Source organism: Podarcis vaucheri (assembly GCF_965113315.1).
Source record: "Podarcis vaucheri genome assembly, chromosome: Z".
Taxonomy (NCBI): domain Eukaryota; kingdom Metazoa; phylum Chordata; class Lepidosauria; order Squamata; family Lacertidae; genus Podarcis; species Podarcis vaucheri.
The window spans coordinates 41818946-42879669 of record NC_138758.1 but is presented as its reverse complement, the minus strand read 5'-3'; the positions used below and the strand labels follow the sequence as shown (position 1 = coordinate 42879669).

At 45.0% G+C, this 1060724-nt stretch overlaps 22 protein-coding genes, 7 long non-coding RNA genes and 3 pseudogenes across 54 annotated transcripts; 14 read left to right on the top strand and 18 right to left on the bottom strand.

Moving 5' to 3' along the window:
* Positions 1–10011: 10011 nt before the first annotated feature.
* Positions 10012–62503, bottom strand: ARRDC1 (arrestin domain containing 1). 2 transcript variants are annotated; one of them, XM_082208961.1, is made up of 8 exons: positions 62082–62503; positions 37255–37365; positions 18785–18835; positions 14705–14859; positions 14083–14262; positions 13259–13435; positions 12398–12809; positions 10012–11577 (listed from the first exon to the last, which is right to left on the bottom strand). In XM_082208961.1, exons 1-8 carry the CDS (start codon positions 62197–62199, stop codon positions 11513–11515), a joined length of 1269 nt encoding a protein of 422 aa, XP_082065087.1. In that variant the 5' UTR covers positions 62200–62503; the 3' UTR covers positions 10012–11512. The 2 variants fall into 2 exon arrangements, with proteins under 2 accessions (XP_082065087.1, XP_082065086.1); XM_082208960.1 differs by having other exon boundaries at positions 14083–14265; positions 62082–62500.
* Positions 62504–87518: 25015 nt separating this feature from the next.
* Positions 87519–104604, bottom strand: LOC309523935 (glutamine synthetase-like). Of its 3 annotated transcripts, none has more exons than XM_082208188.1 (7): positions 104446–104604; positions 95978–96152; positions 93560–93721; positions 93292–93438; positions 90462–90589; positions 89980–90179; positions 87519–88365 (listed from the first exon to the last, which is right to left on the bottom strand). In XM_082208188.1, exons 2-7 carry the CDS (start codon positions 96141–96143, stop codon positions 88014–88016), a joined length of 1155 nt encoding a protein of 384 aa, XP_082064314.1. In that variant the 5' UTR covers positions 96144–96152; positions 104446–104604; the 3' UTR covers positions 87519–88013. The 3 variants fall into 3 exon arrangements, with proteins under 3 accessions (XP_082064314.1, XP_082064313.1, XP_082064315.1); XM_082208187.1 differs by lacking the exon at positions 104446–104604 and adding an exon at positions 101599–101753; XM_082208189.1 differs by lacking the exon at positions 104446–104604 and adding an exon at positions 99304–99396.
* Positions 104605–115184: 10580 nt separating this feature from the next.
* Positions 115185–126570, top strand: LOC309523937. The gene is made up of 4 exons (XR_014215690.1): positions 115185–116481; positions 118674–118769; positions 122943–123099; positions 126064–126570. It is a non-coding gene; the product is annotated as an uncharacterized lncRNA (long non-coding RNA).
* A 22302-nt stretch (positions 126571–148872) lies between these two features.
* On the bottom strand, positions 148873–161490 carry LOC309524272 (uncharacterized protein). Its single transcript, XM_082208729.1, has 3 exons — positions 160474–161490; positions 159255–159264; positions 148873–151573 (listed from the first exon to the last, which is right to left on the bottom strand). Exons 1-3 carry the CDS (start codon positions 161397–161399, stop codon positions 150380–150382), a joined length of 2130 nt encoding a protein of 709 aa, XP_082064855.1. The 5' UTR covers positions 161400–161490; the 3' UTR covers positions 148873–150379.
* Positions 161491–165981: 4491 nt separating this feature from the next.
* On the bottom strand, positions 165982–175680 carry LOC309523936. The gene is made up of 2 exons (XR_014215689.1): positions 174851–175680; positions 165982–167527 (listed from the first exon to the last, which is right to left on the bottom strand). It is a non-coding gene; the product is annotated as an uncharacterized lncRNA (long non-coding RNA).
* A 3839-nt stretch (positions 175681–179519) lies between these two features.
* Positions 179520–194931, top strand: LOC309523523 (uncharacterized protein). Its single transcript, XM_082207368.1, has 7 exons — positions 179520–179677; positions 182834–183058; positions 187049–187142; positions 189944–190053; positions 191693–191763; positions 193009–193138; positions 194053–194931. Exons 2-7 carry the CDS (start codon positions 182850–182852, stop codon positions 194621–194623), a joined length of 1185 nt encoding a protein of 394 aa, XP_082063494.1. The 5' UTR covers positions 179520–179677; positions 182834–182849; the 3' UTR covers positions 194624–194931.
* A 2636-nt stretch (positions 194932–197567) lies between these two features.
* Positions 197568–215324, bottom strand: NELFB (negative elongation factor complex member B). 2 transcript variants are annotated; one of them, XM_082208931.1, is made up of 13 exons: positions 215125–215324; positions 211281–211444; positions 210739–210838; positions 208124–208354; positions 207061–207246; positions 206076–206188; positions 203767–203869; positions 203203–203298; positions 201877–202019; positions 201153–201259; positions 200303–200444; positions 199712–199820; positions 197568–198140 (listed from the first exon to the last, which is right to left on the bottom strand). In XM_082208931.1, exons 1-13 carry the CDS (start codon positions 215224–215226, stop codon positions 198000–198002), a joined length of 1737 nt encoding a protein of 578 aa, XP_082065057.1. In that variant the 5' UTR covers positions 215227–215324; the 3' UTR covers positions 197568–197999. The 2 variants fall into 2 exon arrangements, with proteins under 2 accessions (XP_082065057.1, XP_082065058.1); XM_082208932.1 differs by lacking the exons at positions 210739–210838; positions 211281–211444; positions 215125–215324 and adding an exon at positions 209994–210725.
* A 13671-nt stretch (positions 215325–228995) lies between these two features.
* CAMSAP1 (calmodulin regulated spectrin associated protein 1) lies at positions 228996–271822 on the top strand. Its single transcript, XM_082209039.1, has 19 exons — positions 228996–229514; positions 231698–231860; positions 246968–247230; positions 247412–247573; positions 249739–249819; positions 250832–250864; positions 253807–253948; positions 254893–255032; positions 255108–255204; positions 256423–256600; positions 258032–258123; positions 259229–259313; positions 259833–262191; positions 264106–264242; positions 264354–264562; positions 264648–264750; positions 265694–265809; positions 266309–266427; positions 267826–271822. The coding sequence occupies exons 2-19, from the start codon at positions 231698–231700 to the stop codon at positions 268126–268128; spliced, it is 4782 nt and encodes a 1593-aa protein (XP_082065165.1). The 5' UTR covers positions 228996–229514; the 3' UTR covers positions 268129–271822.
* LOC309523902 (microspherule protein 1 pseudogene) lies at positions 243531–245089 on the bottom strand (annotated as a pseudogene). The gene has a single exon. The product of its transcript is annotated as a microspherule protein 1 pseudogene (transcript).
* A 5671-nt stretch (positions 271823–277493) lies between the features above and the next one.
* Positions 277494–291616, top strand: LOC309524322 (uncharacterized protein). Its single transcript, XM_082208883.1, has 6 exons — positions 277494–277531; positions 287130–287225; positions 288285–288809; positions 289511–289690; positions 289962–291463; positions 291500–291616. Exons 1-5 carry the CDS (start codon positions 277525–277527, stop codon positions 291416–291418), a joined length of 2265 nt encoding a protein of 754 aa, XP_082065009.1. The 5' UTR covers positions 277494–277524; the 3' UTR covers positions 291419–291463; positions 291500–291616.
* Positions 290025–291972, bottom strand: LOC309524431. Its single transcript, XR_014215917.1, has 3 exons — positions 291821–291972; positions 291078–291155; positions 290025–290108 (listed from the first exon to the last, which is right to left on the bottom strand). It is a non-coding gene; the product is annotated as an uncharacterized lncRNA (long non-coding RNA).
* Positions 291969–309274, top strand: LOC309524313 (uncharacterized protein). 6 transcript variants are annotated; one of them, XM_082208847.1, is made up of 8 exons: positions 291969–291983; positions 295033–295131; positions 295934–296087; positions 297902–298030; positions 299498–300346; positions 301336–301884; positions 302599–303486; positions 304933–309274. In XM_082208847.1, the coding sequence occupies exons 3-8, from the start codon at positions 296054–296056 to the stop codon at positions 305733–305735; spliced, it is 3252 nt and encodes a 1083-aa protein (XP_082064973.1). In that variant the 5' UTR covers positions 291969–291983; positions 295033–295131; positions 295934–296053; the 3' UTR covers positions 305736–309274. The 6 variants fall into 6 exon arrangements, with proteins under 6 accessions (XP_082064973.1, XP_082064972.1, XP_082064970.1 ...); XM_082208846.1 differs by having other exon boundaries at positions 291974–292108; XM_082208844.1 differs by lacking the exon at positions 291969–291983 and adding an exon at positions 291990–292312.
* Positions 309275–309356: 82 nt separating this feature from the next.
* Positions 309357–515532, bottom strand: KCNT1 (potassium sodium-activated channel subfamily T member 1). Of its 5 annotated transcripts, XM_082208802.1 has the most exons (33): positions 515501–515532; positions 513917–514581; positions 478487–478681; positions 383067–383146; positions 377566–377662; positions 376940–376999; positions 373318–373366; positions 372499–372558; positions 372098–372172; positions 369506–369589; positions 368480–368574; positions 367859–368039; positions 364559–364723; positions 362985–363121; positions 360629–360692; positions 359416–359524; positions 353171–353279; positions 348442–348591; positions 346762–347000; positions 339535–339751; positions 335227–335332; positions 333320–333492; positions 331539–331610; positions 330958–331092; positions 328331–328442; positions 327444–327545; positions 324372–324455; positions 323225–323353; positions 321473–321493; positions 320619–320925; positions 314694–314756; positions 310365–310449; positions 309357–309801 (listed from the first exon to the last, which is right to left on the bottom strand). In XM_082208802.1, the coding sequence occupies exons 2-33, from the start codon at positions 514108–514110 to the stop codon at positions 309681–309683; spliced, it is 3870 nt and encodes a 1289-aa protein (XP_082064928.1). In that variant the 5' UTR covers positions 514111–514581; positions 515501–515532; the 3' UTR covers positions 309357–309680. The 5 variants fall into 5 exon arrangements, with proteins under 5 accessions (XP_082064928.1, XP_082064932.1, XP_082064929.1 ...); XM_082208806.1 differs by lacking the exons at positions 513917–514581; positions 515501–515532 and adding an exon at positions 507038–507093; XM_082208803.1 differs by lacking the exons at positions 478487–478681; positions 513917–514581; positions 515501–515532 and adding exons at positions 394482–394523; positions 432812–433111.
* On the top strand, positions 437078–712317 carry LOC309524425. Its single transcript, XR_014215911.1, has 2 exons — positions 437078–437240; positions 712015–712317. It is a non-coding gene; the product is annotated as an uncharacterized lncRNA (long non-coding RNA).
* Positions 520552–549125, bottom strand: LOC309524371 (uncharacterized protein). The gene is made up of 8 exons (XM_082208995.1): positions 549020–549125; positions 546717–546808; positions 544390–544573; positions 530550–530693; positions 529397–529530; positions 527326–527534; positions 525831–525937; positions 520552–524033 (listed from the first exon to the last, which is right to left on the bottom strand). The coding sequence occupies exons 1-8, from the start codon at positions 549040–549042 to the stop codon at positions 523931–523933; spliced, it is 996 nt and encodes a 331-aa protein (XP_082065121.1). The 5' UTR covers positions 549043–549125; the 3' UTR covers positions 520552–523930.
* Positions 573845–606117, top strand: LOC309524344 (coiled-coil domain-containing protein 63-like). Its single transcript, XM_082208933.1, has 12 exons — positions 573845–573971; positions 575487–575601; positions 576940–577106; positions 578360–578549; positions 579446–579565; positions 581772–581953; positions 582610–582791; positions 585733–585950; positions 588299–588373; positions 589932–590124; positions 603114–603311; positions 605799–606117. Exons 2-12 carry the CDS (start codon positions 575563–575565, stop codon positions 605936–605938), a joined length of 1704 nt encoding a protein of 567 aa, XP_082065059.1. The 5' UTR covers positions 573845–573971; positions 575487–575562; the 3' UTR covers positions 605939–606117.
* Positions 594005–596158, top strand: LOC309524417. Its single transcript, XR_014215903.1, has 4 exons — positions 594005–594766; positions 594910–595570; positions 595708–595808; positions 595943–596158. It is a non-coding gene; the product is annotated as an uncharacterized lncRNA (long non-coding RNA).
* Positions 607497–610001, bottom strand: LOC309524406. The gene is made up of 3 exons (XR_014215889.1): positions 609918–610001; positions 609278–609436; positions 607497–609033 (listed from the first exon to the last, which is right to left on the bottom strand). It is a non-coding gene; the product is annotated as an uncharacterized lncRNA (long non-coding RNA).
* On the top strand, positions 616355–620608 carry LOC309524403. Its single transcript, XR_014215886.1, has 2 exons — positions 616355–616671; positions 619830–620608. It is a non-coding gene; the product is annotated as an uncharacterized lncRNA (long non-coding RNA).
* On the bottom strand, positions 621739–624359 carry LOC309524324 (disintegrin and metalloproteinase domain-containing protein 21 pseudogene; annotated as a pseudogene). Its single transcript has one exon. The product of its transcript is annotated as a disintegrin and metalloproteinase domain-containing protein 21 pseudogene (transcript).
* LOC309524394 (transmembrane protein 116-like) lies at positions 628435–644567 on the top strand. The gene is made up of 3 exons (XM_082209033.1): positions 628435–628692; positions 640200–640273; positions 643789–644567. The coding sequence occupies exons 1-3, from the start codon at positions 628626–628628 to the stop codon at positions 643996–643998; spliced, it is 351 nt and encodes a 116-aa protein (XP_082065159.1). The 5' UTR covers positions 628435–628625; the 3' UTR covers positions 643999–644567.
* On the bottom strand, positions 645989–648278 carry LOC309524249 (disintegrin and metalloproteinase domain-containing protein 21 pseudogene; annotated as a pseudogene). Its single transcript has one exon. The product of its transcript is annotated as a disintegrin and metalloproteinase domain-containing protein 21 pseudogene (transcript).
* On the top strand, positions 673653–675422 carry B3GALT9 (beta-1,3-galactosyltransferase 9). Its single transcript, XM_082208997.1, has one exon. The coding sequence runs from the start codon at positions 673963–673965 to the stop codon at positions 674935–674937; it is 975 nt and encodes a 324-aa protein (XP_082065123.1). The 5' UTR covers positions 673653–673962; the 3' UTR covers positions 674938–675422.
* Positions 676004–694317, bottom strand: PSMD5 (proteasome 26S subunit, non-ATPase 5). Its single transcript, XM_082208944.1, has 10 exons — positions 694074–694317; positions 689291–689435; positions 688351–688464; positions 684616–684744; positions 682511–682620; positions 681105–681247; positions 680366–680557; positions 679693–679802; positions 678842–678982; positions 676004–678023 (listed from the first exon to the last, which is right to left on the bottom strand). The coding sequence occupies exons 1-10, from the start codon at positions 694256–694258 to the stop codon at positions 677766–677768; spliced, it is 1527 nt and encodes a 508-aa protein (XP_082065070.1). The 5' UTR covers positions 694259–694317; the 3' UTR covers positions 676004–677765.
* Positions 696719–711160, top strand: LOC309524389 (protein CutA homolog). 2 transcript variants are annotated; one of them, XM_082209027.1, is made up of 6 exons: positions 696732–697091; positions 698979–699127; positions 708632–708691; positions 708826–708871; positions 709228–709277; positions 710858–711160. In XM_082209027.1, the coding sequence occupies exons 1-6, from the start codon at positions 696975–696977 to the stop codon at positions 710958–710960; spliced, it is 525 nt and encodes a 174-aa protein (XP_082065153.1). In that variant the 5' UTR covers positions 696732–696974; the 3' UTR covers positions 710961–711160. The 2 variants fall into 2 exon arrangements, with proteins under 2 accessions (XP_082065154.1, XP_082065153.1); XM_082209028.1 differs by lacking the exons at positions 708826–708871; positions 709228–709277 and having other exon boundaries at positions 696719–697091.
* Positions 712318–716345: 4028 nt separating the features above from the next.
* Positions 716346–752002, bottom strand: PHF19 (PHD finger protein 19). Of its 3 annotated transcripts, XM_082208929.1 has the most exons (16): positions 751743–752002; positions 740662–740706; positions 740361–740555; positions 739791–739872; positions 735868–735963; positions 734610–734710; positions 733315–733463; positions 731572–731667; positions 731245–731313; positions 729195–729315; positions 726922–726989; positions 726383–726553; positions 723147–723231; positions 721216–721301; positions 720448–720546; positions 716346–719583 (listed from the first exon to the last, which is right to left on the bottom strand). In XM_082208929.1, exons 3-16 carry the CDS (start codon positions 740538–740540, stop codon positions 719235–719237), a joined length of 1752 nt encoding a protein of 583 aa, XP_082065055.1. In that variant the 5' UTR covers positions 740541–740555; positions 740662–740706; positions 751743–752002; the 3' UTR covers positions 716346–719234. The 3 variants fall into 3 exon arrangements, with proteins under 3 accessions (XP_082065055.1, XP_082065054.1, XP_082065056.1); XM_082208928.1 differs by lacking the exon at positions 740662–740706; XM_082208930.1 differs by lacking the exon at positions 740662–740706 and having other exon boundaries at positions 716346–719580.
* A 12144-nt stretch (positions 752003–764146) lies between these two features.
* On the bottom strand, positions 764147–771963 carry TRAF1 (TNF receptor associated factor 1; the record flags this gene model as incomplete). Its single annotated transcript, XM_082208728.1, is given in 6 exon segments — positions 764147–764365; positions 767681–767756; positions 767758–767807; positions 767811–767835; positions 769378–769620; positions 771923–771963. Coding segments are annotated over 6 exon segments (654 nt in total).
* A 23089-nt stretch (positions 771964–795052) lies between these two features.
* C5 (complement C5) lies at positions 795053–869369 on the bottom strand. Of its 2 annotated transcripts, none has more exons than XM_082208778.1 (41): positions 869027–869369; positions 863296–863488; positions 862221–862389; positions 860735–860805; positions 859285–859376; positions 854638–854720; positions 853230–853320; positions 852174–852279; positions 848375–848501; positions 847567–847682; positions 844955–845155; positions 843999–844202; positions 842567–842776; positions 841873–842022; positions 840751–840880; positions 840532–840597; positions 839121–839324; positions 834918–835002; positions 834259–834335; positions 833297–833436; positions 831427–831654; positions 830386–830446; positions 828927–829016; positions 826909–827121; positions 826579–826654; positions 825556–825715; positions 825138–825233; positions 823720–823891; positions 822241–822443; positions 819266–819418; positions 814959–815021; positions 814303–814384; positions 811728–811800; positions 809502–809604; positions 808591–808665; positions 804446–804551; positions 802710–802796; positions 801747–801836; positions 797924–798007; positions 796890–797028; positions 795053–795888 (listed from the first exon to the last, which is right to left on the bottom strand). In XM_082208778.1, exons 1-41 carry the CDS (start codon positions 869089–869091, stop codon positions 795759–795761), a joined length of 5064 nt encoding a protein of 1687 aa, XP_082064904.1. In that variant the 5' UTR covers positions 869092–869369; the 3' UTR covers positions 795053–795758. The 2 variants fall into 2 exon arrangements, with proteins under 2 accessions (XP_082064904.1, XP_082064903.1); XM_082208777.1 differs by having other exon boundaries at positions 822241–822446; positions 869027–869368.
* Positions 869370–874924: 5555 nt separating this feature from the next.
* Positions 874925–935334, top strand: CNTRL (centriolin). Of its 4 annotated transcripts, XM_082207657.1 has the most exons (46): positions 874925–875159; positions 875413–875448; positions 880780–881035; positions 882748–882881; positions 884526–884656; positions 886630–886771; positions 888210–888396; positions 889739–889932; positions 891357–891404; positions 892559–892678; positions 892898–893120; positions 894274–894383; positions 895021–895215; positions 901186–901339; positions 902394–902614; positions 904133–904309; positions 905947–906081; positions 906464–906606; positions 907262–907469; positions 908466–908645; positions 908843–909022; positions 909550–909666; positions 910087–910231; positions 910952–911091; positions 912611–912788; positions 913371–913657; positions 915165–915370; positions 916109–916301; positions 916455–916585; positions 917464–917604; positions 918320–918446; positions 919978–920142; positions 922069–922228; positions 923113–923228; positions 923596–923813; positions 924482–924639; positions 924788–924861; positions 925331–925519; positions 926408–926633; positions 927005–927210; positions 927844–927984; positions 930127–930402; positions 930900–930962; positions 931420–931629; positions 933082–933165; positions 934943–935334. In XM_082207657.1, the coding sequence occupies exons 3-45, from the start codon at positions 880885–880887 to the stop codon at positions 933154–933156; spliced, it is 6975 nt and encodes a 2324-aa protein (XP_082063783.1). In that variant the 5' UTR covers positions 874925–875159; positions 875413–875448; positions 880780–880884; the 3' UTR covers positions 933157–933165; positions 934943–935334. The 4 variants fall into 4 exon arrangements, with proteins under 4 accessions (XP_082063783.1, XP_082063782.1, XP_082063781.1 ...); XM_082207656.1 differs by lacking the exon at positions 875413–875448; XM_082207655.1 differs by lacking the exon at positions 874925–875159 and having other exon boundaries at positions 875282–875448.
* Positions 935335–937238: 1904 nt separating this feature from the next.
* RAB14 (RAB14, member RAS oncogene family) lies at positions 937239–972401 on the bottom strand. The gene is made up of 8 exons (XM_082207772.1): positions 972083–972401; positions 949510–949568; positions 945415–945468; positions 944439–944616; positions 942722–942788; positions 941474–941561; positions 941202–941232; positions 937239–939453 (listed from the first exon to the last, which is right to left on the bottom strand). Exons 2-8 carry the CDS (start codon positions 949559–949561, stop codon positions 939276–939278), a joined length of 648 nt encoding a protein of 215 aa, XP_082063898.1. The 5' UTR covers positions 949562–949568; positions 972083–972401; the 3' UTR covers positions 937239–939275.
* Positions 972402–985206: 12805 nt separating this feature from the next.
* On the top strand, positions 985207–1047210 carry GSN (gelsolin). 3 transcript variants are annotated; one of them, XM_082207690.1, is made up of 17 exons: positions 985207–985365; positions 1024079–1024280; positions 1025705–1025859; positions 1028661–1028822; positions 1030451–1030600; positions 1032510–1032599; positions 1033429–1033561; positions 1034976–1035064; positions 1036272–1036487; positions 1037917–1038050; positions 1039559–1039649; positions 1040897–1041067; positions 1042129–1042303; positions 1043063–1043187; positions 1044301–1044378; positions 1045787–1045847; positions 1046809–1047210. In XM_082207690.1, exons 2-17 carry the CDS (start codon positions 1024088–1024090, stop codon positions 1046976–1046978), a joined length of 2193 nt encoding a protein of 730 aa, XP_082063816.1. In that variant the 5' UTR covers positions 985207–985365; positions 1024079–1024087; the 3' UTR covers positions 1046979–1047210. The 3 variants fall into 3 exon arrangements, with proteins under 3 accessions (XP_082063816.1, XP_082063815.1, XP_082063814.1); XM_082207689.1 differs by lacking the exon at positions 985207–985365 and adding an exon at positions 997440–997478; XM_082207688.1 differs by lacking the exon at positions 985207–985365 and adding an exon at positions 1016604–1016794.
* Positions 1047211–1049143: 1933 nt separating this feature from the next.
* LOC309523702 (stomatin-like) lies at positions 1049144–1059820 on the bottom strand. Its single transcript, XM_082207771.1, has 7 exons — positions 1059482–1059820; positions 1057497–1057609; positions 1055478–1055550; positions 1054626–1054708; positions 1052856–1053059; positions 1051304–1051384; positions 1049144–1049531 (listed from the first exon to the last, which is right to left on the bottom strand). The coding sequence occupies exons 1-7, from the start codon at positions 1059537–1059539 to the stop codon at positions 1049349–1049351; spliced, it is 795 nt and encodes a 264-aa protein (XP_082063897.1). The 5' UTR covers positions 1059540–1059820; the 3' UTR covers positions 1049144–1049348.
* Positions 1059821–1060724: the final 904 nt, after the last annotated feature.

Genomic DNA, 1060724 nt, shown 5'->3' with positions numbered 1-1060724 from the left:
ACCCAGAAGTAACCCTTTTCGGTACTTCCGGGTTGCCGCGGGACTAACCTGAAAGAATGTACAGTCATACCTCGGGTTGAGTGTGTTCTCGGATGAGCGTGTTCGAGTTGCGCTCCACGGCAACCCGGAAGTAACGGAGCATGTTACCTCCGGGTTTCGCCGCTTGCACATACGCAGACCCTAAAAATGACATCAGGCGCATGTGCAGAAGTGACGAAAAGCGATGCTCACGTGCGCAGACGTGCCATCACTGGTTACGTTTGCTTCTAGATGCGAACGGGGCTCCAGAACGGATCCCATTCGCATCTAGAGGTACCACTGTAACATGAAGCGGACGTAACATGAGGTATGACTGTAAATGGTGGGGGGGGGGTCTACAGAAGAGACATTTCCGTGGCAGCTCCACACATGTAGAATGAATTCCTCACTGAAGCACATCTTATCCCAACCTCTTACCCTTTTAATTGTAAAAATCCCACCTTTTTTGTTAGGCTTTTAGGGACTGGTGGGTTAAGTCATTTATATGATGTCAGTTATGTAATTTATGAGAATTACTTAAATGATTACAATTTAAATTTATATACCTCTCTTCAACTGAATATCACAGAGCAGTTTGCAGTATAAAAACACAGAAATACTTAGCATAGTAACAAACAAAACAGTAAAAAAAGACACAGATTTAAAGGCCATAGATTATTTAATCATATTTATTATGTTTTCATAATACATTACTTTTTACCATTAAAAAAAAGACAGTGACAGTTATTTGGTGAAGGGAAGTATGGAAATCTCTTAATAACAAAATACAAGGAAAACCCACCAGAAGGCCATAAGACTGTGCTGTAAAATCCTAGAAGGGGGGGGGGTGTTTATTAAAACATCGTGTGTTTTTTCTAACACTTCCTGGGTTAATAAAAGATTTCTGGAACAGCTGCTAATTTGGCCAGAATTGAGTCCTAAGCTTGTAAATGCCCAGCAGAAAATCTGCGGCCAAAACAAATTTAACCCGATAAAAGGGTTTTGCCTTCTCCATCCTACTCTTACAAATGTTGAAATGAGGTTTATGTTCTGCAGCACCCTCAAACCTCTCTTGTTGTTCAGAAGTGTTATGATTTAATTGCAAATTTTAAAAAAACAAATTAAAAATGACGTTCATCCTGCAGCTCCTTTGGGGAGAACAATAAACAACAGCCATTCAAAATAGGGCAGCAATTAATCCTCTTAACAGCCTTAACCGAGACAAAGAGGGTGGTTCTCATTCTCCATATAGTGGACTGCTATCAGAAGCATCCAGCCTTGATTGATGCCTTTGCCAATCAAGAGAAGATGTGCTTAGGTGAGAAGGATAGCAGCAGGACACACACAGGAGAAAGGAATATTCATAATCAGACCTATTAATCAGCAACCAGTGGGTGAGCTCATCACTTTCGGATGTTTAACCCCCAAAACATGCAGACCAAGGACCTGAATTTCCGGAATCCCACTGGGGGCTTCTTTGTACGGACAATGTTTTCCTTACGTAGATCGATGGTGCAGGTTGGTAATTTTAAGACAGGCCTTCAACAACCCTGGTGTCCTCTAGATAATTATTTATTCGTGTATATTTGTATTGCACGTTTCCTCCAAGGAACGCCAGGTGGTGCACACCATTCTCCCCCACTCCCTGTTTTATCCTCATAACAACCCTCGGAGGTAGGTTAGGCTGAGATACACCCAGTGAGCTTCATGGCTGCATGCAGAATAGAACATCAACCTCCTAGTTCTTAGTCCAGCACTCTAACTACACCACCATCACCAGATCCTTATTTTATTTCACAGAATCATAGTGTAGGAAGGGACCCCTGAGGGTCATCTAGTTCAGTCCCCCTCACGATGAAGCTAGAATGGCTAATGGTCAGGGATGGTGGAAGATGCCGTCTGGCAATATCTGGAGGGTGTTAGGTTGACAAAGCTTGTTTTAGAATCTGTAAAAGGGTCTTTAACATACACACACACACAGGTAGGCTATATTACAGAACTTCAGTAACTTCAAAAAGCCAGTCCAGTTGTGCTTGAGGACCCTCCAGCTTATTGTGTGGAATTGAACCCCCAGATTTGAACCCCCCCACCCCAAATCCTGCCCTGATGGCAGCACTACAGGTAACTCACATCCTACGCTTATTTTACTTATGTGATTACATCTTCATGGGGTGGGGTTAAAAATAAATGGAGAGCAGGGGATACCCACTGCCCCATTTATTCCCACATATACCTGCACAAAGCTACGATTGCACAAGGTTGCCCGGCTTTGGAATGCCGGTGCCAGGGCTCTGGCAACATCCTAGAGCCCTAGCACAGCCCTCCCAAAAGCCAGACAAAATGGTGGAACTTTTGTAGTCTTTTATAAAATGGCTCCTTGTGGGAGGACATTTGGCGCCCCCAAATGGATATTCTTAATTTTGCGCCACCTCAGCTCCATGGAATTGCCGCCATTGCCCTAAATCCCGCACTGCGGCTAAGTAATAAGGTGCCTGGCTCAGCGAAGGAAGCTCCAGGGCTCTGGGTCCTAGAGCCCTTCACCCTTCTCAAAGCTGGGCAAGCACTTAGCAGGCTTTGGGGAGGAGGTGGGAGGGCTCTGGCATGCCAAAGTCAGGTAAGCAGCCCTCCCCCTCTTCAGGTGGTTTTGGTTCGTCAGTGCCATATAGGCAGCAGCCTATGAGCTCCATGCCTTTTAGGGACCCCACAACAATGAATCAAAATAATATTGATTTGATCTTGAAAGAATTTATAGATCAATGCTATCCCTCTAGAGCACATGATTTCAACTGCCTAGGGGCCTCCAAAGGGTTTAATCCAGCACTGTCTTTTGCATATGGTATCCTCCTCCACATTCAGTTGTGTGGGGCCTCAGATACTGCACACACACCCCTCCGCATCCTGCCCTGACATAAATATACTTGCAGCAAAATAAATAGTGGAGCCATGGTTCATAAGTGATGATGCACACACCAATCCAACCCCACCACCTGCTTCTGTCCTTGTAGCACTAGCTAGGAGATGGGTGGTAAGGTAGAGGCAAAGGGATATGCGCAAGAAAAACCCACCATTGATGCTGGTTTTGCTGCGTTTGCAGCACCGAAGCGACCTCTCCAGGGTCAGGACCTAAGGTGGAAAAACTACCCTGAGATGAAGCATGACATGCCCCCACCAGAGGTACTACCCTTCCCCCATCACGTCATCTGCCCCAGCTGCAACAAAACATGTCTCTCCTGTATTGGTCTCTACAGCCGCAGCAGGCGTTGTAACCTGCCAACAGTGTGACTCCACCCCCAAAGGCACACTCCTCCATTGTCTCCTTAGGCAGACAGATGCCAACAACAATGTTGGTTTTATTGACAGGCACCAAGGATGAGGCTTTTACAGGCAAGGCCTCAGCTTCGTGGAACTCCTTCCCCTGTGAGCCTATTTGACCTACTCTGTTTTAACCTTTCTTTCACATACTCTGCTTTCAATTGTTGATATTGTCCTGGTGTTTCTGCAATAAAAACAGAGACTTTGCATGCAGGGGTAGGGCAGGGAAATGTCCCCTGTCTGAGACCCTGGAGAGGCACTGCCAGTCAATCAGTAGTGGCTGGTGCCCATTGGACTGGGTAGGGCAGAAGGCAGGGATGCCATCAGTAGGTGGCGCCAGAGTCAAAGGTAGGTAGAGTCACAGCCAATGACAGGTGGATGAAACTAATCATAGTTTTTTTCCTAGCCCTCCACCCACCCACCCACAATTCCCAGCCACTGACAGTGGAGATTGAAGATAGCCATCATGGCTAGTACCATACCAGTGGCCTCAGCCAGCCTCTGGCATGCCTGCAGGACTGCAGCCTTCATGTGTTTTATTTATTTATTTGCAAGAAAAAATATGTACCAGCGTTTAAGAAAAGAACAACAACCAGCAGGTGGAATCTGTGGAAGGGGTCCTTCTGTTCTGCAGTTTCTAGCCTGCAGCTCCTCAGCAAAATTATTGGTGCTTTACTGGCCAAAACAGGGACGCGGGTGGCGCTGTGGGTTAAACCACCGAGCCTAGGACTTGCCGATCAGAAGGTCGGTGGTACGAACCCCCACAACGGGGTGAGCTCCCGTTGCTCAGTCCCTGCTCCTGCCCACCTAGCAGTTCGAAAGGACCTCAAAGTGCAAGTAGATAAATAGGCACTGCTCCAGCGGGAGGGTAAATGGCGTTTCCGTGCGCTGCTCTGGTTCGCCAGAAGCGGCTTAGTCATGCTGGCCACATGACCCGGAAGCTGTACGTCGGCTCCCTCGGCCTATAGAGCGAGATGAGCGCCGCAACCTCAGAGTCGGTCATGATAGGACCTAATGGTCAGGAGTCCCTTTACCTTTACCTTTACAAGCCAAAACTACCAGAAGGGGCAGCTCAGTTCTAAGTTAAATATTTGCTGGGATATCAAATCCCATGGGGTTTTTGACAGTGACCAGATATCTATTACGTATTGGCAGGGAGAGAAAGAAGGCAGTTTACCACTTGAAGCTGGAAGAGTGATTTCCAGGGACAACTGAGGTTATTTGTTATTTTATATATAACTGAGCTATGGCTGTTACTATAGCTTCGCACACATTTAAAGGACACCCCCACTCCTCACCAGAAACAATCCTAGAAACTACCGGTAGTTCGCTAAGGCTGCTGGGAATTGTAGCGCTGTGAACTACAGTTCCCAGGCTTCTTGGGGAAGGGAATGTGCTTTAAATGTGTGGTATGCAGCCGCCACTGCCCCTTTTTAACAAAATACATTTTATTGTATTTCTCCTGCGTTTAAGATTTCATTGGTTTATTTGTTGTCTTATTTTTGGTCCAACAGCCAAAATAAACAAATGGTGATGGTGACAATAAGGGGGGAGGGGAGGGGAATATAATGATATTGAGCAGCATAAAATCAGGCATGAAATGTCATTCGTCAGGATTGTGTTAGCCAAAGTGGAGTTTGATTTTAGGTGGTGTGCACAAGGAAGAATAGAGAAGAGATAATAAATAAATAAATTAGATCGATAGATGTTTGCATCAGCCACTGGCACTTTCCAATTTGAGTTTAAAATACTAATATGTAAAGCCTATTGAACAGGTAAAATTACCAAACTAAATCAAAACATGAAATGTTAAAAATTTGTATGTAAAATAGGGACGTAGCAACACTGCTAAGCAGATAGAATTGCCAAACTTTACTATGATGTTAAAATTATACAACCGAAAGAAGCCACTGGTGCAGACATGATCACCCATTGCCCATTATAGCTCTGCATCGCAGGCATGGTGGCCTCTGTGGCTGACCGCCTTGGGTTTATCCAACAGGGGATGCCTAAGAGGTTGTTCGGGGAACAAACACTGCACACCCCAGAGGTGGGGGAGGAGGGTGTTGAGGAGGGTGCCTTAGATCTCTTGGCAAAACCATGAGTCCCCCACAAAAGGCATCAGGCTGCAGACCTTGGCTCTTAGCTGAAGTAGGCCATCCAGCCTAGCCCAACCCTTTGCAGGCAAGCAGGAGGGAAAAAACCAATACGCTGCTGCCATCCAATGGTGGCTTTGCAGAATGGCCCATCCCAAAGCCGCTGCCAAAATAAGAGTCTTTCCCGACTGCAAAATCCATTGGTAAGAGATATATGCTTCCACCAAGCTGCCCAGCTCCCACCTACCAGGACGCTTGACTTAGGGTGCAGTGGGCAATATACAAGGATACCCTGGATTGACCGCATCATCTTGGGGGGGTGGTGGCTGTAGGATGTCCTGTTTATTGTATTCCTGATTTGTTTGCAGGGAGATAAGATGACATGGGCTGGTAGCTCTTGGTAGAGCCAATTGCTAGTCCTGCTCAGGGTAGACCCACTGAAAATAATGGATGCATCTAATTTAGATCCTTTAGCTTCATAGGGGCTACTCGGAGTATAACTTAGTAGGCTACAACCCTCTGAATTGTTTGCAGGGAGGTTATAGGACCTTTGCATCATTTCCCCACCTGTTTCCTCATCAGAAAAAGTCTGATCTTCAGGGGAAGCAGGTGTGCTGTACAAGAGCTCCCAATTTAACTGTAATTGCACAACCTGAATTTGCTGGTACATGACTGAGCTCAAAGATATTGACATGCTTGGTTTCCAGGTCACGGGAACTGATTTCCTAGATGAGAATGAAGATCCATTCCAGCTTAGTGTTCTGTTTCCAGCAGTGCATAGCCACATATGATCCTAGAACACTGGTCTTCAGCTGCTCAATTCTGTTTTAATAGATTCAAGGATATGGCCACAGTTCAGTGGTAATGTAGTACACTTGGTTTGCATGCAGAAGGTGTGGAGTTTGCCGCCAAAATCACAAGTGCATGTTTTGCTAGACAAGCACAGGACACAGACAAGCAGAGTTCTTCAGCTTCCTAAAGACTTGGTGTGGTCACTTTCTTTGCCTCCTCTAGGTAGGAGTCCTGTAACAAAGGAGGCAACCTTTTATATTTTCTTCTGCACCTGATGGGTCTCTCCGCCATGTCTCCAAGCTCCTGCTTTCAGCCACGTTAGCTAAAACTACCAACTTTTTTTTTTGTACTTTTAAATATGTTAATTTAACTTAAAGGAGATACATGATGTAGAGTTTTACACATGTTGTGGAGAGATAGGGTGATGGTGTTTTCTTTCTGTAAGAACTCAAGAACCCAAGGCCATCTGATGAAGCTGAATGATGGGTGATTCAGGACAGGCAGAAGGAATTTGTCACACTGTTCATTTAAAGTATGGAAGTCCCAGGATGTGGGAACCACCAGCTTAAGTGGCTTAGGCACTGGTGTCCAAACTTTTTGGAAAGATTTGATGAAGTGAAGCACCAAAGGGACAACCAAAGTTGTTGACCTTTTTTTAGATTTGAAGTTGTTGAAGGTGTTTTTTTAGGATTTTACCCCAAAGTTGCTGAGCTTTTTTTGGGGGGGGATTAGGCCCCCCAAATGGACTTTGGACATGCCTGTCCATTGTCTTGGCCATGGGCTTTCCAGGGGTATCTAGTTTACCACTGCAGTGGAAAGAGGATGCTCTCTTAGATTAGTCTTTGGTGTGATCTTGGTGCTCTGCTAATTGATATTATCCAATTGTGAACTCCCCCCCCCAAAAAAAACCCCCCAAAGACACCAAGGTGGGCTTTCATCTTTAATCATTGTGGATAAAATCATTGCACGTATACTAGGGTCAGGATGAATCTGCCACCTTCAAGGGCTGAAGTTGGGCTTGGAGATGGGTAGAACCTAGCTGGGGGATTGCTGCCAGGAGCACCACAGCTGACAAAATGTTTTAAAAGGCATTCATAAGAGGCACACATGGAGGAACACACGGACACACACACACACGGTAGTGATTTAGCACGGAGAGATATCAGAAAACACAGTGCATTGACAACTGGAAGACTTAGAAGGTGCGTTAAAAAAAAGGCTACCTGGGCATCATTAGGAGCCTAGATAATAGAGTGCACATAGGAATGTGCACAGGTAGAAGCCAGCGGTGTAGCAGTTTCCAGAAGCAGGGGCAATGCAATATGCTTTTGTGCAGGATTTGTATCTAAGTCTGAGGTGGGCAAAGTGAGCTTTGAGTGGACCCCCTCCAGAGCTTGCCTGAATACTAAACAGCACTGCATGGCCAAGCTACATGGCCATTTTAATTTCCCAGAATGCTCCAGGTAAAGGTAAAGGGATCCTGACCGTTAGGTCCAGTCGCGGACAACTGTTGTTACGGTGCTCATCTTGCTTTACTAGCCAAGGGAGCCGGCGTACAGCTTCCGTGTCATGTGGCCAGCTTGACTAAGCTGCTTCTGACGAACCAGAGCAGCGCACAGAAATGCTGTTTTCCTTCCCGCCGGAGTGGTACCTATTTATCTACTTGCACTTTGACGTGCTTTCGAACTGCTTGGTTGGCAGGAGCTGGGACTGAGCAACGGGAGCTCACCCCGTCGTGGGGATTTGAACCGCCGACCTTCTGGTCATCAAGTCCTAGGCTCTGTGTCCTAGGCTCAGCAAGTCCTAGACCACAGCACCACTCACATCCAGAGCAGAAGCCAAATGTGGCATCCCAGCCATGCCTTCACCACCCTTGCTTCACACCCTCCTAGAGGGTATTTACCTGGCTGGAATGTATCCTTAAACTCTGAGAACACCTCTTGGTTGCCTGTTTGGGGTACAGAGAGGGCTCCCTCTCTCTGTTTATGTAGAAATTAGCCTATGGTTTACAAAGGCCCTGCCCAAGACTGGCATGTGGCTCCCATTATGATAAAGTTCTCCTCGCCCTCCTCCAGATCAGGGACATTGTGAAGTATACGGCCGCTACACCCAGCTACCCAACACTGCTCAAATCACCAAGCTGGACTATTCATATTTATTAATGGGAATGCCAGGGAAAGTGTTAGCAGCGACCCCAGCTCAGGGATGCCAGATATGTGCTTAATATGGTCTTGCTTTTACAGAATCCACTTGATTAAAACCAGGAGCGGAAATGGCTGACACAAGACTTTGCAGCGCTTCCCACTACAGGAAGCAGAAGCCAAGGCCATCCAGCCACTGCCTGGTTCTCTCTGAACATCAGCCAGCCCTGCCTCCTATATGGTACTTCCTATGAATATTTGAAGGATGCCCTCCATGTCCCTTCAGGGCAAGACAGACAGCTGTGACTGGTAGGCGTCTGGTTTGGAGACGAAGAACTGGCTTTTGGAAATGTCACAACACTGGCAGAGGAGACGATGGCAGGGAAGAGATACCAGAAGATGCCTCACAAGCAAATCAAGTCCTCCAGCATGAGCTTTATATCTGACGTGGATCAGACATGTACATCTTGGCTTTATGCCTCAGCTGAAATTGTACAGTTTGTGAAACTGGGTGGTACAGGATTGCCATTCAGCACTGTAGCAAGTGAAGTCTGAGTTTGGTTTTATCTGTTGATTTCAATCATCTTTTGTTTTTGTTTGTCTTAAAAACAATGCTCCTTTTCAAGCAATAATTTGAATGTTTTAAACTGTTTCAAGGTTTTCTTACATTCAAGGAGTGTATATGCCTTTTCATTAAATGAAATACATCAAATGAATTACTTCATTGCAAATTAAAGACAGGTGAGGGCTTGCAATGAAACAACAGTATTTCAAGGGCTAGCTCTCCATAATTCCAGCTGCTCCATTCCATTATCTATCCTGAATCATTTCCCATCATATCCCCATTACAGACACTCAATTGTCCATTGAACATACCCAGATCTCACCGTGGGCACCTAGATTCTCTGTCTCTCTTTCCTCTCCACCCTACACTGGCTGCCAACTTTTGGTACTTCTTATACCTCCTGTTGATACACCCCCTCTTGGGGGGGGGTTGCTGATTTGACTACATTAGCACCAGCATTCTTCTGTTTCAGAAACAGTAAAAGGTAAAGGTTAAGGGACCCCTGACCACTAGGTCCAGTCGTGGCCGACTCTGGGGTTGCGGCGCTCATCTCACTTTATTGGCCAAGGGAGCCAGCGTACAGCTTCCGGGCCATGTGGCCAGCATGACTAAGCCACTTCTGGCGAACCAGAGCAGTGCACAGAAATGCCGTTTACCTTCCCGCCGGAGCTGGACCTATTTATCTACTTGCACTTTGACGTGCTTTCGAACTGCTTGGTTGGCAGGAGCAGGGACTGAACAATGGGAGCTCACCCCGTCGTGGGGATTCGAACTGCCGACCTTCTGATCGGCAAGCCACCCGCGTCCCTTCAGAAACAGAGGGATTTGCAAAATACGCCAGGACAGGCAGAATGACTCCTGCTTCACATTTATGGTTAAATCCAGAGATGGGGAACCTGTGGCCCTCCATTGCTGGAAAACTCTTGTCACACACAGGCAGGATGAGGCCAGCAGTTGTTCGGAACAGCACTTAGAGGGCCAACTCCTGATTCAATCAGAGATGCTGAGAGGGGTGCAGTGGGGGGGCGGCGGCGGCGTGCGAGCGAGCGAGCGAGCGAGCGAGCGAAGTAAAGAAGACATTTTTACATTCAAGGTCTCAGAATAATTTATTAAATACATTAAAATCTGTGTTTTCAAAGTTTCACCATTTAAACAAAGCTGATTGGAAAAAGACACAAATAAAAAGGGTCGTGGAAGAGGATCAATTGTCCTATAAAAACCACGTGGTGCTGGGAATGTGAACGTTTGCATGTCCATGTTGCTGGATCAGCCACCCAGCAAACTTGAAGGAGCTCACGAAGAGAGGCTGGCCGAGAGAAAGAAAAAAGGCTTCACTACTCCAGAGGTGGCGCTTAGCAGATCAGACTTGCACACACAGAAAAACATAATGCCCAAAGTGGTAAATAGCCATGGGAAAAATAAACCCCCACAAACCCACAGACACACACAGTGTGTCAGAAGCCCTGCTTTAAAAGGAGTTTGACATTGGCTGTTCTGTAACATTGAGATTGCAGAGGCCAGGAACCTCTCTGGGCAACAGCTAGTCCACTTTTAAAACTGCTATCCCAGTAAGCAGCCAGAACTTTCTATTTGAAGGAGGAGGCAAGGAACTCCAGAAGGAATATAGCCAACCAGCCTCACACCTCTACTGGCCATGAGCTGCAAAGCTGCAGAACCACTCACTGTGGAGAGCAGCACGAGACCTGTTCTCACCCACCCACTGTTGTCCAATGGATCAAGTGCATCACTACCCAAAGCTCCTAACTATTTGGAATTCTGCTTAACAAACTGTATGTTTTTCTTTTCTTTTCCAAAAAGCTCTCCTCCTTCCCCTCCTTCATCTGGACTCACTTCCTGGGAGAAGCCCAGTCAAAGAGGTAGAGTTAGGATAGAATTGTGATTGTCAGTTGTCTCCAGTCTGTGGATTACAGGGGTGGCAGAGAGAGGGAAAATGGTAGCTACTACAAGCACTCAAAAGCCAAAAATGGAACTACTACAAGCACCCAGAGTAAAAATCAGATGTGCTATGCCACATTTTTTAAAAAAATGGCAGGGAAATGCCAGTTGCCCTACATCAGAAGGAATGTTGATAGCAGCTCTTCCTGCACTGCCTGTACTGTTCTCTAGAGGGCAAGCTAGTGCAAAAGGGCGCACTGGGCTTAAATCACAGGATGCCCAGCAGAGAAGCAATTTGTTTACACCCACACACCTTTTTTGGTTAGCACACAACAGATATGGGGTGGCACTCAAAATATATACATATGTACATTCATTCATTCATTTGTTCGTTCGTTCATTCTCTCTCTCTGTCTCTCTCTCTCTCACACACACACACACACTGATCTGCACACACCTCTATCTTTCCATACACGATGACTCCCACATTTCAGATAAGGCATCACGGGTGTTCAGATTATAAAGCAGCAAGTAAGATGATGGACTGTACAGCACAAGGAAAGAGATTGTTGTGCAAGGCAGCCATGGCCCAGGGAACTATTGCTGGGGGAGAGAGCGCCCCCTCCAGGCAATGTTTTGTACTGTCCTTTCTCCCAGCTTGGCATGCCAGACATCAAGTTGTGAGCTCGTGGCTAGTTGCCATTGCTCAGGCTGGAGGTTGCGCTGCTGCAACTTTGTTCATATGAAGGGGGTGCCTCTGCAAGGAAGCAAAAGAGAGAGAGAAGTTGAAAGCCATCTAGATCAGAGGTTTTCAAACTGGTCACACAGTCAGTCCCTAGTCATTCCCTAGTCATTCTTCGGAACTTAACTTCACAGGAGGCAGTGATGGCCACCAACTTGCAAGGCTTCAAAAGAGGATTAGACCAATTAACAGAGGAGTAAATTTAATGGTGTCTACTAGCCATGATGGCTTTGCTCTTCCTCCATGGCAGCAATGATTCTGAGTACCAGTTGCTGCAACCTGCACAAGGGAGAAGGCTCTGGAGCTCAGGTCCTGCAGGCATCTGGTTGGCCACTGCGAGAATGGGATGCTGGACTAGATGGGTTGCTGGCCTTCTGATGTTGTTATGGTCCACAGATCAGTGGTCCATGAGCTCTAACTGTCTGCAGCCAGAGTAACATAAGAAGCTGCCAGTGGTCCATTCAGTTCAGTACTGTTGAGGCTGCCTAGTAGCAAATTCCCCAGGAAAGAGACTCTCCTGTTCTTTCTGGGAGATGCTGGGAACTGAACATGGGATCTTCTGCGTGCAAAGCAGGTGCTCTGTCACAGAGCTGTGGGCCTTCCTTTTTAGTCTTGGTGTTGCCCTTCAGAACTCAGCAGAGAGGAGGAGACAAAGATAGAATATACTGGCTTTGTCTGTCATCTGCTCTGGTGCCACTGGCTGCTGACCTCCCTGCCCTTCTGCCCCACCAGTCCCCATAGGCATCACACACTGCTGCCCATATGGGAAACAGCACAACCCCTGGGGTCTCTGCCCCAGCCAGGGAATCCTATCTGAGGCTAGGCAGGCGCTTACCGTAGGGGTAACCCCAGGTGCTATACTCTGGAGGCAGGATGAGGGAGCTGGCTGTGGGAACCGGAACCACCGTCCCCTCGGCGTAGTAAGGGATCGTCGCTCCTGTCGAGAGGCAGAGTGTGGGGTGGTTGGGCGAGCTGCCCTGCTCAGAGTCCAGCCTTGCTTCCGGGAAGCTCAAGCCTGGTGCATAGCTGAAAGGCTGCTGCTGGGAGTGGCTCTTGGTGGGGATGGAAATGTTGTCCATGGGGTGGTAGCCACCGGCAGCCTCCTCGTCCACCGGTGGTGCACTCGGGATCACGGGCGACGGGACGTGAGGGACCGAGCGGGTCGGGTTGAGGGGGATCCTGTTCACAGCGATGTTGCCAATGTAGATCGGGAGAGCAACAGAAACCTCAGGAGATTTCAGGGAAACCTAGGGGCAGGGAGACAACAATATGACACAAGCATGAGGACATTGCAGGGGTTTGGACTGGACGGCCCTTAGAGCCCTTCCAACTCTATGACTCTATAAGGAACAGTCCTGTGAGGTCAGACCAAGGACCCATACATCAGGGGTGCGGAAGTGTCAGTCCCAGTGGCTGAATATGGCTCTCCAGACCTCTCTGTCTAGCCCTCAGGTCTACATTTCATCCCTCCCTAGGGATGTTGGTGCCTGGAAGGTGTTTTTTATTATTATTTACAAAATATATGTGCTGCCTGATACACCTGTTTCCTTGTTACCTCGCCCATTTTGCTTCTGGCCCTCCAGAGGCTGCCCAGGAGGAAATGTGGCCCTCGGGCTGAAAAAGGCCCCCTGCTGCCTCTGCTATATTTGTAGCCCACAACCTGTGCTCATAGTTCTCAGCAGAACTTGGACCTTACCTGGATGTAGTAGTCAATATGGATGAGGCTGCAGCCTTGCAGGATGGACTGAGGCAGCGCTGGGACGAGGATCTGCTCTCTCCATTCTGCATGCTTCCAGGCCTTCACGGGAGAACCCTCCACTTCCGCTATGGTCCTCAGGTCATAGATCCACCGCTTGGATTTGTAGGCAACTTTCTGGGTTGGGGAGAAGGGGAAAATAAGGGGTTGTATCCAGACCATAAAGAAGGCTGATCGCCAAAGAATTGATGCTTTTGAATTATGGTGCTGGAGGAGACTCTTGAGAGTCCCATGGACTGCAAGAAGATCAAACCTATCCATTCTGAAGGAAATCAGCCCTGAGTGCTCACTGGAAGGACAGATCATGAAGCTGAGGCTCCAATACTTTGGCCACCTCATGAGAAGAGAAGACTCCCTGGAAAAAACCCTGATGTTGGGAAAGATGGAGGGCACAAGGAGAAGGGGACGACAGTGTTCTCGAAGCTACCGGCATGAGCTTGACCAAACTGCGGGAGGCAGTGGGAGACAGGAGTGCCTGGCCTGCTCTGGTCCATGGGGTCACGAGGAGTCTGACACGACTAAACAACAACATCCAGACCTACCCCAAGTACTCCAAAATGGGCCTATTATTCTGAGGAGAACTCAGTTGAATACAACCCTATAGTTTTGCCTTGGATTCATCAACAGCTAATCCTAATTCTTCATAAAGACAGCTTCCTATGTTCCTAAGATTGCATTTGCAGCAAGGGAACGAAAAATGAACAAGTGCCCCTCAAGCAAAGCTGAGCACCTAAAATACACTACCAAAAGTCTAGCCCGGTTACCTGGATGAGGCTGGCTACAATGGTGCTGGTGTCCCGGCCTGATTTGTTCTCAATGTCTGTCCGCAACTGGATGACCTGCCCTACAACGTAGCCCTTGAGGTCTGTGGTGGCTGTCAGGACCACGTTGCCAGTTTTAACGAGCTTGTAGCTGAACTTCTTTGTGATCGATGTTGTGTTTGGCTGCTGCAGAAAAGGGACACTAGGATGAGAAGGGAAAACACAGCCTGCCTGCCACTGAGTTAGGCCCCACCTGCACTATTCATTTAAAGCACTATGAGGCCACTTTGAACCATCATTGGCTCCCACTGGCGTAGCATGGGTTGTCAGCACCCGGGGCAAGGCAAGTAATTTGCGCCCCCTAACCCGTGGATTTGCGCCCCTAACCCTAACCCCCAGATGTTGCGCCCGGTGCGGCCGGCCCCCCCTGTACCCCCCACGCTACGCCACTGTTGGCTCCTCCTCTAAGAATCCTGTGAACTATAGTTTAAGGTTGCTGAAGATGGCAAGGAGATTCCTATTCCCCTCACGGAATTCCTAAAGTGGTTTAATGATCTATACCTTGGGATTGAAAAGCAAGGTGTGGGGGTGCCTACCACCTTCCTTCCTTCCCACCAACCCTTACCTCAATCTCAGGAATGTCATTCAGGTTCAGCGGGCAGAGAACATAGAATATCTTGCTGCATTTGTGATCCTTGGAAAACCGTGGTGTCTCTATCACAGCTTTGACCTGGTGCAAGACCTTCCCAAAGGGACCCTCAAAGGATGTAGGAGCTGAAGCTGTTTTCCAAAGAGAAAAGAGTCAAGACATGGCATATAATGTACTTCCCCCCACCTTTTAAACACCCACGCAAACACACTTTCTTATGACTTGCACTAGAAAAGAACAACAAAAATATTTTGCCAAAATCTCATTCTACTCTAGGAAAAGGTTTTGACATGCATATGTTTTGCAAACATTAGAAGTAAAACCAAAACCGTACATCTTCTTGATTTCTGATGGCTTTGGGGAGGAGGGTGATGTGGGGCATTTTACAACCATAAGCATGGCTAAACCAAGACATTTTGCCACCTGAGGCAGACCCCAAAATGGCACCTCCCTCCCCACCAGGGAAGAAATGGTGAGGGAAGATCTACATCAGGAATAAGGTGGGGGTTGGGGGAAAGGTTGACACCAGGATCTGCTGCCCTGGTGGATCTTGCCACCTGAGGCAATCACTTCACCTCATGGCCCTTTCCATAAGGCAGACCTGCACAACTTGGCAGTAGGTAGGGGCCAAAATTAAAACAGGCTAAACGTCTTTGGACCAATTTCCAAGTAAAGGTATAAGGTAAAGGTAAAGGTACCCCTGCCCGAACGGGCCAGTCTTGACAGACTCTGGGGTTTGTGCGCCCATCTCACATCTATTGGCCGGGGGCCAGCGCTGTCCGGAGACACTTCCGGGTCACGTGGCCAGCGTGACAACGCTGCTCTGGCGAGCCAGAGCCGCACACGGAACGCCGTTTACCTTCCCGCTGGTAAGCGGTACCTATTTATCTACTTGCCCCCGGGGGTGCTTTCGAACTGCTAGGTGGGCAGGCGCTGGGACCGAGCAGCGGGAGCGCACCCCGCCGCGGGGATTCGAACCGCCGACCTTTCGATCGGCAAGCCCTAGGCGCTGAGGCTTTAGCCCACAGCGCCACCCGCGTAAAGGTATAATTAATGATTAAACTGTTTTGCGAATAAACCGTATTATTAAAAAGGGAAATTTCAATTAATATAAATTAACTTGGTGGGCTGCTGGGCAGCAAGGGTGGGGTAAGAAGCCCTCCTGTTGCTGCCGCTCACCACATAGCGGGTGTCAGCTGCGTTGGCCCCTGTTCAGTGCCAGTAACGACCAAAAACACAGCAGAAATATATGACTCTCACTCCTCTCGAACTAGAGATAGATTGGCAATGGTTGGTTGCTGTGGGTTACATGACAAACGGGAGAGGCAGCCCACCCACCAAATTACACGATGAGCACGATCAGCGCTTTTATTCTGGGGGTACTCAGGGGTATGCAGTACCAGCACCTTTTTCCCCTAGAAGAAAAACATTGGGCACAATAGCAGAAGGCAGTTCAAGTGGTGCATGGAAAACCACTCATTACTTCTTTACTTTCTTCTACATTTTTTGCAGTGGCCACCCAAAATCCTTGGGGGAGCTGCAAGTGGGCCTTATGTTGTGCAGGTCATAAGGACTAGAAAATTGTTGCTTTCTTTTTTAAAAAAAGGAAAAGCAGGCAGATACTGTAAGCTGCCTTACAAATGCCAATTGTTTTTATTTGTTTAAAATATTCACGAATCACCTGCAATCATAGCTCTCTAAGCAATGTACATTGCAGAATAAAATATGGAGCATACATAGTAGGAAAATGGTACAGTATTATTATTTTTTTAAAAAAGGGACAAGATAAAATCGATGTTCCAGAAACGGCATGATGAAATCCATACAATCCATAATTAGTATGGATATCAAATTTCAGAATGTAAATATTCTTAGGAATGTTCAGTTCTGTGTGCTTTGCATCAAAGTCTGTTTTTAATTTGGTGTTTGCATGGACTATGAACAGCCCCAGATAGACATGTTCTTCAACAGCCCCTCTTTCTTTTTTCTTTTTTAATGTATTTTTATTAAAGATTTTCTTGGTTTACAAAAGCATGTGCAATGTCTCTCTCTCTCTCTCTCTCTCTCTCTCTCTCTCTCTTTCTTCAAGTAACATTTTTTACAAATCAGTTTCATTTGTTGAGACATTGGGAAGAAAATGGGGGAAAGGGGTGGAGGGGGAAAGGTGAGTGGGGGTGGGGTCGGGTGGCGATGTTTCTATTTTCCTTAATATATGCGGGGTTCTGCGTCAGCCAGCAGCCCCTCTTTCCAAACATTTTTAAACTCTCTTTTTCAAACCTGATTTAGAAGTTCCTAGTTATTTTAGTTAACTGTTTATTCTTTATATCCCAGGCTTCCTTTAAACAAACAAACAAACCCTCAAGACAAACTGGAAACACCCCCATGGACACCAGCTTAACAACTCTGCAACTTGGCTAGGCAGGAAAGGTGTGACCAGCCCAAAGTCCACCCAGTGAACTTCACGACAGAGAAGATGGTCTTATGCACACACACAAAGTCAAAGTTCAGCCATTCAATTAAAACAAACAAACAAAAAATATGATGAATAAGTAGGGGTTTTTTGGGGAGGGGAATAACGTTCTTGTTTAACGTTTCACGGTTTTATACAGAAACAACCAATTTTAATAATTAAGAGAGAGAATGGAAGGCATGATTTGAACCTGAAGACCCTGATGGGTGCAAATTGGGGGGGGGGAGCACAGCAGATCAGCTTCTGTTCCACATATTCAGGTGTAGGGCTCATTCACATTTAAATTTTGCCCCATGCTTTCTAGGCAACAGACCCACACTTTCCTGGACAGTGCTAGAGTACTTTCCCCCAACCCCACCACTTTCACCAAGAAAACCTGATCTTTAATGCCGAATTGGAACAAATGACAATTTGGGCTTTGTGCAAGTTGCCAAGTGCCTTAAAGAGTGGGTTTCCACGAGGAAAGCGGCTGAAGAGGAAAAAATTAAAATAGAAATGCTACGACACAGACTGGAAAAGCACAGACCTGTGCCTAAAAAGCACAGTGAACAATTAGTGTGTATGAGCCCATAGTGACTTGTGACCATGTGAACTCAGATGAAGGATTGCACATACCGTATTTTTCGCTCTATAAGACGCACCAGACCACAAGACGCACTTAGTTTTTGGAGGAGGAAAACAAGAAAAAAAATATTCTGAATCTCAGAAGCCAGAACAGCAAGAGGGATCGCTGCGTAGCGAAAGCAGCGATCCCTCTTGCTGTTCTAGCTTCTGGGATAGCTGCGCAGCCTGCATTTGCTCCATAAGACGCACACACATTTCCCTTTACTTTTTAGGAGGGGGAAAGTGAGTCTTATAGAGCAAAAAATACGGTATATTTAATGAATAAACAAATAAATAAGACAGGGAGCCCAACAAGAGGTGCAGCCAAAGGGGAGGAAGAGGCAACCCATTCTAGTTCCGTCCCCATCCTCTTCCTCCTCCTCCTCTCTCTACAAAGGCAACATTGAGATGGAGGAGGCGGTGGTGGAATCTGACAGCTAGTAAAAGCCCCTGGACTCAACAGTAAGCAGCAAGGTGGACAAGTGGGGGCTGGCTGAAAGCAGACTGTGGTTGTTAGAACAGCACCTCATTCACATTCATTCACTTGACACAAAACCATGGCTAGCTCATGCACAGGTTTTGGAATTCCCACCCCACAGAGGTTCATCTGACACCTTTGTTGCATAGTTTTTGTCGTTTGCTGAAAATAAACCTCCCTTTTCTGTCCGCTGATGCAACTGAGACCCACCACACTCCTATGATTTTTAACTTAGTTGTAAGCTGTTTTAACAGCGTATTTTAAATCATTGCAGCCTGCCATGGTAAGTTAGGGTGAAAGGCAGGTAGGATATCCAAATAAAATTACCAATAATAATAATAGCAATATCTGACAGCAGTTAAGCACTTGCATGACACCCCAGGCAACCTTGTGATTGTGCTCATAGGACGTTAAAATCGAGGTTATAGGAAGTCTGAAGTCACTGTTCAGTCGCAGTCCTGGAAATCAATGGGAATAAGAGAGCAAAAGAATAAATTCACTGTACCTGGAAGCAGGAACTGGAAAGGGAATGTGTGCTCCCCAGCTGCCAGGACCCCTGCAAAATATAAACGCAGAATAAGTGTAGGTAAAAGAAGAAGCCAGCAGGGACTGTAAAACAGGACTTAAGAAGAAACAGGCCACATGCCCATCTAGACCCACATCCTGGCCTCACACTGGCCAGCCAGGTGGCCTCAGTGAGAGGCTCAAAAGGAGGGCCTGAATGCAAACACCCTTTCTCCACTAGTAATTCCTAGCAGCCTCTATCCACAGGCATATACTGCCTCCAACAGTGGAGAGAGAACGAAAGGAGAGCATGGGTCAGGCTAGTGCCCCATCTAGTACAGCATTCTGTTCTCACCTTGACAAACCAGATGCCCGTGGGACACCCAGAGGCAGGACCTGAGCACGCTCTTCACTTGCAATCCCAGGAAGTGTTATTCAGAGAGGGTGGGGGGGGGGTAGTATGTAAAAAGAACCCTGCGGCTGGATGAGGCCAAAGGCACATCTAGTCCAGCATCCTGATCTCACAGCGGCCAACCAGATGCCCCATCTTACCGGAGACTTTTTAATATATATTAATGTTGCAATACATATATAAGATGGGACACGGGTGGCGCTGTGGGTTAAACCACAGAGCCTAGGGCTTGCTGATCAGAAGTTCGGTGGTTCGAATCCCTGTGAAGGGGTGAGCTCCCGTTGCTCGGTCCCTGCTCTGCCAACCTAGCAGTTTGAAAGCATGAAGTGCAAGTAGATAAATAGATACCACTTCGGCGGGAGGGTAAACGGCATTTCCATGCGCTGCTCTGGTTTGCCAGGAGTGGCTTAGTCATGCTGGCCACATGACCCGGAAACTGTACGCCGGCTCCCTCGGCCAGTAAAGCGAGATGAGCGCCACAACCGCAGAGTCGGCCACGACTGGACCTAATGGTCAGGGATCCCTTTACCCTTTACCTTTACATATATGAGATCTTTACATATTGATACATATACATTATATTCGTAAATTCACATTTTCACATTTCATTAAGTTCCAACCTTTATCCCTTTCTTATTTCTTGCCCTGTGCCTTCCCTCCACCTGTGAGTGACTTCCTTGTTATTATTTTGCAACTTTATTATTGAGATTGTAATTTTGTATGTTGATAATTAAACATTCAATCTTAAATATCTGCTTAGCTTAGCTTAACTTTGTGAAATCAGTCTATACATATCAACAAATTCTTGTTGGAGCATCTTTTGGCCATGTATTCTTCTACACATTTCCATTCCTGGTTGAGATTTTGATTAGGGTTGATAATCTAATCAAAATCCATCTTACGGGAGACTTGTAAGCAGGACCCAAGTGCCACCCAACTATTCAGACAATGAAGAAATGGGACCGATTCCGTCACACGCGTGCCGTTACAGCTAATGTCTTGAAAGGTAAAAGTAAAGGGACCCTTGACCGTTAAGTCCAGTAGCGGACGACTCTGGGGGTGTGGCACTCATCTCGCTTTACTGGCCGAGGGAGCGGGCATACAGTTTCCGGGTCATGTGGCCAGCATGACTAAGCCACTTCTGGCAAACCAGAGCAGCACACAGAAATGCCCTTTCCCTTCCCGCCAGAGTGGTACCTATTTATCTACTTGCACTTTGAGGTGCTTTCAAACTGCTAGGTTGGCAGGAGCTGCGACTGAACAATGGGAGCTCACCCCGTTGTGGGGATTCAAACTGCCAACCTTCCAATCAGCAAGCCCTAGGCTCTGTGGTTTCGACCACAGCGCTACCCGCGTCCCTGTCTTGAAAGGTAAACCAAGCTTATTCTACAGACAGAAGCTGAACAAGTTCCACCCGAGGTCCCTACGAGGGAGAGCTCTCTATCACATGAGGCAATTTTGGCCAGCAACCTGGATGGCTTCAAAAGAGGATTAGATATATTCATGGAGGAACAGGCTGCTGGCCACAATGCCTCTGTTTCACCTCCACTGTTGGAGGCAGTCCACCTCTGAGTGGCAGATTCTGGGAATCACAAGGGGGGTGGGGAGCGGGGCTGTTGGGCTCAAGTCCTGCCTGTGGGCTCCTCATTGAGGCATCTGGTTGGACACTGTAGACTAGAATGTTGGACCAGATGGGGCCCTGGCCTCATCCAGCTGTAGGTCTCTTTTTATGTTCTGCGTTCTTACATTCTTACATAGAGTACAGTGGTACCTCTGGCTGCGAATGGGATCCGTTCCAGAGGCCGGTCCACAACATGAAAAGAGCACTACCTGAAGCGCTGTATCTGTGCAGTGCGATTTGGTGCTTGTGCGCATGCATGAAGCGCAATTTAGCGCTTCTGCGCATGCGTGAGCGGCAAAACCCGGAAGTAACCCTTTCCGGTACTTCCGGGTCGCTGCGGGACATAACCTGAAAGAACGTAACATGAAGTGGACGTAACATGAGGTATGACTGTATGAAATTTACTAGTTGCTACTTCAGGTTAATTAATAATCCACAGGCCTTCAATATCTCACATGAAAATGTTTGACTTCGTACGATGAGGGTGAAAGAAGCTCAGTTTAAAAAAATAAAAAGAACACCAACTATAAATGTATTTTTCACTGTTTAAAAATAAATAAATAAAAAAGATTAGGATAAATGCTGTCACCAGCATACCGTTTAGTAATACAAGTACACTCTAAATGTTGCTTGTAGATCTTCATAGCTTGGGATGCAAATGAAGACATGTGAGAAACTGAATCAGTTCCCATTTAATTGTGACTCTACCCAATTAACACTTCCCAAAGGCAGCAGATGAACCCAATGCATCTATCATTTGAATTTCACACCCCTCCAAATTTTGCAGGGCGGATCTCCAATTTTTAAAAGTATGTAAAAAAAGAGTATATACTTGGGGAAAGTGTACATAAAAATACATACTATACTGATGAAAGCAATATAAAAACCTATACTATATTAGGGGAAACTGGCTGCAAAAGTGCAAATTATTATACAAAATTACACACAATTTGCATATATCAGAAAAAATGCAAACATCTTTCAGAATCTTTCAGAAGAAAGATTGTATGACCTTGTGATGTTGTAATTATGTATCTGTATCTATATGGTGTTGTGCTTGTATGATCGTATGATATTATGATTGTAAGATACAGTGGTACCTCGGGTTTCAGACGCTTCAGGTTACAGACTCCGCTAACCCAGAAATAGTACCCTGGGTTAAGAACTTTGCTTCAGAATGAGAACAGAAATCGCACGACGACAGCAGCGGGAGGCCCCATTAGCTAAAGTGGTACCTCAGGTTAAGAACAGTTTCAGGTTAAGAACGGACCTCCAGAACGAATGAAGTTCTTAACCCGAGGTACCACTGTATTGGGATCTTATGACTGTATGATAATGTGATCTTGTGATTGCATGATTTAATGATATGGCTGCAAAATATGATTGTATGATAATATCATTATTGTGTGATATTATTATATGAACTTGTAAACGGGGCATTTGTGAGGGTGGTTTGAGGGGAAGGTCCCAAGTGCTGCCTCACGGGGTACAAATGACCAAGAGACATGGGTGGTGAGGGAGCTGCTGCAGTGACCAGCAACACTTATGCCATGTTTGTCACAAGTCTTGCCCGAGAAGGTGCAAAACTACACTCGGTTGCTGAACGAAAAGGCACAGCAACTTGAGCTCACTAACCACACTCTGAGCTACTGGCCAAGAGGAGGAATTCCTTGATAAAGCAGAGTGGACTGTCCTGGAACAGTGATGCAGATGAGGTCCCTCTAGGGAGGTGGAAGATCTCCCCATGCAGGAGACAAACCCCTGGAGGAACACAACACGCGGATGCGAGACTGCCAGGATCCACGTATTACTGGAGCTGCAAGGTTGATTCCATGCCCTCACCTTGGACACTGATTCTGGGCCAGAGGAGCAAGGACAGCAGTTGCAGACCTCAGAATACACCAAAATGTCTGTGGAAGGCACAGTTTACAGAACCATTTCTGCCGTTCCTCAGAGGAGGAGGAGATGAGTGGTGGCGGTAAGGGACTCCCTACTTAGGGGGGCAGAGGCAGCAGTGTGTGGAGGTAGCAGGATGTCCTGGGAGGTGTGAGTCTTCCAGGTGCAAAGATTTATGATATGGCAGAGAAGCTGCCAAGTCTTATGAAGCCCACTGACCCCAACACCTTCCTTGTGATTCATGTAGGTACAAATAGTACTCCACACACAGCCTTCGATGTAGAGCAAGGGACTATGAGATTGGGTGGGACGTGGGTGGCGGTGTGGGTTAAACCACAGAGCCTAGGGCTTGCTAATCTGAAGGTTGGTGGTTCAAATCCCCACGACGGGGTGAGCTCCCGTTGCTCGGTCCCTGCTCCTGCCAACCTAGCAGTTCGAAAGCATGTCAAAGTGCAAGTAGATAAATAGGTACCGCTCCGGCAGGAAGGTAAACGGCGTTTCCGTGCACTGCTCTGGTTCGCCAGAAGCGGCTTAGTCATGCTGGCTACATGACCCGGAAGCTGTATGCCGGCTCCCTCGGCCAATAAAGCGAGATGAGCGCCGCAACCCCAGAGTCGGCCACGACTGGACCTAATGGTCAGGGGTCCCTTTACCTTTACCTTTATGAGACTGGGCAGGAAGCTGAAAGGCGTTCAGGCATAGGTGGATTTTTCATCCCTCCAACTCCCATCAGCCCCACACAGGATGCCCAATGGCCAAGGATCCCATGAAGGGAGGATGGGAGCTGTTATCCAACAACGTTGGCTACCCCAGTGTGCTCAGCTTCAGGCTCTTCTGTCCTACAAACTAGGCTGAAATATTATACCCTGCCTGGCCACTAGGGGGATCAGCAATAACTTTTCAACTACAGGTACAAATACAGGGTAAGTCCTTTAAAAGAGGTCGTGTGGATACAGAGTACGTACACGTGTTCCATGGGGCCTCTTTTAAAAAACTCACCCTGTATAAATTAAGCTCGGTGCAATCACCTATTGTCTAGTTCTGGCACACTTGGAAAAATTAACTGTACCTGTACACCACACCATCCCCTCCTTAGACAGTACAGTGGTACCTCGGGTTAAGTACTTAATTCATTCCGGAGGTCCGTTCTTAACCTGAAACTGTTCTTAACCTGAAGCACCACATTAGCTAATGGAGCTTCCAGCTGCCACCACACCGCTGCTGCACGATTTCTGTTCTCATCCTGAAGCAAAGTTCTTAACCCAAGGTACTATTTCTGGGTTAGTGGAGTCTGTATCCTGAAGCGTCTGTAACCTGAAGTGTATGAAAACCGAGGTACCACTGTAATGCGTATTGCTTCATTTACTTCACAGCTGGAAGAGCCATAGTTCACAGGTAGAGCATCATGCTTTGCATGCAGAAGGTCTGAGCTTCAATCCCTGCATCTCCAAGTAGGATTGTGTGAGATCCCTGCCTGAAACCCCGGAGGAGCTGCTGCCAGCCAGTGTAGACAATAATGAGCTACATGTGCCAATAGCCTGATGCAGTATAAGGCAGTTTCCTGTGTTGCTGAAGCCTTGCTGTGTCTGGGGGCCCTCCTGCTCATTCTGCTTAGTGCAACTCTGTACACCCAGCCCAGAGGCCTTCCTTGATGGCACCAATGACTCTGCCTCCAAAAGGTGTATAGAGGAGCACAGCTTAAAGGGGAAGCCACCCCTTGACCTCTGTGCAACTTGTGGAGGAAACAGCTGCAGTGCTGTGCTAAATGTATCCCAGCATGACTCCAAATTTGTAACCACTGGGAAATGCAAATCCCATACAACTGTAAAAGGAAAAATAAACTGCTAAGATTTTTTTAAAGCATGTGAAGGCTGTCAGCTGAGCAAAGACTGCTAGAACAAGGTGGTCCCCAGGGCCGGATTTAGGTTCAATGAGGCCCTAAGCTACCGAAGGTAATGGGGCCCTTTAAATGTGATATTTTAGGGAGCAGGCTAGCAGGCGCAGGGCCCATTACTTACATCACAGGAGCCTACAGAACACAAAACACTGTTGCTATATGTAGGTTTTGTTTTTTTGTTTTGTTTTTTCATCTTATATTTTGGAAATGTACATCCAGTTTGTTTTTTCCTTTAAACTTTTTTTGGGGGGCCCAAGAGAGTGAGGCCCTGAGCTATAGCTTGTTTAGCTTACACAGTGGTACCTCGGGTTACATACGCTTCAGGTTACAGACTCCGCTAACCCAGAAATATTACCTCGGGTTAAGAACTTTGCTTCAGGATGAGAACAGAAATCGTGCTCCAGTGATGCGGTGGCAGCAGGAGGCCCCATTAGCTAAAGTGGTGCTTCAGGTTAAGAACAGTTTCAGGTTAAGAACGGACCTCCGGAACGAATTAAGTTCTTAACCTGAGGTACCACTGTACATAAATCTGGCACTGGTGGCCCCTATTTAAATGAAGAAGTACCTTTATGTGAAAGTAGAGTACAGTGGTACTTCGTGTTACATACGCTTCAAGTTACAGATGCTTCAGGTTACAGACTCCGCTAATCCAGAAATAGTACCTTGGGTTAAGAACTTTGCTTCAGGATGAGAACAGAAATTGTGCTCTGGTGGTGCAGTGGCAGCAGGAGGCCCCATTAGTTAAGTGGTGCTTCAGGTTAAGAACAGTTTCAGGTTAATAACAGACCTCTGGAACTAATTAAGTACTTAACCCAAGTTATACAACTTAAGAAGAACTGCTTGCTCCTATATAGGGCCCAGTATGAGGCTGGCTGTTGCTGAAGCAACATTAGAGCTCTGCTTCCCTTCCCTTCCCTCCCCTCCCCAACACTGTATCTTTGTTCTCTTCTGGCATTTAATGTGCACAAGGAAGTTTAGCATCTCCTAGCTGTGGCAGAGGTCAATGCTTGCAGCACGACAACTACCTTCTCTCCACAACCCATTATTTGAGTACTGAGCCCAGCAAAATATCTCTCTCTCTCTCCCCTCCCCAACAAAATATTTCCCTTGATTGTTGAGAGAAAAGAATAAAACTTGGTGTCTACAGTCTACTGTGTAATTCTGTTTACAGAGCAAACAAAAGCCTAATCCCCGCCCCAGAGGGGGAAGAGGAAAAGATGCAATTGACAGCACTCACAATACATGAAGCAGCACCTCTCAAACACGGAGAGTTGTTAATAAAAAGAGACTTGCTGGTTAGTGACTTTAGGCAACTTCACAGAGTTAAGCAGACAGAGGGCTCATCCACAATTCTTCTCGTCCCCAAACATCAGTCGGGTTTTCTGTGCATTTATGTTTGTTCTGATTCAGTGTTAATCAGTGGGTTAAAAAGGAGCAGGGTAAATGAAAAACCACTCAGGCTTGTGCCTGGAAAGCATAGGACAAGAGGAAGTTTGGATGAGCCCAGGGAGTGATACATTTGAGAGATGGCTTGGGGTGATGGGCCAAGGTTTGCACACAGTACAGGGGAATGCAAGGCTGCCTTACAAGAGGGTTGTCGCAAAGATGAATGAAGGTCTGCCAAGTTCTTCACACATTCTAAAGTGTGCTGTGCTAGACGCCAACAGCAATACTAGGTTGGTGTTGTTCTCAGAGGTTGAGGTTTGAACTACACTCCCGCTGTGTCCTCACTAGGAAGTCTGCAACAAAGCCACTTTCAGCTTCTTGTCTGTGTGATGGGGAGGGGGGGAGATAATGACAATGACCTACCCTAGAGGGTTGTTGTAAAAGGGTAATGTGAGCAAGCAGCAGGAACTGCTGGATCCATGTGCAGTGGACGCTCAGGTTGCAAACGTGATCTGTGCGGGATGCACATTCACAACCCACAGTGGCACGTCTGCACATGTGCGGGTTGTGATTCAGCACATATGTGCATGTGCCAAGAGTGATTTAGAGCTTCTGCGCATGCGCGACAGCCAAAACCCAGAAGTAACCCGTTCCAGTACTTTCAGGTTTCGGCGGTCCGCATCCCGAAAAAACACAACCTGAAGCATCTGTAACCTGAGGTAAGACTGTAAAGAAGCCCATAGCTCAGTGGGTAAAAGCCCCTGGCATTGCATGCATAAAGCACCACTGTCAACCCCCTGGCATCTCCAGCTAAGGGCATCAAGCACAAAGGCTGGGGGCTGACTTCATCCCCAAGGCCTCAGACAGAAGTTAAAAACTCCAGCAGACACTACTACTCTTCCCAAGTCACCTTGACTCTCCTCAAGTTACCTTGGTCCAAGAAGTCTTGATCAGAGAAACAGCCCTTTTTTCCCTTCAAGATTTGCTCAAAATGCCATTTCTGCCCCATTAAAAATAAAAAAAAGTCTTGATCATGGCAGACAGGAGTTCAGTGTATAAAATTCTAGAAACCATTCAGGGCTTACTTCATTCCCAGAAGCCCGAACAAAGGGCTCAGTGTCTCCCCACACAAAAGCTTTTCCTGAAATTTGTTCACAGCTAAAAATACCTCTGAGAGAAAGTCATTATGCCTAGAGGCTGCTAGGTCAGATTCCACCTGTAAATGCCCCTCTCCCATTGTCCCCTTTGTCCAGGGAGGGAGACCGGCAGGGGGTTAGGTGGGAGCAGTGAACTCAGTGGAGAGATAGCTAGGAAACGTCTTGGAGAGCGTCATGCCTTATTTCTGCAGAAAGCCATATGGAGCTTTCATTTAGAAAGAAAAGAAAACTGAGCAGTATATATTGATGGTCTGCCAGTGTAAGCAAGGCTTAGAGCAAGATTTTCCGGTCGAGCCCCTCCCCCTGCTCCAGGCACAGACAATAAAAGCAACAAATATTTTGAAGGATGATTTGTCGGTTTTCCGTCAAGTTACACACTAATTTATCGTTGAGGTAATTGAGTGGTACCTCAGGTTATATACGCTTCAGGTTACAGACTCTGCTAACCCAGAAATAGTGCTTCAGGTTAAGAACTCTGCTTCAGGATGAGAACAGAAATCGTGCTCCAGCGGCAGGCCCCATTAGCTAAAGTGGTGCTTCAGGTTAAGAACAGTTTCAGCTTAAGAACGGACCTCCGGAACGAATTAAGTACTTAACCTGAGGTACCACTGTACTTGCACAGATTTCACCAGCCAGCAAGATCAGGAAAGGAGGGGTTTTAAAGATTGTTTAAAAAGACTGAACATGCCAGAGCTACAATTCCCAGTAACCCTAAACTACAGTTCCCAGGAATCTGTTTTAATGTGTGGTGTGTACACAGCCTCAATAGTTATAGTGGGAATTCCTTGCAGATTACCACAGTGCCTGGAGACAATCCATCAACCCACAGCAGTGACCAGAGGTGAAATGACCACAGGGAGGACAGCAGAGAGAAGAAACGCCATGATGCACCTGTAGCAGCAGAACCAACCACTTTCACCTGCCCCAGCTGCAACAGAACATGTCTCTCCTGTATCGGCCTCTACAGCCACAGCAGGCGCTGCAACTCTCCAACAGTTTGACTTCATCCCCAAAGATGCACTCCTCCATTGTCTCCTGAGACAGACAGATGCCAACTCAAAACACACACACACAAAGGCTGGGGACACTCTGACCTATAACTCCCATCAACTCCAAAACTTGGGGCTGATAAGAACTGGAGTCCATCAGCATCGAGGGGGGGGGTCAAAGGTCTCCCAGCTTTGTTTTCCTTTAATTGCTGGGAGTGTGGCAGGGATAAGGCTTGTTCTTTTTATTGTATGTACAGTTTGTATGAGAGTTGGGGGTTGGGGGGATTTTGTGTTGTATATCATTTTAATTTGGTTTTTAATTAATTTTATCCATTTTAATTTAATTCATTATTAAGTATCACTGAAACATCTCCCCCCCCATAACGCGATTAACCAATAAAATAACAAGCCAAAAATCCTAAGCTCTGAATTCTCTGCCCATTGACATTTTCCCCCCTGTGATGCTTTTTATTTGATTTTCTTTCGTTATACAATTACATATTCCAATCTATACTTTAACTTATGTTAAGTGTAAAACAAATCCAAATAATATCCACATTTCTTCACCCGACTTCCCACAACCACACTGCAGCTTCTTCTATTCTATTTTCTTTTTAGCTGTGTTGATTACCTTTGTTATCTCATTTACACACAATAAATAACATATCTATCTGAATTTTAACTTTGTGAAATTTAGTCAATACATATCAAGGGTTTGATTTGGGAACAATGTTTTATAATATATTCTTCCATACTTTCCCACTCTTTTAAGTTTTTGGTTTGATTGTTGCCCAATTACCATTGACATAAGGCAGGTACCTTTGTTGTCTTGTTTTGTGTGCCTGCTAAAAACACTTCTGTTTATGCACGCCTCCCCAGACATGTGAAGTTGACATATATTTTAATCTGTATTTTTACCTTATAACGCATACTTTTAATTGTTGAGTTTACTCATTCTGCTCTTCTCACGAGTTGTTTTTTTGCTGATAATTTCAATGTTGATATACTTTGTAAACTGCTTAGAGGACTTATATGCAGTTAAGCGGAATCTATCTTTTGTTAAAACACTAATAGTAAAATACACACTGATAGTAAGCTAACGAAACACAAAAACTTGCTATCCATCTTTTGAAATGGCAATAGAAATATTTGGCCTCTTTCGACCCTGAAGGTCAAAATATAAGCAAGAAATATAAGCAAGACCCTTATATAAGCAGGAACCCTCTCCCCTAGTACTACCTACTTCGCCCTCTCCCCTCTGAGGTGCAGATAAGTCTGTGGGATAGAGGCCAAGTTTCCATGGGTTTGAATGCAAGCATATCTCTGCGCCTTTCCCATCCCATCCAGGTGGCTGCAACCTGCCTCACTGGCCACACTGCTGAATTGTTCTCTAGAATATAATAACAAGGCACAGGTTGGGTGCTTTGGAGGAGGCGATCTGGTTTCAGAGGAGAAGAGACACTCGAAACATGAGCAGCAAAGGTAACTTCATCATTTTCTGTGAGGGAGGCTGTTTGGGAGCTGCAAGGAGCCAAGAGTGGCCAGATCCTGTCTGCTGGGGAAGAAGAGCTGCATTCCGTGGAGCAACAGTCGAGGGGCTTGGAACACCCATTTCGGAACAAAGTAATTTATTATGTTCCTTCTAGCTCAGTACAGAGCAGGCTTGTCCCAACTGTTTCTGCCCCAGGACCCACTTATAACCCAAACTTGCATTGCGGAACCACTGCTTAATCCTTTACCATATACGTATTTACATGATGCTAGCAGGCCTGAGACATCACCTTGCCAACAAAGGTCCGTATATTAAAAGCTCTGGTTTTCGCAGTAGTGATGTATGGAAGTGAGAGCTGGACCATAAAGAAGGCTGATAGCCGAAGAATTGATGCTTTTGAATTATGGTGCTGGAGGAGACTCTTGAGAGTCCCATGGACTGCAAGAAGAGCAAACCTATCCATTCTGAAGGAAATCAGCCCTGAGTGCTCACTGGAAGGACAGATCGTGAAGAAGAGATCTCATGAGAAGAGAAGACTCCCTGGAAAAGACCCTGATGTTGGGAAAGATGGAGGGCACAAGGAGAAGGGGACGACAGAGGACGAGATGGCTGGACAGTGTTCTCGAAGCTACAAACATGAGTTTGACCAAACTGCAGGAGGCAGTGGAAGGCAGGAGTGCCCAGTGTGCTCTGGTCCAGGGGGTCACGAAGAGTCGGACACGACTAAACAACAAGCAGGGCTGAGAATGTCCCCTGTCTGAAACCCTGGAGAGCTTCTGCCAGTCAATGAAGACAATACTGAGCTTTATGGACCAATGGTCTGACTCAGTATAAGACAGCTTCCAGTCTTCCTATTCACTAGTCATCTGCCCACTAACCAGTTAAGACTGCATATATTCAAACCTATTTTGGCCTCTCCATCTGAAGGTGGAAAAGGAGAATGAGATAGAAAGCTTATCATTTGAAGCAAAAGCAAGCTGGTCGTATCCACTGCGACACTCCTGTATCACTTACACAGTCATGGTTTTCCTAAAGAATCCTGGGAAGTATAACTCATTAAGGGTCCCAATAGTTGACTGGAGACGCTGTATCTCCACCACAGAGCTGAAGTTCCCACAGTTCCTTGGGAAGAGGGACTGAGTGTGATGACCTGTCCTGAAATTGTACCTCTGCAAGGTGAAATTTATTTATTTTTAAACTTGAGGTAACCTTTTCCCCTTACCTTTTAAAAATTCAATAATAATTATTTTTTGTCTGGGGCCAAGGGGTATACACCTGAAACCAAAAATCCACTTATATCAATAATCAGTAAGTTGTGGCCGTTTCTAATCCAAACCATTGTCTGCTTGAGTTTATTATTCATTTCTTACATTTAGCCACTACCCAGGGAGGGAGGTGGCACTGTGACTGGCTCCACAATAAACTAACCAACCAACTTTGTGGTGAGTTCCCCCACCTTTTTTTTTCAGGGGGGAAAAACTGGTGAGGTGAATAGGGGTCTCTTGACAACTTTCAGAACCTTTAATGAACTATGGTTCTCAGGGTTCTTAGAGGGAAGCCCTCCTTGTTACAGTGGCCTGACAGAAGAAGAAGAAGAAGAAGAAGAAGAAGAAGAAGAAGAAGAAGAAGAAGAAGAAGAGTTTGGATTTGATATCCCGCCTTTCACTCCCCTTCAGGAGTCTCAAAGCGGCTAACAATCTCCTTTCCCTTCCTCCCCCACAACAAGCACTCTGTGAGGTGAGTGGGGCTGAGAGACTTCACAGAAGTGTGACTGGCCCAAGGTCACCCAGCAGCTGCATGTGGAGGAGCAGGGAAGCGAACCCGGTTACCCAGACTACGTGACTACCGCTCTTAACCACTACACCACACTGGCAGTCTTACATTCTCCATTCCAGCACTGAATAAACCAAAGGCTTAGTTGAGCTAACAAGCATACAACCTTACTGGAAACCAATTTGGTAGTGTATGGTGTGTGCCATTAGGTACACACACACACAAAGTAACTTGGCACAAATGATGATGCAACAAAGTCAAAAGGGATAGCTGTGTGTGGAGCAAACAGCTCCAATACAAAACTCCCTCTGCTACCAACCCAGCGAATCTTACTTTTGACACGAGGGAAGGGAGGAAGGAGGGAGACTTCTACCCAGTTTCACATGTTGAAAACCCACATGTTTATACAAGAAACCAAGAACCGTCTTCATCCTGTTCTAGATCCAGGTGCCAATTAGAGGAGGTGGGAGTGAGGTAGGGAGAGCCAGGGGGGCCTTTGGGTCAGAGTCACAAGTTCAGACATTTGTTATATATTTATACACATCAGCCCAAACGTGATGCACTCTTTCAGCTTAAAGCTCCAAATTTCAGCAAAGTATAGTTGTGATTTAGTAAGAGACATGCATTCTTCCCCCCACCCCCGTGAGTCATCAATACTTTTTTTAAAAAATGGCCAGGGGCATTGAAAGCTGGAAGTGGCACAGGCCTCTCTGGACCTCCGAGAAGGTCTGCTGATGGACCTCTGTGGTCTGAGTCCGTCTGGTGACTCAGCTCTTGTGCATGTAGTAAGCTGCTGTTGAGAGGTTTATGTGACGCACAAACAACTCCACCTGGTTGCAAATGGAGGTGATGTCAGAGGAAGGATGGGAATTCAGACACAGAGGGGTAGACATAGCCAGGCTTGTATCTGCACACGTGGCTTCAGCTTGCTGTCTGAAGGCATGGAAGAAGAAAGGGCCCTTTTTGGCTTGCTTTCTGGAGTGCAGACAGACTACCCAGCCAGTGGGTCAGTGTTGCTTCCCCAAAGACTCTGTGAAATGTTTTACAGGAATGAAGGAGGTCCAGGTGCACCCAGAACTACCAAGTTCCCATTAACCTGGTACCAGTTTACCTTAAAAAATCACCTTACTCCATGAAGGCCTGTCCGAATGCTCCATTCTGCAGAGGAGGCAGGTGCCACGTAACGCTCATTCTGCATTTGTAGGAAATCAATCTTTTAGTGTGGCAGCACCTGCACTTTGGAACTCTCTGCCTATTTACATCAAGCATAGACTTCCACTATACTCTTTTCAGTGCCTGCTAAAAACATTTCTGTTTAGGTAAGCTTACCCAGATATGTGGTTAAACAACAGAGCCTAGGGCTTGCTGATCAGAAGGTCGGCGGTTCGAATCCCCGCGACGGGGTGAGCTCTCGTTGCTCGGTCCCTGCTCCTGCCAACCTAGCAGATGTTTTGGGACTACAGTTCCCATCATCCCTGACCACTGGTCCTGTTAGTTAGGGATCATGGGGGTTGTAGTCCCAAAACATCTGGAGGGCCAAGTTTGCCTATGCCTGGTTAACACTGATCTGGGCTCCCACCCAGGCCCTGATGTCAATTAGCAGAACTGCAGTAAAGATGAGACTAATGTAACCATTAAAGGTTAAAAGAAAAAGAAAAAAGGTAAAGGACTTCTGGACGCTTAAGTCCAGTCAAAGGCAGCTATGGGATGCAGTGCTCATCTTGCTTCAGGCCAAGGAAGCTGTTCACAGACAGCTTTCCAGGTCATGCGGGCAGCATGACTAAACCAATTCTGGTGCAACAGGACTCTGTGACAGAAGCCAGAGGGCACAGAAATGCCGTTTACCTTCCCACCACAGTGGTACCTATTTATCTATTTGCACTGATGTGCTTTCGAACTGCTAGGTTGGCAGAAGCTGGGACAGAGTAACAGGAGCTCTCCCTGTTGCGGGGATTTGAACCACTGACTTTCCAATCATCAAGCCCAAGAAGCTCAGTGGTTTAGAGCAAAGTGCCATCCACTCCCTCTAATGTAACCACTAAGCCTGGTTAAGATAAACCGCCTACAGTTTCATCTAAACTTACCTCCTCTTGTAAGAAACGCTCCGAATTATCTAGTAGTTTGTGAGCACCACGGCATGTTTTCCCTACAAAACCAGAAGACAGTGGCCACAGAGGCTGTTTTTCACTATAATACTAGCACTTGGAGGTTACCTAATGAAAACCTACAGACCAGGTAAATTCAGGGAAGGCAAAATAAATTGCTTCATGCAACAAGCAATTTATAGAGGAACTAGGTGTCGCAAGGTGTGACGGACACAGACTTAGGCGGCTTCCGAATGGAGTTAGACAAATCCATAGACAAGATGTCTAATCAATAACTTTTGGCAAACAATAGCCAGGTAGAACCCCCATGTTCAGAGGCAGCATGCTGACAAATTATCAGCAGAAAGATGCCCTACAGCCTCTCAAGAGCCAGTGCCCTTTAAAGAGTCAGAGCCCAGCAATCCAGATTCGGACTGGAGTACGCGTCTGCTGCAGAACTTGCCAAAACACTTGGAGGGATGAAATCCTCAGCTGGTTTTTTCCGTTTTGCTCTGGGCATTTAAAGGCAGAAGAGGAACCTCCTACTGAAGGCAACAACCTGAAGTTTGTTCTCTCTCTCTCTCTCTCTCTCTCTCTCTCTCACACACACACACACACACACAAAAACAGGGCTCTAAGCAAGATCCCAAGGCCACCTGCAACAGCAAAGGAACACCGCCTTGTGGGGCTTGAGGATCGAAGCTGGAGCAAGATTTCGGCTCAAGGTGTACAAATAGCTTCCCCTTACCTTGCTTCAAAGTCCACAGTCAAGCAGAAGTTGCCAAGCAAGTCTGGCTGCTCCCTTCGGCCACATTTCCCATTTTTTTCAGTGCGTCATTTGAAATTCCTCTGCTCTTACACACCCTTCCCATCCCCTCCAGTGTACATTTACTAACAAAGCACCACTGTGCAGCAGTGGCTGCTGCTGTTTTTCACCAACTAGTTTCGATGCTCAAAATTAATCTGTGCCCTTTGCAACCTGTTTGCCAGCCAGTGGAAGGCGCCGATCATTCAACCCTAGAGTCTCTGGAACGTGGCCAGGTCCCCTATACACCTTACACCATGGATCTGTGCCAAGTGGCTCAGGAATCTTTCAGGTGGGCAGGGGCTCTTTTCAAGAGGAGGCAGCCCCCAAAGAAAGACACTGTTCCCACCAGGGAGGAAGCCATTGTGCCCAGAAAAGCAATTTTTTTGTACTAGTTAAATGCCCTTCCTTCTGAGGGACAGGATGTATGCAAGAAGGAGAACTTGCATTCTTGCTGGGAGCACACTGGTTCTCTTTAATATGATACTGCCTTACATTGTACATAGGGCTGCCCTTGAAGGTAGCAGGGGAACTGCAGTTAGTACAGCAGGGGCCACCAACCCTCCAAGGCCCACTTGAGCACATTTGGGGGTTTGGGAAAGTTCTGTAGGCGCCACCAGCCCAGCCACCTTTCTCTCTGCTTCTCTGAACTAGCAAGAGACAAATGATTACAGTGGTACCTCTGGATGCAAACGGGATCCATTCCGGAGCCCCGTTCACATCCTGAAGTGAATGTAACATGCAACTGCGCGCATGCGGGTTGCGTTTTGCCGCTTCTGTGCATGAGCGTGACGTCATTTTGAGCGTCTGCGCGTGCGGCGAAACCTGGAAGTAACACGTTCTGTTACTTCTGGGTTGCCGTGGAGCATAATCCGAAAATGCTTAACCAAGGTATGACCCTTCACCCTAAGGTCCCAGCACAGGGTACAGCATTAAAGCACAGTATTATAAGGAATTTTAAATTTAAAGCGCACAAACGTTTTGCTTTTTCCAAGAGTTCTTGTTAAAAGCTGTATACCCAGTGGAATTAATCTGAGCCTTGAAAAGCATATAGAGCCGAAAGTGGAAGTGGGAAAGGGTGTCACTCTCTCAACTTCCTCCTTCAGCTCAGGGCTTGATCTCCTTCTGCAGGGCCTGTAAGACAGAGCTATTCTGCCTGGCCTTCAATCTGAATTAGCCTGATCCTCTCTTCCCTTTTCTCTTCTATGAAGAAACCCTTTCTGGGACCCCACATTTCAATTCTTCCCTGGTCTCCTTGCTGGCCCTAGTAGGACCAACTTGGCCAGTTAGCCCTGGTGATCATTTGATGTCTACTGCCTGGGTTCCCCCCCTGCCCAAAATGACCCCAGAATTTTTGAATTTTATTGATATTGATGCTGCATTTTACGTTGTATTTTATGCTATTTTTAATCATTGTTTTATATTTGCTGTTAGCCGCCCTGAGCCAGATTTTTAAACCGGGAAGGGTGGGGTATAAATGAAATAATAATAATAATAATAATAATAATAATAATATGCACTTCTCAAGTGTGGTGGTGGAGAGGTAATGCCCCTCAAAACCAGTGCTTTAAAAAAAGAAGAAAAGGTGTCAGTATTCACCACGAAGCTGTTACAGCAAGTGCTACACTTTTAACATTTGGAAGAAAAAGGTGCTGGTACTGTGAAGTTAAAAAGCAATACTCACCACCAAGAGGATAGTAGGTGGGGAGTGGGTGCAAGTGAAACACCTCAAGGGCTCAGTTACAGATAGGTAGCCGTGTTGGTCTGCCATAGTCAAAATAAAAAAATTCCTTCCAGTAGCACCTTAAAGACCAACTAAGTTAGTTCTTGGTATGAGCTTTCGTGTGCATGCACACTTCTTCAGATACACTGAAACCAGTGTATCTGAAGAAGTGTGCATGCACACGAAAGCTCATACCAAGAACTAACTTAGTTGGTCTTTAAGGTGCTACTGGAAGGAATTTTTTTATTTTGACCTCAAGGGCTATCACTCATGACCAAGAGGACACAGGGGAGTGGGGGACTCAAGAGATTCATGGGCACCAGAGGAAGACCCTCTTAAATACAGAACCTTGCCAATGCTCAATAGTTCCTCCGGCTTCCAATCCGTTTCCAGTCCCAAGGTTCTGGTGCTCATCTCTAAAGGAGGTGTGGGGAACCTCTGGCCTTCCAAGAGTTTGTTGAACTGCAACTCACATCAGCTCCAGCAAGCATGGCCAGTGTGGCCAGGGATGACAGGAGTCAAAGTTCAGCAACACCTGGAGGACCATATGCTTCTTGCACCTGCTGTAAAATCCCACATGGTTTGGGACCTGCCCACTCCCATTACCAACCCACCTGCAAACCAAGGTCACCTGCCAATGCTGTATTCAGGATGCCCTGCAAGATGCAAGGCAGGTGGCAACTAGAAGGGGAAAGGCAAGAAGAGCATTTTCCACTTGTTAAGCTCTTCCCCCCTGCCAAGCAGACACCTGGTTTTATAGCATCTTCTAATAAAAGGCGAAAGGGCCAATGGTTTGGCTCAATATAAGGGGAAAAGCACAATGGCCTCATAATACCGGGGTAGGGGGAAAACTGTAGTTACCGATTGACCCATTGCATATCTACCCCTCCCCCTCTTTTCTCCAAGGAGCTCAAAGCTAGCCTTACTGGTTTCCCCCTCCTCATTTAATCCTCACAACAACTCTGTGAGGTAGGTGAGGCTGAGAGGTAGTGACTGGCCCAAGGTCACCCACCAAGCTTCATAACCAAGTGGGGATTTGCACCCAGGTCTTCCAGGTCCTAGTCTGACATTCCAAAGGCAGAGTTAGAGACTTATGCATAGCTGTGCTTTGACTTTTACCAGCTACCAGGAAAAGAGTATGAGACCTCTTCAGGAGACAGTACAAGTCCTTGCTGCCACACAACTGTTTCAACAACCAGACCCATCTACATCCAGAGTTTCCTCCTCCAATCATACCTTTATCAGCCATTGAAAGGGTTGTATTGAAGTACTGCTCCTCCACAGTCCACGCAGTGTCATTTATTTTGCTGGAGACCCCACAGGAACCCACACAGCTCACCTTGATAGCTGGAAAGGAGAAGAGAAGAAGAAGAGGGGAGGAGAAAATATTAGCTTTCTTGGCAAGCCAAAATAAAGAGTATCAGTATTTATCAGCATATCAACTTAGGAAGCTGCCCAGTGCTGAGTAAGGCAATCAATTCTCTGAAGTTGAGGAACCTTGTGGCTCCCTAACTATGCTCTGTTAGAAGTCCAGATGTTGCTGGCACCAAGCCGTGACAGGGTGTTCTCGGTGTTTTAAAGCAGTGGTACAAATATACCCAAGGTTCCTCTAATACAGACCTGTCCAACTTTTCATACCAAGTGGACCACAATAACTGCCTTGTGGGGAGGGACAGGAGTGAGGGTCAACATTTGATGCCCCACCAGCCCTTGTGCTGCCTTCCCAAAGCTGAGTAAGTGAGGCAGCAGGCTTTGGGAAGGAGGCATGAGGCTCTGGCACGGTCCTAGAGCCCTCACGCCTCCTTCCCAAAGCCCAGCATCTCAATAACCAGGCTTTGGGAAGGCAGTGTGAGGGCAGTGGGCCATCAAATGTTGCCAAAGGCCACCAAAAAAGTCCCCACGGGCTTTGTGCTGGGCCACCCTACCATAATACCATGTCTGTATGCCATATTAAGAGTGGGACAGAATGAAGAAGTTCTATATTGCCCAAAATGTTCTTGTGTCCTGCCCCAAATGATGAACATACAGACTTGGCACTGGAAGAGATTCTCTCTCTCTCTCTCTCTCTCTCCTCCCTCCCTTTCTCTTTCTCTCACACAAACAAACACGCACTGTACTTGCAACCCAAATATTAGAATACGGTATTTTTTCTCTATAAAGCAATCACCCAATTTATGATTTAGGTACGTCTCCTAGCAACGCCTTTCTCTCTTATGCTATTCTTGGCGGGGGTAGGCTGGGAGGGTGGAACCAAGCAGTTTTTAGCACATATCCAATAGCAATGTCCTTCACAGTGTCCTGGCAGCTTGTTGACCCAATAGAGGGTTCTGTCAGTACCACGGGGATATTTTGTCCACGTGCCCCTGCACCCTCCAAAATCTGCTGCAGATGGGTGGTAGGGCAGAACAGCATGACTGGGGATAGAGGGAATAGGCAAAAAAATGGCTTCCCACTGCAGTGCTGCTGACAGAATCCTCCGCTGGACCAGACAGCCATCTGTCAATAATGCCACCCATTGCAGACAAAGCTTAGTACAGAGTTTCAGTTAAGCAAGGTAGGTATCTAAGCCACCAATTGTGCTCCAAACTAAGTCTGCAAACCAGCTCCAAAGTCCCAGTGAATTAAATCAGCTTTTAAGTTAAGATACCCACTGCTTTCAGTGAATGCCATGTCAACTAAAAAGGATAGGAAGCTGCCTAACACAGAGTGAGACCCTTGGCCCATCAGCTCAGTAGTGTATACACTGACTGGCAACAGTTCTTTTTGGGGCTTCAGAAAGAGGGCGTTCCTAGTGCTTCCTGGAGATGTCTGGGATTAAAACCGAGACCTACTACATGCCAGGTTCACGGAGCTGCAGCTCTTCACCCACATAGCCAGGAAATGTATGCCAAGCTACACCCTCATTGCAAGGAAGCGAAAGCAGGAAGAAAACAACACAGAAATCAGTTATGAAGAAATTATGCTTTTTTAAAAAACATCCATAATTATTGTTTGCATCTGTCTGTCTTGAGAGATGACAGAGTCTGCCTTTGGGGATGAAACCAAACCTCTGCATTAGCAGCACTAAAATGACCTCCCTGGAATGCAAGCCTGGACAGTGTGTATGGAGGTCTTGGGCTGCCAAGATGAAAAGACCTCCCCTCTCAGCCTCCCTGATGTGGTCCAAAGCAAAGCAGAGCAATACATTTGGCACCAGCTTGGCTGCAGAGTTGCCAGAAGGAGGTATACAAGGTGCCACCCAACCACCCAATCTTCTCCTGCAAGGCAGCAGAAGTTTAGAATCAGAGTTTTCCTTCTCCTAGTGGGGCTACTTTCCCAGGTTGGTGAGCCCCATCTGCCCCGCACTTCCCTCTACAGCAGCCTTTCTCAACCTGTGGGTCCCCAGATGAACTACAACTCCCATCAGCCCCAGCAAGCATGGCCAGAGCTCAGGGATAATGGGAGTTGTAGTCCAACAACATCTGGGGACCCGCAGGTTAAGAACTACTGCTCTACAGCATGGGTAGGCAAACTAAAGCCCGGGGGCTGGATCCGGCCCAATTGCCTTCTAAATCCGGCCCGCAGACGGTCCAGGAATCAGTGTATTTTTACATGAGTAGAATGTGTGCTTTTATTAAAAATGCATTTCTGGGTTATTTGTGGGGCATAGGAATTCGTTCACTCCCTCCCCCCAAAAATATAGTTCGGCCCCCGACAAGGTCTGAGGGACAGTGGACTGGCCCCCTGCTGAAAAAGTTTGGTGACCCCTGCTCTACAGCACATGCAGAAACTGCCTTCCTGACCATTGGAGCCACTCTTGGTCTTTTTGTCTACTCAATCTTCCAGAGCCTGTCTTCATGTGCACAGGAAGACCCTAACTCACCAAGGATTTCAGACCCATCGGCTGCCCTCACCTGGTTTAGCCAGCCAGTCAAAGCCATTTCCTAGGGTGTGGCTGTTGCTACAAGATGACAGCTTCCAGGAGCCCCAGGTGAGAGCTGAGTGCAGAGTGGGGACCAAAGGTGGGCAAACCGCCCCAGAAGAAGCACAATTTGTTCCCTACCAGAGATACTACCCCTCCCCTAACACCAGTGTTAGAAACTGGGATAGGACTGGTAGGAGCCATGGGGCTCATGGGACCTAGGTTGCTGGCGCCAAAACAAAATGTCTTTTTTTCTTCTTTTGCACTGCTACCGGACCAGGCAGCCGTGCAGCCACACACCCCCCCCCCCAATGCTGCTGGGTGAATCAGGTGGTCTGCTGATTTTGCCATGTCTTTTGCTATGGCACTACTGCACAAAAAACATGATTCACCCGGCAGTGGGGGGAAAGGGGATTTGTTTATTTAACTTGCTGCTGGGCTAATCAGGGGGTCTGCAGGGTAGCAGCAATTTATTTATTCATTTATGCTGCCAGGCAAATCAGAGGTTTGGTGGGGGTAGCGCGACGGCAAAAGGCGCAAGGTCTTTTGCTACCACTGTGCTCGACAGACCAGCTGATTGCAGGCAGGCAAGTGGAGGTGCCAGGCACCGAGGGTGGCGCCAGGACATTTCGATCCAGTCACAAAAGGAGATTTTTTAAAAAGAGAACTGGAACTGATTACCAGAGTCTCCTAGGACCACAGAGGGTTGCCACATACCATAGTTGGTTCATCCAGCCCTGGCTGGCAGCAGCTGCCCAGAATCTCAGGCAGAAGTCTTTCTCAGTACCTGATCTTTCTTAGTTAGAGATGCAGGATAATTTTGAACGCTGCCTAACAACCCATACACCTCATTATTTCTTTGTTTGTTTGTTAAATACTGTTTGTTTTTATACTGCCCTTCATTCGAGGATCACAGGATAGTTTAAATATAAAAACACAAAAATACATAGCATAGTTACAAACAAAAATAAGAACACTTCCCAATACAGTTTAAATGGCCATAGATTATTTAATTAGCCAAAGGCATGGGGAAAGAGGAATTGTTTTGTCTGGCACCTACAGATTAATAATTATAATTATTATTTTTTATGATGATTATTTGTACCCCGCCCATCTGGCCCATCTCTCCAACAGAGATTAAGAATACATTAAAATGTCACACATTAAAAACTTCCCTGAACAGGGCTGCATTCAGATGTCTTCTAAATGTCACGTAGTTGTTTATCTCTTTGACATCTAATGGGAGGGCGTTCCACAAGGCGGGCGCCACTACCAAGAAGGCCCTCTGCCTGGTTCCCTGTAGCTTTGCTTCTCGCAGTGAGGGAACCGCCAGAAGGCTCTCTGCGTCTGGCCAGAACGATGGGGGTGGAGATGCTCCTTCAGGTATACTGGGCTGAGGCTGTTTAGGGCTTTAAAGGTCAGCACCAACACTTTGAATTGTGCTTGGATATGTAAGGAAGGTGCCAGGGAAGCCTTCTGGGGAGAGCATTCCACAAATGGGGAACCACCACAGAAAAGGCCCATTGTTGTGTTGCCAGTACTCCGGACCTCTTGTGAAAAAGGCACACAAAGTAGGGTCTCAGGGGATGATTGCAGCATCCAGGTAGGTTTCTATGTGGAGAGGGACCACATTTCAGGCTTCATAGGTCAAAATCCGCACTTTGAATTGGGCCCCAAAACTAATTGGCAGCCAGTGCAATTGGGCCAGGATTAGCATTATACAGTGGTACCTCGCAAGACGAATGCCTCGCAAGACGAAAAACGCGCAAGACGAAAGAGTTTTCCATATTTTGAGTCGTTCCGCAAGACGAATTTCCCTAAGGGCTTGCTTCACAAGACAAAACGTCTTGCGAGTTCTTGCAAGTTTGTTTCCTTTTTCTTAAAGCCGTTAATAGCCGCTAAGCCGCTAATAGCCGTGCTTCGCAAGACGAAAAAACTGCAAGACGAAGAGACTCGTGGAACGGATTAATTTCGTCTTGCGAGGCACCACTGTATGCTCAAATCATCTTGCCCTGGTGAGCAACCTAGCCACCGAATTCTGCACCAGCTGAAGTTCCTAAACCATCTTCAGAGGCAGCCCCCTGTATATTGCGTTGCAGCAATCCAGCCTAGAGGTTACCAGAGCATAGAAAAGAGAAGTTAGGCTATCCCAGCCCAGATAGGGGCACAGCTGGACCACTAGCCAAAGCTCATTGAAGGCAGTTTGCACCACCGAGATCACCTGAGCCAAGAGACAACAATAGATCCAAGCTATGTACCTGCTCCTTCAGAGGGAGTGTAACCCCCTCAAGAGCAGGCAACCTCCCTTCCATCCTGTCTAGTGAACCACCCGCTATTCCAGTCTTATCTGAATCATAGAATCATAGAGTTGGAAGAGACCACAAGGGCCATCGAGTCCAACCCCCTGCCAAGCAGGAAATCTGGGCTGAGTTTCAGTTTGTTGGCTCTCATCCAGTCCATTACTGAGGCAAGGCAATGATCCAGCACATCCGCTGTCTCACCTGCAGAGGTAAAGTGGAAGTAGAGCTGTGTGTCATTAGCATACTGCTGACAACATACTCTAAACCTCTGAATAACCCCACTCAGTGGTTTCATATAGATGTTAAACAGCATGAGGAATAAAACTGTAACCCACACTGAAGGCTCCACGGGGCCGAAGAACATTCCCCAAGCATCACCCTCTGGAAACAACCAGACAAGTAAGACCAGAACCACCATAAAGCAGTCCCACCTACTCCTAACTCGGACAGCTGCTCCAGAAGGATACCATGGTCAATGGTACTGAAAGCAATGAAAAAGAGAGAATGTTTTGAAGTCGTGTTGTCATCCTTCTTACAAGGAGCCATGGGGTTATCCCATGGGGTTTCAACTTTTTTGAGTCCACAGCTTCCTTGACCAACTACATGCTTTCTACGACACTCCTGTGGGGCTCAGGAGCCCAGTTATATCACCCTTTGCCAGCCGAGCTGGCAGCCTCTCACCCCTTTTTGAACACCCTCCTTTGTGGAGTGTTTCCTCAACCTCCTCTCCCCTGTCCCTGGGGGTCCTCTGGGCAGGCACTGCTGCTGCCCCTGGTCTCTGAGCTGCCCCCTCCCACCCCAAAGAGAGGTGCCTCCTCACACTGCCCCACAGGGGCCTGGGAAGCACCCCCTGGCCATCCCCAGAGGCACTATTCACCCAGGGAGCTTGTAGCCAGGGCTGCTGCGACTAACAGCTGTGCAGGCCTTTTGGAAGCAGAGACATGAGAGGGCATCAGAGCAGGGAGGGAAGGTAAGAGAGGCAGAGGCCAGTGTTGCCCATGGCACCTCTGACCATCATTCAAGGCACCCTGGGGTGCCACAGCATACTGGTTGCAAATCACTGGGTTATCCCATTTCGTTCTCAACCACCTCCATTAGTTAAGCTTCAATACTCATCCTAACCACTACACCACACTGCCTCTCAAACAGGACTCTGGTTTTTGTTTTAATTCTGCTTGTGTATCACTTTATGTACCGTATTTCTATCCTGCTGCAACTTATAAGGGGCTTCTGGGAAAACTTCTACCCAGATGCCAACCCACCCATTTCCTGCTCAGCTTCAGCCACCATACACCTTGAGTCCATTTCTGGGTCTTAGGATTACAGGTGTGAGTGATGAACAGTGCCCAATTTTTGCTGCTCTCCTTTAATCTGTAAGAAGAATATCAAGTCTGGTTCCAGACTTCTGCAACCCAAATAGCATCCTATAGCCAAGATTTCCTTGATTAATTTCTCTTTTGAAGCCTATCTCTAATATACCTTCACAGGGACAGTGTGTTTTACATTGATTTACGTTATGTTGTATATTGGCATTCTCTGGCAATAAAAGGCAGCATTTAAGTAATGCCCTGTCTGCACTATGCATTTTAAGCATCATCATAGCACTTTAAACAGCCCTGGAATCCTGTAAAGAATCTTGGGAACTATAGTTTGCTAACAATGCTGAGAGCACCCTCCTTTCCCCTCACAGAGCTACAGTTCCCATAGTTCCTTGGGAAGAGCAACTGGCTGTTATGAACCACACAGGTACTTGTGGCTCTTTGAAGGAAATGGGGATCTCCTAGCAGCTTTTGGCACCCTTCGTGAACTACAATTCCCAGGAATCTTTGTGGGGAAAGCCAGAGTGGTGTGACACTGCTTGAAAGTACAGTGCAGATGGTGCTCTTGTTACTATTTTGAAGTGCAGGCAAACAAACACATTTGAGCACAACATCGGAGGCAAGGGCTATAGCTCAGCGGTAGAGTGCCTGCTTTGGAGGTAGAAAGTTCTAGGTTCAATTCCCACTGGCATCTCTGGGTAAAGCTAGGAAAGTCTGCAACCTTAAACCCTGGAGAGCTGCTATCTTCTAGTGTAGGAAATGCTAAGCTAGAGATAGCATTGACTCAATAGGAGGCAGCTTCCGACGTTCGTTCACTTCCAGCACTAAAAAGAGCATCTGGGTTGTGGGCAGCAATGGCTCTACATCACCCACCCCTTCCAAGATGATGGAAAGCCAGCACCAGCACAAGGTGCATGAATTCACCCATTATTTTTAACCCAATGGGGTTTTATTCAGCATTCAGGCAAATAGGAGGGGGAACAAACACACGGGCCACCTGGAAATGTGGCAGGTGGCCCAACCTGGCTCAAGGTGGTTTGCCAAATCAATTTGCTGCTGCTGCTGCTCACCAGAGCGGTGGGTTACATGCATGATCGTAACAGCAAGCCTTGAGTCCTGTAGGGTAGGCATGAGATTAGGGTTGACAGAAATGGGGGGTGGGGGGGCGGGACACGCAGCCTTTCAAAGAGAAAGGACTGCCACGGTCAAGTCTACAGTTCCTTAGCAACAGACACAGAGACCCTTCGAGTTTGTGACGACGTCCCACCACCTCAAATGGCTATAAGCACAAAAGGGCATGGCTGGCTTGGAGCCCAGAACCAGACCACCCGCCCATCTATGTGCTAACCAGAAAGCAAACTTGAAGAGCCACAGCCATACTGTGACCCTGCTGCTCCCTGCAGATGTTATTCTGACAACACTCACATTCAGACAGGAAGGGTTACCCTCACCTGCAAGCTGGTTCTACTCCTCTGTCATCAAACACTGCTAAGGCCACAGTCACACAATATGTTTAAAGCACTATGATACCACTTTAAACAGTCATGGCTTCTTTAAAATAATAGGGGTCTTCTTTCAGCACCCTTAACAAACTGTGGCTCCCAGATGTTTGGGGGGGAGGGAGTCATGACTATTTAAGGTGGTATCAAACAAGGTATGCCCCCCAAGGCAAATAAAGGAACAGGAAGAGGGGAGGAAGAGAAACTCCCTGGTAGATAGGGTACAGTATCAGTTGGTGCCTACTAGACTGGTAGGGTGGAAAGCAAGGACCCCAAAAGCTGTTGGCACCAGAACCAATGATAGGAGGATCCAGAGTCAATGAGCCAACCAATCCTAGCTTTGTCCCCATCTTCCTCCCTCCTGAGTTCTACCAGGACTAACACACTTCCGTTTGTTCCAGTTCTAGGAGGAATAGGTCCGAGCAGTTTTCTGTTTGCTCCACTGCTTTCCCTGGAAATTTTGCTCTTTAAGCACTGAATTGGAGCAAACACGAATCTGTGGAAAACCCAACTGATGTTTGCTCCAAATCAGCAGTAAAGATGGGGTCTTCCTTGGGGGAATGTGGCAGGAGAAGCAGAAGTTTGGATGAGCCCTCAGGAGGAGAAGGAAGCTGGCCACCCCCTGAGCTAGTTTGTAAGAATGGCAGGCAGGCAAGGGGTGACTCAGGGAGGACTGAGGATGTGGGGCAGTGCCCCATTCGCCTTAATGAAGCAGCCTCCAGTGCTGTAGACATACATCTGATGACATGGATTCCACTCCACAAACATTATGCCACAACACCTGTTAGTTCATAAAAAGGTGCTGTGTGACCTTCTTTCTTTTCTTGGCAACAGACTTACCACAGCAAACCCTCTGAAAGTGTCCCTCCTAGGCACTTCATTCCAAAATGAGTAATGCACTTCATACCAGCCTACAACACAAAGCAGTGGAGCAGGCTGCTCTGGATTGTGTGTAATGCCTCTGGGGAACTGTGTGGTTCCTCTGGGGCAAAGCCAGTGCAGCAGACACTCCATCCCTCCCCAAGCAAGAGGACAATGTTAGAGGGATGGAAAATGCTGATTGAAGGTCTAGTTTGCAGCTGTCTTTGGAAAGCAGGCACAGGGGGGATCACAGAGAGCCAGAGCTCATTGTGCAAAACCAAACAGGGAGCAGACCAACTTTATACCAATTCTATGCCAGATAAGAGAACCAATCAAGCGTTTGATGTGCCGCTCAGGTCTGATCCCCAAACAATCTGTTCTGCGGCTGTACCCCAAAGGCTTTTTCAAAAACTCCTCTCAAGAGTGCTGGTTCCAAGAGTTGAATCCAATAGTTATTCCTAATGGGCATGGCTAGCTTTGGTCCATTGGTCTCATTGGGTCTACTCTGAGTAGAACAAAGATTGGGTACCATCCCAAAAGACACCCTGCATAACAGGCGGTATATGTCTTGGGGTAAAATCCTAAAAAAGGCTCAGCATTGTAAAAACAAAACAAAACTCAACAGCTTCAATCCTAAAAAACAGCTCAACAGCTCTGGGGTTAAATCCTAGAAAAAGCTCAACAACTTTAGGGTAAAATTGTAAAAAAAAATTCAACTTTGGTCGGCCATCACACGTTAACTTCATCAAATCTGGCCCTCTTTGAAAAAAGCTAGGGCACCCCTGTAGTGTATAAGTTATCACCCTATATAAGTTAAGTTTATATCCCCAACCTTCCACTCAAAGGAGCTCAGGGCAGAGAACATGCAATCAATAATACTGCGTACATTTGTGATTGTAAGTTGTTTGAAAACCATTTTTAATATTGTGTTTTAATGTTGTAACCCGCCCTGGGACTTTAGGGTGAAGGGCAGGTAACAAATTGTTTTTATTATTAATCTAAACACAGTTCCAATACAGATAAAGTCTGGGAAAAACATCTACTTAAAAGGCTCACTGGAAGAGGAAGGTCTTCACCAGATACTTAACAGAATGGAACTCTAAATCATCACAACTACCAAGGTTGCTGAGAGTCACATGTACTGGCTGTTGCACTCAGGTCCTTTCTGTGGGCTTCCCATAATAAGCATCTGATTGGCCACTGTGAGAACAGGATGCTGGACTAGATGGGCACTGGCTTGATCCAGCAGGGTCTCTACTTATGTTCTTAACAACAATTGGTTATAAATAAGGTGCAAGGGCCCAGGACAGTGGCATGCGTCAGTTTATATGAATGAAATAAATCTTAAGCTGCAGTCAAATGAGAGTAGAGTAGATAAAAACATGAGAAATGGCAGCTTAACAATGAGGACCCATAAAACACTCTTAAAAACACACAGCAATTTATTGTGGCACCAGCTTTGGTGGACTGGAGCCGATTAATCTAATGCACTCTTGGTTCCCTAAAAACTTGCCAGAATAAATTGTCTAGTCCTGCAATGCCTCAATATTAAGTTGCTATTACTCAATTTTAATCAACTCATTTCTCTTTGGATGACCAGCATTCACAAGACATGGAGGGGTTTTGTGAGATTGCAATGAGCAGCCAGAAGCTTAAGATTTCACACCCACCCACTTCAAATCTCAGCAAAATAACAAACTGAAGCTGAGCACAAGGGACAGGGCACAATCGCAGAACAGATCTGCTGACCAGCTTCGATATTTGGCTTCTCTTTCTCTGCCTAAGCTCCCCCCACCTTTCAGAATCCACTGAGCAAATGGTTGAGAGATTATCTTCAAACAGCAGGACCAACACTGCAAGACACCACGGCTCCACTGACACCATTGTGCAGCTTTAACAACAAAACATTAATCCAACATGACATTAGAAGTCACAAAGGTCTAAAAGCATTGGTTCCCGAAAGGGGTGGTACTGCCCCATGGGGGACAGTAGGATTACCTTGTGGGGTGGGGAGCTAAAAGGCAAGGGCGCAGCAAGAGGGCACTGGAAATGTGACTATCAGACTTTGAAAAGCTGGTGTGACTGGGTCAAGTTCATCAGTTTTGTTGAGTTAATTAAACTGAATAGTTTTAATTGAATTTTGAATAAATCTCTGATTATTGGTTATTGTTTAGTACCGTATTTTTTGCTCCATAAGACGCACCTGACCATAAGACACACCTAGTTTTTAGAGGGGGAATGCAAGGGGAAAATATTCTTTAAAGGGAGCACTGAGCAGAGCCTGTATGCATCCCAAGCTCTGCTCAGTGCTGCCTTTCACAAGCCGCGAGGAGCGTGTGTATGGCACTTGCAGGCTTTTCCCCAGGAGGGAGAAGGGCAGCCCGTCACTTTTCCGGGTGGTGGGGGAGGGGACTGAGGGGCAGCCCTCTGTCCCTTCCCCCACCGCCAGTGTGAAGCCTCCTCAAGGCAGAGGGGTGAAGGCTCCCCATGCCCTGAAGAGGCTTCACGCGGCTAAGCCAGAAGCTAGAACAGCGCTCCCTCTCGCTTTTCTGGCTTCGCCGTGCAGCCTGCAATCACTCCATAAGACGCACACACATTTCCCCTTACTTTTTAGGAGGGGAAAAGTGTGTCTTATAGGGCAAAAAAATACGGTATTATCTTGTGTTGCTATCTTCTTTAGTAGGTCATGCAAGCTGCTATTCTGAACAATGTTTTTTATAGGGTAGAGGACACTAGGGATGAGTTTGTGGAACCAAAGAAGCGGTGGCCCAAAAATGTTTGGGAACCACTGCTCTAAAGAGAAACACACACACACACCCCGCCACACACACCCATCTACTCCTATTATCAGTTCCTAGCACCAGGACAGATCAAGCTCCCCAGCCACCCTCGATTATCTTGCAAGTCTGAAGGAAACTGTTTTGTACACACTCATAGGCCTGTTCATGTAGCTAGGATGGAGTGCAGTTTTTTATCCTGCCCCAATTGTGATGACTGGTGATTTGGAGAATCTTTTCAAGTCTTTTTTTCAGTGCCTGAGGGCGGGTGGGGTCAGAGACAAAAATGGGTTGAGCAAGGGATGTAAATTTCACCTTTGTACAGTCGGCTACTTTCTATGCAAATGCATGCACACACACCTCTTTACTGTATTCTCCACCCAGGCAAGCAAGCACAGCATTCAAGGACACATTCCAGACAGGCAAAAGAGCTCTCAGGTTGCAAAGCCAGGTTGCTGAGGTGTGAGTTCCAAGGACCAAACAGAGAGGTCTTGAGGGCTGCATTTGGCCCTTGGGCCTGAGGTTCCCCACCCACAATCTAGGTTTACTTCTACACTGGGCACTCAACACAGAATTGCCAGGCTCCCTTTTTTCTGCAAGACATCACGAGCAAATCATCTCCCTCATATTCACCTGTTCAGTGATTTAAATGTATAGTGCAGATGGGGGTGGGGTGGGGAATCATTAGTTGGATGCCATTGTTAGCAGTGGTGTTTTTGTTTTTGTTTCATTTTAAGGGGGAAAAGGTGCTGGTACCATGAAGTTGTTACAGTAAGTGTGGCACTTTTAACATGGGGGGGGGGACTGCATACCCTCGAGAACCCCCAGAAAAAAAGGACTGGTTGTTAGGACCAGAGAATGCTGGTACACAACATAACACAAGTCAAACTGAAAATATAGGTGTCACTGAACGTGAATTAGCAATAGCTATTGGCTTGTCCAGTAAAATTAATGAGGGGAAGGCTGTTATTTGAATTAAAGAAATATGGAACTAGAGTAGCTATTCCACTCACAGCTTAAAGGAGACAAGCAATAATTGGGACACTGTTCAACGTCCATACCTGTAAGCACCTTTGGAAACTTGGGCGCAGCTGAGTCACTCTTCTGCCACAGGTTCCAAGGTCCAATTCACACATCATGCATGTTCATGAGTCACCAATGGTAAACATGAGTGAAGTCATCACAAATTCCTCCCCCACCGTCAGAATGTTTAAGTGTTGCTGCCCCATCAGCTTAGCACCGTGTTCAGATGATGCACAAGCAAGCGGACCCATACAATCAGAAACAGAGCATGTGGTACAACCCTACTTTAGAATGCAGGTGGAGCAAGTCACATGTTTGAGTGCTGCCCCCCCCATTTAAATACAGCTTTCAACAAGTTTCCACATCCTAGGACATCACACTAATTCTCCACAGACTACCCAAATGTCCTAGCCATCGATTTCTTTTGGGGTTGGGCACAGAGAACCACAAACCTTTCTGCAGCAAAAGTCTTAGAATCATAGAATTGTAGAGTTGGAAGGGACCCTGAGGAATATGTAGTCCAACCCCCTGTAGTGCAGGAATCTCAGCTAAACCATCCATGACTGATGGCCATCCAACCTCTGCTTAAAAACCTCCCAAGGAAGGAGAGTCCACCACCTCCCAAGGTAGACTGTTCCACTGCCAAACAGCTCTTACTGTCAGAAAGCTTTTCCTGATGTTTAGTTGGAATATTTTGTCTTGTAACTTGAAGCCATTGGTTTGAGTCCTACCCTCCAGAGCAGGAGAAAACAAGCTTGCTCCATCTTCCATGTGAAAGCCCTTGGGACATTGGAAAAAGGCTATCGATAATAATTCCTCTGTCTCCCCCTTTTCCAGGCAAAACATACGCAACTCCTTCAACTTTTCCTCATAAGGCTTGGTTTCCAGATTTTTTATTATCTTTCCAGTTTGCCAACAACCTTCCTAAACTGCAGCTCAGTGACAAATCACCCGCTTTGCATGGAGAAAATCCCAGGTTCAATATAATTATATAATAATTTATTATTTGTACCCCGCCCATCTGGCTAGGCTTCCCCAGCCACTCTGGGCGGCTTCCAACAAAGATTTTAAAAAAACATTAAAATGTCACACATTAAAAACTTTCCTGAACAGGGCTGCCTTCAGATGTCTCCTGAATGTCAGGTAGTTGTTTATCTCTTTGACATCTGCTGGGAGGGCGTTCCACAGGGTGGGCACCACTGCTGAGAAGGCCCTCTGCCTGGTTCCCTGTAGCTTTGCTTCTCGCAATGAGGGAACCACCAAAAGGCCCTCGGCACTAGACCTCAGTGTCTGGACAGAATGATGGGAATGGAGACGCTCCTTCAGGTATACTGGGCAGAGGCTGTTTAGGGCTTTAAAGGTCAGCACCAGCACTTTGAATTGTGCTCAGAAACGTACTGGGAGCCAATGTAGGTCTTTCAAGACCAGTGTTATATGGTCTCGGCGGCCGCTCCCAGTCGCCAGTCTAGCTGCCGCATTCTGGATTAGTTGTAGTTTCCGGGTCACCTTCAAAGGTAGCCCCATGTAGAGCGCATTGCAGTAGTCCAAGCGGGAGATAACTAGAGCACGCACCACTATGGCGAGACAGTCTGCGGGCAGGTAGGGTCTCAGCCTGTGTACCAGGTGGAGCTGGTAGACAGCTGCCATGGATACAGAATTGACCTGCGCCTCCATGGACAGCTGTGAGTCCAAAATGACTCCCAGGCTGCGCACCTGGTCCTTCAGGGGCACAGTTACCCCATTCGGGACCAGGGAATCCTCCACACCTGCCCGCCTCCTGTCCCCCAAAAACAGTACTTCTGTCTTGTCAGGATTCAACCTCAATCTGTTAGCTGCCATCCATCCTCCAACTGCCTCCAGACACTCACACAGGACCTTCACCACCTTCACTGGTTCTGATTTGAAAGAGAGATAGAGCTGGGTATCATCTGCAATTGATGGACACCCAGTCCAAATCCAGTGATGATCTCTCCCAGCAGCTGCATGTAGATGTTAAAAGGCATGGGGGAGAGGATGGAACCCTGAGACACCCCACAAGTGAGGGCCCAGGGGTCTGAACACTCATTCCCCCCCCCCCCACAGGCATCCCTGGCATCTCCAGGTAGGGCTGGGAGAAACCTCTTGTCTGAAATCCTGGAAATCCGATGCCAGTCAGCATAGAGGGACCTAGAGAGGCCAGTGGTCTGACTTGACATAAGGCCTTTGTTCCAGCTCAAGGGATCATGGGTAGAAGAGGGGAGGTATTAAAAGTGGAATCTACTACCAATTTCTTGCTAGCTCTTAAAGGTAACGGGACTCCGGACCATTAGGTCCAGTCGCGGATGACTCTGGGGTTGTGGCGCTCATCTCGCTTTATTGGCCGAGGGAGCCGGCGTACAGCTTCTGGTTCATGTGGCCAGCATGACTAAGCCGCTTCTGGCGAACCAGAGCAGTGCACGGAAACGCCGTTTACTTTCCTGCCTTAGCGGTACCTATTTATCTACTTGCACTATTGTGCTTTCGAACTGCTAGGTTGACAGAAGCTGGGACCGAACAATGGGAGCTCACCTCGTCGCAGGGATATGAACCACCGACCTTCCGATTGGTAAGCCCTGGGCTCTGTGCTTTAACCCACAGCGCCACCCGCGTCCCTTTGCTAGGTCTTACTCCAGAATAATTGCCACAGGCAGCGTTAAGAAACTATTTACAAAAGCAATGTCAGCATTCCCACCCCCAAAAAAGTTGGCAGTTGTTTGGGTGTTCTTTCCAAAACACCTTCATATATACACACACACCACCGCCAAGGCAACTTGGCACACCTCACCCTAGCCAACCAGACACTGCCTTAGCTGCTGCGACAAGAGGCATGAACCATGCTGGGTTGGGACAGGGGTCCAGCCCCCCCATGCATGCCCTCAGGCCAAGGCTGCCATCTCTGTCTATGCTACAAGGCAGGGCAGAAATGCAAACTGAATGCAAGAATCTGAAGCCAGGGTATGAGGTGAGGGCTTCTCTTGCCTGCTTTGGCGATTTCTCACCAAGCCTACCCAAGAGAATTTCTCTCACCACCACCACCACCCAAAGTGTTAATATTCACAGCTCTGATCCTAGAGAGAGAAACAGAACATAGCATACTGAAAGAGGCAAAGCCAGCCTGCTCCCTTGTTTTTGCAGCACCCAGCCTGAGAAAAGACCAAGATGTTCCAGGAGCTGCTGAGTCAACAGTCCCTTCCCAACTTCAAGGCATCTGCATTTGTCCAAGGCCAGAGGAGGGTGGTCCTGGCTCCCTGCCTCAGTTGGCAGCCTGCTTTATAAAGGTTCCCTGGTTCCCGTTAGCCAGTTGAGCACTCAGAAGCCCATTCATATTGCTCCAAATCAAGAGCATGGAGAACTTTTTCCAGTCTGCGGCAACATGCCCTTCTAGGAAACCTTTCAGGAGCCATATGCCAGTTGTGGGTGGGCCAGATGCAAAGCCAGGCAGAACAACTCATGTAGATTTGTGGTATGGAAACATCCCCAGGGTATTTACCTATTTATTAGCCAGTGGTATGGTGGTTACAGGCCCCCTGTTGGGAACTGGGAGACCAGGGTTCAAATCACCAATCAGCCATGATGAAGATCACTGGGTAACCTCTTGTGAGTGTCTCTCAGCCTAACCTACCCCCCCCCCCCGGGTTGTGATGAATCATGTATGCCACCTTGAGCTCATTGGAAGAAAAGTGGGATATAAATGTGTATCTTTGTAAAATTTTACCCTGTTAACGCAGATGCATCACTTAGGGTAGCTTATAACAGTTAAACTCACAGCATTGTTATAAAAGCAAACACACACACACACACACACACACACACACACACACACACATTTTTTTAAAACCATACAATACAGAACACGAATAGGCAAAACTGATTAAAAACGAAACTCTAAGATAAAAAGATGGTGATATGCCCGGCAGGGCAAAATCTACTACTAATACTGCCTTCACTAGCCTTTGGAAGGCAGTTAAAGAGGAAGCCATCCAGACTCAAAAGGGAAATATATTCTACCTTGAGTGTGACTACTGAGAAAGCCTTATCTGTCATTACAGCCGGCCATATCAAGGGCCCCTCCATTATATCTGACTCCCAGCTCCCAACCAGCATGGTTAACGGTGCCTACAAAGGAGGGATGATGATTCCTCTCCAAGAATCAGTATTGAGACCTGTGCTTTCCAACATATACTTAACTGTCCTGGTGTTGAGCTCCAAAAGGCTCTCTCCAGACTGGGTGAATGGGCATTAAGAGGCAAATGCAATGCAATGCAATGTAAGGAAGTGTGGAGCAATGCATGCTGGGGGGGGGAATACACCCCAGTTTCACATATACACTGATAGGGTCTGCAAAAGGCAGTGTGACTCACCAGGAAATATATTGGGGCTATGGTGTTAAGCGGGTGGCTTTGCAGAAATGCTGGTTCTGTGCACAGGCATTGGCGAAAAGACAATTTCCATGTAAGGGATCGTTAGGATTGAAAAGGAACTGCTAATATTGCAACACCATTATACAAATCTATGGTGCAACCACACTTTGAATCCTGTGTACAGCTGTGGCCACTGAATCTCAAGGAGGACATTGTAAGGCTGGAAAAAAAGATTCAGAAAAGGGCAGCCAAGATAATCACTGGGTGAGAGGAACTCCCGATCGAGGAACAGTTGGGGCTTTTTTAGTCTGTATGAAAAGGTAGTAAGGAGACAAGACAGAGGTACATAAAACTGGACAGAGTTACATTCCCCACCACCACCTTTTTCATTGTATTAGAACCTGCACTAATCCAATGAAGTTGAATATTGGAAGATCCAGGGCATTATAAACTGGAAATTTGCTGCCACAGAATGTAGGTGATTGCCATCAACTTAAGATGGTTTTAGCAAAGGACTGGGGGTGGGGTTACACAAACCCATGGAGGAGGATAATGGTTACTATTCCTGATGGCTGTGGACCAATTCCAGTACTGGAGGCAGTATACCATATTTACTCGAATGTAATGCACACCTTTTTTGGCCAAATTATGTCATGAAAATTAGGGTGTGCATTAGATTTGAGGACGCGTTTACATTTGCCAGCAAATACTTTTTTTGGTTTCAAGGCTTTGAAAACTGAGGTGTGTATTAGATTCGATGGTGCATTAGATCCGTGTAAATACGGTAAAAAGGTACAGGTAAAGGACCACTGACAGTTAAGTCCAGTCATAGATGGCTCTGGGGTTGCGGTGCTCATCTCGTTTTACAGGCCGAGGGAGCCGATGTTTGTCCACAGACAGTTTTTACGGGTCATGTGGCCAGCATGACTAAGCCACATCTGGCAAAACCAGAGCAGTCCTTCCCGCCAGAGCGGTACCTATTTATCTACTTGCACTTTGACATGCTTTTGAACTGCTAGGTGGGCAGGAGCAGGGACCGAGCAACGGGAGCTCACCCTGTCGCAGGGATTCGAACTGCTGACCTTACAATCGGCAAGCCCTAGACTCAGTGGTTTAGACCACAGCACCACCCACATTCCCCTGGTAAATACAGTATATGCCTCTAAATGCCAGTTGCAGGGAATCACAAGCTGCTGTTTCCCTCAGGTCTGGCTTGCAGGCTTCCCATTGGGGCATCTGGTTGGCCATTGTGAGGACAGGTGGCTGAACTAAGTGGGCCTTTGACCTAATCCATCAGGGCTATTTTTATGTTCTTAACCCAAGATACAGACAGCGATGGCTTCACCACCAGCTAAATATATACTTTCACCATCCTCCTTCCAGGAAAGCATAAGGCATCTCCACAGCCCCCAAGAGTGGCTGGGGCAACCCAGTCAGCTGGGCGGGGGATGATGATGATGATGATGATGTCCTGGGGTGCATCCCAGGGCTAAAGAGAAAGGTTTGGAAATGCCACAATTGGCCCCTGGAACTGAGGCTCCCCAACCTTGATCACACCTGATGAAGAGTTCTGGAAAACTCAAGGTATTCCCCCAGCCATGTGGATTTTTGGTTTCTTTGTTTCATACAATTATATGCCACTTGGTTGTAAAAATAAATAAATAATAAATATCTCAAATCAATTTACAAAAAGAATATAAACTATAAAATCATCAGCAAAATTGCCAATCGAATCTTAATATTCTTGTGCACCTGATGAGCCACAGATATAATAGCACTGTTTTATCTGTTAACTACAGAGAATTGCCTTCAAGTCACCTTATGTCCAAGAAGTGGACAACTTTAAAAACAACAAAATAGTTCACTTTTCACAAGGTCAAAGTGGGTTATTAGCTCCCCATTCCAGATTCCCACAAAAGTTCAAAACAAAGCACGCTCTCCGCTATAACCTGTGGAGAGACTTATTGGACTGAATTCTTTAAGAAATGAATATACATGTCTGATACGTTTCAAGACTGTTATTTTCTCCATGCATCCCCATTTAGGGATCAGCCATAATACGATTGCTGTTGTCTATGTTTGCCTGTTGCATGTATTTCAGAAATAACAAGAATACATTTTTAAAAGTGCAGAGGCTCAATAAGAGGTTGATGCTTATATGACCTAACAATCCCATAGCCAATACACCTCCATGATTGAGGACCTGTCCCATGTGCAATGCAGAAAAATGATCTTCAGTCAGAGCCTGTTTATTAGTTCCACCTTATTAAACCTGGGGTGACCCCAAAACACACTTAAAAGTAAGGAAGTGGAGCGATGCACCCTAAGCTTTGAACAACATCCTTTTTTTAAAAAAAATATTCAAAATTAAAACAAAACATATTATCCAGAAACATATCACCCTTATTTCCCCCCCCCAATTTTTCCTCCCTCCCACACAAAACCCAACCACCACCACCCCCTGGTTTCCCTCAGTTCCAGTCTTTGATTTCTCTGAGAATGCTGTTTTCTGCATGTTACAAAGTTGTATAGATCCTCAAACTATTTAGCTGATTATTATCAATAAAAAGTTTGTGAATGTTTATTCAAAGCCAGCCAAGGAGTCCAGTTCGCTTTGTTGCGTCTTCAGATACTTTGCAAAGGGTTCCCATTCATCTTTAAAGTCACAGTTATCCTTGTCCTGTAGCTTTGAACAGCATTCTATCCTACAATGACACATCCAAGAATGTATCCTGCAGGACCGTCATCTTCAACCTTTTCAGACCCAGGAACCATTAGGGATAAGGAACAGAGAGACCCAGAATCCCATTGTGGTCCTCCACACCTCTCTATTTGGTCCTCAGAACTTTCCCTAGGTCACATGCCTCACCCTTTTTTTCAGTGTTTTTGACTGGCTGGAATACAGTCATACCTCGGGTTACAGACGCTTCAGGTTGCGCGTTTTCAGGTTGTGCACCGCGCCAAACCCGGAAGTACCAGAACAGGTTACTTCCAGGTTTCGATGCTTTGCGCATGTGCAGAAGCACAGAGTCATGACCCGCACGTGCGGAGATGCGACACTGTGGGTTGTGAATGCTGCGGGTTGTGAATGTGCCTCCTGCATGGATCACGTTCGCAACCCGAGCGTCCACTGTATGTCCCTGAATTCTTATCATGCTTCTTCCTTGTCTGGATGAAGGATGGAGAAGGGTATGCAAGTGAGTGTAGAATTTTGGCTACTGTGCATTAAATGATTTACATTAGTTGCTCCACCCACTTTTGCCTCTGACCCCACCCACCACTGAACTTTGGAAGCTTTCCCAGAAGGGAATGCGGCACCCAGGCTGGAAAAGGTTCCCTACCTGGAAAGAAAACTTAGTGTTGACCTAGAGACAACACTGGGACATCCAAGAGGAAACACTCTCCCAGCTCTGCAAGTGTATGGTTTCTGGTTGCCCAAATCATAGTGTGGAGTTTATACTCCCAGCGCCTTATACATTTCTAAATACACTATGTACACTATAATTGGCATAGGGCAGTATTCTTGTCAGTGCCTTGAATGACAATGCAGAGTTAAGCTTGGTGTAATTTTGGAATGTTTCATAGAAAATAATTTTCTGGGGCAGTAGGCATGTAATCCAATATCTTCTTTCAGAATGACTTGAACTGTGATTCCTGTGGAGTTCCATTTTACCTAAAAGAACTTGCATGCCATGCTCTTGAAAACGGAGATCCTTGTGTTTTCAGTAATCCTAAATACTTAGATTTGGAGTAAGGGGTAAAGGGACCCCTGACCATTAGGTCCAGTCACTGACAACTCTGGGGTTGCAGCGCTCATCTCGCTTTATTGGCCGAGGGAGCTGGCATACAGCTTCCGGGTCATGTGGCCAGCATGACTAAGCCGCTTCTGGCAAACCAGAGCAGCACACGGAAACACCATTTACTTTTCTGCTGGAGTGGTACCTATTTATCTACTTGCACTTTGACGTGCTTTCAAACTGCTAGGTTAGCAGGAGCAGGGACTGAGCAACAGGAGCTCACCCCATCGCGAGGATTCGAACCGCTGACCTTCTGATCGGCAAGCCCTAGGCTCTGTGGTTTGGACCACAGCACTACCCGCATCCCGAGACCACCTGCATCCTGATTTGGAGTACACAGTGCCTAAAAAGCCCCCCTTTCATGCTGATGGAGCGGTTCTAGAATGCTAGAAGCAGGGGCGCTGCTGCAGAAATAGCAACAGGTCTCTGACTACAGACCACAGCACAGCTGGCTGCTGTACTAAAATTCTCATCCTCTCTGACCATGGGCCATTCCGGTTAGAGTGTCACACCAGGTCCAATTTGCCCACTCAGCCTTGAAGTTCACTGGGTGGCCTTGGGCCAATCACCACCTCTCAGTCTATCCTACTTCTTCGCAAGGGTATTGCAATGATACTTACCATCTCAGTTACTAGGCATACTCAGAAGAAATATAGGTTATATTTTGCAAAAAAAGTTCTAACAAAGGTGGCCAAGAGATATTAGGGTTGCAGCCTGAAGTACACTTGCAGGAATTCCCATTGAACTTAGAGGGGCTTACTTGTGAGTAAACATGCTGAGGTTGAGCTATACCAAGTCAACTTACTAAGCCCCAGGGGGACTTACTCCCCCAGTAAGCATGTGGAAGTATTTGCTGTGTATGATGAAGAAGGACGCCCACCCCCATTGGAACCTCACCTCCAACAGAGACTTCACTGAGCTGCCTTATTTTGATTATGCATTTTTATATTGTGATTTTATCTTGTGCATGGGTCCAGGGCTGTATATAAGCTTAATAAATAATAATAACATAACAACTCAAGTCCAACCTATACAAGCTGCACTATGTGGTTAATATCATCAGCGTACCTAAGAGGACTACTGTGAGAATAACTGGAGATATAAGAAAATCACTTTGAGCGCTCAAGAATTGCACTACAAATATCAGGAAGGGGGAAATCTCAGGACCAGAGGGCCAGATGTGGCCCTTGGGATTCTTCCTAGGCCACGCCTTCTCTGCAAGCCACACCCCCTCTTCCCAGACCACACCCCTTTCCACTCCCACTTTGTGTCCTCCTTGAGTGCTTCTGCATGACTGAAGAATGGAAGGTTGTGTGTATATGCAGACAAACCTGAACTATGTGACTTCAAGGCTCACCCCATTCCTGTGACTGCAGTCTGTTTTCACTGCTGAATTCTAAATTATTCTAACCTGCCCTGGGACCTGCTGCTAAAGGGTAGGCCATCATAATAAAAATTATAGACTGGACTTGGTCTTGGTTTTGGTGTACTACAGCCTACTGTACAAGCCATTGTTCCATTTACTTTTGGGTTCTGCTTGTGCCTGCCATTGTCATGCAACCCTTGGAACACTGCCTAGAAGAGGAATGCAGACCTCAGGCTGGTAGAAGTTTCCCTACCTGCTGATTAATATCATGGCATTATATCTCATTGGGAGGGGTTGAAAACAAGAAAACTGGAAGCTTCAATCCCCACCTTGCAGATCCACACAGTTGAAGGAAATCTACTTCCAAATCCACTCCCAAAGTAGGCATATGTTTTATCCAGGTTCCTCTGTGCCAGAGCTTTCCAAACTGTGTGTCGCGACACATTAATGTGTCAGGCTGCAGTGCATAGGTGTGTCACGCAAATGTTCCTCACACTCCCTTCTAGGGCTGGGAAGGGGTTAGTTTAACCTCTGGTTTGCTAGTAAAACTGAATTACTGTGTCGCGAAATGATGCATGTCTTAAAAAGTGCGTCGCCAACATGAAAAGTTTGGAAAGCTCTGCTCTACACCTTCCCCAACCACCACCTGGCTACACATCACCCAAGCCTAACCTGCTTATCCAAGTCTACCATATGTTCCAATTTCCAGATGTCAATGCTACATACATTTCACACATTATGCACATCCACGCAAAGGGCACAGCAAGGCACTCTGCCTCCACAGGCTAGTCATGCGTCGAATAGTGCAGGAGTAGCTAGTGGTGTACTGGTGCCTGCCAGATGTTTCCAGACTCCCAGCTCCCATCAGGCCCAGTCAAGCGCAGCCAATGGTCAAGGTTGAGTTGCACTTCAGCAACATCTGGTGGGCACATTGGCTACCTCTGGGGTAGTGGTTAAGAGCATTGGATCAGAGCTAGGGAGACCTGGGTTCAAATCCTCACCGAACAAAACTCACCTAGTCACTATGGGCCAGTCACCCACCTATTGTGCAAGGTTGGTGGGAAGCCATAAAATTCAAGATGTCAATGTAATAATATCTCTCACCCAGCCTTTTTCTCCTCGTGCAGAAAAAGGTTTGTCCGGAGTTTATGCCACAGATAGAGCAATGCTATACATGTCTACAACAAGTTGTTTTATGCTCAGTAGGGCTTACTCTCAGGTAAGCATGCACAGGATTGTGACCTTAGTCAACCATCAACAAGGAGGGATGCAACTTGGACTTTTGGTATTTTTGATTCATTCTGGCTCAGCTGAATAGAGAAAAAGTTGTCTCCCCTGCAACCAAGATTTCAGAATGCTCAGGGTTGCTTCTTATACATGTGGGGAAACCTGTGGCACTGCAGATGTTGCTGACCCACAGCTCCCATAATTCTTTACTACTAGCCATGCTGGTTGGCACTGGTGGGAGTTGGACTTCAGTGACATCTGAAGGGCCACAGGTTGCCTCCTGCCAGTGGTGTAGCGTGGGTTGTCAGCACCCGGGGCAAGGCAAGTAATTTGCGCCCCCTTACCCGTGGATTTGCGCCCCCTAACCCGTGGATTTGCACCCCCTAACCCTAACCCTCAGATGTTGCGCCCGGTGTGGCCGCCCCCCCTGCACCCCCCACACTACGCCACTGCCTCTTGCCTACCCCGCCTTAAACCAAACAGAACACTGTCCCCTTCCAGAAGACCACTCCCCACCCCAGTCCACACAAACTCCCTAACTGTGCTGAACACACTTAACTTCTACTAAGAGAGTTCTGGGGTGCCTGTCACTCTCCTGCTCCACCAAATCTGGAAGCATTGAGCCCATTAAGCTCAGATGCTTAAGATTACTCAAGCACTAAGAATTTGAAGCACTCTCCACATGTTCAGAAGCTCCTAACACAATCACGTCACAAGGCAAAGCATACAGAAAGCAGTTTTACCAGAACTGACCACTCACTCAGGAGTTAAGCCTCTGGGGCACTCCTTTCCAAAAGAATGCTGAAGACTTAGCCAGACAACTGGGGGGGGGGTTCCTTGTGTGTGGCTATTACTATTATTAATTTATTACCTGCCTTTAACCCAAGGGTTCCAGAGCAGGTTATAACACTAAAATAAAATGTCAACAACAGTTTAAAACAACTTACAATAATAAAAATGTAGGTCCTAAAGTATTTGAAGATTCATCCCACCACTTCAGCGGATCTGGGTGGGGTTAAGATTTTTACCACCATAGGTCTCTAGAAGAGACAGAGAGAACTACACCTACATGGCAGCAAAGACATGGGGCAGAGGGAGACAGAGCCACAGACAACAGAAAAAAAAGTTATCATTTCAGACAGGTAGTTGTGGGGTGTGGCTTATTTGACGTTAAGGCCTCCTTCAACGCCCCAAAATCAAGTCTCGCTGCTCAAACCAGGCAAAGATACAATACAGTTCCTGAGCATAGACAGAGGATATTTTCCTCAACCGTAATTAAACTTCCCCCCGCTGCGCGCACATCAAAGCCACTCCTCTTTCTCCCCCACGAAAGAAAGTGGGAAGAAGAAAGTAATCCCGGCGCGACTGTGAGCCTCGGCACCTAATTGCAAGGGGGCTTAGAGAGTGAAAGAAGATGGACGACAGGTGGAAAGGTTCCCCCCACCCACCCAAAAAAGTGTCCCGACAGCTGTGAACCCCTGCACCTATTCGCGAGCAGGCTTCGCGCAGAGGGTTAATGGGAATAGGAAGACATGGAGAGGGTAGTGGAACGGACGTGGGAAACGGAGTCCCCCTCCCCTCCGCCCGGCGCTCCCTCCCTACTTGCTCGCTCACCGCGGTACTGGAGCGCTCCAGCCAGGCGGACGGTGACCGTGCCAGTCAGAGGCTCGCCGGGGCTGTAGACGACGCGGCTGTCGCCCAGGCGGATCTCGAAGAGCTGGATCTTCCCCATAGCCGAGCCGGGGCTGGAAGGGGTCGGACGAAGGAGGCCTTGCGCTCTTGCTGTCGCTACGGGCTCCTCTTTTTTTCCTGCTTCGGGACGATGGTCGGCGGCGGCTGATGCCTGCTGCGCTTTTACGCTCCGCTCTGCTCTCTCCGCCTCTCCGGGCAAAACTGCGGAAGGCGCAGCTCGTCTCTCGATCGCTCTCTACCTGCTTGCTCAGGGGACGGCCTGCGCATGGCCGGCCCCTTAAAGGGCCATCCCGTGGCCCCGCCTCCTCTCCTTCTGCCTTCCTTAATCCTGGTGTTCAGCTTCAGAGGCAGCCAGTCAAGGAAACACTAACCCTGCGCCGCCGCTATTTACGCATTTGGATTTCATCCCCGCGAGATGTGATGATGGGTTTATCTTGGAAGTTGGGTCTATGTTTGGGTCTCAGCCGCATTCATAAGACGCTGTGCAGATTTATCTTCCAGACAGAAGAGCTGAGGATAGAGCCTGCCGACTCGGAGGCAGTCTATGCCCCGGCCGCAAGCAGCAGCGCAGTCAGGACAGGGCTTTGGGGGCCATTCTCACTCAAGTCCAGTGCAAAAAATAGCTGCTGAATCTCTCAATCATTACCCCTGCACAGCTTCAGAAAACCACAGAATTAACAGGTTAACAGAAGTAAAGTCTGCCATCCTATCTCACCCAGTCTTCTGTGGGGGGGTGTACCTTAGTACTGAGTCACACCATCGGTCCCTCTAGTCAATATCCTGTGCATTGGGGGTGGGGGCTTTTTTCAGTCCGAGGGCCAAATTCACTTGTGAACTACCTTCCAGGGGCCATATGCCCATGGATGGGCAGGGTCAAGGGCAAAAGTGGGCAGAACAATGGATGTGCCTCTTCCCTTTCTACAGAAGACTACATTCCAGCCATTCAGAGCTGGAAGTTTCTCTATACTATAAACTTATAGTGGTTTTTAAGGGTGTAGTGCCCCACACTGGTGTGGAAGGAGAGGATGGTAAGTGAGGCAGGAAGATTCAGGGACAATCAAAGAAACATTAAAGATTTCCATGTAGTATGGAAGCAGTACCCATGCCTCTTTTCAGAGCGTTGGCTATTCTTCTAGAGTTCTCCATGATGTATTGTTGGGAACAGGGATTTTCAATTCTGACAAATATTAAAGATCAGAAAACAGAAAGGTTTATTTGTGTTGATGAGGAGATGAGAGTTTGTTTGTCTCAAGTTAGACCTAATATAAATGAGATAACCCAGCAAAAGCAAGTTCACGCCTCTCATTGAATGCATACTTTTACATATTTAAGAGGCTCGTTTGTAATTATATTTTGGGAATTATTCATGCCCTTATGCAGCTGCATTGTTTTATACTTTTTGGATGTCCCATGAGAAGGAACAAGGAGTATTTCCTTCTGTAAGTTATTGTGCTCTGGTGCTCTGGTCCATGGGGTCACAAAGAGTCGGACACGACTAAATGACTAAACAACAACAAAGTTATTGTAGGATCCAAGTGGGATTTTGGGTCTTACACATTCTGTGTGCAAAACAAAGGAACCCAGAAAGTTGCTTTATACTGAATCCTGGTCCAGCTAGCCAAGTATTGCCTTGCTGACTGGCAGAAGTGTTTTCCCAGCCCCTCCTGGAGAGCGACCCTGGGGTCGTCTGAACGCAGAGCATTTGCTCCTCCAATTGAACTATGCAGTTCCTTATGGGGTGTGTAGTGTGTGCGCCTAAAACGTATCAGTTATCAAATAACACATTAAAAAGCCACATACATTGGCATCTGTTGCTGTTGCTGTGCTGATGCTTCCATCTCATCTTTTTCTGCAAAAGAGCTCAGGATTAGGGTATGGGGTCGTTGTTGTCCACCTGCCCCTAGCCAACTGCATTTTATCATCACAATAACCCTGTGAGGTAGATTAGGCTTACATAACAGGTCACAAAGCCACCTAGCAAGCTTAATTTCTGCTGTGAATGGGCATTTGAACCAGCATATCCCCAGCCTAGGGGATGCGGGTGGCGCTGTGGTCTAAACCACTGAGCCTTGGGCTTGCCGATCGGAAGGTCGCTGGTTCGAATCCCCGCAACGGGGTGAGCTCCCGTTGCTTGGTCCCAGCTCCTGCCAACCTAGCAGTTCGAAAGCATGTCAAAGTGCAAGTAGATCAATAGGTACTGCTCCAGCGGGAAGGTAAATGCTGTTTCTGTGCACTACTCTGGTTCACCAGAAGAGACTTAGTCATGCTGGCCACATGACTCGGAAAAACTGTCTGCGGACAAACGCCATTTCCCTCGGCCGGTAAAGCAAGATGAGCACCACAACCCCAAAGTTGTCCGCAACTGGACTTAACTGCCAGGGGTCCTTTTACCTTTACCTTTATAGCACTCACAAAGACTCAGAGTGCTTGGAAGCAACCAGACCAAGCAGCCATGCTTCTCATGTCATTTGCAAAGTGCAGAGTACTGCAGGGAAGGGGGGCTTTTGAGCATACAGCTGTACATGTGGAAGTTTTCACGAAACCTGGAACCATGCACGATGAGGGCTATGGGAGTGGACACCAGGGAGCAGGGAAACACACCAATCGTGATGCCAGAGCTGTGGCTATACGGGTGCACTTTTCACCTGGAAGGGACTGATAAAAGGTTCCCCTGCCCCTAGAGTAAGCCATGATGGCACACAAGCCATTGGTAACCCTATTAAAGAGAAAAGCTAGCCTGTTGCACATTATCCCAGAGCTGTCTCCTCTGTCACGGTTAACGACAGGCTCCTGAGCTCAGAGCACTGATTCATGTTCCAGGAACTTAGCGGCTGGTGGTTATCGGCAACAAGAGTGTTTAGCCACATGAAGGGCAGCCAAGTGTATACGTTCTCTTTCTCTCTCTGTCTGTCTCTCTTCATTTACTGCAGTGACAAGATGCAAGTCGAGGAGTGGGTGAAATAACACCCCCCCTCCTATGGATAAATTACTTAATTTTGACAGAAGCAAGTGGTCCCCTGTGTAGAACCAAATGGTGAAAATGTTCCAGAAGGCCTATAAATGCCATCTTAATAGTCAAGAGCTGCAAGAATGAGCTCATATACGTTTACCTGCTTTGAAGCCTTAGTTTTAGTAGGGGAGGAGCCAGCAGCTACTCCCTTACCTGGGAGATGGATGAAGAGCTGGGAATGGGCCTCTAAGCCAGGGGTGGGTTAATGATGCCAGCCTTTGTGTATAAGTAATGAGTAACTTAAGGGAGGCGGGTGGCGCTGTGGTCTAAACCACAGAGCCTAGGGCTTGCCGATCGGAAGGTTGGCGGTTCGAATCCCCACAACGGGGTGAGCTCCTGTTGCTCGGTTCCAGCTCCTGCCAACCTAGCAGTTCGAAAGCACATCAAAGTGCAAGTAGATAAATAGGTCCAGCTCCGGCGGGAAGGTAAACGGCATTTCTGTGCACTGCTCTGGTTCGCCAGAAGTGGCTTAGTCATGCTGGCCACATGCCCCGGAAGCTGTACGCTGGCTCCCTCGGCCAATAAAGCGAGATGAGCGCTGCAACTCCAGATTCGGCCACAACTGGACCTAATGGTCAGGGGTCCCTTTACCTTTACCTTTTAATGAGTGACTTAACAGCACTTAAGTGTGCATCACACAAAAGCTTATACCCAGAACAAACTTAGTTGGTCTCTAAGGTGCTACTGGACAATTTTTTAATTTTTTAATTTATTTAGACTGCGTCAGACCATCACGGCTACCTCCTTGAATCTTTAATGGCACCTAGCAGACAAGTCATGGCGACAGCTTGGTGCTTTGGCATCCCTCTGGAGTCTGTAAAGGGCTGTGTTGTAAGTTTACACCGTTCATTAATAAAGCACTAGAACTGGCCATTCTGGTGGTTTTGACATCCTTCTTTCATTTCCTTGCACCAAACCACTCGCATGTGGGTCAGGACATCCTCTCTCACTTCCCACCCTCTGACCTTTTTCATAGCTCTCCCAAGTGAAACCCAGCTGAAGCAAAGATTGAAAAGAGATCAGCTAGGCACATGGTAGACAGAATCAGGGAGCTGGAAGGAATCCAGAGGTCATCTAGCAACCCCCCACCCAATTTGGGAATTCCACTACCCCAGTATCCCTAAGTTTATATTTCTATAGTCTATAGCTTATTTAAATGTTTATAATCTCACCTTTATAATCTCCAGGCAGGTTACAAAATAGCATAAAATTGATACATAAATACCTCTAAAATTAATTTTTTTAAAAAACACCAAAAAAGGATCAGTAGATACCAGTTGGTCAACAAAAGAAATTCATATAGCAAAGGCAGGTCTAAACAATAGTTTTCAGAGGATGTCTGAAAAAAGGCGGGGATGGTTCCTGCCCAAACCTCTAGTGGCAGTGAGTTCCACAGTGCACCTAGTAAAGGTCAACCAAACCCTGAAGGGTATGGAGAACCCCATAAGTGCCCCATCAGAGAATTAAGGTGGAATATAAGGGATCAGGTAGTTCTAATGTACTTTGGATCCTAGTTGCTTAGGGCTTTTGGAATTAACACAAAATCCTTGAACCTGTCCTGGAAACAAACTGGTAATGTGTGTGTGTGTGTGTGTGTGTGTGTGTGTGTGTGTGTTAATAGCCTACTGTTGACTGCCCTTTCCACTGCAAACTTAGGGTTGTCTCCAACTCAGTCCTACTCAGAGTAGACCCTGATCTAAGTTGGCCATGTCCATTATTTATCAATGGCTCTCCACGGCATAGAACAAGCTTTATATACAACCCATTGCTTTTTGCACACTTACAGAGGCATGCAAAACATTTGTTTGTTTGTTTTAATTGCTACTTTACTGGGCTCAATTCAATGTTTTGTTTTCAGCACCGTATTTTTTAAGTCCAATGCAGCTTGGGGGCCAGGTTACCTGAAGCGCCCCCTCGCCTCTACAGTGGTACCTCAGGTTAAGAACTTAATTCGTTCTGGAGGTCTGTTCTTAACCTGAAAGTGTTCTTAACCTGAAGCACTTCTTTAGCTAATGGGGCCTCCCACTGCCGCTGCGCAATTTCCATTCTCATCCTGAAGCAAAGTTCTTAACCCGAGCTACTATTTCTGGGTTAGCGGAGTCTGTAACCTGAAGCGTCTGTAACCTGAAGCGTCTGTAACCTGAGGTACCACTGTATAAGCACCTGTCCTGCAACTGTACGCTTCCATAGCAGTGTTGTTAAGAATTCTGCAAACTGGGGGTTCGATGTGGTGGCTCCATCTCTATGGGATCAGCTCCTGGTCAAATGTAGACAAGTTTGTCTAACATTATTGCTTTTAGTTTTGCAGAACTTATTTTTCAAGAGGGCTTTCAGTGACGGGTGACTCAGCAGTTTTATATGGGACTGATAAGGGCAGAAGGCAGGGCGGCCAACAGGAAGTGGAGCCACAGCCAAGAATAGGCGGAGCCAACTAATTTTAATTTTGCCCCCATCCTCCTTCCTGCTGAAGGATTACAATGGCGAGGGGGGGGCTGTGGGAGGGTATGCACACACCTCATTTTTTATTCCCATGCACATTTTATTCTCACCACAGTCCTCCAAGGTAGGCCAGGCTGAAGGATAGTGATTGGCTCAGCAATGTACAGCCTGCAAACTTTACATCTGAGTGCGGTTGTGAATCAAGGACTCCACAAACATAGCCTAACCTTCCAACCCTTAAACCGCACTGCCTCTTCTTATATCTCCAGTGAGGCATAGATTATTTGACAGTGACATTCCCCCCCACACACACACACAGTGCAGAGATGCAATAATGCGGGAAACAAACACAGCCTCTCAACCCAACAGGGATGGAATACAGTGGTACCTCGGGTTACACACACGCTTCAGGTTTAATATGCTTCAAGTTACACACTCGGCTAACCCAGAAATAGTACCTTGGGTTAAGAATTTTGCTTCAGGATGAGAACAGAAATTGTGCTCTGGCAGCACGGCGGCAGCAGGAGGCCCCATTAGCTAAAGTGGTGCTTCAGGTTAAGAACAGTTTCAGGTTAAGAACGGACCTCCGGAACAAATTAAGTACTTAACCCGAGGTACCACTGTACTTTTATAGACTGGGGGCTGTAATCCAGGGATGGGTGGGGCCAGATGTAAAAGTGGGTGGGGCAAGGGTGGTGAGGGACGTGGAAAGGGTGGTGAGGGATGGGGCTCCCCACCGCTGTTCTACAACACTCAGGCGTGCTTGTTTAAAAGACGCAACCAGTGTGCTTTCCTTTTTGCTGAGAAGACATTTCACAGCCTTTGATTTTATGATTCCAGGAATATTTTTTTTACATGAGCAGTGATCAGGAATGGTGACAAAGCAGGTTTGCCTTACAAAACACAAACAAAGCAGGGGGAAGTCCAGGAATGCAGGACCGAAGCCTTGCGGATCAGTCTTGAGCCTCCAAGGCTCTTTGTCAAGTGCACGGTTACACGCCTCTCCTCCTTAGTCACCTCTGCACGTCAAGTGATGAAAGTAGCTGATAATCATCTGACTGAACACACAAGGCAAAAACTTGCAGATGTGCACATCAGGTCTATGGCTGGCCCCTGAAGATTGCTCTCGATGACAAGACATCTGAGAGGAGCATCACAAGCAGTTGGAATGTAAACGGACACCACAATTAACGTGGCTGTGACCAAAGTGTGAAAATAAACGCACATGTCCGAAAGAAACAGCTGTGTGAAAACTTTCTGGTGATCAGTGAAAAGCTAGCACAGTACTGAGCAGCAGTGGGGAAGCTCAGGGCAAGGGCTGGATGTGGTCTTCCAGGCCTGTCTGTGTATCCCTCAGAACTCTTGCTAGGCCACACCCATTGGTCCTAGCATTAATTTGCTCCACTCGCTTTTGCCTCTTGCTCCACCAACCCCTGGCATGTGGCCCTCAGAAGATTGCCCAGAAGGGGCTGTGGCCTTCAAAGGTTCCCACTTCTTGTACTGAGGAAGCTTTCAGGTTTATCTGACTCAAGAACGGGGTTAGGGGTCAGCATCATTGGGCATCTGCGAAGCTTCACATTGCAGCATCCTGGAAGCATCTCCAGCTAATATTTCCGGCAACAACCAGTCCCTTGTACTCTTTTGTCATGCGATAGACTTGGCTTGTGATATTAACTTAACAAAGAGACTGGATTTGACCTCTTATTCTCTTTTCCTACAGAATTCTATCTTGCTGGTATAAAATTAGAGGCTTGGAATCCCAATGGTGATGTCTTAATGAGCCCCCGTATCTTACCACCCCCTGCTCAGAGCAGGACCCAGTAATGAATGGATTTTACTATCTTAGGGCCATTAATTTCAGTAGGTCTGCTCTGAATAAGACTCAAATTGGATGCAATTATTACTGTTATTATTTTTTATTGCTTGACTGATTGAGTTTATATCCTGCCCTTCCTCCCCAAGGACCCCAGGGGAAAAGAGGGCAAAAAACATTTTAAAGCAGATTAGAAAACATTTGAGAAACAATTACAGTTAAAAACATTTGCCCATCCATCTTGAAGTTGCCAGGAGTTTCAAATGCCCATGTAAACAGGAATGTTTTAAAATTCCTCCTGAAAGTTAATAATAATGGAGACAAGCACACCTTACTAGGCAGGACATTCCACAGCCAGGAAACCACCACTGAGAAGGCTCTGTCATGTATCAGAAGCAACCTTAATATTACTTAATAACAAAAATAGATTTCTACCCTGCCTTTCCACCAATGTATGCAAGGCAGCTGAATGGCATTTCAAAAACGTAAATAGCGAGGGTAGACAAACCCCAAATCAGGTCCCAGGTGGTAGAGGAGCTTTCATCCTTCCTCCTCTCTCTCTCATACATACAGACACACAGAGAGACTATAACAGGGGTCTGCAACCCGCGGCTCCGGAGCCGCATGTGGCTCTTTTACATCTTTGCTGCGGCTCCGGGGCAGATACTAGCGAGGGGAGGAGGCGCATTGTGCGCCCCAACACTCCTCACTGTGGCGGGCGCTGTACTGGCTGTGACGTCGCATGGGGGCGGTGCGTGCGTTAGTCACGCACCGTCCCGACGTCACCTTCCTGCCCGCTGTCAGATCGTGGCTCCGGAGATATATTTGTTTTAAATATCGCAATGGTTTTGCGGCTCCCAGTTGTTGTTTTTTCTTCGGAAATGGGTCCAAGTGGCTCTTTTTGTCTTAAAGGTTGCAGACCCCTGGACTATAACTACAATCTGAATTCAGGCTTTCTGTGCCTACATTGCCTACAGGGAACCAGGCAGAGGGCCTTCTCGATAGTGGTGCCCGCCCTGTGGAACGCCCTCCCATCAGATGACAAAGAGAGAAACAACTACCTGACATTCAGAAGACATCTGAAGGCAGCCCTGTTCAGGGAAGTTTTTAATATGTGTGACATTTTAGTGTATTTTTGGTCTTTGTTGGAGGTCTTTGTTGGAGGCCACCCAGAGTGGCTGGGGAAACCCATCCAGATGGGTGGGGTACAAATAAATTATTATTATTATTATTATTATTATTATTATTATTATTATTACATTGGAAGAACAGTTCGGTGTTGCACCAAGGCTCCTCGTCTTCCAGAGCAGCTGTGATTTGTATCCCAACTAGCTCCGCCTCAAAGCAGACCTACTGGAATTGATGGACCTAAGTTAGTTGCCCATAAATTTCAGTAGCTCTTCCTTAGGTAGGACTAACTGGGTTTGGGAGTAGGCATGGGATAAGAACTAGGGATGATCGGGTCTATTTCCAGAGTTCACAACTGTGTTTGCCAGAGGGCTCTCGTGAGGTGACGCAGGAGGAACCTGTTTCTCCGCGTGGCCCAGTTACAAAGGGCACACTCCTACCATGTCACAACCCACAAGACAGTGACCCACAAGAGGTGGCAGATTATGTCATCTCTTCACCTGAGTCAGCTCTGAACGGTCTGCTATCTATCAGTGTCGTGACATGGGACACATAAAGGGATGAAAACTGACATGTTGGAACTGGCTCATCAGCTAGCCAGCCTTTCTCAACCTGTGGGTCCCCAGATGTTGTTGAACTCCCATCACCCCTAGCCAGCAAGGCCAGAGCTCAGGAATGATGGGAGTTGTAGTCCAACAACATCAATTTTTTAAAAAGTTTTGATCAGCTAAAAATCACTCCCAGATAATCATAATTTTTAAAAAAAACAACAACCCAAATTAAGATGAATGTGGGAAACTTTTAATTTATTATTTAAATTTGAATGCTACATTCCCTGTAAACAGGTGGCTGACAACAAAGCAATAAAAATGCAAGTCAATTGTTACAATAACATTCAAATACTAAATCATTTTGAAACTTTAATTCAACAATCCAGCACGTAACTAAGTTTGATTTATATGGCCATTATGAGGACAATTAAGAAAAACATACTGTTCTGTAACAGTCAGCTGGTGACTTGCTTAATTTTTGCAATGCTCTTATTTTAATTGTTGTTAGCTACATTTTTTAAAAAAATATATGAAATTGTAGTATACAAATATTCTTATCTTGCTATATAAAGTTAAGGTGCCATCATGCTCTGTGGTTTGCATGCTGAGATGTGCCTCTTCCAAACCTCTGTTAAATATGCCTGCAGCAGGGTGAGTGGGAGAGTACTACACACCAGTTTAGCAAACCACTCTGTGAAGCACCTCCAGGTCTTTTAAAGGTGGGCTGGGAGGTGGAGCTTGGGTCAAGCCAAGCCAGCAATGGGGGAATAGGTGAGGAAGTGGGAAAGGTGTAAAGGGAGCAAGGTTTGGCCAGGTGTAGGGGAGGAGCAAAGGGATAAAAGGGATAGGGTGTAGCCAAGGGGGGCAGGAAGGGGCAGCTGCCCCCCAATCAATAAAAATACAAACTGAGATTCTACCCCCTCTAGTTGGGATGCGGGTGGCACTGTGGTCTAAACCACAGAGCCTAGGACTTGGAGATCAGAAGGTCGGCAGTTCGAATCCCCGTGATGGGGTGAGCTCCCGTTGCTCGGTCCCTGCTCCTGCCAACCTAGCAGTTTGAAAGCATGTCAAAGTGCAAGTAGATAAATAGGTACCACTCTGGTGGGAAGGTAAACGGCGTTTCCATGCGCTGCTCTGGTCATGCTGGCCACATGACCCAGAAAAACTGTCTGCAGACAAACGCCGGCTCCCTCGGCCAGTAAAGCGAGATGAGCGCCGCAACCCCAGAGTCGTCCGCGACTGGACTTAACTGTCAGGGGTCCCTTTACCTTTACCTTTTTACCCCCTCTAACAAAAGGCCTGTCCACCTACCAAAAAAAATCCTGGCTACGTTCATGGGAAGTGATGCAAGCAGAGCTGTTAGCCCCTAGCAAAAATAAAAAAAAATAAAAAAATTAAGCATTCATAAAATAAACATGGAACCATATCAATTAATGACAAAATTAATTGACTATTGTGAGTTGAAAGAGCTTCAGGCGGCAAGCTCTGTCTTAGAGGCTTTATTCCCTCAGAAGAGAGAATGCTTCTTCATAAACAAGGCTTGTTGTGAGACCTACAGGCAATGCAGGAGGGGAGGGTGCTATCTGAAGAGAGAGGTTGCAGGCTGTGACACATACATAGAACCCCACGCAGCACAGTCTCTTCCAAGAAAAGACATTCCCTCTTCCTTAAGCAGAGAGGAAACCTTCTAATATGATGCCTGCACTCACATGTGCATGGCTAACTGTGCAACACAGGAAGATGGGTGACTGGTGAGATATGAAAAGAGGCATTATATTCTCTCTCTCTCTCTCTCTCTCTCTCTCTCTCACACACACACACACACACACACACACAGACACACACACACACACACACCCCTTTAGTTAACAACACTGTTGTCTTGACCCACAACTTAAACAAGTGCCACTATGTGTCCGTTATTTATAAACAAAGGATGCTCTCTTCACTTTGGACCGTTTGTAGTTTTTGATAGGTAGAAGAAGAAGAAGAAGAAGAAGAGTTTGGATTTGATATCCCGCCTTTCACTCCCTTTAAGGAGTCTCAAAGCGGCTCACATTCTCCTTTCCCTTCCTCCCCCACAACAAACACTCTGTGAGGTGAGTGGAGCTGAGAGATTTCAGAGAAGTGTGACTGGCCCAAGGTCACCCAGCAGCTGCATGTGGAGCAGCGGAGACGCGAACCCGGTTCCCCAGATTACGAGACTACCGCTCTTAACCACTACACCACACTGGCTCTCAAAAAGTAAAAAGGGATACAGGATTAATCAATGAAAGAGTTAATCAACTAAAACAGAGTAGCATCCCAACTAAGTTCTACTCAGAGTGGACCCATTGAAGTTAATGAACATGACAAAATTAGGTCCATAATTTTCAATAGCTTGACTCTGAGTGGAGTTACTTGAATATGATCCTCAGTGATTAATCAAAGTTTCTCAAATCAGCCAACAGGTTCAATACTAATAACTGAGGCTATGAAACCAGTGTTCCAACGCACCGACTGTGATTCTAACTTTGCACAGGATTGTTCAAGATTGAAGGCAGCTTGGGCGCATTCTCAGTTGGCACCCCCTTGCTTCTTGCAAGATAAGGGGACCCACAGAAGTTGTTCAGCCCATGCAACGGGTCAGGGCAGCACTGCATTCGATATCAAGCTGAGAATTCAGCAATCTTGAGAAACTCACTGCTCAAGTTTCCAGCCCTCGTGAAAGAAATGTGTGAGCTGTCACTGATGAAATCACCAACACTCGTGGGAGGGGTGGTCATAGCTCCTCCCTATAATTAGCAGACGTTTAGCTAATTAGTACTTGTTGCACAAGTGCATTTTACCTGACAAAGGATTTTAGATGAATACGCTGCAGCCATGTGTGTGTGTATTGTTACTTGTAACCCCAAGTTCCATGATCAGTGTGAGATTCCAGGGGCTGCAGAATCGCTTGCCAGGGTCTGTGTTCCCTTTGTAGAATGAGGTGCAACAGAGACTGTGGTGTCTTGATGATACATGGTTTTATTTACACATATACACAACCTGCACCTAGATTGAGGGATTTCTGAGCATTCATGTGCTTTGAGGGTCTGGCTGCTTCTCCCATAAGTGCAGCATTTACTTCAAAGGACAGCAAAAAGCCATCCTCTGTATCTCATTGTTCAAGCCTGTCATCCCCAGCTCACTTGGAGTTCTGTCTCTCCTTCTTCTTCTTGCTGTTAAATGATTCCCAGGACCTCCCTTCAGCATATATCATTAAATGCTGGAACACTAAACCTGGCCTTTGCCTCTGGCTACAAGAACCCAGTGAGAGCTGGACCGTAAAGAAGGCTGATCGCCGAAGAATTGACGCTTTTGAATTATGGTGCTGGAGGAGACTCTTGAGAGTCCCATGGACTGCAAGAAGATCAAACCTATCCATTCTGAAGGAAATCAGCCCTGAGTGCTCACTGGAAGGACAGATCCTGAAGCTGAGGCTCCAATACTTTGGCCACCTCATGAGAAGAGAAGACTCCCTGGAAAAGACCCTGATGGTGGGAAAGATGGAGGGCACAAGGAGAAGGGGACGACAGAGGACGAGATGGTTGGACAGTGTTCTCGAAGCTACAAACATGAGTTTGACCAAACTGCAGGAGGCAGTGGAAGACAGGAGTGCCTGGCGTGCTCTGGTCCAGGGGGTCAAGAAGAAGCGGACACGACTAAATAACTAAACAACAACTAGCACCCTGCAAAGGAGGAGCCCAACTCCCCCTTGCCTGGCTGTTGCCCTTTGATGGTTTCCTGGATGGACCATTACTGGACTTTGTCTAATCATGGCTCATTCAGATACCTCTAGGAGCTGGCTTGGCTCATTAGCATAAATCCAGGGGGTTTCCCTGCTTGATAAAGTTTAATCAAACTTAGAATAATTCTAATTTTTACTAAATCATAAACACATTTAGGGAGATCTAGTCCCCCCAAAACCTCATAATATCATATATGAATGCTGCTGCCTCTGCTTGTAAATTGTTGCTGGTGTCTTTGTAACGGCAGGAATATAGCCAAATCAAGAGTGGTCACTTTTCTTATCTACCTCATCTTCCTACCTAATTCCTACCTGAAGGGCTAAAGGGCACTGACTGAGGCTGACATCAGCACTTACTCTTCAAAAAACAGGATTGTAGCCAATGTTTTCCATGAGCGGGCCCATTAAAATTAATGGACATGACTAATAAGGATCAATTAAATTAAATGGTGGTAGACAGGGCTTTTTCTCAGCTGGAACTCACTTCCAGCATCTCTCAGGTGGGCTCCATTGCCATTCTAAGAGCACAAGGGAGGTGTTCATTGTGAGTTCCAGCACCTTTTTCTCTAGAAAAATAGCACTGGTTGTAGGCAACTCAGGAAGATCTGTGAAGTTTGAGCTGGTGGACCAAACTACAGCTTATTGTGATGAATCACTCATTTTGAAAAATAAAGCAATGTTGCTTTGGAAAAACACCTTTCATATTGCCAGTTAAGATACCTGAATCTGGTGCTTGGGAGGTGGGTGGTGGGGCTGGGACACACATAGGATGATCCTTAAAACAACCCCTATGAGTCAGGAACCCAAGGAGATGGCCATGAATAACCTGTAACCCCTGGTTATGAAACAGACAAATGCTACTCTCCCCATTTCACAGGTGGGAAGGATGAGGCACAAAGGAGACATGCTCTTTCCCCCAAGCCTGCAGAGTGATTCAGACTGCTGAGCAGCACCTCCTGGTGTCCAGTCTCATGATCAACTCAATGCATTGGATTCTACTGAGAAAGGCAGGATATGACCCTGATGATTCAACACAGGTGATCCTCTAGCGTTTGGTGAGATAAGGCCGGCGTTGGGAGGCAGAAAGGACTGCTATTAGGCTATTACAAAATGAGAGACCTTCCCTTCAAAGGGGAACTCAGAACCAGTGCTAGAGTTAGGTGATTTTAGTTTCAGAGTAGATCAGAGTTTAACGGTCTTCAAGGCAGTATGTGCGCTTCTTCAGATGGTAATGTGGAATCACAGAACTGTAGAGTTGGAAGGGACCCCAAGGGCCTTCTAGCTCAACCCCCTGAAATGCAGGAGTCACAACTAAAGAATCCCTGACAGATGGCCATCCAACCTCTGTCCTCTCCCCACCCGCAGTTCCCATCATTCAGAGGCATACCACCTCCAACAGTGTGTGTGGGAGGGACATACTAACCGTGGCCAGTAGCCACCGATAGCCTTAACCTCCATGACTCCACTAAAGGTTCCCCCTGCCTGACCCACCAACTAAAGTACGGTAATCGTAAGAAGAGCCCTATTGGACGTGTAGTCCTTACAATCGGCAACCACAAGAGGCTCAGTGGTTTAGACCACAGAACCACCTGCATCCCTATTGGACGCAACGGGCAAGAAGCCTGTTGGAGGTGGGCTCAGTTCACCCTCCACACGGGCTGCCCTGGCACACCACCCTGTCTTGCTCCCCCAGCTGCCCAGTCCACCAGGGGGACACAACACTTGCCATGCTGTGGGCACCAGCAAACCCACGCTACATCACTGATTGAATGGCCCTGAGTTCAGGTATTATCCCGTGAGAGGGATATGCATAATTTGGTGGTGAAATCAAAGGGCAGGTGGGTGGCACTGTGGTCTAAACCAGTGTTCCCCAACCTTGGGCCTCCAGCTGTTTTTGGACTACAATTCCCATCATCCTTGACCACTGGTCTTGCTAGCGAGGAATGATGGGAGTTGTAGTCCAAAAACAGCTGGAGGCCCAAGGTTGGGGAACACAGGTCTAAACCACTGAGCCTAGGACTTGCCAATCGGAAGGTTGGCGGTTCAAATCCCCATGACGGGGTGAGCTCCCGTTGCTCGGTCCCAGCTCCTGCCATCCTAGCAGTTTGAAAGCACATTAAAGTACAAGTAGATAAATAGGTACCACTCTGGTGGGAAGGTAAATGGTGTTTCTGTGCGCTTCTCTGGTTTCGCCAGAAGCAGCTTAGTCATGCTGGCCCCATGAACTGGAAAAACTGTCTGCAGACAAACATCAGCTCCCTCAGCCAGTAAAGCGAGATTGAGTGCAGCAACCCCAAAGTTGTTCGTAACTGGACTTAACTGTCAGAGGTCCTTTACCTTTTTAATGCCAATTTGGGGGTAAAACTTTCACCCCACCCATCTGTTCATAAAGAGAAGATGACACCCAAAATGTGCTGGAGGGCAAAACAAGGACAATTTGTTAATTTACACACATGCTCCCCATCTCTTTCAAAAGCTTTCTGCTCTTTAATGAGGGTTCCATGGAATCAAAATGAATACATACAGCTGAAATAATATCCATTATCACGTCTAAAGATGCTTCCAATCCATGTGCAAATCAATAGGTATGTATTTATAACATTCACTGTAATAAAAATGATCCAGTCATTTTAATAACTTCTCCTTGAATCCATTTTGTTTTTGTTTTAAATCAATGCAGATGCCTTGATTGTTGTGTATCTTGAATGTGAAGCATATTGACTTCAATTCTCTCTGTTCCACAGACAGAGTGTTCTTGAGTATTGTTGATCATCCATTTTATTTTTTTATAATTGTTGTTGCAGTGACCATAATTAGTTAAAAACAAAAATATTGATATACTGGACACATTCTTTAGGCATGATAACTAGAATAATGTCCCCATCTTTCAAGGATGCGCATATATTTTTTGCTTCTTGTTATAGAAGAGGGCTGGGGGACGTGTTTCAGCCAGAGGGCCTCGATCCCTTGGGAGGGGGACACATACTGGGGTGAGCAGGGCTATGAACTAAGGTGGGTAGAGCAATGAATGCACACCTTACCTTTGTGCAGTGGGCTAGCTCTTCCAACACTCACATATTCCCTTCTCTGTTCTCTATTCAGGCAAGCAAGAGGCATCATCAGAGTTCAAGGTCACATCCCAGCCAGGCAAAAATACTCAAGGAAGGTGAGAAGCAGGGCTGGTGAGGGGTGTGGCCTGGGGACAGTGTCTAGGGCCAGACAGAGAGAGGGCCATATTTTGCCTGTGGGCCTGAGAACCCCCATCCCTGCATGGGCGTAGCCAAGGGGGCTGGGTGGGAAAGGCAGCTGCTCCCTTGATCAAGTAAAACAATAGAAATACTTAACGAACTGACCAATCATGTCAGTTCTGCCACCCCTAACAAAAGTCCTGCCCCTACCCCCTCAGAAGAAAGAACAAAAAGCTTGAAAGATTTTGGGCAAACATACCAAAAAAACCCTCTTGATTATTGAAAGTGATGGCAGGGGTGGTGGTGCCTGCAGATGTTGCTGGACTCCAACTTCCATTGGCCTCAGCATCTCCAGGAATGATGGGAGTTGTAGTCCAACAACATCTGGAAGGCTAAGAGTTTCCCACCTCTCCTTGATGATACTTTTATGTGATTTCTTCTTAGGTTCAGTCCTGGATTCAGTTGCAGATTGAATTGGGATGAAGGTTTCTTTAAAATCACACTACAGGTGTCAACTGGATTACCAGTGCCAAGATGGCTGTGTTACCAACAACATCATTAAGTGTGCGCGCGCCTGCGAATGGCTACCGTTAATAACTTAATTATCACCATCTGGAGTTTTTCTGCATTTTATTTCCTCTTGATGTTGCTGTTTACAACTTTCCTCACCCGTGTGTGTGTTTGTGTGTGTGTGTGTACCAGGAAATCAGAATATACATGCATACTCTAAAGAGCAGATCTTTTAGTCTTTAAAATTAAGGGATCACAATTTTCTGTGTTGATTTAGCAAAATGCAGCCTCCTGGCACTTTAAAAATTAACAAAGGCATTCAGCATCAACTGAAGAGAGTGAAGCATTTCCACATATTTGATCCTACATAGAGAGAACTTAGCTGCCTTCCCCATCACAACTCACCTTCCTGTCTTTCAAGCCCATGTGTTTGGGTTTTGAAAGGTGAGCACGGTGTTTTGTTTTGTTTTTTAAAAGCACCGCTGCCTCCCTCCAGTGGGCAGAGACAATATTACAGCAGCTGCTTTTTAAGATTTGTGACTGGTAGGGGAATCCCTCATGTTGAAATAACCAACTTCTGAATTAGAAATCTAAAACCCTTGGGAAGTTTTTCAGGCAAATTCCCTCCACTTGCCCAGATCTCCTAAATTAACATGTCTAAAGGAAGCGGGTGGTGCTGTGGGTTAAACCACAGAGCCTAGGTCGGACTTGCAGATCAGAAGGTCAGCGGTTCGAATCCCCCGACGGGGAGGGGGGGGGGAGCTCCCGTTGCTCGGTCCCAGCTCCAGCCAACCTAGCAGTTCAAAAGCACGTCAAAGTGCAAGTACTACACAACTAGAGCACCGCACGGAAACGCCATTTACCTTCCAGTGGGAAGGTAAACGGCGTTTCCGTGCGGTGCTCTAGTTCGCCAGAAGCGGCTTAGTCATGCTGGGCACATGACCCGGAAGCTGTATGCCGGCTCCCTCGGCCAATAAAGCGAGATGAGCACCACAACCCCAGAGTCGGTCACGACTGGACCTAATGGTTAGGGGTCCCTTTACCTTTAAAGGAAGTTTAAATGAAGAGGGTGGGATTTTCAGCTTTGAGGACAGGTGTGTGGGGATCCTTCGGCCTTCCAAATGTTGCTGAACTACAGCTCCAATCAGCCCTCTGGCTGGAAAAAAAAGTTCCTTGCTACTGTTCTGCAAATTTGCAGAAATTATTGCAACCGGACAAAGCTCTAAATTTCCTAACCCTTCTGACATTGATTCTGTCCTTTTCTTTCTTATTCTCCTGTGGGATCGCAGTGCACACATCTGGCAGCCAAGGTGTGAGTGATCATGGCAGCTGTCTTTGCTCACAGATTGGTGCTTTATGAAGAGATCGAGTTGGCTTGGTCTTCTTCTTTCCTTTTTTGGTAATGTCTTCTGGGTGATGGCCAAATATGAATCCTTGGTGTTGATTGTACACCATGTTTGTTTGCTGGAAGGGCACAAGGAAGGATATTTAGACTATGACAAGAAGCAGGGAGAGCCGCCAACAAATTCATGGAGCAAGATAAGACTAATGATGGCTACGTTCTCCATCCACTGTCAGAGGGAGCTGTTGGCATCCATCTGTCTCAATGGATTGAAGCCTAACTGCTGTGTTAGCAGCCCTGTAGTCACCTCCTCGAAACAGAAGCCTGGGCAATGTGTATGGAGGACCTGGGCTGCTCAGGTGACAAGACCTCCCCTCTCAGCCTCCCTGATGTGGTCCAAAGGAAAGCAGAGCGATACATTTGGTACCAGCTTGGTTGCAGGAGTTGCCAGACAGAAACATACATACAAGGTGTTATGTACTGAAGTCCTCACCCTGGGCCAGCAGGGGGATACTGTAGATAGTTTTCACTCAGGTCCGCATTTGCAAATAAGGGATTGAAAGTGATGTTCAGTGATTGGATAGTTACAGAAAGTTGTTACAGTTGTGTGGTACTGGAGCTCTATATAAGCAGGCTGGCTGAACCCTTCAGTTCAGTTCTGTTCTGGCCTCTGAATAAACAAGAGCTGTTTGAAGTATCGCTATGTCGTCTGATATGTTCACCCACAACTTAACACAAGGAACGGCTTTGGCCCAGTATACCTGAAGGAGCGTCTCCACCCCCATCGTTCAGCCCGGACACTAAGGTCCAACGCCAAGGGCCTTCTGGTGGTTCCCTCACTGCGAGAAGCCAAGTTACAGGGAACCAGGCAGAGGGCCTTCTCGGTAGTGGCACCCACCCTGTGGAACACCCTCCCACCAGATGTCAAAGAGATAAACAACTACCTAACATTTAGAAGACATCTGAAGGCAGCCCTGTTTAGGGAAGCTTTTAATGTTTGATGCATTACTGTATTTTAATATTTTGTTGAAAACCGCCCAGAGTGGCTGGAGAAGCCCAGCCAGATGAGCGGGGTATAAGTAATAAATTATTATTATTATTATTATTATTAGTAGTAGTAGTAGTAGTATCCAACCATCTTAGGGATTCCACTCTGGATTTGTGTAGGATTTGCTCCTGAACCTTTTCTTCTCCCGAAGATATCCCATAGGGCAGGAAAGGTATAGGATCAGAGTTTTCCTTCTAGAGTTTCCTCTGAGTTTCAGTTGCTATTCAGAGTCTCAAATGGGGAGAGTGCTGTTGCATTTGCATCTTGCTTGTTAGTTTCCCAGGGCACCTGGCTGAGCACCAGAGGCTAGACTAAAAGCTCTTCTTATGCCAATCCATGTTTTTTTCCCTTTTTCTTTTAGTAACTTGGTCCTATGTTTTTATTATGCAATTTGCAGTTGACCTGCTTGAATATCTTTTTCTTTCTTTTTCAAAAGCAAAGGCAAAAATATACATGTTTTAAAATAACACAAACTCTCCCTACCCCACTTACAGCTGGTGTGTGAACACGCGGCCATCCTCACTGAGGCTGCCTCCTGTTCGGTTTGCTTGATGTGCTTAAGGAGGGGTGGCTCTCATCTGACTGCAGGGCGAAGCCACGTGACACGAAGGAAGCCTCTAAGAAGCTTTCTCCCTTGGCTGAGTCAGTCAGCTAGTCCTCACTCCTCCACATCCCAAGCACTTTGCAGATTTGTCAGATTCAGCTACACTCCTATATGCTTAGGGGAAAAAAACTTTGTCTACCCTTCTGCAGCACCCAACCCCCATTAAGCCCCAGCCAGCCAGTGGCGCAGGAAGGGGGTGTGTTGTGGGTGTGGGCCGCCCCGGATGTCCTCATGGAGGGGGTGACAAAATGGCAAAAATATGTGTTTTAAAAACTGGGCTCGCCAAAGGGTGCAACCCTTTGTTGCGGCCTCTAGGATAATCCAGGAACAGGGGTTGAAGTTGGTACAAAAATGGTATTATACATCTGTAAGGTTATATCCTATTACAAAATCTGTAAGTAAGAATTGTTGGAGGAAATGCGGAGTGATGGAAACATACAATCATATGTGGTGGGATTGTCTGTTAGTTAATGAATTTTGGAAACAGATTGGTATAGAAATATCGGGAATTGTGGGTAGGAAGGTGGGACTATCTAAATTAATGGTTCTTATTAGTCTGAGTAGCACCGAGTTAAAAACAAAAGAGGAATGTTAATGGGTAAAATTGATGGTAACTGCAGCCAGACAGGTTATAGCAAGGAATTGGAAAAATGCAGAAGAGATAGGGGTGAACCGATGTAGGAAAAAACTGAATAACATTATAATTTTAGAATATGTAACTGTGAAGACACACAGAATGAAAGGGTTTAAGGTCAGCGAGAAAGAGGAGGGTTGGTTTGAGAAGATATTGAATTATTTGGGTAGGTTTCAACAATTTGGGGAAATTAAAATGTTACAAGTTAAATAAACCTTGTGGACGGAGGAGTGTTAACATATATAAAATTGTACATATGCTTGATTTGAATATGTTATTATTGATTATGTATACCCAATGCATCAGTCGCCGGGGGGGGGGGTTCACTGTTTGTGTTTGACTGTTGGTAAAACAACAACAACAACAACTGGGCTCACAGCACTTTTTTGGGGGGGGAGAAAACCTCCCGCACCCACCGCACCCCCTTCCTACACCACTGGTAGCTAGGCACTGGGTGCCACACTGCAGGGCTTGCAGTGTGCCTGAGCCACACGTCTCTCCTGAGGGGGAGGCGGTGGGCAGACTGCCTGCAAGCTCTGCGCTGCTATTTCAAGCAGCGCGGGGCTTGTGTCTGCCCACCGCCTCAGCCACCCTACAACTGAGGGGGAGGCTCCATGTAGCACGCCATGCCTTGGATTGCCTCACCCCCATAGGCAGCTCGCCCCGCCCCTGGACACACACGCCACACCGGGCACCCAAGCAGTTAGCTATGCCACTGTAGCCAGCACAGCACAATGGTCAGGTATGCTCAGAGCTGGCCCAAGAAATTTTGGCACCTGAAGCGACCACAATATGATGCCTCCCCTCCCCACCAGGGAAGAAGCCGCGAGTGAAGATCTACAGTGGGAACCATGGGATCTGCTGGCCCTGTAGATCCTGCCATTCAAGGTGGTTGCCTCAACTTGCCCCATGGGTGGGCCGGCCCTAAGGATGATGAGTGTTGCAAGTCCAACCATGTCTGGTGGGCTGTAAGTTCCGTATCCCAAAGGCCATCCCTTCCTGTTCATATGCTCCCCAAAGGCAAGCTGGTAAAATTCTGACAAGTTGCTAGTCCACAAGAGTTATTGTTTGCCGCCACCACACATACATACCCTAAATGTGTCATTAAAGGGCACATTGCTGGTCTAAAAAACAAGACTCCACAAGACCTTTGAAAAGCTTCCCAACCTGGGTCAGTTGGCAGTACATGTATAAAATAACATATTCCAAGAATACGGTACAGAAATGAAAAATAAAACAAAAATGGTTAAATAAAGGAAAAAAACCAAAGGGTGCCAACAAAGAATGTGTCATGCAGTTCTTGAAAAGAGAAAAACATTATACATGCAATATACAGATTGGTACACAAAAAGGGGGGAAGGAGGCGGGAGTGAAGGGAAACATGATTATTTTAAATGCTGGATGGAGATTTAAATTGTGTGAATCATCATTGGCATACTTAAAATCGTACCATATCACAAAAAAACTTTTGTTTTATTCTCTTGCAACTCTTAATTTATATGTAAGCTTTTTTGAGAAGGTTATCTCCCATGCTTTGTTATGCCATAATAAAAGCTTTCCAGGGTCAGGCGATATTTCTGGTAGCTGTTGTGTGACACTCTGTGCAGTGAGAGGGTGCCTCTCAATTTTCAGTTACAGATAGGTAGCCGTGTTGGTCTGCCATAGTCAAAATAAAAAAATTCCTTCCAGTAGCACCTTAAAGACCAACTAAGTTAGTTCTTGGTATGAGCTTTTGTGCGCATGTGTATCTGAAGAAGTGTGCATGCACACGAAAGCTCATACCAAGAACTAACTTAGTTGGTCTTTAAGGTGCTACTGGAAGGAATTTTTTTTATTTTTTCTCAATTTTCAGATATGTTTAATAGTGCCAACTGGGGAGAAGGGGTTAAGTGTGTGGCCAATGATTTTACTTATGCCTTGAAAAATTTAAACCCATATTTTTTGTATTTTGGCACAGGACCATCACTTGTGAATACAGTGGTACCTCGGGTTAAGTACTTAATTTTATTCTGGAGGTCCGTTCTTAACCTGAAACTGTTCTTAACCTGAGGTACCACTTTAGCTAATGGGGCCTCCAGCTGCCGCCGTGCTGCTGCTGCACAATTTCTGTTCTCATCCTGAAGCAAAGTTCTTAACCTGAAGCACTATTTCTGGGTTAGCGGAGTCTGTAACCTGAAGCGTCTGTAACCCCAGGTACCACTGTATAGGTAACTGTTTCTTGCCATCTGCACCAACACATTGGTGAGGAAGACATGCATGCCAATCTATGCGGGATCAAACACCACATATGAATTATTTTTAATGTTAACTCCCTGTGTTCCGCACTGAGGTGGTTCTGTATAGTGGGTGGTGCCATAGTCTGTTCCAAGTGTTCTCATCAATGGTGCAGTCAGGATCTTTTCCTTGGTTTCTTACTTTTTAGACATTATAGGTCTTTTCTCTTGCAAGGCGGCCTGGTCTCTTCATGCCTCACAACAGGAGACACCAAAATGGCACCCTCGGGCACATGGACACTCAAGAGGCCTTCCCTGGTGCCCACAAGGTCTGCTCTCTTCCCCTTGCTGAAAGTAGGGTTGAAATTCAAGCACTTTCTTGTAGCCAATAGTTGCCTGTGAGTTTTTCCTGGTTTTCAAATGTGCTCATAGACCCCCGAAAGGTGCCTCCCTCTATCTATCTATCTATCTATCTATCTATCTATCTATCTATCTATCTATCTATCTATCTATCTTATCTATCTATCTATCTATCATCTATCTATGATTTTCTTGATTTACAGAAGTATGTGTAATGTCTCTCATATTTTTATCCATGTAACATTTTTACAAATCAGTTTCATTTGTTGAGACATTAGGAAGAAAAGGGGTGGAGGAGGGGAAGATGGGTGGGGGTTGGGTGGCGATGTTTCTATTTTACTTAATGTATGTAGGGTTTGGTGTCAGCGTTGCTCGTGCTGTTCATTTGTGTTTCTTTGGTGGTGAGAGAGGTTGGGTTGGCCTAGGGTGTGATTGTTCATTTGTGGTTGGCTGTGGTGAATTTTGTTTTCGTGTGTGAGTTGGGTGGGTGGGTGGGTGTTTTGGATCCGGTGGATTATTATCATTGTCTTGTTGGGCTGTGTATGTGATAAAGGGGAGCCATACCGGGGTGAAGGCGTCTTCTTCTGTTTGTCCCCGTGTCGGTTTCAGTTTGTTGGTTAAGTTTTCTAGTAGGGCTGTTTCCCATACTATTTGATACCATTGGTCCATGCTTACTCCTGACAGGTCTCGCCAGCGTCTGGTTATGGTGTTCTAAAGGTGTCTCTGAATGTGGTGGATATCCAGAGGTGATAGAACAGGTTGCACTCCTTCAAGGTGCAGGGATGTCATTTATATATGATTTCCTAGGTAGAAAGATATTGCTAGGGACTGCTTACTCCACTCGCTAACACTGCTTACTTTCTAAATTGCTCTGTGTAGCTTCCCTCTTCAACATCTCTGCAGGCTTGTTTAATGGAGCTCTTCACACAACAGCTTGCTAAACTGCTGTGTGACGCACCTGCTCTGTTAAATCTCACTGTAGGTGCCTCCCTCACTCTGTTAAACGGCTTGCCTGGGTCTGCCTGCCATTCCTTATGCTGCAGTTGGTACGGCCACACTACCTAGTGGTGGCCACACTGCAGAGCGTGACAACAGCTGTACTTCTTTGTATATAGGAAGATATACACAGCAGTTCCCAAACTATCCTAATGAACTGTGGACCACTTGGAAATTGCCACGTGTCTTGGTGGACCAACACACTTCTGACTGCTGTGCCGAAAACCACATGCCTGAGCCTGGGCTGTTGAGAGGTGCCCTAGTCCCTGGTACATTTGGAAGAGACAAATGAGTCAACTTCACCTGCAAATGTAATATGAGTATCAGAGTCCCCTGGGCAGGGCTTTGTTAAACCTGTTTGTTAATCTGGCCCTGATCAAAAGAGCTTCATATCTCTGCCACCAGGGAGGGAAAGGAGGTCTCAGGCCAAGTAAACACATTCTCTCTTGTTCTGCAACTTTTCCAAGTGTGAGCTGGATGAAGTTCATGGACCACAGTTGGAGTGCTTCTAAACTAGCCCACCAAAAGGGAGCATTCTGGCACATGGCTTATTCTGTGTAGTGCTAGTTTTCTGACGAAGGGAGATTTTTAAAAAGGCAGCAGGGAAAATTCAGAGCTGGCTCAAGCCATTATTCTAGGAGTTCTCTTGGCACAATAACCTATTATTTGGATTTTTAAAAAGTGTTTCTGAGGATGCAAAGGGTTAGACCTGGGGGCACAATGCAGCCTGCAGGTCTTTCCATCTGGCTTTTGGAACTTTTTTAAGGCCACATCCCTTACTCAGCCATGATTTACACATTCCTTGATTGCTTTTGCCCTGCTGGAATATGTCCTTAGACTCCTTAACTGCCCTCTTTTGCTTCTCTTTCTGCCCAACACTGGCATATGGCCCCATGGAAGACCCAGAAGGGAATGTGGCCCTTAAAGGTGGAAAAAAAGTTCTCCACTGCTGCAATAAAAGTGTAGTAATTCCAACCGACAGTACAGCTGCTGGACCCAAGGAAATCCTGACACACAGCCACAAACACCCCACCCCCCACACAATTTTTGTTGGCAGGTATCCGGACCAAATGTTAATCTTATTACATGTGGTAGGAATACAGTTGTTTTGAATTCAAGCCAGGCTGCCAATGTAAAAAACTGGTTACGTGCTGCAACAGTAATGTCAGGTGATTTCAGGTGGGTAGCTACACCCACAGGGACCTTGCTGGCCTACATCCGGTCCCCTGCCCATGGGCTGACAGGACAGGTGGTGGAGTTTCCTTACAAGGCTTGCAAGTCTTTCTGAAAACTCAGCACTGCCCTCTCACTTCCTTGGCAAACTCCCATCAGGTGCTTGCAGAGTTTTCAGTTATTCCCTTTCCCCCAATTCTCTAACACCCTTTGTTCTACGAGGGCTTAATGCCATAGCACAGCACTGCAGGAGTCTGCTTGATCTAGAGGGTTGGACTAGGACCTGGGAGATCTGGGTTCAACTCTTCCCACTTGGTCATGAAGTTCATTGAGCGACCTGGGCAAATCACAGCCAATAATAAAATTATTAATAATATTATTGTCCTCCACCCGCACAAGTAGCAGGCACGATCAGGTTTTAAGGACACATTCCAGCCTGGCAAATGTACTCAGGGTGCAAAGCAGAGCCAGGGAATGGTATGGCTTTTGGAGATCGCACCTCTGCAATCGTGGGGCATGTTGTTCTAAACGATTTGCCTCAATGATGCACAAACCAAATGAACACTGGGGCCAACAGCAGCTAAGATCTTGCACTTTATTATTTCATTGTAGTGGAGACAGAAAAAGGGTGGGAGGAGTGTACAAATTTATACAAAACTTGATCTTCCCACTTACAAAGTCAACTTAAACAAAGAAACAAGCCCAACCATAAAGCAAGGTTGGGGAACATGCAGGCCCTTCAGATACCACTAGACTACAATTCCCATCATCCAGGAGCGCTGGCCCTGATGGCTTGGGGCTGGTGGGAACGAGAGTCCAACAACCACTGGAGGGCCACAAGTTCCCCCCACCCGTACTTCAAAAGCCCACATTGTGATCTAAAAAACAACAACAACAACCAGGCAACTTGTTAAGCCCACTAGGAAAATAATTTTTCTCTCCTAAAAATATATATGTATACATATAGAAATATGTTCTGTAAGTCAACATGTCACGATGCAAGGAGTTCCAAAGATGTCAGCCATTTACTAACTGCTACGGGACAACACTTTAGGGAGTGAGGGGGCCATGGGGGCTTAGTCTTCGTCGGCCGCCTTCTGCAACCGCTCCTCATTGCTATAAGCCTCGGGCTCGTCCCCGGTCTCATTGAGGAGGACAGTTCTCACAATGGCCTCCGTAACGGCATATGGGTCGCAGTTGGCAGAGGGGCGGCGGTCCTCAAAGTACCCGCAGCCATCCTGCCCAACTTGGCGGGGGATCCTGATGCTGGCCCCACGGTTGGCAATGCCAGCCGAGAACTCGAAGATGTTGGAGGTCTCATGTTGGCCCGTCAGCCTCCGGGAGTTGTCCTGGCCCCCGCGAGGGTCATACATGCGGATGTGGTACTTGTGGCGTTTGCTTAGCTTGTCTATGGCAGCTTCAATGAACCTGAAGAGGAGAGGCAGAAAGAAATACGTGTTAAGGAACTGCAGGCACACCAGGGAAAAATAAGCAAAAAGTATTGGGAGCGACTGCGATGGCAGGGCAGAGACAGCGCATTTCTGGAGAGCAGGACAATCACAGACTCAAGTGTCAGTTGGAGCACATTAGAAAAGCAAGACAGAGTATTTACGTTCAGGAAAACTTCTTGAAATTACAGCACAGACGGCATCACACTCTCCTCTGCAAATGTCAAAAATGTTTTGTGTTTTTTTTTTGTGTGTGTGTGTGTGTGTGAGTGAGTGAGAGAGAGAGAGAGGGAGAGAGATTTTGTATACAGTGGTACCTCGGGTTACAGACTCCGCTAACCCAGAAATAGTACCTCGGGTTAAGAACTTTGCTTCAGGATGAGAACAGAAATCTTGGCAGCGTGGCGGCAGCAGGAGGCCCCATCAGGTTAAGAACAGTTTCAGGTTAAGAATGGACCTCCGGAACGAATTAAGTTCTTAACCTGAGGTACCACTGTATATAACTTTAAGATGGGAATATGTTGGTAGAAGATTTCTGGAAACCTATTCTGACAGTGACCGTAAATTTTACAAAAGCAAACCACTGATCACTGTCCAAAATTAGTGCTTCTGAATATTTTTGATTGTACAAATGGTAGATATTGTCAAAAAAATTGATACTATGTATGACCTTGGTAACTTGAATTGTAATTGGAACTCAACAGAAATCTTTTATTATATTAATTTATGTATTTCCCCTGAAAGGGACAGCCCCAAATCTTACACTGGAAGCTTGGCGACACTCCCTCTGCAATATAGTTTTAATGGGGAAAATTACACATGATTTGAGGAGCAGGAGCCTCCAGATACGTTTTGCACAATTTGGCATTTGTTCATTATATAGGCGCAAGCGGAAGCACCTCCTCCAAGGCAGCCCTTGCGACAAGCCTGGCAAATACAGAAGCACACCTGACAGTCAAATAACCAGAGGTGGCTTGTACAGTCTTGCCACCTGAGGCAAAATGGGAAAGCGCCACCTCCTGGGCACTCCCACTAGCCCCCCACTTCAGCCATACTCCAGAATGCCCCCACCCCCTGCTTGCCAAGAGGCCTGGCATTCTGCATGGTGTCGCCATTCATCTTCTCTGCCCAAGTGGAGTGAGAGGACAGCAGCAGTGGAAACGATGGAGTGGGTGGGCTACAGCAAAAACACCAGGGTAATAATAATAATTTATTATTTATACCCCGCCCATCTATCTGGGCTTCCCCAGCCACTCTGGGCAGCTTCCAACAAAATATTAAAATACAGTAATGCATCAAACATTAAAAGCTTCCCTAAACAGGGCTGCCTTCAGATGTCTTCTAAAAGTCTGGTAGTTGTTGTTCTTTGACATCTGGTGGGAGGGCGTTCCACAGGGCGAGTGCCACCACCGAGAAGGCCCTTTGTCTGGTTCCCTGTAACTTGGCTTCTCGCAGCAAGGGAACCACCAGAAGGCAAATAACTTAAGCAAGCAAACGGAGACAACATTGCTGCAGTGTTTTGGGGAGGCTCCAGCTCCACCCACAGACCCTCAAATAATCCACTCAAGTTGTCTAGACGGGAAAATCCACTCACTTGATACCCCCTTTCTGCCTTGTTTCTTTCGTGCTGACATTGGTGTGGCACCCAGCGCCGTTCCAGTTGCCGGTTATTGGTTTTGGATCCAAAGTGGCGATGACCCCAAAGTCTTCGCAGACCCGATGCAAAATGTATCTCGCCATCCACAGGTGGTCACCCATCTCAATACCTTCGCAAGGCCCCACCTGGAATTCCCACTGCAGGTAGAAAGAGATGCTATTAGTGCAAAAAGAAACAGGTTCCTAACCTTCAAGGTTGACAAACACACTCTGCCAGGTGGCCCTAAAAGAAAAGAGGGCTGGAGCAGGTGGCAGATCAAAATAAGAGCAATAAGGGGAAGCAGTAAGCTGTAGTAAGAGCCAGCAACTGGCATGCCACATCTTCCTGTCTCACCCAGCCCCACCTGGAGATGCCATTGGGGTTGAACCTGGGACTCCTGCATGCAAAACGGATGCCCCATAGGTCCTCTTTATACATACCTGAGAAGGCATGACTTCAGCATTGGTGCCACAGATCTTCACACCAGCATAAATGCAGGCCCTGTAATGGGTCTCCACTATGTCACGCCCATACACCTTGTCGGCCCCAACGCCACAATAATAAGGTCCTAGGAAAGAAAAAGCACATGGCACACACAATTAGCATGCTGCTTTGTTATGAGATATGTGCATATCCAACAGGAGGTGCCATCTTAGGAAAGAACTGCATAAGAAACAAAGACAGAGAGACAGGGACAAGGGAATGTCTCCGCTAAGTTGGGAAAACTGCCATTGGGATCTATCTCCTCTTCCTTACACACAGTCTTCACCTGTTAAAATGTTAGGTCCATCCTTTGCTTTTTAAAAAGAAAAAAGGTGCCAGTACTCAACATGAATTTGTTATAGAAAGTGCTGTATTGAGTACCCTTGAGTACCTCCAGAAAAAAAGCATTGGGTCCCAGCACTTGCCAAGATTTATTTATGGCATAGCAAGTAACACCTCCAGACTTTACCTCTGTTTATAGCTGTGGCCCTTTTGATTTTTTGGACTACAACTCCCATCATTCCTGACCATTGGCCAAGCTGGCCAGGGCTGGTGGAAGAAAGTGTTTGACAATATATGGAGGGCCAGAGGGGCCCCGCCACTTATCTCTATATAATAAAAACGTAAGATTCCCCCATTGGAGGATTTGAGGCACTGTGTCGCAATCTGGATTTGCGTGGAGTCAGGGCAGGAGAGTGGAGCAAAAGTGAAGGCAGGCTACAACAGCACAGCAGTGGCCAAGGCATGGGAGAAAGGGAGGTGCACTGAGAAGGGTGAAAGGAGTCAGAGAAAAATGTTGAGGGGGCTGGCTGAGAGCAGGCTTAAGTTGGTAGGGCAGTGCCCTACTTGCCCGAACAAAGCAGCCTCCACTGACTGCCCCAGTTCAGAGACTTGCTTGCAAGGCGCATGGCAAGGGCAGAGCACTCTTTGCTGAAAGGGCCTGGCATGCACCTTTCAGTAATCCCTCACACGAAGGAGGATTTCGCAACCAAACCGGTTAGCGAGTGGAAACTTTTGTGCAATGCCCGGTCAGGCAAGCAACGTCAGGGAGGGAAAGGTCAGATGATTTGCAAGATACACAGTGCACAGATGGCAACTGCAAGGCAGCATGCATATCTGTTTGTGTGTGTGTGTGCTTATGTATGTATGTGTATTGCTTGCATCAGCAAGACGGTACTTGATTACATGAGCATTCTGAGGCCCTTATCTGTGACTCAGCAGTAGGGACCCATCAATTCATAGCAGAGTTGGGGAACATTTCTTAGACAACGCCCACATTCCCTCCTGAAGGAACCTTCTGGGAGCCACCTGCCAGTGGCAGGAGCAGCCAGAAGTGGGTGAAGCAACAAGTGTTAACTGACTCACATCTCTTCCATCATCCATCCTGGCAAACAGAAAGCCAGGGAGAGGCCTGGACAGTGCATCTGGTCCCACAGGGAAGGAACATAGAACCGTGGGAAGCTGCCTCGTACAGGTTAGATCTTTGGTCCATCTAGCTTATTATTGTCTGCAGTGACTGCAAGAGGCTCTCCAGGTTTTGAGTCAGGGACGGTTTCCATCCCTACCTGTAAATGCCAGGGACTGAACCCAAAACCTTCTGCATGCAAAGCAGATGAACTACCACCAATGTTTTTCATCTCCGAGTTATATAGGATCTTGGCAGGCAACCATCTTGACTTATGGCATAACAAACATCTACCAAAACCTTTAGGGGAAAGGGGACTATTTGTGAATTCTCCTGCTAGCAACAGGCAGAGGTTCAAAGACTGATCTCCCCTGCCCTCCGTCAGAAAACCCCACCCTTGCTGCAATGGCATTTTCACCAAGCTTGGCAAAGCAACATCTTTTGTCTGTTGCTCTGCCACTTCCTTTCCCCCTCCTCAACATACTACGTATTTTTCGCTCTATAAGATGCACCTAGTTTTTGGAGGAGGAAAACAAGGGAAAAAGTATTCTGGATCTCAGAAGCCAGAACAGCAAGAGGGATCGCGAAAGCAGCGATCCCTCTTGCTGTTCTGGCTTCTGGGATAGCTGCGCAGCCTGCATTCACTCCGTAAGACGCACACACATTTCCCCTTACTTTTTAGGAGGGAAAAAGTGAGTCTTATAGAGCAAAAAAATACAGTAATTAAATTAGGCCAAGAAGCACATGAAAGGTTCTTTTTCCTCCTCCCTCCCCATCCCTTTTTACTTTTGTGTCATGCCTTTTAGATAGTTAAGCCTGAAGGCAGGAAGGGTGACATGAAATCTGGAAGCCTTATTTGACTGAAGAGCAGGTCAGCAGTGCTTCAGATAAATTAATCAATCAAGTAGTCCAAGGGCAATTTACAGGATGCCGCTCATTCTTGCAGTATATATGTAATATATCATTAAAAGATGTCACATAGAGGAGAAAAGTTGTTTTCTGCTGCTCCAGAGAAGCGGACACGGAGCAATTGATCCAAACTACAAGAAGGAAGATTCCACCTAAACATTAGGAAGAACTTCCTGACAGTAAGAGCTGTTTGACAGTGGAATTTGCTGCCAAGGAGTGTGGTGGAGTCTCCTTCTTTGGAGGTCTTTAAGCAGAGGCTCGACAGCCATATGTCAGGAGTGCTCTGATGGTGTTTCCTGCTTGGCAGGGGGTTGGACTCGATGGCCCTTGTGGTCTCTTCCAACTCTATGATTCTATGATTCTAAAGCAAAAGAGTCTCGCGGTATGTCTGATATGGTGCCAGCCAGAAGGCACGTCCTCGTATACCCCTAGCTGCATCCACCCATTTCAGCTGAAAGCCTTATTCTTCTTACCTTGTGGGCCTGGAAAACCATTCTTGGGCCAGCCGTATGGGTGCCCATCGACACCCAGCAAAGTGTATTCTTGCTCCATCCCAAACCAAGGCTGACTCTCTTTGACCATGTCCATGATTACCTTGCACCTGCTCCTCAGATTGGTTTCTGCAAGGAAGAAAAGTTATGTCAACACGCCATTTTGCTTCAAGCCCAAGGTTTGCAGGTGTGCAAAGGCTTTTGTTGGTTGTTCAACTTCGAGGGCATGGGACACTGAATAAGACCTCACCTGCCCGCTTCCGGTTGTATTTCAGAACCTCACATAAGACAAGCTTGTTGGGGTCAAGGGTAAAAGGGTCTCTGAATATCTTAACGGGGATCAAGAACATGTCGCTGTTGGAGCCTTCAGACTGGCCTGTGCTGGATCCGTCGAAGTTCCATTCTGGGAGATCTGCAGGAGGGGTTGAAATAAAGGTGTTTTAGGTATCACTCCACTGAATCCAGACCTATTAGAGGCTGGCATCTGCTTTACATGCAGAAGAACCCAGGTTCAATCCCTGGCATCTCCAGGTAGGACAAGGGGAGACACCCTGCTTTTGCCCCAGGTGTGGAAATATCCTGGAGAGTCACTTCCAGTAAGCAGCAATAATACTCAGCTACATGAACCCAATGACCAGGCATGACCAAACTTGGCCCTCCAGATGTTTTGGGACTACAACTCCTATCATCCCTAGCTAACAGGACCAGTGGTCAGGGATGATGGGAGTTTTAGTCCCAAAACATCTGGAGGGCCGAGTTTGCCTATGCCTGCCGTAGACAGGTCCTGCATTTATTTATTTATTTATTTATTTATTTATTTATTTGACTAACTAGCTAACCAACTAACTTATTAAATAATCAACCCCTTGGAGTGGGCAGTTTATATATACATAAACTAAAACCCCTAAGCGGTTTGCATAGAACAAAAAGAAAATACACTTAAGAGAATAAAAAAAGATTAAAAACAGAAAAACTATTTTCCAACAGAAAAGCAGAAACATTTATCACAATATAAATAAAACCAGTAGTTGTTTTTGTTTGTAAACACATTTATGCTTAATAATAAATTTAGATGTCTGGGGAGCCTGTCCTAAGCAAGCTGACCAGTTTTTAGTAGGTTCCAAGAACAACACATTAAAGGCACCCTGTTCCAGAGAGAAGGTGCTGCTGCACTACAAGATGCAACACATTGCCAGCGCACAGCAAACAGTATGTGGCATTAGGTGGTATAAGGCAGCTTTTTAGGTTCAGTTCAGACCATCGGCTGGGAAAACTGGACCTGGTCAGCAAGACAGATCCTTATCTCCCCTACCTGCTGTGGTCCAAATCTGACGGCACAGCACAGGTCACTTTGCAAGGGGCCTGTAAAGAGCCCTGCATTGCACTCTGGAGCCCTAAAAAACCAGCTGATCATCCGGTCTTCTAAGCATCATGCTTAGGAAGGGGCTTGAAAAGACCCACACGCTGTGACCTGAAGACCCGATGATCAACAGTTCAGCGGCACTTTAGATGCCCATTTTGGGCCAACTCAGCAGCCTTTCCACACCTCAGGCATCAGAGGGAAGGTTGAACATCTGTCTTGCACATAGAAGGCCCCAGGTTCCAGTCCTGGGATGTCTAGGAAGAGTTGGGAATGTTCTGGAGAGCTGCTGCAAATCAGTGTAAAACAACAACAACTGAACTACATTGACCAGTGCCTTGATACACTACAAGTAAATCTCATATGTTCCTGTGACGTTAGGCGGATGAGACCTGGCCAAATATGTGAGGACTGGTACGGCTCATTAAGCCTGCAGTCTAGAGGTTCCTCACACATGATTGAATGAATGGGTTATTCACCTTGGGGTGACATTTCCCTGTAAAAAAGCCTAACAGACAACTCCCCTTAAGATGCACAAGAGGGCATCAAAAGGAACCCAGCCCTGCTTCTTCCACTCCCTGTAATCAAAGCCTGGCAGGTTCATTCATGTCTCTGTCACTGAGGATTTGCACAGGCCAAGTGGCATCCACATTAACTGCAGCCCAGCCTGCAGTTGAGAATCCCCAAAAGGAAGTAAAAAGTCGCTTCCAATTACATTGGCAAACATTTCAGGAAGCAAAAGTAGAAAATAAAAATAATAATTAAGCCAGGTGTCTGGGGACCTGCCTGTTTAAAAAGGATTCTGCAAGTTTCTAGCTCCTAACACTAGATTGCTACCTGGGTGTGACTATGCTGGGAGTCGACAGATCCAAAGCTGGACTGTAAACAGGTAGAGAGAAGTCACACCGCACAAGGTGTTGGAACGACTTTTAACCACAAGCAGAGCCACCGAAGAGAGCAGGAATAAGGGAACCTCAGGCCCAGAGGTTGAATGTGGCCCTCAAAGCCTTTCTAGCTGGCCCTCGGGACTCTCCAAACCACACCTCCTACTGGCTGCTTTGCACCATTCCCTGAGTGTTTTTTGCCTGGGTGGGATGCGTCCTTGCCCTTTGCTGTGCAGAAACTAGCCTGCACTACAGAGGTGACATGTGACACCCAAAGCTCTGCCCGCTTTTGCCCCTGGCTCCTCCTGCCACTTGCATGTGGCCTCCTGGAAGGTTCTCCAGAGGGGAACGTGGCCCATAGGCTGAAAGAAAAGGTTCCTTACCCCTGCAAGAGAGGATGAGGGCAACCGCCGCCCAGCCTTACCTTCAATGGTCTTTGGTTCCTGACGCAGTGTTCTGGTTTTACAGCGAAGGCCTTCGCCAGTTCCATCGATCCAGATGTATGTGACCAGCACCTTGTCTCCCAGGGGCAGCTTCATGTACTGGTCCCTGACCACCTTGTTCAGCTTGGAACTGTGTGACACAGACATGGTGGCAACCTAGGGAGGAGAGGAAGGAAGACTTTTTAGATCCCCTTCAAACTCTGGGTGGGAGTTTCAAAGCTCATCTGCTGGGGTAAATGACCAAACCTTCCTTGCGCTGCTAGGTGAACAAAGCGATAATAAGGCTTGCTTATAGTGGACAATATTGAGCTAGATGGACAATGGTCTGTATAAGGCAGCTCCCTGTATTCCTAGGCAAATGAAAGCACCACCAAACTTGCACAACTGGTCTCTTCCCCTCAACATCTCTTTTCCCAGCCTCACTCCCATTAAGCACTTAGAACCTCAGCAGCTGTCCCTGAAAGAGGTGAAGGAGCTAGAAGCTTTGGAGGAGGGGGTGGTTAGTATGATTGGATTAACCACATGGCCAGGCATAAGAGTGTGGCTGCAGGGGCTCAGATCAGAGGTGGAATGAATAGGATTGTTATCTCAAACATCTCACAGCTGAGAAGGAGTTATCTGCTGTGAATCAACCCCACCCCTACTAGCTAGCCTGCTCTAGGGCAATGCAATATTGATTTGTGGGCAGTGGGGGACAATGAAAGAGATATCACACAGGTCCATTTTTACAGTGGTTGAAGATTGGGTTAATACAAGCTGGTAACTTTTGGAAGAATTATATAACAGACTCTTCCTGGGAGGTGTCCCCGTCTCTTTCCTCCTCCGCCACCCAAGAAACCTTCCCCATTTACTCATGAAATTCCACATAGTGCTAATAAGCAGTAATATCCAAAAGATTCCACAACTGCACTCTGCATACACACAGAATTTTAATTTTTAAAATTAAACAATGAAAGTATCCCTGACCCTCCAGATCTTGGGTGCCAAATTCCACCAGTGGCCCACTCAGCATGAACAATAGTGAGGGACAATGTGAGTTGTTGTCCAACAACCTATGGAGGGCTACAGGTTCCTTCCATCTCTGGATAAGGGTACAAATTGGCACCTGGAGTTTGGGAAGAGGAGGGAAGCTGATGCCGGTGCATTAAAATGGATAAAGAGCTTAATCAAAACAAGAAATAGGTCTGCATCCCTGCACTAAACCGCACTGAGGGAAGGTGGCAGTTATGCTTGTTAAAGTATTGGTTTGGCTTCCTAAACAAGTTTTCAGCCTAAAGCTTTCTCTCTTTGAGCGTCAGTAGAGATCCAGCTAGCAAAGTATCAGGGGAGAAACAGGAACTTTCCAACCACCACTAAGCTAACACCCAGCAAGGAAGTGCGAAAACAAACACTGGAATTTGTAGACCAATTCAAGGCTGGAGGAAGAAGCAGAGCCCACCTTAAGGTGACACTAGGCAAATATCTTTCTTTTTTTCAATCTATTTTTTTTTGATGTTTTAAAAATTTACAGACATACAACTTACAAAAAGACAAATCATATACATTTCTAATACTGTACAAACGTCTGGCTTCCCTCCCCTCCGTGGTTTCTTTTTAGTTTTACTTTTTATACTGCATTTTCCACATTAAAGGTAAAGGGACCCCTGACCATTAGGTCCAGTCATGACCGACTCTGGGGTTGTGGCGCTCATCTTTCTTTATTGGCCGAGGGAGCCAGCATACAGCTTCGGGGTCATGTGGCCAGCGTGACTAAGCCGCTTCTGGCGAACCAGAACAGCGCACAAAAACGCCGTTTACCTTCCCGCCAGAGCAGTACCTATTTATCTACTTGCACTTTGACGTGCTTTTGAACTGCTAGGTTGGCAGGAGCAGGGACCGAGCAACGGGAGCTCACCCTGTCGCAGGGATTCGAACCGCTGACCTTCTGATCGGCAAGCCTTAAGCTCTGTGGTTTAGACCACAGCGCTACCCGCGTCCCTATTTTCCACATTACTCCATCTTTAAATTATTCTTTAGTTTCTCTTAGTAATATGTTTAATTTGTTTTACATTAACCCTGTTAATGAACTTATTTGCATTCATGAATTTTTCCAATATTCCACAATTCCCCCCCCCAATCTTTAATAACCCCCCCTTGGTTTCTTATTACAACCGTTACCCTTGCCATTTAAGCACAATCCATTAATTTAATTAGCCACTCTTCCTTGGTTGCTACTACATCTTCTTTTCACCTCTGGATGAAATATATATCTTAGGGCCAACTGAACTTATGTTGCAAAGCAGTAAAGAACATTTTGAGACTAACAGAAAGATTCTTCAGTTTAAATGTTAAGAGAACGGAGGAGGTGAAAGATGAAGATATTTTTTTTAGAGGGTATGGCAAAAAATTCATGCCCATTGACTTCTCTCCCTTGCCCCCTCATCCATCCGTTAAACAGAAATGATGGGGACTTTTAAGGCTGAAAATTTGAATGGGGAAGCTGTGCCCCCCCCCCTTGTTGCCCCTCCAACTCCCACCAGCACTGGCCAAAATGGCCAATGGTCAGGGAGTGAAGAGAGCTGTCATCCAACTACATCTGGGATGCCACATTCCTGATGTAAATAATTTAGGACTCTTGTTACCTTAAAAACCAACTGCACCCCCCACAGACTAAAACCAGTGCCTTAAGGTCAGCCTTTGAGGCTTTCTGCCCTTTGCACAATCATTCCAGGGCCTTGAGGCAGATAAGCAGTACAGTGGTACCTCAGGTTAAGTACTTAATTTGTTCCGGAGGTCCGTACTTAACCTGAAGCACCACTTTAGCTAATGGGGCCTCCTGCTGCTGCCGTGCCGCTGGAGCACAATTTCTGTTCTCATCCTGAAGCAAAGTTCTTAACCTGAGGTAATATTTTTGGGTTAGCGGAGTCTGTAACCTGAAGCGTATGTAACCTGAGGCATATGTAACCCGAGGTACCACTGTACAGGTTACAGACTCTGCTAACCCAGAAATAATACATTGGATTAAGAACTTTACCTCAGGATGAGAACAGAAATCGCGCTGCGGCGGCGCAACAGCAGAGGGAGACCCCATTAGCTAAAGTGGTACCTCAGGTTAAGAACAGTTTCAGATTAAGAACGGACCTCCAGAACAAATTAAGTTCTTAACCTGAGGTACCACTGTTGTGGAGGATCACTCTCTGGGTTTCTTCCAACACTCCAAGCAACAAAGCCATTTCCCTTCTAGTGTTCTAGCATTCTGAGAAAATGTGAGAAAAGTAATAATGCAGGGGCTACAGGTCTCTTTTCCTTGAGGGGCCCCTTGCTTCACTTGTGCAGCAGAAAACAGCAAGACTTCTTTGCACTCCTTATGTGCCTCTGTGTAGCAGCTGCTGGAAGTCACAAGTGGGGAGAGTTGCTGTTGGGGCCTAATTGCAGGCTTCCTATCAGGGCATCTGAGAACAAGAAGACTAGAGGGGCCTTTTGTTGAACCCAGCAGTCAGACTCTTCTTGGCGATTAGCTATTTCAATTTATCTATCATTTACCCTGTTCTTGGGTAGCTTATACAAAGTTCTCAAAATATTTGTAATTACCGTATTTATGGCCACGTTTTAAAGTTGTTGGCTTTGTGGGGTGTGTGTGTGTGAGAGAGGCCTTCCTTTGCGACCCTATAAAAGGGGGGTTACTGGATTGTTTTTGTTTCAATTTTTATTATGTACAGTATTTTGTGTTTTTTTATATTGCAAATTTATGTTGTCAACTGCCCCGAAATCTACAGATATAGGACTGTATACAAAGCTAAATAAATAAATCATAACTAAATAATAGTAACAAAAGATTCTACACTTTAAAAATTAGAAGATGGTGTGGTATCGAAGTTTGTTGCGTCTATTCATTTCAACAAGTCAATTCTAAATTAAGATTGACATTTTATACAACCCACAATATCATTTTCATAATGATGGTAAAATTGCTTACCACTCTCTCCAGGGAAATCAGGTGTTGATTAATTTTTACATATTTTCAAAACGGTATTTAAAGAGTAATTTATCTTTTGTATTCAATGGTTATTCATCCAGCTTTTCTCTTTCCTGGCACTTAAAACCTATTCACAGAGGCATTCAAATAGGCTAACAGTTTATGTTGATGACGTGGCGGAATTTAGTTTGTATAATTTTTTAAAAACACTCATTTAAGTGGTGATTTTATTCAACCATTGTTCTACATTAAGTTTTAAATATGCGTCAAATACAGATTCTGGTGCAACAGGACACCTTGACGGAAGACAGTGCACAGAAATACTGTTTACCTTCCCGCTGGAGCGGTACCTATTTATCTACTTGCACTTTTGGGTGTGCTTTTGAACTGCTAGGTTGGCAGGAGCTGGGACCGCAAGCCCCAGAGGCTCAGTGGTTTAAACCACAGTGCTACCCACGTCCCAGGTAGTATTTTAAAGAAACCACAAATAAATTTCTAATAACCCCCCCTTTTTTTTAATCAACATCCAGCCTGATAAAAGAGTCTTACTGAATTCAAAATCTCACTCACTGATGTTAGGATTAATTACATTAATTCATAGCTTTTCACAAGATGCCTGAGTGACTTACAAAACATGTCTCCTCCAACCTCTCACTACCAAGGAAATATAACAAGAAAATAGAAAAGGAACCTACTCAAGGGACACTGACACAAAACCCCACACATAACACTGAGTGAAAGAATATAGGTTTTACCACCACCGCTCCTCTCCCCCCCCCCACTTTTCTTCTCCAGCCTTATACTGCATATAACACTAATGTCTCTCCACAAATGTAATTGATCTGTAGCAAACAACTTGAAAAAAGACAATCCATGTACAGTACTTTTGTAAACTAATAAGATCTTTTTTAATTTTATTTTTTTTAAAAGCATGTCCCCTCCTGAAACCCGCTAAAGGGCCAATACAACTACTAATAACTCCAGCAAATGTAAATACGTTAAATACGTTTTGAGTTTTTCACGTTCAGCTTCCTTTTGAAAAAGGCCCCAGGGCTGGTCAATCACCAGCCGGCAGCGCCACGCAGCTGCAGAAAATGCCGGCGCGATTTTCGCCTACATTCCCGAGAACTACAACTTCAAGCCCGAGAAGAACTTGGCTGGACACAAAAAGCAAAAGTCTTGTTGAACGGCAACCCCCTGGGTGCTTTTACGCGGGGGCGCCCCAAGCGATTTCAGTGGGGGCTACTCGGAAGAAAGCAACTTGACGCCCCCTAAACCGCGCCAAGAGCCCTCGTGGATCAGAAGTTGGGAGAAAACCGTGCATTTCCCCCCTAGGAAGTGGGGTCGAGCCCGGTGGGAGCGCGCGCGTAACCTCGACGCAGAGATGGGTAGGCGAGAAATAGAAGAATCCCCTCTAAAAAGGAGAACCCCGATCTCATCTCCTTTTCACCCCGGTTAACCTCTCCATCCGGCGGAACGCGGCTCTGGGGCTGCGGCGCCCGCGAGGCTTTACTCGGAAACAATATACGGATTCACTTCGGGAACTTGACTTCCGAGTCGCGGCGCTTTTCGCCCGCTTTCGGAAGGGGGTCGCGGGGAACGCGGCGGGAGCGCACGGGGACGCCTGCCCGATGGCGGCGCACTTACCTCCGGCTGTGGGGGCGTCTCTGGCGCGCTCGGATGGTTTAAGAAGCGCGATCCCAACCCACAAGCTTTGCGGAGCAGCTGCACCTTTGCCGGCTAATGCCGGCCTTTCTTATAGCCGCCCCTGTGGACCAGAGGCCGGAGGCGGAGCAAGGGGCGGGGAAGAGGGCGGGCGCCCCCAAACCAGTGTGGGTGCGGCGCTGGAAATACTGTTTTCATGGGCGATGGCTATCAGCGGCAAAGACGCAGGTTGGTTACTGCTAGTGTCAGAGCCTTTGTGCGCGCGCCTCAATGCCAGTTGGTGGGAATCGCCAGTGCTTTCTAATTATTATTATTATTAATAATATTTATTCGTTGCGTGTTATCGCTCGCTTTTCCTCCAAAGGACCTCAAGGTGGCGCACGTGATTTCCCCAATTGTCCCAACAAGTCTGTAAGGCAGTGACTGGCCCCAGTTTACCCTGTGAGCAGTGGCGTAGCGTTGGTTGTCAGCACCCGGGGCAAGGCAAGTAATTTGCGCCCCCTAACCCGTGGATTTGCACCCCCTAACCCTAACCCCCAGTTGTTTCGCCCGGTGCGGCCGGCCCCCCCTGCACCCCCCACGCTATGCCACTGCCAGTGAGCCTCATTGAGGAGGGGACTTTGAACCCTGGTCTCTTCCAAGTCCTCAAACAACAGGCAAAGGTATATTTTTGGCCACTGTGAGAACAGGATGCTGCAAGAGTGATCAACTTTTGCCTGATCCAGCCTGACTCTTCCCCCAAGCTGTAGCCAATGCTAGTCCTGCACAGAGTAGACCCACCGACTAACCTAGGTACATTGATTTCAATAGGCCGACTGAGTAAAACTTAGTTAGATACAGCCGTATGTTTTTAAACAAATCCTTAGGACAGTGAGGGGAAAATATATTGTAGGGTTGGAAAAGATTCAGGAAATGGGCAGCTGAAATGAAGAAAGGCTGCAGCGTTTGAACCCTTTTAGTTTAGAGATAGGGCAAGAAAGAGTTAGACATTATAGGAGTCTGCGAAGTAATCCATGGCAGTGGTTGTTGATTGGTGGTCCGTGGATCCCAGAGGGTCTGCATAATCCACCCAGGGGTTCCATTCACGTAGCAAAAACTACCATAGAGATAATCAAAATTTTCAAATGTAGAGGGTCTATGGTTTGGCTTTTGAAAAACAGAGGGTTCACAGTACTTAGCTAATTGGGAAGCACTGATGTACGGCATGGAGAGAGTAGGTAAAGGTAAAGGGACCCCTGACAATTAGGTCCAGTCGTGACCGACTCTGGGGTTGCGGCGCTCATCTCGCTTTATTGGCCGAGGGAGCTGGCGTACAGCTTCCGGGTCATGTGGCCAGCATGACTAAACCACTTCTAGTGACCCAGAGCAGCGCATGGAAACGCCGTTTACCTTCCTGCTGGAGCGGTACCTATTCATCTACTTACACTGGCGTGCTTTCGAACTGCTAGGTTGGCAGGAGCTGGGACCGAGCAACAGGAGCTCACCCCGTCATGGGGATTCGAACCGCCAACCTTCGGATCAGCAACTCCTAGGCTCTGTGGTTTAGACCACAGTGCCACTCGCATCCCGAGAGAGGGGATAGAGAAAAGTTTTTATGCCTCTCTCATAATAGTATGTGAACATCCAATGACACTGAGTGTTGGAAGACTCTTGCCCAAAGAGGAAAAAGTACTTTTTCATGTGGCGGCCACCAAACTTAGAGGGTTGGACATACTCATGGAGGACAAGTCTATATTCTAGCTTCACTGTCAGTAGCATTATACCTCCAAATACCAGTTTCTGGGGGTCACAGGTGGGCAGAGTGCCGTTGAGCTCACTTCCAGCTTGCAGGCTTCCAATAGGCACCTGGTTGGCCACCATGATAACAGCATGCCAGACTAGATGGATCATTGGCCTGATCCACTAGGGCTCTTCTTATGTTCTTGTGACAAGAGAACAGAACCAAAATGAATAGAGGTGCTCATCCAAAATGAATATAAGGTACGAATCCTACTCTCCACCCCACCTGCACCCCAGTAAAAGATGAGCACCACAAATGGCATAAATCACCCTGCAGTGTGATCTAAGTTAAATACCAAAGTGGAATATATTAGTCTTGTGTCTAAATACTAACTAAAGTTGGACTCTGGGGAGAGTGTACTGCAGATAGGAAGACCCCAAGGCCTCTTCTTCTCTTCCATTGCCACCCTCTGCACCTCCTTCTGAAGATGAATATGGAAAAGGGCCTTAGATGACGATGGCAGGGCCTAGGTAGTTTAATGAAAGAGCAGGTAAATAAGTTTGGCCACCTGACATCAAAGGCAAAAATCTCCCCCTCCCACAAAACACCGTAATGGTACAGAAGCCAATGGGCCATGGGCCAGAATTATCCACTCCACCTGAAAGTAGCTGGTTAGCTGAGGATGTGCTGAGGAGTGTACACACCTGACAAGCAGCATCAGCCAATCCTGACTCCCTGATGTGTGTGTACTTAGAGCAGAAATCATAGAACGGGCAGCTTGTGGCCTGATGTCATGCAGCTGGTTGTGGTGAGGAGAATGGGGGAAAGGGGTGGCAGAAAGAGACAGGAGGGGGTGCCCTGGCTATTTCTGTTCTTGGCTCCACCCTGTTCTGTTTCTGGGTCCATGTACTTTGTGCTCTGGTTATGGCCTCCAAAGGAGTCTATAAGGGGAGTTTGGCCCTTATCAGAAAAAAAAGGTTCCCCTCTCCTGACCTATAGGACACACAATTTCGGCTCATTCATACATTATGTTATAAAAACCCAGCAGCTTGGATGTACAGTCTTCTACTGTAGGAACCAGTCCCCAGGGACTGCATTACTCTACTGACCTGATTTCATTGTGCCTGATGAAAGAGGTGGTTCCCTGCTTAACAAGTAAGTCAATCAACCAGGATTTGATCAGCTTCCCTCATGATGGCTGTTGGGTGGCACTAGGGTGCCCAGGTGAGTTTCCTTCTCCAGGTGTGTGGTTCAGGTGGAGACAGAGTGGGGGAAACTAGAGGGAGGAGGGCAGGAAAGCCATGATGTCATAAAAGGTTTGCTTCCTGGCTCTGGGGTCTAGAGGCAGCCTGGGAAGTAACAATCTGATCCCTTTAACAGCTGGAGCTGAGACACCAGGAGTAATAACGACCATAATAAATAAAAAGGTCTGGAGAACTAACGGGAGGCATGGTATGTTCTCTGCCACCACTGTCCAGGCCACTTCCTGCTTCCTAGAAACACTGTCATGGTTAGGGAAGGCCAGCTTTGCCCCAATCCAGAGATGGAGCAGCTACTCTTGATGCTTGTGTCTCCTCTCCTCTCCTCTCCTCTCCCCAATCCTTTTTCTTTTTGTATTGTATGTAATAGATCATTGGTCTTCAACTGCTGGTTCAGGATCCATGACTGGGTTGTGGCCCGATCCATTGCAGCACTATCACCATCAAGAAAAGTGGGCAGGATTAGGAAATGGGATCTCAAATATATATTTGGGTTAAAGATCGACCTCAGGCCTGAAAAAGTTGAAGACAACTGCAATTTATTTACATTTACTTACTTACTTAATTTGTATCCTATCTTTTCCTGCAAGCAGCTCAAAGTGGCACACAGAGTTTCTTTTATCCTCACAACAATCTTGTGAGCAGTGTTAGAAACTGAGATATGAAAGCTAGGAGCTACAATGCACCTTAAACCTAGGGCACGGGCACAACAACAGAATGTCTAGGTGCGCTTTTTTGTAACAAGAACACAAAGCTGAAAATGAATGAACTGCAGCCAAAATATTATGTTCATTTTTCACATGGTCTAGTCCTCCTTCCTACCCCTCTAGTATTCTCAGGAGGGTCTCTTCTCCAGCCTTCAGAGAGGAGCTGGAAGCGGGGAGGCAGAAAAGAGTCCTCTTTTCCTTCCACGCTGCAGTTTTAATCTGAAATCTTAAGCGCAGTACTGTGCCCAGAGCTCAGAAACTGCTCGCACTAATTAAATTCCCTGTCGCAAAATGCGCCTAGAATAATGGGAGTTTCGAACACTGCGTGTTAGGTAACCACTACACCAGCAGCAGCTAGATTGTGAGTGTGGGGGGAAGGGGCTGTGTTAATCTTTAACTATAGGCATGGTGTTTGACCAAACTGCGGGAGGCAGTGGAAGACAGGAGTGCCTGGCGTGCTCTGGTCCATGGAGTCACGAAGAGTCGGACACAACAGCAAAGACCTGATGAAGAGAGCACAGCAGAGGTTATATTTTCTGAGAACCGTCCGGAAAAACAATCTCTCAAAGGACCTGTTGATGGCGTTTTACCATTGCACTGTGGAGAGCGTATTAACTTATGGTCTGTGTGTGTGGTTTGGGAGCTGCACAGCCAGGGAAAAAACAATGCTATCCAGGGTTTTAAAGACTGCAGAGAGAATAATTGGGTGCACTCTTCCCACCTTGGATCAAATCTATGCTGCCAGGTGCCATAAGAAAGCGGCAGAGATAGTGCAGGATAGTACGCACCCCGGGAATGATCTCTTTCAGCTTCTGCCTTCTGGAAGAAGGTATAGGGTTATAAAGGCCAGGACTAGCCGCCTGAGAAACAGTTTCTACGCAAATGCAATTCTGGTTCTAAACGCAGCATAAGGGGTCTCTATAGCAGTGTTTCCCAACCGGTGTTCCGCGGCACACTACTGTGCCGTGAGACATTGGCTGGTGTGCCGTGGGAGGGAGGCGGGCGAGGCGGGCGGTGAGAGGCGGCGGCGGCAAGGATCCGCGTCGAGCCGGGGGCGGCTCCGCGGTGGTGGTGCCGAGCGGCGGGGCAGCGCGTGCAAAAGGGAGGAGCGCGAGACAGCGGAGGAGGAGGAGGCCGGCATGTCCGGGCAGCAGCAGCAACAACAGCAGCAGCAACTCCCGGCGACGGCTCCTCAAGCCCCGCCGCCGCCCCCTCCTCCGCACGCTATCGCCGCCGCCACCACAACAGCCGCCGCCGCCTCAGTTGCCGCCGTCCCTCAGTCCCTCACTCTGCTGCCTCCTCCCACCCCCAAAGCTTGGAGGTTCCCCGGCAAGGGGGAGGGAAAAAACTTTCACTTTTGTGCGTCCCTCCCGGCGTGACGCTGCGCGCTGACGTCACGGGGCTGTAATGGTGGTGTGCCGCGAGATTTTTTTCAGTAAACAGGTGTGCCGTTGCCCAAAAAAGTTTGGGAAACACTGCTCTATAGTATAGTGTATTTTATAGTATAGTGTATTTTAAAATGGGGTTTCAGAGTTTTTAGGGGTTTTTATAGTATAGTGTATTTTAAAATGGGGTTTCAGAGTTTTTTTGGGGGGGTTTGAATGTTTTATGTAGTTTTTCAATTTCATTGTTCTGTATGGGACAATGACAATAAAGATATCGTATATATCGTATATAACTAAACGACTAAACAACAACAATAGGCACAGTACTTAGGAAATATTTGGTGTTCTATCAGTGCTGCTGCTGCTGTTTTGTATCATTAGAACCAAAATCTTTTTCAGATGGGGATGGAGGATAAAATGCCCAAAGTTTTGTTTTCACCTCTGTAACATCAGAGGCCTAAAATAAAAATCAAACCACAAAGGACAGCCTCATACTGTTCAGAGCCCATTGGTCCTTAGCTCACCTGGAGTCCCAGCACATGCATTTTATCTCTGTGGTTGAACACAACATGGAAACCACTGAACCAGAAACATTGCTATCTTGACTTGTCTGTTTCCCTGCATCTCCCTGCCTTAGTCACTGAAGCACATATGTACTGAAACAGGCAACAACCACACATACACATACACCACAGAAAGTAAAGGGTGATAAGGACAGGGCTTTTTTTCAGTCGGAACTCACCAGAACTCAGTTCTGGCATCTCTCAGGTGTGCGCCATTGTCCTTATAAGAGAACAAGGGAAGCATTCATGGTGAGTTCAGGCACCTACTTATTCAACAAGGCATCAGGCAACCAGCTGTTTGAAATCATCTGCTATAATTAGAGAAATCATGGTTCTGTAAATGTGGCTCCACACCATACAGTTAAAGCCCATGGTTTTCCCTAAAAAATATTGGGGACTGTAGTTTACCCGCTCACAAAGCTACAATTCCCAGCACCCACAACAAAATATAATTTCCCAGTTTTAAATGTGTGGTGTGGACATGGTTTAAGGCTATACATATTTACTGGTGGTTAAGTCCCCTTGGATGGGATGTGGGTGGTGCTGTGGTCTAAACCACTGAGCTTCTTGGGCTTGCTGATCAGAAGGTTGGCAGTTCGAATCCCCACGATGGGGTTAGCTCCCATTGCTTGGTCCCAACTCCTGCCAACCTAGCAGTTTGAAAGCACACCAGTGCAAGTAGATAAATAGGTACCGATCCAGCGGGAAGGGAAACGGTGTTTTTGTGCGCTGCTCTGGTTTCGCCAGAAGCAGCTTAGTCATGCTGGCCACATGACCCAGAAAACTGTCTGTGGACAAACGGCGGCTCCCTCGACCTGTAAAGCGAGATGAGTGCCGCAACCCCAGAGTCGTCCATGACTGGACGTAACTGTCAGGGTTCCCTTTACCTTTATCTTTAAGTCCCCTTAAGCTCACTGAGACTTACTTCTACAGTGGTACCTCAGGTTAAGAACTTAATTCGTTCCGGAGGTCCGTTCTTAACCTGAAACTGTTCTTAACCTGAAGCACCACTTTAGCTAATGGGCCTCTTTTGCTGCTGCCGTGCCGCCGCTGCACAATTTCTGTTCTCATCCTGAAGCAAAGTTCTTAACCCGAGGTAATATTTCTGGGTTAGAGGAGTCTGTAACCTGAAGCGTATGTAACCTGAAGCATATGTAACCTGAAGCGTATGTAACCCGAGGTACCACTGTACTGAGGATTTGTGCTGCAAAAGGGGAAAAGCAGAGAGGATAAGCAGGTAAAAGAAATTGTCTTGCCCAGCGATCTCAACATGGAATGAATTGAGCTCAGTGGTGCTGTGGCCAGGCAGGTACAGCAAATATTACACTTGAAAGCGGAGCAAGTGAGCAAAGTGTGGCTCACGGCACTGGTCCCAAGGTCGCATGGAGAGACATGCTGGTGGAGCCAGAACTGAAACAAACGTGTTCCCTCCTCTTGGCAAAAGGTCAGACAGATTAAATCTTGGAAAGGGACCTTGTCAGAGGAAAGACAACCTCGCTTCCCCCCTCCCCCTTTGCAAAAGGCCCAGTTGTCCTAGGCTTCTCCTTTTTAGGAGAAAGGATTTCAGAACTGGGTGAGGGTGTGGGTGTGTGCATGTGTGTCTGTGTGCTCATGCTGTTCAGATCAAATATGAAAATGAATTGGTTTGTTTGCTTGGCAGTTAATGACGGGTCTGGTTTGCAGAGATTGATAAGAAGCCAAAGGGGGCTTCGTATCGAGGGGTGTTCTTGAAAGCCCTTTGTTGTGTCTTTGCGAGGAGGTTGCAGAGAGTGACCTCAGTCCGGAGACAACTAGTCGCCAACTTCAGCCTCATTTAGGAACACCAGGACCTGCCTTCTGCTGAGTCAGACCATCTAGCTCAGTATTGTTGACACAGAGTGACAGCAAGTTCTCTCGGATTTCAGGCACAGAGGTTCTCTTGAACCTACCAGCCAGGGATTGAACCAGGGACCTTCTGCATGGAACACAGATGCCCAGCCCGTGAGCCCTTCCCATTTGTTTTCTTTGAAGCTGCTCAACTCTTCTCCCAGGTTTATGGTGGTCCTCTATATGTTGCTAGACTCCAGATCCCACCATTGCTGGCTGTCAGCCCTGCTGGCCTCTGGGGCTGCTGGGAGTTGGAGTCCCCATCCTTGCTCTGTTTGAAGCCTGGTCCTAGTCTAGTTTAAATGTTCTTAGAAAACCAACAGTAGGGAAGTTGCCCATTGTTCATGAGCACCCCAACAGCAAACAGAGCAGGCACACATATTACCTGTTCAGACGTCTTTCCCGTTAGCTTGAGATGTATTTCAATTGTAGTAATAATTTCTAAATGTTCTTCTATCAGATCCACACCATACACTTAAAGCACATCTAAGGCATATTACTTCCCCCAAAGCTTCCTGGGAAATGCAGTTTTCCCCTCAGAGCTACAGTGCACTGCAGGCTTAACAAACTACAGTTCCCAGGATTTTTTTTGGGGGGGGGCAGCCTTAAATGTGTGATCACTATACTTTAAATGTGTGGTGTGGACCTGACCTTAATTAGCATATGAATATTTTATGCAAATGAACGCCCTCCTTTTTGGCCATGCATCAGTGGCCTTATTGATGCAGTTGGTCACTCATGTTAGACTTCCTTTTTCTGTTCGTATGGGGTGACTCATACAGTCCTGTTTATCACTCATCATACTGAATTTGCATCAAGGCTGAATAAGGAATTGCAGTCACAAGTCCAGATGTTGCACTTAAACGGAGTTTGTTCACACATTCAGCTGCAGGCCTTTATACAATGAAGCATTGCTCATCCGAGATAAGAATGTGAATAGCACCAACATTTATCAGACTAACGAGTATAGTGGCATTGCTTGAGGCTCTCTGCAACTGAAAGAGGAGGAAGGCCATTGTATCATTAGGTCACTGTAGACCAGGGACAGTGATCCTGAGGCTTGGGTCTTGTGGTCCAGCTGTCAGTAATCTCCCTGGGCAACACCCCTTCTTTCCAGGCCACAGCTGTCTCTGGGCCTGCTCCATGCCTTACTTGAGTGAGCGCAGAGTGCTGTTGTGTTCAGGTTCTGTTTACAGACTTCCAAAAAAGGTAAAGGTAAAAGACCCCTGACAGTTAAGTCCAGTTGCGAACAACTCTGGGGTTGTGGCGCTCATCTTGCTTTACTGGCTGAGGGAGCCAACATTTGTCCATAGACAGTTTTTTCAGGTCATGTGGCCAGCATGACTAAGCCACTTCTGTTGAAACCAAAGCGGCACATAAAAACGTCGTTTACCCTCAACAAAGGAAACTGATTTGTAAAAATGTTACATGGAAAAAATACAGTGGTGCCCCGCAAGACGAAATTAATTCGTTCCGCAATTTTTGTTGTCTAGCGAATTTTTCGTCTTGCGAAGCACGAAATCCCATAGGAATGCATTGAAAATCAATTAATGCGTTCCTATGGTCAAAAAAGGTCCAAACAAAGCCAAATTTGGTACAACAACAGTTTATTAACTGCTCTTTAAAGTCACACATACTGTAAAGAGCAGTTCAAAAATTTAAGGGAAAATAAATTAACTTTATAAACAAAACATGTCTTTGTTTTTAGTAAAAGAAAAAAAGTCGCGAGACGTTTTCGTCTTGCGAAGCAAGCCCATAGGGGAAATTCGTCTTGCGAGGCAAATCGCGAACGGAAAAACCTTTCGTCTAGCGAGTTTTTTGTATTGCGAGGCATTCGTCTTGCGGGGCACCACTGTATGAGAGACATGACACATACTTCTGTAAAACAAGAAAATCTTTAATAAAAAAATTAAAAAGAAAGAAAGAAAGAAACGTTGTTTACCTTCCCACCAGAGCGGTACCTATTTATCTACTTGCACTTTGACGTGCTTTCAAACTGCTAGGTTGGCTGGAGCTGGGACCGAGCAACGGGAGCTCACCCCGTCGTGGGGATTCGAACCGCCAACCTTCTGATCGACAAGTCCTAGGCTCTGTGGTTTAGACCACAGCGCTGCCCGCATCCCTGCAGACTTCCAAAGAGGCATCTAGTTGATCTCTGAGATAACAGGATGCTGGCCTACATGGGCCACTGGCCTGATCCAGCAGGACTCTTATGTTGTTATGATCAGGTGGCAGGTGATGAGAAATACTCTCATATTCTTGAGACCCTGGAGGGCCTTTGGACTACCTCCAGCTGATATTTAGGCCAGGCTTCCTCAACCTCGGCCCTCCAGATGTTTTTGGCCTACAACTCCCATGATCCCTAGCTAGCAGGACCAGTAGTCAGGGATGCTGGGAATTGTAGTCTCAAAACATCTGGAGGGCCGAGGTTGAGGAAGCCTGATTTAGGCTTTCAGCACTTTTTCCCCTTCGCAGAGGCGGGGAACTTTTGAGGGCAATCTTACCTTGGAGGCTGGTGGACTTCTCTAGGGGATTTTCTGGCTGATATAACTGGCACTCCTGTCAAAGCCCTGGTGGACCTCTGGAACATCGGAAATGGCTTGGGCCGTTGACATGATGGCCGCAGAACCCTCTTCCTGCTTCATGGAGCCTGTTTGGCTCCTTGATATACTCCAGAGTTTAGGCAAGAAACAAGCTGGGAGATTGCTTGAACATAAGTGGAGGAAAACTCCAGTTGAATGCAGTTGAACACTAGTGAGGGTTCATCATTGAGCCTACCCAGTGGCAGTGAAAGTATGCCTTCTTTGCTGCTTCCATTGCATCCTCATTGTGCTGTCCATCACAGCTATTTTGGGTAGAGCAGGGACTTTTGCAGTCTGAAGGAGGTGACAGAACAAATGGTAGTTCAATGTCACTTATTTGCAAAGCATTTTAAGGATAAAATCACTTGCATTCACCAGGATCTTGACTCCTCTGTTATAGCAGATGAATCTCATGGGGTGTCCAGAGCACTGTCTGGTCCTGTTGTGTTGGATGAGTTGCAGTCGGTAAGGCTTGAGGTCAAGGTGCTTGGATTGGCCAAGGTGACCACTTGCACTTTGGACCCTTGCCCCTCATGGCTGATTAAAAAACTAGCAGGGAGTGGACAGCTGGCTGGGCCAGGAAGATGATTAATGGCTTCTTGTGAGAAGGGGTGGTCCCTACCTGCCTGAAGGAGGCAGAGATAAAACCACTCCTCAAGAGACCCTCCCTGGATTCAGAAAATCTAAGTAATTACTGGCCAGTTGCTAATCTCCCCTTCTTGGGCAAAGTTTCTGAGCAGCTGATCACGGGCCAGATCCAGGTGCTCTTGGAGGATGCTAATTTTCTAGATCCATTTCAATTGGGGGTTTAACCTACTTTTGGCACAGAAACTGCTTTGATCTCCCTGTATGATAGCTTCTGTTGGGAGAGAGAGAGGAGAAATGTATCCCTGTTAATTCTCCTCAACTCCTCAGTGGTTTTCGATACCATTGACCATGGTAGCTTTCTGGAGCAGCTGTCCAAATCAGCAGTGGGTAGCACCACTTTGCGATGGTTCTGGTTCTACGTGGATCATCATTTCCAAAGGGTGATGCTTGTGGAGTGTTGTTCTGCCCCATAGAGCCTTCAATGCAGGGTTCCTTTGTGCTCAATTTTATCTCCCAGATTGTTTAACATCTACAGAAAGAAAGAAGATCCCACCTAAACATTAGGAAGAACTTCCTGACAGTAAGAGCTGTTCGACAGTGTAATTTGCTGCCAAGGAGTGTGGTGGAGTCTCCTTCTTTGGAGGTCTTTAAGCAGAGGCTTGACAACCATATGTCAGGAGTGCTCTGATGGTGTTTCCTGCTTGGCAGGGGGTTGGACTCGATGGCCCTTGTGGTCTATTCCAACTCTATGATTCTATGATTCTACATGAAACCACTGGGTGGGGTCATTCCAAGTTATGGAGTACGTTGTCACCAATATGCTGATGACATTCAGCTCTATTTCTCCTTTACATCTGCAGGTGAGGCAGTGGAAGTACTGGACAGGTGTCTTGCCTTTTTAATGGACTGGATGAGAGCCGACAAACTGAAGCTCAATCCAGATAAGACTGAGGCACTGTTAGTGGGTGGTTCCCTAGACCAGTTGGGTGGGAGATTGCCTGCTCTTGATGGGGCTACACTTCCTCTGAAGGAGAGGGTACGTAGCTTGGGGGTACTCCTGGATCCTTTGCTGTTGCTTGAGGCTCAGGTGGCCTCAGTGGCCCGGAGTGCTTTCCATCAGCTTCAACTGGTGACCCAGCTACGCTCCTATCTGGACAGGGATAGTCTAACTACTGTTGTCTGTGCTCTGGTAACCACAAGGTTGGATTACTGCAGTGCGTTATAAGTGGGGCTGTGAAATGACCTGTGATCCTCAGATGAAAGGCAGTATAGAAATAATAATAATAATAATAATAATAATAATAATAATAATAATAATAATAGATGAATATTCTGGTCTGGTAAATATTTTCTGTGCTTGGTTTCTGTGCATCATTCTGCTGTTAAAGGCAGAGGAGCAGGAGCAGAATAAAAAGGTGGCAACAGTCACTGGGCATCTATTTCTGGCAAGCTTCTCCATTTGTTGAGCTCATCATCAAAAGCCATTCTCTGGGCATCTTTGCTGAAAGATGTTAAGGGGCTCCTGGCTGAAGGATAGAAGGTGCAACAAATAGACTTCTCCCCAGGAAAACTTGCCTGATGGTTCCTTAACGCAGTGCTCTTCAACCTTGGGTCTCCATATGTTGTTGGACTACAGCTTTCATTATCCCTGACCATTGGCTAAACTTTCTGTTGATAATGGGGGTTGTAGTCCAGCAACATCTTGGGGTCTCAAGAGTGAAAAAACCAAATGACACTGAACCAAGTGCATCAGCAGTGCATCAGGTGTGTCGTTCTGCTGATGCTGCCATGGAACTTGAAGTTTTACCTGTGAGTCTGAATTCCTGTAATTTTGCTTTTATTATTGCTGGTGTTTATTTTGTGTCTTTCCAGCCATGTAGCATCAGTTGCCAACCACCTCTCCGCACTAGAGTAAAGCAGGGCTGCAGGGCTGAGCCACCAGTCCACCTGCTGACCCAGCCAATGTGGCCCTTGACAGGCTGAAAGGAGCACTGGGCCTCACTGCACTGGGGTGCCTGCATGGGGTCGTCTGGTTTGCGCCCACTCAAAAACTGTGCTCCCGGGCCACGGCCCCCCTGGCCCTCACCACACTATGCCCATGGGTTTTTCCAGGTGATATTTTGTAGGAGGGGGCCAAATGCACTGTGCATTTGTACTGGGGCACTTTTATTGTTTTAAACAAAAGAAGTCCCATGGTCGCATCACTTCCTGGTGCAACTGGACTTCTCTGCAACCCTTCCCCTCTGCAGGGAGGTGGGACCGATTTGGATGTCCCCCCCCCGGTCCTGAATGGGGTAACTGTGCCCCTGAAGGACCAGGCGCACAACCTGGGAGTCATTTTGGACTCACAGCTGTCCATGGAGGCACAGGTCAATTCTGTGTCCAGGGCAGCTGTTTACCAGCTCCACCTGGTACGCAGGATGAGACCCTACCTGCCCGTGGACTGTCCTGCCAGAGTGGTGCATGCTCTAGTTATCTCCTGCTTGGACTACTGCAATGCACTCTACGTGGGGCTACCTTTGAAGGTGACCCAGAAACTACAACTGCGTAATCCAGAATGCGGAGGCTAGACTGGTGACTGGGAGTGACTGCCGAGACCATATAACACTGGTCGTGAAAGACCTACATTGGCTCCCAGTATGTTTCCGAGCACAATTCAAAGTGTTGGTGCTGACCTTTAGAGCCCTAAACGGCTTCGGCCCAGTATACCTGAAGAAACGTCTCTATCCCCATCTTTCTGCCCAGACACTGAGGTCTAGCGCTGAGGGCCTTCTGGCAGTTCCCTCACTACAAGAAGTGAGGTTGCAAGGAGCCAGGCAGAGTGCCTTCTCGGTAGTGGCGCCCTCCCTGTGGAATGCCCTCTCATCAGATGTCAAGGAAATAAACAACTATCTGACTTTTGGAAGACATCTGAAGGCAACTCTGTTTAGGGAAGTTTTTAATTTTTGATGTTTTATTGTGTTTTTAGTATTCTGTTGGGAGCCACCCAGAGTGTCTGGGGAAACCCAGCCAGATGGGTGGGGTAGTAGTAGTAGTAGTAGTAGTAGTAGTAGTAGTAGTAATAGCTCTCTTCTAAATATTGTTCCAAAATGCTTGTGATTTTATTATGTAGGTTGCAAAGTCACTTTGAACATGTTGGAAGGATGACGCAGTCTGTGAGGCCTCAAAGAAGTATATATGTAAACAAATAATTCCTCCAGACAGACTGTTTATTGATTATAAATTTATCCTGCTTTGCTTGCACAGAGCTTTTGCAGAGGTCAGACTATGTCCAGTCATTGCTGAGCATGTCTGTGGGAGGTAACAGGATGATGAGCCATTGACCTGCATTCATCCTGATTTACTTGCTGGGTGTTTATACATCTTCTTGATAGCCATCCATCCACTCCACACCTTTCAACGCATTTCTGCAACACTTTCCACCCCCCACCCCCACCCCACAAAAAGCCAGTGTTCTCAGTGTATTTGTTGCACAAGAGCACCAGAGTGCTTTAATCCACTATAAATGCACAAAACCTCAAGTTCCAGTTATTGACAGTCTGGACTGGAGGCACCCGAAGATGCTTGCTGCAAAACAAAAGGCACTAAGTTCATTGAGTTCCTAGTAGATATGCTGATGTTTGTGGCTTGAATGAGTAACCTCACGTGAATCAGCCTCTTTGCTGACAAGCCTACTCTAGAAGCATCATCACTAAGAAACTGGTCAGGACTGGCTATCAGTTCCTGTTGATGAAAGTGAAAGATCTATTCAGTTTCTGAGCTTATCAGTCAGGCTAATGCTTGGTTGTTAGTCCTGGACAGTTTCTGTCAGTGATCTATGATCCTCTTCTTCTGAGCTGCTGAATAGTGTTTCTTGAGCCATTATCTGGGAAAAGGCTGGAGCTTTTTCAACCCAAGACCTGTATTGTGTTCTGGGCAACCTTCTGGGGGCCACATGCTAGGGGTAGGAGGGGCCAGAGGCAATGCTCAGGGCCAGCCCAATACATTTTAGCACCTGAGGCAAACCACAAAATGGTGCCTTGCTTCCTTCCAGGGAAGAAGCTGAGAGCGAAGATCTACAGCAGGAGCAAGGAGGGAATAAAGATCTACACTGGGATCTGCTGCTTCTGTGGATCCTCCTGCCTGAGGCAACCACCCAACCTTGCCTCATGGGTGGGCTGGCCCTGGCAGCTATTGAAAATTGTAACTTTATACGGTAAGCTAATTTCTGCACTAAATTTTCTTGGGAGAAAAGCAATGACAAACCTAGACAGCATCTTAAAAAGCAGAGACATCACCTTGCCGCCAAAGGTCCGTATTGTTAAAGCTAAGGTTTTCCCAGTAGTGATGTATGGAAGTGAGAGCTGGACCATAAAGAAGGCTGATCGCCAAAGAATTGATGCTTTTGAATTATGGTGCTGGAGGAGACTCCTGAGAGTCCCATGGACTGCAAGAAGAGCAAACCTATCCATTCTGAAGGAAATCAGCCCTGAGTGCTCACTGGAAGGACAGATCATGAAGCTGAGGCTCCAATACTTTGGCCACCTCATGAGAAGAGAAGACTCCCTGGAAAAGACCCTGATGCTGGGAAAGATGGAGGGCACAAGGAGAAGGGGACGACAGAGGATGACATGGCCGGATAGTGTTCTTGAAGCTACCAGCATGAGTTTGACCAAACTCATGCAGGAGGCAGGGGAAGACAGGAGTGCCTGGCGTGCTCTGGTCCATGGGGTCGCAAAGAGTCGGACACGACTAAACGACTAAACGACTAAACAACAACAATTTCTGCACACAGCCTCCTACTTAATGCCTCTTCCTTGCCTGGAGGATAATCAAAGACACATCCGAGCCAGGCAAAAACACTCACTGAGGGTGCAAAGCTGGGTTGGGCTTGGGGCAGAGTCCTGAGGGTCAGAAAGAAGGAACTGGAGGGCCCTATTTGGCCTCTGGGTCTGAGGTTCCCTACCATATAATAACATTTCATAATCTGTCCTGGGATCTCTTGGGATGAAGGGCACTAAGAAAACAACAACTGAAGAGATAAATTGAAATATAAAAACTAAAAGCCTGATCCTGTGATCTGGTGTGGAAGGGAAGAAGTCAGGGGAAAGTTCCAGCTCAGGGATACAGCAAATGCTTTGGGTGCAGAAGGTTCCAGGTTCAATTCCTAGCATCTCCATGTAAGTCTGGGGAAGTCCCTTGTGTCAGGGCTGGGCTCTGTGGGCCACAATCCAGGGTCAGGAGCTGGGAACCAGAAACTGTGGATGAGTCAGTGTGGGGCAGTGGTTACAATGCTAGACCATGGGCCAGGAGGCCAAGTTTTGAACCAAGGGTGGTCTTGGCCTTAAGGATTCAGGAACATCCCACATGGAGGCTGCCACATTGACCCACCCACCACCACTGCTTCTCGCCTGGGCGGTAGCACCCATAAAACAGCAACAGTGGGTTCCAGTGAGATCTTGCAGAGCTCTTGTGAGATCTCATGAGATTTCAGCAAGATCTCACCATAAACCACCAACATCAGAGGTGCTTCAGCTCTCAGGCCATGTTGCTGAAGCATGGCTGCTGGTTGGGAAAGAGAGACCTTTATACTCCTTCCTGCCCAAAGGAACCCAGAAATCAGCTTGCGTTGGCAGAATCCTCCAGGAAGACTCCGTTGGAAAAGGCTGCTGCCTGCAGCTCCCCAATTGCTCACTCAAGTCAGTCACACCCAGAGAGATCCCAGCACCTCCTTGACACTCTGGGTTCTATTATGTGGGTGGGAGTCAGCTACAATCTTGTGTAACAAGAGCCTGCTTCCCTCTGCCCCCCACAAATAATCTGGAGAGGGCTGCAGCTTGCTGGCAGAGCATCTTCCTTGCATGTAGAATGTCCCAGGTATCTTAAGCCCCGCAATGTTGGTATGATAGGGGTTGGGAGACAGGTGGATGAGGAGGAAGTGAGGGGTTGAATTGTAGGAACTTGTGTTGGAGGCAGGGAGGTCTCCCTTTTCCATCCTGATTTCAGTTGCTTTAGAAGAAGAAACAGGGATGCCAGTTCACCCCACTACAATCTTCCTGAATAGTGGGAGGCTGGGGATATCTTTAATCAGTCAAGAGAGGAGGCTGAACAGAAGCCTGAGCAGGGAAGGGGGGATGCAGTCTTGTCACCTGCAACCAAGTCGCTGCCTTCTCAGGTGGGAGCAGAACCGGCCCATCCCAATGGGAGCCCATGCTTGCAATCCTGACATTCCCACAGGTCAAAAGAGTCTTGCGAGCGAGCGTGCCATGCCTTATTTTTAAAAGCTTGGCAGGAAGGATGGGGAAACTTGTTGGGACATCTTGGGAAAGTGGGTGGGGCAGAAGCCAATGACAAACAGAGGCAGGGCCAACGGCAGGCTGAGCAAACCCATTCCAGTTTTCTCCCCAGCCTGCTCCCTGCTGAGTTCTGTGAGAGGCGGAGCTGAGACTAAGAAGGAGGAATCTGGTATCCAGTGCTACTTCTTGGACTGACTGTAAGCAAAAGGTGAGCAGGTGGGGTCTGGTTGAAGAGAGACTGAGCTTGGCGGGGCAATGTCCCATTCACCCTAATGTACCAGCCTCCATTGATCTTATGCATACTGACTCAGCTTGATTTACCTTCCAGGTAAACATGCGTAGGATGGAGCTGAGGGTACCATCATCCTGAGTCCTTTCTGAGAAGGTTATCTCACCCTCTGATCCTTTTATGATGTTTATGCTGGTCAAGTTTTCCCCTTTGCCTGCCCTTTGACTTTTCCCCTTATCCTTTTCGAAAAAAATGTTTATTTTGAGTTGTAGGAGGAAGTTAGCCAAAGAGCAAAAACCCTTTCTTCTTTCTCCCACACTGGGGAAACTAGGCTCACTTTGAAGATCATGTTGGTCTGCCATAGTCAAAATAAAAAAAAATTCCTTCCAGTAGCACCTTAAAGACCAAGTAAGTTAGTTCTTGGTATGAGCTTTCGTGTGCATGCACACTTCTTCAGATACCACTTCTTCAGATATATGTGTATCTGAAGAAGTGTGCATGCACACGAAAGCTCATACCAAGAACTAACTTAGTTGGTCTTTAAGGTGCTACTGGAAGGAATTTTTTTTATTTTGAAGATCATGAAATTCTTTGTCTTTTGCTTCAGAGTCAGCACCCGTGGCCCAGCCACAGGAGCTCCCTCTCCTCCCTCCATCCTTTGACCATAACCCCTATATCAAACTCCAGATGTGAGGGGAGATTAACTGAAAAACCAGCAGATGCCCTCGAGCCAGCCTGCTGAAGCAAGCCTGATACATACACTCAGAACAGAAAATGCCTTTTTAGAGAACTGTGGGTGTCAGCAACCTGGGAGCAGTTTCTGCTTCTCAGGTTGCCAACTTATCCCATTCCCAGCAGGGCTTGGAGCATCGTTGGGTAACATAGGAACTAAGGACTCCTCTGGACAATTGTTTATTGAGCATTCATCCTGATTTGTTTGCATGAAGATTATCCCAGCAGCGGAGCATATGCCCACGCTACCCAGGGCGAGTGCGCTCCTGAAGGGGCGCGTAGCATAGAGGGTTCCCTCCCAGGTGCGGGATAGCTGCTTGGGTGCCCAGAGTGGCGCGCGTGCCCTGCAGGCAGGGGTGCACCAAGCCGCCCATGGGAGTGGAGCAAGCCACCCATGGCAAACATTCGGCATGCTGCGATTCCCAAGCTGCCTCCAAGCTGTCAAAGGAAGTTGCAGGACAATGAGCACTGGTCTGCTTCCACAAAGCTGATGCAGAAGGAGGTTACATAGGCATCAAGGGCCAAATGTGGAATCTTGGCAGGCCTGATTTAGCCCAAGGCCATAGGTTCCCCAATGCTGAATTCACAGCTACAAACATTGCAAACTGGCAAGAGCACTAGACTGAGGTATGCTGTCTGATTTCCTTGTAACCACCAGCTTCATATTGCTAAAGTTTCTAGTCCAACTGCTATATGCTTTTTTCATTGTCTGCAAAAGCCTAGGTGAAAATGTATGTCTCGGTTGTGTTGTCAGAATGTGTGTAATGTAGGCACCGGGTTTAGTCTAGGGGCAAAAAATTTCAGAGGTTGGGGGTCCACTATGAGAAGCAGATGCCACCACACCTTGAACCTCCAGTGTGACATATGCTCAAAAGAACATAGGAATGCCTCTTTAAACTGTCATGGCTTCCCTCAATGAATCATGGGAACTGTAGCTTGCTCTAGGTGCTGGAAAATGTTAGGAGACCCCCTGTTCCTCCCACAGAGCTACAATTCCCATAGTTCCTTGGGAAGAGGGATTGACTCCTTAGAACTCTCAATACACTTAACAAACTTCAGTTCCCATACGTTTTTAAGGTGTCACATGTTTTGTTGTGTTTGGAAGCTGCCCAGAGTGGCTGGGGCAACCCAGTCAGGTGGGTGGGGTACAATATAACAACAACAACAACAACAACAACAACAACAACAACAACAACAACGGGAAAGCCATTCCTATACAAAGTGGTATGACAAAGCATGAAATGTATAGTGGAGATGGGGCTTCTACACCATCTACACCAGGCTTCCACAACCTCAGCCCTCCAGATGTTTTCAGACTACAATTCCCATCATCCCTTACCACTGGTCCTGCTAGCTAGGGATCATGGGAGTTGTAGGCCAAAAACATCTGGAGGGTCCTGACCACTGGTCCTGCTAGCTAGGGATCATGGGAGTTATAGGCCAAAAACATCTGGAGGGCCGAGGCTGAGGAAACCTGGTCTACAGTGACTGGCAGTGACTCTCTCAGGTTTCAGACATTGAGCCTCCCTTGCCCCCCACCAGCCACAGCTGGAATCACTGGGAATTGAACTGGGAAACTTTCACATGTGCTAATGCTTGCTGACCCACAGCCCTTTGATTGTGCTCTGAGGTGAGTTACGTAAACCTTGCTTAATATTAGCTGTGGATAAGATGAGTGTAAGTTAATCTGCATGAAAGAGGACAGTTTTGCTTTTGTTCTCCGGTTTTCTTTGAGAAGGGAAACACCCAGGCTTTGCACAGAGGCGTTCTTTGTTAAGCCTGTTTTAAAGAGAGAGTGAAAGAAAGAAATGCAGCAAAACAGAGAGGTGCTGACCTTGCCTTTGAGGCTGCTTAAGGGCAACACTTTTTATCTTGCTCAGAAGAAAAGGGTGCTTAGGAACATGTGGCAACATAACCCTCATTATGCATTGCAGAGATGGTAAGAGAGCCAGCATATATCAGGGGCCCCCTGAGGGGCGCAAAGCATTTCAGCAGTGCATTCCACTGTCTTCCAATAGAGCCCCAGGTGAGGGACATAGGAAGGTGCCTTGTATGGAGTCAGAACAGTAGTCCACCTAGCTCAGTACTGTCAACACTGACTGGTACTGGTTCCCTGGGATTTCAGACAGGGATCCTTTCCCAGTGTGTCTGGAGATGCTGGGGATTGACCCTGTGAGCTTCTGCCTGCAGAGTAGATGCTCCACCACTGAGCTCCAGCCCTTCCTCAATGTAGGAGCATAGGAAGCTGCCTTATACTGAATCAGACCAGTGGTCCATTTAACTTAGCACTTCCAACACCGACTGGCAGTGGCTCGCCAACATTTTTATAATGAAAAAAGGGATGTCCATCATCATCTCCATCATCATCATCATCATCATCATCATCTTTATACCCCGCTCCACTCTTTGCGGCTTCCAACATATATAGAAATATAAAGGTAAAGGACCCCTGACAGTTAAGTCCAGTCGCAGACGACTCTGGGGTTGCAGCGCTTATCTTGCTTTATAGGCTGAGGGAGCTGGTGTTTGTCCGCAGACAGTTTTTCTGGGTCATGTGGCCAGCATGTCTAAGCCGCTTCTGGCGAACCAGAGCAGCGCATGGAAACACTGTTTACCTTCCCGTCAGAGCGGTACCTATTTATCTACTTGCATTTTGATGTGCTTTCGAACTGCTAGATTGGCAGGAGCAGGGACCAAGCAACGGGAGCTCACCTCAACGCAGGGATTCAAACCGCCGGCCTTCTGATCGGCAAGCCCAAGAGGCTCAGTGGTTTAGACCATTATATAGAAATATAACAAAACATTAAACATTAAAAAACTTCCCTATACAGGGCTGCCTTAAGATGTCTTCTAAAGGTTGTATAGTTACTTATCTCCTTGGCTCGGGGGTCACATAACTCTGTACCCGCTGATGTTCTATCATACTTTCCAACATTTCTCTGGTGAAAATAGGGACGTCGTAAGGAAAAGCGGGACATTCTGGGATCAAATTGGAAACCATTAAGTTTCTGCTTAATCTGCTGCTAACCAGATTAAGAGGCCTCTGGGTACAGGGCGGTTTATAAATTCAATTATTATTAATAATAATAACAACAATAGCAATAACAACAAGAACCATTCAATCCATCTCTTTATTATGGTCAATGCCCAATATTCAATCTGCTGTTAATGAGACAGGCTGGTATCTCCCAGTTCATGGGTGACTTGAGCTTCAGGAACAATTTCCAGATATATGACACTCCTCTCTAAATCAATACTTCTCCCTTCAGTTTGCATCAGTGCTTAAGTGTTTTTTTCCATCTCCCACAGATATTGTGTTACTGTTCAAAACACATTTGTATCTGTCATATCATTGCATGAGTTTCACACCCTGCTGGAGAAAACTTCCCTTTTCCAATTTCCACATTGCGTTCTATGCAGAAAACTGCTGGTCATCTCAACCCCCTCCTCCTTCTCCATCTGAAGCAACTTGGGGATCACCATGGAAACGGTTACCAATTAACTGCAACTGAGTATGTAACGGCTGTCTTTGGAAATGGGAGAGCCAGAGCTGGTGGCGGCAGTGCCCTTCTGACAGGTGCCTAAGCATACTTCAGCTCCATTTATACTTTTCCTTTGAAATGTTTTAGATCTTTTGTTTGATTAAAGGCCTCTCTGCTGAATGATTTTATGAGTTTGATTAATCATCTTATCCCATATAATTTTGCATACACAGAAATAACTCTCGGTGACTCTGGAATGACCTCCCTGAGAATTCGGTCATGTACTGGCTCTTGCTTTCTTTCAGGCACCCTATCAGTACAAATGTAGTTCATTCAGAGAGAGAAATATACATATTAGTCTATGTTTCACTGAAATAATTATGGAACTGATTTCTTTTTTTTTTTTTGCTGCTGCTGCAGAAATTAAAGATGCGAAGAACTGTAGTAGATTAACAGGAAATGTCTCAGATTGTGCATCTTTGAAATGGATTATTAGCGGTGCTGTTTTTATAGAAAAAGAGGTACCTTGTTCTCTTAGAATAGCAATGGTGACCACCTGAGAGGTGCCAAAACTAAGATTCAGTGAGTTCCGACTGAAAAAAGCCCTAATTGGTGAGTTTCCCTATGGAGGGGCTCAGTGGGCTATCACTGGATCAGTTCATGCCAATTCAACCTGAAGCCCCTGTTGCTGGCGAGTCTCCGCCTACAAAAATGTCTGATGCCAAGTCTAGCTCTGAGCTGGCTGAGTCTCTACCTCTGTCACGTAGGACATGGAGATGTCAAACAGACTGCTCAGGCCTTGTCTGCTAGAAGGAATTCTCATCTGCTTACCCAGGCCAAAGATGCAGCCCACTGGCCACCCTAAAGTCATGCCCACCCCACCTTTACATAAGGAGAGTCCATGGAGTGTGTTAGCTGTTGGATCAATGCCTTAACTTGCCTAGACATGTGTTGCATCTGTTGTGCCTTTGACTTTTGCCCTGCTTTTGCATTATACTGATCTGAACATTAGTGCTGTGGGCAGAAAACGTAATCTGGTATCGAGTTCTTCGTCCAAGGGGGAGCCTGGACATCGTGGTTAAATGGGTGCCCAATTGTATCCAGATATAGACAGAAACCTGTTATTTCACCTCAGGAACCATCGTGCAAAATTTGGTCAGGAGGCAGAGGCAGAGCTAGCTGCTCTGGCACCCGGAGCGGCACACATGCTGTGGACCCTGGGCTGGGCTAGCCGCCTGCAGTGTGCAGCGAGCGTCCCAGGGTGGGGGACACCACCTGTGGCAAGTGTTTGGGGGGTGCAGCAATGCAACCCCCCCCCGGGATGACACCCGGAGCGGACCGCACCCACTGCACCCCCCTTCCTCCACCACTGTCAGGGGGTGCCCAGATGCAGACCATTCATAGAAAGCAGAGAGCTTTCCCTGGGAGGAGGAAAGAGAGGATCCCCTGGGAAGAGAAATTTGTTGTCAACCCTGTGAATTGTGGCTCTGTGGAGGGAATAGGGGTTGCCTAACAACTCTCAGCACCTTGACAAACTAGAGTTCCCATGATTCTTTGGGAGAACCTATTGCTGCTTAAGGGATGCGGGTGGCGCTGTGGGTTAAACCACTGAGCCTAGGACTTGCCGATCAGAAGGTTGGCAGTTCGAATTCCTGCGATGGGGTGAGCTCCCGTTGCTCGGTCCCTGCTCATGCCAACCTAGCAGTTTGAAAGCATGTCAAAGTGCTAGTAGATAAATAGGTACCACTCCGGCAGGAAGGTAAACAGCGTTTCTGTGCGCTGCTCTGGTTCGCCAGAAGCGGCTTAGTCATGCTGGCCACATGACCCGGAAGCTGTATGCCAGCTCCCTCGGCCAATAAAGCAAGATGAGTGCCGCAACCCCAGAGTCGTTCACGACTCAACCTGATGGTCAGGGGTCCCTTTATCTTATTGCTGCTTAAAGTGGTATGGTGCTGCTTTAAATGCCTTAAGTGCAGATGGGACCTTGAGTCCAGCACTTTTCCAGACTACACAGGAGATGTAGGAAGCAGTTCCTGGTAAACAGCGGCAGCCGGTATAATTAATACAGAGTATAAATAATAATGTGCCCTTATTCTGCTGTCACAAGAGTTGCTTGTTGTTTGTCAGAGGACAGTTTGCCTCAAGGAGTTTCCATCCTTGTTATCTGTCTTGTCTGACGTTAAGCTCAAGCAAACAAGTAATGCAACCTCTTGCCAAAACTTAGAAAGTCCCTTTGCAGCTGCTTTTAAATGTTCCCAAAAGAAGAAATGAAAGTCTGTGGGTTTTTGTTTTGCTAGACTTTGTCTCCAGTTTTTTCTTTGTCTCTCTCCCCATCCCACCCCACCCTGCAAGTCTGGTCAACTGGCATACCAGGTCATATCCCCCCTTGCGCCATACATTTAAAGCATATTTCCCCAACAAAAAATATTGGGAACTGCAGCTCAGTGATTCTTATTGCAGAGAAGAGGTAAGGTGTTTTAAATGAAAACAGCTTGTTGAGGATGAGTACGAAGTATTCTGGATTGATAAAAGCTGCTTTGTTGTGCTATGAACAGGTTAGTGTGTGTGCAGCCTTAGTGTTGATGTGCGCACTTTAACCTAAAAGTCTGTATGCTTCATAGTGTTTATATTCACCTGGCTGCTTATGGGCTGCTGGTTCATGTTTACCAGGCAGGCTCTCTACTGTATTAGTAAAGTATTTAAATTTAAAATCTCTTTATCACGGTCAATGACCAGTATTTGTGTTAGTATTAACAGGCTGCGAACTGCATCAGTGTTCATATGCATGATCTTCCCTTACATGCACATTCAGCCACCCACTTCTAAACACCCTGGAGGGAGAAACTGAATCCCGAAGCTTAGCAATATTAGCAACTCAAAGATTCCTAGCAACCCCAGATGGCTAGAATACAATAAATAGGAACCACGATTTATCCAGGACAGAGCCCCTCTAAATATGGAGTGCCCCTGATAAGCAGGGAGTAGTATTAAAATGCATTAGAATGTTGCGGAGTGGAGCTTTCCTGATCAGGGTAACAGATCGCTGTGCATTTTTCCAGGAAACAGCCAGATGCCATAAGGATTGGCACCCATCCCTCCAAACAGCTTAGGTGAATCTGTCACCCCTACTTTCATGCACCCATACCCATGTTCTTCTGCAATGGATGAGGCCAGAAGATGCCTCTGCTCAAAGGTGGGGCCAACATCTCACAGGACTTGTTCACCCTGTTGCTCCAGGGAGGAGTGTGTGTGTGTTATGCCCACAGGTGAGCATGTTTCCGTGTTTCAGCCCAGATTGTCTAACGAGGAAGCAGGAAGCATGAAGAGATCACTGAGAGGATGGAGCAAAACACAGAGGCAAATGTCCCCCCATTCATTGTCTTTAAGGGGCTTGGACTGATGCTTATGTTGTCTTAACATGATGGGGAGGGGCTGTTGTTTTTTGAGGGACAGAGGATCTGATCAAATCCACTCCATACATGGAAATCACATTTTAAACACGTGGCTCCCACCAAAGAATCTTGGAAATGTCCTTTGCTAAGGGTGCTGAAAATTAAATTATTGTTGTTGTTATTATTATTATTCATTGCATTATACAGTGGTACCTCGGGTTACATACGCTTCAGGTTACAGACTCCGCTAACCCAGAAATAGTACCTCGGGTTAAGAACTTTGCTTCAGGATGAGAACAGAAATCGTGCTCCGGCGGCGCGGCAGCAGCAGGAGGCCCCATTAGCTAAAGTGGTGCTTCAGGTTAAGAACAGTTTCAGGTTAAGTATGGACCTCCAGAATGAATTAAGTACTTAACCCGAGGTACCACGGTATTCCACCCTTTTCTCCAAGGAGCTCAAAATGGTGTACATGGTTCTCCTATTTTTCATTTAATCCCCACAACAACATTGTGAAGTAGGTTTGGGTGTGTTGAAAATGGCTATCCTATCTCTTCTCAGTCCCCTCTTTTCCATGCTAAACACACCAAGCTCCCTCAAGTGTTCCTCATAAGGCTTGGTTTCCAGACCCTTGATCATCATAGTCCATGGGCGTAGCCAGGATTTTTTTGGGGGGGGGAGGAGCTCAGATTTGTATTGATTGGGGGGCAGCTGCCCCCTGCCCCCCTTTGGCCACACCCATGTTGCGGTCATCCTTCTCTGCAGATGCCCAAGCTTGTCAAGATCCTTATGAAATTGATCCTAAATGATTAAATGATGCAGACATATGCATACATTTCTGCACATCAGTGCTTGTTGAAGACCTGTGAGCAGAGCAGATCAGTTTCTCCCCCAGTCAGTTGATAAACAACCTCAGCAGGTAATGCAGAGCAAATGTTTGCAAAAGGAACCAGTGATGCTTAGTTTGATGAGCAGCATCTGTGATGCCCACGCAGAACCTCCTACAGCCGTGCAGGTCCTGACAGTGCACCATGTGGGAGCAGGAAATCACCCTGGGAGCCTCAGGCTGCCCAACAAGTGTCTCCTGATGGTAGCTTTTCCTGGAGAGGGCTAATCAGGGGGAAATACAGTGGAATAAGCATGCACTTGAAGTGTGACTGAGTTCCAATGAGCCAGTCATGTTTTTCCAGGGTTTGCCCTTCCTGCTTGCTTTGAATCCTTGGCCTCACTCCGTATGGTGCTGTTTCATGCCTCTGCATAATAATATTTGAAGTTAAATACATGATGTTAGGATCTTTAGGCACCAGGCAGACCATGAACCACCAGGCAGACCATGTACGTACAGAGTATACATTTGAAACACACATTAAATCACCTCCCCAACTCCAAAAACTACTAATTTTTTAAGGTTGCTTGGAATTGTAGTTCTGAGGGTGGGTGTTCTTTAGTTCTTTAGGGGTTTTTGAATGGTTTATGTAGTTTTATAGTAGTTTTGTGTAGTTTTTATTTAGTTTTATAGTAGTTTTATGTAGTTTTTATGTAGTTTTTCAATTTCATTGTTCTGCATGGGACAATGACAATAAAGATATCGTATATCGTATTGTATATCGTATAGTGGGTGGTGCTGTGGTTTAAACCACAGAGCCTAGGGCTTGCTGATCTGAAGGTTGGCGGTTCGAATCCCCACGATGGGGTGAGCTCCTGTTGCTTGGTCCCGGCTCCTGCCAACCTAGCAGTTCAAAAGCACGTCAAAGTGAAAGTAGATAAATAGGCACCGCTTCGGCGGGAAGGTAAACGGCGTTTCCATGTGCTGCTGTGGTTCACCAGAAGTGGCTTAGTCATACTGGCCATATGACCCGGAAGCTGTACGCTGGCTCCCTCGGCCAATAAAGTGAGATAAGCACCGCAACCCCAGAGTCAGTCACGACTGGACCTAATGGTCAGGGGTCCGCAAATTATTGGGCATATGTATGTGTGTGCATGTGTACACTCTTTAACTGTGTTTTAAATGTATGGTGCTGAGGCAGACAAATTCTGCCTCCTCTCCCCCCCCCCCAAGCTTGCAATAGTATCCATGGGAAAGGTTGCCGTTGTGTGATGGTTTAATTCTATAAATGCAATCAAGATTGCATTCCAAACACAGAGAAGATTAGCCAGAAAATCACTTCTTGGCCTAGAGGTAGAACAAGAATGATAGGAGTTAAAAGGTTTCAACTACTAAACTTTTGCAGATGGGCTACTGCTGTAAAGGTGCAGGAGCAAAGGTTGGGGTGGGGGCTGCCAACCTGACTCATTCCATGGATTTTAAAGAGTGTTAGGGGGGTTTTTTCAGGGGGGGGAGCGGGACATGTTAGGCTGAATGCTTGAGTCCTCTTTTTATTCCTGGATCCAGCAAGGATGCAATTGCTGGAATAGCCAGGCCAGCCTGGGTGATGAGTCCTTAAGAGAACAAAGGAAAGATTTTCCCAATCTTAAATTCAATTCTCCTCCTGAACATTCAACACCCATTTTCCTATGCTGTTTTCACTAAGAGACTTTTTTTTTTTAAAAGGCAATTTATTCTAATTTAATGCATTTTTGCTATGTTGCTTTCAACAATATCTTCATCTATAGACACACTTTTACCTGATATATGCATTTTTGTTAACACTGGTTGGATGGAGAACTGCACTGCAAAATTCAGGTAAGTGCATATTTCAGAGCATGGCTCTGTTTCAGTTTGTATATTATTTCAGAATGTGCAATATCAACAGATTCGCCTTTACAATCATACTTCGGGTTACAGACACTTCAGGTTACAGACTCCGCTAACCGAGAAATAGTACTGTAATGGTTCTAGGGGTTGCTCGTGCGTAAATCGGCACCACCACTGACTGGGTTACCTGGGTGAACTCTCACTGTCCGGACAGCCATTCACCCGTGGCTGTCTCAATCGCTGGCAGAATCCGTCAGTGGGCGTTTCTTGAACTTCTTCCAGCATAAAAGTTCTTTGACGCCTAGTCGCCGCCTACTCTCCCTGCGCGGAAGCCTTCTGCGCAAGGAGGGTGTGGGCAGCGGAGGACCAGTGCTCTCCCCGCTGGTCTCCGGCGAAGAGTCATGGAGCCACCGTGCCGATTCCCCCATCTGCCCCCCTTCTCCACTGGTGCTACGCTGATTTCCTTCCCCAGAAGATGGGCTGCTTCTCTCCCTCCCGGGACGCTCTCCGGAATCCCTCTGGACTCCTCCCTCTCCCTCTGGCTCCGATGGCAGTTCCCTGACAAGTACCTTGGGTTAAGAACTTTGCTTCAGGATGAGAACAGAAATCGTGCTCCGGCAGCGCGGTGGCAGCAGGAGGCCCCATTAGCTAAAGTGGAACCTCAGGTTAAGAACAGTTTCAGGTTAAGAACGGACCTCGGAATGAATTAAGTTCTTAACCCAAGGTACCACTGTAAATGCAGACTGCATCACATTCCTCCACTATCCATACTAGAAACATTAAAAACAGGTTAATTTTGTGCAGTTAAAATATGGTGGATTTACCGCAGCATGAACTAAAGATAGCAGAGGAACTGTGGGAGAGCCTAGCATTGGGCAGTACTGTAAATTCCTTTGACAACATTATCTTAGGGCTCTTTAATAAGTCTTCACTGCCAAAAGGCACAACGTCTCCTCTTAACATTGTCCCCAGGCTGCCCTGCCCCACAAAGGATAGTATTATTAGTTTTTTGGGGTGGGTGGGTAGGGTTGATGCTGAGAACTTTCTAATGCCTGGGCCCCCATCTAATTTCTGGAATAGCCAGGCTAGCTTCCTGGTGAGGTAATGGACCTGATGAAGTAAAGGGAGTAGCTCTGTGCCAGGCAGCAAATGCCTCCCTCAACTTGCAAGTAGCTAGAAAGACAAAGGCCAGAGATAAGAGTTGAATGATGGGAGCTAGAAGTTGGAAGAAAAGCTGCAGGCTTGGAAGCAGAACTGATTTCTGTTTGAATCCAAGGCTGCAGCTGGGAGGGAAGCAAGTCTCTCTTGGAGTGTTAATGCTGCGAACTGCTCCATTGCAGGCTCAGGTTCTTTAATGTGTAAATGAACCATATATCCAAAAGACACCACCGTCTCTGCTGTGTCTATAATTCCAAAGGAAACATGAGCCCTGGAAGTGCCCGGAACCCCTGGAATCTCACAATGCTCAGAGATTGGGGTGACACGCAATAATATTGCGGAGAAGGAAAAAATAAAAAAGGAGGCACCCAATTTTTATGTTTTTTTACTGCTGAATTTATTTTGTTACTGTTAACTTCTTAATATGTTTACAATATGTCTCTAAATACTCCACAAAATATTTCCAGTCTTCCTCAAATAGTTTTTTTTATCCTGATCTCTTATTCTGTTTGTCAGTCTTGCCATTTCTATATATTGTATTAACTTTGTCTGCCATTCTTCTTTCCTTCATCTTCCCTCCATCTCTGAGCACACACTATTTGTGCATCTATAGTTGCATACCTAAAAAGAGATTTGTGTTCCCTGGGTATATTTACACCTGTTATACCTAAAAGAAAAGCTTCTGGGGTTTTGACAAATGTCTTTTTAAACATTTTTCCCCCAACTCATTATATATCATTTCCCATAAGTTTTTTTAACCCTTTTGCATGTCCACCACAAATGATAAAATGTACCTTCTTTTTTCTTTACATTTCCAACAAGTACAGTCATACCTCAGGTTGAATGTGCTTCAGGTTGAACGCTTTCGGGTTGCGCTCCTTGGCAACCCAGAAGTAATGGAGCGTGTTACTTCTGGGTTTCATCTCTCGCGCATGCGCAGACGCTCAAAATGACATCACGCGCATGTGCGGAAGCAGCAAAATGTGACCTGTGCACGCACAGAAGCGCCATCGCATCTTACGTTCTATTCAGGATGCGAAAGGGGCTCCAGTTCATGTCCTGAGGTACCACTGTATCAGTTTCAGTCTTGCATGTCTTAGCGAATTTACTTGGTTTTAAATGCCACCTATAGATCATTTTCATATAGTTTTCCTTCAATGTGTAACATACAGTAAATTTTAATCCACCCCCCTTCCATAAATTCTCCCAGACACTTATTTCAGCCTTTGGCCCAATCTATAAGGGTTCTTAGACTCTTCTCAAGATAACATTGTGCTGTTCTTGCTGTTGTTTTACAAGACTAGCATTGGTCTCCTTCTCTTGTTTTCCCAGGCCAAGTAGGTTATATTCAGGACACACCTATTGCAGCTGTAGAAAGCTCAAGGGAGGTGTCCATCATCTATGTTTTTCAGAAGAATTAAGCAGCCAACAAGTTTTGAGACATTGTCAGGTCAACACCCAATCTGGCATATGGGGAGATCAGCTTTGGGTGGGGCTGTTTCATAGGCTGCCAGGTGAGCTGTTATTACTATTGCTATTGCTTTTATATTTTTAATGATTTGTCGGACTTGATACAACGCAGGCACCCTGATTAGAGTTTTCATTTCTGCTCTGAATAGTGTCAGGTTCTACAGGTGTCATCAATTGCCTAACATTTCACCGCAGAGGGAAGGCTGTGGCTCAGTGGAAGATCATTTGCTTTGCATGGAGAAGGTTCCAGGTTCAGCTCCCAGCAGAGTGGGAATGGGTGAATCTGCCAGCAGGCTCCTTGCTCTCATTCTTCTAATCTTCTGTTCTCCACCTTTCCACATCAGTATGCAATTATTATTTTTAACGCCCTAGTGAAAAATCACCAGCTTTTCATGGATGAATTTATCCTAGCAGACATACTTCTGTGTGTCACTTGGCTGGAGAACTAACTGCAATGCAATGTTTGAAGAAGTCTGTATTCCGAAGGATGGCTGTGTTTTGGTTCATGCATTTTTTCAGAAAGTGCAGATTTAGGGAGTTTTGCCTCTAAATGTGCACGTAATCTAAGCCACTCACACACCCTCAATCTTTATCACAAAGCACCAGACATGGGGCTGACAACAACCCTTGTGGTGTGGTTTCCAAGAAGGAACCCCAGAAAAGGGAATTTGACAGATGAGTAGCCCTGCCCACCTGTCAAATTATGTCACATCACAGTGATGTCATGTGCCTGAAAAGTAGGCGGCTCCCTGCCCATTATCCAGTTTTGACCCACAAGGCTGATTCTGAAAAGGAGCAGATCCGTGGAGCCAAAAGGGAACCCAGTCTCTTCATTGGAGCAGTGGTCCACTTATCTTGAGCTGCTGTTCCCTCAGCAGCTGATATTCAGAGTCAAATTGTCTCTGGACCTGGACAGTATCATATAGCCATCACAATGAGTAGCATATGTTGATAGTGACATCTTCCACAGATTCGTCCAGGAGTAAGGAACTGGATCCATAAAGAAGGCTGATCGCCGAAGAATTGATGCTTTTGAATTCTGGTGCCGGAGGAGACTCTTGAGAGTCCCATGGACTGCAAGAAGATCAAACGTATCCATTCTGAAGGAAATCAGCCCTGAGTGCTCACTGGAAGGACAGATCGTGAAGCTGAGGCTCTAATACTTTGGCCACATCACGAGAAGAGAAGACTCCCTGGAAAAGACCCGGATGTTGGGAAAGATGGAGGGCACAAGGAGAAGGGGATGACAGAGGACGAGATGGTTGGACAGTGTTCTCGAAGCTACCAGCATGAGTTTGACGAAACTGCAGAAGGCAGTGGAAGACAGGAGTGCCTGGCATGCTCTGGTCCATGGGGTCACGAAGAGTCGGACACGACTAAACGACTAAACAACAACAACAAGGAACTGGATCTAGTTGGCCAGGACCTTATCTTCCCACATCATTTGTGGGCCTGTCAGTCACCTGTCAGTCACATAATGTCACAGTTGTGTCAGGTTTTGCCTGTATGATCTGAAAACAAACTGCCTGGGCAAGGCACTGCACTAGGCAAGTTCTACCAATCAGATGAGTGTGGCTTGGACTCAAAGGTCATGTGGGCTGAATTTGGCCCACTGGCCAGAGATTCCGCACCCCTGAATTAGGCTCTGTCAACACTATAAAGCTGTATCATACCACTTTAAACTAAAGTGTCCAGGATTATTTGGGGAAAGCCAGAACTGGGGGAAGTGGTATGGTACTGCTTTAAATGTATAGTGCAGATGGGGCCAGAGCCCAGCTTCCTTTAAAAGCCATTGAACTTAGTGTCTGCAAGCTGGTAGAGTCTTTAATTAGAAATGCAAAGAATCAGACTCAATGAACAACCCTCTCCTGCCCATATACCAGTAGCAGAAATCCTGCTTCACCAGTGAAGCTGAAGCTATGGTTGCAGGATTGATACTCGAATCATTTTTATTGCCAGCTCACATTCCCTTCTGTGCCTTCCTCTAACTATAAGAATATAAAACAAGGGGTTTGATGTGTGGTGTCTCCCGTTTTAAACTTATCTCTCTGTCTTTGGCACAGAGAGAAAAATAAAAATGCTCACAACCCTGCCCAGGACACTCGGACCAGGTAAACTCTTTTGGCTAAGGAGTTTATGAGCAAATCAGGCTGCAATGGAATCAGGTAATGGTTTAGTGTAACTACCATTTACCCTGGAGGAGAGGGAAGTTAATTGCTCCCAATTGCCTCTGAGGAAGGAAGAAGTAGGTTAAATATTAGCAAGAAGCAGCCGTGTAAAAACAGCTCGGCAACAGAGAAGGATCCCAGGAGATATGGTAATACTTCTCGTTTCAGAAGCCTGGGATCAACTGAACTGAACTGAATAACCACAGGTACATCTAGGCATTTGATGCCGACTTTGTTGAACTGTAAAATTCATTGGTGTCTGGCTGTTCTGCTTGCTGTTTGGGTCTTAAATATCTGATGCTTGCATCTGACAATTGCTTAAGCATCCCCTGTGTTTTTGTAGAGGAGGAGGATGGGGGAGAGAAACAGAATAAGAGGACTCCACCTCCAGTGAACCACCTGTCTCTAGCTCCTATTACCTACTCTGCTTACTGCCCCATTCATTTCTAACCACCACTGACAGCAGGGTGCTGTCCCAGTGTCTGTAGATGTGGGTTTATGCACAACCTACCTTCCAGCAGGTGGTTCACAAAGATACATATCTACGTACTTAAAAAAAAAAAGCACTGTAGCCATGAGCTGTGGGTCTGACCCACTTTCCCCTCATTTTTCCTTACTCAAGCAGGAAGGAACACTTGTGGTTTCTTTGCATCCACAGAGACCCTAATTAGAATGCTCTGCAGTCATTAGGAAAGAGCCTTTAATTGCTGCTTGGTGCAAATGGGGCAATTATCATGGCTGGACAGGGCCGAGCTGGGCTTTGCTTTGACTCTGAGACAAACTAGATGAGATTGTGAAATTGTGTGACTGCAGTTAGCACACACTTTTTTTTGTTATGCCAATTTGCAACTCTGGTAGGGGCATGAGTGTGGACTTGATTCAAGGACCTCTCCTTCCCCGCTCTGTGAGGGCTCCTCTAGATCATAGAATCATAGAATCATAGCGTTGGAAGAGACCTCAAGGGCCATCGAGTCCAACCCCCTGCCAAGCAGGAAACACCATCAGAGCACTCCTCACATATGGTTGTCAAGCCTCTGCTTAAAGACCTCCAAAGTAGGAGACTCCACCACACTCCTTGGCAGCAAATTCCACTGTCAAACAGCTCTTACTGTCAGGAAGTTCTTCCTAATGTTTAGGTGGAATCTTCTTTCTTGTAGTTTGGATCCATTGCTCTGTGTCCGCTTCTCTGGCGCAGCAGAAAACAACCTTTCTCCCTCCTCTATGTGACATCCTTTTATATATTTGAACATGGCTATCATATCACCCCTTAACCTCCTCTTCTCCAGGCTAAACATGCCCAGCTCCCTTAGCCGTTCCTCATAAGGCATCGTTTCCAGGCCTTTGACAATTTTGGTTGCCCTCCTCTGGACACGTTCCAGTTTGTCAGTGTCCTTCTTGAACTGTGGTGCCCAGAACTGGACACAGTACTCCAGGTGAAGTCTGACCAGAGCAGAATACAGTGTCACTATTATGTCCCTTGATCTAGATGCTATACTCCAATTGATGCAGCCCAGAATTGCATTGGCTTTTTTAGCTGCCGTGTCACACTGTTGGCTCATGTCAAGTTTGTGGTCAACCAAGACTCCTAGATCCTTTTCACATGTACTGCTCTCAAGCCAGGTGTCCCCCATCTTGTATTTGTGCCTCTCATTTTTTTTGCCCAAGTGCAATACTTTACATTTCTCCCTGTTAAAGTTCATCTTGTTTGTTTTGGCCCACTTCTCTAATCTGTCAAGGTCGTTTTGAAGTGTGATCCTGTCCTCTGGGGTGTTAGCCACCCCTCCCAGTTTGGTGTCATCTGCAAATTTGATCAGGATGCCCTTGAGTCCATCATCCAAGTTGTTGATAAAGATGTTGAATAAGACCGGGCCCAAGACAGAACCCTGTGGCACTCCACTTGTCACTCTTCTTCAGGATGAAGAGGAACCATTGATGAGCACCCTTTGGGTTTGGTCAGTCAGCCAGTTACAAATCCACTGAGTGGTAGCATAGTCAAGACCGCATTTTACCAGATTCTTTACGAGAATATCATGGGGCACCTTGTCGAATGCCTTGCTGAAATCAAGGTAGGCTACATCCACTGCGTTCCCTTCATCTACTAGGCTTGCAATTCTGTCAAAAAACGAAATCAGGTTAGTCTGACATGACTTATTTTTCAGAAATCCATGCTGACTATTGGTGATCACAGCATTCCTTTCTAGGTGCTCACAGACTGTTTGCTTAATGATCTGCTCCAGAATCTTCCCTGGTATTGATGTCAGACTGACTGGGCGATAATTATTTGGGTCCTCTCTTTTCCCCTTTTTGAAAATAGGGACAACATTTGCCCTTCTCCAGTCTGCTGGGACTTCGCCTGTTCTCCAGGAATTCTCAAAGATGACTACCAGTGGTTCTGAGATCACATCTGCCAGTTCTTTTAATACAGTTCATCTAGCCCTGGAGACTTGAATACATCTAAACTAGCCAAGTATTCTTGTACTATCTCCTTAGTTATTCTGGGCTGTGTTTCCTCTGCTGAATCATTTGCTCCAAATTCTTCAGGTCGGGCATTGTTTTCTTTATCGGAGAAGACTGAGGCAAAGAAGGCATTGAGGAGTTCAGCCCTTTCTGTGTCCCCTGTTTGCATTTCACCATCTTCTCCTCTGAGTGTTTGCATTTCACCATCTTCTCCTCTGTTTCTTTGTTCTTCCTTTTACTACGGACATACCCATAAAAGCCTTTTTTGTTGCTTTTAACCTCTCTAGCAAGCCTGAGTTCTTTAGCTTTTCTGACTTTGTGTCTACATGTGCTGGCTATTTGTTTGAATTCCTCTTTGGTGGTTTCCCCCCTTTTCCATTTTTTGTACACATCCTTTTTAAATCTTAAATCAGTTAAAAGTTCTTTAGATAGCCACCCTGGCTTCTTTAGGCACCTTCCATGTTTCCGTCTCATTGGTATTGCCTGAAGTTGTGCTTTTACTATCTCCCTCTTAACAAACTCCCAGCCATCATGAACTCCCTTTCCTTTTAGTATTACTGTCCATGGGATCTCACCCAGCACTTCCCTAAGTTTTATGAAGTCGGCTTTCTTAAAGTCAAGAAATTGAGTCCTAGTATGCTTGGCTGCTCCTTTCCGCTGTATAGTAAACTTCAGAAGAGCATGATCACGCGCGCCTAATGATCCTTCCACTTCTACCCCACTAACCAGGTCATCAACATTGGTTAGGACCAGATCTAAAATGGCTGTTCCTCTTGTTGCTTCTCCCACTTTCTGGACAATGAAGTTGTCTGCAAGGCCAGTGAGGAATCTGTTTGACCTTATGCTCTTGGCTGAGTTTGACATCCAACAAATATCCGGGTAATTGAAGTCCCCCATTACTACTATCTCCCTTCCTTTTGCATGCTTGGCCATCTGTTCCAGGAAGACATCATCTATGTCCTCCGTTTGGCTTGGGGATCTATAGTAAACTCCCACAATGAGGTCTCTGTTATTCTTCTCTCCCTTAATTTTGACCCAAATGCTCTCACTTTGGCTTTGAGGTTCTAAATCTTGGATCTCTTCACAGGTATACACATCCCTGACATATAACGCCACTCCTCCTCCTTTCTTGTCTGGTCTGTTTCTCTGAAATAGATTGTATCCCCCCATTATTCCAATCGTGGGACTTATCCCACCAGGTTTCAGTGATGCCTATTATGTCATATTTAGTTTGCTGTACCAAGAGCTCAAGCTCATCTTGTTTATTTCCCATGCTTTGCGCATTAGTGTACAGACATTGAAGTCCATTAATCATTCCCCCGTGTCTCTTATTTAAGGATTTTTTCCTCCCACCACTAGGTCTGCGTGCTGTTTGCTCCATTTGGTCTATGACATTTGGATGATCAACTTCATCAATTGATAGACTCCTACCTTCAGGAGCACTGTCTTCCTCCCCCACATTAGTCAGTTTAAAGCCCTCCTGATGAGGTTTCTGAGATTTTTGGCAAAAACATTCCTCCCAACCGTTGTGAGGTGCAGCCTATCACTTGCCAGAAGTCCATCTTCAAGAAACTGCAGTCCGTGATCTAAGAATCCAAACCGTTCCTGTTTACACCATTTGCGAAGCCAGCTGTTCACTTCCACTATTTTCCCCTCTCTCCCTGGGCCACATCGTTCAACTGGGAGGACAGATGAGATGACAATTTTTGCATTTAATTGCTTCAATTTCCTGCCCAGAGCCTTGTAGTCTCTTTTGATCTTCTGGAGGCTATTGCTTGCAGTGTCATTGGTTCCCACATGAACCAAGAGGAAGGGGTATTTGTCAGTGGGTTTTATGATTCCTTGCAGTCGTTCAGTTACATCTTGGATCTTAGCCCCGGGGAGACAGCACACCTCCCGAGACATCTTGTCAGGCCCACAGATCACTGTTTCTGTTCCCCTCAGTAGGGAATCCCCTATCACCACTACACGCCTCCTCTTAGGTTTGGTTGGGGTTCTTCCGTGAGCTGTCCATTCCAAGGTCGCCTGCACATTCCCTGAGGACTGACTTTGCTGCTCGTCTTCATATACCTGATCGACTGTAATGAGGGAGAGATCCTCAAATGGAGTCTGTTCTTCGTCTTCCATGCTAGGGGAGAGGACTTCAAAGCGATTGTGTATTTCTTAACAATCAGAGTGAACCCTGGGCCTCCTACTTCTTTGAGTCACGTTTCTCCATATATCTGGCACCTGTGTTGGTGAACTAGCCTCCTTCTCAGGGGTGTCCCCTGTCTCCTCCTTGGTGGAGACAGTGTTCTCTGTTGCTTCCAAGAAGAGCTCCAGCTCTCTAATTCTTTGGAGCGTAGCTACACGTTCCTCCAGTTGCTGGACTTTGTCTTTTAAAAGGGCAATCAACATGCAGTTGCTGCAGGTAAAGCTGCCTGCAACCTTTGGCAAGATGGCAAACATTGCGCAGGAACCGCAGGCGACTGCAGCTGTTCCCTCACCCTCCATTTTGAAAACGTGTCGTTGGGGGTGGCTACAGTGGTCCTCCATCTTAAAAAGCGTGAAGACAGGACAAATAACTCCCCCCAAAAAACCTAGGTCTCCCCCAACAAACGTTTGAGACTAGCTCCCCTAAATCTAAAAGATGGATCAAACTGTGCACGCCGCCAGATGACATATTCATCGAGCATTCCCCCAGATTTCCCTGTCCAAAGCTTACATGGAGCTTAGACAATTTTCTGCTCTTTATTGAGCATTTGTTTTTATTTGTTTTCAGGAAGGTTATAGGTCATTGAGCTTTCATCTCACATTAATCCCGATTTGCTCGGATTTGTCTCGCCCCATTTGGCACTATGGATCAGATTTCATTGCATTTAGGTGTGTCTGTAGATCAGGGATTGGGAACCTCCATTGCAGGTTTAGACCTATCTGTTTGGTCAGACTCTTTGACTTCATAGCATTAGTTTCTGCTGCTGGAAGTACTGGGTTTGGTTCTAGTATATATGTGTGTGTGTGTGTGTGTGTGTGTTCTTCAGTTTGCTTTAGGTTTATTGTTTGATTTTCTAACTGCTTCCTAACCTGCCCTGAGATAGGATGATGAAGTGTGGGATTAAAATACAAAAAAATAAGAAATAACAATGCATAATAAAACCATGGTCCTCCAAGTGTCACCGAGTTCCATTCCGCATCAGGCCTGGCCAGTATTGCTGGTGATCAAAGATGATGGGAACTGTGGTCCAACAACATCTCATCCAAATACCTGTAAGGCCCTAGAGCAGGCATCCCCAACCTCCAGATGTTTTGGACTACAATTCCCACCATCCCCGACCACTGGTCCTGTTAGCTAGGGATCATGGGATTTGTAGGCCAAAACATCTGGAGGGCCAAAGTCGGGGATGCCTGCCCTAGAGTCACCATTGCCTGGATAGGTGGAGCCTATGCTGTGTGTCAGTCAATTGCAGTCAGGGAGTTGGGCCAGAAGATGCAACCCTGGTTTCCCCAACCTAACCCTCCACATATATAAATATATGTGCTTGTATCCAGGAGCAGAGTTGACCCAAGGCCAGTGAAGGCTGATGCACCAGGGTGAATGGGGCACTCCCCAACCAACCTTAGCCTGCCCTTAGCTTGTCTCCACTTGCCTGCCTTCTTTCTTACAAACAACCCAGGGGGTGGCCCTGGCTGTCAGTTTCCTCCTTCTTAGTCTCAGTGCTGCCCTTGTACAAAGCAGCAAGGAGGAGTGTGGTGCAGTGGTTAGAGTGTTGGACTAGGAGACCTGGGACCTGGGAGAACAGGATTCAAATCTCCACTCAGGCATGTAGGTCACTAGGTGACCTTGGGCCAGTCACTGCCTCTCAGCCTAACCTGTCTCTCAGGGTTGTTGTGAGGATATAATTGGAAAGGGGGGGGGGGTGAAACTAAATGTGCCGCCTTGAGCTTCTTGGAGGTAAGGTGTAAAAGGAATGCAATAGTAAATAAAGTATAAAAAACAACAACCCTAGAATGAGTTGGCTGTGCCTGTCCTTGGCTCTGGCTCCACCTACTGTTGGGCTCCCTGTCCTCTCTCTGACGTCTTCATTAGCTGCCTAAACATTTTGACTCTGGGTGCCTGCCTAATTTCAGCTGGCAATTGATTCTAGAAGGCTGGAGCTGCCACACTAAAAGCCTGGTTGCCAGCACAAGCTAGGTGCACCTCTGGGGCATATGATATTCCTAGCGGTGAAGCCCAAGAGGTGCCCCGCATATAGTGTGCTGTGGTAATCCATTTCTGGGGTTAGCAATGCCAAGAACACAGCGTCCAAACCACCTCAGTCCAGGAATGGTCCTAGCAGTCTTAACCAGCCAAAGCTGGCAGAAGGCATTCCTAACCATCAAGGCCTCCAGTGCCTCGAGTGACAAAGGTTTTCATTAATACAGTGGTACCTCGGGTTAAGTACTTAATTCGCTCCAGAGGTCTGTACTTAACCTGAAACTGTTCTTAACTGGAAGCACCACTTTAGCTAATGGGGCCTCCTGCTGCTGCCGTGCCACCGGAGCACGATTTCTGTTCTCATCCTGAAGCAAAGTTCTTAACCCGAGGTACTATTTCTGGGTTAGCGGAGTCTGTAACCTGAAGCGTATGTAACCCGAAGTACCACTGTATGTGCATTTTTATATTGCTTGACTGGAGAATGGCACTGCATAATTTGGAGAAGTGTGAACTTTGGACGGCTGTGTTCTGGTTTACATATTGCTTTTGGACATTGCAGAATTAGGTAGGTTTGCCTTTAAATGTGAACTGAATTAAATGTCTCCCTTATCCCTCCTAACAATAGCAACTGAAGAAATAAAAATGCAATGAAACACAGCAAAAAGTGTTGGTTGATTATGGAGATCAGAACCATATAAATTTTTAACAAATGGGAGGACATAAATACCCTAAATGGTAAACAATAATGGAGTAAAAGGACCCACACAGAGAGAGAATACTTCTTGTACACATTCATTTCAAAGTGTATATGGAGGTATTCAGGGAAACACACAGAAAGAGAGAGAGAGAGGAGTAAGAGGAGAGAGGGCAAGTTTGGGTCCAGGTTACCTGAAAGATCAAACTCCCTATATAAAACTGCCTGAGTGCTAAGATTCTTGGATGAGCACCTCATCTTGGTCCCATCAACATAGGAGCCAACTCCTAGGGGCTGTGAGGGCTTTGCCCCCCACAGTAAATTATTTGAGGGGCCCAGGCCCCCACAATGTTAATGGTCATTCCCATTCAAATGGTCTGTGTGCACTGCGTCATGCGATTGATTATGCAGGGTGGGGCTTACCTGGGCCCCCACAATATTTTATTCAAGTTGGCACCCCGCTCATCAACATCTGAAGCTTAGTTGGTGGTGTCATGAGAAAGAGGCTATTCCATGCTGGCCCTCCATATTGTGAGATTTCCTCCCAAGAGGATGGCTCCCTCTTTGTTATTCTTCTGACGGCAGGCTCAGACCTTCCTCTTCAAGACACACTTTTGACAGCTAAGGTGCAGGTGATGCTGACAATCAGGCTGCCATTATAATTATTGTTTTTAACCGGTCTGTTTTTATAACATTAGATTTTGTAAGGTTGGGAGATGTTGAGAGCTGCCTTGGATCCCAGCATGGGAGAGAGGTGGGATATAAATACATTAAATAAATAACAACGAGACTGGGGGTGGGTGGGAGGAATTGTGCCCCTCCAGGTGTTTCTGGACTACAAATCCCTTCACCCTTGGCCACCAGTCATGCTGGCTTGGGGCTAATGGGAGCTGGAGACCAGAAACATTGTTTGGAAAGCCACAGATGTTCCCTTCCCCCTACAATAAACTTTAGTCCCTGTAACTCCCCACAGCTCCAGTTCAAGGCATTATTTAACCTTGAGCAACACCTCGTGGCCAAGTTCATATTTACAACTAACCCAGAAAGCTTTTTTGAGATTGTTGCTCATTTCTGGATGAAGAGGGAGAACTCTTGCTTTGAGGGAGACATTGCGTTTTCCCCAGCTGCTGCTGAGAAAATATTTTCGCTCTCGTACCGCCCTTTCTCCTGTTGTTGCACCGTGTTATGAATTCTCAATTGTATGGTCCCCAGGGCAGGAAACTGTCCTCATATGCTTAAGTGTGTCATGCACACTAAAAGCATTATACAAAGAAGGAGAAGACACCATTGCAACTGCTTTGTTTCTGCTTTATTGTCTCTTAGCAGCAAACCGCCCCAAGATGCAAACTTAGATGAGCAGTTTGCATCAAAGACCACATGTAACAGACAACAAAACCAGCATGGATTGTATCCCATGATTAGTCCTACTGAGAGTATATCCATTGAACTAAATAGACAGGACAGGAATTATAGTACAGTGGTGCCTCGCAAGACGAAAATAATCCGTTCCGCGAGTCTCTTCATCTTGTGGTTTTTTCGTCTTGCGAAGCAAGCCCATTAGCGGCTTAGCGGCTTAGCGCTATTAGTGGCTTAGCGGGCTTAGCGAATCAGCTGATAAGCGGTTTAGCGGCTTAGCGGATCAGCTGATAAGCGGCTTAGCGGCTTGGGAAAAAGGGGGGGGGGACAAAAAACCCTGCAGGAACTCGCAATACATTTTCGTCTTGCGAAGCAAGCCCATAGGAAATTTGTTTTGCGAAGCACCTCCAAAACGGAAAACCCTTTCATCTAGCGGGTTTTCCGTCTTGCGAGGCATTCGTCTTGCGGGGCACCACTGTATACATTTTGATAGACTAAATGTGAAGAGATGTAAAAACTGTAAAAAAAAAAAGAGAGTGTGAAAGGCTATTAGGAGAATCAGCTTTCTCAAACCATATTAAGAATATTAGATATAAGAATATAGCAGTGTTCAAAACTCCCATTGTTCTAGGCGCATTTTGCAACAGGGGATTTCATTAGCGTGAGCTCTGGGCACAGTACTGCGCCTAAGATTTCAGATTAAAACTGCAGAGTGGAAGGAAATGAGGACCTTTTTCTGCCTTCCCACTTCTAGCTGCTCTCTGAAGACTGGAGAAGAGACCATTTTAAGAATGTTAGGGGAGTGGGGAGACATTCCGTTGTTGTGCCCGTAACCTAGGTTTAAGGTGCCATTTAGCTCCTAGCTTTCATATCTCAATTTCTAACACTGGAATACAGATATTAAGAATCTGTAAAGAATGTTTATGCAGGTCAAACCCCGCCTTGAGAGAGCAGGCACCCTGTTCTTGCTGAATCTGGCACCCAGCTCACACAGGCATGCTTTTCCTCTGAGAAGGTGACCTCATTCTGGCATGTCCAAGCAGGGCTGGGAGAGATTATTGAGAACCAGGAGAGCTGTTATACAGTACGTCATACTGTTTTATTAGCCGTTCTGTGATGCTTCTGCACTGTTACCGCAGAGAGGAACTACCGTATTTTTCGCTCTATAAGACACACTTTCCCCCCTTCAAAAATTAAGGGAAAATGTGTGTGCGTCTTATGGAGCGAATGCAGGCTCCATGGCTTCAGCGAAAGCAACACGAAGCCTCCGAAGCGCAGTGAGAGCGTTGCTTTTGCTGAAGCCAGGAGAGCACAACTCTCCTGGCTTCAGGGATAGCTGCAGAAGCCTGGAGAGCAAGAGGGATCGGTGCACACCGATCCCTCTTGCTCTCCTGGTTTCACTTTGCTGGAGAGGCACTGCACAGCTTCCCCTCTCTGTGCAGCGCCCCTTCAGTGAAATGGGAGGAGAAATGGAAGGGGCTCCGTTTCTCCTGCCGCTTCGCTGAAGGGGTGCTGCGCAGAGAGGGAGAGAATTTTTTTTACTTGTTCTCCCCCTCTAAAACTAGGTGCGTCCAATGGTTGGGTGCGTCCTATAGAGTGAAAAATACGGTATTGTGTTAGAACATGAGCAGACAGATAACAAAAAGCCCTGACCATTTGTGGCACAAAAGGTTCCAGGATTTCAGCAAGAAGTTGCAGCACATGTTGAAACTGGAAATGAAGCAGAATGTCCTCTGATATTTTCCCAGGTACACACAGTACCGAAAGCAGGAACATGTGTGACAGCTTTGATATCATCATCGACACACGGTGTCATGAATGCTCAATTAAAAAAAAACCCATGCACCTTGAAGAAAAGCTTGTGCTCCGATCCTGGGCAACCCTACTCAGGAGAAAGCCTCACTGTGTTCAATGGAGTTTAATCCCTTGCAAGTGTGTTTAGGATTCCACCCTCAATATAGAATCCAGTTTCCATGGTTTCACACCAGAGGGTGGCAGAAATTCCTCTTGGTTGTAATGCCGGTGTGTGCTGTAATTCTATGGAAATGTGAATAAAAGAGAGAGAAAGAGAGAGAGAGAAGGAAGAGAATCCTTGAGAATCTCAGTTTTTGAGCTTTTTCTTTTTTTTTGAGAAGCGGCTTTGTATGCCATCATGACTGTGAATATCTGCTTGGAATTTTGTGTGGGGGGGTGTCATATACTCAATGATATTTTGCAGCTATGCGTCTTCTTAGTTTAGAGAAGTAATGTATGGAAGTGAGAGCTGGACCATAAAGAAGGCTGATTGCCGAAGAATTGATGCTTTTGAATTCTGGTGCTGGAGGAGACTCTTGAGAGTCCCATGGACTGCAAGAAGATCAAACCTATCCATTCTGAAGGAAATCAGCCCTGAGTGCTCACTGGAAGGACAGATCCTGAAGTTGAGGCTCTAATACTTTGGCCACCTCATGAGAAGAGAAGACTCCCTGGAAAAAACCCTGATGTTGGGAAACAAGGAGAAGGGGACGACAGAGGACGAGATGGTTGGACAGTGTTCTCGAAGCTACAAACATGAGTTTGACCAAACTGCGGGAGGCAGTGCCTGGTGTGCTCTGGTCCAGGGGGTCATGAAGAGTCGGACACAACTAAACAACAACAGTTTAGAGAAAAGATGAGCAAGAGGGGACATGGTAGAAGTTTATTAAATTACACATGGCATGGAGAAAGTGGATAGAGAAAAGTTTTGCTCAGTCTCTCATAATGCTAGATAGAACTCATGGACAGGTGGTGAAGCTGAATGTCAGAGGGTTCAGGAGAGAGAAAAAGACAGTACTTATTCATGCAGCTGCAGTCAGTGGCGGAGTTTCATGCTTCAGCACCGGGGGCAGAGAGCAGGCGGGGGCGGGGCTGGTACGCATCCTGGGGGCGGGGTGTGCTGCCTGCGTGGGCGGGGGGCAGCTGCGATGGAACCCCACTGGGATCGCGCTGCCAGGGGCGGTGCGCTCCCCCCGCCCTCCTCTTCCTCCGCCAGTGGCTGCATTACCAAACTTAAAACCATGGAGAGACCTGGTTTGAACAAAGACATTGGATTCTTATCCCATTATACATGACTAAGCCATTTCTCACCTTCTCACCCCTTGCCTTTTCCTGTAGGACCTATTGCAGTCGTTAAGAGTCGTCAACAGGCTCATCTCAGCTATCTGCCAATCTCCCTTTCCCACCACCCTTCTGAGTAATACCCCTCCCCACCTTCTCACTATATAGAAGGGTCTGGCAACTTCTGTTTCAGTGTATCTGAAGAAGTGTGCTTGCACACGAAAGCTCATACCAAGAACTAACTTAGTTGGTCTTTAAGGTGCTACTGGAAGGAATTTTTTTATTTTGACTATGGCAGACCAACACGGCTACCTATCTGTAACTGTATATATAACTTCCTGTTCAGGGATGTTTTTAATATGTAACGCTGTATTGTTTTTAACACTTGATTGGAAGCTGCCCCGAGTGGCTGGGGAAACTCATAAATAATATATTATTATTATTATTATTATTATTATTATTATTATTATTATTATTATTATTTATTCATGCAGCAACTTTTTCCCTGAGAGGGACCCAAGGGGCAGCTTACAGATAAAATAAGAACAGATAAACACATTAGTTAAACTATGGAACCCCATAATTAAACTGTGGAACTCCTTCCTTCAAGAGCCAGTGATAGCCACCAGCTTGGATGGCTTTAGATAAGAGGGTTATATAAAGATAAGGCTATCAATGGCTGCTTGCCATGGTGGCTGTGTGGTGCAGTGGCTAGAGTGTTGGACTAGGTTCTGGGAGACTAGAGTTCAAAGCCCCACTTGGTCACAAAGCTCACTGAGTGACTTTGGGCCAGTCACTCTCACAGGGTTTGTTGTGGGGATTAAATGAGGAGGGAGAGAATAATAATAATTTATTATTTATACTCTGCCCATCTGGCTGGGTTTCCCCAGCTACTCTGTGCAGCTTCCAACAAAACACTAAAATACAATAACCTATTAAACATTAAAAGCTTCCCTAAACAGGGCTGCCTTTAGATGTCTTCTAAATGTTTGGTAGTTATTTTTCTCTTTGACATCTGATGGGAGGGCGTTCCACAGGGCGGGTGCCACTACCGAGAAGGCCCTCTGCCTGGTTCCCTGTAACTTGGCTTCTTGCAATGAGGGAACTGCCAGAAGGCCCTCGGAGCTGGACCTCAGTGTCCGGGCAGAATGATGGAGGTGGAGACGCTCCTTCAGGTATACTGGACCGAGGCCGTTTAGGGCTTTAAAGGTCAGCACCAACACTTTGAATTGTGCTCAGAAACGTACTGGGAACCAATGTAGGTCTTTCAAGGCCGGTGTTATGTGGTCTTGGCAGCTGCTCTCAGTCTCCAGTCTAGCTGCCGCATTCTGGATTAGTTGCAGTTTCTGGGTCACCTTCAAAGGTAGCCCCATGTAGAGCGCATTGCAGTAGTCCAAGCGAGAGATAACCAGAGCATGCACCACTCTGGCGAGACAGTCCATGGGAACTACATACATTGAGCTTTTTGGGGAAAAGGTAGGGTGAAATGCAAATAATACTGCTGCTACTACATCTGAACAACAGTTGCTGGAAATTGTATGTGGGGAGAGTGATTTTGCACTCAGGCCCTAATTTCAGACTTTCCATAGGCATCTGGGCATCCCCTGTGAGAGCAGAAGGCAGGACTAGATGGGCCTTTTAGCTTGATCCAGCTGGTTCTCATTATGCTCTTATCTTGGAAACCAAATAGTATTTTTAGACAGTAATCACTGGTCCTAAATAACTTTAAAAATTGAGTTTAAAGACTTACAAAGAAATCATCTCACTACTGTTACGGAAATTACGGAAGGGGGGGCACATCTTTAAAGTTGTTAACAGTTACAAATATTATGCCTGAATGCATCGTTTCAACTTGACAGAATATACCTAGCTTTATGAATCATATAAAACCAACACCTCCATTCCAACACCGTTTTGCCCTTGGAAAAAGGACTCTTTCCCCCCTTCCACCTCCCCAAGCTTGAAGACATGTATACACACCTCCTACCCCAGGAAATGCCCAGAGGTGACAATTGCTGGGCTCATTGTTCTCCAAGGGAAGCCAAATCTCATCACCAGACTTGCCTCAGGCTCCAGACATGCAAAGGAAGTTCTGTTGTACTTTGGGTGGGTGGGGTGTTTGCCTATGCTAATCTTATACCTGGGTCTTGCTGCTGACATGTCTGCTTATGCTAATCTTGTACCAAGGACTTGTATGGACATGTTTGCCAAGGTTAAATAGTGAAACCACTGTCTACCCCTCCCCTTTTGTGACATGTCAGTGATGTAGCAATGATGCTGTATGAACTGTATTCTGGGATATGGTGGGAAAGTTTTAAAAGTCCTTGTCACCCCGTCCTCGGGGTTCAAAATCTTTGAACCTGTTGCGTAATAAACTTTGGTCTACAGCTATGTTATGTACTGAGTTGAATAGGATCCAAAATGCAGCAGTCTGATTGGTCCTAGAACAATAGGATCCAGAATGCAGCAGTCTGATTGGTCCGCAGGAGCCACCCAATCCAGCTCCAGGTGGAAGTGAATCCAGGTGGAAGTGAATCCAGGTGGAAGTGAATCCAGGTGGCCTACAGGAGAATCCCTGAATTAGCCAGTCATGTGAGGCCCATTGTGTAAATAAGGTATATAAAGCAGACAGTTTGGGGAAACTTCCATTCCTTGCACTATGAGCTGAATAAAGAGCATGAAATCCACACTCGATTCCAAGTATATTTCAAGCTATTTGCTCCGGTTGGTGGCTGGACTCCTTCCTTTATTCCGCAGGGACCTGGGGGCTCTGCCCGACGAGCTGGGTGACTGAGCAGCCTCGCATCTAGATTTTTCCGAAACATTTCTAATGTATTTATTTTACAACAGATGCACTATCTGATTCTGTAACCATTTTTCGCTTGCTACAACTTTCCCCGTGATATTTGTATTTTTGTTAAACTACAGAAATTTCCAATAACCACCCCCCTTTTTAAGGTTGTGTGTGCTGGCCACCTCCCAGCTGCACTGGGTCCCCTGCCATCCAAGGGAATGGTGTTTGTGGCTAACACAGAGTGCACCCCTTTGCTTGGTCCACTCCCCCCCCTTTAAAGTTCACAGCTGCCAACAGGCAAGGAGCTCAAATATTCCCACAAGTCTGCCCTTTATCTACCAGCCTCCAAATTCCCCTAGGCCCATGGCATCTCGAGGTAGTGAGGTACATAGTGTCTAAGTGTGTTGATGTTAAAACAAGAAGCCATTACAACAGGTTTATGAAACAAGTTCTGAAGTTTACTAAAACAGAAAGAAGGACTTTTAAGACAAAGATGTGCAATGCTTAAGTTACAGAAAACCAGGATATTCTCTTTGGAGCAAAAAAACCAAAATAAAGCAGATTAAAATGCAATCTACCCTCACTGGGCTTCCACAATCCACAACATATCAGACTCTCAGAAGATTCTTACTCCTGAGTAACAACCCTTTATTTCCCTTGTTCCTTATCACATTGAGTTCCTCCAGCATGGCTTCCTGGTTAACATGGGCTCCCCTTGTCAACCTCATGCTCCACCCATTGCCTTCCAGGTTCCTGGAAGTTTGGAGAAGGATATTCCACCCCTCACATACTTTTCACCAGGGCTGGCCCATTGCATTTTGGCAGCTAAGGCAAACCACAAAATGGCATCCCCCCCCCCATCAGGAAAGAAGGGGTGAGTGAAGATCTACATCAGGAACAAGGCAAGGTGTGTGGAATCAAATCCGCCTTAACTGATGGTTGAAGTGGAATCAAAGGTTGTCAGGGGGGGTAGGGGAAGGGGCCTGCTCAGAATCATGCCAGGTGGATGCAGAGCCCAGGAGACCTCAGAGGGCAGACCCACCATTTCCTTCTGGGTGGGGTGTGGGGTGGAGAAGACCATCAGAGGCCACTGGAGAAGGCTGCCGAGGAGGCAGTACACCCAGCCCCCAAGTAGCATACCACAGCTGTGGCTGCTATGTATCCTTGAAGGTCAGATCTGTTGCCCCTGTACTTTGTGTCGCCTGAAGCAGTTGCCTCACCTTGCCTAATGGGTGCACTGGCCCTGCTTGAGATGCCTCCCTTGACATCTGAGCCTCAGGGCATTCAGTAGCTTTCCAAGCTATCCCTGTAATTCCCAATGCACAAGCAAGAAAGACATGTTTGTATGACATGCAAGTCCATGCATGCAACAATATGCATCTGCCCATGCAAAGAGTACAGTGAAGTCCAATTCCTTCATGGCTGCTGGGGCTGGGGGAGAGAAATATTGGAAAGCAGGAAAAAAAGCTGAACAAGCAAGTTCTGTCATTAGCCTGTCTGCACAATTAGCAGAAGCAAAATGTAAGGTAGGGCAGCTGCAGAGCGCATTATGCAAGCAAGAGTAGGGCAAGTAAAGAGGTGGAAGAGAACATCTGCTTTGCATGCAGAGGCTTCCTGGTCCAATCCCCAACATTGGTTGGGAAAGGCTCCTATCTGAAACTCCAGAGAGCAGTTGCAATAGATGGACCATTAGACGGACCTGGTTTAATAAACCAAACAAACAACCATTTGCCAAAATTAATGAAGATTGCAGGATTGTTTCTCAGGACAAAGATTACCTAGAAAAATATTTTTGTGGTTGTACCTCAATTTGGACAGTTATTTCTTTCCTAATCCAAACTGGAGCTCCACAAAGAAACAAAATGTGAGGATTCACCCTCCAGAGATTCTTGCTTTGATCTCAGCCCTTCCTTGATGCTTGACTGAACATTCCTTCTCATGGTGTCTAGTCTCTACTCTGAGGGACTTCTTTCTTACACTTGGCAAAGAACAATCTTTGCAGGGAGACAGAAAAAGACTTGTAAAATTTCTCATTGGAAAAGTTGTAGATGAAGGGATCCAAGCAACAGTTGACCATGCTGAAAACTAAGGAGACATAATAAGCTATTTCTACACGGTACCGAAGCCCACAGGATGTCCAGTAATATCTCACAATCAAACCCACTGTCTGGCAGATGTGGAGGGGTGTAAAACAGATGCCAAAGATGACCAGAGTGATGGCGATCATCTGCTTCGACTTGGTCTTAATCACCTTGCCTCGAAGATTGGCTTGACTGATTTTAGCAATGTAGGCCCACAACATCACATAGGACACCAGAGAGATGCCAAAGGGAATGAGGAAGCAGAAGATACCCAGGAAGATTCTGTATGGTAGATAGAGGTAAGCCAGCTCTGACCGGTAGATGCTCAGGCACTTGACCGAGTTGCCGATGACTGAAGTCTTGAGGAAGAAGAAGAGTGGAAGCCCCTGCAGGAAGAGGAAAGCCCAGAAGACCAAGATCAGCTTTTTCAAGGCAGACTTCTTCCTCCAGAAGGTCTTGGCGTTGTAGTGGACAATGGCTTGGTACCTGTGGATGCTGATGAGCATGAGGAAGAAGATGCTTCCATACAGGTGGGTGCTGAGCAGGAAGACTTGAAGCTGGCAGACAAACTGCCCAAAGGGCCAGTGGTTTCCCAAGCTGAAATAGGCCACCATCAATGGCATGACTGGAAGGACAATGATGTCTACCAAGGCCAGGTTGAACTGAAGCATGATGCCAGAATTCCAGCGCTTGATGGCAAACCAGAAGATCCAGAGGCTGATGCTGTTGAAGACCAACCCGCCCACTGAGAGGATGCCCCAAAGGATTGGGATGGAAAAGTGGAGCTCCCACGGCAGGCACTGTGTCACGTTGGTGGTGTTCATTATGTGACGGAGGCAGGTGGCTCCAGATGCTTTGGAAGAGATGTCCACACGACTGCTCATCCAGGAAGAAAAGAGGAGAAACAAAAGACAGGCTTTCAGTTCCCTGCCACTTCCTAGAAGATATGGTTCAACTGTGTCCTTTCTGTTGTGTAGTTGTGTTGTGTGTGTGTCCCCCACCCCCTTTTGTATGCTGTAGGTGAAGGTACATTTCCTTTTAAGGTCTTCTAATATGTCCTCAGACAACGGGAAACAACCCCAAAAGGTGGAACCTGTTGTTCATTTCATGACCTTTGCGGTGTTCTCAGAAATTATCTGGTCCTTCAAATGCTAGAGAAATCTGAGAGTGTCTTTAAAACTAGGGCACCTCAATTAGAACACTTGTTTATTGAGCATTCGTCCTGATTTGTGTGCAGAAAAACTAAGAAGAGCCCTGCTGGATCAGGCCAGTGGCCCAGCTAGCCCAACAACCTGTTCTCGCAGTGGCTAGCCAGATGTCCCAATGCCAAGCCTGCAAAGCAGGACCTGTGCGCAACAGCTCAGATTTGATGACAATTGCCATTTTTGGAGCATGCATTCACGTTTGTTTGCACAGAGGCTAGATGAAGCTGTGTCAAAGCAAATGTTATCCCAGACTTTGCAGTGCATTTTCTAATTTCGAGGGGGAGTGGGTTTGCCATGTGAGAGCTCCCAATGGGCTCTAAATGTGCAACATACCAGCCATGAAGGCTATGATCTGCCTGCACAGCCAGAAGCGGCAGTGCTTCCAATTGCCGATTGCTACAGACCACAGGAGGATTGAAGGCTCTTGTGTTCAGGTCCTGCTTGTGAGTTTCCTATAGAGGTTTTTAAAAGGTTCAGGGTTTAGGGTAAGGGGTGGGATGATGATGATGATGAATCATCGTTCTGCCCAGACACTGAGGTCCAGCGCCGATGGCCTTCTGGTGGTTCCCTCACTGTGAGAAGCCAAGTGACAGGGAACCAGGCAGAGGGCCTTCTCAGTAGTGACACCCGCCCTGTGGAACACCCTCCCACCAGATGTCAAAAAGAAAAACAACTACCAGTCTTTTAGAAGACATCTGAAGGCAGCCCTGTTTAGGGAAGCTTTTAATGTTTAACATACTATTGTATTTTAATATTCTGTTGGAAGCCACCCAGAGTGGCTGAGGAAACCCTAATAATAAATTACAGTGGTGCCTCGCAAGACGAAATTAATCTGTTCCATGAGTCTCTTCGTCTAGCGGTTTTTTCGTCTTGCAAAGCAACCCTATTAGCGGCTTAGCGGATTAGCACTATTAGCGGTTTAGCGGATTGGCGGCTATTAAAGGCTTAGCGGCTAAAAGGCTATTAGCGGCTTAGCGGCTTAGAAAAAGGGGGGGAGCGGGGAAAAATCGGAACACTCACAAGACGTTTTCGTCTTGCGAAGCAAGCCCATAGGGAAATTCATCTTGCGAAGCAGCTCAAAAACGGAAAACCCTTTCGTCTAGCGGGTTTTCCGTCTTGTGAGGCATTCGTCTTGCGGGGCACCACTGTATTATCATCATCATCATCATCCAGGTCTGAAAAGAGGCACATCGTCAGAGAGCCAGCCAGAAATAAATCACACAAAGTAAGTGAAGTTAACTCGTTATTAAAAGAAACAGTCTTCTCAAGGGAGGCAGGCCTAATGAACACAGCAACTCTTCACAATAGGTCTTGCCCCTGTGAGGCAGTTGTGGAGACAAAAGGACCCTGCCTTCCCATGACTAAGTCTCCTCATCCTCCCAGTCCTTCCCAAACAACCTGAGACTACACCTATGAGGCACCTGCTCCTCTTGCTTCATACCTTTCCTAGTCCTGGGAGACCAAGGTGGGAAGAGAGCTTGTTGCAGCAGGAGAGGGAGACCCTCCTGGCTTCTTCACCAGCCTGACTCATCTCTGCTTCTTGGTCTCCCTTCTCTCCAGCTTCCTCCTCCGTTTCTGATTCGGGACTTCTCTCTGCTACAGACCCTTCAGCTTCTGACGCCTCCTCCTCCCGGGCTCCCCCCTCTAACCACTCATCATCATTCCACCACCAATCCATGGGCTCTGAGCCTTCTTCTCTTGGGGGTTCCCTAGCTGTTTTCTCCCACCATTCCTCTGAGTCTAGCCAGTCTGTGACACATGGACACTGGTGTATTGAATGATGTAAATACACTCCCAAAGACCAAAGGCTGGTTTTCTTTTCATTTCTTCCTATTTCTAAAAAGGCGTTTTATTCTACTATAAATAACATTAAACAAACCTTAAAGGATTGAAGGTTGAAGCAACAAGAGCACTCTTCCCCCCCCCCCCGCTTGCCCATACCGCATTATGGTTTGCCATTGGCTAGTTTTCTGCTTTCTTTAAAAATAACACACACACAAACATTAGTTACATCCCACCCTTCCTCCATGGAAGACCACACCTCGCACTGGCCCTACCTTGCACCCTCCTTGAGTATTTTTGCTTGGTCGGGATGTGTCCTTCAACTGTGATCATGCCTCTTGCTTGTCTGGACAGAGACTAGAGAGGAGTGACTATATGTAGACCCTAGGTCACACTACTCTGTACCTTTAAAGCACATGGAGTCATAGAATTTCAGAGTTGGAGGGGAACCCAAAGGTCATCTAGTCCAACCCACTGCAATGCGGGGATTTCCCCCAGCATCCACTTCCCAAGCAGGCCTGGTACCCCGGGACACTCCTAATGCACAAAGAACCCTTTAATATCTGACACCAGCAGCTGGGATTTAGGGGGTACACTGGCCTTGCACATGGCTTCTCTTCAAGAAGCTTGGGAACTGCAGGTTGTTACAGGTGCTGGGAATTGTAGCTCAGTGTGGCATAATCTACAGCTCCTACAGGAAATCAGAAGACAATAGGAGGTGGGGAACATGGCTGGTTGCATTGTATTTAGAAAATGCTCTTGTGTTAAAAGCTAACGGCACTAGTATATACACTTTTTTGTCCAATGGTGTGTTTAATTAAACAGAGAAAGGAAGACTTTGCTTTTAAAACAGTGTAGTAAAAGCTATTGTGGACCACACCATACATTTAAATCACATGCAACACAAATTTAAAACACATTACTTTCACCAAAGAAGCCTGTGACCTGTAGTTTGTTACAGGTGCTGGGAATTGTCGCTCAATGTGGAGTAAATTACAGTACACGGGATTCTTGGAGGGAAGCCATGTGCTTTAAGTATACGGTGTGTGTGTGTGTGTGCGCGCGCGCCTGTCTCTGTCTCTGTGTCTCTGTGTTTGTGTCATACGTATCAGCTTCAACTGTGCAATCCTTAATTTGGTGATATTCAATCCCATTGCAAAATAGTGACAGGCTCAGCCCAACACATTTCCCTAGTTCTCTACTGTTATGTACTGAGCTGAATCCTAGAACAATAGGATCCAGAATGCAGCAGTCTGATTGGTCCGCAGGAGCCACCCAATCCAGCTCCAGGTGGAAGTGAATCAGCGACCTTATTGGCCTGCAGCAGCAGCCAATCAGGCTTCTGGGGAAGTGAATCCGCAACATGATTGGCCTGCTGGAGCAGCCAATCAGGCTTCTGGAGGAAGTGAATCCGCAACCTGATTGGCCTACAGGAGCAGCCCAGAATTAGCCAATCACGCGGGGCCCATTGTATAAATAATGTATATATAGCTAGACATTTTGGGGAAAGTTTCATTCATTGCTACTACGAGCTGAATAAAGAGTATATTTCATCTGCAGTGCTGCTATTTTTTTTTCCTGCTGGGGATAGGGAGAAAGAGGAGGAACAGATGTGTGTGAAACATTTTTGGTACAAGACTTTATACATGTGTTTCTTTAACTCTATTGCAGTCAGTGGCGCCATCAGGACTGGACTTTAGGGCAGATGCCCAGGGGACCCACTTAGCATAACAAGAAGAAGCCCCCCCCTTCACAATGCAGCAGAGCCGGCTTGCCACATTTTGAAGTACACAAAGCAACGCACATTACCGTAAAGAGTTTCCTTGCTGCTCCCTGTAAGAGCATTGAGTCCAGACTCAAATATTGCCCCCACACACCACTGATTTCAGTTCCCTAATTCTGACCACCCGGGTTCCCTATCTCCAAAATCCATTTCCTCTGTGACATATTCCCCTGCAAGCCAGAAGAGAAGGAGGAAATCAAATAGGGGTACCGTATGTACTTGCTGAAATCCATGCCCACCTCTGAGCCAAAACAAAACTGGGCTATTGGCAACTTGCATAGAAGTGGACAGCTTTTGGCCCTCTGGATGTTGCTGAACCACAACTCCCATCAGCCCCAGCAAGCACAGCCAATGGTCAGGGCTGATGCAGGTTGCAGTTCAGCAACAACTAGAGGGCAAAATATTCCCCATATTGGAATTGCGGAAGATCTTCGCTTTTTGCTTTCAGACCTCTATCTAATTATCTGTGCCTAAGGGAAGGTTGAGGGACGCGGGTGGTGCTATGGGTTAAACCACAGAGCCTAGGACTTGCCGATCAGAAGGTTGGCGGTTCGAATCCCCGCGACGGGGTGAGCTCCCGTTGCTCGGTCCCTGCTTCTCCCAACCTAGCAGTTTGAAAGCACATCAAAGTGCAAGTAGATAAATAGGTACCACTCTGGCGGGAAGGTAAACGGCGTTTCCGTGCGCTGCTCTGGTTCGCCAGAAGTGGCTTAGTCATGCTGGCCACATTACCTGGAAGCTGTACGCCAGCTCCCTTGGCCAATAAAGCGAGATGAGTGCTGCAACCCCAGAGTCGGCCACGACAACCTAATGGTCAGGGATCCCTTTACCTTTAAGGGAAGGTTGGGGGGCTGCTTTTGCCTCTGGGCCAGCCCACCACTGGTATGCAGCCCCTAACATTTGTTCAGAAGGGAATGTGACACCCCTGGATTGAAAAACGTCCCCCACCCCTGAGATAAACCATTGTTTCCCATTGCATCCAAATGCAAGAAGCTTCGGTTTGGTGCAGCCCAGAAGCAGAACCTTCACATTTCCTCCATTCATGCATAGAGGAAGGAGCAGAAGGAACTTGCAAGATAAGGGCTTGTGCCATTGCTTGTGATCTGGGCCAGTAAGTCACAAACTGGTGTGACTGTGAAGCAAATCTAATGGCCTTAAAACAGGACTGGGGAGACAGTCCTCTTGATGTTGTCCTCCACCTCCCAGCAGTCAACATCTGAGGGGCCACCCATTCCCCACCATTCCATCTGAAGAGCTGATCAACAAGATTTAGTGTTTGTAAATTAAAAACACACATAACTAGGGCTTCCCAAGTGTTCTGCAAAAACAGCATTTTAAAAAGCCAGGGCTGTGACAATGAAAAACCCCCAAAAGAGTCCTGTGACAATGTAACAACTAAGTGGTGTTCAGCTGAACCTGACTTGTTTAGTTTAGTTAGAAGCAAGTCCTGTTCTGCTCAGTGAGGCTTGCTGCTGAGTAAGCATGTATAATACCACATCTTAATGGCAGAAGAGACATAGCAAGCTGCAGCAATTTATTTTTTTTTGCAGGGGAACAGTTAGGACCAGAGGTGCCAGCTTGTGAGGGCAATTGGTGGGGGTGTTGTTGCACGTGTGACATTGCGATATCCTGGCATTGTGCACATGGACATCATGCCTCCCTCTCTAAGCCAGGCGGAAGCTTCCCTGGTTTTGGGAAGGAGGCACCAGGTACTGAGTAGACCTGCCAGAATGCTATTTTCAGAAATAAATGGGTCCCACGGTAGCTTTCCTGTGGTTTGACAAGCCACAGCCCTAGAAATTTCTCACCATTATTTCCTCTACTGGGCTTGGTTTCTTGAGAACCATCAAGCATCGTCAGTCACAGGAAAATAAGGTTGAGGCTGAATGCAAGCAGCCCATGATGCTCACACGAGGCTCCTGCAAGGAGGGAGGTACCTGTGGGCATGATGAGCATGGATGCTTCCTTGGTGTGCATTGGGGTCCCTTGGGGTCCATTGCTTCATGTCTGGGGACAAGTGGGGCCTTTGCGCCTCCCTTAGGATCTGGCCTGGCCGCCTCTGGTCTTTGTCCCTCTCTCTTGCCATCCTAGGTAAGCCAGTAAAAGGTAAAGGTAAAGGGACCCCTGACCATTATGTGGCCAGCATGACTAAGCCACTCTGGCGAACCAGAGCAGCGCACGGAAACGCCGTTTACCTTCCTGCTGGAGCAGTACCTATTTATCTACTTGCACTTTGACGTGCTTTTGAACTGCTAGGTTGGCAGGAGCAGGGACCGAGTAATGGGAGCTCACCCCATCGCTGGGATTCAAACTGCCAACCTTCTGATTGGCAAGTCCTAGGCTCTGTGGTTTAACCCACAGTGCTAGTGGTGGCTGACAAAAGCTGGAGTGATTCATCCAGGGTTGGGGTAGGACAGGAACTACTGATTTTTTTAAAAAAATATTTTTTGAAAGAAGAGCAATAATCAGAGCCCTGCTGAATCAGCCCAAGGAAGACCCATCTAGTCTACTATCCTGCCTGTCTGGATGCTACAGGTGAGAAATGTGTGCAGGGTGTTGACCAAAGGTGGACAAACTAGCCCAGATGGAGAATGACCGTTCCCTCACCAGAGGTACTACCCTCCCCTAACACCCATACAATGAATACAACCTGAAAAGTTGTCATAACGAAAAGTTAAGCCAGAGGTCAAATCAAAGCCAGTTACTAACTGGGTCAAAATGAATCTGTGTGTGTTTGTGTGTATTTATTTCACAACATTTATACACAGCTTGATTGTAATAAAACCTCTAAGACGGTTTACAGGAAAAAACTAAAATTAAAACCATCAACAAAATATATTAAAAAACAGGTAATTAGAAACCTTTTAAAAACAATTAAGATCAGCATTAAACTAAAAAGAGACGAAAACATGTCAGCTCATCCTCTATGCATCTGGGTGGGCTTGCTTGCTTAAATAAAATTGTTTTAAGCAAGCACTGAAAAGTGAACAGTGAAAAAGTGTGTCTAATGCCAACAGGCAGGAGTTCCAAAGTGTAGGTGCTGCCTCACTAAAAGAAGAATTCCTTAGAAGTGCACAAAGGGTATTACGGTATGTGGCACCTGTAATAGTGCCCGTTCTGCAGATTGAAGCTTTCGAGTGGTGTAAGGTGATCCCACAAATAAACTGACCCCAGACTGTTAATGGCTTCTCACACCAATAATAACACCTGAACTTGGTGAGCAACCATTGCAGGTGTCTGAGTAGAGGTGTTATAGGCAGACAGAAGCAGGTCACATTCTGACAGCAACTTTGCTGCAGCATTCTGCACCAACTGCAGCTTCTGGATCAAGTACTGTACAAGGGAAGCTGTATGTAGAGTGTGTTGCAGACCTGGCCCCATAACAGAGCCAGGTCTGCAGACCAAAGTGGGATTTCTTTGTGGGAAGTGGATTGCTGTTTCCCTTTCCCTCTCCTTCTGTACAACCAGATTGCAAACTGGTTTCTCTATGTACCCTATTGAGTAAAGATAAAGATGTTCTGCTTCCCCCTTTCACAATATTTGCCAATATAGGAGGTAGTCAAACAGTGCTCCAGAGCCTGCTGTTTCCTCTTAACTGTGCACAGTGAATCAAACAGCCAGGAGCCATGAACGTGAAGAGCATTCTGCTTATTTGCCAACCACCTGGCAAGTCTTAAAACATAATAGGTATGCTGCTGATGCCTCACTTTTTAAATAAAATATACCTGTGGTTAAAACAGGAGGTCACATTCATGCATTCATGTGGCAGTTTATTCCATTTCCCTAAGTTAATTTTCACATTATATTTGAGCTTTCACGCAATGTAAAAAGCCATTTCTGGGAAACAAATGGACTGTAGCTCATGTTTAGTGCTCACTTCTATGTTACCTGATTGCAGAAAGTATCTCTATGCAGCCCTCTTAAAACAGAAAACTCAGAAGTAAAGTGAGGAAATTTGGGACAGCTTACCAGTTCCTTCCTGCCATTTTCATGGGAGAGTCACAGGGGAACAGAAGCAAGCTTGTGCAGACAGGGTGGGGGAGCAGCAATGTTGACCACCGATGTTCATTGGTGTGAATGAAATTTAGCATGACATGTCAGCATATTGGTCTAATGCAACGGGTACCACAGTGTGAAAGGAGTATTAGAAAACACGAGAGAGGAGCTAGCATTATAAGGAAGACTAATGCAATATTCCCCACTCCCCTAAGTCTCTTTACCCTCCAACTCAGAAACAGAAACTCTCATGAGTTTGTGTGTGCATATTATTAAGAATTTCACATTGAAAGCTGATTTCTGTTCCTTTTTCTTTGCTTATTTGTATCCTCTGACTTTATTTAGTTCGGCCTCAATGGCAGCAGATGGGCAGCTTTAAATTTCCACATATTTCAATAAATGTCTGTATACAGATAAAAAAAAACCAAAAGGCAACGAATACAACCATAAAACCATCAAACACTATGCAGCTGCAGCAAGTTAAGATCCCTATCAACTATACTTTAACACAGGGATATATTTTTTGTTTATCTTATCAAGGCTGGGGTGTGTGTGTTTGTGTTTTGCTAAGAGATCCAAAACTGCACACACTTAGAGGATGTGTTGCTGCATATTTGTGCCTTGCTTTTCCTCCCAGGAACTCAGGGCTGTGGATCTTGTCTTCCCCTCCCCACTTTTTATGGTCACAGCAGCCCTGTGAAGTAGGCTAGGCTGAGAGTTGGTAATTCAGTCCCCAAAACTGTGATACTGCTTTGCTTGTGGTTATTTATCAGGCAATTTGGGGTCTGGTAGTTTGCTGTAAATATCACATTGCATTTAAACTGCTTTTCTGGCTTTGTGCGTGTTTATTTTTCTTTTCATGATCTGTGAATGGCACTATATCTTTCTACCAGCACTATATGCTTTTCTTCCAGATGCTCATGGTTGTGTACATTATCCTCCCCACCTTCATATTTGCAACAGCCCTAAGAGGTAGAATTAACATACCGGTACGTATATAAGCTAGGCAGAATTAACATACCGGTACGTATATAAGCAGCAGTTCTTGTCAATAGATTGCTGGCACAATCCAAATACAGTTTATGTGGCTCAGATCCTGTCAGCATCCCTGCACCTGACAATGTCTAACATTGCTTACAACCCCATAGTGTTTTATCTTTTACCTTTCCTTTTCCGAAGCACATTTTCTCACTTGGACACCAATAATCCTCTTAGGGAATTGGAAAAGAGCCTGTGAAATTTCTCGTTGGCAAAGTTGTAGATGAAGGGATCCAAGCAACAGTTAACCATGCTGAAGACCAAAGAAATGTAATAGGTGACTTCTATGTGGTACAGAACCTTGCAGGACACACCATAATATCTCACAATGGAAGCCATGGACCCACAGATGTGGAGGGGTGTGAAGCAGGTGGCAAAGATGACCAGGGCAATGGTGATCATCTGCTTCGACTTGGTCTTCATTACTTGGCCTCGGAGATTGGCTTGACTGATTTTAGCAATGTAGGCCCACAACATCACGTAGGACACCAAAGAAATAGCAAAGGGAATGAGGAAGCAGAAGATCCCCAGGAAGATGCCATAGGCTAGGTAGAGATAGGTCAGTTCTGACTGGTAGATGCTCAGGCACTTGACCGAGTTTCCGATGACTGAAGTCTTGAGGAAGAAGAAGAGTGGAAGCCCCTGCAGGAAGAGGAAAGCCCAGAAGACCAAGACCAGCTTTTTCAAGGCAGACTTCTTCCTCCAGAGGGTCTTGGCGTTGTAGTGGACAATGGCTTGGTATCTGTGGATGCTGATGAGCATGAGGAAGTAGATGCTTCCATACAGGTGGGTGCTGAGCAGGAAGACTTGAAGCTGGCAGACAAACTGCCCAAAGGGCCAGTGGTTTCCCAAGCTGAAATAGGCCACCATCAATGGCATGACCGGAAGGACAATGATGTCTACCAAGGCCAGGTTGAACTGAAGCATGATGCCAGAATTCCAGCGCTTGATGGCAAACCAGAAGATCCAGAGGCTGATGCTGTTGAAGACGAACCCGCCCACTGAGACGATGCCCAAAATTACTGGGAGGGCAAAGTGGATCCCCTCTGGCTGGCATTGTGTCACGTTGGTGGTGTTCATTCGGTGAAAGATACAGGTGGCCTAAGTAGAGTTGTCCGTACACGTTCCAGTTCAGAAAACAGAGTCGGCAAGCAGGAGGAATGATAATTTGCTTGTGGTAGGTGAAGTCAACTGCTAGCAGTGCCCTTCTGTCACAGCCCTGAAAGTGTGGCTGAGGTGGGGCCCTTCTCCCCTGCCCATTTCCTATTTTTCTCAGGGCTTCTTCTGAGTCAGTTTCACACCCGAAAGAAAGAGTGAAACTTGTGTTGCTTCTCTTGCTCAGAAATCTGGCACTGACACTTCAAGTCTTTGGGTTTTTGTTTTTATTTCAGAGAGTTTAACACTGAACTCTAAAAGCATGGGGCTGAATCCAGCTAAGGCCCCATCTGCACTATACGTACATTTAAAGCATCATCACACCACTTTAAATATTCATGGCTTCCCCCAAAGAATCCTGGGGACTGTAGTTTGTTCAGAGCGCTGAGAGTTGTTAGCGGACCCCCTATTCCCCTTCACAGAGCTGCAATTGCCAGTTTCCCAAGGAAAAGGATTGACTTAAAACATTATGGGAATGGTAGCTCTGCATGGGAAGTAGGGGGTTTCCTAACAACTCTCAGCATTCTGAACAAACTACAGTTCCCAGAATCCTTTTGGCAGGGAAGCCATGACTGTTGACAACGATGTGATACTGTTTTAAATGTACAGCGCTGAAAACACCTATCATCCTAAAAGTAATAAATCACTTTAATAAATGTTTTGTACTGTTTTTTAATGATGTTTTAGTACACTGTACTGATATATCAGTACTGTACATAAATGCTGGTATATAAATACAAATTAAATAAACAAGCTAGCTAAGTACAGTGGTATCTCAGGTTAAGAACTTAATTCGTTCTGCAGGTCCGTTCTTAACCTGAAACTGTTCTTAACCTGAAGCACCACTTTAGCTAATGGGGCCTCCTGCTGCCATTGCGCCACCGCACGATTTCTGTTCTCATCCTGAAGCAAAGTTCTTAACTCAAGGTACTATTTCTGGGTTAGCGGAATCTGTAACCTGAAGCGTATGTAACCTGAAGCATCTGTAACCCGAGGTACCACTGTACACTGATTGCACTAGGCCTGCTCTGGCCAATCTGTTTTGCTTTCATTGTCTGAGGTAGTAGATCTCTGGGTATACCCGTTGCCAGGAATTGCAAGTGGAGAGAGCGCTCTTGGACTTCAGTCCTGCTTGTGGACTTCCTGTTGGAGTATATGGCTGGCCACTACAAGAACAGAATGCTGGACTAGCCGGGACACTTTGTTTGACCCTCTTTCAGCTCCATCAAAGCTGGTGGCTATGGCTACCTCTTGTGGATAGTGAGTTCCATCCTGTGTAGAGTGAAGAAGTACTTTCTTTTGCCCTGAATTTTCCAACATTTCAGCTTCACTGGATTCCCTTGGGTTCTGGTACCACCATTAAATGTCACCTGAGTTGAATTTCTCCTCCATCCCCACCTGTGATTTCTAATGACGCTGCACGGTGTCAAAATTGCACTTGATTACAACCATTCCCCTGTGCGTCCACACTTCTCCTCAGTTGCTCAGCTCCCGATGCTTAGAATCATAGAATTGTAGTGCTGTAAAGCTGGAAGGGACCACAAGGGTCATTCTAGTCCAACCACCGCAATGCAGGAGGCTTTTGCCCAACATGGCGCCCAAACCAATGACCCTGAGATTACGAGTCTCATATTCCACCAGCTGAGCTACCCTAGTGCAGATGGAGAGGTTGAAGTGCCAAGTACCAGCAAAGATGGTGGTGACCATTGGGACCGGTAGGGCAGGGGACAGGGATCCCTGGTGGCGCCGGAGTTAATGAGTGGCAGAGTCAACTCATTTGACTTCTGTTCCTATCCTCCTTCCTGCTAAGTTCACTTATTTACTTACTTATTTCACTAATATTCCATGCTTTTCTCCAAGGAGCTCAAAGTGGCATATGTGGCTCTCCCCCTCCTTGTGTAATCCCCACAACAGCCCTGGGAGACAGGTTAGACTGGGAGGCAGTGACTGGCCCAAGGCCACCCGGTGAGCTTCATGGCTGTGTGGGGGATTTGAACCCTGATCTCCCCCAGCTCCCAGCCTGACACTCTAACCCATGGGTAGGCAACCTAAGGCCCGGGGGCCGGATGCGGCCCAATCGCCTTCTCAATCCAGCCCGCGGACGGTCTGGGAATCAGCGTGTTTTTACATGAGCAGAATGTGTCCTTTTATTTAAAATACATCTCTGGGTTATTTGTGGGGCATAGGAATTCTTTCTTTTTGATTTCTTTTCACAACATAGTCCAGCCCCACTCCCCCCACCCCAAGGTCTGAGGGACAGTGGACCGGCCCCCTGCTGAAAAAGTTTGCTGACTCCTGCTATAACCACTTCACCACAGTGTCTCTCCAGTTCTACAGGGGCAGCACTAAGGAGGAGGAAGCTGATAGGCATTGTCTGCCCCAGACAGGTTTTAAATAGGCAGGCAGGCGACAGCTAGCTAAGAGCAAGCTGAGGGTAGATGGAATATAGGGAACTGCCCCATTTGTCCTAACAGAGCAAACTCGGCAGCACACAGCTCTCACCCTGTTTTGCGTTGTGAAGCATGCGAACCATGCCCCACAGTGGAGGGGATATTTTTTATACAATTAAGCTTAGTTAATAATCCAAAGTATTCCCACACTGGCCTTGTATAAATATTCCTCATTGACTCAGCACTTTATTTCTATGCTTCTGTTTATTGGTAGCTGGTCTTGTCATGCTTCTTTGCACTTTGTATGATTTAAATTGAAATTGCTAAAAAATTAAATTAAGAACAAAGTGACCTGGAAAACATCTCCTGTGAGCTGAGCCAAGCCTGCGGCTTATGCAAGTAGCTATGAGAATGGGTTAAGCCAGGTTGGGGAAACCTCAGGACCGGGGGCCACACATGTGTCCTTCCAGGGCTTTCTATCTGGCCCTCAGCACTCTCCCCAGGCCACACCCCTTGCTGCTCCTATTTTGCCCCTGAATGTTTCTGTTTGACTGGAACGTGTCTTTGAATCCTCTTCATGCCTCTTGCTTGTCTAGATCGAGGATAGGGGTGTGTGTTTGTGAGAGAGAGTGGAAGGGAAAATATACCGTATTTTTTGCTCTATAAGACTCACTTTTTTCCTCCTAAAAAGTAAGGGGAAATTTGTGTGTGTCTTATGGAGTGAATGCAGGCTGCACAGGTATCCCAGAAGCCAGAACAGCAAGAGGGATTGCTGCTTTCACTGCACAGCGATCCCTCTTGCTGTTCTGGCTTCTGGGATTCAGATTTTTTCCCCTCTTGTTTTCCTCCTCCAAAAACTAGGCGCGTCTTATGGTCTGGTGCATCTTATAGAGCGAAAAATACGGTACATTAAGCGCTCCACCTGCTTTTGCCTGGCATGTGGCCCTTGGAAGATTGCCTGGAAGGGGATTGGCCCTTGGGCTGAAAAAGCTTTCCACCTCTGGGTTAAAGAGTAAAACACTGAGCTCCTGGTGAGCCTTGGGTGGTGGTCAATCAGGTGCTCAACAAGCTATCTGTTTGGGCTGATTACCTGGGAGTGCAAGTACTTTGAAGGTCACAGTAGATGCTTAGTTGATTGCAATCATTATTGGGGGGGGGGCTCAGATCATATTCTTTGAAGTTTTCACAAGAAAGGAGAGTGAGCTCTCTGTAGGTGGCGGGAGCAGATCTTCTACTTAGGGGCAGTCACCTGAACCCTTTGTCCTATTGCTGCAAAAAAAGACTCCTAGACCAGGGGTCTGCAACCTTTAAGACAAAAAGAGCCACTTGGACCTGTTTCCGAAGGGAAAAAAAACTGGGAGCCGCAAAACTCGTCATTATAAAAATAACTTTTTTCTTACTTTTTTATTATTTCTTTGTTTGACCCCTCAGAATTACTCCTCCTCATAGAAATAAATGTTAAATTAACAAGTTACCTTTTTGTGTGTGTGTATTCTTCACTCCCCTTCAAAACAGTGACCAGCATACATGCCCCCTTTCAATGCAGTGACCAGCATACATGCCACTTACAATGTAGCGGGTGGGCGGGTGGGAAGGTGACGTCGGGACGGTGCGTGACTAATGCACGCACAGCCCCATGCGACATCACAGCCAGTACAGTGCCCGCCGCCACAGTGGGGAGTGTCAGGGCACACAATGCGCCTCCTCCCCTCGCTAGTATCCACTCCGGAGCCGCGGCAAAGGTGTAAAAGAGCCACATGCGGCTCCGGAGCCGCGGGTTGCAGACCCCTGTCCTAGACGAATCTCCAACTCCCCTCAATCAACCAGAGCTTAGTGAGGGTGCACAATTTAATTATTGGTCCCAACATACTTCCAGTTCTTAGCTGGAGAGCCATTGTGGGCTCCAGTCCTGACGTGAGCTGTGCAGTACTTAAGTACAAAGTACTTAATTTATTAAATAAATAAAGAGTTGACCTTTAAAAATATTGGCAAGATTTGTGGTGGGGGGGCTGCACTTATGCATGCCCCACGTATGCATGCACAAATTCCTCATTATCAGCTTTCACAAGTCAGAAATTTCAGATCCCTCACCCGTTGCAAGCTAAAACAACCAGGGATTGTCTGCCATAATCACTAGCAGGTTTATTGTAGCCTAAGGTTCCACCTGACCATGAGGCCTCTGTCCAGTGAAAGTTTACTGTACATGCATTCTCCTTTATAGTGTGACAAGAAGACTTCCTTTCTCACTTTTAAGCTTTCAAATGAGAAATGTCAAAGTGCTAAGCCTGTACTGGTTCATACTTTGATTCACATCGTCTCTGCAACCACACAGCCTCTTTCAGCTTGGAATCCTTCCCACTATTTCTAGTGTTTAGTGTATGTGTGCCGTTCCTTATGTAGCCAAAACAGCACCACCCAAACACAGGAGGGAGGTATCAGCAGCCTTGGGAGAACTCAAAGTCTGCAGAAGTACAAGCATCTTTTGGGGAGAGGGACCCTAATGGGGGAACCCCAAAAAACCCTCAGCAAGGATGGAGTGTGGTGGACACAGGAAACTGATTATTGAAGGATGGGGAGTGGAACAGAGAGGTGAGTAGGGGAATGTAATGGAGTCACTGGGACCCTGAAGAGCAGCGCTCTATGGGCCCCTCTAGACCTGGGTTTTATTGCAAGTGTATTCTGCAATGTGTTATTGACACAAAAAGAGTGCATTAGTGATGGGTATCTTTCTGCCTTAGTTTGTTCTGAGATGCGCTCCCAATGGCACCACATTTTGGTTGTCCAGAGCAGGGTGGGGACTATAGAGCAACAAAACCAGAACATTTGTGAGCATGAAAAGTTCTGGGATTTCAGAAGGAAGTTATGGGACATGCACAGATGAGAAATGAAGCCATGTGGCCACCCCAGAACCTTTCACAGGTGGCAGACAGCATTGTAAGCAGATTTGCATATGGCCACTCCACTAGCATTATGAAAACAAATAATCATGGGTGTACAATGAAAAGGCTGTCTGGAAGTGCCCTGCCCTGCCACGTTTTCTCACAGGTCCTTCCAAACGTTGCTTGTCCTTTACATTTGCCAACAGTTCCTCAATCTAGCCCTCAAACCTGGAACCCAAATGCGGGTGGACTGATGCTGAATTCTCATATTGTACCCTGTTTTAGATACAGAGTGCACCAGACCAGTGGCAGCAGAGGGAAGGGCGGACAATATTCAGAAGAATGATGGAGCTGGTAGGCTATTGTTTGCAAGAGCAGCAGAAATAATCCTGTCTCACTTCTGCCACCATTTGCTCTTGCAATGGGTGGGTTTGTCTCTCATTTTCATTTCCTCTTTTAGACTCAGCTGCTTGGGAACAATCAAGCACCATAAGCCACAAGAAGGAAAAGCTGGAGGGGAGCTCCAAAAAGTCCATCTTGTCCATGGGATGCTCCTGACTTGGTTGCTGGAAGATGGAAGGTATTCGTGGTCGTGGTCGGCATGAAAATGTTCTTGTGTTCCTTGCAGTCAGTTGCTCTGCTGAGCCCCCTTGTGGCCCGCAAGTGGAGTCCTTATACCTTCCTGAGGATTCTGCCTGGCTTCCTCCAGTCTTTGTACCGGTCCCTCCGTGGTGGGTAAACCAGCGGCTGAGAAAAGCCTGAGTGGTTCATCCGTGAGGAACGGCTGAAAAAAAGCAAAAGGATGTAAATATATAAGGAACTGACTTACCAAAAATAAGGTGAAATATTGAAGAAAGATAAAAAAAAGTGATTATAGAAATGCTAAGAATTTAATAAAATATATGGAAGTCAGATGTATGGGACGCTGGTGGCGCTGTGGGTTAAACCACAGAGCCTAGGACTTGCCGATCAGAAGGTCGGCGGTTCGAATCCCCGTGACGGAGTGAGCTCCCGTTGCTCAGTCCCTGCTCCTGCCAACCTAGCAGTTTGAAAGCACGTCAAAGTGCAAGTAGATAAATAGGTACCGCTCCGGCGGGAAGGTAAACGGCGTTTCCGTGCGCTGCTCTGGTTCGCCAGAAGCGGCTTAGTCATGCTGGCCACATGACCCAGAAGCTCCCTCAGCCTATAGAGCGAGATGAGCACCGCAACCCCAGAGTCAGCCACGACTGGACCTAATGGTCAGGAGTGCCTTTAACTTTACCTTTATTGAAGTCAGAAAGAGGGAGGGAAGGAGGTTGATGCTCTGTTAGAACAATGTATTAGGATATGGAATTATGTAACAAAATGTGAATATGAAAAAATGGAAAACTAAATAAAAATTATTAAGGGGGGAAGAGCAAAAAAGCAAAAGGAGAACATCAAGAAGAGCCCTGCTGGAATGATGCTCCAGTTGGCTACTAGTTTCCAGTTCCTTCTTTGCACAAAACTTCAAAATGCAACTTGGTCAGACCACTGCTATTTTCACCTGAGATTCAAGAAAGTAGACTCTCCTTCACTGGAGGTTTTAAAAACAGAGATTGGACAGCCATCTGTCAGGGGTGCTTTAGCTGTGATTCTTTCATTGCAGGGGGTTGGACTAGATGGCCCTTGGGATTCCCTTCCAGCTTTACAGTTCTGTGATTCTATGGTCCTAAGCGCATCCCACCACATTTAGGTTGCACAATTAAAGCTGATTTGGCACCTTTTGCAAAACCCACATGTCTGAAATCAGACTTTTTGCAATAAAGTAACAGATGTAAAAATGCCCTGGAAATTGTTGGATAACAATTGCTTGCTATCGAACCTCCCTGGAAACCAGTTGGCTTTTCCCTGAACATTCATTCAAATGCAATATAAGCCACCTGCCAACTTTGGCCAAAGGATCAGGAAGATGGCAGTAAACTTGTAAAAAAAAAAAAAACTTAAATGAGAATCAAAGTGAATATTCCCTGAACCCCAAATTAGGTAAACAAGTGAATAAGTAAGTAAGTTTGGTGTACAATATATCATATATCATATACCTACACGCCTGAGCCAGCAGGTATATTCTATAATCTCATAGCCTCCCACAAGTACCCTGATTTTCCAGGGACAGTCCTAGGAATTACAAAAGTCACCCCAGCTTCTGATTTGAGCCTGGAATGCCCCTGTTCCCCCTGCCAGCACTGCCAGCGCAACGCTCAGAAAGGAGGATGAATTGGTGCTTGTCCCAAGCTATGATGAAGGTGGCTGTGGCTGCTGCAAGGGAGACCCCTGCTGCCTCTCCATGGTTGCCACTGGCGTCCTCTGCTGGGCAGCTATTATTAATTAATTAATTAATGTTGCGATACATATATGAAATCTTTACATAATGATACATATGCATTATATTCGTAAATTCACATTTTCACATTTCATTATGTACCAACATTTATCCATTTCTTATTTCTTCCCCTGTGTCTTCCCTCCACCCACAAGTGACTTCCTTGTTATTATTTTGTAAATTTATTATTGAGATTGTAATTTTGTATCTTAATAATTAAGCATTCAATCTTATATATCTGCTTAGCTTAACTTTGTGAAATCAGTCTATACATATCAATAAATGCTTGGTGGAGCATCTTTTGGTCATGTATTCTTCTACACATTTCCGTTCCTGTTTGAGATTTTGATTAGATTGCATTCTAACTGTTGCCGTCATTTTCGCTAATTCAGTCATTTCAAAAAAATTATGTTGCCAGTCTTTCAGTGTTGGTACTTCTTCTGATTTCTAATTTTTTGCAATCAATAACCTTGCGGCGGCTGTTGCATATAAAAAGATTCTCTTCATGTCTTTGGGGATGTCATTTGTTATAATTCCTAAAAGGAATGTTTCCGGCTTCTTACCAATTGTTGTTTTAAACATTTTTTTCAGTTCCTCATGTATATTTCCTCCCCAAAATTTAATTTTATCACATCCCCGCCAGACAGGATATAAGGATCCCTCTGATACCTTACATCTCCAACACAGATTCAATGTTAAGTTTATAAATTTTAGCCAGTTTTACAGGGGTTAAGTACCACTGTAAAACATCTTCATAATGTTTTCTTTGATAGTAATACATGCGGTGAAATTAATATCTGATTTCCAAAGTTTTTCCCAATGATCTAATGAAATCGCTCATAGTGGCTGCTGGATAGGGGGTGAAGAGGATGAGAGCAGCAACATTGCATCCTTTGCTGGTGCCCAGGGTACACACACACACCAGACAGGACCAGGGGCCGGGCCCAGAGGGAAACCCCCCATACCAGCCCAAGTCCTGCCACTCACCACCTGGCCCAGGGTGGGGCCTGACAGGCCTATAAGATCTGCTGCTGTGGCTGCTACCACCCAGGAGGACTCCCCTGCTCAGCACCTGAGGGCCCCAGTCCTGCCACTCACCACCTGTCCCAGGGCGAGGCCTCATGGGCTCTATAAAGGATTGCTGCTGCTGCCGCTGCTACCACTGGGCAGAGAGGGCTCCGTTTTCTTTGGTTTTTTGTTTAAATTGCTGTTATTTTTTACCTATGTCATTTTAAACTGTGATATTAATGCTGTATTCTTAGTTTTAGATTTTGATTCACTGTATTTTTCGCTTTATAAGACGCACCAGACCATAAGACGCACCTAGTTTTTGGAAGAGGAAAACAAGAAAAAAAAAAATATTCTGAATCCCAGAAGCCAGAACAGCTAGCGGGATCGCAGCGCAGTGATCCCTCTGGCTGTCCTGGCTTCTTACTTGGCCACGTGCAGCCTCTCCTGGGCAAGGGAAACCTTCATCCGCTGCCTGGGAGAGGCTGTACACAGCTAAGGCTCCCCCTAGAGCTGTGCTCCCTTTAAAGAGCGTGTGTGCGGCTCTTGGGGGCTTTTCCCCAAGGAGGGAAAAGGGCACCCCTTCTCCCTCCTCGGGGAAAAGCCCCGAAGAGCTGCACACACGCTCCATGCGGCTCTTTAAAGGGAGTGCTGAGCAGAGCCTCCCGCCTGCATTCTTTCCATAAGATGCACAGACATTTCCCCTTATTTCTTAGGAGGGGGAAAGTGAGTCTTATAGAGTGAAAAATACGGTACAGTGGTGCCCTGCAAGACGAATGCCTCGCAAGATGGAAAACTCGCTAGACGAAAGAGTTTTCTGTTTTGGAGGTGCTTCGCAAAACGAATTTCCTATGGGCTTGCTTCGCAAGACGACAATGTCTTGCGAGTTCCTGCTGGTTCCCCCCCTTTTTCTAAGCCGCTAAGCTGCTTATCAGCTGATCTGATCAGCAGATAAGCCGCTAAAAGCCGCTGAAAGCCGCTAAAAGCGCTAATCCGCTAACCCGTCAATGGGCTTGCTTCGCAAGACAAAAAAACCGCTAGACGAAGAGAATCACAGAATGGATTCTTTTCGTCTTGCGAGGCACCACTGTATGTGGAAGTTGTTTTCCATTTGGTTGTGTATTTTTTTTGACATGGTTTATTTATTGTTTATGACTTTCGTAGTTATGTAAATCTTGTCTTGTTGTAAGCCGCCTTGAGCAGTCTTTTTAACTGTGGAAAGGCGGCATACAAATAAAAAATGATGGTGATGAAGTCTTGCCGCCACTGCAGAGTGGGCACAGGGAAAAGAGGGTTCACAGGGCTGCGCTGTGCCACACCGCCCGCTTGCCCACTTGCACGGGGGGAGCCCGCCCAGCCAATGGGTGCATTCCCCCAACACTATGGCAGCAGGACCAGGTCGGGCTCTGGAGCCCAGAGCCCCACAGTGGCAGACAGGGCAGGGATCCCTGTGTGGGGGCTCCCGTAGTGTAGCTAGGGGGCAGAGGGGAGGGGCGCCCCGGCAGCACTTACCGTTGGAGGTGGCATGCCAGAGCCCAAGGTGGCATGCAAGCCCAGGTGCCCCAGAGCCTAGCGCACCACTCCCAAATTACCGTGGCCCAGGGTTGGGCTCACAGTGCACTAAGCTGCTGCCTCCCCCCCCCCAGCCTCCAGAGGGTAGCTGAGAAGGACACAACCGGCACACACTGGCCCCTGTAAGCAGCAATGGGCCTGTAGTGTGCCCAAGCCAGCACGTTTCTCCTGTGAGTCCTCTGCCTCCCCCTCAGCTGTGCTCCACCTGAAGGGTGCCTGGGAGGGATGTGCATAGCTGTCAACCTTCCCCTTTTTTGCACGAAATTCCCTTATTTCAGTGCTGCTTCCTGCTGCTATCCCGGATTGTTAGATATCCTGTAGACTGTCCCCAGGACAGGTGAGGCTGCTGATCCCTTATTTTCAAATCTGAAAGTTGACAGCGATGGGGATGTGGCAGTTTGGGTGTCACCCCGGGCTGCTTTTTTATTTTATATTATTTTAGAAAAGTTTGGATTTGATATCCCACTTTATCACTACCCTAAGGAGTCTCAAAGCGGCTAACATTCTCCTTTCCCTTCCTCCCCCACAGCAAACACTCTGTGAGGTGAGTGGGGCTGAGAGACTTCAGAGAAGTGTGACTAGCCCAAGGTCACCCAGCAGCTGCATGTAGAGGAGCGGGGAAGCAAATCCAGTTCACCAGATTACGAGACTAGCGCTCCTAACCACTGCACCACACTGGCTCCCAAGCCCCGCGCTGCTTATGTGGGCAGTGTGGGATCAGCGCATGCAGGCCACGTCCCCCTCAGCCCCCCTCCAGGTGGAGTGTGCCAGTGAGGGACGCAGCTCTGGTGGCCAAGCCCAACGCGCCCTACCCTGGTATGTCCTGCCTGCATGGTGTGGCGTGTGCGTGCTAGCACGCACCACAGGTGCCACTGGAACTCCCTACACCACTGGGGGACACCTGACTTGCACCCCCTCAAAAATCAAGGGCTATACCCCCCCGTCCTCTCCAAGCTTTGTGCGTAGTCTTAAGTATTACTATTACTACAATGGTATCTCAGGTTACATACGCTTCAGGTTACAGACTCCACTAACCCAGAAATAGTACCTTGGGTTAAGAACTTTGCTTCAGGATAAGAACAGAAATCGCACAATGATGGCATGGCAGCAGCGGGAGGCCCCATTAGCTAAAGTGGTACCTCAGGTTAAGAGCAGTTTCAGGTTAAGAACGGACCTCTGGAATGAATTAAGTTCTTAACTTGAGGTACCACTGTTCAAGGAGTGGGGCAGAGCTTCCCTCTCAACATAGCGTTGTTGTTGTTGTTGTTGTTGTTGTTGTTGTTGTTGTTGTTGTATTCATATCCCACATTTCCCCTAGACTCAAGGCAGCTTACACAAATGAAAGCCAATGATTTTTACACTTGTTCTTATCCAAAAGGCTGAGAAGCTATTGAAACCCAGTGGGTTTTCTTTAAGACTTATGATGGCAGGTGCTGCACAACTGCCCAGCTGCCCACCGCAGTGGACACTTCTCCATTCTAGTCCCCAGCATACTTCCATACTGGGATAAGTCTAAAAAGCCATAGAAACGGACTAGAAAGCAAATAGACTTGTCCCTGCTCCACAGAGAGCTCCCTCACTACAAGCATAGCTGCAGGAAGGTGATAAGGAAGACTATACAGTATTCTCTATTGAAGAAGGCTCTTGGCTTTCTCCTGCCACTTTGTAGCATCCATGGAAATTAATAAAATGTGTGTCTCATCAGAAGAATGTTTTCTAGCTCAAACAGTGCATGGAGTGTTGCTTTGGTTTGGTCAGGCTTACCTGGAGACAGCTCTTGCTGCGACCCACCTGAGATGGGCTTGCAACCCACCTGGTGGTCTTGACCCGCTGTCTGAAAAGCTATACTCTGCACTGATCAGCAGTGGCTGAGGGCTTCTAGGGTTTCAGATGAGGGCCTCCCTCTCCCAGCTCTGTCTGGAGACACCAGGGACTGAACCTGGGACCTTCTGCATGCAAAGTGGGCGCTCTGCTTCTGAGCTATGGCCCTTACCCTCCTTGAGATCATTTAGCCAACTGGCAACATTCAGAGCCTGGTGATTCTGGGTTTCATTTTTCTCGCCAACCTTTTGACTCAGTGGTGGTGGACTGTTTTTCATTAGAGTAAAATTACCAGTACTTTTCAGGAGGGATTCAAGTGCATACAGTTTAATTTAGATTTGTGCAATTAAAGCTCTCTGTCACACTAGCTTAACGATTTCACCCCTTTCATCAGACTATTTGCAGTTACAAACATTGCAGGGAAAAGCACTGAAAACTGGGCTGGCCAAAGGAGGTCCCTTCTAGGTTAGTGGTCCCTGGTCCACACACCCCACCCCAGCAATATACCATGGGCATAGTAGTCAATTAGTGGTGGATTTATACTGGACCATCCACACATCATTCTGCTTTGTTAGTTGTTCTGCAAGACTTCCCCAATGTCACCACATTCTTGCCGTCTTGTGCTATAGTGCAGCAAAGGTGTGACACCCCGCCCCTTGGGAACGTTTGTAGTATAAAAAGTTACAGGTTTCATCAGGAAGTTGCGGAACATGCAGCAACGGGAAGCACAGAAGCATGTCTGCCCAAAAACTTTTGCAAATGGTATTGAAAGCAGGATTGTGTATATCCATCCTGATGCCCCCATGAGCACAAATCATCATGAATGCACAATTAAAAAGATGCCTGGTGCAGGAGACGAAGACATGTAAACACCCTGCAAGCAAATCAGAATGAATGCAAGATGCATGCTCATTGCCCTAATGCTGCTCTGCAAACAAATCCGAACAAATGCTCAATAAAGACTGGACATGGTCTAACCCCACTGTAAGCTGTGTGCAAGCAAAGCAGGATGAATGCTCAATAAACATGCTGTCTGGAAGTAATCTGGGGTGTCAAAACCAGGGTTAGGTGGCTTCATTGTTTCAGATGAATTAACACAGATCATTGTGATATTGCGTGCATCTGTAGCACCAGTACATGCTGGCAGTCAAAAATTCTGCCACCCAATTCTGTCCCACAGACAAGAGTGTGCAGACAGAGAGCCTCAGGGGGAGACAGGAGCCCTAGTTCAGTGGCAGAGCCCATGTTCAGCATGCAAAATGTTTCACGTGCACACACACACTCACATGCAAACGCAGACACCTATGTTTTGGTGTGCTGGATGAATCCTCTCTTGCCTTTATACCTCAGCATTAATCAACTTACCTGGATGACCAGAGAGGCCCAGCTTGCTTCTTGGGTTTGGTTGCCTGCTTCTGGTACTCCATCCAGCCGCTCACAAGCTCGTGGATGATCATCAGATAAAGGAGGAAGATGAGGATGGCCGGGTCCATTTGGGGCACTTCTGAGTCTGCTTCATTGGGCCCGGGGGACATGGATGCAACGGAGCAAAAGGCAGAGGAGGGATAATTCTTGTCTGCTCTTCCGTCTCTGTCTGGCAAACAGGAGGAGTGGGGATGCAAAAGCAGCTGTCATAAATGATGGCTTGCTGGCTGGGACCGTGCAGAGTGATTTACTGCTGTTGGAGGCAGGAGGCAGGTGCTTTCCATGCCGCTGAGCAGCTCTGATGTGGCCACACATTCTGTCTCCGTCTGCCCCTCTGCCTCCACCACCATCTCTCGTCTGTCCGCAGGCTGGCTCCTGTCCTCCGCTCTGGTGCTATTTACTGCATCGTTCTGCGGATGCCTGTGCAGGCAGACGCAAGAACAAAGGAGCGTTTTGCATGTTTCTTGAGACACAAAACAAGCTTGTCTCCAGATCAATCCATTGGGAGGAGCAGGGGCAGAAAAAGCACCGGTTAGCTGCCTCCCTTACAGTGCTGCAGGGGTCCAAAGCCAGCTTATCAGGAGGACCTAGACTCCTACGGACATTAGCTTTCTGCAAATATTTTGCAGAGGGGTAGCCATGTTCGTCTCTTGCAGCAAAAACTACAGAGTCTTAAAGACTAATGAAGGTTGGGAAACGGAGTTCTTATAAGAAGAATGGCTACGTTTCCAGATTCACCACCGAGGCAGGAAAACGCTGGCATTATTCTCTCTCCTCTCTGTGTGTTTAGTATGGTGATCGCCTAAACAATGTACTGCGAGTTTAAATCTGGCTTTGTTCACACCCTTACACCCACAGATTCAGTCAAACTCCTGAGTCTTGCTCCAGTCTTACTTTTGACTGTCTAATAAGGATGGAGAAGAAATTCAGTTCTGTTTGCATTTAATTTGCACTTTTCAAAACAATTCATGAGGTGGAACATAGCAATTCTTCAAAATTTACAGCTCCTTGAATTTTGCAATACAGTTCTCTAGCCAGGTAAAGAATGTGAAAATGGATAAACTGAAGTAAAGTGCACATTAAAATGCATAATTGCTTAAAATAACATTCAAAAGTACATTATATTAAGCAAAATTGCTTGTCATAGTGTATAGTAGGTCAAACTGCATATAATAATTTGTACATTAGGAGAAATTTGCACTAAATTGCTGATAAATTTTCATGAGGCCTTAAAAAAAAAAGGAAAGAAATTGCAAAGTGATGCAAAGTGATGTGAAGGAAAGAAATTGCAAAGTGTGGAGAAATGAATTTAAGACTGGAAACATGGGGAACTGGGAGAAACCAAAATTGATGAAGCTGCCCATCCCTACTTCCTAATGATTATATTGGCATTCTTTATTCACAATGCTCTAGGAGAAGGAACAGGGTTATAAAATAGAATTTTACATAAAGTTACCAGATTCTTTTCACTGAATCCAGGGACACAATATATATATATAATTTTTTCCAAAAAAAAAGAGAGAGAGTGGAATAGTTATGAAAAAAAAATAAAGAAGCAATATCTTCTCTTCTGTGGTCTCCTCTGTTGCGTGGCCTTCCTCTGGGTCCCGACCTTTCTTGGAGCACTAGCCGTGCTTCCTCCCTCCCTCCCTCCCTCCCTCTCCCTCCTTGCACTGTGATCCCCTACAGGCTTACTAAGGAGTAAGCGTTAGCAGAAACCCCCTCCTGCTGCTGCTGCCCTGCCCACCTGTCTGGGCATCTGCTGCATAGGCATTGTCCGGTGGTGTGCCCAGTCATTGGTTCCGGGGCAGAGCCGGTGGCGAGCGAGAGGGAGGAGGCACACTTGGGCCAGATCAGCTCGTCTCCTGCTCGCCTCTCATCTGCAATGGCCAACGACGAGCTAGCTGACAAGCTGAGCCACTGCTTGCAAGTTGAGGAGCACAATGGCAAAGCCGAGCAGCAGCCACAGCCGCCCAAGCACCACCTGGAGGCCAAGTGAGAGCCCAAGCTGCCGGTCTTGGACAGTAGTATCAACTGCAAGCTGAGCGCCAAGTTGCAGTGACCCCTGCGCAGCTCTCACCCAGCGGTGGTGCCTAGCAGCGTGTCTTCAGCTCCTACACCGAGTCCCCATATGATGTGTCTTCTGCGCAACACATCATATGGGGACTTCCAGAGAGGAAAAATGGTGGGTACCACGGCAGTGAGCGGCTCCTGAAGCCAACCACAGCCAACTGCGCTACCAGGCTGGCTCCGGGCTGCTGAGACTGCTGCTGCCACTGCTGCCACATTTCCCGGGGACATTAGATGAAACCCAGGGATGGAATTTGTCCAGGGACAAATTTTCAAATCCGGGGACTGTCCCCGGAAAACGGGGACATCTGGTAACCCTTGTTTTACATGGAAATTAGTTCCAACCTAACAGAGCTTTGTCTGTTAAGGACCACTGGTTGCATCAAGCCACTTGTTATATAAAAGAAAACAGTCTAATTATGCACACACCATTACAAATGCCATACCGATAGTGCATATGAAAGAGTTAAGGCCTTTGCTATAATAAACTTCTGCAGTATAAACTGTAAGCATCAATACCTATGTATTTTGGTACAGCTGTATCTATTGTGGTATGCACATGTTCATCTGCTGGCTACTTCAGGAAAACTTGAATGTACATGTGTATATTATTATATGTATAATAATGCACTTATAATTACACTTATAATAATGTGTATAACAATGCAGGTAATATGCAGAAAGGAACACGGGTGGCGCTGTGGTCTAAACCACTGAGCCTCTTGGGCTTGCCGATCAGAAGGTCAGCAGTTTGAATCCCCAGCTCCTGCCAACCTAGCAATTCAAAAGCACGTCAAAAGTGCAAGTAGATAAATAGATACCTCTCCGGCAGGAAGGTAAACGGCGTTTCCGTGCGCTGCTCTGATTTCACCAGAAGTGGCTTAGTCATGCTGGCCACATGACCTGGAAAAACTGTCCGCGGACAAACACTGGCTCCCTCGGCCTATAGAGCGAGATGAGCGCTGCAACCCCAGAGTCGTCTGTGACTGGACTTAACTGTCCTTTACCTTTACCTTAATATGCAGAAATTGTTTGAGTGGAGCCAGTGTAGGGAATGAGTTGCTTCTCACTGATATCTAGTACAAGGCAGGAATGTGGGGGGCAGGGGAGTCTGTGTGGATAAGCTGGACACAGACATTTTTTTTTAAAAAAAATCCCACTGCTACTCCAGATGCAGGCTGCATTTAAAACACACAAATCTCCCCACCGCCACTACCAATTAATCTTGGGCACTGTAGCTTTCTTAAAGTTGCTCAGAATTGTAGCTTTGTGAAGATAAGTTACACTTCACATGATTCTCTGGGGTAAGCATTTTGCTTAAACATGCCAGATTCTTGCAATGCTTGCAGCGTACTTGGAAGGTTTGTTCAGTTATTATGCTCAATATTGGAATGGGGAGGAGGGACTCAGAGACAATTGTTTAGCTGAGGCACTACAGAGCCCCAGGCAACACTTGCAGGCCCTGCCTGTATGTTCAGCAATGTGCGTAATAAGAAGGTACATCCTGAGGTTTTGCTCCTCCCATCGCAACAGGGACGCATTTGGAAGCAGATGACATGAGCAAGCCATGTACTGCTGCCACCACTCCCAGCACCACCCACCTGCTCTGCCACTGCTGTTTGCCTTGCTGTGTCTGCTCCTGGTAGAGCAGCGGTGCAAATTTCAGGCAAGACCGTGCTAATTTCAAGATCTCGCCCAAAATCGTGTGAGATATTGCACGCTCCACAAGATCTCATGCAACTTCAGTCAATATCTCAACCAAAATGGATGTGCTGTGGCCCCAGACAGGTGTTTCTTCACCGTTAGTAGCAGGCCACCCACAGGGTTACTGGACATTCAAGCCAGAGGCCTACCTAGTCCAGCTTCCTGTTCTCACAGTGGTCAACCAGATGTCCCAGTGGGAAACACTTGCAAGCAGGACCTGAGTGTAGCAACACTCTCCGCACATGCGAATCCCAGGAATTGGGCATTCAGAGACTGAAATATACTTGGAGTCGAGAGTGGATTTCATGCTCTTTATTCAGCTCATAGTGGTGAGAAGGAATGGAAGTTCCCCCACAATATCTGCTTTATATACATTATTTACACAATGGGCTGCACGTGATTGGCTAATTCCAGGATTCTCCTGTAGGCCAATCAGGTTGTGGATTCACTTCCACCTGGAGCTGGATTGGGTGGCTCCTGCGGACCAATCAGACTGCTGCATTGTTCTAGGACCAATCAGACTGCTGCATTTTGGATCCTATGCAACTCAGTACATAACAGAGACCTACTGCATCCAGTTATGAAGGGTAGAATGTAGCCATTGTGGCTGGTAGTGGTATATTTCATTTCTTTTCTTGCTTCTCCTTTTTCGGGGGGGGGCACTTTGTGTGGAGAGGGAAAAGTTTTTTTAAATTAAAAAAAACAATCAAGTATGTGACATTTAAGTGGACCCAACCGTATGCGTGGAAAGGGGCTAATCCAGGAGCAAAGTTTATAAACAGAGAAACAGAGTACCACATGGAAGGAAGTTAGAATCCGGTTCCCATAGCAACAAAGGCAGTTGCCAGGCTACCTGAGAAAGGTATAACTGGCAGCATCCTTGCTCCCATTGTGCAAGTGGTCCCCCTCATGGCCCAGTTCAGCCCATGGATTCTGCTGTTGTTATTAAGTCTCTCCTTCAGTCTTGGCAGTGAAAGCAGCAACCTGCCCAAGGTGAGTAAGGATAGCATCAGTATTTTCCGTTAAACATAGGAAGTGTTCTGCTGGATCACTCCAATGACCCATCTAGTCCAGCAGTTATCATAATGGCCAAACAGATGCCTTTGGGAATCCCATTAGCTTACAGAATATGATTACGGTACTTCACTGAAGTTAGGCAAATGTTAACCATAAAAATATCACAATGGTCTGTTGATGCCTCTTCTTTTTAGATCAGGGGTGGAGAAGCCCAGAGGCCTCTCTAACTGGCCCTGAGAACTCTCCCTGAGCCACATCCCTTACCAACCCCTGCTTCACACCCTCCTGTATCATTTGAGTAAATTGAACATCTGTGTGTTTGCCCTGAAGGTCCAACCCTGAGTGCACCGCTAAGTCTATTTCCAGGACCATTCTTAAATGTTTCTGCTTCTACTTCTGGATGTCCATTCGCCCTCACTTGGGCACTATCTGGTTTTAAACTCTTCATTCTTCTTTCAAAATAGGGATGGGTGGTTCATTTGCTGTGTCAGTTTAGCCAGAAAGCAAACATCATCTCTCAGGAGAAGGGTAATTGGAGTGGCTCATTTTCTAAACTAATGGAGGGGGCTTATGAAATCAGTGTGGGACAGTATTAGTAAGATATAAATGTAGGAAGGTGGATGGGTGGATGGTCTTGTGATGCGACAGGTCAAGGGGACAGAATGTTCATTGTTTGAAAGCTCTACCCCACTATCTGATCATTCTGGTGCCATTGGAAGTACCTTTCCCCTTTAAGCTGCCCCTTGGCAACCTTCCCGGCAACCTTTCCTACATATGAGCAGGTGTCTGCTTCTCAGGTAAGCCAGCCAATTCTGTTCCTCACAACGGATGCGATCTTAGAATGAGCAGATAGGGACAGAAAGAATGACTGTCACTCAATGAATCTTAGCTGGTTTATTTATCGGTTGTATTCAACTAAGTCCTGCTCAGACTGAATAAATTTATTCACCCTAAGCTATTCATGCCTATTACCTTCAATGGTCTACTCTGAGAAGGAGCATGACTGAACACCAATTCATTCATTCATTCATTCATTCATTCATTCATTCATTCATTCACAAAACCAGCTTGCAGTCATGTAACACATACTTCGTTTGAAACAACAGCAATCACGAAACAAACATTTCATAACATCGGTCTAACTATGATTAGAAAAGCTAAACAACAGGAGTTAAGAATAAAACCTAGCACTGCACTTGAACTGAAAAAACAAAATACAGCAATTAACACTGAAACAAGAAGAAATGTAGACCAGTTTTTTAAAACGATTTAAAAAATTGTATTAATGAAAACTTATTTTATTACTTGTTATTTTATTGTTACATCTATACCCCACCTTTTCTGCAAGTAGCTCAATGTGGTTGGTTACACACTTCTCCCCTTCTGCCTTATATCCTCAGAACAACTCTGTGAGTTAGGGCAGACTGGGAGAGAATGGCTGCCCCAAGGTCACCCAGTGAGTTTTGTAGCTGAGTGGGGATCTGAACCCCAGTCTCCCTAGTCCTAGTCCAGCACTCTAACCACCACACTGGCTCTCTCTTATTAATCCGTTTTAACCAATTACATCTGCATTCATTTGCATATGAATCAAGACAAGACTGTTAAGAAATAATGATACCTTCTGTGTTTTTAGACAGTGCATGTATGTCACAGCAGATGCCTCTGTAGAGAGGGAAGAGTGGTAATCTCTTCTGTTCCATCTGCAGTTTTCAGAAACACTTGTGTTAAAAACAATTAACATTAGCAAACAAAGGATTGCTTCCAATGTTAGTCACATTTGGAATACGCCCAATTAAATTAATAGACATGGCTTAGATCTGCCCAATCTGCCTCCTCTGAGTATAACTTAGTTCAGGGGTGGGGAACAGAATAATAGAATCATAGAATGGTAGAATTGCAAGGGATCCTGAGGGTCATCCAGTCCAACCCTCTGCAGTGCAGGAATCTCAACACATGGGGCCCCATCCAATTTGAAACCATACAGGGTCAACTATGAGAGGTGGACAGGGGCAGCTCACCTGTTCATCCTCTGACATGATGATGACATCAGGTGGCTATTGGGTGGGCAGTCCCACCCATCTGTGAAAGTTGACCCATGGAGAGGTATCAGCTTTGATGGTGCATTCCTTGCTAATGCACAGAGACATCAATCCTGCTCTCTGCTTTGCCAGTGCATTTCCCTCATGGGATCCACTGACGAAGCTGCACCAAGCAGGATTGAACCCTGCCCCACCCTGCCTATCAGCCAATGTCATCCAGTAATGTTGTCCGATTGACCAGTGTCAATTGGGCCTCCTGCCCTAGAGGAGTCCCAACCACCACCATCACCGACTCAGCTTAGTACAACCCAAAAGCAACATGTTGCCTGCTGATTTGGAGATGCCCTCTGAGTTGATTACAAAGGCTTTTAATTAATTAAGTTCCATTTATTAAACATTTTGGCCCAGATAAGAAGTCAATCCCCCTTTCTGTTTGATTGGGTCATGGGCACAGTTCTGAGACCAAGAAGCTAGACCAGTTTTTCCCAACCTCATGTTGTGGCCTCCCATTTATGCATTTTTCACCTGTAGTCCCCTTGGAATATCCTGGGGGCCCCTAGGGGGCCATGTGGTCCCCGGCTTGGAAACACAGTGCTAGACCACACACTTATCGCAGGACAGCACAACCAGTTTGCTGAATGGTTGCAGGAGGGTTGTGGGAGCCTGTTTTCTCTTTCTTACTCCAGGCCGTCTACATAGCAAGGAGACATTCAACCAAACATGCAAAGGAAAGCTCCCACAGAACTACACAGCCAATCAGAGCACATGATACCTTACTAGAGATCATGCTACGTGTTCTGACTGCTAAGCCATTCCTCCACCATCACTCCTTAAGTAGTTTACAGAGAACAGAATTAATACCCTAAATTACAACCTAAACGATCCCTGCTGCTGCATTTCCAACAATAGAGAGGTTGTGAGGACCGCTCATTCATTCCCTGAGCCTAAGGCTCCCCATTCCTTTGTTAGAAAGCATACTTTTGCCAGAACCTCCTCTTGCCCTATTGTGCTCAGGTGCTCATTTCTTTCTCCCTCCCCTCCCCTCCCCTCCCCTCCCTGCTGTTCACATAATCGCTCCCATCTTTGCAAACAGGTCACTGGGTACCCAAATGTACGGAGGAAGTCTAACGAAAGTTGCCCAGAAGGCAAAAAGCAAGCCCACCATGGTGGAACCCAGCTCAGCACAGATCATTAAGCAGCCACGGAAGAAGAAGAAGCGCATCCGGAGGCGGCGAATAAAATCCTGCGGCTCCCAACGGCAAAGGACCAAGCGCACCAGCAAACTCAAAGTGCAAGGAAGAAGCTGCTCAGCCCTTAGGTAAAGGGCCGCCTCTCATTGGCTTCTCCCCATCTACAACTCTTCACAAGTGGCTAATAACTGCACTGCATCTGTAAGAACTCAATTGTATCGTGTGGCAGCACCAACCCTTTGGAACTCCCTGCCTATTGATACCAGGCAGGCACCTTTACTGTATTCTTTTTGGAACCTGCTGAAGACATTCTTATTTAGACAAGCCTACCAAGATATTTTAGGGACGTGGGTGGCACTGTGGTCTAAACCACAGAGCCTAGGGCTTGCCGATCAGAAGGTTGGCGGTTCGAATCCCCGTGACGGGGTGAGCTCCTGTTGTTCGGTCCCAGCTCCTGCCCACCAAGCAGTTCGAAAGCACCTCAAAGTGCAAGTAGATAAATAGGTACCGCTCCAGCGGGAAGGTAAACGGCGTTTCCATGCACTGCTCTGGTTTCACCAGAAAGTGGCTTAGTCATGCTGGCCACAATAGCTGTACGCTGGCTCCCTCGGCCAGTTAAGCAAGATGAGCACCACAACCCCAGAGTCGGCCATGACTGGATCTAATGGTCAGGGGTCCCTTTACCTTTACCTTTTACCCAGATGTTTAGAAAGTTTAGAAACGGCGTTTCAATGCGCTGCTCTCATTCACTAGAAGCGGCTTAGTCATGCTGGCCATATGACCCAGAAAAACTGTCTGTAGACCAGTGTTTCCCAACCGGTGTTCCGCGGCACACAAGTGTGCCGTGAGATGTTGCCTGGTGTGCCGCGAGATGTTGCCTGGAGGGAGGCGGGCGAGGGCGTTTGCTTCCCGGAGGACTTGTGGGAAGCCGCCCCTTCCCTGGGCGACGCGCCGCCTCGCGACTCCGGAGTCAGTCCCGAGGGCTCTCGGAGGGACTCGCGAGCGACGGCGCGGCGGCTCCGGGGCGCGCTCAGCCGGGCCGCCGCGCGCCCCCGCTGCAGCTGCCCAGCGTGGAGCGCGACGCGGAGCCGGCCGGGCTTGGAGGCGCCCAGGTAGGGCCGAGCCGGGCGGGGGCGGGGAGGTCTCGGTCTGCTGCGGGCGCAGGAGGGCGAGCGGGAGAGGGGGAGCCGTCGGGTCTCCTGGAAGGAAGCGAGGCGGCGGCTGAGGGGGATGCAGCCCCGTCCCCAGCAACAGGCGCTCCTCGAAGTGAGGCCACAAGTCGGGGCTCGGACAGGGCCTGGAAGCAGCGGCTCCGGCTCTTGGGAGCGGAGAAGGGGACTTTGAAAGCGGCCTGGAGGAGAAAAGCCCCGATGCAGCGAGAGCGGGGAGCGTGCTGCCTTGTCCAGGCCTCCTCGCTTTGTGCCGTCCGCTGCCGGGAGCAGGACACAGGGGCTCCTCGTTTGCATGCTTTCCCAGGTGATCGGTTAGGGTTAGGGTCCCTCAGTCCCTCGCTTTGCTGCCTCCTCCCCCCCCACCCCCAAAGCTTGGAGGTTCCCCGGCAAGGGGGAGGGAAAAAAATTGAAAACTTTCACTTTCGTGCGTCCCTCCCGGCGTGACGCTGCGCGCTGACGTCACGGGGCTGTAATGGTGGTGTGCCGCGAGATTTTTTTCATCAAACAAGTGTGCCTTTGCCCAAAAAAGGTTGGGAAACACTGCTGTAGACAAACGCTGGCTCCCTCAGCCAGTAAAGCAAGATGAGCGCCGAAACCCCAGAGTCGTTCGCAACTGGACTTAACTGTCAGGGGTCCCTTTACCTTTACCTTTTTACCCAGGTGTTTAGAAAGTTAGCATGTAATTTTATTTGTTTTAGTCTGTTTTATTGCCGTTTTAACTTTCTGTATGCTTTAAATTGTGGTTGTAAAATCTTTTAATGAAAATGTTATCGTTTTATCTCATTGAGGATATTTTTCCTCCAACCAAGCTTATTAAATAAAATAATGAATGAATGAATGCAGATGACATACTGCCTGGGAGTTAGGTCAAAATTTGGGATAATGGATCTGTTCCAAATCCTGGGTCAGGGGCTTGATAAAGCACATGATAAAACACATTTAACACACACTTAAAGTGCATCAGTTTCCCATAAACAATACTGGAAGCTAGAGTTTCCCTCTCACAGAACTAGAATTCCCAGCACGAGATGGGATGGCAACCCTTAAAATTCATGTAAGGGTGCTCTTGATAATGGTACACTTTGAGATTATGGAAGGTTGGATGCAGGGCACATTGGCCTAAGGGCTTTTGCTTTTGCCTTTTGTGGGAGTATTCTGCAACATGTCATTGACACAATAATAGTGCATTAAAGGTAAAGGTAAAGGGAACCCTTACTGTTAAGTCCAGTTGCGGACGACTCTGGGGTTGTGGCGCTCATCTCACTTTACTGGCCGAGGGAGCCAGCGTTTTTCCGCAGACAGCTTCCGGGTCATGTGGCCAGCATGAAGAAGCTGCTTCTGGCAAACCAGAGCAGCGCATTGAAACGCCGTTTACCTTCCCGCCAGAGTGGTACCTATTTATCTACTTGCACTTTGACGTGCTTTCGAACTGCTAGGTTGGCAGGAGCAGGGACCGAACAACAGGAGCTCACCCTGTCACAAAGATTCGAACAGCCGACCTTCTGATCGGCAAGCCCTAGGCTCTGTGGTTTAGACCACAGCAACACCCACGTGCACTAATAGTGCATTAGTCGTGGGTTTATACTGGACCATCCACATGTCATTCCACTTTATTAGCTGTTCTTCTTCAGTGCTACTGCATTATTGTTGCTTATAAGCACAATAAAAACTGAGCAAAGTAAATAAAATAAAACGAACCAGAGCATTTGTGGTATGAAAACAAATGCAATAATTTCGGCAGGAAGTTACAGGACATGCTTGGAAACAAAGCAGCATGTCTGTCCTGGAACATTTGCAGCTATAAACAGTATTGAGAGAGGCATCATGATTGCATGGTAAAAAGAGTACCTGTTGTAATGCCAGGAGTACAGATGATTCCTAGCAGATGTTTACCGTATTTTTCGCCCCATAAGACGCACCGGCCCATAAGACGCACCTAGATTTTTTGGGGGGAAATAAAGGAAAAAAAATTTATTTCCCCCCCAGGTGCGCTGCACTACACCAGGAGCTTGGGGCGTGCGGAGCTCAGCGCGCCCCAAGCTTCTGCATGCCGGCAAGGTCTCCGCTAGCATGGGAGAGCCGGGCGCCTCTCCCAGGGCTAGTGGACCCCTGCGCTAATCCAGAAGCTTGGGGCAAGCTGAGGTCAGCGCGCCCCAAGCTTCTGCGTGCCGGCAAGCAGTCCGCTAGCCCTGGGAGAGCCGTGGGGCTCTCCCAGGGCTAGCGGATCGCTGCGCTATAACAGGAGCTTGGGGCGTGCTGAGCTCAGCGCGCCCCAAGCTTCTAGGTGCGCGCAAGCAGTCCGCTGCCGCCCCAAGCCTCGCGCACCTGGCAGGAGGTCCCACCGGGTGCGCGAGGCTTGGGGCGGCAGCGGACTGCTTGCGCGCACCTAGAAGCTAGCAGTCCGCTGCCGCCCCAAGCCTCGCGCACCCGGCAGGAGGTCCCACCGGGTGCGCGAGGCTTGGGGCGGCAGCGGACTGCTTGCGCGCACCTAGAAGCTAGCAGTCCGCTGCCGCCCCAAGCCTCGCGCACCCGGCAGGAGGGCCCACCGGGTGCGCGAGGCTTGGGGCGGCAGCGGACTGCTTGCGCGCACCTAGAAGCTTGGGGTGTGCTGAGCTCAGCGCGCCCCAAGCTTCTAGGTGCGCGCAAGCAGTCCGCTGCCGCCCCAAGCCTCGCGCACCCGGTGGGACCTCCTGCTGGGTGCGCGAGGCTTGCAAACACTCGCCCGAAGCAGGGGGAGCCCTCCCGAGGGCTCCCCGTGCTTCGGGCGACAGGCTGCCGCCCCAAGCCTCGCGCACCCGGTGGGACCTCCTGCCGGGCGCGCGAGGCTTGCAGGCATTCGCCCCATAAGACGCACCCCGATTTCCTCTTCATTTTTGGAGAGGAAAAAGTGTGTCTTATGGGGCGAAAAATACGGTATATGCTTTTTGTCTCTTTTGTCTTGTACAGGCTGCCACTCCAAAGCCAAGAGAGGTGTAGCTGTTTCAAGGGGGCCATAGTCAACTTCACTCCAGAACCCAAAGTTGAAATCCTTCCATTCAAGGTATCCAAACTACATGAATTACGACTACAGTTTCGACCCCAGAATGTCCCTATTTCTCCCTGCCAGTACTGCCGCCACCACAGCCCAAGGAGGAGAATGAGCCAGCGCTTGTCCCTAGCTGTGACAGTGAGGGAGCATCCTGTGGCCTCTCTGTGGCCTTTCTACGGTCGCGCTTGCCATACTCCTCCCTTGGGCAGCTTGTAGCAGCTGCTGGGGGGTGAGCAAGGAGGAGGAGAGGCTGCCACTGCTGAGGCCCAGCCCCATGTGCCAAGCCGGCTCTGAGGGGCAGGCAGAGGACAGGACTGCCCTGGGCAGGAAGAAAGAGGAGTGGAGCAGAGGGCAAGGATTCTTTTTCTTCAACCGTCTGGAGGTGGTTGGAGGATGGATGGCAGCCAAGAGATTGAGGTTGAATCCTGACAAGACAGAAGTACTGTTTCTGGGAGACAGTGGGTGGGCAGGTGTGGAGGACTCCCTGAATAGGGTAACTGTGCCGCTGAAGGACCAGGTGTGCAGCCTGGGAGTCATTTTGGATTCACAGCTGTCCATGGAGGCACAGGTCAATTCTGTGTTCAGGGCAGCTGTTTATCAGCTCCTTCTGGTACGCAGGCTGAGACCCTATCTGCCCACAGACTGCCTCACCAGAGTGGTGCATGCTCTAGTTATCTCCCACTTGGACTACTGCAATGTGCTCTATGTGGGGCTACCTTTGAAGGTGACCCGGAAACTGCATTTAATCCAGAATGCGGCAGCTAGACTGGTGACTGGGACCGACCGCTGAGACCACATAACACTGGTCTTGAAAGACCTACATTGGCTCCCAGTACGTTTCTGAGCACAATCTGAAGTGTTGGTGCTGACCTTTAAAGCCCTAAATGGCCTCGGTCCAGTATACCTGAAGGAGCGTCTCCACCCCCATCATTCTGCCCGGACGCTGAGGTCCAGTGCTGAGGGCCTTCTGGCGGTTCCCTCACTGCGAGAAGCCACGTTACAGGGAATCAGGCAGAGGGCCTTCTCGGTAGTGGCACCCGCCCTGTGGAACACCCTCCCTTCAGATGTCAAAGAGGAGAACAACTACCAGACTTTTAGAAGACATCTGAAGGCAGTCCTGTTTAGGGAAGCTTTTAATGTTTAACAGACCACTGTATTTTAATACTTTGTTGGAAGCCGCCCAGAGTGGCTGGGGAAACCCAGCCAGATGGGCTGGGTATAAATAATAAATTATTATTAAATTATTATAATAAATTAATAAATTATTATTGTTATTATTTAAATCATTTATTTATTTATTTTACCAAAGAATAAAATAAAATCAGGATTAAGGGGTTTTTTTTTTAGGATAGTGGAGGGTGTGTGTGCTGTGTCCCATTGGTGTAGTGGTGGTGGAAATGCTCTGCAGGTGTGGGGGACAAAAAAATGGGGGTCAAAGAGGGTCAGCTGGGAGCAGTGAGAAATGTTCCTATCTTCATCTGATGAATGTATCTGGGTATGGTATTGTTTTGGGGGGGGGTTGCTGCTGTTATTGATACTATTCTTTTATATCTTATCATATGTGGACATTGTACCATTTGGTTGTGCATTTTTTGATGTTGTTTTATTTATTGTTTATGACTTCTTTTTGTAATTAAGTTCCCCGCCGCCATCCCCCTGCATGTTATAAGCCGCCTTGAGCATGGCTTTAACTATAGAAAGGCAGAAGGAAAATAAAATTACTGTATTTTCCCGTGCATAAGACTATATCCCCCCCCACATTTATTTATTTTTTAGTTTAAAATTGGGGGTCGTCTTATACACAGAATGTTGCTATTATTTATTTCTTAATTTTGGGCTCAAAAAATAGGGGCCGTCTTATATATGGGGGGCGTCGTATACACTGAAAAATACAGTATGTCTGATTTATGTATGTATTAATGTACTTTCCCTTCGGAGGGCTTTAAAAGAGGATCATTCACAGAGGTGAAGGCTATCAATGGCTACACCACGATGGCTATCTTCTTGCTTCCCTGTCAGAGGCAGTATTGCTTCTCAATACCAGTTGCTGGGAATTGCGGGGGGGGGGGTGCTGTTGCACTCAGGTTTTGTTTGTGGGCTTCCCAGATGCATCTGATTGGCCACTGTAAGAACAGGAAGTTCAGGACCAGCCCAAGACATTTTGGCCCTTTAGGCGAGCCGCAAAATGGTGTCTCCTTCTCCGCAAGGGAAGAAGGGGTGAGTGAAGATCTATACTGGGAACAAGTGGAGAACAACCATCTGCATCAGGATCTGTTGCCCCTGTGGATCCTGCTGCCTGAGGCAGTCACCTCCCCTTGCCTCATAGGTGGGCTGGCCTTGACGATGCTGGATTAGATCCAGCAAGGCTCTTCTTAACGATTTCACCATCAAACAAAAACAAACAAACAAACAAACTTTGCTTTGTTTTGTACATAATCCATCCTATTCCAGATTAGTGACTATAATGGGGGTTGTTTCATTCTGCTTGTATGGTATAATGCATTTATATTTATGTTTTAAAACTAAGTCAGTTGGCAACCTTTGAGTAACAAGCATTAACAAGTCTAAGTCACAGGAAAAACAATATACAGTAATACTAAGTGTGGCAACACCAGTGCTCTGGAACACCTGCCTATTGACGCCAGGCAGGTGCCTTGACTACATTGTTTTAGATGTCTGCTGAAAACCTTCAGCATGCCTAAGCCAGGTGCACAGAGCCATAGCAGCCAATCAGGCTTGAAGCTGGTTTAGATTTGTGATCCAGATGTGCTGTCGTGCTCCTCCTCATGTCTTCCTTTCCTTTGCAAACACAGGGACAGTTAAACATTCCTGGGGTGAAAGCTAAGGAGAAAGATGTGCCCAGCAAAAGGGTGGAGAGTTCTGAAAAACGAAAAAATGTTGTCAGCATAAGAGAAAACCCAAGGTAATGCAACAAGAAGACTGTGTTTTGAATAAATGTGTGGTGCTCTCTGGAAACTGTTACCCCCATCGTCCTTAGCACAGGTACATAAAAAGCTGCCTTGTACTGAGTCAGACCATTGGTCCATCCAGTTCAATACTGACTATACTGACTGGCAGCAGCTCTCTGGGGTTTCAAATGGGGGTCTTTCCCAACACTACTTAGAGATGCCGGTGCCTGAACATGGGACCTTCTGTTTGCAAAGTGAGTGTTTTACCACTGAGCTGTAGCCCTTGGATAGAAGTTACCTGACAACATCTCCCTATTCTCAATGCCATTCTGAGATTTCATGATCCAAAAATCAATTTTAATATTAATTTAAAATTGCAACCCTGCATACCCAGGATGGGAATGGTGTCCCCTTTCAGAGCCCAGAATTGTGAGAGAGGTGCCTGTACTCTTGTCACAGCAGCAAACTAAATTTCACAATGTCCTATAGAACTTTTAAAAGTCATCCTTAAAAGCTTAAGGACATTTCAAACTTTAATTAGCTGCTGTTGTGCAAAATGTGTGTCTGTTTCTAGGTGACTTTGCCCACAGTGTGTTGCTGTGAGGAAGGACCCTGTAGGCAGTGGCGTAGCGTGGGTTGTCAGCACCCGGGGCAAGGCAAGTAATTTGCGCCCCCTAACCCGTGGATTTGCCCCCCCTAACCCTAACCCCCAGATGTTGTGCCCGGTTCGGCCGCCGCCCCCCTGCACCCCCCACGCTATGCCACTGCCTGTAGGTTAAATATTGTACCTGTCTCCTTTTGCTCCACACCCCAGGGCTAACAGCAACTTTGGGGGTGGGTGTTTTGAGAAGGAAAACACCAAGGTTACACACCACCCTCCTCTTGTGCTACAGTTTTCATCAACATCAGAGGCCTCCACTGGTGCTTTTAAGATTCTAAAAGCACACTGGGATATCTGATTATAGATCACATTTAACTCACTTCTAAAACCACACATTGTCTGTTGAACCATGACCGACAGATTAACACTCCATGAAGCTGCTGATAACATAGGGAGATTATTGAGGGTGTTATATGCAGCTCCCTGTCAGGGCTCTTAACACAAGCCTGCAGCAAGACGGTCTCCTAGAGCCTGTACTTAAGGACTCCATGAGCATCTAACTCACTGTGCCTGTGCACAACAGGATTTGCTTTACAGAAGTGCTTTTGACATCACCAGCCAGAAATAGCTCTCTCGCACATTTAACACGTAGTATGATTGCAAGGGCTCATCCACACTTCACCTTGTCCCGTGCCTAGAAAGCACAGGGCTGAGTGGTTTTCCGCTTGCCACATGCTTTCTAGGCACAGGTCCAAGCAGTTTTGCATTTGCCCCACAGCTTTGCCCTGGAAAACCCACTCTTTATTGCTGAATTGGAATAAGCAGCAAACCATGGGAAACCCGACTGCCATTTGGTCCACTTCAGAAGTAAACCAAAGGTTTTCCTGGAGCAAAGCAGTGGGACAAGCTGAGTTGTGGATGAGCCCATATGGTCAACATCAAGAATGAATAGGTGGGCTCAACTTGAATGACAAGTCTTTCAATGTAATTTAATGCTTCCCTTCCTACATTCAATTCAATACCTTTGTCTCCCATGCTGTCTGGACAAAAAGGTTGAAACAACCCAGCGCTGTGGAGAAGAGGCAATATCAGGCAGTCTCTGAATACCAGTTTATATATCCAGGTAAATCCAGGTATATCCAGTTTATATACCCAGGTATGTCTGGGATTCCCTGGACATATCCGGAATACTGAAGTAGGCAGCAGTGTCTGGGCAGGAATTGGTAAAATGTCTGGGGAAATCAGCAACTTTAAAGATCGACAGCTTTGTCTCCCCTGCCCCAAGCTCATCAACTTTTCTGTCTGGATTCTCTCTGGATTGTTTGATATATGGCAACCCTATTCTTGCTGATAGGGATGCAGGTGGCGCTGTGGGTTAAGCCACAGAGCCTAGGACTTGCCGATCAGAAGGTCCGCGGTTCGAATCCCTGCGACGGGGTGAGCTCCCATTGCTCGGTCCCTTCTCCTGCCAGCCTAGCAGTTCAAAAGCACGTCAAAGTGCAAGTAGATATATAGGTACCACTCCGGCGGGAAGGTAAACGGCGTTTCCCTGCGCTGCTCTGGTTTGCCAGAAGCAGCTTAGTCATGCTGGCCACATGACCCGGAAGCTGTCTGCGGACAAACGCTGGCTCCCTCGACCAATAAAGTGAGATGAGCGCACAACCCCAGAGTCGGTCACGACTGGACCTAATAATTAGGGCTCCCTTAAAACAAAACAAAAAGTAAACCCATTGGCTATCTATAGCTGAAACTGGAATGCTTTACAAAGACTGTCCCTGGACTTAGTATATTAAAAATGGTGATTGGCTGTTGCTGAGAAAACAACTCACAACTTAGAAGTGATAAAACAGAACAGGGGGGCAATGGACAAATGATACACAATATGATGGCCATTTATTCACTATGCAAACGAAACTGGTCTTCAAGATACTCTCCAAAGTATCTTTGCAGATATGGCTATCCTGAGTAATATGGCTTGAACTGTATTTCCCCCTGGGAAGAACAATTTGTAATGGATAAAACAACTTTCGTGCTGTTCTCAGGACTTTATATGCTGGATATTTGGATTATCTGTATAGATTAATAGGAATAATCTATGTTAATATGCGCCCGGATATTTGTGACGAGTGTGTATTATGGTATATATGTATATGTTACTGTATATGTAAAAACCAATAAAGATTGTTATATATATATTTTAAAAACACCACCCTGTTCAGATCCTTGGATCGACAGGACATTCACATCTACCTCTCTGCTCTGTAAGACTACTAAGTCCAGAGAGTCTCAAAGTCTGCCTTGCTGTCAAGACTGTTACCCTTTGAGTATGGCGCCCGTTATGTTTTTTAAATTTGTCTTTCCTCTGCAGGAAAGTCCGTTTACTATTGCACTGGCAAAAATGAAAACCAACAGCCTTGTACCCTCTCTACAACAAATGCAAGACATAAGCCATTGATCCAGAACCCTCAGTGCCAACAGGAGACAAAGAAAGCTCAAAGGTACAGTTCGAATTAGTTCCCATAACCTGAAACCCTGGGGAGCTTCTGCATGTCAGTGTAGGCAATTCTGAACTAAATGGACCAAAGGTCTGGCTCGGTATAAGGCAGCTTTCTATGTACCTGTGGCTAAGTAAGGGCTTCAGCTTGGTGGTAGAACATTTGCCTTGCATGCAGAAGGTCCCAGGTTCATTCAATCCCCAGCATCTCCAGGGAGGACTGGGAATGGCTCTGGTCTGAAACCAGCTAGCTGCCAGCTAGTGTAGACAGTGAGCTAGATTATCTGATGCATTTAAAGGCAGCTTCCTATGTCCCAAAGCCTATGCAATGTTAGTACTGGAATAAAGGCATGTTCATTTCCTCAGTTGGCCCTGCTTCCATTTCCAGCCCCTTCCTCTGCTGAATTTTGGATTGTAAGTCGTCTGGAGCAGCAGCTTAGAAAAGCGGCATGTGGGGGCATTGCTGCTTAGTGACAGCAATCCTTCTTCCTAAAAACAGAAGTTGGTTTGTACAGGAGGCAGTGGTGGCTGGTAGCTGTTGAAACTGGTAGGGTGGAAGATGGGGAGCCCAACAGTAGGTGGCGCCAGAACCAATGATAGGCTGAGCTCACTATTTCTAGCTTTGCCCCATCCTCCTCCCTGCTGAATTTTACAAGAGCAACACTGACACTAAGGAGGAGGAATCCAACACGCACCCTGGATCTGCAAGTATTTGGTCAAGTTGGGGTTGGTTTGGCAGACTGAGCTTGCTGGGGGTCAGTGCCCTATTTGCCCTAATGGACCAGTCCCCACTGATGGGAAGAAGGCATTCTGGCTACTTATCCTGGGCCCAAATTCAGCAGGCAGTTCACGAAAAAGAATTAGTGCAACTGTCTCTCTGTGGTCCCCACACCCCCTTGCTTCTTCCTCTACACCTAGGGGGAAAGCAAGCACTGATGCCAAATGCCTGATTGGCGGTGAGTTTCTGAGAAGCATGCCCCTGAACACCCTACCGCATGGACTTGCCAGCCTGACGTACAAAATCAATAAATTGGTGCTTGTCAACAAAAAGGCAGAGGCGTTCCCTGAAGAAAACCCTGCAAGCCCAGCAGAGCAACAGCCAGCTCCTGAAAAAGCAGTGCCCCCAGCAGACGTCTTCCATGGGTACCCTGCAAGGAAAGGGGGCAAAGAAGGATGGAGTGGAGATATGGGGTATGACCCAGACTGGTTCATACAAGGAGGTGCTAGGAATGCGCCTACTGAGTCCCACACGTGTCCAGGGAGCCCCCCAATGCTGAGACCCGTGTCGGCAAAGGATTGCTATGAAGGCTTTTATCTGACCCAGCTCTTCAGCAGCAGAGAGAAATGGAATGGTGAGACTTTTGGAGAAGGGGACACCACTGGAATCCAGCCGGGCCTTGGCGCGAGCAGGAGAGCCGCTATCACTCATGCCCGGAGCGCCATTGTCATCCCATATATCAGCCAGGACTCCTCCAGCGAAGGCAACTGACACCATGGGTGCCCAGGTTCCCCCCCCCCCGGCATGTAACCATTTACCAGCCTGCAGTGAGGGAGAATGTGGCTGGAATGCTTGCACCCCACACCCGTGAGGGAAAGGGGCAGATAAACTCTTTTAAAGTCATGAGGAGCTGGAGGTGCAAGCCCCCAGGGATTGACTTTGGATGGACTTTGGATGCAGGAATCCCAATTTCACTGTCAGATCTAGCTGAACAAGGACAACGTTGGGGCAATTTTTTAAAAATATACCCTACCCTAGGCTTGACAATAGCAGCAACAATAAAATCTTATTTTACAAAACTATTTTAAAATATATGTATATATTTGAGAATGAAAGCAAGGAGTCTAGCTCAGTGGTCTTCAACCTTGGATCACTGGATGTTCCTGGACTACAACCCTAACCCTAACCCTGGCTTTAGGGCTAAGCTGGCCAGAGATTATGGGAGTCGTAGCCCAGGAATATCTGCAGACCCAAGGGACCAGAATACTGGTCCACCTAATAAGAAGGAAATGGGTAGAAATAGCAAGGCGGAACATCAGGAGGGACTTCCTAGTACCACAAGCTGTTTGACAGTGGAGCTGCCTGCCTTGAGAACTAGAGATACTTAAACTAAAGCTGGACAGTCATCTGCCAAGGATGCTATAGCTGCATCCTATATTGGCTTGTACGACTAGGAGTTAATTCTTTGCAGCTTAGTTTAGAATACTTGGCAGAGGATCATTTGTCTGTTCAAGGACCACGGGGAGAGAATTAAGAACTATGGTTCCAATTGAGAGGGGTGCATGGAACACTGGCACTGGTGTTGCTTTTTGTGCTTCCTTGCCAGTACCACCAACTCACCTAGGGCTACTTCAAAGCTTGTGGGTTATGACTTTGGCACATTAAACTGCCTTCCTGCCCTGCTTCCAGGAAGATGCTTACATGCACTTCTCACTGAAGATGCACTTCTTTGCCGTTGACTTTGATACCCGAGGTATTTTCAAGGTGACTGATTTAACAGTTCTAAAATACTGAATTTGAAATTGTTGTAACCTGGAGCTGCTGTTGAAGGGCAGGTAATAAACAACACTTTCAAATAAAGGGCTGTCACATGGATGACGGATCAAGCTTGCTTCCTGCTGCTTCAGAGGGCAGGACCTGAACCAACAGATTCAAATCACATGCAATGATTTTCTGACTTAGCTTTAGAAAGAACTTCCTGGGGATCAGAGCTATCTGCCACTGGAACACAGACTCTCTTAGAAGGTGGTGGACTCTCCCCTCCATTGAGGGTTTTTAAACCAAGGTGGGTGGTCATGTGTCATGGATTCTTTAGCTGCAATTCCTACATTGTAGTGGGTTGGACTAGATGACCCCTGGGGTTCCCTTCCAACTCTACAATCCTATGAATAATGATGCTGCCTCCTCCCAATAACCCTCACATGTTTCTAGGTAGGCACTTGCTGGCAGCCTTGTCACTCCCCTGCATTTCTTGCATTTCCTTTGCTTTTTGTGTCTCTAGAGGCAATTGTGGGGATGGCTTGGCAAGAGCTGGTCAGAAACCCAAGCAAATGTTGTTGAGACCCCTGGTCCTGGGATGGGAAGGTCTGGTTCTAATGGCTCAGACAGGTCATCGGTGGTGCAGATCTCTGTTGGGAGGTCGTGCTTTGCCTCTGAGGGCACTCCAGGTCTGGGCAGAGCTGAACCTGGATGCAGAAATCAAGAAAACCTTTTTCACTGGACCACAAATCCTGGAGGCTGTGCTATGGCCACTGATACTGTGGCACTGTGATCAGCTGTCCCCTCTCTTCATACTTAAGAGGCAAACTGCTCAGACCCAAGAGCAAGCTCCGAGATTGGGGACAGCAATGCAGCCTTAGGGTCAGCCGACAGAATGCTCCGGCAGGACGGTACTGCACCCTAGATGGCACCATGGAAGCAAAGCACAAGCGCTAGGTCTGGAGAACAACTCTCATCACCCTTGACCTCTGGCCATGCTGGCTGGGGCCAATAGGAGCTGGAGTACCTCCAGCAGTACTTGGAGAGACTGCATGTTACCCCTCCGGCCCTGTGCTCAGTGGGTCAGGAGATAACTCTGGTTCATGGAAGCCACTATTAAGAGACCCCGCCTGGTACATTAACACATTCAGTGGGCCTCACCTCCAAACCAAAAGGGGAATTTGTGAAGTAAGAGATTAAGTAAACGGACAGCCTTTGAAACTTATTTCACTGTCTTCTCTAAAAACAATGAAAGCTAGCGTGGTGTAGTGGTTAAGAGCGGTGGACTCGTAATCTGGTGAACCAGGTTCGCTTCCTCGCTCCTCCACATGCAGCTGCTGGGTGACCTGGGATACTCACACTTCTCTGAAGTCTCTCAGCCCCACTCACCTCACGGAGTGTTTGTTGTGGGGGAGGAAGGCAAAGGAGATTGTTAGCCGCTTTGAGACTCCCTAAGGGGAGTGAAAGGCAGGATATCAAGTCCAAACCCTTCTTCATCATCTTCTAAAAAGAGAAGCCAAGCTAGAAGAAGATGCCTTCACCCCAGTATGGCTCCCCTTTATCACATACTCAGCCCAACGACATAATGACAAAAATCAGCCAACAACATACAAATCAATATGGCTTAACCTGATCCAAAACACCCACCCACCCCACTCACACATGAAAACAAAGATCACCACAGCCAATCACAAACAAACAACCACACCCTAGGCCAACCCCAACCTCTCTCACCACTAAAGAAACACAAGTGAATTGCAAAGAACCTGCACAAGCAATGCTGACACCAAACCCTACATATATTAAGTAAAATAGAAACATCGCCACCCCACCCCACCCCACCCCCACTCACCTTTCCCCCCTCCATCTCTTTCCCCCTTTTCTTCCTAATGTCTCAACAAATGAAACTGATCTGTACAAAATGTTATTTGAAAAAAAAGAGAGACATTGCACATACTTTTGTAAACCAAGAAAATATTTAATAAAAAAAAGAGAAGCCAAGCTTCACAAATAATTCATTCCCATTAAATTACAAGGCTTCTATATGCAAACATCTAAAAAAAATACAAAAAAATACATACATGGTCAGTTTCCTCTTCACATAATACCAAATCCATTATTATTATTACAGCTATTATATTTATTTTTTATACCCCCAAAGCAGTTTACAAATCAAATAAGGACAGCTGTATCAAATTTGCCCTAGAAGGCCAAACTTGAGGGCAGAGCTGTCTTCTGGGGCAACAGGCCAGATGAGATTTGGCAACCCCAATCTGAAAAACAGGCAAAAGGTTATGACTGGAGTGTTTCAAGCATCAAGACGTGGGTCTGGTCTCTGCTAGGAGATCAACACAATAAACTTTGTCGTATAGGCTCGGGGAAGCCCAGCCTAGAGTGAGGGTGGAGGAGCCGCTGTTGGCAGGGGCAAGTCCACAGTTGGGGTTTCGGCAGTGCCTTGGACAGGGCTGGGCTTGCGGAGTTCCAGTTTCTCAATGAGCTGGTTGTAAAGCTCCTTCAAGGCTTCTCCACTCTGCCCAACAAAAACACAAGTTTTAGAAAGGTGAAGAAACCTCAAAACCTGAAGCTGTTAAATCACACTTTAGCTGTTACTAGCATTTCTTTTCACTATTTCTTGTAAGCTGTCTGTTTAAACGCATATACACACACTTTCAAATGTGTGTTTATCCATCAGCTGTGTTAAGTTGTTGAGCTGGGGGACCGTGCAAAATTATGAATAAAGCAACTGGCACCAATGAAGGCGGACCTGGAAACGGAGCCGAGGAGAGAATGGTACGTCTGACAGTCAATGAAACTCTCCTTCAAGAGTGGGGGAACCTATGGATCGGGGGCACTGAATGAATGCAAATTTCACCTTTGTACATGAGGCTATTTTCTCTGCATCCCTCCCTCGCTCCTCTGTATCCTCCATTAAGGCAGGTGGCCTTGAATTTAGGTTTTGAACTCTATGGCCCGAAAGACTGCACCATTCCCTCACTCTCAAGCATATGTGGTATAGATTGCACCGTGTCCTTAGTGGTACAGCATCTGCTTCATGCAGAAGTTCCCAGGTTCAAAATTAATGAATGTTAGAATGATGTTGGATAGAAATTACCGTATTTTTCGCTCTATAACACGAACCCGACCATAACACGCACATAGTTTTTAGAGGAGGAAAATCCCTAGGCATGCCACCCGTAGGCATTTCCTCCATAACACGCACAGACATTTCCCCTTACTTTTTAGGAGGAAAAAAGTGAGTGTTATGGTGCAAAAAATACGGTAAGTGGTTTCCAGCTGCAATGCTTTAAGAGACATGAAAAAAAAAAAGGTTTATAAATGGGTAAAAGCTTAATGGCAAGGATTTGCTGAACTAACAAATTGAAGTGGAATACAAAAAAGGGAGGTATAAGGAGGTCCGGGGAAATAAGTGTAAGAAAAATATGCAACGGAAAATTAAGGTGTTTTTAACTGTTTTTATTTTGTATTTTTTCTTGTATTTTTTCATTTTTACTGTAATATCTTAAAAATTTTAATAAATATCTTTTTAAAAAAAGAAGTTCCCAGGTTCAATCCCTGGCATCTCCAGGTAGGGCTGGGAAAGACTCCCTGTCTGGAACCCTGGGGAGCCACCGTCAGTCCGGGAAGACAATACTGAGCTAGATCTGACACAGAGGAGTGACCATCCGAGACAGGAAGGTCCACTGGTGATAAATGCAGGCCACAATGCAAAGTTTGAGCTTGCCAGTCAGGTAGCCTGAAGTGGTACCTCCTGGATTCAGAACCCACCTCCCACCAGTCTCAGATTCTTCCATGGTAACAGCTACCTCTACACCAAAGGTCTCACCCCTTTCAGGTACAAAGCAGGACGAGTGAACAGTGTGGCTGGTAATAGTTGTGAGGCCCATATAGAAAGACCTGGAATGCCACATTAGATCCCAGGGTGGGGTCTGAGGGTCCCTACCAGAAGTGTCTGTGTCCATGTGTACAAATCCAGATATGGCTTCCGGTTCAAAGCACAGTGTGCCTTCCAAGAAAATCATTCAGGGCAAAACAAATGACTGTGGTACTTATGTTCACTCCATATCCCCCCCACCACTTTACCTGCTTGGGAGGCTCCAGTGACTTCTGCAGGAACTCCAACTTGGCAGGTGCCACCTTGTGGTGGAGGTGAAGCAGGAGCCTCAGTACGTGTCTATGTACATTCTCCTTCCTGTTAAGTAGCAGAAGAGATGAAAAGCCTAGAGCTGAAGGACTCTTGGCTGGGGGGGTTGGGCAGTCCACTCCCCATCTGTTCCCTCTGGGTACATTGCTGGAGTGGGGAGCAGGTGGCCCTTATTGTGGAGGGGGCTAGTCAAACCCCAAACCCTCTAAAATGGCTTGCAGAAGAAAATATAGAACGTTCTTAAGAAAATACTAATAAAATTGAACTTTTTTTTAAAAGGTAGATAACATTTATGAAAAAATAGATACAATCTCAGGTTTTTTTTTAAAAAAAAAAACAAAAATCGCCCAACAAAACAGCATAATCAGGTAGACTTGCCTAAATAAACAAACAAAAGCTTTCTGCGGGCATTACAAACAGTAGATTGAATACAGCCCAGTTCAATGACAGCACCAGCCTAATAGTAAGGCCATTGCCTGCAAATTCTCTCACTGAGAGCCATGTGAGGCCGTTTCAGAAAAGGACAGTACCTCAAGCAGGTGGGGAGGAAGAAGTCATCAAAAAGGCTAGTGCAGAACTCCTCTTGAGCAAACTCATCGCTGAGGAGGGTGAGGTTGCTGGTGAACAGGTGAAGGAAGATGTCACCGAAGGCCAGATCATTGAATGTCTCCCCTGCAGGACCAAAGCAGCAACAGAGAATCCCCAGGTGATCCTGAGAGGCAATCCTTTTTACCAGGCACATTTCTATCCCACCTTTCTCCCAGGCAGATCAGGGAAGGGCCGAAGCATCCACCTTGCACACGGAAGGACCAAGGCAGGATCCCTCTCTTTATGTGTGACATGTTCTAAGTTGTACTGAGCCATAAGCAACCAACTCTGAGACTGTATGCTAGCTCTCTTGTATCTGGTTGGTCTGGGTTGTAGCCAAAATCTAATCCTACTCAGAACAGACACACTGCACTTGATGGATGTGACTAACTCAGGCCCATTCATTGGAGGGGGGTGGGGGTGGGGGTCTACTCTAAGTAAAACTGAGTTGGCAATATCGCTCGGTTCTGCAGGCAACTGTTTGGGAAACAAAGGAGGGAGATAGTAGTAGTAGTAGTAGTAGTAGTAGTAGTAATAATAATAATAATAATAATAATAATAATAATAATAATAATAATAAATAAATAATAATTATTTATACCCCACCCATCTGGCTGAGTTTTCCCATCCACTCTGGGCGGCTTCCAATAGAACACTAAAATACAATAACCTATTAAACATTAAAAGCTTCCCTGAACAGGGCTGCCTTTAGATGTCTTCTAAAAGTTTGGCACTTGGCACTGGACCGAAGTGTCCGGGCCGAACGGCAGATCCTTTGGAAGGGCAACTTACCAAGGGTGGGGAGCATCCGGAGAAGAGCATTCTTGTTCCTCTGCTTAGTGATGTGAAGCACGTAGTAGAGCCCAATCTCGCAGGCGATCCGGTGCTCTTGCAGAAATCTAGGGTGCAAAAGAGTTTTAAGCTGCCATTCCCCACTATTTCCAGGAATGAACAGAGTGAATTGGATTCAAACTTTCGTTGCTCTAGCTACAAACATCTTTGGAGTTTAAGAGAGAACTGGTGGTGTCCCGTGCTGGTCCTACTCAGAGTAGATGCCCTTGAAAACAATTGGGAAGATTAACTCAGATGCAAGCCAGAGATTCCAAGCCCAGCCAACTGAAGGAAGCACTGGCTGCACATACACGTTAGATTCATAGAATCATATAATTGCAGAGTTGGATTGCAGGAATCACAGCGAAAAAATCCCTAACAGATGGCCAGCCAATCTCTAGTTAAAAATCTCCTGTGAATGAGTTCAGCACTAGAGGCCACAGCCTCCTCAAATGTGGAGCCATCCCTGGAGGTGGGATGGAGCCTAAAGCTCTCTTCTGGCTAGAGCGACAGGAAACAGATTACTTCAACCCGTTATGGTCTCCCCCCCCCCCAAATAGCTCTCCACTTTCTCTGGCCACGGAGTTAGTTCCCTTCCTTATGGGTCTTTTTGGACACACCTCCACTGCTTTGCTCACAAAGAGGACTTAAATGGCAAGACGCTTCCGTGTTCGATATGACTCACTTGGGAAATAAATCTGGGATTGTGGTGGGGTAAGTTGCTGGGCCCTTGTCTTCCAAAGGCAGCTTCTGGTCAACGGTGAACGTGTGGTCATCCACCACGAAAGACATCAACAGTGGTAGGAACCTGGTAATCAAGTCTACTTCCTGAGGAGCAGAGAAGGAAAGTGAGGGTCAATGGTCAGAAAATGGAAGGCAGGGACGGTAGGAACCTGTGGGTTTCCAAATGCTGTGGGACTCTTAACTCCCATCAGTCAGCATGGCTTATGGTCCAGGGTGATGGAAGCTGTAGTTCAGCATCTGGGTCACAGGTTCCCAACCCCTGCCCTACAGCCCGAAAACAGATGACCTTCCAAACCGATGGAGAAGCAACAGGCCCTGTAAAGCAGATTTGCTAAGTCTGGGCTGCCACTCTGAGCAACTTTTCTCATTTAGAAGCTATGCAGAAGTGTCACATGGGGAACGGCAGTGGCTCAGTGGCAGAGGACCTGCTCTGAATGCAGAAGGTCCTAGGTTCAATCCCTGGCATCTCCATGTAGGGCTGGGAGTATCCCTCATCTGAAACCCTGGAGAACCACTGCCAGTCAGTACAGACAATACTGAGCTAAATGGGCCACTTCCTCTGCTCCTTTGTAGATTCTCTCTTCTCCCTCCAGATTTCCCTTGCTACCTGCCCTGTCTCTCAAATCTAGTGCTGTACCTCCATGTCAGGGAACTGCCATCGGAGCTAGAGGCGGAGGGAAGGCTCCAGAGGGATGCCGGAGAGGGTCCCAGTAGGGAGAGGGGCAGCCCATTTGCTGGGGAAGGAAATCAGCGTAACACCAGTGGAGAAGGGGGGCAGATGGGGGAATCGGAGAGGAGGCTCCAAGACTCCTCGCCGGAGACCAGCGGAGAGAGTACGGGTCCTCCGCTGCCCACACCCTCCCTGCGCACAAGGCTTCCACGCAGGGAGACTAGGCGGAGACTAGGCGTCAAAGAATTTTTGTGCTGGAAGAAGTTCAAGAAACGCCCACTGACGGATTCTGCCAGCGACTGAGACAGTCATGATGCTAGAGGCTGTTCAGTCAGAAAGGGTTCAACCAGGTAACCTAGCCAGGAGTGGCGGCAACTTACACACGAGAAACCCCTAAACCCATTACACTCCAGCTTGTATACATCTCCTATCTCTGGCCTACACAATCATTACTGATGTCCAGCCCAGACCTGGGAGAAGCACTCGCAGCCATACGTGTCTGGAGAGGTCCAGCTCTTCTACAGCGTGACACTCTAAGCGAGAATTAAATCTTAAGCATCACAGGCAGCTCAAAGTGATGCACACGGGCACTCTTACCATTCTGGGTTCCTTAAAGATCTGACTGTCAATCATGTCCCAGGCTCCCTGTCCCAGTGTCAACATCCTCAGGAGAAGCAGAAGGTCGGGGCTTTCCTGAAAATTCAAGAATAGCAAAGTAACTCATCAGCACCCTTTTCAAATCATAAAGAACTTTTAGAGTCCTGCAGGATATCAGATCAACGGCTTTATTGTTGGAAGGGAAGAGCATCTTTCATGCACGCAGAAGGTCCCAGGCTCAATCTAAAGTACCTTCAGGTAGGGCTGGAAATGTCCTCAGCCTGAAATCCTGGAGAGCAGCTGCCAGCCAGCGTAGGCAAACGCTGAGCTAGATGGACCAATAAGGCAGCTTCCTATGTTCCCATATAGTCTAGCATCCTGTATCCCACGTGGTCAATCCGGCCAGATCCCCATTCTGACTACAGACTGCTATGCAAGTCTTCTGCACATTTCTCTTGGCAACTGGGGAAGATGGAATGGTACACTTGCGGGGGGTGGGGTGGAGATGTGATCCTGGGGCCTTCAGTTGCTGACTATCTGGGAGGCCATCAATGTCTCACTCACCCTGGGTAACATATCCTGCCCAATCAGTTCTTGCAGGTGGCGGATGGTGCTCAGAGCCAAGGTGTTGATGGCAAACGGATCACACAGTATCATGGATAAATCCCTGTTGGGGTAAGGTGGACAGAAAGTAACAGCACATCAAACACATAGGCCCACAACTGAAATAGGTTTGCTCACACAAAATTATTATTCTGGCTCCTTTTGAAAGCCAGAAAGTCCGTCAAATAATAATGATATTATTGTAGCCATCTACATATGTAGCCTTTGAAAATATGGAGGAAGATCTCTCTGTAAATGTGAATGTTACCAGGCGTACCTTCCATTTAATTAAACAGGTATTGCAACTGGGAGTTCTCAGACTCCCAGATTAAAAAGGACACTTTTTAATCACATGTAAATGAGCTTTTTAAAAAGAGATGCTCTGCTGGCTTCTCAGCGCCAGCCTACTTATGGGCAATCAATGATCTTCAGCTAAAGGCCTACAGGTTAGATTGCTGCAATGCGTTATACGTAGGGCTGCCTCTGAAGACAGTTCAGAAACTTCAGGTAGCGCAGAATTCAGCAACCACGTTGCATACCAGAGCAAGACTGTTTGAGCATATTACACAGATCTGGGTCCGACTGCACTGGCTACCAATTAGTTTCCAGGCCCAATTTAAAGTGTTGATTTTGACCTATAAAGCCTTAAATGGCTCAGGACTGCAATACTTCAAGGACCACCTCTTCCCATATGAACCTACCCAGACCCTGAGATCATCTTCTGAGGCCCTTCGTCGTGTGCCTCCTCCTCGAGAGGTCCGGAGGGTGGCAACACAAGAATGGGCCTTCTCTGCAGTGGCTCCCTGTCCATGGAATGCTCTCCCCAGGGAAGTTTGCCTGCCGCCTTCATTATACACCTTTAGGCACCAGGCAAAAGCATTCCTTTTTAACCAGACCTTTGGTTGATCTGATTGACATCCTATGCCCTTTTAAAACATGGGTTTTTTCCGGGGGGGGGAGTGTTATTGTTTTTGATTATATATTTTGTGGTTTCATATTATGATTTTGTTCTGTAAATCACCCTGAGACCTTCGGGTATCGGGAGGTATATAAATTCAATAAATACAGCTCAAACCATGATGGGAGTGGTGGCCTTGAAGATGTGGTAGGACTCCTACTCCCATCAGCCTCAGCCAGCATGGCCAGTGGGCAAGGATGATGGGAGTTGTAGTCTTTAGGATGTTGGGTTCAGTAGAGGGAGGCCTCTTGGTAGTTCAACCTCTCTCAGAAGATTTTGCTATGCTGCCCCTTTTCTCCTTCAAATGTCATTTTCCTTTCCCTTACTCGATTTCTTTTTTTCTTGACAAACAAGCTGGCTTGATGTATCTTGGCTACCAAGTATAATACTATAATATTAATAAAAGTATTTTTAAAACTAAGGGTAGTTTAGGGTGGTGGCCCAGGGGAGGGCATCATTACGGCAGCCCATACGTTATGGAATTCCCTCCCCACAGAGGTGCAGCTGGTACCTTCATCATGCAACTTCTGGCAAATGCTGAAGATTATTATGTGTTATTTGTTCAATTTATGTACCACCCTTTATCCGAAGATCCCGGGGTAACATACAACATTAAAAACACAATTACACAGAATAATAATAATAAACACAGAGAAGGGCCTTGGAAGACAAGCGTGGGGTCTGAGTCAGTTTGTAGGGGGAGAGGAGGTCCTTAAGGTATTGAGATCCTGAGCCTGGAATTGGACCTCGAAACTAATTGGCAGCCAGTGCAATCAGGCCAGGATGGGTGTTATAAGCTCAACTCATTTTGCCCAGGTGAGCAACTTGGCAATCAAATTTTGCACCTCTTTATCCTGGCCTTTGACACACGAGATGTGTTTTTTTCCAGCCCCCCCCCCCATATTCCTGTGGCTGTAAATCTGTTATAACCCTTTTTAATTCTGAATTTTAAATTGTTGTAACCTGACCTGGGATTTGTCGGTGAAGGGCAGACAGTACATTAGTAATAGTCCAGGAATATCTGAAGGAGTCACAAGTTCCCCTTTCCAAAAACACGTTACTACCAAAACAGGTGATGGAACACTGTGCCTTCCCCTCAGGAATATTTCCACTCCTACCACAACCCTTTTCAAAATATTAATTCCTTTAACACCCAGTCTCAGATTCGTGTGGGTAACTCAAAACCTGGTGAACCCACACTATGAAATCTGTTGGTGCTAATTAAATGAGTTTTTCCCTCTCTATGAAAATGGAGTGACACTCTGTACAGAGAAAGAAGCAAGGCTGGACCACCTGATTTGCAACAACTCACCCCAGCACTTGCTCTTGCCCTTTCTTCACTCCGTCAAGGAAGCCTTGCAGCTCTCTGGCCCTCTTGTTGTCCACAAACCTCTCTCTAATGCAGGCATCCAGGCACCAGGTGAACTGCCAAAGAAGCAAAAGATTTAGCACACACTGTGGGGACACTCACCCTTAGAGAACACACAGGTTAATTTCCTTTCCTAAGGAACAGACAAGAGACCATTGCAGCAAGGTTGTGCCAACATGTGGTGCCATTGAGCATGGTGGCCTTCTCAAGATCTCTCTCTGGTGCCCACAAGGCCTCTGAAATTTTCTCTTTCTCCATACTGTGCATTTTAAAAAACAACCATCTACTTCCAACACATTGCCTTTTACTTAATAATAATAATAATAATAATAATAATAATAATAATAATAATAATAAATTTTTATTATTACCCCACCCTTCCCGGTTTCAAAAACTGGGCTCAGGGTGGCTAACAACAAATTTAAAACAATTATAAAAGCAGCATAAAATACAGTATAAGAACATGAATAACAATAAAATTCAAAAATCAATTTAGGGGAAATAAGCATTACATAACCCCCAGGGCTAGCTGGCTGAATTGGTCCTACTTGGACCAGCGAGGAGACCAGGGGAGAATTAGCTGTGGGGTCTCAGAGCAGGTCATTGTCTTTTCTCTGAACTAAAAAATCCCCAAATTTATTTATTTATTTATTTATTGTTTATAAAATTATTTATGTATTCTTCCATTAAAAAATATCAACATGGTTTTCAACAGAAATGAATATAATCATATAAACCGTGGGAAATCAGACATCAATTAACCATTGTGGAAAGATGTGTTCTGAACTGTCTGTATTGGCCTATTGTAACTTTGCCTCCTTGGGGAGTTGCTCCACCCCTCTGAAAAGACGACAAGGAGTTAAGAGGTCTTGTTTCTAACTGGGGGCACCCCCCACAACTGCACGCACCTGAGTCCTTGCACCCATACCTTGTGACAGGGGTCAACCGAGCAGATCTCACTGATATCTAGGTCATGCAGTGACATCAAGAGCTCTGCCCGCAACGTGCAGTAATGGACATTGCGTGTCCGCAGGAACAAAGTCCGCAGGAACTGCAGCACCATGTCGTAGAGTTTCACGTTCTTCCCAATCATTTGGGTGAGCTTCTGGACCACCTTCAATCCCAAAGACAGAAAAGAAACCTGAGGCTGGAGCATCACCCAAACGTTCTAATGGGGAACACCGGGGCTTAAAATCACGGCAGCAACGTTGAGTCATTTAGGTTCTCTCAGTAGGGAATTTGAACCCAGGTCTCTCCCCAATCCTTGTCTAGTGCTCTAATCCTCTATATCACACTTTTTGAGATTTGGCCCCCACATCTCTCTGCAAGCTTCAGAGCAGAGCACAAATTATTCATTTAATATTTAACAGGTCATCCTTCTAATCTAACTCAATAACATCACAGCAGCATATATAACCTCCCCTCACTTCATTTTATCCTCACAACAACCCTAAGAGGGAGGGTAGCCTAAGTGAGATAGGAACTGGCTGAGAGTCACTCAGGGAGTCTTGAGGTCGAAGGGATTCATATTTGATCTTTCAAATCTTGAGTCTGATACTAGGGCTCACCAGTTATTACAGGGCTGGGGAACACCCAGGGGCCAAATGCAACTATAAAGTATCTGGTCCTCAGGACTCTCTCCAGGCCACACCCTTCAACTGGCTCTGCTTTGCACCCTCGAGCGCTTCCACTTGGCTGGAATGCGTCTCTGAACTCCGATATAGCCTTTTGCTTGCACGGATGGAGGACAGAGCTGGGGTGTGTGTGTGTGCACAGAAACAAACCTACTGTGCAAAGGTAAAATTCATTGCTCCACCCACTTTTGCCTCTTACCCTGTCTACCAATAGCACGTGGCCCCCAGAAGGCTACCTACAAGAGAATTTGGCCCATGAGCTGAAAAAGGTTCCCCACCCCCGATTTATTAAAAGAACCCAGTTTCCCACTCCCAGCCTCAATGCTCAAACCAATGCGCTGGGTGCTTGGGCTTCACCTCGCCTTGGCGCCTCATTTTGGGAGTAGGGCTGAAGAAGTTGTGCAGGACAGAGAGGTCACAGCTGAACAAGGCATTTTCTTTCTCCAGGATGTACTGCTTCAGCAGAGGGGACACCTCGTCACCAAACAGGGCCTGGTTATCCTGCCAAATCTGACGCTTCACCTCCACGGCACATGCTTTGTACAGGTCCTTGTCAGCCATCACCAACTTCAGCTTCTTGTCTGGCACCTGTGGCCAGACACACAGTTAGGAGAGAATTTCAGTGAGAGTTAATGATAAGGTTGGTCCCTTCATGAGACCTTGGTAACAGCATCCTTTGCATTTAAGAGCTGGCATTTTTATCACAATGCTCTTTCAACACTCCAAATTAGTTATTACTATTATTTAAGGAAACTTGTTGGCTGACTTTCAGGAAAGAAGGCAGGGCTGCCTGATTCCTTTTGCTCCACCTCAATCACTGAGAACTTCTGATGGAGTTTGTGGAGACTGACCCATCTCTGGAACGTAATCAAGCTGAGTAGGTCCAGTAACTCAAAGAACAAACTTCTTTGCCCTCTTAAACAATCCAGTAGTAAAATCAGCAGCAACTAGGCCCCTAACAACCTTCGAAAACTTCCTCCTAACAAAGGGATACGGTAAGGGGATGGTATCCGCAATATACAAAATACTACTCCAAAATCCCACAAACTCCCCAGACACAATCAAAAAACAATGAGAGGATGACATAGGTTACAAGATTGACCTCACTCAATGGACCAGAGTGTGGTCTAAACCCACCTTTAAATCCATATCAACAAAAAGAAAAGAACTCACTCTGAAAATCACCTACAGGTGGTACCTAACATCAAGAAAACTAGCGCTAATATGCCCAGGAACCTCACCAAAATGCTGGAGGGGGTGCACCTCTACAGGCACATATCTCCACATGTGGTGGGTGGGAGTGTCCCAAAATCCAACTATTCTGGACAACAGTCATATGAGAAATATGTAAAATAACCAAGCAAGTATTAGAAATCACCCCAGAAATGGCCCTACTAAACATCTTCCAAGACAATAATGCCCACTTACACCACAAAGAACTCATAACCCACCTACTCTCAGCAGCCAGAAACATCATAACCAGACACTGGAGAGACCTGTCAGGAATAAGCATGGACCAATGGTACCAAATAGTATGGGAAAAACCTTACTAGAAAAAATAACCAATAAACAAACTGACACAGGGACAAATAGAAGATTCCTTCACCCTGTATGGCTCCCCTTTATCACATACACAACCCAACAAGACAATGACAAAAATCCACCAACAGCATACAAATCAATATGGCTAACCTGATCCAAAACACCCACCCACCCCACTCACACACGAAAACAAAGACCACCACAGCCAACCACAAATGAACAGCCACACCCTAGGCCAACTCCAACTCTCTCACCACCAAAGGAACACAAGTGAACAGCAGAGAACCCGCACAAGCAACGCTGACACAAACCCTTACATATATTAAGTAAAATAGAAACATCACCACCCAACCCCAACCCCACTCATCTTTCCCCCCTCCACCTCTTTCCCCCTATTCTTCCTAACGTCTCAACAAATGAAACCATTTTTTTTTAAAAAAAGCATTACGTGGAAAAAAAATATGAGAGCGAGAGACATTGCACATACCTTTGTAAATCAAGAAAATCTTCAATAAAAATACATTAAAAAAGAACAAACTTCTATATAAAAATATTTCAAAGTTCTATTAAAGGAAAGTTACAGGGTTAAAAAAAGATTTATGGTAACAGCACCAAGTAAAGTAACTTGGAAGCTTAAAAAACACCAGAGCTTTCTTATCTGGCTAACGACTGAACAAACACTTACGCAGCTACGCAGAGTATCAGTTTTCAATTCAGCAGCATAACTACAGCGTGAGAAGGAAGATAACCCGTCAGATTTAAGCAAAACTTGCCCCAAACCCATGACTTGATGTAACCAATCATGATGCTCAACTGATGGAACCTTCAAGATAGTGAACTCCCACCCCTCCTATCTTGAAGGAGGAACCACCTGCTTCCCATTAATTTTAATTCTCTGGCCTTGGAAGATTAGTAAGGGGCACCTGTGCCTGGCAAAAACTGGTCTTTGTAATACACACAAGTTTTTACTGTTAACGTTACTGACTTTTTATTGTAGTTACTGCTGTATTTTTTTATGCGATGCAATGCCTTGTTATATTTTCTATGAAAGAAACTTCTTGGCTGCCTTTCAAGACATTCCAGATATATTTGCAAAGCAGATGCTCTAGAAGGGTCACAGCTCAATGGTAGAGCATCTGCTTTGCACAAATAAGGTCCCAGGTTCAATCCCCAGAATCTTCAGGAAGGGCTGGGAAAGACTCTGGCCTGAAAACCTGGAGAATTGTTGCCAGTCAGCATAAACAGTACTAAGTTAGATGGACTAATTCAACCAGACTCCATATAAGGAAGCTTCTTATGTTCCTGACACTGAGCTACACCCCATCCCCATGAGAATACAGAATCCTAGGCCCAATACCAATTTCTAGGCATAGGCAGCCTTCCCCAAAATCAGGCAATGCCAAAGATTGAATGCTAGTGATTCAGTGTACCTTGGGCAGGTGTTTCATGACACACATCACCACAGGTTGGATTGATGGCGCCTTGACCAAAGGAAAGCTCTTCTCCAAGAGGTCTTCCAGCTTCTTGTATCTGGAGTGTGGGACAAGAGAGGCATGCAGAACATGTTTAAGGTAAAGGGACCCCTGACCATTAGGTTCAGTCGTGACCGACTCTGGGGTTGCGGTGCTCATCTTGCTTTACTGGCCGAGGGAGCCAGAGTCCAGCTTCCGGGTCATGTGGCCAGCATGACAAAGCCGCTTCTGGCAAACCAGAGCAGCGCACGGAAACGCAGTTTACCTTCCTGCCGGAGTGGTACCTATTTATCTACTTGCACTGGCATGCTTTCGAACTGCTAGGTTGGCAGGAGCAGGGACCGAGCAACGGGAGCTCACCCCGTCGTAGGGATTCGAACTACCGACCTTCTGACTGGCAAGTCCTAGGCTCTGTGGTTTAACCCACAGCGCCACATGTTTAGCCCTACTACAAAAAGAACAGGAAGATGTCCTTCCCCACAGAAGTATTCCAAACATACCTTTCATCAACCTTTCCTTCAGAGGCAATGGATGAGACCCTCTCCAGCAGCTTCTCCCTCAGCTCATCAAACACAGACTGGTGGAACTCAAGCCTGGGGGTGCCGTGGAGGTCCAGGAATGGCAGGGCGGACTGAAGAGTGGGCAGGAGGATGCCATTTTCTGTCTGTCAATGTCATACACAAACTGTGTCAAGGTGCTATGCTGCAGATCTCCTATCTCTAAAGCAAAGGGTGGGGATCTCTATCTGGCAGCACTCTGGGGATCTCTATCTGGCCCTTAGAATTCCTTACGGTGTCCCCTGGGTCCTGATGGCAAAGGGTAGGTAATAAATTATTACTATCTGACAATGCCTCTTACTTGCCTACATACAGTGGTGCCTCGCAAGACGAAATTAATCCGTTCCGCGAGTCTCTTCATCTAGCGTTTTTTTCGTCTTGCGAAGCAACCCTATTAGCGGCTTAGCGCTATTAGCGGTTTAACGGCTATTAAAGGCTTAGCGGCTTAACAGCTAAAAGGCTAATAGCGGCTTAGCGGCTTAGAAAAAGGGGGGAAGCGGGGAAAAATCGGAACACTCACAAGACGTTTTCGTCTTGCGAAGCAGCTCAAAAACGGAAAACCCTTCCGTCTAGCGGGTTTTCCGTCTTGCGAGGCATTCGTCTTGCGGGGCACCACTGTATTGGAGAGGGACGTTCAAATGTGTGCAGAAACTAGTCTACTGTACAAAGGTAATTTTAACAATTTTTGTCCCACTCAGTTTTGCATCTGGCCCTGCCCACCACTGGCATGTGGCCCCCAGAAGGTTGACCAGAAAGGAAAGCAGCCCTTGCATTGACAAAGTTTCCCACTCCTGCTCAAAAGAGACTTAATTGTCAAGAAGAAGAAGAGTTTGGATTTGATATCCTGCTTTATCACTACCCGAAGGAGTCTCAAAGCGGCTAACATTCTCCTTTCCCTTCCTCCCCCACAACAAACACTCTGTGATGTGAGTGGGGCTGAGAGACTTCAGAGAAGTATGACTGGCCCAAGGTCACCCAACAGCTGCATGTGGAGGAGCGGAGATGCGAACCCGGTTCACCAGATTACGAGTCTATCGCTCCTAACCACTACACCACACTGGCTCTCAAGGTTCACAATAGAGTTGTTTTGAGTTGTACGGCTCTTCCTGACTGGACTGCTTTCAACTGAAGATGAAGAAAACTCAGGTTTGAATGCTCTCACATGGAAGATCTCCCAGCTGCCTAGGAAAGTAGCATGGCAGGAAGAAGGGCTCTTATGATTTTCTCCTGAAAAACTTTTCTGTTATCCTGGGTCTGAAGGAAACCCCCACTTCCCATCTAACAACACACCTAAAGGCCAAATGTATCATTTGACTATTGCAGTGTGTGTGTGTGTGTGTGTGTGTGTGTGTGCGCGCGCACGCGTGTGCATGCATGATTTTAACCCTTCCCTTCCTTGCTGTGTTCCTGATAAAATATTCCCCTTCTGAAAGTGCTATCAGAACCAGAAGGAAATTACTGGTCGGCATGAATCACCTCATCAGAGGAAGGATTTTTATTCAGAACCACTACAGGGAATGAAAGGGTTGAATTTCCCCCTGTACCCGCTGTAGTCTTGATAATTATCCTCCAGCTGCTGTTATTTACATTTTTTAAAACCCTGCAAGTTAAAAGCAAATATGAATTGAATGTCACCCCCAGTTTGGCTCTCTACATCTACAATCCATGGGACCCCAGAACACAAAATTTACGTCACAAATTGAAAGTCTGCATTGAAAGACTGAAAAAGAGCACCCCAGTGAATCCCCAGTAAGGTGCTCAGAGATTCTAGATAGCAAACAGTGTACAGTGATACCTCAGGTTAAGTACTTAATTTGTTCTGGAGGTCCGTACTTAACCTGAAACTGTTCTTAACCTGAAGCACCACTTTAGCTAATGGGGCCTCCTGCTGCCACCACGCCACCGGAGCACGATATCTGTTCTCATCCTGAAGCAAAGTTCTTAACCCAAGGTACTATTTCTGGGTTAGCGGAGTCTGTAACCTGAAGCGTATGTAACCCGAAGTACCACTGCATCATGAAAACCGTATTTTTCCAGCACACATGGCGTGCCTGGGCTCTCCTCCACAAACAAAGGAGAGAGTGTTTATTGACTCACCGCTGCCCACTACATGAATTGTTGTGTTTCAGGGTCAAATCACAGATAATTGGTAATAAGGTGGATAAATTGATTTATAATGGCAACATGTTTCCAGACAAAACTGGCTCTTCATCAGGAAAAGTTCAACCTTTTTCATGAGTCCAACATTTGCTTCTCTGAATTAAGGCAACTCCCAATTTACGAGGGGGTAAAGTTCCAGGGTACCGCATGCATATGTCAAATCGCATATAATTGAAACACCCATTGGAAAAGCCAGTAAACACCCTGGAAAAACCATTTAAAAAACCCAGCAGCACTCAACAGACAGGCAGGAATGGTGGCAATTGTGGCTCTCAGTCTCCCTCATCGCTAGAGGACAATGTGGAAACAATGACAAGGGCAGTGGACTCGTACCTCAAAGTGCTTGGTTGTAGGTCAAATGCACTTGTGGACTGATAGTAATGCTGCTGGTGTCTTATAGAGGAACATGGTGATGGGTAGCTGACGCTTTTGCCTCCCCAGCTGGTCAAACACCTCCCTGTATGGCTGCACACTATCCGTAAATGCACACTAGATCTTTAGGCTGCATTCTACGGAGGGATCATACTGGGAGATTATGTCCTTCATGTGCTTGACCACACTGAAGAGTTCTGAAAAGCTCTCCAGGGTCCAGGTGGGTTGCTCATCCTGCTCACATCCCCTTCCTATTCCCCACTTTCTGAGCTTGAACTAGACCTGTTGCGATTCTGAGCACACTGACCAAGAAGTAAGTTTAACCAGTCAATGGATCTTACATGTGAATAAGCATACAGTGGTACCTCGGGTTACATACACTTCAGGTTACAGACGCTTCAGGTTACAGACTCCGCTAACCCAGAAATAGTACCTCAGGTTAAGAACTTTGCTTCAGAACGAGAACAGAAATCGGGTTCCGGCAGCGAGGCAGCAGCAGGAGGCCCCATTAGCTAAAGTGGTGCTTCAGGTTAAGAACAGTTTCAGGTTAAGAACGGACCTCCGGAACGAATTAAGTACTTAACCCGAGGTACCACTGTACTCTGCTCTGCACTGCTACAGGGAGAGGGGCTTTATGAACTAAAGTGGCACAGCAGATGTTCTGCATGCAGAAGGTTGCAGAATGATGTGTAACAACAAGCGATGAGAAGCCTTCAAAGAGCTGCACCCACCGTAAGGCAAGATGAGGCAACTGCCTCATGTAGCAGAATCCACTGGGGAAGCAGATCTCATTGTAGATATTTATCCCCACCCGCCTCCAACGTTTCCCTGGTGGGCAGGAGAAGCACTATTTTGCAGTTTGCCTCAGGTACCAAAAGGTCTTGCACCAACCAGGATATGCTGTACTGAGTTAGATACCCTTGCAGGACGATCCTGCGCACGTCTACTGAGTTTAGCGGGACCTATTCCTAGGTAAGTGTGCCTTGAATTGCACCCCAAAGCAATTTTTTGCATACTGGGTGTTTGTTTTGTTTTGTATGCGGTTTGTATTTAAAAACAACCACCACCGGGCATGGCCATACGGCCGTTTCCTACGCGAAAGCGTGATTGCACTCTGCACATGCTCCGAGAGGCAGCTTTCTTTCTTTTCTATACGAGGCTCGCGCGGGAACACAAAGATGCAACCACACCATCTCTAGCCGGTGCCTCAAAGGTTAAGCCTCCAGGGCCACGGGAGGGAGGGAGGCCCACGCACCTGGAACTGCTCGATGGCCTTCAGCGGCTCCGTGCAGTTGGTCAGCGTCTCTTTCAAGTCTTCCCCGTTAGCCACTCCGAGGTCCTGCAGCCCGGCAAACATGGCGCAGCACCCTCCTCTTTGAATGGGGTCCGCCCGCCCCCTTATGCATGGGTCTCACATCGCAACCGGCCCCCCAGAGCGCCGCGGAGCACTCCCGTAAGGCGTCCTCCCGCAAACCGCTCCTGTAGCACAAAGGGTTCCGCTCTGGGCGCAGGCTGAAGGTAGGTCTCTCCGCGCATCTCTCCAAACTTTGCGAAGGGGACTGCGGCAAGGTCTTGAGAAGGGCTCGCTTTTATAACCACCACAACGGTACCGGTGCTTTTCACTGCCAGTAATTCTTCCGTTGCTCCTTCTGTATATGCTTCCCATCTAACCCAAGTTCTCTGGAATGCTTCCAGAAACATTCAAACACGATTCGGAATAAAACCTGAAAAGACAACCTTCGTCTGATCTCAAACGCGCAGCCTTATTAATGTGGATTTTCATGAGCCGCCTAAAGAGTAGGATGACGGTGTTTTGTTGGCGTGCGATACACACGCTTCCTGTGGCTGGTGGGTGCATCAGAAATACAGCCTTAAAATACAACAACCGTCATCCTTTTTCAAACACGCAATGCCTTAAATGTGGATTTTCATGAGGTGCCTAAGAAGTAGGATGGCAATGAATAGCTCCCTTGGTTAGAGCGTGGTGCTGATAATGCCAAGGTTGCAGGTTCGATCCTCGTATGGGACAGCTGCCTATTCCTGCCTCGCAGGGGGTTGGACTAAATGATCCTCAGGGTCCCTTCCAACTCTACAGTTCTATGATGAATGTTTCATATGTGTGTTTTTCTGTGAGACACACACACTTTTGTGGCTGGTGTGTGGAATCGCAGTGGTGGTGGTGAGGCAAGTAATGAATTGTAGGTGGTGCTATGTATGATTTTGTTAATGGTATAATGTAGTTATATTTTTTTTAATGTGTTGCAAGTTGCTTGGAGACTTTTGAGTAACAAGGGAAAGAACTAACAAGTGACAATGAAAGTAATTAGTTACGTAAATGTTTACATCTTGCATATATAGGAAGTCTGGCAATGTGTTTACATTATTTATTTATCCTACAGAACTTATACATTTCTTGACTGTGGTAAAACCCCAAAGCAGTTTACAACAACAACAACCATATAAATTATTTAAAATATTAATATTAAATATTATTAAATATTTTAAATATTAACATTAAAATACAAAACAAGAACAGAAAACACATGGATGTTTTTGCCTGGTGTATAAAAATATGCAATGAAGGTGCCAGGCAAACCTCACTGGGGAGAGAATTCCAAAAATGGAGAGCCACTGCAGAAAAGGTCCATTCTCATATTGCCACCCACTGGACTTCTTCTGGGGAGGGCGCACAAGGTCGGGCCTCAGATGGCGATCAAATAGCAGTTAAACTAATTATATGAAACTTACAATGCTTAATATGGAAACAATCTTTTAATAAAAAATAAAATTAAAAACAATGGAAGGAGGGACGGATTTCAGAAGGGATTTGAATATAGCAGATTGTCAGATGTCACTATGCTACACAGCAAAAGCAATCTCCCTCACACCACTTCCAGGCATTCTCAATACAGTCAGGGCTTTTTTTCAGCCAGAACTCACTCAGTTCCGGCACCTCTCAGGTGGGTGCCATTGCTATTCTAAGAGAAGGTAGGAGGCGTTCATGGTGAGTTCCGGCACCTCATTTTCTAGAAAAATACAGTATTGTTCTATATTGCGTTGCTATTGGTGATGATATTTTTAATGTAATTTTTGTGGGTTTGCCACCATGCCGAGCAATCCTAGCCAGACAGGCATATCTCCTGTGTCAGTTAAGCAGTATCCTAATTGCTTCTGGCTGGGGCAGCATAGATCTTTCTTAGAATCATAGAATCATAGAGTTGGAAGGGACCGTAAGGGTCATCTAGTCCAACCCACTGCATTGCAGATATATTTTGCTCAACATGGGGTTAGAACCCACGACCCTGAGATTAAGAGTCTCATATTCTACCAACTGAGCTGTGCAGATATGTCCCTTTGCACCCTTACACTGACTTTGCATCTTATATGCATCTTATATGATGCCTTGTGGGCTGTGTTCACATCATATGCATATAGCACCCACCTAGCCCCTCTAGGAATCTTGGGAACTGTAATTTACAGAGCTACCATTCCCAGTACCTTTAACAAAACTACAGTTCCCAGAATTCTTTGAGGGGGAATATATAGTGTGCACACTTTTGGAGGACCACTGAATAAAGAGAGCTAGGATGAAGCATTACTTTTTCCATAGGGGAGCCGCTCCATCCCCTCAGTCATTTTGAATGTATTCGGATAAAGAACCATCAGAAGGGAGCGTATCAGAGGCCTTAAAGTCACCCATCAGCAGCCAGCTCTAAAGCACAATCTGAGCAGGTACACAGATCACCTGCTCACTGCCTTGTCAACTGTCTATTTTTACTTTCATTCTAGTCATTATCATTTCATTTTTTTAAAAAAGAAAAAAAGGTGACAGTACTCGCAATGAAATTGTTACATTAAGTGCCACACTTTTAACATTTGGGGCAGGGGAGTCAAGGTGGAAAAATCAAAACTAGAGACAGAATTACTTAAACCTAAGACTAAAGTGCTTTCAAGAATGTATAACTTGTTGCTTAAATGGAATACTCAAGATGAGACAGTTAAATCAGCTATGATAAAATGGGCACAAGACATTGGGTACAACATTATGTCTGAAGACTGGGAAAGGTTATGGACCACCGGTATGAAATTTACGGCATGTAGTGCCCTAAAAGAAAACATTATGAAAATGGTATACAGGTGGTACATAACCCCAGTTAAACTTGCAAAGATATATCATCTGTCTGACAATAAATGTTGGAAATGTAAGGAGGCTGAAGGTACCTTTTTTCACCTCTGGTGGACATGCCCGAGGGTGAAGGCTTTCTGGGAAATGATTTATAATGAGTTGAAAAAGGTGTTTAAGTACACCTTTTACAAGAAACCAGAGGCCTTCCTCCTGGGCATTGTGGGCCAGAGAGTGTCAAAGAAAGATAGAGTTTTCTTTTTATATGCAACTACAGCAGCAAGAATCCTTATAGCCAAACATTGGAAAGCACAGGAGCTACCCACGCTGGAAGAGTGGCATTCACAGCTGATGGACTACATGGAACTAGCTGAAATGACCGGCAGAATTCGAGATGTGGGAGAAGAAGCGGTGGAAGAGGACTGGAAAAAATTTAAGGACTATCTACAAAAACATTATAAGTTATATGAATGTTGAGAATTTGTTAAGTTTTCGGGAAAAACATGCTTCAGTATTGAGATTGGTAAATGGTGGAAATTAAGTTAGCATTTTGAAAAACATAAATTACAGACTATATAATTAAATGAAAGTATAAAAACACATAAAATAAGGTATCAATTTGCTATTTATTTTATTGTAAAGAAAACAGGGGATGGAAGATGTGGGGAAGTCCAGTTGACTATGAAAATAGATCTGGAAAAGTGATTTTTTTTTCTCTCTTTTTCTCTCTTTTCTTCTTTTATAATTTCTTCTTTTTTTGTAAAACTGCTTTTGTTGTGTTAATGACGATGTATTTTGACCTTGGAAAAAAAGCAAATAAAAACTACTTAAAAAAACCAAACATTTGGGGCAGGGGAGAAGGATGCCGGTACAGCGTACTCTTGAGTAAAAGGTAAAGGGACCCCTAACCATTAGGTCCAGTCACAGACGACTCTAGAGTTGCGATGCTCACCTCGCTTTATTGGTTGAGGGAGCCAGCATGACTAAGCCGCTTCTGGCGAACCAGAGCAGCGCATGGAAACGCCGTTTACCTTCCCCCCAGAGTGGTACCTATTTATCTACTTGCACTTTGACGTGCTTTCGAACTGCTAGGTTGGCAGGAGCAGGGACCGAGCAACAGGAGCTCACCCCGTCGCGGGTATTCGAACTGCCAACCTTCTGATCGGCAAGCCCTAGACTCTGTGGATTAGACCACAGTGCCACCCATGGTACTCTTGAGTACCCCTGGGGGGGGGGAGCACTACTCATTGTTTCTAAATTTGCATCTTATTTACACATAATTTAGCACATGCAGACTTTATGCAAATCTCTCTTTTTTGGGGTGTCACGTCTAAGCAGCCACTCTTGATGCACTCCTCTCTATTCCACCAAGGCCCCTTTTAGGCTCTGTAGAATCACCAGTGCACAACATCACGCCTGACCATTGGCCTAGAACAAAGTGGAGCACTCCAGGCATCTGGGATGACACTGAGGACAAAGCACATTTCAGGCACAATGAGGTGGAGAGAGTGGTTTTCCTCGTGACACAGAGGGGCTGGGGAAGGGAAGGCCTCTAGAAATATTAATAATCCTTCTTTCAAAGTCTGTTTAACAAGTGATTTATGCCTAGTGAGATTACCTTCGTTGTAACTGGTTTTCAGCGCTATACAGTACCTTCCTTCCTTCCTTCGTGTCTGTGTGCAAATTAGGAGCACTAATAAATATTTCATGGCAAAATTCACAAATTAGGAGACTTGGATACAATAGATTGTTGTGCCTCTCCTCTCTCCCCCTGCCCCACTTTTTTTCTTTCGACCCAGAGGGCAGGCGTGTTGGATTGATGAGCCCTTCCACTGAACCAGACGGCTGCTCAGCTCATTTGGAAATGGGGGGAGGGGGGCAGTCCAGACAAAACAGTATCACTGCCTGCTTCTCCTTTGGTGTTTCATGCTGCTCTTTTGCTCTTCTTTGGAAGTGTTATGAAATGACATTGCCTTGTGTAATTCAGCCAGTAAGAATTGGTGGTCTGTTGTTCTGTATTATTCACATGACACCTTTGATTCAATAGACACACAGGTAAGGGTGCCATAGCTGACCTGGAGTCTCCAGGTTTGCATGCCTCCCTCCAGGCGGCAGGTGGACGGCTGCAAATTACTGCATAGACCCTGCCGGAGGGAGGTCTGCTCCTTCTCATCTCCCAATTAACCTCATTTGTTAGTCTTTGTGTTTTTGTGTGTGCAGATAGCATGCCCTCGGTGACTGTTGTTAATGCTTAATGTGCCATGCTAAACAACATCACCGGTGGCTGCTCCATGACATCACCAGGGGTCGTCCCAAGACGTTGCTTTGGTGGTGGTGGGACAACCATGTTGAGTCCCTCCCCCCAATCAATTGGTCAATACATTTTATGAAAGAAATATAATCACTGGGGCCAGCCCTCTGTCTCAAGTCTGAGTCTCTGAAATCTCAGGCTCTGGAATGCACCTTTCCTGGCAATCTTACACACAGGCAGCGTGTGGGTGGGCATGGTGGGCCAAATGTGGCCCTCCAGGCCTACCTGGACATCAAGACCACCCCAGGACATGCCCCTTGCTGCTCCTGTTCTGTGCCCCCTGCACCGTGATTTTACCTGGCAAACAAAACCTGATTGCAAGCATCACTCCCCCCACTTATGGCTCCCAGTTACAGGCATTCAGAGGCATACTGCCTTCAACAGTGGAGGCAGAGCATAGCCATTGTGGCTAGTAGCAACTGATAGCTTTATTCTCCATGAATTTGTCTAATCCTGGTACACTGATGTGGCACATTTTCCTCTGAACAGCAAATAGCAGTTGCTGGGGCGGGAGTGTTGTTTTAATAAGGAAAGTAGCATGAAAGGGAAAGGGTAGACACCCCCACTCATGTTGCTTTGATTATAATCTAGTTTGTGGTTACTTTGGGGCCACTATTCTTTTCTTCCTGAAAGACTCTTATCGCAACCCTCCTACATCACATCTACTTTCACCATCACGTGCAACATTCAAATATGTCCCATACTATTAATACATTCACTCACTTAAGGTGCAGGCCCTCCATCTCCTTTAATGAATTATTTTGTGTGTGTGAAGGTCATGGGGAAGAAGTGAATGACCAGCACTTCCAAGTACAGTGGTACCTCAGGTTAAGAACTTTATTCGTTCTGGAGGTCCGTTCTTAACCTGAAATTGTTCTTAACCTGAGGTACCACTTTAGCTAATGGGGACTCCCGCTGCCGCCACGGCACAATTTCTGTTCTTATCCTGAAGCAAAGTTCTTAACTTGAGGTACTATTTCTGGATTAGCAGAGTCTGTAACCTGAAGCGTATGTAACTTGAAGTGTCTGTAACCCGAGGTACCACTGTATACTGCCTACTTTCTTCTCCACTGAACCCCTTCCCACTAATATTGTATACCCCCATCTTCCCTTGGGCCTCATTTGCTGATGACATTTTTTTATTTCTGAACAATTGAGATGTCATTTAACATTTGGTAACACCGCAGCAACTCAGCCAGGTAGATAGTGCTGGGAAAGAACTCTGCTTGAAACCTTGGAAAGCTGATGCCCAGAGTAGACAACACTGGACTAGATGGAGAGAAAAGTGTGGCATGATGCAAGGCAGCTTCATGTGAAACTGCTCTTAAAAACTGTATTTTACCTCTCTCCGTTTCCTCATATGCCAAGATTTGGTGGGTTGACAAAAATAAATATTTCCCTGCACACTGTATATGTGTCCTGCACTTTAATCCAGTCCTTCATCCACCTGTGGCTTGTGCTAACACAGTGGCAGCAGTGTCCCCGTTTGACAAGTGTAACAAGTCTGTCCTGTTAACACTCCCTGTCACTTGTAATCCCATTACAAATGTGTCCCAGGTCAAGTTTCTTACATCAAGGAGTGTCACTTAAAAGTTAGGGCACAGAGGGTAAGGACCTTTTGTGGCCTGGGGCCACACTCCCTTCTGAGCAACCTCTCTGGGGCCACATGACAGTGGTGGGTGGGACCAGATGCAAAAGTAGGTGGAACAACAAATGTAAATTTAAACTTTGCAGAGGTTAGTTTCCGCACCCATCCACCTACACATCCCTAGTCTCTATCCAGGCAAGCAAAACTGAAACTAGCTTCCACAGGAAGCAGCGATGACTGCTAAAAGATGGCTTTAAAAGAGGATTAGACAAATTCATGGAGCAAAGAGTTATCAATGGCTACTGGCCAATGTGGCTCTGCTCTCTTTCCATAGTCGGAGGCAGCAATGGTTCTGAATATTAATTGCGGGAGACCACATGAGGACAGAGTGCTCTTGTGTTCGGGTCCTGCTTGTGGGTTTGCCATCGGCATCTAGTTGGCCACTGTGGGAACAGGACGCTGGCCATTGATCTGGTCCAGCAAGCTCTTCTTATGAACAGCTGTGCCTGCCCAGCTACTCAAAAGGAGAGCATGGGATGTGGGTCAATTGTTGAATCAATGGTTGGACAACATGGTGACGGTGACAGGTAAGGTTGTTTGTCACTGGGCTCTGTAGTCTGTTCTAGTTTTACTTTGTTTTTGTTTTTTAATATATATATATATATATTGGGGTTTTTAAACATATCATTTCCAACAATCATATAACATAACTTCATATCTTTTTTTTTTTAAAAAAAATGATTTTTATTAGTATTTTCCACACATGAAAGATATCAAAAGATAACAATACACAACACACAAAAATCAACATTCGAAAACTAATATTCTTGCAATATTTCAAATAATCCTCCTTACAAAACTTCTTGCAGTCCTACTAGCGTAATCTGTTCGTTACCATTACTTTTCAAATAGTTCATATACTTACTCCAGTCTTCTAAGAATCTCTGGTCCCGCAGATTTCGAACCCTTCCTGTTAATTTGTCTAATTCTGCATAGTCCATCAATTTCATCCGCCATTCTTCTTTCGTCGGTAATTCTTCTTGCTTCCATTTTTGTGCCAAACTTTGTTTTTATTTTGAATAGTTTTAAAGTTTTAAAGACAGTTGGCTCAGTAGTTAATTGCTACATACAGTCAAGGAACATATCTGCCTCTATCACGGTGCTGTGCCATGCCTTATAAACTTGAAACTTGTATATCTTTGCTGGGATGCTGTGCTGATTTCTTAAAGGAAACCTTTAAACCTACCAGTTGTCAGAATATTCTAGAAGAAACTTGAAAATGGTCTTGAATATGTTGCTAGGCAATGGAATATATGTGTGTGTGACCAGTGTAAAGTTTTGTACATAATAAAGACTCTGAGATACAGAACCAAATGGTGTTTATTCCTGCAATGGGAATTTCACTAAGAGATAGCTGGAATGCTGCTGCTGCTATAAAGAAGTAAAAGATGCAGGAAACTTTTCTGTAAAAGGAACTCTGCTGCAGAAAGAAATGAAAACCCAAGAGTAGATACAGCGGTACCTCTGGATGCGAACGGGATCCGTTCCGGAGCCCCGTTCGCATCCTGAAGCAAACGCAACTCGTGTCTGTGTGTGCGCGGGTCACGATTTGCCGCTTCCGCACATGCGCGTGACGTCATTTTGAGTGTCTGCACATACGCGATCAGCAAAACCCAGAAGTAACATGTTCCGTTACTTCCAGGTTGCCACGGAGCGTAACCTGAAAATGCTCAACCTGAAATGACTTCAACCCAAGGTATGACTGTACTTACGCACCAACAGTTATGACTCATGAGTTAGAAGGGGAGAGCTATGACAAGGATTCTCCCTAAGACACCCCCCCCAACCAGCCCCAGCTTTGCACCCTAATTCAGTGTTTTTGCCTGTCTGGTATATCTGTTTGAACTCTGATGCTTCTAGCTTACCTGTATGGAGAAGAGAGAGGGGTGTGAGAGCACATGTGGAAGCAAGCTTACTGTACAAGGGTAACTTTGGCAACAACTGCTGGGCAGATCTGAAACAGGGTCCACCAGTTGCTGACCTCTCCTTTTGGGCATTAACTGTTCTCTCTCAGCCAAATTCTTTTTTCTCTGTAAAATGCAGGCGAAATCCTCAGAAGGCATTTGCCTGGGGCACAGGAAATAAATTTGGGCCACACTTTCAGAAATAATGGCTAGCAACCAGTGAAGTAACAAACTCTAGCTCTTCTTTCTCTAGGGAAGAGAAGGCAGAGCCTGTGTGGTATAGTGATTAGAGTGCTGAACTGTGATCTGGGAGACCTGGGTTCAAATCCCACACCTGACCATGAAGCTCACTGGATCACCTTGGGCCAGTAACTGCATCTCAGCCTAACGTACCTCACAAGGTAGTTGTGAGGATGGAATGGGGAGGGGGAGAAATGTGTACACCATATTGAGCTCCTTGGAGGAAGTAAGGCAATACTACTATTACTACAACTACAACTACTACTGTACTAATACTGTAATACATCTGGAATGTTGTCTTCATCTGCAAACAGTTTGCTGCTTTGCTCAAAACCTCTGCCACAGTATCCTTGTGAGAAGCTGGTGACAAGGGATCCCTGTAGCTTGTGAGCTGTGGTGCTGGAGTGTGGCGTAATCAACACTCGTTGCTCCAGTTGAGAAATATTGACGGCTTTCCCTCCACCTCTTATGACGTCACACTGGGAAGCTGTTGTCGGAGCTGTTGCCATGGGGACACTAGCAATGCTACTGTGCTTGCTGGCATCTGTCAGGCACCTCTCGGTCTTTTGTGTGACTCAGGGAATGCATGCTGCTAGACAGCCCCCCACCCTCCCTTGCCCCGTAACACACATCACTGGGCAGCTTGGCAGAAGGACATCAGTGATTCAGAAGGTCACTTGGATTGTGCAGTTCCAAAGCTTGCACAGGAGAGGCCCAGGGAAAGAATGTAATACATGGGGTGGGATGGGCATTGGGAAGAACATAGATGAACCTTGCTGGATCAAACCAAAGTGCCAGCATCCTGTTCTCACAGTAACAACCAGGTGTGCCAATGGGAAGCCTGCAAGCAAGAACTGAGTGCAACAGTGCTCTCCCCACTTAGGAACAAAAGATGGTGCCTTCCACCAGGTCAGACCTTGATCTACGTAGCTCAGTATGGTCTATACTGACTGGTGGCAGCAGCAAGTCTCCAGGGCTTCAGGCAGGGGACATGCAATAGCCCATCTAGTCCAGCATCCTGTACGTTTATTTTGTGTGTCCTGATTCTTCCAATGTTCAGCTTCATTGGATAATGATAAAGAACCACCAGAAGAGAGAACACCAGGGACCCTTAAGCTGCCCATCAGCAGCTAGTATCCGACATCAGACTAAGAAGACACACACTTCGCTTGGACCTTCCCAGTATGTGTATGTCTGTTTACATTGAAGTATTTATAAATTTGCATCTAAATGCGTATGTCAGAACCTGCACTTTGTGTCAAACACTTCCTTTGGTGACATTTAAGCTGCCAGCCGAGATGCACTCATTCCTACCGACTATGGCCTCTCTAAAGCTCTGTTAATCTATGATTCTGCAGAGCCACCAGTGTGCAACATCATGTACAGGATGCACCCCTGACCAGTGGCCTTGAACAAAGCAGAGTACACCAGACATTGAGGATGACATTCAGGACAAAACACATTTCATACTGTCTTGTGTGCAATGATGTGGCAAGTTCTTAGCACCTGGATAGCAGACAGCAAGCTCAGGTCACCTGTGTGCAGTCTTTCCCACCATGTGTATTTCTTATTCAGTTATTACTTCTAAATTTGCATCTGCACATACAAATTAAAAGGTAAAGGTAAAGGTACCCCTGCCCGAACGGGCCAGTCTTGACAGACTCTGGGGTTTGTGCGCCCATCTCACATCTATTGGCCGGGGGCCAGCGCTGTCCGCAGACACTTCCGGGTCACGTGGCCAGCGTGACAACGCTGCTCTGGCGAGCCAGAGCCGCACACGGAACGCCGTTTACCTTCCCGCTGGTAAGCGGTACCTATTTATCTACTTGCCCCCGGGGGTGCTTTCGAACTGCTAGGTGGGCAGGCGCTGGGACCGAGCAGCGGGAGCGCACCCCGCCGCGGGGATTCGAACCGCCGACCTTTCGATCGGCAAGCCCTAGGCGCTGAGGCTTTAGCCCACAGCGCCACCCGCGTCCCTCACATACAAATTAGCATATGCAAATTGGTGTCATCTTTTGGGGTGCTGCATTTTCTCTTTTATTTATTTTTTGGGCAATGCATAAGTGGCCATTGAGCTACTAGTTGGCTAGGGCGGGGGAGATTCAGTGCGCAGTAAGTATGGTCTCATGAAATGTGAGCTACAAATTTCATACATCTGTAGATTTAGGATCCCACCAGACTGGTGTTTCTTTGTTTCGTTTTTAAACAGGTGTATTCCGCAGCACGCCATGGGTGGTTCATTAATGGTGGAATTATACTGAACTGTCTGCACATCATTCTGTTTTATTAGCTGTCCTGTAATGTACTCCCAATGTTACTGCATTACTGTTGTCTGGAGGGGCACCTTTATGCTAAAGCACAACAACCCCCCCCCCCCATCCCAACCCATTTATTATATACATGATTTCAGCAGGAGGTTACAGTGTGTACAGCGACCGGAAATGAAGCTGTATGTCAGCCCCAAAACATTTGCAGGCACAAGCATTATTGAAAGCTGCCCAATACCATCTTAAGTACATATTGTCATGAATGCACCATAAAAAGCACACCTCAAGGGGGGCTTTTTTTTTTAAAAAAAAATTGAATTCCCCCCCTATTTGTTTGCTTTGCATAGAGAGGTGGAATCTAAAAGCTGAAATCTGTACATCTTTATTATAATTGCAACTTAAATTGTGCAATGGCTCCCCCCTTTCCTCTCAAGGGACTGTTCACCATACCTAGAGTAAACCCACTGAAATTAATGGACATGACTAACCACAAGACCTGTTGAATTCAAAGGGATTTGCTTCCAGGTAAATAAGGTTGGGACTGAAGCCTCAGTGGATCTTGTCCAGTGCTTTTTTTCTGGGGGGGACGCAGGGGTATGCATATCCCTAAACATTTTGTGAATCTAAGTTTGGCCTCATTGAGGGGCAGTATTTCAATATGAATACGAAAATGAGAGTACCCCTAAACATTTTTTTTATTAGAAAAAAAGCACTGGTCTTTCTTGTCTGAGTAGAACTTAGTTGGGTACAGTTCATGTTTTCCTATTTTCTCTTTGCCAAATTTAAATAAAATACTCTGTGTGGGTGGAACCATGGCATATATATGATATACAAAGGAAATTTTTAATTCCGTTGTTACCCTGGTAACATATTTTTAACATATGGATGTGTGTGCATGTATACACTCCGCTCCCCCACAAATATAATGGTTGTGCCCGGTTCATTTAGCAATCTGCCCTTCAGGAAGAAAGATCAGATTAACATCCCAAGGAATACGACAGTCATTATAACACAATTATCAGACGGAACCAGGAATGGCTCTGGCGATATAACACAGTTATCCATAATTGCTTCATTCATAGAGACTGCCTCCTTCCATATGCCCTATTATGATACCTGAGAATGCCTTCATTTTGATACAATTTATGCATTGGACTCTTTCTTTAAAACAAAAACCAATGGCTATTTTCATTTTAAAAATACATACAATTAAAAATGCATACAACTGCAATTGCAATAATTATTTTTACCTGAAAGGAGGGATAGCAGTTGAAAGAAATTTAACTGCGTAATCCTATACCTGTCTCCTCAGAAGTAAGCCCACTGAAATTCAGTAGAGACTGCCCTGCTCCTACATAAGGTCTGCAGCCTGAATGATATTTAGGATTGCCTTACATATTTCTTTGCATGTTTTAATTTCATTTCAGTATAACATGAAAGAGTCCCAATTATCCGTAAGCTTGGAATATCTACAGTATTGTCCTAACAGTCTTAGAAAGGGAGTAATTTTCATCATTCTCAAAGTATGTCAGGAATTCTGAAGCCAGTCACCCATTGCAGGGTTTTTTCTAATGAATATCCAAGCTATGATAAGCATGCTTTTTATCAAACACTGACCCTACTTTTAAATATATTCTTCCCAGCTAGAAAACTTCACGTCCTAAGGGGACCATTTCTGTTGTTCTCTCTTGAAATTTATAACAAAAACCTTGATGAAACATATTACATATTTGCATATGTGTCTAAGCCAGAGGTGGGAAATCTGTGGAGGGACGGTTCCTATTGCCTAGTCCAAGCATTGGAGTTCATCTCCAAAGGACTGTCTGCTCCTGCAGGGTGCCTGCCTACTTTTTGAGAACGGGTTCAAAGCCTTTGCCCTGGATGCCCCCATATTTGTGATATGAACTAGGGCCTTTACGCTGGTGGCATCCTAGGCATGGGCGTAGCTAGAATTCTTGTGGAGCCCCCCCCCCGGCTTTTAGGGGGGGAGCAGAACATCAGATTTGCATTGATTTTGATTGATTGTGGGGGCAGCTGCCCCCCACCCCGCGTTACACCCATCCATGATCCTGGGCGCATCGTTTGCGGCATTCAATGGAGGGCCTCCTCTCAATGCTGCAAAGCTACCCAAGGCTGTTCGCGTGCACGCGTGTGCCCAGGCTCTCAAGCTGAGGTATGCAACACCAGCAGCCTGCATGGTCGTCCTGACTTCGCTTGAGCAGGAGCTTCTGTGCTTTCTGCTCAGTCTTTACCATACAGGCTTCCGACACCCTTGACCTCAGTGACAGATCTGGGTAGTTGCATGCTACAGTCCACTATCCTCAGCAGCAGCAGCAGCAGCAGCAGCAGCAGCAGCAGCCTACCTTGCAGATCACAACCCAACCCAGGAGGCGGGTGACCCTGATGTATTAGCTTTCTCCTCTGACTCCAGGTAAGCTAACCCTTAGTAGCAGAGCACCCCCACCCTCTCTCTGCCAGCTAATCAACCCTTAGCTGTAGAGACACCCCCTCCCCCCGAGCGCGTACACCCACTCTCTCTCCTCCCCCCCCCGTTTCCGGGCGCGCGCGCATTAAAGATACCGAAGCGCGGCTCGCGGACAGAACGTAGCGGGAGTCAGGGGTGGCGGCGAGGGAGAGAAAGGAGCTCCGCGGCACGCGCACGCGCATTCCCTCCCTCCCTCTTTCTCTCTCTCTCTCTCTCACACGCATACACACACTCAACCCTCTACACCTACTTCACCTGGCGAGCGGGCGCATGCGCGCCCTCATTCTTCTCCCCCGTTTATCGAGGCGCGCGAGCCTCGCGGGTGCGCGTCCTCTCCCCCCCCCTTCCTCCAGTCTCGTTCCCCCCCTCCAGTCTCCCCCGCCCCCTCAGCCGAGCCAGGCTGAGCTGAGGCGACAGAGGCAGCCAGCCCGCCCGCCCGCTTGCCTGCCCACCAGACCAGCCCTGCCTTGCCCTGCCCAGCCCAGCGGGGGTAGGTGGGTGCGGGGGTTACCCCTTGCCGTTGCCGCCGCGAGGCCTTGGGCCCTGGGCGCGGCCGACGTGGTAGTGGTGGGGGCTCCGACGACGCGGGAGTGGTGAGGCGGCGGCGGTTGGGGAGCTCGGCCCGGCGTTGGCATGAGGTAGCTGCGGCTCGGAAGGAGAAAAAAAGGTGAGGGGGCGCACGGCAGATGATGGCGGGGGGCGGGCAGCAGCGGGGGGCGGCGGCGGCGGTATGATTTGGGTCTGTCAGAACTGAGGGACGACGAGGAGGGAGCGCAGTGGTGGCGGCGGCGGCTTGTATGAGGGACACACGGCGTGTGGGCGGGGGGAGCGGAGAGCTGACATCTTGGACGGAAGGGCTCTGCGGGGAGGGGGGCCTGGCTGTTTTTGAGCGGGGTGTGTTATTGTGTTCTAACCTGTGTTATCATCGTGAGTGAGCGACTGAGGATGAGCAGGGATTGGGGCGTGTTCGGTGTGTGGGGTGGGCGGGCCAGGATCTTTTTATTTTTTTTTTGGGCAGGGTGGGGGTTGGGCGGGAGGAGGAGGGGAGAAATCTGGTTACGTTGCTTGTGGATATGAAGAGTTGTGGGGGTATCTGGGAGCGGGCGGCAGAGGAGCTTGTGAGTAGAGGTAAAGCCTGGGCCTGGGGGTTTGCCCGGTTGTTGTGCGCATGGGAGAGAGCCATGGATCTTATTGCCGTGTTGTGACGGGTGGGAATTTGGGGTGGAGGAGCTGGGGTGGGGTGGAGGTCTGGGTATTTGTGCGTGGAAGTAACAGGTCATGGGGAAATCGTAGAAAAGTATAGGTTGGGGGATCAGGATTGGGTGCCTGTGTGGGTGTTTTATCAATAATAACAAATCTATAGTATGATAAGAGTAGCAGGCGTTGAGGGGCAGTGGCTTGGACAGCAGGAGGCTGTTTGAGGGACGGGGTGGGCCAATGGGGGGGTTGATTATTGTGTGTGGGGGTGGTGGTAGACTAATAGGAGCTACAAGGGGAGAGGCAGTAGATTGAGATGTAAGTGTGGGAAGTTTGGGCAAGGACGGGCAGAAACTGGAAGATCAGGAGAGGTGGGCTGCGAAGAGGATGAGGACAAGGTTGAGGCCAGTATTGCAGTACATGGTGGAAGGGAGTAATCTTAATATAGGAAAGCGTAGGATATTAAACAGTAGTGTTGCTGTCTTAATCACCATTAATGTCATATTGTGCTGTGTTTATTGTCCATGCTATTTATTACAAAAATGAATTGTCTGATGGGTGTCAGGTTCATGGATATGTGTAAGGCAGTGTCTGCTGTGAAAAGAGACTGGGCTGTTAAGGATCTTTGTGTGTGTTTTTGTGCGGGGAGGTGAAAGTGACATTATGGGGTGAGAACTGGAGCAGAAGCAGGGGGAACAGAAGTTTATGGGCTACTAAGGGAGATGTGGAAATGTATTGGGGAGAGGTTAAGGCAATAGGCAGCACTGGGTTAAATACTCACACACATATATAGTTACTGGGTAGAGTGGGAGAAGAACTGAAGGCAACTGAAAAAAGCTAGGGAGATATTTGGAACAGGGAGAGGCGGGTGAGACAGCAAAAAGAAAGATGTGACAGATGAGGAAGACGGTGCTGAAGGGATGTCCTTTGTTGTCTTTGTTGGGGAGCAGCACTCTGCCTGGAAAAGGTAGGCTGAGGCACCTTTTGTTTGCTACCTTGGCCCTGGCATGTGCCAGAGTGTGCTGGTGAAGAAGGGTAAGGAAGATGTTGGTGGAAGGACCTTTCTGTTCTGCCCTCTCCCTTTATCCTCTTGCCTGCAGGGTGTCTGGTGCTTCTGTTCATCTCAGCTAACCGATCATCCTTCTTAGGAGTAGGATGAAGGAAAGAGATGAGGCTATGACAAGAATGGGAAACCCTAGGCCTTCTGCCTTCTGTTGCCTTCATTCCCTGCTGTGCCTCCTTCATTTCAATTGTTAGAGAAATCATATGAGAATAGGTTTTTGCTTCCAGCAATTTGCCTGGTACCTGTCTGTATTGTTAGGCTGTTAACATGCTGGAGAGGTGTCTGGAGCAAGACTATGACTACAAGTGTGATTTGTATGTTCCCTTTCATATTGTAGGGCTGAAAGAGTAGCTTTAGCATATTCTCTCTCATATATATATATATATATATATATATATATATATGCAGCATCAAATGAATATTAGAAGGGGGAAAGAATTCAGACTGAGATTTACTGTAATTGCAGAGCAAACCATAGCAATAAAAAACCTCCAGTGCTTCTGGGACTACAGAATTTGTACTTGCTACTGTACATATGAGCCTATTATGTGTATGAGTGCTAGACTGGGTTTCTTTTATTTTTGTTTCAGATGGCGGATGTTGATGTTTGTGCTGGTGGGGATAGCACCAGAAGAAAAATGGATGCTCTAGCAGATAGTGCAGCTGAGATCGTTCCATTGGAGCTCTATGATTCAGCTCGAGCAAAAATAGCTGCTAATCTACAATGGATCTGTGCTAAAGCCTATGGAATAGGTAAAAATCCCCATTGAGTGATTATTCTTTTATCTCTCCCCTTTTGCTTTCCCCCTGTCTTGCTCTCTCAGCTGTTAAATGGATTTGAAATGATCTGTGTTTTACATATCAATCATGTGCCAAACCGATTTGCCTACTTGCCCTATTCCCATGTTTTTAGATCCCAGGATATTAATAAGTGCTTGCTAGGAACCTTGTCAGTGTACATCCCTTTTCCTCATTGTGAATGGTTTGTAGAAGTGCATATAACTGTTTTTGTTTTTGTTTCATGAAATAGTGCTCTCTCACACAGAACCTAGACCTACAAAGGCTGAGCTCTTGAAGGCCCTTAAGTCCTTATTGTGTGATTCATTCTGGCAATCCTGTAGATCCTTGCTGCTACCTTTTTATGGAGCATAGCTGAATAGAGAATAAGAATCTTATGGCTTCTGTATCATATTGTAGATATTTCACTCATCTATTTTTTAACCAAGGCTGCTGTATTCTAGAACATAGCAGTGAGGCAGCATTCATTTCTTTGCATAACATTGTGGGTAATGAATATAAATAGATGGGATAGAAAAAAAATCTTGTTTGAAACTTTAGTTTTATTTCTACGGTCTTCTGAAGCACTATTGCCTTCCAGTGTGTTGTATTAAAGTAGATTCTGCTTCGTCTACTTTGAGTTCTTGGTTTTTGTCATTTGTGCCAGGATTTTGGCTTCATATCGGTATTATACTTTTAACTGAAACAAAATGTAGCATGTAGAAAATTAGATAGCCCTGTTAATCTGACTAATTTGCCAAACTCTAATATGCTTAATGGATTAACATTAGCTTGTGTTGTGTTAGTGCTAAGTAATACACTGTATTCCTGCAATCACATGGCTTTGGTTTGTTTTCAGCTTTTAGAATGGGGATGATTGTTCATGTGGCACAGCAAAATTAGGAGCTTTGAGCAAGTTTTTGGTTCACTTCTTCTGTTTATGAAAGTATACTATAATTTCAATAAGCAGCAAAGTCAAATAATATTCTATCATAACACAAGCTGTAACTGCAGTTTAAAAATTATAACTGGACACTAAGGTAAATATCTACAATTTCATTTTTTGTGGGTTTTTGAATTAGCTTATTTTGGTTAAAAAATAGTATCATGTGCAGCCACTAACTGGTCTACTTTGTGTAGAGCAAATTTGTTGCATGGCCTGTGTTTGTTTAAAACCTCCATGGGAACTAGGCTTGGGCAGTCATGTGTGATGGCAAGTTCTAGACATATCCATACTTGGCTTCAATATTAATGTCAGATTCCCTTAATTGATTTCCTCACCTTTAAAAAAGTATACTAATTCTGTAAACAAGTCTAGAGATTAGGCTAATATTCCTGTGTTTTGCATATGAAACCAGCCATAAGCAGGTTAATATCTTTAAATTTCAGTGTTATCCTCTAATACAAATGAGAAGCCTTCCAGTCCTTCTAGTCCTTAAATGACTTGGATTGCTTCTCAGAATACCTGGTAGTAATACAGTATTGCCTCAAAATGAGCATACCTGTCAAAAATGTTAATTGTATACAAGGCATATTCATCTGATTTCATATATGCTTATTTGTCAAAAATGTCAATTGTATTCAAGGCATATTCATCTAATTTAATATATGCTTCATCTCATCTAACTTATTTGTAAGGCATGGGTTCTGCTTATGCTGGAGAGCACAGTTGTTCTGTGTCGCAAAGGGCATTAGCACTTGGTGGGGGTGAAAGGAAGGAGATGGAAATATGTAAAACTTGACCAGTGCTAAAGGTCTTCGTAAGTGCCTCATTCTGTACAAACTTCATTTGTATGCAATGTCATCTTCAGGTGAGGCCTTACTTCAGTTTCCTTAAGTATGTGAAGCCAGTTTTATCATTTCCCTTGAAGCTGAACCTTCTCTTTGGTGGTGCCTTTCCTGTGGAGCACCTCAAGAGAGGCCTATTCTGCTGAAGCTTTTAGTATATCTGACAAAATGAAAACATTTCTGCTGTCTTTTGGGAGATAAAATTGACCTGTGTCTTGATAATGGTGGTGTTTCTATTTTAGTTGTTAAGTTTTATGGAGTTTTAAGTTGTTTTGATTGGTTCTCTCTTATTGCAGCTTAAACTGCTTTGCATTACTAATATTTAAATTTGTAAGGCATTTTAGAAGGAGCTTTTCACTGCAATAGGTAGTATATAAGAGCCCCCCCCCCCAAATCAGTAAAGTGGTACCTCAGTTTTCGAATGTAATCCGTTCCGGAAGACTGTTCGAGTTCTTAAACATTCGAAAACAGAAAACTCAATAGCCAACAGCTAGGCCTCAGGATCTTGCACTCAGCAGAAGCCACGTGGCATGTTCAACTTCTGAGGCATGTTCGAAAACTGAAGCATTTACTTCCGGGTTAACGGTGTTCGAGAACCAAAATGTTCGTCAATGGAGAACCACTGGACTACACTGTACTCTTTGAAAGCACCTGAAACACTTTAGTTCTATATCTCAACTAAAATGTGAGGCTTAACTTTAGTTTAATTTAGGTTGATCCCTTCTAATTATAGAATCACAGAATTGTAGAGTTGGAAGAGACCCCAAAGGTATCTAGTTCAACCCCTTACAATGCAAAAATCTCAGCTAAGGCACCCATGATAGATGATCATCCAACCTCTGTTTAAAAACCTCCAAAGAAGGAGAGTTCACCACCTCCCAAGGGAATTTGTTTCACTGTCAAACAGCCCTCACAGTCAGAATGTTCTTCCTGATGTTTAGTCAGAATCTTCTTTCTTGTAACTTGAAGCCCTTGATTTGGGTCCTATCCTCTAGAGCAGAAGAATAATTATGAAATTAATTAGTTAATTAATTAGCTTAATAAGTTAACTTTTTATATTTGGACAAGTTTTCTGATGTACTTTATTGGAAGAAGAAAAATAATAATTTCCTTAATAATAATTTAAACAATTTATTTAACTAAAACAATAACATTATAGCATATGTATCCATGTTTGTTAACTGATATGGTTAAACAATTTTTCAAAAAAAAAATATTTTAAGCACACATGAAAAACTGAAAACAAATCCTTATTTCCTGATGAATAGCCTTTGGACTATAATGTACAGTGGTACCTCAGGTTACATACGCTTCAGGTTACATACGCTTCAGGTTACAGACTCCACTAACCTTGGGTTAAGAATTTTGCTTCAGGATGAGAACAGAAATCGTGTTCCCGCAGCACAGCGGCAGCAGGAGGCCCCATTAGCTAAAGTAGTGCTTCAGGTTAAGAACAGTCTCAGGTTAAGAACGGACCTCCGGAACGAATTAAGTACTTAACCTGAGGTACCACTGCCACTTATAAAAAGCTATCTTTAGAAATATTTTCCCTCCAAAAGCATTTTATTTTTAAAATCCAATTATTATTTTTTAATCCATTTTTTTTAAAAAAATAAATCATTGATTTTTATCCACCCTGAGTTTGCTTCATCTTGCATATCACAGCCCTTAGGATATTTGAAGATGGCTATCATATCTCCTCTCAGTCTCCTCTTCTCCTGGCTGAATATAGTCAACTCCCACAACCATTCCTCATAAGCCTTGGTTTCCAGACCTTTGATCATCTTGGTTGGCCACCTCTGCACACAATTCAGCTTGTCAACATACTTCTTAAATTGTTGTGCCCAGAATTGGACACAGTACTCCACGTGTGGTCTGACCAAGGCAGAATAGTGGTACTATTACTTCCCTTGATCTGGACTTGTGTTGATGTAGCCTAGAATAGCATTAATTTATTTTTGCTGCTGTATCACACTGTTGAACTATGTGATGAAGGCAGAAATGATGCTTGGCCTTTGGCTGCTTTTATGAGAACTACTTACTTGATCTGAATGACATCATGCTGGCCAGTATTTTTTTTAAAATTATGATGCTCTTGCATGTTTAGGAATGTTATACTGTGCTTTCTAGTGCAGGAAATGTAGACATCCTGCAGAAGGAAAGCAAAGCCGGGGAAAGGACAGAAAGTTGGAGAAGCAAACCAGGGGATCACTGATGATCCCCTGAAATTGTTGTTATTTATTAAATTTGTATACCGTCCTATACTCACAGGTGTCAGGGCGGTTCACAGGATAAAATCATTATATAAAACCACAAAATACATAATCAAAATAAAAACAAGGATAACCCAATAAACCTCCCCACCCCCACCCCCAATTGCAAGTGAACTATGCTGTAGTCTCTCTTGTGCAGATGCAGTGAGAACAATTTCACTTGGATATAGAGCTGGTGGATAAGGTACAATTTTTAAAATGCATAATAGAATGAGGCTAACACCACATGTTGCTGTGTATCCCTGTTGTGTATAACCTGAGGTTGCAAAAAATAATAAATTAAATGCAAAATCTATGTTTATCCATAACTGCTCATAACTGCTATGTTGCTTCCCCCTCTTTTTTACTACATTTTTGCTTAATATGGTACGGTTTTTTTAAAAGCCTCATGGCAAAACCCTAATAATTGTTACAATCTAAGTATCTTTTAGTGCAGTAAGTACAGGCAACTCCCAATTTATGTGGGGGTTATGTTCCAAGGCACCATGCATTTAAGTGAAATTATGTGTATTTGAAACACCCCACTCTGCCACTGTCCTGTTCTGCCCCTTTTTGTGACTTTTTCACCTCAATTCCAGTTTTGGCGCAATGCACATTTTTATGGTCGCACACATATCAGACATGCCTAAAATGGTTGCTGCCTATACTGTATCTCTTTGTGCCAACATGTTAATTCTCTAGATCAGCCTTTCTCAACCTTTGGTCCCCAGGTTATTATTGAACTACAACTCCCATCATTCACTACCACTGGCCATGCTAGCTAGGAGTTGTAGTCTGACAACATCTAGGGGCCCAAGGGTGAGAAAGGCTGCTCTAGATGTTAATAGACTCCAGGTCCCACTAGCCACTGTCTGCATAGCTAGTGGTCAGGTATGATGTTATTTTTTTAGTCCCAACAGCTTCTGGAAAGCCACACATTGGCTGCATCTTATTTCAGCTAGTAATATTGCTCACATGATATTTATCACAAGTATTTCTTTTTAAATAAGATATGCCTGTTTGCTTAGAGCCTCATTGAGGAAATAGACTTAACTCACATATAAGTGTATAAGCTTGCAGTTTTTGGCTCCATTATCCTGGTTGGCTACTTCAGAAAATGAGAGTAGAAGTGTTTGTGGAAATCTGAGTTAGTGAAGCTTCAGGTTGGGACTTTATTTAAACCATATGTTCTGAGTCTCAGCTCTTTGGTTTTCACATGGTGTAGTTTAAAGTGTGCATGGGGTATAGGGGATGTTAGAGGAAGGGGTATCTATGGTGGAAGACATGTCATGTTCTTTCTGGGGTAGTTTGTTCATCTTGGTCCCCATCCTGTACTAAGCTCTCACCTGTGGCTCCTAGAAGCTGTCAGCATGTGACAGCAGTCACACTCCGGGAATCACTTCAACTGGCTAGCTAAACCAGGTGAGAGTAGCTGATGAGTGAGTTAGGGACAGGTTCCAGTGGACTGAGCAGATGAGAGCAATAGTGGGTCCAATGGTTATAAAGGCTGTTTCTGCATGTGCTGTAGAGGGAAGTGAGGGGCAGATGGAGCTCTTCAACCTGGGAAGGTAGCCCATCTAGGAGAAGGAAAACTTGGATCCTAAACCTCACTTGTATTGCAGGATATCTTCAAGAGAAGAAACGGTAAGAAGTAAAACCTACACAAATCTGAAGTGCAGTCCCTAAGAAGGTTGCATGGCACCTTGAATGCCTCCTTCCAGCAATTCCTGAAGCTAGGCTGGTGCCAAATGTGGTATTCTCTCTCTTTTTTTGGACCACATCAGTGAGGCTGAGGGCTGGGCAGCCCAGGACTTCCATATACAGTGTCCAGGTTTGTGCACCCTGGAGAGGTCACTTAGGTGCTGCTAACACAGAGGCTTGGGTGCACTCCATTGTTTCAACACAGATGAATGCAAACAACAAGAAGTTTAAAGTAAGAAGTAGATTTTAGGGCACACGGACTACAGTGCTTATTGGAAGCCTCTTCTAATCACAGTTGTACTCCTTGCAACACTTGTCTGCACAATCTATTGTTTTGGATTCTTGGTAGGAGATGAGATTTTGTTTTATGAAAAAAATTAGAAATATTAAAAAGAGTTGCACCCAGTTGATAGCTGCTCTCTGTAGACTGCTTTTCTTCTACTTATTAATATATTATATCTAGGTTCTGACTTCATTGGGACTTTGATAACATAAAAAAGGCTAACAGTATATAGAAGGCTAGAAAAGGAGGCTTGTAGTATGTTGAATGTTGTCATATAAACAAAGATACAATAAATACCGTATTTTTCGCTCTATAGGACGCACCGGACCATAGGACGCACCTTGTTTTAGAGGGGGAGAACAAGAAAAATAAATTCTCTCCCTCTCTGCGCAGCAGCCCTTCAGCGAAGCGGCAGGAGAAACGGAGCCCATTCCATTTCTCCTGCCGCTTCGCTGAAGGGGCGCTGCGCAAAGAGGGGGAGAATTTATTTTTCTTGTTCTCCCCCTCTAAAACAAGGTTCGTTCTGTGCGTTCAACTGTGCTGCCCCCTGAGCTTGTGGGGCTGGTGGTGGGGGGAAGTGCTGCTTCCCCCACCGCCAGCCTCAAAGACCAGGTCGGGGAGCAGCGCAGAGGTGGCGCGCCGCCTTCCCGCTGCCCCCAGAGCTTGTGGGGCTGGCGGTGGGGGGAAGCACTGCTTTCCCCCACCGCCAGCCTCAAAGATCCCTGCAGCCTTCGGAGCGCAGCACGAGTTCCTGCTGTGCTCCGCAGGCTTCGGGTTCCTTTTGCTGAAGCTGGGAGAGCAAGACTCTCCTGGCTTCAGCGAAAGGAACCTGAAGCCTCCGGAATGCAGCAGGAACTCGTGGTGCGCTCCGAAGGTTTCAGGCGGCTATCCCTGAAGCCTGGAGAGCAAGAGAGGTCGGTGTGCACCGACCCCTCTTGCTCTCCAGGCTTCAGCGAAAGCAACGCGAAGCCTCCGGAGCACGGAGGAAGCGCTCCCTCTGTGCTTTGGAGGCTTCACGTTGCTATCGCTGTAGCCAAGGAGCCTGCATTCGCTCCATAGGATGCACACACATTTCCCCTTAATTTTTGGAGGGGGAAAAGTGTGTCTTATAGAGCGAAAAATACGGTATATGTTTTGATAGCGCAGGAGGATTGTTTGTTTTTAGAAACTGTGATATGTAGGACTTTTGATCCTTATTTTATATTAGTTGGATTATCATTCTACTTATATTAAAAGGGGAAAGAGAATTTAATCCTGGATACAAATGGAGTTCCTTTGTTGTCTTTCTAAATCAGGTAGATGCAGTTTGCTTTACTTGGTTCTGCTCAAACAATGAATTGGACCTGATAACACTTCACTCTTCAAATGTTTATTAGGCTTTTAACATTGTCGGTAGCAATAAAGAATTAGCATGAAGACAAAATGTGCTCTACAGACATCTGAAAACTAGAATATATACTTCTTGGCTGAAAATAGATTGGTTTTAAAAGGCGATCTTGTGGCTTCATCTACTGATAGCTGAGATTTGCCTAAGAGGTAAGATTGGAACTTGAGACTGGTAGCTTTCAGCTTATTATCCAAACCAATGTACAGTATTACATTATCTCCAATGTGCATGATATGAGGAACTACTAAGGAGCAAACATAGATATCTGTGCTCACCTGGAACATTGACTTTCTGTGTAATTGGGCAATTAGAATAAGATGCCATTATTTGGATGCAAAAAACTTGTTTGCACTTGCTGTTAGGCTTGCTTCTGGGTGAAACATTTTCATGCTGCTTGTTTCTAATTCAAGGGAACCAGCATTCGTAATTAGCCAGGCGCCAATCACATTTTGTGACTGGCAACCAGCCTTTTGTGAGGCAGTGGAGATGTCCAGATGCCATTGCATGTCGCCTAACATCTCCACCTGACTGACATGGCACCAAAAGACATGCCTCTTTCACTGCTGCCCTGTCCTGCGAATCACCTAGTTGGTGGGGTATTAGGGCAGTAGAAGATGCATGCCTTTTGGTGCTGCCGTTCCAGCTCATTGGGCTTCAGTGGCTCCCCTTCCTTCAGAAGGCTGGCACTCTTCACGGCTCCCTTGCTGCTGAAACATTTGCAGTGCCAACAACTTCCTCTTCCTTTTTTTCTCATTCAGTGGAGGCCACCTGGGCCCAATTTTGTTGGGGCCAAGGCAGTGACTCTTGAGCCCCAGAATTAGCGGGCTGCTCCTGGTGGCAGCGGAGAGCAGCAGCAAAGGTAACAGTGGAGGTGCCAACAGCCATGGCAAGAGGTGCAGCCAATGGTGTGCAGGTGCCTGATCCTCTGCTGCTATAGATTGGGGTTGCTGCCTGGAGCCCCACCGGCACTGCAAATGCGGAGCTGTTTGTTCTGCTGCTCCAACTTCCTAAACAGCTCCCACAGCTTCTGCAGTTCAGTGTAGGCCTGACTCCAAATAACCCTGTGACCCTCTCGTTGCACAAGGCAGCACCTTCTCCTTCTCCTATTCTCTCTCTGTCAGGTGAAGCTTCCACCCTCCCTTTTCTTCTTCCCCTTCTCCAATGCTGCCAGCCAGCTGTCTTCCAAGCTGGCCTAAGGAAGGTGAGCCACCTCTACGTGGCTGGGTGGGGAAGGCTACTCTCACTGCCACCCCGCGGCTCCTGCCCCAGAGGCCGGGTCCTGTTAGCCAGCTGCCACAGTGTTGGGGAAAGGGAAGAATGTAGTATTCTGATGCATCATTCAGTCATAATGTGATCAGCATTTTTGGACTTTGTTCTGTTATTTGAATGTAACATCAAGATACTCAGGTTGAGACACTCCTATTAATATGTGTTTCGTCTGCAGTCTTGTTTTGTATTTGTATTTTTACATGAGATGCTGCTCATAGTTTGAGAAGCAAAACTGTAAAAATGGAAACTATTTTCAAGCTTAAAATAAAATAAAATTAAGTAACTTACTGAGGCTCATTTCCTTTACTAATGTGGTAAAATGAGGTAGTATCCTGACCATGTGAATAATGCATAATATGGACATTATGGACTAGATAAATTAATCTGCTATATCAGGGCTTCATAAAGCTCAAGTGACTTTCTATTTCCAGCCACTCACTGCCCCCCTCAAGCCCTGTGTAGAGTTGTGCTTCGTTCACTACCACATGGCTTCTCTTCAATTTTGTGTGAAACCTAAACTAATCTATTAGTACATTTGGATTGTTACATCTCTCTCATGGAGAACTGTTTTTTTAAGATGCAATCCTAACTCCACTTATCTAGAAGAAAGCCCCGTTGAGTTACTTCTGAGTAGATAAGATTACAACTACACTGTTAGTGCTTATTTAAAACATTTATGTGCCATCATTCTACCTGATAGCAAGCATTCTAGGCAACTCAAAATGAAACATAGCATTATATTTTATCACAGTTTAAAACATACAATTGCAACACTAAGCATTATTACCAATCTGACAATATTTTAAAATAATAGCTATTGAGCTGAGTGGTCAGGTAATACTAGATAGTAGTGTAGGTTGCTGATTTTGCACAGACACAGGGAAACTTGTAATATTGATTAGGTACTTCCCATCTCTATCAAGCTATACACTATCATTTTATTTTCCTTGTTTATAAAACAACTGAATAGATTTGAAAGCTTTACATATCTTTGTTAATGCTGAAAACTACTTTTGAAATCTGTTGGTAGGAGTAACAAAAAATATGTAACTTGAAATTAAGTTTTAGTACCGTAACTAGAATTCCTAAAACTCAAAATTGCAACTTCCTTGGGATTTTGGAATAGTATGGATATTGTCCTGCATAGTTGTTGTAGTACTTTCATGAGAATTGGGTGAAACTAAGAAGCTAATAGTTTTATGTACATAGCAGTTTCTGAAAACAAATGTAACTCACTGGTGCTTTTGCATTGTACTTATTCCTGGGAAGCTTATAGCAACTGAACACTAATAAAAATAATCTGAGAAGGATGAAAAAATGTATAAAAGGTCCTCAAGCAGCAGCTTCCTATTCTTGAATGAGCCCTGCATTGGTAGACTTGGAGGTGGCGAGTCTCTCATAAAGAAATTTTGGTCAAAAATTTTCAGCAATACAGCTTGTGGATTATGCCAGCAGCATAAGAAGATCCTGCTGGATCAGGCCAATAGCCCATTTAGTTCAGGATCCTTCTCTCACAGTGACTGAACAGATGCCTGAGGGAAACCAGCAAGTAGGATTTGAGCACAAGAACACTCTCACCTCCTGTGGTTTCCATAACTGGTATCAATCTTGTTAGATCTGACTCTGACATTTCAATCAGCAGTAGTCATTCCCTCCATGATTTTCAGAGTAAACCTCCATCTAGAAGCACTTGTAGTCTTTGCCTGCATTTTGGACTTTATGGAAGCATATAGTAATTATTTCCTGTTGCGTGGCGAGTTCCCGCCCCCCACCAAGATAAATAAACACACGAGACACCATAATTAAGGTTAATTGGGCGAATTAGGCCACAACGTGGGGCTAGCCGGAGAAGAGAGGGCGAGCCCCCTCCGCTCTGGCCCTAAATAGGGCAAGCCACGCCCCCTCCAGCCAGCCGATTGGCTGGCCGGGAGGCGTGGCCGGACGGGATTCCCCTGCTCTCGCGGGGGCTGAGACCAGCCCCCGCTCACGTGGGGAGGGCGTGATGCCCGCAACCCCACCTCCTGGGGCAGGCCCGGAAGTGGCTTTCCACTACAGCTCTCTAGGGCATAATCTGTCTGTTTGGTAATGGTGTGTCATTTCCCTTCAGGGTAATGATAATATAAATTATGTCTGTATATGTAAAATATGGTATCCTGGGGAAAACCCTAGGATATTCAGCTGGGCTTGTGACCCTCAAGGGGTCATTGGGTGTGCATACATGCATCATCAGAAGGTCATCAGTGCTGGGATTCTTGGAATGTCAATGTCTATTGAAAGACACGAAGCATGTTCTGGAATGTGTGCTCTGAAACCTCAAATAGTAGCTCTAGAAGAAGTAATAACAGAAAGCTGCTGAATTCTGATCAAAGCCCAGATCAGTCAGATAGGCTATATCATTTTCTGGACTAGTGGAATGATAAACTACTTTATGCAGTAAAGTGCTGTGCTCAGTGGGTGAAAGCATAATTGGACTAGAGGTATCCTTGGCAAGAGAAAGATGAGCACTTCTCCTGAAATCTCTGCCTTGTTCTGAAGATTTAGCTTTTACAGCCTGATAATGTGGACAGGACACTTGGTAGTGGGTTAGGCTTATCACATGTCATTTGCCTCTTTGTTTATCATGGTTTGTAAGAGCTAATTAAGAGGGATTGACTGGATGCTCATTGTGGGAGGGAGCGATGCCTACCATTTTGAAAGAGGTAGTGCTGTGCTCCCTCCTTAAGAGGCCTTACCTGGACCCTGAGGTGGGTTAAAAAAAAAGATTAGCAACTATTTTATTAGCTCATTTGACACACACTCCCTAGCCCTTAATCCTCCATAAAAGTTTTTGTCACTCTGTTCCAAAGAGAATCAAGCACAATAGCTGCACAAGCTTAGCCGCACACCATGCAAGCAAGGTGCTAGTTTAAGGCTTGGCTCTTTTTGTCTGCTGATTGATGAAGCAGAGCTCCTCCTCTGCAAAAGAAAAGCCCCCCAAGAAGTTTCAGTCCCAGCCTAGGAAAGGGCAGGATCTTAGAAGCTGCATCGTCGTCATCAGAAAGCTTGATGGTCTCTGCTGCAAAAGGAGTGGGGTGTGAAAAGCCAAACACTGGCCCACTGGTGCTTTTGGTTTGATCCAGGCCTCAGAGATGGGCAGTTTGGGCATCCTCTGCCTTAGTAAGCACAATCAGGTCTTGGCTGATGAGGAAGACAAGCCGCAAGCTAGCAATCTCCACCATCAAGTTAATTCTGAGTTTCCATTTGCTGCCACAAAACACAGGGTGCCCATCCATGTAAATGGGTCGCTGGTCTTCATTTGCTAGGAAAAAGTCACCATTGTTTTTCAGCTTGATGATGCCTTGCTTGTGGGATATTTTCTAGGCTGGCCCCTGCAGTGCTAGATCTACATCAAATCTGATTGTCTTTGGTGGCTCTGCCAAGTGTGATCTTCCATGGCTCTGCCAAGTGTGATCCCCCAGGAGTGCCTAAGATAATGCACCACCCTTTCACGCAACACAGCCAATGTCTGGTTATCAAAATCAGGGGAAGTCATTCCTGTTATACTGTCCACCAGCACCTGCCACTTATGCAGCTCTTGCTCCAGCTGCTGGAGTTCATGCTTCTGCCTCCAGTCTGCCTCGGTCAGCTCATGCTCCAACACCTCATCTCAGATATCATTTAGTTTTCTGTCATCTATCACGTATTTGGCATCAGAAAGCTGAGCACCTGATCCCCTTTGGGCAGTGGCTGCACTGTTCCCAAGAGGTAGTACTGCTTCATGAGTTGCCAGTGTGTCAGTAGGACCTTGGCAGTGCAGGAGGGGTAGAAAACCTCTGGGTATCCATAGTGGGTTGGCTCCACTGCTTTGCTGAAGAGCACTTTACTCTGCATAGAGACTATGGCTTCTGGATGCAACTGCTGCATGGCCTGTCAAGACAGCTTTGAAATCACAGGGTTATACAGCAGAGCATGCCACCTCTTCTGGATCTCCTGCATATTAAAACAGCAGTTGAACCCCCAAGTGCAAAGAGGTCAAGTCATGATCTGAAACACAATGCTGATCAACAGCAAAACATCAGTGGGTTTCCAGCGGCCCAAATCCTTGGTGACCTTCAAAGGATGCTTGCACTTCTTCAACATCTGCTTGGTGATGCTGGGATTTGGAGCTGGGCTTGGAGTGACTTGTGCAGATTTGGACACCTTCTTGTTGTCATTGGAAGAAGGCTCATTGGCAGAGTAGTGCCCTGGCTCCACCCCACTGGAGTTCTTGGCCTGGCTGGATGATTTGACAAGACTGCTCTCTACAAGTTCATCATCAAACTTCATCATCATGGCACCCAACACCTGTGAGGAGCTCATTTTTTGCCCTTCCAGAGACTTGTCTTCAGAGTGACTCATTGTGCCTGACACCATCAGTCTGGAATCCAGCATGTCATTCCCAAGTGTTATAGGAAAGACGTGCTGGATTCTCCTTTCTCTCTCTGACCTCCATCTTGGAGATGTGAACCTAAGGTGTTTTGAGAAGTACTGCCCAGTTGTGAATATCTCTTTTGAGGCACAAGGTAATTGAGATGGTGGTGGCTGGTTAATTGCAGATGTTCATGGATGTTCATGGATGAAATAGATTATCTGAAATAATTTCAGTCTGGGCCTGGTTATGGCATCAACAAAGCCTTGGTTGTTCTGTTTACCTTTACCAGCAGAGAGCAAGGGAGTGCTAGAATAAGAGCTGCAGTTAGTGCAGAACATGGCTACAAGGTTGCTGAGCAGTGTAGCTAAGTAGAATCGTATAGCACAAATCCTTAGAATGCTGTGCTAGTTGCTTTAACTGTTTTGTGTTGCTTTTGTGTTGCCTTGATATTTTGCAAGAGCGTAGTATATAAAAACTCTTCCTGAGGCCTCGAATGATCAGATTCTATTCTGATCTAGTGAGGCAGAAATATATAACATAGTGATAGTCTAATAAACATGCAAAAAATGCAAATGGTGTGTTGCTCTTGGTGGCTTGAAGATTAGTGTATGATAGAAATAAAACATTTTGAAGACATTGTAAAGTGGTTGCGGTCTGCTAGTTCACATTAAGCCTTTACTTAGAAATGAGTTTTGCTGAGTTCAATGGGACCTGCTTCTAGTTAAGTGTGTTTAGAGAGCTTCCTGGTGCTTATTTATTATTTGGATTGGTGCTCTTCATGCATGTAGGTTTCTTCTAACTTCCCCATCAAAATACCAGTACTGTACACACTCTCCCCACACCTCCATTAATCCAGATTTACCCTTTCCAGGGGAAATCCAGTAAGTGGAAAAACCCTTGCTGCCAATGTCCTGTTTGCAATGTCTCAGCAACTTAGTTGCAAATTAAGCCCCTGTCTGGAAGCACTCTGTTACATCAAATTAAAAAGGTTGTGTGCATGTCAAAGCTATTGATAAACTTCTGCAAACTTTCAGTGAGTATCTCTGGTGTCATTAGCAGTATGCTAATTTAAAAGATGTTAGTGTTTTAAATGTACATTTTAGATATCAAGTTATCATAGTGCAATAAAGTTTATTATTTGAATTTGTCAATCTGTAAAGCATTTAAACTGTTAAAAAAAGAATAATATTGATATGCTATTGGCTACGGTTTCAGGTTAGGTTGCTTTTAGATACACAAATGGCCCAGGCACATAAAGTGCTGCCCAGCACTGCTGCCATGTTGTGTGCGTGTTTAGATGGCCGAAAGCAACCTAAAAGTTTAGCACAGATTATTAGTCCTATCATAAGTCTGTTTGGGTTGCCCTTTCTCTTTTCCCAACCTCTTTCAGGCAACCATTGTGGTCTCACAAGGTACCTTAGCAAATGCACCTACTCTTTCTTGATGGGGTGTTCTGTGGTTATGAGAGGTTCAAGATGACCAGAAATAATCTGATGTATGTTCTGCTAACCATTATAGATTATTATTTATATAGTGCTGGCTACACACATAGTGCTTTACAAAGAACAGTTGCAACAAGGCATTGCCTCAGTGGATTTACAATCTGAAATCGACACAGGGAAAGCAGAGGAAGGGCAGAAATGGAGGCAATAATATGTGATTACTTCAATTTCATGTAATTTTGCTTGGTTACAAAAAGGACTTCCTGGAAAAAGAAAAAAGTTTTGTGGAGGAAGTTAAAGGAAATGGGGGAGGTGGTCACATTGAGGTATTGGATGACTGAGGGTAGTAGAGCCGGTTCACCCAAAGTCACAGAAAGGGACGTGTTGGGAAAGAAATATTTTTTTGCAGCTACTAAAGTAAGTTGCTCATCTATGTTCTCTAATATTCTTAAATGCCAGAAAGTAGTTTGCTTCTGACTGTGTGTGCGTGTGTTTTGCCTCTGTTCTCAATGAGCTTTTGTATTGCTTATAATGAACCCCCTTGTTAGACCTCATTCTTCTTTTCTTTCAGATAACATCCCAGATGAACTGAAGGACCCATTTTATATAGATCAGTATGAGGAAGAACATATTAAACCACCTGTCATCAAGCTGTTGCTGTCCAGCGAGCTCTACTGCCGTGTCTGCAGCCTCATTCTGAAAGGGGATCAGGTGGCTGCTCTGCAGGGACACCAGTCGGTCATCCAGGCTCTGTCTCGGAAAGGGATTTACGTCATGGAGAGCGATGATACACCTGTGTCTGAATTGGATCTCAGCTGTGCGCCAATCAAAATGGTTAGCTTAAGAAAAGAAAGCTTAACTTTTCTTTGCCGTAGTACCCATTCTGTCCTTCAGAGTTTTTCACCTTAGCTTCCTCAATTGTAGCCTGTTTTAATTAGCCAACTTAAAAAAATATATATATCCCCTGCTTTCTTCAAATATATTTGAATGAAACATGTTCTTATTTGTTCCTTAGAGTCCTCACATGGCAATGATTGATGCCCTCATGATGGCCTACACTGTGGAAATGATCAGCATTGAGAAAGTGGTTGCAAGTGTCAAATGTTTTTCTACATTTAGTGCCTCAAAGGAATTGCCCTATGATCTGGAGGATGCAATGATATTCTGGGTTAATAAGGTAAAAAACAATGGTGTAACACAGCATCTTTAGATGTGAGTAGATTTGAACTCTATTGAATACATTTCCTGTAGGGAAATGGTATTCAGTAGTCATTGCACTATTAATAAAAGTTATCCTCCCCCCCATCAAACAATGAGTAATCAGCATAAACATATTTTATACTAAAGAGTCTATATTAATAAAACAGTGCTTTTTCTTCATTTGACCATAATGACATAAGAGCAGCCCTACTGGATAAGACCAAAGGCATCCCTAGTTAGTCCAGCTTCCTGCTTCCCACAATGGCCAACCAGAGGTCTCCAAGAAACCTACAAGGAGGGCACAAAGACAATAGTCTTCTCCCACTGTTGTTCCCTTACAACTGATTTACAGGATATCTTGGTGGTAGCGCACAGCCACCATGACTAGTAGACCATGATAGACAAATTCATGGAGGAAAAGGCTTCTCTTGGTTGAAAGCTTTCTAAACTGGTGTCTGTCATCACATCTTGTGGCAGAAAATTCAGCAGTTTAGATACGTACCAAGTGAAGTATTTCCTTCTGTTGTTCTTGACTTTCCCATGTTCTAGTATTATGAGAGGGGGGGAAAGCTCCTCTACCCACTCATATCCACTCAATCTTTATTGTTTAATATAGTGAAAAGGATCTGCTTGCTACCAAACATGATTTTGGGGAACTTTAATAAAATTATCCAATGTGGGAGGCTTTCTTTATGAGGACTCCAATAAAAGTTACTCGTTGTTCAGACACAGGTTAGCTCACACAGCTACTCTGCTTTATTGTGCCAACCCAGTGTGAAAATCCACTTCTCAAAATTAACTTTAAAACTGTTATTTTTGAAAATGATTATATATGAAACCAGAGATCGGCCTTAATTTTTAAAATAAGTCATACATGTGAAGTAAATAATTTGGGGCCTTTATTTAAGTCTAAACATAGCTTTTGTGTAGAGGACTTTTTTCACACTAAAGGTGCCTCACTTTAGCTGGATTGTGCCCATTTTGCACTGATAGTGTAGAAATCAAGATGTGGAGGATGTGTGCATTGAGGTTGAGAACTTTAAAAGGATATTAACCTTATCCTTCATGATAGCCATGTACTACCTTCAGTGTCAGGCAGTATGCTTCTGCATGCCAGTTGCTGGGAATTGCTGTTGTGCTCAAGTCCTTGCAGCTGCCAGTAGGCATCTCCTTGGCCTCTGTGAGAACAGAATGCTGGAATAGATGGACCTTTGATCTAAACTAGTGCAGGGCTCTTAAATTCTTAGACTGTTGGCTGTGAGTCATTTGCAGTGCCATGTCTTTGGAGATTAGTTGGTTGGGAGAGGGGAGAATCTAGAAAAAAGTAGGAAGACATTGAAAAATGAAACAAGCACAGTGTGGGAGAGAACTGACTGGACAAATCCCTGAAGCTGGAATCCCTGATACCTGCCTTAACTTGGGTGTCTGTGGTATGTACTAGAAAGCAGAAATGTTTTCTACTGTTTGTTAGCACTTAGAGCCTTAAGATAATGCAAGGAAAAACTGAGTGCAGTACCAGTTTGATCATCAGCTTGTGAAATACTTTTATGGGTGGCCTCTGTTCCCCCTCTGGTTTGAGTTCAGAAGCATAGAAGACTGATAAGGCAAATGGCAGTTGAACTGAAGCAGTACAAATATTTTTTGGGAAAGGTATGTAATAAATTGTATGTATTTATTACTTTTCCAACAATTTAAACACTACAAAAAAGAAAAGAACAATACAATACAATACAAAAACACTACAACACACTTACCACATTAAACTAACAAAACAAAACAAAAAACACATCAAACAACATCAAATCAACATCAAACAATTTCAATATCTTATCTTTCATTCACTTATTTCAACGACCTCCTCACACCTCCCTTTTTGTATTCCACTTCTGCTAATTGTTTCAGCAATTCCTTTCCATCTTCCTCTGTTTTCTATCCTATAATTATCTTAACACATTCTAACCTTATTTTTTCCTTTAATACTCTATTAATTTTATACCTAGTTCCTTATAACATTTCTACTAAAGCCATATGACTTCATTCCAACATTTTTCTAACATTCATTAATTTTACAATATTTCTGTAGATAGTCTTTAAACTTTTTCCAGTCTTCTTACACTGACTTATCTTTTCCCCTATTTTTAGGTGAACCTGAAAATGAGAGAGATAACAGAAAAAGAGGTCAAACTAAAACAGCATTTACTGGAAAGCCCAGGTCACCAAAAGGTAAAAGACACTTTAGATGAATCATGGATTTTAGTTTATTCACATGTATATTACTTGGAACTAGATTGTATTACTTTTCAGCTGCCAAGTAAGCCATTGTAGGATGGCTTACCAAGTAAGCGGTTGTAAGCTGTCTTGCACTTCATTTACATAGAATTCTGTACTGTGTGTAATGCTTCTGGTTTCCTTTCCCTGCATTCTTTGTGATAACTGCAGGTCAATGTGTGTATTGAGCTTCCAAATGCTTGTGCTTTTCCCATGTGTGCCCGGATGTTCCTTGATTTCAAAGTCAGGGAGGAAGCCTGTGCATTTGGAGGCTGCTCTGGTATTTTGGATTAGAATAGTTGTCTGTACCCTGCATTTTACTCATCTCTTAAAATGTCAATGCTGTATTTTAATAATATTTATAATGTAACATATTACTTTCAGCATTTATTGTGAAGTTATTCAGGATCATATTTGCTGTACACATTGATTTGAAGAAATTCAGGAACCCTTTCAAGTACTAATAAAGCATGTGCTAAATAGTCAAAAGAATTATCAGTGTTACATGTGCAACTCTTCCCCTCTTTTCTCCCTTTAATTATTTCAATGCACTAAAAATTGTTAATAAATGCTACACTTTCATTACTGGGGAATGGAAGTTTTTCCTCAAATATAAATAACTTCAAAGTTGGTCTGATTTGTTGTGAATGTTTTGGCCAAACTGCACTGACCTAAGTAGCACTAAATACTGCTGTAATGATGTTAACTAGTGCGGAGCAAAAAACTCTTTCAGTATCCTTTATTGCAGAAGGAAGCATTTAAATAACTGCCTATGAGACTTCTTAATTCGATGCTAGCATTTCCTTCTTGAGGATACTGTTGGCTCAAGTATTTGCCTACTACTATTTCAAGAACCTAGCATGATATGAAAGTGTCTGTGGATTGGGTGCATTTAAGTATTGCTTATAACTTGCTCTGCTGATGTTCCTCTCCTGTTCCCACATTCCCTTCCCTGCTTCCTGAGCAGTCTCCTTCCAAATGGTATTGGAAATTAGTACCTGTAAGTGAATTAATTCTATGTGACAGTTGTCATCTGCAAAACCATGGCTTTTAGTAATTCTTTTATTGGTGTTCGCTTCCATTTAAAATGCTGCTTTCACAACTTACAATATACTCTCTGCTTAAGGATTTTTTTATATTAAAAAAATGTAGATTCCATTACATGAGCCAACATACTGTATGTACAGCATACTCATCACTATACAGCATTTAAGAATTTTGGGGATTCAAAATCTTAATTTGGAGAAGCAAGGAAATCAGTCAAACATTAGGAACAATCTACTGATTGTGTGTTACTGTTCTCCTGTTCAGAAAACTCCTTTTATGCAGTGCTAAGGTGAAGCTGGTCAGTTTAAAGTAATTTGGTGCTTGTATGTCTTAGAAAATGGGTTGTGAGCAGTGCTTTTTTTCTTAAAAAAATGTTTAGGAGTACTCTCATTTTCCTACTCATATTGAAATACTGCCGCTCAATGAGGTCGAACTTAGATTCACAAAATGTTTAGGGGTATGCGTACCCCTGTGTCCCTCCCCCAGAAAAAAGCACTGGTTGTGAGGATTGACTTCCACATTTGAGCTTTAGGCAGGGTGCTGTTAAAATGTTTCCTATACAATGCAAATTTTATTTTTTGTGCTCATGCACATCATGGCCACTTGATTCCATTACTATTAATATTCTGTCTCAAAGGTATAGATGCTTAGTACTTTAACAAAACAAAACAAAATCTTCAGTATTTTCTGTTCTGCATTCCTATGGATATGATGGATTCTTATTTTGGTTCTAGAGGCATGTAACTTGATTCATTTGTTGTTCTGATTATGTAATTAATCAGCTAAGGGGAGGCTCTGGATTTGCGCCTGCAGTTGGCTTTAAATGCTCAGGAGAGTCTGGTTGTGGGCAGTGTTGGTGATGGAATATTAAGCTATATCAAGTATTGCTTTGCCCTTTTCTGACAGTGATCATTGAAATAGTAATTCAGGGGGAAAGCTGTTAAATGGGTCTTACATTCTGTAAATTCTTTTTGTGAACCACATTGAGGGTATTTTTGTTTTAAGCTATATAAAATTTTTCTGAAATAAATGAATAACTATTGCTGCAGTCCTGAAACCATATGGATATTATTGATTTTATGCTAACCAGTTCAAAGCTGGTAGCCAAATGCCCTTGATCGTATTCAAGTTGCACTGGCATGCTCTTGCGATACTAGCATAACATTCCTTGCTGTTATCATTGTGCCAGAGCTCCTTGTGCATGGACAGCAGATACCATCCTAAGCATTTATTGATACCGCAGAAAGTCTTTAAGTGAGAGCAAATGTCCCTAGCTTGTAATAGTTTCTAAAATTGTGTAGGATTTAGCTTCCAGAATGAAGGCAATGCTAGATATCGCTCAAAACCAAGATTTTCAATTTAGTAACACTTAGTTTGCTTTGAAGTCAATCCTTCTGGTATTGCTTAGGCAGTGGGGAGATGAAGGTGGGAAGTATGCTTTAAACTAACCAGATCACCTTACTATGTAAAGTAATCTGCTTGATTTGAATAATCATATTCACTACTTAATGGGTGTCAACTTGCTTGAATTTATTATATGATTCTGATTACCATCTTGTATCTTGGTATTTTTTGCGTAAGCCTGATCTGATGCATGCCCTATCGCACTGCATGCTGGAACCAGTGGAATATGCTCGTGTGGTACAGTATGATTCACATTGCATTACATATTTATGGAGAGCTTCAGGCTGGGGGAAAAGCAACTTGCATCTTGTATTTATAAATCTCTTTTAATTCAACACATCTTATATGGCCCTTGCTCATTTAGTATGATATACCTTTCTTTTGCATCTTTTTTGTATAATACTAATATTGATATTTGACAAAGCTTTGATTATCCTGCTGGGAAAATTTTAAATTAAACTGAACTGAATAATTCAAAACTAATTTTGTTGCATTGCTTTTTCCCTGTCTTTGGAACTTGTAACCAAGTAATACTTGTTTGCAGAAATAATTTCTCAGCCTATGCTTTCCTCAAATATATACACGTTTCATACATAGATATGGCCTTAAGTAGCTAGCTAGCAATATTGTGTATTGTGTAATATAGTTTAGATAAAAATAATGAAATATTTTTACTATAGTGGTATAGAACTGAAAGGCATTTAGTCAAATACTATTATTGTGTGATTTATTAGCTTAATACAGTCTCCATGCAATCTATTGAATATTAGGATTATAGCACAATAAGTGAAAATGCTTTCTGTTAGATTGGTAACAACTTCAGTTGCATCTGTTTTATGCTATATTATGCAGTAGCCTTAGGCTTTAGTTAATATATTGAAATCCCTGCTACTGAAGTGGGAACTTACTGAGGTGCTGCTTTGCTTATTAAACTTGCAAGTAATTTTACTCGCTAGCAGAGTACTCTTGATACACTGTCAAAGACTATTGTGTGCTAAAGCAATTATTGATTTGGAGTACAGAACAACCAAAGAACAGATGATATCTGTTTATGCCAACAACTCATTACATAAAATTAGTGCATGCCGGTAGTGGAATGGAGTCTGACAAGAAGAGCCTTGTAATACAAGTACCAATTGTTTTCCAGGTTGCCTGTTGGATTTATTTGTAATTCAGCTTACAAAACTTTGGGTCTACCAGACTTAATCTTTGCTTCACTATTTCTCTAGGATTGGTGGGTTGGTATCACTATTTCAAATTAGGTACAGTTTAACCAACTAAAAATACCTCAAGGAATTGAGTTTGTAGTTTTGTAGACTATTTATTATGGTCAGCCGACCAATGCAATAGAATATCAGATCACAAGATCAGTGATGAATTATGAGAAGTTTCAAGCTGAGGAATGGCAATCGTAACATCACTGCTTCATACTGTAATTATGACAAGACAAGTAGCTTTGCTACAGTGACAAATTCTGCCTTCCTCTATTAGGTACGTTATCGCCGAGATCACCTTTCAAATAGGCAGTTACCATTTTTCCCATTGCTTGAAGATTTGATGAAGGACTGCAGTGATGGGGCTGCTTTATTGGCTGTGATACATTATTATTGTCCTGAACATATGAAGCTAGATGGTACGTGGATAAGAAATTCTAAGTGACCTAGTTTTAAATAATGTCTGAGTAGAATGTTACGGATTTACCAAAATAACTTTATACAAATCTAATTGTGGTATTCATTATAATCTAATTTAAATGATCCAATAACTTTTAGTCCTACTGTTTGCAGTGGGAGCACATTTTGAAAAATATATCTGAAACTAACTAGACAAAAATCCTTCACTTTGGTTGGCTCAAACCCCTGGTCAACTGTCCTTTTTGCTTATTATGTGTATCTATGATGGCATGTAAACAAGGATGGCAATGCTGCTGCTGCTTCTCAGACAAGGTTGTTGCTTCCAAGTTACCACCTTTGGGGAGTTGTGATGTGTATTCTAGGCTTGTTCTCCATGCAATACTGATCTATATCAACCCAATAGATTGATGCAAAGGGATTAGAGAAGTGGCATTCATTAGGAAGAGCCCAGGTTGAATATGTATAATGTATGGTGAATCACATTTCTTACATCTAAGTATGGGCACGTTGTATCCAGAAACTACCACCCTTATACATGTTCTAACTGATCACTTTCCCCTCTCTCATGCCCATGATACTAATTTTATCTTTCCTGGCTGAGAATATCTCCATGCTGATACAAACTGGCCTCAGTATCCCTAGTGCAGCCTTTGCTAACACAGTGTCCTCTATGCTGGCTAGGGCTTATGGAAGTTTTAGTACAGAACATCTGCAGGGCACCAGGTTTGCAAAGGCTGCCCCTAGTGTGCTGTTGGGACTTGGAGCTGCACAGTTCCTGTGCTGTCTTTGAACACCACTCCTGTAGTTTGACTTATAGGCTGAAGCAAAGCACTGTTGGGAAAAGTGTTGACTATTTTTTCCTACATGATAATTGCATGAGCTGAGGGTTAATCCATTGGGCTTCCTTGTGACACTGATCCTTGATGCTTTTATCATTGGTTAGAGATCTGCCTAAAAGAGGTAACATCGATTGCTGACAGTATCTATAACATCCAGCTGCTTCGGGAATTCTCAAATGAATATCTTAGCAAATGTTTTTACCTCACACTGGAGGACATGCTGTATGCGCCTTTGGTCCTAAAGGTAAGGCATGGAGGGATTCACCCAAATTTTAAAAGACATGTAGATAGCTTATTAATGTTAAAATCCTTTTTCTAGCCCAACATGATGGTCTTCATTGCTGAATTATTCTGGTGGTTTGAGAATGTTAAGCCAGACTTCGTGCAGCCCAGGGACCTCCAAGAAGTAAAAGATGGTGAGATATTTTGAACTTCTGTAGCAATAATAATAGTAGTAATAATAATAACAACAACAACAATAACAATAACAACAAAATTTTATTTGTATCCTGCCCTCCCCGGCCAAAGCCGGCTCAGAGCGGCTAACAACAGGTAAAAATAGCACAGTTTACATAAAATCGCACAGTCAATTAATTAAAATACATTCTAGAATCAAATCAGAATCAAATTAATAGCAACCATCGGGTTAGAGTTCTATGCAGATTACAGAAGACAATTTCACTGATGTGGCTAGAATGTTTTATATCAAAGCACTTTTTTGTTAGCCTGTGTGGCATTCCTTTGCGTCTCCAGGCTTGATTATCAGAAGCTTAGGTCTTCTAGTGGGTGCACAGAGAGTTGCTAGATGAGTGTCTTTTTTATCCTTCCAGACTAGATCTTAGTTCTTTTTTAAAGCGTAGGCAAAATACGAGCTTACCCTACCTAGTATGCAGAGAGTCCAGCTTGTTAAGTGTTCCTACACTTGGTCCAGTACTTGGTGGCAGTGGGTGTCTGGAAACTCTTGGCACTTGATTAAAATATATTGAGGTCTGATGCAGGAAATCAAAGTGGCATTGTCCTGCCCATAAATTAACATGGGGCACCATTCATTAAGAGACAGCCCTATGCAGGTCCTGTGGAAATGGATGGAAATTGCACAAGAACATTTTATTTTGTTATGACTGGCATTGTGCTCCATGGGCTGGATGTATGTCACTTTCTGCACTCCTTAATCGTTCTATTCTGTAGTCTTCAATAGCCCCCAAAATTGGCTCCTTATCCTTGTCTCATGGAAGCACTCTATTTTTATGGTCCTTTCCCATCCTTCATTTGTTATACCCATCGCTCATCTCCTATCCTTTTGCAATCACTGGCTGCCTCCACTTCTGGACTGCCACTATGCTTTGGGAATGTTAAAACAGTTGACTTTATATATATATATATATAAAGTGCAGGTAAATTTGTTAAAGAGTTTCAGAATCCTTATTAATAGGCATTCTGCCAATTTGCTGTTCAACACATATCTGATTACTGTGAATTTTATGTATGCTTATCTGAGTTTATTGGATTATGATACTGATGATTTGCAATGGCAAGAAATTTCATAGAATCTTACTTAGAGAGTGCCCGTTAGGGCTCTTGATTGGTGGTAGCTCATTTCTAAGGCAACACTAACACTGTAAATGAATGTGCAGCAAAAACAATGTTGCAGCAGAAGAGTAGCCGCCTGCCTGTTCCTATTTCCAACGCAACGAAACGCAGTTTCATGGTGAATCCAGCTGCTTCCAGTTCACCTGATGTACAACTCCCGGTTCAGCTCCCTTTGGAGACTTGCAACAGGTATTCCCTGCATCCTGAAGAATTTGAGTATCTGTAAGTCTGTCTTTCTATCTCTACATTCAGTCTTGCTTTCCTTACCAGTTTGGGAGCTACAGCCTATTACTAGTGTTACCTTTAATTGTGTCCAGCAGACTAATTCCCTCCTTCTTCCAACAATTCAAATTAGGCAGCTGTGTGGACTTTGCTCCACAGGTTATATTATTTAGTTTGGGCGAGGTACACAGGCTTACTGAAGGATCCTTATATTTTGGAAATGAAAACATACTTTGAGGCCTCCGTTGTCTTTCAGTTTGGTCTGTAGACTTTTGGGATACTGAAGGCAGCAACATTATCTTTGTTCTGCATTAGGTTCCTCCCACTTGCATGAATAAACTTGGTGAGAAAGTGCTTGAAAGCCACTGATACACGATACATTGCTTGTGATGGAAAATGTAACTCAGTTCTGGTTGGATGGCCGAATCTTGATTGTGCTGCTTATAAACCCAAGTCTCTTCTGTGGCTGAGAGTCTCCTGGCTCTTTTAGTCCCCTGCTGTGAGAAGCTATGGTGGTCAGAGTCAATCTCTTTCCCTCTCCTGTGCATTGGTGCTTCAGCCCCCTTCTCTCCTTCCCCTCCAAAGCTCTGTATAAGATTAAAGAGGGGCAACTGTTGCAGCCTCCCAGTGCAGCATCTTTAATATGGTTCTTAAGAGCATGCGTGTCTGAAGAAGCAACTCTAGTTGAGTTTTAGGCAGAGTCTTAAGAGATACATATTTGGTAAAAATAATAATAAAGGAATGTATTCAAGAGCAAGAAATGTAAGAAATAAGGAAGTACAATTCTCAGTCTGTTCAGGCACTGGTTGTGGTGGGAACCTTTTGCAAAAATCTGTAAGCTAATCACACATCCAGTATGAAAAAGATACCATTTTCTGCAACTGAGTCTGTTCTGTCATTTATAGGCTTCTTTCTAGCTTTCATGGGGTCCTTTTAACCATCCATGTAAACGGAAAGCTTCCTAATGTAAATTTCAAGTGTCTCCTACATTAACTATTAGTTATTCAGTAACACATTATGTACAGTAAGACAGCTTTAAAGTTTCAGTAACTTGAATCTTCCTAGTCGGGATGTAATTAAGTTCTGTAAAGGGCTCTTGAGACTTAAGTCTCATTATTCACTCTTATCTTTACTCCTTCCTTCCTGCTTTTCCTTCTGTTTTTTTTCTTTTAAATATGGTTTCCTTTTAAGAATGTAGTTCATTGGCTTAAGCATAGCCTCTTAATTTCAGATAGCTGGTACAATTTTGTGTTGTGAGTCACTCTTGTTGACTGGCTTAATTTTTTTACTTTGTTTTTGCATTTCTGGGCGGGGGGGATGATGGGTGTTGTGTAGTAATGTGTGTTTTTCCTATTGTTTTGTTTTTTCTCTTGCAAAAAAACCTCTCATTAATTGTGTGTGTGTGTGTGTGTGTATGTGTTTTAACAATAGCGGAAAAGGAAACCCTGCCTTCAGCCCATCCCATCCATTGCTGCCTTTGAGACAAAAACAACAGAAGTCCCTGCAGGGGGAGGACAGTTCAGGTAGGCACCTATTTCTCTTGTGAACATAGGAGCCAATTCCTAGGGGCTGAGGGGGCTTTGGCCCCCCCCATAGTTGATGGGCATTTCTATTCAAATGGTGTACTTGCACCACATCATGTGATCAGTTATGCAAGGTGGGGCTTACCTGGACCCCCCAATAATTTATTCAAGTTGACACCCCTGCTTGTGAACAACTTGATGCAAAAGTAATAGCCACAGCACAGAACACAGTTTTGGGTATTTGGTCCCTCTGAAGTTGACAATAGAAAGCTCCTATTACTGAAAGATCAGGGTTAGGATTAAGAACACACTGCAACTGAGTTTGCCCCACCAGGTCTCTGAGTCTCTGGAACTGCAGCTGGGTCAGGCAATAGTGTGGCTAGTTTAATCTCACTTGTGAGAAAGGAAAGAGGTGGAGATAGTAGTGGGCCCTGACTTAAGTTTCCTTTCCTTTCCTTCCCCTCCCACCCGTGTGATTCAATCATTGAGAACTCTATTCCTTCTCCCAAGCCAGACAGGGTACCTTGTGGTTACAACAAACTTTTGAAGCTGTTGCTCTAGATTGTTGGATGTTGCTGTGAGTATTTTGGTAGGGGAAGGATGAGCAGTTTTGGTTAATCTGAGCACCATTTGCAGATAAAATAACTTTGATAGTGAATGCCTTTTGTGGTGTTGCTTGGGCTGATGTGGAACAATATTCTGACCTTCACAGTTCTACTCATACTATGCATATGTATAAGGTAGAGAAACTCTGGCTGCAGCTGTACTTGGCCATTTTATATCAAGAATTCCCCCTACCAACTACTACTGAGGCTTCAGTCCTAAGCATGGTTATTTGGAATTGAGTTCCACTTAGATTAATGAGTTTTCAATGCCAATCAGCAACTCACAATATCTAGGCTTAAAAACATGGGTACTTGTCATAATAGTGCAACAATTTTGAGCTATGCTATATATGACAGCAGTTTTATACTGCCCTCTAATGGTGAAATCTTGTTAAGAGGACATTCTGTAATGATAATGTAAAAGTGTAAAATAATTAAAATCAAGAGTGTTTGAAAAGTTGTCCAACATCCTTTATATATATCTATATATATATTTGTAGATCAACGGCATCGTTCTAATTCATTGACAAAAGTAGATGGGCAGCCACGGGAGTCAATCCTTGCATGGCCAGAGAAGAAGCAAAGGTAATATATACTGGATGATATTGTATGGGAAAGGCACCTTAATATCTTTGCATGCTGTTGACATGTGGTATGACTTTATTGGTAAAAATGTTGATAGTAGTGTTCATGCAGATAGCGTAGTATTATGGCCTGATAAAAATGCAGCAATCTACTGTTGATCCAGTGGTTAGGTGTTGAACCTGGTCATGAAAGAGTTTTGTGCCTTGGTTTCTGTGATGGGGAAGTGCATAGCATCTTCTTTCCAGTCTGTAAAATGGAAATAATAATGTCCTGCCTCAAATAATGGTTGGATTCTATCTATTTGAATACCAATGTGTAAAGAAGTTCTTTGGATATTAGCATATTATGATAATGAATGTCTTTAGAATTAGTCAGCTCTGATTCTTTTCCTTGAATTTCTGCTTCTTATGAAGGCCAAAATTCAGTGAATTGCACAAATTCATGTGAATTCCATAGCTAGGTGGGCAATTTCTGCTAAAGTACCCTTATCAGTTTTAATGGACATTTTGTTACTTCTAGACCTGTTTCTCAGCCAACACCATTCGCACTTCATTATGCTGCAAGCAGTGATGCAGACCCCAGTTCTGGTGATAGCATTAGCTTGGCTCGGTCAATCAGCAAGGACAGCCTAGCATCAAACATTGTCAACATCACTCCAAAACAGCATCCTCAGTCTGCACCAGTGAAAACTGATGGGAAAAGTTTGCTGAACAATGTAGAAATAGAGGATGAGGATGAGGATGAAGAATTGATCGCCGTAATCTGCCCAGATGCTACACTGAACCATGGCAACCTGGAACTTCAGAGTGTGCCAGCTAGATCACCTAGTCAAGTTGCAACCGCATGGGCTCAGAAATCACAAAGCGAAGCCTCCAAAAGCAAGACAGATAGCTTTTTCCTTGAGCCTTTAATGCCTGCTATTCTGCGACCAGCAAAGGAAAAACAATCAGTCAATAAGGAGGATGAATGTGGGGAAGGAAAGAAGAGAGGCTTTGTATCAAAGAGAGTGAGTGAGGGGCCCATGGCTTTAGTCCGTAAGAAAGTCAATAATAATCATGCAGATCACATCCTCAGCAGAACTTTTGCTGCAACTTCTAGTTCTGAATTATCAGCAGTTGCTGGTTCCAGCATGGCAGATCCGTCGGTGCACTCAGAAGTCAGAGGAGAGCCCTTCCATCCCCAGGCAGTTAGTAGCTTAGATACTTTATCTCTAGAACAGTCCTCCACCAAAGCACACGAGGATTTGGCTTGCAGTACAAATGTTGGCTACATGAAAAGTCCAAATTCTCGCATTGCAGACACCTCATGGACAATGATCAGGCAAGATTCTGATTCAGACATTCTGGATATGGAGGAAGTTGAACAAGATTTAGTGTCAGACGATCATCCAATAATTGCCAAGTATATAGGAGAAGAGGAATCAGCAAAGCTGCAAGAAGACATGAAGGTTAAGGAACATGAAGATAAAGATGATGCCAGTGGACGTTCAAGTCCATGCCTAAGTACTGTTTCTCAGATAAGCAGCTCATCCATGACCAGTGGGAGTGCCAGAATGACTAACTTTGCTGAACGGAAGTTTCAGAGATTGAACAACTATGAAACAAAATCCAGCACAAGCAGCTCACAGAAGACCACACCAGATGGATCAGAGTGTTGTCCAGCCCTGTTAACCACATGGAAGCAGAAGAGGGAGCAAAGCCCCAACAGGCAGAACAAAGATAATGTTAACCTGCTGGCTTCGGAACTGGTGCAGCTTCATATGCAGCTGGAGGAGAAGCGGAGAGTGATAGAGGCTCAGAAGAAGAAGAAGGAGGTGTTGTCGGCCAGGCAGCGGTTAAAACTGGGCAAGGCAGCATTCTTGGGTGTGGTGAAGAAAGGGAAAGGGGCTGAAGTTTCTCAGCCACTAAAGCCAGAGCACTTCACGAAGGAGTATTCAAGACACAATGGGGAAGGCGTGGATGCTACTTTGAGCTCTGAATCTGATTCCGTCTTCATGAAAGAGGAGGGGGATGAAGAGACTCTTGATGCTCTTGAAGTGCCCAAAGTAAAGGCCCAAGAAACTGTTGCTTTTGTTGAGGAAAACAATCTAAAGGAACCCACTATACATGAAATAGAGAAAAGCAAAATGATTTCTGCTGCACTTCTAGAAGAGAACATCGAATCTGCTGAATGTGATCTCCCCATTGAGAAACTAAATGAAATGATCAGTGCCCTCCGGCAAGATATCCTGAAGATTTCTCGGCAACAAGAGCTTCTCATGAAACAGCCATCAGTATCGTCACTGAGAGGCGTCTCTCAGGACCAAAAGATAAAGGCACCAGTTCATTTTGTCGAACCTCTGTCTCCTACTGACATGAGTAGTCTCCCTAAGCCACCATGTCTCAGTCAAGGTTGGAGTCCTCACTCGGGGAGACCATCTGAACTGAAAGAGGGTAAGGAGCGTCAGCAAGCCATGATGCGCATCAAAACCCTGACTCCTAGCACTGACACCTCGCCACACTTAAGGCAGTTTCCATCAAACAATTCATCCAAGACCCCGACTGAAGCTACTGTCGAAAATAATTTTGACCTGGACGGCACTAGAGAGAAACAGCGAGCAGGATTTACCCTGTCCACTTCCAAAGACACAAATATCCTCTCTGAGGCTCTCAAAGATGTGAATAGTAACATAGAAGACATTAGCTGTGCTTCTTGTGATAGCTCAGGGAAAGAGAACGTCCCAACAGAGGAGTCCACGAGAAGCAAAGGTAGCCTTATTGAAGTAGACCTGTCTGATTTAAAAGCCCCAGATGAAGGAGGAGAAGCTGAAAGCCAAGACGACTCCACATACCTGACTGGTGAAATTGATCAGAAGTCAGGAGTTAGTTTTTTCTTTAAGGTAAGAACAAGATAGCGTTGTTGAATCCCTGATTATTTGGTACAACAGTAATCTCTCCTTAACACTTGCTTTTAACTGGTGTGGGCTGAATAGTTCATTTTGTACACGCCTATATTACATGTGCTGGGTTTGGTGATGTGGGTGGGAGCATCGTGCATAGTTAGATATTTTTTTTAATAGCATAATAATTTAATGCTTAGTGTGTTGGCATCCCTTAATATCTCTCTCTCTCTGTGCATAGATATTCTGGCAAATGTGGTTGAAGCAAAGGTGCAACAGTCAATTTGGCAGCTCAGAAATAAGTTGCAACAAGGGTGGTCAGCTATACCCTCTGTTGTCAACGGGATACGTGCATGAGAGGAAAGACCATTATATGTTGCTTTTTGCTAACAGGCACTACCTGGCAACACGTATTATTATCATTATTGTCTTTTATATACCATTCTTTATCTGAAGATCTCAGGGTGGTTTATAGTGACAGGTACTGCTGGACAATCCTACATGGGGTCAGGGGAATGCAGCAGTGGATTCATCACCCACCCCAAGTCCTGCTGAGCTGTGCCAGCCATGGCATTAGGCAGTTGTGTAATTTTTCCCTTTCACTGTATCAGCTCCAACTGACTGGCAACAGTTTTGCAACCTCATTCTCCCTGTGGTGGCATTTTCTGCATACTTGTGGAGTCTGTATGCTACATGCTCCCTTATAATTTGTAATTATAATTTGTAATTCCCTTAGTGTTCTTTCATTACATATGTTTGATAACGAAAACATCACTCAGTGCAGTATATGCAAACACCTGTCTCGTTTAAGATTACATAGAACTTCTATTACAGGGTGAGTTCCCATTGTTCAGTCCCAGCTCTTGCCAACCTAGCAGTTTGAGAGCACGTCAAAGTGCAAGTAGATAAATAGGTACCACTCCGGTGGGAAGGTAAACGGCATTTCCGTGCGCTGCTCTGGTTCACCAGAAGCGGCTTAGTCATGCTGGCCGCATGATCCAGAAAAACTGTCTGCGGACAAATGTCAGTTCCCTCGGCCAATAAAGCGAGATGAACTCTGCAACCCCAGAGTCATTTGCGACTGGACTTAACTGTCAGGGGTCCTTTTTAATAATTTCTCAATAATGATAAAACTCACAGGTGAATACTTTTATTTTTATATATCTTTGTGTGAGTTAATACTTAATACTTTATTATCCCTTTGGCACTGCATCTTTGTTCCTTTTTTTGTCCTTTCAGTCTGTGACTCTTTATAGTTTACATTTTTTATTCTTTGTTTTCTTGCTTTTCGTTGGCACTTTTCTTATTTTTGTAATAAATCAATCAAAAGCATTTAACAAAAACACAATGCAATGAAAAGGCAATAGAGAGTGCCTGGATGCTTGCTTCACAGTGTCAATGATATTCAGTGGGATTATTTTATTTTCTGTTTTCAGGGCCCATCTATTCCCGTGATTGTAATCTGTTTTAGTTGTTTTAAATTATCAGTTGTTATAACCTGCTCAGGAACTTGCTGTTGAAGGGCAGATAATAACTTTGATGATGATGATATGTGTATGTTTATATGTATCTTGTTCTTTAATGGGACTCGAAATGGAGGACTCCAAGCTGCTTTCTTAGCCAAGCACTGACCAGATTCCAGACCAGCTTAGCTTTGGAGATGTTGCTGAAATCACTACCTTCAATTAACTGTCCTGGGGTTATACACTGCAGAGTTTGTGAGCTTAGCAAGAGGGCTGATATTTGTTGCAAATATGGAAAATGGCAGCTCCATTGTTAAAGCAGCCAAAAAAAATATGTTTCTGTGCTCAGATGGAAGTCATGAGATTTTCTTCATAGCCTCATACAGCGTTTGCTATTTCTGTACCCCACGCTGCAAAAACACAACTTCTCACTTGAATTTTAATTTGACAGGATGGGCAGAAAGCAGAAGATGAGCTTGCAAAGAAACGTGCCGCTTTCCTCTTAAAGCAGCAGCGCAAAGCTGAAGAGACACGCCTTAGAAAACTCCAGTTCGAGGCAGAGGCTGAACAAAAGAGAGATGAAGCTCGGTAAATTCAATGTCTTGCCACACAGTATATAGATGAGTACTTCATGCTTTTATGTTCTCACTTGAGAAATTGGTAATGATGGGATTTGAAGGCTGCCCTTTGCCTTTTTAGTCGTAAAGCTGAAGAAGACCGCATACGGAAGGAAGAAGAGAAAGCCCGGAGAGAGCTCATCAAACAAGAACACCTGAGAAGAAAGCACCAGCAAAACTTGGAAGAACAAGGCCGTGGGAAGCCCAAACCCAAGCCCAAGCAGCCTAGGCCAATATCTGTTCATCAGGAAGAATCCTATAGCAACTTGGAAAGAAAGTGTTCTTCTATCCGTAAGCAGCAGCACTCATTTTGGTTCCTATAACAGTATAATAAAGTAACTTTTTTCATTGTGTAACACCCTTTTTCTTTTGCCAGCTGATAATCTAAGTAGTGCTCAGTCGGGGTCTAGCCTGTCTTTGGCATCTGCAACGACAACCGAACCTGAAAGTGTTAATTCTGGTGGCGCACCTTCCAAACGGTAAGAGAAAACATAAAGATTTAGGATTCTGATGTTGAAACATACTTTGGGGTGGGGAACATTGCCCAGATGCCACATCCAGCCTTCAATAGTGGCCATGAACTCTCTGCAAAATAGAGATAATTGCAACTTTTAGGTAACAATAGTGCAGTAGTGACTGTCAAGAAATTGTAATGGCACACTACTTTTAAAGTACTCACTATTAGTGAATGAGAAATAGTCATTGGGGTAATATAAATAAATTGTCAGTGTCATGGGTACTGTAAACAAGATTAACAAGCAATTAGGGGTAGAACTGGGATGGGAAACGTTTGAGCTCCAAATGTGGTTGGATTACAACTCCCATTATCCTTAACAATTGCCATGCTGCTGGAGACTGATGGCAATATGGGTCCATCTATAGGCTCTTAATCCATTGGAAATAATTGTCTCATTTCAGGTGTTAGCTGCTAATTTTGCAATTATGATCATTGTCCACTAATGGAGAGTTTGTTACAGCTAACTCTTGATGGGCTTATTTATTCATGGACTCTCCCCGTAAAATTGTGACACACACATAAGCACTCCCTTGCTTTTTTGTGGACGTGTGGGTGCTCCATTGTGTGTGTGTGTGTGTATGTATATGTCTGTGTGTGTTTGTTTGTCTTTCTACACACACACCAATTTAAGAGACCATTTCATGCTTCTGTCAAAGCATGCTCTAGCCCGCAAGAAATATTCTAAAATAATTTATTAGTTGCAGATACTATGTTTTTTTAATAAAGCAACTTAAGCAACTTAGCATGGCTAACCCTCTGAAGCACATCTCTTTTCTGAGAGAGAGAGAGAGAGAGAGAGAGCACACAAAATGTGGGCAGATGGAAAATTGGACACATTTGCTTTCCCCCCAAATAATCTGGTAGCTATGAACACACTGCTCATGTTCTTCTGATTCTTCTGACAGAGTGAAATCAATGGAAACCTTGCCCATATTGAGCAGGAACCCAAGTCGAAACATGGAGAGAGACTGGGAAAGCACCTCAGCAGCCTCTTCAGTTGCATCAGTAGCAGAATACACTGGTAAACCTAATACATTTTATCTGTACCTGTGTAATTAATGATCAGGATTATATAAGTCTGGTTGCCAGTATGTGGAACAGTACAGTGCAGTCTTCATTCTGTGGTCTCATGCCTCTGAACATACAGCAGGAAGCTGCTTTGAAACAGTCAGACCACTGATCCATCTAGTTCTTCTCAGAGTAGACTCATTGTAATTAATGAACCTTATTGATGTCCATCAATTTTAATGGGTCGACTCTGAGTAGGGCTAACGCTGGATACAATCCTGCTTTATTGGACTTTTATCATGGGATGTAGAAGCTTTGCAAACTTGCAAATTTGCCTTTTTAAATATTGCTAGTAAAATAAGGAATAAATTTCTTACTTATTTAAGTTTTTTTTAAAAAAAATCTGCCTTTTCATAGTTGCTCAAGATAGTTCGCAACACTGATAAAGACACATGAGACTTTAATTTTAGCTGAGTTATCAAGCCACTTGTTTAAAATTTATGTTTTATTAGGTCCAAAGATGTTTAAAGAGCCCTGTGGCAAGTCAAACAAATCAATTATCCACAATGCTATTTCCCACTGCTGTCTTGCTGGAAAAGTGAATGAGCCTCACAAGAATTCTATACTGGAGGCAAGTATCTCTGAGAACAAGAGTTTTGGAATTGGTCAGTTGCTGTATACCTTGATTTCCATGCCCATTGTTTGATGTCTTCCAAACATAACAGTACAAACACTAATAATATATTAAATCTAATTTTAAGTATTAATGCAACTCTTTTAACATGCACTGTTAGCATTGGTTTTAAAAATTTTGCTTTTTTTTTTTACTTTGTTACTGTTCCATATTGAATAACCCTGATCCCTGGGACACAGTGCATTTGCAGTGTGGATGACTTCATATGGAAAGCTCTTGAGTGGCCAGCTTGCTAGTGTGTATTGCAAGTCAAGCTTAAATCATAATAGGCTGGTTTATGCATAATGCTAAACTGGTTTATTAAACTGTGGCTTATATGTTTCTTAAATAATAGCTTAGTGTTTTATGTGTAAGGTTTGACCAGCAACTTATAGATTGTTCACTGCAAGGATGGGGAATCTCTGGCCTTACAAATAGATGCTGCTGAAACTGAAAATTCAAACTCATCAGTGGCAGATCTTGGTATCTCAAATTTCAGTGGTGCCCTGTGCGATGGCAAAATCTGGCACACATCCCCTCCACCTCTTGCTTTCCTTTGGATGTCTTAGTTGTGGTGCCTGATGCAACACCCCAGAAGCTCCATGCCCAGTGTAACCAAACCAGATCTGCCTTTGCTCTCTTCAGCCCCAACTTGCATGACCAATGGTCAGGGAAGATGGGAAGTTCCCCATTGTTGACTTACTACCAACAAACCATTGAAGCCATGTTTGTTGTTGGTTTTCAGACTTTAATTTAACTATGGCTTGGTGTTACATTGAATCCAGTACTCGGTTTGTTTGGCCACTCCACTCCAGAAACTCACCAAACTACAAAAGCATGAGGCAAGAAAATACAGCAGACTTGGGAGGAAAAAGCCAGTGTTAGTTTTACCTCCCGCAAAACCGGATGAAGCCGCACGCTCTTTAAAGGGGTTGCGCAGCTTCTCCTGGCTTTTCTGGGAGGTGGGGGGATTCCCTCACCTCTTGCAAAAGCAGCATGCTCTTTAAAGGGTGCGTGGCTCCTGTGGGCTTTTCTGTGAGGTGGGAGAAGGGACTGATGCGGCCAGTCAGTCCCTTCTCCCTCCTGGGGAAAAGCCCGCAAGAGCGCACAGAGCTTGTGTGCGGCTCTTGGGGGCTTTTCCTGCCTGTCTCCCCCCTGCATTCCCTCCATAGGACGCACACACATTTCCCCTTGCTTTTTAGGAGGGAAAAAGTGTGTCATATAGAGCGAAAAATACGGTATTTCCTGACCTTCATCTTGGGTACGTTAGACATTGCCAGCAGTGTGCTGGGCACATTTAGCAGTCTTTGATTTCCTGTGGTCATTGCTCTCAGAATTTTTCTCTTTCACCTCTAGGAGCTCAAGAAATGTGATGCCAAGCACTACATTATTTTGTTCCGTGATGCTGGCTGCCAGTTCAGAGCACTTTATTGTTTCAATCCTGAAACAGAAGAAATCCACAAGCTGACAGGAACAGGGCCAAAGAGCATCACTAAGAAAATGATTGACAAGCTTTATAAATATAGCTCGGACAGGAAGCAATTTAATATCATTCCAGCCAAAACCATGTCTGCCTGTGTAGATGCTCTGACGATTCACAACCATCTGTGGCAGCCCAAACAACCTGTAGTGCCAAAGAAGACTCAAACTCACAAATGACATTACAGTTCAGTGGGAGACTATTGTAGATTTCATCGCTGGGGAGAAATGAGTTTCCTCACCCTCTCTCTGGTTTGGGAATGAAATGAGCAGAACCATAATCCCTTTTTTAAAAAAAGAAAAGAAAGAGGCTTATTAAACGTGGATGCAAGGAAAGAATGAAGGAGCAGCTTCAGTGTTCTTTTTGGTTTTTTTGTATGAATGATAAAACGGCTGTTACACCCATTGATAACCAGAGAGGCTTTTCACATGAGGGAAGGTGCATGTAGCAAGAGTGGATTTCTTTTTACTTGAAGTTCTTCATTGGTACAAATTGGGACATCTTTTCTTGTTCCTCCTCTTCCCGCAATCACTCTTGGAGTTAGCATGTGCTGCCCCTCAGGAGAACAAGAAACTGGGCACTGTGGCAGGCTTTCAAGGAATATCTTTTAGACTCTGGAGACTTGATAACATACAAACAATTGGTACTTGTCCCTACTGCCAACACTAAACCAGGCTCTGACTTGTGAAAGGAAAAGGAAAATACTCCAACCCCACCCCCTTGCTGCTCAGAACCAAGTTTACCTAAAGTATCAAATCATTTTTAAAAGCACTGAAAACTGTAAAATTCGCCTTTTTTAAAAAAGAAAGAAAGAAAATGGAGGACTTATGCAAATTATCATGGCTGAACATTTCTGCAACACAATCATGAAGAGGCAAACAGGTGCTACTTGTTGGAATATTCCCAATTTGAAACTTGAGGCAAGCTGAATGGAGTACAGTCAACATTGCTTTTCTGTTTCGAGTAGTATCCTAACAGGATTTTTTTTTGTCTTTTTAATAAAGACAGATTATTGAAATAGTAGAACATCTTCACTCAGAGCATGTTACTCCTGTATAATGGTGCACTTAATGATCACAAATTATAATGCTTTTAAATTATGTCCTGAAATGTAATTTAAACTGGTTTTTTCTTTTTTCTTTGAATGAGTACCATGCTCTAAAATGGAGTGTGTTTTTTGTTGTTGTTTTTTGTTGTTTCAACTTTTTTCTTTTGTGGCAAGAGTATATACTAATAAAGGAGAAAATATACCAGTTTCCATATACTAACAATTTTCAAACAAACCTGCATTTTGGTTTTTTTTTTGAAGGCTCAATCTGATGGTTTCAGTTTTCCTTTTCCATCTAGAAATATTAAATCTTGAGTAATAATAATAATAATAATAATAATAATAATAATAATAATAATAATAATTTATTTATACCCAGCCCATATGGCTGGGTTTCCCCAGCCACTTTGGGTGGCTTCCAAAAAAATATTAAAATACAGTTCATTAAACATTAAAAGCTTTCCTAAATAGGACTGCCTTCAGATGTCTTCTAAAAGTCTGGTAGTCGTTCTCTGTGACATCTGGTGGGTAGGTGTTCTATAGGGCGGGTGCCACTACCAAGAAGGCCCTCTGCCTGGTTCCCTGTAACTTGGATTCTCACAGTGAGGGAACCGCCAGAAGGCCCTCAGTGTCTGGGCAGAACGATGGGGGTGAAGACGCTCCTTCAGGTATACTGGGCCGAGGCTGTTTAGGGCTTTAAAGGTCAGCACCAACACTGAATTGTGCTCCGAAATGTACTGGGAGCCAATGTAGTTCTTTCAAGACCAGTGTTATGTGCTCTCAGTGGCCGCCCCCAGTCATCAGTCTAGCTGCCGCATTCTGGATTATTTGTAGTTTCCGGGTCTCCTTCAAAGGTAGCCCCACATAGAGCGCATTGCTGTAGTCCCAGTGGGAGATAACCAGAGTATGCATCACTCTGGCGAGACAGTCTGTAGGCAGGTACATTCTCAGCCTGCGTACCAGATGGAGCTGGTAGACAGCTGCCCTGGACACAGAATTGACCTGTGCCTCCATGGACAGCTGTGAGTCCAAAATGACTCCCAGGCTGCACACCTGGTCCTTCAGGGGCACAGTTACCCCATTCAGGACTAGGGAGTCCTCCATACCTGCCTGCCTCCAGTCCCCCCAAAACAGTACTTCTGTCTTGTAAGGATTCAACCTCAATCTCTTGGCTGCCATCCATCCTCCAACTGCCTCCAGACACTCACACAGGACCTTCACCACCTTCACTGGTTCTGATTTGAAAGATAGGTAGAGCTGGGTATCATCCTCATATTGATGAACACCCAGCCCAAACCCCCTGATGATCTCTCCCAGCGGCTGCATGTAGATGTTGAAAAGCATGGGGGAGAGGACAGAACCCTGAGGCACTGCACAAGTGCGAGCCATGGAATCTGAACACTCATCCCCCCCCCACTTTCTGAACACGGCCCAGGAGGAAGGAGCGGAACCACTGTATAATATTGTGTCCCCAGCTCCCAACCCCTCTAGACGGTCCAGAAGGATGTTATGGTCGATGGTATCGAAAGCCGCTGAGAGATCTAGCAGAAGCAGGAATCAGCGCTCACCTTTGTCCCTAGCCCGCTGGAGATCATCGACCAGCACGACCAAGGCAGTTTCAGTCCCATGATGAGGCCTGAATCCCAACTGGAAGGGATCCAAATGGTCCGCTTCTTCCAGGCATGCTTTGAATTGTCCAGCAACCACTTGCTCAATCACCTTGCTCAAGAATGGAAGATTTGAGACTGGGTGAAAGTTGGCCATATTGGCCGCGTCTTAAGATGTTTTTTTAAGAAGCGGTTTGATAACCGCCTCTTTCAGCGGGCCTGGGAAGGCTCCCTCGCAGAGAGAAGAATTCACCACCCAGTGAAGCCCATTACCCAGCCCTTCCCAGCTAGCTTTTATGAGCCAGGATGGGCAAGGATCAAGGAAACAGGTGGTTGGTTTCACTCATCCCAGCAGCCTGTCCACATCCTTGGAGGTAACAGATTAGAATTGATCCCACGCAACTTGACTAGACAGGACTCTAGCACTCTCCTGCCCCGGCCCTGCTCCCACGGTGGAGTCTACCTCTTCCAGAATCTGAGCGACTTTATCTGCAAAAAACTTTGCAAAATCATTGCAGGAGATCAGATATGACCTTAAGGCTGTTTGTTTTCCCCACTACAGAAAATAACCTGTTTGTGTATATGTCTAATGAGGGCCGTTTTGATTACTGATAATTATAAAACCTGTCTGTTTGTTCCCCACCCCCAAGCTCACTCTGACTCAGCTGCCCAGGAATTTATTTTTAGGTTATGACTCTGGTTTGCACATATTTTACTTCTACTTGAAGTGTTACTTGAATATGTTTAGTGTACGGCAGCCCAGCCTGATGGGCTTGGTATAAATAATAAAATAATACTTATTATTCTTAGTGCAAAGGATACTATGCCAACATTAGAGATTGAACAGTTGAAACTCCAAAACACAATACAGTGTAATTTTGTAATGAATTTAGACATAACAATAATTGGAATTAAAGTGAGTTTTGTACAGAAGTGGTGAGAGAGAGGGTAGTGAATACTAACTAGAGAAAGAAGAATGAAGGTCTTCTATTGCAGTCTTATTGGTTCCAACCCCTTGCAGTACATTTAGGTCAGCTGTACATTTTATTTAATAGCTGGCTACCCTGTAAGAAAGGAGATGCTTTATTATTTCTAAAAGTATTCAGCACTGTCATGAGTGTAACTTTTTCTGTTACATGCTTTATTTCTGACTGTTTGATATTATACAACATATTTATTTTATGGAAGCACTGAATCTTAATAAAAACCATCACCTAATTTTTGTTATTCCATGCATCATCTTTTTTTCTTTCTGTTGGACGCCTCCCTTATGCTGAGACACAGACACATAGCTTTATTGATGTGCTTTGCATTTTGTTTGAAGTGTTTCTTAAACTAGGGATTGGGAATCGAAGGCCCTCCAGATGCTATTGGACTCCAACTCCCATCCACCCCAGCCAGCATGGGTAGCAGTCAGAGTCAGGGATGATGAGAGTTGTAACTGAGCAATATCTGAAGGACCACAAAGTTCCCAAGCCTATATTAAAGCAAAGTTGTCTTGACCTATGGGGAGCAAGTAGCATGGTATGCATCCCAGCTGGTGGAGCTTAAATAATGAGCTGAAAACCAAGTTGACACTTTGTTTTCCGTCCTTCATCTGGAAGGACCCTGATGGGTTCCTGTAAAGCAGTTGTCTGAGTCTGCAAGAACCTAGAAGGAATTCCAGAGTTTGCTCCCTGAGTAAAAGCTTTATGTTTGTTAGAACTTGTGCCTTTGGGAGATGTCTAGTATGCATGCCTCATAGTGTTCCCCTTATCATGAAACAAGTCTTTGTGATATGTCCATGATTTTTAAATACCATAGTTTAAACTCTGGATTCACCTATCAGCTTTATTCTTGAGCTATAATGGGTAGCTTCCCCCCCTTTTCCTTTTTGGTGTTTGAATTATTGGGAAAAAGTCATGAGGCATGAGTATATATTTGCAACCTTCATAACTGCTTTCACATCCAAGTAAGGATTAACAGCTTATTTACAAGAAATAAACCCTTTTCGTATTTGCCTTTACAGTTCAGGTGGAATTCTTGCATGTAGAACAAAGATGTAGCTCATTTTGTGTAGTTGTTAGGCATTGTTAGATTCTAACAATGCGAAATTATTGGGTGGTCTTCGATAAATAGTCATCTTTTAGCCTCAGTCCTTCTACCATCTGCACAATGAGGAAATCTGGCCTACTTTACAAAGGAGAACAGGAGAAGGCAACTATATTATACCTTCAGCAAGAAACTTCTGAAATTTCTAAGTGGCTGCTAAGATGGCTAACCATCTCAAAGCTAGCTCTAAGCATGTTTACTCAAAAGTCTCTTTAAGTTCATTGGAAGGTACGCCTTCATAAGTTCATTTAGGATTACTGTTTCTGAGTACTTTATGAACCTTGAAAACAAAAGTGAAGCTGAGTTAGAGTATGCAGAATTTTGTGTGTGAAGGTTATGTTTTTAAACACTGGCGATATTAAGTGATCTTACTCTTTGGACAGTGTGATTACTCCCTACTAAATGTCACATACCACTACATGGTCATAGCTCAGTAGTAGAGCATCTGCTTTGCATGCAGAAGGTCCCAGGTGCTATCTCTGGCATCTCCCAAGTAGGGCTGGGAAATTCTGAAACCCAGGGGAGCCAGTCATTGTAGATTGTACTAAACTAGATAGACCAGTGGTCTGATTTAGAATTTTAAACTGACTGCTCAGAAACCCATTCCTTCATTTTGGCTATGCATGCTACATAGGGAAACTTTCTCTTGGCTTCATAGGAAGACTTCCTTCCTTTGTAGCTGCTTAACGTCAGACTCACTGGCATTATTGAGAATAGGGACCATTTGAAACAGTTTTTTGGTTCACAAGTAAATAGAAATCCAAACCACCCTGACTTAGCCCCTAGTCCTGAACACAGCACAGTGGATCTTTGAAAGGTTTCTTTAAAAAAAAAAAACAACTTCAAAAATCCAACCATCAGTTATCACTTGACAATACATGTCTATTTCACCAAGGGAAAGGTTAACTGAGTGGTTGAAAACAAGAAAAGCATGGAGATGACTCTTAGGTTGCTTATTTTGGGCATATCCCACCATTCAAGAAAATTAGGGCTGCTAACAATTACACAGTTTAAAAATACCAAGAAGCAGCCTCAAGGTTAGTTCAGATATTTCAAGTACTATTGGGAAGTAGTGGGTGGCAGCAATGGATTGCAAAGAGTTTACTTTACCACGGTAGTGTAAGAAGTGGCCAGGGCTTTCCTCCCATTGAGTGCAAGCAGAAGTTTGTAAGAGCCTAGTGGCGTGTGTTTGCATTTCAGTGGATGTGCACAAGTGCTTGGGTGCAGTACTTGGGTGTTCTGAACAGTGCATCTAGCCTGCCAAGTTTTTTACTGCTTAGTCCAGTCACTTCATCAAGATCCTTGAATAACAAAATTCTTTTCTTAAAAACCAGAATAGAGAACCTGTGGCCCATCACCCCTGACTGTTGGCCATCCAGCAGCACCTGAAAGATCACAGGATTTGCCATCCCTGCTTCATAACAAAGAAAAGTTTGGCTTGCAGGAAGACCTGTCAGGAAGATCTGGTCTATGCAAATATTAAACCAGGTAGCAAAACTGATCAGGAAAACATTTTTGTGATACTAGCCTCCTTTTAACCTAGCTCTATACATGAATAATTTTTCTTCCTGAACTGGACACCGCTGTCATAGTTAAAGAGCTGAACTCGGCTGCCTGCTCATGAGAACCATTTCTCATTGGGACATGTTCAAGATCTCTGATGTTACAACGCATTTTTGAAATTAGTTTTTGCTCCCTCACATTTCAGTTCAGTCTTGCCAGTGGCTTCTGCTAAGTTTGCTATTAGTGTAGAGGGAATGATAGGCACCTTTATATGCTACATATGAAACCTATGCAGCATTAAGAACATCGGAAGAGCCCTGCTGGATCAGGCCAAAGGCCTATGTAGTCCAGTATCCTGTTGTCACAGTGTCAGCCAGATGCCCCACTGGGAACTCCACAAGCAGGACCTAGCTTCATGGGAAGGTACTTAGTATCCTGGAAATTTGATTCAGTGATTGTATGATTTCTAAGGCTGTCAATAGGAGATTATTATTATTATTATTATTATTATTATTATTATTATTATTATTTGCACACAGCGGCTGCTTTCTAAAAAGAAAGTTGGCAGCCAAGAAAAAGGAGCAGCTGCAGTTGGAGACTAAGAATGGGTTTGATGAAGCAGCATTCGTTTATAGATTCCAAATAAATGAATTGGTCAATGACTTAATAATTTCCTTGGTGGCTATTTGGGGTTATGGTGGACAAGCCTGCTGTGTCCCTTTGAAGCAAACTGCCTGCAAAAAAGGTCAGAGTTGACATTCCCCTCTTGGCTTAGGACTGGTAGTTTGGGAGGGCAGCGACTTTTTAGCTTCTCATCACTAATCCCTTTATAATTGAGTCATTGGTCATCTGCCGAGGCCTATGCCACTGCATAGGGCACACTGCCACACTCTGGAGTAGGGGTCACTAATCTGATGCCCACAAAAGCCTTAATTGCTGCCCCTGGGCAAATGCCCCAGACTGAATACTAATTGAAAAATAAAAGTCTCTTGTCCTCCTAGAAAGAAAGTTATGGGGCAAAATGTGCAGGTACCTTCTAAGCCGCTTCTGTGAAATTAGTGTGAGTATGATGTGGCCCCCTTGTATATTTTTCCTGGTTTTGAGGAATGCTTCCTGTTTTTATTAGACAGCACACCGTCATTCTGTGTGCATGCCATCAGTATTGTGTGATCTTCACAATCAGGAGCAGCAGGACACAGCTAACTTCCCATGGTAAACGGAAGGTTGCGAGGAGTGGTTGTTTCTAATTTTGTGTTCTGCCATGTTCACTGTGGCAACCATTTTGTGCCCACAACACACTCAAAATCCAAAATGTGCCCACTGGTCCAAAAAGGTTAATAACTCCTACTTTAGAGGCTCCTGTTTCTGGTATGGGCAGCGGTGTTGAGGAGCCTTTTGTACTAAAATCCAGATCTCCTTCTCCTCCTCCCTCTGCGTGAAAAACACACTTTGTTTACAAGGCAAACAAAGCACAGCATGGACGAGACCTCTGAAACATTAATTTGTGCAGAGGTATCTAAATCTATCACTTAGCAAACACCCATTTTCTGCAAGTTTGTGTCCTGGTCCTGCTGTTCCAGGTTCTCCTGGTCCCTTACAGTGTTCCTGTTGCCTGCTTGCTGCTCTTTCCTGCCTCAGTGCCTGTTTACCTGACCTCTCTAAGACTACTAGCAGTAAGCAGACGCAGCAAAGGCAGTCTCCACTTGTCTTGCTTTCTCCCTTCAGGTGGTGGTGCAGATTTGGGGCCAGAGGGAGAGGGCAAGTGAGTGGGCATCAATGCCCTGGAGATGAGGGAGAAGGGGATCTACTTGGGGCACCTTGCCCAAGGCCCCCATTCCAAACTTGGAAGATGTAAAATAGGGATGGCAACTCCCATGCTCAGAGGCCAAACGTGGCCCTACATGCCTCTCTTTCTGGCCCTTGGAATGTTCTCCTCAAGCCACATCCTTCATAGGCCCTATTTTGCACCACACTTGACTGTTGCTGCTTGACTGGGATGTGTCTTTGAAATAATGAACCCTTCCTTGCTGTTATGTACTGAGTTGAATAGGATCCAAAATGCAGCAGTCTGATTGGTCCTAGAACAATAGGATCCAGAATGCAGCAGTCTGATTGGTCCACAGAAGCCACCCACAGGAGCTCCAGGTGGAAGGGAATCCGCAGCCTGATTGGCCTACAGGAGAATCCCGGAATTAGCCAATCACGTGGGGCCCATTGTGTAAATGATGTATATAAGGCAGACATTCTGGGGGAACTTCCATTCCTCCTCACCACTATGAGCTGAATGAAGAGCAGGAAATCCACTCTCGACTCCGAGTATATTTCACTTGCCTTGATAGAGGATAGGTAGGAGTGTGTGTAGAAACTAGCCTCCTGTACAAAGGTAAAATCTGCATTCATTGCTTCACCCACTTTTGACTCTCGCCTCACCCACCACCAGCATGGAGCCCCCCGAAGCGAATGCACCTCTCAAGCTGAAAAGGGCTCCCCATACCTGCTGTGAAGCTCTATTGCAAAACAACATTGCAAAATGTTGCAGCGGATCGGTGGTGGCCCCTTCCCTCTTGCTCTGTGGTGTATCACAACGATGCTTGTGAAGAAATGTATAGAATGTGCAACTGGACTGGGTGGGTGGGGTGCAATGCCACTCAGTTTTCAAGACAGTTGCACAGTTTCTTTTTGGGAAATGATTTGGGCAGCACCAGGAGGCATGACTCAGGTTAGACACTCCAGAGTGGCTGGGGAAACCCAGCCAGATGGGCGGGGTATAAATAATAAAATTATTATGATCTACTGTACACGTGTGCAGCGCGAATGGACAAGGGTCGCCTATAAGCTCGTTGTCATCTTCATTAATGACCCTCTAAAAAGTTTGGTTTCTTCTGGACAAAGGCATCCAACTCCCAGTGACTTAGCAATGACTGAAGGACTCCAAGGCCAGACATATTCATATTTGATCTATAATTCTCTACATCCCCACCAGACTGTGTTGGGAAGGGGGAGACTAGGAAAATGGAGCAGGGCTCTTGGTTTATCCTGTAAAATGGTTAACGTATTTACTGGTAATGGGAAGACTCCATGGTGATGCTATGGAGATGATGCTATACTAACCATGCATGAGGCCTCACGGGGGAATGAAAAGCCCCCCACAGAAGGGAAGAGTTCAACACGTAACAGGTTTCGACTTGCCTGTGTCCACCAAATGGAGGCTGCAAGCACCAGCCCTGCAGTTTTATACCTCCCACCTCCCAGGCAAAGTTGCTAGTGTGCTGAAGAAGAAGCCCAAGCTGACTGCTTCCCTCGCCGAAAGGAAAAGCCTGTCCAACATGAAATGTAAGTAGGGGACTCTTAGAGTACCATGTGGATGAATGACAAACTTTTAGTTGCAGGTGCTGTAATTATTGTTTTATTTTGATTTATTACCCACCCATCACCCTTAAGGTCCCACAGCTGGTCGGAGCAATGTAAATATACACCATTACAGATGCCTTAAAGCAAGCATGTCCAAAGTTTGTATCGGGGGCCTAATCTGGCCCACTGGTCGGTTTAATCCGGGCCCTGTGACAGTTTATTTCCTGGGTTAAAATCCTAAAAAAAGAACTCAACAACTTCACTCCTAAAAAAAAAAAGAGCTCAAGAACTTGGGGGTAAAATAATAAAAAAAGCTCAACAACTTCAATCCCAAACGGCCCTTTACTTCATCAAATCTGGCCCTCTTTGAAAAAAGTTTGGACACCACTGCCTTAAAGCAAATGGCATCAGGACCAACACAGCAGCATTCAGGTTGCCCAAAATATCCAGTGTAAGGAGGAAGGGATCAGGAGGTTTTTTTTTGGGGGGGGGGTTAGGTGTTTGGGACTGAGAGGGTTGCACTCCATGTGGTATAGTGGTTAGAGGATTGGGATAGTATATGGGAGACCAGGGTTCAAATCCCCATGAAACTCACCGGTGACCTTGAGCCAATTGCTGCTGCTGCTACTCAGCCTAACCTCTACCTTGTACGGTTATTGTGGGGATTAAATGAGGAGGTTGAGGGTGATGTATGCCACCTCGAGCTCCTCAGAGAAAGAGGTGGGGTATACAGTAGATGCAATAAATAAATAAGAATAGGGTGGGTCCTGAAGTATATATAACTTAAGTGTCAAAGGCTAGGATAGACATGCTTCTTCAATATATGACAAAAACTCTATAGTGAAGATGCCAGGAGCACTGATGCTTCCACAGATAATGTCCTCTCCCAGGCTGCCTCCACTCTCAAACTTCTATGGGTGGTGGAACTACTTAGAGGAACTACTAAGAGTTAATGTACTATATACATAATATTATTAAGAGGTTCAATAGGGAGGGAGATGGTCTTTTGGGCATTTGGGGCTCAGTCATTTGGGCTTCGAATGTAACTGTGAGCACCTTGAATTGGGCTTGGAAACACAATAGCAATCAGCTGAACTCAGGGGCAGAGTTCTGGCTAGAGATGGAGAGAAAACTGATTCTGTTTACACCATCATGAAAAAACCGCCTAACTACCACTTCGCAAACCAATCTACAAACTGAACAGCATGTATTCTTTGGAATTCACACTTTCAAAAATTTGCAGTGCAGCTCTCCAATCAGTTCAGTTCATACGTTTATTGCTCTAGCCAAAGGCCATGGCAAACCTGTAGCAATAGCCTTAATAAAACAACATACATCCATAATATAAGCTAATATCCATGATACACCAACAAACTCAAATCCATCTTGATTTCAGACTAAACCTTTGAATCACCACAACAATTTGATTATTAATTTATTTTGCCAATTATTTTTATCGATTTTCCAATATAAACCCAGAAAACCCACAAATTGGTTCCAAATTAATACAATTTTGTTAAGAGGCTTCCCACACACAGTTCCTGATGGATCTTTATTATTTAATATTACTGTGTTTCATATTCTTATTTATTTCTATTACATTCAATTTTTCCAAATTATCATACGATTAACAGTTGCACTCTTTATGATTTCTATTTGGTGTTATTTTATTATTTAACTTCCAAAAAAAAAAAAAGGCTTCAAGTGAGGACCCATAGCTTTTTCCTTTTCATCCTGTGTCCACTACATCCAAAAGTCAGTTGTTAGTCTCTTGGCCTTATGTGTCTCTCTGACGTTTTCCCTTTTTCCTGGTGCATTTGGGGCTATCTCCCTACTCCCACTGCTGTTTTATTCCAGCTTGGTTGGGGCAGAGCTGAAACTTCGGGTTAAACCCTCTTCTTTCTCCTGCTCAGCTCCTTCCCATAATACTCAAGCAGTTCCAAATCGACAACAGCTGATCCCTCCTTTCCACTAGCACCAAGAATCAATAAGTTCCGAGTTCCAGAGATTTGCCATTTCTTCTTCTGGCTGGGAAAGGAGAGAAAAGGTGGTGCCATTCCTCTTTCAACACCCAAAAAGCCCTCATGCAACCTTCCTTTCGCTGCTACCAGCGAAATTTTAAAAAATAGATTATATCTCAACATTTCCACAACTCTTTCAGTCTTTTTTTTTTTTTTGGAGGGGGGTAGGCTCCAACTCCCAGTGACAACCTTCCAAACAAAACAGTTCTCTCCCTCTTTTAACTCCTTTCAAACCACACACAGCTTTACATCTTCTTCGAAATCTCAGCGTTACATCATACATCAAACCATCCTCACCTGTATATCTTAAATTTCAATATTAGGAGAGGGTTGCTAAATCATAAATGTAAAATCTTCCATAAAATATAGCAGAGAGCCCCCATCTCCTCCATCCACCTCCAGCACAAGATAGATTCTTCTCCCAATTTCAAACCTCAGTTCCATGCAGCTGGTTGTTTGCAGTTATAATGTACATGTCCTCTTGTGTGCACCTATTCTTAATGCCAATTAAAAACCCAATTATAAGGAGAACCTCCACATCCAATGGCAATTTTGGGGGTTTCACATCAGGCAAGGTGAGTAAGCACCCAGCACCTCCACCTGTCCCTGTGTGGGGGCAAGCCATTGAGGTAACAGTAGGTCTCCAGTACCTCCTGTACCTCAGTAGGTTTATGTTGTTGTTTAGTCGTTTAGTCGTGTCCGACTCTTCGTGACCCCATGGACCAGAGCACGCCAGGCACTCCTGTCTTCCACTGCCACCAGCAGTTTGGTCAAACGCATGCTGGTAGCTTTGAGAACACTGTCCAGCCATCTCGTCCTCTGTCGTCCCCTTCTCCTTGTGCCCTCCATCTTTCCCATCATCAGGGTTTATAGGTTTGGTTTAACCACTTCCATCCTCTTTATTCAACCTGTGCCTCTCTCCTATGTTGAGAGAGTCATCACCATGGCATGGGACAGGAAGTGGAAACAACCACCATGACAATTTATAGAGATTTTATATGACTCCTTTTTCCTGATTATTTTATTATTATTTTTCAGTCAATGCATAGAGGGCTACTCTCTGTGTTATAAAGCCATTATTGTCACTCAAAAGAAACCAACCTATTTCTGCCAGGGTGTGGCTACTTGCTAATGTGAATAAAGGTTTCAGAAAGTCTCTGGGTAAGAGGCAGGCTAACAGATAATGAGCGATGCCTTCCACCTGAGGTTAACTACAAATGCAAACTCTGTCCACATACATGACCTTGTTTGCTGTAGCAGCCATCCAAGACTGCAATAGGCATTAGCTGAAAAAGCAGCTCAATAAAGGCATTTATTGAGGAAGCTGGTGAGAGTTTGAGCTCTAAAATACTCTGGAGTGGATACCAAGGGAAAAATATGGTATTTCTAATTAGTTGCAGGTCATTTCTGGATTCTGTCCAGAATCCAGATTCTGGGTTCTATCCAGAAGAGCCAGTCTCTTGTTGTTGTTGTTGTTTAGTCGTTTAGTCATGTCCGACTCTTCGTGACCACATGGAACAGAACACGCCAGGCACTCCTGTCTTCCACTGCCTCCCGCAGTTTTGTCAAACTCATGCCAGTCTCTTAGTTGACACTTATTCAAGGTCAAACCAGAGCTCAGTTCTGGAATATAATAATGGTTTAAAACATCTTGACAAGCTGCTTTCCAGAGCAGGTTATCACTCAATTCTATATAGCACAGTGCAGGAAAAAGCTCAAAAGGCATAGTAGCAATTTTTAAAATATACTTTAACTGAGCACAGTTTGCTCTTGACTTAATTGTTGGCGTCCCAGATTCTGTACAAAGAAGAGCTGTTGATATTCCTGGTGGTAGAGAGTATAGCTTCTAGGGAAAATAAAATATTCTGCCTGGTTTCCAAAACCTTAATGGAGTTTAAATCAGAGCCCCAGATTTCAGTGTCATAAAGAATTTGAGTAAGCACTTTAACTATCAAATATTTCATAGCAGGTTCAATCAGCTGTTGTAACAGAACTTCATCAATGCCCCAATAGTTTCCTGTGGTTTGACTTTCACTGCTTCCATCCGAAACTTCCAAGGGAGGTTTCACTAAAGAGTACACCCAGGTATATAAATAAAGGAGTTTGTTTTATACCTTGTCCAATTCTCCATTTTTTTAAACTTCTCAAAAGTATGCAAAAGTGCATATTTAAGTGAGCAGTTTGCAAACAAGTGAATATATAGGGTGAGGGGAGAACATATAAAAATGCATCTGTTAGTCAAAACTGCATACAAAAGTGTGTCTGTTAGGAGAAATTCACACTCAGATGCTGATGAATTTTCATGAGGATTAAAAGAAACACAAGTTCAAATTGCTGCAACAACAGGGGGGGGGCTGAGTTTAAGACAAGAAGGTGACGGAAACCAAAACTGACAGATGGCGTCCACATCTCATTTTGAGAGCTGGGTAGCCAAAGTGGGGCTATTACCAAGGTCAGCTTCGTTGGACTGGTCATGTTGTGCAGATGCCTGATGATCGTCTTCCAAAGCAACAACTCTATTCCAAACTTAAAAATGGAAAGTGTAATGCTGATGGTCAACAAAAGAGGTTTAAAGACTGTCTCAAGGCAAATCTAAAAAAAATGTAGGATAAACACCAACAACTGGGAAACACTGGCCTGCAAGCACTCCAGTTGGAGAACAGCCTTTACCAAAGGTTTCATGGGCTTTGAAGACACTCAAACTCAGGACACAAGGGAGAAACGTGCTAAGAGGAAGGCATGCCTGGCAAAACCACACCATGATCAACTTCCCCCCAGGAACCAATGTCCCCACTGTGGAAGGATGTGTGGATCCAGAATTGGCCTTCACAGTTACTTACGGACTCATTGTTATAACTGTGTTTATGGAAGACAATCTCACACGGCTACAAGTGATCGAAGAAGAAGAAGAAGAAGAAGAAGATTACCAAACAACTGGGGTGGGGGTGGCATGTTCCTAAACCCTCCTCACCCCCTGGTTTTTAGAAATAGGGAAAAATCTTTTGGGGAAGAGAAAATGAGGGGCAGGCTAAGAAATCCCACAAAACAGCTTCATTTGATAAGTTTTAAGGATGTGACAATGAAGAGTGCATGGTTGGTTCACAAGCTGCATGAAGCACTGAACAGACACACTTTGCACTGCAGCAATTTGTTGCAGTTCCCACTTGTTTAAATAGCACACTTTTAGGGAGGAGAGGAGAGAAAGATTCATTTAGATAACCTGTTCATATAACAATCCCCAGAGTGGAGCCCAAGATGTGTATTGTGTGATGCTTTGCAGCTTACAACGGTGGCTGCGTGTGTTATACAATGCTATTGTCTAGTAAGACACTGGTGGGTGGGTGAAATAGATACAAGCACACACCGACCCAGAGATGTCTCCCTCTAAGGAAAATGCTTCAATACTTGTAAGTGACAATAATGACTTAATAAGGCAAACTATGGCTTGGTGGCTGGCTAAATAAATAAATAAAACTTGGAATGGGTGTGGGTGTATGAAACGCCCCCCCCACACACACACACTAAGAATTTTTAAAGGCAGACTATAGTTGAATAAAATCACTTTTGATGGACTGAATAAAACAGACAAGAATCATACAATTGTGGGGTTGGAAAGGGACCCCAAAGGGACATCTAGACCAACCATCTGTAATGCAAGAATCCCACCTGACGAATCCCCAACAGGTTGACATCCAACCTGTTTAAAAAACCTCCAAGGATGGAGAGTTCACTACTTTCCGAGGGAGCCCGTTCTGCTGTTGACCAACTCTTTACTGTCAGAAAATTCTTCGTAATGTCTTGATTCCTGTAAATAGAATCTGCTGGTTCAAGTCCTTCCTTCCAGAGCAGAAGACTACACTGAACTTGAAGCAAAATAATCAAGCAGGAAAAGATAAACAAAAGGAGGAAACAAAAGAAGATGAAACAAACAACAGCAAGATTACACCAAAAGGAATATCTGAGGAAGAACAGTAGGGTTTGAAAGAAAAGGCTGGATAAAGGGTGGGCGTGGGTTGGACTCAAGCCTTAAGGACATCTGCTTCATATCCAGAAGGTCATAGTTTCAGCCCCCAGCCTCTCCGGGTAGAATTGGAAAATATTCTGTGCCTGAATGCTTGGAGAGCTGCTGCCAGCCAGTGTAGACCATACTATGCTAGGCAACTTGCTGTGTTCCACCAGAACCGTTTTATTAAAATTCCTGCATAGAGACAGAACTTGCAAAAGTGCAAGAAACCCATGAGACTTAGGTGATTTATTTACTTCAACATCCCTTCCCTAAAGGACTGGGATTGGAGGGCCTGGGCAAAATCATTTCCTTTGTTTACAAGGTTGGCCTGTCAGTTGCAAACAAGAGTTCTCTCTCCCTTTCCCCTCTCCCTACCCTGGTGCTTTCCTTAGATGGTAGGTTTAGAGATATTGTTGTTGTTGTTGTTTAGTCGTTTAGTCGTGTCCGACTCTTCGTGACCCCATGGACCAGAGCACGCCAGGCACTTCTGTCCTCCACTGCCTCCCGCAGTTTGATCAAACTCATGCTGGTAGCTTCAAGAACACCATCCAACCATCTCATCCTCTGTCGTCCCCTTCTCCTTGTGCCCTCCATCTTTCCCAGCATCAGGGTCTTTTCCAGGGAGTCTTCTCTTCTCATGAGGTGGCCAAAGTATTAGAGCCTCAGCTTCACGATCTGTCCTTCCAGTGAGCACTCAGGGCTGATTTCCTTAAGAATGGATACGTTTGATCTTTTTGCAGTCCATGGGACTCTCAAGAGTCTCCTCCAGCACCATAATTCAAAAGCATCAATTCTTCAGCGATCAGCCTTCTTTATGGTCCAGCTCTCACTTCCATACATCACTACTGGGAAAACCATAGCTTTTACTATACGGACCTTTGTTGGCAAGGTGATGTCTCTACTTTTTAAGATGCTGCCTAGGTTTGTCATTGCTTTTCTCCCAAGAAGCAGGCATCTTTTAATTTCGTGGCTGCTGTCACCATCTGCAGTGATCATGGCGCCCAAGAAAGTAAAATCTCTTACTGCCTCCATTTCTTCCCCTTCTATTTGCCAGGAGGTGATGGGACCAGTGGCCATGATCTTCATTTTTTTGATGTTGAGCTTCAGACCATATTTTGCGCTCTCCTCTTTCACCCTCAATAAAAGGTTCTTTAATTCCTCCTCACTTTCTGCCATCAAGGTTGTGTCATCTGCATATCTGAGGTTGTTGATATTTCTTCCGGCAATCTTAATTCCGGCTTTGGATTCATCCAGCCCAGCCTTTCGCATGATGAATTCTGCATATAAGTTAAATAAGTAGGGAGACAATATACAGCCTTGTCGTACTCCTTTCCCAATTTTGAACCAATCAGTTGTTCCATATCCAGTTCTAACTGTAGCTTCTTGTCCCACATAGAGATTTCTCAGGAGACAGATGAGGTGATCAGGCACTCCCATTTCTTTAAGAACTTGCCATAGTTTGCTGTGGTCGACACAGTCAAAGGCTTTTGCATAGTCAATGAAGCAGAAGTAGATGCCTTTCTGGAACTCTCTAGCTTTCTCCATAATCCAGCGCATGTTTGCAATTTGGTCTCTGGTTCCTCTGCCTCTTCGAAATCCAGCTTGCACTTCTGGGAGTTCTCGGTCCACATACTGCTTGAGCCTTCCTTGTAGAATTTTAAGCATAACCTTGCTAGCGTGTGAAATGAGTGCAATTGTGCGGTAGTTGGAGCATTCTTTGGCACTGCCCTTCTTTGGGATTGGGATGTAGACTGATCTTCTCCAATCCTCTGGCCACTGTTGAGTTTTCCAAACTTGCTGGCATATTGAGTGTAGCACCTTAACAGCACCATCTTTTAAAATTTTAAATAGTTCAGCTGGAATACCATCACTTCCACTGGCCTTGTTATTTGCAGTGCTTTCTAAGGCCCATTTGACTTCACTCTCCAGGATGTCTGGCTCAAGGTCAGCAACCACACTACCTGGGGTGTACGGGACATCCATATCTTTCTGGTATAATTCCTCTGTGTATTCTTGCCACCTCTTCTTGATGTCTTCTGCTTCTGTTAGGTCCTTACCACTTTTGTCCTTTATTATGGTAATCTTTGTACGAAATGTTCCTTTCATATTTCCGATTTTCTTGAACAGATCTCTGGTTCTTCCCATTCTGTTGTTTTCCTCTATTTCTTTGCATTGCTCGTTTAAGAAGGCCTTCTTGTCTCTCCTTGCTATTCTTTGGAAATCTGCATTCAATTTCCTGTATCTTTCACTATCTCCCTCGCATTTTGCTTGCCTTCTCTCCCCCGCTATTTGTAAGGCCTCGTTGGACAGCCACTTTGCTTTCTTGCATTTCTTTTTCATTGGGATGGTTTTAGTTGCTGCCTCCCGTATAACGTTGCGAGCCTCCACCCATAGTTCTTCAGGCACTCTGTCCAGCAAATCTAAATCCTTAAACCTGTTCCTCACTTCCACTGTGTATTCATAAGGGATTTGGTTTAGATTGTATCTTACCGGCCCAGTGGTTTTTCCTACTTTCTTCAGTTTAAGCTTGAATTTTGCTATAAGAAGCTGATGATCTGAGCCACAGTCAGCTCCAGGTCTTGTTTTTGCTGACTGTATAGAGCTTCTCCATCTTTGGCTGCAGAGAATATAATCAATCTGATTTTGATGCTGCCCACCTGGTGATGTCCATGTGTAGAGTCGTCTCTTGTGTTGTTGGAAAAGCGTGTTTGTGATGACCAGCTTGTTCTCTTGACAGAACTCTATTAGCCTTTGCCCTGCTTCGTTTTGATCTCCAAGGCCAAACTTGCCAGTTGTTCCTTTTATCTCTTGATTCCCTACTTTAGCATTCCAATCCCCTATAATGAGAAGAACATCCTTCTTTGGTGTCACTTCTATAAGGTCTTGTAAGTCTTCATAGAATTGGTCAATTTCAGTTTCTTCAGCACCAGTAGTTGGTGCATAAACTTGGATTACTGTGATGTTAAAAGTTCTGCCTTGGATTCGTATCGAGATCATTCAATCATTTTTGAGATTGCATCCCAGTACAGCTTTCGTTACTCTTTTGTTGACTATGAGGGCCACTCCATTTCTTTTACGGTTTTCTTGCCCACAGTAGTAGATATGATAGTCATCCGAACTGAATTCACCCATTCCCATCCATTTTAGTTCACTGAAGCCCAGGATGTCAATATTTATTCTTGCCATCTCATTTTTGACCACATCCAACTTACCCAGGTTCATGGTTCTTACATTCCAGGTTCCTATGCAATATTTTTCTTTACAGCATTGGACTTTCCTTTCGCTTCCATGCATATCCGCAACTGAGCATCCTTTCGGCTTTGGCCCAGCCGCTTCATCAGCTCTGGATCTACTTGTACTTGTCCTCCGCTCTTCCCCAGTAGCATGTTGGACACCTTCCGACCTGAGGGGCTCATCTTCCAGCGTCATAACTTTTATTAGTTTTGCTTTTAGCAAGGACTTGCCCACTAGAGGGAGAGAGAGACTGAAGGAGTTGTATGTACATTTTTTTTTTGGTGCGTTGGACTAACATAGCCTCTCCTTAATGTTGCAGTGCTCTTTGGACTTATTTTGGTTTGGGTATCAATAAAGCTTTCCAGGTTCCAGTGTGTCCTTGAAAAGGAGTACTTCTGCTCTTCCATTCCAAATGGTGAGTCATCCATCCTCCCAAAGACTTATCTATGCTGGGGCATGATTGTTAGAAAATTGTAGAGGGACGAGCGTCCAAAGTCATCACTTTAAGTTTGGGTTTTTAAGAAGATCCCTGCTGGGAAATTGTCTTGAGGTCACATGTCAGTGGTGGGTAGCAACAGAGGTGAATGTGTGTGGAGCAAATTTTACCTTTGTATGGTAAGCTAGTTGTGATTCAAGGACCCGCCACCCGCTTGAGGATAAGAAAGACACATGGACATGGTATATTAGGTTAGTGGGCTAAAAAAGGCCACAGCTTTATTGATTACAGCATGTGAGAGGTATTGGCTTAGGCATTGGATAAAACAACAGAGCGTGACTCCACCCCCTCAGGGAGGGGTGAGTCTATCAAGGGTTAAGCACCAGTGGGAGGAGCCTGTTGATGCAAATACAACTGAAAGCTCCCCCTGATGTCACCGGGGGTCATGCCATGGCCCTAGCCACCAGCAAGGGTGTCGGACAGGATCCATGACTGCCGGATTCCTTTACCGGAATACCCATAAAATGGAGGGGTAGGCGATGGCCACACCATGCCCTCCAACACACAAGCATATTCCAATGCCTAACCGCCAATACCCCAAAGTTGTGATGATTTGCTATGAGGTAGGCAAAAAACCAAGTGGCCAGTGCCAATTTGCCAGTTGGATAAAAATTCCTACCAGGCCCCTTGGCCAACCAAGGCGACCAACCACAGGTCCATAGCAATGTCAAGAACCAAGCAATGAACTAAGGGAGGGTGGGTGTGTGATCCAACAAGAAGCAGCAGCACAATGGCTGGGAAACGCTGCTGCGACCGCGTTTGAGCAACTAAACCCCACCCCCAAGCCTCCAGCCAATTGGCTGGCCACCTGGGGGCGTGGTGTGGCAGCCGGGGCAGCTGGGCAGGGGGCGAAATGCCCCCTGCCAACGCAGGAAACAGCTCCCGCTCACAACTCCTCCCCTCCTTGAGGAGGAGAGACTTTCCTTTTCCAACACATAAAGCTATCTCTCAAGCATTTTCTGTTTCTGCCACTTCTAGGTTTCCCAGAAGGGTTGACCTCCATTCTCTTTGTGGTAACCAACATTGGGATTCTCAACTCCACGGTCTTCAGTAGCCCTAGCTTGGCATCCGTGTCCAGCCTCGCCCTAGCAAACAGCGGCATAACGAAAATCAAACCGGGAGCGTTCAGCATTTTCCAAAACCTCCGCAAACTAAGTTTATACCAGAACAGTGTGACTGAGGTTAAAGCCTCCTGGCTTTCCAACCCTGGGCATCTAGAAAACCTGACAGTGGCTCAGAACCTCATTGCCAGTATAGGGCCAAAAGACTTTTCAGGGTTTTCCAACCTTACATCGCTGAACTTAGCAAACAATCAGATCTATCAGATATCCAGCAAGAGTTTTAAGGAGCTGACCAAGCTAACGCTGCTTGACCTGTCTGGCAATAAGTTAACAACTTTAGCAAGAGATGTATTTGATGGGCTGATGCTCCCAGTGATGAAGCTGGGTGGAAATCCATGGAACTGCTCCTGTCAACTTCAGGATTTTGGATTATTTCTGCAAGGTAGGTGCCCAAGGTGGCTAACAACCTAGTTGTGGAAGCAATACAATTAAAATTATTTGAGAGCAGCTAGAATTCTCTCTGCAACATCTTGGAGGTTACAAATGACACTTAAATCATATTTTGATTAATTGTGGGGTTTTGCAGCTATGGCCAAACTGACAGGGTTTTTTGGACCCACCTGGAAGGAAGACAGAGACAAAATAATTTGGGGAGTCAAATGGCAGACATACATTGATTACAAAAACAGAGATGGTTTAGAACCAAAATGAATTATGTGTTTACAAGGTGTTAGTGAATTAATGCCATAATGTTATTGTGAATATATGTGCTCCCTTAAATTTGACAACTCTTTTTGAAATTGTGCTTTTGGGAGCTTTTTAAATTGTGATCAATGTAATAAATAATATCTTTCTGTTAAATCTTTATAGATTGTTTGTGGATTCAGCACTTAATGTGATTCAACACAGCTTGAACAGTTTAAAAGTGGGAAGTGGGCCTCTTCTAATCAGAAGTTTGAGAGAGGCTGGCTTAATCCTACAGACTAACTTTTAAAACCAATTTAAGCAATGCCTTCATTTTTATCTGAAAAAATTAATTGCATAAACCATTGAAAATATAAATGGAACCAGACACAATAGATTTCACCGGTGAATCATTTCCCAGTCAGTTTTTCCATTGTTCAAGGCTGTGTGTCTTTACAGAGTTGATCAACGCGTCACTGCTTGAAGATGCTGCCTCTGTCATTTGCCGAAGTCCACCAAACCTAGAAGGGGTTCCTGTCTGGAACATTTCTGACTTGAACTGCCTGCCAGACTTCTTTTCATCAGTCTTTGAGAACAGCTTCCATAAAGTTGGACTACCAGCTTTGCTGGTATGTTTAGGTATGTTTCTGTGTATCTGTTAATGTTTGATAACATATCTCTGTTGACATAAGGACACAAGAAAGGCCCTGTTGGATCAGGTCCAAGGTCCATCTGGTCCATGATCCTGTTCTCACAGTGGCCAACTAGATGCCCCAATGGGAAGCCCTAGATGGGTCATTGGCCTGATCAGACCTGCTTTTCTTACCTTGTTATGTTCTATCTGCTTCTTTTGGAATTCATGTACGCTTTTAAGCTAATATTTTACCTTTCTTTTTTTCCTTTTGGGCAGTGCTGATTTCGTTCATTTTGATGCTGCTTTTGATCTGGATGGTGAAACGCAGTAATCAACAAATCCAGCCAAGCAAAGAAGCGACTGATCCAACCACCAATGGGCAACCATCTGACTGTGTTGATTCCATGGCTGAACACAGGCTGGCTGATGGAAAGATCAGAATCACAGAGACAGGGGTCATGTCTCACTCTAGGTTGTTGAGAGTTCGTGCCAAGTCTGCCTCAGCCATATTGTTGCAGGCAGAGTTCTGCCCCAGACCATGTCAGGCCACCAATCTGGCTGATGAAAAGCAAGGGCATCTAACAACTCCCTTCACACTGTTAAATGAAAAAATGCACTTGAGAAGTGAGGACCTGTGCAACTTTATGGAACTGTGGTATTACCACAAGCTAGAAACAGACAACAGAAAGGAATTTCAGAGGCATTGCAATGTGAACTCATTCCCGACTGAAGTATATCTAGAAACTCCAGATATGAAAGTTACTTCAGACGTGGCAACAAAAAGTTTGCAGGAAAATTATATTTTGGGAGCATCTGAGAATGATGATAGTAAAGGCTGTGACAGTGTTGAAAATCCTGAACCCTTTTTATATTTAAGTGTTGCTACAACCACAGTTGAAGAGCAAATTGATGTCCCACCTAAAAAAGATGTGGTTATAAAAGCAGGTGGAAACTGCTCAGTTTCTTTGAAGCGCGCTTTGACATGGCCTTATGAGATAAAATGTTTGGGGCAGAAGTCTAATGTGTTAAGTATTAGAGAATCATTTAAAGGACAGTTCCTCCTGCCTACTCTCAACCCTGAAGAGAAACTGGATGTTGGGAGTTCAGAATTTCAGGAAGAGTGGCTAGAGGTTCATCCCAGGAAGGCATATCAGCCATTCGATAAGGGTCAGCTTGGATTAAACCAAGAGGCAAAGCTAGCCAAGGAAACAGAGTTTCCATATCAGCAAGAATCAAGGGCCGAAATTGCCTTAGAGCCAACAGATGTTGGAAAATCTGAATTCACTGTAGATCTGCAAAGACAGCATGATCTGAGCACATGCCCCAAAGAGGGTGATCACATAGTCAGTGGCAGAACTGAATTAAAGACAGAGGTAAAACAAGCTAACCAACCCGAGTTTTCACTTCAGCCAGAATCAAATGCAGCAGTTGCCTCACAGTCTGGACTCAAAACAATGAGGGGCCCCACAGCTGTGAAAAGGAAACAGTCATCTAAACCAGTATCTGCTCAATCTAAAGTCCGCCAGGAAAGTCATCCCTCTCCGCTCTCATCAGCTGATGTTGCTTCCACTAGTCTGCCCCTGCATGATGAGATCTCACTTGAAAACGACGAGTATAACTATGCCAGCCTCCTGCATGAAGTTGTGGAGAATCGTGGGAGGTGGACCAGGGAAAGATGGAGACAGACCCACAGGAAACGTTCAGTGAATCAGCCCCCAACCAAATCCAAGTAGATCACTTCAGACTCCAGTTTAATGCTTTGTACATTCATCTTTGTAGTAAAGAGAGAGAGAGAGAGAGAGAGAGAGAGAGAGAGAGAGAGAGAGAGAGGAGTTGTATCTATCTAAGTTCTACTGAGAGTAAACCTACTGGAATTAATATTCGAGTTAGCCATAATCATTAATTTCACATCAGTCTAGAACTAATGTTGGATACAATTATATCTATCTATCATCTATCTATCATCTATCTATCTATCTATCATCTATCTATCTATCTATCTATCTATCTATCTATCTATCTATCTATCTATCTATATCTATCATCTCTCTATCTATAATCTGCATAGCAAGAAGATGAATATGACCATCGGGGTCCCTTCCAACTGTACAGTTCTATGATTGAATGACATATACATATATAATGAAACAGGATTAGTGGACAATGCTGATCTGGCACTGGTAAAAGAGGATGCTTTCTGTGGTTTCATGGAAAAGAGGGCTTCGGAAGCTACACACAATTCCTCACAATGCCATTCTAGAATATCTTGGAGGCATTCTGCAAGCCATGTTCTTGATGGTGAGACGTCCTATGCTGAGCACCTTCAATGCAACTTTCATGATGTTTCTTGTGATGTGGCTTTTTGGCAGGCTCAATTTTTCATCACACATCCTTCCAAAACTACCCCCAGAATGGACAGTGAGGTTTGGCCAACCTCAACATTACTAAAATAAGTTTTATGGGGCATGCTAGACTTCCCCCTTGGTGTGTTGAATGTAGCTGGTGATCCTGCCTGCCCCTTGCAATGGCCATCAGTGGGTATTTGGCAGGGGGAGGGCTTGCAGACAAGGCACTGTGACTAGACTCCTCTGAACAGCGGAGTCTGTGTCTGTGAGATCAGCACAGTGGTGGGTATCTACTAATTCAAATCACTCATGCAAATCTGAGCTATGTACCTAATACAAGATCCTCTTGGATATTGAACTTAGCTAATGTTATGCCCAGTGCTGCTATCAATCGCAGTTGCTCTCCAAGCGCTTCTGGAGTGGGAGAGCATTTCACCAGGGCTGCAGCATGGTAGGTGGTGGTGCAAATGGTTAACTCCCTCTCCCTGAGTACTGGGGTCCAGGTCCTGATTGTCTTTCCTTCAAGGCTCCTATTTAAGTTTTAACAAACAGGTAGATGAAACAGTTGGGATGCGGGTGGCGCTGTGGGTTAAACCACAGAGCCTAGGACTTGACGATCAGAAGGTCGGCGGTTCGAATCCCCGCAACAGGGTGAGCTCCCATTGCTCGGTCCCTGCTCCTGCCAACCTAGCAGTTCGAAAGCACGTCAAAGTGCAAGTAGATAAATAGGTACCGCTCCGGCAGGATGGTAAACGGCGTTTCTGTGCGCTGCTCTGGTTCGCCAGAAGCGGCTTAGTCATGCTGGCCACATGACCCGGAAGCTGTATGCTGGCTCCCTCAGCCAATAAAGCGAGATGAGCACCGCAACCCCAGAGTCGGTCATGACTGGACCGTTACCTTTTTACATGAAACTGTTATGTGATTAATTACTGAAGTTTATATCCCCAAACCAGGAAATACAGGGTTTAGCAGAGGTTGTTGGAGTATTTTTGTTTTTGTTTTTTAAGTTGACTATTGGAAATATAAAGGGATGCAGGTGGCGCTGTGGGTTAAACCACTGAGCCTAGGACTTGCCGATCAGAAGGTCGGTGGTTCGAATCCCCATGACAGGGTGAGCTCCCATTGCTCGGTCCCTGCGCCCGCCAACCTAGCAGTTCGAAAGCATGTCAAAGTGCAAGTACCTCCAGCGGGAAGGTAAACGGCGTTTCTGTGCACTGCTCTGGTTCGCCAGAAGCGGCTTGGTCATGCTGGCCACATGACCCGGAAGCTGCCTGCGGACAAACGCAGGCTCCCTCAGCCAGTAAAGCGAGATGAGCGCACAACCCCAGAGTTGTCCTCGACTGGACCTAATGGTCAGGGGTACCCTTACCTTTACCTTTATTGGAAATACATGTCCATGGCAAAAACACCATCCAGAAAGCCACCAAAATATTTATTTGGTTTGCACTGTGTGATCTTTTGATGCATGTTGACTTCACATGTTAATTTATGCATGTGATATTGTTGGCACTTAAATTATTGACTTGTAGTATAGTTGATAAGCTGCATTGACAGAAATCTTTATACACAGAAATCCTCTTTGCAAATTTTCTTTTGTGTTGGGGTGCTTCAAGACTTGCTATTTTCTGGTGAAATTCAAACAGTGGCAAATTGTTTAGGAAAGGACTGTTTCTTGGCAGGTGGGGAAGCCATGATTGTTAAAGTTGTATAAAAGTGCTTTAAGTATATGCTGTGGTCTACCATGTGAAGCATGCAGTCTACTCCTCTGTTCAATTGTCAGCCATAGTCAATAGACACATAGTCTATTTTATATTCACATGGGCTCAGTAAACACTGTTGCTTATTTACTTGATATTTTATGATGTCTTGTAATTCAGGATGTATTTTGCAATGGAGATGTTTAATCTGTATCTGTTAGCATGCTTTCATGATGAAGAAATGCACATAGATATAGATACACATAAATATAGATATATATTGTGTGTTAGGAGACAAATATCTTGTGTTTAATAAAAACAAAGAATGCACAATATTCACCACCAGCATTCTGATTCACAGTTCAGTTTTGTGTCTAAAATGTGGCTGAAAATCTGCTTCTTTTCATCATTATCCTGAATGTTTTTTTTTCCTTAAAGAGGCATCAATTCAATGTTAAAGCAATGTGCATTCAGCTTAGGTGGTAGAGGAATGAAATGTAGCTTGATACCTTATTCAAGGATGCAATATGACCTTAACAGATTGGCGAACTAGACGAAAACTAACAAAATGAATTTCAATAGGAACAAATGTAAGGTTTTTTAGACTTCGGCGGCAATCATCAGATGCAAAAATACAGGATGGTGGCTTTCACTCCTGGCTTGTAAAATGACCTAGGGGTCTTTGTAGGCCACAAGCTTAGCATGAGTCAACAGTGTGAAGCAACAGGAAAAAGAAAAACGAAAGACTATTGCAATTCTATGCTGCATCAAAAGAAGTTTCGTGTCCTGTTTAAGGGAAGTAATATAATATTTGCTCCCAGCCTATCATCCAACCAGTTCAGGGCAGACTACAAGGGATTATCTCATGTCAGTGAGAGTAAGAGATAGCGACTGGTCCAAGGTTATGTTATGAGTGGCACTGATGAGTGGGAATTTGAACTCATGTCATCCCTGGCTGCATCTTAATGGAAGAAGGGCACTGGCGCTGCAGATGTTGCTGGACTTCAGCTCTGACTTTTGGCCATGCTGCCTGCAGCTGATGGGAATTGGTGTTGCTTTCCATTACCTTTCACTGAGAGCAGACACAGCTAATTCTTCAAAATCCACACTTCAACCTTTTCAACGAACACCCCCCCCCCAAAAAAAAATCCTACCCCAATGTGTAGATTGGGGTAGCAACACTGGGGGGCAATGGGGGGGGAAGGATATGTACAAAATTGTGTACATGGCAAATTTGTGTGCAGACTTTTTGTTTTTAGTGTATGCAAGCTGGTGTGGAAAAAATTGGGGTGAACTCATTTGCAGACTAGGAAAATGAGAAACCTCAAATTGACAAGTTCGTCCATCGCTGCCTAGGAGTAAACCTCATTGAACTCGGTGGGATATAGGACTACTACACTGCTGGTAAGATATTGGCCACATCTGCACCATATATTAAAAGCACTTACTATACCAATTTAATGCCATGCCTTCCTGTAAAGAACCCTCAGAAGTATAGTTTGGAGGGATGTAGCATGTGTGCTTGATGGGGGTGGAGCGTGCTCACCCAGCTCTCACCACAGTGGCGTAGCGTGCGGGGTGCAGGGGGGGCCGGGCGCAACATCTGGGGGTTAGGGTTAGGGGGTGCAAATCCACGGGTTAGGGGGCGCAAATCCATGGGTTAGGGGGCGTAAATTACTTGCCTTGCCCCGGGTGCTGACAACCCACGCTACGCCACTGTCTCACCATCAGGCAGGCCCTCACATGCCAGGCAGGGTTGTGGCACAGAGGGTGCTCTTCACCCTCCGTGTTCCCTGCTCTCACTGCCAAAAGGCAGGTGCTCTTACAGCAAGTGTGGAAGGGCCATGGACACGAAGCAACAGGGATCTCTGTGGAGGGGGGGGGTGCCTGGTTTGCGGCCCCCTCCCAATGTTGCTCTTGGGGCAACAGTCCCCCTGGCACCACCCATGCTATACCACTGGTAGTTTAAGAGTGCCAGGAGTTGCTAGATGCCCCTATTCCTCTCAGGGTACTCTGGGAATTGTTGCTTTGTGAGGGGATAGGGGCCCTCTAACAACTCTCAGCACCCTGAACAAGCTACAGTTTCCTCGATTCTTTGTGGAAAGCTATGTTTATTTAAAGTAGAATGATATTGTGTGGATGTAGCCATTGCATTCAACATATTTTACCTCCAATGTTAAGTGTTTTAGTCGTTTGGTTTGTTCAGGCAATTGTTCATCAATCATGAGCCTTAAATCTGGATTACTTGCGGAACTACAATCTCAGAGAGGCATAAATATTCTGGCATTTGCGAGATCCTCATCATATAGCGAAGCTGAAGTTTGCAATGGCCAAACCCAGGGTACCTCCAAGGAAAAGTTGTAAGTTATTGCAGCATTCGTTTTAAAACACACATATCTAGATATTGTTTGAACGTATAGAGAGAGCTGTCCATCCTGGTCCAATAAATGCAGCTCCCCAGGATGCATATCAAAATTATAGAGTTTTAATCCAAGATAAAGCTCTAAAAATGCATGTATATAAGTGGGTGACATGATTCTTGAGAGACAATTGACTACACCATGACAGGGATGGGCAACCATACCTAGGAAGGGCTGTGGCCTTGTAGGAAAAGCCAATCAGGAGCCACAACCAATGGTGGGTGAAACCAGAACATAAAAGTGGGAGGAGTCTGAGCACTGCAAGAATGCATTACTATTTTTTTCTTCCTCTCTCTGTGACACCCCAGCCCTTCTTTACCTCTCTCGTACACACATGAACCAGAAGCGTATGTAAATATCATAGTGGGTGACCCAGGGAGCAAGAGTGGGGGACAAGCAGCGAGCAAAGAGCCAGATGATACTGAAGGCAACATTGTCCTGATGGAAACACTGACCTCAGCAGAGGCCAGGGTGCCTTGGATAACTCCACACAGGTCTTAGGCCAAATACTACTGTTCATAATAGCAGAGCTCAGATGTTGCTTCAGCACCAGTTACTTTTGGACTGAGCTTTATACAGGAGCCAAGGCCCTGTCTCAGTAGGTAGTTCCCCTTTCACTGAGAGAGGCCTCTTCATTTAACGGGGGGCAGTGTCTTCCAATAGACATCTACTTCAATAGAGTGGTATAGATTCCAATTGCACTGGAGCTTCTGAGATGCAATCCCCAATGTGATGTCTTTGAAACTGGGGTTCTGGCTCCATAACTCCTTCAATTACATTAGATGCTTTTGGGGCTGGCCCTGAGGACAATCCTTCCCCCCACTCTGAATCCTGGTCTCATTCTTTGAAGAAGGAGAAGTCAAGCCCAACAAACATGAAATTAGGGATGCATATGTGGTCTACGCATTTGTAAGAATGAGATGGTATGCCTCTTGAGGTGGCATAATGGACTGTACCACTTCAGGCAAGTCATTTGTGAATGTAAAAAAATAAATAAATCCCTGTAAGTAAAAAAATTCCAGCATGCCAGGGAGCAAAGTTTTGATCCAGCCCATTTCCCTGCTGTGTTTTATATGTAGGGAAGTTTTCCTGCATAATGCTGTCTTGCAAAAATGAGATTCCCCACAGCTGAAGGCAAAAGTCATATAATCCAGCCTGCTCTGATTTGGCTCCTTGTGTATGTAGACTGAGTTTAAGATGGCACCAGTCTGAGGGATGAGTTGTGCTTTTCCATACTGATATTGAGACCTGGGACATTATTTTTCAACTCCTGCTGGGAGACTACTGCTTGTTGAGGTCAGAAGTCCAAGGTCACAGAAAGCAGTGGTGGCTAGTGTCCACTGGGACTGGTGGGGCAGGGGCAGGAGGCGGGCAAACCAACAGTTCTTTATTCTTTCTTTGGTGATCGCTCGTAGCCAAGTAAGATTGTATTCCATTAACATGGAGCCAACTAATTCTGGGTTTGCTCCCATTCTCCTCCCCACTGCATTCTACAAGGGCAACACTGAGACTAAGTAGGAGGAAGCTAGCAGGTTGTTCTACCCCCTGGGCTGGGCTGAAAGTTAGAAGGCTGGTTGAGGGCTAAGGCTGGTGTGGGGAGCTCCCCATTCACTCCAGAGGAGCAGCCTCCATGGACAAAAAGAGTCTACTTTGCAGCTCCTCCTTATTGCAGCATCATCACTCCTGGGAACTAAAGGGACTCTCTGAAGGGACTCCAAGAGAGATTTGAGTTTCCTCTGCTTTGTACTGAACAGGTATGGTGGTGTTTGGTGCATTGCAGCTGCTGCTGCTTTCCAAGGAAGCTGCCCTGCTCTGTCCTCCCCGGTGTCAGTCGTGCTCTGTATATGCAGCAAAATGTGAGCAAGTCTCAGCACTCTCAGAAGGTGAGTCTGCCCCACTCAAACCCATGCTTCCGCTTCCTCCTCCCCATCACTTCCTGTAACTGTCTCAGTGGATAAGTCAGGGACGGGGAAATTTTTTTTAGCACGTGGGACATGTTTCCTTCTGGGCAGCCTTCTGGGCAGCCACAACTGTGCCAGTTGTGAGCACAGCCAGATGCAAAAATGGACAGAGCAATGCATTTAACTTTTACCTTTGTACAGTAGGCAAGTTTCTACACACACTCATGTGCCTCTCCAAAGCCTCTGTCCAGGCAAGGAAGAAGCATTATCAGAGTTCGAGGATGTTCCAGCCATTCAAGGAAAGTGTGAAGCAAGGCTAGTGTGGGGTGTGGCTTGGGAAGAAGAGAGAGTGTGGCCTGGGGAGAGTTCCAAAGGACAAGTAGAGAGGCCTGGAGGGCTACATTTGCCCTCCAGGCCTGAGGCTCCCCACCTGTGGGCTAAGCAGTTCTGCAATGCACCAACTATCATTATCTGGTGCCTGGGGCTGCCACGTATCTGGATTTTCCTGGACATTACTGGGATTTCAAAAGCAGAATTGACGTCTGGGGGGAAATTCCAAAATGTGGTTCTTTGTCCTGGATCTTAGGTAAGTCAATTGGGGAAAAAATGCATTTGTTGGTGTTTTTGTAAAAAAAAAAAAAAAGGAAAAAAATTCAACCACTTTTAGGGTGTCCTGATTTCTCCTTTTTGAAATATGGCAACAGTGGTGCCTAAGCATGGGCAGATCAGTCTATTTGGGGGCTGTGTCAATTCCACTTTTGTTTACTCATAAGTCTGCTCTGACTAATTTCTGTATTAAACTACATTTAAAATAAACATTTTCTCTCAAGATGCACATTTTAAGAGTATTTTGCTACAATACATTTTATTGGTGGTGGTTGGACTTCAAAAACTATTACCATGAGATCCAGTGTGGCACAATGGCTGGAGCATTGGATTAGGAATAGGGAAGCCTAGATTCAAGTTGCCATTCAGCCATTGTGATCCCTGGTGACTATGTGCCAGCCACACCTCACAGTGTCGTTATGAGGATAAAATGGGTGAGGGAGGAAATAATGATATAGACATAGATATCTCAGAGCCCAGGAACCTGGGGCACTCTAACTCCCATCAGCCCAAGCCAGCATGGCCAATGACCAAGGGTGATGGGATATGTAGTTTGGCCAGATTTGGAGAGCCACAGTTGCCTGCCTCTTATGTAGATAATCCTGAGAGAAAGAGCAGAATGCAAATGTAATAAAACAAAACAAAAGAGAAGCACCATTGCACATAGGCTTTTTCTGCATGGTGTATGCAAACTGCAGAGTCCTGCTTCCCTCAGTGCAGAATGTGAGTTACCCTATCCTGTGTATTTCCAGTAAGCAGTCGTAAGTCCAAATGTTGCTTTGCCTTGTAGTTTTCTGTCTAAGTGTCTCCCCACCCTCCCCCACCCCTTCCCCTTGTATTCAGTCTTAGTAGGTTTGTCAAGTTACACAGAGAAGATACACCTACGTCATGGGAACCTTAGTGAGATTCCTCCACTGTCCTTCACAAAATTCTCCAACCTCCAGTTCCTGTCAATCACTGGATTCCTAGTTTCATCCCTGACCAACCTCACCTTTTCCACAATTCATGCCAACCGCCTGAGGGTATTGAATCTCAGCAACAACCACCTCCTTAGTTGCATGGTTCAGCCAATGGCTTTCTCAGGTCTTCTGCTCCTGGATGAATTGATTCTGACCAACAATAGTTTGGACATATTGAGAAGGTCATGGTTCTCAGAGATGCCAATACTCAGCAAACTCTTCCTTGGGGCCAACAGAATTGCATACCTTCCTCCAAGAACATTTGAAAACCTGGCCAAGCTGGATGAACTGGTTGTGTCTTCTAATTTGATCCAGTATCTTCCAATGGACACTTTCTATGGATTGCCTTTGTTGACCAAACTGGACTTATCAAGCAACAAAATCATGTTCATCAACCACGAGGTTTTTCAGCCTTTGCAAACACTCAAACATCTTCTACTGTTCCAAAACAGGTTGAGTGTCTTGCCCATCCTTCCAGGTTCTGTAAACTTCTTATTTCTTCACAAAAACCCATGGGAGTGCAATTGCCAACTGGCAAGATCTATGGAGCCACTGATGGCCAAAATCCAGTATCTCGATGATATTGTTTGTGATAGACCCCCCAACTTTGCAGGACACCAAGTGATGAGCATCAGGCCTGGAGATTGTGTCTCTCTGCCTCCCTCTCCATCCCCAACCACACACCTCCTGCCATCAGCTATACTGAACCTCAGCTTTTTTTATGGCTTTCTAGGTAAATGCTATTTAAGCACATGTTGGAAAGCTGGACCTTTTGATAAATCAAAACGCTTTGAATTGATTAACTTAGTCAGTCAGTCACCTAAATGCTGCAGTCCCACCAAAAACAGTAGCAGAATCACTATTCCTGTAACCATCGTTTTATGACTAAACTATTTTTACAATATTTGCTAAACAGTGTTGGATAGTTTTTTCTTTAAATGTACCGTAGTTGAACTGTACAAAGGACATAATGCAGAAGAACGTAAACAAAGCTAATGCACACCCTGCCTTACAGTTATTTACAGCTTCAGATTTCAAAATGTAGTTGCATTCCAAATATTGCCTGCACCCAGCTTCAAAACAAATAGGCACCTTTTGTGTAATTGGAAGGAGGACAAGTCCGTCACCCCACCCCACCCCACCGGGACATTTTTCCTTCTTTTCCTTCTGCTTTGATGCTCTTGCATCAGATAGGGACATAAGAAACTGCCTTAATGCCAACTCAGGCTGTTGCTCCATCTAGGGCAGTATTGTCAGCACTGACTGGCAGTGGCTCTCCAGGGTTTCAGACAGGGAGTATCTCCCAGCCCTACCTGGAGAAGCCAGGAACTGAACCTGGAACCATCTGCATGCAAAGCAGATGCTCTGCTACTGAGCTACAGACCGCTCCCAAGAGCTGGGATTTCATACTTTGCACAATGGCCAAGTCCTTGTGCTTTGTTTCTTTCCTGATGGGTGGGAGGGCACCCTGAGAGCTGGATGAAATCTGCTTGCAGGCTGTATGAAGCCACAGGCGAGGGCTTCCCAACCCCTGGTCCAGACAATACTGAGCTTGATGGAAAGATAGCCTGACCTTGTCTAGGGCAACTCCCTTCCCAATGCATGCCACTGTAAGCTGCTTGGAGGAAGCCTGGGAGGCAAATAGAATAAAGCAGACAAAATAAATTGCAGATCATGAAGCTTACCATTCATCTCTACCATGCTTTATCTCCATGGGTGCAGGAGGACTCCTCGTTGGTTTAATTCCAGGCCTGGTCATCTGTTGCTGCATTCCCAGCTATTGTAACTGCATCCCCTTTGCAAAGCAGACTGAAGACAAACCACCGTCCCAAAAGAAATCGACCAAAATGTCCTCAAGCAAACAGAGGACCTCAAAGGTGGACCCACTGAAACCTTCCAGTTTTCCCATCATGGAGAATGCTGCAAGCCATTCGGAAAGGGTCAACATTGCTAGAGGGCCATTCTGTGGCTGCTTCTGTGGAACCTGTAGAGCACAAGATTTGGGACAGGCCAAATCTTTCCTCAAGAGGCCGGTGGTTGCCTTTTTATCGACGGATCCTGTGGGTAAAACCGTTGTGACTCTCCATGAGAAAGGAGACAACCTATCTTCCTGCCTGGCACACAGGGGATGTATTAACAGGGTGAATGACGCCTCTAGATCTCCCAGAGCCTATGGCAGTCAGGAGCAATCATTTGCAAAGAGGGGTGCAGGATCCTGCTGCCCGTGCATCCAGCATGCAACTTTACATCAGATGGAGTGGAAGAAACATGGTGAGTGACCAACACGGAACAGAGAAACCATCCAAGACTTGTAAGCATTTGATTATACTATGGATTCCTCCACACTATACATTTTAAAGCACATGGTTTCTCCTAAAGAATCCAGGGAACTGTTGTTAATCCCCCACAGGGCTATATTTCCTAACAACCTACAGTTCCTAGGATTCTTTTTTTGGGGGGTGGGGGGAGCCATGTGTTTTAAACGTATGGTGTGGAGATGACTTGTATCTTTACCAGCAGATTTTCCTGGATGAAACAAGCTGAATAAATAAATCAGGTTCATGTAGTTCAGGGTTTGGTGACTTCGTGTCTGTCAAGGTTACTTTAAATTGGGGGCAATCAGTCAAGGGTCAGCATGCTGGTGGTGGGTGTGGTCAAAGCCATTGATGGGCAGAGCAAGAGCCAAAAATCTGTTGAACTTCCCTTTGTCCAGCTTTCCCCCTTCTCTTTCTCTCTGCTACTCCCTTCTCTCCCTCTTCTTCACTGTCATGGAGAGAGAAATAGACAGAGAGACAGAGAGACAGAGAGACAGACAGAGAGACAGACAGAGTTAGATAGAAATGCGGCTGAGGACCTCTGGTTAATGGAGCACTCCAAACAAATTTCCCAAGTTAATTTTTATTGATGCATGTGTGCATTCCATGTGTCACCTGTATTTGTGATGTAGGATTTGTGTTTTCTCTCTCTGGCTTTTCATGTTTTCAGAGTTGAGGGAAGGAGTCAATCACCAGTTGGATGGACAGATATCACACCCAGAGACTCAGCTTGGTGGTGTACAGGACTCCGAAGCTTTGGTCCATATAGATTTTCCAGATGGAAGTGCCCTCAAGAGGGAGAGAGACTCTTCCATGTTTTACAAGACCCCTTCCGAGAGAAAAGAGTTGGCTCAGAGTGGATTGAACTCTACTACCCATAGTTGGCTGGCAACAAAGAAGAAGAACATGTCAATGTCTGGAAGACCTAGTCATCACTACCAGGGTGGTAGTGGCACCTCTCGTAGATACAGAAAAGCCTCTGGAGAGAAACTGTATGGAGAACGCTTCACAGAGGGAAGCCATTCTAAGCACCCAACCAGAAATGGACAGTCATCTTGGAAGACTGATATTTATTCGAAAGGCTATTCCTCCTTGCCAAGCAAGGGCAGAAGAAAACAGCAGAGGAAGCGACCAGGTGATCTGCACACCCCTCCATACTATGGCATGACTTCCACTTCTTGCCTTTCCAATGTGCCCAGCCAGTCAGAGGATTACAGCCCCAGGTCTCCAAAGGATGCATATACTGAAATGCTGTCCACCACACAATATCCTAAGGAGGGAGGGAGCAACTCCCAATGCTTGGATACTACAACAGAGGCCACAACAAGAGTTCTTGAACATAGAAAAGCTGGGATCCAGAAACAAGGCCCAGACATTTCTTTGTCAAGGAATGTACCCACCACCAAAAGAATGTGGAAACATAGAAGCGATAGAGAGGAACCCAACCAGTATTGGATAGCTCAGAGGGGACACACTCAACAGAGCACCACCCCTAGGACCTCCAGAAGGCTAGATAAAGCCACCCAATGGTCTTCCACTGACAAAGCCCACCTGAAAGGTAACACTGAGCATGCATTACCATTTTTTAAGTGGGGCAGTTTAGCAGCAGCATGGAGAAAACCAGGGAGCACATGTCCACTGACCACAACAGCAGCCCTGGCTCATCCTCCTTTGATAATGTCTGGTTAAAATAAGATGCATGATGTGGCATCATTATGCAATGTCACTACAACATGTATCCCCCCCCCTTTGCCAGACCTATGACTAGAGAAGGAAGAGATAAGGGAGGTGTTTTCAGGGGCCACAACACATTCTCCATATTGAGATGCATCTGAATATTTATTTGATTAATTATTTGATTATGGCTGGATAGACAAATTCATGGAGAATAATGCTTTCAGTGGCTACTAGCCTCAATGGCTATGCTCTGCCTCAGCAGCTGGAGGAAGCGATGCATCTGAATACCAGTTGCTGGAAACCACGAAGGGGGAGTGTGCTTCTGTGCCCAGGTCCTGCTTCTGGGCTTCCTACAAGCATCTGGTTGGCCACTGAGGGAACAAGATGCTGGACCCAGATGGGCCATTGGCCTGAGCCGGCCGGCTCTTATGGTGTTCTTACATTCATCTCCATTACCAGCCTTTACTTCCTAAGTACAGAAGGAGAACTGATTTTATATATATATATATTCAGGGTTTTCTTGTTTTACAGAAGTGTAGTGCCTCGTGTGTGTGTTTTTTTTTATGTAATATTTTTACAAATCCATTTCATTTGTTGAGGCATTAGGGGAGAAGAAAAGAAAAAAGAAAAAAGAAGGGGGGGTGGAGAGGGGGAAGGTGGATGGGGGTGGGGTCGGGTGGCGGTGTTTCTATTATGTTTAATGTATGTAGAGTTTGGCGTCAGCGTTGCTTGTGTTGTTCACTTGTGTTCCTTTAGTGGTGAGAGAGGTTGGGGTTGGCCTAGGGTGTGATTGTTTGCTTGTGGTTGGCTGTGGTGGTCTTTGTTTTCGTGTGTGAGTGAGGTGGGTGGGTGTTTTGGATCAGGTCAGCCATATTGATTTGTAGGCTGTTGGTGGATTATTGTCACTGTCCTGTTGGGCTGTGTATGTGATAAAGGGGAGCCATACCGGGGTGAAGGCGTCTTCTTCTGTTTGTCCCCGTGTCAGTTTCAGTTTATTAGTTAATTTTTCTAGTAGGGCTGTTTCCCATACTATTTGGTACCATTGGTCCATGCTTACTCCTGACAGGTCTCTCCAGTGTCTGGTTATGGAGAACTGATATTATGAGCCCCATTCCCACCCCACCATTGGCCTTGTACTCAAGACCAATGGCCATTTGGCTCTTGCTCTCCAAATAGAAGAGGAGTTTAGGGTTTAATTCCCTAATTAAATGTGATTGGGAGGCAGCAGCAGGAGATTGTGTGCATCTCTTTATCACTTGGAAAACTTGGAACATCATAAACAAATGAAAGAAACATACAATCCCTAATTTTATGTTTCATCCTGCAGAACATGAAGCAGCCCTCGGTCTGCACCAAAATGCTGAGAGGTCGAAGTTGGAAGACATCTGGCAATCAATCTCTTTATCAGCCCTTCACCCTTCCTGTGCAATTCCTCATCACGGGCAGAGGGAAGGTGATTTAGAGACTCCTTCTCCTCTGGCCCACACAACAGCACTTGCCACTGTCTTCCCGCCGACTAAGAACACCATGCAATTGATTCTAAAAGGTCAGGATAGGAGCCTGGGGGTTGTGGGGACATTAGAAGCTAAGATGGTGGTTGACCACAGAGTGGACATGTACCCTCCAAGGGGTGTGAGCCTCAGAACCTTGAGTGAAGAAATCCTGGATGCAGAAGCACCTTCAGAGTCTTTTGCCATTGGCACTGCCAATCCATGTTTTGCAGAAGGTAAAGAGGATGGTGTTGGCTCATTTTCCAAAGCAACGGATCTGAATTCCTGCTATGACACTCCTATCGGCCTCCTCTTCACGACAGATGAGAATCTGTGGCTGCTGGAGCTTCCTACGTCTGATAAGAGCTGCAGCAACATGATTTATTCAAGCTTTCAAGGGGGTGGATATGAAGAGGCTGCAACGGTCACATCAAGCTGCCCTTTGGTTCAGAAAATGTGCCAGATCAATTTTCCCCTTCTGGCTGAAGAGGAAAGCACAAGCTTGCCAGATGAGCATACGGAGGCTGACTCAGCTGATATGAGGGAAGACTATGTGGTTGCCTATGAAAGCCCTTCAGGAAATGTTGGGGAGCAAGAAGGCTGCTTAAAGACTGAACTTGATGCCAAGCCTAAGAAGTAGCCCAGTGGGTTCCCCCACCCACTCACTTGCTACCAAAGTAAAACTTTGTTGAAGGTGATGAGGCTGCAATCTTTTCCCTCAATGGAAGTTGGTTCCATTTTTCAAAAAGGAATGGATGAATGAGTCAAGTTCACTGTGCTCAGTTTCTCATTCCCCCGACACTCGGTATTTTAAGCTCACATTTATGACACTGCAATTTAGAGTTCAAAACATCCCTCAAAAATTTGAACATTTTTTTTATTTTATTGCCATCATTTTTTTTTTGTCCAAATAAAATAATAAATAAAAACCCAACCATCTCTACAGTCTGAAAAAGTTCTTCAAGATCAAAGTTTTCTGTTTGTGATATAGGGTATAAATTGATAAACGCTCCTTACATAAATCATCACCCTCCCATATATTTGGAAACAGTACAGACAACTTGCAACTTAGGCACATTTAATTTGTGAACATTCAGCTTTAAACACTTGGCAATTAAAAAAATAAGATACGGTAAATTAAGACGGGGGTGCAAATAGGGCAGGTGTATAGGGGGAAACGTTGGCAATCCTACCTGCCATTGAACCCAATGTATTTCGACTATATGCAATTTTGGCTTTAGGCACAATCCCTGGAACATAGCCCCAGCATAAGTGGAGAGTCCCCTGTATATAATTTCATAAACAGAACAAATTTGCTCATATCATTAAAATGATACCCAAGTAAGCCAAGAATACATTTCCTTGACAGAACATTTTGTAGATAATATTCTTCCTTTTTATGAATGTCCGCTGGCAGGACAGTTACAAAAATAAAATATTTATTTTACATGTGTCTTCTGATTGAAAGTAATAAAAAAATTAAACATTTGTATTCAGTAGTCCATCAGCCATTGCTAAATACATTGTTTTTCTTTGAATGTCTCAGTAGATGTAAATTCACACTTTAGAAGTAATCTATGAATTTTTTTAAAGGTGAGATGTGTTAAGCAAGTAATGTTTCATATAAAGATCGATAGGAAAAAATGAAACCACCATAATGCCATCACTCTAATTTTAGATGCTGCTTCATCAAATTTGGGCAAGGAAGAGGGGCAATGAATTTCTCTTCTGTTAAGTCATGTTGGTCCTTTAGAATGAGAAAACAAACAAAATCAGGGAGGGATGGGCAAATCTACTAATTTTTGTTTCTCTCAGTTTCCCATTTTTCAGTCTTCAGTTCTCTACATTTTTGCCTCAATTTGTGCATTATTATTATTTTAAATCCTCATGAAAATTCATCAACTTTATGCTGTGAATTTTTCCAAATAGATTGCACTTAATTCCCTTTAACATAATGCATTTTCCTGTTTCTTAGTAACATAGGTATTTTTAATGCACATTTTATCCTATCAGCAAGGCATTCTGTATGCCTTGCTTGGCTGTAGGAAGTGCATTGCAAAATCCAGAGGTGTGCAAATGTTGAAGATTGCTCCAGTTTGATTCATATATTGTTTCAGGAGTACTAATTAGGTAGGCTCCCCTTTAAATGTGTACTGAACTAAATTTCTCCCCCCACAACCCCAGTAGCTGCTGGGTCTGGTCCCCCAAAGGAACTTTCTCTGGCCCTGCATGGGTCCTATCAGATTTTAGTCATGGTGTGACAGAGTACTGTCTCTCTAGTTTCACTCATGAGGAAAAGAAAATGCTACCAAGTTAGAACCAAATGGAATATTCCACTGTTGCAACATTACATCTCTCCTTTGGCTTTTTGCAGACTCTGATGATGTTGAGGCACGTACACTGAAAAATAGGGGATGAAAAATCTGTAGTGCCCCAGATGTTATTGCATGACATCAGCCTCAGCCTCCATGGCCAGTATTCAGATAAAGTCCATTCGGTTCCTAAATTGGCATATTGGCAATAACCACAATATGAGTTTTCTAATAAGGAGGGCTTTAGGGATGCTAGTGGCAATGTGGTCTAAACCACGGAGCCTAGGACTTGCTGATCAGAAGGTCGGCGGTTTGAATCCCCATGACGGGGTGACGTCAAAGTGCAAGTAGATAAATAGGTACCGCTCCGGCGGGAAGTGTTAATTCTTAAAGGTACATCATTAATTTCGTTAAACATGAAAATATGGTCTCTCTCATTAACATTTACAGAAATTGTAGCCACCTGTGTTAGAATCTATACTGCCTCTCTGTATAAAAAGGAACTTTGGCCAGTGATTGGATTAACTGAATTTATTTTGTTCCATGTTTCCGTCATACAAGAATATGGTATATAAACTTGTTTAATTTGTATGTTGTGTTACTTGGTTTGTATAAGGATTATGTTATATCATGTTTGTTTAATTTAGAGTATGCATGGCTGATGAAGCCCGGTTGGGCGAAACAAGGTATTATCCCGGAATCCTTGTCACCATATTGTGGTTATTGCCAATATGCCAGTTTAGGAACTGAATGGACTTTATCTCCTGACCATCCATTGGACTTTGATTTCTCTTGATATGCTCTGTTTGCATGATGTGTTGGTCTATGGGATTACACCTTGTGAGATATTATATGTTGAATTGTGTTTGAAATAGAAGTTACATAGTCAAAAACAGCCTGTTACATTGTGTGTGTTGTTACTAGGATTGTATTTACGTAACCTAAAGTTTAGTAGTGTTTTGCCTGAAGCCAAACCAGAGCAAAGTCACTGTTTCCTGACCCCTCACTGGCGACTTGTGTGTAATTATTTTCTTTAAAACAACCACCACCACTCAGGCCATGAAGAGGTAGAGGCAGTGGAAAAGATGAACAGCAGATATTTGTTCTTAGACCCTTACACACACACACACACACACACACACACACACACACACAACACGCCAAGTACCACTTTTGAGTCTAGCAAGTTTACTAGCAAACTTCCATCTCCTCTCAGATAAATGCCTCTAAATTATATCACGAATGGTCACCAGTTCATCACTTGCAAGCAGATAAAGAAAATGTGGACCTCTAGACACTGTCAGACTCCAACTCCCAACATCATGGGCTGCTATCCATGCTGCCTGGAGCTGATGGAAGCCAAAAAGCATCTGAAGGCCCACAGTTTCCCCATCCCTGGTTTATAGGATGGGAATAGACACATGTTTTGTAATGGAGAGGTGCGTTCCTAACTCAAGGAAGATAATTCAATAAGATACTTAGTCAAGGCCCCTTGCAGCTTGACAGCGCTCATCCAACAACGAAGTTGTCCCTTCTGTAAACAATTCTATCCAAATGGACATCTTGAGTCTCCAGCAAATGGTTACAGCCAATTCTCATGACAGTTATGACCACTCTAATGTGATTCCTTGTGTTTACCAGATTTCCTCTTATAGGACAAGGCAACACATGTCTAGAGGATAAAGATACCTAGCAAATCATAAGTAACCACCACTGGAATGCTTCATTGTTTTCGGTTTTGAAGCTCTTTTGCTTTGTACATAATGTGGCCTTCCTTCTGGACTGGATGGGTGGCTGAAACACCTGGTGCAACAATCACCTGTGGAAACCCTCCAGTCTTTGACAATGAAGATAGATTTGGTACATTTTTAAAAAACCATCCCACCTTCCCTCTCCCAAAAAAGCATTTTAAAAAGAAATGATTAAAACTGAGACTTGTACGAATCATCCATGTCTTCGATTGGACCATGTTTCCTTTAATTCTGAAACTCTCAGGACCTTCCATTGGAAAATTTTCTGGGTGAGACACAAAGCCAGGTTGGGGAGGGGGGAGGGAATGTGACTTTTTCTCAGTGCCCTGTGGGTCACTCGGTAAGCTGGTCAGGATCCCCAACCAAGCGGTTGTCTTTGTCTTTTCGATGAGGAGCTCATCTTCAATCCCTGCAGAAAACTGTCCATCCCCTTCAGCAAAGTTCATCCATTAAGTTCTGTTATAGTTCCATGCATGGACAAGAGGGGGAGGCAATAGTGTCCGTGCAAAAGGAGGGAGGTTCTCACAGCTGCGTCTCATCTCTCGTTTCGGGGCTACACGGGTCCAGCTTGTTACTGCAGCTGCTCTTTCGACTGTGGGTCTCATTTTCGACATGAGCTAAGGGATCGGGTCGTATTAAATACCTAGGCAGAAATGATTATGCATTGCTGTTATGTTATTATATTTCTTGTGCCCCCCTTCCTCTCTTGAGAACCCATGGCGGGTAACAATAACAACACACAATGAAAGCAAAAGCAAAACCACAGCTACATTGGGTTGTATTTAACACAGTGCTATGCAGCGTTTTGCGTGAGCAAAACAACTCTCCTCTCCCCTTTGCACCCCCTAAATTTGGGGATATGGTGTATGGGAGGAAAGGAGGGGAGGGGAGTCCTGCTGGGGAAATGGAGTTATTTTTCTAGCTGAATACCACCCAAAATATTGTAAATGAAGCAGTAAGATGGATAGCAATAAATTATCCAACTAAAGGCCTGGAAGAACAAATAAGCCTTACCATGTTGCCAGAATAACCTCAAAAGGGTTGGAGTTTCAGAACTGGGGTGCCACCACTGAGAAGGCCCTGCTTCTTCCGGTGGCCCTACCCAGCCGTTTTACCCACATAGAACTCCTGGAGCCAGATATGAAAGGTGTTCTATCTATTCAACTTACACCATCAATGGTTTCGGTCAACGTCAAAGGTACTTACACAATGTCGTTGAGTTCCAGGCGTGTGTCTGGAGGAGGGTTGATGAGAACATAGGACAACGTGTTCTGATGGTCATTCATTTCATCTGCAAGAAATACGAGGAGGACTGGTAAAACAGCAAATCCTTTAGTAAAGAATGGCAAACCTTTGAGCCCTTTGGAGTGTTTGAATCACAACTACAAGGGGGGGGGATTCTGACCTACTCACCCGCCATAGTATTTTGAAGCATGCAGGTTTCCAGCATGCAATAATGGCCATTATTATCATCCCAGGAACAGTTCTGGGGCTGACTTTAGCTCAGGTGTGGTGAACCTCAGGACCAGGGCACAAATGTAGTGCTCCAAATCACTTGACCTGACCCTCATAATTCTTCCCAGACCACATACCCCTCTCCTCATGCAGCCCCTCACTGGCCCCTGGGGTGTTTTTTTCCTGGCTGGGATGTGTCCTTTGATAATACCTCTTGCTTGCTTGGAGGGAGGACAGTGAGTGTAGAAATTATCCGCCTGTACGGAAGGCAAAATTTGCATTCACTGCTTCACTCACTTTTGTGCCTGTCTGTTCTCACCACTGACGTGCAGCCTCTGGAAAGTTTCCCAGGAAACAATGCAGCTCTTGGGCTGAAAAATGCCCCCCACACCTTCTAAACTAGGCTAGAGTTGTAATGGCAGATCTCTAGCAACTTCCCTTCTCCCCTGGCCACAGGCCTTGCCTTGCATGCCGCTCACTTGAGTGTCCTTTGCCTGGCTAGATTTGCCTGGCGGGAGGATTGAGATGGATGGGTGAGTGTGTAGAAAGTGAACTTTATATTATTTCCTCCACCCGCTTTTGCCCCTGATCCCACCCACCATGGGCATGTGGTCCTCAGAAGGCTGGTCCCAAAAGAATGCAGCCTCTGGTCTTCAAAACAAAACATGTTCTCCACCTCTGTTCTGGTTTAAAACACCAAGCACAACCCCACTCAGACTGACGAAACATGGCTTTATGCAGAAGCATCTTCTCCCCTTGGAAGTGGGTATGCTTGGCTTTGTGCAAGCAATCTGAGAAACCTGGCGTTCCACAAAGGACCTGGTTGTTCCACAACGACAGAAGCATGCATGGAAAACAGGGTGATGGAAAGGAGGGCCACACGTCGGAGGGGCAGGCCATGGGAGCATGCTCAGAAATGGTTAAAAGTTGGTTGCTTGTCAGATGGATGAATCTGGGTCATATGAATTCCTTTCAGTCTGAGCCTGTCTGCGAAATGTTGTTTTTTTAAAAAAATGTGTGCTGATTCATTTGGGTGATGGAGACGTTTCCCCACCAACTTCAGCCAGTCCTCCAGCTGCTGGACGTCTTGGTTACATCCACCCTAGGGGGCAGCCCTGTCTGTCAGCTTCCACCTCCCTAGTCTCAACATTGCCCATGGACAGCCTGGCAGGGAAGAGAATGGTGACAAACTAGAATGAGTTGGTGCCACTGCTGTTGGCCTCCTTGCCTTTGGTTGCACCAGGCCTAATGGATGGCAGCCTCCATATGACTCTGAGCATCTCTGTGTGTCCCATATCCCCATCTGTTCTCTGCAGAAATTCATTGTATGAATGCCTAGAACACCTTTTGACACACACAACTGTGACACTTTCAGAAGGCATCCCTCCAAGAAAGGCTTCTCCATTCACTGCGCTGGCAGGACCAGCTCTATTAGAGCCAAGTGGCAAAGGGAGGTGCATAAGGTGGGCGATGGCGGCAGGATCTTTGGAATTGGAGGCTATGGTCAAGGCCAGATAGTAAATCTCTGTGGGTCTGATGGAGCTGCTGGCTTGCACTGGCTACCCCAGGTCCAGACATTTATAGATATGGATAGAAGGATCTCTAAATTCAGGGAAATTACTCAAGTCAAGCAAAGAGAAGAAAAAGAGAAAAGCCTTGATTTTAGCCATTCATCTGGATATTTAATTTGTTCCCCTGGTGACCTTGCGAAAGCACAAGTTTGTTGTGTCTCGTATGCTGTGGAAGTCTTTAATTGGAGAAGGGCTACAGATGTACCCATGCGGTTGTCTAATACTCTCTCTTAGCCCCAGTCGCATATACGAAAAGTGTTGGAGATTACTGCCTTACATTACAGAGCTTTGTAAGCAAAACTGCAATGACTTATATTTTTTAATGAACACACAAAAGTTCATACATTGTTTTATTTTCACTTTTAACCAATCAATATTCATTGATGTTTTAAGAATATTTTTTGTGCTTATATTATTCTCATATGTTGTATTCCACCTTTAATTAAAAAAAGTACAGTTTATAAACAAACAAATATTTTTTATTTTTTTTATTTTGGTGAGGTAAGGGATTGACACTCTGAAAACTGAACTCACTGTTGGCATATAGTATTTGCTTAGCTTCCTCTGCTCTGACTCCTGAAACCCACCCAGGCACTTTCAAGCCTCAAGAATTTGAGGACTAGAAACCTGATTTGGAGCAGAGTTTCTCAAGGATGCCAAATTATGTGCAACTTGTGGGACTGTATAAAACATACATGCATAGTCCTATTAATATCCACGAAGACTCCTTTGAGGCCAGGGATGTGGGCGCTCCAACCCTCCAGAAGTTGTTGGACTCCAGTTCCCATCATCCCGGCTGGGAGTTATGGGAGCTGGAGTCCAAGTGCAACCAAGCTGGGAATCTTATCCTAGCTGCATCTATAACTATCCACATTGTACTTGAAATGGTGGGTTTGACAGGACCTTGGTTTCTTCATTTTGGTACTTCCAGAGTGTGACCCTGAAGATGAGGAACATTATGACAAAAGCCAGCTCAACAAGCACAGGATGATGAGATGAGAGCCAATGGGATTCTGAGAAACAATAACATGCATATGTGAACCAGCCTATACAGTGAGGAAGTCCATCCTAATGCCCAGCTCAGATTTCTCTCTCTGCAGTTTGATCCATCATTCTTCGCCTAGAACCCAGCAGAAGGTGCAATAGAAAGGACCACAGCATTGGGCAAGTGTTGGGAACTACAACTCCCATCAGCCTCTGCGAGCATAGCCAATGGCCAGGGATGATGAGAACTACAGTTCAGTAACATCTGGAGGGCCAAAGTTTAGGGCCATGTCCTAACGCCATTATGTTCACTGTGTGATCTCTGAGTGGGTAGGATCACCCTTGTGGCATTTTCATTCATAAGTTCAGTTTTCTACAGTTCCGCATCAATCAGTGATTTCTTTGTAAAGTCCTCATGGAAATCCATCAACATTCCCAGTTTTTGTGCACAAGTTTCCCAAAGTTTTGCAAAGCAAATTTCCTTACTTTAATGTGTTTCTGTGTGAACTTCACTTATATATGCATATCTATGCACACTTTATCCCAGTATACGCATTTTTTTACACATTAAATGGCTGGAGAACTGTGTAACAAAATTAAGAGATGTGTTGAGTTCCAAAAGATGGCTGTAATTTAGTTCACATATTGATTCAGAAATTAGGTACAGCCACCTTTAAAGGCAATATGAATCAAGATTCTCTCCAATCCTTAGTTGAGACTTGGAAGACTATGAGAAAGAACTCTTGCATCCTCAGTCTATTTTGGCATCTATGACCACCTCCATATGACCTATTTATTGATCATAGGAACATAGGAAGCTGCCTTACACCAAGTCAGACCATTGGTCCATCCAATTCAGTACTGCTTAACCTGCCAAGCAGTACTTTAAGGCAGGAGTCTCTCTCTTAGCCCAACCTGGAGATTCTGCCAGATTGAACCTGGGACCTTCTGCATGCAAGGAATGTCTTCTACCCCTGAGCAATGGCTCTTCCCAATAATCCAATTCTGATTTGTTCATGGGGAGGTTAGATGGCATTGCATCAAACAAAGGTCATTCCACATTTTCCAGCTCATTTCTCCAATAAGTTTGATCTTGGAAGCGGGTGGGAGTGGGCTTGATGCTACAAATAAACTTTGCCGCAAGCTGAGTTTTCTGGTACGTGATAGTCAATATCCGAAATAGTGACAGTTTGGAAGCTCCTGATGAATTATTAGGATTTAAAAGGTCACCCCCCCATACAAATGACATCATTTGGAATGTGGTAATGTGGAATGGGGGGTGGATTTTTGAAGAGGAACAACGCATTGGCCATTTACCACATCCTCCTAAAAGGCCACTGAATTTTTGGTGGGTGTTTTGGGAAATTTCCCCGAACCTCCCAATTGTTGTGATGATGCAAAATGGCCACCTCTGTGCCACCCCCCCCCCCATGAGATGCATTTAACTTGAGCCTCTGTATGGCATGTTCTCAGTCATGCAGTTTAACCACGAGTCAAGCCTGACTCTCAGGGAAAAGAGATTTACCTTGCAAATATCCAAGGTTTACACGATTCATCACATCACAGGCTGTTAAATTTGCTACATCCTCTACAGAACACACAGAGAAGGAAAAACAACGATAACAAAAAAGAAAAGGCACAGACATAAACAGAGAGAAAGAGAAGAAAGAGAAAGATCAGCGAGCAGCGATTTAGAAAGTACTTAAGAGACCAGCATTGGTGATTATATGGGCAGGAATGTAGTAAAAATATATATGCACACAAAATAAATAAACAAAATAAAATAAGAAGGAAGCCGGACTTAGGTGTTCTGTTCATGGCATTGTGCAGACTTCAGACACTAGCAGGTGATATGGAGTGAGGATGCATTCAGAGAACCATTGAAATGATCAGTGATAGTGATGTTGGTCTTAGTGCCCATCCCTCACTCACTAGGCAGTTCTTTAGGAGAGTATGGCAGAGTCTCTATAGCAGAAACGGGCAATTTGCAGCCCTTGAACTGATTTAATACAGCCCTCAGGTAATTTCAAAACCCCTCTGCCAGTGATTGCTTCAGACATCTGCAGGAGGAATCTGCCGCTTCCCCAGCGCAGCACACAGCGGGAAGGAGGTAAAAGATAGAGGGAGGGAAAGAAGGGGAAAAGAAAAGAGTGAGAAGGAAGTGGTGGCAAGAGAGAGGAGGAGGAGTGTTGGTGTCAGAAAGAGGTAAAACGGTATATAAAAAGAGGATGAGAAAGCACACACACACACACACACACAGAGAGAGAGAGAGAGAGAGAGAGAGAGAGAGAGAGAGAGAGACTGAGAAACAGAAGTGGTGTCTGAATGAGAAGGAAGTGGTGGAAAGAGGGCCTCAGGAAAGGAGTAGGAAGAGAAGGGGAGTCAGAGAGAAAATGGGGTATCAATGAGAGAGAGAGAGAGAGAGAGAGAGAGAGAGAGAGAGAGAGAGAAGGGGGTAGGCAGAGAGAGGGGAGAAAACTGGCATAGGAAAGACACTGAGAAGGGAGTGTCTGAGAGAGGAGAGAAGGGGAATTCAGAAAGAGATGGAGAGGGGGGTGGCAGAAGGAGACAGAGAAGGGAGTGTGGTACAAACTCAAATTTGAGCTGGGCGAAGCTCAAATTGGGTTTTGGCCCAGTTCAAATTTGGGGAAATTCATTCAAAGTGGAAGAGGGAGAGGGAGAGGAGGAGAGGAGGGGTAAAAGGGGCAGGGTGATCTGTCTATTTTGGGTTTTGGCTGTACCTGTCGACACTTTTGGTCCATCCACCATTGCCACTCAGTGTCCCTCATAACCCTGCAGTAATGCTGCGGTTGATGGAAATCTGCCCACTCCAGTCAAGCCAGTTCTCAGAACCCCCCCCCCCAAGACACCCTAGATAGAGGGAAAGATTTTGACTCTTGCTATTTTTTTCTCAGCTCCTGTAATCTTGGTTCAAATCTACCACTGCATTTGCTGAGAGCCATCCTCCTCTGTGTCTGCGATGTGCTCCCTAGTTCACAGTCAATATTACACACATTCCCTTTAGGCTAATCTTCTAGAACAAGCCCTTCTCAAATGGCAGAGATGAACAGACCTTGCCAATACCTAAATTTGCATCCCTCCCCCCATTCCACCAAAAAATTTGATTGTCTCCTCATAGGAAAGCCCTGGTATGAGCCTTACTCTCCCCCTACGTCTACTCAAGTAAGTGAGGACGTGTGTGTATGGGAGACCTAAAAAGAAATAGCAGCCTACAACCCTCTGAAAAAAATATGTTGGTTATAGCTCCATATCACTTTAACTAGCGCAGTGTCCCCACAATGAATCCTGGGAATTGTAAGTTTGTGAAGTTTGAGAATTTTGGGCAAGTTAGGGATGGGGAACCTGTGGTCCTCCCAATGCTGTTGAACTCCAGCTCCCTCCAATGTCAACAATAGTCAGGGATGATGGGAGTTGGAGTCCGGTGACATCTGGAGGGCTACAGATTTGCCCCTGAAAAGTGCTTCTTAAGAATCTAGTTTCTTTCCAAAAATAAGTCATTGTGGATTGATCCTGCATTACCCCACAGCGTGTCCATTTGAAAACAGATGTAAGGTGGTCCCAGCAATTGGGGTGATGGCATATCCAAAGCATGGTGGGTGAGTGTATATGAAGATTGTGACCACCACTTTCTTCTTCATTCACCTGATAATCATGGATAATCTAATGAAGGGGGAGGTTTTCCAAATTTATATCAAGGAGCCTTTGTGGATGGCACCATCTAGTATCAAACTAGATTGAATGCAGAATGTTGAGGATGAGCATGAATGATTCCATATTGAGAAAAGCTACATTTTTGTGCAAAAAATGGGTGTACATTGTGTCTCAGTCTTTTCCTCTTTTGGCTCTGTTCCTTTAACAGGTGCTGAATTTGGGGGGGTAGGGATTTGGTGGCCGTCTGTGGACACAGCCAAACAATGCAGTCTCTGGGCGATGTGAACTTGTTACTCACTACTAAGAAAGGAAAATCACATGCATTCACTCATTTAAATATTTCAGGATGGACTTGCATGTCTCTTTCAAAGCCCCATTGAATCAGTTCACACATTACCCTCTTTAATTGGGGGGGGGGCGCACATACAGAGAAGCCTCCCTGACCTGTAGTAGCCTCTGGTTCTGACAGCCACTACAAGCAGCTTCAGCTGTAAATCCACCTCCCAGCTTTTGCCTCGTCACCTGCTCCTAGTAAGAAAGGTGAACGTTCCTGTCTGCTCCACCTTGTAGCAACACCTCACTTTTTAGTGCTGGAAAAATAAACAAGGAAATTGCTGCATCAGCATTTTCATTGCTTATTATCTTATTTCTGACAGTGACTACTCTTGCCTGCAATCTGAAGGGGGAAGAGGAGGAAAGTAAATTTCTTTTTCCCATTTCTCAAAAAAAGGAAAAAGGAAAAAAGAGGAACATCTGTGTAGGTGAGTAGATACAGGACCTCTTCTGTGCAAGATATTATTTTTTTTTGGTGTGTGTGCAATATTTATAAAATATTTTTATCACACTGGGGAAAGAGCCCCATAGGCAGAACCTCTCCAGCTGTAGCCATTTGTAGGGATTATTATTACTATTATGATTTATTGAATTTATACACCGCCCTATACCCTGAGGTCTCAGGGCAGTTCACAGATCAAAATATAAAACCACAAAATATATAATCAGAAACAACAACCCAATACCCCCCCAAAATACCCCACATTTTAAAAGGGTACAGGGGTTGTCAAGCCAGCAGTCATCACTACAGGCTCAGGGAGGCTCTGATATATTGGGTACTCCCTCACTAAATGATGCTTGGAAAGTAAGAGAATAGCCATCTACTGCTTCTTTCCATTTCATTGTTAGCCTGTTGCATTCCTGGCTTTTTGGGGGAGTGGGGGTGGGGGGTGTCAGTGGCAAGAAAATGCAACTCCAAAGCCTGGCTGCCTAGCATGGACAGACAAAATGCTACTGAGTCTTTTAAGTCCTCCTATTCCTTTAATCAGACACCCCTTCCTCTTATTAGTTTCTCTGAATAATAATAATTAATAGTGCTCTTTAAATTAATGAAAAGGGGGGGGGACAATTAGGGGAAATAAGGCATCAAAGCTTTGTCCCACCCATTACAGAAACTGAAATTGAGACAATTAAGAGAGGCAATTCCAAGAGCAATCTACAAGTTCTTTTTCATGAATCCTGTGCCTGCACTCATCAGGAAACAATACAGCAATGTAGATATACAAGGAGGAAACTTTTAATTAACATTGCTGGAGACCTTTATCAACTGGGATGATGGTGAGGCAACCATTCCAGGAGGACCTTTGCTACAGATAAGGCTATTACTGGATAAGGGACGCAGGCGGCGCTGTGGTCTAAACCACTGAGCCTCTTGGGCTTGCCGATCAGAAGGTCAGAGGTTCAAATCCACGTGATATAGTGAGCTTCCATTTCTCTGTCCCAGCTTCTGCCAACCTAGCAGTGTGAAAGCATGCCAGTGCAAGTAGATAAACAGGTAGCGCTGTGGTGGGAAGGTGAAGAGCATTTCCGTACGCTCTGGCACTTGTCATGGTCCTCCGTGCACCAGTAGCAGGTTAGTCATGCTGGCCACATGACCCAGAAAAATGTCCACGGACAAATGCCAGCTTCCTCAGCCTGAAGTGAGATGAGCGCCATACCCCATAGTTGCCTTTGCCTGGCCTTAACCATCCAGGGGCCCTTTACCTTTTATTACTGGATAATGCAGGACTCTGAGAAGTAGTGGTGCTGAAACTTCGTTTTAATTCCCCTACCAGTTTACTCATAGGAAAAGGAGTGCAGCAGTCACAACACTAAAGAGTGCTAATGTTGACGTAACCTTTTTTCTATTTGGCTTAAGGATGTACAAAAAGACCCCTGTAGGTTTCTGGACCTCATTGAATCAAATCTTCACGAGAGGAAGATTCAATTCTTTTGAAACACTCTTCATTCCTTTGAATACATTGGGCATGAGGGGGATCAACATTGACACTTTGATTTGCCTCAGTTGGTTGAGATGCTTAACCGCAAAGCACCACACACCAGCCCTCAAAACTACCAATTTTGGTTTGGAACGTCTGGCTGTGTTTTTGGCAAAATGAATGAATAAATAAATCCTGCTTGCAAACAGGTGCAGGGAGCCATTTCCTAGGCATAAGAAGGTTTAGTAAGAAGAGCAATATATAAGAAGAGCAAATGGCCAACAGCACAGGATGGCAAAAAATAAATATAGAAAGAAAGGAAAAAGAAAGAAGCAAGAAAGTTGTGTGTGTTTTAATTGTAAGAGTCTTCTTCTTTTCAATATACAGTCAATTAAAAAAACATTCCATTTTGTATGGATTTCTTGGGCTTTGATGGAGTTGCCATTGGCAGGTGTGTCATTTTTTCTGGGAGAGGAAGGGCCTAAGGCAGTGGAAAGGTTGGTGTGCAAACAGACCAGAAAGAGTGAAGAAGAAGAAGAAGAAGAAGAGTTTGGATTTGATATCCCGCTTTATCACTACCCTAAGGAGTCTCAAAGCGGCTAACATTCTCCTTTCCCTTCCTCCCCCACAACAAACACTCTGTGAGGTGAGTGGGGCTGAGAGACTTCAGAGAAGTGTGACTGGCCCAAGGTCACCCAGCAGCTGCATGTGGAGGAGCGGAGACGCGAACCTGGTTCACCAGATTACGAGACTACGGCTCTTAATCACTACACCACACTGGCTCTCACAGTGTGAGAGTGGTGGATTGGGTCCGCTGGTCTGTTTGCTTCTTGCCATCTTGCCTCCTCCTTCCTGGTAATCATCACTGACCTATCTGCCAAAGAGCTAGGGTAGCAGCTCTGTCCCACTCAGAAAGTCGCTTCTGATTTCCAGTCCTAACTCTGAGACAGCCTCATTAACCCCTCCATTCTTATGTCATGTTGATCTCATCACTCTCTTTAAGGCTTGGTTTCCTGAAGGCAAGGAACCCTGTGACAGTCCCCCCTCCCCCCGCCTGATGAAAAAGGTGGCTGATGGCAGAATAAAACGACCATGGTATTTGCATGTCAACAGCAGTGGTTGCATGATGGTCTGGTTTTGACTCACCGCCATCTCCTTTTATGTATTATTTCATAGAATCATAAGAGTTAGACCTAAGGGATCCTGCAGTCCAACACTCTACAATGAAGGAATCACAGCTACATAACAACATGGGAACAGCCAGTGGCCCACCTAATCCTGCACCCTGTTTTTGCAGTTATCAACCCAATGCTTGTTGGAAACCTGGAAGCAGCACCTGATCAGCAGAGCACTCTCCCGCACTGCGGCTCCAGAAACTATTTATGAGTGGATTTGCTATACAGTTTCCCTGCCTTCCACCACGGAACTCAAGGCAGCGTCTGTGGGGCACATTGGGCTGAATGTTACATCGTTACATGAAGAGGCGCTGATTGGAGATGCCACGAATGAAGGGGGCCACTACTTACCGTACCCTGTTGTGGGCAAGCCCAGATGTTTCATCCGGTTCTTCACCAGCTCTGAAAGCTCCTGCCGCTCTGACCGCCGGTAGAGGCTCAGCCTCTGCTGGTTGATCCACTCAGCTGTTTTGGGTGTGTGTTTGCTTGCTCCTTTTCGACTCAACCGGCGGGCCCACTGCATGCTCTTGCGCCGTAGCAAAGGATGCTCCGATTGGTCAGTTGGGCACGAGTTCCGGTGATGAGGGGTTTTGGTGTTCCAGTGGTCCTTCACCTCTTTTGTATCCTCAGAGTCTTCCACGTTGATTGAGATCTGTGACTGGGAACACCAGTAGGCCATGAGGGAAAGCAAAATATGGCTTTTGGTCCCCTGATGGGCCACTGATGTCATTCCATGGAATCATAAGAAAAGAAAGCTTTCATTTCCCCAAAACTAAAAGCAAACTTTTATTGGGAATAGATCATAGTTCAGTGGCATGACCCATTCTTTAATACTGGGGTGAGGAACTTTTTAAGTAGTAGTAGTAGTAGTATTTGTTTCTCCCCTCTTTCATTATTTTATTTTAGTTTCCTTTTATTTAAAAAGGAAAGCTGTATAAAGTGTGAGGTCGCACAGGCTGAATTTATTGACAGCACTGGCTGACTTGGTACGCACTATTTTGATGTTGTATATATAGATATAAAATCTTTTTTAATGCAGTTATCTTGAGTCTGCAACTCGTCAAATGCAGGTGAAAATGTTCACCACTCACCCAAGGAAACTAAAGGCATCCTTATTCTACCTTTAGCTGAAAAGTTGTAGAGCTACAATAACTTTTCTCAGCATAAAGACAAATAAATATTTTTTGACAGAAGCCAATACTCACCTGTGTCCTGATGTCATGAGGCTGGGGTTGCAGGGAGAAAGAAAGACATAATACTTGAAAAACATAATTTGAAAAAGTGTATCATTGTTTTGGCCCGACATTCCTTTGCTGTAACACAACACTGAGAAGATTCTTGTTTAAGTGATGTTTACTTTACCTCTCTTGCTCCCTTCTCAACCTAAACTGTGTAACAAAAATGGTCACCTACTTATCAACTGTGGGCTCTGTCTAAGTCAGTGGGGATGGGCAAATCTGTCCATTTCAGTTCCTCTCTGTTACTGAAATTGACAGAGGTACTGAAGTCTGAGGTTCCAGTCTTAAGTTTAGTTCTCCACATTTCTGCATCAGTTTGTGATTTATTTTTATTTTTTAAAGGAAAAGTCCTCATAAAAATTCATCTGCATTTGAGTGCAAATTTCTCCTCATGCACACATTTTTGTATGCAATTTTGCTTGAAGTAATATAATGCATTTCATATATTATTTTCACTAACACATGCATTTTATCACACACATTCCCCATAACATACACATTTTTGTACATGCTAGTTGGCTGGAGAACTGCAACACAAGACTCTGAGAAGTGGAAATTGCATGGAATAGCTTTTTTAGTTTTCATATTGCTTTGGAATGTGAGGAATAGGTAGGTTCGCATTAAAATCCTAACCAAACCAATTTTCTTTTCTATTCCCTAATAGTCAATGGTGATATTAATTGGGATTAGGTTTATTATATCTGTATGTCACTTCCCACTAAAGGTCCTGAAATGATTTAAAGGTAAAGGTAAAAGAACACCTGACCATTAGGTCCAGTCACGGACGACTCTGGGGTTGCGGCGCTCATCTCGCTTTAGTGACCGAGGGAGCCGGCGTACAGCTTCTGGGTCATGTGGCCAGCATGACTAAGCCGCTTCTGGCGAACCAGAGCAGCGCACGGAAACGCCGTTTACCTTCCCGCTGGAACGGTACCTATTTATCTACTTGCACTTGATGTGCTTTCGAACTGCTGGGTGGGCAGGAGCAGGGACCAAACAACGGGAGCTCACCCCGTCACAGGGATTCGAACCACCGACCTTCTGATTGGCAAGTCCTAGGCTCTGTGGTTTAACTCACAGCGCCACCTGCGCCCCTCCTGAAATGATTTACAAGCAAGTAAAAAACCCAACAGGAAAGCTACAAAAATTAGAATAGAATAGAATACTTATTGGTGGCGCCCACATGCATGGTAGGGAGAGAATCTATTTGCCTGGCAGCAAAACAATGACAAGGTTGGTACCAGATGGGCCTCCATGATGACAGTAATCCATAAATTGGGGGCTGTTACAGAGAAGGCCTGCTCTCTCATCGGTACTCTCTGGACCTCCTTTGAAGGTGGTATGCCTATTGATGGGATGGGGGTCTTCTAGACCTGGGATGGGGCACCTGTGGCTGTCAAGAAGTTTGTGAACATTCTGGGCCACTGAATGTGTCAGTGGCAGAACCTTCACACAAGGCAGAAGGGGGGGCAAACGCTCTTGGCAAAGAAGGAACAGGAGGGCATGGGAGTGTGGCTAGCAGAGTACCAAGAAGAAAAGATTGAGGTATGGGTGGCTGAAGACAGGTCTGGATTTGATACACTTATTTCTGAATTAATTGCAGGTCCCCGGTTTGGAGAAGCAGCAGTAGAGAGAAAGGAAATCTGGATTTGGGTGGGTGGATTTTGGGGATTAGGGATTCTGAGGAGAGGCCAAACAGGTTGATTCTCAACTTCTTACATCCATGGTGGAAAACATGTGGGACTCGGTCCTATAGATGCCAATGGGGATCTCAGCGCTGGAGGAACATAGCTTCTGGAACAGACGCCCGTATGTCCGGATCCACAGGTCATCCTCAGTGATTTTCATCTATCCAATAAAGGAAGGAAAGAGAGAAGGAATGAAAAGTCATTGATGCTCTTTTACAATGGATGACAAAAACATATACCTTTGCATTGACAAGCTCCCATCAACCTCCATGCATTGGAATATGGGATGATGCATTATGCTGAGGTCAGACCATTGGTCCATCTTACTCAGTATTGTCCACACTGACTGGCAGTGGCTTCCCAAAGTTTCAGACAAGAGTCTCCCCCAGTCCTACCTGGAGATGCTGGGGAATGACCCTGGGACCTTCTGCATGCAAGGCAGATGGCTCTACCACTGAGCCACGACCTTCCCCTACTTCAGATCACTGAGATCAAACAGAATAGGGAGACCTATCACCTTTAGGCATCAAGCTTTTTCTCACTGGTAGGTAAAGGTTGGCAGAAGCTGGGACAGAGCAACAGGATCTCATCCTGTTGCCTGGATTCGAACTGCCAACCTTCTGATCAGCAAGCCCAAGAGGCTCAGTGGTTTAGACCACATTGCCACATGCATCCCTTCTCATTGGGAAGGACCTTCACTAGCGAGACTAGTGAGAAAACGCTGGGGCTGAACCCTGAAGAATGGCAAATTCTATCAACTCATGCTTAAAACATTTTTACAGAGCAAGAGACCTCAAAGGTTATCCAGTTTGACCTCTGTACCGATGCAGGAAAACCGATGCTACAGTACTAATATGCCTAATACTGGTCCCCACCACTCCCAGAGAACTCCACCCATCACTGTCAGCTCCATCTTCTGTGTGAAAAACCTTTAGATGCGTGAAGACAGCCATAAAGTCTCCCCTTAACTTTCTTTTCTCTGGGCTAAACATACCTGGATATTTTGACCATCCCTTGTAGGATTTGGTTTCCAAACCCCATCACCATCCTGGGTACCTTCCCTGGATAATTTGAAAGGTAGATCTTCTTCACTCAGACTGGGCTAGGCAGGGAACCTACAAAGCACTATATTTGCCACTTTGGTACCACGGAAAAGAATGCAGAAACTCAACACTTACAGCACAGAGGTAGCCGGACCCTGGAGTGGTGTCTAGACCAAGAAGCAGCCTTGTGATGGTGATCATATAGTCTTTCACGAATGACTGCAAGGGAAGAACCCATCAACAATTGGGCAGCGGCCTCTACCAGGGCAATAGCATCTAATGGATTTGGTCCCTCAATTTGATTGAACAACTGAGCTTGTGAAAACTCCAATTAAGCTAACAACAGGTAAAACTCATTCTCATAGGAGGCAGTGATGATCACTGATGTGGATGACTTTTCAAAGAGCATTAGACAAATTCATGGAGAACCGGGCTATCAATGGCTACTAGCCACAATGGCTCTGCTCTGCTTCCATGGGTATTGAATGTAACAACATAAGAACATAGGAAGAGCCCTGCTGGATCTGGCCAAAGCTCACCTAGTCCAGCATTCTGTTCTTATAGTGGCCAATCAGATGCCTATGGGAAGACCCCAAGCAAGATGCAAGAATAAGAGCTCCCTCCTCCAGTGGTTCCCAGCAACTGCTATTCAGAAGTATTACTGCCTCTCAGAGTTGGGCGCCTTTGCTGCTTATTTCCAAGAACCCAATCTGGGGGGAGATTGGAAAAACAGGAGAGGGAAAAAAACTTGATGGGGACAATGTTATTGAGACTTGCAGAAGCCAGAAAAAGTACATCACAAGGAACTGAAGAAATATCAATTCAGAACATTTGGGGGTGGGAAGAAGATGAAAAGAAAAGTTATATTGGACTTCCTGAGTGACAGAAGTGGAACACTGGAGACCCATGAAAGAAACTAGGGAACGCAGCATTAGCAGTTTGGGAGAAAAGCTGATTATCATCAACTACAGTGTCAAATTATTCTGGAATGTATATGCTACATTCCAGTTATGGCGGGTGGGGGTGGGGACACGGCTATTGGGTTGTTCTTGTTTTTACTTTGATTATGTATTCAGTATGTATTCAGTGCTTTTATATTGTGATTTTATCCTGTGAACCACCCTGCGGGTATAGGGTAGTATACAATTTTTAATAATAATATTATTAATAATAATAACAACAATAATAATAATTTGAATAATTGTAATACATACAATGTGCAGATAGAGACATGGAAGTATACCTCTGTTTTTCCCTTCTATGTTTTTCCTCCTCCTTTTGTCTTTTTATCTTAGTTCTGTTTGTTCTCTTTGTCTCTTTCTCTTGTTTTCTCTTTGTATTCTTTATTATTTTGTACAGTATCGGAGACATTTATAAAAGGCTTTTTTGGGTGTGGGTACAGGGCAGCGGGCGGAGAAGTCCTTTGCCTTGGACTGAGGAGGACACAAGCAGGAAGGGGACAGTCATAGGAGGGGGGGGGTCCCTGCACAAAAGGCAGGGTGGAAAGGGTCTCCCAGGGTGAGAGAAATAGGCCCCCCAGTGGGAGATGGGAGGGTCAACCTCTCTGTATGTGGATAAATGACAGGATATACAGTGGCACCTCGGGTTACATATGCTTCAGGTTACATGCGCTTCAGGTTACACACTCCACTAACCCAGAAATAGTGCTTCAAGTTAAGAACTTTGCTTCAGGATAAGAACAGAAATCGGGCTCCGGCGGTGCAGCGGCAGCAGGAGGCCCCATTAGCTAAAGTGGTGCTTCAGGTTAAGAACAGTTTCAGGTTAAGAACGGACCTCCAAAACGAATTAAGTACTTAACCTGAGGTACCACTGTATATGATATAAATATGGCAAAGGGCCTTTAGGCATTTCCTCCCTCTCCGTCTCTTTTTTCTTGCATTTTTTGGTTTTTTAATATTCTTGTTCTGTAGACTTCTTATTGATTCTTATTATCGATTTTATTATTATTTATTTTTAAGAAGCATTATTGCCTCTAACACCAGTTGCCGGAAACCAGAGGAGGGGAGAGTCTTACTCTTGTGCTTGAGCCCTGCTTTTGGAGTTCCCATATGCATCTAGTCAGCCACTGTGAGACTATGATGTTGGACTGGATAGGCCATTGGCTGGGTGTAGCAGGATTGTCTTACGCTCTTAATATACGTTTTCTTTTTTTAAAAAAATATTTTAATACATGTTCTTCTGAAACTGAAATCACCACATCACCAAAGATGCATTCTGTCCTGTGTGGAAGAGAACAAGGCGATAGAGAAAATGTATCATCTAAATGCAAAGCAATTGTGCCCCCCCCCGTCCAACATGGACCCCCTTGAGAACAGTTTTCCCCCTCCTCACATATAGTGTCTACCAATCAATCCATGTACAAAAACTCATACAGTAACTAACATTTCTTTAAACTGTGTGACAGCCTTCTGTCATCTGGCGGATTGAAACCTTCTATCAGTCTCAGCCAGTATGAGCAACATTAAAAAATTCCTTCCAGTAGCACCTTAGAGACCAACTAAGTTTGTTATTGGTATGAGCTTTTGTGTGCATGCACACAATTCTTCAGATACACTGAAACAGAAGTCACCAGACCCTTATATATAGTGAGAGGGTGGCGAGGGGTATTACTCAGAAGGGTGGTGGGAATGGGTGATTGGCTGATAGGTGTGGTAAACCTGCTGACGACTGTTAACGACTACAATTGATCTTACAGGAAAAAGCAAGGGGTGAGATGGCTAAAAATAGCTATATCGTGTATAATGAGATAAGAATCCAATGTCTCTATTCAGACCAGGTCTCTGAATAAGTTTGGTAATAAGTTGCAATTCAGCAACTTCTCTTTCCAGTCTATTTCTGAAATTCCTTTGTAATAAGACAAATACTTTGAGTATGACCAACAGTGAGGGATGATAGGAGTTGCAGTCCAATAACAATTCAACACAGAGCAGACCCATTGAAGTTAGAAGGTTGGGCTGAGACTTGGAAAACTGGGGTTTTAGTCCCAACTCGGCAAATTTACATTTACATTTAGAGAGGTCCAGACAACTCCTTTCTTGAATAGGGTTTCTTCCCTTCCTGGAGATTCAGTATGACACAGTTTGCAAAAAAACAACAACAACCCAATGCTACAGGGGATCAAATGCTACAGCTAGGAGGCGCCTCTTTTGGAATGAATGGTGGCTCCCTTCTTCCCTTCATTGTTACCTGGTAAAGCAGTGTATCCAACATGCTGATGCTGAAAACTCTGCCGGCAGCAAACGGAAGGCGGAACATGAAAGCCAAGTTGGAACCATTCTCCCGCTCTTTCTGTGGGGAAAACAAGAATGCAGAGATGAAAATAATAGTATGGTAGCCTTCCTGGATTAGACCAAAGCCAATCTAGCCCAATATCCTGCCTCTACTGGTGGTCACTCCAAAGTTTGCAATAAACAATATTTATTTTTATTTTTTAAACAACAAAGTTTGAAGGTAGAGACCAAGACAGCCCATGGAATACTTAGAAAGTGTATGGCTAGCTGTCGCCGCAATCAGGTGTGCTTCACAGTGTAGCACTTTGTTGCAGGTCCCAATTTCTGTTCGACTTTCCAAGGGTTGAATTCAATACTACTCCTACTCAGAGTAGACTTATTGAAATCAATGGGCAAGTCTTATTTAGGCTCTTAATTCAATGGGTCTATTCTGTGTAGGACTAGAACTGGCTACAACCTCAGCGCTCATGGTCTTTTTTATTTACTATATTAAGAGGTAGCATGGCAGTGGGCACACCCACACCCACAGAACACTACTGGATTGCCCTGTGAAAAGAAAGGGCACAATGAGAATTGTGCTTCATCTTGAGCCTTGCAGCCCTAAAATGTCAGCATGGAATCTCATAACAAGGGATATGACCTGCTTGGTGGGTAGCAATGAAAGTAATGGTGATCACAATGGCATTTTCTTCAACAATCAGGGAGAGGTGAGAGGGCAACAAATCAGCATTCTTTTTAAAATATATATATATTATTTTTCTCATACCACATACCAAAGTGCCTCATACCACCACAAATTAGGAATCTAATAACCAAATATACATATTTTTGTTTGTTTGTTACCTTTTCTAGTTTGGAAAGGGCCAATGAGTAGCTATCCTTTGCTCGAAACTGCATGAACCTCATGTTGGATGGATGTGTCAGCTCTGTAATGATGCTCAGGCTTGGGAAAAGCCTAGAATGAAAGCAAGGGGTGCAGGAGAAAAAGCAAATACATTTCTGTTAGACATTTCAGCAAATGTAAGAATAGCCCTGATGGATCACAACGTGAGATTCATAATTTAGCATCATGTTCCCCAAAACTGGCCAGCTGGTTGCTTCTGGGAAGCCCACAAACAGGGCACAAAGACAACAGCCCCTCAGAAGGGATGAACCAATAAAAACCTAGAACAGCCCAAGAGTGGCCACAGAGTACTATCTAGCCATTGTTATGGAAAACGCTGTTGAGATGGAAAACGAGGAAGGGGCATAGAATAGAGTGAATACCTAGCTACCCCATTTCATTTTTGTTGCATATAGAGATAGACAGAGATAGAGATGAATTCCTGGATGCCAAGATCCAACTTTGGGGCAAGTAGTCTTTGGTAAGAGAACCTAGCAGAGATTTAAGGTCACAAAATATGCAGCAAAGTAAAGTGTGGAAGTACAAGCTGTTAGACCATTGAAATATGTTCTTCCAAGTAAATTCCAAGATTTCCTTCTCCTCCCAGCATACCAAGAGACTGCATGTTTGGTAAGTTTAAAAATGGATTACTTACAAACTCTCCAAAGGTCAAATTTATGTGCTTTCGCATACATCAGTCAGGAAAGCTGCACAGTAAGCAATGCTTAGTTACAAAGTGGTAAATGTTTCTAGATTATTAGTATAAGAACTCAAGAGTGGCTCGTAAGAGCCATGTGGTTGAGCTGGAGCTGGAATTTCTCATGTAGACTGGGGGTGAACAAAGGTTTGATTTCCTATTTCCCCCAAGGTAAAGGAAAGTGACCTCACTAAGCTTATTCTATGGTCTTAACCCCTTCATGTATTAATTGCACTTAAGCATGTTGGTTATATGATGCTGGTCATCCCACAACTTTAATTGCTACTCAGTTGGGAATTGCCAAGGAGGACAAAAGAGTCTTGCCTCCCCCACCCTCAATCAAGTCCAGCTGAGAAACAGCCTTCCCATGGCTTTAAGAGCAGCAGGTGCAGCTGGAAAGGGAGAAGAGGAATATGGGGGGAGGGAATTATTTTAAGTTATGTGACCTTATTGCTCAATTTGATCTGTTTATATGGTTTTTATGCATTGTAATTTTGCTGTTGTTTGTAATTTAGTAATTTTTTTTAATGCTTAAGTGAATTTCTATTTAATTATTGTTGATATTATTGTGTAACTTTATGCCGTCTTAATTACACCATGCCAACTTCATGTGCATAGGATTGCTCCCGGTGGTGGGAATAGCTCAGGCTGCATGTCTGAGGACCCACTAAAATGTGCTGTAACCTCTGAGCCTTTTCACATTTAACTCTTGCCCTAGTTCTGTCACTGGATAGCTCAGCTGGTTAGAGTGTGGTGCTGATATTGCCAAGGTTGCAGGTTCGATCCCCATATAGGACAGCTGCATATTTCTGCCATTGCAGGGGGTTGGACTAAATGATCCTCAGGGTCCCTCCCAACTCTATAGTTCTATGATCTTTTGTGTGTGCTATTATATTACTTTATTTTGTATAAGCTGCTTATTCTAAGTCATATTTTTATTACGATTTTTTTGCATTGGATCAGATTGTTATGAGTAATCTTTGCTGTATATTTTGTTGCTTCTTCAGCTTGTAATCTGCCTTGGATATCAATATATAGAAAGGTGGTATACAAATTTAAAGTGAAACGAAATGAAATGAAAATATGAGAACCCCACATTGCAACGTCTTGTGTGTGTGTGTGTTTGTGGGCAAAACTGTCAATTTTGATTCTTTCTGTTTCTCATTTTTCCTGTCTTAAAATTCGGTTGTCCACATTTCTGCTGCAATTTGCATTAAAAAAAATCTGGCCAAAGTTTATTCAGCATTTACATGTGAATTTATCCTACTTAACACATTTCTGTATGCAGGTTTGACTAACAAAGGGCATATTTTCAAGGAATTTCCTTTGATATAATGCATTTTGCTATGTTACCTTCACTAATATAGGTGTTCTTGTGTACATTTCCTTGGCTGGTGAGCAGCTGATAGCATTATCACTGAATTTGTCCAGTGTTCTTTTAAAACCATCCAGCCTGGAACCAGCTCTCCATTATGGGATGCAAGAGAAATAGTGGGAGTGGGGAACTGAGGGGGGGAATACAGCTTGCAAGGCTTCTCTATCTGGCCCTTAGAACTGCCCCCAGGCCACACCTGCCATTGGCCATGCTTGGCACTCCAAGTGTGATTTGCTTGGCTGGAATGTGTCCTTGGACTTTGATCATGCTGCTTGCTTGACTGGATGGAGGACTGAGAGGTGCATGTAGCAACCAGCCTGTTGTACCAAAAGTAAAATTGGCATTCATTCCTCCACCCCTCTTCTCTCTGGCCCTGCCTGCCACCGCCATGTGGCCCCCAGAAGATATCCTGAAGGAAATGCAGCCCTCAGGCCAAAAAGGGTTCCTCAACCTGGAGAAAGAGGGAAGGATTATCATGGCCAGAGATGCTGAAACTTCAAAGCACTTTGTCTCACCTGAACATGGTTTGGACGTTGACGATGGTCTTGGCATCTGCCATGTAATCCTCTTCGGCGCTCATTGTGCTCTCCTTGTCCACTACCACCAAATTGTCAGCATAAATGATCCCACACTGCAGCAAGCTGTCGAGGCTAAAAGGCATTCCCCAAAACAAGTGACAATTAGGAGGCTGTTGGAAGGCGGGAGGGGTTAGGGTTAGCCAGCTTTGATGCTCGAAATGTCTCAGAAAATTATGCTCTTGGCAATTTGCTGACAATTGTTTGTTATTGTTTTGAGATCACCCCATCCCAAATTGTTGCACTGGGCCAGCACGGGGAACACGTCCTCAGGATAGAAAATTTAGGAATCAACTTAAGGAATGTACAAAGGCAGAACTGTTTTGTATGTTTATGGATCTGAGTATGAATTATCAGAGGGTTGAGTGTTTTTTTTTTAGCCCAATAAAATAAAACACCTCCAAGTTTCTGTCCCTCATGGTGGTGCCTTGGGGTTGTGCCTTGGGGCACTGAACCAAAAGAGACAGAGACAGGTGCAGGGAAGGAGAGAGAGAGAGAGAGAGAGAAAGGGGAAAGCTTACTTATCAATTGTGCCTTCCATATAATAGACCATTGGAAAACAGCAGATGGCTTCCAGGAAATGATGGTCAGGCCTGAAAAAGAGACACTCAGTTTCTCTTTTTTCCAATCTTAAGTCCAGTTTTCCACATCAGTCCGTGAATTCTTATTATGAAGAAGCACCCATGAAAATTCTTCAGCCTTTTAGTGTGAATTTCTCCTAATGGACACATGCCTGCATGCAATTTCCCCTAAAATATACACATTTTGGCAAAGCAGCTTCCCATAATAAAATGCATGTTGGTATTCTATTTTCACGAATACGTGCACATTTATGCACACTTTGCCACAGCATATGCATTTTTGTGCACATCACTTGGCTGGAGAACTGCACTGCAAAATCCAGAGAAATGCGGATTTTTAAGGATGGCTGCAGTTTGATCCTTGCAATGTTTCAAAAAGTGTGAATTGGATAGGTCCACTTTGAAAGGCAAACTGAATTGAATTCCTTCCCGGCCCCCAACCACCAGCCCTGCTTTCTGGTGCTGTGCTGTCCAAATCTTTCACCCTTCTTGCCGCTCTGACCACGATGACACCCCACCTTCAGTCTCTGCATAGGTCTCCTCTCCTTCCCTGGATCCTGTGCCAGTTCCTCATCCTTACTTTCGAAGTTGTACTTTTCCACTCTCACAATACACCTCCGCCTGTGACTTTTGCTGGTCACAGGCGCTGTTGCTCAGTGTTAGAGAGTTGGCATTTGGAAGGTCCCTGGTTCAAGTCCTGACTTGTCCCCAAAGTGGGCTGTGAAAGATGCCTGCCTGAAACTGTTGCTGCCAGTCAGTGTTCGCGCAATCATTTCTTAAGCTGCTCTAATACATCGAGGACCACCTCTCCCCACATGAACAGACCCAGATCCTGGTATCGCCATCTGAGGCATTTCTCTGTGTGCCGCCACCATGGAGAGGACTGGAGGGTGGCAACACAGAACAGGCCTTCCCAGTGGTAGCTCCCCAACTTGTGGAATGCTCTCCACAGGGAAGCTCGCTTGGTGCCACCTTCATTTTCAGATATGAGACATTCCTTTTTACCTGGGTGTTTGGCCCTTAATTTGAAGGTTTTCAATTACTTGTGGCCTCTTTTAGAAGGCAGGATCCATAAGACTGACCTTTATTTGTTTAGGTGTTGTGTATGTGTGTGTGTGTCAGGTTCTATTTGTTGCTTTCATTGTAATTTGTGTTTGTAAATTGTAGTAGTGTTAGTGCACTGTGCTTGTAAGTCACTTTTGTGAGTAAAGTAACTGTTATGTACTGAAGTTCTCACCCTGGGCCAGCAGGGGGATACTGTAGATAGTTTTCACTCAGGTCCACATATGCAAATAAGGGATCGAAAGTGACATTCAGTGATTGGATAGTTACAGAAAGTTGTTACAGTTATGTTGTAGTGGAGCTCTATATAAGAATGCTGGCTGAACCCTTCAGTTCAGTTCAGTTCTGGCCTATGAATAAACAAGAGCTGTTTGAAGAATCGCTGTGTCGTCTGATATGTTCACCCACAACTTAACAGCAACAGTATCATCACATACAACACCAGCAGAAGCAGTCTGAGTAGGAAGAATTTCAGAGCAGAGCATACCACCATCTTTCTTAATCACTCTCTGAGCATCAGCTTTAGGTAGAGCCTTTCCCCTAGAAGCCTACTTTTTTATTTACAGGGAGTGTGTGGGGGTGGGGTGGGGGCTCTGATGTAGCCCCAGTATATTTGTATGTTTGTGTGTATGTATGAGCTGGAGCGGGGAAGTACTTACTTGTTGTCAAGCAACAGTACGATGGGGTTTAGCTCTTTCCGTGACCGGTAGTAGGCGCGGAGAGGAACAATGAAGTTGTACAAGCCGTTCCCAGCCGTCTCTGCTGACACAATGATCAACTTGTTCTTAAAGCCGTAGGCCTTTGCGTCTTCATAACTGTTGTGCCTGCAGCCCTGGAAAGATGCCGGGAAATGTTTTATTTTACACTTCCTGGCTGGCGCTCAATAAAGGGCCAATGCCACCTATTCTCCCCATAAGAAGTTAAGAAGAGCCCTGCTGGAGCACGTCGGTGACCCAATTAGCCTAGCATCTAGTCTCACAGTAGACAATCAGATGCCCCAGTGGGAAACTTGCAGGTAGGACCCACTCACAAGAAGTTGTGGTCCTCCTGTGGTTTCCAGGAACTGGGATTAAGCAGCACTGCTGCCTCTGAGAATGGAGGGAGGGAGAATGTAGCCACCAAGGTTAAAAATCCTTCACAACAAGGTAATAAAAGCAGCTGCAGCAAGCAGGGCAGTTGGTAAACTAGACCACTTTCCCAATAAAATTATCCTCCCTCCCACAGTAACCATTTCCAACTCTCCTGGATATGAAGGAACCACAAAGGAACAGCCAACTGAGAGGATGAAATGAACAGGAAGATGGATGGAGTAGGAAGGAGAGAAGAGCCCCCACGTGAACAAGATGGGGGCAGGGAAGCTGCTTAGATGCAAGAGCTGGGGGGTGGGGTGGGGAAGGACAGAAACAAAATCTCCAGCTGCTTCACTTTTATCAGCTGCCAATGTACCAGATGTTTCCACTTTATAGAGAAACCCCGCTGGCCATTCAAGCAGTTCCTCCAGCATCAGAGACGTTCGTGTGGCTTTTAAGAAAGCCCAGCCCAGGTAGCAGCTTGTGTACATGTCTGCATCTCCAAAGCTCCCATTCCTACAAACCCCTGGATGTTTTGTTTAGCCTGGAGTAGCTAATCTCTTGCTCTCTAGATGCTGCTGAACTACAGCTCCCATCAGCCCTTGGCAGAATGGGCAAAAGTCACAGACGATGGGAGTTGTTAGTTCAGCAATATGCAGAGGGCCAGAGGTGAGGCCACCCTGATCTAGACCTTCTCATGCTGCTGATCACTGAGCAGGCACTGCCTGCATGCCTTGGCCACAGTAGGGACTAGAAACCTTAAGATAAAATAAAATTGGTGATTTTCAGGAAATATTTTCAGTTGCTGGTGTTTCTAAATTAACCTTAAAAGGTAAAGGGTAAAGGGACCCCTGACCATTAGGTCCAGTCGTGACTGACTCTGGGGTTGCGGCGCTCATCTCTCTTCATTGGCTGAGGGAGCCGGCGTAGAGCTTCCAGGTCATATGGCCAGCATGACTAAGCCGCTTCTGGTGAACCAGAGCAGCGCATGGAAACGCTGCTTACCTTCCCGCCGGAGCAGTACCTATTTATCTACTTGCACTTTGACATGCTTTCGAACTGCTAGGTGGGCAGGAGCAGGGACCGAACAATGGGAGCTCACCCAGTTGCGGGGATTCGAACCGCTGGCCTTCTGATCGGCAAGTCCTATCACAGTGCCTCCTGTGTCCCCTGTGCCACCCGTGTCCCCTATTAACCTTGGTGCCCCACAAAAGGGTAGAAAAAGAACGAACCTGTTCAGAAATGCATGCCTTCTAATATGAAGTGGCCCCAAACTGGGACACCATTTTCTGGGGTCGCACTCCTTCACAAGTCACGCAACACAAGATCCCCCCAGTGCTTTTTTTGGGCACAGCGCCCAAAAAGGAGTGTTTTGGGCTGCCATGTCCAAAAAAATGTGCAACCCTAAATTGTGCAAGATTACAGTGGGCATTTGGGCTGCTGTCCTCTCACAAGAAGGGACAGTTGATAGATATGGAAATGTGACAGGTCCTTACCTTATCCAAGCGCAAGCAACAGAATGGAGCTTTAACGGGCAAAAGGTGGCATAATGTGGGAGAGCTTCCAATGTAGGGAGAGTTGGGAGGGTAGCCTTTCACATACCTGTAGAACAAGGGGGAAGTGGTCAGGATTTGGCCCACCATTTTGTTTGTTGTGGTTTTCCATTTCCACACACAATGCCCCTTGCAATGGGGAATTCCAGGAAATGTAAAATGGTTGCAGCAAGCCCAACAGTATACTCTCCAACATTTCTCCAATGAAAATAGGGACATCCTATCCCATAATAAAATAAATACTAATAATTTTACTATTTATACCCGAACCATCCGACTGGGTTGCCCCAGACACTCTGGGTGGCTTCCAACATATATAAAAGCACAATAAAACATCAAACATTTAAAAACTTATATGCGGCTGCCTTCAGATGGCTTGGGGGGGGGGTCAGATAACTCCATACCCTCCAACATTTCTCAGATGAAAATAAGGACATCCTACCACACCTTACAACATTTCTCAGATAAAAATAAGGAAAAGCAGGACATTCCGAGATCAAATCCAGACCAGGATTTCAGAATACTTTGAGTCAATCACAAACAAGTCCACCCCAGGAAGTCTCTATGGTACCCCTGACCTAAATTGTCCAGGGCTTTGTAAATTTATACAAGGACCTTGAGCCTGGCTTGGTAGTAGATGGGCAGCTAATACGGATGCTTTAACAATTGCATCACATGTTGTCAGTCAGATGCCCCCACCAGCGTTCTGGCCACTGCATTCTGCAAGAGCTGTGGCTTCGAAACCAGGCCCTAGGGCAGCCCCACAGAGAGGGCATTGCAGCAACCAAGCCTTGAAGTTTTCAAGGCATGGACTACAGTGTTCAAACAAGGCTATTGTATATAGTAGATGCATTTGATGAACACTTTATCCTAATGTATGCATTACTGGATGCATTTTATGTCTGGAGCGTCACAAATTAAGGAGAAATGCAAACTTCAAGGGAGAGCCGCATTTCAGGTTATGTGTTGGAAGCACAAATTAGGTAGATTCACATCACACTGTGCAATAAATTGAATTTCTTTCCCCATCCTCTATTCCATGGGTAGGCCCGGGGGCTGAATCCGGCCCAATCGCCTTTTAAATCCGGCCCGTGGATGGTCCTGGAATCAGCGTGTTTTTACATGAGTAGAATGTGCCCTTTCATTTAAAATGCATCTCTGGGTTATTTGTGGGGCATAGGAATTTGTTCATTTCTTTTTCTTCAAAATATAGTCCGGCCCCCCCACAAGGTCTGAGAGACAGTAGACTGGCCCCCTGCTGAAAAAATTTGCTGACCCCTGCTATCCTCAACCACCTTCTGCCACCTGCATACACATACCTTCCAAGTGCCCCTATTTTCCAGGGACAGTCCTGGAATCACAGAAGCCATTTTGGTTTCTGATTTCATCCTGGAATGTCCCAGTTTGCCTTTTCTGCCCCCCCCCCATGTCTGTCTGTTTGTGGTGTGTTTGTTTGTGTGTAGGTGCAAACACGGCGTCCTGTTTATACTGAAAATAAAATTCCTGCACCAAATGAAGGAAATGGCAAAGCAATCCCTACAATTTTGAAGCGAAAGGCCAACAATCCACTTTAAATTGTTTCATTGCAATGGTTCAGCAGTGAGTCATTTCTTATGAAACATTCGGAGTGTTTATTCCTTAACTGTAAATGGAGTCTTGCTCTGTCTACTCAGAAGTAAGTCCCACTGTATTCAATGGAGCTCACGCCGAGATAACTGGGTAAAGACCCGGCAACCCTACACCACAACCCAAAGTATTTTTTTACTCAGAACTAAGTCCCACTGAGTTCAATAGGATTTCCTCTCTGGTATGTTCCTCATTATTCTCACAGTTTCCATTCTTGTTCTTATTCTTATTTCTTGTCTTTTTCCTCGACAGGGACTCAAGGTAAAAAAAATAAAATCATTCTGTTTATCTGTGGAAGGTGTTGTACATGACTCCTTCCCTCAAACATTTTTTTCTTTACAACACTTCTGTGAGATAGGTTTGGCAGAGAGGTTGTAACTGGCTTATGGAGACTGATGTAGATGTGCAGACGATGTATTTAGGTGTGAGGAGACCAAACTTGGGAGAAGCTTCCTGATGAAGAATAGAACATCCCTATTTCCATCTGAGAAATGTTGGAGGGGCTACAAAAGTCTGTGTGTATGGTAGGGTTGCCATACACCTGGAATTTCCTGGACACATCCAACCCATGTCAGCAGTGCTGTTTTTGCTGATTTTACTTAGAAATAGCTGGAAAGCGTCCAGTTTTGTTGTTGTTTTTTGCAAAAATCTAATCAGATTTTCGGCAAAACAAAAAGAAGCTCAACAGCTTTTCTGTCCAGATTTTCACTTTTTGAAATATGGAAACCCTGGTGTTTTTGGTGTTGTTTTTTTGAAATGGGGGGAAGAGACATTTAACTCAGCCCCATACTAATTTTGCAAAGCATTTATGGAGTGGAGGAGACTCTTGAGAGTCACATGGACTGCAAGAAGATCAAGACTATCCATTTTTAAGGAAATCAGCCCTGAGTGCTCACTGGAAGGACAGATCCTGAAGCTGAGGCTCCAATACTTTGGCCACCTCAGGAGAAGAGAAGACTCCCTGGAAAAGACCCTGATGCTGGGAAAGATGGAGGGCACAAGGAGAAGGGGACAACAGAGGACGAGATGCTTGGACAGTGTTCTCAAAGCTACCAGCATGAGTTTGACTAAACTGCGGGAGGCAGTGGAAGACAGGAGTGCCTGGCATGCTCTGGTCCATGGGGTCACGAAGAGTCAGACACGACTAAACGTCTAAACAATAGCAATTTAGCTATTACAAATGTGTCCGGAAGATGGCACTGTGGTGCCACTTTAAGAAAACCATGGCAAAGTCCTTCACCTCCTGCTTGCTCTAGTGAGATCTAGGCAGAAAGGAATGGAATAGAAAGCATGCCACCCAGGAACAGAGCTGAAATGGAGCAGAAAACTGTTAATGGGAGGCTAATTTATGCAAATGGCCCATTAAGTGCAGGAAATAACAATAAATTTGCACGGCAGTGCTTCCACAGAACAGCAAGTTGGCATCTTGCTGGGTCTTTTAATACCCAGAACACCATCCTGGAGGCACTTTCCACTCTGCTGCACTCTAAAAGCCACCCCACTCGTTGTGTGCGTGTGTCTTGGAAGCAGCATGGCTCTAATCTTGGCATTTCAGCAGAGGGATGCAGCAAACGTCCACCAGGACTTGAGAACACCCTGGTCCCAGGTTAAGAACTGTAAGGCAGGGCTGGACTGAATGATTAAAACATACAGTATACTAGCAAGCCTCTGCAATTCTCCGGCCTTCGTCATAGCATCCTGGCATGTTCCTTATGGAGGAATTAAGTGAAGCTGTTGTGTCCCCTGGCGGGTCATGCGCTTCAATGCATTTTAATGCTGCCCAGCTAGCTAGAATGGTCCTTCGTTGGGGGCAAGGGGAAGATAAGAGGAAGACAAAGGGTGACATAAGCTAATGATCTAGAATTCCCCATAATTAAAATTCAAATGCATACACAAAACTAATGTATCAGAAAGTTAGGCTAAATGCCGCCTTCCTGACATGCTAATTGCCCAAGTGTGGGGAGCTATTTAATAAAAAATGGGAGGGGGGGGCATACAAACCGTCCAGCTGTCTAATGTTAGATTAGCTTCAACCAGAGCCAGGGCCTTCTCAACACTGGCTCCGGCCTGGTAGAATGCTCTGTCTCATGAGACCAGGGCCCTGTGGGATCTGATTTCTTTCCGCCTGTAAGACAGAGTTGTTCCACCTAGCCTTTGGCTTAGAATCAGTTTGATTCCCTCCCCCTCTTTCTTTTTCCTTTCTCCTCCTGTGAAGAGGCTGCATCCTAATGTTTTAATGTTGTATTCTAATCTTTTTAAAATTGTATTTTAATCAACTTGTTTTTATTATTGGTTGTTAGCCACCCTGAGCCCGGTCTTGGCTGGGGAGGGCGGGGTATAAATAAAGTATTATTATTATTATTATTATTATTATTATTATTATTATTATTATTAATGTGGTGCAATCCAAGAGCCAGATTTACTACTCTGCCACTTTCAACCAACCCTAAGAAATATATTTCATTTGTTTGTTGTTAAATGTCTATACTGGATCAGAGGATCACAGGGCAGTTAATAATATAACAACACAGAAATCCATATCATAGCAACAAACAAGAACAATACTCCCTCACACACACACACACAGTTTAAAAGGCCATAGATATGAACTAACAGCTCACTGACTCGATAACAGTGAGTCCTTCATCATCCGACTGCGTCATCTCGTCCTCGGACTGGTCACTCAGCATGTCACATGGCAAGAGGGAGGAACTGTCGGCCACCTCTAGGACAGGGGCAATACTGGGCCTCCTTTTCCCAGAGCCATTTTCCGCTGGCAAGGTGAGCTTGCTGTTGTTGATGGGGCGGCACTCTGTGTTCTGCAGATCCATGGCCACCGTGCCTGTGGGGACAGAGGGAAGAGGCAGGATCAGGCACTAAAGGCAGCTAATACAGGGAAACCAATGCCCATATTACACTTAAAAAAAACACACACCTATTTTTAATTTTTGCTCTACATTGCAAGCTGCCTACAGCAAGGGTGAGAAACAGCAGGCCGGACTGTGGCCCTCCAGGTTACTCAGGCCATGCTCCGCACTGGCCTCGCTTCATACCCAGAGCATTTCTGCCTGGCTGGAATATGCAATTGAACTCTGAACATGCCTCTTGCTTGTCTGGATGTGGGATAGTGTGGGTGTGGGTGTGTAGAGAAATGGGCTCTACTTTATGAAAGGTCAAAATTGTGTTTGTTGCTCTGCTGACAGGAGCAAGCCAGCAGTAAATCACACTGTACACATTGGAGTTAACTCCTTATTAGCAAGAACAGGACTTGGTGGAGTGTCAGGCCTAATGAGCACAGGAACTAATCCCTGGTAGGTTCTTGCCCTCATCGATCAGGTGCCAAGACTAGAGATCCCTGCCTTCTCACAGTTGTCTATGTATCCTCCTCTTCAGAATCTATCTTTGCTCCTCTCACTACATGCCTCTTCTGGTTCTGGGAGGTTGGGAGGCGGGAGGAGCTTGTCAGAGCAGGAGGGGAAGACACCCATGACTCTTCACCAGCCAAACTCATCTCTGCCTCTCCAGATTCCACCTCTGCATCTGCTTCAGTACTGCTCTCTGCCACTGACTCTCCCAGCTCACTATGCCCTGTTACCCTTCAAGCTTGTGATGCCTCCTCTCCCCACTCTTCTCTTTCTTTCTTCTCATCGTTGTCCTACTACCACTCCGTAGGCTCTGAGCCTTCTTCCCTTGGCGATTCCCTAGCTGGTGCCCCCCATTCCTCTGCATTCCAACCAGTCCATGAACATCTGCCCATTTTAGCCTCTGGCTCCACCCACCACTGGCATGCTGGAAGGTTCCCCTGAAGGGAATGAGGCCCTCAAACCATAAACAGGTTTCCCACCCCCAAGCCTAGAGAGCCTTTACTATTAGGTGACCTAAAAACAACCCAGATAAAGAAATCCATATAAATAAATGACTCCCGCTGGAACAGATTAAAGGTTCATCTAGTCTAGCAACCTGTTTCCTACAGTGGGGTGCCACTGAGGAATCCACAAGCAGAGCTAATAGGCAGCAGCCCCCTCCCCACTACCATTTTTGCTCCCCAGCAACTGGTATTCACAGGTATACTGCCTCTGAACATGGAGGTTTTATTTAGCTGTCATGACTAGAAGCCATGGTCCTAGTCCACATTGTTGTAGCCCAGTGGCAAAGCATCTGCTTTGGATACAGAAGGTCGCAGGGTTGATCCCAGGTATCTCCAAGTCAGCCCAGGAATGTCATCAGCCTGAAACTCTGGAGAGGCACTGCTTGTCTGTATTGAGTTGCATAGACCAATGGTCTGATTCAATATAAGTCTGCTCCCTTCCCCCCAAAATCCTTCCATCAGTGCTCCCCCCAAATAAGCTCCTGTGGTATAAATTCTTCCCCAAATTTATGGTAAGTTGTTTTGGAACATCTGAGGAATGTCTGTACAGTGGTACCTCAGGTTAAATACTTAATTTGTTCCAGAGGTCCATACCTAACCTGAAACTGTTCTTAACCTGAAGCACCACTTTAGCTAATGGGGCCTCCCGCTGCTGCTGTGCCGCCGAAGCACGATTTCTGTTCTCATCCTGAAGCAAAGTTCTTAACCTGAAGCACTATTTCTGGGTTAGCGGAGTCTGTAACCTGAAGCGTATGTAACCAGAAGTGTATGTAGCCTGAGGTACCACTGTATATTTATTTATTTATGCCTCACATTTTCTTCAAAGGTGGTGTAAATATTTTCTCCACTCCCTATTTTATCCTCGCTACAACCCTGTGAGGTAAGTTAGGCTGGGAGACTGCGATTATCTCAAGGTCACCCGGGAAGCTTCATCATGGCTGAGTGGAGATTTGAACCAAGGTCTTCCAGGTCCTAGCCCAACATTCTTACCACTGTGACACCACATTGAGCAGGATGGGTCTAAGAAACTCATTCTTTATATATTCAGCAGCACTAACATCTCCAGCAGGTGTGCGCCTGTGTGCCATTTATGCAGATCTGTTTCAGGTAAAATGCAGACTGCTCTTTATTCTGCAAAGCGGACGGTAGGTGGCCCTAATTATCTGGATTGCAGTTTGACAGAAAGCAGCATGAAAAGCCCCATCGCGCCTGGACTTCTGGGTAACATCTTTGCTGAGACGGGTGAATCAGGGCTCCATGAGAAGGCCAGCAACAGATTCTAATTGGTGAACCCGAGGAGAGAAAAGGCAGATGATGAGAAGAACGATCTTTGACTCTGTTTGGAGGAGGAGAGCAGGAAGAGAGGGAGGGAGAGCCTTATAATGAGCTAACAGAGTGGGCGGCAGAGAGGCAAGATTGTATAAGGGAGGAATGATTCAGGAAAGGCATAAATAGCACTCCTGTATTTCGCCTGTGGCGCTCTCTCTGCCTTGCAACAAGACAAGAATGCAGGGCGCATATTCAAAGGGCCCTTTCAGCTGGAGGGAAAATGCATAGCCACTGAGGATGAGGCTGTGTATTAGGGGCTGCAGTGGTGGCTTGTAATCGTTGATGTCATGCAGGGACGCTGAAGGTAGGGGGAGCCAGAGCCAGTATTGAGCAGTTTGGCACCACCAGGGATGCTGTAGCATCAGATTTCCTGAGTTGGCAGATGGGTCAGACTGAATGACACCTTTCAGGTCCCTTCCAGAGACTCCATCTCTTAACAGCAGCGCCATGACATCTATGGTGCCTGGTGGAGCCCAGCAGGGACAGAACCAGAGCCAGTGGCAGGCAGAGCCAACTAATTCAAGCTTGCTCCCGTACTTCTTCCTGCTGAGTTCTACAATAGGGTTACCAGACGTCCCCGGTTCCCAGGGACAGTCCCCGGATTCACCAATCTGTCCCCAGACAAAATCTGCCCCCGGAATGTCCCTGGATTTTAATTAAGAAGAAGAAGAGTTTGGGTTTGATATCCCGCTTTATCACTACCCGAAGGAGTCTCAAAGCGGCTAACATTCTCCTTTCCCTTCCTCCCCCACAACAAACACTCTGTGAGGTGAGTGGGGCTGAGAGACTTCAGAGAAGTGTGACTGGCCCAAGGTCACCCAGCAGCTGCATGTGGTGAACGCGAACCCGGTTCACCAGATTACGAGAATACTGGTCTTAACCACTACACCACACCGGTGTCCCTGGTGCGAGACAGAGAGAGAGAGAGATGGAGCACAGTGGCAGCTTCTCACGGGAACAAAGAGGCGTGAAAGAGAAAGGCTATGGGGGAAATGGGGGCGGGAGGAAGGCAGGCAGGTGGACGGGCTCCTTTGCTTTCTCTCCCTCCTCCCTCTCCAATGGCCACTGAGGAGATGGTGAGTTTAATGGGGGGGGAGGAGGAAGGTGCTGCGGCGCCCCTTGTCCCTGGTGGTGCCGCGCTGCCTTCCCGCCGCGAGTGGGGTGCAGGGGTGTGTGCGGTTTGGAACGTTCTCGGGTGACGGGGCCTCCTTCGCTCCCTCCGCGCCTCCTCCGGCACCAGCGGCCTCTCTTGTGAGGAGGGCTGTGTGCGAGTCCTCTGTTGGTCCAACTCTGGTAATGAGACACCATAGAGACTGCACTCGCCCTCCCGCGGTCTCCCAGTTATGGGAAGCTGGTGCCTTCTCAGTGTGTTTTAATGCGTGTTTTCCTAAAACCAGCGTGCACCTTTACTCGATCTCTCCCCCCCCCTGCAACCAACCTCTTTTTTGGGGGGGCGTTTGTGTGTTTGTAGATGGGCTTCTCCACCTGCCTTGTGTCAAAGTGCATGCCCGACAACTTTGGGGTCCCATCCTCTAAAAAAAGGTCAAGAACTCTGGGCAATCCTTTCCTAAAATAAAGCATGAAATTCAAAAAATAAAAATAGTGTCCCCGAATTCCTTGAAAAAAATCTGGCAACCATATTCTACAAGAGCAACACAGAAATTAAGGAAGGCAAGGAAGCAGACAAGCTGTGCCACTCCCTGGACTGGTTATAAGTAAGCAAGCAGGCAGGGGCTGGGGCTGGTTGAGAATGATGGGGAAACATCCTCCCTGTATGTTTAAACATCACACTGAGGTCCAGCACCGAGGGCCTTCTGGCGGTTCCCTCACTGTGAGAAGTGAGATTACAGGGAACCAGGCAGAGGGCCTTCTTGGTAGTGGCGCCCGCCCTGTGGAACGCCCTCCCACCAGATGCCAAAGAGATAAACAACTATCAGACTTTTAGAAGACATCTGCAGGAAGCTGTTTAGGGAAGTTTTAATGTTTGAAGTTTTATTCTGTTTTTAGTGTTCTGTTGGAAGCTGCCCAGAGTGGCTGGGGAAACCCAGGCAGATGGGCAGGGTATAAATAATATATATATATTACTACTACTATCTGTATCTATATCCAGTGGCAGGTGGTGCCTTTTGAGGTTGGTTGGACAGAAGGCTGAGACACCAACAGTAAGCGGCACCAGAATCCAACTCATTCTAGTTCTTTCTTCATCTTCCTCTTGAGATCTACAAGTGCAGCACTCAAAGAGGAGGAAGCTGACAAGCAGGGCCACCTCCTGGACCAGGTGCAAGTAAGAAGGCAGGCAGGCAAGGGCTGCCTGAGTTTGATATTTGTCTTAATGAACCAAACTCCACCAAATGGCTGTATGCTAATTCCAGAATCAGAAGCTCCACACCTCTGGGTACCAGTTGCTGGGGTGAGAGCATTGTTGCACTCATGCCCTGCTTGTGTGCTTCGTATTAGGGTATCTGGTTGGCCACCGTGAGAACAGGATGCTAGACTAGGTGGGCCTTTGTCCTTCTTATGTTATTGTGAATCTGCTGCAATCCTCACTCTTGAAAACTTTAATGTCAGTTCACAACATAGCCTTTGAATATTTGCTGGATAATCTGCAAACATTTTATATCCCCATCTGATAGTCAATGGCCATTTGTCTTCAGTATTTGATCTTAGGCAGATGAAACTGGATAGCCGTCATACAATGGTGTCCAGTATTTGAATAAGAAAAAAAACTGCGAAAATCAGGGCACCAGTGATTTGTGTGTGGCCTCTTTTTATATGCCAAATAATGAAGCAAATTGGGGTGATTCAGGGCTTTCCCTGCCCCAAATGTTGAAGCACAATGCCAATAACCCCCATCCCCAAGATGGATCAGAGCACCCCACAAAGACTTGTGTCTATTCTGCACCATATAGTTCTGTACTTTCTGTACAATTCCCCCCCCCCTGTTTTTTTTGTCTATGGGGCTTTGCTGCCTGTGACACAATGAAGAGACCTGAATTGTTCTTTGTTAAAGCAACATTGTCTTAAGCTGTTTTTAATATTGTGCTTTACCATTGTTACCTGCCCTGGAACCTTAGGGTGGAGGGTAATAAATTATAATAAAAGTAACAACAACAACAACAACAACAACAACAACAACAGAAAAATAAGGCAAGCCTCAAAATGGTACAGGAAAGTAGAAATTGATAAAATCAGAAAATGCTCTTATAATATGCCCTTACAGAACTCTGCATGATTCTAGAGTCAGTTAGGTAGCCGTGTTGGTCTGACGCAGACGAAATAAATTAAAAAATTAAAAAATTGTCCAGTAGCACCTTAGAGACCAGCTAAGTTTGTTCTGGGTATAAGAGGTTGTGTAGTTATCTGAAGAAGTGTGCATGCACACGAAAGCTTATACCCAGAACAAACTTAGTTGGTCTCTAAGGTGCTACTGGACAATTTTAGAACTCTGCATGGTGGAAGATGGGGATAAAACTAGACTTATCTGGTGCCCCCAACCGTTGGGCTCTCTGCCTTCTGCCCTGCCAGCCCCAGTGGGCACCAGACAGCACTGCTTTTATACTTTATGGTAACCACCGACTGATACAGTTATTTTCTTTCCCTTCATCAACTGCCAGCTGAGTGCAGCCTCATTTTCGGAGAGATTAATCATTCTGACACTTTTTTTTTGTACAAAACACCCCTCTAAGGAGAACCAAGTGCAGCAGCGCAACACACAAGGCATGTAAATAGCACTTTGCAAATATATTGGCATTGTGCTGTGTGGGTAATAAACTGGAGCAGGAAATAAGACTGATGGAGGAAAAATGGGAACACAATTTGATTGGACTTTGAATTTTCGGCTGTGCCTTCAGATGGACAAGCTACTGCCTGCTGCTGCCCTTCCTGCCATTTCTGTCTGATGGCTCACATGCACTGTCTTGAGAATGAATATTGCCAGCTTTTCACTCCTCCTCTCCAAGCTTCTAGCCCTCATGACAGCAGGAAAGGGTAGATGAGATAAGAAAACACAGAAAAAACTAATATGTCCTGATATTGTTTTTAAAATAAAGGGCTGGATACAGATTTCGGAAGGGGGGGAAGGTTAATGCAAAAGGCCAAACTTCACATTTTCATGAATGCCCAAGTCTGTAGGGTTCTGGGTTCTAGAACCAGGGTTTCCAGCAGAAACCAGTATTCTGTTTCATTGCAAACCTGGTAGACTTGAGACTTGTCCTTTAAGGGTGACAGATCTGGCTTGCATGGGCTAAGGGCCAAGCCCTGTCCATCCAGTCATATAACAGTGTTAGGGAACTTTTTCAGCCTGGGGGGCGTCACATTCCCTTCTGGGCAACCTTCTGAGGGCCACATACCAGAGGTGTGCAGGGCAAGAAGCAAAACCAGGCAGAAGAATGAATGTAAACAATAGACTAGTTTCTACACACACACCTCTCTCCACCCTCCACCCAGGCAAGCAAGAGGCATTATCAGAGTTCGACACATTTCAGCCAGACAAAAACACTCTCTGGTTGCAAAGCAGTGCCAGTATGGCCTGAAGAGAATTCTGAGAGGTAGACAGAGACCTTGCGGGCTGCATTCAGCTGCCAGACCCGAGGTTCCCCACCTCTGCTATAGGGCTATCTTGCAATGCAACCTTGAAAAGTGGCAGACTAACTCACCCATGCTGGCAATGATGCTATGGACTGGCAGCCTTGACGGCCCATCATAGATGCCTCTCCCTGCAAATCCTTTCTTTTTCTGCTTCTCCTCCTGCTTGAAGATGAAGGCTGAGTTCTCCTCCTTCGTGATGTTGATGTAGAAGCATGTGTCGGAGGCACTCAAGATGTGCCGCGGTCCTGGGTTGAGGAGGATGCTTTTATTCTCCTCCCTCTTCACACCCATCAAGCAGACTCCATACCTGAAAGGAGCACCAAAGAGGTCTTGGATAAAACCAATGACAGGGGTCCCTTGAGTTACAAATGCATCAGGTTACAAACTCCGCTAACCTAGAAGAGTTACCTTGGGTTGAAAACTTTGCTCCAGGATGAGAACGGAAATCATGTGCTGGCAGCACAGTGGCAGCAAGAGGCCCCATTTGTGAAAGCACGCCTCTAGTTAAGAACATTTTCAGGTTAAGAGCGGACCTCCAGAATGAATTAAGTTTGTAACTAGAGGTACCACTGTACTTGGCATGATCTAGTCCCAAGCTGGAAGCCCAGGTTGGTGTGTATGGTTCTCCTCCTCCTCCTATAACCAGTGGCGGAGGAAGGGGGCGAGGGGTGGGTGGTCCGCCCTGTGTACCATCTCTGAGGGAGGTGACAAGAAGGCACCCTGTGGGGGACTCACCCCGCCACCCTTGGGCACGGTGGTGTGAGCCGCCACCATCGTTCCACCGCAGCCGCGTGCAGAGGATCCCTCCACCGCTGCCGCTGCTGCAAACAGAGTATCCCGCCGCCGCCGCCCATCCAGTTAACCCAGCACCAGGTGCCGGTTAGTCTTCCTTTGCCCCTGCCTATGACCCCCACAATAACTCTGTGAAGTAGGTTAGGTGGAGAGTGAGAGTGACTGGCCCAAGATCATCCAGTGAGATTCATGGCCGACTGGGAATTTGAACCCTGCTCTCCCAAATCCTAGTCCAACACTCTAACCACTACATGACTTTTAAAGCAGCTTTGTAGGCATTCCTTGGCTGAAGGACTGCATTGCAACCTTTGGAGGAGTGTGCATATGGAAAGAAAGTTGAGTTTCAGCTCTTGTGTTGTTTTGGAAAGTACAAATGCATTTAAATGTGAGATGATTAGATTTTCTCCCAGACCCCTACCTAGGTGAGAGACAGGGATGCCACAGGGTTAAATGCCATACCTAAACATATTTAGTGTGGGCATTTTCTGATTTTGTAATTTTACATGCTTTCAAGTGATTTTTTTAAAAAAACAACTACTTAATGTACTTTAACGGCACGCCAGCAGCCCTGTGCTCAGTGCAGTTTTGAAAGGCTCAGCCCACCATCTTGATTCAAAACAGAGTCCAGTTGTATCCAAACACACATGAAAGCCTGCTCCTTGATCTCAAGAACCGTCATGCCAAAATTGCTTACGGTATCTTGAGAGGTGTCCAAATGCATAACAATAAATAAACCACACCCCCAAATATATAATAGATGACCTTTTGTATTAATACTTAGTTCCTCACTTTGGAAAGGGCTTTGTTCCTATGGAATCACAGAACTTCAAAGCTGGAAGGGACCTCCAAGGGTCATCTAGTCCAACCCCATGCAATGCAGCAATCCCAGCTAAATCCTGAACAGTGGAGTGTAAAATAAACCATATAACATCACATTGTCAGGCTTTTCCTCTCACTTTTTGTGGGCATGGAAGGATGCGTAGGTGAAACTCTTCCCTTCGTACTCCATGAAGAACTTGCTGTCGCCCATCCGGATGTGGTAGACCTCATTGCCAGAGCAGCGACCATACATCCTCTGCCACTGCTCTGGTGACTCCTGACCCTCTCTGGAAACAGATCAGAGGAGGAGAAGAAGAAAAACACCTCTTAGTAAGTGGATGGAGTTGGATCCCTAATCCATAGCATGCTCAGCATACTTTATCTGTTTAGACAAAATAGTTTGCTTTGCCAAATGAGTAACGGAACGAATTGGGCAAGTGCGGATGAATGGCAAAACAAATGAGATATTGAACAAAAATGAATGGGGGGTAATGCAAGAATAGGGGGCTGTTTTTGGTCTGAGGGCCTTCCAGGGAACTTCCAGGGGCCAGAAGCAAAAACAGGCAGACCAATGAATGCAAACTTTACCTTTGTCTAGTAGGCTAGTTTCTACACACACACACAGCTCTCTCAAGCTTCCAACCAGGCAAACAAGAGGCGCAATCAGAGTTCAAGGAACATTCTAGCCAGGCAGAAAACACTTAGGGGAGGTGTGAGGCAGAGAAGTGAGAGGTATGGCTCTGGGAGAGTCCTAGAGATCAGACAGAGAGGTCTTGGCCTGTGGTATCTCCAACCCTGATGTAACAAAATGGTCAAGTTCTTGTATATCTTTATGGCTTCCAGGATAGGCACCAATGCAGAGAAGAAACTTCCTGGAAATTGTGCTGAAAGCCAAGTCAAATGAGAAGCGATGAAGACAATTGGTACAGCCACACTTGGCTAAAGACTGGTGGTATACTAGCTGGTGCTATCATTAGGCCAACCAGGCAGCTGCCTAAGGCACAGACCTCTAGGGTGACCTTTGAAGGGTGCAGTTTTGTACAGATTAGTTTTTGCTTTATCTGTGCTGTGAACTTTACAGCAATAGCTTGAGGGCTTCCAATGTCAATGCTGCCACAAGGAGTATTTCTCTTCACACCACAACAAAAAATCCTGGGTGTGTGCCTAATTCCTGTTTCTCAGAACTAAGTCCTAGTCAATCCATCTCAGTGGCTGCTCCCATTTGGAACTCCCTTCTTAGAGAAACAAGACTGGCTCCTTTTCCTTCCACCTGCAGGTGAAGACTCTTTTATTCCTGCAGGGTATTGGGAACTGGCTGTTTTTAAGGAAAGGCTTTTAAGAGTGCTGTGCTGTTTTTATCTGTATTTTAATGGGTTTGTTTTTATATCCATTTAACTTTGCTATATTTTAAATAATAATAATAATAATAATAATAATAATAATAATAATAATAATTTATTATTTATACCCCGCCCATCTGGCTGGGCCTCCCCAGCCACTCTAGGCGGCTTCCATAAAAACCAAAAATACAATAAAATATCACACGTTAAAAACTTCCCTGAACAGGGCTGCCTTAAGATGTCTCCTGAATGTCAGGTAGTTGTTTATCGCCTTGACATCTGCTGGAAGGGTGTTCCACAGGGCGGGCGCCACTACCGAGAAGGCCCTCTGCCTGGTTCCCTGTAGCTTTGCTTCTCGCAATGAGGGAACCGCCAGAAGGCCCTCGGCGCTGGACCTCAGCGTCCGGGCAGAATGATGGGGGTAGAGACGCTCCTACAGGTATACTGGACCGAGGCCGTTTAGGGCTTTAAAGGTCAGCACCAACACTTTGAATTGTGCTCGGAAACGTACTGGGAGCCAATGCAGGTCTTTCAAGACCGGTGTTATATGGTCTCGGCGGCCGCTCCCAGTCACCAGTCTAGCTGCCGCATTCTGGATTAGTTGTAGTTTCCGAGTCACCTTCAAAGGTAGCCCCACGTAGAGTGCATTGCAGTAGTCCAAGCGGGAGATAACCAGAGCATGCACCACTCTGGCGAGACAGTCCGCAGGCAGATAGGGTCTCAGCCTACGTACCAGATGGAGCTGGTAAACAGCTGCCCTGGACACAGATTTGACCTGTGCCTCCATGGACAGCTGTGAGTCCAAAATGACTCCCAGGCTGCACACCTGGTCCTTCAGGGGCACAGTTACCCCATTCAGGACCAGGGAATCCTCCACACCTGCCCGCCTCCTGTCCCCCAAAAACAGTACTTCTGTCTTGTCAGGATTCAACCTCAATCTGTTAGCCGCCATCCATCCTCCAACCGCCTCCAGACACTCACACAGGACCTTCACCGCCTTCACTGGTTCTGATTTAAAAGAGAGGTAGAGCTGGGTATCATCCGCATACTGATGAACACCCAGCCCAAACCTCCTGATGATCTCTCCCAGCGGCCGCATGTAGATGTTGAAAAGCATGGGGGAGAGGACAGAACCCTGAGGGGCTTTTATATATGTTGTTAGCTTTCTGCGTTTTATTCATGTTTGCTTTAATTTTTGTGAGCCGCCTTGAGTCCTGGTTCTGGGAGAAAGGCGGGCTATAAATAATAAAATAATAATAATAATAATGTTTCCATTGTTCTAAGCATCCTTCTCACACTTCCAGTGTCAGACATATAAAAAACTTGCATGCATTCAACAATGTAGCAAAAGAGACTGGTTGGCTTGGCAACTATATCAATTAAACATGCCCAAGCATCAGCACTTGACCTGAAAGAATCGGTGACAAAATTTGTGAAGGAAAATGCATGCAAGGTGAGATTTTTTGATGTGCGTGAAAATGAAACTTTTAAGATGCGTAAATTTTTACATCACAATTCACAAGATTATCCAAAATTATTTGTGCCTTAAAGTATTTTCTTTTATTTGAGAAAGATAAGATTGTTGTATTACTTGCAATTTAAAATAAATTTAGTGGTTTCAAATTTTGTGCTTTTCATTTTTTTCACCAAGACATTTTTGTCTGTTTTTCACAATTGAATTTAGCAACCTTTTTGCTGGGGTGAGAATGCAAGTAGTTAGCCTTACCTAGGGCACAAAATAGCCTCGCCCTGGCCCTGGATGTATATCCCTCTGTGCCATCCTGTAACAATTTGCTTTAGTTCTTCCTACCCTCAAAGCCTAGCCAGCCGAAACTCCAGAACAGGGAAAGTAACTCAAGATGTCATCATTCATAATCAGCAACAAGATCAGTCCCTAAACATATTTTATCGAAGCTTGCAATGCATGCTTGGGAGAAATTGGCCCAGAGAGTCTATGAATCAAACATCCTTCCATTGAACGCGCAGCATGAATAAGGATGCGTTTCTCTCTCTCAGTGCCGGCAAGCTTTAGGCTGATGGTGTGTCCTCCAGCAAATACTCTTTCCATTCCCAGCTATCACGCTCTGTGACAAAACACTGCCTCTTTCCACCTTTCCCTTTATAAAAGAGCTTGGTGGAACAATTCAGCATGGCATCATATCAATAAGAACAGGCATCCCCAACCTTTGGCCCTCCAGATGTTTTGGACTACAGTTCCCATCATCCCTGACCACTGGTCCTGTTAGCTAGGGATCATGGGAGTTGTAGGCCAAAACATCTGGAGGGCAACAGGTTGAGGATACCTGAATAAGAAGCTTCATTCCCACTTGAAAATATAATGCCCCAGTTTCAAGGAAGGGGTGTAGTTTAGGGACAAATAATACACTTCACATGCAGAAAAGTCCCTGGTTTGAGCCACAGCATCTTCTGGTAGGGCTGGGAATGTCTCCTGGTTGAAACCCTGGAGAGCTGAAGCGTGTCAGTGAAGAGGAAACTGATCTGGATAGATCAATGGGTCTTACTTGGCATAAGGCAGTCTCCTGGGTGAACTAGTCCTTTATTCAGCACCATGAGAACTGGAATCACACTTTGTTTTTAGAGGAAGGGCCATAGCCCAGTGGCAGAGCGGAAAGTCCCAGGTTTGATCTACAGAATCTCTAGGTAGGTCTGGACATTTCCCTTCCTGAGACCTGGACAGCTGCTACCAGTCAGTGTAGACATCAGTGAGCTAGGTGGACCAATGATCTGACTCTATATAAGGCAGATTCCTGTGTTCCTAAAGATTTTGGTTTGACTCCCAACATTTCTGGGTTGTATCATGCCTTCATATTATATCGTATGTGTTAGCACGTGTATAGAATCATATATTTTTATGCATATTTACATCAGGGCTAGCTAAGTTGTGGCTCAGAGGCTGTATCTGACTCCCATCCAACAATTTGTTGGTAGTGAAGAATTGTCTATTTTATTAAAAAGACAAAAACAAAACAGTGAGTTGACCACCTTGTGGGAAGTGTTGGCGCTAATCTCCACTGCCATGATGGTTTGGGTGGAGATGTTCCAACCATTCTGCTCCAACCCTGCCTATCAGACTTATTGGACACACCCACTTTCACTTTGACACACCCTCTGCTATCATGGGGCACTCAGGAGGCTAGATAACAGCAAATGTGAAAAAAGTTAGCCATCTTTTTGATCTCAAGAGGGTGGGTCATTTGAAATCTATCCGCTAAGGAGGGAAATGGTTTAATACACATCTATATGCAGCATTTGCTTTCAGGACAAAGAATGCAGATAACAACAACAACAACAAAAACAACAAAAACAACAACAACAATTTACTATTTATACCCCGCCCATCTGGCTGAGTTTCCCCAGCCACTCTGTGCGGCTCTCAATCAAATGTTAAAAACAATACAGCATTAAAAACAGATTCAAACCACTTCCTCCCTACCAGCCTTCCCTTGGTGAGAGTGCCCATCTATCTTCACCCTGCCTGACTCTTGCTGGTCATTCAATTACTTACTGTCCTCTGGACGTATGGACAAGGAGGGTTATGAGCGTTGAGGTAGCTGGGCAGACGCAGTTCAGAGCCAGCATGGCGTACTTACATTCCTCTTCACACACCACGTGATCTGAAATTAAAAGAGGCCTTCCCATTACTCCCAAAGCACAAGGATTTGAGGCACCAAACACAGTATGTTTCCCCTTCCTTCCCACGCAAGGGCCTCTCACCCGCCAAAGCCCCTGTTCTTTGCACTGCTGCATTTACAAGAAACCAATGGAAATACTTGTTTTAAAACTCTTCAGACAGTTTACAAATCTTCAACAAAACAGCAGATTCCCTGTTGTGCTATTGATTTTCAATGTCTGGCTAAAGCTATACAGTACAATCAATTTGCTGGGGTGTGTTTTTTGGGGTCCACAGCATCTATATCCTTGAAATAATTTAGCAAAATGATTGCACCGAACTGTATCTCCTTCATCCCTGAGGGTGAGTAACAGGTGCATCACATGCCCACGGATCCAAAAGGCTTCATAAACCATGATCAAGTGTGACTATGGGCAAAACAGGAATCTCCATTCACAAGAAGACCTGGAGCCTTTAATGTTGAGGTGGAGAATCTGTAACCCTCCAGATGTTGTTGGACTCCATGTATCATCATATTCCTCTATTGTTGTTGTTGTTGTCATCATCATCAGCACCATTATCATCACTATTATCATTATCATAAACACCACCACCGCCTCCTTCATTTAGATTTCCTGTCCGCCCTTCACCTTAAGGTATCAGGGTGGGTTACAACAACAGCAATAAAAAAAGTCTCTGGGTAGGGAACAGCTATGGGGCTGCCACAGAGAATGCCCTCATTTGAGTTGTCACCCCACTGAACTTCTGAAAGAGGTGGAGCAACGAAAAGGCCCCCCTCTTCTGATCTTAAGACTCCAGAAGTTATGTAAGAGGTGGTTTTTCAGATATTTGGAGCCTTTGTCATTTAGGATCTTAAATATCAGAGTGAACACTATGATTGATTTAGTTAACAAAATATATATGTGCCACTTGGTTGCAATAGAACTTCAAAGTGGAAACCAGTGCAGGTGTTTTAGAAAAGGGGTCTATGATCTCTGGATGGAACACCAAATCAGTAATCTGGCTACCGAGATTTGGACCAGTCAAAAATTCCAAATCTTCTTCAAGGGCAGGCCCACACAGAGCACATGGCAACAATCTAGCCTGGAGGTTACCAGAGCATGAAGTACAGTGGCCAAGCCGTCTCTGTCTAACAGCGGCTGAAGCAGTGGCTGGTAGCCACATGACAAACTTATCCTCCTTCGCCATGCTCCTTTTAGGCTGCTGGTTCCTCATTGGTTCTCTCTCCGCCCCCCCCCCCAATTCTCCCTGTCTTTCTTTGGCTTATATCAATGCAGAATAACTGGCTATTTCTTCTGAATGCAATTCTCCCTTGCCATTTCCAAGGTACGGGAATGGGTGACAGCATGGGACCCAGCCTGTCAGCAACACCCTCCACAGGGAGCTTAGAATCTAGTTGTTTGATGCCCTAGTTCCTTTTCAGATGTTGATTACACACAGCGAGAAAGTACATTATCTTTTTATTCCAGCCCACCCATGTTTCCAGATGATAGAAAGCAAACAAACAAACCCACCCAGAGAACAAGTGGAAAAGAGGATGAAATAAAGGATGTGAGAGAGTGGGTGGGGGTGTTGTGGGGTGCTAAGAATTGGAAGCTAGCAAAGCAGGACGAATACCAGGGAGGAGAGAAGAGACAAAAGAAGTAGAAGGAAGAACTAGTCTGGCATAGCAAAAGCCTTATCCAACCTGGTGCCCTCCAGATGTTTTGGACTACAGTACCCATCACACTTGACCAATGGCCATGCTGGCTGAGACTGATGGGAAATGTAGTGCAGAATGTCTGGAGGGCACCAGGTTGGAGAAGAAGTTCATTTTAAAGCTAAAGAATAATCAGAAGGGAGAGTAAGAGGAGCCCAGAAGTCACCCATCAATAGTTAGCACCTGAGTGGCAGGCAGCAAGAGAAAGGACAAATAATATGTAAATTTAATTTTCTTTCCATTTTGTTTTTCAATCTTGAATTAAGTTCTCCACATTCTATTTCAGTTTTTTCCCCCATAGTCTTATATTTATGGCATTGAATGAATTGTCAAGATTGTCAGCTATCTGTGAGATAGTCTTCCAGAATAGGACAGAATAGAATTTCTTATTTATACCCCGCCCATCTGGTTGGGTTTCCCCAGCCACTCTGGGCGGCTTCCAAAAGAATATTAAAATACTATGATACATCAAACATTAAAAGCTTCCCTAAAGAGGGCTGCCTTCAGATGTCTTCTAAAAATCTGGTAGTTGTTCTTCTCTTTGACATCTGGTGGGAGGGCATTCCACAGGGCGGGTGCCACCACCGAGAAGGCCCTCTGCCTGGTTCCCTGTAACTTGGCTTCTCGTAGTGAGGGAACCGCCAGAAGGCCCTCGGCGCTGGACCTCAGTGTCTGGGCAGAATGATGGAGGTGGAGACGCTCCTTCAGCATAAATAATAATGAGTAGCTGGAGCACTTCTGTTTACATAGTTGATATACAGGGGCCAAGCCTTGTCAAAAAGACCATGCTTAGTTTGCCCTTTAGCAACCCTTCTATATTACGTTAGATGCTTGAAGGAGTCAGATCCCAACTCTTCCCTTGCCATCTCATCAGAGGTGAGGGGCAGTGGTGAACAGCATTGCAGCATTAAGGTAAAGGTAAAGGACCCCTGGATGGTTAAGTCCAGTCAAAGGCGACTATGGGGTGTGGCGCTCAGGTCACTTCAGACCGAGGGAGCCGGCGTTTGTCCACAGACAGCTTTCCGGGTCATTGGGTCAGCATGACTATACTGCTTCTGGTGCAATGGGACAATGGCCACCGGAGTGGTACCTATTTATCTATTCGTGTTGGTATGCTTTTGAACTGCTAGGTTGGCAGGAGCTGGGACAGAGCAACGGGAGCTCACCACTGTCGCATGAATTTGAACTGCCAACCTTCAGATTGGCAAGCCCAAGAGGCTCAGTGGTTTAGACCACAGCACCACTGAAGTCCCACATCTTTACCTATTGCAGCATTATATATAAGGGGTGGATGTATATTGGCATCTATTGACATAAGGGCTTTCCCTCTCATGCGACTGACATAAGCATAATAAAAAAAATCCTTCCAGTAGCACCTTAAAGACCAACCAAGTTAGTTCTTGGTATGAGCTTTCGTGTGCATGCACACTTCTTCAGATACACTGAAACAGAAGTTGCCAGATCCTTCTATATAGTGAGAAGGTGGGGAGGCGTATTACTCAGAAGGGTGGTGGGAATGGGAGATTGGCAGATAGCTGAGATGAGCCTGTTGATGACTCTTAACGACTGTAATAGGTCTTGCAGGAAAAGGCAAGGGGTGAGAAGGTGAGAAATGGCTTAGTCATGTATAATGAGATAAGAATCCAATGTCTCTGTTTTATTTTGACTATGGCAGACCAACACGGCTACCTATCTGTAACTGACATAAGCATGTAACTCAACAGGTTTCATTGGAATCAATCCATGCTATCTTTCTACAAAATTAAGAAAACATTCTAAATAACTGAAACAATATTATATTCACACTTAGTTCTATTGATTTCTATCTGTTTTGGATATAGTTCTTAAATAACCTTTTTCTATGCTCCTTTTCTATGGTTTTTTTTAAACTAGATGGGTGTATTTTTTTGTAATTGAGACTGTATGTGAAATATTTTATGTGATGGATTAAGTGTTTGGGTTTTTTGTAAAGGGGTAACGATCCTTCCCCTCACTCTTTTTTGTTTTTCTGTGTAGTTTAAAACTAATAAACATAGTTTTTTAAAATTAAAAATATCCTCATGTAAATTTGGTGTAGTATAAGGTCCATATAATTAAAGCTATGGTTTTCCCAGTAGTGATATATGGAAGTGAGAGCTGGACTATAAAGAAGGCTGATTGCCGAAGAATTGATGCTTTTGAATTATGGTGCTGGAGGAGACTCTTGAGAGTCCCATGGACTGCAGGAAGATCTAACCTATCCATTCTGAAGGAAATCAGCCCTGAGAGCTCACTGGAAGGACAGATCCTGAAGCTGAGGCTCTGATACTTTGGCCACCTCATGAGAAGACTCCCTGGAAAAGACCCTGATGTTGGGAAAGATGGAGGGCACAAGGAGAAGGGGACGACAGAGGACGAGATGGTTGGACACTGCTCTTGAAGCTACAAATATGAGTTTGACCAAGCTGCGGGAGGCAGTGGAAGACAGGAGTGCCTGGCGTGCTCTGGTCCAGGGGGTCACAAAGAGTCGGACACGACTAAACGACTAAACAACAACAAGGTCATATAAGAACAGAGAAGAACATGAGGGTCAATCAAGTCCAGCATCCTGTTCTTGCAGCCCTATGCCACACTCAGAAACTTGGAAGCAGGACCTAAGGACAACTCCCCTCCATTGGTTTCAAGCAACTGGTATTCAGAAGCATTACTTTCTCTGACCCTGAAGGCAGAGCATAGCCATCATGACTAGCAGTCATTGATAACCTTGTCTTCCACTAAGGCATCTGTCAGGGGTTCAGAGACAGAGGCACAGGTGAGGGAGGAGACGGAGAGCGACGAGGAAGAATCCCAGGACAGTGAGGAAGAGGATGACAATGACTCGAGATCTTCCATGAGTCTCTCAAGTGAATCGGAGGATTCTCAGGAGGGGGCGCCCCTAGTCAGGACAAGGGGGGTCACAGGGGGGACCTGCCAGGAGCAGGGAAGCAGCAGGGAAACCCCGAGCGGGAGTGGGAGATCGGGGCCGGCTTCCCAGCAGGAACGAAGGGAAGAGAGGGGGGTTCCCAGTGTGACACACGGAGCGGAGCAGGAAAGAGACAGGGGAAGGAGATCTGGGGAGAACGTCCTGCCGGAAGAGGCGGAGAGTAGTACAGGGAGTAGTGTAAGTGTCAAAAGGAAGGTCAGGGGTAGCGAGCGCGCGCCAAGTTCAAATGTGGAGGCGCGCGGAAATGGAGAAAGCCCGGAGGAGGAGCCCAGCCCCAAAGCACGAAGGAGGGGGGAACAGGCATCTCAGGAATCCGCTTCAGGAGAGAGCAGGAGGGAAGGAACCCAGGGGGGCAGAAAGACCCTGCGGAAAAGGAAAGACAGGAAGCGGTGGTCTAGCACAAGCCTCTTAAGTTGGTGCAGGGGCGGGACTGATTCAGAGGGGACTTCAAATGTCTGACGTTACAGACTAGGGGCTGCGCGCCTCGGTTGTGGAACCAATAATGAACTGCAATAAACATCCTTGTATATAAGAAGAGCTCGGCGTTGGTCTTTTGTGAGCTGAGACCTGAGGCAGGCTCTGACAGCATCTAATCCTCTTTTAAAGCTATCCAAGTTGGTGGCCATCACTGCTTCCTGTGGGAGCTCTATAGTTGTCTATTGTCTCTCCCGAATCTTTAATAATAATAATAATAATAATAATAATAATAATAATAATAATAATAATTTATTATTTATACCCCGCCCATCTGGCTGAGTTTCCCCAGCCACTCTGGGCAGCTCCCAATCAAGTGTTAAAAACAGTACAGCATTAAATATTAAAAACATCCCTGAACAGGGCTGCCTTCAGATGTCTTTTAAAGATAGGATAGCTGCTTATTTCCTTCACATCTGAAGGGAGGGTGTTCCACAGGGTGGGCGCCAGTACCAAGAAGGCCCTCTGTCTGGTTCCCAGTAACCTCACTTCTCGCAATGAGGGAACTGCCAGAAGGCCCTTGGCGCTGGACCTCAGTTTCCGGGCTGAACGATGGGAGTGGAGATGCTCCTTCAGGTATATTGGGCCAAGGCCGTTTAGGGCTTTAGAGGTCAGCACCAACACTTTGAATTGTGCTCGGAAACGTACTGGGAGCCAATGCAGATCTCTCAGGACTGGTGTTATATGGTCCCGGCAGCCACTCCCAGTCACCAGTCTATCTGCTGCATTCTGGATTAGTTGCAGTTTCTGGGTGACCTTCAAAGGTAGCCCCACGTAGCGCGCATTGCAGTAGTCCAAGCGGGACTTCCATCATTCACCTTCATTCCCTGAGTTCTAGTCTTACAAGAGACAGACAAAAACTTTTCTCTACCCAGCTACTCCATGCCATGCATTAGTTTATGAACTTCTACCATGTCACTTCTCATGTGCTTTATCTCTAAAGTAAAATGAAACAAGAAGAAACAGGACAGTGGGGAACCCTACCAGCAAATTTTACATGGAACTTATTCTCTGGCTTCAAAATCTGAACATAGAGAGGACAATTTGGAGCAAAGTCCTTCACCGCCCAGGCCCTCAGGATAGTTTGATGATCCTACAGAAAGAGAAAAAAGCAATAATCAGAAGCCTTCCTTGCATTTATTTTCTGCATTGGACGAATTGTGTTGTGTGAGTTTCACTTCTAAAACTGCAGGGTACATGTATGCTTGAATCGCGCAAGAATTACAAAGCTTTGAAATGTGGCTTTTCCTACTGAATGCGAAATTTCAAAGCTGAAATCCAAAATGTGAACCTCAGCATTTGAAACTGGAGAGTTGTACAGCACAATACTATACATGTCTACTCAGAAGTCAGCCCCACTGAGTTAATTGAGGCTTACTCCCAAATAAGCAGGTGAAGGATTGTAGATGTCTTGGCCAGAAAAACACACCTAGTTCCCTTGATTGTTTGACTTTGGCAGGCATCCCAGATGAAATCTCACCCAGAGCTGTCAGTGTCACATGCTATACACCAAATGCAATCAAACCCCAAATAACACCACACAAATACAATTTTTAAAAAAACAAAAAAGGAAAACAAAAAAACAAACCACATTGCCTATTGGCAACTGCAATTCCTAGCTTAAAAGAAATGCTTTGTTTAAAAGTTCTTCCACATTTTTTGATCATTCTCCACTGAAAAGAAATTGTAAGAAATTATCAAGGAGTGACGGGTGGGTGTTGCTTTGACAGCTCATTTCCTGCAGGTGAAGCGCAGCCATCAGGAGTGGACCCTCCACTCACCTAGGCTCTGTCCTGCTGGGTTCTGCTTTGTCTATTCTATGGGTCAACTATGACAAATGGATGTGATCCAGGGGTCCCCTGATGTCATCATAATGATAACAGATGATTGACAGTTAGACAGCCCCACTCACATGACAAAGCACGCCCCAAGGGGTTGGGTTGAGGAGTCAAATTTCTGGCCCAAGAGACCAAAATAGTTCCCCACCCCCGGTGTAGAGAATAGTTCCGTTTTAGGGAGGCTATTGGGAAAGACTATTCCCAATCTCAAAATCGTCAGGTGGGAATTGCAAGACCAAATGCTCTTAAACTCTCCTTTGTTTGTCCAGGTATACAAAGCCCATTTTCCCCAACAGAAACTGCTTCATCAGGAAGAGTGTTAAGCCTTGAAACAGCCAAGCTGATTGTCCAGGACTTACAGCAGCTGTGCGGTCCACCTCATTTCGGCTGCTCAGAATGAAACAAGCTTCGCCATTGTCCATCCTGAAAGCATAAAAGATTCTGTCAATCAGACCCAACAGGAGGTCAAATTCCAGATAAAAGCAGGAGGGCAGAGTCTGTGTCTCAAAGTCCTTTATCCGCAAAGCCTTTGGCTTAACCTTTTAATCCCCATCCCGATAGCAACAAAATCCAAATATTTGGGTAACTTCCTTTGATCAATTTTGTTGACCTTAAATCTCCCCACATCCTTCTGTTCTCTCCCCACACCTCCACACCAATTTGGAATGTCTACATGCATGTACAAAACGCCGGATGCAACCCACCAAATTCAATAGGACGTATTTCAGGATTACACAGTCTATTAAGTGCTATGTACATTGATGGCAAGGTACAAATAATGGGTTGTATCCCATGTTAGAGTAGATTCATTGGAACTGATGGGCATGACCAGTGCTTTTTTCCAAAAAAAATATGTTTAGGGGTATGCTCATTTTGACTCAAAAAAATGAGCATTTTATAGTTCAAATTAGGAAAAATAAATACAGTAAATGGACCAAAGTACAAAGATTCACGAAATGTTTAGGGGTATGCGTACCCCTGCGTACCCCCCAGAAAAAAGCACTGGGCATGACTAACTGTGACTCATTAATTTAAATGGGTGTACTCCAAGTAGACCTTAGTTGGATACAACTGTGTGTGTGTGTGTGTGTGTGTGTGTGTGTGTCACACACACATCTTTACCCAGGTAGCAACAGTTGAATCCAATTAAATTTTACTCAGAATATGCACATTTATAAATTTCAATGGGTTTACTCAGAGTAGGACTAGCACAGGATATAGCTGTGGGTGCAATTCTTCCTTTGCTGACCCCTTCCCTCCAGATCCCTCACCTTTCCTCAGTTGTTCCCTGGGCTGAACTCTAAGTCTGTAAGTTTACTGGGGCAGAAACCTGCCCACTATCACATGGATGGCATTAAGTTAAGAACAACATTACTACTAGTAGTAGTACATAAGAACATCAGAAGAGCCCCGCTGGATCAGGCCGATGGCCCATTTAGTCCAGCATCCTGTTCTCACCGTGGCCTTCCAGATGCCTGTGGCAAACCTGCAAGCAACAGCCCTCTTTCCGCTTGTGATCCTCAGCAACACATATACTGAAGCATTACTGTTTCCAGCTGTGCAGGCAGAGCACAGGCATCATGGCTAGTAGCTATCAATAGCCTTATCCTCCACGAATTAATCTACAGGTGAAACTGGAAAAATTAGAACATCGTGGGAAAGTTCATTTATTTCAGTAATTCAACTTAAAAGGTGAAACTAATATATGAGATAGACACATGACATGCAAAGCAAGGTATGTCAAGCCTTTATTTGTTATAATTGTGATGATTGTGGCATACAGCTGATGAAAACCCCAAATTAACAATCTCGGAAAATTAGAATATTAAATGAAATCAGCAAAACAAGGATTGCAAATAGAGCAAGATTGGACCTCTGAGAAGTGGAAGCATATCTCGCTTTGCATGTCATGAGTCAATCTCATATATTAGTTTCACCTTTTAAGTTGAATTACTGAAATAAATGAACTTTTCCACGATGTTCTAATTTTTCGAGTTTCACCTGTAAACCTCTTTTAAAGCCATTCAAGTTGGCTATCATCATGGCTTCCCATGGGAGCAAGTTCCTTGGTTAAATTACGCACTGCATAACATGCTTCCTTTTACCCATCCTGAATCTTCCAAAATGCAGAACTTCATTGGATGTCCATGAGTTCTAGTGTCATGAGAGAGGGAGAAAAACTTTCCTCTATCCACTCTCTTCATGCCATGCAGAGTTTTATAAACCTCTACTGCACCACCTCTTTCTTGCCTTTTATCTAAACTAAAAAGCCCTAAATGCTGCAACCATTCATCACAGAAGAGTTTCTCCATCCCATAGATCCTATTGGCTGCCCTTTTCAGAACTCTGCAATATCATTTTTGAGGTGAGGCAACCAGAACTGTACAAAGAACTCCAAGTTGCAGCCACACTGTAGTCTTTTCCAACCTTACCTGGCAATGCCAGGGATTGAACCCGAGGCCTTCAGCATGCAAAACATGGAGCAGAAGCCCTTCCACAAGGATGGGATAGGAAAGAGTGTAACTCAGTAATTCCAATCTTTAACACGCCTTCTTCCACGTGATAAAGGAAGCAGGGAAAGGAAGGCTGTCATTCACTGGACTAACACACAGGTACGCAGGTAGACATTGGCAAACAAGTTTAAGCATCCGAATCTCACAGATCTCTTTGTGAGGCTGTGCACCTGCTAAGCCCATCTCCCCTTTCCAAACTCACTTTGCTCTCATGAGATCCTGGTCTTTCAGAGCAGATCCCTGGAGATAGATCACCCGTTGAGACCACAGTGGTATCTGCAGGACCCGACGCACTTGAATATCCATCTCTGTTGGGCACAGGATCACCACATAGTAATCCTGAAAGAGAAGCCTAGAAATATTTAGGAGCACATTTACACAAAAACTTTGGGACTGGCTTAACTAGAAAGGCTTCTCACAGGCGCCCAAGTCTCCAAATAGTAGGTCTGCGAGGATGCTGCAATTTTAAGGAAACCCTTCAGATCTTTCCAAAGCTATTAGTTCAATGTGTAATTCCATTTAACACATTCATTCATTCATTCAAAAAGAGGATCTGCAATAGTGCCCAAGCAGGATCAGGACCATGGGATTTAGTGAGGAGGGTTAACTGCTTCTCCATGCACTGTTGTTGGGGTTTTTTTTGGGGGGGATCCCCTGAAATCCAGGTGGAAGAACAGCTTGTGCACTTGGATGGGGCAGATTTTCTAAGGATCCCTACATCGGAATAAGAATGTTAACTCTCCTCTCCATTGACTTGAAACTGATTTCCCTGATTCCATGGCAGCTACCTGAAATAAGAAGGTACGCATCCACCGCAATTGTTTGTATATGGTTTTCTTTTTAATACTTGCTTTTAAATTGTGTTGATTCTATCTGTACCTTATTTTAAAATAAATAAATAAAAACAAATACTTGACACTATTTTATGCAAACTGCTCAGCAATTTACTCACCTCTGAGACCATGTGAGGGCATTATCCTATGTCAGACTGTGAATCTCTAGGCAGACGTTTGAGCCTCGGTGTCTCTCTCTTTACAATGGGACTGGAGAGCATTTTGCATTTGAGGGCGACATACCCTAACAGCAAACCTTCAAAGGGGTCAGGTGCTAGTGGGGTGGGGGGGTGGGACCAGAGGCAAAAGCAGGAGGTGCAATCTGAATACATTTCCAGCCATCCAGAAGTGGATGGTTTCTACACACAAACACACCTCCTTCTATCATCCATTCCGGCAAGCAAGAGGTATCATCACAGCTCAAAAGTGTTCCCGTCAAACAAAAGCACTTAAGGAAGGTGTGAAGCAGGGCTGGCACACCCATGGGGCAAGGTGAGACAACCGCCTCAGGTGGCAGGATCCACAGGAGCAGCAAATCCAGGCTCCAAGGAATGCATCACCCACTGCGGCGGCACACTCCTCCGAAGCCAAATCTTTTATCTTCTCAGGACCCTCCCCCCCCATGCTGCCTCTACAGTGGCCTCTTGGTGAATAGGAAGCGTGGCTGGTCTCCTCCCACCCTTGCTCCCAATGTAGACCTTTACTGCCCCCTTTCTCCTGCTGCAGATCTTCACTCACCCCTTCCTCCCAGGCCAGGGGGACGCCATTTTGTGGTTTGTCTCAGGGACCAAATGTCTTGGGCCAGCCCTGGTGTGAAACAAGGTGAGGGATGTGACCTAAGGAGAGGGGGAGTGACTGGAAAGAGAGGCCTGATGGGCCACATTTGGCCTCCAGGCCTGAGGTTCCCTACCCGTGCTTTAGAAGCTGACATAAAGGTCTTCACCTGCAGACGAGGGTGAGCATAAAACTCATTGAGGAAGTCCATGAGCAGGTCAATCTTGAGGGAGCTGACACAGAGGACCACGTGCTTCTCTGTCTGGGCTCGGTGGCGACTGTAGTTCCCTCCTGACTTCTGACGCTCCATCCACAGGTACACAAGTTCCTCAAACTGCAAGGGGGTGGGAAATGAAGCAGGTCATCTAGCAGCATAGTGGGCTTCCAAAGGCTGATCCTCCTGTGTCAACTCTGTTTCAGACAGCACCAGGCTCATTTGAGGGGCATTAATTAAATGAGTGGGGTGAACAATTGAGAGATAGAGCTACTAGAACTATCACTTTCCAACTGAGAACATTGTGATTTGCAATCACTAGCAGTGGGACTACTCAGCCACTCAAGGGTACGCTATATGTCAAGGCAAATATGTAACAATTACCCAACTTTTTTTAGAGATAGAAAGTTTTAAGAGGTTGTGATTTTGATTGGAAAAGTGGTGGGAGAGTATGCTTTACCTTTTACCCTCCCTCCAGTTTTACTGCTTGAATCAGCACTGTGTGGAGGAAACCATGTGGAAAGAAAGAAAGAAAGAAAGAAAGAGAAAGAAAGAAAGAGAGAGAGAGAGAGAGAGAGAGAGAGAGAGAAAGGAAGGAAGGAAGGAAGGAAGGAAGGAAGGAAGGAAGGAAGGAAGGAAGTTGGTGGCTGGTGCTCATTAGAACTGGTAGAGGAGAAGGCAAGGAAACCAGCAACTTGTGATGCCAGAGCCAATGACAGGAAGAACTACCCCGGTTGTAAGTGAAAAGGCAGGCATACAGCTGCTGGCTGAAAACTGACTGAGATTGTGGAGTCAGTGCCCCATTCACTCTAATGGATCAGCCTTCACTAGTGGTTCCAGTGTGCTTATTGGTGGGAATGAAGCAGAGTAAGCACCTCAGAAGAGCCCTGCTGGTCCCCTTCTCAATCAGCCTGTTCTCACAGTGGCCAAATAGATGCTTACAGGAAGCCCACAAGCAGGCCCTGAGGGCAGGAGCAATTCTCCCCACTTGTGAATTCACAGCACTGGTATTCTGAGGCATACTGCACCTGGCAGCGGAACTAGAACATGGCCCTCATGGCTTGTAAACACTGATAGCCTTCCCCGTGAATTTACCTAGTCCTGTTTTAAAGCCATGGGAAGTTGGTGGCCATTACTACATCTTGTGGAATACCTCTGGTAGTAGATGCTGGAGGGGAGGCAGAAGCAGTAGCCCCCTCCCACACAAATCCACCACCACCTTTCATGCTGAATTCCCTGGAAACGTGGCAACTGCCTCGGTGGTACATGACCCCGGTCAAGCTTGCAAAAAATCTATCATTTGCCCGATAATAAATGTTGGAAATGTAAAGAAACTGAAGGTACATTCTTTCACTTTTGGTGGACGTGCCCAAAGATTAAGGTTTTCTGGGAGATGATCTATAATGAAATGAAAAAGGTATTTAAATATACCTTCCTGAAGAAACCAGAGGCCTTCCTCTTGGGCATAGTCGGCCAATTGGTGCCAAAGAAGGACAGAACTTTTTTTATGTATGCAACAACAGCAGCAAGAATATTGATTGCAAAGTATTGGAAGACACAAGATTTACCCACACTGGAAGAATGGCAGATGAAGGTGATTGACTACATGGAATTGGCAGAAATGACTGGCAGAATCCGAGACCAGGGAGAAGAAGTGGTGGAAGAAGACTGGAAGAAATTTAAAGACTATTTGCAGAAATATTGTAAAATTGATGAATGTTAAAGGGACGTTGGATTGAAAATAAGCGGCATTGGTAAAAAGATTAACAAGAATATGTAAATACGGATTGATAATGGTTGGAAATATATAGTTATAAATAGGTTAAGATATTAAGTAAAGATAAATGATAGAGGGTAAGGATTTGCTGAATTAACTATTTGAACTGGAATACAAAAAGGGAGGTGAGAGGAGGTCGTGGAAATTAGTGAAAGAAAGATAAGATATTCAAACTGGACTGTGTTTTAAATGGTTTTTGGTTTGTTTTGTTAGTTGTATGTTAGTGTTTTGTAGTTTTTGGTGTTTTTTTCTTTTGTCGTATTGTATTGTATTGTATTGTATTGTTGTATGTTTTTTCTTTTTTGGTTTTTTGTAGTGTTGTGTTTAATTTGTTGGAAAACTAATAAATATTATTATAAAAAAGAAAGAAAGTGGCAACCGCCTCTTCTTTTGCTTTTGAAATCAGTCTCCTGGGAATCGCCTGACTAGACAGCTCAAGCTGTAAACAGTAAAGGCCAGCAAGCTACTGAGGAAAGTGATGGCTTCTCTTTTTTCCTCCCTGGCTCAAGGTATCAGCTAGTCACAGCTCAACGAGTCCGTGACAGTTTCACAGCTGAGTGAAGACTCTGGAAGTCCTCCAGCACAGTGACTGCGGAGCAAGCTTGTCTGCCTCAAAAGGTCAACTTGGCAGCCAGCTGGTGGGCAGCCAAGTGCAACATCTCCTGGTGGACCCATTAGCTCATAAGCCATAATGGGGAACTACGTCAACAGGTCCAGAGACTTGCACACTTCAAGTGGAATATGCTGTGGCTAGGGATATCAAAGAATTCTGACAAAAATAGAAATGGGAGCAGAAATTGCCAATGTTCTCTTATTTGTTCCATGCCTGGAACGAAAATCAATCCACTAACCACTGTTGTTTTTGCTTTCAGTCCACAAATGATACATGACTGATTGCACACACACACCGTTTATGTTTACTTCGCATTGAAAATGGAAAATGCAATGGAAAAATTACATTGGAAAAATGTAACAACAACATAGTTTTTAACAGAAGACAAACTGCAGCAGAAAGAAACAGTGCTGCCTGCAATGAATATAGGGCAGATGGAAGCCGATGCCTTACTTCATCCCTAGCTGTGACTTCTCTCTATTGAGAGTTCCAGATAGTTGTGTCCTAGAGCTGTAAGTTCCCCAAGAAATGTTAGGGGTGATCATGGCTGTACAACAGTGGAGCTTGCTAACTTGAGACAAAACATCTTGACATATAGAACATATTGTTGTTGTTTTAAGGAGCTCAGGTTAAAAAGTAATTGCATGAGCCTTGAAAAACTCAGTGCTTATAACTTACTAGCCTCGTGGAACCTGAGCTGTTGAGTAAAAGCTGGACTCCTTAACAAGCCTTTAAATTGCCCTTTGCAACTCAGCTCTGGTCCATCACAAGGTGAGCTGTGTGGTTCAGCTCCTGAACTGCTTTGATTCTGCAAGCACATCTTGCTCATGACTTATCTGATAGAACAACAGGAATCACACCTTACCTGCAATGGCAATACAACAAGGGCCACACAAATCATGATAACCACAAGCAGCTGCGAGGGCCAGATCTTGGGTGTGACATCACCATAGCCCACAGTGGAGAAGGTGACAATGCAGAAGTAAAAGGACTTGAAGAGGGAGAGGTTTTCACCGGCTCTTTCTAAGTGCTGGATGCCACAGGTTCTGGATGAAATGAAGGAAAGAACCAAAAGAACTGATTCCACACACAGGACCAGGATTTCCCCCCCAAACAGAATAATTTCAACCTTTTTCAATTTCAAAGGCATAATATGCATTCCATAACTGGGAACCGGTTAAGAATTCCACTTTCAGTTGTGTCATCACATCAGGCCTCAGCAGAAAGGCTAACCATGTTTCAAAGTAAACAAGTTAATCCTAGGGCTATGCGCCAGCTCTGGCTGAGTCCTGAATACCAAACTGAATCAGTCCAATTTGGGTCAACCCACAATCAGGTCAGGGAGCCTCAGATCAACCTAGGTTGGATAGAAGAATTTTGAAAGCATTCCTTGCTGGGGATTCTGTTTCACAAAGAGGCTTCTATTAGCATGATTTACACTGAAACTCCAGTTTTAAAAACAAATATTTGCCAAGTGAGATCTTACCCAGTGAAAACAAGACACAGCAGAGTGCAGATCAAAATGAGCACCTGATTGAACATAGCCGACTGGGTTCTTTGTATCGCTCTGTGTAGGTCATTCTGGGGGGAAAACACATAACCTTCATATTTACCAAAACAAGATAACAAAGCCTGCTCCAGATTATGGCAACTGGTGAACATTCCTTCATTAGATGTTTCTCAGCAGAAAATCAGGAATCCCGCAGCAGCAGAGTCTAAGCATTGTCAGTGCATTTGGACTAGATTATGGGAAGAGCCGTAGCTCAGAGGTAGAGCATTTGCTTTGAATGCAGAAGCTCACAGGTTCAATCCCCAGTTAGGGCTGGGAGAGACCCCTGCCTGAAACTCTGGAAAACTGTCCTGGCTGCCCTCACAGAACTACAATTCTCAAGGCTCCCATGGAGGGGTGGGAACAACTATTAAATCAGTTTAAGAGTTATGTGAATAATAATAATAATAATAATAATAATAATAATAATAATAATAATAATAATAATATCTATCTATTATTTATCTGTTTAATTGTTTTTAATGATTGTTTTTTCTATGTTTTTAGTGGTTGTTATTTTTATCTGTAAGCTGCCTTGAGTCCCATAAAGGAAAAGGTTGGGTATAAATTAATAAATAATAGTCTGACACACTACCCACTAAAATAGTGGGAAAGGTGGGGCACTGAATCTCCCTTTCAACCAGAAATCTTATTCAGCAACTCATCCTCCTTGTTGCCATCACCCAAAGAGTTTCAAATGCATCTTTGGAACTATCTTTGGAAACCTGTATTTAAAACTACACTCAAGACCACACTGTGCTACTTGCAAGGAAGCAAGGCATACAGACACAATGGCCTAGGTTTGGAAAGGGACTGTGTGACTGCTCTGCTGTTAGGCAGGAACTACACACGGCCTTTCCCAGATCAATCATGACAACCCAATGCACAGCCAGAAACACAGAACAGATGGAGAATGTTAAAACAATTCTATCTGTTACAAACAACAATTCCCTGGTCACTTACAATCATGTTTTCCAAGGCGTGTTTTGCCAGCCAGCAGTTCAGAAAAACCGGGATAAATAAATTCCGCAGTGGCGGCCAAAATATCTAGGCACAAACAAACAAACAAAAAAATTGCCATTATCTGCATGTTTGTTGAATTGTATGTATGTATGGGTACATTTCTGTGCATAGACAGATGGATAAAGATATACTAGGGGATCTGCGCCCCTGCTTGTTAATCTCATCAACCCTGGTCAACCACCCTTCCCCACACCTGACCATCCCCTAGCTTCATCTATCCCCTCCCCTATTCCATCACAGCTTGCCCTAGGCTCTTCCACGTCCAGCAGTTCTGCCCAGAGATCAACTCTGCAAAATCAAAAGAAAGAGAGGGCAAATGTTCTCCTGAGCCAGTGCAGAATGCTTTTCCTCTTCACCGCTGGGTAGCTACCAGAAAGTTCTGAGACATTCGTAGAATCAAAGAGTTGGAAGGGGCCACAAGGATCATTCTAATCTAACCCCCAGCAATGCAGGAATCTTTTGCCCAATGTGGGACTTGAACCCACAATCTTAAGATTAGGAGTCTCATGCTCTGCTGACTGAGCTTAGATGGAGCAGCTTCCATGCAGACTTGAGTTTCACTGTCTATATTTTCTAGAAATCAAGCTATCCTTTTACCCTTAATCATGCAGACAAGTGTATGATTTTCACTGACAATGAGGATTTGATTGCAACCAACCTTGGTGACTGCAAAATGCAGGCTATATAATACAGTTGAAATGGTGGCTGTATAATGATTAGGTCAAAATTAGATCCTCATTGTCAACAATAGTAATAACGCATCCCCCAACAATTACAATAATAAAATATGCATGTCAACCCTCTCCTTAAATAAACTGTCAGCCACTCGGGTTGTAAACTGTACATTGGAAAAGAAATAGCTTTGAGAGGTTGTGATTTTGGAGTAGTGGGAGGGTATGCTTAATACTTCTCCCTCCCGCTGATTTCCCCACCCATATGTATCTTTTGGGATGCGGGTGGCGCTGTGGGTTAAGCCACAGAGCCTAGGACTTGCTGATCAGAAGGTCGGAGGTTCGCATCTCCGCAACAGGGTGAGTTCCCGTTGCTCGGTCCCTGCTCCTGCCAACCTAGCAGTTCGAAAGCACGGCAAACTGCAAGTAGATAAATAGGTACCGCTCCGGCGGGAAGGTAAATGGCATTTCTGTGCACTGCTCTGGTTTGCCAGAAGCGGCTTGGTCATGCTGGCCACATGACCCGGAAGCTGTACGCCGGCTCCCTCGGCCAGTAAAGCGAGATGAGCGCTGCAACTCCAGAGTCGGCCATGACTGGACCTAATGGTCAGGGGTCCCTTTACCTTTACTATGTATCTTTTAGATCAATGTCATCCCACTAGAGAGCGTGCGCACGAAAGGAGCCCCAAGATTTTGACTGCCTAGGGGGCCTCTGTAGGGGTGTGTGTGTGAGAGAGAGAGAGAGAGAGAGAGATCACCAATAATAGGAAGAGCTGTCCTTGATTGGTCATAAGTGAGAAGGCAGGGATATGGGGGCTGACTGAGGAAGGAGTGCTGTTCCTTTCACCCAAGAAGAAGAAGAAGAAGAGAAGAAGAGTTTGGGTTTGATATTCCGCTTTATCACTACCTCAAGGAGTCTCAAAGCGGCTAACAATCTCCTTTCCCTTCCTCTCCCACAACAAACACTCTGTGAGGTGAGTGGGGCTGAGAGACTTCAGAGAAGTGTGACTGGCCCAAGGTCACCCAGCAGCTGCATGGGAAGGAGCAGGGAAGCGAAGCCGGTTCACCAGATTAGGAGTCTACCTCTCTTAACCACTACACCACACTGGCTCCCAAATGGAAGAGCCCCATTAGGGAAAGAGAGTGTGCATGTGGCAGTGGCTGGGGAAAGATTGCAGCAACTCCCCACCACCTGCTGTTTCTCCATTCAAATCCACAACCCCCTTAACCTGCTTTTCTCAGCAAAAGTCTCCAGTGGAGACATATTTGCATGTGGATATTCATCTTACCCTTTGAACTGGACCCTAAAAGTTAAGGGGTTATTACATTGCTGTTTCATCTGAGGATTGCTTCCCCTAAGGGGTTCAGCTTGGCATATTCAACTCCTCACTGTTTTATCTCACAACCACCCTGTGAGGTAGGCTAGGCTGGGAAATAGCCTAGTGAGCTTCATGGCTATGTGGATATTTCAACCAGGCCTCCCTGGCCCCAGTCCAGTACTCCATATAGGCTTAAGCTCCGTCTCATCAGATTTCAGTGACAAAGAATGGACCTCTTCATGTGTTATTATGGCAGATGGTTCCAAGCTTTGTCCTATAATCCTGCTGTAATCTTTGGAAGCCCAGCACCAAACTGCAGTAGGGTGGGCTATTCATTAGCAGCTGTGCTCTTGCAAAGCTCATGTTTGTTTTGAGTGAGCTGTTGCTAATGAACCCCACCAGCAGCTGTTCCCTTGCAAAAATCCTTTTTTTAAAAATCTGAATGGCAGTGACAACTGTTCTTCCTCTCTCTCTTTTTGAATGAGCAGGAGAACCTCTCAGCAACCATTTCTTTTAGCAATGTCCATCTAACACACACTTACGGTAATAATGAAGGGCACAGTGTTGATCATTTCAAGGATGAAGGTTACACGAAAGATCTGCTCACAAATGTTTCCCTAAAAAGAAAAAGAGATCCGTATTTGTTAGCCCTGCATGCATGCACAACAGGTGTGCCATCTATGTTTGGCCGTGGGGGCTGAGCTCCTCCTCAGAATTTTCACTGAGGGAGGCGTGCCCCCTCAATATTCCACAGTTGGCTGGACCCTGTCAGGCCCTCCCATGGCTGCAACTAGGCCCCACTGGGGGGCCATTCAAAGCAGGCCCAGTTGGTCTTCCTCCCACCGTGTGACATCACACATTACACCCTGCAATGTTGGGCGGAACTCAGTGCACCTGATGCATGATCAGTTTAGCCAACCTACCCTCAAGGCCATAATCTTACCTTGTAGCTGAGATAAATCAGAAGCATCGTCTCCAGAAAGCTAATGATTGCTACGCTGACCTGGAAGTGGTGGTAAGGGGAAAGCAGAGAGATTTTTAGCGCCGCTGACCAACATGAATGGAGAATTCTGCAATAGTCTAACCCAGGAATATCTGACTTGAAGGCGACTGGCTTCCTCCGTAGGGTGCTTACAAAGATCTATACAAATCACGGTCTCACTGTCAGAGGTGTTTCCCCTGGACCTTTGTAATTTCTTTTGACAGACATGTCAGCCAGCAAATTAATCACCGGTCCTGGGGACACCTGTCAGACACCTGTAACTGACAAGATATACTGAGCCATGAATCCAACTCTGATTCAGTTATCTGTCCTCTCCCTACCGCAGGTGGGTTGTAATATTTTCATTTTTTTAAGTGATGCTATTGTACATTTATTCAATTACATGGATGTGTGTATGTGTCTCTCTGTGTGTTTAAAAAGTAGAATAAGCTTGTACTGTGTTGAAAAATTGTTCTGGAAAGGAGAAGGGGGTTAATGATAGCACTGGTCCGGGACAGTCAGTGCTGTGCATAACAAGTAGAGTGATGTAAATAAGTAGAGTAAATTTCCTTCAGTTTTATCTTGTGGAGAAGAAGATTATGTTTAAATTACCAAAACATGGGGATTGTATTTCACCTGTAAAATTATATATGTTTGGATGAAACAAATTTGGCGCCAAATGGCCCTATCCAATTTTAATCAAGAATATATAAAACTACGTTTCAGACTCTTAACCACTGCATTCATTTGTGTATTTTAACAATTTTCTTCTTCACTTACCTGTATTGCCCATAATGGCTTGTTTCGGTCCACCCATATAACTGGAGTCCTGTACAGAATATGCAATAACAAAGACAAAAAATCTTGTTGGAGGATTTGATTTGAAAGCAATGGGCTCATGTTGATTGTAGCCAACTTGTCCTCCTATTGAGCTGTTTCAGACTTTGAACACAAAATGTATAAATCTGGAAACAGCACTTCTGAATTTTAAATATGACATTTTATCTCAGGATTCAAGATCTGGGAGTTTTAGGCTTGCTGGCATTTCTCCTCTCTTTTGATTTTGACAGGCACAAAACGTGAACTAACAATGCAGTGTCATGGATCAAATCTCATCTAGGCTAGGAGGTAAGATAATAAATTTGCATACTGTCTATAAAATTCTATGCAGTACAAAACACCACCACATATAAGCAATAAAATACTAAGGGCTGTTCTGTGTCAATAACATAACTGAATCAAATATTAAATCCCATTACATGTGGAATATAAAATACTTCCCAATACAAAATACTGCTGTATTATCAAATAATAAATACTGTTGTATTTACTATTTAATCCGTTCAGTAAAATATTAAATACATCTCAAGCCAACTATCACATACTGTCTAACACTATGCACCTTTGCATGTCATGTAAAAAACCCAACACAATTTCATGCTAGCTATCCAGTAAAGACAAACATAAAATGTTATTGTATATCAACGACCAAGTACATTCATACCTCGGGTTGAATGTGCTTCGGGATGAGTGCGTTCGAGTTGCGCTCCGTGGCAACTCGGAAGTAATGGAGCGCATTACTTCTGGGTTTTGCCGCTTGCGCATGCGCAGACGCTCAAAATGACGTCACGTGCATGCACAGAAGCGCCAAAACGTGACCCGCGCACATGCAGACGTGCGGACACAGGTTATGTTTGCTTCTAGATGCGAACGGAGCGGATCCCATTCGCATCTAGCGGTACCACTGTACTCTTAAATATTGAATATTGAAATAAAAGATCTTTAGTGTCAAATACCAATTGACTATACCAGTTGGGAAGCTGCTTGTTTGCTCCACATTTGGACACCTCTAAAGATATTGTAACCAAACTTTTCATGGTTCCTGAGATCAAGGAGCAGGTGTTTGTCTATGTTTGGATACGACTGGGTGCCATTTTGATTCAAGATGGCAGACAGAACATTTCAAAACTGTACTACTTTAAGCACTGGTCTCTAAACCACGTGGATTTTTCAGTTTCTCAGAATTCCAAAGGACACAAGATGGAGAGCAAAGATCTTCAGTGTCAAATATCAATACCACACACACAGAGAGAGAGAGAGAGAGAGAGAGAGAGAGCGCTTATTTTGTTTCAAAAGTAGCAGTGAAAAGTTCTGGGGACAGAGGTCAAGTTAGTTCAATTCTTCCTTCTTCTTTTTTAAATAATTTTTATTAACTGGCCAATCAAATCAAATTAAATCACATCACAAAAACTTCAAATTACAAAGCCGAATTTTAAATTTTGTTGGTGGGACCCATATTTCAAGATCCGAGGGGGGATTCTGATCATCTTCTTGCTACTGCATTAATGTCCAAATCAGACCAAATCAGTCCAAGCAGAGTTCATAATTCTATCCAGTCTTATCTTGCTGTTTCCACATCACATCTTGTTCATATATTTTCTCTTTTTTCTTTATGATCTCTTCTGATAGTCTCCTTAAGCCGATAAACACCAATATTAATCCTGTGTGAATTTTTCCGTTCTTCCAATCCTCAAATCGAGATGGTTTCCATATATCATCGCCTTCATAGATAACATCGCTCTTTCCATCATTAATCTCGCAAAACTGTCGCTCTTAAGTCCCTCTGAGGAGTTTCACCCACAATATAAAAGCAGCTCTATTTCTCTATTTCTCCTCCCAGACTCAAGACCTATGACAGAACTTCCCAATATGGCGACGGCATTTTTAACTGCGTCATTCCAAAGCCCTTATACATTCCACGCTCTTCTTAAAACATGCTTTGGTTCGAAATTTTATCTCCACACAGCCTTAAATCCAAGTCCTTAAAACGACATTTCTGACTCGTGAGGGGAGAGGATTCTTGTTTAATCACATAAGGAAAGAAAGGAAAGTTTTCCCCCCCTTCCCCATCAGTCATTTGCCATACAGTATCTTGGCGTATCTTCTCATGATTTATTCTTGTCTTGTTTTATCAGAGATCTCTTCTGTTAGCAGTCTTTACTCCCCCTCCTTCCTTGAAATATGTGCATTCTTTCCTCCAAATTGTTTGTTTTGAAGTTCTTGCAGCTAGTGGCGCGGATCAGGGACAGTGTCCAGGAGTGCCGGAATCCCACCGGAGGGCTTTGTGCCTAGTGCCCCCGTACCCACAAATTTGGGGGTGGTATAGGGCACAGCAGGCAAGGGCAGTCCCCCCCCATCCTGGGGGGGGTAGGGAGGCTAATTACTCCCATCATAGCCTCCAAATTACCTCGTGTGGGTCGGAGAGATGTTATTGTCAGCCATCTTCCGATGCGCCCCCTAGTGGCCCGGTTCAATTCTTCCTTACACTTAGTTTCACTCAGCTCTGGGAGGCGACGTTCTTCTCTTACCCGAATCATTTCTACAAATGTGCTGTCTGGTCTAGCAGTTTAGTTAAGCAGATTACTAAGTGCATTCCTCCATGGGGGATGAGCAATTTCCAACGCCCCTCTTCGCTTGCTATGCATCCTAATATCTCACTTACTGGAATTTGCATATTCTCCCTTTTAAGCTCCAACCTGGGAACACAGAGCACTTAACAGCAGCCAAAGGTACCATATTTTTTGCTCTAGAAGACTCACTTTTTCCTTCCTAAAAAGTAAAGGGAAATGTGTGCGCATCTTATGGAGTGAATGTAGGCTGCGCAGCTATCCCAGAAGCCAGAACAGCAAGAGGGATTGCTACTTTCACTGCTCAGCGATCCCTCTTGCTGTACAGGCTTCTGAGATTCAGAATATTTTTTTTCTTGTTTTCCTCCTCCAAAAACTAGGTGTGTCTTGTGGTCTGGTGTGTCTTATAGAGCAAAAAATATGGTATATCTTTCCCTGATGTTCAGGCTTTGAATAGGTTGTTGCTTAAAAGGTCCTCCCTCAGAAAATCCCCTTTCCTTGGGATCATCAAGCAGCAGATCGCGTGGAGTGAGCAATAGGGGGTGAGTCCTCCCCACACTGTGAAGTGGGATCTGAGGGCCTCCAGGCTCACCTAGGATGAGGAGCTGCATTGCACAGGTAACAAAGTCGGCCTGGCAACTGCCTGCAACAATTACTTCCAGGCTTCAGCTTTTGTCTTGGGGAAGAGATCCGCTGCCCCAAACCTGGACAGAGACTTCCAGCTGGTGTAGGCAATATTGAGCTAGATTGACCAATGGTCAGATTTGGTAAAAGGCAGCCTCTCTTGTCCTTTCTATACAGCTGCATAGAGGCTCTGTCTCACCCAGTGAGCCACTTTTTCATGCCAGGAAGGGGTATTTAAAACATTATTATGGGGTGTAAGCAACTCCCCCACTCCCCATCAACAACATGATTTTGCAGATTATATAAACTAGCCTGTCATTTGAGCAAATCCACAGATATATAACCAGAAGGGCCACTGGCCCCCGACTTACCAGTTGATTTGTGTTGATGACTGGTTGAAAGTTGAGGAATTGTGTTTTTCGCATTCCCAGCTGAGTGAAAATAGTATAAAAATAAAATGCCTTTTAGAAACAGTACTCAGGCTACAGGAAGCTACAGTAGGGAGTTAGTATTTCAGAAGACAGCATGTTGCTTTTAATTGAAATAAACTATGTTAGGAGCCCTTTGGATTGGTGGGGTTTTTTTTGGGGGGGATTGTCTTCTGCAACATGCCACTGACACAAGAACAGCTTACTAACAGTGAATGCACGTGGGGTCATCTACACATTATTCTACTTGTCCTGCGATGCCCCCCCCATGTTACCACATTAACGCCATCGGGAGGGGCACTCTTGCATCACAGCATGACAAGGTAGAGAGTAGAGACAAAACAAACAAATAAATAAGCCTGGAACATTTGTAGTAGGAAAAGTTTTAGGATTTCAGTAGGTAGTTATGGCACGTGCCCTGAAAGCAGAGTGTCTGCCCTGAAACTTTTGCAGGTGCAAATAATATTGAAAGTGGGATCACACATGGCTGCCCCAATACCATCATGAACACAAATAATCATAGATGCACAATAAAACAGGCATGCTGTAGCAGAGAGAAAGGCTCTCACCATCCTATCTGTTGTGGGTCATCAAGCAGAACACGGACAATGTAAAGGAGGCAGGTAAGGAGCTTCAGGGAGAAGTTGAAGAGGCGGATTCTCAGACCTGTAGCAAATGGAACAAATGACAGCTATTGGGTAGCCCTAAAACAAAACACACACAAACCCAAGAGTGCCCCAGACATATTTTTGAGCTTGTGACAACAGCAGACACGTCACTTTCAAGAACCATGGAGCATCCAGAACACAGAACTGTGACAAGTGATGCTAATGGCCTGGAGAAGGCATTTGGTATCACATTACATTAAAATAATTTTAAAATACCGATGTATAATTATAAATTCTCAAAAATGGTATAAAAATAACAGTAAAAGATATAATCAACAAAAACATAAAGCAACAGTCCAAACAGCACAATATTAGGTTGGGGTATGGGGGAGGGGGAGGTTGTTGCTGGTTTTGATATTATTTGTTTCAGATCCTATTGTGATTTATGTGGAATTTTAAAAATTTGGTTGTGTACTTCTTGATGTTTTATTTACAGTGGTGCCCCGCAAGACGAATGCCTCGCAAGACGGAAAACTCGCTAGACGAAACAGTTTTCCATTTTGGAGGTGCTTCGCAAAACGAATTTCCTATGGGCTTGCTTCGCAAGACGACAATGTCTTGCGAGTTCCTGCTGGTTTCCCCCCCTTTTTTTTCTAAGCTGCTAAACCGCTTATCAGCTGATCCGATCAGCAGATAAGCCACTAAAAGCCGCTAATAGCGCTAATCCGCTAATCCGTCAATGGGCTTGCTTCGCATGACGAAAAAACCGCTAGACGAAGAGAATCACAGAACAGATTCTTTTCGTCTTGCGAGGCACCACTGTATTGCTTGTGACTGCTTTTGTTATGTTTGTAATTATGTGTATTTTATGTTGTAACCCACCTTGTGGGTTAACTATAGAAAGGCAGCATGCAAATGAAACTTGCACACCACTTGACTGTAATAAGAAACCTCAAAGTGGTTTACAAAAAGGTAAAACAATAAAATCAAGAAGAATTCACAGCCATAAGTCCCTTTACTCCCAAATATTGTGCACAGAGCTGCACTGCAAAATTCAGAGAAGTGCAAATTTCAAAAGGCGGCTGGGTTTTGGTTCCTGCACCATTTTGGAAAGTGCGTATTAGGTAGTCCACCTTTAACTGCAAACTGAATTTAATTTCTCTTCCCTTCCCCTTAATCCAAATACACTGCTCACAATGGGGGTGGGGGAACAAAAGGGGGGGATGTTATCTCATTATGTTACAAATGCTTGCTTCTGGGAACATCTGCTTTCAGCAACATTTAAACATCTATTGTCACTTCATCAGGAGAAACAAACACACATAGTAATTTGTGTTGCTTAATATAGCAAGGCTGCCTAAGGATCATTTCTCTGAGCTGTGTTACCAACAATTGCCCCGCCCCCAAAAAATCGACTGCCATTTGCCCAAGAGCTTTGTGCTGCGCCCATCATTATTTATCATCTTTGTGCTTTAAATAAGCACAAATATGATAAATAAAAGTAGCAGGCATATCAGCTTGTTGAAATTATTCCACACTTCATCTTCCCTGCATGGGGAAAAGTTCAGGACAACTGTTATCAGAACACCCAGAGTAGAGAGCTCTGAGGATATTGCATTAAATTGTTTTTCCACCCTTCATGATATGTTCATTTAAGAAAATCCTATCCATTGGTTGTAATAGTAGTATTAGTTTTGGTATTATTACAGTTTATTGCCTGCCATCAACCTCAACATCCCAGGACAGGTTACAGCAATCAAAACACAACATCAACATTAAAATACAATATTACACAACATGCAGCAGGGGTCGGGATATAAGAGCATAAGATGAGCCCTGGTGGATCAGAATGAGGCCTTTGCTAGGGGTGGGGATCTTGTTCAGTCTGAGAGCCACATCCCCTTCTGGGGGTCATGTGACGGAGGTGGGCGGGGCCAGAGGTAAGCAAGCAACAAATGGAAATTCTACCTTTGTCCACCAGGCTGCTTTCTGCACACCCCTCCCTATCCTCTAAGCAAGAGGCATTGTCAGAGGTCAAGGACACATCCCAGTCAAGCAAAAACACTCAAGGAGCAAAGCAGCCTATAGAGAGGACTGGAGGCAGTAGCGGTGCACCCCATTTCACCACCTGAAGTGAAATGGAAAGGTGCCACCCTGTTCATGAGCCAAATACCAATTCCCCTCTTGCTGCCCCTGCCAAAGCCTTGCTTGCTGGGGTTGTGTGGCTTCTGGGTTCCAGCAAGATCTCACATGCTTCCCCAGTTCAGGTGGCGGGGGCATGGCCACAAAGGGGCCTCTTGGTTCCTGCCCCTTGAGGCAGCTGCCTCAACCTGCAGGGAAGATTCAAAGGGTTTGGTCTATAAGCTCCCTGTACCTACTGATTCACCACCACAGTCCGTACCCCAGACAATCCACCACCACCATGGACAGGGAGGTTTATTTCAGTTTTGGAGCCTTGCTTAGTAGGAGATATTATGGGTGAGAATCAGCACTGGTGGAGGAAAGGAGGGGTGGGGGAGCACACCGCCCCCGGCACCATCGGGGAGGGGGGTACCATCGCGGCCGCCCCCCAAATGTGCTACCCCCCCCACTGCGCTTGGCGCCACGGCCTCACAGTGCCACGCCCCCACGGGTGGCATGCCACGCCCACAGGACGTGCGTCACACCCCTGGGATGCATGTCAGCCATGCCCCCGCCTGCTCTCCGCCCCCGGTACCGGAGCATGCAGCTTTGCCACAGAGAAGCAGTAGGTATAATAATGGTTCAGTGCCCCCTCTCATTTACTGATCCTTCCCACTAATCCCCTCCTTTCCATCCGCACACTAGCATAATGAGGCAAAACTGAGTTTGTAGAGTTTTTCCTGAAGCATCAATGTGCTCCCTCATCAAGCTCCCATTATCTCTGCCTAGAAGGAAGACTGTGATTCTAGGGAAGGCACATCAAAGAGCCCTGCCCCACACCTTTAAAAGTGCTCTGGTCAGATTTCTACTAAAATTGAATATGAATTTGCAAGAAGGGTTCCACCCTCCTACGCAAAACTGGGAGCTTCCTCTCCCAAAATGTGAAACCTAAAACAAAGAAGAATCTTGCTTCTATGGAAATTGGGAAGTGCTCAGAAAAATCAGTCATCTGGACATACGACGCTGTAGCATTTGCAACCAATAGATGGAGCCATTGTTGTCCCGAAGCAGCACTCCAGAGAAGACCTACCCTTATTTGTAAAAGGAAAAGGCTTCAGATGTGAGCAAAGCTGTATTAACAACAATTGATGGCTCAAGTTCAGAAGCAGAAATGTGTGAAAACAGATGAATCATGCTCCACATTAAATGATCTGTTACTTCCACCAGCTGTTAAATCACCACCGTTGCAACCCACAATATAAATCAAATAGATCAGCATGGTCAATTCAAGCCCAGCTATGGCAGGATTTGAGGGAGGGGCGAGATCTGAAATCACTTTTGCTTGCTTAAAAAGCTGTTGGGTGCTTAGTGTCCTCTCTGTACACCCTGTAGGAGTCACTAGCAATCTTCATTTATGCTGGCACCAGAGTCTGCTTTGTGTCTTGCAGCAAAATATAGACTCCCTGTGCACTCACTCCCCAGCTCATGCATCCCAACTGTCCTCATTTATTGGAGACAATCCCTATTGTTTTTCAATCAATCAAATTCTATTATTATGACCTCAAATCAGCCACTAGAATAAAGTGAACCACATGGCATTTTACAGTTTACAGGCAAAAGACTCTTTGGGATTAACAAAAAGCTAGGATATGAGTGTGCATCATCACACATTCACAAACACACTAGAGTGAATTACTGAGGACTAGAATGGTTGGTAGAGCGCTTTAATCATCCTAGCAATTCAGGATTTTCCTAGCAATGCAGGATTTTGCCACATGGATGGTGATTTTGTTAGTGGAGTCTATTAAAGGGAAGGAAGTGTAAAAATTATCTGTTCTCCCTGGGAATTTTATTAAAATAGGTGTGATGTATAAGTAGCAAATGTCCTTATAGTATAAGCAGTAGAGTAAAACACACTTTACTATTTCAATGCTGGACTGGCAGAAGCAGACATGCTGGTTATACGGAATGTGTGAGTATTTCCCTTCCAGCAAAGCTGATAGTAAGGCATTAAAACAGACCAAAGTGAAAGTTCTGTGGTATTTGGAAATTTCAAGTATATAAGATAATCAGCGAGTGCTGTTTTTGCTACAGTTTCCAGCTGCCAGTTCCCAAATATTTTGAAGCTTGCTCCTGAGTAAACATTGCTACCCAATATTTATTTTATTTAGTAAACATTTTTACAAACCACTTCATAGCATAGAGTCATCAAAACAAGGGCAAAACAGAATGAAAAACTGAAATACAAGCTCTAAGAACAATAAAGTCAATTAAGCAACATCTGGAAGAGTAAAATCTAATTATAAATCAATGGAAGCATTTCATCAAATCTTTCATAAACAGGAAGGGAAAGCCTTCCATACACACACCCACACACCCCACCACCCAATTATTTATTTCATTTTTAAATCACTTCCTATAAAGCATCTCAAAGTAATATCACAATCTCTCTCTCTCTCTCTCTCTCTCTCTCTCTCTCTCACACACACACACACACACACACACACACACACAACATTAAAACAATTGCATATATAAAAACAATTAAAGGAAACATCACATATAACAAAACAATCACATTTATTAAAACCATTGCATATGTAGAACAACTTCAAGTAAACTTGGATACGAGGTGGTATAAAGATCTCCACTATCAATATTCCTTCTAGCAGGCACCGAGAAGACCAAAAAAAATGCCCCCTGTCTGATGTGCAATGGGAAGGAGTTCAATGTTTGACCTGGAATGCAAAATTGGGGGTACCTGCATTTTTAAAAGCTGGGTTAATAAGCTGTTTTCCATAGTGACAAGTGCCCATTGGGACCAGTGGGGCAGAAGGCAGGGAGCCGAAATGTAGATGGCACCAGAGCCAATGAGAGGCAGAGCCAACTCAGTCTAGTCTTGTCCTCTGCCATCCTCCTCCCTGCTGAGCAAGGGCAACACTTGAGACTAAGGAGGAGGAAGTTAGCAGGCAGGGCCACCCCCTGGACTGGATGCAAGTAGGAAGGGAGGCAGGTGGGAGTGGCTGAGGGCAGAATGAGGTCATGGGACAAAGCCCCATTTGCCCTATGGACCAGCCTCCATTGGTTCAGTACCCCATCCACACCCTTAGTTCTCCCACAGCACTTCTCAGACTGTGCGCTAGGGCCCACAAGGAGGCTACAGAGTGGTTTTTCAGGGTTAGGTTTTTGCTGCCTCAGATGCCCCCTACCACACACACAGAAGACTGGGTGCCTTGAATTTGGCATGAGTACATTGAAGTATATAGATAGCCTCACATCAAGTATTTTAGTAGTTCTAAACCCATATACACAAAGCAGAACCCAATGGTGCAAACACTTACTTGATCTTTGGTTTTTGATGAAGAACAGCTTGAGGCGCTCCTTAAACGTGTTTTCATTCACATAAAACTCCACTTGGACCCTGCCAAGTGAGAAAGAAGCATGTGAGGAGTTATCCAGAGCTCTTACAATATCACCACGACCAAGTTGACACTACAGTAGGGTTGGGTTGCCATATGTCTGGACATGTCCTCTATTAGGGGGGCTTCATGTCCATCCAGACAACCGTGGGGTGAAAGGGTGCCCCCAAAAGCTCAACAACTTTTTGTGTCCAGCACCCCTACACTACAACCTATCTGCAATTGCTGTGCAATGGCTAGTTTCGAGGGAAACAGGTTGACCTTCCTTCCCTTCCTCCCCTCTCCATTTATTTATTTGGGGGGAAGAGATGGGGCCTTATGAACAAATTTGTCTCTGAAAAACTAGACACACATGCAACCTCTGCTGGCTTTCTTGCAATGGCCACATGCCATCTTGTTTTGGTGACAGTGTGGCAACTCTCCCACTGAGTTTGCTGTTAGTATCGAGGGAATGATACGGACATTTCAGTGTTATATGCAAAATCTATATAAGAAATGCTGCGTTAAGAAGACCTGAAAAGCCCTGCAGGATCAGTCTGATGGTCCATCTAGTCCAGCAACCTCCACAGTGGCCAACCAGTTGCTCCAATGGAAAGCCCGCAAGCAAGACCTGAATGCAACTTTCCCCACTTCTGATTCCCAGCAACTGGTATTCAGAAGCAGACTGTCTCTGAAAGTGGACGAGAACATAGCCATTGTGGCTAGTATCCATTGATATCCTTAGTAATACCCCCTGTGAATTTGTCTAATCCTCTTCAAAAGCCACTGCAAGACGGTAGCCATCACTGTTTTTCGTGGGTGCCAATTCCAGTATTTCTCCCCCCCCCCGCCCTGAACCTCCCCAAACTCAGTTTAATTGGATGTCTCTAAGTTATATTTATTATGAGAAAGGGAGAAGTTTCTCCACACCCTTGCCTAATCTTATAGCACTGAAACGCAGGGTCCTTACAACTTGCAAACATTTTCTCATAGGGTCACCAGGGACCAGACGTTGTTCCTTCATGATGACTAGCTCCAGGGCTATCAAGTGGCCACCCCTGCTTTGCACCAAACTTTTTACACACACACACACACACACACTTACAAATTTAACGGGGGGGGGGGAATAAAGTTACACCATCAGCTCACATTAGCAATAAGAATAATTCATCACTCCTAATTTCCACACATATATAAGCAGCCCCAAAATCCAAAAAGATATCCCCATGAGAGTGATGAATATATGATATATGAAAGCACAACAACATCATACTTTGCACCAGACTTTTCAGTTTCTGCATAGTGGACAATGAGAACTTTTTTTTTTGTTTTTTTGGCAGAGAGCCAAAAGCTTGACGTTGACACTTTTCTTTTAAACCTTTGGTCTTATTTAGAAGATAAATAATTGCCATCCTTACTTACTGCAGTTTTTTTTTAAAAAAAATATGTCTTAAAAACAAGCAGCAATTCCATTTTATTCAAGCAAGAAGCAGTTACAACCAGTGCTTTTGGGGGGGGGGAGGGTAGCAGGAGTGCACATACCCCTAAACATTTTGTGAATCTGAGTTTGGCCTCATTGAGGGGCAGTATTTCAATATGGGTAGGGAAATGAGAGTACCCCCTAAACATTTTTTTTTGGGGGGGGAGCACTGGTTACAACCAACATCTAAACACATCAAACACTAAAAATGAATCAGCAATTTTTGTTTATGTAGCAGGCTGAGAAGGAGTGGAGAGAGTTGGGGTGAGAGATAAGAGAGAGTCCCAGACAGTTCAAGCATATTTTGTGTTGTTCCCCAAATATACATACTCACTGTCCCCTTGGTCCTGAGCAGCTGAGAATGGTTACCTTTTGATCCCTTGAAAAGTACAAGAAGCTGAAGGAGGAAGTTGGAAGAGGCTTTCTTTCCCACTTCCTTTGTCAGCTCTATGTACTTTTCAAGGCTCCTATTAGTTCTACTGAGAGTGGAGAGGAGTGTGTGACGCCCACAGTACCAGCTCAGAGATGCAAACAAGAGAGTCTGAGACACTTCAAATGTTCATGTAAGCTGTGACCCTCAAGCTGTTGCTGCACTTCAACTCCCATTAGTTAGCATGGTCATGACCATAGATACTTCTGATCAATGCATTCATGTTGGGAAGCATCCTTTGAAAACCAAACAACCATTTTAAGCACACATCAATTGCTGTTCTGCCTTTGTTACACTTTACGTTGGAGTACCTCAGGAGGGAAGAGACCAGTATTCTGCCACAGCTACCGCTCAACAGAGTTACATTTGTCAGTCTGCAAGTGTTAAAACAGTAAAAAGGAAAAGGACCCCTGACAGTTAAGTCCAGTTGCATACGATTCTGGGGTTGCAGTGCTCATCTTGCTTTACTGGCCGAGGGAGCTGGCATTTGACCGCAGACAGTTTTTCCGGGTCATGTGGCCAGCATGACTAAGCCGCTTCTGGCGAAAGCAGCGCAGCGCATGAAAACGCCGTTTACCTTCCCACCGAAGCGGTACCTATTTATCTACTTGCACTTTTTGGCATGCTTTTGAACTGCTAGGTTGGCAGGAGCTGGGACTGAACAATGGGAGCTCACCCCGTCGCAGGGATTTGAACTGCCGACCTTCCGATTGGCAAGCCCTAGGCTCAGTGGTTTACACCACAGCGCCACCCATTCACCTCCAAGAAAAACATTTGTAATAATAATGGAGAACCCAAAACAAATGAATCCATCTCAGCTTTCAGATGGGTGGCTGATTGATGGATGGGTCCACAAGGCACTATGGGAATACTAAAGATGGACTGAAGCAAAGGACACTGGTCATCTAGGCTTCAGACTCATATGTCAGCTTTTATACCAGTTTCACATCCCTGGCTTCCACCAAAGAATGCTGTAGTTTGATAAGGAAGCTGAGCAGAGTTGGCACCAGGGTTCAGAATCACTGGGCACATGCTACTGTCCACATCCCCACAGTGGGTTCTGCTGATCCTGCTGCTCTTCCTCCCTGAGTCAGTGTTAATCTCTTGCCGTACACTGGCTGTAACCAATGACAGGTGATGATGCAGCTTCCTGTTGAAAGCAGAGTTTGTTGACATGACTGATCAGCTGAGCAGTGACATCCACATATCACTAAACCTTTCTCCACATGGTTTGTTATCAAACTGCCTGGGCAAAAGTAGCTCTTGATATCATAGTGGTGCCCAGGGCCGTCTTACCCATAGGCACTAGGGGTGCGGGGCACCCGGGCACTGGGCTCTCAAGGGCACCAGGCCAAGAGTCCAGGGCCCGAGAGTTGAGTCTGGGGGTGAGCCCACCCATCAGCCAGAGTGCTGCAGCAGGCTCTTCTGCTGCGGGCAGCTCTGCGCCACGGGTTCATGGGTGACTGAGCCAGTGAGATGCTGAGGTGGCCAGCCGCCCTGCCCTCCTGTGCACCTGGAACTGGGCAACTGGGGGGGGCACCAGGTGGATCTTTGCATCCCGACACTGCATATGCTTAAGACAGCCCTGGTGGTGCCAGTTGACTGACAAACGGGTTACCCTGGCCGTGGGCCAAAATGGTCCGAAGAGATTGGGGAAAGTAAGGATCTGGTCCGCTGACTGGGAAATGTTCTGCAGCCCTGCACAAGAGACTATTTGCTCAGATAGAGCAGTGATGTTGAAGCGATGGTTTTCTAGGGTCTGGTGGGCTGGGAGTCAGCTGATAGAATGCTCAGGCAGGCTGGCATGGCAGCCTAGAGGGTGTCTTCCAAAGCAGGTCTCATTCTGCCAGTCTTGCTGTAGAAAGAGGATGTTGGTGGTAAGACAACCAAATCCTGACTTCTGGAAGCCCCAGCTCAAGAAAGCCACCCATTGGTTAGAGTGTTGGACTAGGCCAGAGGTGAGGGACCCCTTTTCATCCCAGGAGCTACATCCCAACACAGACAACCTTTTGGGGGGGCCACATGCTGGTAGTGAGCATGTCCTGAGACAAAACGTACAGGGCAACAAATGTTATTTTTACCTTTGCATAGCAGGATTTGCATAGCATGCACAATCCAGAGATTTTTACCAGGGCTATGCATGCCTCCCTTGATCTCATTTGGAGCCCAATCCAGGGCAGACCCAGATCAGAGCCTTGAAAACAGTCTTGGGGGCTTACACAGTATTTAACTAGCATTCTGGAGCCCCTTTGACAGCCCCAGATCACTGGAGATGGACCTGATCTGATCCAAGATGACCCAGGGCAGCCTCAACCTGCTCCAGCCAAATCTCAGGTTGACCTGAATTGGCCCGATTCAGTTTGGGATCCATAATTTGGTCAGAGCCCTAGTGTGATGGCCTGGGAATCAGATTCAGAGGCTGAACCTGAGGAATCCCAGCCTGCACAGGAGTCCCCGCCTCCAGAACAGCTGAGCAGGGGCTGGGGCCTGAGCCTGAAGGGTCCTCACCTGTGCTGGATCCTCAGGTGCAGGCACCAGCTGAATCTGCTGTGGCCCCTGAGGTGATGGAGGACCCATTGCCTGCAGGTGCTCCACTCTCAGCCTCGTCAGGGGAAGGTGAGGTTGCCTCTGGGTCCAGTAACCCTCCAGCCTCTCCTGAGCTGCAGAGGCTCAGGGCAGAGAGGCGGAGGGAACTAAGTTCTCGCAGGAGGAGTGTTCGCCTCCAGGCCAGGAGAGGCGAGTCACCTGTGGACCGGGGCTGCCCTATGCCTCAGAGGAGATAAAAGCCAGCCAGCCCAGTCCCAAGTTGCGGGAGCAACACTGTTGGTAACCTGTTCCTGCTGGCACCCTGTCCTGCTCTTCTCGCAGAGTTCCTGACCACATCTGACTCCTTGCCTTGGACCCCGCTTCAGCCTTGGTGGGCAGCCTCCATACCACACCCTCCACCTTGGACTGGACTCGGACCACGCCGCACGGTAACCCCCCGGGACCAGCACACCTAGTTTCTGTGCACGCACACACATACCGCTTTCCATTCTGGCCTGTAAGAGGCATTATTATAGTACAGAGCAAATTCCAGTCAGGCAAAATGAGTCAAGGGGGTGAGAGGTAGGAATGGGTGATCTTGTGCCAGTTCTGTCTCTCACCTAACCTAATCTCCATATTGTTGTGAGGATAAAAATGGAAAGGGGGAAAGCCATGTACATCACCTTCAGCTGCTCGAAGGAAAGATGCGATACAAATATAACCATAAATAAAATACATAAGAGAACCCACCCCTGCCTTGCGTTAGCTAACAAAACGTAGTTCTACTGATGATGCCCATAAAATACATTTGCTTGCACCCCAATCTGTGCAGGGAGAGACTACATAGTTCCCAGCATTTATCCAGGGTGTAGTTTCCTAGGGATGAAGAGTGTTGGATACTGCGGAGTCTTTAAGATATATGATTTTATTTACACATATCTGCAACCTGAGAATAAGATGGAAGAGCTCACAGAAAACACTTCAACAGAACTTGCTTCCTCATTAGGTTTCTAGGGGGCGTTTCCAAGGCCATAGCTTTGGATTCAGCACACAGCAAGACAAGCTTCTGTGTCTCCTTTCCAGTTGCCATCTTCAGCCCAGACAAATGGCAAGCTCTTGTTCACCTGCCTTCATGATGATGTGGTCATGATGAGTGGCTTTGGCCACTCCAGCAGTCTCTTCTACTACAAACTACAACCTTACAAATATGAATTCACAACCTTGGTTGGGACCCAGAGACTTGATCCAGCTCAACGCTGCTGCCCCCAGTCCTATAGCAACACTAGCAGATGTGCCAGCAGCTCAAACCTTAAACTGCTGGTGAGAAAAGATAGGAAAGAAAAGAAAAGAGCTATAAAGGAGTCATTTAATGAAGTGCTCAGAGATGACCAGCTGTTGGGAAGGAGCCAGCGGAAGGGATCCAAAATCCTTTCCTTCAGCTATGATTTATTTGTATGGCAAGAGAAAAATATCTGAGGAGTGCAGGAGTGCGGGGAGGGGGGGAAGAGGGAGAATAAAAGCAGAGGTGGTTTTATGTTTTGGGGTGGTTTTTTTTTTTTTTTTTTGCATATACACACATGGCTGGGCAGGAAAGCGAAAAGAGGAATGCTTGTGGTAAACAATGTTCACATCTATTTACAATTATGCACCCCCATCCCACCTCTATCATTCAATAAGTATGCTACGTGAACTGCCTCCCCCTCCTTTAAATGGCATTGGGGCAAGCTAAGGAGGGAATAGGCAAGAGGGTGGGTGACGTGTTAAGAAGAGAGGGCTGGTCAAGGGAGTTAATGGGAAGTTAACAAATGGGAAGTTAACAAAGTTAACCTAGACAGCATCTTAAAAAGCAGAGACATCACCTTGCCAACAAAGGTCCATATAGTTAAAGCTATGGTTTTCCCAGTAGTGATGTATGGAAGTGAGAGCTGGACCATAAAGAAGGCTGATCGCCAAAGAATTGATGCTTTTGAATTATGGTGCTGGAGGAGGCTCTTGAGAGTCCCATGGACTGCAAGAAGATCAAACCTATCCATTCTTAAGGAAATCAGCCCTGAGTGCTCACTGGTAGGACAGATCCTGAAGCTGAGACTCCAATACTTTGGCTACCTCATGAGAAGAGAAGACTCCCTGGAAAAGACCCTGATGTTGGGAAAGATGGAGGGCACAAGGAGAAGGGGACGACAGAGGACGAGATGGTTGGACAGTGTTCTCGAAGCCACCAGCATGAGACTGACTAAACTGTGGGAGGCAGTGGAAAACAGGAGTGCCTGGCATGCTCTGGTCCATGGGGTCACAAAGAGTCGGACACGACTAAAAGACTAAACAACAACAAACACAGGGGGAGGCAGTGTTGGCGAGCAGAGCAAGCAGGAGTGACAGTCCATCTCTCTCTCTCTCTCTCTCTCTCTCTCTCTCTCTCTCTCTCTCTGTGTGTGTGTGTGTGTGGATTGATAGGTCAATAGATCAATAAATAGATATGAGAGAGATTTAACATGAAAATGATAACATGAGCATCCATGACCATGTACATGCCTGGCTGGCCAGTTACTAACTACCGGTATAACATCTTTTGGAAAATGAGGTAGGAAGGTAGGAAATGACCAGTATTGGCCCCCGGATGTCCTGATTTGCTCCTGTTGGCCCTGGTGCTGATGAGGGACTTTTATGCTGATGCCCTCTCGGTAATCAGCTGGAGGCCTTGCCCCAGGCTGTGCCACTTGGATTAACCGTAGATCATCACAATAGGGGGGGGGGAAGGAAATATGTTCATTATATAATGAATGAGGTGAGGAACAAAAGAAACCCACTTAAGGATAAATGGATTCAAAAATGAAAATCTAGCAAACACCCCAAGAAATAAAATCATTGCTAAGTACAGTTCAACAAGTTGCATATCTAAATTTAAAACCCCATTACAGGATTTGCTTTTATCAGTAACTACTAAAAAGAACAAGAAAGGAAATGTACAAAGCCAAGTAAAAACTAATTGAAACAACTAAATCTTTTACATCTGCCATATATGCCAGCAACCCGTCTTTATCTCTTGACATCCTTACTAAAGAGCATAAAGTATATCTCACTGGTGGAGAATCTGCAGTCCTCTGATGCTGTTGTACTCCAACTCCTATCAGTCCCACTCGGCATGGCCAGTGGTCAGGCGTGATGCATCTTGGAATCCAGAAACCTCTGGAGGGCAATTCAAGTTCTCTACCCATGGTCAGTATTTTGACTAATCAGTACAATAATAACAACAACAGATCAGCATGAATTTTCTGCTCCAAAGCCTTGTGTGTAAACAAAAAGATTACACCAATGGTAAGGGATGTTCCTTGATACTAAAAAGAAAGTCATGCCCTCTGAGAATTATTATTAAGCCAGCATCTCTCCTCCTTAATTCTGAAAGCTTGGGTGCCTTCCAAATGTTCCAGGCCTGCCCCACATTTTCAGTTTGCAGCACCTGAACAGTTATTCAAATAGAAATAATGCCATGTGACATATTTTTTAAACAAATGCACCAAGAGTCAAGAACACAAACTGCAAATGTTTTGAATGCAATTGGAATCATAAGAGCATAAGAACACACCCACACACCCACATACACATCCATGCAATGGAAGTAAAATCAGTTCCAGACTACATGGACTACTATCCTTAGGGAAAAACTATCATATCTGTGTATTTTCCTCTGCAGAACAAAAATGGGTGAGGTTTTTATTACCAGGAAATGGGCAAAGGGGAAAAGGGTTAATATTTCCCCCCATTGTACTGCAAATCCTATCATATTCAAGCCCTCCATCCCAGGTTGCTATTAAAAGTTCTATCACCTCTGTGCAGAAAGTACATAAATTGCAGAAAATCAGAAGGAGATCATTCTTAGCTATTGTTTTTAGAAGGCTACCAACGTTTGGGAGGTGGATGTGATTTGGCTAAAGTTGTTAGGCTCATGGATTTCATTAAGGGCCTTTCTACTTTTTTCTCCGTATAAATTCATGGCCTGTCTTGGACACAATAGAAATAAACATGCTGGTAGTTTCAGCACCACAGATAGTTCCAAGTGAGCGAACTGTTCCAAGGAAGGCTGAGAGCTGGGAACTTACAAGTCTCTGAGACTGGGAACTTACAAGTCTCCGCTTCCAGTGTTGCTGAACTGATAGTTCCTTCCAACCTCCCCATGAAAATGGAACCCAGGTGGATACTCTGGGAGGGGGAACTAGCAGATTGCAAGGATTCCCCTACTGTGTAAACTCCCTGACCAGATATTCAACTTTCAGAACCCTTAGACCCTTCTGCTTTTAATGCTGCAAAGAACTAGTTCTGACTGTGAGTGCACAGCTCTCAGGTCCTGATAGACAAGGTGGGGAGCCTATGGCCCTGTTGATTAACCATTGGCCAGGGCTTGGTAGGAGTTGCCATCCTACCGCATCAGGAGAGCTGCAGGTTCCCCACTCCTGATAGGCTAGAACAGGGATGGAGAACCTGTGGACCTTTAAATATTGATGGGCCATTGGCTGGTGGGAGTTGTAGTCTCAGGCACTCATAGGAAACTGGAAGAAACTAATATGCCCATGGAGGAGACTGATGAGGCCGCTTGAAAATGACGAGTTCAGAGCAGCATTTATTTCAAGTAACTGGTAACTGTCTGAAGTCCCTTGCCATATAGCCACATCACCACCAATTTTGTTAAGGACTTCCTTGTAAGTAAAAAATGACACATCATTGTCAAGCCACAAGCAAGGAGCCACATGCAGCAACATAATTATCCCCAGCATTTGATGAATTTATTGGACAATATTAAATCAATGAATCCCCAGATCTGTTTAACAAGGGCTACTTTCATAAATGGAAGTGGTGACATCTGTTCTCCAGCAGTTAATTGCAAACAGCTGCTTTCTCTGGGGATGCAATACAGGTATACAGCAACAGCAGGCACTAGTCTTTTCAGATTCGGGGGCCCATGTTAAACCACAATCTGCAAGAGATTGTACCTGGGACTTTTTGCATGCAAAGAAGATTTTCTACCACCGAGCTACAGCCCATTCATTTCAAAGAACATAGGAAGCTGTCTTATACCAAGCCATCTTTTGCTTACTATTGCCTCTCCCAATCCTACCTGGTGATGCCAGGGATTGAACCTGCGAACTTCTGCATGCAAAGCAGATGCTCTACCAATATACTATTCTTATGCTCATTTTAGAACATACCCGCAGGCCAGAAAGAAGGGGTCAGAGATATGTAAAGTGGCTAGTCTGATGATCCAACAGACTAACTCCACTTTCAGAACTGATTTCCCTGAGATGAAATGTATTTGAGAGACCATGTCCTAGTTTCTCCTATATATTTTTTACTTGCTGGGGCTTCAGTCAAAATCTGCAGGCTGAAATTGTTGATCTTAGTATATATATCACAGTGCAGTACAGACATGAGTAGTCTGGCAAGACAGCTGGTTGAAAGAAGATGAGCTTTAGGTTTATTACTCCTGGCTAACAAAGCCACTCTAAGTACTGTACAAGCTTTTATGAGGAAAAAATGGAGTCATGATAACCTTATGGCACTAACATTAAAGAAGCAGCAGGAAGGAAGTGAAGCCTGAGAGCCAAAACAATCCACATAACCACATGGTATCTGAAGAAGTGTGCATGCACATGAAAGCTTATAGCCAGAACAAACTTAGTTGGTCTCTAAGGTGCTACTGGACAATTTTTTTAATTTTTTAAAATTTAAATCCACATACAGTTACTCAAGAAGGAGTCAGTGAGGGAAGAATAGGTTGTCTTTCTGTCAGGAAACTTATTGCAAGTGTTGTTGCTTCATTCCCAACAGAAATAACTCCATCTTGAGGGACTATCTGAGAAATGTCCATTGTGGCTGCTGAAAAAGTGCTTGCCTGTGATGATGAATCTCCATAGGCTGGGCAAATATGTTCTCTGAGACACAGAGTTATATATTCCTTGCCAGCCCTGACAGTGAGCAGGGAAAACACACAAATTCTCTCTTACATAATGAATGTAGGCTAATGACTTGTGTGGTATAAAGCAGAGAGTTATAGAGGAAAAGTCACTGAAGCTACAGAAAGAAAGAAAAATTGTTGATGGGAGCATTCTCAGGAAAAACTGAGAGAAAATCTACAGCCTGTTTTATGTAAGTTTAGCCAACATGGCTTCTCCCAAAGAACCCTGGGAACTGTAGTCTGGTGATACACTCAGAGTTCATTAGTGATCTCGAAATCTTTTCCACATCATAGCACTAAAGTTGGCAGAGTCCCCCAGGGAGAGGAGTTTGTTTACTTAGCAAGATTTCTATAACGATCAACAAACAAACCTCTAAGCAAGTTTACATGAAACAATATGAAATACTCATTAAGGAAATGCTGATTTAATCAACAGTCTTTGAAAACAACTAGACATAATAAAGTTATCAAAATGTAAGATAAAAGCAACTGTTTAAAAAACAAATATACTGTATATAATAAAATTGCATGTCTGAATAGGCTGACCTAAATAAAAGATTTTTTCAGCAGGTGTTGAAAGTGATACAATGAAGTGACTGTTGAACTATTTTTATTGTTGTTAGCCGCCCTGAGCCCGGCTTCGGCTGGGGAGGGCGGGATATAAATAAAATTTATTATTATTATTATTATTATTAATATCAAGAACTCCCAGAGAGTAGGCACTGCCACACTAAAAGATCCATTCCTCACATGCATGGAACACACATTACATAACATTTGTAAAACCCCAGTTCTGGTTTTAATTGTTTGAAACCAATTTAAGCTTGTGGCCCCTTGCTTAAAAACTGCTCGCATTCTTTCACTTTCACTCACAATCCTTGGTAATTAACCTTCAGAGGAATAGAATGTAAATGAGTTTCTCAAATCAGAGTACTGTTGCCATCTTGAAGCGCATGCAGTTTGGAGCTCACTTACTGTGAAAGGGAGGAATCCATACTGAAATCTTCGGTATGTGGCCTACAGACATGGGGCAAAAGGAGCGTTAACAGGTCAGACACACATGAACAGAACATTCAGAGGGTTATTGGACACAACTGGTGGAACTGGACAGGATGGAGTGGTATACAAAAATCTATTGGCACTGGAAGACAGAGCATATTTCTACCTTCCTACCATAGGCAATACCACCCAGATGACCAAGGAATACTTCAATGGAGTAGCATGAGAGCTGCTTCTCCACATTCCAGTCCCACAACCATCTCAGTTATGAGTGTTCAAAGGTTTCTAGGAGTTGGAACAATAATAGAGCCCCTTCCATTACCAAAACACAGAAGACAGGAGGTGCCAACTTAAAAGTATCAGATTGGCCAAATCCACATTGTCCAATCCTAGAGACATGGCTAGAGCAGTTTGTCAGGAGACTATAGGGAAGTATCACCCATGTGGCTAAAGAAGTGCATGCCCCACCCTGAAAGTAAATAGAATTGACTCTCTACCTCAAAGAGGGAGGGCCTGTAGTCCTCCAGATGTAGTTGAACTATAGCTCCTACCAGCGCCTGACCAATGGTCATATAGGCTGGGTTGATGGGAGTTGTAGTCTAGCAAGATCTGAAGGGCCATCGCTGCTATCCCTGCTATACAAACTCTTCTTGGGACTTCTAAATATCAGACATTGTTAATTTGAATTAGCTAATTTGAAAAGTGGTCTTCCTCTGTAACACAGACAACCAGAGTGAGGAACCTGTGGCCCTCCAGATGATGTCAGACAACAACTCCCATCATCATCCCTGACCAATGGTTATACACTTTGGGGCTAATGGCAGTTGTAGTCCAGCAAAACATCTGGAGAGACACAGGTTCTCCATCCCTGACCCACCCCAAAACATGGAATTTCTGTGACCATAATGGACATTTGGAAGGAGTAGGAAGTTTGCGTCCATATTCCTTTGTGATTTTTCTAATGAAGAGAGATCTGGGGTATGTGTGTGGACATTCTGTTTCAGATGGGACAGAGATGTAAGGGAGACAGGAAGTGTGAGGCTCATGTACTTCCTGCATCCCCAGAATATGCCCATGTTAGTATCCATTGCCTTTCAAGTAAGCCCAACCCCAAAGCTCAAACTGGGCTGATGTAGAGTTGACTGTGGAATTAATTTGTCTGATTCTATGGTTCTTCACTAGAAACTGGAAGAGGGGCAGAATAAAAGCTTCTGAATTCTGATGTTCAGCATGAGCAGGGCACATCACTTGCACGACTACTGATACCAGTAGTCATATCAGCAATACAGAGAGACAGAAGGGAGTGCTCATCAGCTGCAGGCTCTGACTGCCAGAAGATTCTGCACATTCTAATCCCCAGTGAAGGTAGTTGAAGAGTACTACTGAAAACTCTGTAGCACGTACGTGTGTGTGTGTGTGTGTGTGTGTGTGTGTGTGTGTACTCACTGTAGAAATAATCCTCATAGACCAAGGAACTGCTACTGAGAGCTGTCACATTCTTCTGCTAGGTCAGCGTGAGTACAGTAAATATTTTATAACTGTACTATGCTCATTTGGGATTGCTTTGACTATTGTTCAGGCCTATTGCACTGAAGTTCATATCTCCTTTTTAGTGAAGAACTATCAAACAGAGGGGTGAGGAACCCTTTTAAGCAGTTCAATCAAGTCCAGTGGGGCTTTATTCCAAGATTACACCCTGGTGCACTCTTCAGATAACTGGAATCTGTGCACAATCAGTGTATTTGTGTGCTGGGATGAGAAGCAGAAATCATATCTGCAGGCATCCTCTGGGTGTGTTTCACACACTGGTCATGCCTTGCCTGTCTATATAAAACTGTTCTGGACACCAGAAGTTCTGCATGCAACTATTGGATCAAGGCATGGTGATCCTTGGGGGGTGGAGTTTGATTGCACAACCGACATTTGCTTGGGAAACTGATTACACACAGCTGATATCTGTGTATGGAGGGTTGCCAAGTTTCGTACACAGAATGCATATTTTATCCTCCTTATATACCATCAATGTGTATAAGAGCATAAGGGATAATTTCAACAAATGGGAGATAAGAGAGTAAGGGAAATGAGGGAAGAATATGCATCCTTTTCCAGATACAGGCTTAACTGCAGTGGCTTATAACCAATGAAAAGTGGCTTATGGGGAACATGTGGCCTTTCAGATGCTGCTGTGCTACAACCTCCTTCATTCCCAACCACTGGATATGCTGGTTGGGGCTGATGAGAGTTGGAGTAAACAAAATAAAAATCTGGAGGGCCACAGGTTCCCCATCTCTGAGTTGCGTCAAAGAGGTCACATAAAAGGTGAATTCCAAGAAGGGATTTGACAGAAGGGGTATTGGTCTTCGTATCACAAGGCTGCAGTACCATGTGAGTCAATCTCAGGCTTCAGTTTTGAAAGGATATTTATTGTACTTTCTTCATCTGCACAGGCATAATAGGAGGATAAGACGATTCTCCTGGTGCATTTCAGCACTTGTTTCCATAGCAATTAGCATTAGACTTGAAAGCGTAATGTGATTATCATACTCCCCTAAGGAACACTCTTTTATTTTGTGTTCTGTGTGTTTGGGGTGCCACATTAACCCCTTCCTCTCACTTGGTTCAACGTTCATGTATATGTCATCTTGGATGCAATCTTAATACTTGCTTATTTGAGAGTAAGCCACACTGAACTCAGGGCGACTTAGGAACATAGGAAGTTCGCCTTGTACTAAAGCCAGACCATTGGTCCATCTAGCTCAGTACTGTCTGCATGGACTGGCAGGGGCTGCATAGGATTTCAAACAGAGTTTCTCTCCTAGCCCTTCCTGGAAATGTCAGGAATTGAATCTGGGACCTTCTGCATGCAGAGCAGGTGTTCTATCACTGAGCTATGGCCCCATCTATAGGATCTTGCTGTCATTATTGAAGCTTGACAAAGCTCATGGAAAAGTCATGGTAGGGCAAGTGATGGGATTTGTGTTGTTGTGTGGATCTTTATATGTACTACTCTGTCTATTGAGCTACTAAAAATTAAAAATTTAATAAAAATGTAAGGAGAATTACATGATTTGAAATGCCTTTACCGCATTTCCCCCCAGGGAAGTGCCAAAATACACCTCCCATTCTTACGTTGTCTTGACAAGGTTCTTCTCAGCAACCTTCCTCCATTTCCACAGTCCTCACCCTCATTTGCCTATGTTGCTCCTATTGGTTGAGCCAGTCCATGTGATTTTCTGACTGCATACCAATAGTGGTATTACTTATACACTGAGGATACAGCCATGGGTGTAGCCAAGGGGGGAGAGCAGGGGGGCAGGCTGCCCCCCCCAAGTCAAGTCAATCAATAAAAATACTTAACTAACTGAGGTTCTGCACCCAACCAACATGAAGCCTGCTCCCCTAACATAAATCCTGGCTATGCCCATGGATATAGCGCATGTTCATAAACAAAGTCTCATGAGTTGTCACATCCAGCTGGATTCAATGGTAGTGTGGGCAAGTGAGGGCAAGCACACTGAGGGCAAAAAAGGAGGAAGAAAAAGGGGGAGCCTAGATCAGGCCAATGACCCATCTAGCCCAGGATCTTGTTCTCAGGATGATGGCTAGCTGGAAACCTGAAAGTAGAACCTAAGCACTTCCCTGCTTGTGATTCCCAGGAACTGGTATTCAGAGGCAAAATGCCTCTGATAGTGGAGGTAGAACACAGCCATGGAGGTTAGTAAAGGTAAAGGTAAAGGGACCCCTGAGCATTAGGTCCAGTTGTGGACGACTCTGGGGTTGCAGCACTCATCTCTCTTCATTGGCCAAGGGAGCCGGCGTACAGTTTCCAGGTCATGTGGCCAGCATGACTAAGCCGCTTCTGGTGAACCAGAGCAGCGCACGGAAACGCCGTTTACCTTCCCGCCAGAGTGGTACCTATTTATCTACTTGCACTTTGATGTGTTTTCGAACTTCTAGGTGGGCAGGAGCAGGGACCGAGCAACGGGAGCTCACCCCGTCATGGGGATGCGAATCACTGACCTTCTGATCGGCAAGTCCTAGGCTCTGTGGTTTAACCCACAGCGCCACCCACGTCCCTATGGAGGTTAGTAGCCATGGTTAATCTTATTTTACATGGATTTGTCTAATGCCCTTTTAAAGCCTTCCAAGTTGCTGGTCATTGCTACTTCATGTAGCTCAGTGAGTTTCACAGTTTAACTAAGTGCTATGTGAAGAGGTCCCTTTAAATCCTCCAACATTCAGTGACATTGAAATGAACTGTGGGGGTTCTAGCAACAAGATAAAATTTAAGATTAAACCAACAATAGATAAACTAAAGGGCTATGAATTTGCTGAACCAACTTTTAAAAGGGATACAAGAACGGGGGATGTGAGGAAGTCAGGAAAATATGTGAATTTAAGATATAAAATTAAGAAAGAGGGAATTTTTGTGTTTTTTTTATATGTGCTTTTTATTATTATTAGTTTTTTAATGTATGCATTTTTGTATCTTTGTGTTTAATGTTTGTATTGTTGTATTTTGTAGTATGTATTCTGTGTTTTTATATTTCTCTTGTTCTTGTCTTTGTATTTTTTCTTTAATATTGTGCATTGTTAAAACTTAATAAAAAATGTTACAAAAAAAAAAAATCCTCCAACATTCAGCTTCATTGGATCTAGTTCTAGTATTATCAGAGAGGTAGGAAAACTTTAATCATGCTATTCTTGACCAATAAGGTTCTTTTCTCTGATCACTCATGTCAGGGTAGTCACAGTAAATTGATGAAATAATGTTTAGTGGGGCAATTAAAATAATAATAATTATGGTGGAAGGGCATGGTTCCGCTGCACTAAATGTACTACTTTTGAAGCAAATATTGAAACACAGGAGTAACTCTCATTAACAGTACAATGGGATTTACTCCTAGGTGTGTACAGGATTGCAAGTTAAGTTATTGCATTTTTTTAAAAAAATTTAAATCTGCTGGGTGGGGGGCATTCTGCTAGCATGGCAGAGGGTGGGGTTGCACCAAATTTATTCCATGGACATCCATTTTACATCTTACATTATTTATCCACGAGAAAGAGAGAGAGAGAGAGAGAGAGGAATAAGGAAACAGAGACAGGGATAGAGTGATGGACAAGAGATGAATGGACATAAGAAGAAACCATTATAATCAGAGGAAAGTTTCCATTCCAAATAGTCACAAATATATGTATGTACTGCATATTTCCCAGTGTGTAAGTTTGACAGCTGCTGACGTTGTAGAAAACATCCACTCTTAATGATATTAAGTAATTTCCAGAGAATTTTTATGGCTGAGGATGCCCCCTAAAGGCAGATCTACACCCACCCACACCCATTTAAATCAAACTTAGGTGGCTTAAGAAAACTTTGATGTGCATCACATTGAGAAAAATGTACCAGCTTCTTGAATTCAGCTGAGCTCTTCTGACATTTTTAAGATTCCTGCTGGATCAAAGCAAAGGTCTATCTTGTTCAACTCCCTGTCATGGGCAGCCAGATTCCCCACCTGCAATTCCCAACAACTGGTATTCAGTAATAGGCCGTTACCACCAAATCTATTAAGATGAGACACATTTTTCGAAAGCTATTTTACTTTCCTGAATTTACTTGTTTAAGAACTTTGTCACCTACAAAGTCCCAGGACGGGTTACAACCATTTAACCAGATAATGTTAAAATCTAATGAAGCGATTCTAAAAATGAAATCAAAAAGAAACAGAGGCCATTTTACAAGAAACACAAAAGTAAAGAGATTGGAATTTCAACAAACTATGTAAACTTCATAATCAGCAGGGCTTTTTTCAACCGGAACTTGCTGGAACTTAGTTCTGGCACCTCTCAGGTGGGCACCACTGCCATTCTAAGAGAACAAGGGAGGTGTTCATCGTGAGGTCTAGCACCTCTTTTTCTAGATAAATAACACTGATAATCAGTGTTTCTGTTTCTCACCCTCTCACACCTTGCCTTTTCCTGTAAGACCTATTACAGTCGTTAAGAGTCGTCAACAGGCTCATCTCAGCTATCTGCCAATCTCCCATTCCCACCACCCTTCTGAGTAATACCCCTCCCCACCTTCTCACTATATAGAAGGATCTGGCAACTTCTGTTTCAGTGTATCTGAAGAAGTGTGCATGCACACGAAAGCTCATACCAAGAACTAACTTAGTTGGTCTTTAAGGTGCTACTGGAAGGAATTTTTTTATTTTGACTATGGCAGACCAACACGGCTACCTATCTGTAACTGATAATCAGGTTCCACTTAAAATGAAGATTGTAATGCAATTAACAACAAAAAAGTAATTTTAAGGAGCTTAGTTTTAATCTCCAAATCTTACTGCAGCTGCTAGAAGCTACCCAATGGCCAGGTCAGGTGAGAAACACAGCAGCAGTATAGTGGTAAAATTTGAAATGTATAAGCCCATCATAACAGCCCCTGTGGATTTTCTTATTTCCTCTGTGTTGTTCCCTCATGTAGAATTCAAAAGCCTCATTATCACCTCAATCACATGCCAATGCTAATTTGTCACAAACTGTTAGTGAAAAACTTGAAAGCCTCGTTATCACCTCAGTCACTTGCTAGATCAAGAGAAGTCTGTCACTGGCAGATGATGCCATAGATCTTGCTATGGAAAACAACATCATCAGAGCTAAGTGCCCCCTCTTCTCCACCTCTGCCTCCACCACACCGCTGGTGTACAGTCTTCCTCCAGCTTATCCTGTCCCTTCTCTGGGTACACTTTCTTATATACCATGTTTGTCTTATGGCTAAGCTGAAATAATTAAAATAAGAGATCACTCTATGATATTTTAAATACTAGATGTTTCAAAACTATTTGCTGGTTTATCTGATAAGCAAAGGCAGCTGTGTTGGTGGATAAGAGGGAGAACCTCCCCACCTCCCAGCTCACAATTGGCAATACTTGTGGTACCTTGGTTCTCAAACACCTTGGTACTCAAACAACTTGGAACCCAAACACTGCAAACTCGGAAGTAAGTGTTCCAGTTTGTGAACTTTTTTCAGAAGCCGAACATGCTCCGTTTTGAGTGTTACGCTTCCGATTTGAGTGCAACACTTCCGGTTTGAGTGTTATGCTGAGGTATGTCTGTTTTTGCTGTTTATTTTGCGTTTTTGTTTTTGTGGCTCTTTTGTTTTTGTGACTGTGTGGAACCCAGTTCAGCTACTGATTGATTGATTGATTGTGTGACTGCAGTGCATTGTTTATTGCGTTCATTTTATGGATCAACATTCTTTTTAGATAGTAAAATTCATGTTAAATTGCCATTTTAAAAATCTGGAATGGATTAATCCATTTCGCATTACTTTCTATGGGAAAGTGCACCTTCGTTTTGGAACGCTTTGGTTTTGGAACGGACTTCCTGAAAGGATTGTAGCAGGAACCCCCCACCCCAATCATTCACTTTGTACAAACTTCACACACTCACACTCACACACTACATATGCCACACTTCTGTTATAAATTCATAGAAAAATCAACCACACATCGGATTTGCACTGTTCCATTTTTGTTTTACTCCATATGACAAGGACTATCAAAGGGGGGTGGCTTGGTTCTGGTCAGCCATAATCCCTTCACCATCCCAGCACATCCACAGGAGCCCTGCCCAGTTGCTATGCCAACCCTGATGGTCCTAGACAGTAGACAATCAAGATCACAAAGAACTTGCATATGGGAGTGGATTCAGCATGGACTGAAACAAAGGGCAATGATCAGATCTTCCCTCTGGGGGCAGGAAACTGCCAACTCCCCTTTGTCTCCTGGAAGTGACTCATGGGGAGGGGGAAAGGAGGAACCAGCCAGGTGACAGGACACTCAGGTTACCACCACAACTCCTCCCTCAACCCCTCCTTTATGTAATGTATGCATGATGTTTCTGGGGGTGGGCTTGACCTAGAGGATGGGAATTTCAAAAGTTTTTATAAGGTCTTGCACACAATCTTTCTGGGTCTTTCCTCTCTCCTGTAAGTGAGGGGAACACCCTGTTGCAACAGTTCAATAAAGGCCAAGCCTACAGGTTGCTGTTTTGCTCCAAGTTATCCTGGTTGGTGTCTTTGTTTTTGTCCAAGGGAGCCCTCGGATTTTTCCGGTAACAGGATTAAGTTTGAGAACCAAGGTACCACTGTATTACAAGGGTGCTGAAGTCTCAGGCCTGGGGACCTAATGTGCCTCTCCGGGCCTCTCTATCTGGCTCTCAGAACTCTCCTAAGGCCATACCTTTTACTGGCCTTGCTCCATGCCCCCAGTGTTTTTGCCTGGCTGGAATATGTCCTTAAACTCTGGTCATACATATCCGAATGAAAGATAGTGAAGAATGTGTGTAGAAACTTGCCTGCTGTGCAAAGGTAAAATTTACATTGTTTTGCTCTGTCCCCTTGTGCCTCTGCCTCTACCCACCACTGGCATGTAGACACCCACATCCCCAGGAAGGTCACTCAGATGAGAATGTGGCCTTCAAGCTTGTAAAAGAGTCCCCACCCTGCTTTATTTAGGACTAATTAAAATGTTACGAAAATAGGAAGCCAGCTGTTGTGTCCTGATTTTCTTTTCTTTTTAGATATAACTTGCTTTTGCAGGCCCTTTGAAGGTCTATCATTGAAAAAATAGGGCTAGAAGAAAGCTAACATTACCCAGGCATGTAATCTGCTTTTTAAAATAAAAATAAATAAAAAAGTTGTTTTATGGTATTTTTAGGGTGTCTAGCAGACCCTATTTTTGGAAGGAATGTCTGATTTTATCTCTACCCCTGGTGTAAACCACATTGAAACCATGTGTTCAGAGGATAGGTACAAATAAATTAATATTTTCCCCCATTCTCGTAATAGATAATAGGCAGCACTAGGGCTCCACCAGGGAAGAAAGATGATACATTTTTTTCAATAAAAAGTACTAATCAGAAAATCAGACCTTCCTAACCGTGATTCACGATGCTCACCATAGACATCATTTCCCAAAAAGGCATTACAGTGGTACCTCGGGTTACATACGCTTCAGGTTACATACGCTTTAGGTTACAGAATCCAGTTGCCCAGAAATAGTACCTCAGGTTAAGAGCTTTGCTTCAGGATGAGAACAGAAATCGCACGGCAGCAGAAGGAGGCCCCGTTAGCTAAAGTGGTGCTTCAGGTTAAGAACAGTTTCAGGTTAAGAACGGACCTCCGGAACAAATGAAGTACTTAACCCGAGGTACCACTGTATTTAGTTTCAAGAGGGAGTTGTAGGGCAGGCGCAGGGATTCAGTGTGGAGTGCTGCTGTTCAGGATTCAAGCCTCCCACAAGTTTTCAACTCCCTCCCTCCAAACTATTAGCATTCCATGCCATCTAAGCCTGCTCAGTTTTCACTGAACTGTTTTTTTTTTTGGGGGGGGGGTTTCCCCAGGAGTTTTCGCCCCCTCTTTTTCTGTAGCTTCCTTCAAAGAATCCTGGGAATTGTAGTTGCTTTAAGGGTCTGGAAATTATTATGAGACCCTTGGTCCCCTCGCACAACTACAATTCCCAGAGTTCGCTGGGAGGGAAAGATTGGTTGCTAAACCACTCTGGGAATTGTAGCTCTCCTAGAATAAAGTCTCTTAGCTGCTTTCGGGACCCTTAAGCTACAGTTCCCAGGATTCTTTGGGGGAAACCACAGCTGTTTACAGTAACATGATAGTGCTTTTGGTGTATAGTGCAGATGGTGCCTAAGTTCAGTTTCCCACATTTCCACAGTTATTTGATTTTTTTAAAAAAGTCCTTCTGAAAATTCACCATGATTTTAGCATGAATTTCTCCTAATGAGTACAGTCATACCTCGAGATAAATACGCTTCAGGATAAGTATTTTCAGGTTGCGCTCCATGGCGACCTGGAAGTAACAGAGCACGTTACTTCTGGGTTTCGCCAGAATCGCAAATTTCAGAACAGTGCAAATTGCAAAGGAGAGCTGTCTTCTGGTTCACATATTGTTTTGGGAAGTATGACTTAGATAGGTTAACCTATAAGTGTGAACTGAATCAAATTCCTTCTCCCAGGGGTGCTGACTTGCCCGCCACATGGAGGGGGGCACATCACGTGGTGTCCCACCCCTGCTTAGCACATGAGCGCTTGTGTGCTGGGGGGGGGGACGTGCAGGTGCCCCGACCCCACCACCACGATGCTGGTACTCATGCGCCGGGTGAGGAATAGAGAGTTCAGAGCTGAGCTCCACACCTGGCCTGCTTCTCCCTGTCAGGGAGGGAAGAGGTGGAGCAGGCCTGAAGGTTTTTTGGGAGGCTCAGCCCCCTCTTTGAAAATTGGGGGGCCGAAGACACCTTCTGCTCCCACTACTCAGCACGCCTGCCTTCTCCATCCCTAGTTTGTGGCCACACCTGCTTTTGCCTCACCCACCGCTATTGCATGGCCCCCAGAGGTTTGCCCACAGAGGAATGTGGTCCTCAGGCTTATTATTATGTTTATCCCAGTCTGAATTGCTGCCTTCAATTAAAACCACTTCCGGTCTGCTGTGGGAGTTATTATCAAAACTCAGAAAGGCTGAGTAGTAGCTATTTAATCCTTATGGGTTGTGGCACCCAGAAGGCCTGTTTGAACAAACATTGCCACTGGTTGCTTTGTTTTCATTCTTTGGGCTTTTATGGCTCCAGAAGCCAGTGATTATTTCCACAAGTGAATGTTGGTATTTCCATGGGCTCCTGTGCGTTCTCATTCAGCATATTACTCCAGGGACATGCTGTTTGTTGGTAAACAGGTGGCCCTAAGCCAATTTGGAAAGAGAGAGGGGGGTGCCTCAGCAGCAACTGAACAGCAAATATGAAGCCTTGATGAAAAGAGACACTGGGGAGTTTGCAGGAATCAGGGACACAGTAAGAGAAAGAGAATGATGCACTAAGGAAACAGGTAAGTGAACTTTTAATTAGCTGTACACACAAGCTTGTTTTGTAAATCAGATTTGTTTCTGTATTTTCCCCTGACATATTTTGTGACTTTCGTGTGCTTGGTTTTTGTTAACAACAAAATAATACCCCTCCTGTGGTTTCCAGCAACTGTAGACCCCCCGTGTCCCTATTTTCCAGGCGCATTCCTGATTTAGAGAAACTGTCCCAGTTTCTGATTTGAGCCTGGAATGTCCCACTTTTCCTTAGGATGTTCCTATTTTCATTGGAGAAATGTTGGAGGATATGGCGTTATCTGACCCCCGAGCCGTCTGAAGGCAATCCTGTATAGGGAAGTTTTTAAAGAAAATGTTTAATGTTTTATTATGTTTTTATACGTTGGAAGCTGCCCAGAGTGGTTGGGACAACCCAGTAAGATGTGTGGGATTTGAATATGGATATAGAACATAGTGTCGCATGCCAGCCCAATCCCCGAGAGGTGAGAGGTTCCAGGGGTTCCAGGTGCCCACCCAGGCTTTGTGTTACCTTTTGGTAATGAGAAACAGTGGAGACTGTGATGTCTTTTGGTTTATGGTCAATTTACATGCATATACAGTCATACCTGGGGTTACAGACGCTTCAGGTTGCGCGTTTTCAGATTGTGCACTGTGCAGAACCCAGAAGTACCGGAACAGGTGACTTCCAGGTTTCGGCACTTGCACATGTGCAGAAGCTGTAAATCGCACTTTGCGCATGTGCAGAAGCGCTGAATCACGACCCGCACATGTGCAGATGTGGCGCTGCAAGTTGTGAACACTGCGGGTTGCGAACGTGCCTGCCGCACGGATCACGTTTGCAACACGAGTGTCCACTGTATATCCTGAGCTTATGATGGAGGGGTTCACAGCATCAACACCCCAAAAGGGTCTAGCTTCTCCCATAGCTGCTGCCTGATTTCAAGCAGAAATCAGCCATGCCTCTCTGTGCCTTTCCAGTCTGCAGGTTTTTCCTTTAGGCCACATTACAGCAAACTCTGCCCTCAGATTACGGCTTTTTCTTTCTACTCCTTTAAGAGCTGGAGAAGGGGTCCTACTCATTTGCCATCTGTCCCAGAGGCCTCCCCTTCTTTTGCTTTCTCAATTATCCATCAACTTTCTCTTAACACTTGCTGGGTCTAGGGGTTGTTTTACACTCAGTTTAATACCCCAAGCCTTAATGAAATTCCAACACCTTCTGGATCCAGGGAGTCTGCCACCCACGAGCTCATAACAATATTCATCAGGGTTAGTAGCCATAGATAGCCTTATCCTCCAGTAATTTATCTAATCCTCTTTTAAAGCCATCCAATTTGGTGACCATCACAGCCTCATGTGGGAGCAAGTTCCGCTGTTAAACTACACAAAGTGTGAAGTCATGATTCCTTTTATCCGTCCCAAATCTTCCAACATTCATTCTCATTGGATGTCCATGAGTTCCAGTGTTGTGAGAGAGGGAGAAAAACTTTTCTCAGTTCACTGTCTCCATGTCATGCATAGTTTTATGCATATTTATCATGAGGCTGGGCAGCAGCAGCAGTTGGCAATAATGGCAGTGAAGGGATAAATCCAGGTCCACCTCCTTTACGAAGGGATAAAATTTATGGAGCTGGCACTGCCATGGAGTCCTGGATAGTTAGCTAAATATCCATCTGAGACCAGGGTTGCATCTTCTGTCCATCACACTCAACTCCAAATCTCTGCCAAGGAGCAAGGCTTCTGACAGCCAAATAAATGAATGCCGAATTAAGCAGGCATGAATGCATTTATTTGACATCTGCTAGTAGGAGGGGACGTGGGTGGTGCTGTGGTCTAAACCACAGAGCCTAGGACTTGCCGATCAGAAGGTCGGTGGTTCGAATCCCCGTGACGGGGTGAGCTCCTGTTGCTCGGTCCCTGCTCCTCCCAACCTAGCAGTTAGAAAGCACATCAAAGTGCAAGTAGATAAATAGGTACCACTCCGGTGGGAAGGTAAATGGCATTTCCGTGCACTGCTCTGGTTTGCCAGAAGCAGCTTAGTCATGCTGGCCACATGACCCGGAAGCTGTACGCCAGGTCCCTTGGCCAATAAAGCGAGATGAGCGCCGCAACCCCAGAGTCGGTCACAACTGGACCTAATGGTCAGGGGTCCCTTTACCTTTAGTAGGAGGGGTGACATAAAGAAGTATGCAAAGCTCCCTCTCTTCTCTTAACTTCTCTCATGTGTGTAATACAGACTAGTTTGCCCACATGAGCTGTATCCCAAAATCTTTCTTATTCAATCTTCTAATGTTGGACTGGCCAGTTATGTTAGGATCATCCTACTCTCGTGTAGGACTCTGGTAGAGACACATACCTGACTGGCATGTTCTCTCCCTCCTGGTTAATCGTTTGGGAGCTTTAAAAGATTTCTTCAGCCCGAACATCACAGCGACTGATACCAAGAAGCATCAGCCCACTTACGATCCTGCATAGTATTAGCGGTTCACATAACAGACTCAATAGCTCAGCATTTTGGCTAATCTACTTTTATTTATATATAACACATTTGGAGCATTCTGACTTAGCTCCACACCGTCATGTGATAGACAACAATCTCATGACTGCAAACACGGAGCAAGAATCCTAACATCCTCCCCCGATTCATGAACCGTGTTGTAGTCATCAGTGTAACTGCAACAACCATACAGATGTCATACACATAGTATACTCCTGTATCACCCGTTCCAACCTTGGAACTACCTGCAACTGGATTAGCCTTGGGCCTTACCATCTTGCACTTTTGACTAGTCTTGGCATCATAGCTCTTCTGACTATTAAGAGGTTTCACACCTGGCTTTGTTGGGACTTGATCCTAACAGTCCCCCCCTCCTCAAATTATATCACAGTGTAAAACAAGCATAAAACAAGTACATGCTGCAATATGAGCAATAGTAATGTCCAGTCAGTAAAGCATGACACTTAATCTCAGAGTTATGGGTTCAAGCCCCACATTGGACTGAAGATTCCTGCATTGCAGGGGGTTGGACTAGATGACCCTGGTGGTTCCCTTCCAACTCTATAATTCTGTGATGGTATGATTACCAGGCCTACGTCTACTCGCATCACATTTAATCTTCTTGTCAATTAACCTAGTAAAGCATGGATCCCCACAGGTGTACCGCCTTAGTCGTCTAACAGCCAGTATGCACACAAAAATAGTTGGGCCATGTGGCACCTAGAGCACAGTGTTCCAAACTACAAGACTTTGCCTTGTTAGTGAAATTGCACAGGTGGCCAAGAGATCTATCTGAGATCCAAGAATGTTAGATTGCTCCTAAGTGGCTCTGTACACTCAGCACCCCCTGCCCTGGCTTCTTTTGAGTTATTAAAACTTAATTCAGTCACTGACTAGGCATTGTGAAAGGGGAGGGGAAATCCCCTGGAGGAAAGAGATGAATGAAAATTAAAGAGCACCTGACAGATTCAGGGCCATTATGCAAGCCTCCATAAAACACAGTGTGTCAAATCACCCAGGGAGGTGATGACCAAACTACAAAGTGCCCCTGCGACGGCCAAGTGAAGGAAATGGGAGCAGTGAGATAGAAATTACCAATTACATCTCCCTAATCTTGTTTTGCAGCTAAAGTGGCATTTCGGAGACTGGCAACCTGCCCACTTCCCTCAGCCCTGCAGGATGCCAAGCAGGAAGGAAAGTGCTTCTCAGGCTGCAGGACATCTTGTTGACAAAACGGGGCTGGAGAGAAGCAGAGAGATACTTGCCAGCCATTCGGACCACCAAATTACAGCCAAAGCATTACACCTGCGGCGTGAATATGGAGGTTTCTGTAAGCCTACCTCTGATCATTGGCAATCCTGAATGCTCTCCTGGGAGACGGGCTAATTGTCCCCATTCCTCCACCCATCCCAAGTTTCCTCCTTCAAGGAAAATTAGCTTCTGCAGGAAAGGTGAGATAAGCACAGATAAAACAACACAGAGACAGGCAACCATGAGTACTGTAAGGTCTTCCCTAGACAGGTAGAGGAAGCTGAAGAGTGTCACAGCTTCCATTCAGTGAAGAACTTGAACCCATGGTGCAGCTTCTACCAAAATCTTTACTGCAACACATAGGCAAAACACTGTTCAAAGGCACAGCTGGTGCTACACATAACAACACAAGCAAAGAAGTTGACCCAACTATGACACACACCTTGCAACTCTGTTATAAGAGAAAGGGTAGGGTTCAACTTAACGTAGTAAGCGTTTCTGATCCTTACACTGGAGAAGCAACCTACAACTTTGCCAACAAGGCTGAACATGCCCCTGTCTGTTCACACCTGCATTGGTGCCTCCATGACCTGGGTGATGGAGGAGGCACAGCTGCCTCCTCAGAGGTAGATTGGACAAGTGGGGTAACCTCCTCCCCTTGGAGAGGAGAGGCTGGCCATAGTTTCTGACAACTCTGAAGGTGGAGTTGATGGTGTGACAGGCAAAGTGGAAGAGCCAGAAGCTGCCTCCAACACCTCCAGAGGCAGAGCCCTGGATCCCGACCTGGAGTTTTCTGTAGGTCACTCCTCCTAACCCAGCCAGACCCCCTGCTCAGGTCTCATGTCAAAGGGGATTCTTGAGACCCTGGCATCCTTCTTTGTTGTGTACATCTGCAGAGATATTGGCTTACCTTACATTGCTGTTGTAAGGGTTACTGAGAAATACAGTAATGATGCATTATCATCAACTACTACTACCACTACTATTACTATTAGTAGTGGTTAGAGGGATGCGGGTGGCACTGTGGGTTAAACCACAGAGCCTAGGACTTGCCAATCAGAAGGTTGGCAGTTCAAATCCCCGCAACGGGGTGAGCTCCCGTTGCTCGGTCCCAGCTCCTGCCAACCTAGCAGTTCGAAAGCATGTCAAAGTGCAAGTAGAGAAATAGGTACCGCTCTAGCGGGAAGGTAAACGCCGTTTCTGTGTGCTGCTCTGGTTCACCAGAAGTGGCTTAGTCATGCTGGCCACATGACCCAGATGCTGTACACCAGCTCCCTTGGCCAATAAAGCAAGATGAGCACCACAACCCCAGGGTCGGTCACAACTGGACCTAATGGTCAGGGGTCCCTTTACCTTAGCTTTACTAGAGCAGGTGTGGAGAACCTCAGGTTCAATGGCCAAATGCAGGCCTCTCTCTGGTTCTTGCAACATTGCCCAGACCACACACTGGCATCACTTTATAACATCATTGGGTGTTTTTGCCTTGAACTCTGGGAATGGCTCTACCTTGATGGAGGATAGCGAGGAGCATGTGAATGTGTGTAGAAACTACTGCACAAAGGTGAAATTCACATTCATTGCTCCACCCTGCAACTGGCATGTGGCCCCTGGAAGGTGGCCCAGAAGGGAATGTGGACCTTCAGTTGAAAAAGCTTCCCTAAGCATGGGTTAGATCAGTAGAACAACCATGTGGCCACTTTCCTGGAAATGCAAAGTGAGTGAGAGAAAATGAAAATAGATGTTCCTGGACATTATGTTTGATGATAAATTGGTATGTGGTTGGATTGTTCCCCCCCCCCAAAAGCATTCAATCAATACCAGCTCTTAAGGGCACCAGTTTGAGGAAAACCTATTCTGAAGGCAGAAGGGGTGGATAGCCGAGGGGACTTTTGCCTGGGAGGCTGTTCTGAATGGGGGAGACCAGCTGTATCTGAATCTAAGAGCTACAGGCAAAAAGCTTTGTCTGGAAAGAGTTCCTGGAGCAATGATATGAAGGAACCCAAACTCCTAAGAGCCCTTTACAGTTTACATTTAAAAGGAAAGCCAGCTTTGAATAAAGCAAGCAATGGTTTTCCAAATGCATTGCAAAACCATAATGGCAAGTAATAAATAAATATTTCATTACAGTGGTACCTCGGGTTAAGTACTTAATTCATTCCAGAGGTCCATACTTAACCTGAAACTGTTCTTAACCTGAAGCACCACTTTAGCTAATGGGGCCTCCTGCTGCCACCGCACCGCTGGAGCACGATTTCTGTTCTTATCCTGAAGCAAAGTTCTTAACCCAAGGTACTATTTCTGGGTTAGCGGAGTCTTTAACCTGAAGCATCTGTAACCTGAGGTACCACTGTAATTAGGAAACGCGTCTACCACCAATGCTGCCTTGTTCTCCTTTATACCATGGCTTGTGACACAGAGGATACCCTTTCCCCCCAAACTGCCTCTATCATCCCTGCAACTTTTCAAAACCCCAGAAGTTTACAACACCAAGGAAACATAAGTAGTTCCGTTGCCTACATATCCTTACATCCCGTACCAACACCTGGATTGAGGAGGAGGCTGCTCCCAGCTCTATGTTGGATGATATTATGCTTCTGCTTATGAGAAAAGTTCCTTTGGATATGACTAGGGTAGGGTAGGGAACCTCAGGCCTGTGGGCCATATGTGCCCGCCTTTGCCTCTCTCTGTTAACAGTCTTTCTCAACCTGTGCGTCCCCAGATGTTGTTGAAATACAACTCCCATCACCCCTAGCTAGCAAGGCCAGAGCTCAGGGATGATGGGAGTTGTAGTCCAACAACATCTGGGGAGCCACAGGTTGAGAACTGCCACGTAGTAGGATATACTGAGCTGAGCTTGTGCTGCAGGCCCTGGTCATTCTCTTCTGGTATGACTGACCCAATCACATGCACTCAATTCTGCTAATGTCACAGGGTGCTTGACTAGATGGGCCTTTGGTCTGATCAAGCACGACTCTTATTATTTTCTTATGGGAGCAGCTGCTGGAATGATGGTCTGATTTATTGTCCTTGGGGTTTCCTTTGTGTGTTTCTTTTTTAGTGGGTTGTTGTGGTAACCTGCTTTTTCATTTCTGTTCTGCTCTTCAGCACAGTAATTGAATCTGCACCCGTAATGTTCCTAAGCTCCATCTATATAACAAAATAATCCATCCAGCCAGCAGCAGCATAAATTCAAGGAAAAGCCAGCAGGAATAAATAGGTTTTTTAAAAGCCTTTAAATATTTTGATTGATTGACATCTCAATTGGAAGGGAGTTTTGTAGACATAGTTCCATCACTTGACAAGTCTTCTCTTTCATTTCTGCCAACTTGTTTGATTTCCTAGGGTCCCAAATCATATCAGGGGCCTATAGGAGTGGAAGAGGCTCCCTGCTGCAGCACAAAATTAGCCCAGAACACATGGAGATTAGTGCAGGGTTCAGCAAACTTTTCCATCAGGGGCCGGACCACTGTCCCTCAGACCTTGTGGGTTGCCGGACCATATTTTGAAAAATATAAATACCCTGCAAGCTGGTCCCACAGCTGCCTCCTGACCTGGAGAAGGAACACACTCTGCACGTGCTCAGGAGCACATCCTGGCACCGCCCGCTCACCGACGTTGTTGGCGAGCAGCAGCCACTCCATCAGCCCGTCTCCACAGAGCTCCCAGGCGGAGTGCACCGCTGCCTGTCGTCCAAGGCCAGGTCAGCGAGCAGGCCACGCATGCAGAGCACCGGGCAGGTGGCATGCAGCTCACCCTCCAGCTGCTCCAGTGCTGCCACCAAGCGCGCCACCAGCAACAGTGCTGAGCCAGGTGCCAGGCGTGGGGCCAGCAGGCGTGTCAAGCTCCACCTGAAGCCCCACAACGCACCCATCATGATGCCCATGGCACAGCTCAGACCTGCTGCCCGCCCATCAGCCTCTCTGTCCATGGCCACGCCAGGTTTACCTCAGCTGCAGGCAGCGAGGCTTCGGATTGGGTGCAGGTACTTCCTCCAGCCAATCCGAAGCCGCGTGAGCATTCCGCCTGCCCAGAGCCGTCTGCGGCTTTGGATTGGCTTCAGGAGCTGAATATCCTTCCACTGATATCCTTCCCCCAACTAGATGCTTATGGGAAGCTTTCAAGCAGGACCTGAATTCAACAATACTCTTCCCACTTGTGATTCCCAACAACCTATTGGCAATGTGATTTCCAGCAACCTATATTCAGCAGCCTATTGACAATGTAGAGTGGTAAGACGTAGCCATCATAACTAGTAGTCGCTCACAGCTTTATCCTCCATGAATTTGTCTAATCCGTCATGGAGGCAAGGCCAAAGTTCCATAGACTTTGATCAATGGGTTCCATTGAAATACATTTCTTGCAGCAGCATCTCTGGCCCAAATTAAAAGCCTTTATTTTACAGCACTTCGAATGCAAAATAAATAAATAAATAATGAAAACAAAGTAATAATAAAAATGCATGCATTTGCCATTATCGCAAGTTCTTGCTGTGATGAAAGCAATTTCCTAGCAGCGAAAGGCATTAGCTTTGGAATCTTGCAGGTCAGCAGTTCAGATCAGCAATGCTCAGTTCTCCAGGGGAATTTACATCTGAGAGACTAACTTCGTACTTGGCAGGAATGGAGATTCTTGAGAGAGCTAAAAGGCACTAAGAAAAAGCTCCCTAGGACAGAGAAACAGCAGCAATCCTAACTGCATTCCTTCTCTAAGATACATGGAAAGAACCAACACTCAGGTTAGATTCACACATGTACACTTCCCACTTCAGGACTTCTGCATCAAATGGTTGCTTGCATCAAATGCTTGAGACATCTTCCTAGACCTAAACTAATCTAATCTACCAGTGGCATCGATACATAGGACAATCCCATGGAAAAGAATCAATGGACACAAATTGGACATCAGAAATTGCAATATTCAGAAACCAATAAGAGAACATTTCAATCCCCCAGGACTAGGGAAGCAAGAAAAGGCATCGTTTCCCACTCCACCTTGCATTATTTGCATGCAACACAGCTTCCATTCTACTGCAGTTCGTCTTCTGCCTAAAACCACATTATTCATCTCACTGTCCACTGCGGCAAAATCATATGACGTGTAAGTTATATTACTGTTATATTTTTCTCCCCCATTCATCTCAGTGCTAAAGAAACATGCAAAAGAAAGTGAAATCAATTACTTATTGGCTAATTAAACAATCAATGGCCTTTTAAATGGGGTGGGGGTGTTATTGTTTTGTTTGTTACTATATTATGTATTTTTGTGTTTTTATATAGTAAACCACCCTGTGATCCTAGGATGAAGGGTGGTATAGAAATTTTTAATAATAATAATAATAGTAATAGTAATAGTAATAGTAATAGTAATAATATCACTTGTTGGCTAAAAGCAAGAACAGCAATCCAGCATTTGCTGGATTGATTTCCATTCCTGACATGGGATGTATAAGCGAATGCCAGCAATTTCCACTCCCATTTCTACATTCTTTGGACTTCTCTGGCATCCCTAACCAGGGCACACTGCTACTGATCTTAATGTGGCTCATGATTGGCTGGGAATGCTGAAGAGCGAGAAAAGAACGGGTAGCCAGACTGAACTAATAAGTGTTATAAGAACTTGTTCTTGAACTTGTTTTTCTCTCCTCACTCCTATTTCCTCAAGTGTTATGTCTTTTTAATGAGCCTGAGGACAGGGACCATTTAAGTACTGATTTTTCTGAGCTTTAGCGACAGCCTTTTTGACTAAAGGTGTGGGGGATAAATTAGGGCTGTGTGCTGGCTCCAGGTGAATCCTGGATCCTGAACAGAACTGAGCTGATTCAGGTTGACTTGGGATTCAAATGGAGAGGGTTGAGGTAGTCCCAGATGAAAGCAGGTCTACCCAGAGTGACTTGGGGTTGTCAAAAGGAGGAGGCAGGCAGGCAGAAAGGAGAAGAGAAGGGGATGCACAACCAGACTGCCTGGGTAAAGGTAAAGGGACCCCTGACCATTAGGTCCAGTCATGACCGACTCTGGGGTTGCAGCACTCATCTCGCTGTACAGCTTCCGGGTCATGTGGCCAGCATGACTAAGCCGCTTCTGGCGAACCAGAGCAGTGCACGGAAATGCCGTTTACCTTCCCGCCGGAGTGGTACCTATTTATCTACTTGCATTTTGACATGCTTTTGAACTGCTAGGTTGGCAGGAGCAGGGACTGAGCAACAGGAGCTCACCCCATTGCGGGGATTCGACCTTCTGATTGGCAAGTCCTAGGCTCTGTGGTTTAACCCACAGCACCATCTGCGTCCCTTAGACTGCGTGGGTAGCTCACCTGGGTAGCTCACCTGAAATATGAGAGGGAGAGGCATGCTTTGGGCCTAAACAAGATTAGTTTTTACGGGTGCATGTATCTGCCATGCAGACTGTGAAGCCAGAATACACTGTCATTTCTTTTCCGTTCACCTTTGCTCTGAAATTGGATAATCAAAATGTCTGCAACACTATGGTGCTCTTGATGTAAAACGAACGAACAAACAAACACCTTAGAAACTCACAGCCTTGGATTGTGCATTGATTATTCATGATCCTGCTGGGGATTCTTTCCATTTAAGAGGAATTATACAGCTCCATGGAACTCAACAAGCCATGTTTATGATGTGAGTAGTGCTTATGGCATCTCAGGCAAAAGCACTGAGTAAGGCAATGGCATAACTTCTGGCTGACCTGCTAATCAAGCACCACCTACAAAACCGTCAGAGTCAAAAGGAAAAGTAGTGAGGCAGGGGCGTCACAGTTTTACAGGAGGAGAAAGCAGAGGTTGTGGTAAATAGGTGCAGCATTAAAAAAAAATTGAGAATTCCTCAACATTCTTTTTTTTTTTTAAGCAAAGAGAAAGTTACATACCCTCCAACATTTCCCCTATGAAAATAGGGACATCCTATTCCATTATTATTATTATTATTATTATTATTATTATTATTATTATTATTTCCTGTCCATCTGACTGGATTGCCCAGCTTCTCTGGGCGACTTCCAACATATATAAAAACATAATAAAATATTAAACATTAAAAGACCTCCCTATACAGGGTTGCTCTCAGGTGTTTTTTAAAGGTTGTACAGTGGTACCTCAGGTTACATACGCTTCAGGTTACATACGCTTCAGGTTACAGACTCCGCTAATCCAGAAATAGTACTTCAGGTTAAGAACTTTGCTTCAGGATGAGAACAGAAATCGTGCTCCGGCAGCGCGGCAGCAGCAGGAGGCCCCATTAGTTAAAGTGGTGCTTCAGGTTAAGAACAGTTTCAGGTTAAGTACGGACCTCCGGAACGAATTAAGTACTTAACCTGAGGTACCACTGCATAGGATCAAATCACAAACCAGGACGACTTCTGTAAATCTGGGACTGCCCCTAGAAAATAGGGACACTTGGAGGGTCTGAAGTTACCCTATGATCAACCAAGAGTTGGAGGGCAGCCAAACAGGTGCTAAAATTACAAGGAGGCTGGTGGGGGGTGGGTTACAGCTCTCAGAGCCCCTACACAGCTCCTCATTTCTACCCAGGACTAATGGAAGAAGGATAAATGATGCAGAATTTGTATTAAACACACACCCATGTATTCATTTGCTTAATGTATGCTGTCTGCGAGATTTCACGTTCCTGGAAAAGAAATTTGGTTTTGGGTTGTTTTGGCTTTACAACATAGGAATGAAACAAAGGGGGTGGGAGGTGGATGGGCAGAGGTGGCATTAAGAGACTGCCAACTGTGTGTCCCAAACCATAGGATCTTTGGGTCCTGATTCAGCAGTCCTATACCAGGCTGCAGAAACAGGGCCAACGAGAAGCCGCAGCAGGAGTGAGATGCTGTTAGCCTGTAACACCTTTGCTCAGAGACCTGCTACCGGGACAAGTTCAAGGTGTTTGCTGAACTAACAAATTGAAGTGGAATACAAAGAAGGGAGGTATGAGGAGGTCTGGGGAAATAAGTGTAAGGAAGATATGTTATGGAAAATTATTTGGTTTTTTTAACTGTTTTTATGTTGTATTTTGTATTTTGTTTCTTTTTATTTTTCATTTTCATTGTTATATTTTAAAAAACTTTAATAAATATCTTTAAAAACAACAACAACAACAAGGTGTTACTATTAGTATATAGAGCCTGGGACACGTTTACCTGTAAAATCGCCTGTAAAACCCATATACAGTGGTACCCCGGGTTACATACGCTTCAGGTTACATACGCTTCAGGTTACAGACTCCGCTAACCCAGAAATAGTGCTTCAGGTTAAGAACTTTGCTTCAGGATGAGAACAGAAATTGTGTTCCAGCAGCGCGGCAGCAGCAGGAGGCCCCATTAGCTAAAGTGGGGCTTCAGGTTAAGAACAGTTTCTGGTTAAGAACAGACCTCCAGAACAAATTAAGTACTTAACCCGAGGTACCGCTGTACCTTCACTCAATTATTTCAGTCTGTGGAACTGGCATTGTTACTGGTGTCAGAGAATACCATACCCTCCATACCCAAACGTACATACCACACACACACAAAAATCCGGGAGGGATACAATTTTCCAGGACTGCCTCCTCTTTTTTCTTGCTAGAGAATGAAGTCCATTGTGTATGCCATAATTGTGTGTGATTTCATGCCATGTCCCCCCCCCCCCACAAAAAAGTGCATTTTCCGGCATGGCACCCAAAAACCCACATTTTGGGACACCACGCAAGATTGCAGCCCCAAAGAAAGCGCGTTGGGGCATGAGGAATCGTATGAGATCACAGTGTACAAAATGGTCACCATTCTTTCATGAGGGGAAAAAAACAGCATGACCCGTTTTCCCCCTGGGACACTTGCTTTGGAATTCCCTGCCTATGGACAAAAGGCAAGCACCTTAGCTGTACGTTTTTTACACCTGTTAAAAACATTTTTATTTAAGCAATCCTATCTAGATAGGTAGGATGCTGACAGGTGTTTTCATCTGTTGTTGTTTTTAGTTTATCATGGACTTTAATCTTTATTGTTACAGTATTTGACTGTTTTACACTTATTAAATCATTGTTTTATCTTTTTGTAAACCACTTTGTTTACAATCAAGCGGTATACAGTGGTACCTCAGGTTACAGACGCTTTTAATCAGGTTATTTAATTCCCAATTAAATGTACTATCAGGCAAGACAATCATGCTGTCAGACCCAACTCGCCATCTGCTGGCACCCAGCCACACTCCTTTTGCTAGATCCACATTTCTCCAGTTGGACCTGTTCTGACCCAGGACAATCTAGGCCTGCCTCAACCTGTTGTGGATGGATCCTGGGTCGACGCAAATAGGCCCACTTCATCTCATTATCTGGCATTTGTCCAGATCTGCATTCCTAATATGTTACCATCCTCTGCTGTTGTCACTGTAAGTAATGGCCTGTTTATGCTTGCAACAAGTTTCAGATTAATTATTACACAGAATATAACTATTACTGTGCTTGCAATAAAGTGAACAAATTGTTCAGGGGAGAATTAATTAACAATGGTGCTAATGCATGAATCAAGGTGGGGATGGATGCAGTCTTTGGATAACTGCAGTCCAAAGGCGGGAAAATCATTTTTCTTCTGGAGACCATGTTCCCTTCAGAGTCCTAGCTACAGGTCGGTTAGGCTTGCCAGGTTTCTTGCCCCGGGTGAAGCCATTGAGGCTCCCAGCCTGTGTGTGTGTATGCCAAAGTGCATTGGGTGTGTGTGTGTGTGCCAAACTGGGTCTTTGACCCAGATGAAATATTGCCTACTTTTGCCCCTGCCTTCTTTGTAACCCTCTGGGGACTGCATGCAAGCTTTGATGAGTATCATCAGACCTTGCCATGTGACCTGACCTAGCCAATCTTGATGGCTCTTCTCTGATGCTTCCTTTTCCATGGTCAGTATCCACCAAGTGACTGTGTAATGCAGCCTCCATTCTAACCTTGGACCACATCTCCCATCATACCCTGACCACTGACCATACTGGCTTGTGCTGATGGGAGTTGTAGTCCAAAACGTATGAGCGCCGTAGGTCGTTTGAAAAAGGTTCCAAAACCCAGCAGTAGAACTTTCTAATATGCCCTTAGTGAAGAAATGTAGACAATATCACTCATTAACATGCCGGCATTTATGGCCTTGAAAAAGATAAGCAGCAAGCAAGCAAGCAATAAAAAAATAGCATCTCAATCAGTCTTGGAAAGATTTGAGGTTAGCTTCCAGAATAAACATTCTGGGGTGCAAATCACAAATAGATTCCCACAGTGCTTTTTTATTTTTTAAAAAATCTTTAGGGGTACTCTCATTTCCCTAAAGGTAAAGGGACCCCTGACCATTAGGTCCAGTCGTGGCCGACTCTGGGGTTGCGGCGCTCATCTCACTTTACTGGCTGAGGGAGCCAGCGCACAGCTTCTGGGTCATGTGGCCAGCATGACTAAGCTGCTTCTGGCAAACCAGAGCAGCGCCCGGAAACACCGTTTACCTTCCCGCCAGAGTGGTACCTATTTATCTACTTGCACTTTGACGTGCTTTCGAACTCCTAGGTTGGCAGGAGCAGGGATTGAGCAACAGGAGCTCACCCGGTCATGGGGATTTGAACCGCCAACCTTCTGATCAGCAAGTCCTAGGCTCTGTGGTTTAACCTACAGCACCACCCACATCCCTCTCATTTCCCTACTCATATTGAAATACTGCCCCTCAATGAGGCCAAACTTAGATTCACAAAATGTTTAGGGGTATGTGCCCCCCCTGTGTGCCCCTAGAAAAAAATCACTGGATGCCCAACGCCAGCTCACAAAACCAGCATTGAAAGCAAATATGAAATTAGTAAAACTTTTAAAACACATATAGGTAAGGAAATCATTTGTCTGGAAACAGAAGAGTTTCCAGCAAATAATAAAAGGAAGGGCACACCTGTTTAACATCAATAGGCAGGGAGTTCCAGAGAGCCTTCCCACACAAAAATATACATTGGGGGGACTGCAGGTGTTTTCCTCTCTGCCCTTCCCTGAGCACATGTTACATAGGGTTATAAACCCTGGTTAAGCATGTGGTTGGAGGAAGAGAAGGAGACTCATGCAGTCAGTTTCAGTTCTTCTCACTTTCCCAATCTTACTTTTAGTTCTTCATATTTCCACATTAGTTTGCTTTCTTTTTCCTTTCATGAAAATTCACTAGCATTTCAGTACAATTTTCTCCTAATATACACGTTTCTTATGTAATTATTCCAAATGTACATATTTTTGTAGAACAATTTCTCCTAATACAATGCATTTCTGTATGTGATGTTCCACTACAATATGCATTTTTAGGCATACTTTACACTAGCACATGGGGGGAAAGGCATTGCAGATCTGCAGAAGTGTGGGTTTCAAAGGATGGCTATGTTTCAATCTGCATATTTTTTTTGGTAGGTGTGAATTGGATAGACTTGCTTTTAAATGTGGGTGTAGCAGAATTCCACACCCCCACAATCCCTACACTTCTTCCTACTCACTAGGAGAGGGTTCCAGGATTTCCAGGGGGATATGATGGCAAAGGGTGGCTTGGACATATAGAACAGGGTTGCCATATTTCAAAAAGCAAAAACCAGGACACCTCAAAAGTAGGAAGACTCCGAAAATTGCTGAGCTTTTTTTTTCCTAAAGAAAACCCCAAAAGTTGGGTTGTGCTAAAGGGCTACACCTGGCTCTAAGGTTGAGTACATTTGAGCAATAAGGACCATTTTGATGTCCCATTTTGCACACACACAGAGAGACACACAAACAAACAAACAAACAAACAAGCCACACACAACTGCAAGGAATCCTAGAATGAGAGAAAGATGGGCTGCGGTTTCCCAGATCAAATTTCGGAAGCCCACCGAAACTGCATCAAGGCGCGTAGCCATTCCCTTGCCATGCCTCTTGTGCTTTCAAACAGTCCATCATCAGGAGCAGCCCAAGATTAATCAGGCAGACACTGGGAAAATGAATCGGCAGACATCTGTAGGACTCACATCCCACACAAAGAGCTCAATTTAGATTTGTGGCAGCGTTACAAGGGGAAGGAAACTAAAGCAATATTGAGACAGATGCAGAATGGTACTGCACACAGAAGGGGGAGAAAACTGCAGGAGGCACGCTCTTTCTCTAGCCCCTGAAGAATCTTGGTTTGGAGAAAATACCCTAATATGGCTTAGCAGCTACAGTATGCAAATTATGTGAAATAGTGGGTGTCTTAAGTAAGACCAGAAGAAGATCCCTGTTATTGGGGGAAAGGGCTGTAGCCCCATGGTAGGGCATCTGCCTTGCACGCAGAATATCCTAGGTTCAATCCCTGGCCACTGTGTTAGCTGGAAATGTCCCGTCTGAAATCCTGGAGACCCACTTCCAGTCAGCATATACAATACTGAGCTAAATGAGCTAATGACTCAGAGGTAGGCAGCTTCCTTCGTTCGAGGAATTTATTTTCTCTACTATGTTATTTAATATTACAAGGATGTTGCTTATTGCTTCCAACACCATTGGTTGGCATGTGTCTTTCTTCTCAGGAGACAATGGAGGAATGCTCCCTTGGGGGTGAGGTCAAGCGGTTGGAAGGTCGCAGCGCCTGCTGTGGCTGTAGAGACCGATGTGGAAGGGACTTGGTCCAACACTGCTCATATTGTAAATAGCTTTGGAAACTGATTCTGAAACCAATAGATAAATAGTACAAGGAGGAGCAAAGGAAAAGGAAGATGGAAGAGGAGGAGGAGGAGGAGGAGGGAGAAGAGCCTTCCTGGATCAGATCAAAAGTCCACATAGTTCAGCATCTCTACTTCCAAAAGTGGCCAATCAGATACCTTCAAGAAGCTCCCAAGCCCTGCCACATTCCTCCTCCTCCTTAGCAACTTGTAGAAATTGCATGAGAACATAGGAAGCTGTCTCATACCATGTCATACCTTTTCTGGACTTTGCTATCTAGCAGGAAGGACTGAAGCTCAGTGGCAGCACTGGCGGAGGAAGAGGAGTGTGGCGGGAGCGCACCACCCCCAGCAGTGGGGGGCCATTGTGGCTGCATCCCTGCCCACACTGGGTGCCACGCTCCCGCAGGCAGCATGCCATGCCCCCAGGACATGTACCACGCCCCTGCGGGTGGCACGCCATGCCCCCCAGGACATGCGCCAGCCCTGCCCCCGCCTGCTCTCCGCCACCCCGGTGCCAGAGCATGAAGCTCCACCACTGAGTGGTAGAGCACCTGTTTTGCATACAGAAGGTCCTAGGTTCAACATCTGCCGCTCCCAGCACCTCCAGGTGTAGCTAGGGCAGAATTAATGTGTGAAATTCTTGAGAGCCTCTGCCAGCCAGTGTAGAGAATATTGAGCTGGATGGACTGATTGTCCAGATCAGTATAAGGCAATTTCCTATGTTCCCATCTACTCTGACTAGCAGCAGCTCTCTGTGGTCTGAAGTAGATGCCTTCCCCATAACTACTAACTGGTTATTTTTTAACATGGTCCTTAAAAAAATAACCTGACAGGAATTCAGTACAAAGCATTCTGCATACAAAGCACATCCTCTACCACTGAGTAGTGGCCCCTGCTAAATGAAATTAAGTGCATGGGTTGTAGCCAGTGTTAGCCCTACTCAGAGTAGACCCATGACTAAGGCCCCATCTGCACCGTACGTATTACAGACCCTCCAAGTGTCCCTATTTTCCAGGGATGTTCCATATTTACAGAAGCCGTCCTGGTTTCTGATTCAATCTCAGAATGTCCTTCTTTTCCTTAGGACATCCCAATTTTCATCAGATAAATTTTGAAGGGTATGGAGTTATCTGACCCCTGAGCCATCTGAAGGGGCCCTGCATAGGGAAGATTTTTTTAATCTTTAATGTTTTGTGATGTTTTTATATATGTTGAAAGGCGCCCAGTGGCAAACCAATCAGATGGGTGGGGTATAAATCGTTAATAACAATAATAATAATGCAACAATAATTTATCCTTACTTTCATCAGAGAAATGTTGGAGGGTATGATATTGTACCACTCTGAATAACCACAGCCTCCCCTCAAAGAATCCTGGGAACTGTAGTTTGTTACAGGAACTGAGACCCCCTATTTCCCTCTAAGAGCTACAGTTCTCTGGGAAGATAGATTGACTGTTAAAACATTCTGAGAATTGTGAAAAGTTTGCATAAGAATGCATTGTGAATACAATAAACAAAATTGCACTGAGTTGCATACAACATTAGTAATAAAAAAGGCCCACTGTCACTGAAATTAATTAACATTACTAATTTAGGGTTGTAGCCAATGCTAGTGCTATTAAGAGCAGATCCACTGAAGTTACTGCACATGAGTAACTTAAGATCATTAACTTCAATGCATCTGATCTGAGCATAACTGAGTTGCATGCAAACCTCAGTATACCAAGTCTATTAATTTCAAATTAATTGGGCCTATTCATTCAGTGGCAAAGCTGCATGCTCTGGCACTGGGGGCGGAGAGCAGGCAGGGGCATGGCTGGCACACGTCCCGGGGGCGTGACACGCTGCCCCAGGGGCAGGTGTCCCAGGGGCATGGCACATTGCCCTCAGGGGCGTGGTGTGCGTCCTGGGGGTGTGATATGCAGCCTGTGGGGGCGTGGCATGCGTCCCAGGGGCATGGCGCACCACCCGCAGGGGTGTGGTGTCCGGTGCATGTCCAGGGAGCGGCCGCAATGGTATCCCCTCCCCGATGGTGCCGGAGGCGATGCACCCCCCCGTCCCCCCATCCCTCCGCCAGTGTATTCATTTCAACTGAGCAAAGATTAGTTGAATGTGACTCATTAGATGAGGGGAAAATATTGGGGGGGGGGTATGCACATTACTACTGTATTTTTTGCTCTATAAGACGCACCCGAACATAAGATGCACCTAGTTTTGGGAGGAGGAAAGCAAGAAAAAAAAATATTCTGAATCCCAGAAGCCAGAACAGCAAGAGGGATCACTGTGCAGCAATCCCTCTTGGTGTTCTGGCTTCAGCGATAGCTGCGCAGCCTGCATTCACTCCATAAGACGCACACACATTTCCCCTTACTTTTTAGTAGGGAAAAAGTGCATCTTATAGAGCAAAAAATAAAGTATATCAGGAGGTATATGCATGAAAATAAGTATGGGTTTTTGTTATGTACTGAGTTGAATAGGATCCAAACTGCAGCAGTCTGATTGGTCCTAGAACAATAGGATCCAAATTGCAGCAGTCTGATTGTCCTAGAACAATAGGATTCAGAATGCAGCAGTCTGATTGGTCCAAGAACAATGCAGCAGTATGATTGGTTGGCAGGAACCACCCAATCATGCTCCAGATATAAGTGAATCCACAACCTGATTGGCTTACAGTAGAATTCCAGAATTAACCAATCATGTGCAGCCCATTGTGTAAATAATGTATATAAAGCAGATACTTTGAGGGGACTTTCATTCATTCCTCCTCACCACTATGAGCTGAATAAAGAGCATGAAATCACTTTGCGACTCTGAGTATATTTCAGTTTTCATGTGCACTTAAAAGAAATGGTGTTGTGGAGTGTGCTGAACTGAAGACCAGTGGCGTAGCGTGGGTTGTCAGCACCCGGGGCAAGGCAAGTAATTTGCGCCCCCTAACCCGTGGATTTGCGCCCCCTAACCCTAACCCCCAGATGTTGCGCCCGGTGCGGACCGCCCCCCCTGCACCCCCACGCTACGCCACTGCTGAAGACTGGTAGCTACAGCAACTGCAAGAAGCAAAACTCGACACTTCTGTCCTGTGCTGCTATACACACACAAATTTTGCAGGTGGCAAACTTTCTGGTTGAAGACTTTAGCCCTCTAGTGTAGGATAATCTAGTCTATACTCTGCCCTGCCATTTAGGATCATAGGAATGTGCCTTATTCTGAGTCAGACTATAGTCAAACCAGCTCAGCATTGTCTACACTGACAGTGGCTCTCCAGAATTTCAGGCAGAGATTTCTCCCAGCCTTTACCGGAAACTCCAGAGATTGACCCTCAGACCTCCTGCAAGCAAAACAGAGCTACAACCCTGTGCTACAACCCTTACTTAGCCATTGGGCCATCTAGCTCAGTATTGTCTACAGCAGTTCTCCAGGATTTCAGGCAGGAATCTCTGCCAGTCTTACCTGGAGAGTGCCAGTGGGGACTGAATCTGGGACCTTTGCATGCAAAGAAGATGCTCTACCAATGACCTACAGCATTAACCTGAGTCTCCTCTATTTACAACACTTTTGTGCAACTTACTCCCTTTCTTTCTCCATTATGTGCCTTTAGGTGAGACATTAAAAATGTGTGATCTGTGGAGTGATAAAAACAGCATATGCTTTCAAACAATCAGTTCTTCTGAGTTCTTTATAGAAGAAAACTAATTTGTATTCCTGGGAGCAGTATGCAAGATGGATTTTCTTTTCACTTCTTACTTCTATTCATCACATTAAGATTTGTCTCAGTAAAAAAAAACACCCAAAAAAATCACCTCACAGTAGAAGAAGCACTGGTACCCAGACTAGAGGAACTGAGCTGATCAAGACTAGAGACCTGGAGAAGCTTGATCTGGTTCACATTCAAAGGCAAACCTCCTAACTTGCACTTTCTGGAACAATATGAGAACCAAAACAAATCATCTTTTAAATTTGCACTTATCCAGATTTTACAATGCACCTCTCCAGCCAGGTAATACGTGCACAAATGCATATAACAGTGCATAGTCACTAAAGGCCCAAGTGTCCTCTGTGGTTAGGAGTGCCTTTTATCAGCTTCATCTGGTTCACCAACTATGGTTGTTCCTGGATGAAGATAGCCTGACCACTGCAGTCCATGCATTGATAAGTCCATGCACTGTGACACCATTGTTAGACCAGCTGCATCTTCTACCAAGCCAAGTTCCAGCTTCTTGTGCTGATTTACAGCCTCCTGAACATCTTGGGTCTGGGATACCTCAGAGATCGCCTGAAGCTTTCTATCATCTGCATCTCTAGCTGCTCCCAGAGATGGCGAGGCTCATTTGACAAGAACGAGAGAGAGAGAGCCTTTAGTGTCCTTGGCCCAGTCCTGTGGAACCTCCTGCCAATAGAGATTCAGCAGGCGCCTTTTAAACACCTGCTGAAAACTTTTCCATTCCACCAGGCCGCTACAGACAATTAAGAGTACATTTCCCCCCCCCATGGTCTACTGATGTTGGTTTTTAATTATTTTGCTTTTAACTTGATTTTAACTTTTTGTGATTTTACTGTATGGTTTTATGGTTTTATATTGGTGTAAATCGCTGTGATACAGTGGCATATAAATATTTTAATAAATAAAAGTGTCCTTTAAAATCCCTTAATAAGGGAGGTGGGTTGGAAACCCCCCCCCCCATAATCCTATAGTCTGAAGCGGTGCAGTCCAGAATTCAGCCACTTTATTCTGATGGCTGTCTCTGAAGCAAAGGAAAGGTTAAAGGTGAAGGTGAATATGCCCCAGTGTACAGCTCATTGAGGCTGTGGTAAGGGGCTGTGGTAGACCACCTGCTCTGAATGCAGAAGGTCCCTGATTCAATCTTCAGCATCTCCAGGAACTGGAAATGTCCCACCCTCTCCCGCTGCTGCCCTGAAACCCTGGAGAGCAACTGCCAGTCAGTGTACGCAGTAGTGGGCTGGATGCCCTGAACTAGATGCACTGACGGCCTTGGTGCAAGGCAGCTATGTATATTACAGCATTGGAAGCAATCGGGCTGGATACAGAAGAGAAAGGTGGAGGGAAGAGTGATTACTGGTATATTGCCCAAAGATATGCCTAGGATAAAAATCCAAATTCTATGGGGGCAGCTTCCTAAGTGCAAAACAGAGTGAAGTCAAAGACAAGTCTGGTTAATATGTGGAAGGAGGGAGGGAACCTAAAGCAATAGCTAGTACACCCACCCCACCCCCTCCAACACTGAGTGAGTGTATATTTGTGAATACTCTGGGGTGTGTTGTTGTTTTTTGTATTTATGTGTTTTTATGTTTCTATATTGTAAACCACCCTGTGATTCTTGGATGAAGGGCGGAATAGAAATAAAATAAATAAACACAAACTGAGACCAACCGCCATGATTTTCCATCAGCCAATTATTAGGGCTGAGATTAACATGGGACACTTTTTGTGAACTTTTTAGCACCTAGTGGATTAGGTGGAGGTGCCCTTCTGCCCAACTCCCTCAGCTAAGCTGGCCATCACTGCAAGAGCTCCAGCTCTGTTGGTGCACCTCCTCCGCTCCTGTCTGTTAAATGCGTAGGTGGGAATATCATCACAAGAATGGCCATTTGGCAGAACAAGAGGGGGAAAGGCTGGGCCTGTTTCACTGCCCTTGCTATCTTTCCGTGCCTCCCAATTTCTGCTGTGAGCAATGGGGTTACAGATGTGCAAAGCCCCACCATTGTGGTGGTGGGGAAAGGAAAGTTAGGACTGTGCCCTGTGAAAAGCAACTCCACTATTCTCATTTTTCAGACTGTGTTTGCCTGTTCAGAGTGACAGCAGTGTTGTGGGGCCTCATTCTCACTGCCTTTGTTCTACCTCAGTAATTGCCCTGTGAAACTAAACTTTGTTGGCACTGCCACTCTTTTTGTGTGATCCCTAATTGGTCGGGGCCATCCATGAAGGAGAAGCAGAACTGGGGGGGGGGGGAAATGTGAGACAGAAGCAGTGGCTGTTATTGGCCAGAAGCAGCAATGTGGGGGGGGTTGTGTTTTTATGGAAGAGAAGATTTTGGGGCACTGCTTTCAGTCAAAAAATTGAATGAGGAACTTTTGGTACAGTCCAAACAATCATTGAGCATTTGATAACTTGCAGCTGAATGCATGAATGGACACCGTTAAGTCTGCATTGATGACATAGGCTTGTGAGAACACTGTCTCTATAATGTTAAACCATCATACATGAAAGTCTCAACGGACTAATGCAGTAATGAGTGGTGCTGTGACAAAATTTCATTCTACCTTTTTAAAACATTCTCTGTCAATTTATCTACTAGGGTGGCCACTGACACATCTCCCCACATCACTTCCCTCCCCCCCAAAAAAGAAAGAGGCAGAAAAGGGACAAAGATCACCATAAAATTTGCTAATTTATATGAAGAGATACAAATTTAAATATAATGGGTTGTATCCAATTAAGTTCTACTCAGAGTACACTAATTGAAGCCAATGGGTCTAAGTCTGTTAATTATTCTGAGTAGGACTGGATATTGCCCAAAGATATGCCTAGGATAAAAATCCAAATTCTATTCAATTCAAATTCAATTACTATAATTTAAAGCAAAATGCTGTTGGTGTAATTTAATACATCTCACTAGCCTAGTGGGGAAGAGTGACCAGGTGAGATCCTAACCAGGTGATGAGGCAGTTTCGAGGCTCCTAGTCTCCCTTTCTGATGGGTCTTTATCTTTATAAAACTGGAGTTGGATTGGAGCATCCTTCAAAACAAAGGACTTCTTCAGAGGACCATGCTCTGCCAGATCTTCAAATAAGAGGTTCATTTCCTGTAAAACAGGGAGCACAGCCACCCTAATTCCTGGTCCTTCTCTGGTCACCCCCTTATTAGAACTGGGGATTTGTAAGGACAGTCAGTGACATCAGCCCGCCTGAGAGTCCGTACCTTTGGGATGCAATCACAGACAGAAGAACAGGCTGGTTTTGGGAGCCCTGCCAACAGCATATCCCTATGCCTGCCTATACCTGGGATGCACTTCCTAGAGGGCATAATGCATTAGTCATGCCTTTCCAACCCGTGTGAAAATCTTTCAGAAGCAGAGAGCTTGGATGTGACATGAATGCTGGGGAAGAGTACAAGCAATTCTAGATGCCATTGCCCTGCTCCTAAGCCCATTCACAGATTACCCCACTCTTAAGCTTATTCATGCATCACTACACTCCTAAACCCATTCATGGCAAGGCATGCCATACCAATTGATTTCAATTAAAATATCTGCCATGCCCAAGAGGGAATTCCATCCTGTCCTGCTGGCTTGTTGAGGCTACCCAGGAGGCAAATGGGGATGTGTGGATCACTGCAGGCCCCTAACCCACAGTAGGTCTCTGTTCCCTGCATTCAATTCAGCTGCTGGCTTGATTAACACCCCAAAGGCCATATTCCTTTCTGTGGAACATTGGGGGGGGGGCACATGCCCACAGTGGGTGGGGCCAAAAGCAAACATATAAATGTGCATGTACAAGTATGTATGGCTAGCTCCTCCATACATTCACATGCTACTCTCTGTCCTCCATCCAGGTGAGCAAGAGGCCTGATCAGAGATCAAGGGCATATTCCATCAAGGCAAAAACACTCAAAGAGGGTTTGAAGCAGGATCAGTGAGGTGGGTTGCCTGGAGGCCAGATGGAGAGGCCTGGAGGCCTACATTCAGCCCCTGAGCCTGAGGTTCTCCACCCAATGTAGGACCTGGAAGGGCAGCCCCTAATGCTCAGCTCCTTACCTAAAGATCACTTAGGAAACCAGGAAGCTGCATTCTAACAAGTCCCATCATTGGTCCATCTAGCTCAGGACTGTCTACACTGACTGGCAGTGGCTCTCCAATGGCTCTCCCAGCCCTACCTGGATATGCCATTAGGAATTGAAACAGGGGCCTTCTGCTGTCTCTTGTACTTCTTGATACTGCTAACAACAGGTGATGCAGCAGGATTTGGCATCACCAGCCCTGGACACCCAGGCTCTCTATCTCTGCCCATTCTTGCCCCCTTGAATATGTGGCACTCAAAACTGCATGCCAATGTCACACCTTCCAAAAAGGAGAACCCAAAGAGTTAAAAAACAAGAGAAAATCTACTGGGTCAAAAGTGGGAACAGTGGTTGCTATGAAGCAGTGGTAGGGGACATTTTTCAGTCAGGCAAAATGGCTCAAGGCAGAGAGATAGCGAAGCAGGACTAGTGAAGCAACCTTCACATGAGAAAGGTTCTGGCCTCAAGGAGTCCCATGATGGAGAGCCCTGGAAGGCTGAGGTCCCCCACCCCCACTGTAAAGCCCATAGCCCTCCAAAGAACTGTTGACATGGATTTTATCTACCCATGTTTAGGGTTGCCATATTTTGAAGAGCAAAAAACAGGATGTTATTGCAACTGTGATTTTAAATGCCCCTTACTATATGTAGGCTATAGAAGCACTAATATATTGCAGAGGGGGGCGGGCAGGAGAAGAGAAGAGTCTTCAACCACCAGTTATGTCTATGTCTCATCCAGAATTCTGGCAAATTTAAAAAATCCACCCGGACAGAAATTTTACCCCTAAAAAAGAGGATGTGTTCTGGAAAAAGAGGACACATGACAACCCTACCTGTTTAGCCCAGGAACAGCATGTCTTCCAAGTAGAATCACAAGGAACCAGGCTCTGTAGGGTTATTAATTATACAGCATACTTCTTGTGCCCCATAACTTCCACCCACAAGTACATATGTGAGGTTACCCCCACTGTCTTTTATGAACTTCACAGGGTGGGAGGAAATGACAACATCAGTACCACCCAGTGCATGTCAAAGCAGAATCATGCTCAGGGTCTCCCTAATCCAGCGGTTCTCAACCTGTGGATCCCCAGATGTTGTTGGACTACAACTCCCATCTTCCCTGAGCTCTGGGGACCCACAGGCCTGCCCTAGCTAGTATTTGAATCCACAGTAGGTCTTAACAAAAGAAAGTACTTCTTCAAACAGTGGAGAGTTAAAATATTAGAATTCACTCCCAGAAGAAGCAGTGGTGGCCACCAATGGGATTCTAGTCCATTTATCAGCTTTGGTCAATATATCAATGATGAGCCTAAATGGCTGGGGAACAGATTGCCTAAAGGAACATCTCTTCCCATACCTAAGTGTCCAGTCCTCAAGACTCTTCATGAGAGAGCCTTTCCCAGGTCCACCACTGCCATCTAATGAAGTGAGGCAGTGTAGCCTCTAGGAATGGAGCCTTTTCAGTGGTGGTTCCCTGGTAATGAGATGTTTTCCCCTAACCAACCACTAATACAATTTCAGCAGGTAGAATTCCCTATTTAAAAAATTGGTGGTCACATATAATACCCTCATTAAAGTCCTGATACATTGTGGGAGTGCAGTCTCATGACACAATTAACACATTACAGAGCAGGGGTCAGCAATTTGGCATCTGTTAGGGTCCTTGGGCACACTTGGGGTCTTCCCTTAGTGTCTATAAAACTTGGAGCTTTCTGCACCTCACTGCCCCCTTGGTCATCAGGTATTGAGGGAACTTACCTTGTTTTGCCTTAAAAGGTACCTAGAGCTAAAGGAGAAAGTTGGAAAAGTGGTGTTCTTTCCAACTCCCTCTTTTGGGTAGATTTCCTGTGCCTCACTCAGCAGAATAACCAGGAAGGTCCAAAACTGGTGCAAAACTGGCTTACCGCATTTGGAAGTCAGTGAAGTAATACACATTGCTACCTAATGCATGGCTGACTTTTGCTTCAAAGGGGGTGGGGGACGGAGAGAGGAGCTGCAAGTGGTACTCAGCCCTGCTGCTGGCACCTGTCCATCGCCACCCTTGCCAAGAACAGTCCACCAGCCTCAGCTCATCCATTCAGAGAAGCAAACAAGTACCTAGGTGCCTTTCTGCCCTGCAGAAGACCTGCTATTTCCACAGCTGATTTTCTATGTGCCCTGCTGTTCCCACACCCCCTCCCGCTGCCCGCCCGCCCGCCCGCAAACACACACCAGGTAGATCCCCTCCCCCTACAAGGAAATACCCGCCTAATTAGACAATCCTTTTCATGCACTGCCTTGTTTACATGGAGCCCCTTCGCAGTCGGGGAATGAATAAAAGGCGCCAGCTCGCCTTACAATCCAGCGATATATGCAGTACATACAGTGTTTCAAGATTTAGAGAAGACAGAGAGACAGACAGACAGACAGAGCATGCCGGTAGGCGGGCTGTGGAAGGATTGATGGATATAAGAGAAAGGATGGAAAAGGGATGCCATGGAACAGAGGTAAAGCGGAGAACTCGGTCCTGCATCTATCTGCAATGCTGGGATCATTCATTCAGGCTGTGAGCTGCCCGCCCCACCGCCCAAGTGAAATGGACGGTTTCAATGGAAATGCAAAAACACCTGCCGATTTCGGAGTAAAGGCTTGCCCATCGCTTGCCTGTTAACAGATGTGTACCCAGAAGATAGTGTTCAATTTTTGATTTGATTATTTCCCCTGGTTAATTTTCCTTTATCTGCATGCAAACCTTGGTGTGAGCGCGAAAGAGGGAAGGTTCTTTACGCAAAGGGGTGTATTTTCCAAACCGTGTGCTCCTGCCTCCCCAGACAGCTTCCAAAGATGGTGCATAATAGCACACACCACAAATTGGGAAGACTGGGGGAAAGGGTTTCAGCAACCCCCCCACCCCTCGCACAGATTAACGCACACTGCAAGTTAACAGGGGCTGAAGTCACGCTTTCGGGATTTTCAATAACTGGCATGCAGCAGTTTTGTATGTTTATTTGAATCTCATCCCGGTTTGGTTGTTTTGGAATCTTTGGTCTTAGTTAATAATGGCACCCCCCCCCTCCCGCAGGGGAAAAAAAAACAGGTTTGGGATGTTAAGGAGCATGGGTGTGGGTTTACAATAAAAGGGAGGGGGAATCCAATTTTCCACATTTTTGCTCCAATAAACCCATTCGGCTCCTTGCTATGTCCGAAGTCCACAACGGGGGTGGTCATCTCCACACTGAGGCATGCAATGCTGCAGTACCTGTGTCCAGTTTCGCTGCCCAAGGACCCCAGCCTCCGCGCGGGTAGCAAGGGGCTGACCCCCGGGACATCCTCGGTCGTTGCCAGAGGCGGGATGGTTTTCTGGTGAGCATTGCTCTCGGATGGCGACTTCTTCAGCTTTGCCCTGGCCATCGCGGAGGCTTCTTCGGAGATGGGGGCTGCCTTCACTTCCCCCCTCAGCAAGAACTCTTCTCTCTTCTTGCTCTTTCACTCATAGCAATCCTTTGCTCGAAATGCAGTTGGGTCGAGAGCGGGAAGCACGTACCATTTTCGCTCTCCCAGGCACACAACACACTTGGCCCCCCCAGACAAAGCTGCACAGTGGAACAATCCTGCCCTTGTGGATTTATTGTGGTACTGATGAAGGGAGGCTCTGGCTGGCATGGTGGTGCAATGAATCAGGTGGCATGCAGCGGAACCGTGGCAAGATGAGAAGAGAAAGTGCTTCCCCTGGCTAATAGGATTTATGCTGGTGGCACTTCCAATGCCTTGACCAGTTAATATGATGATAGGTGATATTTTTCAGTGGCTGTAGTGGTAAAATGCTAAAGTGCAGGAGCTCATCAGAGAGCACTGTATGAAGAGCCCTAGAGAACCCTATAGCCTTGCACCTGTGGATGGACCCCACACAGAGTAATAGAATTGGAAGGTGGTCAAAGACTCATCAGGTGCGACCCACAACAAAATATAGCCAGGAATTTTGACCATGTGTGTGCAGTTTCATAGTTTGTACAGGCACAGGAAATCTCAGGCCCAGGTAGGTTGAATGTGGTCCTCTGAGCCTCTCTATCTTCCCCCTGAGACTCTTCCCCAGATCACACATCTCAATAGGCTTGCTCCACCTCCTTAATGACATGAGTGCTTTTGCCTGGCTGGATTGTGACCTTGACCTGTGATAATGCCTCTGGCTTGCTTGAATGAATGATGGAGGGCTGTGCTTGAAAGCCTCATTCTGCCAGTTACCCTGGTGTACATATACATATGGGGATTCAGGTGGCGCTGTGGGTTAAACCACAGAGCCTAGGAGTTGCTGATCAGAAGGTCGGCGGTTCGAATCCCCACGACGGGGTGAGCTCCCATTGCCCAGCCCCTGCTCTTGTCAACCAAGCAGTTCAAAAGCACATCAAAGTGCAAGTAGAGAAATAGGCACCGCTCCAGAGGAAGGTAAATGCTGTTTCTGTGCGCTGCTCTGGTTCGCCAGAAGCGGCTTAGTCATGCTGGCCACATGACCCGGAAGCTGTACGCCGGCTCCCTTGGCCATTAAAGCAAGATGAGCGCCACAACTCCAGAGTCAGTCACAACTGGACCTAATGGTCAGGGGTCCCTTTACCTTTTATCTTTACATATACATATGCAACACACATACACACACACACACACACACTTTTGGCAACAGAAGCAAGAGAGACAACATGGGAGTAGTTGCTAAAGCAGGAAAGGGGAAGCTGCAGCCATTCAGAAGTTGTTGGACTCCAGTTCCCATCAACCCCAGCCAGTATTGGTTGTTTTTATATTGTACATCATTTTTTAAAAAAACCCAGTGGTTTATAAATGATTTAAAATATAATAAAATAAATTATTAAATCTGCTTTCCTCTTCATTTCCAAACCAGCATGGTGTGATGCCTATCTGCATTCATGCCTGCATGAATCAGCCACTGATGCCATTAATGCAAGTGGAGTCACCTAAAGAGAATTGCCTCCTAGTGTCTACTTCAGCAGCAGCTGGTGCCTGCTGAGCCTAGTGAAGTGGAAGGCAGGGAGCCCAATAGCAGGGGGCGTCAGAGCCAATGACAGAAGGAGCCAACTTGTTTTAGGTTTGCCTTCCCTCTCCTCCTCCTCCTCCTCTTCCCTGCTTGAGTTCTATAAGGGCAATACTGAAACTAAAGAGAAGGAGAAGGCTGACAGTCAGTGCTGACAACCCCTGGAATGGATGTAAGGTTCGAAAGCACATTAAAGTGCAAGTAGATAAATAGGTACCACTCCGGCAGGAAGGCAAACGGTGTTTCCGTGCACTGCTCTGGTTCGCCAGAAGCGGCTTAGTCATGCTGGCCACATGACCCAGAAGCTGTACGTCAATAAAGCGAGATGAGCGCCGCAACCCCAGAGTTGGCCATGGCTGGACCTGATGGTCAGGGGTCCCTTTACCTTTACCTTTAAGAAGGGAGGCAGGTGGGGGTGGGGTGGGCGAGCAGACTGAGGTTAGTTTAGCAGTACCACATTTGCCCTAATGGAGTAGCCTCCAGTGATTTGCTCACAGTAAGCACACTGGCTTAGCTTTTAGCTAGAAATATAAATGTTTCTAGTTAGGGAGACCACTGAACTGGCCCCTCCAAGATCTACATTTTGCATGCATGCACCAACTGTCTGAGGACTTGCCTTTTTAAGGTCACAGCAGTGGGGTACTTCACACATACCCTATAATTTGGATTTAAATACACACTTCTGCCGAATTTGCATCCTTGGGAGCAATTTAACAAACAAAAGCCACTGCCCATCATTGGAAGGGAAAGCTCTCTTTCCTATATACTTTCCCATCCCCCAGGAGGGTAGCACACCTGAATCACAGACATAAAATAGGCAAGTGTGCCCTTGGCTCCTGGCTCCTCTGATTAATCAGCTTAAAAGCTTTTAGTTGATTAATCTACTCCAGTAACTCCCAAATGGCACAAGTGAGCTAAAATGATTCACAGCCACTAAATAATGCGCAATAATTCACACTCCCTAAAAGCTTTAAAAGTCAGAGGTTGAGGATCTTTTCCAGACTGGGGGCCACATTTCCTCTGAGTAGCCTCTGAAGGGCCACATGCTAATGGTGGGCAGGACCAGAGGTAAAAGAAGATGGAGGAATGAATGGGAATTGTTACCTTTGTATAGTAGGCTAGATTCTACACACTCACCTACCCCTCTCTGTCCTCCATCCAGGCAAGCAAGGGGCATGATCAGAGCTGAAGGGCACATTCCAGCTAGATCCTCTGGGTCTGAAGCAAGGCCAATGAGGGGTGTGGGCTGGGGAGAGGGGTGTGGGCTAAGAGCTAAAAAGGGATGCTGGGGAGGAGGCATTTGGCCCCTGGGCCTGAGATCACCCACCCCTGCTTTAAACTGGTCAATCAGTGGTGGCTGCAACTTATGGGTACATTTTTATCATTGTACATGTGTATCATTGTACACATTTTTATCATTGCACATACAGCAGTATGTTGACCGAGAACTCCCAGAAGTGCAAGCTGGATTTAGAAGAGGCAGAGGAACCAGAGACCAAATTGCAAACATGCGCTGGATTATGGAGAAAGCTAGAGAGTTCCAGATAGACATCTACTTCTGCTTCATTGACTATGCAAAAGCCTTTGACTGTGTTGACCACAGCAAACTATGGCAAGTTCTTAAAGAAATGGGAGTGCCTGATCACCTCATCTGTCTGCTGAGAAATCTCTATGTGGGACAAGAAGCTACAGTTAGAACTGGATATGGAACAACTGATTGGTTCAAAATTGGGAAAGGAGTACGACAAGGCTGTATATTGTCTCTCTGCTTATTTAACTTATATGCAGAATTCATAATGCGAAAGGCTGGGCTGGATGAATCCCAAGCCGGAATTAAGATTGCCGGAAGAAATATCAACAACCTCAGATATGCAGATGACACAACCTTGAGGGCAGAAATTGAGGAGAAATTAAAGAACCTTTTAATGAGGCTGAAAGAGGAGAGCGCAAAATATGGTCTGAAGCTCAACATCAAAAAAACAAAGATCATGGCAACTGGTCCCATCACCTCCTGGCAAATAGAAGGAGAAGAAATGGAGGCAGTGAGAGATTTTACTTTCTTGGGCTCCATGATCACTGCAGATGGTGACAGCAGCCACGGAATTAAGAGACGCCTGCTTCTTGGGAGGAAAGCAATGACAAACCTAGACAGCATCTTAAAAAGTAGAGACATCACCCTGCCAACAAAGATCCGTATAGTAAAAGCTATGGTTTTCCCAGTAGTGATGTATGGAAATGAGAGCTGGACCATAAAGAAGGCTGATCACCGAAGAATTGATGCTTTTGAATTATGGTGCTGGAGGAGACTCTTGAGAGTCCCATGGACTGCAAGAAGAACAAACAGATCCATTCTTAAGGAAATCAGCCCTGAGTGCTCACTGGAAGGACAGATACTGAAGCTGAGACTCCAATACTTTGGCCACCTCATGAGATGAGAAGACTCCATGGAAAAGACCCTGATGTTGGGAAAGATGGAGGGCACAAGGAGAAGGGGACGACAGAGGACGAGATGGTTGGACAGCGTTCTCGAAGCTACAAACATGAGTCTGACCAAACTGCGGGAGGCAGTGGAAGACAGAAGTGCCTGGCATGCTCTGGTCCATGGGGTCATGAAGAGTCGGACACGACTAAACGACAACACATGTGTGTCTATTTTTGCTTCTGCATACTACTGTGAGGTCTTTGCGGGGTTTTGGGTTTGGAGGGGTTTTTGGTGGCATGCTAACAAGAGAGCCACTAGTGTGCTGCAGCATCAAATCATTAAACAATTAATGTCTTCTGCAGGTCCAGAGCTCCCATCCCTAGAGTGGAGCCACTGCTGGCTGCATCTCTGTGTGATTCACTGATCTGGCCGTGTCATTTTCCAATCAGCTTCTGCTCGCTGCAGGGAAGAGGGGTCAAAATTCCACCATGGTTCCTGTACCACATACAATCAGATTAAGTTCTTAACTGGAGATACCACTGTAATTTGAGTGGATATGGAAGGGGCTATAGAAGCAAGCTGTCAGTCTGAAAGGAACATCAGCACCTTCAAAGCCAAAACCACCTTGGGGATTCCCATTAACCAACTCAGAACTCTTTTAGGCCAGCCAGATCAGGTTTCTATTTCCTCCTGGGCAGGTGAATGTGAGGTGTAGCAGTTAGAGGTATAGCAGTTAACTAGGACCTGAGAGCCCAGGGTTCAAATCCCCACTCAGCCATGAAACTCAGTGGGTGCCCTTGGCCCAGTCACTCACTCTCAGCCTCACCTACCCCACAGGGATGTTGTGAGGATAAAATGAGGGGGGGGGAGAGAGGAATGTAAGCTGCTTTGAGCTCCCTAGCGGAAGGATGGGATAAAAATAGATAGATGATAGAAAGATAGATAGATAGATGATAGATAGATAGATAGATAGATAGATAGATAGATAGATAGATGATAGATGATAGATAGATAGATGATATAGATATAGATAGATGATAGATAGATAGATAGATAGATAGATAGATAGATAGATAGATAGATAGATATAGATGAGAGAGAGAGAGAGAGATATGATAGATATAGATGATGATGATAGATAGATAGATAGATGATAGATGATAGATAGATAGATAGATAGATGATAGATGATAGATAGATATAGATAGATGATAGATAGAATTTTCCTTCTGCCAGGAACCACATACAGCAGTTGGGGGGCAAGTGGGGAGATGGGCAGGACCTGAAGCAATCTCTCTCTCTCTCTCTCTCTCTCTCTCTCTCTCTCTCTCTCTCACACACACACACACACACACACACACACTGTTCAGCTGAAGAAATGCAATGTAAAATTAGGAAAACTGCAAATTTAAAAGGATAGTCCATGTTTCCCATTTATGCATTGTTTTGGAAAATGTGAGTTGAGTTGTGTCTCATTCAAATGCTAACAAAATCATGGATTTCTTCACTATCCATATCTGTACTCAGTCACATTTGAGAGCAAAAATAGATTCCTGCCTGAGAAAGAAACAGAATTAGAATGTCAATCATTTTGGTACTCCCAAAGATATCATAATTCCCCCGTATTTGTCTCCCCTTCTCCCCAAGTTTCTGATTTTGTGATGGAGCCATTCATCCTTTTCGCGCACACAGGTGCCTCTGGCACAGAGGCAAAAACCAACACATTTTACATAGATTACACACAATGACGCTTTTTCCGTCTATTTTGGAAATGAAACTGACATTCGCTTTGAGTAACCATGGTTTTGGGGACTGCAGGCACATTATTTGGAAGGGCTGTAGCTTCACTTTGTTGCTGTTTTTGGCATCTTACAACCAAGCTAAACATCCAGAATGATCTGTGTGGCACAGGCCCCAAGGGACTGTACCATTTATGAAGATAGGGGCAGGAATCATATGTTGGCATGGTCTTCCATGCAGTGGTTTTTTGTTTTGACTCCTTGCATAAGGAAACCTAGCATATCTGGGAGAGCAGCCTATTCCCCATGAACAGCTAGGTTCCCACAGTCAGGGAGTTTTCAGAGTGCAGTTCTCCACCTATATTCAGGAGTGATACAATCCCAGGAAGCTGTGGAGTCTGGTTCATCAGTGTGAATGGGGCACTGCTGCACCAACCTATTTATGCCCTCACCAGCCCACACTGGCCTGCCTTTTTGCTTACAACTAGTCCAAAGGATGGTCCTGGCTATCAGCTTACTCTTCCTTTATCTCAGTGTTGTCCTTTATAGAATTCAATAGAAAAGATGACAGGGGGGAACTAGAATTTATTGGCTCTGTCATCTCTGTAGCCATCTGCTGCTGGTCTCCTTGCCTTCTGCCCTACCAGTCCCAATAGACACAAGACACCACTGCCAGGAAGGCTGTAACTATAAACACATTATTCTGAACGTGTAGATGCAGAGGCATGACTTGTGACGCACATTGGAGGAGCCCGGCATAGCATGTGTGCATGTGATATCATGACGTCATGCACACGCTATGCTGTGCTCTGTACTCAGCCTCCTCATGATGCACGCATGGCACAGCATGTCCCTCCACTGCCACCCGCTGTCTGCAAACGCAGGCCAGACTGCCACTGCTGCCTGTTGCCCACCACCTTTCCTCTGCTGCCGCAGTGGTGACTGGGGCAAGGCCTCTGCCTCCACATCAAGGCCTCCATTGAGGCTTGCTGCAGCTGCAGATGTACTTCTGGAAGCATGGCCTGGCTTCTGGAAGTACGTCTGTAGCAGCAACGGGCCTCAATGGAGGCTTTGTTGTGCTGGTGTACTTGGCTTAGTCGCAGTGGTAGAGAGCCAGTGGACAGCCAGTAAAGGTAAGACAACAGGGGAGCAGTGGTGGGTGGTGGTTCAAGGTGGTTTGGGCCACGTTTGTGGGCAGGAGGGTGGTGGTAGGGCACATCACACAGTGCACCCACCATCAGGAGGCCTCCTCTGTCCCCACAACACTGAGGCTCAGCCCCCTTCCTGCAAATATTGAGGGGGCCGAGGGGGCCTTGGCCCTATTGAGATTGCGCCTTGGACAGGGAGGGCTTTTAGGCCATCTATGATCCCAGGACTTGAGTGTCTCCACTCTTGCAATAAAGGAATAGAGCAGGGAAATTCCATTTATCCTTTAGCATAAGCAAACACGCAGTATTCTGGTGCTGGGTCCCCACATACTCTGGCAGGAGACCCCACCCTATGTATAGCTGTGTGGTAGAAATCCAACAGGCATAGCTAATTTTAATTGGTAGGATGCCATAATAGGAAAATCTCCACCCCTGGAATATCTGTTTCCCACAGAGCTGTTTTAAGGAGCCCTTGTGTGCTGGTCCCGGGGGGGCAAAGGTACTAATACCGTATCCGAAGTTCAGTCCAGAGTCACTAGCAGGGTAGACGATCACTAGATGAGACGCGAGGTCCGAAACAGGGAGCCGGGCGGGGGAGCAGGAACGCTGGTAGGGCAGCAGCAGGAAGCCAGGCGGGTAACAGGAACACTGGTAGAGCAGAAGCAGGGAGCCAGGCGGGGAACAGGAACACTGGTGGGTCAGCAGCGGGCAGCCGGGCGAGGAACAGGAACACCGGAGAGTCAGGAGCAGGAAGCCGGGCGAGGAACAGGCACACCGGGAGTGCAGATCTAGGTCTGGGTAAAGCAGGTACTCCACAACGACGTTGCTCCCGCAACCTGGGACCGGGCTGCCTGACCTTTATCTTCTTCTAAGGCCGGGGGCGGTCCCGGCCCCCAGGAGCCCCGCCTCTCCTGGCATTAAGGCGAGCACTCCTCCTGGGAGAGACCAGTTCCCTTCGCCTCTCTGCCCTAAGCCTCTGCAGTTCAGGAGAGGCCGAAGGGTTACTGGGCCCCGGGGGAGGCTCACCTGTAGCCACTGAGTCTTCCAGCACCTCTGGGGCCAGAATGGTCTCACCTGATGCCTGCCCCTGAGGATCTGGCACAGGTGCAGGCTCCTCAGCATCTAGGCCTTGCCCCAGTTCAGCCGGCCCTGGAGGCGGGGACTCCTGTGCCGGCTGGGATTCCTCCGGTTCACTCTCAGACTCGGAATCCCAGGCCATCACACCTTGCCAGAGTTTTTCTACACTGGGCCACCACAGCTCATCTTACCCACGTTTGGCTGATCACAACCTGTCACTCTTACATTGGGAGCTCAGCTCTGGAGGTTGATATGCCTGCAGAGAGGTACAATTTCTAGCTTCCAGTTCCACTCTGCCTTAATGGAGGCAGCCCCCACGACAGTGGGGGATCCTAGGCGAAGAGAAAACAAGGATGATCGGGGGTAAATTATCCTTGCAAATTTCCCCCCAGGAACTGGGAGAGTGGGCTTCACTCACAGTTCATCTCGGTACCTGACTCTTGCTCTGGCATGAAATGTGGGGGAGGGGGGCAGGGAAGCGCTGAGTCCAAAAGCACTTCACCTGCCGAAAACCCTCCAATGCCGCCATTAAGAAGCAGAGGTTCCTCTGTTAATTAGAGCTTAATTGGACTAAAGTACAGGCACATGCTAGAAGAGATGAGATCACAAACTGCAGAACAAACCAACTGCAAGGACTTTGAGGTTTGAATTTTAGATAAGACTTCATTTGGTGCAAAAGATGGGGGGGAGGAGCCTACGGTTTCTTTATTTAAAGTTTTCTTCTCTAAATTTATGATTCAGCAACCCTCCTCTGAATGTTAGTTCAAATTATATTTGTACAAGTAGGATGGAATATAACATCAAATGGAACTTTGTGTGTAAAAAAACAACCAGAAAAAAGGTAGGGAAGCTCTAATCTGCAAAAGGTTTATGATGGAAACTTAGAGCTGACTCTTCCCCGTCCTTTATTATCTATGAACTGAACTGAACTGAACTAAGAGGACTTGGAATTTAATTTAATTGGAAGGATAATCAGCTGGAAGAAAGGATGAAAGGAGTCTGTGAGCTGCCATGGAACTGATGTGCAGTTCGACAGATCGCTCTTCTTCCCAGGCTGAAGGGCAGAAATGGTGACAACTGTTTATTTACTGTGACAGGGTGACTTTTGCAGCTGTTGTTAAAGTTCTTGGTGCAAAACAATAAAGCACGGGACAAAGCAACAGAGAATTTATGGAACAACAATGGGATATCCGCTCCACCCAAGGCATGACTGATAAGAGCAACATTTGGGGGAAAGAAAGACATAACATCTTACAAGGAAGAAACGCCACGGACAGAATAATTGCCACACACAGGAAGAACAAAGATATACAGTGGTACCACGGGTTACAAACACTTCAGGTTACAAACTCCGCTAACCCGGAAGTAGTACCTCGGGTTGCAAACTTTGCTCCAGGATGAGAACAGAAATTGCATGCCAGCAGCACGGCAGCAGCAGGAGGCCCCATTAGCGAAAGTGCGCCTCAAGTTAAGAACAGTTTTGGGTTAAGAACAGACCTCCAGAATGAATTAAGTTCGTAACCCGAGGTACCACTCTAGTTTGAGTTCCTCACTTGAAGCTCTCTAATGTGTCAGCACGAATAGAAGTTATTAATATTGCAGTTGTTGTATAAGGGATTATTTTTCTGACCAGAATTTAATGGAAACTAATAAGATTTTGGAATGCAGAAATAAAAAAAAAATCATCAAATCATCAAATTTAGCATGCGGGGGGCCACTTTAACTAAATTATATAATTTGGTACTTGAATGATTGGTATTAATAATTGTGTTATAAATTGGTATTGTTATAATGAGGTTATTACTGTACTGGACTGTAATTGAAAACTAATAAAAAACTATTTTTTAAAAAAGAGAGGTACAATTGTTGGCTCTGCTGACAGCCTGTTAACCAGATGGTGTTGAGGCCTCCATCTCACTGTTGAAGATGGCTCTATTTATTATTAACACAAGTGCTTCATAAATGCCGCCCCAGCCATCGATCTTCCACCAACAGAATTAATATCACCGTCTTTTCTATTACTGTCAAGATCTCGGAGAAAGATGAAGCAAGAGGGTTTGGGAGGTTGTTCATTCATTGCAAGCTTACATCGCTAATACTACGACTTACCAGCACCCTAAATCCATCAGTTTAAAGCTGCTAGCCAGTCTGTAAACACAGTGGAGAAAACCCTGCAGCCAGCCTACCAGGGAGAAGAGAAACCAGACAGCTTGTGCTTCTCCAATGTCCATAAAAAGTTCTAATTGACAGAGAGGGGGTGTACTTGGACCATCAAGATCTCAAGACTTTCTCAGCAAGTTTAACAGGATACATCCTTCCAGGAGGTTCTAGAGTGACTGATGACTGATCAAAAGTAGCCAAAGTGATGTGGTTATATGGAAGCAACAATGCTTGCTCAGTATCAGCCAGCAATGGCTGGCAGAGGCTGTCTTTTAAAAATGGATGAGGACCAGCTGTTCATGAGTCAACAGTAGAAAGCACTTAGATTTAGGGAAACACATACATACAGCAGATGCCAGATACCCCTCCAGAACTCAACCCATTCTGAGCCTTGGAATAAGATACATTGAAATGTGCTGTGTTTGAGGAGGGTGTTGTGTTTGGAGAGAAGGAACAGTGGGTGCTTAGTTGATGGAACACGAAAGTAAATAGAAGTTAGAAGCAAGACTGGCCTAAAATATTATGCATCCTGAGATGAAGGACAAGATGGTATCCCCAATCCATGTAATGAAGGTGACTGGACAAGTTGCTGAATCTTTCACCAATGTAGGTGACAGGACAGTATCCTGCCCTCTAGGGAATGATTACACCACCCTGTCTCCCAACAGCTCATTGCTGGTCCTCAGCATCTGCTGTCTGTGGCAACTACCTCGATCAGCCCAATGGTAGAGCTGGAAGGAAGCATGGCATGATAGTTGTGTTGGTGACAAGACTTTGGCTGACAGCTGGAAAAAGGGAAGAGGGAGAAGAGTGTAGGATGTTAGTGAGGTAGGAATGGGTTCAGAAGATGGCTGAAATTTAGAGAAAAGTTTAGTTTACAGAAAGAGAACCAGGTGACATCATTGGAATTTATAAAATTATGTGTGCCATGGAGAAAGTGGAGAAATAAAAGCTTTTCTCCTCTCATAACACTACAACTCATGGACATCCAATGAAACTGAATGTTGGAAGATTCAAGACAGAGAAAAAACTTCTTCACACAGCTCATAGGTAAACTGTAGAAGTCGCCCCCACATGAGGCAGTGATGGCCACCAACCTGGGTGGCTTTAAAAGAGGATTGCACAAATCCATGGAGGACAATGGCTACAGGTCATAATGTCTGTGCTCTACCTCCATTGTCAGAGGCATTGTGTCTCTGAATACCAGTTGATGGGAAATACAGATGTGCAAAGTGCTATTGAATTCACGCCCAGTTTGCAAGTTTTCCACAGGCATCTTCAGCCACTTGTAAGCAAAGCTGATTTGCTGTCAGGGGAATCAACAACAGTGGCACATCGCCAGTGGAATTCTCCAAGAAATGTAGTTAAAATCTCTTCCAATAATTAGACAAACAGTGCAACATCAGCATAACCATCATTTTAGCAATTAGCCTAATGATTGTCTCTAGCACAGTGCTGTCTTTGGTCTGTCTTCAGATTCTGTGGTCATGGGCCAGAACACACACTGGTCACCACAACCAGACTCAATGGCAAATGAGGGCAAGCAAACTTCATTGAGATGTGCAGTAGCAAACAGGGTGATGAAAAAGGCATCAAGCAGCACTGAAATAACACGAATATGTTTCTTCAAAAGTGATGAAAGGGGGATATGTTTTCCAGTGCTGGTGAAAATGAACTGGGTAAGTAGTGTTCAAGTCAGTGCTACATGAATCAGTTGGGAGCTGAGCATTCATGGCTGGAATATAGGAACATATGGAACTGCCATATATTGAGGCAGACTCAATGGTCCATGTAGTTGTGTTGTCCGTACCAAATGGAAGTTGCTCTCCTGGGTTTGAGGCAACAAATCTCTCCCAGCCCTACATGGAGATACTGAGGATTGAATCCAAGACTTTCTGCATGCAAAACAGATGCTCTACCACTGAGCTGTGGCCCTTTCCCAAGGCTGCATAGGCCAGATGAGGCCAAAAAAACCAATGGTTTACTAGGGTGAGCTACACAAAGGCTTAGAGAAAAAAGATCATTTCTCCATTTTTGCACAGTCATTAAAAATTATTTTCATATCCTGTGTTAGGCAAAGGAGAAGCTAAGCTGCTTTGCTCTGCCAAGGACCCATTACAGAACTGACACACTGAAAAGCTCAAATGCAAGGAGATGAGTCAGCAACTCTTTCATGTATTTCTAAAATAGCCAACAGCAAATGGGGTGAGCAACCTAAATAATCATCTGAAAGAGCAGCACAATGCATCTTCTTGCACATGGGTAGGCAAACTAAGGCCCGGGGGCCGGATGCAGCCCAATCGCCTTCTCATTCCAGCCCGTGGACAGTCCAGGAATCAGTGTGTTTTTACATGAGTAGAATGTGTCCTTTTATTTAAAATGCACCTCTGAGTTATTTGTGGGGCCTGCCTGGTGTTTTTACATGAGTAGAATGTGTCCTTTTATTTAAAATGCATCTCTGGGTTCTTTGTGGGGCCTGCCTGGTGTTTTTACATGAGTAGAATGTGTGCTTTTATTTAAAATGCATCTCTGGTTTATTTGTGGGGCATAGGAATTCATTCATTTCCCCCCAAAAAATATGGTCCGGCCCCCCACAAGGTCTGAGGGACAGTGGACTGGCTCCCTGCTGGAAAAGTTTGCTGACCCCTGTTCTTGCAGATAAGCAGGCCTGTAACTCCAAAAACCTTTTTAACAAAGGGCGGGGGAGTCAAAGTTACTCCATCAGGCACTCCTGCCTCCAATGAAAACCGATAAATGAATAGAAAGGGAATCTACACAAGTGATGCTGACACACAAACCTCACACATACACTAAGTTTAAAAAGTAAGTTTATCACCCACCCTCTCCCCACCCCCTTCTCCCCCAACCTTATACTGTGTACAACATTAATGTCTCACATTGAATGTAACTAATCTGTAGAAAAGACTCTACAACCTGAAAATAGAAACAATGCATGTATTTTGTAATCCAATAAAATCTTTAATAAAACTACTAAAACAACCACAACAACTGTTAAAGAATTGGTGGTTATGGCAGATTCTTCCCCTATCCCTCACCATCCCTTTTCCCTTGTGCATCATGTTTCTACATTATAAGCCTGCAGACAGGGACTACCTTTTTATTTTAAAAAATTGATTGCATGGTACGAGAGCCAGTCTGAGAGCCTTTTTGACTGAGGAGCTACTTACAAATGCTCTAAATAAATCCATGCACAGTTCTGACTGAAATCAGACAGGCCCCTCTTGTTTTGTCACTTGCTGAAAACATTTCTGTTCCATCAAGTGTTTTTAAAGAATTGGTTCAGAACTGGTTTTATAATGCCACGATATTTTAATGGTTTTATTGTAGACCACAATTACATTATTTAAGAGCTGGAAGTATGGAAATATGCTTTTATAAATAAAAGCCTAATTGCAGCAAGAGGCTGTTCCGATCCAATGGGTTTCTTCCCTGAAAAGAGGTCATCTGCTTATTTTTCTTGTAGAAGCCAAATGGGAGACACCCCAGACACAGGGAAAAATGGTTCCTTCATTTCACTGTTTCCTGCACTAGTGACTTAACAGCATGAGGGCTCCTGGGATCACAGAACTGAGCTCTTATCTCCCCTGGAGGGAGATTGTCTTAATTAATTAAGAGCTCTGCATTTGCTTAATTCATCCACTTCAGCCATTTATCTCTCCACTTGCTCTGCTAATTCTACTCAGATCCGCCAAGAAGGATCTAAAGGAGGATCCAAAAATTAATAGGTCTGTGCAAACACACACACACACACACACACACACACACACACAAATCTGCCCTGTGGCCCCATATGGGGCCAAGCAGTCTTGAGCCAACGAAGGGACCACTCACCCTGGATCTGCCCCTGGATCAATTCAGTGGTAGGGGGCTGATGCTTAAATTGGGTTTTTTAAAACCCATATTCAACATAAGATCACAAGGGGGGGGGGTGAACTGGTGTCTCTGCATCTTCTTCCCCCATCCTGGCCATGAACCGGAGGGTTTGATCCCATGGGGTACTGCTCCTTCACAACTGCTTTTCCTGCATGGAAACTCTTCACAAAGGAGCAGCAACCTGCACCCAAAGGACTGAACACTCTCTATCCTGTGTTGCGGTGTGTGCATTGTGTTGGTGCCATGTGCCAGGTGGGAGAAAGAAGAAGCCAGGTGGGACACCACACTCAAAGGCATCCACCACCAACCCTTACCATCTTCCAGGAAAGATGCAACCATCAATATGGTCTCACCTCTCTTTTTGGATATTCACCTTCTTCCTGCCCAAACGCCTGCATCTCCTTTCTCCCTGACCCCAGGCCCTGACAATCCAGCTTCACTTTGAGCCACCGGACCCAACTTGTGGCGATCTGGGGTTGCCTCAGCCAAACTCAGGTAACACCCAGACCCCCCTCTGAATCAGTTCAATTAATTCAGACCTCCACCAAATCTGGTGCACAGCCCTAAAAATTGTTGTCTCCTTAAACCTAGAGCTGGCACAGAAGTTACTGCAGGGCCTAACCCTCCTGATAGTCACTGTTCACACATGTGGTCTACTTGCATATCTACTACAGTCATACCTCATGTTACGTTTGCTTCAGGTTGAGTGTTTTTAGGTTGTGTCCTGCGGAAAGTACCGGAAAGGGTTACTTCTGGGTTTCGTGGCTCGTGCATGCGCAGATACGCAAAATGATGTTATGTGCATGCGCAGAAGCGGCAAATCGTGACCCACAGACGCGCAGGCGTGGATTGCATTCTGCTCATGTTGCAAACAGGCCTCCAGAACCAGAGGTACCACTGTACAGTGGAAGAGAAAGCTCGTCCAAGAGGAGTGGGATGAACATGTGGCCCTCCAGATGTTGTAGAACCCCCCCAACTCCCAACAGTCCTTCCAGCATAGCCAATACTCATCTGGAGGGCCACTGGTTCCCCATTCCCAGGCACAGAAGAGCATATATACCTGGGCTAGCTTTAGAAGCTGCCATCATTAGGCTCCTGTTGAGATCTATGTCCCAGTTGGGGGTTCTATGTACCTTGCAAGGGAGAAGAAGGTAACCCCCGCACACTACATAGTGAAGATGCAAGCAGTGAAGGGGGAAAGCATCAGATGTTTTGTGTTCAACAAGAGAAGACTTCAAGAGCGCTATTGTGCCCATGGGTGCAGCGTTGGTGAGCCCTTCACTAAATATATCTATGAGACAGAAAAGCAGGTGCTGATATCCTCAGGTTGTTGACTTCTCCTCACCTGCCACTCCTTTGGCTTCTAGCAGTTTTGAGGACCAGCAGCTTGCTTTCCAGATGAAGAGAGTGCTGATGCTATCAGGATGCCAAATGCTGACCACAACACACAATTCTGCCTAGAGTACAGCTTCAGATGAAGATGCCACTTCCACTGTCACATAAGGAGGCTTGAGGTATATATGAGTCACAAACAATTGCAGTTAATGCATTAGGAATGGCATCCCAGGGAACTGATGTTGTTATTTTTAGCTGGCAGCAGACACATCAGCCTCCACTGAGTCAAAGACTGTGTGCACACTAAATTTTTGAAGCGCATACAAAGCACATTCTTAACCTCACAGAGTTATGGGCACTTTCCTTCATAAGTTTATTGTTCTAGCCGAAGGCTATGACAAACCAGTAGCAACAGCATTGATAAAACAATGCAGAATGTACATCCATAATATAAGCCAACATTCATGATGTAAGAGAGAGAAGTTATCAGAGACACCAACAAATTCAAATCTGAATCACCAGAACCATTACAGTGATTTTATCTAACTCCTTTCTCTTGATTTTTTTTTTTTTTTGGCAGCCTGTGCATAGGTGGCTATTCTATGAGTTAGGAAGCTATTACTGTCACTCAAAAGAACCCAAACTATTTCTGCTGGGGTGTGCCTGATTGCTTCTGCAAGCAAATGTTTTAGAAAGGAATCTCTTGGGTCTCTAGATAGGGGGCAGGCTAACAGAAAATGAATGATGTCTTCCACCTGAAGTTGGCCACAAATACAAAGTCTGCATGCGTACGGGACCTTGTTGTAGTGGCCATCCAAGACTGCAGTGTACATCACTTGGAAACAGAACTCAATAAAGGCATTTCTTAAGGAAACTGGTGAGAGTTTGATCAGATGCTCTGAGATGCTCTGTTCTCAAGAATGGATACCAAGCTTGTTGAGGCTTGCTGGGGATTGTAACTGTGATGGGTAAACTGCAGTCCCAGAATCCCTGAGAGAAATAAGGTGCTTCCAATGTGGCACAAGCCACAGTGCAGGGCCCAGTGATTCTCCTCCCATAGGCTCTTTCTCTCAGCAAAACAGGAGAGGCAATTACATGAGCATAGCTGTGGGGGAGGCATGGAGGGGCAGCTGCCCCCCATCAAATAAATCAATACATAATACTTAACTAACTGCATGAGGTTCTGCCCCACCCCAACATAAAGGCTGCTGCCCCCTAACACAAATGCTGGTGACACCAATGGGCATTTAATATTCTGTTGACATGGTGATTTGGCAGAGTAGACTGTCTGCCCATCTGGTCTGAGGGCTTCATGCCTGTCTTCTGTACAACATTCTGATTAAATTACACAATGAAGAGTGGATCTGACATTGGCAGCTGGCACAACGCCACTACTGTTTTCTGTGGGAGCATCTACCCACAAGAAGACAACTACAGAAAATTCAAATACCTCTGTGAGCAGCTGACATGACCCACAGTGCTGGATCTAGTCTGCTTTTACTCATTCTTATACCTGGGGACTTTTCAAAGTGTGAAAGAATAAGGAGAGCCTCCCGCTACCGTTAAGTTTTTGCACAAGTTGCTCCTCTTCTCAGCATCCCTGAGAAGATGAAACAAAGCAAGTCACAGGTCAGTGACTCATGGAGAGACACAACAAGCAAGTGATTTGGGTAGATGGGTGAGTGATTTGGTGATTTTGTCAGGAGGCAGCTGGATCTGCAGCCAGCTCCCCATGTGGTGACCCATTGAACTGCAGACTTCTCAATACCTTCAGGCCCTGGACTGATCCAACCCACCAAGGCTGACTATTGGATCCTTCTCAACAGGAAGACTATAAGAGGACTTCTGGTTCCTGCTGAGCCTTGCTTGAACAATCAGGTGTTCCTGAGCTGCACCATATTCCTGCAGCCATGGTTCCAGCCTGAAGTTCAGTTCACTGGATTTCTACATGTTTTTGTTTTTTAAAGCCCTCACAAAAATGCATCAGCATTTGATCTTACTTCGCATTTCACCTTATGTACCCAGTTTTTCAAACAACGAAATGAATCTCCATCTGTTATTTTTCTTTAACACATGCATTATTGTGCCCACTTTTTGCTAAAATATGTGTTCTTGTCCACATTCTTGGCTGAAGAGCTGCTTACCAAGATTCAGAGAAATGCAAATTTCAAAAGACAGTTGGCAAATTAGATGCATTTGCATTAAAATGTGAACTGAACAAAATTTCTTCCCCATCCCTTAATTTATTCAAAAACGTTTCATGTTCGTCTTATAGGCAGGAGTTCATAATCTCTTACTTTCCCCAGCGTCCTGCCCTTACGAGGTATGCCTGATCATGCAAAAGCAGTGGAGGGACATAAGAATGTAAAAAGAGCTTGCCTGGATTAGGCCAGTGGCCCATTTAGTCCAGCATCCTGTTCTCACAGTAGCCAACAAGACATCCATAGGAGGCCCACAAGCAAGAACTGAGAAGCAGTCTCTTCACTTGTGATTCCTGACACCAGCATAGCAACCCTCACTGGTGCCTGGGATGGAGAGATAGGACATAAGCCTACTCAAGCAGGGCACATGCAAGGGACAGCGGCTCCAGCACCCTGAAGCCACCATGCCACCCTCCAGCCAGATGCGGCTGGCACACCATGTCACCCTCCAGACCCCGTGATGCCCTATGCCCCCACCAGCCCCTGACTTCCTACGCTACTGCTGCTGGCAACTGGCATTCAGAGGCCCATCCAAGTCAATGACCATCACTGCCTTGTGTAGGAGTGAATTCCACAGTTTAACTCTGTACTGTATTAATAAGTACTTCCTTTCGTCTTTCCTGAATCTTCCAACATCCAGCCTCAAGTTCCATTACTATGGGAGAAGGAAAAAAACGTTTCCCTATTTCTTTCTCTGTGCTGGATATGGGGAGCCTTTGGCCCTCCAGATGTTGGTCCCATCAGCCTAGAGCAGGGGTCTGCAACCCGCGGCTCCAGAGCCGCATGTGGCTCTTTTACACCTTTGCTGTGGTTCCAGGGCGGATACTAGCGAGGGGAGGAGGCGCATTGTGCACCCCGACACTCCCCACTGTGGCGGGCGCTGTACTGGCTGTGACGCACCATCCCGACGTCACCTTCCCGCCCGCTGTCAGATCACAGCTCCGGAGATATATTTATTTTAAATGTCGCAATGGTTTTGCAGCTCCCAGGTTTTTTTCCCCTTCGGAAACGGGTCCAAGTGGCTCTTTTTGTCTTAAAGGTTGCAGACCCCTGGCCTAGAGCAAACATGGCCAATGACCAGAGATACAGTGATACCTCTGGTTAAGTACTTAATTCGTTCTGGAGGTCCGTTCTTAACCTGAAACTGTTCTTAACCTGAAGCACCACTTTAGCTAATGGGGCCTCCTGCTGCTGCCGCTCTGCCGCAGCATGATTTCTGTTCTCACCCTGAAGCAAAGTTCTTAACCCAAGGTACTATTTCTGGGTTAGCGGAGTGTGTAACCTGAAGTATGTGTAACCTGAAGTGTATGTAACCCAAAGTACCACTGTAGTGGGAGTTGTAGTTCACCAGTCTGGAGGGCCAAAGGTTGCTTTGCACCATGCATAGTTTCATACACCTTTAGCATGTACCTCCTTACTTACCTTTTTTCTAGGTAAAAGTAAAAAGAGAGAGATTGTAGTGGGAACAGTGGAAATGGGGGCCAAATAGAAGTGAGGCAGCAGGAGGCTGCAATCAGAACTAAAGAGGGGCTTAAGCTATTCAGCAGCACACAGCAAACCCATCTTCTTCTGAAAGTAAGGCTGCACCCCATGGAATAATGGCTTTTTAAGCAAACCTATTTCCCCAAACCAGCTGGGACTTCTGGCACTGAAAAAAATATACTTCATGTTCCCAGGAGTCTTCATTTCTTTCCTTCAGAAACAGACATAACCACTTTTGGCACAGAAAAATAAAATTAAGACACTTGAACGAACCCTATTCAATGCCAGTTACTGACTGTTCGATGAAGCAAGCAGTGTTCCAAACATTACAGCCTGTTCCAGAGTGAAGGGCTCTGCTTAAGGATGAGCAACTGTCCATTTGCATACATAGCTGAATGGCTTTTCGGTCATCCAGCCAAAAGCTTCTTTCCTTCTTCACAATAATGAATTTGCACTCAGCTGCTCTTTGCAAGCAACCGTCAAAAGGCCAAGCAGAGAGAGTACCTTACTAAACAAAACCCCTCCTGTGATATTATTTTCACAGACGGCATTTAATACCTAGGTTTAATACCTAGCAGTGGGGAGTTACCCAATCAGCAAGGAAGCCAAGACCCAAGTTTGGGGCAAACACTCTTTGGTAAGAGAAATCCAGCAGATATTTATTTTAACATCAACAAAACATGCAGCAAAGAAAAACATGGAAATATAGCGAGGCCTGGGCCAGCACACATCTCCTGGCATTGAAGGAACCAATACTGGCAGAGATTAGCACCGGACTGGGCCACACTGGGGGTGCTGGAGTGGGGGTACCTGCCCAGTAAGTGCCCCATCGGCTGCCTGGGCTGCTCCCTGCACAGGTGGATAGGCTGTGCAGTGCATGGTTGCTGCATCCCAAACCCTCCAAGTGTCCCTATTTTCCAGAGATGTCCCTGATTTAGAGAAGCCATTCTGGTTTCTGATTTGATCCCGGAATTTTTCACTTTTCCTTAGGATGTCTCCATTTTCATTGGAGAAATGTTGGAGGGTATGGAGCTATCTGACCCCTGAGCCATCTGAAGGTAATCCGGTATAGCGAAGTTTTTTAAAAATTTTTTAAATGTTTTCTTATATGTTGAAAGCTGCCCAAAGCAACTGGAGCAACACAGTAAGATGTGTAATAATAATAATACCTTTATTGTCAATGTACAACCTGTGTACAATGATATTAACTGAGCCTCCCCTCCCAGCAAACACTCAGTCTCATTGCACTCTGTGTGCCTGTCGCACAACACACCAACCCCGAAAGTCAGTTGCACTGTATTATTTTCCGTTCAGCAGCCTAACAGCTCACAGATAGAAATTGTTTTTTAGCCTGTTGGTACGACTGACTCCTGCCCACCTAGCAGTTCAAAAGCACGTCAAAGTGCAAGTAGATAAATAGGTACCACTCCGGCAGGAAGGTAAACAGCGTTTCTGTGCGCTGCTCTGGTTCTCCAGAAGCGGATTAATCATGCTAGCCACATGACCTGGAAGCTGTATGCCAGCTCCCTCAACCAATAAAGCGAGATGAGCCCTACAACCCCAGAGTCGGCCACGACTGGACCTAATGGTCAGGGGACCCTTTACCTTTACTTACGACTGATTATACTTCTATATCTCCTGCCTGACGGTAGAAGATTAAAGAGGTGCTGGGCAGGGTGTGAATCGTCCCTGAGAATTTTTCTCACTCTCTTAAGGCATCGATCCCTTGCGATGTCATCTAGCAGGCTCAGGGGACAGCCCATGATATCATGTGTTGTGGTCACCACCCTCTGTAAAGACTTTCTGTCCGTGACTGTCAAGCCAACATACCACACTGTGATACAATATGAGAGGACACTTTCTATTGTGGACTGGTAGAAGGAGGTCATCAATTGTTGTTTAATATTGTTCTTTCACAAGACCATGAGAAAATGGAGTTTCTGTTGGGCCTTCCTAACCACCTGAGTTATATTGTTTTTCCAAGTAAGGTAACCTCCCAGGAATTTAAAGGAAGAGGCTCTCTCCATGCAACCCCCCGAAATACAACGGGGCTGGTGTGGTGTATAAATTGTAAAATTTCTATTATGGAATGGGACACATAGGCGTCAACTCCAACTCCGCCCCCCAATAATCTCGGGCGCCCCTCCAGCAGAGCGCCGCCGCCGCTCCTCCCCTAGCCCAAAATGCACAGGGTCGGGCTACATGCCTCCTGCCCTCCCTCCCGAGCAAAAGCTCCACCCAATTTCCTTCGGAGCTGATTAATAGGCGCAGCACGCTCTCCCCTATTCGCTCACGAGGAGGTGGCACCACTTTATCTGCATATTCATGAGCTTATTTATTATTCATGAGCTTTCCCGCCCCCCCCCCCAATATTTTTTATAAGTCCGCGCCCCTGATGGGACACCCCAGTTTTCATTGGAGAAATATCGTAGGGTATGGCATCCATCTTGTGCCGCCTTCACCAGATCCCAGCCTTGCAAGGCTGCGGGGAGGAGGGTCGTGGGGTCGTGGCAGTCATGCACCCTTTGACCCCAGCCTAGTGTGAGGCTGGGATCAAGGGGTGCATGGCTGCTGTGTCCCCACACAGCCTCCTCCCCGAGCGGCCTTGCAAGGCTTAAATCTGGGGAAAGCAGCACAAGAAGGGTGACACAGCCATGCCGCTCGGGGCTGGTGTCACTCCAGTGGTGGCAGGGACTGGGTGGACATGATGAGCTCTATTTGTCCTCCACCCCTTGCCCATTCCCCACCACACACACACCGCCCCAGGTGGCATGGAGACACGCTCCACCACAGCATCCAAGTGCTCAGTAAAGCAACAGAGCAGACCATAAAGACATGAGATAAGGATCAAAGGCACATCTATTGCTGCATTCTGCACTCACAGTGGCCAGCCAGATGCCTCTGGGTGAACTGCAAACAGGACTCCACTTGTATTTTAATCAGTTGTTTTTATACCTGGTGTTAGCCGCCATTATTATTATCATTATTATTATTATTATTATTATTATTATTATTATTATTATTATTCCCAGCAACCGGCACTCGGAGGCAGACTGCCTCTGACAGTGGAGTTAGAATATAAGAAGACCCTTCTGGATCAGGCCAAAGATCCCTGTAGTTCAACATCCTAATCTCACAGGTGCCTCTAGGTAGCACGTGAGCAACTCTGTGTGCAAGAGTAGCTCTCCCCAGGAATTGTGATTCTTAGCAATTGGTATTTCAAGGCTCACTGCCGCCCAGTGGCGTAGCGTGGGGGGTGCAGGGGGGCCAGCTGCACCAGGCGCAACATCTGGGGGTTAGGGTTAGGGGGCGCAAATCCACGGGTTAGGGGGCTCAAATTACTTGCCTTGCTCCGGGTGCTGACAACCCACGCTACGCCACTGCTGCCGCCTTCCTTCCTATTTTCAGAGCACCCCAATTTGCTGTCTGTGGTGGAAGAGGCACATCATTGTTTATGCCAACAATGCTCCCACGAGTAAACTGGGGTCAGATACCGGTGGGCAAAAAAGAAAAGAAAAAAGGATAGTCTAGCAGGCCAGATTATGCCTGTGGACCTGCATTTCATCACCCCAGGACCAGAGGAAGGTCACAGCCTGTTAGGGAACATGGTCCTGGCTCTCAGGAACAAGCTTCCAAAATTCAGTTATAGCCATGACATATGCCCAAGAGGAAGACATCTGTGAAAACCAACGGCTTTCCCTTTCCTTTCAAGATGAGTTGCTAAGGGGCTCCTTAATCTCTAGAGGGCACCATCAGAGTAGGAAACCACAGAAACCAGACAGGGATTGTATAGCAAAAGCTGCCACCTTATGGGGAAAGGTGATCGTTAATAGAAGGCTGAGGTGACTGGATGTTAGCTGTCATAGAAGGATAGACATAGAAGGATAGAGGCAGGGTATGGGGGCTTTTCACAGCCAGGAAACAGGGGTAGGAGACAACATCATATTCATGTAACAGTGGGTGGGGTGAAGGGCTACAATGTTTGGCTGACTTCTCTTTGGATTTATTGATTTAAAAGCATTTTGCTAGACTAAGGCTGCGATCTGTGCCCCACTTCACTGGGAGTAAGAACATAAGAAGAGCCAATGGCCATCTAGCACAACATCCTGTTCTCACAGTTGCTGAGCTTTTTTCAAAACAAAAACACCAAAAATCGACTTGCCTAAGATCCAGGACAAAGTGCCACCTTTGGGAAATCCTTCCCTCCCCCCAGATGTCAATTCCACCTTTGAAACCCCAGTTATGTCCAGGAGAATTCAGACATATGGCAGCACTACCAACAAGATACCTGTCGTGAGACCAGGGAACAGCACATGATCACAAGATTCCTTTCCTGTAGTTCCCAGCAACTGTTATTCAGAAGCATTGAGATGGAGCATAGCAAAGGGACCCCTGAGTGTGAAGTCCAGTCGCGGACGACTCTGGAGTTGCGGTGCTCATCTCGCTCTATAGGCCGAGGGAGTTGGCGTACAGCTTCCGGGTCATGTGGCCAGCATGAATAAGCCGCTTCTGGTGAACCGGCGCAGTGTACGAAAACGCTGTTTACCTTCCCGCCGGAGCTGTACCTATTTATCTACTTGCACTTTGACGTGCTTTCAAACTGCTAGGTGGGCAGGAGCAGGGACTGAGCAACGGGAGCTCACCCTGTCGTGGGGATTCGAACCGCCGACCTTCTGATCGGCAAACCTTAAGCTCTGTGGTTTAGACCACGGCGCCACCCACATCCCATCATGGATAGTATCCCCACTGAATTCAAGCGGAATTGTTTCACTTGAGCCATTTTTGAATCAAGCTGGTTAACTGAAATGTGACTTCTTCCCAATTTTTGGCCCTATGGGTTCAAACTCACAAATTACACTGTCGATTTAAAAATCACATTTCTTATATTCCCCAAGTAAAGGTCAGCATCGGGGGGGAAAAGGGTGAGCGAGGATCAGCATCAGGATGGGGGGGGAGGAGTGAGGAGCCTATATATTAAAAAACACCCTTAACAAATTACAATGGGGGGAGGGACACACCTCTTTCTAATTTGGCTTAGGCGCCAAAATGTCTAGGGCTGGCTCTGTGTACGCCAACCCTTATGTACCACCTCCTGTTAGTGGGGTGTTCCCTTCCCTTTAGAGCAGCCTTTCTCAACCTGTGGGTCCCCAGATGTTGTTGAACTACAACTCCCATCACCCCTAGCTAGCAAGGCCAGAGCTCAGGGATGATGGGAGTTGTAGTCCAACAACATATGAGGACCCACTGGTTGAGAACCGCTGCTTTAGAGCTTCTTTCTACGGCTCTATTTTAAAAAAACCCACTTGTGAAAATCTTGGGGTTCCCCCACACCTCGCGATGGCCTGCTGGCCTGCTACATATGTGGCCCAGTACCATTCTTTGCCTCTCTGCAAAAAGGAGAAAGGAGAATCACCCAACTGCGAGTCTAATGTGTGTGGGGAGGGGATTGTAGGAAACCTTCAGTAACTTCCATCTGAAGCTCACATCCGTTCCCTTGGCAAGAGAGCCCATTTGGCTCTGCAGCCGCCAGGAACACCCTCAGCCGAGCAGAACAAACCGAGCTAGGCTAATCAAGGACGAGTGGCATTTTTTGCAAAAAAATATAATTATACTCCATTCAGCTGCAGGGAAGTGGGCATCTGTCTCAGAGATGGCGGCTGCTGTCAGTTTCAATTTGAGCATTTTACATGGGCACAGCAATGGCCGGAGGACACTGAACTCCCTCTGACTCCCCAGCTGTGACTTGCACAACCACCACCCCTGCCAAGCCAAGCAACACCACCAGAGCCGGCCCACCCATGAGGCAAGGTGAGCCGACCACCTTGGGTGGCAGAATCTACAAAAGCAGCAGATCTGGCCTCTAAGGCATGTATCACCTGCAGTCCCTGTCACTGCTGGCGGCGCACTTCTTGGATACCAGATCTGCTGCTGCTTCCTTTGGCAGCCTGTCTGCTATGCTGCCTCTACGGTGGCCTCTTGGTAAATAGGAGGTGCTGCTGGTCTTTCCCAGTCTCTAGGGAGGAAATTGTGGGGGCTGCACTCTGGGATATCTTGGGCTCTCCCACCCTACTCTCCTGCAACAGCTTTTGATTCCCACTTTAATCAAGTATGGTTGCTTTTAGTCCCCCTCCGCTTGCTCCTAATGTAATAATAATAAATTTTATTTATACCCCGCCCTCCCCAGCCAAGACCGGGCTCAGGACAGCTAACACCAGGTATAAAAACAAATGATTGAAATACAGCTTAAAAAACAAGATTAAAATACAACATTAAAATGCAGCCTCATTTCAGTAGAAACTCAAATCAAAAACTTTTTGGGGAATGAAAATGTCAAGTCTTGTGGCGTTTGCCTCCTAGGTGGGTCATAAGGAAAGGGTTAAACGAGTGTGATGTGATTGGCCAGTGGGAACCCAAGGGGAGGAGTAAAAGTTAGAGTTGGAGGTGTGTGGAAGTTTAGTTGAGAGTTGGGAGTTGGAGAAGGAAGAGGGAGGTTAAGTCTGTGGGTTGGTCGAGTTGTGTGGTGAGAGAGTGAGAGGAACTGTTAGGTGGAGTCAGATAGATAGTTGGGATAATCAGTTTGAAGTTGTTAGTTGTTCATGTCTATAAAATAAACTTGATTATTTGTTAACAACTGTCTGGACTCCGGGTGTACCCGAGAGAAATGGGTTGGTGGCAGCGAAGAAAGCAAACACAGTAGTGGCACAGGGTCAATAGACCGACAAACGTCCGAGGACCCTGTGTGATCGCCACAAGTCTTCACCAAAGCTAACTATCCAGACTGGTCCTATGTGGGCCAGAAAAAAGCAAGGGAAGTCCCCAAATAGGAGCTCCATCACAGAAGAAGGGGGGGAATAGATCTTCACTCACCCCTTCTTCCCTGGCCAGGGGGCGTGCCATTTTGTGGTTCAACTCAGGTGCCAAAATTTATCTTGCTAACCTTGACCAATGCTCAGCAACCTTCCAGGGGCCACAGGCCTGTGTTGGGCACGGCCAGTTGCAAAACTGGGCAAAGCCCTCTGGTGTCACATTTTACTAATGCATTATTGACTTTTTAAAAAAAAAGTCATATGGCTAAATGATTTTCAGAAGCCCCCTTTAACTCATTTTTAGCATTAAAAAACCATGAGTGCAGATGAGTCCTCTGTCACCCAATAGCATTTCTCCATCTTCTCCATGCAAAGGAGCTACTACTTGCATGTTCTTCTTCTTGCTTCGAACATGGACAAAACACTTTTAAAAAAATATTTTTTACCTCTTGCACAAGCCTGAGCTCATTTTGAGCTTTGGCTCCAGGTAACAATACACACATTCCTCAAGATCTTTTGGGGATTATGCATAATAGCTGGCAAATGTAGAAAATGCAGTTGAGATGTGCACATTTCACAAGGCCTGTTAGGAATTCATATCCCTTGATCAGGAAATGTGCACAATTCCCTCTTCATAGATTATGTGCACATTCTCCAGAGGTGTGGTGAATGTGCACAATGGCTGGTTTTTGTGCACATAAACCACCCAGCGTGCATTACCACTAACACACATAAAACTAATAAAGGGGCAGAATCATTTATGGAGGAGGGTGAAGACACACACTGATAAAACAGATTATCCACTGTATTATTAGTGTCTGTATACACACACACACACACACACACACACACACACGTACGTGGGGGGGGAGGGCATATATAAATACTGTGCCAACTGAAAAATGAAATGCTACAATTCTGAGGACAATACAAACTTCGTAGGAAGGAGAACCAACTGAATTCACAGCATGATAAACAACTGGAAAGCATGAGAGAGGAAAAACCTATCCATGTTCTTGTTTCAGTGAGATTCCTGCTGTATTAGACAAAGGCCGTTTCCTAGACTCTGTAAAAAAACACCCCAAATAACACCCACCACTCCATATTCTTGGAATAAATGGACCCTGCTGTTCACCAGAAAACAACATCAGTGCAAACCTTAAGTGATGAAAACAGCACCTCACTCCTCCAAAATTAATACAATTATATGAGCAATCACTAGTGCCATTCAGAAGCCGTCAATTTAATAAATTTTAAAAGTCTCTCTTCCCACCTAATCACAGGCAGACTCCCATTCTTAGCCTTGACGGGGAGCTCATCAGCTCCTACACAAATATGAAGGGGTAGGGAGGGAGAGGAGGAGGGGAAAATCAACTCAAAATGGGCCAACTTGCTATTTTATTTTTTTATTTTTTAAAAAAGAGGGACGAGAAGAGAAGCATTTTCTCTGAAACCAACTAAGAACCTGGAGGTATGCCTTTCTGTTGACCAAATAAGTAAGCAACAATTAAATATATATAACTTTTACACCAGAAATAATAATGATGGTGATAAGATAGAGAGAAAACATACACACATAACATTTTTTCAGGCTATAAGGCTATAGGAAACTGCCTTAGGATGCATCTACATAATACATTTTAAAGCACATAACACTACTTTAAACAAGAATCCTTGGAGCTGTAGTTTGTTTAGGGTGCTGAGGGATGTTAGGAGACCCCAATTCCCCTCCCAGAGCTGCAATTCCTAGAGTTTCCAGGGAAGAGAAATTGATTTCTAAGCCACCCTGAAAATTGTAGATCTGTGAAAGGAGTCTTGCAACACCACTCAGCCCCATTAAAAAAACTACAGTTCCCACCATACTTGGGTGGAAGCTATGACTGTCTAAAGTGGTGTGATGCTGCTTTAAATGTATAGTGCAGATAGGCCTTGGTTCAATACTGGCAACTGAGGTCCGAAGCTGAATGCCCATCATCTCCAGGTAGGTAATGTTTCTGTCAGGGAACTGACATCAGAGCAGAGGGGGGAGGCGAGGCTTCCAGATTCTGCAGGAGAGGGAACGAGTAAGGGTAGAGAGAGAAAGTCATCTGGGGAAGGAAGTCCAGGTGACACCAGGAAGAAGGGAGAGGCAGAGAGCATCTCGGAGGTGAGGCTCCGAGACTCTTCCAGTGAAGTCAGTGAGGAGGGTGGAGGACCACCACTAGGCACGCCCACTCTGCGCAGAAGGCTTCCGCGCAGAGAGGCGAGGCGAAGGTTGTCCGTTAAGGAATTCTTATGCTGGAGGAAATTTAGGAGACGCCCACTCACGGATTCTGCTAGCGACTGAGCAGCAGCGCCAAGGCTGCTCAGTCAGGGAAAGACACAACCGCCCCTAAGCAGTTTGGAATAGCTAGAGGTTTACACACAAGCAACCCCAATTCCCGTGACAGTTTCCTTCCTGAAACCCTATTATGCCAATCAGAGCAGACAATATTGAGCTAGGTAAAGGGAGCTCTGACATTAGGTCCAGTCGTGACCGACTCTGGGGTTGCGGCGCTCATCTCGCTTTATTGGCCGAAGGAGCTAGTGTACAGCTTCCGGGTCATGTGGCCAGCATGACTAAGCTGTTTCTGGCGAACCAGAGCAGCGCACGGAAACACCGTTTACCTTCCTGCCAGAGCGGTACCTATTTATCTGCTTGCACTTTTATGTGCTTTCGAATTGCTAGATTGGCAGGAGCAGGGACCGAGCAACGGGAGCTCACCCCGTCGTGGGGATTTGAACTGCCAACCTTCTGATCTGCAAGTCCTAGGCTCTGTGGTTTAACCCACAGCGCCACCTGCATCCCTCCAATACTGAGCTAGATGGGACCAATTATGGATTCAGCGAAAGACAGCTCCCTAAGTTGCAGCATCTACATGAACTGGCAGCAGCTGTCTGGGATTTCAGACAGGAAAATACCCAGCCTTTCTTGGAGATGATGGGGATTGAACCTGAGACCTTCTGCATGTGAAGCAGCTGCTCTGCTATTGAACTACTGCCCATCCCTAAAGGTCCCCTTCCGAAACCTTTCTGTGGGTGAGAATTAGCACACAAAACCCAGCAATTAGATATGTGGGAAGAATAAACAGAGAGAGAAAGCTCTATATTCTGCACCCAGCATGAAGACATGGAAATGACTCACGATATTCTGTTTAAGAAAGGAAAGAAAGAAGGAACCCCTCGCCTGTTTTATTTTTTGTTTTATTTTAGTTTTAAGCATCTTAATGGGTTCTATATTTACACTTGGGGTGGAACTGCAATTGCCACTTATCAGGGCTGTCTTCCAAGGCACTTTCAAATGGCAAAAGAACATAACAACAGCTCTTTTCAGGCAAACAGAGGGGGGTGGAATCAGGATTGCACTTGATGCCCTTGCTGCTGACCTCTTCACCTTCATCCAAAGCTGCAATCCTAAATACACTGAAAATAGGGAGTAAGCAGCTTTGAACCACATGGGGTTTCCTCCAATGCAAACCTGCATAGGATTGCACTTTGTAAGTTCTGAATTAAACAGATACACACTAAAGCCTGTTCTCCAAGATGGTAGGAACATAGGAAGCTGCCTTATACCAAATCAGACTGCTCAGTATACATTGACCGACAGTGACTTTTTCAGGCAGGAAGTCTCTCCCAGCCCTGCTTGGAGATACCAGGGATTGAACCTGGGACCTTCTGCATGCACCTGTCAGCATCTACAGCAGTATACTGGTGGTCTTTGTTCAGATCTTTTGGAAGAATGCTTGGAGGATGAAGCCAAGTACCACAAATGTGATCCCACTCCTGATCTCAAACACTATTATGCTAAAAGGGGCTAATATGCTCCTTCGGCACAAAGGTATAGATTACAGGTAGGTCAAAATGGAAAAACCAAGAGAAATAGAAATTGACCAATTTGCTCATCCCTGTGGGAATGTTAAGGAAGGTAGGAGAGGATATTTTGTTTTGATATTATCTCTCCTCACTCATGCTAGTGAATAAACAGCAAAGCACATTTGCTTTGCAACTTACTGGAAGTGAGTTGGTGATTCGTTAGAATCTTTTAATTAAGCAATCCAGTCTCCCTTGTCCAGTCTGGATTGTTTCTGGTAAGTTTCCCCTTTTATTTCCCTCTTAAAGTAATAACAACAACACAACACAGTCTTCTTTAAAAGTAAGAATAAAGTTTTTTCTCACATTCAGTTCACAGCAGTAATCTGAAGGCAGGGTTTATCTTGGGCTCCATCCTATGTGAATGTTGAGCCATGCACTTACTAAGAGTCAGGAGAGTCCAAGAGTGAGAGTAAGAGAGAGAGAGTCCAAGAGAGAGATGGTTGTGTGGCCAGCGCTTTTATCTGGTCAGCTAGGTCACGCACAGAGGGAGGATGCTCCAGAGCAGGTATGACAGGAAGTCCTCCGTGCCTGGAGCCACATTCCCCTGTGTGTTCCTTCTAGGCAACAGGAAAATGTTGTACTTGACTGCTCTAGTAATAGTACATCCCACAATCCCTACATGTAAAGGATAGGTGCTGCCACACCTGGTCATCCTGAACTGTAGTCCAAAATGTCTGGAGAGCACCAGATTGCCGAAAGCTGGCCTAAATTAACATTTCAGGCCTTAACAGCAGAACACAATAGTCTCTCATTTATCACCAACAGTTCCAGGCATTTTCCCTGCCAGATACCCAAAACGTTCCTGCAGACCTGTTCCCCAGCTACCTCCCCAAAAGCTGTTCGATTGCCCATATAAAATACAAATTGTGCTGTGATTAAATCAATGTGGGCTGCTGTCCTGCTGATTTCCTCCCCGTGGGGGAGCAATTCTGCAAAATGATCTTTTTCCTGACTTTTAAAATGGCCCGCATTTTGTCTGAAGTGGGGGTGGGTTGGGGATCATGAATCCAACACCAGTGGAAATTAAAAGGTCAAACTTCTTAGTCCCATAAGGAGGTGGAAATTCACCCCACCTCTTTGCTGGGCTGCAGCTGGAAAGACACAGCTTAAAAGTCACCACTGGTGAGAGTCATATTGCTTATATTTGGGATTAAACATAAATTAATTAATTTCTCCCCCTCAGTTAGAACCAAAATAATTTACTTGCCTCAAAGAACAGAGTTACCTAATTATCAAACTGACCCAACAAATCTGTTTTCAGAACCCAAGTGAAGAGCGCCTATTATGGTATGTATTTTTGTATTGTAAACTGCCCTGTGATCCTTGGATGAAGGGCAGTATAGAAATTTAATTAATTAATTATAATGCAGAGGTTGTGCATCAGCCACAATCTCTGCTAACCAATAGCAGGATTCCAGGAGTTCATCCAGGTTTGTTTTACCACTGGGAAATAGAGGCACAGTGGAGACCTTTAAGAAATATGGGGGGCTTTTTACACATATTTGGTCTTCAGTGGAGGGCATGCAAAACATTACACCCCCCCCCAAGAGTGTCTCTCATTGCCCCTCTCATCGCTTCAGCAAGCTGGGGTCCAAAGCAACAGTCAGGCACCTCCTCCAGCCATTGGAGTTCTCTCTCACTTCTTTCTTCTTGTTCCCAGAACTCCTTGCCAAAAAAACACTTTCCCTTCTGTCTGCTCACACACACCCCTTTCTCCAGTGTGACACCACTCCTCCTTTAACCTCACCCTCCCAACTCTTCTATTTCTTTTGCTAACTAACACCCAGCTTGGGGGGGGGGCAGGGGAGGACAGCACCTGCACAGTCAATTGTTCTTTAACAGCCCAGTACTTATTTTGTCTGGAAGAGGGGTCAGCAAACTTTTTCAGCAGGGGGCTGGTCCACTATCCCTCAGACCTTGTGGGGGGCCGGACTAAAGGGGTTTTTTGGGGGGGGGAGTGAACAAATTCCTATGCCCCCAAAATAACCGAGAGATGCATTTTAAATAAAATCACACATTCCACTCATGTAAAAACACCAGGCAGGCCCCACCAATAACCCAGAGGTGCATTTTAAATAAAAGGACACATTCTACTCATGTAAAAACACACAGATTCCCAGACCGTTCAAGAGCCGGATTTAGAAGGCGATTGGGCCGGATCTGGCCCCCGGGCCTTAGTTTGCCTACCCATGGTCTGGAACATATGGGGCACAGGTTTTCAACCTTTTTGAGTCCATGGCTCCCTTGACCAACTACATTCTTTCTGTGGCTCCCCTGTGGCAAAAAGGTGCTCCAAGCCTCAGAAGCCCAGTTATGTCACCCCTTGCCTGCATAACTGGCAGCCCCTCACCCTCCCTTGTATAGTGATCCCTCAGCCTCCTCTCCTCTCCCTCTCCTTTGGAGTCTTCCAGGCAGCCACCGCCACCCTCACCCAACCCCCAAAAGAGGTGCCTCCTCATGCCGCCCCACAGGGGCCTGCAAAGAGGATGCCCCCAGCCTTAGCAGCCTGACGGAGACTGGCCCAAAGTGAACCTGAGGCCAGCACTTTACTCCCTTTGGGAGGCAGAAACTGGCGCTGATGGGCCTGCATGGAGGAAAGCTTTGGCACCAGACACTCAGCTCCCAGGCAGGCCTTGTACACAGCAAGCACAAGAAAGACCAGTACAGTGCCTGCCCGCCTGGCCTCCCACTTGTCTGTCCATTCCCAACAGCGAAGGCTGGCTGGCTAGGCTCCCCAACCCACTTGCTTACTCTGAGGCTGCCTCAGCTGCTGGCAACCAGCACCCCCTGGCCAGCCCCAGAGGCACCAACAAGTGTCTCCACCCCCATCGTTCAGCCCGGACACTGAGATCCAGCACTGAGGGCCTTCTGGTGGTTCCCTCATTGCGAGAAGTGAGGTTGCAGGGAACCAGGCAGAGGGCCTTCTTGGTAGTGGCGCCCGCCCTGTGGAATGCCCTCCCTTCAAATGTGAAGGAAATAAGCAGCTATCTTATCTTTAAAAGACATCTGAAGGCAGCCCTGTTTAGGGAAGTTTTTAATATTTAATGCTGTATTCTTTTTAACACTTGATTGGGAGCCGCCCAGAGTGGCTGGGGAAACTCAGCCAGATGGGTGGGGTATAAATAATAATAATAATAATAATAATAATAATAATAATAATAATAATAATTCTTCACATGGGGAGCATGAGGCTAGGGCTGCTGCAACAACAGCTGCACAAGCCTTTGGGAGGCAGAGACGCAAGAGGGCATCCAAGGAGGGAGGGAAGGGAAGGGAAGAGGGATGGATATCAACAGCTGCTAGCCATGACAGCTGTGCTCCACCTCCATGATCAGAAGCAGTAATGCTTCTGAATGCCTGTTGCTGGAAACTGTGGAGGGGAAGGAAAGAGAAACAGTGGAGGGGAAGGAAGGAGAGTCCACAACCTGCTAAGAGAGTCTCTTCTGCTATCGGACAGCTCTTACTGTCAGAAAGTTCTTCCTGACGTTTAGTAGGCATCTCCTTTCTTGTAACTTGAAGACACTGGTTCGAGTTTTAACCTCTGTGTCATGAGAGAGCAGCCCCCTCTTCTCAGAGCAGCTCCTTCCTCACCCACCATTGATATGCAGACCCAAATTAGTTTGCTTCAAGGGAATTCAGCCCTCTGTGGGATGGTGACTTGGGAGGGGAGCCACTGGCTGCCCAAACCTCCCGTACAGGTTTGTTGTGGAGATAAAATGAAGAGGAGGAGAACCATATAGGTCACTGTGAGCTCCTTGGAAGAAAGGGAGTATGTAAATGTAATCAAAATTATTATTATTATTATTATTATTATTATTATTATTATTATTATTTTATTAACACAGGGAGTGGGAAAATCACATATGTCATCCTGAGCTCCTTAGAAGAAGAGGAGATTACAATGTCATTTTAAAATAATACAATTCCCCCCCCCCCCGCTGAATCTGGAGCATGGATAACCTAGAAATATAAATGGGGATGAAGTTTTTTTGGCTTTATTTAAAAGTTAGTTTGCTTAAATCCTCAAGGCATTTGGTTATGCAATGTCAGCAGAATCCTTCCTTCAAAATAAGGGCTGCTAAATCTGTTCGACAGAAGTTGCTTCCCTTTCGTCTATGAAAACTCCTCTCTCTCTCTCTCTCTCTCCAACCCTTGTGCTAAAGATAAATCCTTTGTTGATTGTTAGATGTTAGTTGCAAACATTTAATCAGAAGGGCATCCATTATCTCTGCCGCTATAAGTTGACCCTTGTGGTTTCCAGCTCCAGCTTCCTGGAGAATGGGGCAGACATTTAACTCAAGACAAAGGCAATGTTCCCTCTTAGACCACTTTCCCAAGAACAGTGTATTCATAAGCCACATCAGGTTCTTACGCACAAAGTGGAAGGATGTAATTTATTTGGTCAATAAAACTAGTCTTACCAGACCATTGATGGCTTAAAAAAAACAAAAACTTCACATTTTGCACTGAAAACAAGCACATACCTACGTAGACTTAAATAAGTAAAACAAATCAGGCAGAATCTGGGGAAAACAGACCACAGATACCAAAATACTATCATGGGGTTTGCTAAGAGGTTTTAGTGAACAGGAGTATCACAGTAGCCTGGTTTGCACATAGCACTAAACTATGGTTTATAAAACATGGTTTAGGTTGCTCGCCCAAGGCAGGCCCAGAAGTTTAACTATGGTTTACTAACCAACCACACTCATGGTTTGTGGTTAGTTAGCCTTGCTGTTAACCAGAACTTAGTGTTGCACGTGAATCCAAATGTTGAGCTGTATTCAGTGTTAGTTCTGCTCAGAGTAAACCCACTGAAAAGAGTGGACATGACTAACATAGACACATTGATTTCAATGTTCTGCTTGGTAGAACTTATGTAGCCTAAGCTTTGGAAAAAGCATCCGAAGAGTGTTCCGAATAACTCAAGACTGTGCTTCCATACCATGTGGATTTACTCTTAGAAGCATCAGTTGCACTTTAGAATGAGAAACTTCAATCTTCTCTCATTGCACTGACATCAGTATAAAAACAGGTCTTCATTTCTTCTACATTCATCTGTCTTTTATACAAGAAATGAGTCAAACTTTCCTGACATTCAAATTACTCTGAATCAGCCAGACTTTAATGAAGCCGTTACATGTCGATTTTTGATTTCCAGATAGGAAAAATTTAAGGGAAGCTCCAATGCAAGCAAATGTTTGACTTTGGGGTCTGCTCATACCTTGTTAAAGACAGGCTCTTGCCATATAATCCTGCCCACTACTCACTGCATTCAACACTGGAGGCTATGATATGCAACCCACCGCTATGCACAATAGGCTGGGGAATGAGATGGGGCTTTCTTCCAATGTCCTACTCAGGTTGTGCAATCCCCTCCCTCAGGGGAGCCTCAGTTCTGCAAGATGGTCACAGTTGGCCGCTGGGATGCTGGACTAGATAGGTCTTTGTTCTGATCAAGTGCAGTTCTTCTGGTGTTCTCAAGCAGGGTGGGGAGAATCTTTTTCAGACTGAGAGCTGCCCATTCACAACTGGGCAACCTTCCAGAGGCAAGGAAACAGTGGTCAGTGCACCGAGGGGCAAGAAAGGTTGGACAATGAATGTAAATAATTGCATTTATATGGTAGGGCGGATGCTTTTGAATTATGGTGCTGGAGGAGACTCTTGAGAGTCCCATGGACTGCAAGAAGATCAAACCTATCCATTCTTAAGGAAATCAGCCCTGAGTCCTCACTGAAGGACAGATCCTGAAGCTGAGGCTCCAATACTTTGGCCACCTCATGAGAAGAGAAGACTCTCTGGGAAAGACCCTGATGTTGGGAAAGATTGAGGGCACAAGGAGAAGGGGACGACAGAGGACGAGATGGTTGGACGGTGCTCTCAAAGCTACCAGCATGAGTTTGACCAAACTGCGGGAGGCAGTGGAAGACAGGAGTGCCTGGCGTGCTCTGGTCCAGGGGGTCACGAAGAGTCGGACACGACTAAACAACAACAAATTCTAGATATTCTCACACACAGCCCTCTCTATCTTCCATCCAGGAAAGCAAGAGGAATGATAAGAGTTCCAAGGATGCATCCCAGCCAAGCAAAAACACTTGAAGGTTCAAAGCAGGGCTGGTGAGGGTGTGGCCTGGGAGAGGGGGTGTGGCCTTGGTAAGGTCCCAAGGGCTGTTCTGTACCACTGAGCATGCTTTAGATTTTGCATTATCTCTTTGTCTCCAGTAGGCCAAATTATCACTTCTCCCAGTTGTTTCCCCAGACTTTTCAGACAGTGTCAAGCAAACAAGTCTATTCTCCTTTCTCTCGTCCCTTCCACACACACAGTTTGACACAGGTCTCTCCCTAACATTTTCTTCAAGAGCCACCAGGAAGCTCCCCCAGCTGTCACCCTTGCTTAGCAAGCCAATACAAATGGTTCTAATTATGCTAGGAGCTAACAGTGGCGTAGCGTGGGGGGTGCAGAGGGGGCCGGCTGCACCGGGCGCAACATCTGGGGGTTAGGGTTAGGGGGCCAAATCCACGGGTTAGAGGGCGCAAATCCACGGGTTAGGGGGCGCAAATCCACGGGTTAGGGGGCGCAAATTACTTGCCTTGCCCCGGGTGCTGACAACCCACGCTACGCCACTGGGAGCTAATCACCACCACCTTGTCTTCTTCAAGTGAGCATTTCTCTGCGGGCATTTGGAGTTAACTGCACTTCCATTTCAAGTAATCAGGGCATGTTCTCATACCAGGAGAACATTCAGCCAACATGGGGGGGGGGAGGGAATGTCGCTGATTTCCCTCTTCCTCTTGATTGGGTTTTTAAAAATCTGAGCGGATATTTAGAGTCATTGTATATAACTTGATCAGGCCACAGCTGGAAATTTAGAAGTGCACTCTCAGCCTTCTACATGCTCCCAGCAAAGGGGGGGGGGAATCAACCTCAGTTTTGCAAGATGGCCACAAATGGAGATTTTCTTCATATTAAAAAGGGGTTCAAACCATTTATAAAATCAGGTTTTATCCAAAAGATTTAGGGGTGGGTGACCTTTCACAGGGTTATCTGGTCTTGCAACTTTACTGCCCCTTTTATCGTATCATTGAACCTCAATGGGATGTATTAATTGGATGTATCCCATTGAGGATTACACAAAAGAGGAATTAGAGAAATTCATGGAGAAGGCTATCAATGGCCTTACCAACTCACCATGATGCCTACACTCTGGCTCCACAGTCAGAGGCAGTAGTGCTTCTGAATACCAGTTGCTCAAAACCACAGGAGGGGAGAGTGATGTTGTGCTCAGGTCGTGCTTTTGGGCTTCCCACAGGCATCTGCTTGCCCACCGCGAGTACAGGATGCTGGACTGGAGGGACCATTGCCCTGATCCAGCAAGCTCTTCTCCAATAATAGTCGAACTCAAAATAAAACCATTGACATCGATGAGCTGAACTATCTCATGTTTACTGCAATAGGCCTACTTTGGGCATTACCCATTGCTTCCTATTACTTGGTGCCATGCAAAATGTCTCGGGTTCACAGAATTGTAGAGTTGGAAGGGACAACAAGGGTCATCAAGTCCAGCCTCCTGGAATGCAGGAATCTTTTGCCCAACATGGGGCTAAAACCCATGGCCCTGAGATACTCTAGCTCCAGTTTTTATACATACATACATACATACATACATACATACATACATACATACATATATGGATGCGGGTGGTGCTGTGGGCTAAACCACAGACCCTAGGGCTTGCCAATCAGAAGGTCGGCGGTTCGAATCCCCGTGACGGGGTGAACTCCTCTTGCTCCGTCCCTGCTCCTGCCAACCTAGCAGTTCGAAAGCACATCAAAGTGCAAGTAGATAAATAGGTACCACTCCGGCAGGAAGGTAAATGGCATTTCCATGCGCTGCTCTGGTTCACCAGAAAGTGGCTTAGTCATGCTGGCCACATGACCCGGAAGCTGTATGCCGGCTCCCTCGGCCAGTAAAGCGAGATGAGCGCTGCAACCCCAGAGTCGGTCACGACTGGACCTAATGGTCAGGGGTCCCTTTGCCACACACACACACAAATCATGATGAGAGGAAGGGAGAGACCTCTTAGAGAGCTCTTACCAATCAGAGCTCACAACACTAGGCTAGACTGGCAAGCAGCCTGACTTGAGAAAAGGCACATTCCTATGTTCCAGTGTCTTGCCAAGTAAATTATGAGTATAGCTATCTGGAGAGCTGTGGATAGATTTTGGCTGGCTAAGCTGATGGCTATTCATGGGCTTATAAAAAAGCGAGCTAGAATCAGGGGTAGGCAGGCAGTGGCCCTCCAGATGTCGCTGGACTCCAGTTCCCATCAACCCAGCCAGCATGGCTAATGGCCAGGGGTGACAGGGGCTGTAGTCCATCAACATCTGGAAGGTCACAGGCTCACTAGCCTGAGCCAAATGGTCCTTAATGGCTTGGAATATCTCTCCAAAGTTTGTAATGGAATACTTCAGTGTATTGGGAGTGGGCAGGGACAGAAAGACAGTGAAGGAGGGATGTTTGAAGTCTGGATGTGGGCAGAGACTATGGGAGAGAGCTGTGAAGCATCTTTAAGGTTGAGTGGCTCTCTTCTGGAATCTAAGCAGAGCCTTGCACATCAGGCTAATGTAACACCAGTGCACTGATTCCAGCAGTTATCATCCGGACACTTCCAGAAAGACAACAAGTGAAGCTTGAAGGCAGCGATCTTCCCCTTGTCATTTGTAACCAGAACCTTGTATTCCGAGGTACACTGCCCTTGAATATGGATGTTCTACTAAGGGATTCAGGGTGTGGGGATCTAACCTGGTGCAGGATTGGCTATTGTGCTCCTTGCTCTCAGACTATCACTGTGCTCCAAAGTGCTCTTGGTATATATTTGCAAAATAAAGTAAATGTAACAAAGGCACCATAGGCTTGGAGGGCTTTCTGGTCCAAAGGAAACCAACAGTGCAATCCTATGTCTAAGAAGGATTACTTAAATACGTTCAGGATCTCAGCCTTGATCCTTTACCATTGCCCTTATTTTCCCCAACATGCAAAGTATTGCAGTTACAGATAGGTAGCCGTGTTGGTCTGCCATAGTCAAAATAAAAAATTCCTTCCAGTAGCACCTTAAAGACCAACTAAGTTAGTTCTTGGTATGAGCTTTTCGTGCATGCACACGAAAGCTCATACCAAGAACTAACTTAGTTGGTCTTTAAGGTGCTACTGGAAGGAATTTTTTATTTTAAAGTATTGCAGGGTATTCATCATATAATTAAAATGACTGCAGAGCACGAAGAGATTCCCTCTCTTTCCCTAATGAATGAGCAACTGCAGCCTGACTTCACTCTTAGAATAAAGAAGCTGAGTTTCCAAACAGGAAAATGGCAAGTCTCAAATGCATTTAAGTGAAGGAACATAAAGTACTGCATTCCACAGCCACTGCACCCTTTTTTTTAAAAAAAAAGTCCATAAAAATACACCATACTAGACACTTTCACAAAATTAAGAGGGGAGGAAGAGGGGTGGGGAGAGAAGGCAAATAAAAAACCAAAATCTTACAATTCAATTCAACTGGACTTACTCCCTGATCATTATATACTCAGAAATAGCCACCATGATGTTCTCCAGATGTTGCTAGACTGGGATTTGCCCACCAGCCCTGGCCAGCATGGCCAATGGTCAGGGCTGATAGGAGATGTAAGCATCTGGAGGTACCACATTGACCACCCCAGTAGATAGGACTCTGGTCCTGTAGAATTGTAGAGTTGGAAGGGGCCCCCAGAAAAAGAGTCCACCACCTTTGGAGGTGGTCCACTCCAGTGCTTTTCCTCTCGGGGTATGCAAGGGTACTCAGTACCAGTACTTTTTTCCAGATGTTAAAAGTGTGGCACTTACTGCAACAACTTCATGGTGAGAACCAGCACCTTTTCCTTCTTCCTTTTTTCTTTTTTTTTTTTTAAAGTGCTGGTCCATTCCACTGCCAAACAGCAATTACTGCCAGAAAATGTTTCCTAAAGTTTAGTCAGAAACTTTCTTATCTGAATCCATTGATTCAGATCCTAGACTCTGGAGCAGCAGAAAATAAGCTTTGCTCCATCTTCCGTGTGTGGCAGCCCTTCAGATAGTTGAATATGGGTATCATATCGCCTATCCGTCTTCTCCAGGCTAAACATACCCAATTCATTCAACCATTCCTCATAAGTCTTGGTTTCCAGATCATCTTGGTCACCCTCCTCCACACACATTCCAGCTTGTTGATATCCTTCTTAAACAATAGTGCCCTGATTTGGTTACAGTTCTCCAGGTGTGATCTGACCAAGGCAGAATCCAGCAGTGCAATACATGTTTACACGGTTGTTGGTCCCACTGAATTCAGGGGATTACTGATAGGTGAATGGATAAAGGGCTGCAAGCTTAGGATATCTAAATCTATCCCAAGTGAAGAGGAGGAGATGCATATCATACAAAATGTTTAATATATGTTCCACAAGTACATTTCCACAAACCCATACAATTCCCAGCTGTCACTAGAAAGAGTGGGCCTGCATTTTCTCCATCTCTTGGCATAAGTCCAGTGGCAACTTGGCTTTATTGCATTTTCCCTTTGCCTCTTCTCTCCACCTCAGAAGAGAAACTTGTAAGTGATCATCGGTGCTGGAGTCACATCCATGTAACTGCTAGATTTTATATTTTCAACGGAGGGCTGGGGACCACCATTAGTGCTATTTCTTGTCCTAGAAGTGTTTAGTTCATCCTGACATCATTTTTACCGCCTAGCAGAAGCTCATCTAATAAAACAGCAAAAAGCTTTGTGAGGCACCTCAAAGATTAACAATAAATAGCACTCATATCATACTATTAAGAAGTTGTCAACAACTTTCCCAGAATGATCTCACTACTCACCTGATTATTGCAAGGTATTGGAAGACTCTAAATGTAGACCTGTTTGAGACCTGGATCTCACAACTAAATACAAATGGACAAAGTGACAGCCCAGGTCCAAGAGAGTTGAACAGACAAGAAAAACACTACTCTTCAATCAACCTGGCATAGTTTTATGATATATGCAACATCAAAAAGCCTCCAGTGACACATGGCAACTTGTGGAGTTACCGTATTTTTTGCTCTATAAGACTCACCTTTTCCCTCCTAAAAAGTAAGGGGAAATGTGTGTGCGTCTTATGGAGCGAATGCAGGCTATCCCAGAAGCCAGAACAGCAAGAGGGATTGCTGCTTTCACTGCGCAGCGATCCCTCTTGCTGTTCTGGCTTCTGAGATTCAGAATTTTTTTTCTTGTTTTCCTCCTCCAGAAACTAGGTGCGTCTTGTAGTCTGGTACATCTTATAGAGTGAAAAATACGGTATATATTTGTTTAAAAAACTGAAATGGCCTAAATGAAATCAAACAGGAATTTCCTGCTTCTGCTGGGGGTAGGTTTCTTGACTGTTGATTGCTCTTTGTATAAATAAGCAAAAACAATGGAAAAATCTACTTTTAAGATTAACATATTTATTATGGGCAGAAGCTTTTCTTGGTCTTCTAAACAGGGATGAAGAACCTTCAGCCTGCTGGTCAGTCTTGGCCCTGAAGGCTCCCCCCCAAAAAAACCACATGTCCATCTGTCAATCAGTTGGCATTACTGGGTGACATCAGCTGATGAGCAAGGTGGTGCAGTTCAATTCTACTGGGTGATGCGATGCCAGCAAGTATACTGTGGAGGATGTGCTGGCAAAGCAGACCCCTCCCCCACCCCAACGTTTTCTTTATTAAAAACGTCCTGATGTCATCACAACATCAGGTGAGTGACCCTGTACATCTGTCAAAGTCAGCTCATGGGTGGGGTCGGGGAGATAAAGATCTGAGCCACTAGGCCAAACATATTTCCCACCACTTGTCAAGAAAGCCTACCCCATAAGAGGCATGAAGGCACGCAGGCTATAAATCAGTCTTTCAATGTATGTAGGAGGTGCACACCCAATGTGTTTCTTGGGCTCATGATTCCAGTTCAAAAATGGACCAATGGTGCAGTTAGGCAATTTAGATGGCAGTATGCATTACTTCAAAATTTGTTACTCCTCATTCTATTGACTGGGGTCCTGGTCTTCTGTCCCCAAAGCCATACTCTGATGGTCTCACTGCTGAACTTGCCACTTCCCTATTGCAACAATGGGGGGGGGGTGATTTGCATAGGAGAAACAGCAGACAGGTGTGTGAGCTTGACCCTTCATTGTTCTCCCCCATCAACTCCTATTCAACCATGTCTCCCTACCCACAACTCAATGTGGCAAGAAGGAATCTGAGAATGTAATAACTGAGATGCAGATAGATGGAGGGAAATGGCCAGCAGGGGGAGGGTTAAGCATGCCGTCTGGCTCTGCAAATTCTCCCCTTTGCTGCTTTGAAAGGGATAACAAGTTTATTTCATAAGTTTATTATTCTAGCCAGAGGCCATGACAAACATGTATTAAGCAATAGTACCAACAACATAATACAATACATGCATAATATAACAATCTGCAAATACTTTGCCAAGTTCCTGGGCATTAAAACAGTTTCCCTTTGTGCATCTCTTACAACTCAAATTCTAGCATTATTTCACCTTTTTAAAATCCAATTTGCCAACATCCATTATGTAAGAAAGAGAAGTTACCACAGACACCAACAAACTCAAATCCAGTGCGATTTCAGATTAAACCTCTGAATCATCAAAACAATTTATCGTTATTATAGCTGACTCCTTTTTCCAGATTTGTGTGTGTGTGTGTGTGTGTGTGTGTGTGTGCTCAGCCAGTGCATAGAGGGCCACCTATGTGTTATGAAAATACGATTTTTACTTAAAAGAAACCAAACCATTTGTGCCAGAGTGTGCCTGATTGCTTGTGCTTTGTTTCAGAAAGGAATCTCTTGGGTCTCTAGATAAGGGGCAGGCTAACAGATAGAGTGAGGTCTTCCACCTGAGGTTGACCACAAATACAAAGTCTGTCTGCATATGGGACCTTGCTGAAACAGCCATCCAAGACTGCAGTGGGCATCACTTGGAAACAGAGCTCAATAAAGGCATTTCTTATGGAAACTGGTGAGATAACTAACTCTACAATGCTCTGCTTTGAAAGGGAGAAGAAGCAGTCCAAATTTTCCCTGAACACTCAGTCTGATCCCCCTGTAGCAAAAATTAGTTGCTTCTTGGAGATCCACAGAACACTTCTTTGCAAGATAAATATTATCTTTGTAGGGAAATAATGTGCCATATTGCAGAACAGACCCCCATTAGCAATAGATTGCATGTCTAATGGTTATGACAACCACACATTTCACCAGAGGGCAATCACTCTGTTATTGCTGTTTGTTTTAACTGACACTTTCTCTGAAACTCATTTGCAGCTAAGCAACTGTAAGCTCACAGCTTGGTTATAACTTTGTAGGAACCTTAATAAATCATGGCAAATTGGGCAGGTGGGAGGGGAGAGGAAGGAAGTTTAAAATCAACAGCGATCCATATCCAAAACTCCACAAACCATTTTCAAATAAAATAAGGAACGTTTATCACAAACACACCCTCTCCCTCTTCAAAGGTTTATTTACATTCACTCAGACTGAGTGTCATCAACCATGCATGTCTTTTCCTATTTACACATGGCCAAGCATGCATGTCTTAAATGAATATGAACCACATTTGTCTTAAGCACAAGGGAAATTTTAGACACATGCAGCTCTCCAGTTCGAAATCCAAGACCATAGACACAAGGGAAATTTCAGAAATTTGAATTGTCGAAATACAAATCTATGACCCTAGACACAAAGGTAATTTCAGGTAGGTGCAATTCTCCAAAGCAATAATCATCTATGACTCCCAAAGCCACCATCTTACAAAAATGCCCATCACCACAAGAGCCAACCCGTCTCCCACCCCTGAGAGCTGTTGCCATACCATTGATTCATCCTTTCCTCTAGACTGCAATAGCAGCTACCAGACATTAAAAATTTGCCTTGGGACTTGTCCCCCCACTACACCAGCTCTCTGAAGGAACTTACAACCCAATGGGATGTTTGACTGGGTGTAGAGAGAGTTTGCAGTGTCCAGAGCAAGAAAACAGATGACAGGTGGCAACAGGAGCGTCAAAGGTTTGGGCAACAAAGCAGACAACTTGGACAAAGTCTCATGGGATGCACCCATCCAACTAACATAGAAGGACCACAGCTCAATAGTAGAGCAGCTCCTTTGCACACAAAAGGTCTCTGACACAATCCCCTGCTTGAAACCCTGGGGAGCCACTGTGTAGAGAAGACTGAGCAAGGAGGACCAATGGTCTGACACAGCATAATGCAGTTTCCCATGTCCTTTTCCTACAGGAAAATAAGAGTGGCTGGTTGTTTTTTGGAGAGCACTTTCACAGCAAGGTAGCAAAGGGAGTAAGATACAGAGGAAGTAAAAGGGAAGGGTGGTTTGGTGAGGAAAGCATTGGCATCCCGTTTAGCAAGCATGGAAGGCTTGTGGAGAATGGGACACAGTGGGAAGAACCGCCCTTTGGAATATAGCCAATGTCAGTTCTACTCAGAGAAGGCCCATTGAAATTAATGGATGTGCCTAGGTGATGCCCATTAACTTCATTGGGTCTACTCTGAGTAGAACTTAGCTGGATATGCTCCTTTGTAATCCACCTTTGAGTCTGCTTGCAGTTGATCACAGGAAGGTGTCTTGTACCAATTCCACCTAGTCTAGCAGTGTCTTTCCAGGGACACTCCCAGTCCTACCTGAAGGTGCTAGGGATTTGACCTGAACCTTCTGCATACATGGTGGATGTTCTTCTAAGGAGCTACAGCCCTTCTCCAAAACATAAGAGGCTGCCTTTGACAGCTCCTCTCCAGAGCTTCAGCCAGGGAAAATTCTCAACTCTACCTGGAGATTTCTAAGCACAAAGCAGATTATTCACCACTGAGCTCTGGCCCTTCCCTCAATGTGGGATATATAATCCAAAAAAGAACTGGCACCCCAAAACACAAAAGTGAGCATTTTTACATTTCAGTTTAACCAGGCACTCCTATGCATGTTTAGTCAGAAGTTCCACTAAGTTCAAGGGGACTTACTTTACACGATCAGTAATGTCTATATTAGCAGGAATGTAATTCAGATCAGAAATTAATCTGTCTTGGGATCTTACTTTCAAAGCAAAAAAATAAAATAAATACAAACAAAAAACGCAAACACGCTCCTGCGAGTAAATGGCATACAAGTCTCCCAAATGTGTGTTAAGTATGTGCTAAAGCCTTCTTTGACGAGGGAGAACGGAGGGGGCTCTTAAATCTCGAAAGGGAGCAGTTCCGGCGGGCGCCTTTACAGCACACTGGATAGAGGAAGGGAGAAAGAAACCGGAGGGCCAGCCAGAAGGCATCCGATCCCCACCGCCACCATGCGAACAACGACGACTGAGGAAGGTTTGGGGAGAGCGGCTTCCACAGGATCAGCACCATGGAGAGAGCTCACTGAGGGCATGAAGTAGTAACAGGAGTCCGGAGCCGCTCAGAGTACAACCAGCGAAACGGCTGCGCGTAAAAGCGGAACGCAGCGATAAGCACCTTGGAGAGCACTCCAGGCGCCCTCTTACCAGCTGCCGCTATTTTGTCGCCTTTTGACCCAGCAACGTCCAACCAAAAGCATCGTCCTTTCGACCCCAGCACTCTTGAAACGCTTCTGTGCCCATCGTGAGGTTTCCCTGTGCCCTTGGTCCGTCCTCCTCCCGCTCTGCGCTCTTACCTGTCGTCGTTTTGAAAGCTCTGATCCCCCAGGAGCAGGTCCCGGAACCGGTAGCGAGGCGGCAAGGGAAGCACCTCGGAGTCCAGCTCGTTCATCGTCAAGGAGGAGATGTCCAGGATGACCCCGCTCTTCTGCTTGTTGGCGCCAGCCGTGCCGGTGCCGCCGCTTCGGTAGCCGCCAGTTGACGACTTCAGCCTGCGAGGAATAGAGGGGCGAAGAAGATGAGAAGATGGAGCAAGGCTAGAGACTGTGCTCTCCTTTCCTACCCGCTGGACGGAAGCCTTGGCGGAGGAGGAAGGCGACTGCCCGCCGTTCAAAGACCTCCTCTGCAAAACTGGCTCCGGAGGCGCGTTCCCCGCGGATCTAACTTAGATTTCCTTTGGGGGTTGTGTGGAGTTGATTCCCTGGACTGCAAATGAGACACCGCTCTCTCTCTAACTGGGACACTCCAGCCCCCCAAATAAACATGATCTCCCAAGCCCCATCCGGCTTCGCATCCTTCAACCTCCCCTTTTGATAAAAGGAAAAACACGCTCTCGTTCTTTTAAAGGACCCTCACCAGCTTCCTTGAAGCACAGAGGGGTATAGGCACAGTTTCTGTGCCTTCCTTCCAGATTGACAGGCAATATCGAAGTAGGAGAGGAATTTGGGGGGAAGAGGGAAGAGTTATGAGGCACCCGGAGACAAAGCACAGCTCTGACTGACCGTCCTGCCAGCAACGAAGAGGGAAGGCGAGGAGAGATCTTGAATCTGGACGTGTGGAGTGTCCACAGAGACACACTAACAAGGCAAACATCTGGATCAGCAAAATGGGGGGAGGGAAGAGAAGAGATTTCAGCAAAAGTCAAGGAGAGGTACTGGATTGGAGCCAACTAATTTCTATTCTGAGTAGACCCAGCTAAAATCAATGACCTGAAGTTTGGGAGGTAGTGTGGGGGGGTAGTGTTGAGTGTCAGAGTATTACCCAGGAGACCAGGGTTCAAAGCCCCCACTCAGCTATGAAGCTCACTGGAGTACTCTGGGCCAGTCACTGCCTCACAGTCTAACCTTCCTCATAGGGTTGTTGTGGGATTAAATGAGATGGGGGAGAACCATGTATGCCATTTGGAGAAAAAGGTGTGAGATAAATGCAGTAAATAAATTTCAGTGGATATGCTCAAAGTAGAACTAACACTGGATACAACCAGTGGCGTAGCGTGGGGGTGCAGGGGGGCCGGCCGCACCGGGCGCAACATCTGGGGGGGCGCGCTCACACTCCAGCTCTCTGCCCCTACCTGGTTAGGGGGCACAAATTACTTGCCTTGCCCTGGGTGCTGACAACCCACGCTATGCCACTGGATACAACTGCCCTTCTCTAGTGTAAGAATGTCATATATGCACATACATCATATTCCACTGTCACCGTTGATGCAATCAATAAGGCTGCTGCTGCCTACCCAGGGGTGCTTTGCAGGGGCTGGACTAGATGATCCTCGAGATCCCTTCCAACCCTACAATTCTATGATTCTATCCTGCATTACATTCACTGACAAATCAAACTGGAATCCAGCTAGACTTTGGTAACAACTTTTACAGAAAGGTGGCTGTGTTGGTTGTTGTTTTTGTTTTGCTATAGCAGAATCCTTAAGATGCCACAGGATTAACACATTTATACTGCAATGGCACCTGCTTTTATGGACCACAGTCAGGGGAATTCTGTAGCTCAGTGGTAAGCGTCCCAAGATCAATCCCAGTCTGAAACTCTGGAGACCCACAGCCAACCTTGAGTAGGCAATACTGAGCCAGCAGGACCAATAGAGTTGGCATAAAGCAGTTACAACTTATTTGGGAGGTGGGACAGGTAACTCAGTGGTGGAGCATCTGCTTTGCATGCAGAAGGTCCCAGGTTCAATTCTTGGCATCTCCAAGTCAGACTGGAAAAGATAACCTGGAGGGCTGCTGTTAGTCCCTGTAGACCAGGGGTCGGCAACCTAAAGCCCATGGGCCACAAGCAGCCCACGGGGGTCACTTAACCAGCCCACAAGCTGCCCCTGAACCAAGCTGCCCACTAGACAAGTCCCCATGCTCTGCGCTAAACCGGTGCAGCGTGGCGCGGGGACTCACTTCCATGGTGCCAGAAATTGTGTCTGCGCATGCTCAGATGCCTAAAATTGCATCTGCGCACAGACGCCAGAAATCGTATCTGTGCAGACCCCAGAAATCATGGCCATGCACACTCACATGAGTGCACAATCCGGCCCACGGAGGGATCTCCACTGGAGTGAACCAGCCCAGGCAAGGTAAACCTTGCCAACCCTTGCTGCAGACAATACTAAGATAGATAGAACAATGGCCTGACTCAATATAAGGCAGTGTCTAATGTTCCTATGTCCACTTTATCACTTGCATGATGTGTAACCCTTAATTGGCCAGCATGTATATATGCCAAAATTTTGTGTTTACACCAATGCTGTCTAGTCAAATTAATAACTGTAATGCCTTCTTAGTTGATTTTCTAATTATTTTACTTTCAGGTAATCATCACCATCTCTCGTTTTGCTGTACACTTTCCACTGAACTCTCTCCATGTACACATATGTTCGCCGATTCAAGGTTTACACATCATGCATCTGACAAACGTCTTATCCACACTTACTTTCCCCCCGCTTTTTCCAGGCACAGTCTGCACTTTAATGCTCTGTGTCAGGGTTTATTTTTTCCACAAGCTGCCTTCACAAACACACACCTCACTTTTTAAAGCTAAATCAGAGCAAACATCAATTCGGGTTTACCGTGGATTGACGTTTGCTCCGATTGAGCTTTGAAGAGCGGGATTTTGTGGGGGAAGTTCCAGAGCAAAAACAAAGGAGGGCACTCAGACACTGAGCTTTAAATTGTGGGCCATGCCTGGGAAAAGCAAAGGAAAAATAAGTGTGGGTAAGTGAGCTATGCTGCATGAAAGCTTATGCCATTTTTTCATGTGTGTGGGGTTTTTTTTAATGCTTCAAGGTGCCACAAGAGTCTTTGTTGTTTTAGAAATCCATCATTGGACTACAGTCTTTATTGCTGATATGCCTTAAAGCAGTGGCCAATCTGATGGAGCAGGTTTTGGATTCACCTCAACCTAAGGTGTTGGTGCTAATCCTAAATACTTTACATGGATGTATGGAGAGCATCTCTGTAGATGTAGTCCCTTGCAACACCTGGGCTAGTGTTTGAACCTGGGTTTAAATCCCCACTTGACCATGGTGCTTCCTAAGTGTCCTTGGGTCACTATCTCTCAGCCTCACCTACCTCACAGGTAGCTGGGGGCAAAAATGGAGTGGGGAGAACCTTGAACTCTTCAAAGGAAAGATATAAATACAGTAAATAAAGCCATCTAATCCCCTTTTACAGCCATCTAAGCTAATAAGAACAAGATGGAAGGATAAGCTGCAACTGTTTGCAAAGTTCAATGTTTCAGAATTTACTACAATCTGAAACTCCCAAGATTGCAGGATAAGTTGCCTTATGTGTACACAATTGCAAAAGGCATGTTTGATATATGGAAGCTCAAATCTCACCTTAGCACAAATTCCTCCAGCATTATTCCCATTGTCTGCAATTGTCTACAATTCAACCCTGAATCATTAACATGATGAGCAGCAACAGATTGCTCATTGCCAGTCACTCAAGCTTTAACTGCATCACAGGCTTTGTAGTCTTAAACCAGAAGTGGGGAAGTTTTGGCCCTCCAGATGCTAATGGACTACTGTTCCCATCAGCCCCAGCCAGCGTGGGCAATATCCAGCAACATCTCAGGGACAGTTTTCCCCAGCCCTGTTTTAAAGGACATTTTCTTTCCAATTCCCAATGGGCCTTAGTCCAAAAAGAGGCTATTGTGGAATTGGCTGATATTATAGGACAGGTAGGACGTGGGTGGTGCTGTGGGTTAAACCACAGAGCCTAGGGCTTGCCGATCAGAAGGTCAGCGGTTCGAATCCCTGCGACAGGGTGAGCTCCCGTTGCTTGGTCCCTGCTCCTGCCAACCTAGCAGTTCGAAAGCACATCAAAGTGCAAGTAGATAAATAGGTACTGCTCCAGTGGGAAGGTAAACGGCACTTCCGTGCGCTGCTCTGGTTTGCCAGAAGCAGCTTAGTCATGCTGGCCAATAAAGCGAGATGAGCGCCGCAACCCCAGAGTCGGCCACAATTGGCCTAATGGTCAGGGGTCCCTTTACCTTTACCTTTAGGATGAAGCATTGGCTTTCCAGATGCTGCTGGACTACAGCTCTTATCATCCATCACTGTTGTCCATGACAGCTGGAGCTGATGGGAGTTGTAACTCAGCAACATCTGGAGGGCCAAAGATTCATCACATCTATTACAGGAGGTGCTTTTCTGCTTAAGGCTTAGCATATGATGCTCGATGCCATCATGCTGGAAGGCACTGAAAACATTCTAGATGGACTTACAGCAGCTTGATTCAGCAAAAGTAATACACGTTTTGGGTAAGACTGCATCTGGGCAAGAGCCAGCAATTAGAGAGGAGACTGAGAGGAGATATGATAGCCATGGAGGATGGAGCAAGCTTGTTTTCTTCTGCTCCTGAGGTAGGACCAGAACCAATGGCTTCAAGTTACAACAAAGGAGACTCTGGATAAGCATTAGGAAAAACTTTCTGAGGACTTCTGGTCCATTGCAGAGGAGAATGGCGGTGTGCTAAGTGTCGTCCGCAACACAGAGCCAGCAGAAAGGCTTTGAGGGCAGTGCTAGAGCTCAACGCACCCCCCCCAAAAAAAAACCCCACTCGGAAGGTGATGGACTCTCCTTCTTTGGAGGTTTCTAAGCAGGGGTTGGATGGCCATCTGTCATGGTTGCTTTAGCTAAGATTCCTGCATTGCACGGGGTCAGACTAGATGACCCTAACGGTCCCTTCCAACTCTACAATTTTATGATTCTATGAATTGGCTGGTGTTGATGGCAGCCCCAGAGTTTATTCCATGGTTTTGAACCTGGTCTGAGGCCTTGGCACCTACATAGCATCAGCTCTCAACAATACTGGGTGAAAGAGAGCAAAACTGAACAGCCTTTATCAGCCACATTTTCACCAGGGGAGAGGAGATGAGGAGGAGGAGGAGGAGGAGGAGGCTGTCTGGCTCCAGTAAACTGCTGTAAAGATGCATTCTTGTTTTAGTAGCTGAGGCACCTCCTAATATAGCTTGCCAAAGTGCAAAAAGTCAATTAATTTGCCTAAAATTGCATTTCCTGGGTTGGTTGAGAAGCAAAGGGCATCTGAAATTTCTGCTGAAGGATGCACTGAGGAGCCTGAGGAAGCTGCTTTTCAGTGCTTTTGAGATCAAAGTTTCACCCACCATGTGCTACTCATAAGTACCATTGCTTTATTCTATCCCCCTTGAGCAAGAGTGGGTAGAATCCTATTTCTTTCCGGGAGCCAGCCTGTGCTTAAATAATCAGAGCCAACTGAACTTTATCCACACAACCAAGAAGTGTTCAAAACCTAAGATCATAGAATTGTAGAGTTGGGAGGTACCCCAATGGTCATCTATCCCAACCCCCTGCAATGCAGGAATCTCATCTAAAGCATCCACGGCAGGTGGCCATCCAACCTCTGCTTTAAAAACCCCCAAGGGAGGTGAGTCCACAACCTCCTGAGTGAGACTATTCCACTGTTGAACAGCTCTTACTGTCAGAAAGGTCTTTCTGATGTTTAGTCAGAATCTCCTTTCTTGCAGCTTGAAGCCTTTGGTTTGAGTCCTATGCTCTGTTGAAAACAAGCTTGCTCCGTCTTCCATGTGACAGCCCTTGAGATATTTGAAGATGGCTATCATTTCTCTTCCCAGTCTCTTCTTTTCCAGGCTATGCATACCCAACTCCTTCAAGCGCTCCCCATAAGGCTGAGTTTCCAGACCCTTGATCATCTTGGTTGCCCTCCTCTGCACATATCCTAGCTTTTCAATATCCTCCATAAATTGTGGCACCCATAACTGGACAGAGTACTCCAGGTGTGGTCCTGGCCAAGGCAGAGTAGAGTGGTACTATTACACACACACCCCTTGTTAAATAATTTTTACAAAAATCCAATATGTGCCATATTATATTAACACTAAATACCAATACCAATTCAAATACAAATCGATTACATAGCCACTTATAATTTTTGTGTGGCTTCCCACATGCTGTACTTCAGGGTTTTACTCCCTTAAGTTCTGCCTCCAGACTGTTGTACTATTACTTCCCATGATCGGGACACTATCTGTTGATGCAGCCTAGAATAGCATTGGCTAATTCTGACCTTCTCCACTGAGGTGCTCCAAAAATTGGAAATTTGTATAGATTTACTAATAACCCTAATTTACTATTAGGGTTACCTGTTCCAAAAGATGCTGAAAGCTGCATATAATCAAAAACATTTTAAAAATAAAAATAAAGAAATCAATCACTGTAAAGTGATTCTTACAAGTAGACAATATGTTATCAGTATCAAAACCCTCTCACTCATTCACACACCTGGCACTAGGTAAAACAGGTGTAGGGGACATTTGGCCCTCTAGGTGTTACTGAACTACAGTTCCCACTAGCTCTAGCAAGCATGGCCAGTGGCCAGCGATGTTGGGAACTGCAGTTCAACAACATATGGAGGGTCAAAGGTCCCCCAGTTGAAACAACAAAAACATTAGAGCAACGGACACGGAGCAATGGATCCAAACTACAAGAAAGAAGATTCCACCTAAACATTAGGAAAAACTTCCTGACAGTAAGAGCTGTTCGACAGTGGAATTTGCTGCCAAGGAGTGTGGTGGAGTCTCCTTCTTTGGAGGTCTTTAAGCAGAGGCTTGACAACCATATGTCAGGAGTGCTGTGATGGTGTTTCCTGCTTGGCAGGGGGTTGGACTCAGTGGCCCTTGTGGTCTCTTCCAACTCTATGATTCTATGATTCTATGATTCTATGAACTCTGTTGGATGACACCAAAGGTCTGCCAAGTCCATTGTTCTGCTTGTAAAGGTGAGCAGCCAAATGTCTCATGGGCATGTTCTAGGGAATGCAGGGAAGGCTGCTCCATTTGAGCAAGTGGGGCACTGCCCCACCTATCTCAGTCTTCCCTCAGCCATCCCCCCGCCCCATGTATTTACAACCAGCCTAAGGTGTGGTCCTGGCTGTCAGCTTCCTCCTCCTTATTGTCTCAGTGTTGCCCTTGCAGAACTATGCAAAGAGAAGGAGGTGGGGGTGGGGGAGAGAATAAAGTAGAATGAGTTGGCTCTGCCTGCCACTGACTCTGCTAAGTGGACTCCGCCCCACAAGTCCCAATGGATACTAGCCACCACTAAGGATGTTGTCTGAAGACACATGTCCCAGCAACCTTGCTGAAGCTAAGTACGTGGTACTTAATTCGTTCTGGAGGTCTGTTCTTAACCTGAAACTGTTCTTAACCTAAACCACTTTAGCTAATGGGGCCTCCTGCTGCCGCTGCACAATTTCTGTTCTCATCCTGAAGCAAAGTTCTTAACCCGAGGTAATATTTCTGGGTTAGCAGAGTCTGTAACCTGAAGCGTATGTAACCCGAGGTACCACTGTATAGGAAACTGCTTTATACAAAGTGAGATCAGAGGTCCACTTTGCTAAGTACTGTCCACTGCAGGGGTGAGGAACCTCAGGCCTGGGTGCTAAATGCAGGGCTCCAAGTCTCCCTGCCTGGCCCTCAAAGATTATCCCCACCCCACAGTGCAGCCAGAATACCTTTTCCTTATTCTTGTTAGTGCTCACATGCTTGGAGAAGGCAGGTGAGCAGGCAGCAACAACAAAGAGGACAACCAGAAGGGGGCTGGTCAGCAGTGCTGGCCCTGCTGGGCTGTGAGCCACGACAGGTGCCTGGTGATGCCGATTTATTGATGGGACCCCTGGATACATGCCCATGGGCATAGCCAGAGGGGGCAGGGGGCAGCTGCCCCGCCCCTGATCAAGTAAATAAATAAAAATACTTAACTAACTGATCAATCATGTCACAGATAGCTTGGTTCTGCCCCCACCCCCACCAAAAGTCCTACCCCCCTACAAAAATCCTGGCAACATGTACATGCCCACCATACCAGAGGTGGGGAGCATTTTTCACACTGAGGGCCACATTCCTTTCTGGGTAAGGCTCCAGGGGCCACATGCCAGTGGTGGGTGGCACCAGAGTCAAAGTGGGTGGGGCAATGAATTTTACTTTTGCACAGTGGCCTGGTTTCTTCACACTCGCACAACGCACTCTACCTTCCATCCAGGCAAGCAAGAAGCATTACCCAAGCTCCATGACACATTCCAGCCAGGCAAAAACACTGAAGGAGGGTGCAAAGCAGAACTGGTAAGGGGTATGGCCTGGGGAGAATCCCCAGGACCAGATAGAGAAGCTTGGAGGCTGAGGCTGAGCTTGAGTGTCCCATAGTTTCCCAAAATATAAAATCCTCAAACCACTTGGGGGATCTTTGTTTTTTTTTGGGGGGGGGCACCTAGATTCCAGCTGCTTCCCAGTTATGGATGGGCTCAAGTTACTTCAAATGGAACCACCATTGCTGATATCTGGTCCTTCTGCACCCCCCAGTCTGTATGACCAGCATTACAAAAAAAAAGTCAGCAGTCCCCCACTGCATGCTGCAACATTCCTGAAACAACTAACAGCAGAGGCAAAGCATGTTGGCAGATGAAAACTAGAAGCATATTGTGGCACTGAACAGTTGGAAAGCTGTACTATCAAAGCACCAAGGAGTGAGAGGTGGCCTCCCCCGGAAGAAGGGAACACCCCCTGCAATCCATAGTGCAATTAGGCAATCTGAAACTCTGGACTTAGCAGTCTTATGGTGGAGAGCATGGTTTCTTTATATACAGTTTTCAACTTAAAAGGTGAAACTAATATATGAGATTGACTCATGACATGCAAAGCGAGATATGCTTCCACTTCTCAGAGGTCCAATCTTGCTCTATTTGCAATCCTTGTTTTGCTGATTTCATTGAATATTCTAATTTTCTGTGATGGTGAATTTGGGGTTTTCATAAGCTGTACGCCATGATCATCACAATGATAACAAAGAAAGGCTTGACATATCTTTCACCTGTATATTGTGCATATTACTTCACTTCCTTTAACACGTGGCATGCCCTCCTACTCATTATACAGAGTAGGGCTCTGGATATCTGCCCCCAAGTCCTGCTGTTGACTTTAGCACTACTAACTGGCCTTCCTTTCTGCATAAATCACTAATCTGAGGCAAACTCAAACAGCAGGTCACACAGACATAGAACCGGCAGGTGCTCTGAGGGCAGATCTTTTGTTAGTAACCTGAGCCCGGTGGGGAACTCATGCAGAGACAAAGCAGGCAGTCCCCTTTGAGGGTGGGCATTTTCACTGCATCACTTACGGAAAGCTCCAATCGCCACTGATGCCACAAGAAGGGCCAGAATGACCACTCCTTGGCAGAGGCTGACCAGGAAGAGGCACAAGGCCAGGCCAGTGATTCATTCAGAGGCCTTGGAGGTGAGACTCCTAGGTTTGGGGAAATACCATGTGATAAGGTGTCCTCCATGCTGACATCACTTGCGACAGAGGGAAAAACTGCACTGGGCTCCTTTTAAAATTGCTACATTCACCTTTCCCCCCAAAAGGATGAAAGAGTCACACTTCCAGCTATATCCACACCAGTACCTGGAGCCAGCCAGTGTGTCTCCTCTTCTGGCAGACACTGACCTCATCAGTTCCTGAGCGAGATCATCCCTCCTGTAACGATGACTCAACATCATATTGGGTGCAAGCATGCTGGGTGTCGAGCCTTGGGAATCAGCTGCTCAGCAAATACACTTTTTCGAATCAAGCACAGCAGAGGAGGACCCCACAGCCAGGAAGCCTCTCCCACGCCGACAGGTGGGGTGGCTACAGCCCGTTCCAAAAATCCACTTCCTTAAACGAAGGCTCATCTGCCCCCACTTTGTTCTGCACCCAGAAACTGATGGGAAATCATCACACTCTCTTATTTCATCTCGGCAGGTCCAGAGGCTGCTGCCACTTTGCCAGTTTCCCCCACCCACGGCTCTCGGCGATCTCAGCTTCTGTGCTGAAGGATGACAACAGGCCTCCAGGCACACGCACAATGAGGAAACAGCAGGGAAAGAGGCAAAGCAGCTCACATGCACAGAATGCATGCCATATCCGTCTCCACAAGCCACTCCAATCCCTCATACAGTCGTGTGAGCTGGCTGAGTGACAACGCAAAGAGAGAGAGAGAGAGAAGTGGGGGGGGGGAGAGATTTTCCTTTCTGGAAGTGCTGGTGGCTCATTCTCCTTCCTTCCCCACATGATCCTTGTTATAATCACCTCTGCATGTTCAGGACTTAGCCATCACTGCATTTCACATGTACTGTGATAGCTCTAATCACAGCAGATCATCTTAGGACAACCTCCTGCTTGGAAATGCAGGAATTCCAGAATAAAGAGCTTTCAGGGGTGCAAAGCCCTTCCCACGTCGTTATCTAAGTGTACAAACTACTTGAAACCGGGGCAGGTGGTATTTTTGCACCCAAAGGGCTGCATTCCCTGAAGAGTAGCCTTGTGGGGCCACAGGCCAGAAGTGGGTGTATCCAGGGGCAAAAGTGGGTGGAGCAATGGGTGTGAATCTTACCTGTGTATGCTAGTAGGCTAGTTTCTACTCACACTCACACAAGTTCCTCTCTCTGTTTTCCATCCAGGCAAGCAGGAGGTACCACCAGAGCTCAAGGGCACATTCCAGACAGGCAAAAACACCTGAGGAGGTTGCAAAGCAGGGCTTGCGAGGGGTGTGTGTCCAGAGGGTCAGAGTGAAAGGCCTAGAAGGCTGCGCTTGGCCCCTGGACCTGACGTTCCTGACCCCTGCCTTGCAACTACTCTGCAAGGTAAGTCCATATGATCACCCCCTCCCTTTGTCCCAAGGTGCCTTTAGACTGCAGAACTGACGTCCTCCACCAGCCAGCAGAACTGAGGGCTACTGAGAGGCTGTTCCACTACACTCCAATGAAGGCTCTTATGGAGCAAGAGGGAAATCAGCTTGGGCTCCTCCACTGGCCAGAGAAGGAGCAGGTGCAAGGAGTTTGCTTTCATTCCCTCTCTGTGAGAAAGAACTCTAAAATACAGGTTGTTCTGAATTCCTCCCCATCCTGATTGCCTCCCAGCTTGATCTCATGTCTAGATAAATCACTCTGCTTAGCTGCTAAATAATACCTCCAGACCACCCCTCTTAACTGACTTACTGATAACCCTTAAGGCACCTCATCAAATGATCTCCGTTGTTACACTTCCAACAGGAGTACTATAAGCAGTATTCAGGAAAAGGTACCAGGAGCTGAACATTAAGCCTCTGTGCAATATTATGCCGAATCATAGAATTGTAGAGTTGGAAGGACCACGAGAGCCACCTAGTCCAATAAAGGAAACTTTTTTTAAAAAAAGATATTTATTAAGTTTTCACAAATTATAAAGTCATACACAATACAAACACACACAACAACAAATATAATTTCGAATCCTTATTCTCTTAAAACTTACTTCATCGACCTCCTCATACCTCCCCTTTCTGCATTCCAATTTCAAATATTTAGTTCCACAAATCCTCACCCTTAATTTAATCTAATTTTAATCCTTTCTTTTCCTTTAACCTAATCTTTACAGCTGTAATCCCTTCTGTAGGCGCAACAGTTTAACACTCATTAATTTTACAATGTCTCTTAAGATAGTTCTTGAATTTTTTTCAGTCTTCTTCCGCTGTCTCTTTCCCCTGGTCTCGGATTCTGCCAGTCATTTCAGCCAGTCCCATGTAGTCTATCACCTTCATCTGCCATTCTTCCAGAGTGGGTAGATCTTGTGTCTTCCAATACTTTGCGATGAGTATTCTTGCTGTTGTTGTAGCATACATAAAAAACGTTCTATCTCTCCTTGGCACCAATTGGCCGACCATGCCCAAGAGGAAGGCCTCTGGTTTCTTAAGGAAGGTACATTTAAGTACCTTTTTCATTTCATTATATATCATTTCCCAGAAAGCCTTAATCTTTGGGCACGTCAATAAAGGAAACTTTTGCCCAGCCTGGGGGTTGAACCCATGACAATGAGATTAAAAGACTCGTTCTCTACTGACTGAGCTATGCATTTTCTCTGCTTAATATTTCTCAGCCAGCTTTTGCTCTCAGCAGCATTCCTGTAATGATGGGCTGCTTGATGGAAATCTTAACTGCTCCCATGAGTGATACGGCTTTTCATCCCAAGCCACAATTCCCACCATCCTTTAAATATTTCAGTCTCCTTTGGAGGAGCACTTGCCTGCAGGGAGCCCACAAATACCCGTTCCTGGTAATCTTTCTAACAAGACAGGGATGAAGAACCTTCTGCAGTCAGGAGGCCACATTCACTTGCATGAAATCTTCCAGGGGCCACATGCCAAGGGCAGGGTGGGGCCCGGGGCAAAAGCAACCAGAGCAATAGATGCAGCTCCAGTACAATAGGCTATAATCCAGCCACACAATGTCAGGGACTGGCTGCGTGAAGAGGAATGGTTGGAGCCTCCGGCTGAAGAGCCCCCCCCCCAGGGAAGCAGCTGGGGAGGAAAACACACAGCCAGGAATGTGGTGTTGTGAGTCTGAAGACAGGTCAGAGGAGGAGGGACGCTGGGAGGTGGGAGAAACAACAGGCTCGAGGGAAAACCCTTCATAGGCTTGCCAGAAGGAACAACCCCCTATGATGTTAACATATGAGAGTGCTGGAGGTGAAATAGTTAAACAAGTTACCCAATCAGAACCCAGGGGGGTGGAGTCGGGGGGACTATAAAACCAGCTCTGGGAGGGGTGAAGGAAGAGTTCGTTGGGAGGTTGGTTGGAGTGGGAATTGGGATAGAGTCTGTGGGTAGGTTGAGTTAGTATAATGAAATAAGCTGAGTCAGGAACAGTTAGGGGCTAGGAAGAGAAGTAAATATCTGAGAGGTGGTTTAGTGAGTGAGAGCAGGTAGTGGAAGTTATAGGTCTGGATAGGCACCCCATGACTGTAATTGACTGAGACCGTTTATGAAACCACATGCTTGTTAAACTGCAGTAAATAAACAGAAGTTTATGCTTCAATTTAACCCTGACTGGACTCAGTATTGTCCCAGGTAGGGGCTGGGTGGTGGCAGCGAGAAATAAAGTGGTGGCACAGGGATCAATAGAAGGTGAAATGTCCAGGGACCCTGTGTGATCGCCGCCGCCCCCTTCCTTACACATTGCTGGGGGGGATTTCTCAACATGGGGAGAAAGGAAAGCCCCATTTTGCCTGATGGGCTTCGTTCATTAGATGAATCCCACCCAGAAAACATGGAAAGGATATTCAGTATGAGGATTCCAAAGCAGAAAAGCTGGCAACTTGGAAAAGGTCAGGTTTTGGCTCACACCTCTGTTTAGAAGTTGAGCCCTATCAAGCTTGCCAACCTCCTGAGTTATAGGAGACGGGAGCACAACTTGCTGACTGTGCAGTTTGGATATAGGGAAGCTGAACTCTAATGAACTTTGGCTGCCAGATCCAGTACTCCAGATGGGTTTCATTCCCTCTCTCCCACCCAACCCAGCATTTCTGATTCCACAACTAGGTCATTTTGCACATAGCTCAGAGTCAATCTTCAAGTCAGCCTATTTCTCTCGTGAGAAATGGCACACTCTTGGAATTCGGTAGAGCATGGAATATATCTTGGGGAAAGCAGGACTTGCTCAGAGGCAAAACTCAACCCCTGGCATAATTTTTTTAAAAAATGGAGTCAGCTTTATTAATATCAGCAGGAGATGCCTGGTCTGAGCAGTTATCAGCCCTAATAGAATTTAAAAGAATTAGCTTCAGTCATCAGTTAGACAGGCTGCACAGATGGATTCTTAATAGCGCTCATGCTGAGCCCAGGCCTGGTACCAGAAACGGTTCTCATAAGAACCCTGGACAACCCACAAGTGGAAGACTTGGAGGAGCAAGGAGGTCCCCTGTAACCATTGTTGGTGACCCTTGAAGGGGCTCCCAGTCCTTGAGAAAGGTCCGGGTCAAAGAAAGGCAACATAGCACACATCTATGAAGTCACCGCACGGCTCATGAGCAAGAGGTCTCCTCATGAGCAAGCACTTCATAAAATGGCTTCACTACCAATAGGGGTGGTTTGGGTGTTGTCTTGGGGACTAAAATATGTAAGGCATCCTTTGGGAGTCTTACAACAGGTGGAAATAACCAAAGTCCCTGGCTTCTTGGTCAGACGATCTTGCCTAGCATTGGTGCACATTGCTTGAGGACCTGATGGTGGTGCCTCACCTTGCCTCTAGATCATGTTTCCATGCTGGGCACTGGCTCCTTTGGACAGTGCTGCACATGCAACCTTCTTCTGGTTGGTGAGGGTTTTGTGAAGAGGCTTATAATAAATCATAATAATACTGTTGCCTTTGTTATTGTGCTATATATTTTTGTGTTTTACATTGTAAACTGCCCTGTGATCTCTGGATGAAGGGCAGAATAGAAATTTAATTAATTAATTAATTAAAAAAAACCCTCCTTGAAGTGGACCCTTCTCCCCAAGGGCACCCACAGGAGTGCTTTGCAGATGGTGGCATTACGTACACTTTGCCCAATGACAGCACATTACTTTGTTCCCTCTAGAGCAGTGGTTCCCAATTAGGGGTCCCCTGGGGGTCCGGTGAGTCATCCAGCCTCTGCTCACAACCAGTGCCTGCTTCCTGGTAGGGGAAAAACTTGTGAAATATTTGCTGAATGGCAATTGAGCTGGGATTGGGCACAAACCTCTGGCACAGTTTCTTAGGGCTCTTGCAATGGGGGGAGGAGGGGAGAGAGAGTGCAAACAGCTCACATGCTTATCATTTTAAAAAATGTAAAGGATTCCTTCTCCTTGCTCTCTACTTTTTAACTGAAAAGAACTTCTAATCGCTTTCAACAACAACAAGTTTAGAGGACTCTCCCACTGCTTGTAGGTAGGGTTTTCAGTGAATCTTGCCTGATGAGTTTGGGATTCATGTCTCATCTTGGAAGTCCAACAGGGGAAGCAATTAAGCACATTGCCGCTATGATTAGCACAACAGCTCAACCTCTGATGATTTAGTTTAGTGATGGGGTGGGTGATACTTTCTTTTCAACTTTGTGATATATCAGCAGCTAAATACTGGTATATGCAGATACAGTGGTGCCTCGCAAGACGAAATTAATTCGTTCCGCGAGTTTTTTCATCTAGCAAATTTTCCGTCTTGCGAAGCACGGTATCAGAAAAGTTTTGGAAAAGCTTAAAAAATCACCAAAAACCTCAAAAAAGGCTACCACACCGCGTTCTATGAGTTGCTCCTCGAAGTCAAGTCGCAACTGTATTAACGGTGTTAAGAAAAAGGAAACAAACTTGCAAAAAACGCAAGACGTTTTCGTCTTGCGAAACAAGCCCATAGGGAAATTCATCTTGCAAAGCAGCTCAAAAACCGCAAAACCCTTTCGTCTAGCGAGTTTTTCGTCTTGCGAGGCATTCGTCTTGCGGGGCACCACTGTATATCACAATGACTGGACTTTATCTCGACTGTTACTTTCCACCTTAGGGAAAGAAGCAGCAGCCAAGATACAGGGCCCAGTCCTACACAGTGAGTAAGTCCTATCCGGGCTCCATGCAATCGGAGAGGGCGCTTCGGAGCCAGACAGTCAATAGCCCTGGTTAACTCTGCATTCCAGCGGGTCACCAGGGAATCAGCTGAAAGGCCATCAGCATGGGATAAAGCATCTCCTACCACTCTCTGGAAACCATTTGGATCCATTAAGTGGTGGGGGCGGACCTTCCAAATCGGTCCCACCTCCACTTCTTTAGTTTTGCTTTTACTTAGTGTCAGATCACCAACATCCATTGCTAAGATGTACCATCTCATATTAGAAGTAAGGAATAGCATGTTTGAATATTCTCTCATGTAAAAAGCCTGTTGCATATAGAGTAATTGCAAGTTAGGTACACAATTACATTTCTTTCTTTCTTTGGTTTTAGTGGAGCAATGGAGACATGTTTTTCCTACTGTCTGGGGATAGGCAATTTGTGATAATATCACAAATTTTATGGTCTTTTTTTTAAAGTATGCCTAAAATCTTTTGCTTATTAGGGGCTAACCAGCATTTTATTCAAAAAATTGCTTTGCACAGGTAACAACCATAGAGTTATCAAAATTTTCAAAGGAGGGGGTTCCTGGCTTGGCTTTTGAAAAAGAGGTTCCTCAGTAATTAGCTAATTGGAAACCACTGGTATAGAGCACGACTATTATTAACACACAAATATCTGCAATGAGTTGCCTTGGAAGATGCTCCAGGAACATCAGTTAGCCTAAAATCAGTAGAAGCCGGTCCACGAGGGTGAAAGGGTTACTGCCCCACCAACTTCAGCCTGCCCTCAGCTGGCCCCGACCTGCCTGATTGCCTTTTTCCAATTAATACTTATTGGGTTTTGTCGTCTTCTTTTTTTAAATTTCCACCTGCCTGCTTTCCTACTTACAACTAATCGGGCGGGGGGGGGGAGAGGAGAGAGAGTGCCATCAGATTCCTCCTTCTTAGTCACAGTGTTGCCCTTATACAACTCAGCAGCAAGGAGGAGTCTGGGAATGTAACAGGAATGAATTGGCGCCACCTACAGTTGGGCTCCTTGCATTCCACCCTACCAGTCCCAAAAGGAGCCAGACACCATGGTTCAAAACAGGGCTATGAGGTTGTTCACTGGGACTGGGTGCTTTGATCATATTTATGTCAGGGCTTTCTTATCTGCACTGTCTTCCAGTCCATCCAGTCCTTTTTAAGGCCCTGGTAATAACAAGGTTCTGGAAAAGGCTGCCTCTTCCCACACATCCCTTCCCAGACCTTGCAATCCTCTTTGGTGACCTTTATCCAGGCGCCCCCTGCCAAGGGAGGTATGGCTAGCAGCTACTAGAGAGGGGGTCTTTTTGGTGTTGGCATCCCAATTCAGGAATGCTCTCCCTATAGGGATTCACTTGGGCCCTACTCTGCAGTCTTTCTGGTGACAGGTAAAGACCCTTTTTATCTTCTCAGGCAGTATTACTATCATCACCATTGATTTATTATTCTCTTTCTATACAGTTGTCTCAAAGCAACAATAAAAGCAGCATAAACAAAACAAAACAAAAAAAAACCTGATAAGCCAAAAAAACCAACAGATATTTTTAAAACAAAACTTACATCATACAAAATAGACACTCATGGCAAAGATTCATTTATCCAGCTGGGAAAGCGTATTGGAACAAAAATGTCTTCCGTTGTTGTTGGGCAATGCTGAGAGTGGGTGCTTGTCATATCTCAACAGGAATGCTGTTCCACATAGCATATGGTTACCAGATGTCCCCGTTTCCTGGGGACAGTCCCCAGATTTACAAAGCTGTCCCCGGACAAAATCCATCCCAAGAATGTCCTCGGATTTCATTTAATATCCCTGGATTCATATTTTTAAAGTGTGGTAGATTTATTAGTAGGGAATGAATGTTGCGTGATTGGTTCAACGGCACAAGACACATCATATGGGGACTTCCGGCGAGGCAAAATGACAGGCGCCACAGCAGCGAGCAGCTCCTGAAGCCAGCCAGAGCCAACTGCACTACCAGGCTTGATCCGGGCTACTGAGACTGCCACTGCCACTGCCAAGGGGGAACCGGGGACGCCCAGCACGTCAACCCCAGAAAACCCCAGAGCCAACACAGGGAGAAGGAGGGTAGAAGGAAGAGAGAGAAAGAGGAGGAGAAAAAAAGAGGGGAGCAGTGGCGTAGCGTGGGGGGTGCCAAGGGTGCCGGCCGCACCGGGCGCAACATCTGGGGGGGCGCAAGTCCAGAGGGAAGGGACAAGTTCCTTCCTCCGCCGGGCTCCCCGCAGCCACCGCCAGCCTTGAGCCCTAGCACGCGCGCGCCCCCCGCCGCCGCCGCCGCTGCGGCTGCGCTCCACTCACTGCTCGCAGGAGGAGCAGCCGCTGCAGCAGCGCCGACGCCGCCACCGACGCCTGGCCGGCATGGGCAGCCTCCACACCCCGCCGCGCCTCGCCGCGCCCTGCGCTCCCCAAAAACCTCCGAGAGGAAGCCGGTGGGCGGGCGAGCCCCGGCTAAGCCTCTTGCCAGCGGGTTAAGGGGCTTTCGGTTTTAAAAGGATTAGCTTGGGAAGGGGCGGGGGGGCTGCTCGCCGGCAAGCGCCTGCTCCGCGTTTCCAAAGGCGCTCGCCATCCGAGGGACACGGAGCGCTTGCAAGGAACGGGCTCCATGGAGCAGGTTAGGAAGAGATCCCTTCCCTGGCAGGCCGCCGGCTTCGCCAGCTGTTTCCCATTCACGATCAGAAGGAACTTCAGGCTGCTTTCAGCTTTGGTAGAGGGAATCTAAGCAAGGGGATGGAGCCGGTGCCCTGAGGAAAGGCGGCAGCCTTGGGTTTGTTTTTAGTTTAGAGAAAAGGCAAGCAAGAGGCGACAGGAGAGAAGCCTGCAAAACTAAGGCATGGCAAGGAGAGAGTGGACAGAGAGGAAAGTTTTTATCTCTCTCTCTGTACAATATAACTCGTGGGCATCCAGTGAAGCTGAACGTTGGAACAGTGGCGTAGCGTGGGGGGTGCCAAGGGTGCTGGCCGCACCGGGTGCAACATGGGGGGGGCACGCTCGCACTCGGGTGCTAAAATCCACGGGTTAGGGGGCGCAAATTACTTGCCTTGCCCCGGGTGCTGACAACCCACGCTACGCCACTGGAGGGGAGCCCGGACCTTGCCCCGCTGCTACCGCCACTGCCGCTAAGGTAGGGCAAGAACAGGTGGCCAAGCCTACTCCACGGCTTCTAGCACTCTCTTGGAGCTCCAAGAGATCAGGCCAGGGCCCAGAGGAAGGCCATGCAGCAGAGGAGACCACAGAAGAGAAGATACTACGTCTTCTTTTTTAAAAAAAACTTTTTTTAATAACTTTTTTTTCTCTTTTCAAAAAAAAAGAAAAAGAAAAGAAAGTGTCCCAAGATTCTTTGAAAAAAATCTGGTAACCTTAACATAGCAGGCTTCTCAGCAGCAGCATAGCTAGCCGCTTGGGTGCTTGGTGTGGGGGCGTGTCCTGCAGCCGGGGGCATGTTGATCTGTCCATGGGGGCGGGGCAAGCCTCTCCATTCCTCCCTCTCAGCTGTAGGGTGGCTGAGGGAGAGGCAGTAGGCAGACAAAAGTCCCACACTGCCGTTTCAGGCAGCGCGGAACCTGCAGGCAGCTACGCCACCACGTCACTCCTAAAAAGTTTCGTGAGCCCAATTTTTAATTTTTTATTTTAAACTCATTTTGCCACACACTCCCTCTCAGTGATGACCCCTTGGGGGGGGGCTGCAGCCCCCCGCACCTCCGCTTCCTCTGCCACTGCTTCTCAGTTCTTTGGAACTAGCAGGAGAAAATCTCCTACAGGCCACAGTGAACTGCTGGGTATATAAGGGATAATGCAGTCTCTCAAGGAACATATAGGACCCTATATATTAGTACCAACACCTTGAGCTTTGTCCAGCAACAGATTTGGCATTTTAAAGCTATTCTTATTGTCCTTACTAAACTTTAAGTTGTTTAAGTTAAAATATTGCCTTGGGAATTTTTATACTATCCATTCTCACAGCTTATCATCAGGTTGTACCGACTTCTATTCAAAGCGGGTCCGCTGATATTAATGGATCACATTGCTAGGGCTAAAAGGTTGCTGGAAATCTCTGGAAATCTCTCCCAATATGTTGGTTGGCTTTGTGGCTTCAGCAAATGTCTCAACCAGATCAACACTGATGCACACTGATAAGGATATTTTATTCCACAACAGAAAATAAACAAAGCAATCACACCTTTTCACAGCAAAACATGCAAACTTACAAACTCAGTAGCCAGGTAGAAAAGCAGTGATCTCTATCAATGAAGGACATGTCTGAATAACAGCAACCATCAAGGATTTGCCTCAATTGCTCAAGGAGTGGGAGCAAAGAAAGGTTGAGTTCTCTTCTTACCTCCTATTAATGCCTTATTTTATAATTATTGATTTCTGTGCTAGAGCTGGCAAGTCCATTGGTTAAAATTATGTCTCCCTATGGAAAATGACAATAACTGTTGTCATTTTTTCCTCCTTTTTCCTCCTACTTTACTTAACCACAGGATGATCTGGGGTTCTAAATCACAGAGAATCCTCTTCAGTTACTGTTCGCATCTGTTTTTCTGTTGCAAGAAACTGGCATTGACCTGAAAGTTCATTAAACCTGAGCAAAACTTTAATACAGTGGCTATCAATTCCTTATTTATGCTCTTTAACACTCAACTTTGATTTAACTAAAAATAATAATTAAGTAATAAGCAATTTCTTAATTACATCAAGTATCCTGAATCAGTATATATAATACAAAGGTTTCATATTTAAATCAGCACCAGAGAAGGCTGTTTTCCTAACACAAGCCTACTTCTAATCAATGCGAACACACAATGTGTAGTGTGTTTTTACAAAACTGGTAAACTGAAAACTTTTAATAATAATGTTCATTATTTTCAATAGGTCTAGTTTGAGTATGACTAGCAGTGGATAAAACTAATTATGTTTTAATGTTCTCGTTCATAGAGAGTTACTTTGCCTCCATGCTGCCAATATTTTGTGGGAAGGCATGAGGCAGAAATTTCGCTTTCCACCATTGAAGTGAGTTAAAAGGGCTCGGTTGTCCTAGAGCAACAAATTCAGTTTAAAAATAGACAGACTATTTGCAATTAAGGAGAGGTCAAACTGAAATAATTATCATATTGTGCTGACTGGAGCTGATGGGAGTTATAGTTCAAGGCACCAGGAGGTCACAAGATTGGCAGAAGCTGATTTTAATCAAATCACACCTGCCGCACTTCCCCCAAACAAACAGAACGATTCAGAAAGTAATATGCTGAATGTGGCATTGCAGTCAATTTCAGAGTGCAGGGATGTTCGATTTAAACTCCTAGACTTGCCCTAGCCACTAACTAATACAGGCAGAAAGCTTTTCTTACATGCTGCTGGTGATCCCAGCTGAGTCTGGACTCAGAAGTCTCTCCTGGCAAACCGGCTCTGCAGATTTGCTTTCCGCTGTGGACTTTCTGGAGTCTGCTAACTCCACCTGAAGACACTCCAGCTGGGGATTTGGGTTAAGCATTTGTGGATCTTAGCTTGTGAAATCACGGCAGTTACCTGGTCAGCTTTCAAGGTGTTGACACAGAGCAGACAAAGGTCATTCCCAATTGCCCACTCAGGAAGGAAGGAAGGAAGGAAGATTGGAGTCTTTGGTGGGGAGTGTAACAAAATGTCAAACTTACCCATTTTCAGCCTTTTCTATCATCAAACTGTTAACAGGGGCAGCCTGGCTGTGGTGATTCATGCACTGGTAACCTCAAGACTTGATTACTGCAATACACACTGCGTGGGGCTACACTTGCACCTGGTTCAGAAGCTCCAGATGGTTTAAAATGCTGCAGATTGTTGATCAGGAAATATTATTCCTACCCAGCACATAAATCCAGTGCTCAAAACCTTGTGATGGCTACCCACATGTTACTGGGCCAGGTTCAAGGTTCTTGTATTAATTTACAAAGCCCTTAACAACTTGACTCCAGGAGAGTTGAGGACCACCAAGTCCTTTATATTTCTGCCCCACACTGCCAATTTAAATGTATCCCTATTGTGTTTCATGACTTCCCTGATTTTGTATGTGAGCTGGAACTGGTCTGTGACCGAAATAATAAATTCATTCATTCCTGCCCCATAACTGAAATATCTGAGGGAGTTTTTATTTGCCTCCCCACCCCATGGCGTAGATACATGACTCTCAACTTATTAAATTGTGGGTTGACATAGCAGCCGGCACAGCGATTCCTTCAAGTAGCTCTTTATTAAGGTAAGCTGGAATAGAACTAACTGCGAACAGCTCAGCCGGCCTGTATTTATAGGCAGCCGGCTGTCAACATTGTAACCACAACAGCCCAGAGTTCCCGCCTAAAATAACTGCCGCGGACCTGAGTGAAAACTATCTACAGACCTGAGTGAAAACTATATACAATATCCCCCTGTTGGCCCAGGGTGAAACTACACTACATAACACCCCTCCCCACCGAGATAAGGCGTTAGTTACAATCGTAATGGTTTCCTTATATACAGCACTACGCGTAATGGTTCAATTAGGCACAAAAGCATATCGGTTACATTTCCCATACTTAGACCAACAGTGATACCTGTCCAACAACATAGTCCTTTAAATAAGTTGGGCGCTTGGAAACTCTGCCAGACCGCCGGGGACTGGTAGCCAAGTCCGGAGGGCCACACAGTTCTCGCTGAGGCTGTGGTGCGACCCTAGGTGGCGTTGGAACCAACTCCCCTGGATCCGCTGCTGTGGGTGGAGCCTCCGCAAGTGGAGTGGTCTGAGTCTGTTCTGAAACGGCTTGGTTCGGCTCCACGCTGGCAGTTTGCGAGGGAGGTGTAGGTGGGGCCTCGCCATCTGTACGTGTCTCTTCTGGAGCCGCAAGCGCAGTTGGGGGCACCTCGGTAGTGTCCAAGTCGCCAACCCTGCGCCTAAGCTGGTCTATGTGCCGTCGCCACAAACGTCCGTCTTCGAGTGCCCCTGGTACGAGCGAGGTCCAGTGACTCCCACTACTGTGGCTGGCACCCAAGGGATGTCCCCCACATAGTTCCGGGCAAAGACCTGGTTTCCTGGGACAAATGACCGTGGTGCGTTGGCACAGCCTGGGGGTTCAGCCACGGCAAAGTCCGGGTGCAGCCGGTCGAGCGGTGACCTGAGGCGGCGGCCCATAAGCAGTTCAGCAGGACTCCTCCCTGTGGCCGCATGAGGGGTGATGTGTTGCACGAACAAGTATTCGGCGACCCGCTCATGCCAGTCTCCCCGGTCCAGGTGCGCCAGTGCCTCTTTTGTCGAGCGCACCATTCTTTCCGCTTGCCCGTTGCTGGATGGATGAAAAGGTGCCGTTAGGGCATGGCGGATGCCCAGTCCCAAAAGATACCGCTCAAACGTGCCTGACGTGAACTGCGGTCCGTTGTCAGAGACAAGGACATCAGGACACCCATGCGTTGCAAACAGGCCTCGCAGCACCCGGATGACAGCTTCGGTAGTGGTGGAGGGCATCAGGGCGACCTCCAGCCATTTGGAATAGGCGTCCACCACTACCATAAAGGTCCGGCCGTGAAAGGGGCCAGCCAGATCGATGTGCACCCTTGACCAGGGTGTCTTTGGCGTCTCCCAGGTGTGTCCCTTAGCTGCCGGTGGTGCAGGCCTCGACTCTTGGCACGCTTGACAGGCGGACACCCAGGCAGTGATGGCATCGTCCATATTAGGCCACCAGACGTAACACCGAGCCAACGCTTTCATTTTGACAATTCCCGGGTGGCCAACGTGCAGAGCCTCCAGGACGCGCTGACGGAGTCCCTGGGGAATCACGACGCGGTCTCCCCACAGCAGACAGCCGCGATGAGCTGAGAGTTCATGTTGTCTGGTTGCGAAGGGCTGGAACTCCGATGCAAAAGGCCCTTGTGGCCACCCCCTCCACACCCAGTTGAGCACCCGGCTGATGGTGCGATCCTGGGCAGACGCGGAGGCCACAGTGGCAGCCGATACAGGCGCTGCCGGAAGATCCTCAATCAGAAGGAGCGATGAAGCTGGAGCCGGGTCTTCCACAAATGCTGGAAGAGGGCAACGGCTGAGGGCGTCGGCATGGCCCATTGATTTCCCCGGGCGATGGATGAGCCGGTAGTGGTAGGCAGCCAGGAAAACAGTCCATCGCAGCATGCGTGGTGAGAGGACCGGTGGAGTTGGACGATCACCGGCGAGGAGGCCCAGGAGTGGCTTGTGGTCAGTGATGAGGTCAAAGGTCCTGCCATAGAGGTATTCATGGAACCTCTTCACTCCAGCCACAAGTGCCAATGCCTCCTTGTCGAGCTGGCTGTAATTCCGTTCCGTCGGAGATAGTGTCCTGGAAAAGTAGGCGAGCGGTGCTTCTCTTCCATCTGGAAAACGGTGACTAAGGACAGCACCGATGCCAAAAGGTGAGGCGTCGCAGGCAAGGACCAGCGGCCTGGATTCACTGTACTGTACCAGCACACTGTCTGAAGAAAGGAGGGCCTTGACCGCGTTGAAGGCCACCGTCTCTCGATGACCCCAGGCCCAAGGCGTCTTAGTGCTAAGGAATCGGTGAAGAGGCTCAGCCACTGTGGCTTTGTGGGGCAGGAACATGTTATAAAAGTTCAGCAGCCCCAGGAATGCCTGCAACTCCGTTTTGTTCTTTGGGGTGGGGGCCTGCTGGATAGCGCGGATCTTGGATGTGGTTGGATGAAGGCCGGAGGCATCGATAAGATAGCCCAGGAACTCTACCTGTGGAACGGCAATCTGGCACTTCTCCCTCTTTACCTTGAGCCCGGCCTCCTGGAACCTGGTCAGCACGGCACGGAGGCGCTCGAACAGCTGCTGGTGTGAGTCTGCAGACACCAAGACGTCATCAAAATATGGTACCACGCCAGGAAGCCCTTGCAGGAGATGCTCCATAAGGCTTTGGAAGATGCCAGGAGCCACACTCACCCCAAACTGCAATCGGCGGCAACGGAATGCCCCCCCCCGGTGGGTGACGATCGTCTGGGCTTCAGCAGTGGCATCATCGACTGGCAGTTGTTGATAGGCTTGGGCAAGGTCCAGCTTAGCGAAGACCTTACCCTCACCCAGGGAATGCAGCAGGTATTGGACAACAGGAACCGGATAAGCGTGCTGCGGAAGTGCCTTGTTGATCGTGCACTTGTAGTCAGCGCAGATTCTCACCGACCCATCTGGCTTGACAGGCGTGACGATGGGGGTTTCCCACTTTGCGTGGTCAACCGGCTCCAAAACTCCTTGGGCGATCAGTTTGTCCAGTTGTTCGTCCACCTTAGCCTTGAGCGCAAAGGGAACCCGGCGTGGCTTTAGCTTGATGGGGGCGACTTGTGGATCAAGGCTAAAGGAGATGGGCGTACCTGTATATTGTCCCAAGGTGCCGTCAAAAACCTCGGCAAAGTCTTTGACCAGACCCTCAGTCTCTGCGTTAGAGATGCAGTTGATGCCGGTGACTTCCAGGCCGAGGGCATCAAACCAGTCTAGCCCTAGGAGGCTTGGCCGCTGACCTTCGACCACCACCAACCGGAGCAGGCCCGAAAAATCCTTGAAGGCGATCCGGAACCGGCCAACGCCTACCACGGGAACGTCGTTTCCCTGGTAGTCTCTCAGGTGTACGCGGTGAGAGTCGAGTTGCCTTTTGGACACTCTGGGTACCAGTCTTTTGATGGTGCTCCATGACACGATGGACAGGGCAGACCCGGTGTCGATCTCCATGTCACATGGAGCTCCTTCAATGAGCACCGTGACGTACAGCTTGCGTCGCGTAGGCGAGTCGGTTTGGCCAATCGTGGTTCCAGACGGGCAGCGGCAGTTGGTGAGAGCGAAACAACTTTCCTTGGCAGACTGGAGTGAAGACTTGAACTTGCGAGTCGATGAAGGGGGGGTGTCAGACGGAGCCGATCGGCAGACCTTAGCGATGTGGCCCCTTCTGGAACACTTCCTACAGATGGCGTCTCTGAATCGACACTTGGCATGGGAATGGTTGCCTCCGCAGCCAGCACATTCCGGTTGGCCCTTGGACTTCTGTTGGAACTTCCTGCGCTCCCGCTTTGTCTGGTGCACGTCATCGTCTTCACTGGAGGATGCCTCATCACTGCTGGCCTCTTCATGATGCACTGGAACTGGCTCCCTAGCAAGACGCGGGCTGCTGGACTTGCGGATCTCCTGGGCGGAGCGTTCAGCAGCTTCTGAGGCCACAGCCTCCTCAATGGCTTTCTGTAGCGTGAGGTCTGGCTTGGCTAGGAGACGCCGTTGCAGATGGATGTCCCGGACCCCGCAGACGATTCGATCCATCAGGGCATCGTCTAAGTCTCGGAACTCACAGTGCATTGCAGCCTGTCGCAGGGCGGTGGTGTAGTTGTTGATTGACTCCCCCTCTGCCTGGTTCCGGTGGTAGAACGCATGGCGGGCAGCAATCTTGGACGGCTTCGGTGCGTAGTGGTTGCGGAGTTTCTCTTGGATCGTGTCCCATGGTGTTGCCTGGACTGCTTCAGGCGCAACCAATGCTCGGGCCGTCTCAAACACCTCAGGCCCACAGAGGCTGAGGAATAGGCCCCGCTTCCGATCCGTTGATACTGCTGTCAGCTCGTTGGCTTGGAGGTAGCAGTCGAACCGAGCGAGGTAGGAGTCCCATGATTCAGAGGCTGGCGCAAACGGCGGTAGAGGCACAAGTGAAGCCATGATTCCGATGCCGGCGTGAAGGGCGATGGATGGAACACAGTGCTCTAGCCAGAACAGTCAGCTCTGAATTGGTTCTGCCCAGTGATTTCGCTCAGTGATTTCGCTCAGTGATTTCGCTCTGTGATTCAGCTCAGTTCAGAGGCTGGCCGCATCTGGCTGTGCTCTGATGTCCATCGATCCCATCCTCGTCGCCAGTATTAAATTGTGGGTTGACATAGCAGCCGGCACAGCGATTCCTTCAAGTAGCTCTTTATTAAGGTAAGCTGGAATAGAACTAACTGCGAACAGCTCAGCCGGCCTGTATTTATAGGCAGCCGGCTGTCAACATTGTAACCACAACAGCCCAGAGTTCCCGCCTAAAATAACTGCCGCGGACCTGAGTGAAAACTATCTACAGACCTGAGTGAAAACTATATACAATATCCCCCTGTTGGCCCAGGGTGAAACTACACAACATAACACAACTAAGTCATGCATTCAGCTTTGTGGTTCAAGCTTGTCAAACTCCCTCCTGACTTAGCAGAGGCATACCTCGGATACCTTGAGCCCTTGGCCAGGAGCTGTATTGGCACAGTTGTGTTGGCACCCCACAGTAAAATAAAATAGAATCACTTTACCGCAATAGCCACATTAAAAATGACCACATTTACAGGACCCAAGTACTCAAAATGTCTGGAGTAAGGCTGAGGCAAAAGAGGAAGGGTGAAAAAAATTGCACACTTTTTTGTGGCACGGTGCAAGAAGTATGGTTGGTTTCTCTCACATTTTATCTTTCTGGGACTGTGGTCGTGCATCACCAGAAACATATCCACCATACACTACATAGTCTGGTAGGTGGTTTTTTTTTGGGGGGGGGAGCTGGGCCTGCACTCCTGTCCAGGGCTGGTTTTGCCAACCCCTAGATATGCCTCTGTGACTGAGTTTAGATGGAAACCCTCGCGGAACTTCAGGCATATGACTAAGAGCAGTGGTCGGCAACCTAAGGCCCATGGGCCACAAGCGGACCATGGGGGTCGTTTAACCGGCCCATAGACTCCTGCCGCCCGCTCAGGGACCCCCATCACCCACTCGGTTGGCTCCCGTGCGCTGCACTAAACCAGCACGTAGCAGAGCAGTCACCGCCTTCCGCGATGCTGGCCAGCTTCCCATTGGCTGCAGGAAGCTCCTGCAGCCAATGGGAAGCTGCATACGCCTCCTCAGCACTGGAAAGAGTGTTTGCGTATGTGTGCGTGTGCGCGCACTCCAGCCCACCGTAGTGTCTGCGGGACCGTGAACCGGCCCAAGCCACAGAAACTTTGCTGACCCCTGACTAAGAGTTTCTTATACCTGCAGGCATTTCAAGGAGGGCTTTTTGTTGTTTCAGCGATGATTTTTAAAATTGTTATTATTCTTTGTATTATTCTTTTTAAATTATGTGCACCACTCTTCCCTCACTGATGCTTTCCCCCCCCCCAGTAACTACCTGCAGACTGTTTGATTTTCAGGCTTTGCTCGTCTCACGACTCCATGATGGCCACATGTAAGTCTGTGCTCAGAATGGTTTGTTTGCCAGGAGTAATAACCCTTAAGTTTATTTACTCATCCATCCATTCATTCAGCCAGGTTGGCATGCATCTGTCTCAAGAAACCATGGAATGCGTCTCCAGGAATGAAGTCAAACTGCTATGTTAGCAGCACTGAAATTACTTCCCCGGGGTACAAGCCTGGGCACTGCTCAGGCGAAAAGGCTCCCCTCTTGGCCTTGCTGATGTGGTCCAAAGAAAAGCAGATATATTACCATACTATTTACTTACTTATTCCTGCACTGCTATATATGCCAAACTTTACATGGCTAGCCAAATGCCCAGCCTTGTTTGTCCTCTGGAAAAAGCTGGGGGGGGGCTGGCACAAGCACCTCTCTTAAATAAAGCTTTTAACAGCATTGTTCTGTTTTTATTTGGTTGCTTTAAAAAAAATAATCACCAATATACATTGTTATCAGATTCTTCCTTACATGGCATGCCACCAAACTGTATTCTGCATCTCATCATTTTAATACTGAATAAACAAGTTCCAGCCCTGCACAAATAAATCGTTTTGTTCTCTTAACTCCCCTAGTTCTTTTAATATTGGTAAGTTTAACCATATAGGCCAGATCCCAAATTCTGAGGCAGCAGTCCTCTGTTGATAAGTGGATCCACCTCTGATTCATGCATTATTTGCATTACACACCGGTTATAAATAGAAAGCTATAAATATTACCTTTCAGTTCCATCTTTGTGGGAACAAACAGTCGATACGGGCACCCCGATGCCTCTTCCCCACAGAAGGTGTAAAGCTGAATTACCTCCACCGCAATCAGAGATAAAACTGCTGCATTTTCTGCCCAGATTCCAGTCCACAAAGTACTTCTGAAACTCAATACTGCTCCAGAAAATCCTCAGTTCCAGAAGAAGCACTTGGAAGGCATTGCCTCTTCTGAAATCCGAGTTGCACCTTCCTCCTCCTCCTCTTCCTCCCCCTCCCCCCACCCAATATACAACCTCTTTAAGAGCAGGTTATTTTGGAAAGAGTGTGCTGCCTTCATTCCTGTTCCTTTGCCATCCGGAGTTCCCTTACATGGTCAACAGAGGGATTTGACAGGTCCCAGGAGGCTTTTCCCTAAGGCAAACAGATTTCCCATAAGTGAAAGTCAAGGGGGGAGGAAGGCTGATTTTGTGCTTCTGTCCTGCAGCACAAGTAACATAAGCAAATGACAACGGGAAGCTGGGATGGAAATTATCTTTGCCACACATACAGAATAATTTTGCAATCTCCAAATCCTACTGGGGTGGGGAAGACACTGTACAGGGTGGCAGCAACCTGATTTAGGCACCACAGCATCAAAGTAACAGAGGACCTGCTAATGTAATGTAATATAAAAGGTAAAGGGACCCCTGACCATTAGGTCCAGTTGTGACCGACTCTGGGGTTGTGGCGCTCATCTCGCTTTATTGGCCGAGGGAGCCGGCGTACAGCTTCCGGGTCATGTGGCCAGCATGACTAAGCCACTTCTGGCGAACCAGAGCAGCGCACGGAAGCACCGTTTACCTTCCCGCTGGAGTGGTACCTATTTATCTACTTGCATTTTGTGCTTTTGAACTGCTAGGTTGGCAGGAGCAGGGACCGAGCAACGGGAGCTCACCCCGTAGCGGGGATTCAAACCGCCGACCTTCTGATTGGCAAGTCCTAGGCTCTGCGGTTTAACCCACAGCACCACCCGTGCCCCTTTCCTTAAATAATTTGGGGTTCTGGGCAGGGCCATCCCAATACATTTTGTCACATGAGGCTAACCACAAAATGGCACCTCCCCCACCAGGGAAGAAGAGGTGAGTGAAGATCTACATCAGGACCAATGGAGGAAAAAAGATCTACACTGGAAATAAGCAGTGAGTGAAGATCTATGTTGGGAACAAGAGGTGGAATCAAATCAACCTTACCTAACAGTTGAAGTGGGAATCAAAGGTACTCATGAAGTGGAAAGGGGCATGCACTGAATCACACTGGGCAGACACAGACCCCAGGAGACCACAGAAGACAGCTTCTGCCATTTCCTTCCTAGGGGTGGGGAAAGGCCAGCAGCATCTCTGATTTGCAGAGATAATAATAATAATAATAATAATAATAATAATAATAATAATTTTATTTGTACCCCACAAAACTAACACAGTATACAAAGAACAAACGAACATAAAAACAGGCAACCAATTAATTAAAATACATCTTAAAATTAGTTCAGAGCAAATTAAAATCTGGACAGATGCAGTCCACAGGTAAAATTGAAAGTGGTTAACATTCTCCAGGGCCAACTGTTACTAATGGTCTTATAAAAGACCTGTAAGTGGGCTAGGAGGCCTCTTTAATGCTTGTTAAAGAAAAGAATCAGACTGAACCCAACCAAAGGCCTGGCGGAACAGCTCCGTCTTGCAGGCCTCGCGGAAAGATGTCAAATCCCACAGCACCCTGGTCTCTTGTGAGAGAATGTTCCACCAGGCTGGGGCCATGGCTGAAAAGGCCCTGGCTCTGGTCAAGGCCAATCTAATCTCCCTGGGGCCTGGGATCTTCAGGGTGTTTTTATTTGCAGACCTTAAGGTCCTCCGTGGGGCATACCAGGAGAGGCAGTCCCATAGGTACGAGGGTCTAGGCCGTATAGAGCCAGCAGTGGGGTGAGGCCAAAGGAGGAGGAGATCAAAGCAGACTTTAAAGCAGTGTTTCTCAAACTTGGGTCTCCAGCTGTGGTTGGACTACTACTCACATCATCCCTGACTACTGGTTCTGCTATAGGTAGGGATGATTGGAGTTGTAAGTCCATGTTAGAGAAACACTTGCTTGACGCAGTGGCGTAGCGTGGGGGGTGCATGGGGGGCCGGCCGCACCGGGCGCAACATCGGGGGGTTAGGCAAATCCACGGGTTAGGGGGCGCAAATCCACGGGTTAGGAGGCGCAAATCCATGGGTTAGGGGGCGCAAATTACTTGCCTTGCCCCAGGTGCTGACAACCCACGCTACGCCACTGGCTTGACGTATTGGCCATTCCACGCCAAAGTGCAAGTAGATAAATAGGTACCACTCCGGCGGGAAGGTAAACGGCGTTTCCGTGCGCTGCTCTGGTTTGCCAGAAGCGGCTTAGTCATGCTGGCCACATGACCCGGAAGCCACATTGGACCCTTTCGTTTTCACCTTTTTCATGAGCAGGGCATACAAAGGAACTGAACAAGAAAGAATATTCCATTGGTATTGGGGCCGTGATTGAAAATCGGTCCTGCTCCAGGGGGATGGGACGGCAATCCATCAAAGCTCTCAAAAATATGGCACCAGGAGTGGAGCCTTATTGGCTGCAATGAGGACTTTGGGGCATAAGTCCCACTACTCTGTTGCCAGGCAGGGGGAGGGGGAGGGATTTCCAAACTTGAATCCAGACAATGGCAACAAGAAGCTGTGAACTAGCAGTCCATCACCATCAGCGTCTTCAAAGCAACATGAGTGACAATGAACTTGACCAATCAGATGCCAGCTTTGGTGCTGGAGCAGGGAGGGGGTTGGTTCAGCACCTGTTTGGCTGAGCTTGTTGCTGGTGCAGCTGGCGGTTATTGCTTTAAAAAAAAAAAAAAAGTCCACTCCAGTGCAGAGCAGAAGGCATGTTCCACATGCAAAATTTCTCAGCTCACTCCTTTCCTGTGGTACATTTTGAGTGTGATTTGCATTCCGAACGAGCAGCATTTGAACTTGGAATTCTTCCAATGATACTTAGCAATTATGTTTTTTTCAGATCATCATTTTTTAAAAGGAAATCATAACTTTCCCCCAAACTATACAGTTCCTACACTCTTATTATAACAATAATAACAATGTTATAACAATATGACTTTTCTTTCCATTCTATCTCTTGGTTCAGAATACCAGTTTCCGTTCTGAAATCGTTCATATCTACACACACCAAAACAAAAACCCCTGCACTCAGTTATCTATCGCAGGCTGTTGATTATCCCCAAACTAAATAGATGTGCTGATTAAATCCCAAACCTTAGCCAGTCATCAGCTTTCTTCCTTACTGAGCTCCCAAATAATAGCATGTCAGCTTTGAGCACAGAAAGCTGTGAGTCCACCTAGCTCAGTCTTGTCTACCTTGAAAGAGCACGACTACCTTGAAAGAGCAGAAATCTGCCCATGCTCTGAGATCTCCTACAGAAGCTAGATTGGCTTCCTCCTTGCAGGCCTTCTGCCGGCAAGGCTGTTTTATTCTGGCAGGCCCTTGGGAATGGACTGGTTTTTTTGTTTAAAGAAAGGGCTTCTATTAGTGCTGTGCTGTTTTTACCACCTGTATTTTAATGTTTGGTTTAGCCTTATTAGAAATTAATTACTTTTTAATGATTATCTGTAAATAAATAAATGCTTTTAGCTTTTTGTATTCTATCTGTGCCGTTTTAATTTGTGTAAGCCACCCTGAGTTCTGGTCTGCGGAAAATGTGGAGTATAAATAAATAGATAAGTAAATGATACACTGACTGGCAGCAGCTCTCTGGGGTCTCATATCCTGCGTATCCTCTATCCCAACATAAATTAGGCATATAAAAAGACACTACAGTGGTATATATATATTGCACCTGAACCAATAGGAGAATTTCATTGAACAGTATGATGTATAGGAGAAGGTTTTGGCATTTCTCAAAGTGTATCTTCTACTAAAGTTGTGGTAGGGGAAAGAGACAAGGCGTCTTCTGTGGAAGCTTAAACTGCATCAGGCAAAGCAGTTTGCCACTGGGGGTCCAAGAAGCTGCACCTGTTTGATTTCTGCCTATCAGGCAGCCAAAAACACATTGCTTCTTTCCACCTTCTCTGGGAATTTTAACTTGACTTATGGAATGTTGTCATCAGCTGAGCCTTTTCACAGCTTGGAGATGCAGGCAAGAGACTCTTGTTAGACTTCTGGTTTGTGTTATGGTGTACAGTGGTACCTCTGGATGCAAACGGGATCCGTTCCAGAGCCCCGTTCGCATCCTGAGCAGAACACAACCCGCGTCTGCACGTGCACAGGTCGTGATTTGTCGCTTCTGTGCATGCATGTGACGTCATTTTGAGCGTCTGCGCATGCACAAGCGGCGAAACCCGGAAGTAACCCGTTCCGTTACTTCCGGGTTGCCGCAGAATGCAACCTGAAAACGCTCAACCTGAAGCTACTTTAACCCAAGGTATGACTGTATTTATGTATGCAACAACAGCCGCTCAAATTATATATGCCCAGAGATGGAAAGAAGAAGTAGTCCCAACCAAGGAAGATTGGCAGCAAAAACTGTTGGAGTATGCAGAAACTAACCGGAAGAATAAGAAATCAAGAAGATAGACTTTTTGATTTAGAATGGGGAATACTATTTGAAAAACTATTCCAAACAGCTTAAAAGACCTAGCAGTATTAAATTTTAAAAATGAGCAGTGAAACAAATTAAATAAATAAAGGATAAGTAACAAATGGATTTAAATTGGATATGCAGTGATAAAAGATATGACATAAGCAGCCACAGAAAGAGGGGAGGGGGTCAGTATTAATATCTGGTAATTTAAATTGCATGTGCAAATTTGTACTATTATAAGTTTATAAATGAGAAAATGAAAAATAAAATTACAAAAGAGGGAGGCATGAGTATTCTCTCAAATCCCTCGCACCCCAAAGAAAAATCAGCCATCTTAATAAAGGCACAGAGTCTCTTTGAGAAGTAAGGGTGGCAAAGCTGGAAGCAGGGCAGGGGAACAGAAAAAAACAAGATTGGTCTGCCTGGCACGGTTGTAGTAGACTAGGCAATGTGGCCACAAACTTCCTTGATTTAACAGCCAGACAGTTTCATGTATAAGATCCATGGATCCTAGGAACAAACAGGAGATGCTGGCAATTGAACCTGGAGCCTTCTGTACACAAAGCAGAGGCTCCACTACTGAGCTACATCTGTTCCCCTAGCAACAAACTAAGGTTCCAGTCCTCATTGTTCTGAATAAAGAGCTGGTTTAAATAAAAGCACAGAGAGCTGCCTTCTAGCCTGTCAGGCCAATATTTGCCATTGCTTAGTATTTTTCTGGATCACTGCAGATGGTGACAGCAGTCACAAAATTAAAAGGCACCTGCTTCTTGGGAGAAAAGCAATGACAAACCTAGAAAGCATCTTAAAAAGCAGAGACATCACCTTGCCAACAAAGGTTCATATAGTTAAAGCCATGGTTTTCCCAGTAGTGATGTATGGAAGTGAGAGATGGACCATAAAGAAGGTTGATTGCCGCAGAATTGATGCTTTTGAATTATGGTGCTGGAGGAGACTCTTGAGAGTCCCATGGACTGCAAGAAGATCAAACCTCTCCATTCTGAAGGAAATCAGCCCTGGGGGATCACTGGAAGGACAGATCCTGAAGCTGAAACTCCAATACTTTGGCCACCTCATGAGAAGAGAAGACTCCCTGGAAAAGACCCTGATGCTGGGAAAGATGGAGGGCACAAGGAGAAGGAGACGACAGAGGACGAGGTGGTTGGATAGTGTTCTCGAAGCTACCAGCATGAGTCTGACCAAACTGCGGGAGGCAGTGGAAGACAGGAGTGCCTGGCGTGCTCTGGTCCAGGGGGTCACGAAGAGTCGGACACCACTAAACATCTAAACAAAGTATTTTTCTGCACTGACTGGCAGTGGCATTTCAGGATCTCAAGCAGGGCAATTCCCCAACCCCAACTGGAAAGGCCAAGGACTCAACCTGGGACCTTCTGTATGCAAAGCAGACGCCCTACCACCCCCTTTCATGGAGCCTTCTTGTTCAGAAGCAGTCTACCCTGGAATACCAGTTGCCGTGGGAGCAACAGAGAGCAAGTGGCTTCCCATGATCTCCCAAGGTGGCCAGTGAATGCAAGGACACCAGACTACTATGAGGCGTGTCTTCCCCTTGTGCTCGAGATCACATACTGACCCATCTCCTGGTTTCACAGGCAGAAGACCTCTGGCCTGGCCATTGGATGCTGCGGACATGCAACACGGGGGAAGGCTGGCTGCCTTTCTGTGCCTCTTGTGTTCTTCCCAGAGAAGTACCAGGGTGATGACTTTTGGAAACAGGATGTCAGACAAGTATCACCCGGTGCACCTTTTGCCTGATCCCGTCAAGCAGCTCCTACACTAGAAAGGCTATTGAGATGCGTGTGTGATTTGAACACACACATAGATACAGTTATTTTATGCGGGATATTGTGCCGGTCCCAGGACAAAAACGTTTGTTTCCTACTTTAGGGCAGGACTCTCTCCTCTGTTACCTTAGTCACGAAATAAATATAGCAGGTTGGAATCCAACTATGGTCTAATCAGACCTACGGAAATTAGTGGACCTTTATTAGCCATCTGTTCAATTCGGTGGGTCTGCTCTGAGTAGGACTAACAGCGGGGTGCAACTCGTTGGTTTTAGCTAACAACCTGCCTCCTCCGGGGCTCTGTAACAAACTTGCCTGAAGTGCCGCTTAACGCTTTGAAAAATAAATAAATGTGCATATCGTCAGCTCATTAAGTAATAAACGCTTGTCATCAACGCTTGACATTATATACAGCTACATCTAAGTGATAAAAATAAATCTCTTATTCCTTACCTCCGTGAGGTGCCATCGTCAAACAGAAAGGTCTGGTTGGTGTAGCATTCCGGGCAGGATTGGGTCTCTTCCGCTTGCTGGCCACCACTGCGGCCGCAGGTGGGTTTGTAGACCCCGGCCAGCCCTCGTCCTTCTCCGGGGCAAGGCATCTCTCGCGTCCGGATCGGCGCGCCTGCCAGCATCAACCAGCGCATAGGATGGCCGCGGGCGCCTGCTTAGAGATGATGCTCCCGTCTCTCTCTCTCTCTCTCCCTCCTTCCCCCACCTTGCCTGAGCTCGAACCTGTTCACCAGGAGAGCTCTTGGCCGCCCCCCAGAGCTACACCGGTCGCAGCTAAACCACAGCCTGGGTGCCGTGACATCAAGAGCGAAGGGCAATAGCCGCTTAGTCTTCTCTCCTAGGGCTCCTCCGGCCGCGCATTGCAAGGAGCGATCCCACTCGCCTTTGCCTCGCGATCCTGATCCGGGCCCAGCGAGGACACACACAAAACAATCAACAAGTCAGGCTGGAGAAGGGAAGAAGTTGCAGCTCCACGAAAGGCCAGACAATTTCCTCCTAGGAGGGCCATTAAACAGCTGGAGGGGTGTGATCCTTCTCACCTCCCTCCATCCCTCTGGGCGACCGCAGCAGAGGGATCGCGAACAGCTACATCCAAGGAAAGGCGTCTGCAGAAAAAAAGATGTCAGATTCGCGGTCTCAAAAATCACACATATATACAGACATAAGCCTTTTCTTCCTCTTAACTTGGCTTTTCCTGGAGGTCTGTGTAGGGGTGAATGGGATCGGTTTGTTGCGTTGTGGCGGCATCTAGTGGTCAGGACGAGAAGCGTGCAGCTTAAGGTAACATCTAGTCTGTGGAAAACCAGCAAACAGGACCCGGAGCGCAAGAGTGCTTCCCCAGCCCACCCCTGTGGTTTCCAGCAACTGGTATTCGAAGCATTGCTGCATCCAAACTTAGAAGAATTTTCGTGCAAAAAAAACGAGTGAATTTTAGATGATTGGGTTTAATCTGTATGCATTTGCACATGAGAAATATATAAATATTGCAGCCTAGCCCAAATGCACTCTTAGCCCAAATGTGCCACACTAAGATCCCATAATTGTTATGTGCAGTGCAATCTCAGAAGTAGGAATGGAGAAAAAAATTCACTTTGTTTGCATTTAAACGCAAAATGCAAATACACAACTGTTCACAAACTGAAACACAGCCATTCTTTGAAACTCATCTTTTCCAAATCTTGCAGTGCCGAGTCATCTCTGGCCAATGTGCATACAAAAATGCATGTACTATGGCAAAGTGTCCATGAAATAATGTAAAACATGCATCATGTTGCGGAAAGCCACTTTGAAAAAAAGGTGTACGCTAGCAGTTACAGCCCTGCTCGTCCCACTTGACATCCCCTTTGACAACCCCTCTTCCTCCACACCTGACCAACACCTTCTCCCTTTACATCTCACCTATCCCCTTACATTCCACCCAAACTGTCACTCTCTTTTAAAGGCGGTAAGAGGCACGTCAGAAAGCAAATTGCCAAACCCCTCTCTGACTTGCCTCCCCCTCCTGCACTCTGTTAAACAGCTTACCTGGGCCACCTGCCTCCCATACTGCTCACTCACCTGCCTGCCTGTTGTTGTGCCATCATACTGAAGTTGGCATGACCACCTATTGGTGGCCAGGTTAACTGCAGCATGATAACAGACTTACATTTTTAAGTACCGTATATGGGAAGATCAGACAAAATAGCATGCACACATATTTCTATTGGGGTAAATTTACAGAAAAATGCTGAATTATGAGGACTCCTTTTTAAAAAGTTGCAAACTGATGTGAAGATGCAGAGAACTGAACTTAAGACTGCAAGAATGAGAAACTGAAGTTTGAGATCCCCCCCCCATCCTTGCTTAGAAGTGAATCCCAGAGTTCAGTGAGGCTTCTACCCAAGTAAGTATACATGCATTTGGAGCCTTTACCATCTCCAGTCAACACAGGGGAGAGATTCCTCCTTTACTCCTTTTGGGTCTTCCACATAGACCAGATACAAGTTCATATCCTTTTACTTCTGAACATGTTACATTGCAGATGGGTGAACAATTCTCAAAACAAGGAACAGAGTCCAGATCTGCTTTCCAAACTTGCAGTCTAGCTCTCAACTTCCCCCTCTTTTTCCTCTTCCGTGACATTATTGCTCCTGTTAGTTCCAATGTCCGGAGGTGAGTGCAGCCGAAACAGCAACACCCATGCACAAGAGGGACATTACAGTACAGGTGGTGTGGGGGGCTCCCAAGGGTTGCAGTACAAAAAAGGGGGGCTCTAAGACTAGGCTGCTCCCCCCAAAAAAACTCCAGCCAAGCGAAGATGGGCCTTTCTCAGTGGCTGCAGAATGCTGACAGCCATTACCAGCATGCGGAGCACACAAAATCAAAAGGCAAGAACAATGAGTGGAGTATGTTGAACAAGGGCATTTTACTGCAGGTCCCCACTTGTGACTGTATTTTTATTGACTATTATATCTGCCTTTCATATTGCTTCAGCTTCCTTTATCTTATGTTACAGTTTCATGCTGCAATAACATTGTTGCCATAAACCATCAGCTTGAACTACTGCTACTACTACTACTGCACTGCTAGTTTAGCAAAACATGTTTGTGCTTATCCTTTATAGCAAGTTACTCATTTCCACCCACCCACTGAAGTGCTCCTTCTCAGATCTAATCTGTGTAGCTCACAAAGCTGTGGGAGAGATGCAATGGGAGCTAGGTGAGAGGCATCATAGCACACCTCTAGAAAGAAGATTGCTTTGCTTTTAAGCCTGAGAAAGACATCTAGATAATAATGAAGATAATAAAACAAAAATACCCAACAGCTTAAAATGTTGAAGGGAGCCCTATGTGAATGCTTAAAGTCCTCTACAAAGAACCAAGTATAACCAACAATGCAAGCCTATATGTCAATGGGAGGGAACCTTACCCCCCCCCCAAGGGCTGCATTCACATCTAGGCAACCATCTAAGGGCCATATTCCAGTGATGGGCGGAGCCAGAGGCAAAAGTGAGTGGAGCAATTGATGCTGATTTTTACCTTGAGGTACCAAGCTGATTTCTATGCACACCACTCCCTATCCTCCATCTAGGCAAGTAATAGGCATTATTAGGGTTCAAGGACACATCCCAAAAAGCACTTGCGGTATGAAAAGGGGTCAGTGAGAAGTGGGGCCTGGGGAGACTCTCAAAGGCCAGACAGAGAGATGCCAGCCCTTGGGCCTGATGTTTCCTCTAGGTAAAGTTAAAGGGACGCCTGACCATTGGGTCCAGTCGTGGACGACTCTGGGGTTGCGGTGCCCATCTTGCTTTATTGGCCAAGGGAGCCGGAGTACAGCTTCTGGGTCATGTGGCCAGCATGACTAAGCCACTTCTGGCGAACCGGAGCAGCGCACGGAAACGCCGTTTACCTTCCCGCCAGAGCAGTACCTATTTATCTACTTGCACTTTGACGTGCTTTTGAACTGCTAGTTTGGCAGGAGCAGGGACCGAGCAACGGGAGCTCACCCCGTCGCGGGGATTCGAACCACCGACCTTCTGATCGACAAGTCCTAGGCTCTGTGGTTTAACCCACAGCACCACCCACATCCTGATGTTTTCTCTACTTGCCAGCGAGTAAGTCCCATTGAACTCAAAAGGGTTTAATGCTTAGCAGATGTGTTTTGATTGCACCGTAAGTCAGTGGCGTAGCGTGGAGGGTGCAGGGGGGGCCGGCCGCACCGGCCGCAACATCTGGGGGTTAGGGTTAGGGGGCGCAAATCTACAGGTTAGAGGGCGCAAATTACTTGCCTTGCCCCGGGCGCTGACAACCCACGCTACGCCACTGCCGTAAGTCAAGGGTGGAGAATCTGTGGCTCTCCAGATGTTGTTGAACTCTAACTCCCACCATCCAGGATTATGGGAGTTGTAGCCCAACAAAACCTGAAGAGCCACATGTTCTCCACCCTTTCAGCTGAATTCAGATGCTTTGTACCCTAGATAACATGTTGCGGGGGGGGGGATTCCCTTCACAGATGGGGGGGTGCAACTGGATTTAGTCCATGCACACACCATCAGAGGGCTAATAGCATCCACTATTCCTTTTTTGCCCATCTCCCTTTTAAAAAATGTACTGATGGGTTGATTTTCAATAATATGATGTATATAGAGAAACAAGAAATTAAACTGGTGTGCTCTTCCTCCCAATCCTGCCCATGAGTGTCTAAAATTCTCAGTAGCTGCATTAAGGCAAGCATAAATTCCACATCTGTTTGGACATTCATGCAACATTAACATGATTCCTCCCCCCCCCCATACATAAAAATGTAACACTGTCTTCACATAGTCCTCACTGGAGGATTTGTAGTGCCGCCTCTCAGTGTTGGATTTGCATGGGAAAATGGGGTTGGGAAGGTGAAAAGTGAGTGAGGCTAGTAGTTGCCTGGGGTGAGAAGGGGAAGTTCTAAAGGATTAAGGAGGGGAGCATGGCAGGGGAGTAGTGAGTGGAGTGAGCCGAACCCCTAGTATCTTTTATTTATCCAGGGGCAAAACTAGGCTTCTTTTCACTGGTCAAAGACCCAATTTGGCGTGCGCGCGCACACACACACACACACACACACACACCATGCACATCTGTGTACATACAGAGAGAAACTGGTAGCCTCAATGGCACCCCTCTGGAGGCTTCACCTGGGGCAAAAAAAACCTGGCTAACCCCACTGTAGCTATGGCTCTGATTTATCTTAATATGCCCAGATTTGCTTTAAGTAGCAATTAGGCATACATGAAAATATAAATTGAGTATGCTCTGTTTTAACTTACATGCTCCCTGTAAGTATAAATTCCACACTTGGTTGGATGTTTAGACAGAGTAACATAATTTATCCTATATTTATCTTAACAGGTCTACCTTCATTCATTCACTGTTTGGAATGTACTGAATAAAGTAAGTGCATGGTTCTTATTTGATTTTAGTTGTTTTAGTTGGATACCTTGGCAGCTTGGGGCCATTTGATTGTCTCTCTGTGGCCATCAGCAGCTCATCGTCTTGGCTTCTGAACTCGCACTCTTAAAGGCAGTGGTCCCTGCAGGAAGGTCCTCTGACAACCACTTTCCAGCAGGAAGGAAGCCAAGTGCAAGGAAATGTCAAAAGAGCAAGCAGCAAATTCACAGAAGACAGAAGTGGTGAGTCACCCATCACAGAGAAGCTTTCCACAGTTCCAGCAACATGGAGCAGAGTCTAATAAATGGCACAGATCCCCAAGGGGCCAAACTAAGCTCGTTTTAGGGATAGGGAAGAATTTGGATTCGGTTCACATGTTAAGGCAAACTTTCTTAATCTATGCTTTCCCAAACAATAAACAAACTGAGAAACACCCATCCTTCAAAATCTGCCTTTCTCCACCTTTTGCAATGCAGTTCTCCTGCTAAAATGAAATCAACATACAAAGATGTATTAGGTTTGGGGAAATAGCTTTGCCAAAAATCTGTGTACTGGGGCAAGAAATGAACGCAAAAGTGAGTCCTTTTAGAAGAATTTTGCACTAAAATGCTGGTGAATTCTCAAGAAGACTAAATAAATAAATAAAGACTAAATAAATAAAATAAATAAATTACAAAGTGATATGGAAATGTAGAGAACTAAACTTAAGACTGGAAGGGAAAATTGAGAGAAACTGCCTCGCTGATATTTTGTGCAAATGTAGTTACCACCCATGGGACACACTGCATGGAATACAAACACCAAAAGGTGGTCACTTGCAGGTAACCTGTTTATCAGTTGTTTATGAAGTATCTGTTCTGATTTGTTGGTAGATGACAAACCCCACCTGTACATTTAAAGCAATATCATACCACTTGAAAGAGCCATGGCTTCCCCCAAAGAATCCCGGGAACTGTAGTTCGTTAAGGGTGCTAAGAGTGGTTGTTGTTGTTGTTTAGTCGTTTAGTCGTGTCCGACTCTTCGTGACCCATGGACCAGAGCACGCCAGGCACTCCTGTCTTCCACTGCCTCCCACAGTTTGGTCAAACCCATGCTGGTAGCTTCAAGAACACTATCCAACCACCTCGTCCTCTGTCGTCCCCTTCTCCTTGTGCCCTCCATCTTTCCCAACATCAGGGTCTTTTCCAGGGAGTCTTCTCTTCTCATGAGGTGGCCAAAGTACTGGAGCCTCAGCTTCACGATCTGTCCTTCCAGTGAGCACTCCGGGCTGATTTCCTTCAGAATTGATCGGTTTGATCTTATTGCAGTCCATGGGACTCTCAAGAGTCTCCTCCAGCACCATAATTCAAAAGCATCAAGAGTGGTTAGGAGACCCCATTCTCCTCACAGAGCTGCAATTCTGTTTTATATATTTAGTTTCTTTTATTTTTGAACTTGGGTTTACTTATTTTTCTGTTACATTTATACACTGCCTATACAGCCTTGCTTTTTTGGGGGAGTGTTTTCAAAATCCATTCAAAGTACGAAAACAAACATAAACAGCCCAAACCATTATAAATATATGAAAATAGCAACAAAAAAGAAAATCTAAAAATTGACATAAGCACAGCAGCTAAATAACATTCTTTAAAACAGCAAAAACCAGCAAGGGAATCTTAAAAACAAACAAACAACAGATTATTGGAATTATTTATTTGTTTATTTATTATTGCATTTACATTCCACCTTTCCTCCACAGAGCTCAAGGTGGCATACATTGTTTTCCTCCTCCCCATTTTATCCTCACAACGACAACCCTGTGGGGTTGGGCTGGGAGTGAGTGACTGGCCCAAGGTCACCCAGTGAGGTTCATGGCTCAGTAGGGATTTGAACCCAGGTCTCCCAGGTCCTAGTCCAACCCTCCAATATTTCTCTGATGAAAATAGCAGCGTAGTAAGGAAATGCAGGATGTTCTGGGATCTAATCGGAAACTGAGACGGCTTCTGTAAACATGGGACTGTCCCTAGAAAATAGGGACACTTGGAGTGTGTACACTGTAACCAGTACACCACACTGGTGGTTGCCTCAAAGGAGATCTGGGAGAACTTCATCAGCACCCTTGATTTAGATACATGCAGTGGAGGCTGATCCATGGGAGTAAATAGGGGCATTGCCCGGCCAACCTCAGCCTGTCCTCAGGAACTCCCCACCTGCCTCCCTTCTTCCTTACATCCAGTCCAGGGGGTGGCCCTGCCTCCTTCCTTCTCCTTAGTCTCAGAGTTGCCCCTTGTAGAACACAGTAGAGAGGAGGAGGATGGGGACAAAAGTAGAATTCATTGGCTCTGCCCATCGTTAGCTCTGCTGCCACCTGCTGTTGGGATCCCTGCCTTCTTGCACATCTGCCCGATGGGCACCAGCCCCCACTGGCTATAAATATACATACTAGCAATGTTTAAACCAGGGGTCCCCAAACTAAGGTCCACGGGATGGATAAGGCCCGAGGGACTCGTTTATCCAGCCCGCAGCGACCGCCACTGCCCGCTCTTACAGGTGCTGCGCTGTGCTGCGCGGCTGCCCACTTCTGGGTCAGAGAAGCACCGGAAATAGCTTGTGCGCATGTGCAAGCATTATTTGTGCATGCACATGCATTATTTCTGGTGCACGTCCGGGTCGGAGGAGGCCCGTGCACATGTGCACAAGCCATTTCCGGTGCTCCTCCGACCCAGAAGTGCGCCGGAAATAGCATGTGCGCGTGCGTATGGGCACACGCTACCCCGCCCTCCAGCCCGCCGTGCAATTAGCGCTGGAGACACCGGCCTCAGGTGCGGTAAGTTTGCTGACCCCTGGGTTAAACTTTCATGACGTCAAAAGACACTCAAGGGGAAACAGCATAGCAGGACGGGAAGATTCACTTTGCATGCACACTTAAAAGAAAATAAAAACAGCAGTATTAACATCCTTGAAGAACACCGTATACTGATCTCCCTAAGCCTCGGGGCCTAAGGTCACAGCAGCAGAGATTGCAACCTGCTCTGCTTTGCGTTAAACAGAATAATAGACAGGGGTGGTTTTGATGATTGGGATAAAGACTAGCAACTCCACGCCCACATTTTGAAATATCCCTTCCATCATAACCCCCTCCCTAAAAACAAATCAAAACAGAATAGAACCCACCTTTCTGCTTAAAAGGCAATAGGAATTCAGAATGTAACCACGAAGGCAAATTTGGGTGAATCTACTAATGCAGCAGTGCCCTCTAATGAGTGGTGAGCATGAGACCAGCTTCTAATTCCAGCCTTTAATAAAAATTTGTTTATTATGTTTAGCCAAACAGCAGAGCCTCGCCACTTGGGGACTAGCAATAATGCCTGTTCATTTGTGCCAAGCTTCCAACAGTACTCATAAATTTGCTGCTGGGCTATTTCTCTCTTGCGGCATAGGAAAGTTATAAGAAATACCTGCCTCCCCTAATGTAGCTTGTATTTACATTAAAAGTTGCCGACTTTTTGGAATCTCTGGGCACCACCCAAGCATATGGGCCTCTTATTCTATGGGCTAAGGGGAGGGCTCTAGCTCAGCGGAAGGACATCTGCTTTGCATGCAGAAGGTCTCACCTTCAGTCCCCAACATCTCCAGGTAAGGCAAGGAATAAGCCTTGCCCCAAACCCCTGCAGAGCTGTTGCAAGTCAGTGTAGTCAATACTGAAACATGTCATCTGATTGGCTGTAAGACACCTTCCCATGTTCCTACTTAATTCAACCCTTTGTTCAGAACCATGAGGGCTGGAATCTTACATTAGGTGTTAGAGAAGGACAAGAGCTCAGTGACACAGCAGAAAAGATGCCAGGTTCAGTTCCCAGCATATCTAGGTACACTCTTGCCTGAAATCCTGGAGAGCTGCTGACAGTCAGTGTAGACAGTACTGGGATAGCTGGACCAATCATCTTACTCAATGTAAGGTAGCTTCCTATATCCCTGGTAGAGAACTAATTGCATCTGGAAGATGGGCGGGAGAGGGGACCCTGTGGGACCATGTAAGACTTCTGTGGGTGCCCATGAGACCATGTTAGTGACCAGTGCCTTACATTAAGTCGGTCTCCCATGTTTTTCTGAAGATAAACTCAGGAGGCATATTCAGTGGGCCTGGAAGTGAACGTGTTTGTTCATTTTGTGGTTTAGGGCAGAGGAGAGGCATTAAATAAAGAATTGTCAGACGGGAAAAGATGAGTCTTCCTCCTCCAGTAAACTGTTAGAATTCCTGCTCCATGGTTGCAGTCATGGGGTTTTTGTCTATCACATGATGGTATATGTTTTGACTCCACAAAGTGTGGGAAGTGACGGAGACAGGATGTTTGTGTTACTGTGTTCCGTGAAGTGGGACTATTGTCCTTTGTTCCATCTCTTTGCTGTCTGATGCTAGAGAGAGAGGGAGCCATGTTGCAGTGCTTCGTGTGTGTTTATATGTAAATAAAGTAGATTAGCCAAAATGCTGAGTTGCTGAGGTCTGTTACGCAAGCTGCAAAGACTCGGCGGATCCCTAAGTGTGCCGGTGTCTGTTGGCATCGGTCGCTGTGATGTTCGGGCAGAAGAAAGCTTTTGAAGCTCCCGAACGATCGGCCAGGAGGGAGAGAACATGCCAGTTGGGCATGTGTCTCTGCCAGGGTCCTACTCGAGTGTAGGACAAACTCCTAACAACTATGTAACAGCTCTCCAAATTAAACAATTGAAGCATAGGATTGAGGAGTTTGAAGGTACTCCCAAGACATCTATTCAGCTACTTTCAGGCAAAGGACAAACTAAATATATTCTGGGATACACAGAACTAACACTTAAAACATCAGCACTGTGTCATTGTCTCCGGCTTATTATTGATATAGGGGCACAAATGGGCATGGGCAAGGGGTCCCTGCCCCAAGAAGCTTACAATCTAAAATTTGACACAGGTGACACAATCAAAAGAGGGGGAAGAGCAGGAAGAAGTCAAGCATGTAGTTTAGTAACGCATCGTGTGTCATTTGTATACTAAACACCAAACAAGGAAGTCCAGAATTTGCTGCTGCTGTGTGTGTTGTTTTTTTTATCTGCTCCAAGGCGACTCAGAAAGTTCCAGATAATCAGGAGCCGTTTTGATCACAGTGACACCTCCACCTGGATGACAGGTTTGTGTGTTTCCAAAACGTCTGCAAGAGAAGAGAGAGGCTGTTAATGGAGCGTATACTGTTGATGCAAAGGCAAGGGGCGGGGAACATTTTTCTACCTGAGGGCCATATTCCAGTCTTGGTGACATGCCAGGGGCCACATAGGTGAGGCCACAGGCAGAAGTGGTGGAGCAACTAATGTAAATGCTACCTTTGTGTTGCAGGCTGGTTTCCACACTAACTCACAGATCCCTTGCTATCCTCATTCCAGGTGAGCAAGAGTTCAAGAATACGTTTCAGCCAGGCAAAAACACTTGAGGTGAGCCAGGCCCTCCAAGGTCATGTGCCATGGGGGGGATATACCCCCCTCAGCCATCTCACCACACCCTTTCCCACCAGGTGGCTCCCACCTCCTACCTCCCAAGGCCAGGCTGGGGCTCTGGGGTCCTTTCTGGTGCAAGGTGGGCTCTGCAAGTTTCTCCACTCCTGCTTCTGAAGGCACAGCATTGATCGAGGAAGCCATGGGGGGGGGGCGGGGAGGCGGCTTCCTTTCTTCCAAAAACTTGTTCCTCCCTCCCCATGCAAGCAGACAGTTAGCGACGCAAGTTACTATATTAATAATAATACTGAGGAGTTGATGGAAGCGTCTGCCTTAATACGTGTGCCATAAGAAGACCCTGTTTCGTTATTCGTTCTGCTTGTGTTGCACGTTCCTGCCCTTTGGGAAATCAGAGGCTGCCTCACAAGATTGAGAGAAATTACAGCTTAAGCCAAGTAATAAACTAGCAGCAACTAAAGGAAATTGTGCATAAAAGTCAAAATAACAGGCCCCCAGCAGCAGCCAGAGGTACCCCTCCTTCCAGACTGTGGAATCTGGAACAGATTCAGTCTTCCACTCTGAGGTGAGGAGGATGCCCCCCACCCACCCTGCACGCCTCCTCCTCCTCCTTTTTCATGGGCTGTATTTATTTACAGGCTCCACAAGAGGCTCAAATCCTTTTCACTACAAGCCTTATAAAATTAATTACTACTGCGGGACTTGACATCTTTCTGCAGGGCCTGCAAGACAGAGCTGTTCCACCTGGCCTTCGGTTCGGACTCAGTCTGACCCTTATGTTGCCCTCCAATTATGGTTTTGATGAGGCTGCATTTTAAATTGCATTTTAACCTGTATTTTAAATTGGTTTTGTCCCCCCCCCCTATTATGTTTTTACTGTATTTTTACTGTTGTTAGCCACCCTGGTTCTGGCCGGGAAGGGCGGGCTATAAATAAAACTTATTATTAAAATTTATTATTATTATTATTATTATTATTATTATTATTATTATTATTATTACTACTACTACTACTACTACTACTGCTACTACTACTACTACTAATACTATACCGTGCCTGTTTATCCTGACAGGGACTCGATGTCTGTGTTGTTAACGAAAGTGCATACCTCTGTTCGTGCATAAATAAATATATTAAATCTATTAAGTGTGTACATGTGTGTGTGTGTGTGTGTGTGTGTTCAGTTAAATATATTGTGCATATTTAATATTATTTAATTTAATAATAAATAATATCATTTACTTGTGTATATTAAATAATATTAACTACACTGCGTATTTACAATATGGAAATGTAATTCTGTGTGTGGCCCCCGGGCTCTGTGTTGAAGTACTCTTGCAGCCCACTTGGACTGAGAGGTTAGACCGCCCTGGCTAAGAACTTGGAGGGCTCCTCTCCCCACCCCATCCTCAAGGTGGCGCCATGCAAGGTCTCAAGAGTTGTGTTGCTGGGCCAGGAAACTCCCATAAGAGCAGCCTCACAGAAAAGGGATGATAGCTTACCTCCATCCATTTAGCTCCACGTCAAACGCTTCCACAGTGGTTACGTGGACAGTTCCGTCATAACCCCCGATGGCTAAGAGGTAACCATTGGCAGCAACCAGGCTCACCTTCGTTGTTAAAAGTAAATAGAGAATTCTCAGTTTTGGCACCACACACATAAATTTTCATGCAATGGCTGTGGAAGGCCTGCAGCTGAGTGGTGGAACAACTGCTATGTGTGCAAAATGTTCCACGTTCAACATGTGGCATCTGCAGACAGAGTGGAAGAAAGACTCCTGTCTAGAACTCTAGTAAGCCGTTGTGTAGATAGTCAGGATATTATTACTATTACTATTAAAGGTAAAGGGACCCCTGACCATTAGGTCCAGTCGTGGCCGACTCTGGGTTTTATTGGCCGAGGGAGCCGGCGTACAGCCTCCGGGTCATGTGGCCAGTATGACTAACCGACTTCTGACGAACCAGAGCAGCGCAGAGAAACGCTGTTTACCTTCCCGCCAGAGCGGTACCTACGGTATTTATCTACTTGCACTTTGATGTGCTTTCGAACTGCTAGCTTGGCAGGGGAAGGGACCGAGCAACAGAAGCTCACCCCGTCGCTCACTTCTGATTGGCAAGCCCTAGGCTCAGTGGTCTGATCCACAGCGCCACCTGCATCCCACTATTACTATTACTATTTATTAAATGTGAATACCACCCTATAGCCACAGGTGGTTCACAAGATAAAATCACAATATAAAAACACAAAACACGTAATGAAAATAAAAACCCAATAACCCCCCCCAACACATTTTAAAAGGGTGTCAATCAGCCAAAGGCCTGGTTAAAAAAGAACATTTTTGCCTGGTGCCTAAAGGTGCATAACAAAGGCGCCAGATGAAACCCCTGGGGTAGACAATGCCTATTTAGATGGACCAGTGGCCTCACTTGGTATAAGGCAGATTCCTGTCATTTTAAGGGGAAGGGCCATAGCTCAGTGGTAGAGCAATAGAAGATCCCAGGTTAAGTCCCCAGCATCTCCATGTAGGGCTGAGAAGGACCCCTGTCTGAAATCCTCTGGCCACTGCCAGTCATTGCAGACATTATTGAGCCAAATGGACCGAGGGTCTGGATCTGAGGAATGTTCCCATCTTCCTAACATTCTGTCATGGGTTGATCTAGTCATGAAACCAAGAGGCCAGATAATAAATAAATAAAGCAGAGCTGCAATGCAAATATTGTTTCAAGCAACAGTCTGATCCTATACCTATCTACAATATAAATATAAATCCTATACATGTCTATTGAGTTCAGTGGGACTTGCTTACAGGTAGGTGAACACTGGGATGACAGCCTAAATAGATTGAGGGTTTAGGCCGCTATCCTAAACACACTCATCCCTCCATCCCTTAAGCACCCAGTAGATCACTATGGTCTGCTAGAGAGTTTCTCCTACAAGTTCGGAAGGCGTTGAAAGAAGTTTAGATGTTACTGTGATGAGTTCCCCCAGCACTGATACCTTGCTCCTTCTTGACTTCATGGGCGTGACAACAGACCATTCATTGGCAAGAGGATCAAATCGCTCAACACTGCACAGCTCAGTGAGGTCATCTCTCCCACCAACCACATAGATATTGCCTTGAAAGGTAACGCAACCCAGGTTCTCTCGACAGGTCTTCAGGGGAGGGCAGGGAGTCCATCTGTCTTCCAGGGGGTTGTAGCGCTCCACTGGAGGAGGCAATAAAATTGGGACACAGGATGCATTCAGGAATGGGAACTATTGCATTAGTTTCCCTGTTTTCTCATGCTCCTTTGGCAGCCCAGTACCTCTTGTGTAATGGAACTGTGGCTTTTTGACTGGTGTGCCGGCATGCCATACTAAATACCATTCACACTTGTGGGCATGGTCACTGGCAGAGGAAGAGGAATGCGGGGGGAGTGCACCACCCCTGGCAGCGCGATCCCGGTGGGGTGCCATCACAGCTGCCCCCCGCCTGCACTGGACACCACGCCCCCAGGACGCATGCGCCCCACCCACAGGATGTGCACCCCACCCCGCCTGCTCTCCACCCCCTGCCCCCGGTGCCAGAACATGAAGTTCCACCACTGGGCATGGTGTGACACAACAACAAACATCACTAGACAGCATTGCTACTCCCATTCCCTTTCCACATTTATGCTTCTGTTCTCCCATGGTTCCCCCATGAAAACAACAGGAAATAATTCTTGTCACTTCACTCCCAAATATTTTCCAGGTTAAGGAAGATGCAATTGAGGGGGAGGGCGCTTCCACTAGGCTCCACTAGATTTCTGGAAGTGGCTTTTATACCCCCCCCAAAATGTGAAAATTAATAGCTAGGGAAATGTCCATGTGAATGCAGCCACAGTCTAGATCAGAGCATTCAAAACTTTTTCATGTTGGTGACATACTGTTTAGACATGCATCATTTTGCAATACAGTAATTCACTTTTACTAGCAAACCGGAGGTTAAACTAACCCCTTTCCGGGAGGAGAGCAGGGAGCATTTGCACGGCACACCTACACACTACAGCTGACACACTAACGTGTCATGACACACTGTTTGGAAAGCTCTGGTGTAGATATTCAAAGCTTCACATTTGCTCCGGTGTGCATGTGGTGCTCTCTCTCAGGACTGGATGTCGCCACTGACTTCAGCACTGGGGGGCAATTAGGGATGAGAGAGAAATTAGACTCAGCTTACATTTGAAGGCAAACCTATATAATCCAGACTTTCTGAAACATTAGGCAAACACAGCTCTCCTTTGAAATTTGCATTTCTCTGGATTTTGCAATACCATGCTCCAGCCAAGCAGTGGTGTACCAAAATGCTTATGGTAGTATAAAGTGTGCTTTAAAAGGGTGCATATTTTTATGACAATAACATACAGAAAGTGTGTTTGGAGAAACCACTTGCAAGAATGTGTATATTAGGCAAAATCGCACACACAAAATGTGTACATGCGGTGAAACTCAAACTTGAAATGCTGGTGAATTTTCATCTTTAAAAATAAAAATCACACACTCCCATGGAAATGCATGGAACTGAATTAAGACTGGAAAAATGAGAACCTGAGAGAAACCAAAGTTGGCTTACTTGCCAATTTGTACGCAACCAGTAGCAACAGCCACAGTTTACACTTGCTGATTCATGCTGGAGAAAAACAAATACAATTGCTTCTCACTGAGCTTCATGTTAATGCATGTATTACTTTAAACCACATGAGGGCACTGTTTGTCTATTAGTCTAGCCAACACTTGGTTGCAATGTCTCTGTCTAAGTGAATTCTGCCCCAAAAGCTGAGCCAATTGGTTTTTTCTCTCTCCCAACATGTTGAGACAAGTCTATGTCTATTTCTCTCTTTAACCTCTACTCATCCTGTAAATAGTTCTTGCCCAGATGAACCTTTTTCTGCATGAATAAAGCCTTTGAACTCCAGAAACTGTAAGGGATCGTTCCAATCTAATTCATCCAAGCTGCAATCTTTCCTAACAGTTGGAGGGTGCTTTTTTGGGGGGGGTGGTGCATCTCCTCTTCAGACTCCTGTCTACAACCAGAGCTTCTTGTTACCTGAATGTAATGTAGAGTATCCATCAGATCCACCAACAGCATACAAGTAGCCATCCAGTACTGCCAAGCCTAGGCCCCTCCGGCAACGATTCATAGGTGCCATCTTGCGCCACCTGTTGAGTAGTGGATCATATCTAGAGACAAATTTACAATTGTGAGAATGCTTAGAGACGATTGAACCAGTGTTTACTTCACTGGACGGAGAATGTCAAAGGGCACAAAGGATGCAATGGAAAGAATAAGATGGATGCAAACAGAATATAATTTATTGATATTGACTTATGCAAAGAAAGTACCTGTATACTTAAGAGAGTTAATATTATAGATGACTGTTGCCACTAGACTTGGTTATGCCAAATACTGGAGATGGTCCAACATTCATGTTGTTAACTGGGAAGCACAGTTATATGAGTTGCATAAAGTATGTCAAAGGTTACTGAGTATTAACAAAGGTCCACAGAAGCAAAATTTGAGAGTTTGGAAACTTCCTGTAGCAGCCCCAAATCTGTGGGATTCCTTCCACACAGAGATGCATCTGGCATCTTCGTTGTATAGCTTTTGTCATATGTTGAAGATGACAAAGCCTTCTTTGACATTGTGTGTGTGTGTGTATGTGTGTACCCACCCTATTCTTCTGATTACACATTTGAACTAATTTTAATATTGTATTTTTACACTGTTGTAACCTTATCTGGGGCTTTATGGTGAATTAAGAAATAACTACCAACCACCACATCATAACAAAATAACAATAATGGTGCATTTCTAGACAACAGAGGAGCTTTTTAAAGTTTCTAGTGCATTAAAGCTCCTTTATAATATGGTTGGGGGTTTATTTAATGGTGTTAAATACATACTTACTAAACATACATGCAGCTATATAGATTACCAAACTGGTTATATGAAATTAATCAATAAAGAAAAGGGACCATTAAATAATTATTTGTATCAAATGTTCATAGTGTTCCATTTAATTAATTGTTTCTTTTTAGGACTGATTCAGTATAAGTCCCACCGGAAAATCTCTATTCGAAAGGCACGGTGGACACTGGTTTATCTTTTTAACAAAAACCAAATAAATGAACAAATGTACAAGAACAATCATCATCTTGCCATCCTCACACCCAAAGGGCATCCATTGGATGCAGCTTACCTCTCAGTGGTGTTGACGCATAGGAGCCCATCGTAGCCACCAACACAGTACAAGTAGCCTCCTAGCTCAGCCACGGCCGCATCCTGCTTGGGTTCACGAAGCGGCGCCACATCCCGCCTCCACTCGTTGATTTCAGGATCGTACCTTCAGCAGCACAAGAAGGAAGATGAAACAGAGTTGCAGTATTGTTGTTCTTTATTTTACTTTCTTTATTGAAAAATAAAAAGTACAAAATTACAAGTGCACAGAGATAAGATAAGACACACAAAAAAGAAGAAACAAGAAACAGTACCCGTGAAGACATATGTGGTGCTGTATCGTTCAAACTGATGAAATTCTTTCAACGGCATCTGAAGTATTGATGTATTTAGAACCAAGTGCTACCCATCTTTGCAGAGGTGCTACGTAAGAGTATTCCAAGGATGCCCAATTTGGACAGTTATTATCGGTTGCAGATCTCCAGAACTGTGTACTTGACAGTAAATAGGCATGATGATATAGTTCTATATCTGGGATCCCAAATCCTCCTTCCTTTATTTTCTGCATGGATATTCCCAGGGTTTAAGACCCTCAAAGACATTTTCTAAACAAAGATTTGATTCTTTGTATTTGCTAGAAATATATGGTCTGGAACAGAGTTAGAAGCTGCTAAGGCAGGCCATAAAGGCCCACTAGGAGCAGGGGGGCAGAAGACAGAGATGTCCACAGAAGGTGGAGCTAATGACAACCACAGCCAATGAGAGACAGAGCCAGCCAACTATGGTTTTGTTTCTAAAATATACTCAGAGTTGAGTGTTGATTTCTTTTTTTTTTTTTTATAAAATTTTTATTGGTTTTACAAGAGTTTTTATAACAAACAAACATAAAAGAAAAACAGACAAACAAACAAATATAATTTCAAAATGTCTTTTCATAAACTTCTTTCCTCGGACTTCCCCATACCTCCCCTTTCTGCATCCTCATGTCCAAATTTTATAGCAACTTATAAATGTTTTTTCCGATCCTAATTCATCATAGTCCTTTCTTAATCTAATCTTATATTACTGCAACCCTTTCTCTCTGTAGAATCTCGACATTCTAAACTTCATCAAGTTTATAATAGTTCTTAAGATAAATCTTAAATTTCTTCCAGTCTTCTTCCGCAGTCTCCTTTCCCTGGTCACGAATTCTGCTCGTCATTTCCGCCAATGTCATATAGTCAATCACTTTCATCTGCCATTCTTCCAAGGTGGGTAAATCTTGTGTCTTCCAATACTTTGCGATCAGTATTCTTGCTGCTGTTGTTGCATACATGAAAAAAGTTCTATCCTTTTTTGGCACCAGTTGGCCGACAATGCCCAAGAGAAAGGCCTCTGGTTTCTTAAGAAAGGTATATTTAAATACCTTTTTCATTTCATTATATATCATCTCCCAGAAAACCTTAATCTTCGGGCATGTCCACCAAAGATGATAAAAAGTACCTTCAGTTTCCTTACATTTCCAACATTTGTTATCAGGCAAATGGTAAATTTTTGCTAGCTTAACTGGAGTCATGTACCACCTATAGACCATTTTCATCACATTTTCCTTTAAAGCACTACATGCCGTAAATTTAATACCAGTGTTCCACAACCTTTCCCAGTCAGCAGACATAATATTATGACCAATGTCCTGTGCCCACTTAATCATAACTGATTTAACTGTTTCGTCTTGTGTATTCCATTTCAACAGCAAGTTATACATTCTTGACAAATTCTTAGTATTGGGTTCTAACAATTCTATCTCAAGTTTTGATTTTTCCACCTGGAAGCCAATTTTCCTGTCTTGTTTAAAAACCTCCATTATTTGATAATAGTGGAGCCAATCTTGTACTTTGGGTTTTAATTTTTCATGGCTCTTTAATTTCAGTTTCTCTCCATCCTGTTCTAAGATCTCACAATACTTTGGCCATCCGACCTCCATATTAACTTTCTTGTGGGCCTTAGCCTCTAAGGGTGACAACCATCTGGGGGTTTTGTTTTCCAACAGATCTTTATATCTCATCCAAACATTAAACAACGCTTTCCTTACAATATGATTTTTAAAGGCACTATGCACTTTGATTTTGTCATACCATAGATACGCATGCCAACCAAATGCATTATTGAAACCTTCTAAGTCCAAGATATCTGTATTCTCGAGGAGCATCCACTCTTTCAGCCAGCAGAATGCTGCTGCTTCATAATACAATTTTAAGTCCGGCAGGGCAAATCCCCCTCTTTCTTTTGCATCTGTTAAAATTTTATATTTTATTCTGGGCTTTTTGCCCTGCCAGACAAATTTCGCAATGTCTTTCTGCCACCTCTTGAAACAGTCCATCTTGTCAATAATCTGCAAAGTTTGAAATAAAAATAACATTCTAGGCAATACATTCATCTTAATCACTGCAATTCGGCCTAACATTGACAATCTCAAATTTGACCATATTTCTAAATCTTTTTTAATTTCTGACCAACATTTTTCATAATTGTCCTTATACAAATTCAAGTTTTTAGATGTTAAATTAACCCCTAGATATTTCACCTTCTTAACCACCGTCAGACCTGTCTCTTCTTGAAACTTATTCTTTTCCATATCTGTTAGGTTTTTCCCTAAGACTTTAGTTTTTTGTTTATTCAATTTAAATCCAGCTACCTGTCCAAATTGTTGGATTATTTCCAACACTCTTTTTGTACTAGTGTTTGGCTCCTGCAAGGTCAAAACAAGGTCATCTGCGAACGCTCTTAACTTATAGTGTTTGGTTCCGACCTTTACACCTTTAACCTGCTGGTCGTCTCTAATCATGTTCAGCAACACCTCCAGGACCGAAATAAAAAGCAATGGGGAAATTGGGCACCCCTGTCGTGTTCCTTTTTCTATCTTAAGTTCCTCAGTTATTACATTATTTACAATCAACTTAGCTTTTTGTTCGGAATATATTGCACCCATACCATTCTCAAATCCTTGTCCTACCCCCATCCCATGAAGATTCTTTTTCATAAAACTCCACGAAATATTGTCAAAGGCTTTCTCCGCATCCACAAATATCAAAACTGCTTTAGTATTTATGTTCACCTCTAACTTTTCCAAAATGTCTATTATATTCCTAACATTGTCTGAGAGGTGTCTTTTTGGGAGAAAGCCTGCTTGGTCTCTGTGAATCTTCTCCATCAGTACTCTTTTAAATCTTTTTGCTAAAATGTCTGCAAAAATTTTGTAATCCACATTCAGTAACGAAATTGGGCGGTAGTTCTTCAGTTGAGTCTTTTCAGTCTCTGTCTTTGGTATGAGTGAGATATATGCTTCTTTCCACGATTCGGGTGCCTTTTTTCCCTCTAAGATCTCGTTACAAACTTCCTTTAACGGTTGTATCAGCCATTCCTTTAAAGATTTGTAATATCTGGAAGTCAGTCCATCTGGCCCTGGAGATTTGCCCAATTGCATGTCCTGAATGGCACCCTCTATCTCTTGTTCTGTTATTCTCTGGTTTAGATCCACCTTGCTATGATGAGAGATTTTTTGTAATCCATATTTATTAAGGAATTTATCTATGTCCTCTTCATTTTGTAATCCTTGGGAATAAAGTTTTTTAAAATAACTCACAAAGCAATTTCTTATCTCGTTGGGTTTAGATATATTTTTTCCATCCACTTCTAGACTTGTGACTGTATTTAATTTCTGTCTTTTCTTAAGTTGCCATGCCAGAAGTTTACCACATTTATCTGCCGACTCAAATGTCTTTTGTTTCATTTGCTTTATTTTCCATTCTATCTCTTGGTTCATCAATTCCATATATTGTGTTTGATACAACTTAATCTCCCTCAAAATCTCCTGGGACTTTGGTTTTGATCTTAATTTTTTCTCTCCTTCTTTTATCTTTTCCAAAAATTTTTCCTTTTTCTCATTCTGTTTTCTCTTCTTTATTGAATTTTGTTGAATCAAAAATCCTCGCATCACAGCTTTACTTGCGTCCCAGATCACTCTTTTTTCCACATCGCCCTTTAGATTGATTTCAAAATAGTCCTTTAGAGTTTTTTGGGCCTTCATGTGGATCTCTCTATCTCGAAATAGGGTGTCATTCATTCTCCATCTAAACTGACCAGTTGTTGTAAATTTCATTTCCATCTTCACGGCGTTATGGTCGGAACAGGTTTTTGGGCAGATTTCTACCTTCTTAATCTTCGGAGCCATTCCACTAGTAACCCATATTTGGTCGATTCTGGTCCAGGTCATCTTTGCATGGGAGAAAAAGGTTCCCTCTCTTTCAAGAGGGTTCCTTGTTCTCCAAATGTCTATTAAGTCCATATTTTCAGTCATTTCGAAGAAAGTCTTCGGGAGTCTCCCTTCTTTAGTAAGTGTCAGTCTTTGTGTCTTGTCCATGTTTGTAGAGACTACACCATTCATATCTCCCATGATTATCATATTGTATTCCAAATAATCCGTCAAAGTTTCATGGAGTTTTTTGAAGAATTCTGCTTTACCTTCATTTGGTGCATAGATCCCAATTATCAGAAATTTTTCTCCTTGTACCTGAATTTCCACCGCTAAATATCTTCCTTGTTCATCTTTGAACATCATTTTTGGAGCCCACTTCTCTTTTACATAAATCACAACTCCTCTTTTTTTCACTTTGTCCGACGAAATAAATTCTTGTCCCAATTTTTTATTCATAAGCAGTCTCCTGTGTGCTCTAGTTATATGGGTTTCCTGTAAGCAAATCAAGTCCAGTTGTTCTCTGTACAAAATATGGAATACTTGTCGTCTCTTCAAAGGACTGTTCATCCCATTACAATTCCAGCTAAGGAATTGCAGGGCCATCTTGTTATTTTTCTGGTATTCCTCCAACGGCTCCCAATTGTTGTTCCTCCTCTGTTGGTGGTGGAAGATTCTGTCCAAACGAAAGGTTCAAGATGTCTATTACACTCTTTTGCTCAGCAATTGGGTCTACAGTTCCTTTCTGTAAATCTTCTTGATTTCTTTGCAGGAACCTGTCTTTATCCTGTATCGTCTTTATTTTCACCTTCTTCCCCCTATAGTCAAAAGACAGTCCCTGTGGAAATTCCCACCTGAAGAGAATGGTGTTCTTCTTCAACAGGTAAACCAAATCCTTATAAGAAGCTCTCAAGTCCAAAATATGTTTAGGAATGTCTTTAAAGATCTGTATCGGTGAGTTCCCAATTTGTAAGGCCTTTTCAAAGTGCAGTCTTAGAATTTTATCTCTTTCCTCCTTCGATCTCAAGGTAATCAGACAGTCTCTCGGCGCCTTTCTGTTCTGTCTTCTGCCCAGTCTAAATGCTGTTGTAATTTTAAATTCGTCTTCCTCTAGATCTTCCCAGGAATCAGCAAACTCTTTCGTTAAAAAGTCCGTAAGGTTGTCTCCTTCGTCCTCTGGAATTGATCGTAGTTTCAAATTCCTTTCTTTTCTTTGTAGTTCCCACAATGCCAGAGTTGCGTCGTGGTCATAGACCTTCCTGGCAATCGGTTCTAATTTTTCCTGGGTCTCTCCAGCAATAGTTCTGGCTTCCTCCGCAATTTGACGTGTGGCAGAATTTTCTTGCGTAAGCCTGTTTATCGATTCTGTATTCAGGTCAAGTCTTGTTGTTAAATCTGTCAATTTCTGTGAATTCTCTGTCAATTTCTTGGTATTTTCAGCCGTCTGCTTTGTTAGATTCTCCAGAGACTGGTTTATCTTAAGAAGGGCTTGCGACACTGCATCCATGGAGACTGCTGTACCTTTTTCTTGTCCTGTTGTCACTGTAGGGGTTATGCCTGAGATCGAGCCTCTTTTCTTGTGTTGCTGCAGCTGTTGTTGATATTGCCTTGTCTTGGCTCTCGTGCTTATCTCGTCTGCTGGGCCACTCATATCCCAAGGTCGTTTCCCACGAGAGCTTTCTCCTAAAGGAAAATTCCACTGTCCCAAAGCGTAGCAACTTTTAATTTACCCTCTAGAGGGAGCAAATCAAAATGTCCGCAAACAAAGGCAAAGAGTATTTAAAAAGCAAATTTATCGGGAGGCTTCTATATGTATATTGCAACACTTTCCCAATAGATAGAGTCCCAGCCTTCCCTGATATATTGTGTCCACAGAGTCCCAAAACTTTGTAACAAATAAGCAATGAGACTTCCACTTTGTTACTTTCACAGGAGTCAAGTCAGTTCAGTGTTCCTTTGTTTTAATAGCAGTTTGTGCCAGGTTGAAGGCTGCAGAGAATTCCCTTTCCTTTAAGTTGGTCATGCAGCTTATAAAATCACTTATTCCTCCCCTCTGCCCTGCAAGCTAGAGGGGATAGTCAAAGTCCAAATGTCGGATTCAAGCAGTTAAAGACAATATCCCATATGGATGCAGCTCAGTAACTTTCGTTGCTTTAATTGTCATGCAGTCGGGGGAAGGCAGACTTCCTTAATTTTCGCCTTTCCCGTTTTCAGCCTAATTTCAAGTAGTTTTGACACGAATAAAGGTTCAATCTTACTCACGGGTCTTTTTTGTCCAGATTATTCAGGAAGGGAATCGGCGCTCTCCACTAATGGCGACGCGGCTTCACCTTGCGGGCTGGGTAGCGATTCTCAGCACCGCGCTCCCCGTTGTCGTTCCGGAGCCTTTAAAAAGGCTCTTTCTGCGGTAAAGGGGGGCGCTTCAGGTGCCCACCGAATCTCCTTGTTCACAGGCTCCGTTCCTGTGATTTTAGGGGTCCCCCGCTTGCCGTAGCGGGTCAGACCCGAACTCGCAGAGCCGTCCTCTCTCCGGAGCTCGGAGAGGGAGCAGCCATTAGCGCTGGCGCCGAACCGGAAGTCAGCCCAGAGTTGAGTGTTGATTTCATGCCCTTTATTTCGGCTCATGGTAAACAGTGAGTGCTTTTCCCTAAAACCTCTGGCTATATATACATTATGTACACAATGGGTCCCATGTGATTGGCTGATTCAACTTCTGTCCTGGAGCCTGATTGGACTGCTTCTGCAGGCCAATCCAGTTGCTGATTCACTTCCTCTTGGAGCCTGATTGGGCTGTTCCTGCAGACCAATCAGGTTGCTGCCTCCCAGAATCCTACCTGCCTATTGTTCTAGAATCCAAGCTTAGTACAGTAGAACCTCGACTTACCACCGCCCCTACTCATGAACAATTCGACTCGCGACTGTGACAAAGCTGGAAGTAAATACTGGGTTTGCCGCGATTCACGAATGTGCAGAAGCAGCTTCTGCCATCGGCACATGAGCAGAATAGCACTGCTGCCAAATGCACACGCGCCAGACCAACGACCCAGATCGACTCACAAACGGACCTTCGGAATGGATTTCATATGTGAGTGGAGGTTCCACCGTACATAACAGTTTCCATAGGAGTTCTACACAAGAAACACTGAAGCTAAAAGAGGAATAAGGGCAATACAGTTGTACCTTGGGTTACATACGCTTCAGGTTACAAACTCCGCTAACCCAGAAATATTACCTCGGGTTAAGAACTTTGCTTCAGGATGAGAACAGAAATCGTGCGGTGGCGGCGGCAGCGGGAGGCCCCATTAGCTAAAGTGGTGCTTCAGGTTAAGAATGGACCTCCGGAACGAATTAAGTACTTAACCCAAGGTATCACTGTAGCCCACTGAACTAGCTATAAGTAAGGAGGTGGGCTGGCTATGGGCAAAGTGTGCTTGGTGGGGCTGGGTCTCTCTCAAATGAAGACCACTCACCCATGCCATGTAAGGACGTTCCAATGCAATGCTAAGGCTAAGCAAGCGCCTCCATATAGCCAAGAACCTGACTTAGCAACCAGAGATAGCAACATTTTTTTTTAACCCAGCTATCCTTCTGTCTTACATCACTGGACCCTGAGCTACCCTTGCAGTAAAGCAATCTCTTTTGGGAGACAGGCAGCCTCCCGAAGCCAACCGCAGGCTGCAAATACAGCATGACGCATTACTGGCACCCCGCTGCCCACTCAATTAAGCATATATTTAGCTGTGGGATTCCAGCCCTCCCTTCCTGGCAACACTTGCAAAATGAGCCAGAGGCACTGAGTTTGCCTTTAGCGAGAAATATCACATAGTAAATAGGTTGTCAAAGCTATCAATCAGAGGAAGCAGTAATCACGTGGGTGGCTAAAGAGCGCAGGGGAGGCCAAGGACGGCCTGTTTTGAAAAAACATTCATTCCACTGATGAGATGGATGCTGCTGGCAAAACTCTGTTGCAACAAGGGAAAGGGAAAGGGTCCATATATTATTTCTCACCTGTTGCCTGGTGCCTTGACATCTCTATGCATATGTTTGCATGCATGTGTGCTGGACATCTGCTCCCTTCTCTTGAGATTTTCCATTTTAAAGCCACTTGAGAAGATCTGGCACCATTGGGGCAGGATTTGGGGGCAGAAATCTAGGACCCAGCTCAGGAGTAGGAGGGCCTCCAAAAGCAGCAGGACTGATTTGCCATGTTTCTAAGGAAGTGAGGTGATGCGGGTGGCGCTGTGGGTTAAACCACAGAGCCTAGGACTTGCCGATCAGAAGGTTGGCAGTTTGAATCCCTGAGATGGGGTGAGCTCCCATTGCTCAGTCCCAGCTCCTGACAATCTAGCAGTTCGAAAGCACGTCAAAGTGCAAGTAGATAAATAGGTACCTCTCTGGCGGGAAGGTAAACGGCATTTCCATGCACTGCTCTGGTTCACCAGAAGCAACTTAGGCATGCTGGCCACATGACCCGGAAGCTGTACACCGGTTCCCTCAACCAATAAAGCGAGATGAGTGCCGCAACCCCAGAGTCATCTGCGACTGGACCTAATGGTCAGGGGTCCTTTTACCTTTAAGGAAGTGAAGTAGTTTGAGGGGGGAGCAGCAGTGGAGGCTTGGGCCATTAGGCCCAGATGAGGAACAAATGGGGAACTGCCCCACCAGCCTGAGTCTGCCCTCAGCTCCCTGCCTGCTTCCTTCCTTACAACTGGTCCAAGGGGTGGCAACTTGCTGTCAGCTCCTTTGTCTTAGTGTTGCCCCTTGCAGAGCTCAGCAGGAAAGAGGACAAAATTAGATGGAGTTGGCTTCACCTCTCATTGGTTCTAGCACCACCTGCGATTGGGCTCTCTGCCTTCAGCCCTACTAGTCCCAAGGGGAGCCACCCACCACTCTCCAAAATAGGGCTATGAGGTTGTTTGCTAGGACATATTTACGCCAGGGTGTCATCATATGCAGTTCCTTCCAGTCCATCCTTGAGGCTGACTGGCTTTGAGGCTGACTGGCTTGGCCTTTTTAAAGGCCCTTTGGGTCTTCCAAGCCCTTGAAAGTTCCCCTCTTCCCACGTCCCTACCCAGACCTTGTGATCCTCTTTGGTGGCCCTTTTCCAGGTGCCCCCAGCCAAGGGAGGTATGGCTAGTGGTTTCCAGAGGGGGGTTCTTTTAGGTGTTGGCATTTCAGTTATGGAATGCTCTCCCTACAGAGACTTCCTTTCATGACCCTGTAGTCCAGCCTCTCTCAACCTGTGGGTCCCCAGATGTTGCTGAACTACAACTCCCATCACTCCTAGCTAGCAAGGCCAGAGCTCAGGTATGATGGGAGTTGAAGTCCAACAACATCTGAGGACCCACAGGCTGAGAATTGCTGCTAGTCCTTTTGGATCCAGGTAAAGATATTTTCATTTTTTTACACAACATTTTCATCACCACCACAATCAATTTATTAATTTCCATTACGGCATCGTCTCAAGCTGATTGAAAATAAAAACAGCAAAAGCAATTTAAAACATGCAACAACAACAAAAGGTGCACACGTTTAGGACCGTTTAAAGGTAAAGGGACCCCTGACCATTAGGTCCAGTCATGGACGACTCTGGGGCTGCGGCGCTCATCTCGCTTTATTGGCCGAGGGAGCCGGCGTACAGCTCATGTGGCCAGCATGACTAAGCCACTTCTGGAGAACCAGAGCAGCGCACAGAAACGCCGTTTACCTTCCCGCCGGAGTGGTACCTATTTATCTACTTGCACTTTGACGTGCTTTCGAACTGCTAGGTTGGCAGGAGCTGGGACCGAGAAATGGGAGCCCACCCCATCACAGGGATTCGAACTGCCGACCTTCTGATCGGCAAGTCCTAAACTCTGTTTTTTAGACTACAGCACCAGTCCCTTTAGGACTGTTTAGTCTGGATTAAATAATGAAAGACATAACACTAGAAGGGCTTGCTGAATCAGGCCACTGGCCCATCTAGTCCAGCATCCTTGCCTCACATTGGCCAACAAGGTGCTTGTGGGAAACCTGCGAACAGAACCTAAGCACAACACACTTTCTGCTTCTGTGATTTCCAGCAACTGGTATTCAGAGGCACTGTTGCCTCTGACCACAGAGACAGAGTAGAGCCATCATGGCTAGCAGCCATCAACAGTTGAATGTTAGAAGGATGCTGAATGTTAGAAGGATGTTGGATAGAAACTAAGGGGTTTCCAGCTGTAATGCTTTAGGAGATACGAAAAGAAAAGGTTTATAAATGGGTAAAAGCTTAATGGTAAGGATTTGCTGAACTAACAAATTGAAGTGGAATACAAAGAAGGGAGGTATGAGGAGGTCTGGGGAAATAAGCGTAAGGAAGATATATTATGGAAAATTATTTGTTTTTTAACTGTTTTTATGTTGTATTTTGTATTTTGTTTCTTTTTATTTTATTTTTTCATTGTTATATTCTAAAAAACTTTAATAAATATCTTTTTTTTTAAAAAAAAGCAGCCATCAACAGCTTTCTGCTCCAGGACAGGAAGGTGTACCCTGTGGTATGAAACTAACAATTCATTCTACAGTGGTACCTTGGGTTAAGAACTGAATTCGTTCTGGAGGTCCATTCTTAACCTAAAACTGTTCTTAACCTGAAGCACCACTTTAGCTAATGGGGCCTCCTGCTGCCGCCGCTGCACGGTTTCTGTTCTCATCCTGAAGCAAAGTTCTTAACTTGAAGCACTATTTCTGGGTTAGCGGAGTCCGTAACCTGAAGCGTATGTAACCTGAAGCGCCTGTAACTGGAATTTTTTTTAAAAAAAAAACACATTTCTTTGTTAAACAGGCCTCCCCAAAGACAGAAAATATAATGGCAGTGGTTTATGAGGGGCAGGTCCTAGGAAATAAGGTCAGTCATGGTGCATGAAATCAGGTGAGAAATAGCTTGGGAGCAAGAGGAAAGTGATGGGCTCATTCTGAATCAGCTGGAGAGGGGAGAAAGATGTCAGCAGAGAAGGATTCTCAGCTTGGCCTCATTTCTATAAATGAGAGGTTGGAGTCTAACAGGGTTCATTAAACAGATATTTTTGTTCTTAAGCACCCAGCCACAGAAGCTCAGCTTTTCCACCCTGGGGGGCACTACTCAGCTACCCATCCTATGTTCTAAGCAAGCAATAAACTGCTTTTTGATGAAGAAAGGCAGGTGAAGAAGTTCTCACTTGGCCCCTCCTTTTGACATCGTTGTGGGGGGGGGCATTCAAGTGAGGCTGAAAGTGAGCGAGTCCCCAAGGGTAGCCAAAAGGAACAGAAAACAGAAGTGACTAAGGAGGAAATTGAAGAGATGGGGAGAAAAGGGCTGAACTCATGAGATGCAGCAGTGAAAATCAAAATACCAAAATACTCATTTGCCCCTGCAGACACCTGAGACACTTGTCATTAGAACCATGGCAGGTCACTTTACCCTCCCCCAGAGTATTTCCAGCTATACTGTGGGGATTTAAAGACATGATTTGGGATGCGGGATGAATTAAATTCAGTTTGCATTTAAAGGCTGTATCCCATTCAGTCCTACTCGGGAGTTGAACCACTGAAAGTAAAGGATCTAAGTTTATTGTTTCCATCATTTTCAGAGGGTGCACTCTGATTAGGACTAGTATTGACCAATCCCTAATTTGCAAAACAATATGCGAATGTCATAGAATCTTTCAGCCTAGGAAGCTCACCAAGTGACCTTGGGGCAGTAGAACTCTCTCCCTACAACCTACTTCAGAGGATTGTTGTGAGGACAAAATAGAGAGGAAAGGGGACCATGCATGCCTTCTTGAGTTCCTTGGGGGGGGGGGTGGAATGCAAATTAAATAAGACATAATTAAATAAAAAAATAAATTGAATTACACTTTCCCTAAGGTCTTCAGGTTGGTACAGCAATTTCCCCCAGTTTATCCTCACAATAAGCTGAAAATTAAGCCACGTTGGCCTAGGATTACCCAGAAAGTTTCTTTCTCAACAGACAGGGATTATGAACTCTGGTCAAAATTCAACACTCTGTTCAGTTTTTTGTGTTGTTTTTTTTTAATAAGAAAAAGATTACACCAAAGTTGCTGCATTGCTAATGGTGCAACCATCTGGACCCTTCGTGAAGGTAGTTATTTATGGCCAAGCCACCCTCCTTTCTGGAAAGTCAGTGCTATTTGTTCCTCCTGCTTAGGATCATAGCTATTTTACAGTCCTTCAACGACTACTTTAGTCTCTTCTCATGTTTCTGATTGAGTAGCCCGGGCTGGATGGTTCAGATCTGCCAAATTCTGAGAACTCAGCACTTGCACTAAGGATGTGATTGGTGTATCCATTGACCACTTTCAGATTATTGTTAAACCATCATGGACTTGAAGGGAGCCTTAAAGGATGGAGGTCCAGAGGCTGGAGGCCCAATTGTGACCCTCCAGGCCTCTCTCTGTCTGGCCCTCTGGCTCCTCCCCAGGCTACAGCCATCAACAGCCTTGCCTTGTACCCTCTTAAGTGGTTTTGCCTGGCTGGAATGTGTCCTTGAACTCAAATGATGCTTCTTTCTTGCCTACATGGAGGGTAGAATTCACTCCAACGAGAGGCTGTGGTGGCCACTTACCTGGTTAGGTTTTAAAACAGGATTAGATAAATTAATGGAGGATAATGAAATCAATAGCCACTAACTAACCCTGAGAGCTATGCTCTTCCTCATCTATTGGAAGCAGCATGTTCCTGAACTCTAGTTGCCAGAAATCACAAGGAAGGAAAGTGCTATTCCCCTCAGATCCTACTTTGCAGACTTTCCATCAGGCAAGGCAAGGCAATCACCTCAGGTGGCAGATCTGGCCTCTGAGAAGCATACCGCTTCCCATGACTGCCACCTGTGTGGTCGCCCACTTCTATTCATCACCAGCTTCTCTCTGGCCCTTTATACCATCATCACCACGTTCAGAATGTCAGGGGAAAGGGGAGGGGGGCTGTTGCCGAGGAGGAGGTGAGGGAGTACTGTGGGAAAGGTGGTAGGGGACTGCAAAAGAGGAGAAGGTGGGGGCGTTTTCTGTTTTGCCCCAGGCAGCAAGATGTCCCTGCTCCCTAATTCATGCATCTAGTGGTCAGTCACTGTGAGAACAGCATGATGAACTGCGTCAGGCTTTGACCTGATCCAGCAGGGCTCTATGCTGCCTAGGACAATATAGTGGTTTGGGGGGAATGGACATAAAAGAAAAATGCCAAGCAGGCCGCAAAGCCACCTTGCCATTCTTAGGTAAGGGTAAAGGACCCCTGACCATTAGGTCCAGTCGTGACCAACTCTGGAGTTGTGGCGCTCATCCTTGCTTTATTGGCCGAAGGATCCGGCATACAGCTTCCGGGTCATGTGGCCAGCATGACTAAGCTGCTTCTGGCAAAGCAGAACAGCACACAGAAATGCCGTTTACCTTCCCGCTGGAAGGTATTTATCTACTTGCACTTTGACGTGCTTTCAAACTTCTTACTGCTACACAAATGGAAGGGGTAACCACATGCAGAGCCACCACAGAAACTGCAAATCCTGGTCAACGGAAGTTTCCTCTTTAGTTAGCTCCTTCCCATCGCATTTCCGGTTTGCCCCACCATCACCAGCCCCACAAAAGTCTAAAACAACCCAGTCACACGGCAGAATTACCTCTCAACACTGCTGAGGCACACCATGCCATCATGGCCTCCCACTGCGTAGATGGAGCCATTGAGGGGAGCCACTCCAACTCCAGTCCTATGCCTTGAGACGGAGCCCAGAACCTTCCACTCATGTTCCAGGGGGTTGTAACACTCCACACCACTGACGTTGCCCTTGGGGCTCAAACCCCCAACTATAAGATGAGAGAAGAAGGGTGGAAGGAGATTAGATCAAAGAACTGAAATCTTAAGTGTGGATAGTCAAAGGTCAGAAGGAAGTGATGGCATCTGTCTCATCAGTGCCATTTCCATCAGCCTAAAGCAGAGGTGATGAGGAGCAAAGCTGGGTTGTGTCCAGTTGCCTCTTCTGGGGAACCAGCAATCAATAGGCTTACCCCCCCCCCATGAATTTGTACTTTTGAAGCCATTCTGTAAGGTGTGATGTCAGGAGGGGAATTTCCCCCGAAGATATAAATGATGTTACAGTTCTGTGTAGGTGAGATGGTCTTTCAGGTATGCTGGAAGCCTAACTCCAGAACTAGATATACATTTGTGCTTGGTTTATTCCCCCTCCTATTTCTGTCAAGCAATTATTTAAAAACTTTTGCCTTCCCACCGCTAAAGAGCTTTTGGAGGAAACAGATGCATGCCTGAAAGCATTCTGCCAACTGTAAAGCAGCAATAGATTTCCTCATTAAATGACTCTATTTCCAGAGACCGGTGTGAACTTTTCTCCCTTGTTGACTGACAGCCTGTCAGCTTGCAAAGCATAATCTTCCCTGGTAACCAAGGGGTCTCTATGCTGAAGTCATTAACAGAGCTGATGTTGGGGGTGGATTTTTAACTGAGTTGGGGAGGGATCCATTAATCAGCTCTTCACAATTTTAATGAGGAGGGTCATGATCCTCTACCACCCTATACACAAAATTGTGGGTCACTCTAGAGCTTTATTGACAGGAAAGGAATCAGCGTTAAAAACAATCCTTTGAGAGCTCCCCTAAATAGACTTTCTGACAAAATGCCCATTATGTGAATCTTATCAGCTACAAAGGGAGTGGTGTTATGTATAACAGGCCCAGAAGGCTATAAGTATTGCTTTTATATTTTATATTTATTATCATTATTATTATTATTAAGTTTATTACCCACCCTTCACCAACAGCTCCCAGAGCAGGGTCCTCACTAGGGGTGGGAGAGAAATCTGTTTCAGTTCACAATTAAAGGTGAATCCACCAGGAGGAAGTTGTGGGGATTAAATGAAGAGGGAAAGAACCATGTTTGCCACCTTCAGCTCCTTGTGTGGGAGAGGTGGGATATAAATGCAATAAACAAATAAATGAAACAAAATAAATAAATATAATGAAGGTTCCTCCATTCGAGTCCAATACATGGATTTAAGGCAGGACCAGATCCTGGCATTTCGCAACTGCAAACTCTGACTTTTAACTGGCATCTGCAGATGGGCATGGATGAGTCAGGCCTTCTCTGTTATTTTCCACCCATCGCCACCTGTTTCCAGAGGAACACAACCTCTTCTTCACTTTACAGAGTTAGCAGGCATGGGTCACAAGATCTTAAGAAAACTTCAGTGTGATGAAAACATCTCTTCCAGTAAGTACGAGTATAGGCAATTTACAAGTGGGTTTTAAAGCTTGCTGTCTGTCTACTATACTATTTTTATAAAGCTACATATATCTTCTGTAAGACAAGAACTGTTCTCCTTACAAAACAACATGCCCCACCCCTGCCTCACATAAATTTCTTAATAAAATATAAAAAGTAGGAGTGGTCAGCATCTGGCACCAGATGGGTGAGATTGGTCTTCTTCATTCCAACTTGATGACACTAACGATGAATAAGTAATGGAAGGGAAGAGGGTGGCAGGCAGATAGGGGGGGAGAGAAGGAGGTGGGAAGGAATGTGGCAGAGAGTGAACAGGATTTGCTCCCCAAAATAGACATTCCTTTCCTCTACTAAAGAGCATGGAACACAGAAGGGCCAGAGCTCAGCGGCAGAACATTTGTTTGCATGCAGAAGGCTCCAGGGTCAATCCTCAGCATCTCCAGGGCTGAGAGAACAATGCTGTCTGAAATCCTGGACAGCTGATACCAGTGTTGGCACATTGACCTAGATGGACCAATGGTCTGGCAACTGCATAAGTCAGCTGCTAGCTGCCAGGCTTGGGAATGATATTAGTGTTCTGCCTCAGTGCCTGAAAGGAGCCAGATGACTTACCTGAGTTTCATTTCTGCCCCTGCCCCCACTGGATCCAATGCCAGAGAGAAAGTGATGGATGTTTTCAATGGGATGCTAGAAAGGACGCCGTGTTATACTTACTAGCATAAACAAGTTCCAAGGGACGTCCTCGGTTGGACACTGCACATTTGGTTGTCCAGCTAAAGGGCTTCCTCTTCGGTTCAACCCGTTCCCTGGAACAAACCAAGATCTCCCTGTTATTATTCTACCCTCAGGAACATCTCAGCTTCCAAAAGCAAACATGCAAGCTGCCATTCTATCCCAGAGAAGTTTTGAGATGTTGACTTTGAGAGCAACAGCCCTCGCAAAGGGAATGCCGCGTGAGAGCTTGAGTCATTCCGAGAAGGCTTTAAAAAAAGTTAATGGCTTGATCTATCCTGACTCCAAATAGGAAGCAGGGGTATTTTAGAAGCATCTAGCTAGACCATGTCCTTGATTCAGGGCACATCTGGACAATATGCTTACTGAGCATCATAGGAGCCAACTCCTAGGGACCATGGTCATTTCAGGTGGCCATCCCACCACCAAAAATAATGGACATTCAAATGGTGTGTGTACCACATCTTGTGATCATTTTGCAAGGTGGGGCTTACCTGCCTTCCCCCCAATATTTCGTTCAAGTTGGCACTCCTGTGGAGCATCCATCCTGACTGGTTTTGCAGAGGGGGATTAGGTTGTGGGGGATTAGGCAGGGCCACTTCTGCATCTGGCCCTGCACACCATCAGTTTAAGGCTCTAGGAAGGTTGTCCACAAGGAAATTGGGCCCTCAGGCTTGAAAAAGGTGTCCTGCACTCCCCAAGTGCTACTGCCAATCAGAGGAGACAATTACTGGGGAGATTGACATATAGCTTGACCTTACTTATGTTGCAGAGATGAGAGCATGGGCACACTAATGCACTTCTACCTTTTTTATTCAGCGTGCAGAGCAGTGGCCATAAAGTTGAGAGCAGGTGTGGAGAACCTGGACCTTCCAGATGTTACTGAATGGCAATTCCCACAATCCCTGCCCATTGGCCATGATTGCTAGGGCTAATGGGAGTTGTAGTGTGGCAATATCAAGAGAGCCAAAGATTTGCCACACCTGCCTTGTGCATCGCTCTCTCAGCTTACCCCTCACAGGTTTAGGGAGGCAGGATACAAATTTAACGAATGAACTATTAAAAAGTAAGGACTCCTCCAGATGGCATATTTATTGAACATTCACCATGATTTGCATGCACAAATTAAAAAAAGCAAAGGTTAGATTGCATCTGGGCTTTATTGAGCATTTGTTCTGAATTGTTTGTGAGGAGGTCATAGGTTGATGAGCATTCATTCTGATTTGCTTCTATGTTGTTTATGTATCTTCCCATTAGTCACACATTCATTCTGCCCTTTTTGATGCACAAAAAGTCCATTGTCGTCTTTTAAGTGGATTTGTTGTGCTATGGTTACAAAGTGCTTTAATGCACTTCAGTTGTGCAAACCTCAATTTCCTGGTATGCACTTGAATCCTCACACAAAATATATTGACATATCTTGAGTCCAGATCCAGGCCCAATTTCACTAGGTATCCATGTCCAGCTCAGACTCCCACAATGCTGCTCCCCCACTCATCTTTCAGATCCAACAGCCTCCAGTTGTTGCACACATCTGTCTCAGCTTCTTCCCTCAGTCCCTATACACTATGATCATCATGCTACTTCCATCTCCACTAGAAGAGGCAGTGCAATGTAGCAGTTAGAGAGCTGGTCTAAGACCTGGGAGACCAGGGTTCAAATCCCCACCCACCAGGTGACCTTTGGCCAAGTCACCACCTCTCAGTCTAAAGGTCACAGGGTTGTTGTGAGGATAAAATAAGGAGGTGAAGAACTGTGTACACCATCTTGAGCTCCTTTGAAGAAAAGTGGGGTATACGCGGTAATAAAGAATAAAAATGGCCCACAGCTCTGAGGGAATCACATATCCAGTTCTTTGAACTTTTAACACACATTCTATGCTAGTGTCCTGTCCTCTCCAACAGGAAGGGAAACGCACCCAATTAATAATACTACTACTACTACTACTACTACTAATAATAATAATAATAGATAAAAGGTAAAGGACCCCTGGGCGGTTAAGTGCAGTCGAATTCGACTGTGGAGTGTGGCACTCATCTCTCCTTTCAGGCCGAGGGAGCCACATGGAGGACTGTGACGAGTGCTAGAGTGAATGGAAACACCATTTACCTTCCCGCCACAGCAGTACCTATTTATCTACTCATGCTGGTATGCTTTGAACTGCTAGGTTGGCAGAGCTGGGACAGAGCAACGGAAGCTCACCACCGTTGAGCAGATTTGAACCGCTGACCTTACAATCAGCAAGTCCAAGAGGCTAATAATAATAATAATAGGTAATAACCTACCCTCTTTCTTCATAGATGCCCATCCTCAAACTCTGATGATGCTACTTGTCCAACAAAGAGAGGGAGCCGTGTGTCTAATTTAGAGGCAAAGCGGCAGGCTTATATGCAAACTCAGAAGCCAAAAATAGGAATGCCTGGCATAGCTCCAAGCTAGAGGCCAATGATTCATGTGTCTCTGTGAAATTCCGCCCAAGCCATTGTTCCCATCCCCAGCCATGAGCCTCGCTCAGCATAACAAGACATCTGATATCCAACCAGAGCTATCTATTCCAGCTCAGGACTTGGTGGCCAGTCTGGAAGTGACGGCCAAAATCATCTGTTTATTTCCTGATTACCTCCAAATCCCAAATAGAACTCAAGTTGGCAAACACACACAGAGGTTTCCCAAACCTGTTTTCCATCCAGGCACTGACCAGACAGTGGAGGGTGGTCCATTAGGGGAAATGGGGCACTGCCCCACCAACCTCAAACTGCCCTCTGGCAGCCCCCACCTAACTGCCGTCTTACTTACAACCAGCCTGGAGTGCAGGTAGCAGCACTACAGGTAGTTTTCTCCTCCTTAGTTTTATTATTTATTTATTGAATAAGCTGTATTTTCCATCTATAAGACACCCCCATGTATAAGACGCCCCCCTATTTTGGGGGACTCAGATTTAAGAAAATGGGGGAGATGTATCCGTGTATAAGACGCCCCCTAGTTTTTGACATTATTTTTAAGGGGGGGACCTAGTCTTATACACGGGAAAATACGGTATATATCCTCCCCTTCTTCCCCAAAGAACCCAGAGAGGCAGAGAGAGATATAATATAAAAACAAAGCAAAGCAAAAAGAAAGAAAAAAAGATTAAATAATTTTAAAAAAGAATTACAGTTAAATGCATCTAAAAACAGTTACTGTTATAAACATTTCTAAGAACTATTTCAGTTCAATGCATACTGGGCCACGGCCTGAGCAAAAGTGAGCCACACCTGCAGCGCTACTTGCCCTATGAATATAAGTGAAATATTTATACACATTGCTCACCCCCCACCCCCACTCCCCGCTTAGACCTTACCAGTAAGTGTGTCATTGTGCTGTATTCTACAGTGTCACCTGTTGGCAGTCACACAAACTGCAGCACGTGACAACAGGCTTACATTTGTATGTATATAGGAAGATGTTAAGAAGTTGGTTCCAAAATATGTGTTTGCCCAGGATCCTTGTCCTGAAAAGGTTGTAGACTATTTCACCCAGGGCTAGGTTGGCAGAGCTGGGACAGAGCAACGGAAGCTCATCACCGTTGAGACCTAGCAGGGCAGCGGCGCGCGCCTAGTTTGATCCATCTTTTAGATTTAGGGGAGCTAGTCTCAAACGTTTGTTGGGGGAGACCTAGGTTTTTTTTCTTGTGGGGGGAGTTATTTGTCCTGTCTTCACACTTTTTATGATGGAGGACCGCTGTAGCCACCCCCAACGACACATTCTCAGGATGGAGGGGGAGGGAACAGCTGCAGTGGCCTGCAGTTCCTGCGCAATGTTTGCCATCTTGCCAATGCAATTCTGGGCTGCATCAATAGGAGTATAGCATCTAGATCAAGGGAAGTAATAGTGCCACTGTATTCTGCTCTAGTCAGACCTCACCTAGAGTACTGTGTCCAGTTCTGGGCACCACAATTCAAGAAGGACACCACAATTCAAGGACACAATTCAAGAAGGACACTGAAGAGGAGGTTAAGGGGTGATATGATAGCCATGTTCAAATATATAAAAGGATGTCACATAGAGGAGGGAGAAAGGTTGTTTTCTGCTGCTCCAGAGAAGCGGACACAGAGCAATGGATCCAAACTACAAGAAAGAAGATTCCACCTAAACATTAGGAAGAACTTCCTGACAGTAAGAGCTGTTCGACAGTGGAATTTGCTGCCAAGGAGTGTGATGGAGTCTCCTTCTTTGGAGATCTTTAAGCAGAGGCTTGACAACCATATGTCAGGAGTGCTCTGATGGTGTTTCCTGCTTGGCAGGGGATTGGATTCGATGGCCCTTGTGGTCTCTTCCAACTCTATGATTCTATGATTCTATGACCCCAGGTTTGAGAAGAAGAAGAAGAAGAGGAGGAGGAGGAGGAGGAGGAGGAGGAGGAGGAGGAATAGTCCCTCTCGCAACACCAGTGGCGTAGCGTGGGGGGTGCAGGGGGGGCCATCCGCACCGGGCACAACATATGGGGGGGCGCTCGCACTCGCAGCTCTCTTCCCCTACCTGGCTCACTCACTCACTCTCTCTCACTGCAGTGCTGGCTGTGCGAATCCGATCCGAGCCGCTGGGTCGCCGCCCACTGTGGAAGGGGTGGGTGCCAGGCGTGCGGTGCGGAGAGAGAGAGAGGGACTATCTGGGGGAGGGACAGTGCAGCGGCCGCCCAGCGCAGCGCTGAGCGCGGGAGAGAACCACACCAGACCAGACCAGGCAGCCGCAAGAAGAAGCTGGCAGCGGCGGCAGGTTAGGGGTTAGGGGGCGCAAATTACTTGCCTTGCCCCAGGTTAGGGGGCGCAAATTACTTGCCTTGCCCCGTGTTAGGGGGCGCAAATTACTTGCCTTGCCCCGGGTGCTGACAACCCACGCTACGCCACTGCCCAACACTACCTCCTCACTTGTTCTCTTTTCTCATTGAGGATGGGGGGGGGTGTCCACAGATATTGGATATAATTTGGATTTTGGAAAATGGACCAAGCTGTGGTCCAAAGGAATGAAATTTACTGCCTGTACTGCCCTCAGAGAAAATATGGAAAAGATGATGTATCGTTGGTACATCACCCCCGTGAAACTGCAAAAAATGTATAAGACTGGGGACAGAAGGTGTTGGAAATGTAAATCCAAAGAGGGTACCTTCTACCACATGTGGTGGAAATGTGAAGAAATTAAAAAAAATTGGGATTCTATCTACAACGAACTAAAGAAAATACTCAAATATACCTTTGTTAAAAAGCCTGAAGCCTTCCTCCTGGGAATGATAGGAGATGAGATTAAGAAAGAAGATTATGTAATGTTTCAGTATGCGACCGTAGCTGCCAGGATTTTATTAGCACAAAATTGGAAAACCCCAAACATCCCGACTATCAAAGATTGGCAAATTAAATTATTCGAATATATGGATTTGGCAAGAATGACGCAGAATATTAGACAGCAAAAAGGTAGAAAGTTTATTGGTGAATGGTCTAAATTTAAGACATATATAGAAACAAATTCTAGAGACATAAAAATCACAGTAGGCATTACATAACTCTTGCGACATGATGATGCTGTATAATAAAAAACTGCAGATTAGATTTAGCATTAACATAACCCAAGACTGAGATGGAGGGAAGTCAACTGATATTTATTGTAATGTTTGTTTAGTTTGTCTCTTTTTGTTGTATGTTTGTGTTTGTTATTGTGGATTTTTGTTGTTGATGTTTGATATTAAAAAATGAATAAAAAGAATATTAAAAAAAAGAGGATGGGGGGTGTGGGTGAAAATTGCAAAGTGGGAAGAAACTCCTCACATCTTGGCCTCAATATGATTTCCACAAAGTAAGAATCAGAGGCAGAGCATCCGCTGAGACACAGCAGCAGCTTGAAATAACCACTTAAAGGACCTTCTTGTAAATACATCCAAGGGCAGAGACAACGCAACCCTTTGAAGTCCAGTAACTGAATTAGGAGAGAATCTCTCTATAAGAAGGTGACCCGATTAGGCAGTAATCCCATTGCCATGGCAACCTAACTCTCTTGTGGAGTTTAGTTTCGGTTTCAATGTCTGCAAGAAGGGCATGCAATTGACCTCCCTGAGCCGAGGCATCACCTCATCTCCTCCTCATACTGCTATGGCGCTGGTCAATGCAAAGCAGACCTCGGTTGCTGCTGTTTCATTTAATTTCCTTAAAGCACAATCCTAACCATGTTACTCTGAGTATTTATTGAATTTATATCACACCCTTTTCTCCGCATTGTTTTCTCTCCTTCCTCATTTAACCCCCTCAACAACCCTGTGAAGTAGCTTAGGCTAAGAGGCAGTGGCTGGCCCAAGGTCAGCCATTTTAACCACTGCACCACACTGTTAAGTCCTGTCGAATCCAGTGGGGGCAGTGATGGCTGGTGCCCATTGGGATGGAAGGCAAGCAGCTCAACAGCAGGTGACGCCAGAGCCAATGACATGGAGAGCCAACTAATTCTAGTTTCACACACATACACACACACCCATTCTCCTCTCTGTTGAATTCTACTTGGGCAACACTGAAAATAAGGAGAAGGGTGAAGCTGGCAGTATTGCCACCCCAGTAATGGATTTAGGTAAGAAGGGGAGCAGGGGGCACGGGCTGAGGTTAGACTGGAGCTAGTTTGGCAGTACCTCATTTGGGGCTTACTACCAGGTAAGTGGGACGCGGGTGGCGCTGTGGGTAAAAGCCTCAGCACCTAGGGCTTGCCGATCGAAAGGTCGGCGGTTCGAATCCCCGCGGCGGGGTGCGCTCCCGCTGCTCGGTCCCAGCGCCTGCCAACCTAGCAGTTCGAAAGCACCCCCGGGTGCAAGTAGATAAATAGGTACTGCTTACCAGCGGGAAGGTAAACGGCGTTCCGTGTGCTGCTCTGGCTCGCCAGAGCAGCGTTGTCACGCTGGCCACGTGACCCGGAAGTGTCTCCGGACAGCGCTGGCCCCCGGCCTCTTGAGTGAGATGGGCGCACAAACCCCAGAGTCTGTCAAGACTGGCCCGTTCGGGCAGGGGTACCTTTACCTTTACCTTTACCAGGTAAGTGGGGTTATGATTGCAGCCTTGAACACTCAAGAATACTTTCACTCATAAAATATGGACTTTATTGTACCATTTATCCCCCACCTTCAGGCCCAAAGGCCCACAATGCAGTTTACAATTAGTCATGTTGAAACTATATATGATAAGAAACATAGCTTCAAAAATTAAGCTACAGTATTACAATTATGAGGGATGTGGGTGGCGCAATGGGTTAAACCACAGAGCCTAGGACTTGCCGATCAGAAGGCCGGTGGTTCGAATCCCGTTGCTCCGTCCCAGCTCCTGCCAACCTAGCAATTCGAAAGCACGTCAAAGTGCAAGTAGATAAATAGGTACCGCTCCGGCATTTCCGTGTGCTGCTCTGGTTCGCCAGAAGCGGCTTAGTCATACTGGCCACATGACCCAGAAGCTGTATGCTGGCTCCCTCGGCCAATAAAGGGAGATGAGCGTCACAACCCCAGAGTCGGCCGCGCCTGGACCTAATGGTCAGGGGTCCCTTTACCTTTACTACAATTATATCCTTTTTTCTTTCAAGGAGCCCAAGATGGCATGCCTCTATCGACTTTATCTTCACAGCACGGTAGATTAGGCTGACAGTGGTGCAGTGCCCAGGTTTACAGAGTATGGCCCTCAGTGTGGAGATATATCAGGTCAGAGGAGAAATAGACAAATCTGTCAGATTAGTCTCTCAATTGTTCATTTTTCGAATCCCTAGTTCAGCACATTTCCATATCAGAGAGACCAAATTCTTTTTCTAATACTCCCCCCCCCCATCTTCTCCCTTTTGCATTTCCTCAGCTTCAACCAGGTTCACTTTGCTTTATTCCGGGGGTCAGGAACCTTTATGGCCCAGCAGCCAAGATCTTTACCTCCTCCCCACCCGACAGGCCAACTGAGACAGGTGGTTGGGTGATTGGCAGGCAGGCAGATATGCACACCAGGAAAAGCAGCGAAGGTAGCGAGCAAGAGAGATTGAAGTCCCCACGTTGTACAGGGTTCAGATGTAGGAGGGAATTCTCTGCAGATTATTCCCTTATGACCTCCAACTGAGTAGTACTGAACTCCCCACACCAGGTCAGTTCAGTCCTACACATGCAGGGAACTAGGGCATGTAGATGAACCAACCCACATCTACCTATTGGGCTAATGCCACCTTATTAGCAGATGGGTGAGGTTTAAGGAAAAAATGGCCCTGTGGACCAAATCAAAACCTCTGGTGGGTCAAGATTGCCCCATGTGTTGGAGGCTTCCCACCTCTGCATTACTTGCAACAATTGGCATTTGTAGTAATTAAATTATAACTATTAGATGTGATACTTAGAAGCACGGAGGCCGAGAAAGAATCTCCATCACATCGGAAGAACTGAAATCAGCCTAGCGACTCATAAGGCACGCTGCCATCTGTGAACACCAGTCTCTCATGTTGTAGGTATTCCAAACTGGTTAGCACATCAGTGGCCATTGCAATCACAGCCTCCACTTGGCAGTGCACAGCACAGGCTGAGGCAATAGGGGAGGCAAGTTGAGCTGTCCAGAGAGACACAAGAGCAGCTGTTGGAAAGTTCAAATCGCTCAGGCGTCGGCTCGCGCCAGGCTGGTTTTTGCACCTGTGAGGAAAGAGATCCCTTCCACATTCCGTAAAAACTTTGCATTCTTGGCACGATCACCAATCATCTTATTCTAATCGGGGAACTTAGATGGGGGTTTGTCACAACAACTGTCACTTGTACCTCTCAGTGGCCAACACAACATGTTCAGCATAAAACAGAGCAGGGTTGAGGAACTTTTTCAGAGCACATGCCATTTGTGGGCAAGTCCGGAAACAAAAGTGGGCAGAGCAACAGGCAAATATTACCTTTGTGCAGCAGGCTAGTTTCTACATAACCCTCAACAGATTAGCTTTGGATCCAGTTGGATCTGGTTGGAATGTGTTCCTGACCTCTGCTTGTCTGAATGGATGGGGTGGGTGGCAGGGGTAGACAGTAGTCTACTGTGCAAAAATAAACAACCACATCCACTTCTCCACCCACTGTTGCCTCTGGCCCTTCCAACCAATAGCATGTGGCCCCCATAAAGTTGCCCAGAGGCTAATGTGGCCCCCAGGCTGAAAAGGGAATGCACCCTCTAGGGGAAGCACCACTGCCCGCAAGAGCTGCTTCCTGTTGCATGTGTCACCATCTCAGAAGACACATTCATTTTTTAAAAAATGATATTTATTGAAACAACAGATTTTTAAAAAAAAAATACACAAAAAAGACAAAATTACAAAAAAGAGGGGGGAAATAAAAACAGAAAAAGAAAAAGAAAGAATAAAACCATCGTTTCCAAATTCTCCAAATTCCATTACCTTCTTTCCCTGACCTCCTCTCCCTCCCATCTCTTGTATCTTGATTAATAGTTGTCACAGCAAATCCTTTCCATAGTTCATAATATTTTGTCATTATGTTAACTTACTCTATTCTCATTTTATCTTATAAAAACAACCTTAAAGCTTAAACTTAAATCTTTTTTATCAATTTCTCAAAACCATTACCCTTTTACCAAATTCTTTAAATATTTTAACCAGAGCCAAGTAATTTCATTTCAACATTTTCTGCACATTCATAAATCTTTTCTCGTAGTAATAATATTAAAAAAGAAGACACATTCATTACCATAAGTAATAATAATAACAGCAAGAACAGCAGCAAGGGCCTTGGAAAGTCAGAGCTTTCCAAACTGTGTATTGTGATATGTTGGTGTGTTGGCTGCAGTGTGTAGGTGTGTCGCGCAAATACTCCCCATGCTCCTCCCAGGAGTTAGTTTGCTAGTGAAACTGAATTACAGTCATACCTCATGTTACGTCTGCTTCATGTTAAGTTCTTTCAGGTTACGTCCCGCGGTGACCCGAAAGTACCGGAAAGGGTTCCTTCCAGGTTTCGCCACTCGCGCATGCACAGAAGCGCAAAATGACATCACATGCATGCGCAGAAGCAGTGAATCGCAACCCGTGCGTGTGCAGACACGCTGTTGCAGGTTGTGCTCTTTTCATGTTGCAAACTGGCCTCCAGAATGGATCCCGTTCGCAACCAGAGGTACCACTGTACTGTGTCGCGATGCATGTCTAAAAATGCTGGTGTGTCACCAACATGAAAAGTTTGAAAGCTCTGCTGTAAGTCATTTGAGGCTCTCCTCTGGGTGCGTACCCCACAGGAGGTCCAGAGAGTGGCACCACAAGAACAGGGCCTTTTCTGCGGTGGCTCCCTTCTTGTGAAGTCCTCTCCCCAGGGAGGCTCACCTAGCACTATCATTACCTACCTTTAGGCTCCAGGCAAAAACATTTCTTTCCCACCAGTCCTTTAGCTTTGAATGATCTGCAGCCTCCTTCAGTGGATGGGATGTTTTAGTCTTTTTAAAAATGTGGAGTTTTATATTTTTCTCTGTTTTGTATTTGTATTGCTATATATTTTGTTAATTGCTTTGAGTTGCATTTGCAAAGGAGGGGGGGACCCTAGTTAGCACAAGCAGGAGGAGGCTGATATAAATCACACTCAGCTACACAAGCTGCAAATAAAACGTTTAAAGTGCAATACAGTATGCAAATGTGACACAAATGGTGACAGTCATCTATGGAAAATTCAATGTATTTTTTAAAAACGTTTTTTTAAAAAAGCATTTTCACAGCGTTGTTTTTTTTATATGTGTGTAGATTCTACCTCAGAGATGGGAGAATTGGTTGGTTTTTGTTTCTCTCAGTTTCTGATTTCCCCCCCTCTCTCAGTAATAGTTGGAGTTTTGGCTGCTAAGATACAATAAGCCTTGATTTTTAAAATAATAATAAAAATATTTACTGAATAAAGCTTTTTCCCTCCAAAGAAGCTTGTAAAGGCTGCAGGCTTCAAGAAAGGAGAGTCCGACTCAAGAAAGGAGAGTCCGAGTTCAGAGTTTGCAGGGCAGCAGTTGAAGAAGGAGCAAAAAGGGTTTTCTTGTGTGTGTGTGTGTGTGTGTGTGTTTCTTTGTGGCTGATTAGCTGTTTTCCCTGTGTAAAGGTCAGAGGGGGCAGGGTTTCTGTTGAGGCAGGGGATTAGCTCTGGGAGGAGCTTATCAGAGTTTGCAGGGCAGCAGTTGAAAAAGGAGCAAAAAGGGTTTTCTTGTGTGTGTGTGTTTCTTTGTGGCTGATTAGCTGTTTTCCCTGTGTAAAGGTCAGAGGGGGCAGGGTTTCTGTTGAGGCAGGGGATTAGCTCTGGGAGGAGCTTATCAGAGTTTGCAGGGCAGCAGTTGAAAAAGGAGCAAAAAGGGTTTTCTTGTGTGTGTGTGTTTCTTTGTGGCTGATTAGCTGTTTTCCCTGTGTAAAGGTCAGAGGGGGCAGGGTTTCTGTTGAGGCAGGGGATTAGCTGTGGGAGGAGCTTATCAGAGTTTGCAGGGCAGCGGCGCGCGCCTAGTGGCGCGCGCAGTTATACTCATCTTTTAGATTTAGGGGAGCCAGTCTCAAACGTTTGTCGGGGGAGACCTAGGGTTTTTTTGTGGGGGAAGTTATTTGTCCTGTCTTCAAGCTTTTTATGATGGAGGACCTCTGTAGCCACCCCCAACGACACGATCTCAAGATGGAAGGGGAGGGAACAGCTGCAGTCGCCTGCGATTCCTGCGCAATGTTTGCCATCTTGCCAAAGGTTGCAGGCAGCTTTACCTGCAGCAATTGCATGTTGATTGCCCTCTTAAAAGACAAAGTCCAGCAACTGGAGGAACGTGTAGCTACGCTCCAAAGAATTAGAGAGCTGGAGCTCTTCTTGGAAGCAACAGAGAACACCGTCTCCACCAAGGAGGAGACAGGGGACTCCTCTGAGAAGGAGGCTAGTTCACCAACACAGGAGCCAGATATATGGAGAAACGTGACTCAAAGAAGTAGGAGGCCCAGGGTTCACTCTGATTGTTTAGAAATACACAATCGCTTTGAGGTCCTCTCCCCTAGCATGGAAGACAAAGAGCAGACTCCATTTGAGGATCTCTCCCTCATTACAGTCGATCAGGTATATGAAGACGAGCAGCAAATTCAGTCCTCAGGGAATGTGCAGGTGACCTTGGAACGGACAGCTCACGGAAGAACCCCGACCAAACCCAAGAGGAGGCGTGTAGTGGTGATAGGGGATTCCCTACTGAGGGGAACAGAAGCAGTGATCTGTGGGCCTGACAAGATGTCTCGGGAAGTGTGCTGTCTCCCCGGGGCTAAGATCCAAGATGTAACTGAACGACTGCAAGGAATCATAAAACCCACTGACAAATACCCCTTCCTCTTGGTTCATGTGGGAACCAATGACACTGCAAGCAATAGCCTCCAGAAGATCAAAAGAGACTACGAGGCTCTTGGCAGGAAATTGAAGCAACTAAATGCACAAATTGTCATCTCGTCTGTCCTCCCAGTTGAACGACGTGGCCCAGGGAGAGAGGGGAAAATAGTGGAAGTGAACAGCTGGCTTCGCAAATGGTGTAAACAGGAACGGTTTGGATTCTTAGATCACGGACTGCAGTTTCTTGAAGATGGACTTCTGGCAAGTGATGGGCTGCACCTCACAACGGTTGGGAGAAATGTTTTTGCCAAAAATCTCAGAAACCTCATCAGGAGGGCTTTAAACTGACTAATGTGGGGGAGGGAGACAGTGCTCCTGAAGGTAGGAGTCTATCAATTGATGAAGATGATCATCCAAATGTCATAGACCAAATGGAGCAAACAGCACGCGGACCTAGTGGTGGGAGGAAAAAATCCTTAAATAAGAGACACGGGGGGATGATTAATGGACTTCAATGTCTGTACACTAATGCGCAAAGCATGGGAAATAAACAAGATGAGCTTGAGCTCTTGGTACAGCAAACTAAATATGACATAATAGGCATCACTGAAACCTGGTGGGATAAGTCCCACGATTGGAATGTAATAATGGGGGGATACAATCTATTTCAGAGAAACAGACCAGACAAGAAAGGAGGAGGAGTGGCGTTATATGTCAGGGATGTGTATACCTGTGAAGAGATCCAAGATTTAGAACCTCAGAGCCAAAGTGAGAGCATTTGGGTCAAAATTAAGGGAGAGAAGAATAACAGAGACCTCATTGTGGGAGTTTACTATAGATCCCCAAGCCAAACGGAGGACATAGATGATGCCTTCCTGGAACAGATGGCCAAGCATGCAAAAGGAAGGGAGATAGTAGTAATGGGGGACTTCAATTACCCGGATATTTGTTGGACGTCAAACTCAGCCAAGAGCATAAGGTCAAACAGATTCCTCACTGGCCTTGCAGACAACTTCATTGTCCAGAAAGTGGGAGAAGCAACAAGAGGAACAGCCATTTTAGATCTGGTCCTAACCAATGTTGATGACCTGGTTAGTGGGGTAGATGTGGATGGAGCATTAGGCGCAAGTGATCATGCTCTTCTGAAGTTTACTATACAGCAGAAAGGAGCAGCCAAGCATACTAGGACTCAATTTCTTGACTTTAAGAAAGCCGACTTCATAAAACTTAGGGAAGTGCTGGGTGAGATCCCATGGACAGCAATACTAAAAGGAAAGGGAGTTCATGATGGCTGGGAGTTTGTTAAGAGGGAGATAGTAAAAGCACAACGTCAGGCAATACCAATGAGACGGAAACATGGAAGGTGCCTAAAGAAGCCAGGGTGGCTATCTAAAGAACTTTTAACTGAATTAAGATTAAAAAAGGATGTGTACAAAAAATGGAAAAGGGGGGAAACCACCAAAGAGGAATTCAAACAAATAGCCAGCACGTGTAGACACAAAGTCAGAAAAGCTAAAGCACAGAATGAACTCAGGCTTGCTAGAGAGGTTAAAAGCAACAAAAAAGGCTTTTATGGGTATGTTCGTAGCAAAAGGAAGAACAAAGAAACAGTGGGGTCACTCAGAGGAGAAGATGGTGAAATGCAAACAGGGGACACAGAAAGGGCTGAACTCCTCAATGCCTTCTTTGCCTCAGTCTTCTCCGATAAAGAAAACAATGCCCGACCTGAAGAATTTGGAGCAAATGATTCAGCAAAGGAAACACAGCCCAGAATAACTAAGGAGATAGTACAAGAATATTTGGCTAGTTTAGATATATTCAAGTCTCCAGGGCCAGATGAACTGCATCCAAGAGTATTAAAAGAACTGGCAGATGTGATCTCAGAACCACTGGCAGTCATCTTTGAGAATTCCTGGAGAACAGGTGAAGTCCCGGCAGACTGGAGGAGGGCAAATGTTGTCCCTATTTTCAAAAAGGGGAAAAGAGAGGACCCAAATAATTACCGCCCAGTCAGTCTGACATCAATAGCAGGGAAGATTCTGGAGCAGATCATTAAGCAAACAGTCTGTGAGCACCTAGAAAGGAATGCTGTGATCACCAATAGTCAGCATGGATTTCTGAAAAATAAGTCATGTCAGACTAACCTGATCTCGTTTTTTGACAGAATTACAAGCCTGGTAGATGAAGGGAATGCAGTGGATGTAGCCTACCTTGATTTCAGCAAGGCATTTGACAAGGTGCCCCATGATATTCTTGTAAAGAAGCTGGTAAAATGTGGTTTTGACTATGCTACCACTCAGTGGATTTGTAACTGGCTGACTGACCGAACCCAAAGGGTGCTCATCAATGGTTCCTCTTCATCCTGGAGAAGAGTGACTAGTGGGGTGCCACAGGGTTCTGTCTTGGGCCCGGTCTTATTCAACATCTTTATCAACGACTTGGATGATGGACTCAAGGGCATCCTGAACAAATTTGCAGATGACACCAAACTGGGAGGGGTGGCTAACACCCCAGAGGACAGGATCACACTTCAAAACGACCTTGACAGATTAGAGAACTGGGCAAAAACAAACAAGATGAATTTTAACAGGGAGAAATGTAAAGTATTGCACTTGGGCAAAAAAATTGAGAGGCACAAATACAAGATGGGTGACACCTGGCTTGAGAGCAGTACATGTGAAAAGGATCTAGGAGTCTTGGTTGACCACAAACTTGACATGAGCCAACAGTGTGACGCAGCAGCTAAAAAAGCCAATGCAATTCTGGGCTGCATCAATAGGAGTATAGCATCTAGATCAAGGGAAGTAATAGTGCCACTGTATTCTGCTCTGGTCAGACCACACCTGGAGTACTGTGTCCAGTTCTGGGCACCACAATTCAAGAAGGACACTGACAAACTGGAACGTGTCCAGAGGAGGGCAACCAAAATGGTCAAAGGCCTGGAAACGATGCCTTATGAGGAACGGCTAAGGGAGCTGGGCATGTTTAGCCTGGAGAAGAGGAGGTTAAGGGGTGATATGATAGCCATGTTCAAATATATAAAAGGATGTCACATAGAGGAGGGAGAAAGGTTGTTTTCTGCTGCTCCAGAGAAGCGGACACGGAGCAATGGATCCAAAATACAAGAAAGAAGATTCCACCTAAACATTAGGAAGAACTTCCTGACAGTAAGAGCTGTTTGACAGTGGAATTTGCTGCCAGTGAAGTGTGGTGGAGTCTCCTTCTTTGGAGGTCTTTAAGCAGAGGCTTGACAACCATATGTCAGGAGTGCTCTGATGGTGTTTCCTGCTTGGCAGGGGGTTGGACTCGATGGCCCTTGTGGTCTCTTCCAACTCTATGATTCTATGATTCTATGATTCTATTCTATGATTCTATGACTAAACATTCGGAAAAAACTTTCTGACAGTAAGAGCTGTTCAGCAGTGCAACAGACTCTCTTGGGAGATTGTGAACTCTGATTCACTGGAAATTTTTAAGCAGCAGGTAGATGGCCACCTGTCATGGATGCTTTAGCTGAGATTCCTGCATTGCAGGGGTTGGACTAGAGGACCTTTGGGGTCCCTTTCCAACTCTAAGATTCTATGAAAGAGAAATCCCCATCGATTGCACCTTCCAATTGAATTATAGGAGGTGATGCTATTTGGATAAACCCATAGTGCTACTGTATTTTTCCGTGTATAAGATGCCCCCATGTATAAGATGCCCCCTACTTTTGGGGACCCCAAATTTAGAAAATGGGCATATATGTACTATCCGTGTATAAGACTTTTAACCGTATTTTGAAGTAAAAAAAACCCTAGTCTTATACATGGAAAAGTACGGTAATTTCGTGTGTTTGTGTGCAGGTACTGAGATACATAGCCTAACTTTACCAAATTAATCCACATCTCTGTTCTGCAATGAAACACTGACCTCTGCTGGACCCCACTGTGCATCACAAGCTAAAATCCTCTTTTCTTTTTTTAAACTCACCCTCCTGTTTTGCAGTATAGAATAATGGAATTTTAAAGTTGGAAGGGACCACAAGGGTCATCTAGTCCAACCCCCTGCAATGCAGAAATCTTGTGGAGGTTGAACCCACAACCCTGAGATGAAGAGTCCCATGCTCTACAGCCTGAGCTATCCAGGAGATATTATTGTTCCCTCTAATTTGTTCTGGAAGTGATCATTGCAAGATAAAACTGACATTGCTCATGTTGCCAAAATGGCAGCAAGAGAGAGGTTGTACCCAGTGGCGGGGCTTCATGCTCCGGCACCGGGGGGGGGAGGAGAGAGAGAGCAGGCAGGGGGGCGTGCCGCCCTGGGGGCGGGGGCACTGCCTGCAGGGGCATGGCACCCAGCACGGGGGGGGCAGCTGCGATGGCACCCCACTGGGATCGTGTTTCCGGGGGTGGTGCGCTCCCCCCACACTCCTCTTCCTCCTCCATAAAGCGAGATGAGCTCCGCAACCCCAGAGTCATTCGCGACTGGACCTAATGGTCAGGGGTCCCTTTACCTTTACCTTTATTTTTTTTTAATAATAATTTTTATTCCTTTTTTTCCAGTTACAGATAGAACAAAAAGGAATAGAAAAAAAAGATAAGAAAAGAAAAAGAAAAAACCAAACCATTTCAACAACTTATTTCAACTTTCTATCGAACTTCCCCACATCTCCCGCACAGTGCATTTCTTAACAATAAATTTATCAACAAATTATAACCTTGTCTCATGTGTTTCTTTTGTTCTTTCAATTACAATTTAAGTTTAAATCCCTTATTTTCCATTTACTCTAAAAACAAAACATGTTGTCATTTTTAACCATTTAAACTTTGATTCTTTCAATAGTATTATCCAATTTCATATATAATCCACTCTCATTGCTGGGGCTAACCTTCCAAGTCATGCGGCATCCTAAAGTTCATATAACTTATAAAACTTTTGCAAATAGTCCTTAAACTTTTTCCAGTCCTCCTCCATTGCTTCTTCTCCCAAGTCTCGGATCCTGGCAGTCATTTCAGCTAGCTCCATGTAGTTCATCAATTGCGTCTGCCATTCTTCCAGTGTGGGCAAATCTTGAGTCTTCCAATACTTAGCGATGAGGATTCTTGCTGCTGTGGTAGCATACATAAAAAAGGTTCTATCCTTTAACACCTTCTGGCCGACAATGCCCAGAAGGAAGGCCTCCGGTTTCTTAGGGAAGGTGTACTTAAACACCTTTTTTAACTCGTTGTAGATCATTTCCCAGAAGGCCTTCACTCTTGGACAGGTCCACCAAAGGTGAAAGAATGTCCCCTCCGCCTCCCCTTTACCTTTACCTTTAGCCTCTTTAAAAGGCCTTCTATCAAACAGGCTGATGGAGGAGTCATGGAGCAATCTGTTTGAAATCTACTAGCCTAATGGGTTTTTGATAACATTTTCCATCCACTGCATCTACCGCAGAAGCCCAGCAGACTGACGGAGGAGTGTGGAGCGACCTGGTCCTCCTCCACCACCAACTGGTTTACTCTGCTGCATATCATTCTTGGTTGCCAATAGTTAGGAATAGAGGAAGCTGCCTTATGCAGGGTCAGACCACAGGTTTATTGGTCCACCCAGCTCAGCATTCCCTAAACCGACTGGCAGTGGCTCTCCAGGACTTCAGGGATCTCTCCTACTCTTTCCTGGAGATTCTCAGGATGGAAGCTGGGTCCTTCTGCATCCAAAGGAGATGCTCTACCACTGGACTATGATCCTTCTCCCATTAGTAGGCAAGTTGTTAAATGGCTTAGCAGTAGGTCATCTGCCCTGAATGTAGAAGGTCCCGGAATCCCTGGCATCCCCCTGCCTGACATCCTAGAGAGGCACTGCCAGTCAATGTAGACAATATTGAGCTAGATGTACCATTAGCCTACATCAATATGAGGCAGCTTTCTTGCATCCTCTGCCTTGGGATACAACCCCATCAGTCCTCTCCCCCCCCACACACACACACACAGACACAGACTGTAGCTCCTGGAAGTTGTAATATAAAACATCTGGAGGGCACAGGGTTGGCAAAGGCTGATCCACATAGACTGGCAGTAGCTTTCCAGGGGTTTCAGACAAGGACCTTTCCAAGTCCTGTGCTGGAGGCTGGACCCAGGAGCTTTCACGTGTGAGGCACGTGAACTACAGCCAGTGGTTCACAGTTGCACAGAGTTGGTGGTCTGTTATTATTTCTGCAACAAAATCGCTAAAGACTCTCTATCTCCAGGGTCCTAGAGCCACCCTACCAACAAGCAGAAAAGGGTGAGTGTTCCAAAGCTAAGCATCTGGGAACACTGAAAACACAAGGCACCTCAATTTCAAGAAAATAGGGTGCACGTTCCGTCACATAGAATGAAATTTCCGAAAGAAGATATTGGGAGCACACCCAGTCATTTGCCCATGTATATACACATAACGCGGGTGGCGCTGTGGGTTAAAGCCTCAGCGCCTAGGGCTTGCCGATCGAAAGGTTGGCGGTTCGAATCCCCGCGGCGGGGTGCGCTCCTGCTGCTCGGTCCCAGCGCCTGCCAACCTAGCAGTTCGAAAGCACCCCCGGGTGCAAGTAGATAAATAGGTACCGCTTACCAGCGGGAAGGTAAACGGCGTTCCGTGTGCTGCGCTGGCTCGCCAGATGCAGCTTGTCACGCTGGCCACGTGACCCGGAAGTGTCTCCGGACAGCGCTGGCCCCCGGCCTATAGATGTGAGATGGGCGCACAAACCCCAGAGTCAGTCAAGACTGGCCCGTTCGGGCAGGGGTACCTTTACCTTTACCTTTATACACATAAAATAGTAGATTGAGCTGAAAGACAAACACATGATGTACAATGATTGTTGCAATGCACCCCTAATTATTATTGTTGTTGTTGTGTAAGATTGTATAAGAAAGTTGTATAATCTTAGAGGGGGCATGGCTGTAACTATCATGAAGCAGACCCTGCACGTCTGAATTTGCCCCTTCCCTAAATATATAGGGTGAATATTAGGGCTACATCTGTTTGAATCTGTAATCAGCTTGAACTGGAATATGTGACCACTTACTTAAACTCAACAGGGCTTACTTTTAAGTATAGATACAGGATTGCACTGAAAACTGTTAACTACTGTAACTGGTGGGGCCAAGAGTTGAGAACACATCATTTCTTCCAGGGCCATCCATCCTGGCTTCTGGAATGATACTGCAGATTAGTGAAAGGGGGAGAAATTAGATTTGGTTTGCATTTAAAGGCAAACCTACCTTATTTTCACTTTCTGAAGCAGTATGTGAACAAAAGCAGAACCATCTATTGACATTCAAATTTCTCCAAATTTTGAAATGCAGTTCTCCAGCCAAGTAATGAGTACAAAAATGCATATGCAGGCAACTCCCCATTTAAGTGTGATCACATACACGCACACCAAACCCATGTGTAGCCCCCAAATGTCATGAAAAGGGGTTGAATGAGGGGAGGCTTGTGCAAGCTCCATTGACATGCATAGGAGTCCAGAATGGAACCCCTGCACAAAATGAGGATTGCCTGATAATGCATATATTAGTGAAAATTGCGTACAAAAGTGCATTGGGTTGTATCTAAGTTATACTCAGAGTAGACCCATTGAAATTAATGGGCCAAACTTAGAATAGACTCATTGAAACTAATAGACATGAGTGAGTAGAAAGAGCATATTACAACCAGGGTTTTTTTCTCAGCTGGAACTCGGTTCCGGCATCTCTCTCGTGGGTGCCACTGGCATTCTAAGAGAACAAGGGAGGTGTTCACAGTGAGCTCCAGCACTTTTTTCCTAGAAAAATAGCACTGAGCACAACTCAGTATATCAGAGATTGCTTTGCAAAAATCTGCATATTAACATAAATTCACAATAAGATGAGGATGGATTTTCAAGAGAACTTTTAAAATGTGGGGGGAAACTAAAATTCTTATAGTTGACATGTGGGGTCAAAATTATCTATATGTTTTTAAGGAATCTAGAAATTGGAGCAGGATGAGTCTTTCCCTGTTAGGAAGAATTGCAGCAATTAACATGAATGCATTGCCAAAAATATTGTTCCTCTTTCAGACAATACCGATAATAAGTAATTGTGTGTGCTTCAAAAAATGGCAAAAAGGTATTGCCAAATTTGTCTGGGGTGGGAAAAGGCCAAGGATTAACCATAAAATACTTTCAGATATAAAATATAGAGGAGGCCTTTCTCTCCCAGACTTTAAACTTTATTACGAAGCAGCATGTCTTACTTAGATTCGGGACTGGATCAAATCAGAAAAGGAGGAGGCAATAAGAGTTGGAGGGACACAATAACAGATTTGGTTGGCATGCATATTTGTGGTATGGGAAGGGGAAAGTACATAAAGGATTTCACAATCATATAATAAGAAAGTTGCTAATAAAAGTATGGGGAAAATAGAAAGATCTATTAGAACAAAAAACACCTTGGTGGTTATCTCCTATTGAAGCTTCATTTCTAAAACCGTTAAGCAAGAAAGGAATTTGGCCTACATACAGAGATCTATTAGTAGAACAATAAGGAAAATAAAAATTGAGATTATGAGAATGTATAATCTGCTGTTGAAATGGAATACTGAGGAAGAAACGGTAAAATCTGCACAAGAATGGGCACAAGATATAGGATATAATATTATGTTTGCTGACTGGGAGAAGTTGTGGACCACCGGAATTAAATTTACAGCATGTAATGCCCTAAGAGAGAATATTATGAAAATGATGTATAGGTGGTACATGACTCCAGTCAAGCTTGCAAAAATATATCACTTGCCCGATAATAAGTTTTGGAAATGTAAAGAAATTGAAGGCATTTTTCACCTTTGGTGGACGTGCCCAAGGATTAAAGCTTTCTGGGAAACGATATATAATGAACTGAAAAAGGTATTTAAATATATTTTCCCGAAGAAACCAGAGGCCTTTCTCCTGGGCATAGTTGGCCAATCAGTGTTAAAGGACAGAACTTTTTTTATGTACGCTACAGCAGCAGGAAGAATTCTCATTGCAAAGCATTGGAAGACACAAGACTTACCCACCTTGGAAGAATGGCAGATGCAACTAATAGACTATATGGAACTGGCGGGAATGACTGGCAGAATCCGAGACCAGGGAGAAGAGTTGGTAGAAGAAGACTGGAGGAAATTTAAAACTTATTTACAGAAACATTGTAAAATTTTTGAATGTTGATGACATTGAAATGATTTGAGGGGGCTCTAGCAATAAGGTAAAATGTAAGATGGGATTGATAATAGATAAACTAATAGGATATGAATTTGCTGAACTAATTTTTAAAAAGGGATACAAAAAAGGGAGACATGAGGAAGTCAGGAAAATAAGTTAACTACAGATGAGAAATTAAGAAGGAGGGAGTTTTATTTTTTTGTATATGTGTCTTTTTTCTTTTTCTTTTTTGTGTTTAACGTTTGTATTTTTGAATTTTGTAATTTTGTATTTTCCTGTTTTTGTATTCTTTTAAATTTTTCTGTTGTTAAAACCTAATAAAATATTATAAAAAAATAAAATAAAATTGAGATTATGAAGAGTTAAAAGAACATGTTCAGAGTTGGTTGCATCACAGACAACTAAATGAGATCTTTAAGGAAGACAATAAGAAAGGATTTAGTTATACAATCTCTAGATTCCAAAAGGAAATTATAGAGGATAATTCCAAATTATTAAAGAAAGCATACAATATATTATTAGAATGGGAAATTAAAGACGAAGAGGTTAAATCGGTAATGATTAAATGGGCACAAGATCTGGGACATAATATACAATTTGAAGAATGGGAAAAATTATGGAAAGTGAATCTGAAATTCATGGACTGCATATTGTTGAAAGAGGATTACATGAAAATGATGTATAGATAGTATATTATACCGGTAAAATTGGCAAAAATGTATAGAACAGGATCAAATAACTGTTGGAAAAGTAAAGAGAAGGAAGGCACTTTTTACCATATGTGGTGGGAATGTAGAGTTGTAAAAAAATTTTGGGAAATGATCTATAACACTGGTCAACAACAAATTTGTTGTCTGCGTTTTTTCAGCTGATTTAGGATGAATTTGATGCGCTGAATCCAAAAATCACATTGGTTTTGCTCAATCAGGTCAAGTTTTTGAGCTATGGCCACATGTCTTTTTTACGTTTTTATTCACATGTACGCTTGTGTGGAGCATTTTAGAAGAAGTTGGTGGGGGTAAAATGCCTTGTCAAATAATTGTTTTGATTGGAAATGATTATTTTAATGGCAATAAGTATTCAGGTCCGATAGTTCTGGGTGATTATGTCGAAAAGGGATCAGTTTGAAGTCATAAAACCTCGAAATCTTCCATAAATTGGTCCAGCAAAGCATAAAGTTTGGGGATCAAAACTAAGTTAATGGGGCAGCCACCCCACAAAGTATCCTGATCTTCAATCAGCACGTCATCCTGTAGCTCATTGTGATGAAATTCCAGTGCCTATCTTCGGAGAACTTCCTGACATTAGTGACGAAGATGCCTCCAGTATTGAAGGACATGAAGAAGTGGTTCTTGAAGATGATGCTCCACATCCATTTTCTCAAAAGGAGTTGAATGATCTAGTTCGCGATCTCAGCTTGTCAAAGGACTCTGCCGAACTGTTGGCATCCAGATTGAAGGAAAAAAACCTCCTCTCTGACAGTGCTCGCATCAGCTTCTTGAGCAACAGGCATCAAGAGTACCTCCGTTTTTTCTCGGAAGAGAAGGACTTGGTGTACTGTGCAGATATTGCGCAGCTTCTGCTCAAGCTTGGAGTGCCACAGTACGAACCCAAAGATTGGAGACTGTTCGTTGACAGCAGCAAGCGATCACTGAAATGTGTTCTGCTACACAACGGCAACCAGTTTGCCCCTATACCCCTGGCTCACTCGAGTACACTGAAGGAGAACTATGAAGTGGTGAAGTATGTGCTGGAGAAAATTGGTTATGATCAGCATAAGTGGCCGGGGCGGGAGAGTGCTAGAGTTCTGTCTAGTCAAGTTGAGTGGGATCAATTCCAATCTGTTACCTCCGAGGATGTGGACAGGCTGCTTGGACGAGTGAAACCAACCACCTGTCTCCTGGATCCTTGCCCTTCCTGGCTTATAAAAGCTAGCCGGGAAGGACTGGGCGATGGGCTTCGTGGGGTGGTGAATGCTTCCCTCCGCGAGGGAGCCTTCCCAGACCCGCTGAAAGAGGCGGTTATTAAACCGCTTCTTAAAAAACCATCTTTAGATGCGGCCACGATGGCCAACTATCGCCCAGTCTCAAATCTTCCATTCTTGGGCAAGGTGATTGAGCTGAACAACTCCAGGCACGCCTGGAAGAAGCAGACCATTTGAATCCCTTCCAATCGGGATTCAGGCCTCATCACGCGACTGAAACTGCCTTGGTCGCTCTGGTTGATGATCTCCGGCGGGCTAGGGACAAAGGTGAGAGCGTTTTCCTGGTTCTGCTGGATCTCTCAGCGGCGTTTGATACCATCGACCATAACATCCTTCTGGACCGTCTTGAGGGGCTGGGAGCTGGGGGCACTGGCATACAGTGGTTCCGCTCCTTCCTCCTGGGCCGTGTTCAGAAAGTGGTGGTGGGGGGATGAGTGTTCAGACTCCTGGGCTCTCACTTGTGGGGTGCCTCAGGGTTCTGTCCTCTCCCCCATGCTTTTTAACATCTACATGCAGCCGCTGGGAGAGATCATCAGGGAGTTTGGGCTGGGTGTTCATCAGTATGCACATGATACCCAGCTCTACCTTTCTTTCAAATCAGAACCAGTGAAGGCGGTGACAGTCCTGTGTGAGTGTCTGGAGGTGGTTGGAGGATGGATGGCTGCGAACAGATTGAGATCAATCCCGACAAGACAGAAGTACTGTTTCTGGGGGACAGGAGGCGGGCGGGTGTGGGGGATTCCCTGGTCCTGAATGGGGTAACCGTGCCCCTGAAGGACCAGGTGCGCAGCCTGGGAGTCATTTTGGACTCACAGCTGTCCATGGAGGCACAGGTTAAATCCGTGTCCAGGGCAGCTGTGTACCAGCTCCATCTGGTACGCAGGCTGAGACCCTATCTGCCCGCGGACTGCCTCGCCAGAGTGGTGCATGCTCTGGTTATCTCCCGCTTGGACTACTGCAATGCACTCTACGTGAGCCTACCTTTGAAGGTGACCCGGAAACTACAACTAATCCAGAATGCAGCAGCCAGACTGGTGACTGGGAACGGCCGCCAAGACCATATAACACCGGTCTTGAAAGACCTACATTGGCTCCCAGTACGTTTCCGAGCACAATTCACAGTCTTGGTGCTGACCTTTAAAGCCCTAAACGGCCTCGGTCCAGTATACCTGAAGGAGCGTCTCCACCTCCATCGTTCTACCCGGACACTGAGGTCCAGCACTGAGGGCCTTCTGGCGGTTCCCTCACTGCGAGAAGCCAAGTTACAGGGAACCAGGCAGAGGGCCTTCTCGGTAGTGGCGCCCTCCCTGTGGAACGCCCTCCCACCAGATGTCAAAGAGAACAACAACTACCAGAGTTTTAGAAGACATCTGAAGGCAGCCCTGTTTAGGGAAGCTTTTAATGTTTGATGTATCATAGTATTTTAATATTCTTTTGGAAGCCACCCAGAGTGGCTGGGGAAGCCCAGCCAGATGGGCGGGGTATAAATAATAAATTATTATTATTATTATTATTATTATTATTATTATTATTATTATTCTGGGTCATGTGGCCAGCATGACTAAGTTGCTTCTGGTGAACCAGAGCAGTGCATGGAAATGCCGTTTACCTTCCCGCCAGAGAGGTACCTATTTATCTACTTGCACTTTGACGTGCTTTCGAACTGCTAGGTGGACAGGAGCTGGGACTGAACGACAGGAGCTCACCCCATCGCGGGGCCTCGAACCGCCGACCTTCCAATTGGCAAGTCCAAGCAACACAGTGGTTTAGACCACAAAGCCAAGGGACATGTACCCCTATAACAATTTAGCCTACATTATCGTGTAGCCCCTAACACGGCCCTGTATGACAGACCGGTATTATTATTAGTCCCATATTGTAGATGGGAAGACTGAGGCTCAACTAAGGCCTCCTAGTGAGTTTGCAGCAAAGGTGCCTGGCAAACTGGGGACTTTCCAGTTTATAGTTCAGTCTCTTGGCTCTTTTTATTTAGATGGTGTTTTGCACTGCAGTTCCCTCCATCCTCAGCCAGCCCATCTACTTGGGAAGGTTGATTCAGGGCTTGCCCACATTTGTGCATCATTTGCCTATTCATCCATCCCTTGAAATTAGATGGGAGTACAGCAGACCAAACCTGCACATGCTTGCATTTGTGTATGGGGACCAACTTCTGTCTTTTCCTGTTCATACCAGGAGGCATTCCTCTTTTGTGGGACGTGGGTGGCACTTTGGGTTAAACCACAGAGCCTAGGACTTGCCGATCAGAAGGTCGGCAGTTTGAATCCCCTCGACGGGGTGAGCTCCCGTTGCTCGGTCCCTGCTCCTGCCAACCTAGCAGTTCTAAGGCATGCCAGTGCAAGTAGATAAATAGGTACTGCTCCGGCGGGAAGGTAAACGGCGTTTCCGTGCGCTGCTCTGGTTTGCCAGAAGCGGCTTAGTCATGCTGGCCACATGTACGCCAGCTCCCTCGGCCAGTGGAGAGCCAGTGTGGTGTAGTGGTTAAGAGCGCTAGTCTCGTAATCTGCGGAACTGGGTTCGCGTCTCCGCTCCTCCACATGCAGCTGCTGGGTGACCTTGGGCCAGTAACACTTCTCTGAAGTCTCTCAGCCCCACTCACCTCACAGAGTGTTTGTTGCGGGGGAGGAAGGGAAAGGAGAATGTTAGCCGCTTTGAGACTCCTTAAAGGGAGTGAAAGGCGGGATATCAAATCCAAACTCTTCTTCTTCAGTAAAGCGAGATGAGCACCACAACCCCAGAGTCAGCCATGACTGGACCCAATGGTCAGGAGTCCCTTTACCTTTTACTGCAGCCCACACCTGCACATGTTTGCATTTGTTTATGGGGACCAACTTCTGTCTTTTCCTGTTCATACCAGGAGACATTCCTCTTTTTTGGGGGGGGGGGGTCATTGCTTTCTAATCTGTCGATTCTATTGCACCCATAAAACACCAGCAGAGCGTGCACACAGAGAGCTACTAATGCACCTTGTTTTTCACAAAACCAAAAATGTGCAAAAACACCCAGCCAGGTAATTGTAAATGTGCTTGTGCAGTGTGTGAGGGCAAGGGCCATAGCTCAGGGTGTCTGCCTTGCAAGCAGAACGTCCCAGGTCCAATCCCTCTCCAGGGAGGACAAGTGGTATTCAGAAGTGTTGCTGTTTCTGACGCTTGAAGTAGAAATTAGTCTCCACCAGTCATGGTTAGTAGTCATTGACAGAGCATCCTTTGGCACAGAGCATCCTCGTTTATTGCAGATGCATGAAGGGCAAAACTGTCAAGGTTGGGCTCCACGGTCCTGCTTTCAATCTTGAAGATTCACACTAGGCAAGATTCACTGCGCGCTCTCTGGGATTAGGTGTTAAATCCTAGTTTCTGGTGCTGAGCCGTGGGTCAGATCAAGCTCGGTCCGCAAACCTCAACGCAATGAGAAATCGGGTAGTCTGGTGAGGATCGCCCACCCCGCGGAACGCCCGCGCCCCAGCCAATCTGAAGCTGCCCGCTCACAATCGGATTCCGCATTGTGCGCGGAACTCTCCGCGGGGCGCGTTCTAGTAAGCGAGGCGCTTCTGCTGCAAGCGGAGGGGGAGGCGGGCGAAAGCAAGGGACGCCGACGCTGGCCTCATTTTCTGCCCTTTGGAAGATCAGCATTTTCCCTTTCGTTGGCTGGCCTCTCTGAAAGGAAGGTAGAGGAGTCCGCCGTTGCGCGGCGGTTAGAAGAAGACGCTTGCGAGATCCTGTCCCGCAGAAGTAGGGAGGCAGCGCTGCGGCGGGTGCCCGGAGGAAAGTGAGACTTCTACTTAGCCCAGGCTCCATTATTTCCTTTCCTTCTCTCCCTGTGGCTTGTCCAAATAATTGTTGTCAATCACATCTGAGCCCTCTTTCCCCATCAAGCCTCTCCTAATTTCCCCCCTATTTATGTGATCGATATTCACGGTTCTTTCAAAAGCAGCATAACTAAGGTCCCTGCGCCCAGAAGTTTACAGTTTCTATGCTGCAAAATAAGCAGGCGGGAGGGTGGGTCCAAGGAGTCAGTGCAGTTGAAATGGGAGACGCATTTATTATTATTATTATTATTATTATTATTATTATTATTATTATTATTATTTTACAGGTATTGCATTTTTTATTAAAAAATAAATTTATTTGTTTTATTAAAAAAATAAATTTATTTGTTTGATTTTTCAGATTAAAGTTTTATAATCGCATATCTCTCTGCTGGACTTCCCTCCTCCCCTTTGTGGGTCCTATTGTTAATCATATCCTCCTGCATCTTTTATGATAATCCAAATCTTTTACATCTCCTTTATGTCCAAAATTCACCATTAAACTACAAGTGTTATTCCAACCCTACTAACGATTATTTATTTATTTCTATACCGCTTTGCATTTTAAATAAAAATCTCAAAGCGGTTTACAGCATATTAAACCTCTTCATTAGGGCTGGTGAGTCTGGGCCTCGTCCCCCTAGGCCCAGGTGGATTTTAGCTGTTTACAATGGTTTTTAGGATAAATTAGAAATTTTCCCCATCCCTAATTAAAATTTTGGTCATTCCTGATTTCTGGTTCTTCCGGTCATTTTAGCCCTTTTTGTGATAACCCGTCCACTTCATCTGCCATTCTTCTCCCCCTCCTCATTTAATCCCCACATAAACTCTGTGAAGTAGGTTAGGCTGAGAGGCAGGGACCGAACCCCCCTCCCCCAGATCATCAAGTGAGCTTCATGGCTCAAGTGGGGGGATTTGAACCCAGGTCCTAGCCCAAGACTCTAACCACTGCACCACACTGGCATGAGACTCCAACAGTGCTTGGAAGTGTGTGGTCAGTATCTGATGAGTTCAGGTGTAAATTGACTAAATGACACCTCCCCACCCCACTCCGCCCTCACCCGCTCCCAAAATCTGGGCTTGGCAAACGTCAGTCTACCTTGCAACTCCTTCATGCCAAGACCTAACGAAATGTCTAGAATGACCCGCTTGGAATGGGTCGGTTTCCATAGAAATGGCAAGAAGAAGGTTTGTGCCCCCACCAGTACGTGCTCTCTTGTCATTTCTATGGAAACCCAAGTCCTGAATGGGTTGGACAAAGCTGAGGCATCCGTTGCGCCCCCTCATTATAGAAGGAGAACAAGCTCTGTGATGCCATCAGGATAATGTTCTCCCGTTAAGCCTCAGAGAGCCATCTGGGGTGATTTCGCCTAAAGGGAAGCAGAGGAAAAGGGGCGAGGACCAAATTTGCCAGTACGATGGAGCAATTGCTGATGGTCCCTTGCTTCCGAATGTACATTTGCTGTTCTTTTCAGGGCACGGGTCTTCCTTCAAGAAACATATTACCTTCGTTTTGCTTGACGGAGGCGACTGACATCAACAGGAGAGAGAATGAAGGCATTGACTAAAATGGCGACCGGAACTACCCTGGTAACTCTTAGACTGCTCTGGAATGACTCTTGAAGACATCTTGTGTTTAATTACACGGCACAGTTGTCACCAACGTCTTACAAAAGATGACACTGGTACCAGTGGTTAACCCCCCCCCTTTTCTGAGGCCGTTTCCACATGTGGGTTTCGTTTTGTTTTTACTCATAATGGCTGGTCTGGGCTGTGGTTACACGCGTGACACACAATTTCAGATCAGGCAACTTCAGGTTCCAACTCTTAAATGGATTGGTTGCCGTGGGATGCAGGGCCTTTTTTGTCGTAGCCCCAGAGCTCTGAAACTCTCTTCCGAAGGGAGTCAGCTGGTCTCCCTCTCTGACAGCAGAAAAAGATGGTTTTGTTTCCTCCCCCCTGTGTTCTCCACTGGTATCTCCGCTGTTGCTGCTGCTGTTTTAAAACTGTCCAAATAGGAAGATGCTTTCTTTCTCTGCTGGGATTTTGGAAGCTGGGGCCGGGGGGCCGGGCGCTTGCGGGATTCCCAATAGGGTAGGGCACCTGCTATGCTTCGGCCCCATCAAATGGCTTTTGTTGGTGGGAGGTATATAGGAATCATCATCATCATCATCATCATTTATTATTTATACCCTACCCATCTGGCTGGGTTTCCCCAGCCACTCTGGGCGGCTTCCAACAAAACACTAAAATACAGTAACCTATTAAAAATTCAAAGCTTCCCTGAACAGGGCTGCCTTCAGATGTCTTCTAAAAGTTTGGTAGTTATTTTTCTCTTTGACATCTGATGGGAGGGCGTTCCACAGGGCGGGTGCCACTACCGAGAAGGCCCTCTGCCTGGTTCCCTGTAACTTGGCTTCTCGCAATGAGGGAACTGCCAGAAGGCCCTCGGAGCTGGACCTCAGTGTCCGGGCTGAACGATGGGGGTGGAGACGCTCCTTCAGGTATACTGGACCGAGGCCGTTTAGGGCTCCTAAAGGTCAGCACCAACACTTTGAATTGTGCTCGGAAACGTACTGGGAGCCCGTGTAGGTCTTTATATGGTCTCGGCGGCCACTCCCAGGCACCAGTCTAGCTGCCGCATTCTGAATTAGTAGTAGTTTCCGGGTCCCCTTCAAAGGCAGCCCCATGTAGAGTGCATTGCAGTAGTCCAAGCGGGAGATAACCAGAGCATGCACCACTCTGGCAAGACAGTCCGCAGGCAGGGAGGGTCTCATCCTGCGTACCAGATGGAGCTGATAAACAGCTGCCCTGGACACAGAATGGACCTGAGCCTCCCGTGACAGGGAGGCTTGAGCCTTATGAGCTTAAAACAGGCCCCCCTCCCCTATCTTTTCCCCTTCCCTCCTGATCTGCCCCGATCCGCAGCGCCAGAAACAATCCCGCTCCAGGAGCGAGAACTCTGACTACACTGAGAAGGAGAAAGAGATGATGGCCGAGACTGAGCTGAGGAAGCTGCAGCAACAGTTCCGGATCATGGTGGAGAACAGGAAGTCTTTTGGGATCAAGACTCAGCGGCTGTTGTTCCAGCAGGAGTAAGTGGGGCAGAGTTTTGCAAGGGGGGTGGCCACATGAAAGGACGTCCACAGGGACCAGAGGTGGGGAAGCTCAGGCACAGGGGCCAAATGTGGCCCCCGGGTCTCCATGTTTGGCCCTCAGAACTATCCCCAGGAGTATAGCCCTTGCTTTTCAAAGGCAAAGGTGCCAAATCCGGGGTTTTTTGTCCCAACCCCCACCTGTCCTGGCTCCCATCTGATGAAGGACATGGAATTACATCTCGGTTTCTGCCAGAAGCTTTAATGACCACTGCAGATGTGCTATTGACAATCAATCAATCAATCAATCAATAAAATCTCTCCTATAGAAAAACTACGGAAACGGTAAAGCTAAAGGGACCCCTGATCATTAGGTCCAGTCGTGACCGACTCTGGGGTTGCAGCGCTCATCTCGCTTTATTGGCCGAGGGAGCCGGCATACAGCTTCTGGGTCATGGGTCCAGCATGACTAAGCCGCTTCTGGCGAACCAGAGCAGCGCACGGAAATGCCATTTACCTTCCCGCCGGAGCGGTACCTATTTATCTACTTGCACTCTGACGCGCTTTCGAACTGCTAGGTTGGCAGGAGCAGGGACCAAGCAACGGGAGCTCACCCCGTCACGGGGGTTCGAACCGCTGACCTTCTGAGCGGCAAGTCCTAGGTTCTGTAGTTTAACCCACAGCGCCACCCACGTCCCACTACGGAAACATTAAGAAGACATTTTTTTAAAATCCTAAAGAAAAAGCAACAGCACAGTGGCGGCTCATTTTCCCAACAGCTCCTTAGGAACTCGCCTCCCTCTTCCCCATAGTGCACATTCCTTAACTACCATTCTGCACCCGTTCTGTTTGGGGCTGAAGGAAGGTCTGTGTTACATATTGCCATGTTGACTTAGATCAATATCACCAGTCCCCTTTTCTGGACCAGACCCCCTCTTTCAGATGCCCACTGGCATTAAGACGATAGCCTCCCACTGTGGGTTGGTTCCAGCATCCAGTATTTGAGGTGCACTGTTCCTGTACATGGAGGCTCTGCTCTCGTTCCTGATGGCCATTGGCTGCCACTTTTTATGGATCCACCCCATCTCCTTTTAAAGCCATGTAGGTGAACCCCACCCCCCTTGCACATGCGTCCCGTTGTGCGGAGAAGTATTACCAAACGCACGGCGCAGTTGTGGGCCTCCATTGGTGCGTCTGTGCAGTGTTTGATGTGAGGATGCATACTCTTAATCTCTTTCCCTCCTCTGCCGCAGGAGGCAAATCCACGCCTTGAAACAAGAGCACGACGAGATCAATTTACTTCTGGGCCTCACCAATTCGCCTCGGAACCTTTTCATCGACGACCGCAACTGCATGGAGCTTAAATTCCTTTTGCAGACCAAGGACGAATACGACGCCCTCATCAGAGCCACCAAGGCCTTGATCTCGGAACTGGATGACAAGGTGCATGGTGGGAAATGCCGGGAGGGGTGTGAGGTCTGGTGCACACACCCTGAAATTGGCTTGTATTTTTGGCTTTCTAGTTTGCTGCAAGCAGAAAGCCTAGAGTCATACTATCATAAAGGTATAGGGACCCCTGACCATTAGGTCCAGTCGTGGCCGACTCTGGGGTTGCAGTGCTCATTTCACCTTATTGGCCAAGGGAGCCGGCGTACAGCTTCCGGGTCATGTGGCCAGCATGACTGAACCACTTCTGGCGAACCAGAGCAGCACACAGAAACGCTGTTTACCTTCCCACCGGAGTGGTACCTATTACTTGCACTTTATCTACTTGCACTTTGACATGCCAGAAGTGGCTTACAGAGCCAGAGTCGGTCATGACTGGACCTAATGGTCAGGGGTCCCTTTACCTTTACCTTAAATTGGATTTAGAACAGTAAGAAAAGAGAATAAGATAGTTAATAGTTGGAAATAATTTTAGATTAAGAATGATATTGGAGAGCTGTTACATGCAGATAGAATGAAATTCAGAAGGGAGGGATCTGAAGAAGTCAATTAATAATGTAAGAGAAATTGGGTTTTTAAGGGATATGTGTTTAAGATTCCATTTTTTTTTGTTTTTCTTGTTTAGTACTGTATTGTGTTTACTTTTGTGTGTTTTTTCTTTTTTCTATGTTATATTTATTATACGTAATTGTGGATTTTTTTTGAAAAAATAAAAACAGATTGGAACAGCAGCAGCCACATTTAACGTGTCTGTATAGACTTGTCTAAACAGAAATGGTGGGGGTAGGGGAGGCACCAAAAAGTGGGTGTCTATGGGGTGAAGCGGAGGGATGCGGGTAAACTGGGGCCTGAGCTATTCATATAAAGGTCTTCCTGGATCTCTCTTGTTTCAGATCATGGAACGGGAGAACAAGATTAAGAAACAGAAAATGCTTGTCATCAAAATGAGGCAGGAGTACGACGGCAGGTGGCTGCAGAAGCAGATCCAGCTCTTAGAGAACCGACTCAACCACGTGAGCTGTGGCCCCCCACCTCCGCCGGTCCAGACCCCCCTCCTGAGTCCCACACCTTCTGCCTCTGCTGAGTACCAGAGTCTGCCTCCTCGGGGAGGTGGCAATGAAATAATCTCACCCCCTGCGAAAAACCAACATTATAAACCCAGTTAAAAGCAGCGGGAACTGTTTATATTCTGCTCCCAAGCTTCAGGGGAGCATCCTGCAACACACACACACACTGTGCTGGACCCGTGGGTTACTCGAGAGGCGAGGTCCAAGTCTGGTCCATGGTCAAAGGTGCAATGGGGAGGCAGTCCGTAGTAGCTGAAGCTGGGTGCAGGGCAGGGAGTCGGGTGAAGTCAGGAACAGGCTTGCAAGCAGGGAGCCAGGGCGGGTCAGGAGCTCAGGCAGGAAAGCAGGACAGGGTTCAGGCAGGAACTAGCAACCAACAATGCTGCTCCTGCAACTTGGGACTGGGGCTGGCTGGCTTTTATCTGCCCGAGGCATAGGGCAGCCCCAATCCTTTGGTGACTCGCCTCTCCTGGCCTGGAGGCGAGCACTCCTCCTGCGGGAACTTAGTTCCCTCCGCCTCTCTGCCCTGAGCCTCTGCAGCTCAGGAGAGGCTGGAGGGTGACCAGACCCAGAGGCAACCTCCTCTTCCCCTGACGGGGCTGAGAGTGGAGCACCTGCAGGCAATGGGTCCTCCATCACCTCAGGAGCCAGAGCAGACTCAGCTGGTGCCTGCACCTGAGGACCCAGCACAGGTGAGGACCCTTCAGGCTCAGGCCCCAGCTCTGGCTCAGCTGGTTCTGGAGGCGGGGAATCCTGTGCAGGCTGGGATCCCTCAGGTTCAGCCTCCGAGTCCGAATCCCAGGCCATCGCACGCACATGAGGGAAGGACCAGCAGACTTGCAGAGACCCCACGTTTGGTAGAAGGACTCATTTATTTATTTTTTTGGGGGGGGGATCCCAAGGAGGAGAAAATGTTGCACAATATCCCCAAAAGATCTCAGTGGCACAGGATGCTGAGAGTGGAGAGAAAAACTGGGTGGGAGGGGTGGGGGACCTCAGACCCAGGGTCCAAATGTGGCCCTCTAGGGTCCTCTCTGGCCCTCATGTCTCTCCCCAAGCCACATTCCCTCTCTGCAGGTCACACCTCTCGCTACCTCTGCTCCACATCTTCCTGGGATTTGCCCTTGAATTCCAGCCAAAGTAAACGTATTAAAAAACAACACCCGATCTAAAATCATGACTATTCCTCTAGATGGCACAGACTTATGCCGAGGTGGTTCAGCACCTCTTTGCAGGAAGAAGGTTTTGCAGTTTAGGACAGTCATAATAATAATAATAATAATAATAATAATAATAATAATAATAATTCATTATTATTTATACCCTACCCATCTGGCTGGGTTTCCCCAGCCACTCTGGGCGGCTTCCAACAAAACACTAAAATACAATAACCTATTAAACATTAAAAGCTTCCCTAAACAGGGCTGCCTTCAGATGTCTTCTAAAAGTTTGGTAGTTATTTTTCTCTTTGACATCTGATGGGAGGGCGTTCCACAGGGCGGGCGCGACTACCGAGAAGGCCCTCTGCCTGGTTCCCTATAACGTGGCTTCTCGCAATGAGGGAACTGCCAGAAGGCCCTCGGAGCTGGACCTCAGTGTCTGGGCTGAATGGTGGAGGTGGAGATGCTCCTTCAGGTATACTGGACCGAGGCCGTTTAGGGCTTTAAAGGTCAGCACCAACACTTTGAATTGTGCTCGGAAACGTACTGGGAGCCAGTGTAGGTCTTTCAAGACTGGTGTTATGTGGTCTCGGCAGCCGCTCCCAGCCACCAGTCTAGCTGCCGCATTCTGGATTAGTGGTAGTTTTCGGGTCACCTTCAAAAGTAGCCCCACATAGAGCACATTGCAGTAGTCCAAGCGAGAGATAACCAGAGCATGCACCACTCTGGCGAGACAGTCTGCGGGCAGGTAGAGTCTTAGCCTGTGTACCAGATGGAGCTGATAAACAGATACCATGGACACAGAATTGGCCTGTGCCTCCATGGACAGCTGTGAGTCCAGAATGACTTCCAGGCTGCGCACATGGTCCTTCAGGGGCACAGTTACCCCATTCAGGACCAGGAAGTCCTCCATACCACCCACCCCCTGTCCCCCCAAAACAGTATTTCTGTCTTGTCAGGATTCAACCCCTTCCTCATTTTGCTCTTTCCAGGTCACGGTTTATTTTGACACCATCATGATCACCAATGCCAAACTCCGCGAGGAGATAGAGAACCTGCAGTGCCAGAAGTCTGTCTTCGATTCCATCTACTCCCGGCTTCACAAACAGCTAGAGCAACAGAGGAAGACGATGGACTTGTCTATTGTGCAATCGACGCAAGCCTACGAGCAAAGGTGAGAGCAGCTGGTCCCAGGTTCAAATCCCGCCAGGTTCAAATCCTGGGATCCGCCCTGCCCCCCACCCGAAACCCCGTAGAGATGCTACTAGTCGTTGTTGTTGTTTAGTGGCTTAGTCGTGTCCGACTCTTCATGACCCCATGGACCAGAGCACGCCAGGCACTCCTGTCTTCCACTGCCTCCCACACTTTGGTCAAACTCATGCTGGTAGCTTTGACAACACTGTCCCACCATCTCGTCCTCTGTCTTCCCCTTCTCCTTGTGCCCTCCAACTCTCCCAACATCAGGGTCTTTTCCAGGGAGTCTTCTCTTCTCATGAGGTGGCCAAAGTATTGGAGCCTCAGCTTCAGGATCTGTCCTTCCAGGGAGCACTCAGGGCTGATTTCCTTCAGAATGGATAGGTCTGAACTTCTTGCAGTCCATGGGACTCTCAAGAGTCTCCTCTAGCACCAGAATTCAAAAACCAGACAATGTAGACAACACTGAACCTGGTGGGACATTAGTGTGACTATTAAAGGCAGCATCCCTGTGTTCCCGTCCTATTTCTGAACATGCATTTTCATGCATTGCAGGGGTTGGACTAGAGGACCTTTGGGGACCCCTTTCCAACTGTGTTCTATGATTTGCCCGTCACCACTTCTGCCCATTTCTAGGGTGGAGGCCCTTGCCAGGATCTCTGCGATGAAGGAGCGGCGCTGCAAGGACATTGCGCAGTTCAACGTTGAGTTTCGGGAGCTGGAGCGGATCTACAACCACGAAACCAAGCTGAAGGCTTTCATGCTCACCAAGCTGGTGGACCGCTCGGAATTTGAGGAGCAAGCCAAAAAGGAAGAAGGTACCACACATTGTTGTAAACAAAAATCTGCCCTTTCCCCCCCTTATGGGGAATCCAAGAGCCCATATAGAGTCCTTACGTAGGTTCCCTATTGGTAGGAGAAAATAAGAGAGGCCAACCAGAGAATATTGAGAAGCAAAGCAGCTAGTAAGCCTGATCTTTCTTGATCTGTTGCAACAGGGTCCTCACTCACCACACGCAGGAGGGATCAGGAACCCAGAACAATGGTGCACAAGCCCTTCTATGGACTTTTGAAATTGCCCACCCTGTAGCTCAAGACCACCCCAAAAAACATGATACATACATCACAGAAGGAGGCAGTCTACAACAGAAATCCTGTTTGCCAGGATACCTGTTAATGGTCACTGATTGCTTTACCAGGGCAGCCTGGCCATTCTTTTGTGATGGTTAATACTTAACCATCCAGGTCCTGAATCCAGGTCATGGGCTCACAAATACGTCTTTCAGACAAGATTTGTAAGCAAAAAGACAAAGGGGAGGTTTTCCCCATTTCCTTCCTCCTTGCAAATAAATATATTGAGGTCAAATTGGGAGAGTCAAAATGGCTTCAGGATTGCTCTCCTGTGCTATTTCAGACATGTGGTTTATATACTTGTGTATGTGCTTGCCTTGTACATTTCTAAACATTTGTTTTATATTAGGGACTTTAGAATTCTTACAACAATATGCTTTGAATTTATGCTTTAAAGTTATGATTTAAAGGTTTGCTGAAGACACTCCTGTATTTATGAAAATAATAGATTTAAAAGTTCCTGCTGTTAGGGTCTGCTTTGTAAATTTTAGCCAGTTGCTCAGCCTTTGGGCTGCTGAATATGTGAAGCAGAACACACTGGCTGCTGAAAGCAAGAGGATGGATCCTGTGGGCGGTATTCAGTCATGGTGCAGTCATGAAACTGGCTCATATCCCGGCCTGTTTGGTTGCTTGACACCACAGCTTCCATGACTTTAAATTTTAGCTCTTTAATTGCTGCCTTTAGTGGGTTGAGCAATTGATAATAATAATAATAATAATAATAATAATAATAATAATAATAATAATAATAATAATAAAATGTTATTTACCATATTTTTTCCTCTATAAGACACACCAGACCACAAGACGCACCTAGTTTTTGGAGGAGGAAAACAAGAAAAAAAATATTCTGAATCTCAGAAGCCAGAATAGCAAGAGGGATCGCTGCACAGTGAAAGCAGCAATCCCTCTTGCTGTTCTGGCTTCTGGGATAGCTCTGCAGCCTGCACTCGCTATATAAGACGCACACACATTCCCTTTACTTTTTAGGAGGGAAAAAGTGAGTCTTATAGAGCAAAAAATACGGTATATCCTGCCCTCCCCAGCCAAAGTTGGGCTTAGAGCGGCCAACAACAGTAAAATAATACAGCATTCTAAAATCAATTCATTATAAAATCAGTTCAAATCAAATTGATGGCAACCATTGGGCTAGTGTTCTGTGAAGAATTACTAAAGGAGGGGGTCAGGCTGTGCCTTGGCCAAAGGCCTGGTGGAACAGCTCTGTCCTGCAGGCCCTGTGGAAAGATGTCAAGTCCCGCAGGGCCCTAGTCTCTTGTGACATGACAGAGCGTTCCATCAGATTGGGGCCACGGCCAAAAAAGCCCTGGCTCTGGTTGAGGCCAGCCTAACCTCCCTGTGGCCCGGGACCTCCAAGATGTTTTTTTTTGAAGACTGTAAAGTCCTCCGTGGGACATACCAGGAGAGGCCATCCCGTAGGTACGAGGGTCCTAGGCCATATAGGGCTTTAAAGGTTAAAACCAGCACCTTAAACCTGATCCTGTACTCCACTAGGAGTCAGTGCAGCTAGTATAGCACCAGGTGAATGTGATCCTGCAGTGATGTTTTTTCATGAGTGTTGTGAGTCAGTGGGAGTGAGTTAACCAGCTTGATGCCCGAGTCTCCTGCAATTCTTGGGATCCCGGATCCAACAAGGGTCAAAAATCAAATGGAGGATTCCGCTGTTGAGTTACCCAGGCAAAGTGCACAAGAACCACCTAAGTATGGTCCTTTGTATAACGAAGGAAGTAGCTTTGTGCCGGAGGGCAAATGGGTGGGTCCCCTCCTTCACCTGGCTGGTGGTGAGAAAGACCAAGACAAAGAGTGTGTGTGATCTGAGCCCGAAAAGGCAGAAGCCAGACAGTGAGAGCCATGCTTGAATTCTGTTTAAATCCAGGGCTGTGGCTATGGGAGAAGCAAGACCTTCTTGGGGTGTTAATGCCATGAACCCCTCTATCTTAGGCTCAGGTTGTATATACGTGTAAATAAACCATAGTCTCTGCTGCCCCACATTCTGCAAGGAAACACAAACCTGTCAGGAATGAGCCAGCTCCCAGTGAAGGTTTGCAGCCAACTGCAGAAAGAAGCCAGGAACAGGGAGACTTAGATGTTAGGCAGGGAAGAGCCGGCCGCTGCAGGCTGCTGCTCTTCCTGACCTTGATGGGTGATAAGGCAGTAGCTGAGAGCAGGCTAGAACACGGCCAGAGCTCGCAGGAAGCACATATAGGGGAGAATATATTCAGAGACAGCCTCTCAGACCAGGGAGAGGGTGGAGCTGATCCACTCAGTCCAAAGAGTTGGTGTATGGGAGGGTTACTAGACAGGAAGCAAAACAAGAGACGTGAGAGTGGTAAGTTCAATATCTTCTGTAGATCCCGGAAGAAATCTTCAGAAGGGTCATCTTGAGTAATGATGCTGGAGGCTTTGTTAGAGCCGTCCGGAGTTATCTGTTTGTCTTGGCAATAAATCCACCTTTTTAATTATCTACGCTTACTGTGTTATCAACCTGGGAACCTGGACTTCTGACAGAACCCTGGGTAAGCGCCCGGAACCCCCTGGAGCCTTGCACCCCTCGGAGACTGAGGTGGCAAGAGACAATTTTATGAACCCTCCCCCTTCAATCCCTTCCAGCTCTCAAGGCCAAGAAGCGAGCCAAGACCAAGGGGGAGAGCTTTGAGAGTTACGAGGTTGCCTACATGCGACTGCTGAAGCTGACGGAAAATGGGGACATTGACCTGCTGGTGGAAGAGTTCATTGCGAAGGAGGAGAAGAACTTTGCCTACTTCAGCTATCTCACCGAACTGAACAATGACAATGAGAGGCTGCAGAAAAGGATTGAAGACATCCAGGTCTCCTCTCTGCCCTTCCCCCTCCTACGCCCCTCACTGGTCCCTGGTCCTCTGGCCCAGGCTGGGCTCTGGACTGCTGATCCTGCTGCAAGTGGGCTGTGTTTTGATTGAGCAGTAATAATAATAATAATAATAATAATAATAATAATAATAATAATAATAATATAATAATAATAATTTTTATTTATATCCCGCCCTCCCCAGCCGAAGCTGGGCTCAGGGCGGCTAACAACAATAAAATAGTACAGCATTCTAAAATCATTCGGTCCCAGCTCCTGCCCACCTAGCAGTTCGAAAGCACTCTTAAGTGCAAGTAGATAAATAGGGACCACTTTATAGCGGGAAGGTAAACGGCGTTTCTGTGTGCTGCGCTGGTGCAGGTTCGCCAGAGCAGCTTCATCACGCTGGCCACGTGACCCGGAAGTGTCTCCGGACAGCGCTGGCCCCTGGCCTCTTAAGTGAGATGGGCGCGCAACCCCAGAATCGGTCACAACTGGCCCGTACGGGCAGGGGTACTTTTACCTTTACCTTTACTAAAATCATTTCATTATAAAATTAATTCAACTTAAATTGATGGCAACCATTAGGCTAAAGTTCTGTGAATATTGCCAAAGAAGGGGGTCAGGCTGTGCCCTGGCCAAAGGCCTGGTGGAACAGCTCTGTCTTGCAGGCCCTGCGGAAAGATGTCAAGTCCTAGTCTCTTGTGACAGAGCATTCCACCAGATTGGAGCCACAGCCGAAAAAGCCCTGGCTCTGGTTGAGGCCAGCCTAACCTCCCTGTGGCCAGGGACCTTCAGGATATTTTTATTTGAAGACCGTAAGTTCCTCTGTGGGACATACCAGGAGAGGCAGTCCCGTAGGTACGAGGGTCCTAATCCGTATAGGGCTTTAAAGGTTAAAACCAGCACCTTAAACCTGATCCTGTACCTTAAACCTGATCCTGTACCCCACCGGGAGCCATTGCTCCCGGTGGCTCCTGGATTGAAATAGCTTGGCCACAGCTGTTTATGCCCTGGTAACCACACAGTGCTGCAATGCCCTTGGCATGGTATGGAGGCTCCAGCTGACGCAGAACATGGCAGTCAAACGCCCGCCAGCATGTAACACATTGCTTGGGGGTCTGCCACCGGCTGCCGGTTTGCTACAAGGCCACATTCAAGATGCTGGTACTGCCATCTAAGGCCCTGCGCAGCTCAGAAGCGGGTTGCTTAAGAAATGGCCTCCATCCTTGTACAGTCATACCTCGGGTTACAGGTGCTTCAGGTTGCATTTTTTGGGGTTATGGACATGCTGAAACCCGGAAGTACCGTAACAGGTTACTTCTGGGTTTTGGCGGTCGCGCATATATAATAATAATAATAATAATAATAATAATAATAATAATAATAATTTATTATTTGTACCCCGCCCATCTGGCTGGGTTTCCCCAGCCACTCTGGGCGGCTTCCAACAAAACACTAAAATACAATAACCTATTAAAAATTAAAAGCTTCCCTAAACAGGGCTGCCTTCAGATGTCTTCTGAATGTCAGGTAGTTGTTTATCGCTTTGACATCTGATGGGAGGGCGTTCCACAGGGCGGGTGCCACCACCGAGAAGGCCCTCTGCCTGGTTCCCTGTAGCTTTGCTTCTCGCAGTGAGGGAACCGCCAGAAGGCCCTCGGCACTGGACCTCAGCGTCCGGGCAGAATGATGGGGTTGGAGACGCTAAATTGTGCTTTGTGCATGTGCAGAAGACCAAATCACAACCTGCGCATGCAAAGACACGGCGCTGCGGGTGGCGAACGTGCCTCCCACACAGATCACATTCGCAGCCTGAGCGTTCACTGTACCTCCTAAATCAGTCAAGTACATTTTTGTTCCAGCTGGTTTTCCCAGCAGGATAAATGGGTCTACAAGTCTTCCTGTGAGGGTTTTCTTTTTGCTTTAAGCCAGTGTTTCCCAGACTTGGGTCGCCAGCTGTTTTCGGACTACAACTCCTATCATCCCTAGGAAGCAGGTCAGGGATGATGGGAGTTGTAGTCTTAAAAACACCTGGAGACCTAAATTTGGGAAACACTGTTTTAAACGTCCTTTTTTGTGTGTTTTTAAGTGTTTTTAACTATTTTATGTGTAAATTGCCTTGAGATCGTGGCTTGGGAGGTGATTAAGAAACCAGTTGCAATAATAATAAAATAAAGAATGTGCGTGAGAGAAACATTTCAGGAGCTACAATTGACTCATTGCTGCCACCAGCTGCATGTTGGCCCCTGAAAACTTGCCAATGAAAAAATATGGCCCTTGCAATTTTGGAGGGAACGGTTCCCCACTCTCTGCCTGAGCCCCTTTGTGCCCTTCTGTGTTCTGTAGAATGAAATCAGCAAGCTGAAATCCGAGCACAAGAAGGCAGAAGACATCGTTCACGGCAACATGAAAGAAGTGGAGGTAAGTGGGGCTGACCTAGGGGGTCCCGTCGCTGTGGGGAAAGGCTGCAACGTTTGGGACTTTTGAGTCCCATAGCTCAGAGGCAGCGTGTCCCGGGTTCAATCCCCAGTGACATCTCATGGGAGGGGTTGAGAGGTGCTGTCAGTCAGCACGGACAGTGCCAGATTTACATATAAGCCAAACAAGCTATAGCTTAGGGCCCTACTCTCTTGGGGGCCTGGGACGCAGGTGATGCTGTGGGTTAAACCACAGAGCCTAGGACTTGCCGATCAGAAGATCGGCGGTTCGAATCCCCGCAAGGGGGTGAGTTCCCGTTGCTTGGTCCCTGCTCCTGCCAACCTAGCAGTTCGAAAGCACGTCAAAGTGCAAGTAGATAGATAGGTACTGCTCCGGCGGGAAGGTCAACGGCGTTTCCGTGAGCTGCTCTGGTTCTCCAGAAGCGGCTTAGTCATGTTGGCCACATGACCCGGAAGCTGTACGCCGGCTCCTTCGGCCAATAAAGCAAGATGAGTGCTGCAACCCCAGAGCCAGCCATGACTGGACCTAATGGTCAGGGGTCCCTTTACATTTACCTTTACCGCTGACCGTTAGGTCCAGTCGCGGATGACTCTGGGGTTGCATGCTCATCTCGCTCTATAGGCCGAGGGAGCCGGCGTTTGTCCGCAGACAGCTTCTGGGTCATGTGGCCAGCATGACTAAGCCACTTCTGGAGAACCAGAGCAGCGCATGGAAACGCTGTTTACCTTCCCACCGGAGTGGTACCTATTTATCTACTTGTACTTGACATGCTTTCGAACTGCTAGGTTGGCAGGAGCAGGGACCGAACAATGGGAGCTCAACCTTAAAAGGGAACGGGCATGACTGTTGTGTGTCACATGCCTGTTTACTTCCAGCACAGTCTAGGAACTTCCGTTTGTATATAGCTTTTCTATTGCCACTGTTTTGCTGGACACGAAGGAAAGCAGACATGTTTTTTCCTTTGTTCCTGCTGCTGAATAAAATGCTGTAATATACTGCTTACACATGGCTCTGTCCGCCTCTTCTGCTGTGAGAAGATTTACACACTCTGCTGATAGAGCGTGCACGGGTCTCTAAAAGTATCTGAGGCTCGTGTCGCTGATTGATGCTGTTCCAAGGGAGACCGGTGATCGTCCAGCTGCCGGCCAGTGGCTGGAGCCAGCTGGGGGCCTGCCTAATGCCCCTGTCTCCCTGGCAGTATCCCAATAGCTCTGATGTTATGTACGGAGTTGAATAGGATCTAAAAGGCAGCAGTCTGATTGGTCCTAGAACAATAGCATCCAGAATGCAGCAGTCTGATTGGTCCACAGCAGCCACCCAATCCAGCTCCAGGTGGAAGTGAATCCACAACCTGATTGGCCAACAGGTGAATCCCGGAATTAGCCAATCACGTGGGGCCCATTGTGTAAATAATGTATATAAAGCAGACATTCTGGGGGAACTTCCATTCCTCCTCACCGCTATTAGCTGAATAAAGAGCATGAAATCCACTCTTGACTCCGAGTATATTTCACCTGACCACCTCTCCTTTGGCCCGCAGGATAAGCTGCAGAAGACCACAGAAGAAGCCAACCTGTACGAGTACAAGCTGAAAGAGAACAGAAAGATCCTGGACCAGCTGAAGCAGGCGGTGGACTTCCTGTTCAAGGAAACGGGCTGCGATGCCACCCAGATCAGGGAGCACCTGGGCGAGACGGGGGAGATCACAGATCAGAACCTGATGCAGTATTTCAGTGAGTGATGGGGCCCTGTTGTTGTTGTTGTTGTGTTGTTGTTTAGTCGTTTAGTCATGTCCGACTCTTTGTGACCCCCTGGACCAGAGTACGCCAGGCACTCCTGTCTTCCACTGCCTCCCGCAATTTGGTCAAACTCATGCTGGTAGCTTTGAGAACACTGTCCCACCACCTCGTCCTCTGTCGTCCCCTTTTCCTTGTGCTCTCCATCTTTCCCAACATCAGGGTCTTTTCCAGGGAGTCTTCTCTTCTCATGAGGTGAGTATTGGAGCCTCAGCTTCAGGATCTGTCCTTCCAGTGAGCACTCAGGGCTGATTTCCTTCAGAATGGAGAGGTTTGATCTTCTTGCAGTCCATGGGATTCTCAAGAGTCTCCTCCTGCACCATAATTCAAAAGCATCAATTCTTCGGCGTTCAGTCTTCTTTATGGTCCAGCTCTCACTTCCATACATCGCTACTGGGAAAACCATAGCTTTAACTATGCAGACCTTTGTTGGAAAAGTGATGTCTCTGCTTATTAAGATGCTGTCTAGATTTGTCATTTGTCATTCTCCCAAGAAGCAGGCGTCTTCTAATTTTGCGGCTGCTGTCACCATCTGTAGTGATCATGGAGCCCAAGAAAGTAAAATTTCTCACTGCCTCCATTTCTTCCCCTTCTATTTGCCAGGAAGTGATGGGCCCAGTGGCCATGATCTTCATTTTTTTGATGTGGAGCTTCAGACCATATTTAGACTATATCCAGACCATATCCAGACGGCGCCCTAGACCAGGCCCATCTCTTGGGTTGCTTCTGCAATGGACCCAGATGCACACCAGACACCAAAAAGCATCACGGGGCTGGCAACACCTCTGCAGGGTTTCAGGCACAGGATCTTTCCCTGGAGATGCCACTAGGATTTGAACCTGGGACCGTCTGTCTGCAAGGGAGGCACTCTGCCACTGAGCTATGGCCATATCCCTGCAAATCTCCATTGGGCAAGAACAACCCACATTGCTGGAATCCATTGCCCAGTAGCTCCAGCAGGCAGCATGGTTGGTTGCTAGAAATGATGGGAGTTTTAGTCTAGCAAGATGTTTGATGCTCTCTGCCTTCTTGGGGAGCAAGGAGCTCTCTGCATTCTGTTTCTGGAGGGCCCAGGACGCTCTTGCAAGATCTTGCAGGGCTGTTGGGAATAATAATAATAATAATAATAATAATAATAATAATAATAATAATAATAATAATAATAAATTTTATTTATATCCCGCCCTCCCCAGCCAAAGTCGGGCTCAGGGTGGCTAACAACAATCAAATAATCAAACAATCAAATAATCTAACATTCTAAAACATTTCATTATAACAATTAATTAAAATCAAATTAATGGCAACCGTTAAGCAAAGTTCTGTGCAGGTTGCCAGAGGAGGGAGTCAGGCTGGGCCCTGACCAAAGGCCTGGTGGAACAACTCTGTCTTGCAGGCCTTGCGGAAAGATGTCAGGTCCCGCAGGGCCCTAGTCTCTTGTGACAGAGTGTTCCACCAGATTGGAGCTGCAGCCGAGAAGGCCCTGGCTCTAGTTGAGGCCAGCCTGACCTCTCTGAGGCCTGGGACCTTCAGGATGTTTTTACTTGCAGACGGTAGGTTCCTCTGTGGGGCATACCAGGAGAGGCGGTCCCATAGGTACGAGGGTCCTAGGCCGTATAGGGCTTTAAAGGTTAAAACCAGCACCTTAAACCTGATCCTGTACTCCACCAGGAGCCAGTGCAGTTGGTATAGTACCGGATGAATGCGATCTCGCAGCGAAGACCCCATAAGGAGTCTCGCCGCGGCATTCTGCACCCGCTGGAGTTTCGGGTCAGTCTCAAGGGCAGCCCCACGTAGAGCGAGTTACAATAATCCAGTCTGGAGGTGACCATCGCGTGGATCACAGTGGCTAGGTCAGGGCGAGAGAGATAAGGGGCCAACTGCTTAGCTTGGCGGAGATGAAAAAATGCCGCCTTTGTTATAGTTGTAATCTGCGCCTCCATAGAGAGGGAGGTATCGAAGATTACACCCAAACTCTTAACGGACGGTGCTCGCACTAATTGCACCTCCGCAAGAGATGGGAGTTGCCCCCCCAATCCCATATCGTCCCGTCCCAGCCAGAGGACCTCTGTCTTCGAAGGATTTAACTTCAACCGGCTTCCACGTAACCATCCAGCCACAGCTTCCAAACATCTGGTCAGTGTGTCTGGGGCCAAGTCAGGATGGCCATCCATCAACAGATAGAGTTGGGTGTCATCGGCATACTGATGGCAACCCAGCCCAAAACTCCGGACAAGCTGGGCGAGGGGGCGCATAAAGATGTAAAAAAGCATCGGGGAGAGAATCGCACCCTGAGGCACTCCACACACCAAGGAGTGGCGCGATGACAATTCCCCCCCAAGCACCACCCTCTGTCCCCGACCAGAGAGAAACGAGCGCAGCCATTGAAGGACTGTGCCCTGGATCCCCACGTCGGCAAGGCGGTGTCCAGGAGTTCGTGATCGACCATGTCGAAGGCTGCTGACAGGTCTAGAAGAATCAGCAGCCCCAACCCACCTCGATCCAGCTGCCTGCGGAGATCATCTGTTAGGGCGACCAGAGCCGTCTTGGTCCCATGACCAGCGCAGAAGCCGGACTGGAATGGATCCAGAGCCGATGTTTCATCCAGAAACCTACCAAGCTGTTCAGCAACCGCTCTCTCAATCACCTTACCCAGGAATGGAAGATTCGAAACCGGGCGGTAATTGGATAGATCTAAGGGATCTAATGATGTTTTCTTTAAGAGCGGGCGCACCCCTGCCTCCTTCAATTCCCCTGGAAATATCCCGGTGCCAAGGGACAAATTGATGATATCCCCCAGGGGGGCCCACACCTCGTCTGGACACGCTCTAATCAGCCAAGACGGGCACGGGTCAAGAGGACAGGTGGTGGGCTTTCCAGCTCGGAGGAGTCTGTCCACATCGGCTGGGGATATCCGATCAAAGTGGTCCAATACTGGACCCGAGGACAGTCGAGGGGCCTCCAGTTCCTTTATTGTATCCAAATTGGCAGGGAGGTCATGGCGGAGCAACAGGACCTTCTCCGCAAAAAAGCTCGCAAATGCCTCACAGCTGTGTGTCAGATTGTTATTTAAATTTGGCTGTCCTTCAAGGGACGTTAAAGACCTAATTATACTAAATAATTGTGCCAGGCAAGAGCTAGCGGATGCAATGGAGGCCAAGAAGTAAGACTTCTTAGCGGCCTTCACTGCCATCTCATAGGTTTTCATAAAAGCCCTATAAGATGTTTTTGAGGCTCCGTCTCGGGCACCCCGCCATACTCGCTCTAGCCATCTGAGGTCCCGCTTCATTTTCTGAAGCTCCTCAGTAAACCAGGGAGCCCGGTTTCTGCGGGGTCGCAGAGGGTGCTTAGGTGCGATCTCATCTATGGCTGCCAGGAGCTGGATATTCCAGCCCTCAACAAGCTCAGTCAATGAGTCGCCAGGGGGAGCAAGGTCCCGCAAGGCTTGACGGAATCTATCAGGGTCCATCAGCCTCTGCGGGCGAGCCCAAATCGGCTTCCCACCTAAGCAGGGTGGGGGTGGAAAATCAATCCTGGCTTTCAGAGCGTAGTGATCAGACCATGGCACCTTAATTGAAGGAGACATGATCACATCTATACCTACGCCAAAGGTCAAATCCAGCGTGTGGCCTGCTTGATGTGTGGGGCCTGAAACAAACTGGGAGAGCCCTAGTGTCACCATGGAAGACACCAGGTCCAGAGCCTGTGAGGAGGGAGTGGCATCAGCATGGATGTTGAAGTCCCCCAATACCAATAGGTTAGGGAACTCCAAGGCCCAGCCGGCCACCGCCTCCGCCCTGACAGGGTGGCTGCTGGTGCGCTAGGTGGCCGGTACACCAGCCAGACAGCCAAGCTCACCACAGAGCCCCACACTAGGCCAACACATTCAATGCCGGGGATCGATGGCGATGGTAGAGCCCTGAAAGAACAATCTTCCCGGATTAATAATGCCACCCCTCCCCCCCGGCCCACAGTCCGCGACTGGTGGAGGACGGAGAAACCCGGGGGCACCATTTCTCATAAGGTAACTGTTGCCCCTTCGCGTACCCAGGTCTCCGTCACACAAGCCAGGTCAACCCCCTGCGAGGTAAAGAAATCTCGCAGAGTGGCGGTTTTGTTGCCTATAGACCTGGCATTGCACAGCACCAGTGACGGAGGTGAGTAATCCTTGCTCACCCTACCCTCGTCCCTCGGGATGGGGTGCAGATTGGAAGGGGTACGAGCGTATCCATATCTCGATCCCCTTCGCCTATACCATCTGCCCCCACCACCATACCTCCCTTGCCCCTCCACGGTAGCAATCCCAAGCCTCATACAAGCCTCCATTTAAAAAATAGAAAAATAAAACAAACCAAAAACAATTATACCTAAACAAAACCAATCCCCACCCCAAACCACAATAAAACGGAACAAAATAAAAATACATAAAAACCACTGTTCACGGTGGTACAACAAAGTAAAAAGTAAAAACACCTTTAAAACACTTTAAAATATATAAAAACATTCTTAACATTTGCTGCAGGAGCACCAGTGTCCTTAAAGCTGTGGCGAAGGTGAGTCTGGGCCCCGCCCCCTAGGCCAGGTGGAGTTAGCCTGAGGAGGGAGCGGCCTTCCCCAACACTCACGGTGCAGCAGCAGCAGCAGCAGCGATGTCCCAGTGCCTCAATGAGGCCTCTTAAAGCTGTGGCGAAGGTGAGTCAGTCTGGGCCCCGCCCCCTAGGCCAGGTGGAGTTAGCCTGAGGAGGGAGCGGCCTTCCCCAACACTCACGGTGCAGCAGCAGCGATGTCCCAGTGCCTCAATGAGGCCTCTTAAAGCTGTGGCGAAGGTGAGTCTGGGCCCCACCCCCTAGGCCAGGTGGAGCTAGCCTGAGGAGGGAGCGGCCTTCCCCAGCACTCACGGTGCAGCAGCAGCAGCGATGTCCCAGTGCCTCAATGAGGCCTCTTAAAGCTGTGGCGAAGGTGAGTCAGTCTGGGCCCCGCCCCCTAGGCCAGGTGGAGTTAGCCTGAGGAGGGAGCGGCCTTCCCCAACACTCACGGTGCAGCAGCAGCGATGTCCCAGTGCCTCAATGAGGCCTCTTAAAGCTGTGGCGAAGGTGAGTCAGTCTGGGCCCCGCCCCCTAGGCCAGGTGGAGTTAGCCTGAGGAGGGAGCGGCCTTCCCCAACACTCACAGTGCAGCAGCAGCGATGTCCCAGTGCCTCAATGAGGCCTCTTAAAGCTGTGGCGAAGGTGAGTCTGGGCCCCGCCCCCTAGGCCAGGTGGAGCTAGCCTGAGGAGGGAGCGGCCTTCCCCAACACTCACGGTGCAGCAGCAGCGATGTCCCAGTGCCTCAATGAGGCCTCTTAAAGCTGTGGCGAAGGTGAGTCTGGGCCCCACCCCCTAGGCCAGGTGGAGCTAGCTTGAGGAGGGAGCGGCCTTCCCCAGCACTCACGGTGCAGCAGCAGCAGCGATGTCCCAGTGCCTCAATGAGGCCTCTTAAAGCTGTGGCGAAGGTGAGTCAGTCTGGGCCCCGCCCCCTAGGCCAGGTGGAGTTAGCCTGAGGAGGGAGCGGCCTTCCCCAACACTCACGGTGCAGCAGCAGCGATGTCCCAGTGCCTCAATGAGGCCTCTTAAAGCTGTGGCGAAGGTGAGTCAGTCTGGGCCCCGCCCCCTAGGCCAGGTGGAGTTAGCCTGAGGAGGGAGCGGCCTTCCCCAACACTCACAGTGCAGCAGCAGTGATGTCCCAGTGCCTCAATGAGGCCTCTTAAAGCTGTGGCGAAGGTGAGTCTGGGCCCCGCCCCCTAGGCCAGGTGGAGCTAGCCTGAGGAGGGAGCGGCCTTCCCCAACACTCACGGTGCAGCAGCAGCAGCAGCGATGTCCCAGTGCCTCAATGAGGCCTCTTAAAGCTGTGGCGAAGGTGAGTCTGGGCCCCACCCCCTAGGCCAGGTGGAGTTAGCCTGAGGAGGGAGCGGCCTTCCCCAACACTCACGGTGCAGCAGCAGCAGCAGCGATGTCCCAGTGCCTCAGGGCATCAGTTGAAGAAGGAGCAAAAAGGGTTTTCTTGTGTCTGTGTGTTTCTTGGAGGCTGATTAGCTGTTTTCCCTGTGTAAAGGTCAGAGGGGGCAGGGTTTCTGTTGAGGCAGGGGATTAGCTGTGGGAGGAGCTTATCAGAGTTTGTAGGGCAGCGGCGCACGCCTAGCGGCGCGCGCAGTTAGATCCATCTTTTAGATTTAGGGGAGCTAGTCTCAAACGTTTGTTGAGGGAGATCTAGGTGTTTTTTTGTGTGAGGGAAGTTATTTGTCCTGTCTTCAAGCTTTTTATGATGGAGGACCTCTGTAGCCAACCCCAACGACACGATCTCAAGATGGAAGGGGAGGGAACAGCTGCAGTCGCCTGCGATTCCTGCGCAATGTTTGCCATCTTGCCAAAGGTTGCAGGCACCTTTACCTGCAGCAATTGCATGTTGATTGCCCTCTTAAAAGACAAAGTCCAGCAACTGGAGGAACGTGTAGCTACGCTCCGAAGAATTAGAGAGCTGGAGCTCTTCTTGGAAGCAACAGAGCACACCGTCTCCACCAAGGAGGAGACAGGGGACTCCCCTGAGAAGGAGTCTAGTTCACCAACACAGGAGCCAGATATATGGAGAAACGTGACTCAAAGAAGTAGGAGGCCCAGCGTTCACTCTGATTGCTTAGAAATACACAATCGCTTTGAGGTCCTCTCCCCTAGCATGGAAGACGAAGAGCAGACTCCATTTGAGGATCTCTCCCTCATTACAGTCGATCAGGTATATGAAGACGAGCAGCAAAGTCAGTCCTCAGGGAATGTGCAGGCGACCTTGGAACGGACAGCTCACGGAAGAACCCCGACCAAACCCAAGAGGAGGCGTGTAGTGGTGATAGGGGATTCCCTACTGAGGGGAACAGAAGCAGTGATCTGTGGGCCTGACAAGACGTCTCGGGAAGTGTGCTGTCTCCCCGGGGCTAAGATCCAAGATGTAACTGAACGACTGCAAGGAATCATAAAACCCACTGACAAATACCCCTTCCTCTTGGTTCATGTGGGAACCAACGACACTGCAAGCAATAGCCTCCAGAAGATCAAAAGAGACTACGAGGCTCTCGGCAGGAAATTGAAGCAACTAAATGCACAAATTGTCATCTCATCTGTCCTCCCAGTTGAACGGCGTGGCCCAGGGAGAGAGGGGAAAATAGTGGAAGTGAACAGCTGGCTTCGCAAATGGTGTAAACAGGAACGGTTTGGATTCTTAGATCATGGACTGCAGTTTCTTGAAGATGGACTTCTGGCAAGTGATGGGCTGCATCTCACAACGGTTGGGAGGAATGTTTTTGCAAAAAATCTCAGAAACCTCATCAGGAGGGCTTTAAACTGACTAATGTGGGGGAGGGAGACAGTGCTCCTGAAGGTAGGAGTCTCTCAATTAATGAAGATGATCATCCAAATGTCATAGACCAAATGGAGCAAACAGCACGCGGACCTAGTGGTGGGAGGAAAAAATCCTTAAATAAGAGACACGGGGGAATGATTAATGGACTTCAATGTCTGTACACTAATGCGCAAAGCATGGGAAATAAACAAGATGAGCTTGAGCTCTTGGTACAGCAAACTAAATATGACATAATAGGCATCACTGAAACCTGGTGGGATAAGTCCCACGATTGGAATGTAATAATGGGGGGATACAATCTATTTCAGAGAAACAGACCAGACAAGAAAGGAGGAGGAGTGGCGTTATATGTCAGGGATGTGTATACCTGTGAAGAGATCCAAGATTTAGAACCTCAGAGCCAAAGTGAGAGCATTTGGGTCAAAATTAAGGGAGAGAAGAATAACAGAGACCTCATTGTGGGAGTTTACTATAGACCCCCAAGCCAAACGGAGGACATAGATGATGCCTTCCTGGAACAGATGGCCAAGCATGCAAAAGGAAGGGAGATAGTAGTAATGGGGGACTTCAATTACCCAGATATTTGTTGGACGTCAAACTCAGCCAAGAGCATAAGGTCAAACAGATTCCTCACTGGCCTTGCAGACAACTTCATTGTCCAGAAAGTGGGAGAAGCAACAAGAGGAACAGCCATTTTAGATCTGGTCCTAACCAATGTTGATGACCTGGTTAGTGGGGTAGAAGTGGAAGGATCATTAGGCGCGAGTGATCATGCTCTTCTGAAGTTTACTATACAGCGGAAAGGAGTAGCCAAGCATACTAGGACTCAATTTCTTGACTTTAAGAAAGCCGACTTCATAAAACTTAGGGAAGTGCTGGGTGAGATCCCATGGACAACAATACTAAAAGGAAAGGGAGTTCATGATGGCTGGGAGTTTGTTAAGAGGGAGATACTAAAAGCACAACGTCAGGCAATACCAATGAGACGGAAACATGGAAGGTGCCTAAAGAAGCCAGGGTGGCTATCTAAAGAACTTTTAACTGAATTAAGATTAAAAAAGGATGTGTACAAAAAATGGAAAAGGGGGGAAACCACCAAAGAGGAATTCAAACAAATAGCCAGCACGTGTAGACACAAAGTCAGAAAAGCTAAAGCACAGAATGAACTCAGGCTTGCTAGAGAGGTTAAAAGCAACAAAAAAGGCTTTTATGGGTATGTTCGTAGCAAAAGGAAGAACAAAGAAACAATGGGGTCACTCAGAGGAGAAGATGGTGAAATGCAAACAGGGGACACAGAAAGGGCTGAACTCCTCAATGCCTTCTTTGCCTCAGTCTTCTCCGATAAAGAAAACAATGCCCGACCTGAAGAATTTGGAGCAAATGATTCAGCAAAGGAAACACAGCCCAGAATAACTAAGGAGATAGTACAAGAATATTTGGCTAGTTTAGATGTATTCAAGTCTCCAGGGCCAGATGAACTGCATCCAAGAGTATTAAAAGAACTGGCAGATGTGATCTCAGAACCACTGGCAGTCATCTTTGAGAATTCCTGGAGAACAGGCGAAGTCCCGGCAGACTGGAGGAGGGCAAATGTTGTCCCTATTTTCAAAAAGGGGAAAAGAGAGGACCCAAATAATTACCGCCCAGTCAGTCTGACATCAATAGCAGGGAAGATTCTGGAGCAGATCATTAAGCAAACAGTCTGTGAGCACCTAGAAAGGAATGCTGTGATCACCAATAGTCAGCATGGATTTCTGAAAAATAAGTCATGTCAGACTAACCTGATCTCGTTTTTTGACAGAATTACAAGCCTGGTAGATGAAGGGAACGCAGTGGATGTAGCCTACCTTGATTTCAGCAAGGCATTTGACAAGGTGCCCCATGATATTCTTGTAAAGAAGCTGGTAAAATGCGGTCTTGACTATGCTACCACTCAGTGGATTTGTAACTGGCTGGCTGACCGAACCCAAAGGGTGCTCATCAATGGTTCCTCTTCATCCTGGAGAAGAGTGACTAGTGGGGTGCCACAGGGTTCTGTCTTGGGCCCGGTCTTATTCAACATCTTTATCAACGACTTGGATGATGGACTCAAGGGCATCCTGATCAAATTTGCAGATGACACCAAACTGGGAGGGGTGGCTAACACCCCAGAGGACAGGATCACACTTCAAAACGACCTTGACAGATTAGAGAACTGGGCAAAAATAAACAAGATGAATTTTAACAGGGAGAAATGTAAAGTATTGCACTTGGGCAAAAAAAATGAGAGGCACAAATACAAGATGGGTGACACCTGGCTTGAGAGCAGTACATGTGAAAAGGATCTAGGAGTCTTGGTTGACCACAAACTTGACATGAGCCAACAGTGTGACGCGGCAGCTAAAAAAGCCAATGCAATTCTGGGCTGCATCAATAGGAGTATAGCATCTAGATCAAGGGAAGTAATAGTGCCACTGTATTCTGCTCTGGTCAGACCACACCTGGAGTACTGTGTCCAGTTCTGGGCACCACAATTCAAGAAGGACACTGACAAACTGGAACGTGTCCAGAGGAGGGCAACCAAAATGGTCAAAGGCCTGGAAACGATGCCTTATGAGGAACGGCTAAGGGAGCTGGGCATGTTTAGCCTGGAGAAGAGGAGGTTAAGGGGTGATATGATAGCCATGTTCAAATATATAAAAGGATGTCACATAGAGGAGGGAGAAAGGTTGTTTTCTGCTGCTCCGGAGAAGCGGACACGGAGCAATGGATCCAAACTACAAGAAAGAAGATTCCACCTAAACATTAGGAAGAACTTCCTGACAGTAAGAGCTGTTCGACAGTGGAATTTGCTGCCAAGGAGTGTGGTGGAGTCTCCTACTTTGGAGGTCTTTAAGCAGAGGCTTGACAACCATATGTCAGGAGTGCTCTGATGGTGTTTCCTGCTTGGCAGGGGGTTGGACTCGATGGCCCTTGTGGTCTCTTCCAACTCTATGATTCTATGATTCTATGATTCTATGATTCTAATGAGGCCTCTTAAAGCTGTGGCGAAGGTGAGTTGGTCTGGGCCCCGCCCCCTAGGCCAGGTGGAGTTAGCCTGAGGAGGGAGCGGCCTTCCCCAACACTCACGGTGCAGCAGCAGCAGCAGCGATGTCCCAGTGCCTCAATGAGGCCTCTTAAAGCTGTGGCGAAGGTGAGTCGGTCTGGGCCCCGCCCCCTAGGCCAGGTGGAGTTAGCCTGAGGAGGGAGCGGCCTTCCCCAACACTCACGGTGCAGCAGCAGCAGCAGCAGCAGCGATGTCCCAGTGCCTCAATGAGGCCTCTTAAAGCTGTGGCGAAGGTGAGTCGGTCTGGGCCCCGCCCCCTAGGCCAGGTGGAGTTAGCCTGAGGAGGGAGCGGCCTTCCCCAACACTCACGGTGCAGCAGCAGCAGTAGCAGCGATGTCCCAGTGCCTCAATGAGGCCTCTTAAAGCTGTGGCGAAGGTGAGTCGGTCTGGGCCCCGCCCCCTAGGCCAGGTGGAGTTAGCCTGAGGAGGGAGCGGCCTTCCCCAACACTCACGGTGCAGCAGCAGCAGCAGCAGCAGCGATGTCCCAGTGCCTCAATGAGGCCTCTTAAAGCTGTGGCGAAGGTGAGTCGGTCTGGGCCCCGCCCCCTAGGCCAGGTGGAGTTAGCCTGAGGAGGGAGCGGCCTTCCCCAACACTCACGGTGCAGCAGCAGCAGTAGCAGCGATGTCCCAGTGCCTCAATGAGGCCTCTTAAAGCTGTGGCGAAGGTGAGTCGGTCTGGGCCCCGCCCCCTAGGCCAGGTGGAGTTAGCCTGAGGAGGGAGCGGCCTTCCCCAACACTCACGGTGCAGCAGCAGCAGCAGCAGCAGCGATGTCCCAGTGCCTCAATGAGGCCTCTTAAAGCTGTGGCGAAGGTGAGTCAGTCTGGGCCCCGCCCCCTAGGCCAGGTGGAGTTAGCCTGAGGAGGGAGCGGCCTTCCCAGACCTGGTGCTTGGAGAGGGCCTTGCTTCCCAAGAAAGGTGGAGAGCTTAAAAGGTTTTTATGGACCAGGAAACCCATCCCAAAAAGAGCGTTTAAGCTCTCTGCCTTGCTTGCATTTAACTTGTGGGATTTCAGGCCTTCAAGCAGCCTTCAACCATGTATGGTTAGAGTGGCACAAGTTAAATGTGTGTTAAGTTAAATGCGTTACAGGTAGGTAGCCGTGTTGGTCTGCTGTAGTCGAAACAAAACAAAACAAATAAAATAATAGAAAAATTCCTTCCAGTAGCACCTTAGAGACCAACTAAGTTAGTTATTGGTATGAGTTTTTTTGTGCATGCGATGCGTGTTAAGTAATCTTACAATTGCCACATTGGCCTCACTTTGTCCCCAAATTCCGACTGCGGAAAGTTAAAGTGCGGCTTATATTTGCGACCTTACATTATGCAGCCAGGAGCAGCGAGGAAGGGAGCAACTTATATTGGGGTATTTTTTATTTTTTCTTCTCCCCCCCCCATCAATTTTAAAGGTGCTTCTTGTATTTGGGTGCGGCTTATATTCAGGCCAATACGGTATAATCATAATAGTGGATGCATTGCAAGAAGCAATACAGATCTACTTGTGTTGCCTTTCAGCTCGATCTACTTTTCCCTGTGCACAGGCGCGGGCAAATGATTCGTGGGCCACTTAAGCTGTGTTTTCTGTGAAGTCCCATTGTACAACACGGAGCTTGCATGCCATTCTCTTGAAGCAACTTGTGATTTTCAGTGCTCCTACATGCTTAGCTTTGGAAAAGACAGTGGTTAAAAAGACTCCCTTGCATTCAGATTCTGTAGCTCCAGGACACTGGTGACTGTGGGCACTATGGGATGTGATCCATGAGAGGCAGTCAAGTACAACATTCCTTGTAATGCTAGAGAAGACATGCGAGGGAATGTTTGGTTCAGCCAGTCAAAACTTCCTGTTCCTCCTAGCTGGAGCATCCTTCCTTTTGCATGTGATAGAAGGTGGGCATGACCTTACCTGTCCAGGTAACAAAAGGACGAGTCACGCAGCACACCTCTCTCTTTTTGACTTCCTTCTTCATTTGACCAGCTTTTAGCTAGGACTGTTCTGCTAGCTTTCAGCTAGCAGAAGCACTGGGATTATCCCCCCATATGGGGTAGATCCACATGTACATATCGGTAACTAAGTCTGCCTTCAGGAATCCAACTGTGAACTGATGTGAGTAAACTTCTTTTGTTGACTTTGAATAAGATTGCCGTGTCTTTATTCTTTTAAGAGGGATTCAAGGGAACTTACCAGGAACGTACAATTCAATCTGAGACAGGTTGAATTGTACAATAGTGAGAGGCTCACACGAGCCTGCAACCAGCTATCTGCTGTGCATGTAAAAAGGGGGATGTAAAGTCTGCTAAGTAAAGGAACTTGCTAACGCAAGTTAGGAAGGATATTAATAAACAATATATCCTCTCCTGCCACTCTGAGCATTCCCACAGAAACAGCAAGGGGTCTTTGACCCCTGGTGACCTCCAGCCAATAGGCCACTGCTCCTGAAGTACACCACTTGTCTTCTCCCTTCAGGCATCTTGGAGAAGAAAAGCAACAACCTCTTGCTGATCGAATCTTTCCTGCGTTACAAGGAGCTGGAGGGGGAGCTGGACTCGGTCCCCATGCTGAACCCCTTTTTGGGTGGCTCCGCCTTCCTGAAGAAAATGGAGACCATTAAGATTGTGCCACCTTCTTTCAGTGTCGATCCCTTCGCGGAGACACTGGAGCCCTGTAAGTAACTGTGGCTCTGATGCAGAGGACAGTGAGGCAAAATGTTTCTAAATGCTCTCAATATATGCAGCAGGCCTGCAGTCGGGGGTGAAACGAGGCTTTATTTCACCTGGGTCAAAGACCCAGGTTGGTAGTACCACCACCCCATGCAGGCTGGCAGCCCTCTGGAGGCTTCATCCGGGGCAAAAAACCTGGCTAAGTCCCCCCATAGCTACGACACTACCTGCGGCTTACATGTGATTTACTTGCACAATTGCAGCTCTGCATGGAGTGGTAGGTGGGAAAACAAGCAATAAAAATAATATTTTTTTATTTATACCCCGCCCATCTGGCTGGGTTTCCCCAGCAACTCTGGGTGGCTCCCAACAGAATATTAAAAATAGAATCACACATTAAAAACTTCCCTAAACAGGGCTGCCTTCAGATGTCTTCTAAAAGTCAGGTGGTTGTTTATTTCCTTGACATCTGCTGGGAGGGCATTCCACAGGGCGGGCACCGCTAGCAAGAAGGCCCTCTGCCTGGTTCCCTGTAACCTCACTTCTCGCAGGGAGGGAACCGCCAAAGGTCCTCGGAGCTGGACCTCAGTGTCCGGGCTGACCGATGGGGGTGGAGACGCTCCTTCAGGTATACTGGGCCAAGGCTGTTTAGGGCTTTAAAGGTCAGCACCAACACTTTGAATTGTGCTTGGAAAACCTACTGGGAGCCAATGTAGGTCTTTCAGGACCGGTTTTATATGGTCTCGGTGGCCACTCCCAGTCACCAGTCTTGCTGCTGCATTCTGGATTAGTTGCAGTTTCTGGGTCACCTTTAAAGGTAGCCTGACATAGAGCACATTGCAGTTGTCCAAAGCAGGAGATAACTAGAGCATGCACCACTCTGGCGAGACAGTCCGCGGGCAGGTAGGGTCTAGGCCTGCATACCAGATGGAACTGGTAAACAGCTGCCCTGGATACAGAATTAACCTGCACTTCCATGGACAGCTGTGAGTCCAAAATGACTCCCAGGCTGTGCACCTGGTCCTTCAGGGGCACAGTTGCCCTATTCAGGACCAGGGAGTCCTCCACACCAGCCCGCCCCCTGTCCCCCAAAAACAGTACTTCTGTCTTGTCCGGATTCAACCTCAATCTGTTAGCCGCCATCCATCCTCCAACTGCCTCCAGACACTCACACAGGGCCTTCACCACCTTCACTGATTCTGATTTGAAAGAGAGGTAGAGCTGGGTATCATCCGCATACTGATGAACACCCAGCCCAAACCTCCTGATGATCTCTCCCAGTGGCTTCATATAGATGTTAAAAAGCATGGGGGAGAGGACAGAACCCTGAGACACCCCACAAGTGAGGGCCCAGGGTTCTGAACACTCATCCTCCATCACCACTTTCTGGACATGGCCCAGGAGGAAGAAGTGGAACCACTTCCAGTTCCCAGCTCCTCTAGATGGTCCAGAAGTATGTTATGGTTGATGGTATCAAAGGCCACTAAGAGATCCAGCAGAACTAGGAAGCAGCTTTCACCTTTGTCCCTAGCCCACTGGGGATCATCGGCCAGCGCAACCAAGCAAACAAATGCAGAACTGGGTAGGGGAGAATGGACAGTGGGAAGGGGCCAGCCAAGTTCTCACGTGACCGTCCCAGAACCCTGTGAGCAAGGAGGAGGGCTTAAAAAGCTCTTTCTTTGCGGGGGTTTCCCATCACTTGAAAGAGTTTTCAAGCCCTCCATTTTGTTTACTGGGCTCTGGGAAGAAGAAGAAGAAGAAGAAGAAGAAGAAGAAGAAGAAGAAGAAGAAGAAGAAGAAGAAGAAGAGGAGTAGTAGTAGTAGTAGTAGTAGTAGTTTGGATTTGATATCCCGCCTTTCACTCCCCTTCAGGAGTCTCAAAGCGGCTAACATTCTCCTTCCCCTTCCTCCCCCACAACAAACACTCTGTGAGATGAGTGAGGCTGAGAGACTTCAAAGAAGTGTGACTGGCCCAAGGTCACCCAGCAGCTGCATGTGGAGGAGCGAAAACACAAACCCGGTTCCCCAGATTACAAGTCCACTGCTCTCAACCACTACACCACACCGGCTCTCTGGGAGGCACCTGTGGCATCCCACAGTCTTCCAGAAGCCTTGCGTGGCCATCCCAGAGTCTGTGTCCCCTGTCTCCATGGACAGGGAATGATGCTCCTGGACACCAGAGCATCTCCTGCTGCCAACTGGCCTCCGCTGCCACCAGTCCCATTTAGGACTGAAATGCAAGGTGAGAGGTTGGCCAACCAGAAGATCATTTCCTGATCTTTCCCAAGGAAGACCCAAGTTTATGACGAGCTGAGCAAGGGGACGAGGGGGTCTTACTGGTCATCTGAAGCAAGCTTGAGCCTGGGCGGAGGGTGAGGAGGAGCAGGTGGCCAGGGGCTCAAATTCCGTTTGGTTGCAAGCTGTAATTAAAATCCAAGCCTAATGTTGTGGATTCCACCTCTAAGCTGCAACCCCTTGAATTTCCCAACAGTGGAGGGTCCTCTGGACCACAGCACCCTGCGAGCCATGATCCTGGAGAAAATGGAGAGGGAGAAGATGAAATCGCTTAAAAACTCGGTGGAGAGAATGGAGGGCAGCCGAGAAAAGAAGAAGTATTCCACCATACCCTAAGAGGAGGCAGGCAGGCACTCCGTCCAGAAAGCCCAGGGATTCTCAGCCCAGTTCGTAGACTATGTGTCTATGTGCTGTATATATATATTTATATTTTAAAAAATACTAAATAGGATGGAGTACCAAAATGGGCTCTCTTTTGTAAACATAAAAGGTTATTAATAAAGGACACGATTTGACTTTCGCATTTCTACAGTCTCTGCAATGTTCTAACCTTTGCAATGTTTTACTTTTACTATCGGGACGTGGGTGGCGCTGTGGGTTAAACCACAGAGCCTAGGACTTGCCGATCAGAAGGTCGGTGGTTCGAATCCCCACGACAGGGTGAGCTCCCGTTGCTCGGTCCCTGCTCCTGCCAACCTAGCAGTTCGAAAGCACTTCAAAGTGCAAGTAGATAAATAGGTACCACTCTGGCAGGAAGGTAAACAGCGTTTCCATGGCGCTGCTCTGGTTCGCCAGAAGCAGCTTAGTCATGCTGGCCACATGACCCAAAAGCTGTATGCTGGCTCCCTTGGCCAATAAAGCGAGATGAGCGCCGCAACCCCAGAGTTGGTCATGACTGGACCTAATGGTCAGGGGTCCCTTTACTTTTACCTTTTAAGCCCCTTAAGGTGGGTGGTCAGTGGGACTTACACCCAACCAAGTGTGCATAGAGGACTGCACTCTTAATCAACCCAAGCTCTAGCCTGCAATCTTATGTGCAGCAACCTGGGAATAACCTGCACTGACATCAATGGGCTTTATATCTCAGTAGACATGCATAGGACTGCATTGCCAGTCAGTTAGCAGCAGGGCAACCCTATGCCTGTTTCCTTGGAAGTAAGTCCTTCTATGTTGTCATTGTGTTTAGACAGGGAGTCTTATTGTCCTTATTAATCCTGGGGGGTTTACTGTAAAAATACTGCTGAATACCTGCTGGTGCCCCGCCAGCAGAAAAGCAACATTACTCAGCCAAAAATATTTAATACGAATATATGAAGAGCCTACTGGATCAGGCCAATGGCCTGCACCTAGCCCAGCACCCTGTTCCATACGGACGGGGCTGCTGAGATGAGAGCACAGAGTGAGAACACAGTCCTTTCACTTGCTCTCACAATACTACAATTCCCAGGGTTCCCTGGAGGGATGCAGAGAGACCCCTTGGTCCATTTATCTCAGGATTGTCCACACTGTCGGGTAGTCTCAGGTAGGAGACTCTCCAAGGTCTCAGGTAGGAGACTCTCCAAGGTCTCAGGTAGGAGACTCTCCAAGGTCTCAGGTAGGAGACTCACCAAGGTCTCAGGTAGGAGACTCTCCAAGGTCTCAGGCAGGAGACTCTCCAAGGTCTCAGGTAGGAGACTCACCAAGGTCTCAGGTAGGAGACTCTCCAAGGTCTCAGGTAGGAGACTCACCAAGGTCTCAGGTAGGAGACTCTCCAAGGTCTCAGGTAGGAGACTCACCAAGGTCTCAGGTAGGAGACTCTCCAAGGTCTCAGGCAGGAGACTCTCCAAGGTCTCAGGTAGGAGACTCACCAAGGTCTCAGGTAGGAGACTCTCCAAGGTCTCAGGCAGGAGACTCTCCAAGGTCTCAGGTAGGAGACTTTTCCAGCCTACCTGGAGTTGCTGGGAATTGATCCTAGGATCATTTGCTAGCAACGCACGTGGTCTGCTGCTCAGATATGGCCTGTCCCTAAAAATAAAGGGTGCTGCTAGAACTCAACGTTCTTGATGCAGGATGGAATTAAGTAAGCTGGAAGGTGTGTAGAGGAGGGCAACCAAGATGTTCAAATGTCTAGAAACCAAGCCTTATAAGGAACGGTTGAGGAAGTTGGGGATGTTTAGCCTGGAAAAGAGGAGATATAACAGCCATCTTCAAATATCTGAGGGGCTGTCACAGGAAAGGAGCAAGTTTGTTTTCTCCTGCTCTGGAGGGGAGCACCCAAACCAATGGCATCAAGTTACAAGAAGAGAAGAACTTTCTGACAGTAAGAGCTGTCTGACAGTAGAACGGACTCCCTGGGAAGGTAGTGGACTTCTTGGAGGTTTTTAAACAGAGGTTGGATGCCCATCGGTCAGGGATGCTTTAGTTGAGATTTGAATCATTGCAGGAGGTTGGGCTAGGCAGGGAATGGTCTGGTTGGCCCAAGGGGGTGCAAAAAAATGCACTTCACTCAGTGTGATGGCCTGGGATTCGGACTCGGAGGCTGAACCTGAGGGATCCCAGCCTGCACAGGATTCCCCGCCTCCAGAACCAGCTGAGCCAGAGCTGGGGCCTGAGCCTGAAGGGTCCTCACCTGTGCTGGGTCCTCAGGTGCAGGCACCAGCTGAGTCTGCTCTGGCTCCTGAGGTGATGGAGGACCCATTGCCTGCAGGTGCTCCACTCTCAGCCCCGTCAGGGGAAGAGGAGGTTGCCTCTGGGTCTGGTCACCCTCCAGCCTCTCCTGAGCTGCAGAGGCTCAGGGCAGAGAGGCGGAGGGAACTAAGTTCCCGCAGGAGGAGTGCTCGCCTCCAGGCCAGGAGAGGCGAGTCACCAAAGGATTGGGGCTGCCCTATGCCTCGGGCAGATAAAAGCCGGCCAGCCCCAGTCCCAAGTTGCAGGAGCAGCATTGTTGGTTGCTAGTTCCTGCCTGAACCCTGTCCTGCTTTCCTGCCTGAGCTCCTGACCCGCCCTGGCTCCCTGCTTGCAAGCCTGTCCTTGACTTCACCCGACTCCCTGCCCTGCACCCAGCTTCAGCTACTAGGGACTGCCTCCACGCTGCACTTTCGACCACAGACCGGACTTGGACCTCGTCTCTCGGGTAACCCACAGGACCAGCACATTCTGGCTCGGACTGGATATGAGCCCACCTGCTGGTTCCTGCACTGCTTTGGGTGGCCAGGCAAGGAACACAGGCTCCTCTGGGCACCTTGGCAGAGGAGCGCAAGTGGCAGGGCACTGATACAGCTCCTTACCAAAGGTGCAAGGGAGTCTATGTATGCCCCTGGCTTGACTAGATGACCCTCAGGGTCCTCTACAGTTCTACAATTTATTCTAGGAGCATAGGAGGCAGAGCAGTGGTCTCAGTATTGCACATCATGATGGACAGCAGTGGTCCAGGACAGCCGTTTCCCCCAGTTCTACATGCAGAAGCATAGCTGTCAACTTACAGATTTGAAAATAAGGGACCAGCAGCCTCGAAAATAAGGGATCAGCAGACAAAATAAGGGATTTTCTGGGCACAGGTATGTTCAACCTCTGAGCCCCTCCGAGCCAAAGGCAGAAAGCCCAGCCAGCAGCCAAACGAAGTCTCATCAATAAGGGACAGCAGCGGGACATGGCACTGGGATAAGGGACTGTACCGCCAAATAAGGAACGCTTGACAGCTATGCAGAAGCCAGGCACTGAATGCTAAGCTGTTCCTCTTCTGTTTCTGAGCTCCTGCCCTCCCATTTAGCCCATTCAATGCCTGCCAGTCCCCAAGCTCCTCTTACCTCCTCCTTCGAAAACCGTTCTCCTTGCGTCATCAACATCTCCTTGATGCTGCAAGACAAAGCAGGGGACAGATGGAGGACCACGAGGGAGCAAAACCCCAGAGCAAAATGACAAGGAAAGCTTGGAGAGGAGCAGAGGCTGCAGCCATTTAATTGAAGGGCCTGAGAGACAGATGGCCCTCACATCTCGTAATCAAAGGCTGAAACAGGAAAGGATTCACTGTGAAGCTTCCAAAATCAGCACCAACCTCATTTCGGCTAGCATCTTGTTCTCAGTGGCCAGCCAATGCCCCAATGGGAAACCCACAAGCAGGATGCAAGCGCGGGAGCAATTCTCCCTTCCTGTGGCTTCCAGAAACTGGTATTCAGAAGATTTACTGCTCTGACTGTAGATACAGAGCGTAGACACCATGGCTGGGAGCCATCGATAGCCTTTTCCTCCATGAAATTGTCCGCCCACCCCCCTTTAAAGTCATCCAAACTGGTAGTGATCCCTGCCTCATGTGGTAGGGAGTTCCACAGGTACTTACTAGTTCACCTTCAGGCCTTTGCCTTCTGGATCGAACACTTTGAAAGCGTTCAGAATAGTCTCTTCTGGATCCGCACCTGGAAGTCACAGAAAAGAGATCTGGAAAGTGAAATACTTATGGGAGGCCAGCCTGTTCTCTCCACCACTGTGGGGGAGGGTGTTCTTGCATTGCTGGGGGTTGGACTAGATGACCCTTGGGTCCCTTCCAATAATAATAATAATAATAATAATAATAATAATAATAATAATAATAATAATAATTAATAATAATAATAATAATAATAATAATAATAATAATAATAATAATAATAATAATAATAATATATTATTTATACCCCGCCCATCTGGCTGAGTTTCCCCAGCCACTATGGGCGGCTTCCAATCGGGTGTTAAAAACAATACAGCATTAAATATTAAAAACTTCCCTAAACAGGGCTGCCTTCAGATGTCTTTTAAAGATAAGATAGCTGCTTATTTCCTTCACATTTGAATTGGAGGGCTTTCCACAGGGCGGGCGCCACTACCGAGAAGGCCCTCTGTCTGATTCCCTGTAACCTCGCAGTGAGGGAACCGCCAGAAGGCCCTCGGAGCTGGACCTCAGTGTCCGGGCTGAACGATGGGGGTGGAGATGCTCCTTCAGGTATACTGTTCAATTCCTGCAATCAATAAAGTTGTGGCTGTTTTCGCCCATTAACCTTAAATACCGCGTCATGTGTATTTATTTCTCAAGGGGGGAGGGGGACTTGCCATGCAGTAAAGGTTTATTTGGCTATGTTCAAAGCAGCAGGAAGGACAAGCAAGTCCTCTGAGGGGAGAAAACGGAGAAATGCTATTGAGGGACAGAGAGAAGGTGGAGGCTGCTCCTACTTGACCTCTATCCAAAAGGAAAGCCGTGCCCAACCTGGTGATAACACAATAAACAATGCAAGGAGGGAACTGCAGCCCAATATAGGAGAAGTGGTGGGAAAGGAACACCTAGCTACGTTAAAGAAATTCAAAGCTCCAGGGTCTGATGAGCTGTACCCAAGGGTACTAAAGGGGTTGGAGAATGTAATCTCAGAGCCTCTGTCTATAATCTTTGAGAATTCCTGGAGAACAGGTGAAGTCCCTACAGACTGGAGGCAGGCAAATGTTGTCCCTGTTAAGTTGTGGGTGAACATATCAGACGACACAGCGATTCTTCAAACAGCTCTTCTTTATTCAGAGGCCAGAACAGAAACTGAGCTGAAGGGCTCAGTCAGCCTGCTTATATAGAGCTCCAGTACACATAATTGTTACAACTTTCTAAAACTATGCAATCACTGAACGTCACTTTCGATCCCTTATTTGCATAACTATCTACAGTATCCCCCTGCTGGCCCAGGGTGAGAACTTCAGTACATAACAGTCCCCATCTTTAAAAAGGGGGGAAAGAAGACCCAGGTAACAACCAACAAGTGAGCACTGACATCAATACCAGGAAAGGTCCTAGAACAGATAATTCAAAAGTCAGCCTATGAGCATTTAGAAAAAGATGCTGTGATTACTAAGACCCAGCATGGGTTTCTCAAAAACTAAGTCATGCCAGAGAAATCATATTTCTTCTTTTGATAGAGTTACAAGCTTGGTGGATTGGGGGAATGCTGTGGACATAGTGTATCTTGATTTCAATAAAACTTTTGACAAAGCCCACCCATGATATTCTTATGAGGAAGATGGCAAAATGTGGGTTGAATTAGGTTAACAGGTGGATTTGTAGCTGGTTGTAGCTGGTTGACTGGTTGACTGACTGAATGCTGGGTCTGATGAGACACTTGCATGTTTGCATGTCTGGGCCAGTTCAAACTGCTCTGGGCAAGTTGGAACCTACCTGAACCTTTTCCAACTGGTTTGGGCAGGTTTGAACCCCTTGGACTGGATCCAACTGGTATGAACTGGTTCCAACCGCTCTGGGCTGGTTCCAAGTGACATAGGCCTGTCCCAACCGGCCTGGACCTGTTCTAACCAGCTTGGGCCAGTTTCAAATGCCCTGCACCTGCTCCAACTGGCCTGGACCTGCTGGAAGCTGTCTGGAACTGTTCAAACGGACTTGGGCCGGATCAAACCAGCCTAGACCTGTTTAAACCAGCCTGGACCGACAGAAAGAGGCCTGTTGTTGTTTAGTCGTTTAGTCATGTCCGACTCTTCGTGACCCATTGGACCAGAGCACGCCAGGCATTTCTGTCTTCCACTGCCTCCCGCAGTTTAGTCAAACGCATGCTGGTAGCTTCGAGAACACTATCCAACCATCTCGTCCTCTGTCATCCCCTTCTCCTTGTGCCCTCCATCTTTCCCAACATCAGTGTCTTTTCCAGGGAGTCTTCTCATGAGGTGGCCAAAGTATTGGAGCCTCAGCTCCAGGATCTGTCCTTCCAGTGAGCACTCAGGGCTGATTTCCTTCAGAATGGATAGCTTTGATCTTCTTGCAGTCCATGGGACTCTCAAGAGTCTCCTCCAGCACCATAATTCAAAAGCATCAATTCTTCAGTGATCAGCCTTCTTTATGGTCCAGCTCTCACTTCCATATATCACTACTGGGAAAACTATGGCTTTAACTATACGGACTTTTGTTGGCAAGGTAATGTCTCTGCTTTTTAAGATGCTGTCTAGGTTTGTCATTGCTCTTCTCCCAAGAAGCAGGTGTCTTTTAATTTTGTGACTGCTGTCACCATCTGCAGTGATCATTGAGCCCAAGAAAGTAAAATCTCTCACTGCCTCCATTTCTTCCCCAGGAGGTGATGGGACCAGTGGCCATGATCTTCGGGGTTTTTTTTGTTTTTGATGTTGAGCTTCAAACCATATTTTGCGCTCTCCTCTTTCACCCTCATTAAAAGGTTCTTTAATTCCTCCTCACTTTCTGCCATCAATGTTGTGTCATCTGCATATCTAAGGTTGGTGATATTTCTTCCGGCAATCTTAATTCCGGCTAGGGATTCATCAAGCCCAGCCTTTCGCATGATGAATTCTGCATATAAGTTAAATAAGCAGGGAGACAATATACAGCCTTGTCATACTCCCTTCCCAATTTTGAACCAATCAGTTGTTCCATATCCATTTCTAACTGTAGCATCTTGTCCCACATAGAGATTTCTCAGGAGACAGATGAGGTGATCAGGCACTCCCATTTCTTTAAGAACTTGCCATAGTTTGCTGTGGTTGACACAGTCAAAGGCTTACCCACTCTGGAAGAATGGCAGATGAAGGTGATGGACTATATGGAATTGGCGGAAATGACTGGCAGAATCCGAGACCAGGGTGAAGAGTCGGTGGAAGAAGATTGGAAGAAATTTAAAAATTATTTACAGAAATATTGCAAAATTAATGAATGTTAGAGTGATGTCTGAATGAAGTTAAGTGGTTTTAGTAGCAATGTTATTAAGGTGTATGTAAAAATGGATAGTTAACAGATGAAAATTCAAAGTTATAATTTATTAAGTTAAAGGATTAAGATAAAAACAAAGAGGGAAAGGAATTGCGGAATTAATTAACAGAACTGGAATACAAAAAAGGGAGGTGTGAGGAGGTCAGGGAAGTAAGGAAATGAAATGTAAGGTACGGAAAGATTGATGTGTTGTTTTTTTTAAATGTTTATTATCTTTTTTCTGTATTTTGCTTTTTTTTATTTATTTCTTTTCTCTTTTTCTCTTTTTATTTATATAATCTTTTCTTTGAAACTTTAATAAATATCATATATATAAAAAAGACACAGTCAAAGGCTTTTGCATAGTCAATGAAGCAGAAGTAGATGTCTTTCTGGAACTCTCTTGCTTTCTCCATAATCCAGCGCATGTTTGCAATTTGGTCTCTGGTTCCTCTGCCTCTTCTAAATCCAGCTTGCACTTCTGGGAGTTCTCGGTCCACATACAGCTTGAGCCTTCCTTGTAGAACTTTAAGCATAACCTTGCTAGCGTGTGAAATGAGTGCAATTGTGCGGTAGTTGGAGCATTCTTTGGCACTGCCCTTCTTTGGGATTGGGATGCGGGATGGTGGGAAGGTAAACGGCGTTTCTGTGTGCTGCTCTGGTTCGCCAGAAGCAGCTTAGTCATGCTGGCCACAAGACCCGGAAGCCGTACGCCAGTTCCCTCAGCCAATAAAGAGAGATGAGTGCCACAACCCCAGAGTTGGCCACGATGGACCTAATGGTCAGGGGTCCCTTTACCTTTATCTTTACCCAAAGGGGGGGAAAGAGAGGGGGTGGAATAGGAAAGAAGCAAGCTTAGATTTGTAAACGTGATGATGTGGGGGGGAGGGGTGTTGGTATGTATTGGTTTTTTTAAAAAATAAGTAAGTACGTTGGACTTTTCAGCTGAATTCTGAGCCCACAAAATCCAGGGGTGCATTTAGCAACTTGGATTCCTCAGTGGCTCGGGTTAATTGATAAAGCTCTCAAATTATTGTTAAAACATTGGGCAGTGGGGAAAGGGTGTTGTATGTAAATCAGGGGTGGGTGACCTTTGTCACCTTGAGGGCCGCAGTCTCTGATGGACAGCCTTCCAGGGGCCACTCACTATGAACGCCTCCCTTGTTCTCTTATAATAGCAATGGTGCCCACCTGAGAGGTGCCGTTCCAGCTGAAAAAAAGCCCTGGTTTAAATTGTTTTAAAAGTACTGTATTTTCAGTTGTATTCTTTAAAGCAGGCTTCTTCTTGTTGGGTCGAATTGCTGCTATAAAGATGTATGTATTGCCAAGAATGCAAAATGGACTGTTTCAAGAAGTGGCAGAGATACATTTCTAGATTTGTCTGTCAGGGCAAGAAGCCCAGAATAAAATTTAAAATACTAACTGATGCAAAAGAAAGAGGGGGATTTGCCCTGCCAGATTTTAAACTCTATTATGAATCAGCAGCTTTCTGCTGGTTGAAAGATTGGCTGCCTCTTGAGAACACAGACATTTTGGATTTAGAAGGTTTTAACAATGTTTTTGGGTGGCATGCATACTTGTGGTACGACAAGGTTAAAGCACATAAAGCATTTAAAAACCATATTGTCAGGAAAGCATTGTTTAACGTCTGGACAAGATATAAAGACTTACTTGAAAACCAAACCCCAAGGTGGTTGTCACCGATGGAGGCAAAGGCCCAGAAAAAGCTCAATATGGAGGCCAAGTGGCCGAAATATTGGGAAATTTTGGAGCAGGAAGGAGACAAATTGAAATTGCAGAGTTTTGAGAAACTAAAAGATAAAGTGCGAGACTGGCTTCACTATTACCAAATAAGAGAGGCCTACAAGTCAGACAAAAAAATTGGCTTCCAGGTGGAAAAATCAAAGTTGGAAACAGAACTGTTAGATCCTAAAAGAAAGATACTTTCAAGAATGTATAACTTGCTGTTAACATGGAACACTCAGGACGAGACGGTTAAATCTGCTATGATTAAATGGGCACAGGACGTTGGACATAACATCATGTTTGCTGACTGGGAACAGTTGTGGACCACAGGTATAAAATTTACGGCATGTAATGCCCTAAGAGAGAATATTATGAAAATGATTTATAGGTGGTACATGACACCAGTCAAGCTTGTAAAAATCTATCACTTGCCCGATAATAAATGTTGGAAATGTAAAGAAACTGAAGGTACATTCTTTCACCTTTGGTGGACGTGCCCAAGGATTAAGGCTTTCTGGGAAATGATCTATAATGAAATGAAAAAGGTATTTAAATATACTTTCCTGAAGAAACCAGAGGCCTTTCTTCTGGCCATTGTCGGCCAATTGGTGCCAAAGAAGGATAGAACTTTTTTTATGTATGCTACAACAGCAGCAAGAATACTTATTGCAAAGTATTGGAAGACACAAGATTTACCCACTCTGGAAGAATGGCAGATGAAGATGATGGACTATATGGAATTGGCAGAAATGGCTGGCAGAATCCGAGACCAGGGAGAAGAAACGGTGGAAGAAGACTGGAAGAAATTTAAAGACTACTTGCAGAAATACTGTAAAATTAATGAATGTTAAAATGATGTTGCACTGAAAATAAGTGGTTTTGGTATTAAGGCTAATAAGAATATGTAAATATAGATAGTTATATGGATGAAAATATATAGTTATAATAGGTTAAGTATACAGAGTAAAGATAAATGAAAGAGGGTAAGGATTTGTTGAAAGGACTTTGTAAACGGGAATACAAAAAGGGGAGGTGTGAGGAGGTCAAGGAAATAAGCAAATAAACTTAAAGATATTGGAAAATGGATTATTTTTTTCCTAAAATATTTTTTTTCCTTTTTTATTTTTTCAATTACCGTTTTTTTGTATTTTGTATGTGTAATTGTTGGTTTAATTATTTTTAATTTTTAAAACGGATGTTTAGTGTAAAATCTCAATAAATATTTAAAAAATAAAATAAAGCAGGCTTCTTCAACCTTGGCCCTCCAGATGCTTTTTACCTACAACTTCCATTATTCCTAGGCAGCAGGACCGGTGGTCAGGGATGATGGGAATTGTAGTCTCAAAACATCTGGAGGGCCGAGGTTGAGGAAGCCTGCTTTAAAGTTTTGAAGTTTGCCACCCTGGGACTTCTTTGAGAGGATACAGGTTTAATAAGTAAAACAAATAATTGGCTGGGGAAATAAAAACACCTACCTGTGCCTTACTGAAGTCACTTTGGGGCTACAGCGATGCGATTTTATTGGTGACTGAGTCCTCCCCTTTTGATTTTTCCAGCCTTTATCCTTGGAATCTTCAGACTGACATCTTTGGAGCACACCAGGCCGTACATGGGATTTTGTGTTTTAGAGGTAAGCATTGTGTTAATCTTTGAAGCCCTGAACAACTTAGGTCCAAGGTAACTCAGAGATCGCCTGAACCCTTGATCACCTGCAGGAGAGTCTTTGCTCGTTCCCCGAGTTGATGAGGCAAATTTGACAACAACAAGAAGCAGAGACTTTAGTGTCATTGGCCCAGTCCTGTGGAACACTTTGCCCTTTAGTTACAGAGTTTACATTCCTCTTTTCATGCACAGCAGATAACTGGTTGCAGGCTCGTGTGAGCCTCTCACTATTATACAATTCAATCTGTCTCAGATTGAATTGTACGTTCCTGGTAAATTCCCTTGAATCCCTCTTAAAAAGAATAAAGATGCCACAATCTTATTCAAAGATGATAAAAATAAGTTTACTCACATCAGTTCACAGTTGGATCCCTGAAGGCAAACTTAGTTACCAATATGTACATGTGGATCTACCCCATATGGGGTAATAATCCCAGTTTTGCTGCTAGCTGAGAGCTAGCAGAGCAGTCCTAGCTAAAAGCTGATCCAACGAAGAAGGAAATCAAAGAGAGAGAGGGATGCTGCGTGACTTGTCCTTTTGTTACCTGGACAGGTAAGGTCACGCCCACCTTCTATCACATGCAAAAGGAAGGATGCTCTAGCCAGGAGGAGCAGGAAGTTTCAACTGGCTGGACCAAACCTTCCTTCACATGTCTTCTCTAACATTACAAGGAAGGTTGTACTTGACTGCTTCTCAGTGATTGCAAGGGATTGCAACATTTGTATCCCTCTGGCTTCCGTGACGGAAGCTGTCAATGCAAGGAAAATAAATAAAAATAAAAGAAACAATGTGAGCCTCAGGTCAACCCCTGACAGCACCACGGACATGACCAGCGCTGCGGACAATGGGACCTATGGGCTAGCCCTGCAGGGTGGGCCCTTTGCCCCGAAAGCAGCTACATTAAAATGAATCCTAAAAACTAATAGCAAACTCATTCTCCACCTGCCAACTGCACCGTCCACCTTCCAAGAGGGAGGAAAGCATCACCCAAGGTTTGCAGAAGTTCAGAAAACACGTTGGGGTAAAGGTAAAGGGACCCCTGAACGTTAGGTCCAGTTGTGACTGACTCTGGGGTTGCGGCGCTCATCTCGCTTTATTGGCCAAGGAAGCCAATGTACAGCTTCCGGGTCATGTGGCCAGCATGACTAAGCCGCTTCTGGCGAACCAGACCAGCGCACGGAAACGCCGTTTACCTTCGCGGGGATTTGAACCGCCAACCTTCTGATCGGCAAGTTCTAGGCTCTGTGGTTTAACCCCATTATGTTGGGGTAGGGGAATGCTAAAACAGCCCAGGGAAAGCAGAACAGGTTTGCCTGTCATCTCCAGCCTGGTGAGAGTGCCTTTTTTAAAAACGATTTTTTATGAAGACAACTCTGCATGCAGCTTCTTCGCTTCAGCCCTGCGCAAGCTGGCTAGAACTTCTTGCCTAGGCTTGTAGGGTCCTGCCCGCCTCCACTTCCCCCTCTTTCCATCTTCAGGGCTCAGCGGTGGGAGGGAGGGCAGAGATAATCACCAGCACCCCCTCCTCCTCCCAAGTTTCGGCCCTGAAATTTCACACGACGGGGCAAGTGTACTGAGCGTGTTCAGGAGCTACACAATGCTGATCGACTTTTGCTTTTGGGCAGGTGGGTTTGTTTTTTTATAGAAAAAACAGGATGGAGAAGGAAATGGAATTGTCATGCTTAACTAGGCCTTTTCCAGGAGGGGAGGCGAAAGGGGCTGCAGTGTGCTGAACCCCGCTGCAACATTTTGTTGCAGGTTCTACTCATCTTTCAAAATGGCACTGGATGCTCCTTCAGAAAAGCAAATGGGGATTTTTTTGGGGGTGGAGTGAAGGTGGCTGCTCTTTGGGGCCACTCGGTTTATGGGATTTCTACCCCAGTATCTTCTCCGATGACAATCTACACTGTCCCCCCTCCCTGTGTTGCCATTTTATTCTCACGCCAACCCTATGAGGGATGTCAGGCTGAGAGGATGAGCAACAGGTCCAAGACAACCTGAGGAGAGCCGTGGGCAGTATTCATGTTATTTCATGTCAAAGATTTATATTGGGGAGGGGCAGCGGCAAAGCACCTTGTTTCGAATGCAGAAGGTACGAAAAGGGGGGGGGGCTGAAGCAAACAATTTCAGAGGAGGCCTTTTTGTCTGTTTAAAGATGTGGTTAAGGAGACGGAATACATTTAAGGGAGCAAAACAGGGCGATAGCCGAAGAACAGCACAGTAAGCAGCAGCAACAGTGAGGATAGGAGACTCCAGATAGGCTGGAAACGGACTAGGCCTCAACATGAAAGCAAAGTACCGTATTTTTCACTCTATAGGACACACTTTTTCCCCTCCAAAAATTAAGGGGACATGTGTGTGCGTCCTTGGCTTCAGCGATAGCAATGCGAAGCCTTCAAAGCGCAGAGGGAGAGCTCCCCCCGCGCTCTGCAGGGTTCGCGTTGCTTTTGCTGAAGCCTGGAGAGCGAGAGGGGTCGGTCAGCCAAAGGAACCCGAAGCCTTTGGAGTGCAGCACGAGTTCCCGCTGTGCTGCAAAGGCTTCAGGTGGCTATCCCTGAAGCCTTTGGAGCGCAGTGGGACCTCACGATGTGCTCCAAAGGCTTTGGGTTCCTTTTGATGAAGCTGGGAGAGCAAGACTCTCCTGGCTTCAGCCGAGAGGGAGAGCTGCGCAGCACCCCTTCAGTGAAACGGAAGGAGATATTGATGGGGCTCCGTTTATCCTGCCACTTCGCTGTAGGGGCGCTGAGCAGAGAGGGGGAGAATTCCCCCCCCTGTTCTCCCCCTCCTATGGTCCAGTGCGTCCTATGGCCCTGGGCATCTTATGGAGCGAAAAATACGATATTTCATGGAGTTGGACCAGTAGCTTTCAGGCAAGAGTCCCTCCCACACCTACCTGGAGGTGCCAGGTTTCGAACCCAAGACCTTCAGCATGCTGATCAAGGGCTTTACTGCTGCGTTGTGTTCCTTCCCCAAAAAAGTAAATTAAGGTGCTAGACCTCATGGTCTTGAGGGGGGGGAGCTGATTGAAATGGCACCGCTGGATTCCGCTGCTTCAACTGGAATTTTGCTGCTCTCCAGTTCTGCTGCAGCCACTGACCCTGCCCGTCTCCCCATCTCTCTCCTAGGCTCTGACGGCGTCATCCCAGGGCCTCCTGAACTGCGCCGTTTACTGCTGGACCCAGCATACGTTCCGCTGCATGAAGCGCAGGGCCTGCCAAGACGGCGAGACCCAGACGCCGCTCCTGCGGTCCCAGAAGAGGTTCTACGAAAGCACGCTTCCCACCGCTGGCCGCCAGGCAGAGGCCAAGTCCGCTGCGGGCTCCACGGCGCTGTGAGCAAGGGAGCTTTTGGAGTCCCTCTGGCTGAGCACCCGAAACTCTCTCCTCCCACTCCTTTGGCACCCCCTCCTCGCTGCCACGTATTGCCAGAGGGGAAGGTGGGCAGCCCAGCCCCCTTGGCCCACCAGGCTCCCCACCTGATCCCACCCATGCCCTGCCATGTTCAAGGGGCCTTATCCAGTCCAGCGCCCTGTAACCAACAAGGTGGGAGGGAACGGGCAAGAACTCTGGCATTCAGAAAAGGACAGGTCTACACAAGGAGCAAGACCGCGACTGGCCAGCGGCGGCAGCAACGGCAACCTCTCCCCAATGAGCCTTTTGGTGGAGCAGGAAAGCTGAGGCTTCGTCATGGGACCTGGATGGTGTGTTTGACAACCATTCTTTCTATGGGCAAGGGGGAGCCTCTTTGAATTCTGCAGCAGTTCCTGTACAGGAGATTATTCCAGGACTGTGTTGGAATCTGGATGTGGGTGAGAATAGGCTGCTGTGGGGCCGACCTGTTCTTCCTCAGAGCTGCTTGTTTTTGTCGTTTTCCACTCAACAGTCAAGACAAAAGGGAACATGTGGCATTTATTGTCTTGGATATTATTATTATTATTACTGTTAACATTTATATGAGCCAGTGTGGTGTAGTGCTTAAGAGCGGTGGACTCGTAATCTGGTGAACCGGCTTCGCTTCCCTGCTCCTCCCCATGCAGCTGCTGGGTGACCTTGGGCCAGTCACACTTCTCTGATGTCTCTCAGCCCCACTCACCTCACAGAGTGTTTGTTGTGGGGGAGGAAGGGAAAGGAGATTGTTAGCTGCTTTGAGACTCCTTCAGGTAGTGAGAAAGTGGGATCTCAAATCCAAACTCTTCTTCTTCTTCTTCTTGTATCTCATCTTTCCTCCAAGGAGCTCCAGCTGGCTTACCTCCTCCTCCTCCCCACTTTATCCTTACAACAACTCTGTGAGAAAGGTTAGGCAGAGATACTGTGACTGGCCCAAGAGCCACCCTGTGAGCTCTCCCAGACCTACTCCAGCTCTCTAACTACTGCGCTATCACTGACTCATACACACACCACACCAGTGTGTGTGTGTGTGTGTGTGTGTACGCTTGTACACACCGAGGGGGCCCTTTGAATACATTGCGAGTTGTGCACATCTCTGCATGCTTACTTGGAAGCAAGTGCCACCCCTGCAATGGGACTCCCTCCGGGGCAAGTTCGAGCAGCCATATCAGCGTGTCTCTCTTCCATCATTTGCTCAGCCTAAGCTCAGTTTTGGCCAAGATGGTGTCCTCCAGCCGCTTTGACCCAAAACTGCCCTCAGCCCTGGCCATCCAATTGCAAGAAAAGAATCTTGGGCTCAGCTCCTGCTTGTGGGTTGACCACATGCCTCTGTTTGGCCACTGTAAGAACATGGGGTTGGACTTGATGGCTCCTTGGCCTGACTGGCAGGACTCTTCTCATGTTAGGTCTTGGCTGTTTCACCCTGGATGAAAAGGGCGAGGGAGGGAAAGCCAAGTTTGTACACATGGTTAATTGTGCAAACCCAGTTCCTAAATGCTAGTGAAATGACACTTCACGGTCCTTGAAGTTCTGAGTTAGTCACCCAACAAGGACAAACTGTTTTACTACTGCTAGGTTACACAGCACGGAGTGAAACATTTGATTTCATTAAACTATTTCAGTGCATTCTTCTTAAGGCTTTTGCAACTGGGGAAAAATGCAAATTTTATTAGAGCAAAGACCGTATTACAATTGCTCCCATTATAAGGACTATATACAGGGGGAATTTATTTCTGGGATGAGGGAGCATGTACGCCGCCCCCGACATACGGCTGAACTACAGTTCCCATCAGCCACTGGTGCAGCATGGTCAACAGCCAGGGATGATGGGAACTGGAGTCCACTTGCCACCAACCTCTGCTTTATTATAGATGCTTTGGAGTGCACTCGATGTCTTAACAGGAGGTCCAAGGATGCCTTGAAATGTCCACAAGCATTATTCTTTGGAATCTGTAGAGTTCAATCCTGCCTTTACTTTGCAAGAGCGACAGGAATCAACTTTGTCAACATCTGGGCTGCTGCCTTGCAGATTCCCTTCAACCTCTGAGCTGGTGAATTGCCTAAACCATCCTGGTAGCTTCCACAGCCTTGGCACAATGAAAGTGATAGCGGCAAGAACCAGGACTCCTAGAGGGATCACTGTTTCAAAAGCTCGTTTCACGACTTTTGTGCTCCAGTTCTGCCTTGGAGACCCACCATCAATGCTTCCCCCGGACCCCCAAAACTGGCAGTTTGGAGGGGCCCAGCCGTTGTTGCAGTGGCAGTTATTGCGGTTGTTACAAACACCTCTGTCACTGCACTGTTTATTCGGATCACACACTGCCTTCTTCCTGAAAATGCACGTCTGGTTCTTGCAGAGTTTCCCAGGGCCACATGGAGTGCCATCAGGCACCATTCCGAGATCCACAAAATCTGTCCCGCCATGGTAGGCCACGCTCCAGCAGCCAGCACCAGCGCCTGACAACTCAGTGGGAGTCACGGCATAGTGTGGTATTGAAGGTACGTCTCTGACATTGCTACACTGAATTCTCCCGCACTTTACATCTTGAGGCTGGCATTTGACAAAAGTACTTCCTGTCCAATCCCTGCCACAGTTGCCATACTTATCCCCCACAGTATTCCGAGACTGAAAGCAGGATGCTGGAGCCGCTGTGGCTCCATAGCCAAAGATTCTGGCGCACAGGTAGTTGTGAGTCCAACACTGCTTGGCATAACAATAGGAATCGTGTTTGCTGCACGGCGTCCCGTCTTGCATGTACACATCATTGGGGCACCACTCAGACTTCCCACTACAGTACTCGGGAAGGTCACACTCATTGATCTGAATTCGACAAAGGTCTCCACTTGGACGGAAGTGACAGTTTTTACAACATGCCCCAGAAGAGCACTGTGCACGTGGCTTCAAGGTGCAGTCAGCGTTGCAACAAAGATCCTGCCTGCACCTCTGCGCGCCGCCACAGTCACATTCTTCTCCCTTATCCAACAATCCATTGCCACAATGCTTGATAGGTGGTATTTTTGGGGGCCTGTTGTCCAGGCAGTCCAGGTTCCCTTTCAGCACAAGTTCTGCATAAGTGTGAATGCTGCAGTTGCTGAACTTGTTCGTTTCTGCCTGGTACGAATGCATGACACAGGTTTTGTATCCTCCACAAACACAGTTGGATTCGTCGTGTTCAAGCCCCATGTGATGACCCAACTCATGGGACATGGCCCTTGCAAAGAGAATTGGGTTCTTCTGCAAGTAGCTCAAAACCCCTGCAGAATAGCTTGGCCTGCAGATGGCATTACCGTATGACTTCCCGAGGGTGTGCTCGAACTCCTGGTGAGTGAGCAACAGGGCTGTGTCGTGCTTCATCCACTTCGCAAGACCGTTCACTCTCCAGCTGTTGAAATTATTCAGAAGCAACCCAACGTTATTTGTAACCTCGAAAGGGTTGCCTGTGTTCCAGATCTCCAGTCCAGTCAGGACAATACTTGTGTGCAGCACCCGGAAGTGCACACCCATTAAGTTAACTATGTCCAAAAGGAGGTATCCCATCCTGGTTTCATTGGCACCTTCAAACTGAAACAGCTTCTCGTCCACAACAATGTACAGCTCAATGTATTTTGGGTGCCTTGGGTCACGCCGGGTCCCCCTTTCCACCCTCAGTTCTTCTGCCTGACGCTTTGCAACTGGAGCTCTCATTCCACACATACAAGGCTTTGGTTCATTGATCAGGTAGAGAAGGTGCTGAAAAGCGGAAGAATCGTGGAATGGCTCTATGCCATAATTTCTGTCTCTGATACTTAGGAATCCTGTCAAGCCAGAGCAGGTCTTAAGAACCACAAGCGAATTGGCTACGCCCTCCACATGCCCTTCGTGGTAGCATTCAACAGGGATGTAGGGATGACTTTCAATCCGTCTGCCCTGGGAACTGTATGTGAAGAGTGGGAGGTTTTTGACCAGGAAGTCATCCTTCCTGGGCTTCAAGTGAATGACGTAGTCCTTTCCTGATACATTGAGGATATAGGAAAGGTCATCCTTCTTGGCTTTCCCTTCAAAAAGCACCAACTGCCTTGGGATGATCACTTCATACCACGTATACTCAGGAGCAGGAAATGAGCTGGTGGGAAGGAGGAACCCCAGCAAAATAACAGGATTCATCAACTGCAGAAACAACCATTTGTGGAGGCCACCGCTGCCCCGTGCCATGATTTGCTTCCACTATTCACTATCCTTAAACAGCCTAGAGGAGAGAGGAGAGAAATTGAAATTCAAGTACAAGGAGAGAAATTTTTGATTGTAGGAATAGACTGGGCTTTCTGACTTAACATCCCCACCAATCATTAATTCTCAAGAGGCTTTTTTAGACTTGTGCTCAAGAAAACACAAGGCAATTCCTGCCCCTGCCACCATCTCTCTCTTGACAGTCGTCAACATCATTTGGTAGTGAGAGAGTTTAAAAAGGTGAAGCGCCCACTGCTGTCTGGCATATGCAAATGGAGTTAGGGTAACCAAAACACGGGCCGTCCTTAAACCTTTGACTCTAAAGGCCTCCACAACTTTAGGGCCTAGGCGCCACAAGTTTCTCTTCTCAGAAGCTGTTGTGGTCACCTTTCTGGGTGATAAGAAGGACCAAAAGGAGGAAGGGTAGACAGCAGAGAGAGGAAGATACCCCAATAATTATATTCCTCTAGTCCCAGGAATTCTCATTTGATCTTCTAAAGTGTATTTCCAGAGACTTTTAGCTGACAAAGGAGACGACAAAGAGGGAGGAGGAACCACCATACCGGTTCAAATGTCCTCTCCTGTGGTGGGAAATTCCATGACCAGCCTAACGGTTTCTCATGCTTTTTTGAATGTGGACATTCCATCGGCTGAGGCAGGTGGGCATTGGAAGAGCACGGAACACGGTAGAGAGCAGCTGTTTGCTATTCTCGATGTGGATCAGGACCCACTTATTGCTGGAATCCTGGCCAAGAGGGCTAACATAGGCCACATTCACACTGTGGGTTTAAAGGGGAATTGTGAAGGAAGAGTATACATGAGTAGCCAACTGTGACAGGGGGAAAGGTCAGGCGGGATAAAGCTCAGAATGATCTCAGGCTTACAAGAGAGGTGAAAGATAATAAAGCCACTTCCGAACTGAAAAGGAGGTGGGGTTGCGGGCTCACAGCCCCCGCAAGAATGAGGGAATCCTCACAGGTGTCATCTCCCTGCCTAGCCAATTGGCTGGTCGGGTGTGTGTGTGTGTGGCCTGGGCTATTTATGCCCGGCGCCCCCAAGGACCGCCCTCTCTTCGCCTCTCCAGCTGATAGCCAATAGGCCTAAGCCAATACCGCTCATTTCCTACAATCAATAAAATTGTGGCTGTTTTCGCCCATTAACCTTAAATACCGCGTCATGTGTATTTATTTCTCAAGGGGGGAGGGGGACTTGCCACGCAATAAAGGTTTATTTGGCTATGTTCAAAGCAGCAGGAAGAACAAGCAAGTCCTCTGAGGGGAGAAAACGGAGAAATGCTATTGAGCGACAGAGAGAAGGTGGAGGCTGCTCCTACTTGACCTCTATCCAAAAGGAAAGCCGTGCCCAACCTGGTGATAACACAATAAACAATGCAAGGAGGGAACTGCAGCCCAATAAAGGAGACGTGGTGGGAAAGGATAGGGGCATAGAATCAAAACTAGGCAGAGATCAAGACCCAAAGCAGTACCCACAGGAAAGACTCAGACACGAGACAAGTCGGCTGGACTGGAGAGTCAAGCCTTGAGACCCTTAGGATCAGCTGGCAGAACATGGGACGCTGCCTTGTACAGATCATTGGCCCATCTGGGTCAATATTTCCTACACTGACTGGCAAGAGCTCTCTGGGGTTTTGGTCCGGGTTCTCGCCCAAGCCCTACCTAGAGCTGCTCTCGGGGACTGAACCTGGGACCTTTTGCATGCAAAGCAGATGTTGTATCTCTTATGTGCTGAAGTTCTCACCCTGGGCCAGCAGGGGGAATACTGTAGATAGTTATGCAAATAAGGGATCGAAAGTGACGTTCAGTGATTCAGCTCAGTGATTCAGCTTAGAGAGTGGCCGCATCTGGTTGTGCTCTGATGTGCATCGATCCCATCTTCGTCGCCAGTGTTAGGTTGTGAGTGAACATATCAGACGACACAGCCATTCTTCAAACAGCTCTTGTTTATTGACAGGCCAGAACTGAACTGAACTGAAGGGTTCAGTCAGCCTGCTTATATAGAGCTCCAGTACAACGTAGCTGTAAATTTTCTAAAACTATCCAGTATCACTGAGCTACAGACTGGTGTTGCAACCCAGAGGGACCGTAGGGCCTAGTCCACCAGGCTTAAAATGGAAAGGGGGAGCAGACAGCGCAGGTGGTGAGACTTCGGGGAACCCCAGTTTGGGACAACACTCCCCACAAACTCCCCACAGTAGAATCATGGAATCATAGATATTTTTTTTCCTGGGGTGACATCACTCCCCCTGTAATCCTGGCAGCCTCCCTCTCCCAGCTCTGCTATTGCTTTTTGCAAACCAACGCACAGCTGGAGTCTATCCCCTTTCTTGCCTGAAACTGACTGTCCCGCCTTTTCTGCCATCGCCTGTTTTTGTTCTTCAATGGCACCTCTCTCAGCCAATCTCCTGAGGAAGCTGGCTTGACTTATTTTTTAGGCCTTGCCAAATAATTTGACCGAACCCCTCATTTACTAATTTCAGAAATTGTGGGGAGAACTGGGCACCCAGGAATTTTAGGAGAACCTTGCTCCCTGCAAATGCATAACTATACATTTTATGTTTGCCCAACAGTTTCATAATGTGAAGGCAGTCCTCTGTTTTCATTTTTAGCTGTGTACCTAATAAAGCTGTACCAATCTATTGCAAAAGAGTCTTTGTGCTTTAAACCATGTGTGAATTTTATTCTGTTAGTCAATTTTTCCACAAGTGCTGCTTAACATACTTCGTTGTACCAGTTTGTCAAAGAAGCAGCCCCCCCCCCCATTCTTCCAGCATCTCATTATTACAAGCCTGGCCACCAGGGGTTTGAACTGTAACTTAGTGCTACCTCGTGCAGAAAGGCTGAGCAGAACCAACTCTGGACATTTAGACGTGTTTGGTTCAGTATTTGCTTTTATTTCAACAAATTCTTCTTGGAACTGAGCCACTTTCCCACATGCCCACCACATGCTGATGAGACCCCAACGTTCTCTAGCATTTTGATGACTAGGAAGAGCCAATGTCGGATGGGCGTATCGGTGTGAGATACCATTTTTGCAATACAGTGCAGTTGCATCTTATGGGCAATTGACTTGCACAATTTCAACCCTGCATATTGAAACCTTGCAGATTAATTACATGCAAGGTGGAGAGCATAAAAAGCTCATTTTGTGCTGTGTTTTCCTGCTGTGGAAAGAGCTTTTAAGCACCCCACGTTGCCTACTGGGCTTTGGGATGCTCTCACAAGATTTCACGGGAACTGAAATGGCCCTACCAGATTTCGTGAGAGCATCTCAGAACTTGTGTGCTAAATGAGACTTGCACAGTAAGGAAAACAGAGTGCTTAAAAACTCTCTGTCTTGCTTGGGGGGGGGTAAGGTCTGCTCTTGTGCCGGCTCAGGAAAATAAGGAGGGTCACAGGAAGGCCGTTCAAGTATATGTGGTTTTGCATCTATGGGGCTGTGCAATATCTGGTTTCCAACATCGCAATATATCACCAGCTAAACATAGCAATATACCGATATATCATGTTGTCTGAAATAAGGCTGGAGCTATGTAGAGGCATTGGCTGGCTTCACGGTTTCCCCCACATTGTGATTTTTGCATAGCACACACACACACATCACATTTTGCGATATATTGCCGGGTCAAAAACTATGATGCCAATATCACAGTATAGACTTCAAACCACTTTTGGACGCTGTATCAATATATTGCCCAGCCCTAAATGTAACTCACATGCCAGATGCGATTTTGCTGTATTTTTAGTGCTACCCGTTTCATCTACTTCATTGCTATCATAAGCAGAAGGTTGTGCTGAATTTTATTTTATTTACACATTGAGTGTATTGCTCATGTTAGTGAGATTTATAGCAAGACCTTCCTCTGAGGAAGTCAGGGTGTATTTAATCCTGGGCTTCATTGCTGCCTGGGGCTTAGAGCCCACGGCCTCCGCATTAAACGTGATCAGAAGGAACTACAGTGGAACCTCGGGTTGTGGACGTAATCCGTGATGGAGGCACGTCCGCAACCCGCAGCGTTCGCATCCTGAAGCGCCGCGTCTGCACAGGCACAATTCGGTGCTTCTGTGCATGCGCGATTTAGCGCATGTGCGAGCGGCGAAACCCAGAAGTAACCTGTTCTGGTACTTCCGGGTTTCTCGCAGTCTGTAACCCGAAAACATGTAACCTGAAGCGTCCGTAACATGAGGTATGACTATAGTAGATTCTGATAACTGGTTTTGGTTTTTCTGCAGGTTTTACTTATCCAAGCCAGAGGGCTGTACAAGAGGTTTCTGAATTCAACTGGCTATGTGGGCGATCAGGAGTGGGCGATGATTAAGATGGTAGAGCAAAGAGTGTTTTTGTACCCCATGATATTTTTTTGCTGCTGGGGTCCAGGTAAGGAAAGCTGGGGAATGCACTGCCTTTGACAGTCTGCCTTGTTACATGTCTAGAAAGTCAATGAGAGTTACTCCCGGATAAGTAGATATAGATATATATGTGGCTTGTCCTCTCAGATAAATTAATTTAAAGGAAATAAATAAAACAATGTTCCTCCTTACCTTTTCTCCCTATAACTCACAAAAAAGGCATTCTGGAAAATTAGGGGCAGGTGTTGCTGTGGTCTAAACCACAGAGCCTAGGACTTGCTGATCAGAATATCGGTGGTTCGAATCCCCACTATGGGGTGAGCTCCTGTTGCTCTGTCCCAGCTCCTGCCAACCTAGCAGTTCGAAAGCACGTCAAAGTGCAAGTAGATAAATAGGTACCGCTCCGGTGGGAAGGTAAGCGGCATTTTCCTGTGCTGCTCTGGTTTGCCAGAAGCGGCTTAGTCATGCTGGCCACATGACCTCGGCCAGTAAAGAGAGATGAGCGCCGCAACCCCAGAGTCGTCTGCGACTAGATCTAACGGTCAGGGGTCCCTTTACCTTAGAGCTTGGAAGCTCCAGAAAGCTTTTGGGGGGATGCAAGTTGGATGAAAGGGGAGGGGAGCTGGAGACTGGAAAATGTCCTTCTGTGAACTTCCATGTCTGTCTAATATGCTAAAACTCTTTCACCAGTGTTATTTGACATTCTCGATTATTAATAATCCACAGACTTTTAAATCCCCTCCAAAAAAGAGATAAATAAACACAACTATTTTTATTCCATACAATGTTGGGGGGGGGACCCACTTAAAGACCCACCAAAAATACATGGTGCAAATCCAGTTTATGTGGATCACTTAGATTTATTTGCTTTGCTTCTGAGGCAGGGCAAGTTGTGCTAAGCACATTTCCTTCAGAGCTAGATTCCTCCCTGTGTTTCCCTTTCCTTATCACTAAATTTTGTTTAGAAGGAGCCTGAAACTCCTAAGGAGTTTATGGATTCCGTTTTTCAAGGTGACAGGGCATTTTCCGTAGACTTGTGGTCTAAATACAACAAGTACCCAAAGTAACCCACAAAAAAGGCATTCTGGAAAATTAGGGGCGGGTAGCGCTGTGGGTTAAGCCACAGAGCTTAGGACTTGCCGATCAGAAGGTCGGCGGTTCGAATCCCTGCGATGAGGTGAACTCCCGTTGCTCGGTCCCTGCTCCTGCCAACCTAGCAGTTCGAAAGCACGTCAAAGTGCAAGTAGATAAATAGGTACCACTCTGGCAGGAAGGTAAACAGCGTTTCCATGGCGCTGCTCTGGTTCGCCAGAAGCAGCTTAGTCATGCTGGCCACATGACCCAGAAGCTCTACGCCGGCTCCCTTGGCCAATAAAGCAAGATGAGCGCCGCAACCCCAGAGTTGGTCATGACTGGACCTAATGGTCAGGGGTCCCTTTACTTTTACCTTTTAAGCCCCTTAAGATGGGTGGTCAGTGGGACTTACACCCAACCAAGTGTGCATAGAGGACTGCACTCTTAATCAACCCAAGCTCTAGCCTGCAATCTTATGTGCAGCAACCTGGGAATAACCTGCACTGACATCAATGGGCTTTATATCTCAGTAGACATGCATAGGACTGCATTGCCAGTCAGTTAGCAGCAGGGCAACCCTATGCCTGTTTCCTTGGAAGTAAGTCCTTCTATGTTGTCATTGTGTTTAGACAGGGAGTCTTATTATCCTTATTAATCCTGGGGGGTTTACTGTAAAAATACTGCTGAATACCTGCTGGTGCCCCGCCAGCAGAAAAGCAACATTACTCAGCCAAAAATATTTAATACGAATATATGAAGAAGAAGAAGAAGAAGAAGAGTTTGGGTTTGATAACCCGCCTTTCACTCCCCTTCAGGAGTCTTCTCCTTTCCCTTCCTCCCCCACAACAAACGCTCTGTGAGGTGAGTGGGGCTGAGAGACTTCACAGAAGTGTGACTGGCCCAAGGTCACCCAGCAGCTGCATGTGGAGGAGCGGAGACGCGAACCCGGTTCCCCAGATTACATGACTACCGCTCTTAACCACTACACCACACTGGCTCTACTGAGCCTACTGGATCAGGCCAATGGCTTGCACCTAGCCCAGCACCCTGTTCCATACGGACGGGGCTGCTGAGATGAGAGCACAGAGTGAGAACACAGTCCTTTCACTTGCTCTCACAATACTACAATTCCCAGGGTTCCCTGGAGGGAAGCAGAGAGACCCCTTGGTCCATTTATCTCAGGATTGTCCACACTGTCAGGTAGTCTCAGGTAGGAGACTCTCCAAGGTCTCAGGTAGGAGACTCTCCAAGGTCTCAGGTAGGAGACTCTCCAAGGTCTCAGGTAGGAGATTTTTCCAGCCTACCTGGAGTTGCTGGGAATTGATCCTAGGATCATTTGCTAGCAACGCACGTGGTCTGCTGCTCAGATATGGCCTGTCCCTAAAAATAAAGGGAGCTGCTCTACGTTCTTGATGCAGGGTGGAATTAAGTAAGCTGGAAGGAGTGCAGAGGAGTGCAACCAAGATGTTCAAATGTCTAGAAACCAAGCCTTATGAGGAATGGTTGAAGGAGTTGGGGATGTTTAGCCTAGAAAAGAGGAGATATAACAGCCATCTTCAAATATCTGAGGGGCTGTCACAGGAAAGGAGCAAGTTTGTTTTCTCCTGCTCTGGAGGGGAGCAGCCAAACCAATGGCATCAAGTTACAAGAAGAGAAGAACTTTCTGACAGTAAGAGCTGTCTGACAGTAGAATGGACTCCCTGGGAAGGTAGTGGACTTCTTGGAGGTTTTTAAGCAGAGGTTGGATGCCCATCGGTCAGGGATGCTTTAGTTGAGATTCGAATCATTGCAGGAGGCTGGGCTAGGCAGGGAATGGCCTGGTTGGCCCAAGGGCGTGCAAAAAATGCACTTCACTCAGTGTGATGGCCTGGGATTCGGACTCGGAGGCTGAACCTGAGGGATCCCAGCCTGCACAGGATTCCCCGCCTCCAGAACCAGCTGAGCCGGGGCTGGGGCATGAGCCCGAAGGGTCCTCACCTGTGCTGGGTCCTCAGGTGCAGGCACCAGCTGAGTCTGCTCTGGCTCCTGAGGTGATGGAGGACCCATTGCCTGCAGGTGCTCCACTCTCAGCCCCCTCAGAGGAAGCTGAGGTTCCCTCTGGGTCCGGTAACCCTCCAGCCTCTCCTAGGCTGCAGAGGCTCAGGGCAGAGAGGCGGAGGGAACTAAGTTCCCACAGGAGGAGTGCTCACCTCCAGGCCAGGAGGGGCGAGTCACCAGAGGATTGGGGCTGCCCTATGCCTCGGGCAGATAAAAGCCGGCCAGCCCCAGTCCCAAGTTGCAGGAGCAGCATTGTTGGTTGCTAGTTCCTGCCTGAACCCTGTCCTGCTTTCCTGCCTGAGCTCCTGACCCGCCCTGGCTCCCTGCTTGCAAGCCTGTCCTTGACTTCACCCGACTCCCTGCCCTGCACCCAGCTTCAGCTACTAGGGACTGCCTCCACGCTGCACTTTTGACCACAGACCGGACTTGGACCTCGTCTCTCGGGTAACCCACAGGACCAGCACTTCTGGCTCGGACTGGATATGAGCCCACCTGCTGGTTCCTGCACTGCTTTGGGTGGCCAGGCAAGGAACACAGGCTCCTCTGGGCACCTTGGCAGAGGAACGCAAGGGGCAGGGGCACTGATACGGCTCCTTACCAAAGGTGCAAGGGAGTCTATGTATGCCCCTGGCTTGACTAGATGACCCTCAGGGACCTCTACAGCTCTACAATTTATTCTAGGAGCATAGGAGGCAGAGCAGTGGTCTCAGTATTGCACATCATGATGGACAGCAGTGGTCCAGGACAGCCGTTTCCCCCCAGTTCTACATGCAGAAGCATAGCTGTCAACTTACAGATTTGAAGATAAGGGACCAGCAGCCTCGAAAATAAGGGATCAGCAGACAAAATAAGGGATTTTCCGGGCGCAGGTATGTTCAACCTCTGAGCCCCTCCGAGCCAAAGGCAGAAAGCCCAGCCAGCAGCCAAACGAAGTCTCATCAATAAGGGACAGCAGCGGGACATGGCACTGGGATAAGGGACTGTACCGCCAAATAAGGAACGCTTGACAGCTATGCAGAAGCCAGGCACTGAATGCTAAGCTGTTCCTCTTCTGTTTCTGAGCTCCTGCCCTCCCATTTAGCCCATTCAATGCCTGCCAGTCCCCAAGCTCCTCTTACCTCCTCCTTCGAAAACCGTTCTCCTTGCGTCATCAACATCTCCTTGATGCTGCAAGACAAAGCAGGGGACAGATGGAGGACCACGAGGGAGCAAAACCCCAGAGCAAAATGACAAGGAAAGCTTGGAGAGGCGCAGAGGCTGCAGCCATTTAATTGAAGGGCCTGAGAGACAGATGGCCCTCACATCTCGTAATCAAAGGTTGAAACCGGAAAGGATTCACTGTGAAGCTTCCAAAATCAGCACCAACCTCATTTCGGCTAGCATCTTGTTCTCAGTGGCCAGCCAATGCACCAATGGGAAACCCACAAGCAGGATGCAAGCGCGGGAGCAATTCTCCCTTCCTGTGGCTTCCAGAAACTGGTATTCAGAAGATTTACTGCTCTGACTGTAGATACAGAGCGTAGACACCATGGCTGGGAGCCATCGATAGCCTTTTCCTCCATGAAATTGTCCGCCCACCCCCCTTTAAAGTCATCCAAACTGGTGGTGATCCCTGCCTCATGTGGTAGGGAGTTCCACAGGTACTTACTAGTTCGCCTTCAGGCCTTTGCCTTCTGGATCGAACACTTTGAAAGCGTTCAGAATAGTCTCTTCTGGATCCGCACCTGGAAGTCACAGAAAAGAGATCTGGAAAGTGAAATACTTATGGGAGGCCAGCCTGTTCTCTCCACCACTGTGGGGGAGGGTGTTCTTGCATTGCTGGGGGTTGGACTAGATGACCCTTGGGTCCCTTCCAATAATAATAATAATAATAATAATAATAATAATAATAATAATAATAATAATAATTTATTATTATTTATACCCCGCCCATCTGGCTGAGTTTCCCCAGCCACTATGGGCGGCTTCCAATCGGGTGTTAAAAACAATACAGCATTAAATATTAAAAACTTCCCTAAACAGGGCTGCCTTCAGATGTCTTTTAAAGATAAGATAGCTGCTTATTTCCTTCAAATTTGAATTGGAGGGCTTTCCACAGGGCAGGCGCCACTACCGAGAAGGCCCTCTGTCTGATTCCCTGTAACCTCGCAGTGAGGGAACCGCCAGAAGGCCCTCGGAGCTGGACCTCAGTGTCCGGGCTGAACGATTGGGGGTGGAGATGCTCCTTCAGGTATACTGTTCAATTCCTGCAATCAATAAAGTTGTGGCTGTTTTCGCCCATTAACCTTAAATACCGCGTCATGTGTATTTATTTCTCAAGGGGGGAGGGGGACTTGCCATGCAATAAAGGTTTATTTGGCTATGTTCAAAGCAGCAGGAAGGACAAGCAAGTCCTCTGAGGGGAGAAAACGGAGAAATGCTATTGAGGGACAGAGAGAAGGTGGAGGCTGCTCCTACTTGACCTCTATCCAAAAGGAAAGCCGTGCCCAACCTGGTGATAACACAATAAACAATGCAAGGAGGGAACTGCAGCCCAATATAGGAGAAGTGGTGGGAAAGGAACACCTAGCTACGTTAAAGAAATGCAAAGCTCCAGGGTCTGATGAGCTGTACCCAAGGGTACTAAAGGGGTTGGAGAATGTAATCTCAGAGCCTCTGTCTATAATCTTTGAGAATTCCTGGAGAACAGGTGAAGTCCCTACAGACTGGAGGCAGGCAAATGTTGTCCCTGTTAAGTTGTGGGTGAACATATCAGACGACACAGCGATTCTTCAAACAGCTCTTCTTTATTCAGAGGCCAGAACAGAAACTGAGCTGAAGGGCTCAGTCAGCCTGCTTATATAGAGCTCCAGTACACATAATTGTTACAACTTTCTAAAACTATGCAATCACTGAACGTCACTTTGGATCCCTTATTTGCATAACTATCTACAGTATCCCCCTGCTGGCCCAGGGTGAGAACTTCAGTACATAACAGTCCCCATCTTTAAAAAGGGGGGAAAGAAGACCCAGGTAACAACCAACAAGTGAGCACCGACATCAATACCAGGAAAGGTCCTAGAACAGATAATTCAAAAGTCAGCCTATGAGCATTTAGAAAAAGATGCTGTGATTACTAAGACCCAGCATGGGTTTCTCAAAAACTAAGTCATGCCAGAGAAATCATATTTCTTCTTTTGATAGAGTTACAAGCTTGGTGGATTGGGGGAATGCTGTGGACATAGTGTATCTTGATTTCAATAAAACTTTTGACAAAGCCCACCCATGATATTCTTATGAGGAAGATGGCAAAATGTGGGTTGAATTAGGTTAACAGGTGGATTTGTAGCTGGTTGTAGCTGGTTGACTGGTTGACTGACTGAATGCTGGGTCTGATGAGACACTTGCATGTTTGCATGTCTGGGCCAGTTCAAACTGCTCTGGGCAAGTTGGAACCTACCTGAACCTTTTCCAACTGGTTTGGGCAGGTTTGAACCCCTTGGACTGGATCCAACTGGTATGAACTGGTTCCAACCGCTCTGGGCTGGTTCCAAGTGACATAGGCCTGTCCCAACCGGCCTGGACCTGTTCTAACCAGCTTGGGCCAGTTTCAAATGCCCTGCACCTGCTCCAACTGGCCTGGACCTGCTGGAAGCTGTCTGGAACTGTTCAAACGGACTTGGGCCGGATCAAACCAGCCTAGACCTGTTTAAACCAGCCTGGACCGACAGAAAGAGGCCTGTTGTTGTTTAGTCGTTTAGTCATGTCCGACTCTTCGTGACCCATTGGACCAGAGCACGCCAGGCATTTCTGTCTTCCACTGCCTCCCGCAGTTTAGTCAAACGCATGCTGGTAGCTTCGAGAACACTATCCAACCATCTCGTCCTCTGTCATCCCCTTCTCCTTGTGCCCTCCATCTTTCCCAACATCAGTGTCTTTTCCAGGGAGTCTTCTCATGAGGTGGCCAAAGTATTGGAGCCTCAGCTCCAGGATCTGTCCCTCCAGTGAGCACTCAGGGCTGATTTCCTTCAGAATGGATAGCTTTGATCTTCTTGCAGTCCATGGGACTCTCAAGAGTCTCCTCCAGCACCAGAATTCAAAAGCATCCATTCTTCAGTGATCAGCCTTCTTTATGGTCCAGCTCTCACTTCCATATATCACTACTGGGAAAACTATGGCTTTAACTATACGGACTTTTGTTGGCAAGGTAATGTCTCTGCTTTTTAAGATGCTGTCTAGGTTTGTCATTGCTCTTCTCCCAAGAAGCAGGTGTCTTTTAATTTTGTGACTGCTGTCACCATCTGCAGTGATCATGGAGCCCAAGAAAGTAAAATCTCTCACTGCCTCCATTTCTTCCCCTTCTATTTGCCAGGAGGTGATGGGACCAGTGGCCATGATCTTCGGGGGTTTTTTTGTTTTTGATGTTGAGCTTCAAACCATATTTTGCGCTCTCCTCTTTCACCCTCATTAAAAGGTTCTTTAATTCCTCCTCACTTTCTGCCATCAATGTTGTGTCATCTGCATATCTAAGGTTGTTGATATTTCTTCCGGCAATCTTAATTCCGGCTAGGGATTCATCAAGCCCAGCCTTTCGCATGATGAATTCTGCATATAAGTTAAATAAGCAGGGAGACAATATACAGCCTTGTCATAGGTAAAGGTAAAGGTACCCCTGCCCGAACGGGCCAGTCTTGCCAGACTCTGGGGTTTGTGCGCCCATCTCACATCTATTGGCCGGGGGCCAGCGCTTTCCGAAGACACTTCCGGGTCACGTGGCCAGCGTGACAACGCTGCTCTGGCGAGCCAGAGCCGCACACGGAACACCGTTTACCTTCCCGCTGGTAAGCGGTACCTATTTATCTACTTGCCCCCGGGGGTGCTTTCGAACTGCTAGGTTGGCAGGCGCTGGGACAGCCTTGTCATACTCCCTTCCCAATTTTGAACCAATCAGTTGTTCCATATCCATTTCTAACTGTAGCATCTTGTCCCACATAGAGATTTCTCAGGAGACAGATGAGGTGATCAGGCACTCCCATTTCTTTAAGAACTTGCCATAGTTTGCTGTGGTTGACACAGTCAAAGGCTTACCCACTCTGGAAGAATGACAGATGAAGGTGATGGACTATATGGAATTGGCGGAAATGACTGGCAGAATCCGAGACCAGGGAGAAGAGTCGGTGGAATAAGATTGGAAGAAATTTAAAAATTATTTACAGAAATATTGCAAAATTAATGAATGTTAGAATGATGTCTGAATGAAGTTAAGTGGTTTTAGTAGCAATGTTATTAAGGTGTATGTAAAAATGGATAGTTAACAGATGAAAATTCAAAGTTATAATTTATTAAGTTAAAGGATTAAGATAAAAACAAAGAGGGAAAGGAATTGCTGAATTAATTAACGGAACTGGAATACAAAAAAGGGAGGTGTGAGGAGGTCAGGGAAGTAAGGAAATGAAATGTAAGGTACGGAAAGATTGATGTGTTGTTTTTTTAAAATGTTTATTATCTTTTTTCTGTATTTTGCATTTTTTTATTTCTTTCTTTTCTCTTTTTCTCTTTTTATTTATGTAATCTTTTCTTTGAAACTTTAATAAATATCATATATATAAAAAAGACACAGTCAAAGGCTTTTGCATAGTCAATGAAGCAGAAGTAGATGTCTTTCTGGAACTCTCTTGCTTTCTCCATAATCCAGCGCATGTTTGCAATTTGGTCTCTGGTTCCTCTGCCTCTTCTAAATCCAGCTTGCACTTCTGGGAGTTCTCGGTCCACATACAGCTTGAGCCTTCCTTGTAGAACTTTAAGCATAACCTTGCTAGCGTGTGAAATGAGTGCAATTGTGCGGTAGTTGGAGCATTCTTTGGCACTGCCCTTCTTTGGGATTGGGATGTGGGATGGTGGGAAGGTAAACGGCGTTTCTGTGCGCTGCTCTGGTTCGCCAGAAGCAGCTTAGTCATGCTGGCCACAAGACCCGGAAGCTGTACGCCAGTTCCCTCAGCCAATAAAGAGAGATGAACGCCGCAACCCCAGAGTTGGCCACGATGGACCTAATGGTCAGGGGTCCCTTTACCTTTATCTTTACCCAAAGGGGGGGAAAGAGAGGGGGTGGAATAGGAAAGAAGCAAGCTTAGATTTGTAAACGTGATGATGTGGGGGGGAGGGGTGTTGGTATGTATTGGTTTTTTAAAAAATAAGTAAGTACGTTGGACTTTTCAGCTGAATTCTGAGCCCACAAAATCCAGGGGTGCATTTAGCAACTTGGATTCCTCAGTGGCTCGGGTTAATTGATAAAGCTCTCAAATTATTGTTAAAACATTGGGCAGTGGGGAAAGGGTGTTGTATGTAAATCAGGGGTGGGTGACCTTTGTCACCTTGAGGGCCGCAGTCTCTGATGGACAGCCTTCCAGGGGCCACTCACTATGAACGCCTCCCTTGTTCTCTTATAATAGCAATGGTGCCCACCTGAGAGGTGCCGTTCCAGCTGAAAAAAAGCCCTGGTTTAAATTGTTTTAAAAGTACTGTATTTTCAGTTGTATTCTTTAAAGCAGGCTTCTTCTTGTTGGGTCGAATTGCTGCTATAAAGATGAATGTATTGCCAAGAATGCAAAATGGACTGTTTCAAGAAGTGGCAGAGATACATTTCTAGATTTGTCTGTCAGGGCAAGAAGCCCAGAATAAAATTTAAAATACTAACTGATGCAAAAGAAAGAGGGGGATTTGCCCTGCCAGATTTTAAACTCTATTATGAATCAGCAGCTTTCTGCTGGTTGAAAGATTGGCTGCCTCTTGAGAACACAGACATTTTGGATTTAGAAGGTTTTAACAATGTTTTTGGGTGGCATGCATACGACAAGGTTAAAGCACATAAAGCATTTAAAAACCATATTGTCAGGAAAGCATTGTTTAACGTCTGGACAAGATATAAAGACTTACTTGAAAACCTAACCCCAAAGTGGTTGTCACCGATGGAGGCAAAGGCCCAGAAAAAGCTCAATATGGAGGCCAAGTGGCCGAAATATTGGGAAATTTTGAAGCAGGAAGGAGACAAATTGAAATTGCAGAGGTTTGAGAAACTAAAAGATAAAGTGCGAGACTGGCTTCACTATTACCAAATAAGAGAGGCCTACAAGTCAGACAAAAAAAATGGCTTCCAGGTGGAAAAATCAAAGTTGGAAACATAACTGTTAGATCCTAAAACAAAGATACTTTCAAGAATGTATAACTTGCTGTTAACATGGAACACTCAGGACGAGACGGTTAAATCTGCTATGATTAAATGGGCACAGGACGTTGGACATAACATCATGTTTGCTGACTGGGAACAGTTGTGGACCACAGGTATAAAATTTACGGCATGTAATGCCCTAAGAGAGAATATTATGAAAATGATTTATAGGTGGTACATGACACCAGTCAAGCTTGTAAAAATCTATCACTTGCCCGATAATAAATGTTGGAAATGTAAAGAAACTGAAGGTACATTCTTTCACCTTTGGTGGACGTGCCCAAGGATTAAGGCTTTCTGGGAAATGATCTATAATGAAATGAAAAAGGTATTTAAATATACTTTCCTGAAGAAACCAGAGGCCTTTCTTCTGGCCATTGTCAGCCAATTGGTGCCAAAGAAGGATAGAACTTTTTTTATGTATGCTACAACAGCAGCAAGAATACTTATTGCAAAGTATTGGAAGACACAAGATTTACCCACTCTGGAAGAATGGCAGATGAAGATGATGGACTATATGGAATTGGCAGAAATGGCTGGCAGAATCCGAGACCAGGGAGAAGAAATGGTGGAAGAAGACTGGAAGAAATTTATAGATAGATAGTTATAATAGGTTAAGTATACAGAGTAAAGATAAATGAAAGAGGGTAAGGATTTGTTGAAAGGACTTTGTAAACGGGAATACAAAAAGGGGAGGTGTGAGGAGGTCAAGGAAATAAGCAAATAAACTTAAAGATATTGGAAAATGGATTATTTTTTTCCTAAAATATTTTTTTTCCTCTTTTATTTTTTCAATTACCATTTTTTTGTATTTTGTATGTGTAATTGTTGGTTTAATTATTTTTAATTTTTAAAACGGATGTTTAGTGTAAAATCTCAATAAATATTTTAAAAATAAAATAAAGCAGGCTTCTTCAACCTTGGCCCTCCAGATGCTATTTACCTACAACTTCCATTATTCCTAGGCAGCAGGACCGGTGGTCAGGGATGATGGGAATTGTAGTCTCAAAACATCTGGAGGGCCGAGGTTGAGGAAGCCTGCTTTAAAGTTTTGAAGTTTGTCACCCTGGGACTTCTTTGAGAGGATACAGGTTTAATAAGTAAAACAAATAATTGGCTGGGGAAATAAAAACACCTACCTGTGCCTTACTGAAGTCACTTTGGGGCTACAGCGATGCGATTTTATTGGTGACTGAGTCCTCCCCTTTTGATTTTTCCAGCCTTTATCCTTGGAATCTTCAGACTGACATCTTTGGAGCACACCAGGCTGTACATGGGATTTTGTGTTTTAGAGGTAAGCATTGTGTCTTTGAAGCCCTGAACAACTTAGGTCCAGGGTAACTCAGAGATCGCCTGAACCCTTGATCACCTGCAGGAGAGTCTTTGCTCATTCCCCGAGTTGATGAGGCAAATTTGACAACAACAAGAAGCAGAGACTTTAGTGTCATTGGCCCAGTCCTGTGGAACACTCTGCCACTAGAGATTTAGCAGGCACCTTTTTGCGCCAGGTTTTCAGTGCCCGCTGAATTTTTTTTCTTTTCCATCAGGTTTATGCAGGCAATTAAGAGTGCACCCCCCCAACAGTTATCCGATTTCTGATTTTAACATTTTTATATGGTTTTCATTGCATGGTTTTATGTACAGTTGTTGTTTATTTTTAAATTGAATAGGGCTATGAGAAATACAAATTCAAATGGGAGCAGCCCTGTTACCTTGCTGAAAACAAGCAGGTCTGGGGCTTGTCAGTGCCTGAGCAGGTGATTGTGGGAATGTTCAAGGTGGCAGGAGAGGATATCTTGTTTATTAATATCCTTCCTAACTTGTGATAGCAAGTTCCTTTAGTTACAGAGTTTACATTCCTCTTTTCATGCACAGCAGATAACTGGCTGCAGGCTCGTGTGAGCCTCTCACTATTATACAATTCAATCTGTCTCAGATTGAATTGTACGTTCCTGGTAAATTCCCTTGAATCCCTCTTAAAAAGAATAAAGATGCCACAATCTTATTCAAAGATGATAAAAATAAGTTTACTCACATCAGTTCACAGTTGGATCCCTGAAGGCAAACTTAGTTACCAATATGTACATGTGGATCTACCCCATATGGGGTAATAATCCCAGTTTTGCTGCTAGCTGAGAGCTAGCAGAGCAGTCCTAGCTAAAAGCTGATCCAACGAAGAAGGAAATCAAAGAGAGAGATGGATGCTGCGTGACTTGTCCTTTTGTTACCTGGACAGGTAAGGTCACGCCCACCTTCTATCACATGCAAAAGGAAGGATGCTCTAGCCAGGAGGAGCAGGAAGTTTCAACTGGCTGGACCAAACCTTCCTTCACATGTCTTCTCTAACATTACAAGGAAGGTTGTACTTGACTGCTTCTCAGTGATTGCAAGGGAGCTACATTTGTATCCCTCTGGCTTCCGTGACGGAAGCTGTCAATGCAAGGAAAATAAATAAAAATAAAAGAAACAATGTGAGCCTCAGGTCAACCCCTGACAGCACCACTGACATGACCAGCGCTGCGGAGAATGGTACCTATGGGCTAGCCCTGCAGGGTGGGCCCTTTGCCCCGACTGCAGCTACATTAAAATGAATCCTAAAAACTAATAGCAAACTCATTCTACACCTGCCAACTGCACCGTCCACCTTCCAAGAGGGAGGAAAGCATCACCCAAGGTTTGCAGAAGTTCAGAAAACACGTTGGGGTAAAGATAAAGGGACCCCTGAACGTTAGGTCCAGTTGTGACTGACTCTGGGGTTGCGGCGCTCATCTCGCTTTATTGGCCAAGGAAGCCAATGTACAGCTTCCGGGTCATGTGGCCACCATGACTAAGCCGCTTCTGGGGAACCAGAGCAGCGCACGGAAACGCCGTTTACCTTCGCGGGGATTTGAACCACCAACCTTCTGATCGGCAAGTTCTAGGCTCTGTGGTTTAACCCCATTATGTTGGGGTAGGGGAATGCTAAAACAGCCCAGGGAAGACAGAACAGGTTTGCCTGTCATCTCCAGCCTGGTGAGAGTGCCTTTTTAAAAAACGATTTTTTATGAAGACAACTCTGCATGCAGCTTCTTCGCTTCAGCCCTGCGCAAGCTGGCTAGAACTTCTTGCCTAGGCTTGTAGGGTCCTGCCCGCCTCCACTTCCCCCTCTTTCCATCTTCAGGGCTCAGCGGTGGGAGGGAGGGCAGAGATAATCACCAGCACCCCCTCCTCCTCCCAAGTTTGGGCCCTGAAATTTCACGGGACGGGGCAAGTGTACTGAGCGTGTTCAGGAGCCACACAATGCTGATCGACTTTTGCTTTTGGGCAGGTGGGTTTGTTTTTTTATAGAAAAAACAGGATGGAGAAGGAAATGGAATTGTCATGCTTAACTAGGCCTTTTCCAGGAGGGGAGGCGAAAGGGGCTGCAGTGTGCTGAACCCCGCTGCAACATTTTGTTGCAGGTTCTACTCATCTTTCAAAATGGCACTGGATGCTCCTTCTGAAAAGCAAATGGGGATTTTTTTGGGGGGTGGAGTGAAGGTGGCTGCTCTTTGGGGCCACTCGGTTTATGGGATTTCTACCCCCGTATCTTCTCCGATGACCATCTACACTGTCCCCCCTCCCTGTGTTGCCATTTTATTCTCACGCCAACCCTGTGAGGGATGTCAGGCTGAGAGGATGAGCAACAGGTCCAAGACAACCTGAGGAGAGCCGTGGGCAGTATTCATGTTATTTCATGTCAAAGATTTATATTGGGGAGGGGCAGCGGCAAAGCACCTTGTTTCGAATGCAGAAGGTACGAAAGGGGGGGGCTGAAGCAAACAATTTCAGAGGAGGCCTTTTTGTCTGTTTAAAGATGTGGATAAGGAGACAGAATACATTTAAGGGAGCAAAACAGGGCGATAGCCGAAGAACAGCACAGTAAGCAGCAGCAACAGTGAGGATAGGAGACTCCAGAGAGGCTGGAAACGGACTAGGCCTCAACATGAAAGCAAAGTACCGTATTTTTCACTCTATAGGACGCACTTTTTCCCCTCCAAAAATTAAGGGGACATGTGTGTGCGTCCTTGGCTTCAGCGATAGCAATGCGAAGCCTTCAAAGCGCAGAGGGAGAGCTCCCCCCACGCTCTGCAGGGTTCGCGTTGCTTTTGCTGAAGCCTGGAGAGCGAGAGGGGTCGGTCAGCCAAAGGAACCCGAAGCCTTTGGAGTGCAGCACGGGTTCCCGCTGAGCTGCAAAGGCTTCAGGTGGCTATCCCTGAAGCCTTTGGAGCGCAGCGGGACCTCACGATGTGCTCCAAAGGCTTTGGGTTCCTTTTGCTGAAGCTGGGAGAGCAAGACTCTCCTGGCTTCAGCCGAGAGGGAGAGCTGCGCAGCACCCCTTCAGTGAAACGGAAGGAGAAATTGAAGGGGCTCCGTTTATCCTGCCGCTTCGCTGTAGGGGCGCTGAGCAGAGAGGGGGAGAATTTTTTTTCCCCTGTTCTCCCCCGCCTATGGTCCAGTGCGTCCTATGGCCCTGGGCATCCTATGGAGCGAAAAATACGATATTTCATGGAGTTGGACCAGTAGCTTTCAGGCAAGGGTCCCTCCCACACCTACCTGGAGGTGCCAGGTTTCGAACCCAAGACCTTCAGCATGCTGATCAAGGGCTTTACTGCTGCGTTGTGTTCCTTCCCCAAAAAAGTAAATTAAGGTGCTAGACCTCATGGTCTTGAGGGGGGGAACAGCTGATTGAAATGGCACCGCTGGATTCCGCTGCTTCAACTGGAATTTTGCTGCTCTCCAGTTCTGCTGCAGCCACTGACCCTGCCCGTCTCCCCATCTCTCTCCTAGGCTCTGACGGCGTCATCCCAGGGCCTCCTGAACTGCGCCGTTTACTGCTGGACCCAGCATACGTTCCGCTGCATGAAGCGCAGGGCCTGCCAAGACGGCGAGACCCAGACGCCGCTCCTGCGGTCCCAGAAGAGGTTCTACGAAAGCACGCTTCCCACCGCTGGCCGCCAGGCAGAGGCCAAGTCCGCTGCGGGCTCCACGGCGCTGTGAGCAAGGGAGCTTTTGGAGTCCCTCTGGCTGAGCACCCGAAACTCTCTCCTCCCACTCCTTTGGCACCCCCTCCTCGCTGCCACGTATTGCCAGAGGGGAAGGTGGGCAGCCCAGCCCCCTTGGCCCACCAGGCTCCCCACCTGATCCCACCCGTGCCCTGCCATGTTCAAGAGGCCTTATCCAGTCCAGCGCCCTGTAACCTACAAGGTGGGAGGGAACGGGCAAGAACTCTGGCATTCAGAAAAGGACAGGTCTACACAAGGAGCAAGACCGCGACTGGTCAGCGGCGGCAGCAACGGCAACCTCTCCCCAATGAGCCTTTTGGTGGAGCAGGAAAGCTGAGGCTTCGTCATGGGACCTGGATGGTGTGTTTGACAACCATTCTTTCTATGGGCAAGGGGGAGCCTCTTTGAATTCTGCAGCAGTTCCTGTACAGGAGATTATTCCAGGACTGTGTTGGAATCTGGATGTGGGTGAGAATAGGCTGCTGTGGGGCCGACCTGTTCTTCCTCAGAGCTGCTTGTTTTTGTCGTTTTCCACTCAACAGTCAAGACAAAAGGGAACATGTGGCATTTATTGTCTTGGATATTATTATTATTATTACTGTTAACATTTATATGAGCCAGTGTGGTGTAGTGCTTAAGAGCGGTGGACTCGTAATCTGGTGAACCGGCTTCGCTTCCCTGCTCCTCCCCATGCAGCTGCTGGGTGACCTTGGGCCAGTCACACTTCTCTGATGTCTCTCAGCCCCACTCACCTCACAGAGTGTTTGTTGTGGGGGAGGAAGGGAAAGGAGATTGTTAGCTGCTTTGAGACTCCTTCAGGTAGTGAGAAAGTGGGATCTCAAATCCAAACTCTTCTTCTTCTTCTTCTTGTATCTCATCTTTCCTCCAAGGAGCTCCAGCTGGCTTACCTCCTCCTCCTCCCCACTTTATCCTTACAACAACTCTGTGAGAAAGGTTAGGCAGAGATACTGTGACTGGCCCAAGAGCCACCCTGTGAGCTCTCCCAGACCTACTCCAGCTCTCTAACTACTGCGCTATCACTGACTCATACACACACCACACCAGTGTGTGTGTGTGTGTGTGTGTGTACGCTTGTACACACCGAGGGGGCCCTTTGAATACATTGCGAGTTGTGCACATCTCTGCATGCTTACTTGGAAGCAAGTGCCACCCCTGCAATGGGACTCCCTCCGGGGCAAGTTCGAGCAGCCATATCAGCGTGTCTCTCTTCCATCATTTGCTCAGCCTAAGCTCAGTTTTGGCCAAGATGGTGTCCTCCAGCCGCTTTGACCCAAAACTGCCCTCAGCCCTGGCCATCCAATTGCAAGGAAAGAATCTTGGGCTCAGCTCCTGCTTGTGGGTTGACCACATGCCTCTGTTTGGCCACTGTAAGAACATGGGGTTGGACTTGATGGCTCCTTGGCCTGACTGGCAGGACTCTTCTCATGTTAGGTCTTGGCTGTTTCACCCTGGATGAAAAGGGCGAGGGAGGGAAAGCCAAGTTTGTACACATGGTTAATTGTGCAAACCCAGTTCCTAAATGCTAGTGAAATGACACTTCACGGTCCTTGAAGTTCTGAGTTAGTCACCCAACAAGGACAAACTGTTTTACTACTGCTAGGTTACACAGCACGGAGTGAAACATTTGATTTCATTAAACTATTTCAGTGCATTCTTCTTAAGGCTTTTGCAACTGGGGAAAAATGCAAATTTTATTAGAGCAAAGACCGTATTACAATTGCTCCCATTATAAGGACTATATACAGGGGGAATTTATTTCTGGGATGAGGGAGCATGTGCGCCGCCCCCGACATACGGCTGAACTACAGTTCCCATCAGCCACTGGTGCAGCATGGTCAACAGCCAGGGATGATGGGAACTGGAGTCCACTTGCCACCAACCTCTGCTTTATTATAGATGCTTTGGAGTGCACTCGATGTCTTAACAGGAGGTCCAAGGATGCCTTGGAATGTCCACAAGCATTATTATTTGGAATCTGTAGAGTTGTCAACATCTGGGCTGCTGCCTTGCAGATTCCCTTCAACCTCTGAGCTGGTGAATTGCCTAAACCATCCTGGTAGCTTCCACAGCCTTGGCACAATGAAAGTGATAGCGGCAAGAACCAGGACTCCTAGAGGGATCACTGTTTCAAAAGCTCGTTTCACGACTTTTGTGCTCCAGTTCTGCCTTGGAGACCCACCATCAATGCTTCCCCCGGACCCCCAAAACTGGCAGTTTGGAGGGGCCCAGCCGTTGTTGCAGTGGCAGTTATTGCGGTTGTTACAAACACCTCTGTCACTGCACTGTTTATTCGGATCACACACTGCCTTCTTCCTGAAAATGCACGTCTGGTTCTTGCAGAGTTTCCCAGGGCCACATGGAGTGCCATCAGGCACCATTCCGAGATCCACAAAATCTGTCCCACCATGGTAGGCCACGCTCCAGCAGCCAGCACCAGCACCTGACAACTCAGTGGGAGTCACGGCATAGTGTGGTATTGAAGGTACGTCTCTGACATTGCTACACTGAATTCTCCCGCACTTTACGTCTTGAGGCTGGCATTTCACAAAAGTACTTCCTGTCCAATCCCTGCCACAGTTGCCATACTTATCCCCCACAGTATTCCGAGACTGAAAGCAGGATGCTGGAGCCGCTGTGGCTCCATAGCCAAAGATTCTGGCGCACAGGTAGTTGTGAGTCCAACACTGCTTGGCATAACAATAGGAATCGTGTTTGCTGCACGGCGTCCCGTCTTGCATGTACACATCATTGGGGCACCACTCAGACTTCCCACTACAGTACTCGGGAAGGTCACACTCATTGATCTGAATTCGACAAAGGTCTCCACTTGGACGGAAGTGACAGTTTTTACAACATGCCCCAGAAGAGCACTGTGCACGTGGCTTCAAGGTGCAGTCAGCGTTGCAGCAAAGATCCTGCCTGCACCTCTGCGCGCCGCCACAGTCACATTCTTCTCCCTTATCCAACAATCCATTGCCACAATGCTTGATAGGTGGTATTTTTGGGGGCCTGTTGTCCAGGCAGTCCAGGTTCCCTTTCAGCACAAGTTCTGCATAAGTGTGAATGCTGCAGTTGCTGAACTTGTTCGTTTCTGCCTGGTACGAATGCATGACACAGGTTTTGTATCCTCCACAAACACAGTTGGATTCGTCGTGTTCAAGCCCCATGTGATGACCCAACTCATGGGACATGGCCCTTGCAAAGAGAATTGGGTTCTTCTGCAAGTAGCTCAAAACCCCTGCAGAATAGCTTGGCCTGCAGATGGCATTACCGTATGACTTCCCGAGGGTGTGCTCGAACTCCTGGTGAGTGAGCAACAGGGCTGTGTCGTGCTTCATCCACTTCGCAAGACCGTTCACTCTCCAGCTGTTGAAATTATTCAGAAGCAACCCAACGTTATTTGTAACCTCGAAAGGGTTGCCTGTGTTCCAGATCTCCAGTCCAGTCAGGACAATACTTGTGTGCAGCACCCGGAAGTGCACACCCATTAAGTTAACTATGTCCAAAAGGAGGTATCCCATCCTGGTTTCATTGGCACCTTCAAACTGAAACAGCTTCTCGTCCACAACAATGTACAGCTCAATGTATTTTGGGTGCCTTGGGTCACGCCGGGTCCCCCTTTCCGCCCTCAGTTCTTCTGCCTGACGCTTTGCAACTGGAGCTCTCATTCCACACATACAAGGCTTTGGTTCATTGATCAGGTAGAGAAGGTGCTGAAAAGCGGAAGAATCGTGGAATGGCTCTATGCCATAATTTCTGTCTCTGATACTTAGGAATCCTGTCAAGCCAGAGCAGGTCTTAAGAACCACAAGCGAATTGGCTACGCCCTCCACATGCCCTTCGTGGTAGCATTCAACAGGGATGTAGGGATGACTTTCAATCCGTCTGCCCTGGGAACTGTATGTGAAGAGTGGGAGGTTTTTGACCAGGAAGTCATCCTTCCTGGGCTTCAAGTGAATGACGTAGTCCTTTCCTGATACATTGAGGATATAGGAAAGGTCATCCTTCTTGGCTTTTCCTTCAAAAAGCACCAACTGCCTTGGGGTGATCACTTCATACCACATATACTCAGGAGCAGGAAATGAGCTGGTGGGAAGGAGGAACCCCAGCAAAATAACAGGATTCATCAACTGCAGAAACAACCATTTGTGGAGGCCACCGCTGCCCCGTGCCATGATTTGCTTCCACTATTCACTATCCTTAAACAGCCTAGAGGAGAGAGGAGAGAAATTGAAATTCAAGTACAAGGAGAGAAATTTTTGATTGTAGGAATAGACTGGGCTTTCTGACTTAACATCCCCACCAATCATTAATTCTCAAGAGGCTTTTTTAGACTTGTGCTCAAGAAAACACAAGGCAATTCCTGCCCCTGCCACCATCTCTCTCTTGACAGTCGTCAACATCATTTGGTAGTGAGAGAGTTTAAAAAGGTGAAGCGCCCACTGCTGTCTGGCATATGCAAATGGAGTTAGGGTAACCAAAACACGGGCCGTCCTTAAACCTTTGACTCTAAAGGCCTCCACAACTTTAGGGCCTAGGCGCCACAAGTTTCTCTTCTCAGAAGCTGTTGTGGTCACCTTTCTGGGTGATAAGAAGGACCAAAAGGAGGAAGGGTAGACAGCAGAGAGAGGAAGATACCCCAATAATTATATTCCTCTAGTCCCAGGAATTCTCATTTGATCTTCTAAAGTGTATTTCCAGAGACTTTTAGCTGACAAAGGAGACGACAAAGAGGGAGGAGGAACCACCATACCGGTTCAAATGTCCTCTCCTGTGGTGGGAAATTCCATGACCAGCCTAACGGTTTCTCATGCTTTTTTGAATGTGGACATTCCATCGGCTGAGGCAGGTGGGCATTGGAAGAGCACGGAACACGGTAGAGAGCAGCTGTTTGCTATTCTCGATGTGGATCAGGACCCACTTATTGCTGGAATCCTGGCCAAGAGGGCTAACATAGGCCACATTCACACTGTGGGTTTAAAGGGGAATTGTGAAGGAAGAGTATACATGAGTAGCCAACTGTGACAGGGGGAAAGGTCAGGCGGGATAAAGCTCAGAATGATCTCAGGCTTACAAGAGAGGTGAAAGATAATAAAGCCACATCCGAACTGAAAAGGAGGTGGGGTTGCGGGCTCACAGCCCCCGCAAGAATGAGGGAATCCTCACGCGTGTCATCTCCCTGCCTAGCCAATTGGCTGGTCGGGGGTGTGTGTGTGTGGCCTGGGCTATTTATGCCCGGTGCCCCCAAGGACCGCCCTCTCTTCGCCTCTCCAGCTGATAGCCAATAGGCCTAAGCCAATACCGCTCATTTCCTACAATCAATAAAATTGTGGCTGTTTTCGCCCATTAACCTTAAATACCGCGTCATGTGTATTTATTTCTCAAGGGGGGAGGGGGACTTGCCACGCAATAAAGGTTTATTTGGCTATGTTCAAAGCAGCAGGAAGAACAAGCAAGTCCTCTGAGGGGAGAAAACGGAGAAATGCTATTGAGCGACAGAGAGAAGGTGGAGGCTGCTCCTACTTGACCTCTATCCAAAAGGAAAGCTGTGCCCAACCTGGTGATAACACAATAAACAATGCAAGGAGGGAACTGCAGCCCAATAAAGGAGACGTGGTGGGAAAGGATAGGGGCATAGAATCAAAACTAGGCAGAGATCAAGACCCAAAGCAGTACCCACAGGAAAGACTCAGACACGAGACAAGTCGGCTGGACTGGAGAGTCAAGCCTTGAGACCCTTAGGATCAGCTGGCAGAACATGGGACGCTGCCTTGTACAGATCATTGGCCCATCTGGGTCAATATTTCCTACACTGACTGGCAAGAGCTCTCTGGGGTTTTGGTCCGGGTTCTCGCCCAAGCCCTACCTAGAGCTGCTCTCGGGGACTGAACCTGGGACCTTTTGCATGCAAAGCAGATGTTGTATCTCTTATGTGCTGAAGTTCTCACCCTGGGCCAGCAGGGGGAATACTGTAGATAGTTATGCAAATAAGGGATCGAAAGTGACGTTCAGTGATTCAGCTCAGTGATTCAGCTTAGAGAGTGGCCGCATCTGGTTGTGCTCTGATGTGCATCGATCCCATCTTCGTCGCCAGTGTTAGGTTGTGAGTGAACATATCAGACGACACAGCCATTCTTCAAACAGCTCTTGTTTATTGACAGGCCAGAACTGAACTGAACTGAAGGGTTCAGTCAGCCTGCTTATATAGAGCTCCAGTACAACGTAGCTGTAAATTTTCTAAAACTATCCAGTATCACTGAGCTACAGACTGGTGTTGCAACCCAGAGGGACCGTAGGGCCTAGTCCACCAGGCTTAAAATGGAAAGGGGGAGCAGACAGCGCAGGTGGTGAGACTTCGGGGAACCCCAGTTTGGGACAACACTCCCCACAAACTCCCCACAGTAGAATCATGGAATCATAGATATTTTTTTTCCTGGGGTGACATCACTCCCCCTGTAATCCTGGCAGCCTCCCTCTCCCAGCTCTGCTATTGCTTTTTGCAAACCAACGCACAGCTGGAGTCTATCCCCTTTCTTGCCTGAAACTGACTGTCCCGCCTTTTCTGCCATCGCCTGTTTTTGTTCTTCAATGGCACCTCTCTCAGCCAATCTCCTGAGGAAGCTGGCTTGACTTATTTTTTAGGCCTTGCCAAATAATTTGACCGAACCCCTCATTTACTAATTTCAGAAATTGTGGGGAGAACTGGGCACCCAGGAATTTTAGGAGAACCTTGCTCCCTGCAAATGCATAACTATACATTTTATGTTTGCCCAACAGTTTCATAATGTGAAGGCAGTCCTCTGTTTTCATTTTTAGCTGTGTACCTAATAAAGCTGTACCAATCTATTGCAAAAGAGTCTTTGTGCTTTAAACCATGTGTGAATTTTATTCTGTTAGTCAATTTTTCCACAAGTGCTGCTTAACATACTTCGTTGTACCAGTTTGTCAAAGAAGCAGCCCCCCCCCCATTCTTCCAGCATCTCATTATTACAAGCCTGGCCACCAGGGGTTTGAACTGTAACTTAGTGCTACCTCGTGCAGAAAGGCTGAGCAGAACCAACTCTGGACATTTAGACGTGTTTGGTTCAGTATTTGCTTTTATTTCAACAAATTCTTCTTGGAACTGAGCCACTTTCCCACATGCCCACCACATGCTGATGAGACCCCAACGTTCTCTAGCATTTTGATGACTAGGAAGAGCCAATGTCGGATGGGCGTATCGGTGTGAGATACCATTTTTGCAATACAGTGCAGTTGCATCTTATGGGCAATTGACTTGCACAATTTCAACCCTGCATATTGAAACCTTGCAGATTAATTACATGCAAGGTGGAGAGCATAAAAAGCTCATTTTGTGCTGTGTTTTCCTGCTGTGGAAAGAGCTTTTAAGCACCCCACGTTGCCTACTGGGCTTTGGGATGCTCTCACAAGATTTCACGGGAACTGAAATGGCCCTACCAGATTTCGTGAGAGCATCTCAGAACTTGTGTGCTAAATGAGACTTGCACAGTAAGGAAAACAGAGTGCTTAAAAACTCTCTGTCTTGCTTGGGGGGGGGTAAGGTCTGCTCTTGTGCCGGCTCAGGAAAATAAGGAGGGTCACAGGAAGGCCGTTCAAGTATATGTGGTTTTGCATCTATGGGGCTGTGCAATATCTGGTTTCCAACATCGCAATATATCACCAGCTAAACATAGCAATATACCGATATATCATGTTGTCTGAAATAAGGCTGGAGCTATGTAGAGGCATTGGCTGGCTTCACGGTTTCCCCCACATTGTGATTTTTGCATAGCACACACACACACATCACATTTTGCGATATATTGCCGGGTCAAAAACTATGATGCCAATATCACAGTATAGACTTCAAACCACTTTTGGACGCTGTATCAATATATTGCCCAGCCCTAAATGTAACTCACATGCCAGATGCGATTTTGCTGTATTTTTAGTGCTACCCGTTTCATCTACTTCATTGCTATCATAAGCAGAAGGTTGTGCTGAATTTTATTTTATTTACACATTGAGTGTATTGCTCATGTTAGTGAGATTTATAGCAAGACCTTCCTCTGAGGAAGTCAGGGTGTATTTAATCCTGGGCTTCATTGCTGCCTGGGGCTTAGAGCCCACGGCCTCCGCAGTAAACGTGATCAGAAGGAACTACAGTGGAACCTCGGGTTGTGGACGTAATCCGTGATGGAGGCACGTCCGCAACCCGCAGCATTCGCATCCTGAAGCGCCGCGTCTGCACAGGCACAATTCGGTGCTTCTGTGCATGCGCGATTTAGCGCATGTGCGAGCGGCGAAACCCAGAAGTAACCTGTTCTGGTACTTCCGGGTTTCTCGCAGTCTGTAACCCGAAAACATGTAACCTGAAGCGTCCGTAACATGAGGTATGACTATAGTAGATTCTGATAACTGGTTTTGGTTTTTCTGCAGGTTTTACTTATCCAAGCCAGAGGGCTGTACAAGAGGTTTCTGAATTCAACTGGCTATGTGGGCGATCAGGAGTGGGCGATGATTAAGATGGTAGAGCAAAGAGTGTTTTTGTACCCCATGATATTTTTTTGCTGCTGGGGTCCAGGTAAGGAAAGCTGGGGAATGCACTGCCTTTGACAGTCTGCCTTGTTACATGTCTAGAAAGTCAATGAGAGTTACTCCCGGATAAGTAGATATAGATATATATGTGGCTTGTCCTCTCAGATAAATTAATTTAAAGGAAATAAATAAAACAATGTTCCTCCTTACCTTTTCTCCCTATAACTCACAAAAAAGGCATTCTGGAAAATTAGGGGCAGGTGTTGCTGTGGTCTAAACCACAGAGCCTAGGACTTGCTGATCAGAATATCGGTGGTTCGAATCCCCACTATGGGGTGAGCTCCTGTTGCTCTGTCCCAGCTCCTGCCAACCTAGCAGTTCGAAAGCACGTCAAAGTGCAAGTAGATAAATAGGTACCGCTCCGGTGGGAAGGTAAGCGGCATTTTCCTGTGCTGCTCTGGTTTGCCAGAAGCGGCTTAGTCATGCTGGCCACATGACCTCGGCCAGTAAAGAGAGATGAGCGCCGCAAGCCCAGAGTCGTCTGCGACTAGATCTAACGGTCAGGGGTCCCTTTACCTTAGAGCTTGGAAGCTCCAGAAAGCTTTTGGGGGGATGCAAGTTGGATGAACCCCTTCATGGATCACTGCCTTGCCGTGGCGAAGGGGCTTGAAGAACTTAGAGAAGCTATGAACTACGCCGAGCAGGACACACAAGATGAACAGGTCATAGTGGAGAGTTTTGACCAAACGTGATCCACCTGGAGTAGGAATCGGCAAGCCACTCCAGTATCCCTGCCAAGAAAACTCCATGGACAAAGACAACAGGCATATAAAAGTTATGACACTGGAAGATGAGCCCCTCAGGTCGGAAGGTGTCCAACATGCTACTGGGGAAGAGCGGAGGACAAGTACAAGTAGATCCAGAGCTGATGAAGCGGCTGGGCCAAAGCCGAAAGGACGCTCAGTTGTGGATATGCATGGAAGCGAAAGGAAAGTCCAATGCTGTAAAGAAAAATATTGCAAAGGAACCTGGAATGTAAGAACCATGAACCTGGGTAAGTTGGATGTGGTCAAAAATGAGATGGCAAAAATAAATATTGACATCCTGGGCATCAGTGAGCTAAAATGGACAGGAATGGGCGAATTCAGTTCGGATGACTACCATATCTACTACTGTGGGCAAGAAACCCGTAAGAGAAATGGAGTGGCCCTCATAGTCAACAAAAGAGTGGCGAAAGCTGTACTGGGATGCAGTCTCAAAAATGATAGAATGATCTCGATACGAATCCAAGGCAGACCTTTTAACATCACAGTAATCCAAGTTTATGCACCAACTACTGGTGCTGAAGAAACTGAAATTGACCAGTTCTATGAAGACTTACAAAACCTTATCGAAGTGACACCAAAGAAGGATGTTCTGCTCATTATAGGGGATTGGAATGCTAAAGTAGGGAATCAAGAGATAAAAGGAACAACTGGCAAGTTTGGCCTTGGAGATCAAAACGAAGCAGGGCAAAGGCTAATAGAGTTCTGTCAAGAGAACAAGCTGGTCATCACAAACACGCTTTTCCAACAACACAAGAGACGACTCTACACATGGACATCCCCAGATGGGCAACATCGAAATCAGATTGATTATATTCTCTGCAGCCAAAGATGGAGAAGCTCTATACAGTCAGCAAAAACAAGACCTGGAGCTGATTGTGGCTCAGATCATCAGCTCCTTATAGCAAAATTCAAGCTTAAACTGAAGAAAGTAGGAAAAACCACTGGACAGGTAAGATACAATCTAAACCAAATCCCTTATGAATACACAGTGGAAGTGAGGAACAGGTTTAAGGATTTAGATTTGCTGGACAGAGTGCCTGAAGAACTATGGATGGAGGCTCGCAACATTATACAGGAGGCAGCAACTAAAACCATCCCAATGAAAAAGAAATGCAAGAAAGCAAAGTGGCTGTCCAACGAGGCCTTACAAATAGCGGAGGAGAGAAGGCAAGCAAAATGCGAGGGAGATAGTGAAAGATACAGGAAATTGAATGCAGATTTCCAAAGAACAGCAAGGAGAGACAAGAAGGCCTTCTTAAACGAGCAATGCAAAGAAATAGAGGAAAGCAACAGAATGGGAAGAACCAGAGATCTGTTCAAGAAAATCGGAAATATGAAAGGAACATTTCGTACAAAGATTACCATAATAAAGGACAAAAGTGGTAAAGATCTAACTGAAGCAGAAGACATCAAGAAGAGGTGGCAAGAATACACAGAGGAATTATACCAGAAATATATGGATGTCTCGTACACCCCAGGTAGTGTGGTTGCTGACCTTGAGCCAGACATCCTGGAGAGTGAAGTCAAATGGGCCTTAGAAAGCACTGCAAATAACAAGGCCAGTGGAAGTGATGGTATTCCAGCTGAACTGTTTAAAATTTTAAAAGATGATGCTGTTAAGGTGCTACACTCAATATGCCAGCAAGTTTGGAAAACTCAGCAGTGGCCAGAGGATTGGAGAAGATCAGTCTACATTCCAATCCCAAAGAAAGGCAGTGCCAAAGAATGCTCCAACTACCGCACAATTTCACTCATTTCACATGCTAGCAAGGTTATGCTTAAAATTCTACAAGGAAGGCTCAAGCAGTATGTGGACCGAGAACTCCCAGAAGTGCAAGCTGGATTTAGAAGATGCAGAGGAACCAGAGACCAAATTGCAAACATGCGCTGGATTATGGAGAAAGCCAGAGAGTTCCAGAAAGACATCAACCTCTGCTTCATTGACTATGCAAAAGCCTTTGACTGTGTTGACCACAGCAAACTATGGCAAGTTCTTAAAGAAATGGGAGTGCCTGATCACCTCATCTGTCTCCTGCGAAATCTCTATGTGGGACAAGAAGCTACAGTTAGAACTGGATATGGAACAACTGATTGGTTCCAAATTGGGAAAGGAGTACGGCAAGGCTGTATATTGTCTCCCTGCTTATTTAACTTATATGCAGAATTCATCATGCGAAAGGCTGGGCTGGATGAATCCCAAGCCGGAATTAAGATTGCCGGAAGAAATATCAACAACCTCAGATATGCAGATGACACAACCTTGATGGCAGAAAGTGAAGAGGAATTAAAGAACCTTTTATTGAGGGTGAAAGAGGAGAGCGCAAAATATGGTCTGAAGCTCAACATCAAAAAAACGAAGATCATGGCCACTGAGCCCATCACCTCCTGGCAAATAGATGGGGAAGAAATGGAGGCAGTGAGAGATTTTACTTTCTTGGGCTCCATGATCAGTGCAGATGGTGACAGCAGTCACGAAATTAAAAGACGCCTGCTCCTTGGGAGAAAGGCGATGGCAAACCTAGACAACATCTTGAAAAGCAGAGACATCACCTTGCCAACAAAGGTCCGTATAGTGAAAGCCATGGTTTTCCCAGTAGTGATGTATGGAGGTGAGAGCTGGACCATAAAGAAGGCTGATCGCCGAAGAATTGATGCTTTTGAATTATGGTGCTGGAGGAGACTCTTGAGAGTCCCATGGACTGCAAGAAGATCAAACCTCTCCATTCTGAAGGAAATCAGCCCTGAGTGCTCACTGGAAGGACAGATCGTGAAGCTGAGGCTCCAATACTTTGGCCACCTCATGAGAAGAGAGGACTCCCTGGAAAAGACCCTGATGTTGGGAAAGATGGAGGGCACAAGGAGAAGGGGACGACAGAGAATGAGATGGTTGGATGGTGTTCTTGAAGCTACTAGCATGAGTTTGATCAAACTGCGGGAGGCAGTGGAGGACAGAAGTGCCTGGCGTGCTCTGGTCCATGGGGTCACGAAGAGTCGGACACCACTAAACGACTAAACAACAACAAGTTGGATGAAAGGGGAGGGGAGCTGGAGACTGGAAAATGTCCTTCTGTGAACTTCCATGTCTGTCTAATATGCTAAAACTCTTTCACCAGTGTTATTTGACATTCTCGATTATTAATAATCCACAGACTTTTAAATCCCCTCCAAAAAAGAGATAAATAAACACAACTATTTTTATTCCATACAATGTTGGGGGGGGGGACCCACTTAAAGACCCACCAAAAATACATGGTGCAAATCCAGTTTATGTGGATCACTTAGATTTATTTGCTTTGCTTCTGAGGCAGGGCAAGTTGTGCTAAGCACATTTCCTTCAGAGCTAGATTCCTCCCTGTGTTTCCCTTTCCTTATCACTAAATTTTGTTTAGAAGGAGCCTGAAACTCCTAAGGAGTTTATGGATTCCGTTTTTCAAGGTGACAGGGCATTTTCCGTAGACTTGTGGTCTAAATACAACAAGTACCCAAAGTAACCCACAAAAAAGGCATTCTGGAAAATTAGGGGCGGGTAGCGCTGTGGGTTAAGCCACAGAGCTTAGGACTTGCCGATCAGAAGGTCGGCGGTTCGAATCCCTGCGATGAGGTGAATTCCCGTTGCTCGGTCCCTGCTCCTGCCAACCTAGCAGTTCGAAAGCACGTCAAAGTGCAAGTAGATAAATAGGTACCACTCCGGCGGGAAGGTAAATGGTGTTTCTGTGCACTGCTCTGGTTCACCAGAAGCAGCTTAGTCATGCTGGCCACATGACCCGGAAGCTGTACGCCAGCTCCCTTGGCCAATAAAGCAAGATGAGCGCCGCAACCCCAGAGTTGGTCATGACTGGACCTAATGGTCAGGGGTCCCTTTACTTTTACCTTTTAAGCCCCTTAAGATGGGTGGTCAGTGGGACTTACACCCAACCAAGTGTGCATAGAGGACTGCACTCTTAATCAACCCAAGCTCTAGCCTGCAATCTTATGTGCAGCAACCTGGGAATAACCTGCACTGACATCAATGGGCTTTATATCTCAGTAGACATGCATAGGACTGCATTGCCAGTCAGTTAGCAGCAGGGCAACCCTATGCCTGTTTCCTTGGAAGTAAGTCCTTCTATGTTGTCATTGTGTTTAGACAGGGAGTCTTATTATCCTTATTAATCCTGGGGGGTTTACTGTAAAAATACTGCTGAATACCTGCTGGTGCCCCGCCAGCAGAAAAGCAACATTACTCAGCCAAAAATATTTAATACGAATATATGAAGAAGAAGAAGAAGAAGAAGAGTTTGGGTTTGATAACCCGCCTTTCACTCCCCTTCAGGAGTCTTCTCCTTTCCCTTCCTCCCCCACAACAAACGCTCTGTGAGGTGAGTGGGGCTGAGAGACTTCACAGAAGTGTGACTGGCCCAAGGTCACCCAGCAGCTGCATGTGGAGGAGCGGAGACGCGAACCCGGTTCCCCAGATTACGTGACTACCGCTCTTAACCACTACACCACACTGGCTCTACTGAGCCTACTGGATCAGGCCAATGGCTTGCACCTAGCCCAGCACCCTGTTCCATACGGACGGGGCTGCTGAGATGAGAGCACAGAGTGAGAACACAGTCCTTTCACTTGCTCTCACAATACTACAATTCCCAGGGTTCCCTGGAGGGAAGCAGAGAGACCCCTTGGTCCATTTATCTCAGGATTGTCCACACTGTCAGGTAGTCTCAGGTAGGAGACTCTCCAAGGTCTCAGGTAGGAGACTCTCCAAGGTCTCAGGTAGGAGACTCTCCAAGGTCTCAGGTAGGAGACTCTCCAAGGTCTCAGGTAGGAGATTTTTCCAGCCTACCTGGAGTTGCTGGGAATTGATCCTAGGATCATTTGCTAGCAACGCACGTGGTCTGCTGCTCAGATATGGCCTGTCCCTAAAAATAAAGGGAGCTGCTCTACGTTCTTGACGCAGGGTGGAATTAAGTAAGCTGGAAGGAGTGCAGAGGAGGGCAACCAAGATGTTCAAATGTCTAGAAACCAAGCCTTATGAGGAACGGTTGAAGGAGTTGGGGATGTTTAGCCTAGAAAAGAGGAGATATAACAGCCATCTTCAAATATCTGAGGGGCTGTCACAGGAAAGGAGCAAGTTTGTTTTCTCCTGCTCTGGAGGGGAGCAGCCAAACCAATGGCTTCATGTTACAAGAAGAGAAGAACTTTCTGACAGTAAGAGCTGTCTGACAGTAGAACGGACTCCCTGGGAAGGTAGTGGACTTCTTGGAGGTTTTTAAGCAGAGGTTGGATGCCCATCGGTCAGGGATGCTTTAGTTGAGATTCGAATCATTGCAGGAGGTTGGGCTAGGCAGGGAATGGTCTGGTTGGCCCAAGGGCGTGCAAAAAAATGCACTTCACTCAGTGTGATGGCCTGGGATTCGGACTCGGAGGCTGAACCTGAGGGATCCCAGCCTGCACAGGATTCCCCGCCTCCAGAACCAGCTGAGCCAGAGCTGGGGCCTGAGCCTGAAGGGTCCTCACCTGTGCTGGGTCCTCAGGTGCAGGCACCAGCTGAGTCTGCTCTGGCTCCTGAGGTGATGGAGGACCCATTGCCTGCAGGTGCTCCACTCTCAGCCCCGTCAGGGGAAGAGGAGGTTGCCTCTGGGTCTGGTCACCCTTCAGCCTCTCCTGAGCTGCAGAGGCTCAGGGCAGAGAGGCGGAGGGAACTAAGTTCCCGCAGGAGGAGTGCTCGCCTCCAGGCCAGGAGAGGCGAGTCACCAAAGGATTGGGGCTGCCCTATGCCTCGGGCAGATAAAAGCCGGCCAGCCCCAGTCCCAAGTTGCAGGAGCAGCATTGTTGGTTGCTAGTTCCTGCCTGAACCCTGTCCTGCTTTCCTGCCTGAGCTCCTGACCCGCCCTGGCTCCCTGCTTGCAAGCCTGTCCTTGACTTCACCCGACTCCCTGCCCTGCACCCAGCTTCAGCTACTACGGACTGCCTCCCCATTGCACCTTTGACCATGGACCAGACTAGGACCTCGCCTCTCGGGTAACCCACAGGACCAGCACATTCTGGCTCGGACTGGATATGAGCCCACCTGCTGGTTCCTGCACTGCTTTGGGTGGCCAGGCAAGGAACACAGGCTCCTCTGGGCACCTGGCAGAGGAACGCAAGGGGCAGGGGCACTGATACGGCTCCTTACCAAAGGTGCAAGGGAGTCTATGTATGCCCCTGGCTTGACTAGATGACCCTCAGGGTCCTCTACAGTTCTACAATTTATTCTAGGAGCATAGGAGGCAGAGCAGTGGTCTCAGTATTGCACATCATGATGGACAGCAGTGGTCCAGGACAGCCGTTTCCCCCAGTTCTACATGCAGAAGCATAGCTGTCAACTTACAGATTTGAAAATAAGGGACCAGCAGCCTCGAAAATAAGGAATCAGCAGACAAAATAAGGGATTTTCCGGGCACAGGTATGTTCAACCTCTGAGCCCCTCCGAGCCAAAGGCAGAAAGCCCAGCCAGCAGCCAAACGAAGTCTCATCAATAAGGGACAGCAGCGGGACATGGCACTGGGATAAGGGACTGTACCGCCAAATAAGGAACGCTTGACAGCTATGCAGAAGCCAGGCACTGAATGCTAAGCTGTTCCTCTTCTGTTTCTGAGCTCCTGTCCTCCCATTTAGCCCATTCAATGCCTGCCAGTCCCCAAGCTCCTCTTACCTCCTCCTTCGAAAACCGTTCTCCTCGCGTCATCAACATCTCCTTAATGCTGCAAGACAAAGCAGGGGACAGATGGAGGACCACGAGGGAGCAAAACCCCAGAGCAAAATGACAAGGAAAGCTTTGAGAGGAGCAGAGGCTGCAGCCATTTAATTGAAGGGCCTGAGAGACAGATGGCCCTCGCATCTCGTAATCAAAGGTTGAAACAGGAAAGGATTCACTGTGAAGCTTCCAAAATCAGCACCAACATCATTTCGGTGTGGAGATATATCAGGTCAAAGGAGAAATAGAAAAATCTGTCAGGTTAGTCTCTCAATTGTTCATTTTTCGAATCCCTAGTTCAGCACATTTCCATATCAGAGAGACCAAATTCTTTTTCTAATACTTCCCCCCCCCCATCTTCTCCCTTTTGCATTTCCTCAGCTTCAACCAGGTTCACTTTGCTTTATTCCGGGGGTCAGGAACCTTTATGGCCCAGCAGCCAAGATCTTTACCTCCTCCCCACCCGACAGGCCAACTGAGACAGGTGGTTGGGTGATTGGCAGGCAGGCAGATATGCACACCAGCAAAAGCAGCGAAGGTAGAGAGCAAGAGAGATTGAACTCCCCACGTTGTACAGGGTTCAGATGTAGGAGGGAATTCTCTGCAGATTATTCCCTTATGACCTCCAACTGAGCAGTACTGAACTCCCCACACCAGGTCAGTTCAGTCCTACACATGCAGGGAACTAGGGCATGTAGATGAACCAACCCACATCTACCTATTGGGCTAATGCCACCTTATTAGCAGATGGGTGAGGTTTAAGGAAAAAATGGCCCTGTAGGCCAAATCAAAACCTCTGGTGGGTCAAGATTGCCCCATGGGTTGTAGGCTTCCTACCTCTGCATTACTTGCAACAATTGGCATTTGTAGTAATTAAATTATAACTATTAGATGTGATACTTAGAAGCACGGAGGCCGAGAAAGAATCTCCATCACATCGGAAGAACTGAAATCAGCCTAGCGACTCATAAGGCACGCTGCCATCTGTGAACACCAGTCTCTCATGTTGTAGGTATTCCAAACTGGTTAGCACATCAGTGGCCATTGCAATCACAGCCTCCACTTGGCAGTGCACAGCACAGGCCTAGGCAATAGGGGAGGCAAGTTGAGCTGTCCAGAGAGACACAAGAGCAGCTGTTGGAAAGTTCAAATCGCTCAGGCGTCGGCTCACGCCAGACTGGTTTTTGCACCTGTGAGGAAAGAGATCCCTTCCACATTCCGTAAAAATGTTGCATTCTTGGCACGATCACCAATCATCTTATTCTAATCGGGAAACTTAGATGGGGGTTTGTCACAACAACTGTCACTTGTACCTCTCAGTGGCCAACACAACATGTTCAGCATAAAACAGAGCAGGGTTGAGGAACTTTTTCAGAGCACATGCCATTTGTGGGCAAGTCCGGAAACGAAAGTGGGCAGAGCAACAGGCAAATATTACCTTTGTGCAGCAGGCTAGTTTCTACACAACCCTCAACAGATTAGCTTTGGATCCAGTTGGATCTGGTTGGAATGTGTTCCTGACCTCTGCTTGTCTGAATGGATGGGGGTGGGTGGCAGGTGTAGACAGTAGTCTACTGTGCAAAAATAAACAACCACATCCACTTCTCCACCCACTGTTGCCTCTGGCCCTTCCAACCAATAGCATGTGGCCCCCAGAAAGTTGCCCAGAGGCTAATGTGGCCCTCAGGCTGAAAAGGGAATGCACCCTCTAGGGGAAGCACCACTGCCCGCAAGAGCTGCTTCCTGTTGCATGTGCCACCATCTCAGAAGACACATTCATTTTTTAAAAAATGATATTTATTGAAACAACAGATTTTTTAAAAAAATACACAAAAAAGACAAAATTACAAAAAGAGGGGGGGGAATAAAAACAGAAAAAGAAAAAGAAAAAACAAAAACAAAACCATCGTTTCCAAATTCTCCAAATTCCATTACCTTCTTTCCCTGACCTCCTCTCCCTCCCATCTCTTGTATCTTGGTTAATAGTTGTCACAGCAAATCCTTTCCATAGTTCATAATATTTTGTCATTATGTTATCTTACTCTATTCTCATTTTATCTTATAAAAACAACCTTAAAGCTTAAACTTAAATCTTTTTTATCAATTTCTCAAAACCATTACCCTTTTACCAAATTCTTTAAATATTTTAACCAGAGCCAAGTAATTTCATTTCAACATTTTCTCCACATTCATAAATCTTTTCTGGTAGTAATAATATTAAAAAAGAAGACACATTCATCACCATAAGTAATAATAATAACAGCAAGAACAGCAGCAAGGGCCTTGGAAAGTCAGAGCTTTCCAAACTGTGTATTGTGATATGTTGATGTGTTGGCTGCAGTGTGTAGGTGTGTCGCGCAAATACTCCCCATGCTCCTCCCAGGAGTTAGTTTGCTAGTGAAACTGAATTACAGTCATACCTCATGTTACGTCCGCTTCATGTTAAGTTCTTTCAGGTTACGTCCCGCGGTGACCCGAAAGTACCGGAAAGGGTTCCTTCCAGGTTTCGCCACTCGCGCATGCACAGAAGCGCAAAATTACATCACATGCATGCGCAGAAGCAGTGAATCGCAACCCGTGCGTGTGCAGACACGCTGCTGCAGGTTGTGCTCTTTTCATGTTGCAAACTGGCCTCCAGAATGGATCCCGTTCGCAACCAGAGGTACCACTGTACTGTGTCGCGATGCATGTCTAAAAATGCTGGTGTGTCACCAACACGAAAAGTTTGAAAGCTCTGCTGTAAGTCATTTGAGGCTCTCCTCCGGGTGCGTACCCCACAGGAGGTCCAGAGAGTGGCACCACAAGAACAGGGCCTTTTCTGCTGTGGCTCCCTTCTTGTGAAGTCCTCTCCCCAGGGAGGCTCACCTGGCACCATCATTACCTACCTTTAGGCTCCAGGCAAAAACATTTCTTTCCCACCAGTCCTTTAGCTTTGAATGATCTGAAGCCTCCTTCAGTGGATGGGATGTTTTAGTCTTTTTAAAAATGTGGAGTTTTATATTTTTCTCTGTTTTGTATTTGTATTGCTATATGTTTTGTTAATTGCTTTGAGTTGCATTTGCAAAGGAGGGGGTGCGGGACCCTAGTTAGTACAAGCAGAAGGAGGCTGATATAAATCACACTCAGCTACACAAGCTGCAAATAAAACGTTTAAAGTGCAGTACAGTATGCAAATGTGACACAAATGGTGACAGTCATCTATGGAAAATTCAATGTATTTTTTAAAAACGTTTTTTTAAAAAGCATTTTCACAGCGTGTGTTTTTATATATATATATGTGTAGATTCTACCTCAGAGATGGGAGAATTGGTTGGTTTTTGTTTCTCTCAGTTTCTGATTTTTTCCCCCTATCTCAGTAATAGTTGGAGTTTTGGCTGCTAAGATACAATAAGCCTTGATTTTTAAAATAATAATAAAAATATTTACTGAGTAAAGCTTTTTTCCCCCAAAGAAGCTTGTAAAGGCTGCAAGCTTCAAGAAAGGAGAGTCCGACTAAACATTCGGGAAAACTTTCTGACAGTAAGAGCTGTTCAGCAGTGGAACAGACTCTCTTGGGAGATTGTGAACTCTGATTCATTGGAGGTTTTTAAGCAGCAGGTAGATGGCCACCTGTCATGGATGCTTTAGCTGAGATTCCTGCATTTCAGGGGGTTGGACTAGATGACCCTCAGTGTCCCTTCCAACTCTAAGATTCTATGAAAGAGAAATCCCCAGTCGATTGCACCTTCCAGTTGAATTATAGGAGGTGATGCTATTTGGATAAACCCATAGTGCTACTGTATTTTTCCGTGTATAAGATGCCCCCTACTTTTGGGGACCCCAAATTTAGAAAATGGGCATATATGTACTATCCTTGTATAAGACTTTTAACCTTATTTTGAAGTAAAAAAAAACCCCTAGTCTTATACATGGAAAAGTACGGTAATTTCGTGTGTTTGTGTGCAGGTACTGAGATACATAGCCTAACTTTACCAAATTAATTCACATCTCTGCTCTGCAATGAAACACTGACCTCTGCTGGACCCCACTGTGCATCACAAGCTAAAATCCTCTTTTCTTTTTTTAAACTCACACTCCTGTTTTGCAGTATAGAATAATGGAATTTAAAAGTTGGAAGGGACCACAAGGGTCATCTAGTCCAACCCCCTGCAATGCAGAAGTCTTGTGGAGGTTGAACCCACAACCCTGAGATGAAGAGTCCCATGCTCTACAGCCTGAGCTATCCAGGAGATATTATTGTTCCCTCTAATTTGTTCTGGAAGTGATCATTGCAAGATAAAACTGACATTGCTCATGTTGCCAAAATGGCAGCAAGAGAGAGGTTGTACCCAGTGGCAAGGCTTCATGCTCCAGCACCGGGGGGGGGGGAGGAGAGAGAGAGCAGGCGGGGGGGCGTGCCGCCCTGGGGGCGGGGGGCACTGCCTGCAGGGGCATGGCACCCAGCGTGGGGGGGGGCAGCTGCGATGGCACCCCACTGGGATCGTGTTTCCGGGGGTGGTGCGCTCCCCCCACACTCTTCTTCCTCCTCCATAAAGCGAGATGAGCTCCGCAACCCCAGAGTCATTCGCGACTGGACCTAATGGTCAGGGGTCCCTTTACCTTCACCTTTAGCCTCTTTAAAAGGCCGTCTCTCAAACAGGCTGATGGAGGAGTCATGGAGCAATCTGTTTGAAATCTACTAGCCTAATGGGTTTTTGATAGCATTTTCCATCCACTGCATCTACCGCAGAAGCCCAGCAGACTGACAGAGGAGTGTGGAGCGACCTGGTCCTCCTCCACCACCAACTGGTTTACTCTGCTGCATATCATTCTTGGTTGCCAATAGTTAGGAATGGAGGAAGCTGCCTTATGCCGGGTCAGACCACTGGTTTATTGGTCCACCCAGCTCAGCATTCCCTAAACCGACTGGTAGTGGCTCTCCAGGGCTTCAGGGATCCCTCCTACTCTTTCCTGGAGATTCTCAGGATGGAAGCTGGGTCCTTCTGCATGCAAAGGAGATGCTCTACCACTGGACTATGATCCTTCTCCCATTAGTAGGCAAGTTGTTAAATGGCGTAGTAGTAGGTCATCTGCCCTGAATGTAGAAGGTCCCAGGTTGAATCCCCGGCATCCCCCTGCCTGACATCCTTGAGAGGCACTGCCAGTCAATGTAGACAATATTGAGCTAGATGTACCATTGGCCTACATCAATATGAGGCAGCTTTCTTGCATCCTCTGCTATAGCAATCCTACACTATAAACCACTTATAGGTTTTACTGCAATTGATTGGTGTACTAATTAAATAAATAAAATACATTAATAAAATGTATTAATTTTGTTCAGTAAATAAATGTTTCTATTAACATAAAAATTCCTTCCAGTAGCACCTTAAAGACCAACTAAGTTAGTTCTTGGTATGAGCTTTCGTGTGCATGCACACTTCTTCAGATACAGTGTATTCTTCAGCTCATACCAAGAACTAACTTAGTTGGTCTTTAAGGTGCTACTGGAAGGATTTTTTTATTTTAAATGTTTCCATGTATGTTATAAGGTTACATTACATTTTTATTTCATCTTGGCTGCAAGGAGCTCAGGGCAATTACAATATCCCCTCTCCCCTTTATTCTCACAATAATCCTGAAATGCAAGGTGAGACTAAGAGAGGGCACTCACCCCTAGGTTATTCAGGAATCTTTATCTTCCAAGTGAGGATTTGAACCCAAGTCTTCCTGGTCCCATATAATGCATTTGCACTGGTTCAGCCATAGCAGGCATTTCTGGTAGATTAGTATTTTGATATTTGATCATAGTTCTAGAGGTGCATCATGAGGAATGGTTGACAGAGTTGGGTATGTTTAGGCTGGAGAAGAGAATACTGAGAAGTCATAGGATAGCTGTCTTAAAATAAATGAAGGGCTGTCACACAGAAGATGGAGCAAGCTTGTTTTCTGCTGCTCTAGAGTGTAGTACTCGAACCAGTGGATTCAAATTACAAGAAATGAGACTGCGACTAAACCTTAGGAAGAACTTTATGTTGTTAGGAGCTGTTCAATAGTGGAATGGACTCCCCTGGAAGGTGGTCGACTCTCCTTCATTGGAGATCTTTAATCTGAAGTTGGATAGCCATCTGTCAGGGATTCTATAGCTGTTGTTCCTCTATTGCAGGGAGTTGGACTACATGACCCTTGTGGTCATTTCCAACTCTACAATTCTACGGTCCTACGTGACTCATTGAAGAAATCCCATTAACAAAAATAAATACTTTATATGTATTGTTAAAAAAACTTACATATGAAGTTCTGCTTAAATGAAGTCCTTTGTATTCTACCTAAGAAAGCATATTTGAGATTCATTTTTATAAAGTACCTCCAACAATAACCACACTATAGTTTGAAGAAGTGTCATTCATACATTTTAATATCACATTTGCACAGCCCCGCTTTTTTCTCCGTGTCAGAAATTAATGAAGTACAGAAGGATAATTGGCTCGTTTTGATGCCACTGTAATACAATCACCACCCTCTGGAATTACATGTCCTTTGCTCAGAGGCAGAGCTGAATGGAAAAAAGAAAATCGAACTTGATTGTTAACACAGAGGTAACTTTATCCAGCTGGACCTACATGCCCAACACTGCTTCAAGTGCAGAAATACTGCCTATCTGTCCAAAGCTGCACACCATCTTCAAGGCTTGGAAGGTTCAAGCATAACCTACCAGCATCATGCAGGTAAGTCTTGAACTATATTTTTATCGTCAGCTCCCTGGACTACCATGTCAATACATGAAGACTGTTCCAAACGTTAAACCTCACTTTATAAGTGAAGAGAGACATGAAATTAACTTCAACATCTGTGCAATATGGAGGGCAGGTCTGCTACGCAAAATACCAGTCTAAGAAACTGCCTTATCCTGTGTCAGACCATTGGGTCCATCTAACTCACTGCCCTCCAGATGCCTTGGGATACAACCCCATCAGCCCTCTCCCCCCCCCCACACACAGACACAGACTGTAGCTCCTGGAAGTTGTAATATAAAACATCTGGAGGACACAGGGTTGGCAAAGGCTGATCCACATAGACTGGCAGTTGCTTTCCAGGGGTTTCAGACAAGGACCTTTCCAAGTCCTGTGCTGGAGGCTGGACCCAGGAGCTTTCACGTGTGAGGCAGGTGAACTACAGCCAGTGGTTCGCAGTTGCACAGAGTTGGTGGTCTGTTATTATTTCTTCAGCAAAATCGCCAAAGACTCTCTGTCTCCAGGGTCCTAGAGCCACCCTACCAACAAACAGAAAAGGGTGAGTGTTCCAGAGCTAAGCATCTGGGAACACTGAAAACAGAAGGCACCTCAATTTCAAGAAAATAGGGTGCCCGTTCCGTCACATAGAATGAAATTTCCGAAAGAAGATATTGGGAGCACACCCAGTCATTTGCCCATGTATATACAGATAAAATAGTAGATTGAGCTGAAAGACAAACACATGATGTACAATGATTGTTGCAATGCACCCCTAATTATTATTGTTGTTGTTGTGTAAGATTGTATAAGAAAGTTGTATAATCTTAGAGGGGGCATGGCTGTAACTATCATGAAGCAGACCCTGCACGTCTGAATTTGCCCCTTCCCTAAATATATAGGGTGAATATTAGGGCTACATCTGTTTGAATCTGTAATCAGCTTGAACTGGAATATGTGACCACTTACTTAAACTCAACAGGGCTTACTTTTAAGTATAGATACAGGATTGCACTGAAAACTGTTAACTACTGTAACTGGTGGGGCCAAGAGTTGAGAACACATCATTTCTTCCAGGGCCATCCATCCTGGCTTCTGGAATGATACTGCAGATTAGTGAAAGGGGGAGAAATTAGATTTGGTTTGCATTTAAAGGCAAACCTACCTTATTTTCACTTTCTGAAGCAGTATGTGAACAAAAGCAGAACCATCTATTGACATTCAAATTTCTCCAAATTTTGAAATGCAGTTCTCCAGCCAAGTAATGAGTACAAAAATGCATATGCAGGCAACTCCCCATTTAAGTGTGATCACATACACGCACACCAAACCCATGTGTAGCCCCCAAATGTCATGAAAAGGGGTTGAATGAGGGGAGGCTTGTGCAAGCTCCATTGACATGCATAGGAGTCCAGAATGGAACCCCTGCACAAAATGAGGATTGCCTGATAATGCATATATTAGTGAAAATTGCGTACAAAAGTGCATTGGGTTGTATCTAAGTTATACTCAGAGTAGACCCATTGAAATTAATGGGCCAAACTTAGAATAGACTCATTGAAACTAATAGACATGAGTGAGTAGAAAGAGCATATTACAACCAGGGTTTTTTTCTCAGCTGGAACTCGGTTCCGGCATCTCTCTCGTGGGTGCCACTGGCATTCTAAGAGAACAAGGGAGGTGTTCACAGTGAGCTCCAGCACTTTTTTCCTAGAAAAATAGCACTGAGCACAACTCAGTATATCGGAGATTGCTTTGCAAAAATCTGCATATTAACATAAATTCACACTAAGATGAGGATAGATTTTCAAGAGAACTTTTAAAATGTGGGGGGAAACTAAAATTCTTATAGTTGACATGTGGGGTCAAAATTATCTATATGTTTTTAAGGAATCTAGAAATTTGGAGCACGATGAGTCTTTCCCTGTTAGGAAGAATTGCAGCAATTAACATGAATGCATTGCCAAAAATATTGTTCCTCTTTCAGACAATACCGATAATAAGTAATTGTGTGTGTTTCAAAAAATGGCAAAAAGGTATTGCCAAATTTGTCTGGGATGGGAAAAGGCCAAGGATTAACCATAAAATACTTTCAGATATAAAAGAAAGAGGAGGCTTTTCTCTCCCAGACTTTAAACTTTATTACGAAGCAGCATGTCTTCTTAGATTCGGGACTGGATCAAATTAGAAAAGGAGGCAATAATAGTTGGAGCGACACAATAACAGATTTGGTTGGCATGCATATTTGTGGTATGGGAAGGGGAAAGTACATAAAGGATTTCACAATCATATAATAAGAAAGTTGCTAATAAAAGTATGGGGAAAATAGAAAGATCTATTAGAACAAAAAACACCTTGATGGTTATCTCCTATTGAAGCTTCATTTCTAAAACCGTTAAGCAAGAAAGGAATTTGGCCTACATACAGAGATCTATTAGTAGAACAAGGAGGAAAATTAAAATTGAGATTATGAAGAGTTAAAAGAACATGTTCAGAGTTGGTTGCATCACAGACAACTAAATGAGATCTTTAAGGAAGACAATAAGAAAGGATTTAGTTATACAATCTCTAGATTCCAAAAGGAAATTATAGAGGATAATTCCAAATTATTAAAGAAAGCATACAATATATTATTAGAATGGGAAATTAAAGACGAAGAGGTTAAATCGGTAATGATTAAATGGGCACAAGATCTGGGACATAATATACAATTTGAAGATTGGGAAAAATTATGGAAAGTGAATCTGAAATTCATGGACTGCATATTGTTGAAAGAGGATTACATGAAAATGATGTATAGATAGTATATTATACCGGTAAAATTGGCAAAAATGTATAGAACAGGATCAAATAACTGTTGGAAAAGTAAAGGCACTTTTTACCATATGTGGTGGGAATGTAGAGTTGTAAAAAAAAATTGGGAAATGATCTATAACACTGGTCAACAACAAATTTGTTGTCTGCGTTTTTTCAGCTGATTTAGGATGAATTTGATGCGCTGAATCCCAAAATCACATTGGTTTTGCTCAATCAGGTCAAGTTTTTGAGCTATGGCCACATGTCTTTTTTTACGTTTTTGTTCACATGTACGCTTGTGTGGAGCATTTTAGAAGAAGTTGGTGGGGGTAAAATGCCTTGTCAAATAATTGTTTTGATTGGAAATGATTATTTTAATGACAATAAGTATTCAGGTCCGATAGTTCTGGGTGATTATGTTGAAAAGGGATCAGTTTGAAGTCATAAAACCTCGAAATCTTCCATAAATTGGTCCGGCAAAGCATAAAGTTTGGGGATCAAAACTAAGTTAATGGGGCAGCCGCCCCACGAAGTATCCTGATCTTCAATCAGCACGTCGTCCTGTAGCTCATTGTGATGAAATTCCAGTGCCTATCTTCGGAGAACTTTCTGACATTAGTGACAAAGATGCCTCCAGTATTGAAGGACATGAAGAAGTGGTTCTTGAAGATGATGCTCCACATCCATTTTCCCAAAAGGAGTTGAATGATCTAGTTCGCGATCTCAGCTTGTCAAAGGACTCTGCTGAACTGTTGGCATCCAGATTGAAGGGGAAAAACCTCCTCTCTGACAGTGCTCGCATCAGCTTCTTGAGCAACAGGCATCAAGAGTACCTCCATTTTTTCTTGGAAGAGAAGGACTTGGTGTACTGTGCAGATATTGCGCAGCTTCTGTTCAAGCTTGGAGTGCCACAGTACGAACCCAAAGATTGGAGACTGTTCATTGACAGCAGCAAGCGATCACTGAAATGTGTTCTGCTACACAACGGCAACTAGTTTGCATCTATACCCCTGGCTCACTCGAGTACACTGAAGGAGAACTATGAAGTATGTGCTGGAGAAAATTGGTTATGATCAGCATAAGTGGTTTATTTGTGTTGACCTGAAGATGGTGAACTTTTTGTTGGGACAACAGTCTGGCTTCACCAAGTACCCATGTTTTCTGTGCATGTGGGATAGTAGGGACCGTGCTCAGCATTACACGAAGAAGGACTGGCCTGTGCGGGAGGAATTGGTGCCTTGCAAAGAAAGGAACGTCATCAACAACCCTCTGGTGGACAGAGACAGAATACTCTTCCCACCGCTGCACATCAAGCTCAGCTTAATCAAGCAGTTCGCCAAGGCTCTGGAAAAGGATGGTGACTGCTTCACTTACTTGTGCCAGGCTTTTCCAGGATTGATCATGGAGAAGTTGAAAGCTGGCATCTTTGACGGTCCTCAGATCCGTCAGCTCATCAGAGATCCAGAGTTCGGAAACTCAATGAACGAAGTGGAACTGGAAGCGTGGAAGGCATTTGTTCTGGTAGTGAAGAACTTTCTTGGCAACAATAAGGCCAGAAACTACGCAGAACTTGTCAACAACATGCTGACTGCTTTCAGAAACCTGGGCTGCAACATGAGCGTCAAGATGCACTACCTATTTTCACATATGGACCGGTTTCCTGAGAACCTGGGTTCAATGAGTGACGAGCAGGGGGAGAGATTCCATCAGGACATGAAAGAGATGGAGACCAGGTATCAGGGTTGCTGGGACACAGTCATGATGGCTGACTACTGTTGGACTCTGAAGAGAGACCTCCGTGCTGCTGAGCATTCCAGGAGTTCCAAGAAACAGAAGTTCAAGCCCTGAAGTTTGAAAAATGGTGAAGCAACATGCAATTTACGTGTACTTATCTTTATCAATGCCCACCATTCAGTTTACAGAAAACCTGACCTGATGGAGAGAAATGGATGCCATTTCCTGATTCAGCAGTGCAAAAATACCCTAAATCAGTTGTAGAAATCTAGACAACATTCAAAAAGTAAAAAATTGTTGCCCAGTGTAATGAATTGAAAAAAATATTTAAAATGTCATTTGTAAAAAAGCCAGAAGTCTTTTTGCTGGGTATTTCAGGTCAAGAATTGCCAAAAGAAAAACAGAAAATATTTATGTGTGCTACAACAGCGGCAAGAGTTTTGCTAGCCCAAGGCTGGAAGACAGGAGAAGTACCAATTAAAGAACAATGGCAAGAAATATTGATGAACTACGCTGAATTAGCAAAGTTAACAGACAATTACATGAAAAGGACAATAGTGACTTTAAAAAAGAATGGGAACCTTTTACAACTTACCTACACTAACAACAAAAAGAGATGGACTCACTGGCAGGTTTTGAATAAACATTCACAACTTTATTTAAGTAGAATATGAAGAAAGACAGCGCAAGAACATGTATAGTTATTTAACATGCAGAAGATAACAAGTAATGTAATAAACCAGAAAGGGAAGATGAGGGAAGCCAATGGGAGGGTGGGGATTGTAAAATATAAAATTTGGATAACTGTATTTGCAAATTGTTACAACAAAGAAACCCAATAATTTTTTTTCAAAAAAATCTGTGTTTTTAAAACCTACCACTCTCCTCCCAAAAGAGGGTAAAAGCACATGGCTTTAGTATGCATGTGAAAATAAGAATGATGCAGAATATAACTTATCCATCTGGCGCAGTATCACCTACACAGAGTGGCAGCAGCTTTCAGGGGCTCCAGGCAGCAAACTTTCCCAGCCCTACTTGGAGATGCAGAGGACCATAGGCGCCGACTCCATGGGGCTTGACGGGGCTCGAGCCCCCTCAAAAAAATTTGGGGGGGGGCTCAGCCCCCCCAATAATCTCGGGCGGGCGCCCTTCCAGCAGAGCGCCGCCGCCGTCCCCCGCCTCCTCCCCACCTGCTCCTTCGCCAGCCAGCCAGCCGCGCGCCCTAATCGGAGAGCCCCGGCTGCCAAGGCACTGCCGGAAATCCCGTGAGAACGGGAATCCCGACTGGCCACACCTCCCAGCCAGCCAATTGGCTGGCTGGGGGGCGTGGCTTGCCCTATTTAGGGCTGGAGCCACTTTATTTGCATATTCATGAGCTTATTTATTATTCATGAGCTTTCCCGGGCCCCCCCAATATTTTTTCTAAGTCCGCGTCCCTGCAGAGGACTGAACCTGGAACTTGCTGGTGCTTTTTCAGCAAACTACTATGGGGAATGGTGGAAGGGGGGAGACACTGTAGGCAGAAGAACGTGCCTGGTAATCTTAGGCACTCATATAGGATCACAGCATAAGTAGTCCATATACAACTATGATAGGAGGTGTTGTTGTTGTTGTTGTTGTTGTTGTTGTTGTTGTTGTTAACTTTCTATACCACCCTTCATCCAAGGATCAGAGTGGTTTACTATATAAAAATACATAACACAGTAATAAAAACAACAAACACACATGGTTTAAGAAGCCATAGATTGTTTAATGAGCCTAAGGCCTGAGAGAAGAGGAACGTTTCAGCCTGGCACCTAAAGATGTGCAGTGAAGACAACAGGTGAGCCTCCCTGGGGAGAGCATTCCAGAAATTGGGAGCCACCATAGAAAAGGCCCATTCTCATTTTATCACTCTCCAGACCTCTCACAGAGGGGGGCACATGAAGAAGAGCCTCAGATGATGGTTGCAGGATGCGAGTTGGTTGAGTATGAGTATGTTTCCGAGCACAATTCAAAGTGTTGCTGCTGACCTTTAAAGCCCTAAACGGCCTCGGCCCAGTATACCTGAAGGAGCGTCTCCACCCCCATCGTTCTGACCGGACGCTGAGGTCCAGCACCGAGGGCCTTCTGGCAGTTCCCTCACTGCGAGAAGCTAAGTTTACAGGGAACCAGGCAGAGGGCCTTCTCAGTAGTGGCGCCCTCCCTGTGGAACGCTCTCCCACCAGATGTCAAAGAGATAAACAACTACCAGACTTTTAGAAGACATCTGAAGGCAGCCCTGTTTAGGGAAGCTTTTAATGTTTGATGTATCACAGTATTTTAATATTCTTTTGGAAGCCGCCCAGAATGGCTGGGGAAACCCAGCCAGATGGGCGGGGTATAAATAATAAATCTATTATTATTATTATGGTAGTGGTGGTGGTAGTGGAAGAATCACTGCACAACACACTCTTGAAGAGGAAGCAGACACTAAACCTCTCCTCTTTTTTGCCCTGCAGCTCATCTTCTGCCGACTAAGGACCCACCAGTGGTGCTTCATTCTTTTTAATGTTGTTCTTTTCCACATTTTGTTCTTTGGAGCTGATCTCGTGGAAGAATACTTCTTGCGAGCACTCCCCAACACCTACACAGACATGAAGGTCCTTGAAGCCAGGGAGAGAGCACGGAAACTGGATATGACCCCCTTGAAGGCCAATATCTCCAAGGCTTATGTAGCTAGCAGATCAGAGGCCTGCTCCAACCAAGAGATCTTCCTCCTTGTCCTAGTCTTTGGCAACCCTGAAAACTTGTCAAGGCGCAACACCATTAGAGAAACATGGGCCAACCAGACACACGCCAGGGGTTATGGTACTCTCGTTTTGTTTGTGTTAGGGAAGCCCTCTTCAGAAGGCACCCAGCTGGAGGTAGTCCAGGAGATGGAGAAGCATCAGGACCTCATTCAAGGCTCCTTCCTGGACTCTGTAGAGAACCAGACACTGAAGACACTGATGGCTGTGGAGTGGGCCATAACATTCTGCTCCAGGGCCCGGTTCATTCTCAAAGCAGATGAGGAGATGTTCATCAACCTCCCAAGTTTGGTTGAGTACTTGCTCAACTTAAGAACCCATCCCGAAGACATTTACCTTGGCAGGCTGGTTCATCAAGAGAAACCCAACAGAGACCCTCAAAGTCATGGCTTTGTCTCCCAACAAAAATACCCAGAAAAATATTATCCCGACTATTGCAGTGCGACTGCATTTGTTATCTCACAGGATGTGGCTCGGAAGATCTACGTAACCTCTGGAGAAGTTCCTCTTTCACTGCCTCCTGGTGCCTTTGTGGGACTCTGCAGCAAAGCAGCTGGTGTGGTGCCTGCTCACAGTTCTCGATTTTCTGGGGAAAAGCACATCCGCTACAACCGCTGCTGCTACAAGTTCATTTTCACCTCCTCCACAGCAAGAGATACCCAGCTGCTCCAAGAATGGGATGAGATCAGCAACAGTAAGGACTGCACTGTACTAGAAACTTATTATGGGTTGGTATCCTGCAAAGTCATGACATACCTGGATGGATTTAAACACCTAAGTGTTGATGCCTTACAGAACGAGGCTCTCCATCTTGCTGATTAAACTGACCCAAAAAACTCACATTCCAATGTTTGATTTTAACCATGGATTTTCTCTGCTGAACCATTTATGCTAGGAGCCATGGCCAGCATCCTGTCGCAAGGAGTTCCACTGACTACTTGTGCTTTGTGTAAGTTTTTCTCTATTCTGAACTTCCCATTTAAAACATGCACACAGCAGAAGAGTATAGATGATGAACACTCACAGAACATGAGCAGGAGTCACAAGGTCATGTGAACTAGTCCACTCCACGAGTGGATGCAAATTCTTTAAATGATGCATCTGTGCATGGTGTGGATGGTAATGTGACAGCCAGGCGTGGCAGCAACCAGTTCCCACAGTATTCCTTGGACATGTATAGATGATTTTACCCACCCAAACACTGAATAGTCAGGAGCTCATCACCTCTCCTCCCTTCCATGTTCCAATATCAGTGATCAAAGGATAGACCAATCCAACACTTATTAGCCTTTTCAAGTAAGTTAGGGTAACAGACAATCAAGAACAGGGGAGGCTGTTGTTGCTTTTACACTTTCTTGCAAAATTCAGTGGCATCTGGTAAGTCAGCCTTTCCCAACCCTGGGTCCTCAGATGTTGCTGTACTTCAACTCCCTCAGCTTAGGCCAGTATCCCTCAATGGGCAGGAGGAATGAGAACTGCAATCCAATGATATCTAGGGATCCAAAGTTGTGGTAGGTGACTTATCAGAAGCAGAGCAAGATTAGAAATGGGGATCTTGTGCAGCCCTCTAGATGAGGTTGAAGAGGCCAACTCCCATTAGTTCCAGACAGCATGGTCAATGGACAGGGATGATGGGAGCTATAACACAACATCTAGGAGGGCATCAGTTTATCATCCATAGAGAAGATTGTCCTCTGGGTCAATTGAGCAAATCAGTTCACTTATATTAAAACTGTAGCTCTTTGTGTAAAGTTGCTCTTAAATTTTAAAGAATTCTCCTCTCTCAAGATGAATCACTAGTTGAGCAGCTGTGTTTTCATATGTATTCCAGTCTTGTCTGGCCCACTTTTTCATGTTAAGAGCATCATTTTCATGTTCAGACTGAAAATAGTCAACTAAATCTCTTTATTTCAAATGAGCCACAAAGCATAATTGGGCAGACATACTTCAAACAATTGAACCTATTAAGTTTTCCCCATCCTGGCTGTACAGTGTGAAACAGCTTTCACAAAACAGTACTAATAGAACCACACAAGTCATTTTTGTTTCTAGTGACATAAATCATAGCAGGGGCTCAAAGAAACCACAGAACAAGCCCAAGAGAAAACCTCTCAGAGAGAATCTCTTGTCTGTATATATTTCAATTTATAGTTCAAAACACACTTTCTGCTTATTTCCTAGCAGGCACCTTCACTAATAACTCCTCTTAAATCAGTCCTCAGGTCATATTTCGCATGAGCACTTAAATGGATGTGTAAATAACTTCTGAATTAATTTATAGATGTAGCTTCAAAGGTAGTTAAAAAACAGAAGGAAAGGGGGAATGGCAGGTCTTTTCACTGGAATAATCTCAGCATTTTAAGTGCTCCTTGGGCCAGTGTTGAAATTCTTTCCCACTCCCAGATCATGCACCCAACAGGATTTCTCTACCCCTCATTGGCGAACATTCCACTCCAGAGTTTCTGGAGATTAATTCCCTGTTATCTGACTGCAGAAATAAGACTGCAAACAAATCTGCTGTTGAACACCACTTAATAGTGACTTTCAGAGCTCTACCGGAACCTCCTGAGAGCTGTGACAGACCTGGAAAAGCTCCTCTCAGGAAGTCCTGAAGGATTGATTTTTCTAAATGGCATGGGATGGAGAAAAACTGCTCAACCTCTGAAGGTAGTGGTGAAAATAAACCCAGATCACTTCACCTCAAAGCTTTGGTCCCTCTGCAGAAAGTGTTACCCTTTGAAGTTCACTCATACTAACTTTTGTGTCTCTGCAGCTGCTGTTAACAACTAAGAATACAAGCCAACACCTTCTGGTGGTGTCCCTGTCTAAGACACTACGGCACTTGGTAGAAAAGCTAAAGATGGATAAGAAGTAATAATAACAATAATAACAATAATAACAACAATAATAATAATAACCCCCAGTCATGTGATTTTTGTTACTGGGCTGTACCAGTTCACACTGCACACAGTGGAGAAAATCCTCCTGATTTCCTGTAAGAGCCAGGATGCCAGGAGATCGTAGTCTAGCCTTCTAGACCTTTATTTTATGTCAGGGAGCATTCCTCACTACAATCTGAATTGGAACAACCCAGCAACCTTCCCATTTGACACTTGTAGCATCCAAATCTCTCCCTCTGCCCTTCAAAGGTCCAATATTTTAAAGTGTTTGCTCACCTTTCCTGTAAACAACAATTGGGGCAATTTATATGCTGGAGGAAGCATCAATGAAGTACAGGCAAAGCATTTAAGATCAAGGCCAAAAGACTCAAAACACACACACCGCTGCACTGTTTTCGCCACTTTTAGGAGTCTGGCTACCTTGTGGTGTTCAACTATGTTAACAATGCATCTCTCACTGAGGAATTAACAGAAGGCAGAAAAACCACTGTTTATAAAAGGATCCCATGATTTGTAGGCCCTATGCCAGCTGCTGGCTAAGCATCAACTCTTAAATAAGGATAAACTTGACTGGCATAGTCCTTAACGTGGTCCTCAACATTATTTCCCAGCTATGTGAAATTTCGGAGTTAGAAATGCAGGGGAAAAAATGACCAAACCAATTCCTTCCTCAGATATTTTCCCCCCTCCACATCCAAAGCGAAATCCTATCCAGAAGTCCATTATCACCAGAGAGCAGCTGTTCCAATGTTATTCAGCTCCTTCCACAGCTGTGGTTGAAACAGCCTTGACATAATAAGGCCCTTCGCGCAGGTATGCCCTGAGCCTCAAGTAATGCTGGTTTCCAAAGATTTCAGCGATGGTCTTTGAATTGACCAGAGCCTTCACAAGTTCGTATTTGGCCTCCTTTGAAGATTTGTCTGGTTCCACTGATCTGTCTACGATGTATTCCACAAAGCCTGGACTACTGAGCATCATCCTCTGGGCCCAAGGTTGACTAGCAATGGCCTACAGCATTAACAAAAGAGAAAGATTTAAGACGTTATTCCTGCTCTTCTATTCCAAAAATTGGATTTCCAGGGCAGTGAATGCTCCTACTAAAACAACCATTTAAAAGTAAAATATAGCAGCAGCAAAACAAAACCACCAACAGCAATTCAGCCTGGAGGAGAACAAACTTAATACATCATAGCAATGTTCTTGATTTTCTTCAGAAAACATGAAACAAGTCCAACACACTTCATGGGGAACACTGATCTAGAGCCTGGGTGACTTCAGCTCACCTTCACCATGGGCAGAACACAGATCAAGAAGAATTAGAAATAGATGTCCTAATTGTAGCCAGCATTAATCATGTGAAATCCTGGGGTGGATCTTAGCTCAGGGATAGGAAACCTGTGGCCCTCCACATGTTGTTGGACTCCAGTTCTCTTCAGCCTCAGCCAGCATAGCCAATAGCCAGGGATGATGTGGGGTGGAGTCCAACAGCATCTGGATGGCCACCAGTTTCCCACCTTTGCCACTGAAGACAACCTGCATGCCTACAACAGACAAAGACTTTCTCCTACAGCCTATTTACTTAATGCCAGTTCATTCAGTTTCAGCTCTGCTTTTATCTCACAGTTAAATCAACTGAAAGGTACAATCTGAGCAGAGCTCCAGATTCCTCAAAGTCTGGTGTCCCATACAGGATTTCATTAAATCTGCAAGGACTAGACAACTCAAACAATGGGCTTGGGTAGTGCTGTGGTTTCCAAGCTGTCTCAAAAGGACTATTAGGTACATTCATTCAATCAGACAGGTCTCTGTTGTGAAAAAGCACTTACAGTGAAGACCTTTAAGGCACCACAGTGGAGATCAGGGAAGGGCTGGGTACTGATGCTCCTGAAGAGTTCCAAGGGCTGGCTGGATAGAGAGGAGAACCAGGATTCTGTCATGCCCAGGTGGTCTTCTGTCTGCTGGTCTGGCTGTATGTAAAATATGGCAAATGAGTTTGCAAATGCAGCTGATAATTTACTGTCTTGAGGGGAAAAATAAGGATGGTCAACATGGTACCCTCCATATGTTGTAGGACTCAATTCTCATCAGACCATGGCCAAAAGTGTGGATGGGATGATGGGAGTGGATGGGATGATGGGAGTTGTAGTCCAATATCTGGAAGGCACCACGTTGGCTGTGCCTAGGTCAGAGGAACACATCACCCTCAAGCCATCCTACAATTTACTCCACCTGCACACATGAAGTGTGCAAAACCTCCATGCATGCAAAACCTTTATAACAAAGGCAGCATAGTCACATTCTGCTTTTAAGCAAGTCTGTAAATGCACATTTCAGACACTGATTTGTTCTGTGCACAAATGTTTGAAGTTGAGTGGAAACACAACATTTTTTTCCTTTAACTGTTTATTTATCTTTTAAAGGTATTATACAGAACCATAACATTCAATAAACTCTCGAAGCACTTAATTTTTGTTCATACTTTTGATAAGTCTGAAAGGCTGACAAACAAGTCAGAAAAAATGTGAGTAATAGTTCTCTTGCTTTAACGCATCACTAGTGGATATCACAGATGCAGAAAGCTACCCAATTGTTATTGCTTTCTTCCAAGGGCTGATTCACACCTTTAATGCTCCATTTTTCATAAGAAACAGAATGTTTTCAATTCCATAAAACTTACCTGCAGATACAAAAGAGATGAAATTGCCTCAAGACACCGGACTCTCATCTCTGTCGGGGCATTCTTTGCTTGATGTCCTATTCTGTTTAGCACATGATGAAATCTACTCCCTGGGAAGACAAACTTTTTTTTAATCTTTCCATTACATAGGAAGTTGCTTTATACAGAGACCAGACTATTTCTCCATCAAGCCCAGTATTAGACAATACCTGCTTTGGAGAGTAATATCTTGAATTAACAATCATTTTTGCCTGTGGACATGGATCTGTTGCTTGAGTTACAACTAAAACCAGAAAATCTCTAACCACAGTTTGTCAATAAAGTTGCTCCAGATCTTAAAACCAAGTTTTAAACCATGTTTTGACTCTCCCTCCCCAGCCTAGCTGCTTATGCTATGATAGTAGCAACACTGAAGAAGGTTCTGCCAGCCATGTGTCCCAGCCAGCATGGCCAATGCCAGCAACAGATTCCCTATCCCTCCCTCCAGAGACTATCACATTAATTAGCAACCCTTGTACTTGAGATGAATCATTTTCCCACTTCCAATCAAACCTCCTTTCAAACTGAAGTTTAGAATTATGCAGGGTACATTTATAGCCTTCCTACATTCCTGTGACAAACTCTTCAGACCGATATGATTATAGCTACACATACAGACAAATGTTGTACAGACCCTTCTTCTGTAACACTAGCTTCCCTTCCACAGTTGACCCCAAGATCCCAAGTGTGTCCACTGCCACGCCAAACATGGTTGGGTCTTGGCTTTCTGCCATGCTGAATACTTTCTCCACAAATGCGGGGTATCGCTCACATAACTGCTGAGGACTGTCAACAATAGCCAAGTTGCCAAAAAATTTCACAAAGCCTGAAAAAACCAGAAAATAAAACAATAGGAGTTTTGTCACACCATACATGGAACATAGCATCTGGAAAGAGAAATAAAGACAGGCCGGGACATTGTGCACAAGCAATGCATGTAGTGAAGAGAAAGCCTACCAAAAACAAAAAGGACCAGATGGTCAAGGCAGGGAGGTTTTGTTTTACATGCCAAGCAGACACGTTTTTAGTACACTGTCACCTGTCAGAGTAAACTTAAGTCTAGGATTGGGGGTGGGCAACTCAGGGTCCAAGGCCTACTATTCTTCCAATGCATTCTATCTCAAAGTCACCAGGGTTAAACTCAAACCTGCTTTCCTCTGGGCTGCTCTAGCCATGTCTCTACCTGCTGTTGTTCGGTGTGGGGCAGGTAGGCACAGTTTGGGGAAAACAGGCTGGAAGGCCAAACAAGGAGGCCTAGGAGATTGAATCTGGCTCATGGGCCAGAGGCTGCGCATCCCTGAACTAAATAGTGAATTTTTTAAAAAAAATTACCAAAGTAGAATCATGCCAAGAAGGAAAACTTTTTAAATCACCTGGCAAGTAGAAGCTTGAGAAGGGATCAGAATCAGCCCCGATGATTATGTTGGAAATCTTATCAATGATTCCTTGTTGGGCGAGATATTGGCGTCCGTGGTAAATATGGGCGAGAGAGGTCAGCATCTCTATACACGTAGCTCTGCAACATAGACAGAACATGCAGGTGTATTGTTTAAGATTCCTTTCATTCTCAAAACAGTCCATCATTAATTCCTGGAGGAGACTACTACTTAATTAACTGGTAACGCTTTCTAGGTACTGTGCCAAAGTTTTCTGTTTTTGTTTTAAGTGGCACAGGCCCTGCCCTCAGGCTTACAAACCAGGACAGAGTATAAAAGGAAAGAAGAAGACAAAATTATAAGCATATTCAGATATAAAGCCTCCCAGTTAAATAGCAACCTGGTAAAATAGCTACTAAGCTGACAGCTCAAGGCAGCTGCTCTAAGTCTAACAAATTGAGTAGACTGTGCCATCTCATCTCTGAAGCCTCTGCTGTTTGAGGCAAGACATGTCTGAGAAGTAGGAGGTGGAAGGGAGGCACTGCGTATTTTTATACTAGCCATGCATTTGTAATAATGAGGTAAAACTAGTTTTATGAGCAGTTTTACTGGTATTATTCACTGCTGAATCACTGTTATGACTTTTGGTTTTACTGATGGGTTTTTTGTGATAGTTTATCAATTGGTTCTTAGCCACCCTGAGTTTCTGATTGTATGGCGAGAGGAAGAAAAACTGTGCAAAGAAAGCCCCTGCATGATTAGGCACTATTGTGCTGAGATATTTTGAGCTGCGTGGTAAGAAGGGAAGGCTACTTTCTTGCTCCTCTAGCACGTAAGCACTGGATCAATCAAACAATCAATCATTTTATTTGTATGCTACATTTCTTAAGTTGAAACCATGCTCAAAGCAGCTTGCAAGTATAAAAATATTACAAAATGTAGCCTTAAACAATAAATATTAAAGTGTACACAGTGAAATCAATCTATCTAAAGTAAAGATACAAAATTTAGTATCAGTAATAGCAACAATACCCCCGCTCTAGAGTCTGTTCAGCAGTCTCAGCTTTTGTAGCTGGAGTCAGTCAATCAGGGCCCCACCCTCCCAGACCAAGTGGAAAAAAGGCCTGCAAGACAGACAGCAGGTCTTCCAGGATTCACAGCTTCCAGCCACTTCAGCAGCCTCAGCTTTTGTATCCAAAGTATGAATGTATGAATCAAGGCAGAGAAAGGCAAGAGGCAAAGTATGCAGGGTTTGGGTGCATTCACAAATGTGCACAACTCTCAAAACTCTGGCATGCCAAGAAATAAAACTTTCTACTAACTCAATAGAAGCAGAATTACTCCAAAGCCATACATAATATGAAACAATCTAATGAGTGCCCACGACTGCTTCTGCCACACACCTGAGAAGCACATCATTCCCCGTCAGCTCCCCGATCAGCTCTGATATTAATCCGCTGTTCACGCAGTAATTCAATGAATCTGCCGACACCAAGGAGATACTGATAACCAACTAAGACAGAAGCACAGGAGAAAAGGACACTGAGATTTATTTCTTTTTTTAAAAAAACAGAACACCTACAACAAACACACACTATATGCCATTCATGCATGAAATTGTGCTTGCTCCACTTATAACTTCACTCACTGAATGAGGCTGTAGCAACGCTCAAGTCATAGCTACAAGCCTTGTGGTGGCTGCAACAGGACTTAAAAGGAATCATCATCATATATCATGACCAATATATCATGGTCCTGTGGGGAGGCCACTGCCACCTCCACACCCTGGAACAATGTTCCCCATAGCGTCCAATTGCTCCAAGGGGCATCTGTAGCCCCATTGTTTATTTACCTATATAAATGTGTTTTATTTCATAGCATCATAACTTCACATTAAAGGATTAACAATAACAAACATTGGCCTCTTGTGGTTTATTTTACAGAACATGGCATTTAAAAACAATACAGCACAAGTGGATAAAGCAACATCTACACACACAATCATATTCATAAAGAGGAATCTCAGTGTGATCCCCTTCAGGTGGTGGTGGTTGCACCAGCACACTAAAAAGACCGAGGGGGGTGGGATCTTAATAGCAGCTTTCAGAATATCTTGTAGGATTTTCATGTGGATTTTCCATAATAAAGGTCACATATTAGTGAAGAGATGGGAAGGAACGGACGTAAGACTGACTGCATAGAAAAGTGACACAGAACAGAGACTGGATTCATCCATCCATAACTTTTGCTTATTTTTTGTTTATATTTTACTGCAGGATCTTCTGAGAGTCACCTTTTGTGCCACATTGTGAGGCAGAAAGGCAGGATGCAGGCATTTTGAGGCAGACTACTGTCTGTACATGCCTGGTACCATGAACCAAGTCAATCCTCATAACTCCAGTGGAGGGTTCAGGGTTGTTCAGGGTACAACCATACCCTGTAGGCAGTAAAAGAGCATCATGACCTGCTCGGATCACATTATTTAGAGCAACTGCCAATGGGACTATTAGCAACATGTATCAGGGCACAAGCTATTGACAATGAGTGTCACCCATTTGAGGAAGGAAGATGCAATTAGGCATGGAGGCAAGACAACGTGAACCCAATATAAGCTTTAAGACAATCATGTTCCCATGGAAATAAATGGGATGGAAGAGCTGCCAGTGTTATGATAATAAAAATAACTGTAGAAGAAGAAGAAGAAGAATTTGGATTTGATATCCCGCCTTTCACTCCCCTTCAGGAGTCTCAAAGCGGCTAACATTCTCCTTTCCCTTCCTCCCCCACAACAAACACTCTGTGAGGTGAGTGGGGCTGAGAGACTTCACAGAAGTGTGACTGGCCCAAGGTCACCCAGCAGCTGCATGTGGAGGAGCGGAGACACAAACCCGGTTTCCCAGATTACGTGACTACCGCTCTTAACCACTACACCGCACTGGCTCTCTGTGTCTGTAGGTAAGATAACTAACTCACTTAAGCCTCCAGGGAAATTGAGGAAGACTGTACCCAGTTTAGCCATGTGTTAATGTAAAACCAAATCGGTCCAGGTGATTCTAAGCAATACTACACAGAAACTTGTGAACTTTAATGCTATTAGTCCAATTTGTACTTCTGCTATATTTGAGGGGCAGGGAATCTTATGTCCAGGGCAAGGGCCAAATGCCTATCTTGCCCTTGGGAATCTCCTAAGCAGCTAATTAAGTGTTTCCCAAACTCTATCCCCAGCTGTTGTTTGTCTACTACTCCAACCATCCCTAGCTAGCAGGGCCAGTGGCCAGGGATGATGGGAGCTGTAGTCCAACAACAGCTGGAGACCCAAGTTTGAGAAACACTGAGCTAACTGCATTCCCAATCTTTTCTTGGCAGCTGTGGATATTCCACATCTGATGTCACAGGCTGTCAGGCAAGTGACAAGTTGGCATGGCTGGCAAAAACTGCCAGAGGCTCCCCACCCAGTGGATTAGAATTAAAGGGGCAGCTAGAACACTAAGGGAAAAGGGATGCTTACCTCATACACACGGCAGCGAACAATGTCACTCCTGGTCATGACATTTTTCAAGTCAACTAGCAAGTTGCCCGCAAGCAGTGCCTCCAAGCTCTCTGCAGTTTTTGCTACCTTTGTCAGTGATGTGATGGCCTAGAAAACAAAGGGGAGTAGCTATGTGAACTGGAGAAAAATAGACAGCAGAATTAGACACAAAATTAGATTTCAGTTGCAGAATTCTACCTCTAAATGTCAATGTTTAAGTGCTTCAGGTGTTATGTTTTCCAGACACATGGTACCCAAGGCAGCCTCTGCAAATGGATGTTCACACATTTATTTGGATGTTTAGCTCCCCCTACCCTCAAGAATTCAGGGAAGGATGGGGCAGTGACACCATCAAAATAAGGTGGTGATTTGATCTCCTGCTGCTTCCTTCCCCAAAAGCAAAACACTGGAAAAAATCATAATAGAAAGTTCAATGATAAACATCTAGCAAGATCTCTGCATACAAACGCTGCAGTGCAGATGTGAACTTAAAATTTACATCACAGCACTTTGTGAAGTAGACATAGGGTGCTGATGGGGTTACCCATTCAAACTCCTAATAATTTATGAAGGAGTTTCTAGATGTAGGGATTTTTCTGTTAGCAAGGTTGTGATTAGGGAGGCGGAGTTGATTAGGGAGGCGGAGTTGCAAAAGTTAATCCCTTTTGGAATTCAGAGCATCTTTATTGTGCGCTGATGGAATACTGCCTGTTATATGCCACATAATTTTAAACTGGCCATAGAATGCCACACTAAACTGCAATGATTTGGAATGTAAATGGCCTCGCTAAGTCAAATAAAGATAACCCAGACGAAAACAAACAAACAAATAAATAACAGAAACATTAAAATAAATGAAATGCCATACTGATACAAAAACCTTCCTCCCAAGTGGTGGAGATTTGTACTTTTTACAAGTTATTTCCAAAAGTAGAGGATCAGCAATCTAGATTTCTCCCAAAATTGATTTTCAATTAAAATATACAGTGGTACCACGGGTTACATACGCTTCAGGTTACAGACTCCGCTAACCCAGAAATAGTGCTTCAGGTTAAGAACTTTGCTTCAGGATGAGAACAGAAATAGTGCTACGGCGGCAGCAGGAGGCCCCATTAGCTAAAGTGGTACTTCAGGTTAAGAACAGTTTCAGGTTAAGAACGGACCTCCGGAACGAATTAAGTACTTAACCCGAGGTACCACTGTATACTAAGTGCTTTGTTTATCTTCCTCAAAGGTCTACTCCTGGCCTGCATTATGTTTCTAATACTCAACAAGAACAATTTCTGGATGAAACTTTTACATTAAGTTTGGCAAAGTTATATTGGGAGATACACCAGGTTATACATTTTCAAAATCAGTCAAAACTTAGGCATTATACAGCTTAAATAGTTTGGGCAGTTACTCAACTCAAGCAACCCACTGGGAAAGGGAATCATCTCCCAACTATATAAAATCCCCACACAATAGGTTAACCTTCCTCTAACTTCATTAAGACAAAAATGGGGGGAAGATTCTGGAGAAGAATTAGAGGAACAACTCTAGGAACTACCATTTGGATCCATCTCAATTAGAAAATGCTTTAAACATAGTACATCGCTGGTACCTGTTCCCAGCCAGATTATATAGAATTAATCATAACTCATCCAACCTTTGCTGGTAAGAATGGTTCTCTAGTACATATGTGGTGGTTTTGCCCAAAAATTATTCCCTTTTGGGAAACAGATTTTCAAACAAGTAATCAAATGAGGGGATAATTGCTACAGCCAAATCAAAAAATAGCCCTACATTATTTTACTGGTCAGATTAACAACCTAACCAATAAAGATGTCATCCTCCATTTATTAACTGCAGCCAGATTAGTGATTGCAAAAAAATGGAAAACTTTAAATACAAATCTTTCTGAAGCCTGGATTTAGCAAGTATGGGACACTGTGCTTATGGACAAATTAACCATTTCACTAAAGGAATATTGATCTGGAAGAGAAAGATACACACCTTCTAGATGATACAGTATCCTTTTATTAATTGATGAAGATAATCAAACATGGTTTGCACCCTCCATTGACTCATGGAAACTTATGGAGAAGCACTTTCATTTGATTGCCTTTTTTGGAACATCTAAAACTACAACCATCAGCTACTATTTTGCTTTCTTTTCTGTACAACTACAAAGCTCTTCATTCCTTGTATGGTATGTTTAGCTACTTGAAATTAAAAATCAATTTTTTAAAACTATAAAAAGAAGTCAGAAGAGGTAGCACATTATCATACACAAACCTGCAAGTTTGTAACCAGAAGAGTTTGCCTGTTTTGTGGCAACAGCTGCTCTGATTCACAAAACCTTTCCTGACAGGTCACCAGGAACCCATCCTTGCTCACCAAGGGCAACCAGGCAAATGGTATTTGCAAGCCTGTGTTTTATTTATTTATAAAATGCTTAAAATACAGTGGTACTGAAGCACGTGAACGTAAGCGGGTACTCGCTCAGTGTTAAATAAGGATCAGGCAGACTCAGCAATGGAGAATAAGAAGGTAAGGTTTATTGCCAGGCAATAAGGACCCAGTTTGGAATCTCTTCCAAAAGGAACTGGGACCCCGATTGACAGAAATCTAGAGGTCTTTATACCTGAGCAAATCACAGCAAATCATAGATCATGAGACAACCATGAGGGATTCACGATATTGTCAGCGAGAATCAGCCAATTAGCAAGCTCTTGTCACGCTACCAGCTCCTGGTCAAGCACTGGTCAAGCACAGGGTTCTAGTTCTGCTTTCCGATGCTTCCAGTGATGCTCTGTCTAACCTTTCCCCTAGTTATGACAGGACAGGGAGTTTGGAGATTTTGTGGTTTTGCTCTTCCTGTTCTGTGGATTAATTTAGCCTGTATCTGAGGGGATTTTGTACCAGAATCTCTGATTCACGTCTTCCCCTTGTCTAGGGTACACGGATGTTTGTAGGGGAAAGGTCGGCTCCTAACTTTGCTGTCCCAAGCAGTTTGCAGTTAGCTAAGGCACAGCTTCCCTTTGATTCAAAATGGATTATAAAATACTGTAAGCCTTGATTATGTGTAAGCATATATGAATATATTGATTACTGATAACTGATTATATGGATAGCATAGGGGTAGCCCTTCTTCCTTGCCTCAGTACCTCGGGTTAAGAACTTAATTCATTCCAGAGGTCCGTTCCTAACCTGAAACTGTTCTTAACCTGAAGCAAAACTTTAGCTAATGGGGCCTCCTGCTGCCGCCGCACTGCCAGAGCATGATTTCTGTTCTCATCCTGAAGCAAAGTTCTTAACCCAAGGTACGATTTCTGGGTTAGCGGAGTCTTTAACCTGAAGCGTCTGTAACCTGAAGCATTTGTAACCTGAGGTACCACTGTACCACAATGTCATCAAAAGTATCAGATCAGTTTTAAGTTTTACACAAACCACACAAAATTAAAACCACAGATCACCAGCTAATTATTACATTCCCTCCTTAATTATCTGCATAAGTCTGACAGTGCAAAAAGCCTTCAGCATGCATTTAAATATTCCTACAGAAACAGCTGGTAAAGCTCTAATGTAAGAGCACTGCCCACCCATGGCTGGGCCAATAACGCTGGAGGCTCAGTTTTGCGCTGACATCAGAGGAACCTCACCCACTTGATGATTATGCTGAAGGCTCTGTAGCCAGCTGTTGTTAAACTGGCTCCAGTTTAAAGCTCTTACCTCTTTTGCCACTGCTAGTTTCTCATCAGCAATGCAATAAATGACCTGCCTCAGCAACTCAGGAGTGTTGAGGATTTCTCTGGCAGCACTGGGATCTTCAACTATCTTTCCAACCTACAGATTCAACATGGTGTTGAAAGGCATTAGGCAGTTTCCAACAACTACTCAGTGCACAAGTTTAAGTAGTTAAATAAAGGTTCCTTCCATTCCGACCCCCACTACCAGCCTTTTTAAACAAAGAAAATGTTGAAGGGCTGTATCATTTTAAGGAACTAGTGAATAAAAATAAACTGAAGGGAAGGGGGTATACATTTGCTCCTCTCACTTTGTTGTTGTTGGGGGTTTTTTTAAGGAGAGTGATATGCAGACAGAGGAAAGTTTTATCCACTCCCTCTCTGTGAAGAGGCCTAGAATGCCCCAAACTGCTTTTGCTAATCCACTGATTGGATTGAAAAAAATTAAAGCTGCCCCCCCCAACCTACCAGGAGCCCTTAAAAAAATCTGTATCACCCAATGATAGCTTCTGCAACAAGTGTGTGGATCATCTAAAAACAACATCCACAGAATGGTTTATCCTGAGAACTACTTTATTCCTATGCAAGTTTAGCAAATATAAATCTATTAAATTCATGATCCAAACACCAGCCATACAAATTTTAAGGAGTCATTAAGATTTGCGCCCCTAGCCTGGATCTCCCTCCTGGCTGATGTCCTCTGAAAGTCACTGGTTGCTCAGGGTCATTAAACCCAACTCACAGCAATCCATGGATGTGTCCCAACCCATCCAGAGCCTTCCAAATTTGCCTGATTTGGCTTAGGACTCGCCAAATCCTGTGCAGAGCCCTAATGTATATGTATGTACATTATAAATAAGAAATCTCCTCCTTCCTGATAAAGATCTCCAAAAATGTCATTTTAACAGATAAGTAATGAAGCATACCTGAGCTATTGTTAGAATTTTGACTGAATTATCTGGATGGAAGAGCCCTTTCTGAAGTTCTTCACCAAAGTTTTGGATTACATACAAGGGATCCATGATCTGCAGTAACCGCTCCAGGATGGAAACACATAAAGAGATCTGCTCACTGTTTTGAAGGGAAAAAATAAGTTAGTTGAAAGGCTTTTTAAAAACCAAACCAAAACAAAAAACACCATTACAACCCCAAATAGTTTAATACGTGGGTATCTGCTTCTTTACCAAAATCCACTAATAGGATTACTGATTCAAAAGAAAAAGGTAAGAAAGTACAAGAAACAAGACCCCTTTCTGTACTGGTATCCAGAGTACAGTGATACCTTGTGTTGCGCCCGCTTCATGTTGCGTCTTTTCGCGTTACGTCCCGTGGCAACCTGGAAGTACCAGGATGGGTTACTTCTGGGTTTCACCGCTCACGCCTGCGCAGAAGTGCTGAATTGCGCTTCGCACATACGCAGAAGCACCAAATTGTGCCACACACCTGTACAGACACAGCACTTCGAGTTACGGGCATTTCACGTTACGGACAGGCCTCCGGAATGGATCCCGTCCATAACACGAGGTACTACTGTACATTAACACCCTGTCCAGGCTTATTAATTCAGCACCAAAATTTGCTCTTTTTAAAAGCACCAATTAAAATCTGTGATATTCTTGTTTATAATAATGTGAAGTTTCAGAGTGGCTAGTCATTTGCCTACATTTATTACAGTGGACGCTTGGGTTGCGAACGTGATCCGTGCAGGATGCATGTTCACAACCCGCAGCGGCGCTTCTGCGCATGCGCGGGTTGTGATTTGGCGCTTCTGCGCAAGCGCGATTTAGCGCTTCTGCGCATGTACAACTCCCAAAACCCGGAAGTAACCCGTTTCAGTACTTCCGGGTTTCGACGGGTCTGAAAAAACGCAACCTGAAGCGTCTGTAACCCGAGGTATGACTGTATCTTGTATCACTAATTTATTCTTATTTATTCATGAAATGTACATACCATTTGATTATGTAAGGGGGGAAAGCCTCTAAGTGGTTTACAAAGGAAGGTAAAACAATATAATCACCACTAGAAAATATACAAACAATAATCTAAAACATACAGAATGTTAGAACAGCAATAAAATAGACTAAAACAAATTAAAATTCATGTCACCTTCTAAAAAACCTCTAACAAAAAAAATGCCCCCAAAGCCACCTTGGTGGATTAAAAATGGTTGGAGCTACAAGGTGTTTTAAAATTAAAATATAAACTTTTTAAAATAACAACAACAACAACAAGCCACATCCCAAGATGTGGTAAATGTTACCCTTGCCCCAGGGCCGGATTTAGATGAAGAGAGACCCTAGCCTACTCCACTTGCGAGGCCCTCACAACTAGAAGAAAATGGAAGTGTTATAAACAAAATTGAGTGAAGCCAAGGATGATGGTACACGGTACTTTTTTTAAAAATTGGCTTCAAGTGCATCTAATATAGGAATAATGGATTTTATCCTAAACTTATCTCTTGAAGAAAGTGCATCTGAGGCATCAGGTGAACTTCTGTCATTTCTTTGCGGTTCCCTCACTCTTTGTCTCCTTGTTTTGTAGTTAACATTTGGCAAGGTGGTTTTTGCTCATTTCTCAAGCTTATCAAAATCTTCTCTAATTTTCCTTTAAAAATCCAGAAGTGAACTGTACAAGCTTGCACAAGAACTCAATAACAGGTCTGATTTCTGAAGGGCTTTGCTGACCTTGTGAAAGTGACCTAGCACACGGATTTATATCTCTTAAGATTCTGCAGATTTATGTAGCCTATACATAAATACGGCACTGCCCCACTCTTTTCTTCCCAAACCTATATTGATATAACACCAATGTCTCACAACAAACCTGAAGAAAGAGACAATGCATGTGCTTTTGAAAAGAGGGGAAATTATTTTAAAGAAAAGGAGTGTGCGGCAGCCCCCAGTATTTAAATAGCCCACACCCCTATTACATCATTAGAACCAGAAGATAAACCTATGAAACTAGGAAAGAGCAAAAAAATAGCAATGTTTGGTCCAGATCCTAGGTACTGCACCCTCACTAAAGGAGACTGTATGGATGATTCACTAAATGATTTTAGGATGACGTGTGTACCTGAGCTTATGGCCTCAAATTCTGCTTTATTACAAAAATGATGACGACTCCTGATCCTAAACTGAATATTTAGTTGCCCAACCACCCCCTCCTCTCAACTGCCTCACATTCAAACTACCTTTCAAATCCTCATCCAATCATCACTTACCACCAGAATTCCACTCTCTCTATCCCCCTCCCTCCTTAACATTCCCATCAAACTGTAATTCTGATACAATTACCTTAATAACCCTATTACATTCAATATTTTATACACACTGCTCCCTATAACCACACTGTTAGAAGCACTTGAGCTTCCCAGTTCCTGGTTCCTAGGAAATGGGGGTGAGCAAACTGCAGGACCCCCTGGAAGGACAGATCCTGAAGCTGAGGCTCCAATACTTCGACCACCTCATGAGAAGAGAAGACTCCCTGGAAAAGACCCTGATGCTGGGAAAGATGGAGGGCATGAGGACAAGGGGAAGGCAGAGGATGAGATGGTTGGACACTGTTCTCGAAGCTACCAGCATGAATTTGACCAAAATGCGGGAGGCAGTGGAAGACAAGAGTGCCTGGCGTGCTCTGGTCCAGGGGGTCGCGAAGACAGCCCTTTAGACTTTAGTTATTGAAAGGGCTGCATGGTGCGGATCTCATATCAGTGTTATGGTGCTAGCATGGCTGGGAGCCAGGCACCTGCTGATTGCTCCATTTTCTTTGCAGGGGGGGGGAGCCTTTCCCCAACATATACTTTGTTCTGGTCAAATCCCTGGAGAGACGTGACGACTCTCAGGTACTGGAGAAAAGGGAAGCAAGGGGTCCTTGTGAAACACGTTTGGGGAGTCTGTGGCTTCCATGAAGCGCTTTTCAGAAACATTGCTCCCTCCAACAGGGGAGGCTGAGCATAGCTATCACAGCTAGTTGTCTTTGATAGGCATCTCGTCCATGCAATTGTCTAGCACTCTTTGAAAGCCATCCCCTCCAAGATGCTCTTGTGGTGCATCTGATTCTCCTATGCTTCCTTGCTCCTGCAAGGAGATGACTACAGTGGTACCACAGGTTAAGGACTTAATTTGTTCTGCAGGTTCATTCTTAACCTGAAACTGTTCTTAACCTGTGGTACCTCTTTAGCTAATGGGGCCTCCTGCTGCCACCATGACACCGCCGCCCAATTTCTGTTCTCATCCTGAGGTAAAGTTCTTAACCCGAGGTACTATTTCTGGGTTAGCAGAGTCTGTAACCTGAAGCATCTGTAAACTGAAGCATCCGTAACCCAAGGTACCTCTGTATTGAGAGATCCTTTGGTTAACATTCATCTGGGCTGGAAAATATTAAAGAATCAGAGGAGGTGAGCTTTCCTTAAAGCACAACTGATCAAAGGAAGGCAGATCCATTAGCATCTTGATAAAGATCCTCAGATGACAAAAGATGCTATCATACCCCACAAGCATCTCAGAAAAAGCTGATGGAGCAGTTAAGTGGTCAGTGGGGCTCCAGGTTGCCATTTCTGGATCCCACCACAGCCCTTCCAAGTTGCTCAAGAAATCAATGTCACAACAGTTTTTTCCTCGCATCTCCTCCCCATGATCCCTCGTGGGGCCTTCTCAGACAAATGCTGTGTCTGAAACCAGCAGATCGCACCAAACCAGTAATCAAGGACCCAGTCAGAAAGTAGTGTGAACAGTCATACCAGAAATAAGCAAAATAACCAAACAGGTATGTACTAGAAGTCACCCCAGAACTGGCCCTACTGAACACCTTCCAAGATAGCAATGCCCACTTACACTAGAAAGAGTTCATAACTCACCGACAGCATATGATTCAATATGGCTAACTTAACCCGGCAAACCCCCCCTCACCCACACACAAACAAATCCCACTGCAGCCAGCCAAAGACCATCGGCCACCCCAACCTCTCTCACCACCAAGGGAACATAACAAGCGAATAGAAAGAGAACTTCCCCCATGGGACACTGACACAAAAACCCCAAGCATACACTAAATAAAAGAACTTAAGCTTTGCCACCCCAGCCCCTCTCTCCCGTCGCCGTCTCGCCCCCACCCACACCCCTGCAATTCAGAGACAACGGGCTATCGCCAGAGCTGGCCCTACTCCAGAACAAACTTGCTGAAATTAACAAACATGAGCAACTTAGGCCCAGTTTCATGGAGTCGAGGGGCAACCGAGCAATGAAAAAAGACACAGCCCGGAAAGGTGCACGATCTCCTCCACTGAGGATTAGACGTTTGTGGGAGCGGAGCGGCGGTTATTGGTTTATGCTTTGCTTTGCCGTGTATTTTGGCAACCTCGTTTTCTATTTTTATGTTGTTAACCAGTCCTGCGATCTTCTGGGTTAACGAGGGCAGTTCTTAAAAATATAATACTGTAAACAAAAATGGAGAGAGAAATAGAATCCCCCCTCCCTCTGTACACACACACCTTTAAACAGGCGGCTGGGTCTGTTAAGCGCCACAGAGACCCCCGAGGGACATCTAGTCTAACCCCCTGCAGGGTAGGAATCTCAACACGCGTTCTCCATGGCTGGCATCCTCCCCCCCCCCAATTATTGTTTGTTTTATACCCCGCCTTCCCTTCCCCCCTGACAGGGATCCGAGGCGGCTTAATAAAAAGCAAGAGCCGCCCGATCTCTCTCCACTCACCTTCCCCCGCGGGCCGTGAGAGCGAAGAGTCCCGCCAAGGGGAGCTCGGACCGCCGCTCCCGCAGAGCATTGAGAGGAACGGCGAGCAAGGCCAAGTGCAAAGCGCGCAGCTCCTCGAGCGGCTCCTCCAGCAGCTGGACCCTCGCGAGCAGGTGCAGCGCCTCATCCACCTCTGGCGCCGCCATATTTGAATGTCTGGGAGAGCAGAAGAGTGTGCTGAGGGGGGGGGGCAGAGGAAGAAGAGGAAGTGAAAGGAGTCTCGCGAGACTTCGGTCCTTAGCAACCGAAGCGGCGGCGTAACCACTGCCGGTGCCTCATCACGGCCGCAGCACTCGGGTACAAAGGCAACGCCTCCTATGTCTTGAGAGCCCCTTGTGACTTAGGCGCTCGGGCTTCTGATTGGCTGAAGGAGGAAGGAGGGCGGGGCGCACTTCATTTTTTTTCCCTGGTAAAGAGTTAAAAGCGTCAGTTTTTAAGACTCGCTTCCGTGTTCCCACATGAAGGACATGCGGGGCTAAAACGACTATACATGTAAATATATATTTCGAAAACAGAAGGGGGGAAAAGAACCAAATTAGAACAGAGTAACGAGATTCTTCGCGTTGTTACGGGCTCCTCAAACACAAGTTCTCCGCCTGCTGCAGGCAGGCAGTTTGAGCTCCTGCCCCATAAATGTCGTCTCTTCCCTGGTCAGACGGTGACCGGAAATGATGTGGCGTTAATCTTTGCACTGAGTGCCCTCCGTTCTTCGCTCAGCAAAAGCAAATGTTCGCAGCCTGAAAGAGCGACAGAAGCAGCCATGTTCGAGTTCCCAAAGGTGCCTCCGAGCATGTGAAGAATTCCCTTAACACTCGTCCCGCGGCCGCCATTTAGCAGTATCAAGATCATAAAGAAGTGTTTACATTAAAACATGACGCGCAAATCCATAAAATAAATTATGGGTTAGTTCATTAAAGCGTTGATAACATCAAGGTCACAGGTTCGATCCCCAGGTGGGCCAGCAGCATATTCCTGCACTGCAGGGGGTTGGACTAGATGGCCCTTAACGTCCCTTCCAACTCTACGGTTCTATGATACTATGAAATCAACACACCGAGAGGTTAAGTATATCAAGCATTCCCAAAGTCCCATTTTACAGCAGGGCAAACCTAGATCAAAAGACGGTTGCCAAGGTTTGACTCTGTATGCACTACTGTAGATATTTAAAGCACACATTTCATCCCTCCAGAAAATCATGGGGGACAGCAATTTGTTAAGGGTGCTGGGAATTGTAGCTCTGTGAAGGGTAAACTACAGTTGATAGAATTTGAGATGTAGGAGTTGCACTTTAAATGCTCTTGTATGCATCCAATAAAGGAATGCATGAATGTGCAGGGTGTCTTTGTTCAAAGGGATTTATCAAAAGAAAAAAAAGAGATTTAAGGGCAAATTTGGCCATATACCAACAATACAGGGAGGTATCTAGTACTCACAATAAGGCAGTTAAAGTTGGTCTGCTCTTCATCACTTGGGATAACATTTGGGTTTCACGTGATGAAATGCCCCAGTTATACATCACGCCTTAATAACTTGGAACCAGGTTACCTACGAGATTGCCTTGTCCCACACATGCCCAGTCGACTGCTTCAGTTGGTGGATTTGGCACTAAGTACTACAGGTGCCACATAATAAATACCCTGGCACCTTCACCTTTACTCTTTTTCGGTGCCTGCTTAAAACATTATTGTTTAGGTAAGCCTACCCAGATGCTTAGAAAGTTGAAGTAATTTAAATCTGTTTTAGTATTTTAACTTTTGAATGTTTTGAAGTAGGGCTGGGAATTTTCATCATTTTACTGCTTCTTATCTTTTTGTACACCACTTTGAGGGGGGGTTCTCCATTTTAAGCAGTATATAAATTTCATTCAATACTTAAATGAATAATAATTATATATCTTATTTACAAATTTATAATCTGCACTTTCATAAACACATAGCAAGACAGAGTACAACATATAAGGATAAAATGATCCAAAGATCCATAAAAACATAAAGATATATTAGAACTCAGTAAAAGGAAAAAGGAAATCATATTGCAAAGGCCTGTCTAAACAAGTTTTCAAAGGATGCCTGAAGGAAAGGAAGGATGGTCATTATTATTATTACTACTATTATTTAAAAAGTTTATTTATTATTCATTGGATTTGTATATGGGCTTTCTGCCAATGATCCATAAAAACATAAAGATATATTAGAACTCGGTAAAAGGAAAAAGGAAATCATATTGCAAAGGCCTGTCTAAACAAGTTTTCAAAGGATGCCTGAAGGAAAGGAAGGATGGTCATTATTATTATTACTATTATTTAAAAAGTTTATTTATTATTCATTGGATTTGTATATGGGCTTTCTTCCCAGACAGCTTACAGTTTAAAGCACAAAGACATAACATAACATTCAAAACTGAGGTGGCGGTGGAGACTTCCCTTGCACGTTGAGTAATTATTATACAAAATCAACTAATGTACTGTTTATATTTCGGATAGGTTTTGCAACAAGTGTGAATCTGGTTTATTCCCGCGGATGTTAGGCACCCAAACCAAACCGTTTCAGTGTCCCCAACCAAGCAGAATACTTTGAATGCCTTAGAGACGCTGGAGCGGGTTAAAATGGGAGAAGATGTACGGTAGAGAAGAACGAGCCAAAAGGCAGGGCATCGGGGCTCTCAGAGGGGCTATGCCAGGGAGGCGGGCACCAGCCGCTAGGAAGGAGGAGTTTGCCAGCCGTCAGTCGGCTTTCCTTTGCAAGCAAACACACCATTTATTTTTGTTTGCTTATTTCACAGCGATAGCCACATCTGGAAAGGTGGCGAACAAGTGGGCGAGGAAAGGGAACCGCAGCCTCGGAGCAAGAGCTAGTAGCAGCCATGGGCAGGTGCGCTAAGATGGCAAAAATGCCGATGGAGTGGTTTGTTCAGCGTTGCCAGGCTCTCCTCGCGGCGTCTGGCTCGGCGTTGCGCCAGGGATACTTGACTTTGCCGCTGGTAAGTTTGACATCACTACGTTGCAAAGTTGAAGAGCGAAGGGAGAGCCGAAATTGAGCAAAAGCAGACGAGAGCCACAGGGGAATTCCCACAACATGACGTCGCACCTCTCTCCCCCGGCATTAAAAGACAAATTTTAAACTTGGCGGGGCGGGGGGGGGGGCGGAGAGAATGTGGATATCATATGGGTTTAAAACAAACAAAAATATTTCCCTTGAATTTAATGATCGTGGGGTTTTCCTCAAGTTAAGTTTTACTCAGGAGTAGACCCATTGAACTCAATGGAGCTAGGTTAGTTGCGTCCATTTTCAATGGGTCTACTCTGAGTAGGGCTGCTAACATTGGATGCAGCCTCATGAGCCAATGTCTGAAGAAAAAAATATGTAGCCTCTCTCTTTGGAAGAATAAAACTATCTCAATGCTTTTGGCAAGCAACACTGGTTCTAACTTCTTGAAAAATTAATGCTGTTTCTTGCAAAGATGATCTTGTCTAAGGACGATGCATCTCTGGCAAATTGCCATGGACATAGTTTTGTTTTACAGTGCAATTTATCCTCGGAAATTAGCTGGGTTTTATAGGGTTTGTTCCCTGGGTGTGTTTGACTTGTGCAAGAGTTCACTGTGAATTGCAACTTTTCTTTGATGGTGTTGTAAAAGGTAAATAAGCTGCCCTATCAATAATAAACTTGGAAACTATTTTAATTCATCAGAAGAATTCCTGGTTTAATTTTTACCGAGGTTTTAATGATTTAGCAAAACATTAAACTGCAGTTAATTTTTTGGTATCTCTTTCTCCCCATTGGGGATTATGCAGCTTAAAAATGAGTTTAACGCAGAGGTGACCCACCCCACGGCATCAGGAACAGGACTTTGCAAGCATGCATAAGGGTGGTTATGCTAGATGTATTTAAAAGGTTTCAGTTCTGCCTCCCCATTTCTGTGGTGGAAGAAGAAACTCCTGCATTTTTCTATGGCAGGGATAAGGAACAACAGATATGGTTGCAGTACCGTTCTCCTCATTCCTGTCACTGGCCGTGCTGGCTGGAGCTGTTGGGAATTGGAGTCCTAATACATAGGGAGGTTAGAGCTGGAAATGGATCAAAATAGGACAGCCAAAATGAGGAAGTGCGCAGAAGAAAGGTTTGTTGAGACAAAAGACGAATAAGTAGCAACATGATAGGGGCATATGGCAAGGAGAAAGTGGACAGAGAATTTTTCTCTCTCACACACACAATACTAGAACTCAGAGACATCCCAGTGAAGCTGAAGATTGGAAGGTTCAGAACAGACAAAAAAAAAAGTACTTCTGCACTCAGTGGTTCCCAAAATTGGGTCACCAGCTGTTGTTGGACTACAACAGCATCCCTGACCACCGGTCCTTCTAGCTGGAGACCCAAGTTTGAGAAACATTGATTAGAATTTGCTCCCACAAGAGGCAGTGACGGCCACCAACTTGGAAGGTTTCGAAAGAGGAGTAGACAAATTCATGGAGGATCAAGCTATCAATGGCTACTAGCCATACTGGCTATGTGTTGGAGGTAGTAGGTCTCTGGACAGCCATTGCTGGGAATCACAAATGGGGAGAGCACTGTTGTACCTGGGTCCTCCTTGCAGGCTCCCGTCAGGCATCTGGGGTTGGTCACTGTGAGAACAGGAGGCTGAACTAATGGACCTCTGGTCTGATCAAACAAGGCTCTTCTTATGTTTTTATGTCACAAGTTCTCCACTCCTGTGGTGTTATTAAACAATCACTGTTTCCCCGTCTCCCAGACACATTTCCTGCTTTTCAGAATACTTCAATGACCTGTATTTACATTGTCTAACTTTGGAGGCCTATTCAGCTGATGTATGATCTGGTTTCTTCTCCCCACCCCACCCCTCCTCCAGGTTATGAGTTTCTCTTTGCTAATGTATCCAGTGCTGAGAACCCTTGTCCTCCATTTGCACTCTGCTGTTACTGGTAGCTATATTCCTGGATCCCATTCAATTGCACTCGTCAATTGCCCCAACGAACAGACTGCGAGAGACATTGCAAGGTAGGGTGACTTGACACATTCTTGGCCCAAGCGGGTCAATGAATAATTGAAATATACTAGTTTGTTGAAGCATTGAGTGGCTTGTTTATGCTGTTGTTACATACAGCTGAGAACATTCCGCTCTTTATTCAGAGGTTAAGAGATCAAGGTGGGATGGGAATGAGCTTCTACGGAGCAGAGTCATATTTCTCTTATACAGAGCTAGACCATTTGTCTATCTAGCTCTCAACGGTCAGAAATGAGGGGAGTTATAGGCCAAGAGTAAGGTCTGGGTCTGTGGAACAACATTCCTGTCAAGACATGACAGGAACCCACTATCTGCACCTTCCAGAAACAATTGAAGTTTTTTGTTGTTGTTGTTGTTGCTACACGATTTCTCAGCAGGATAAATGGGTCTTTACCATGAATGTCCATTTGTTAGTGTTTTATTCTTGTTTTAAATGTATTTGAGTTTTGAGTTTTATATGAATTGCCTTCAGATGGTGGTTTAGAAGGTGATTAATAAATTAGGAGGAAGAAGAGCTGGAGGGTCACAAATTCATAGCCCTATCAAGCCAATATTCATAAGGACTAGAATCTTACTTCTAAAAGCAAATGTGAATTTGGCACTTGTGTGGTATGGTAGCTGAAACTTAAGACACAGATTCAGCAATCAGACCACATAAGCCTTGCCCGTAAGTTCCATAAAGGGGACATGGCAAGCAGCTTTGAAAAGTCAGAGAGGAGAAATTCCACATGTCCAAAGTCTAGCATGGTGGGATTACACCCAGCTTCTGTTTCTGAGTTTGAATGGCTCTCTGTTTCAAGCACTCGCTGCCAATGAAATGTTTACCAAGCAAAGCAGAGTTCCCTGGAGCACCTCTGTATAAATAGAGAAACTTCTCTCCACCCCACCTCTTGCCCCATAAGCAGAAAGGAAGTACGAACAGCCTGTTTTGCCCAGAAAATACAAACATGTTGTGGCAGCTTCTCCTTTCCAATATGAATATTCATCCCTTTCTGCTACCAGTCATGTTTGCTTGCAGTTAAGAGTGAGGCTTGATGCGCAATTGTAGAGCAGGGCATCTAGAAGTCCCAAATTCAATCCCTCCAAGCAGGGCTGAGAATGACTCTTCTCTGAATCCATGGAGAGCTGCTGCCAGCCAGTGTGTAGATGATGCTGGACCGATGTTCTAACTCAGCAGAAAGCAGATTCTTGTGTTCCTGTTCGTGTGCACATGCCATGCACAGTGAGCAACTCCTGAACTCAAATGGTGAGCAATGCTAAGTCTGCCTCGCAGAAGGAGCCACTGAGAAAGAGGAGAGAAGAATCAACATGTTTGGAGCAACTCTGAGGTTTACAGGATTACAACAAATCTAAGGTTGTTGTTTATTTAAGGGATGGGTGGCAAAATCAGTAGCCATGGTATTTGGAGCATCCTGGGACTTTGCCTGAGTAAATCCATCCTCTAGGAAGCTGTCTGAAAGAGAAAATCCACTGGAGGAAAAGAGGTCACAGTACAAACAACAGCTGCCTTTTTATCCTACCCTTGAAAAAGGTTCTACTCTTCACTGCTTCTGTGTAAGGGAAAGGAACTAAACTTATTTCCATGCATCCCCCACTGTGGAGGTTTTGACTGTCTGGACTTTGCTCTTAAAATGGTGTGCTAAGCGCAGCTCTGATCATGATCCAATATGTGGATTAAACATTGTTCAGTCCTTTTGGGAACAGGGTGTTTTTGCGAAATAACTTTGGTGCATCCACTGTCTGCTTAAGCAATGGTGTGTCATGACACTCCCCTAATTAAATAACCTAAAATTGCATAAGGGGCACACACAGAAAATGTGTGTCAAGACTGTTGTTTATTATCACTAAGGACAAGTGTTGTTTATTATCACTAAGGGTCAGGCAGGACTACTGCAAAACAAAGAATGTTGTTTAAACAAGCTTTCTTTAACTCCTCTCTTTCTCTGATCATCCTGCTCACTTTGCATGCTTTCTGTGTTGAATCACTTCCAGGTAGCTTTCCCTTAACCTATGTCTTCCTTTTGTATCACTAAGTTTCGCATGCTGACCACTGTCCTAGCTCTCTTACTTACTTCCATATACATTAATGCATATTTCCTTTTATAACTTTAACAAAATAAAGCTATTATTACAGTTAACTATATAGTTTTAAAAGTCCATATACCCCCATGAATTTAGACAGTCTTTAGGCAATGAGGTTTCTGTACTACCTGAGTTTTTATCTGTTTTGCCACAGGAGACAAAGTTCTTTCCTGGTGGCAATTGCAACCTGTAGTATCCAAACATTTCGTCCTAACCTGACTTTATCAGGGTTTAGCTTTAGATTTCTTTCTCTGCACCTTTTCAAAAACATGCTTAACTTTTATCATGATCTCTTGTTGCTTTCTTTTCAGTAGCTTTTCAGCACAATGTTCCAGCAATGATTTTCTGGAACATTTTCTAGTTCCTGATTTAGTTAATGCTGAAATACTTAAGGGGTAGGGCTGGTACCCACTGTCATTCATAACCAAAGACATATGCTGAAAGGAGTTGCAAAAGTTGTCAGACAGCTTGCCTCTGTTTTAAGTGCTATAATAGGGAGGAGGAGGAGGAGGAGGCGGAGAAGAAGAAGCTGTTCTTGTTATTTGTACCCAATCTATCTGACTGGGTTGCCCCAGCCGCTCTGGGTGGCTGTGCCAGAATCCATTTTTTTGTACATAAAACTCCAAGAAAACTTTGGTTCTGGATAGGTCACATACTACATCATCAATGGCTGGTGGTGAATAATGGCTGCATTTTTGTGCTCTATTCAAAGGTTTAGGATTAATGCAATGTGCAGCTTTTCTGAGGGTTTGTGGATAATAACTAGGCTGCTGATGCATACTGTGCTATTATCTACCGGGGCAGTTATGCCTTTGGCTTGTGGACTGGCCAGCTCCTGCTTCAGTGATTCTGCCAGTGCAGAAAGTTAATTAAAATGCGGCTTAAAATGCAGCTTAAAATGCAGCCTCATCTTAGTAAAGGTAAAGGTACCCCTGCCCGTACGGGCCAGTCTTGACAGACTCTAGGATTGTGCGCTCATCTCACTCTATAGGCCGGGAGCCAGCGCTGTCCGCAGACACTTCCGGGTCACGTGGCCAGCGTGACGAAGCTACTCTGACGAGCCAGAGCCACACACGGAAACACCGTTTACTCTCCCGCTAGTAAGCGGTCCCTATTTATCTACTTGCACCCGGGGTGCTTTCGAACTGCTAGGTTGGCAGGCGCTGGGACCGAGCAACGGGAGCGCACACCGCAGCGGGGATTCGAACTGCCGACCATGCAATCGGCAAGTCCTAGGCACTGAGGTTTAACCCACAGCGTCACCCACATCCCCTCATTTTAGTAGTAGCCCATAAATCAAGACCATAAAGGGAGGAAACATCAGATATTCACCTGAGCTAGCTATCCATGCTGGTCCTACATGGGCCAGCAAAAGAAAACACAAGGGAAAATTTATATACCAAATCCCATATAAGGGGTCAGAGCGAGTCTAAGCCGAAAGCCAGGTGGAACAGCTCCATCTTGCAGGCCCTGTAGAAAGATGTCAAATCCCGCAGGGCCCTAATCTCTTGTGATAGAGCATTCCACCAAGTCAGGGCCAGGGCTGAAAAGGCCCTGGCCCTAGCTGAGACCAATCTAACCTCCTTGAGGCTCAGGACCTCCAAAGTGTTGTTACTTATGGACCTTAAGGTCCTCTGTGGGGCATATCAGGCGAGGCGGTCCCGTAGGTACGAGGGTCCTAGGCTGCATAGGGCTTTAAAGGTCAAAACCAGCACTTTAAACTTGACCCTGTACTCCACCGGGAGTCAGTGCAGCTGGTAAAGCACTGGATGAATGTGATCCCGCGGCAAGGACCCCGTAAGGAGCCTCGCCGCAGCATTAGAGAATTCCCACTGGCTGCATACTGGAATCTATCTCAGGTTTCAGCTTCCCTGCTTGATCTCCTTCTCCCTGAAAACATCCCCAGACACCTGCAGTATCTTCTCCATTGTCCAGGCAGTTAGTTAGATTTGCTTAATCATCTGTTCTGATGTTGTACCTGAATTGTACCCAGCTTTGCTCCCCAGCAGTGGTCTGTGTTCCTCCCCATTTTCGGTAACAAAATTTTAGGTGATAAAGCTTATTGTTCTTTGGGTTGCGGATCTAAGTGTGAACTTGCCCACAGGTTTTAGGATACTCTTGTTGTACATGATAAGCATCTGGTGACGTGGTTCAATGTCTGCATTTTCATTAACCCGTGTCACTGGCAGCACATTACAGCTTGCCCCACAATCCAACTGTAAGTTCCGCTGTTTCATTTTGTTTGGCTATACAGTATTAATCCAGTGCCTTGAACAACAACTCCAGAGTACGGCCAGTGCTTACATACTTCTAGCCTCTGGTCTCCAATAAGGTAATACAACAGTGATGTTACCTTATGCTTGTTCTCCTCTCCCTCCCATGGGCAAATGCCAGATGGAGTTCAAACTCTTCTATCCAGCACCTCCATGTCTGGGCTAGATTAGCTGCAGTGAAATTTAGTGCTACTGGGGTGGGGGTGTTAGTCCATAATGTAAAAATCCTTGCTTTTTCTTGTTTTTCCCCCTACTTCACCTGGGTTCTACTTCTAAACCAATGCCACCATGTTTCAAGGAGCAGCAGTGGCGTAGCGTGGGTTGTCAGCACCCGGGGCAAGGCAAGTAATTTGCGCTCCCTAACCCGTGGATTTGCGCCCCCTAACCCATGGATTTGCGCCCCCTAACCCTAACCCCCAGATGTTGCACCCGGTGCGGCCGGCCCCCCCTGCACCCCCCACGCTACGCCACTGAGGAGCAGACAGGTGTATTGCAAATCAAAGAACAAGCTTTCTTTAACTCCTAACTCCCTCTGACCCTCCTGTTCTCTTTCTATACTTTTTATACTGAATCACTCCCATATAGCTGTTCCCTTAACCTGTGCCTTACCTCTGTGCCACTAAGCTTCTCTCATTGACCACTCTCCTAAACCTCTTACTTTGAATCATAGGACCATAAATTGTAGAGTTGGAAGGGACCCCGAGGATCATCTAGTCCAACCCCTGCGAGGCAGGAATACGCTGCTGTTTCATACGGGGATCGAACCTGCAACCTTGGGGTTATCAGCACCACGCTCTAACCAACTGAGCTGCTTCGTTCCCACCAAAGTTTTTGAAACCATATTATAAGGAAAGCAATTTTTGAAGTTTGGGAGAAGTGTAAAGGATTATTGGAACAAAAAACACCATGGTGGCTCTCCCCACTGGAGGCAATATCAGGGAGTAAAGTAAATATGGACCCTAAATGGGCAACGTACGGAGAGTTGTTAATTGAAACAGAAAACCAGTTAAAATTGAAAGACTTTAATGAAGTTAGAGAGAACGTAACAGATTGGTTACAATATTTTCAGCTAAATGAAATGTTTAAGAATGATAAAAAGATGGGATTTGTGTATGAAATTTCAACTTTTCAGAGAGAAATAATAGAAAATGATACGAAGTTATTATCTAAAATGTACAATCTGTTGCTTGAATGGGAAACAAAGGATGAAGAGGTCAAATCAGTCACGATTAAATGGGCACAAGATGTGGGACACAATATTCAGATGTCAGAACGGGAAAAGTTATGGAAAAAAGATATAAAATTCACAGCATGTGTGGCGATTAAAGAAAATTACCGTATATGAAAATGATGTATAGATGGTACTTAATTCCAGTTAAATTAGCCAAATTGCATAAAACTAGGGAAAGCAAGTGTTGGAAATATAAAGCAACAGAAGGGACATTTTTTCATATGTGGTGGGATTGTAAAATTATATTAAAAAAATTGGGAAATGATTAATAAATTGAAGATGTTTAAAATAACCTTTGTCAAAAAAAAAACAGAAGCTTTCTTCCTAGGTATTGTAGGAGTGCACCTACCAAAATTACCTAAGAACTTGTTTATGTATGCTACAACAACTCCACAGACTTTATTAGCACAATATTGGAAAGACGAAGGTGTCCCATTCAAAGAAGATTGGCAAGTCAAACTAATGCACTATGCTGACATGGCAAAATTGACGATGAAATTAAGAGGAAGAGACGACAATGAATTTAAGGAAGAGTGGAAGATGTTTATTGCGTTTTAAATTTACTTGTAATTTTACAGCGAATGGATAATAAGTGATTTAAATATGTTATAAATTTAACAATGGACACACAGCATGTTGATAAATAATAGAACCAAGGAAGGGATTAGACTGAGGGAAGTCAATCTGGTTTGTTTTGTTTTTGTGTTTTTGTTTTTTGGAAAATAAATAAAATATTATTTTTTAAAAAGAAGAGCTGCTTCGTTCCATATGCATTGATACAAAGGCAGTGGTGACTGGTGCCCATTGGAACTGATAGGGTGCATAGGAGACAACTACCGGGGGCCGGGGGTGCATGGGCACCCACTGTAATATAATTGTAGGGGCTGGGCACCCACACAAGCGGTGCTGCTTCTGAAAGAGAAGCAGTTTAGCTCCGCCTTCTGCAGTCAGCGAGATGCACCCTGTTCCAGGGAGTGGGAGGCCTCAGACGCAGAGGCAGAGTCCAAGCCCCTCTCTGTGGAAAAGGGTGGTTCGCTGGCTGTGGAGACGGGGAGGAAGAGGAGCTGCCACTGGTCGCTGCAATGCAGACGTTTGATGTAATACGTAATGCAGATGTTTGATGTCATATGTACATGCCTGCATGTGGTGCATGGGACATCACATGCAGCATGTGCAGGTGTGTGCATGTGATGTCACATGTCCACGTTGTGGCAGCGGGCACCCAGAATCCTGAAGGTGAGATGGCATCCCTGATAGGGTGGAAGCCCAGCCATAGGGGGTGCCAGAGCCAATGCTAGTCAAAGCCAAATAATTATTCTTTTGTCACCTTCCTCCTCCCTGCTGAATTCTGCAAGGGAACACTGAGACTAGGGAGGAGTAAATTGGCAGGCAGTGCCGTACCCTAGGTTGGTTGTAAGTATGAAAGCAGGTGCAGGCAGGTGGAGTCTGTCTGAGAGCATACAGAGGCTTTTGGGATTGTGCCCCATTTGCCCTAGCCTATCTGTAAGGTCCCACCCACCTGTCTGACATGCTGGTTGTTCAGATGCAAGTAGCATGCGTTTTATTTTATTATCAGGGAGCAACTTTGGAAGAGCCTTATCACTTAACTTTGCAGAGTGGGCAGTACCAGCGTTATGTTTCAGAGGTGGGCAGCAGTTTCCTATAGAAGGTGTTTCTCCCTAACATTGAAATCTGAGTTACAGAATTACACCTGAGTGAGTTAGAGGTAGACTTAGGATGCACAGTGAATGGCGTATCCTTCCCAGTCTCCTGAGGCTGGGCTGAATGGCATGAAGCTGTTGTCTGTTGCCATTCTGGGTCCTTGGGTCCAGAAGCTGTAGCCTGGATGCACGGTGCGATGCTGGTTCCCTGTGGCGGCTGTGTGCGGTGCGCGGCTGACAGCTCAGCAGGATCCCATCCTCATCGCCAGTGAAATATACTGTATTTTTCGCTCTATAGGACACACTTTTCACCCTCCAAAAATTAAGGGGAAATGTGTGTGTGTCCTATGGAGCAAATGCAGGCTCCTTGGCTTCAGCAATAGCAACGCAAAGCCTCCAAAGCGCAGAGGGAGCAGAGGAAGAGCAAGACTCTCCTGGCTTCAGCGAAAGGAACCCGAAGCCTTTGGAGTGCAGCAGGACCTCACGCTGCACTCTGGAGGCTTCGGGTTCCTTTTGCTGATGCCGGGAGAGCAAGACTCTCCCAGCTTCAGCAGAGAGGGAGAGCTGCACAGTGCCCCTTCAGCAAAGCAGGAGGAGAAATGGAAGGGGCTCTGTTTCTCCTGCCGCTTCGCTGAAGGGGCGCTGAGCAGAGAGGGGGAGAATTTTTTTTTCTTGTTCTCCCCCTCTAAAACAAGGTGCGTCCTATGGTCGGGTGCGTCCTATAGAGCAAAAAATTCGGTGCTTGGAGTCCTGTAGTGATTTCATGCTCTTTATTGCAGCTTGTAAAACAGGGATTGAATTGCCCCCCAAACCCCAGGATTTTATATACATTATTTACACAATGAGACCCGTCTGATTGGCTGATTCTGCTTCCCTCCTGGAGCCTGATTGGTCTTCTCCTGCAAGCCAATCAGCTGTTGCATTCTAGAATCCTACTTGCCTATTGTTCTAGGATCCAAGCTTAGTACATAACACCCAGGGTTTAACGTCTTGCTTACACCTTGGATATTTTGAATCTAACTTTTTCCTTCTGAGATTTGTGGCAGAGGAGACTGTACCATAGTGTAGGCTGGACTATTAAGATACTGCCCTGTCAATTCCAGTCTTTCCTCACCGGCCTGCTTTCTTACATCCAGCCCCGGGGGTGATACTAATCATCAGCTTCCTCCTCCTTAGTCCCCTTGCAGAACTCAACATGGAAGAAGATGAGGGCAAAACTAGAATTATTTGGTTCTGACCACTCCCTGCTTTCTGCCACACTGGTGTCCTGATCACCACTCCTCAGGAGGAGCTCAGCAGCCTGACTATGGTTTAAGCCATTTGGCATGCAGCACAAAGTGTGCCTATTTATATTCCCCAGGCATTCCAAGACGCAGCATTGCAGTGGGAGTATTAGCGGCCAGTACTTTCTTGATCATCTGACTGTAAATGGTGGAATATAAAATGCCCTGAGATCTATAAATAGAATACAGAAAACAAGCTTATTCAACTCTGGGTAAATCTGAGAGAGAGAAGTGGGAGAAAGCAAATTCCAGACTAGAGATTATTTGGGAAGGGATTGCAAATAATTCCAGGCTCCATAATAGCATTATATAAATGAATGCCGAGGCTGCCTTTGATACACTGTGCCCAGTTTTGGTTGCCCAATCTGAAAAAGGTTATCACAGAGCTGGAAAAGGTGCAAATAACAGCAATCAAGGGGTCGAAGCAGCGCCCCTAAGAAAAAAGGCTACATCAATATTTTTTCCTTAGTTTATTTAAAGTAAAATGAGGATCGTGATATAAAACAAATGTGGGGGGACTTTTTCAAGCTGAGGGCTACATTCCCTTCTAAGCAACCTTTCGGAGGCCACATACCAGTGAAGGGAAGGGCCAGAGGCAAAAGTAGGCAGAGAAACAAATGTAAATTTTACTATTGTACATTAGGCTGCTTTCTGCTATACACTCTCACCTCTGTATCCTCCATCCAATAAATCAAGAGGCGTGTTCAGATTGAGGACACATTCCAGCCAGGCAAAAACACTCAAGGATATTGAGGGCAGGGTCAGTGAGGGATGTGGCTGGGGAAAGAGAAGGTGACTAGGGAACCTGGGGGATGTCCTAAGGGCCAGATAGAGAGACCTCAAGGGCCACATTTACCCCTCGCCAGGCCTGAGGGTCACCACCCCTGTCATATCACAAAACTGATGACACTGGGAAGCCAGGTGCAAGGATACTTACATGCCAATTAACCTCTTCTGTTTCTCCTAGGGCAATTATGGAGAGAAAATTGGCTGCTTGCGTGAATATCCTCCCCAAGGCCTCATCCATGTGAGTCAAGAACCAAACCCATTTGACCACTCTGGAAGAATCTTGTGTGATTGTACGTCTCTGAGCATACTCTGGATGTTTTGTTTGGTTGTTTGTAATTTTTAAGCATACTTTCTTCTTGGCTTTTTGTATAGGTATATTTGGAATGGAGAGATAGAGGAAACTACAGAGATACTTCTGGTAAGTGCAGTGGTGGCTGGTCCATTAGAGTGAATGGGGCACTGCACCACCACCCTCATCCTGCCCTCAGCCAGCCCCCACCTGCCTGCCTCCTTCTTTACAACTAGTCCAGTGTCCTCCCTCTCCCCTTTAATCTCACTGTTGCCCCTTGTAGAACTCAGCAAAAGGGTGGGGGACAAAACTAAATGAAAACAAATTATTTTGAACCCCAAAATCAAATTTTACCATCATTCATTATTTCATTTCAGCTTTGTCCATCTACAAGGTGGTCTGCTTGGCTACAGCTTCACAAATAGACCTTATCATTAATGCATTGTGGTGATGCCTAATCCACATATCTTCCCTTTCTGTTACAGCTGATGAAAACAAGGACTTCCAAAATCAATGAGTTGTCAGAATATATCAGGTGAGGTTTCTTATGTGGCTGGTTTGGTTTGTTTGTTGGTTGGTTGGTTTGTTTTGTTTTTGCAGAGGGGCAGGGACATGACACAGCTTAAATCTGTCCCAAAGAATTGCTTGCAACCAATGATGGCTGGCTCCTATTAGGACTGGTAGGACAGAAGGCAGGGAGCCCAACAGCAGGTGGTGCCAGAGCAGCAGAGCCAACTGCCATCCTCCTTCCTGCTGAGCTCTACAAGGGCAACACTGAGACTAAAGAGGCAGAAGCTGTAAGCCAAGGCCACCCCCTAGACTGGTTGCAGGTAAGAAGGCAGGGCTGGCTGAGAGCAGGCTGAGGATGATGATGCAGTGCCCCATTCACTTTAATAGACCAGTCTCCACTGCACTTATCAAAAGTATCTCTGTAGCTTCCTTTTTATCTCCATTCCAAATACAAGTGGTACCTCAGGTTAAGAACTTAATTCGTTCCAGAGGTCCGTTCTTAACCTGAAACTGTTCTTAACGTGAGGTACCACTCTAGCTAATGAGGCCTCCTGCTGCTGCCGTGCCGCCAGAGCAAGATTTCTGTTCTCATCCTGAAGCAAAGTTCTTAACCCGAGGTACTATTTCTGGGTTAGCAGAGTCTGTAACCTGAAGCTTCTGTAACCTGAAGTGTCTGTAACCCGAGGTACCACTGTATACCTATACAAAAAGCCATGATGAATGTCTCAGCTTGGTGAAGCAGTGCTCTGTAAATAGAAGCTGCTGTGTGACAAGTTTAAAAGTCACACACACAAAGTTATCAGATGGACAAGGCAGTCCTCAAAGTAAGGTGGCCCACTCACTGGGCACACTCTAGTTGTGGCCCTCTATGCTGAATACCAAATCTGCAGCTGGTTGCAGGTTTGAGAGGGCTCCCTCAGGTTTTTTAGGAAGTGATAACAGCCTGAAAGCACTCCCAAGCAGCTACTGACTGCCATTGTGATTTTCCACAACGCAGTGATACTCCAGGGCATTGTGGGAAATGAAAATGGCTGTTTGTTGTAGACCCACCTGACCAGAATGTAGGAGGTGGGTGGGGCCCACATTGACACAAGTGGGCACTGCCATGATGTTGAGGCCTTGTCAGCTGCCCTAGGATACCAGGTGCCCACACCAGGCTTGACCAGATCCCACACATTCATGGTACCGTTGAGTGAAAAACACATGCACAGTTTTGTCACCCTGCAGTCTTCTAATACAACAGTGGGAAGCCCACCAGCTGTGGGCCAGATTTGGCCCACCAGACCTCCCAATTTGGCGCATTAATCAGTTTTGCCCAAGTCACACCCATCAGCCTCATACCTGGTGTCATATGGGTGAGGTAGAGATGCAGGGAGTTCAATCCTGCTTGGTTACTATCTTCCCACTCCTGTTGGCCAACCGTCCATCACATGACATGATTGACAAGTGCATGGGCCTGCTGGCTGGAGCTTTATCTTCCCCTACTATGCCAAAATGCTCCTGCACGCCTGTTCTGATATGTGGCTCGTATACCCCTTTTACCTGTAAGAATTCCATTCTTGCTTCATAGTAAAATGCAGATAATCTGTGCATTTCTTCCCTCAGCTCCTTGCATCCATTTGCAATTCCTGAATTTATCAGCCTGCTCATTGACCAAGGAAACCCGGCCTATTTAAAATGGATGGAGGAGAGTATCCCGTATGATTAGCCATCATCATCCAGAAGATGCTTCTGGACAGACTTTCCCAAAGGACTTGTGGATATTGCCAGCTACCATAGCATGACAGTCCTCTCTTTTCGCAAACATGGTCAAGGTGGAAAAGCAACTGAGAATGCTCCGTTAGTGGTTCTGAGTTTCATGAGAGCAGGATCCTCTCTGGAAGAAACAGGATCTTTGTGTTGCAACTTGCTCAGTCTTGCAGTTTTGGTTAAACATTTTGTGGCTATAATTCTCCAAAGAAAGTAGCTGTATAAGAAGCAAAGTCTGAAATGTCTCCTAACATCCAGACAGGCTTACACAGTTGCCTCTCTCACATTTTCGCTGGTATCTCAGAAACCAAGAAAATTGAGTTTTAAGGAATTCAGTGAACAAGAAGTAGCAGTGTGAGCCAACCCTAAGATTTGGTTTGGACCCTGATTGGGTGCTTCGGAAAACAGCTCAGCCTGAGACACTTCATGGGTTACCCAATTTGGCTTGGGAGGTGCGCAAGTCTCCTTCATTTTCACCCACTCCATTCACTATTTCAGGGTGGCAGGCGAGGGGAGGCTATAACTTTCTTCGCTTTTTTGCAAAAGTGGGTGAAATTTACAGGCATTGCAATGGATCATTTACAAGCACTGCAATGCCAAATTACAAGTAAAGAGGTCAAAGGGCTTTTGTACTAGACACTGTTAGAGACTGACTGTTAAAAACAAACAGAAACACCTATAATTTCTTATTTTGGGGAGAACTGAGTGAAATTTGCGGCCATGATAATCCCTTGTGAGTGTATGACACTTACTCAGAAGTGGTTTTCCTGCAAGGACAGCTGCTATAGGTTGGGGGTGTGTAAAAAAGGAATCAAGACCCTGATGTTGGGAAAGATGGAGGGCACAAGGAGAAGGGGGCAACAGAGGACGAGATGGTTGGGCAGTGTTTTCAAAGCTACTAACATGAGTTTGACCAAACTGCGGGAGGCAGTGGAAGACAGGAGTGCCTGGTGTGCTCTGGTCCATGGGATCACGAAGAGTCGGACATGACTAAATGACAACAACAACAACAGAAAGGAATCAACCTTCTTTGGTGTTTTGTCAGCAATTGGGTCTGAAAATTGCAGACATGAGATAGGTGACTCTGAATCAGAGATCTGCCAAATTGCAGATAAATAGGTTCAGGGGTTTGGTGGTTTGATTTTGGGGTGGGAAGAATGAAAAAGGATTATCTTTCTAGTGAGCTTCAGGGGTTCCCACTTCAGCTCGCGCCCACCTCTGTGGAAAATATTAATCACCTCCAAAAAAGCTAAAAACCTTCTCATTCTTTAAATTCGCTATTCTGGCTTCTCCCTAAAAATAAAAATATATAAGCACCCCTCTCTCTTTCTCTTTCCTCTGAAAAACACTACTCACTTCCAATTCCATTTGCCTAGACATAAGTGGATTTTGTCTGTGCTCCTTGCACACAGACTCATCAAATTCAATGGGTGGCTGCAAATAGCTTCCATCTCATTCCAAAATGGCAGCCTTTCCCGGCCTGGTGTCCTCCAACATGCTGTCCTTCTTCATGCTGGCTGAGGCTGGGAGTTGTAGTCCAAAACATATTGGAGGACACCAGGCTGAGGAAGGCTGGCACAAAGGCTTGCACGATCATTTTAAGTGCATGGGAAATTCCTCTTTAATCTGCTGTCAGTCCATTATGTGATAAAGCTCCTACAACATCTGGAAATGGATTATGCTCTCTTCCCCTCCTCAAAGTTATTAGAGCTATAGTAGCTAAAGCAAAATGACATGGTGTGTGTGAAACTGATCTGTTTATTTCTCCACCCCTTAAAATGTAGTTGTCATTCTCTACTCAAAAACTGAGAATTGAGGGGCAGAGGAATTTTTTTTTCCTGGTTCTGCTACCAGGAACAAGCCCAGTTGATTTTTTTCAACTGGGAAGGGTGGTGGTGGTTCAGTGCTGTGGAAAACTGGCAGATGTGCAAAGGATTGACCTGTGACTGCCCTACAACCCACCTTACCCCCTGTCACAAATGTGTTGGTTTAATAACATTTCTATCCCACCTTTTTGTTTAGAAAGCAAACACTTCAGACCCTTTATGGCACCTGAAAATTTAAATTCTGTAGCCAACGAACTATCTCCGTGCCTGCCAGTGTTGGGCAAGAAACACATGTATCCAACTAACGTCTGAATAATGCTTTCTGAAGCACAAGGGTAGAGATTTTGAAACCTTTCAGATATTGCCATGCTAAAGCTCCCATTGTCACCGGAAGCAGAGTCCCATCAACACGCAAGGGAATATTTTCTCTACCCTTTGTCTACCACAGCTCAAGGGCTACATGCCCTTGTGGGCAACCTCATGAGGGCCATATGCCACTGGTGGACAGGGCCAGATGCAAAAATGGACGGAACAATGAATGTAAATTTCATCTTTGTGCAGTCGGCTAATTTCTAAGTGCACTCACAAATATCCTCCATCCCGGCAAGCAAGATGCATTATCAAGCTTGAGGACATACTGTGCCCAGGCAAAAACACTCACGTTATGAAACAAGGATGTGGTCTGAGCATAGCTGTCAACTTTTCCCTTTTCTTGCGAGGAATCCTATTCGGAATAAGAGAATTTCCCTTAAAAAGGGGGGAATGTTGACAGCTATGGGTCTGAGGAGAATCCCAAGGGTCAGAGAGAGAGGCGTGGAAGGCCACATTTGCCACATTTCACCCACCCCACCCTGGCCTACATTTCCCCTTTGTTTATGCCTTTACCTTGTTCCTTCTTCCCCACTCAACCCAGGATCTCCCCGCTCCCTTCTGGTCTTCCCCCCTGTGAATATCCCCACCCCCAAATCCATCACCTCTGCCAAACATCTCACTTTGCTTTGTGCAGCAGAACCGTCTCCATCCCAAGAAACACGAATGCCGTGGTGAAGTTGGAAAAAAACAAACACCACTTTATTTTTAATAATAATTGTACATCTGTCATATTAATTACAACTTGAATATAACAAAACAAAAGGTCAGTCATTAAAGAGCAGCAAGTTGAAAGACTGAATCTTTTCTCTCTCTGGTTTTAATAAGAAGGTGCACAGAAGCATTAAGAACATCAATCCAAGCTAATGTAAAAAGAGAGAGAAAATCCCTTGGGAGGGGGGAATGATATTTTTAGAGCCCCGCCTTCCCCCCTCTCTCACTATGGCAGATTAGTCTGCTCTGTTGTGGGGCCTAGATTTAAATCGTGCAATGAGAAACGTGCAAATGCAACCACATTCAGATCTCTCTGCAAATTACTGGTAATGATAACAGATTCTTAACTTCAAAACAAAACAAAACGAAAAACAAAACAAAAGTCAGTGCTTGGTCATTTCAATGTGTCATCCACAATGCTGTGCCCAGTACTTTTTTCAGGTAGAACTTGCCAGAACTCAGTTTTGGCACCTCTCAGGTGGGTGCCATTGCCATTCTAAGAGAATGAGGGTGCCGTTCATGGTGAATTCCAGCACCTCTTTTTCTTCAAAAATAGCACTGGCTGTGCCTTTCATTGTCAAGGAGAATGCTAGGAGACAGAAGCAAGTCTCTTTTTTTGGTCTCCCTCATTTTGAGGAAATGTCCCCTTTTCAAATCTTCCCTGTAGTCAAGAGTATATTGGATGGTGTGCATACTAAACCTCAGGTGTCAGTGGCAATTCCCCTCCGCCTCCCAGAGCTACAATTCCCAGAATTCCCTGTGTAGAGGGGTTAATTGTTGAACGCTCTGAGAACTGTGGCTCTGGGAAAGGAATAGGTGTCTCCTAATCGCTCTAAGCCCCCTTAACAAACCACAGCTCCTAGAAATCTTTGGGGAAAGTCATGGCCATTTAAAGTGGTATCAACATGAATATGGCCTCTTTTTGAATTTAGAGGTGTTCTCCCGAGAGAACCTTGTGGGATGGAGAACCCTTGTTGGAAACTGAAGGGAGCTCTGCTAACTCCAAAATGTTGGTGCTTCTCCCCTGCTTTGTTTTAAAATCCCTGACAGAGATCATTCTGTCACACCTGCACTTGAATTATTAAACCCACAGACATTGGTGCAGAAGCCAGACTTGTGTTTAGACACACAAACAAGACGGTCATCAGTGATTTGGCTCCATAACAACATTAGCACCACCTAGTGGTTCACAGTTAATAGCACAATGAGCTCCACTGTGGGCAGTGGATGCCAGACAACACTGAAAATAAAATATGTTCATATCAAGGCTGTAGTTCTAAACATGCTTCTTCTGGAGGAAGCTCCAAAAGTAAGTTTTCCTCAGAGTAAACCTACTGAAGTTAATGGTCCTAGTTTAGGGCAGAACCCTAACCCTAGATCCACCGAGATCCATCAGACCACAATGTGGCTGATCTCTGGCTCGGCTGGGCTATGTTGGCATAAGCCCCAGCTCCAGCTCAGCCAGAGATACTCCAGCTTCATAAGTCCCTCACCCCAGCTGAAATGCACAAGGTGGATCTTAAGCCAGTATGAGACCTGAAAAGGGGTCATTCTGCGAAAGTGGGGGGAGGGGAGTACCAGCAGGGAGGATTTGACAGCTTGGTCGCATGACCTGGCAGACTGTCGTAAGGTAAGCTGGCAAAACTCAAACTCTGTTTTAAAGCCTCCTATCCCCTGTGCTTTGGCTTAGACTGGCTCAAATAGTGGTAGCCTCGCTCCCGAACAGAGTTTGGATCTGGCTTACTCTACACCACCTTCCCATACACACGATTGCTCCCTTAGTCATGCTCATTAATTTCAATGGGTTTACTCCGAATCAAACTTAGTTGACTACCTCCCAGTGGGTCTTATCACCAAGTTGACTTGCCCAGGATTGCATTGCTCTCATGTGGTTTTAGATGCTGTCGCTCAGCCAAATCTCATTTGGTTAGATGGTGTCTTCATGAAGCTGAATCAAATCAAAGGGAGGAAGCTTTGCCTACACTCAGATTTGGCTTCAGACACCATTGCTCAGCCAAACCTCACTAGCTTATGTGCTGTCAACACAAAGCCAAATCACTTTATTTCTGACCCCTTTTCATATGAGTGAAAGTGTGGACATGCTTTTAGTGTACTATTTGATTAAAACTGATTAGGACTGCCAAGGAGCAAATAAAAATTGCTTCAGGGACCAGATCCAACCCACAGGCTGGCAGTTGATAATAATAATAATAATAATTTTTTATTTATACCCCACCCTTCCCGGTTCAGAAAATTGGGCTCAGGGCGGCTAACAACAAATTTAAAACACTCGATGCAACAAAAAACAGCATAAAATACAGTATACAATTTGAATAACAACAAATTCAGGATTCAAAAATCAACTTAGGGGGAAAATCCATCCAATAAACATTAGATGATCACCAGGGCTAGCTGGCTAAATTAGTCCTATTTGGACCAGCGAGGAGACCAAGAGAGAGCGGGTCATCTTCAAAAAAAGGGGAGGGGGAGGGAAGGAAGGGGAATAAAAGATCAGGCTAAGTTCGAATTGAAAGCCAGGCGGAATAGCTCTGTCTTACAGGCCCTGCGGAACGAAGTTAAATCCTGCAGACCATCCCTCCTGCAGAGCAAGCAAATAGTAAAGTAATAAATTTGATTCTTCTTGCCTCATTGTGATTTGGCTCCATAATAACACCATGCAAGCTAATGAGGTTTGGCTGAATTATGACACCTGAAGCCAAATCAGAGCAAAGGCAGCAATGCCCCCTGCCATCACTCTGATTTGACTTCATCACAACACCATGTAAAGCAATGAGATTTGGTTGAAAAATGACATCTGAAGCCAAATCAGGCTTCCTCTTCCCACACTCAGGAACTGTTGGTTTGAAAAATGGCTCCTTGCAGCAACAAGGAACACAGTTGCCTGGCAAACTTTATGGTCCCCACCACAAAAATCAGATAAGAGTCCCAACTTTTCAGCCTACAGACAAGGTGTCATATTTGAGGAGAGGGGCGACTTTTGGCTCAGCCCTAGCTAATACTGCTTTACCTTCATGGATGACTATATAAGCAAATACCATCAACTTTCACACATATAGCTTCAGACATACAAGAGAGGTTGGGTTGCGCCACATTCACCCCCAATTCTCCTCCTGCTTCCACCTGAATCTTTGTAGGATGCTCAGAATGGAACGTTTCCCCCCAGTTGATTCTACCTGTCTATTATTATTGCCTCTTCCTCCCTGCCTCCTCTTTCCCTGGCCACCCAGCTCCTCCTCAAAGACTTGTCATATTGCACATACATATCAGAGCTATAATCTCAGGCCTTGCTTGCACACACACAATAGAATCAGAGTGGTCCAGTTGCAAGGCAGAAGAATTAACTGGACCACTGCAGGCACAGAGTAAATTCCATAAAAAATAATCCCATATGCTCTATATCTATATTTCCCTCTATATATCTCTCCATAAGTAGAAAACTAGCTGGCTAAGACTCCCTGATATTCTAACTTTCTGCTTGGATGGAATTGTTCCATATGGAGAAGCATTCAAACATGTGTTCATACCCCTGTCTTGCAGTCTGTATTGGTACAGCCACATGACCTGAAAAGCTGTCTGTGGACAAATGCTGGCTCCCTCGGCCTGAAAACGAGACGAGCGCTGCACCCCATAGTTATCTTTGACTGGACTTAACTGTCCAGGGGTCCTTTACCTTTTTTTATCTTACAGTCCATCCTACCACATTAAAGTTCTACCACCTCATTCTCCTGGATATGCAGACCAGGCCTCAGTTGTGCCATTTTCTCACAGAACACATGGAACCTGGTCTTCCAAAAAATGCAGGGTCAGCCAGTTATATTCACAGCAACCAAGCACATTCACAACCAGTGCCGGATTTACTATAAGCTATAGCTTAGGGCCCCACTCTCTCGGGCCCCCCCAAAAAAAATTAAAGGGAAAAAACTGGATGTACATTTCCAAAAAATAAAATAAAGTAAAATAAAATAAAATAAAACTTACATACAGCAACAGTGGCAAATGGCTTTAGATACCTATTAGGTCCATAAATTACAATATAGCATATATTCAACACAAAAAACAATGACAATAGGTTGTTGACAAAGGACAGCTGGACATATAAAGGGCCTCATTGCCTTCAGTAGCTTAGGGCCTCAGATCCAGCCCTGTTCACAACACAACAGCCCTCACAGGCTGAGATTCCTGCATTGCAGGGGACTGGAATAGATGGCCAGCTGTGTGATTCTCTGTCATCACTGACCAACTATACCCTGTTCTCCCATATATCCCAGTTAGTCCCCTCAGCACAGCCAAGGGGTTAGATAAGCTTTAAGCGAATCTCTTATTGAATGTCACCTCCACTCTACAAATTTAAACCAGTTTAACTCTCAACTAAGGAACAGAAGCCCTGCATGGGACTACGAACCTTCAACAAAGATTCCCTCACTGCCCCTCAGAACTACCACCCGCAAAGTTGGGCAGAGGAGAGTTATGGCTGTCAAAACTGGTTTTGAACCAGTTTCAAATGCATAGCATAGATAAGCGGGTTCAAGGGACACTGGAGCCTAAAAGCAGCTTTGGCTGGCACCCAGCTAACCTGAACCGACATCAAATGCAGGGCAGTTAAAAGCATGGCTGGGCTAAAAGCTTTTTTTGCAGGCACCGCCAATCAGCTGTATTTACAATGCACTGTGCTCTGTGGACACTGATGCGAATTGGCCAGGGCTTGCAAAGTATCACCCAGAGTTATGCAATTCCCCAACAATCAGCTGATCATTGCACTGGCAAAAAACAGGTCACCAGTGGGAGACACTGCCCACTTATCAAACTTGCCTTCTGTGGGTGGAGGGTGGATCTTTCCCCCACCCCCATTCTTAAATCTTTCTGTCACTTCATCCTCCCTGCCAAAAACAAGGACCCACCCCTGCTTGGTTAAGCAACCTGGACAGTTTCGTCCCATCCCAAAATGGCAGCATCCGTTTCCCTCTCTGCCTGTCACCACGTTTGAAAGAGAAGAGTCCTTCTGGAAATGGCAGGTATTGTCCTTCTTTCGACAAATAAAATACATTGTTTGTACCCATTCACTCCTTCCCTCACCCCTGTAGAGAAGCAGTGTTACAAAGCAACATGATTCCATTTAATATGTAGCTTACAAAAATCGTTCTTTCAACGAAGCCTACTTGAAGGCACCTCACCAAAGTATTACCCAAACCCCACCCCAGAGTGCCCAAAATAAGCATAACGTAGCTTACATCTGATCGCACAACTCCTCTGAGTTTATTTCCCCCAAACTCTTTCTTTTCTCAAGGGCAAACCACCCCAGACACTCAGTAGGGGGTAGTGCCCTCCCATTCTATCAGGTACTCAACTTTGCCATCTAGGTTCACCCTACGGGCTAACACTTTGTACTTCTCCCCACACACCATCCTGCCAGCAGCGCCAAAATAGTTGTTGATTGATGATCTGAGGTAGGACGATGAGTTGCCTTCACCCAGGCTCCCGAAAGCATGATCCTGGGTGGGGTTCTCTGGGCGTTCTGGGCCCCCGGTTGCCTCACTTTCTTCTGAGGAACAGCCAGGTGTGACCTTCTGGGGGCCCTCCGCACATTTCTGCTTTGTCTCAATAGTTGTGTAGCTTCTGCATGTCATCTTACGCTTCCGGCTGCCCAGGTTCCTTCTAGGTAATATGTAATAATATTATTAGAATAATAATAATAATAATAATTTTTTATTTATACCCCACCCTTCCCGGCTCAGAAAACCGGGCTCAGGGCGGCTAACAACAAATTTAAAACACTTAATTGATGCAACAAAAAAAACAGCATAAAATACAGTATAAAACGTGAATAACAATAAATTTAGAATTCAAAAATCAATTTAGAGGCGAAATCCATCCAATAAACATTAGATGATCACCAGGGCTAGCTGGCTAAATTAGTCCTATTTGGTCCAGCGAGGGGGGAATTAGCTGTAGGATCCCAAAGTGGGTAATCTTCATAAAAAGGGGAGGGGGAGGGGAGGAAGGGGAATAAATATTAGAATAATATTGCTAAGTTACGGCTGTGGTTGTTTAGCTGACAGATGGTTTGGAACAGAGATAGGGACTCTCTGGGACGCCAGATGGACTACAGCTCCCATAACCCCTCCAAATTTAGAACACATCTTTCCATAATAGTTAGCTGATCCCCCATTTAAAAATTGTTATATGGTTTTTATTGCATGGTTTTATGTATGGCTGTTGTTAACTGCTCTTATATGTTTTCAAGAATAGTGGTCTAGAAATACTTCTACAAATAAATACACATAAGTATCTGGAGGGCCACAGGACGTTAAATGAATCAATTAAAAACCATTCCAAATTATGAGTCCCACTTAAGTAAGTGCGTAACTCTTAAGTAAGTACATATACATGTTGCATTTTCATAGGCAGATAGACGTGCTTATAAAAACAGCAGGTGTCAAGCGCCATCTTTAAAGTAAATAGCAGACAGCCCACACTGAACGCAAAAACGAAAACAGAAGATAGCCCCTGGCCTCCCACCTTGTTTCATAGGACAGGCTGGTTGCGGCTGAACCTGAAGTACTGGCAGCATCCGTCGCCGTATCCACATCAGAAAAGAAATTATGGCTCGAGCTTCCACTGGGGAAAAAGCATGAAAGCGTGAGCAGGGAAACAGTCAAACTGCACTGTTTTTTTCGTTTGTTTTAATGTTTGATGTAGCAAAACAAATAAAATTTTTAAAAAAGGAAAAAACAAACAAACTGCACTGAGCAACAGCTTAAGCACAGGCTCTGTCACACAGCGTATGTCATCATCATATAAAAGAGTGCTTCTGAACAAGTGTCTGCAAACCTTGCTTTGCCAAGTTTTCACCTTGGAATGGACCTCTCCCCACTCCACACACATTTGTGGAAAGCCTTCCTGCAAGATATGCACCTGTTTCCATCATTATCAACTTCCAGGAGGAATCTGAAAACATTCATGCTTATCTGGGCATTTGGTGGCATACACAGGCATCAATCATACTCTTCTTGGGTACCCAGGAACAACGTTTTTAATCATAAACGCTTCTGGGGTATTTTAAACTGCAATTATTTTATGCACGTTTTAACTTTTTGGGGGGCTGGGAATTGCTTTTAAATTATGGATCTATTTTCTGCCCTAGGCTCCTTTGGGAGGAAGGCTAGGATATAAGTTTAAAAAGTAAATAAAAGCTAAGCATGTGGTCTTCCCCTGGGCTATGCCTCCCCCCGCCTTCCATTAGCCTTGCTCCAAGCCTCGCCTGGTCCTGTAGCAGACAACTGTTACCTTTTCGAGCTCTGCATTTCATCCACATTGAAGTCAAAGATGCTCGCCAGGTGATGGTTTGTGCTCCAAGCAGAGGCAAAATCAGTCTGAGAGTCGGGATGTGAAGAACAGAACAATGACAAAACAGAAACCTCCATTACAAATATATACACATATTATCAAGCAGAGAGGTGGGGAGTCTGATTTCAATGGCAGACAGGACTCTTATATCTCTCACTCCTCGTGGGCTAATTTTAACAGATGGATGGGGCTGCCCACTTGCCAATCCAGATGTCATAGTGACATCAGGTGTGCCTTTGTGTGTGTGTACGTGATCAAAGGCATGGTGTTCTTCAGTTGCCACCAAACAGCTGACAGTCAGCCCTTCCAGAGCTTTTCAAACACTAACCATGTGATTGGTTGCAAAGCATGCAAAGCACCATGCATGGAACTTTGTGGGTGCTTGCAACCCACCCCCTTTTGACCCAGCCACACCTGACACTCCATGCAGTATCAGGTGCACAGAGCTAAGCTGGAATGGCCTGCTGGGTCAAATGGGGGTGGGGGAGAGGGCTGGTGGGCCTGATCAGGCCCACAAGCCAAAGGTTCCTGACCAGTGCTCAAGAAGTATAGCATGGCCAAAGGTCAGCGCTCTCTCTTTCTCTCTCTCAGCTAGATTCCTCCACCCTTTGTGCCTTAACAGCAGGTTTAAATAGCCTGAAACAGAAGCAAGCCAACTGCTGCTCTGAAGCCTCTGCCTCCCCTAAAATTGTTCCCCAGCCCCCCCACCCTTGTGAAGTCATTGGTGCAAGCATACAAGCCCCCATCCCATTCTGAAACACATCTCACATACAGTGGTGCCCCGCAAGACGAATGTCTCGCAAGACGGAAAACTCGCTAGACGAAAGAGTTTTCCGTTTTGGAGGTGCTGCGCAAAACGAATTTCCTATGGGCTTGCTTCGCAAGACGACAATGTATTGCGAGTTCCTGCTGGTTTTTTTTCCTCCCCCGCCCGTTTTTCTAAGCCGCTAAGCCGCTTATCAGCCGATCCGATCAGCAGATAAGCCGCTAAAAGCCGCTAATAGCGCTAATCCGCTAATCCGTCAATGGGCTTGCTTCGCAAGACAAAAAAACCGCTAGACGAAGAGAATCACAGAACGGATTCTTTTCGTCTTGCGAGGCACTACTGTACATGCAATCAAACCAAACACATGTTCTTCCCGTTCACCCTTGCTTGCCTCCTGTTTCTGCCCCTTCCCTCTGTCATCTCCAGTGTCAAATTTTAGAGTGTAAGCTCCTCGAGGCAGGGGGCTGAATTGTCACCATTCTGCATTGTGCCAGGCAAAGTGGTGGCGCTGTCCCGTAATAATAGCAAGCTCATTCTCTGAGCACTGATCTTTACATGACCAAAACAGCACAAGAGGGGGATACAAGCAAGCTCAGGGGAACCTGAAATATTTGAAGAAGTATGAAAAATATTGGGTAAGAGGGAATCTTAAGAGGAACCCATAAACAGCTCAGTGAGAAAGCATGCTGAGTAGGCATGGAATGATGCCTGAGCGCTGGAAGGCAAGGGGAATGGAACACCAAATAAGAAAAGAGATTGAACGGAGTAACTGGAACACTGAACAGAAGCACTCCACACTGCAAGCACTGCAACATTTTACTGCAGGTTCCACTTGTTTTTACGCGGAATGCTGAAGTATAATGAGGACTGAGCATCCTCAATGGTCATAGGATGCTGACTGACCATGGAAGCAGGGCAAGGCTGGGGTGGAAATGCAGCGATGTGCTTTGGAAAAGGGCATATCTAACTGGCACCGTGAACAGCCCAAGAACATCAGCTGCTGCTAAGAAGAAAACCATTATTCAACCACTCTGGTTTGAGTAAATCAGGAAATCTACAAAGAACCAGTTTCTTTTCTTCAAAAAATAAAAATAAAGAAACTAACACTGGGAATCGCATCATCCAAGAGGAACTTTGACTTTTTCCCCTTCTTCTTCTTCTTCTTCTTCTGCACATTGTGCGGTGTCGAACTGTGGAAAAACAATATTGGAAGAATTGACAGATTTAGTATACTTTTGATGTAAAGTTTTTGGTTTTTCTTTCCCATGCTGGTTGCGTTCTCATTTTTCACCTCCATAATAGCTGGGCAAAATGGCAAGATTTGCACCATTCCTTCTCTGCATATCCAAATAACCTCCTTCCCTACAGATCCTTGCAGCTGCTCTGATCAACAGGCAGAAGACCCTTTTAGTACTTCCACCACCCTCAGAAGTTCAGAGAGCGCCTTCTCTGCAACAGCCCCTAAGTTGCAGAATTCCCTCCCCACAGAGGTGCAGCTGGAACCTTCATTACATAGTTTGCATCATATGCTGAAGACACGCCACTTTACCCTGGCCTTCAACATATATATATATAGGGTGCACGCTACTGTTGTGACTGTAATTTGCAATAGTAAAAATACTATTGTACTTTTTAAATTGCTGTAGCCCACCCTGGGACCTTATGGCAAAAGGCAGGTAAGAAATCTAATTAGTAAGATTAAAAGGACGGCAGTAATAATGCTGATGACTGAATACACATAAAGGGATTCTAAGTTTGGAAGCAGGGAATAGTAGCTATTCATAGTGACAGAGGAAGCACCAAGGTTGGCTCTCCAGATGTTGTGGGACTGCAACTCCCACATCCTTGTCCATTAGTCATGCTGGGTAGCGCTGAGGGGAGTCGAAGTCCAACAATACTTGGGAGCAGCACCAGTTGCTGATCTCTGATTGACACTGACTGGCAGTGGCTCTCCAAGGTTTCAGACATGGAGTCTCTGTCACAAGAGACTCGGGCCCTGCGGGACTTGACATCTTTCCACAGGGCCTGCAAGACAGAGCTGTTCCACCAGGCCTTTGGTTTGGACTCAGTCTGACCCTTATGTTTCCCTCCCCTTACGGTTTTGATTTATGGGTTACTTTTAAAATGAGGCTGCATTTTAAATTGCATTTTAACCTGTACAGTGGTGCCTCGCAAGACGAAAAGAATCCGTTCTGTGATTCTCTTCGTCTAGCGGTTTTTTCGTCTTGCGAAGCAAGCCCATTGACGGATTAGCGGATTAGTGCTATTAGCGGCTTTTAGCGGCTTATCTGCTGATCGGATCGGCTGATAAGCGGCTTAGCGGCTTAGAAAGGGGGGGGGAGGGAAAAAAACCAGCAGGAACTCGCAAGACATTGTCGTCTTGCGAAGCAAGCCCATAGGAAATTCGTTTTGCGAAGCACCTCCAAAACAGAAAACTCTTTCGTCTAGCGAGTTTTCCATCTTGCGAGGCATTCGTCTTGCGGGGCACCACTGTATTTTAAATTGGGGGTTTTTTCCTATTATGTTTTTATTAATTTTACTGGTGTTAGCTGCCCTGAGCCCGCCTCTGGCCGGGGAGGGTGGTGTATAAATAAAATTTATTTAATTTATTTGTTTTATTATTATTATTATTATTATTATTATTATTATTATTATTATTATTATTATTATATCTCCCAGCCCAACCTGGAGATGGCAGGGATTGAACCTGGGACTTTCTGCATGCAAAGCAGGTGCTCTGCCACTAAGCTATAGCCTTCCTCTGACATTCATGATCCTAGAGTAAACATGAGGAAATCCTAGAGTAGACCTGGAGTAGATCCTAGAGTAGACCTGGACAATATGGTGATAGATAAGTGAAGACTGGTTTGAAATCCACTGGTTCAGTGGTTCAGAATATTTGCCCTGACTATAATATAAACTGCTCAAAGCCAGAGAATGCTTTTGTCTGTTGCTCTTCCTTTTATCTGTTAGATCCAGCAGATGGCAGCAAACCACAACACAGACACAGACCAGGAACTTTCCTCTGGCTACAATGCCATGAGATTTTCTTACAAGCAGGCTGGCAGATGCTGGAAGCCTCTTTTTCCCCCATGGGGTTATTCTGAATTCATAAAAACAATGAAATAAACCTTGCTCTGTTGTTTAAGCCTCTTCTTTCCTGAGCTCCCTTCCTCCTTCCCTTCTCCCCTTCTCTCCCTCTCTTTCCCTCCTGTCCATACCCTTTGCTTCTCCTCTTCCGCAGGGGGCGGGATGTGCAATTGTCTCTGTCTGTCTCTCCCCCCCTCTAATTATGCTCTCCCATTTTAAAGAAGGCCCAGCCCCCGGCTCATGTGAGCAAGAGCAACAAGGGGGGCTCACTCAGCTGAGGCACAGAAAGGCTTCCTGTGCCTCAACTGACCCATTTAAAGAAGCCCCCCTCTGGTAGGGCTAAGTGATCTATCTCTGCTGCTGCTGCTTCCCCACCTTATTTCCAACATTGTCATATATTGCCATATTTAGCTGTAAACCAGATATTACCCAGTCCTAGTCACCTCATACCTTGGTCCCTGCAAAATAGTTATCTGCTGCTTGGCTTCACAGTTACAAAATGGTCCACAAGTTTCCTGGCCCCGCTTGCCAGCAGTGAACCTGTTACAGTGGTGCCCTCGCAAGACAGAAAACTCGCTGGACGAAAGAGTTTTCCGTTTTGGAGGTGCTGCGCAAAACGAATTTCCTATGGGCTTGCTTCGCAAGATGACAATGTCTTGCGAGTTCCTGCTGGTTTTTTTTCCTCCCCCCCCCGTTTTTCTAAGCCGCTAAGACACTTATCAGCTGATCCGATCAGCAGATAAGCCGCTAAAAGTCGCTAATAGCGCTAATCTGCTAATCCGTCAATGGGCTTGCTTCGCAAGACGAAAAAACCGCTAGACGAAGAGAATCACAGAACGGATTCTTTTCGTCTTGCGAGGCACCACTGTATATGTTTTTTACTGCATGGTTTTCTGTGCAATTGTTGTAAGCTTTTAATGAACAGCAGTACTGCATATAAATATTTTTACACAGAACAAAACATCCTGCTAGGTTTTTGGAGGCAGGGGAGAGGGAGGGAGTGATGGCTGGCTGGCTTACTCATTCTGTTGCCTGGAAGTATGGTGTAGTGGTTAAGAGTACTAGACTTAGACAAGGTGGATTCAAATCCCCCTTGGGCCGCAAAACTCACTGGGTGAGCCTGGGCCACTGGTCATCTCTCAGCCTAGCCTACTTCAATGTCTTTCAGAAGGCTCCCTTAAGGAAGGGTGAGGTACAAAAATGTATGAGAAACAGTTCTGGTCACAAGCATCACCCTGCTCAAGTGCAGACCTGCTTTGGTTGGAGGAGTTGGGTTTCTCTGTTTCCTTCGGCTCAGGAGGTTTAGCATCGGCCAGCCCTGGGACCTTCCCTGGCAAGAGTTTGTCTGGTGGGCTTGGTGGGACTCGGACCCGCAGTCGGAAAATGCACTTCTTCTTCTTGATTTCCTTCCCACTCAGAAATCTGAAAGGCAGCAGACAGTAAAGTTTGGTATTGATTTTTCAATTGGTAGTGATTATCCCCACCACCACCACCGAAAATGCAAATTTAAAGCGGTTGCGGGTTGGCAAAATGTTTTTAGCACTTGTAATGTCTACTGTGCTTTTAATTTAAACCTTTTCGCTTTCAGGTTCGGCAGCATTTTGGGAAATGGTTTTCCGATACTTTTGTCAGCCTCCATGCGATGACTATCTCACCTTTTTTCCATTCCAAACTCTGACTTCCAGGTCAACCAAATGGAAATTGGCATCAGGAATGACTTTCCAAAAGATGTTGATTACAGGGAACACAATAAAAGTGATGCGGAGAAGCAGCCCTTTTATTACTCTTACCTGCTTTTGTAGCTGTTTAGTGCGTTAAGGAGGTGTTCGGCTCTCTCTGCCACGGGAGTGTTCTTCAGCTGAGAGGAAGAACTTACTTAGTTATTTTCAATTTCTTTTTAAATGATGCTTTAAAGGGTCAGAAGCCCTCTCAAGGCAGCCTTCCTCAAACTGCATCGTAACATTTAAAACATAAAAACACAAGTATTAAAACAGCAAAGTACAAACAAGCTGTTCCAGACCAGCAGCCTGCATAAAACATTTCAGACAGTTTGGAGTAATTTATAAAACAAAAAAGCAGCTGCTAGTTTAAAAACAGGGACCTGCATCATCAATTAGAAGCAGACTGGAACAAAGAAAAAAGGCCCATTTAAAGGGGCCAAATGCATGTTGGTGGAAGAGCAGCTTCCTTGAATCCAGAAGGTTGGAGGTTCAATCCCTGCCATCTCCGTGTCTGAAACCCCAGAGAATTGTTCCCAGTCAGTGTAAACAGTGGTGGGCTAGATGGACCATTTGTTTTAAGCAGCAGAAGGCAGCTCTCTCTGTTCCGCGGGAGGGAATTCTTAGGACCAGGGCCAGCACCGGAAAGGTGTTAGGGATGAGGGGCTCTGTGGGTCCCCATCATCCTAGATCATTGGCCATGTTGGGCAGTGGGGCTGAGGGGACCTGGCAGCCAACAAAATCTGGATGTAAGTGAAAATCCAAGAGTTTTAGGCCCCAACCCAGTTAAAGCTGGTCGTGACTAAGGCTGCAGTCCTAACCCTACATACCTGGGTGAGCTCCCGTTGCTCGGTCCCTGCTCCTGCCAACCTAGCAGTTTGAAAGCACCTCAAAGTGCAAGTAGATAAATAGGTACCACTCCGGCGGGAAGGTAAACGGCGTTTCCGTGCGCTGCTCTGTTTTTACCAGAGGTGGCTTAGTCGTGCTGGCCACATGACCCGGAAGCTGTACACCGGCTCCCTCGGTCAATAAAGTGAGATGAGTGCCACAACCCCAGAGTTGGCCACGACTGGACCTAATGGTTTACCTTTACTTATCACAACCTTTTTGGGGGGGTAAGGAGGCGGGAGGGCTCTCGGACCCTGTCAGAGCATCGCAACTCCTTCCCCAAGCCCAGGAAGCATTTGCCCAGCTTACGGAAGGAGGCACGATGCTGTGACAAGATCCTGGAACCCTACTGCCTCCTACCCAAAGCCAGACAGGGGAGGTCTCTTCACTTGGGTGGCAGCGCCCTGGTAGGTGGGCAGGTAGGCAAGGGAGAGTAAAGCAGCTAATCTGCCCTTACTGCCCAGCCTTGGCATCACGCCACACCCCTCCCCCACGCACCGGCCCCTCCCCCAGCTTGCTGGTGAGTACTGAAACTTTTTTTTCTAGGAAAAAAGTGCTGGTGCAGCCTAAGTCCCACTGAAGCCTGAAGAATAAGCCAGCCTGGTTGTGATATTTTATTAGCTCATTTGAAGCCTTACTATTTTAATTAAAAATTTAAAAAATCAATAAAAGCTTAATATTGCTAAGGGGGGCATGCAAGGCTTTACACAAGCCCCCTCCTGGCCCCACATCATGGCTATGGGAAGCTGCCTTATGAAGAGTCAGACAATTGACCCATCTAGCTCAGTATGATACTGAGTGCCATCAGCCCTCCAGGATTTTAGACAGAAGTCTTCCTCAATCTTACTTGGAAATGTCAGGGACTGGGCTTGAAAATGTCTCCACATGCAATGCATGTGCTCAAGCACTGAGTTGCAAGCCTTCCCCCGATGGAAGCTGAAAGGGGGAGGTGTATTGCAAGTGGCTTCTGCAGTTTCTTGAAGCGTGGCCAAACATCATTCGCAGGTTCCTTGAGGGCTAGCAACTTTTTTAAAAAAGAAAAAGCTGAGATTCTGAATACCTGAACAGCACACAGCTCTTTGTTTCCAAAAAATATTAATTTAGCATTTACTGTTATTTACTATTTTTTATTCAAACTATGTTTATTTTAAATTGAAATGGCAACATATATACTTATACCAGTGAACATTCCGATTATGACCACAAGGTGGAGCCCAAGTTCCAGGTTTGAAGTTGTAAATGGAACCGAGCAAAGTTCTCAATGACTCTGTCACCCTCCTCCTTTCAATGCAGAAGTGGGAAACTTTGACCATCCATTGTCACTGGGTTCTAACCCCCATCAACCTCAGCCAGCATGCCCAAAGTTCAGGGGTTATTGGAGTTGTAGTCCAGGAACATCTGGCAAGCTACCCGTTCCATGGTCCTGCTTTTAGTGGTTTGACAGCCCCGCCACTTACCTTCCCAAGCTGCAGAAGGTTCCAGCGCTGATTGACAAAGGTCAAGATTTCATCAAAGTCAAAGTATTTCTTTTTGCTTTGGACACCCAGGTTGTAGAGTACAAGATGCACGAGATCCACCCTGTGCATGGTAAAAGGAAACAGAATGACCAAGGTTTCCTGCAGAGGACCTGTTCACAGTCCATTCATCCCGATTTTGCTTGCATAAATACTATGCAGATATTAGACTATAGCCACATTAACACCATAGATTTAAAGCCCAGTGGTACTACTTTAAACAGTCATGGCTTCTGCCAAAGAATCCTGGGAGTTTGTTGAGGACGCTGAGAGTTATTAGCCGGCCCCCATTCGTCTCACAGAGCTACAACTGCCAGAGTGGTTTAGCAGTCAACCTCTATTCCCAGAGAGATTGTAGCTCCAGGAGTCTATTTTCACTTACATGTGCATTCTTAACCACGCTTTTATTCCAGCATATGAATTCTTGTACACATTACCTGGCAGGAGAACTGTATTGCAAATTTCAGAGCAGAACAAATTCTGAAGGTGGCAGTGTTTCACTTCCCATTTTGTTTTGGGAAGCATGGATTAGGTAGGTTCACCTTTAAGCAAGACCTGAATCGAATTTCTCCCTCATCCCTAAATGCAGTGGAGGTATTGCTCCTTGCATAAATGCCATGTTCTTTACCGCTACCAGTTTACAGATTGCCTCCCATAAGAAAGACTCCAAAGGACACCTCTGACACCTTGGCTCTTTCCAAGCACCTAACGCAACACAGAAGGATTGTTAGAGTTCATACTAAACATGGTCATTTCGATAAGTGCCTGTAAATCAACAATGTAAATAGAAGTGGAGTTAATGTTGATCTCTGGCTGCTCATGCTTACTTATGAGGAGGCCATTTCACAGACAGCTGAAGCCTTGGCAATGCATCCAGTGATCTAGTTATCTGACAGTGTCCCTGATCAGTTTTCTTCTTATATGCTATTGCCTTGCAGGTCTTTTCCACCTGGCCTGGGAGGGCAGGTGAACAGGGGGGTTTTGTATCTTTTTTTTTTTAAAGATCTTGTGGTTTATGTTTTTTGATGTTTTATTTACTGTTTATTACTACTATTGTTATGTTGCAGTAATGTCTTTTTGCATGTTGTAAGGCACATTGAGCATGGTTTGACTGTGGAAAGGTGGCATATAAATAAAATGTATGAGACTCTTGAGAGTCCCATGGACTGTAAGAAAATCACACCTCTCCATTCTTAAGGAAATCAGCCCTGAGTGCTCACTGGAAGGACAGATCCTGAAGCTGAGACTCCAATACTATGGCCACCTCATGAGAAGAGAAGATTCCCTGGAAAAGACCCTGATGTTGGGAAAGATGGAGGGCACAAGGAGAAGGGGACGACAGAGGACGAGATGGCTGGATAGTGTTCTCAAAGCTACCAGCATGAATTTGACCAAACTGCGGGAGGCAGTGGAAGACAGGAAAGAGTCAGACACGACTAAACAAAAAACAACAACATGTATGTATGTACGCATGTATGATATGAGCATGTCACACTCTGTAGCAGGGGTTCCCAAAAGTGAGTAAGCCACCTCCAAGGGGACCAGTGGGAGTACTTAGGAGGGTGTTAAGAGGCAAGGCAGCAGTAGCAGAGCACTGGAGATGAAAATGACTACCAAACTTTGAAAAGCTAGGACCACTGGATGAAGTTCATCAGTTTTGCTGAATTAATTAAACTAAATAGATTTTGTTTTATTTTGAATGAATGTGCAATTGATTATTACTGTTTGGAATTTTATTATGTTATTGTCTTCCTTAGTGGGGGGGGTATTACTTCTGAATAATGATTTATACAGGGTGGGGGGAGCACTCAGGATGGGTTTATAGAACCAAGCAAGTGTGGTCCATTGCTCTACAAGTTTTGCTGGAACCGTATTTATTTCACTACAAACAAAATATTCTATGAAAAAATAGAAAATGGATATTGCTGCTTATATACAGCTGATTTACATCACAATAATAAACGCTGAGAGTGCGCTTCTGCTTCAGCCTTACCATCTCAAAGACAAACGTTTGATGTACTCTGGGCCCTGGTTGCACACCGCGCAGCAGAAAACATAAAACCTGAAAGTTAGAAAAAACAAAAACAAATAGATGAACAAGCAGAACTTTCTCTAACTCAGATTAGCAGCATGGTGCACCTGGTGTTGCTCAGGTATGAAACCAAAAAAAGATGTCAGTGAAAGTACCAGGCTGAGGAGAACATTGCACAGATTGTAGCCACCACCGGAAAGGCCCTCTCCCTTTATCATTCTCCTCCAAGCCTCCCTCAGAAGGGGGGCCCCAACACAGCAATCCAAAGAAGACGAGGGAAAGACGTACCGGTCTCCATACATCATTGGGCAGCTAAGGCACTGTGTGCAGGCTTCATGGAACCATTGTTGGCAGCGGTAACATTGCAGCATCTTCAGGTACCACCTGGAGGGGAAAGAAACTTGGTTGGAACAGGAGAGAGTTGCAACACCTGTGGAGTATTACCTACTCAAGTTTGCCAACCACCACTACAGTACTAGCATGGGTCTCCCAGAAGGATGCTGATGAGGAATTGCGGCCTTTGGGCTGGAAAAAAAAATACCCCACTGGTGAGTTAGATTAAATCAGTCCTCCACAACCTGGGACCCTCGAGTTGTTGTTGGACTCCCAGTTACCAGCAGCCCAGGCTAGCATGGCCAATGGGCAAGGATTATGGAAGTTGTAGTCTAACATCTAAAGAGCACCAGGTTGAGGAAGTCTGAATTAACTCAGAAAAACATAAGAAAAGCCTCCTGGAACAACGGCTCATTTAGACCAGCATCCTGTTTTCTCCCAGTGGCCACAGAATAGCTATCATGGCTAGTAGCCATTGATAGTCATCTCCTCTGTAAACTTGTCTAATCCTCTTTTAACGCCATCAAACTTGGTGGGCATCACTGCACTCTGTGGGAGTGAGTTCCAGAATTTGACTGTGTGCAACTTTTATCTGTCCTGAGTCTTCCAACATTCAGCTACATGAGTTCTGCTTTGAACTCTGAATTAATGAAGATGGTGCTCATCCCTTGCAGTCTTCCCATTAGACCTTCTGGAAGGCCACTGTGAGAACAGGATGCTGGACTAAATGGGCCATTGGCCTGATCCAGTAAGGCTCTTATATGAGGTGTTCCCAATTTAGTGCAAGTCAGAAAAACTGCAGACAGTAGGCACCATCTTAAAAGAGGCATTCATCTATCTATCTACATATCTATCTATCTATCTATCTATCTATCTATCTATCTATCATCTATCATCTATATCTATCTATCATCTATATCTATCTATCATCTATATCTATCTATCTATCTCTCTATCTATCTATCTATCTATCTATCTATCATCTATCTATCTATCTATCATCATCATCTATCAGCAAGAGATGCCTCTTCCAAGCCAGTGGCACACACATGCTTCATCTAAAAGCCAAGAAACTTGCTAACTGCTGTAACTTATTTAATTTAACTGGTCCACTATTCATCTGCAATTTAACTGATTTATATTTCTGCAAAGCAGGTTGAAGTGGGCATAGCTCGATAGATAGAGCATGAGACCCTTAATCTCATGGTTGAGGGTTTGAGCCCCACATTGGGCAAAAGTTTCCTGCATTGCAATGGGTTGGACTTAGATGATCCACATGGTCCCTTCCAACCCTACAATTATATGACTCTGTGATTCCAGCCAGGCAGAAACACAATGGGAGTGCAAAGCAGGGCCCATAAGGGGTGTGGCCTGGAAAGAGTCCCAAGGACCAGACAGAGAGGCTTGGAGGGCCGCATTGGGAACCCAGGCCAGTCATTTCCCAGTCGTGGTGTAGGTAAGCCTCTCTATCTATCTAGCTGTGCAAGACACACATTTTAAAGCTTGCATCTGCACCCCTGGAGATATGGACCACCACCTTATTCAGGAGCTTAAATCTCCAAAGGAAGACCCTCACACAGAAGAAAAGGGCAGGATAGATTTGCTCCCTATTGTCAGAGGTCTTCAGAAAGCTCCATCTCCTCAGACATGCCCCCCTCTCCTGGGTGCCACCTTTGTTTTCGTTTCAGTTTCTCTTACTCGCCAGGGCCGCCACAGTAACAGTAACACTGCTGGTGATTGGTTCTGTGGAGGGAGTCCCATTCCAGCTCCTGCAGGTTATAGGACAGCACCATCTTGATCCTTTGCAGCGTCTTCGCAATGGTGCCTTTCCTCAGGGCTCCGCCATTCTGCAGAGGCAAAAAAGCAGCAAGAGTTTCAGACCACAAAAAGGCGTCATGGACTGGCAGGTGCTAGAGGATGAATGGTGGCAGGGGGGAGGGGCCGGGATGCTGAGCAAAGCTGGGGTGGGCCGATGGTGGAATGACTCTGGGGAAGGGACCAGTGAGTTAGGTGGGGTTCTGCGCCTCCACTGGGGAGAAACATTCAGTGTCACTCCAACTTTCTGTGGCTGTCACAAGTTATGAGTAAAGATTTGCTCAGAGAGCTGAGTAGAAAGAATTGTCGCTTAGCACCTGTGTCTTAAGGAGCTGACGTAACAAGCTGATTCAGCAATAAAAGGTAAAGGGACCCCTGACGATTAGGTCCAGTCGTGGCCGACTCTGGGGTTGCGGCGCTCACTGACAAGATCACCTGCTTTGCATACAGAAGTTTCCATATCCAGGCAGGGCCAGGAAGGACCCCTGTTTGAAACCATTTTTCTTTCTCTAATACTTTTTAATCTCTCTTGTTTTCTTTCTTTAGGTTTTCCTATTTCTTGTCTTTTACAGTGGTACCTTGGGTTACATATGCTTCAGGTTACATGCGCTTCAGGTTACAGACTCTGCTAACCCAGAAATAGTGCTTCAGGTTAAGAACTTTGCTTCAGGATGAGAACAGAAATCGTGCTCCGGCGGTAGCGGGAGGCCCCATTAGCTAAAGTGGTGCTTCAGGTTAAGAACAGTTTCAGGTTAAGTACGGACCTCCAGAACAAATTAAGTACTTAACCCGAGGTACCACTGTATTCTTTCTTCCTACGTTCTTTTATAGATTAAGTAGCTGTTTGTATCAGTATATTATAAAATGATACTTTGTGATGGATATGCAATTTTGTATATCTCTGAATACGTATCAGTACATAAATTAAAGAGAGAGAGAGATCTTGAAGAAATGGTGTCAGCATAAACAATGCTTAAACTGAATGGATCAATGGTCTGACTTATAAAAATAATAATATTCTGGCTGTCCTCTGGCAGAGACAGCACACTAGGTTCGATCCACCACTAGCAATTGCTAGGTTTTCACATAGGGGCATCCATAAAGAAGCATCTGCCCTGAGATTGTATGCTCCCGAAATGAGAGCTAGCAGAAAGCATTCCTTGAATCCTATCACTCACCCGTACAGCCAGGGCAAAGATGCATCTCCGACAGAACCAAGATGAATCCAAGGAACTCTCATCGCTGCTCACCGCTGGGATATGGCATTGCTGGTGAAAACCTGAGAGGCAAAGTTTTGCAACTACGTCAAGAGGCTGAGCACTTTCTACAAGGTTGCACTAGGCTAAATCCATCATACCATACACTAAAAGTGCATAGCTCTCCTCTCAAAGAATCCTGGAAACTGTAGCTTGTAAAGGGTGCTGGGAGTTATAGCTCTGCAACGGGCAAACTACAGTTCTCAGGATTCTTGCACTCTTGTAACCAACAGGCTACAATGTCAAGCAACAGAATGATAAACACACACACACACACACCCCTAACAGAAATTTTCAGTCCTTGAACACTGGAACAATCCAACCCACAGTGGATTGATTCACTGTTTGCAAACAGGGCCATGAAATCTGGGGGGGGGGGGCATTTTGGAAAGAGGTCTAACTGTGAGGCTGAGCACCAGAGTGTTTTTTGCAGGGACCAACATTTGAGACTTCCTGCATTTACTCTGGGATCATGAATGTTGTAGAAGGGCCATAGCTCAGTGGCTGAGCACCCGTTTGCATGCAGAAGGTCCTCAGTTCAATTCCCAGCATCTCCAAGTATGGTTTGGAGAGACTCCAAAACCCTGGAAAAGCATTGTCAGGAAATGTCAACACTGGGAAATACTGAGCTGCATGGACCAAGGATCTGACTCAGCTTAAGAAGATTCCTATGTTCCTAGGAATGTCACTCAGCATGCCACTGCCAAGCTCTGACCAAAGGAAAGAAATGCAAGATGTCCACCAGGGAAGCTTCTTGACACCAGCAGGAGGCTGCAGCCATCTAAGGGCCACTCGGAGGCTGCTCTCCTATTGAGGCAAAGGGGTCTGGCCCCATCCACCAACCAAAGAGCAGCAGGAGGGAGCTTGCTTTCCAGTCTCCTTGACAGAAAGAAAACTAAAGTGCATAACATGAAAGGAAAAGGTACTGGGAGGGAGGAGCAAATTGGGGCATCTGAGAGTTGGGGGGGGTCATCTTATTATTTATTCTTACATGCCACTCTAAGAACCTTTTAGATCTGGAGAGCAGAGCATTATTTTTTTTAAAGAGACTTCCCGCCGACCTAATAACGATACAGCAAGCTTGCTGAACGACAAGGGCATTCTCGTTGCTGCCATTTTCTGCCTCCCCCCCCCAAGCCCCTAACACAGGGTGGTGGAACTTCCAGGACATTCTTCTTACCAAGTCCACATTTCCCGCATATCAGTATGTCATTCATGGGGGATTTTGTCTTTTCCATACAGATGTTACACATTGACTCTTCACCAGGGAGACCAGCTGAAAAAGAAGACGAACGTCAGCAGCAATCGCCACAACCGCTTGGAAAAAGGATGGAGTACCATTGTACTGTTGAGAGTATATTAACCCATGGTCTGTGTGTGTGGTTTGGGAGCTGCACAGTCACGGGAAAAACAATGCTGTCCAGGGTTGTAAAGACTGCAGAGAGAACAATTGGGTGCACTCTTCCCACCTTGGATCAAATCTATGCTTCCATGTGCCATAAGAAAGCGGCAGAGATAGTGCAGGATCATATGCACCCTGGAAATGATCTCTTTCAGTTTCTGCCTTCTGGAAGAAGTTACAGGGTTATAAAGACTAGGACTAGCCACCTGAGAAACAGTTTTCATCCAAATGCAATTTTGGTTTTAAACGCAGTGTAAGGTAGCCTCTGTGGGAGTATATTGTATTTAATTATGGGGTGTCAGAGTTTTTAGAGGGTTAACCAGGCTGGGATAGCAAGCTTGTTGGTTTTTGAATGTCTGATGTAGATTTTTTTCAATTTCGTTGTTCTGTATGGGACAACGACAATAAAGATTATCGTATCGTATCGAAGCCCAATCCTACTGTCACTGGAAATGGGAGATTTCCACCTCATATGCAAAGATGAAAAAGCCTTATATCAGGGTCCCCCCCAGAAATACATTTTATATAACGCCAGTGGTGAGTTTTCTGCTCATGATGGTATTGGGGCGGTTATATGCAGGCCACCTTCACACACATAAAGCACTATGATGCCACTTTAAACAGGAAGAACTACAATTCTCAGAGTGGTTCAGCAATCAATCCCTCTTTCACAGGGGGCTCTGAGAATTGTAGCTCTGGAGGGGGGGAATAACAATTATCAGCACCCTTAATAGCTCCCTTAATTCTTTGGGGGAAAGTCAGGACTGTTTAAATTTAGCCATAATCTTGCTTATAACAGTGCTTGTGCCAGCAAAAGTTTCAGGATGGACATACGGCTTCATTTCGAATTGGTCCATTCCCCATAGCCAGGAGCAGAATGGCTTTGAAGCTAATTAAGCTTAAGCTTTAGGTCCTCTAATCTTGAAGGAGCCCCAGAAGGAATGTTAGTCCTCATTGCTTAAACATTTTGGGTCTAGTAGATCCAATCTGAGTCTCACAACTCAAACCGATTAATTTTTTATTGTGTGTATTTCAACAATTCCAAAGTTTGAGAGTCAGCAGCACAGATGTTGCAATGGTGGAGTGTCACTGTAAGTTGGCTGTTCTGCTGTGACTAATATACCCCCCTTTTTTAAAATAAAATAAAATCAGAGGTGGGTTTTCTGACTGGATGAATATGCTCAGAACTCTGGAAAATCCTGAAGACAGCATGGAATATAAACGGGGCAATGTTGTGTTGGATAACAAAAAAGTCAAATAAAAATACTTGTGGATCAGCAATTTGGAGAACAGATGAGAAAAACCATACAGTACTATTCTGAAGTTTTTAAAAGAGTTGTAGCCGACTGCTTGATAATCCAGTTAAGTAAGAGAATTGACCCATATGAACAGATTGCAAAAAAAGATTCAAATTCTTCTCAGAACTGATGAACAATTCTGAAATTGATGTGGACAGTAATTAGCTGATAAAATCATATTACAAAGATGATATTGACCGCAAATTAGTAAATGGGTATTATCAGTTCAAAGAATATTTGCACTTTAGGAAAACCCAGAACACAGAATAAAAGATGCCATTTAAATTTCAATGCGCAGGAGGTCTTCAGCTTATATGTGAGCAACACGTAACTGAAGTGTTGCCCAATATTACTGCTGCACTTAAGCTGTACTTGACAATGCCTATCATGAGATGTGAAGCTGAAATGAATTTTTCAAAGCTATTCTTTATAAGCTCTCATAAAATGAAACTGCATGTAACTATGTTGCTAGAAAAGTTAGAAAAAGAGAGTTTCGTAAAATGTGCTGCATGTAGTACGTATTTTCATAGGCATCTAAAATAAAAGATTATATTGACCGTGGTATTTTCTATGTTTTATTTCATCATTCTATGATGTATCTTGCATGTATATAACATTTCCCTAATTTTCATACCCCCATAACTTGAAAACTATGAGGCACAGGGGTGTGGGAATTATTCACACCAGTGATGTCAACATGTGAGATAATCCAGCACAGCAATTTTAATCAAAATCCAAGATGTAGTAGCTACATTTTTGGAGCAACCTCATTGAAGAGGATGACAGTGGTCACCCAGACCACTGCTGGTTGCTTCAGGGACCCCTAAATGTAGGTCTGCCACAGCCCACAGCTTCCTGCTGAAGCCCTGTAATATTTTTATACCACAGATGGTCCAGATTTATCTAGTCTGTAGTCTAGATTGCAGGAATATCAATTTAGAGGGGGGGAAACTTCACATCTGTAGGAAAAACAACAGGAATGTAGCAAAATGTTCCAGGGGAGTTCTATGATATTGTTCTTTTCAACAAAATATAATAATATCTGGCTGAAAAGCTTTGATATTAGTCAGAGAACCTAGCTCTGGTTCAGCAGATCATAGAATCACAGAATCATAGAGTTGGAAGAGACCACAAGGGCCATCGAGTCCAACCCCCTGCCAAGCAGGAAACACCATCAGAGCACTCCTGACATATGGTTGTCAAGCCTCTGCTTAAAGACCTCCAAAGAAGGAGACTCCACCACACTCCTTGGAAGGAAATTCCAAATTCAGATGCTTGCTGTCTCAGGCAGACATTTTCATCTTGCACTATTTGCTAAAATATCTGAGGACTATTAAAGTGAAAGAAAGGTGTTTGTCAAGCAAAATAAAAAAAAAATCCAGGTTTTGTCTTTCTTTTGGTGCGCTATGGTGCAAGAGCTTCTTCTCTTCATAAGGGCACCAATGCAGGAATTTTGGAGAAGCATTGCACAGCAAAGAATATCGAGGAATGCTGTGTGGCCAGGCCAGTAAATTTACCACTGTTACACTATTATTGTATTAATGGCATGTTGCAGAAAGGACCAGCAAGAATACCCCAAAATGGGGGAAAACTCCCTGTCTGGAACCCTGGAGAGCAGCTGCCACCCAGTGTGGACAATATTGAGTTAGGCAGACCAATAGCCTGACTTGGTATAAGGCAGCTTCCTATGTTCTAGCATCAAAAACTCCTGTAAGTTGGGAGCACAGGAAATTGCCTTATAATCAATCTGACCGTTCCCGCTCATTATCGTCCACAATGAGCTGAGCAAGTCAAGGTTGGTATGTGAAGGTTGTGTTTACAGGAGAACCATGGGAGAAAGACAGAACAGGACGTAAGTAAAGGATTGTTATTAGAAGCTGTGGTCGGGCAAGAGATAAGGATACTAGAAGCTTAATGTTATGACTCACAGAAAAACTATTAGAATTTAGGTGAAGGTGAAAGTAATGCTACACATGGACATTACTGTCCCATTGCTTGTAAGTGCTGTTTTCATATTTGGTGTGCCACGCACTCTTTCCCTACTTTCTGATTGTGTCAGTTGTGTCACACTAGCCTTGGAACACCTAAATAAACATCCTGTTTTGCTGACAATGAGGGGTGGGTGGGTGTCTGGATTCTCTTGGCCATTCCAGGGCATTGGGCTTGAACCCCAGTATCTCTCAAACACTATGTTCCGTCAAACCCAACACATCAGGGAGAAGCTCTACAGTAGAGCCATTTGTTTCAGGAAGTCTCGTTGAGTGTTTCAAAATGGCACCCACCTACCCCTGAAATTTAACATGGTACTTTCTGCTCCCCCACATCAGGATCCCCCTCCACTACCACCAGCATATAGGCTGGGCCCATGTGTGAAGTCCCAGAGAAGACTGCAGACTCACGCACCGTGCTGGATGTCTTTCCAAAGCACCCAGTATTTGGAGTTGTCTTCAAAGGTCATCAGGCAACTCTGTTTGGAACCGCTCACCTGTAAATATGGAAACCAGGGGGCAGAGAGAGAAAAACTGTTAGGAACCCATGGTTCGCACAAGCTATTAACACAAGCAAGACTGGTACAATAATGAGGTGGAATGAAACAATTACTTCAGCTGGTGGGCATGGAGGGCAGAAAACTGATGTCCCACAAACACCCCACGCACTTCATTATTACATTGGCTTGGCACCCCCTCCTCACTGCCTCACTTTGCTCTGAAATTTCAGTGGTACTATGACTGACGTGTTCTCAACCTCTCATTGAAATCAACAGCAATATAAGGTGCTTACATTTGATTTGATTTGCACATACTCTGTGCAGAATATGAATAAAAAGTGAATATCTTCCTAATGTTCCCAAGAGCATAAATGATGTTTTGTTACCCTCCGTGAGAAAAGGATCCAGCATTCTTTGTCTAAGGAAAATGATTTATTTTTTCCAATAAATAAGTTTTTTTAAAAATAAAAAACCACTTTCTTTACCCTCTTGATCTTCCCAAGGTAATAGAGCCCATCAGTCCAACAGCACAAGACGTTCTGTCCTTCCGTTAGCTTGAGCATCAGTTCTTGACGGCTTTTACGGTTCTGGGCAACTGTATCCGCCATGGATTGGTCAACAGGTCTGCTGTCCGCAAGCACAGGCTCAACACTGGCACTCTCCATGACCCTGAGTGGACACTGGTGGTAAAACATGAAATTTTTTTAAATTATTTTTTACATTTTAAAATTCAGCTTCGTTAATGAAGGTCAGGAGATACCAAACTTTTCCAGCTGGCAGGCCCACCTGGAACTCGGAGAAAGTGCCAACCCACGAAGCACAAAATGGCAGCTGCATGTGATATGAAATTAATAATAATAATAATAATAATAATAATAATAATAATAATAATATCTGGGCATCTTCCAACATAACACATAACACAAAATAACATAACACAAAACGGCCATTCCCAGAGTTCCATGAGGAAAAAGATGGATTCTTAAACCACTCTAGGAATTGTATACCTGTGTAGGGAATAGGGGTCTCCTAACAACTCTCAGCGGGCTGGGACGTGGGTGGCGCTGTGGGTTAAACCACAGAGCCTAGGACTTGCCGATCAGAAGGTCAGCAGTTCGAATCCCCGCGGCGGGGTGAGCTCCCATTGCTCGGTCCCTGCTCCTGACAACCTAGCAGTTCGAAAGCACGTCAAAGTGCAAGTATATGAATAGGTACCACTCTAGTGGGAAGGTAAATGGCGTTTCCATGTGCTGCTCTGGTTCACCAGAAGCAGCTTAGTCATGCTGGCCACATGACCCAGAAGCTGTACGCCGGCTCCCTTGGCCAATAAAGCGAGATGAGCGCCGCAACCCCAGAGTCGGTCACAGCTGGACTTAATGGTCAGGGGTCCCTTTACCTTTTAACAACTCTCAGCACCCTGAACAGACTACAACTCCCAGGATTCTTTGGGGGAAGACACAACAGCATGGCACTGTTTTACATGTATAGTGCAGACAGGGTCCATGTGGAGGCCAACGGGCTGTGGAAGCCACCATCTACTGAGGGTGGTGTTTCCCTTATTACATCACAAAACCACAACCCCCTCAAGGAACTCTTTTGGTTCAAAAAACAGGAGGCCCAGCCAACAAGCCAGTAGCATGGACCGCCTGAACCATGATCTATTTTTATCTCTTTGTTGGCGGCGGATGCCTTTGCTCAGCAGAGACTATGGAATTGAAAAGCCTACAAGATCAGCTGAGCCAACAACATCTAACAGGTCATTCTCCCAACGTCTGGCAAGCAGACGCGTTGCACAATCTGTTGGAGCATGACCCTCTGGTCATGTGTTGCTGCTGGCTGATCAGGATCCAGGGGTTGTGCGCAGAACACTCTGCAACAAGGCCTGGGTGTCAGTATCTGCCTCACTGAGCTCACACTGGACAGCAGCTAAAAAATGCAGGGCAGCAATGGCGAGTCTCAGGGTTATGTATATTCCCAGTTGGTCGACATCACCTCAAACTGGGACTTCGATATTAGAAGGCGATCAAATACAGTTGAGTGGGATCGTCTTGGGAACTCTGGTGGCTTCTGCTAGGAATTGCATGGTTTATAAAGGGAACCTGGGATAGGAGGCATCATGTAGCCTGACCACTAAAACACAATGATTACTGCAATGCACTCTGTGTGGGGCTGCCCACTATTTTTATTGCATGCAGGCAACTTCTAGGAGCTACAGGTGAGAGCTGAGTGCAGGGTGGGGACCAAAGATGGACAAAATACCAATAGGGACATGACATGTTCTCCACCAGAGGTATTACTCCTCCACTAACACTCCCCTGTACAATACAATGAGCATCAACAAAAGACCCAGAGTAAAATCTGGCGAGGAAGCACAATTCACCCATCCCTCCACAAAACCAGATAACTACTCATAACTTTGGGAGTGACCAGTTCTGCCAACATGTCAAGTGTGCGATAGCACCACACCCCAGGAAACAGTTTCGAATGGCCAGTTAAACCAGGGTAGCCAAGGGGCCTCAAACCCTCAGTGAGTTAGGGACTTCCCTTGCATGCGATGATGGGCTCTGGTGGATTGAACGGACAAGACCAATAGTGGGTCCAATGGTCAAGAAAGCAGTTTCTGCATGTGCTGTAGAGGGAAGTGAGGGGCCGATGGGGCTCATCAACCTGGAAGTTAGCCCTTCTAGGAGAAGGAAAACTCTGATCCTAAGATATGCCTTGTGAAATATCTTTGGGAGAAGACAAGGCTAAGTGGTAAACCCTACATAGATCTGGAGTGGAGTCTCTAAGATGGTTGGATGGCACCTTGCACGCCTCCTGCCACAACTCCTGCAGCCAAGCTGATGCCAAATGTATTGCTCTGCTTTCCTTTGGACCACATCAGGGAGGCTGAGAGAGAGGTCTTCCCATCTGGGGAGCCCAGGACCTCCATACACACTGCCCAGACTTGTGCCCCAGGGAGGTCACTAATGCAGCAGTCTGACTTAGAACTCCATTGTCTCTTGAGACAGATGGATGCTCACAACATTGTATTCTATTCTGCTTCGTTGTATAGATTTATTTAGCCACCTTGGGCGGGTTTCTCAGAGACAAAAAAAATGGTTGTATCCAATTAAATTCTTCTCAGAGTAGACTTAGCAAAATTAATGGACCTAAATGAGTCATGCCCTTCATTTCATTCCAAAGTGAGTAGGACTAACACTAGATACAATGGATTATCATTGAATCATTATTAATAGTTTTCATGGATATTATTTAGTTGATCTTCAGTTCATTACTGTGGTGGGGCATATACACATTGTCTTGAAAGAATCTTTGTTTGGAAAGGCAGGACATAAACTGGTTTCAAAAAAAATTAAATGAGCTTATTCTTATTGATTTATATACTATATTATTAATTTTAAATATATTTAATATTTATCAAACTAAATCCTGCTCAGATTAGACCCACTGAAATTAGTGGACCTAAATTTCTCATGTCTATTTTTAATTGCTCTACTCCTCATAGTCTAAACTGGAATATAAACTACAAAAGTTAAAGCACCACCTATGTACATAGTGCTTTACAAAGAACAGGTTGAAGAGGTTTCTGCCAGCGTTCCAAAATTAGCCAGGCACCAGTCAATTCTGCAACTGGCAACCGGCATTTTGCAGCTGGATGGAGATGTCTTTGGGCCACCCTTGGTGCCTAGCATCTCCCCCTGCCTGGCTGCAGTCAGCTGGTCTGCTGGGCACTGCAGCAGCAAAAAAGGGATGCCATTTGCTGCCACGCTACTCTGCAGACCAACTGATTCACCTGACAGCAAAGGGGGGGGTTAATTTTTTGCTGCCGTACTGCCAGGCAAATCACCTGGTATGGTAGCGCAGCTGCAGCAAAAAAAAAAAAAAGTTGCCTAGACATTTTGTTTTTGCATCCACAAACTACCGTATGTTTCGCTCTATAAGACGCACTTTCCCCCTCCTAATAAGTAAGGGGAAATGCGTGTGTGTCTTATGGAGCAAATGCAGGCTGCGCAGCTATCCCAGAAGCAGAACAGCGAGAGGGATCACTGTGCAGCGCTCCCTCTCGCTGTTCTAGCTTCTGGTTTAGCCGGGTGCAACCTCTTCAGGGCAGCGGGGAGCCTTCACCCCGCTGCCCTGAAGAGACTGTGCAGCTCTTGGGGGCTTTTTCGGGAGGTGGGGGAAGGGACAGAGCGCGCAAGAGCCGTGCTCCCTTTAAAGAGCCGCACAGAGCGTGTGTGCGGCTCTTGGGGGCTTTTCCCTGAGGAGGAAGAAGGGAAACCCATCAGTGACAGGCTGCCCTTCTCCCTCCTCAGGGAAAAGCCTGCAAGCGCCGCACACACGCTCCACACGGCTCGTGAAAGGGAGTGCTGAGCAGAGCCTGGGATGCAGACAGGCTCTGCTCAGCGCTCCCTTTAAAGAATATTTTTCTCCTTGCATTCCCCCTCTAAAAACTAGGTGTGTCTTATGGTCAGGTGCGTCTTATGGGGTGAAAAATACAGTAGGTCCCAGGAGCCACATGGCTCCTTGTTTTTTTTCCTATCCCAATTTCTAACACTGGTTTCTGCCCCTGGGGAGCTTACAATTAAGGAAGACATCAGAGGAAGGCGGGGAAGGGGGAGTAAGATAACAGGAGGACATATGATTGTTTCAGGAACTAATTGTCTGATTGGGTGTAAGGCTACTTCCTAAGGAAGTTTCTTTGGACAGCTGTTCCTTAACTTTATTTTGCCAGCTGAGGAAGCCAGCGCCAATTAGCAGCAGGATACAGCAGGCGCAGTCTGTTGCTTGTTAAATCAGTGCTGGAGATTGAGGCAGGTCAGGTTCCAAGGAAGCTCATTCTGTGTTCGGTTCCAAACTATGAGAAACCGCCTCTGGTTTTCCAAGAAAAAGGTCTGGAGTTCATTGGATTTGCTTCTCCAGCCTCACAATTACACAACGCACAAACCCGAAGGGACTCCAAATCTCCTTAAACAAACACATAATCACCACCCATCTTTACCAGGAAGCCTTTGGCACAATATTGCCACATGTCTTAACAGCTCTTGATTTCATTATTGATCCTATTGTCAGCTTGAGCCCCACAAGGGGTGCTTATCTTAAAAGGTGACCAATGCTAGGCCTACTCAGAGTAGAACCACTGAAATTAATAGCCAAGACTATGGCCACATTCACACCATACATTTAAAATGATATGCTACCAGTCATGGCTCCCACCCCCACAAATAATTCTGGGTCCTAAGGGTGCTTAAAGCTGCTATCAGACCCCCGCTTCATAGACTTCCCTGTACAGAAGAGGAACTGATTGTTAAAGCCCCCTGAGAATTGTATCTCTATGAGGGGAATGGGGGGTCCTGTTTCCAGCTCCCAGCGCCTTTAAGAAACTACAGCCCTCATAATTGTTATGGGGAAGCTGTGCTGTTTTGCAGTGGTATCACAGTACTTTAAATAGGGAATGATAAATGACAGCCACATTCAAATCTCTCATGGAAGATGGAGAAAGCTTCTTTTCTCCTGCTCTGGAAGGTAGGACCAGTACCAATGGATTCAAGTTACAAGACAGGAGAGTCCAACTAAACATCAGGAAGAACTTTCTTTTCTTTCCCCTCACAATATTTTATTAAAGCTTTTTCATAATACAATACAATAAACTAATCTAATAAAAACAGAGGAAGAAAAACTCTCAAGGGTAGTTCTTAACCCTTTTCTTCAGCCTCTCACCTGGGAGCTTCCCTTTCTTCTCCCAGATGTTTCTAAGCAGAGGTTGGATGGCCACCTGTCATGGGTGTTTTACCTGAGATTCCTGTCTTGCATAGGGCTGGACTAGATGGCCTTCACGGTCCCTTTCTAACTCTGCAATTCTATGATTCTAAGAAATGTATGGTGTGAACATGATATTACTTAAGTTCATTACGTTATTTGGGTTTACTCTGGGTAAAACTTAGTTGGCTGCAACCCACCATAACTAGAAGAGATGCATGTTCCTCTACATAGTTTATGCTGCTTCCATTTCCCTCTTCTCTCTTTGTCATCTCCCCCCACACACAGCCTTGGTCACGTTTTACACTGCAAGCTCCTCAGGACAGGGACCTGCCAACCAGAGCTTTTGCCAAAGGGCTCTGCACATTGACGACACTAGATAAATAAATAATGGTTCTTGAGAGCAATAATAATAATCAGTAGCCCATGACACGGAGGGGCACCACTGCTCACCTGACCTCCAAACAGTTGCTTTGATGATGCCTACCAGGAGGAAGCAGGGAGGAAGTGGTGAGATTGGCACAGTGCAAATGCACCGGAATAGCCAACCGGGTACTCCTGCCAACGAATTTGCACCACTCGGACCTCACCGCCCCTCCCTCTCCCAGTAAGCAGCAGCAATGCAACTGACCAGAGGGGCAGGTTCCCAAAGATTATCATTATCATCATTTTGTGTGCGGGTGTGGGTATCTGCACATATGTGTATTTTTGTATGCAATGTTTGGCAGGAAATAAGACAGTAAATAACAAACAACAAACTAAATATTGATGTATGCAATTTTTATTTCTTAATTATATTTAGTGGTAGTATGGCTGTATTGTTTTTTTGTAACATAAAATCATTCAATAAAAATTATTTGAAAAAAGGGGGGGAAAGAGAAGCAGGTTCCCAAAGTCAGGTGATGGGCAGGTTCCCCACCAGGTCTTCTGCTACTGGAACTTATTATTCTACAAAAAGGCTAAGGAGTAAACCATATACAAAGCTGGAGTGGAGTCCCAAAGGCAGTCAGAGGGCGTCTTGTATGCCTCCTTCCTGCAACTCCTGCAGCCAACCTGGTGCCAAACGTCTTGTTCTGCTTTGGCCCATATCATTTTTTAAATATTATTATTATTATCATCATCATCATCATCATCATCATCATCATCATTTATTCATTTCCCATTTGACACATTACATCCATACAAGCTTTGCCTTAATCTTAGATAGACTTCCCAACTTATCTTCCATCGACACTCTATTTCAAATTTTTAGTTTGCTACAACTCTTTACATTTTCTCCCCCCCTTCCTTATTTCTCTTTTCTTTTCTTTGTCTTGTCTACTGCTGCTCAAGTTAACCTTGCAAGTTAACCTTGATACCACTCTAAAGTATTCTTCAAAAAGCTCCCACTTGCCTCCTTTTCTTTTCATCACAATTTCTTATTTTGGTTGTCAAACTTGCTAACTAAACAAACTCTATTAACTTCTGCGACCACTGATCCTTTGTTGGAACAATAATTTATTTCGAATTTTTTTGCATAAGTTTTCCTTGCAGCCACAGTTGCATATAAAAAATAGGTTCCTTGTTTTCTTAGGTATATCTTCTCCTATTATTGCCAGCAAGAACGCTTCTGGTCTTTTAGGGAAGGTGAATTTAAGGTGCGTTCCTCAAATATCATTTCCCAACCACCAACCCCCATACTTACATTGCCACCACATATGATATAGAGAGCCTTCTTTTTCTAAACATTTTCAATATGCATTGGATCCTCTCTTGTGCATTGTGGCATGTTTACTTGGCATCGGATACCATCTATATACCATTTTGAAGATGTTCTCTTGAATTGCATAGCGGGCCGAAAATTTTACTGGCCCATTCCGTAATTTTTCCCATGCCAAAGGTTCAATGTTATATCCAATAACTGATGCCCAGTGTATAGTCACCTCTTTCACTTATTCATCTTTAGGTTCCCATTCAAGTAGAGTTCTGTATACTTTAATTTTTTGTTATTTCCCAATATTATTTTCTCAAATTCCAATCCACCTTCTACAAATCCTTTTTCTTTGCCTCTTCTAAATATCTCATTTATTTGGAAATACTGGAATCAATCTGTGACTAGTCTAATTACTTCTTCTTCTCTCTCTCTCTTTTTAAAGTCTTACAGAGTTATCTTTAAATTCAAGAAGGTCTTTATACGTTCCCCGGTTTTCTTCCATGTTCAATTTTTTTACCACAACCGCCTCCATTGGAGATATCCAGCATGGGGTCTTCCTTTCTTAACATTTCTCTATATTTTGCCCAAACATTGTACACACTCCTCCTGATCACATAATTTAAAAAAACTCTTGTGCACTTTGGCCTTATTATAATACAAATAGCAATGCCACACAAACCTTAGGTCAAATCCAAGAAAAAGGTTCTTGCATCCTTTAATTCTACCCACTCCTTCACGCACACAGCCACAAAGTACAGTCTCAAATCAGCAAATGAGAAACCCCCTCTATTCCTCTCATCTCTTAGTATTTTATACTTAATCCTTGGCATTTTTTTCTTGCCATATAAAAATTGTTAAGTGCTTTTCCCATTGTTTAATTTGGACCCCATCAGTGAGGCCGAGAGGGAGGTCTTGTCACTTGGACAGCCCAAGACCTCCATCCACACTGCCTAGGCTTCCACTCCGAGGTCACTTCCAGGCTGCTAATGCACACTTTGTCTCTTGAGACAGACAGAGGACAACAATAACCCCACCTTTCCTCTGGAAAAAAGTCCTTTTTCTTTTTTTTTCTTCTTTTTTGCCAAAAGGATGAGGTAGAAATGCCACACAGGAACAAATGAATAAACAAACACCCAAAAGAAGTTACAAAGCACCAGCACTAAACACACCTGTAACACAGCAATCTGCTACTACTTGCCTCAATGTCCAGCAGCAGCAGCAGGAACCAAAATCACTTAACTCTGCCTTCCGTGTCTTGGAAAGGCTGTCAAATGTATCTGAAGAAGTGTGCATGCACACGAAAGCTCATACCAAGCACTAACTTAGTTGGTCTTTAAGGTGCTACTGGAAGGAATTTTTTTATTTTAAATATCCCATCAATTCAGGGTGTCATGCTGTGGTTCCATCTTTCTAGGACTTTGTGGCAGATGTCCAGAGCCCTACTTAGCAGAAGGACCACAAAGGTCTCTAAACCCATCAGGTCTGGACTGCAGCGCAGGTGAGCCCATCAGGGCAAGTAGGGCACATCCCCACCAACCTCAGAAAGCCCCCACCTGCCTGCCTTCTTACTTGCAATCAGTTCCGGGAGTGGCCCAGACCGCCAGCTTCTCTGCCTCCTTAGTCTCAGGGTTGCCCTTGTATAAGTCAGCAGGGAGGAGAATGGCAGGGGACTAGACCAGAATTAGTTGGCGCTGCCTCTCATTGGCTCTGGCACCACCTATGACTGGTCTCTCTGCCTTCTGCCCCACCAGGTGCCACCACTGGACTGTGGAGTGAAGGAACGCACAGTACCACCTAAAGGGGCACACAAACCGTGCCCTAAGAATCACACTAGGGAAGAGTTTCAAAAAGCATGGGAGAAATTCAGAGAACACTTCACAAAACAGTGCCCTAAAATACATACCTGGACTTGTTCCGATTAATATCTGCAGGAGACTTTGTGGATATTTAAGTTAGAATTAGAAAAATCTTAATAATTATTCATAAAGGAAACAGCTTATAAGAAGTAAATAAGGAGGCCAGACACAGGATAAAGGAAGTCTTTTATTTGGTTGTTTGTATTGTTATATGTTATGCTTATTGTATTTCTGTATCGGGGGGGGAGGGGGTTATGTTATGTTGTAAATAAAATGTTCAATAATTTTTTGTAGAAAAACAACAACAACCCTGCCCTAAGAAGAGCAAGTCTAAAACAACCTGTTCCACTCAATGGGGTGCAGGTGGGGGGGGTGATAGGACAGCCCAGCCATTTCCTTTCCTTTCTTTCTTTTTCATCTCTAATTTACTTGCCACATCTCTAATTTACTTGCGAAAATTTGGCATGGTGGTCAGAATTTTTAAACAATACAGGTGGATTTCACACACATCAGCGGTAGCGTTTTCATTTTAGCCTACATGCTTTACCTGAGCATAATAATAACAACGCAAGGGCAGCCCTGCTGGATCAGACAAATCTAGCGTAGTTCAGCATCCTGTTTTCACAGTGGCCAGCCAGATGCCTGCAGGAGACCAGCGAACAGGATTTGAGCACAAGAACACCTTACCCTCCTGCATTTCCCAGTAACTGGAATTCAGGAGCTTCGCTGCCTTCAGCCGTGCAGGTAGAGCATAGCCTTCATGGCTAGCTGCCAAGGATAGTCCTAAACTCCACGAAGGTGCATAGGATATCAGGTGCTTGGAGCAGCCTCAGTATGATGCAGCCCTTTCCCCAGGTTACACCTGCTCACTGTCCCTCCTCTGCAGTCTCCATGAAAAAATTCTACCTGGCTGAAATGTACCCTTGAACAGTGATGATGCCACTTGGATGAGAAGCTTCTGCGTGTGGGTGAAAACATGCACCTACTGACCATTTGGAAGAATGCAGAGAGAGGAATCATAGGCGCATCTGCAGCAGCACAACCAAACTCTCCAAAGGTTTGACTTCAGCCCTGAAGATGCATTCCACCACTGTCTCTCCAAGCAGACACATGTCAACAATATATATATATATTAAGAGTCACACCTGTAGCACCATATGCTTTTTGGCTCTGGCCCTGCCCACCAGAGGCATGTAGTTCCTAGAAGATTGTCCATGGGGGGGAATACAGTACAGCCTTTGAGTGAAAGATATTCCCTGTCCCTGGTATACTGTTCCTGAAGATGGAGGTTCTACTGAGCTCTAATACTATTAGACAAACCTATCCTTGCAGTCAATGTTGAGTTCTACAAGCCCCTTGCCAATTTCCTCCCTCCTCTTTGACGAACTATCAAGACGGTGTCCTCTCTCTGCTCAGAATAATCCAGGGGGGGCATCACTATCTAGGGGGGTGGGGGGCTCTCACTGTAACCAAAGGGAGAGAGTAAATCTCCCGCGTGTAGTTGACTAAGAGCCGGCTACTCACCGCGCTCTGATTGGCTGATTCAAAAAAAGACCCGTGTAAAAATTTTTTTTTTTTAAGAAAATACATTTTTTTGGGGGGGGGGTGTTAACAACACACCGTCTGTCTATTCAAACCGAAAGAAGTCAAAGGATGCGGTTAATAAAAAAAAGCGTCGCGCGCACAGGGTATCTCCGCAACTAAGCGTCCCCTATTTCTTATTCATCATATTTACTCAAGTTTGCAAGCAACTGTCAATGAAGTATCTGCACAGTCAGGCGCGTGCACACACCCCCCCCCCCTTTGCGGAATCCCAGTTTTTTATCAGGGTTGCTGCAGCCCTACTCTGAGTAGGCCCATTGAAACTGGTGGGCATGACTCACACCGGCCCATTCATTCTAGTGGGTCTGCTCTCGAGTAGAATTCAGCCGGTTACAGCCCACAACACGAGACTTTTAGTTCCCAAAGGAATACAGAAGCGGTTACACTTTCATTTTTGATAGCAAAACAGGCAGCTTTCTTCCTCTCCGCCCCCACCAACCCGGTACCCTCAGGCGGCTCGATCTTCTTCCCCTTAATTCGGCAGTAACCCGCACCACGTTCAACTTAAGCGTGCAAAAGGGACACCTTTGCTTTGCAAGGGACAGAGTGCGTGGGCTTGCAAGCGCAACGTGGTTGCGACCCCGAACACACGTTTTACTCGGAAGCAAAGCACCTCTCGCCGAGTTCAATAAGTGACTTGCTCCCTAAGCGAGGATCCACAGCCTAAATATCCAAAAACGTAACGATCTTGTCCCGGTTCATCTTTATTTATTTTTTTAAATGAACATGCAAGCTGCGTGCCTAAGGTTTTGCAAAATCCTGTAATCCCCCCCACACACACACACAAAAAAAAAGTTTTAAGAAATAAATAGAAAACTCTGCAACTCTATCTCCTACGGCACGCCGCCGCCAAAGTTTCTCTGCAAACCCGCTCGCTTGGAGACCTGCCGGACACCCCCCTTCTCTGCAACGCGCCCCCGCACCCCCTCGCGCCGCCGCCAAATACAAAATCTTACCGGTTTTCTGTATCAAGAAAGTTTTCTTTTTTCAGTTCCACTCCTGCTCCATTGGAAAGAAGAAAGTGCCAAAAGTACGGGGCGCAGCGCGCGCAGGAAAAGCACTAAAATGCCTTTCGGACTCAGTGAGAGTCCCGCAGCGGGGCTCACAGAGCGGGCTCCCCGCTGCACCCCGTGGCACTCCGCACCAGGTTCAGAAAGGTGTCTGTCTCTCCTCAGGCAGCTGTTGCAGACTGAAGATGCTGAGGATGTGAGGCGCCATCTTCTTTTTTTTTCCTCTCTCCTTTTTCCCGCGAATTATTTACGTTTTGCTTATGCAATTAGCGCAGGCTGCTTCCCTATTCCCCGCCCACCAGACCGCCCCCGGCTCCTCCTCTGGGCTCCATCCCGCCGGTAGCACAGCCCTCGCTTCGACTGCGCGAAGGGGGGGGAGGGATACGTTGTCCCCCACCCGCACTGCCCACCCCTCCAAAAAGAAAAACAACTACGCAAAGATTGGAGAAACTTTTGTCTGTGTATACATAACACGATATAGGACTAGGACCAATGTTCGGGATCCATACTCAGCTGCTTACTTTCCTGTCAGCTTAACCTACCTCAAAGGGTTGTTGTGAGGATTATATTGGGGGGGGGAGAACCATGAAGACCACCTCCAACTCCTTGAAGGAGACGTGGGGTAGAAATGCGATAATAAAAGCGTGATGAGTCTCTGTGCTCTGATGCACTGTACCTTCAGATTCCACGCTGCCAATAATGAACTGAAGTTAGCCGCTGCCCTCAGCATTCCCTGTCTGAACTCCTGAACTCACGTGTCAAGCCCACTCCCCCCCCCACTACGCCCTATTACGCCCCCGCCCCCTTCTGGCCACTTCTAGGTTGTGGCGATGCGCACGTGCAGTCGCATGTCAGTTCGGATGTGTGCAAATTGGTGGTTGTCTGTAGCTAATCTAAGGGGCTTGACAAGGAGTCAACGTAAATGGATTTTCCATGCCGTTACATCTGCAAACAGATTGATATTGATTCATTAGTCAAAGGGGGGCATTAAAATATGGCCCCCTTTGATCAATGGATAGACAATGTGACAACTCTTGCAACATATGAACAGATCACTTTCAGGCGAAGATTGGTATGGACAAATATAATGATATTTGGAATGTATTTACTGAAACCATGGTGACTCATGAACTAATGAGGGGAATAAGAATCTCATCTCCTTACATATATACTACATTTGTACTTTAACCTCAATTCCATTTCATTATCCTTTTGTTATTGTTGTTTTCCTCTGCTTTCTGTTGCTTTTTAAATATTTCCGCCCCTTTCCCCCCTTCTTTTTCCTTTATTTCCTTTACCTTAATTTCATGTCAAGCTTTCATTTATTTTTTTTAAGGTAACCCCATCTTGAGAATGCTGAAATGCCTGAAAGATAGGATACGAGGGTTTGGGGAACAAATATCACAACTGGAGAGAGACATGTTAGAATGTAATGTAAAAGTGTTGTCTAAAATGTATAAAATATTATTGGAATGGGAGACAAAGGATAAGCAAGGAAAATCCTCAGTGATACACGGGGCAATAGGTATCGGTCATAATATAGACATGGAAGTATGGGAACAATTGTGGAATATGGATATAAAATTTACAACATGTTTTGGTCTAACAGAAAACTATGAAAATATAGTAAGTTGGCAAAAATGTATAAATCTAAATCAAATAAGTGTTGGAAATGTATAGAGAAAGAAGGTTCTTTTTATCATATGTAGTAGTCTTGTAGTAAGGTTAAAGCTTACTGAGATATTATATATAATGAATTGAAAAGGATGTTTAAAATAACTTTTGTTAAAAAAATCAGAAGCTTTTCTTTTGGGAATTATAGGGACACAACTACCTAAACTGTATAGAAACTTATTCATTTATGCTACTAAAGCGGCAAGAATTTCACTTGCCCCAAAATGGAAAGAAGTCCCAGCAAAGGGAGAAAGGATACAAAAACTTATGGAATATGCAGAAATGGCGAAACTCACTGGAAGAATAAGAAATCAAGACAACAAACTTTTTATAAAAGAATGGAAATGGTTTATTGAATATTTACAGATAAATTGTAAACAGATAAGAACATTGTCAGGATTGTTTTAATAAGCTGCAGTTTTATAAGAGTATATATTTGAAGGAGATGAATAAATGAGCAAATTAAGTTAATTTGGATATGCAGAAGATATTAAGAATAAATTTAAGGAACCGCAGAAAGAGGAGGAAGGAAGTCAAGTTTTGAAATGTTAAAATGGTTTTAAAATTAGTGAAATGTATAAATCTGAAAAGCATAAATATTTGTTTTAAAAGAGAGAGAATGTTGAAATGCCTAATGCATAAAATATCTAAAACATAAAATAAAATGGGTTCCCAGACTGATAGAGCAGTAGTTCCCAATTAGCTGAAGATCCCTTTTTCAAAAAGCCAAGCCATGGGCCCCATACTTTTGAAATTGTTGATAACTCTATGGTCTTACCTGTGCAAAGCATTTTTTTGAAGAAAATGTGGGGTAGTCCCCTATAAGCAAAGGATTTTAGGTATACAGTGGTACCTCGGGTTAAGTACTTAATTCGTTCCGGAGGTCTGCGCTTAACCTGAAACTGTTCTTAACCTGAAGCACCACTTTAGCTAATGGGGCCTCCTGCTGCTGCCGCGCCGCCGGAGCACGATTTCTGTTCTCACCCTGAAGCAAAGTTCTTAACCTGAAGCACTATTTCTGGGTGAGCAGAGTCTGTAACCTGAAGCGTATGTAACCCGAGGTACCACTGTACTAAAAAAACACACACACAAAAACAGACCATAAAATTTGTGATATTACCACCCAAAAATGGCAAAGGTTTAGTTAGTTGGGCAGACAAGTTTAATTTTTCTTAAACTTACCTTTAAGAGTGGCACGATGGAGCCCAAGGTGGCACAGAAGCCTAGGTGCCCCTGAGAGTGCAGCGCGCCACTCACAAAAGCAGTGCAGGGCTGGGTTCACAGTGTGCCAAAGCTACCCATGCAGCCGCCCCAGGTGCCAGCGGGGCTCATTACACCGCTGGTCTACATTCTTTGAAAAATGATTTCAATGAACCATCACAAGTCACATCAACAAGTACACAGATAAGAGTTGTTAGTTGTACAACACCACATTCAAAAGGATTCCTTATCTGTGAATTTTCAGGATTTGCTGCACGGAAGAAATCTCTGAAGCTAGTCGCTAAATCACACAGGTGCTCAGTGATGTAATGTTTTACTTCTGGTATCAGTTCTGCATCACTGGCCTCCATAAATGTCTCCAGTGTTGGGATGTTAGTGAGGCTGCCGCCTTCTACTCGGCTTGCCCATAACCCGTGCTTTTTTTCTGGGGGGACGCAGGGGTACACATACCCCTAAACATTTTGTGAATCTAAGTTTGGCCTCATTGCGGGGCAGTATTTCAATATGAGTAGGGAAATGAGAGTACCCCTAAACATTTTTTTTAAAGAAACAAAAACACTGCCCATAACCATAATTTTTAAATCACTGCCTCAATCTTATCTTTAATGTAAAAAAAATAAAAATGTTCACATTACTACCTTGAAAGCTTGTGTTGTGAATGCTCAAGTATGTGAAAATGCCTGCTAAGTAGGCTGCCATACAAAACCACACGAAGTTGTACAACTGGTCATGTGGAAATTTTGAATCCATCAGAAAAAGTTGTGCTTCATCATGTGCCTCAAAGAATTGCTTCAATATTTTTTCCCCTTGACAGCCAATGCACTTCTGTATGTAAAAGTAACTACATACACATGCAAGCAGGAACTAGTCACGAGCAGAGGCTGGATGACCCATAGAAGGCTTTCACTGTGCAATTAACAAGATAAGTGAGTCTCCCATCAGAGGATGGTGCCTAGGACCTCGTGGATGTGTTCCTCTGCAAAAACAGACAAAACAAGGCTTCAGCTTTTGCAGAGGCCAAGCTCAATGAGGCACTCCTGCCCCTGAACTATGCCAGCTGGTCATTCTGGGAACAAGCGTTTAGTGCCTAGATTTTTGTTCCTGTTTTCTTCTTCCTCCCCTGTCTTCTTTTCCTTACATCTCTCCCCCCACCCTACCCCCCCAAAATTGCAACCCTGCTGGTAGGGAGCATCTTCTGTTGATTGTACTACTATGTAAGCCACTGTGGGAGGCTTTTTGGCTGAACAGCGGAGCGCAAATGTTCCCAGGAAATATATAGATAAATTATCAGAGCTCAAGGACACATTCCAGTCAGGCCAAAAACCACCCAAGGAGGATGCAGAGCAAAGCAGTTGAGCGTTTCTGGAAGCTTGTTCTAATATCCAGCAGAAGCCTGCTTCCCTATAATGGCCAGCCAAACAGTCCTAATTCTGCCCTCCAGAGAAGCAGAGGACAAGTCTGCTCCCTCTTCAACATGAGAGCTCTTCAAGAGAGCCACCAAAATGTCCACCCTCAGTCTTCTCTGTTCCAGATTCAGCACGCACAGGTCCTTCAATTGTTCCTTATCAGACTTGGTTCTCAGATGCTCCACAAGGGGTGAACAGCCATTTTCAGCCCAGTTCACTTCTAGGCAAGCTGCATGACATTGCTGGCGGGGCCAGAGGCAAAAGTGGATGGAGCAATGTAGGCCAGTTTCTATGCACACCCCTCTCTATCCTTCATACAGGTGAGCAAGAGTCATGATCGGAATCCCAGCTGGGCCAAAAGTCACTCAAGGAGGGTGCAAAGCAGGACCGTCCAGGGCCAGGCCATCCATGAGGCAGACTGAGGCACCTGCCTCAGACGGCAGAATCCAAGGGAAGCCTCCACAGGCACCACCTTGCAGCTGCTGGTGAAGCAAGGTGAAGCAGCTGTAGCAGCTGCTGGGTTCTGGGAGATCTTGTGAAAGCCCCATTAGATCTCATGGAGGACTCCAGAGGCCTCACATGTCGGTTCCAAGATGCTGGGTAGTCAGGGCAGAGCACCTCACTTACTGCAGTCTCAGGAAGGCCACGCAAGGTCTTTGCACAATCGTGCAGGATCCCAGAAGCCACAGCTGTGCCATGCTGTTAAGCGCAGCTCTGGCAGAGTCGGGTGGGGGTGACAGATAGCACACAGTGCACACATAGTGCAGCACCTTTCCATTTCACCTCAGGCCTCTCCCTGTAACAGCGGGTGCTTTCAAAAGAGGACAGTCCTCAGTAAAATAGGACACACAACAACATGGCTGTCAACCTCCCCTTTTTTGTGGAAAATTCCCTTATTCCAGCGCCGTTTCCCGCTGCTTCCCGCTGCTATCCCGGATTATTAGATATCCCATAGACAGTCCCCGGGACAGGTGAGGCTGTTGATCCCTTATTTTCGAGGCTGCTGATCCCTTATTTTCAAATCTGAAAGTTGACAGCTATGCACAACAACCTTGTTACCATTAAGAGCCTTCCCAGGGAATTGAATGCTTCCTGCTCTGTGGTCCCAAGAAGTATTTTCTAAGGAAGTTTACAAGCACTCAAAGGTCTAAAATTTGCAATGAGTCATGATAGAGGACTGTGAGTCATGACACCATAAATAACTCATGCAACTAATTGTCTGTGCATCTCTTTTTTTTTAATGCTTCTTTGTGGTGTCTGGGTCAACCTCATGCAGAAAAAGTTGCCATTTCATCGCTATGATGGTGGTGGTGGTGGTGGTGGTGGTGGTTTATGAATTTCATACAGTGGTACCTCTGGTTATGGATTTAATTTGTTTTGGGGTGCCGTGCACACCCAGAAAAATGCTTAACTAGAGGCACCACTTCTGTGCACGGCATGGCACGATAGAGCGCTTCTGTGCAGGCGCACAGTGCGTAGAGTGCTTCTGCACATACGCTAGCGGCAGAACCCAGAAGTATACACTTCCGGGTTTGCAGTGTCTGCTTCCCGAAAGTTACGTTACCCAAAGGTAATGTAACCCAAGGGTCCACTGTACCACCTTTCGTCACAAGATCCCAGAGTGGTTCACAGGATAAAATACAAGGTAAAAACACCAGTATCATAGAATCATAGAGTTGGAAGAGACCACAAGGGCCATCGAGTCCAACCCCCTGCCAAGCAGGAAACACCATCAGAGCACTCCTGACATATGGTTGTCAAGCCTCTGCTTAAAGACCTCCAAAGAAGGAGACTCCACCACACTCCTTGGCAGCAAATTCCACTGTCGAACAGCTCTTACTGTCAGGAAGTTCCTCCTAATGTTTAGGTGGAACATTCTTTCTTGTAGTTTGGATCCATTGCTCGGTAAATAGTAAATAGTTAAAACAATAGTAAATAGTTAAAACAAAACAATAATGTTGTAGAATATTAATTAGCCAAAGGCCTGGTTTTCACCTGGTACCTAAAGATGTATAATGAAGGTGCCAGGCGAACATCCCTGGGGAGAGTATTCCACAGATGGGGAGCCACTGCAGAAAAGGCCCCTTCTCATGTTGCCACCCTCCAGACCTCTCAAGGAGGAGGCACAAGAAGCAGGGCCTCAGATGGTGATCCCGGGGTCTGGGTCTATTCATAAGGAGAGAGGTGGTCCTTGAGGTATTGTGGTCCTAAGCCATTTAAGGCTTTATAGGTCAAAACCAGCACTTTGAACTGGGCCCCAAAACTTTTATTTATTTATTACATCCTGCAGATTGGACTATTGTAAGATGCTCTAAATCAGGCTAGCATTAAAAAAGTCTCATCTGCAGCCACACTAGTGACAAGGGGCCTGCCAATTAGATTCCATCATGCTAATACAGTGGTACCTCGGGTTACACGCACTTCAGGTTACAGGCTCCGCTAACCCAGAAATAGTACCTTGGGTTAAGAACTCTGCTTCAGGATGAGAACAGAAATCATGCCCTGGCGGCGCAGCAGTAGCGGGAGGCCCCATTAGCTAACGTGGTGCTTCAGGTTAAGAACGGACCTCCGGAACGAATTAAGTACTTAACCCGAGGTACCACTGTATCAGCGGCTATCTGCTCTGGGTGGCTGCCTCACTTCCAGGCTCAATTCATCAGGATCCAATTTCCACTGTTAATTCCAAGTCTAATAACTGCACCTGCTTTCTTTTGCTTGAACGTTTGGGCTATCACACATGGTAGACCTGCAGAAAGCCCAAGGCCTACTGGGACACAATATAAAATGAAATTTATTCCCTTCAAAAAATTTCATTTTTCATCTTAATCTTAGTTAAATGATTAAAAAAAAAAATATTAAGTGACTGAGCACTTTCATAGAAAGGGTACCAGGTGCAGCTTAACATTTAACTTGCACACCCAGCAATGCTACAAGGCGCAGCTCTGGGTAAAGGGACTCATCCTTCTCTAGTCTCCTCTTCCTGTATCAGAGCGGGGGCGGGGGGGCGGTGCTCAGGTCTTCCAAGGTCTTCTACAGTGGAGCCCTCAGGGTCAGATGACAGCAGTACCATATACCCAGGCTGGGTGGGGGGTGGGCACTGATTCTATAGGTTCATCTGTAGCAGGAGCTCAGGATCTGGCTCTGCATACCTTTCCCCTTCAGAGTCACAATCATAGAATCAGAAATGTAGAACTGGAAGGGACCCTGAGGGTCATCTAGTCCAACCCCCTGCAGTGCAGGAATCTCAGCTAAAGCATCCATGACAGGTGGCCATCCAACCTCTGCTTAGAAACCTCCAAGGAAGGAGAGTCCACAACCTCCCAAGGGAGACCGTTCCTTATCATCAGAAAGTTCTTCCTGATGTTTAGTTGGAATCTCTTTTCTTGTAACTTGAACCATTGGTTTGAGTCCTACCCTCCAGAGCAGGAGAAAACAAGCTTGTTCCATCTTCCATGTGAAAGCCCTTGAGACAATGGAAGACAGCTATCACTTCTCCTCTCAGTCTCCTCATTTCCAGGAAAAACATACCCAGATCTTCAAACTGTTCCTCCTCATAAGGCTTGGTTTCCAGTCCTTTCCTCCATCACCTGATGAAGAGGAGTCCAGCTCCTAGTCCCTGACACCTTCCATGTCCACAAGCAGTTCCCAGAGTGGGTGGTGGTGCCCCTGGGGGCCAGTGGGATTACCCAGGAGGGTGCTAAGAGGCAAGGGAGAAGCTGTAGGACTCTGGAGATGAAAATGACTATCTTATGTTGAAAAGCTGGCGTCAACTGCATCAGTTCCATCAGTCTTGCTGAATTACAGTGGTACATACGCTTCAGGTTACATATGCTTCAGGTTACAGACTCTGCTAACCCAGAAATAGTGCTTCAGATTAAGAACTTTGCTTCAGGATGAGAACAGAAATCGTACTCTGACGGCGCGGCAGCAGCAGGAGGCCCCATTAGCCAAAGTGGTGCTTCAGGTTAAGAACAGTTTCAGGTTAAGTACGGACCTCCGGAATGAATTAAGTACTTAACCTGAGGTACCACTGTAATTAAACTAAATCATTTTAATTGGATTTTGAATAAATGTGCTTTGTGTTTTGAATTTTATTGTGTTATCATCTTTCTTAATGGGTTGTGCAAATGGCAATTCTGAATAATGCTTTTTATAGGATATGGGTGGGATTCACATGGGATTAGTTTATGGAAGCTGGGGGGCAGTAGCCTGAAAACATTCGGGAACCACTGCTCTACACCCAAACCAGTGGGTACAGACAGATCCTCCCCAACTCCTCTCCAGGTGCCACCTGACTCTGGACCAGCATCATGAGAACCATCCCTTGACCTGCCAGACTCTATCGTGAATCTCAGCATGTGAACCCCATGTCAACCCAAACCATTGTCCACCCACAGCCCAGCTGAGAAAACCAAGCTCTCCCAGATGAGTCCATCATCCAAGTAGGTCCATGGAAGCAAGAGCTTTAGATGTGAAAAGTGTGTGTTTGGAATGTGCCACCGTCCAATGCATTCCAGATGGGCCCAGCGAAAACAGCATTCTGCCAGTCACAACTTCCTCTTTCAGAGCCTATTAAAGACCACAAAGGCGCAATGAGCCCAATGAATGATGGTTCGGATTAGATCCTAGGTCGTTAAATGGAGATATTCCACTTGCAGCTGCCAACCAGGCCCTGCTTAAAGGAGATCATTTCGACATGCCCCTTTGAGTGTTTATTTAACGCAAATGCATTCCACCCCCCAGTCTGGTTCTGTTTCCTTGGAAGGGAACTTTCTGTGCATGCTTTTCGGCAGTTGCACAATACAGGCACATAGGAAATCCAATAGATGGATGGGGAGCAAGCTTCGGCCTGGTAGACTCACTGTGGGCTAATCCAGTATGGCAAATGGGACATTGCCTCATGAACCTCAGCTTGCACTCTGCGAGCCCCCACCAACTTGCAAACCAGACCAGGGATTGGTGCAAATAGATAAATAGGTACCACTCCGGCGGAAAGGTAAACAGCATTTCCGTGCACTGCTTCGGTTCACCGGAAGCAGCTTAGTCATGCTGGCCACATGACCCGGAAGCTGTCTGCGGACAAATGCCAGCACCCCCGGCCAGTAAAGCAAAATGAGCGCCGCAACCCCAGAGTTGTCCACGACTGGACTTAACAGTCAGGGGTCGGTTTACCTTTTATTGGTCAGGAGCAGACTGAGACATGCTGAGGCCCCAAGCCGCACCAGGCTGAAAGAGCCCCTTAGCCTGAACTGGCCGCTGGTTCTGTTTGACAGCTTATGGATCCCCAGCCTAATGCATATTTCATATTTCTGCACAGATATGACCAATAATTGTGTAGCAATTAGGAGTTCTTTTTGCTGTACCAAAATGATAATGCCTGTTTCAGAGTCTGTTTCCCCACCTTTCCATTATTTTTTGTAACTAGTGTTATAGAACTAAAAATTAAGGATGTTATTTATTTATTTTTTTAATCTAGAGGACCCTCGTAACCCAAGGCCCTAAAATATAGCTTACCTTGCTTGTGCATAAACCTGACACTGGCAATTATCATGGTCTGCCACTCTCCCTGGGAGCTAAGAAGCTACATACAAGGTGACCTTCCTTGTGAGGAAGGAGCAAATGGCAGAGAGTTGGGGATCCTCAAGATGACTTTGCACAAAGCTAACAAAGTGATTTGTCCAAGGTTTCATTTGCACAATACATTTAAAACAGTATTGTATCACTTTAAACAGACATTGCATCCTCCAAAGAATATTGGGAAACGTAGTTTATTCAGGGTGCCAAGAGTTGATAGACCACAATTTGCCTCACAGAGCTACAATTCCCAGAGTTCCCTGGGAAGAAAGTTCGACTACGGAATTCAGTTCCACAAGAGGCAGTAAAGACCACTGTCCTGGGTGGTTTTAAAAGCAGATTATACAAGATTATGGGGGATTAGGTTATTAGTAAAGGGACTCGGGTGGCGCTGTGGGTTAACCACAGAGCCTAGGACTTTCCCATCAGAAGGTCGGCGGTTCAAATCCCCGCTCCCGTTGCTCAGCCCCTGCTCCTGCCAACCTAGCAATTCGAAAGCACGTCAAAGTGCAAGTAGATAAATAGGCACCACTCTGGCGGGAAGGTAAACAACGTTTTCATGCACTGCTCTGGTTCGCCAGAAGTGGCTTAGTCATGCTGGCCACATGACCCGGAAGCTGTACGCTGGCTCCCTCGGCCAATAAAGCGAGATGAGTGCTGCAACCCCAGAGTCGGCCACGACTGGACCTAATGATCAGGGGTCCCTTTACCTTTCCCTAGGTTATTAGTGGCTCCCAGCCACACAGGCTATGTTCTACCTCCAATTTCAGAGGCAACTGCTGGAAATCACAAATGGGAAGAGTTGCTTTTGCACTCAGGATCACCTCTCAGGCTTCTGATTGGGACACCTGTGTCCCAATCAGAAGAAGATGCTGGACTATGCAGACCTTTGGTCTGATTCAGCGGGGCCCTTCTGATGTTCTTATTCTACTCAACAGAGCCATGTAAATACTTCAACCTGCTGCCTATTAATTCCTGCGCCCACCCCCACAAGTTCAATTGTGGCTCCGATGATTGAAAGATTGAAGAAGACAAAAAAGACAGCAAATTGGATTTTTGGTTCGCCAGTTGTTATTCTAGCAGCTGGGCCCCACAAGGTTGTCCTGAGAGTTAGAGTCACTCAGTTTCCATGGCAGCCTATCTTGGCCATGACTGATAATAAGTAGAAATGTTCTGGTATAGCTTTTTAATTTACTTGCCCCCAGTGCTTCTTAATTTATAGATAGCATTCATTTCCCAGCAAGGGTTTGTTTACCTCCCAACCTTGGTTTATAAGGTTTATTCAATTATTCTGAACAAAACAGATATAAGTTCTTTTTTTATATCCAGAGCAAGGTAGAAGAAGATAGGCTGGAGAGAGAAAAGGATGTAGCCAATGTCAGTCGTACTCGGAATAGACCAACTGAAACTAATAAATTCATTTTAATGGATCTGCTTTGAGTAGGACTGAATTGGAGACAGCCAATTTATTAACAATTCATTAGCAATTATTATATATCTTGAGAACAGAGCATTTTAGAACTAGTTATCTAACCAAACTCTCATCAGTTTCCTTAAGAAGTGTCTTGGATGGCCAGTACAACCAGGTTCCATAACACAGACTGACTTTGTTTTTGTGGTTAAACTCAGCTGGAAGGCATCATTCATTATCTGTTAGCCTGCTCTTTATCTAGAGAAACAAGAGATCGCTTTTTGGAACATTTGTTAGCAAAAGCAAGCAGGCACACGCCAGCAGAAGTGGTTTAGTTTCTTTTGAGTAACAATAAAGCTGTATAACACCCTGAGTGGCCCCTCTATTCACTGGGCTAGAAATTTTTTTTGAGAAAGAATGAGATAAAAATCACTATGAATTGTTTTGGTGTTTCAGAAGTTTAATAAGAAATTTAAAAGTTGTTATTATTTCTGCTTTCATCTTTTCTCGGCTTTCCTCTTTAACTTCAGCTGTATGAAATTGTATAAGGTAAACTTAGGGTGGACATCCAGCATTGTTTAAGATATGTAGGCATAGACAAGGTCAGTTTCTTTTATGGGAAGCCACTTGGAAGCCCTGTATGAGATTGAGGTTAGCAGTGGAGGCTGGTCCATTAGGGTCAATAAGGCATCGCCCCGCCCTTCCCATAAGGCTAGGATCAAGGAGACATGTGGTTGGTTTCATTTGTCCAAGCAGCCTGTCCACATCCTCGGAGGTAACAGATTGGAATTGATCCCATGCAACTTGACTAGACAGGACTCCAGCACTATCCCACCCCGGCCGTGCTCCCACGGTGGAGTCTACCTCTTTCTGAATCTGAGTGACTTTATTTGAAACCCAAAGCACATTGCTTCACATTGCTACCATCCCTGTTAGTGTAACTGCAGTGCTCAAATCTGCTCTCTTGCCATGCAGTTGCAAATCAGTCCTAAGCTCCATGATATGTTTCTGATGCAGTCCCCCAACCGTCAGTTTTGTCATCTGCCTCTGCTTTCATGAACTTTTCATGATCTGGCTTCTGTAGCACACTTGAGGAACAGAGTGCCCTCTCTTAAATAGGCATGTTTCAGAGAATGTAGTTTGGCCAAAGGACCAAACCTGGGGAAGCCAACTGACTCATTCATATCAGCCACAGGTTTCTGAAAGGAAGAAGACTCTAGATCTGGGTGGAGAGTATTGACAAGATGGTCTCCATCATTCTGACCAAGTAATGTAAAGGTTACCTGTGAGACAGCAAAGAACAGGTTAGGTTGGAAGGAAAACGAACTCAAATGTAAGATCATAGGAATGGCGGGGGGGGCGGGGGGAGCCCTGCTAGATCGGGGATATATAATTACATTAGAAAAGCCTTCTGGATCAGGCCAGTGGTTCATATTCTCCAGCATCCTGTTCTGGTTTGCCAGAAGTGGCTTAGTCATGCTGGCCACATGACCCGGAAGCTGTATGCCGGCTCTCTCGGCCAATAAAGTGAGATGAGCACGCAACCCCAGAGTCGGTCACGACTGGACCTAATGGTCCGGGGTCCCTTTACCTTTTAGTGTTATGACAGAGGAATTAAATATTGCTCTATTTTCCACACCATGCATAATTTTGTACTCCTCATATGATTACCCTTTTCTCTAAACTATGAATTCTGCAAATGTTTCCTCACCTTTAATAAAGTAACAATGAGAGCATAAAAAGAGCCCTGAAAGATCAGGCCAAATGCCCATCTAGCCCAGTTTCCTGTTCCCACAGTGCCCATTTAGGTCCCCATTACGGAAGGCTGGCAAATAAGTAAATGCATGCAATGATCAGGTGTTCATTCAAGACGCCTTTCCCACACATCTCAAGGTCAGCAAATGGAAAGATAAGCAGGCTGGGTAGTAGGGGGGGAAGGACTGCATGAAACATTTTAAAGCTAAATACAACCCATCTGAACACTTCCCTGCACAAGGGAAGCTGTAGCAAGATCACACTCAAATTGATTATTCAAGCAATGTACTGGACTATGGACATGATCCAGTCCAATTGAAGCTGGAACATAAGAAGAGCCCTGCTTGATCTGACCTAAGACCCATTTATCTAGTCTAGCATCCTGTTCTCACAGACGCTAACAATAAGCCTCAGGCAAGTCCGCAGTCAGCACCTGAGAGCAACGGCACTCAAGGATAACAAACCTGCCAATTTCAGTTTCTTGCAATTTATCGTCTATCTAGCCCTAAATTCAGTTCTCCACATTCCTCCAACAGTTGGTGGTGGTGTAATGCTTAGTGTTGGACTAGGACCTGGGAGATCAAGATTTGAGTCCCCACTCAGCCATGAAGCTCACGGGGTGCCCTTGGGCCAGTCACCGTCTCTTAGCCTAACCTGCCTCTCAGGGCTGTGGTGTGGATGAAACCGGGAGGCGAACCATGTAAGTCACCCTGAGATCCTTGGAAGATAAAGGTAGCACGTAAATGTAATAAATAAGTAAATTTAAGAAAGGAAACCTTGTGAAAACCTGTCCTCATTTTAACACCAATCTCTCCTAACATATGCATTTATACAGGCAATGTTGTCTAACATGAGCAATTTCTATAATGCATTTTTGGTTGTTTTTTTTCATTTATATGTGCATTTTAATGCACTCTCCTCCACCCCATATATTCTTTTTTGTACACATCATTTGGTCTGCAGTACATGATCCAGAGATATGTGAGTTCAAAGGATAGCTGTATTTCAGTTCAGGTATTGTACTGGAAAGTGCATTATAATGCGAATTAAATTGGATTTCTACCCACACCCGAATGACCTTCTTGTGTTCATGATCTGCAGCAGCCGGTATTCAAAGCCTTTCTGCTTCTGATCCTGGAGCTAGTAAACAGCTATCAGGGCCACATCTGCTATGCTTTTAAAGCATTATGATATCGCATTAATAGCCATGGCCTCTCTCCCAACAGAATCCTGAGAACTGTAGTTTGTTAAGGGTGTTAAGCATTGTTAGCTAGAAATTCAGAGAGTTCCCTGGGACGAGGGATTGATTGTTAAACCACTCTGGGATTTGTGTATATTAGCAGGGAAAAAAATGCTCTAAAATGTGAAGGGTTTCTGTAACAACTTTATTTATTTTTTTCGGGGGGGGGGGATTGCAAACTGGTGCAAAGATGTGACAAGCTGAACGGGAAGAAAGTGAGAAACCAACATTGATAGATTTGCCTCTATGCACAAAGGGGACAAAGGGCTAAGGACCATTATCGTACTCCACTCAGTAGCGACTACCTCATATGGTGTCTCACCAATCTCAGCCTGCCCTCAGCCAGACTCCACCTGCATGGCTTCTTGCAACCAGTCCAAGGGGTGGCCTTGGGTATCAGCTTCCTCCTAGTCTTGATGTTGGCAGGGGTGGGTCTACTACAAAACTAATGAAGCTTCAGCTTCAGGGCTCCTAATCCTAGAGGGGCAAATTACAACTTGGCCACAGTAATCCATGCAACAGTCACCTCCAGGCTTGACTACTGTAATTCGCTCTACGCGGGGCTGCCCTTGAAGCTGTCCCAGAAACTCCAGCGGGTGCAGAATGCTGCAGCGAGGCTCCTCACAGGGTCTCTGCCATGGGAGCATATTCACCCAGTGCTTTTCCACCTGCACTGCTCCTGGTGGAGTACAGGGTCAGATTTAAGGTGCTGCTTTTGACCTTTAAAGCCCTTCACGGCCTAGGACCCTCGTACCTACGGGACTGCCTCTCCCGGTATACCCCACAGAGGACCTTAAGGTCCATAAATAGCAACACCCTAGAGGTCCCGGGCCCTAAGGAAGTTAGATTAGCCTCAACCAGAGCCAGGGCCTTCTCAACACTGGCTCCGGCCTGGTGGAACGCTCTGTCTCATGAGACCAGGGCTCTGCGGGATCTGGTTTCTTTTCGCAGGGCCTGTAAGACAGAGTTGTTCCACCAGGCCTTTGGCTTGGAGTCAATTTGATTCCCTCCCCATCTATCTTTTTCCTTTCTCCTCCTGTGATGAGGCTGCATTTTAATTGCTTTAATGTTTTAATGTTGTATTTTAATCTTGTTTTTAAGTTGTATTCATTCAACTCATTTTTTTTAATTGGTTGTTAGCTGCCCTGAGCCTGGCCTTGGCTGGGGAGGGTGGGGTATAAATAAAATTATTATTATTATTATTATTATTATTATTAATGGGTCTAGTAAACACAATTTTGAGTTGCATTGATTTGACTCAAATTGCTTGTTCTGTTGTTGCTGAAATAAGTCTGCCACTGGATTCTACCCTTATAGACCCAGAGGAAGAGGATGGGGGCAAGACCAGGATTATTCTGCTTGGTCTGTCAGTGGCTTTGGCACCACCTACTTATGTGCTCCCTGCCTTCTGCAGTACCAGTTCCACTGGGTACCAGCCCCCTACTACACTCCCTCTAACCCTCAACAGCAGGGCGGAAGATGATATGGGCTAGGAGGCTCTGTGGACCAGCAGCAGGCTAACAGGAGATGATGTTGATCCCTGGTGCCAGCTGTGCCCTGTAGGGTCAGGCTGTCCAGGGGTGGGGTAGGGAAGGAGCCTTACCTTGTGGACAAAAGGCCACTGCAGAACAGCATCATGGTCACCTCTCAGTAGCACCAGAAAGAGTGAGAGGTGTGTTTCTCCCTTCACCATTCAGGTAAATCCTCATGCAGAGCTTGTCGCCATATTGCTAAGTGTAGAATGCTGAAGATGGAGAACTTGGGAGTTAAGCACCAGCCAAAAAGTCACACATATCCTCTTCAGATAAAGAAAAATAGAGACGGGCTGCAACCAGAGCTCACCTATTCCAGATCTCATTGAGTTGAATCCAATTAAGTTGGAGTAGACCCACTGAAATTAATGACCCTAAGTTACTAGTGACCATTAAATTCAGTGGGTCTACTGGCATTGGCCACAGCCCAGAGCCAGTGTGGCATAGTGGCTAGAGTGTCAGACCAGGATTCAAATCCCCCATTTGCCCATCACTGGGTGACCCTGAGCCAGTCACTGCATCTCAGCCACCTCACAGGGTTGCTGTGGGGATTAAATAAGGAGGGCAAAACCATGTGTGCCACTTTGAATTCCTTGGGGGGAAATGCGGTGTGTGTGTGTGTGCAATGAACTAAAAGGCATCCCCAAGCAGGAATAGATGAATCTGTCCCTTTCAGCTTCTCTCACTTTCTCATTTATTTCTCTCTCTTTTTAATTCAGTTCTCCACATTTCTGCCACAGGTGGCAATGTGTGAAGCCCTCATGAAAACTGATTGGTTTTTTTTAGTGTGGATATATCCTAATAATACACATGGTGTGTTGGGGGGGGTTGGGGGGGTTGAGGGGGCAAGGAATATTTCTTAAAGTGATGCATTTCTGCAGTTAATCTTCAGTACTACATGCCTCTTAATGTGCACTTTCTCCTAATATATGCTTTTGGGTAAATGTTTAGTTGGAGAACTGCATTGCAAAACTCACATGTGTGAATTTTGCAGGGAAGCATCATTTCAGTTTAAAATTTGTTTTGGGAGGTGTGCGAATTAGATAGGTTCTGAATAAAATGCACATCAAACCAAATTTCTCTACTATCTGTAGCCCCTGGTTACCATATTTAGTCAAATGTAATGCACAACTTTTTTGGCCGAATTACGTTGTGAAAATTAGGGTGTGCATTAGATTTGGTGGTGCATTAGTTTTGCGTAAATACGGTAAATAGGTAGCAGATTCCAACACGGTTTTAAATCTTGTATTTAATACATGCCAAAACTGCAAAGGGCAAGTGACATCATGGATGGAACAGTTGTCTCTTCTTGTTAATCATACATGTAAATGGCATACAAATACACATTTAAGGCATGTGACTCACCCCAAAGAATCCTGAGAGTTGTAGTTTCCCCCTGCAGAGAGCAACAATGCCCAGCACCCTTAAACTACAGTTGTTAGGATTCGGGGGGGGGGGGCAGAGCTATGAAGCCAAGCTGAACAGCTGCTTAACCCAATCACTCTGTCTTCTGCCTTGCTAATTTTGTTCACAGCACCTGCATTTTTGCTCAGATCAGGGAGGAATGCATTTGGTTGCCTCCACCATCTGAGGCAAGGGAGGTAATAAGGAGAGAGTGGGGCTTCTCAGAAGTGGCACCCCAGCTGCAGAATCCCCAGAAAAGCTTTGCCTGTTGAAGATCCCTGGTTCAATCCCAAATCAAACCTATGGCCTCTTCCAAGCATTCAGAGCCCCTGCTCCCCACTACCCACCCACAATCCTTCCCTACCCACTCACCTTCAGCTCCAAGCCATGGATCATATCCTGGTCAAGGCCGCTCTGGCTCCGGAATGCCACAATCTTCTGCCAAGAGGCAACCATCTCCTTGCTCAGCACAGACGCAATGTTCTCAAAGACCTGCAGCTTGCCTTCCAGCAAGGTGACCCCACTGGCTGTCCATGAGTGCCTGCGAGCCTTCGTCCCCCTCCTCACACAGAGGGAGCCTGGAGGAACAGTCCGTGGCCAAAGCCCCCTGCAGTTTCATGCTCAAGAAGAACCTCATCAGAACATTGGAATCAATCAATCAAGTGCAGTAGGAAGGGTGCAAGCTTGCCTTCAGCTGTTTCACATGCTGGAGCAATAGCATCAAGTGTGTCCCCTCAGTATACTTCTCGTACTCTTTCCTATCTTCTGCATTCCCCTGTTGGGAAGGAACAGGGCACCATCAACACCATCATGACAAGGCCACAATGATGAAATCACACAGCTGATTAGACCTGGAACCAGCATCCAGCCTGCTAGGGCAGCTGCCAAAGCCACACAACACTGGCAGGGCCCAAGAGCACTTAGGGATGCACAAATCTGTCCATTTTTGTTTTTCACAGCCTCTCATTTTACCAATCTTAGGTTCAATTTACCAGTTTCCTGCATCATATTTTCAATGATCTTTAAAAAGAAAAAAAGCCTTGCAAATATTTGTCAGAATTTTAATGCAAATTTATCCTAACATACAGATTTTTGCAAGCAATTTCCCATAACCTGATGCAGTTTTGTACTAATGTATATATTTTGTGCTTTCTGCCGTATGCATGACTTGGCTGGAGATGTGAATTGCAAAATTCAGAGGAGTACAGAGAACCAGTTCATGGATTGTTTCAATGAGTATAAATTAGACAATTTTGCCTTTATATGCAAATTGAATCAAATTTCTCACCCCTCTGGCTCTGATCATTTCTTCAGACTGCCTTCCCAATTGAAGTTGCAGCTTCTTTGTAAGAAGGCTCGGTTGTCATGACACTGGACTGAAGTCAATTTCCCTTCTCTTAAGGATGAGTTTGAGGACTCTGGAGTCAGAAGAGAACTGCACACAGGGCCAGTCCTAGAGAAAAGTCTGCAGGATGAGACCATGGTGCCGGAGTCGTCCGACTCAGAGGACTCCCATCACAGAAGGTCCAATACAACCATAGTCTCCTCAGTTACATCAAAGACTGTTGCAGCAGAGATGCTCTTTAACTGAAAAGGCACCTTTCAGCAAAAGCAGAGTATACAATTGAGGCAGAACTGCTTGCTTCTAAGGTTGACTGTTGCTGAAACAACATTGGAGCTTTGCTCTCCCTCCAGCATTCAGCCAGTGACAGTGTTGGAGTAATCTCACACAAGAAGCGGGAAAGTTAAGGCTTACTTCCCAACCAGCTTTCTCCTTCAGGAGACAGATAGGTAGCCGTGTTGGTCTGCCATAGTCAAAATAAAAAAAATCCTTCCAGTAGCACCTTAAAGACCAACTAAGTTAGTTCTTGGTATGAGCTTTCGTGTGCATGCACACTTCTTCAGATACACTGAAACAGAAGTTGCCAGATCCTTCTATATAGTGAGAAGGTGGGGAGGGGTATTACTCAGAAGGGTGGTGGGAATGGGAGATTGGCAGATAGCTGAGATGAGCCTGTTGATGACTCTTAACGACTGTAATAGGTCTTACAGGAAAAGGCAAGGGGTGGGGAGGAGAGTTCAGCTGCATAAATAAATTTCCTTCACTGAAAGAAGTGTCCTTGGCCACCAGGTAAAGAGCAAAGGGACCCCTGACCATTAGGTCCAGTCGTGACCGGCTCTGGGGTTGTGGCACTCATCTCACTTTATTGGCCGAGGGAACTGGCGTACAGCTTCTGGGTCATGTGGCCAGCATGACTAAGCCACTTCTGGCGAACCAGAGCAGCGCACGGAAATGCCGTTTACCTTCCCACTGGAGCGATACCTATTTATCTACTTGCGTTTTGTGCTTTTGAACTGCTAGGTGGGCAGGAGCAGGGACCGAGCAATGGGAGCTCACCCCGTCGTGGGGATTCGAACCACCGACCTTCTGATCCGCAAATCCTAGGCTCTGTGGTTTAAAAAAGACATACTTCTTTGGTATGTTGGAGAAAGAGAGGGGGTGTCAAAGACGGGGGGGACAGGGGGGAAGGGATGCCCACTAATTTTTGGCTCTGACCTTGACCACTCTCAAGTTCAGCTCCACCAACCCACAATGTACAGCCCCCTGTTTGAAAGGTCTCTAGTTCAAGTCCAGTTTAAAGATAAAGAACCCTACAAAGGGGGAGCAGAAAGGGGGCACTGGAGCTGAACAATTGCAATGAGCACCTGGGCAGTGGTAGGGACTGGGCAGGCATGCACGTCACCTGGTCACAGCCTTCCCCACTAGAGGGAGCTGCACTGCATTTTTATTTAGTCATGACATCTAAATGTACGGCTATATAAATTAGCAAATGTTATACAAATCTACAATTGGGTGATTGCAACCAAACCTGAAACATTCCATTAAAGCATCTGGATGGCAGCATTACCTTGAACGGGCATCCAATCCTGAAAAAATGACATCCTTCATGGCCTACAGAAAGCGCTGAAGGGTTCTGTGTAGAAGAGCATCAACAAAATAATGTTTAAAATACAGGTTTTTAACAAGTACCCTGATGGGCCCTACATAACAAATTATTATTATTATTATTATTATTATTATTATTATTATTATTATTATTAATTTATACACCACCCATCTGGCTGGGTTTACCCAGCCACTTTTTGTGGCTTCCGACAAAGTATTAAAATACAGTAGTTTATTAAATATTAAAAGCTTCCTTAAACAGGGAATACCAGTTGCTGGGAGTGACAGGTGAGAATAGTACTAAGCGCATTTTCCCCTGTTGTGGGTTCCAGCAACTGGCATTCAGGAGCATTACTGCTTCTGACTGTGAAGGCAGAATATAATAATCGGGCTCAGTAGCCTTTGCTCACTGGTTCCACTTGGCTTTATACAAATCTATGCTGCGACAACATTTGGAGTACTGTGTACAGTTGTGGTTACCTTGGCTCAAAAACATTATTGTATGGTACAAAAATGGAAGCAAGGAGAATTACCGATGAAAGAAGAATGGCAAATGAAATTAATGGACTATGCAGAATTAGACCAATTAACAGGAAGGGTTCGAAATCTGCGGGACCAGAGGTTCTTAGAAGACTGGAGTAAATATCTGAACTATTTGAAAAGCAACTGTAATAAACAGATTACGCTACTAGGACTGCAATAAGTTCTGTAAGGAGGACTATTTGAAATATTGCAAGAAAGACTATGTGGAGAATTATTGGTTAAGGATAATTAAAAGTGATAGAGAAATTAAGAAATGCAGAACAAGTGATAAAGAACGGAAAATCTTCAGAAGTTGTTAGCAGAAGTCTAAAATATTGTATAAGATAAGAAGTTATGTTAAATGATTGTTGGAAATGATATGTTAAAAAAACCAATAAAAATGTATAAAAACGTTATTGTAGAGTTGGAAAAGATTCAGAAGGGGGCAACCAAATTGACTCTCCTGTGAGGAAAGGTTGCAGCATTTGGGACCTTTTCCTTTAGAGAAAAGGCAAGTAGTGACATGATAGAAGTTTATAAAATTATAAATGGCACAGAGAAAGTTGACGGAGAAGTTTTCCTCTTCTCTCAATACACTAGAACTTATGGACATCAGATGAATTTGGATATTGGAGATTCGGGATGGGTAAAAGAAAGCACTTCTTTGCACAGCTCCTAGGTAAACTGTGCAACTCACTCGCACTGAAGGCAGTGATGACCACCAACTTGGATGGCTTAAAAGGAGGATTGAACAAATTTATGGAAGATAAGGCTATCCTTGGCCACAAGCTATGATGGCTGTGTTCTGCCTCTGACAGGCAGTAATGCTTCTGAATACCAGGTGTTGGAAGCCATTGAGGGGGAGAGGACTGCTTTTGTGCTCATGCCTGCTTGCAGGTTTCCCACTGAGATATTTGGCTGGCCATTGTAAGAACAGGATACGATACAATATGATAGTCTTTATTGTCATTGTCCCATATAAAACAACAAAATTGAAAAAATCTACATCAGACATTCAAAACCAATAAGCCTGCTATCCCAGCTATCCCAGCCTGGTTAACCCCCTAAAAACTCTGATCCCCCATAATTGAATATGATATACTCCCACAGAGGCTACCTTACAGTGTGTTTAAAACCAAAATTGCATTTGGGTAGAAACTGTTTCTCAGGCGGCCAGTCCTAGTCTTTATAACCCTGTACCTTCTTCCAGAAGGCAGAAGCTGAAAGAGATCATTTCCAGGGTGCATATGATCCTGCACTATCTCTGCCGCTTTCTTATGGCACATGGAAGCATAGATTTGATCCAAGGTTGGAAGAGTGCACTCAATTATTCTCTCTGCAGTCTTTACAACCCTGGACAGCATTGTTTTTCCCGTGACCGTGCAGCTCCCAAACCACACACACAGACCATAAGTTAATACACTCTCCACAGCACAATGGTAAAATGTCATCAACAAGTCCCTCAAGACATTATTTTTCCGGGGGATTCTCAGAAAATATAACCTCTGCTGTGCTCTCTTCATCAGGTCTTTACTGTTTTCTCCCCAGGATGCATTGCGTGCCGGAGGGGAGGTTGTGGCCATCACCTACCCCTCCCCTTGAAGGGAATTCCATTAAAGGAATCCGGCGGTCGTTGTTCCTGTTCGATGCCCTGCTGGTGGCTAGGGCCATGGCACGACTACCCAGTGACTCTAGGGCAGGCACGTCCAACAGGTAGATCTACCAGTAGATCACTGGACGCCTGTGGTAGATCACCGGTAGATCACTGGCTTCCCCCCCCCAAAGAAGCTCAACAACTTTGGCTCCCCCAAAAAGAGCTCAACAAGATTGCCCTGCACCCCTAAAAAACATGGCTTTCCTTCTCCCTAAAAAAAAGCTCAACACTGCCAGTTTTAAGTCTGTGAGAAGATCGCAGTCTTTTGGGAGTTGGCCACCCCTGCTCTATGGGAAAGCTTCCAGTTGATTTGCATCAACAAGCTTCCCCTACAGGTTGTTAACCCTTGTGTGATTCCCGGCAGAGTGGACAGGAGTCAAGTAGACAGTGGTACCTTGGGTTACGGTAAATAGGTAGCAGATTCCAACATGGTTTTAAATCTTGTACAGTGGTACCTCGGGTTACATACGCTTCAGGTTACAGCCTCTGCTAACCCAGAAATAGTGCTTCAGGTTAAGAACTTTGCTTCAGGACAGAAATTATGCTCCGGCGGTGCGGCAGCAGCGGCAGCGGGAGGCCCCATTAGCTAAAGTGGTGCTTCAGGTTAAGAATAGTTTCAGGTTAAGCACAGACCTACGGAACGAATTAAGTACTTAACCCGAGGTACCACTGTAGTCTGTTTGATCCAATGCCTAAGCCATTAGCACTCACATTCTTAAGCAATAATGTTGTGGCATTTTTAGCCTGTTAACCTAAAATATTTGTGTCCATGTGTCTTATTTTATCTCCGAGCAGGGGCAGGGCCTCGACTCACAATCTTCTTATTCCATGGTGTGCAACTGTAACTCTGCTTTAACCTTATTACTGTAAATGTGTTCACACCTTGGCTAGAGATGACACCCCCCCCCCTGCAGTATAAATTTAAAGCACTATCATGCCACTTTAAAGAGTCATGGTTTCCCCCTGGAACCACAGAAGAGGTGAAAAGCCTTGTTCCCATTATGGAAGGTGGCAGAGGCACACATACTTGCTCATCCAGCCCCCCCCCCCCCCGATGGGAGAGCACTGGTGCACCAGGGGGTGGGACGTGCAGAGGGTGATCTTCACCCTCCATGCTCTCCAGCCCCTGCTATCAGGTAAGTGGAGCAAACAGCTCACCAGACAACTTGGGGGGGTAGAACCCCAAATTGAAGGCATTCCACATGGTTTGTTTTTAATAGCTTAGTTCGATTTAGCAGAGTTTAATATATCTCTCCCACCTTTCTGTCATAATGAAGTAGTTTACTGAAGTACTCTCTTTGTGGTGTTTCATTTGTGATTGATTTGGAAGCTGCAGTTAGTGCAGAATGGGTGCTGATAGGAGGAAGACCCTGTCTGCATATAACTTCTCTGCTCAGAGACCTGCACTGGTTGCTGAGGCCAGCAAGCCAGGTCCAAGGTGTTGCTATTAGCACGCAAAGCAACCAGTTTACCTGCAAGATTGCCTTATCCCATATGTGCCCACTTGACCACTTAGATCTGCAGAACTGGGATTATTACAGGTGCCAAGTAATACTCATTCCACACTTGCTGGTATGGCAGCATCTACACTTTGGATCTTCCTGTTTATTGATATCAAGCAGGTCCCTTCACTGTACTCTATTTAGGTAAAGGTAAAGGGACCCCTGACTATTAGATCCAGTTGCGGATGACTCTGGGGTTGTGGCACTCATCTCACTTTACTGGCCGAGGGAGCCGGCGTACAGCTTCCAGGTCATGTGGCCAGCAGGACCAAGCTGCTTCTAGCGAACCAGAGCAGCACACAGAAACGTCGTTTACCTTCCTGCCAGAGCGGTACCTATTTATCTACTTGCACTTTGACATGCTTTTGAACTGCTAGGTTGGCAGGAGCAGAGACCAAGCGACGGAAGCCGAAGGACTACTGTATTTTAATATTTTGTTGGAAGCCACCCAGAGTGGCTGGGGAAACCCATCCAGATGGGCAGGGTATAAATTATTATTATTATTATTATTATTATTATTATTATTATTATTATTATTATTGCACAATGCACTGCGAATTCTGAAATCTCCTTGTTTGAGCCAGCATCACTAAAAGCTTGAAAGCAAACAGGGATAGGCATAAGTGTGCAAAAGAATAAAGCCAATTCTTCTTCATTTCTTAGGTTATGTGCATCTTAGGGAGAGGCATCGTCAGAGAAAATGTATTGCCCTTTGTGTGAGAAAAAGAACAGAGGGAAAGCCTATTTCTTGGATTACACCTGTCACCCACCTGTTTGGAAGTTCTTGTGTGCAGATTGGAATGGTTTTGTGTCACACTTCATGGACCTTGCTCCTGTATGCCTCCCTTAAAATATATATCCTTAGCACTTATCATCACTCCCTTCATATTTTATTTTATTTTTTGTTTTCCACACCAAATTGTATTACAAAAGTAATATTGACCAGGGTATAAATATAAACACATGGTGCTTCTGGCTGCTGAGAATAGGTGGATTATGCGCTCTCTAATGTGAGTGGGCATTATTATATTGGAAGATGTTTAGTAGGGTCAGTTCTGGGGTAACTTCTAATACTTGCTTAGTTATTTTGAATATTTCTTGTATGATTGTTGTCCAGAAGAGTTGGATTTTGGGACATTCCCACCACATGTGGAGGTATGTGCCTGTGGAGATGCATCCTCTCCAGCATTTTGGTGAGGTTCCTGGGCGTATTAGCACTAGTTTTCATGGTATTAGGTACCATCTGTAAGTGAGTTTCAGAGTAAGTTATTTTCTTTTCGCTGATATGGATTTAAAGGGAGGTTTAGACCACATTCTGGTCCATTGGGTGGGGTTAATCTCATAGCCTATGTCATGCTCCCATTGTTTTTTGATTATGTCAAGGGGGGTTGTGGGATTTTGGAGCAGTATTTTGTATACAGTGGTACCTTGGAACTTAATTCGTTCTGGAGGTCCGTTCTTAACCTGAAACTGTTCTTAACCTGAGGTACCACTTTAGCTAATGGGGCCTCCCGCTGCTGCTGCGCCGCCAGCACGCAATTTCTGTTCTCATTCTGAAGTAAAGTTCTTAACCCAAGGTAATATTTCTGGGTTAGTGGAGTCTGTAACCTGAAGCGTCTGTAACCCGAGGTACCACTGTATTGTGGATATCATCCCTTTGCCATGTCCCTTGTTGTTAGAAGGAGGTTTTCGAAGGTAGTCAAGGGCCTAGTTGCTGCTGAATTTACTACTGGATTGTTTAAGACGACATGTAATTGGTGGTGTGTTAAGCCATGGCATTTGGGTGTCCCCTAGTTTCTCCTGTATTTCTTGTGTTGATGTGGGTTTGTTATTTTTGTAGAAGTCTGCTAGGTGATATAAACCTTTGGCTTGCCAGGTTTTTATCTGGAGTTTTTGTGCTGTGTGGTGGAATAATGGGTGGTGTGCCAGGGGATTAGTGGGGATGGGGTTGGGGACAGTTTGCCTGCTTCTTCCTTCCATGCTTTAAACATGTTCTCTGTGAACCTGTTTAGTGTTGTGGGGATTTTCCTTGGTTTCTTTGGGAGTAATGGGTATGCTGTGGTGGGGGTATTTTCGATTATGTCTTTCTCCAGGTGTACCCACTGTTTCGTCTCGTCTTGTAGGATCTATGGGGTTATGTGGCGTACTTGGATGGGGATGTAATATGATTAGCAGATATATTCTTATGTTCTTAAATGGCTCCCGTGGATCTACAAATATTATGTCTGGTCTTTGCTCCTTATTTATTCCCAGGAAACAGGCTTTCAACAGGCAACAAATAGCATCTTTCTTTGAAACATACATGAGTTCCAGTAAAGCAAAGCTCATCTGTACTCTGAGTCTACGGTTGGATTCCTCCCACACCCACATGCTCCAATTTAATACACAATTCAGGCTGTTTACAACGAACTTAATTGCAGGCTGGATGTTCTTACATGCATGTCGCTTTCAGGCTAAAGAGGCACTTGGATGCAGTGTGTATTTGATGTCATAAATTGTTCTGGAAAGGTATAGAGAACTTAACCATTGCTTGGAAACAGAACTGAAAATAAATGTTGACTCCACTCCATTAAAAAAGAGAAAAACACAGTGAGCGAGAGAGAGAGAGAGAGAGCTCAGCTAGAACACTTCTACCTTTGTCTGTGGATTGTAAAGTTAAGGTAATTTTCCAGTTGGCTTAAAAGCCTGTTTATATTTTTGGAAGAAAATGACAGTTAATGCAAAGCTAAGTCCAGTGCCTCAGCCAAGCCAGACATTTGAGCAAGGCCTGCTGTCGTCAACATTCTCCACTCTGACTAATTGCAGTAGGTAATATTAGATGCATTCTGAGGCAAGCTGCAGATGAGGTCCCTGTGTCACAATTATCCACACACATAGAAAGATGGCAAATCAGCGGGGGGTGGGGGGGTGGGGAATGGAATCACACCACTGGCCAAACCCTGACCTCCACGTAAGGAGGGTTGGCTGAATGGCTCATCTGGTCCAGTATCTCATTCTCTTTTTTTAAAAAAAAAAGATATTTATTAAGTTTTCACAGATTATAGAATACAAACAAACACCCACAAAGACAAACAAGTATAATTTCAAGTCCTTATTCTCTTAAACCTTACTTCACCGACCTCCTCATATACCTCCCCTTTCTGCATTCCAATTTCAAATATTTCGTTCAGCAAATCCTCACCCTTAATTTAATCTAATTGTAATCCTTTCTTTTCCTTTAACCTAATCTTTACAGCTGTAGTACGCTTACTTCTATAGCCGCAACATTTTAACACTCATTAATTTTACAATGTCTCTTAAGATAGGTCTTAAATTTCTTCCAATCTTCTTCCGCCGTCTCTTTTCCCTGGTTTCGGATTCTGCCAGTCATTTCAGCCAGTCCCATGTAGTCTATCACCTTCATCTGCCATTCTTCCAGACTGGGTAGATCTTGTGTCTTCCAATACTTTGCGATGAGTATTCTTGCTGCTGTTGTAGCATACATAAAAAAAGTTCTGTCTTTCTTTGGCACCAATTGGCCGACAATGCCCAAGAGAAAGGCTTCTGGTTTCTTAAGAAAAGTACATCTAAGTACCTTTTTCATTTCATTATATATCATTTCCCAGAAAGCCTTAATCTTTGGGCATGTCCACCAAAGGTGATAGAAAGTACCTTCAGTTTCTTTACATTTCCAGCATTTATTATCAGATAAGTGGTAATTTTTTGCAAGCTTGACTGGAGTCATGTACCACCTATAGATCATTTTCATAATATTTTCCTTTAAGGCATTACATGCCGTAAATTTCATACCGGTGGTCCACAACTGTTCCCAGTCAGCAAACATAATGTTATGACCAATATCTTGTGCCCACTTTATCATAGCTGATTTCACTGTTTCATCTTGTGTATTCCATTTCAACAGCAAGTTATACATTCTTGACAAGTTCTTAGTATTGGGTTATAACAGTTCTGTTTCTAATTTTGATTTTTCCACCTGGAAGCCAATTTTCCTGCAGTATCTCATTCTCACAGTGACCAACAAGATGCCTCTGGGAAACCCTCAAAGCACGACCCATGCACAAGAGCAGAAGAGTTTGGATTTGGATTTGAAATCCTGCTTTATCACTACCCGAAGGAGTCTCCAAGCGGCTAACATTCTCCTTTCCCTTCCTCCCCACTCTGTGAAGTGAGTGGGGCTGAGAGACTCCAGAGAAGTCACCCAGCAGCTGCATGTGGAGGAGCGGGGAAGCGAACCCGGTTCCCCAGATTACGAGTCTACTGCTCTTAACCACTACACCACACTGGCTCTCCTTGCCACTCTGCCCTCCTTGGGTTTCCAGAAGTGTTGCTGCCTCTGAGAGTGGAGGCTAATAAATTAGATAAGAAAAATGGTTTTGCATCGGAAAAAACCAAACTGGAAACGGAGTGGTTAGATTCTAAAGTTAAAAATTTGTCTAAAATGTATAATTTATTGTTGGAGTGGCATACAAAGGATGAACAAGTTAAATCTGTGATGATAGATTGGGCAAGAGATGTGGGACATAACATAATGTTTGAGGATTGGGAAAGGTTGTGGAGGAAAGGGGTCAGGTTTGCTGCATGTACGGTGTTAAAGGAAAATATTACGAAAATGATGTATAGATGGTCCTTAACCCCCGTAAAGTTAGAAAAGATTTATCACAACAGTGATAATCTATGCTGGAAATGTAAAGAAAAGGAGGGTACCTTTTACCATATGTGGTGGACCTGTCCCAAGGTGAAAGACTTCTGGGAGAAGATTTATAATGAATTGGAAAAAATGTTGAAATATACATTTGTTAAGAAACCAGAGGCCTTTCTTCTCGGAATAACAGGTTCGGAATTGCCCAAAAAAGATGTTAGATTGTTTTTGTACACCACAACTGCAGCTCAAATTTTACTGGCCAAGAATTGGAAAACAGAAGAAGTACCAACAGTGGAAGAATGGCAGATGAAGATGATGGATTTTTTAGAGCTAGCCGACCTGACTGGAAGAGTCCGTGACCAGAAGAAGAAGGAGCACCAGGAAGAATGGAAGAACTCAAAGATTATTTCCTTAAATATGCTAAGATACATTAATCAGAAGTACCTGCAAAAAATAGATAGGCTATGGATTTATATATGTGAAGTTATGTTTAAAGCAAAGATGAAAAGAAACAAAGATGTTAAGAAGATTAAGTAAATTTTATGAGATTCTATTTTGGAAAACCCTTACAATAATATATATTGAAATTAAGTCAAGGGAATTTGAGGAAGTCACTTAACAATGTTAGTAAGATTGGATTAAGTACAGTTATGATTTATGTTTGTTTGTTAGTATAGAATTTTGGAAAATTAATTTTAAAAAATGGGAAAAGAAAAAAAGAGAGAGTGGAGCTTGAGCATAGCCATTTTGGCTGGAAGCCACTGACAGCCTTATCCTCCAGGAATTTATGCATTCCTCTTTCAAACCCATCCAAGCTGGCAACCATCATTCCCTCCTTGGGGGGTGAGATCCATAGTTTAACTATGTGCTATGTGAAGAAGTCCTTTTCTCTGCCCTGAGTCTTCCAACATTCAGCTTCGTTGGATGCCCATGAGTTCTAGTCCTATGAGAGAGGGAAGGAAAAACTCTCCTCTGTGCCAGGCATAATTTTATGACCTTCTGTCATGTCACCTCTTACTTGCATTTTCTCTGAACTTGAAATCTCCAAATCGTGCAACCTTTCGTCACAGGGGAGTTGCTCCACACCCTTGATCATTTGGGTTGCCTTTTTCTGAACCTTTTCCCAGCTCTAGGTGAATTTATGAACAAAGCCAATATGTCCGCAATTTGTGAATGCATAGTTCAGTACACATGTGAAATGGACCAGCGGGAAGGTTAGGCAAGTCCCTTTCTTTCTGGCAAGGGATTCCACAGTAAGGCTTCATACACACTTGTACCTTCAAGCCAACTTTCACTCACCCACCACACACACATTTTTCTTCTGAAGCAGCATGGGGTGGGTGGAAAATTTGATCCAGTTCACACTTAAAGGTGAATCTATGTGGTGTCATGGTTAATGTAGCTGCCCCTGTTCTGCTGAATAAAGGTAAAGGTAAAGGGACCCCTGATCGTTAGGTCCAGTCGTGACCAACTCTGGGGTTGCAGCACTCATCTCGCTTTATTGGCCGAGGGAGCCGGCGTACAGCTTCCGGGTCATGTGGCCAGCATGACGAAGCCGCCTCTGGCGAACCAGAGCAGCGCATGGAAATGCCGTTTACCTTCCCGCCGGAGCAGTACCTATTTATCTACTTGCACTTTGACGTGCTTTCGAACTGCAAGATTGGCATGAGCAGGGACCGAGCAATGGGAGCTCACCCTGTTGCAGGGATTTGAACCGCCAACCTTCTGATCAGCAAGTCCTAGGCTCTGTGGTTTAACCCGCAGCGCCACCCGCCTCCCTCTTCTGTTGAATAGCATTCTTATAAAGATACAACAGGCACCTGCTTTCTGCACTTTCGGGGGTGGAGAATTGCAGACATTTTTGTTCTAATAGGTTTTCCCAGCTGGATTAAATAGATCTTTACCACAAGTGTCCACTTGTTTATGGATTTACTATTGTTTTAAATGTATTCGTTGTTCTTGTGTTTTTAATATTTTAAAAACTATCTTGTCTGTAAATCACCTTGAGATGGCTGTTTAGAAGGGGATTAGTAAATCAATGGCGATGATGATGATGTGTTGGACCAAGACCTGGGAGACCAGGCTTCAACTCCCCCCTCAGCCAAGTTCAAGTTCACTTGAGGCAGTCCCTGCCTCTCAGCTTAGCCTAGCTCACAGAGTTATTGTGAGGATAGATAGGAACTAAGGGGAACCAAGTATGCCGCACTGAGCTCCTTGGAGAAAAGGGTGGCTATAAATGTAATAAATACATAAATAGTATGTGAACTAAAAAATTGCACTTCTCTGAATTTTGTGGCTAAAAAAAGAAGAATTCACAGACTGAAAATGTGGAGAACTAAACCAGTGTTTTTCAACCTTTTTTGGGCAAAGGCACACTTGTTTCATGAAAAAAATCACGAGGCACACCACCATTAGAAAATGTTAAAAAAATTAACTCTGTGCCTATATTGACTATATATAAAGTAATTCTCTTGAATAGGAATCAAATAAACACAAAGAAGCATGGTTTAACATTCAAGCATGGTTTAATATTTTTTTCCTTAATGGCAAACAAAAACGTTGCGGACCGTTCTCTGCTCAGCGGCGATCGATCCGCTGATCCCCGCTGAGCTGGCGGATGACAGCTCCGTCTCCGCACTGTGTGTGGAGAGGGAGATGTCAGAGCCCCGCTGCTCTCTTGGGGAATCGGATGAGAGCGGACCGCCTGTCCGCTCTCATCCGATCCCATCCGATCTGATCCCCACCCAGGATGGAGGGAAAATAGGGTGGACACAGTCCAGCACCTGCCTAGTGGGCGAAAATTTGACTTTTTTAAAAAAAACTTTCGAATTTTTCAATTTTTCCCACGGCACACCAGGCAACATCTCGCGGCACACTAGTGTTGAACAGTGGTTGAAAAACACTGAACTAAACTCAAGACTGGAAGAAAATGAAAAATTGAGAGAAATGGACATATTTGTCCAGCCTTAGAAGTAACTCAGTGGCAGAAGGACTGTACTACATGGCTATGTTGTTTCACCCCTGAATTGCTGATCTAATGTTTGGCCTTCCTTGATACTAGGGCAAAAATAACTTTTATTTCCTGGGATTAGGTGATGTGCATCCATGTCCACACTCCCTGCTCCCCAAATTCAAAAATCCAAAGCCCTAAAAGATCAGGTCCAGAACAATAAATAGAAAATAAAATGAATGGATCTATGAGCAGCATAGCCTTTTGCCCAGATGTTCTTGATTTCGTCTGAGTGCCTGTATGTATTTGCAGAAATAAAAAATGCTTTGCATTTTATTCTAACAAACAGATATATAGCTTCTGAGAAATGTTTAAATCCAGATGAATGAAGACCAGACATGCCTTTCCTACTAATAGTAAACTTTCTTCATTTGTGCTGCCAGGATCTACCTCCTTACAACTCTGACAAACAACAACTCTGGTTGTTATTGTTTCTGGGGTCAGGGGGAAAGAAAGATTAATCAGAGGGTTTCAGGTGACTCTTAATTTCCACCTGTTGAAGGCCAAGTTACCTGGTAACAAGGACAGGCAGCCTGGGCCCTGGAAAAGTTCGGAACTACAACTCTCATCATCCCTGGCCATTGGCCATACTGGCTGTGAGTGATGCAAACTGTAGTTCAGAGTGCCAGGTTGACTGTTTCCTGCTTCTGCTGCATAGTTTCTTTAGCTGGGGAGATAACGCAATTAGAGGATTCATTGAGGTTTGATTAAGGCTGGGATTGGAGGAGAAATTTAATTTAGTTCACACTAAACAAAGAACCTACCTAATTCACACTTTGCAAAACAGTATGTAAACTGGAAAACAGACATCCTATGAATTTTAGCGTTCTCTGAATTTTGCAATGCAGTTCTCCAGACAAGTAATGTGTACAAAAATGTGTGGAAAGTATGCGTAAGAAATGCATACATTACTGAAAATAACATGCCAAAAAAATTCATAATATTTGGGGGGAAAGCCTTATGAATATCTGGCGGGTGGGATGTATCTATATAGTGATACCTCTGGTTACGTACTTAATTCGTTCCGGAGGTCCGTTCTTAACCAGAAACTGTTCTTAACCTGAAGCACCACTTTAGCTAATGGGGCCTCCCGCTGCTGCCGCGCCGCTGCTGTGTGATTTCTGTTCTCATCCTGAAGCAAAGTTCTTAACCCAAAGTACTATTTCTGGGTTAGTGGAGTCTGTAACCTGAAGCATATGTAACCTGAAGCGTATGTAACCCGAGGTACCCACTGTATTGGGATAAATTTGCACTAAATGCAGATTAATTTTGATGGTTTTGTTTTGTTTTGTTTTGTTTTGTATTGCTTTGCAAGCCAAAACACAGCTATCCTTCAAGAGCCACACTTATCTGAATTTGGCAATGCAATTCCCCAATCAACCAAGGCGTGTTTTGGGAAAACATACATATTAGAAGTGTATATAAAATTGCATACATCAGTGAAAACAAGACACAAAATGCATTATATAAGGGCAAAATTGCTTGCAAAAATGGGAATGAGTCAAAACTGCATACAAAAATGTGTATCTCTGGAGAAATTTGCACTCAAATGCTGACTAATAATAATAATAATAATAATAATAATAATAATGACCTCTGTGGAAATCTGGATAACTGTGACTGAAAAAATGAGAAACAGACCAAAACTGAAATGGACAGGTTCATCCATCCATACAGTAGTTCAGTCTATATGACTGGCAACAAGTTCTCCAGGATTTCAAGCAGAAAATCTTTCCCAGACCCACCTGGAGAAGAAAGGGATCGAACCTTAGGACCTTCTGCATGCTAAGCATATTCTCTGACACTGAGTTATGGTCCTCCCCTACAGCACTGAGCTGGATGGCCAAATAGCCTGGCCATCTCTATGTGCTCTGAATGCCTGGCTGGAAAGTCCATGCATCTTGACAGCCAGGGTGCCTCTCCTATACTATGCATCTTTCCGCTTGCACCCAAGCTTCCTCCTTTCTGCTTTGCAGCTGAATTTTCATGCTGCCCTTTCTATTCTCCCTCTCTCCTTCTCTCATGTCACAGGACTCCTTCCTCGTTTTTTTGTTTTTGTTTTTAAAGGCGCTCTCCCCGTACAATCCAGGCCAAGCAATAGTGATGTCCGCAGAGGGTTTGCAGGGCATTCTTCAGCAGATTCTTGCACCGGCTGCAAAGGAGTCAGGAGCATCCTTGCAGATGCTCAGAGGGTACCCAGAGGGTGACTTGGTTTTATTGGAAGAGGAGCTGGCAGCAGCCCTGCCAGAAATGCTGCTGCTGCTTTTCTCTGCCATCTGCAGTGATGTGCAGAAAGCTTTTCTTTTTAACTTAAGCACACAGGCATGCCACTCCTGCTGCAGTGTCAAAAACCCCATTGCCTGGCACCATTGTCATCTGCTGCTAGTGATCTGTTTCATTCAAACTTGCCCTTAACATGGTGTGTGTGTGTGTGTGTGTGTGTGTGTGTGTGTGTGTGTGTGAAAGAGAGAGAGAGAGAGAGAGAGAGAGAGAGCGCATGACAAAAACCTTTGAAGAGGTGGCTGTAACAGGAAATCACTGGCCAGGATTCAAATTCCCCCGGAAAACACAGAAGATAAGGATGAATCAAGGAGAAAGTTGCTTGGTTCTTTTGAAATCAGGCCTTTATCACAATCTGGAAGGCTTTCCATTTTTCTCCCCATGTATAAATGGACAGAGGGATGGGGGGTTTGACAGGAAGAATGTGAGGGCCATCAAGATAGATGGCCATCAAGGGTTCTTTGATCTGGAAAAATCCATCCTACAGCTGTCAGAATATTAGAAGTGGTTGCAGTTCTTCTTTGACTGGAAAACCACTGACCCCTTTTGGCTTTTGGAGATGCCTCATTAAAATAGTATTAGCATGAGTTGCTAGTGTTGTAATTATTTGGGATTCAATTCTGTAGAGCTGGTGCAGGGAACCCTTTTCAGCCCAAGGGCCACATTTCCTTCTGGGTAACCCTTTGTGGTCCACAAACCAGTGGCAAGCTGTGGTGAAGAAATTTTATTTATTTATTTTTCTTTGTACGGTAAGCTAGTTTCTACATATGCATTCCTCTCCATCCTCAATCCCGGCAAGCGAAAGGCATGATCAGAGTTCAAGGGCATATTCCAGCCAGGCAAAAACACTCAAGGAGGGTATAAAGGAGGACCAGTGAGGGGTTTAACTTGGGGACAGTTCCAAGGGCCAAACAGAGAGGCCCAGGAGCCACTTTTGCTCCCTGAGCCTGAGTCGCCCTCTACTGCCTTACAGTCTCTAGACGTACACAGTTGTTTCCAATGTTTGTCCTACTCAGAATAGGAAGATTGAAATTGATGGGCATGACTGACGTAGCCTCATTAACCCAATTACTCTCTGAGTAGGGATTAGATGCACCTTATCTTTATATCATATTCTCTAAATGCATGTGTTGTAGCAGTGTTGGGAAATGTTATACCCTCACAATTAATGGCCTTATGGGGGAGGTCTTTTACATGCTCATAGGTATCACTTCACTTGCTTCAAAATGTGGTACTAGTAAACCTCTCTCCTGCTCAGTCTGCAGTTTCGGGGCCTGGGCATCTGCCCCAAAACCCTACCCTGCGAACACCTTTGATTTACAGAGGCTCCAGTGGTTCAGGATCCATCTGTTCTGGATGCAGGTTAAGGTATCTGCATGATACTAAGAAAATGCACCATGTACACTCAAAGGTAATTGTCTTTTCATTTTTATATTATCACTGTTTGGTGTGCCATCTGTTCTGTTCTTTCCCCCCTTTGCTCTCTTTCCTTTATCGTTTCAAGCTTTCTCATATCTAGAACAGAAAACATATCAGTTTATTTTGTCTGATTGGCCCGAGAAGGCCTTTCGGATTGCAGCTGCCTGATAATCCACCTTGAGCCAAGTGAGACAAATCCCAGGCAATCAGGTCTCGTTCCCTGTCCCGTTGGCCACAAGGCTCTGGGATTTCAGTGATAAGGACCCAGGAGGTTAGATTTGTCTCTGATTTTTTAGCAGGTGCTCTTGGGATCTTTCCAGTGCTAACTCTGAGTTCAAAGCCATTTAATTGTGGAGGAAATGGAGGAGGGAAGGGAAATAGAGGCTTGTTCTCTTGGCTATCGCCAATTCATTAAGATAGGGAAAGTTTCACAGAGTAGCTGCAATAACTGTCTCTTAATATCTCATCTTAAAAAGCAGAGACATCACCTTGCCCACAAAGGTTTGTATAGTTAAAGCTATGGTTTTCCCAGTAGTGATGTATGGAAGTGAGAGCTGGACCATAAAGAACGCTGATCGCCTAAGAATTGATGCTTTTGAATTATGGTGCTGGAGTCCAGTGAGCACTCGGGGCTGATTTCCTTAAGAATGGATAGGTTTGATCTTCTTGCAGCCCATGGGACTCTCAAGAAAGATCAAACCTATCCATTCTTAAGGAAATCAGCCCCGAGTGCTCACTGGAAGGCCAGATCGTGAAGCTGAGGCTCCAATACTTTGGCCACCTCATAAGAAGAGAAGACTCCCTGGAAAAGACCCTGATGTTGGGAAAGATGGAGGGCACAAGGAGAAGGTGACGACAGAGGACAAGATGGTTGGACAGTGTTCTTGAAGCTATGAACATGAGTTTGACCAAACTGCGGGAGGCAGTGGAAGACAGGAGTGCCTGGCTGCTCTGGTCCAGGGGGTCATGAAGAGTCGGACATGACTAAATGACTAAACAACAACAACATTTTATTTTATTTTAAATGAAAAGCATTATGATAAAATGAACCTCATTGGATCAGATTATAGCTCCATCTAGCCAATGGGGCAGGGAGCCTCCGCCCCCACCCCCAGGCTCTCTATTTGCCCCTTGGAATTTACCTCAGGCTGCACTACTTTCCCAGCCCCCCGTTCCTAGTTCTGCTATGCACCCTCCTTGAGTGTTTCTTGGCAGGCTGGGATGTCTCCTTGAACTCTGGTCATGCTCCCTGTTTGCCTGGATGGAAGAGTGAGAGAGGTATTTCAATACGGCAAAGTTGTTGAGCTCTTTTTAGGAAAGCACCAAAATTATTCAGCTTTTTGGGAGAACAAACTCAAATTGTTGAGCTTTTAGGAAGGAGAACCTAACCCAAATATAGTGATTGTAAGCTTTTTGAGATGTTTCTACTACTTTTTCCATCGCATTGCCATACATCCGGGTTTTCCCTGACATTTATTATTGCATTCACAGCCCACCCATTTGTCCAAAGAGCCCAAGATGGTGTGCCTAGCTCCCCCACCCTCCTCAGGTTGGTTAGGCTGCCAGGCAGCGACCGGCCCAAGCTCAACCAATGAGCTTCATAGCTGAGTGTGACATTCAAATCCTGCTCTCCCAGGTCCTACTCCATCCCTTTGACCGCTACACCACACTGGCTTATCCAAGGTTTCTGAGAAGTTGCATCCTGCCTGTCACAAAGGTGGAAAAACAATGGACATTTCATCTGCATAGAACAATATCAAAAGCTGACAGCCAGGAATTGTAGAAAAAGAAGCCCTTGGAGGGTCTAGCCAATTCATATAGAAATGGTGTAAAAAAAGTGGGGTGCTAACATGTACCCCTGATTTATGGAAGGGTGGCCGTTTCAACCCACTCTAGGCCTAAGGCCAGTTGGTGCATAAATGGCTTTAATTAAAATCAATAATCTCTTGGCAATACTTGTATGGAGCAATTTAAGCCCAAGTCTCTATCTGTTTATCAGATCAAAGATTGAAGACGAAACTGAAGCCCGTAAGTGGCTAGCCGCTAGTTGCACTGGCCAGCCTCATCTAAGCAATGTGGGTCCTGCTGTCATAAACACATGAGAATAGTCTGCTAGATCAGGCCAGTGCCCCAACTAGTCCAGCATTCCCTTCTCACAATTGTTGGCCAGATAGATGCCTGTGGGAAACTGTCATGTTACCCCTTGCTCTCCTTTCCTCTAAACTTAAAGCGTCCCAAATGCTGCAACCTTCATTCATGGGGGAGTCACTGCATTCCTGTGAACATTTTGACTTCCCTTTTCAGAACCCTTTCCAATGATGATATCCATCTCAAAGTAAGGTGACCAGAACTATACAGAGTAATTTTGCACGAAACAGCACACAGTCTATTTCCTTCAGTTGCAGGATGCTTCCAAATTGCAAAACACGTGCCTCTGAATGGCCCTAGGGCAGGCATAGGCAAACTCGGCCCTCCAGATGTTTTGGAACTACAACTCCCATCATCCCTGACCACTGGTCCTGTTAGCTAGGGATCATGGGAGTTGTAGGCCAAAAACATATGGAGGGCCGAGTTTGCCTATGCCTGACCTAGGGCATGCTATTTTAGCCTGGAATCAAAGGGTTGAGCCTCTATTTCTGTGCCAGCCACATCCTGTTTTTAGATATTATCTGAGCTCATCAGAGGATGGGTTGAGGGGATTTACCAGAGGAAATAAGCGGAAAGCACCAGAAAGTTAACATTTGATTCACTGCTGTCACTTTTTCTTTCTGTTTTTCTTTCGGGAGTGGTGGCAGTAAAAGTTGAAACATGGGAAATGGTTTTGATACACTATCTATAGTGCATCCAGACTGTCAAGAGTTTTGCAGGAGGGATCCAAGAGCATACTGGGAATTTAGGTTTGTGGAATTAAAGTGGATAAAAGCACACTTGCTACCCTAGTTAAGCCAGTGTGGTGTAGTGGTTAAGGTGTTGCACTAAGACATGGAAGACTAGGGTTTGAATCCCCATTTGCTCATGAAGCTCACTGGGTCAGCTTGGAACAATCACTCTTCGCCTAGCCTACATCACAGTGTTGTTCTGAGGGTTGCTCAAATGGGGGGGGGGAGAGGAGAACTCTGTATAGAAATAGGTGAAAATAAAATGAATATTTTTTCATTTCTCTCAGTTTCTCAATTTTCCAGTCTCCACATGTGATTAAAAAAAAAAATCCTTGTGGAAATTTGTCAGCATTTATGTGTGAATTTTACCTGCTTTCTACATTTTTATACGCAGTGTTTCCCAATACAGTATAGATATTTTTTGCCAAGCATTTTTCACTAATATAATGTATTTTTGCATGTTATTTTCACTAATATATACATTTCTATATGCACTTTACCCTAGTATGTGCAGTTTTGTACACATTACTTGGCTAGAGAACTGCACTGGAAAGTTCAGAGAGGCATGAATTTTAAAGGATGGCTGGGTTTTGGTTGACAAATCTGGTGAGTTGAAATGCAAATTTAATCAAATTTATCCCCCATCCTTGGCCCTAGTGCAGGAAACCCATTTTTTTAAAAAAACAAACAAACATACTTTGTGTGGTTAGAAAAGTTATGAGGAAATGCATTGAAGATGAGAATGAATGCTCAACAAAGACCTGCTACAATCTAATTCCCCAAATTACAATCTAATCAGCAAGCAAAGCAAGATGAATGTACAATCAACTGGTCATCAGAAGGAGCTCATAATATTTGAAAATAGGAACACACTTGTAACATTCCTACTTGTACACCGAGGCTATTACAAATCCCTTGTTCAACAGAGGCTGGCAATACACAACCCAGCAACCTCAGTCTGCCCACCTGACTGCCTTTATACTTATAACCATTCCAGGGTTGTGACCTTGGCTATCAGCTTCCCCCTCCTTAGTCTCAGGGTTGCCCTTGCAGAACTAGGCAGGAAGGAGAATAAGGGCAAGGCTATGATTAGTCCATCCTGTCATTGACTCACACCACCTACTGTTGCCCTCCCTGCCTTCTGCCCACCAGTCCTAATGAGCATCAGCCGCAACTGCCTGCTACATAATCCTTACAATGCCCAGCATTTGCCCCTGGGACCTTCTGTGCTTCACTCTTGAGTTACAGACCTTTCCCAGAAACAGAGAATGCTTCCTTACACTAAGTCACACTATTGGTCCATGTAGTTCAATATTGCCTATGCCAGGGGTCAGCAAACTTTTTCAGCAGGGGGCCGGTCCACTGTCCCTCAGACCTTGTCGGGGGCTGGACTGTATTTGGGGGGGGGATTAATGAATTCATATGCCCCACAAATAACCCAGAGTTCCAGTTACAGATAGGTAGCCGTGTTGGTCTGCCATAGTCAAAATAAAAAAAATCCTTCCAGTAGCACCTTAAAGACCAACTAAGTTAGTAAATAACCCAGAGGTGCATTTTAAATAAAAGGGCACATTCTACTCATGTAAAAACATGCTGATTCCCTGACCGTCCATGGGCCGGATTGAGAAGGCGATTGGGCCAGATCCGGCCCCTGGGCCTTAGTTTGTCCACCCATGGTCTATACTGACTGGCAATGTCTCTCCAGGATTTTGGACAGGGACACTCTCCCAGCACTATCAGGAAATGCTGGAGATTGAACCAGAAGTCTTCCTTATGCAAGGTGGATGCTTTACCACTGAGCTACAGCCTTTTCCTGGCATGTTGGGGGAGGGGTAGTACCTCTGGTGGGGGACACAATGTGCCACTCTTTTGGTATTTTGCTCACCTTTGGTCCACTCCCTGCACTCAGCTCTCACCTGGGGCTCCTAGAAGCTGTCAGCATGCGGCAGTGGCCACACCCCAGGAATTGCTTTGATTGGCCAGTTAAACCTGCTGAAAGTAGCTGATGGGTCTCAAACCCTTGGTGAATTAGGGACCTCCCTGCATGCAAAGACAGGTTCTGGTGGATTGCGCAGATGAGACCAATAGTGGGTCCAGCAGTCAAGAAAGTGGTTTCTGCATGGGCAGATGGGCCTCGTCAACTTGGGAAGGTATCCCTTCTTGGAGGACAACTCTGATCCTAAAGCTCTGCTGCCTTGTGGGGTATCTTTGGGAGAAGAAAAGGCTAAGGAGTAAACCCAATGCACATCTGGAACGTAGAACCTAAGACAGCTGGATGGTGCCTTGTACTCCGCCTTCTGGCAACTCCTGCAGCCAAGCTGGTGCCAAGCATATTGCTCTGCTTTCCTTTAAACCACATCAGCAAGGCTGAGAGGGAGTCTTGCCATCTGGGCAGCGCCCATACACACTGCCCATGCTTGTGCCCTATGGAGGTCACTTTGGTGCTGCCAATGCAGCAGTTTGGCTTCTCCCCAGAAGTGTACACCATTATCTCTCAAGACCGCTGGATGCCAACAGTCTTTCCTTTAAGACACATGAATTTAGGAAGCTGTCTTAACAGAGCGCTGGTCCACTAGCTGAGTATTGTCTGCACTGACTGGTAGTGGCTCTCCAGGATTTCAGATGAGGGGCTCCCCCAGCCCTTCTGAGAAATGCCAGACACTGAGCCTGGGAACTTTCACTAGCTACCACTGCCCTTGCCCTTGCTCCTGCTCCTCACTACATGGTTATGAAGCCTTCACTGCCCAGAGTCAGTAGTACTGATTTACTTTGCCTGTGCCAATTTAATGCCAACCTACCATACAGGGCTGTTGTAAGTATTGCCAGGCTAATGTATGCAATGCACATTGAACAGTTGGGATATGTTCTGTGAATGCTAAGTGTTGCTGTTGCTCTTAGTTAGGTACCTTGAGAATCACACACAGAACCACTTCCACGTGTCTTGGGAAAATGCCAGTTGTAAATGCTCAGGCTACACAGTTGGTGCTTCTTATTGTCTCCACCCTCATCATTCAGCCTGGACACTGAGATCCAGCACCGAGGGCCTTCTGGTGGTTCCCTCATTGCGAGAAGCCACGTTACAGGGAACCAGACAGAGGGCCTTCTCGGTAGTGGCACCTGCCCTGTGGAATACCCTCCCATCAGATGTGAAGGAAATAAGCAGCTATCCTATCTTTAAAAGACATCTGAAGGCAGCCTGTTCAGGGAAGTTTTTAATATTTAATGCTGTACTGTTTTTAACACTTGATTGGGAGCCGCCCAGAGTGGCTGGGGAAACTCAGCCAGATGGGCGGGGTATAAAAATAAATTATTATTATTATTATTAGGGTGAAACCAACTGCCCATCATGAGTTTACGGAGGATCAGAAGGGCCATTACTGAGCAAACGTAATCTGGAAATCTTTTTATTTCCCCACCCACCAACTTTGATGTTATTTTGGTCTTTTGAAGACTAGAAATTACGTATGAGAAGATAGCAATGATACCCCGCAAGGGTGAGATGGTTATGTGACTTCTTTAATAGTTACATTTTTTTAAAAAAAAAGGGTCATGTCTGTATCACACTTGTGCAAGGAGTCTCTTCAAGCATTTCCAGTTGGGTTGGTGGAGGGGAAGGAAGTATCTGCCTTGGGTGCTTAAATGTATTGTTTTAAAACCTACCATTAGTTGTGTGATTATAGATCACCTTGGGGTTTATGTGAAAGGCAATTATGTATTTATTAATTAAACCCGTGCAAAAATGAAGCAACTTGTGGAGGGTGACTAGAAGGCAGAAAACCTCAAGCAATCAAACATGCAGTGCTTACTGCAGGCAGACCCAGGCAATCAGTCATGCAGAACTGCAGCAGGATGTGGATGCTTTGATCATTCTTACTTATTGCAGCACACTGGAAGTTCTCTTGCAAGACACTAGTATGCAGGGGTGCCAACTTGAATAAAATATTTGGGAGCTAGGTAAGCCCCGCCCTGCATAATCTGTCTCAAGATGCAGTGCATGCACACCATTGGAATGGCAATACCCATCAACTTGAGAGGGGCTGGCCCCCTCAAATATTTTATTGAGGGACCTCAGTCCCTAGGAGTTGGCTCCTATGCTAGTGTGGGCCACCAGCTCAGTTTGTGAATAGGGACTGTGGAGCCTCGCACACAGAGCTGTGCTGCCTCATTCATCTCACATTAGTCACACAGCAAGTAGATTAGCCACTACAAATTAAGACACACAACAGTATGATCTGCCAGGAGGGAAGTTTCCTGGTAAAAGCCTGAAGTGCATACAGTTTTCTACTTCACGGTGCCCAAATGGAATGCGGTCAACCATTTAATAGTCCACTGGGATTTTTTCTGGTTACACAAAGCTAGATAGGAAACCAATTCATTTCCAGAAGGGTAATCTTGGTTTAATAGCCAATTTAAAAAAAACTAAAAAAAAACACGCAGAGAGAAATAAGTGGCTTGCCACACATTAGCCTTCAAGGACTAGTATTAGGCATTTTGGGAGGGCAATCTTTTCAAATTTACTTGTTTCCATATAAACAAATCTGACCAAACGAGCTTGGAGCACTTACTGGGTTATTGGCCCTGATCTAGAAACCATAGTTTGTAGACCATGCAGCAAGGATGGGAAAACGTTGGCTCTCCATGTAATTGATGGAATCCATCTCCCATAAGTCCTTGATCATTACCTATGCTGGGTGGGGTGCTGGGAATTGGGATCTGGAGAACCAAATCTTCTCCATCCCTGTTTTACAGGATTAGATCTCAACCTGGAGCTCAGTCCAAAAGCAAGATCCACTGGGATAAGTGAGTTTGGATTGTTGGTGGTGGTTCCTGGGCTTTCCTGACTGAGCCCCGACTCAGCCAGGGCTACACTGGTGTAAGTCACTTACCTCAGCTGAACTGAAGATAGGCTGGTGGAAGCCACTCACCCCGGCTTATCCAGCTGAACTTAAACCAGTGTAAGTCCCCCTGAAAGAGGCATTCTGGGGGTATAGCAGGGGCAGGACAGGGCAAGAAAACCTAGACCAACTGCTTTTAAGCTCACTCATATAATGTAGCACCTTGGTGGAACTTAACCAACAAAAAAGGTACCTTAAGTAGGGCATAAATGACACCAGCTTTCTATAATTAGGATTGCTCTGCTGCTTAGCTGAAGTTAGATCCATTGAAATCAAGGAGACAAGATCGTTATGATTTAAGTCCCATTTATTTTCTAAACGCTAACAATGGCTTAGAATGTCTCCAGACAGCTGCTGCAATGCATATTCCTAGCAACAACAACAAAAGAGCAAAATACAAAATATGAATGGTGATAACTTTTGAATGCAGAAGGAAAACATATGGAATAGAGATGGACTCTTGGTGAATTATTAGGATAATTATTAGGATTGTTAGGCTCATCCACACTTTCTCTTGTCCCACTGCTTTCCCCTGAGGAAAACTGCTCTTTAGCACTCAGTTGGAGCAAATGGCAAACCTTGTTTTCTCCAGATTGACTTTTGCTCTGATTTAGTGGTAAAGAGCAGCTTTTCCCTATGTAAGGAGCAGGGCAAGGGGAGAACCACTCAGACCTATGCTATCTAGGCAGGAGACAAGCAGATGTGTGGACAAGTCCCATGTTGGGCAATGTATTATGTATTGGATATTATACATTGTCCACAGTACTGAAGCATGCAACACCTCCCTCCCCCCCCCACCCACTTATATTAAGCTCATTGTATTATAAACACACAAAAACTGGATTCTCAGATACTTCCTAGAAAAATAAGTGCTATTTTATATGTAGACAGATACAGCTCTCCTTGTTTAAAAGGTTGGGAAGAACCATAGGAAAAAACATGTTCCGGCAAGCTTTGATCAGTCTGAAGACTGTTCACAAAAGTTTTTTAGCAGTTTAACAACCATTGAGAAAGAGATCTTCCACAAAATCCTCCATTGATTCTACAAAGTCGTGGCACAAAGCACAAGATGAGTCAGTAGGCCACCATTCAATCCATGTCATGGCATCTAATGGATACTGGTATCTACAAAAAAGGGAGAAGGATAGGGGCATTTTAAACTAAGTGAAATAATGGAAGGAACGCAAACTGCTAAAGTAAATTTGATGGATCTGGCCAGTGATGTGTGTCTTGGTCATTTACAGTTAACACTACTGCAAGATGCACTACATGGGACTGTCTTTGAAGAGTGTTCAGATACTCGCGGGTGCAAAAAAATTCATTCTGTTTTAATGCTTAATTTGTTCTAGCAATTTCATTAGTTTCCAAGGGTGGTCATACACCATGTAGGGGGCCTTCTTTGCATCAAAAGGCAGTCTAAAATTATTATCATAACTAACTAAATAAAAACCTGCGTGTCTATTTTCTACTGTAGGTAGTGCTCAGGGCACAATGCTAAAACTATACTATACATTATGGAAGGAGAGACCTCCATTGAACATTTAACTTTATGCATTTTAAAGACTGTCACCAATTAAGTTCTACTCAGAGAACACCCATTGAAATTAATGGTTTATCTCTCCACCTCTCTTCACCCCAGTCTGCAAAAAAACCAAAACACCTTCAACTGCTCCCTGAAATATTTTGGGTTGTGACCAACTGAACTGTACTGTACTGAACTGTAGACCTTTTGAAAATAATGGAAATAGTCTGACATTGGGTACAACTCTTTCTCTTGCAATGCAGAGGTGAAGAATATATTTGGGTAATCTCCAAAATAGCACTATTACCACCTCACCACTTCCCCATCATCCCAAATATTGCTGCTACAATCCTAATGTGTAGAATGGAGTATCCTGTTCAGGTTTCTAAGCAGCTAGCCCTGTTCTCTTCCTGAATACTCTATTTCCCACCCCCTCTTCATTGGGCTATTTCCCACCCCCTCTTCATTGGGCTATTTATTGGGATCCCTACTTAGGTTTCTCCTCACCCCCACCTACATAAGATACCCTCGACTTTTCTCTAAATTAAAAAAGCCCCGAACATATTCTTTACATATCATGCACTGTAAATCCAAGCTTACTTACTTGGCATTGGCACCATCTCCTATCTTCAAGGCCTCTTTCCCCATGATCAGGTAATTCTCTCCTGGATTAAGCTGAACATCGACACATGAATTCTTTTTAATAAAGATGACTTCTGAGTTCTTCTGAGCAAAAGCCTCCCCTGGAGTAAAAATAGAAGGTTAGAAGGAGCCCAAAGGCCAGCTAGTAGTTCTGTCATTTCTACAAGACAGAACCACAAAGATAAAATTTATATTTATTGTTCTGCCCATGTTTGCCTCTGACCCTGGCATGCAGCCCTCAGAAGGCTGCCCAGATGGGAAGGTGGCCCTTGGGGTGAAAAATGTTTCCCACACCTACTGGGGGCAAAAGAGAAGGAAATGGCCATGACTTCATGCTCTCTTCATGGAATACTTTGGGAGGGGTGGGGATCTTCCTGAGATTAGTAAAGGTAAAGGGACCCCTGACCGTTAAGTCCAGTCGCGGACAACTCTGGGGTTGTGGCGCTCACCTTGCTTTATTGGCCAAGGGAGCCAGCATACAGCTTCCGGGTCATGTGGCCAGCATGACTAAGCTGCATCTGGCGAAGCCAGAGCAGTGCACAGAAATGCCATTTACCTTCCTGCCGGAGCACTTGCACTTTGACGAGCTTTCGAACTGCTAGGTTGGCAGGAGCAGGGACCGAGCAACGGGAGCTCACCCCGTTGCGGGGATTCGAACCACCGACCTTCCGATCTGCAAGCCCTAGGCTCTGTGTTCCTGAGATTACTGGATGACGACTCCCACCATTCCTTTGGCTAGTTAAACAATCTATGGCCTTCTAAACGGTGGTAGGGTGTTGTTACTATGTTATGTGTTTTTGTGTTTTTATATTGTAAACCACTCTGTGGTCCTTGGATGAAGGGCGGTATAGAAATTTAATCAAACAAACAAACAAATCTCTGGCCATTGGCTTGATGGGGATTGGGACTCCAACAGTAACTGGAAAGCCACAGGGTTCGCTGCTCCCGTTGTATCTTAATGGAATCATTTCAGCTCAGGATAACAAATGCTCTCACCTCTTTTATAGAGATCTAGGACAGTTGCAGTGTATTTAACAAAGCTTCCTTCTGGCTTGGAGGACAGGATATTCACTTTATAGACTACAGAGGAGAAATAATAATAATAAAAAACCAGTAACAACAATGCTGGACAAAGGTTCATTCTTGAGTGTGTTCATTAAAAGTGACGGTAAGAGTCTCTGCAATTTCTCTGAGCAGAGGTGGAAGGCTGCTATCACCAATTCCCACCATCAATAGCAGACAGCATGTTTTCATCTGTGACGTCCTGATGATGGAAGTCCAGTTAAGTCATTTTTGTTCCCCTGGGGATTTTAAATAATTGTTTGTATTTTAAGTTTTGGTATTCAAAGTCACAAGAGGACTACCTTCAATGTGGGCTGAGGAGGATCCAGTTGTTCAGCTCCACTCCACTGCCACAGGAGCGGGCTCTGATGCATAGTAGGAAAAGGTCAAAGGGCAACACCAGGATTCCCCCATGGTCATCTTGCAGGTTTCCCTTTGGGGCTTCTGGTTACCACTGTGAGAACGGACTAGATGGGATCTTTGAACTGACCCAGCAGGGCTCTTTTTATAGTCTGAAGACCAGCCTTAGGGCAGGAAATGCCCCCTAAATAATCCTGGCACCTTGCTACTTATATTCCTGAAGCAGATTTGAGCGCAACTTTTGATGTGGGGGTCTTTTGTAAGTTGTCTGAGAGCCTCCTGGTGCTATAACGCAGGATATAAGTATTCTAAATAAAAATTTAAAAGGGCTGAAAGGTTGCTGAATTTTAAACACTAGACATTAAATTTTCACTGTTGGTTTAGTTAGTATTTGGGCCATTTGCTTAAAGGTAAAGGTAAAGGTACCCCTGCCCAAACGGGCCAGTCTTGACAGACTCTGGGGTTTGTGCGCCCATCTCACTCAAGAGGCCGAGGGCCAGCGCTGTCCGGAGACACTTCCGGGTCACGTGGCCAGCGTGACAAGCTGCATCTGGCGAGCCAGCGCAGCACACGGAACGCCGTTTACCTTCCCGCTGGTAAGCGGTACCTATTTATCTACTTGCACCCGGGGGTGCTTTCGAACTGCTAGGTTGGCAGGCGCTGGGACCGAGCAGCGGGAGCGCACCCCGCCGCGGGGATTCGAACCGCCGACCTTTCGATCGGCAAGCCCTAGGCGCTGAGGCTTTAACCCACAGCGCCACCCGCGTCCCGCCATTTGCTTACAGGATTTAATTTGCTTTATTGCACATCTTATTGGGATTTTTTTAAAAAATTAATTAATATTTCCCCATATTACAGTAAAATAACAACTACAAAAATCAAATAAATAGAATATGGAGTCATCTCTTAAAAGTAATTATTGGATAACTCCCAGGTCACTCTTAACTACAGAGTGATTTAGTAGTCAGACTATCTGTCTCACTGTTATCAATCACTAAATAATTATCTTCTGTCAGCAGGAGCTAACAGAGAGACAGCCGAATCACTATTCCTCTCTCCTGGAAGTCCACACATCTCATTGTTTTAATTGGCATTACAAACTGTCCTGAGTTTAATATTACACCAGGTGACATATATAAATATAAAATTAAAGATCATCTCCAGAGGGTGGAAAGTTTGGGCATTTGCTAGAATCCCAAGAACAGCAGAGGAGCCTGAAACCCTAAGAGTGCAACCATTTCCATATTTTTCAGAGTATCCAAGATAATCAAATGCAATACAAGAAAATGAGTACTTTTAATACCCTGCCTTTTTCACATGGGAGGGAGGCTGCACCTGAGGGTCCCAAAATCACTGGCCGGTAAGATTTTACAATATCTGAACCTGATTTCCATGTTGCATGCTTGCCAGAACACACTAAAATGGAGGCAACCAATATGTTGCCCTCAAGATGCTAGACTACAGCTGGCAACAGCCCTGGAGATCTGAACATGCTCATAAAGGTAAAGGTAAAAGGACCCCTGACCATTAGGTCCAGTCATGGCCAACTCTGGGGTTGCGGCGCTCATCTTGCTTTACTGGCTGAGGGAGCCGGCATACAGCTTCCGGGTCATGTGGCCAGCATGACTAAGCCACTTCTGGTGAACCAGAGCAGTGCACGGAAACGCCGTGCTCATAATTTGCTCTTAAACATTCTCAGGCACAATCTGAGACTATAGTACCCAACTCCAAACCACAGTGTTGCTCCTTTACTCCAGTGTTGCTCCAATCCCATTTTTGATTTGGGGGGGGGGTGTTCTGAGCATCATTAGGCCCTAACTGAGGAATAAAATAATTCAGTTGATAATTAATGCTAGATCAAGCTGTAAGGTCTCTGTCAGGGAACTGACATCGGAGGGAGAGGCGAAGGGGAGGCTCCCAGATGATGCTGGCGAAGGACCCAGCAGCAGGGGGAGAAACAGCTCAGTAGAGGGGGAAGCCAATCAGCGCAACACCAGGGATAAAGGGAGACAGGCGGGGGAATTGGAGAGAGGGCTCCAGGACTCTTCACTGGACATCAGTGAGGAGAGCCCAGGTCCTCTGCTACCCATGCCTTCCCTGCGCAGAAGACTCCCGCGCAGTGAGAGGAGGAGGAGACTGGGTGTCAAACAACTTTTATGTTGGAAGAGGTTCAAGAAACGCCCACTGACGGATTCTGCCAGTGACTGAGGCAGCTACCATGAGAAGGGGCTGTGCAGTCAGAAAGGTTTAACAAGGCAAATAAACCGAGAAAGGCACCAGTTTACGCACGAGTAACTCATACCTATTACAGTCTCCTAGATCAAGCTGACCCAGACACTACCACCTAGAATCTTACAGCAGCTCTGGAGTGCAGAATATACTTTCCCATTGGTCTTGAAGCTTGCAAAGGATGTGGACAGAGGCTGAACCTCTTCTGAGCATGCTAAGACTGGTCAGGTCTCTTTAAACAGAGGTTGGATCAGTCAGGACCATGGACAGTTCCCAGTGGGGCCCTACTAGCTCAAGGATTCACTCCTGTTGGGGGTGTTGTCTAGCAGAGAGCTGGAGCCTTCAGCCTTTGAGTCAAGTATGAAGGCCCACATCCTCAGACTGGGAGATCACAGGGGGAAGTGCTGAAGGGTACTGTGTCTCTTTGTGACACAGCCTGTACCTCTTCTGCTTCATGGCACCATGATTACACAAACACAAGAAGAGCCCTGCTAGATCAGGTTGTAGGCCCATCTAGTCCACAATCCTATTCTTCTTTAGTCCACAACCCTGTTCTCACAGTGGATGACATGATGGCAAGCACATGTCTCAACAGGAAACACACAATCAGGACCTGATAGCAACAGAATTCTCCCTACTTGTACTTCCCAGCAACCCATATTGCCTCTGACTCTTGAGGGAGAATATATCCATCATGGCTAGGAGACATTGATGGCCTTCTCCTCCATGAATTTGTCTAATCCTGTATTCCAGCTTCCTGGACGGCTTTTAAAACACTGCCCTGCTAGTCAGATTCTAGCTGTCATCAAGTCAGCTGTCTGAGGGACAAACTGCCCTGTGCTCCTGGCTTGGTCATTAACACCAGTTCTGTTCCTGGATCTGATGAAGGAAGGGTGCTTTCAGGGAAGAGACTGACACTGGCTGTAACTTTAATAACTATAACTTGGAAGAATTTGTGCTTGTGCTTGCTTTCCCCTCCTCCCTCCCACTCCTTTCTCCTTGTGTGTCGTGTATTTTTAGACTGTGAGCCTGACAGGAGGGGCTACCTTCATACTATTTTTAAAGCCTTTCTGGAACCCTTTTTAGTTGAAAGGCAGAGTAAAAATGCTGAAAGGAAATATGTGGGGGGGACGGGACGAATAGCATGCACCAACCCTCAAAATCTTACCATATGCAATGTCCTTCTGGCATGCCACTTCATTCCGAGAATTGAAACTTATAGACCCATCCAGTCTTTTCTGCATGCGGCCACATTCCGCTATATTTGATCAAAACAGAGAAACAGCACAAGAAGAAACTTTTTGCCTTGTTCCAACTTCCTTCCCCCCTCCCACCCCAATTTCTGCTTAAGTTGTTCAAGTTCAGCGAACCAAGAGAATCCTTTAATTCTTCCTACAAATTAAAGGACAGGGGACTAAAAAAACAGCCCAATAAGGCTGAACGACCTCAGCAGCCATGGAATGCTGAATTACTACTGTGGGAGGGGAACAGAATGGAATGGCTTGAAGGTTGGTGTTGCTGGCTGGAACATTTTGTTGTAGCTCACACTTATAAATTCCTATTAACAGCAGGAAACACTTTCACACTAAGGCCCTCAATGCAATGAGTCACATTACACGATCCTGTAAAATATTAGCAATTTAAACGCTGGCAGCAATGTCACTTGGGAAGTGAGTTACACTGAAGTCAGTAGGAATGTACTTGCATGTAGAGTGAGGGAGATATTTGATTCCATTCTTATTTAAAGCCGAATTTATCAAATTTGCACTTTCCAAAACAATATGAGAACCAAAACACGACAACCCTCAAAATGGGCACTTATCTGAAATTTGCTATGCTGTTCTACATCCAAACAGTATTTTTATATATTAGGGGAACATGTGCACAAATATGAATATATTAGTGAAAATAACATACAAAAAGGCATTCTGCAAGCCATTTCTCCTAATATATTAGTCAAAACTGTTTATTGGAAGAAATGTTGAAGAAATTTTATTAGGTTTTTTTTTTAAGGAAAATTTGCAAATTGCTACAGAAATGTGGAAAACTGAACTGAAGATTGGAAAAATCAAACAGAGAGAACTAAAACTGGCAAATTATTCCATCCCCATTTGCAGAGAAACATTTTTACCTTCCATACATTTGCACTCTAACCCTTCACAGAGTCTTACGAGTGAGTCTTCTCCATAAGGATCGTAAAATACAGAGCACTGTTTATCTGTGGGAAATCAAAGTTTCAGAAAGAAAGAGAGTGGTGGTTGCCAAAGTCCCACGAGCCAAGATGTAAACAAGAATACAGAGCAATTCTACTGAGAAACTCAGAAAGAATTCGGAGCCCTAATGAGGACCAAATAAGATGTGAAATTGTGGACATGACTGCAATTAGCACACGTGTCTTTTGTTATGTAAACAGCAGCAGATAAAAAGCCTGAGAAGCTTTGGAATAGTGTGGTGTGGCTAAGGGGAGTTTTTCTCTCACCTCTTCAAAGCTACTGTTTGCATTTCAGGGGAAACTCCTCTTGACACGAAAGGGAGTTGCTTCCCACGAAAAGCAAACAACTACAGAGAGGAGATTTTTGTTGCGATCATGACAAAGAGGGAAAGAATTCAACTCCCCCACCCCACAGCTCCATGCCCACTCCCGACTTCTTCATAGCAACTATTTCCATAACCAAGAACCCTGTGTAATTAATTTCATTCGTGCAATTAATGTAATGTCACATTTGGTCCTGGAGATCACACCACTCTGACTGGTGCATTACTGGCTTCAGACATGACAGAGGTGTGGCTCAAGTGCCCTTGGGCTGGCCCTCTGGTGGTCTTACCCAGCGGAGGCAGCACTAGTGTAAGCAGCACCAGGTGGCTAGGGTTAGCCCCCATTCCCAGTAATATCCTCTATATAGTGTTGCTCCAGGGCACTGTGGGAAATTAAAATGGCAGCTAAGCCCAGTCACCTGGTGCTACTTGGGGAGCTGGGCCAGGCAAATTTATTTCCAGGAGGGCTCAGGGCAGGGATCAATGATGGACCCTCCTGAGATGCCAGAGTCCTGGCAGCTGCTCAAGGATGCAAGCACTAGTGCAAGTCCAGCTGTGAAGATCAAGTGGGGAAAGGGAACAGAGGGAAGCTGCCTTAACCCCTGTCAAACCACTGCTTAATCTAGCCCAGCACTGTCAACACTCAATGACAGTGGTCCTCCAGGTCTTCAGAAAGAGGTCCTTCCAAGACCTGCCTGGATTGAAATCTGGACCTCTTGCACCCAAAGCCTTCTATATACTGCCATAGAGCAATGGTCCATTGCTTAGGGCAGAGTTCTCAAAACTTTTCATGCTGGTGACACACTTTTTAGGCATGCATCATTTCGAGACACAGTAATTCAGTTTTACTAGCAAACCAAACTGTTATGTACTGAGTTGAATAGGATCCAAACTGCAGCAGTCTGATCGGTCCTAGAACAATAGGATTCAGAATGCAGCAGTCTGATTGGTCCTAGAACAATAGGATCCAGAATGCAGCAGTCTGATTGGTCCGCAGGAGCCACCCAATCCAGCTCCACGTGGAAGTGAATCCGCAACCTGATTGGCCTACAGGAGAATCCCGGAATTAGCCAATCATGTGGGGCCCATTGTGTAAATAATGTATATAAAGCAGGCATTTTGGAGGAACTTCCATTCCTCACTACTATGAGCTGAATAATGAGCATGAAATCCACGCTCGACTCCGAGTATATTTCACAAACTAACTCCTTTCCAGCCCTGGTAGAAGAGCAGGGAGCATTCACACGACACACCTACACACTGCAGCCGACACACTAACGTGTTGTGACACACAGTTTGGAAAGCTCTGGCTTAGAGGAACTGTCTCCTTACCAGGGGTGTGGTATTCATACACTGTGAAGCTTCCTGGGCTTGCCATTCCAACACGGAATACTTCTGTTACTCGGAACCCAATGCACAGAAATTCATTTGCTGGAATCTTATTGGAAACAGAAAACAAGTTAGGATGGATTGACTTGAGGAATTTCCCCAAAACCATGGGGCCTATTTTCCCCCAATCTCCTTGCATTGTAAGTCCAGAGAGTCCAAGTTCATTCATGCAAAACAGTCATGGGGAAGAAATGTAAATTTAGCCCCTGCAAAATAAAATTTCAATGAAATCTACTTGTGGTGTATGGCAAAAAGGTGGCACCATGCAGGGCAATGTGCCCCCCCCTGCTAATTCCACACAAACATCCTCCCTACAAGCACAGGGCAGTATCCAACTCACTCTTTCCATTAGTATAAGGATTTCCATTCTTACAATGAAACCTCATCACAGCGCCCTCCCCAAATCTGCTCTGAATGGTTAGTGCTGAGCTAAGCAATGGCTTGGTGTGTTGTCCAAACCCAGGTTCATGGTTTAGCTCTCTCCAAACTAACCACATGCTGTATGGGACAGCTAAACTGCAACCTCAGGAAACTGCCTTATACAGAGTCAGATAGGAGGTCCATCTAGCCCAGGGGTCTGCAACCTTTAAGACAAAAAGAGCCACTTGGACCCATTTCTGAAGGGAAAAAAACTGGGAGCCGCAAAACTCGTCATTATAAAAATAACTTTTTTATTATTTCTTTGTTTGACCCCTCAGAATTACTCCTCCTCATAGAAATAAACGTTAAATTAACAAGTTACCTTTTTGTGTGTGTGTGTTCTTCACTCCCTTTCAAAACAGTGACCAGCGTACATGCCCCTTACAATGCAGCGGGCGGGCGGGAAGGTGACGTCGGAACGGTGCGTGACTAACGCACGCACCGCCCCCATGCGACGTCACAGCCAGTACAGCGCCCGCCACAGTAGGGAGTGTTGGGGCACACAATGCACCTCCTCCCCTCGCTAGTATCCGCCCCGGAGCCGCGGCAAAGGTGTAAAAGAGCCACATGCGGCTCCGGAGCCGCGGGTTGCAGACCCCTGATCTAGCCCAATATTGCCCACACTGCCTGAGAGTGGATCCCCTGGAAATCAGGCACGCGTGTTTCTCTGAGCCCTAACTGGAGACACCAGTGATAAAGCCTGGACCTTCTGCATCATCATCATCATCTTACTGACCCAGAAACTCCAGCGGGTGCAGAATGCCGCGACGAGACTCCTTACGGGGTCCTCGCTGCGAGATCACATTCACCTGGTGCTATACCAGCTGCACTGGCTCCCGGTGGGGTACAGGATCAGGTTTAAGGTGCTGGTTTTAATCTTTAAAGCCCTATACGGCCTAGGACCCTCGTACCTACGGGACCGCCTCTCCTAGTATGTCCCACAGAGAAACTTACGGTCTTCAAAGAAAAACATCTTGAAGGTCCCAGGCCACAGAGACGTTAGGCTGGCCTCAACTAGAGCCAGGGCTTTTTCGGCTGTGGCTCCGATCTGGTGGAACACTCTGTCCCAAGAGACTAGGGCCCTGCGGGACCTGACATCTTTCCGCTGGGCCTGTAAGACAGAGCTGTTCCACCAGGCCTTTGGCCAGGGCACAGCCTGACCCCCCTCCTTTGGTAATCCTCATAGAACTCTAGCCTAATGGTTGCCATCAATTTGAACTGAATTAATTTTATAATGAAATGATTTTAGAATGTTGTACTATTTTATTGTTGTTAGCCGCCCTGAGCCCGGCTTCGGCTGGGGAGGGCGGGATATAAATAAAATTTATTATTATTATTACTTTTATTTGTACTCCACCCACCTGACTGGGTTGCCCCAACCACTCTGGGTGGTTCTGCCACCAAGCTATGGACCTTCCCATGGCTCAGCTCAGCATAATAGTGCAAGCAACAAAATGACCAGGGAGAAGCAAAGTGGCCATGATCTTCTCTTCCAGAGCCTACACATTTTGCACTAAGCCATGGTCTGACTTAAGTGCAAATCAGGCAAACCCAAGCACCTCTCCCCCTGCCACTGCAATTTGGAACACAAACTGCAACTGTATTTGAGTAAAAGGTGGAAAATATTGGGATATCCGGTCATAGCCAGCTTGCATCACATTGTAGTCTGGCCTCAAGTATCTCAGTCGTTGGCACGTTTTTAATTTGTTTTTAAAGTTTCTAGCCATTGGTTTTCACTGGTTAGGAAAGATGCCTCAGTACCCTGAAAAACTCAATCCTCTATTCCCCTTTTTTGATACCCGAAAGAATGCTCTATGCAGATTTGAAAACCTGGCATAACAGATCATAATTAATTATTAATAATACACTGCATGATGGTTATGATAATGATAATAACAATGAATTACAAGTCAATCCTACCCTTCCTCCCAAGCAACAAACACCAGACTGGTAAAACAATGTTGCGTGTCAAGACCCCAAGGCCTCCCCCTTATGTTGAATAATGTGGAAACTGTATATTGGGTTAATGAGCAAAATTTAGGCCACAACTTTATTGGTTGCAGAATGTGAGTGGTATTGGCTTAGGCACTGGAATTGAACTGACTACCGGTATATCTGACTCCTGCACGCCATGCAGGAAGTCTCACAAGGGTTAACCACCAGTAGGGGGAGCCCTGTTGATGTACATCAGGGACGTCCAACAGGTCGATCATGATCTACTGGTAGATCCCCGGGAGGTCTTGGTCGATTGTGGTCGATCGCTGGGTCCCTTTCCTTAGCGTTGGTAAAATAGAATCTTGCCCTGCCCACCATTGTTGCATGAGCTGCAGAACAGAAGATGGAGTTTACTCAGCGAGTAAGCTCTTTCTCCCTTGAGCTTAGGCTTGAATTCACAAAAATCTGTGCTTTCCTCCTACCTAAAAAAGCTCAACAACTTTGACCTGAACCCCCAAAAGGGGGGCAGATCAATGCCAGTTTTTAATTCTGTGAGTAGATCGCAGTCTCTTGTTAGTTGTCCACCCCTGATGTACATCAACTCAGAGCTCCCCCCAGGGTCACCAGAAAGTCGTGCCATGGCCCTAACCTCCACCTGGGCTTCGGACAGGAACCACGACCCCCGGCTTCCTTTAATGGAATACCCTTTTAAATGGAGGGGCAGGTGATGGCCACACCTCCCCTCCCCCAAACCAGGTTTTTACCAATGCCTAACCATCAAACCTTGGGACGTGGGTGGCACTGTGGGTTAAACCACAGAGCCTAGGACTTGCTGATCAGAAGGTCGGTGGTTCGATTCTCCGCAACGGGTGAGCTCCCGTTGCTCGGTCCCAGCTCCTGCCAACCTAGCAGTTTGAAAGCACGTCAAAGTACAAGTAGATAAATAGGCACTGCTCCGGCGGGAAGGTAAACGGCGTTTCCGTGCGCTGCTCTGGTTCGCCAGAAGCGGCTTAGTCATGCTGGCCACATGACCCGGAAGCTGTATGCCGGCTCCCTCGGCCAATAAAGCGAGATGAGTGCTGCAACCCCAGAGTCGGTCACCACTGGACCTAATGGTCAGGGGTCCCTTTACATCCTTTCCCACCTAACCACTAAACCTTACAAAAGTTATGACAAAAACCAAATGGCCAGTGCCAATTTGCCAAGTGGAAAAATTCCTACCAGGCCCCTCAACAGCGACCAACTGAGGTCCATAGCAAGGCCAATATGACAAACACATGAAAAGAGGGCGGGAGATCAGCGGAAGCCAGAACCAGAAGGGAGATCCCCCCCCCACCATGCAGCTGTTTAAAAGGGGTAAGCCATGCCCCCCAGCCAACCAGATTTGCTGGCTGGGGGCCGTGATGTGGCTGGTGTCTCCCTAATGACGAGGGGGCTTAGCCCAGCCCCCGCTGAGTGCGGAGGCCACGTGGCCTGCCCGCAACACCACCCACTGGGAAGTGGACCAGCCTTATCCAAAAAAAAAACACTTTAAAAAATCAAAAACTTATGTTTTTGCCCAAATCAGTTTCCCCCTACACCAGTTGCACAACTTGGTGGATAATTCTGAGATACTGGTTCCTGATAAGAATTAGGAGAAGATCCAGCCCTGGCACAGAAGAACTGGAAAATGACTATAACCGATGAAACATTTTATTTTAATGAAAAGGACAGAGAAGCCATAGAGAACCTACCGAGTCTATTTGCACCAGAACATGTCCATTGGTTATCTCATAGCTTGCAATCAACTGGTCAATGTTATTCGCAAGCTGAGCAGGGAGAGAGAGAGAGAGAGAGAGATAATTCAGCAACTAGTTTTGGTTGTGACCACAAGAACAGCTATAGTAACATATACAGTGCCTTCTTTCTAGCGAAAAATAGTTCCAGTACTCACTGACAGTGCCTGCACCCGCCCCGCCACAACCATCATGAGCTCTGCCAGCGAGGCAACCAGGGCACATGCGGCTAGCAGCCAGGGCAGGGCAGTGTGTCACATGCTGTGTCCCCCACTCTCACACTCCTCGGGGAGTGGGACACTTGCATTCCAGCCAGCCCTGGGGAGGAAAAGGTGTTGGTAGTGCATACTAGAGCATACTACCAGAAAAAAAGCACAGACTCTATAGCAGAAAGCCGTAAAAATAGGCTATGATGGTGCGAGTGGAATTGGGTTGCATGTTTTCATGAAATGGCTGTCATGTTAAGCTGGTAATCTAACCTGAACTGGGCTGGTTTCAGCTTGAGGGAGGCCTTGTCAAGAGGACCGCCTCTTACACTGGAGGATGCCCAGACTTGGGGTTACCCGGTGGCAGTGGAAAGTGACAACATGCTGCCATTTTATTTTTTTCACAATGCCCCAGGACAACATGGTGCATAGGACTGCAGAGCTACTAGCCACAATGGCCATGTTCTCCCTCCAGAGTCAGAGTCAGAGTTGCCAGGAATCACAAGTAGGGGGAGATCTCAGGTCCTGCTTGGGGACTTTCCACTGGGACATCTGGTTGGCTGTTGTGAGAACAGAGTGCTGGACCAGACGGGCCTTTGGCCTGATCCAGCAGAGCTATTCTGGTGTTGTTATTTATTTAACAGGTGTGACCACCTTCCTTACAATAGATAAGTCTTCTGTGTTTGCTTCCAATCCACTGATAAGAGATATATCCATCACGGCATGGGAGGAGGCAGACTGGGGTTCTCCTCTGATAGGCTTGTACCTACACAGGGTGAAAGCAGAACAAGACCCTGATTCCATGAAGAGAACAACCTTCTCCCACTCTGGTTCCAACATGCATCCTCTACCTATTCATTACTAATATGCCTCTGAATACCAGCTACCCCTTCCATTGAATACACCCACTTAAACATGCCCAGCTTTCATGCCAGAATCAGATACTTACCTTCTTTCATTCTGAATAGAGAAGCACATAGATGACAAGTGTATATGCAGGGGCAAAGGGAGTATACCCACACTATGTTGTGGTCCTGTCTTTTTCTCCGCTCTTTTAGTTGTGGCAGCTATTATGCCATGCTCCCCATGGTAGCCATTTTGTGACTGCTGCCATAACACTCTCTAAAATTCCAAATGCGCCCACTCACTCAAAAAGGTTCGTGGCCCCCTGGCTTAGATGATTTGGGATGTATCCAACTTCTACCTATAGACCTACTGAAATGGGCCCAAATCAGTCATGACTATTAATTTCAACAAGTTTACTCCATGTAGGACTAACAGTGGATGTAACCCTTGGGATGTAATGATCTCTGCTACATCCTCTCTGGTTTAACGGTTACGCTGACTTAAAAAATATGGCTAGCCAACCCTGCTGCATTTGGGAGACACACGTACTTATCCTGCTGAGCTGGTTCTTGACAGGTGTGCCAAGGTCCAACACTGAGCACATTAATGGATGTGTTTCCAATTCATGGAGGGTGGCAGAAAGCCCTAAAGGTTCCCCAGACTAGAACAAATCTATGAATTCAAAAATCAGTGGTGTTGTATCCAAACAAGTTTTAGACTAGAGCCCATGAAATGAATGGAACGAAGTTAGTCATGCCCATTGATTTCAATCTGAGTAAGACTTATATGGATGTAGCACAGTAAAAATATATCTAAATGGAAAATGAAAACCAGAATAAGCAATCATATAAGATCAGAAGGTCGGCGGTTCGAATCCCCGCAACGGGGTGAGCTCCCGTTGCTCAGTCCCTGCTCCTGCCAACCTAGCAGTTTGAAAGCACGTCACAGTGCAAGTAGATAAATAGGTATCGCTCTGGCGGGAAGGTAAACGGCGTTTCTGTGCGCTGCTCTGGTTCGCCAGAAGTGGCTTTGTCATGCTGGCCACATGACCCAGAAGCTGTATGCCGGCTCCCTCAGCCAATAAAGCGAGATGAGCGCCGCAACCCCAGAGTCATCCGCAGCTGGACCTAATGGTCAGGGGTCCCTTTACCTTTATTTTAAGACTCAAAAAGAATGGATCGATCTAATATCCCTAACCCTTCTGTAACAGCTATTCTGACCACCAACATTATAATTAATCCATCTTTTCATCTCTTCAACTCCTGTTTAACCGCCTGTCTTTCTCAACAGACCCCCACCCCATCCCACCCCCTGCAAAAGTCATGCATTCTTGGCTCCACTCACTATTTCACCACACACCACAGCTGCCAATCATTCTTCCATGTGTTCTCCTTTGACATGGAGACTAGTAGTAGGGCCAGTCCTCAGCCAGCCCCCACCTTCCTGCCTTCTTATATACAAACATACATACATGCACACAAACATTTTACTTGTAGGCCACCTTTCCATAGTTCAAACCATGCTCAAGAAACCTGGCACCTTACAACATGGGGGGGGGGGATTATGTAATTACAAATGTAACAAAAATAGCCGTAAGCAATAAATAAAAGAGCAAAAAGTACACAGCCACATCAAACATTTTCACATAAACCATAACCTCTAAAATAAAGATACAAAAAAGTAATATCAATAACAGCAACAGCCCCCTTCCACATGAAAACCCCCAGCCCAAGAGTCTGTTCGGCCAGTCTCAGCCTTTGTAGCTGGAGTCAGTCAGGGCCCCTCCCTCCCAGGCAAGGTGGGAAAAGGCCTGCAAAGAAAGGATCAGGTCTTCCAGGACTCACAGCCAAGATGAATAACCAGTTCAGAGGGTCGCACTGCCTGTTAGCCTCTTCCTTTCTAGCCTCAGTGTTGCCCTTGCAAAACTCAGAAGTACATAAACAAATCCAAAATAAGACACTTGTTTCCCAACCACCCTACCCTGGCATTTCTGACAACTGGCACACAGAGTGACAGGCGCTCTCTTGGCTCATCTGGACTTACTTTGCACAGGCCGTCAAGTGCTTTGCTTCATCCAAGTAGCTGAAGGAAGAGCTTCTCCCGTCGATATTCATTTCTGCAAATGCAACAGCAGGATGTATTTACCCAGGCTTTTCAAATCCATTGTCCAGTACACAGATTTCTAAATGGTTACAACAACCCTGAGTCCTGATTCTGTACACTCAACTGGAGGAAACTAATTAGTTCCAAAGTCTGAACTTTTTTAAAATAACAACAACAACAACAACAACAACACATTGGCTCCCAGTACGTTTCTGAGCACAGTTCAGAGTGTTGGTGCTGACCTTTAAAGCCCTAAACGGTCTCGGTCTAGTATACCTGAAGGAGCGTCTCCACCCCCATCGTTCTGCCAAGACACTGAGGTCCAATGCCGAGGGCCTTCTGGTGGTTCCCTAACTGCGAGAAGCCAAGTTACAGGGAACCAGGCAGAGGGCCTTCTTGGTGGTGGCACCCGCCCTGTGGAACGCCCTCCCACCAGATGTCAAAGAGAAACAACTACCAAACTTTTAGAAGACATCTGAAGGCAGTCCTGTTTAGGGAAGCTTTTAATGTTTAACAGACTTTGGATTTTAATATTTTGTTGGAAGCCGCCCAGAGTGGCTGGGGAAACCCAGCCAGATGGGCGGGGTTAATAATAATAATAATAATAATAATAATAATAATAATACAGTAATAATAATAATAATATACAGCCCTGCAGTTCAAACCAGGATTTCAGAAGGTGCTCATCACTCAGGCAGGTGTGGGGAAACCCTTTACATCCTAAGCACCACATTCCTATCTGGACAACATTTTGGGGGCCACATGGCAGTGCTAGGTGGCAGGCCAAGGCAAAAGTGAGTGGAACAACAAATATAAAATTTTACTTTTGCACATTAGGGTATGTTCTACACATATTCACACACCTTCATTCAGGCAAGCAGAAAGAGTTATCAGAATTCAAGGACACCTTCAAACCTGGCATAAACACTCACAGAATATAATCATAGAATTGTAGTGTTGGGAGGGACCCCGAGGATTATGGAGTCCAACCGCCTCACTAAAGGTGTGAAACAAGGCTGGTGATGGGGGTGTGACCTGGAGAGAGTCTCAAGGGCCAGGCTGAGAGGCCTGGTGGGCTGCATTTGGCCCTGGGACCTTAGGTTTCCTAGTCTTGGTTTATGGAATTTGAACACAAATACACTCCTCCAATGCAGAATTGAGGACACCAAATCCCATTTTAAAAAGGAAGTGCTATTGGAATGTTATTTCCCCCACCCCACCCCACACACCCTAAATTTCAAATTAGGGTCAGGAGATCACTGGCAAATTAGGAATAGGCTTCTATACAGTCAAGAGATTGGCAGAAGAAGTTGAGATAGGTACAGCTCCTGGAACAGGAGAGGTGTGCAGGGATCAGAGAAAGGTGAGCAGATGGGTGTCAGATTTACCATATTTTGGACTCCTTGAGAAATTCGCCCAGCTGAATGGGACACAGCTGTGGGCAGTCTGAGGAAGCACCTTCTGCCTTGGTAAAGGTAAAGGTAAAGGTACCCCTGCCCGAACGGGCCAGTCTTGCCAGACTCTGGGGTTTGTGCGCCCATCTCACATCTATTGGCCGGGGGCCAGCGCTGTCCGGAGACACTTCCAGGTCACGTGGCCAGCGTGACAACGCTGCTCTGGCGAGCCAGAGCCGCACACGGAACGCCGTTTACCTTCCCGCTGGTAAGCGGTACCTATTTATCTACTTGCCCCCGGGGGTGCTTTCGAACTGCTAGGTTGGCAGGCGCTGGGACCGAGCAGCGGGAGCGCACCCCGCCGCGGGGATTCGAACCGCCGACCTTTCGATCGGCGAGCCCTAGGCGCTGAGGCTTTAGCCCACAGCGCCACCCGCGTCCCTCGTACCTTGGTACCTGCCCATAAAAGCAAACCTAGAGGGAGAGACTAGGGTGATGCCAGCAGATTCTGGGAGGCTTTTTTCTTGTGAGAATTTGGAACAGGTGATCGGTGAGTTTCTTTGAGCCATGGGTGAGAGCCAAGATGGATGGTGGAGAGGTGTTGGGTGGAGAAGTGTGTTAAAGGAAGACGGAAATGCTATCTGTACCTATTTATTACTAATTTGTATTAATGGCTTTATTGTGTATTTTTTTAACATCATAGTTTTTAGCTTTCTGCACACTGTTCAGATACGTTTTTACATATTAAGCCATATAGAAATAGTCTGAATAAGAAAAAAGAACTTATTCATGCAAGCAACATGAGAAAAGACGCTTGTAGCAAAATCCCCTCTTCTTCACAGTTTGATGAAAGAGTACAGAAGAACCACCCTGAGTTATTCAGATAAAGGGTAAGATACAAAATTCAATTTAAAATTCAGAAGACCTTGCTTGCAACCGACCACCTTAAAGTACGGGGCTACCAGGTCCAAACTCTGAAATGTCTCTTGTCTCTTCATGAATTATTTTATTTCCCCCATACCTTCATTTATTTATGATGCTTATAGACAAAAGTTGTCCGGGTGGCTTATGATAAAAGCATAATCCAAAACACTTTAAAACAGAAATTATTACTTTCTCACCAGATGGTGACTTGATAGCAATCTTCAGCTCAAAGTTACAAATATCTTCAGAGGTGCTGATCTTATAATATACGCTCCTCACCTGTACAAGTCCAGATTAAAAACAAAACAGAACTCAAATTACATTTTCAGAGAGTTTGAACTCACCAGCCAAGTATTTGGCATCCAAGAATCTATCCATAATTTGTGTGAAAATCTCAGACCCAATGAAGAGTGAACTTCTAAGGCAATCTATTCATGGAAGCGAGTCTTACCTAAATAAATTCAGTTCATTTACAGTATTTAGGTCCAATAGGTTGCTCTCTGGAGCCCACTTTCTATAGGTGCTTCCAGACTCTCATTGTTTTCAGATGGGGTTCAAATAAATTACCAGTAAATTCACATTTCACAATTATAGTTGAGGGAGAGGCCTTCCATCACAAACCTACTTCCTCCAAAATATCAGACTTTTTTCAACAAGACATTGGGAAATGCACTGGGAAAGTTGGGATTACACATGATTTGGCACATGGTAATCTAACCTCCCCCACCCAAAACAAATCAGAACACATCTTCATTAAATAGCCAATGTCATCCATTCTCCCTGCAAACAAAACAGGATGAGTCCTCAGCAAACAGGTCATCTGGAAGTGACCCAAAATGCTTAATTCACGTACATTCACTGTTGCTAAGCCGGTGTTGCTGCCTGTGCGAACCTCTAAATCATCATTCAGGGGAGCCTGGATACGTTAAAAAAAATAATGCAGAAAGTGATGTTAGTGTAAATTAGATCCTCATTAAGTGTGGGGGCTTAAAAAAAAAGTCTTCATGATAACTCATTAGCAAATTTTAATGCAAATTACTTCTAACAGACACATATTTGTATCTGGTTCTGCCTAATATCCACACATTTTTGCAAAGCAGTTTTCCTAAATAAAATAACATACAAAAATGCATTGAACTAATATATGACATTTTTATGCATACTTGACCCCAGTACGTGCATTTGGCTGCACTTCAGTTCATGCATTCTCAGAAAGTGCAAATTAGGTAGGCTTGCCTTTAAATGTGAACCAAACCAAATTTCTCCCCCAGTCCTAGTGGTGCTGTTTTAGCCACAGAAGCAGCAATGCACCATTTTAACATTGGAAATAGAAGGGATGGTGATTCAAAAGGCATTTCAAAGCCATTTTTTAAAAGATTAAAATCCAGCCAAACATCTACAGTGGTACCTCAGGTTACATACGCTTCAGGTTACATACGCTTCAGGTTACAGACTCCGCTAACCCAGAAATAGTACCTCGGGTTAAGAACTTTGCTTCAGGATGAGAACAGAAATCGTGCAGTGGCAGCGGCAGCTGGACGCCCCATTAGCTAAAGTGGTGCTTCAAGTTAAGAACAGTTTCAGGTTAAGAACGTACCTCCGGAACGAATTAAGTACTTAACCTGAGGTACCACTGTATTACAGTCAGCCAACCATTAAAGAAAGTACAAATTGTAATACGGTGTCCAACTAAATTCTACTCAGAGCAAACCAACTGAAATTAATGTAGCCGAATTAGTAATGCCCATCAGTTTCAATGGGTCTACTCTGAGCAGGATTAACATTTTTTTTATTTCATAAAATTTATATGCTACTTGGTTGTAAAAAAAAAAACCAACAACAGCAAACAAACTCAAAGAGGTTTACAAAATGATTAAAAAAAACATTGAGAGAAATTTACAACCCTACTTAAACACATACAAAAGTTAAAATACTAAAACAGATTTAAATTAGCTCAATTATCTAAGCATCTGGGTAGGCTTGTCTAAAGAAGAATGTTGCAGGGAATTCCAAAGTGCAGGTGCTGCCATTCAAAACAATCAAGGTCTTATAAATGTAGAACAGGTAAAATGTGGCGCATGTAGAAGTGTCAATTCTGACTTCCAGTTTGGCTTGCCATGGTGGAGGGTGTTGATTACATCTGAGCCATTTCGCACAGGATATTTTGAGGATGAGATGGGAGTAATCATTCTTCCAACCACACACACACACACACACACACACACACGGAACGTGGGGGCAGCTTCACCTGCAGATTGTCCAACACCTGCCCCCAATATGAGGGGGCAGGTGACACTGGGTGGAAAACACCTTGCGTCTCTTTGGCAACTCTCCAAAGTCGCCACATGAGCAAACGAACTCCTGTTTTTAAGATGATACTTCGAACTTAATTAAAGGCCATGCTCTTAGCGAGGGGAGATAAACTGCTCTGCTAATTGATCAGCCACTGAGGAGTTAAAGGATTCTTAATCTTAATTATGGACTGGTATGTCGGAACAGAAAGGGGGTGTTAAGAGCAGAAGAAGGGAACTGAGGCTTCTAACCAAAGTACAGGCTTATCTTTTCTGGTATGAGATGAAACGAAGAGGTTTAGACATATGCCTGAAATAATTGGCAGAAAACCAGATTTCCACCATTTTGGGACGTGTTGCAGGGATAATTACAGGTACGATAAAGAATCAAAAGCGAAAGACATAGATGAAAATAATCACCCACACAGAAACATATCGTTTTGATATAACTCGCTTGCTGTATGAACTCAGAGGCTGTGAAAACGAACGAAGGATTGACATTGGATTGATTTATGGGAACCACATGGACTAATTAAGAAAGCAGTGCAAATGAGAGATGATCGCAATCCTCCGACCTAAGAGCCTGGGAAGTCAAACAAAGATTTATGATTTGGCTTAATATTTGGACTGCTTGATTATTGTATAATTTGGAATGTTTTTAATATGGCCTTTATTGGATTGTTAATTTGGAAAACTTAATAAATATTATTTTTTAAAAAAAGAAGAAGTGTCATTTCTGCTAATCAAGGTGGTCAAATGGGCACATGAGGGATGACATGATCTTGTAGGTATACTGATTCCAAGTTGTTAAGGACTGTATATGCTAATAGTAACACCTTGAACATGGCCTGGTAGCAAATTGGCAGCCTGTGCAGATCTCTGAGCACAGGTGTTATACACTGACAAGGCCTCACTCCTGTCAACAATCACGTGCAACATTCTGCACTAACTCCAGATCAAGTGTGAGGGAAGCTCCGCACAGAGCACATTGCAGCAGTCCAGTTTTGAAGTAGCCAACACATAAACTACAGTGGTACCTCAGGTTACATACACTTCAGGTTACATTCGCTTCAGGTTACAGACTCCGCTAACCCAGAAATTGTACCTCGGGTTGAGAACTTTGCTTCAGGATGAGAACAGAAATCGTGCTCTGGCGGTCCAGCAGCAGTGGGAGGCCCCATTAGCTAAAGTGGTGCTTCAGGTTAAGAACAGTTTCAGGTTTAGAACAGACCTCCAGAACGAATTAAGTTCTTAACCTGAGGTACTGTACTGTGGCAAGGGTTTTCCCAGTCCAGGAATGACTGTAGCTTATGAACTAGTTGCAGTTGGTTAAAGGCACTTCTAGCCACTGAGGCTACCAAGTCTCCAGTGACAGAGCTGGATCCAGAAGCACAGCAAACCGCAAACAGCAAACCTGCTCCATCAAGGGGAGCGCAACCCCATCCAGGTAGGCAACGGATCCATTTCTCAGACATGGGATGAGCTTTCGTGTGCATGCACACTTCTTCAGATACACAGTGTGCATGCACACGAAAGCTTATACCAAGAAACTAACTTAGTTGGTCTTTAAGGTGCTACTGGAAGGATTTTTTTTTATTTTGACTATGGCAGACCAACACGGCTACCTATCTGTAATCAGACATGGGAGACACTCACTTGCAGCAATGAACACATCAAGCGTGTGCCCTGCCTGGTGTATTGGCCCAACAGCAGCCTCCTCATGGATATTGGATACAACCCACTAAAAATACTAAATCATAGCCCCAGAAGAACAAAGGGAACAAAGTTAAGAGTTAACAGTTATAGCAGGTAGCAGGTCTAAGAAATATTACAACATTCAGATATGCTACCGCCTGTTCAGTAAGGGATCTATTAGACCCTTTCAAGGAAGGCACTCAAAAGGGTCCCCAAGGATCAATGATTCCATCTTAATGTTGTAAGGAATCCAATGTTTAGTGTGGCACACTCATACTTTGGAACTCCGTGCCAATTGACACCAGGCAAACACCTTCCCTATGCTCTTTTGCTAAAACCTGCTAGAAACATTTTTGTTTAGACAAGCCTAACCAGATATGAAGAATGTTTACAAGTATTTTAATCTGTTGTGTTTTTTTAGCATCACTCATTTTAATTATTATTTGAAAGTTTTAAATAGCTGTTTTGAAACATCCATCTATTAATATGATCTAATAACAATAGGCAATGTTGTTGTTTTATTTGATTTGTAAATTGCTCTGGGTTTTTCTTTACAATTAGGGACGCAGGTGGCGCTGTGGGTAAAAGCCTCAGCGCCTAGGGCTTGCCGATGGAAAGGTCGGCGGTTCGAATCCCTGCGGCGGGGTGCGCTCCCGTCGTTCGGTCCCAGCGCCTGCCAACCTAGCAGTTCGAAAGCACCTCCGGGTGCAAGTAGATAAATAGGGACCGCTTACCAGCGGGAAGGTAAACGGCGTTTCCGTGTGCGGCTCTGGTTCGCCAGAGCAGCGATGTCACGCTGGCCACGTGACCCGGAAGTGTCTTCGGACAGCGCTGGCCCACGGCCTCTTGAGTGAGATGGGCGCACAACCCTAGAGTCTGGCAAGACTGGCCCGTACGGGCAGGGGTACCTTTACCTTTACCTTTCTTTACAATTAAGTGGTTTATAAATTTTATGAAATAAATAAATCTTCCATAGTCAGGACTTAAGATGACCGCTCATTGGAATTGCAGGTTACTGTAGAAAATAACATCTGACTATTAACCAGTGGAGAACACATGTTATGGCATTTTCTAAAAGGAAGGCTAGCTATTCCTGGACCACGGATTACCACAGGTTGGTTCTTGCAAGTACCTTGGGTCCTGGTTTCTTGTTATTTATAATTCATACACTTACTTCCACAGACCTGCCAACATAATTGTTTTTTGTAAGCCTGTACTGATGAAAATCCCCATGGTTCTTGTAGGCCACTTTGATGTTCATGAACAGTGTCATCCGCTTAACGAGGATAGAATATTCGGTCAGGGCTTCAAGAGCAGTGATTGTGTCCTGTCAAATACAGCAAGGGGTTAGGAATTAGGAGCTGAACCATAGCCCGGTTTTATTTAACTAAGACAGTTATGTCCTGCCTTTCCAAATATTCCCGCGGTGACATACAATTAAAAACAGCAAAGTGCTACCATACTAACAAGGAGGAAACAGCAACACAATGTGAAAAATCAGCAAAACTATAAAGGCAATAAAAAACACTTATTGTTCATTAAAAGCTCGGGAACACAAGGCATTTTTAGCCAGACAATTGCATGGGATAAAAGGAAAGCTGTCTTTGGGCCAGTCCAGGCAGGTAGTGGAGTTTCACGGGAGTAGTCTGCAACATGTCATTGATGTAAGTATTGTGCACTAGCCATGGATTTATACTGGACTGTCCACACAATCTTCCCCTTTTTTAGTAGTTCTGTGATGCTGTCCCAACGTTGCTACATTATTACTGCTTATAGAATAATTTTTGCCCTAGATTGTAACAAAAGCAGAACATAATAAACTGCAACAGGAAGGAGGATTTTACTAGGAAGCTGAGGGATAGTAAGTAACTAATAAAAATTTTATTTATACCCCTCCCTCCCTGGCCAAGACCGGGCTCAGGGCAGCTAACATCAAATATATTAAAACACAATCAAACAATTTATTAAAATACAGCTTAAAAATTAGAATCAGGATAAAATTAAATGATTGCCCATGAATTACAACCATAGGGGTTGGGAACCTCAAGTATTCATCAGGGCCAGCTATCCATGTTGGTCCCACATGAGCCAATAAAAGAGCCAAAGAGGGAACTTACAAGGTCCCAGAGGGGGGTCAAACTGGGCCCGGACCGAAGGCCAGGCAGAACAGCTCTGTCTTACAGGCCCTGCAGAAGGATGTTAAGTCCTGCAGGGCCCTGGTCTCCTGTGATAGAGTGTTCCACCAGGCTGGGGCCAAAGCCAAAAAGGCCTTGGCCTGGGTTGAGGTCAGTTTAACCTCGAGGCCCAGGACCTCCAAGATATTATTATTTAAGGACCGTAAGGTCCTCTGCAGGGCATACGAGGAAAGGCAGTCCCGATGATGGGGGATGATAGGGAACAAAACAGGTACAAAACACTATGTCCACCTCAAATTTTTTCAGGCACAATGTGGGTTTGCATATAACAGTCCCCAATATCATCATGAAGACAAATCATTATGAATGCATGATAAAAACAATGTCTGTAGGATATTTTATAATCCATCAGGCTACTTGTACATCTGGCCCAGGTGTAGGAGCAGATCAGCAGGGTCACGGGGGAGAAGGGTCTTTCCCACACCTCACATCTTTTCTTTTCTTTTCAAGGACAAGTTATAGATACTATACACAATATGCATATGCAATGAAACCAACCATAAGGCTGCTTGGAAAGGGACATTTGGAATGCTACCCATATATTATCTCAGCAATGCTTACAAGAATCCTGAAAGTAGGTCACCATGACTGTCCTTCTCAAATGGAGAATAAAAATGGGGCTGAGTTTGGGAGATCACTTGGGCTTGCCCAAGCTCGCATGGTGATCTTCATCACAGCTGGGCTGCCCACATTCAAGTCCAGTACTAGTGTCTAAGCAGGGGTAGGGAATGTGTAGCCTTCCAGATGTTGCTGGGTTGGATGTGGGCAGCCTGGGATCAACGCTGGGCAGGAGATGGGTTTTCATCCCTGTCTAGCATGGCCAAAACTTAGGGAAGATGGGAGTTGAAGCAATGTCTGGAGGACCATAAGTTTCCCCATCTCTGGCTGAAAAGATTCAGGTAGGTAGCCATGTTGGTCTGACACAGTCAGGATATATGAAAAAATGAAAAAAATGTCCAGTAGCACCTTAGAGACCAACTAAGTTTGTTCTGGGTAGTATAAGCTTTCATGTGCATGCACACTTCTTCAGATACTTTTCGTGCTCATGCACACTTCTTCAGGTATCTGAAGAAGTTTGCATGCACACGAAAGCTTATACCAAGAACAAAATTAGTTTTTCTCTAAGGTGCTAAGGAATGCGGGTGGCACTGTGGTCTAAACCACAGAGCCTAGGGCTTGCCGATCAGAAGGTTGGCGGTTCAAATCCCCACAACGGGGTGAGCTCCTGTTGTTCGGTCCCAGCTCAGAAGCGGCTTAGTCATGCTGGCCACATGACCCAGAGGCTGTCTGCAGACAAACGCTGGCTCCCTTGGCCTATAGAGCAAGATGAGCGCGCAACCCCAGAGTCGTCCAGGACTGGACCTAACAGCTAGGGGTATCTTTACCTTTACCTAAGGTGCTACTGGACAATGTTTTCATTTTTTTATATATTATGGCTGAAAAGGAATGGAGCATACCACATCCTTAGAACTGCTACTGAAAACACATATGAACATAAGATGAGTCTGCTGGGTCATCTGGTCCAGCCTCATGATTTTCACAGTGGCCAACCAAATGCCTGTGGGAAACCTGCAAGCAGGACTTGAGCACAACAGCGCTCTCCTTTTACTGTGGTTTCCAGCAACTGATATTCAGGAACATTATTGCATCTAACCATGGAAGCAGAGCACAACCATCATGTTTAGTAGCCACTGATAGCGTTCTCCTTCAATAATTTGTCTAATCCTCTTATTAAGCCATCTACACTGGTTGCCATCACTGCCTTCAGTGGGAGTGGGTTGCATAGTTTAACTATGCTCTATGCGAAGAAGGACTTTCTTCTCCAACTAATTGTGCTTCTGAAGGCAAAAAGGATTCATACATGGTTTGCAGACTAATGGAAGACGGTTCTTTGAATAATGACCACCCTGTGTTGGGAGGATTTATTTATTTATTATTTATTGCAGAGAAGTACCTGTGTGGAGTAAAATCCACCGCCATATCTCTGTTGTTCCGACAACCACCTGATGATAGGAGTAGCGTAGTTTTGGTCTCCTTGCATTAGAGTGGCAAGCAAGGCATAAGCTGTAGTTTCAACCATCCTGGCAGTGTCCTCTGACGGAGCGTTTGGATCTAATTTGTTGAGGGTTTCTTTCCAATAGCGATACATAGGTGGGCCTGCTATTAAAGGAAGGCTAATGAAGATAAGTCACAGCGGGGAGGGGCAGAGTAAGGGACGGCGCCAGAAAAAAAATCACCTGGATGTATGTACATATGTATTACAGTAAGCCAGTAACTTATCCAGGGGTAACATTCCAGGGATTATTCCTAAAGCCAAATTGTGTATAGTTAAAACCCATTGAGTTCAATGAGGGGGGGTTTGCCAAAGTCATTTTTCCTGGAATCCCACTCCCTTGCCACCCCTTTTTAATGTTTACTGCCCACCCACCCCAAGCTGAATGTGCACAAGTTAAATGTGTGCAAGTTGCTGGCTTACTGTATTTACATTTATAGATTGCCTTCCATACAGACATAGGAAGCTGCTTTATACCAATTGATCCATTTTAATCCAGTATTGTGTGCACTGACTAGCAAGGGCCCTCTGGGGTTTCAGGGAGGGCATATTCCCAGCCCTTGCTGGAGATGGCGGGGACTGAACCTGGGATCTTCTGCATGCAAAGCAACATTGAAAACCATATACAGTGGTACCTCTGGATGCGAATGGGATCCGTTCCGAGCCTCGTTTGCATCCAGAGCAGAATGCAACTGGCACCTGCGCATGCGCGGGTCGCGATTTGCCGCTTCTGCACATGCGCATTACATCATTTTGAGCGTCTGCGCATGCGCGAGCAGCAAAACCCGGAAGTAACGCGTTCTGTTACTTCCGGGTCGCCACAGAGCGCAACCCGAAAATGCTCAACCTGAAGCAACTTCAACCTCAGGTATGACTGTAAAACAAATTACAATCACAAGAATACACATCTCAAGTGTCAAAGGGCAGAGTGAAAAAAGGTGCACCTTCAGCATTAGGTGAAAACTGTATAGAGAAGGTGCCAGACACACCTCTATGGTGATAGAGTCCAATAACTTAGGGGCTGCCACAGAAAAAGTCTCCTCTCCTTGGTAATCATTTTCCATACTTCTGAAGGTGCTGGAACCACCAAGAGGGCACCCTCTGCTGCTCTCAACACCAAAGGATTCTGTAGAGAAGGAGGCTGCCTTTCAGCTATCTGATTGAGATCAGAATCATTTAAGGGCTTTAAACACTAATGTGAGCACCATGAATTAGGCTTGGAAACAAGCTGACACAGCTGTTTTAAAACGGGTTATATGAGATTTAAATGAAACCCCAGCAAGTAACTCTGGGCTGCTGCATTTTTCACCAGCTGAGGTCTAGTGCCACCATCACTACAGGAAATCGCTACAAGTTGGGGAAATGGACATTCCTTTTTACCTTTCACAAGGGCTTCCCTCTTCAGTGCAAGGTGGGCTGCACGTGTGCCAGGCTGCTTGGATCTTGTCAGAGTGAGTGCATAAGTAACTATTGCCAAGGAAAACGTGCTTTGAACAGAATGAAAATTTTGTAGCAAGTAATCTTTAGCTTTGTTTTTTGCATCTTCAATTCTCTGGGAAGACAAGAACCAAATGTTCTTATTTTATTTTATTTTTTTCCTTGCTTCTGGTTACATTTGTACCACGCGCTTCCTCCACGAAGGAGGCAGCAGCAAGCATAGTTCTCCCCCACCCTCATCTTATCATCACAACCACTCTGTGGGGCAGGTTGGGCTAAGCAATAGTGACTGGCCCAGTAAGCTTTGTGAATAATACTCTAACCATTACGTAACAAGACACTGTATTGGAAATGTGTCTGGTGCTTTTCTGTTCTGCTACGAAACCTCAGCATCAAACTATTCAGGTCATGAACACAAGAAGCTGCTTTAGACTAAGTCAGACCATTAGTCCAACAAGCTCAGCATGATCTACACTGATTGGCAGTGGCTCTCCAGAGTTTCAGGCAGGGGGCATTACCAGTCTTACCTGGAGATGCCAAAGATTGAACATGGAGCCTTATGAATGCAAAGCAGACCACTGAGTTACGACCCGTCCGCAATGGCCTTTGGTCTATGTAGCTCAGTTTCTGCAATAAATAGCAGTAGTTCTCTGGGGTTTCTCAACCCTGTCTACCGACATCAAGAATTGAACCTCGGGCCTTTTGCATGTTGATGCTCTACCACCAAGCTATGGCCCTCCCCCAGTCCTTCCTTTAGAAATCCTGCTGATCTCTACAGGGGTGAACGAAGGCGTCGTGACATCCGGGGTGCAGCGTCACTACATAGGGTGCATGTGCGGCATCACTATGTACAACGCATGCACCGTACATAGCGACACCGCACATGTGCTGTACATAGGGGTTTGCTGGCGGTGCTGCTCCAGTGCCGTACAGATGGTGCTGGAATCCTCTGCTCGCAGCTGAGATCCCACCACCATCCGTACGACGCTCAAGCGGCGCCGGTGGCAAACTGCTATGTGCAGTGCCGTTATGTACAGCACATGCGTGCTATGCCGCACATGCGCTGTACATAGCGGTTTGCCGCCAGCGCCGGGATCCTCTGCTCATGGCTGCAGCTGCGAACAGAGGATCCTCCACATGCAGATGTGGTGGCGCAATGGCTGCTTGTGTCGCCAGCCCCCGCAGGGTGCCTTCTTGTCACCACCCCCCGCAGACATGGCACCCGGGGTGCACACACACACACACACACACACACACCGTTGCGATGCCACTGGATCTCTAGCATTCTTGAAATCTGACTGTTGGCTTGGAGTACAAAAATGCAGTCTGTGGGAAGAAGGAAGTAATCACACTACACGCACCTGCAACGGGCAGATATGAATTGATTTTTCAAATCCAATCAGAGAGAAAGCGGTGAGATACAAAGTCTTTTCTTTCTGTTCCTTAGGCAGTGTACCCTTTTAAAAAGCAAAATATACAAACATGCAGTCAGACAGATGATGATTGTGATAATAATAATGATGATGTTGATGATTACCCACCCTTTATCAGCAGGTCCGAAGGCAGGTTGCAACTATTTAACATTCAGAAGTTAAAACAGATTACCAAGGCCAGTCCCTGAAAACACATACCTCGGGTGTCAAAGATATTGTGTGTAGTCAATGGTCTTTATGATATACCTCACAAAAGCAACACACAAGACAAATCTGAGCGTAAATTAAAACAAAGCAAATAATTAAAACTTAAAATTACAAAAAAAACCCAACCCAGTTTCCTTACCTGTAGTTTTACAGGTTGGTAGCTTGAAATCTCCCTGAAAGATCCATCTGCCATTTGACAGTTGTCAATCATCCACGTCAGAGAATTGCACACAGAATTCTTATCAACAGCCACATATTGGCTCACTTGTCCCAAAATCCTTAAGGCAAAAGCTGTCAGCCTGCCCCATCAACAAAATAAAACAAATATATTTCCTGAGGAAAATCTGAGCTGGCTGCTAATTTTGAAATTAATTCCACCCACACCCTGCACACACACATTTGGGTTCTGAAATTCTGAAAGTACAAATAAAGTATTCCATGGCAAATATTTAAGGTTAATTTTCTGACTGAGCATCAAACTTGATGACTGCTATATTTATACTGTGCTGCTCTATGGCTTTAAACGTTTCACTCATTCACTAAGGCAGAAGTCCAATATGCAATTACCAGGGAGCAAGTCCAGAGAACCCAGCAGACTTGTCTAGGATTGCACTGTAAATGTGTGACCTTTCCAGCCCATGGACTTATAACCACAGCTGCTGTGAATCACTCTTTTGCTTATACCAGGAGCTCCAGAGGTAGGAAGTGCGTGATTTTGCTACAACTTTTGGTGTGAACTTAAGGTAGAAAGATGGCAGCAGATGGCAAAGTGCTGCTGCTACCTGTAAACAAACTAGCAAGAAGTGCTTGATATTGCTTGGGAATTCTAAGAAGCCAACAGCAACCCTGAGTGACAATTGGTGCAGCTCTGGAAGATTGCGTCTGCCACCTTGATGCAAAATGGTGCCCAATAGTATCCAAACATAGATGAAAGCCTGCTCATTGATCTCAGGAACCCTCTTGCAAAATGTTTTACAATATCTTGAGAGATGTCTAACTCGGTGCAGATTTGAAAAGTTGAGTCTGCCATCTTGATTCAAAATGGGATCCTACGGTATCCAAACACAAACAGAAACCTGCTCCTCAACCTTAGAACCCATTGTGTCAAATTGTGTTACTATATAATAATAAATATATTTGTTAATATATATGGAGAACTCACCAGGCACTGGGCTCTCCGTTCTCCCACATACTGTATGAGAAATCTTTTTTCTGGAATGACAGGATGCTGACAAGTCCTATAAGGTACATAAAGCAGCGTATTCAACATTTATTCCACTCATGCCACTACTTCAAACATTAGGAGATCATTCACATTGACTATTATCTCCAGAAAGAGCAAACAAGATCTCGATAATGCCAAAGTTCCCTGCAATTATGCCAATCATAAGCCTCTGGCTAAATTATCATCACAAGGCACATTGTTTTGGTGATCATGCAAGGACTTCAGGTCTACCTTACCTTGAAAGACCACAAGGGAATACTAATTTACCTTCTTTCATCTTCCTCCTCAGGTTAACTTTTGGAGTGATAGTCCCTGGGCCAAGTATGTCCCAGCTGTCTGTCCTTTCCAGGTAGTCATATGCATAAAAGACTGGCACAACATTCATAAGCTCAGTTTCTGCACTCCCCTTTGGGAGGTTGACAAGAAGTTTTAGCCCTTCTGGGCTGACAGCTACATTAATCACTTCACCTAGAAGAATTCCTGCAAAAGAAAAATGGTACCATGAAATCCTGTCCTTTTTGTTGGTGGGCGGATGGAGGTTGTCCATGCTGCTGAGTTGGTATAAAATACGGGGCCTTTATGGAGGTGAGGCCCAGATACTGGAACACCCTCCTAGGAGAGCTCTACTGTTAGCTACTTCTCACAAGGCAGTCAACACTCACTTTGTTCCCATTCTCTGAGTAACAGGTTAGATTACACCAAGGGTGGGGAACCTCAGGCCCAGGGGCCAAATGTGGCCCTCTAGATCCCAAGCCACATGCCTCACTGGCCCTGGTTTGAACCCATAATGTTTTTGCCTGGCTGGAACGTGTCCTTAAACTCTTGCTTACTAGGGTAGAGGAAAGAGAAGCATGTGTGTTCTCTAACCTGCTGTACAAAGTTAAAATTTACATTTGTTGCTCCACTCACTTTTGTCTCTGGGCCTGCTCACCACTAGCCAGGGGCCCTTAAAAGGTTGCCCACATGGAAATGTGGCCCTCAGGCTGAAAAGGGTTCCCTGTCCCCTAGGTTAGATACCAGATACGGAGCCTTCATAGTGGTGGCCCAGTATCTGTGGACTTTCTTTCCCCAGGAAATGTATATGACCCTATCATTTGTTTGTTTGTTCATATATTCATTGCATTTATACACTGCTTTTTCTGCCAAGGCACCAAACTAAAACAAACAAACAAAGCTGAATGGGCAGGGAGGGAGCAGGTTCTGTTGTTGTTTATGCCTTCCTCACTTGTGCTCTTCTTCCTCAAGACTGCCAACCTTTTAAAAGAAGCTTTTGTTTCAATCCACTTTTAATTCATGCCCCCGCTTAGATGCGCTTTCTTACTGCTCTTTTTGAAATATTATAGTAATAACTCTGTTGTCTGCCGCCTTGTGACAGGTAAAAGATTGTTTTAAAACCCTTTAATTAATAAATGTAAATAAATACTTCAACAAGCATTGCTGCTGAGCAGATTATGATTTGTCTGGTGTTCCTTGTGCATTTTACTTCTTACTCTCAGGTTGCCCTTGTAAAAGGAGGGAGGGGAGGAAACTAGAATTAATTGGCTCTGCTCGTCATTGGCTCTGGCGCCACCTACTGTTGGGGCCCTTGTCTTACTCCCTACCCGTCTAAATGGGCACCAGTCACCACAGTTACAATTTATAAGCTGCTTCAATCATCACCAATAGAGAAGCAGGATTTGTAAACAGAAGTCTTCAGAAGAGATATGAACATAAGACAAGGCTTGCCAGATTATGCCACCAATCCAGTATTCTGATGGGACTAGTGGCCAGCCAGATGCTTATGAAAAGCCCACAACCAGGGCATGAGGGCAAGAGACATATCTCAATCATATACCCCAGCAACTGGAATTGTCAGAGGCATCCTGCCACTGATCCCAATATGAGTAGAATGCCACCATTACAGTGGTACCTCAGGTTAAGAACTTAATTCGTTCCAGAGGTCCGTTCTTAACCTGAAACTGTTCTTAACCTGAAGCACCACTTTAGCTAATGGGGCCTCCCACTGCCGCCACCACCGCACGATTTCTGTTCTCATCTTGAAGCAAAGTTCTTAACCCGAGGTACTATTTCTGGATTAGGGGAGTCTGTAACCTGAAGCGTCTGTAACCTGAAGTGTATGTAACCCGAGGTACCACTGTATCAGCAACCACCAATAAGCTTATCCTCCATTACAAATAAATGACATGAAACCTGATTCAAGGCTAAAAACACTTGTAATATTTAGAGGCTTAAAAGCAGCAAGAAAACGTGATTAAAATAACTGTGCTCCACCCACTCCATTTTACCTTTTATATTCAGAGTCCTCTCAACCTTTGTCTTAGGGACCATGTTTGATGGTATCCTGTAACGAAATACTTGCTCTCTTTCCACTGTCCCTGTTGTTGAAAATATATGTGAAGAAACCATGGAAATTTATTGTGTTACATATGCCATTACTAGAGCTAAAAAATAATAATTGTGTACTATGTTAGCCTTATTTATTTCACATTTCCATCCTGCCTTTCAAAGGTATACATTTGCAATGATCAGACCTAGATCTTCAACAATGTGGTGTGCCTGCAGACTAGGGTTGAGGGAGTAATTTTGTTTGATTCACATTTAAAGCCAAATCTACATAAATCATACTTCCTGAAACAATTACATCAGGGATGTCCAACAGGTATATTGTGATCTACTAGCTCAACAACTTTTGTAGATCACTGCCAGTTTTTTTTTTTTTATAGTGGGAGTAGATCTCAGTCTCTTGAAAGTTGGACATGCCTGAATTCACATTCATATGAACTTTTCAATGCAGTTTGCCAACCAAGCAATGTGTATGGAAAATGCATATACTGTACTAAGAAAAGTGCACTTAAAAATGCATCTAGTCATGAAAACAAATTGCTCCACAAAAATGTATGTGTTAGAATAAGACTGCATACAAAACGTGTATATTAGGAGAAACGCACACTAAAATTCTGATGAATTTTCATAAGGACTTCTATAAAATTGCAAAATGACATGGAAATGTGGAAAAGTGAACTTTAGATTACAAAACTGGCAAATTTACCCACCCTTCTTACTGTGGGTGCTCATATATGATGTCAGTGCTATAATGATGCTAACGTACATGGGAATGAGCTCCATTTAATTCAATGGGTCTCACTTCTACATAGATATAGTTAGGATTGGGACTGGCTTATAAGGAAAGGATCACAGCAGAATTTGGGAGGCAGGAGGCATGCTATGCAGTGACTTAAAAATAATAATAACCCACATGCTAGTTCCCTTTGTAAAATACCAGCAGCATCCTGCCTGGCATTGCTCATGAAGCCTAAGTAACCAAATAAAAAATAAATAAAAAATCACTGCAGTTTTGAAATCAATGCATTTTTAAAAGTTTCATCCTGCTGCCTTGATTTAAAATGGCATCCAATTGTATCTGAATATAGACAAAAAACCCACCCCTTAATCTCAGGAACCATCATGCAAAATTTTGTTATATCTGAAGAGGTGCCCAAATGCCGAGTGAACCTTCCAAAATAAATAGTGTAATCCATACAGTGCAATCCTTTACATGTCTACTCCTTAGGAGACTCTTCTGAGATCAAAGGTACTTATTCCCAGGTATGTGTGTACAGAACTCATGCCCAAGTGACTGTTCTAACAGCAAATCACATGAGCATGATAATGCTTATCTGAAAGAGAAAGAATGGATCAGGAAAACTGAAAGGAAGGGAGGGGGGAAAGGGTAATTTGCCATACCATAAACACCCTGTGGGTCCAGCGTGTGACCTTCGTGAATTTCCTTTCTTATCCCTTCAGGCTAAAACCAAAGAATAGGGAGATAACATTATGCAGGCCTGTCAAGCAACGTTTGCTTATTCATTCCCCCACCCCAAGAATCTCAAGCAAAAACTAGTTTTTAAAAAGATATCACAGTTGTACATGCAACACACACGAAACACCCCAACAACTTTATTTGGGAACTGAAGTCCCTGCTAGTGCTGGTTACAGTTCATTTAAAACTGAATCAACAGAATGAAATATTAAATTACAACTAGCGAAAGAAGTTACAAATGTTCCCTGCAAAGGGGGACTTAGAAGCCACCAGGAGGAAAGGATATGGCAATCAGGCACCCTCCATCATTCCAGGTACAGGTACAGGTATAGGTAAAGGTAAAAGATAAAGGGACCCCTGACCATTAGGTCCAGTCATGACCGACTCTGGGGTTGTGGCGCTCATCTCGCTTTATTGGCCGAGGGAACTGGCGTACAGCTTCCGGGTCATGTGGCCAGCAGGACTAAGCCGCTTCTGAGCAGCGCACAGAAACGCCGTTTTACCTTCCCGCCGGAGCGGTACCTATTTATCTACTTGCACTTTGACGTGCTAGGTGGGCAGGAGCAGGGACTGAGCAACAGGAGCTCACCCCGTCACGGGGATTCGAACCGCCAACCTTCTGATCGGCAAGTCCTAGGCTCTGCGGTTTAACCCACACCACCACCCGCGTCCCACAGGTATAGGTACAGCTCAATTTTTTCCTCCACCTACCAATGCCCTCCCACTAAGGTTACCAGAAGGAGAGGAAGCAGCAGCCTTTCCACTCTCCTTAGACCCAGCTATGTGACTTGCATTCTGTTGAATTTTGCAACTAAGAACTTGTCGTCCTGGGTTTGCTTCCCCCCCTCCTCCTCATCCCTCGTCCCTTTAATATGTTGTGAGAGGGATTAAAATCATGAGTGCAATCATTCATTTCTGATTTGCAGGGGTGGGAAGGCTTTTCAAGAAAAATAGCTTGATCTTACCACAACTCTTAATGTTCTCACAAGGACTTCATTGACAGAATCACCCTTCAGTGTAAAGTTGATGGTGTGGAGGCCTGTCTCCAGAGGGAGAATCTTGAATGTTGCTAAGGCAACTGATGATCCCTGGAGATCCCGACGCTTGCAAATGGTTTCTTGGATACCGTGCTGTCCAGTGCTTGTGCCTCCAAAAAGGCAAATGCCTTCACCCACAGATACCTTAGTGCAGTACTAAAGCATGTGTCAAAAAGGGTTAGAAGAGGTTTCCATCAGCTGACTCAGTAACATGTAGCTTATATTTATTTTATTTTATAAAATATTTATTAATTTTTTTTGAAATATAACAGAAAAAAGGAAAAAGGAAAATACAGAATAAAAACAGTTAAAAACATACATTATTTCTTTTACTTATTTTCTTTTAACTTATTTCCCAGACCTCCTCATACCTCCCTTTTTTGTATTCCACTTCAATTTATTGGTTCAGCAAATCCTTCCCATTAGATTTTAACCCATTTATAACCCTTTTTTCATATTCTCTTAAATCATTACAGCTGGAAACCCCTTAGTTGCTATCCAACATCATTCTATCATTCATTAATTTTACAATATTTCTGTAGATAGTCTTTAAATTTCTTCCAGTCTTCCAGTAACATTTCTGTAGATAGTCTTTAAATTTCTTCCAGTCTTCCAGTAACATGTAGCTTATAAGCATGTGCAAAGAGGTATTTTATTTCGTTTGCCCTGAATCTTTCAGCATTAAGCTTCATTGGATGTTGCTTAGTTCTAGAGCTATGACAGTTCTGGTGTCCGCACCTCTTTTCTGATTCAGAATGGAAAGGAAGGTGGGTACCCAGTTCTGGCATCCAATGAAATGTGGGTACCCAGTTCTGGCATCCAATGAAATAGCAGAGATCGACCCGGTGTAAATAGCAACTAAGCAGGAAGTGCAAATTATCTCACACACATTACAGAGTTTTGTGAGGCTACTTAATGAGACTTATTGGATGTGCCACAGGCACCCACAGGGATTCACATTATAAAGTGATTTTTTAAATAGAAATTTTGCATTCATAATCTCAATGCAACAATTGAAACTTTGGTAATTTTTGAACTGTTGTGAAATTTTGTTTCACTTGCTCTTCCAGTGTTACGTCTCATCATTTACAGGGAACAATATGCTCTTTGTAGGGATGGAAGGATCTCTCAGTTTTGGTTCTCAGTTTCTCATTTCTCCAATACAGTGGTACCTCTACTTACAATCCGTTTTGGGGTGTCGTTCACACCCCGAAAAGTCTGTAAGTAGAGTGCCGCTACTGCAAAGCACAATAGAGCGCTTCTGCGCATGCGTGAATTGCGCAGATCGCTTCTGCGCATGCGCGCATGGTGAACCCGGAAGTAAACACTTCTGGGTTTGCCACGTTCATAACCTGAAAAGCTGCAATGTGAAGCAAACGTAACATGAGGTATGACTGCATTAAATTCAGTTCTTCACATTTATGCAGGAATCTTTTTTAAAAAAAAAAACCTAATGAAAATTACTCAGCATTTTAGTGCAAATTTCTCCTTCATAAGCACTTTTTTGTAAGCAGTTTTGACTAATGTATTAAGAGAAATTGCTTGCAAAAATGCATTTTTACATGTTATTTTCATTAATATATTTATTTTAATGCACACTTTAAATTTTTATGTGCAGTTTTTAACAAAACATTGGTTGGTGAACCATATCATAAAACTGAGATAAGTGTGAATTTCAAAGGACGGCTATGCTTGGGTTCTGATATTGTTTTGGAAAGTATGAATCTGAGATATATATACTGAATCCAACATTTCCCCCATCCCTAACTCTTAGCAACATTTTCTGTCAGAGCCTTACCCTGGTTTTGGAACCTTTGTAATTGTAAACAGATCCTCTCAATTCTATCTGTTCTCCACGGACAACAGAGTAGGGAACATGCACATCTATGAAGACGTTTTTCATTACCTGCACCTGAAGTGCATCAGCAACACAGATACCTGTGTGAAAATCAAACAGGCAAACAAACAACACCATTTGTAAGTAGTATTTAGTATTTAGTAATTAATTAACCAGTCAGTATTTAATAGCATTTACTAATGCTTTTTTAAAACTACTGATGCACTTTATACATATGGGTGAGCAATATGGTTAGTACTAACAGAATTAATAGCTTAACATGTTTATTAAAATACCATTAAAATGCTTTTTGGGAAGGAAGGGCTTTTTGTTTTAAATCTGCAGATTGTTGTAGGAAATGGAACAGAATGGAAGTATGAGTCAAATACGTGGAAGTTTATCCATTCCTTATGATGATGGTTAACATCATGGACGTTTTTAATGCTTTGATGGAATTGCTTTGTTTTGTTTTTTTAATTATGTATGGATTTTATCATTGATGTTACAAACAACTTAGAAGGCCATATTGGCATGTAAGCAGTATATAAAAACCATTTTCTGATCTTAATGCCCTTACAGGGGAAGATGGGTTTAATGTTGTTCAGGTTGGCAGCCATCTTGTGCCAAAATATTCCATGCTTTAACTATGACAATACAAAGAAGGACTTCCTTTTTTCATCCTGAATCTCCCGCCATTCTATCTCTCTCTCTCTCTCTCTCTCTCTCTCTCACACACACACACACACACACACACACACACACACCTCTCTCTCCTGGGAGACATCCCAATTCTCCTCTGTGTATTGGACAAGTAGGTCAAACAACGCTGGAATCTCAGAGGTCCCCAATTGTCTCATTTTTCATATAAAATTTCACTCGCTCACTAAGAAGGGCTACAACAATATGAGACATTTTATACATACCTTTGTCTGAAATGCTAACTCCTTGTATTTCCCAGGTGGTGATAGAATCTGGCAATGTCACAGGAAGAGCCTTTAAACTGCATTTATTAGGAGGGGAAATGCAAACACATCAAAAAAAATGTAGCTAACAAGCATCAGTCAAAATTTTTAAAAAATATACTACAAAAATGCATTATCTTATAGCAAAAAAATGTGTATATTAGAAATTTGCACTAAAATGCTGGTGAATTTTCAACAGGTTTTTTTTAAAAAAATAAAATCACAGATTGTGGCAGAAATCTGGAAAAATGAAAAATGAGGAACTAAGAGAATCAAAACTCACAAATCTGTCCACCCTTACTTGAATAGCTGGGGATTGTGAGACCTCCAGGTATAGGGCGGTATATAAATTCAATAAATAATAAAAATTGAACTTGGGGCCTTCTTCATGTAAGTTGTACGCACCGAGACAGTGCTCAATCCACTATAAGGAAGCTACCAGACAACTATCAGACCACTGATCCATCTAGTTCAGTCCTGTCTATACTGGCTGGCAGCAGTTCTCCTGGGTTTAGCTGTGAAAATGTTCTCAATGGATACTTCATCTCATTCAAGAGAGCAGTTTCATTCTAGGCCACAGCTGAAGTCAGAATGACTGAGTCTCTCCCAGAGTACTGTACCTGTGAACTGGGTGAACCTCCCATAGCCAGCTTTCAGGAAAATAGCTTCGGATCTCTGGATCCAAATTCAACATGGCATCAAGGGCTGGAAAATATTTTTTAAAGGAATTTCAGAAAATTAGAAAAGTCAGCCAGTAGTCAGGAACTGCTAGGACCAGCACAGGGATGTGGAACCTGTAGTCCTTAGAGATGCTGTTGGACTCCTGCTCACATCAGCCCTAGTCACCATGGCCAATGATCAAGGGTGACACGCTCATTTGTATGGATCAGTTCCATATAGTGTGTACAGTGGTACCTCGGGTTAAGAACTTAATTCGTTCTGGAGGTCCGTTATTAACCTGAAACTGTTCTTAACCTGAAGCACCACTTTAGCTAATGGGGCCTCCTGCTGCTGCCGCGCCGCCAGAGCACAATTTCTGTTCTCATCCTGAAGCAAAGTTCTTAACCCGAGGTACTATTTCTGGGTTAACGGAGTCTGTAGCCTGAAGCGTACGTAACCTGAAGCGTATGTAACCTGAGGTACCACTGTATTGCATTTTCTCTCCCGCCCCCCCCCCCCTTTTTGGCAGTGGAGGCTAGTTTTTAATAGGTGCACCTTGGCTATAGGTTGTGGAAGACCTTTCAGGCCTTTTCTACCTATCCTAGGAGAACAGCGCCCTGGCTAACTCCAGCTACAAAAGCTGAGGCTGCTGAGCAGACTCTTAAGCTGAGGGAAGGTTTAGTCAGTGGGTGTTGTTTTTTTTGGGGGGGGGAGGTTGCTAATGTTGTTGATGTTAAATGTAGAAATTGTTCAATTTGATTGTGTTCTTTTTGATGTTTTGTTGTGTATGACTACTTCTGTTATGTTCGTTATGTAATTTTTTATATTTTGTGAGCCACCTTGAGCATTGAGTTTTAACTTTGGAAAGGCAGAATAGAAATAAAACGATTGACTGGTTGATTGCCATTACAGCAAATACTATTTACGTACTAAACATTTATAACTGTAGTAGGAAACTTGCACGTTTAGGAGAATCTAATGGGAAATCTTGAGGAAATTTTGTAGTTCCATCAGCATCTCCACACTGTCAACATTTTGCAATAAGGATTCGATCAAAACTTTAGGGGTTGTATCCAACTAAGGTTTACCCTAAGTGGACACATTGAAATGAATGGACCTAAGTTCATCATGCTTGTTAAATTCAGTAGTACTACTTGGAGGACTAGAATCAGCTAGAACCCTATGTTTATGTAGTTAAAGTACTCAACAAATTTGCTTAATAATGAGGAATTGCAATTGGGGAAGTGCATTAAAAAGTTTGAGATGAATGAATGTCTCACAGGAAGATGTGTAAACACCCCAAAAGCAAATCAGGATGAAGGCAGTATGAATGCTCATTGCCATACAATCTTCCCATGAACAAATCATATAACTTAGGGAAGTGCTGGGTGAGATCCCATGAACAGTAATACTAAAAGGAAAGGGAGTTCATGATGGCTGGGAGTTTGTTAAGAGGGAGATAGTAAAAGCACAACGTCAGGCAATACCAATGAAACGGAAACATAGAAGGTGCCTAAAGAAGCCAGGGTGGCTATCTAAAGAACTATTAACTGAGTTAAGATTAAAAAAGGATGTGTACAAAAAATGGAAAAGGGGGGAAACCACCAAAGAGGAATTCAAACAAATAGCCAGCACGTGTAGACACAAAGTCAGAAAAGCTAAGGCACAGAATGAGCTCAGGCTTGCTAGAGAGGTTAAAAGCAACAAAAAAGGCTTTTATGGGTATGTTCATAGCAAAAGGAAGAACAAAGAAACAGTGGGGTCACTCAGAGGAGAAGATGGTGAAATGCAAACAGGGGACACAGAAAGGGCTGAACTCCTCAATGCTTTCTTTGCCTCAGTCTTCTCCGATAAAGAAAACAATGCCCGACCTGAAGAATTTGGAGCAAATGATTCAGCAGAGGAAACACAGCCCAGAATAACTAAGGAGATAGTACAAGAATACTTGGCTAGTTTAGATGTATTCAAGTCTCCAGGGCCAGATGAACTGCATCCAAGAGTATTAAAAGAACTGGCAGATGTGATCTCAGAACCACTGGCAGTCATCTTTGAGAATTCCTGGAGAACAGGCGAAGTCCCGGCAGACTGGAGGAGGGCAAATGTCCCTATTTTCAAAAGGGGGGAAAGAGAGGACCCAAATAATTACCGCCCAGTCAATCTGACATCAATACCAGGGAAGATTCTGGAGCAGATCATTAAGCAAACAGTCTGTGAGCACCTAGAAAGGAATGCTGTGATCACCAATAGTCAGCATGGATTTCTGAAAAATAAGTCATGTCAGACTAACCTGATCTCGTTTTTTGACAGAATTACAAGCCTGGTAGATGAAGGGAACACAGTGGATGTAGCCTACCTTGATTTCAGCAAGGCATTTGACAAGGTGCCCCATGATATTCTTGTAAAGAAGCTGGTAAAATGCGGTCTTGACTATGCTACCACTCAGTGGATTTGTAACTGGCTGACTGACCGAACCCAAAGGGTGCTCATCAATGGTTCCTCTTCATCCTCGAGAAGAGTGACTAGTGGGGTGCCACAAGGTTCTGTCTTGGGCCCGGTCTTATTCAACATCTTTATCAACGACTTGGATGATGGACTCAAGGGCATCCTGATCAAATTTGCAGATGACACCAAACTGGGAGGGGTGGCTAACACCCCAGAGGACAGGATCACACTTCAAAACGACCTTGACAGATTAGAGAACTGGGCAAAAACAAACAAGATGAATTTTAACAGGGAGAAATGTAAAGTATTGCACTTGGGCAAAAAAAATGAGAGGCACAAATACAAGATGGGGGACACCTGGCTTGAGAGCAGTACATGTGAAAAGGATCTAGGAGTCTTGGTTGACCACAAACTTGACATGAGCCAACAGTGTGACACGGCAGCTAAAAAAGCCAATGTAATTCTGGGCCTCATCAATAGGAGTATAGCATCTAGATCAAGGGAAGTAATAGTGCCACTGTATTCTGCTCTGGTCAGACCTCACCTGGAGTACTGTGTCCAGTTCTGGGCACCACAGTTCAAGAAGGACACTGACAAACTGGAACGTGTCCAGAGGAGGGCAACCAAAATGGTCAAAGGCCTGGAAACGATGCCTTATGAGGAATGGCTAAGGGAGCTGGGCATGTTTAGCCTGGAGAAGAGGAGGTTAAGGGGTGATATGATAGCCATGTTCAAATATATAAAAGGATGTCACATACAGGAGGGAGAAAGGTTGTTTTCTGCTGCTCCAGAGAAGTGGACACGGAGCAATGGATTCAAACTACAAGAAAGAAGATTCCACCTAAACATTAGGAAGAACTTCCTGACAGTAAGAGCTGTTTGACAGTGGAATTTGCTGCCAAGGAGTGTGGTGGAGTCTCCCTCTTTGGAGGTCTTTAAGCAGAGGCTTGACAACCATATGTCAGGAGTGCTCTGATGGTGTTTCCTGCTTGGCAGGGGGTTGGACTCGATGGCCCTTGTGGTCTCTTCCAACTCTATGATGATTCTAAATCAGTAAAGACAGGATATAATCTGTTATGAGTTTGGGGAAGGTTGGGGAACCAGTCAAGAATGTTCATCTGTGGATGAAGACTAGATGGTCACTTTAGTACTCCACTTTAAAGGAATGAGCTGGGCTGCAATTAGCTGCCTCTAAGTGAGAAAGAATCAAAGGTGTAACAAGTGGGACCAGGCTAAGGAGTTGCATGTGAGTGAGCTGGAAGAGATTGATGCTGCCGGAACTGGGGATAGAGACATGACTTGCTCTGTGCGGGATCTAGAGCTGTGACAAATGGAAAAGCAATATATTTCGGAGTGTTGATACAGTGAGCCCCTCCATCCTATGCCCAAGGTGTGTGTGTGTGTGTGTGTGTGTGTGTGTGTGTTGTGTGTGTGTGTAAATCAAACTGTATATCCTAAAGACTCCACAGTCTCTGTTGACCTTCTTAACAGAGGAACCGAGCCCTGGATAAGCGTACAACCCCACATCCACTGCTTAGGGTGGCATGCAACATCTAACATCCACACAAGCTTTCTGCAAGCAGATCAGGATGACTGCTTGAGCATCAGACCCCAATTTGATTGGCTGACCAAAACATCTGTTCGTTCCATTCATCTCCTTTGTTTAAAATCCCCTGTGAAACAGTAGCATGCCTCCAAATGGTGTCATGGGGTAATATTACCTTTTCTCGCCAGTATTAAAACCTTGTGAGTTTCATTCCGCCGCAGGTTTTCTGCAGTTTCACAGCAGCGCTTAAAAGCTGCTATGCAAAGGCGACCACCAGACTTAATGCGGTTGGCTCTCTCGGCACAAGTTTGCATGATGGGATACAGTTCTGCTCCAGTTCTACAGCAGTTCCGAAGGTCTTGTCTTTTAAAGTAGGTTACTGAAATGACAATACATAATGCTAGTCTCTTTCTCATGGCATAGTAAAATCAGTACCAGTTTCAGGTTTGGGGTGTCTCCCTGTTAGGGATGTGGATAAAATTTGTTATGGGAGTCCCATTTCCCCATTTTCATTTCTTTTTGAATTTGCATACTGCCTTCCTACATTGCTGTTAGGGATGGAGGGAATCTGTATGCATTTAAAGCTAAATCTTATCAAATTCAGACTTTCTGAAACAAGATGTGCAATGAAACACAAGCTGGCCTTTGAAATCATCTGAGTTTTGCAATGCAATACTCCAGTGAAAAAATGCTTACAAGAATGCATATATTAGATGGAAGTGCACATAAAAATGAAAATATAAATGAAAAATAACATACAGAAATGCATTATATTAGGGATATTGCTTCCAAGAATGATGGATTTAAAAGAGGATTTTTTAATATTCCCAAATCCCCTATAGAATGTGGAGAACTGAATTTAAGATTGAAAAACCAAAACTGATGGATCCTTCTATCCCTAATTTCCAAGACAGTTTACAAGTCGTTGTGAAAAACATGACTATAAAAATAAATACAACAGTTCCTCAACAGGGAGAAATTTAATTTTGTTTGCATTTTTATGAGAAACTTCCTAATTTATGCTTCTCAAACCAATTATGAGCTGAAAAGCAGCTTTCCTTTGCAATTCATACTTCATCGAAGTTTGTGATGCAGTTCTCCAACCAAATAATGTATATAAAAATGCATATAATTGTGTGCAGTAAACACATATATAAGTGGAAACAACATTAAAAGTCATTATCAGGGAAAATGCATTTCAAAAGTGTGCATACTAGTTAAAGCTTTACACAAAATTTTGTATAATGGGAGAAATGTTCACTAATATTTCCATGAGCATTTTTTAAAATTGCAGATTGATGCAGAAATGTAGAGAACTGAATATAAGTTTGGAAAAATGAGAAACCAAGAGAAGATGAAATAGACAGATCTATCTGTCCCTGTCCTCTGGGCAAAATGTTACGCTCGACTCCCATCTGTGGCAGCCACTCCCCATCTTAAGTTACCCATAATGCAATGCCCTAACCCTTAGATCTATGAAATTATAGATATGATTAAGAAGACCAAATATATTTCCCACAAATCGCTTGGTTCCCCGCTTCAACACAAAAAATGCTATTGAGTAAAACATCTGGCATATGCTGTACCCAGTTTGTCGATTTCCTCTTCGATGGTGGACCGTGAGGATCTTACAACAGATTGACAAGCTTCATCTGTGGAAACAAATCAAAGATAAAACCAGTGGCAATGGAGAGAAACGTGCTTTTATAAAGCTGGCAGCGAAATGAAAAAGCCTTGACACCCCAGATATTTAGGGAGGACTTGCGAAAAGGTGTCACTTTGTGGTTAAAAGGGATGGGGGGCACCTGTTTCTGTTGAATCATCAGCATTCGCATTGGTCAGGAAGGTGAGTCCAGCCCTTCGAAACACGTCGACATTGCTTTGTCCCCCACCAGCACCACAACCAAGGTCACTTGTTTCCAACTGCAAAAGTGCCTATGGGGGGAGGAAAAGGACAAGAGGGGAGGACTATTTTCAGCTTATATTATCAGGGGTAAGAAACCTGTGAGCCTCCAAATGCCACTCCCACCTTCCCTGACCATTGGTCATGCTGGCTAGGGATAATGGGAGTGGGGGGGGGGCTTAGGAAACACCATATACAGTGGTACCTCTGGTTACATACTTAATTCGTTCCAGAGGTCCGTTCTTAACCTGAAACTGTTCTTAACCTGAAGCACCACTTTAGCTAATGGGGCTTCCCGCTGCGGCCGCGCTGCCGAAGCCTGATTTCTGTTCTCATCCTGAAGCAAACTTCTTAACCTGAAGCACTATTTCTGGGTTAGCGGAGTCTGTAACCTGAAGCGTCTGTAACCTGTAATTTAAAACCACTGTACCACTGTAATTTAAAACAAGGATGAGGAACCTGCAACCTTCCACATGTCACTGGACTACAACTCACATCTTCTACTACCATTGGACTTCAACTTGCACCTGCCCCAGCCAGCATCGCTAATGGTCAGAGACAATGAGAGTTGGAGTCAAACAATATTACATTCTGTATATTTAAATGAACTTATTCAAATATTATATATCCGTTGTCAAAATACGCATGCTGTAAATATGAAACATAGACGTGGGGAAACTCAGGCCCTGGAGCCGAATGTGACCCGCTCCCAAGGTCAGATTACTCACTGGCCCTGCTTTGCACCCTCCTTGAGTGTTTTTGTCTGGCCAGAATGTTTCCTTGAGCTCTGGGAATGCTCCTTGTTTGTCTAGCTAGAGAGAGGTATGTGAATGTGTGCAGTAACTAGACTACTGCATGAAGTTAACATTTATATTCACAGTTCTGCCCACCATGGGCATGTGTGCCCCCGGAGGGTGGCCCCAGAGGGATTGAGGCCCTTGGGCTGAGAAAGGTCCCCTGCCCTTGGTGTAACACAATGCAAACAGGTTTTTGTTTTGTTTTGTTTGGAGCATAAGTACGCAACTCTTTCCATAGGCCTTGTCTTCGATCTTGTGATGCCGTAGATCGCCACATCCATAGATGACAAAGCAACCAAAGAGTCAAACTGGGTTTTCAAAGAAAGCAAAATGGAATCTCCTGGGCTGTGTGACCTTTCACTTGTTGATAATTTAACCTATATAAGAGAAGAGAGGGGGAAAGAGGATTAACTAAAGGAAATCCATTATTTCAGTGGTACCTAACTGGGTCCCAGTTTTCTCTAAAGTGTGTGCATTTAAAAAAAATAATAATACACACACACACACACAATGGAGAAATTCACACTCCTCTAAGGTTTGAAATTCTGTTTCCCCCCCAAGTAGCAAACCTTGAGTCCTAGTTCTGGGAGAAAGGCAATACATACATACATACATACATACATACATACATACATACAACTGGGGCTCAGCATACATATACATCCATATAATAGTTGGAGGTGGGGAATTAAAAATGCATTATTATTTTTTGCAAGATTACTTTGAAAAAATGTGCTTTTAGGCAATGTTGCTTTAGAAAAAGGTGTTCGCATAAAATTTTTCATGAGGACAATATTAATCTTTTTTAAAGATGCAATGAAATAAATTGCAAAGTGACGTGGAGAAGTGTTCAGAAAAATGAGAAGAAAAATGGGAGAAACCAAACTGGTCAGTGTCACCAACCCATTACATGTTACTCACCTCAAGGCTGTTTCCACATTTCTGTTCTACATTTAACCAGACTGAATCAGCTACCAACTCTGCAGCTCCCTCTCCTGTAACTATGTAGTAGACAAGTAGGCGGGCTGAAGGGACCATTTCCTTCGTTAGCTGAAATCTTAGACTTTGATAAGTGGAGTCTTTAACTCTCTCCTGAGTCCCGTGGGCTTTTATTTTCCCTTTGGATAAGATCTAAAGGAAAGGAGGAAAGGAACTAAGTTAAAAACAATGGGCTTTGGATGAGAGAGAGATCTCCAGGGAAGGCTGGGAGAGAACCCTGCTTGAAACATGGAGAGCTGCTTCCAATCAGTGCAGACCATACTGGGCTTGGCCCTGACTCAGCCACTGGCAGAGGAAGAGGAGTGCGGGGGGGAGCACACCACCCCCAGCAGCATGATCCCAGTGGGGTGCCATCGCGGCTGCCCCCCCACCTGCACTGGGCGCCACGCCCCCGCAGGTGGTGTGCCATGCCCCCAGGACATGCGCCACACCCCTGTAGGTGGCATGTCACACCCCCGGGATGCGCGCCAGCCCGGCCCCCGCTTGTCCCCCCCCCTGTGATGGAGCATGAAGCTCCGTCACTGGACTCAGCATAAGGCAGTTTCCTACAAAACTGACATTGAGAATCAACAATGTGCTTTGCTTGATGAAACCCTAAAAATGCCAGAGTAATTGGCAGTGAAATTGAAGAGGGCAATTTCAAAGAGTTAGCAGAGTGTAACGTGCTCTAGAGCTACAATGATTAAGGTGTCGTATCTTTCTGAGACACATCATTGCAGGAGGTGATTTACAGGACAACATGTTGTGTGGCAAGTCTATTGGGTTGTATCCAGTGTTAGTCCTACTCAGAGTAGACCCATGGAAATTATTTGAACTAAGCTAATCATGGTCATTAACTTCAACAAATCCACTCTCAGTAAGACTGGTACTGGATACAATCCTGTATCCACTGCTTAGAAAAAGCTTTTTGCACTTCTCTTCTCATTCAGAGTGGAAGGGTAGGTGGGTGTTCAATCCTGGCAGTAAATGAGATGTTGGCATGTTTAAGCGGGGCGGGGGGGTGGTGGTGGTTCAACGTAGGAGAAAATGAGCCAGTGCAGACCTGAACAGGAACAGTGAAAGGTCTCATCCACATTATGAGTGACTGAGACCCTTTGTGAGCGCCATAGGAGGTATATGTGAGCAACACTGGTGCCTCTGCTTTAGTATACATAACACCGAAGAAAGCATAGTGAGAGACAGACTTAAATACTTGTGAATTTGCTGGTCTTTTGTGTCACCCAAAATCTCCTGGTTGAGGTGGCCGCTTCATAGCATGCAATGGCAGGATGAGACCTGGAAGCTTGAGGGACAATTCAATGCAATTAAAGACAATACATTAAGAGGCAAGTGGGTTGTTTTCTTCTGTGCGTACCAAATAGCTATAGTGATGTATTTTATCAAGATAGTGGCTTGATGGGTGTATGTTGATGTGAAGGGTATCACCCACACGTAGCAACTGGTGGTTTGAAGCCCAGTCGATGTAAAGGTAACTTCCACTGAGGGAAGCATATGATTTTGCCTCGTAGCTTTCACTGGCCTGATTTTCTTCTGGTAAACTGGTATCTGCGGTTTTTATCTGGAAATGATAGGAAACAAAATGAATTTAAATCCACAGGGGCAATAAGAGTCTAAAAAGGTACAAGTCAACAGGCAGGAAGGTCTAGGAAACATCAGTCGCTCAGAGGATAAGCGCTGGATGCAGAAGGTCTCTGATTCAATCCTCAGGATCTCCATGTAGGGCTTAGAGTCCAAGCTACACGAAACCCTGATGAGTCCCTACCAGTCCGTGTAGGCAATGTTGAGCTAGATGGAGCAATGATCTGACTCAGGGTAGTGCAGCTTCCTTGGTTCCTATAACCTCCTATCAGCTGAGGGTCCACTTATTTTGTCATGACTGCCATTCCTTCCCCCACACTCTGGGAACCTGAGGGTGCCTTGAGAGCCACTGACAAGTCAGCACTGACAATACCGAACAAGGTAGACCAATAATCAATATAACAGATGAATCAATTAAATGTTGTAGTTCAAGTCTTAACATGAAACACATCTCATTTTCCCAACACCTCTTGCTGTCAAGTTTCTAAATATGGTTTAAGACAGGCACTCTCCCTCCCTTGGGGGGGGGGGACACACACTCAGTATACTTTTTAGTAGTATTTTTTGTTGTAATGCACTGTGTTTAAATATAAAAATCCAGTTTTCAAGGTCACCCATCTGAATTAGAAAGCGGGGCGGGGAATGTTCCAAATGCGCTGCACACAGGCCAAAATATACAGTCTCAAAGTACAGCCTGTACAAGAACGGAAACCCGAAAAGAATTTAACTCACTCGAAACTCCAGCACTTTGCAGTCAGAAGGAATATTAACCACAAATAAAGCTGTCCCGTCGTTCTGGCTTGTTTGCCTTCTCCCAGATTCTTCACCTTCTTGAACTAACACGTTCTCTTCCATTTGCTCATTGAAAGCAGTAGCCGTGAAGACAATGGGTATGTTTCTAGCAGGAGCATCTGCCGTATCCTTCACCTGCACCTATTAGCACAGAAACAAAATCATTTCACTATAATATACAATCTTCTTTTAAAGAAGGGATGGGGAAGCTCTTTTCCACCTGAGGGCCACCTTCCATGGGCCATGGGCCAGCTGGGGGCAAAAGTGAGCAGAGCAACAGGTGTAATTTTTACCTTTGCACTGTTGAGTACAACACAGACACATACTATCCTAAAATTCTCCAAAAAAAAACCCCACAAGTTAGCTGTTCTACATACACTTGCTGGAAAACTCGATACTGATTAGGATCCAGTCAATGTCTAAATCTCAGGTAAAGATTTTTGTGTGAGAGAGAAAGCTTCTATCCACAGAATCACAGCACTGTAGAGTTGGAAAGGGACCCTAAGGATTATCTAGCCCAACCCCTGCAATGCAAGAATATGCAGCTGTCCCATACGGGGATTCAGCACCATGCTCTAACCAACTGAGTTATCCTGGAGATTTTCTAGGCTGTGCCCATGTATTAAGACAAGCCACCCGAAAGTTATCTGGAGTTAATTACTTTCGCTTCAGTCAAAATGAGTCTTACAAAATTAAGACTTCGTGTTATGCCCTCAGTGTTTCCAAATGGTGTCTATAAGGAATTGCCCTTGGGGCACCATTTCTTTGTGTTTCATTCCGCTCGCTACACCACCCAGTGTCCTCTACATAAATATCTGTCTGAGTGCGCTGCTCTGGTTCACCAGAAGCAGCTTAGTCATGCTGGCCACATGAGCCGGAAGCTGTACGCTGGCTCCCTCGGCCAGCATAGTGAGATGAGCGCTGCAACCCCAGAGTCGTCCGCGACTGGACCTAACAGTCAGGGGTCCCTTTACCTTTACAATAGCCGTAGCAGCAGGTGGGGATCATAACATCAAGTGATTTTGTGTGCATTCTGCTATCGGACAAAGAAAATTATGTTACCTTGCATGCATCTCTATTTGATTTAGCTGCCAGGAAAGTAAGAGCCAAATTTGTGGCTTTGCTGGGAATGTTATGGCTTACAGCTAAACTAATAAAATTGTTAATACTCTTATTACTGCTGAACTCTACCCTCTGTACAGGTAAACAACAAGGGTATGAAGCACAGCCAGATAAGGTGTGACCTGGGGAGAGTCTGAGGGCCAGATAGTGAGGCTTAGAGGCCTAAATTCTCTTCTCTCTCTCTCTCTCTCTCTCTCTCTCTGTCTCTCTCACACACACACAGGCCTGACACACATCACCCATGTTTTAAACCATTTTCTTGTACAAAATATGTGTATTCTTTTAACATTAGGAATCAGAGACAGGTAACTATTACCACATATACAATGGCAATCAAGGGATCCCCAGTTCAGTTGTAAATCTGAGCTGAAACCCTCTACAGTTTTTCACAGGCATTGACAGCAGTGTCAAAAATAACATCCATTTTCAATTATTTTTTGGCATATTTATTGCTGTGAACCACCATGAGACCTATGGATATAGAGTGGTATACAAATTTAGTAAATAATAATAAAATAATAATTGTTGAGTAAATGTTTGCTTATTTATGTATATTGCCTTCACTTTCAGTTGCCTTCAGTTGCCCTCAATCATGCTATCACATAGCCAAATATGATTGGCTATGTGGTGCTGTGATGCCATCCTGTTCACTGCTGTGGGATTCCTGATTGAATGGGACCAACCCATGTGACCAGGAAGCACGAAGAAACAGCATCAAGGGAAAATCTGTCAAAGGAGCAGCAGCCAGATGAAACACTGGCACCAAACAGAGTGGGCTGGGGAGAGAGATGACAAATATTTGCACAAACTAAGTGGATTTATTTGGGAACATTTCTTCCTCACTATCACACCAAGTAATAATGTTCTACCATATGCTTTATACTTCTCCAATTTGGAAAAGACAGAGAAATTTTATTTAGTTCACTTTTAAAGGAAAATGTGCCAAACCTGCACTTTATAAAACAACACTATGCCAGCCTGCATTCGTTCCTCATTTAATCTGGATTTACCCATTCTCATTCATTCATTCATTCATTCATTCAAAGGATTTATACTGTTCACTTCAGCTGGATAACCTCCCAGAGTGGCTTACAAATTGATTAAAAAAACAAACAGTCCCTGCCCTCTTACTTAAAATCTAAAAAGACATGGCAGGTGGTGGGGAGGGAAGAGGAAAACAAGGAAATTAATTTTTCTGGGGGAAATCTAATTAAGTTGTGTTTGTTTGATCCTGTTACTGGTGATCAGCTGGCAATCTCTGAACAATCAATTTACATCTTTAAGCCCCCTCATCTTAGTTTGGACACAAACTAAGATTCTTTCTTTTGAAGGAGTAGATGCTGCGTGGGAGCAGGGATCTCATGATGTTGTTATTAACATATTATGGTAATTCCGCTGAGTGTGCATTTCCTTTAGTCACATTAACCAACCTTAATATAGAAGGGGAGTCCAGGCTTCACAAAAAGAGGAGTAGCAACCAAATTGAGTTTGTAAGGTGACAGAACATAATGGACACTGAAAAGTTCACTGTCTTCGCTATGGCCACCTGGCAAAAAAAATAGATGTTTCTTGTGAGAACAGGACTGAATACAAAAAACAACACCAGTGTCATGTTAGCCATCCTGAGTTTCTTTCAGAAATAAGCTTTGTTTAGAACAAAATAATTAACCATTCTAGTATGAATTTTGACAAATAAATGAACGTTCATGGTTTGTTTAAGAAATATTGCTTTTATTGATAATTTAAGTATTTATTGTAAACAACTTAGAGTTTTTCCTACAAGTAAAATGGTATATATCAAGTGGTATATATTAACAAATAAATAGATAGTAAATTTATATCATGGTTCCCCCTTACTTTTCTTTAAACTAAAATGTTCCAAATATTGCAACTTTTCTTCATAGGCAAGTTGCTCCACCCCCTTGCTAATTTTGGTTGCCTTTTTTCTGAAACTTTTCCAACTCTTCACTATCCTTTTTGACATGAGGTGACCAGAACTGAACATGGTATTCCAAGTGTGGTCACACCCAGTGATTCCCCCCCCTAAAAAAAAACGTTTAGGGATACTCTTATTTTCCTGCTCATATTGAAATACTGCCCCTCAATGAGGCCAAACTTCGATTCACAAAATGTTTAGGGGTATGCGTATCCCTACGTCCCCCCAGAAAAAAGCACTGGTCACACAATATGACATAAGTGGGGCCAGAGATAGTGTGTGTGTGAACATGAGATAATTACCTGTGGATTCCAGCACTGAAGCAGCAATATAAAGTATTGCGCCATCAAGCTCTTGGAGACTGCCGTAACCTATTTCATCAACAGCCACTTTGCTGTTAAAATTGCACTCTGCTAATCCGTTCTCCATCTGATGATCAAGATGCATAACAGTATCAGAAACTATCCAGGCACAGAGACAGTTTTATGCATTTTATTTACAAAAAAAAATAATCTATACCACCTTTCATCCAATGATTTCAAAGAGGTTTTTAAAAAATACAGTTCGGTTTCATCTGCACTATACATTTAAAGTAGTATCATACCACTCTAAATAATCATGGCTTCCCCCCACAGAATCCTAGGAATTGTGGTTTGCTAAAAAAATGCTGAGAGTTGCTTAGAGAACTCCTTTCCCCCTCATCTATATACAATTCTCAGGGTGCTTTTACTGTACAACCCTCTTCCCAAGGAACTCTGGGAACTGTAGCCTTGTAAGGTGAATAGATCTACTAATTTCAGGGGGTCCAATCTGAATATAACTTAGTTGAATGCAGCATATACTGCCAATTCTGGCCCAACGGCATTGGCTGCCAATCACTTTCTGGGCACAATTCCAAGTGCTGGTTTTGACCTACAAAGCCTTAAAAGACTCAGGACCACAATACCTCCAGACCTGCCTCTCCCCTTACAAACTGACCTGGACCTTGCAATCGCCACCTGAGGCGATAATATTCTATATTGTAAACCGCCCTGTGATCCTCAGATGAAGGGCGGTATAGAAATTTTAACAACACTGAAAGAGCTGTGGGTTCCTTATCCCTGGCATAAAGCAATTCAGTCAACCAATTAGACTTGGACAGCATCCTGCAACACAGTACCAACATAAGCCATTTCACACTATTGCGATGATACCCATTTCCAGCACCAAAGTGTTCATCAGTGGGATGGCTGACTGATTCACTTTTGAAATCAGGACACTAAAAAGAACAAAAATAACTTCATTCGTTGACCTAGTTTTGGGGACAAATGCTTCTGAATCCTGAAAGGAGCACAAAAATAGTTGGCAGTTGTTTGCCGAATTACAAATCCTGGCAACTCTGAAGTACGTTTCTCACTTTTAGCTGATCTGAAGAATGAAAAATTCTAAAGAACACCAACGTTTTCTTGCCTGGAAAATATATTGGCATCCGCCCAAGTAATAGCAAATATTTCAAACTGAGTTCCCAGAAGCAGCTGGAAATGGAAGCAGTTCAAAGACATGCTGCACTCTCACCCACTCAAGGGAGGACCTGGCTGGAAGCCGGGTCTGCATCATCTTAAATCCAAGTAACTGATGTTTAAGTGGCTTGTGGACTGGGCTGTTAGTTAAAATGTGGAAACGGTTGGCTTCCAAGTCAAACCATTTATATATTTTTAAAGAGTGGAGATTTGGGATGGGGGAGATATTCAGTTGGGTTTGCATTTTAATTAACACTGAAAAAACAATGCACAAACCAAAATGGTTTTGTTTTGCTTTTAAATTCTCCAATTCAAAAGTGTCCAAATTGCATATATGTACATAAATGTGTATTATTAGTAAAAATATCCACATTAAAAATGCACGTATTGTATATAATATATATATATTAGTGAAAATAACACCAAAAATGCACATATTACTGAAAAGAACATTGGGAGAGGCTTTGCAGTTGGTTCCAACTCATGGGCTAGCGGTTGTCTATTCCTGCTATGAGACAAGGCTCCTCATAAACATTTCTGGATGCCAATGGTGGCTGGTGCCTACTAGGGACTGGTAGAGCATAAGGCAGGGAGCCCAGCAGCTGCTGGCACCAGAGCTAGTGACAGGCAGAGCCAACAAATTATAATTTTGTCCCCATCTATGTCCCTGCTGAGTCCTGAAAAGGGCAACTTTGAACCTAAAGAGGAGGAAGCTGAGAGGCAGTGCCACCCCCTGGACTGCTTGTCAGTAAGAAGCCAGACTGAGATTGGTGGAGAAGTGCCCCCCTTGCCCTGATGTATGAGGTACCACTTGTCTGTTTCAAGAGAGTGCACCTCTGGGGATGAAGTCAAACTGCACAGTGACCTCTCCAGGATGCTACCCTTGGCAGTGTACAGCCATACCTCGGGTTACAGACGCTTCAGGTTCCGTTTTTTCAGGTTATGGGCATGCCAAAACCCGGACGTACTGGAACGGATTACTTCTGGGTTTTGACAGCCGTGCATGCACAGAAGCACTAAATTGTGCTTTGCGCATGTGCAGAAGAGCTAAATCGCGATTTGCGCATGCGCAGAAGAGCCAAATCGCAATCCGCGCATGCACAAACGCAGCTCTGCAGGTTGCGAACGTGCGGGTTGCGAAAGTGCATCCCGCACGTATCACATTCGCAACCCGAATGTTCACTGTATACAGAAGTCCTAGGCTGCTCAGATAACAAGACTCCCCTCTCAGCCTCATCCTACATCAAGAGCGAAATTTATCCTTTACTTTTGAAGCATGGATGTAGGAAAAGCTCAAGTTCAAGCAGGCAAAATATACTGGTGAGCTGACTACTGTGAACCTCTCATATGTGTTAGAATTGGTAGCTTTTCCATGCACACATGCAGAAGTGGCAATCAGAAAATGACAACAACAGCAAAAATCCCCTCACACAGTTTCATGTTCGCTAAAGGGAAATTCAAGCGCACTTCCATCATTCACAGCTGACAGCAAACCAGAACTATGTTTGCTCAAACAAAGTGCATTTCTGTAAACCACCCTGTGATCTCTGATGGAGGGTAGTATCGAAATTTACATAATAATGATGATGATGATGCACCTGGCACAACAAATCCAGAGTTTTTGCTGGGAAATGCAAGGAAAAGCATAGGATGAATGAATAACTAGCAGGAAGATGTTTAAATGCTACACAAGCAAATCAGAACAAAAGCGCAATAAAGTCCAGATATCGTCGAACCACCACGTAAACTTTGTGCAAGCAAATCAGGATGGATGCTCAATAAATAGGTCCTCTGGGGGAGCCCTTAAATGTGCTCTTTCAGATTTAAAAATGAAAAGCATTGACTGTGAATACAAATATTAATTATTATAGATTTGGGGACACACACCCCAAATCCTAGAAATTAATAAATGGTAGGATTTTGATTATGTGGAGTGTTGAAGGGAAACTTGCAGGCCAGTGGGAAAATACAGGCTAAGCTTTCTTTCCAAGCCAGGGCCTCACCTGGGATCGAGGCATTAAAATGACGAAATGTCATGTTAGCCCATCTGAGAGCCTGAGCGTGGGAAGACAGGGGTTGCCCTGGTGACAGGATGTGGGTTCACAGTGACAGGAAGAGTCTTTTAGAACAAGGTGTGCTAGGAAGAAGATGGGGAAGAAGAAAGATTGGAAGAGATGCCTTTGACTCCACGGCTGCACTGCTGTAGGAGACAAGCCTTGCTTGAAAGGACCATGCTGTAAGATCTGGACTTTTTAATAAATTGCTGGTCCAAATGTGTTTTGTTTTGTTTTAAAATGTTACATGGCCCTGCTAGAGTACGGCTTACTTTCATGGAAAATCAACAAGGCATCAACTGATGTGGCCTGGCTTCTCAAGCCAAGATAAAACCGTTCTGTGATGAGGTACTGTCTGCTCAATTTCAGCCCAAAGTAGCCTGTGGTTTGTTCATGTTTTCCTTATACCCTTGATAGTACTAGTTTAAAATTGGAATGTTGACACTCAGTAACTGTCAGGGTAAACCTGGAGACAGATCTAAACCTCAGAAGCTACACTGGGAACTGTGACAGGAGGCCTGAGGTAATTATTTTTGATCCAACCTTACCTCAATGCGTTGCAATGCTCTGGGAAGCATCTTTTTTTCAGCTCCTTGAATTATTCCAAAACGGACATAAACTTGAGCATTAGCCAATCTCTTGTTGTAAAAATATCTTGAAAATAACAGCAAAGTAGAAGTATTATTATTATCACTACTATTACTACTACTGCTACTACTGCTATTATTATTATTTCAATTTAGTACCCACCCTTTATCATAACACCACAGGGTGAGATACTACAATTTAAAAGACATTATTAAAAACAGTTCAAAACAAAACCACTCCACCAGTTATTGACACTGTTTCACAGAAAACTATGAGCTAAATTTATAGTAGTAACTGATTTATTTCAGACAAGAAGGGCTTTGTTTCTTTGTTTAAAAAATGTATCACGATGAGGTAAAGAAATTTCAGAAGCACTGGGTTCTGTCACATTAGTCCTACTTGGAGTAGGCCCACTGAAATTAACTGACAAGAGTAATTTAGGTAGATTAATTTCAGTGGGTCTACTCTGAGTAGAACTTAGTTAGATTAACATGTATTTTGAGCTATAATTTTAGCTTCAATATATGTTTTAACGATTCATTATTGTTCTATTTCGGGGGTTTTAAGCTCTTTAACTTTGATTTTTATTGACAATTTTAATGTATATTTTATATTTTATGTAAACCGCTAAAAGGTTTTATGTTGTATCCATTGCTAGTCCTAATCAAAAAGGACCCACCGAAATTAATGCTCGTTACTTACTTAGATCTAGAAATTTCAATTTGTCCACTCATAGTAGCAGTTAGATGAACACAACCTTTTATTCACAATTACGTGGTATATACATTTTGTTAGATAAATAACTTCAACCAATTATAGCAGAAAACAAGAGTACAAACAATTAAGAGGAAGAAAGCCATGTTTTACATTCCAGAATCCACTACAGCTCTGCGGTGGATACAAGACAAGACTCTCACATTGCAAATCCTGCCCCCCCCCCCATTAAAAATAATTGCTTTTAAAAAGCAAACCCAAAGACAAACAAAAAGGATGCAATATGCACAAGCCCGCCTTACCTCGCTTTAATAATGATCCTGAATTGTTCAAATTGCTGAGAGCTTATAAAATTCTTTTCTGGTTCTATCATGACAGAGAAGCTTGGCAATGCTTGAAATGTGAAGTGGAAGAAAGCTCAGTTAAACCCTTTTACTTTTAAGTACTGTATAAAAGAGATCAAATCTATTTCTGCAGAACATTCACTGCTAGAGCTAGCACCTGTTTTCACCGGCCCTCCTTCCAGAGTTTGGAGGCATGTGCTTAGACCAGCTCCTTGCTTAAGAGCAGGAAAGGGGAAGAAATTTGATTCAGTTCAAATTTAGAAGCAAACTTGCCTTATTCTCACTTTTTGAAACAATATGTGAATTGAAGCACAATCACCCTTCAAAAACTGGCACTACTCTGAATTTTGCAACATAGTTCTCAAATTAAGTAATTTATACAAAGATGCATATATTAGGGTAAAGTATGCATATTAATGCAGTCATTAGTGAACATAACATACAAAAATACGGGAAGCTGCTTTTCAAATATCTGGATATCAGGTAAATCTGCTTATAAAAATGTGCATATTAGGAGAGATAGCACCCAGTGGGTGCTATCATGTCCTAATGGGTGCTTTCATGTCCTCTCTCAGTTCTCTCCATGCTGATAACCAGCTGGAAGTTTTCCTTGCATAATTGTAGAACATGCTTCCAATGAGCTTATTATTAATTAGATTTCTTACTCACCCAGGGCTGGTTACAGCAATTAAAAAATACATAATGAAAACAGTTTGAAACACATTATAGTCAAGGGGATAAGGTGGGTGCTAATCTATATATTTGTATACCTATACGGTGTTAAAGGCCAGGGTGAAGATGTCTGACTTCAGCATAAACCAAAAACTACATAACAAGGGTGCCAAATACACCTCTGTGGGGAGGGAATTCCATGCCTTAGGGGCTGTCAAGAGAAGGCCCTCTTCTGGGCCACCAACCTCCATACTTCTGAGGGCAGCAGAACTACCAAGATGGCTCCCTCTGCTGATCTTAACACTTGAGAGGGATTGTAAGGAAGGACGTGGTCTCTCAGATATTTGGGGCACAAGTCGTTTAGTACTTTAAGCAGATAATTAGGTATGGTCGTCCTCAACTGCTTAACCATTCATGAAATTAATCCACTGATGAAATTCATTAAATTTATATCCCACTCTTCCTGCCCCCACTCCCTGCCAAAGGAGCCTAGGGCAGCAAACCTCGAGCAACAAAACAATACAATTAAAAGCAAAACAAAACATTTACAAACATCTAAGGACATCTAAAAACAGTTAACAAATAAATATGTCCATCCTACTCATTACCAATTCAAAGAATATTATAATGCACCTCCCCCAAAAAGAGAATTAGTGAATTGGCTTTATAGTATCCATATAAATATCCACATTACCATATTCTTTAACTTGAAACCCTGTTTTGGCAGAGGTTGTGAAATCCTTTTGATACTTGGCTTTTATTGTCCAGTAACCATATCTATGGGGAGAAAGATAAGATTAAAAAAAAAAAATGGGGAAAGGGAGCCTTAAAGCCACACACTGGGCTTCTTGGTTGAGCAGGAATTTGGACCCAGTTTCCCTGGTCAAGCCTCTAACCACTAAAGTTATGCCCATGGGCCAGGCTAGGGAAACTCTTTTTTCTTTCTCTTTTTGCAGAAAAGTGTCCCCTGTGCTGTTTTAGACTTCAAACACCTTTTCCTCTGTATTTTAGTTCCTCCTCCTCTGCAAAACTGCACAGACAGAGGGTGACCTACAGAAACGAAGATGTTAATTTCTCTTTATTTCCTTTCAGTAACGTTTTACAAATGCTTGTGGTTTCAGATCGGTTCCAAGAAATTGGGGGAATTGTTACTGTGAAGTTCCTTCCAGGCTTGCCTCTAAGCAAATAGCTTTACAAAGTTTTACCAAGCAGAGCTCTGCTGCGCATGTAGTAGCCAGTGCGTTTCTCCTGCATGCCCCTATGTGCCAAAACTCCAACAAACTATATGTTTCCCTGTCTTGTGGCAAAATCCCAACTCCTTTCCCTATTATATTTGAAGGCAAACCACTGCTTAATGCAGCAAGAAGTGACAGAAAGTAGTCAAGGAAGGTGAAATAGAGAAAGAGAGAGAGACTATATTCTCAAAACAGAATGACTTGCTGACTGGCACTTTCCACAGAAACAAAGATATTAATTTTGCTTAATTCCCTTCCAGCATTGTTTGAGGTTACAAACAGCTTGCAATTGATTGGGCTGAACACCATGCAACTGTGATGTTTCATGCTGGTTTGTATCAAACCAATTAGCATTACAAAACCCAGCTATGGCATGTAATATGCAATATTTTCCTTATAGTTGTAAATTAAAGTGCTTTTGTTTTTTGCTTTTTTCATTGAATAAAGCACTGTTAACTGTGTGTGCCATTGTAATGGATTGCTTTGAAGTCATTTCTGCACCAAGTAATTTTTAGCCTCCAATTCCCCCCCCCCACACACAACCCATCCCGTATTTTGCCCGACCTGTCCTTTATTTTGCCCAACCAAAAGTGGCAACACTACCATGGGCCCTACGACCCTACAACATTTCTCTGATGAAAATAGGGATGTCCTACCATACCCTTCAACATTTCTCTGATTAAAATTAGGACATCCTAAGGAAAAGCAGGGCATTCTGGGATCAAATCAGAAACTGGGATGATGGCTTCTGTAAATCCATGACTGTTCCTGAAAAATAGGAATACTTGGAGGGTCTGCCTTGAGGTCTTCACCTTGCACTCACAAAACCTGATTCACCACACACAGAGAGACACAGCTCCTTTGAGACGGTGAAAGTTATATTTTTTTTAATCCTTTGAAATTTACACAGAGCTTAAGAAGGAAATTAGAAGGGTGACTCTCTTGCCCACTTCCTCTTTCAACTCTGTGCTTTTCAGCACTTGGATTAATTCTACAGGACCTGGCTTGTGCATTGATTGCTTGGAAAACGTAGTCTGTGTGCATGCATTTCATTTCTTTCTGTTTTGGGGAAGGGCAATTGCAGGCAGAATGGGGAGGCAAAAAGTGGCCAGGGGGGTGGCACGCACAGCACTCGCTCCAAAATCTAAATGTGCTGCGGGACCTAAAAAGCTCAGCAACCCTAATCTAGTCACTGAACCACATTGGTGTTGTTAAGTGTGAGAGAGTTCTTTGGAGACCCCCTAACCCCCTCTCAAAGCTGGGAAGAGGGATTGATAGTTACCGTAATCACTCTGAGTATTGTAGCTGTTTGATGGCGATAGCGGTCTCAGCACCCTGAATAAACTACAGTTCCCAGGATTTTGGGGGGGGGGAGGAGGCAATGACTGTGTCATGTGCTTTGAAACTGCTTTAAATGTATAGATGAATGTATCAGATGGGGGTCTGTGCATGTTAGTATCTCTCTTTTGGAACTCATGCCCATACATACCCTCCCAACATTTCTCAGATGAAAATAGGGACATCCCATTCCAGAATAATAATTTTACTATGTATACCCCGAACATCTTACTGGGTTGCTCCACTCTAGGCAGCTTCCAACATATATAAAACAATAATAAAACATTAAACATTTTTTTTAAAAAAACCTCCCTATACAGGATTGCCTTCAGACAGCTCAGGGGTCAGATAACTCCATACCCTCCAACATTTCTCCAATGAAAATAGGGACATCCTAAGGAAAAGCGGGACATTCCAGGATCAAGTCAGAAACCAGGACGACTTCTCTAAATCAGGGATGTCCCTGGAAAATAGGGACACTTGGAGGGTCTGCACAATGAAGCTTACAACAACTCTATGATTCTATGACTGCAGTCAGTTAAGTCTGAAACAGTGCAATGTAGCATGCGATTAGAGAGGGCTGGCGGACAGCGTTAAAAAAACAGAGCTGTCATCTTTTCCTTAAGCAATAAACCAGTTACGTTGCTCCTTGCTTTCAAACACCAAATGAATTTCCAGCACCCCCTCGAGGGCTAAAAGGAAACATGTTTTGCACCCTTTCAAATACAGTGGTACCTCGGGTTACATACGCTTCAGGTTACATACGCTACAGGTTACAGACTCCGCTAACCCAAAAATAGTACCTAAGGTTAAGAACTTTGCTTCAGGATGAGAACAGAAATCGTGCTCCGGCGGCGTGGCAGCAGCTGGAGGCCCCATTAGCTAAAGTGGTGCTTCAGGTTAAGAACAGTTTCAGGTTAAAAACGGATCTCCAGAATGAATTAAGTACTTAACCCGAGGTACCACTGTACATTGAGAATGCTGCACATCTCCTTTATTGTATCTTTAAGGCATTTTGTAAGGGCCAAACGAGATGTGATGTGATGTTAACTGCACAGGTGACATTAAAATGCATGGGTTTTTTTTTTAAAAAAAAATCTAAACAGCAATCGAGGTGGAGCTGGAGTTCCAGGAAGACCACAGTGGTCAGGGAAGAAGAATCAAAGTATTTTCCTCACAGCTGTAGTTCCAACCAAAGGCCCTCCCCTTAAAACTGTTCTGTGGGACTGGTAGGGTGGAAAGCAGGTGGAAAGGGGGGGGCAAAAGTAGGTATAGCTAGAGCCAATGTGTCAACTAATTCTAGTTTTGTCTCCATCCTCCTCCATGTGGAATTTGTCAAGGAATAACACTCTCTGGATTGGTTGACAGTAAAGCCAGATGAGCGCCACAATCCCAGAGTCGTCTGCGACTGGACCTAATGGTCAGGGGGTCCCTTTACCTTTACGGCAAACAGGTAAGGCAGGGTAAGGGAAGGCAGGTTGATGGGATGGTGTTCCCATCCCCCTAATGGAACAATCTCCACTGAAGCTGCTATTTATGCATTGTTAAACTATGGAAAAAGGGACGCGGGTGGCGCTGTGGGTTAAACCACAGAGCCTAGGGCTTGCCAATCAGAAGGTTGGGGGTTTGAATCCCCGCGACGGGGTGAGCTCCCGTTGCTCGGTCCCTGCTCCTGCCAACCTAGCAGATCGAAAGCACGTCAAAGTGCAAGTAGATAAATAGGTACCGCTCCGGCGGGAAGGTAAACGGCGTTTCCGTGCGCTGCTCTGGTTCACCAGAAGCGGCTTAGTCATGCTGGCCTCATGACCCGGAAGCTGTATTTATTGGCTCCCTTGGCCAATAAAGCGAGATGAGCACCGCAACCCCAGAGTCGGCCACGACTGGACCTAATGGTCAGGGGTCCCTTTACCTTTACCTTTAACCAGGTCTGCCTCGCAGGGTACAGAGCCTGGGCATGGGTGGGTACTACAACTATGATGTAGTGAATTGAGCAGAATGCAAGAGGCAATGGAACATCAAATTTTGGACTTGCAGAGGGTGCCGCTGAGATTTGAAAGACCGAAGTCCACCCCTGCCAGACAGTCCAGCAGGTGGATCACTGTCTCTTACTGGGAGCCTTTGAAGGCAGCCCTGTATCAGGAGGCTGTTAATGTTTGATGTTTTACTATGTTTTATATGTGCTGTAATCTGCCCAAAGTGGCTGGGGAAACCCAGCCAAATGGGCAGGGTATAAATAATAAAATTATTAATCATAATAATTAGGGGATGGGATGGAGTAAGGCAGTCAGGAGGGTTTCAGAGTGCAGAAGTATGAACAGGAGTGCTGGATGGGCTCAGCCATCATGTTTGCACCATGCTGAGCTTGTCACCACCTCACCCCTCGCCCTCTCAGAAATGAGCAGCAACTCACCTGTCAGATGGTCAGGTAAGTGCCTCTGCCCCATCATATCATCCACTAGTGGAGACAAGCCTTCTTGCTTTCCCTTCCACTCAATTTCTGGTCTCCAGTTTTGAGAGGTTTTATCTAATGAATGCATTTGTAAAACAATACTGGAACCCCCACCCCCCTCCACCATGTCAAGGCTCCAAAATTACTGATTTGACACTAGTGACAAGTATTCGCTGCACCATGGGATACGTCGTGATCAATCCACTTGGATTCAGGCTATATAAAAAAGATTTTTAAGCTGACTGAGCACACATCCCTTATACTAAATAAAGGAAAGGTTTCATTCAAGCTGTAACATTTAAAATATGAACAGATCTACTTAGGATATGGTGGGATTTTGAAGTCAGGGAAAGATAAAATCCCGGTGATGTCCTCTTCCTCGATAATATCCACTTCTACTCCATCAGGATCCTGTACAGAAAATAAAAACAGCTTTTACAGCTATGGCACAATGTTAATTATCCAAATGAATAAGATAGCATATATGTCTTAGGATAATCAAGTATAGAAATCCACAAAGGTTGTATGCTCTTTTGAATCTTTTTACCAATTTTTTAAATGAATTATCTCAAACTTAGGATATTTTTGAACTGGACAAGGCTATTACATCCACACCATATGTTTAAACTACCTCTAATGAACTTTAAATCACATGGCTTCCCACAAAAGGAATCTGGGAACTGTAACATACCTGTTACAAGAGCTGCAACTCCCAGCACCCTTAACAAACTACAGTTCCCAAGATTCTTTGGGGTGAGCCATGTGCTTTCAATGCAAGGTGTGACTGTAATGAAGCAACGAAAGAACACAATTATATTCCATGAAGAGCTTGAGCATTCCCCTAGCTGCTCAGTGAAAACTGCTAATTCAAGTTCTTGGCGGAAATGGCCATTCCAGGCCACAAAAGGACACCTGGTGTTCCTAACTATTCCTGGTGCTCCTTGACTGCTTTGAACGGCAAAGTGTGGCAGTGCCTGTACTTTGGAACTCCCTGACTATTGAAATCAAGCAGGCACCTTCCCCATACACTTGTTGGTGCCTGCTAAAATCACTCCCATACTCCACATGGCATAATTATGAAGCTGAGCCCGCCTCAGTCTGAAACAGAAGAATTTTTCACATGCGCACAGGATAATGTGAGGAAATACGGTAATTTTTCACATGCACTATGGCATAACTGCATGATATTCTGCTTGTTTTCTAATTGCTTGTAACCATCGTACACCTACATATATGCTTTGGAGTTCAATATGAGTCAATAAACTCCTTTGACTAGTCAAGTACCGTATTTTTTGCTGTATAAGACTCACTTTTTCCCTCCTAAAAAGTAAGAGGAAATGTGTGTGCGTCTTATGGAGTGAATGCAGGCTGCACAGCTATTGCAGAAGCCAGAACAGCAAGAGGGATTGCTGCTTTCACTGCGTAGCGATCCCTCTTGCTGTTCTGGCTTCTGAGATTCAGAATATATTTTTTTTCTTGTTTTCCTCTTCCAAGAACTAGGTGCGTCTTGTGGTCTGGTGTGTCTTATAGCGCGAAAAATATGGTAATTGGTTCCATAATACAATATTAATAAAAGCTTACAAATACTTCAAGAGGACTGGTTTCACCATCTTCTTTTTCATTTTTTCTCATCTGTCCCTTTTAAAAATAAGCTTCCTAGCTCCTTAATAAATCTCATATGCACAAGTGCACAAAAGCTAATTTCACACTGCAAAAATTAATATTTTTTGACACAGCACAAAATGTGTCTAGCTGCATGTTAGACTCACCATAAATGTTAAGGTGGCAGATCGTCGTGCTGGCTTCAGTTCTTCATTCAAAGAATAGACCCTGACCTTCACTGTAATGTAAAATTTTTTATTTAATTTACTTTATTTATAAGGAAATCTTTCCCTCACTTTCAGTCCCATTAGGGCCTCCCAAGGCAGCTACCGACAAAATCATAAGCATAAGAAAACCATCAACCAATAGCAAAAGAAACACACACAGCCATAGCAGCAGTGCAATGGCAATCAACAACAATCAATGTTAACTGTAATTAATCACCGGACAGATTACACTCATGGCATTATCGGGGGGTGGGGAGTCAGGATGCACACTTAGGCATCACCATGCATAAGCTTTGCATTTCTGTGTGTGGGTTCTATTTTTTATTTATATCTTGCCTTTCTCCCAAGATGAGATTCAAGGCTACTTCCAAAATTTAAAAACATCAATTAAAAAAAGAAAGAAAGAAAGTTAAAAGCAATAGTTAAAATACATCGAAACACATTTAGAACCAGCAATTATCTCAATAGGAAGGTTTTAGCCTGCTGGTGGAAGGCTATTAAGGAGGAAATGGCCACAATATGGGACTGTTAGCAGACCTTGTAGCTTGGATGAATTATACAGTGGTGCCTCGCAAGGTGAAAAGAATCCGTTCCGCGAGTCTCTTCGTCTTGCGGTTTTTTCCATCTTGCGAAGCAAGCCCATTAGCGGATTAGCGCTATTAGTGGCTTAGCGGGCTTAGCAGAGCAGCTGATAAGCGGCTTAGCGGATCAGCTGATAAGCGGCTTAGCGGATCAGCTGTTAAGCAGCTTAGTGGCTTAGGATCAGCTGATAAGTGGCTTAGCGGGTTGGGGAAAGGGGGGGGAGGAAAAAAAACCCGCAGGAACGCGCAAGACATTTTCGTCTTGCGAAGCGAGCCCATAGGAAATTCGTTTTGCGAAGCACCTCCAAAACGGAAAACCCTTTCGTCTAGCGGGTTTTCCGTCTTGCGAGGCATTCGTCTTGCGGGGCACCACTGTATTGGAATAATCACTTGCAGTTTCTGGAGTTCAAAGGATATATTCATGCTGTAACGACTTACAGGATGAGAGGAGATGCAAGAGAGAAAGTAGCTGACATCTTGTCTCAATAAGTTGGAAGAAACAACAAAATAGCTAAGCTTGTAGGAGTGGAGTTAACTTTGACAGAGATCATTGGCTAGATCACTGGACAATCAGTGTCTTGTGTGGTTTAAAGTAACACATGCAGTAACTACAAACTCAAGAGAAGGAAATTTATTTGCTTTTCTGCAACAGAGACCTACTACTACCACACTATTATTGTGTCAATGACACATAGCAGAACACACACAAGATGTTTGGAATACCACAAGCTGAATTATTAATTGATTCAGTGTTATAGGTTAAAAATGTTTGAGACTTTTAAATAAAAAAGATCAGGATAATGTGAATTGCCACCAAGTGTTTAGCAAAAGGAAACTGACTTTACCTGACTGATCCGGGGTGTAAACAGGTTTATCAGTCTGAATAAAGAGAAAGCCATTCTCATATGTAATAGGCATTTTCTTCTCTCTTGTAAAGTGTGGAGAAATGGCTTCCAAATACACATGCCCAATTGAATTCTTTGGGTCTCTGCTTGACAAATCTTTTGGCTGAATCTAGAAATGTGATAGAGAATAGTTTTAAAAACATGCATGCCAGAGTAACCCATTGGAGGAAAACAGTGACAGATAGCCTTTTGTGGTTGCAAGGGTATTGCCTTGCATATGCTAAGTCATGATTGATTGATTTAAACATTTTAAAATGTTTTTGGGCAAAGCCTTCACACGAACATAAAGAAACTATATTAAATACACATATAAGCACATGTAATCAAAAATACAAACAAAAAATAATTAAAAGAGTATAAGAAAGCTAGAATGGACTTATGATTAGGTTGATGTACTAGGTATTAAATGGTGGGTAGACATAGCAGACGACACAACGATTTCTCCAAAGCAGCTCTTTATTAGTAATCTGGAACAGAACTGAACAGCAAACAGCTCAGCCGGCCTGCTTTTATAAGCAGCCTGCTGTCAACATTGTAGCAACAACAACCCAGGGTTTCCTGCCTAAAATAACTGACGTGGACCTGAGTGAAAACTATATACACGATACTCCTGGTGGCCAGGGTGAGAACTTCAATACATAACACCAGGACCTAGGAGACTAGGGTTCAAATTCTCACTCAGCTATGAATCTATGGGATGGGCCACCCCTGCAATGGTGGGCATGACCAGGGGCAAAAGTGGATGGAGCAATGGATGTATTTTTGTACAGTAGGTGACTTTCTATACACAAATAACCCTTCTTTGTCCTCCAACCAGACAAGCAAGAGGCATTATTAGAGTTCAAAGACACATTCAAGCCAGACAAAAACGCTTTAAAGTACAAAGCAGGGCCAGTGGTGGGTAAGGTCTGTGGGGAGTTCTGAAGGCCACATAGAGAGGCCTGGAGGGCCTGAAGTTCCCCACCATTGTTATAAACCAAGCACATACATGTATCAGAAATGCTGTACTACGTACCGTTAACGTTACAGCTCCTTGAAACTTATTGGCAGGTGTCAATTGAACACGACCAGAGGCAAAAGTAGTTTGCTTATCTGGGAAGCTTTTCACAGATATTGTGACTGGAAACTCTTGTTCATATCCAAAGGCTTGAATCACCACCATCTCAGAGGCCCCAACGCGGAACATTTTGGGTGAAGAAACAACATAACTGTAAGAGAAAGGGGCATCAATTTTTTTTAATGGATTCCAAGGAAAGCTGATAAAGTACTGTCTGAAAAATGGGGGTGGGGTAGGTTTATTAAGCACTTGAATGACAGTCAACAGCAGGGGCCCATGTACTCCGTTTATATAAGGATAAACTGTGCTCAGTTTCCATATTTAAAACAAACTGACCATACCCTATAAGAACACCTTTTTTCTCAGAACCTCCTCTTCCTGTTCTTCTCCAGGCAGAATAAAAAAATTCCTTCCAGTAGCACCTTAAAGACCAACTAAGTTAGTTCTTGGTATGAGCTTTCGTGTGCATGCACACTTCTTCAGATACAGGTAGGTAGCCATGTTGGTCTGCCATAGTCAAAATAAAAAAATTCCTTCCAGTAGCACCTTAAAGACCAACTAAGTTAGTTCTTGGTATGAGCTTTCGTGTGCATGCACACTTCTTCAAATACACATTATTTTGACTATGGCAGACCAACATGGCTACCTATCTGTAACTTCTACAGGCAGGTAATACTTCACCACATCCTTGTGAATACCCCTCAAGTACTTTTTTCTTCTTCTGCATCTATTAGTTACTGAATTGGGGTAGGTAAGAACTTCTGGCTCCCCTAGAGAAACCCGAACTGACTGTGGTGACTTTAGAGCAAGCAGGGCACAGGCCTTCCATCCCAAATGCTGCCAGCCACCACTGCTAATAGAGGCGCAGTTATGCAGGCAAGTTGAAAAGGTGGCAATCCTAGTTATACGTATTCACTTCTGCACTGAGTTTATTCACACCTCACTTTATAGCAGCTGAGAAAATACTCTCAAAATAAAACCACGCTCACAAGTGCTACAGGAAATCTGCTCCACAACTGAGCTATTTAAGGTGTCTCAGGTTGCGCCTTCCCAACCGCTATTCTGATCCTAAACAACAAAGAGCATTAGGCTGGATCCATAGCAAGGAGATCATTGTAAAGATTCTTCAGGGATGGCACGCCAACCCTAAGCTGTAGCTCAGAAGAGAGGGCAGACTGCCACTTAGGGCTCATCCAGACTGCCTTTTGTGCTGGACTTTAAAGCTCTGTATCCAAGCTTCCCCGCTTTCCCCAGACGAAATTGTGTTTTGCTGCTGAATGGTGAAATGTGAGCTTTCCTGGGGAAAGTTGCAGGACAAAAGAAAAACCACTGAGACACAGACCTGTGCCTGGGAAATGTGGTGCTAAAGGAAGTCATCAGTGGTGCTGAGTTGCCCCCTAGAGTTGCCATGCCTGCACAACATGATAGTGAACCACCTCTCTTTATCTTTAATGTTTCTTATCTCTCTGTTCTCTCCCCCTTCCTTCCTTTCTTTTTTCCTTTTGTTTTCTTTTCCCCTTTCTCTCTCTCCTCTCATGTCTTTTCAATTCTATCTGTTCTAGATATTATTTTATTGTATTGTGAAAACTTTAATAAAAATAATTATGAAAAAAGAAAGGAAAGCACATTTTTAAACTTACCAAACATGTAGTCTTTTTTTTTCTATGCTAGGGGAATAGGGAACCTTTGGAACTCAATTTGAAGTGCATATTTTAAAGGTCTTACAGCCTATATTGCCATACTTTACTTTGCTGCATATTTTGTGATTTCAGATCTCTGCTGGGGTTCTCTTACCAAAATGTACTTGCACCAAACTTGAATATCCACAACCAGAAAGAAATATTGGAAATAAGGTGCCTCATATCCTTAAGTGCTGCAGGCTTTGCAGGGCTGAATTCCTGCCCAAAATCACATGGCCATTGTTTCCATGAGGGTTGTCAGATAAGTCAGCATATTGCAATCAGCATATCGTCTTCCTGATCTTACCCGGGCTGGCTGGCTGCCACTGTGTATCTGACCTTATCCTCTTTATTATTCTTTCTTACCTGGCTTTTGGCATGAAAGGAGCCCTCAAGGTGAATTACACAAATCACGTAAACAACACCGTCAGCCCGTAATCATTTAAATAAATAAGACAAACAGAACCAGTCTGACAGCAATATTAAAATGTCACAGGGGGATCAAAAGAGTATCTGAAAACACAGCTGAAAATACAAGTGACATAGAGTCCTGTGCAGGTTTCCACTGCCTGAGGTTGGTTAAAAGGAAAAGGAACATAACTGTGAAGGCTGACTGAAGCAACTCCCCCCCCCCCAAAGAAAGGAGAACATATTGTGCAGATGGGTTCTTAACTATTTTCCCTCCAGCTACTGTTTTTCCCAGCCCCAGATGTGGTAGAGATGGGGAACTTCAGGCCTTAGGGATAGATGTGGCCCCTCCAGACCACTCTATCTGGCCCTTGCGACACTATCCAGGTCACGCCTTCTCCCTAGGCCATCACTGGCATTGCTCCATGCATTTAATTGACTTCAGCTGCAACAATGCCTTTGTGGTTCAGTATGCACCATACCTTTAAAAGCACATAAAAAGGTAAAGGTACCCCCGCCCGTACGTTCCAGTCTTGCCAGACTCTAGGGTTGTGCGCTCATCTCACTCTATAGGCCGGGAGCCAGCGCTGTCCGCAGACACTTCCGGGTTACGTGGCCAGCGTGACGAAGCTGCTCTGGCGAGCCAGCGCAGCACACGGAACGCCATTTACCCTCCCGCTGGTAAGTGGTCCCTATTTATCTACTTGCACCCAGAGGTGCTTTCGAACTGCTAGGTTGGCAGGCGCTGGGACCGAACGACAGGAGCGCACCCCGCCATGGGGATTCAAACCACCGACCATGCGATCGACAAGTCTTAGGCGCTGAGGTTTTACCCACAGCGCCACCCACTTAAAAGCACATACACCCCCCCCCAAAAAAAGAATCCTGTGAACCGTTGTTTGTTATGGGTGCAGGAAACTGTAGCTTTGAAGGGGGCAAAGTACACTTCCCATGGGGTTTTTCGGGGGGGGGGTGCTTTAAAGATATGGCGTTGGCACAGCCTAGTTTGCTTGCCTGCGTGAAGATCTGAGTTTCATCTTGCTGGAATGTAGCCTGGAACGTAGGGGGGGGGTTGAATCACCCCTGGAGAATCAGGGTTGTGGTCTGAGGCTGCTCTTGGATTCCAGCTGCCACTCAATTCTCAAATTGCTTCTGCAGTTAAGAGTGCTTATGCCCAGGGTCAGTTGTCCATACTCCTGTGAACTCCCACTTGGACTATGTGGGGCTGCCCTTAAAGATGGTCCAGAGACGGCAGCTACTGAAGAATGCAGATGTTAGATTCATAAGTGGAGCAGCCTTATGGGACCACGTGACACTGCCCTGAATGCACTGCACTGGCTGCGCATGAGCTACCAGGCACAATGCAAGGTGTTAGTTAAAGGTAAAGGTACCCCTGACCATTACATCCAGTCGTGGACGACTCTGGGGTTGAGGCTCTCATCTGGCTTTATTGGCTGAGGGAGCCGGCGTACAGCTTCCGGGTCATGTGGCCAGCATGACTAAGCCGCTTCTGGCGAACCAGAGCAGCGCACGGAAACGCCGTTTACCTTCCCGCCGGAGCGGTACCTATTTATCTACTTGCACTTTGACGTGCTTTCAAACTGCTAGGTGGGCAGGAGCAGGGACCAAGCAATGGGAGCTCTAAAACCCTAATTGGCTTGGGACCCAAATACTTAAAAGGGTGACTTCCCCTCTACCAACTATCTCAAATCCTACAATTCGCAGGTGTGGCCTTATTGGTTGGCCCTGATCCCTGACAGGCCTTTTCTGGTTGGCCCTGATCCCTGACAGGCCTTTTCTGTGGTGCCCCCCCCCCATTTGTAGACTGCTCTCCCTGATGAGGTGCATCTGTCTCCATCATTAATAACTTTCAGGAGGAGTTTGAAAACATTGCTGTTCACCCAGGGAATTGCAAACCAAATAATCCTGATCCTGGCAACCCTGGAAACACTATTTCGGAGAATGTTTGTTACTGTAAACTGCTTTTAGATGTTTTAAATTATAATTGTTTTTAAAATGTTTTAACTGTTTTAAAATATTTCTGTCTTTGTTTTAAGTTGTGTATGTTTTTGCCAGCCTGGCATCTTTTGGGAGGAAGGGTAGAATACAAATTAATTAATAATTAAATAAAACAAACAAACAATAGTATAAACATAAGCATTGCATATATTACTCCATCCACTTTTCTGCCTCTGACACCCAGAAGGTTGCTCATGAGGATATGTGGCCCTGTGTAGGGAAAAGGATTCTCCACCTCTGGGGAAAAAAACAAGACCCTATAGTTGTTCCCCTGCTGGGAGGGGAAGCATCTTGAGATGAAGAGGGAGGTCTGATGAGAAAGCAGCTGAAGAGAAAACAAGCAAGGAGTAAACTACCCAGGACTCAGAACTGCATATAATTTGAGCGTCACATCTCCAAATGCCTTTTTGTACCATGACAGGCTAGTTCAGGGGTCTGCAACCCGCGGCTCCGGAGCCGCATGTGGCTCTTTTACACCTTTGCCGCGGCTCCGGGGCGGATACTAGCGAGGGGAGGAGGCGCATTGTGCGCCCCAAGACTCCCCACTGTGGTGGGCGCTGTACTGGCTGTGACGTCGCATGGGGGCGGTGCGTGCATTAGTCACGCACCGTCCCGACGTCACCTTCCCGCCCGCTGTCAGATCGCGGCTCCGGAGATATATTTGTTTTAAATGTCGCAATGGTTTTGCGGCTCCCAGGTTTTTTTTCCTTCGGAAACGGGTCCAAGTGGCTCTTTTTGTCTTAAAGGTTGCAGACCCCTGGGCTAGTTGATGGGCATATTTGGGCAAGGAGCTCAGGAATGAGGGTGCTACCACTCAAAAGGTGCTGCTTACCTGAGGCAGGGTCTCGGGTGATGCCAGCAGCAGCAGCAGAGACTAGTCCATAAGGACAAATGGGGTACTGCCGCACTACCTTCAGCCTGTTCTCAGCCAGCCCCCATCTGCCTGCCTTGTTGCTTTCAACCATTGGCTATGACCACCTAAAGGTAAAGGTAAAGGGACCCCTGACCATTAGGTCCAGTCGTGACCGACTCTGGGGTTGCAGTGCTCATCTCGCTTTATTGGCCGAGGGAGCCGGTGTACAGCTTTTGGGTCATGTAGCCAGCATGACTAAGCCACTTCTGGCGAACCAGAGCAGCGCACGGAAACACCATTTACCTTCCCACCGGAGTGGTACCTATTTATCTACTTGCACTTTGATGTGCTTTCGAACTGCTAGGTTGGCAGGAGCAGGGACTGAGCAACTGGAGCTCACCCCGTCGTGGAGATTCGAACCACCGACTTTCTGATCAGCAAGTCCTAGGCTCTGTGGTTTAACCCACAGCGCCACCCGTGTCTGACCACCTACTGTTGGTCTTATACTATCAGTACAAAGCTATGGAAGAAGAGGCTTTTTGAAGTGCAAAGGGCCCATATTACGACTTCCAAAATCAAAAACACCACTTTTGCATCAGCAATAGTAAATGGAATCCAGCAATACTCTTGGAGAATTCTTTGCAGTCTTGTCATAGTTAGCAACCCGACAGCCCCATTCTGCATCTGCCCCATTTTAACACAACAACAGACACAAGCAACCCTTACTTACGTTTGCTCCTGAGTCAAACCTCTTCCACAACAGGCCAGAAATAAGAAAATACCAAGAAGATTCATGTTTGCCCTGAGCAGCTGAGACTGATGGGGAGACAAGCCTTTTGGTGTTCTGATTGCCTGCAAGTCTGTAAATGGAATTTGCTAGCAAAATTTCTCTAAGTTAATCATTCATCAGATCTCTGATATCTGAAGAGGATTTTCATTTCATCACAGAAAAATTCCCCTTCTCTATTCCAGAAAAAAATTAAGTTGGCTGGGTCAAACTGGAGCACCTAATTTGGAGATTTCATTTCTGTATGTCTTTAATCTTGCGCATACAGAGGAAGATATTGTCGAGGGAGACACTCCTTCCTCCCCAGAGAATACAAACCTTTTAGGAAGTAATGCAAGACCTTCCTCTTTTGAAAGGTTTGCAGAGATTGGCTGGAACATGATGCTTCATTTTGGTTTATCTTTTCTATGTCTAGCTTGATGTTGAGGCAACTGCGTTTTTTAAAAGTTAGAAAATATGTCTCAGGATAAACTCACTGTATAAATAAAGATAAATAAAGATTACACAATTATTGAACTGTCTAATAGTTGTCAACTGTGTTTTTAAAAGTTAGAAAATATGTCTCAGGATAAACTCACTGTATAAATAAAGATAAATAAAGATTACACAATTATTGAACTGTCTAATAGTTGTCAACTGTGTTTTTTAAAAGTTAGAAAATATGTCTCAGGATAAACTCACTGTATAAATAAAGATTACACAATTATATATAGTACCACACTAAACATATGTTTTTAAAAACACTAAACATGTTTTTTTAAAACAACAGCACGGTTGCTTAACATCTTTTATTCATTGTTATTTTATGTATATGCCTTTTTAGAATTTGCTTGTTTATTTAAAACTAGGAAAGCCACTTTGATAACCTCCTTATTTCATTTCTCAATCCATCAAAAGGAGAAGTGGGGCTTTAAAACTGCAGATCAAATGCAGCCCTCCACACTTAGCTATCAGGCCCCTGGAACTGTTTCCAGCCACAACCACTTTCATCAGGCCATATCACCTCACCACACCCTGTTCCAGACCCTTCTTAATTGCTTTTGCCTGGCTGGAATGTGTCTTTGAAGTGTCATTATGCCTCTTACTTGACTGGATGCTGGGGTGTATGTGTAGAAACTTCTGGCTTCAGCATGGCTGGAAAATACCCTACCATATAAAGACAAGAATCATATCCATTGTTTTGCTCACTTTTACATCTAGCCTCACCCACTTTCTGATTTCATTCAGCACTTGACATGTACGTATCCAGAAGGTTGCCTTTAGTGAAAGCATGTGGCCTCTGGGATTAAAAAGTTTCCTTAAAGGTAAAGGGGCCCCTGACCATTAGGCCTAGTTGCGGACGACTCTGGGGTTGCGGCGTTCATCTCACTTTACTGGGCAAGGGAGCCAGCGTACAGCTTCCAGGTCATGTGGCCAGCATGACTAAGCTGCTTCTGGCAAACCAGAGCAGCGCACGGAAATGCCGTTTACCTTCCCGCCAGAGAGGTACCTATTTATCTACTTGCACTTTGACATGCTTTCAAACTGCTAGGTTGGCAGGAGCAGGGACCGAACAGTGGGAGCTCACCCCGTCGCAGGGATTTGGACCGCCACTGTGGTTTAACCAACAGTGCCACCCGCGTCCAAAAATATTCCTTTGTTTAGTCGTTTAGTCGTGTCCGACTCTTCGTGACCCCATGGACCAGAGCACACCAGGCACTCCTGTCTTCCACTGCCTCCCGCAGTTTGATCAAAAAAAGATTCCTTACTACTGCCTATATATTGATGCTGGAACCTTACTTCCAGTAAAACCTAGAGCCATTATTGCCACACTGTGTGCAGTATCTAGGACACACTAACATGCCAGGCTGTGTGCACACCATACAGTTAGAGCATGTGATTCCCCCTAAAGAATCCTGGGAACTGTAGTTTGTTAAGGATGCTGGGAATAGTAACTCCATGAGAGGTAAAGTGCAGTTCCCAGGATTCTTTGGGGGAGCCATGTGCTTTAAACGTATGTTGTCTGAGCATCTAAATAAAGCTTGTGAATAAACTCTGGAGTGAGTTTTTGTTTGAAAGAACCATGGACTGTGATATGAGCTGAACAGAGGGACCCTTTCCCTTAATTCTAAGATCGTATGGCCATACCCACCCACCCCAGCAGCAATTTTGCACTTGCCTTCATTTGCTGGATGTTAGACTTTTAGTGTAAGAACAAAGTTGGTATTGTAAGCTTGCTGTCTTCCGCTTTTTTAAATATAGTATCACTGTGTAGACATGTGCCTCTGTAGATGTCTGTCTTTGATTTGTGGACACTAAGTGGAATGTCCTAGGAAAACAGATGTTATGCAAGATTTTGCAAGTTTAAACAAATACTTTAACCAACGTTTACAGGAAAGACTGTTTGCAAAAGAAATCATTGACCAATGAAATCATACCCATACCCTTCACACTTAGCAGGAGGTCACTCCTCCCTCCCATGTGAAAAGTAAGAAAGCTATCCCTTGTCATGTGCAAAGAGGGGAGTCATCCTAGCTTTCTTGGGGCTTCCTCACAGGTTAGAAAAATATTATGTGGAAGAAAAAAAAATCCAAACACATTGGACACCATACCCAGGAATGGGAGATCTATTGTAAACAATACTGTATTTGATAATATACTGCTACAAAGTGCAACAAAATGTTGCAGCATGGAACCACAACAAAAAGTTGTTGTGTGAAATCCTTCAGGCCCATTTTCAGCATACTGCATTCCAGAAACCAGAGGTAGCTTGTGAGGTGAGCGGAGACAGTGGCATCCTCCCACCACCAGCACTGCTGCACACAATACGGATCTCCTTCACTGTTGTTGTGATTATCACCCTGTTGTTCGATATAGTCTAAGTGTAGGCTCTGAAAGGCCTTGGGGAAAAAATTAACCTCAAACTTCTTTATTTATTAATTTTTATTGAATTTTACAAGAAAAGAAAAAGAAACAAAAAGCAATACATACCGGTAACACTGTAAACACATTTATATACATGTTTTCCAAAATGCAACCTAAAAAAGAAAATACTTTTCATAACCAATAATATTACCAAATTCATGCCTGAAACATTACAATATATAAATCTTAGTTAAAATATTATAAAAGGCCTTCATGTGGCAACCACATTGCTGAAGTTAAACAGGTCTCAGCCTGCTCAGTGCCTAGATGGAGTAGCCTGATGTAAGCACCCTTGTAAGTAATAAATAATAACTATATATGCTTACTTACAAATCACTATGATCACAGAACCTAATTGTTACAGCAATGAATTTGTGTTGCTGATCATTAATGCATAGATTAAAAAATAGGAAACTTGATATGTTTACTGAAATTTTGATTAAAGCAGTCCTTGTACTTCATGGACCACCTCTCCCCACATGAGCCAACCTGAACCCTGCAATCATCCATCTGAGGCCCTTCTTCATCTGCCCCATAGGAAGTTCAGAGGGTGAAAGCACAAGATCTGGCCTTTTCAGTGGTGGGCCCTTTCCAGTGAGGCACACTTGGTGCCGTCTTAATCCGTCTTTAGGCACCAGGTAAATACTTTTACTTTCCCATGGCCCTTAACTTTGGCCCATAATTTGAAGGGTAGCATGGTTCTGCCTTTTTTCGGCATAGCTATTTTTTTATATTTTTATGGGATGTTCTTACTGGCTTTAAAGGAAATGTAGTAGTGTACTGAAATTTCAGGACATTTTAGAATTTCCAACATCTCCTCTCTTGCCCATCCTTTAGCCTTTCACTATAAATTAGACCCTTAGGCACTGCCCCTTACTTCAGAATGAGTATTTATAGTTCATCATAAGCTGAACATGAGATTGCAGAGTGATGAGACTGCAAAAAAGATGAATGTTTACCACATTTCTCGAGATTTTCTAGGTACTGAAAATATACACAAGATATAAAACTACTAGAATAGTGTTTACAGTGAGATAAAACAGTAGCCTTCTATTTTTCAGAGCCATGCTGACAGAAACAATAAATCATGCTATCAACTGAGATTAATACAGTGGTACCTCGGGTTAAGAACTTAATTCGTTCTGGAGGTCCGTTCTTAACCTGAAACTGTTCTTAACCTGAAGCACCACTTTAGCTAATGGAGCCTGTTCTCATCCTGTTCTCATCCTGAAGCAAAGTTCTTAACCCGAGGTACTATTTCTGGGTCAGCGGAGTCTGTAACCTGAAGCGTATGTAACCCGAGGTAGAACAGCTTGCTCTATGGTGTTAACCCCTTCGTGCATTAATTAGACTTTTTCATGTTGGTTATACGAGGCTGGCTATCCCACAATATGAACCTGCCAAGGTTTTGAGATCTTCAAGGAGGCCCTTCTCCCAGCCTCAGCACCCTCACAGGCATGCTTGGGAGGGCGAGGCCTTCTCGGTGGCTGCTCCCAGACTTTGGAATACCCTTCCTAGAAAAGTTGGATGGACTCCCTCCATAGGTGCCGACTCCATGGGGCCTGAGGGGGCCCGAGCCCCCTCAAAAATTCGTTTGGGGGGGCTCCGCCCCCCAATAATCTCGGGCGCCCCTCCAGCAGAGCGCCACCGCCACCCCTCCCCCAGCCCAAAATGCACAGGGTCGGGCTGTATGCCTCCTGCCCTCCCTCCCGAGCAAAAGCTCCACCCAATTTCCTTCGGAGCTGATTAATAGGCGCAGCACGCTCTCCCCTATTCGCTCACGAGGAGGCGGCGCCACTTTATCTGCATATTCATGAGCTTATTTATTATTCATGAGCTTTCGCGGGCTCCCTCAATATTTTTTATAAGTCGGCACCCCTGGCTCCCTCCTTGTTGTCATTCTGCTGGCAACTGAACATTTTCCTGTTCCAACAGGCTTTTGGGAACTGACTGCTTTTGATGAAAGGACTGCGTGCACTACTTTTTTATTGTCATTATTTTCATTGTTTTAATAGTTGTTATTCATGCATATAGTTTATTTCTATAACTGTTTATTTTATTTTATTTTACAATTGTTTTGAAATACCTGCCCAACTCGACAGGCAATGTGTTCATTTGTTAAAACTACTAATTTTATGAAACAATGCATTTCTAGAAATGAAAAATTTTCTATTATGGAAAACCTTCATCCTACATCACTGATTATTTAAGTTACTTTGAACTCTTTAAAAAAGCAGCCTAAGATTCGGAAATTTTAAATGTCTGGTTTTTTTCCAATTTTTTTTATATGTGATGTAAGCAGCCCAGAGTGGCGAGGGAAATCCAGCCAGATGGGCGGGGTATAAATAATAAAATTATTAATTTTATTTCCTATATTTTTAGTGGTTCTTATTTTAATGTGTACTCTGCCTTGAGTCTCTGTCAGGTAAAAAGATGTGGTGTTTATGTGTTATATATAATCAAATATTGAGAGAGAGAGAGAGAGAGAGAGAGAACATGTTCTGTACACTTTTCCCAGAGGGTCTGCATTTTGAAAGCTGCCCTCAGAGGCTTCGCCCTGAAAGGCCTTTTATACATGTGTTGAAATAAATACAAATAAACAAAACAACAGTACCAACCTATACACAAGCCTCCCACTGAGTTAAATGGGGCTTACTCCAAGGTAAGGGGATCCAACATTGCAGCCTGAGGCTATAACCTTAGGCTCATTTAACTTTAAGTCCCATTTAACTCTATAGGACTCGCCTCTAGATGGGGCTAGTTAGTTATGAGACGCGGAAACAGTAGGCGGGGACATTGACAATAAATGCGGGAAAGCGCCCAACGACCTAAATCTGGACGAAAAACAGTTAAAAAGAGACAGCGAGGAGGCGGGGCGGGGGCGTGGTCACTGCGGGCAACCCCGCCCCCGTGCTCCAACCCTCTCTCTCCTTTTCAAGGCATCAAAGATGGCGTCGCCGGTCTGTTAAAAGGTTCCGCTTGTCAGCGTGAGGCAAATCCTCACCGGCGAGCGCTGAGCCGCCGCCTTCCTGTTTAATTTCCATCAAGTTTCAAAACTGGAGGGAAGAAGGAAAGGGGAAGACGGTCGAGAAGACATTTATATAAAAGCGAGCCGGGCCACGAGCGAGCCCGGCAGCGGCTCCCCCGCAAGCCCTCGATGTCAGCCGCGACGGTGAGGCTCGGCCCGCGCCCTGAGGGGTTGCCATGGCGACGGGAGTAATCAAAGCGGCGCCCTCAGGGAACGCAGGCGGGAATTGGCCGTTGGGCGGCTGCCGTAGAGTGGCTTCGTCCCTTCAGCGCATCCAAGGGGAAAAGGAGGAGTCGGGACGCCCTTACTATCTTTTGGGGAGGTGTGTCGGACCTCAGGGCCCCCACACAGGTTAAGGGAAGGAGGAAGGATTAGTTTATTTTCTCTCTCTTTCTAGATATTTGATTATTTGGCTTTCTGTTGACTTTTAGAAGTAAGTGGATGGGGTTTTTTTAAAAATGTGTTTCTCTTTCCTCGTGGTTTTAATGTATCTAAGTGGGCTTTATTGTCTGTCTGGTTGTAAGTGGTTTAGGGTTGCCGTGGGCAGGATCATTATACTGTAAATCGCCCTGTGCTCCTCAATTAATTAATCAATAATAAACAACGGGCAACTTTGATAAATAATAAATAAATAATTTCTATCCCACACACTTTCAGCATAAATTTATGTTTTAACAGGGTGAATGGTAAGAGTAGTTTCAGGGGGGGGGGGCAGAGGAAGAAAAGGAACGAAATAAGCTCTGACCTTTCCTTTTTAAACAGAAAGAAGCTCCGGTTGTGTGCACTTGTCACATATGCGATGACAAGTATTACTACGAGTGTTCATTTGTTAAGGTTTCGTTTTTGTTTTAAGTGTAAGTAAAGGTAAAGGGACCCCTGACCATTAGGTCCAGTCGTGGCCGACTCTGGGGTTGCGGCACTCATCTAGCTTTACCTTCCCACCGGAGTGGTACCTATTTATCTACTTGCACTTTGACGTGCTTTCGAACTGCTAGGTTGGCAGGAGCAGGGACCGAGCAATGGGAGCTCATCCCGTTGTGGGGATTCGAACCGCCAACCTTCTGATCGGCAAGTCCTAGGCTCTGTGGTTTAACCAACAGCGCCACCTTCTGTTTTAAGTGTACCTGGTTATAATTGTTTTATCTGTAAATTGCCTTGAGATGGTGATTTATAAGGTGATTAATAAATCAATAATAATAGTTCCTACTGAAAAAACAGACCTACTGAAAATAATGAGCATAACTTACTTAGATCTGTTATTTTCAGTGGGTGTCCTCAGTGTAGAACTTAGCTGAATACAACCAAATCCTTTAAAATAAAGCACACTACATGTCTTCCAGGGTTGCAAACAGAATACAGTCGTACCTTGGAAGTCGAACGGAACTTCAAAACGTTCAGAAACCAAAGCACAGCTTCCGATTGGCTGCAGGAAACTCCTGCAGCCAATTTGAAGCCGCGGAAGCCCTGTCAGACATTTGGGTTCCAAAGAATGTTTGCAAACCGGAACACTCACAGGTTTGCAGCGTTTGGGAGCCAAAAGGTCCGAGTACCAATGAGTTCAGGAGCCAAGGTATGACTGTAGTAAGAAAGAGAGAAGTGCAATTTAAAAATAATGTTCATAATAAAAAATACTCGCATTACATGTCAGTCTTCTTTTTAAAAAAATAATCATAATAATTTCATTGCATATCAGTGCAATTTAAATATGATTATCCTATACCACTGTTTCTATGTCCTGCTAAATAAATAAATAAATAAATAAATGATGATGATGATGATAAATAATAATAATAATAGAAAAATAATATTATGACCTTCCTTTTTCAAAAATCCTTTAAAGTAGAGATTTTCATCCCAGTCTGTGTCTGTCTTGGATTTGAAATTGTTTTTACTGTTGATTTATTATTGGTGTTTTTATTGTTACTTTCTTCAAGGTGTTTCATGGGAAGCTATTCATAAATGAAATGCAATAATAATGCACACTAATGTAGCAAATTAAAACAACAAATTCAAGCAACAGCAGCCCTATTTTCTACCCAACTTTCTTGGTAATCCAGAAAAGATGAGGAACCCCACCCACAGGGGAGAATGAACTAAAGCTCCCGCTGAACTGAGTCAGGTTTACCTGAGTATAGTATAGCACAGTTAAGAATCTCCAATGCAAGCTACAGTGCATGTCTATTCCGGAGTAAGAACCATGAAGTGCAAGGAATTTATTGTCAATATGCGAGTATAGGATTGCAAGCCTTTCATGACAGACGTTTCATTGGTGAACAGACAGCATGCTAAGAGCTCGAGGCTGGTGTCTAGTTCCCAATTTCTTATGTAAAAAAATTAAATAGAGCAGCATGATTAAAAGAAGCAGTTCTTTTAAAGGATAGTAAATAAGCTGCCTCAATAAGGTACTTGTTCTGCACACCAATATAATCACAGGGCTACCCTATTTCATACATCACAATGACCAGAAGCAACAGCATTTTCTCTGTTTAAAAGTGTTGTTTTTGCACAAGGGACTTTAATATTTAATATTTCATTCATGCCACACATAAATGAAAAACTGGGGATTTCCTACCCCAGAATAAGTGAAAACATGCACTACAAGAGGGAAACTGCCCTGTATGGAAGCACAATAACATCATGTCCAGTCCAACACTGTTTTGATACAAGATGCTGTTAAACATAGCACCCCTATGCTAATAATACACATATAAATGAATAAAGAACTGGAGGTGTGCAGCCCCAAATAAGCTTTGGGCCACTGCAAATCCAACTCACACACTCCAAAAAAAGCTTCCTCTAGGAAATGCCTTTGTATCACATGTGGCCCAATGCTTCTTGAAGAATGATTGGGATAAAGATGTAATAAATAATCTGCCCTTCTTTCAAGTGCCACATTGTTGGGGGAGGCTGTTCGTGTTTCCCAGCTTCTTCAACCTCTCTGCTTTGAGCGTTTCATGTCTTCCATATTTTGGAGACAATCTACTTCTAGGAGTGTGTGGGATTGTGATGTACAATATGGTGATTGTTGTCCAACATCATATGGATATGAAAACAAAGTTCTGTCTGAAGTTACATTGGCTTGTTTTATAAAGCATCATCAAAAAGACAACTCTTAAAAAAATAAGCTACTCTGAGTGATGTGTCTTTTAATGATGCTTTCAGTAAACAAGGATAAAGAGCAGTATCAAACGAGTCTGAAGTATTTAACCACCAACCACAATGTTAAATAGCTAGTAAAGAAAAAGTGAAGATGAAAGAAAGATAATATGTGGGCAGATTAAACAAATCAATGAAACTGTTTGCAGGATATGTAGGATTATGAGTATTAAAATATAGGTGAAATAAATTAGAGCATGTATGACAAAAGGATTTTTGTCAACCGAGCTCTACTCAGCAGTGCTTTTTTTTCAGCCGGAAGTTGCCAGAACACAGTTCTTGCACCTCTCAGATGAGCACCTTTGCCATTCTAAGAGAACAAGGGAGGTGTTCATTGTAAGTTCCAGCATCTCTTTTTCTAGAAAAATAGCACTGCTACTCAGAGTAAACCCATTGAAATTAATGCATCTAAGTTACTTTTGTCCATTATTTTCAATAGTTCTACACTGAGTGGGATTAGCATTGGCTAAAACCCCAAAAATACTCTTTTTTAATTTTCTTTTTCATCTCAGCCTCACAATGTTAGTTTTGTTAGTTATACAAGTGTTTAAGAAGCTAGTTAAAATGATAAATGTGCTATTCTTACCTTATAAAGAACCCATTGTTTCCAAGTGTTGCAGAGGGATTAAAAGATAATTCAGTCTTTGCCTGCAGACTCACAATCTAATAGACATGTATGAAAAAGAATGGGTAGGGGAAAGGAAAGAAGCAAATTTAGGCATCAGTTCTTGATGTTCTTGTTCTCTCAGCATTAATACTATATTTCAGGCATGTCCAACAGGTCAATAGTGATCTACTGGTTGATCCCGGGGTGTTCTTGGTCAATCTATGGAGTTGGACGTCCCTGCTGTATTTGATGTGGAAAACTGAGCCTCCCTGCCTTTACATTCACACAAATAAGAAGCCTTTGGCAGAGACCAATTGGCTGTGCACACTCAGGGCAACTGGCAGTTGGAGCTGAGTGTTATTTCTGCCAGAGAGGACAGAAGCAAGCTCTGTGCCGCTTCTCCTTCTGCAGCCAATGAATTGGGCCACATTCATTTCTCTTTTGCCATGATATGCTTCCTAGGAGAGGGGACACGGGTGGCACTTATGTCTAAACCACTGAGCATCTTGGGCTTGCTGATCAGAAGGTTGGTAGTTCAAATCTGCACGACAGGGTGAGCTCCTGTTGCTCTGTCCCAGCTTCTGCCAACCTAGCAGTTCAAAAGCATACCAGTGCAAGTAGATAAATAGGTACCTCTGCCATGGGGAGGGAAACAGCATTTCTGTATACTCTGGCTTCTGTCATGGTGTTCTGTTGCACCAGAAGTGGTTTTGTCATGCTGGCTACATGACCCAGAAAGCAGTCTGTGGACAAACACTGGCTTCCTTGGTCTGAAGTGAGATGAGCGCCACACCCCATAGTCGCCTTTGACTGAACCTAACCATCCAGAGGTCATTTACCTTTTGCCTTACCTGCTTCCTAGGAGACAAGAGGTATGGTCTTCCCTGGCCATTGGATCCCTGACTGGTGGCAGAGGTTAAAGTGTACTTTCCTTTCCTTCTGCAGACTCATAGCAGCAGAGAATGTTAGAGAGAAGTACCTTAGCGTAGCAGTTTAATAAACAATGGCCTTAGTTTTAAGTTAGCTTTGGGCAATATGACTGGTTGCTTTGAAGAGCCTACAGCAGAGACCATATGAGTCATCAAAAGGTGCATGCTTTATATATCAAGTGAACTAAAATTAATGTTGTGATCTGCTTTTTGTTACTGTCCAAATGAGATGGCAGATAGTAGATGTGCTTTACAACAGAAACAGTTTGGACTGCCTTTAGGTATTCTTGGGAAGGCAATGTGTTATGTAACACAGGGTATTACATATAATACACACAGAGGGACACACATGCTGGGCACAAAACACTCTTAAGTGTAGACTTCCACCCTACAAATCTTAGTTTTAGTTGTTTGTTCTCTGGTGTATATGTGTGTGTGTGTGTGTTTACCATTTGTCATCTGTTTGCCTCCCATTTTGCTGAAACAGTTAAGGAGAAAACAGGCCTGATGTTTGCCATTCATGTTTATAACTGTAATAGGCAGGCAACTGACAATACTCTTCCTCAAGAAAGCAGTTGTAGGTGGAGGAATCTCTAAGGTAGTTTGCTTCTTTGGCTGGTTTTCTTATCCTACAACTCTAACAGAAACTGTTCATATAAGCTAAAGTGTTTCTGCACTAGTGGGGGTGGGGTGGGAAACCACAGCTTCCTGAAAGCAAACTAAGGACGTGGTAAGTAAGCAAAGATAGAAGGCATGAAATTTGAGTTAGCTCTGGCTGCCTAGGCAAGTTGCGCTGAGGGACGTGTGCACTAGTGGCTTTCCTTATTATTTTTTGGTTTATCCTCATTTTTAAAGTTCATTTTGTAAGTCACTTTGAGTTTCACTTTTTGAAAGAACAGTTAAAAATAAGGATGAAGAATGAGAGTTGTAAAGGCTCTGAAAGAAAGTTTCTTTAATGTTCATTTAACATAATCAATAATCAAGATCTGTAGATTACATTTGAGCAGCTATATGAATATTTTTATGCCCTTGGAAACGATTTAAAGAGGATCTTGTGTTTGTCTGCTTGTAGCTTTTCACCTAATACTATGCAGCATTCTGTGCAATAAGGAAAGGCCAGCCACAAAGAGCACCACTTAGAAAGAGACTGTTGTCTTCATCTCGAACTCGGAGTCCAATGTCTACTGTGAGTTCAAGCAGCAGGTCACCATCTCCGTTGAGCAGACGAGGTATTCCAGCTACTTATCTGACAAAGGGGAAAAGGCGTCAAGGAAATGCACCTGAAGAAAGTGATACAGGAATTCCCTCTGAATCTTCAATTGGACAAGGTATAGTAGTTAATAGCATTTTAAACTATACATTTTTGACATTTAGATCTAGACATATGCCCGGATTTTATTTTAATTGGTGGGGGAACAATAGAATATGGCTTTTGAACTAGCTTTTATTTCTTGATTGTTTGATAACTATGTATTCCACTATAGAGCACGGTATTTCCAGGCACCTCAACAAATTATAAAAATAAAAACAGTAATACCAAGATAAAATTTCATATAATAATAACACAGGAAAAAAAGAGTTAAAGACAGGAAATAACACAATGCCTTGTTTCACCTGGCATGAAAATGACATCAACAGAAGGTACCAGGTGATGCTCTCTGGGAAGAGCATTCCAGAAACTAATATCTATTTAGAGCGTTTTGTAGATAATAAGAGCACAACATGTTCTCAGGCAGGTGCAGCTGAGTGTGTTTAGAGGTGCCAGAGGGCCCACTAGAGAGTTATTTTGTTCAGAACCGGAGGTCCTTCTCCATGTGCCCCATCCAAAAGAAGGTCAGAGGTTGGTGACACAGGAGAGGAGCTTTTCAGTTGTCCCAGCACACCTTGCCCAAAACTATGACATGTTTTAATGTGGCAGCAAAAAGTTGTTGAAGTCAGCACCAGGCAGGTCACACTGAGAAGAACATGGTTGGTGGAAGGACCCTGAGTGAGTGACTGGGAGAAGAAAGTAAAGAGGTGGGAGGGTCCACCACTTTCTGTGTGAGACAAAAGTTAAGAGCTACCTTTGAGAGAGGACTTTCTCTATTTTTGTTTTTGTTAGATTAGTTTCTTTTATCTTGCTGTATTATTTGGAACTCTGTCCCTACTCTCCACATTAATGGATGGTGGAGAAGTTAGCATAGTGCTTATAGAGAGCAGCAATGCTGGGTAGTTGGACTTGCCATGGTGGAGAACTTAGCTGCACCCATGTGGGTGGTAAGCTGCAGGCAGCAGTTTTCTCACCAGCAATAATTCACAGAAAGCTGAGAGGGGGCATTCTAGGCCAAAGACAAAGACTGGCAGCTTTGGAACATAGGATCTGGGTATGTTCATGTTGGGATAAGTGTTCTGTCAGGGTATGCCTGCTTGGTTTCAGTTGGGAGTGAAATCTAAGCATTAGGCCAAAAGGTTTCATGGAAAAGTAATTTTTAAAAATGCCTTTAAAGTACGAGATGTTCAGGAAGAGAGTTCAGGAGAAGAAGTGAGGGGAAATGGAAGGAACCATAAAAAATAGAAAAAGAATTATTGAAAGATAATACCCTTCTTTGAAAAGACAATTACTGAACTTTTAAAATGGATGGAGAACCTGTGGCCCTCCAGATGTTTTGCCCTGCAGCTACTATCACCCCTGACTTTTGACCATACTAGCTGGGGCTAGTAGGAATCGGAGTCTAATGATATCTGGAGGGCTACATGTTAGGCACTCCTATTGTAAAGAGACATGATAATTTTGATGGTCAATAAACATAGTTTGATGTTCAATAAACATAGACCATTATGAGGTTCATGATGGAAGTGTCAGTATCCAAAGTTATTAGCTCAGTGATAGAAACAACTCACTAATAGGTTTGCTTTGTCATACTACATATTTTATGAACATGCTAAAAGCACTTTTTAATGCAATCAGATATTTTGTCCTTTATGACAAAACTTTCAGTTGAATGCTTTTCTTTCTATTATTGTATTGTCACACACAGCAACACCTTATTGTTCATTTCAGATGACAACTGTGTCAGTCCAGGTATCAGATACATAACTGAGACTCTTATCAAGAAGCTGTCCAAACAGGAAAATCTGGCACGCGTAACTACTCTAAATCTTTCCCTTGCCAAAGATGGGGGGAAGAAGTTTAAGGTATAATGTTTATTATTATTTTTCCTCTCACCTTTCCCCCTGATGGGTCTCAGGGGAATGTCACACTTGTGTCTATTCACCTAGAACAAAAAAATTGCTGCATATAGAGCTACCACTGCACATTCCAATTTGCCTACAAAAACTACCCATAGAGTCCTTGACTTTATATCATGCCTTTTAAAAAGTATACAGTCAAAATTTTTATACTATATCTTGCTGGTACTCCCTGTTCCAATGACTTGCTTCTGGGGCTATTTATCAAGGCAAATTATCCAGACCAGAAGAAGTGAATTCCCTAGCTTAGAGGTTTTATCTAAAAGCAATAACCTTTCTACAGCCCAAGCAAGGGTGGAAAACCAGGCTCTCCAGAATTTATATCGAGTAGTCAATGCAGAGCATTCATACAAATTGCAAATCACAGAGACTGATGTTCTACACCTTTATTTCCTTCTGTGCCTGAAGAGAGTAGTGTAAACAAAAAGACTCCTAGTGAGTTCACTTGGCTGGATCCCATTCTGAGAGGGCAGGAGGCTCCCCAAATAAGTCCTGACACCATTTTAATAAACTAAATACAATAGCATATTTCACATTTCATTGTAGACCAGGAGTTGCTAGTATGCCCTATATATGTGGGACTAAAACTCCCATCAGCCCCAGCCAGCATGGCCAATGGTAAGGGATAATGGGAACATCTAGAGGAGGTACCATGTTGGCTATCTCTGCAGTAAATCATAGTTAATTGTTTACCCTGAATATTGTTTCCCACTAGCACATGGAGAAAACAAAATAAACCTGTGACTTAGCGTTATGTCCCTGATTAAAGGACCCCAGTCAGTAAACCAAGAAGAAACCATGGCTCCAGTTCCTGATTTTGGGGGTAGTGTAACAAAGCATCATCCCTGATTTGAATATAAAGCTACACCAGCAATTTGTTTCTTTCTAGCATGAGTTGGAAAGAGCAAAAATTGGCCAAGATCAGCACATTCACAGCAAACCATTGACTAGTTTACCAGGAAGTGTGAATAAGACAATTGGAAGAAAAAATAAAACGTGGTGTCCTGTTGAAGAGAATTAGGCACAGCTTAAAATAACTTTAATTCAATTGAGTTCATTTGCTTAAAATGATGAGTAACCACATGGGTGTAGCCAAAGGCTTGTAGGGGAAGGAAGGTGCCCTTGCCCCAATTCAAATAAGTAAATAAAAATATTTAACTAACTAACCAATTGCATCACAAATAACTTGGTTCTGCCCCCCCCCAACATAAAGTCTGCCACCCTAAAATAAATCGTGGCTATGCCCAAAGGTAAGCAGAAAACCTAGTAGTGATGTCTTTCTTTGCAATTTCTTTCTCAGTATCAGACTGAGATAAAGCTGGTTTTTTACAACCGTTTTACATCTCTGAATTTGGCCACTTGAGAAGCTGCCTCCAAATATTTAAGATGCTCAAAATAAGTTTTTAAATGCCTCTTGGGTTAAACTTAAAAAAAAATTCAAAATCAGTTGGTACAATTACACTCGATTATTAATCTCAGTTGATAGCATGATTAATTGTTTGTCAGCATGGCTCTGAAAAATAGAAGGCTCCTGTTTTATTTCACTGTCAACACTATTCTAGTAATTTTATATCTTGTGTATATTTTCAGTACCTAGAAAATCTCGAGAAGTGTGGTAAACTCGAGGTCCTCAATCTCAGTAACAATCTGATTGAGAAGATTGAAAAACTAGACAAACTTTTAAAGCTACGTGACCTCAATCTATCATTCAACAAAATATGGTAAGCAAGATTATAGCAAAATACTGTTTTCTTAGTATGGTGCATTAAAAGATTCAGTGTTGCAAAATGTTGCTACATTGAGATTGTGAACCATGAAACAGGAACAGCTTCCACCAAAGAGAGAACTAAAAATAACCCAGGCTGTAGGAGTCTGTAGCTCTAGTGCTTTTGTTTTGGTCCTGGTACTTTTTTAGCAAAGCAGCTTTCATAATTTGATGCAGAAATGGCATCAAGGTATTAAAATCCTTCATGATTGTAGAGGTAGAACATGGGAAGCTGTCTTATGCCACATTCTATACCACATTGTTTGTGTTCCTGCTCACTCTGGATATTTAAGTTATACCTTGGAAGTCGTACAGAATCCATTCTGGAAGTCCATTTGACTTCCAAAACATTCAAAAACCAAAGCGTAGCTTCCAATGTGTTATTGTGGGGTCCAAAGTCCCCATGGCCCCTAGGAATTGGCTCCTTTAGTGGTCAGTGGACTAGGGGGACTAGGCTAGTCCCCTAAATGTTCCCCTGGTGCCTCCTTCCCAAAGTCTGGGAAACTTCTGCCCAGCTTAAGGAGGCACAAGGCTCCGACGGGTCCAGGATCCCTTTTGTTACCTTCCCAAAACCTGGGAATCTTCTGCTTGGCTTAGGGAGGGAGGCGCAGTGCTCACATACATGATGTCCTCCCCACAATTACTCTCTCAAGCTGGCACCTCTGACCTTACTGTTGCCCTACAGAAAATTTTGCTGCATGCCGCTGCTTTGAAATACCCAGCCAGATGGGCAGGGTATAAATAATAAATTGTTTGTTTGTTTGTAGGTCAGAGCGAGAACATAGATTTGCAGACCAGGTATTACCAAATGTCTGTATTTAAAATGACAGGCTGCAATCCTAACCCCATTTACCTAGGTGTAAGCATCATGGAATATGATAGGACTTTGGATGACACCGGTTTTCGCTGTCGGGCTGCAACACTTCAGAATAGATATGTCTAGGATTGCACAATTAGCTCTGTGAAGTTAAGTTGCCTAAACCTGAATGCTACCATTTAACTATCTTTTTGGATCAGGCTGCCCATTGATTTCTACACACTACATTTGATGTAACTTCCTCACTTGGTGAAACAGCTTTTCTATGATGAAATGTGGATTAGAGCAATGAGTTGTGGGTTTTTTTTTTAAAAAAAAAACAACAACACCAAGGCATAACAACGCAGGCATGATAAACCTTTTCAAACGAAAGCAGAGAAGGGCACAAGCAATTTCCCTCCTACCATATGCTAATTAGAATGGTATAGTTTTTGGAGCGTAAAATAGAACCTTTCCAAACAGTCAATAGTATTTACAACAATATTTTAATGAATTATTGCTTAACATTCCTGAAAATCCCCAACAATATTGCAACAGTTTTCTGATTTCAGAAATTTTATTTACTGGCATAGTATCTTGATAGCTATCGTTTGTCCTCCCTAAATATATGTTTTATTCTATATTTGTTTTAAAATGGCAAAATGAAAACAGTTATGCAAACACCAAACCAGGTATCAAGCCGAAAAGCTGCATATAGTTTTGGAGGAACTCAATTTACATGAAATAATCATTTATCAAACATCTATTGTAATTGCATCTTATTCTTTCTTGTGCTTGCTGTAAATTTAATTCCTCAAAGCTTTTTGGCTTGGAGTCTCATTTTCTGCTTGTAGACTAAACAAAACATACTTTACAGATGTAGAGCACTAGGATTCCATGACTCCAAATCCAAAGGTTTAGGAAGAAATAGTAGAATATTCAACAGGTCTCCAGTGTTTGTGGCTAAGCCTTTTAAAAAACTATGAAGCCAGATGTGAGCACGTATGAGAGTTGTTCCTGGTTTTATAAATCATGGTTTGAAAATGTTCCCTGTGTCCTAGGAGAAACTTAAAGGTATACAGATGTTGTTCATCTTATAATATATAACTTCAATATTTCTCTCTGTTCACCAGTAAAATAGAAGGTATTGAACATCTACAGAATTTACAGAAGCTGAACCTTGCTGGGAATGAGATTGAGCACATCCCAGCATGGGTAGGGAAGAAACTCAGGTCCTTGCGCATCCTGAATTTGAGAAAAAACAAAATATCATCAGTAAGTGATTTCAACTTAGAGCGATGCTTGCAGAACACTCCTTGTTTTTGGATTTTAGTTGTTGTCTGCTTACTTCTTTCTTTAAGCCTTTTCCTTAAGATAACAGTTATAGACATTTGAAAATCGCTGTCTCTGTAGATGATTGATAATAACCAGTGTACCAGTTAGCTATATTTAATTATTATTTCTTTACTTTTAAAGCATGAGCCTTCCAAGCACCTGTGAATGCTTTCATCTGGTGACAAATCACAGAAATACATGATTTTAAAGGAAGATAAGATGAAGTAGGGTACATTTCTCATGTGATGAAATGTAAAGAGGACTAGAAAATTAGAGACAATCATATAGTTCCAGCAATTTTTCCATAAAGCCAAGAGCAAGTGTCAGTGTAAGGATTTCCCCCCAGAGATTCCCACTGTATGATGATTAGAATTATATGTTGACATATGCTAAGGCAGTAGCTTGCAAAACTATTTTCCAGAAGGCCTTTGGAGCTTTTCAGGAGTTCTTCAGTGAGAAGATTAGTAATTCTGACTGAGTGCCCCTGATAGGCACATGGCTCTCCAGTGGCACTCTCTCCAGCAATGCGCAGCTGGAGGAGCGTGGGTGTGTTCTCCATCCAAGTAGAGCAACAATAAGGTTGTATACATCAGTTCCCTGTATGAGCTTAGTGACTGTCCTAGAATTTATCATAGAGTCCTACGTGGAGCACTGAGATTCCATGACAGTCACCTTAGAATGCCCCAGCAGACACAATATGCTAAGGATTCCTGAAGTGTTTTTTTAACCTATTGAACTGAGGCCTTTTGTCTTCATTCAGGTCCATGTTTCACAGATGTTGGGATCCTTTGACCATCAGCCCCAGCAAGCATGGCCAGTGGGTAGGGATGATGGGAGTTGCAGTTCAGCAAAATCTGGAGGGTCAAAGGTTCCCCACATCTGATATATTTTCTCCATTTTAACTAGGGCTGAGTCATAACTATTCAGTTTTGCTTTAAGTTTTGGATGCGCTTCATTGAATTATTTAAACTTAAGACCTTCACAAAGTTTCTTAGAAACAGCTCTTGGAGGCATTTTGTACAACACTCTGAACAATACTTGTGTTTAGGACTTGGATGAAAACTCGAGAAACAGTTCTGATGGGGGGGGCATATCTCTTCATGGAAAGATACGCCTTGTTGGGAACACATGTTTCAGCACTCAAATGAAATCTCCTAACATTTTGACTCAGGAGCTCTGGTGTTTTTTTGCCTTTGTGTAACACTGTTAATGCCTTGTTATCACTGACACAGTATGATTTCACTGGTCTGGGTTCAGTTTTAACATAAATAATTGACTTAATATTTTATGTTAGATTGTGTGTCTATAAGCAGAAAATGGAATATGTTTCATGCTTCAAAGGATATCTAATTCTTGTACCTTCCCTCCTTTCTTTCAGCTCCATGAGGTAGCTAAACTGAAGTCTCTTAAAGACTTGACTTCTCTGTTTCTGGCAGACAATCCTGTTGTAAACCTTCCTCATTATCGTCTGTATACCATATTCCATTTGAGGTCACTGGAAGATCTTGAGGGACAGCCAGTGACAAACCATGACAGAGAAGAAGCTCTTGAGAGGTTTAATTTAGGTAAATATGATAATCATAGGATTATAAAACAACAGTTCTAGCTAATACATGTCTACTCAGAAGTAATTCCTGTTGAGATCTTACATGATGAGGGGCTGGAAGAATAAAGGAAAGCTCTCAGCTGAAAGCTGGGAGGGTCTACCACTTTCTATGTGAGACAGGAATTAAGAGCTACCTGTGAGAGAGGACTCTGCATGTTCATTTTCTTTAGTTTATTTTTTAAATTGTATTGTATGGTTCGCCAGAAGCGGCTTAGTCATGCTGGCCACATGACCCGGAAGCGGAACACCAGCTCCCTCGGCCAGTAAAGTGAGATGAGCACCGCAACCCCAGAGTCGTCCATGACTGGACCTAACAGTCAGGAGTCCATTTAACTTTACCTATTATAAGTACAGTAAAAATGTTTTAAATCTTGCCAAAAAAAGGAAAGTGAGAAAGCCATAATAAACATGAGTAACAACAATTACTTGGGAAGCCATGATTGGATGTGACTCTCTTTATTGTCTTCTTGGCAGCACACATGGGTAGTTTGTAAAGTGGCCTAAGATTCAAAATATATAGGCAGTAGATATAATTTTACTTTGGGAGTATCACATCTACGAAAAGCACAAGGCATGTTCAGGCATTCACTTGAGCATGTGAATCTGAATCTTTAAATGAAAGGGTGGATCTGAACACAAATCCTGCCTCCAATGTCCCTACCACGTGTGGCCCTGCCTCATAAGTCCCCAATGTTCTCTATGTTGAGCAGAGACAGTTGTTATTCCACAGTCATACACCATTCAGAAATAGGTTGGCTCTTCCACTTATTCATATAGGCCAGGCTTCCTCAAACTCAGCCCTCCAGATGTTTTGAGACTACAATTCCCATCATCCCTGATCACTGGTCCTGCTAGCTAGGGATCATGGGAGTTGTAGGCCAAAAACATCTGGAGGGCCGAGTTTGAGAAAGCCTACAATAGGCGGAACTTATGCAAATAAGCTTTGGAATCTTTGTCCTTGGCAGTTAGAAGGACAACTGCTCTTTTCTGACCTGTCTGCTGTGTGGTGACAGGGCTTCAGAGGAGTTCCAGCTTCCCTGACTTTTTTAAAACAACAAGTGTGAGGGTGGTAGGTATCTTCTCACCTGAACCTAGATTAGATTGGATGGGAAGACCTCTTCCTTCTGTCTATTAAACTGTGAGACTTGGTGTTGATTTTATGCCCATCAAGTAATTTGCATGCTTTAACCACATGCATCTTTGGGAAAAGCCACTAGTGTCGTTGGTTTCCTTTTCTGTCAGTGATCAGTAAATGTAGCAAAAGGAGTGTATATGATTTGCTGATTTGCCTTATTCTGCAGAAGAGATAGAAAATCTAGAAAAGGACTTGGAGAAAACTGTGAAAGAGTTGGAAGACCTTAAAACCAAACACTCTGACCTGGGTGAACAACTTCAGCAACAAGATGACCTTAACAAATCATTAAAACAAAAAAATCTGCAACAGAAACAAAGCTGTCATGACCTGGAGAGTGAACTAGAGACAAAAAATGAGCTGGTAAAGCAACCTTGGTTCTTAAAATCCCAGTAGACTGTTGAATATCTCTAGAAATTTCTAATGGCATTGAATGATACTGTTTTATCTGTTTATTCTGTTGAATGACACTAGGTTAACATTTACAGTGTGGTAGTACAATTGACTCCGGTAGGACTACAGAAGTACAGTTGTACTTCGGGTTACATACGCTTCAGGTTACAGACTCCGCTAACCCAGTTTAGAACTTTGCTTCAGGATGAGAACAGAAATTGTGCTCCGGCGGCGCGGCGCGGCAGCAGCAGGAGGCCCCATTAGCTAAAGTGGTGCTTCAGGTTAAGAACAGTTTCAGGTTAAGAATGGACCTCCGGAACAAATTAAGTACCTAACCCGAGGTACCACTGTATATCAAGTCGTGGGAATAATCTCATTATTTGGCTTTCTATTTGGTTTATTTGACAATAGCCATCATTATATTATCATTATATTTGTATGTGTTATGTTTAAAATTATTAGAAAGCTAAATGTTTTCTAGCCTTAGTACACATTTTCTGTCTTCAGATAGATGGATTAAATGTTTTCTGGTTAGGCATTAAGCCATGTATTCTGTTGTTGCCATAAATCCCATTGTGTCTATGGTTTATTTCTAACATTCAATGTGCTTCTGAACAGAGCCCCAACTTTTATTTCTGGATGTAAAATCCACAGGTGGTTTGGTGGATTTTGTATGCAGAAATGAAAAATTAGGATTGTATTTAAAAACCTTAATGGCTAATTAAGCTTTGAGTTTCTTTATTAAATCATTATTTGTCATGTCTGCAATAATTACTGGGAGTTAGGTCTTCCCTTTTAATTAAGATTCTTCAGAGCTGGGCTTACTGAAAACTGGCTTTGTAAGCTGTGTGTCTTTATGACCACACTGTCATTATCCCACTGAAATGAATGGGAGCTAGATTTTTTCAATGGATTGTATTCAGTAGATAACACACACATCCAATTGAATAAACAGAACAAACAGTTTAATCTTATTAGTATCTTGATCTGGTAACGTATATTTTTCAGCACTGTATTCTCTTGTCCTTCTGGTGACTGATTTAGTTTGCTCCTCTTTTCATTTAGCCTATATCTTGGTTTGTTTGATCCATTTCCTTTATTGCTGACTGAGCCTTTATTCTTCACTAAAGGTAGCCTCTGTGTGTATAAGCTTGACTACGCTTTTTTTTGGCTGCAACCCATAGTGCTTCTTTGCATGGTCCTATTTCGAATTATTCAATAATGTGAAAGCTGTACTTGTTTTATCATTTGTTCACCAAAAACACTTCCCTGTGTCAAATATTTTTCTAAATTAGAAGTTGTGCATGGTGTTGGATACTTTGATTTAGAAATCTAATTCTTTTCCTTCTTCCAATCTTTCCTGTTTCTACCCTTTTCTCTCCCCGTCCCTTCAGTTCTTCCTACTGCTACCTATTGGAACCTTGCTGCATGCTCTCCTACAGGTATCCAACAATAAAACAGTCAAAAGAGAGAGAGCACCTACTTCTCTTCCAGATAAACGAAAATAATAGGATAGTTTCAAATTGGGACTGCTTATGTTTCCATCAGTCTGTTTGGTTCTTCAAATATATTTGTGATTATAGGTAAAGGTACATACAGATTTAGGTGGATCCAATGCATTTATGATTCTTAAGCATTGTTTGTTCTCCATAGTTCATGGTTAGGCACAAATCAATATATGAAACCAAGGTTTGCGTGAGCTGTGTTTAAGTGTTATAGTTGCACTTGATCAAGTCAAAGTTAAGGCAGTTTCTCCATCACTCATAGTAAGAAGGTCTCCCAGGTGGCTCTGGAGTATGCATGAACTCTGGGGCAGGATGAGCTGCATTTGACTGTTAACCAGGCTTAGGCTACAAACCATGGTTTGTGCTTACCATCATCGAGTATTATATCTGCAGAAGGCAGTAGTCCCAATACAACTTACATGCAAAAATTAACTGGAAAAATATGACCAAGACAGCATTTTTATTTTTGTTGTGTTCTGCTAGCTTCTAAAAGTATGCTAACAGAGTAAGTACCTCATTCTATTCAGTTCAGAAAAATGGAAATAATGAGGCTAGAGCACTTGGTGCCCTATTTTTATTTTAGTATCAGATTTATCAGTATTTGAATACTATAGTGAAGTGAATGACTGGTTAATTCTTTTTTATTTTGAGTGTACATGTATTTTCAGCATTGTGCATGACATACCATTTGCAGATACCTTAACGTGATTTGCATTAGATAGTAAATTGTTGTGATGCAGCAAATCTTGCATACAACTATTGCCAGCCGCTCCATAGCAGACAAGCCACTCCATAGCTGACAATTTGAAAAGACTCGAAGTGCATGCTGGGACTGGCTTGCTTTGTCATGGCCGGTGTGTTTGTGTGTGTGTTGTTTAACTATCTGTATAAATGCAACATCTAAAGCAAATGCATTTTGTTATGCAAGTCTGACTAGTGTACCCTGTATTTTTACTATATAAAGATGTTTGTGTTGTGTCATTCATGCATGGATCATATAGCGACCCATGACACTGGCATTCCATTTAAATATATATGTTTATAAGACACAATTTGTTAACCTTTTGTTTGTTTTTTTGTTTGTTTGTTAGCTAAAGCAGAAGACAGTGGAATTAACCCGAGCCTGTCAGAAACAATATGAGCTGGAGCAAGAACTGGCTTTTTATAAGATTGATGCCAAGTTTGAACCATTAGGTTATTATCCAATAGAGGTAATTATTTGAAAATAGTATTTTCAGTTTTAGAGAACCTACTTGATCCCAAACTTGTGCTGCACATCTGAATCAAAGTACAAAATCAGAACTGACACTCTGTTCCCCTCCTCAACTCCAAACTGATGGTGAGGATGGTAGAAGAGCATATCTCCAGTTGCACTAAACTGCCAAGGCACTCCAGTCTGGCTGAATTTGTACTATTATGTCCTATTTCAGGATGTTGAACTTGATGATGTACCGGGTGAAAGCCCTTACATTGGGAAATCTAGATACAAAAGGAACATGTACGCTGTAGAAGGCTATATCCCTAGCAAGGCTCAGAAGATGCAGATGGGAAATATGGAAGAAGCAGAAGAACAAAAGATTCAGAAGCTGAAACTGAACATTCTTCAGTCACTAGATGCACAACTAGAAGAAAAAGAGAGAAAGGTTAAAGGAGGTACTTCCAACCTCCCCTCCCCTTGCAAAGTTAAATGTAGAAAACCTTTCACTCTGTGTGTATTGTCTTCCATCTGATGCTCTTGATTTCTGCTGAATGTTAAAGCTGACAGTTAAATTACTGACTCAACAGCATCTGAGTATCAGTCTAGTGAGGCGAGGGCTGTGGTGACATTTGAATACAAGACTTCCCAGTTTACACTCCTAGCCATTACAGTAGGTTTCAGTAGGCCAAAGGAATGGGTTTTACCAAAGCATCTTCAGATCTCCTTCAAAGTGGAACAGTTCAGCAGTTTTAGGCCCTGAACCTAATGGTCTAAAGAGGGGTGGCCATATGTGTTACATCAGTGTTATGTTAAAGCAAAATCCAAACAAGTTTGCCAACCCTGATGAAAAGGAAATGCTCTGTGCATGTTCCATAGTTTAAAGCCAAATCATGGCACCATCATGACTACAGAAATAAAATGTGGCTTGCTTCTACCACCCCAATTGTAAACACTTGTACTTGGGAATAAGAATCATTTGGTTATGGAAAAGGATAACATGTTTATCTAGTAACAATAAATAACCATGTGCAACCATGTACAAGTTTACTCGGTTATCTCTTGATTATAAAACATTTTACAATATAATAAGAAAACATGCTGTAGCAACCAGAAGCAGGCCAGCTACAGTACTGGACCTGTTTGTCACTGTCCTCCTCATCTGCTGTTCTCTGGGTGGTTATTTGGGGCCCCAGATTTAGTCCCAAGACCCAGCTCTGGTCTGCACTATTATTCAGTCACTTGAATGCAACTCCAATCAAACTGGCTCACGATTGACCTTTTTCCTAACACCTTCCTAATTTTTGACCTGCTAGATCTCATTCAGTAAATCTATGTAAGCATATACATAAAAGACTACATATAATGCAATCCAAGCCTGCTCAGAAGCAAGCTCCATTGCCTTCAATTGAATTTATTTCCAAATCAGTGTATATAGCACTATAGCCTAAAAGACTTGCAGCATCAACAAACTTTCCTGTGCACTTCCCTGGATTGTGACCGCTGCTTTCTACCCTCTGGAGACATTCACCATAACTGCAACATATGTCCATGTTGGCACTTTATAGCTGCAATTGGCATGTCTTTATCATTTGTTTCTCATTTTCCCAGCCCAAGAAAAATTAACAGAATTGCTAAGTGAAGTAGCCAATGCAGAGCACCGTGTTTTAAAAGCAGCAGAGGAGCTTAAACTAGTCCAAGATGTTGTGGCTCAGAAAAAGGTATGTATATAAGCCTCTACTCCCCTGCTAGGTTCTCCCCTGGAGCATTCTGTACATATTTATAGGCACAAGGTGAAAACATTTCTCTGTAACTATGGCCTTTTAAATGTGCTTGTGGGAGAGGGGTATTGATTCGTTTTTGTTTCATTCTGTATGTTGTGTTCTCATTTTGTATTTTTATGTTGTATACACATTAATGCAGTATACAAAATTAATAAACAACAATGTGGCAATAAACTGAAACAACTGAAAAGACCTGTTTATTTTTTTGTGCATAATTGCCAAATTTCAAGCATTCCAATCTAATGCTTTGGGGCTGCACAGTAAAGCTGCATACCTTATTCCAACACTTGGCCATATGTAGCACTAAGGAAAAAGGCAGGTTTTCATAGATGATAACTTTTCCCTGTGAAATGCAGTGATAGACTGATAGCCCTGTGGATGTTTACTTGAGATGCATTGGCTGCATTGGGACTAACTTCTACGTAAGCATTTACAGAATTGGGCCCACACTGCAGAATTCAAGTTCACAAGGAAAATCACTGAATCATATTTTTAAACCATACAGCTCGTGTAGTCTCTGAATCCTTTGTATCTCAGTCTTAGTTAGGTGTGTTTTCTGTTTGTTCAAATCTAGATGTCAGACGTGGAAAAGGATTGTCTTAGGCAAGAGCTAAGCAACAAGATACTTCTCCTAAATCAACTACGAGAAGAAGCTCTAGAACTAGAGAAACAGATGGAAAGGCAGCAGGAAGACATGGCCAAAAAAGAGAAGGAGTTAGGAGAACTGCAGCGTTTTATAGATTCTCTAGATCCTGAAGACCCAAGACATGTAAGTTTTACACACACATATATACATGAATTCAATATATATAGTATTAATAGGAAATGCCAATTAAATTATTGAATAAATATCCAGTTAGCAGAAATAAAATTAGAATCTAGTTTTGTTTGAGTAATAGAGTAAATGACACTGTGCCCACAGGATTGTAGGAAAAGAGTTCTGCTAAATTTCAGTGGAGTATCTTTGCCCATTAAAATATATTTTTTCTAAAGAATAGTTTCAAAAATATTTTAATAAACGTATACAGTGTTTGACATTTAACTAGCACATTGCTGAAACATCATCAGAAAAGTTCATAGGTTCAGATGCAGTTCCCTAGGTTCTTTCCTTCATATAATGAAACAAGCTTCATTTATGAAAAGAAAATATATGCATTCATGGGGTGGTGAATATGTATTAGTACTGCATCTTAGGGTGATATTATTATTAATTTGATCATTTTATGTTTTTATTTATTTTATATGGTACAGAAGATACATTTTGAGAAAACCATTGCTACCACAGTAAACAATAAGCAACATGTCCCAATAAAATTACTGACTTTGGTCGTGCTATGTAATAAAGTTGAATTAGATTAAGAGATTATGCCATATTTTCCAATGCGTATTGGGTGGATTCCTGCCATGGTCTGAACAATTTATGTATTAAATAAACATTTGCCCTATGTTATAAAAGGAATAGGAATTCTGTTTGCCCTTTGCTGCTCTGTCCTAACATGTTAATTTCTTAGCCAATATTATTGTCCATATTCTGGTGTACCAAGAATCAATGTTAAGCCCAGTGCCAGTTTTCCAACAGCCAGGGCAATTATTAATTTGATATTGGAACTCTGGAGTCCTGGTCACGACATTTTCAAGTAATAAATGGATTGGAAGCAAGCTACTTCAAGGTCTGCTTCTTTCGGTATCTGGTATGGAGAGCCTCTGGCCCACTGGGCCTTTTTCATCCACACCCAAGCAGTCTTCCTGAGACATTCTTGCTTCTTCCATACTATTCTGCAGAAATCTAGCCATGCAGGAATACATCTCTTCCTACATGGTCAGTTTGTTTTATTTTGGGTGTGTGACAGGAGTTTCCCTTTCTCTGTGCACAGCAAGCGAATGCAGAAAGAGATTTCCTGCCTAGTCAGCTTGCTATGTTTCATCTCTTGGCATTGAGAAAGCAGATACAGTCATACCTCGAGTTAAATATGCTTCAGGTTGAGCATTTTCAGGTTACACTCTGCAGCGACCCAGAAGTAACGGAACACGTTACTTCCGGGTTTCGCCGCTCGCGCATGCGCAGACGCTCAAAATGACGTCGCATGCACAGAAGCGGCGAATTGCGACCCGTACAGACGCACAGTCATGGGTTGCATTCTACTCAGGATGCGAACAGGGCTCCAGAACGGATCCCGTTCGCATCCAGAGGTACCACTGTACTTTTTCCCCAGGCCTGCCTGTCTTCTCCAGAAGGAAGGTTTGGGTGGCCTCAGGGCCATTCTACATTGTTCTTTTAAAAGCATGGCTGCAGTCTTTCAGATCATGTGACAGATAAAAAATACCACGTGAGAACATTCCAGATAATGGACTATGCATGCTCAAGATGGTCAATCAGCCATCCTCAGTCTGCATGGCAAACTGCTTTTGAAACTGAGTATAGAGATTTGCTATTCCAAAAAAAAAGTCAAAATGTTCCACAAGGTTCACCTAATAGCTCTTTGTATTCTAGCCATTATCCTTTTTAAATCAATGTGGGAAGCTGCCTTATACTGAGGAAGTCCACTGTGCCATATAACTCAATACTGTCTACATTGACTGGCAGTAGTTCTCCAGGGTTTCAGGCAGGGGCCATTTCCAGCCCTACCTGAACATGCTGGTGATTCACCCTGGAAGCTTCTGCATTCAAAGCAGATGCTCAGCCACTGAGCTATAGTCCTCCCTCTATTCAGGTGCTTATATTACCCTCACATGACATTTCAATCCATATTCACACACAAATATGATTCATTTGTGCCCTTATCTTAAGAAGCAACCATGTGGCATGACCCTAAGCATGTTTATGCTAAGTAAGCCAACCAAGCTCAGTATTATTTGTTATTAAACATATTTTTTGAGCTATTGCAGATGAGTTTGTGGTTTTTTGAAATAGTATGCACAAAGTCTTATTTCTCAGGAAAAGTTGGTGCAGTCTGCTGCACATCCTAGGCTAAGTTCTAACCTCACATTGGTTAGAAATATTTTAGCAGGACAGAAACAAGGAGAAGTAACATATTTCCTTCTCTCCGCAAGGCAGCATGTGATGCAGACACACCCTAAGAGAAAAATTGTAATTCCTTCTAAAACAATGTAGATTGACTGGTTTCTTAATCTCAAGATGACTCATATTTTAAAGTTGCCTTTAACTATTTTGGGTGTGGACAGCTTTGTTTAATTGATCACACAGAATAAGGAATGCAAACTGGACCTACATTTATTGGTGTAACTGTATAAGCTTCTTGGTGTCACAAAGCTCTAATTAGGCAGACCAGACCATTACATTGTCCCAAGAGAGCAGTTATGCATAATTAAGGCTGCAATTCAGTGCACACTTTGGACTACGGTAGTTGCACCAAGCTTAGTTGGGCTTGCTTCTAGCTAAACATGCAAACAACTGGGCTACAAGAATCTGATACAAAGTTACCCCCATAAATATTAGTTTCATTAAAAAAATGCATTCCTTTTAATAAACCAAACAATTTTATGTTGGCACAAACAAACTATAAATGTTAAGAGATCCATATTTTGCAAAAAGAAAAAAACGTTTTGCAAAACAAAAAGTTAGTATAGCCTTTCATGCTTTCCAGTTATGTGGATATACTTGAAGTCTCATTCATATCTGGCTTATTTTTGAAGCTCAGAGGCTGATTTTAAAAAGAAATTGTGAAGTCAACAGTCCAAGACCTCAGTCTCTCCAATAATAACTTTCCGTGTGTTTCAGGGAGGTTTTCTAAATGAAAGGAAACTGCTTTATTTAAGCTCAGCCTCTTTGAGAGTGGAGCTGCCTGTTACAAGCTGTAGAGTTGATTGGCTGCCTGCACTGCTTCCTGTGTTGTGATTTGAAGCAAACAGGACACAGCCCAGCTAGCTGAAACAAGTAGGGATTGGAGCGCATGTTACCACTGTGCAGGCCTCACAAAGAGCTCTCACAGCTCCTGGGGCTTAGTTTCCCCCTTTCAAACCACATCCTAACCAAAGTGCAACTGTCAAACAGAAAAGTTTGGTGTACGAGACTAGATAGAGATTAAGAGAAACTATGTTTGAGCTAAGCTACATTTTTAGTACTGCTCGTCTTTCACAATGAATTCCAACTTTTAAGTGGGGCTTTCAACACAGGATTTGAAAAGAAGAAAAGACAAAGCAAACGCTGTAAGTGCCTCCCTCTCCCCTCCCTCAAAATACCATTGAGGAATCTCAACAGCAGCATACAATTTTAGAAGATAACATTGCTAAGTTATAGATACTTTTAAAACAGGACAGACTTGACTTGGCTTATTATGGATATTTGGACATTTGCCTCTTTTGTTATCTGCTCAGAAAATTAAATGAAGATTTGGTATGGGGGTAGTCTGATAAAGTGAAACTTTTGCTTTAGCCATTTTGCATTGCCTCAGTATTTAGGAAAGCATGCTTTTTCCTGGGATTTTAACTAATAAGGTTTTTGTTTTAAGTGTAATTGGTGGAGTTGTGCATTTATTTTAAAAGTACCATCGGATAGTTGGATTGCATTTTTGTATTAACTATTTTTTGTGGGGGCTGGTTCTGTACTCTTTATGCCAATTAGCACTCTGCTATTTTTGGTTCATAAAAAATATGTACCATGTTGGATGCATGTTCGATGCCTAAAACCATGAATGGAAGTAGTCTGCCCTGTAAGATTTGACACTGTGTTTCTAAGCCAAGCAAACACTATCAAGCTTATAACCAAACTTGTCATTGTAACAGTTTCATTCAACTGTGGTTAAGTATGGTACTTAAGAGAAATGGTACACATAGCTGTGTTCAGTTGACACTGGTTATAGCAGCTTGAATAAATGTGCTATTGACAAAATAAAATAAAATCTGGGTTGTAGATTTTGGGGGGAGAAGTATACAAATAATATTTTGGCATGAAACTGAAATTATTGGCTTATATTTTAATGCAGAAGATCTAGTATCCAATTTCTTTATCACTCATTGGAGAGAGGCATATGTGGTTAGTCTGACTGGGTTGAGAAGGGTTTACAGAATGGTCTGTGTAACTTAAGGGGAGAATGGTAGTGTATAAGAAGCACTGGGCTGCAGCTACAGCACCCGTGGGTTGAGTTGTATCATTCTGTAAGGCAGTATACATTACATTATACCCTGATGTCATCACACTGTACACTTCCCTATTTGGAGGTTGAGAGACACTTAGCACAGTGACATTGGGAGTGAAGGTTAGAATTACACTTTTTGCAGAAAGAAAGCAGAGAATGCAACATAGGATGTCACTTTATGCCCCTTCATTCTTGGACATTCTTCTAGGGATCAGGAATCATATTAGCAGACTAGGTGGTGGTGGGAGTTTTCTTCTTAAATTTTACAAGATACTATGTGCACCATCTCCTAATTACCATGCTTAATCTGAGGGCACAGTTGAATGAAGCTGTCACAATGGTATGTTTTATTATTAGTGCTCAACTTTACAAGGAATGCATGAGTCTCATATTGGTTAGGCATTCAGTATATATTGGGCATGCTGAGTTGTCCCCAACATTGCAGGGGCCTGTCATGTGTGTAAAACAACATACATGTGCCACCACCCCCCCCAAGTCATCCAGGCCAACTCAGCGTGCCACACACCCCTTCATCACATCCCTAGCAGAGGACAAGCCAGCACGAAGATGCTTCTCGTTGGCAATCTCCCATTCTCGCAATCTCCACCAGAGCACTTTCCTGGAAGGTGGCCTGGTGATCATCAAAGGGACGGGCCAGCGTTTCCTACTGGTGCATCCCTTTGAGGATCATAGTGGATTTAAAAAAAAAAAAATATTTAGGGAGTGCTGCTTGAAAATTTTAGGGAGCCCTGCCCCCATGGCCCCTCCACAGATGGCACCAGTGGTATGTATAGAGGCAAGAGAGAGAGAGAGAGCACAGATTAATAAATTCTATGTAAGATGCTAGCCACTTTAAGGATTTTGTTTTAAAAAACAGGCTTCAAATCTTAAAAATAAAAGTTCTTCCAGGTAGAAATTCCAGGTGTGCAAAGCCAACTCAACTAATGCAGAAGGAAATAGTTTGGAGAAAGGTGTGAGAAATGATGTGGCCTACCAGCTTCACAAAAGTAGATTCCTGTGGGCTTTTCCCAGAAGGGTATACTGCTTATAAATGATTTTTCGACCGTTCAACAAAATAAAATAAAAAACATATACATTTAATAAAATAAAATAAAAGATTTTTCAATCATTTTCAAACTTCCTGCAAATTGTTTGCTCCTAAGAATTTATATATGCTGTGGTCAGAATTGTAAGAAACTTGAAGCCCATCTAGCTGAAAGCCCTGTGACTGAAGTAACATTGTCCATTTACATAATTAGGTTAATCATATAGGCAAAGCAACATACTTCAATGGTAGAGCACATGCTTTGCATGCAGGTCCCAGGTTTCATTCTTGGGCTTTAAAGACCCTGCAGAGCCCCAGCCAATACTAAATTAACCAGACTTGGCATAAGATAGCTTTCATTGTTCTGTACTGTGAAGTAGAGATGGGGAAACTTTAGCCTTCCAGATGTTGTTGAACTACCAATCAATATAGCTAGTGCTCAGAGATGATAGGAGGTGTAGTCCAGCATCATCAGAAAGTTCCCCGTCCCTGCTGTAGAACATTTGTGGCAAGGGTGCGGGAAGATCAGGATTGTTTAGGGTGCTTTGTTTCTTTTTAAACTACTGCCCTGAGATGTCCATTTAACTTCCACTCACAGGCTCATATGAAGGCTCAGAAAGCAAGCAAACAACAACAACTTGACATGATGAACAAGCATTACAAGCATCTTGAAAGTCGCCTGGATGACATGCTGTCTCGGATTGCAAAGGAAACTGAGGAAATTAGGGACCTGGAGCAACAGCTCACAGATGGTAAAAATGTTATTCAAAACAGACTTTAGCTCAGAGGCTTTGGGCTTTTCCATAGTTTACATAGCATATACAGATTTTACACTCTACAGGCAACAGTTCTTAGATGTACATATGCATGCTTTTAAGTATTTGCTGTAGGAAGTGCTCACTTAATAAATGCAGCAACCATGTTTGTTATTTGAAATGTGGAGCTATCCTTAATACGTGGAATGAGATTAAACTCCATCACCTTGGCTCTTCGTTCTGAGCACACCAATACCAGCCAAATTCTGAAAGCCTCAAAGCAGCATTCTGCCTCTCCTAGCAGGAAACCCATAAATGGCATCCAGGTTATCTTTCCAGCTCACTGAAGAGGTTTGTGGGATGACTTTATTTGATGGATTCAAGTGAGGTCACCTACTAGTGTAAGATATCTACTACTGTTGTTTAGTCAAGTAGAATTTTTTTATCCTGACGTTATTTCCCATTTGTAGTATGAGAACTCTTGGTGGAAGTCTCTGGAGATTAGTTTCCTGAAGAAATCTTGTTGATTTTCTCTTAGAGCAGTTAGGAAAGTGAGGAAAAGTGGCACTACCTAGAGAAATGATGAGATCCTGGTCAAGAGAAATGGAACTTTCCACCTAACTTAAAATTTGTGAACTTTTACTGGCTAGGTTTAAAGAAAAAATGTATAGTTTCTGCAGGGAAACATTGTCATTGCAATTCCTGGTTATCCAGTGCTGTATTTCTCCCTCCCTTCCCCACTTTATTTTAATGTTACTGTGCTGATCTAACAGAGTTACAAGCACAGTAAAAATATACATGGCTGCCAGTCTTATTGGACCAGATTTCTTCTTTAAAACATAAATGTTGGGTAAATGCAAATATGCTATCACTTCAGATACTGTAATCAAAGTTTGTGTCTCCTATGTAAGTCTATTTTGAGACATACTCAGTGATGTCACCTCACCTTCAGATAATCAGGGATAGCTCTCATGACTTTTTGGTGTTCCCTTGCAAACTGAAATACTTCTTTTTTCGTATTTCTTAACTCTTTCTCCTCTACCATTCACAGGCCAAATAGCAGCAAATGATGCACTGAAGAAAGACCTGGAAGGAATTATCATTGGGTTACAGGAATATCTAGAGAGTGTTAAGAGTCAGGCCAAACAAACCAGTGATGAATGCAAGGAGTTGCAGAGGGATAAAGAGGTGTTATTGCAAAGGTTGGAAGAACTCGAGGAGGAGAGAAACCAGCTGGAGATAGTTGCTATGGATGCAGAAAACCTGAGAAAAGTAAGATGCAAGAACTGTTATATTCCAAAAAGTCCTGATGCTTTTCCTCACTGGCAAACATAATTTAGAAACCAGGACAAAACAATGAGGTTAAGATTGGCAGAATCTTTTTATTTATTTCAACAATTTATATACATTGGTACCTCGATTTACGAACTTCTTAATCCATTCTGGACGTCCGTTCTTAAACCAAAGCCGTTTTTAAACTGAGGCATGCTTTCCCCACTGAGGCCTCCTGCCGCCAGTACCCTTCCACCAATCGGCTTCCGTTCGTAGACCGATGTAAAGTTCACTAACCAGAATACCTACTTCCAGTTTGTGGAATTCGTAAACCAAATAGTTCGTTAACAGGGCTGTTCGTAGACCGAGGTACCACTGTACTGCTTAACACCATAGTCTCTAAGAGGTGTACAGTGAAGTTACAAAACTGGTATAATGGAGATAAAATCAGTTAAAATTAACTGAAACATCAGGAAAAAAATGCGTACTAAATTGAGAACGTCTTCACTAACCTCTGGAAGTTCAAGAGAAAGGCGGCCTGCTGGATCTCAGCCAGGTGGGAGTTCTACTGGGGTGGACCCACAATACTAAATTCCTCAAAGACCTCAGTGATTGGACAGGGATATATGGAATTGATCAGTCTTAAGGATCAAAGTTGTTATGAGTCTTCTAAATTAATATAGGAATGTTGAACTTGGCCTGGTAGCATATGGGCAGCCAATGCAAGCTTTTAAACACCAGAGTTTTATGCTAGAGTAATGTTTTGCCACACTCATAAGGTTGGTGGGTGAGTGGTTGTGGCCCATCAGAGGACATTCTCTTTGCTGGCTCCAGATTTGTGGAATCTCCTGGCTGAAGTGCATCCAGCATCTTCGCTTTACAGCTTTTGTCATGTGCTGAAGATCCACTTCTCTACCCTTGCCTTTGATGGTTAAAAAGTATTTATGACCTACTCAAAAATGTGATTAAATGTGGTCATTTTTTTATTTTAGTGTAATTGTCTTTGTTTGTTTTAAACTGTATTAATAGCTGGTGGGCAACTCACAACCACCTGCCACTAATCATGGTATTGCAGTTTCCTGAATCAGAGCAACTGCTGATGCTCTGTAGACCTTGGCATGTTTGACCATCCTACTTGTCATCCTGGCAACACCAGGAAGTTTTCTATCACTGGGGGGGAAGGAGCTGGTAGGGAAAGCTTGATCATCATTCCCATCCCACTTTTCCTCTGCAAACATCCATTTTTCTGTCACATCACACACTGGGATAATATGCAGAATTGGGAAACCCACATTTGCCAACAATTATGTACATCTTATCCTATGGACTTCAAAATAGTATGTTGGGGAGGTACGCCTCCAGTCCAGCAGCAGGGGTGGCTTAGCTCCCTTCCCCCCACCCCTTGCCCCCATGGTAGATGTGTAGGGGCACAGTCTCTGTTTCACAGGGATACATGCTACAACCATGTTAATGGAGAACTGATGAACTCAAAATTATAAAACACACTTTCGGTTCCAGGAAATTGCAGACCTTGAGCAGGCACTTGAAGAACAAAGAGAGCTCAATGAAGCCCTGCATGAGACTCAAAGGGAACATATCACATATGAGGCTGAGCTGGAGGCTGAACTGAAAGCCCGAGACATTGAAGCCAATCAGCATGAGGAAGAACTGCAGAGGCTAAAACAACACAGTCAAGTAAGTGGACATTCAGAGAGAAATGTCTCCTTTCCTTATACCTTTCATGTTTCTCCCAATCCATATAGGTTCCAAAATGTGACTTCTTTTTTCTAAAACTTATCTGTAAAGAATCCAGGTTGGTAGTAGTCATAGTGAAATGGAAAGAGCTCTCAGGTAGGTGGGTGGCTGAGGGACATTTTGTCTGGTTTTCCTTGCTGCTGCAGTCCTGCCAGCTCTTCCAGTAGCTTAAACTGATTGGACTCTGGCTTTTTAACACAGTAGGGAAAGAAGACATAGCACTGTGCTGATAATGCCAAGGTTGCAGGTTCAATCCCTGTATGGGACAGCTGCATATTCCTGCATTGCAGGGGTTTGGACTAGGTGATCCTCAGGGTCCCCTCCAGTTCTACAATTCTATGATTCTAAGACAGGGAGTTGAATTGCTGAAGCATTGTGATTGAGGAAGCTGGGGGACTTTATCTTACTCAGTGAACAGTGTCCTGCTGTGAGGATGCCTGTTAGGTGTGTGTTACCTTGTCACCCACCAATCAAAAAGCAGCTATTAGTATTGTCAGAAAGATGTTGATGTTCTCAATCTTTCTCCCAATGAACCTTTTTAGTTCCATGAGAAAGAGTTTTGACCCTCTTAAATGTGATTCAACTTGGTAGCAGAGGCTAATCTAGGCGTGTCAAATGCATTGGCCCAAGGGAGGTGTACTAGGGTCATGGGGCTGGCCCAATCAAAAAGAGTAAAGGGTCCACCCAACCCATACAGCATCCTAAATTATTGATTAAGGTTCAGGACAGATTTATAGTACTAGGACAATCAAGACATGGTCACGGTTTGTACATTGCCCATGAATACATTTTGAAGTGTGAAAAACTCTTGTGGGCACAACCCACCCCATACTGCAACTACACATGCACATGCATGCACACATTCCCCCCAGCAATTAGGCTTGAAAAAGTGTTTTTATCCACCCTCCCCACCAAGATAGGTGGGGCATGATCTCCTGGGGAGTGCAACTGGAGAGGGAAGGTTTATCTTCCTTTTCTAGGTGCTATCTCAAGGAAGATTTCTCTCACACACTGCAGCGTTTAGGTTTGAGAAATTATAGGTAGTAACAATTTTTTCAAGCCTTATGGCAGTCGGTAAGAGGTGACATCAGGGTGACAACTCCCCTGCCAACTGTGACCCTCTGCCTCTGAAATTGTTCCTCTGTTGTAATTAGACTTGAAAGAAGCCTTCTATTAGCTACAATGTGGCTTTTTCAAGCCTAATTGCAGTGGCAAAAGGGATGGTGGTGATGATCCTCAGGCATCCATGAAAACTTTGGTGGACCAATATATGCCCACAAGTGCTGGGTTGGCAACTCATACAATATCCCATGGTTAATGGCATATTAGGATTGAGCAGCATGTTCATACTAGCATGCTACTCAAGCCTGATATCATTATGCATAAAAAAGGCCAGTCATGACAATAGGGCAAATGGAAATTGAGAAGTTTGCTTGTTTTATGGACTGTCAATGTCTTCCTTAGAAGAACGAGCTGTCCTTGCAAAATACATATTCTATTCAAATGTTACCTAATTCATTGTTTTTTTGTAGAGGAAAATGATAATTTTTTTCTTTTTTCTTTTTGGGATGGGGTAGCTGGAGCACTCTGCTCTCCAGGCTGAGCTCAGCAAAGAAAGGCAAGCTTTAGAAAATGCCTTGACAAAAGCACAGTTATCGGACGAGAGAGAACAGGAAAATAATAAACTGCTTTCTCATCTTAAACAGCTACAGGTACAGTATTTTTTCATATTTTTTTTGTTTTTCAGAGAGCATGTCTGGCATTCTGATATATAACCTTCTTCAAAAGGCTCCAGCTGTTGAAAGTCAATCATGCAACCACCTTGTATATTCTTTCTTGTGTGTTAAAGATTAACAAGAGTTGTATCTTGGAAATCATCCAGAATTAATAGGGGAAATTATCATGCTTTATTTATTGATTGTTTTCTGTAGCAACTAGTCATTTAGCTCCACAGGTCAGCTATGGTAGTGAAGAAATGCAGTGAAATAAGTGTTATGTTTAGTCTTCTTACATTCTTATACAGTCAATGCAAGACGAAATCATTGAAAGCATATAAAGAGGTAAAAGTGACCTCTGAAATCTCTTTTGTTACAGAAAGATAATAACCTTTTGAAGCAGCAGCTTAAAGATACTCAAAATCAACTGAATCATGCAGTTGACAGCTTAATTCATCCTGAAGAATTCTTGGCTCATGTGAGAGAACTCAAAGAAAATCTACAGACTGGGGCAGAATTCAGGTGAGCTAAATTCAGAGGTTTCATACCTTTATCAGAAGGGGAGATCTAGCTGCAAACACTTGGCTAGTTAATGCCTAGGCAGTTCCCAGCTGTGTATCTGTTAGTGTTTGAAGATAAGCATCACTCTTTCAGATGGAGAACACTCTGCAGAACACCTCTCTTTTTTTGTAGTTGTATGAAATGGCCTTCAGTCTCAAAGTAATATGTTGCTGTCAAAATGGATGGAAAGACTTGAAACTGGGAATCTCATAGAATCATAGAGTTGGAAGAGACCACAAGGGCCATCGAGTCCAACCCCCTGCCAAGCAAAACATCCAAAAACTGACAGACCCTTCTCTCACCTATTCTTCACAACCCTTATCTCCCTCCCCCTCACTTTTTCCCCATCTTGGGTTTGCAGATGTGTGTTTGCTGTAGCTGGAAAATAACAGTCTGGGCATGGGAGTGTGAATGGGGTAAGAAGTATCTCTTACCTACCAACTTGCTACTTCTCTTCAAATTCTGCTCTGCCACTGCTTTTTAGATGTTTTGGCAAAGACGTCCAACATTTAGTTTAGCCATAAGACACAGGTCTTCAGATGAGCATTGATGGTAAGCCTAGGTAGCAATTCTCCATAACACATTTTCCTTTTTTTTGTATAACTGATTATTTCAGGTGCCATAATGCAAAGGATATTTTAGGGAAAAGCCTTGCAGATCTACAGAAAGAGTTTGGTAAGGTCCTTGCTCAATCTCATCAAGAAAATGAGGCCATCCAGGCCAGAGAGAGACAGCTTCAGAAGGAGATGACATCCCAGCAAGCTAAGTTGGAAGAGGCACAAGAAAAATACAAGCTGGCCTGTAACAAAGCTGCAGAAGCCAAAGTAAGAGAACCAACTACAGTCATACCTCGGGTTAAAGTAGCTTCAGGTTGAGCATTTTCAGGTTGTGTTCCACGGCAACCCGGAAGTAACGGAATGGGTTTTGCCGCTCGCGCTTGCGCAGACGCTCAAAATGACGTCATGCGCAGAAGTGACGAATTGCGACCCGTGATTGTGTTCTGCTCAGGATGCGAACGGGGCTCCAGAACGGATCTCGTTCACATCCAGAGGTACCACTGTATTACCAAAAGGCGAGAGAAAGGAACTTCCAAGGAGATAGCCATTCTGGTCTGTTGCAACAAAGTGTCTTGTTGTATTTCAAAGACAGAGAGGTTTACTGTGGTATAAACTTTCATAAACTAGAGTCTACTTCATCAGGTGTCCACAAATGTTTTCGCTGTAAAATTATTAAGGAAAGAATTGCCACAATTATTTTGACAGAAACCTTGTTTAATGGTCAAATACATGTCAATCCTTCATGAATATTTGCATGATTTGTGTCTGTCTTCCTTCAATCCCTCCTCAAAATCAAACTTTTCCATAAAGTACTTACCTTGAGTGGTAACTAAGACTTCAATTATTTGCCATAATTCCTGGGAGTGAACCCCACTGAACTCAGTGAATTTTCTTTTCAGACAACTCCTATAGGATTGTGCCTCCATCCCAATTACCTTGTTTTTCTCTTCTTTGCCTTGCTGTTGAATTTAGATTATATTTCCTTGAGGGCATTTTTTTGATATGGAATCATGAGTGATCGTGTGCATTGGTGACCCTGAATTATTATATTGGAAAACTTCAAATTGGTGATGATTTTATGTTGCCTTTTTCATGGTGTGTCTACTATTTGCAGTTTTGGAAAAGGACCAAATGTACTTGTTTGTAAAGGAGGTAAAAAGCAGAGGCTTTTGCAAAAGATTCCACATGCTGCTAACTTTATGCCCTAGGAAAGATTACAACTATCCTCAAGCTCTCATCATCTTCCCTTTGTTTCAACTTCAGATTAAATCTGAGAAGATGCTGAATGAAGCCAGAGTACATCAACTAGAGAATGAAATCCAGCATCTAAGTGAAAAGCTGAAGAATATGGAAGAAATCCAGGGCCTAACAGATCAACAGCTGCAAGAGGCTGATGAGGAGAAAGAAAGAATTCTTGCACAACTAGAATATCTGGAGAATAGGGTAGGGCTACTCCTATTAAAAAGCCTGTGTAGTAAGGCATGTCCCTCTGTACAACACTTTAAAAAATACTGCACTATTCGCTTATATTTTAATGTGAATGCATCCTACCAGAGAAGAAAGCAAGATATACATATATTTGTGTGTGTATGTTGTTTGTTTTGTCACATCTGTTGAATAGCATTTTCCCGCTCTTTCAGAAAAAGGTGGAAGATGCTAAGGCACAAATGCAATTCATTGACATTGATAAAGAGCTGCAGGAGTTAAAGAGAGCGATATCTACTTCAGATAAACAAGCAGCAGCAGATCTCTGTGCAGCCAAAGATCAGCTCAGGTCACTCCGTGGAACTGTATGCAAAATTAATCAGGAACGCAGTGAGGTACATAATTGGTAAAATTGTAAAACCGAATTGAAACTACTTCTCTTGCACCACATAGTGTGTTTCAGTCTCTATTAGTCATTCTTATCATTAAGGTATACATTTCTGCATGGAAGCAACTTTCTTGATTTCATTTAATAATAAAATATCATGTAGTTGTTATTATTAATAGAGAAGGCTCTGCACCTGACTATTGAGAACCTAGAATAAGCATAGTGAAAGAGGAACAGAGAAGGGATGGAACCACTGCTCTGGTCAAAGTATTGATTTCTTATAATCAATACTATCTTGTTTATTATATGTTTTGCTGCTATTTTATTGGGACAGTTTTGTGTTTTAATGTATGATTGTTATTGTAATGTATTGTTTCTTTTTATTTTCTGTTATACTTAATGATTGTACAATTTTGTAAGTCACTTGGAGTTTCTTTGTGACAGGCAACTACTAAATTTATTAAATAGTAATAATACAAAACATCAACAATTGCATCAAATAAGCTAAGTAAAACACCTTTTCCTCTTCTGTAGGAACTTCGGGAAGCAGAGAAGTTCTGTATGCTTGCTACTCAAGCTTCTAAAGATCTTGCCAGAGCAGAATCAGAAATAGAATTGTTGCAGAAACTTCTGAAAGAAAAGGAGGAATGGGTAAGTTATCAGTCCCCTTACTGTACACATTGATAAGAAACACGAAATAGAGGCAAGAGTGAAAAATTCTTACATGAATATGAAAACTATGAGGCTTAGTGATGTGTCTCCCATTGAGTTCTAAAAATTCAAGTCCTGGTCAGATATATTGATTTCAAGGGACAGAAAATCTCAGTGATATACAAATGTTCAAATTGACTGAGCCAGTAATGATTTAATCTGCCTAGAGAGAGAGAATTCAGGACATGGCATGTGAGGCCAAGACTTGATCATTTTAAACCCCTTTTCAGAAAATAGGATCAAAATGGCCTGTAGAATCTTTGTCTACATTTTTTTTACATTGTGCACTCTGATGTTGCTTTACTCCAATGTACACAAGGGCAAAACATGAGAAAATATGACTAAGATGCTTTTTAATAGTTTCAGAGTGAAGTGGGAAAAGCTGATGCCGAGACTGCAGCTTCTGCTTTTCAGAAAGAGGAGATTGGTAAATTAAAGCAGCTATTGAAATGCCAAAAAACAGAAATTGACCGACTGCACCGTGTACTAGATCAAGTTCAGACAGGTAATGTTTTCCTTCCATTTTTTCCTGGAGCATGTTTTCAAACTAATTCAGATGTCTTCCCATCATTCTCTGTCCAGACATGTGTTGTTCCACCCATTGTCCAGGACCAGCAAGGTCATGTAGTCCTGCTTTGTAGACCTAGGCAGGCAGACGAAGTTCCACCCTAGATTTTTTTTAATGCCTCTCTAGGTCAGAGCAGCTTTCTCATAATTTGTCTTCCAGTGGGGTGGGGGGGCGGGGGTGGGTAAGTGTTGTGTCTCAGAGTCTTTTAAAGAAACAATTGGGGTCTACCCAACTAAGTTATACTTAAAATAGACTCATTGAAATTGATGGATCTAAGTCATGTCCATTATTTTCAATGGATCTACTCTGCGTAAGACCGGCATTGGATACAGCCCTTGTTTTTTCTTTCTTCCTTAAGTTTATTTTCCCTGTTATTTTTTTTTTGCCCAAGCATGGGGCTGCTAGAGATCGCACATGTCAGCAAAAAGAAAATAGTGTATGAAAGGAAGTCATTTAAACTGCTGAGATGCAGGTTTAAAAGCACTGCTTTGAGTGTCAACCTCCTTACTACTATCTCAGCTATTGAGATTCCATCCAGCAAAGGAAGTATTGGTATAAATGGAATGCTGAGCCTGATTTTTTTCTGGGGGGGGTGTTTCTTTAATTAACTGTAGTCCTCACAAATATAATGGGCTAAAAATCTAAATTCTTCTGCAGGCAATAGGGAAGAAATTGATAGCATATTGGATGAAATTGCTGCACTCAGGCATGCTATATCTCACCAGAATGACGCTATCACCAGCATAATGAATCCACTGCAACGGAGGGGCCATCTGTATTATGTGCCATCATCGCAAGTATGAAAACTAGAGTGGCAAATGATGGAAAGGAATCAGATATGGAGATCTTTCCCCACCTGCTTTAGAAGCACTTAATTTAGAAAAATCATATTCGGAGATAACTTGTAATTTTCCATTAATATAGTTGGGAAAAGTCATTTTATTCAAAGTCCTTTGCCTCAAGGAGAGCCCCTTAAAAACAGGAATTCTCCAAAGTTAACCATTGAAATATTTTGAGCCTTCTGAATCTGAGGCCTAAACTACACATTTATTTAACAAAATTTATATACTGCCCAGTTGTAAAAAGAAAAGTTTACGCTTTTCTCCAAATTCTTGCTTTTTCCCTTTCTCAGCCAATTCCCTCACCCCCTTGGATAGCAGACATGTGGAAACATGCCACAACCTGGAGAAAGAAGAAATGCTGCAGCTTCTGATAGCTATTTGTGATGAAAATATATATGCCTTGCACAAATAGCTGAATATAAATCTTTACTTGTCAGGCTGGCAACATTTGAACAACAAGTATTATTTACAAAATCCTCCAGACAGTGTCTGCATGAAGTCCCCACACCTGTCACCTTCACAGTGAAGACAGAACTATGTAGGATAACTAACCAACTTCCAACTGCCAGCTGCCATCTCCTTTCTCCAATACCATCTATTCTTTGTGAAATACATTCCCAATGAAATTACATTACAAATACTAACAGTTTGTTGAATAGCTTCAAGCAATGCTTAGACATGGACTGCCTTCATTTTATTAATAGAATTCTTCAGTTTTTGTGCAGTGCATTTCCAAACATGTTGCTCAAGTCAGTAACTTTTTGCTTTGTGTGTATTACACCTGCTTGGAGTTTAACCCAAACCACCACTCAAAATGAAATTTACTTAGTCAAATCTCAGTCACGTTAGTTGCCACTTTTAATAGGCTTATATATTTATATAATCACTGCTGTTGTTGCATGCTTTTCTGTTTGTGTCCATGTATATTGATCAAGAAGCATATACTTTCAGGCAGCATAGTGTTGGCTATTCATTGTAAATACTGCTTACTAGAACAAAAAAACTTTCTCTGATTTGCAAGACAGTATAAAATACTCACTTAAAATACCAATCAAAAATGGAAACAAGAAACATTAAAAAATGAAAATATAAAATAAAATCAGTATTTTTAAAGGACTTACATCTACTAAAATCATGTGTCAAAAATGCATGACTGGGTATGTTTGCTGGAACAGAAATGTTTTTAGCAGATAGACATGTTTAGCTTGGTGGTAGAGCTAACTTTGGCATTGACCAAACTATTAACTAGCTTATCTAAGTTGCACATAGGAGAGTATTTCCTTCCTTCTGCTAGTGCCTTTAGATTTTTTGCTCCTTTGATGAATGGCCCTTGTTCACCTGTCTTTGCCTTGAACTCTTCCAGTTCCTTATCAAAGAGCACACAGATGGCAGCAGGGACTTTCTCCATGTAATATTTGCCTCAACACAAATTGTTCATTATTCTTACTTTCACTTTCTTAAAAATCTTTTAAAGACATCCACTCCTGCATCTCAGAGTACCAAGGATTCTGGTGTTGGCCTGCAATGTCCTATGTTGACCCCAATAAAAAAAGGGCAGAGCAAGAAGGAATGTTCCATGTGTCCTGCTGCCAGAGGGTGCTTGGTGCATGCACCAGGCAGGAGTGACCTGCAAGACTCTCCTTCCAATGGAGGTAAGTCAGTTGGCTTGTCTTCCCATGTCTGGCAGTCGTTCTTGTGCTTTTGTTCATGGCTGTCTAGCAAGAACCTGTTCTCTGTTGGTGTAGGAAAGTCACCAGGTTGGCCTTTTCTCCTCTTGCTAGCTGAAGAGGCATGGAGGAAAGCTAAAATAGTTGTCTTCTTAGAACCCCTTTCTGCCTTCCTACTTTGAAGCCTGGCATGGGCAGACCACCCTATTTTTGTAGCCATTCTTAACCAATATCCTGACTGCATAGGAGCAGCTTCATATATATTGCTCTTATGCATTGCTATTCTAGAGATTATTTGTTATTATATTTTTTTTTATAAGTATGGCCTATTTAATAGCCCCCCCAAAAAAATTTTTTTTCATCATGGCACATAAAAGCATTTCATAAAATTGCAATAAAATTAGACAGGTAAACAACAAAAAATAACATCAAATATATAATCAACTTATTAATTTTATGTATCTTATCATTTTTATCGTGTTTCTGTCTCCATCTTATATTGAGGGCTTTTAAACTATGCCTTTAATCTCTTAACGTGGATTATTTTTGTTGAAACCCAAAATTCAGGGATCCAAGAAAATGGAGAAGTGAAGATTCACAGTGCCTCATCTTTTGTGCCACCCCCTGGCTCCATCATTTACACTCTACTTCCAGATGGTGCTCCAGCCCCTCCAGCAACAGTGGTGTGTGGCCCACCTTCTCCTGTCTCTGCCAACGGAGGACCACTTGCTGCTACCACAGTTATATATGGTTCTTGTCCTGCTGGAGCTCAGCTTGTATATAGCCCTCTTCCTGCTAACTGTTCAATGTCTTTTGGAACACATCACTGCAACATACCTGAGCATCATAACTTGGTAAGATTCTTGGCTCATTTGAAATTAGAGTATTTTGCCTTCCCATTTTCGGCAATGGGAGGGAATTAACTGTGTCATCCCCAGTGCTGGTTTCTGAGATGTGATTGAGAAATGAAGATGTTTAGGACGTGTTCTTCAATATTTTCCACCTCTCTGCTGGTAAAATGACTACACCAGTGGAGTTTCTGTAGGTGGGGGCCAAGGAGACTTCAGTGTCATCCTGTTGAGATACCTACATTTTCACTGGCAGAGCAGCACTTGCACTAGCGACTAGAAGTTCCTTGGGCCCCTTAGTCAGCAAACTGGTGAGGCTAAGATTTTTCCCTTAGCCAGGAGTTTATAATTTTTTAAGACCAACTGATTTCAGCTTTATAAAGAAGACTCTTTTTCCTGCTGAGTCTTTCAAACAAGGAAATATGTACAGCAGAGCTTTCCAAACTTCCTGTTAGTGACACACTTTTTAGACATGAATCATTTCGCAACACAGTAATTCAGTTCTACTAGCGAACCGGAGATTCCAGCCCCAGGTGGAGCAGTCACACAACACACCTACACACTGCAACCGACACACTAACATGTCATGACACACAGTTTGAAAAGCTCTGATGTGTAGTAATGTACTTTGCACATATTGGGAGAGAAGTACCAGCTGATAACACATGTTGCCAGCAGTGCATCATTTTGTGTAGAAGTAAGTTGTGAGTATATTCTTAGAAATAAGTATTTACCAATACTGTAGGTAATTCCAGGGTAGTGAATCAATATAAAACTGGGGGTTTATTCTTTCTCTTTGGAAGTCTTTATATATCCGTTTTGTTTTATATATCTGCAATTGCCGTATTTTATGTAAAATACACTAAACCTCAAGAACGGGTACAAATGGTTACCTGCAGCACAGTTTTCCAGGCATTATTATTTCTATTTCACTTTCATGTAGTGAACACTATAATAACTGATGCTGAGATTCATATCTAAATATACAGTGCACAGAGCCATGGCCAACTGTGACTTCCCAGGTTGTCTCTGCCATGTGCTTCCACATCTTTTCAGACATGTATCTTCATTTCAGACCTTTCTCTGGTCTGATTCACACATAATGCTTAATGATAATTAATAAAACTTAGATGAAGCTGAGTTTAACACATCACAGAATAGTTAAAAGCACCAGCAAAAGCCTCTAGAGCAGTCTGATTTTTTTGCAACTCACAGCTTTATAGCTTTTCATCACGGACAGTCCTTTATAAACCTTGGTTAATAAGCAATCTTTAACCTTTGTTAATAAAACCATAGTTAAGCTGCTGGGCTGGGTTCACACATAACACTAAGCTGCAGTTTAATATACCATAGTTTAATAAACCATGGTTTAGCATTCTGTGTCAATCACACCACTGCTCAATGCACATCATGCAGTGAACAAGCTGGAAGCATCATGTCAGCAAGTGAAGCTCCCTTATATAATCAGCAAGAGTAACCGTTTCATTGCACTGTTTATATTCATCTGTGGCAGGAGAACGAAATCTCAAGGCTAAAAGACAGCATAGAAAACTTAAAGTCTCAACCCAAAAGCAGTTGTCCTAGATCCTCTCATCGTGAACATGATCAAGAGGTGGATGAATTGCATCAGGGCATTCAAGATCTGTTGAATGAAAGAGAAGAGCTGGAGTACCAAGTAGCAGAGCTGCGTAGAATAGCCCAGAAACGGAATAAGCGAAAGTGAGGATGCTGTATTAAATCTTTAACAAGTCTCCTAAGTATTTTTCCCTCTTTGCTCTCCACTCAACAGTGCCAAAGAAGCCTGTTGTGTATGCGCTTTCAGCAGGAAGAATCTAAAAACTCCCTGTAGGAAGTTGCTTTCTTCCAAATCAAATTGTCCAGTTCTGATTCAGTATTGCTTACTTTGACTGGCAGTGACTTTCTGGGGTCTCAGGAAGAAGAAATCTCCCATCACATACATAGTCTTCTTTTCTTCTTGCAACTCAGCCCAACTCCTCCACTTCAGTCTACAGTATATTGGGGGTGAAAGTTGAATTGCCACCTGCTTACCATGACACAGTCCTATTTTGGTTCAAACAAGTCATTCCCCCCCCCCCCTGCCCAGTTGAACTTGCCTGCCCATCTTTTATTTTACTTTGCCCGCAGATTTCTTCCAATGTGAGATCCTTTACCCATAGGGTAGTTGCTCCCCCCCTTTTTTTTAGAGCTGTGGAGAAAGTAATAGTATAGGGTTGCAGTATTGGGGAAAACAGTGCTTGAGTTCCCAGGGGTCAGCCACTTTTTGTTATTGTTTTTAGAAAGCTATATAGGGAGATCAGCTAAAATTGAGGGAAAGACAGGGAGTGGGACTTGGGGTTTTTTGTTTGGGTCACCTTCCTTAAGAGAATCTAGAATTTTAAAAAGCTATTGATGGCTATTCACTTTCTGCATTAACTTCTTAACCCTCTTGTGTTTTAGAGACTTCATTGATGGGCACCTGAGTGGCCTGATTTCAGAACTGGAGTTAGAGAAATCTCTCCAGCACCATGAAAACATTGTGGATGAAATAGAATGCATAGGAAAGACTCTCCTAAAACGACAGGCAGAACTAAGGGAGGCCGACAGACTTCTTGCTGAAGCTGAAACTGAACTTGAAAATACTCGGGGGAAAGTAAGGATTTTTATTACTTTGTTTTAGGAAGATGCAGAGAAACTTTGAATTACAAAGGAGATCTTAGAACTCCCCACATCTCTACACTTTGGCTACAAGTAGAATAGTAGTATATGAAATAGGTATTTTTTCTAATGCTTTTTCTTTCTCTAGACCAAAGAGACTATTCAGAAATACAACAGTGCTAAGCAGCATTTGTCTCGGATGGAGAAAGAAGCTGAAGAGCTTGAACGGCGGGCTCAGGTGATGGCTCTGAAGCTTGTAAATGCAGATCAGCAACTAAGGTAAACCAAAAATGTTAACATCACATTATTTGGTCCTATATAGCAAGGGTGGTCATGCTGTGGTTTAGGAGGCACTTGTGGCTTCTGGGCAGATGCACCACACATGACTGAAGAAAGATAGAAGCTACACACTTGTTTATGGTTTCACTGGATCCCCTCATTCACCACAGTAACTATGTAACAGCTACTCTGTGAAAGGGACTAGAGTGACAGGCAGACAAAGACACCCTGGTTTCTGGATCAGCTGGGAGCCTGTTACAAATGACATGATTGTTTTAATTTTTTTATAATGCAGCTGCTTTGGTAAGAATCATCAATATTTCATTAATAGTGTTGGTTTGTTTTCATGGTGTGCTTAGTCATTTTATTATATGCCTCATCTGGAGCCTTTTTGAGCCAGCATCCTATATACTAATAGCAAACTCGGCCTCAAAGTGTAGATCCTTATGTAGGACAAATAGAACAATTGTCTCATAACAGGGATATATTAGCAGGCTAAAGCTGGGATGGGGTAGAGGAAATATACCCCTCCAGCAGCCCGGTAAAAGTTGAGCATGTTCAATAAAGTTAAAATGGAAGTTGATGAGAAAGGTCCGTTTCTGCATGCATACATGTCTCACCACATCATCTGTCTTCCAGACATAAGCTGTGGGGCCAAAGCAGCTAGGTAGGGTGTACTCACTTTAAAGTGATCGGTGTATTGAGGGTGTTGGCTGCATGAAGATTCTGAAGTTTTGTTCTTTTGTCTTAGATTCTAGAACTTGGAACTTTGATGGCCCATGATTTAAGAATAAAAACCCTATAAGAATTTGGACCTATCATTGCAATGCTACTCAAAAGCAATCAGCACTAGAAAGAGTTTTTTTAATGCATTTCAGATTGCTTCAGGCAGATGCAAAGGACCTGGAAGAGCACAAGGTAGAACAAGAAGGGATTCTGAAGGAAATCAACAAAGTTATATCTGCAAAAGATTCTGAATTTCAATCCTTGAGCCAGAAGATTGAAATATTGACTGAAAGGCAAGTTAAATTGGTTTGGTTTCAAACTCAAGTATGTGAAAAATCAATTTTTCATGTTAACTAAGGCAGTCCATGAGAGTTTTTGTTTTTAATTCACTTCAAAAAAAATCCTCTTGCTACTTTATACTGCAACAAATGCTCATAATATGATACTCCAAAAAGCCGCACATAAACAAACAAATACATTTGTCATTACCTCTGAAATATGCCTACACTTGGACAGTCTCCACCTATCTACAAGTCCTCACTGTTCAAACTTGGTGTTGTGAAAGGCTAGATTCTAGTCCTAGAAAGGGGGTGGCAGAAAAAGAAATAAAAGGGATGACCCTGCCCATTGGTGACATATGCCACCCCAACAGTAAATGAGGCCTTCAGTAGAACACAGGGTTCCCCATTCCTGAACTAGAGCTTTGTTCTTCATTTGAGCCTCACACCAGGCCCACCTATTTAGATATTCCTATCCTCTCTCCTCTTTAAATTTGTCAGCTGCTCTCAGTGGCTACCAGTACACCAGGCCCTAGAAATTCTCTTCTGACAGCAGTGTGCTTCAATGGGCATGTGGCATCAGCAAGAGAGGCTGATTGGATGCTGAGATGAACTGAACCAGTGACAGTTCCATGTCGCTGACTAGCTCAGCAATTCAGATGATCAACACTGGACCACAGCGTATTTTCATTTTCTCAAAAAACATTTTTTTGCTTCTAAACTTTTCTAGCCTTCAGAAGCTGCAGGCAGATATACAAGTTGCAGAAGGTAATGAAGATCACCACCTCCAAATTCTTAAAGAAGCAGAGAATATTCTTCGGAGCAAAAAGAGTGATCTAGTGAGGCTGAAGGATCAGGTGAGTAGAATTGGTGGTACAGCAAATCCTTCCTCACCCACACTTTGAAATGCAAGTGGCCCAAGATGCCAGCCCAAGAGTAGCTTTCATGAGAAGGGCAGAAGTCATTTTTACTGACCAAAGAGAATGAAATATATCAATCTTATTAGATCACATTGCTTTTTAAAAATAAAGCACCTACAGTTACTAAGTACTGTAGAAACATTTAAAACATCACAGGCTTTGCTTTGCTATCAGGTTTTCAACCTAAAGGCAAACACAAGATATGTTGGCGAGGAAAGTGAATGAAGGCCATAGTGAACAAAATGTGTCTTATGGAGATGCTCAAATGCAAGCATGAAGAGAGCTGGATGTGAGATGGAATAGGAAAAGGGAATAGAAAGGCATAACTAGAAAATTGGTACTTGCAGAGTGAAAGAGGATCACATAGGAAAAGTAGATAGATGTACAATGAGGCATTTGAAAACTCGTATTTTAGTCTAGGGTGATTTCACAGTAAATCAGTAGAAAAGAAAAAGAGATACATTGACTAAATATAAATAGCTTTATGTTATAAAATGTACATGAGAGAGCCTGATTGTTTGTTGCTTGCCAACAGCAGACGTCACACTCATAGGGCCCCTGCACCTGTTTCCCCTGCTGAAGCTCAGCATTTCTTTTTCTTTTCTTTTAATCTGTGACCCCTTTTAGCTAACATAAAACAACCCCCTCCCTTCAAACCTGGCTCCTCTAAGTGACTTTTCAAAGGGGTCAAAATGTTGAGACTATTAATTCGAAAGAAAATCCAGGGCTTAATAATGGGAAAAAAAGTTTTTAAAAAGTGCATTGTGCATGATAAACTGCTGTGCACAGTATATCATCTGGTGCAGTGCTTGCAAGATCATGCCAAATGTGCAACTGTGGTGGCATGCAGATCATGTAATAAGCTGCATACAGTCTTCTCACCTTCTGAACCTAACACTTAATCCTTTTTTATTTTAATATGCTTTGTTGCTTTTTAACTAATACTGTGTGTGTGTGTGTGTGTGTGTGTGTGTGTGAAAATCCCACCCTGAGATGTTCATATGCCCCCTTGGGGGTATATCCCCCTGCTGAGAAACACTGCTTATAGGTGGTAGTGATTGTGGTGGTGGTGGTGCTGATGTTGATGATAAGTATTTAGTTGTGCTTTAGGGTGTTCCCAAAATATAAAAATAATGTATTATCTCAATAATCCTTATAACAATCCTATAGACTTACTGTTTTATCTCTTTATTAAAGTTAGGAAGGGAACAGGGAGGGGGGTTAGGGGTTTACAGACAGAATAATGGACTGCCTGAGACTACCTTGTGAGTTCACAACCAGGAGTGAACTTCAAAGCAAAATCTCCTTAGCCCAATAGCTCAGCCATCACACTCAATCAGCTGTCGAGAATAGCAAGTGTCCTCTGCTCAAAGAATCTCAGAGGTCACATAGGGAGTGCATAGTCCCAAAGTGTGACCGATAAAGACCCACATTGTGTTTTTCCCTCCTCCTCTCCTATTTTTTGTAGACTGCAGCTCAACAGCAGGAGCTGCTAATTTTGGACAGACTGCTTGGTCAAAAAAATAAAGAGCTCCTCCTCCTCCAAGAGAGCATTGCTCAGAAAAATGCTGACCTAACAGAAGCTCTTGGGCATGGCGAAGCTGAAGTGGCTGAAAAACGGCGACAAATAAAGGTTTTCTAGTTTCTTGTTTATTTTGAAGCCAGTTTGGATTTTTCTTGGATACTGTTCCCTTTTGAAGGTTTATATTGAAACTATTCCATTGTCTTAAGTCACAAAAATTGTGAATCAATGTCCAGCTGATAGTTACAACAATTTGAATTTTGTAAGTAAGATTATTAGGGGTTGTATCAAATGCTAGTTTTACTCGAGAGTAGACCCATTGAAAGTACTGTGCATAAATTAGTCATTTTTTTATTTTCAGTGGGTTTACTCTTGAGTAGAATTAACATTGGCTATCATGCTAAGGCTGCAGTCCTGTTCACACTGACCTGGAAGTAAGTTCCATTGAACCTAATGGGTCTTGCATAGGACTGCACCTAGTGGTGGAGGAGAAATTCAATTCTGATTTCACTTATAGGTGAATCTACCTAATTCACTCTTCCTAAAATGTTATGCAAACTGTAATAATAATAATAATAATAAATTTTATTTATATTCCGCCCTCCCCAGCCGAAGCCGGGCTCAGGGCGGCTAACAACAATAAAACAGTACAAAAGTACAGCACAAACAACACTCTAAAATCATTCATTATAAAATTAATTAATTCAAGCCCCTGGCAACCATTGGGCCAGAGCTCCGCGAAGATTGCTGAGGGAGGGAGTCAGGCTGTGCCCTGGCCAAAGGCCTGGTGGAACAGCTCTGTCTTGCAGGCCCTGCGGAAAGATGTCAAGTCCCGCAGGGGCCTGGTCTCTTGTGACAGAGTGTTCCACCAGATCGGAGCCACGGCCGAAAAAGCCCTGGCTCTAGTTGAGGCCAGCCTAACTTCTCTGTGGCCTGGGACCTTCAAGATGTTTTTATTTGAAGACCGTAAGTTTCTCTGTGGGGCATACCAGGAGAGGCGGTCCCGTAGGTACGAGGGTCCTTGGCCGTATAGGGCTTCAAAGGTTAAAACCTGCACCATAAACCTGATCCTGTACTCCACTGGGAGCCAGTGCAGCTGGTATAGCACCAGGTGAATGTGATCTCGCAGCGAAGACCCCGTAAGGAGTCTCGCTGCAGCATTCTGCACCCGCTGGAGTTTCTGGGTCAGTCTCAAGGGCAGCCCCACGTAGAGCGAGTTACAATAATCCAGTCTGGAGGTGACCGTCACGTGGATCACAGTGGCTAGGTCAGGGCGAGAGAGGTAAGGAGCCAACTGCTTAGCTTGGCGGAGATGGAAAAATGCCGCCTTTGTTGTAGCTGCAATCTGCGCCTCCATGGAAAGGGAGGTGTCGAAGATTACACCCAAACTCTTAACGGACGGTGCTGGCACTAATTGCGCCCCCGCAAGAGATGGGAGTTGCCCCCCCAATCCCATATCGTCCCGTCCCAGCCACAGCTGGGCTCCCACGTAACCATCCAGCCACAGCTTCCAGACATCTGGTCAGTGTGTCTGGGGCCGAGTCAGGATGGCCATCCATCAACAGATAGAGTTGGGTGTCATCAGCATACTGATGGCAACCCAGCCCAAAACTCCGGACAAGCTGGGCGAGGGGGCACATAAAGATGTAACACAGCCATTATTTGAAAATCACACTTCTCTGAATTTTGCAATACAGTTCCGTGGCCTAATAGTTTATAAAACAATGCATATACTAGGGAAAGTGTACATAAAATCATTACAGTCAGGGAAATAGCATTGCAAAAATGTGTATATCCAGGAAAATTACATACAAACATGTATATTAAGAGAAAGTCATTAGAATGCTGATGAATTCACATGAGGACTTTTTTAAAATTGGAAACTGGTGTGGAGTATGGAGAATAGAACTTAAGAGAAACTTAAGAGAACTTAAGAAAACTGAGGGAAACTAAAATTGACAGATTCACCCATCCCTAAACTGTACTTTCTGTATAAGCATACTTTTTAAGCATGGCAATTTTTGTTCTTTTGCTTAGGAAGTAAAGTCTTTTCTAGAGGATCTGAGTGTTCAGAAAGGAGAACTCAATGCCCAACTAAGTGAGAAAAGATCCCAACTTTCTCTAGTAACTCAGGATATCCAAAAAGAGGAGGAGAAATTGCAAGACGTCCTGGGACAAATAATGAAGCATAAGACAGGTTTGGCTTAAAATGATTGCTATTTTCTTCACAATATACCCATTTTTGCAAAAACAACCAGGTGACAAGATTGTGGGTTGCTGTTCCAATGATTAAGCTAATTGCTTAGAAACAACTAAAAAGAGAGACCAAAAACAGTTGGCTTAAACGTAGGTTTCTTGCTTCTTAGGTTATTTGATTGTGGATAGTTTAAAACCTTGAAATAAAGATGACTGTTGTTTTAAACCTATTCCCAAGACTAGTTTTGCATGAGAATGCATGGGACAGCACTAACACCGTGTGAGGAATGTTGAGCTGACAGTTCTCCATGGATAACAGAGCTACTTGAAGTCTCTTCTATAGCAGCCTCTGGCTAGTTGCACATATCTTAGTTTTTGATAGGGGACGTGGGACAAATCCCACCTTCAGACCCCACACCTGCTGGAAGGCTACAACTTTTGCAGGATCTCTGTCCCTCTGTATAAATATTGCAAATGAGGATCAAATCTGAACAGAATGTGATTTCATAGGTTGTGTAAATTCACAATGAAAAAATTATTCATAAAGCTCTCCTCTACCAATTCAGGGCTTAAGCCTGTCTGGCCCAGTATGGTAAGGAGCTTAAGCCTCCAGAAGTTGTTGGGCTCCAGCTCCCTTCTCCCATCAACTACAGCCAGCATGGTGAAGTCAGGGGTGATTGGAGTTGGATATCAGCAACTTCTGGAGGGTTGCAGGTTCCCAGCCCCAGTTCCAATAGGGGGGTCTTTCCCAGCATTATTATCTGAGGGTTTTTTATTGTTGATGTTTAAACTGGAGATAGTAGAAACTGATCCTGGGGGCCTGTGTATGATTCAGTTGGCTTATTTGGAACTTACCTAGTTTTGTTTCTGCTGTCAAATTAATAGAACTCAGGCATGTTCTTGAAATGTTGTGCCTCAAAAATGATGAACTAGAAGGCCTAAAACTCCAGCAAAGCCAAAAAGTTAATGAATTGGAAAAAATGCAAGTTGCAGTCCTGGAGGTAAGTGAGGGTTCATTTTGCCATGATTCATACCAGAGAGAAAGCATTTTACAGAGCAGTTTGCAGGCATCTTTTATCTCAGCAAGATCTATGTTCACACATTACCTTTATAAGTTCTATCCCATAGGTAGGCTATATGGAAATGACATAGGAAGTGTGGTTTCTCAAACTTACTCAAAGTATCAGTTGGGCAGTCAGAGTGCAGGTGTATGAAAACTTTCATAAGTATATATCGTAAAACAAAGGAGCTGGAATAATAGTGTACATAAAGCTATGTCCTACTAGGCACAAGGCAAGCATGGCAAATAGGAACACTGTGAAGTAAAATCCAATCTGCTCCACTGTTTCATTTGTGTTTAATTTCTAGAAGAAACTTGAGTTGGAGACTCTCCAGCAAGCATCTCAGCAGCAGTGCAGGGAAGTGGAACGTCAAAGACAACTTCTTGAGAGGGCTCAACAAGACACCGAGAGGCTTAGTTCCCAGCTCCATTCTCTGCGAAACAGTATCAAGGCATTGAGCACTGAGAAGCAAAAGCTGGAAGAAAACTGTGAGAGTCTAGAGGAGAAATTGTCACAAACCAAAAGGTGAAGGAGAAATGTTGCTTTGAATAAATATATTGTGGTATTATGAAGGATATTATCTTTTTGGATAATTCCATGATTTTGTGGCATGATTTTTGTTCTCTGGATTGGGTAAAGGAGGTGTCCACTAATGGGTTAAGTCTTTTTTTCCATCCAGCAATTTTGTAGACTATCCACTGCCTTCTGGTCACTCCCCGGTTTCCATTTGTGGCCTAGCCTGTAGGCAGAAATCTGATGGGGGGGAAATGAAAACTTTTCACTTGAGAAAAATAAGTATAAAGAAGATAGAGGGGAGCATGACACTTGGAAAGAATCTGGCATGAACATGCAAGCATCAGGTTAGGCTTGAAAAGCATGGATGGGAACTGTGGGAATAAGTGAGAGGTTGACCGGTGCTTCTTTCACTCCAGAGAATGTACTTTTTTTCTCTGGTAAGCTGGAACATGTGCATAGGATGGCAATATGATCTAGGGTCTAGAAGCCAAGCCTTATGAGGAACGGTGGAAGGAGCTCTAAAATAGCAATTATGGCTCAAAAGTCCCGGTCAACTTGAGATCTTTTTGGTGATGACCGCTCTGTATTCCCATTTTAATGTTTGCAAGAAAATTTAAACTTGTCAAAAATATCAACATGAACCCAAAATAAAAAGTTTATCTTATCCCATTTTACAGATCCTTGGCTTCTGCCGAAGATAACAATAAAGCCACTCTCACCAGCATAGAGAAAATGGACTTAGAGGTCCAAAAACTGCAGCTTGATATTAACCAACTACAAAAGCACAAAATGCTTTTGAATGACAACGTTACTGACTTACAGAAGCATATTCAAGGTAAATAATAGCTTTCCGGATTCCAACAAAATAGTCATCTTTTTTAAATATATGCATAATGTATGGAATTCCTTTCCATATCCAGTATTTGCACCTTCCTAGATTATTGTATTTTCTTTCAACAAGCTGTAAAATGTATTTTCTGTAGAAAAAAAGGAGGAACTGAATATTTTGAAGACTGAACTGAATGATTCCAGGCAGCATCTTCAACTATTGGAACAGGTTGGTTTGTAGCATTGGAATATAATGACAAGAAGCCTACAACTGTATTGAAAGAGGAGGCCTTTATCAAAAATTAACAGCCCAATCCTCTCCGTGCTTAACTTGGGTTTATCTCCCATTATATTGGAAGCTGCCCAAAAGTGGCTTGGGCAACCCAGTTATATTGGCGGGGCAAAAGTAATAAATAATAGGTGGTGGTAGTGTTCAGCTCAAAGGGATTCATCTTCTGAATAAACATACATGGGCTGAGAGAAGGCATCTACAAATATGCCATTTTGAGAGTTGTGACTGCAGTTTTTCACCTATGGTGTGAGCCTAGCTCATGCATGACGTCATTGCTTGGCAGCAGTGGTGCATTTTGTAGGTACCTGAAGTCTCACGGCTGAAAAATTGTGGAGTGCAACATTTATTTGCATGTGTTTCCTTTTTTGTGTTTTGTTTTCTGGATTTTCTTGCTGGGAAATGACAGGATGTGAAAAATGCCACAAAGCAAAAAGAGGAGCTACTTCAAGAACAAGCAGCTCTGAAAGACACCATAACAGAATCTTCAAGAAAGTGCAGGGAATGCCAGGAAATACAGAAGAGGAAGGAGAACGAGCTGCAGAAGCTTTGCAGGGAAATAGAAGAGCACGAACTACAACTGAGCAAACAGGAGATGGTATGTGTTGCTCTCTCTCATGAATGATCTGCTCAGCTTGTTTTCTTCATTTTAAAAGATTCCAAACTGACTTGTTCTAGAATATAAGGATAACTCATCTTTAAGACACCAGCTCTAAGTAAATCCATTTATAGAGTGGGAGCTCAATTAGAGAACGTATATTCTGATCTCGAGGAGCATAAACTGTTGCCTTGTGCTTAATCTGAACTATAATCCATATTCTGGGTGGCAGCAGCTCTATGAGATTAAGTAGGAATCTTTCCCAGTCCTTTTGATTGGAGGGGCCCGAAATCAACCTGTCACCTTTTGCATATAAAGCATGCACTGAGCTGTGACCTTTCCCCAGTTACTTCCTAAATTTAAATACAGTAATCAAAGTGTTTATCTGAGGATGATGGATGACATCCCCATATTCCATACTGGAAGGAGCAGACCCTGGTCCTCTTGTTGTGTCTTGAGTGCTTGCCTTTTCTTGGCCTTGTGCGTTTCCTATTGTACATTTTGTGAGCTGCTGATTTTTTACCCACCGTATCTCAACCCAAAAGAACTGTTTTGACCTTCCTCCCAACTGAAGTCCACCCACATCCTCCACCTGGTTGTGATGCTCTCTGATGATGGCAAGAAAGAGCAATGTCTTCATCAAGTAGAGTCTTTATGGAGTGGTTGGGCAGGGGACATCCTTCCCTGGCCCCAATTAACCCTGAGATACTGTATTAGAATTTAAAATACCTTGCATAAAATGTATCAAGCTCCACTTTGAAAAAGGAAAATTTTCAGCCCAGTGCTTTTATATAACTAAAGAGACAGAAAGAAGAGCAGCTGCCTGTGAAGGTCAATCCCCACCCCTTGCAATTGAAGGTTCACTCTTGACGTGTTGTCCTTGGCCAGGTCCTTCATCACCTCAGGGAGGACATACAACATGAAGAAAAGAAGCTAGAGAAATGCACAGCTGAACTGAAGGATCAGAAACAGCTGTTGGAACAAGGACTAGCAGAGCAGCAATACCAGCTGGAACAAGCAATTGCTAAAGTTCAAGGAAAAGAAGAACAGATCCAGAAGCTTCAAGAGGAGGAGTCATGGTGCAGAGCTCTTGAAGAAACAGTCAGCAAAACCCGTACGTTGAGATAAAGGCTGCAACAGCCACTGATGCATTTTTATAAATTTTATAAATTTTTATATGAAGAAGTCCTAATATAAGCTCTGTAGTATTATGGCCTCATTGTGGGTGTGGAACTCTCAGATTGAGATGCACACTGAACTGTGCAATCCCTGGATAGTCATAGTCCCAAAAGAACCTTGTGAGATAGGTTTAAATGCTTCTCTAACCTCTTTAGCGAAAGGGAAGGATGTACATGTAATAAATTAAAATTGCATACAGTATGTAATATTTTAAAATTGCAAAAGTACTTCTTCACTATATAGAGAACTGAAATTTGGTACATGCTTTTCTGGTGACATAGGCTGAATGAATCTTCTTGATTCCAGGACATAAGCTCTCTGAAAAAGAACTGAAGTTGCAAGAAAAAAATGGTGAGGTTTTATCCCTCCAAAGGGAGCTAGAACTCTCAAAAGCCAAGGAGACAGTGCTCCATGATCAGATTCAAACTGAGCGGGAAAAGGCAGAAAAGCAAATAGAAGGACTGAAGGAAGCCATCAAGATGCAGAAGGCCCAACTCGAAAGAGCACTTCATGTACGTGGTTTTGTTTTTGTTGTAATAAAAAATGTGATAGTTGGTTGAACCTGATTCCCACTGAAATCAATGGGACTTGGCTGCTTCATTTCAATGGAATATAAATTCAACCAGTTTAGGCTGCAATCTAAATCTCCTTTACACCAGACTGAGGGAAGGGGGTGTATTGGAAGGAGGTACCCCAGCGAGGGACTGAACAAGCCTAGGATTCACTAGATCCCAAGCTGGCCCCACTGTTGCTATGTTGTAGGCCTCCTCTTTATAAAAAATTTGTGATGTAGGTCGGTATTATTGTTATTGTTATTATTATTAATTATTTTATTTCTACCCCACCCATCTGGCTGGGTTTCCCCAGCCACTCATTACTGTTGGGGAGGGGAGAGTTCACCCAAAGCCATCTTCTGACTCCTTGGCAAGGTTAAAGCTAAGCTGTTCACAGGTCACTCTATTAGCTGCTGCAATCACATGTGCATAATTTAATGTCATTTGCCATGGGTTGGGCCCTGTCAAAGCACTGTTACCTGGATGGTAATTATCATGCCAAGTTTTTGTTTCACAGGAGCATAACTGTTCATCTGAAGGAAAACAAAATATAAAACTGTGAACATGCCCACCCACCAATTTTTATTTTAGGAACAAAAACAGGAAAACCACTGTTTGCAAAAAGAAGTTGCCTCCATAGAGCAAGTGGCACAAGACAACCACCTGCGAGCAAAGCAGCTTATGAGGGACCTTAGCCAGATCCAAGTGGAGTACGTGCAGCTCAAGTCACAGGTAGGACTTGGATCCAACAAATTGCCTCTCTATGATGCGCTACATCCTGCAGAAAGGTGGGCAATTCCACCTTCCCACCTTCCTCTGTATTTTTAACACCAAATACAAAAGAATAGGGATCATCAGTAGGGTCAATGACCATTTCATGTGGGGGTTCCGTTCCTGGCCCTTGTGCATGTCAGCAGAGTGCATGTAAGTGCGCCCTGTACTGCCCATGTCACCCTTTTAGTGACATGTTTTGTGACATTTTCAGTCACTTCTGGGTTTGGCACTGCGCGCACATGTGCAATCACATGTCTTTTGAACATGCGTTAATCAGTCGTTGCCTGTATATCTAAAGTGGAGAAAAAGTGGATGGAGAGTTTTCCTTGCTGTTTCCCATAAACATTAAAACTCAGGATTATCCAATGAAATGCACATTCAGGGTGAGCAAGAAGGGAAGACTTCACAAAATGCAGGATTAATTTATGGAATTTGTTGCCATAATATGTATTTATGACTACAGAATTAGATAGCCTTTGATAGACCTCACCTCCTCCAGGAAAAAGCTATCAGCCATCCATGTTCAGAGGCAGCAAATCGCTGAGAACAAACAACACAGGACATGTGTTTACTTTCATGCTCCGCTTGGGGATTTCCTATGGGAAGGAAGCAGGTTGCTGGACTAGATGGAATTTGATCCAGCTAAGATCATTTTGAATGCTTCCATAGGAACAGTTTCAAGGCAGGCTTGACTTCTAACACTGCTCACTTTATAACTCAAGAGCAATGGCTTCTTTTACACATACAGAGGTTTGATTCCAAGGGTTCTGTGTATACAAGAAAACACACATACTCAATCCCTTGGAGCCACACCCTCATGCGCATCCCTAACCTTCCAAATAACTTTTAAATTCTCTCTTCCTTTACCTGAGAAGGCCCACTCAGCACACTGGCTCTGAGATGCTCTCACAAGATCTTGCAAGGCCATCAGAGTGCCTGCAAGACCTTGTACAACCATCCCAAGTCTTCCAGAGCCAGCACGCTGAAAGGCGTTGCCTAGTAAGCAAGGCAGAGAGCTTAAAAGCTGTTCTTGCATGCATTTAATTTGCACAATTTCAACCAGCCAGCCTTCAAACGTGTAAGATTAAAATAGTACAAGTTACATGTGCATAAGAAATAATTGTAATGTAGCTACAAAATCTGTGGCTCCAAACTGTGATTTCAGTAGGAGAATTAAGCCTGGGCTCAAATATTTTCTGTTGGCTTATACTCGGGTTGGATTATGTGCCATCTTTTATCATGCCCAAAGAAATCAAACTCCTCATAAGGAGGAAATCGTCATCACCAACAGTACAAGCTGGAATTGTGTACAGCAGTAGGTCTTGCCTATATTTTTAATACTTAAAGGTGGTTGCATGGAAGTGGCTAAGGTGGTCTTTGTAATTTGATAAATTAGTTTTCATTTAGCCAATTTTGCACCTGCAAGTCACATGGAGATGGCAGTTACAGGATGCAGCTGTTGCAATTTTTGAGATAATGGAGGCCTGAAGAAAGACAAACTGCACCTATGATGTTACCATTACCTTAAAAAGGTAAAGGTAAAGATACCCCTGACCATTAGGTCCAGTCACGGACGATTCTGGGGTTGCGGTGCTCATCTCGCTCTATAGGCCGAGGGAGCTGGCGTTTGTCCACAGACAGCTTCCAGGTCATGTGGTCAGCATGACTAAGCCGCTTCTGGTGAACCAGAGCAGTGCATGGAAACGCCGTTTACCTTCCTGCTGGAGCAGTACCTATTTATCTACTTGCACTTTGACGTGCTTTCGAACTGCTAGATGGGCAGGAGCTGGGACCGAGTAACGGGAGCTCACCGTGTCATGGGGATTCAAACCATCAACCTTCTGATCGGCAAGGCCTAAGCTCTGTGGTTTAGATCACAGTGCCACCCGCGTCCCTTTACCATTACCTTATTCTCACATAAGCAGCAGTTCCTCCAATGCTAGCCAGATTAGGAGCCCCACCAGTGACCCTATTCATTTCTGCCACTCATCACATAGGGCCTGCTGGGTGTCTGCATTGGGTCTGGTTTGCTAATTGGTTGTTAATCCTTAGCATCCTCTCTGAAATCCTGCTGTCTCACCCTTGTGTTCCATTGCTTAGATGAAGAGTCAAGAGAATTTAGAGAAACAACACAAAGAGATGAAAGGGACAGTGAAGTCACTTAAGCTGGAAGTGAAAGACAAAATGAGAACCGGTTTGAAGGATCTGAGTCAATCCCCTCCAAAGCTTTTGGGAGAACTGGAGACTACTTTTGAGATTGAAAGAAGACCTCAGAGTGACTTGGAAAGTCTGAAGGAAAATTATCCTTTCACAAATAATGAGGGAAGAATGCTGTGCTTTGATGAAAAGCTGGACCTTTCCAAAGTCCACATCACGGTAAACACAACCCTACTAAAATCAGTGTTAAAAAAAATCAGAGCTGCTTCAGACCATCAATTTTGCATGCAAGCAAGAATCATTCTTCCTGTATTGTGCGTCTTATGAATCTCAGTTTGAAGCAACCAACTCTTGCATCTTCCCTGCTGTGGTACACCTGCATTGGAAACACAAACACAGGAAGCTTTCCCCCACACTCAAGCTCCTAGACTTTGATCTCTGCCACTTACAGTCCTAGTTTCTATTTCTTTAAAAATAAAAAACTAGAGGTCTAAAACCTGTTTTAAATAAATAAATCCTGAACTCCTTGAGCTGCTGGAACTTGTAAGTAGGGTTCTGTATTTAAGCAGAGTCGCTGCAGCTGCATGGTGTTCATAGCCCTGCTAGTTTATGATGTCACTGTCCTATGTTCATTATATGATGATTACCAACCAGCAAATCCTACCTTAATCTTTTTATCAGGCCACCTGTTTCAATCTGTTCTCTTTTCTCCCAAGGATGAACAATGGCGTGGAAAAGCACGCCGAGAGCAGCTGCAGCACCATGAGGATCGGCTCAAGGTACCACAACAGTTCTAGGTTCCCAGCCTTTGAGTGGGGCAGGGGGCTAATATTTCCAGTTATTGTGGGGGTCATAGTTTTCCTTGATAGTATGTACACCTTTTCCCCGCAACGGGGTGTGCTCCTGTTGTTCGGTCCCAGCTCCTGCCCACTTAGCAGTTTGAAAGCATGTCAAAGTGCAAGTAGATAAATAGGTACCACTCCAGCGGGAAGGTAAACGGTGTTTCTGTGCGCTGCTCTGGTTTCGTCAGAAGTGGCTTAGTCATGCTGGCCACATGACTCAGAAAAACTGTCTGCGGACAAACGTCAGCTCCCTTGGCCTGTAAAGTGAGATGAGTCATCTGCAACTGGACCTAACAGTCAGGGGTACCTTTACCTTTACTTTTATGCACCCCTTTATTGATATAGCACAGAATTATCTAATAAACCAGTCAGTTAACTCAGTGTGTTCTTTAAGGCTCAGCTTCGTCAGTGCATGTCAATGCAAGTGGAGGTGTTAATTAAAGGAAAGCAGCAGACAGAGGGCACCCTCCATAGCCTGAAGAGGCAAGTTGATGCATTGGATGAACTAGTTAGCAGTACTTCAACAGACTCGCAGTTTCCTTCCTTGAACTCCTCAGGGTTAACTGACTCTCTGCATGATGAGTCAATTCTCACAATGAACCAGGTAAGTTTCCACATTGATTTGGATTTACTGCTTCTGTGTAGGAGAGAGCCTTTCTATTTTCATTCATTTTAAAGTATACCCTGCCTTTTGATCAAGTGATGATCAGTGGCTTACACCAGAAAAAAATAGCACATGGCTCTTGCTGGTGTCAGGGTCCAGAGTGACCTCCTTTGCCTCCTTACCCCTCCCAGAACAGCTGTTGAAGCAGTTCTTTCTGGCTGGAGGCAACTAGTAGAAAACTTTCTCCCCGTGTATTGGATTTGCTTGAATATCAGAAACTAATTCTCTGTGGTCTGAATATGCATTGATTTTTCACATGCATATTTTCTAAAAAATTTGGAGCTTAATTGTATGTTGGTTTTTAACAGGATTTTGTGATAGCTTTGTGTTACAATGTGTGCCCCTCCATGCATAACCTGATACTTCAACATTTCATCTCACTGAGGCTGTTTCTCCCAAACTACACCCACCTGTCCCCCATCTGATGTCAGCTGTGGGGCAGGTGGAGATGTGGCTAGATAGACTGTGGAACTGATCCCTGCAGAAAGCAGTCCTGTCAGTCTTATGCTCAGCACTCGGGGAGCACTGAGCACATGACTTGCAAAGTGCTTTCCAAATGCCCTGACAATCACCTGGCTGCTGGGCGCTGGGAAAGCACTGCACAAGGGACATCCCAACCATCTATCAAAGTTGCCCCATAAGGGCTGATAAGGATCTGGCCCATTGAGCCAAACAGGCTTTTCACTCTTGATTCTTTCTCCTATTTGTGTTTCTGCTCAGATTTTTTGTTTAGCATTTCTTTAAATTCCTTAGTATCCTTTCTCTCCTATTTGTTTCTACTTAATCACTCTAGTTTGTATTTTGCTTTTTTCATTACCTCTTTGCTGTTGGCTCTTCTTGCCCTCTGTCCCTGTTTTGTGAGATGGCTGCAATCACCAAAGCTAAAATAAAATGCATGTTACAATGGTTAAGAAAAAGCCTCCCAGATGGCTGCCTTGGAATAAACTGCCATGGATCTCTTTCAAGTCCTTTTAGTAGACTCTCCAGTAACAGGCTTTCTCTGCAGAGCCAATTGCCTAGACTATAACAAGTTTGCTTCTAGTTATATCCTTTTACTGAACCACCTTGTTAGCAGTTTATATTTTGTAAGGGTTTTCAGCACAGAGTTTAACACAGGAGGAAGGGACTGGGAGATGTACTACTTTGAGCAATGAATTTATTCACTTTGAATGTTCTGACCTGCTTATCTTGAATAAAAGTTTTGTGTATCCTTTCTTTTTATATTTTACCAAATATCTTAGCGTGCTGTAAGTCTTACAATAATATAATCAAAATAATAATCATAGGGATTATGCTGCTGCTATTATCCATATCCCAGAAGCAAGTCAAGGGCTCTTGCAATGTGTTGTCTTCTCAGTTTTTTTGCTCATTGAATGGGGACATCTTTTCTAGTTTTCTAGATCTCCTTCCAGGACATCAACAGGTATTTCAACACAACCTCCAGGTATTCATCAGTACAAGGCATAATCCCAGCAGGTAAGAGTGGTGGGGTGATAACAGTGGAATGTGTGGAATTGATCAGTAAATGTTAAAATTTAGACTGAAATATAAACACAATTTCTAGGGCAATGTGACTGTGGCCCTCCATTGGTCTGTGGCATAGCCATTGGTCAGGCGTAATGGGAACTTAAGTCCAGCAACTCCTGGAGGGCCACAGATTAGCCACCTCATTCAAGGGAGTATGTAGTTCTTATTTCTAAGTATGACACTTTTTTTTTGGAAAGTCTAGCATCTGTGTAATCAGCCTTCCTCCATGTAACTCGGGGGGCGGGGGGGGGGGAGTTACAACTCACACCTATATCTTGCATCAAACACTGAGGCCATGCTCATGATTTAGGGCACTTATGCTTACAGCTTTTAATTGCTAATGGCAGCCTTCCCCATCCTGGTGCTCTCGGTCTGTTTTGTACAACTCTGCGTAGCCCCAGGTTGGGGTAGGGTAACCTGTGGAGAGCAGTGCATGAGGTTCTTTTACATCTTCAGTAGGGCATTCCAGAACCTTAAGTGGGATCCAAGTCTGTTCCCTGTTCTGGAGCAGGAAAAGCTCACAAAAGCAGGGGGAGGGGGAGACACCACTCCAAGGTCACATCTTGCCACAGGAAAATGAAGAGGACATAATTGCCCTCATCTGACTGTTCCTCCATAGCTCCTCCAGATTTGCAGTCTCCTGGCTGTTGTTCTTACAAGCACATAATTAAGATTACACCCCCACTGAGTGATGAGCAGGACTCTTTAAAGTCTCCAAATCATGGAATTCTGCCCATGGTCTCCTGGCAGCAGTTTTGCCTTCAAGCAATGGCACATCAGCCCTGAATAAAGAGCACCTGGGTTGGACCAGGCAGAGGACCTCTCCCACCTAATCTGAGGTGTTAGGTGCCAGGGAGCTATCAGAGAACCTGAAGACATTTTCAGTCTCTCAGGACTATCTTTCCCCCCTAGATTTTATCTCCAGCATTGTTGGTCAAGCCCACATACAGACCACAATTTAATTATAGCACCTCTGCCCTGGATGAGGTCACAACAGCAGTTCCCAATGGAGTAAAGGTCTGCCTAAGCCTATAACAGTACCCTTCACAGAGTTTGACAGGGTGCGTAATGTTGAATGAACCAACCTTCCAAAAGGCAAAGCATTTCTGGGTGGCATAATCCCCACTGCTCCCTAGTGGACCATTATCATCTCTTTAGACCTCATCTGTTTCTAGAGTGGCCTCCTTGCTGTAGTGATCTTTACTTCTCCCTGCTGCACATTGTGTTGGATTCATTATTTTTCTATAGTCATAAAGGCTATGTGGTGGGTTGCCTTGCTTTTCTAGTACTGTACATTGTGGGGAAAGCTAGGTAGCCCCTTCCACTGGAGAGCATCAGTTGGATTGAACCCTATCTTGTCACCTAGAGGGAGGTGCTCTTGCCAGCCTTCTGGACTGCCCTTCCTAGATGCAGAGAATAATTAATTCATGGTAAGCAGCTCCCCTTTTCCTAGCTCTGCTAGCAGTTAGGAAGGTAACAGCTTACCCAGAACCTGAGGCAACACACTACCTCAGTTTACTTCCAGCCAGACCAGCATCACCTTTCATGCTTAAGAAATTACTTCTGCTAAAAAGTTAACTGAAAATTCTTTGTTAATCAATCAGTAAATTGGTGATTGTAACCTTGCTTGCCATTTGCAGCAAGCATATTTTACAGTAATCACTGAAGTTGTTTATTATTATTATTATTATTATTATTATTATTATTATTATTATTATTATTATAGGTAAGCAGTGAAATGCAGCTGTATTGGTGCAGCCCGTGCCAATAGCCTGGCTTTGAAGGCATCAGAAGACTACCTCATTGGTTTCCAAGTCCCTGTTAACATTCCTAAAGACATTTTAGGTGTGAGCTCAGGTGTTTTTATTACGTATGCACACTTACTTGAATTTTTATTTCTATGCAGCACTTCTGCAATGCAAGCTAGAGTGTAGCATTTGCAGTATTGAAAGATACAGCCATTGATGTCTGCATCCTTTTGTTTGTGGGGTAGGGGTGCGTGCATTTATTTATATGTGGGTGAATGGGCATAAGCTTTTTAAGCATTTTTAGTGAAAATTTGTATTCTGTTGATTTTTTTTTACAAAAATAAATATTCCCTCCCCCCCCCAAAAAAAATACACCTTGCGTTTTCTTCTGCTTTCTATAAACATAAATATTTAGTGACTGGTTGTTCCACCAGGTTCCTATGCATATCTAGGATCTTACAAGGCAGGGATGGGGAACCTCAGGCCAAAAAGCAAAGTACAGCCTTCCTAGGCTGCTTTATGTATCTAGTCCTTGGGTAGATACCCTTGTGTCATGCATTCTTTGCCTGCATGGTGTGTTTGTGTAGAAATATCAACCTGTGCACAGCTGGAATGTTGCCTACTTTACAAATGCAATGGATGTGACTTTTTGAAACCAGCGCCATCCAGGTTGCCTGTAAGGGATCAAGGCTCTCTGAAAAATGTTGCCCACCTAAGGGATTTGAATGTGTCCTAGATTTTGCAGCAATAACTGCTTCCATATTTCCACCAGAAGTAAATTTACTCCCCACTATGAAGGAGGTATTTAAAGTATGGGGGTTGTCTCCATCTACCTACTTAGAAGATGCAGGGTCATGTGACTTAACTTTTATACAGACTGGCTGTCTCACCTCATGTCCCCTCCTCACCCCCCCCAACAGAGCTTTTTCTCAGTTTATGCACATAAGTTTTGTCTCAGCTCTTAATTCTGTTGCAGTTTACCTCAAATAGTACTTTATTCTAATTCCTGCTTAAACTCTTAAAATAAAAAGTAACTTTCTCCTCTATTTCTCTCTCTTTTTCCACTCCCATTCTGTGATCTAGGACTGCAGTGGATTCTGCCACAGCAAATGGCTGTTGTCCATTTGAGCTACTGTGGAAAATTAGCATAAACTTTATTAACATAGCAGAAGCTGACGTTTGTTCACTAGGGGTTGTTGTAAGTTGACTCATTGGAAGTAACATGACGTTACTTAGGTTTACTAATTTCAGTGGTGCCTCCCATTTGAATAAAAGGGTGAAATACAAAACAACCCTTAGCTATTTTTTACTGGTCTGAATGTTGAGATCCACCACACATACTTGAAACTTAAGCAATGCTGCACTTACAAAAATGAAGTGAGCCCCCTTTACCTAACAATAATAAAACATGTGCTTTTCAAGATCAGTTTTTCTTCCATCAAACTGATTATGCAACTTCACAATTCTTCAGTGATATTCTCCAATGAACTTTAATGATTAAGACTGACGAGATCCAAGAGCAAGTAGAACCAGAAAGTTCAAAAGCAAAGCTCAAGAGGGAGAACTGTACTTTCCACCATTCCAAATCTAGGGCTAGGTAATGCTGCATTGGGTGGGATTTTCAACACCATTCCACCATGTGTGAGGATTGCCCCTGTTAAAATGGGAACTTGATTTTTTTCTAACAGTTGCCTCTATTTGGAGAGCCTACCTTTCAGCCAAGATTAATCCACAGAAATGTACATTTGTGATAAATGAGTGTTTTCTAGCAGCCTTTCTGGTTGTTGCCTGTTTACAGCAATAAGGTTTTAGGCTCTTCCCTACAGGAGGTTTAGATAAAAAAGATCTGCAACTAGACTTGAGGACTGGTTGATGGTGAAGCAGCACATCTGTTGGTCTTAACATTCCGTGCTTTAACTTAAGTGTTCTGCAAAAGGATTTAAAGTCTAAAGGCAAGCATGCCGATTGTGCTTCAGCTACATAGGTATGTAGCAGCTCACCTAGAATGATGGCGGGGGTTTTTGCTTTCACACTACCATAAATATTCATAGAGAGCAGGCTAGGGAGGATTAAGTTTGATACATTATACAATAAAGCCATCTATCACCTTCTGTGACAAATATTACACGAGTCTAGAACCTTCACACATGGAATAATATAGCAAAACTACAGCAACTGTGGTCTAGTGGGTTCATATAAAAAGGGATACTTGCTTCATGTGACCCACAATCCACACCCTCTTGAGTGCACATTTTCAAAGAACGACCACTGTCATTTATCTAGATACAGGTACTTTATTTACAAATATTTAGATAATAGCATTGTTACAATAAATGAGTACAGCAGCCCAAATAAGTCCTGTCACAGAAACAAAGACCTACTGTAACTTATAATTTGGAGGATATAAGGGGGGGGGGTATTGCACCACCAACAAGCTGCAGAAAGTGATTGCCTTTGCCCAAACTTAAAATTGTATATCAACTGGTCATGGTCCCCGGGCAAAAACCCCACATGGTGCAATCCAAGCTGCATCTTTTGTAATACCCATCTATTTTAAGAATCTTAGGTTGGGGGGGAGAAACCTATCCAGAGCCAAACAAAAAGGAAACACACAAAGGGACAGTGTACACATTATCCAAACACTTAAAATCATCTGCACATTCCAGTTTTGGCTTTTATTTAACATTGACTGTACAGTATGCTGGTTATCACCCTTTGCTTTTACATAGTTGAACATGGCCTTGCTTAGTGTCTTTACAGGGCTAAAAACAAAAAAACCTATGCTATATTTGAAGCATTGCAGTCAATATAGTGAAACATAGTGAAACATAGTGAAGCCCAATCAAGCTTAACCCATTTGTTGCCCTCTTTTTCTTTTAAATAGCAGGTTGTTATGGAAGAGTTACAGTACAGTTGAGATTGTTTATATATGTGGTGGCTCCAACCCAAGTAGACAGACAGGTCTACATATACACAATTGCTCTGAATTACTTCTCTCAAAGTTCTTTGCAACCACAGCATGGAGGAAGAACTGAGGAGGAGCAGAAATTAAGCCTATGTCAACTGTAGTGTCAAATGCCACGGTATGGTTCAAAATCCCTAGAGTGTAAAATGCTTGACAGTCCAGTTGAGAATATATCTTTTCATAAAAGTGTAAGATGTCCAACAGCCCATCCTTCCTATACAATAAGGCAGGAAATGAAGCTGGATTAATGCAAAAAGTCTTCCCAAAGAGAGAGGAAAAGTTTATTAGCACACCAGCAATTGCACAAGACCAGGAATATTAAACAAAAGCAGCAATAGGCTGACGACAGTGCCAAGATAGGACAGATACTATTACACTGGGGTAGGTGTTCTTTTGCACTGTGTCAGGAACCAGCTTCCTAAGCACAACCTCCAAATGCCAACACCACGGAATCAAGCCAATGGTCAGTGAACTGCAGTTACTAAAGCTGGGGGTGATGTGGTCATTATTAGGTTGAACTGTACAGACCAATATATTACCTATTCTAGTGCCAGTAAATCAGTTTGTTTTTATTTCATTAAGATCATATACACAGAATGTACTTTTTAAAGTGTTAGCTCTGTTCCTTCAAAATTTATACATATTTACGTTCTGTTAACAAGGGCCACAAAAGGTAAAAATGGTAAGGAGAAGGAAGAGGTGGGTGGCATCAAGCTACAGAGCACAAGCACAAGATAGATACTTGCCATGTGGGAGGCCAAGATGGATGAAGGCTAACACTCCTGCAATGAGTGCTCCCACGCCGCCGCCGCCACCACCACCACCAACTGCATAATAGGGAATCCTTCCCACTAAAACAGGAATCTTATGCAGGATTCCACTCTAATCATGTAGGTTGTTTCACAGCAAATCAACTTTTTTTTGTTACTAAAAAGGACAGATCCAGACCACTTGCAGACTGCGAGGAAAGGCTGAAGCTAGTAAAGTTAAATTTTACAAGAGACAAAGCCCTGCAGAAAGAGAAAGAATAATAAAAATCATGAGGTCCAACCATCAGTGCTCTGTTTTGTAAATCATGTATTGGTGACACCTATTCACAAGGACTGGGGTGGGGGGAGACTTCTAGATTTACCATGCAGGGAGAGGGTATGACTCTACTTGCCTTTGATAACCTGATTACATCTAAGTTTCTCTTATTTATTTTTTAGCAGTTTAGTGCTGTGTTAAACTGTTGCCTCAGGAGTTTTAATTAAACCCAGTAAGATGGACAGAGGAAACTGAAGCAGCCAAAAGCACTGCTCCTAACAGAGGTGAAAGGTCAGAAACAGAGCCAAGAAGTGAGGTCACTAGCAGCCACAGCCTTCTCTCTGCGGCTGGGGTTCACTGGTTAGTCGGCCACCCTGTGGAGCTGAAGGCTTATGTTGTACACCAGATTCTGCAGCATTTAGATCCAGGCTCCCGTCTTGGATGTTCTGATAGATTTTCTTGGCAGCCTCTAGGAATGCATCCTCAACATTCTCTCCTCTGATAAAAGGGAAAGCAGCAATATTAACTTAGAATGTATATAGAAAGCCTGTTGCACAAAGAATTTCACATACCCACCATTAACTATCCAGGAGCAATGTAGCACAGAGCTTCTACCCTTGTTTCCATTCATATTTCATAGGTATTAAGGTTGCACAACCCATCTATTTTAGCCGCCACCGCTATGGAAACATCAACAGAACATCTTGCAATCGCCATTTTCTGTGCTTCAGATATTCTGCATCAGCAGCCCTAGTGTCTTCATAGCACACATCAGGATGGTGTGGATTCCTGCACGCCTTCCTGCCACATGTCCCAACTAACCCCAGATTACTCTTCTCACTTTTACATGGGGCAAGGAAAGCAGATGCAAGAGGATTCTCAGTTGGTACATCCCACTTCAGATTAATGGAGCCAGCTGAGGATGCTCTGCCTGAAGGCCCCCCAACTCCTGTAGTCAATGTTGCTTTTTACATCTGTTCCATGGAGCACTTCAATTCCACCATGCACTACCTTGCTTTAGAGCAAGAATTTCTAGTTCACAGGGCAGAAATTCCTGAAAAGTTCATGAGTCTAAGATCCCAAAACATCAAATGATTGATAAATTATGTTTAACTTAATGGAGCAAATTGCAGTGAAACTATGGCTCACACACTCCTTCCCTCCTCTCCTCTGGCACAGCCACAGGGAGATTTGAAAGCCTCCTTTTAAAAAAGGAAAGCTCAGTTTTAGCATGGCACCCAAACTCTAAACTGCAATTAAGATTAACTATTCCCTGTTTGAAACAAACATGGTTTGAAGATGGTTTGTTTCAATAAAGTGCAGTTAAATTAAAGCAGTTTGCTTGATACAAAGACAAACGAAAGTTAAAAACCTGAAACAAAACTTCCACTCTCTTCCTCGAGGCCATGCCAAAAGAGGAATGTGTGAGTCCAAAGCTCACTCTAGCTCCTTCCCATCATGATAAACCATGGTTTTTTGTGACATCTGAACACAACTGTTATATTATCTTTTTTGAATTGCTGTGGTTGGCAACAGCAGGGTAGGGGTTAGGCCAGTGTGGACATTCTCAGTCAAACCCCTGAACATGCCAGAATTGCTTCTTACTGTCAACAAGGAACAGAAATAATATTCCTCTTGTTTCCCCAACACCAAAGCCACCTTATGGGGCTTAGCTAAGCTTCTATGCCCTCACTATAATGTATATTAGTACAGTGGTACCTCAGGTTAAGTACTTAATTCATTCTGGAGGTCCATACTTAACCTGAAACTGTTCTTAACCTGAAGCATCACTTTAGCTAATGGGGCCTTCCGCTGCCGCCGCACAATTTCTGTTCTCATCCTGAAGCAAAGTTCTTAACCCGAGGTACTATTTCTGGGTTAGCGGAGCCTGTAATCTGAAGCGTATGTAACCTGAAGCGTATGTAACCCGAGGTACCACTATTCTAATGAGCAAAAGTCAGACATGTGACACTGATGAACACAGCAACTAATGTAAGGAAGTAAACAGCTAATTAGCAACTGAGTGAAGAATTACACTGGACAAAGGGGTAAGCAATACCTAATGCTTTTCCAGGAAAAGAGCAAGTAGTGACAGCAAGATTGGAAAGGTACCAAGGGGGTATAATTGCTCAAGCTACAGATCAAAGTAGCTACAGGTACTAAAAATCAAAGTACCCCTCAAAGCAGATTATGGATGAATCCTCATAAGCAATTTTGGTTTCAAGAAATCAAGACTCAGTACTTACGTTTTAGCACTCGCTTCAAGAAACAGCAATCCTGTTTAGAAACAAAATACAACTTTAGCATAGGCAGGAATAGCAAGTGCCCCATACCAAACCTCACAGGTAAGAGTTCCCAAAGAACTCCAGGGTCAGTAGTTTGTTTAACCAGATCTGTGAGTGAAACAACTCAGGCCCTGAATCGCTGAGGTCTCCCCGCTCCCCAAAACGGCTTCTGGGAGTTATCATGGCCTAGAATCCAACCTATACACTCACAGCACTGGAATAGCAACACCCACCATTCTCTTCAGCAAACTGTTTGGCTTCTTCATATGTCACATCCCTCTGCGCTTCCAGATCCGCTTTATTTCCTATAAGGATTATCACCTGCATCCGGAATAAGGCACAAAAAGATTGCTGATAAACTGGCAGTCCCTGTTGAAGGCAAGAGGTCAACAGCTGCATGCTAGTCCTACTCCCTAGGCTCCAGCATCCTGCAGCTGCCACTTTAGCCCTCCTGTGACACGCCTGAGTAGAGCTGGTAAAGATAATCCTTTTATGCAAGGCTATACAGATCAGGAAAACCAAAATCAAATGCTGCCAGAACTTTAAGCGTGAATGTTAAGTGACACTTCAGCTTCTTATTACTGCAGGGCCATTCAGATTCAAGAAAGGCTATTAGGAAATAAAATAGTCACACTAATGAGGAAGTGAACCTGGCTAGCTAGAACTAACTTCTGTGGAGAACAGAACCAAATCAGGAACAGATGTATTCAAATCACTTGATGCTACACAGGGTGGAAGGAAACCAACTTCAACTGCAGAGATAGGGTGGTATTTAGCCTCAAAAAAAAAAAAAAAAGAAAGAAAAAAGAACAACAAAAAACCCAAACCAAATCATATGTGTCCTTCTGTTAAAAAAATAATTTAGATCAAGTCTTACTGACTACAGTGGTGACTTAAATCGATTTGGCTGGTTGGCTCTTTCCCAATAATTTTTCTTCTCTCCTTAATGACTCTTGCCATTACCTTCACATTGTACTCCTTCTGGCAGCAATTATGTTCATTTATAATTTTGGGGAAATTATACTTCATAAGATGACAACCAGCAGCAGCTTATGCAACAGGGTGGCAATTTAGCCTTGTGTTCTGATTCCATGCTTTAGGACAAGGCCTTTTAATCAGAGCCACAACCTTCGCTTTAACAATTTAATCACTGGTAGCAAATTTAAAGCCAGTTCAGTGTGGATGAGCGTTAATGGCACCCTTGATTTCAAACCAACCCCATTTTGATGTGTTGATGTAATGGGAAATAAAAAATAAATTAAAAGGTAGTTTTTCCTTTTGGCAAGTACTGTAGTAGTTTAAGTGGTAACTTTGTGTCTTTATCAACAAATTGCTACTTATCACACTCTCAACATCTCCCAAAGATATCAAAATAGGTCATATTTGTTTGATTTTAAATGTAAACAACGAAAAGGCAGATGTTCAAAGGATGTTTGACAGCCCTACATTTAATGCAACCATTTTTAAACAGCCAAACTCACAGTATTTGGATTAGTTAGGTTTCTTGCATCTGTCAGCCAGCTGCTTAGATGGTTATACGTGCTTCTTCTGCAGAAGACAGAAAAGGCAAAACTAAGTACTTATAGGGTCACACCAGCATAATATGTCAGTTTATTTCCTATTACACTTTGAGGATGGTACTGGACACAATAGGAACATGTTACTTCCAATTTAGGCAATTGAATTGAGCTGTTAACAGAGATTCTTGCTTGTTTTTCATTTCCCTGATTTTCAACGGGAAATCTGTTAAGACAAAATGTTGCAAAAATCTCCTCTTAAAGAGCTATTGTCTGGAGGGTGGGGTCGGGGAGAACACTGATCTTATGTGTCTGGGGAGCATACACATATGCAAGATACAGAAAGGTGAAGTATTGTTTGCTAGGGTTTGCAATGATCTGAAAAACCATTCTCTTCTCTTGTAGGATTAATCAATGTGCCTCATTCCCAAGCTTGCTCTGTATCATTTCCAAAATTAGAATAGTTAAACTTAGTTTAGAAACCTCTGGTTTCAATTCACCCTACTGTAAAGGCAGTAAAATATCAATCCCATAACTAGACTCCATAATTTATTTGTTTAGTAGCCCAACACAGAGCTGACAAATACTCCCAACTTCTTGCACTTAGCAACAGGCTTCATGTCCTATTTAAGATAGACTAAAATAGGACTAAAATAGTCATATTTTTTTCCATGGGGCACTCAGTTCAGTTCCATGACACCATACAGGAAGCTAGATGCACAGGAGATAGTGATGTATTCCCAAAACAGATGCTCCTGATGAGCCAATGTGTCTCTGTCCCACTTACTAGCAAAGAACCTTTGGCAAGCTACCAAAGCCCAGAAACTCAACAACCCCAGATACTTGACTTTTAAGAATATTGCTCTTCCTTCTCCAGACTGTTGTTCCTGGGCATGGCCAAAAAAGAGAGAAGTGTTTACAGGTATTACATAACATTAAGGGCTAAGAAAGGAGCAGCTGTTAAAGCCGCAACCTTGGCTAAAGTTCCTCTTAAAATCAAGACAATGACTTGACACTTATATTATCCTGAAAAGATGTAATTAGGTTTGTTTGTTTTTCTAAAAAGTGACCATGCTTTAAAAACCTGTTTTGAGTCACATGCCCCTTACAGAAATATCAGCAAAAACAAACAAACAAACAAACAAAACCTTGGTGCATTGTGTTGATAAAGTCGGCAGAAAAGGCCATTCTACCACCAGCACCTTTCTCCTGCAGTACCAGAACTTGGGGTCACCTAAAGCAACAAACAGTAGATTCTGGACAGACAAGAGAATAAATGCCCTACTTTGTGCATAGCTAACCTCTGGAATTCACTTCCATAAAATGTAGTGACTGCTGCTAGTTTTGAAATGCATTAGCTAAATTTATGGAAGCAGTTGAGATGGCACCTTCATGTCCAGAGCCGAAATTCCTGGGATTCTGGGGAATATTGCTGGGGCAATAATGACAGAGAGCCACTGTGTTCATGACCTGCCTGCGGGCTTCCCAGAGACATCTGACTGGCCGTTTTTTGAGAGCAAAGATATTGATGAGAAGGAGCCCCCAACTGATCCAGGAGTGTCATTCTTGTCCTATTAAGAGCTAGGAAAGTAGTAAGTTTAACCTCAGCAGCTGCTGTATGACTGCTGTAGGTAACATAAGAGTGTACTAAGGGTGTCTATAGCACAAGAAGGCCTCTTACCTAGTAATATCGTAGACCATAAGAGCGCCTGCTGCTCCTCTGTAGTAGCTCCGTGTGACAGCCCTGAATCTCTCCTGTCCTGCTGTATCCCAGATCTGCAGCTTAATTTTTTGGCCACTAACTTCAATTATTCTTGTACCAAACTCAACACCAATTGTATGGGGACAATCTGCCATAACTGTTGCCAAAAAGGAGAGAGAGAGACAGAGAGAGAGTCAGGCGACCAGTACTTCCATTTAGAGCTCTCAATAGCAACACTGAGCATGTGCATGTAAAACTGAAAACCTGCTTAATATCAACTTCAGATTTCATCTCACCCATCCCAACAAAAAGAAAAAGGAAGGAAATCTAACTGCTGTCAAAGTTCTGTACTTCATTAACAATTTTTTAATCTTTTTTCTATATAACACTATCCCATCCCCAAGCTGTTCAGGTTCATTTTCTCATCAGGAATGAGAAAAAGACAACTGTCCTGCCAAAGACCACACTAGCTCTTGACCTCTGTTATTTGTTTTTTTAAACAAATTTAAGGTATGCCTTATTTTTAAAAATCCTGGTCAAAGATAGATAGCTGGACTTTAAGGGCTCTAGTAACTTACAGTCCAGTTAAAACCGACGCCTAAGCTGGGAAAAGTAATACTGGACCTAACTGCTGACCAGGCAGTCAATCTTAAGTAAAGCAGCACAAGGCACATAAGGGCCTCAAGGGAATGTAGAAGCTTTGTCAACCCATGATGATCTTCCAACCCCAGTTAAGACAGAGACTGAAAATAGTGTCCAACTGTAATAGTGGCACATTAAACAATTTTGCTAAGTCTCTTTGCCTCAGCCGTGCTGGACTATTCTCACAAATAGAGCCAGGCAGATCAAAGACATAAGAAAAGCCCAAATCAACTTGTGCAAGGAGGAGAGAGAAGAGGCATGCTGTGGATTACCATCTAAAATCACTTGAAGGTCAATATGTGAAGAGACTTACATTTCTTTTCTGTAAACTGGTGGAGCAAGCAAGACTTTCCTACACCCATGTCCCCTACGGGACAGGGCGGAGGGAGGGGGGAGAAAAGAAAGAAACAAGTCTTAGTAACAAGCCATGTACTATTATCACTGTGCTTGAAACTTAGCATCACAGAAGATGACTGTGCAATAATGTGTCATTCACACAGGGCCGGCCCAAAACATTTTGGCACCTGAGGCTCACCTAAACATGCATCCTCCCGACTGCCTTACTAGGAATTTTCCACATGGGTACAGCGCGTTTGAACAACACCAAGCACTCACCAGCCCTCAGGCAGCATGATCAATGGTCAGGGATGATATGACACTGAACAGCCAGTGTGATATAGTGGCCAGAGTGATGGACTAGGTCCTGGGAGAGCAGAATTCAAACCCCCACTCAGACATGAAGCTCAATGGGTGGCCTTGAGCCTGTCTCTCTCTCTTCTCTCAGTCTCCTCCTCCCCCACCCCTAAACCTACTTCACAGGACGGTTGTGAGGATTATATGAGGAAGAGGAGAATCTGTGTACACCACCTTGAGCTCATGGGATAAAAAGGTGAAGCATAAATCCAATAAATACTGTACTGAATGCGCCACTGAATCTAATGTGCATCCTAAACGTAATTTGGCAAAAAAATGTGTGCATTAGACTCAAGTAAATATTGCCCAGCCCTACTGACCACCAAAACTATCTTGACTTGCAGGGAGGGGGTGCCTCCTTTTTTACAGCCCTCATCCTGCCACCCCTGTGAATCAGAGGCTCCTTCACCGCCTGGGCACGCTGAGGACTAGCCATGTGGCTGGCGCGCTCTCCTGCCGGCCACCTTACCTGCCCAGAAGCCCGCCTTCTCTTCCTCCTCCTCTGCTTCTCCATCACCAACCACAGCCTGGACCCCTCAGGAAACCACACAGCAAAGTCACCCTGCCCTGCCCAGTGGGATTCACTGCAGCCTCCTGTGCAACAGCGTCCACCTCCGCTTCCCTCCGACAGAGGAAGCTGCCAGGCTGACTCAGCTGATCCCGCAGCAGGGCCCTGGAGTGTGGCAGCGCAAAGCAGGAGAGCAAGCATGCACCAAGAAAACAGGCCCCACAGTGCCAGCTCGCCTTTCTCTCTCTCTTGCAGTGTGGAAGTGCTGGGCCCCGCCTGTGTAGAGGAGCTGAGGCAGGTGGGAACCACGCTTTGACTCGGCTCGCTGACAAAAAGGGTATGGGGGGGCTTTTCCCTCATGGCACTTTCACTGAGGGAGAGAGGGGTTTGCTTATTATCCCCCTCTGCCTTGCTTTAGGGTGCTCAATAGAAACCTCCCCAGGAGCTGAGGAAAACAGTAACAGTTATTTCCCATCCCCACACACTTTAGATAACTCAGTGGGTTACACAGCCCACTTAACTGCGGAGAAAGTACCAGACCTACTTCTGAGTAGGTAAATCAGGATCAGCACTATGCACTGTTGTATTTACTTGAGTCTAATACACCATCAAATCTAATGCACATCCTAATTTTCGCAGTGTCATTTGGCAAAGGCATGCTTTAGACTCGAGTAAATATGTAGCCCAGCAACATTTGAAATATGCAATCCAATGGAGGCAGCAACCAAGGCAAAAATTAAGGGAATGGGCTGGAGAGGTGGGCAGAGGAAAGTCAAGAGAGTGTAGAAATGGGTGGGTAAGGAAGGAGGAGGAGGAAGAGGATGCGGCAAGGAGGAAGACACTGCTCCACAAGGTGGGTCCTCATTGTCGCTGTGTAATGCAGCGGCAATAACAAAGCAGTAGCTTGCTGATCTCCAGGTGCTCAGTGAACAGGCTAGCTGCTCTCATACATAAGTTATGAAAGTAGCAAGCCTGTTCGCCACGGCCATCCAGAAAAGGGTGGCACTTGGGAGAGGAAGAGGACGAAGAGAAGCCCCTGCCTTGCTGCCACTTTACACAGCAACTATGGCAACCCCACCATGTAAAAAGCAGCAGCAGGGCAGTGGCTGTGGCTGTGACTCTTCAAAACCACTTCTCTCAAGTGCCATCCAAGGCAGGTGCCTCACCTCACATTATTGAAGGGCCAGCTCTGTGTTCTACAGTCTACTGGTGAATAATCTCTGTGCACCAGTTGCTTGTAACACTTCACGAGTAAGAATTATAAAAGTAAATTTTAAAAAAATGAAACTGAAAGCACTGCTACAGCACTGCAACAGACAGCACTAGAACTATTAACCTCAGCATCTAGTGCAAATGTTTCTCCCCTCCATTCCCTCCACGTTTTATAAGACAGAGGATTTTTTTATTATCCTGCACTTCCTCCAAAGAGTTCAAGGTTATGAACACTCATCCATTTTCATCCTGACTGCCACTCTGCTGTCAGAGTTGAGTTGAAGAGGGAGAAACCCAGAGCCACACAGAGAGCTTACAACCAGGCAGGGAGCTGAACCTAGGCCTCTCCCAAATCTAAGACTGGCTTGTTAAACATTAATACAAGATCAGCTACTTTCAGAATAGCAGCGAGTAGTCCAACAACTAGTACACAGACACTTTAGTTCTTCCTCACTCAGAAGTAACCTAAGCCATGTCTAACGTGAGGAATGCGCAAAATATTTAAGGCTTGGTGTAAACAGCACATAAGCCATGTTGCAAGTTTAGGGCCCAATGACCTATACAATGTCAACTATAAACTCTCCCCTGCTTTATACCACCATATGACTATTTGTAGGCCAGTGGGTCATTGTGTGCCAAGCACTGAGCAAATCATAGCACAACAGCCACCGCAACTAAATGAAAGGAAATGGCTTGGAGTAACCATCTCAGTCTCCACTTCCTGACTATCAAGCACGAAGTTTTACAGGTGCTTTTACAGGTGCAGAGTGAGAAAAAGCTTTGTGCAACGGGAATTCCTTGCCCAACATGGCATACCCCCAAATGAAGTTTCCAGTGAGCTTTGCAGAGGCTGAATAGCTAACAGTCCTGCAGGCTAAGCCCCTCAGAGCAGTTTAAAACAACCAACCACAGCCATGAACTTAGTATTGCTTAACTCTGTATCTTTGAAGGCGGCTGTCATTAACTGAAATGCACTGGGCATTTCATAGTTAACTGGTTGCCAGTTAATTTCAGGGCCCAATTCAAGGTGCTCACATTGGTGTTTAAATGAATTCACTGCAAATGCCTGAAAGACCAACCCCTTTCCAATAGATCCTCTTGGGTGTTAAGCTAGGCAGAGAGGGCCTTCTTGGTAGCTCTACCATCCTCAGAAAGTGTGGGGAGTAGTGGCCCACGGCAGGCTTTTTCTGTGTCTGCCCCAAAATTGAGGAATTCCCTCCAAGTAAAAGCACATCCAGGACCATCATGATACAGGTTCGGCCATATGCTAGCAGATGTCTTTACCCTGGTGTTGACATCATAGACATCATTTTTAGGACTTGTCCTATTTTTCTAATTCGAAATTGTTTCAACCAATTGTAATAATCTATTTTTACATTGTTGTAACCCGCCCTGATGGTGAAGGATCAGTGAGAAATCAAATCAATAATAGCAATATATTTATTATCATTGTTACTTGTCCTGGAATCCAATGCGGGTTGGAAATTTTCTTCACAAATGCTTTGTTTCACAAGGACTATCATTTGATTTCCACTCCACCCCCCCCCCCCAGTGCAGCTGAGACTTCGTTCTTCCTTCAATCAGCAAGACAGTTATACTAAGAGCATATCAACAATTCAAAACAATTTTTAAAGGAAATACAAAGGTAATAAAAATTTCAACAATCCAGTAAGTATTACAACAGATATTTCAAAGTTAAAAAATACAAAATTCACGCAAGGAGGAAATTTTTTAAAGCAACAAAAGACGACTGAGCTGCTTCCGTTTTTAAGCAAAAGTTAAGAGCTACAGTTTTCTTATCTGTAGTTCTAAATAGATATAGCACTTCTTTTCATACTGCCTCCTTAGCTGCTCTTTTGAAAAGGAAGTACATAGAGATTACTGGCCTATCAGAACACCAAAGCATGCTAACAGTAGTTCAACCCTCTAACAAAAACTTACCCACCAAGTAAAACAAATGATACATACAAAGCCCTGGTTTATATTTATACTTACCAATAATGATGTACTTAAAGATGTAGGAATAGTTGTAAGGTGCAGTTGCCATGGTGGCACTAGAAAAAAAAGAGAGAGGATGTTATCACATACTATGTCAGTGGTTCCCAATTAGCTAATTACTGAGGACCCCGTATTTTTCAAAAGTCAAGCCACAGGCAATCTACTTTTGATGATTCTGATAACTCTATGGTAGTTACCTCTACCATAGCAGTGTTTTCAACAAAATGTGTAGTAGCCCCTAATAAGCAAAGGATTTTAGGTATACTAAAAAACAGACTAGGGCCAAGCGATGTCTGTTTTTCATTATTATTATATATCAGCAGCTAAACATCACATTATTCCAAAATATCACAATGTCTGAAATTGGAGATCAGGCACAGGGATGAGAGGAGAAGTCATGGGGATCAAGTGGTAGAGCTGGGGAATATTAGCTTTTCAACACTGCGGTGTATCGCCAGCCAAACAGTTTGGCGATATACCACAATGCTGAAAAAACAATATGCACTGGCCTCTACCTGCAAGACACCAGGTGAAACTTCCTCAGCTCTCACCTCAAGAGCTGAGGCAGTTTCACCCAGGCTCATGGCCTGGAACAATGCAGCTTGTTTGCGCTGCTCGGGGGGGGGGGGGGACGACGCCCCCCAAAGCTGAGACAGCCCTGGAGCTTCGGGGCTCCTTTAACTGCTCACTGCAGAGAGCAGCAACTGTGCTCCCCTCAGGTGAGCAGTTTCACAGAGCTGCCAACTTGTGGGAACCAGCAACGGGCTGGGGGCTCCTTAAATGTGTGACTGAGGCAAGGGCAGCTGAACATTCTTCAGTCTAGCAGTTTAAAGATGCAGAGGGAGGAACCTCACCCTCTCCATCATATGAGTGGGATGGCAGGTTCACTCAGCGATCTATTGCTGGTAAAACCGCTGCTGCTCCTAAGTCCCTCTGCTAGCAGCGCCTGCTGGAGGAAGGAACTTTGGGCTCCCTCCAGCGGACGCTGCTAGCAGAGGGACTCAGGAGCAGTAGCAGTTTCACCAGCGATATACCAATGAGTAAAGCAGACATCGCAGTCTGCTCCTCGGTCCTGGGCAAGGCACAACGACTTTTGCCACAGAGCCAGGCTCTGATGAAGGAGCCTGCAGTGGGGTGCCTGTTTGCGCCCCCTCTCAAAATTGTGCCTGGAACCACGGACTCCACAGATCCCCCACACTGCATCTCTGTGATCAGCTGCCCCGTTTTCCCTCAGCGTGGGGAAAGGCAGCTCAGATCAACAGTGTTATCGGCTGAGATCCTCGTGCAATATGGGCAGTGCCTTGAAATCAGTTGCTCTGCTCTCCCTCGTGCAAAGAGCGATATATTGCTGTGTATTGCCAGATCAAAATCACTACTGCGGTGTGATTTCAAAACAGATTTTGGTCAATATATTGCAAAATCACACAGTGGTAAAACAGACCAGAAAATTTGTGATATTACCATGCAAAAATGACAAAAAAATTGGTTGGGGGAGAGGCAAGGGATGTGGCTGCGGACCCCTTGGATGTATTCCGCAGACCACCAGGGGTCCCCGGACCCCTAATTGGGAACCACTGCACTAAGCCATTACCACCAATTCCCAAATTACAGTGGTACCTCAGGTTAAGTACTTAATTTGTTCCGAAGGTCTGTTCTTAACCTGAAACTATTCTTAACCTGAAGCACCACTTTAGCTAATGGGGCCTCCAGCTGCCACCGCACCGCCAGAGCACAATTTCTGTTCTCATCCTGAAGCAAAGTTCTTAACCTGAGGTACTATTTCTGAGTTAGCGGAGTCTGTAACATGAAGCATATGTAACCCGAGGTACCACTGTACATGTTTAATAGTGCAGTAGACTTAAGGTAAAGAACTACAAAATCTCAAGGTGACCGAATCCAGTTCTGCTCACATATGTTCCTAGATAAAGTTTCAAACACAGATTACAAGAGTTTGAACTTAAAAGTCATTTTTACTCCTAAAATGCTGAAATATTTTCTCTGATTACCATACTCATAGCCTTCCATAAATGTTATCACAAGTAGAGGAAAGGGGGAATTTTGGCCATCCAGATGTCATTGGACTATAAAAGTCCCATCATTCCTGACCACTGTCAACGCAGTGTGGGGTTGATGGAAGACGAAGTCCAACAACAACATCTATAGCATCCCAGGTTCCCCATCCCTGCTCAAATCCAGCACAAATAATCCACAAGTGGTCTGATGGGGAGCATATTAACTTCTCGCAAAACCCAAAGTTGCAAGGAGCACTTGGGATCCACAGTTGTGAGGTAACCCCTTTTGGGGAAAAACACTAACAGTGCAACACTTCTTTATTCTGAACAGTTAGAGCTTCTGAACAATCAGTAACAGCCCCAGCAATACTATAGCACTCAACGCTTTGAAGACCCAGGCTGCACAGAAGGTAATAAGGACATGAGCAGTCACTCAACACAACCTGCTAGCATCTGCCTATCAGAGACAGGATGAACAGTCACATCCAAGCTGGAATGATATTTTGCAGACAAAAATGGTAAACACTTTCTCTGTCGCCACTGCTCCATCTTCCACTTCCAAGAAGCAAACCTCGGGTCAACCACAGTGATGGCAGACTTCCACCACCACTGTTCTTTCCAAACAAAAGGTGATCTGCACTGTTCTGCACATTATTTTTGAAAGAGTTGATCCACAGCATAGATGCTGCACTCTACATTTTACTCCAGTCTAGATTCTACTCTGCACATTTAGTATTTGGCCTGTATCAACTGTAGCAGCCTTGCAAATAATCCATAACATTTACTAGCTTGATCATCTAAATATCTCTATTGCAGGCACTTATAAACTACATGAGAGATCAACTTTTTCAAAATCTTCTCACAGTCCAGCCACATGGAAGCAACTTTTAACACCACAGGCAACCAAATAAACAGCTATTTTACAGTTACAGATAGGTAGCCGTGTTGGTCTGCCATAGTCAAAATAAAAAAATTCTGAGGTATCTGAAGAAGGTATCTGAAGAAGTGTGCATGCGCACGAAAGCTCATACCAAGAACTAACTTAGTTGGTCTTTAAGGTGCTACTGGAAGCTATTTTACAAGGCACTATATCCCTTAACAGTAGCCAACTAAAATTATAATAGCTGCCTATAGACTTTTTTAGTCTGCTAACAGAGTCACGCAGCTTCACTACCAAGATAGCTACAGACCTAACATAGCTGCCCCTAACATACCTTTTACTCATGGGTAGCTAAACATCTTCTGGCTTTGCTTAGCCTATTACAAACTTCTCTTCATTGAAGTATTCCCTAGTCTCCTTATAGAGAGGAAAGGAACACCTGAGAATTCATTATTTTAAACACCCACAGAGAGGTTACTTGAATCAGAGAGCTTATTGGATGCTCTTTCTAACTGGTTCTTTTTGTAAACTGAATCTATTTATCTACTTAGCCACAAATAGCCTCTCTGTACAAAATTTATATTTAAGGATTCCTTCAAAAAGCCATAGTAGATTATCAGGACTAACTAGACTATCCCAGTGTAGCAACCAAGGAGTTGTATCCAACTAAGTACTACTACAGAAGGATGAGGGAACTATTTCCACAAAGAATCAAGAGCTAGCATAAATGAGATTGTAAAGTAGGCTCTACAATTTAAATCAAACAATTCTAATCAAAAGTGGTCATCTTAATACAGTGAACAGAGTTGCCATGCACATCTTTGCACTCCACTCTTGAACATTCTCTTTAGCCTGAAATGACACTTCAGTGTAAAACAGATTTGCCCCATGACCAGCCACCCTGTGAAATTTAATGTAATATTTTTTTTACAGAATGCATGTAGTGAGCAAGAAGAGAAACACTGGTGCTTCTGAGACATCAATGTACCCCACATACATCATTGCTTAAATAGATGATCTGAAATCCAGGAGAGGTAGAAAATAAAAACCAAGCCACATTTAAGATTCCCCAAGTGAGATTATTCCTATACAAGGAATTTTACTGCCCATTTTATGCTGCACTTATTTACAATTGCAGGTCTAACTGCGGTTCTACCAAGAGTGAAGAGTGAAGCAGCTACACAACTCATGCAGGGTACCAGAACAGCTTGCAAATCTCACATCTATTCTGTAATGAAAGCAGATCACAATAGCTGCTCTTGGGAAGCAGGGGTGTGTGTCTTGGTGTTTGTTTGGTAGCTTAAAAGAGCCAACCAGGAATGCCTGGGAAATTGTTGGAGAGAAACATCAAACCGCATCCCACCTTCATGTGACTCACTAATAGCAACAGTTCATTAACTAATAAGGAGATCTGCATACCTGTACAGTGGTACCTCAGGTTAAGAACTTAATTCATTCCGGAGGTCCGTACTTAACCTGAAACTGTTCTTAACCTGAAGCACCACTTTAGCTAATGGGGCCTCCTTCTGCCACTGTGCCAACAACATGCAATTTCTGTTCTCATCCTGAAGCAAAGTTCTTAACCCGAGGTACTATTTCTGGGTTAGTGGAGTCTGTAACCTGAAGCGTATGTAACCTGAGGTACCACTGTACATTGGTGTGAACAGAGGCAAACCCCGTAATTGTCATTTACTTTTCCCCACTACAAATCTGAGAAGGCAGATGGTGCATGCAGTTTGTGGTAATACGTAATGTTTGTGTGTAAGTGTGGATCACCCGTTTCTCCAGGCTGCTTCTCTCCTGGGTCACTTAAAGCTCAGGAACTTGAGATGCTCCACAGGGCTGCATCCTCCCTGTCCATAACTCCAGCAAAAGCCATCAGATTTCCTTTGTTGCCTTAATTATCTTTGCCAATCATGTTTCCCTTGGCTAGCTACAGCCATTGTTGCAAGCCTTCAAGCTAAGTATTTGTTGGGTGTTGCTTTGTGTCATCTTGGGAAGGAGAATATACAATTCTATTTTATAAAATACAAGGACTCAAATGGGTGGCATCCAACTAAGTTCTATGTAGAGGAGACCTATTGAAATTAATGGACTTGAGTCAGTCTTCTTGATTAATTTGAGAGGGGCTACTCTAACAATGTATGCTAACACTAGACACAATACAAATACTGAGGTTTTGGACCAAGAGTGCAAATCAAAGGCATAGTTGAAACTACATTCTAATGAAATCTAAGGGTTGAACTTTAAACGCATGTGATTAGCACAGGATTATACAACAGGTCACCTTATGCTTGCATTCCTTATTTATATAGCATACGCAAAACTGGTAAAGATACCTAGCCTCTAGGAGTCTGCGCACAAATATTTAACAAGTGTAAGCTTTCAACGGCCACTGACCTAGTCAGCTGTATGAATACAGCATGACTCAGGTGACCATGTGGGGATGCTACATCAAAGTTGGGTTTATTTACCTATTTATTTTATAAAGTGCTTTGAAGTTTCATTGCAATCAAGCAGTATACAAGTATTATGAAATAAATACATATTTTAGGCCACAACTATACTTATTGTGTTTCTAAGCTTACTGTCTATCCACTGTGGAACTTAAAGGAGCAGAGTTCCCAGGCACTGACCCAGAAGTACTAGGTTTCTGGAAGGTAGCTGGAACAAATTCCTTTATCTAGCCAGAGTAGGAGGGAAAATTTAGTACTTTCTATTTTTACAGATTTGCTTGCCAAATAAGAGGACATCCCATGTTGGGACAAGTAATGTGAGGAAAAGCAACTGCTAGAGATAATTCCAAAAGTAAGCTATTGTCTACTTTCTTCACATCATCTACAAGACATCTCCAAGTTGTAGAAAAGCACTTCTCACCCACAGAGTTAAGTGGGAAGCTAAGATTCTCCACAGTTTTGATTCAAATTTATTAATTATGACACAAGCCAAATGCATGAAAGCTTTTTTCCCATGGTAATGCTTCCATTGTTTCATAGAATCATAGAATTGTAGAGCTGGAAGGTACCCTGAGGATCATCTAGTCCAATCCCCTGCAATGCAGGAATATGCAGCAATGCAGGAATATGCAGCTGTCCCATATGGGGATCGAACCTGCAACCTTGGTGCTATCAGCGCCACACTTTAACCAACTGAGCCATCCAGGCTATATTATGCCTGGATATGATGGAGGGCAACAGAGCAGGCAAGGGGCAAAGAATGGAGCAGCAGAGCTCAGGGGAACTGGGGAAGAAGCTCATGGGAGGGTTAAAGGGTAGAAGGATTGGGAGTTCAGAAGGTCCCATGTTCAATCTCTGGCAGCACTTAAAACTGGGGTTGCCAACCTGGTGCCCATGAAGACCTTTGTTGGGGGCACCAGGCTTGGAGCTTTCATTAAAAAAAAAAAAGCACCTAACCCACTTAGAAAGTTATAAACAAAATGTGCAGGCATCGTTCTAAGAAATTTCTGTGAAATGAAGCAGCCTGGCTGTTCCCACCTGTCAGTGATTTTAGCCAATGAGTGAAATCAGAGAAGGATTGTGAAGAACAGTAATTATCCTGCCCAGGGACAGTGGAGTTTAAGTTTATAGTGCATCTTATCTCCCTATATTTAATGTATACAAAAATCCTATCTTATAATGAGCAAGGAAATACTAGTCCCTAGAGAGCTCAGTGATATTTTAAAGCTTACAGCATTTCCTCCACCGGATTCCTTGCAGAAGTTACCATATTCACCAACACCTTTATTTCAAAAAGCTACTTCAGCTTTGTTAACTCAATCTTCCTCCAGCACACAATGTCACAAGAGCTTTTCCCACAGTGAACACACCCAGATACTGCAGACTTTCTAAATGCATCTACCTGCCAGGCCTCCTAGTAAAACAGTAGCAGAGCAGACCAGGAAGAGAACTTGGAAAACCTAAGAGGTGAACTGATGAAAGCATGGATTATTTCCAATATTTTCAAGGCTCAATTCCACTATTTTTACTACCAACTTTCCCTGTGAGAAGTATTCTGAAACACTTTAATTCTAGACCGTGAAACTGAAACCATGCTTGAGCATTTACCCAACTCTAGGACTTAATAAAGGATGCACAAGTTAGTGACTAATTGATATGACTATGACAAATGCAAAGTGTTTAGAATTAAGGCTAGGATAGGACAGCCAGATTCCAAACCTCTGGAATAACAGATGTTTTCCAAGGTGCCTTTTGCCTAGAAAAAGTGCAAACCTTTCAGTGCAAGTCTATCCTGCAATGCAATCTACCTATATATACTGCAAGGATTCATTCAGGTCTCCTGCTGCCTCTCTGTCTCTGAAAAGCCACCCACAGCTTGCAAATGCAGGCTGCATCCAGACAGCTTTCCAACATGAAAGGGATCCAAAGGTTCATCTAGTCCAACCTCCTGCAATGCAGGAATCCTGCCCAGTTGCCCCTGGGTAGGCTTGAACCACCAACCTTCTGGTTAACAGCCAGACACAGGGCAGAAACTTTTTTTAGCTTAAACTGCTCTAAAGCACCATGCCCATTGATACCATGGTGCACAATCTTTTACCCTTCATATGCTTCAATATATATGTTCAATAGTAGTCATTAGCAGTTCCTTAATATGTTAAAAATAATTTTGAATATTTAGAAAGTGGCGCCTGTGGAACACCCTCCCATCAGAAGTCAAACAAATAAACAATTATCTGACTTTCAGAAGACATCGGAAGGCAGCCCTACTTAGGGAAGCTTTTAATATTTGATGAATTATTGTATTTTAATATTTTGCTGGAAGCCGCCCAGTGTGGCTGGGGAAACCCAGCCAGATGGGCAGGGTATAAATAACAATGTTGTTGTTGTTGTTGTTGTTAAATGCAGTCCTCTAGGCCAGTGTTTCCCAACCGGTGTTCCGCGGCACACTAGTGTGCCGTGAGACACCGGCTGGTGTGCCGTGGGAGGGAGGCGGGCGAGTCGGGCGGCGAGAGGCGGCGGCGAGGATCCGCGTCGAGCCGGGGGCGGCTCCGCGGTGGTGGTGCCGAGCGGCGGGGCAGCGCGCGCAAAAGGGAGGAGCGCGAGACAGCAGAGGAGGAGGAGGCCGGCATGTCCGGGCAGCAGCAGCAACAGCAGCAGCAGCAACTCCCGGCGACGGCTCCTCCTCCGCCCGCTATCGCCGCCACCACCACAACAGCCGCCGCCGCCTCAGCTGCCGCCGTCCCTCAGTCCCTCGCTCTGCTGCCTCCTCCCACCCCGGCAAGGGGAAGGGAAAAAACGTTCACTTTTGTGCGTCCCTCCCGGCGTGACGCTGCGCGCTGACGTCACGGGGCGGGGCTTTAATGGTGGTGTGCCGCGAGATTTTTTTCCGGTAAACAGGTGTGCCGTTGCCCAAAAACGTTTGGGAAACACTGCTCTAGGCCAGGCATGTCCAACAGATAGATCAGCATCTACTGGTAGATCACTGGACGTCTGTGGTAGATTACTGCCCCCCCAAAGAAGCTGAACAACTGTGGCTCCCCTAAAAAAAAAAGCTCAACATTTTACCTCCTCCCTGAAAAAACTCAGCAACTTTGACCCAACCCCCCAAAATGGGGTAGATCACTGCCAGTTTTTAACTCTGTGAGGAGATTGCAGTCTCTTGGGACTTGGCCACCCCTCGATCTAGTCTCTCTACCTGGTCACCCTCCCTCCCAGCCACACCCACTTTCCCAAGGCAACATCCCTCACTGGTCCCTGTTTGCTGCACTCTCCTTGAGTATTTTTGCCTCAGTAGAGTGTGTCCCTGAACTCTGATCAGGCCTTTTCCTTGCCTGAATGAAGGATAGAGAGGGTGTGACAATGTGAACTAGCCTTCTGTACAAAAGTAAAATTTACATTTGTTGCTCTGCCCACCTCTACCTCTGGCCCCAGCCGTCACTGACATGTGGCCTCTGGAAAGTTGCCCATAAGGGAATGTAGACCTTTGGCTGAAATGCATATAAAATATACTATCTATGGTATACAATGTAAGTCAGTTTTTGTATAATGTTGAATTAACAAAACATTGCCCCAGGGCTAGGATTACCATACTGAACACTAGGTTAAGGTTGTTTGAAAACAAGACCAAGTCCACTAAGTATTTAAACTGTAGTGGGTGTTTTATATGCAAATAGCTACACTCCACTCTTGGGCCAACTGAGCTACCCTCAAATATACAATCCCATTTTATGACAACATAAAATGCAATGCCTATTTTAGAACATAAGCAAATCTGCCACCTTAATAAGGCACTTCAGAGATTTGGGATCAGATAAGCCTGCTAAAGAATATGTTGACACCAGGGATTAGATGCTGACCAGCTATGTAGAGTGCCCAAGGGAGTTTAAGTGCTGTGCCACACACACACAAAAAGTATTTAGCTTAGCAGATATTGTCCAATTTGCATATATCTATTTTACACTACTGCTACTATTTTACAGGGAAGAACAAATAACAATGCTTGGTCATAAGCTCATCTCCCCTGTAGGGGGGTCAAAGGTAGAACTAGTACTATACTACGTTCTGTGTCCAAAAGAAGGCAAGAGTCTTCCTCTGGACCACTGGTAACCTTGTTCTGGCCCAGCTTTCTGACACTGATTGTCAAGCTAGGCATTTTTTAGAAAGAATTTTTTTTTTTTTTTAAAGCAAAACTGAGATGACATGGATGCAGTTCTCCAGTGCACTCAGCGCAGACTCCACGCTGCAAAATTCCATTCCTCTTTTTTTGCATGCACTAATGACTGCTTCTCCATTTCTGCTGGGGCTGGATGGCTGATCCATTTCATAACCCTGTTCTGAAATCCAAGTGCACTTGCCAGCAAGAAACATTCCAACATTTAGGCTACATTTCCTAGCATCTTCCTTTCTGCAGAGGATCTTGAGGTGCCTAATCACCCTCCACATACCACTTTCTGCATTCTCTGAGGATTCCTTACACTATTATTCCCCTATCCCGCCAACAGAATAAGAGACAGCCCTGCCTAAGGCCACCTGCTGAGTTTATGGCTGGTCTGGGAACTTCCTATCTTCTATCTCATGCTCTCAAGCCATGGTGCTACATCAGCCCAGGGAAATAGGAACTCAGAACAAATTAACTGCAAAAGAATATCTACCTCACATTATGCTCCCAAACACATAGCTCATCTTTTCCCAGTCCCTTCACATAACATTCATTTTTAGAAATTAAGAGAGTAAAGTATGGGTAACGGAAAGCTGACCAGAATATCTCCAGTTTGCTGCCCTTCCCCCTTCCCTACTTCTGGTTTCTAGATCCCCATGTTTTATTCAGTTTCTCTCTGCTGGAGAGCACTAGCTCCAAGTGAAACTCAGTTTGATACCTGCAGCAGAAACAATAGCTGTGTTCAAACCTGAAAACAGGATTTTGAATTAGACCCGAATGAATTCCATAAAGAGGGCTTCTTACAATCCTACTGTGAAGCACAATTGTGTTCAGCTTAAAAAGCATTTAGAAATCCTTGGACAAAAAGGTGCTTTAAAAAAATACACTAAACTTGGGCTCTTATTTCTGAATCACTTTTGAGTCTGCAAGTATTCTGCTAGTGTCCCAAACTGCCCCAGAATAGTTCAGTCGTGTTTCTACTATTGCTCTTCTATATTCCACATCTCCAGGTCTACGCTTCACTTCAATGCTAGTGATTACATGCTAGTAATACTTGGTTCATCCACTACCAAGAATAGCAGGAGCTGTAATTAGAGGAATGATGTCTAAATGATGTGCACTTTTCAGCAATATCTAGTAGATCTGGGTGATGTATTGATACATTGCTTAAAACCAGCTTGAAGTTAAACTCGCAAGAGCAATTTCAGAATTTCCAACCAGGCAAAGTATCATGAATCCCTGGGCCTGCTCGCAGCCAGCATAGTGCACTTCAATCAGGGTGCATGATGCTCACCAACTCCCTCCAACCCTCCCTTTGCAGCCGTGCCACCAGCCTCGGGAGTGGCGCTTTCCTGCCAGCCGGCCCCTTCATTTATTTCTCTGGCTGTATGAGTGGTAGCAAGCTGCCTACTCCCTCCATTCCTTCTCATGCCATGCAGAATGGTGGCTTCCAGTAGCCACCACTTGTACAGCAAGAGGATATTGTCAGGGCAAGCCACAGCTAGCAGTTCCAGGGAGGCTGGCGGTTTCACACTGCCGTGGCATGTGGTGCCTCAGCTGAAACACACTGCCTTGGGCAGTACCTCCCACCTGCCCTCACCAGGAAGAAGATGATGCACATAGTGATGCTAATTATCTCCATGACCAGCAACTGCCTTCTTCCTCCCCACCTCCTTTCCAACATCATAATATACCACCTTATCACAAAGTTTAGCTGGTGATCTATTACAATGTTGGAAAGCAGGTATCATCCAGCTCTTGTATTTAGTTTAAATGCTACACTAAACATGATTTTCTGAGCAGCCAATGGCACTTTTGACTTTTTTTTAGACAAAGCCTCTCCCAATCTATCCCATGAAACCAACAGCACCGACTGCCTGAGAAAGAACAATGTTTATCAGGGGCTTCGGCTTTCATCCCTATGCTCACCACAGCCTTCACCAACCAGACATCATTCAGACATTTTGAACTACAACTCCCATCAGCTCCAGCCAGCGCATAATAGACTAGGTGGGTTTGATGTAAGTTCAGCTCTAAAAAGCTGGCCAGTGCCAGGCTGGCTTATCAGCACCAATCATCTACTCAGAAATAATTAAGGCCTCCATCAGAGCAGCCACCACCACCAGGTCTGAAACAGCATAAGCTACTTACAAGTAGTTAAAACGAATGGGTAGGATTTTTGCCAACATGGAAGCAATGCTCAATATAGCCCTATACAGTGGTGCCCCGCAAGACGAATGCCTCGCAAGACAAAAAACTCGCTAGACGAAAGGTTTTTTCATTCGCGATTTGCCTCGCAAGACGAATTCTCCTATGGGCTTGCTTCGCAAGACGAAAACGTCTTGCGACTTTGTTAAACCGTTTAAACCGTGCTTCGCAAGAAGAAAAATTCGCTAGACAGCAAAAATTGCAGAACGAATTAATTTCGTCTTGCGAGGCACCACTGTATTATACATAAGAGTGGTGCTACATGCTAGTGGAGCACAGGACAATGGTAATCAGGGTTACCTCAATGTTGTGATTTTACCATCTCTGCCATAGTTTCCCCTCAAAGAAAGGAAATTTCGTTATGTAGCACTTGGGCAGCTAGTTTCAAGGCTCATGTTGCCACGGAGACCATAGGGACAGTGTTAGAAACTGGAATAGGAAAGCTAGGTGTCATGTGACTCCTGAGACCTATGTTGTGGGCAAGAAAACAAAATGTCTATGCACCTTTTTTCTTTTCTTTTTGCTGCCATGATACCAGACCAGGTGATTTGCTCAGCAGCGTGGCAGAGAGAGAGAGAGATGCTGATCAAATCAGGTGGTCTGTGGAGTAGTGTGGAAATCAATGAGGTGCAATAGGGAATTTTAGGCACAGAGATCACCTCTGGAACTCCATGCCACAGGGCAGCACAAGACTAACTTTGCTTAGGCAGGGAGCAGACAGCCTCCAAGGGGAAGGCAGCTCCCAACCAACAAAGCTCACAACAGATGCTGAGCCAGAGCAGCACCCTTAATTCTGCCCCCCAAATGTTACTCTATAGCCTCCCCACAGCTCAAATATGAGGTTAGAGGGACCACTGAACAAGGGTTTAAAGAGCTATTTCAACCCATCTGTCCCCCAACCCTTTAACTCCTGCATAAATGTTAGATGGCCTTTGGCCAGATCCAGCCGTGGTTTTCTTAGTTTTTTATTGTAAGGGGCCAGCGAAAATGTAATTAATGTAAAGGAAACATAGGGAGCTGCCCGAGTTCATACCACTCATCGATCAATCAATCAATCCCAGTATCGTCTGCATAGGCTGGCAGCAGCTCTCCAGGGTTTCAGGAAGAGGACCTTCCCTGCCCCCACCTGGAAACGCCACCTTGGACCTTTTGCATGCAAAGCAGATGCTCTGCTGCTGAAGCAAAGCAGCAGCAAGAAGAAGAACCACTATGCATTCCAGATTCAGAGTGGGGACCCATTAACCCAGAAGCATCAAGGCCTGGAAAGGGGGCTTCTCTCACACACACTAGTCAATATCACATGATTGCAGGCTCAAAAGCAGCTGCCACCCCAGTAGCTCCCCACAGAAATCAAGTTGATTACCCCATAGAAAACTCTGATTATGGAAAGAGGGGGAACATGGAGGATAATCTGGAATCTAAGTTGGGGGTGGAGCTCTCAAAATGCAACCCATCACTCCTCAGCTATGACGTACTACAAGCATTAAATGCCACACCTGCCCACCCCCCAACATTCTCCTATAGAGACAGTAGGCTGTGTATGCTAAAAAGACTCTTTTTGGGGTGGGGCGGGGGAGAAGAGAATACAGTGGTACCTCAGGTTACAGGGGCTTCAGGTTACAGACTCCGCTAACCCAGAAATAGTACCTCAGGTTAAGAACTTTGCTTCAGGATGAGAACAGAAATCGCGCGGGGGCAGTGGAAAGCCCCATTAGCTAGAGTGGTACCTCAGGTTAAGAACAGTTTCAGGTTAAGAACGGACCTCCAGAACGAATTAAGTTCTTAACCCATGGTACCACTGTACTGTGAACCAAAGCCTACTGACCATCTTTTCTGCCCCCATACTGCAAGCATCTTCCAATACCGATTAGACATGGAGGCAGGCTAGCTGGGAAAAGGCACTCCAGGTTGCCAACCTGATCCCATTTACATGGGATTAAGCCGCACCATGTTTAATAGGACTTGGTTAATCCTAACCATGAGTAGGCATGGTTAGGATTAGAGCAGAGAAAAAGCACTGTGACCCTACCCTTCCCTCTATTTCTCTATCTCCCCCCCACCCTTCACTATACCACCTGTATATTCTCTTACTGGAGAAGGGGTTGGGGTAGGGGTCCATCAAAGCTCCTTTTGGGGGAGGTAAGGGTACAATTTGGGTGGAAGAAGCCACCAAAGTCTTCACTCTCACCTAAACATGCCATCCCTTTCATCCCCCCCCATAAAAAATTAACCACAACTGTAAGTGGAAGGGGAACCCGGGTAAACGTCAATTGTCGCTAATGTTACCATGGGGAGCACATTCATGTGAGCTACAGCAATAAAAGATCTATAAGTAAGTTAAATAAGCTCTCCCCCTCCCAGTATAATGTATTGCTGAAATAAGTTAAAAATTTTCCAAGGAGAATGCAGTATCTCCTTTGCTGCAAACTGTCAAGGAAAAAAGAATGAAGTAGCAGTGTTAGAAACTGAAAGCTAGGAGCTAAATGCCACCTTAAACCTAGATTATGGGCACACCAATGGAATGTCTAGACATACTTTTTATAACAAGAATACAAAGCTGAAAATGAATGAACTGCAGCTTAAATCTTATATTCATTTTTCATATGGTCTAGTCCTCATTTGAAGACTGCAAAAAACAAAGCCATGCTTCCCCTGCCAGCCCCAATATTCTTAAGAGGGTCTCTTTTCCAGTCTTCAGAGTGGCTGGGAGGCAGAAAAGTGTCCTCCTTTTTCTCAGAGTTTTGAATGCTGGAAGCAGGTACCAGCAATCATTTAAAATGGGATACCCTCTCATAGACTTAATACTAGAATGTACAACTGCTGGATCACTTACAGTGGTACATTGGTTCTCAAACTTAATCCGTTCCGGAAGTCTGTTCCATAACCAAGGCGTACTTTCCCATAGAAAGTAATGCAAAACGGATTAATCTGTTCCAGACTCTTAAAAACAACCCCTAAAACAGCAATTTAAGATGAATTTTACAATCTAACGAGACTGTTGATCCATAAAATGAAAGAAATAAGCAATGTATTGTATTATGAAATAAATAAGGCTGTATTGCAGATGTTAAAAATTAAAATTAACTTTTTTCCTTACCTGCACTGATGATAGTCATGTTTGAATGAGGAGCTTTTATTCATTTTGACAGTCACACAATCAATTAATCAGTAGCTGAACTGGGTTCCATACAGTCACAAAAACAAATTAACCAAAAAGCCTCAAAAACAAAAATGCAAAATAAATAGCTAAAACAAAACAAACTTAATCCGTTCCAGAAGTCTGTTCAACTTCCGAAATGTTCGAAAATCAAGGCACACTTCTGAGTGGTGCAGGCGCCCCGGAAACAATAGCCGACAGCCGCATCGGACATTCAACTTCTGGAAAACATTCAAAAACCAGAACACTTACTTCCGGGTTTTTGGTGTTTGGGAACCAAGGCGTTTGAGAACCAAGATACCACTATATAGCTATGATAAACCAGCAACTTCAAAGGTTGCTCTTATGTCATCCTCAATTTCTACTCAGACATTTCCCCAAGAGCAAACTTCAGCTATTAAGCACAAGATCCTGTTCCATCACCTGATTTGAATTCATCAATTTTGCACTAAAGAGCATGCGCACTATACCACAGCGAAGTCAGTGTTTTATTGTTACACATGACAGCCTGCTGTATTTATGAATGACACCAACTGAGTCTAGTCCGTATTGGGAGTATCATATGACACTTGGTTTTGTTAACTTTTTACTTACAAGACAAATAAACACCAACTCTGAAGATTATCAGAATAACTTGGTAGAGGAAAAATCTTCCAAAGCATCTTCTGTTCCATACATACACCTTTTTACTTCTGAGTTGCATTCATAACCACTAAATCAGGAGCTCCCAAACTTGTTTCCCCCTTGGACCTCTTGAATATGGCTGAGTGTATTAGCAGACCATTTAATGATTTTTTTATGTACATTGTAACAATTTTAATGTGTTGTGCTAGATGCTGTATAATTTTCAATTGATTTTTTATTGATTTTTATTTCTTATATTGCATTTTATTGTATGACAACTGAAATTCCACAGAATTTAAATTGAAACACAAAAAATACAATATAAGAAATAACAGAAGCAATAAAAATAAAACTGAAAATCACTATGAACATTCACAGACCACCTGAATGAAGCTCATAAGCCACAATTTGGGAACATCAGCATTAATTGATCTTAGGGCCTCTATTCTGTTTCATACATAAGATTGTCTTTTAAACATTAGTACAAAGCAATCCTAGTGGTCATCCTTTAATTACCAACATTAACACTATCCCTTTTCAGAGGAGCCACCCTCAGTTAATAGGCTAAATCAATACTTTTGTTTCCAGGTCAGTCATTAACAAATACTGCTAAACAAAGCAAATACTGCCTGAATGTGTTAACAAAGGCCTCAAACATGTCCAATTTTTGATCCCAATTAACACTACTGGGGATTCTTACCTGACCAAATAGGACTGGAACCCACTGAATTCAAGGGGATTTTACTATGACCACAGCCTAACAATGTGCAAAAACTGTAGTTGTGACAGTTATAATTACAGTGGTACCTCTGGTTGCGAACGGGATCCGTTCTGGAGGCCCATTCACAACCTGAAAAGAGCGCAACCTGAAGCGCCGTATCTGCGCAGGTATGTGGCACGATTTGGCACTTGTGCGCATGCGGCAACACCCAGAAGTAACCCTTTCTGGTACTTCCGGGTTGCCACGGGACATAACCTGAAAGAATGTAACATGAAGGAAACATAACATGAGGTACTGTACTGTACTGAGGAATTTTGGGGAGCATATCCATGACATAAGGTGATTTTTAACTATTACCTGGTGCTGTACCCTTATGGCTGCTAATAAATATACAATGTCATTTTTTATTGGCTACTTTAGGTTGTCAGGATATAATTATTATTGCAACAGGAACAAGCTTAGGTTCCTGCACTTCCCCTTCTAGCACAGCTACAATGAATAATCTGGAAGCTTTCACTTCCATTTTATTTTAATTAAGCGCAGCTTAGCATTTGTCTCCCAAATGCAACCAGCTTAACTATGATTTATAACAAGCCAACACCAAAATGTTGTTTATGAAACTCGCTTGTAGTTCCAACAAATCACAGTTAAGATTAACCACTGTTTAGAGTTTGGACTCTAAACTGTGGTTAATCAAAAACGTAAGTGAAAGCTCCTCCCTCCAGCAGCAACAAGAACGCACAAACCCTTTCACGGTTTACCATGAAATCCAAATGAAGTCATTAACTCCTGGAGAAGAGAACACAAGACAGGTAAACTGCAGCCCTTCAAGACTTTGTGGGATTACCACTACTACTATCTTTGACAAGTGGTTGAAAGGAGCTGTATATATTCTGAATATATATGATACACACATCAGAGCTGTTGAAGGAAAGTGAATTAAAATTCCCACAGCATGCAAGAATGTTTTGACTGACTTACACCTCAGAAAAGAATACATTCATCTGTTGCATTCTGTTTGGCATAAGATTCTGGCAACATGTGCACACATCACAGACACTGCTCTCTTTGAGACTGTAAAACCTGTGTCCGCATTAAACCACTTTGGGGGAGGAGAAGAGAGGAGAGGATCATATGTTCGATGGAGGAGGAGATTCCTTTTGTAGAAACTAGCATGTTGGGAGAAAAGCTAGGTTCATCCTGACATGCTATTTTTCACTGGGAAAGGGAGAGAGAATAAGTGCACGTGAAGGAGCACTCCAGCATATGAACCTTCAACTTGTGTGATGGAAGTGGCACAGGACAATGCATACTTTTACATTAAACTGCAGCTTAGGGTGTGGCCAATGTGTAACTTCAGAAATTTCAAGCAGCAAGTATTACTTGAAATAATGTTCCCCTATACAGTGGTACCTCGGGTCAAGAACTTAATTCATTCTGGAGGTCTGTTCTTAACCTGAAACTGTTCTTAACCTGAAGCACCACTTCAGCTAATGGGGCCTCTCGCTGCCACTGCATGATTTCTGTTCTCATCCTGAAGCAAAGTTCTTAACTCGAGGTACTATTTCTGAGTTAGCGGAGTCTGTAACCTGAAGCGTATGTAACCCGAAGTACCACTGTACTCTTAAATCAACTTGCAGCTCTATTCTTATTCAAGTCCTACCAAGCTCAATGCAGCGTTCGAAACTCCCATTGTTCCAGGTGCATTTTGCGATGAGACTTATGAACGCAAGCAGTTTCTGGGTGCAGTTCTGCGCCTAAGATTTCAGATTAAAGTTGCCACTGTTACTCAGAAGTAAATCCCTACCAAGTTCAATGGGGCTTCCTCCCAAGTAAAACATTTAATTTGAAATATACTAGCCAGTTAGTTATGATGGTTTAAGTAGTGAGTAGTGAATGTTAAAGTGTTATCTACCTCAGACTCCTAATAGTGATGCTTAAAATCAGAACACATTTTGGAGTGGGATCATTGAAGGACCCTTAAGTCTTAGGTTTGCGACACTCAAGGTGGATGTCTCTGCCATCAGTTATATAGTCATTTAATATGCTTTGATTGTGGTGAGAAGAAGAAGAAGAACAACAACAACAACAACAACAACAACAACAACAGGAGTTTGGATTTGATATCCCGCTTTATTACAACCCTAAGGAGTCTCAAAGTGGCTAACATTCTCCTTTCCCTTCCTCCCCCAAAACAAACACTCTGTGAGGTGAGTGGGGCTGAGAGACTTCAAAGAAGTGTGACTAGCCCAAGGTCACCCAGCAGTTGCATGTGGAGGAGCAGAGACGCGAACCCGGGTCCCCAGATTACAAGTCTACCACTCTTAACCACTACACCACACTGGCTCTTCATATAAAACATATTTATATGAAGGAAAGGGGGTACAGAGACAATCCAGGGTTTGTCTGCAGAGTGGAAGGAAAGGAGGACCTTTTCTGCTTCCCCACTTCCAGCCACTCATTCATTTTTAGCTTTGTATTCTTCTTATAAAAAAAGTACGCCTAGACATTCTGTTGTTGCACCCATAATCTAGGTTTAAGGTGCCATTTAGCTCCTAGCTTTCATATCTCAGTTTCTAACACTTGCTCAATGTAATTTATTTCCAATTGTGCTTAAAAAAGCAGTTTTAGATAAGAACTCTGTATAAAAGCATGGCCGTTGCATAAGTATGCCTGTGGTAACAGCACCACTGTCCTTTTAGTAAGTTTATGATCCAAATAAATGTTATGAATGTTAACTGCTATGAATCCAAAACACATACATCGGTATAGGAAAAAATATGAACTCTTTAGCACTGGCCACATTTGTACATAATGCTAAGCCATGGTTCACTAAAGCCTTAGCTAATAGCACAAGTTAACCACGAGCTGTCCCACAGATGACTGAACAAACCATGGCTTACCACTGCTCTTACCTCATGCCTTTAGCTAGGTGAGCATTTAGTGTGGAATGGGCAAAAAAATCCTGCTGTTCACACCTAACACTGGGTTTGTAAGCCAATAACAAATAAAGGCTTCAAATTGTAGTTAATTGGCAGACCATTGCTAAGCCATGGTTTAATAAATCAGAGTTTAATAAACTATGGCTTAGTGTTGTGTGAAAATCAAGACACTCAATACCGACTAAATTAAAATACGTGCAGTCACTTCCATTTCTAAGCACAGACATCAATATGGAAGCACAGCAATTGAATCTGACAAGGTTTCCCCAAAATGCAAGTTTAAGGCAGATCTCCCATGGAAAGGCAGATACAGGGGGAAGCTATTCTCACACATACACACAGTCACACTCCAGGATGCACACACATCTAGGATGCACAGATGACAATTCTCGTTTCTTTTTCGTGTCCATTGAAGTTCCTGAAACCAACTCAAAGGATTTCACATAAGCATGAGTTCTTAGAATCTGAGTTCAATGAGATTTTTTTTGAGTATTTCATTAGAAAGCAGCCATTTCAGTGGAAGGGGGGAAAACTGCGTGTAAGCAGGGTAAAAGAGGATGCCTTAGCAACCATAAATCAAACTTTTTGGTGAGTTCCCTTCTATGAAGCTTTCTAAAAGACCCTGCTGATAGGGTGAAAATATATTCCAGGATTTTCCCCATGCAACATTAAACTCTTTTTCTAACTATACAAAGCCATAAAGCAAAACTCTCTAATATGAAATAATAATTGCTTTTCATTATTAGCAAACGACTGTCATGTCAATTTCAACTTAAAGTGTACATATTAAAGGCTTGCTTACATTCACCCTGAATGCTCATAGGAAAAAGTGAGTGTATAAACAAGCACAGCCTATCCCTCATTAAGGATCTACTGTTTACATACAGTATGAGAGAGGGAGGAATGCACCCAGTTCATCCTACACATTAAGAAACAGAAGCACTTAATCTGCTATTTCTCTTACTGAGAAAGTACTACTACAGTTAGTTATATAGTAAGGATTGCACAACCTAAACTGTGAAAATTAGAGCGCTAGTAAATGATGCACATACTGCCACTTGGTACCCTTTTAAGTTCAAATCCAAATTTTACAGTTCAATTCTATGCAAATCTATTCCAATTAAGTTCATTTGGGCTTACTCCCAGGTGAGTGGGTATAGGGCTGCAGCCCAACTACGCTATCTCAGACATTTTCTGTTTGTTATTCAAGCCACAGATAAAATGCACATTCTTCACTGTGTTGTATGCCAGCATAATACAACTAGCACATAATGAGCACTTTTACAGAGCTATAAATTGTGTGCATGTGTGCATGGACACACAGGGTGTCTAGATAACAAACAAGGGAAATTTGCATGATGTTCCCCTGCATAATAGATTCCCAGTGCATATAACTGTACAAATGTGCAAATTAAAGGCACACAAGCTTTTCTCATTATCACAGAGGCTATCACCATGTATTAAAACATCATGCATGAAACACACACGCATTCACATAGAATGCAATGTCTGCAATGCCTGTCTTACGCATTTGCATAACAGGCCTTTCCACAATGCCTTTTCAAGCAGACTGGTCATAAATGGTGATGTGCCTCAGACACACCCTGACACTTAAAAAAGGTAAAGGTACCCCTGCCCGAACGGGCCAGTCTTGACAGACTCTGGGGTTTGTGCGCCCATCTCACATCTATTGGCCGGGGGCCACAGGTGCATATAACAAAATTGTTATAGAAATAAGCACCTATCATTAATCTGCATACAAATCAGATACACATCTATTGGATTTGTGTCATATTATCCCCTTAGACTTAGAGATGGGCGGACCTCAAGACCCACATAAAGAGTTCAAATAAGAAGTTTGCCATATATGGGTGAACAACCTTTTTTCTGTCAAGGGCGCAGAAGTAATCAAAAGATCCTGTACACTGGCAACTGGTAAACCCAGAGCCAAAATGGGCCACAACAAAAAGAAAAGATTGGTGGGGGTACCCCTTTCTCTCTCTCTTTCTGCCACCCACTTTCCCTCTATTTTTTCCTCCTTGCCGCCTGCAAGAAATTAGGCCTATATAAGCTACACGCAAACATATTCCACCCTCTAGCAGGGCAGTTATACTTAACAATACACCTAGATTCCATGGGAATAAAGACCACCCACCAATACACCCGGAGTGAGCACCACACTCCCTAGTAGCAGCATTATTCACTCTACAAGGCATTTACCAATATTTGAGACACAGGGCTCAACAACTTAGAATCTGTGTAGTGCAAGAAGCAAATACCACACAGAGGAGCATCTATTAAAGCCAGGAGTAGCTATGTTAGGCTGCAACCCTTACTTTTTTTGCACGGGGGTGTGGGGAGACAAGGCTCATTGAGCCCAGTGGGCTATGCATCTTCAATACTTACAAAGGCTGATGTGGAGAAAATGGATAAAAGAGGAAGTCTTTCTCCCTCTCTCATAAAATACTAGAACTTAAGTATTGGGAAAGCCCAGACAGAGCAGAACAAAATCATTTCTTCACACAGCCCAGAGCTGAACTATGGAATTCTCACCTCAAGAGCTAGTGGTGGCCTCTTGAGTTGGCTTTAAAAGAGGATTAGGCACATTTATGAAAGGTAGGATTATCAATGGCTATGTTCCTTCCCTACTCTTGGGAGCAAGTATGCTTCTGAACACCAGTTGCTGGGGATGACAAGAAGGAATGAGGGCTGTTGAACTCGGACCCTGCTTGTAGCCTTCCCAGAAGCATCCCCTTAGCCCCCGTGAGAACGAGAGGCTGGGCTACATAGGCCTCCCTTGGCCTCATCCAGCAGGGCTCTTCCTCACATCCTCCCCCTGGACTCAGGCCCATCGAACTCAAGCTGGCAATTGAAATCAACGATGCTGAAGCCCCGCAGGATTATGGTGGGGCTTGCTCTGAACATGACCAAGTCCGGATCCAGCCCACCCTATCTGGGAGGGCAACACCTGTGCAAGAGCAACACCCGTATAAACATGCACAGGTAGGGGCGGGGGCGAAAGGGGAGGGGATCGGGGTGGGAATCTTTCAATCCCACCCGGCCAAGTTAGAGAGAGGAAAAGGGCACATCTCCAAGGGAGGCAAACGTGAGCGGCGGTTTTGCATGGGCGGAGGCCTCCCCCTTTCCTGTGGAGCTGGGTGTGGTGGGCCCACCTGCAAAGCGGTGAGCAGGGAGGGGAGGCCTGGGCACCCGCAGGCCTCTAACACGCAATACAAAGGAGGAGGAGGCCTAGCCGCCCTCAAGACTCGACGCAGACCCTTCCCTCAAAAGCCCCCCTTCACCGCCACCCAGCAAAGAGAGGGAGGGGTCAAGTGCCCCCCCACCCCGCCTCCGGTTGCCAGGCAACCCCGCGCGAGGCCTCGAAACCCGGCTAGGCCTCGACAAACCTACCTGGGTCCGAGGGACTGGTGACTGGGCAGCTTGGTTCCGGCTGCGGCGGCAGCAACAAGGGAGGTCTCCTCCCCTTCTCGTTCCGGGTTCGAGACTCGGTCTGGCGCCGGCCCCACCACCGCCTTACGCGTGCTCTGGGTATTGTGGGTGGGGAGGTGGGGGCCTGTGTCTGCGCGCGCGCAGCGAGCTCCTCTCCTTTCTTTCTTTTTCCCCCACCCCCACTCGTCCCTCGCTGCTGTTACTGCCACTCGCCACCGCCCCTCCTCTGCTCCTTTCAATCCGCTCGCACAACACACTCTGTCCAAGATGGCGGCCACCCCTTACACGGGGTTTCCCCGCCCACTACTGACGGAGGGGGGCGGGAGGAGGGGAGGAGGGCGGTGGGAAGAAGAGCCGCAACGTCCTGTCGCAAAAAATCCGGCCACACACACACACACACACACACACACAGAAAATCGCCTCACTCGGAGAGGGGAGGAGACGGAAAGAATACAGGCGGGCGACTGATGCCAACCCAGAAAATAAAAATGAGAAACAAAAAAAAAAAAGAGTTCCCTTGACAGTGATAACCAAGAAAGGGACCAATCATCGAAGTAGCCGGGGGAGAAGAGGCGGAGCGGGAAAAGGGCAATGCTAGGGGTGTGGTTTTTTTGGGGGGGGGGAGAAAGATTGACCTTCGGGGAGGCGCGACGGGTGCGCGTGCGCACAGCCAATTGCCTGCGCGCACGCAAAAAAAAAAATGATAGGAGAGTCTCGGTGTTTCCTTTGGGAGGATTTTTCTTTCATTGTTTGGGAGCATGCGCTCTTGCGAACGACGCGCGAAGTGGGCGGGCGCGTCTTAGACCTTGTTTTTAAAGAGCTGAATCGGCTCCGCTTTAGAGCTTGTTGGCTCCTCTCGCTGGTCAAGGCCTCGTCCCGACCCCTCAGCCTCCGCAAACACACACGCCCCAAAATCATCCTCCTCTACTGTGGGGGGAGGAGGAACCCCTCCCCCATAAGTTGTGTGTGTGTTGTTTGCGCTTCTTACGCACGAACGTTGACGCATTTCTAGTCACGCTCTGGACCTGGAGGCCCAGTAGGCAGGAATTCAACGGGTGAAGCTTTTTCCTGAGTGCCAGCTTTACAAGTTGAATTTCGGCCTTTAGCAAGCTCCTAGCAGTTCAGTATTTTTTTGGTCCCGCTTTAGGTAAACGTTAAAACGCACGTGCGTTTTCAACCAGAGGTTATTTCACCATTAACTGATAATAATTTTATAAAGAGAAGAGGACTATAAAGCAGCATATAAATACAAAGTATAAGGTGACCCAACGCAATAAAACAATTGCAGCGGTGCTTGTAACCACTCCAGGAACACAGCTTCAATCACAGGAATGCTGTAAAAATTACAAAATCACATATTCAGTGAAGAGTTCATCGCAGGGGAACAAATCAGATTACAGTACAGGCATCATGTGCAGACGTCCCCACCCTCACTGGTCTGCACATCAACCTAAGAATGCAGCTTTTAAAAAAATAAATCGATTTTTTTTATTGAAAGTTTTCAGCAGAGAATACAATAAAAGCCAAACTAAGCTAAATTAAAATAAAGCAGAGAGAATAAGAGAAATATGATGATGAAGTAGAAATTAATACAAAGCCCTCTATCAAGGCTGTATCTTAAACCTTTATTCCACACAAGAAGGGTGAGCCCTCACAGCCCCCACTTGGGAGCTTCCCGCTTTTCTCCCTAGCCTCCCACCTTCAAAGACTCTCTCTACCCTGGCCCTTTATCTTCCATCCATTACCTTCTTGTGTGTATCTTCATTAATCTAAAATAGGAAACATCAAAAAAGAAAACATAAATATAGAGTTAGAAGAAGAAAACAAGAATTAGAATTCATAGAAGAAAGAGAGATAAGAAATAAGAAATAAGAAGGGCTTCCAATTCTCCATCTACCAATTATGTACATAAAGATTATTCAAAATACAGTGGTACGTCGGTTTAAGAACAGTCCGGTTTAAGAACGATTTGGTTTAGAAACTCCACAAAACTGGAAATAGTGTCCCGGTTTGAGAACTTTACCTCAGTCTAAGAACAGACTCCAAACGATGAAAGGGCACCGGCAGCGGGAGGCCTCATTAGGGAAAGCATGCCTCACTTTAAGAATGGTTTTGGTTTAAGAACGGACTTCCGGAACGGATTAAGTTCGTAAACCAAGGTACCACTGTATTCAAAATATACATTCCAGGATAACATCTAGCTGTGTTTCAATATAATATCCAGCTATTGCTCAATCTGCTCAGCAGTGTTTTCCCAATCTTCAGTCCCAGTCATCACAAGTTTGTTCTTTTTTTTCCAGCCCAAAAAGTCCAAAAGGAGCCTGTTAATTAGTGCTTTTTCATCCTCCAGCAGTCTTTGTTTTCTGGGTGCTAATTAACTGGCAGATAGAAAATCCATTTCATACTTCCATTCCAGTCTCAAAAATAATTAAAAGAAAAATAATTAAAAGAAGAAGGTTTTGCTGACCCGGTGCCTTGAATTAAGGGCTATTATATTCCTCCATTCCCCCCTCAAAAAAAAGTTCACATAGAAAGCTATCTTTCAAGGTGAAGTGATTTGACCTAGCCACGCCATGACCTGCTAATTTTCTATGTGCAAGGGAGAAGGGGGTGCCACAAATTTCTCATAATGTATTGTTTGGGCTGGATACTGAATAAGCATGGAAACCAAAAAGCTCAAATCATATTAAAAATAATTTGGAGTTTGTTACCAGCAAGGTGATGGTGTCCTCTAAATTCAACTGCCAGGGATTCAACTATATATAAAATGACTAGACTGGAGTCGGGGGTGACAGAGAGGGAGAGAGACAGAGGAAGCTGTCTTATATTGAGTCAGAGTGTTGGCCCATGTAGTTCAGTATTGTTTACACTGACTGGTAGAAGCTCTTCAGGGTTGGAATAGAATCCTGAAGGTCCCTTCAAAAAGAGTATGTTGTGGTGATGGACCAATCATCCTGGGGGAAAAAAACCCTGAAGAATGACAACTCTGTCTAACTCAAACTAGTAAATTAGAACAAAGCATTCCCAATTCTCAAAAATCGTGACCAGCAAAGGGCAAACACAATTCATATTTATTTTATAACATATGGCAAACGTTTATTGAATACATAAATTGTTCAGACTGTGGCAGGAATCCACCCAGTACTCATAGGAAAATGTGGCTTGATCTCTTAGAGGAATCAAATGAAACTTGTAACACATGGTGTGATAAAAGTCTGTAGTTTTTTCAGGAAAAATTGTTTGTTGTTTACTGTGGTAACAATTGTTTTCTCAAAATTTACCTTCTGTTCCATGAAAATAAATAAAATCAGTATTTTAAAAGATGGGGGTGGGGTGGGAATAGTGAGCAGCAGTGAGTTATCAGACACAGGTTCCAGAAAACAATGGGCACAATTGCAATAATCTTCTTGACTAAGCAGTGAAGCAATTCAATTATGTTAGACTCTAGTCTTAAATAACCTTGGGGGGGGGTTGCCCCTCCAGCAGATATCATGCACATGCAGCCCACTACCAAAATCAGCACAATCACTTTTGTGATTTGTCCCCACAAAACACTTCATCACAGTTTCTTCCGATCTATTCAAAGGGCCTTTGCTGCACGATACCAAATGTAACAATCCACTGATAAATGTATCTATGTACTGGCTCACAGGAAAAACTTCAGAGATTCATATAGACATGTGAGCTCAGCTACTCAGCAGCCCCTCTGCCTGAGGGATAATCCCTGGCATCCTGATACCTGAGTGCCAGACAGGTAGACATTCCAGAAATAACAAACCCAGATGAAGACAAAAGGGTGTGATTAACTTAGCTGGGAAATGGGGAAATGTAAATATCTCTTTTGTTACACTTGATGGGTGTTTGGTGGAAGGCAGGGAGAACCATGGGAAAGGGTCCAGGATGCTCAGATTACTTCCACCAGACCTCCCCTTTCATGATGTAACCGTGATGTATGAGTGATGTAGTTTGGGGGCAGGTGTAACATGGGGATAAGCAGCTAATAAAAGTTTGGGGCTCTTTTGTTTGGGGCTTCCATCTTGTTCCATCTTGTGGCAGGTGGGAGTCCTGTCGTGACAGTCTTCAATAAAGACCAAGCCTACTGGCTGCTGTCTTGCTCTGGTATTCCTTGCCGGTGTCCTTGGTTTTTTTTGTCCAAGGGAGCCCTCAGATTTATCCATTAACAATGGCAATGTGCATGATGTTAGATACAGTAAAGGTAAAGGGACCCCTGACCATTAGGTCCAGTCGTGGCCGACTCTGGGGTTGCGGTGCTCATCTCACTTTATTGCCCGAGGGAGTCGGTGTACAGCTTCCGGGTCATGTGGCCAGCATGACTAAGCCACTTCTGGTGAACCAGAGCAGCGCACGGAAACACCGTTTACCTTCCTGCTGGAGTGGTACCTATTTATCTACTTGCACTTTGAAATGCTTTCAAACTGCTAGGTTGGCAGGAGCAGGGACCATTGCGGGGATTCGAACTGCCGACCTTCTGATCGGTAAGTCCTAGGCTCTGTGGTTTAACCCACAGTGCCACCCATGTCCCAGATACAGTACTGTACTTCAAAATGTGGCACACAAGCCCTGCTGTGTTTGTGGGCCCTCTTGCTGATTCTGCTAGGTGTGGGCCAGGATGTCTGCCTCAAAATCCTTTCCCACTATGGCTAAACAAAGATCTAAACCCGGGCCTTCCTCCTTTCTTCATCAACCCAATCCAACTCCAACACACTATCCACTGCACCACACAGAAACACTCACAAAAATCAGCTCCTAAATCAGCTCACGAAGGAGCAACACAATGTAACGTGTTGGCAGATATGATAGAACATCATCAAGGAATCACAAGCTGGTAGGAAGAGCATGTGGGGTGATTAATATATGAGCCACATTTGCCCAAACATCATATGAGAAAATGAGGCAATTGTGTGATCACCATCAGTTGTATTGTGGTTGAATTGATTCTGGCAAAAAAAAATTTCTCTGTCACTGCTAGAGGGCAGTCATGCACCACAGCAGAAAGGCTGGAGAAGAAACTATCAGCTTCGACAGAGTGAAAAATAAAATAAAAGCTGGGCTTTAGGGAAGGCAAGAGGTTCAACTGGCAAGTTTTAGAATTAAACACATACATATGCCAAGCTAAACAAAAATGTGCAGCAACAAAAGTTGCAGCCTTTGGTCACGGTGGCACATGGCAAGCACATTATGGGATTATATTTCAATCACTGGGCCAGTTTCTAAATAAACAGAAGCAAAAGCAGGAGGGATGTAGCTGGAGGGATGCTTAATGAAACAAAGAATCATTGCAGAACCAAAATGCAGGCCACTAAATATATTTACAACCTATTGTTGAAAAAATTAAGTTTTTTATTAATGTAAAATTGAAAGTACTGTACAAACAAGAAAAAATGCAATCAAAATTACAAAACATAGCAGTGCAGAGTTGTATTTCCCCAGTGCTTTCCTGGGGGGACGCAGGGGTCCTCCCTAAACGTTTTGTGAATCTAAGTTTGGCCTCATTGAGGGGGCAGTGTTTCAATATGAGTAGGAAAATGAGAGTACCCCTTAAAAAATTTTCTTTAGAAAAAAGCTCTGTAATTCCCAATAAAGAGAGAGCATATAATGTAGAAAAGTAAGAGCAGAAAAAACACATCATGAACGCCAAACTTTGGTTGAGGAAAAGTTTTGTACAGTATGTCTGAATTTGGCACGTGAAGAAATGAAATCCCACCGAATGGCGTAGAGATTGGGCAGCCTTATACTGCAATCCTAAACATTTTTGCTTAGAACTATGCCCTACTGAGCTCAATAGGATTTCCTGTCTGGTAGGTTCCTGGTTTTTCTCAGTTTCCGTTGTTGTTTCCTGCCTTTTTCCCTGACAGGGACTCAAGGCAGTTTACAGCTAATTTTTTATTTAATTCAATTTATCTGTTGAAGGTGTTCTACATGATCCCTTCCCTCACACATTTTTTTCTTTACAACAACCCTGTGAGGTTAAGCTGAGAGGTTGTAATTGGCTCAAGGCGGCAGATGTATACATGTATATGACACCTATGTGTGTGGCGAGATCAAATGTGGGAGAAGCTTTCTGGTGTAGAATAGAACGTCTCTATTTTAATTGGGATGGTGACAGCAGCCACGAAATTAAAAGACGCATCTTAAAAAGCAGAGACATCACCTTGCCATCAAAGGTCCGTATAGTTAAAGCTCTGGTTTTCCCAGTAGTGATGTATGGAAGTGAGAGCTGGACCATCAAGAAGGCTGATCGCCGAAGAATTGATGCTTTTGAATTATGGTGCTGGAGGAGACTCTTGAGAGTCCCATGGACTGCAAGAAGATCAAACCTATCCATTCTTAGGGAAATCAGCCCTGAGTGCTCACTGGAAGGACAGATCGTGAAGCTGAGGCTCCAGTAGTTTGTCTACCTCATGAGAAGAGAAGACTCCCTGGAAAAGACCCTGATGTTGGGAAAGATGGAGGGCACAAGGAGAAGGGGACGACAGAGGATGAGATGGTTGGACAGTGTTCTCGAAGCTACTAGCATGAGTTTGACCAAACTGAGGGAGGCAGTGGAAGACAGGAGTGGCTGGCAGGCTCTGGTCCAGGGGGCCACGAAGAGTCGGACACGAATAAACGACTAAACAACAACAACAATTTTCATTGGAGAACAGTTGGAGGGTACGCAATTGCTGGAGATCTTGAACAGGAGAGTGCTATTGTGTTCCTCCTCTGCTGACTGGCATGCTGAGAGCAGGTTGTTGGACTGGATGGACCATTGGCCTTATCCAGCAGGACTCTTCTTAAGCTCTTACACTGCATAAAAGTTTTTATTGCTCTTAATATTGCCAAGGTGAAACAAAGACAGCTTTCAAAGGTATTCTGTCTTGATAAGAACATATCCTTTGTCTCAAAAAGCACTGGACTGATGCAGCCACTATTGTGTTCCTTAGGGCATGGCTTCAGCCTTTAGTCTATCAGTTTTTATTTTTTATGAGACACATACACACCTTCAAAAGACTAGGAGGAGGAGGTGGAAGGCTGAGCCTTCAGCAAACACAGCACAGTGGAAAATATCTCCACTAGGCTGAACAGGATTAAAATCCTGAACAGATTTACAAGAGTGGAACAGAAAAGGCCAGTGGAATGGTTCCATGCAACCAGATTCAATGCATGTTTTCTTGGAAGTAAGTTCCACACTGCAGTCAATTCCATTCCTCATGTTCTCAATCTTAAATTCAGTTTGCATTTTTGCAGCAATTTGCAAGTTTCTTCTTAAAAATTTGCATCAGAATTAACTAGCATTTTCATGTAAACACATTTTTATATACACGTTTGACTAATATACATCTTTTTGCAAACATTTTTCCTAATACAATGTATATTTATATGCTATTTTCACCAATATATGCATTCCTATGCAATTTTCTCTTAATATGTCTCTTTATATGTACCACACTCTTTTGCATTGCCAAATTTGGGAAAATGCATAGTTTGAAGGACAGCCATGTCAGTTCACACATTGATTTGAGAAGTACAACCATAGCTGTCAAGTGTCCCTTATTTGAAGGGACAGTCCCTTATTCCAGCACCATGTCCCGCTGCTGTCCCTTATTGATGGATGTCCCTTAAATGTCCCTTAAATGATGTCCCTTAAATTTCAAAGGAAGCAGCTCCTCTCCCTCCCTCCTTGCTTGGCTGCGTTGCTCACCCAATAAGAAGTCTAAGAACGACTGGGGGGGTGGAGCTTGCATGCCTTGTGTGTGGCTAGTTAATGCAAGCTGAGGGTTTTTTTGAATGCTGGACGTCATTTTGTTGCACGTGCTGCTGCAAACTTTGCAGTGCAAAGCCAGTCCGGGGAGCCATCTTAAGTTGAGGCTGCATAGGCCTTGTGGTGCGTGTGATTCAGATTCTATTCAGTTGAACCTCTGGTTACAAAGTTGGTTGGACAGTGTTCTCGAAGCTACCAGCATGAGTTTGACCAGACTGCAGGAGGACAGGAAGACTGGAGTGCCTGGAACAGGTGAGGCTGCAGCTCCCTTATTTTGGCTGCTGGTCCCTTATTTTCAAATCTGTAAGTTGACAGCTATGAGTACAAATCAGGTAGTTTCTCATTAAAATGAAAACAAAATCAAATTTCTCCCCCATCTGGATGCAGAGGAGAGATGGGAGGCACCAGTTGGGGAACCCCAAGAGAAAAAGGCTCAGAGCCGGGGATGGGACAATGGCTTTTGTAATTCCAGGACTGTCCCTGGGAAATAGTCCCCAGTGCATATGAGCCACCACTGAGTGCCTGAGGCAACTATGAGGAAGTGGTATATATATGTGATGAAAGAGCTAGACATATGGAAAATTCTTTTAAACACACAGAAAATGTTAGGCCCTCATCAAACCACTTCCCTCTCCTTCAATTGCTTGCTGATGGGTTTCTTGGTGCTATCAACTACACTGCATAAGTCTTGTGGTTTCTAGAAACCTTCACCTGTTGCTAATCTTTGTTTCTGTTTGTTTCCTTGCTTGAGATGCAACTCAAATCTTTCCACCTCTCTCCAATGTCGTTTTTACTAACCCTGACAATTACCATGGGGGGGACTCCATTGCTTAAATAGGATGCACAAGTGAGTTTCAGCAATACTAACAAATTCAAACCCAGACCTGTTATGGCATCACCATGTTTTTAGCTGTTTGTGGCAATAGACTATGCTGTTGATTTAAATTGTTGCTTAGGCTTGAATCAGCATAGTAGTTTCCCATCCTAGAAATTGACTCTGCTTCATTGGAGGTTTTTAACAGAGGTTGGATGGCCATCAGTCATGGATGCTTTGGTTGCGATTCTTGCATTTGCAAAGATTTGGACTACCGTAGATGACTCTAGAGGTCTCTTCTAAGACTACATTCTATGAATAGTGCACTAGAAAGAAGAAACAATAATTCAAAGGACTTGGGTGTGTTGTTATTCACTCACTAAACAAAGCCCTCTCCCATTTCCATTTGGGTTTAAACTATACTTAAAGCCTGAATTTTCTATCTAAGTCAGCTCAGAACCCTATCAGGAACCCCTCTTAGCTCCACTGTGATTTGGAGGACCACTCCTCACTTTGCTGGCTCACAGACCAAAGAATGGGTGCGAGACTGTTGCCTTCCTGGCATAGGATTCTGAAGAGGGGAGCTTAACTCTTGGAAAAGGCACAGATCTCAAATCACTGTCTTTGTGTTCCGCTTGCTCCAAGATCACATGTAAAGGTAAAAGGACCCCTGATCATTAGGTCCAGTCGCAGACAACTCCGGAGTTGCGGCACTCATCTCGCTTTATTGGCCGAGGGAGCCGGCATACAGCTTCCGGGTGGTCATGTGGCCAGCATGACTAAGCCGCTTCTGGCGAACCAGAGCAGTGCACAGAAACACCGTTTACCTTGCCGCTGGAGCATGCTTTCGAACTGCTAAGTTGGCAGGAGCAGGGACCGAGCAATGGGAGCTCACCCCGTTGCGGGTATTCGAACCGCTGACCTTCTGTTCGGCAAGTCCTAGGCTCTGTGGTTTAACCCACAGCGCCACCCGCGTCCTATTGATCACATGTACTCATCCCCTATTTTTATTTTTTTCCGTGTGAATCTGTCACAAATTGCTGCACTCACTCTCCATACTTTTGGCATAATTAGGGATCCCTTTTTCTCTATAATCAAGGTGTGTGTTGATGTAAACAAAATCTGCTCCTTTTCCCTTATGGGGTATCCAAGAGCCCATGTAGAGTCCTTAAGTGGGTTACCTATTGGTAGGTGAAAATAACAGAGACCAATCAGAGAATATTAAATAGTAAGTCTGATCTTTATTAAAGCTGTTGCAACAGGGTCCTCACTCACCACATGCAGGAGGAAGGAGGAACCCAGAACAATGGTGTGCAAGCCCTTATATAGACTTTTGTAGCTCAAGACCATCCCCAAAAACCTCATACATACATCACAGAAAGAGGTGGTCTAGAACAGAAATCCTGTCTGCCAGGATACCTGACAATGGCCAGTGATTGCTCACTTGGGCAGCCTGGCCATCTTTTGTGATGGTAAATACTTTAATTCCTGAATCCAGGTCACAGGCTCCCCCTATTCATACACAAAGATGCCCTAAAGACCAGTAAGCAAAGTACAATGGAGAGGCTTTCCCATTTCCTTCCTCCTTGCAGAGAAACATTTGAGGTCAATTTGGGAGCGTCAAAATGGTTTCAGGATTGTTCTCCTGTACTATTTCAGACAAGTCATTTACAAACTTATGTATTTGTTTGCCTTGTAAATTTATGAACATTTAATTCACAGTCATACCTCGGGTTGCGAACGTGATCTGTGCAGGAGGCACATTTGCAACCTGCAGCATTTGCAGCTTGAAGCACCACGTCTGCGCACACATGTGATGCAATTCAGTGCTTCTGTGCACATTGTCATTTTGTGCTTTTGCGCATGCACGAGCACCGAAACCCGGAAGTAACCTGGTACTTACAGGTTCTGGTACTTCCGGGTTCAGCATGGTCCACAACCCAAAAACGCACAACCTGCAGCGTTCGTAACTCGAGGTATGACTGTATATATTTGAGACCTTAAATTCTTATTACAGTGTATATACTGAATGATTATTTGATGCCTGCATATTTGCACCCTTGATGTCAGAAGCAGCACATGAATATTCTGTCTCTTTTCATTTCTGTGTGATAAACCAAACTTTTTCTAAGGTATACATGTGTTTTTAATTGATGGGTAGCCTGGCTCTACACAAAAGATTGTACCCTTCTTAGAACTATATGTACATTGAGTTCACATGTTAAGTGGATATATACCTCATAACACATCCTCCCCCATCTAATAAATACATATTTATTACATATATAGCACATCTTTCCTCCAGTGAACACACAGGGTTCTCCACCTTCCCATTTTCTCCTCACAACAACCCTGTGAGGATGGTTAGATGATGATTGGTACAGTAGAAGTATATCCAATGAGCTTTAGAGCAGAGTAGTGATATGAACCTTGGTCCCCAAGGTGCTGGTACAACCACTATGGCACACTATCCCTCTGTCTTTAGAGGAGAGGGGAGGATAATGCTTAATGGATCTGATAAATTGTTTTCTTCCAGTCCACTAAAATTTAAGACATAATATATCTGTTTGTATTAAAGATGCAAGAAACCTCTCTGTTCTTTTTGCAGTTCCAGATTAATTAACATTCATGCATGGACCAGATCTGGACCAGCTTAGCTGCAGCAAACTGGGCCTATTTGTGATGAGGATTCTTGAGATCATAAATGTATACATAGTAATGAAATCGTGTCCTCAGTTCATGCCCCAGAACTCAAATCATGTGGTTCAGTATCCAAAATATTCCAAATGATTTAAAAAAAACAACAACACACCTTTGCTGCCAACATAGTGGGTTGTACATCACACTTAAATTAAACTATGGTTTAAAGGTATATGCCCAGAATTCTAGGAATTGTGTAAGTGGCAGATTTATTTTCAACCCTCTTCCAATTATGGCCTACTCCTATACATAAGCATACCAAACTATTTTAGACATTTCTTTTGTCCTGCTTAGCAAAATCACATGGAAGGGTTGCCAACTATTTTGTCTAGCACAGCGCCTCTCCCTTCAACAGCCAGAGCTTTTCCTGGGGAACCTGCACTGGGAGACCTTACACCAGCTGGATTTCTGCCCTCTGCTGCTAGCCACTCTGCCCCATGTCCTGCAATCTGAAAATAGATAGTGCAGCAAGATAGTGAACTGTGCCAACACCACATCCAATTTGTCTCAAAGCTGCCTGCAAGAGATTCCTCACCCCAAGAAAACAGATGCTTGCATAACTATTCTGAGAGAGGTGCATCAATCAGATCCTGGGTCAAAACTGTAATAAACACATAAAAAAATAAATTAAAAAAAATATTGCCTTTAATAAGATAGCACATTTCACTCAGAAGTACTATACACCCAGCTGAGCTGGTGGTACTTATTCTCCCTAGTAAGTGGGCACAGGCAGTTCCATTCTTACTTGGAAGGCCCAATTAACTCAGCTGAGGACACACCAGATGCTGAGTGCCATGCGCCATGTACCTCTCTTTTGTACATGTATGATGCTGGTTTGGCTACATAAGGAACCACCTCTGGAGAACTGAGTTTGCTGTTAGTATAAATAGGGATGCTAAATGGAACCTCCACAGTCAGAGGCTGCCTACCTTTGTACCAGACACTTGGACAAAAGAAAAAAGGAGGAACACAGAAAGCTGTCCTACTGAGTCACACCACTGATCCCATCATGCTCAGTATTGTCTACAGGTGAGAGGCAGCCGCTTTTCTTGGGGTGGCTTTTCTTTCAGGGATGGCTAGTTTCCAGCCCAAGGCCAGAGATTGAACCTGTTACCTTCTGCATGCAAACCACATGCTCTGCCCCTGTAGGCCACCCGAGGACCAGAATCACTGAAATTGAGTAGGAGGGAATCCAAGGGGTCGTCAAAGCTAGTCTGAAGGAGCGTCTCCACCCCCATCATTCTGCCCGGACTTTGAGGTCCAGTGTTGAGGGCCTTCTGGCGGTTCCCTCCCTGCGAGAAGCCAAGTTACAGGGAACCAGGTAGAGGGCCTTCTAAGTGGTGGCACCAGTCCTGTGGAATACCCTCCCACCAGATGTCAAAGAGAAAAATAACTACCAAACTTTTAGAAGACATCTGAAGGCAGCCCTGTTTAGGGAAACCTGTTAATGTTTAATAGGTTGTTGTATTTTAGTGTTTTGTTGGAAGCCGCTCAGAGTGGCTGGGGAAACCTAGCCAGATGGGCGGGGTATAAATAATAAATTATTATTATTATTACTGAGTTCCGGAGCGGGTGGGGAAAGGGAGACGCTTTGCTGGACTAGACGGCTCTGACTCTTAGGGCTCTCTCGTCGCCACGTCTCTCCCGCCCACATGCCCCTTCCGAAAGATCAGCTACCAGACGCTCAGGACCAGCTCTCTGCAACACCAAAATGCTCCACCCCTAAGCGCTTCTGAGTGGCCTGTGGGTCTTCAATGCGCTGGGCGGGGCGCACAGAGGCAAAGGAGGCGGAAGATGCCCTGCCCCTCCCAGCCCAGCCCAGCGCTCCCTTCCTCCCTCCCTCGCTCCCTCTTTTCTTCTTCTCTTCTTCCTCTCAGCTGAGCTCAGTTCGGACCGGCCCACTCGTATCTTACTTCGGTGGGTTGGAATCAGCTTGAGCTCCTTTTTGCTTTTCCATTGCAACCCCAGGTAAGACCCCTGAGCAGGCCGCTTGGAAGGGAGAAAGAGAGGGAGGGGGCGGAGACGAGCGCAACAGATCCGGGTTTTGGGGGTCCCCCTCCTCCTCCTTTCCCCTCCTCCGGGCGATCTGACGTGTCGGTCCCTCCCCTCTGGGTATGGGAGATGCTCTTGATGGGGTGGGAATTATGTGGGTTGGGGGCGCGATCTTGCTACTTTGGGGAGGCTTGGGTCCAGGTTCGAGCTGGACCCGCAACTTGGAATAAATCATCAAGGCTTTGACCAAAGAGCCCCTTAAAAGCGAACAGATTTATTGCGGTATAGAGTTTTCGCGGACTCCCACGGTCCGTGAGAACCAGAAGTTTAGGGAGTCGGCGTGTACTAGGCAGGGAAGAGGCAGAGTGGAGGGTGGGGGTGTGTGCGCTATACGCTTGGGGGGGGGGCGTTGATACGTGGATTGGGATGGTCGTTGTTTGCAGGATTTCCAGTTTAGCTCTCTCTTGATATGGGTCTCTCTCTCACACACACAGCTGGGTCACCTGCTCCTTCATCACACGCAGCTCCTTAGCTTATCTGCAACACTTGTTGAGGCTTCTGTGAAACAATCTGGGGCTGTCAAAAGGGTGCTGGGAGGCTAGGAGGAGCGGCCAATCAAATCGCTCCCTCTGAGGTTTGAGCCCGTAGGATACAAGTTGCTCTTTGATGAAATGTAGAGATCCTTGGTGTTCCGTGGGGACTCAGAATTGGACCAAAACATTTTCTTTTCTTTTCTTTTCTTTTCTTTTCTTTTCTTTCTATCTCTTTTCTCTTCCTCCTCCTTTCTGTTTCTTTTTATCTCCCTCACACAAGACTTCGCCACAAGAAGGAAGGAAGTAAAGTTATTCTTCCTTTCTCCTCATACGAGAACCAAGAGCTGTCCTGTGAAGCACTGGGGAAGAGGCGACATAATAGAAGTATATAAAATGATGCATGGTGTGGAGAATGTAGACACAGAAAAGTTTTCCTCCAGCTCTCATAGCACTCTCAGCAATGAAGCTGAGTTCAGGACAGATGAAAGGAAGTCCTTCTTCACAAAGCACATAGTTAAACTATGGAACTCATTCCCACTGGAAAAAGTGATGGCCACCAACATGGCTAGCTTTAAAAGAAGATTAGACCAGTGGTTCCCAAATTGTTCCCTCATCACTTAAAAATCACTGAGGGTCTTGGTGGACCACTTAATGAATTTTCTGCCCATTATAGCAGTTGCAATGTGTTGGGCTAGATGCCAAATTATCATCTTCTTCTTTTATTTCCTTCACACTGCTATTTGGCTGCATTTTATGGAATTCTAATTGTAATACAATAAAATAAAATGCAAGAAACAGAAGAAGCAGTAAAAATTACATGTACAGTGGTACCTCGGGTTAGTACTTAATTCATTCCGGAGGTCCGTTTTTAACCCAAAACTGTTCTTAACCTGAAGCACCACTTTAGCTAATGGGGCCTCCTGCTGCCGCTGTGCCGACAACATGCAATTTCTGTTCTCATCCTGAAGCAAAGTTCTTAACCTGAGGTACTATTTCTGGGTTGGAGGAGTCTGTAACCTGAAGCGTCTGTAACCCGAGGTACCACTGTAAAAGTTGGTGTGAATATGTAATGCGGTGGGTGTTCCATCTCCTGTCTTCAACCTGCAAAACCAGAATCATGTTGGGGAGCTCCTGAGCAAACCTTGCAGGCAAGAGTTTGGGAACCCTTAGAATAATAATAATAATAATAATAATAATAATAATAATAATAATTTATTATTTATACCCCGCCCATCTGGCTGGGTTTCCCCAGCCACTCTGGGCGGCTTCCAAAAGAATATTAAAATACTATGATACATCAAACATTAAAAGCTTCCCTAAACAGGGCTGCCTTCAGATGTTTTCTAAAAGTTTGGTAGTTGTTGTTCTCTCTGACATCTGGTGGGATAGATGCATGGGGGAATAAGGCTATTGATGGCTACTAGCCACAATGGCTATGTTCAGCTTCCACGGTTGGGAGGCAGTCAGCTTCCAAATGCCAGTTGCTAAGACCTGCAAGTGAGGAGAGTGCTATTGCATTCAGGTCCTGCTTGCGGGCTTCCCAGAAACATCTGGTTGGCCACTGTGAGAACAGGATGGTGGACTACATGGACCACTAGCCTTATCCAGCAGGGCTCTTATGTTCCACTCCAATGTTAGAGGCAGTATACTTCTGATTACCAGTTGCAGGGAACCACAGGAGGGGAGAGTGCTGTTGCACTCAGGTTGTCACTGTGAGAACAGGGTGATGGACTAGATGAGCCACTGTCCAGGTGCAGCAGGTCTTTCTTGTGTTCTGTCTTGTGTTCTTTCCTACCCTTCCTACTACTATCCTTATTTTTAAGAAAAGAAAGAGGGAGGAGGGAGGGAGAAGAAACTGGATGTCCAGATTCAAAGACAGATGTCCTCTATCCAAGTTCCTTAATTCTTATTTACTCACCTTGAAAATAATCTGGTTGAAAGGCAGGTAAACCCCCCCCACACACATTCAATAAGAAAATAAATACTTGTGTAGAAGAATGCATTCTGATACAGCTGTCACAGTTAAAGAAAGCTTAGATGAGTCATTTATTATTATGCTCAGGACAGGTTACAACAATTAAAGCACAATTTTAAAAACAGTTGAAAACAACTTACAATCACAGAAATAAGGCAGGTGCTGAAAATATGCAGCCTGGGTGTCAAAAGCCAGGGCAAAGAGCTTAGTTTTAGTGAATGAATTGACTGTATGAATTTGCATAGCCAAAAAAAAGCACTCATTTTTTCTTAAAAAGAGAAAAAACTTTTTTTCCCAAGAACTTGTTTTTTGAAAAACAAAATCACAATTTCCTTATTTTTAGAAGGTGCAATGCACAAGTTTTGCTTGGGGATGAAAAAGTGTCTTAGGTCTGAAAAGACCGGAGAACTAGATGTATGGGCATTTGTGGGATCATCATGCTCTAAACAGCTTAGTTTGTACTGAATTGTATTAATATTATTATTTATTATTATTAATCTTCCTATGCTGTTGTGTTTTTGATACTACAGGGGTTGTCATGTTTGTTAGTGTCTTGATGTTTTTATTGTGAGGCACTTTGAGCTCATCGCTATTGTTGGAAAAGCAGGGTACAGATATTACATTAAACAAATCATCCAAATTGGGTACAACAACGCTGTGTTGTGCTGTGCTGACATTACCCATGCACTCTAGCCACAGCCTTGCCCTATGTAATATAGGTATAATAATGGAAAATTCTGTCTGCATGGACATGCTGGCAGGGTCATTTGATAAATGGGGGAGGGATAACATTTTTTTGTATGAAAGAACACCTCAGTTTGAAATATCATGAACTCCGGTTGTTGTTTTGCTACTCCTTTGTTTTTTGAAACTGTACCCCCCATTACCGCTGTATCCACCCCACCCCTAAAAAAAAATAATCCTGGATACTTGAACTGTTTTGTACAGGGCAGTGATCACTTTTCCAGCACGGGAGACGAGCATAAAAGCCTCAAAAGCAAACCAAGAAGTTCCTTCTCTAGAGTGTAGAAGACAATGGGTGTTTCACCCTAGCTAGCCAGATCCCCTTTCTTAAATGTCACTCATTGTTCAGACTTAATTCACCAGCTGAAAACACTGTTGAGATAGTAGCTGCAGTGGAGGTTGGCCCATTCAGGCCAATGGGGCAGTGCTCTACCAACCTTGGTCTGCTCTCTGCTGCTCCCCCCCCCACTCACCTGCCCTCCTTCCTGATAAGAACCAGTCCAGGGAGTGGCATTGGCTGTCAGCTTCCTCTTCCACCACCACTTCCTCCCCATTTGCAAAGCTCAATGGGAAAGAGGATGGGGACAAAGCTAAGATGAGTTGACTCTGCCTGTCATTGGCTTTGGCACTGCCTAATGTTTGGGCTTCCAGTCTTCTGGCCCACCAGTCACAATGGGTGCCAGCCATCACTGAGTAACTGGCTAATTTTGTGCAAAAGAAAAAGGAGAGCATCGTCTGTGTGTTTTGCCTCATATCTCAGGTTTTACTGCTAGAAATTTACATTAAAAATAGAAAAGCCAGCTAGCTAGGAATTTAGGGATTATGGAACATACATGGGGATTGGGGGAGCAATTGCTCCGCTTGCCCACTCCAACAGACACCCATGAGTGTAATCTTCCTTGCCTCCTTCCACCCCCTTTCCCATTCTGGGCAATCTCATGGGGGGGTGACATGCCAGTGATGGGAAAGACCAGAGGTAAAAGTGGACAGAGCAATGGATGCAAATTTTGCCTTTTTACAAGTATATTAGTTTTATGCATGTTCGTGTACCCCTCTCTGTCTTCCAAGGGGCAAGGGGCATTTGCAGAGTTCCAAGGACACTTTTAAAAGCACCCAAGCAGAATGTGAAGCAGGGCCAGTAGGGAGGGTGACTGAGGAGGGCATGTGGCCTGGGGAGAGACCCAAGGGCTCTAGGTTCCCAGTCACATCCCTAAAAGTGGATCTCTGAATCCCCAAAGATCAATAATAACTTTGTTATATTCACTATTAGAAAGGGGGGCTTTGAATACAAAGCAGAAAAAGTTGGGGGAACTTCTAAATTAAGAACTCACAGAAAGCTTTTTTAAAAATGTGAGCTGAAAGCTGAGACACAGTCTGGGGTGCCACACCTTTCTGGAAGGGAAGGTTTTGTGAATTAACGACTTCCTAATGTTAAATCAATGCTGATAATTTGTGCAAAAATTGTGTGTTTTATGGCTGCCACAAGGCTAAATAGCAACTGGATACCTCTCTTTATTAAGTAAACCTGCAGCCTTTCCTGCTGCTGCTGCTGTGCATTTAAAGACAGCATGAAATCCAGTGCAAGACATAGAAATAACCAGTCTGATCAAGCTGGTGGCCATACGCGCATGGAAGTTTTCTTCCATACATCCGTCTGTGGATGCCCAAATGTGTGTGATCATGGTGGTTCCTCTTCCTGATCCAGCTGCCAGGCTGCACACAACAAATAACTCTGTAAAAAGCAGTCATAGTCAGTGGAAAGTAGTGCATTGGAGTGAATGGGGCAGTGCCCCACCAACCTCAGTCTATCCTCAGCCAACCTCCCCACTTACAGTGGTACCTCGCAAGACGAATGCCTCGCAAGACGGAAAACTCGCAAGACGAAAGGGTTTTTGGTTTTTTGAGTTGCTTCGCAAGACGATTTTCCCTATGGGCTTGCTTCGCAAGACGAAAACGTCTTGCAAGTTTGTTTCCTTTTTCTTAAAACCGTTAATACAGTGGCGACTTGACTTTGAGGAGCAACTCATAGCACGCGGTGTGGTAGCCTTTTTTGAGGTTTTTGAAGACTTTGGTGATTTTCGAAGCTTTCCCAAAACTTTTCCGAAACCGTGCTTCGCAAGACGAAAAAACCCGCAAGATGAAAAAACTCGCGGAACGAATTAATTTCGTCTTGCGAGGCACCACTGTACCTGCCTTCTTACTTACATCCAATGCAGAGAGTGGCCTGGCTGCCATCTTCCTCCACCTTAGGCTCAGTGTCACCCCTTGTAGAACTCTTTAGGGAGGAAGATGAATGCTCTGCCTGCCATTGGCCTCTCTGCTGTCTGCCCAATGGGCACCAGACACCACAGGTAATAACACCAATCAGGAGTTGGGGAGGGGGCTTGAGCTACAGTGGTGCCTCGCAAGACGAAATTAATTCGTTCCGCGAGTTTTTTCATCTTGCGGTTTTTTCTGTCTTGCAAAGCACAGTGTCGGGAAAGTTTTGGAAAAGCTTCGAAAATCACCAAAGTCTTCAAAAACCTCAAAAAAGGCTACCACACCGCATTCTATGAGTTGCTCCTCAAAGTCAAGTCGCAACTGTATTAACGGTTTTAAGAAAAAGGAAACAAACTTGCAAGACGTTTCCGTTTTGCAAAGCAAGCCCATAGGGAAAATCGTCTTGCGAAGCAACTCAAAAAACCAAAAACCCTTTCGTCTTGCGAGTTTTCCGTCTTGCGAGGCACCACTGTAATTCTGCCATTCCCCACTCAACCAAAGGCCAGCACAATTGCTGCTTTATCTGATGGAAATGGGCCAGCCCATGTTTCAGGTTCTGATTGGAGAAAAGCAGGGCGCCAGCAACTGGTGGCCATGGCAGCTGCAGTATCGCCCGCCTCTTATTCTGTACAGTTGTCTCCTGTGCAACAGGAGTTTTGCGTTTCAAATCCATTTGCAAGTCCAGTCCTGAGGTCTGTTGCACAAGTGAATCCTGATGGTGCCTGAAGTGGAGTAGCACTGCATCCACACCAACAGACTCCCCCCCCCCTCTGCATGCACACAGGCAAAACACAAAAATAAACTCTTTAAAAAGCAACAAGGAACGCCATGGTCCATGGCTTAAATAGATACAGAAAACTAACTATAAAGGGATGCAGGTGGCGCTGTGGGTTAAACCACAGAGCCTAGGACTTGCCGATCAGAAGGTCGGCGGTTCAAATCCCCGTGATGGGGTGAGCTCCCATTGCTTGGTCCCTGCTCCTGCCAACCTAGCAGTTCGAAAGCACAAAGTGCAAGTAGATAAATAGGTACCACTCTGGCGGGAAGGTAAACGGCGTTTCCGTGCACTGCTCTGGTTCACCAGAAGCGGCTTAGTCATGCTGGCCACATGACCCGGAAGCTGTGCACCGGCTCCCTCGGCCAGTAAAGCGAGATAAGCACTGCAACCCCAGAGTTGGTCATGACTGGACCTAATGGTCAGGGGTCCCTTTACCTTTACTAACTATAAATTAGAAGCTACTGTAGAAATCACCAGTGTTCCCATGGGCACAGTGGGAATCCCCACTACCTCTTTGATGTGAAGTACTTTCCTTTTTCTCCCTCCAAAGGTACATAGAGCGGCAGGAGGAAGTTGGAAGAATGACTCTCTTTCCCACTTCCTCTTTCCACTCTATGCGGTTTTGAAGGCATTGTTATGTCTGCTGGATCCAACTTTTATGCATGTCCCATGCAAAAGCAAAGCATAGCATGTGCACACATACGTTTTCTCTTGTCTGTCACCAGGGCTGGGGTGCAAGGCAGGAGAGAAAGAAGTGACCGGTGGAGGGGAGGGAGTGTTTACAGTATTTGCTCAAAAATCAAATTGTGCCCATAACCTAAATAGATTGGTGGCTCTTGAGTGACATCTGTTGCTGCAGATGCTCAGACGCTTCACATACAGGAATGTGATTCTAGTCCATGGAGCCCGGATCCAACCCAATTGCCTTCTAAATCCAGCCCGCGAATGGTCCGGGAATCAGCGTGTTTTTAGATGAGTAGAATGTGCCCTTTTATTTAAAATGCATCTCTGGGTTATTTGTGGGGCATAGGAATTCGTTCGTCCCCCCAAATATAGTCCGGCCCCCCACAAGGTCTGAGGGACAGTGGACCGGCCCCCTGCTGAAAAGGTTTGCTGACCCCTGTCTAGTCCTTGTGATCACATACATTTGAGTGTTTGGGCTTAAACTGCTTTGTGAATTTAGTGAAGAGAAACATGTTCCATAGGATGTGTAGATGTACGTGTGTGTGTGTGTGTAATTACACCAGGTATCCAGTTTCTCTCATTACACCAATGACTTTTCATTTGGGGGAGGGGATTGGATTGATACCCAAAATATCATACAGTCCACCCCCTTTTATTCAAATATATGAAAACATCGTCAGTAGGAACCCATTCAGTCTTCTCTTAAATGTTTGCAGGGCTAGTTCCCCCTATGAGTCCTATCCAGCCAAATCCTCAAGAAGAGGAAGGAGAGAGAGAGAGAGAGAATATGAGTCATTGCTGCTTGTAATTTGCACTCCCACCCACCTCAAGGCTTATTATAGAAGGGGGTTCCTGATCACTGGCAGGCTGAAATCACCAGCCACTGTTAATGGGAGAGACAGGAAAACACAAACCTACAGAAATCAAAACTTCCCTCTTAGAAAAGAACATGAAATTAGACAGTTGTTAAAATCCAGTCATTTGGGAGTGTGCTATCATCTCAGGCAGAGGATTTTGCTACATGGAACGTCAAGGTTTAGCATAGTTGGGCATCTGCCAAGGCTCAACTCACCAGCCTGGGAGCTCGCACACAAGAACCCCCTGGACTTCCTACAGTGAGGAGGCAGATTCTTCCCCAAGTTCCCTCCAATATCTGGAGCTGATATGCTAAATCATAGTTAAAACTGAGAGTTCTGCCCTCCTCTGAGCCTGAAGAGAAGGTGGAAGCTGACGGCGAGTGCCACTCCCTAAACTGGTTGCAAGTAAGAAGGGCAGTGTGGGGCCAGACAGTTGGTGGGGCAGTGACCCGTTTGCCCCAGTGGACCAATCTCCATTGAGTGACAGCCAGTCTCACCCCTTTTAACAGCTGGATTCTGAGCACAACTGCTCCATATCTCAAAGGCAGTGGGCACAGACATAGGGAGGAAATGATGTTCTGTGGGAGGTAGGACCCAAAAGCCCTTTGGCAGTGTTTACGCTGGAAGTACCGTATTTTTTGCACCATAACACTCACTTTTTTCCTCCTAGAAAGTAAGGGGAAATGTCTGTGCGTGTTATGGAGCGAATGCCTGCGGGTGGCAGTGGGGATCTGCTGCAGTCGTGAGCAGAGGATCCATTGTTCCCCTTCCTTCCCTCCTCTGTGGCTCGCTTTGAAACAGCAAAGCGGGAGAGGAGCCGCTTACACAGGTGTAAGCGACTCCTGTCTGGTTGGCTGCTTTAAACCGTGCTCTCTGTCCCTCTCTCCTCCCCACTCAGCTCGCTAAATAGCAGCAAAGCTTTTCAGCTCTCTAAGCCGGGGAGGAGGGAGAGAAGCAGAGCCTGCTTGTTTTAAAGGAGCAAAGCGGGAGAGGAGAGGAGCCTTCTCCCCTTATACCCCTCTTCTGCATTATTAGCAGCATCCTTCTCCACACACCCCACGCGTGTTCCTTGTCCCTTGAGTGCTTTTCCTTCCCTCCCCACTTAAAACGTGGTTACAAAGCACGGATCCACATGGATCCTCAGGATTTTTGTGCTGGGTCACCCCAAATTCACCATCAGATCACATAGCATGTCCATGGCTACAGCCTGCACCAAAAAAATCACGCACCCACTGTTGCCTGGGGCCGCAGTGGTGCAAAAACGTGGTTACAAAGCATGGCTCCACATGGATCCTCAGGATTTTTGTATTGGGCTACCCCAAACTCACCGTCAGATCACATGTCTGTGGCCACAGCATGAACCACAAAAATCATACACCCACTGTTTCGTTTAGAATATTTTTTTCCCTGTTTTCCTCCTCTAAAAAGTATGTGCGTGTTATGGTCGGGTGCGTGTTATAGAGCGAAAAATACGGTAATTGCAGTGTGCAGATGCTAGAGTCATCACCATAGGGATGGGATGAGGTGCAATTATTCCAGACGGGGTGGGGGTGGGGAGAGAGAAACAGGCACACCCGATCAAACACTAAGCTTGGTAGCGGTTCCATTATTCCAAGCTCTGAGATGCATCAGACTGCATGCCTGGTTACAGGAAGGGGATGAAATATTTCTTCATATGAGGGCAGGGGAAAAAATATCAGAGTTACTCTGAGAATATTTTGTGGTTTACAAGATTAAAGAGTGAGGTTGCTGTCAGGCTCGCTGTTCCATTCCTCTCATATTTTTGGGCAGCCTATAATATGACCTGCTTTCTTTGCATCCAAAAGTGCTTAAGCTAGAGTGTTCATCTTTGAAAACCCAGGGCTGCAGCATCTCATTGTGTCAGGGCACATTTCTGGGTTGCCAAGGTAATAGCAGTGGTTTTTTTCTAATAAACTCAAGAAAATCACCATTTTATAGTTCAAATTGGGGAAAATAAATACAGTAAATAGACAGAAGTACAAATATTCACAAAATGTTTAGGAGTATGCATACCCCTGCGTTCCCCCAGGAAACCTGCAAGAAGTGAAGTTGCAGGGAAGCAAGCAGAGGGCCTTCTCAGTAGTGGCGCCCACCCTGTGGAACGCCCTCCCATCAGATATCAAAGAAATAAACAACTATATGACATTTGGAAGACATCTGAAGGCAGCCCTGTTTAGGGAAGTTTTTAATGACTGATGTTTTAATGTATTTTTAATCTTTTGTTGGAAGCTGCCCAGAGTGGCTGGGAAAACCCAGCCAGATAGGCGGGGTAGAAATAATAATAGTAGTAGTAGTAGTAGTAGTAGTAGTAGTAATACTGGAGCATTGGTGGTATAAATGGATTTCAGCAGGAAGTTATGGGACATGCACCAATTGGAAAAGAAGCAGTATGTCTGCCCCAAAACATTTGCCAAGCAGAAACAGTGGAGTGATGTTTAACTGCCCCAATATGAAAAAGTACCCAGCACATCATGAATGTACAATCAAAACGATGTCTCAAGGGACCCTTGCTCTATTAATCATATGGATTTCAGTCAAATTATTAATGATAATATGCATTCTTTGTAAGCACTTGTATTAAAAATAATAATTGGATAACCTTTTTAGTCAATTAAGGCTCCAGTCCTTCCTAAGCGTCAAACATATTGAACTTGACAGGATTTACTTCTTCATAGCCATGTGCAGGATTAAGCTACAAGGATGCAGTTCTGTGCACTCTTAGTTAAATCTTATTAAAACCATGCATGTTTTTGAGTAAGCATGCCTAGCATCACCCTGCCAATGTTTCTTTCTGGAAGCAAACCCCAAAGAACACAGTAGGACTTAACTTCTGAGTAATCATGCATAGGATTGCATTGCCAAGTGAATTTATAAATCTACGCAGCTGCATTGTCATATCTACTCAAAAAGATAGATCGGGTGTCAAGCAAAGTATGTTTCCAGTTTTAATCTAGGACTCTCTCCACACACACACACACACACACACACACACACACACACACACACCCCACTTCCCTGCATTATCAAATATTTTGGGGAAGCTGTTCTAGAGGAATAGAAATCTGCAGGGCTGAGTTAAAGTTGCATAAAGAGAAGCATTTATTTTTCTTTGCCGATGGTTTTTTCCTCTCTCCTCTGTTGCCTTTGCTTTGCCTCCTCTTCTTGGTGTGCCATCAGCTGACCAGAGGGCGGAACAGCTGATGGTGAGATGAATGGCAAATCCTTGTTTCCTACTGGTTTTATGACCAATTCTGGCTGTCTGCCAAAAGCTGGTAAAAATAGCCCAGAAGCACTTGAATGCCAGGAACACAAAGGGAGTTACTTGAATGCACTTTTAGATTAGGGCTATAAGCTTGGGATTTTTTTCCTTTTACCTATAAGCGTGTTAATGAAAGCTGTCTTTGGGACCCAGTCTGTACGCTCACAAAATGAGGCTCTGTGCATTATAAATCACTGGGGTTGTTTCCATGCTAGTCATATTCAGAGCAGACCTGCTGAAAATAATGGATATTACTGTTAGAATTCGTTGGAATTCCTATTAGATTCCTTAATTTAAGTGAGTCTTCACTGAGTAGGGCTTAATTGGTCTTCTACTGGTGGGATGGAGATGGGCAAATTCAAATGGGGGGTAGTGGCCCTCCAGTCCTCTGTGCCTGGCCCTTGGAATACTTCCCAGGCCATGCTCTGCCCCAAGTGTTTTTGCCTAGATGGAATATGTCCTTGATCTCCAATAATGCTTCTTGCTTGCTTGGATGGAGGAGAGAGAGGACGTGTGAAAGTATGGGCAGAAACTCACCTGCTGTACAAAGGTTAAATTTACATTTGTTGCTTTGACCACTTTTGCCTCTGGCTCTACCCATCACTGGCATGTGAGCCCTGGAAGGTTGCCCAGAAGGGAGTGTGGCCCTTGGGCTAAGGAAACAAAAGGTTCTCCACTGCTACACTACCAGAATTTGGCCTATCTCTGAGAGAGAGAGAGAGAGAGAGAGAGAGAGAGAGAGAGAGAGAGACTATATATACATATCAGAAATAGAAGCCCAAATGCATGTTTGGTTTAGAGATGTGTCTCAGCTCTGAAAACATTGAAGACTACTGTTAGTAAATAATGTAGAAATCTGCAAGAGAAAAGAAATCAAATTAAAAATGTAGCGACTTAAACTTTATTTAAAATGTTTCCTAGGGAGTGTTATTTTTTTTAAAAAAAAGTTATGGGGATGACTTGTGTCAAAGACGCCAAGGTAGGACGCAAGACCTACTTTAAATAAGCTGCTTGGAATGTTAACTTGCTTTTTTTATTTTTTGGATGTTATGAATCAATCTTAACTTTTGCTAACCACAGACTCTCCAACTTCCACTCCCAACTTCGCCCCCTTTCTATGCAGTTGTACTTTGTCTCCCTTCCGTGATCATCTAAATTTCTCTTCCCCCCTCCTCCAATTTTCAAAACCTACTTATATGCATGATTGAACACTTTGTCCTTGGGCATGCCTGGGAGAGGGAGGGAATTTCTTATTCAAAGAAACAATGTGGTGGGGGAGGTGGGGAGATGTATCCTGGTACCATTCTGAGCCCCAGGCAAGAGATCTGTGGTTGTCCCCTCTCTTCTCTGCCCCATACATAGTGTGACTGCTGCAGGACTGGGATAGCTGGGGCTGACCCTCTGCCCCAGCACCCTATCCCTCTGGGTTTTTGTCTTGTGCAAGGGAATTGCAACATTTTAATTTTATATGTAAATACATGTATTTGCTCCATATCCTCCAATGTGTCCAGGCCCAAAACCAGGATGCACATCTTCCAGGCCACATGCCCAGGTGAGTCACATGACCTGCATGAGATCCAAGCCCCAGAAGAAGCACTTTTCTCAGGTCGAGATCACCCAAAATAGCCGCTGTGCACAAGTGAAAAAACAGGATGCCCTGGTTTTCCTGGGACAGATGTTTCCCGGGGGTATGTTACTGCTATTCATTAAGAATATCAGAGCAGTTTACAACAATGATTAAAGCCATATAGTAAAAACTAAAATTACAATCTGAAACCAGATATCTATTATGGAAATATGTACTCTTACTGGCCTGCACAAATCTACAGAATAGAAGAGTTTTTAATCAGGCATTTAAAAGTTGGAACCAAAGGTGCCTGCTGAATCTCTGTTGGCAGAATTCTGCTCCAGTTGGAGCTTCCAGACATGATGACTATTAGAGCCAACCCTGCTGAATAAGAACAGGGATTATCCTACCATTATTATTATTATTATTATTATTATTATTATTATTATTATTATTATTATGTTTATATCCTGCCCTTCATCTGGAAGGAGCCCAGTACAACAGACATGTCAGTAATAATAATAATATTAAAAATAGTGTTAAAACAGTTAACAATATTCTCTTAGCCAGTGATTTCAGGATTGTCAGGACCAGTGTCTTTCAGCCATCAAATGCCTAGGTAAACAGGAGTGTTTTAAACTTTCTCCTAAAAATCCGTAATGAGGAGGACAGATGCACCTCACCAGGGAGGGTATTCCACAAATGGAGAGCCACCACCAAGAAGACCCTGGCACAGGTAAATAAATTGCCAGCAATACTGAACAAAGACAGGAATGTGGTAAGGATGGGAAATGAGATAAGAAAGTGATGTCAGTCCTGCCTGAGCTTGTTGGAACGGGACTGGAAATTTTGACTAGAGGGGAAAACGCAGGCATGCTAAACCTGTTTGTGTGCCCCGTAAATCAAATCTCAGTTGAAATGAGTTTGCCTCAGGCTTGCAACATGGTATGCAAAAGCACGACTGCATTCTTCCTAAGCACAACTGCAACCTAATTTTGAATCATGATTACACAGACATTTAGTCTTCTGAATCGATACCAGCTTAATGTTTAAGTGAATATGCATAGGATTTCGGAGCCTTAAAAGGATGCAAGCCCTAACCAGACGCTACTGTACATCTTATTAAAAAATGATTCAGCAGCGCATAGAGAATCTGTGCATCAACTTGTATCAAGAACACACCACTCAAAGATAAGTGACTCAGCGTAACCTCTATTGGAGCCCTCCTCATGGATGAAAGAAGACAGAACCAGTTGCAAAAATGATCTCAGCATAATTTATGGAATTCCCTTCCCAAGGAGGTGCACTGAGCATTTTCATTGTGCAACTTCCATTGCATGCTGAAGATACATCTCTTTACCCTGGCATTTGACAACTGAGATACGTGTTTTAAGAACCCATCATGTTCTTCTAATGGTAACTTGTTCTAACTGATTTGTATTGATGTTTTATGTTTTGGTAACCTGCCTTGGGACCTTATGGTGAAGGGCAAGTGAGTAACAACAACAACGGCTTACAACCATTATACTGCTAGTTACCATTTAGAGAGCAGTATATGGCAAAGGTAAAGGTAAAGGGACCCCTTACCATTAGGTCCAGTCATGACCGACTCTGGGGTTGCGGCGCTCATCTTGCTTTATTGGCCGAGGGAGCCGGTGTACAGCTTCCGGGTCATGTGGCCAGTATGACTAAGCCGCTTCTGGCGAACCAGAGCAGCGCACGGAAACACCGTTTACCTTCCTGCCAGAGTGGTACCTATTTATCTACTTGCACTTTGACGTGCTTTCGAACTGCTAGGTTGGCAGGAAGTATATGGCAAATGACTGTACAATTCTTCATGGTATTTGAGCTCATGATCCCCTATGTGAAATTGGCAATTCTTGTTCCCATTTCACACAGGTAGAGCTAGAGGCTGGATGCCAACTTGTTTCAACAGCATACAAAGAATCTATAGCTAAAGCAGGGGTTGAATGAACACCAACACCACTACCTAGTTCTTGCCTTTCCTAACTCAATTGCCCCTTATTTTAGATACATTTTTAAAGCAGAGAAGGTAGCCACAGCTAATAAAAGTAAGATTTCAATCTTGATCTCACTTGCGCAGATGGCATGTCCTCCACACTTAATCTCTCTCACACCCACACACAACTCTGCAGTCTCCTTTCTAGACTCCCAAGTATGTCATCAGCTGTTTCACTCAAGGCAAAAGACTTGCATGCAAGTCCCCTATTTGGAGGTGCAAATCCCCTGGGTTGCTTTTGTAAATAAGCTATGAATTGCAGATGTGCCCATTTTGCTGAGTGCATATAAGCGCTTAGGAAGTAGGAGCACAGTTTGCTCATTCATTCATATGTGCCTCAAGGGCTAAAACCTTGATTTCTGTCTGCTGGGCATAGAAACATAGGAAGCTGCCTTACACAAAGTCTGACCATTAGTCTTTCTAGCTCAGTACTGTCTATAGTGACTAGTAGTGGCTCTCCAGGGTTTCAGGCAGGGGATATTTCCTGTCATACCTGGAGATGCTGGAAATCAAACGAGGGGTCTTCAGTAAGGCCGGTAATGGGAGACCCATTTCCTTTGAAATATCTCTTGTTTGCATCTCCTGTGGCTGTGGAGGCTGTTCGATTTAGGCAAGCGGTACTGTGCCCCACCAACCTTAGTTTGCCCCAAGCCAGACCCTTCCTCATGCAAGATTCATTCACTGTTTTCCACATGGCAGTGATTTGCTTGTAGGGAGTTTCAGCTTCTGCCAAGTGGCCCTGATATTAATAGTCAAGATCATACAGAAGAAAGAAGGGGAGGAATTAGAGCACTCTCTTGACCATCTTTGGGCTTCATCTTGTAGTTTCCCAATTGTTGGGGATGACTGCAGTCACTTCCCCTGAGGCTCAGCTTAACTGGAAACAGAGCTATAAGCCATGGAGGCGTGGCTTGGGTCAGTGTCGCAACCTCCCTTGGCCATTCTGAGTGCAGTCAGTGGAAGGGAAACTACTACTTCTTCAAAGAACCTGTGAGTTGATACTGCAGGCAGGGAGCTTTCTTGTGGCTTAACAGCTTCCCAATTGAAAGGGGAGGGGGAAAGTAACCTAGTAGCAGCAGGTGGAAGAAGACAAATCAAAGGAAAACAAAGGTTTAGCAAGTAAGGGCTAAATAGAAAATTTAGACACAAGAGTTGCTTTTCTGGATCTATCATCCAGTTTCCAAACTTGTTGATGCCTTTGGGTACAAGATTGATGCCCATCCCCAGGGATTTGTCCCCAACTTCTCCTTCATCAAGGTATACTGTCCCTGTATGTGGAGGTTTCACCACTTTCCCACTAAGCATTACTGATAGGGTCTTAGGTCCATGGTTGTTGTTTTTTTGTTTTGTTTTGTTTTGTTTTGTTTTTAAAGTCATGACATCTCAGCTCATAGCCATCTGGCGGATTCCATAAGTTAAGAGTGTTGAAAAGGGGGAAGAATGAACCTGTCATTTTTGGCTTCTCTCAGTTTCTCCTTTGTCCAGTCTTCAGTTTGGTTCTTCACATTGCCACGTCAGTTGTGCATGTTTGTTTTTAAAGTCCTTGTGAAAATTCCCCAGCATTTTAGTGTAATTTTTTCCTAATGCGCACGTACACCCACACCCACCCACCCACACACACACACACCCAAGCAATTTCCCATAATATAAGGCATTTTTGTTTGTTGCTTTCCATAATATATTCATTTGGATACACACCTTCCTGTGATATTTACATTTTTCTAAACATTTGGCTGGAGAATTGCATTGCAAAATTCAGACAAGTGTGAGTTCTGAATGAAAGGTGTGTTTTGGTTCTGTAGATCAAGCTGCTGTGTTGTTAACAGCAGGCCAGACAGGTATTTTCTGGTCACTGGGCACCCCTAACATTCTATTACTGTCATATAAGAACATAAGAAAAGCCAATTGGATAAACAAATGGCCCATGTAACCCACCATCCTGTTCTCACAGTGGCCAGCCGGATGCCTGTGGGAAGCCTGCAAGCAGAACCTAACCAAAAGAGCAGCCCTCTCCCCTCCTGTGGTTTCCAGCCACTGGTATTCGGAAGCATACTGGTTCCAGCCATGGAGGCACATCAAATTCCAAAATAGTTCCACCAAAACAAATATGTGTCCTCTCCTGTGAAATAAAAGAAACATTTAGTTAAACTGTGAGCCCATACACTTCTTAACTGTAGCTCAAAATAAGCAGCTTCCCAGCCAGGGTGTCTGAATAATTTACTCACTCGCCATAAACCAGCCAAGCAAGTGGCTATGTTTTGTTGCAAACTGCCCTGTGTGCCGATCTCTGCAAGAATGGTGAGATATAAAGAAACTCTGAAATAAATATTTACAAGCTTTGATTAAACCAGCTTGTTTCTGCCCAGGCTGAGTATGAACTTTGTCACAGCAGTAGCTGGTCTTCAGGGGAGAAGGCTATTCATTTGGAAGTCACCATTGCTAGTGGGTCTTCTCCAGTGGTGCAGCCCCAAAGGGGAATAGGACCTTCTGCATGCAAAACAGATGCCCTGCCACTGAGCTTCAAGTGTTCCCAAATTGAAATCAATGGGCTTGAGCATTCCTGTTCTTGCATTGAGTCAGGCTGACAAGGGTGCAAAGGATGAAAAATTATTCAAAATAATCTGGTCCAGTTGTGCAGGGTGCATGGAAATTACACTGAATTGCTGTCCTGTTGCATTGCTTTGAGGGCAAACGGATATCTTTGAAGGATTCACAATCGAATACACAAGAGACCAAGCCTCATCCTCACTTCTCAGATAAAATTAGAGCTACGCAAGAAGGAGTGAGAGAGGAGAGAGACTAGAAACCCAGAGGCGTTGGTGATTATTAGCAAGAGGGCTGCGAAATGTCCATACCGAAACTGAAAATTCTGTGCCAAGGGATCCCATATTCCACCTTAGTAAAAGTGGAATTCTGTGACCTGCAGAAATCATGCATGTTTAATCATAGAAAGGGGGGAATTGTTCCGTGGAGAACCATAGCCTCGCTTTCTGCTGGAACTCCTTCTCATAGATTTTCTCAGACATTTTGTTGTTGTTGTTTAGTCGTTTATTCGTGTCCGACTCTTTATGCCCCCATGGACCAGAGCACGCCAGGCACTCCTGTTTTCCTACGTTTTCCTCTGCCTCCCGCAGTTTGGTCAAACTCATGCTGGTGGCTTTGAGAACACTGTCCAACCATCTCTGTCGTCCCCTTCTCCTTGTGCCCTCCATCTTTCCCAATATCAGGGTCTTTTCCAGGGAGTCTTCTCTTCTCATGAGGTGGCCAAAGTCTTGGAGCCTCAGCTTCAGGATCTGTCCTTCCAGTGAGCACTCAGGGCTGATTTCCTTAAGAATGGAGAGGTTTGATCTTCTTGCAGTCCATGGGACTCTCAAGAGTCTCCTCCAGCACCATCTCAGACATTACCACAACACATTTATTTGCATGTGCCTAATGGACAGGAAACGTGATTTTTCCCTGTGTGCAGCTGTTTGCTGCAGGAACCTTTCTCTAAGGAGAAAACAATTGGCAAGAATAAAAGTTTCTGTATGTTTGATTGCTTCTTCATTCATGTATGCCTTACGGGCTAAAGGCTTAACTTCTGTCTGCTGTGCTTGGGAAGCTGCCTTATACTGAGTCAGACTATTATTAGTCCACCCACCTCAGGACTGTCCACTGCACTGACTGGCAGAGGCTCTTAGCTATAGCCTTTCCCCATCTGTTAAAGCAGTTAAAGGAACAGGCTTGGCAGTTCTAAAGACTTATGCATGTTTCCTTCTGGTTGCTCCTTTCCTGAGAATTCTTAATCACTGCGTGCCAGCCCTGAATAGGCTGTGTCCCCCAGTCTTGCTTGGAAATAACATGCTGGCCTGGAGGTGGTTGGAGAGAGTGACTGTAGTTCCTGATCATCTTATACCACCATCCTGCCAAGTTTGACACAGCTGACCAACCAAGTTTGTGAGGAACGACCTGGCATTGCAAATAGACAGACATGATCATCAACACAGTGCTTTGCAGGCCTGCCTCATCTCAGGACTGAGGAAACAGTTCAGATTCCTGTCTGCCAGGGCTCAGTCAGGTTTTAAGTGCTGGCCAGTTAGGTGCTTGGGTGATATTTTACCAGCTCCACATAGTCTTCCTCTGTGCAGATCATGCAATATTTTGGAGATCAAGCAGACATTTTCTAAATCACTGTTTCCCAAATTCCTGAGAGCTGAGCTACATTTTAAAAACACACACACACACACACACACACACACACAAATTGAATTAAAATGGGGGACGGGGCTCACTTGTACACCATTTGGGGGGGAGGTTTACTTCTAGACCGTCTTTAGAGAAAATAACCTGCCCTTAAAGGAGCCCATCCTTTGATGTGTCTGCTTGAGTCTCTGTGATGGACATGCCCCTTGAAGCATTGGTGCATGCAGAGGTGCAACAGAGAGCTTCCTCTGCGACAGAATAATTCTGCTAAGTCCCTGCATTGGAACTAGTTGAATTATTTAATCATGCCCAGAATTATCTGCTCTTGAGTAGAGGCTGACTGGCAGGAAGGAGGTACAGAGCAGAGACTCAATAGACCCAACTGCAAAAGTCCTGAATGATTCTGACGCATCTCAGCCCTGGAAACTTCAGCTGTCTTTGCAAAGCTATCACTGAGGAGAGTACAGTAAAACCACTTGCCCATATTAGGAACTTGTGAGTGAGGCTTTAGGAAACTATCTGAGAGAGGTTGCATTTTAAACACACATGCTTAGTAAGGGTTTCCACCAAACTGGGAGGGGGGGAGGAGTATTCCAGCTGCTGAATTCAACCCCAAGTGCTGGATAGACAACATTGAGAATGGGTTGGCAGCATAGATGCTAACTCTAAGGGGCCCATGTCCCTCCCCCCCTAAAATATTTTGGGGTGAATTGTGGAGGAGGCTGAGCACAGAGCTGAGAGTGGCATGGTACAGCTTCAGTGGCTGGCAGCTCCTCCTGCCACAGAGGGAAAGGAGCAGCCCTGGGCCAATGGCTGTGGTAGGAAGAGGAGATCGAGCACCAGAGAGAAGAAGCTGCCAGCCATTGAAGCTGGGCTGCTGCCCCCTGACTCCTCCCAGCACCCCTGTGTCATATGCATGTCATGTATGCATCATTGCGCACGCACCCCCACCCCATCTTCTGCTCAAGCCGGCGCCTCTGGAGGATAGATGTTTCTGATTTGAAAAGGTTTCTCCTTGTTGCAGAATGTCATAGCTCAGAGGAAACAAGGGATATTTATTATTGGTGAACACTGTGACTCTGTGGATTGATTATGGCCAATTCCCATCATCTCTCTCTCTCTCTTTTGCTTTTGGAATCTAGACCCAACAGAATCTCCCATTTTGTGCTTCTAAGCCTTTCCTGCATTGTGTGCCGTCACAATTTGTAACCAAAACCCTCATTCTGAAACAACATTGGACTCCCTCTTTGTATAACATTCCTAAAAGCTGCAAATCTGTTTAGATTTGCAACAGTTCATCAGTTCTGTGTTCTCTGTAGAATTTGCCTGTCCACCCTAGCCTGTTTTTGTTTTAATTTAAGTTTCTGACCCTTGTGACTCGAGAGTAAAATACTTAAAAATCTGAATGGTAGGGCTGAAGCACTACAGTGGTACCTCGGGTTAAGTACTTAATTTGTTCTGGAGGTCCATTCTTAACCTGAAACTGTTCTTAACCTGAAGCACCACTTTAGCTAATGGGGCCTCCTGCTGCCGCCGTGCTGCCGGAGCACGATTTCTGTTCTCATGCTGAAGCAAAGTTCTTAACCTGAAGCACTATTTCTGGGTTAGTGGAGTCTGTAACCTGAAGCATATGTAACCTGAAGCGTATGTAACCCGAGGTACCACTGTACCTCCTTCCCTACTGACTCTCTCAGGTACTAAGATAAACTGTGAGGCCCTCTTGGTAGTTCTGCTGCCCTCAGAAAAGGGCATTCACTGTGGCAGCCCCTTAACCCTGGCACACCCTTTCCCACAGAGGTCCACCTGGAACCTTTGTTAAAAAATTTTTGTTCATTGGTGCACCTCTTTACCCTGACCTTGGATACCAGAAATGTATATACTTTTGGAGCCACCCTGTTCTTAGGATTGTAAATTGTTTTAACTGATTTCAGTGTTGTATTTTTAAAGTGCCGTAACCCTCCCTGGGACTGCTCGGAGAAGAGTGGCTAATAATAATAATAATAATAATAATAATAATAATAATCCATGTAGCAGGGGAATTGGTGCTCTTTCGCAACAAACCCTTAAAAAAATAAATCCATACTTTTTGCATTAAGGAAAGCGATGAGAAAATGCACTGGAATGTGTGGTGTAACAGTTGCTTGATGTGATGTCGTCTATGCTCCCTGCAAGCAAATCAGAATGAATGGTCAAGAAACAGCCTGAGTTATCTAACCTTCCTGCAAATGTTGCACAATAAATAAATGAATCAGGATGAATGCTCAGTAAACAGATAACTTTAAGTGCCTCTAGGAACTGTGATCATACTTCCTCTCCTGCCCCTACTCAAAAAGATATTGATTGTAATTTCACCAGGTGTGTTTCCAGATAACATTGCAGGTGGAGGAACCAGACCATGGCTGCCAGTTCCCCATTCCGGCCTGTATAGCTGACTTTGAACTTTGTGCTTAATTGTCAAGTTTGATTCCTTTCTCAATTTGTTCAGAGGGTGGATCTACTCTGTGGTTGGCTGACTCAGTGAGCTCCTAACGGTGACTGTGGTTTTAGGGTGTGAGCCTCGGACAACTTTTGCTGTTGTACTAGGATGTTTGCTTAGGCTCTAAACCAGGGGTCAGCAAACCTTTTCAGCAGGGGGCCATCCACTGTCCCTCAGACATTGGGGGGTGGACAGACCATTGGGGGGGGGATGAATGAATTCCTATGCCCCACAAATAACCCAGAGATGCATTTTAAATAAAAGGACACATTCTACTCATGTAAAAACACGCTGATTCCTGGACCATCCACAGGCCGGATTTAGTAGGCGATTGGGCTGGATCCAGCCCCCGGGCCTTAGTTTGCCTATCCATGCTCTAAACCCTTTAAACCAGAGGGCACTATGTCTGGGGCTATTTAGTGTTTTGTTCCTGGTTTTGGGTTATTGTATCTTTGTTTAGTGAAGTGGGTTGGATGAACACAGGTGTATAAAATTATGCAATGCACAGAGAAAGTGGCTAGAGAAAAAAATTTCTCTTCCCCTGTTGTAACACTAAACTCAGGGACATCCAATGTAGCTGAATGTTGGAAGATTTTGCAAAGATAAAAAAGAAAGCACTTATTTACACAGCTCATGGTTAAATCAAGGGACTTGCTCCAACAAGAAGTAGCCATGGCTTTAAAAGAGGATTGGACAGATTCATCGAGGAGGCTAAAGCTACTCTCCACAATGGCTATGCTGTGTCCCCACTGTCAGAGGCAATGGTCCTCCCAATATCAGTTGGTTGAAATCACAAGTGGGCAAAATGCTGTTGCACTCAGGTCCTGCTTGTGGATGCTTCCCATTGGGGCATCTGGTTGGCCAATGGGAGAGCCAGTTGCTGGACTAGATGGGCCCCTGGCCTCACCTTAACAGCAGGACTCTTCTGAAGTTCTTTTCGTTCTGCATTCTTATCACGCTGCTTCTCCAGCATTGTGCAAATACCTTTAGTACTGTTCGCACACATCCAGGTTTTCTAGGTACACATTCTCAGATTCACCTTTTCCTGACAATAGGTTTTTATTCTGAAAACTGTTTGAAACTGCAATGAACAAAACCTCTTTTTCTTGTGTAACTTTGAGTGCTGAAATCCATAAATAGTCTTTGTGTGCCCTCTGCTGGTCTGAAGCAGAACTGAAGTATTTGCAGCTGCAGCAGCTAATTGGTTTTGAAAAGTTAAAAAACTTCACAGTTCCTCAGATGTAAATATTTCTGAGAATTTCAGAATGCCTGGAATTAAGGCATAAGATAGAACCTTTTAATTAAGCCCACGTTATGCTAAAAAAACACAAAAAAATAACAGCCAACAATGTATTCTACTCCATTTTGGGTGGTCAGCTGGCTGCAAATTGGTAGGATATTGCTTTTCAGTACAGTCCTGTGTGGATTTACTAATAAATAAGTTCCATTAAACTCAATTGGACTTACTCCCAGGTTCGTGCATATAGAATTGCTGCCCAGATTATTGGGAGAAAATAATAACAATAAAATAATTTTTTAAATTTTTATTCAACAGAATTTGTATACCACTTAATTATAAATAAATCCTCTTAGTGGCCTGTGAAAAATATAAACTATAAATATACAGTAATGTATACAGTAAAACCTCACAACATTTAAATCAAGTCAATAAAAAACCAATTGCATTTTGTTGTTTTGATATTGTGCCCTGAAATGCTTCTATGTATCTTTTGGAGTCATTGTCTACCTTTTTGACTTATCATTACACAATTCAGTATTACTGCCACTAAGTGCACTGTGAATAAATAAAAAAAGCAAGATGAATAAAAACGTCAGTTAAAAGTATACATTGCAAGTTGGAATGACAGGTTAAAATATACATTGACTTTACCTGTGTAGGTATCCTTGCCTAAGCAGAATTTTTTTTAGCAGGCACTGAAAAGAATACAGCAAAGGAACCTGCTTAATGTCAATAATAATATAACTTTAACAAATTATTGTTATGATTACTCGTATGAATATTATGAATGATCCCATTCTTTTGCTGACATTCTGAGTGGCATAACAGCACAGATCAGAGACAATAATCATAGAAACTAACAATATAAAACAGATAATAATGCATTAATAGTAAAATCCCCAGACAAAGTACAATAGCTGTTTAAAAAGCTAGATGGGCAGAGAGTACTATAGCTTACACCAGTGTAAGTTTCAAAACTCTTTTCAGAAGCCTCTGGGTGGGGTTACAGCAAGCTAAGCAAGCTAGTGGGCATAGGCCTATTTTTTTAGGATTCTTTGAGCTCAGATGAACCAAGCTAACCAAAGTCTGGAATAGGTGCAAGTCTCTCCTTGACTTAGCTGTCCTGATTGAGATCTGTCCTTGAACTGTGATCATACTCCCTCACTGCCTGGATGGAAGAAAGAGAGGGACTGTGTGAGTGTATGTAGAAACCAGAGTGCTGTACAAATATTAACATTACATTTATTGCTCTGCATACTTTTGCCTCTGGCTCTTTCCACCACTGGCATGTGGCCCCTGGAAGGTTGCCCAGGAGGATATATGGCCCTCAGAAGGAAGACTCTTTAATTTTCAGAGAAGGGGAATGCTGGCACCACTGGTAAGCTCCTAAGACAGAGCTTTCCAAACTGTGTGTCGCAACACATTAGTGTGTCAGACGCAGTGTGGAGGTGTGTCACTTGAACACTCCCCACGTTCCTTCCAGGGCTGGAAAGGAGTTCATTTAACCTCTGGTTTGCTAGTAAAACTGAATTACCATGTCACGAAATGATGCATGTCTACAAAGTGTGTCACCAACATGAAAAGTCTGGAAAACTGCCCTAAGAGGAACTCCTAGTTATGAGATTTGTATTTGTGTCTCTGTCTGAATTATGCAAAATAAGAATATTTGCACGCATGCACAAATTCTGCCACTCCTGATAGGGAGGGCCTTTCTTCCATAAGGAATAGTCTCTTGTATTATTGTTAAAGTTGATGTTGCCGACATGTTTAATTTTGCGCTCAGGACCACATATTGGGCTTGCACAGATTGCAAATCTCATACCAGAGGAAGGTAGGAGAAACCATAAGAGAGTACAAAACTGTACTTTAGATAGGTAGGTACTGTCTTGTCCAGAAGTAAGAGGACGCATAACTGAAAGTTTAATTGACTTCTACAATGTTGTACAGCAGGAAAAACCAGCCGATGGGAGTTACCAGTGACATATTGATGTGTGATGCCCAACCACGTTTTGGTCCTGTGCTAGCAAGTCTGGATTGAGCCAGGTTCTTCTGCATAATCCTTCCCCTCCTACATAGTCAGTGAGGGCTGGTGCACATTGGAACTGGTAGGGTAGAAGGCAGGGAGACCACCAGTAGGGGGAGCCAGAGCCAATGAGAGGCAGAACCAGCACATTCTAGTTTTGTCCCCATCTGCCTGCTGAGTTCTACAAGGGGTAACACTGAGATTGGACTGGATGAAAGTAAGAAGGCAGGGAGGTGGGGGCTAGCTGGGGCAGAGTGGGGCTGATGGGGCAGTGCCCCACTGGCCTTGGACCAGCCTCCACTGTACAAACCGTCCAACATTTTCCAACACAAAACCAGGGCACATGGCTTCTGCACTTTATTTGGGATGATGACACCCAGCTCTACCTCTCTTTTAAATCAGAACCAGTGAAGGCGGTGAATGTCCTGTGTGAGTGTCTGGAGGCGGTTGAAGGATGGATGGCGGCTAACAGATTGAGGTTGAATCCTACAAGACAGAAGTACTGTTTTTGGGGGGACAGGGGCAGGCGGGTATGGGGCACTCCCTGGTCCTCAATGGGGTAACTGAAGGACCAGGTGCGCAGCCTGGGAGTCATTTTGGACTCACAGCTGTCCATGGTAAATTCTGTGTCCAGGGCAGCTGTCTACCAGCTCTATCTGGTACGCAGGCTGAGACCCTACCTGCTCACAGACTGTCTCACCAGAGTGGTACATGCTCTAATTATCTCCTGCTTGGACTACTGCAATGTGCTCTATGTGGGGCTACCTTTGAAGGTGACCCGGAAACTACAACTAATCCAGAATGCGGCAGCTAGACTGGTGACTGGGAGCGGCTGCCGAGACCACATAACACCGGTCTTGAAAGACCTACATTGGCTCCCAGTATGTTTCTGAGCACAATTCAAAGTGCTGGTGTTGACCTTTAAAGCCCTAAACAACCTTGGCCCACAAACGGTCTTCACCCCCATCGTTCCCTCATTGCAAGAAGTGAGGTTACAGGGAACCAGACAGAGGGCCTTCTCGGTAGTGGCGCCCACCCTGTGGAACACCCTCCCTTCAGATGTGAAGGAAATAAGCAGCTATCCTATCTTTAAAAGACATCTGAATGCAGCCCTGTTCAGGGACGTTTTTAATATTTAACGCAGTACTGTTTTTAACACTTGATTGGGAGCTGCCCAGAGTGGCTGGGGAAACTCAGCCAGATGGGTGGGGCATATTATCTTGTGTGGCACCCAAAAATGTTTGTTTTGGGACACCGTGCAAGATCATGGCCCTGAAAAAAGCGCTTTTTCAGGGTGCTGGAGCATGCAGGATTGCCATCGAGATCTTATGCGAAGAAAATTGAATGTCCATTTTTTCCGGGGCACTTGGAAGCTTCCTGATTTGTAAGAGACCTACACAGACATTGACATCACTTGGAGAGAGAGGAGGGTCAACCCTGCTATCATGTCACTTGCTGGTCCAGTCTCCATTATATCCATGCATTTGTGGTATGTTTGCAGCTCACACAAGGTTCCAGCTCACGGGGGGAGCCTATGTAGGTTTAGCAGGCTTCCCCTTCTGCAGACGGGCCCTTCAGAATTTGTCCGTTTGTGTAAATGCATTTCAGAACAGCTTAATATTTAAAATACTCTTAAGTGGTATATAAAAATTTGATAATAAAAACAGGTAAAATACAAAATCAGTAAAAACAGCATTATAAAATATTATAAAGTTCAGAAGTAGTGATGCTTCTGAATACCAGTTGCTGGAAAACCACAGGAGGGAAGAGTGCTCTTGTGCTCAAATCCTGTTTCCAAAAGGCAAGTTTCCAAAAGACATCTGGGTAGCCATTGTGAGAACAGGATCCTGGACTAGATGCACCATTGGCCTGATCCAGAAGGCTCTTCTTATAGTCTTATGCAGGGGTGTAGCATGGGGAAAGGGGGGGGGGCCATATCCCTGAGTGCATAATAATAATAATAATAATAATAATAATAATAATAATAATAATAATAAAATTATTTATACCCCGCCCTCCCCAGCCATGGCCGGCCTCAGGGCAGCTAACACCAAATATGAATTACAATAAAATGTAATAGAAAAACAACAACAACAAACAAACAATTAAAATATGGCTTAAAATGCAGCCTCATGTTGCCTTCTACCAGGGCTAGCCCACCCATGAGGTAAGGTGAGGCGACCGCCTCAGGTGGCAGGATGCACAGGGGCACCAGATCCCAATGGAGATATTTATTCCCTCCTTGTTCCTGATGTAGACCTTCACTCACGCCTCCTTCTCTGGTGGGGAGGGGCACCATTTTGTGCTTTGCCTCAGGTGCCACAATGTCTTGAGCCAGCTTTGCCCTCTACCCAATCTAAACATGTATTTCTAAAGATTTTAAACTGCTCACATTGTAACATATCAGAGCAGGGTACAGAAAGCAAAATATAAGTATAAGAGAAAATGCAGGTAAAGTCACAGCAGTACACCACCTAATAAATGGATGAAAATTAAGAGAGCCTGTTTGGCCAGATTGCTAAAGCTGTTAAAAAGCAATATTTTAAGACGGAAACCCAACCAAACTTGAACCAGGTGTGTCCCCCCCCCCCAAGGATCCCTTTCCCACCCTGCCTGCTCCAAGGGTTTCTGAGGCCCGGAGCCCAGCCTGGCCTCGCCACTGCGCTCCCAGCCCCCTCACTGAATTGGCCCCCCAGTCGGCATCTGGGAGACTCATTCGACAAGGGCTGTGTCAGCCAGCTGGGCTCCCCCCTGCCCCAGTGGGTAGGCAGCGCAGCACAGCTCTGGTGGTGAGGACAGGGCTGGTGTGGCGGACCCTGTGAACCCTCCAATTGCCGCCCCTCCCTAGCATGCAAGTCCACATGCACCCCAGGGGCCAACAAAGAACACAAGGGTGCTGTTTTTATGTTCACTTCCAGATGAGCTGTCACTGAGCATTCATCAGCGGAGATCAACGTCTTCTAAATGGTTGCCTTCCCACCCTGTCTGCAGGATAGTATCTCTTAGGATTCAAAACATTTGCTTGTGGTGAAAACTGTTTTTACCAAGCCGTTTAGCAAAATTAGCTAAAATTAAGGCCTTTGAGTGTGAGACAGTATTCTTGAAGGCCCTCCTTTCTAGGGGATTCAGTCACTGCGACCGAGCTCAGCTGATTTGAAGGAGGGAGTGGTGGGAACATGCCAATAATTTCCTCTTGACACCTGCACTCTGGCCAGTGTTACATGAGTCACCCTTTCCCATGAATTAGCAGTTGGAATGCTTATGCACATTCCATTGCACCAATGTAAGTCACCCTGTGGGAAAATAAGAATTCAGCTTATGGGCAGTAGCTCATGTTATTAAGCTGATATATATTCATTGGTGTTTATATGTATTTTTAAACCCTCTTATTCTGGGCTCACTGGAATGGGAGGAGCATGTGAGCTGTGCAGACAAGAAAACTCCCTGTGGAGTATGAAAATGCATCTTTTGGTGTCTGGTTGCATCATAATGTCCACTGTGTTGCCATATTGTTCCTTGAGTAGAGTGTATTGTGGGAAGCTGCCCTCTTGGCTTACAAACAGTGACCCTTCAGTAGTTTCTCCTGCCCCATGGGAGATGGGGGGAAAAGACGACCAGCAGGATCAAGGCATTAGCTGAGAAGAAAACTCTTGAGGACATCCAAGGAAGCTTTTATTTTTGTTTTGTTTCAAGAAGTTATTATTACAAAAGGTCTTGGACAGAGTTACTAGCCGCCATTTCTCTGCCAAAAAGGAGAGCAATTTCATCAGCTCAGCAGGGAAGAAGTTGAGCAAGATGAACACGGTGTTCTGCTAATATCCCCCTGGGAAGAAGCAGTTCCAGATGCTTTGCTTGGACCCCGATTTGCTTCTGTAGGAGGCCAGTCCTCATTGCTTGACCTCCAGTCTCAGCCCCACACTGTGCTACGTGCGCAGGGTATTTCTGTCAGGGTATTTCTGGATCAGTTGGAGAGTGTTATGCAACCCTGAGCTAGTCCAGTGAAAATAAAGGTTGCATCTTGTTGCCTGCTTTGTTGGCATCCATCTGTCTTGAGATGGACACCACCTCCGGCGGTGAAGTCAAACTGCTCTTGTTAGCAGCACCGAAGTGAACTACCCGGGGCGCAAACCTAGGCAGTGTGTATGGAGGACCTGGGCTGCCGAGATGACAAGACCCCTCTCATAGCCTTACTGATGTGTTGTTCCAAAGGAAAGTAGAACGATAAATTTGGCACCAACCAGCTTGGCTGCAGGAGTTGCCAGAAGGAGGTGTACAAGGTGTCATTCAACTGTTTTAGGGGCTCCACTCCAGATTTGTGTAGGGTTTGCTCCTTAGCCTTTTCTTCTCCTGAAGATATCCTTCAAGGCAACAGACATTTAGGATCAGAATTGTCCATCTCCTGGATAGGCTATCTTCCCAGGTTAACGAACCCCATCTGACCCTCACGTCCTGTTGGACCCACTACTGGTCTCATCCACTCAATCCACCAGAGCCTGTCTTCACATGCAGGCAAAGACTCAAACTCACTGAGAGTTTGAGACCCACTAGCTACCCCCACTTGGTTTAGCGGGGCAGTCGAAGCCACTGTGTGGCTCCTGTTGCATGCTGGCAGCTTCTAGGAGCTGCAGGTGAGAGCTGAGTACAGGTTAGGAACCAAAGCTGGACAAACTACCCCAGAATGAGCACAAAGCCCCCCCCAAGGTACCACCCTTGCACCCCATACACCCCTGCAGGACAGGGGTGCCATCTAAAATAAAAGATGGGGGGGGAAGATAAGCCCTGCCCTGCATAATCTATCACAAGGTGTAGTGTGCACATCGTTTGAATGGCAATGTCCATCAACTTTGGGGAAGCCCGACCCCCTCAAATTTTTTTTGGGGGGGCAGCAAAATGACCTCAGTCCCTATGAGTTGGCTCCTGTGCCTGCAGGGTCACAGAATCATAAAATGTTTGAGTTGAAAGTGGACTTTGTGGGCATTGAGCCCACTCTCCGGTTCAATACGGGAATTCTGAAACTACAAGATTCCTGACAGATAGCCAATCAGCCTCTGCTTAAAAGTTTCCCGTGAAAGAGAGCCCCCTACCCCCTGAGGCAGACTGCCCCGCTGTCAAACATCTCTAACCATTAGGGAGTGTCTCCACTTAATCTTTTCTTCTGGGTGCTAAACATCCTCAGTCCTTTCAAGTGTTCCTGATAGGAACTGGTGTCTAGACTCCACTCACCTTCCTAGTCGCCATACTCCTGATATGCTAAAATTTGTCAGTGTCCTTCCTGATGCACTTAAGTTTATCATGTCTTTAACATCTGGCAGGGCTGGACACAGGAGCCTGACAGTGCAGGATAAAAGCTAATGACCCGAACAAAGTGTTTCTGTTTATGCAGCCTAAAGATTGCATTAGCTTTCTTAGCACATGCATCACTTTGCTGGCCCGTGTTCAGCTTGCGATCAGCTAAAGACATCTGGAGCCTGTGATTTGTCCTCTTTTTGGCTCCCTCCCCTCCCCCATCCCATTTATGGTTGGAAGTGCAACAGCATAAATCATTCCATTTGCAGTATAAGAGTTAATCCTGTTATTGATAAAGTGAAGAGGGTGGAGGGTCATCATGCTTGCTGAGGTAGCACATGGGCTCTGGAAGGTTGCTGATGAAGTAATAATAATAATAATAATAATAATAATAATAATAATAATAATAAATTTTATTTATACCCTGCCCTCTCCGGCCAGAGCTGGGCTCAGGGCAGCTAACACCAGTAAAATTACAGTAAAAACATAATAGAGGGGGAAAACCAATTTAAAATGCAGCCTCATTTTAAAAGTAGCCCATAGATCAAAACCATAAGGGGAGGGAAACATAAGGGTCAGACTGAGTCCAAGCCAAAGGCCAGGCAGAACAGCTCTGTCTTGCAGGCCCTGTGGAAAGATGTCAAGTCCCTGGTCTCTTGTGACAGAGCATTCCACCAAGTCGGGGCCAGTACTGAAAAGGCCCTGGCCCTAGTTGAGACCAATCTAACCACCTTGCGACTTGGGACCTCCAAAATGTTGTCATTTGTGGACCTTAAGGTCCTCCGTGGAGCATACCAGGAGAGGCGGTCCCATAGGTACATGGGTCCTAGGCCGCATATGTGACACCCCCTGGCTGCCCCCCCAAATAGTTCCTCACTCCTCTGCTAAGGCCAAGTCCCTCCATTCAGATGCGCAATCTCAGGCCCTGATTTAGGCTTACAGCTGGCATACTGTGAGTCTATTCACTGCCACTCTGCAACAAATGTCCCTTTGTCACCTCCTGACTCAAACCCAGGCTCCCAAGCCCAGATTTCCCACCAAACGTGTTGCTCTGGTCTTATATAATTTCTTGGCCAAACGCCACCAGTGGCTGTGGGTTGCTCCCAATGGCTTACAGCCTGAATGTAATAGACACCACATGTCAATGTGTTATGATGGCCCTGAGAGACAGGGCCTCTGACCCCTGCAAAGCAGAGCCTGTACACAGAGGCGTGGCTGGCTGCTGCCTTCCAGCTGGGGCAGGGCGTGCCTGGGGATGGGCTTCCTCTCAATTGTTGCACACTGATGGGAGATAAAAGGCAAGCCCCAGGACTCCTCCAGCCTCTCATTCCTCCAGTAGCTTCCCTGGGAGAGCAGACCAAGGAGAAGGCCGGGTTGGTTCACGTTTGAGCAGAGGAACCTCTCCAGCTGCTTAAAAGCAGTCAGGTGAAGCTGTCCGAAGATGGCTTCCCTTTGGAGATTTGCATCTCTCCTCTGGGCTGTCGCTGTGTTTTTGGCTGCGGTGAGTGACAAAGACCTTTGGGGGTCAGCAAAAAGAATGTTGTGGTCCCTAAAAGACTGGCAAATCTATGGCAGCACAGGGTTTTATGGGATCCTTTTTGTGCGGCTCTGTGCACAATTTGCTGTGTGTGTTTAAAACAACAACAAGAGAGAAAAAAAAATTGGGTGGTTGGTGTGGTGTGGTGTGGTGGTTGATCATTTGAGCTGTTGGCCAGATTGCTAAGTTTTGAATCTTGTCTCAGCTCCAGGCTCCAAAGTTTGCAGTGCTTTCTTAGGCTCAGGTACCCCATCTGTAATGTGTGGATCAAAATGTTGACCTTATAGAGTGTTGCAGAAGATACTGTGTGAGTGTGCAGTAAGTGTTTTGCCCACTAAAAAAACAGGTTATTGGTACTGTCAGTGCTTTTTTTCCTTTAAAAAAAATTGTTTAGGGGTACTCTTTTTCCTACTTATACAGTGGTACCTCGGGTTACATATGCTTCAGGTTACAGACTCCGCTAACCCAGAAATCTTACCTCAGGTTAAGAACTTTACTTCAGGATGAGAACAGAAATTGTGCAGCGGTGGCGCAGCGGCAGTAGTGGTACCTCAGGTTAAGAACAGTTTCAGGTTAAGAACAGACCTCCAGAACGAATTAAGTTTTTAACCTGAGGTACCACTGTATTGAAATACTGCCCCTCAATGAGGCCAAACTTAGATTCACAAAATGTTTAGGGGTATGCGTACCCCACCCCAGAAAAAAAGCACTGGGTACTGTTATGATTACCATGAATTTTGGAAAAGTCTGGGGAAAATCTGCTTTAGTAATATTAATTCATTTGATTAAGGCAAATGAGGTTTTCACATACCAGGAATTAAAACTGGTAGTCAAATATTTTGTTTAGATCAATATTTTCAGCTGAGAAATTGGGTACAAAATTGATCTAAGAAAGGAAGCAACTTTTGAGAATACATTTCAACAGGGAAAGGCAAAGATTGATACCTAAGATCTATAATGCATTGGTATATATTGATGGTTAAGATGGAATAAATATTGCAATAAATGGAAGGCAGAGTTATGGAAATGTATTCCAGATAAGATGTGGGTATCTATTTGAAAATAAAGTAAACATTTATCCTCTAAAGTAAGTTTGACCGAATCATTTTCAAATATGGGCCAGATGGTATATTAGGATTTTGGGGGTGTAGTGCATTAGAAGCAGAAAAAAGTATCAATTTATTATTCATTGATGGTAACTAAACACTAAAAGTTCAAGATTGAAGAGAAAGAGCAAGTTCCAAAAGTGATAGACTGGGAGATGGTGTGTTAGAAAAACAAGAAAAGTTTGGGAGACTGAATTATTTTAAAATATTATGCTAACATTAGGTTTTAGAGAATATAAATTGGAACAAAATAATATTAATTGCATATGTATTTGTAGATAAAAATAATTAAGAGGAAGTTGTTTATAGCTGGGGCTATGATTAACTGTATTTATTGATATGTGTACTAAGATTTGTATGCAGGTTTTGGTGTCTTCGGGTGTCTTCCCGTGTAAGAGTCGGGGTGTCTGGGCGACGTTTCGACGAGGTCTCACTCGTCATCTTCAGGCTGGTGCTTTCGGCTTCTTGTTACTGGAACAGAGCAGAATCTGGTGTTTGAGTTCCTATAAATACTGTTGAGGGGTGTGGTGTATAGCCTCCAACGTTCTGGGCAGAGAAGATTTGTATATATATATATGTTTTGTTTAGGTGTATGTAGAGTGATTTAAGTTCTTAAAACTTAAAAAAAAATTTACACATCCATGGCATCACAACATCATACAAAACAAAATTACACAAAAGTGCTTTAACATAGACATAAGAATACAGTGCAGAACAATTTACTACATGTTAAAATAGGGAAAAACACAAATACATTAATAGAACAATAGAATTGTAGAGTTGGAATCCCCTGCAATGCAGGACTCTTTTGCCCAACGTGGGGCTCCAGCCCATAATAAGAGTCTCATGCTCTACTGACTGAGAACTTGGATCCACTTAGCAACTACCACCAGGGGAAGTGTCCAAGTAATACAGTGCTACCTCAGGTTACATACACTTCAGGTTACATACGCTTCAGGTTACAGACTCCGCTAACCCAGAAATAGTGCTTCAGGTTAAGAAATTTGCTTCAGGATGAGAACAGAAATCGTGTGGTGGTGGCGTGGTGGCAGCAGGAGGCCCCATTAGCTAAAGTGGTGCTTCAGGTTAAGAACAGTTTCAGGTTAAGAACGGACCTCCGGAACAAATTAAGTACTTAACCAGAAGTACCACTGTACATCTAACCAAAACATTTTCTGGAGAAGTGGCAGTTATATTACACCTCTCTGACCAGCCACTTGATGCAAGACCTTTTTCTTATCTGTCAAGTTGAGCAATGCCCTATTGCAATAGCTATAATAAATGCCGGGTGCTGGACTTGAACTGATTTCCTTTGTTTTGAACAAAGTGGAGTAGATATAAATTCTTACCACATCCTTGTATCTGCATACTTGGTCCCCCTGCTTTCACTCGTCATTACCTTACATTTTTGCAAATGTTTTTCAGATAGAGCAAGAGTGATTCTTTGATGATATAATGTTATTGTTAAATGCATTTTTTAAAAATAGCGGGAGAGATCTGCCTGATGCTGTGTATGGACCAGGTATCCATAGCACATTTAAAACACATGACTTTCCCTAAAAAATCCTGGGAACTGTAGCTTGTACTGGGAATTTTGCTCTGTGAGGGATAAACTACAGTTCCCAGAATTCTTTGAGGAAATCACATGCTTTAAATGTATGGTGTGTATGCAATTTGGGATCTTGAATTTGGTAGTGCTGGGGTTTTGAGCAGAAGCTCAGTCACAGAGCATGTGCTTTTCCTGTAGATCAGGGATGGGGAACCTGTTGCCCTCCGGCGCTTGCTAGACTCAAGTTCCCATCACCCCGACCATGCTGGCCAAAGCCCATGGGATTTGGAGTCCAACAACATCTGTAGAGCCACAGGTTCCCCATCCCTGCTGTAGAAGGACTCGGTTTCACCCCCTAGCGTCTCCAGGTAATGGGTGGCAGGAAAGTCTTTTCTCCACCTGAGACCCTTTGGAACAGCTGCCAGTCAGAGTTGACGATATTGGCCTAGAGATAGACAAATGGTCTGATTCGGTATAAGGCAGCTTTGTATGTTCGAGGAGTTTTATAGTTAAACAGGGATTCAAATCTGAGTGATCCAAAATATTGGTTGGCTTTAGAAGCTGATTGCACAAGTTCATGGAGGATAATAAGTCTATCAGCAGCTACATGTCCCTGAATACCAGTTGCTGGGAACAGGAAGTTGCTGGGAGCAGGTTCTGCTTCCTAGACGCACCTGCATGGAAACAGATTCTCTTTATCAAAAGGGGAACCTTGTCTGTCTTGCCAGTGGGAAACAACAGAGCCCTGAGGCAACTTAAAGGCTCTTTGCACTCCTTGTGATCAGTTCACCAGCTTATATGTGCAGTGCTGTTATCATTCACTGTGTCTCCTGTGGTCTTCCTTAGCTGGGGGTTGTGGGGGGGGGGTTGTACATTTTGCATCGCCCTCTCATAATTGCATTATTCCAACGTTGCGTCAGAAATGCTGACTCACTATTTGGAAGAGGCTATAAAACAAATCAGTCATGGGTGTAGCCCAGGAAGGGGCGGGGTGGGGGCAACTCCCCCCACCTAAATCAATAAAAAATAATAAAAATATATAGCAAACTGAGGTTTTGCTCCCTCTGCCAACAAAAACCCTGGCTACGCCCATGAAATCAGTTGTTGATCTTTAAAATCACAATCAGGTGAAGAGTTGAAATTTGGAATCCAGTGGACCACTTTGTAATTCTCAGATGTTCCTCTTAAAGCTGTTGTTTGCTGTTCCACTAGAGGGAACACAGCTGTGATATTTAATTTGGATATGGGGAACCCATGGGCCCCAGCACTGTAACTGTTTTTAGTTCATGTTGTGAACTAACTTGGATCCCTCAATGGGAGAAAGACAGGGTGTTGTGGTTGCAGTTGTTGTTGTTGATGATGATACGGTATTATTAGTATTACTACTGATTTATTAATTGCCTTCTAAACTACCGTCTCAAGGCAATTTACACATAAGATAATTAAACCAGTTAAAATCTCGAAAGCGACAAATACATTTAAAACAAGACTAATACCCTAACAAGTGGTCACTTGTGGTACAGACCCATTTATCCAGCCGGGGAAGCCCATCAGAACAAAAATCTCTTCCCCCCCCCCAAGTAAGTGCATAAAGGGGGTACCTGTCACAGTGGCGTAGCGTGGGTTGTCAGCACCCGGGGCAAGGCAAGTAATTTGCGCCCCCTAACCCGTGGATTTGCGCCCCCTAACCCTAACCCCCAGATGTTGTGCCCGGTGCGGCCGGCCCCCCCTGCACCCCCCACGCTACGCCACTGGCCTGTCATCTTGACAGGAATGCTATTCCACAGAAGAGGGGCAGCCCAGCTGAAAGCCCTGGTCCATGTTGCTATGGGGCTGGCTTCTGAGAACTTTGGAACTTGCAGGAGAAACTCTTTCACATCTCTCAGCAATCTTCTGGGTGTATAAGGGAAGAGGCAATGTCTCAGATAACTTGGTCCTAAACTGTTTAGGGCCTTCACCTTGAACTTGGCTTGGTAGCATATTGGCAGCCAGTGCAAACCCTGCAAGCAGGGAAATTAATTAATTAAGCTCCAACTCACCATCTTTGACCATTGACTAGGTTGGGTAAGGATAATGGGAGTTGTAAAGGTAAAGGTAATGGGACCCCTGACCATTAGGTCCAGTCGTGACCGACTCTGGGGTTGCAGCGCTCATCTCGCTTTATTGGCCGAGGGAGCCGGCGTACAGCTTCCGGGTCATGTGGCCAGCATGACTAAGCCACTTCTGGCGAACCAGAGCAGCGCACGGAAATGCCGTTTACCTTCCTGCCAGAGTAGTACCTATTTATCTACTTGCACTTTGACGTGCTTTCAAACTGCTAGGTTGGCAAGAGCAGGGACCGAACAATGGGAGCTCACCCTGATGTGGGGATTTGAACCGCCGACCTTCTGATTGGCAAGTCCTAGGCTCTGTGGTTTAACCCACAGTGCCACCTGCGTCCCAATGGGAGTTGTAGTCAGCAACAAATGGAGGGTTACAGGTCCCTCTCCCACCAGTTTATTTGATGGTTTGTCTAGATAAACACCCACACCCACACACCCACACCCACACACCACACACACTTTGAATAAGATAAAATCAAATAAACCTAACTTGGTGACAACAAATGTCTGTGGCATCACAGACTGAGAGAAGCTGGATCAAACAGGTGGAGTTAAATAAGGGTGTGGAAGCCGTCCCTAGTGTTGCTTGACCTGCTTAGAGTAAAAAGGCTCCTTGTTTTTGACAGTGCCCAGCAGAGCTGATCAGGAGCGGCTCTTTCCATGGGCTGGGTTGAATTAGGTTTTAAGTAACCAGAGCAACACAATGAAAACACCACCCTGAGTCACTCCTACTGTATGCAAAGCAGCTCTGCCTAACCTCAGTGTGGCTTACAGTGCTGGGTGCTGACTTAAAGTTAGGGTGCTCTTTGCCCAGAGGAATCTTATAATATCCCAGGAGGCTTTTGCATAGTGTACACTGGGAAAAGGCCACAGCTTAGCGATTGAGAAGATGCTTTGCAGGCCAAAGGGCCCAGGTTCAAATGCTGACACCTGTCCATTATTATTATTTAAGTACAGTCATAAAGGTAAAGGGATCCCTGAGCATTAGGTGCAGTCGTGACCGACTCTGGGGTTGCAGCGCTCATCTCACTTTATTGGCCGAGGGAGCCGGCGTACAGCTTCCGGGTCATGTGACCAGCATGACTAAGCCACTTCTGGCGAACCAGAGCAGCGCACGGAAACACCGTTTACCTTCCCGCTGGAGTGGTACCTATTTATCTACTTGCACTTTGAAATGCTTTCAAAGTGCTAGGTTGGCAGGAGCAGGGACCATTGCGGGGATTCGAACTGCCGACCTTCTAATCGGCAAGTCCTAGGCTCTGTGGTTTAACCCACAGTGTCACCCACGTCCCAGATACAGTACTGTACTTCAAAATGTGGCACACAAGCCCTGCTGTGTTTGTGGGCCCTCTTGCTGATTCTGCTAGGTGTGGGCCAGGATGTCTGCCTCAAAATCCTTTCCCACTATGGCTAAACAAAGATCTAAACCCGTTTACCTTCCCGCCGGAGCGGTACCTATTTATCTACTTGCACTTTGCTGTGCTTTCGAACTGCTAGGTTGGCAGGAGCAGGAACCGAGCAACGGGAACTCACCCCGTCGCGGGGATTCGAACCGCTGACCTTCTGGTTGGCAAGTCCTAGGCTCTGTGGTTTAAGCCACAGCACCAACCTTGGGTTAAATATGCTTCAAGTTGAGCGTTTTCAGGTTATGCTCTGTGGCGACCTGGAAGTAACGGAGCGCGTTACTTCCGGGTTTTGCCACTTGCGCATGCGCAGATGCCCAAAATGACGTCACAGACATGCGCGAAAATGGTGAAATGCGACACACGCAGATGCACAGTCGCGTGTTATGTTCTACTCAGGATGCGAACGGGGCTCCGGAACGGATCCTATTCGCATCCAGGGGTACCACTGTATATTTAATTCTTGCTTTCCCCACAAAAGCGTCCCAAAGCAATGTGCAGTATAAAAACAACATGCAAACCAAATATAAGAGTGAGAATAAAACAAGAGCCCATAACTGTTCCATCTGCTTTCGACTCCAGGAGGGACCACTTTTGCATCTGACCTCACCTGTCAACTGGCATGTGAGCACTGGAAGGGCATCTGACCCTTGGGCTGGAAAAAGGCTCCCCTCCTCTGCTTAAATAGAAATATAGTAAATAAATTAAAGAACAGGAAAGAGCAGAATGAACATCAGAGAGGGTGGGTGAAAGGAAAGGAATTGTAGGTGGGGAGATCTGTTGCTTTCCGGTCTTCCCAGAGCCACCTGGTTGGCCACTGTGAGAACAAGATGGTGGACTAGTTGAGCTCTTGGCCTGATCCAGCGGCACTTTTCTTATGTTAAGCTCTACTATATAACTAATCCAAGTTTATGAAGCCTGAAAGACTGGAAAGGAGGACTGGATCTCTGGGGGATACCTGGCCAACCCTGTTCCAGAGGAAGGGCAGGGATATGATGCAGTTGAACAAAGCCTTCTTTGTGCTGCCCAGACTGAACTGAGTCATTTATTTCGTTTTTATTTTCGCAAATTCTTTCCTTCTCTCTTAGCCCATCAGCATGGTGGAACACGCAGAGTTCTTGAAAGCCGGGAAGGAGCCTGGTCTTCAAATCTGGAGAATCGAGAAGTTTGACCTGGTCCCAGTGCCCAGAAATCTTTATGGGGATTTCTTCACCGGAGATGCCTACGTCATCCTCAACACCATCCGCCAGCGCAATGGGAACCTGCAGTATGACCTTCATTTCTGGCTAGGTAAGGTTGGGGTTTTGTGCAGGGACCCCGCAGGTGGCTCAGGGTGAAGACTTGTTGAGAAATCAGTACAGGAAGCCTTTCACTTCCTATCCCTACCATTGCTAGGTAAAGGTAAAGGGACTCCTGACCATTAGGTCCAGTCACGGACGACTCTAGGGTTGCGGTGTTCATCTCGCTTTATTGGCCGAGGGAGCCAGCGTACAGCTTCCGGGTCATGTGGCCAGCAGGACTAAGCCGCTTCTGGCGAACCAGAGCAGCACACGGAAACGCCGTTTACCTTCCCGCCAGAGCGGTACCTATTTATCTACTTGCACTGCTAGGTGGGCAGGAGCAGGGACCAAACAATGGGAGCTCACTCCGTCACGGGGATTCGAACCACCGACCTTCTGATTGGCAAGTCCTAGGCTCTGTGGTTTAACCCACAGCGCCACCTGCGTCCCTTCTACCATTGCTACCATTCCATGATTTTAAACCTATCTCTGGTTGATTTCTGCATTTTTAAAAACTTGTTTTATTGTTTTTATTGTATAATTGTAAATTTGCTGCCATGAAATTGGAATTGCTTTGGGGGAAGGGATGTAGTTCAGTGGCAGATAATCTGCTTTACATGCAGAAGACCCCAGTTTCAATCTGTGGCATCTCTAGGTAGGGCTGAGAACGTCCTCTGCCGAGATCCTGGAAAGCCACTATTGATCAGTGAGCTAGTTGAGGCAACTATTTGACTCAGAATAAAGCAACTTCCTATGTTTCTAATATATATGAATAGATTATTATTATTATTATTATTATTATTATTATTATTATTATTCACCTCATTGCAATAATATGGCTATCAGTGAGTGCTAGCCATAGTGGCTATGCTTTGCCTCCACTGCTTCTGAAGGCCAGTTGCTGGACACCAGTTGGTGGAAACCACATGAGGGGAGGTTGCTCTTGTACTCAGGTCCTCCTTGAGGGGCTACCACAGGCATCTGGGTGGCCACTGAATAGTTGGGCCACGGGCCATATACAGTGGTACTTCTGGTTACGAACTTACTTCGTTCCGGAGGTCTGCTCTTAACCTGAAACCGCTCTTAACCTGAGGTACCACTTTAGCTAATGGGGCCTCCCACTGCCACTGTGTCACCGCAGCACGATTTCTGTTCTCACCCTGAGGTAAAGTTCTTAACCTGAGGTACTCTAGGTTAGCAGAATCTGTAATCCAAGGTATTTGTAACCCGAGGTACTGCTGTATCCAGCGGGCTTTTCTTATATTCTTCCTTTTCAAAAGTGCTGCATAGTTCACGGTTGTTTGTTTACTGACAATAAACCAAAGCAGTGATCGATATATTCAAGGTTAAGGTTTACCTAGGAGTAACCCCTATTGAACTCGTTGGAGTTTATTTCTCAGTAGGCATGCTTCTCTCTCCTTTTCTGATTCCTAGGGGACCAATGCAGCCAGGATGAGAGTGGATCCGCTGCCATTTTCACAGTGCAGCTGGACGATTACCTTGGTGGGAAGGCAATTCAGCACCGGGAGGTACAAGGGCATGAATCGTCCACTTTCGCAGGGTACTTCAAATCAGGCATCAAATACAAGGTGGGTGTATACAAGTTCAGTTCCTTGCTCAGTAATACATCTGTACCTCATTAGCAAAAGCATTTCTGGACTGCCTGCCATCCAGGAATATAAATTCAAACCAGGTGATTTTTTGATTAGCCCATCTTTGGAATCATAGAGCTCCCATTACTCCTTAATATTCCCCTAAATTATGGAATTGTTGGAGCTTCAGACCTGCCTGCGTTAAGTCTCCCAAAGTACAGGAGAGCTATGGGCGCTATTCTACTAGTAAGGATTTCTGTTTGCTCAACAGTTGGATCTGTTTTGTATAAATAGTTGCATATTTTAGGGGTTTTATCCTTGTTTTGAATATTGGTTTTTGTATGTCAGTTTCATGGGGTGTGGGGAGAGCAAGCAAACATAACAAAAAATCTCAAGTTGTGCCATCTCCACTTGATCAGGCTTTTTTAGATGGCTAAATTGTACAGTGGTACCTCAGGTTAAGAACTTAATTCGTTCTGGAGGTCTGTTCTTAACCTGAAACTGTTCTTAACCTGAAGCACCACTTTAGCTAATGGGGCCTCCCGCTGCTGCCACGCAGCTGGAGCACGATTTCTTTTCTCATCCTGAAGCAAAGTTCTCAACCTGAAGCACTATTTCTGGGTTAGCGGAGTCTGTAACCTGAAGCATATGTAACCTGAAGCATATGTAACCCGAGGTACCACTGTAGTTGAATTGCATGAACAACAGCCTAGGGCATAGGTAGACAAACCAAGGCTCGGGGGCTGGATCCGGCCCAATCGCCTTATAAATCCAGCCCACAGATGGTCTAGGAATCAGCATGTTTTTATATGAGTAGGATGTGTCCTTTTATTTAAAATGCATCTCCGGATTATTTGAGAGGCCTGCCTGGTGTTTTTACATGAGTAGAATGTGTGCTTTTATTTAAAATGCATTTCTGGGTTATTTGTGGGGCATAGGAATTCGTTCATTTCCCCAAAAAAACTATAGTCCACCCCCCCAAGGTCTGAGGGACAGTGGACTGGCCTCTGCTGAAAGAGCTGGCTGACTCCTGTCCTCGCGCGTGTGTGTGAACTGACACACCACCCTTCTCAGCTATCTGCATTTGACAATTTGCTATCCTCCTCCTCTCACCTTGCAAAACTCTTGCTAAGACAATCTCACAGAAAGGTCACAGCTCATCCTCTTCATTTACATTTTCCTGTAAACAGGGAATATTTAAAATACTCAAGCCTGACCCCAAGAATCCACAGACAACGACAAGGATGAAGTGTGTTTATACAGCTGTTGTGTAAGCTTACGAAGAATAAAAAGGGCATGCAGTGCAGACTTTTAAAGCCACAGTGTCCATTTCTCCCAGAATAAATGCAGCAATTATAGAAGGAAATGATAAATAGATAAAGAGGTACATTTGAGGTTCCTCCAGACTGACAGTATTTTGTAGGAGGGAAACAAGTGCATATCAATGAAATTTAGGTTTAAGGAATTAAAGTGCACTGGTGCCCTGGAGCTATAAGCCCACTATGAAAAATTTATTTATTTATTTATTTATTTATTTATTTATTTATTTATTTATTTATTTATTTATTTTTGCAATTAGGAATGGGCTCCTCCAGAGGACCTGTTTCTTGAGCATTCTTCTTGATTTGCTTGCACAAAGCTTATTAAATTATACTTGATTTATATCTGAATTCTACATGGCAAAAAACATCCATCCTGATTTGCTTGTGGGTGCTTAATTTTCCCATGAAGCATGCATTAATCCAACACTTTCCCCTGTGCATGTTAGCATTTCCTCATCATTTCCCGTGCTTTAAAAATTGAAATTCCTTGTTGGATTTTTTTGTGCTGGGCAGTGTTTCTCATACTTGGGTCTTTAGCTGTTTGTTGTCGGACTACAGTTCCCATCATTCCTATCTAGCAGGGAGTTGGTAGTTCAACAACAGCTGGAGAACCATGCTTGAAAAACACTGTACTGGGGTGACAGAACACTTTGATCTACTTTAATTGCGCAAACCTGAATTTCTCCTTCAAAATAGGGACAGTCTACAGGCAGTCAAAGTGACAAGGAAATGCACTGAAAGGTGTGGAATGAATGTTTAAATGGGAAGACGTATAACCACCATGCAAGCAAATAAGGATGAATGCTCTTTGACATATAACTCCTGCAAACAACTTAGAACAGACACTTAATAAAGACAAGATATAATCAGACCTCTTCATTTCAGGATAAATTCTCATTGAATAGGTTGTCTGCAGCAACTGTTACTCAGCTGCTAGGGACAGCTTTCTCATTGTGATCATAGGCGCCGACTCCATGGGGCTTGAGGGGGCTTGAGCCCCCTCAAAAAATTTTTTGGGGGGGCTCAGCCCCCCCAATAATCTCGGGCGCCCTTGCCGCCGTCCCCCGCCTCCTCCCCACCTGCTCTCTCCCCAGCCAGCCAGCCAGCCAGCCGCGCGCCCTAGCTGGAGAGCCCCGGCCGTCCCCCGCAAGAACAGGGGAATCCCCGGGGGCGGGGGCTTCTGCCTCTAGCCCCAGGTTTCCCGCATATCAGCTGTTCCGGAGCTGATTAATAGGCAGCAGCACGCTCTCCCCTATTCGCTCGCGAGGGGGCGGCGCCACTTTATTTGCATATTCATGAGCTTATTTGCATATTCATGAGCTCATTTACATTTCACGAGCTTTCCCGGGCCCCCCCAATATTTTTTATAAGTCCGCGTCCCTGATTGTGATGCTAATCTGTCTGAGACTCAGGTAGACCCAAGCAAGGTGTTCAGCTTGGTGGATGGCCAGTCAAATTGTTTCTTTGTTCTTCTAGGCTGGTGGTGTGGCTTCTGGCTTCCGCCACGTGGTTCCCAATGAAGTGACTGTCCAGAGACTCCTTCAGGTCAAAGGAAGGCGAACTGTACGTGCTACAGAGGTGCCCGTCACCTGGGACAGCTTCAACACCGGTGATTGCTTCATCTTAGATCTGGGCCAGGTGTGTTCTGTTTCGTTAAACAAACAAACAAACAAACAAACAAACAAACAAACAAAACTTATTATTTTTCCTTAGGTACGAATATGTAAATCTGTCAATTTCAGTTTCTCTCAGTTTCTTACATTTTTGCTAGTCTTAATTTCAGTTTTCCACAAATCAACATCAGTTTGTATTTAAAAAAAGTCTCTTGAACATTTTAATTAGCATTTTATTGAAAAATTCTAATATACACATTTTTTCAAAGCTGTTTTCCCATACATAATGCATTCTTGTTTCTTACTTTCACATTTTTATACACACTTTTTTTTACACACTTTTTTTTTACGCATTTTTATACACACCTTACCGCAGAATATGCATTAATTTTTTTGTCCATTACATGTCTGGAAAACTGCACTGCAAAATTCAGAGAAGAGTGAATTTTGAAGGATAGTTGTATTCCGGTTCACACATTTTTTCAGAAAGTAAAAATTAAGTAGATTCATCTTTAAATGTGTACTGGATCTAGTTTTTCCACTACCCCAATGCATCTCTGAACCAGAACATGATACTTTTTTGAGTTTCCCTGGTTCTGTTCTGGTCCCTTTTGTTATGGGGCATGAAAAGACTTGGAGGAAATAATAACATGTGGTCAGTCATCCATGCTTGATACGAATGTGTCCTGCCAAGCAAGCACATTTTCCTAGCTGATTGTACAAACTGCTCAGCTCCAGCCTGAAGCTAGCTTTGCCTGTGACACATTCCCAGTTTGAGGGCAGGCACAGGCTTACAGTGGACACAACTGGTCTGGCCCCCTCAAATAAATTATTTTGTTATTTTGTTATATTGCTGATTTTGTGGAAGCTACTTTGAACTGTGGAGAAGTAGCATATAGGTGTTGTCAATAATCCAATCATTACCTTATTTAGGCTGTGACCTGGTTCGCGCATAACACTAAACTATGGTTTATAAAAACTATGGTTTATATAGAGTTATGTGTGAACGGTGGTTTGTTAGCTTTGATTGCTCATTCATAAACCTCCGTTTATAAACCTTAAAAAGGTAAAGGTAGCCCTGACCATTAGGTCCAGTCGTGGACGACTCTGGGGTTGCGGTGCTCATCTCGCTTTATAGGCCAAGAGAGCTGGCATTTGTCCGCAGACAGCTTCCAGCTCATGTGGCCAGCATGACTAAGCCGCTTCTGGCGAACCAGAGCAGCGCACGGAAATGCCGTTTACCTTCCCGCCAGAGCGGTACCTATTTATCTACTTGCACTTTGACGTGCTTTTGAACTGCTAGGTTGGCAGGAGCTGGGACCAAACAACAGGAGCTCACCCAGTCGCAGGGATTCAAACTGCCGGCCTTTTGATCGGCAAGCCCTAGGCTCTGTGGTTAACATTAATCATAGCTTAGTATTGTTTCATGTTCTCATTGGTGTTTTCAACCGTTATGTGGCATGGTTTAAGTGATCAGCTGCCAGGTGCCTCAGCTTTAACTGCAGTTGGTTAAACCATGGTTCACATTAACCACGGTCTAATGGTATGTGAGTACAAGGTCATTTCTTTGAATCATAAGAAATCTGACTCCCGCGTCCCACTATATAGTCATAGTATTTGCCTCTTTAACCTCCTTCTTTCTGTGCCCTGCAGAATATTCACCAGTGGTGTGGCTCACAAAGTAACAGGTTTGAAAAGCTGAAGGCCACCCAAGTTGCCAAGGGGATCCGGGATAACGAGAGAAGTGGACGCGCAAGGGTCTATGTCATAGATGATGGTGCTGAGCGGGAAGAGATGCTTCAGGTCCTGGTCTATTTACTTTCTCACAAATCCATACGTGCTACTCAGCTGCAATCCTACATGCAGTTACTTGGGAGTAAACCTAACACAGCGAAACTTACTTCTGAGTAACTATGTGGGGTCAAGGTATATGTTTTGCAGAGAATCCCTGACTAGATTTTGCAGGGAACTTAAACGCAGTTGCCATTTCTGCCTATTTGCTTGCATCAGCAGAGGGATGGGGCATTCTGTTAATTTCCCAATCTCCCTTGTGGAAGTCCGGTTGAAGGTCCTACAGATTAAAATCCAGCCTCTTCTGAATTTCAGTGCTCTTCACCAAAAGTGGTGGGTGAGAGAAAATGGGGCAGTGTTGCTACGTGCACAAAGGTACCGTTTCAGCATGTTTTTGTTAATCAAAACATGAAAGGTTCAGAGCCCAGTTGATGGTGAGTGTGTAAGAGCTGCTGCCTCCCACCAACCCCTTGCACATTCAATAAAACTGCACTGGGATACCGAAGACGACAGGTTTGAATTCTGAATTATTATTATTATTATTTTATTTATTTATTTATACCCCGCCCATCTGGCTGGGTTTCCCCAGCCACTCTGGGCGGCTTCCAACAAAATATTAAAATACAATAGTCTGTCAAACATTAAAAGCTTCCCTAAACAGGGCTGCCTTCAGATGTCTTCTAAAAGTCTGGTAGTTGTTTTTCTCTTTGACATCTGGTGGGAGGGCGTTCCACAAGGAGGGCGCCACTACCGAGAAGGCCCTCTGCCTGGTTCCCTGTAGCTTTGCTTCTCGCAATGAGGGAACCGCCAGAAGGCCCTCAGCGCTGGACTTCAGTGTCCGGGCAGAACAATGGGGTGGAGACGCTTCTTCAGGTATACTGGACCGAGGCCGTTTAGGGCTTTAAAGGTCAGCACCAACACTTTGAATTGTGCTTGGAAACGTACTGGGAGCCAATGTAGGTCTTTCAAGACCGATGTTATGTGGTCTTGGCGGCTGCTCCCAGTCACCAGTCTAGCTGCCGCATTCTGGATTAGTTGTAGTTTCCGGGTCACCAGAGAGGAGGAAGGTAAACAATCCTGCTTCTGGGCATCCCATGGGCATCTGGTTGGCCACTGTGAGAACAGGATGTTGGAGTAAATGCACCCCATCCTTCTCCCTGCTGAGTTCCACTAGGGCAGGCATGTCCAACTCCCAAGAGACTGTGATCTACTCTCAGTATAAAAAAAACTGGCAGTGATCTACCCATTGTCACTGGAGGGAGGAGGAGAGTGTGTGGGGTGGGTGGATTGCCCAGAGTTGTTGAGCCCAGAGTTGTTTGTTGAGCTTTTTGGGGGTAGGGTTGCCCAGAGCTCTTCAGCTTTTATTTGTTAAGTTTTGGTAAACTTTATTTAATCCCCAAATTGATAAGGGTCCCACGACCTACCAGGATCAGCCAGGGATCTACCGGTAGATCGCCATCTACTGGTTGGACATGCCTGTACTGGGGCAACATTGTGACTTAAGGAGGGAACTTGCAACCAGTACCACTCCCTGGACTGTTTGCTAACATGAAGGCCGGGAGGCAGGGTGCTGGCTGAGGACAGACTTCAGTTGGTAGGGCAATGCCCCATTTGCCCTAATGGACCAGCCTCCCCTGTCAAAGCCATGCCCTAAAATTAGCCTTTGCACTGGTCGATTTCCATAAGGTTTTGAATTTGGCTTCTCCTTCCTGCCCTCTCCATTTCCCACAACTATCCTCTTGTGCAACAGGCATAAATCAGGGTTAAAAAAAGAGAGTAAATGACTATTTTTCCATGTGGGATCCTGTTTATTTCTTCAGTTAAAGCATCTGGCGAGCAGAGAGCCTGTTTAGTCGGCATGCACTCCTCTAGAAACTTTTATATATTATTATTAATAATTTTTTGCGTGTTTGCTTTTCAGGTCCTGGGACCCAAGCCCACCCTGCCAGCAGGCACTACTGATGACGGTGCAGCTGACACAACCAACCGAAGGCTGGCTAAGCTGTACAAGGTATAACAAGATCCAGATGGCCAGTGAGCCAGAGGGAGGGAGCCCTATGGAACAGTGGAGAGAGACAGCGCTCAAAGCAGTATTTGGGGGTGTGCTTTTTATCTCCCAGGGAGAACAAAGAGCTGTTTCAGCATTGCCTGTCAATGACTGGCTTTGGCTAGAGTGCATGGCGGGAACAGTGTCAACGCCATTAATGCCAAACCACCCAATAAGCTGAACTTTCATTTTATTTTATTTTTTCATTTTGCTTTTGCAATAGAAACCTGTCCAATGGAGTACTGTATAACCAAAAATATTAAGATAAGTGGAACCTGCAGCAAAATGTTGCAGAATATCCTCATCCCTTAACAGAAGTGTTGGATGTGTGTGTGAGAGTTTATACTGTGCCATTTAGTTGTTTAGGGTTCCAGACAGCTGGACGTGCATTCTTCCAGAAGACTAGAAGGTCACATTTAAATGTACTTAAGCTTTGTTTTAATCAGGGTTGGCTGACTGGGGTTAAGCCGACACATTTGTGGAGGAGGAGATTTGAGCCGTGAAAAGGAGAGAAGTGGCAGTATTTGTGAGAGAGGACAGTGGAGATGAAATGTGTTAGCTGTGGCTGGAGGGCCCCTTCAGACTGCTTTTGGGTTTTTTTAGTGGGCGGATGTATTCTGCCACATGTCATTAATGCAATAATAGGTTTGTATCAAACTGAATTTCAATCAGAGTAGACCCATTTCAATTAACGGACTTAAGTTAGTCATGCCCATTAATTATGGCTGGTCTACTCTGAGTAGGACTAATGCTGGACACAAGAATAACAATCTGTTCTGCTGTACTGTTACAGGTATCCAACGGCGCAGGGAATATGGCAGTCTCTCTGGTGGCTGATGAGAATCCATTCTCTCAATCAGCCCTGAGCTCGGATGATTGCTTCATTCTTGACCATGGCACTGATGGCAAAATCTTTGTCTGGAAAGGTAAAAGGAGAGAGATATACAAAAGTCATATGGCTGACACAGGCCATGTTCACACCACACACTTAAAAGTGCTGTTGTGGCTTCCCAAAGCGTGTTGGGAGCTGTAGGAACTGTTAGGTGACCCCTATTCACCTCAGAGAGCTACAATTCCCAAAGTTTGTTTAAGAACCAACTCCTCTTCCCAGGAATTGTAGCTCTCTGAGGAGAATAGGTGTTGCCTAACAACTCTCAACACCCTTAACAAACTGCAGCTGCTTTGAGGGGAGACCATGAATGTTTAAAGTGCCACCATTGTGCTTTAAATGTATGGTCTCTGTGTGTGCTAGTGAAATACATGCGGCTTGGGAATCTGGGGTGGGTTCTCAAGTTCTATGGAGAGTGTGTCTTATTGTTTTGTTGCAGGGGTGTGAATTTTCTATAGGGGTTAATAGGCAGCATTAAAAACACATAAACACACTCACTGTAAACAAAAGAATGAGTGTACAACAGATTTGAGGAACCTGTGGTCTTCCAGATGTCATTGAACTCCAGCTCCCATCAGTCTCAGTGGGCATGGCTGATGGAGGTTGGAGTCAAACATCTGGAGGGCCAAAAGTTCCTAATTCCGGGTGTACCAAGAAGCACACCACCTGATAATATTACTTTATGCACTTCTCCAACTTGATGCTACATTGAGGGATTGTGGAGGGTGCTGTTTGTTTATTTGTTCAGGTTTATTTAAAAAAATTATCCCACTTTTCTTTTTGAAGAAACTCATACTAAATGCCATTTTTGGCAGAAAATTTAAATGTATTGTCACATCTAACTTGAGGGGAGAAATTGGTGAGGGTGTGTGGAACAGCATAAGGCCTTGCCACTAGACAAGATTTGAAGGTATAATTGAAAGATGGCAAATAGTTATTTCATTTGTTGCTTATAATTTTTCCCACCATGGTTTGTGTGCATGCACACACATATTTTTTGCTGCAGGCCTCAAAATGTCTTCATGTATTTAAATTTTATCTATTATTATTATTATTATTATTATTATTATTATTATTATTAATTTATACCCCGCCCATCTGGCTGGGTTTCCCCAGCCACTCTGGGTGGCTTCCAACAAAAGATTAAAAATACATTAAAACATCAGTCGTTAAAACCTTCCCTAAACAGGGCTGCCTTCAGATGTCTTCTAAACGTCAGACACTTGTTTATTTCTTTGACATCAGAAATACATTCTGCCTCATATGATTGATTTTTTTTTGCCTCAGAAATATGTTCTGTCTCACATACTTGAATTTGTGCCTGAAGCACAAAATGTCCACATGAAGGACTTCTAAAACCCTTCCCCTTTAAAAATCACTCCATCTGGTAGCAAATTTTATATTCTCTTTTAATATATCTATCTTCACTCACTCCTGTTGCTAACTTGAAGGTAAAAATGCCAATGCTGAGGAAAGGAAGGCTGCCTTGAAAACCGCCGCAGAATTCATCACCAAGATGGGTTATCCCCGACACACACAGGTAAGGATACAAGAAAAGTTATCCATAGACTTCCTTCTGTTATAGCAGGGATGAGGAACCTGAGGTCCTCAAGGTGTTGTTGGATTTCAGCTCCCATCAGCTCCAATAGCCAGGGCCGGCTCACCCTTGAGGTGGGGTGAAGCAACTGCCTCAGGTAGCAGAAGCCCCTGAGGCGGCACTCCTACAGGCACACCATTCACCGCCACCCCAGTCAGTGGTGGAGAAGTGGCACCAGCAGCAGTGCCGATTTCCAGTGATATCTCATAAGATCTTACTAAAATCCCATGAGATCTCAAAGAGTGTGAGTCATCTCACAGGATTTTGACAAAATCTCGTGATAATGTGATGGAAATCAGCAGTGGAAGTGGCACAGAGGCAGTGCTGGTGGGGGGGGGGCACAACAGCAGTGCCAGCTGAAGAGGTGATGGGGCACATGATGCAGCAGAGCAGGGTGGCACTTTCCATTTTCCCCATTTTCCATTTTGTACCTCAAGTGACAAAATGGGACACACCACCCCTGCCAATAGTCAGCATAGTCAGTGGGCAGAGATTCTGGGAGTTGTAGTCCACTAGCATCTGGAGGGCCACCAGTTCCCCACCCAAGTTAAGGAATGAGGTTAGGATTCATGGAAGGTAAGTGGGAAAAAGAGATGTTGCAGAAAACACACAAGGTTCAATTCAAAGCAAGATGTGGGAGGGCTGAAATGGGATGGTTGATTCTCAAACCAGGCTTAAGGAAGGTTTGTTGAGTTTTGGTTGATTTCTTCAGTTGACAACCATGAATTGCGATTGTCCAGTAAGCCAGAATGTGAAACTATGGTTTGAATTTGACTTTCAATGCTTTTATACTAACCCTGGTTTGCGGTGATGTTTACATTGTCATAGCTCGATCGCCACATAGATTGCTGGTAAGTAAAGGGAGTGAAGTTAAGAACCTAAGGGTTGAGATGACAGAATACAAAAGACAACTAACAAGGTTAAACCATGGTTTGCTTTGGGTACATCTGGAACCTCAAACGACGGTTTGCCATGCTGTCTAAATTGAGCCTATGTGGCTCAGTAGCTAGAGAACTGCACTGAGGCCTAGTGTCAAGAATAAATTGTGCTGATAAAGCTTTTTTAAAAAAGAACACTAAATAAATACAATTCTGTCCCAGTTTGGCTTCAGCTGAGACCATTCCATCTCAGGATACTTTCTTTGTTTCAGATCCAAGTCCTTCCAGACGGTGGCGAGACTCCTCTGTTCAAGCAATTCTTCAAGAATTGGCGTGACAGGGACCAGACAGAGGGCATGGGTGTGGGCTACATCAATTCTCACGTGGCCAAGATTGACAACATTCCTTTCGATGCTGCCACACTACACACCTCCCCAACAATGGCAGCTCAGCATGGCATGGAAGATGACGGCACTGGAAACAAACAGGTAAGTGGGGGAGATGGTGGTTATGCAAAATCGTCACTCTATTAGGCAAAAGGATCTATCCAGCATTTGGCAGCTCAGGACTCCGAGCAAGAAAGATAAAAGCTGAGTGTGTATTGTACTGCAGTCAGTGAGTACAACAAGAGAGAGTATTGTTATGATTTGGGGGGGTCAGTGTGAATGATACCTTAGGTCCCTTCCAAATCTGTATGTGGGGTAGAATACATAAGTTAAGTTAATGGCTTTGGCTGGCCAGTTAAGTGCTGTGAAGTCTTGAAGAGGATGCCATTAGAGATAAATGTGTTGGCCTTTTCCCGCCTCACCTGGCTGGAGGCCATGGTCATCCTAGGAGGAAGAAGAAACTGACCAAGGAAGGCTGTCTAAGAAGTGACGAGTTGTGTGAGTGAGTTTTGGCTAATGTTGGAAGTGGAGACAGAGAGCAATGTTTTGCTCCGTGCTGAACCTAAGCTGTTGAGTGGGGGCTTCGCTGGAAACCTAACAGGGAATTGAGACCTGTTGGGGTATTAATTCTGTGGGCCCCTCCATCCTGTGCTCAGGTTGTGTATATGTGTAAATAAAGCCACCTCTCCTAAAGATGTCTCCATTGGCCTCTCCTGTGGCTGATCTCCACCCACTGCAATTCCTAGACATGCTGTCTTCAGTGGTAGCTTGAGTCGTTTGGGACTGGGAGGACAGAAGGCAGGGAGCCCCACAGTAGGTGGCGCCAGAGCCAGTGATAGGCAGAGTCTCCTCATTTGAACATTGCCTGCATCATCCTCCCTGCTGAGTTCTACAAGGGCAGCACTGGAACTAAGGACAAGGAAGCAGGCAGCAGGGCCACCCCCTGGACTAGTAAGTTGAAAGCCAGGCAGGTGGAGGCTAGCTGAGAGCAGACTGTGGCTGGTGGGGCACTGCCCCATTTGCCCTAATGGACCAGCCTTGATCCTGGAGGCAGATCACTGCCATTTCCGATAAGTAGCCATCAGTAACCCTTTTTCCCTCCCTTAATCTGCCTCATCTTCTTTTAAAGCCATGAGTTTGCCATTTGAACCATCCCTCAAAGTTGGCAACTTTCAAAGCATTAGAGGACTTAAGTCATATTCACGGCATACATTAAAAGCGCATGGCTTCCCTTAAAGAATCCCGGAAACCATAGTTAGTATCTCTGCGAGGAGTAAACTACAGTTCCCAAGATTATTTTGGGATGGGGGAAGCCATGACTGTTGAAATTGCTATAAATGCACTTCAAATATGTGGTGCAAATATACCTGTCCATACACCTGTCTCTCGCTTTCCCTACTCCTTTCACTTACATAATTTGCATGTCTTCGTTTATTATTTCAAGAAGCCGGAACTCATTCCACCAATGGTCTCCTGTTTGCCAGTTATCTGATTTGGATGTCGTTTCTCTTCTCTCTCCCCCCCCCTTCAGATCTGGAGAATAGAAGGTTCTGCCAAAGTCCCAGTGAGTCCCTCAAATTACGGACAATTCTATGGTGGGGACAGCTATATCATCCTGTATGATTACAGACATGGTGGAAAACAAGGCAAAATCATCTACACTTGGTATGATAACTTTTTTTCTTATTAGTATTTTTTAAAAAAATTAAGACAACTTTTGCCCTCCAGATGTTGCTGAATTACAAGTCCCATCAGCCATAGCAAGCATGGCCGATGTCCAAGGTTGATGGGAGTTATAGCTCAATAACAACTGGAGGACCAAAGCTTCCCCACACCTGATTTAAGGTTTTCTAACTCATAACAATACGGGTGGTGCTGTGGGTTAAACCACAGAGCCTAGGACTTGCCGATCAGAAGGTCGGCGGTTCGAATCCCCACGACAGGATGAGCTCCCGTTGCTCAGTCCCTGCTCCTGCCAACCTAGCAGTTTGAAAGCACACCGAAGTGCAAGTAGATAAATAGGTACCACTCCGGTGGGAGGGTAAATGGCATTTCCGTGCGCTGCTCTGGTTCACCAGAAGCGGCTTAGTCATGCTGGCCACATGACCCGGAAGCTGTATGCCGGCTCCCTCGGCCAATAAAGCAAGATGAGCACTGCAACCCCAGAGTCGGTCACAACTGGACCTAATGGTCAGAGGTCCCTTTACCTCTACCTAACTCATAACAACATAAGAAGAGCCTGCAGGATCAAGTCAAAGCCCATCTGGTCCAGCATCCTGTTCTCACAAATGGCCAACCAGGTGCCCCAGTAGGAAACCTGCAAGCAAGACCTGAGCACAAGAGTCCTCTCTCCTTCTTCAGCTTCCAGAAACCAGTATTCAGAAGCACGATAACCTCTGCCCATGGAGGCACAAAATAACCATCATGCCTAGTAGCCATTGATAGACTTATCCCACATCATTTTTTAAAGCCATCCAAGTTGATAGCCATCACTGTGGGAACAAGTTCCACAGCTGAACTTTCATTGTGCATAGAAGTACTTTCTTCTATATTTCCAGAAACTTCCAACATTGAGCTTCATTGGATGTTCACAAGTTTCTGGTGTTTTGAGAGAGGGAGAAAAGCTTTATTTTATATAACGTCTATTGTGTTACTGCTTACTCCCCGTACTCTCTAGACTAAAAAGCTCCGAACTGGTTTCCAACAAATGTTTCCGAAGTGGTGTAAAAAAGGAATATAAAAAAACCCCCTACATATATAGCAAAAAACAAATAAATGTGTACATAACCTTAACAAAAAGTTATTGAAAGCATCAAATTACACAAATAGTATTTATAATATAAAATGACCAAGTTGCTTTCAGAAAAAGCCATTTTTAAACGGTAAGTTTTTAATCATCAACTAAAAGCAAAGATGCTAGGTGGTTGTCCGTTCGATTCTACATGCACACCATAAATATAGATTTCTATGATACCACTTGAATAGCCATGACTTTCCCCAAAGAGTCTTGAGAACTGTTGTTCTTTAAGGGTACTGAGAGTGGTTAGAAGACCTCTATTCCCTTCACAGAGCTACAAGAGCTGCATGCAATCCCCAAAGGATTACTCCTTGAGAGGAAAAAGGTTCCCCAATTATGCTGTGTACACTCATATTTTTGCCCTTTGTTTTTTCAGGCAGGGCGCTGATTCCACCCAAGATGAAGTCGCAACCTCTGCTTTCCTTACTGTCCAACTGGATGAGGAGCTGGGAGGCACTGCAGTGCAGGTATTCCCATCTGGGCCAGCCCATGTGGCTTAACTAAAGATGGGATCAGTTAGACTGAGCCGAAATAAGGGGACAAGAAACGAAACAGATCTGTTAAATGCCAGAGCTGTAGCATGCTCCGAGAGATGATGAGACTATGCACCTGTGAACATTCAGGTTTTAAGACTACAGGACTACTTTTGAGACTGCTTTCATGCGGTGCAAAGTACACATATGTGAAAAAATCCAGAACTTTTAATTGGAGCAAATGAGAATGCTAACAATATAAGATGAAAGGTTGCCATACGTCTGTAATTTCCTGGACATACCTGGAATATCACAGATGGAAGCAGTGTCCAGGCAAAAATTGGCCAAATGTCTGGGAAAATCCGGATGTATGGCAACCCGTGTCGGTGGTGTTGTTTTTGCCGATTTTCCTTAAAAGTAGCTAAAAGCTAAAGGTTTTGTGTCTGATTTTTCAGTTTTTGAAATATGGCAACCCTATAAGATGAAACCTGAAGGTTGAGCAGATATTTCAATAAAATTTGTCTGCCCAGATCAGGAAAATGGACAGTAATTAAATTATATGGCAAAAGTGTTTAGAGAGATCACAAGAAACAGAAAAGAGATGGGGGTCCTCTAGAACAGTGGTTTTTTTGTGGGTGTATTATGCAATATATAATTGACACAAAGAAAGTGGATAAGTGGTGGATTTATACTGGACCGTCCTTACATTGTTCCACTTTTTCAGTTATTTTTCAATGCTTCCCCAAGATTTCCACATTATCATCTGGAGGGGCACTGTTGTGCAACAAAAGCAGGAGGAAAAATAAACCAGAATATTTGTGGTATAAAAAGATACAAGATTCCCGCATAAAGTTATGGGGCACACACTGATTAAATGAATCAGTATGTCTGCCCCGAAAGCTTCACAGGTGCAAATAGTACTGAAAGCGGAATCACGTGTAACTCCCCAGATACCATCGCAAGCACAAATAAACATGAATGCACAATCAGGAGAATGTCTGGAGGGCCCTTAATGTCCAGTTAGCTGGCTGTTTGGTTAAATGGCAGATGATTTGATAGCTTTTATCTCCTCCTGCTGATTCACCGCCCCCAATAGTTTTGTATGCTCCGTGGATCCTCTGGTCTGTTTCCATGGTAGCTGCACATTGCAGGCATTCTTATGGTAGGTTGATGCATGACAGAGCTTGAGCCCTCAGGTGTTTTCTTCCTCTGTGGAGTGACCGTGGCCTCTTTTGTGATAGAAACGAGTGGTCCAGGGCAAAGAACCGCCTCACCTCATGAGCTTGTTCGGTGGGAAACCTCTGATCGTGTACCAAGGTGGCACCTCCAGAGAGGGAGGTCAGACAAGTCCTGCGTCCACAAGGCTCTTCCAAGTCCGGTCTAGCACATCTGGCACTACCAGAGCTGTGGAGGTAAGTGACTTGTTGATATCTGTTGATCATGGACAGGCTTCATAGCAAGGCCTTTCTTTTGGGGCCTTCTCATGGTCGGTTATTCTTTTTTCACCTGCTGCTTTCTTAACTAGTGTTGCTGTCAAATTCTATCCGAAATAAAATTTGGGGTTCCATTGATGTGGGATCCTGTTCCAAAGCAGGCAGCCACCTAAACCCAAGCTGCTGTTCTTGGAACAGGTGTGTGTTCAGCCAGGGAAAACTGGTTTACACTATTTGCAATCTGAGCAAAATAAGCATGCACAAGAGCTGTTGCTCACAAAAGATTACAAAATCATTGCACAGTGTGATTTCTGTGCAATTAAAAAAAATTGTGAAGAATATACATGGTTTTTAATTGGAGCGAATGGCAGTGCTGACAAGATGGAGTTTGAAAAATGAGCAGGCAGCCTTGGGTTTCTGCTGGAAAAATGAACCACAGTGACTTCCATTTTTGGGATACTTGACACACCATGCCCAAATGTTCAGCTTTAATTTCTCAAAGCTAAGTCTATTTTACTTGTGGAAATATAAGGAAGAGCATTCAGGCATTATATTGCCTATGGCTAAATTATTACAATGGAATTTTGTGACTACCTTCACTTACGTTCTGGAATACAGTCATACCTCAGGTTAAATATGCTTCAGGTTGAGTGCTTTTGGGTTACTTCCGGGTTTCCCCGCTCGTGCATGCGCAGACGGTCAAAATGACGTCATGCGCGGAAGCGGCAAATTGTGACCCGCAGACACGGGTTGCATTCGCTTCAGGATGTGAACGGGGATCTGGAATGGATCCTGTTCATATCCAGAGGTACCACTGTAATTCCACTCTCACATCCCAAGCCTCCTGTCACTCCTAATTCCTGGTTGCTCAATGTTCCTCAGGGAGTCAGTATTCTGTTTTTCCAAATGGCCTCTGCCTTGTTGAAAAGGCAAGTTGAATTGGCACCTCTAAGTTCTGTAATGTTGGGGAAGCCACTGGGTGGCTAAAAAGTGTCTGTGCTGGCAGCCCTGATGGCAGGCTTACATTTGTCCCTTCACAGGTGGATGCGGCTGCTAAGGAGCTCAATTCCAACGATGCCTTTGTGTTGAAAACCCCCTCTGCTGCTTACCTGTGGGTTGGCAAAGGAGCCAGTGAGGCCGAGAAGTCGGGGGCCAGAGAGCTACTGAAGGTCTTGGGAGCACGTGCAACCGAGGTTGCTGAAGGCGGAGAACCAGGTTTGAAGTGTGGATCATCCACACATCAGAATGCTTTATTAGTTGTTCTGTGATGCTTTCCCTAATGTCATAGCTGTCAACTTTTCCCTTTCTTTAAGGGAAATTCCCTTATTCCAAATAGGATTCCTCGCAAGAAAAGGGAAAAGTTGACAGCTATGCCTAATGTTACAGCATTATTGCTCTTTGGAGGGCCATTCTTGTGCTACAATGCAACAAAAATGTAGCCAGAAACTACCTGGGAATACTTGTGGTAAGGAAAAATAAATCAGGATTTTTGCAGGAGGTTATAGGTGTGCATCAACTGGAAACAAAGCAGCATGTTCACCCCAAAAGTCTTGCAGGTGTAAAGAGTCCTGAAAGCAGGATAGTGTATCGCTGTCCTAGTACCATCACCGCACATGCACGTTGGTGTGTTTTTAATGTTTATTACTGATAAATTTAATTGTTTTTATTTATAATATATATATATATATATATATATTTAAAAAGAATGCAACCTGCTTAAGAGGTTTTGCCGCAATTGAATGATATATACATTTTGTTAAATAAAAATAGATAAGACCATGAACATCAATCATCATGAAAGAAGAATAAAACAGACATGGGGACAGGCCATAGTTCCGATTAAAGGCACTGGGGTTTGCATGGTTCGTTTCAGGTCCTAAATCTATCACTGCACTGTCTCAAAACCAGAGGCAGCCACATCTTTCCTGATGATGATGGCAAACCTATATGTGTGGTTCCTTTCCTGTCTTGCAGCTGGTTTCTGGGAAGCACTTGGTGGAAGAGCTGCCTATCGCACCTCCCCACGGCTAAAGGACAAGAAGATGGACACTCACCCACCTAGACTGTTTGCCTGCACCAACAAGAGTGGCCGCTTTACTGTGAGTACCCCGTGCATTCACGGCATTGCTGAGAACTTAGACCACCTTCAGGCTGTCAGCATTTTTCAGGAGAGATGCAGGCACATACCAAGACATTTTGGTTTGTGCAATTACTGTGGATTAAAATGCACCGGTTTGTAGCCAGCTAAACTCATTGAAACTAATGGACTGAAGTTAATCATGTTCATTAATTCTAATGAGTCTGTTCTTAGTAGGACTAATATCGGATGAACCCCTTGTCACCCTAGCAGAACAAATCCACTTAAAAAAACCCCAAGACTGTTTCGGGTTAGGAAAGAAATTGGAAAATTCACAGAAAAGTGTGGGATGAATGTCTACACACCACACACACAAATATGGACAAATGCTTATTGTTGCATATCTTCCCCACACATAAATCTCAGCAAACACTTAATGAAGACTAGATTTAGTCTAACCTCCGCACAAGCTTTGTGCAAGTAAATCAGGATGAGCGCTCAATGAACTGGTTGCATCTATTTTCCAATACTGTACTGCATTGAGGAATTAAAACCAAAGGAAGGTTTTGGAGGACGATGGCAATGGGTAGTACAGTGTCATGGGCTACTCTGAAGGTGTGCTTAAGCCAGCGAGGGAGAACCTGTGGCCCACCAGCTGGTGCTCAATTACAGGTTCCGTCATCCTGGACAATTGACCATGTGGTCTGGAGCTGATGGGAGCTGTATTCTAACCATGCCTATAGGCTGCACCTTCCCCATACCTGGCTTAAAATAACCCGGTCTCATACCTGCCTGGCAGACAGGTGTGTGGCACCTTGTTGTGTTTGCTCAGTGATGAGGGCCAATCCGCAGTCTCCTTTGCGATGACTTAGGCCAATCAGGGTGAAAGGAGGTGGGTCAACCTCTGAGGATTGGCTCCCTAGCGTCACTCTGGAGTAGGCTCCTGGGAAGAACAGTGTGGAGGACAAATCTAAGCATTTAGGAACACCAGCAACACAAGGTGCTTCAGTTTCAAGAGAATGGTGTTCAGGTTCTGTTACGTACAATGGAGCCTAAGGGATAGTGCAAGCTCCTTTGTGCAAGCTTTGGCTGTTTGTCCCCTTTAACATATCACCCTCTTAAATATTTGGTTTAGATTGAAGAAGTACCTGGAGAGCTGACCCAAGAGGATTTGGCCACAGATGATGTGATGCTCTTGGACACCTGGGACCAGGTATCTCACTATCTCTTCGCTAGCAATCAGTTCTTTTTGTGCTCCATATCAAAGAGACCAGTGTGGAACAAGGGAAATTCAAAAAAGAGTCACATTCAGTGATGCACTGTGAGAGCCAGTGTGGTGTAGTGGTTAAAGGTAAAGGGACCCCTGACCATTAGGTCCAGTCATGGCCAACTCTGGGGTTGCGGCGCTCATCTCGCTTTATTGGCCAAGGGAGCCAATAAATACAGCTTCCGGGTCATGTGGCCAGCATGACTAAGCCGCTTCTGGTGAACCAGAGCAGTGCACGGAAACGCCGTTTACCATCCCACCAGAGTGGTACCTATTTATCTACTTGCACTTTGGCATTCTTTTGAACTGCTAGGTTGGCAGGAGCAGGGACCGAGTAATGGGAGCTCACCCCGTCGCGGGGATTCGAACCGCTGACCTTCTTATCAGCAAGTCCCAGGCTCTGTGGTTTAACCCACAGCGCCACCCATGCCCTTCTGGTGTAGTGGTTAGAGTGTTTGAATAGGATCTGGGAGATCAAGATTCAAATCCCTACTCAGCCAGAAAGGCCACTGGGTAACCTTGAGTTGGGAACAGCCCCTCACCCTAACCGACCTCACAGCATTGTTGTGAGGATAAAATGAAGAAAGGCAGAAGTATGCACGCTGCCTTAAGCTCTTTGGATAAGAAGGTGGGATATAAATTCAATTATAAGGATGGGAGGGAGAAATTTGATTCGGGTCACACTTGAAGGCAAATCTAGTTCACACTTTCTGAAACAAAACACAAACTGAAACACAGCCATCCTTCAAAAGAGACATCACTTTGAATTTTGCAGCGCAGGTTTCCAGCCAAATTATGTGTCCAAAAATGTATATACTGGGGTGAAGTGTGCCTGAAAATTAGTGAAAATAGCATACAATATTGGGGGGAACTACCTTGCAAAGATATGTATATTAGACAAAATTACATTAAAAGCAAACGTGTATATTAGGATAAACTTGCGCTAAGATGCTGATGAGCTATCATGAAGACTTTAAAAATGCAGAGAGTAAAACAAGACAGGAAAAATGAGACCCCAAAACAGACTCAACCATCCCTAGTTATACAATAAGCTTCTTTATACCAGCTGTTGGGAATCACAAGTGGGGATACGACTGTTTTCATCAGTCAGGTTCATGGGCGTAGCCAGGATTTTTGTTGAAGGGGCAGGACTTTTTTAGGGAGGGCTGTGATGCAATTGGTGAATTAGTTAAGTATTTTTATTTATTTACGTGATTTGGGGGTAGCTTCCCACACTCCTCTGGCTACACCCATGGTCAAGTCCTGCTTGCACACTTTCCAGGACCATGTGGTTGGTCACACTGTGACAGTGCACATACAGATGTTAACATTTCTCATTACCTTTTTTTAAAAGATCTTTGTTTGGGTTGGAAAAGACGCAAACGAGGTGGAGAAGACAGAGGCTCAAACATCAGGTAGGATGGGTATACACCTCTCATATCTGGATTAATTTCTCACTGACCAATCAGACCGTACACATCAGCATGTAGTAAAGCCACATTGAAATAAGTGCATGCAGAATGCGTTACCATAAGATCTAATTCTCAAGAATTCCATAACAGTGGCCACATTCACACCCTTCATGTAAAGCACTTAGATACCACTTTAAACAGTTATGAGCTTCCCCCAAAGAATTATGGGAGCCCCATCGCCATTGGTCATGCTTGCTGGGGCTGATGGGAGTTGTAGTCCAGTAACATCTGGAAGGCCAAGCCATCTGAAAATGACCCTCAATCCATCATCTGGAGACCTCTTTGTTGTAGCCCCTCAAAAATTATTATTCCATTTATTACTCATATTTTTGCGCTTAAGTGACTCAAAGCAACATACACAGGGAAAAATAAAGCAGAGACATTAGAATTAGACACAAACAGTGAAATGAAACAAGCCCCACCCACCACACTTAAAGGATGGTCACAACAAAGGCCACAGACACATTTAACTACCCTCACAATTAAAAAAAAAAAGAGTTGTGTACAACTTACGTTCTATTCAGAGTACACCCATTGAAATCAATGGATCCAAGCTAGCCATGTTAATTATCTACAGTGGTGTGTGTTGAATAGCACTAGCATTATATGCAGGCTCAGAAGCCTGGATGAATAAGAATGTTTTAGCTTGGCACCTAAAAACAGACAGCAATGGCACCAGGCATGCTTCCTAGGGAGCCACCACTGAAAAGTCTTTCTTGTGTCATTACCCTCTGCACCACCCTCAGACATAGAAATGAATTCACAGGGTCCTTCCCCATGTCCTCATATATGCCTATAAAAGCTTATTGATCCCTCTTAGGGGATTGCCCCCTTAGGATATCAGCAAGAAGCTCATTTTTCTCTTGTGTTCTCTTCTTTTCCGTCTTCACTTGCATCTTTACAGCCAGGAGATATATTGAGACCGACCCTGCCAATCGTGACAGAAGAACTCCCATCACACTCATCAGACAAGGGTTCGAACCACCCACCTTCACTGGCTGGTTCCTTGGCTGGGAAGATGATTACTGGAGCACTGATCCTCTGGATAGGGCCATGGCCGAGCTGGCTGTGTAAAAGGAACAGCTTTTCTTTTTTAAATACATATATAAAAGTTTGGTGCCTTCACTGCCTCTTAAGAGCTACTCCTTTCCTCTACCACCAGCTGCAGAATTATGTCACTCTTTTAAAATAATAATAATAATAAATAGCCTAAAGTAGCTGTGCCGTACCTGACTCTCACCATGAACTGTACTGGCTTTTCTGCTGCTTTGAAAATGGTCTTTAATAAAGCTTATGTGGAAACTCAGAGGGTTTGTTGGCTTCAGATAAAACTTATTGAGAGACACTGGGGTCTGCGTCTTCCAAGAATCATCCTAAGAACATATGTAGAGTCCGGCTGGATTGAGCCAGAAGTCCTGTTCTCACTGCGGTCATCCAGATTCCCCCTGGGAAACCCACAAACAGTAGCTGAGCACAGCAGTCACTCTCCCCTCCTGCAGTTTCCAGCAACTAGTATTCAGAGGCATACTAATTCCAACAGTGGAGGCAGAATGTAGCTGAATCCTCCACTCATTTGTCTTAATTCTCTTTTAAAGCCCTCTGTGTAGGTGGTCATCACTACTGCTTGTGGTAGAGTCTTAGAAGCCTCTTGCTAAAGTCCTCACCAACACAGGCAGGGTTGCTGGTGCTGCACAGCCCAAACAGACAGTCTTGGTCTAAAGGTTATCCAGAAACAACATCAGGAAGCAGTCCAAGGTCAACATCACATGGGGTTCTTCTAGCAACAACATGGGCCACATTCACACTGTGTATTTTAAGCACTACGATACCACTTTAAACAGTTATGGCTTCCCTCAAAGAATCGTGGGAGCTGTAGCTTCTCAAGAGTGCTGAGAGTTATTAGGAGACCCGGTATTCCCCTCACAGAGCTTCAACTTCCAAAGTTCCCTGTGAAGAGGGATTGATTGCTAAACCACTCTGAATTATAGCTGTCTGAGGGTGAATAGGGGTTTTCTAGCAACTATCAGCGCCCTCATCAAACTTGCAGATGATACCAACTGGGAGGGGCAGCCAATGTCGCTAAAGACAGAATCAGAATTCAATATAACCTTAACAGATTGGAGAGGTTCTACACATAGGCAGGAAGAACCAGATGCACAAATATAAAATAGGGGACATCTTGCTTGCCAGTAGTACATATGAAAGGGGGGTCTTAATAGACCACAAACTTAACATGGGTCAACAGTATGATGCAGCAAAAAAAAAAAAAAAAAAAAAAAGGTATTCTAGGCTGCATCAAGAGAACTATGGTGTCCAGATCAAGGAAAGTAATAGTCCTTCTCTATTCTGCCATCGTCAGACCACACCTAGAGTACCATGTGCAGTTCTGGGCACCAAAATTTAAGAAAGATGTTGACAAGTTGTAACGTGTGCAAGTTGTCAAGTTGTAACGTGATCTAACTCTAGTTAGATCAGCAGGGCACCAGTTCCAAAGTGGGAGCAGCTACTGTCTGTAGAGCTACATCAGTGACATTGGAAGAAGCAATGAAGTCATTGCTTGGTATTCTCAAACAAATTACGGAAGAAAAATGAATGCAACCAACATTTTGCTTGAAGCATGAGAAGAAGTTCCACATGTCCACAACTGAAGAACTTGAGGATGTCATCAGAGATATTTGATGAGGGAGAAAAACTCTCCAAATGCCTCATTCCTTGAACACAGAAAACTGATACTTCAGTATTGTTGTTTTTCCAGTGCTCATAGCTTTATTTCAGTGACATGTATGTCTACTCTTGAACCAAGGCAAATCATTATGAATGCTCAGTAAACATCAGGTTCAGTGGTAGAGCAACAGCTTTGCATGCATAAGGCGCTGGGTTCAGCAGGAGAGCCATTACCAGTAAATGGTCTGATGCTGTAAAAGGCATTCCTCTGCTCCTATTTAATTCATCCTATTCTTCAGAACCACAGAATCGTTATGTTGAGGGGAAGGACATAACTTGGTGGCAGAGCATATGATTTGTATGCTAAAGGTCTCAGATTCAATTCCCAGCATCTCCAAGTAGGGCTAGGAGAAAGCCCTCTCTGAAACCCTTGGGAGTCTTTGCCAGTCAGTGCAGACTGTATAGAGCTACATGGATTGATGGTCTCACTCAGCATAAGGCTCTTTCCTATGTTCCTAAGTATTGCTATGTTGGGGGTGAGAGAAAGAGTGTAAGGATAGCAGATTGAGAATATATTGTCCATCATATTTCTACTTTTATTCATATTTTGGGATGAGGGGCAATGAAACAACAAAATGTAAAACTTTAAAAATAGGCAAATAAATAAAATCACTTCATGCACTTAAAAGGAATCTAGCCTCCTGTGAAAGAGCATCTCCCTGTGCATCAGTGTCCTGAGTTAGCACTTCATTCCCACAATGCCTTGCAGTTTATCTACTGTTAGTGGAATATGACAGTCTGTTGATTGATGACAGTCTGTTGATTGGTAACGCTGGCGTCCTCACGGGTCCTGGTCTCCGTCTTCATGCAGTGAAACTTGAGAGACTTGGGAGATTCAATCATGACTACAGAAGATTCCTTCACAGTCTTGGGGCTGGTCCTTTCACTCTCTCCCACAGTGACCTGAAAGAGATAAAATCATAAGGCCAACAAGCCATTTGAGGCCCTATGCTACTAGGATAGGGGAGGAATTCGATTCAGAAAACAACTTAATTTGCGCTTTCCAAAGCAATAAAAATATCAAATGGCACTCATCTCTTGACATTCACATTTCTCTGAATTTCGCAATGCAGTTATCCAGCCAAGTTGTGTGCCTAAAATGCATACATTTGGTGAAGACAACATACAAAATTGCATTCTATTAGGGGAAACTGTTTTTCAAAGAATGTGCTTGTCAGGCAAAATTGCTTACAAAAATGTATATAATAAACCTGCACTCCATAGCTGATGAATTTCCATGAGGGTTTGTTTTTGTTTTTTTAGTGCAAACTGATGTGAACATGAGTGGCTGGGAAACCCAGCCAGATGGGTGGGGTATAAATTACTACTACTACTACTACTACTACTACTACTACGATCTTCTTCTTATACTACTACTACTACTACTACCTTCTGGTCCTTCTCAGGATTTTTTTCACCCCAGAACAAGCAACACGTGATTCCAAGGGGGTTGACTACAAACACACTGGTGGCAGGAAATAAGGAAAGGAAAAGAAAAGAAAAGACTGAGCACTGTCATCCTTACACTGGCAAAACACCAGGTAGTGCAGATTGAGTGATGAGCTGTTGACCAGGGGATTCCCAATAACATTTCTGGTTTTGACCAATAAAAGCAAGAGTTAGAGAGCTGATCAGGAAACTATTTTGAGCTGCAACATCGGGTGGGGGTGGGGAGATCCACACTGTCAGTATTTTGAAGCTGGGATTCAAGTTCCTATCTGGTGGGGAGCTTCATGGAAAGCATTGTTGTGTAATCCAATAAATCCACTTTGCCATCCAACAGTGGAGGTAGAACATAACTGTCCTGGCAAGTAGTCGTTTAAGTACCTGACTTGGTACAGCTAAGGAAGTATTTAAGAGAAACTTGATCCTCAAAAGCAGGGGGTGGCCTGCACAGAGGTTACAGTTCCCAGATGAACAGCCCCCATGCCATTGAATCTTTGGCTGTATACAAACTAAGCCATTTCCTCCACAAAAATGTTGTTTCTCTCAATCCAGAAACATTCCTGCTCAACATGCTGCTGCTCTCAACCTAGAATGATTCTATGGGAGGGCTGCCATATTTCAAAAAGAGAAAATCCGGACGCAGAAGTTGTTGAGCTTGCCAAAGAAGCTTGCCAAGCCAGTTCCTTTGACCAGGTAATGGCTTTGGCTGGCTAGTTAAGTACCACAATTTAGCATATCCAAATAAGTTGCTCTGTGCTATAGAACAAATAGGTGGGCCTTTCCCACACCCTCCTCTCACGTAGCTGGTAGTCAGAAGAACAAAGGCCACAGTTGGTGGAGTGTGAGAGAGCTAGAAGGCGAAGGACACATAAGCATCTCTTGTTCTGTGCCAAGATCTGTTGCAGTATTAATGCTGTGAGCCCCTTCATCCTATGCTCAGGTTGCATATATGTGTAAATAAAATTATATATCCTTAAGATACCACAGTCTCTTCTAAATCTTCATTCCAAGGAAACTGGGCCCTAGTAAATGTGTGTGGACTATGCAGAAAAAGCAAGTACTCCATGTTGTGTGTACCCAGCCTTAGTTTTCTTTTGCGGCTGCACCACTTTCCAAGTGACAGTCCCACCATCTTAACAAGCTATTATTAACATGCTATTATTCCATCTATTTGTTGCTTTCCACAAAACAGCTTCAAAGTGACACACAGTAGATACAGAGACTCCTACCTTTACTTTTGCTTTCACGTCATTGATCTCCACACGCTCCACCTTTATGCCCCAGTCACCTGTGGTGTTGTTCAGTGTGGTCTGTTAAAAAAAAATTGAGGGAAATATAGTAGTCAGCCACCAGCCATTATACATACTGTATAGCAATTACATGAGCCATGAAACCCAACAGAACAAATGAACAGGACTTAAGTCACACACTAGATATTTTGGTTTTTCTGCAATTGAAGTGGATTAAGGCACCCTGGCACAACAGATCCATTTTAAGAACTGTAATATTGCAGTTAGGAAAGTGGTGTCTAAATGCACTAAAATGTATGAGATAAATGACTGACTAATGGGAAGACATAACCACCATGCAAGTAAATCAGGATGAAAGCTCATGGTCGTATAACCTCGCAGCTGAAACAAACGAACAAACAAGCCCAAGAGCAAATTGCTCAGTAAAGATCAGACATAGTTTAACCATGGTATAAGCTTTGTTTAAGTGTTACTTGAAAAAAAAAAGACATTCAAATCAAGAGTTCTTAAAGGCCAAAGTGTGTGTGTGTGGTAAGATTTTGTAATGTATATTAATGTGCAGAGACAGGGACGGTCCCTTTTAGTGGATTTGGATGATCTGAGTTCTATCTGTGTTCATACCTCCTTTATAGAGTTCTTAATTCTGTTACCCCCACACCCTGAAATGGAAAAATGGGCAAATTTTAGAAATCTGTTCAGATATTTATTTGACTGTAGTTACCTGAGTAAATCCCTTAATGAAGGTATTTATCATATGCCTGTCCAGAAAGTTAACATTACTTCAAAATTTATTTGCTGTAACTAGATTTTGTTTTCCTTTCTATGTAGCTTATACTAAAATGTATCTTGTTTTCCTTCATGTTAATAAAATAATATAACATTTAAAATAAAATATTATTTTAAAACACAGAGACTTACTTCTGAATAGACATGTATACAATTGCACTGTAAGCTTATTACACTGTATAGTGGGTTCTTAACAAGTACCTGGACAGCAGCCTCTGCACAGCAAGAAACATGCTTTAAGTCTCTTTGCAAAGTTTTCAGATTTTGCATTTGCTGTTTGATTATGGGAATTATGGGAGTATTTGTGGGAAATAACCTCTAGGAAACACCTGATTGCAGATGAATGCACTACAAGAAAAATGAATCCTGCTTGCTAGCAAAGGGCAAACTACAAGGACTTCTAAAAAATAAGTCAGAAGTAGGAAAGGGGAGAGGAAAACCGTAGCTCTTTAGGACCCCAGGGATTTCTGTTGCCTGGTGTCCACACAACTCACTTAACAATCAGAGCTCTGACTTCAATTACTGGCTAGAAACACTGATAGGTAGGAGCAGCCAGACTAGTTCAGTTCACAACAATCCTTAGAAGGGGGCCTGCACATTTTGCTTCATAACTTTCTTTCTAGAAGGCTAGAGACTTTTTTAAAAATGAAAAGCTCAGAGTCTGAGGCACCTGCCTTGCAGGGGGTGGGGTGCTCCAATGAAGGCCTTGGCGGGCACCAGGTTGGGAACCGCAGCTTAGCCATACCTGTATAGTAAGTGCAATTTGTTCCCGGTTGGAGATGATTTCAGATAAGTTCTTAGTCCCCAAAACATTCTTGAAAGTGGTTTCAGCCAAGAGCTGAGTGGCCATGACTGCTTCAGTGGCATTTGTGACAGCAAGGATGGGATTCTGCACTCGGAAATAAATCACACCATTCGCATCCACAGTCATTGGATCTTTGGTAAAAATCTAAGGGAGAAGCAGCAGTGAGGTAAGGAAAAATGGGAAAACTCCAACATATAAGAATGATAAAGAGATGTAAAGTGTTTTGTTTTTTTTTAATTGAAAATATTTTGCGTAAGCAAGATATAGTGAAAAAAGGAAATAAAAATGCATTAAAAATACAAAATCCCTCGCTACAATTATATACATACTTGTCTAATACAAAGGGATATAAATGAAATTATTATTCTAATTCATATAGATCTATTTATAACCTATTATATTTTATTATTCAGGGAAGCTTTTAATGTATGATATTTTAGTGTTTTTTGGTTTCTGTGGAAGCCGCCCAGAGTGGCTGGGGAAACCCAGCCAGATGGGCGGGGTACAAATAATAAATTATTATTATTATTATTATTATTTATAAATGCTTTCCAAATACGGTATATTTATTCATACATCCATTCACATGTTGCAAGAGTTGTCATGTTTTGTATCCATTGATTAAAGGGAGCCATAGATTCATCTTTCCAGTGCATCAATATCAGTCTTTTAGCCACAGTGAGGGCACGGAGAACCATTTACAATCACTAGTTGTCAAATTGCATGTATACAATTAATAAAATTCCATGAAGTAAATAATATTCTATTGTAACAATGCTAGCTTCCCCCTCAAAGAAGTAATATTGATATCATCTAGTACTCTCTCCCCAAAACAATAATTATTAATTAAACTTATTAGTCACTTTTTTAAACAAATGTAACTCAAAGCAACTCACAGCAACACATATACTAAGACCAGCATAAAACAGAACAAAGAAAAATCTAAAATACAACTACATTTTTTAAAGGCGACAGTAAAACATCCCACCCACTCAAAGAGGCCACAAAGAATTAGAAGCCAATGGCCTGGTGGAAAAGAAATGCTTTTCTCCAGCACCTAAAAATATGTAATGATGGTATGTTCCAGACCTCCTGAAGAAGGGCCTCAGATGACAACTGCAGGGCCCAGGTTGCAGGACCTGAAGACAAAAGCAACTCTCTTCACTTGTGATTCGCAGGAACTGGTATGCAAAGAAAGATACTGCTTCTGATAGCCTTATCCTCCATGATTGTGTCTAATTGTCTTTTAAAGCCATCCAAGTTGATGACTGTTACTTCCTCTTGGGAGAGTGAATTCCATAGTCACACTATGCGTTGTGTGAAGAAGTCTATCCTGACTCTTTCAACATTCAACCTCACCGGACATCCCCAAGTTCTAGCATCATGAGAAAGGGAGAAAGCATTGGTTGGGGCTGTCAAGTGGGAGTTGTACCGTACTTTTCTGTGTATAAGACTATGGGTTTTTTTACTGAAAATTTATGTTTAAGGGGTCATCTTATACATGGATAGTGCCTAAGGGTGAAGTTGGACTGGTTGATGCCGCGAGTCAGAGAGGGAATTCACTGTGTTAGTGGTCGCTGCTGCACGGGGTGGTGTTGACTGGGTGTTGCTGCGGCAACTGGGAGGGCAATAGGGGTGAGGAAACTGTGGACTCCACTCCAGCTCCCATCAGGAGAAGAAGGAAATAAGCCTGGGAAGCGGACTACTTACTTCCTGGAATGGTATAGTAAATGACTTTGTCCTCATGTCCACTCTGATAAGGGTGTCTGTGCAAGGCAAAAGGAAATGGATGCCTGCAGGAACAGAAATGGCAACCATTCAGCTCACAAGAGGTCATATCACAGCAGCAAGGAAACCCTTTTCAGCCCGAGGGCCATGTTCCATTGTAGGCAACTTTCAGGGGGCTGCATGTTAGCGGAGGTTGGGGCTGCCACCCTCTGGAGAGGCTATAAACAAGATGGCAGGCCGACTGAAATTGGCTCAAATAGACCAGCCTCCACTGCCTTCAACTGGGGCACTCCCAGGTCACTTGTTTATTGAGCATTGTTCCACCAGGAGTTTAAACAACATTGACTCTTTAGTTCCCTGGCTCTGGTGCCACCTACTGTTGATCTCTCTGTCTTCCATCCTACGATAATGGCACCAATCACCACTGGGTGCAGGTTCGAGTTGGTAGCCCTACTGATTGAGGCCAAATGAGTGACTCTTGTACAAGAAGTACCAGCCCAAAGTTCCTTTGGCAGACTCATGGTCACATCCACACCATACACTTAGGGACACTCTCTTGCTGCTGTAAGGATCATGGCTCCACCCACCCACCAATAATCCTGGCAACTGTAGTTTGTTAAGGATGCTGAAAGCTGCTAGGAGATTTGTAACATACTACAGTTCCCAGGATTCTCTGGGGGGAGCCATGATTCTTAAAGCAGCGATTTGAATATATGACCTAACCACAGTCAGGGGGAAGAATGAACAATCGCAACAAGCCTTCAGGACATTCCCATGAAACTGATCAACATTAACGTTCTGTCACATGTTGGAACTATAATATGAAACCCTCACCTGGCCCTTTTGCACCTCCTTTTTGTATGCGCCCCAGTCTCACAACGATAGCTTGCTCGTATTCATAGACAACCTGTTATAGGAAAGGGGTGGGGAGTCACAGGTTGATTTCCATCTTGTACATTTCAGTCTATTTTTGTGGGGCTTTTGCACCTTTTACGAAGTGGGGAGGAGGAGAACCATGTGCACCATGTAGAGGTCCTTGGAAGATAAAGCGGTATATAAATGAAATAAATAAATAAATGAATAGGAGAAAGTTGCAGCAATACAGGCATTTTAGGGGTCCTCCAGATGTCCTTTTGTATTGTGAATTCAGTGCGGCTGTCCTTGAGGTTGGTCCAGAAGCTGCAGTTGGTGCAAAACACAGTGGCTCAACTGCTCACTGAGACAGGATATTAGCAACACATTACCCCACTGTTGAAAGGATTGCACTGGCTACCAATTAGCTAGTGGGCTGTGTTCAGGGTGCTGGTTTTGCTGTATAAAGCTCTATATAAGCTTGGGGCCAGGATACATGAAATATTGCCCCACTCCTTATATATTCAGTTGGTGACTGAGCTATGCAGGTGAGGAGGGCCTCTTGGAGATGCCACCTCATCAGAAGGTCCATCCTGCACAATACTGGAAATGGGCCTTTAGTGTTGTGGCACCTGCCGTTTGGAATGCCCTCCCCTTGAATATTTGACAGGTGCTGTCTCTGTCTTTTTGGCACCTACAGAAGTCCTTCTTTCAAAAAGCCTTTTAATTTGAGATCTTTCCTAATTTGCTACCTAGAAGCATATAAAAAATGTTGTGAAAATGCTTTTTAAGAACGTTTTGAAAAATATATTGAATTTGCCATAGCTCACCATCGCTGTCTAGTATCACAAATGTATAACGCAATTTACAACACACTTAAAACATTTTATTTGCAGCTGTAATAGCCGAGTCCCTGGTCTGCATCTGTACTACAATAGAATTGCCTTTAGTTTTCAAGATTTTTGCTTGGTTTTATCACTTATTGTTTGCCCCCCTGCTTGCTCCTCTGGAAGGAAGAGTGACAAATAAATTTCATGAATAAATAAATAAAGATTTGTGCTCATTGTGAGATGCTCAGGGTGGCTAGATGCAATCCTGCTTTTAGTATTGTGGAAACACTATTTGTGTGGGCTGGTGGGACACTGCTTCATTACTAATCAGTACCATGTTTTGCTAACTGCCTGCTGAAAACTAGGGTTCAAATCCTAATTTGACCATGAAGCTCAGTGGGTGATCCTAAGCTAGTCACTGCCTCTCAGTCTAATCTACCTCACAGGGTTCTGGTGGGGATTAAATGAGGATGGGAGAACCATGTATGCTACCTTGAGCTCCTTGGAGGGGGGGGGAGATGGGGTATCAGTGCAATAAATACATATAAATAAATAACCCCACTTTTGCTGAATTACAGCCCCTTAAGACAACAATAATGCAGTTGCACTGGGGAGGCATTGCAAACAACTTTTCATTTATTACTTTATTTTTACCCTATCCTTCTCCTTGATGGGACTCAATGTGACTTATAGATAAAAACAGATAACTAAGATAACTAAGAATAAATCCATCACTAACGCTCTGCCCTGCCACCTCTGCCGCCGGAATCAGCACTAATTTCTGGCAGTATCTCATGACACATGAGAGATCTCCACCAGCAGCAGAGGCAGAGCAGCGAAAGTGTCAGTGAAGGTGGGTGGCCAAGCCAGGGGGCGGCAGGCAGTGCACACAATGGGGTGAAATGGGATCTGCAGCCCTTGTGTCAAGGGCAAGTTGCAGAATACAACTATGATAAAACACCAGATGGGCACATATATTTTCACTGTATGAGCTTGAATCTGTTCCACAAAACCGGAGTGGGGAGAGTCACTTTTAAAAAATGCTTCAATCTGAGGGCTCAGAAAAAAGAAGAAGAAAATCCAGGTGCTCAGCTGTATGTGAGCATTCAATTTAAGTAAGGAATGCATCTAATCTCCTTTTGGGGAATGTTATTAGCAGGAACATTCTTACCTCTACGCACAGCCAGATGGATATGGGAAAAGTCAAGAGCGCAAAGATGAATGAAAGGATAACTAGGAGCCACTCGATTGGCTGGAGGTCTTGGCCAGGCTTCTCTGGAGGGGCTGAAAAGGACATATACATTTGGAAGAAAATATAATTCAATTATTTTTCTCTTTCATTCTCTCCCTCTCTCTTCCATATCTGGCAGGGAGGGAAATTCTGTGATCCCCATAAATTAATTGCACCTGTGTGTTTTATATACATTTACTTAATGCCATGTTTATGAGGCTGCCTGCTTGTTGTGCATTTGTGCTATCACAACCAAATTCTGCATGATGGCTCACAGAACAGGTTTTTGTCTATGTTTGGACACCATTGCATGCCACTTTGAATCAAGACGGCGGGCTGAGCCTTTCAAAGCCGCGCTGGTTTTAACCCTTGATTAAAAAACTGTACTGATTTCAAAAGTTCTCTGGAAAGATGGATGGCTAAGCCACTTGGACAATTTCGCTCTGGAAGGGGGAAAGGGTCCTCCTGACAAGTCTCAGCACCCTAAAAAAACTTCACTTCCAAGGATTTAGGGGAGGAGGCCCACTGTTTAAAGTGGTACGGTACTGTTTTAAATGTACAGTGGTACCTCGGGTTAAGTACTTAATTTGTTTCGGAGGTCCGTTCTTAACCTGAAACTGTTCTTAACCTGAGGTACCACTTTAGCTAATGGGGCCTCCTGCTGCCGCCGCGCCACTGCCACGTGATTTCTGTTCTCATCCTGAAGCAAAGTTCTTAACCCGAGGTACTATTTCTGGATTGGCGGAGTCTGTAATCTGAAGCGTATGTAACCCAAGGTACCACTGTATAGTGAAATCAACACCCAGCAAATCTACCAGTCAAATTAATTTATTGCCGCTGAACTTTTGCTGTACTCAGAGCACACCATCAATCCATCCTTCATCCAGTCAGCTAGTTGCTCAAAATATTACCAGGAAATCCAGTATCTGCCAGCACTGTGGAGTGGGATTTCACGTCCTCAAAGCAGCTGCTAACCCTAGCCTATAAACTCTACTCTTATATGCCGGGGTAGCCAGCTCCCAAGAGGCTGCGATCCACTTTCCTTACAGCATTCAAATAAAGCCCAGGCACGTCCAAAGTCCGTTCCGGGGGCCTAATCCGTCCCGCTGATTGGTTTAATCCAGCCCCTGTGGCAGTTTATTTCGTGAGGTAAAAGCAAAAAACAAAAACAAAAACAAAACAAAACCTCAACAACTTCAATCCTAAAAGAAGTTCAACAACTTTGGTTGGCCCTTCGGTCAGCCCCCACATCTCTTCACTTCATCAAATCTGGCTCTCTCAAATTTGGACACCACTGTAAGCGGTCTCAAACTATTCTGAAAAGACTTCTTCCATAGTCTCTCCTTCAGGCTGCTGCCATTCCCTGAGGACAGCAAAATAAATTCCCTTCCTGAGGACTGTAGTAGATCAGTGATTAGGGGGACACTTTGCACATCTTCAGAAACCGTTATTCTTCCCTCTGTTTCACCCTGGATGGAGTCAGAGCAGGTGCACTCTTAAACTTTTCTTAAAATTATCATTGAGTATCCCACAGACAAAAATAAGAAAGACAAACTATGTGCGTGCTTAAAGGGTAACCTGGTTTTATAGTTAACACGCGGCGCCGCGAGTAACAGGAATTCCTCTCGCTTGGGGAAGGCAGAAAACCTCAAGGAGAAGCCCACTTTCACAACAAAGTTCCTTTCTCCTTAACGGCGAGGCCCTTTTTGGTCGCGATGAAGCACGGCAAGGCTCAGAGGCACGCTAGGCTTTATTACCGTGCGTTGAGGGAGAGCGGGAGGTTCTAGCCCTGCCTGGGTTTCTAAGCAGAGGAGCTTTTCACGGAAGAGAAAGCAGACTGCTCGCCCCCTTCCCCAGATCTTTACACACGCAAGCCCGCCCGCCCGGCCCGCCTGCCCCAAACTGCAAATCCTCCAGTCGCTCACGTGGAGGAGCATCGACGACTTCCGTCTTTTCGGAGACATCCTTCTCTTCCTCTGTCATAAGGGCTACCGACTTGACCTGCTCCGCGCGCACTAACCGACCCAACAGGATTCGAGGACGGGGCGCCAGCGGTTGCTCCAGCAACGCTCGATCCGTCAGTTGCTCGCCCAGGTCCTAGTGAGCAGGCTCCGAGGCCTCGGCTGCTTCGTTCTGCCCGCACACGGATTTCTTTAAGCAAGCAGTCTGATATATATCCATTTACCAGGCCCGTGGTATCATTAGGTCCACCAGGCCTCAGAAGGGTGCCGTACAGACTGACCTTTAAAGGGCACAGTTTTATACAGATCACTTAGCCTTGCAATTTAAAATAAATTTAGTATTTCAAGTTTTGTGCTTTTCGTTTTTTTCTATCAGACATCTTTTTTCTTTTCTTTTTTTTAACTGAAGTTAGAAAGTTGGTGGTGTGTGCAACTGTGCCTTTCCCTAGAGCACAAAACAGCCCTGCAACCACAGGCTGTATGCCTGAGACTTTTCTAATCCCTGGATCCAGCAAATGTTGAAATCTAAGCAAGGTTTCATATGCCGGTACCTGGAATAGTTATTCTAGCTTCCTGGTGAGGTAATTGCCTAATTAAGGTAAAGGTACCCCTGCCCGAACGGGCCAGTCTTGACAGACTCTGGGGTTTGTGCGCCCATCTCACATCTATTGGCCGGGGGCCAGCGCTGTCCGGAGACACTTCCGGGTCACGTGGCCAGCGTGACAACGCTGCTCTGGCGAGCCAGAGCCGCACACGGAACGCCGTTTACCTTCCCGCTGGTAAGCGGTACCTATTTATCTACTTGCCCCCGGGGGTGCTTTCGAACTGCTAGGTTGGCAGGCGCTGGGACCGAGCAGCGGAAGCGCACCCCGCCGCGGGGATTCGAACCGCCGACCTTTCGATCGGCAAGCCCTAGGCGCTGAGGCTTTTACCCACAGCGCCACCCGCGTCCCACTAAGTGCCTAATTATGTGCCCTTAAAGTAACAGAATTAGGGACATGGGTGGCACTGGGACGCAGGTGGCGCTGTGGGTTAAACCACAGAGCCTAGGACTTTCCCATCAGAAGGCTGTTGGTTCAAATCTCTACGGCGGGGTGAGCTCCTGTTGCTCAGTCCCAGCTCCTGCCAACCTAGCAGTTCGAAAGCACGTCAAAGTGCAAGTAGATCAATAGGTTTACCTCCAGCGGAAAGGTAAAACGGCGTTTCC

Coding starts and splice junctions, on each gene's coding strand:
- ARRDC1 (XM_082208960.1), bottom strand. CDS start 62,199: ATGGGGAAGATCCAGCTCTTCGAGATCCGCCTGGGCGACAGCCGCGTC. Junction 12,810..13,258: donor ATATTGACTACTACATCCAG/GTAAGGTCCAAG, acceptor CCCTGCCCCTAG/GTTTCCCTGAAATCTCCTGA. Junction 11,578..12,397: donor CACCTGGGGTTACCCCTACG/GTAAGCGCCTGC, acceptor GCTTCCTTGCAG/AGGCACCCCCTTCATATGAA.
- LOC309523935 (XM_082208188.1), bottom strand. CDS start 96,143: ATGTCTGTGTCACACAGTTCCAAGCTGAACAAGGTGGTCAGGGACCAG. Junction 90,590..93,291: donor TGGTTTTCCAGGCCCACAAG/GTAAGAAGAATA, acceptor TTTCTTTCCTAG/GACCTTATTATTGTGGCGTT. Junction 88,366..89,979: donor AGGCAGAAAGGGGGTATCAA/GTGAGTGGATTT, acceptor TCTCCTCTTCAG/GTTCATTGAAGCTGCCATAG.
- LOC309524272 (XM_082208729.1), bottom strand. CDS start 161,399: ATGAACACCACCAACGTGACACAATGCCAGCCAGAGGGGATCCACTTT.
- LOC309523523 (XM_082207368.1), top strand. CDS start 182,850: ATGTACGGAGGAAGTCTAACGAAAGTTGCCCAGAAGGCAAAAAGCAAG. Junction 187,143..189,943: donor TTGAAATCCTTCCATTCAAG/GTATCCAAACTA, acceptor TTGCAAACACAG/GGACAGTTAAACATTCCTGG. Junction 191,764..193,008: donor ATACCAGTTTATATATCCAG/GTAAATCCAGGT, acceptor TTTCCTCTGCAG/GAAAGTCCGTTTACTATTGC.
- NELFB (XM_082208931.1), bottom strand. CDS start 215,226: ATGTTTGCCGGGCTGCAGGACCTCGGAGTGGCTAACGGGGAAGACTTG. Junction 200,445..201,152: donor CCGGATGCTCCCCACCCTTG/GTAAGTTGCCCT, acceptor TTGGTCCTGCAG/GGGAGACATTCAATGATCTG. Junction 199,821..200,302: donor TTCCTCCCCACCTGCTTGAG/GTACTGTCCTTT, acceptor GCTACTTAACAG/GAAGGAGAATGTACATAGAC.
- CAMSAP1 (XM_082209039.1), top strand. CDS start 231,698: ATGGCGGATGTTGATGTTTGTGCTGGTGGGGATAGCACCAGAAGAAAA. Junction 256,601..258,031: donor CCTGAAGAATTTGAGTATCT/GTAAGTCTGTCT, acceptor TTTTAACAATAG/CGGAAAAGGAAACCCTGCCT. Junction 262,192..264,105: donor GAGTTAGTTTTTTCTTTAAG/GTAAGAACAAGA, acceptor TTAATTTGACAG/GATGGGCAGAAAGCAGAAGA.
- LOC309524322 (XM_082208883.1), top strand. Junction 288,810..289,510: donor TTTTGGATTATTTCTGCAAG/GTAGGTGCCCAA, acceptor GTGTCTTTACAG/AGTTGATCAACGCGTCACTG. Junction 289,691..289,961: donor AGCTTTGCTGGTATGTTTAG/GTATGTTTCTGT, acceptor CCTTTTGGGCAG/TGCTGATTTCGTTCATTTTG.
- LOC309524313 (XM_082208847.1), top strand. CDS start 296,054: ATGGCCAAACCCAGGGTACCTCCAAGGAAAAGTT. Junction 296,088..297,901: donor GGTACCTCCAAGGAAAAGTT/GTAAGTTATTGC, acceptor TGTACTGAACAG/GTATGGTGGTGTTTGGTGCA. Junction 300,347..301,335: donor CTTTTTTTATGGCTTTCTAG/GTAAATGCTATT, acceptor CCATGGGTGCAG/GAGGACTCCTCGTTGGTTTA.
- KCNT1 (XM_082208802.1), bottom strand. CDS start 514,110: ATGCGCTGGTTGATGCTGGCAGGCGCGCCGATCCGGACGCGAGAGATG. Junction 478,682..513,916: donor GACGATGGCACCTCACGGAG/GTAAGGAATAAG, acceptor TATTCCTCGCAG/GCTGAAGTCGTCAACTGGCG. Junction 369,590..372,097: donor CTGTGCCCTTCATTATTACC/GTAAGTGTGTGT, acceptor GTTTGTGCCTAG/ATATTTTGGCCGCCACTGCG.
- LOC309524371 (XM_082208995.1), bottom strand. CDS start 549,042: ATGGGCATCTATGAAGAAAGAGG. Junction 525,938..527,325: donor TGAAGTCAAGAAGGAGCAAG/GTATCAGTGCTG, acceptor TTAACAACGAAG/GTGAGCCTGGTTGCTGCCAA. Junction 524,034..525,830: donor GTGGAGCTAAATGGATGGAG/GTAAGCTATCAT, acceptor CTTCTCTTGCAG/ACGTTTTGGAAACACACAAA.
- LOC309524344 (XM_082208933.1), top strand. CDS start 575,563: ATGAAGGCATTGACTAAAATGGCGACCGGAACTACCCTG. Junction 577,107..578,359: donor CGGCTGTTGTTCCAGCAGGA/GTAAGTGGGGCA, acceptor CCTCTGCCGCAG/GAGGCAAATCCACGCCTTGA. Junction 581,954..582,609: donor ACGCAAGCCTACGAGCAAAG/GTGAGAGCAGCT, acceptor GCCCATTTCTAG/GGTGGAGGCCCTTGCCAGGA.
- LOC309524394 (XM_082209033.1), top strand. CDS start 628,626: ATGATTAAGATGGTAGAGCAAAGAGTGTTTTTGTACCCCATGATATTT. Junction 628,693..640,199: donor TTTTTGCTGCTGGGGTCCAG/GTAAGGAAAGCT, acceptor TGATTTTTCCAG/CCTTTATCCTTGGAATCTTC. Junction 640,274..643,788: donor TGGGATTTTGTGTTTTAGAG/GTAAGCATTGTG, acceptor TCTCTCTCCTAG/GCTCTGACGGCGTCATCCCA.
- B3GALT9 (XM_082208997.1), top strand. CDS start 673,963: ATGAAGGTCCTTGAAGCCAGGGAGAGAGCACGGAAACTGGATATGACC.
- PSMD5 (XM_082208944.1), bottom strand. CDS start 694,258: ATGGCGGCGCCAGAGGTGGATGAGGCGCTGCACCTGCTCGCGAGGGTC. Junction 688,465..689,290: donor AAATTCTAACAATAGCTCAG/GTATGCTTCATT, acceptor TTGAATCTGTAG/GTTGGAAAGATAGTTGAAGA. Junction 682,621..684,615: donor TTCGCTGCCGTGTGTATGAG/GTAAGCATCCCT, acceptor CTTCTGTCTTAG/TTGGTTATCAGTATCTCCTT.
- LOC309524389 (XM_082209027.1), top strand. CDS start 696,975: ATGGGCAGGTGCGCTAAGATGGCAAAAATGCCGATGGAGTGGTTTGTT. Junction 699,128..708,631: donor ACTGCGAGAGACATTGCAAG/GTAGGGTGACTT, acceptor TGTTTCTCCTAG/GGCAATTATGGAGAGAAAAT. Junction 708,692..708,825: donor CTCCCCAAGGCCTCATCCAT/GTGAGTCAAGAA, acceptor CTTTTTGTATAG/GTATATTTGGAATGGAGAGA.
- PHF19 (XM_082208929.1), bottom strand. CDS start 740,540: ATGGAGAGTGCCAGTGTTGAGCCTGTGCTTGCGGACAGCAGACCTGTT. Junction 734,711..735,867: donor ATGCGGGAAATGTGGACTTG/GTAAGAAGAATG, acceptor TTTGCCTCTCAG/GTTTTCACCAGCAATGCCAT. Junction 719,584..720,447: donor AGCCTGTCCTATGAAACAAG/GTGGGAGGCCAG, acceptor CATATTACCTAG/AAGGAACCTGGGCAGCCGGA.
- C5 (XM_082208777.1), bottom strand. CDS start 869,091: ATGAATCTTCTTGGTATTTTCTTATTTCTGGCCTGTTGTGGAAGAGGT. Junction 839,325..840,531: donor AGAGGAAATCGACAAACTGG/GTACAGCATATG, acceptor TTGTCATTTCAG/TAACCTACTTTAAAAGACAA. Junction 835,003..839,120: donor TTTAATACTGGCGAGAAAAG/GTAATATTACCC, acceptor AATATTTTCCAG/CCCTTGATGCCATGTTGAAT.
- CNTRL (XM_082207656.1), top strand. CDS start 880,885: ATGTCTACTGTGAGTTCAAGCAGCAGGTCACCATCTCCGTTGAGCAGA. Junction 908,646..908,842: donor TAGAATATCTGGAGAATAGG/GTAGGGCTACTC, acceptor CCGCTCTTTCAG/AAAAAGGTGGAAGATGCTAA. Junction 922,229..923,112: donor AATAATGAAGCATAAGACAG/GTTTGGCTTAAA, acceptor TCAAATTAATAG/AACTCAGGCATGTTCTTGAA.
- RAB14 (XM_082207772.1), bottom strand. CDS start 949,561: ATGGCAACTGCACCTTACAACTATTCCTACATCTTTAAGTACATCATT. Junction 945,469..949,509: donor CTTTAAGTACATCATTATTG/GTAAGTATAAAT, acceptor CCTGTCCCGTAG/GGGACATGGGTGTAGGAAAG. Junction 941,233..941,473: donor ACAGTTTGCTGAAGAGAATG/GTGGGTGTTGCT, acceptor GTTTCTAAACAG/GATTGCTGTTTCTTGAAGCG.
- GSN (XM_082207688.1), top strand. CDS start 1,016,735: ATGGCTTCCCTTTGGAGATTTGCATCTCTCCTCTGGGCTGTCGCTGTG. Junction 1,035,065..1,036,271: donor GTTATCCCCGACACACACAG/GTAAGGATACAA, acceptor TCTTTGTTTCAG/ATCCAAGTCCTTCCAGACGG. Junction 1,042,304..1,043,062: donor TGCTGAAGGCGGAGAACCAG/GTTTGAAGTGTG, acceptor CCTGTCTTGCAG/CTGGTTTCTGGGAAGCACTT.
- LOC309523702 (XM_082207771.1), bottom strand. CDS start 1,059,539: ATGACAGAGGAAGAGAAGGATGTCTCCGAAAAGACGGAAGTCGTCGAT. Junction 1,053,060..1,054,625: donor TTACTATACCATTCCAGGAA/GTAAGTAGTCCG, acceptor CTTCTCCCTTAG/ATTTTTACCAAAGATCCAAT. Junction 1,051,385..1,052,855: donor AAATTGCACTTACTATACAG/GTATGGCTAAGC, acceptor TTTTTTTAACAG/ACCACACTGAACAACACCAC.